The sequence below is a fragment of the Bos mutus genome, chromosome 6 (genome assembly GCF_027580195.1).
Source record: "Bos mutus isolate GX-2022 chromosome 6, NWIPB_WYAK_1.1, whole genome shotgun sequence".
Lineage (NCBI taxonomy): Eukaryota > Metazoa > Chordata > Mammalia > Artiodactyla > Bovidae > Bos > Bos mutus.
Window position 1 is genome coordinate 100633391 of NC_091622.1, and position 934520 is coordinate 101567910.

The following is a 934520-nucleotide window of genomic DNA, read 5'->3' on the forward strand; positions in this document are numbered from 1 at the left end:
GGCAACCCACTCTAGTTTTCTTGCCTGGAGAATCCCGGGGATGGGGGAGCCTGGTGGGCTGCCGTCTACAGGGTCGCACAAAATCAGACACGACTGAAGTGACTTAACAGCAGCAGCAGAAGAAGAAATAAAAAAGAGTCAATATATAATGAATAATGCAATAAATGTGGAGAAGGCAATGGCACCCCACTCCAGTACTGTTGCCTGGAAAATCCCATGGATGGAGGAGCCTGGTAGGCTGCAGTCCATGAGGTCGAAAAGAGTCGGACACGACTGAGCGGCTTCACTTTTGCTTTTCACTTTCATGTACTGGAGAAGGAAATGGCAACCCACTCCAGTGTTCTTGCCTGGAGAATCCCAGGGACAGGGGAGCCTGGTGGGCTAACGTCCACGGGGTCACACAGAGTCGGACACTGGACTGAAGTGACTTAGCAGCAGCAGCAATAAATGAGATAAAAAACACCCTGGAAGGAACAAATAGTAGAATAAGGGAGGCAGAAGATAGGATTAGTGAGGTAGAAGATAGAATGGTAGAAATAAATCAATCAGAGAGGAAAAAAGAAAAACGAATTAAAAGAAATGAGGACAATCTCAGAGACCTCTGGGACAAGGTTAAATGCCCCAACATTTGAATCATAGGAATCCCAGAAGAAGAAGACAAAAAGAAAGACCATGAGAAAATATTTGAGGAGATAATAGTTGAAAACTTCCCTAAAATGGGGACGGAAATTATCGCTCAAGTCCAAGAAACACAGAGAGTCCCAAACAGGATAAACCCAAGGCAAAACACCCCAAGACACATATTAATCAAATTAACAAAGATCAAACACAAAGAGCAAACATTAAAAGCAGCAAGGGAAAAACAACAAATAACACACAAGGGGATTCCCATAAGGACAATAGCTGATCTTTCAATAGAAACTCTTCAGGCCAGGAGGGAATGGCAGGACATACTTAAAGTGATAAAAGAAAATAACCTACAGCCCAGATTACTGTACCCAGCAAGGATCTCATTCAAATATGAAGGAGAAATCAAAAGCTTTACAGACAAGCAAAAGCTGAGAGAATTCAGCATCACCAACCCAGCTCTCCAACAAATGCTAAAGGATCTTCTCTAGGCAGGAAACACAAAAAGGGCGTGTAAACTCGAACCCAAAACAATAAAGCAAATGGCAACGGGATCATACTTATCAATAATTACCTTAAGTGTAAATGGGTTGAATGCCCCAACCAAAAGACAAAGACTGGCTGAGTAGATACAAAAACAAGACCCCTATATATGTTGTCTACAAGAGACCCACCTCAAAACAAGGGACACATGCAGACTGAAAGTGAAGGGCTGGAAAAAGGTATTCCACCCAAATAGAAACCAAAAGAAAGTAGGAGTAGCAACACTCATATCAGACAAAATAGACTTTAAAACAAAGGCTGTGAAAAGAGACAAAGAAGGACACTACATAAAGATCAAAGGAGCAATCCAAGAAGAAGATAAAACAACTATAAATATATATGCACCCAGCATAGGAGCACTACAATATGTAAGACAAATGCTAACAAGTATGAAAGGGGAAATTAACAATAACACAATAATAGTGGGAGACTTTAATACACCACTCACACCTATGGATAGATCAACTAAACAGAAAATTAACAAGGAAACATAGATTTTAAATGATACAATAGACCAGTTAGACCTAATTGATATGTATAGGACATTTCACCCCAAAACAATGAATTTCACCTTTTTCTCAAGCACACACAGAAACTTCTCCAGGTTAGATCACATCCTGGGCCATAAATCTAGCCTTGGTAAATGCAGAAAAAATTGAAATCATTCCAAGCATCTTTTCTGAACACAATGCAGTAAGATTAGATCTCAATTACAGGAGAAAAACTATTAAAAATTCCAACATATGGAGGCTGAACAACACGCTGCTGAATAACCAACAAATCACAGAAGAAATCAAAAATATGCATAGAAACGAATGAAAATGAAAACACAACAACCCAAAACCTGTGAGACACTGTAAAAGCAGTGCTAAGGGGAAGGTTCATAGCAATACAGGCATACCTCAAGAAACAAGAAAAAAGTCAAATAAATAACCTAACTCTACACCTAAAGCAACTAGAAAAGGAAGAAATTAAGAACCCCAGGATTAGTAGACAGAAAGAAATCTTAAAAATTAGGGCAGAAATAAATGCAAAAGAAACAAAAGAGACCATAGCAAAAATCAACAAAGCCAAAAGCTCATTCTTTGAGAGGACAAATAAAATTGACAAACCATTAGCCAGACTCATCAAGAAACAAAGGGAGAAAAATCAAATCAATAAAATTAGAAATGAAAATGGAGAGATCACAACAGACAACACACAAATACAAAGGATCATAAGAGACTACTATCAGCAATTATATGCCAATAAAATGGACAACTTGGAAGAAATGGACAAATTCTTAGAAAAGTACAACTTTCCAAAATGGAACCAAGAAGAAAAAGAAAATCTTAACAGACCCATCACAAGCACAGAAATTGAAACTGTAATCAGAAATCTTCCAGCAAACAAAAGCCCAGGTCCAGACGGCTTCACAGCTGAATGCTACCAAAAATTTAGAGAAGAGCTAACACCTATCCTACTCAAACTCTTCCAGAAAATTGCAGAGGAAGGTAAACTTCCAAACTTATTCTATGAGGCCACCATCACCCTAATACCAAAATCTGACAAAGATGCCACAAAAAAGAAAACTACAGGCCAATATCACTGATGAAAACAGATGCAAAAATCCTTAACAAAATTCTAGCAATCAGAATCCAACAACACATTAAAAAGATCATACATCATGACCAAGTGGGCTTTATCCAGGGATGCAAGGATTCTTCAATATCTGCAAATCAATCAATGTAATACACCACATTAACAAATTGAAAAATAAAAGCCATATGATTATCTCAATAGATGCAGAAAAAGCCTTTGACAAAATTCAACATCCATTTATGATAAAAACTCTCCAGAATGCAGGAATAGAAGGAACATACCTCAACATAATAAAAGCTATATATGACAAACCCACAGCAGACATTATCCTCAATGGTGAAAAATTGAAAGCATTTCCCCTAAAGTCAGGAACAAGACAAGGGTGCCCACTTTCACCACTACTATTCAACATAGTTTTGGAAGTTTTGGCCACAGCAATCAAAGCAGAAAAAGAAATAAAAGGAATCCAAATTGGAAAAGAAGAAGTAAAACTCTCACTGTTTTCAGATGACATGATCCTCTACAGAGAAAACCCTAAAGACTCCACCAGAAAATTATTAGAGCTAATCAATGAATATAGTAAAGTTGCAGGATATAAAATCAACACACAGAAATCCCTTGCATTCCTATACACTAATGCCGGGGTCCTGCCCTGGCTGATCCAGGGTATTCGAAGCGGGGACGGCATCGGCCACCTATTTATTTAAATATTTTATCAAAGATATAAAGAGTAATAGGATGAGGATAGCTCAGTAGGAAAATTCAGTGGAGAAAAGAGGCTGAGTAGCTTGGTTTACGCGGGAGACCAATAAAACTTCAAGACAAGAAGTTTGCACCACTTACGTAGGCCGCAGGCGTCCTTCCGTTCTCCGGAAGGAGAGGAGACACTGAGGCCTCCGGTCGGATCTTAGAAGCCTAGGCATAATTAGTAAGCATGGCGGGTTCCGCGCTCCAGATGGAGACTCAACCAGAGTGAGAGAGAGAGTGACATGGGGAGACCAGTATTTCGAGAAACTGATCCCAATTCTTTATTTTCCATGGTCTACTTTTATACACTGAGATGTTATGCAAAAGTCACGCGGGGTCAGCAGTCCTGACTTTTATCAAAGTCAGGTGCTTCATACAAATGTATACGAGGTCTTAGGGGTGTTACATCATCTTCTGGCCAGGGGGCCTGCTGACAATTTATGACCCTCTCCTTGTGACAGCGGTCAGTCAACCAGGACACTTATTTCTCCAGGGGTGATTATTCTTAAAACAGACACTACCCAAATAAAGTTACATTCCTATAGGGTGAGGATGTAGTGGGCTTTAGTTAAGGAAAGAATTTACTTAGCCTAAGGTCTAACGTGATTAATATCAAAGGTTAATACTTATTTCTTCTATATATTCATTAATGTGTGTAAGGGCAGGGGATGTGGAGACTTAGCAACAAACATTGGCTCAACAAATGAAAAACCCTTCACCAATACAATTTCTAATCAGCGCATTATACTTATACTAATAGTTTTCTAACTTTTCTAAGGAACCTGTTTTTAGAAGGTTTAAAGCATCTCATGCCTCTCACGGTTGGGAGGCTGTGAGCAATCACATGTGGCCGGACAAGCCTGTCAGGCAGGCCAGAGAACCTTCAGAGGAGTTTGTAGGTTAAAACACTCTTATCACGCCCAGGAATTATTATTAACTGGAGCTCTAAGTTAACTCATTCTCCGAAAGAGGTGGTGGGGGACAGCCCCCCCGTAAAGTCAGAGGTGTAGGTGAGCACAAAATAGTAAAGTAGGCAGGCTCTGGTTATGGGGGTAGATGCTCAAGGATTTCCAGGGGGACTCCTGAGGCTCGATCCCGCCTTTGCGTATGTCAAGCCTCCTTCCTCATGACCCTTGTCACGGGCGGAGTACCTCACTCTGGCCCCCAACACACTAATAATGAGAAAGGCTGAGCACCAAAGAATTGATGCTTTTGAACTGTGGTGTCGGAGAAGACTCTTGAGAGTCCCTTGGACTGCAAGGAGACCCAACCAGTCCATTCTGAAGGAGATCAGCCCTGGAATTTCTTTGGAAGGAATGATGCTAAAGCTGAAACTCCAGTACTTTGGCCACCTCATGCGAAGAATTGACTCATTGGAAAAGACTCTGATGCTGGGAGGGATTGGGGGCAGGAGGAGAAGGGGACGACAGAGGATGAGATGGCTGGATGGCATCACTGACTCGATGGACGTGAGTTTCAGTGAACTCCGGGAGTTGGTGATGGATAGGGAGGCCTGGCGTGCTGCAATGCATGGGGTTGCAAAGAGTCGGACACGACTGAGTGACTGAACTGAACTGAACTGAACTGAATAATGAAAAAACAGAAAGAGAAATTAAGGAAACAATTCCATTCACCATTGCAATGAAAAGAATAAAATACTTAGGAATATATCTACATAAAGGAACTAAAGACCTATATATAGAAAACTATAAAACACTGGTGAAAGAAATCAAAGAGGACACTAATAGATGGAGAAATATACCATGTTCATGGATTGGAAGAATCAATATAGTGAAAATGAGTATACTACCCAAAGCAATCTATAGATTCAGTTCAATCCCTATCAAGCTACCAATGGTATTTTTCACAGAGTAGAACAAATACTTTCACAATTTGTATGGAAATACAAAAAACCTCGAATAGCCAAAGCTATCTTGAGAAAGAAGAATGGAACTGGAGGAATCAACCTGCCTGACTTAAGGCTCTACTACAAAGCCACAGTCATCAAGACAGTATGGTACTGGCATAAAGACAGAAATATAGATCAATGGAACAAAATAGAAAGCCCAGAGATGAATCCATGCACATATGGACACCTTATCTTTGACAAAGGAGGCAAGAATATACAATGGAGAAAAGACAATCTCTTTAACAAGTGATGCTGGTAAAACTGGTCAACCACTTGTAAAAGAATGAAACTAGAACACTTTCTAACACCATACACAAAAATAAACTCAAAATGGATTAAAGATCTAAACATAAGGCCAGAAACTGTAAAACTCCTAAAGGAGAACATAGGCAAAACACTCTCCGACATAAATCACAACAGGATCCTCTATGACCCACCTCCCAGAATATTGGAAATAAAAGCAAAAATAAACAAATGGGACCTAATTAAACTTAAAAGCTTCTTCACAACAAAGGAAACTATAAGCAAGGTGAAAAGACAGCCTTCAGAATGGGAGAAAATAATAGCAAATGAAGCAACTGACAAAGAATTAATCTCAAAAATATACAAGCAACTCCTGCAGCTCAACTCCAGAAAAATAAATGACCCAATCAAAAAATGGGCCAAAGAACTAAACAGATATTTCTCCAAAGAAGAACACAGATGGCTAACAAACACATGAGAAGATGCTCAACATCACTCATTATCAGAGAAATGCAAAATCAAAACCACAATGAGGTACCATTTCATGCCAGTCAGAATGGCTGCTATCCAAAAGTCTACAAGCAATAAATGCTGGAGAGGATGTGGAGAAAAGGGAACCCTCTTACACTGTTGGTGGGAATGCAAACTAGTACAGCCACTATGGAGAACAGTGTGGAGATTCCTTAAAAAACTGGAAATAGAACTGCCATATGACCCAGCAATCCCACTGCTAGGCATACACACCGAGGAAACCAGAAGGGAAAGAGATACGTGTACCCCAATGTTCATTGCAGCACTGTTTGTAATAGCCAGGACATGGAAGCAACCTAGATGTCCATCAGCAGATGAATGGATAAGAAAGCTGTGGTACATATACACAATGGAGTATTACTCAGCCATTAAAAAGAATAAATTTGAATCAGTTCTAATGAGGTGGATGAAACTGGAGCCTATTATACAGAGTGAAGTAAGCCAGAAAGAAAAACACCAATACGGTATACTAATGCATATATATGGAATTTAGAAAGATGGAAACAATAACCCTGTAAGCGAGACAGCAAAAGAGACACAGATGTACAGAACAATCTTATGGACTCTGTGGGAGAGGGCGAGAGTGGGATGATTTGGGAGAATGGCATTGAAACATGTATAATATCATATGTGAAACAAAATGCCAGTCCAGGTTCGATGCATGATACAGGATGCTCGGGGCTGGTGCACTGGGATGACCCAGAGGGATGGTACAGGGAGGGAGGTGGGAGGAGGGTTCAGGATGGGGAACATGTGTACACCCGTGGTGGATTCATGTTGATGTATGGCAACACCAATACAATACTGTAAAGTAATTAGCCTCCAATTAAAATAAATAAATTTATATTAAAAAAAAAAAAACAAAAAACAAAGATCATGGCATCTGGTCCCATCAGTTTAGATCAGTTCAGTTCAGTCGCTCAGTCATGTCCGACTCTTTGCGACCCCAGGAACCGCAGCACGCCAGGCCTCCCTGTCCATCACCAACTCCTGGAGTCCACCCAAACCCATGTCCATTGAGTCAGTGATGTCATCCAACCATCTTATCCTCTGTCATGCCCTTCTAATCCTGCCCTCAATCTTTCCCAGCATCAGGGTCTTTTCCAATGAGTCAGCTCTTCGTATCAGGTTGGCCATAGTATTGGAGTTCAGCTTCAACATCAGTCCTTCCGATGAACACCCAGGACCGATCTCCTTTAGGATGGATTGGTTGGATCTCCTTGCAGTCCAAGGGACTCTCAAGAGTCTTCTCCAACATCACAGTTCAAAAGCATCTGGTCCCATCACTTCATGGCAAATAGATGGGAAAACAATGAAAACAGTGACAGACTTCTTTTTCTTGGGCTCCAAAATCACTGTGTACAGTGATTGTAGCCATGAAATTAAAAGATGCTTGCGCCTTGTAAGAAAAGCTATGACAAACCCAGACAGCATATTAAAAAACAGAGAGGTTACTTTGCCAACAAAGGTGTATATAGTCAAAGCTATGGTTTTTCCAGTGGTCATGCATGGATATGAGAGTTGGACCATAATAAAGAAGGCTGAGTGTTGAAAAATTGATGCCTTCAAACTATATAGTGCCAGAAAAAAACTCTTGAGTGTCTGTGGACTGCAAGGAGATCAAGCCAGTCAACCCTAAAGGAAATCAACTCTGAATATTCATTGGAAGGACTGATGTTGAAGCTGAAGCTCCAATAATTTGGCCACCTGATGCAAAGAGTTGACTCATTGGAAAAGACCCTGATGCTGGGAAATATTGAAGGCAGAAGGAGAAGGGAAAGACACAGGATGAGATGGTTGGATGGCATCACCAACTCAATGGACATGTTCAGTTCAATTCAGTTCAGTTGCTCAGTCATGTCTGACTCTTTGCAGCCCCACGGACTGCAGCATGCCAAGATTCCCTGTCCATCACCAACTCCTGAAGCTTGCTCAAACTCATGTCCATCGAGTCAGTGATGCCATCCATCATGACATGAGTTTGAGCAAACGCTGGGACATGGTGAAAGACATGGAAGCCTGGAGTGCTGCTGTTCATGGGATCACAAAAAGTTGGACATGACTAAGTGACTGAACAACAACAGAATAGTCAAATTCATAGAGTCAGGAAGTACATTGGTAGATGCCAGGGACCAGAAGGCAGAGTTGGAGTGGGGAGGGTGAGGGAGATGAGGAGTTAATGTTTAATGGAGACAGAGTTTCAGTGCAGGAAGGTGAAAAATTCGGGAGATATATGATGGTAAGAGTTGCACAACAATGTGAATGTACTTGGTGCCACTGAACTGTACAGTTAAATATGGTTAAAATTTAAAAGGAGAGAGACAGAGAAAAGCATATCTGCTCTATCTGCTCTTGACTTTTGCCCTGTGATCAGAAAATGTTCTTAGCTTTGCCTCTGTATAAATGCCTTGTAGGGTGGTATCTTCTCAACCTCTGACCTTAGAGTACAAGTTTCTGCTGAACTGGTCCAATGTGCCCGCCCTGCCCTCTGTGATTTGTTCACATCTGAGTCAGCCCTCACTCTGGATTGCTCAGACCAAGCTCTGGAATCTGTGCTACTTTAACACAGGCTCCTGATTCTCTTTTTGATGCTTTCTGATTCCACACCTAGCCCTATTCTACTCTCCTCCTCATGCTTTCTGATCTGTGTGCCTGTTGCTGTTTATAATTGTAGAGCTGATATTCTGGATGCTGATACTGGACAAACTGTAGCACGCAAACATTCTACAATGATCTTTAAGCTCTCATTTAAGATTTACCTTGAATAAATTTCTAGACATACACAACATTAAAATTTACACATCTATGTCACAAAAAGATTAAAAATAGTGCATATTTCTTGTATGGTTGGTCATCTCTTCCATGTGCTCACTTTGGTAATGACCAATAAGATACAAAGGCAGACAAGATAAATAAAATAATGTCAGAGAGTAACACTGCTCAAAGAGCATGAAATCTATGATGGCCTTGCAGTAAAAGAGTTTATAATAGTCAGGTTAGCTTGTTCCTATACTTTCACTGCTCACAAAAATAACATAATCCCTAGAGCTATGTAATAGTAAATATTAATAAAACATTTAAGGCTCTACTAATTACCTTATGTTATAAACAGTAAATTTGTAACATTACTGACTATTCTGGGCTTACATTTTCACCATGCTTATTTTAATTGACCTTCAGCACTAATACATGTAAGCATTACTCTGTTTCCCAAGTTATTCTCTCACTGGGGAGCTGACAACCAGGTTGTTTAACTTAGGGTCTATATAGGTAGATTAAATTCCCACACAGCCTTGTCCCAATTCCCAAATTAATCTTGAATTGGATAAGAAATAACAAATAAGTTCAGCACTGGCTTTGCTTTCCTAATCACACTCCACTGAAACTGGATTGGATTAGCCACACCTTTCCTATATGGATGGCAGGTATATTTCTATTCCCAACCTCTCTCTCTAGTCCATTCTCAGCTGAGGCCCACGTTTCAAGCCTCTCTTCCTGCATTCTCTCCTATCACTTTGACTCAGTCACCAGGCAGAAGGTTTGGCTTGCCTGCCAATCCTCCTCTATACTGCCAAGTATCTATGGCTTGCCAACTGGAGGGCAGAATTCTCAGATACCAGCTGCCTGACTGGTTCAACCTGTCCCTCTGTCCAGATTCCCAGAGTGATGTTTTGACCATTTAGGACTGTATCTGGGCTTCTCAGAGACAGAGCCTTCCAACAGTGGACCTGATCACTGCTGGCCATGAGCCTGGCCCCCAGGAGCAGTATCCCAGGAGACAATAGTTCTAGTGTTAGGTTAGAAGCCTTCCTTTTTATCATGAATTCAGAAATGAATGTCCTTCTCTAACATGGTAAGTTCCTAATTGAGATCTTCATGATGATTACTTTGAATATTTATTTGGCTACTCTGGGATCTTTGTTGTGGCATGTGAACTCTTAGTTGCGGCATGTGGGACCTAGCTCCCTGACCAGTGATCAAACATGGGCCCCCTGCATTGTGAACATGGAGTCTTAGCCACCGGACCACCAGGGAACTCCCATGATGATGCCTTTGAGTTTGGATGTCTTTGGTTTGGTAGCCAAGCATTTCTCCCTCCCTTCTTCCTCCCCTCCATCTTCCTCCCCCCCATCTCCAACACAGAAGAATTACAGAAGCCCTTAGTAAGTTTCCTATATACTCATGAGCTTTCATAGGGTGCTCAGAAGTTTCTGAAAAAGTTAAAACTATGTATATATATAAAAAAAGGTCACATATCATACTCTTCTTAAGTTACTTTTTTATATGCCCTGAGACAGAGTTAATTGACTCCTCCTTAGCTTGCAGTTCACAAAAATCCTCCTAAAGTGTATCCATATGCCTATTCTCAGGGGTTGCAAGGTGAGAGTCACCCTGTATCCTAGCAGGGTCTCTAAACTCAGGAATCGGACAAGAAACAAGGCAGCTGATCCCTACTGTCTCGGTATTTCCCTCCAACAGAGCACAGAGAAAATGTCGAGCTGATTCCCTAAAATTGCCCTGACTATACGCTAATTTCTTAAAGATATCAATAGTTATAAAGAATATTTGTAAACAATGTAATTTATCTTTGGATGCATGCTTGCATTCTCAGTTGTGTCTGACTCTTTGTGACCCCATGGACTGTAGCCCATCAGGCTCCTCTGTCCATGGAATTTTCAAGGCAATAATCCTGGAGTAAGTTGCCATTTCCTACTCCAGGGAAATCTTCTCACCCAGGGACTGAACCAGCATCTCCTGCAATGGCAGGTGAATTCTTTATCACTGAGTCACCTGGGAAGCCCCATAATTTGTCTTTATGTTGGCTTAAATTAATGGCACTGGATTTTCTTATACTTGGAGGGTCTACATCAGCAAAATAAATAAATAAAAGCCAACTATTTAAAATCTTACAGGAACTAGATGGATTTTAGTGATTTTTTAAAATGTAGATTATTTCTATAGTTTCTTGAGCAGCTCCTCTTTTTCACCAAATATATCTATTTTCCTGAATATCAAAAGGTAGCAAAGGCTTGAGCAGGCTTCCCTGATGGTTCAGTCAGTAAAGAATCTGCCTGTAATGCAGGAGACCTGGGTTTGACCCCTGAGTCAGGAAGATCCCCTGCAGAAGGAAATGGCAACTCACTCCGGTATTCTTGCCTGGAGAATCCCATGGACAGAGGAGTATGCCAGGCTACAGTCTATGGGGCTGCAGAGTCAGACACGACTGACTGACTAACACACACACACACACACACACACACACACATAGCAAAGGCATGCAAGTAAAAATCATAATAGTAATAGTAATGATTATGAGAATAAGAATTTGTGTGATATTTACTGGCTACCAAGCACTGTACAAAGTACTTTATCTACATTAACTCTAAATTCCTGAAGAACACTACAATATGTATGACTGTTCTCTATTCCTAGTTAAGAAAACAGAGTTGAGACAAGAAACTTGAATTAGGCCAGCTTGTAAGTGACAGAACAGGAATTTAAACCTAATGCATCTTTCCACATCTGTGATGATGCAAACAACTCAATAAATGGCATTTATGTCTGATATCGAACTCTTCTTAATGAATACTGAAACAGTGAGAATACCTCCAAGCATTTCATGAAAAAGTATTGACGGTAAATGTGGCCTTTGTGTTTGAAGAACATATTTCTGTTGCTCTGAACATTACTTGAATAAGAACTTGCTAATAATCTGAACAGATCTAACTTCAAATTTGATGTTCTGTTACACAAAGAGATGAATATTCACCTTGACATTCAACTTTGTACACTTTCAACTTCATCGTTACATGAATAATCTTCTCTCTTAGCATTATGACACCATTCATATGCTCTTCTCTTTTCAGTTTGGTAGTTTGGCACTTTTGGAAACGTGATAAGATAGCTTGTAGTATGATTAACTGATTAATACACATAGCATTTCTCTACCCTTATTTTTCCTAAAGACATCATATTCTTTTGCTCTTTCTCCTTTATTAAATCCTCTACTTGCCCCCCTTTTCCTTCAAAGACACTCACTTTGGCAATATTGAAATGACTGAGAAAAAGATTCTAGCCTTTTAAGTACCCTAAATTTGATCTTTCTATACTTGAGAGGAATTTTTCATAAGAAGTTAAAATTAATTTAAAAACCCATTGAAACTATTCATTAATATGCTGTTATAGATTCTAAGCAACTGTCTCTTTTATAGGCAACATAATTACAAGTGAATTACAAATACAGACTTTATGACTCCAATTAAACTCTAGGCCACAATCCATTAAAAACACATTATACACATTACATTACATATAAGGAAAAATATATATGCAACATGATTCCAGCTATCAAAATAACTGAGCAGTAATTTCAAATAATTTATGTTTATCTAAAATTTCATCAGCATCAGTGTCTCTTTTGCTGTCTCGTACACAGGGTTACTGATGTATGGAACAGTCTTATGGATTCTGTGGGAGAGGGAGAGGGTGGGAAGATTTGGGAGAATGGCATTGAAACATGTAAAATATCATGTATGAAACGAGATGCCAGTCCAGGTTCGATGCACGATACTGGATGCTTGGGGCTGGTGCACTGGGATGACCCAGAGGGATGGTATGGGGAGGGAGAAGGGAGGTGGGTTCAGGATGGGGAGCACATGTATACCTGTGATGGATTCATTTTGATATTTGGCAAAACTAATACAATTATGTAAAGTTTAAAAATAAAATTTAAAAAATAAATAAATAAAATAAAATTTCATCAGCATAACCTCAAAAATCATCAGAGAAAAAAACTCATGCTTAATTTTCACATATGTCTACATCATACTTTCTCTTACTTATTTCATTATTTCATTCTACCCCAGGAATATATTTGAAGTATTTCCCAAGAATGAGAGATTGGAAGAGATTCTAGTTTTTAGTTGTAAGAACACTAGTTTTTTTTTTTTCAGTTTTAAGAGCATTAGAATTAAACTAAGAATATTTAATTTTGGGGATTTTACTTAGAAAAGGCAGAGGAACCAGAGATAAAATTGCCAACATCCGTTGGGTCATAGAAAAAGCAAGAGAATTCCATAAAAACATCTACTTCTGTTTCATTGACTACACTAAAGCCTTTGACTATGTGGGTTACAACAAACTGTGGAAAATTCTTTAAGAGATGGGAATACCAGACCCCCTACCCGCCTCCTGCAAAACCTGTATGCAGGTCAAGAAGCAACAGTTAGAACTAGACATGGAAACATGGACTGGTTCAAAACTGGGAAAGGACTACATCAAGGCTGTATATTAACCCTCTGCTTATTTAACTTCTATGCAGAGTACATCATGAGAAATGCCAGGCTGGATGAAGCATAAGCTGGAATCAAGATTGCTGGGAGAAATAACAATAACCTCAGATATGCAGATGACACCACCCTATTGGCAGAAAACAAACAGGAACTAAAAAGCCTCTTAATGAAGGTAAAAGAGGAGGGTGAAAAAGCTGGCTTAAAACTCAACAATCAAAAAATGATGATCATGGTATCTGGTCCCATCATTTCATGGCAAATAGATGGGGAAACCATGGAAACAGTAAGAGACTTTATTTTCTTGGGTTCCAAAATCACTGTAGATGGTAACTGCAACCATGAAATTAAAAGACACTTGATCCTTGGAAGAAAAGCTATGACCAACCTAGACAGCATATTAAAAAGCATAGACATTACTTTGCCAACAAAGGTCTGTCTAGTCAAAGCTATGGTTTCTCCAATAGTCATGTATGGATGTGAGAATTGGACCATAAAGAAAGCTGAGCACTAAAGAATTGATGCTTTTGAAATGTGGAGTTGGAAAAGACTCTTGAGAGTCCCTTGGACTGCAAGGAGAACAAAATAGTCAATCCTAAAGAAAATCAGTCCTGAATATGCATTGGAAGGACTGATTTGAAGCTGAAGCTCCAATACTTTGGCCACCTGATGCAAAGAACTGACTCTTTAGAAAAGACCCTGATGCTGGGAAAGGTTGAAATCAGGAGGAGAAGGGGATGACAGAGGACAAGATGGTTGGATGGCATCACTGATTTGATGGACATGACTTTGAGCAAACTGCGGGAGTAGGTTATGGACAGGGAAGCCTGGTGTGCTGCAGTCCATGGGGTCACAAAGAGTCAGAGATGACTATTCAACTGAAAGGAACTGAACTGAACTAAACTGAGTTGAAAGTCTAGAAAAAAATCAACTGCAAATTCACATAAGAATAAATTGGAAATAAATAGGTAGTATTAAGTGTTCATTTGCTACATTCTGTGTACACTTCTTTAAAACTCTTTAGGCAACTGCAATGATTCTTGCATTATGAGTTCAGGAGAAAAGATTTGCTTCCAAGTGTTGAGTCTATAGTATTGGTTTTACTCATCAAACTGTATGGCTATATATCCTTTGTGCTGTGCTGTGCTTAGTCATTCAGTCGTGTCCGACTCTGCAACCCCATAGACTGTAGCCTGCCAGACTCCTCTGTTCATAGGGATTCTCTAGGCAAGAATATTGGAGTGCGTTACCTTGCCCTCCTCCAGGGGATCTTCCCAACCCAGGAATCAAACTGGGGTCTTCTGAACTGCAGGCAGATTCTTTACCAGCTGAACTACCAGGGAAGCTCATGCATCCTTTAGAAAACATATAAAATAGAAATACAGGCAGGAGGAGAAGGGGACAACAAAGGATGAGATGATTGGATGGCATCACCGACTCGATGGATATGAGTTTGAGCAAGCTCCAGGAGAAGGTGAAGGACAGGGAAACCTGGTGTGCTGCAGTCCATAGGGTTGCAAAGAGTCAGACACATCCGATTGACTGAACAACAACAAAATTTTGTAAAAATCAAGTCAAGTGACTAAAATTAATTTTAAGCAAATTAAAATTTCATCATCATTGTAAAGCTGCAATCCAAGAAAATGTTAGAATGTTATACCTCAGTTTCCACACAGGAAAGTCATTTATCACTGAATTATTTTCTCAGAAATTTTGTAACACTTAAGAACTGGGTTACTATGAAAAGTTGCTTTTTTAATATTATGTCTATAAAGTTTGATTCTACCTGATTTTTATTCTCATCCTTCAGCTCTCAATTGTCCAGTGAAGAAGGGAGGAGAATTAATGCCAGCTTGAACCTAGCATCTCTGACACAGTGAAGCAGAACAAAAAAGCCAAAAAAAGCAAGCTTTGGATGGGCCAGAATATCCTGGTATATAGTGAAGGTCACAAGAAAACAAATAGAAAGAATATTTCAAATAGAAAATTAATGACCAATTCAAGCAAAGTAATTTGAAGGTACTATGAATCATTCAGCACAGGTTTTCAAATAATGTGAAATTTTGATGGGAGAAGGTAACACTGTTGATAGTAAAGTTTAAAAGAGGGACATTCCTATTGGGAGGCTTATTGAACACACATGGGCAAAACAGTAGCCCTGTTTCCTGAGCAGCCCTGGATCTACTCAGAGAAAAGGAGATAGCAAAAAATTAAAGAGTTTTGCTTCTGAGAAGATTCTTTTACTATGTCTTGATGGAAAATACGGAGATATACCTTCCTATGGCAGTCAACTTAGAACCAACCTGAGACAGTGGCCTTATTGAAATACCCAATTTTTCTCATCTAATTTATGCAAAGCTTCACGAAATCACCAATGGCCTAGTAAAAGCTTTATAATCTAAATGTTCTGCTTTTGCACAATGAAGGAAACTATAGGCAAGGTGAAAAGACAGCCTTCAGAATGGGAGAAAACAACAGCAAATGAAACAACTGACAAAGAATTAATCTCCAAAATATACAAGGGAGCTTGTACAGCTCAATACCAGAAAATTGAACAACCCAATCAAAAAGTGGGCAAAAGACTTAAACAGACATTTCTCCAAAGGAGATATGCAGATGGATAATAAACACATGAAAAAGATGCCCAACATCACTCATTATTCAGTCAGTTCAGTTCAGTCTCTCAGTCATATCTGACTCTTTACGACCCCATGAATCGCAGCACGCCAGGCCTCCCTGTCCATCACCAACTCCCAGAGTTCACTCAGACTCACGTCCATCGAGTCAGTTATGCCATCCAGCCATCTCATCCTCTGTCGTCCCCTTCTCCTCCTGCCCCCAATCCCTCCCAGCATCAGGGTCTTTTCCAATGAGTCAACTCTTTGCATGAGGTGGCCAAAGTATTGGAGTTTCAGCTTTAGGATCAGTCCTTCCAAAGAACACCCAGGACTGATCTCCTTTAGAATGGACTGGTTGGATCTCCTTGCAGTCCAAGGGACTCTCAAGAGTCTTCTCCAATACCACAGCTCAAAAGCATCGATTCTTCGATGCTCAGCTAGGGAAATACAAATCAAAACCACAGTGAGGTATCATCTCATGCCGGTCAGAAAGGCCATCATCGAAAAGGCTACAAACAGTGAATGCTGGAGAGGGTGTGGAGAAAAAGGAACCCTCTTACACTGTTGGTGGGAATGCAATCTGGTACATCCACTTGAGAGAACAGTGTGGAGATTCCTTAAAAAACTGGAAATAGAACTGCCATACGATCCAGCAATCCCACTGTTGGGCATACACCCTGAGGAAACCCAGAATTGAAAGAGACACATGTACCCCATTGTTCATTGCAACACTTTTTACAATAGCTAGGACATGGAAGCAACCTAGATGTCCATCAGCAGATGAATGGATAAGGAAGTTGTGGTACATATACACAATGGAGTATTACTCAGCTATAAAAAGGAATCTATTTGAATCAGTTCTAATGAGGTGGATGAAACTGGAGTCTATTATGTAGAGTGAAGTAAGTCAGAAAGAGAAAGACAAATACTATATATTAACACATATATATGGAATTTAGAAAGACAGTAATGATGATCCTACATACAAGGCAGCAAAGGAGACACAGATGTTAAGAATAGACTTATCGACTCAGTGGGAGAAGGGAAGGGTGGGATAATTTGACAGAACAGCATTGAAACATGTACATTACCATATGTAAAACAGATGACAAGTACAAGCTTGATGTATGAAGCAGGGCGCCCAAAGCCAGTGCTCTGGGACAACCGAGAGGGATAGGGTGGGGAGAGATGTGGGACGGGGGTTCAAGATGGGGGGACACATGTATACCTGGATTCACATGGATGTATGGCAAAAACCATCATGGTATTGTAAAGTAATTATCCTTCAATTAAAATAAATAAGTTAACTAAAAAGAATAAATGTTCTTAGTACCACAGTTTATTAAAACCAGGAACCTGATTGGAACAGAGGCAAAGAGATTTCTCCTCTATTACATTTTTTGTTACTTAGTTTGCATCAAGAGAGACTGATCATTAAATACAAGGAGATACTGGTGGTGTTAATAATTTAACAAAAACTAGTGGAAGTGTGTCATGAATAGCCAAGGTATTGGACTGAATCACCATCTCACATAGGAAATCCTGAAAAAGAAATGCAACTCAAAACATAGGTTGAAGAAAATAACTTGTAGAAGGGAAGGTAGCAGCTTTGTGACTTAGGAATTTTATGAGGGCCCTTTGAGAATTCTTTGGGATTCTAACTCTCTTCCAGTGCACACCATGGCGCACCCAGTTACTACCATTTGTTTGTGGAAAGAAAATAAAATAAACCTAAACCTTACCGCCCACTTCAGCAGGGTCATACCAGACATTGATGTACGGATGTTGTAAGGCGTCATCCACTGATATCCTTTTTGCTGGGTCAATCACTAGCATCTTTGACAGCAAGTCTCTGGCTTGGCTGGCTGAAGGAAATGAATGAAGAAAAAAATTTGTTAAATTTTGATTTTGGCAAGGAAATTTTTTGGAGGGAAAAATAGTTTTTAAAAAGTCAATTAGCACCTTCCTTCCAAACATCAGCTAACTTCACCAAGTGTTTAGGGAAATGCAAAATGAAACAATGAAATATTTTTTATCCATCAAATCAGATCAGATCAGTCGCTCAGTTGTGTCTGACTCTTTGCGACCCCATGAATCGCAGCACGCCAGGCTTCCCTATTCATCACCAACTCCCGGAGTTCACTGAAACTCACGTCCATTGAGTCAGTGATGCCATCCAGCCATCTCATCCTCTGTCGTCCCCTTCTCCTCCTGCCCCCAATCCCTCCCAGCATCAGAGTCTTTTCCAATGAGTCAACTCTTCGCCTGAGGTGGCCAAAGTACTGGAGTTTCAGCTTTAGCATCATTCCTTCCAAAGAAATCCCAGGGCTGATCTCCTTCAGAATGGAATGGTTGGATCTCCTTGCAGTCCAAGGGACTCTCACAAATAAAACATGGCATAATATTCAATAATCTCATTCATGTTGGTTGCAGTGTAAATTGATAAAGATTTTTTTAGAGGGCACATTTGGGAGTATCTTTTAAAATTTTAAATGTGAATAACTTATGACCCAACAGTTCCACTTTTCAGTATACAGTCTAGAGAAACAATTGCACATATTCACAAAAAGCATCCAGAAAGGATGCTCACTGCAGCGTTGGTCAAGGATTAAACATTTTAAACAATCTAAATGTCACTGTTGTTCAGTCACTAAGTCATGGTGAACTCTGCAACACCGTGACTGCAGCACACCAGGCTTCCCTTTCCTCTCCCATCTCCTGGAGTTTGCTCAAATTCATGTCCATTGAGTTGGGGATGCTATCTAACTATCTCATCCTCTGCCACCCCCTTCTCCTTTTGCCTTCTATCTTTCCCAGCATCAGGGTCTTTTCCAATGAGTCAGCTCTTCTCACCAGGTGGCCAAAGTATTGGAGCTTCAGCATCAGTCCTTCCAATGAATGTTTGGGGCTGCTTTCCTTTAGGATCAACTGGTTTGATCTCCTTGCAGTCCAAAGGACTCTCAAGAGTCATCTACCTGTACCAATTAAGTTTGGCAGTTTTAAGCCTGGCAGGCTACAGTCCATGGGGTTGCAAAGTGTCAGACATGACTGAGCAACTTTCACTTTCAGATGTATTCACATGGACATGGTATTAAGTGAAAAAATAACTGCAGAATGACCCATAGATCCTGATGCCACTGTATAAATCTGCCTCTTCGCAATAAAACAACAAGCATTTCTCTGATAAAATTTGTACATGCATTGCTTGTATAATTAAAAATAAAGTTAAAAGAATTGTTTTTTAAAAGGAAACAAAGTGAGTGTACACCACTCATTTTAAAACTTCAGAGCTGCAGAAAAGGACAAAGCAGTATCTGGAGGGAGGCAAGGAAGTTAGAGGTGACTTTCTGAGAATGGGAGAGATAATGAGGACTTTAATGGGAGCAGAAGCTTCAAGAATTGAGAGAAGGGGGGCAAATCTGAGAGAAAAAATCCACAAGATTTAGTAACCAAATTGATGCAGGGAATCGTTTATTTATTCAGTATTCAATTTATTCAATATACATCGTCTACTGTGTGCCAGGTACAGTTTCAGATGCTAGGGATACAAAAAATTTGCATAGTGATAATCAGTAAATGTATTTATTTAATAACATTGCTGAGTGAAGTGTATTAGTTGCTCAGTCATGTCTGACTGTGTGTGTGTAACCCCATGGACTGTAGCCATCAGGTTTCTCTGACCATGGGATTTTCCAGGCAAGAATACTGGAGTGGGTAGCCACTCCCTTCTCCAGAGGCTCTTGCCAACCTAGGGATCGAACCATGCTCTCCTGCATCGCAGGTGGATTCTTTAGCATCTGAGCCACCAGGGAAGTCCCTAATTTTTCTAAAGGATGCTCTAAACATATCTGAAAATACAAAAAATGTTTCAGAAAATAAGGATCCAAACTGATTTGGAAATTTTTATGGTGAAAATATTCAATTTATTCCAAACATGGTAAAACTTCAAATTAAAGAAAGGAAAATCTAAACTGGTTTGCTAAATTAGGGAAAAGGCAGTGTGTTTGAATTCATGAATATGTACCAATTTTTAATTAGCAATTGTTTATTATTAATGAAATATGGTTAATTATAAAATTTTGAAATTACATAAAACAAAATCCAGAAAAGCTAACCTTCCCCACCATCTGGAAGCAATCATTCTTATTATTAATGTATTCCCTTCTAGTTTTATGTAGTTTCATAATTTTGATTATACTAGAGTTAAAATGTGGCAATCTAATTTTCACCTCTACAGCATTTGTATTTCTTGTGTTATTACATTTTAATAAAATATTCACATTTACTTATACTAATTATATATTTTTAAAAAATCACTAGTTAAGTTACTGGAAGATTTTTTATTTCTATTAGTCATTTTTCTGGGGATCTCAATTCCAAACACTTAATTTCTGCTACTCCCAAACTGACACTTTGAAGTTCACAAGAGTGACGAAAGTACAGAAATATACAATGATTTTCAGTATTAGTTTCTCTGATTGTTAACCTAACAGGTCTGTGTCTATTTCACTGGTTCAAGACCTCTTTGATTTGTAACTGATTTTATACCCAGACTCACACACTCCACGGGTTCTCATGTCACCCACATTTCTGTTCTTGGAAGAGTAGGGGTTGGGGTGGTCTCCTCATCTATGGGCAAATGAACTACTGGAACACCAAATCATCTCACTGAGAAACAATGATCACTACTGCTTGTAGGGAACAAAATGAGGAAGAGGAAAAGATTTTAATTCTTCATCGTTCACTCTTTTGTTTGCAAGTAAATGTCTTACACTCTTTAATAACAGTAGAATAAATCCTTCCCTTTGATTATTTGTGTAATTCTTTATAATCTGCTGATTTTGTGTTACAATTGTAATTCAATAATTATACAATTCAGAGAGTGGTACAGGTAGCTGAAGGGAGAAACCCAACTGTGCAACGGAAGTGTCACAGACATAGAAACAACACTGTACTTAATTTAAAAACCACCAGATGGAAGTCTGGAGAAGACAATATGACCCTGGAAAGTTGTAACACTATATTTCGGTTTCTCCATCTCATTTAATTCTATATTAGCTATAAATTAAGTCTGTACATTTAATCTCTAACTAATTAATTGTCCACTAAACATTTGCAGTAAAATTTCACAAGTGTATGTCCTTTTGAGGTGGGGGGGATTCCCTAATAGCTCAGCTGGAAAAGAATCCACCTGCAATGCAGGAGACCCTAGTTCGATTCTTGGGTCGGGAAGATCTGCTGGAGAAGGGATAGGCTACCCACTCCAGTATTCTTGGGCTTCCCTTGTGGCTCAGCTGGTAAAGAATCTGCCTGCAGTGTGGGAGACCTGGGTTTGATACTGGGTTGGTAAGATCCCCTGGAGAAGGGAAAGGCTACCCACTCCAGTATTCTGGCCTGAAGAATTCCATGGGGGTCCATGGGGTCCCAGGGGAAGCTGAAGTTCCAATACTTGACCACCTGATGTGAAGAGCCAACTCATTGGAAAAGACCCTGATACTCTGAAAGATTGAAGGCAAAAGAAGAAGATAAGATGAGGTTAAGATGAGCAGAGGATAAGATGGTTAGATAGCATCACTGACTCAATGGATATGAATTTGAGCAAATTCCAGAAGACAGAGGAGGACAGAGGAGCCTGGTGTGCTACAGTCCATGGGGTCACAAAGAGTCAGAGACAACATAGCAACTGAACAACAACATAGATCCCCTGGAAATAATAATTTTATTATTAATAAATATTTATTATTTTTTTTATATCTAACAGTTACTGCACATTTAGTGTGAGACAGGCAGTGTTCTAAGTGCTTGACAAATTATTCAATTAATCCTCCCAATGATCCTATAAGATAGACACTTCTTGCTTTAGTTTGTTAAAGAAGGTACAGAAAGATTAGATAACTTTCCCAGGTTCACATAGATTTTAAGGGATAGGATTTCTTCCCCCAGCAAAGGAAAAAAATAAGATTTGCTTCATATCCCCAATTTCTGAAATGTCATAAGTTAGAATAAGAATTAAAATATTACTTATACTTTATAGGTTGCCAAATTTATTCTATGTCTTCAATCCTATAAAGAAGCTGTTATGATCCCTGTTTTGTGGGTAAGAAATTAAGATTCATTACTAAAGTTCATAATGGCAGACATAGTAGTAGAAAAAATTACTTATTAATGAAAGTCTTTGTTAGAAACAAAATATGAAAGTAAAAATCTCATTTGTCACTCTAAAATAAAAAATGGTGGTTAAGCATTAAGTAAAATACAAATAAAACTCAAACATCTATAGTTTCAAGATTTTAAAATGAAAATCTTGTGTTGAAAATATTTTCCAGAATATAAAAATAACTGGGACAATTGCTTCAATGTATATATAACGTTGTTCTTTTAGCGTTAACGTTGCAAAGTAATTTTAGATTCTAAATAAGCCCCGTGAATAGTTAACCCATACCATTGTCACACACTTTATTACTAGTCTTTTCCCTAGATACCCAGAAAATTTTAAAATCCTTGATTACTCTCCCTTTGTAAGGAGGATCTTTTAAAAATACCTCTTCTTAAATTGAGGTTGTTGTTCAGTTGCTAAGTCGTGTCCGACTCTGCGACCTCATGGATTGCAGCATGCCAGGCTTTCCTATCCTTCACTATCTCCCTAAGTTTGCTCAAACTCATGTCCATTGAGTCAGTGATGCCATCCAACCATCTCATCCCCTGTGGCCTCCTTCTCCTCCTGCACTCAATTTTCCCAGCACCAGGAGAGGTGTCTCCATGGTCTGCATCACCCACGCAGTGGTTCTGAAGTTATCCCTGAAGGGCTTACCTTTGAGTTTATTGTGCTCAGAGTCCGCTGGGAAGAGGGAATCTGGAAAGAGCTTGGGGAAGGTGAGTCCTGCATACTTGGGCCGATTCTCCACATAGTTTCTTACGGTGGGTTGCAATTTCTTCATGAATTCTGGACATGGTGTTCCTAGTTGCTCAATAACCTTATTCCACTGGTCAATATCTGAGAATTGAATAGTTAAGGGCAAAAACAAGTGCAGGACACCAGCTCTTGCCTTTCACTAGTTGGGAGACTAACTGCTTCTCAGAGCTCTGAACAGTCAATAACACAGAAGAAGTTTTAAAAAAACAACAAAGGACAAACATAAAAAATCAGACTGTCAGGCAGTGAATGCCCTTGGAATTTTAAATTCACTTTGAGAACACATATACTTTTGAGGAATTAGCATTACTTAACAAAATATGATATCATGAAAGAGTCCTTGGGTTGTGTCAATGGAAAGGTATTTAAATAACACAAGAATTTCTTTTATTGAGTTAAACTTCTATATAGCCATGTAATTTGGAAGAGAAAAATTATAATGACACATAATAATATTATCATGAAATTATTCTAATCATTTACTTTCTAAAAATGACAGATGAATAAATATTTTATAAAATTCATCTATACTTTTCTTAAATTCTTTATAAGATTCTTTTTTCCTCTTGTTCTCTAGAAAATGCAAAATTTCCTTGTCTGTTAATTTTTTTGACTCATGCACATTACAAATAGAATCTGTATGATAATAACTCATTAACTCTTCATCAAAGACTTAAAAGATTCTGTTTATCAAAGCAGTCGCAACTTCATACCCATTTTCTTACTTCTGATAATAGTGCCTTATATCCTGAATATTGTAATATTCAATGAAGTATGAAGGTAAACACAGGATGTTCAGTTCAAGGCAGATTTCATCCAAGCGCCTGTGTTTCACAAGCATGTTAAACATGGGGGATTTTATAAGAAAAACATGACCTCTCTATGAAAACTAATACTTACAAAACTGGGGGTCTTTGACAGGCACACCCACTGATTGAGATTTTCTTTTTCATCTTTCATAGATATTTGATATGTCAGAGCTTGGGAATGACAAACACCACTTCTGAAAACTCTGAAGAGTCAACTGGAAGAAGTTGATTTCAAATAGATTTTCTTGCCATGTGTCAATGAAAGACAGAGGCCTTAGAAATTGTCAAATCCAATACCACAGGCTGTGTTCTCTCCAATGTTGCTAATTCTATAACTCTATCTTTACTGTAAAGTTAATTCATTTCTGTTAACGCAATTTGTGACAGTTCAGGGAATGTTACCATAATTATTTAATTAAGATTTCTAAAATCATTACCCCTAGTTTTTCTATAGCATTGGACTAAAAATGATGGACAGTTCTGACAAAATTAACTAATTTAACAAAAATAAATATATAATGCAATGTAGATAGGTGACAGAACAAAGGTAAAACCAAGCTAATTTGCAAATGTGCTTCTATTTCTCATATAATCTAGCTGAATAAAAATTAAATTATATATCCTCTCAGTTATTAGGATGAAAAAATGTATGACTGTGTAATATCAAGAAATGAAGTAAGAGTGGGAAAAACTGAAGAATATTCCTTTACAAAATAATAGACATAACTAAACAAGAACATCTCTCAATAAAAATTCATCTCAGTTGCCATGTATATGAGAATATATAGTAGTAAATGAGAATCATTAGGAATACAGTAAAAAAATGTCAAAGATTAGAGTTAAAAGTCACTCTTAGACAAAAACTTATGTTAATACTATCGATAATAGGTAAGCTAGATTTACTTAGATATATTTTAAATAGAAAACATTAATACAGTTAAATAAACCTCAATGCTTACACTGTAAATTATGAAAAGAGATCTACTTTTTAATACAATTCAGTTATCATGTCCTAACAAGACATAATTTAATCAGTGATCAAACTTCTTGAGAATTCTAAAGATTTGATCAGGGCAAAGAAGTTATCAGATTTTCTGTAAAGGAATCTTCTAACAAAGTTAGCAAAATACTCCCAACACACTAGTGTAGTTATATTTAGCTACAGTATGGTAGCTCAGATGGTAAATAATTTGCCTATCATGCAGGAGACCCAGGTTTGATCTCTGGGTAGGAAGATCCCCTGGGGAAGGGAATGGCTACCCACTCTGGTATTCTTGCCTGGAGAATTCCACGAACAGAGGAGCCTGACAGGTTACAGTCCATGGGGTCGCAAAGAGTCAGACATTACTGAGTAACTCACACTTGACACAGTTATTTAATTCAAAAATGAATTGCTTTTAAAGCAACATTTCCAAAACAATTGCATGGTTTTTTACAGTAAACTTTCAGAAAAAGTGAAAGTCACTCAACCATGTCCGACTTTTTGCACCCCATGGACGCTATAGTCCATGGAATTCTCCAGGCCAGAACACTGGAGTGGGTAGCCGTTCCCTTCTCCAGAGGATTTTCCCAACCCAGGGATTGAACCCATGTCTCCCACATTGCAGGCAGATTCTTTACCAGCTGAGCCACCAGGGAAGTTTAAGGGAGTCAAACGTCCTGGAATTAATTAAACAAGAACTATTAAAATGTTTCTTATTAAAAGTTATAATTAAAGTCTCTAGAAGCACTCAGCATGTCTTCCTACCTTAGATTGCTCTTTAGATGAAACACTGTTATGGTCCTTGATATAATAGTTTACCAAAAAAACCCACTAATCTTTATTATTGGCAATGAAATACTTGATTGTTATAACTGTAAATATGTGGTATAGTCATCTTTAAAAGTGTGTGCCTTTATTTTAACCAATCCATTTCAAGCTCTTTCTTCCCAAAAACATGACTAGTGCATTTAAGCACTAAGTACATGTTTCACAGGCGTTCACAGGATTGCATCATTAACTATGTACTTAGTTAACCATGTGAGTTTTCTCTATAATCATAATTAAACAAATACAATCCAATACTAGAAATAATAGCTCCTGGCTCTAAACCCAGGACTTGTTCCAAGGATTCCAGAAGAAAAAGACCAAGTCTGGAACTGACGTAGTAAACATTACTTTAATTTTGCCATAAAATTGATCGTTTGTTTGTCCCAGGCAATCCCTCTTAAAGAATGCCTCTGAAATTGCTTTCTTAATCTATTAGGCCAACTTATTCACATAAAACAACTAATTTTATTAATATTTAAATAGAAAATAAGGTGATACATTTTAAAAGAACTTTTTAATCATCAGATTTCCACAATGATTATACTGTTTAAAATACATAAAATATTAACTAGGTTTTTATGATTATGTGTTAATTTAAAATAGTAAATTTTTTTAAAAGAATGACCAAAATTATTTTTGTAAAACAATTTCTCTGCTTTAGAACACTAATAAGTCATCATTTTTCTACTATATGAGTAAGGATATGAATACCTACAGATCCCAGCATGTGCAGTCATCAAAAAAGCAAACTATATATATTTTTGATCTACTAGTTCAGAAATCATCATACAACATAATTATCAAATGTATTTAATAAAAATTTTAAACTGTCATCTAGTAGGAATTATTTGACAATATTCTCATCTAGTTCTAAATTCACTACATAAAGATAGTCATAAAAAGTTTGGTTTTTTAAATAGAGTATGATAAGATAATGTTCAACTATTTACTACTAATGTCTTCAATAAGTAGTATTGTAATAGATGAAAGAAACAAAGTATGGATTGTAAAAGTGATTATTTGAAATCCTAAGATTGGAAATCATTCCAGCTAATTTTTGTCAGTTAGCCAAGAACTTACATTTAATGTCCTCCTTTTACATTAACTTCCTTGGTTGAGAAACTTTCTAAAATATATAACAAATTGCCTTGAGCCCAATGTATGAATTATGTCTTACTATTTTCTGAAAATTTGGGGTCATAATTTATACCATGTACATTTAAGCTTTCAGAGGCTACCAAGTGGGAGCAAGCGGCTTCCTTGGTGGCTCATATGGTAAAGCATCTGCCTGCAAATGCGGGAGATCTGGGTTTGATCCCTGGGTTGGGAAGATCCCTGGAGAAGGAAACAGCAACCCACTCCAGTACCCTTGCCTGGAAAATCCCATGGACAGAGGAGGCTGGTAGGCTACAGTCCATGGGGTTGCAAAAAGTCAGATGTGACTTAGTGACTCCACTTTTTCTTTCAAGTGGGATCATAAAGAGTTGTTTAGTGGCTTCATTCTTCTATGCCCTTTGAATTATTTTATCTCCATTTTGTTTTTCCATTGATTACTTTTTCTTATGATGAATATGGTTTCCAGAGTTGACACCTTTGTGAATTCAGATTTGCTTTTTATTCTGCTCTTAGCCTTATATTCAGTATTCTGTGCAAAAATGTTGACATCTCTTCACAACCTAAAGAATATCAGTGTTTGTCCCCAAATTCTTACCTATGCTTTTAAAGATAATATTGTTTAAGAGTACTGTCTTTAGAAAAGTTCCAGGAGTGACTACTTTATCTTGCAAGACAAGCAGCTGCCTGGTCGGCACTGTGTTGTGTATTATTGGGAGGCTTCATGTTAGCCCTGCAACGAATGTGCAATAGGAGGTGGAGGTATGCATGCCACGTGTTAGGCATCATGATAAAAAACTGCAGTTCCCAAACTGAATATTCATAACTTGGGGAACTTATAAAAATATAGATCACTCCACTCTCCCCATTGATCTACAAGATTCTGAATGCATATGCTTGAGATGATATCATTAAGAAACATCACAGTAATTGCAATCCAGGTGGCCCCTGGTATATTTGAGAAATACTGACAATATCTTGTGAAAAAAATAAGTCCAGATCTAAGAATAAAGTACTAACCTGTTTCAGTTTTATGACACGGATTAGTTTAGGGTCAATTTCACCAAAATATTATTCCACATCTTTTGCTATGGAAAACTTAGGGGTTGTTCACATGGAAACATGACAAGGAAAGAAAAATCCTAATATTTGTTCCCTTTCCCCATGTCACTTTCCCAAAAATACCATGAGAAATTATGACAAGTGTCACACATAAGTTCCATGCAGAGAAAAAGGGGTTCTACTCATGAATACCTATAGGATTGAAATTACATGTTGCTATCATAAAAATACAGGTTGATATCATGTTACTACTCATGGGAAGTACTACTCATGGGAAGCATAAAAGCTATTCAATATAAGTTCAAACTATTTTACTATTTTTAAGTAACTACTCCATAATTCTGTATGATAAAATTTGTTCTCAAAGAACTCTCACTTCTGAGGACATTGTAAAATTCAGGCTAGAAATATATCTATATTCATATGACAAAGGTCTGGATTCAGATTTTCATGGTTTTGTCTTGAGTTTTTTGTTACTTTAAAAACATTTTTATTTTTTTTCATTTGAAAAGTGTTATTTTCATCTTGATAGTCCCCCTGAAATTCTAGAAATATGAATGTGACAATGAAAAATTATAACTAACATCTGTTTTCATTATAAATGAGCACAGGAAGGGGAAATATTATAAGCTAATAACACTTTGAAAAAGTCAAAGCTGACAGTTTGATTAAAAGGCTATTTGTTCACTGGCAGCTGATTGCTCATGGAATACTGTGGAACATGAAATATCCAGAGGCTAATATTTGAAGCATGATATATATGCACCTCAGCATAATCTATTTCATCTAATAAATCTATTTATCATTGTAATCTATATTTATTTACAAAGCAAAAAATATTGAAGAGACATTTCACATATAAGCAAATTCAATATATGTTAATATGTATCACAATGTAGAATTTTAATTAAACTATTGAGGGTTAATCTTTAGGGCCACTCATTTGTACAGGTCCCTTGCAAAATTCTATGCCTAGTTTTGCATTTGTAATATTAATTTTTTCTTTACATAACAACTTCCTCCAACTGCATTATATTCCGGCCTCATAAAGACTAGATCTGACTCTACCTACATTTTGAAACTGGAAGATGTCTTGGACATCATTTAAATTGACATCTGTATTTTGTAGCTGAAAAATGTTGAGGTGTTTTAAAATTGGTAAGTAAAATGACTTTAAGCAAAGTAGCGGATACAAACAGCTCCCAACACTAAAAGAAATACAAAATTCTATTTAACAGTTTTGGTAACTCTCTACTCTGTTCTGTGAAAACCTCTCTTAAAGATTACACTCATTTCTGGGTATAACACTATGCAAGAAAAGATTTAGAAGGGACAATGAAGTTTATATGAGGTAAAGAAAACATGCTATATGAGGCATACTTGACAAAACTTTTTATGTTTCAATTCAAAAAGAAAGGAGAAAATCCTTGCCTCCTCCATCCTCGCACTCGCACTTTGATCCCTCTTTTCCTTTAGTTGTTAACACTTTCTAATATACCATGCCTTTTATTTTAAATTTCATGATGACAAGGATTTTTATCAATTTTCTTTACATGTATATTCCTAGGTATAAGCACATAGCAAGTGCTCAAAATATTTGTTGAATAAATAAATGTCTATTTTATGTTCAATTAGAGTTTTTCAAGGAGATAACTTGAAGAATAAGGAGAGAAAGTATTCGAAGAAACAAAAATTGAGAAATTCCAGGAATTGGAGAAAGGTTGAAATTTAGGTAACAAAGGGAATCCTGAGAGGTAAATAAAAAGAAATCCAGACCTAGTCACATGGGAGAGAAACAGCAACTAACCAAAGATCAAGAAAAAAATTCCTAAATGAAAGGAGGGAAAACAGACAGAGTATGTCCAAAGATGACTATCACACTGATGGCTAATTATTCAACAGTAATATTAAAAAGAAAAAGCCAGTGGAAAGACACTTCTAAAATGCAGGAAGAAATAACTGTCAATCTAAAATTCTATATCCAACAAAACTATCTTTCCAGTAGGGAACACAAATCAGAATACAGCTTTATTGTAAAAGACTTCTAAAGAACTTCTAAAGGATATACTTCAGAAGGAAAGAAAATAATCCCAAAGGGTCAAATTGCAAGAAATACTGATAAGCCAAGAAAATTATAATCATAAGGGTAAATCTAAACAAACTCTATCTTTACATAACCAAATGATAATGTCAATTTATGAGGTTCAAAGAAAAAAACTAAAATACTGAGCATAGATAGCATATTTAAATTGGTACAGTAATGATCTAAATTATTAGTATGTGGTAAGATCCTTGTGTGTTCAGGAGAGAGATAAAAATTATCTGAATTAAAACAGAAATTCTCCACAAACTGAACTATAGATTCAATACAATTCCAAAATCAATGCAAATAGGGATCATTTTATAGAAGTTAGCAAGCCAATTTTAAAATATTTGAGGAAAAGCAATGGCTCATTAATAGCTAAGGTACTTCTGAAGAAGACAAAGAAAGAAGATATTTATCTTATCTGATATGTGTATAGTATACACTTGCATTCATTAAGAAAGGGTAGTTGTGGTATAGAGATAGACAAAAAAAAAAAAAAACACCTCATTATGAAACCGAATACAAAGCCAAGAATTTAACACCCTTTCCCCCTAAATGTGAAAACTTATGACAAAGACAGCATTATAGAACAATGAAGAAAGAATTAGCCATTCTTCCTCAGTCAGTAACTGGAAATGAAATTCCTCTTTCACATCATACACAAAAATCATTTCCAAGTGAACTAGAAGCTTAAATATAAAAGATTAAAATATTCACACCAAAACTAAAAGAGAATATAAAGGCATCAAAGGATTCTTAAGAAAGACATATAAATAAATGAACTATAAAAAAAGCGAATTCCAAAATCAATATAAAATAAAATGGCAAAATATTCTAAATAAGGGAAAGGATATTTTCAACACGTAAAATGGACAAAGGTTAGGTACCACAATAAATAAAGAACTCCTACAAATTAGTTTTTAAAAATACAATTTAAAAATTTGTTCTAAAAAACAAAAGATATATTACCAGGAGGAAATACTAATGGCCAGTAAATAGGAAAAAATGCTTGTAAAGAAAATATAAATAAAAGCTCCAATGAATAGGATTTTACATCCAAGAGATTACTAACAAATTTAAAGACAAATCTGGTAATATCAAGAGTTGGTTTGGATGTGGAGTAGACAGTTACTTTTATACATATACTGTTACTCTGAAAATCAATCTGATGTTATCAACACATAGTCAAGCTTAAAATGTGCACACCTATGAGTTCTGGTGTGACTTCCCAGATGGTTCAGTGGTAAAGAATCCACCTGCCAAATAGGAGATTGAGGTTCAATTCCTGGGTGGAAAAGATCGCCTGGAGAAGGAAATGGCAACCTACTCTTATTGTTGCCTGGGAAATCCTACAGAGTAGCATGGTGCATGACTCAGCAACTACACAACAACAATGATCCTAGGCATTTATCATAAAGAATCTTGTCCATGTGCTCCTAGAAACATGTATTCATTGTTTATAAAAGAAAAAGCAAAAACTCAATGTATTCCAAAGTCTATTTGTAGAAGAACAGATTTATTGTATTAATAGAACATTCATATACTGGAATGCTATACCGCAATGAAAATGAATGAACTATTTCCTATGTACCAACGTGAATAAATCTTAAAAATATAATGCTAACTTCAAAAAAAGCTTGCTTTCCAAAAAAAAGCAAGTCACAAAGTAATAATAGCACAATATGTAAAATGGATAAAACTAAATGGAAGGAAAGTTATGACCAACTTAGGTAGCATATTAAAAAGCAGAGACATTACTTTGCCAACAAAGGTCTGTCTAGTCAAGGCTATGGTTTTTCCAGTGGTCATGTATGGATGTGAGAGTTGGACTGTGAAGAAAGCTGAGTGCCGAAGAATTGATGCTTTTGAACTATGGTGTTGGAGAAGACTCTTGAGAGTTCCTTGGACTGCAAGGAGATCCAACCAGTCCATCCTAAAGGAGATCAGCCCTGGGTGTTCATTGGAAGGACTGATGCTGGAGCTGAAACTCCAATACTTTGGCCACCTCATGGGAAGAGTTGACTCACTGGAAAAGACCCTGATGCAGGGAGGGATTGGAGGCAGGAGGAGAAGGGGACGACAGAGGATGAGATGGCTGGATGGCATCACCGACTCGATGGACACGAGTTTGGGTAAAATTCGGGAGTTGGTGATGGACAAGGAGGCCTGGCGTGCTGCGATTCATGGGGTCGCAAAGAATTGGACACAACTGAGCGACTGAACTGAACTAAAATGATATGTTGTTTAGGGATAAATATGTATGTGCTAAAAATATAAGGAAAGTCCAAGAGATTGTAAAAACATGCCTTTAGGAATGCGATGACCTCTGGGGAAGAGAGAGGATATAACCGAGCAGGAACACACACAAAAAGTTCATAGGTATTGATAATGTTCTACTTTTTTAACCTGAGTGGTAATATATGCATGTTCATTTTATTGATCTTTTCAAAAGCTATAAATTTAATATTCTTCTAATTCACTTGCATAATTTATTTTGTAATTTTAAAGTAAAAGTGTCTGCCAGGGTGAAATTCATTAGGAGACCTCCCAATAGAAAAGTATCTCAGTAGTTGAATTCTGACTTTTCTGTAGAAAGTTAAACACATTTGATTTGAATAAAAATTTAATTAAAATATATCAAAATACAGCTACTAATAAAGGGTTTCCCTGGTGGCTCAGACTAAAAAATCCACCTCCAATGCAGGAAACCTGGGTTCAATCCCTGGGCTGAGAAGATCCCCTGGAGAAGGATATGGCAACCCACTGCTGTATTCTTCCCTGGAGAATCCCATGGACAGCGGAGCCTGGTGGACTACAGTTCTTGGGGTCACAAAAAATCAGGCATGACTATGTGACTAAGCACACAACACAAAAATACAGCTACTAATAAAGTGGCATAAAAATGCATTAAATTTTAAGAACTGTTTTTGGTTATCTAAATTTCTCAAGGCTAAAAATAATGTGAATTCGTTTAGGTATAAAAAATAAAAGGTATAAGACCGTATTTTTAAGTTTTGTTGTTATTTTATGTATTAAGAACACATGTATAGCTCATATTGCACTGACTTTTATCAATCATTTATTTTGAGAATGTCTTCATATAAATGATATATTAAAAATAATATGACTGCCTACAGAATATTGTATAGATGTATACTACACACACTATATATCTAGTAGATTAAATATAATTTTATTGCCACTTTCAGATGTCATGTTTAATAACAGGGCATTTCAAAAAATAAGTACTCTGTTTTGTATTTTAAAAGTTTAACATTATAATAATGAGTCTTCATAATATGTTTGCCTGAAAAATTCTGATTTGAAATTACCAACATGTTTGAAATTATGAAAAGACTGCATCTGACATTCAGAGGAGACACTTTAGTTAATAATTACCATTTACCCTTCCCAAAATTTACAAATATATCCCTATACAAGAGCTCCATAAATAACCAAAAATAAAAATACCAAGCTCAAGTATTGAAAGAACAATCTGAGACTTCTTAACATTAGCAGCAACCCAAAGGTTTACTTATAAGGGATTTTGGTATCAAGTTAAGAAATGATAACCAAGCAACTTAAAAAAAATGGATTCTAAGAAATGTTAATCTGTTTTAATAACTCAGTTGTGGAAATCTGATTTGATTTTCTTTAATAAAAATTATAAGAAAAGTAATGAAAAATAATCATTTTAATTTATAGGTGGCAAATAATTCATTTCAATCATCAATTATTCAAGCAAAATGAACTTCTAAAATATCAAAGAGTACAAAGTTAATAGATTGAGTCTGTTTTTTATCAAATGTCTAAAAATTAGGCAAAACTTAACTGTTTCATATTCATGTTCAAAGTCCAAATTCAAGTTTATAATCCACAAGATTTCAGAGAAATCTTGTTTTTTTTTCCAATCTGAAAGAATTCATTTTTTATCATGCTAACATACTTTTAAAGAGTATTAACATAAACATGAATGTTGTAAATTTATAGATACTATTTAGTAAAACGTATATGCAGAAGACAATACTGCAAAACAGGCATAAATTTTTTAGAAATAAATGTGTGTCATATAAAACTAAAAAAATATTTTTAGTAAGAATAGAGTTAAAAGTAGTGCAGTTTTATTTTTAACTAAATAAAACATTTCATGTTAAGCTTCTTATCCACAAAAACTGAGTGTCTAATTCAGTCAGTTTGTAAATTTGTCCAATACAGAGAATATATGCATGCACTTAATATTTGTTACATATTAATCTTCAAAGTAAATGGCTAACTGCACAGTTAGGCTACAATATTATTAATTAGATTTATTTTATACATTAAAACCCCATTATTATAGGCTCAATTTTGTTTTCAAACAGTGATCATTTAAGTAATGCTCATCTTATCTTTAGTATGATAATGACGTAATAGTTTGTAAGTGACTGTGAGTAGGATACTTAACTGACTAAATAAAATAAGTTATTATAAACCCATACACTAAATCACACTCTCCATATCTTTTTAATACTGCAAAGCCCATAGAACCTTTACTTGCTAATTATTAGCTGCTTAAGGGATCACTTTTACTTAACCAAGTGATACACATTTGTTTTATTTGGATATTTTATATAATCATTATTAATTAATGAGGTTTTAATCATTGTACTTGTTAATAATGTGGAGAGAATAAAAGCAGTAATGGAGCTATTATTCCTAGACATTAAGGAAATGAGAAAAATTATTTTAGAAGATCATTTTTAAAAGGAAATTCATATGAATGTTCTCTGAATATGTGTTAATAATAAACTGATTGCATTTATGAATGAACATAAATTTAACTGATAAAAGATTTCCATGCCAAATGAGTATTTGTTATGGTACAAAAGCATAAATCTTTAGTCTTAAACTAAAAGATTTTGTCATTTATTATCTAGCTATGGATATAACAACTGACACAACTGAGTGACTAACACTCTCACAACAAAAAACAGTAAAACATAATAGAGTATATCATTGTTACTAGTTTCATAAGACTGAATTAAGGCAGATCTTTTGATAGCAATTGAACGTTTCATATGTGTTACAATATTATCTACATACAAGCTTGCTAGGAGACAAGGTTACTCTCCCATGATGCCAGCTGGTAAATACGTGACATTGGAGTTTCACAGAACCCCTCTAAGGGCAGTGAGGATATACCACCAACAGTATTATACTGGAGACCTAATGGAATCGATTGAACATATTACCCATAGAGACCACTGGCTTCTAAGAAGGATACGATCAGTGCCAGGAAACAGCACTGCACCTTTTATCATTTCGCCCATGATGCACCCTACTGACCACATGTCAACTGAAAACAAAAATGAAATGAAGATAAACAAGAAGACAGGAATAGAACAGCAAATAAACAAAAACGCTTCACTACCCAGGCCTTGGAGCAATGGTCTGACCTTTTGCTGACTGGGTTAACAGTGCTTTAAAACACTTAACAGTGCTTTAAAACAGGGGGGTGGGAAGAACACAAGAATGTCAGGGCCCTTTCTGCTATGCAACTGAACTAACCATGCCATTCAATGCCACCTAATGTATGATAATATTACTTTGCAATTATAATGCAATGATTCATTTAGGTTCTGATTTAAAAGGTCTGATTTGCATTCATCTCCTAGAATCCTACTGATTTGTATTGTAAATTATTCTAGATTGTGTTAATGTGGGAAACATGCAAATTGGTTTCTCTTTCATTCTTTTGTATACCACACTTGGAGAAAGAAATAAAGACTGAGCCGCCTGCAACCTCATAAGAAAGGGTTTCTTTTATAAAACACACTTACTCTTATTTATAAATATGAATAAATTTCCGGAAGTGAAATGCCGTTCAAGAATGAGTGTTTGGGAATAGGCTGGTTCAGTTTCATTGACTCTCACCAAAGAAGTACGTTTTTAAACAGAAGCTTTGTCTTATTCTCGTAAGAACAATTGCTTTCTAACTGTCCTTGGTTACTCACGTGTTCCTACTGAAAACTCAGAAAGAAAGATAGGTCATTCTTATGAGGAAAATTAACCTAGAAGAATAAGGGAAGTTGAGGGGGAACAAATAGGGACAGACATTAAGATAGCACACTAGAATTTTGCTCCACTTATTCTTCCGGTTCTACATTGTAATTTGGCAGTGACCTTACAGAATTCCTCGAGATTCTTTCCCAGGTGAAGGTCTCACTCAGGTTAAATGCAAAGTTTGACCAAATACCTAAACAGAGTTATCACTGCAAAGAAACGGTTATAGCTATGAAGGTGACAAGCATACCCAGAAAAGCAAATTTGTCTTGCTTCCATTTTAGGAAAGCAAGTGACATGCAAAAAGATCAGGAAAAGATAGAGCAAACAGTTGTGCATCCCTTTATTATTAATACATTTGGAATTCAAGATAATATCTGTCTCACGAGAGGTTGGTATTGTGAGCACTTTGATTAAAGGGCAAAAAAATTCTCTAAAACAAAATTTGCTTTTGAATTGCAAATATTCTTATCATCAAAGTGACCAGTCTAAGTTGTTATTTACCATGTATCTATTTTTTAGAGATATTGTGGGAGAGAGAGATTTTTTTTAAAAAAGAGAGCTAAAGGCTCAATAAGCAAGGCTTTCTCTTGCCTGCATCAATTTAAACATTTGGGAAAAGGTTATTTCTGCCCCAAACCTATCCGCTAGTTAAAAAACATCTATTTCTATATTTATTTAATGAAAAAATATCTCTTTTATGTTATCTCTGGCAGATATTCATTTTTTTTTCTGCTCCAGAACCAATCCCATTGCTTTCTAACTGTACATGTATGTGTTAGTCACTTGGTCATGTACAACTTTTCGTGAGCCCCATGGACTGTAGCCTGCCAGGCTCCTCTGTCCATGGAATTCTCCAGGCAAGAATACCAGAGTGGGTTGCCATTTCCTCCTCCAGCGGATCTTCCTGACCCAGGAATCAAATTCAGATCTTCTGTGTTGTGCCTGTCTGAGCCACCAGGGAAGCCCAGCCTTCTAAATGTGTATCAACTTGGCCAAGTTACTGACTCTCTCTTTTCATCCTCTAAAACATGGATGGCATTTATCATGTAAAAATTTTTTGACTTAAAAGGATTATGCCTGGTAAAGATCCTTCCACATTGCCTGGCATATAATAAGTTATCAATAAATGTTTGTTATGTATTATGTATTATATATATATATTAGAATTAAATATACATAGAGAAGGCATATTCATTTAATATTTATATACTATTATACTATATCTTATATTAATGTCTATAATTAAGAAATTTTTCCAATGAGGGAAGCTTACCACTCAGTGGGCAATCCTTTTCACTGTTGAAACCACTTTGAAAGGCACTCCACGTATTAAATCACAGTTGACTCCATGGAATTTCTCTCCATTATCTAAATCGGAATTATCTTGTTCTCTAATACAAATAATAATCTTAAAATAGAATCTGTGACCCCTGACCACTCTTGCAAAACTGACAAATTTTCCTCTTTCAGACTAGAATCCCTTGCGTTTTCTTCTCCCTCACCTAATGCTGTTAAACAGCAACAACAGTAACAACAGATGCCCTAAAGAGGTCTTAGTCCCGGGGTTACTTCAGTCTCACTTGGCTCTAGATAGTTCTTGGTTTAATAACTGCTGTGTCTCCCAGTTCTCACTTATGTGGCTCTGTGGGATACAGATATTCTAAAGTAAAAGCAGAACATTTTTGGAAATATATCTTCATGATAGAAGCTACAATTGTAGACTTAATAGATCACAAAGCCTTTGTGTGAAAATAATGTAGAGAGATACAAACTCAAGATCTGAACTACTGATGAAAATACTGAATTCCATTTGCTTTATTTAATGTACCATTTGCTTTATTTAATGTACCTTTGCTGAGTTATAATACCCTGGAAACCTCTCCAAATTCCAGTTTCCATTTAACTTTCCTCGCAATTCACTATTCCTATAGACTCTCCATGCTTATGCCACAGAAATGCTAAGCCTTATGCCTGGCCTGGAAGCTAAATTGGTAAAGAATCTGCCTGCAATGCAGGAGACCACCTGCAAGGCAGCAGACCCAGGTTTAGGGATCAATCCCTGGGTCAGAAAGATCCCCTGGAGGAGGAAACGGCAAACGACTCTAGTATTCTTGTCTGGGAAAACCCCTGGACAGAGGAGCCTGGTGGGTTAGAGTACATGGGGTCGCAAGAATTGGATGTGACTTAATGACTAAACCACCACCACCATTATAAATTACAAAAAGGGGAGTAGATGCATATGAGTTTATATAGATTTTTATTATTCAAGGCAGGATGAAATGTCAAGAGAACGTCATTGCAACAGCCACAGCGAGGGATTTTATTAATTAGTTATCACAACTAAAACAAGAAAGAGGTAATAAAAGAATTTGGTTCTAGATCTTTTTAAATCCTTTGGGGATGCGGGGTGATAGCTTTCCCTCAACTAATTCATCTATATGCTTATCAAGATGAGACTGGATTATTTTATGAAAATTTCAAGATATTCCAATGAATACTGACTGTGCATAGACCTTAGAAGAAATTGTCAAATTCAATCACAGTTGGAAACTGGATTTTGTTGCTCTCTGAGACAGTCTGATACGGTATGTGAGTCTCCATAAGACTTTTGTACACTAATGCCACCCAGGCAGAATTCTAGTTCCTTCCATGATTCTGATCATAACATTCCTCTCATCATCAGTATTTCCAGAGAAAGCAGATTCATTTGCAATTGTGGCACACAGAAACTGATTTACTTTCCTTAAAAGGAATGCTTAGTAAGTTTTGATGTTACTAAAATATGGTTATCAGTTTTCTAAGGGAGAAAATCTCAAGTGTATCATTTGTCAGGCATTAGATTATGCTAAATTATAATTTTTCTACTCTAGTCAAGAGATAGAAATAAAATAATAAAGGTCGTGACAGTTTAAATTGTTGTTGTTGTTGTTGTTTAGTTATGTCTGATTCTTTTGCAACCCCATGGGCTGTAGCCCGTCAGGCTCCTCTGTCCATGGGATTTCCCAGGCAAGAATACTGGAGTGGGTTTCTATTTCCTTCTTTCTTAAGGGGATCTTCCTGACCCAGGGATCAAACCTGCATCTCCTGCATTTGCAGGCAATTCTTTACCACTGATCTACCAGGGAAGCCTCTAGTGAAGAAAATGGCAACCCACTCCAGTATTTTTGCTTGGGAAATCCCATAGACAGAGGAGCCTGGTGGGCTACAGTCCATGGGGTTGCAAAGAGTAAGACATGACTTAACAACAAGGTTGTGTCAGTTTAAATCTAAACATAGAAAGCACTTTATTGCTACTTCCACACCCCAGTGGCTTGATCTGTGATTTATGATGGAATATTTTTTGGACTATGAGAGCTTCTATCCAGCAACCTAACACATGTTTCCTGTCTAGGAGATTATGCGGTTCTGGTAACGCAATTATGAGACCACACTGCTTTTCTCTTTAACCTAATTATATCTTCATTTAGCATAGGATTCAGACAATGGGTTTTGATAAATCTTTCAACAAGCACTTCAAAGTACAATAGAATAAGATTTAATATGGTTTTCTAAAATCAGAACACCATTTCTTTAAAATGTTTGCTTTAAGAGTTCAAAATTTAATTAGATATTTTACAAAAACACATTGTTTTAAACTTTAGTGCAAAGATAGAATTATGAAAAGCTACTGATATGCATAAATAAACTGTGAATGTGCCTATTTTGCATCTGTGGATCTAACTAAGAAAAATAAAAAACATTCATGGAACACAATGCTAAATATTCTAGTTCCAGGAAACAGAGGATTTTTCTCCTTGGATCTAGCTATTCAACTTGTTTTTCTTTCTTTGTAACTTCTATGGCATCATATTAATTTTTAATGTTTATTTTATAGATGTTATACCATTGATTTTCTTTTTTAATGAAACAGAATAAAATCCATTGAAACTTACTATAAAGAAGAAAATCTTTAGCTTTATGTTAAATTATAAATAAAACTGTAATAATTTTCAAAATACTCTGCCATAAAAAGTCTTGTCATTTTTTATTGCACCAAAATATTTTAAATTGTCATCTTTAAAATCTCTATAATTCTGCAGTGTGTATAAATAAGGAATCTGAAGAAATCCTAATGTTGAAAAAATAATTTTTTTCTTTAAACTTTTCATGTTTTGATGAACACATAGTAAATGCTTGGCTCTGAATGTTTCACATTATCACCAAATTAAATACAAGTTCCCTGAAGATTGGGGTAATTATCCTCATTTCATTTTACACATCAACTTGCAGAAGTGCTTCAGTAAGTGACGAACTACTCATTTTCTTTCCTTTTACTGTCTAATTCACAGATAATTTTGGTTTCTCATCACTTGAGAATTTTTTTTAAGGCGGTCTTTTGGTTATTTCTATTTTTTAAAATAGTTTATCTAATTCAATTTGAAGGTTATATTTGGGCTAAGGTACCCCCAAACTAATTCCATGCCATAAAAAATGGAGTTCTTTATAATTTAAAGTTATTTACAGGTATCTGTATGTTTGTAAGGGGCTTCCCAGGTGGCACTAGTGGTAAACAATGCACCTACCAATGCAGGAAATATAAGGACACAGGTTCAATCCCTGGGTCAGGATGATCCCCTCAAGGAGGCATGGCAACGCCTTGCCTGGAGAATTATTATATATATATATATAATATCATCACAGCAATTCTGTAAGGCTGGCAAAGGAGGTATTATATAAAATACATTGAAACTCCTAGGAGATAATTTATGACTAAAATGAAGAGGACCAGAGCCAGTTCTTGGAACCCTTATGCTCTGGAGTCTCATCTGACTGCTGAAGGGAGAGAGTCCCATAATAGGTTATCACTATTCGTGGATTTCGTCCTAAGAGCCAATCAGGCTAAGGGCGGTTGGAATGGAATAGCACAGTAATGACTAAGGAATCTGTTGTTTGTAGTTTTACTCTGTCAATTAGTTCAGTTTATTTTTAAAGATCTTCCAGTACTCCGTCTACAGAACTGTAGAGGAATAAGGAAAAGCAATATGCTTTTAAACCTTTCTATATCTATTTCTCTCCTCTTTCACTTTCATCAAGAGGCTTTTTAGTTCCTCTTCACTTTCTGCCATAAGGGTGGTATCATCTGCATATATGAGGTTATTGATATTTCTCCCAGCTTGTGCCTCTTCCAGCCCAGCGTTTCTCATGATGTACTCTGTGTATAAGTTAAATAAGCAGGGTGACAAAGGAGCCTTGGCGTGCTCCTTTTCCTATTTGGAACCAGCCTGTTATTCCATGTCCAGTTCTAACTGTTGCTTCCTGACCTGCATACAGGTTTCTCAAGAGGCAGGTCAGGTGGTCTGGTATTCCCATCTCTTTAGAATTGTCCACAGTTTATTGCGATCCACACAGTCAAAGGCTTTGGCATAGTCAATAAAGCAGAAATAGATGTTTTTCTGAAACTCTCTTGCTTTTTTGATGATCCAGCGGATGTTGGCAATTTGATCTCTGGTTCCTCTGCCTTTTCTAAAACCAGCTTGAACATATGGAAGTTCACGTTGTGACCAAACTAGATAGCATATTCAAAAGCAAAGACATTACTTTGCCAACAAAGGTCCATCTAGTCAAGGCTATGGTTTTTCCAGTGGTCATGTATGGATGTGAGAGTTGGACTGTGAAGAAAGCTGAGCACCAAAGATTTGATGCTTTTGAACTGTGGTGTTGGGGAAAACTCTTGAGAGTCCCTTGGGCTGCAAGGAGATCCAACCAGTCCATTCTAAAGGAGATAAGTCCTGGGTGTTCTTTGGAAGGACTGATGCTAAAGCTGAAACTCCAATACTTTGGCCACCTCATGCAAAGAGTTGACTCATTGGAAAGGACTCTGATGCTGGGAGGGATTGGGGCAGGAGGAGAAGGGGACGACAGAGGATGAGATGGCTGGATGGCATCACCAACTCGATGGACATGAGTTTGAGTGAACTCCAGGAGTTGGTGATGGACAGGGAGGCCTGGTGTGCTGCGATTCATGGGGTTGCAGAGAGTTGGACATGACTGAGTGACTGAACTGAACTGAACTGATATCTATTTCTGGGGGACAGGGGCTCCTGGGAGAAATGGCAGTCATGGTGGAGCTATGTGCGTGGTCACCCAAATGCTTCTCTCCAAGGCATCAAGATCCATCACCTCAATTTATTTTTTCCTGTTCCACCACCAAAGCTGGTTCGCTGTGTCCTCCCTTACTTTCTGCCCCCCTCAATATACCCTTCTGACCTTTTATCCCAGTTATGCCTTATCCTGCCCTCTAGTACAGTGGTCCCCAACCTTACTGGCACCAGGGACTGGTTTCATGGGAGACGATTTTTCCATGGACCAGGGATGGGGAGGAGGATGGTTTCAGGATGATTCAAGCACATTACACTTATTATGTACTTTATTTCTATTATTATTACACTAACTCCACCCGAACTCATCAGGCTTTAGATCTTGGAGGTTTGAGACCCCCACTCTGGTATACTCTGGCCTCCTCTAAATTTCCTGTGAGAAGAATTTTCCTCTTAATTCTGATCTTCCATCTGTTCAGATAATCTCAGAATCTTCAGCTTACTCAGATTTTCTTAGAGTAATAAAGGGAAGTATATTAACAAATTCACAGTGAAAAATATTCTCTTAAGCAAATACAAAGAAAAAGAAGTTAAGTCTTATTTTTTCAAATGTTTGTGATTATTGGCCATTTGTTTATGGATGTGAAGAATGACTATTTTTAAACCCTGACTATAAAGTATGTATTGTTTGAGATAATGTTTTATTACTATAATATTAGGTAGAAGACTCAGGCTATAACAAAATGTATTAGTTGCAAAAGATTATTAGGAAATAAGCAAAGTTATTTCAAAGAGGGAAGGATTAAAAGTATCTATCTGTACTAGATGGATATAATAATCCACAGCCTCCAATTTTTGTTCACCTTACTTTGATTATCCCTAATTTTCATTTCTTCAAGCTTAAAAAGATGTGATATTTAGTTAATCTGAGGATGTTTTCTTTATTTCTTCAAATATATAATATTTTGGTAAATCATTCCCTGTTCCATAATAACCTGTTTTCTTGGAAAGATTATATATATATATATATATATTCTTTTCTTTCTAACTGAAATTTCTCATGTCCTCAGAGGGAAAGGCAAGAAACAGTGTTTTAGCAGCTCAACTGTCAGCTTTAATCAGAAATAATATGCCTGAGGTCCAGAAGTTTCAAATGAATATGGTGTGCCTATTTATATCATTCCCCAGATCCAGAGAACTCTAGCAGAACTCAAAATAAAGGAATATCACCTGATCTTGTTTAAAAAGGTGCAACCATTTGAAGTAGAATAGAAATAAAAAGGTAGAAAGAGTATATCTATTTAAAATGGATAACCAACAAGGTCCTTCTGTATAACAGAGGGAACTCTGCTCAATGTTATGTGGCAGCCTGGATGGGAGGGGAGTTTGGTGAAGATTGGCCACATGTATATGTATGGCTGAGTCCCATTTTTTCAGAACAGTCCCACCTGAAGCTATCACAACATTGTTAATCAGCTATACTCCAACACAAAATAAAAAGTTTAATTTAAAAAAAAGATTCAGGTTTAAAGAAAGAACTGATATTACAGTATATACAAACTATACTGATATTATATGAGACTTTGGTAATCAAGAAAATACCATGCCCTGGTTGGGTTGTGGAAGGAGTCAGTGACTAGCTAGTTCTTTAAAAAAAAAAAAAAAAAACAGACAAACTTCCAAGAAAGTATCATAAAACTGCTGCACTATAAGCTATTATTAAAAGAAACAAGATCTTAATGAAATGTAGTCTTTGATGCCTCTTATATGATCATTGGACTATGTAAAGAAAATAGAAAATAAGTGACTTGGCATATTTATTGTTCTCTAACTTGAAATTCATCATAGACTGAAGAATTATTAGTAATACTATTATTATGTCAACCTATATGCAGGTTTTAATCATAAAACCATAATGAAAATTGAGTGTTTAATAGTGCATGTTTATATAATTAAGAAACTATTTACACAATAAAAACAAATACTTTCTAAATGTTTCTTTGGATATTACAAAAGCTAGCAAACTAATGAATGGAAAAGTAAGTATGTACGTATGTATTTTGCCAACATTTTAATTTAATCATCAAGAAACTACCTTGTGATATCATCTGGGTCATGTCAATAGTCAAGAAACCCACACAATGTTCCTCAAAGTGAAAAGACAATTTTAACACAGTAAAATAGCTAAAACTTCAGTTGTCAATGGTAATTTCCTAAGAGCTCCCAATTTTTCAAGGTGTTTTACTATTTTCACTTAGAATACAGATTTTTTTAAAAGGAAGATTAAAAAGTTCTGTTCAGAGAGAAGAATATCTTTGCTTATGATGACAGAGTGCTATAACATCATTTTTCAGCCTCAGAGAAATTCAACGGAAATCACTCTGAATAATTCTAAGTGAATTATTCATTTAGATTGTTTTTTTGTTTTTGTTTTGTCTGTGAAGAATCTTGGAAGTACCCAAGGAATAAATTAGCATATACTAAACTTTGATATTACTTCCAGTAAATGCTGAAATCATTTCATTATGCTAAAATATTGATATGAGTCTTCTCCCCATAAATAAGCTCCATCAGCCCCCAAACTTGTGTCTGATCATCATGGTCTAGTGAAGTTACTTTAGTGTTCTGATCCCTTTATTACTGGTAGTAAGCTCTAATTACAAAATGATAATAATTTCATATAAAGATTAATGAAACAATTTCATCCAAAAACACAGAGTATATATAATCCATTGTTCAATAAGGATTTCTATGGTTTAGTTTAATTTTTAAATATGGTCACGACTAAGACATTAAGTTATAATTTTAATTATAGGAAAATGAACTAATTTCAACATATTTCATGTGGAAATTATTTACCCATGTTTAAGTAAAATTTAACTTAAGCAAGACATACTATCTTTACGTAGCTTCCCCACTGACTTTTACATCTACACTCGGGCTCCTTATCATATTTCATATCACCAGCTCATTTAATAATTCCAAATCAGAGATATCTGTCCAAAAAGTTCCTGATGAAATCTAGCTAAAGATTCAGTGGTATAAGGCAAATCAACACAGCTTTTTTTTAATTGACTACCTCCCCCACATTGTACATTCCATTTCTTTAATTCTAAATTTCATTGGAAAAGCAACTATCTATGTCTAAGTCACATCTCCAAGTCAAATAAGGAAAGCCAATTTTGAACCTACCTGACCTCCAGCAAGTTGACTAAAATTATGATTTTTAAATGTGGAAGTTCATGTTTTAAGGAAGATGTGCCTTAAGACTGGATATAGTGTCGAGAGTAATTCAAATCAATAAAGGTGTGGACAGAAGCTTAAGATGTTGGCAAGAAGAGAAATGAGCATGCTGAAATTTGTAGAAGCATAAAATGGATTTAGAAAAAAGATGGGTAATACTTGCAAATAGTGATTTCTTTTGCTAATTCGAAATATATTTTAATCACTTGAGATATGTTGGCCTCTCTTATTTATGAAAAACAGCACTGCTATTCTGAGTTATAGATAAAATAATTTAAGGAAAAAAAACATCAAAAATGTAATTAAACTATTGAGATAGGTAATCTTCAGTACTGGTCAGATTATAGAAATAATCACTTTTTTTTTTTTTTTAATTGCAGTTACACCACTTACCCAACTTTTTGCTTCTATCTTTACTCTCCTGGTAAAATCATTATGTGTTTAAAGGGAGAGAGAACAAAACAGGTAAAGCTGCAGCAAAAGGTACAAGGATACAGTCCCTTCCTGGAAACAGGATTTTGTGGCGAACCATTTCTCCCATAATGCATCCCACAGACCATATATCCACTAGAACAGGAGAGAGGGAGGTGAAGAAAAGGGAGGAAAGTAAAGTTAACTAAGATAATTGATCTCTGAAGGAGGAGGAAAAAGAACAGTTTGATTAGAAGGTACAAATTTTTGTCTCCCACCAAAAGTTGGCCAAAAAGGTGAATTAAAACCAGCACTGGAATGTGACATAAACAATGTCTAGTAGAACTCAAGTTTTAAAAATTACTTTGTGATGCCTTAGATTTTCCTTCAGTGCCTTAGGGTGGTAACATGGACAAGCACCAGTTTAACCAAACTTATCTCCATGTCAGGTGACACAGCTCAAAGCCACCAAAGGGTTTTCAACGTCATTCTCTGGAGGGAGAGAAATTAATCTCAATCAACTCTTAGGGGTGGCTATTTCCATTTTCTATTCTACCCAATTACATGGAATAAGCCAACTAGAGATCATCTTTTTTTGGTCCAAATCCAAGAAACTAGGAAACGGCTGAAACTATGGTTTGAAGGCAGAAGTATTAGTGACTTCTTTTACTAATTCAAAATATATTTTAATCACTTGAGAAATGTTGGCCTCTCTTATTTATGAAAAACAACACTGCTATTTTGAATTATAGATAATAAAATAATTTAAGAAGAATAAAAAAACACTGAAAATTTAATTAAGTCCTGATATTCAGGACTTAGTTTTTCCTTCAGAAGTTATTCTTATAAATATCAGTTTGAGTTCCTTTTTGATATATCTCAAGAAAAAAGATGTATAATTAATTTGCACAGGTATAAAGGAGTCATGAAGGAAACAGAGTATTAATGGTGTTAAAAAGTTGTTAAGCACGTATGTCGGTTTCTCAGTTGCCATGCTTGTTAACGAAACATACTTCACCTTCTTCTACTAATCTTTACCCTCTTCCAACTCGCTTTTTAGTAAGGATGAAGGGAATTGGGCAAAAACATTAGGCTAAAACGCTCCTTGAGGAAGGAAGGCAGGGTTCGGTGCACAGGAGAGCTGGCATGCCTGATGTGGGAGCAAGCAGGTTTTGTGCGTGATAACCCTCATCCCACACGTGGGTGAGGGCAGCACAAGGGTGGTAGGTATGCTTTCTCCACGGGTCCAGAGAAGCCAAAAATCTGAGGCAGAAACTTGCAATCCTGTCTAGTAAGGGAAGGACAAGGGATGCAGTCACATGCCATCTGTGTTCAGCAAAGATCTGAAAATCATTAATAGCAAATTCAGACTCCCCTACAGATTTTTGTAGATTCTTGAATTTTTTTAATTGGTTCCCACTTTGATTTTTTTTTAAATATGAAGAATGTATACAACCATCTGCTTTTCCAAATAAGTTAGACGTAGTATTGCCTTGGAACAGGATTAGATTTTTTTCCTCCTCCAAGTCAAAAGGAAACAGAACTCTGCCACTGTTCACCACAGTTAAGCCTGACCTTCCTGAGAACTTTTTCGCTTCCTCTGAACAAATGCACAAAAGAACTGGCTCTCCTCTAATCTGGAAGGAGCACAAGAAATTTTTCAAAATTTTGGTGGCCAGGAAATTTTCATAAAAGTACTCTGTAGCACCTACACATAAAAATACAATGATAATTATTTCTATAGAACTTACACCTTTCCAATAACTTAATAAAGTCTCAAAACAAGTATGAAAGGTATATTAAGTATACATATACAATTCTACTTTAAAACAGTTTTAATTCCTGAATATATTGGATTTTTTTTAATACACCTCATTACTTGTTAGGGCTAATCCTTCAAAATTATATACTGCAGTGCTTTCTAATAAGAATTTTTATAAATCCTCATTTTAATAAAATCAAATTGTAATGTATTTTGAAGATTCTTTCTACCTTTTCTTTGCAAGTGTTTATGAATACTACATTTTCTTTATGAAAGCAGCAGTGTAAAATTTAATATTATTCTCTCTGTATGGTTTCAGAATTTATAAAAGCTTACCAGGTAATTACTACCTTAACTATTACTTACAGAACAGTACGTATCCAACTTGAACAATTTGGATTATTCTAAAATGACTATGCATTAAGCATGTGTGAAGATTCTTGCTCCAAGGATTTGTGGTATCTTTTTGTTTGTCTTTTCCTAGGACTAGAGACACCAGTTTAAGACATGACATAAAGCCAAATGGTAAAATGCAATAGATGGATTTCTTCCTGTTTATATTCACTGTGAGTTGAGCTGCCTTCTAAATATCAGTGTTTCTGAATATCTACAGCACGTGTGCTCATCAGTATCCATACGACTGTTTAATCAGACTCTATTTATAATTCTTTTGAGTTATAACATTTCAATGTTCTTCTAGTTATGCATGCTTCTCAGAAGCATCCTTCATGTTGATTCTTCTTAGTAGTAATTTTTGAAAACCTCTGACTATGAAGGCTGGTAGCCCTATTTTTAAAAATTCATATACATGAGAGGGAACACTGCTCTTGACATACTTAGTTTCTTTACAGTTTCTGTGGCTGCTACTCAAGAGGCATCCTTACCGTTCTCCTTGTAGCCCATTCCCAGAATGACCTCGGGGGCCCGGTAATAACGTGTTACCACATAGGGAGTCATCATGAAGCTTGTGCCTGCTGTTCTGGCCAGCCCAAAGTCTAGGATTTTCAATGTACAATCAGACTTGACTACAATGTTACTTGGTTTTAAGTCCTGACAATAAGAACAAGAGAAGAAATTAAAAACGAACATCAAATGGCACATGTGACGTCCATCTACTCAATCAACACGGCAGTCTTGCAATAGCACTGATGGGCCTTCCCACTGGCTGTAGAGCCCTAGGTAAAGCCAAAGAGTACTGCCCCAAGGAAGCTTAAAATTAGGTTTGGGATTTTTTGTTTTAATATCCTCAGAAAGTTTTTTAAACCCAGAAGATAACTGCATCATTTTTACAATTTTTGGCTCATGTTGGGAAGAGGTTTTTAGGGGAAAAAAAAAATCATTGATTGTCATCTGTTAGGTTTCTCTTTACAGCAACATAAGCCTTTGAGTTTATATTTCATTTCTAGGCCTGACAGAAGAGCAGATCAGGGCGGCTGTCTTTATGGAACCAGAAACAAACAGTGGGAATGAGTTGTCTTGTTTCAGCTGCACCTATGACCTCTGCCAATCAGAGTTTCTGAGAAGGCTCATAAGCTGACTTTCAGTGAGCTGAAACAAAACATTAAACAAAATGAGCTAGCGTGCTGAAGTCTCCTCCGACACGTTAGTGAGCTATATGCTTATTCTACAGTAAAATAAATGAGGAAGTACATTATATTTACCCAAGCTCCCCTACCTGAAGAACGTAATCTACAGCTGCCCTTTGTCTTCTCCACAAGCAACTTTATAATTCTGGACTGTGTTCTTACCCTGTGAATAATCCCAGCAGAGTGAAGGTGCTTGATGCCACACAACATTTGGTAGAGCAGGTAAGACATTCGCTCGTGGTCTAACTCCATCTGAATCACCTGACACAAGTTAGCATCCATCAGCTCCATGACTAAGTAACTGCAGGGTAAATCCGCAGTGTTAGTTTCAAATCACAAGGCCCACGGAGTCCTTCAAACAAGTCAGAATCCTCTCCTAAGTCTCTAACTCTTCCACATTTCCCAGCTCCACCTCTGACTGAACTAAGAATATGAAAAACTTGCAAGTACTGCATGCGTGACAGCCGTGGTAACCCTACCACAAAGGTGCTAACAGATGTAGCATTTACGGGTGTGTGGTTTCTGTTTGTGTAGTTTCTCCCTTTGTTTTGTTCTCAACTTTACCCTGAATTCCCTGAACTCTTTCCTGAGTATTAATATTACAAATAAGAAAAAAAATTCAGAATAGAATTTTCCATTAAATGCAGTGTATCTGTGTTAAAAAAGACAACATGCTATGATTCACTTAGAGTCACTATATTCCTGGTAATTTTTTTGCACAAAATCCAAGACACCACAAAAATAGATTAAGGATGATTTTTTTTATCATGTCCACTATTAATATTTCTCAAAGTGAACTGACTCATTCTAGAAAGCTCACAAAATACATTAAAAATAAATAAAGAATAAATAGCAAGCCTTCCTGGATTCTGATTGAACCAAGAACACAGGACAAAAAAACGCAAAGAACCAGAAAATAGCGGAACTGTCTTTCCAGGAAGAAACACCATAAAATGAGACTTTCGGGATCCCTTTCATTTGCTGCCAGTTCTTAAGGGATTTCACTCATTTGACTCCTGTCAACGTCACTTGTGTTATTTGGATGTTATACTCCCGCTTCCTTCATGAGTTGTGTTACTTACACATCTTGGAACTCCTCCAGTGTTTTCTGGGGTGTGAAGACATTTAATAAACTAATAATCTGAGAAGAGACAGTGGGATGGGAGGAGAGAAAGAAAAAGGGAGAAAAATAATTATTTGAAAAGCATATTTAAACAAGTACTTATTCCGCTCAAAGTCACATATTAGTACTATGATGGAAATAGAAAAGTTGGAAGATTTTTCTAGAACTGTCTCATAGAAAACTGTACTCAAAGGATATATGATCCGTCTTCGGTTAAAATGCAATTAAAAAGCTCAAATTCTTAAGCAGAAGAGTCAGAGAAGATACATAATTGTGGTATTGCTCTAGAGTGTGGTGGTTCTCCTTGGTAAATACAAGGTGGTAATATAATTAAACAAAAAAGGAGAAAAAACCACATAAGGAAAGTTAAGCATCAGTGAAATACCCAGCACGACTGGCAAGGCTATGTGAGGGGTTGTGCATGCTAAATTGCTTCAGTCGTGTCCAACTCCCCGTGACCCCATGGCCTGTAGCCTGCCAGGCTCCTCTGTCCATGGGATTCTTCAGGCACGAATACTGGAGTGGGTTGCCATCCTACTCCAGGGGATCTTCCCAACCCAGGGATTGAAGCAGCATCTCTTATGGGTTCTTCACCACTAGTGCTACCTGGGAAGCCCATGTCTTCCTCCAAATGAAAAGTTTGCTTTCTATGTCAAGGAAATGTTCTAAGTCAAGATTTTTTTGTGTGTTGTTACTTTAGTTTCTTTTGCTCCTACTTCATTCACACTCCAATACTATTTAAACTAAAACTCCAATGGTATGTGTGGGGAAAGGTATGTCTTACATGATATCAATGATGAATTTAAAGGCAAATGTATTTTTAAAGTTATTAAAATTCTGCTTTTTGAATTTTTTCTCCTGCTTTAGTTATTTAATATATTAGATAGTAAACAGAATAAGTAAACTTTAAAAGGAAAAAACCTTTGTCTTACGCAACTCAATTGCATACATAAGTTGCTCAAAAGTTTTCTTTCAGCTAAATATCCTGTATTAATGTGTCAGTGGGAAATAAAACCATAGAAAGCAATACTCTACTCATAAAATGGATGCAACCATTTCACAAAAACAAGTGGAAGATTTATACATCTTTAAAACATGAATTAATGAATTTCAATAAAGTTCAATAAGTGGTACACAAACAAGAAGGAATAAACAAAATGATTTTCAACATCTGAGGAATGCAGTCAATTTAGGGAATGATTTAGGTCTTCAGTAGTTTTCATTTGTTGATAAATTACTGAAAAAAATCACAATACTATCAATATATATATATATATATATATATATGTAGAGCCTGGTGGTCCACAGTCCATGGGGTCGCAGAGTTGGACATGACTGAAGCGAGTTAGCACACATGCACAGGTACATATACATGGCAATGGTTGTATCAAAAACAAGACTATCTATTCTGAAGCAGCCTTGCAGTATGGAATATGCATATAGAAACAATATAGTTTCACAATATTTTCAAACTTGTGATTAAAGTGCTTTGTTATTCTGTATACTTAGTTATGGTTTGTGTGGAAAAATGTCTCCAGATCTGTTTGGAACATATATTGTGAGCCTGTTTTTATATTACTTCATCAATCTTAGAAAGTAATTTATTTTGCGCGTGTGCCAAGTTGCTTCAGTCATGTCAGATTCTTTGTGACCCTACAAATTATAGCTCACCAGGCTCCTCTGTCCATGGGATTCTCCAGGCAATAATTCTGGAGTGGGTTGCCATGCCCTTCTCCAGGGGATTTTCCTGATCGAACAATTTATTTTAATATTTGTTCAAATGAAAACATCAGCAACTATGTATAGGACACACACACACACAATTCATACAAACAACTCTTAAAGATGAAAAAGTGCTAATCGATATTATCTGGTGAATAGATAATCTAGATAATCTAAATTTATCTAGAAAATAGCATTACCATTTTAAATAGATTGAGGTTTATTACTTTAAAGGTAAATTCCCAACTATATACTATTGTATTCCTTTTTACCATGCCCTTGTAACACCTTCATTATGTTTGATTTTCCTTTGAGAATTTCTCCTCTGTTCTTCGTTTTATCCCTTGTAAATCTTAACTCTTATTAATAACCAATTAAAAATCTTATCTTTAGAAACAGATCATCACAGGTATTTCCATTTTAGTTCAACCATGTTCAGGCAGCAATCTGATTTGGTTCCTTTTTATTCTAGCATCTTAAGCTGCACAAATATGAATCAATGACCCCACTATCATACCAGCAATCACTTCCTAGAAGGGTGTTCATTTTCTAAACAGATTGTCTTCTTTATTATTAAAATTTTAATTGGCATAATTTCAATTTTTTACATTACTTCCCACAGCATTAACAGAGTTCTGCATTCTGACTGAATTTAGTTAGTATTATAAGCACTAATGCAGAATTTACATTTAGCTGTAAGTGAACTTCCTCTCTATTAACAAGTTCTAGAAATTTATTTCCACAGACTTATATACATACATGTATACAAATCTATGTACATACACAGATTAATGGGGTAGCATATCAGATGCCATTTAAAATCATTATTTCAATTTGGAAATCCTTTTCAGGTATCATAAACACGAACCCCCATAGTCCAGTTAAGATTGGGGAATATGAGTCCCTCATATTGACAAAGTAAGCAGGACTTTCTCCACAATGTCTTTATTGCATTATAGGGGGTTGGAGGAAGGGTTGAAAGTGAAAGTGAAGTTGCTCAGTCGTGTCCCACTCTTTGCGACCCTGTGGACTGTAGCCTACCAGGCTCCGCCGTCCATGGGATAATCCAGGCAAGAATACTGGAGTGGGTTGCCATTTCCTTCTCCAGGGGATCTTCCCAATCCAGGGATTGAACCCAGGTCTCCCGCATTGCAGGCAGACGCTTTAACCTCTGAGCTACCAGGGAAGAAGGGTTAGGGAAATATAAATATACGAAAACAAAAACTACCAAAACTCGCCATGTACTTGCTTCACCATTTGTGTCCATCCATCTCCCACTGCCTGTGGTATTTCTCATCCTCTTTGCTATCATAAAAATAGATTGCATTGATCACGTGGTTAATCTTGCTCCTGCCTTTACTTATCATACTCAAAGAACAAATTACATTAGTAGAATGATTTTTCTTAGGAATCATCTTTTCTGTCATTTCTATATTCCTTCCTAGAAGTATCATGTTCCTTGCCTGGCCAAACTAGAGATGGGCTTACACTTCATAAAATTTCTCTTTCTTAGAGGCCTTTCCTGCTCAACCTATTTATAAAAGAGTTACCCTATCCACTCTGTACTGACCAGTAGTTTTTTTTTTTTTTTTGACCAGTATTTTTTATCTTCCTTCTTTGCTTTGTTTTACTTGATAGACATTCTATACATAGATATGCCTATTTTGCAGACTGCCTTTCTCTCCTCAGTCGAACATGAGCATCACTTGGGCAGTGACTGGTCTCTCTTATCTTCACTGCTGTATTCTTAGCATCTAGAGCACAATCTGTACCTGGCACTGTTATTCAGTTAACAAGTATTTGTCAAATGACTGAATTAAAAACTCATTAGAGTAGAGTAATAGAGGAAAAAAGGAACACTATCATTGGGCCTAAATCCATATATTTTTATTTCAAATATCTTTCAGCTATATACACTCATATATTTGCTTCTACTTAGCACCTTATGACAAATTCACCTATTTATAAAGTGTACTCATAATTTCATATATTCTGTGATTTGATTCATACTCAAGAAAAATTTTGTAAGCAGTTAATATTACAGTTTTATAGTAATAATCTATTTATTACATGTTTATATGTAACAAAATATACACTATATTTATTACGATTTATTTATTAATATTATCTTTATTAAAAAGAAGAATTATCTCCCATTTATCCTTACTAAGAAGAACGGGAGCACAGAAAGAATTCTAGAGGCCTTTACTGGTGGTTGAAGATTATACTCTGAAGTGAAGAAAGCTCTGTTGTAATGGTGCTCCCTACTGATTTTAAATGCAAAATGCTTTTATTTTTTGTGGCTGCCCTGCAAGACGTGGGATCTTAGTTCTCCACTGCAGTCTTAAGCACAGAGTCTTAACCACTTGACCTCCAAAGAAGTCCCTGAGCAATGTTCTTGAACAAACCTGTTCTGAATGCTCTGCAGATATGTCTCTGCACCTTGCCCCATCCTACCAAAAGCAAGATGCCAAAGCACAGTATATACACTGAACGGTTGGAGACCACTGCCAGACTATAGCTAAAAGTAAAAGGAGACAAAAATCTTCACCTGTTAATAATTACATTTAAATTATTATAAAGAAATATAGCATATTGTTCTTTAAGATATTTTTGGTTTTTGGTTTTTTTGGAGGGTTTTTTTTTTTCTGGAAATGTGTTAAGTTTTCTGGTTAATCTAGAGTAAGAAAACCAAATATGGTTAATTTTTTAAATTAATTATTTTAATTGGAGGCTAATTACTTTACAATACTGTGGGTTTTGCCATACACTGACATGAATCAGCCACTGGTGTACATGTGTCCCCTATTCCGAAGCCCCTCCCACCACCCTCCCCATCCCATCCCTCTGTGTTTTCCCCGCGCACTGGCTTTGAGTGCCCTGTTTCACGCATCCAACGGTTAATTTCTTAACAGGGAAATATCTATCCAATTCAGTCCCTCCATGCCATATGGTTTTCAGATGATTTTTAAGCAGAAAGCTACCATGAGGACAATGAAAGCAAATGTAGCATATGGGCAGGATAAACAATCTTAAGAGGCAAAAATTGCCAAGTAAAGAAAGCTTTTCCCACTCAAGTTGGCATACTGATCTTCTTTTCCCAATCTCACCACCTCCCACCACCAGCAGTTTAAAATACCAACTCACGTTTTTATGATTCACACACTTCATGAGGACCAGCTCCCGGTAGGCTCTCTTGGCATGCGTTTGGTTCTGAAAGGGTCTGCTGAGCTTCTTAATGGCCACATTTCTGTCAAGAACAGCATCATACGCAGCGCTGCAGAGACCCAAGAGCAATCCGGAATTAAGAACAAAGGAGCCCTTACAGTTCCTACCTACTGAGCTAAGGGTATGGATAAGGAAAATATCAGTTTGGAACCCTACTCAAATACCTGCTTCTCAAGGCACATGTCAATCAACTGTAAATAAAGACATAAGAGTGACTAGTATAGAAACCTTCTACTTGCTAGGAAAATAAAAAGGGCTTCTTGCCAAGAAAACAGCATGTAATTGCATCAATGAGTGGAGGATAAAAGAAGAAAGAAAAGTCCTCAACTTTCTCACTAGCCACGTGACTGTGGCAAGTCATTTAATCTCCAGTGGCTTGAATTTCTCATCTATTAATATGTGATATTTAGCTATAAAACTTTATTGTTCTTTGATTATTTTAAGTAGACATTCATTCTTTCCCCATTCACAGGAACCAGTTTTTAAGGCATGATGCTAATTGCCTTGAATGCACAGGTGGGCTGATGTTCCAAGTGCACTCATTAATGATAACAGAGCTTGAAATACAGAATGTAATCAGAGAGAATTTCAGAAGCATAAATAACTTCATTTAAATACAAAGACAGAAATGAATGCTACTAACATTGAAGCTTTCAAACCATTTGAGAATAATTTACCATGCTTTATGTTTCTGCCATACTCAAAGTATATGGGTCTAGGGGTCAATGAGGAAGTGAGTCTCTTCTTGCTATTACATCTAATTAGACCACTTACAAAGTTTTTCCATCCCGGCAAATTTGGATTGTACTAGATTTTCTCTTATTTGCCAGAAGGAAGGCAGTAACCAGTATCCTACTGATCTATTGTATTGGAAGTGACATTAACCATATAGAGCTCCAGTCTCTACACTAAAAGATAAAGAAAATAATTCCTGTGTTGCAGGATGACAGACTTACAAGATAATTTTGGACACAGCCTTAGAGTTCATCTGATCCATGCCTGCATTTATACTTATTCCTCTCCAAAATATCTTCATCAAATTTTGACCAGTCTCTGCTTGAGCAGCTTCAAAAACCTGGGCTCCTTGACAAAAAGGCAGCCCATTCTGTCGTTGGACAACTTCAAGGGTTAGAAATGTCATCATTCTAATGAACAGAATTGTCTCCATGATTTCTATTAACTACGTTCAGCCTTGCCTTCCAAGGCAACTCAAAATAAAGTCCTCCCTTTTTATCATGCTGTGCTGTGTTGTGCTTAGTGGCTCAGCTGTTCCCAACTCTTTGAGACCCTATGGACTATAGCTCACCAGGCTCCTCTGTCCATGGCATTCTCCAGGCAAGAATACTGGAGTGGGTTGCTGTGCCCTCCTCCAGGACTTTTCATCATGACAGACCTATAATGACTGAAATCTACTAAAGACCCTACTCAATCTCTGGCCTAATCTATAAGCACTCAGTAAGCACTCAATAACTCTTAGCTTTCCTTCCTGCCCCCACCCCCTCCCACCTGCCAAGTATTTTCTTTCTTGAGCTAAATATCACCAATGTCCTACTCCATTTGTCAGAGTGTGATTTCAAGTCCTACTGCCATCTGGTCAGTTTCCGCCGAATATATTCCAGTCTGTCGATCTCTGAAAGTGATGTTGTTCCTCTAAGCATGTCATATCAGTGAAGAGTAGAGAAAGGCTAACTCCTTCATACATTCATTCTGTTGACAGTTAATACAGCTGAGTCTGTCCTAGCTCCTTTGATAAATGCCTCACACACTATTGATTCACAGTGAACCTATGCTAATTAGAAACACTTTTTTTTTTTAATCTTATGCTGCTATTTGACTCTGTCTTTAGCACTGGTACTTCTATTCTTGTGTTTGTTCTTGTTAACCTACCAATGGCAGCACAAGGAAAGGAAAGAGTCAAATGGGTCTTCATCTTATATGTAGTGTATAAGGGTAACAATGAGTCTGGAAATAGAGGAAGTGAAATTGCTTCCTGCAGATAAGAAATTGTATCAGCAGGAAACTGATCAGAACAGTCACCTTAAAGAGAAAGACTAAATTTAAAGTCAAAATAACTAAGGTCAAGTAATTAAAATATCTAAAGAAAGAATAGCAATTAGTTATGTCAGCCTAGGAAGGAGTTCAGTTCAGTTCAGTTCAGTCCCTCAGCCGTGTCCGACTCTTTGCAACCCCATGAATCGTAGCATGTCAGGCCTCCCTGTCCATCACCAACACCTGGAGTTTATTCAAACTCATGTCCATTGAGTCAGTGATGCCATCCAGCCATCTCATCCTCTGTTGTCCCCTTCTCCTTCTGCCTGCAATCCCTCCCAGGATCAGGGTCTTTTCCAATGAGTCAACTCTTTGCATGAGGTGGCCAAAGTACTGGCGTTTCAGCTTCAACATCAGTCCTACCAATGAACACCCAGGACTGGTCCCCTTTAGGATGGACTGGTTGGACCTCCTTGCAGTCCAAGGGACTCTCAAGAGTCTTCTCCAACACCACAGTTCAAAAGCATCAATTCTTCAGTGCTCAGCTTTCTTCACAGTCCAACTCTCACATCCATACATGACCACAGGAAAAACCATAGCCTTGACTAGACGGACCTCTGTTGGCAAAGTAATGTCTCTGCTTTTGAATATGCTGTCTAGGTTGGTCATAATTTTCCTTCCAAGGAGTAAGCGTCTTTTAATTTTATGGCTGCAATCACCATCTGCAGTGATTTTGGAGCCCAGAAAAATAAAGTCTGACACTGTTTCCACTGTTTCCCCATCTATTTATCATGCAGTGATGTGCCCAGATGCCATGATCATAGTTTTCTGAATGTTGAGCTTTAAGCCAACTTTTTCACTCTCCTCTTTCACTTTCATCAAGTGGCTTTTTAGTTCCTCTTCACTTTCTGCCATAAGGGTGGTGTCATCTGCATATCTGATGTTGTTGATATTTCTCCTGGAAATCTTGATTCCAGCTTGTGCTTCTTCCAGCCCAGTGTTTCTCATGATGTACTCTGCATAGAAGTTAAATAAGCAGGGTAACAATATACAGCCTTGATGTACTCCTGTTCCTATTTGGAACCAGTCTGTTGTTCCATGTCCAGTTCTAACTGTTGCTTCCTGACCTGCATACAGGTTTCTCAAGAGGCAGGTCAGGTGGTCTTGTATTCCCATCTCTTTAGAATTTTCCACAGTTTATTGTGATCCACACAGTCAAAGGCTTTGGCATAACCAATAAAGCAGAAATAGATGTTTTTCTGGAACTCTCTTGCTTTTTCCATGATCCAGTGGATGTTGGCAATTTATCTCTGGTTCCTCTGCCTTTTTGAAAACCAGCTTGAACATCTGGAAGTTCATAGTTCATGTATTGCTGAAGCCTGGCTTGGAGAATTCTGAGCATTACTTTACTAGCATGTGAGATGAGTGCAATTGTGCAGTAATTTGAGCATTCTTTGGCATTGCCTTTCTTTGGGATTGAAATGAAAACTGACTTTTTCCAGTCCTGTGGCCACTGCTGAGTTTTCTAAATTTGCTGGCATAATGAGTGCAGCACTTTCGCAGCATCATCTTTCAGGATTTGAAATAGCTCAACTGGAATTCCATCACCTCCACTAGTTTTGTTTGTAGTGATGCTTTCTAAGGCCCACTTGATTTCACATTCCAGGATGTCTGGCTCTAGATGAGTGATCACAGCATTGTGATTGTCTGTGTCCTGAAGATCTTTTTTGTACAGTTCTTCTGTGTATTCTTGCCACCTCTTCTTAATATCTTCTGCTTCTGTTAGGTCCATACCATTTCTGTCCTTTATTGATCCCATCTTTGCATGAAATGTTCCCCTGGTATCTTTAATTTTCTTGAAGAGATCTCTAGTCTTTCCCATTCTGTTGTTTTCCTCTGTTTCTCTGCATTGATCGCTGAGGAAGGCTTTCTTGTCTCTCTTTGCTATTCTTTGGAACTCTGCATTCAGATGCTTATTTCTTTCCTTTTCTCCTTTGCTTTTTACTTCTCTTCTTTTCACAGCTATTTGTAAGGCCTCCTCAGACAGCCATTTTGCTTTTTTGCATTTCTTTTTCTTGGGGATGGTCTTGATCCCTGTCTCCTGTACAATGTCATGAACCTCCATCCATAGTTCACCAGGCACTCTTGTCTATCAGATCTCATCCCTTAAATCTATTTCTCATGTCCACTGTATCATCATAAGGGATTTGATTTAGGCCATACCTGAATGGTCTAGTGGTTTTCCCTACTTTCTTCAATTTAAGTCTGAATTTGGCAATAAAGAGTTCATGATCTGAGCCACAGTCAGCTCCTGGTCTCGTTTTTGATTACTGTATAGAGCTTCTCCATCGCTTCTTCAGCGTTACTGGTTGGGACATAGGCTTGGATTACTGTGATATTGAATGATTTGCCTTGGAAATGAACAGAGATCATTCTGTTGTTTTTGAGATTGCAGCCAAGTACTGCATTTCGGACTCTTCTGTTGACTCTGATGGCTATTCCATTTCTTCTAAGGGATTCCTGCCCACAGTAGTAGATATAATGGTCATCTGAGTTAAACTCACCCATTCCAGTCCATTTCAGTTCGCTGATTGCTAAAATGTCGACATTCACTCTTGTCATCTCCTGTTTGACCACTTCCAATTTGCCTTGATTCATGGACCTAACATTCCAGGGAAGGAGTAAGAGAGGCAAATTCTGGTACTGCCTGGCAAAATAAATGCCTTCTGAGGTAGGGCTCTGGTGGCTCAGATGGTACAGATTCTGCCTGTGGTGCAGAATCCTCCTCCAGTGCAGGAGACTGGGGTTTGACCTCTGGATTGGGAAGATCCCCTGGAGAAGGAAAGGGCAAGCCACTCCAGTATTCTTGCCTGGAGAATCCCAAGGACAGAAGACCCTAGCGGGCTATAGTCCATGGGGTCGCAAACAGTCAGACATGACTGAGTGACTAACACTGACTGACTGATGTTGGTCCAGGCATCCAGTCAGCCAGGTGGACATCCCCACTGTGGAAGTCATAGACCTAGGCCAGTTAGCAATCTAGTCTGTGTCTCCTTAGGCTGATTCTATCTTCTGCAGTTAAAATTCTGCTCATCGGGCTCTCCTTCAGACTCCTGCATGCAAGAAATCCACCCATATTTGATTAGCTTGACTACTTTGAATTTCTTGTAATTTAAAAAATTGGCATCTGGTTTTAAGTGTGAGCCTTTAGTGAAGCTCATCAATGTGCGTTTGAGTCCCTGAGATACTGAACAGATCCTGCAACACCATAGGCCCATGTGGGATAACTGAGAAAATGTCACCTTCTGGGGATCCGGGCAGGTTCTGGCCAGTTTCTCCTAGAAGTGTTGTAAAGTTCTCTCTCCCTCTGGTACCTCTTTTTGAAACAATTCTAGGTCTGAATCAGCACTGCCGCTTAATAGATGTGAAGTATGAGCAAGCTACTTACAGTTTCTGAAATCAATGTCCTCATACTTAAAAATGGAGGTAATAACAATCTGACAAGATTATAAGGAGTAAATGAGATGGTGATGTATCTACAGTACCTCGCCTAATGTGTGCACTCGATAAACAATTACTATTATTATTTTTCAAGTCAATGTCTTCGTTACTTGGAGGAACAAAATCTGCCTCCATGTTGAATCTGTTTCTTGTACTTTAACCTTTGCTTCCCATTGCTTTTATTTACTAAAAAGATAATACCTATACATAATGGCCTGCCTCAGGGAACCCTGCCCCTCTGCCTGAAGGTTAAACCAAAGTGTCTAGGAATAGCTGACCCATTTCTGACCTGTGAATGGCCACAGGACAAAGAAATGAACACATCCCCTCCCAAGGCAGGCTATTCCAGGAGATATTTAAAAGACTTTAGGCCTTTTACTTTACTTCCTAACCTCCTCCACCTTTCCATTCTATTTAAGAAACTGGCATCCAGACCCCTGACAAGACAGTTATTTATTTTGAGACACTAATCTGCCATCTTCTCGGTCTGCTGGCTTTCTGAACAAAATCGCTATTCCTTGCCTCAACACCTCATCTCCCAATTTTATTAGCCTGTCATGCAGTGAGCAAAGTGAGCTTAATAATATCCTTGCTAGAGTCATTGTGTGATGTAGGGTAGGATAAAATATATAGAGATATATCACTCTTTTTTATATTTATGTGTTATAATTGGATAGGTATAATATCTACTAATTAGCAATTTTTAATCTTTCTATTAATTACAAATCAGTTATACTACCATCTTGACCACATATCACAATTTTGTCCCACGATATAAAAGTCTGGGACAAAAGCTTTGTTAAAATCCAGATACATCATAGCCATACAGTTCCATTACCTACCACTTTAATAAGCTATTTGCTGTGATTTATTTTTAATGAAACCCCTATTCTCAATGATCACTACATCCTTTCTCAATGGCTCACAGGTTTTCTTTTCTAACTAATGCTAGGGCCAATGTCAAGTTCAGCAGATATCTCTTATGCATTTTTTCTTCCTTCTAGAGAAATAAGAATGTTTGCCTATCTACGGTTGTATGGAACATGGTAGTTTGGCTCACTGAACTTCCACTTAACCCCATGAATCATGCCTTCCTATACTGAAGAGAAAATGAAGACCATGGCATCTGGTCCCATCACTTCATGGGAAATAGATGGGGGAACAGTGGAAACAGTGTCAGACTTTATTTTGGGGGGCTCCAAAATCACTACAGATGGTGACTGCAGCCATGAAATTAAAAGATGCTTACTCCTTGGAAGAAAAGTTATGACCAACCTAGATAGCATATTCAAAAGCAGAGACATTACTTTGCCAACAGAGGTCCATCTAGTCAAGGCTATGGTTTTTCCTGTGGTCATGTATGGATGTGAGAGTTGGACTGTGAAGAAAGCTGAGCACTGAAGAATTGATGCTTTTGAACTGTGGTGTTGGAGAAGACTCTTGAGAGTCCCTTGGACTGCAAGGAGATCCAACCAGTCCATTCTAAAGGAGATCAGCCCTGGGATTTCTTTGGAAGGAATGATGCTAAAGCCGAAACTCCAATACTTTGGCCACCTCATGCAAAGAGTTGACTCATTGGAAAAGACTTTGATGCTGGGAGGGATTGGGGGCAGGAGGAGAAGGGGACAAAAGAGGATGAGATGGCTGGATGGCATCACCGACTCGATGGACGTGAGTCTGAGTGAACTCCGGGAGTTGTTGATGGACAGGGAGGCCTGGTGTGCTGCGATTCATGGGGTCGCAAAGAGTCAGACACAACTGAGCGACTGAACTGAACTGAACTGATACTGAGGAGACTTGAAAGACACACATACTATTCCCAGAAGCTTTTGCAGCTGGTATTCTGGATTCCAATATGGTCCTGCCATGCAGATGCAATCATGGGAGATTTGTAAGGCAAAAGCAAGGGTGGTAATCTTCTATCACCTCTCAGTTGGCAGGCCTGGTCTTAAGAAGACCTGAAATTTTCTTCTGAAGCAGTGAAAATTCATGCCATGTACCAGATTCCTGGGTGAGGGGAGCATCTGAAGCAGAGGCATTACTGGTCTCCAGGGCCAAGCCACCAGGCCAGTGGTTTCCAGTCACCAGCCTGATGAAGTAGCAATGATGGTAATAAAGAGCACACAGTTCCAGCTCTGTGATTTTCAAATCTTGGTTACATCATGTACTCTGGAAGTTCAGGTTTTCTAGGATAATCTCAGGGGTTGGAGCTCCCCTGGTGATTCAGCTCTCTTGTGTCTGGGAGCCATTCCAAGAAGCCCAGACTAGAGTCCACTTCTCCAGGCTTTCCAATGCACCCAATTTACCGAATTAAATCTTTGCTTATTTACAGTATTTCTGTCTCCCGCTATGAACCCTGGCTGACACTACTATCTTTCCCATTTTCTGTAATTTCTCAGTGATTACTGGCAGCAGTTTAGCAAATACATCTGCAAGTTGGCATCACTGATGCTGCATAGTCACAAATTAATGTCTGAAAGTTTTCCATTACTCTTAAGTCCTTCTTTTTTTGAATCTTGGTCTATAAAATATTACTTTATTTCTTTCAGTAGTTTTTCTTTTTTCTACATGTAGGTGAAAAAGAGAAGAATCTTTATAAAGGTTTTCCAACAACTTCTAGCAACTTTACTGAAAATTTTCGAGAAATTTCTTGACATACAGTACTAACTCACCTCCACTTCTACCAGGTTTATTCATAAAAGAAAGATATAGCCTTCTGTTGTTATGCTCCTGTTATTTAATCCAGTTTTATGATGCAATAAAGTTATGTTTACCTCCTTGAATATATTATACAAACATACACAGACACACAGACACACACACACACACACACACACACATCCTTGTAGGCAAGTCTGTTCTCAACATAAAATCAGTTTTCCTTCTAGCAACTGTAGACAACCTTTTGAAAAATTTCCTTCTTCCTAAGTCATCATTATTTATTTGATAATTTCTCTTGTTCCCCTTCTCTATCACATTTAAAATGTTCTTGATCAATATTAACATGTTAGTGCACAGAAAATTAAAAAAGAATAAACCAAAAATCCCTAGGCAGGATGAAAAGAGCTTTATGTCTTAATAAAATAAAAATTAAAAAAAACCTTATCATTGGAGCACCTTAAGATTCTCAAGCCACAGCTGGGAAGCCAAATTCTGTCCCAGAATGCACACTGCACCCTCCACTGCGCCCTTCACTGCTCTGTCCCCATGTTACTATTATGTTCTCACTTTGGCTTTTACCAAAGGCCTGGTTTAATTGAAAATTATCAAAAAGTCTCTACCCAGTACCTTCAAATATCTCTTTTATGCCCAAACTTTAGAGTTCCTAGCCATGCTATCAAGACACTGATTCCACCACAGAAAAATGCATAGGCCAGCCTACAAAATCACCTCTGCATTAGGACTTTTGTTCTTTCTGCCAGAAATGCTCTTCCCACATCCCCACTGGGCTGACTCCATCATATGATTCAGGTTTCAGTCTAAACATCATCTCCTCAGGAAAGGCTTTCCCTAACCCTCTTATCAAAAGTTAGCAGTTGATATTTTTTGATTGATTAATTTGTCATTGAAGTGCTTGGCTATAACACTTTTATTATATTTTGTTAGAGACACTTTTTTCTGCTCATGGTCATTTTGGTTTATTTGCATTCATATCTTAATGCAGACAGATACACAGACATATATATAAAATGAAATTTTTAAAAGTTTTAAACTCATAGAAGTATTTTTTAAAACATTTTATTGGCATATAGTTGCTTTACAATGCTGTGCTAGTTTCTACTGTACAGTAAAGTGAATTAGCTATAAATATATTCCCTCTTTTTTGTTTTCCTTCCCATTTAGGTCACCACAGAGCACTGAGAAGATTTCCCTGCTATACAGTAGGTTCTCATTAGTTATCTATTTTGTACACAGTATCAACAGTATATGTATGTCAGTCCCAATCTCCCAATTCATCCCATTTCCCTCCTTTTTCCCTTGGTATTCATACGTTTGTTCTCTACCTCTGTTTTATAAATAAGATTGTCTGTATCACCACTTTAGATGGCAAGTAATAGAATTATGACTAACAGTGACTTAATTATTAAAGGTATTCATTATATCATGTAACAGAAAGTCTAAAAATAGGCATGTCCAGGTTTCAGGAATACATTATAACTTTCATGGGCCATAGACACTTTTGATTTCTGATTTTCTGAAGATTGTTTCTAAACATGTTGAAAACAAAAGCCAATAACAGAAATCCATTAGTTCTTCAAAGGGAAGTGTAGGTGTTGCCATGAACCACTAAGATGCCCCTTCAGGAACAAAGGACTTTGTTTGTATCCAACTGCTGGGAATGCTGCTGGCACACAGCCCCGCAGCTTAGTCCTCTCTGGTTATAACCTCAGCTGAAAAGAGCTGCCTAATCAAAGTTACAGTCTCTTCTTGGGCAGCCTTCAATCAGCAAGTAACAAATCCAGGATTTGAAAGCCTAGTCATCTTGCTCCAACTCAGGAGAGCGAAGAAGGCTCATTCCCTCTTCAGAATTCCCAGAAGGGTTAGCAGAGGCTTCCAATGAGTTTCCATTGCAGCTGAACTTCTGCCTCTGCTTCTTTCCCATCCTTTCCACTGCTTTAAATCCCGAAAACACTCACTAATAAATCTCCTGCATGTGATCACCATCTCGAAGTGTATTTTCTGGGGAACATAACATTTGACAAGCAGTAACTCACAGTCAAATAGAGCAATAAGCTGTGGCATTTGCCAGGATCTTTTTCTAAGCAAAAGGAAGTTTCCCAATTGTAGGTGAAGGTGGCTGGGCTCAGAGCTCAACATTAAGAAAGCCACTTCATATGCAACAAACTAACCTAGATGACCAAGTCTTATTATCTAGATGGGTCATTTGCAGAGATGTGGATGGACCTAGAGAGTGTCATACAGAGTGAAGTCAGAAAGAGAAAAACATATTAATGCATACATGAACCCAGAAAATGGTATAGATAATCTTATCTGCCAAGCAGAAATAGAGACACAGACATAGAGAACAAATATATGGATACCAAGGGGTGAACAAGGGGTGGGAGGAACTGGGAGACTGGGATTGACACCCACATAATTTTGATACTATGTATAAAACTTCCCTGACAGCTCAGTTGGTAAAGAACCCGCCTGCAGTGCAGGAGACCCCAGTTTGATTCCTGGGTTGGGAAGATCCACTGCAGAAGGGATGGGCTACCCACTCCAGTATTCTGGCCTGGAGAATTCCATGGACTGTACAGTCCATGGGGTCGCAAAGAGTTGGACAAGACTGAGTGACTTTCACTTTCACTTTTTTTTAATTCATAAAATAGATAATGAGAACTCATTGTATAGCACAGGGAACTCTCCTTAATGCACTGTGATAACCTGTATGGGATGGAAGCTCAAAAAGGAAGAAATACATGTATATGTATGGCTGATTCATTTTGCTGTACAGCAGAGGATGAGATGGTTAGGTAGTATCACTGACTCAATGGACGTGAATTTGAGGAAACTCCAGGAAACAGTGAAGGACAGGGAAGCTTGGAGTGCTGCAGTCCATGGGGTTGCAAGGAGTCCGACACAACTGAGCAACTGAACAACAATGGCTGATTCATTTTGCTGTACAGCAGAAACTGAGACAACATTGTAAGGCAGTTCAGCTCAGTTCAGTCTCTCAGTTGTGTCCAACTCTTTGCGGCCCCATGGACTGCAGCACACCAGGCTTCCCTGTCCGTCACCAGCTCCTGGAGCTTACTCAAACTCATGTCCATTGAGTAGGTGATGCCATTCAACCATCTCATCCTCTATCATCCCCTTCTCCTCTTGCCCTCAATCTTTCTCAGCCTCAGGGTCTTTTCCAATGAGTCAGCTCTTTGCATCACGTGGTCAAAGTATTGGAGTTTCAGCTTCAGCTTCAGTCCTTCCAATGAATATTCAGGACTGATTTCCTTTAGGATTGACAGGTTGGATCTCCTCGCAGGCAAGTATGTGCCAATAAAAACTAATGTAAAAAATACACTTTGCACTTGATGGACAACAGAGTTGAAGCATGAACAGCAAGGGACTCAGAAGCTGAACCCTTCAAGATAGGACCAAAAGCAGCAGCTCTTCCAAACACTAGGAACTGAACTAGAACTTTACAGCCCTCCAGCAAATGAGTGTTGTGGGAGATCACATAAAGACTTACCACGTGGATGAAGAATGGGGGACTAGCTAAACAAACTCATCACCACCAAAAACAGATGAAAGTGAAGGGGATGACTGTCTTAAGCTCAAGACAACAATATTCTCGGAAATCGGGATGATGGCATTGGAGAAGAATGGAAGGCTCCCAATTAGAAGCTGCTTCATCTCAGTGGGATGGAATGATAGGTGCTGCTTCTCTTCTTTTCTTTCGTCTTTGTGACAAGCTGTCTCATGCCCACTCTGCTGCCCATAGAGTACCACCATGTATGATCCGGTCCATGATTTAGCCTGCAACATTCACAGAGCTACCATGCCACTCTTTGATAAACTCAGTAGGAAAGAGTTTAGTTTAAAACTACAGTTTAGCTTGATAAGAAATATCTGGGGGTAAAGAGGCTGATCAGCCTGCTATAAAGCCTATAACGAGGTTATAGAGATTAGTCAGAATAACTGTGCTACACTGATTTTGCCACGTGTGTGGCATCAATTTATAATTATTTATCTTTTAGTGATTAGTAAAAGCTTTTTTAACTTTGCAATAAAACCCTTTTGACAAAAATAAATAAAATTGAGGCTGCATATTTAATTAAAATTGAAGAAGGCTGAGCACCAAAGAATTGATGCTTTTGAATTGTGGTGTTGGAGAAGACTCTTGAGAGTCCCTTGGACTGCAAGGAGGTCCAACCAGTCCATTCTGAAGGAGATCAGCCCTGGGATTTCTTTGGAAGGAATGATGCTAAAGCTGAAACTCCAGTACTTTGGCCACCTCATGCGAAGAGTTGACTCATTGGAAAAGACTCTGATGCTGGGAGGGATTGAGGGCAGGAGGAGAAAGGGACGACAGAGGATGAGATGGCTGGATGGCATCACTGACTCAGTGAACTCCGGGAGTTGGTGATGGACAGGGAGGCTTGGCGTGCTGCGATTCATGGGGTTGCAAAGAGTCAGACACGACTGAGCGACTGATCTGATCTGATCTGATGCTGAATTTTCATTTCTCATGTTTTCTTGGGCATAACTAAATGAAAACTAGAAAATAATTTTCCTAAAGAAACATCAGTATTTATTTCAAAAATTACTAATTATTTTAAGGCCATGCCCAAAGACAATGATTTCACACATGCACCTAAAATGCATTTGAACTATGACTTTTCATTTAGGTCAAATGACAATTTTAAATAAATCTTGCTTATTTTCTATATCAAGGTGTATTTTTGGATATGTACAAAAAGTTAAGCAAAAGTTTATCAATGAAAAAAATTCTTAAGGCATTTCAATTATGTCTGCTTTACATCATTTTATCTGCTTTATGCCAAATACTTCAAATATAAAATCAGAACTTTTCAATAATAGTTGGATTTTATATAATATATTAGAAACTATACTATAGTTTAGCTTGATTTTCTATAGGACAGTGGTTGTGATGTAAAAACAATTCACATTTGAGTTCAAGCAAATTGAAATATTCTATGAATCAAAATAAAATTTGCATATGTGCCAAGATTTGAAAATAGAATGTATACATGGTTAAAATAACTTTATTACAAAATTTTGGAGAAAAAGCTGATGTTGAATCAAAAAATACAGATGCTTCTGGAAGGCAATCAGCATTTTCTTAGCACCCCTTATGATTCTGGTTGAAGAACAACTTTTAGTAAATAATTCTTAAATTTCAGATTGTTTTTCATAATCACTTAGAAATCTTTAACAATAGTATTCAGTAAATGGAGCATCCCTATACTTCATCTCTTGAAATTTTAGGAAACAGCTATTAATATAAACAAATAATACTTGCAAATAGAAGCACCCTGAAATGTGGTGAAAGGAACTGATGCAAGAAAGAAATGGAACAAATCAAATAATAAAATCATGTTTGAAAAAAGTTTCCTTCAGAAAAATACCAGTGAAATTGTATAAGAGACAGAGAGGACAATGAATTTTCAGTTGATAAAAGTACATGAGAATAAATGAAGAATAATCATTCTTCGCATGTTATATTTTTAATGTTTAGGTTATCAATATAAACACATCTTAAATTTTTATTTGTGTTATTTTAAGTAATTTAGAACAAACAGCTCTAATTTTAAAGTTGTTAATTAGTCACTAAGTTGTGTCCAACTCTTTGTGACCTCATAGACTGCAGCGTGCCAGGCTTCCCTGTCCTTCAACATCTCCCAGAGTTTGCTCAAATTCATGTCCGTTGAGTCGGTGATGCCATCCAACCATCTCATCCTCTGCCACCCCATTCTTCTTTTGCCTTCACTCTTTCTCAGCATCAGGGTCTATTTCAATGAGTCAGTTCTTTGCATCAGGTGGCCGAAGTACTGGAGCTTCAGTTTCAGCATCAGTCCTTCCAGTGAAAATTCAGGACTGATTTCCTTTAGGACTGACTGGTTTGATCTCCTTGCAGTCCAAGGGACTCTAAAGAGTCTTCTCCAGCAACCACAACTCTTTGACACCCATCAACATATTGTAGTGTGCCCTTTCACTGCCCAAAATTTCCCAACTTCGAGCTAAATGATATGCTCCCCTGCTACTGATGGCCACTGTGCTTCTTGTTGAAGGGGCTTTTGCAGGTTGCTTCCACAAGATGGGAGAGACAGAAGCAAGGAACTGCTCTTTCAGGATTATTGCTACATTCTTATCTTTGGCTGTTTCCTGGCAATAAAATTCAAAGTCTGATTTCTATTTAATAGTTTTAAGTGCAAATAGGTTAGGTGAGTGTCAGAACCTGGATGATGGCAGAGTTAGCTAAGGACTGAGCATTCACCGAGCACATCATTTTTACTTGGGCAAGTAACTCTACTCTGAAATGGCACCTCTCAAATTGGCCTTCTAATAAAAATGTGCTATGTCTCAAATTAATGCAACTAAAGACAGGAGGATGTTCCTGTGGCTCAGAGGTTGGTACTATTTCTTGACACCTGCCAGCTTAATGAGATCCATTAAGTGACCCACAGGAATCGCAAATGGTTCCTGCACACAGGACATATAATTATGTCAGGAATAAGCTTCACTGCCCAGCCCACGGGCCTACTCTCTCTTCTCCTGCGCCTGGCCCAGCACAGCGTTTCTGGCTTTACGATTGCCCTCCAGAGTCTGAAAACTGTTGCAGCATTGTCAACTATGGATGACCCCCAGCATCTCTTGACTCTGAAAATGTGTATTAGCTATTGTTTACGGCCCCTGGACTTCTTTCCTTTGTATTGTCCTGTTCCTCTTTGTCTATTATTTATCTTTTTTAATTCACTTCCATGACTCTGATATTTGGCTGATCTTTATGAAACTGACTTTTATATCTGCAACAGTTTATTTCTATGATCATTATGATTTAATGATCATTACCATATACCATAATGATCATACATTACCTTCTACTACAGTTCTTGCTATCCTCAGAGTCATTGTGCTTCTTCAAAATCCTGTGGGATTTAGCTCTGTATACCCTTCAGGTTTGTTGCATGGAATTATATTTGCTGTTGCTAATTTTTTATGTCTAGAGCTTTAAAGATGTTAGGAAGATAGCACTGTATAAGTTAAGAACAAAAGTTCAAATAACCCAAGCAGCATATTTTAATTTAATGCTGGGTTACTCAAGATGCCAAGATATTATCTCTAGCTAAGATGTCTGTCTCAAAGCTCCTGATTCACATAGACAACTACCTACTGTACACCCCTAATTAAATGTCTAAGAATTATCTGAAAATTAATATGCCCATAAACTGAAGAAACCCCTGATTTTTCTCTTCATCTGTTTCTCTTTTAAACACCACTTATTCAAAATAGAAGTCATCTTGATTTTTCTCCTCTCATCTCCTCCCCATACCCAATTCATGAAGGTCTATTTAATTCCAATATAAGTTTTCAAATTCATCCACTTAACTCTAACTCCATTTCCACTATAATGTGCTACATGTAGTCCAGAGAATCCCCTTAAATGCTCTCCTTAGATTAACTCTTGCTTCTCAACAACCTGCAACTCCCCACCCTCATAGTCTCATTTTATCTAAATGGGGCTGTCCCTGCCACACTACTTTGTTTCTGAGAATCCTGCTTGTTTTTAGTACTTATCAAGAAAATGACTTGAAGTAACACAGCATTAATATCATAACTGATAGAACCTCATAAATTGTTACAAAAATTGTTAGCTTGACTTAAAAAAAATCTGCCACACTGCTTGCTTTTAAGTCCACTGAAGGCAGGAGCCATTTGTATCTTGATCACCTTTTTACTCCAGCTTTACTGGGATATAATTGACAGATAACATTGTATTAGTCCAAAGTGTACAGCAAAATGACTTGATACATGTTTATTTTGCAAAATCATCACCACAATAAGTTTAGCTGACATTCACCTCATCAGTTCAGTTCAGTTGCTCAGTAGTGTCCAACTCACTGCGACCCCATGAACTGCAGCACACCAGGCCTCTCTGTCCATCACCAACTCCCAGAGTTCACCCAAACCCATGTCCATCAATTCGATGAGGCCATCCAACCTTTTCATCCTCTGTAGTCCCCTTCTCTTCCTGCCCTCAATCTTTCCCAGGATCAGGGTCTTTTCAAATGAGTCAGCTCTTCGCATCAGGTGGCCAAAGTATTGGAGTTTCAGCTTCAATATCAGTCCTTCCAATTAACACCCAGGACTAATTCCCTTTAGGATGGACTGGTTGGATCTCCTTGCAGTCCAAAGGACTCTCAAGAGTCTTCTATAACACCACAGTTCAAAAGCATCAATTATTCAGCACTCAGCTTTCTTTATAGCCCAACTCTCACATCCATGCATGACCACTGGAAAAACCATAGCCTTGACTAGATGGACCTTTGTTGACAAAGCAATGTCTCTGTTTTTCAGTATGCTGTCTAAGTTGGTCATAACTGTCTTTCCAAGGAGTAAGCGTCTTTTTAATTTCACCGCTGCAATCACCATCTGCAGTGATTTTGGAGCCCAGAAAAATAAAGTCTGACATTGTTGCCACCATCTCCCCATCTATTTCCTGTGAAGTGATGGGACCGGATGCCATGATCTTAGTTTTTTTAATGTTGAGCTTTAAGCCAACTTTTTCACTCTCCTCTTTCACTTTCATCAAGAGGCTTTTCAGTTCTTCTTCACCTTCTGCCATAAGGGTGGTGTCATCTGCATATCTGAGGTTATTGATATTTCTCCTGGCAATCTTGATTCCAGCTTGTGCTTCCTCCAACCCAGCGTTTCTCATGATGTACTCTGCATATAAGTTAAATAAGCAGAGTAACAATATACAGCCTTGACATACTCCTGTTCCTATTTGGAACCAGTCTGTTGTTCCATGTCCAGTTCTAACTGTTGCTTCCTGACCTGCATACAGGTTTCTCAAGAAGCAGGTCAGGTGGTCTGGTATTCCCATCTCTTTCAGAATTTCCCACAGTTTATTGTGATCCACACAGTCAAAGGCTTTGGCATAGTCAATAAAGCAGAAATAGATGTTTTTCTGGAACTCTCTTGCTTTTTCCATGATCCAGTGGATGTTAGCAATTTGATCTCTGGTTCCTCTGCCTTTTTGAAAACCAGCTTGAACATCAGGAAGTTCACAGTTCACATATTGCTGAAGCCTGGCTTGGAGAATTTTAAGCGTTACTTTACTAGTGTGTGAGATATGTGCAATTGTGCAGTAGTTTGAGCATTCTTTGGCATTGCCTTTCTTTGGGATTGGAATGAAAACTGACCTTTTCCAGTCCTGTGGCCACTGCTGAGTTTTCCAAATTTGCTGACATATTGAGTGCAGCACTTTCACAGCATCATCTTTTAGGATTTGAAATAACTCAACTGGAATTCCATCACCTCCACTAGCTTTGTTCATAGTGCTGCTTCCTAAGGCCCACTTGAGTTCACATTCTAGGATGTCTGGCTCTAGGTGAGTGATCACACCATTGAGATTATCTGGGTCGTGAAGATCTTTTTTGTACAGTTCTTCTGTGTATTCTCGCCACCTCTTATTAATATCTTCTGCTTCTGTTAGGTCCATACCATTTCTGTCCTTTATTGAGCCCATCTTTGTATGAAATGTTCCCTTGGTGTCTCTAATTTTCTTGAAGAGATCTCTAGTCTTGCTGTGTGGGGCCATCCAAGATGGAAGGGTCATGGTGGAGAGGTCTGACAGAATGTGGTCCACTGGAGAAGGGAATGGCAAACCACTTCAGTATTCTTGCCTTTAGAACCCCATGAACAGTATGAAAAGGCAAAAAGATAGGACACTGAAAGATGAAGTCCCCAGGTCGGTAGGTGCCCAATATGCTATTGGAGACCAGTGGAGAAATAAATCCAGAAAGAATGAAGGGATGGAGCCAAAGTAAAACAACACCCAGTTGTGGATGGGACTGGTGGTAGAAGCAAGGTTTGATGCTGTAAAGAGAAATATTGCATAGGAATCTGGAATGTTAGGTCCATGAATCAAGGTAAATTAGAAGTGGTCAAACAAGAGATGACAAGAGTGAACATCAACATTCTAGGAATCAGCAAACTAAGATGGACTGGAATGGGTGAATTTAACTCAGATGACCATTATATCTACTACTGTGGGCAGGAATCCCTTAGAAGAAATGGAGTAGCCATCATGGTCAACAAAAGAGTCTGAAATGCAGTACTTGAATGCAATCTTAAAAACGACAGAATGATCTCTGTTCATTTCCAAGGCAAACCATTCAATATCATGGTAATCCAAGTCTATGCCTGACCAGTAATGCTGAAAAGCTGAAGTTGAACAGTTCTGTGAAGACCTACAAGACCTTCTGGAAATAACACCCAAAAAAGATCTCCTTTTCATTATAGGGAACTGGAATGCAAAAGTAGGAAGTCAAGAAACATCTGGAATAACAGGCAAATTTGGCCTTGGAGTGCAGAATGAAGCAGGGCAAAGGCTAATAGAGTTCTGCCAAGATAATGCACTGGTCATAGCAAACACCCTCTTTCAACAACACAAGAGAAGACTCTACACATGGACATCACTAGATGGTCAACACTGAAATCAGACTGATTATGTTCTTTGCAGCCAAAGATGGAGAAGCTCTATACAGTCAGCAAAAACAAGACCAGGAGCTGACCGTGGCTCAGATCATGAACTCCTTATTGCCAAATTCAGACTGAAATTGAAGAAAGTGGAGAAAACCACTAGACCATTCAGGTATGACCTAAATCAAATCCCTTATGACGATACAGTGGAAGTGAGATATAGATTTAAGGGCCTAGATCTGACAGAAAGAGTGCCTGATGAACTATGGACGGAGGTTCGGTAGATTGTACAGGAGACAGAAATTAAGACCATCCCCAAGAAAAAAAAAAGCAAAATGGATGTCTGAGGAGGCCTTACAAATAGCTGTGGAAAGAAGGGAAGTGAAAAGCAAAGGAGAAAAGGAAAGATATACCCACTGAATGCAGAGTTCCAAAGAATAGCAAGGAGAGATAGAAAGCCTTCCTCAGTGATCAATACAAAGAAATAGAGGAAAACAATAGAATGGGAAAGACTAGAGATCTCTCTTCATCTCATCACCTGACAGTTACAAATTTTTCTTATGGTGAGACTTACTCTCAGCAACTTGCAAAATATAATACAGTATTGTTAACTATAGAGACCATGCTATGTGTTACATCTCCATGACTTATTTTATAACTAGAAGTTTATACCTTTTGACCACCTTCAACAATCCCTCTTCCCACCCTTATTCCCATCTCTGGCAACCATCAATCTGTTTCTGTATCTATGAGTTCAGTTTTTTTTAGATTTCACATATAAGTGTGATCATACAGTATTCGTTTTTCTCTGACTTTGTTAACAAGTTCCATCTACGTTGTTAACAAGGTCCATCTACGTTGTTAACAAAGTCCATCTATGTTGACACAAATGGCAGAATTCCCTTCTTTTTATGGATGGATAATAGTCCATTGTGTGTGTGTGTGTATAGATACCACATTTTCTTTATCAATTCATCCATCAACGGGCAATTAGGTGCTGTGTGCTTAGTCACTCAGTCGTGTCCATGTCAGTCAGTCTTTGCGACCCCATGGACTATAGCCCACCAGTCTCCTCTGTCCATGGGATTCTCCAGGCAAGAATACTGGAGAGGGTTGTCATGCCCTCCTCCAGGGGAATCATCCCAACTTAGGGATCGAACCCAGCTCTCCCGCATTGCAGGTGTATTCTTTATCAACTGAGCCAAATGGGCACTTAGGTATTTGGTAAATAATGCTGCAATGAGACTTGCTCACCTTTGTTTGCACTGAGAGCATAGCAGTGTCTGGCATGTATTTTTAAACAAGTAACCTAATTGCTGATTGAAATACTCCTAATAGTAGAGCAAAATGAATTACTGATCTCAGATTTATAAAAACAAGAGTCAACTAACATAAATATTCTTGAAGTCATATGTTTCATCTTTAAAATTCATATAAAATTTGTATTTTAATCCCATATATATCCATATTTAATATAAAATTTCACTTCTTCATTAATACTTCAGTCTTTACCTTAAATCTGAGCTCCAGGCAGGCCTGCCATATTTATCATGGGGCTCTGAGCATTCCTGCCAAGCTGCATCAGTATCCCTCCCCAAGCAGCCCCTTACCCTGAACCACAAAGACTCCAGTTTGAAAAATGGGAGAGTAACATCTAGGCTGTTTTCTTTCCTCCAAAATTTGATTAACATTTCTAGACAACAATAAGGTGACTGAAGTTTCTTCCACCAGCAAACCTTTTCCTAATATCAAATAATTTACCAGATGCACTTTAGGAAAGATCAACTAGGTTCATCCTCACATTGACAGACACTGATGGGAAGCCTAGGTAAACCTGAAATGGGAAGCCTTGATATAAGTGTTAACTCTAGGTCAAAAAAAAAAAAAACTATGCATAGGCAATTTGATTTTAGGGGGATGTTATTTAAGTAATCATAGAAACTCAAATGGCGTTTCTTACAGTAAGTTTTATTATCTATAAAGCACAGGTTGTCATTAACTTAGGCAGGAAAAACCCCAGGTTGCTAAGTATTATGCATGTAATAATCTTATAAGATAGGCATTCTTATTACCACCATCATTAATGTGACAAAACTGAAACTTAATGATAGCAACCAGTATTTATCAGCTTTAAGCAGTTTTCCTCCCAGTTTATTTTCTTCTAAAGTTCTTAAAACTTTCTATTTACTAGCGCATTTGATCCTCACCAAAATTTTATGAAATAAGTATTATTATGATCTTATCATGGTTATTTTTGCTATTCCTACAACTTTAAAATCATTTCAAAATAAAAATTTGACATCATTATTATGAATATATAGAAATACAGCACACATCTGAAAAATAAAAATGTAACTGATGTTATATGACTGCAACATTGTGAGATCTCTTAATTTTCCTCCAGTTCTTATTATTAGAATTTTCTATGTTTCCTTTACTATCTCTATTGTTAGTCAAAACTATAAATATTCGCAAGCCATTACACTAAGATGTCAGCCTTTCTGATTCTTACTTCATAATTAGTTCATTCTTCATTCATGTATACATTCAATCAACAGATAGTTAATATTTATTTAGATAATTGAAAGAACTTCAAAAAATCACTTCATGATAATAACTAAAATTTACATTTCTCATCTGGACAGATGTTAGCAAACTTGCTGTATGTTTACAGAAAATTGGCAAACTAGTGGAGCTAAGGAAACTGAGACTCAGAATGGTTAAATAACTTGCTCATGAAATAATTAGCATATGAGTGATCTGGGGATAAACTGCTCTCCCATTAAAGCTTTACTGCTTATATTTATAAAAGAAATGAGCTTCCAGGAAATACCAAAAGCATATTTTTAAATAACGGATTTTTGATGTGATCAATTCCTTTGAGAAACATGGTAAAATCAGATAAACGGCTGGCAAATTCTGCTGGGGTTAGTTGTTTCTGCTTGCTTTAAACAAACAAGAATATTGCTCAGCATAGGTTTGGTCTACAAAGTATTCTTCTCACAAAACCTATCTTCCTAAAAATGTTAAACAGTGATAGAGAATTGGCACTTTAAGACTCTACATCAGAATTTCTTTGCAGAACTACCCAAAAAGGACCACACCTATCAAGTACAAGTATTGATTTTACTTCTAAATGATTGCCTGCCTCTTGCCATCTCCGCCTTCTTCCTGTTGGTTGGTATCATTAGCAACCTGCTTACTGACCCCAAATGGGTTTCCTGATGAGCTGGTGTTAACAGCACTCCCACTGCATCCTGCTTTTATGGTTTTATGTGTGCTCAATTTAGGAACCCAAGGCACCCAACACTCATAACCACCAAAATGGAAAAGAGATTTATTTATGTATTCTTTTTGTGATGCAGGCTAAGTTCAGAATGTACAAGAGTCACTTTAACAATAACAAAAATTCCCTTCTTGCAAAGGTTCTTTCTGTGTCACTGGTAAAGATTAAAGCATTGTGTATGTATATATGCCTGTGTGTATGCCTGTGTACACAAGCACAAACACACGCATATGCATTTGTATCAATCGTCTATTCTGGGACACCTTAATATAGATGAAACTATGTGAACACAAATTCTACGTCCTCTAGGATTATTAAAAACAATATCTCTCTTTGTCCTTTGGCTACACATGATAAGGAAATGGAATTCCATTGTAACATTTCTTTTTAATTTGAACTAATACTCGGTTTTTAAAATTAAGTTAATTAAATTAAGTTAATTTAAAATTGTTGCATCTCTTTATTCACTCAACAAAAATTTACTGATCTGTCAAGTGTCTGTTTTTCTTTATTAGGTATTTTTATTTGGATAAAATAAAAAACTTCATAGAAGAAGGTTAAATTCTGCCAGGTAGAAAATTAAGCAAAATCTTGCAATTATTTATTGTGATATATACAAAAAAAAAAAAATACAAGTTCAGTTTCTTATATTCAAAGCACTGTGACATATTAGGGATGACCTAATACAGGAATAAAATACAAACTGAAAATATTAGCTAAAAAATGAGAGAAGAAAACACAATACACAGATGGAAAAGTCTAGTTTTAAGGAGGATGGCAAATAGGACAATTGCTAAAGATGATAAAATGATGTGGGATCTAGTTTACACAGGACTAGTTTATACAAGTGTAGGGATTAGTTTATACAGGAAAAATGCTGTACAGCATCGCCCAGAAAAGTAGCCTGAATAGGTTTACATGACAGTACATATGTAGGGATAGTGGTGGTGAAGAACTTGCCAATGTTCATTTCTACTGGCTTTTAATTTTGAAGTGAAACAGGAAGCAAGATCATCTGCTAAAAGAAAGCATGGGCAAAGCGGTGTTTGAGTTTTGAGGGCAGAAAAAGGAATAAAATTGTCACCGATAGTGGTAGAAATGTAACAGACTAGAGTTTCTGAGTGCTGAGTGCTAAGTCGCTTCAGTCATGTCCAACTCGGTGTGACCCTACAGACTGCAGCCCGTCAGTCTCCTCTGTCCATGGGATTCTCCAGGCAGGAATACTGGAATGGGTTGCCATGCCCTCTTCCAGGGGATCTTCCCAACTCAAGGATGGAACTCACATCTCCTGAGTCTCCTGCATTGGCTGGCAGGTTCTTTACCACTAGTGCCACCTGAGAAGCCCCGATAAGTAAAACTCAGAGAGCTCGAGTCCCTGCATGGGTGTGTGTTAGGCACTCAGTCGTGTCCAACTCATTGCAACCCCATGGACTGTAGCTCACAGGCTCCTCTGGCTATGGAATTCTCCAGGCAAGAATACTGGAGTGGGTTGCCATTCCCTTCTCCAGGGGATCTTCCCAACCCAGGGATCGAACCCGGGTCTCCCGCATTAGAGGCAGGTTCTTTACTGTCTGAGTCACCAGGGAACCCAAATGTGGAAAGTTTAGATACTTTTCGTTTTGTTTTTTGGCTGCATAACATGCAGATCTTCCCCAACCAGGGACTGAACCCATGCCCCCTGCATTGGGAACACAGAGCCTCAACCAATGGGCCACTGGGGAAGTCTGGGCAGTAATAAAGAGATTCTGGATGGGCAGAATAAAGCCCCACTTCATCTTCTGGTCTTGAATTTAGGAGCAAACAGTCAACATGACTAAATGTTTTTCTCCAGCCATGTTTGGTGGGGAGGAGTTAGATTAAACCAGCATTTGAGTTTTGCCAGGAAGGAAGAGAGAAGGAGATAGTTGAGAGTTTATGTATGGGATAGATTATAATATCAGCCACAATATCTAAGCTATGGAAGGAGGAAAATGAGCGCATGAAGGTTATCAGGAACAGAGAAATGAGGACAGATAATAGATTGTAGATCCTTGTAAAATTGGGAATAGGGTGCTGTGTCAAATGTATCAGGCTTCCCTGGCGGCTCAGCAGTAAAGAATCCACCTGCCAATGCAGACGGTGGGCTACCGTCCATGGCGTCGCAAAGAGTAGGACACAACTGAGCAACTAACACTTCACTTTCACTTTCCCCCAAATTCATATGTTGAGGCCCTAATGCCTACTGTGATGCTGATTGGAGGTGGGGCCATTGGGGGGTAATTGTGTCCTGAAAGCAGAGCCCTCATACACTGGATTAATGCTTTTATAAAAGAGGCCTCAGAGAGATTCCCTCTGCCATCTGTCATGTAAGGTTGTCGCTAAAAGACACCAACTATGAACCAGAAGACAAACCTCCACCAGACACAAAATCCTCTGGCATCTTAATTTTGAAATTTCCATGAGTTTGCATGCATGCTCAGTCACATATGCTCTTTCCAACCTGATGGACAGTAGACCCCCCAGGATCCTCTGTTGATCAGATTTTTCAGTCAACAGTGCTGGAGTGGGTTGCCTTTTCCTTCTCCAGGGGATCTCCCCTACCCTGTCTTGCAGGCAGATTCCTCACCACTGAGCCATCGGGCAAGTTGAACTCCCCAAAACTGCGAGAAATAAATTTCTGTGTGTGTAAGCCACACAGTTTATAGCATTTTGTTACACCAGCTGGAAAAAACTGAAACATGTGTCTACAGTTTTGTATTTGAGAAAATCTGAATACGTAATTCTTACTGTGGGTGTTAAACATATGAATCTAACATTCTGGATGGAATTTTAGGTTCAGACTTTGGATGTAGAGTCAAGACATCTTCACTGAGACTCAATTCAATATTCAGCCATTACCAGCAATGCGGTGCATGAAGTGAGGAGATACCCTGCTCCAAAGCTAAACATAGCACTACCTTGACCACCTTCTAGAAGCAGATTCTCTACTTAAAAACACTGATAGCTTACAATTTATGTCTCTAAGGTAACAAAAAGTCTACACAAACTTAGAATGGGAAGAAAACTAACCCACTTAATCCAAGAGTCCACCAAAAGAAGAAATTTTATGTAGAATACAATATTCTTAAGAGATAGTCATCCAAATAGCATGGTGTGTGAATGTGTGCTCAGTCATGTCCGTGTCCAACTCTTTGAAACCTTATGGACTATAGACGGCCAGGCTCCCCTCCATGGAATTTTCCAGGCAAGAATACTGGAGTGGGTTGCCATTTTCTCTTCCAAATAGCATGGTATTGGCGCAAAAGTAGAATTATAGATCAAAAACAGAATAGGGAGCCCAGAAATAAAACCATGCTCTTACAGTCAATTAGTCTACAATAGAAGAGACAAGAATATACAATGGAGAAAAGAGAATCTCTTCAATAACTGGTGCTGGGAAAGGTGCACAGCTCTCGGTACAAGTGAAAAGTGAGATTAGGACATTTCCTCACACCACATACAAAAATACGCTCAAAACGGATTAAGGACCAACTGCAAGCTGAAAACCAGAAAAAATTAACCATTAAACCTAGAAGAGAACATAATAGAACATTCTGACATAAACTGTAGAAATTAAAAAAAAAAATCTATCTCCTAAGGCAAAGGAAATAAAGGCAAAAATAAACAAATCCAGAACAAAAAGACAACCTACTGAATGGGATAAAATACTTGTAAATAATATGATCTATAAGATGTTAATATCCAAAATATACAAATATCTCATACAATGCAATATGAAAGAAAAAAATCAACCCAACTAAATATGAGAGCAGAAGAACTGAATAGACATTTTTCCAAAGAAGATATACAGGTGACCAACAGGCACAAGAAAAAAATGCTCAAAATCATTAATCATCAGAGAATGCAAGTCAAAGTCAAAATGAATATCACCTCACACCTGTCAGAATGGCTATTATAAAAAAGGAAATAACAAGTGTTGGTGAGGATAGGGAGAAAAAAGAACCGTAGTACATCATTGGTGGTGTGGAGCCCTATACCAAGGACACAGGTGCAGGGCCCTGCACCAATGTCATCTATGGAACTGACCGAGCACCATAGCAACCATTGCTATGAGCACCCCTGATCTAAACTGGCCAGATCCATAAGCCCATGTTAGGTAAAAACACCCACCCTAACCAATCACCTAATGCCACTCTTCCAGCAGGAATTTTCTTAGTCTCAAGATTATAAAAATTGGCTACTGACCCATGAAAGGGTCAGCTCTCCCTTCAGCCAGCCCACTGTTCTAACAGTCAGCTCTCTCTTGAGCCTGTCCACTGTTCTAACAGCGTCTCTCATTCTAATAAACTCTCCTCTGCTCTCATTATGCCTCATGTCTGGAAATTATTTTCCAACCCACACACAGACCAAGAGAGGTGGAATTGTAAATTGGTTCACTCACTATGAAAAACAGAATGGAGGTTTTTCAAAAAAGCTAAAAACAGAACTACCATATGATCCAACAACTCCATTGCTGGGTATATATCTGAAAAAAAAATGAAAACACTAACGTGAAAAGAAATATGCATTCTAACATTCATAACAGCATTATTTACAATAGTCAGGATATGGAAGCAACCCAAATGCCCATCAACAAACGAATGCATAAATAAGATGGGATATATGTATATATTCATATATATAAATAAATATTCAATATTAATATTATATATATATGAATATTACTTCAGCCATAAAAAATAAAAATTCTACCATTTGCAATAATGTGAATGGACCTACAGAGTATTATGCTTAGTGAAATGTCAGATAAAGATAAATATTGTATGATATTACTTATATATGGAATCTAAAAAATACAATAAAGTAGTGAATATAACAAAAAAGAAGCAGACTCACAGATAGGGAGAACAAACCAGTGATTACCAGTAGGGAGAGGGGACAGAGGCAGAGTGAGATAGGGATATGGGATTAAGAGACACAAACTTCTATGTATAAAATAAATAAGTTATAAGGATATGATACATAGCACAGAAAAAATAGCCATTATTTTATAATAACTTTAAATGAAGTATAATCTATAAAATACTGAATCACTATATTGCACACTTGAAACTAACATATTGTAAATCAATTATACTTCGATAAAAAGAGAGAGATTCATCCTCCCAGCTTTTGCTTAAAAACTATCAGTAACCAATTGCTTACATCTTCACAAAGAAGACAGCCCATTGATGAATGGTTCTGACTCTGATAAAGTTCTTTCTTAAAACCAAATTCATTTCCTATTAATCCCTATTGACACAGATATCTTCAAATATTTGAAGATATTTTCCATCTCCCTGAAAAGTCAACCTCTCGCCAAATTAAGTGTCTCTAGCTCTAGATTCAACAACCATACCCTTCCTATGTGTGAGAGAGAAAGAAAGTGAAAGTCATTCAGTCATGTCCGACCCTTTGTGATCACATAGACTATACAGTCCGTGGAAATCTCCAGGAAAGAATACTGGAGTGGGCAGCCTTTCCCTTCTCCAGAGGATCTTCCCAACCCAAGGATCGCACCCTTGTCTCCTGCATTGCAGGTGGATTCTTTACTGTCTGAGCCACCAGGGATGCCCCTTCAGTTCAGTTCAGTCGCTCAGTCGTGTTCGACTCTTTGCGACCCCATGCATCGCAGCACGCCAGGCCTCCCTGTCCATCACCAACTCCCAGAGTTCACCCAGACTCACATCCATCGAGTCGGTGTTACCATCCAGCCATCTCATCCTCTGTCGTCCCCTTCTCCTCTTGCCCACAATCCCTCCCAGCATCAGAGTCTTTTCCAATGAGTCAACTCTTCGCATGAGGTGGCCAAAGTTTCAGCTTTAGCATTAGTCCTTCCAAAGAACACCCAGGGCGATCAGCATCCTTTAGAATGGACTGGTTGGATCTCCTTGCAGTCCAAGGGACTCTCAAGAGTCTTCTCCAACACCACAGTTCAAAAGCACAATGCTTCAGCGCTCAGCTTTCTTCACAGTCCAAATCTCTTAATAGCAATTAGTAATCAAATGTCGCAAAACAACATCAGTCTCTACCCCATCCCCTCTATCCCACTGCCATCACACACACACCTACACATACAAACACACACACTTTTTTGGTCTATTACTTGTATTTGATCTGCAAGCTGATGATAACATCCAGGTGTTTCAGATTTTCCAAAGAATAAGAAGCCATGAAAATGAAAGAAATTTTACCCTTGGCAATAAGAACTATATATTCTACTCATCATTTAAAGGATAGGAAATTTATGTACACATTCAGATTCCTACTGGCTGCAATGTACACACACATGTGGGCATGAGTGTGTGCAGACAGATACACACTCACGTATACATACATAGACACAGACTATTGGCGGCAGAGGCTTGAGAATTGGCAATTACTTCCCATGCTCCCAAGCCAAGGTTCCTAACAGATGCACAACAAATACTTTGCTAAGTGCTAAAAGCACTGCACTTGTCAGCAGCAGTTTTCAAAAGGAAAGAAAAAGCATATTGTACATTTCCATAAATAGCAAATGGGCTACATAGCAAGACTTAATTTTTAGCTAGCAAGACTTCTAATCACTGAATCCATTTTGTTTATAAAGAGGAAACCAAGGCCTAAGGAAGACAACCGACTTACCCAAAGATACATGGTTTATTTGCAACATCAGTTCTACAAGACTCTGTCTTATGTTCTAAAGATTCAGCTGTACTAAAACGTACAAGTCAAGCTCAGAATGGTTAATGACCAAGACTGAGTTAAGGAACTATGAAACCATTTATAAAAAAGATACCGTTTACAAAAAAATGATGCTAGTACCCAACTCCTTGCAACCCCAGGGACTGTAGACCACCAGGCTTCTCTGTCCATGAAATTTTCCAGGCAAGAATACTGCAGTGGGTTACCTCCTACTCCAGGGGATGACCGAGGGATTGAACCTGTGTCTCTTGTGTCTCCTGCATTGACAGGCGGATTCTTTACCACTAGTGCCACCTAGGAAGCCTTGCTAGTATCTTACAAGAAGTTAAGTCCACAGTGAACATGAGATACTTGACCACTGAACAAGATGCTAAGAGGTACAGCACACACCACAGGTGTTGTGACACAAGATAATCGATCCCTAAATGTGAGGAAACTGTCATAAGGTCCATCTCTTCATTGGGAGTAAGGGGCAGGGAGAATCCTGTGTTCAATATAAACAAAACAAAGGTCTATAGAATTTACTGATATAGATTAGACTTTTTAAAATCTACTTTGAACAATCTAATAGGGCAATGCTAAAGAAAAGCATCTTTTACTATAATATTAATGTAATAAAAACAGATAAGCACAATTCACATTTAGTAAGACAAAAAGAAGTATCAAGATCGGGCCAGAATAGAACACATGTACACCCATGGCGGATGCATGTTGATGTATGGCAAAACCAATACAATATTGTAAAGTAAAAAAAATAATAATAAAAAAATAAAGTAACATAAAAAAAAAGAAAATAATCTTCAATCCAGATCAAAGAGTTATTTTATGTATCTGTGGTGTGGGTATGCACATGTTTGTGAGTTTGTGTGTGCATGTGTGTATGTGTGTGTGTGTGTCAGTTTGGGCCTAGGAAGGGAAGGAACCAGAATTTGTTGAGCATCTGTGTCACATACTGCATGTTGCATTTTACTTATATTATACATTTTAATCTTTACATACCCTCACATAATCCTGTGATGTAGGTATTACTATCTCATTTTGCAAAAAAGGAAAGAAGCTCTGGAGCTTCAGGTCATATTGCTAAGAAGTGGCAGCAGCTAGGCTGAAATCTATGTATGCTGAATATTAAAATCTATAACCATTCAATTGATGTTATATTAATTACATACTAAGGTACTTATCTTTTTTTATTTTTTTCACAGTGTGGACTTGGTCATTCTCATTTAGTTATATACACCCATCAGACCACCCCATAACAAACTAACAATTCTGTTGCATCTCATATCTTCACTGAGAAGAATGCCTAGTAGTTAGAGGAAGGTCAAAACCAGGGACTCAGTATTCTTTGGAAAACTCTGTCAGACAAGGCTTATTTCTCTTTAAACATGCTCTTTGTAAGTAGTGACTGCTGGTGGTTCAGACTGTAAAGAGTCCGGCTGTAATACAGGAGTCACAGGTTTATCTCTAGGTCAGGAAGATCCCCTGGAGAAGGAAATCGCAACCCACTCCAGTATTCTTGCCTGGAGAAATCCATGGACAGAGAAGTCTGGCAGGCTACAGTCCATGGGGCTGGACACGACTGAGTGACTAACACTTTCACTTTCCTCCACATTAACCTGTAAAATGCATATTTAAGTAAAATAGCTGTAGAATTCCTGATTGCAGCAAAGTTTAATAGTGTAAAACCTACTTCCAGCACTAGAAAATGAATGACTCAGTAGCCATTAGATGTAAATTTGTGTAAAATCCTCCACACGCGGGAATGTAGGTATGTTTGACACACTTCTAAGCCTTCCAAGAATCTCATCCACTTATGAGGATTAACTGAATAATCCTCTGAGGGCAAATGAGATGACTTTGAATTAGTTTTCCATGCTGCATAATAATTACCCCAAACTTAATGGTTTAAAATAACCAAAATTTATCATCTCAGGGGTTTCATGGGTCAGGATTCCAGGCATGCATAGCCTAGCTGGATCCTTTGCTCAGGATCTCACAAAGCTGAAATCAAGGTGTCGGACAGCTGAAGGAACTTTCTAGATCTCAAGGTTCTCTTCTGAGCTCACATAGTTTTTGGAAGAAATCACTCTTCTGTGGCTGTAAGACAGAGGTCCTTAGTTTCTTGCTAGCTGTCAGCCAGAGGCTCCTATCAGCTTCTAGATGCCACCTCCAAGTCAGAGGCTTATTACCCACTTACTACATAATGGCTCACTCCTTCGAAGCCAGCAGGAAAACATCTCAGTCTCCTAAGAGTGTCTTACAATCTAATCAAGGAAGCGATGATCCTATCTATCACCATTGTCATACTTAAGTGACTGGACGTAAGACACAGGTTCCATCTGCTCCCAAGAGGAGAAGGTTATACAAGGGTTTGACTCATTGGGGGTTACATCAGTGTGTATCCACCACGGACTTGCTATGACTGAATGTTTGGTATCACCCAAGTCCATGCATTGAAACCCTACCCCCTAATTGTGATCATGTTAAGAAGTGAGATTTTGGGGAGGTAAGGACAATTCAATGAAACCATGAGGGATGACCTCATAAATGGGATTAGCGCCCTTCCAAGAGTCCGGAGGGACCTTGCTTCCTCTTTCATCAGGTGATAACACTGAGAAGAGAGCCATCTGTGAACTAGGAAACAGGGTCTCATAAGACACTGAACCCTCACCAATGCAGACAACCTGACTTTGGACTTCCAGCCTCCAGAACGGTGGGAAATAAATGCCTGGTGTTTGTAAGCCAGCCAGTTTACGGTATTTTGTAATAGCAGCCTGAGATGACCAAGACAGACCTCAAATCAGAAAGAAAGCTGTAGCAGTGAATTTAGTCATCCACATCTTCTTGCTCATCAACAAGTTTTCACTCCATTCTTAATCAGTTGCAGTTTCTGACACAGAACAAGGACAAAGGGAAGCTAGCCAGCTGGGATTTAATTGTCCCATGGGAAAAAACAAAACTCAATTATGAAAGGGTTGCAAGCAAGCTATCAAGAAAATAACACAAACTTCATCCTTCTGATGACCCAAATAATATAGCTAGATTATCTTTTGTTTTAGGACTCCTAATTAGGTCAATATTTTGAAGCATCAATAGGCAGACCCAAATATAAATATAAACTGCCCGGATTTGGCAGATCAGTTGCTTCCAAAGACTCTCTTACCAATCCTGCCCTTTTGAAGCCAAAGGGTAGGTCAAGTCTGAAATATACTGCTGGAAGTGTTGTTTCTCCATCTGTTTCAGTTATCAAAAATGTTAAAGATTCCAACCAAAAAAATAAATTAATATAATAAATGACATATTTGCTATTGTTAGTTACTTCATTGAATATCATTGTTTTCTCAAATTCAGCTGTAGGATTTTTCTTTTCCTGGGAGAGAAAAAAGAAAAATATGGCTAGTTTCTTTAGTTTTTAGAGGAAGTTCATTTTCTTTCTCATAATTTTTTGCCATAGTTAAGGACGGAATTTCAGGAATTAACTATCTACTATGCACCCAAAGATTGTGCTGGGCCCTTTTTATGCTCCTCTACTGACACTGAAAGCAAGGATCAGAGATTGTAAGTAATCTACATGCAGTCACTCAGCTAATATATATGGGGATGATGTTGTGCCAGTTCAGGCAGATTTTAAACCCAGATTCCTTTGGTGTTTACTTTTTATCTAAAAACTGTCATTCAAACAGAAGGGAACTTCAGGTGGGTGATCAAAGGAACTCAACTTATGAGGCTAAATAAATATGTGAACTTGGAAGGAATAATTTTTTCAACCACAGACCTTGAAAATTAAAAAGCAAATAGAGACTTCCCAAGAAAAATGTGTTTTTATTTCAAAGCAAGTGAAAATCAGAACCATCCTTTTACATTCCAAAGGACTGTTAAATAGAGACCTTTCCTTTCTCTTCCTGGATAAGATTCTTCATATTTCAGACATTAGATCTCTCACTCTCTTTCTCCTGCCCTCCCCACTTCCCACACTCTGTCTTAGAAGGAGGAGGTTGCAGCTGTGTTGCATTTCCTATACAAACTCTAAGATTCATAATTTCTTCTTGTTTTCAAAAACCCATCTGCTTATACAGGATAATATTTGACTTTTATAGCTTAACCCTGAAAGGGGACATTGGTAACCGATTCAGTTGTTGCTATAAGTAACAATATTCTGCATCAGATCTAGAAATTTCTTGTTTGCTTTCAGGACAAAATAAATTAATATAGATATTAAAAACTTGGAATGAGCTGTAAAAGAAGCAGAGATCTATGAACATCATTAGACAAGTCATCTGCTATGGACATGGTAGCAGAGTCTGTTTCCATTCCCTGCCTATTATCATCCTATTTACCAAAAGAAAAGCTATTAATCATAAAGCATTTCAACTAATAAGCTTCATCCTCCTCAAAGAGCAAAGAAACAGTTGTTCGGTCGCTAAGTTGTGTCCTACTCTTTGCGACTCCATGGACTGCAGGACGCTAGGCTTCCCTACCCTTCACTATCTCCCCTGGAGTTTGCTCAGATTCATGTCCATTGAGTCAGTGGCAATTTTATAAGCACTGCTCTGTGACTAACGCTATTCTCTTTTGTCCCACTTTTTCTTTCAATTGCCTTTTCATATGTAGCTGCATGGTCAAAAGACTTCTTTGTCCATTCAGATCTCTACCTCTATTTGAGAGTAAAGCAACGTTAGTGAAGAAATGTTACACAATACATCGAAGACGCTTCTCTATAAACGAAAGAAAAAAGCGTTTTTCTCAATTTTGCTCTTTCATGAAGAATTATTATCTGTTTAAAGCTAATCCCGTAAGCATCGTCTTGTTTCCTCAGAAACTGTTCTCTAACAGATACGTTTGCACTTACGGGTATCTTCGGGCTCTCTGCCTCTCTCTGTTCTCTGGGCGTCTCTCAGCCTCCTCTTTGTGCCCCCACATCTCTCCATCTTCACTCTTCCTTGTGTGCATCTGTCGCTGGTTTCTCTCTCACTATTTCTGTTTCTACATCTGTCTCTATCTTCTCTTACTTCCCAAGACTTGTCTCTCTGCTACCCACCTTTCTCGCCACACACTCAATCTCCAGCATCCAGCATTTCCCATCAGATGGGGTACACAGATTTTCCTGTTTTTAAAAATATACTCTTCCCTTGATCTGTGTAAAGCAAGCATTGAACACTCAAGATTGCTCCTTTGCAAGCAAATTTTAGGGGAAAGGAATCCACATAAGAATTGAGAAGGTACAGCTGAAAAACTCAAAGATAAACCTTTAATAAGAGAGTGCCAAAATGAAGTCGCGAGTGCTAAACCAAAGAGGAAGAGACCCACGAGAACTTGCCGTCTTTGTCATTTGGTTACTGGGAACTTAGTAAAAGCAGTTCCCACAGAGCAGTGTGCACAGCAGTGGATTCCAGTGAGCTGGGGGGTGAACAGGAGATGAAGAAGAGAAAACAGCAATAAATACTTTTTAAGTGTCTACTCTAAGCCAGGACTGTGCTAGGCCTTAGAAATACAATTGGGATCAAGTTTGACAGTCTTTGCCTGTAAGAGCTTCTATAGTCAAGTGGGAAATGAAACACTACAAAGAAACAACATAAATACGGCATGATGATGATTTGATAAAAGAAGCATGGAGTGGTGTGGAAGCATATCAGAGAGGCACTGACATTGGATTCAGGTGGGTGGTAGACATTTAGGGTGGGAGGCAGGGGGCACGGTGAGAAATGTTCCTTTTTTTGTCTTTAGATGAAATAATCTGCAGATACAATTTATGGAGCTATGGCAGCCATCTTGTGACCATGAGGGACAACTCTGAGACTGAAAACCTACATGCTGTGGATGGTAAAGGGAAAAGGCAGAAAGCACCTAGGCTGGGTGCTTGATGACATTTGTTGGGCCTCTGAATTAATCAATCTGGGAAATGATATACCCAGCAATAATATACCTTATTGTTTAAGCTATATTTATATTTTTTAGAAATAATAATAAAAATAAATAAAATAGGGCAAAGACTCCAAATCCTAGTCCCCCTCCTCTTCTTGGGCACATGGCTAGATGATATTTTCAGCCTCCTAAACAGCCTTGTAACTGAGCTCTGGTCACTGGACTGTAAACAGAGGAAAGCACACCCCTTCTGGGCCTGTGCAATAAGAGTAACTCCATGCTTTATCCCCCGCTATTGTCTGGAGATCTTAGATGCCACAAGATGAATATGACAGAGCCTTCATCAGCCTGGCTCCTCTGATCACCAAATAGATGACTCACCCTTTTAACTACAGTTAATAATTCAGTTCAGTTCAGTCGCTCAGTGGTGTCCAACTCTTTGCAACCCCATGAATCGCAGCACGCCAGGCCTCCCTGTCCATCACCAACTCCCAGAGTTCACTCAAACTCATGTCTATCGAGTCGGTGATGCCATCCAGCCATCTCATCCTCTGCCGTCCCCTTCTCCTCCTGCCCCCAATCCCTCCCAGCATCAGAGTCTTTTCCAATGAGTCAACTCTTCGCATGAGGTAGCTAAAGTATTGGAGTTTCAGCTTTAGCATCATCTTTCCAAAGAACACCCAGGACTGATCTCCTTTAGAATGGACTGGTTGGATCTCCTTGCAGTCCAAGGGACAAGTTGCTAAGAGAGTAGATCTCATAAATTCTCATCACAAGAAAAAAATTTTTGTAACAATGAATGGTGACAGATATTAACTAGACTTATTGTGATGATCATTGCTAAATATACACAAATATAGAATCACTACGCTATATACTTGAAACTAATGGCAATTATACCTCAATAAAAATGTATATTTGAAGTAGATGATTAAATATACATTATATCAATTAAAAAAGAAACAAGGTGTAGTCAGAACAATAGTGGAAAACATTAGGGACTGAACTGTGAAAGGAAATGAAAAGCCAAGGTTGGACGAACATTTAAAGCTTACAAATATTTGAAAAGTAGAGAAAAATTACTCATAAAAGAGATAGATAATTCTTCGTTAGGGAAGCAGGAAGGGACCAGGAAACAGTTGGCTTCAAGCCAGTTTAACATCACAACCACTCACCCACCAGCCCATAATATTCATGACACTTGTCCTAGAGTCATTCCATTGTTCCCAAATTTCTCCCATTTTGACCCACCTTCATACCGGTTTTTGGCCTTTGATTCCATTCCCCCTTTAGAATCTCCCTCTCCATAGGATTTAGAATTAGTACCTGCCTTTTTGCTCATTTTGCTCTGGCTCCTGATTTCAATCTGCCTTCGGGAAATTTGGATTGATTTTTCTTTTACTATCTTTCTGCTGCTGCTGCTGCTAAGTTGCGTAGGACTCTGTGCGACCCCATAGATGGCAGCCCACCAGGCTCCCCTGTCCCTGGGATTCTCCAGGCAAGAACACTGGAGTGGGTTGCCATTTCCTTCTCCAATGCGTGAAAGTGAAAAGTGAAAGTGAAGTTGCTCAGTCGTGTCCGACTCTTCGAGACCCCATGGACTGCAGCCTACCAGGCTCCTCTGTCCGTGGGATTTTCCAGGCAAGAGTACTGGAGTGGGTTGCCATTGCCTTCTCCATCTTTCTGAGCATTACGCTATCAAATACAGTTCTCCATCCAGCCAGTCCCTTAGCAACTGGCCATGACCCAGACCAGCCAACACTAATGAAAACCAACATGTATTGGCTACTTACTAAAGTCAAACACTATGTTAACTAATTTAATTTGTTTTAACAACAACCCTACACATGCATATTTCTACTATCCCCATCTTCAGATGAAGTAACTGAGGTCACACATGGGTAAGACTGAGCCTAGATCCCAATCAGGCAGTCTGACTCCAGAATCTGCTTTCTTAACCACCATGCAGCACTTCACATGCTGCTCAGTTCATCCGATTCCAAAGGGCAGATTTTGAAAATTCCCAGCTTGACAATCAAAGTAAGACAACATTCAAGAAGAATTAAATGAATACTTACTATTTCCAAACATTAAAAAGTAGTAAAGAAACGAGGGCTGAAAAAGGTGGTGGCTTATTAACCATTTAGGGGTCAATGGTAGCCTTCTCTATAGCATCCTACTCCATCCAAGGGGGTGATGGTACTAGAAATGGGGCTGTCTGTGGCATGAGAATTTAAACAGTATGTGAGGCCCTAAATGTAGACTATTTTATCCAGAAGTTTGATGATAAAGAAAAGAGAGTCAAGAGGCAGAAATCAGGCACATTCTAAATAACGTTTTTTACACGAGAATTAAGTGGGAGGTCTTCAAGGGTCTGGGCAGAAGAAGCTACTGGAGAAGAGAGAGTTGAAGCGAGACAGGGAACTACTGGCAGACCCCAGAGGCAAGGAATGAAATTAAGAACACTGGTGGGCGCCCACCTCCAGAGTTCCTCACGGAGGAACTAATTGGGAGAGAAGACTGCAGACAGAGTTAGGAGGTGGAAGGGGAAATTGAGAGCTCACAGGCCTGACTGAGGCCATCTGTTCTCTCCAGGAAGAAGGAGGCAAGCCTTCCACCAAGAATAGCGTGGGTGAAGTGGAACCAGGAGCTTGCAATAATGGTCATAAAAGGATTGTAAGGGCCACCATGGGAAATGGGATAGGGGGCTGATGAGACACGTAAGTAAAAGGATTGCTAAGCAGCATCAAGGGCCCAGCTGAGGATGAAGCTCATAAACTTATAATGGAGGAAATCAGCGTGATTATGTGTTTTCTCCAGCTGGGCTCAGGCTTTGGCAGGAGGAAACAGCTTGTGGGGCTGCCCAGGATGAGGGTTTGGAAAACAGAGAGCTGCAGGAGACAGAGAGGGAAGAAAACAGACAGCCTCTTATACAGTCTTTGAAATTATTTTCATGGCTCCAGACTTAATAGGAAAAATGTTAATCTAGCAGGAGGATGACAGAGAACAGGGAAACCTTGAAAGACTGACATCTGTAAGGACATACAGGGAGAGAAAGAAGGTACGAGAAGGAACGGCATCAGTGTGTGACAACAATTTGACTTTTAATTTCTCTCTGCTTCCTATTCCTCTCCATTTTCTTATATTTCCCCACCAGGGAATTATTTAACCTCCGAAATTTACTAGATTTCCACTGCATAGTAGTTACTCTTCAACTTCTGTTTTTGCTAGGTAAATTGAGCCTCTCTCATTTGTTGCTGTTCGGTCACTGAGTCATGTCCAACGCTTTGCAACCCCATGCACTGCAGCACCCCAGGCTTCCTTGTCCTTCACTATCTCCCACAGTTTGTTCAACCTCATGTCCACTGAGTCAATGATGCCATCCAACCATCTGATCCTCTGTCGCCTCCTTCTCCTCTTGCCCTCAATCTTTCCCTCTTTTCCCTCTTGCCCTCAGTCTTTCAAAGTTTCTCTCATGGATCCAAAGTTCATTCATTCAATAGCAGCTCAGGTGTGGTGTGTGAATTAGGAGCAGGCAACTCCTTGGGGTACAGGGGACCTCCCCCACAGGGCACACTGCTGGGAGGCTGAAGGGCAGCCTGGGTTTCAGCCCCTACACTTCCCTTATCTATATGCGTTTGTGCAGGGCATCCTTCCCCGGCTATATTTTCCAGTCCCAAGTGAGCCCAGTGAAAAAATGTTTAAAATATATTCAGCATTGTAGCTCTCTGGATTGGGAGTACAATCTTGATTTTATGCACAGATGTATGAAAATCTTCTGTGGAAACATTTTGAATGATGAACATAGACAAAGAAGAGCACAGCTAAGAGGTCTCTAAAGTCCGTGTCTTTAAACGAAAGAAGCCCCATGTCATATGAAGTGGCTAAATTCCCTCTCTGATGGTGACTGACGACCCCATCGTATCGAGAAGCTTAAAATTCAATGGTTCAGTGCTGGATTCAAACACTGGATTCAAACACTCAGTGCTGGATGTTGGACACGCAAAGTGCAAGTCGCTTGACAAGGTCAAGTATTTCAAATACATTTAACGAGCCCAGGAATAGAGAGTGGAACGAGGGAATGACAGGGCTGTCTCTCAAACTTCTAAAAGATATCTTCCTTTGTCCTCAGCTTCCACATTCAAATCCGTGATTAGCAAGACAGCTCAAACTCTATAAACAGAACAGGATGCTGGAATGGGCCAGAAGCATGACTCTGCAGAAGACAGGGGGCCAAGTACCTTCCCTCGGAGCTTTATAAAAAGCTCCTTGGAGCCTTAGTATTTTTAGATAGCAAATTTATTACACCTACCTGCTCTCCATTTTTTTTAAGTCATATTAATCTACAGATAGAATGGAAAGATCTCTAAGACCAGTAGCTCAGCATAATCAATGAAATCGGAGGAATAGCAATTGCCATCTGTTATTTGTTGTTGTTCAGTCTCTAAATTGTGTCTGACTCCTTGCAACCCATGGACTGCAGCCCACCAGGCTCCTCTGGCCATGAGCTGTTTCAGGCAAGAAGATGGGAGTGGATTGTCTTTCCTTCCCCGGCTGATTCTCCTGACCCAGGGATCAAACCTGTGTCTCCTGGTAGCAGGCAAATTCTTCACCATTGGGCCACCTGGGAAGCCCATCTATATTAAGCATAATTTAATCTAACCAAAGACATTGTCTCCTTTCTGTGAAGAATGATGTTTTTTTCCGAACATGCAGGATAGTACAAGATTAATCTTTTAGGGATTCCCTGGTGGCTCAGACAGTAAAGAGTCTGCGTGCAATGCAGGAGACCGGGGTTTGATCCCTGGGTTGGGAAGATCCACTGGAGAAGGAAATGGCAACCCATTCCAGTATTCTTACCTGGAAAATCCTTGCTGGAGGAGCCTGGCAGGCAATAGTCCATGGGGTCACAAAAAGTCTGACATGACTGAGCCCCTTCACGTTTTCACTTACATTTAGGTTATAGTTTATATATGTATATAACCATGAATGCCCTCTAATCCAAACAATCAGAATGTATCTAGCAAAAAAGTACATGAAGCATAAACTAATTTTAGCTTTGCAATGAAAATACCTATTGATAACCTAGAAGACACATCCTAAAAGAAATAAGAATTAGTGTCACTTAAACTCTTAATATTTGGAATTGAAGTAGAAACTGGAAAAAAAAATAGTTCATTTGTTTATTATTAATAGTTCTCCTGATAGGACATTAACATTTATATCAATAACTGATTTACAGAGAAGACTCAGTCATGCATAAGTGAATAAATATCTATGGAATTTAAATGACTACTTATCCCTTCTGCCAACAAAAATATTTCTCAGCTATAAACTCTCACTGTCCATTTTAACAACAGGGATATAAATTAATTGCAAGTTTATTAAAGAAAGACAGGATTCAGAATAAATGTCCATAATACATTGCAAAATTAAACATAGTTTTAAGATTATATACAAGCTATGCCATCATTTATTGCACTGGCAATTATATAAGTATGGACATATGTACTTTATGGTTAACACACAGAAATATGGAACTTGTATAATGTTTTCCCTAAAAGCATGCTGCTACGAAACTCCTCTACCCATGGTTTCTTAAAGTCTACCTTTTCTCAGTGAAGGGAAAAAAGGTAATGTCTTAATCACTAGTCAAGTAATAGAGCAAGTAAATATTTGGGGCTTATGCTAGGCAACAAGGCCAAGAAAAACAGTGAAATATAGAAGGAGAATACAGTGTCTAATTCTGTCCTATTACACCATCACAACCTCAACTGTCTTACCAATACAAAAGGCAATATCTGAAGCTCAATGCTCCTTATACCAAGAAGGTTGTGTTTAAAAAAAAAAAAAAACCACTACACACAGGAGACTATATTCAGTATCCTGTAATAAACTATAATGGAAATTTTTAATTAAAAAATAAAAAAGAAGTTTGCAATTAAGGGTCTAAGTTGTAAAAATAATGGAAAATAACAGGGACACAAAAGTGTGCTGATATTCCAGATGTGGATCAGAAGGCAATCATGTCCCCTAGTCAGAGGCTAAATGGAAATGTGTGAGTAACGCTGCATTGTTTAGTATAATGGCTCATTAGGAACTCTAAGAAGAAAAATGCACTACAGGATCAAAAGTGATGTTTCCAGAAGCAAAATAAAACCATCATCTGGGACCCACTGATCAGGCCTCTTTTGTGTTATTCAGGAAGCCTGATCACCCTCTGGATGGTCTCACTTCATACCATCAACCTAATTACCATAAAACATTTCTATCCAAATTCTGTGCTTCAAGATGGTTGGCAGACTCTGTGTCACCGTGTTGCAACTTTAAAAACTAATATTTAAAATTTGTGTAAATATTGTAAATATCCTTGGTTAACTGAAACTCGGAATGAAAAGGTTCAGAGGCTTTTCTTGACTCCATCATGGAGCATTACATAAGTCATTTTTTGCATCCCATATTCTCAACTACAATATGCAAACAATATGCACAGTCTAAGCAACTGTCGCAATCAGCCATCTTGGGTTACATGTGTTGACCTTCTGCAATTTTCCATTGATCGAAGAGTAACATTGTCTACCTTCCTTGAAATCTACTAAAATTCATGACAACATCAGATTTATAAAGCAATCTCATATATCTAATTTGTTTTATGCTATTTGAGTCCTCTGAGATACCAATGTCTCCATTCACAGTTGAGTACAGATGAGTTCTGAAAGACTGAATGATAAATACTATCACTGATAAAGCACAATGGGAAATTCAATTATTCTGAAGTGTAAGTGTATTGATAATTATAATGACTGAGCATGATAATATGAGGTATCTTAAAATATGTGTAGGGCTTCCTGGGTGGCTCAGCAGTAAACAGTCCACCTGCAATGCAGGAGATGCAGGAAATGAGGGTTTGATCCCTGGGTCGGGAAGATCCCCTGGAGGAGAAAATAGCAACCCACTCCAATATCCTTGCCTGGAAAATTCCATGGACAAAGAAGCCTAGTTGGCTACAGTCCCTGGGGTTGCAAAGAGTTGGAGTCAGACATGGCTGAGCACACACACACACAAACAACAAAAAAAAATCTTTAATTGAATCAATAGTATTTAAATGTGCAAATATTTTACAGAATTCAGATAATTTACTTAACTTCCATCCCAATCTCAATCAGCAATAAACATATATTGAATATCTTTCCATCATACAACCAAACACTGCCAAGGTTGCAACTCCTTTGTTTTGGTGTATATCTACAGATATTTCTTAACCTTTGCCAGTCATTTTGTAAATGTGTGCCATTATTTCAAGGGTGATCAAATCAGAGTCTAGATAAAAGAGCTCCAATTCATCATCAAGATGAGAAAAGCTGCTAAAAGCATCAGTGAGTCAATAACATCTTTTTTTTAATAAAAATGAACATTAAAAGGGGGAGACTTTCCATAACTCAGTTTTTAAAGCACATAGAAGCTACTATAATTTGAAGAAAATTCCAAGGATTTTGATGCTCTAATAATGTGATTTGATGATTATCAGTAATTATTTTGAGCATTTGAACCAATTCAGAAATTCTTGGGGGCTGGTTCGTGGTTGTCTTGGTTTTTGATGAGAGCTCTGGCCTACCCACAGTAATCCTACTTGCGAGGAGTTTCCCAGGTAGCCCCTGTGAATGCAGGAGGCACAGATTCAATCCCTGGGTTGGGAAGACTTCCTGGAGGAGGAAATGACAACCCACTCCAGTATTCTTGCATGGAGAATTCCATGGACAGAGGAGCCTGGTGGGCTACAGTCCATCCAGTCACAAAGAGTTAGACATGCTGAGCACTGAGGGTACAACTCATTATTATTATTATTATAAGTACTATGTGGAAATGATGCTTTTGAACTGTGGTGTTGGAGAAGACTCTTGAGAGTCCCTTGGACTGCAAGGAGATCCAACCAGTCCAGTCTGAAGGAGATCAGCCCTGAGATTTCTTTGGAAGGAATGATGCTAAAGCTGAAACTCCAGTTCTTTGGCCACCTCACGCGAAGAGTTGACTCATTGGAAAAGACTCTGATGCTGGGAGGGATTGGGGGCAAGAGGAGAAGGGGATGACAGAGGATGAGATGGCTGGATGGCATCACTGACTCGATGGACGTGAGTCTGAGGGAACTCCGGGAGTTTGGTGATGGACAGGGAGGCCTGGCGTGCTGCGATTCATGGGGTCGCAAAGAGTCGGACACGACTGAGCAACTGATCTGATCTGATCTGATGTGGAAATGGGAAGGCAAAGATTCAAACTGTGTTCCACAGTTCCACAGTTCCATTTAAAAAAGCCATGAAGAAAACCAACAAATTATGTTCCACAATTAAAAAAACAAATCATGAAGAAAACTCCTTTTCTTTTTATCCCTACTAAAGCACAGGGGAGATCTTCAATCAACTTAGGTTGTATGCCTTATTATATCATCACCCTTAAGGAGATTCTACTTTGAGGCATATGATAACCATCTTCCCTAAAAATTAGATGGATACTAAGTCTCATCTATCTTTTCCATCACTTTTTTTTCTTTTTGAATTAATTTTTATTGGAGTATACTTACTTCACAATGCTGTGTTAATTTCTACAGTATAGCAAAATGAATCAGCCAACACATACACAGAACTTCTACTTTTTGGATTTCCTTCCCACTCAGATCTCCATGTTGCATTAAGTAGAGCTTCCTGTGCTATAGTATGGTCTGATCACTTTAAATCCTATTTGAGGGTAAACAAGGTTCCAACACATATGTATCTGTATACGGCTACCAAAATAATACAACTACAGTTTCAGATGCTGAGCCAAGAATGGGCCCACGAGATAAAATGCTGTAACCAACTTAGTTTTCCGCATCACAGTGTTTCTTACAGAATGTTTTCTATCCCTGTCCTCCTTCCATGTAGATCACACCCATATTAAACAGATTTTTAAAAGCCACAAGTACAGGAACTCTAAACACTTTTTCAGTCTCCATTCAGTTCAGTCACTCAGTCGTGTCCGAGTATTTGCCATCCCGTGGACAGCAGCATGCCAGGCTTCCCTGTACTTCACCATCTCCTGGATCCGTAACCGGACCAGGATGATAGGACATTGCTAGGCAGGCTCACTGTACTCACCAGTATCCACTTATCAAAGGAAGGTAACGAAATAAGAATACATGAACACACGATGTTCTGCTGAACATGTTTGACAACTTAAATCTTAGATTGTTTATCTGCATCGGAGCTTATTGCTATAGACCACTGATTGAAGGACAATCACCAGAAATGATTTTCTACATTTTTGTAAATTATGTAAATTACATTAACATATATGTATGCAATATGTTATAAATTATGTATTTGTTATATATTCATTTCGTATATACACATATGGATATGTATCTAATTTAGAATTGATTAACCCACTGCATTATTACCAGGGCATCTTAGGACTACAATTACTTCTATTTCTATGTTCTCCTGTTCTAATTGGACTTTCAGGAAAGTTTAGTTAATACACAGTGTATAATAAATATTTAATTTTCTAAGTATACATTTTTATAATAAGCCACTGTAAGTCTATAGTTTTTCAGCATTCAGCGTACATCTTTGACACAAATATCCTGTAAAAGATCATCTTACAAAATTGCATTGGGACTGCTTACAAGTTGATCACAGGTAGATAATAAAGACGGGCTTCCCAGGTGGCACTAGCAGTAAAGAACCCGCCTGCCAATGCAGGAGGTGTGGGTTCAGTCCGAGTTGGGAAGATCCCCTGGAGAAGGGAATGGCAACCCACTCCAGTAGTCTTGCCTGAAGAATTCCATGGACAGAGGAGCCTAGTGGGTTACAGTCCATGGGGTCACAGAGAGTCAGATACAACTGAAGTGACTTAGCACACATGCACAGATGATAAAGAAAACAACCTCAAGAAGGAAAGAAAATGTCATTTAAAATACTTCGTGTCACTTAAAACTGTGCAATCCATTCTTTTCAATTAAGGGGCAGATCAAACTTGGCAAGTCTTCTCTGCTGAACTTGACTGACCTGAATTTTGCCACCATTTCACTGTCACTTTAAATCATCTTTGCAGAAAGAACTGAGAAAATAGACATGTTTTCTGGGTTTGACAAGCAACAGCAGAACTGAAGTAAGAGAAGATAATGGACTCCCTGCTGTTGATTTCTTCCTACATTCAGTTTTTGTTCTGGAGCTGGTAGTAGACACAATGCTAATGAGATCCTCTTCTGATGATTGAAAAGATGTTCTGAAATGATTTGTTCATCTGGCTCCTGACTATTGTTGTTAAAAATACATTTTATACATCACTTTATGATTCCCCACCTAGGAAGCCACAGAGGACTTCTTTGTTCCCATGCAGAAGGAAAGTCATCAGTTTCTTTTTGTTTCAATGTGTAATATATTTTCCTCAGTGGTAGAAAGAAATTTTTAATTTATTCTAAAGATTTTATATTAGATTTTATTTAATGATTCTAAATAATTACATATTTGGTCTATTATCTATGGTGAATGAAAAATAGCATGGTAATGGTGAATTCCTTTTGAAAATACTTTAGTATTGCCTACTTATTTTCCTGATAGTAAGTAAGCAATGAAGCCATTCAAAGAGAGGAAACAGCATATAAAAAACCAATAAAAAGTTTAAGGTAACAGGAACAGGAGAAAGGATAATCCATTTTAAACAAGTTAGGAGAATTGAGATTCTGTGACATAAGTACTAATATATCAACAGTTCACTTGAAAAGCAAAATCCTTCTTATACATATACACAGAATTTTATAGTGATGTATGCCAAAATAAAAAAAATTGATGATGAATTTCCCATTTGGAGGAGAAGGAATTGGTTCCTCCATGTCTTATTCCTGTTCTAAATAAAATAAAATAAATCATCTGCTTCACATTGTCTACCCTCCACCTCCTTCTGGGGACCCCAGACACTCCCAGTTTCCAACTTCTCCCAGTTACTCTACTCAGGATCATGCATGTGTGTGCTAAGTCTCTTCAGTCATTTCCGACTCTTTGCAACCCTACATGGGACATTCAAAATATGCAAATCTGAGATTTCATGAACAGAGGAAAGGTGTGGATTTTGCAATCATGTTGGGAATAAATGTGTTTTTGGCGTAGAGAAGTGGATGAACTCACCATTGACAAAAGGTAACAGGAAAAAAAATTAAATATAAGAAAGGTAGATAGGACAAATCTACAAAAGTAGATCTTCCAGAAAAACAGCACATCACAAACCCAAATTATAGTAAGTAAACAGAGATAGCTCAAAGTTAGGTTGAGGAAGAGGGACAAGGAAGAGACAACTGTATACACAGACAGAAGGGAATGTGCTGGAATTGTGTCTGTGCATGCGGTAGAATGGCACTGGAAGAGGATGGAGAGGAATACATTATCCCATTTCTGCCCCTTCATGTTTGTCTTTGCTACTTTTATTTTCCTCTAATCTCAGGAAATTCCAAGGCTAATATTTTGGAATTCAGATGTCCTTTTATTGACAAGTTTGCTGATAAAGCTATCATTAATTTTACTGATTTTACTGGAGTAAAAATTGTACTCAAGGACTTATTTACTGAAATTTGTTTCAATTACTATACTTAAGATCTTGTATGATTTCATTTCTGTACAAGAAGAAACAGAGGCCCAATGTACCCTATAAAAGGCTTCCCGGGTGGTTCAGGTGATAAAGGATCTGCCTGCAATGTAGGAGACCCAGGTTCAATCCCTGAGTAGGGAAGATCTTCTGGAGAAGGGTATGGGTACCCACTCCAGTAGTCTTGCCTGGAGAATTCCATGGACAGAGGAGCCTAGAGGGCTACGTTGCTTTAATCGTGTCCAACTCTCTGCAATCCTATTAACTCACCAGGATGCTCTGTCCATGGGATTGTCCAGGCAAGAATATTGCAGTGGGTTGCCACGCCCCCCTCCAGAGGATCTTCCTGACCCAGGGATCGAACCCACATCCCCTGTGGTTCCTGCATTCAAGCAGATTCTTTACTGCTGAACCACAGGGAAGCCCAAATTAAGCCTTACTAATAATTAATAAACTGTGGAAAATTCTGAAAGAGATGGGAATACCAGAGCACCTGACCTGCCTTTTGAGAAACCTATATGCAGGTCAGGAAGCAACAGTTAGAACTGGACATGGAACAACAGAATGGTTCCAAATAGGAAAAGGAGTTCGTCAAGGCTGTATATTGTTACTCTGCTTATTTAACTTATATGCAGAGTACATCATGAGAAACGCTAGGCTGGAAGAAGCACAAGCTGGAATCAAGATTGCCGGGAGGAATATCAATAACCTCAGATATGCAGATGACACCACCCTTATGGCAGAAAGTGAAGAGGAACTAAAAAGCCTCTTGATGAAAGTGAAAGAGGAGAGTGAAAAAGTTGGCTCAAAGCTCAACATTCAGAAAATGAAGATCATGGCATCCGGTCCCATCACTTCATGGCAAATAGATGGGGAAACAGTGGAACCAGTGGCTGACTTTATTTTTTGGGGCTCCAAAATCACTGCAGATGGTGACCGCAGCCATGAAATTAAAAGACACTTACTCCTTGGAAGGAAAGTTATGACCAACATAGACAGCATATTCAAAAGCAGAGACATTACTTTGTCAACAAAGGTCCATCTAGTCAAAGCTATGGTTTTTCCAGTACTCATGTATGGATGTGAGAGCTGAACTATAAAAAAAGCTGAGCACTGAAGAACTGATGCTTTTGAACTGTGGTGTTGGAGAAGACTCTTGAGAGTCCTTTGGACTGCAAGGAGATCCAACCAGTCCATCCTAAAGGAGATCAGTCCTGGGTGTTCACTGGAAGGACTGATGTTGAAGCTGAGGCTGCAATATTTTGGCCACCTGATGCAAAGAGCTGACTCATTTGAAAAGACCCCAATGTTGGGAAAGATTGAAGGCAGGAGGAAAAGGGGACGACAGAGGATGAGAATGGTTAGATGGCATCACTGACTCAACGGACATGAGTTTGGGTAAACTCTGGGAATTGGTGATGGACAGGGAGGCCTGGAGTGCTGCAGTTCATGGGGTCGCAAAGAGTCGGACACGACTAAGCGACTGATAATTAATATTGGTCTCTCCCAAGCACATTTTATCTTCCTTACTTTGGTCATATATAATCTAGGGTAAAAGATGCAATTTGGAAGGAAAAAAGGAATTTCACAGTTTGGGGACAGTTGACAAAGGCGCTCTGAACTCCTTTGAAAATAATATAGTTTGGTGTGTCTGCTTTTTAAGAGATTTATAGCAATCATCTTAATAGTAGAATATTATAATGTATGTATTAGTGTTAATGCCACAACAAATTACCACAAACTTAGCTGCTCAAACATAAATTTATTATCTTACAGTTCTTCAGGTCAGAGGTCCTATATGAGTCCCTCAGGGATAAAGTCAAGACGTCAGCAGGCTGAGTTCCTTTCTGGAGGTACTGTAGAACAACCTGTTTCCTTGCTCATTTGTGTATTGCTGGCAAATTTCAGGTCCTCATGGTTGTATGACTGTGATCTCCATTGTCTTGCTAATTGGCAACTGAGGGCTATTCCCAGCTTCTAGAAGCTGCCCTACTCTTTGTTTCCTGACACGTTGCCTCTGTCTTCAAAACCAGCAACAACAAGGCAAGCCCCTCTCATGTTTTGAATCCCTATTCCCTTCTCTCTCCTTGCATCTCTCTTATCCATTCTTCTGTCTTCCATTTCCATTTTTAAGAATTCATGTGATTACATTGGTCCCACCTTGATATTCTAGGATAATCAATCCCCCCATTTTAACACCCCCTTCATCTTAAAGTTATATGGCAAAAGTTCCTTTGCCAAATAAGATAACATACCAAGAATTCTGGGGATTATTTGAAGGACCATTATTCTGTCTACCACACTTTGAAATTGTTTTGTGTAACACAGAAGTTCACCTGCAACTTTGTGTGTGTGTGTATGCTCAGTCACTCAGTTGTGTCCAACTCTTTGTAACCTCATGGACAATAGCCTGCCAGGCTCCTCTGCCCATGGGACTTTCCAGGCAAGAATACTGAGCTGTTTGCTTTTACAGGGAGTCTTCCTGATTCAGGGATCGAACCCATATCTCTTATATCTCCTTCATTGGCAGGTGATTCTTTACCACTGTGCCACCTGTGACATTTTGTGTCACTAAGATATTGACCTGCAACCTTGCACCAAAATAAATAAACATTAAAAATAAAAATTTACCTAGCTTTTAAAATATCTACACAATGAAGTTTTGGCCCATTATTTTAAAATGTTAAAATATTCCATCTTCAAATTGCAAAAACAGCTACTGATTGACATTGGCAAAGACTGAAATTCCCTGGGTGAATTTCAATAAAAACCTTGGTATATTTGATAAACAGAGAAGGCAATGGCACCCCACTCCAGTACTCTTGCCTGGAAAATCCCGTGGACGGAGGAGCCTGGTAGGATGCAGTTCGTGATGTTGCTGAGAGTCGAGCACGACAGAGCAACTTCACTTTCACTTTTCACTTTCATGCACTGGAGAAGGAAATGGCAACCCACTCCAGTGTTCTTGCCTAGAGAATCCCAGGGATGGCGGAGCCTGGTGGGCTGCCGTCTATGGGGTCGCACAGAGTCAGACATGACTGAAGTGACTTAGCATAGCATAGCATATTTGATAAATGAGGTTTAAGTGCTAGTAAATGATTTAGTTGTATACCAGCCAGGCACTTCTGCCATTTGCATCGACTAAGCATTGAGAGTGAGCTTAAAATGAGTTGTCAACATGAAATGAACGATTAAAACTTATATCCACATGAAAACTGCACACAAATGTTTAAAGCAGATTTATAATTGCCAAAACAAAGCAACCAAGATGTCTTAAGAGTAGGTGAATGAATAAATAAACTATGGTACACCCAGACAATGCAATATTATTCACTGCTAAAAATAAATGAGCTTTCAATCCATAAAAAGACATGGCAGAAACTTAAGTGTATATTACTAAGTGAAAGAAGACAATCTGAATAGCCAATCCAATATTCTGTTGGATTCCAACTACACATTCTGAAAAAGGCAAACTATGAAAACAGTAAAAAGATCAACGTTGCCAGTGGTTGAGGATATAGAGAGAAACAAACAGGTGGAGTATATTGGATTGGCAGGGCAGTGGAAATACTCTATATGATACCATAAAAATGGATACATATCATTTTACATTTATCCAAAGCCATAGCATGTATGACACCAAGAGTGAACCCTGCTGCAAACTATGGGCTTTGGTGATTATGATGTTTGAGTGTAGGTTCATCAGTTGTAATAAATGTACCACTCTTGTGAAGGATGTTGATACGGGGGATACTATGCATGTGTATGAGCTAGGGATTTATGGGAAATATCTGAATCATCCTCTTGATTTTGCTGTGAATCTAAAACTACTCTTAAAAGATAGTCTTAAAAATAAATTTTTTAAAAAGTGAAGTGAACCAGATTTTAGGATCATCTTATGAAATATGAAAAACATATATATATCAAATGAGAGGAGAAAAAGGATTTTTAAAACAAAATCGAGAGCTTCCCTGGTAGCTCTATGGTAAAGAATCCTCCTGTCGATTCAGAAGACACAGTTTCAATCCCTGATTAAGGAAGATCCCGCATGCTGTGGAGCAGCTAAGCCTGTGTGCCACAACTATTGAGCCTATGCTCTAGAGCACGTGCTCCACAACAAGACGAGCCACACAGTGAGAAGCCCGCACACCACTACAACAGAGCAGCCCCTACTCGCTGCAACGAGGGGGGAGCCTCTGTAGCAACAAAGACCCAGCACAGCCAAAAATAAATAACAAAATAAGTAAAATTATTAAAAAAAACACATTTAAAATAATGTTTATTTCATCTTTATCTCATTCATCTCTTAAAAGGGATATTTGTATTTTTAAACAGATATCTCTACTATAGCTTTAATTTATACAACAAATAAATATATTGTTATAAGTAAATATCCCTTATAAATAAATATCAATATACATGTATACTTATAATGCATGTCCTAAATTTTTACTTATAGTTGTGAGCCACAAAATTGAAAATTACACTAAGAAGTTCACACTAAATATATCTGGTTGCTAAATTACAAGTTAAAACTACAAAATAAATGCTTACCAATCTGGTATCATCACTTTTGCAAGAGTTTTATAACCAGTAAGTTAGATCCTGATTTGTCAGCATTTCAATTTGCCACTCAAAATGTCACAAAAAGAATGGTTACCAAGGAGCCCAAATCTTTCCATTTTGGAAATACTCAACAAACATTTTTTAATACCTCTTTTCTAATAGGCAACTGAATTTTAACCATTAAACTTTAAAAGTCACTGAAACATTTGAGATCTCATTTATACTTCTTCAGAGTATAGAATTCTACTTCTACAGAGTAGAGAATTTTATTTTCTGGTTATCTGAACACATATTTCCTCATTTCTTGCTGTGAAAACATCCAAATAAGATTTTTGAAATGCTTTAGGAAAACCTCTGGTTTTCTTGGTTCCTCTATGGTTGTTGTGTAAAGGATTTTTTTTTTTTTTTTTGACTAGGAAAAAGCTAGTCACAAGCAAAGATGTACATATTGTTAACCAAAGGGTCGATAAATTTCTAATAATGTTCATAAATTTATTTTTCTTTGGTAGAATGGATATTTCCCATCTCACGTCATACTGTTTATTTGTATACGTGTGTTTGTGGCTAGTCAACATATACAGCTGTTTCCCTCTAAAAATAGAAGTTAAATCCATCCTACTTACCAGACTATTCCCTGAGCCCCAGAGCCAATAGGCTTTAGATTCTGGTAGCGTTTGAGAACCGTGAACGTTGAGTCTCCCACTTCCACGCTATAGAACTGGTTGTCAACTTTGCTTTTGCTCATGTTGTAATGTTTGGCAATATATGACACATCCACTTGTTTATCGAATCCCTGTGGAAAAGAACAACAAAAACATGAGACAAGTGGACAGCCAGAATGGCAATGAGCCACAGAGAAGCCTGTTCTTTCAATGATTACTAATACTGTGTCATCTGTAACAAAATTCTATAAACCTGCATTTCACACAGGAAAAAATATCTATTAGGCCACACATGATAATCTGGAGTAAAAGAGCTTAGAAATGTGCAAAGAAAAATTTGTTTTCGATGTTAAAACTATTTATGATAAAATATTCTTAGATCTGCCTCATCTTTTCTGAAATGTTTCACTGAAACCATATATTTATGCAGCAAACACCTACCAAACATATACCGGCCCCAGAGACCATGTTAGATATTAATACGTCAAGGATGATCCCTGATCATCTGTTGTAACAGCCATATGAAGAAGAATAAAAGAATGCATTCAGGTCTTCCCTAGTGGTCCAGTGGCTAAGACTCTGTGCTCTCAGTGCAGGGGGCCCAGGTTCAATCCCTGGTCCGGGAACTGCTCTCAGATGCCGCAACAAAGAGTTGGCATGCCACAAGTAAAGATCTCACATGTCACAACTCAGACCTGGCACAGCCAAATAAATAAACTAAATTTTTAGAAAAAGAGCAATGAGGGCTAATTTGCCTTAAAAAAAAAAAGGTTGTATCTACATCCTTTTCTCAGAAACAAATGAGATACAAAATAATGCATAGTTTTAATTTGGAAAGTTTGAATTAAATAGTGTTGACTTCTTTTGCTCTCAGTAATACCAAAAGTGCTACTATCCTGCACTGAAAGATTTTAGTCACTAACACTGTTCTAAAATACCACATGACAGCTTTTTTATTTATTTCAAGCTTAGATTTTAAGTATCTCAATTGCTATATCTTTCATTTATCACTAAGAGAAATTCTATTCATTATATTTAGCAATTGAAGAAATTGCTATTTTGAATCATGATTTATGAATATATATAATGTAAATATCCATTATCCATGATCATTGTTTATGCATAAATGATCTTACATTGCTTTCTATGACATTAAGTAGTTTGGATTCTGTAGTGAGAAGGGACGTTACAGAATATTATCCAGCCTCTTCCTTGAGGCACACATTGGTGGATGCCTACCCAAAAAGTCATTCATTTCCTTCTTGCTTACGTTGTTCAAGTTTTGAGCACACACATGCTCCATGGGTTCCTTCCAAGTTCCAGCACTTGACAACTGAACAGTCTAAACCAGTGGTTCTCTTTAGAGGTGGTGCCAACCCTTAGCAGGCATTTGGGAGACCTGTGGGCATGTTTTGGTGTCCACAATAACAGGAGATGTGGCTTATCAGCCAGTGCTAGTGGTCTACGAGTGGGACATTCTCCACTCATAGTGAATGGGACATTCCCGCACAGTGAATAATTTTCTATGTACCTTACAATTTTTGAGCATGCCAAAGTTTTAACTAGTAAAAAATAAAACAAAACTGGCTTTAATATTGAGCTCAGAATCTAAATTAAAGGTCTTTGTATGGTTTTAACATACACTGACCTCAGAAAATCTAATTCTCACATAATATGAAAGAAAAATTAAACCTTCTCAGGCTCTGAAATTCTAGCTGATAATAAAACCATTTCCTAGACATTTAAAAAATATTTTTAAATTGGAGAATAATTGCTTTACAATATTGTGTTGACTTCCGCCATACATCAACATGAATCAACCATAAGTATACATATGTCCCTTCCCACCCCATCCCACTCCTCTAAATTGTCACAGAGCACTGGCTGGAGCTCCTTGTTCCTGTACAAAACTTCCCACTAGTTATCTATTTTCCATATGGTAGTGTATATATGTCAATGCTACTCTCTCAATTTGTCCCGCCCTCTCCTTCCCCGCTGGGTCTAAAATCTGTTCTCTATGTCTGTGTCCCTATTCCTGCCTTTTAAATAGTTTCATCAGTATCATTTTTCTAGACTCCATATATATGACTTAATACACCAAATTTGTTTTTCTCTTTCTGACTTTCTTCACTCTGTTTAACAGGCTCTAGGTCCATCCATCTCACTAGAACTGACTCAAATGCATTTCTTTTTGTGGCTGAGTAATATTCCACTGCATATATCCTTAGACATTTTGGCATTTCATTTTTAATTAAAAAATTGAAATGGAGTACAAACTAATTTGCCCTAGTATGCTCTTGGAAGACGGGCAAGCAGCATCAACGATGCAAATGAGGAGAATACAATGGGGACTGTGCGGACATGGTGGCAAAATCTACGAATCTAGTGCAAGAATCTTAAGACCTCAGACAGACTTGAGACCAAAATACTCGTGACAGAAGCAGTCTATGATTGGGATGCATATGCTAGAAACAATCCAATACCAATGCACTCAGACCTCAAAGAACAGAGTGGACTATATTAGGAATCTAGGTTGTTTGGACAGAGACTGAAAATCCAAGTCATTTACAAATACAGTGATGAGAGGTTTGAAATTCAGGAGGCAGTCTGTGAAGCACAGAACAGAAAATTAAACAAGACTATTAAGAATCAGAGCATTGTAAGCCCATTCACGGGAGACTAAACAGTTTATAATTTAGACAACGGGTGTGGACAATAACAGAAACAAGGACATTATAACAATCCTTTATTTCAACCACAGTATCAGGAACTGTTCTCCACATCTATAATCCATTTCTACTCTAGATTTTTTTTTTTTTACATATTGGTAAAGTAACCCTAATAAAGTCATTTTTCCTCTCAACTAGGAAAGGTTAAATAAATCGTAGTTAAACTAACAAATGAATTTCATCTGTCAAGGTTGTACATGCGTGCTATGTCACTTGAGTCATGTCCGACTCTTTTTGACTCTATGCACCATAGCCCTCCAGGCTTCTCTATCCATGGGATTCTCCAGGCAAGAATACTGAAGAGGATTTCCATGCCCTCCTCCAGGGGATCTTCCCGACCTAGGGATCAAACCTGCCTCTCTTATGTCTCCTGCACTGGAACATGGATTCTTTATCACTGAGCCACAGGGGAAGCGCCCCCCGTCAAGATTAATTTGGGAAGAAATGCCTGACTTGCCATTTGGCATGTTCTGACTCTTCTTTACATTTTTTACTATTCTATTTCTGACCACCCACAAAGTTCTTAGCATACACGAGTCTCGTCAAACCTATTTCCTTCTTCCCCCATGTATTCTCTTCACCTCTGGAATGTCACTTATTCCAACTGCACTCCATGTGTGTAGTGATCCTCTGTAATGATCCTTTTGTTCCAGACCTCTGACACTGGAGACAGAACAAAAAGATAAGTCCCATCTAGATGAAGACAGTCAAAGAAGCAGGGAGTTAAAATATGGATGGTGTAGCTTAGAGCAGAATAAAGAAAAGATGCTGGGAGCAAACAGAGTAGCAACTAATTGCCTGCCTACATTCATTACCGTTAATTCATTCAACTGCTAGGTACAAAACCACCACAGATGCCAAGCCATGGTTTAAAACTGGTTATGTTGAAAAGAAGACTTGATTTGTGTTTCCTCTGGCAAACCTTATTCCCAGTCCTCCCTGCCTCTAGCTGGTTCTCAGATGTGAATCTGCGTCTGGACCACCTGGGAAGCTTGATCAAATACAAATGACATAACCCCTCAGAGATGTGAATTCAGGCCATCAGGATATGTCCTGAGGGTCGGGAGATTAGCAGGCAGTCCAGGTGGCTCTGATTTGAGGATGTGACTTTGAGAAAGGCAATATGGAGCATCCATATTGGCATCACCTGCACACATGTTTAGAACTATGACTGCCTCACTCCCACCCCAATCCTATTGAATCAGGAACTTTGAGGTCCAACATCTTACTTTAATAAGCCTTCTAAGTTCTGATGGATATTCAGAATCACACCCTGGAGTGAAGGACTGCCTGAAGCCTGTGAAACAGATCATGCAGCTCTGCCTGAGATATTGGCAAAGTGAAACACTTATTACACAGCAGAAATAATATTTCTGCATCAACATCAGGGAACACACTCTGTGTCTTTACATATTGCCAAATTCCATTGTCCATGGCAAACACAAACTGGCAACCAGAATGCCTAGTTAGGACAAGGATTTATCCTGTATCTCAGATTCAAGTATTTGAAAGAGACCCACTGCTCCAGACTCAAGGACTAACAAAATCTTGGTACTCAGACAGGTCACCAGCTGGCCAAGTACTATGTAATGGAGTATAGCATTTCATCCCAGCAATGGACCCACCTGAGAAGTACCCTGTAATTTTTCCCAGTGAGTACCTGGAGCAGGACTTTTCACATAAAGGGGAAGCTATAAATGGACTTGGTGGTAGTTTGGTAAAATGTTTAAAACAATCACAGAGCTTGGACTAAGAGCAAAATTTTAGCTACAAAAGTATTCCTTGTCAAAAAGAAAAAAATAAAAGTAACTCAAACGAAATACCTAATGCCCTGACACATTTTTTAAAATAAAAATTACTCCGTGATCTTTTTTATCCATTTCAGAGAATATAATTTCTTACAATAATATTGAAAATCATCATTGTGAAGTTTGTGAATTCACACATACACACACACACACACACACTTTCCTTCCTTAATGTCCATGCAGTCTCTCTTGTCATGATTATAAAGGTCGAATACAAACTCTTCTCTAAATACGTGCCTATGAAAATATGCTATTAAGCACACTATAGAAAATATGATCAGTGATGAAGAGCTTTTTCACCAGTTGTATATTTTAATATATTCTTGGTTCATATCCCAGAACTAATGATTTGAACCCAAGAAGGGAAGAACCAAAAACTCATATTAGAAAGGCACGAGTGAATGTTCAGTCATATTTGACTCTTTGTGACCCCATGGACTGTAGCCCACTGGGCTCCTTGGTCCATGGGATTTCTCAGGCAAGAATACTGGAGTGTATTGCCATTTCCTACTCCAGGGGATCTTCCTGAGCCAGGGATAGAACCCACATCCCCTGAGTCTCCTGCATTGGCAGGCAGATTCTTTAGCACTGCACCACCTAGAAAGCCCATTGGAAAGGTATGACTTTAGTTTAAGGCCAATAGATTAAGGCAGAGATTCTGATGTTTTAATATAGATCAGAACTTCCTGAGGAGCTTATAAAACAGATTGCTGAGCTCCACCAAAAAGTTTCTGATTCAATGGAACTAAGACAAGACCAAGAGTTTGTTTTTCTAACAAGCTTCACAAACTTCAAGAACCACTATTTTGAAGAACAGTAGATGTAAGAGATCTCACCATTCAACAAGGGCTAGTTGGAGAGGCCAAAACTCAGAGAAATGCAGGTTAAACCAAGTAAACAAAGGATGCGGAAGTTAAAAATAAGGCCAAGATGACTTTCCTTGGTACCAGCACCCCTATAACAGGCCCGGATGTCACATTCCCTAGGATATGTTCTCCTACCTCACAGGTGCAATATAGCGCCCAGTCAACTTTACCTCACTTATCTCATGGAAATAAACATTCCATGACCTATTTATATTAAATTTATATAAAACATGGGAGGAATGTATGAAATTCACAAGTATTCACACATGCTCATCAAAATGAAAAGTGTCTTTCCAGAGAAGAAGCTAAGATGTTGATGAAATTAATTATACATAAGAAATATTACATTAAAAATGATAAATATCACAGTGGTAACATTTGGAGGTCAATACAGCTCAAAATAACTACAGGTTTAGAATAGTCTATTCTATTATTGGGTTAGGGTGAATGGATGTGAGAGTTGGACTGTCAATAAAGCTGAGCGCCAAAGAATTGATGCTTTTGAATTGTGGTGTTGGAGAAGACTCTTGAGAGTCCCTTGGACTGCAAGGAGATCCAACCAGTCCATTCTGAAGGAGATCAGCCCTGGGATTTCTTTGGAAGGAATGATCCTGAAGCTGAAACTCCAGTACTTTGGCCACCTCATGCGAAGAGTTGACTCATTGGAAAAGACTCTGATGCTGGAAGGGATTGGGGGAAAGAGAAGAAGGGGACGACAGAGGGTGAGATGGCTGGATGGTATCACTGACTCGATGGACATGAGTCTGAGTGAACTCCAGGAGTTGGTGATGGACAGGGAGGTCTGGCGTGCTGCGATTCATGGGGTCACAAAGAGTTGGACACGACTGAGCGACTGATCTGATCTGATTCTATTATTGACTCAAATTATTTTTTAAAGTATTTAACTCATTCTTTCACCAAATACTAATCTTATATTTAAATGACTTGACAATTTACTTGATACAGACATAATAGAATTTTCTTTGAAAAAATTCAAAACAAATTCATTTCCTCCCTGTCCCCCATCTGCCAAAAAAAATGTTTAAGCTAAATTAAAAGAAGACATTTTGTTACTAGCAGTTTGGTAGGCAGAAAGGAAATCTGAATAGAACCTGTTCTGTGAAAAGACTGCATATTACAGAGAACTATAAAAAAGGGGGGGCCTTGTTTCATGATTGCCCATCATCAGTTCAGTGGCTAGCACATTGCTTCGGAGTTTGCAAAGAAAAATGTCCCACGTTACTGATCCTATCTTGCAAATGTCCAAAGCTTTGGTTGCATTTTTCTCAAATTTAATAACCTGTATGCCATCCCCTCCCCATTTTCATTTGCGCATGGCTGGCCAATGTTACTGCCAGTCAGTTCCTGAGCAGGAAGCATTAAGGTTTAAGAATTTTTAGATGTTAAGTTTCTTTAGTTTCTCTTGAATGATATAACTGAAAAGATCATCAGGCCTGGATTAGTTCTGCACTTAATATCTATAAAACCAAGCAACTTTATTGTTTCATTCATTTATTATTTATATTCTGTGTGGTTTCAAAAAGGATTTGTGCAGTTCACAATAAAAGATATAGAAACAATAAAAGCATTAAATCCATTTTTAAGAGCAAATGTCAAATAAAGCAGGCTGAGAGATGACAGTTTTACCAGAAGATTTAAGTTACGAATACCTACTGTCTGGAACACAAAAGTCAGTGTCATGCTTACAGCAAGCCAAAGAAAAGCATGACAACAACAGAACCACAGTGAGCGGCAAGTTTTGATTTGCTAATTTCATGAAGTATATCATACAATAGTCCATAGGAAAAGCAAAAGTTCTCCAGCACTCAACCCTAAGGGAAAAAATATTCAACAGTTCTTTATATAACCCTGGAATCAACAAATAGGCAGTAGATACAGCATTTTTTCATCAAAGACATAGAACTCTGCTCCATACAAGTCATATGATATCTGTCCTCAATAAGGCAGGGGGAGAAAGATGAACCAGCATTAATCACTTACCAAGTAAAGGTGAACTTCATATTCTGTTAGATACTATATTCAACACTAACAACAGGTGGGGGAAGTGGCATATAGAGTTGTTAATTGGCTCAAAGTCTTGATACTTTTAATTATTAATAGTTGTACCAATTAGTATGAATTGAAATTTGTCCAAATCCAAAACATGCGGTTTTCTTTTACTAAACTATTCATTTGTTCAGCTAAAATAACTTACAATGGTGATGTCATTTTCTTATGAAAAACTGAGCTGTATGAACAGAGCTTAAGAGAGATGAATGAGTAACACATCCTACTCTTTCATTGATCAATTGCCTCAGTCTGGAGTTTGAAGTTCACTGAACAGTTCAGGATTGAAGTAGACAGTCTTGTGTTGGTGACGGAAATCTGGATTTTCAGAGTTGCCCAGAAAATGTATTTGTTAAATGCTTTAAGTGAAAGTGAAAGTCGCTCAGTCGTGTCCGACTCTTTGCGACCCCATGGACTATACTGTCCATGGACTTCTCCAGGCCAGAATACTGGCATGGGTAGCCTTTCCCTTCTCCAGGGGATCTTCCCAACCCAGAGATCAAACCCAGATCTCCTGCATTGCATGCGGACTCTTTACCTGCTAAGCCACAAGGGAAGCCCAAGAATACTGGACTGGATGTTAGATGCTTTGTGCCAGGCACTATTGAAGATGCTCTGGATGTGATGTCAATCTAGCTCAACAGGATAGCCAAGATGAGTCCACTACAAAACACATCTCCAGAAAATGAACTGGTCAATCTGTTGGATAGTACTTTACCACTGATATTTGGATACTGAAAACTATCTGCCAAAAGTGATGATTCTGCTTTTGACACAAGTGATAATGAGCTCTTTAGTCTTGTAGTTATGACCAATATATTGAATTGCTCATGATGGCCCTCCATGATTGAAATATAAAGTCAGCAGGAACAATGCCTGCTACTTTGTTTGTTATGCCAGAAAGGAACGTGTTGAATCCATTTAAAATCTGAATCACATAATCTACATATGAGTTTTAAAGGGGAGATTTGAGACAATATTTAATGACATTAAAGATGATTAAGGTTTCTGAAAAAGTAATTGTGGTTTTGGACAGTGAATTTTAAATCATTAAAACTAGGCTCAAAAACATCTTTATTAGTCAAATAGGAACCATTATAATCAACATATTTCTGCCAACAAGAAATATGTTTGTTTATTCCTGTAGCATAAAAATCCTTGCTTTGGGATTCAGTGAACTCTTAGAAAGCATTTTCTGCATCCTGCTGGTTATGGAAGCATTTTCCCTGCAAAAAGTTCTCAAGATGCTTGAAGAAGTGGTAGTCAGTTGGCAAGAGGTCAGGTGAATATGGTGGAAAAGGCAAAACTTCAAAGCCCAATTCATTCGACTTTTGAAGTGTTGGTTGTGTGACGTGTGGTCGGGTGTCATTGTGGAGAGCAATCAGGCCCTTTCTGTTGACCACTGCCAGCTGCAGGCGTTGCAGTTTTGGGTGCATCTCATCGATTTGCTGAGCGTACTTCTCAGATGTAGTGGCTTCACCAAGATTCAGAAAGCTGTAGTGGATCGGATGGGCAGCAGACCACCAAACAGTGACCATGACCTTTTTGGGGGGGTGCAAGTTTGGCTTTGGGAAGTGCTTTCAAGCTTCTTCTTGGTCCAACCACTGAACTGGCCATTGCCAGTTGTCGTATAAAATCCACTTTTAGGGGCATGTCACAATCTGATCAAGAAATGGTTCATTGCTTTTGTGTAGGATAAGAAAAGATAACACTTTAAAAGAACAAATTTTTTGACTTTCAGTCAGCAAAGATTGAAGACAGGAGGAGAAGGGGATGACAGATAATGAGAGGGTTGGATGACTCACTGGATATGAGTTTGAGCACTCTCCAGGAGGTGGTGAAGGACAGGGAAGCCTGGAGTGCTGCAGTCCATGGGGTCACAAAAAAATCAGACATAACTCAGCGACTGAGCAACAACACGAGGCACCCATGTATTGAGGTTTTTCACCTTTTCAATTTGCTTTAAATGCTGAGCAACCATAGAACGGTCAACAGTGAGTTCTTCGGCAACTTCTTGTGTAGTTGTAAGGGGATCAGGTTCAATGATCCTCTCAGTTGGTTGCTGTCACCTTCCGCTGGCCAGCCAATGCACTCCTCATCTTCAAGGCTTTCATCTCTTTTGCAAAAGTTCTTAAAATACCACTGCACTGTACTTTCATTAGCAGTTCCTGGGCCAAATGCCTTATGGATGCTGTGAGTTGCCTTTGCTGCTGTATGACCCATTTTGAATCCGAATAAGAAAATCACTTGAATTTGCTTTTGGCCTAACATCATTCCCCTAGTTAAAAATAAATATAAAATAAACAGCAAGTAATAAGTCATTAGCAAAAAAAAAAAAGTGAAAAATGCACATTAAAATGATGTACAGAATAACATTTATTTAAGAATGTATTCCAGTATCTAACAGCAAAGTTCAACAATGTAAAAACAGAATTATTTTTACATCAACCTAAATCGATTTTGTTCTGTCCTGAGCATATTTTCCCCATTCAACTTCTTGAAGTGTTTCCACTTTAAGAGGAAAACTGCAGTATGGAATCTTTTATTTATGCTGGTTGGCCCAGAGACCCTTACTCTGTGGAATCAATGGCTTGTTACAAATCAGTAATGCAGTAAAAACTCTTAAGACGTTTGTTTAATCACTATTTTCACTTATGTGAAAAAGTATATAACAGTAAGCAATAACAGGACAGGCATGCCTTCTGCCTGCCTGTTCTTTGTATATAACATAAGATAACTAATACTGCTTGAATACCTACTAAGTACCATGCTTATATTAGGACCAGATGCTGTGTTAGTGAAGTCGCTCAGTCGTGCCCGACTCTTTGCGACCCCATGGATAGTAGCCTGCACCAAGCTCCTCCGTCCATGAGATTTTCAAGGCAAGAGTACTGGAGTGGGTTGCCATTTCCTTCTCCAGGGAATCTTCCCAACCCAGGGATCGAACCCAGGTCTCTCACATTGTAGACAGACGCTTTACCGTCTGAGCCAAAAACACACAAAAGACTTAAGTATTTTCATTTTGCACTTGAGAAATCCTAGACTGGGTACTTCAGCAAAGGGTAACAGTACAACTTTTATCTATGAATCATTACTGTGAGGCCTTGGGCAAGCTTTTAACAATCTTAGCCTTAGTCCTTTTATATGGAATGCCGGCAACATATGCATATCTTGGAAATAATGTAAATTTCATTCCAGTTCACCATAATTAAAAAAAAAAAAAAGAGAGTCACATGGATTTTCTGGCTTCCCAGTGCATATAAAAGTTGTGTTTACACTATACTGTAGTCTCTTAAGTGTGCAATAGTATTGTGTCTAAACTCCAATGAGCATGAAGTGAATCATAGTCTTTTAGCTGGTGGAAGCTCTTGTCATGTCCTTGGTGACTGCTGACTGATCAGGGTGGTGGCTGCTGAAGGTTGAGGGGCTGTGGAAATTTCTCAAAGTAAGACAACAATAAAGTTTGCCACATCAACTGACTTCCTTTCACAGATGATTTATTCGTAGCATACAGAGCAGTTTCACAACATTTAACCCACAGTAAAACTTCTTTCAAAATTGGAGTCAATCCTCTCAAACACTGCCGCTGCCTTATCAACTACGTTTACACTTCAGTTCAGTTGCTCAGTCGTGTCCGCCTCTTTGCCACCCCATTGCCGTAGCACACCAGGCTTCTCTGTCCATCACCAACTCCCGAAGTTTGCTCAAATTCATGTCAAGTCGGTGATGCCATCCAACCGTCTCATCCTCTGTCGTCCCCTTCTCCTCCTGCCTTCAATCTTTCCCAGCATCAGGGTCTTTTCAAATGAGTCAGTTCTTCGCATTAGGTGGCCAAAGTGCTGGATTTTCACCTTCAGGATCAGTCCTTTCAATGAATATTCACGAATGATTTCCTTTTGGATTGACTGGTTGGATCTCCTTGCAGTCCAAGGGACAACAGCACAGTTCAAGAGCATCAATTCTTTGGCACTCATCATTTGTCCAACTCTCACAACCATACATGACTACTCAAAAAACCATAGCTTTGACTAGATGAACCTTTGTCAGCAAAGTAATGTTTCTGCTTTTTAATACGCTGTCTAGGTTGGTCATAGCTTTTCTTCCAAGGAGCAAGGGTCTTTCAATTTCATGGCTGCAGTCACCATGTGCAGTGATTTTGGAGCCCCCCAAAAATAAAGCCTGTCACTGTTTCCACTGTTTCCCCATCTATTTCCCATGAAGTGATGGAACCAGATGCCATGATCTTAGTTTTCTGAATGTTGAGTTTTAAGCCAGATTGTTCACTCTCCTCTTTCACTTTCATCAAGAGGCTCTTTAGTTCTCTGCTTTCTGCCATGAGGGTAGTGTCATCTGCATATCTGAGGTTATTAATATTTTTCCAAGAAATTTTGATTATAGCTTGTGCTTCATCCAGCCTGCCATTTCGCATGATATATTCTGCATATAATTTACATAAGCAGAGTGACAATATAGAACCTCAGCATACTCCTTTCCCTGTTTGGAACCAGTCTGTTATTCCATGCCCAGTTCTAACTGTTAATCCGTGACCTACATACAGATTTCTCAGGAGGCAGGTCAGGTGGTCTGGTATTCCCATCACTTGAAGAATTTTCCACACTTTGCTGTGATCCACACAGTCAAAGACTTTGGCATAGCCAATAAAGCAGAAATAGAAGTTTTTCTGAAACTCTCTTGTTTTTTCCATGATCCAGTGGATGTTGGCAATTTGATCTCTGGTTCCTCTGCCTTTTGTAAATCCAGCTTGAACATCTGAAAGTTCATGGTTCACGTACTATTGAAGTCTGTGTTGGTGAATCTTTAAGCATTACTTTGCTAGTGTGTGAGATGAGTGCAATTGTGTGGTAGTTTGAGCATTCTTTGCCTTTGCCTTTCTTTGAGATTAGAATGAAAACTGACCTTTTCCAGTCCTGAGGCTACTGCTGAGTTTTCCAAATTTGCTGACATATTGAGTGCAGCACTTTCACAGCATCATCTTTCAGGATTTGATATAGCTCAACTGGAATTCCAACACCTCCACTAGCTTTGTTAATAGTGATGCTTCCTAAGGCCTACTTGATTTTGCATTCCAGGATGTCTGACTCTAGACCAGGGATCACACCATTGTGGTTATCTGGGTCATGAATATCTTTTTTGTATAGTTCTTCTGTGTATTCTTGCCACCTCTTCTTAATATCTTCTGCTTCTGTTAGGTCCATGCCATTTCTGTCCTTTATTGCACCCATCTTTGCATGAAATGTTCCCTTGGTATCACTGTTTTTCTTGAAAAGATATCTAGTCTTTCCCATCCTATTGTTTTCCTCTATTTCTTTGCATTGATTGCTGAGGAAGTCTTTCTTATCTCTCCTTGCTATTCTTTGGAACTCTGCATTCAAATGGGTATATCTTTCTTTTTCTCCTTTGCCTTTCATTTCTTTTCTTTTCTCAGCTATTTGTAAGGCCTCCTCAGGCAACCATTTTGCCTTTTTGCATTTTTTTTTCCCTTGGGGATGGTCTTTATCCTTGCCTCCTGTACAATGTCATGAACCTCATTCCATAGTTCTTCAGGCATTCTATCTATCAGATCTAGTCTATTGAATCTATTTTTCACTTCTACTATATAATTGTAAGTGACTTGATTTAGGTCATACCTGAATTGCCTAGTGGTTTTCCCTACTTTCTTCAATTTAAGTCTGATTTTGGCAATAAGGAATTCATGATCTGAGCCACAGTCAGCTCCCAGTCTTGTTTTTGCTAACTGTATAGAGCTTCTCCATCTTTGGCTGCAAATAATATAATCAATCTGATTTCATTATTGACCATCCGGTGATGTCCATGTACAGAGTCTTGTTTTCTGTTGCTGGAAAAGGGTGTTTGTTATGACCAGTGCATTCTCTTGACAAAACTCTATTAGCCTTTGTCTTGCTTCATTTTGTACTCCAAAGCCAAATTTGCCTGTTACTCCAGGTGTTTCTTGACTTCCCACCATTACATTCCATTCCCCTATAATGAAAAGGACATCTTTTGGGGGTTTAGGTCTAGAAGGTTTTATAGGTATTCATAGAAGCATTCAACTTCACCTTCTTCAGCATTATTGGTTGGGGCACACACTTGGATTACCGTGACATTGAATGTAAACTATTTTTTACATTATATTCTAAATCCTTTGTTGCCATTTCAACATTCTTCAAAGAAAATCACCAGGAGTAGCTGGCTTCTCAAGAAACTACTTTTTTTGTTCATCCCTAAGAAGCAATTCCTCATCTGTTAAAGTTTTATCATGAGATGGTAGCAATTCAGTCACATCTTCAGGCTTCACTTCTAATTCTAGTTCTCCTGATTTTCCACTGCAGGAATCTTCAGTTCTTCCCTCCACTGAAGCCTCAAACTGTTCAAAGTTCTCCAGGAGGGTTAGAATCAACTTCCTCTAAACTCCTGTTTAATTGATATTCTGACCTTGCCCCATGAATCACAAATATTCTCAATGACAACTAGAATAGTGAATCCTTTCCAGAAGATTTTAAATCTACTTTTCCCAGATCCACCAGAAAAATCACTGTTTATGGCAGCTCTGTCCTTTCATGTCTTAAATAATAAGACTTGAAAGTGGAAATCATTCCTTGGTTCATGACCTCCATAATGGATGCTGTGCTAGAAGGCATGAAAATAACATTAATTTCACTGTACATATCCATCAGAGCTCTTGGGCGACAAGATGCCTTGTCAATGAGCAATAATATGTCAAAAGGAATCTTTTTTTGAACAGTAGGTCTCAACAGTGGGCTTAAATTATTTAGTAAACCATATCATGAATAGATGTGCTGCCATGTAGGCTTTGCTTTTTCATATACAGAGCACAAGCAGAATAGATTTAGCATCATTCTTAAGGGCCCTAGGATTTCCAGAATGGTAAACAAGCATTGGTTTGAACTTAAAGTCACTGGGTATATTAACCCCTAATAAGACAGTTAGGCTGTCCTTTGAAGCTTTGAAGTCAGGCATTAACTTCTCCTCTATAGCTATGAAAATTGGCTTAAAACACAACGTTCAGAAAACTAAGATCATGGCATCTGGTCCCATCACTTCATGGCAAATAGATGGGGAAATAGTGAAACAGTGGCAGACTTTATTTTGGGGGGGCTCCAAAATCACTGCAGATGGTGACTGCAGCCATGAAATTAAAAGACCCTTGCTCCTTGGAAGAAAAGCTATGACCAACCTAGACAGCATATTAAAAAACAGAGACATTACTTTGCCAACAAAGGTCCGTCTAGTCAAAGCTATGATTTTTTTGAGTAGTCATGTATGGATGTAAGAGTTGGACTATAAAGAAAGCTGAGTGCCGAAGAACTGATGCTTTTGAACTGTAGTGTTGGAGAAGACTCTTGAAAGTCTCTTGGACTACAAAGAGATCAAGCCAGTCAATCCAAAAGGAAATCAGTCCTGAATATTCATTGGAAGGACTGATGCTGAAGCTGAAACTCCAATACTTTGGCCACCCTGATGTGAAGAACTGACTCCTTGGAAAAGACCCTGATGCTGGGAAAGATTGAAGGCAGGAGGAGAAGGGGATGACAGAGGATGAGATGGTTGGATGGCATCACGGACTCGATAGACATGAGTTTGAGCAAGCTTTGGGACTTGGTGATGGACAGGAAAGCCTGGCCTGCTGCAGTCCATGGGGTTGCAAAGGGTCAGACATGACTGAGTGACTGAACTGAATTGACTGACTCTTTGGCAGTTTCCTCATTTCTCTCAGCCTTGTAGAACTGAAGGAACTTGAGATCTTGCTCTGGATTAGGTTTTGGCTTCAGGGAATGTTGTGGCTGGCTAAATCTTCTATCCAGACCAGTAAAACTTCTTCTATACCAGAAATAAGGATGTTTCATTTTCTTATCATTCATGTGTTCACTGGAGTAGTGATTTTAATTTCCTTCAAGAACTTTTCCTTTGCATTCATAACTTGGCTAACTTTTTGGCAAAAGAAGCCTAACTTTCAGGATCTGGAATAGCTCAACTAGTCACTGCTGGGAGCCAGGTGAGGAACTCCGCCCATGGCAAAGGTCATGAGGAAGGAGGCTCAGCATACGCAAAGCGGGATCGAGCCTCAGGAGTCCCCCTGGAAATTCTCGAGCATATACCCCCAAAACAGAGTCTGCCTCCTTTCTGCTTGTGCTTTCACCTAAACCTCTTAATAATTCCTGGGTGTGACAGTGTTTAACCTACAAACCCTTTGGAAATCCTCGAGGCCTCAGTGTCTCCTCTCCTTGGGAGGATGGAAGGACGCCTGCAGCCTACGTAAGTGGTGCAAACTTCTTGTCTTGAAGTTTTATTGGTCTCCCACGTAAACCAAGCTACTCAGCCTCTTTTCTCCACTGAATTTCCTCACTGAGCTATCCTCATTCTACTACTCTTTATATCTTTGATAAATATTTAAATAAATAGGTCGCCTATGCCGTCTCTCCTTTGAATACCCTGGATCAGCCTGGGCTGGACCCCGGCATTACCAGATAAATATATACCTTTAGAGAAGATAAACAAAAGAAGAGTTGAATAACATACTCCTGCTTAGTACTGGTTTTAGAACTCAGAATGAAAGTGGACATTACTCTTCTTAACCTACTGAAAAATTTCACCTTTGCTAAAATTTTAGCCTTTGAACCCCAACCTCAATAACAGCTTTGCAGAAGAGCAAAATTATCACTTCATATATTTTTTGAAATCTTATACCAGAAGGTAATGAAATTAAAATAGTGTATTTAAGGAATTGGGTTTACCTGGTACTCAGATGGTAAAGAATCTACCTGCAATGCAAGAGCCCCACGTTCAATCCCTGGGTTGGGAGGATTCCCCGGAGAACAGAATATCTACCCACTAATTAGTTGATATCTTAGGAACACTTATATAGATTAAAGTGGAATCCACAAATTGGTGCTTTTCTGACACAGCATTAAAGTAATGCTCACCAGGCTTCAGCAGTATGTGAACTGTGAACTTCCAGATGTTCTGCTGGTTTTAGAAAAGGCAGAGGAACCAGAGATCAAATTGCCAACATCCGCTGGATCATGGAAAAAGCAAGAGAGTTCCAGAAAAACATCTATTTCTGCTTTATTGACTATGCCAGAGCCTTTGACTGTGTGGATCACAATAAACTGTGGACAATTCTGAAAGAGATGGGAATACCAGAGCACCTGACCTGCCTCTTGAGAAACCTGTATGCAGGTCAGGAAGCAACAGTTAGAACTGGACATGGAACAACAGACTGGTTCCAAAGAGGAAAAGGAGTACTTGTCACCCTGCTTATTTAACTTATATGCAGAGTACATCATGAGAAACGCTGGGCTGGAGGAAGCACAAGCTGGAATCAAGATTGCCGGGAGAAATATCAATAACCTCAGATATGCAGGCGACACCACCTTTATGGCAGAAAGTGAATAAGAACTAAAGGGCCTCTTGATGAAAGTGAAAGTGGAGAGTGAAAAAGTTGGCTTAAAGCTCAACATTCAGAAAACTAAGATCATGGCATCTGGGCACATCACTGCATGGCAAATAGATGGGGAAACAATGGCTGACTTCATTTTTAGGGCTCCAAAATCACTACAGATGGTGACTGCAGCCATGAAATTGAAAGACACTTACTCCTTGGAAGGAAAGTTATGACCAACATAGACTGCATATTCAAAAGCAGAGACATTACTTTGTCAACAAAGGTCCATCTAGTCAAGGCTATGGTTTTCCCAGTGGTCATGTATGGATGTGAGAGTTGGACTATAAAGAAAGCTGAATGCCGAAGAATTGATGCTTTTGAACTGTGGTGTTGGAGAAGACTCTTGAGAGTCCCTTGGACTGCAAGGAGATCCAACCAGTCCATTCTAAAGGAGATCAGTCCTGGGTGTTCATTGGAAGGACTGATGTTGAAGCTGAAACTCCAATATTTTGGCCACCTGATGCAAAAAGCTGACTCATTTGAAAAGACCCTGATGTTGAGAAAAATTGGGGGCAGGAGGAGAAGGAGACGACAGAGGATGAGATGGTTGGATGGCATCACTGACTCAATGGACGTGAGTTTGGGTAAACTCTGGGAGTTGGTGATGGACAGGGAGGCCTGGCGTGCTGCGGTTCATGGGGTCGCAAAGAGTCGGACACGACTGAGTGACTGGACTGAACTGAACTGAACTGACAGAGCATTATTAACCAAACACTGAAAACCACAGATAATTCTGGGATCTTTTACAGCACAATTATTTTGACAGATATAAGCAATAACTTGCTTTAATCTGATTACTACCTCAACCATAATTGCTCTCATAATATTGAGCTACCTTTACATTCAGGTTAAGATCATTCAACAAGAAGTCAAGCCTGAACTTTCACATGCTTCAAGCAAACCAAACACATACTCACGTAAACCAATAGAGAAGTTCATCACTACAGAACCAAGTCTTAGGTGGGATCTATACATTTTTGTCAGAGAAGGCAATGGCACCCCACTCCAGTGCTCTTGCCTGGAAAATCCATGGACAGAGGAGCCTGGTAGGCTGCAGTTCATGGGGTCGCTAAGAGTCGGACATGACTGAGCGACTTCACTTTCACTTTTCTCTTTCATGCATTGGAGAAGGAAATGGCAACCCACTCCAGTGTTCTTGCCTGGAGAATCCCAGGGACAGGGGAGCCTGGTGGGCTGCCGTCTATGGGGTCGCACAGAGTCGGACACGACTGAAGCGACGTAGCATAGCATAGCATACATTTTTGTTAGATAATATTTAGTAGCATAACAGAATCTACTTACTAACTGGAATAATTAATAAATCTCTAAAAAAAAAGGCTGCCCGAGGTATAAGACCTAAATGTAACACAAAAGTCACTCTTGAAATCTGTTTAAAAGTTAAGTTTTCGTTTATTTAGAACAGCCACCATTTGTGGCTAGGAAAATTATTATTACTATATATACACACATAGTGCATTTGTTATCCAGACATTAGAGTAGCAAAATAAAATTTAATTACCTAGTCATCTAGTAATATTTTATATCTATTAAGAAAAGCATTGCTTTAACTAGAAAATTCAGCATGCTCAGTCTTGGCCATTATATCTAACAAGGGGCTATACCAAAAAACACTAACTTCTGAAGACACTGAAAACAATTTTGACATTAAGAACTCTACAAAGAGACTGCTATTTGTGTCATTACCCATATACATCAATACTGTCCTTTGGAATTTATATAAAAGTCTTCTTTGTTTTCCTACTGGTGACCAATAGAATCTTAGGCTTCTTTGCATTTAATTATAGTATTTTGGTTCTGAGTCCTAGTCGCTACTCAGTTCAGTTAAAATTCTGTTATAATCAATAGAAGATGTCAAAATTCCATGATGAGACTGGATAAAGACATTCTAGTAAAATGGCTCAGGTTTCCAACCCCAGAATAAAACATAATTGAATTCAGTCTGGGTAGTTAATGACATTGTAAAGATTAAATGAGATAAAGTCTTAATGAAGTCCTCACAGATAGTAAGCATCTGTTAAGTATTGAGGTGTTTCCTTTTCTGACTTGTTATCTTTAGCCCATAGTTATCATTGAGGTTTTAACTCAAAGTCAAAGAAGTTTTCTTTGTGTTTTAAGCCAAGCTACTCTCTACTGCGCTTTAGACTAGATGGTGTGTCCTTTGAGGAGTCACCATATCCACCCTGTACCCCTAATTTCTACAAGTTACAGATCCATATTAGAGGTACTCAGTAAAGAAGTGTGTTAGTCACTTAGTTGTGTCTGACCCTTTACAACCCCATGGACTGTAGCCTTCCAGGTTCCTCTGTCTGTGGAATTCTGTAGGCAAGAAATACTAGAGTGGGTAGCTATTCCCTTCTCCAGAGGATCTTCCTGACCCAGTGATCAAACATGGGTCTCCTGCATTGCAGGCAGATTCTTTATCATCTGAGTTTCTGTGTCACAGCAGAAAAGCAGATCCCTGAGCTCAGTCTCTTTGTTTCTAGTGTTACATAAACCCATAACTGTTGACTCACTAACATGAACCTCCTGTCTCTTAAGCCTTTCTGAAAATCAAGAAATCATTTTACATGATTTGTAACCAACTCAAGCATCAATAACAAGATAGGGCAATAAGTTGATAAATTCTTAGATAAATGTTAGATTAACACTTGTGATTAACAAATTAACCAAAATACAAATTAAATATATTCCAGTCCCATCACTTCATGTCAAATAGATGGGGAAACAGTGGAAACAGTGGCTGACTTTATTTTTCTGGGCTCCAAAATCACTGCAGATGGTGATTGCAGCCATGAAATTAAAAGATGCTTACTCCTTGGAAGGAAAGTTATGAACAACATAGACAGTATATTCAAAAGCAGAGACATTACTTTGTCAACAAAGGTCCGTCTAGTCAAGGCTATGGTTTTTCCTGTAGTCATGTATGGATGTGAGATTGGACTATAAAAAAAGCTGAGCACAGAAGAATTGATGCTTTTGAACTGTGGTGTTGGAGAAGACTCTTGAGAGTCTCTTGGACTGCAAGGAGATCCAACCAGTCCATCCTAAAGGAGATCAGTCCTGGATGTTCATTGGTAAGACTGATGTTGAAGCTGAAACCAATACTGTAGCCATCTGATGTGAAGAGCTGACTCATTGGAAAAGACCCTGATGCTGGGAAAGATTGAGGGCAGGAGGAGAAGGGGATGACAGAGGATGAGATGGTTGGATGGCATCGCCAACTCAATGGACATGGGTTTGGGTGGACTCCAGGAGTTGGTGATGGACAGGGAGGTCTGGCATGCTGGAGTTCACGGGGTCGCAAAGAGTCGGACACGACTGAGTGACTGAACTGAACTGAACTGATATGCACTTTTCAAGATGTTAAGATGTTGAGAAATTGACTTGATTTTCAAAGGTGAGCAAATTTCTACTAGTGCTTTTCTGAGTTTTTATTTACCCTCTTTTATTCAAAAAGCACTTATTGAGCATTTCCTGAATTAAGGTAGAATTCTGGGCTTGGAAGACAAGGATGAGGATGCCCTGGCCCTACCCTAGAGGCCATCACCATTGAGCTGGGAAAGCGTAAACCTGTACAACCAATGGTAACACAAACTGGGATGTGGTAAATGCTGTAGACACCAGTGGATGTGCATGTGGTTTCCAACATACATTATCTCTCTGTGCATATATTTCTTGGTTAAAACCATGACTCATCTATTCAGTACATCAGAGTTCCAAAAACAGCAATTTTCACAGATTTTTTCTTAATTCATAGAGTGAAATTTAACAGTTCTTCACTTTTCTATTCAATTGAGAAAAGAGGGCTAAGAATCTAGCTTACCTACATCTCTGGAGAATCAAGAGTTCTGGCACTTTCAATTCCCTGTTGGTCTATATTTTGTAAATGATTTATACAAGGGCAAACTTAAGATTTTTTTTATTATCTATGACAAATTCCTCCCCATAATAGAGCAAGAAACCTCCTGCCTGCAAAAGCGGCTTGATGTTTTTAAAGAAAAAAAAAATGAAATGAATAGGAGTAGCTAAAAAATTCAATGAATCTCATGTTCTTCAAATAATTCAACAAAGAAATAAGGTTATTAGTACAGTTAACTGACATATTTACTGTTGATAAATAACTACCTGGGCAATTTTATTTTCTATATTTTCTGTGATTTCTTTCTTATAACAGTGAAAAACCTGGAAATATGATATAACTTTTTAAAGCCAGAGATTAAGATTCAAGAGACCTAGATTCTGGATATTCTTGCTGTTTAGTCACTAAGCTGCATCCGACTTTTTGTGACCCCCATGAACTGTAGCCTGCCAGGCTCCTCTATCTATGAGATTTCCCAGGCAAGAATACTGGAGTGCATTGTCATTTCCTTCTCCAGGGACTCTTCCCCACTTAGGGATGGAGTCCATGTCTCCTGCATTGGTAGGCAGATTCTTCTACCACCGAGCCACCAGGAAAGCCCTCCATTTTGGATATACTCAATCCCTAATTGTTGACAAGTTACTTAAAGGTCTTCACATACCACCTGTGAGACAAGAAGTTGGAAACAACCTAACCCTACTATACATGGTGTTAAATGCCACTGCATACCAGGGATCCATGAGATGTCTCATAAAATGAGAAGCTTCCAAAGCACATAGTTTGAAAGACAACTCAAGCAAATAAACAGATAAAACTCAAATAAATAAATTCTGTATTCATTTAGAGAAAATAAATACACCATTTTCTTTAAATTGCTAGAATAGTAAATGAGGCACACAGCTACAGGAAAGAAAAAATAAACATCATCAAATTAAAATTCTCCATGGAAAGTAAATTAAGCACTCTGAGTCACAACTAGAAATATTCTGCTTGCTATGATATTTTTAGGGTTTGTTAAGTTATAGAATACACATGTATATTTTCTAGGTATTAAAAGTTTACAGTAAGCAAAAAAAAAAAAATCAGAGCCATTAAAAAAGTTCATGCTTCATTTCTTCTCTTTATTCCTTTGCTTTAAACTCTTTAAGAACTCTTCCTAGAAATAGACACTCTGAATCTGTACCCAAATTTGGGGAGATGATTTAAAAATAACTTCAACCTACATAGAAACTTTTTGGATTAAAAATAATAGCTGAAGTTTTAAGATGTTTTTTTATAATTTCTTAAATTCAGATTAATCTCAAAATACATAAAAAATAAACATTTTTTGTTTGTTTTTGGTTTGGTTCTTAAGGGCTAATGCCCATGGTAAATGACTAGGATCATGGACACTAAGGAAATGGCTTACAATCCTAAAGCTTGCAAATGGTCCAGAGATTCTAACCAGAAATTCAGGCCTGCTCGTTTTCCACCAGGGCACTATCACAGCTGCAATTGACTGCATTAACCAAACATGTATCATTCATTCATTCATTATGCAAATATTTGGTGAGAGCCCACCCTCTGCCAGATATTATTGTTAGTACTACAACACAGCTGTGTGCAGAGGAGACAAAATCCCAACTATGTGCTGCTAATTATTCAACAGCTGGCTGGGGTTGGGGGAGGGAAGAGGACTTATCTGCACGATTTGTTTATTTACATAATGTACATATTCCTATCATGACAGATCTACCAACCCAATATCACTGAACTTAGAGCAGGGAAAGGTGTGCACGCTCAACGCTTGTGAGCCTTGTCAGCCTGTGGGAGCTCACAGCACATCACTGAAAAACTTCCATGCCCAAGTGAAAAATGTATTCCAGCAGAGAGAAACAACATGCCAGTCGCATATATCAAAAGCTGTCATGGAGGGGACAAAATAGAAAGACAAAGAGGTTGGGTAGGAAGTGTGAGATAGGCAGTGTGGAGTCGGAAGGGGCAATTTTAGATAGATAAGCAGGAAAGACTCCTACAAATGAATATTTGAGCCAAGTTCTAAAGGTAGTGAACGAGTGAGACAAGTGCAAGAGTATTCTAAGGAAGCGTGTCTAGGTGGCAATACCCAAGGCAAAGGCTCAGGCATTTAAGAATTTTTACCATTAGTGAGGTGGGAAGACATCTCACTGACCGAACGGTTTTTCTGTTTCATTTGTTTTCTTTTTAATCAAGGAGTGACGTGATCTCCCTTATATTTTTCAAACATATCTCTTGATGAAGTTTTGAGAGTAAACCCCTTAAGCTCCCGCAATAACCCAGGCTTGGATCAGAATCAGCTCAGTTCAGTTCGGTAGCTCAGTAGTGTCTGACTCTTTGCGACCCCATGAACCGCAGCACGCCAGGCTTCCCTGTCCGTCACCAACTCCCGGAGTTTATCCAAACTCATGTCCATTGAGTTGGTGATGCCATCCAATCATCTCATCCTCTGTTGTCCCCTTCTCCCTCCACCTTCAATCTTTCCCAGCATCAGAGTCTTTTCAAATGAGTCAGCTCTTTGCAACACGTGACCAAAGTATTGGAGTTTCAGCTTCAACATCACTCCTTCCAATGAACACCCAGGACTGATCTCCTTTAGAATGGACTGGTTGGATCTCCTTGCAGTCCAAGGGACTCTCAAGAGTCTTCTCCAACACCACAGTTCAAAAGCATTAATTCTTCGGCACTCAGCTTTCTTTATAGTCCAACTCTCACACCCATACAAGACTACTGGAAAAACCATAGCCTTGACTAGATGGACCTTTGTTGGCAAAGTAATGTCTCTGCTTTTTAATATGCTGTCTATGTTGGTCATAACTTTCCTTCCAAGGAGTAAGCGTCTTTTAATTTCATGGCTGCAGTTATCATCTGCAGTGATTTTGGAGCCCCCAAAAATAAAGTCAGCCACTGTTTCCACTGTTTATCCATCTATTTGCCATGAAGTGATGGGACCAGATGTCATGATCTTAGTTTTCTGAATGTTGAGCTTTAAACCAACTTTTTCACTCTCCTCTTTCACTTTCATCAAGAGGCTTCTAGTTCTTCACTTTCTGCCATAGGGTGGTGTCATCTGTATATCTGAGGTTATTGATATTCCTCCGGGCAATCTTGATTCCAGCTTGTGCTTCTTCCAGCCCAGCGTTTCTCATGATGTACTCTGCATATAAGTTAAATAAGCAAGGTGACAATATACAGCCTTGATGTACTCCTTTTCCTATTTGGAACCAGTCTGTTGTTCCATGTCCAGTTCTAACTGTTGCTTCCTGACCTGCATATAGGTTTCTCAAGAGGCAGGTCAGATGGTCTGCTATTCCCATCTCTTTCAGAATTGTCCACAGTTTATTGTGATCCACACAGTCAAAGGCTTTGGCATAGTCAATAAAGCAGAAATAGATGTTTTTCTGGAACTCTCTTTTTCGATGATCCAGCGGATGTTGGCAATTTGATCTCTGGTTCTTCTGCCTTTTCTAAAACCAGCTTGAACATCTGGAAGTTCACGGTTCACATATTGCTGAAGCCTGGCTTGGAGAATTTTAAGCATTACTTTACTAGCGTGTGAGATGAGTGCAATTGTGCAGTAGTTTAAGCATTCTTTGGCATTGCCTTTCTTTGGGATTGGAATGAAAACTGACCTTTTCCAGTCCTGTGGCCACTGCTGAGTTTTCCAAATTTGTTGGCATATTGAGTGTAGTACTTTCACAGCATCATCTTTCAGGATTTGAAATAGCTCAATTGGAATTCCATCACCTCCACTAGCTTTGTTTGTAGTGAAGCTTCCTAACGCCCACTTGACTTCGCATTCCAGGATGTCTGGCTCTAGGTGAGTGATCACACCATCGTGATTATCTTTTGTTCGTGAAGATCTTTTTTGTACAGTTCTTCTGTGTATTCTTGCCACTTCTTCTTAATATCTTCTGCTTCTGTTAGGTCCATACCATTCCTGTCCTTTATTGAGCCCATCTTTGCATGAAATGTTCCCTTGGTATCTCTAATTTTCTTGAAGAGATCTCTAGTCTTACCATCAGAATGGATCAGAGTGGTAATGGAGAAATTGGTAAGATTCTAGATATACTTTTAAAGGGGAGCCAATAGAATTTACTGACAGATTGGATGCAAAGTGTTGTCCAAAAGCTTATTCTGAAGATTTTGTTCTAAGAAACTGGAAAGAGGGGTTAGCATTTACTGAATTAGAGCAGAGCAATTTTGACAGAAAGATCAAGTATTTGGTTTGGTATATGTGTCATTTGCTACACCTATTAGACATTTGAGCTGAGATGTAGAACAAGCAATTGGGTATAGGAGCCAAGTTTCAGGGAAAGCTTTTGCTAGAGGTATAACTGGGGAGTATTCACGGTATCGATAATATTTAAAACACTAGAGTTCAAATGAGAGCCCCACAAGAGAGAGCATGAATTTAGTGAAGATTTAGTTAACTACTTAACAAAAACATATTCTCAGTGCTCTGCAAGTATGAACTCACTTGTTTCTTATAAACCTATTACCTTTTCCCTTTTTACTAATTAACCGAAGCACAGTAAGGTTAACTAACTTGCCCAAGCTCACAAGTAAATGGCTAAGTGGCAGATTTAGAATTTCTAACCCAGGCTGTTCAGATTCAGAGCTTTTGTTTTGTTTTGTTTTAATTTTAATTAAAAGAGGATAATTATTTATAATATTGTGGTGGTTTTTGCCATACATTGACATGAATCAGTCATGGGTGCACATGTTTCCCCCCATCCTGAACCCTTCTTCCACCTCCCTCCCTACCTCATCCCCCTGGGTTGTCCCAGAGCACCAGCTCTGAGTGCTCTGCTTCACGCATGGAACTTGCACTGGTCATCTATTTTACATATAGTAATATACATGTTTCAATGCTATTCTCTCAAATCATCCCACCCTCATCTTCTCCCACATGTTCCAAAAGTCTGTTCTTTACATCTGTGCCTCTTTTGCTGCCTTGCATATACGATCATCATTACTGTCTCTCTAAATTCCATGTATGTATATATCTATATATATATATATATATATATATATATATATATATATGTTAATACACTGTATTGGTTTTTCTCTTTCTGACCTACTTCACTCCAGATCCAGAGTTCTTATTAGAGAAATCATCTGAAAGCCTGGAAGTTTGTGGCACTACAACAATTTAGAGGCCAGGAAGATAAAATAGATCAGTAAATCCTATTCATAGAACATAATACATTTTATTTTTCCATAGAAATTCTAACTACGCTCAGCGTACAGAGTAGATTTACCAGTGTTTTGTTTTCTTTGTACTTTTCTATATTTTCTATAATAAGCATGTTACTTCTAGAATTAGAAAATATTGTATTAAAATAATATTATTTTGAGTTATTTTTTAAACCTCATTTCAAGGGACATATGTCATTCTGTGTATATAACCCATCTCGATGAGAAAATACAGCAAAAATCATTACAGAAAAAATGGAAGTGCTCTCTGCTTGGAGTACGATTAGAGCTACTATAAAATTTACCAGCCACATAACAATCCCTAGTGTAAAACTGAGCTCTGTTAATGATACAATGACCACAGTCTTAAGTCAGAATGACCTAAACATACATAGAGGAGGTACGAGCACCTCAAGTAGACTTTTTCTTAAGAATATCATTTGTATGAATACAAGAGTGCAGACCTTCTATTGTCCATGTACACTACCTCGTCACTAGTAGGTTAGCGATACCTTTATTTGTCACATTGCTGCTAGTCTTATTTGTTCCCAACTCCTGGCTAGAACAGGGCATTGAAAAACGAACTAAGGGCTGTGTGTGCATGCTCAGTTGTGTCTGACTCTTTGCGGCCTCATGCATTGTAGCCCACGAGGCTCCTCTTTCCATGGAATTTTCCAGGCAAGAATACTGGAGTGGGTTGCCATTCCCTTCTCCAGGGGATCTTCCCAACTCAGGAACCAAAACCCTGTCTCCTGCGTTGTCTGCATTGGCAGGGGGATTCTTTACCACTAGTGCCACCACGGAAGCCAAACCAAGCACTACCTACACACTGTTACATCTGAGTCCTGGAGACTCTGCACTTGGGGCTCATCAGTCCTGGGATCAAAAATAATATCTATTTCAGCTATTTTGATTATTTAAGCCACATTTTAAGGATTTGAAAAAGACATATTAATGCTGTTAAATATAGTAAGAAATCACTTTATACTGTGATTAAGTACAATATTTGCAATATTAAAAAGAATTCTCTTCATTCCTATTCTAAGATAAATGAACTGGGGGAAAAAAATCTAGGCATCCAATTCTACTCCCTAGGCTACTTTTAATTCTACATAAACACTAACTTTAGTGTGAAACGTGCAAGATGAAATGGCAAAATGGAAATACAAGGGAATATACTGTACCTTGTTTTACCTGTAAGGAACACACACCTGACAAAAGGCAATTTTCACATCCAAGGTTGGTTCACTGCAGTAGTACAATAAATGGAGGCTCATAAATACCTACAGAAAAAAAGGGGGCATGAATTGCTAACTCACCTAATCATTCATTATTTAATAGTTATAAAATTTAGTATAATTTGAATTATACACAAGGTGTCATGCACAACATATATTTGGCATAATCCTTTTCAGACCAGTGCCAGGTACTTTTCACAAATTGCAAATATTAAATGAAATAAGGTAAAAAAGGTCTTATCATCTATCCTGATGGATGTCATCACAATCATGAAGAATAGATATAAGAAACTGAATATACCTCATATGTTAAAGTTAATTACATCCTATCACAGAGCACTTTCAGTTCTGGGCTTTCCTGATGGCTCAGATGGTAAAGAATCTGCCTGCAATGCAGGAGACCCAGGTTAGAACCTTGGGTCAGGAAGATTCCCCTGGAGAAATGAATGGCCAACCCGCTCCAGCATTCTTAGCTGGAGAATCCCATGGACAGAGGAGCCTGGTAGGCTATAGTCCATGGGGTCAAAGTTAAGTACATCTTATCACAGAGCACTTTCAGTTCTAGGCATCTAATTCTTAAAAATATCAAATATATGTTCAAGAAGATATATATAAGAATATTTATTGTAGAATTAAGGGCTTCCCCGGTGGTTCAGCAGTAGAGAATTCGCCTGCAATGCAGAAGAGGCAGGAGACTCTGGTTCAGTTTCTGGGTCCAGAAGATCCCCTGGAGAAAGAAAAGACAACCCATTCCAGTTTTTTTACCTAGATAAGCCCATGGACAGGAGAACCTAGTGGGCGATAGTCTATACGGTCGCAAAGAGTCAGACGGGACTGAAGCAACTGAGCACACACTCAAAAAAAACTTAATTTATAATAAAATTACAGACAGGACTTGGAGTAATTGAATCAGAGCTTAGGGTATCAGCATAGATAAACATTTCAAACATGATGCTGAATGGGGAAAAAGTATCTTTCAAAAAAGTATCAATATCATTATTAGTGTAAAATTTTGAAGTACATAAAATAATATAAATTGCTTTGTTATCTAACCATATAACCATAGAGTAAAAAAGATACTATATTAACATGTGTTTAATCGTGGTGGTAAGAAAAGATTTCAAGTATATTATTTTCTGTATGTTTCTTAAAACTCCTAAAGTTTTAAGGAGAGGATAATAATCTAGAGGTGGAAGTGCCAAATCAGGTATTGGTTATTTGGAAATGATGAGGCAGCATCAGAAAAATCCAACTGAAATCTTATTCAGTTCAATTGAACACACTTGATTGAATATTTATTATGCAAAAGATACAATTCTGTGATTAAACAATTTTAAAGCCACTATTGACAAAGACTTCTGTTTCAGGCAATATGAATGGCAAGATATCCTGAAAACCACTTTCAGTGCAAAATTGTTAAAAAGGTTAGATGAAAGAGACAAAATATTTTTAAAATGCATAGCTGAGCTGCTCAAAAAGAAAAAAGGGTAAGAAGAATTCTGCGAGACTGAAAACAAAGTGAAAGGATCCATGCGGAGAAGTAAATGAGCTGAACCCGTCACTTGTGCGCAGACCATCTGCTGATGTCTGAAGATCAGAACCTTAGCTTTTAAAGGGCAGCAGGCAAGAAGCCGAAGCTTGGAGCTGATCTGTGACGGGTAGGCACACTGGAAACACCTGCATAACATTTACTACAAAAAGTTCCAAACAAAACTCTGGAACAAGCAAAATAATTCCAGAAGTTCAGAATTGCAAATATATACACACATATATATTTTTTACATTGGAATGTGTGTAGATTTTTTAAATACAAAAAAAGAATGGCAGGAGTAGAATATATAAGACATTTCTGAAGAACAAGGTGGATATTTGAGGGGGTTGGGAGAGAATTGTTCCACCAGACAAGATTTAATATAAAGCTGTAGTATGTAAAGCTACATGGTATTGATGCCGAGAGAGTTGCTCATTCATGTCCGAGTCTTTGTGGCTCCATGGACTGTAGCCCACCAGGCTCCTCTGTCCATGGGGTTCTCCAGGCAAGAATACCGGAGTGGGTAGCCATTCTCTTCTCCGGGGGATTTACCCGACCCAGAGATCGAACTGGGGCCTCCTGCACTGCAGGCAGATTCTTTAACATTTGGGCCACCAGGGAAAGAAAGTGAAAGTGGAAGTGAAAGTCTCAGTTTTGTCCGACTCTTTGGCATCCCATGGGCTATACAATCCATGGAATTCTCCAGGCCAGATTACTGGAGTGGGTAGTTGTTCCCTTCTCCAGAGGATCTTCCCAAACCAGGAATGGAACAGGGGTCACCTACATTGTGGGCGGATTCTTTGTCAGCTGAGCCAACCAGGGAAGCCCAAGAATAGTGGAGTGGGTAAGCCTAACCCTTCTCCAGAGGATCTTCCTAACCCAGGAATCGAACCCAGGTCTCCTGCATTGCAGGCGGATTCTTTACCAGCTGAGCTATCAGAGAAGCCTGATTAATAGATCAGAGAGCCCAGAAGCAGATGCTTACATACATAGAATCAAACAGATAATGTTATGTTAATGTAGATGTTTAAACCTGATTATATTAAAGATACCTGGGAAAAGATGAAACTTTGCATTAAAGCATGCAGAGACAATTAGTCATGAATACTGGGGCAAGGGGAAAAGGACATACACCCTTTGCTAAGAGACAGTTGCTTCTCGTATTTGTGCAAGTCTTACAGGCAGAGGCGCTGGCTGCCTTTATTCCAGACTATGTTCTCAAGGATAGTTATAAGAAAAAACAGACTTGGAAGGGAAAGATGCCACTCTCTGGAGTATAAGGCAGGTTTTATTACTATCTATTATCCAGTATAATATAGACAAGGTGCCCCTCTAGGTTAAAGGTAAGGCATGCTAACCGCCCACTACAAGAGACCCTCTTCTGTAACACAACTCACTGTTTGTGTGGTAGTCATCTGACCTTCCTTGAGTCACCCTATGGGAACTGGGTTTGAGAAACTGGCATGAATTCTGACACTGTAGCTCCTGCTATTAATGTGAGTAGTAAAGAACTTTTCACCTGACTCGGGAACTGCGTTTCTTCTGCCCCAGCATCCTCTGGCAGGCTACTTTGTTAGCTTGCAGGCAGAGTAACATCTTAGACTGTTAAAAGTTCTTCACAATCTCTACCTCACATTGTATACAAAACACAATTCCAGATGGATAAAATTGTTCAAGAAAGCCCAAACTTTAAATAATATGGAAGGAAATGTAGTTGAATGTCTGAAAAATACATCATAAATAATATGCAAGTTGGTGGGAGTTGGGAGGGAAGTTCAAGAGGGAGGGCATATGTGTATACCTGTGGCTGATTCATGTTGATGTATGGCAGAAACCATCACACTACTGTAAAGTAATTACCCTCCAATTGAAATAAAATAAAAAAAAAACCAAACATGTAAGTTGCTACCTTATAAAGGAAACTGTTGACAAAACAGACTACTTAAAATGAATCATTTCTGTTTATGAAAAAATGTGACAGGGTAAAAAAAAGTAGGCCATAAATTCAGAAAAGATATTTGACAGACACATAACCAGAGGAAGATTCATCCAGAATCTATAAAGAGCCCCTAAAATATGAGAATAAAAAGGCAGAGAATCCACAAGAAGAATGGACAATAAAACATGGACTACATTTCATAGAAAAAGAAATATAAAAGCTTTCATAAATATATGTGTAATTTTAAGCCACACTGAGATACTATTTTATACCTATCAAATTGATAAAAACTGAAAAGTATGATAATGTTCAGTTTTTACAAAGCAGTTGCTCAGATGGGGATGTTTATACACCGCTGATAGTTATACACAACTGGCAGTTAGAATAACCAAATCCAGGGGCAAAATAGCACTAGGAAATAAACTTCTGCATACCCTGCTGCTGCTGCTGCTAAGTCGCTTCAGTCGTGTCCGACTCTGTGCGACCCCATAGACGGCAGCCCACCAGGCTCCCCCGTCCCTGGGATTCTCCAGGAAGAACACTGGAGCGGGCTGCCATTTACCACCCAGCAATTCTATTTCTATACATACTTCCAGAGACACTCTTGTGTTTTGCTACCAGGATACACATAAAAGGCAGTTCATGAGAATACTTTTGTAATGGTAAAATAAATAATAAAAACTAATACTAGGAAAAAACAAATAATCATAGAAAGACCAATGAATAAACTATGGTACATTCATTGAGTACAAAGCAATGAAATGGTTGTTCAAAGAAACAAACATCCAGGTGACACAATATCATAAACATTTTAAACAAATGAAAAGAAATCCTACAGTATGTAGTTTCTTTTTTCTTTGATTGGGCTTCTTTTGTTCAGCAAAATGCTTTTAAATGTACCTATGTTGGCATAAATATCAATAATAGTTCTATTTATTGCTGAGTAAAATGTATCAGTTAATTTATCTATTCTGCTTTTAGACATTAGAGGTGTTTCTAATTTTTGGATATCAATAATGTTGCATGAACATTTATGTACATGTATTTTTGCACAAATATGTTTTCATTTCTTTGGGGAAAATATCTAAAGAGGGAATTGTTGGGTCATTGGATAAGGATATATTTAACTTATTAAAAACTGTTAGACACATTGGCTACCCACTGTAGCAATGCATAAAAATTCAGTTGCTTCACATCCTTGCCAACAATTGGAGTTATCAGTTTTCTAAATTTTAGTCAGTATTTAGTAATATTTTATTATAGTTTTATTTTTTTACTTCCCTGATGACTAATAGTGTTACCAACTTTTCCATGTGTTTATTGGCCATTTATTTATCTTATTTGGTGAAGTGCCTTTTCAAGTACTTTGTCCATTTGGTGAGACTGTAAATAGGGGAAGGGGGTTGTCTTTTTATAGAAATTTTAGAAATTCTCTATTTCGGGTGAAAGTTTACTATTACTTACATGTATTATGAATATTTTCTTTCAGTCTGTAGCTTACATATTCAGGTTACTAATGTTGTTTTCAGTGAATAATAATTTTATGAAATTTATTTTACAATTTTTTTCCTTTAATTATTAGCGTTTTCTTGGTTTTGTTAGGGCTCTTTGCCCACCCCAAGTTCATTAGGATTTTCCTGCACATTTTCTTCATGAAGCTTGACATTGTTATTTTTATTTTTAGGTCTGTGATACCTCTCCAATAAATTTCAATTCATGCTATGATGTATATGTTGAGATTCACTTTTATTTCCTTAATGATACCCAGCGGCTCAAACATTCTTGGTGAAAAGACTTTCCTTTCCATATTGAGTTGCCTGCTGTCTTCATTCAATTGACTGCACCAGTGTAAGTCTATTTCAGCACTCCATTCTATTCCATTTATCTGTTGTCTATCTTTAACCCAATACCATCCTGTCTTGACTACTGTAGATTTATAACAGTCTTAAAATTAGGTAAATACTTCAAAATTTTGTTTTTATTTGGGAGACTAGTCGAGGTCTCTGCATTTCCACATTAATTTTAAAATCAGCCTAGTGTTTCAAAATATTAATAAGTTAAAAAAGAAAAACTTCTAAAATGTTGTTTTGGATTGCATTGGGAAGAACAGATATCTTAAAGTTGAGTGTTCTATCCACCACAATCATAGTATATTTGTCCATTTACTTGAGTACTCTCTAATTTATCTTGGTAATGTTTTGCAGTTTATAGTATATAAATACACCTTATATGTTTTTTAAGTTTACTCTTAAACATTTATATTTTTGATGCAATTATAAATGACATTTTCATTTTCACTTCCTAAACACTCATTTCTAAAAATGAAGTCAACTTTTGTAAGCGACCTTATATTTAGGGGCTTGCTAAATTCACTTATGTGTGCGTTGGTCACTCAGTCATGTCCAACTCTTCGGTACCCCACAGACTAGCCCTCCAGGCTCCTCTGTCCATGGATTCTCCAGGCAAGAATACTGGAGTGGGTTGCCATTTCCCTTCTCCAGGGGATCATCTTGATCAACAGATTGAACTCAGGTCCTCTGCATTGCAGGTGAATTCTTTCCTGTCTGAGTCACCTAAATCTAGTAAATATTTTGCTGATAGTTTAGGAGTTTCTTTACACACAAAAATGTCTTCAGTGAAGACAGTTCTTGCTTTTTCCTTTCCAGTATGCCTTTTATTTTTTTCAGCTAATTGTCCTGCCTTTGAAACAACATTGAATAGAAGTGATGACTTGCTGATAATCTCTGCCTTTTAACAGATCCACATATCCATTTTCATTTAAATTATGAACGTTAAGTCCATCATCATACAATTAGTTTTGAATGTGTGTGTGCTAAGTCGTTTCAGTCTGTTTCAACTCTGAGAGTCTATAGACTGTAGCCTGTCAGTCTCCTCTGTCCATGAAATTCTCCAGGCATGAATACTGGACTGGGTAGTAAGGCCCTCCTCCAGGGGAATCTTCCCCGGGATCAAAACCACATCTTTTATGTCTCCCGCATTGGCAGGCGGGTTCTTTACCACTAGCGCCACCTGGGAAGTCATTAGTTTTGTATTTATTCTTTAATCCCAATTTTCTGGAAGAGCCTTTCTGTAAGAATTGAGTATTGTTTTGTTTCCCATTTTATTTTACATAATAAGTTATTATTTATACTTCTTTTTCTTTTATTAATGAGTGTTTCTCTAGAGTTTGCAATCTTCATTTTTAATTTTTAGTAAATTAGATTCAAATAATATTATTCTACTCCAAACATGTAGTTTTAAAAACTTACAATAGTATGCTTCAATTTTCACCTCTAATCCTTTAAGATATTGTTATCATATGTTTTATTTATACATATTTTATAAACCCTACAACACATTGCTATTATTTTTCCTTTGCTTAAGTCATTCTATTTTAAAGAAATTAAGAATTTACAAAGAAAAGTATTTTATATTTAATCATATATTCTGTGTGTAGTCCTTTCACACCTCTAAGTTTATTTTTAAGCACTTTTATTCTTATATTTTCATGTTATTATAAATGACATTTTTATTTCATTTCCATTTTCCAAATGCTCATTTTCAGCATTTAAAAGATGGTTTTCCAAGACTTTCCTGGTGGTCCAGTGGTTAAGACTTCGCTTTCCAATGGAGGGGGTGTGGGTTCGATCCTTGGTCAGGGAGATAAGATCCCACATGCCTTGAGGCCAAAAACCCAAAACACAAAACAGAAGTAATACTGTAACAAATTCAGTAAAGACTTTAAAAATGTTCTACTTCAGAAAAAAAAAGGGGGTTGTTCCCTTGCTGTTTCACTACCTCGTGTGTGCGTGCGTGCTCAGTCACTCGGTCATGTCCACTCTGTGACGTTATGGACTGTAGCCTGACAGGCTCCTCTGTCCATGGGATTTTCCAGACACGAATACTGGAGCGAGTGGCCATTTCCTCCTCCAGGGGACCTTCCCGTAGAGTGCATTAAATGGGGAAATGTTCTCCCGGCCACTCTCAGTCTTTTCCTTCTTCTCACAGCACTTTGTTCATACTTTAATTATGAGTATCTTGTAATACTGTAACTGTTCATATGTTTGCTCCATACTATATTATGACCTTTGGGGGAAATGATTCTGTTCTATTCACGCTCACAACACCAGGACAGAGCACTACTCGTAGTGTATAGTTAACGTCAAATAAATGTTTATTGAATAAAAAAAGAATCAAAGGAAAAAAGCTTCTTTCCTTCTCTACCACAAATCTAAGTATTTTCACTATCTTCTCATATTGAGACCTGTGAATTTTCAACAAATTTGATCCAAACAAATTAGTAATGAGGAGTCTGCAGTAGTGAAAGTACGAAAGAGCCTAGCAAAGACAACCTCAGAAATCTTAGCAAGCAGGAATGTTTTTGTTCTGTACTGCTGACCTGGACATGTGGGAAATAACATCCAGCCCACCCACCTGAAATGAACAATGTATTTTCATTTTTAATGAATGAATAATCTTTCTATGAAAAGCAAGTATCTTGACCTTTCCTGATTTGCATTATAAAGATTCCAAATGTATTAGTTGCACCTATGGCCAAGTCACTAAATCAAGGCAGAAGCTTCTGGTTCTACAAAGGGACATTAAGAGAAAAAGGACACTCAGTATGATAATTCTAGTGAATTACAGAAAGCTAGTCTGGTAATTATATTTCCTGATAGCATGGTAGAGAACATCTGGCACCATTACATAGCAACAGCATAAATGGCCAGGGCATTATCCTGACATTAGTCTACAATGGAATTAGTGAGAGCATCTTGGTATCTATGAATAGCTTGAAAAGGGAGGGGATGATAACTGGGGGAGTTTAGTGCTTTCAATTACTGGTTGTTCTTTTGGGAAAACCCCCATATGTTCATTTCTTGCCATGTACTCTACTGAGTTCCTCCTCATTACATGCCTATAGGAGTTAATGGCTACTCTGAGCAGAACAGTAGGCCAAATTGTATGAATGAGATACACTTGAGAATTCATTAGGCTAAACTGGTGCACAGCAGTTGCTATAAAAGAATGCAACTATGATGTGTTTTAATAGCTTAGATCAATACTTAAATTCTTTTGTATGTGAGATGCCAGCTAAACCACAGGAAGCTTGAGAATCTTTGCAGATGAAAAAATCAAATTGTTCTGGGCAGCTCCAGGCTCCCATGGTTTGTCACTGAAATGCAATATATAGAGGGGAAGACCAAATGACCTACTGATTCCAAAAATAGCCTAAGGTCCAGCAGTTGCCAAGGTGAGTTGGTACACAACAAACTCGTTGTAAATAATTTTTGTATTTCATACATCTCACATTTATTATAAATGACTAACAGCCTGCAAGCATATATACAATATTTAAATACAAAGTCACTGTTAATTACAAAACACTGCTTCTTCTATGCCCAAAACAATTCTCCCAACTATATGCAGAAAAAAAGTAATTATATCTTAAAACTAGTAATTATCTTTCCAAGTGCTGATATAGAAAATGAAATTAAATTTAATTTTCTATTAACAACTGTTTATATGTTCACTTTAAAATATTATTAAGTCTTTACATCCATGGACTATCATTTAGAGCAGGACTCAGCAAGCTGTAGTCCATGGACCAAATTCAACTCACTGCTGCTGCTGCTGCTAAGTCGCTTCAGTCGTGTCCAACTCTGTGCGACCCCAGAGACAGCAACCCACCAGGCTCCCCCGTCCCTGGGATTCAACTCACTACCTGCTTGTAAATAAAGTTTTATTGGAACACAGCCCATTGATTCATTTACATATTGTCTAAGGCTGCTTTTACACTATTGTGGCAGAGCTGAGTAATTGTAGGAGGGAATATATGGCCTGCAAAGTCTAAAATATTTACCATCTCACCATTTACAAAAATGATTGCCTCTGATGAGAGCACTCTTCCCACAAACATCTAGGAGAACATGATTAACTTCAGGAAATATGCTATCTCCTTTCAAGGAATCAGTGCTTGTCTACCTCTAAAAGCTGCTGCTGCTGCTGCTGCTGCTGCTGCTGCTGCTGCTGCTGCTAAGTCACTTCAGTCGTGTCCGACTGTGTGACCCCATAGGCGGCAGCCCACCAGGCTCCCCTGTCCCTGGGATTCTCCAGGCAAGAACACTGGAGTAGGTTGCCATTTCCTTCTCCAATGCATGGAAGTGAAAAGTGAAAGTGAAGTCGCTCAGTCATGTCCGACTCTTAGCGACCCCATGGACTGCAGCCTACCAGGCTCCTCCATCCATGGGATTTTCCAGGCAAGAGTACTGGAGTGGGGTGTCATTGCCTTCTCCGCCTCTAAAAGCTAAGTATCTCTTAAAATACTATTTATATAACCAGATGATTCCTTCCACAGAAGTCCTCTGATAAGCTTATTTAGCAGAAGTAAAGCAATAGAGACCAAAATGTAAGCGATGGGTTGTTGTATTTTGTTGTTGTTTAGTCGCTAAGTTGTGTCTGACTGTTTTGCAACCAGAGATGGGGAAAAGAGGCAAATGAAGAAGAAATGGAGTGGAGTATTAAGAGATAGAACATATCAAATAAAAGATGTATAAATGGTGGAATTCAACAACTCAAGAACTATAACATGCACAAACCTTGTTGAGCTTTCTGAATTTTGGACAAACAGCATTGCTTCCAGTCCTGGGAACCTGGTAAAGTTAGCTAACGGAAACTCATGTCATAAAGCTCTACATGTGCTGGGTAAAATATAACAAAAAATTAACAGACAGCTGAATTTATAGTAAAAAAAGAAAACTGCCAGTGATGTTGAAGTTAATAAGCTTACAAAATCTGAGTGTGCACATCTCTTCCCACCTCCATGCTCAATGACACTTCTTCAGTTTTTTAAAATTGGCTATGCTGGGGATATGCTACAAACCTGAGCACTTTTTCTCAGAGAGCTTATAATTAAACATCTACTAACACACCACTGGAAGTTACCAGGTACCGAAAATGATAGAGAAAAAAAAAAACTGAAAGATGAATCATATATTTTCTATAAATACCATGAGGAAAGCAAACATCACAAGTGAGAATCGTCAGATACTATAAAAGAAATATTACAACACCACAAGAATTTCAGACATGACAGAAAAAAACAGAAAGACCATATGTAGGAATGAGAAAAATAATTAAAGAGTCAAAATAAATGTCATAAGAAATAAGCTAGTGATGTGATAAAAGGAAAAATGGATAGATTTGAAAATGAACTAAATAGAAATTGTGAAAAACGTAGCTTTAAAATTAAAAGCCTTATAGATTAAACAGGTTAAACTGAAACAGTTGAGCTAATGAACTGGTAGGACACTCACAGAAATTTGTGATAGAATAATAAAGAGATGAAAAATATGAAAGATTGAGAGACATATGCAATACAAGGTCAAAAATAAATATAATGGGAGTTCCAGAAAGAACAAAGCAAATAAACAGAAAATGCAAAGGGGCAATATCTGAAGTAATAATGAAGTAATAACATGAATTTAATTCTTAAAAACTGAAAAACATAATGAAGTACTTAGCAGGATAGATAAGGATATATCCATGCCTAGAAATATCATGACCAACTGTAGAAGAGCCAACACAGTGATAAAATCTTAAAAACAATTAGAGATAAGAGTCAGAATCCCCAGAAAATAATGATGGGACTGAAGGAAGACTGATGGGCATAAAATAAAGTGGGTAGGAAAAATGATGTTTTAGAAATAAACCAATTAAAACACACTATAGAACTAACATAATAAGAACAATAAAACGTACAAACAAAAGAGATCAGTTTATCACCAACATATAATAGAAAGAAAAGTGCTCTAATGTTGATAAGAAAAATTCTAATTTTGATGAGGAGACATAGTATGATTGGCAACCAGCTGAAAGAGAACTAAATAACACTGGAGATATTCTTCCTCCTTCACCAAAGAGAGATACAGACACCAAGCAAAGTGGTCAGTACAACAGAAAATCCCAATACAAAAGATGGCTGCCAAAGTAATTTTTTAAAGGGCTTCGATCTTCATAGTGAAGAAATAAAAAATAAGATAGCATTTATTCACCAAGGGCTTCCCTGGTGGCTCAGATTGCAAATAATCTGCCTACAAAGCAGGAGACCCAGGTTCAATTTCTGGGTTGGGAAAATCCCCTGGTAAAAAGCAATGTTTATCCACTCCAGTATTCTTGCCTGGAGAATCTAGTGGATAGAGGAGCTGAAGTCCATGGGGTCTCAAAAAGTCAGACACAAACTGAGTGACTAACACTTTCACTTTTCACTCTTTACTCACCAAATTGAGGAATTTTTTTTGATGAAACAATATTAAATGCAGAGAAACAGACGTACCCTGCTCTCCTCCCCCCAAACATTCATTTTTCTCAATACTTCACTCATGTTTACCCAATATAAAATATGCACTAAATAAATACTTGTTGAGTGAATCAATAGGTGTTGCAAATAAATATCCATGCACTAAGGGGGCAGTTGACAACAGGTATTCAATTGCTTAAAAATGCATTTAAGACAAGTAATTCTGTACCTAAGAATTTGTGCTAAAGATATAATCAAATATCTTACAAACATCTAAGAATGTTCACCACAGCACTATATATAGTAAAATAATTGCAAAATAAAGTGTTCAGTAAAATGGATTAATAATTACTGTAAAACCATATATCATAATTCCATTTAAGCATTTATAAATTATAAGATGGATGAATGTTCACAATATATTATAAAGTGGAAAAACATAACAGAAATATATTACAATATGTCCTCAGTCTTTTGGGCATCCCTGGTGGACCAGTGGTAAATAATACTCCTGCCAATGCTGGAGACAAAGGTTCAGTTCCTGGGTGGGCAAGATCCCCTGTAGGAGGAAAAGGCAACCCACTCCAGTAATCCTGCCTCGGAAATCCCATGAACAGAGGAAGCTGGTGGGCTACAGTCCATGGGGTCGCAGAAAGTCAGACACTATTTGGTGACTAAACAGAAACAAGTTCAATCTTTTAAAAACTAAATGGATATGGATAGATATGAATATAATTTTACAGAGCTAGAAATGTGCTTTGTGCTTTTATGTATTTTCCAGTTTCTACAATGAAGACTACCTCTTTTTAATAAGGAAAAATGTTATTACAGGATATGGTAAAATAACAGATGCAAAGCTTTTAAGTGAAATAAAACACAGCAAACATCTAAGCAACTTCTTTTCACAGATTAGAAACTTGAGGCCTAATGGTAAAGTTAGTAAATCTTCCAAATTCATATACGTCATCAGTGAGGCAATAAGGACTCTAATCCGAATGTCCCAAACGCTATGCAGTAAACACAGGTTAAGATTCCTCAAAATGTTGGCTGGCAAACATTTTAAATATACCAGTGATGGCCTCTGAGGCTTCTGAGATGGCTCAATGGTAAACAACACACCTACCAATGCAGGAGATGTGGGTTTGATCCCTGGGTGGGGAAGAGCCCCTGGAGAAGGAAATGGCAACTCCCTCCAGTATTCTTGCCTGGAGAATTCCGTGGATGGAGGAGCCTGGCGGGCTAAAGCCCATAGGGTCGCAAAAGAGTTGGACCCGGCTAAACAACAACAAAAATAGCCTCTGACCAACTGATTTTTTTTCCTCTTCTAAATGCTCCTAAAATTCATGTATATGGGGTTTGCATCCAGACACAAGTGTTTTACTTATTTTTCTAGAATATCCCGTATACAATTACATTAACACAGAGAAACAAGATTTTTATCATCCTTATAATTTATAAATCTAATAAAATGTTTCTTGAATTGCTTCTAGTGGGTTTAACAGACACCTCCATTTCAGATCTCATTATCACAAAACTTATTTTGTCTAGGCGTGAGATCGAAACTACTATATTTTTGCCTGGTTATATCTTTTTTGTCATGACATTTTCCATCTAAATATCAAGAAGTATAAAGTTCGGCTCCTCTGTTACTGCAAGAAACCCTGTGTATCTCCCACCACCACAGACATGATCATATTCACAGAAAACTCAGCATCTGACATCTGCATGCTCCATTCACCCACAGTCATTTGTAGGTTTGTGTGTGTGTACACATGTGAATTACATGTGGTCTTTTTTCCTAAATAGGTACCCGAGGTAAAGGGAAAAGAAAGTTGTGTCTGACTCTTTGAAATTCCATGGACTGCAGCCTGCCATGCTCCTCTGTCCATGGAATCCTCCAGGCAAGAACACTGGAGTGGGCAGCCATTCCCTTCTCCCACGCATCTTCCTGACCCAGGGATTGAATCCTGCATTGCAGGCAGATTCCTTACCTTCTGAGCCACCAGGGAAGCCCCAGATAAGGGAAAAGATGATTTTTTTTCCTTAGTGATTCCACATTAACAATATTTGTAAAGCATGGAGCAGAATGTTTTTTATAGAGTAAGAGTTAACTATGTATCTTTATACATACATTTGATTAGATAAGTAAATAACATTTCACATCACAGAGGATAAGACATACAGATTACAAGCCCCAAAGAGTAAAAATAGACAAAATGTTTGTAGTTTTATTTTGATTTTTAGTCCGAATTACTTATGATATGTATAACCATTTTTATACTAACTTCACTTTAAAAGGAAAATTTGAATTCTTAGCACATGAAGTGAATGAACAATATATGTATATATCCAGTATCCACTCTGTCAGGTGCTACAGAGAGGACTCCAAGTATGAAAGTGAACAATTCAAAGATAAAAGGTAAAAATTAGTGCCTTTAATGAATTCCCATTAAATTAAAATACTGTACATATATATATATAGGTTTTTTTTTATCCTCAGAGTTCAAAATTTTCTATATTAGAGTACTTTTTAAAAATTTTTCTAAGGATGGAGTTTTCTAAGGATGTTTATTTTAACACAGATGGGCATAATAATATGCTTTAAGCCAGAAAAAGCAATAAACCTTTGGGCAATCCATTTAAAAGGCAAAATAAAATCCAATTCCACTGAACAAGTAGCATTGCCTTAATTATGCATCCCCAGAATAACTAGGCCAACAGGGGCTATTAATTAGGTGAAATGTCAACTTGAATCTTTGAGAGGTGTTGAACTTACAACGAACAAATCCATCCCTTAAGTGATGTGGAAAAAAATCTAACAATGTAATGAGAAGAATAAATTCAGAGGTCACTTTATCTTCCAGTCACTTAGCAACTGAATTGGAGTGAAGAGGGCAAGAGGGAAATGATTTGTAAAAATAATTAACCATAAACTCTGAAGCAGAGATTAGTACAGAGGAAGCAGTTTTTTCCCAGGGCTTCAAGCCAACTCTCCTAGTAGAAACATATTTATTTATCGTCACACAAAGCCCCAGAGATAAGGCTTACCACCATTTCTTTTTTCCATACATCCCTCTGTCCCTGCCAACTTCTTCTTTCTACTGCTCTACTTCACACACACACACACACACACACACGCAAAACTAAAGCCATGTTCTTTGTCTTCTTCACACCCTCTTTCCACCTCGGGTTTGCAGGACAGATTCCTCTTACTAGCCTCTTGCTGCAGGCACAATTAGCACACATCCTATTTTGCACAGCCAAATCTTTTTAAATTCTAAAGTAAAGCACAGCGCAGATAGACTTAGCATCAAACAGAGTGAAGTCAGAAAGAGAAAAATAAATATCATATACTAAGTTGCTCCAGGAGTGTCTGACTCTGAGACCCTATGGACCTTAGCCCACTAGACTCCTTTGTCCATGAGATTTCCTAAGCAAGAATACTGGGGTGGGTTGCCATTTCCTTCTCCAGGGGATCTTCCCAACCCAGGGATCAAATCCACTTCTCTTATGTCTCCTGCATTGCCCACCTGGGAAGCACATACGTGGAATCTAGAAAAATGATGCAGACACAGACGTAGAGAACAAATATATGGATACCAAGGTGGTGAGAGGAATTGGGAGATTCGGACTGACAGATACACACTTTTGATACTATGCACAAAATAAATAACTAATGAGAAGTACTGTGTAGCACAGGGAACTCTACTTAATGCACTGTGGTGACCTAAATGGGAAAGAAATCCAAAAAAGATGGAATATATGTATACCTATAGCTGATTTAATTTGCAGTACAGTAAAAACACAATATTTTATTTTTTTTATTTTTAAATTTTATTTTATTTTTAAACTTTACACTATTGTATTGGTTTTGCCAAATATCGAAATGAATCCGCCACAGGTATACATGTGTTCCCCATCCTGAACCCTCCTCCCTCCTCCCTCCCCATACCATCCCTCTGGGTCGTCCCAGTGCACCAGCCCCAAGCATCCAGTATCTTGCATCGAACCTGGACTGGTGACTCATTCCATATATGATATTATACGTATTTCAATGCCATTCTCCCAAATCATCCCACCCTATCCCTCTCCCACAGAGTCCAAAAGACTGTTCTATACATCAGTGTCTCTTTTGCTGTATTTTAAAGCAACTATACTGCAACTATACTTTGACTTCCCTGGTGGCTCAGACGGTAAAGTGTCTGTTTACAATGTGGGAGACCTGGGTTCGATCCCTGGGTCGGGAAGATCCACTGGAGAAGGAAATGGCAATCCACTCCAGTACTATTGCCTGGAAAATCCCATGGACAGAGGAGCCTGGTAGGCTACAGTCCATGGGGTCACAAAGAGTCAGACACGACTGAGCGACTTCACTTACTTATACTTTGGCTACCTCATGTGAAGAACTGACTCATTGGAAAAGACCCTGATGCCGGGCAAGACTGAAGGCAGGAGAAGGGGACGAAAGAGGATGAGATGGTTAGATGGCATCACCAACTCGATGGACATGAATTTGAGCAAGCTTCAGGAGTTGGGAATGGACAGGGAAGCCTGGTATGCTGCAGTCCTTGGGATCGCAGAGAGTCGGACATGACTGAGTGACTGAACTGACTGATAGTCCAATGAAAATTAATTTAAAATATAAGCACAAATTTAAGGAACCAAAATTGTAAACAGCTATTCATTTCATTTAGTAACATATTTCTTTATATTAGAGTAAAGAAAGAAAAGGAGGATACTTGGGATATGACCAACACAAACTCATATCACAACCCATTTATTCCAGCAGAATAAATCATAAATTCATATGAGGTCAAATGTTCCCTCAATTTATTCTTTTAAATTAATTTTTTTAAAGTGGATATTTTAAAAGTATGTTTATTATAAGAATAATGTGTGTGCTTAGTCATTCAGTTGTGCCTGACTCTTGCAACCCCGTGACTGTAGCCCGTCAGGCTCCTTGGTCCATGGGATTTTTCAGGCAAGACTCCTAGAGTAGATTGCTATTTCCTCCTCCAGGTATAAGAATAATATGTCTGTAATTTTAGGAAATGTGGTAATATACAGTAATATTGTCTTGTGGTTATTACAAAGATTGTAGCAGGTTTAACCAAGTAATACTTAACCTTTTAGAAAAAACTATTTTCTTTAATAATAATTAAATTAGGAGACAATTTGAAGATTTTTCTCTTTAGATAATTATTTCATGGAAAAAATATTTTATATTCTTTAAGTAGAATATTTATTTTCTTGCATTTAAATTGTTTTAATTATCTGCTAGTGTAACCCATCGGAGAAGGCAATGGCACCCCACTCCAGTATCCCATGGACGGAGGAGCCTGGTAGGCTGCGGTCCATGGGGTCGCTAAGAGTCGGACAGACTGAGCGACTTCACTTTCACTTTTCACTTTCATGCATTGGAGAAGGAAATGGCAACCCACTCCAATGTTCTTGCCTGGAGAATACCAGGGACAGGGGAGCCTGGTGGGCTGCCATTGATGGGGTCACACAGAGTCGGACACGACTGAAGTGACTTAGCAGCAGCAGCAGCAGTGTAAGCCATAGATTATGAAATGAAGTTAGGAGAAGGCAAAAAACATCTACTGAAAATCATCTACAGGCAGAATTCTCTGCTAAGTGCTTTTTATGATAATTAAGTGTTTAATATTTTTTCAGAAATACATATATGAACAGTGTATCTCCTAATCTAACAGCATAAACCTGCACGTACTTCTGCAAAGCTTATGTTTAGAAATCTTATCTCTATCCAACCTAAATAAATTGTGATATACTAAGTTGCACAGAAAAAAACCATTTTAAAATGTACACTACATAAATGCCAACAAACTACTTGTTTTAAAAATGTGTAGTCATCACTTCATGGCAAATAGATGAGGAAGCAGTGGAAACAGTGGCTGACTTTATTTTTCTGGGCTCCAAAATCACTGCAGATGGTGACTGCAGCCATGAAATTAAAAGATGCTTACTCCTTGAAAGTTATGACCAACCTAGACACCATATTCAAAAGCAGAGACATTAGTTGGTCAACAAAGGTCCATCTAATCAAGGCTATGGTTTTCCCAGTGGTCATGTATGGATGTGAGAGTTGGACTATAAAGAAAGCTGAGCACAGAAGAATTGATGCTTTTGAACTGTGATGTTAGAGAAGACTCTTGAGAGTCCCTTGGACTGCAAGGAGATCCAACCAGTCCATCCTAAAGGAAATCAGTCCTGGGTGTTCATTGGAAGGACTTATATTGAAGCTGAAACTCCAATACTTTGGCCACCTGATGTGAAGAGCTGACTCATTTGAAAAGACCCTGATGCTGGGAAAGACTGAAGGCAGAAGGAGAAGGGGACAACAGAGGATGAGATGGTTGGATGGCATCACCAACTCAATGGACATGGGTTTGGGTGAACTGTGGGAGTTGGCAATGAACAGAGAGGCCTGGCGTGCTGTGGTTCATGGGGTTGCAAAGAGTCGGACACGACTGAGCAACTGAACTGAACTGAACTGAATCAAACAAAAAGGTATTTTAATATGACTCATGACAAAATAGAATGTTATGTCATACACATTTAGTTTGCTTTAATTTCATCTATGATATTTCATGATTAGTTGAAATGTCACAAGAACAAAAAATAAAGTTCAAAACAACACCATTAGAAAGCTGGCCTGTATTTAGCCAACACTTGCAAGAGCTTTGTGTGTGCTTAGTCATGTCCAGCTGTCTGCGGCCCCATGGACAGGGGCAATAGTTGGCCCGACTCCTCTGTCCATGGCATTTTCCAGAAAAGAAAACTTGAGTGGGTTGCCATTTCCTACTGTAGGGGATCTTCCAGACCCTGGGATAGAACCTGCATCTCTTGAGTCTCCTGTTTTGGCAGGCGGATTCTTTACCACCAACACCACCTGGGAAGCCCCACCTATAAGAGCTACTCAAGTCAAGTGTTTCATCCACAGTTAAATAAAAAGAACAAAAATGAAAATTCAAGTTTCACAAGATACTAACAGTTTGAACCTATATGTTTTTTAATTGAACAATGGGTAATGTGGAAAAATATAAGATCATTATAGGAGTAATATGATTTCAAAAAAAGATATGAATCATGAATTATATCCACTCTCTTTCTGAAAGTAATAACATTTTGATAAATGGATGGTGGAGTCAGGAAAGAAAAGGCAGTGGTGCCATGAATCCTCCTTAAGTTCTGTTTAGTCTAAACATATGAAAAGTGACAGAGAAATATTTTATTTTCTTCTTTTATATACATTGATCATATAATTAACTGGTTAGTATTTAGAAGCAAATGTATGTATACGTATTAAACTCCATTTGAGTTTAAAGTTAGAAAAGCAAGTTCAAAATTTTACAATTACTTCTGAATAAAAAACAGTAGTTAATGTTTCTTCTAGTGACATTTTCCCCACTCCAGTACTCTTGCCTGGAAAATCCCATGGATGGAGGAGCCTGGTGGGCTGCAGTCCATGACGTCGCTGAGAGTAGGACATGACTGAGTGATTTTACTTTGACTTTTCACTTCCATGCATTGGAGAAGGAAATGGCAACCCACTCCAGTGTTCCTGCCTGGAGAATCCCAGGGACGGGGAAGCCTGGTGGGCTGCTGTCTATGGGGTCGCACAGAGTCGGACACGACTGAAGTGACTTAGCAGCAGTGACATTTTCAGCCAATATATTATATTTGTTATGGCATTTCTATCTAGGATTATAATGTTTGGATCAAGGCAAATATGTCTCTTTTTGTTTATTTTACCTAATTTATTTCTGTCTTAATCTCCAGGCTCTCTATAACCTTTGAATATGGTCATAGATTCAGTTGTATCTTAATTATCTGACAACATAAGGTACTTGTGAAGGAACAATATGATATGCCTAAGGATTAGCATTTTGTACCACTTTCCTCTCGATTGAACATGTTTAAGAAAGTTCTCCCTTTCCTTGACTTAAAAGCAGACCTTGGCTAGCTCTGCTAGGATAGAGACCACTGAGGAAAAGGGGACAGGGAGATGCCAACTGCCTGCAAGAGTCAGGGTTCTCACTCCAAGGAAAAGTCTAGAACATTCTTGACAATCTATTGCTATATGGATAATGAGATACTATTATTGCACAAAGAATTTGCATTTATTTCAGATAGATTTAAAGACTTTGTAGACAATCATTTTATCTAAACTATTTCATAAACCAAAGTTAAAAAGACAGGGTAAAAAAAACCTGGTAGAGAAATTTAGCCAAAATGATTTATTAAAATGACTTCTTAGTGCATAATATATCACTCCAAAGTCAACTGCATGAGTCTGTCCTTGTAAGTAACTCAATGGGAGACATTTCAAAGCTTGCCTTAATCACGCCCATTCGAAAAAACAGTAAAAACCTGACATGCGTGTTGTTCTCTTCACTTATGCATATCTACCGGGTTGGCCAAAAAGTTTTTCTGTGTTACAGAAAAACCCGATGGAACTTCTTTGCCAATGCAATACAAACTTTGGGGTTTCCCTAGTGGTTCAGTGGAAAAGAATCTCCCTATAATGTAGGAGATGTAGGTTCAACCCCTGGGTCTGGGAGATCCCTGGAGCAGAAAATGGGTCCAACTTTTTCCTACTAAAGTGGAAAGGGGAAAAATATTTCTTTTGCCTGCCTCCTGTAAGACGGAATGTGGTCAGTGATCTACAGACAGTCATCTTAAGTAATTCAGAGCTATGTATCAGATGGAGATTATTGCTGGGCAGTATGGGAAACGAGAGAGGACAGTGGTAGCAGGTGTTCAGAAGCACCAGAGTCCAGAAACATCCCTTTCTTTGGCTTTTCGCCTCTGCTGATCACCCTTGGTTCTTGACTGGTCCTCCAGTCATCCAGAAGATATGCCCTTTTACCGAATTCTTCTGCTTAAACTAGCAAGAGCAAAAAAGATATCTTTGCAGGGTAGAAACTGTACAGAAAAAAAAAAAAAAAAAAACTACATGGTACCCAGGAAAGTTACAATTAGGTCCAATACAAGGACTTTCTCAGTCAGTGGTTAAATATTATCACTAGCTCCTTAATGGGGAGGAAGTGGAGATAACTGCCGGAATCTATTTAGTTCTTTATATTCAATTATATGTTGATCTCATTAGGAAAATTGGTTTGACATTCTCAACAAATTTTATCATCATTCTCATAACATCCTGAGTTGAAGACTTCTAGTGTGGTTTTTTTTTTTTCACATATAGATATCTGGACTGGATAATTAAATCCAATAATATGTTATCCAGATGAATAGAACTAGAAAAGTACAAGAGAAGATCTTCTTTACTTGTCTTGAGATAATTTTAATTCAAATTAAAGTAGATAGTCCTGGTACTAAGAACTGTTACCCTAAGCTACAAATACATGGAAATATTCAGCTGCGAAGTACAAACAGAATAAAATTGCCATAAAAATGTATTTTATCAAAGACACAACAGTTAAAGACAACAACATTAGCCTGAATTGACAAAACAAATCTAAGATATTCACATCCTCTTTATCTTAAGCCACATTTAATCTCTTTTCAATTATGCTTTTTATTTGTTAAAATCTGTATGTCAATGAATTAGTTGCATAAATGAAATATAAAAACATTCCCAAGTAAGTCTCAACCTCTATTAATATAAATATTATATAAATTTTGAAATCCTTTAAAAATCAAATGGATTAAGTATTCCCAAATGTGGAAAAAAAACACAATTTTTCTTACATAAACCAATTGTATAAATATATTTTACATCATTAAATAATCATAATTTCCATCAATAAATGGTTTAATTGATATTATATAATTTATCCAGGCAATTATTTAAAAACAAGCAGCACGTACACATGAGTATTTGTAGCTGTGTATAATGGCATATGTGTTACTAAACTACCTATCCTGGTCCTTAGGTCCATAGCTCCTACTGTCTAAGTAGCCATATTCTGCACCTTTTTGGGCCAACCCTGCCATCACAGCTGACTGGACTGGGCTGACCTAGGATAGAGAGCTACATCAAACCTCTTGTGTTCTGGCTCAAAATTGTGATTTGGGTCAACTATCAGATCAGATGAAACCAGAAAATTAAGAGACTGTATAAATTAAATGAAAGAATAAGTTGTACTTTAAAATGAGGCTATGGAAGTATAAGAAGAAAGCACATGCTACTATGACAATACACATGAGTTAAAATTAAAATGTAGTAGGAGGTAGGACAAAATATAAAAGACAAAAAGGGAGACAAAAGAGTTAGGGATGGAGACCTGTCCTGCAGAGGGAGTTGTGAAGAAGTCTCTACACAGTGGGAAGCCCTCTCACAGGCGGGTCTGTGGGGAGTTTTCAAATCTTAGAAGGTAACATAAAACAAACAAACCAAAAAAAAAAAAAAAAACCCCACACCTAATTGCAGAAAGAATACACACTTAATTGTAGAAAGAGAACTTTCCCTTGATAGGCTCTAACCCTCTCACAGAACAAAGGATTGAGCAAATACCAAAGAAGAGCTGCATACCGGCCCCTCCCCACCTGGAGGCAGAGAGGCAGGCTTCCTTCATCCAGGGCCAGAAGGCAACAGGCTGCTGCAATCTCAGCCACAGAGATGGCACCTTCCACCACACTGTGAGCAGGCTCCCAGCTGCTAACCAGGTCTTCCTGAGGTCCTGGATGGTTGACATCTGCCAGGAGGGTCACAGTCTGAGATCAGCTTTCTAGAAGAGACATACAGTGCACCTGAGATGGTGCTCTCATGACGCACCCAGGAAATTGCGCGGCCTGGACCAGGGAGGTGATTAAGACACACGGTCTACCTGGGACAGTGTGCTCTTCAAGAACCTAGTCACCTGAGCTGCTCAGATCTGGGAAGGGCACAAAACACACACCCAACCCACAGAGACTAGGCCAGAACTGTGTCTGAGTGTCTCGTGTGAAGATAAGGGTCAGCAGTTGCCTTTCACAGGGTAGGGGCTCTGGGTGCAGCAGACCTGAGTAGGGCACAAGCCCTCTTGGAGGAGGTCGCCATTAACCCCACCATAGAACCACCAGAACTTACACAGGACTGGGGGAAACAGACTCTTGGAGGGCACAAACAGAACCTTGTGTGCACCAGGACCCAGGAGAAAGGAGCAGTTAACCCACAAGAAACTGACCTAGACATGACCATGAGTATCCAGAAGTCTCCGGCAGAGGCATGGGTTGGTGGTGACCTCCTTCAGGGTCAGTCACTGAGTGCAGTAATGTGTGCATGGGACATTTTGAAGGAGGTCCCCATTATCTTCATTACCTCCATCATAGTTTGGCCTCAGGTCAAACTACAGGGAAGGAACACAGGCCTGCCCATCAACAGAAAATTGGATTAAAGATTTACTAAACATGGCCCCTCCCATCGGAATAAGACCCAGTTTCCCCCTAAGTCAGTCTCTCCCATCAGGAAGCTTCCATAAACCTCTTATCCTTATCCATCAGAGGGCAGACAAACTGAAAACCACAATCACAGTAAACTAACCAAATTGATCACAAGGACCACAGCCTTGTCTAGCTCAATGAAACTATTAGCCATGCCATGTAGGGACACCCAAGACAGATGCTTCATGGCAGAGAGTTCTGACAAAACGTGGCCCACTGGAGAAGGGAATGGAAAGCCACTTCAGTATTTTTACCTTGGGAATCCCATGAACAATATGAAAAGGCAAAAAGATAGGACACTGCAAGATGAACTCCCCAGGTCAGTAGGTGCCCAATATGCTACTGGAGATCAGTGGAGAAATAACTCCAGAAAGAATGAAGAGACGGAGCCATAGCAAAAACAGCACCAAGTTGTAGATGTGACTGGTGATAAAAACAAAGTCTGATACTGTAAAAAACAATACTGCATAGGAACCTGGAATGTTAGGTCCATCAATCAAGGCAAATTGGAAGTGGTCAAATAGGAGATGGCAAGAATGAACACTGACATTATAGGAATCAGTGAACTGAAATGGACTGGAATGGGTGAATTTAACTCAGATGACCATTATATCTACTACTGTGGGCAGGAATCCCTTAGAAGAAATGGAGTAGCCATCATGGTCAACAAGAGGCCAAAATGTAGTACTTGGATGCAATCTCAAAAACGACAGAATGTGTCGGGAGCCGCGTTAGGTATTACTGACAAAATAGAGGCACAGCCCCAGACCCCTCTCCTCATTCCGCAGGCACGGATCCCGGATCCCGGATCCCGGGATGAAGAAGTTAGGCCTTGTAATTCTGACTTGTCTTTTCCTCTCCTTGGCTGAGTTGACTGAAAAGGAACATTAAGGTGCTTATTGTTCTTGAGAGGAGCATGAGAAGGCACAAAGCCTTCTGTAGCTGTGCTCAGAAAATAATTCATAAAGTTAATCATTGACATTTGTTCAAGGACTTTTACAAAAGAGTGTTGCAGGATGAGCACATAGGCCATAGCTTGAGGCCATGGGAGGGATTGCTATTTGAAGCCTATTTGTGAGGACAATGTTTATGGCAAAGGAGTTTACTGAACTTAGGGCTTAGAAATAATTAAAACAGAAGTTAAAGATTTAAGGAATGTTGTAAAGTTAGCGTATTTTACTATAGCTTATAGAAGTTAGGAATTTTTAGAGATACTATAGCTAGAAGCCTTTTTAAGAGATAGTGAGCTCAGGATGTTGGGAAACATCAAACAGGATTTAGGAAGATAAGTAGTAAACTGAGGAATGTAGCATGAGTTACAATGTAATCACAAGTTAACTATAGGACACATTAAAGGAGGTAAATAATAGATGATAAGGCTGATTCCGAGAGAATCACTGAAGCAGGAACTGTGTTTGAAGAGCAACAATGATTTAATGGAGATAATAAATCTGGGAGAGGGGGAACTGAAAATGTCAAACCTCTGGCCTAATGTTTTTGTAAAAGTATAAGAGAATCTTAAACTTGAAATAAACAGGCAGTCCCAGAAAACTGAGAGGTTGCCTCATTTCTCTCGCCGACACCATTCATCTTTTCAGGTTGAACTGGCTGCTGGAGTTGGACTCCAGCAAGAATGATCTTTGTTCATTTCCAAGGCAAACCATTCAATATCACTGTAATCCAAGTCTATGCCCCAAGCAGTAACGCTGAAGAAGCTACAGTTGAATGGTTCTATGAGGACCTACAAGACCTTTTAAAATTAACACCCAAAAAAGATGTCCTTTTCATTATAGGGGACTGGAATGCAAAAGTAGGAAGTCAAGAAACACCTGGAGTAACAGGTAAATTTGGCCTTGGAGTACAGAATGAAGCAGGGCAAAGGCTAATAGAGTTCTGCCAAGAGAACTCACTGATCATAGCAAACACCCTCTTCTAACAACACAAGAGAAGACCTGTAGAGACACATGGACATCACTAGATGGCCAACACTGAAAAGAACTGATTATATTCTTTGCAGCCAAAGATGGAGAAGCTCTATACAGTCAGCAAAAACAGGATCAGGAGCTGACTGTGGCTCAGATCATGAACTCCTTATTGCCAAATTCACACTTAAATTGAAGAAAGTAGGGAAAACCACTAGACCATTGGGGTATGACCTTTATCAAATCCCTTACAATTATACAGTGGAAGTGACAATTAGATTTAAGGGATTAGATCTGATAGACAGAGTGCCTGAAGAATTATGGACGGAGGTTTGTGACATTGTACAGGGGACAGGGATCAAGACCATCCCCAAGAAAAAGAAATGCAAACAGGCAAAATGGTTGTCTGAGGAGGCCTTACAAATAGATGGAAAGAAGAGAAGCCAAAGGCAAGGGAGAAAAGGAAAGATATATGCATTTGAATGCAGAGTTCCAAAGAAGAGCACGGAGATATAATAAAGGCTTTCTCAGCAATCAATGCAAAGAAATAGAGGAAAACAATAAAATGGGAAAGACCAGAGATCTCTTCAAGAAAATTAGAGATACCAAGGGAACATTTCATGCAGAGATGGGTACAATAAAGGACAAAAATGGTATGGACCTAACAGAAGCAGAAGATATTAAGAAAAGGTGGCAAAATACACAGAAGAACTATACAAAAAAGATCTTCACGACCCAGATAATCATGATGGTGTGATCACTCACCTAGAGCCAGACATCCTGGAATATGAAGTCAAGTGGGCCTTAGGAAGCATCACTACAAACAAAGCTAGTGGAGGTGATGGAATTTCAATTGAGCTATTTCAAATCCTAAAAGATGATGCTGTGAAAGTGCTGCACTCAATATGTCAGCAAATTTGGAAAACTCAGCAGTGGCCACAGGACTGGAAAAGGTCAGTTTTCATTCCTGTCCCAAAGAAAGGCAATTCCAAAGAATACTCAAACTACTGCACAATTGCATTCTTCTCACATGGTAGCAAAGTAATGCTCAAAATTCTCCAAGTCAGGCTTCAACAGTAAAACACTATGTGAACCGTGAACTTTCAGATGTTCAAGCTGGATTTACCAAAGGCAGAGGAACCAGAGATCAAACTGCCAACATCTGTTGGATCATCAAAAAAGCAAGAGTTCCAGAATAACATCTACTTTGGCTTTATTGACTACGCCAAAGCCTTTGACTGTGTGGATCACAATAAACTGTGGAAAATTCTTCAAGAGATGGGAATACCAGACCAGCTGACCTGTCTCCTGAGAAATCTGTATGCAGGTTAAGAAGCAACAGTTAGAACCGGACATGGAACAACAGAATGGTTCCAAATAGGGAAGGAGTAAGTCAAGGCTGTATATTGTCACCCTGCTTATTTAACTTATATGCAGAGTACATCATGAGAAATGCCAGGCTGGATGAAGCACAAGCTGGTATCAAGATTGCCAGGAGAAATATCAATAATCTCATATACACAGATGACACCACCCTTATGGCAGAAAATGAAGAAGAACTAAAGAGCCTCTTGAGGAAAGCGAAAGAGAAGAGTGAAAAAGTTGGCTTCTGGTCCCATCACTTCATGGCAAATAGGTGGGGAAACAGTGGAAACAGTGTCAGACTTTATTTTTGGGGGGGCTCCTAAATCACTGCAGATGGTGACTGCAGCCATGAAATTAAAAGACGCTTGCTCCTTGGAAGAAAAGTTATGACCCCTAGACAGCATATTAAAAAGCAGAGACATTACTTTACCAACACAGGTTCGTCTAATCAAAGCTACAGTTTTTCCAGTGGTCATGTATGGATGTGAGAGTTTGACTATAAAGAAAGCTGAGCACCGAAGAATTGATGCTTTTGAATTGTGGTTTTGGAGAAGACTATTGAGAGTCCCTTGGACTGCAAGGAGATCCAACCAGTCCATCCTAAAGGAAATCAGTCCTGAATATTCATTGGAAGGACTGATGCTGAAGCTGAATATCCAATACCTTGTCCTCTTGATGCAAAGAACCAACTCAATGGAAAAGACTGAAGTTGTGAAAGACTGAAGTTGGGAGGAGAAGGGGACAACAGAAGATGAGATGTTTGAATGGCATCACCAACTCAATGGACATGAGTTTGAGTAGGCTTCGGGAGTTGGTGATGGACAGGGAAGCCTGGCATGCTGCAATTCATGGGATTGCAAAGAGTCAGACATGACTGAGTGACTGAACTGAACTGAACTGAGTGCTTATCCTATGTGCCCAAAACTATGCTAAATATGTTACATGCATCATCTCATGTAATCTTAATGATAACCCTATGTAATAGATATTCTTTTTAGTCACAATTTACAAGTAGCAAACTGAGTCACAGAGAGGGTAAGTAATTTGCCCAAAATCAAATATTTGTGTAAAACCAGAATTTGTATAGAACATGAGTATCTGAATCCATATTTCTTATACTTATCCACTGTACAATCCTGCCAGTTATATGAGAAAATGGCAACTAAAAAACTATAAGAAAAGATCATATCCTTTACTGAAAAGGAAAGACAATCTAAAGCAAGAATCTTGTATATCTAGTTCCCCAAAAGACTGACTGCAATATACATCCTATCCTTGGGCTCATATAAGATTTCTATATCCTCAAAGTCAAATGTGCCGAGTAAACATATTTGATACATACACTTCTATATGCTCAACAAATTGTTCTACCTATGATTCCTTCTACCCTGTCTTAATATATATAAATTTAAACAATCACCAAAAAAAGTACTTTCCATATATATATTTTTTTAATTACCATTGTACTCTTGGTTTGAGGAACACCATGATGTTGAACTTGAAATTGAGTTTATAATTTACCAAAATCACAATTAAGCATTTTTAATTATCAAAGAGGGACAGAGTGCTTATCAAGGAACTCAATTATAAATATTCATTCAGTAGCTATTATTGCACGGTTCTAGGCACTGAAGATGTAACAATGAATCAATCAAACAATAAAACAATTCCTGCCTTCATTGAATTTGCATTCTATTTGTACAAGACAATTGAAAAAAATAAATGTGGCGTAGTACAAGATCCATACCAATAGACAGCTTCTAGAAGAATGATGCCAAACCACAACTTCAAACTGCATGGCCAGAGCTGACCAAGTTCATCCACATAATTGAAAAAGAGAACACTTATGAGAACTCTCCCTAAATGCGCCCACTGTTGGAATTCTACGTTTGACGTTTTTAAGAACTATTTACATAGTGTGGGCATAGATAAGTCATAAATTATAATGACTGTCCAAAATGAGAAACTTATTTGCACATGCCCATTCTGGTTGGCTGACTTCCCAGATGAATTCTGTACAAGAATATAATAAAATTCAGATGGAATTCATGATTTTGAACTGGACTTACAGAATAGTAATTAAAGTCTGCAGTGCTAATAACAGACTTAGTAAATCAGTATTATTAAATTTCTCTATCAGATAATATAAAATTTGAGGGTTAAAAAAGAGCAAGAAAGGTTATCTCAGCATGGTTTTGAACAAAAGTAAAAGTAGCATTTACATAAAAATGAGACACCCAACATTTCCTTATAAAGACACATACCTCTAATACCAAAACAGGCCACTCAGAAATATACATGCAGCTCTTTCCCAAGCACGTAACAGAGTCTGATTCCATTTTTGATGCTTGATTGCTGACACTTATCCAGTTTTCCCCTTTCCCCTCCCCTCCTGCCCCACATGTAGGAAAACTGAGAAGAAAGCTCAGATGCCCCCTCTCTTGATGATGTCAGGAAATTCAAAATACTCAAGTCCTGGTCCATAGGGTTACAAAGAGCTGGACACAACTGAACCAACTTAGTATGCATACAAAACTTTGCATAGCTTTTTGAAGCAAGTATGGTATCATCAGTCTTAACATCTGAAGCAAATATCGGGCGGGAGATCCATCTCTCCTCTTCACGGTGACCAGAACAACTGACCCAGCAGGCATGTCCAAATGATAATCAACCAGCGCTGGTAGGGTCAAGAAGGGTGAGGGAGGTCTTTGTACTCTTGCTTAGGCTTGCTAACTAGCTCTGCTGCCTGTGGACTAGCTCTTTGCTGCATTTGCTGAGTCCCTGCTCAAGCTTCTGTTGCGGATTCAACTGACCTGCACCAGAAGTTTCACTCTCTGGCATTTAGGACAGGAGTATGGAATTGGGGCCCACCTTAAAGGGACCGTGGATTACGCCTCTTGAGCTGGACCTATCTGTGAGTCATGTGTCTTGATCCCAGCCCACAGTGTCACTGATGCTAGACTCAGGGTGTGTGTTTCATTGAGGAACTGGCCCTTTCTGTAGAGCAGCAGTCCTCAGTCTTTTTGGCACCAGGGGCCAGTATCATGGAAGACATTTGTTTTTTTTTTTTTTTTTACAAACGGGACAAGGGGTGTGGTTTGGGAAGGACTGAAGCACATTTAGGGTTCGTGCTCTTGTGATAATCTAATGATGCTGTTGATCTGAAAGGAGGTGGCACACAGGTGGTGAAGCGAGTGAAGAGGAACCGCTGTCAATACAGACGAAGCTTCACTCACTCACCTGCTGCTCACCCTCTGTGGCGCAGTTCCTAACAAGTACACGAGGTACTGACCCGGGGTTTGGGGACCCCTGCTGTAGAGTGCTCAGGAGAAAGACCAACATCCTGTACAATGGTGGGCCCACTGGCTGATCTCCTGTGTGGAGGAAAGGCGGTAACTATGCGGCATGCTAAGGTCCCACTCTAAAAACCGATGGCTGAAAATGGGACACTGTGAACTGCCCTTGCTGATGCTGCTGCCTATACCTCTGTCAACAATAAAGGTCTTTACCTCAGGATTACCAAGAAAAACAGCCACGCCCCCATCCCCCACCCCATGATACACCCAAGGGTTAAGCCACACACAACATCAACCTGGATTTCTTAAATTCCACAAAGTAACCATTGACATGGAGGAGGACCCTAATCTTTCAGATACTGATTTGAGGCTTCTGAAAGAAGAAACATAAATATGAACAGTGTAGAGAGGACCATCTTTCCATTGAGGTGTACTGAACAAAACAACCATAAATAGAAAACTAATACAGGACATTGAAACAAACAAACAAAAAATGAAACAGAGGTCCACACCTTGACTAACTGGAAAACCAAATTTTACTAAAAAAAAAAATTTATACAAAAAGATAAAAGGAAACTAATTAGCTTTCATGCCTTTACAATATTGGTTCTGAATCAATTTTAACAAATACTGAAATGCACCAGCTGCCAAATTCTCATGTTGTTCGATCACTAAGTTATATCTGACTCTTAACAACCTCATGGACGGCAGCACGCCCGGATTCCCTGTCCTTCACTATCCCCCAGAGTTTGCTCAAACTCATGTTCATTGAGTCAGTGATACCATTCAACATCTCGTCCTCTATCACGCGTTCTCCTCCTGACCTCAATTTTTCCCAGCATTAGGGTCTTTTCCAATGAGTCGGCTCTTTGCATCAGGTGGCAAAAGTATTGGAGTTTCAGTTTCAGCATCATTTCAGTTTAGTTCAGTTCAGTCGCTCAGTCGTGTCCGACTCTTTGCGACCCCATAAACCGCAGCACGCCAGGCCTCCCTGTCCGTCACCAACTCCCGGAGTTCACCCAAACCCGTGTCCATCAAGTCAGTGATGCCATCCAACCATCTCATCCTCTGTTGTCCCCTTCTCCTGTCTTCAATCTTTCCCAGCATAAGGCTCTTTTCAAAAGAGTCAGCTCTTTTCATCAGGTGGTCAAAGTCTTAGAGCTTCAACTTCAGCATCAATCCTAACAATGAATATTCAGGGTTGATTTCCTTTAGGATTGACTGGTTTTATATCCTTGCAGTCCAAGGGACTCTCAAGAGTCTTCTCAAACACCACGGTTCAAAAGCATCAATTCTTCGGTGCTCAGCTTTCTTTATAGTCCAACTCTCACATCCATACTTGACCACTGGAAAAACCAGAGCCTTGACTAGATGAACCTTTGTTGGCAAAGTAATGTCTCTGCTTTTGAATATGCTCTCTAGGTTGGTCATAACTTTCCTTCCAAGGAGTAAGCGTCTTTTAATTTCATGGCTACAATCACCATCTGCAGTGATTTTGGAGCCCAGAAAAATAAAGTCTGACACTGTTTCCACTGTTTCCCGATCTATTTCCCATGAAGTGATGGGACTGGATTCCATGATCTTCATTTTCTGAATGTTGAGCTTTAAGCCAATTTTTTCACTCTTCTCTTTCACTTTCCTCAAGAGGCTCTTTAGTTCTTCTTCATTTTCTGCCATAAGGGTGGTGTCATCTGCATATCTGAGGTTATTGATATTTCTCCCAGCAATCTTGATTCCAGCTTTTGCTTCCTCCAGCCCAGCGTTTCTCATGATGTACTCTGCATATAAGTTAAATAAGCAGGGTTATAATATACAGCCTTGATGTACTCCTTTTCCTATTTGGAACCAGTCTGTTGTTCCATGTCCAGTTCTAACCGTTGCTTCCTGACCTGCATATAGGTTTCTCGAAAGCAGGTCAGGTGATCTGGTATTCCCATCTCTTTCAGAATTTTCCACAGTTTATTGTGATCCATTATAATATACATCAAATTCAATTCAGAATTTTGAATATAACCTGTCCTGAAATTTGGAATATATTTTTGTAAGAATATTATTGTATATTACTCAAAGGGTGATAGAAAAAATATTACTTATTGAACAAATAAAATATATCAGAATTTCATGGTTAATAAAGCAGAAATAGAATTTTTTCTGGAACTCTCTTTCTCGATGATTCAGTGGATATTGGCAACTTGATCTCTGGTTCCTCTGCCTTTTCTAAAACCAGCTTGAACATCAGGAAGTTCACAGTTCATGTATTGCTGAAACCTGGCTTGGAGAACTTTGAGCATTACTTTACTGGCATGTGAGATGAGTGCAATTGTGCGGTAGTTTGAGCATTCTTCGGCATTGCCTTTCTTTGGGATTGGAATGAAAACTGACCTTTTCCAGTCCTGTGGCCACTGCTGAGTTTTCCAAATTTGCTGACATATTGAGCGCATCACTTTCACAGCATCGTCTTTCAGGATTTGAAATAGCTCAACTGGAATTCCGTCACTCCACTAGCTTTATTTGTAGTGAAGCTTCCTAAGGCCCACTTGACTTCACATTCCAGGATGTCTGGCTCTAGGTGAGTGATCACACCATCGTAATTATCTGGGTCATGATCATCTTTTTTGTATAGTTCTTCTGTGTATTCTTGCCACTTCTTCTTAATATCTTCTGCTTCTGTTAGGTCCCTACCATTTCTGTCCTTTAATGAGCCCATCTCTGCATGAAATGTTCTCTTGGTATCTCAAATTTTTTTGAAGAGATCTCTAGTCTTTCCCATTCTATTGTTTTCCTCTATTTCTTTGCATTGATCGCTGAGGAAGGCTTTCTTATCTCTCCTTCCTATTCTTTGGAACTCTGCATTCAAATGGGTATATCTTTCCTTTTCTCCTTTGCTTTCCACTACCCCTCTTTTCACAGCTATTTGTAAGGCTTCCTCAGACAGCCATTTTGATATTTTATATTTCTTTTTCTTGGGGATGGTCTTGATTCCTGTCTCCTATACAATGTCACAAACTTCCATCCATAGTTCATCAGGTACTCTGTCTATCAGATCTAGTCCCTTAAATCTATTTTTCACTTCCACTATATAGTCAGAAGGGATTTGATTTAGGTCATACCTGAATGGTCTAGTGGTTTTCTCCACTTTCTTCAATTTCAGTCTGAATTTGGCAATATGATCTGAGCCACAGTCAGCTCCTGGTCTTGTTTTTGCTGACTGTATAGAGCTTCTCCATTTTTGGCTGCAAAGAATATAATCAATCTGCTTTCGGTGTTGACCATCTGGTGATGTCCATGTGTAGAGTCTTCTCCTGTGTTGTTGGAAGAGGGTATTTGCTATGACCAGTGTGTTCTCTTGGCAGAACTCGATTAACCTTTGCCCTGCTTCATTCTGCACTCCAAGGCCAAATTTGCCTGTTACTCCAGGTGTTTCTTGACTTTCTACTCTTGCATTCCAGTCCCCTATAATGAAAAGGACATCTTTTCTGGGTGTTAGTTCTAGAAGGTCTTGTAGGTCTTCAAAGAACTGTTCAACTTCAGCTTCTTCAGCGTTACTGGTTGGGGCATAGACTTGAATTACCGTAATATTGAATGGTTTGCCTTGGAAACGAACAGAGATCATTCTGTCATTTTTGAGATTGTAGCCAAGTACTGCATTTTGGACTCTTTTGTTGACCATGATGGCTACTCCATTTCTTCTAAGGGATTCCTGCCCACAGTAGTAGATATAATGGTCATCTGAGTTAAATTCACTCATTCCAGTCCATCTTAGTTCACTGATTCCTAGAATGTCGATGTTCACTCTTGTCATCTCCTGTTTGACTACTTGCAATTTGCCTTGATTCAGGGACCTAACATTCCAGGTTCCTATGCAATATTGCTCTTTACAGCATCTAACATTGCTTCTATCACCAGTCCCATTCACAATTGGGTGTTGTTTTTGCTCTGGCTCCATCCCCTTCATTCTTTTTGGAGTTATTTTTCCACTGATCTCCAGTAGCATATTGGGTACCTACTGACCTGGGGAGTTCATCTTTCAGTGTCCTTTCTTTTTGTCTTTTCATTCCATTCATGGGGTTCTCCAGGCAAGAATACTGAAGTGGTTTGCCATTCCCTTCTCCAGTGGACCACATTCTGTCAGACTTCTCCACCATGACCCATCCATCTTGGGTGATCCCATATGGCATGGCTCATAGTTTCATTGAGTTAGATAAGGCTGTGGTCCATGTGATCAGATTGGCTAGTTGTCTGTGATTGGTATCCTCTCTCAATGCCTACCATCTTACTTGAGTTTTACTTACCTTGGACGTGGGATCTCTCTTCACAGCTGCTCCAGGAAAGCACAGCCTTGCAATGAATACTCAGGGTTGAGTTCCTTTAGGATTGGCTGGTTTGAATTCTTTGTTGTCAAAAGACTCTCATGACCTCCATAAATTTGGGGACTCAAATTAAGTTAAACTAGGACATCCTACTAAACTTATACAAAGTATTTTTTATACTCACAGGAAAGTTACAAGATACAAAATAGAGATAAAATCCATTCTCATCTTAACCACCAGAACTATTCTTTGCCTAAATTTCACATAGCCATGAAGATCCCATGGAGGAAGCCACGGCAACTGATTCTAGTATTCGTGCCTGGAGAATCCCATGGACAGAGGAGCCTGGTGGGCTACAGTCTTTAGGGTCACAAAGAGTCAGACACAACTGAAGCAACTTAGCACAAATGCACACACGGTGTCCATTGCTCTAAAATATCTTCCAGGGGTCATGCATACTCTGACCCAAACTAAATTAAGTCTTTGGTACTTGCAACTGGCTTCTTAAAAAGGAACTCCATGGACCTTCCGCTTTGAGGACCATTATAAGAACTATTTCGGAAAAGGGTGATAATGACCACTATTCCTTCATCAACAGATGAATCATCATCAAAAACCAAATTTGGGTTTTTCTTAAATCTGAATGAATGAATGGCATCTCAGGGTGGATTCAGAGAAAGCAATGGCACCCCACTCCAGTACTCTTGCCTGGAAAATCCCATGGACAGAGAAGTCTGGTAGGCTGCAGTCCATGGGGTTGTGAAGAGTCAGGCATGACTGAGCGACTTCACTTTCACTTTTCACTTTCATGCATTAGAGAAGGAAATGGCAACCCACTCCAGTGTTCTTGCCTGGAGAATCCCAGGGACGGGGGAGTCTGGTGGGCTGCCGTCTATGGGGTCTCACAGAGTCAAACACGATTGAAGTGACTTAGCAGCAGGGTGGATTACTAATATTCACTATTACTATTACCTAATACCACGGTCTTACCCATGTAAGGTCTCCACACCCAATACTATTAAAATTATTGATTGGACAGATCCAATCAGCTATTGGTGTGTATTCTGATGTTATAGATTTGGTTAATTTGCTCTCTTCAGTGCCTGTTTCAACAGCCTCTCAGTCACAGTTTACGGCTTGCCCTCACCTTTGAAGGGACAGAACACACAGCCTGGCCACCCACGGCTGAATACTTCAACTGCCCCGCCATGACACTCAGTGTTTGTGGCAAAGTCTAAACTTCATCCAGCTTTCTGCAGGGGCAAGTATTCTATCACACTGATGACATCTTGCTCCAAAGAGATTCAGTTGAAACACGTAGTCAAGACATACAAACATTCACAAACGAGCTCACAAAAAAAAACGGGATGGGCATTGCCCCACACAAAGTAGAATTTCCCACCATCTCAGTTAAATTCCTGAAAATTATTTGGTAAGCCAAGTGTCACTATATCTCTATCAAGAAATAGTTGTTAACCCTCAGCACTCAGTGTTAAACAAGCCCAGCATCTTTTATGCATTTCTGGGTTCAGGACACACCATATGCCTCACTTGCAAATTTTACTTAAGCCCATTTAGGGGCTCTCCTAAAGAATCCGCCTGCAGTGCAGGAGTCCTGGGTTCAATTCCTGGGTTGGGAAGATCCCCTGGAGAAGGGAATGGCAACCCACTCCAGTATTCTTGCCTGGAGAATTCCATAGACAGAGGAGCCTGGCAGCCACAGGGTTGCAAAAAGTCAGACATGACTGAGCCACTAACACTTTTACTTTAAAACCCATTTATGCTATTATTTACAAATAAGCCCATCTAGAATGGGACCTCCCAACAAAAGGCTCTAAAATCTATGCAAATTGCAATACAGAAGGTCTTCCCACTAGCGCCTCCTGCTTTCTTGAGATTTCTTCAGTGCAAGGACTTCAGTAATTTTTTCTTTCATTTCCTGGAATCTCTGGACCACCTGTGATGGACAGAAATTGCCCATGGACTGTGGCACAAGAAACTATCCTCCTCAGTTACATTCCATCAGAATGGAATCTGCTGCATGCATTCAGTACTCTTCTGAAAAGAGGAGCTCTCACAGGGTCTGAGTCCAAGATCCTCCACACTCAGCTGCCTTGAGTCACGGGAGCGCAACCTGCAAGAATCGCACCACCACTGAGGCCTCTTTGCTACAGAATTGTGTCAAACCCGGGCCCCTTATCAAACCTTACCTGCAGGAGCAAGTGGCCCACCCTATTCCACCTTCACCCCTCACCCCCTTTCCACACTGCTGGGCAAGCTGATAAGAAAGCACCAGATGCTCCCTGATTTGGCACCAGCAGGACATTTGGATCACACAACCTCTGTACCATGCATAAAGAAACTCTCACCCCCAACCATAAAGGAACCCCAAGCCAGTCTCTTTCCCTTTCTTTCTCATGCCATTTTTGAACCTGCTTAGGAACATACCCTGCTGTCCCCCAACAATTCCATTATATGAGCAATAAGCCTTTTCGTACCCTCTCAGTACATGTGTGGCATTATTACTCAACATAAGAACCAAATTTGGGGTGGGTGTTCAGCCTCCCTCTGCAGGCTGAGCACAACACCCCTCTACATTAATGGGTTAAACATGCCACAGTTTTTACTTTAAAACTTTTTTGAACTATGGCTTACTTAACATTTTGTAATACCCAAAATTCCATTTGTAAGAGTTAGATCTCTATCTCAATTCTGATGAGCTTCCCTGGTGGCTCAGATGGTAAAGTATCTGCCTACAATGCAGGAAACCTGGGTTTCATCCCTGGGTTGGGAAGATCTCCTGAAGAAGGGAATGGCAACTCATTCCACCATCCTTGCCTAGAAAATTCCATGGACAGAGGAGCCTGATGGGCTACAGTCCATGGAATCGCAAAGAGTGAACACAACTGAGAGACAAACAGTTTCACTTTTCACTTTTCAATTCTGATGATCTGAGTACATATAGAAACAAAGCTTTCCCTGAGCTTTCATGTAACAAACATTTATGGGACTTCCCTGGGGGTCCAGTGGTTAAGAATCCACCTTGAGATGCAGGGAATGCTAGTTTAGTCCCTGTTCAGGGGACCTAGGATCCCACATGCAGTGGGGAAACTAAGCCCATGCACCTGGCTGCAAAGGAAGATCCCACACAAGAAGATCCCATGTGCGACAACTAAGATCTGAGGCAGCCAAATAAACAAATATTTAAAAATTTATGGAATACATACTACAAAACATTTATTGAATATATACTACATAGATCAAAGCCATTTCAGGAAATGCCAATTTTCAATTGTGACAAGTTCCAGGGAGAAAAGTCTACAATCCTGGGTGGACCTATCTGTTATACTGGGATCAATCCTAGACAGGAAGTTCAAGGAACTGATATCTGTGCTGAAGGCTGAAGAATGAGTAGAAGTGAACCAGTGGATAGTGATGAGAATTCCAGGCAGGACCAACACAGGACAGGGGGAGCTTAGGGAAATCTGAGGGACTGAAACTCGGAGCAATCAATGCCATCAAATGGTTTCAGGGTAAGCAAAACATGAGCAGACTTGTGTTTTTAAATGCTCACTCTGAGTCAGTCTGAAGAATGACGTGAAGAAGGTTGAGTAGTAGAAGATCAAGTGTCAATAACCAAATATCAGTACATAGTCACTGCAGAGGATTGTATAGACCTCAGTTTGTGTTTTCTTCTAAGTTTAGGTTAAGTTCAGAGAACTTCATCTTCTGAAGTGGACGTTTAAAGAAAAATTACTCACAATTAATGCCTTCACCATTTACAGAAGTAATATCTTAAAAATGCCTCTCTATAGCAATGAAAATTAAGCCTCATTTATTTTGCAGTAATCTAAAACTTATAGACAGCAGATGCTTAGTTGGCCTAAAGAAACCTTGAAGCTGACTGTTCCCAATTAGTGTGGAAATTCAACTGCTAAAGTACATTAATACCCTAGAGGGAAAAACAGTTTCAATACCCACACAAGAATCTAAATAGTTTAATACATCTGATTTCTGTGCAGAAAACAGTCAGTAGCAGGCCGTGTGTGCGTACTAAGTCACTTCGGTCATGTCTGACTCTTTGCGATCCTATGAACCAAAGCCTGCCCGGCTCCTCTGTCCATGAGATACTCCAGGCAAGAATCCTGGAGTGGGTTGCCATGTCCTCTTCCAGGGGATCTTCCTGACCCAGGGATCAAACCCATGTCTTTTATGTCTCCTGAATTGGCAAGTGGGTTCTTTACCACTAGTGCTAACTGGGAACCAATAGCAGGCCTGAGATTGCTAATTCTAAAAAGGCTTGCTTGAAAGTTGGGCCATTGGCTGAAGTATGGGAACTTGTATTTGAGGCACATTTCCACCATGACTAGAACTGACCATGCCAAAATTGTGTGTACACACAGTGTGGTTTTGGCCGAACACGTGCTCTCCTGAGACTCTCAATATTGGTACGTACCAGGCAAACAGGAAATGTGACTAGACTCCTTGGGCAGTGGGTCTCCACTGAGCTTCCCCAGTAGCCATGCTGTCACAATTTTTTGCTGGAGGGATTAGGCAGGTCCTCTGAGACTCTGCTGGGAGAAGCAAGACTCTAGGAAGCTGGAATGTGATTCCCCTCAGACCTCAGCCCACCTGTCTGTTTCTTTTGCTGACTATGCCTTGCATCCTTTCACTGTAATAAATCTTGGCTATGAGAATGGCTATACTCAGTCCTGTGAGTCCCTGAATCCATCTCCAAAGCTGACAACAGTCTCGGTGACCCTGACACAGTTTCCATATTTTATCAGTAAAATAATAGGCTTGAACAAATATATCATTTATTCCTATTCTGGGTTCTTATACTTGCCTGGAGAATTCTTGTTGTTGCCTGGAGAATTCTTGTTGTTGCCTGGAGAATTATTAATAAAATATTAACATATTATTTGCCTAGTCATATTTAAAAGTAATAGGCATTTCTAGAAGATACTGTATTCCTGGTGCCCACTGATCTAAGCATTATAGTTAAGTTTCTCTCCTATATATTCTCCACAAATTTTTCCATGGATACATACTCTGTTGGTCTTCCCAGGTGACTCAGTGGGTAAAAAATCTGCCTGCAATGCAGGAGACACGAATTCAATTCCTAGATCTGGAAGCTTCCCTGGAGGAAGGCATGACAACCCACTCCACTGTTCTTGTCTGGAGAATCCCATGGAGTGAGGAGCCTGGCGGGCTATAGTCCATAGGTGGCAAAGAGTCGGACAGGACTGAAGCAACTGAGCCCATATATACAGTCTGTTAGACATATATACACATGGGGGTTTACCCGGTGGCTGGGCAGTAAAAAGTTGCCTGCAGTGCAGAAGACACCGTTGATGCAGGTTCAATCCCTGGATCAGGAAGATTCCCTGGAATATGAAATGGCAATCCACTCCAGTATTATTGCCTGGAAAACTCCACGGACAGAGGAACCTGGCAGGTTACAGTCCATGGGATCACAAAAGGTCAGCTACTATTGAGCAACTGAGCATGCAAACACAGATATATGTGGATACAAATACAGATCTAGATAAGACAGATGTACATATATATACACACACACACACACATATATATGTATATTTCAAAAGAGAAAGAAGAGAGACTTCTAACAACAGACTTCTCTGAGAGTAGATCAATAAAAACCTTTTAATTATGACAGTGTAATGCAAGTGGTCCTTATACTGCACTAAATAAACATGGAATTTCATTTTTTTAAGGTTAAAAATATTTTTCACTTCCTGGGGCTTTCTGGCTTTCAGCTTGTCTCACACACTTGCTTCTAACTGAGGTGAGCTTGGCAAACAGGCATGGTTTTATGAAAAAATAACCTAAGTTTATAGGGGTCCACATGATAATTAACAGGCAAGTTTCTATCACTTGGGTATCTAAATATCCAAGACTTACTCCACATGTAAAACCAGACTTTACCAGACTTTCAGAGAGCAGTTTTAAGATCATGGTACATTTTAGAGTCCTTAGATGCTGTCAGATACAATGGGGACAAATGCAATTATATTTTTAAAATTAATTTTTTATTGAGGTATAGTTGATTTACAATGTGGTGTTCATTTCAGGTGTAATTAAATCTTAAAATAGAAGGAAAAAAGCATATTATTAGTGATAGGTTAAAAGATTATTGTTTTAGAGCCCATCATTATATTAATAGTACATTATGTCGGAGAAGGCAATGGCACCCCACTCCAGTACTTTTGCCTGGAAAATCCCATGGATGGAGGAGCCTGGTAGGCTGCAGTCCATGGGGTCGCTAAGAGTCGGACATGACTGAGCAACTTCCTTTTCACTTTTCACTTTCATGCATTGGAGAAGGAAATGGCAACCCACTCCAGTGTTCTTGCCTGGAGAATCCCAGGGACGGGGGAGCCTAGTGGGCTGCTGTCTATGGGGTCGCACAGAGTCAGACACGACTGAAGTGACTTAGCAGCAGCAGCAGCGGCATGCCAGAATGTAAAGATATTTTGAAACCTCTTTATTGGACACACGGGTTAATAAAGAGCATGAAACCTTATTTTTTCTTTTAAGATTTTAATTCAGTCCTGTAATTGAATATTATTTCAGTCAGTTTCAGAATGAGTGATCCTTGATGGAAGAATCCAGGAGGAAGCCACCACTTTGATTTCTCCTCAAGAGTTTCAAAAATAGTTCGAGAAAATAAGAGATGATAGATGTGCTGGATATTTAATTTTCTATTTCATGTTAGGACAATATATTTGAGAATTCTGTGTTTTATATTACAAGCATAACTGAAGACCATTTCCATAGTGAGTAGTAATTCCTTAAGAGTCTGATATGGCTGTCCTTTAACTTTTACCAATATCGTGTCAATTGAGCATAAATCCTCCATGTGAGAAATGTACACTCACAAGGCTTTGTAAATTCAATTTATCTGGATAAACTCAGTAGCATGTTTTCAATATATTTGATGCATTATTTTACCTGATTTTTGAAAAAAAAAAAACATTTTATGTCCAATAATAACACATCGTGAATGTCACAATTTATCTTATCATTCATGATAATATAAAACCCACGATGAACCAAAATTGAGAAAGGGCTTTTCTCACACTGTTCCTCCCATATTTGTTCTGGTGGTAGCAAAATGTAAATACCTTTTTTGCCGAACACCAAAAACTATTTGAAAAAAGACATGTAGATGGTATTATTCTCAGGTTTTTAAGATTATTTTCCCATCTGTCAGCAAAATTGATTATAAGATAGGGGTTTGTCCTAAAAGACACCTAGACCAGCCTTGGAGACTATGTATGGCCAAACCAAAATTCATCTAAGACTCTCAACAAATTTTATTCTTACATGAATAGGTAGAAAAGAAACAGAAAGTAATATTGATATGGCTCTTTCTACCTTTGCTTCTCTGATCCTCAGACTGGACACTGTCCACCTCTGTAGACATACTTCCTTCCCATCCTCACCCCACATTTTGCTTGAACAACCTTAAACTGTTTATGATATCACATAATACAGTGTTCTGTCTGCCTTCTCGTTTCCTTATGCAATTTCTTCTGCCTGAAATCCTTCTCTCACACACTTCTGTTTTATTTTTATACTTTGTTTCACTGAAGATATAAATTCATCTTAGAAGCATCATCAGACCACTCCTACCAGATCTAGACTAGGAAAACTATGCTCCCAAGGTACCTGGAAAATCCCATGGACAGAGGAGGAGCCTGGCAGGCTACACTCCGTGGGGCTACAAAAGAATCAGACAAAACTTAGTGACTAAACCACAACAATACGATACCACAGGTATATTTCTACCACTCTCTTTACCTTAGAATTACAGTGTCTGCTACTCACTGCACAATGGGGATCTGGAAAAAGAGGATACCTCTTATTCATGTTTGTATACCTAGCACCTTGCACAGTACCAGACACAACGGTAGACACACAATACGTATTTGCTGAATAAATGAATACTGACTCCCAGTAAGGTGTGCTTTCAGTCAACCTATCTTTATGTCTTAATTTGAATCCCTCATGAATAACAATGACTACAAATTACAGGTTGAGTCCATGCTTCAGTGATACTCATTTTATTAAGAAACAAGACTATGCATGGTTCTAAACATGTAGCAATTAAAATTCTACAGCACCTCTAAATTTGCCTTTTGAGAGAAAGCAAAAATCAAAAACTTAAATAAATTCTCCATATACTGACATTTTCAACCTCCCTCTTGAGTTTGCAAGGCAGCTAAAGATTGTCCACCAATACCCCAGTGAGCTTCTGTTAGGTTTAGACATAAAAATCCCAATTAAATCCTAATGGGAAGAACAAAGGATCCATTCACATTCCAGGGGCCATGTGAAGTCTAATTTGTTCATATCTACTGCCTACACTCCCAGATATATTAATTGTGGATCATTAAAATATCTTCAACGAGCTAAAATTTGGTTATAATAAAATAATAAACTAGTCACTGTGAAAAGACCATATGGCAGCAATATGCATGCAGAGCCATCAAGATTAATCTACCTAATACCCACACCTAAAAGGGAAAGCCCTAGCATATTAGTCAATGTTTATCAAGGATTAATCATATAGAAATGATTAATCCTTACAAAACTCTTTTCTCCAGCACTTGTCTTTGTAGGTAAACACTCTCCAAACACTATCCATCAGGAGAAACTGATATATTGTTGTGAAGGAAATTATTCATATTTTGATATTCATCAAAAATTCAGTGACTTCAGCCATGAAATTAAAAGACGCTTGCTCCTTGGAAGAAAAGCTATGACAAACCTAGACAGCATATTAAAAAACAGAGACATCACTTTACCAACAAAGGTCCATCTAGTCAAAGCTATGGTTTTTCCTATAGTCGTGTAGGGATGTGAGAGTTGGACCATAAAGAAGGCCAAGCACTGAAGAATTGATGCTTTTCAAACTATGGTGCTGGAGAAGACTCTTGAGAGACCCTTGAACAACAAGGAGATCAAACCAGTCAATCCTAAAGGAAATCAACCCAGAATATTCATTGGAAGGATTGATGCTGAAATTGAAGCGCCAGGACTTTGGCCACCTGATGCGAAGAGCTGACTTGTTGGAAAAGACCCTGAAGCTGGGAGAGACTGAGGGCAGGAGGAGAAGGGGGAGACAGAGGATGAGATGGTTGGATGGCATCATCAGCTCAAAGGACTTGAGTTTGAGTAAACTCCGGGAGACAGTGAAGGACAAGGAAGCCTGGTGTGTTGCAATCCATGGGGTCACAAAGAGTCAGACATGACTGAGCAACTGAACAACAAAAATGCAAGGACGGGACTTCCCTGGTGGTCCAGTGACTAAGACTTCGCCTTCCAATGCCGGGGGTGCAGGTTCAATCCCTGGTCAGGAATCTAAGATCCCACAAGACTTAGGGCCAAAAAAACCCCATAAAACACAAGTTATATTGAAACAAATTCAATAAAGGCTTTTAAAATGGTCCACACCAAAAAAAAATAATTTTTAAAAATGCAGAGAAATAACTGGCTTTTCATTGCTGACCAGATTAAAAACATGAAATATATACAAACTTTATTACTTTTTGCAAGATGATGCAAATGCATCTTTTTTGGATTTTATTTTATGAAAAACCACATGCATAATATAATTTTCTGGCAAAAATTAAAATGACACGCTCAGAGAATAATTCTGAATTATCAGAACTGAAAATAATCAATCACAGTTTGGGAAAAAGTGTTTCTCAGCTTTTATATCTAAATGATTATTTAAAAAACCAAAATAATACAGTTCGGTTGATTCCAAAATATATTTCCCATTCAGGACTGTATTTCTTTTTGAAGGTTATTAATTTCTTTCTTAAATGGGAGATTAAGCATGTGAAATGTCACTGCATGAATTACCATATGATTTTAAATTTTACCACTTAAAGAAAATAAAATGTAACATATAAAGAGAGCTTCCCTTACTCATTTCTAAGAAAACATTCAAAAAGACTATGAAGTACCTTCGCCTATCATGACAGCCTACTGTTTGCTGCTAATTTTTAAAATAAACTATCTCTACTAATTTTATCTCAGGATTATTTTTGTGAATATTCTACTTTCTATGCAAGTGAGGAATCAAGAGGATTATTGGAATTATTGATTCATATAACTTATAAGCTTAATATTTAAATACATCGAAGTTAATACATTACCTCTGTACTAAGGAAATTGTACTCGTACAAGCTCACCTTACTAACTCCCTACTATAGAACTAATTTATAAATTATTTCTTTAAAACCACCCTTGATTTATTCACCTTTATTTTTGTACAATTTGAATTTCAGCAAAATGTTACTGCCGCAATGATTTTAATCCTAAAATATTGCATAACATCTAGTCAACATTTTTATCATCTCTAGTTTTATTGGAAATTATAAAGTCTTGGCACTTTTAAATACTTGTTCAGGCTACTTTTTGTTTTATTAATTACCTTTTTATCTGCTCAGATACGAAAGGCAATTTAACAGTCCTGGAAAAAGTGGTCATTGAAGCATGTATATTACCATATATAAAATAGACGACCAGTGCAAGTTTGATGCATGAAGCAGAGCACTCAAAGCTGGTGCTCTGGGACAACCCAGGGAGATGGGGTGGGGAGGGAGGTGGTGGGGGGGGGTTCAGGATGAGGGGACACATGTGCACCCATGACTGATTCATGGCAATGTATGGCAAAAACCACCACAATATTGTAAAGTAATTAGCCTCCAATTAAAATAAATTAATTTTAAAAATCTAAAGCTGAGATAACTAGAAAAGACACATTGAAGGAATATTATAATTTTAGTTCCAGCTGAATATTTTGTCAGAAAAGATGAATTGATAAGCACTAGAATCTTCACCCAAGACTAATGATGACAAGAAAGTCAAAATGCAAGGAGGGGACTTTTAATAGCCTAATGTATTACCCTGGTTATTAAAATGATTTCTGTAGTACATCCTGTAATTGCGCTGTAGATATTTAAGATACATATTTATTATCATCCCTAGAGAGCTTTTACCAGTTGTGTAGAAGTTGAACGTCCAAATAAAATACCTGCAATATTTGAGACACACTTATACTAAAAAGCTTATTTATTGGTCATTATTTGAAATTCTAATTTAATTGGGCATTTGTAGTTTTATTAGCTAAATCTTGCAACTTCTGTTGAAGTAATTAGAGGGATGTGCTCAGTCACTCAGTCATGTCTGACTCTTTGCAATTCCATGGACTGTAGCCTGCCAGGCTCTTCTGTCCACGGGATTTTTTAGGCAAAAATACTGGAATGTTGCCATTCCCTCCTGCAGGGAATCTTCCCAATTCAAGGATCAGACCAGTGTCTCCTGCGTGCCCTGCATTGGCAGGTGGATTCTTTACCCCAGAGCCACCTGGAACCCCAAGTAGAGGGATACTAATCATTTCCCCTCATGTTTCAACTGAAGAAACTTTTGACTCTAAACATTATAAAAATACATGTTCTTAGACAAGATAGCTACATAAGGTGTGGGGCTCCCTTCAAATTGTAAACACAGGCCCCCTTTCAAAAATTATTATTTCAAGATGGCAGCAGTAGAGACTTAAGCCAAGTATCCATGAAGCCAGTCCCATTCTTAGAAGTTTAGCATCCCAGACATTAGGGTACATCTGAATCAAGTACTCTTAAATTACAGAGAAACAAATGGGGCCATTTTTAACTGGAACTGGTCTATACCAGCGGTCACCAAACTTCACCTATAAAGGGTCACAAAGTATTAATAAATATTTTAGGCCAGGCAGTTTCTGTCACAACTATTAACTCTGCTGTACATAAATAAAAGTGCATAGGCTGTGTTCCAATAAAGCTTTTTTTTTTTTTTTTCCCACAAAGGAGCTGTGGACCAAATTGACCCATGGTCTATTGTTTGCTGACCCCTAGACTATACTACAAACATGAGCAAAATTATCAGTTAGATCTGTTCAGTCTATACAAATATAACACCTAAGGTAGACATTTGGATTATACTCATTTCCACAAGACATTAAAACAATTTTGCAAAAATAGATAACAGAGTTTATTAAGTATGTATCTTCACACTTAATGCAACCATGTAATTTACTCAAACCACTGCCTCAGTCTTCTAGATACTCTAAAAATGTGTACCAGGGAATGCATAATGAGAAATGTAATAAAAGTTCCTTTTATCTTCCTCTTCTATTTAATTTTTATTTACTTTCATATGCCTTTTTATTGGCTAAAAAAAAAAGTCAAAGGAAAAAACATGAAGAAAAGCATAGACAAGTGGCTCTCTTGGTCTGTCCCTTCTGGAGTGGTGGCTACATGACAGGCCATGCAAGGCTGAAAACTGTTCATGTATACAAGCCTCAAAGACCTTCTTGGGGTTCCAGTGTCTTCTTTTCACATAATGCAAGCCCCTTAATAGTAAATAGGTGAAAGAGTTACTATTCCCATTTTGAAGTTAAGGAAACTAAGACCCAAAGAGGTTAAATATCTTCCAAGAATCATGTCAGAAATAGAAAGGTCAGGCTTATGTTCCAATCTTCTGAGCTCTTGGTATCGGGAAAGTGCAGAAAGTAGTCATGAACCTTGTTTTTGAGCAGCCAGTAGTCAAATATAGACAAAAAACCAAGCACAAGGACCCAAGGAGCAAAACCATACATTTAACTAATTTTGGTAACTCAGGAATACATATATTATAATACAGAATCTAAGTACTCAGTGAAGTCAGAATAACTGATGGTTACATAAGGCCTAGTTCTAGGAATAATTGGAAGTTAAAGCTACCCACTCCAGTACTCTTGGGCTTCCCTTGTGGCTCAGCTGGTAAAGAATGTGCCTGCAATGCAGGAGACCTGGCTTTGATCCCTGGGTTTGGAAGACACCCTGGAGAAGAGAAAGGCTACCCACTCCAATATTCTGGCCTGGAGAATTCCATGGACTCTGTTGTCCGTGGGGTTGCAGAGTCAGACACGACTGAACGACTTATGCTTTCATTTTTCACTTTCATAGTATGGGGAAGAACTAGTTTTAAAACATTCTAGGGAAAAATAAATTTTCTGAGTGACTGCCACAAAGATTTGGCTGAATAGGTATGTCTCAGCTATTTTGCTTCTTCCAGGCATGAATCTCCCTCCCCAGAGAGCATCCTTTGAAAGTTGACACACCAATGACAAGCAAGTGCTTGGCAGTCTTTAGAATCATATTATATACAATCTTTGAAATTTTCCTTTCACTCAACATTATACTCCCCAAATTCATCCATGTTGGTGCATGCCACTCAATGTATCATTTTTACTATTGTAAAAGATTTCATTGAGTAAATAAACCACAATTTATCCTTCTATTCTATCAATGGGAATAAAAGAGCATGATGTTTTTCAACGCTCGATTTCTTCTAACTAACATTTTGGTGGTGGGTTTTCAAGGTTATCCTTACCCTGAGTCTGAAAAAAAGTGGAAAGGTACCATCTTGTACAGCAGGCTGGGAAGAACTATTTCCCATCCATTTGGTTTAGCCCCTCTCTACCCTAGGCACCCTCTAGAGCAACAACAGGTTTTTCTGACCATTTCACTTTGATCAGGTTTTCTTACCTACCCATCTTTGCGGCCGTCATTACAAGAACCATAAGGAAATGCTCAGAACCCCAGGATACGGGATCATGTTCCCCAAGGTGTGTGCTTTCCAAGTTACACATTCTAGGTGACACTGATTTTAGATGAAAGAAGGGGAAAAAAGATAACAGGCCAGAGCTTTCCCTTTAAAACCAAGAATCATATGTAAAATGACTGTCCTCTCAATCATAATATGTATCAGAGTGAAGCTGCCCGGCATGAAGAAAAAAAAAAAAAAATGAAACTATGGAGTCAGTGTATCTGCACTAACATGCAGGGCTCACAGTGAACTAACTATGCGACCTTGATCTTTCAGGGCTTCCATTAACTATGCGACCTTGATCTTTCAGGGCTTCCATTAACTTCTACATAAAATGGGAAAAATAGTATCCCTGTTTCAGGGTTGACATATGGAGTCATAAAAATAAGAAATTAATGTAAAAATTCCGATATATATTATTTGTTCAATAAGTAGTATTTTTTTATCATCCTTTGAGTAATAGACAATACTATTCTTACAAAAATACATTCCAAATTTCAGGGTAGGTTATATTCAAAATTCTGAATTGAATTTGATGTATATTATAATGCTACTTACAAAATAAGAACCATTTCCTTTTTATGTCTTTATTAGATATTTGGTTTTCACTTTCATTTTCTTTAAAATAGTATCTTGAATACTTTCATTTAAACCATGAATACCTAGCCCAAATCTTCAACACGAAACACTTTATTAAAATAAATGAGTGATCATCTGACAAATGTATTAACAAGAGAATTTGCTTTCATTTCTAAACAATTGAACAAATCAACTTTTCTTTAAAATCATCATTGTCGTTTTCCTTATTAACATGGATTTTTACTCACCAACCCCAGAGTTAATCCTCTAGCTCTCAAAGTTTATAATACTCTAGAAACACTGTCTTGTACATTAAGGGGGAAGTTATAATATTAGACTGAAATCAGCAATCTCTAAGACCCTTTCAGGAAGTCCATCTCTTTGTAAGAAAAATTTCAGCCATCTTATTTACTTAATAAAGTAGGCAGATGCCTTCATGCATTTACTGAAAGCATGCAACAACAGATTAGGAGGAAAAAGAGGAATCAAGAAAAACAAAAATCATAACCAGTAACTGCTCCTGTACTCTGGTGCTACATTCATTTTCCAGGTAAAGAATCTGGATTATATCACATTACTCCTATAATTTAAATTAATAACATACAAGCTTTAATTATAAAATCCAATTTTCCTGCATTATCAAATTCACCCAGATATCACAGAAGCCAATTCTTAGACTCACATACAGAAATGAACTGAGATTACTGGGCACTTCCTTGCTTTCTAGATGAAGAAATTGAGGCCTTAGAAGGAAAGATTTTTATCTGAGTCTCAAACATTTCTGTTGATCACCCTTACCTGATCAAAAGGGAAATTTCAATATTCCTAATTCCTATCAAAAATATGTTTTGTTTGCACAGGCTCCCTGGTGTTAGAGGTCAGGACAGGGGTGGGATGCAAGGAGGTCTCCTGGGTGCCCACAATGTTTCATTTCTTGATCTGGCTAAAGATGTGGATGTGTTCACCTCGTGAAAACCCATCATACTGCACACTTGGGCTCTGTACACTTCTCAATATACTTGTTATATTTCATTAAAATGTAGTAAGATGCATTTCTACTCTCTGTTAGTGGTAATTGACATATATCACATAGTAGTGAAAAGTCACTCATCTTTTATTGAATATCCACTATTTGCCAAGTCCAGTGATTTGTACTGAAAATATAAAGATAAATGAGGTTAAACAAAAACAAAAAACACTTCCCTCAAGCATCTTTCACAGTCTGGAGAAAGACAAGTAAACAGTTGCAAAGCTGTGAGCAAAGTGCTGATAGCTGAGTAGACGAGGAGCTGCGGGACTCCAGCACCTGAGTCAGCAGGGCTGGAGGTGAACAGTGTGCTGAGGACAAGTTTCAGAAAGAGAAGATGCCCCTCCCACCCCAGGTGAGCACTGGAGTTCATTCTCTGCAGACTGAAACTCCAAAATATCAATAGGAGGACAACTGAGAGAGGAGGCTGGGCCCTGCCCAGCAAAGAGACCACATATTCCTCATTCTCAAAGTCAGGGAGACCTTCCTGACTAGAAAGTTCCTTGAAGGTCAAAAGGGGAGTGATGCCAAAGCCACCCATAGGCCTCTTCACTGGAATCCATCTTGGCTGAGCAGTGCGTGCCTGCTCATGGGAGGATCCTGAGATAAGCCCAATGCAGACTCAGAACCAGCCAATCAAAATGATTGGCCAAAGGAATCCCAGAAGCAATGCCCCACAGAGGTGATTCAAACTGCCATGAAGATGTAACTCTCTCTGAGAGCACGTGCATGTCTAGTCACACGTAGTGTACTCTTTTCCCTCCTAATAAACACTTTGTTTCACTACAAAAAACAAGAGAGAGAAGATTTGTGTCCCCTATTAATTTCTCACTGCTGCTGCAACAAATTATTACAAGCATAATACCTTAAAGACTGCTGGCAGAAATATCAATAACCTCCGATATGTGGATGACACCGCCCTAATGGCAGAAAACAAAGAGGATCTAAACAGCCTCTTGATGAATGTGAAAGAGAAGAGTGAAAAATCTGGCTTAAACTCAACATTCGAAAAACAGACCATGGCATCCGGTCCCATCATGTCATGGCAAATAAGTAGGGAAAAAAATGTAAATAGTGACAGATGTTATTTTCTTGGGCTCCAAAATCACTCTGAGCAGTGACTGCAGCCATGAAATTAAAAGACACGTGCTCCTTGGAAGAAAAGCTATGACAAATCTAGACAACATATTAAAAAGCAGAGACATTACTTTGTCTTTATGGTCAAAGCTATGGTTTTTCCAGTAGTCATGTGTGGATGTGAGAGTTGGACCACAAAGAAGGCTGAGTGTTGAAGAATTGATGCTTTTGAGTTGTGGTGCTAGAGAAGGCACTTGAAAGTCCCTTGAACAGCAAGGAGATAAAACCAGTCAATTCTAAAGGAAATCAACCCTGAGTATTCGCTGGAAGGACTGATGCTGAAGCTCCAATACTTTGGCCATCTGATGCAAAAAGGCAACTTATTAGAAGCTTCAATACTTTGGCCACCTGATTCGAAGAACTGACTCATTTGAAAATTCCCTGATGCTGGGAAAGATTGGGGGAAGGAGGAGAAGGGGACAACAGAGGATGAGACGGTTGGATGGCTTCATCAACTCAGTGGACAAGAGTCTGAGCAAACTCCAGGAGACAGTGAAAGACAGGGAAGGCTGGTGTGCTGCACTCCACAAGGTTGAAAAGAGTCGAACACGACTGAGCAACTGAACAGCAGTTTCTGGAGGTCAAGTCCACAGTCAGTCCCCCCCGGGCTAAAGTCAAGGTGTTGGCTGGGATGTCTCCTCTCGGAGGCTCTGAGGGAGCATCAGCTGCCTCGACCAGCTGCCAGGGCCTCCTACACTCCTTGGATCTGACCACCTTCCTGCATCTTCAAAGTCAATAGCAATGTAGGACTTTCAAATCTCTCTCCTTCTGACCTCTGCTTCAGTTATCGGATCTCTTTCTCGTGACTCTGACCCTCCTGCTCAATTCATAGGGACTCTTGTGGTTACACTGAGTCCACCCGAGTAATACAGGGTAACAGTCTCATGGCAAGATTCTTAATTCAATCACACCTGCAAAGTGTTTTACCATGTAAGGTATCATTGTCATGGGTTCTGGGAATTTGGATATAGATATTTGGAGTGGGGGGACATTATTCAGTCTATCACATGTCCTGAAAGATGAGTAGATATGAGCCAACTGGAAAAGAGAGAAAAGAATATGCCTGGAAAAGGGAGTCAAATTTTGAGTCCTTTGATACAGCCAGATAGAAACGTAGGTCAGATTATAATGTGATTAATACTGCCAAGGTCAGCCAGTTCAGTTCAGTTGCCCAGTCGTGTCTGACTCTTAGTGACCCCATGGACCACAGTACGCCAGGCCTCCCTGTCCATTACCAACTCCCGGAGTTTACTCAAACTCATGTCCATTGAGTCGATGATGCCATCCAACCATCTCATCCTCTGTCATCCCCTTCTCTTCCTGCCTTCAATCTTTCCCAGCATCAGGGAATTTTCAAATGAGTCAGTTCTTCGAATCAGGTGGCCAAAGTATTGGAGTTTCAGTTTCAGCATCAGTCCTTCCAATGAATATTCAGGACTGATTTCCTTTAGGAAGGACTGGTTGGATCTCCTTGCAGTCCAAGGGACCCTCAAGAGTCTTCTCTATCACCACAGTTCAAAAGCATCAATTCTTCAGCACTCAGCTTTCTTTATAGTCCAACTCTCACATCCATATATGAGTACTGGAGAAACCATAGCCTTGACTAGATGGACCTTTGTTAGCAAAGTAATGTTTCTGCTTTTGAATATGCTATCTAGGTTTGTCATAACTTTTCTTCCAAAGAGCAAGTGTCTTTTAATTTCATGGCTGTAGTCACCCTCTGCAATAATTTTGGAGCCCCAAAAAATAAAGTCTGTCACTGTTTCCACTGTTTCACCATCTATTTGCCATGAAGTGATGGGACCAGATGCCATGGTCTTAGTCTTCTTAATGTTGAGTTTTAAGCCAACTTTTTCACTCTCCTCTTTCACTTTCATCAAGAGGCTCTTTAGTTCTTCTTTGCTTTCTGCCATAAGGGTCTTAACCTTCTCCATCAGAGGGCAGACAGACTGAAAACCACAAGCACAGAAAACTAACCAATCTGATCACAAGGACCACAGCCTTGTCTAACTCAATGAAACTATGAGCCATGCCATGTAGGGCCACCTAACACGAACAGGTCATGGTGGAGAGTTCTGACAAAAGGGGCTCCACTGGAGAAGGGAATGGCAAACCACTTCAGTATTCTTGCCTCGAGAACTCCATGAACAGTATGAAAAGGCAGAAAGATAGGACACTGAAAGATGAACTCCCCAGGTTGGTAGGTGCCCAATATGCTACTGGAGATCAGTGGAGAAATAACTCCAGAAACAATGAAGAGACGGAGCCAAAGCAAAAACAACACCCAGCTGTGTATATGACTGTTGATAGAAGCAAAGTCTGGTGCTACAAAGAGCAATATTGCATAGGAACCTGGAATGTTAGGTCCATGAATCAAGGCAAACTGGAAGTGGTCAAACAGGAGATGACAAGAGTGAACGTCGACATTTTATGAATCGGTGAACTAAAATGGACTGGAATGGGTGAATTTAACTCAGATGACCATTATATCTACTACTGTGGGCAAGAATCCCTTGGAAGAAATGGAGTAGCCATGATAGTCAACTACCAAGGTAGAAGTTCATATCACAAAAAGAAACACAGAAGAATTTAAACCAGAAGAGTGATGTGATCTGATGTGTATTTTTTAAATATTTTAACAGCTCTGCATAACCTTAGGCTTCCCAGGTGGCTCTGTGGTAAAGAATCTGCCTACTGGTGCAGGAGACACATGTTTGATCTCTGGGTTGGAAGAACCTCTGGGGGATGGCATGGCAATCCACTGCAGTATTCTTGCCTGGAGAGTCCCATGGACAGAGAAGCCTGGACTGCAGGGAGTTGGACACGACTGAAGCAACTTAGCATGCACATTTGGTCTATTCAATACACAGTAACCAGAAAAACCATGATCTCTTCCCTGGTCAAAACCCCAAATGACTCCAAATGCATTCAGAGTAAAATCCCAAATCCTCTCAACAGTCTATCAGGGTAGACAATCTGGCACCCTCAGGGTCTCTAAGCTTGTTCTCTACTCTTCTTTACCTCATCTGTTCCGCTCCAGACACTCATGGTAGCTCCCCAAATACCTTAGGTACACTCCAACCTCAGGACTTTGCACACATTCTTTGCTCCACCTGAAACTCTCTTCTTCCAGATACCCATGTATCTCCTGCCTTGGGCTGCTTCCTGTCTTGGTTCAAACATCACATTCCCACTGACATCTTCCCTGATCACCTAGTTAATGAAGTGATTACCCTGCCAACCCCAGTACTCTGAACCCGTTTCTTGCTTTGCTCAGTCCATGGCACTGTTCTTTGTAAACTTACAATTTATTTCTTTGCTTGTTTACTGTCTGTCCTCCCCTGTAAGCCTAACCTCCTCCTGAAGCCACTAGAATGTAGTAAGTTTCACAATGGCAGGTGTGACTTTCCATTCACTGCTGTACATGGAATACCATCTGGCAGGTAGTAGCAACTCAATAAATACTCGTTTCCTGATTAATGCTGGAGTGCAAGGAAGAAGACCAAATGGAAGCACGTATTTAAGAGTCACATAAGTGGGGACTTCCCTGGTGGTCCAGTGATTGAGAATCCACTTTCCAATGCAGGGGATGCAGGTTCGATCCTTGGTCCGGGAACTAATATCCACGTGCCATGCCGTGGGACAACTAAGCCCACACTCTGCAACTACTGAGCCAGCGCGCTACAACAAAAGATCCCATGTGACACAACTAAGACCCAACACAGCCAAATAAATATATATATATTTTAAAGTCACATACGTAGAGACCTATACTAGCACATCCACAGTGCTACACAGATACACACTTTTCCAGGTGTTCTTTATAATTCTTATGTTACAACTAAAGAAGCATAAAACTTAGGGGAGAAAATCTGTACGAAAAAGGGAAGTATTACATACTTTTTAAAAACATTTATAAAAATGATGCCAACCATTTTGTGCATCTTAGTAATCTGTGACACTACAACACATCCACATAGAATCATTTTTAATGAATGACAACATGAAATCAGAGAAGACACTGCCACAAGGGTTATGCAAAAGGTAAAGCTCCTTATATTTGAGACACCTGCAATTTCCAAAATGATTTTAAATACATTATTGCTCATTGATACTTACTGGATCTTATGCTTCTCTTTAATATGCATCAAACAAAAGGTCATTTCTAGTGGTTCAATTCACAATAGTCCTTAATAACATCTTTCAGCATTAATAAGTGAAGTGCCAGCTTAGAAGCAACTCTAATAAACACAGTGTCCTGTAAGAACCATAATGTGGCTTATGACACTTGCTGCAAACATCCTGGAGGGACTACCAAGTACCATACAGAGTGCATATGTGCATTTTGTGGTTCCCAGAAGACATGGTGGAGAGCAATAAAATGTCAGCAACCAGTTTAAAAGGTAACTTTCAGAGGGATGATCAAAGGGCTGAGCCTAAGTGTCCCTGGCTTTTCTATTTTGAATGGCATCATCTGGTCTCTTTGAGCCTAAGAAATTTTCTTGTCAAACTTAACAAGTTTGGGAAGCTCTAGAAGACTCCCTAATCCTTGAACACTGACACAATCTTTTCTTAGGATAGCCAATTGCTTGCATAACCTCTCTTTCAATCCTGTGTGTATGACATAATACTAACTATAAGAGCTCTTTAACATTTTATTTATTTATTTGGCTGCATCAGGTCTTAGTTGAAGCACATGAAATCTTTGTTGCATCATCTGGGATCTTTTGTTGCAGCGCAGGGACTCTTTAGTTGTACAGTGTAGGCTCGGTAGCTGTGGTTCACAAGCTTAATTGCTCTGTGACTTGTGGGATCTTTGTTGCCTGACCAGGGATCGAATTTGAGTCCCCTGCATTGCAAGGCAGATTCTTAACCACTGGACCACCACGGAAGTCCCTGTAAGAGTTCTTTATACATCTTTTATTCGAGTTGCTTTGAAGACGCTGATTTTCTCAGGATAACTGTGTACATGTCTCTAAACTACAAATTACAGAACACACACCAGCACAACAGCTAACTTGTTAAGGAAAACAAAAACTTACGTAATGACCACTGTTGCTTGCCTACATAGAATCTATTCATTGCTTTTACCTTTTTAATACAACACCAATTTTGGTTAAATAATCAAAAAGTGAGAGCTGACACTTCAATAGTGCCTTCTCTGTTTCTTAATAATTTACATCTAATAACACACTAAACCTCAGGGTAACTTTATGAAGTAAGTACTGTTATCACTCCTACTAAAAATGAAGAATCTGAGTTAGAGTTAGCTTGTGCTAATTCACAGAGCAGGTAAACAGAAGAGGTGGAAATCTGAATGCAGGCAGTGGGGCTGTCTATGCTCTTAACCTTCACACCTTCCCACGCTCAGCCTGCTTGGTTGGGGGAAGTTAATTTCCTACAATTTCAAGAGAATCTCCTGACTAGTAAGTCAATCACAGTCATTCCAACTATCTTGCATGCATTCAAGTCACTTTAGTCGTGTCCGACTCTTTGCGACCCCATGGACTGTAGCCCACCAGGCTCCTCTGTCCATGGGATTCTCCAGGCAAGGATACTGGAGTGGACTGCCATCACCTCCTCCAGGGGCTCTTCCTGACCCAGGGATGGGACCTGTGTCTCTTACGTCTCCTGCACTGGCAGGTGGGTTCTTTACCACTAGTGCCACCTGGGTTCATTAAATGGCTTTCCTTGTCAGTCATAATAGTCAGGGCTAATGCACAACTTAAGCGGAACTTAAGGACTTCCCTGGTGGCTCAGATGGTAAAGTGTCTGCCTGCAATGCAGGAGACCCGGGTTCAATCCCTGAGTTGGGAAGATCCCCTGGAGAAGGCAATGGCAATCCACTCCAGTACTCTTGCCTAGAAAATCCCATGGGCAGAGGAGCCTGGTAGGCTGCAGTCCATGGGGTCACAAAGAGTCGGACACATCTGAGTGACTTTATTTTCTTTCACTTTAAGTGGAACCAATCAGCCTAAAGGGAGGAATATTTGCTCTGTGATAAGAAGGGAGGTCTACTCCAGAAAAGAATGTGCGTTACTGCCCATGCTGCTGGCAGCCACCTGCCAGTCATGACGGAAGCCAGTCTGAGGTCAAAGCCCAGAGGAAGGAAGGAGGAGGAGCCAAAAGAATCCTGAAGTCATGAAGCTGGAGTCCTGATTTCATTCCACTCTCAGCCTGCTCTGCCTCGGTACTTTCTTTTGTTTGGGCAACAAGTTCCCTTACTGTCTGAGCCAACTTGAATCAAGATGTCTCTTTCTTACACCTGAAGGTATCTGATAAATATTGGCATGATTAAGCATCTTATACACAAATTCTAGGGGCTTCCTTGATGGCTCAGCAGATAAAGAATCTGCCTACAATGCAGAAGACACAGGGTTTCGATCCCTGAGTCAGGAAGATTCCCTGGGGGAGGAAATGGCAACCCATTCCAGTATTCTTACCTAAGAAATCCCATGGACAGCGGAGCCTGGTTGGCTGCAGTCCATGGGGTCGCAGAGTCAGACACAACTGAGTGACTATGTATGCATGCACACAAGTTCTAAATTGCTAAAAATCATTATTTAATCTGAACTGATTTTCCCTCCACCCTGATCCTGAGACCTGTGGTAATGCAACATTTATGTTACCGCCACTGAACTTACTGCTGAGTCATTCCCTTTCTAGGACACTCATCGACTTGACAAAGATTTATTGCACACTTACTCTGTCTCAGGCATTGTGAGGTCCTGGTTTAGGGAGATAAATGAGTCACAGCTCCTACCCTCACAGAATTAATGTCTAGGAAGGGAGAAAGACATATAAATCAACAAATTACCATAATATGTGATGGTGTTAGAATATATAAACTCTGCGAGTGTGCACATGCTGTGCAGGTACCCTGAGAGCATACAGAACAGAAACTAAGATGTTTTGAAGTCTTTATTAATGTTTTGCAGAAGACTTAACATTTTATCCTTGACTAGGAGTTTTACAGCAGAGAAAAGGACTTCTAGGGGAAGCATCTGATCAGAAGCATATGACTACAGAAAAGCTGGGAAGGTTTGAGAATGGCGGAAAGTTCAAGAGATGTTGTGCTTCAAAAAAGGGACAAGTTCTAGGGCTCCAGCCCTGGCTTAGTCTCAAGTCTTTCTGGTTTTTTATTCTCATACTTTAAGTAGCTTTCTACTTTCCTTCACTTAAGCTACATTACCCTCAGTTGAATTAATACAGCCAAACAAAGGGTTAAGCTCCAGTACTTTGGCCACCTGATATGAAGAGCTGACTCACTGGAAAAGACCCTAATGCTGAGAAAGATTGAGGGCAAGAACAGAATTGGGAGACAGAGGATGAGGTGTTTGGATGGTATCATTGACTCAATGGACATGAGTTTGAGCAATGTCCAGAAAATAGTGAAGGACAGGGAAGGCTGGCATGCTGCAGTCCACGGGGTCGCAAATAGTCAGACACGACCGAGTGACTGAACAACAACAAAAAAGTCAAAGCTGTGTTTCTCTGGCTTTTCTAGTTCTCCATCCAAGACCAGACGCAAAAAGCTCAAGAGATGTAGTTAATTACCAGTACAGCATTTGTGAGAACTAATAGTGATTTGTAAAACTCTGGTGTTACTTTCTTGACAATCATAATTTGTTAGTGTTTCATGTTGCTTTACTACTTTTCCTAAACTTTTCTTCCACAATTAGTTTTGATGTATTCTTTGAAATTTTCTGGCTATTTCAATTACAATGTTAATTTGCTAACTTCTTCCTGTAAAGCTGACTCACAACCTTAACTTAGATACACACTGTATTCTAAATGAGTCAAGAGAATCAAACAAGAGAAATCAATAAAGTTTCTTTTAACCTCAATTTGTCACTTAGCATATAAATACTATATTTTTACTGGGTACCTAATAAATGCATAATAAGCACTGCAGATTTTTATTCAAATGTAGCTTTAGAACTAAGTCCACAGGAAATGGTTAAATAATAAAATCTCAAGTGGCTGTAGCCAGAAAATATTTCTGATGGTACCACAGAGGAAATTTCATAGAGTGCATGACCCCACCAAGCAATTCTTCTTTCCTACCTAGGTTGAGATCTCCGTCCAATGTAATTTGGGGTCAACTGGGAAGATTCACTCTCTCTCATAGTGACAGGCAACAGTGAAGCAGACTAGTGACCACCCCCCCTCCCCCGCCTGCCAAGCAGCAATGCCATTATTTTTAGATGAAAGAGCAGCTGAATTGTCAATCTTATTAAATATTTCAAAGAACAAATCATAAATTTCAGTATCGCAATGGTAAGGAGACAGAAATGCTGTCAATAAAGATTCTGTTGAAAATCTAAATTTTGAATTAATTCTGAAAGACTTAGAATGTTCTGAAATTGTTTTAAAAAGTAGAATTTAGCACAGGCAATTATGACACTAATTTGAGTCAGCAAACAAAAATAACAAAAGAGAAGAAATCTGACTAGGTCCAAGAAAAATCTCTTTGCCATTTCAACCTCCAGCTTCTTATCAGATCCCTAGTGAGGATAAACTGATAGCTAAAACCAGAACTTTGTTATATTTATACATTATATATATATATATATATATATACATATACATATACCGTATGCTTTCAGGTACATATAATGAAACAGTGGCTGAAATTAAATAGAAATTTATTTTTGTCACTTAAAAAGCCATCTGGAAGTAGGTGGTTGCTGGCATTGATCTAGAGGCTCAGTTATGTAACACCCTGTTTCTGTGATTCCCCTGTGCTGGGTGGAATGGAACCATCCCAAGATGGTTGCTGGAACTCTAGGCTCATCCTCGTTAGTTGCTAAAACAAGTAGGGGAGGACCAGACTTGCCAAGTCAGTCCCTGTTAACTTAGAAAGGGACAATTTTCTGAGACACAGTCTTAGCAGACTTCCACTTGGGCAGAACTATGTCCCAGGGGTGGCCCCTTTTAGCAAAAGAGGCAGGAGAGAGAATTTTTTAGAAACCTTTTTCAGCCTCTATAGTGAAAGATGAAAGCAAGAGAGAAAAAGGATTGGAAAGGACTGCAGGTCAATCTGAACCAGGTCAGCCTGTAAACACAGGAACTCATTGATCAGTATGGTGGGATACAGCTTTTTGGCCATATAGTGGGTTTGACCAATGCCAACAAATCATTGGCACTGAATCCCACATTAAAGAGTCTTTTCAAATATTTTTAAGAGAGATTTCTTGACCAAGTGGACACCCTAAAGACAAATTGAGCCAAGAGGTTTATACCTGAGGGAATCATCTGAGAAAACATCATGATTATACAACGAAGCCTTAACAAACTCACTCCTGACTGTATAGCCTACACATCATTGAACCCTAATGGGAATGTTAAATAAGGATATTAAGTGACTGTACTAAAAAAAGCTTCATGTCTAAAAAGGAGGAAATCACATGAAGTGAGGTCGGAACACATACACAAAAGTAGGGCAGCTAAAAATAGTACCTTTGACTATTTCTTATCGTTTGTCTTTATCCAAAAGCAGGAAGATTGGCTAACTGACCTTTTAAGGTCTTTCCATGGTAAAACTGTGGGCTTCCTCCACAGCTCAGCAGGTAAAGCATCTGCCTGCAATGTAGGAGCCATAGGAGACTTGGGTTCAATCCCTGGATTGGGAACATCCCCTGGAGGAGGAAATAGCAACACACTCCAGTATTCTTTCCTGGAGAATCCCATGGACAGAAGAGCCTGGCGGGTTAAAGTCCATGGAGTAGCAAAGAGTCAGACATGACTGAGCACACAGAAGCACACAGTAAACTATCCAACTACACTCACAGGAATGATGATCTTTACAAACTTTCTGCAAGGAATTTGTCAAACCCATGGAGCTGTGGTCATTAGTTAAATATATTTGTTTGTCTGTCCTACAGAGCTTTGAAATAAACCTTTCTGTCCAATAATCACAGAGGCTTCCCTGATGACTCAGACAGTATAGAATCTGCCTGTAATGCAGGAGACCAGGGTTCAATCCCTGTGTCGGGAAGATCCCCTGGAGAAGGGAATAGCAACCCACTCCAGTATGCTTGCCTGGAAAATCCCAAGGACAGAGGAGCCTGGAGGCTACAATCCATGGGGCCACAGAGTCGGACATGACTGAAGGACTACACTCACTCACTCAATCACAGAGGCAAGCGACTGATTTCCTAGCAATCCTTGTACTGTACTTGTGGTCATCTTAAGTACGCTCATCAGAGGTTTTAAAAGATCTCAGACAGACGAGCTCTATTCTATGTTCTATTTTAAACGTTAGCAGAAGGAGATTATACAGTCTCAAGATAACTGTATCATAAAAATAGCTGTTATTCCTGGTGAACCATGTTTCTGCTGTTAAAACTGACTGAAAGCCTAGAGACTTTCAGGGTGAAAAAAAATTAGAAAGAGGCAATATTTACCCAATTTTGAAGTAAAGAATCAAGTTTCTTAAATTTTAATTAAATTAAGTCTAAATTTTATAGGGGAGTCATTTGACATCCCCTGTCTTTAAATTTCCTTATTATGGAATAGAGAAAGTAGCAAAGAATAGTCAATTACACAATTTCTGGAAATGCAGTCACTGCCGTAAACAAGTCATGGACAAGCTTCCTGGGGCCTTAACGATGTACTAGTGTCCAGGAAACATGTTTTCAAAGAGCCAAGCTGATTAATTTCACCAGCGGTCATGAGCCACAACACAGCCAGGGGACATGACAGATTGACTGTTGGAGGAAACTATTATTTTTCCTCTGTGACCAATGCTGTAACTGTTGAAATCATAGCTGGGAAGAGTAAGCTCAATCATGCAGTTAAAATGTTGTTTTCAACCAACTGACCAATAATTTTCTCACTGAAATAAAACTTCAGGGATCAACCCCTAGAAGTGAAGGAGTTACCCATCACAACAAATAATTGCTCCCACATTCAAAGTCTAAAAAAGATTCTGGTTCTTCAAATCACTGAGCAAAGACAGCAATCTACAATTCTCAACGTTAAGTAAACATCTTTTTTTAAAAAACTTTACAATAAACATAAAATTAAAAAAATAAAATATTTTCCCCAAAGTATCAAAATGCTTAAGATAATGCTTATTTTTCAAAAGAAGATAAACTAACATACAAATCCAGCTCCTCTGCAAGGACACAATATATGAGTGATATCACTGAGTCGACCAATCTGCTTAATTAATATGATTAATATGTCAATCAGAATAATGTATTTTTGAAATCCTATTTTCTGAAGATAAACAATGATAAAGAGACTTTCATTACAGAAAAAAAAAAAAACACACACAAAAAAACGACTAAGATGGAAGCCTGAACAGGATAGAGGATGGAAGTGGGTGAGGAGATAGGAAATAGAAAAGGTGTTCTGGTTTGGTTTCACCTGGGACTATCACTATTTTCCAGTTTAAAAAATTAGAAAAATTAGTGCACCTGCTTTTTTAACATATAGTTTTTCAAAATGCATTTCTTGGTGTCAGTGAATGAAGAACATGAACAGAATTTGATATCGAGGTTTTCAGTCTATAACATGTCTCACTGTTCCTGACTTCTTCCTCAACGCGTGTAACATTTTTAGTTTTAGTCTGTATGTACTTTGGTTTTTATTTGAGTCTGATTGCTTTACAATGTTGTGTTGGTTTCTGCCGAACAACAACTTGAATCAGCCATATGTATACATACATCCCCTCCCGCGTGAGCCTCCCTCCCAGTTTCCCCATCCCACCCCTCCAGGTCGTCACGGGGCGTCAAGCTGAGCTCCCTGTGCTATGCAGCAGCTTCCCACTAGCTGTCTATTTCATACATGGTAGCGTGCATATGCCAATGCTGCTCTCAATTCGTCCTGCCCTCTTCTTCCCCCCCTGTGTCTATATGTCCTTTCTCTACCTCTTCGTCTCTATTCCTGCCCTGCATAATAGCCTCACCTAGATAGGATGCTGCAGCAGAGGGAGATGGTCTCAAATGGAAGAACGCCCTTCCTTTCTCAAAGCATAAATGCTGCCCTGATAAGACATTCTCCACTGCATCTGCTCTTATATGCAGCAGGGAAAGGACTTTGGAGACCTGCATTTAGATCTAATTAAAACCACAATCTGGTCTTGAATGATGGCTTTTACAGCTGAATACTGAAATATTTTAGAAACCACGATTCTCTCTGCTTGCAAAATTTCAGAGAAGTTGATCCAAACTGAATTTTCTTTTTCTGGGGGAAGAGATGTGGGGGTTGTAGCCTGCCAGATTCCTCTGTCCATGGGATTCTCCAGGCAAGAATGCTGGAGTGGGTTGCCATGCCCTCTTCCAGGGGATCTTCCTGACCCAGGGATCAAACCCACGTCTTTTATGTCTCCTGCATTGGCAACTGGGTTCTTTACCACTAGTGCCCCTGGGAACACCAGAGTATACTTAGCACATGATATGCACTGGGCTTCCCTGTCAGCTTAGCTGGTAAAGAATTCACCTGCAATGCAGGTGACCCCAGTTCAATTCCTGGGTCAGGAAGATCTGCTGGAGAAGGTATAGGCTACCCAGTCCAGTATTCTTGGGCTTCCCTAGTAAAGAATCTGCCTGCAAGGTGCGAGACCTGGGTTTGATCCCTGGGTTGGAAAGATCCCCTGGAGAAGGGAAAGGCTACCCACTCCAGTATTCTGGCCTGGAGAATTCCATATACTGAATAACCCATGGAGTCGCAAAGAGTCTGACATGACTGAGTGACTTTTACAATATATAATCACTCAAGAGAAAATTTGCCAGAAAATACAAAGAAAGAGAATGGAGAAGACAAATGGAAAGGAGGGAGGCCAGGTATCAGGTAAGTAGCTGAGTTACACATTTATAGGTACTGGACAAAAGTTTCTGCATCTGGGAACCTCATGTACAGCAAGCAAATAAGGGCCAAGAAACTGTCCCCATTCTTTCTCACAAATAATTTTTACTGTGCTTTATTTAACATTATCAATGGCTTTCATCTCTACAATCAACCAATGTCCCACATAGAGACAGACTGATCTGGTGCCTTCGAAAAGCCATGACTGTGTCCACAGCTTGAATATCCTCTCCAGAGGAGAGTGGAAATATACATTTAACTAAAATTTGCCTGTTTATTTTAATTGCCAATAGTCAGAAACTTAGGGAATTAGTTACAATAAGGAAATTATAGCTGTAAAATCATGTTATAAAAGTTTCCACTCCTGTATTGAAATTGGCCAAAATTATATTATGTTTCTGTTTTGCTTATTCTGAGAACTGAATATTTGCATAAAATTAGATAATTTTCCTTTTTTTACTTTCATAGGAACATGATATATATTGCAAAATGAACAAATATTTCAATTTATTTAATAAGTACCTATATTTCTTCTGAGCAAATTACCACATTCTTTTAAAATATATATCATTGGATATCTGCAGCTTTATGTACTATATTCCACTGATAATGATTGCATTAGGTCTTTATATCAGGTAACTGGCCATGCACTATATTACTCTGCCTTTAATGTGAATATCATGTCTCACCGTACTATTTTAAAGAATTACAGAAAAGATAGGATGCAAGCATGAATATATTCTCAACTATACATGACTAATAAATTGGTATTTTTATTAACCTTAATAATAATTTATTTTCTTATGATTTCATCTCACCCAAAAAGGAAGAAGAAGCAAAGCCCAGCTAATAAATGGATCATTTTAGGTTGGTTTGGATTATGATCAACTGAGGCTTAATTTGCTATTAAAAAGGACAGATACTGAATCTACATATCATACCCACTGAGAGTGAATTTCCCAGGCAGTCTTTCTGAGTCCCACAGAATGTCTTAAATCTCATGAACTCATCCTACAGGGCTCATGTGATCCATATATCACCTCCCTCTTTTTTACTGATTGCAATTTTCCACTGAGTCAGCAATAACTTCACACAGGTTCACAGACTCCCTCTTAATCCCTGCGATTGTGCTGGGTGAATTCCATCCTCACATTGCTAACCATCCAGTAGTCCTGCCTCCCAGTTCTTTGTCGTTCTCGGTTCCATTTACTCTCACCTCCACTTTGCTTTAGGCATCTTCATCTGAAGCATTTATATCAGTCAAAACTGCCCCATTTTCTGATGTCAAATCCACTGAAGCACATCCTCTCATATCTCCAGTTCCTTCACACCACTCCATCTTTGCTGCCCTTTAATCTCTCCAATTGGTTCTAATTCATCAGTCTACTCCTATTTATTTTCCCTCTTCTCTCTGAGGAACCTAAGCATCGTTTTAAATTCAATCTCACCAAACCCCTTAACTCCCATTTTCCCAATCAATTCATCACACGTACCAAGCAAAACCTCAAGCCTGGATCAATTCGGCTGTCTATTTATTCCTCCTCTATGCCTAGACTGATAAGGCGTACTACAGAAAAGACAGAATGCACAATCAGGAAGAAAAATGGTATGAAAAATTCATGGATGCCAGCTTCAACTGTACCTTCAAAATTGTTTTGCAGTCCTTGTCATCGTATTCTTTGTCCCACAGTGGCTGTGTGAAATCATCCCACGCTTCTACCCTACTTTATCATTTTTAACAAATAGCATCGATTCCCTACTTCAAAGAAAAAACTAAAGTTGTCATTTGCCTCCCCTCAACACTAAATTATTTATAAACAACTCAATATTTCCTTGGGGCTGCAAAGTTAGGCACAACTTAGTGATTGTCAGACACAACTGAGCGACTTCACTTTCACTTTTCACTTTCACGCATTGGAGAAGGAAATGGCAACCCACTCCAGTGTTCTTGCCTGGAGAATCCCAGGGACGGGGGAGCCTGGTGAGCTGCTGTCTGTGGGGTCGCGCAGAGTCGGACACGACTGAAGCGACTTAGCAGCAGCAGCAGCAGCAGTGATTGAACAACATTTCCTTATTCATTTTTGTCCCAGCAGAAGAGATCTTTCTCCATGTACTGGGTGGGAAATATGTTAGTTTCAGGTTTTCCACACCATCTCACAGAGGATGAGGTGATTGGATGGCATTAGTGACTCAATGGACATGAGTTTGAGCAAACTCTGGAAGATAGGAAAGGACAGGGAAGCACACAACTTAGCGACCAAATAAAAACATGGTATGTTACAGAAAAACTCAAACAAACATTTTGGCCAACCTATTAGAGTCCATTCTCTTTCCCTCATTTCCCATGTCCTTAGATATCTCTTCCTATAAATTCATATCATCTTGCCCAACTGGATTTTTAATCTCTTCTATGCTCTTCTACGGAGAAGGCAATGGCACCTCACTCCAGTACTCTTGCCTGGAAAATCCCACGGATGGAGGAGCTTGGAAGGCTGCAGTCCATGGGGTCGCTAAGGGTCAGACACGACTGAGCGACTTCACTTTCACTTTTCACTTTCATGCTTTGGAGAAGGAAATGGCAACCCACTCCAGTGTTCTTGCCTGGAGAATCCCAGGGACGGGGGAGCCTGATAGGCTGCCGTCTATGGGGTCACACAGAGTCGGACACAACTGAAGTGACTTAGCCTAGCCTATGCTCTTCTAAAGCTGAGCGCCAAAGAATTGATGCTTTTCAAATGTGGTGTTGGAGAAGATTCTTGAGAGTCCCTTGGACTGCAAGGAGATCCAACCAGTCCAATCTGAAAGAGATCAGCCCTGGGATTTCTTTGGAAGGAATGATGCCAAAGCTGAAACTCCAGTACTTTGGCCACCTCATGTGAAGAGTTGACCCATTGGAAAAGACTCTGATGCTGGGAGGGATTGGGGGCAGGAGGAGAAGGGGACAACAGAGGATGAGATGGCTGGATGGCATCACTGACTCGATGGACATGAGTCTGAGTGAACTCCGGGAGTTGGTGATGAACAGGGAGACCTGGCGTGCTGTGATTCATGGGGTAGCAAAGAGTCGGACACGACTGAGCGACTGAACTGAACTGAACTGATGCTGGTTTCACCCTCTCTTTGTCTATAATTATGTTCAAGTCTTTCCTCTAATAATACAACAGGATTTTTCTTAAACAAAATGTTTACTAACGTGCATGTCTGAATACCATATTGTTTTTCCTTTTCCCTTCATAATTATACCACTAGAAAGAGAGGATCACGTGCTTTCCCTCTTCACCTTACATTTATTCTACCAAGGCAATCTACCTTCTACCTTCTCCCCATGCTTCCATACTTCCTTTTGTCCAAGTAACATTGCCTCCAAAACTCAAATGGAAACTTTTCAACTACTATCTTACTTAACCTTCTGAAACATATGGACTGCTGTATCCTTTTTGAAATTACATCTCGCTCCCTTAACTTCCTTCAAGTCTTTCCTCAGATGCCACTTTCTTATCTACCTACATAGGTTACCTGATTTTAAAATGCCAACACTGACCCCTGCACTCGGCCCCCCTTACATTTTGCTTTATTGTGTTTTATTGCATTTTCATCTTTCAACAAAATAGAGAATTTACTTACTTATTATATTTTTGTCTATCTCTCCCTAGCAACAAAGAAGTTTATCTGCTGTGTTCCCTGATTTATCTCAACATCTCACACAAAGTAATGACTCAAAAAATATTTGTCAAAAGAATGGGCCTTTTGGTTTCCAGGACAAAAGTCTCTCTCAGTTTTTCTCATGAATTTTGGATTTGTCTTTCTCTGTCTCCTTTGCAACCTCTCTATACACTCTTTAACTTTTAGTCTTCCATCCATAGGCCCTTTTTTCATATTCCTCTGAGAGATCTCAGCCACTATTAGGATTTGAGCTACTTCCTTTATGTTAAATATGAATACCTATATTTCGAGTCCATATCTTTCTCCTGAATTCAGACCCATGTATCTCGCTTCTTTCTATATATCTACACTTAAAGTTCCCACAGGCAACTCAAACTCAACGTGTTCAAACTCCAACATACTACGACCCTTCACTAGCTATGTATTTACATGTCTTCTGTAAAAGTATCATTTCTAAGTTAAGTACAATATTTTACCTAAAATCTTATGGTGGAGGTGAATGATACTCTGGATGTGAAATTGAACCTATGTTTTATTTAACCAGGAAGTGCTCAAACCACATCTAGAGATTTAGAATTCTAATTGTATGAAAGGGAAATATTTATGGGTAGATCAAGGAAACCTTTGGTCTCAACCCTCAGTGATATTTTATCTATAATTCTGATAATCAGGGAAGTAATGACTTAGTATACTGAATTTTCTGTTACAAGTACATATAGAGAAAAAAAAATTTTTAATTTACCCTCCAAGCCATTTGCGTCTACAAATGAAAGCCATAAACTAGCAACCATTATAGTAAATAAATAAATAAATTTATTTTTTAAATTAAATCTAATTTTTAAAAAATCTAATTTATTTTAAAAAATAAATCTAATAAATTTAACCAAGATGATTGCATTTCAGAAGCAAAACATATAAGTAAAACTATGTAGCATGATCTCCAAACACCAGAAAAGTATGACATGGGCAAAGCATACCCTATTCTAAATAAATTTTAAATAAATAACATACACACAATGTGGACTGGGGGAAAGAATACTAAAGTTAAAAACTGATGCCTTGGGTTCAAATTTTACTTCTACTTAATTGTTTGGCTTCAAGCAAGTCAGTGATAGTGAATACATACTGAGTACTTACTATATGCTGTTTACTTTTCTAATAGTTTCGCATTTTTCAATTTTCATGACAACCCTACACAACAGGCGCCAGCATGTTTCTCAATTTCCAGATGAAGAAACCGAGGAATGTAGAAGTAATGTATTCAAGATCACAGTTTGTAGCTGGCATTCGTGTTTCAAATCCAGGTTGTTTAGTTCCAGGGCCCAAATTGTGTTTTGAGGGTTTGCCATTTATAAAATAGAGGTTTCCTAATCAAAAATCAAGGTTTATTTAACGTAGTATGTAAAAATGTCTTTTTGCAGATTTTAAAATACTATCAAATGTAAGATATAAAATTACTAGTCTATAGAGACACAGATGTAGAGAACAAATGTACAGACACCAAGGGGACGGGGGGGCGTGGGATGAATTGGAAGACTGAGATTGATACATATATACTATTGATACTATGGATAAAATAGATAACTATTGAGAAACTACCCTATAGCACAGGGAACTCTACTCAACGCTCTGCGATGACCTAAACAGGAAGGAAACCTAAAAAAGAGGGGATATATGTAAACATACAGCTGATAAAGCTAGACAGCATATTAAAAAGCAGAGACATAGCTTTGCCAACAAAGGTCTGTATGGTCAAAGCTATGGTTTTTCCAGTAGTCAAGAACAGATGTGAGAGTTGGACCATAAACCAGGATGAGAGTCAAAGAATGATGCTTTTGAATTGTGGTGCTGGAGAAGACTCTTGAGAGTCCTTGGATTGCAAGGAGATAAAATCAGTCAGTTCTAAAGAAAATCAACCCTGAATATTCATTGGAAGGACTGTTGCTGAAGCTCCAATACTTTGGTCACATCATGCAAAGACTGGACTCATTGGAAAAGATGCTGATGCTGGGAAAGACTAAAGACAGGAAGAGAAGGAAGTGACAGAGGATAAGATGGTTGGATAGCATCACCAACTCAATGGACATGAGTTTGAGCGAACTCCAGGAGATGGTAAAGAACAGGGAAGCCTGGCGTGCTGCATTTCATGGGGTCACAAAGAGTCAGACACAACTTAGCAACTGAACAACAGATAGATGATTCACTTTGCTGTACAGCATAAATTAACATTGCAAAGCAACTATACTCCAATAAAAATTAGCAAAAATAAATAAACAAAAATAAAATGATTAGTCTAGTAAATCATAAACTCCAAGAAGTGGTTTCTTTCTTTAGTTGGGATTTGTACTGCATCACTGCCTAAATGGATTTGAGAAGCTATTTCCTTCATGTAGTGGATTCTCTGATTTGAATTTCATTGTTGAGTCTTAAGAGTTACTCTGCAGGGACCTTAAAGATAACATTAAAAGTCTACTAAAATTCAGAGGAGAGCTCTCAGACATCCTGACAAATATTCTTATAGTAGTGCACTAAAGAAAAACACACAGCTCAAATCTTATTTGCATTCTTCACCAACTTAATGGATAAATTTTCATCTGCCATCCTTAAAAGGAAACAGATATGACTGGCTCTCTATAAAAAAAATACAAATCTATGAAAATCGAGTTTTAATGCCATTTAACAAAGGCACTTGGCCCATAAGAAAAATTTGGTCCAAAGTTTTAATCCACTATAGCATGCATTGCCGTTATATTCTTTCATTTATTCACTCATCCATTCAACAAACTTTACTGAGTATTTACCATGCAGGCCACCGCATTAGATGTTACATGTGCAATGATCAGACAGATAAGACTATTGTCCTCACAGGGTTATTGTCCAGTAGGGCAAATTTTTTCACAAAAGTATTATAATGCAACATGATGAGAAGTATAGTACGGTTTAGGAGGACAGGAGAGGCCATGAGACATCTGACACATATATGAAAGGCCATGCTAATACATTTATTGGAAGGCAATATGACAGTATATTTTAAATTGGGGTATAGTTGCCTTCCAGTGTTAAACAATGAAGTGAATCAGCTATATGTATACATAAATCCCTCCCTTCTTGGCCTTCTCCCCATCTTACCCATTTAGGTCACCACTGAGCACTGAGCTGAGCTTCCTGTGCTTTGTAGCAGGTTCCCACTAGCTATCTATTTTACACAATTAGTGTATATATGTTCATGACATATATACACTCTCCCAAGCTTCCAATTCATCTCCCTGTCCTCTCCAGCCCACATGTTTGGGCTCTTCATCTGCATCTCTCTTTCTTCCTTGCTAATAGGTTCATCTGTACAATTTTTCTAGATTCCACATATATGCATTCAGATCAGATCAGATCAGTCACTCAGTCGTGTCCGACTCTTTGCGACCCCATGAATCGCAGCACGCCAGGCCTCCCTGTCCATCACCAACTCCCGGAGTTCACTCAGACTCACGTCCATCGAGTCAGTGATGCCATTCAGCCATCTCATCCTCTGTCTTCCCCTTCTCCTCCTTCCCTCAATCCCTCCCAGCATCAGAGTCTTTTCCAATGAGTCAACTCTTCGCATGAGGTGGCCAAAGTACTGGAGTTTCAGCTTTAGCATCATTCCTTCCAAAGAAATCCCATTGTTTTTCTCTTTCTGACTTACTTCACATTAACACATTTTTTAGGGCACAGGAAAAAACGCATCATCTTTTTCATATCTTTTCACTTTGCAAACCTGGAGAAGGAAATGGCAACCCACTCCAGTATACTTCCCTGGAGAATTCCATGGACAGAGGAGTCTGGTGAGCTACAATCTATGGGGTCACAGAGTTGGACACGACCAAGCAACTAACACACACACTTTGCAAACTAAGCATTACGATATCAACTAATTCAAGGGGCTGCCTGAATACAGAATTAGCTGTTGCTCAATGCTCTTCGTATAATAAGTCAAAACAACAATTCATTATGTTCCATCATGAACCATCTCTTTGGAAGATCCTGTTGGCTCACTGGCTATTTAAAATCATCTGCTTGTACAAAATGGAATGTGGGCTTTCTTTTTTGTAACAGGAGCTGAATTGGTCTTCTGATGTTTGAAACCTTAGCCCAGTTAAGAACCTTGTCTCCTGCCCTTTTTCATGTCTTTCTCTGTTTCTATACAGGAAATCCAGCAAATACTAATTAGAAGCATAATATGTAGGGGCAAAGGGTTAACAAAATCTTTTTTTTCTTTCTCTCTTAGAATTTGACATTCAATTCACTTTTTAGATCTGTTACCTTGGCAACCTGATAGAGGAGATATATCAACTAAGTTACCAGGTAGCATTGCTTACAGTAAAAATAATCTATGCTTGGTCAGTTGCATCTGGGTTGGGAACAACTATAAATGAATGATAAACACCTAACAGGTTTCGACTCTTGTAACTGGCATGTCTTCTGCAAAGGCTGTAGGAGCCTTGCCTCAGGAGTTGTTACTAGAGATATTGGCTCCTGTGGAACAGGGGTCTTTAAAGCCAAGGGAACTTTTATGCCTGCTCCTTCTGAGAATCATTCTTTCAAACCCGAGCTGTCACCTGGAAAACCAAAGGGTACAGCTCAAACTGTTGCACAGACTTCAGGGATTTCTGCAAGGGCTGGTCTCACAGAAGAGCAATATCTGATGTTGCCCTGCTGCCCAGCTGGGGTTCCTGTTCCATGTCCTTCAAGGTGAATCTGATGCCATGGATGACTTATGGTCATCTTGTGAATCTGATTCTTTAGTGGAACTTTAAAAAAAAAAAAAAAAAAAGCCCCAGCCTTGCCTTCAGAGCTTAAAGTAGAGTAATGGCAAATAACAGAACAACACATAAATAATGAATAAACACACCAGGAAGATGCTTCTAACTGCCCTTTTTAACATACTTCATTAACTGGACTCATACTGTGTGTTAAAATAAATGAATAAATTAATAAAATAAATAGAATAAATTAATGAATCTCACCAATTCAATGACTGAAAGAAATTAGAGCCTCAGCTCTCAAGCCCCATTTGATCCTAACTCAGTTTTCCTAACTGAGGAAACTAACTGAATGATCCTAACTCAGTTGTCATAGCTCGACACTCTCCTTTATCTTCAATCCACTTATTGATCCTCTGCCTGACCTCTTGCACTGGGGAACTTCTATCTGCTCTTCTGTAGTTCCTCTCCAGTTTTCTCCATCTGCCCTGTGTCCAGGAGGATGGCCAGCAAGCACTTCATCCACTGCCTTGCCCAGCTGCTTCCTGTTGAACCACTAAGGAGCACCACAGAGATTAGAGGGAGGGTAAAGTTGGCTTCCCTGGTGGCTCAGTACAGGTTCGATTTGATGTATGTTCGATCCCTGGGTCAGGAAGTTCCCCTGGAGAAGGAAATGGCAACCCACTCCAGAAGTCTTGCCTGGGAAATCCCGTGAATAGAGGAGCCTGGTGGGCTAAAATCCATGGAGTCGCAAAAGAGTTAGACACAACTTTTCGACATTCGCAAAACAGAAGGTTGGGATATTTTTTTCACCAACTCCTTCCTTGTGGAGCACATCATAAGGAGGCCATTGTCACAGTCATCATGGAGTGGCTGTAAAAGTCACAGCCACTGTGAAGCTAGTACTGTAAAGGTCACATCTCCAGGTTTCAGGAACCACCAGCCCCTAACCCCTTTAGTAGAGAGTGAGAGTTAGACTATAAAGAAAGCTGAGCACCGAAAAATTGATGCTTTTGAACTGCGGTGTTGGAGAAGACTCTTGACAGTCCCTTGGACTACAAGGAGATCCAACCAGTCCATTCTAAAGGAGATCAGTCCTGGGTGTTCATTGGAAGGACTGATGCTGAAGCTGAAACTCCAATACTTTGGCCTCCTGATGTGAAGAGCTGACTCATTTGAAAAGACCCTGATGCTGGGAAAGATTGAGGGCAGGAGGAGAAGGGGACAACAGAGGATGAGATGGTTGGATGGCATCATCAACTCAATGGACATGGGTTTGGGTGGACTCCGGGAGTTGGTGATGGACAGGGAGGCCTGATGTGCTGCAGTCCATGGGTTCGCAAAGAGTCAGACACGACTGAGAGACTGAACTGTACTGAACCCCTTTAGGCTCAGGCATGGTCATAGCTTCCTGTCTACTTTCCTCAGGAGATCATACCATCTCATTATTTTTCTACACTATGTCCATATGTTTAAATTAGTCCCTGTTTAAATATCCACACCAAATGTGAGTACACTGTCTTGCAGGACTCTGACTGAATCATCATTGCTTCCGCTATTTTTCAGATTTCTTATAATAATTTTCCTGCTCCTAATGTATCCACCTGCTTCAGCCACGGGTCATGACCTACCTTGAGTGCTTCCATATTTCCAAACTTGGTCTAATCTAGCTGCAATCAATGCTAACCCTTGATGTGTACTTACCAAACCCCTCAAGACCTCATTGTAATTTTCTGGGCCCAAACTAACCGCCCATGCCCTTATAGCCACTACCCCTTATATATTGGTATGACAAGTAGTCAGGGATTAATTTTTGCTTTGGAGACATAGCTAGATATAGCTGAAAGAGCAAAGGATTTAGGTCCAGATAGATGAAGGCTTGAATATTAATTGTGGCACTTCGCTGGTGCCTGAGCAAGTCAACAAAACTATCTGAGCTCCCATTTCTTCTGGAAATCAGAGAGAATGAGACCTATTTTGCAAGATTTGAATAAACACTGAAGATGACGTACATTGATATTAGAAGGTAACATGCACTGAAAAAAGGGGGTAGATTATGTTATTATTACAACATATTTAAAACCCAAGACCTATTATAAAGCTCATTCCAACAAAGGGGTCATTTTCAAAGCTGAATATATTCAGCTCTATTTGTTGTTGTTCCATTGTTAAGTCTTGTCTGACTCATTGCAACCCCATGGGCTACAGCACGCCTGGCTTCCCTGTCCTCCACTATCCCCCAGAGTTTGCTCAAATTCATGTCCATTGAGTCAGTGATGCTGTCTAACCGTCTCATCCTCTGCCGCCCCCTTCTTCTTTTGCTTTCAATCTTTTCCAGCGTCAAGGTCTTTTCCAATGAGTAAACTCTTTGTATCATGTGGGCAAAGCATTGATGCTTCAGCATCAGTCCTCCCAGTGAATATTCAGGGTTGTTTCCTTTAGGATTGACTGATTTGATCTCCTTGCAGTCCAAGGGACTCTCAAGAGTCTTCTCTAGTGCCATAATTTGAAAGCATCAATTCTTCATAGAGAGATTTCGAAATTCTGCTTTTAGGTGCAAAAATCCTTCACTGCCTATTTCTCTTATATAAACTCACAATATCAAATGATTATGATTACTGATTATAATTGTTGCTTAGAGATAAGGTAAATATTCTATTGCCTCTAGTTGCTCCAGACATAAACAGAAGAAAAGTTATGTATCCAAGACTTCTATTTCTGGCTTATAATAAAAAATTTTGAAATTTGAAGTTAACAAGAAATGCCATATTAATTTCATTTTCCCCTATCAGTGTAACATATTATGACAGGCTTCATAGTGTATGATTTTCCTTTAACATTAAAGCTTTTTTTTGTAAAGTTGCCAAGATGTTTGGCATAGTTGCCAGTCCAAATTAAGAATATGGTCTTTCAAAGTGCAAACATTCAAAGAGTAAAAAATTTTCCAAGCCAAATGAGTTTCACACCACACAAGAACATGAGAAAACAAGATATTTCTCTTCAACTTCTTGGTCTGCATTAGAAAAAGCTTTTAAAAGTCCCACTACTATATCAGCCTTAAAGTCAGAAGAGCTGGTAGGTTGCAAATTGTAATTTTAAGGCTGCCAAAAGGATTTTTAAAACTCCTCTGCCCTTCATTCTAATCCCCTTCAATGATTTCTGAAATTCCTCTGACAATAAAGAAGTCTATCCTCTCATAACTAGAGATAAATTTAAAATTCAAAAAGTCATTAAATTGAAATGTCTAGCTATATTTGCTTCTGTTTTTTCCTGATTCTGATAAAGATTTACAGCAAGGAAGGAACTGAATGGTTGAGAGGAGGGGGCTGGGAGCATTGAAAACAAACATCACCTAATTCACATTTGTGCCTCAGGAAGGCCCTGCACCCAGCTCTTCAAGAGTTGAACAGAATTCCTTACTGTGCTTCTTTCTTCTTAAGTAAGTCCCCCTTTTCTTAGTTTTTGATGGTCATGGAATTAAGGGTCATGGAGATTCTGAGCCCATTCAGAAGCATTCCTTCACCCAGTAACCTAAAAAATATTCTGTTGTGAAGTAAGGGAATTCAAAGCCCCTTCTATGCCCAACTGACTCATTGGAAAAGACCCTGATGCTGGGAAAGATTGAAGGCAGGAAGAGAAGGAGACAACAGAGGATGAGATGGTTGGATGGCATCACCGACTCAATGGACATGGGTTTGAGCAAGCTCTGGGAATTGATGGACAGGAAAGTCTGGCATGCTACAGTCCATCGGGTCACAGAGTCAGACACGACTGAGCAACTGAGCTGAACCGACTATGCCCAAAGATGGCCTGCCAGGCTGAGGAATTCATGGGATATTCCCTTGAGTATCCACTGATAGAATCTAAAAAATGGATTGGCTTTGGTGACAGGGAAAACAACATGAATGGGTTATCATTTCATTTTGTTTTCCTTTGTTTCTGATACATGGGCACTGAAGGAGGATATATGAAAAAAGATTAGGAGAATGCTTGAATTCTCTTTCCACCCCTTACACAAATGGAGAGATGCGTTAGAGACAGATACTGCAGAATCTATTTTCAAGAGATCTTTTGTTCTTGTTTTAATGATGTCCATAAGCAGTGCTGTTTTACTGTCAATGTGACAGTGTGCCACCCAGAGTTGAGGCAAGGTTCATTACCCCTTCTGCATGAATGCCAAGCTTGCTCTGACCTTGAGGACTGATGGTTTCCTGGGCAGCAAGGGATAACATCTTTAACTCAGCATTTTCACATCTGAAAACAGGACTGCTTCATAAATAAAGAGAAGGATAAAGGGAAGGTGGAAATTAAAAAAAGAAATGTTATAAAAAGTGTTGGCAGATTGGTTCAAGAGAACATCTGAGGAACTTTGTGGCGCTTCCTTTAACATTGGCTGGGCATACAAAACACCCAGAGAAAAGAGAAGAGATGTCTAGTAACTGGAAGATGGGGTCCTCTTTCAGCAGGTACCAAGCTGAGAGCTGCCATGGTATGTGAAATAATACACACTGAAATAAGATGCTGAGCTCTGCAGTCAGCCCCCAGATTTAAATGCTGGCCTAGCACTTACAGCTGTATGGCCTTGGGCATGTTATTTAATAAACAGTGCTTTGGTTTCCTCTTGAGTAAAACGGACATCATAACAGTCCCTACTTCACATTACTGCTGATTCCAAGGGTTTATACATGCAGATGGTTAGAATAGTAACAACGATAATGACAAACATTTGAGTGTTTGAATTTCATCCCATTTGTACCCATAGGTTGATGACGTCAGAAACATCTGGAAACAGATTAAGTAGCATTCTCTAAGCCTAATAAACATCTTCCTACTTTCTCTACCATCCTAAATTAGAGTAGCAAATGGCATATATCATATAAATATCTGGAGAAGGCAATGGCACCCCCACTCCAGTACTCTTGCCTGGAAAATCCCATGGACGGAGGAGCCTGGTGGGCTGCAGTCCATGGGGTCGCTAAGAGTAGGACATGACTGAGCGACTTCACTTTCACTTTTCTCTTTCATGCATTGGAGAAGGAAATGGCAACCCACTCCAGTATTCTTGCCTGGAGAATCCCAGGGACGGCGGAGCCTGGTGGGCTGCCGTCTATGGGGTCGCACAGAGTCGGACACGACTGAAGCGACTTAGCATAGCATAGCATAGCATAACATATAAATATCTATTCAAATTATGTAAAAATAATAAAAGAAGCTTTTATATTTGCTTCCTGATGGACTAGTATGTGTTAATAAAATCTTCATGAATCATAAATGAATCAGGATTTTGAGAGAAATTCACTTAATCCTCTAGAGTTTTAATTGATTACTGTCTGCCTCTATACAATCAGACCTGCTGCTGCTGCTAAGTCACATCAATCAGACCTAGATAACACAAAATACTAAAAACACAAAGGAAAAAGTAGCATGTCCCCTCACCAAAGTATAAATTTTTTTTATTTCAATCCTTATCAGATCCATCATCAGTGACATGGGTGTGTATTACATACCGCATTTTCTTTATATCAAAGTTCAGATTTCTATGTAAGCAACCAAGTTGTTTGGACCATTTTAGTCTCCAACCCCAGGCTGCTCTGCTGAGCATTAGATGAAACAAATTAGCAGGTGTGTAATTCAAGTGTAAATGGGTGCAATCAGCCAGAAATGGATTCACAACTACAAGAAAAATGCTGTTCTGAATGAAAAAGCCCACAGAAGTTACTATTTGAGTATAGATTTTTTTCCCTCAAATGTTGTAATTTGCCTCTGCAAAGATAAAATTGCCCTCTGACTTTTGATAGGTAGACAAAAGAAAAATTCTAACAGAGCACCTGAATCAAAAGCCACATAAATGTATTTATTCCATCATATCGTTTTTCTTCTGGCCAGTGTCTCAAGATGTCCTGAGATCTTAATTCTCTGAGTACTCCTGTCAGCTACTTCTTTCCCTCAAGGAAGAGGTCAGCCTCTTGAGGTCTTCAAATACCACTTGCTTTGAGGCTTGCGGGACAAATCGCATCATGTCCCTGTCTCCTTCAGTAACCACTGGAATTCCCAGCATTCTTTCTTTCAAGCAGGTTGATCCCCATACTGCTCTGGACATGCCCTAACCTGTCCTTACACGCCTACGCCCGTCCACCTTGCCCTCTGCAATTTAATCTTTCATCTCCCTCCTGTGACCTCAGACAATTTTCCACCTTCCTGCTATGACTGACCTCGGGGTTGCCCTTACAGGGCTCTCAGGTGGTAGATTTAGTTTGTTTCACACCCCATGTTTCTCAAAGATTTCAAGTAAAGTTAGTTTGCTCCTTCCTTCCTAGCACTTTTTCTAAGTATTTTCCCTCTTTGTCTTTCAAAATCTTAAATCATTTGAAGTCTGTTTCATTACAGTTTACCTTTCATTCCTTTTTGATATTAGAAATCCAACTCTCAGTCATTCTCTTCTATTTACTAATTATCTTAACGTTTAACTCATTGTCTCACACTTGTCCACTGTTTTTTATCACCATTCTCAGTGACTTCAACATCCACCAACGAATCTTCTGGTTTCTCAGTTCCTTGACTCCCTTAGTTCCAATGACTTTTTCTCCACCAATCGCACATAGCTCTACTCTCAAGGACTGAGCATGTGTGTGCTCAGTTGTGCCCAGCTCTGCGACCCCATGGACCCTGTAGCCTGTCAGGCTTCTCTGTCCATGGAATTTTCCAGGCAAGAATACTAGAGTTGGGTTGCCATTTCCTACTCCAGGGATCTCCCTGACCCAGGAATTGAACCCACATTTCCTACATTGGCAGGCAGATTCTTTTAGCACTGAGCCACGGATTACCCATCATCAATAATTATAGAACCTCCAAATCTCAATTTCAAAATACTGTTTTTGCATCCAAACCACTCATCTAGCAATCCTTACCAGTACTTTCCCATTCTCACTCAGGATCTCCAACCCATTACCCCTCTGGCGTTTCATTTCCAACCCCTCCACCATAGTCTTGGCTCCCCCTTTATTTAGCATCTCATCCATGGTCCAGCACCATAGTACCTCTCTGATAGGATCTGCTGACAGATTGGATTTGGAATGGAGAAGGAAGAGAGGAGAACCAACAATGGCTCCAAGGTTAGGGAAGGATAGAGTTGCTGTTTACTGAAATTGGGAAGACTCTTCCTTTATCACATCTGCCTGGAGAAACCTTGGCCTCTGTTAAACACAACTATCCAATCATTCTTGCCAGAACCTGAGCAAATGAACACTTTTGGAGAAAATCCTGACCATCTTGATTAGTCGCACTTCAAACTGGAATCCACATTTCTTGGCATTGCCAGAAATAATTCACGATTCTTCTCTTAAAAACTCAATTTCCATTCTCCCAGATGATTTTCATTCCTCCTTCTTATTCTTCTGGAATCTTCAAAAAAACCCAAAAAACCTCTTCTGCTCCACTCTGACCTGATAATCTTATATCATAATTCAAGAAAACAAATGTAATCAAAGACCTACCCCATCTTTCCATCAAAAATTCTTGCTCATTCTCTCTGCCTTTCCTCCTGCTCTACTGCCAGAATTGCTGCTCAGATCTTTGCCAACCCTTCCTCTTGTGTTCCAACACTTGCTCTATTATGCTCTCATTTTCTCAAAGGCCTTTCCAGTGGCGATTTCTCATGCTCTGCTGAATCCTTTCACTGGCATACAAATGTGTGTTAATATTACCCAACTTAAAAATAGAACAAAACAAAAGCTTCTGTTGAACTCATGTCCCCTTCTAGCTACCATCCCATTTCTCTATGTACTTTCACAACAAAAAATCCTTGAAAGTCTCCATTTCTTGTCTTCAAATTCCTTTTCCCCTTTCCTCTTGAACCAATACCAGTTGGGCTTTTGCCCTTACCGCCCACTGAAACAGATCTTGTCAAATTTTAATGATTCCATGTTGCCACATCTAATGCCAAAATTTCAGACCCCAAACCTGCCTGATCCACCAGCATCATTTGACACAGTTCACCATTTTCTCCTTCTTGAAAGAATTTCTTCACTTGGCTTCTTTGTTCTCTGCCTAACTGGTATCTCCTCAGTTTCCTCACCTTCTGACTTGCAGACATTGAAGTGCCCAGACCCCAGTCCTCAGATCTTTTCTCTCCTCCCTAAGGTACCTCATTCTGTTTCTTCTATAAATATCATCTACTGCTGACCACTCCCACATTTGGATCTATAGTCAAAGTCAGGATTTCTCCACTGAAGTCTAGAGGACATGTGTGTATGCATGTGTGTTTGCATACACACACTCCACATCGCCTTTTAGGTGTTTAAAGATGTCTCAAAAAAAGTCCAGAAAACTGATACTTGCTTTTCTTCTAAAAACTCACCTACCCTGAGGTCTTCCCCATTTCTGTAAATAGCAATTCCATTTTTCCAAAACCTTGCAGCCATTGATTCTTCTCTTACTTACCCAAATCCAGTCTGTCAACAAATACTATCTGCTCTGCTTTTCCACAATGGAGGAGCCTGGTAGGCTGCAGTCCATGGGGTCGCTAAGAGTCGGACACGACTGAGCGACTTTACTTTCACTTTTCACTTTCCTGCATGGGAGAAGGAAATGGCAACCCACTCCAGTGTTCTTGCCTGGAGAATCCCAGGGACGGGGCAGCCTGGTAGGCTGCCGTCTATGGGGTCGCACAGAGTCTACACGACTGCGGTGACTTGGAAGCAGTAGCAGCATCATCCTCCCTACTACCATCCTAATCCTGTTTCAGGCCTAAATGATCAAAATAGCCTCTTAACTAGTCTCTGCCTCAGTCCTTGCCTCCCCAGGCACTGCGTACAACATGACAACCAAAGTGGTGCTTTTAAAGAATCTGCATTCCTCTGCTCAAAATCCACCATTAGCTTCTCACTCAGAGTCAAAAGCAAAGTCCTTACAATGGTCCATGGTCCCCGACATCCTGGGGTGCCCGGCCTCTCCTGGTAGCACCAACTACTATCCTCCCATCCCCTCTTCATTCTACATTGCCTTCAATGCCATTTCTCTAAGAAGTCAAAACATACCTGTTTCATGGCCTCTGTGTTTTCTGTTCTCTCTGCCTGAAACTCTTTTACCCTAGATATCCCCCTCGCATTCTTAAAACGTCTGGTCAAATATCACCTTATTAAAATGACCTTCCACGATCACACTAAAAAATTGCAAGGCTACCTCCACCTTCAGCGCTCTCATCCTCGTTCTGTTTTTATATTTATCCATATTTATCAATATCTTGGACTTCCCTGTAGCTCAAATGGTAACGAATCTGCCTGCAATGCAGGAGACCAGAGTTTGATCCCTGGGTTGGGAAGATCCTCTGGAGAAGCAACTGGCAATCCACTCCAGCATTCTTGCCTGGAGAATTCCATGGACAGAGAAGCCTGGCGGGCTACAGTTCGTGGGGCCGCAAAGAGTCGGACACGACAGAGTGACTAACACAGACACACACAACAATATCTTACAATGTAATCTTTATGGAGGACAGAATTTCCTTTCCTTCTGGCTCTTTTCCCAGCATCTGGAATGGTGAATGGAATCTGTAACATGCTCAGAAAATATTTCTTGAAATTAACTCATTGAAACAGCAACATAGCCAAAATAGAACCAGTCACACACACACACACACACACGCTACTCCCTCCACCAAATTCGCCGTCTCCCTAAATAGCTCCATTATTCCCCCAGCTGCTCAAGTGAAAAACCTATGTTGTCATCTTTAGTCCCGCCTTGCCCTCAGACCCCACATACAGTTCTTCAGGAAGTCATGCCCACATTAGGCCACCATAAAAATCAATTCCACCTTGGGCCACTTTCTCATCATATTTACTGCCATAATTCTATCCCAAGCCTTTAGAAACTTCCACCTGGACCAGTACAACAGCTTTCTGCCCCAGTCTTGATGTCCACCCAACAACCAAGCGATAGTTCTGAAGCATAAATTCAGAGTACATCCCTCCCCCACCTCTCTGGTTTCTCATTACAGCTGGAAGAAGATCTAACATCCTCCCTGCAGCCCACAGGCACTGCATTAATGCCTGGGCTGCCTCTCGGATCCCATTTCCTCCATCCTCCACTATCAGGTAGACTTTCTTTCCCTTTCTTAGACATGCAAAGATCTTCTCCACCTGTGTTTATTTGCTTTTGATGTTCCTTCTCCTTGAATAACTCCTTCTCTAGGTCTTCATTATGGCTGTTTTCCCCTTACATTTCAGGTCTTAACTGAAATATTTCATCCTCCCATGGGCTTTCCCTGCCAGCTCTAGACAGAGTTAATGGCCAATCCCTCCCTTTTTCTATACATTACCCATATATGTAATGTTTTGTAGAACCTATCAGTATGTGAATGAATGAATTACATGTCATTGTCTCCCCTATTGTCTTATTCCCACCAGGAGGTAAACTCTTTGAGGGACCTGACTACTTCTATGTCATTCTCCATTATATTTGCAGCGTCTACAATAGTGAGTGGCATGTGGTATTATACATACAGTCATGATTTAATTACTGACTTCATAATGTCTACCAGAATTTGTTGTTTTTTAGTCTCTCAATCATGTCCAACTCTTTGGCAACCCCATGGACTATAGCCCACCAGATTCCTCTGTCTGGGATTTCCCAGGCTAGAATACTGGAGTGAGTTGCCATTTTCTTCTCCAAGGGATCTTCCTGACCCAGGGATCAAACCTGCATCTCCTGCATTGCAGGTGGGTTCTTGATCACTGAGCCACCCACACTTCTTTACCCAATAGCTAAAATGTACTTTTCTCTGTTCAAAATATGGAGGCTATACAAAGGTGAAAGTAATAAAATACCCATATTATGAGAGAAAAAGATAGATAAATAAATAAATTTCAGCAATGCAATGTGACATTTTCTGCATTTCTCCCCAAACTTCCTAAATATAAACTACATAAATCATTTTAACCCAGCGTGAGCTATTAGGCTGTGTAGTGAGTTCACTGCTCTGTCATTATGACGTATGCCTGCACTGCTTAATGTTTTTGGTTCCTGTCATTTTGACAAATTCAACTTTCTCTTTGCTAGCCTCAATGCTTCAAATCTCTTCTTCCAGTTAATGCAAATTTGGTCTTTTAAAATCTTCCCTTTTTATCACCATGACTACCTCACTGCACTCAAGTTCTTCCTCTTGCTTCCTAGGTCTTAATAATTCAATTCAGAAAGTGCTTGAGTACTTACCAACACACTGAGTCTGTACATCCTATCTCAGCACTCAAGGCCCGTATCTCAATTCCTACTTTCTTGCCTCTATGCAGCCCATTTAGTAATTCATATTCTTTTTTCTCCATGTCTCTACTCCTATTCAGAGAGCAGTTCTACTTCAAGTACTACACGCCTTGCCAACACCTGCTCACCCAAACCCAGGCTCAGTCTGATTAATAACAAAACCCTAGATAACAAAATAAAGATTGTAAGAAAGCAATTAAAGTTCATTCTAAATAGTTGCTATGATATGAGCAAAATTCAATATCTGGTGTCCTTAAGGTCATATAATAGCAAGAATCCTGTAAAGTAGTAGTAAAACTATTTAATAAGGAAACTCAAATTAAAAGATATTTATATATCAATGTAGCCTAAATTTTAAAGTAAAATATGTTACTCTGAAACTGTTTTATGAATAATTGCATATTATAATGCAAAGATCATGAAGAATATTATGAACATATTATTACATCAATTTATAAGAGAAGGCTTACAACTTTAAATAAGAAAAATGTAGTGCTTAGAAAATACCTTAAAACTTGTTCAAGAAAATCAAAATATTTTAAAAGCATTATATGGACTAATTTATATAGCACCCATTTGGGTACAGAAATGGAAAGCAAACACAATATAGAACAATTCCAACTAGAAATTTAGGATCTTACTGTTCAAAAGATGCCCAGGATTCTAACTCATAAAATGAAACGATGAATTTGGATTCTCAACATTTAGTATATTTCTTAAGAGATAATTTTTTTATTTACTTTTTGCCTAAAACAAGAAAGGATGAAGCAAAGTGAGATATGAGCAAAAATAAGAAAGCACTATTTGCAGTTGCAATTTAAATTTAGGTAACTAGAATGTTGTGTGCAGAAGAATATGGAAATGCTAACTAAAAATTTCTAGAATCCAGATAGTTGTAAAATACATGAAATTAAGAGGGAAAAGCTAGGTCCTGCTAAGTCTCAAAGGCTTGTACTCCTTGACTCATACTGATAAAACAGAAGATTAATCAAAAGACTTTTACGTACCTTTGACTTCAAGACCAGCTATTATTCATACTTATTCCTTTGACCCATTTTCCTGTACAACTTAGGAAACATTATGATAATTAAGAATTAAAATCTTATTGAGATAAAAATGACAGTGAGATTGAAATTGACATATATACACTGCTGCTGCTAAGTCATGTCAGTCGTGTCCGACTCTGTGCAACCCCATAGACGGCAGCCCACCAGGCTCCCGTCCCTGGGATTCTCCAGCCAAGAACACTGAGTGGGTTACCACTTCCTTCTCCAATGCATGAAGGTGAAAAGTGAAAGTGAAGTCACTCAGTTGTGTCCGACTCTTAGCGACCCTATGGACTGCAACCTACCAGGCTCCTCCACCCGTGGGATTTTCCATACACTACCATATGTAAAATAGACAGCTAGTGAGAACCTGTTGCATAGCAGAAAGAACTCAGCTCAGTGCTCTGTGATGACCTAGTGGGGTGGGATGGGGTGGGGTGAGAGGGAGGTCTAAGCAAGGGATAAATGTACATAGACATGACTAAACAACAACATAGCTGATTCACTTGATTGTCCAGCAAAGACTAATACAATATTGTGAAACAACTATACTTCAATTTTAAAAAAATACCATAAGTACATCATTTAATGATTTTGGATACATATTTACATCCTGCAACCACTACTCCAATAAAAATACAGAATGTCTCTAATACCCCATTAAGTTCCATCATGTCATTTCTAGACCACCCCGCATCTTATCAGCAACCACTGTCTTGAATTCTATCACCATAGATGAGTGTTGTCTGTTCCTGTGTTTCAGAATATGAAAACATGTAGTGTATAATGTTTTGTGCCTGGTAGATACTTCTCAGAATTATGTTTTTAAGATTTATGCCTGTTGTGATATGCATCGATAGTCGATTCTTTTTTATTCAGGGGTATTATTCCTTTGAATGAATAAATCACCATTTGTTTATGCATTTAAGCTGTTGTTGAAATTCCTGGGTTGTTTCCAGGTTGGAGCAATTATGAATAAATCCCCTTTGAACACTCTAGTACAGGTCTTTTTGTGGAAAAATGTTTCATGTCTCTTTGTTAAAAAACATCTAGGAGAGGAATTACTGGTTAATAGATAGATAAATTGATGCTTTTGAACTGTGGTGTTGGAGAAGACTCTTGAGAGTCCCTTGGACTGCAAGGAGATGCAACCAGTCCATTCTAAAGGAGATGAGCCCTGGGTGTTCTTTGGAAGGAATGATGCTAAAGCTGAAACTCCAGTACTTTGGCCACCTCATGCGAAGAGTTGACTCATTGGAAAAGACTCTGATGCTGGGAGGGATTGGGGGCAGGAGGAAAAGGGACGACAGAGGATGAGATGGCTGGATGGCATCACTGACTCGATGGACCTGAGTCTGAGTGAACTCTGGGAGTTGGTGATGGACAGGGAGGCCTGGCGTGCTGCAATTCATGGGGTCGCAAAGAGTTGGACACGACTGAGCGACTGAACTGAACTGAACTGAGATAGGTATATCTATGTTAACTTTTTAAGAAATTAACAAACTGCTTTTCAAAGATGTCCCATTTTGTTGTCCACATAACCCATTTGGTGTAGTCAGCTTTTCAGTGATAGATATTTGAGCAGACATAATATGATGTTTCATTGTGGTTTAATTTGCGTTTACCTGATGACCAACAATGTTAACACCTTTTCAAGTGCTTCTTGGCCCTTCCTATATCTTCTTTTTTGTCTATTCCAATTTTTGCCCAATTTCTTCAACTGACCCTGTTGTCATTTTATTATTGATTCATAGTAATTTTAAAAAATATACTCTGGGAACAAGCCCTTTGTCAGATTTTGTATTGCAAGCAAGTATTTCCTTCCAGTATGTAGCTTACTTACCCCTTCCTTTTCCTAGCAGTTGTCTATGGGCAAGCAGAATTTATCCTCTTTTTTTTTAACCCTTTTTTTAAATCATTAATGCTTTCTGGTACCTATCTAAGAAGCTGTATCTATCCACAAGGTGTAAAGTGTATTTTTTAAATTTTTTGCAGAAGTTTTATGGCTTTAGCTTATTGCTCAAATCTATAATCATCTCAAATTAATGTCTGTATGATGTGAAATAGTTTGAGATTTATTTTTTCCATACATTTATATTCATTATTAAATTTTAAGTTAAAATTTTGGGTGAGAAACATAAAAACACAATATACCTGACATCAGCCCTTACTTTTTTTTCCCTTTTACATTTTGCCAGCTTTCTTTTTAATGTTGTTGTTGCTTTTAATATAGCTTCTGTCTGCACGAGAATAGTCCAAACAGAAGCAGACTAAGACGGTTCTCGGGTCTGGAGAGGGCAAACTGCTTTTGCCATTTGCTTCTGGGCAAATTCTACCTTTTCTGAGGATATTTTCTGGATGGCTCAAGCTCAGGAGGTTTCTTAGAAGGTCTCACATATCCTTAGTCAACATGCATATTGAGTGGATTACAGCAGCTGCTGTTCTTATGAAATGCACTGACATTGACAAATGATTTGAACTTCTACCCAGAAATCTACCAAAACCTGCAGTCACGCAGTTGCTACCTGGCCATGGGACTAAGGACTAAGTGAACTGCCAGATCTCTTTTTAATAAAGATAACACAGTGCTATTCGGATGGGCTTTTTAAAATTCTACAAAATAAAATAACCAAGTAAAACCTAACACTTCAACATATCTAATTATGAGATCTCATTATTTTATTAAAATTTTTATTTAATTGGAGGAGTAATTACTTTAAAATATTGTGTTGGTTTCTGCCATACATCACCCTGATTCTTTGCGACCCCGTGGACTATGGAATTCTCCAGGCCAGAGTACTGGAGTGGGTAGCCGTTCCCCTCTCCAGGGGATCTTCCCAACCCAAGAATCGAACCTAGGTCTCCCGCATTGTAGGTGGATTCTTTACCAGCTGAGCCAGAAGGGAAGCCCCAAAATACTGGAGTGGGTAGCCTATCCCTTCTCCAGAAATTTAACTGGGGTCTCCTGCATTGCAGGCGGATTCTTTACCAACTGAGCTATCAGGGAAGTCCACCATGAATCAGCCACAGGTATACAAAATATGCCATTTCTATTTACAATAAGGTACACCAGCATTCTGACCTTAGGAAAACCACAGCTCTACTGTAATAAAAAGAAAATAAAAGCTGTATGAGCACAAAATTAGTTTGCCTAAGGCCAAACAAAAATAAGACAGTTGCTTCTGAGGTGTTAACAAAGCCAAGACATAAGCTGCACCTATTAACAGAGTTCCAAAATCTCTCAAAATAACAGTTCACATTTCTTCCTTTTCCAAAATCCTGTTAATAAAGTCAACCAAGGGAGAAGAGTTAACATGTTTCACTTGTACTTTTCTAACACAGACATTAACTAGTTTGTGGTCACTAAGTCCAGAAACCACTTTAGCAGAAACTAACACAATTTTGTAGTGGTGTCTATGATCTTCAGAGAATCTGATTTATTGCCAAAAGTCACCAAGTCTGACTCTCTGAGCAATCAGATATTAATACTGTATACAAATTTTTGCCTTCACCATATTTGATTTTGATACAGCACTCTTCTAAAGTATTTCAAAATAAGAACTGAATTTATAACTTCTGTGATCTTTATATAAAATTCAAATACCTGGATGGTGTTGTTTAGTTACTAAGTAGTGTCTGACTCCTTTGCAGCCCCATGGACTGTAGCCTGCTAGGCTCCTCTGTCCATGGGATTTCCCAGGTAAGAAGCAGGTTGCCATTTCCTTCGCCAGGGGATCTTCCTGACCCAGGGATCAAACCTGTGTCTTCTGCATCTCCTGCATTGGCAGGCAGATTCTTTATTGCTAAACTACCAGGGAAGCCCTCAAATACCTGGTACAAAGTGTCATATTCAAAGAAAGAAAGAAAGAGAAAGCAGCAACCAAAAGTAATTAAAAGTAACTTAAATTCCCAGTTGGACCCCTTGAAATCTATTAAAAGGGATTCAATTTACAACCCATTTTCTTAAAATCTTCTCTTTCTTTTTCATTCCTGTTGATTGCCCATTTCTCCCACTCCTGAACTCTCCCTACACTCACTTTCTACTCTTTCCTAAACCTCCTTCCCTTTCTGTTTCTTGATGGGAACTTCCCTTTCCTTTCTCTGCTTCCTTGTTACCCCCTGCTACTCTCTTTTTTCTCAAGGCAATATCTTCATGCAAATACTCATCCCTAATTCTATTGTTCAGCCTCTAAAGATTATGCCAATGTGCACAGTAAATTGGTTAGGCAGGGGAATAGAGAAAAAGATGTCTCCTCACACACTGATCCCTTCTGTCCCTGTCACATACACATCTCCTCTTTTTGAGAAGTCTCAAGGTATGTTAAGGTACTCAGCATTCCAGTGCTCCTCCAGCTAGTAGTCGTCTGTCAATCAAACTTGACAGAAAGACTGAAGTTAAGCAATTTCCTCAATTAAATTGACGATAATAAGGAATTTGGCTTAGGGCTCTGTCTCCCAAATTAAAACATGTTCCCAGGGTACACCAAGCCTCTCTAAGGCTTTACATGTACAGACACATCTTATTCGTCTTCAAAACTGACTTTACTGGCATTATAAGCTTTCTCCACTTTTCCAAAACAAAGGATCTTGATTAAAAAAAAGAAAAACGAATGGTAATCATTTGGTACAGTTACTAGGTGAACATGGACCAGGTTTTTCACAAAATAAACATAAAACTCTGATCTAATGGATGCTTAAAGAGATCACTTTCAATTACACTGCCTATAGATAAGCAAAAATATAAAAGCCCTTATCTCCATATCTATTGGGTTCGTCAAAAAGTTAGTTTGGGTTTTCCCATACAGTGTTATGGAAAAACGAACATTTTGGCCAACCCAATACATAAAGAATAAGAGTCTAGCTAATTTTGTGTAAAACATAGGGCTGCTAGGTTTATAACCCTTGCTAGAATATTTTAAAAGTCACAACTTAAAATAATCTACATAACTTTTCAGATAAGATAAAAGTGAAATCTGTGACAAAAAATGATAGAGGCTACTTCTAATGAGCAACTCCATATACTTAATTCTACATGGTTCATACTGGGACCATCACACCTAAAATCACATTTTATCAGAGTGGAAGGCCCAAAAGACAGTAAATACCCAAGAAAGTTTCACGAACTTATGAAAGATCCCCATCATGCTATATCTGTCCAGACCTAAAATATTCTGAAGTCAAATATGATTTTATTACCTCTAGAAAAGATGTACAAGAAGTATAGAATAAAAATATGTGCTCTGGTTTCCAAAGTATAAAGATATGTGAATTTTGAGTTTTAACTAAAAAGCCATCCCCTTCAGGAAACTTCTCCTGATAAGGTTAAACATTTCCATCTCACTTAATTTCAACTTTCCTAACTCTTCATTCATATTTGATTTGGCATTCAAATGTCACTAGTACTCAAGGCCTGTTTGACTTCTTCAATGTCAAGCCAGCCTATCAGCGATATCTGCATAGGTTTGTTCAATGAGTATTGTTAACACTGAAAATATACTTTGATATTTTGGTTTCATGAAATATTTTTTTAAGTCTTGTGAACCTTTCTGATAGAAATTTGGGGCCTATATGAAAACTCTTTGTAAGAGTTTTTCCCTTGTTTTGTTCAGTTATTTAATTGACTCATATTTTTCCATAATCAATGATCTTCTAGTTTCTCAAGATTACCAGGCAATGTTTCCATATTTTCCTAGTACCTGTCTCTTTTATTCCATCTCCCACTTACCATTATTTCAAACTAATTTCATTCTTTTCAAACTTCATGCCCTTTCCCATCAATTCTTCATTCTTAGAAAATAATGTAATCTCATTCACAAAGAATATAGAATTTGTCTCTGCAACAGTATATGTTGCTACAACCAAGGATTAGCAGTAAAACTCAGTATTTCAATAATACAAATGCTTATTCTGACATAATATGCAAAGGTAAATAGGCAAGCAATCTAGGTTCTGCTCAGGATAACAGCCAGGACCCCAAATGTTGACTCATGACCTTACATCATGAAGATGTCCAAGACTGACTTCCATTTCAACCAGGTGGAGGTGAGGAAAAAGAGACAAGCCCCTTTATCTTCCCCAGAAGGTGCACACATCGTTCCAGTCACATCCCATGAGCCCAAATATGATCACAGAACAAATTAGCTGTAAGGGAGGCTATGTGCCTTGCTAAAATTAAGGAGGATTCTATTACTAATAAGAATACAAGGGAAATTAATACCAGAGGCAATTTAGCATCCATCAAATCAATAGATAGGAATTTTTCAAATTAGCTCTACAAATCATAACTCTAACCCTAACCAAAAGCCACAAAAAAATGTACCTGGATCCACACTCACTCCTTCTGATGCCCTTTGGTTAGCAGAGGCTCTAACCAGCCTCCTTTCATCTTGAATCCATCCTATTTCATTGTCCAGGAGCTTCCTCTATCATTTACTCTCTTCTGCAACTTCAAAATACCCTGTGTCTGCTCACTTCTCCCCATCAGGATTACATGTTTAGATCTCTCCTGTTTTCATTCTTCAATTTCCTTGAGCTATTTTCTTCTATAATGCCCTTTATAAATTTAAATTCTTGAAATATTCCTGTAAAGTAGAGAGATATGCTGTTCTGTGAACTACCTTCATCAGAATCACCTTGGGAACATTCTAAAAATTCAGATACCTAGGTCTTATCTTGGAGAGAGTCAATTCAGAAAACCTAGCACAGTGTAGAATCTATATTCATAAAGCCCCAGATGATCTTAGGAGTCAGACACAACTGAATGACTTCACTTTCATTTTTCACTTTCATGCATTGGAGAAGGACATGGCAACCCACTCCAGTGTTCTTGCCTGGAGAATCCCAGGGACGGGGGAGCCTGGTGGGCTGCCATCTACTGGGTCGCACAGAGTCGGACATGACTGAAGCAACTTAGCAGCAGCAGCAGCAGCAGCAGATGATCTTAAACTTACCCAGTTTGGAACTCCCTAGAATGTACTTCCTCACCTCCTGTTTATACACCCAGTTCTGTTTGCATCCTTAGTAGTCCACTTGGGAGATCATGGAAATTACATCTCTACCTATTCGGATGGGCTAGAAAACTACAAGTCAATCTTGACTCCTCTTTCTCCTTTTGCCCACAAACCAACACACTACTCATTACTTACCAATATCTCCTCTATTGCTAAACATAACCTTTATTGATCAAAGATAACATTTACTGACAGAAGCACTTCATGTGTCCTGACTCTATTATTCCTCTTAATAACCCAAAGTATCTGGTACTATCACTATCACAATTTTTAAATGAGACACTGAAAGTCAGAGTGGCTAGGATGACTAGCATCCTAGCATCACAGTGAACTAGCATCACAGTGCTAGTTCAGGGCAATGGCCAGGATTTGGACTGGAAATTCGGTTCTTAATCTATGGCCTTAACCCTCAGCCATTCCTCTAAACCGCTTCCTTATCCCTTAAAAATTTCTCTAAACTGCTCAGATCTCACCAACATAGTCTGGACCACATAATCTGCCAGGTTTAATAGAGTGGCCTCTAACTAGTCTCTAAACCTCAACTCTGTCTTCTCCAGCCGCAGAGATTCTCATATCAAATCACTAGAGAACCTGCTCATATCAGTCCATTAAAGCAAACTGTTTATCCCTTTTTATCTTCACATTTAGTGACATCACGCATGCTAAATCACTTCAGTCATTTCTGACTCTCTGCAACCCTACGGACTGTAGACCGCCAGGCTCCTCTTTCCATGGGATTCTCCAGGCAAGAATACTGGAGTGGGTTGCCATGCCTTCCTCCAGGGGATCTTCCTGACCCAGGGATCAAACCTGTGTCTCACGTGTCCTGCGTTGGCAGGTGGGTTCTTTACCACTAGTGCCACTCGAGAAGCCCAGTGACATCATATGGGTAGCTTTCAAATCAGCATGGTAGAAATATGTACACCACAGAAATGGACAAGCACCACACCTCAGGGGTGTTCATTCCTCTTAAGAGCCACTTTTCAAGCATTTGTTAGCACACCACTGTCTCCAATCTCTGTTCATATACCAAAGACTTTATAATCCATAGTGCTACTCATGATCATGTGATCAACTTCATAAACGTTATAAATCTGGGCTAGTTGGTTCTTTTCTGTGCTCTTCAAAGGCTTCAAACTTGATCACCCTAGCACTGATCACCCTGTATTGCAATGGTCTGTTTACCTTACTGCCCCGTTAGAGTGTTTGAGAATAGAAAGTGTTTGTTTCATCGTGTCCCTAGCAACCTAAAACACTGCCCGACACAAAATCAGTGCTTAAAACCTATTCGTGGTATAAGGGAAGGAAATAACAAATAAAAGGTCTTTGCCCAAATATTTGCCAATCTTCACACCACTCCTCTTAGCAACAGCTTACCCTTTCCTCCTCAGTTTATGAACCAAATGTTCCAGGACATTATGGGTTACTGAGAGGCTATCTATCTCCAGGTCACACTTTTTAAAAGTCAGCAATAAACTTGACTGGGCTCTAAAATATTAGAAATAGCAACCATCATCAAAGTCACTGAAAACACTCTTTTGCATTTTATTTGCTCATTTTATATGAAGTTCAGCTTGTAATAGAATTGCAGCCTCAGCTTCCACCTTACAAAAGTCTTCTGGGAAAGAAAAGAGTTCTTGACAGCTAGCTTCTGGAGCTGGAGAAATGCCACAAAAAAATCTGAATATGCTGCTGTTCCCTAAAATAAAACCCTCTCTCATTCATGTAATTAGTGTTGCTTTGGAAGCATTATTTCTGTGGATAAGTACAGCATAATTAATGCAATGTACAAACTCCATCTCCAACTAGAATTTTAACATGCTGTGCTGTGTGCTGTGCTTAGTCATTCAACCGTGTCTGACTCTTTGCAACCCCATGGACTGCAGCCCACCAGGCTCCTCTGTCCATGGAATTCTCCAGGCCAGAACATTGGAGTGGGTTGTCATGCCCTTCTCCAGGGGATCTTCCCAACCCAGGGATCGAACCCAGGTCTCCCGCATTGCAGGTGGATTCTTTACTGTCTGAGCCACCAGGGAAGCCCCAGAATTTTAACATAATCTATCCTTAAGTTCTCAGAGAAGGCAATGGCACCCCACTCCAGTACTCTTGCCTGGAAAATCCCATGGATGGAGGAGCCTGGTAGGCTGCAGTCCATGGGGTCGCTAAGAGTCAGACACGACTGAGTGACTTCCCTTTCACTTTTCACTTTCATGCATTGGAGAAGGAAATGGCAACCCACTCCAGTGTTCTTGCCTGGAGAATCCAAGGGACGGGGGAGCCTTGTGGGCTGCCATTTATGGGGTTGCACAGAGTCAGACACAACTAAAGCGACTTAGCAGCAGCATCCTTAAGTTCTATCCCCAAAGAAATGTAACAGAAGTTAAATATTTTTAATTTATATAAAAAGATACCCAAAAAAACAACTGTGCTTTGTTCAGAATAGCTTATCTCATCATTTTAGGGTCTCTTTTTTTTTTTTCAAGTGGTAATATTTTGTCTTCCCAGATGGCTCAGATGGTAGAGAATCTGCCTGCCACTGCAGGAGATGTAGGTTCAATCCCTGGGTCAGGAAGATCCCCTGAAGAAGGAAATAGCAACCCTTGCTATTTGTAATACTTGTAATAGTATTCTTGCCAGGAGAATTCCATGGACAGAGGAGCCTGGCAGGCTACAGTCCATGGGGTCACAGAGTCAGGCTGACTCGACTCAGTGACAGAGCGCGCACAATACTTTGACTAATTTCATTTTACTTCATATTCAGATATCATTCTATTTCCCAATCCTCATCTTAATTTAGATGCCTTTTACTGATATAGTCTATCCAAATCTTAAATTATTTTTAAAAAACAAAAATGTATTGGTCATTTACTGTGTGTTCAGTCCTGTTTTAGGCACTGAAAATCAGAAATAAAAGGATCATAGAAGATTCCTCCCCTTAAGTAGCTTATATGATAGTAAGGGAGAAAAACAGTAAACAAAGTACTTACCGAGAGTAGTAAAAGTTTTAACAAAAGTAGAGACAGGGCGATGAAACAGCAAATGTGTCAGGTCAAGGGGTAGACAGGACAAGGTGGGCTATTTTAGACAGTCCGAAGGGACAACATATAGATTCAGATGGGAAAAAGAGACAAGGGTATATTTGAGGGAAAAGCATTCCAGGTAGAAAGAATACAACAGCAAACTCAAATACCCTGAGAAAGATACGAGTATAGTGTGCTTGACTGGTGGGGAAAAAGTCACTAATAATAGGACATGGGTGTGGTCTTCAAATCACATGGTCTTCCAGTATATTTCATTTTCTTTATGAAAGTACATCACCAATTCAATGGACATGAAATTGGGTAAACTCTGGGAGATAGTTAGGGACAGGAAGGCCTGGCACGCTGCATCCATGGAGTCGCAAACAGTCAGATGTGGCTGGGCAAACAGCAATGAAAGTATATACTCATACTGTTAGTCATGAGCTTATCAAACTACCAGTGTGAACTCCCTGCGTACAGAGCTGGGCAGAGATGTGCAGTGCCACCGTATTAGAGAGTATTTCAAAGACAAATAACCTCAAGAACACCAATAACAGAATAACAGCAAAAAGTAATTTTAGAAACCAGGAAATGATGTCTTGAATTTTTAATCTTTGTTTTGAATAGTACTTTTTGTGCCTTTATACAATTTAATTTTTAATAATGACTGTGTTTAATAACTGGATGATGAAACTCCTCAGAATTTAACACCTGGTTCTTAGAACCAGCTGAAGCCGGTTACAAGGCAGCTTCAGCACACCACTCCTGCATGCTCTGAGTCAGGCTCTTTAATCTGCCCAGAAACCTAAAATGATCTACAAGGACATTTAATTTTGGGTCTAGCTCCCCGTTGCCAAATGGCTTTTCCCACTTCCCCATCACTCACTGAAAAGAAAAAGGAAAAGGAAATAATGGTGTATGGGTATATCATCTGTGGCAAATCCTGGGAAGTAAACTGTTATTTTTTAATTTTTAAGATTTCTCAAATATTAATATTAAGGTTGAAAGCCAGTTTTCTGGGGATCCTAAGTCTTGGTAGTAACAAACTAATAAAATTGTTTAAAAGAAATCATATGACAAACTTAAATTTAATACTAAGATTACTAACACACTTTTAAAAGTACTTAAGCATTGAAATAAAAGCTAGTGATTATGCTATTAGATGACACAGCAGAATGTAACTTTTAAAAATGCTACTTTTGTGGGGGGGACACACAGTTTTCAAGGGCAGAAGCCCCTATAAGCCCCTTTGCCTGGCAAAGTAATAAAGCTATTCTTTTCTACCTAAAAACAAAAAATGCTAACGTTTTTTGCAAAAGCAATGTATACCAGAATGAAATGCTGAATAACCAACATTCCTGTGTTCTGAGTTGATAAATATAACAGCATTGCTAGAATGATAGCATACTAAATAGTGGCTTATAACGAGTATATAATTTTATTTTTTCTACATTTAGCCACACCTTCACTCTCACTCATCTAAATATAATTGGCAGGAAATGGTTTACCAAACATCAAAATTTTTCTGTATCTGTTGGAAAACTGGAGCAGATGTCACCATTTATTTTTAAGAGGAAACAAACACACACAAACAACACATAATAATACTCCTAAGATTGCAAAAAATTAAGGAACGCTTAAAGATTGGTTCTCTAACATGAGAAAAACTTACATATGTATAAATTTATTATAGATATTAAACACAAAAGTATAAAATTATGATGGTTTTTAAATGGGTACTTTTAAAATTATAACCAAAACAAACAAATTATAAACAGATGACTACAAAATTATTTTCTTTCAGAATAATTTATATCACTCTTTTGGCACATGTTTTACTCATATCAAAAGACAGATGCACAATTTTACGTATGGAGGATTGTTTTAATGAGCTATACACAGTATCATAAAACCTAGGCTAATAGCCAAATTGGCCTGAAGGCCTTACTGATAAATGTAGCTTTCAAAAACAGCAAAAGAAATGGCTTGGATACTCATCAAATGGACAGATTTGACTATAATTCACTAACTCCCTAGTGTGGTACTACATTTCCTTTCAGAATAAAGATTACCTTTGGCTATGGCATCCACTCCAAAGCATGAACAGAGCAGACTGCTCATCTTTCACTTAGCTTATTACACATCAGATAGAGCATTTAGTTACATGTGGCTTAAGGAACAGGTTATGTTTTATACCAGAGGATCTTAGACACTGAAAGGCAAGAATGCATTATTGATCCAGGAATCCATATGGTTAGAGGTGCCGCAGTATAACAAAACCTAATAAGAAAAACAAATAAAATTTACTAAAATTGAAAATGTTAATCCAACCTAAGTTTCAAACAAAAAAGTTAATTTAGCAGTTTATTAAAAGGAAAAGAAACTTATGATTAAAAAGTTAAATATAGTCACCTTGTTGTTACTGTTCAGCCTCTAAGTCATGTCTCTTTGCAACCCCACAGACTGCAGCACGCCAGGCTTCCCTGTCCTTCACTATCTCCCAGAGTTTGCTCAAATTCATGTCACCTTAATTAAAAAATTGAACAATATTGAACATCACTAGTAGTAATGAACACACTGATATTACAAACTCCCTGAATGAATGCACTAAAAAGGGCATTCTTTCTCTAAATGCATAACTTCAATTTACTTATAAGAATGATCACACAAGATCCAAATCAATACTCCAATACTTTGTAGTATTTTGAAAGTACTTAAAGTACCAAAGTCATAAGAGACCTAAAAAAAAAAAAAAAAAAGACAGAGGCACTGGGGCAGATTGAAAGTGGTTAAAGAGATACGGTAAGTAAATGCCACGTAGGGTCCTAGGATTGGCTTTTGCAGCAGAGAAGCAACGTTAGTAGAAAGGCTACAAAAATAGAATTAAAGTCTGTGGTTCTTTTTTTAAGCATTTTTTTTTTAATTGAAATATAGTTAGTTTATAATACTGTGTTAGTTTCAGGTGTACAGCAAAATGATTTAGCTATACAGATTCTTTTCCATTATAGGTTATTATAAAATATAGAGTATAGATCCCTGTCCTATATTAATATATTAATAATTAATACATAATAAGCTATATTAATTAATATAGCTCCCTGTCCTATATATTAATAATTGTCATTTATCTATATTTCATATAGTAGTGTATCTATATTAAGCCCAAACTCCTAAATTATCCCCCGCCTGTCCCAAAGTCTGTAGTTTGTTAATAATGATGTGTCAATGCTAATTTCTTTGCTTGTCTCATTGCGCCATGGTTATCTGATGTGTTAACCTTACAGAGGCTAAGACTATACATGGGAACTGTTTGTACTATCTTTTCAAATCTTCTGTAAAATATAACATTATATAAACATTACAAGTTTAAAAAGTTACATGGAATTACAATATACAAAATAAAGAAAAAATAGAAAGCATATATTTTATCATCAAACAAAAGAGACATTTGTTGATTGCTGATCTGTCATTTTCTCTGTCTTTCTTTCTTTTTAATACTAAGTCTCTGAACACTTGTCTTTGCAAGACAGGAACGTGGAAAAAGGCATATATTCAGATTCTATCTCTATCATTTACTCTGTGATTTGGGGCAAGTAAATGAACTTCCTGTGCCCACTTCCTTTGTTGTACAGATGGGAAGAATAATATCTGCCAAATCAAGTTGTTGTGAGAATAAATGAAATAATGTGCAAAGCACAGAACAGTGTGTGCAAAAGTAAGCACCATTCGACAGAAACATCAAAACAGTCTGGAAGCAGTGATGTCTCCCACTCTGGAAAGTGAAGGGGTTCAGAATGAGCCTGCATAAAATGTACCAGCTTGGCAAGTAGATTATTTTAAGCTAAAAGCGATCCAGACCCTGTGGTTCAAGAAAGACTTCTGTTCCTCCCTAACTATCTAGAGAATTTAAATTGGGGGTGGGGGTCTTTCCCAGAATGGAAATTATGGCCAGAGATTAATTTTATCTGAGTGACCCATCTACATGGCAGTTCAGTTCAGTTGCTCAGTCGTGTCTGACTCTTTGCGACCCCATGGACTGCAGCACGCCAGGCTTCCCTGTCCATCACCAACTCCCGGAGTTTATTCAAACTCATGCCATTGATCAGTGATGCCATTCAACCATCTCATCCTCTGTCATCCCCTTCTCCTGCCTTCAATCTTTCCCAGCATCAGGAAGCAAACATCTAATTACCAAACATCTCCTCTTTTTCTTGTTATGCTGTAAATTACCCTCCTTCCAGTTGAAGCCTCAATCCTTTTCTCATTTCTTAGCTCAGGATGGCATATCTACTTCTTTTTACCCTGTCTTTGAACCCCTCATATATTTGGAGATTTCTGTACCTACAAAATTAAATTTGTTTTTCTCCTGTTAATCTGTCTTATGTCAATTTGATTATTAGACCAGCCAAGAGAACCCGTAAAGAATAAAGGAAAATTTCTTCAAAATGAAATAACTTTCCCTCCCTTTTCTCCTTGCTCTAATGCAGCCGATATTACTAGAATTTGACTCATCTAACCGAGTATCGCTGACCGGAATTTTCACTTCAGAAAGAATAACATGTCAAAGGGCAGAAAATCCCCAGTCCTGGCATCTAAACAAACCCTCCCTAGATGGACTCTCAACTGACTACCTTTCGGCTTCCTGGTCATCCTCCCACCCTGTTTCTCCAAAGCACCTGCTGCTCTGTGAGCCATCCCGAGCCCTTCCCTCTGCTGCTCAACTTGGCAAGTGTTGTTTTCTAATACTTGCAGCCAACCACAAACATGTTGTGTGCATGCCCTGGTACTGTGGGTGTGTTCAGAGACTGTTATCCAATTCCTAAACTGTGGGAGGAGAAGTGCCCTTACATATCAAATGTTCTTAAATCATACTTTGAAAAGAAATGAAGTTTGTTGAGTTGGTGTTTGAGATAATAAATGGAAGAGGAAATCCCATTGGAATGTAGGAAAGGCGCACTGCTTCCTTGAAGAAAGGTGCAGTGCTTCAGTCATTTCCAACTCTCTGCAACCCCATGGAAGGCAGCCCACCAGGGTCCTCTGTCCATGGAATTTTTCCAGGCAAGAATACTGGAGCAGCTTGCCATTTCCTACTTCAGGGGATCTTTCTGACCCAGGGGTTGAACCTGCATGGTCTCTTGCATTAACAGGTGTATTCTTTACCACTAGCGCCACTAGGAAGCCCTAAGCAGAGGAACCAGAGATCAAATTGTCAATATTCATTGAATCATAGAGAAAGTAAGGGAATTCCAGAAAAACATCTACTTCCTGCTTCATTCACTACACTAAAGCCTTTAATTCTGTGGATCACAACAAACTGTAGAAAATTCTTAAAGAGATGGGAATATCAGACCACCTTAACTGTATCCTGAGAAACCTGTATGCAGGTCAAGAAGCAACAGTTAGAACCAGGACATGGAACAATGGACTGGTTCCAAATTGGGAAAAGAGTACGACAAGGCTGTACATTGTCACCCTGCTTACTTAACTTATATGCAGAGTACATCTTGGAAAATGCCAGGCTGGATGAACCACATGCTGGAATCAAGATTGCCAGGAGAAATATCAACAACCTCAAATATGCAGACGATACCACTCTAATGACAGAAAGCAAAGAGGAACTAAAGAACCTCTTGATAAGGGTGAAAGAGGAGAGTGAAAAAGCTGGCTTAAAACTAAACATTCAAAAAACTAAGATCATGACATCTGGTTCCATAACTTCATGGCAAATAGAAAGGGGAAAAAGTGGAAGCAGTGACAGATTTTATTTTGGGGGCTCCAAAATCACTGTGGACAGTGACTACTCAGGAAATTAAAGGATGCTTGCTTCTTGGGAGGAAAATTATGACAAACCTAGACAGCATATTAAAAAGCAGAGACATCACTTTGCCAACAAAGATCAATAAAGTCAAAACTATGGTTTTACCAGTATTCATGTACAGACGTGAGAGTTGGACCATAAAGAAGGCTAAGCACCAAAGAACTGGTGCTTTTGAAGTGTGGTGCTTTTGACAGTCCCTTGGACTGAAAGGAGGTCAAATCAGTCAATCCTAAAGGAAATCAGTCCTGAATATTCATTGGAAGGACTGACGCTGAAGCGGAAACTCCAATACTTTGACCACCTGATGCGAAAAGCCAACTCAGTGGAAAAGACCCTGAAGCTGGGAAAGACTGAAGGCAAAGAAGAAGAGGGTAGCAGAGGATGAGATGATTAGATAGCGTCACTGACTCAGTGGACATGAGTTTGAGCAAACTCTAGGAGATAGTGAAGGACAGGGCAGCCTGGCATGCTGCAGTCCATGGGGTAGCAAAGAGTCAGACACAACTTAGCAACTGAAGAACAACAACAAATAAGGATACAATTATTGATTGAACCAATAGAGGAAATGACCCCTAGGCTTGAGTTTGTTCTCTAGACAACTCACTATATGTTAAACAGTAAAATTTCAATCTGGATCTTTAGTGGATGCTTCACAAGAAAACTTTGTACTAGAGAGTCGCCATGGCTATCATTGTGTTTTGCATGTGGGAAAAGTTATTTGAGAAGATGGAATAATTACTGATGGGCCTAGATTACCATGTAAATGCAGGGTTACTTAAGTGATTGATAAGAACTCAAAAGAAATGTATTTGTCTTACAAAAAAACTGTTAATTAAAATTTTAGAATATCCAATTAGTGGCTCAGCTGGTAAAGAATCTGCCTGCAATGCAGGAGACCTGAATTCAGTCCCTGGTTCCTGAAGATCCCCTGGAGAAAGGAAGGGCTTCTCACTCCATATTCTTCCCTGGAGAATTCCATGGACAAAAGAGCCTGGCGGGCTACAGTTCATTGGGTCACAAAGAGTCAGACAGGACTAAAAGACAAACAATTTCACGCCCTTTTAGGCTCAGATTGGGTAATACTTCACGAGAAAGTCAAAATAACACTCAATTAGTTAATCATTTGAAAGTACAAATGAAAGTCTCCACAATGGTTTGTGGATGAATGTATAACAAGAATGTTACATATTGCTAATTAAGAATCAGGAAGTCTAATCAAGAATCATACCATTAATATGATATATTTAAAGATATTCCCTTAAGGTGAATATTTTTTTTTTTAATTCATTCTATTGTAATTCTAACAACTGCATGGTTTGGAATTTTACTGTAGGCTTGCTTCATATTTATACAACTGCAAAAAGTAGAAACAGTCTTGGAGATAATTTTAAAACTGTACTGCAACTATAAAATAGTAACAAAATGGGAAATTGCAATGGTAAATACAGATCTAAAAAAACACTTTATTTTAAATTTTCCCTAGTGCCAAAAAGGAAGAGTACTTCTCCCTCTCCCTTTAGCATCTTCCTTAGAAAACTTGAAATTGAAACTGCTTTCTCTGTCTTCTAGAGATGTATATGAATCTTTTAAAAAGCTTGAAAAGCCTTATGTCAGTTCTGCATCTCAGGAATGTATTTCTTAGCGGGCTCAGAAGCATTTCTTTGAAATGTGAACTTCCAGGAGGATGGATGGCACTTGGCTCCCTGCCTCTGAGGGAATTTAAGCCTAGGTGTTCACTTTCATGATGGTTCTGTTACCAAGTCCAAGTTCGTTTTACTCACTGCGTGACAGGCCAATGAATCGGAGACCAGGTGTTGAGGCAAGAAATAGGACTTTATTTGGAAAGCCAGCTGACTGAGAAGATGGAAGACTGAAGTCTCACAAAAAAACCATCTTCTCAGAGTCTGGACGCCGGGTTCTTTTATAGAACAGAGATTGCGGGGAGAGAGAGGAGGTGAGGAAACAAAGCAAAAAGGACAGTAATCTTGCAAATATCTCCTAGAATGCCAAAACTCTGGTAGGGGATATGTTAATTTCATCCTTCCTGCCTTCGGAAGGTGGGCAGGATTCTGAAGAAAGGCACTTAAGTTTAACAGTCACACAGAGGGACAAGATTCTCTGAGGCAGGCCATTATGTATGATTATAATAACAAAAGCCACAGAAAGCTTGTCAAAGAAATAATTCCAACAGGGAGTCACAATTAACTTTTCCCTGCAACACTACTTCCTGCTTGTCATAAAGATACAAGAAGTTTTGGGTTTTATTTTTGACAAAGACAATTAACATGTATGCAGTAGATTGTATCTGCCTAGCTGTATAACAGGGTGAGGTTTGTTTCTCCATTTGCAGTCTCCTTAGCAGATTGCCTGTGATGTGCATCTCAGCCTGATTTAATGTTTATTCAATAATAAAACTTTTTCCTTCTTTTCTACATAGAGAAGATTCATTGGGATGTCAGGAGATTTCATTTCTAATTATATTTCCCCAAACCAGATTAGTCATAATAGGGTACAGTGGGAATAATTCCTATAGAAACTAGTTGACCTCTCTCTGAATAAACTCAAGCCCAGTTCTTAAAAGCCATGTAAGATATGCCATCAGATACAGAAACATTAAATAGAACACCAACTGATCAATATAAGCTACTAGCAGTTCTGGGGGAAAAAAAATAAAATAAGACTTTTGAATAATGTGGTTTTTTATGTTAATATAAAAGCAGAGTGCACTAGAGAAATGTAATCCAACATATAAGGGAATAATGTCTTTATGACATGATAATGAACAATGGACCACAAACACTTTAAGGGAATTATAATAGGGTACTACCTCTGGGCTTCCCAGGTAGCACTAGTGGTTAAGAATCCGCCTGCAATGCAGGAGACATAGATGATGTGGGTTCAAACCCTGGTCAGGAAGATCCCTGGAGGAGGGCATGGCAACCCACTCCAGTATTCTTGCCTGGAGAATCCCAAGGACAGTCCATAAGGTCACAAAGAGTAAGACTCAACTGAAGCGACTTAGCATGCACTCACAAAATAAACCTCCAGGCTGGAGATGGCTGGAGCCATGCCAATTTTGACACAGTTTTTTTTACAATGTTTTGTAAATGTGCTGAGAAAACTTTCAGTGTTAAAGGTGATGATGCTGCCAAGGCTGGAGAGCTTTGATACACGGTTTTGTACACTGGATAAAGTGGGCATTCACGGTGCTTCATAAAGCTCAAAGGCCTCTGATGGCTAGTTGTTCACACTGCAGGTGATCACTGAAAGACATTCTCTCCTCTGTTTTTCTACTTTTCTGTAAAATAAGTATGAAACAAAGAAAGTTGGGCTTCCAATTGGGTTTTCCAAATAGTGGCACAGACAGTAAATAAACTGCCTGCAATGCAGGAGACTCGGGTTCAATCCCTGGGTCAGGAAGATCCTTTGGAAGAGGAAATGGCAACCCACTCCAGTATTCTTGCCTGGAGAATCCCATGGAGAGAGGAGCCTGGCAGGCTACAGTCCATGGGATGGCAGAGTCGGACACAACTGAGTGACTAACATTTTCACTGTTCACTTTCACTTTCAGAGAAAATTTCCTAGACTCTGCTCTGTATAACACCAATCTCCCACAAGACATCATTTAGACTTCATGATAAAAAAAAAAGGAGGAGGAAGGGGGAAGAGGTTCTGTGATCAAATAACTCAGAAAATCCCCCTCTGGAAGTTTTAGGATCTAGGTAAGCATATGAAAGGCTACGAGGATATATGCAGTACATGCATGCTAAGTCGCTTCAGTTGTGTCTGACTCTTTGCAGCCCTATGGACTGTAGCCCGCCAGGCTCCTCTGTCCATGGGATTTTCCAGGCAAGAATACTGGAGTGCCTTTCCATGCCCTCCTCCAGGGGATCTTCCCCACCCAGGGATCAAACGCTTGTCTCTTTTGTCTCCTGCATTGGCAGTGCCACCTGGGAAGCGCCAGACATGCAGTAAACAAACCCAATTAATGAGAACTTTCAAATTATTTGACTGTGGATTCTCCTCCCTTTCATTTTTACCCATTCAGTAATAATGATGATGATAATAGCTCTCACTTATTGGAGACTTACTCTGTGTCACAGTTTTGTGTACATTAAGATTCATCTAATCCTCATAAAAACCATATAAGGAACATGCTATCATTATCATCTCCATTTCACAAATGAAGAAACTGAAGCTTAGAAGGGCTGAGTAACTGGCCCAAGATTACCCAGCCTGTGGTAGAGGAAGAACTTGAATCTAGAGAGCCTGGCCCCAGTGACTTTGCTCAGCTGCCTCTCCTTCCTTAGCAGAGAGTTGTGCCTGCTCAGAGCATTTATTACCAGGGAAAGTTACTGCTTCCATTTCAACTGTTCTGAGAAATGGAATATTCCCTGCCATATCAGTAAACAAAGGATGTCACAGTCACCAGCAATTGTCATCACCCAAAATGGTGAGCTGGTGAGCCCTGAGGGAACTCAGAAAGGAAAGACTACCCACCATCTAGTAGCCATCAGACTACAGCCACTCCCCATGGTGAGCCCTGAGGAAGCTCAGGATGTGAAAACACAGGATCCTGGCCCCAGACAGCTGAGATGCATATTAAAGGAATGATTTCAGGAGCCCAGATTCTTGCATCTTCTCATACATAGAAAAGTGCTAAATGCTTTAACTTGGGATAACTGGTTTTCTTTAATTTACAATAAGCTTTTTTTTAATATAAATTTATTTATTTTAATTGGAGGCTAATTACTTTACAATATTGTATTGGTTTTGCCATACATCAACATGAATCCACCACAGGTATACATGTGTTCCCCATCCTGAAACCCCCTCCCTCCTCCCTCCCCGTACCATCCCTCTGGGTCATCCCAGTGCACCAGCCCCAAGCATCCAGTATCATGCATCAAACCTGGACTGGCGATTCGTTTCATATATGATATTATATATGTTTCAATGCCATTCTTCCAAATCATCCCACCCTCACCCTCTCCCACAGAATCCAAAAGACTGTTCTATACATCTGTGTCTCTTTTGCTATCTCACATACAGGGTTATCGTTACCATCTTTCTAAATTCCATATATATGCGTTAGTATACTGTATTGGTGTTTTTCTTTCTGGCTTATTTCACTCTGTATAATAGGCTCCAGTTTCATCCACTTCATTAGAACTGATTCAAATGTATTCTTTTTAATGGCTGAGTAATACTCCATTGTGTATATGTACCACAGCTTTCTTATCCATTCATCTGCTGATGGACATCTAGGTTGCTTCCATGTCTTGGCTATTATGCAATGAGGTACCATTTCACGCCAGTCAGAATGGCTGCTATCCAAAAGTCTAGAAAGAATAAATGCTGGAGAGGGTGTGGAGAAAAGGGAACCCTCTTACACTGTTGGTGGAAATGCAAACTATTACAGCCACGATGGAGAACAGTGTGGAGATTCCTTAAAAAACTGGAAATAAAACTGCCTTATGATCCAGCAATCCCACTGCTGGGCATACACACCGAGGAAACCAGAATTGAAAGAGACACGTGTACCCCAATGTTCATCGCAGCACTGTTTATAATAGCCAGGACATGGAAGCAACGTACAATAAGCTTTTGATGTTCAGATTGCCTACGCTTTGTTGCAAAACTTTTCTATAACCCTGGCTGCCCCATCTCACCTCCTCAGAGTAGTTATCTCAGAGTTGCTGCCTCTCAGACTTAAGTCCTAAAAATTCCCACGAATAAAACATAACTCTCAATTTTCAGGTTGTGAATATTTTTTAAGTCTACAGGTCTCATTCACGCCTCTGAATGACTTCTACTCCATGGCTGGTTATCCCTGGTTTCCATGCCCATCAGCTGTGCAGCTGTGACTTCATTGTCCCTTCCCTCTGCATTTTGCCCATGGTTCTCAAGTTAGCCTTCCATGGCACACTGTGCCTCTGTTCACTCATCTAGAGAACAGGAATGACACCACCTGCCTCACAGGTTATTGTGAGGCATAAACAAAGACCTGAAGTGAACAGTCTTTTGAGCAGCAGCCTGTGCAGCAAGAGCATGGTGAATACTAACGATGATGATCACCACCATTATTTATATTATTGTCATTGTTTTCCTCATTGATTCAGACATGGAGTTAGCTTCCATGTGAGTATAGAGAACATCACATGGCTAACAGAAGGATAATGGCATTCAACTACTTAGGGTATGAAGTGACTAAGAAACCAAGGGTCTTCACACCTTCTTTCAGAAGAGCAAGCTTTTTTCTCTCTTGCAATGGAGACTATCCAGTCTAGTCTCTATGGCCTTGCAATAAGTAGAAAGTCCCTTAGAATCTAGAAAAAATAAACTGCCAATCCCTGTTTTCTTTCCTATTGTGATTTTTTTGTGTTTTCATCTGTTTTTATAGACATTTAAGTTAGAAGATGGAAATGAATGTATTAAAGAAAGCCAGTGAGATGTTATTTTTAACCAAATCATGGAATTTTGATTTTAAAAGATAGTCTTCAACAAAGTTTGCATCCTCTAAAAACCCTGAGATTTCTTTCCAGTTTGTTACTTAAAACTCAAGGAAATTGTCTTATTTGAAGAGAGTGGTTATATAAGTTCAGTGTCATTCCCATTCATGAGTTTTAGAGAAGCCTAATATTTGTAGTTACATGGACTTTGAAAGAACCGTGAAAGAACTTTGAAAGCTTAAATCACATCACTGTTAGCCTGCATCCCTTGATCCATACAGCAGTAGATGGTAACTAGACTGCTTTCCACGCTTTCCATCTGAAGCTGACTTTTAGCGCCTGGGCAGCACTGGCCTTCCAACCTAAAGCAGTGTCTCTCAACAGGGCTTTGGTGACACGGTCTTGCCACTCATTCTCATAGAGATTCTATTATTGTTCTTTCCATTGTTCTACTGCCCAGAGAAGTAGTATTACTGAAAAGTAATAATAACAATTGCAACAACTAACACTTACAATGTTTACTCTGTATCAGGCAGTGTTTTAAGCACTTCATATGTATGTGTGTGTGTATGTGTCTGTGTGTGTGTGTGTGTGTGTGTGTGTGTGTGTGTGTGTGCTGTGAGCTCAGTTGCTCAGTCCTGTCTAACTCTTTGTGGGCCCATGGACTGTAGCCCACCAGGCTCCTCTATTCATGGAATTTTCCAGGCAAGAATACTGGAGTGGGTTGCCATTTCCTCCTCCAGGGGATCTTCCTGACACAGGGATCAAATCCTTGTCTCCTGCATCGGCAGAGAGATTCATTACTGCTGACCCACCTGGGAAGATATATATATATATATATATACACCTTTAGATATGTAGGAGAAGGAAATGGCAACCCACTCCAGTACTCTTGCCTGGAAAATTCCATGGATGGAGGAGCCCGGTGGGCTACAGTCCATGGGGTCTCAAAGAGTTGGACACGACTGAGCGACTTCACTTCACTTTTTAGATATGTATGTGTATTGGAGAAAGAAATGGCAACCCACTCCAGTATTTCTTGCCTGGAAAATCCATGGACAGAGAAGTCTGTCAGGCCACAGTCCACGGAGTCGCAAAGAGTCAGATGCAACTTAGTGACTCAACAAGAACAACAAATATGTGTGTGTGTGTGGGTGTGTGTGTGTGTGTGTAAACTCATTTAACTTCATCCTTCATAGTAATTATATAGTTAGAATTATTATTATCTTCATTTTACAGATAAGGAAACTGAGGCAGAGAGAAGTGAAGAAATTCACCCAAAGTCACACAGCTGATAAGTGGCAGAGCTAGTAAATGGCATGGCAGAGATTCAAATCCAGGTGGCCTGGCTTCAGAGCTCTTGCTCTTAATCTCAGGCTGTGCTGAATGAGGGTGATGTGGAATTCCTTGTGTCCATGAGAGATGGGGTGGGCAGGAAGGTTGTCACTTCTAGAGCCTGCTCCCTCTTTGAGCTACCCACCTAAGAGTAGCCTTAGGCACGGTAACTCAGTTTGCTGGTTGATGATACTTTTCAGTGTCAGAAAAGACTGATGGGAGAGAAATCTTAAAGGCTGAACCAACAGGATTTGCAAACTGATGGATGGAGAGCGAGTTAGAGCCTGTTTGGTAGAATGTACTGTTAACAGAAATAGAGAATCAGATCTGCCTTCAGGGACCTTCAGTTGCATTCGTGAAAGACCAGAGTATAAATGCACTATTTCAATTCAATGAGGAAAGTAGTATGATTTGCTCCAGGTGTTCAGAAAGACAAAGGAGGAGCACTTACCCAGCTGGGTGAGGAAAAAGGATCATCAAGGAAAGCTTAAAATAGTTGAACCCATTTTCTAGGATTACAGACCCATAAATCCAGTATTTCCTCCTACAATCCATCAATAAAAATGTTTTTTTAATGTTGTCTATATTTATCACAGTTAAACAGAAACACTGCAGACTGTACTACAGTGATTCTCGTTTTCAGTTTTCTAAGCATCTATTAATCATGAACTATTTCTGTCAAAACGTCTTATCCATGAACTTTTTTGGGTTTTGCTTTTTATTGTTTTGTGGGTTTGGGGTTTGGGGGTTTCTTTTTACCAAAAATGGGCCATATGAACTCTACATGCTGTCTAAATATACTCTCACCCTTTTCTATATTTTAATCTTAAGAATATGCATCACCAAATAGGAAACACAGATGCTATCCTTTCAGAAAAGAGTCGTGAGTAACAGTTTATTCTACATCTCTCAGCATCAGGTGTTCTAAAAAAATCTCAAGAGAGTCAAGTTATTTTTATTGTCCCTAAATATTTGAGGCATAATGTGATTTTCATTGTTTAAATGCTTACTTTAAAATTATCCCCATTAATCCATAAATTGCACACCACTGTATAAATCTACCTAATATCTTTTTAAAAGAAAGCCTAATCACTACCAGATGTTGATGCTGAAGCTGAAGCTCCAATACTCTGGCCACCTGATGAGAAGAGCCCACTCATTGGAAAAGACCTTGATTCTGGGAAAGATTGATGGCAGGAAGAGAACAGGGCAACAGAGGACGAGATTGTTGGATGGCATCACCAACTCAGTGGATGTGAGTTCGAGCTAACTCTGGGAGATAGTGAAGGACAGGGAAGCCTGGCATGCTGCAGTCCCTGGGGTTGCAAAAACATGACTAAGCGACCACAGCAATCACTACCAGAAATAATTCAAGTTAAGAATGGTCTTCAATAATATTGATGGTATCTAGAACCAAGCTATAGCTTGGAATTTATCTAAAAATCAGATCTGTGTCTGCCTTGTTCATATTCTTGTGATAAAAAGTTTGAGTGACTGAGTTGGGTCACTGGGGCTCCTATAAATATGAAAAAGAAAATAAAAAACGATAGAATGAAGAGGCTGGATATATGCTGGTTTCTGAGGTTACCACTGGAGATGTGAGCACCAAGATCAAGGGCATTGAGTAAGGATGGAAGAATGGCACAGTGAGGAAAGACCGGGACTATGATCCAGATATCCCAACTATAGCTTTCAGCTTAGTTTTGTCACCCCCCAAGTTCTGGCCTTCAGCTTCATCATGTATAAAATAAGGCATTGGATTAGATGATCGCCACGTTGAATTCTACAAAATCTGAGATTCTTAACTCTGCATTTGCTGCCTTAATGTTGTCAAACCCTGCCTTTTTGTCATGTGGAAAACTGCATATATTTAAAAATTATAATCTAAAATTTCATATAGTTTCAGAACATCATTTAACCATTTTCTAAACCAGAAATGGGCTGCATTTTACCCAGTGTGAGACTGTTGATCATAACAATGCTACTAGCCTAATGTTTGGAGGAAACACCAGAGATTCTCTGAATTGCTTCTTTAGGAAACAAAGATACCAAGTAATCATTAATTCATCAATACACTTTTAGCACCCCTATGTGCCCAGTTCTTTTCTGAACATTGGCAAACCAGAGATGAATGTTAATGTCATTTCCTTCCAAGGGTTTACAATCCAATAAATGAAAAAAATTACTTCCAATTAAGATACAGTTTTTTAAATGCTATGATAGGGCTGTAAATAGGGAGGCTATGGAAGCTAAAATTCAAAATAAATTAAAAATTCAAATAAATATGTACTATAATGCCATATGTTTCCCTTGTGGCTCAGCTGGTAAAGAATCCTCCTGCAGTGCAGAAGACCTGGATTCGATCCCTGGGTTGGGAAGATCCCTGGAGAAGAGAAAGGCTACCCACTCTATTCTTGGGCTCTCCCTGTGGCTCAGCTGGTGAAGAATCTGCCTGCAATGCAGGAGACCTGGATTCGATCCCTGGGTTGGGAAGATCCCCTGGAGAAGGGTAAGGCTACCTACTCCAGTATTCTGGCCTGGAGAATTTCATGGACTATACAGTTGATGGGGTCTCAAAGAGTTGGACACAACTGAGCGACTTTCACTTCCACTTTCATATTGCCATATAATGATGAAGGTTATTTGTTGTTGAATCACTAAGTCATGTTCGACTCTTTGCGACCCCACGAACTGTAGCATGCCAGGCTTTCCTGTCCTTCACTATCTCCCTGAGCTTGTTCAGACTCATGTCCATTGAGTCAGTGATGCCATCCAACCATCTCATCCTCTGTTGCTCCCCTCTTCTCTTGTCTTCAATCTTTCCCACCATCAGGGTTGTTTCCAATGAGTCAGCTCTTCACATCAGATGGTCAAAATATTGGAGCTTCAGCTTCAGCATCAGTCCTTCCAAACGTTATAAAGAACAGTAAAATAAGATGTGGGAATATAGACTGGTGGAGGAGTCCGTGTTTAGACAGAGTGTTCCATGTTTAATTACTGTCCGGGATAGTCTCTGTGTTGACATTTAGGCAGACATGAATAAAGTGAAAGGGCACTGAGCATATTCAAGTGAATGTTCCAGGCAAAGGGAGCATCCACAGAAAAGTAGAAAGTGACAAGGAAGGGTATAGAGATGAAAGGCTGCTGAGGACTAAATTATGTGGAGCCAGTTGGCTATGATAAGGAGGCTGGATTTGCTTCTGGGAGGATAGAAAGCCACTGAAGGTTTTTGAGTCGAAGATTGACACGGTCACATTTTTAGTTTTTAAGGATGATTCTAGATGCTGTATAGAGAATCTACTATGAAGAGGCAGAGGCGGAGAACAAGAGTTGAAGCAGAGAGAAAAATATTAGAAGATAATTTTTATATTCACGTTACTACACACATACATGGGTGCTCATGTCATTAGATCATGGGTTTATTAATACATAATGTCATAAATTATATTTCCATATTTATATTATAATGATTATGTAAATCACATATATACCACAATATATTATTTTATAATGATACAAATAAAACATCCTTACATACCAAGAGTATCAGTAAATCAAACATATTTTATATATTTTCATACAGAGTTAGATCCAACAGGACCTGCCAGTAGATTTTCTATGAGAGGTGAGAGAAGAAAAGGCTTGTGGAAGACTCTTAAGTTCTGGCTTGAGCAACAATATGAGCAATGATGCCATTTACTGAGATGGCAAAAAAAAAAAAAAAAAAAGGTGAAGGTTTGGGAAGCAGGGCTGAGAATCAAAAGTTTTATTTTGGACATACTAAGTTTGGGATGAATGTGGATGAGATGTCAAGTAAGCAGCGAGATATCAAGGTTTGGATAAAGTGGTCAGAAAAGTCAAGGTTGGAAACACAAATTTAGAGGTATCATGTGTAGTAAGCCACAGGAGTAGATGCGCTGATACAAGAAGTGGAAAAAGAAGAAAAGAATTACGATGATTGAGCTACAAAGTACCCAAACATTTGCAAGTCATGAGAAGGAGAAACCAGCAAAGGAGATATTGATTAAGAGAAGAGGAGAGTGGCATCGTGGTAGCAGAGCGGTCTACTGCATGGAGTGCTGCTAAGAAGAAGTCATAAGAACTAAAGAACTGCTCCTTGGATTTAACAAGCTGTTCTTCTTGGAACACTGTTCCAGATGGCCACATTGCTGTCAATCTCTTCAGGTCTTTACCCAAAAGTTACCTTCTTGATGATGTTGGCAATGGCCACACTATCAGTAATGTCAACCCACTCTCCCACTTACTTGTGTCCCCTTACTCAGCTTTATTTCTTTTCCTTAGCACTTTTTCACTGTGTAAAAGACTAGACGTTTTACTTATTGTCCATTTCCTTCCTTAGAATTTTAAAGAACAAGCAATAGACACAAAATAGAGTCACTTATGCCAAGCCCCAGGCCACCAAACTGAGACTTTACTTAATTACAGTTTCAGCTCTCCCAGAAATAAAATCTCAAACCCACTCCATCAGGAACAGGCTGATTAGCACTAGGTAGGTAATCTGCCTGATAGACTCCTGCCATCCCCTAAAGGCAAGTAACCTTGCAATAACCCACCCACTTTTCACCTAGGATAACTTCCTTGTTCCCATTCCCTTCTGCTGATAAAAGTCTTTCACCTTGTACAGCTCCTGGGAGCTCCCTGGCTTCCAAAGTGGCTCAGCAGAAAGAATCTACCTACCGATGCAGGAGACATGGGTTTGATCCCTGGGTAGTGAAGATCCCCTAAAGGAGGAGATGGCAACCCACTCCAATATTCTTGCCTGGAAAATCCCACAGACAGAGGAGCCTGGTGGGCTATAGTCCATAGGATCACAAAAGAATCGGACACAACTTAGGGACTAAGCATTTTTTGGAGCTCCTTTCTATCTACTAGATTAGCTGTTGCCCAAATAAAATAAAAATAAAATCAATTTTTTGTTTAAATAAGTGCTTAAAATTTTTAACATGGGTAGTTTGTCTTTCAACAAGAATAAATTCATTAGGAAAGACAGGAATTTCTGTCTTTTTTATTCATTGCTGTTTCCTTAGACATAGAATAGTGCCTGGTATTCAACTGACACTAAGCACTTAGTAAATATTGATTGAATGAATGAACAAATCCATCAATTACTACATCAGATCTAGGAGCTCTACAAATTTGGCCTTCTTTCCTTTCTTTTCAAATCAAAGCTTACCTTTGGGCACGGACCTATCTTCCTTTAGTGAAAAGCAAATACATAAAGGAAGAGATACTTGCATATTTCTTGAAAATGTTGAAAGACTAGCTTGTTAAAAGTTTACCAGATACTATGTAAACCATTGTATAGACTTGATAATGAAAGGATGTATAAGGCAGGGTGGCTACTCTCAAGGGACATTCAGTATGATGGTGAATGAAGACTTGTAAACAGAAAAGCTATGAACAATATTGCCGTAAGTACAAACACAGGTAAAACCAATGAAAAAGTGAAAGTGAAAGTCACTCAGTCGTGGCTGACTCTGTGATACCCCATAGACTATACAGTTCATGGAATTCTCCAGGCCAGAATACTGGAGTGGGTAGCCTTTCCCTTCTCCAGGGGATCATCCCAACCCAGTGATCAAACCCAGGTCTCTCACATTGCACGCAGATTCTTTACCAGCTGAGCCACAGGGAAGCCCATGAATACTGGAGTGGGTAGCCTAGCCCTTCTCCAGAGGATCTTCCTGACCCTTCGCTTTTATTAAGCTTCTGTTGGTTTTACCTGTTTTTGTACTGTGTCTCCAGACAGCTGGAGAATTGGGTCAGACTCAACCTGTGCATCATGGGGAGCACAATGTCAGAAAAAGTATGAGACTTAAGTCATCTGTTCACTGAATATTCATTGACATCTCAGCACCATATTAGACACCAGGGATACAATAAGCAAAAGAAACACAGCCACTTCCCTTAAAGAATTTGATCTAGCAGGGGTTATGATCTATCTGTGTGAAGGCACTGCTTCAAAGAAGCATCTGTTAAAATGCTTTAAAGGTCCTCAGTCAACCAATTCTAAGTAGCTGAATTACACATCTCACCAGCCTACACTGAAAAAGCAGATGCGATGGTCTGATGAATGGTTCTTAGTGAAAATATCCAAGCACACCTCATCGCTGGCCCAGTAGTTACAGAAGAGGTACAAGGTTTTATTTGAGCAAAGGGGGACAACGGAGCTATATACATTTTTTTTTTTTTAAGAAATGCATTTAGCTTTGGCATTTCAAACTGAGACGTGGCGCTGGAAGGCTAGATGCTGGGATGAAAAACTTGTAAATTACAACATTTCAGTATTTTTTTTTTAGGTTTTCAGATAATTTATTTCTAAGTACTGGCCACTTTCTGTATGATATTCCATTGCACTTGCCAATTTCCAAACTGAAAAGATTCCAAGGAACCCAATGCCCTGGCTTACAGCAGGAGAAGAGAAAACAAATTAATTTTCAAGGGTTAATGCTACAAATTCTTATAAAACAGTTGGAAGTCAAATGCAAATAAGTATTTATATGGTTGTGTAATTTTTATTAATAATTTTATACTTATAGTATAAACTTTTTATAAGTATAAATGTCTATACATTAGTCGGGGAAAAAACTTCAGGCAATCATGCTTCCCTCAGGGAAGACCACCATTATATCAGACCATTTCTCAAATCTTTCTAAGCTGCCATGGCCTTTCATTAACAGAGCCCATGGAGAGAGAAACTTACTTCTCAGATTTAACAAGGTTTCTGAGTCTGAAGAGTGTTTATAAGGAAGCTGACCAATTAATCAGGAACCATGCAAGGTTTTCAATATTTTCTAATGATTAAAGTTAGAATTCTCTCTTTTTAAAAATGGCATCTAGTAATCTATTTCTAATAAAAAATTTAGAAGAATACACAGAAATGTGTGCAACTGTTGTCCAAGAAAAGAGTAATATGACATTGACTTTCATGACTATTAAGAAAATATAATCCTTCCCTCCACACCTCCAGCACAAATTCTTAAAATATCAAAGCATAATCCTCATTTAATTCTGTCAATAACATATTGGAGGAAAAAGCATTTAGGTAAATAAATGGAGAGATTCCTGGGGTCAAGTGTGTTTGCAGTGCAGCAGTAATAACAGACGTGTTGAACAGTGCTGACAAGCCAAGGGGTGGAGACAAAGGAGATAATTTAAGGGTGGGAGGGGTAATGAAACCACTTCAGAGAAGGCTACGGCATCGCTGATCTCATAACTATTTTTTACACAACTCACTAGTATTGTTTTCCTGTCCAGGCTGTAAGCTATACTCCTCCTCTCATGCTATTGCTGCTGCTGCTGCTGCTAAGTCGCTTCAGTCGTGTCCAACTCTGTGCAACCCCATAGACAGCAGCCCACCAGGCTCCCCCGTCCCTGGGATTCTCCAGGCAAGAATACTTGAGTGGGTTGCCATTTCTTTCCAAAGCATGAAAGTGAAAAGTGCAAGTCAAGTCACTCAGTCGTGTCCAACTCCTAGCAACCCCATGGACTGCCGCCTACCAGGCTCCTCCGTCCATGGGATTTCCAGGCAAGAGTACTGGAGTGGGTTGCCATAGCTTTCTCCGCCTCCTCTCATGAGAAAAGTACAGATGCATAAAACTAAGTTGGCAGGATATGTTTTGTAAAAAAAGCCACTTCGGAGGTTCCCATCTATTTCTTTCTCTCCACACCTACAAAGGCAACTATGTCTATGATTTCCATATATGACATTCCTTCTGGCCATGGGGAATGTGCTCAACCACATAGAGAAAAAACTGGGCGTGCAGTCAACACCCACAGAAGTGCTTCTCAACAAATGATGGATGAGGAGTCCAGAGAAATACACCCAGCTTTCTTCCTCCCAGGTTTTGATAGCTCTGAGGCATGGTGTATCTATTCCACTTCTGCAGGCCCAAGTCCATCGCCAAATCTGGTGAGTGAGTTGGTAACACCCATTTAGTGTCTTCTTCCCCTCCCCCACTCTTCCAGGCGTGTTTCTTGGGATCACCTCCCAAACGAACCACTCTGCATGTAAATCACCATCTCTGGGTTTATTCTGAGATAACCCAATCTGAAATACATGGCAGAATTTATGCTTCCACTGTACACAGGTTTTCTTTCTTTATTTTAATTGAAGGATAATTGCTTTACAATATTATGTGGGTTTCAGCCATATCAACATGAATCAGTCATAGGTATACATGTGTCCAGAGAAGGCAATGGCACCCCACTCCAGTACTCTTGCCTGGAAAATACCATGGACGGAGGGGCCTGGTGGGCTGCAGTCCATGGGGTCACTAAGAGTCAGACATGACTGAGCGACTTCACTTTCACTTTTCACTTTCATGCAATGGAGAAGGAAATGGCAACCCACTCCAGTGTTCTTGCCTGGAGAATCCCAGGGACGGGGGAGCCTGGTGGGCTGCTGTCTGTGGGGTCGCACAGAGTTGGACACGACTGAAGCGACTTAGCAGCAGCAGCATACATGTGTCCCCTCCCTCTTGAACCTCCCTCCCACCTCCCACCCCATCCCACTCCTCTAGGTTGTTACAGAGCACCGGACTTGAGCTCCCTGCAAATTCCCACTGGCTATCTAATTTTACATATGGTAACATATATGTTTCAATGCTACTCTCTCACACAGGTTTTTAAGTGTGGGTCAGAGTTCACATTATAAGTATATAAACAGGTTAGACTCTGAGAAGCTTTTAATTAGCCCATGTGTTGGGCAATCAGAAGTTATACTGGGACTTCATATAACTTTCTCCCCGTGAGGGATTAAGAGCCAAGAGGATTGCTCTCCTCCTTTAAAAAAATTAAATTTATGTGTGAAAATAAGTTGTTGGGTTTTTTTCCACATTGGACAATAGCCAGAGCAAGACTGTGACCCATAAGAGAAGAAAAACAAATGAAGTGATCTTTACACTTTCTCCAAGTTATTGCCTAGAGGCAGCTCTAGAGGCACAGGGAAGGAGAAGCCTAAGAAAGTTCCCTAGGGCTTCCCAGGTGGCACAAGTGGTAAGGAATCCACCTGCCTTCCCAGGAGATGCAGGAGACATGGGTTTGATCCCCAGGTCGGGAAGATCCCCTGGAGGAGGAAATGGCAATTCACTCCAGTATTCTTGCCTGGAGGATTCTATGGACAGAGAAGCCTGGTGGTCTATAGTCCAAGAGGTCACAAAGAGTCAGACGCGACTGAGCAACTGAGCACTCAGGCACAGGAAGCTCAGGGTCTCACTGTCTCCTGCAGCAGAGGAGTTCAAGAGGGCTGAGGCAGCCAGAATTCTTGAAGCAGGGTAGCAGAAAGGGGGGAGCTGCAGAGAAAGAGCTTCTGAGATCTGAAGAGAAGGCCTTTTGAGATTTTGCAGGATGCTGATCAACATTCCACACAACCATGGAAAAAATCCTCCTGAGGAAACTCTCAGAGATCAAATCAGATTAAGAGGAGTTTGCCTCTTCATGCACCAGAGAGGAAAAAATTGATAATCCATGGAACTTGGATAGAGTCCTCAGAAAGCTGTCACCTGAGTAATCAGTTAAATTAGCCCTAGATTAAAAGCTGCTGTGGTGGTGGTGGTTTAGTCTCTAAGTTGTGTCTGACTCTTCTGACCCCATGGACTGTAGCCCATCAGGTTCCTCTGTCCACGGGATTTCCTAGGCAAGAACACTGAAGTGGGGTGTCATTTTTCTCCTCAAGGGGATCTTTCCAACCCAGGGATTGAACCTGGGTCTCCTGCACTGCAGGCAGATTTTTTACCAACTGACCCACCAGAGAAGCCCCCAAAGCTGCTGTGGACCTGCCAAAATAAAGCATAAAAGCAAGATTTGAAAAGGTCAATGTGATCTGAAGTAGCTTAACTGTGCACTAAAACCAAGCCCAACACTTCTATCCCCTTGGCTTTCATGTCTACATCATCAAAGAATAAAACAGCACAAAGTTCAAAGAATTCTACATCCAGTAAAACTTACCAGGTATGTAAAGCAGCAGTGGAAAATATCAGTTAACAGAAACAGACCCAAGAATGGCAGAAAAGGTGAAATGAACAGACAAGGACCTTAAAGCAGAACTTGATAAATGGGCTCAAAAGTGAGGAGAAGGTACATACATAATGGGGAGAGAAATGGGAGACATTAAAAGATCCAAATGGAACTTCTGATTATGAATGTCTGAATGTCTGAAAGGAGAAATTGCAAAGAATGACAAAGACTTCACTGAGCCAGTAGGATTTCACCCACTACATCCCCCTCTGGCCCCAGGCCTCAGGGACTTTGCACTGGCTGATGCCTCTGCCAGGAGTCCAGATTGTGTCTGACTTGCTCCCTCATTCCCTCAGGTCTGTGCTCTGATGTCCCCATCTCTGGGAGGGCCTCTGTGCCTATCCCATTTAAAGCCCTATTCTCCAACTTACTTCTCAACCTCCTTCCCTGCTCTATTTTTCTCCATAGAATGCTGTGCTTAGTCACTCAGTTGTGTGACTCTTTGTGACTCCGTGGACCATAACCCACCAGGTTATCTCTGTCCATAAAATTCTCCAGGCAAGAATACTAGAGTGGGTTGCCATTTCCTCCTCCAGGGAATGTTCCTGACCCAGGGATTGAGCCCACGTCTTCTGCGTCTCCTGCACTGCAGACTGATTCTTTACCCACTGAGCCATTGGGGAACCTCTCCATAGAATATCTCACCATATACCTTGCTTCCGCTTGTGGTAAAGAACCCACCCGCCAATGAAGAAGACTGAAGAGACTTGGTTTCCATCCCTGGGTCGGGAAGATTCCCTGGAGAAGAGAATGGCAACCCACTCCAGTATTCTTGCCTGGAGCATCCCACAAACAGAGGAGCCTGGCCAGCCCAGTCCACAGGGTCAAAAAGAGTTGGACATGATGGAAGCAACTTAACATGCACTTTAATGTATGTGGTCTTTCTTCTGGCGGGGTTTAGTCAATTTTCCTCACTAAACTATAACCTTCATGAGGGCAGAGACTTTTTTCCCCTGTGTTCGCTGTCTCCCTAACATGTACTTCAGTTCCTGGCACATCATACGGGGTCAAAGAATATAGGTCAAGTGAATATTTTAGAAAAATAACTCTGGCTCCAATGTACACTGACAGTCTATCACAACACAAAAGAAATAGAAAACAAAGTTTTATAAAAATGTGACACAACATCTTTTGGTATTATACCTTCTGACATCACTATATATCTTCATATTCGTAACTGTATGTTCTCAGCATTTCCCTGCTCCTTTTCTCTCTTGTTATAAACCAAAGATTATTTTTTTCCCCTCCCCTGATCAACACAGAAACCAAAACACTCAAAAGTTCTAACAGAAATGCAAAACAGAAAAATTTGTTAGCAACACAAACTTTTTTTAATTTCCTGCTCTTAAAGATTAGGTGCCACATTAGGAGCCCTAATATAGATGAGTTAAGGCCATATTGGAGAGGAGAGGAGAGGAAAGTTCAGCAGTGACTAACTGAAAAAGAAGGCAGGGCTAAGGTCTCAGGAGTGGGAAGGGAGAACAGGACCACCTGAGGAGCATTAAGAAACATTGAGTGGTCCTACACTGGACACTGAGCCCTTAATGGAGAGATGGACACTTTTTGTGAGTCAGGATGTGAAGAAAAGCTTCACCCTTCAGATAAAGTAGAGCCAGGCAGAGCCAGGTAAGAATTTCCCTATTAGATGAGATTTTTCTTTAAATGAGAAAAAATTATTAATAAAGAGCAGCACTGACTGACGAACCTAGGACTGGAATGCGAACATGATTTTCTTTGCCTATAAACTATTTAATGACACAAGGAATCGCATGCCAAAGACTTGGATAAGAGAAGCGACCTAATCCACTCTAAGAAGAAAAGCACAGTCAAATTCTCATTAAAGTTAGAATTTTTAATAGTTTCTACCACGAGTTCTTCTTTAATAATGAGAATTTCTTACATCTTAGTCATTTGATGACCCTGCATATGCAATTCTAATTATTTCTTAAGACATTCTTTGTAAATTTTATTCCTAGGACCTCTGCCTTTAGAAAAAATGACTTCTTGTATCCTTAGTATTGAAAGAAATCAATCTCAACCTGCCAAAGTCTTGGTTATCAACCTTCAGTGAGCATGGGAATCCATTAGAGGGCTTGTTAAAGACTGAATGTGGGCCCCACTCTCGGAGGTTCTGACTCATAAGCCTGAGATGAGGCCTGAGCATCTGCAGTTTTAACAAACTCCTAGATGATGCTGATGCTGCTGGTCCAGGTACTACAGTTTAAGAGCCACTGACTGAACATTTTAATTAAAGAGTTATAGGCATTTCTGGCTTCCATTATCTGCTTTGTCTCTCATACAACTTACAACGCAAGTTGCTGGCACATGGTGGGCTCTCAGTAGATCTTTGTTGAATGAATGAGATTGGCTTGTTTCTAAAGTCATACGAAAATCATCAAGTATCATTATATCCATATGAATTTTTTACCAGTTATAAAGGCAAACTTCTATTTTATGAACATAGCTTGTAAATGAAATTGACATTATAGAATAAGACTTAGCTTTCTGTGTTATTTAATAAGTTAAGGCTTTTATTCTACACCATAAAAAACACAGGTGTTAAAATACTTTCTTTAATTATCTTGACCTAATGGGAAAGTTGAACTGATAGATAAATCAGTAACTCAAGTCAATGAAAGGCTAAATGATATCATGGTTTCTGGTATCAACTCAAGTTTCACAGTTCAAAAACCAAAAAAGGAAAGTGGGGTGCAAATACTTAAGACTTCACATCACATACAGCAACATAAGAAACACTGAAAACAAAAAAACCTGGGCTGGATCATCATCAAACATTTGTTGTAAGCTAATGTTTTTGAGCAGATGCCACAATAGGTGGTCAATAATAAGAAGATGCAGTGAAGAATATGTCATATTAAACAGTATTTTTAACTTTTTAGTATTATACTTTGTGAGACACTATTACATTTTGGGGTTATCAAAATAAGAGATTGTCATTTAAAAATGATTTATTTCTAAAAGAGGAAAAAGAAACCAGTAACTATAATGATGACTCAAATAATACTACTCAAAGAATCACATAAACAAGCAAAACACAGAAATTAAAAAAAAAAAAAAAAACAACTTCCTATCCTAACACTTAATACCAGGGATCTATTTTCAGCAAAATCACACCATCTGTCTTGTTCATTCAATATTGCTCATTCAAACCTTAATATTTTTTAATCTGGTTCATATTTAATTTGTAAATCTGCTGGCTTTATAGTTATATAAAAACTGTAAACACATAGACGTTGTATAGAGTTTTATATGTGTACACATTTGAATAGCTTCCGTCATAGCTCAGTCGGTAAAGAATTCGCCTGCAATGCAGGAGTCTGCCTGCACTGCAGGAGACGTGGATTGGATCCCTGGTTAGGAAGATCCCCGGAGAAAGAAATGGCAACCAGCTGCAGTATTCCTGCTTGGGAAATCCCAGATAGAGGAGACTGGTGGGCTACAGTCCATGGGGTTGCAAGAGTCGGACACGACTTAGCAACTAAACTACCACCACACATATGAATAATTTTATTAAAAAATGTTTACTGATGAGAACTTTGATCCTGTAATTGTTTCCATAGGCATTATCCAATGTTATCACTGTCTTCAGCACCTTTCTTATATCCAATCTTGCCTCAAGTCTCTTCCTTTCATTTCAGCCAGAGTGACAGCCGTAAAATATAAATCTTATAATGACCCTTCCCTCTGATACACTTTTCAATGGCTCCCTCTTTTCGTCTGGAAAAACTCTAAGTTCCCTAAGATGACACAGAATGTCTTCATGTCCTGGCCCCTCTTATCTCTCCAGACTCCAGGCTGACATCCCCCTGCCTCTACCCACAGTCACCTGAACCACTGCTGATTCTCTGTGTGTTCTTACTTGAATCAAATGTTTGTTCTCATTGTTCTCATTTGTCTTATTTGCCTGAGCTGTTCCATCTGCCCAAAATGCTATTCCCATAATTTCATTGGACTTACTTAATTCCACGTTTTTGTAAGATTCAGCTTAGATATCAATTCCTCTCTAAGTTTTTTGCTGACCTCTTCCAGAGCACTCTAGACTACCCATAGTAATATTCATCATAGTCACACTCAATTATCATGTTCTATTTTCTTGTTTGCATTCTGCCAGAGTTTGCAGACTTTTCCAGAGCTGTATCAATATTAATATTATTGAATTCCTCCCAAAATTTTGGTGTACAGAATGGACTAAGCAAACTTTCTAAAATACAAGAATGAAACTCAATGATAGAATAAATAGGTCTGAATCTTAATGAACCCTGCCACCGTCCCATTAACTGCCACTGAGACCCTCCTCCAGCCAGCAGGAAGACTGGAGTGCTGAGCTGTAGTAAATATCTGAAGCCCTTCCCTGATCATGCCTTCGCTCCTTGCAGACACTAAATACTTACCCACATGCTTGAACTAGGAACTACTCCACTATCTCCTATTCTGGAAGCTTCACAAAGGTAGAAACTATGTCCCTCTGCATCCCAGTGCCAGGCACATTGTAAATACTTAGTAAACACTGGTTGCTTATTGTAACCTAATCATGGTTACTGACAAGCCTTATTTCTGGTCATGGTTGTTGGTTAGTCGCTAAGTCGCGTCTGACTCTTTTGCAACCCCATGGACTGTAGCCCACCAGGCTCCTCTGTCCACGGGATTTCCCAGGCAAGAATACTGGAGTGGGTTGCCATTTCCATCTCTAGGGGATCTTCCCAACCCCGGGATCAAACCCACATCTCCTGCATTAGCAGGCAAATTCCTTACTACTAAGCCACCAGGGAAACCCATGTCTGGTCATTAGTATATGATCAAAGTTAATTCAGACAGCCAACTGGATATTTCCTGAATGCTCAGGGACTGACTCAAACATACTTTCACTCCCCATCACTTTCCTTTTTGTTTTTGTTTTCTTCTTCCTTTGTACTCAACTTTAAAAAGCAAGGCAGATGATGGGCGGAATGGTTTTGCTTTAGTTCTCTATTTTTCTTTATGGAAAGATGAGGTAGGACACATGAGAAATGGATTTGGATGATGAGGACAGGAAAAGTAGAAAGATATTTTCTGTGTTTTTCCCCCTTTGAAGCCAATATTAATAGTCAGTGCTAACATAACCTCTAAATTTCGACTTACAAGAAAGAAACCCAAAGGGCCTACTGTTGTTTGAGTACTTGTGAGCTATGACCTCCTTGTTATGTATCTATAACTTGAATCAATTTATTAGTACAATAAACAGTAATTAGCCTAAAATAAGAAAATTAGTTTTTCAGAATAAAAGATGTAATAATAAAACCTGATTTATTGTGCAACTTTAAATATGTGAATCTTTATGAAAGAGAACTGTTTAAGTATTTTAAATAAAAACTAAAAGTAGGAGAGTTTACAGAGTTGATTTTGGCAACACATAGATATGATAATATAATATTAATATTAATTTATCTAAGTACTTTATAAATTTATTTTCCAGATCTCCTTTCTTTTAAACCATCAAGACTAGGTGGTTAAAGACAAAAACTAGAAATTACTATGTTTTACTATTTACAAAGAAAGCATCTGGAAAAGGGATTTAATTATAGTATTTGAGAGCAGAAACACTACCCTTAATCACTGTTCATGGATTTGCTAAACTAGAATATTATATGGTAAACAGTGTTCAGATCTTTCAAAAGAGATATTATTCATTTCTTATTATAAGAAGGTTGTGAGAATTAAATAGTTAACACACATGAAGAATTTTAAAATGAAAAGCTTCCTTCCCTTTAAATGTCACTGAAATCACTAAACAATGACAATCAATATCCCCTTCTTAAACCTTGGAAAGATTTACCCAGTATTGGGCAATTATCTAACTTTTCCACATTAGAACCAAAATTTGAACCCCATGCATGTGTGCTAAGTTGCTTCAGTCATGTCTCACTCTTTGCAACCCTGTGGACTGTAGCCCGCCAGGCTTCTCCGTCCATGGGATTCTCCAGGCAAGAATTCTGGAGTGGGTTGCCCTGCCCTCCTAGAGGGGATCTTCCCAACCCAGGAATTGAACTCATGTCTCCTGCATTGTCAGGTGGGTTCTTTACCACTAGCGCCACCTGAGAAGTCCTTTAGCACCATATCCATGAATTAAAGTGTTCAGTTCTTTTTAAAACAGAAGCAACAGTTAGAACCGAACATGGAACAACAGACTGGTTCCAAATTGGAAAAGGAGTAGGTCAAGGTTGTATATTGTCACCCTGCTTATTTAACTTATATGCACAGTACATCATGCAAAAAACCAGGCTGGATGAAGCACAAGCTGGAATCAAGACGGCCAGGAGAAATATCAATAACCTCAGATATGCAGATGACACCACCCTCACGGCAGAAAAAGAGAAACTAAAGAGCTTCTTGATGAAAGTGAAAGAGGAGAGTGAAAAAGTTGGCTTAAAATTCAACATTCAAAAAACGAAGATCATGGCATCTGGTCCCATAACTTCATGGGAAATAGATAGGGAAATAATGGAAACAGTGACAGATTTTATTTTCTTGACTCCAAAATCACTGCAGATGGTGACTGCAGCCATGAAATTAAAAGATGCTTGCTCCTTGGAAGAAAAGCTATGACCAACCTAGATAGCATATTGAAAAGCAGAGACATTCTTTGCCAACAAAGGTCTGTCTAGTCAAAGCTATGGTTTTTCCAGTGGTCATGTATGGATGTGAGAGTTGGACCATAAAGAAAACTGAGCAGTGAAGAATTGATGCTTTTGAACTGTGGTGTTGGAGAAGACTCTTAAGAGTCCCTTGGACTGCAAGGAGATACAACCAGTCCATCCTAAAGGAAATTAGTCCTGAATATTCATTGGAAGGACTGATGCTGAAGTTGAAGCTCCAATACTCTGGCCACCTGATGTGAAGAGCTGACTTTTTAGCAAAGACCCTGATGCTGGGCAAGACTGAAGGCGGGAGGAGAAGGGGACGACAGAGGATGAGATGGTGGTTGCCATCACCAACTCAATGGACATGAGTGTGAGCAAGCTCTGGGAGATGGTGAAGGACAGGGAAGCCTAGCATGCTGCAGTCCATGGAGTTGCAAAGAGTCGGACATGACCGAGCAACTTAACAACAATAATACCATTCAGTTCAATTTAGAGTTTTCAAAGACAAAAAGTGCCCAACCTAAAAATGATGTTATTAAGATTACTGAGCCACATTTACTTTCCAGAATTTGATGTAATACACAAATACCCAATTTTAAATTTTTCTGCAATGAGAAAAGATTTAGAACAATATAAAATATTTAATATTTATAGCAGCTTCAAAACTCTATGTGGTATATTTGTAGAGCTTGTTTTTTATGTTTGTCTTAAAAGCAATGGGATATTCAGGATTGATTATTCCTGACACTCAATTTGCGTATTTGCCTTTTTGGAATTTGGAGCTACTGGAAAGATAACCACGTATCTGAGTTTAGACTCCGGTAGCAAACAAGAGTCTCTGTAAGAGTTTCTGTTTCCATGGTAACCTCTTGAGGTAAAAAAAAAAAAATTTTAAGTACAAGAAAATAAGCCAAAAAGATTAGAATTAGTACAGAACTTTAAGAATATCTGACAGTATGTTGCTATTCTTTTTTTCTGAAAGAAAAGATGGTTTAAAAAAAAAGCCCAGCAAATGTGATTATCACCCACATCTATAAAAATTATTCAAGATTTAAATCCGATAACTGATTCAGCCTAATGTTTTATTAAGTCCTTAGTCCTATTTGTCCTCCCCTAAAAGAATCTGTTTACAAGTGAGACTCCACAAACAATGCTAACAGTTACTTGTAGCAATATTTATTTTTTAATAGGCCCTGAAGAAAGTACATCACATATTTTTATTCAATAGTGGGGAGCAGGTAGATTTAGTAAAGAATCAAGGATATTAAAGAATTGAGGCTGTTACAATGTTTGTAATAAATTATTGCAATAAAGTTGCTGTTCTAAAGAAAAAGAAAATAAGCCAGACTTAAGGGAAAAGCTTCTCAGGTGGCACAGTGGTAAAGAATATGTCTGCCAATGCAGGAGACATGGGTTCAATCCCTGGGTTGGGAAGATCCCCTGGAGAAGGAAATGGCAACACACTCCAATATTTTTCCCTGGAAAATTCCATGGATAGAAGAGCCTGGTGGGCTAGAGTCCATGAGGTCACAAAGAGTCTGACACAGCTAAGCACGGATGCTCATGAAGGGGATAAAACACGGGGGAGGAGGATGGAGATGAAGAAGGCATAATTCTGAAGGGTTCTGAACACGTTCCATGAAAGAACTTGAAGCATCAGAGCAGGATTTCTCAGCCTTGGCAATACTGACATTTCGTGCCCAAAAGGTCTTGGTTTGGAGAGCTGTCCTGTGCACTGTAGGATGTCTAGCAGTGTCCTTAGCCTCCACTTACTGAATGCTGGTAGCACTCCTTATCCAACCTCATCCTCTGCCAGATGGGACAACCAAAAAACAACTCCAGATATCGCCCAATGTCCCCAGGGCAGCGGGGCTGGAGGGGAGGTGCGGGGGACTAGGGGAAAGGACGCAGAGACAAAATCATCTCCAGTGGAAAACCAGGGACAGAATTTGGCACAAAAACACCCTTGGAAGTGCCTGTATAAAACAAGTCCTGGGAGCTGTGTGATAAGAAGAGGTGGCCAAAGAGTCAGAAATGACAAATGATGCCACCAAAAGCTGTGACTAATTGGCTCCACTAACTGGAGGGGTGGGGCGGCAGCAGGGAGAGTGCTGATGGTACGAGCTGCCTTTGAGTGGTGTCTGTTGGGAATAGACACTTGGGCCACAGCCCTAAGTACCTGCCTATGGAAGCACCACAGCTGATACCCCAAAGTGAGGATCATGGCAGTCGGCTATAGGCTCATAGGCTCTTCAATGAAAGGAAGAGTCTAATAGCGTCTTCTAGGAAACTTGACTGGCTTAAATACCAGAAATTTCTTGCAGGGGGTTCACTGAGTTTCATCTAACTCATTAAATATTTATTGAGCACTCTGCTGTGTTGTGGGCTTCCCAAGTGGCTAGGCAGTAAAAAAAAAAAAAAAATCTGCCTGCCAAGGTAGGAAACTCAGGAGATGCAGGTTCAATCCCTGCATCAGAACAATCCCCTGGAGTAGGAAATGGTAACCAATGTCAATATTCTTGCCTGGAGAATTCCATAGACAGAGGAGCCTGGCGTGCTACAGTCCTCGGGGTCACAAAAGAATCAGACACAACTGAGTGACTAGCATGCACGAATGCACGCCCAGTGTCAGGCCCTGCTTACTGTCGGGAATGCGGTGAAGACAGTCTACCCTCAAGGAACTTAGGCTCTAGACAGAAACATCATTACAACAAATCTGGTCTTCAGATTCCCAAGATAGGGTTAGGGTAGCCAAAAAGGATTCCAGTTCTCTACACTGATAACCACCACATAACTAAAATTTCAAAATCATAGTACGCTTCATTTTTAAAGAGCAAAAACTGCTTAGCTTGTTTCTCTATTCAAATGCTCTATTTTTTCCCCCTCTCATTTTAAATTTCTCAACCATTTCACTGGCATTTCAGGCAGCTGCTTTTTCTCCATTTCAGAGCAATCAATATATGAACATGTTAAACAGCAAAAAAAAAAAAAAAAAAGCACTTCAGTTGCAAATGTATTTTTCCACTGGCAACCTTGGGCACAGTCATTTGGATTCACATGACGATGCTGACCAGCCTGGGTCTGCGAACCTTCCTGAAAACATCTTTGACACAGTGATGACTGATGTACTGTCATTTCTCATTTAGGCCCAGCTGCCTAATAATAGCAAGGTACCATTATTAATAAATTACTTGCATAGCTGGCTTGGAAACATACAATATAATTACACACAGTATTTAATTCACGACAGGCAAAAAGCTCACTAATGTTCCACATATCCTCGAAGGCCCATCTTCAGGGGAATTGAACCACATAGCCTTTATAGACAAGTCATTAGTATTCAGAATAAGAAACAATTGCTTGGAACAGGAAACACAGAAGCCAGATATTTGGCAGCATCACACAGAGTTCACGACGGAAGTCAACCGTCAAAGAGACTGGGCTGACAGTAACTGGCCTCCGTTGTTATGGAAACAGCAGTGAGCTGTGTTAGTAAATAGTTTGGATTCTCTTACCTGCCAGGACATAAATTCAGAATTTACTGCTGGATTTTAAGCCTACTATTTGTAAGTGACCTACTTATGAAGTAAATAAGAGAAATTACTCTTTGCTTCAGAAGAAATATCCAAACATTCATAAAAATATCTTGAGGTATCCAAACACAATTAAATCCAATTATGCAAAATATCTGACAAAAAAAGTCTATCTCTTCATTCTAACAGTTGCTTATTTGGCCAAAAACTGGTTCCTAAAAATGCAAAACTGGGAATCCTGAAGACTTTTCTAAATTCAGGATAAAGAATCAAGTCACTTTTTAATTTTATTCAACCCATAGCTCCATATTTCAAATTGTAAAAATAAAGTCATATTTATTTTAAGTTTCTTTCATTCTCACTTATAAGAAATGAGCTTAGACTGCCTCTTGCCCACTTTTCACTCAAATATCCCCTTCTGGAAATTCCTCTCTCTTGATAATTATGATAATTATTATCCCTAGTTTACAGATATAAAAAATATGACAGAAAAAAAATGTCTGGACTGCAGCAATCCAGGAAAAAAGCCATAATGCAAGCCTCTAAGTCTCAGCTTTCTTAATCCATATTTCTTCTAGGTCATTCTGGCTTCATTAAGCATCTTTCAACTCTTTTCAATTTTATGCTGAATTATATTTTCCCATAAAATCTACAAATAAAAGAGTTATCTGGGACTTTGCCTTGAGAAGCCTATTCCTCCTCATCTACAAATGCTAAAACATGCCCATCACCCTCTTCTGTGATTTCTACTTTCATTCATCATGGTAAATAAACATTTACCAAGCAAATGTCTATATGTTGTATGTTATATGCTTGGCAAAAAAGTAGATGATACAAAGATGAATAAAGCATGTTTTTTGCTTTTGAAGAGCTAGTCTAGTGGAGAAAACAGAAATATATATGGATATACTCCAATTTGGTAAGAGCTGTGGTAGAAGTAGATTAAAATAGATTTAAGTAGATTAAAAGTGCAATGGGAGCATTATGAGGCAAAAATGTTAATTTTGCTAACAGAAATAGAAAAGGACCTACTACGAAGGTATTTTCATCATATTGTAAAGAACTGTTGTGTTGTTTAGTCTCTCAGTCACTTATAACTCTTTGCAATACCATGGACTGTAGCTCACCAGGCTCCTCTGTCCATGGGATTTCCTAGGCAAGAATACTGGAGTGATGAAAAGATGCTCAACATAGCCCATTATTAGAGAAATGCAAATCAAAACTACAATGAGAAATCACCTCACACTGGTCAGAATGGCCATCATCAAAGTCTTCAAACAATAAATGCTGGAGACGGTGCGGAGAAAAGGGAACTCTCTTGCACTGTTGGTGGGAATGTAAATTGATACAGCCACTATGGAAGACGGTATGGAGATTCCTTAAAAAAACAAGGAATAAAACCACCATATGACCCAGCAGTCCCACTCCTAGGCATATACCCTGAGGAAACCAAATTGAAAAAGACACATGTATCCCATTGTTCATTGCGGCACTATTTACAATAGCCAGAACATGGAGGCAACCTAGATGCCCATCAACAGACGAATGGATAAAGAAGTCATGGTACATATACACAATGGAATATTACTCAGCCATAAAAGGAACGCATTTGAGTCAGTTCTAATGAGGTGGATGAACCTAGAATCTATTATACAGAGTAAATCAAGACAGAAAGAGAAAGATGAATATCGTATTCTAACATATATATATGGAATCTAGAAAAATGGTACTGAACAATTTATTTACAATAAACAATTTATTTACAAATGGAGAAACAGACATAGAGAACAGACTTACGGACATGGGGAGAGGGGAAGAGAGGGTGAGATGTATGGAAAGAGTAACATGGAAACTTACATCACCATTTGTAAAAATAGATAGCCAACAGGAATTTGCTGTATGGCTCAGGAAACTCAAACAGGGGCTCTGTATCAACCTAGAGGGGTGGGATAGGGAGGAAGATGGGAGGGAAGTTCAAAAGGGAGAGGATATATATATACCTATGGCTGATTCATGTTGAGGTTTGACAGAAAACAACAAAATTCTGTAAAGCCATTATCCTTTAATTAAAAAATACATTAATTAAAAAAAAAAAAAGAATACTGGCATGGGTTAACATTTTCTTCTCCAGAGGATCCTCCCAACCCAGAGATGGATTCAGAGTCTCCTGTGCTGGCAGGTGGATTCTTTACCACTGAGCCACCATAGAAGCCCATCTTAAAGAATAATTAGGATTTTATACATAGAAGTTGAAGGGGCAGATAATAAAATATACTTTTTCAAAAGTTAAAAACATTACTCCCAGCCATATATAAAATTCATATGTGCAAACTCAGTCACTCAGTTGTTTCTGACTCTTTGCAACCCCATGGACTACAGCCCACCAGGTTTCTCTGCCCTTGGAACTTTCCAGGCAAGAATACTGGAGTGGGTAGCCATTCCCTTCTCCAAGGGATCCTCTCGACCCACGAATCAAACCCACGTCTCCTGCACTGCAGGCAGATTCTTTACTGTCTGAGCCATGAGGGTAAGACCCATACTGGAACTGGGATCTTGGAGTCAAATTATAAAGGATCTCACAAGCCTTGCTAAAGAGTTTAGACTTTGCTCTCAAACGGTGGAAAGCCATTGAAGGATTTGACACAAAGTGTTAAATTAAAAGACGTTTTCTGTTTGCTCACTCCTGATTCTAAATTTATTCAAATCTGCAATTTCTGCATACACAGCTTGTTTTGGAGTGTTTCTTAATCCAATATTTAATTTTTTCCTGTTTTCTAAATTTTAAAAACGTCTCCCAAAAAAGTCTATCCATATTTCCTTCTATTTCTATCCATATTTCCTTCCATAAATGCTACCTTAGGAAAAAGCCATGTAGACTCTGGAACTTGAGAAATTATCACTGAATTATTTTAAGATTACTCCCTCGAGAAATCTTATGCTTCCATTATATAAGAATATAAAGATCATTTTCAGTAACTAAATGATAGTCACATACTAAAATTAAAATAATTAAGAATTAAAGAAAAGGTAACCCTGAAATATGATGGTAAAGCAAGAGGACAAATACATGATTTTATTGTTATTTATTTAGGGTTTCAATACAAATTAAAATAAAATAAAAACTGACACCATCATTTTCTTTTTAAGGCAAGAAAGAGTCTCTATTAATACCCATTATTTTTAAAAATCAAGGAAGTGAAATCAATTTTCATGCCTAATATCATCACAATTTAAAATACAGTTGACCCTTGATCAACGTGCATTAGGGTCACCCACCCTCAGCACAGTGGAAATTCCACATGTAACTGTACACTTGGCTCTCCATATCCATGGTTTTGCATTTGTGGATTCAACCACAGATTCTATAGTAGTGAATTTATTGAAGAAAAGCCAAATAAAAGTGGACCCATGCAGTTCAAATCCTTGTGGTTCAAAGGTCAATATAATAGTTATCATAAACAAAAACAGTCTGCTTGATAATATTGGGACTTTATTTTATATACATGAATGTAATTATCAAACTTTTTCTCCAGACCCTCTTAAAAATAATTGAGAACTCCAAAGAACTTCTGTTTATGATCATTAGGTCTATCAGATTTACCAGTTTAGAAAGAAAAACTAATAAATGTTTTATATGTCTATTAGTTCAAATAACCATAATAAAGCCATTAAATATTAATACAAATAATGCATTTTCACAAGATAACTGTATTTTCCTCCAAGATGCATGAAAAGAATGGCAGTATTTTTGCTGCTCTGTGATGACTTAGAAAGGTTGGATGAGAAAGTGGAAGGGAGGCTCACAAGGGAGGGGATATATGTATGTTGCATGAGTATGTGCTTAGTCATGTCTGACTCTTTGTGACCCCATGGACTGTTGCTTGCCAAGCTCTGCTGTCTGTGAAATTTTCCAACCAAGAATACTGGAATGGGTTGTCATTTCCTCCTCCAGGGGATCTTCCTGACTCAGGGATTGAACTGGTGTCTCCTACATTGGCAAGTGGATTCTTTACCACTGAGCCGTCTTCAAGTCTATCATTCAAGCATGGGTCTAATAACCTTCTGAGTCTGTGCAGTCATTCCACTCATAAACCATGTGCCATAAGGATGGCCAGAAAAGAAAACGAAGCATAACTAGTGTCATCTACTAGGGCAAAAAAAAAATCTTCAGCTGACCTACAATGGTATAAATCAAGCTAAATTTTAAGAAAAGTTTCAACAGTTCCATTAATTAGAAAATAAATATGTCCTTACATCATCTACCTTGTGATAGAAAGAGTCCATGGGTTCACACTGCACACAGTTTCAGACTGTCTTTTCAATAGGTTAAATGTAGATCTTTGAGTCTTACCAACATGTAACTGAGAGCTACCTAGGGTGATAGTACCCCAGTTCCATTCAAATGGCCTAATATTTTTTATAAGGAACCCTTACACATATGAACGAGTGTGGGACTAGGCAGTTGGAAGTGTGTTGGGAAATGTAGCATTGATTATAATACAAAGAATTTTAAGAGAAGTACAGAGGGCTAGGGGCTTCCCTTGTGGCTCAGCTGGTAAAGAATTCACCTGCAGTGGGAGACCTGGGTTCAATCCTTGGGTTGGGAAGATCCCCTGGAGAAAGGAAAGGCTACCCATGTCAGTATTGTGGTCTGGAGAATTCCGTGGACTGTATAGTCCATGGGGTTGCAAAGAGTCAGACACAACTGAGCAACTTTCACTTCACCTTCACTTTCACTTTCACAGAGGGCTATGGAGATTCATAGAGAGAAGGGAGGACTTTAGGTTGTGAAAATGAGAGAGAGTTAGAGGTGATGGACACAGACAAACACAGGCAGATATAACTTCAAAAAGTAGATATGGAAAGAGAGGTTATCCTGGGGGCGGGGGGAATGGTTTAAAAAAAAAAAAACAAAGACAGGAAACATGATTCATGTTCATGAAATGGTGAAGAGCCTAGTTTGGTTGGAGGACAGACTTGTTGGACAAATAGAAGTCAAACAGGAACAATAGAATGATGCTGCCTTATTGTAAAGATCCTTGAATTCCTGGTCCAAAAGTTTATGGTTCATTTTGGAGGCAAGAGGAAATAATTTTTTTTTTAATTTAAGTAGTAATCAGAGAGTCATATATCAGGTGGATTGGAGAGGAGAGGTAAAATATCAGTAACTGTCTTTTAGGGCTTCCTCAGTGGCTCAGCAATAAAGAATCCACTTGCAATATAGGAGACTTGCAGGAGATGTGGGTTCGATCCCTGGGTTGGGAAGATCCTCTGGAAAGGAAGTGGCAACCCACTCCAGTATTCTTGCCTGGGAAATCCCATGGACAGAGGAGCCTGGAGGGCTACAGTCTGTGGGGTCACAAAGAGCTGGCCACGACTGAGCAACTAAACAACAACAACAAACTTTCTGCTATTTCAGTTGAGGCCAGAAGCAAAGAATGAATGAGTCGTAAACTGGAGTTACAGAGACACAAGTCACTTTCCAGGTAAGAGTCTATATGACGTACCAACAGGTGAATATAATGCTTAAGAGAGAAAGACCTCTCAAAAATGACTCTGATTCTGCCCCTAAACCATTAGGGAAATAGTGGTACTATTAATATTAATAGGAAAGTATAAAGAGGAAATGAATTGATTCAGAAGAAAGTTCTTCAGCATTGTGAATTTCAGACTAGAGGTCAACTAGGCATTAGAATAGGATCTAAGTCTCATCTATTGAGATCTTGAGATATCTCTTTAACATCTTAAACCTCAAAGGGAAGAAAAAGGTAAGAATGAGGTTCTTATGGGAAAGAAAACAGATTGATTTTATCATTACATTTTATTCCAAAAAGATGAAATATCTGACATTTAGTATCCTGTATTTCTGCATACAGCTTCAAATGAGTAGTCTTCTTTCTTTGCTGAATTGCTGTCTTAACTTGAAAATTACAGAGAGAAAAGGAAAAAAAGGAGGGGAAAGAAAATAGACTTGTAAGAGTTCATGGTTGTATGCAATATAATACTTCTGTGCCTCTATTCTTGCATGAATTTCTGGAGGTCATCCCCCTTTTTGTAAGTGAGGATACATCTCATGGCATGATTTAGTTAAATTATTAATAGCCTGTTTAGGTGATCTATCCAAAAATAATTCTCACAAGCTACTTACCTGGCGAGTGTCAAGCCTTTAGCTTGCTTTAGAATAGACAGGGGAATAATGCACCTGCTGTCCTGACCAAGGAGAAAGGAGACTTTTCAAAGCTATCTGGGATTGGAAAGAAAACATACCACTGAAGAAGAAACACCATCTACCTTCTCTGCTAATTTTGCTAAAATAACTGCCATTCAATTAAACAATATTTAAATTGTACTCAGTGGACTTCATTTCATAACACTGGAAACACTCAATAGGATGATGATTGAGTTAGCATATGTAAAGTCCTTAGAATACTGCCTGCCACACAGTCAGGTGTTATTTAAGCACTGGTATAGTCATTAGCTGCTGCAGCAGCCATATAATGCTGAGCAGTAGCTGAAAACCTTGGATATTAACATTTCTTCCATTTACAAAATTGAAAAAAAATTACTATACTCCTCATGTTAAAGTGAAAAGGAATCATTTCAAATTCAAAACCTTACAGGTGAGTATTCTCTGTTGGCACTGGAATCTGGCTTCTAATTTAGTTTTTTGCAGTTTATTTTGTAACTTGCTTCCTAATTTAGAAACTCTGTAACTAAAATGAAAAATAATTGAGGCTCAAGTGCAGTCCCACACTCTCCACTGATGCTAGTCAATGGCCACATCTCCACCATTGCCACAGGCAAATTATGGTCAGATGAACTCTGGCTTGCAGGTATCTTGCTGCCTCCAAGCACACACACATCACGTCGGTGTCATAGGTGAAGGGGGCTTTTGCTCAGAGGTCAAGGACCAAGGTCACAGTGCCTTCACACACCTGCCATCTGCATTCAACAGTCTGTGGGAGAGCTTTGTAAAGGAGATTCTTCCAGCCACAGTGATGTAAATTTAAACTAAACCACTGGCACCTTCCCTTTCCTGGCCATGAGCTGGAAATCATTTGTAATGGTTAAAACAGGACCCAGAGACAGTTGGTCTGTATTCAAATCCCAGTAAATTCCAAATGTGAGACCTTGGGCAAGTTCCCAACCTCCCTCCCTGCCAGTGACTATGTGATAGAGATAGAATCTTCTTCATGGAACTGTTAAAGAGCCCATGAGTTAAGACATGTGGAGAGATCCGCACCGTGCCTGGCACACACTAAGTGCCTACTAGATGGAACTTAAGCTGGCAAGGCTGTGTGCCAGGCCACGTGCCGGCCTTGGGATTCGCTGCTGCACCACTCACCTCTGAACTGTTGGAGTCTGCTGGTAACACCCTGGGCACATCCATTAATACCCTCTGTTTTGGCTTCCATTCAAAAGTACAGAGAATATATCTCCTAAGTATGGGGCTCCATTTATTATTGTTGTTTAGTTGCTAAGCTGGGTCCGACTCTTTGCAATCCCATGGACTGCAGCCCACCAGGCTCCACTGTCCTTGGGAAAGAAAACTGGAGTGGGTCACCATTTCCTTCTCCAGGGGATCTCCCCTATCCTGGGATCAGATCGTGTCTCCTGCATTGCAGGCGGACTCTAACACAGAGCCATCAGGGAAGCCCCTCCATTTATATACCAAGTAATATATGACTGCTGAAGTGAAAGTGTTAGTTGCTCAGTCGTGTCCGATTCCTTGCGACCCCATGGACTCTCCAGACAAGAATACTGAAGTGGGTTGTTGTTTCCTCCTCTAGGGGATCTTCCTGATCCAGGGATCGAACCTGTGACTCTTGTCTCCTGCATTGGCAAGTGGATTCTTTACCACTAGCACCACTAGGGAGCCCAATATATGACTAAGTGACTTGATAAAGTGTGAAGGCTTCTGATAGCCATGGGCTCCTCTATTACTAACTTCCTTACAAGCAACATAAATATGATGCCAATATGTCAAGGGAGTTGATCCTAAAATTGCTGGCAACCCAAAAATCCACTGAAATGTTTTCAGCTTCCTAAGCTTGAGTCCTGTTTTTAAAACATTGTTCACTTCCTCAAGGCACTATTTATGATGGCTTGCTCTCTGTTGGTTTTTGTTTCCCTAATTTCTCACTGTGTGATTTAGTGCTTTTCTTCACAAAGAAGATTCTTCATTCCTTTCCTGCTGTGGAATGCTTTTTATGAAAGCAGCTTTAATTATTTACTCCATACCTCCTACTGTGGCACAAGTCACATTACTTTTAAGATGGGCTGTTACATAGGTTTCTTGTGAAAGTTCAAGTCAGAAAGAGGCTCAGAGACAAACAGTATCAGGAAGTCAATTTCCAAGCACTATATGATATACTTGTGACTCAGCTGGTAAAGAATCCGCCTGCTATGCGGGAGACCTGGGTTTGATCCCTGGGTTGTGAAGATCCGCTGGAGAAGGGAGAGGCTACCCACTCCAGTATTCTGGCCTGGAGAATTCCATGGACTGTATAGTCCATGGGGTCACAAAGAGTCGGACACGACTGAGTGACCTTCACCTATCACTTTCATATGATACACAGTTTTAAGTTACACATACACACACACAATAACATGCACTTCACATATCTGTCCTCACAAGCAAACAGTTCTGCTAACATGATAGCAAATACAACATGTTTTTACTGCTTGAATAGTATAAATGTGTTAAGAACAACAAAAATGGCTCAGCATTAAGAAGCTTAAAATAATATTAAGCAGAAAAAAAAGTTATAAGATGGAAATCTTAGTCTCACTATTATCTTACATATTGGTTTTTATAACTTCCCTGTAGCTTAAACCGTAAAGAATCTGCCTGCAAGTCAGGAGACCAGAATTCAATCCCTGGGTTGGTAAGTTCCTCTGGAGAAGGGAATGGCAATTCACTCCAGTATTCTTCCCTGGAGAATTCCATGGACAGAGGAGCCTGGTGAGCTACAGTCCATGGGGTCGCAAAGAGTTGGACATGACTGAGCGACTAACACACACACATTGGTTTTTATAGGTAATCCCAGGTGAATCACTATCTTTTCTATGCTCATGGCTGCAAGCATTTTTTAAATGGCACTGACCTTACATTATAGGACCTTCAGGATAATTCTTGCATGGAGTTTGAGGATCTCCATCTCCAACACTGCCGCTAAGAATTTTTTTATCTTGTAGAGAGCCCATGAGACTTTAAAATATTGTGACTAAATTCTTTTGCTAAATGATGCCAATTTCTCCTCTTCCCTTTTGCAGAGAGATCCAATAGTCCAGAGTTTCTTCCATACATATAACAATAAACACACTGAGGCTCCTTACTTCCTAGTAGGCTGCACACAACATTTGCTATTGTAAATTACACTGAATGAATATCCTTATATAGTTTTTGATTATACACACACATTCTAGAAGTGAATTACTAAATCTCACAATGTAAACTTTACACTGTTAACTTGCTAATACCACATTGTCATTATCAAATTACCTTCCAAGAATGTTATACCAGAATATTTTTTGCCTGTTAGTTTTATTTATGTTTATGTATAAAATTGCTTTCTAAAGTAAATAGAGAAATTGTCTAACTTTGGTAAAGTCATACATTCCTGATAGATAATATCAAATATCCAAAACGAAGTGGATAGAAATCACTCAGCCTCAAATGCAGAGTTACATTAAAGCTTCTTCACCTAGATTTATTTTTAAAAATTAAAATAAAAAATTAATAATTTCTGATATATATAAAAAATAAAATAAAGTATCAGTTTCTTCCCCACAGCAATAAAAGTCGCACACTTAAGCCTTCTGTGTGAGTATCTACTCTTTGTTTTTAATGTTTGTATTTGTTGTTGCCTTAATGCCTTCTGAGAAGTTGATCACATGATCATGAGTAGCCCTGTGGATTATAAAGTCTTTAACAGGTATGTGAACATAGATTAGAGAAAGTGGTGCGCTAACAAATGCTTGAAAACTGGCTCTTCAGGGGAACAAGATCCCCTGATATGTGGTATTTGCTCATTTCTGTGGTGTATGTGCGTGCATACATGATAAGTTGCTTCAGATAAGACAACAGATAAGTTGTCTGATTCTTAGTAACCCCATGGACTATAGCCCACCAGGCTCCTCTGTCCATGGGATTCTCCAGGCAAGAATACTAGAGTGGCTTCTTGCCATTTCCTCTTCCAGGGGATCTTTCTGACCCAGGGGTCAAACCTGTGTCTCTTACGTCTACCTGCACTGGCCGGAGGCTTCTTTACCAGTAGCGCCACCTGGGAAGCCCACAGTCTATTACATTTCAAACTTGAATGAGAACCTGCAGTGATTTAATTTGATTCACATTTTCAGGGTTGATACTTATTTCTGGTCCAAGTTCCCAAACGGTCTAATAGCAAATCAAGTAGAATATCTATATTTGTTGCCAGAAAGAATAGCACCATTGCCATAGCGTTTTGGGTAATAAAGAATCTATATGGGTTGGTTTACTAAGCATTCTAATAGTAAACGTGTTCTGTAATTCTAAGACAGGTATGTTCTGTCTCATTTGCAATTTATCCTTTTCAAATGAAACTCCGTAAAGAGTTATTCGATAAATGTTAAATTCTATTGGAAGTCAAATGTTCATAATTCCATAAAATCATCTGCCTTGATCCATAATAGCTAAAATATAGCCTCAAACTACTGCACCCGTTTAAACAGTGCTACAGCATGTTTTGAGTCATGAAAAACTATTTAAGGAACAGCTTCTGACAATTTTTGTTTACAGATCAGAAAAATCATGGAAAAAGTTGCATCTGTTTGTCCTTGAAATTTCTGTATCAGCTTCTCACATCTCAGGAGAATACGTCCCCTATACATGAAATATTTCAGAACATAATCTAGTCAGCCACCACACATTCTGCAGAGCTTCTATTCATGGAACTCACAGAACAAGGCTGCTCCAAAATGATGTGAGCTTATGAATTCTAACCCAAATTAATTGGCAAGGAGGAGGCAAACCAACCTGAATAATGCCTATGCAGAAGTCTAAGAGCCTTCTACTCGAGTCTGACCTCCTTACAGAGCTTAAAAGGAAAGAAAAGTCAGTAACTGGGAATCACTCCTATGGCAGAATTCAAGTCCACACGTGCTCATGTGACTGACTACCTTGTTCTGAGATGTCAGCAGCTCCAGCCACGGGTTATTGCTTGTCACAGAAAGTTTATATCAAATAAGAATTACCCCCAGTACAACCACAGCACCTCATTAGAGACTTTGCCTTGGACCCAGAGCAGTCCCATTCTCTTTCCTAGGGAATTTAAAAGTCAGTAATTATGGCTTGAATGCTCCCCAAGCTCATTCAAAATCTGAAATATTCAGGTCAGGAAAGAGGCAAATTTTAATTTTTGGATTTCAGAGGAAAAAATGAGTTCATTTTGAAAAATAGCATTTATTTATAGCAGGAGGTGGACTTGATGGCTCAAGGCGTAAAGAATCTACCTGAAACGCAGGAGACACAGGAGGATGCTGTGTCAATCCCTGGGTTGGGAAGATCTCCTGGAGAGGGAGATGGCAATCCACTCCAGAATTCTTGCCTGAAAAATCCCAAGAACAAAGGAGCCTGGTGGGCTACAGTTCAAAGGGTTACAAAGAGCTGGACATGACTGAGCAACTAAGTACCTATAGTAGGAGATAACAGCAGAAATCCACCATACATGTCGCAAAGGAAATGCTGGTAATGAGAGGCAAACTTCCTCCCTTCTCTCTTCTTTATGATCCCTCAGGAGCAAATCTGTGTAATCTCTTAGTCTCGCAATGTGGTCTCATGTTTCATTTTTATTATAAATTCAGGGCAGGCCAGACATGGCACAAATCAAAATAAGCTAGAAATAATGTTTGCCAACACTGTTCGGACATTAAACTAGTGTTTTATGTATGCAATCACATTTAAACCTCACCAAATCATCCTGAGTGCCTTGGAAAACTAACTTGTCCAAGATTATACAATAAGTAAGTGTCAGAATCAAAGTTTAAACCAGATCTATCAGATTTTACAGTCACAATTTCTCCTATAACAGACTAAACATAACTGAAAATTCTAGGGAGAATAATAGGAAAGAATTTTAATAACATATAAAGTTCCCTGTCAGAGTCTCTGTGGCATCGGTGCCTGGTCAGAAGGTGCTATACAATAAAATTATCAAAAAATATTTTACTGTTACATTCAGTAGGGTATTATTTGTTATGTATAGGATATGTAAGTTGATTTAGGGATGATCAAGAGAGTCAAACCACCAAAGACAATATACATTGAAAAACCTGCATGAAAATAATGCTTATCTTAATCTAAAGAGAAATAATCTCCCTTCTAAGAAATCCAAGTGAGGTTACAGGGGTATTTCTTTGCCATCACTGGATTGCAGGATTGAACTATTACATAGTCTGTTATAGACCAATTCTAAGTGGTAAAATTGGAAATATTCTACAGGTTCTCTTCGTTTGAGGTGGAAAGTTCCCAGCAAAGATTTAGAAGAAGCAGTACCAACATGTGGGCCTAAAAGAAGGGCCACGTTACACACTGAACGTGAAAAGTGAAAGTGTTAGTACCTCAGTTGTGTGTCCCACTCTTTGCAACCCCATGGTCTATTTGGCTATTAAATGCACAAAATGAACAGAAGATAATTCCTCAGAGGAAGGAGAGATAAACTCAAATAAATGACACTCAGTATTTTCCCAGCTTGAATCATACCTCTGCCTAAATGTCATCTTCTTTACTGAATATCTCTTTTTAGTAACTATCTGAAAGGCATGCGCGCATGCTCAGTCGTGTCCAACTCTTTGCCACTCCAGGGACTGTAGCCCATCAGGCTGCTCTGTCCATGGGATTTTCCAGGCAAGAATACTGGAATGGGTTGCCATTTCCTTCTCCAGGGGATCTTCCAGACCCAGGGATCAAACCTGGATCTCCTGCATTGGCAGGCGGATTCTTTACTGTCTGAGCCATCTGGGAGGCTCCTGAGGACCAAATAACTAATATTTTCGATCACTTATTGTATGCCAAATACTAGAACCACACATTCATCATCTCTGTCCTCACAACAACACTGTCTCTTATGTACTATTAATATTATCTCCATTTCGTACAGGAAGTGGAGGTTTGATGTGGTCAAACCATACCCAAATCACAAAACTTGTAAAAGGCAGAATTAAGATTTGAACACAGCCTTCCCTAGTGGCTCAGTGGTGAAGAATTTGCCTTCCAATGCAGGAGACACAGGTTTGATCCTGGTTCAGGAAGAACCCACGTGGCTCAGAGCAGCTAAGCCTATGTGCCACGGCTGTTGAGCCTGTGCTTTGGAGCCCTGAGTGGATATGTCACAACAACTGAAGGTCGAACACTATAGAATCTGTGCTCCGCAACAGGGGAAGCCACTGCAGTGAGAAGCCTGCACACCAGCAGCTAGAGGGTAGCTGCTACTCACCACAACTAGAAAAGAGTCCACACAGCCAAAAATAAATGCATACATGAATAAACCTTTTTTTAAAAAACTGGAATGCTTTAAAAAAAAGATTTGAACACAAGTAGTTTGTTTTCAGATTCCTTACACCATATCATCTTCATAATATTTGGTTCCCTGGTGGCCCTAGTGGTAAGGAATCTGCCTGCCAATGCAGGAGACGCAAGAGACACAGGTTCGATCCCTGGGTCAGGAAGATCCTCTGGAGGAGGAAATGGCAACCCACTCCAGTATTCTTGCCTGGAAAATCCCATGGACAGAGGAGCCTGACGGGCTACAGTCCCTGGAGTGGCAAAGAGTCGGACATGACTGAGCATGCGCGCATGCCTTTCAGATAGTTACTAAAACAAGATATTCAGTAAAGAAGATGACATTTAGGGAGAGGTATGATTCAAGCTGGGAAAATACTGAGTTTATCTCTCCTTCCTCTGAGGAATTATCTTCTGTTCATTTTGTGCATTTAATAGCCAAATAAACTGTTATAGACAGAATATATTCCATCTTTATAAATGAAATAAATTCACATTGCCCATAAAATCTACTGCAAAAATTCCATCATAAAGAGCATCACTAATGAGCCTGTATTCCCCTCATTTTTCAGTCACTTCCCTTTTGAGGAATTCTCATCTATGAATTTCTTCTACCTACTCATATATCTGAGCACCTCCTAAAACATATATCTTTATTCACACACACACACACATTCACAAAATTGGCTCTTCATAGCAAAAACTGGGAGAGGGAGAGGGTGGGGAGATTTGGGAGAATGGCATTGAAACATGTATAATATCATGTATGAAACAAGTCGCCAGTCCAGGTTCGATGCACGATACTGGATGCTTGGGGCTGGTGCACTGGGACGACCCAGAGGGAGGGTATGGGGAGGGAGGAGGGAGGAGGGTTCAGGATGGGGAACACAGGTATACCTGTGGCGGATTCATTTCGATATTTGGCAAAACTAATACAATATTGTAAAGTTTAAAAATAAAATTTTAAACTTAAAAAAAAAAAGCACTAAAAAAAATATTATTAATGAATGGAAAGTTAAAACTGGAAAGAGAATATGAATACAAATGTGAAGAAAGAATTCAAATGATAAATCAATAAAGAACATAAGTGGTAAATAAAAAAAAAATTTTTTTTTTAAATTTTTTAGTTTATAGCCTACATAAACTCTCATACTTTAGCCACTGCACTCTGTGCATAGTCTTCTAAACTTCATATTGTTTTGGACAACATTTGCACAAAGGAAATGAGGAGTTTGATTTAGTTTCTAATTCCTAACTCTCCTTTTGTTGTCATTTTAGTACAACCTTCTGTACCTGTAAGCTTCCAACTAACAGTTGCAATTTGAAATGGAAAATACTCCTAAATACACCCTAAACCAATAATTAAATAAGCGAGGTCCAACAGAGCACAGAGGAAAAGCAGGTGGTGAAGTAACTGAGGAATATTAATAGTAATAACAGCTAACACTTATTGACCGGAGCCTAGTTACTTTTAAATGAAATAACTCACTTAATTCACAAAATCATCATATAAGGAAAGTTACTAATTGTTGTTGTTCAGTTGCTAAGTTGTTTCTAACTCTGCGACCCCATGGACTCAGCATGCCAAGCTCCCCTGTTCCTCACTATCTCCTGGAGTTTGCTCAAACTCATGTCTAATTGAGTCAGTGATACTATGTAAACATCTCATTCTCTGCTGCCCCCTTCTCCTCCTGCCTTCAGTCTTTCTCAGCATCAGGGTCTTTTCCAATGAGTCAGCTCTTTGCCTCAGGTGGCCAAAGTATTGGAATTTCAGTTTCAGCATCAGTCCTTCCAATGAATATTCAGGACTGATTTCCTTTAGGATTGACTGGTTGGATCTCCTTGCAGTCCAAGGGACTCTCAAGAGTCTTCTCCAGCACCACAATTCAAAAGCATCAATTCTTCGGCTCTCAGCCTTCTTTATGGTCCAACTCTCACATCCGTACATGATTACTGGAAAAACCATAGCTTTTACTATACAGACCTTTGTCGGCAAAGCAATGTCTCACCAATATTGTCTCCATTTAAAGGAAAAAGAAATTTAAGCACAGTAACATCTTAAAGTTATTCAAGTAGTAATTGGTGTAGCCAATATTTCGACAGCTCGCCTCTAAGGTTACTTTGCTTAACCATATACTATGCTGTTTTCCATATTTCATTTATTGAATTAGCATTATCAACAAATAGTACTGCTAAACAATCTTAGACTTGAGTGTGGTGTTAGAAATGTCTTAAATTTTATAAGACACAGCCTTCATTACTTATGACTGTTTATTATTAAAAATTGCACATGCTTATATCTAGGAACTCAAATAGATTTCAAAAAGATGCAATTGTATCCTAGTGTTTAAATAAAATTTAAGGGGCAGTCCAAGATGGTGACATAGGAAGATTCTGAACTCATCTCCTCTCATGGACACACTAAATCTCCAGCTACATATGGAACAATTTCCTCTGAAAAAGACCTGAAAAGTAAAATTAATAGCTTCTTCACAGTTGGTTAAAGGGCCACGTTGAGAGGAGTAGGAGAGGCAAAGACATGGTCTCTCACAAAAAAGAACCCTACCCCCAGCACAGCAACTCAGGATCAGAAGGGGTCTCACAATCCAGAGCCCCTCCCTGAAGAGAAAGGGGTTTGGGCCCCATATCAAGAATCCTAGCCACTGGGATCTGCATCAGGGAAACAAGCCCTCAAAACATCTGGCTTTGAAAACCAATGAGGTTCTTGTCCGGGTGACCTAAAGGGATGGAGAGAACTGAGGTACTGCTCCTAAAGGGCTTGCACGTAGACTCACTCACCCCAGGGGCCAATGAAAATGTAGCGGTTTGAATAGCACCTGGACTCTATGTGAAAGAGATTTATTTGCTAATCTTCGTGTCTGCCAGAGGGCAGGGGGGCCTGCTGAGACCCTCTCTGGGGAAAAAGGCATCACAAGGGATCACTTTTGCATTCTCCCTCTACCCTGATATTGCCAGCAGGCATGCAGCCCTGCACCTTCCCATGGCCTGGCAAGAACCAGTGGACACTCGGTAGCCCTGCGCTCTCCCAGCAACGCACACATCCGGAAGGTGCACCCCGGCCCTGCGCTCTCCTGCTGCCGTGCCAAAGCTGGGAGGAGCACACAAAGGAGAGGCTCCTTGATCGTTTGGCTCTGGTGACTGGGGGACTTCTGTGCCTGGGTCCTCCAGGACTTTAAATAACTGGAGAGACAGTTCTTAGCAGGCTACCACTCCCAGGGCCCTGCACAAACTACAGACTGAAATACACCCTCAGTCTTTCTGTGAAAAAAAGCCCACCTACTTGTCTTGGAGCTTCAGCCTGAGGGGCAGACTTCGGGCATGCCACACATCTACAGGGCACAGAAATGCCCTTTGGGAATGTAGGCCAGGTGACGGCATCTTTGCACTCCTCCTCTACCTCACTAGAACTCACCAGAAGGAGAGTTCTCAGAAGTTCACCAGAATGTCTCAGAAAGGAGTGGAGACACTCATCTGAAACCCCAAGTTCTGCAACTGTTCCCCAGGGGTCACCCGCCAGATCACTCGGTCTGGAGCAAACAGGGTTTATAACTGTAATCCCACGAAAGTGTGAAAGTGTTAGTCCCTCAGTCAAGTCCGACTCTTTGTGAACCCATGGACTGTAAACTGTAGCCTGCCAGGCTCCTCTGTCCATGGAATTCCTAGGCAAGAATACTGGAGTGGGTTGCCATTCCTGTCTCAAGTGGATCTTCTCTACCCAGGGATCAAACCCAGGTCTCCTGCATTGTAGGCAGATTTTTACCATCTCAGCCTCCAGGCAAGTCCCCCAAATGGGACTACATGTGTTTGCACACTTTAAAAGCCAGGCTTCCAAACAGCCTGAAACTAGATGCAAACTGCAATCCCTCCCTTTGGAATACTGACGGGTCTTGGCACACCCTCAACAACTGAGACCTCTCAGGAATAAGTTAGGCTGCTTAGACAACCACAAAGGATCAAGAGACACCCAAGAGCTAGTCCAAGGTTGAAAGATAAGGTTCATCTCCTATACAGAGCCACTCTGTTAAGACTAAGAGAGGAAGCTCACTCACCCAACACAGAGAGTCAAGCAAAATAAGGAAACAGGGGAATATATTCCAAGTAAAAAACAAAATAAAACCTCGGGGGGGGAAATCTTAATGAAACAGAGATAAGCAATTTACCCGATAAACAGTTCAAAGCAATAGTCATAAGCAGAAGTCACAGAGCTGAGGAATACGCTAATTGAACTGAGAAATGCACTAGAAGAGTTCAACAGCAGACGCTACTAGATGAATCTGAAGGATTAGTGATCTAGAAGACAGAGCAGTGAAATTTATACAGAGAGAGCAGAAAAAAGAAGAAAAGAATTTTTAAAAATGAAGATCGCTTAAGGGACATGTGGAACAACATCAAGCAGATGACATTTGCACTATAGGAGTTCCAGAAGGTGAAAAGAGAGAAGGGGGCAGAAAACATATTTGAAGAAATAACGGCTGTGGATTCCACAGTGTAATGGTTAGCACTCTGGACTCTGAAGAAATAACAGCTGAAAACTTTTCTAACCTGAGGCACAAAACAGACAACCAATTCCAGGAAATCTAGAAAGATCTAAATAAGATGAATCCTAAAAGATCCACACCAAGACACATTAAAATGTCAACAGTTAAAAATAAAGAGAGAATCTTTAAAGCATCAAGAGAAAAACAGCTTGTTACATACAAGGGAACCCCCATAAGACTACCAGCAGATTTTTCAGCATAAACTTTGCAGGCCAAAAGAGAGTAGAACAATATTTTCAAAGTGCTGAACAGAAAAAATACTAACCAAAAAATATTCTAGCTAGCAAGGTTATCATTTAAAACTGAAAGAAAAGTAAAGCATTTTCCAGACAAGTAAAAGCTGAAAGAATTCATTGCCACTACACCGGCCTTACAAGAAATGATAAAGGAACTTCTTTGAATTAAAAAAAAGAACATTAATTAGTTGACAACATATGAAAGTATAAATCTCACTGGTAGAGGCCAATATATATAGTAAAGGTAGTGAATTAATCACTTAGGAAGATAGTACAAAGGTTAAAAGACAAAAAATACTAAAAATAATTGTAACTAAAATAATCAGTTAAGTTATAACACAAAATAAAAAGGAGGTAAAAGGTGATTTCAAAAACATAAAAGATGCGGGAAGAATAAACTGGTGCTGCCACTAGAAAAACAGTTTGGGGGCTGTTCCTCAAAAAATTAAAATGAGAACCACCATAGGATCCAGAAATTCCATTTCTGGATATTAATCTGAAGAAAATGGAAAAACTAATTTGAAAAGATATACACAGCCCTATGTTCACTGCAGCAAAATTTACAATAACTAAGATATGAAATCAACCTAAGTGTCCGTTGATGGATGAATAGATAAAGAAGACGAGATACATACATATGCAATGGAATACTACTAGCCATATAAAAGGAGGAAATATTGCCATGTGCAATTACGTGGCTAGACCTTGAGATATTATCATAAGTGAAAGACAAATACCATATGATCTCACCTCTGTATGAAATGTAAAAAAAAAAAAAAAAAAAACCAAGCAAAACAAAACTCACAGAAGACATAAGGGCAGTCACCACAGGAAAAGGGTTGGGTTGGGGCAGCGAAACGGGTGAAGGAGATCAAGAGATAAATCCTCCAGTTATGAAATAAATAAAGGGATGTACCATATAGCCTACAATAATATTATAGTATATATTTTAAAGTTGCAAAATACATATATAAGAACATTGTAATTTTTATTATAGTTGCAATGTAAAGAAGTGCTAAGTAAAAAGTAATTTAATGTAAAATGCTGCACGTTAACTCACTTCACCTTGTTTCCTTAAACAATTGTTTGATTAAGATTCCTAATACATATCTAACCAGTATCAAATGGGTAAATCATGACTAAGAAAAGAATACATAAAGAATCTATAAATCAAAAAGTCTATATAGAATTTATTCATTTGTCAGCCAGAATTAACTGAGCACTTAGCATGTTCATATAGCATGCCCAAAGGACTGTACGAAGAAAACAGCCCTGTCTCTGAGGATGTCTCCCTCAAAAGAGTTATGAGGAACAAGAAAAGGGAGCATTATTTTTGCTGAGTGTAAAAATGCCCAGAAAGGCCTTCACAGAGTCAGGGACACTGCAAAATAAATGTGACTTACCCAGGCAGAGACTGAAATTAGCTGCACGGAAGACTCCAGTCAGAAGGAAATGCATGAAAGGACATGGCAACAAGAAAAAAAGACGGAGGACTTCCCTATCTGTCCAGTGGTTAAGACTCCTTGCTTACAATGCAGGGGGCATGCATTCGATCCCTGGTCAGGGAACTAAGATCCCACACATGCTGCGTGGCACTGCCAAAAAAAGAAAGAAGGATATGGCTTGTTAGGGGAACAACCAGAGTCTTAGATTCACAAGGGCCAGGAAATCAGGAAATGTGGCAGGCAAGAATATAACGAGACTTGGTTACTATGGTAAGAAATTTGGACTTTATGGGAGAATCACTGGATACATGTCAGCAGGGATGAGACATGTCTAGTCTTTTTTCAAAAATTCACTCTGACAGAGCTGAGGCAGAGTCTGGGAGGGAGGTAATTGCAGTGGTTTGGGGCTGAGCTGAGGCAGCCGTGGTTAAGAGGAGATTTAATGGAGAGATGGCTTCTCATAGCTTCTCCCTTCCCCCTGCAACTCCTCCTAAACACTGAAAAGGGAAGCCCACTATATAGTAGCCTGAATTCCTTTTAGAGTAGTACATCTCTGGAGTTAAACACGGTTGGCTTACACTAGATTTTTAGCTGAAAAATCTACCAAGTACAAGTCTACAGCTCTCTTCGCCACTGGAAAAGAAATTAAGCAATAACAAATAATAGAACTAAAAGACAACCACATTCAGTAGGGAGATAAAATCACTAATGAAATATGGAGTAAACTATTTATGCTAACAATTATATAAGTGCGCCTGGGAGCACAGGAAATATACACAGTTACTTGATTTTAAATCTCACCGTGTAAGTATTTAACCACCTTGTTCCTTATTATATTACTTTCAGCATTCTTAAATCTATTTTAAGAACCTTTTTATAACTGTGCAGAGGGAGTAGATGTACAAGGAGGCATCTTTCTATTTCACATGGTATCTAATCCATCTGGTTGAAAGTCAAATACTTTATTAAATTTTACAAATCTTGGAAACCTTGGGTATTCCAAGAGACGTTTACCAAATACACAGTACCATGATTTCTGTTTTTGACTTTCACATAGATTATCCCACCTCAGGGTTTAAAAAATGATCTCATGCTCAAGTTTAAAAAATATAAATTTTTTCCCTTAGCCAGTGCCAACATGCAACTTGAACCACTAAAATCCTAAGGAATTCTAATTTATAGTGTTTGACACTTTTCCCTGAGTTACTTATAGCCTTACTTTCTTTTGCAAATGCTTAAATATTTACAAGTTTCACTCTTGCATTGAATACTGTCCTTTGAAGGACAACATGATTGCAATGTCTTACATAATGCTTCATTAAGTAGCATAACACTGTACATTTTTAAATGCTACTTTTTCTAAACTCTCAATATTTATTAGTGTTATAAACTCTATTTGCAATCAAACACACTCCACAAATATAAACATAGCTAAACATATCATAACCAGCTAGATAAATGAATATAAGTTTTTAATTCACTGATCTCCTAGTTCTACCCCTTTTCAGATTACTACTACAGAGATCTTTAAGAATGCAATTAATCTTGATACTAAACTGCATTGTTATACTATAATTTTATTTAAGCAGGAAACCAGCACTGTGTAATAAAGAGGAAGATGTCTTTCAATATCCACGGCCTGTTACCATGAGCAAGGACAGGCTCAGCAAAAAGAGATCCTTGTCTGGGGCTTATGACAGCGTGACTCCTCTTCTCCAGGCCTGCTCTCATCACTTCGTTCTTCACTGCACCTCCTGTCAGACCCCTTTGCAAAGATCCCAAGTCATCAATTTGTCTTTCTTCCCCTAGTTTTGCTGAATAACCTCCCTCTCTGGTCTCTACAGGTCACCTCATTTCTACCTGCCTAAAATGAATGAATGAAGAAAGGAAGGAAGGAAGGGAGAGAGGAAACAGAGAGGGAGGGAGGGAGGAAGAATGAACCTTTTTGGAAAAACTCCTATTTTAAGAAAGTCTACTGTTTTCAAATGCAGCTGTGTCCAAAGTGATAAATCTCATAAGCAGTTAAGAGAGTAAAACAAATCTTACTTGGATAAGGACTGACAGAGGCAACTATTTTCTAGACTTTCCATTTAGTAGAATTTTACACCCTTAATTCAGGGAAGTTCAGTTATGAGGGGTCACGAGAGACAGCACAGAAGAACAAGTGTGTACCCTGCTGTGCGTATGTGTGCATAGGTGTCCTTCTTCCTGAAAATGAGTGTCTACATATGTAAGATTCCACATAAATGTGTATTGTCTTGTGTTACTCAGAATAATCAGTATCTTTCTATGGGAACTGATACAATAATAATATGGCACTTATTTCAGTTTCTTTGTATTCAAGCAGAAGTTCATGAGAACCTCAGGCACCTGCTGGCTAAACTCCTCACCCTAATGGGATTCACAAACTATGCACAAGTGAATCAAAACAGATTTAAGCAGGAGGCTCTCAAATAAACTACATCTTTGTCACTGTGTTTCTCTATCCGCTCTTCCACACCTGAAGGAAACTCTAGCAGCGACTCAGAAGCTACAGGGATCAACACTAAGCGGGCTGCTTCCATTTCTATGTTAACTCGACATGGTCATAACGATGGGTAGAAGTCTGAATCTTTTTATCAAAATATTAAGCTAATTAAATATATTAAACACGCCTGTTGGTGTTCTTTCTGGTACCAAGAGATCACGTGTAGAAACTGTATACTGTTCGTTTTCATCCTAGAGTTATAGCACAATGTCTAGCTACTCCATAAGTATTTGTTGAATAAAACAAAAAAAGTTTGAAAAAAACTACCAAAGAGAAAACAGAAATACTGGCAAGTGGTTTACCAATATTGTGAATGGCTTGCAAATAAATCTACAAACTCAGAGAGCTCGGGTCACTATGAAAGTGAAAGAAAGAAAGTATAAGTCCTTCAGTCATGTCCAACTCTTTGCAGCCCCTGGGTCTGTAGCCCACCAGGCTTCTCTGTCCATGGATTCTCCAAGCAAGAATACCAGAGTTGGTTGCCATTTTCTTCTCCAGGGGATCCTCCCAACCCAGGGATCAAACCCATGTCTCCCACATCACAGGTGGATTCTTTACTATCTGAACCACCAGGGAAGCCCTGGTCAGCATATATAAAATGTATGTATATGTGTATATCTATATCTATATCTATATAGATATAGATATTATACAATAGTTCAGCTGGCAAAGAATCCACCTGGAATGTGGGAGACCTGGGTTCGATCCCTGGGTTGGGAAGATCCACTGGAGAAAGGAATGGCCACCCACTCCAGTATTCTGGCCTGGAGAATTCCATGGGCTTTATAGTCCATGGGGTTGCAAAGAGCTGGACATGACTGAGCAACTTTCACTTTCACATATATATATATATAAACACCTGAGCTAAAAACTCATCTTTACAAGGAAGCTAGAAAATGAAGTGTGAAGACAATAGGAACAATGCCTTCCTCTCTCAAGGCTGACTTAATCTACCAGGAAAGTTCTTAAAATCAAAGACAATCTATAGCTTTCCCCAAGTTCATCAAAGCAGGAGCCAGAAACACAGGCTTTTCCAAAGGTGTAGATAATTCCATTCAAAGCGGAGAGCAACAGAAGCAGAGAAGGAATGTCGTTCCCCTCGCTTAACAGCACACAGGCAAGACACAGAACACGGAGCAGACTCCACACTTGTCTCTGAATACAGGAAATTTCTCAAACATGATGTGTGGCCAAGTTCCAGTTTGACTGTGATTACAGAGTCCCCTCCGGACCCTTCTATCAGCCTGTAAACTCAAGAACAGAGTCTCATCAGAATAAACCAAACAAGGGAAAAAAGAGCCACTTCTGTTTATGATTCTCGGGAAAGGACTCTGAAAGCACAGGTGTTCCTTCCCTCTCATGACCTCACTGAACTGAAAAGAAAAATGTTCTCCACTGGCTTCATCGCCCTGTTTTTCCTTCGACAAAGACTGTACTGAGAATTCCCTCAAGCAAACAGTCACTGAAGGCTTTTCAACAGGGAAAGGCTCACGCATTTTTTTCTTAAGAGCAACAAATCAATCATGAAATGGACCTCATGAAAGACACGTCATAGTTATGAGGAAATGCGCAGTGTGACAAATGATTCAGCAAGTATAATTATCTACAAAGCCTGTTTGGAAGGAAAAAAATACTACATAGTACTAGAGAAAAAAAGGACTCTTTAACTGGTTTTGCCTATGCTTTTCCTGGGTTTATAACTGAAATTCACTTAATCGTTAACTATGTCTTTCTGTCATTAATCTTACTTTCTTTTTCCCTTGGGACCCATTTTAGCATCTGAAATGATTAACTGACAACCTTACATTTTTTCCTAAAAACGTACACCCCTGTAGCAAGACTATTTATGGCACACTATTTTTTCCTTTAAATAATGCACAAATGTACGATGGATGTTCAAAACAACACAAACTAACATAACAAAATTAACGTGTTAAGATAATAAAACCAAACTTACACGCATTTTACATTTAAATAAATTTTTAAAGCCTTAAATAAGCTTTATTTTAAATAAAACTTTACATGAAATACAACTGTATACTGAAATGCTTCTGCTAGTACTTAGTTGGGTCTGACCCTTCGCAATCCCTTGGATAGTAGCCCTTCATACTCCTCTGTCCACTGGGTTACCTCAGCAAGAATACTGGAGTGGGTTGCCATTTCCTCCTGCAGGGGATCTTCCAGACCAAGGGATCAAGCCCATGTCTCTTGTGTCTCGTGCCTTGGCAGGCATATTCTTTACCTCTGTGCCACCAGGGAAGGCTCCCACTTAAATGCATCATTTCATAAATCATTCTCCCCCATTGCGAAGTTTTTTTTTTTTAATTATTCTAAAGTTTCACAGACTTATCAAATTCATGTTGTGGATTTTAGATAGGGGGAAAAACTTGTGGAACAAATACATCCTTGAGATTCAGTTGAAAAAAAAAATTCTGTAATTCAGCTCTCTATTGTGGAAAAGAGCTTCTGTGGTACTGGCAGTGGTAAAGAACACACCTGCAATGCAGGAGACATGAGAGACTCATGTTCGATCCCTGGGTTGGAAAAATCCCCTGGAGAAGGGCATGGCAACTCACTCCAGTATTCTTGCCTGGAGAATCCCATGGACAGAGGAGCCTGGCAGGCTACAGTCCATAGGGTCGCAAAGAGTTGGACATGACTGAAGTGACTTAGCATGCATGCATAATGGAATAAGGAAAGAATGCCACCCATGAAATTCCATAGAACATTAAAGAACACGTTCCGTCCTACCTTTATTGTGAAGGCACTGGTGTGGTTTGACACAACATTGTACCACTCTGGCATTTGTGACATTTCTCTGTGCCCTATTCTCCCATAGATAAATAGGCCACTTCATCCTGTAACTTTCCCCAAAATCTTTCACAAGAGCTCCTTAATAGTCTGGAGGTCATAGCAGAGATGATGGTCCAACTGACCTTCAAAGACAAAAGCCTAGGGTCAAAACCAAACCTGATTTGAAGCTGGTAAGGAAAAGCAATTTTTAGGGAAACTTCCTCAAGGCAATTCTTGCCATCTGTAATAAATGGAAAGAAGTAAGCAAGTGGAGTGAAATGCACTAAAATATAATTGTCATTTGTCCTAGGTGAGAGCACTCTATTTATATCTGGTTACAATTTTATCCTGTATTTGTTCCCAAGGTTCTCAAGAGAGAAGGCCATAGGTTTTGCATCCAAATTTAATGCTGCCGACTGATGGATAATGGCAATCAACTAATTACGGTGTGGCTGTGGAGATTTTTAAAAAGCAGCAGAACTCTAATTTATAATCAAGGATTGCCTGATGATTATTTTAGGTCATACCTGCCTCCTTCTGGAAAAAGCATGCACATTCAGTCACATCCAACTCTTTGTAACCCCATGGACTGCAGCCTGCCAGGCCCCTCCGTCCATGGGATTTTCTAGGTAAGAATACTGGAATGGGTTGCCAGGGGATCTTCCTGACCCAGGGATCGATCCCGAGTCTCCTGCATCTCCTGCATTGGCAGGCAGATTCTTTACCACTGAGCCATGTGAGAAGCCTTCTAGAAAAAGCAATGCTTCTCAAATGTATTCCCCTCATAAAGTACGCCTCGCTGCTCTACTCCAAAAGCAAACTGTTTCTGTGACTTCTTTTCCTATTCCAAGTCTGCCATCTAGAATTTCCCAACACCTCTCTCCTCACCTCCCCTGTCAAACTGCTGGACAACACCCTCCACACTTGCTGTCTTTGCCCCCTCATTTCCCACTAGATCCTCAGCCTATGATCTGTCTTCTCAGGCCATCGCAACAGTAAACAAGTTCTTGTTAGTGACAAATGTCATTAAATGTAATGGACAATTTTCAGCCCTGATCTTCCTTGGCCTCTAGGCAGTGACATGGCTCTAGATTCCCTCTCTGCCCAGAGTTTCTGTGCAACACAACTCCACGGCTTTCAGAAGAATATAAAGACACAGAGAAAGAGCCCACATCACTGAAGTCAGATCACCCATGCTTAAATCAGCTCTGACAGATACCAGCTCTGTGACAATCTGTAAGGCACACAACCTCATTTAGACTCCACACATATTTTTCATCCATAAAATGAGGGATAGCAGTAGCACCAAACTGTCAAGATGACGAAATTGATTTAATATATGAAAAAGCACATAAAATAATGCCTGGCCCACAGTAACTAGGGGGCTTCCCTGATGGCTCAGACAGTAAAGAAACTGCCTGAAATTCGGAAGACCTGGGTTCAATCCCTAGGTCAGGAAGATCCCCTGGAAAAGGGAATGGCTACCCACTCCAGTACTCTGGCGTGGGAACCCCACAGGCAGAGGAGCTTGGCAGGCTTCAGTTCATGGGGTCGCAAAGGGTAGGACATGACTGAGCGACTCACACTCACACACATATACACACACACACAGGAACTGCCATATACATTTTAGATTTTATCATTTTTTATTAGAGTTTTCTTCCTACTTCTCTGGTTCCTCTTTGTTTGTGTTTACCAAGGTTTGTTCCTAGATTCTCTCCTTCCCCCAACCAGCTACAGGGTCCTGCTCCTTGCTGATAAAGCCTGAAAGTCATCTCCAGCCCACACCTAGTTCTTAAACTTTAAACGTCCATATGCAGCTGCCTACCGGATATCTCAAATTCAACACATCCACAAATGAATTCATATTTCTTCCAGGCCTGTTCCTCCTCCAGTGTTCCCGTTCTCTAAAACAGCAACCACCACCTACACAGTCATTCAAGCCAGAAACCAGGGATCGTGTCTGACTCTGTCATTCCCTCATCTTCCAAATGCAGACAAGTCCTGCAGATTCTATCTTCCTCCTAAATATCCCTGAACACAACCATCATCTTGTCTTCTAACTCTGCAGCACCTGGTCCAGGGTGCTGCTATGTTTCTCTGGACCATTGCAACAGCCTTCTTGTCTCTTCACCATTGAACTTACCCTTCTCTAAACATTTTCCATATGGCAAAGGTGGCTTTCTTCTAACCCTCAAATCTGATCATGCCTCCAACCCTTCACTTCCAGCTCTTCTACATCATAATGAATATGGCACGTAAGGCTCTTCATGATAGAACCTGGACCCTGCATGTTTCTTAAGTCTCATTTGTATTCTTGTCTCTCTTCAAGGGAGAAGGCAATGGCAACCCACTCCAGTACTCTTGCCTGGAAAATCCCATGGATGGAGGAGCCTGGTGGGCTGCAGTCCATGGGGTTGCGAAGAGTCGGACATGACTGAGCAACTTCACTTTCACTTTTCACTTTCATGCATTGGAGAAGGAAATGGCAACCCACTCCAGTGTTCTTGCCTGGAGAATCCCAGGGACGGGGGAGCCTGGTGGGCTGCCGTCTATCGGGTCGCACAGATTCGGACACGACTGGAGCGACTTAGCAGCAGCAGCAGTAGCTCTCTTCAAATCTTTGTCACTGCTAGACTCTCACAGATGCTGTTGCCTCAGTCTAAAACCTTCTCCCACTTCACCAACCTCCTTCCTTTATCTGGATAATTCCTACCCAGCCAACTTTACTCAAGGAGATGTTCTCTGACACCTAAACTATATTCGGTACTCTTGTAATATGCTCACAAAAAATGCAATATTTATTTAAGTATTTAAAGTTAATATTAAAATAAATTATATAATTTATATATTTTAAAAATGTGATACATGCTATGAAGGGAACTGTTTGTGTCCCTCTCAAACTCTGATCTTACAAGGATAAGACCTTCTCTGAGCTCAATACCTAGAATAACAGGTATTCAAATGTGTATGTATATATGTGTATATATATAGATATATATATGTGTATCTTAGTCATTCAGTCGTGTCTGACTCTATGTGACCCCATGGACTGTAACCCACCAGGCTTCTCTGTTCATGGAATTCTCCAGGCAAGAATACTGGAGTGGGTTGCCATTCCCTTCTCCAGGGGATCTTCCCAACCCAGGGATCGAACCTGGGTCTCCTGCATTGGCAGGCAGATTCTTTACCATTTGAGCCACCAGGGAAGCCTGTATATACACAGAGAGATAGTCACTAACAGAAAGAAGTGGGAAGAGGAGAAAAGATAGTCCTATTTTCTACGTGCACTCACCTGTACAGGTAGAAAATCAGATTCTCTGCAGCACTTACTGTCGCTGCCCATCTCCACACATCAGCCCTGCACCTCCAATGTCATCTCAGTAACTCTGACCCAGTGAAAGGTAACTCAGTACCTGGGATAAAGTTTGATACATGCTTTGATATGATCGTGCATGCTCAGTTGCTTAGTTGTGTCCAACTCTTTGCGAGTCCACCAGGCTCCTCTGTCCATGGAATTTTCCAGGCAAGAATACTGGAGTGGGTTGCCATTTCCTACTCCAGGGCATCTTCCTGACCCAGGGATCGAACATGTGTCTCTTGTGTCTCCTGCATTGACAGTCAGATTATTTACCACTAGCGCCACCTGGAAAGCCCCTAAACAGTTATTAATAGTTGGCTGTATGTGATAGACTATCTTAAGTGTAGAAGTCTATTCAAATTAAAAGATCACAAAACTGTTAGAAGCTAAAGCTAAAAACTGTTTGCAGCAAATATGTTGAAGACAATGGTATATAAACACTATGTGAAAAATGATTTTTCAAATTTAAAACCTGCCATAATGATCCTGCCCTAGAGTATAAGGCAAAAAAGAACCAGATAGTATTCCTACAGATAGAAGTGACAGGCTAAAAAATAAGTTGGGATTTTTTTTAATCATTTTGCTTTTTATCTTCTTGCTCTCTTTTCCTCTCACTCTTTTATTCCTTTTCTTCTCTGTCTCTGTCTCTCTCTGCAATAGATAATACCTTACACAAGTCATAAAATGTCAGAGATGCCCCCTGAGTTGGAAATTTGTCAAAAGAAATCAAACACATATCAAAAAATTTCTAACATAAAAAGACAAGCATAATTCCTGTTGAAACCAGTGTAAGAGCAGATAATAAATGTACGAACAAAAAATGCCATACAATAACCTTTAGAAAACAACTAGAACATGAAATTACTTTTATAACTTAATGTCAGATAATTTCCAAATCAGGGCAGAATCAATTTCATGGAAGAGAGATAATTTTTAAAGTTTAAATTGCTATCTTTTAGTGATCTGTGTATTTTAGGAGAGCTAAACCGTTGTGACTGACTCTAGAACTTGGTCTTAATTGTTTGCGATCCAGTCTTAAGCAGAACTGAACGTTTTAACTGAAGCTTGACAACTCTACTTTCTCCTATCAGTGATTCTTGAGAACTTGTCTGAAGGGTCTATCAAAAAATTAGAGGCACCCACAAACCCTTGGATAGATGGTATTATCCAGGAAGATAACATGTAGAGAACTTACCCAGGAAATGCTTCCACTTTGATCAAGGATACAGTTTTGGAAGGGACAAATATAGAATCACACACAGAGAGGAAATATGCTCGTGCAGACATACCAAAAGAGGTCTGTGTTCAATATCACTCCAGGGAGCCTTCACTGGTCACCCTGTCTAAAACTGTAACCCTCCACCACACTATCCAATCCATTTCCCTGCTTTAATATTATCCTTGACCATTTCCAACGTGTGATATACAACATATTTTACTTATTCTTCTGGTTTACTCTCTGTCTCCTTCCCCCAGAACATAAGGTCATAAAGTCAGAGATGATTTTTTAGTCCACTGCATTCATCACTGTATCCTCACGTCTAGAAGAGGACCCGGCATGCAGTAGTGCTCAGTAAATATTTGTTGAGTGAATAAAAGTAATCAACCCTATCCTATGGGAACTTATGGTAAATCATAGGGCAATTTATGGTGCAGCCAGATTACCTTTACCTCCACATGGCAAGTTTAATGTAGCAAGAAGTTTCAGTTAAGTTCAGTCACTCAGTCGTGTCCAACTCTTTGTGACCCCATGGACTGCAGCACGCCAGGCCTCCCTGTCCATCACCAACTCCCAGAGATTGCTCAAACTCATGTCCATCGAGTTGGTGATACCATCCAACCATCTCATCCTCTGTCATCCCCTTCTCCTCCTGCCTTCAATCTTTCCCAGCATCAGGGTCCCTTGAAATGAGTCAGTTCTTCCCATCAGGTGGCCAAAGTATTGGAGTTTCAGCTTTAGCATCAGTCCTTCCAATGAATATTCAGGATTGATTTCCTTTAGGATGGACTGGTTGGATCTCCTTGCAGTCCAAGGGACCCTCAAGAGTCTTCTCCAACACCACAGTTCAAAAGCATCAATTCTTCGGTGCTCAGCTTTCTTTATAGTCCAACTCTCGCATCCATACATGACCACTGAAAAACCATGGCTTTGACTAGATGCACCTTTGTTGGCAAAGTCATGTCTCTGCTTTTTAATATGCTGTCTAGGTTGGTCATAGCTTTTCTTCCAAGGAGCAAGTGTCTTTTAATTTCATGGCTGCAGTCACCATTAGCAGTGATTTTGGAGCCCCCCAACATAAACTCTCTCACTGTTTCCATTGTTTCCCCATATATTTGCCATGAAGTGATGGGAACAGATGTCATGATCCTAGTTTTTGGAATGTTGAGTTTTAAGCCACCTTTTTCACTCTCCTCTTTGACTTTCATCAAGAGGCTCTTTAGTTCTTCTTCGCTTTCTGCCATGAGGCTGGTGTCATCTGCATACCTGAGGTTGTTGATATTTCTCCCGGCAATCTTGATTCCAGCTTGTGCTTCATCCAGCCCAGCATTTTGCCTGATGTACTCTGCATAGAAGTTAAATAAGTAGGGTGACAATATATAAGCTTGATGCACTCTTTTCCCTATTGGGAACCAGTCTGTTGTTCCATGCCCAGTTCTAACTGTTGCTTCTTGTCTTCACCTGCATACAGATTGCTCAGGAGGCAGGTCAGGTGCTCTGGTATTCCTATCTCTTTAAGAATTTTCCAGTTTGTTGTGATCCACACAGTCAAAGGCTTTGGCGTAGTCAATAAAGCAAAAGCAGATGTTTTTCTGGAACTCTCTTGCTTTTTCTATGATCCAATGGATGTTGGCAATTTGATCTCTGGTTTCTCTGCCTTTTCTAAATCCAGCTTGAACATCTGGAAGTTCATAGATTAAATTTGGAAGCAGTTTTCTGCACTTGCAATAGAGGTTGGTAATTACTTTGATCACCCAAGAAAGGCAAATCATGCCTGAATCTCTTCAGATGGATACTTCAGGCACTGCTCAAAGTCTGTGTCTACACTTGCATGAGTGGTTGCCTAGAACAAGGCGGGTTATAAGCCCCTTTGTGTTTGAGAGTCAGAAAAAAGAAACTGCCTCACACCACAGAGAGAATGGGGAAATGGAAAGTGGTAAAAATTCTGAGTCCATAAGATGGTGGACATCTGCATCAGACATGATTGTGTAATCCAGCAAGTTTGCAACCCAAGAAGAGGGACTATTGCAACTAGTCATTATATCAGCATGTCAATCAGGAGCTGGCGCAGAAGACAGAGAGAATGGACATGTGAGGGCAGAGCAGGTGGAGAAGGGAAGGGTGGGTCACATTGGGAGAGTAGCATTAACATACACACACTACCACGTGTAAAGCAGATGGCCATTGGGAAGCTGCTGTATACAACACAGGGAGCTCAGCTTAGTGCCCTGTGATGACCTGGAGCGGTGGGACGGAGGGGGAGGTGGGAGGAGGCTCAAGAGGGAGGGGGTATGTGTATACATACAACTGATTCACTTTGTGGTACAGCAGAAACACACAACATTGTAAATCAATTATCCTAAAATTACAAAAAAAAAAGAGAGAGAGAGAGCTGATGCAGAGCACCCACTTTATCTGCAATTGTCAGTCCACGTATAATGAAAGAAAACGTTGCTCTCTACTTCCCTCGATCACCAGATGAATCAGTCTGTGGGACCAAGCGCTGATGCTGGGAATGCACTGAGGCTAAAATATCCAGAATCCTCTACCTGGCATGCAAGCTCCCATTCATCTGCCCAAATACTCAAATACTAACAGACCAGTTAGTTTTATGCTTATCGTATATGCTTTCTCAAGATTTACCTATTTGCCTTTTTCTATGGGTCGGAAGATACCCTGGAGAAGGAAATGGCAGCCCACTCCAGTATTCTTGCTGGGAAAATCCCATGGACAAGAGGAGCCTGGTGGGCTGCAGTCCATGGGGTCGCAAAAGAGTCACACATAACTTAGTGACTAAACAACAGCAACAAAAGTCCAACTGTTCAAATTCTGGTTTCCTTGAACTGTGGTGTTGGAGAAGACTCCTGAGAGTCCCTTGGACTGCAAGGAGATCCAACCAGTCCTTCCTAAAGGAAATCAGTCCTGAATATTCATTGGAAGGACTGATGCTGAAGCTGAAACTCCAATACTTTGGCCATCTGATGAGAAGAACTGATTCATTTGAAAAGACACTGATGCTGGGAAAGATTTAAAGCAGGAGAGGGGGATGGCAGAGGATGAAATGGTTGAATAGCATCACCAACTCAATGGACATGAGTTTGAATAATCTCTGGGAGTTGGTGATGGACAGGGAGGCCTGGTGTGTTGCAGTCCATGGGGTCACAAAGGGTCAGACATGACTGAGTGACTGAACTGAACTGAATCTTATTTTCCTTAACATATAATTTAAAATCTGCTCTTCTCCCTGCCTTCCTTGACAAATTAATTCCATTCCTCTCTTCTTGTTAGAATTCCTATGGAAATTATTTTTTAATCTTATATTTGCAAAGGATTTAAGAATCTGCAAAATGTGTCTGTATACATTATTTCACTTAGATAAATAAACAGCTGAGTACTATTTTATACACTCACTTTTTTCTTGCACTTTACCACCCTAAACCCTTTTCACAGCTTACTTTTCCCAAACCGAGTAGGGTCACCCAGAGCATGCATGCTAATAAGGATGAAAATAAAATTATTTTATTGTATTGAAAGTACCTCAGGGCATTTGCCATGATAACAACTGAGTTTCTTTAGTTATTTCAATAATGAAACTGCTTGGCAATGATCCAAAGCAAGCCAATCTTTTTCAAAGTTTTAGTGTTATAATAGCAATAACAAAATGCAATTCTCCGCTGTAGCAAGACATCATACTAAAAATGTTTTACATTCAGTTCTCTCAAAAACTATGGAATATGTAAAACATAACCATTTTATAGATGAGGAAAGTCAGTCTTAAGATTGTTAACTAATTGCCTAGTGTCAGATTAGAAATTTGGACCAGATCTGTAGGACTTGAAAGCCAAAGCCCTTTGGCTCACACTCTGCAGTCAGGTATTATTCTTTATTCAGAGTTTAAGGGCAGTCTACAGCACGGGGCACAGTCACTTTAACCATTGCCGGGAACAGACAGAAGACAAAGGACAATAAATAACATTGATTTTCCTTATCAATAAGTAAATAGGAAATGTATGTGATTGCCTGGGGCTTCAGACAGTCGTGCAGTGACTAAGGCAGAAGCAGAAAAAGGGGAGAAGTTGGAGCTAAATAAGATGAGAAGTCTTGAGTAAACCTGCCCTCTCACCTCACCCAGGACAGGAAGAGTTTATCTGGGGCAAGGAGGTCTGGAGGCTTTCCTTCTAGACTCAACCACAGAGACTTCAGGTCCCCCTTTTATGAACTGCATCACCTTCTCATCTTCTGTGTGTGTGTGTGTGTGTGCGCGTGCTCAGTCACTCGGTCACGTAAAACTCTTTTGCAACCCCATGGACTGTAGCCCACCAGGCTCCTCTGTCCATGGGATTTCCCAGGCAAGAATACTGGAGTGGGTTGCCATTTCCTCCTCCATGGGATCTTCCCAACCCAAAGATCGAGCCCACAATTCTTGAGTCTTCTGCATTGGCAGGCAGATTCTTTACCACTGTGCCGCCTGGGAAGCCCCTCGTCTTCATAGTGCTAATTATTAATCGTCATTTTAATCAGGTTTATCTGGCCATATGAATAGATGTAGGGTTTGAAAAAGGGGAGGACACAGGGAGAGCCTCAATCATTAGCCTAACAGTGTAATTTCACTCTCCAGACACTGTAGTTGACTTGTTTCTTTATTGTTGTAAGTAAAGAGGCAATAAAGTGGAATGCATAGTGTTCAGATTGTGCTTCACCATCAACAACTACGGGATCTTGAACATGTTGCTTGACCTCTCTTTGCTGCAATTTATTCATCTGTAAAAGGAGCACAGTAATAGTGCCCGCCTCACTTTAAGGTATTGCGAAGAATAAATGAGATAATACATGCGGTGTACTTGAGATGTTGCCTGGCTCAGAGTAAGTGCTCTATGAGCATTTACTATTACAATTACTATATAATGCATGTGTCATAAGAATTACAAAAATGATGCCTAATATTCAATGAAAGATGCAATGTGATTTCTGTCTATTCCTCCCATGAATCTTGTGAAGTAGATACTACCACTGTCCCAATTAAAAATGAAACAGAGGCTCAGAGAGGTTATAGAGGAGTCCAAAATTAAACAAAATTAACTTTATTTTTTGGGCTCCAAAATCACTACTAATGGTGACTGCACCCATAAAATTAAAAGACGCTTGCTCCTTGGAAAAACAGTTATGACCAACCTAGACAGCATATTAAAAAGCAGAAACGTTATTTTGCCAACAAAGGTCCATCTAGTCAAAGCTATGGTTTTTCCAGTATTCATGTATGGATGTGAGAGTTGGACTATGAAAAAAGCTGAGCACTGAAGAATTGATTCTGTTGAACTGTGGTGTTGGAGAAGACTCTTGAGAGTCCCTTGGACTGCAAGGAGATCCAGCCAGTCCATCCTAATGGAAATCAATCCTGAATAGTCATTGGAAGGACTGATGCTGAAGCTGAAACTCCAATACTTTGGCCACCTGACGCAAAGAACTGACTCATTTGAAAAGACCCCGATGCTGGGAAAGATTGAAGGCGGGAGAAGGGGATGACAGAGGATGAGATGGTTGAATGGATTCATTGACTCAATGGATATGAGTTTGAGTAAACTCTGGAAGTTGGTGATGGACAGGGAGGCCTGGCATGCTGCAGTCCATGGGGTCACAAAGAGTTGGACACGACTGAGCGACTGAACTGAACTGAACTGCAAACTAGCCAAGCAGTAAGTGACAGGGTTGGGACTCAAGTCCAGCAAGTCTGATTCCAGAATCAGGTTCTAAACCACCATGTTATTTCAGATGGGTAATAATATTTGCTAATAGCTACTGAAGTTTTGCTCTGTGCCAGGCTTTGTTCTAATAACTTTAAATCTCTTACAGAATACCTTATATCTCTTGTGAAAATTAAGTAAAATTCTCAAAACTACCTTATGGGACAGATGCATTTATTGTGCCTATATTATAAATGAGAAAACCAAGAAGCCAGGCATTAGGTTACATGGCCAAGATCACACAACTGGCAGATGGCTAAAGTAAGTGCACCTCCTACTGAAAGGTGGGGGAAGCTGAGGTGATAAATCTAAATTTCAGTCCATGGGGCCACAAATATTCAGACACAATTTAGTGACTGAACAGCAACAATATCAGATCGAGCATCACAATTTTCAAAAAGAAAACTCCTTCCTAGTATATCCATCTGAACAATTTCTGAGCCAGAACGATTAAGACAGATACTCAATGTTGGAATCATAAAAGAAGGAACTTATTAAATGCTAATTTATTCTGATTTGCCTTACTACTCAATCATCTTCCCACCTCTAATAGCAGCTATTTTCAGTAGTCATTTTCATTCTATCCTCTACAATTTGAATAGATTCACTATTGGCAAATAAGGATCAACTTCTCATAGGAAGCAAGACCATTACCTTCATGCATTTCCTGTCCCATAGAAGTTAAGAGGCAATCTAGAGAGAGATAGTGGATGAATACTCAAGCTACACAACTAGGACAAGAGGAGAACTGATAAGCATCGGTTGTAATGGATAACAACTGATTGGGTGCTGAGCAGGACCACAGTCGTCCTATAACTCTTGAACTATTTAAGCAAATTATAAAAATAAACCCCGGTTTGCTGAGCAGAGCAAAGGTTTCATTGTAGCCCACACAGCTCACTAAGCCTCAACAGTATGAACAAAGAGTCTGGTGTATGTTTCAAATGGATCTCAATGGATGTGAGCTCATATGGGAAGGTGCCTTTAGAAGTCCTGAGAGACATGATGCACAGCAAGGACAGAAACACATTGTTACAGATCTTGGGAACAGACTGAATAAGACACAAAAGTTCAGAAGGAGGATGGTTAACAAATTTTTTTATAGAAAGATTCTGTAGGAAGACAACACTGTGCCATGAGAAATAATACCAGTCAGGTGATTGGAACAAGTCGTCAGATCTCTTTATTCACTGCACAATTAAACACACCTGATGTGCTAGGCAAAAAGAAAGCCCAGTATGAATGAATATATATATATATAAAATAATTAAAATTTTTTAAAGATTTGGGGCATTCTTCAGAATGTTATTCTCAGTAAAGAAAAGGTTGATGATCAATTGTGTGGTCACAAATTAACTCAGTAAACAAATAATGAATTAACAAAACATAAAACAAGAACCTGATTAAGAAAGAAGACATGTTGATGATAATACATTTGACCAAAACAAAACCCAGCAGTTACTGAGCACGTCATGTATTTCACATACAGCTTCCCTGGTGGCTCAGATGGTAAAGCATCTGCCCGCAATGCGGGAGACCCGGGTTCGATCCCTAGCTTGGGAAGATCTCCTGGAGAAGGAGATGGCAACCCACTCCAGTATTCTTGCCTGGAGAATCCCACGGACAGAGGAGCCTGGTAGGCTACAGTCCATGGGGTCACAAAGAGTCGGACACAACTGAGTGACTTCACTTCATTTCACTTCATCCTTATAATAACCATATGAGATCAGTAGCATTATTATTAATAGTACCATTTTACAGATAAGAAAACGGAAGCTTAAGAGATCATGTGATTTAACCAGGATCATTCACATGAGATAATAGAATTTGGGTTTAAAACCAGATAGGCTAACTTTGGAGTTTATATGCTTGAGCACCATGCTATACAGCTAAGTGTTAAATTAATGGAAGTAGCCACAATTAACAAGAGCACAGATGCAAGTACCAGACACATCAAATGCTGTACACCTCTACCCGCATAGAGAAAATTCAGGATAATGAGGCTCCTGATAGCAATAAGAAACCTGACCAGAATAGAGTGATGGAAATAATGAGATACAATGAAATTCAAATGCTCTTAAAAGGATGTCTTCCCTAACCAGGAAAATAGTTTACAATAAGCAAGATTCATAATCAACAAAATAGAATGGACTTCAATGCCTGGCTTTGTCGTCTCAATTTGGAATTGACAGAGAATCAGTTTGCTGTGTAGGCATTTCATGGTAATGACTTTACTATTATTAACAATGACAATAGTTCCAGGCAATATTTCATATTTGCATAGCAAGCCTTCAACAGAGAAGCAAAAGCACCTGGCAAACATTCTCATTTTTATTATTGATGGCTTAGATTAGTGGAGCACTTTTCTATGAAGGAGTTCACTAATGCTTCCATGCACTCTTGTGACACAGATAGACAAGCAATCCATTTCTGTGTTTTTACATACAGAAAAGCCAAAGCCCAAGGACCTTTTTATAACTGCTTAGTAATACTGTGGCTGTGTCTACAATGACATCACAAGGAACCTGAAATTCCCCTTTCTTACTGATGGAAGCCCTTCTTACTCCAAATTATCTGAACGTGGGTACCTTCTCTATCTACTGGATCCTTCCCTACCCATTCTTACCACCTCTTCTTCAATTCTCATTCCTTCCTTCCCTGTAGCAGCTCAGCTCCATCCTCTCTCCTCCTCACACCACTCTCAGTCTTACTGCAAGATTCATTTTCTTCACTCTGTTCAGAAAACAGCGGTAGCTCTTCTTGGTCTATGGAAAACGGACCCAAATTCCTTCAGAGATCATTCATGACCTCCCTTAACCTAACCCCAAGCTTTTTCCCAGCCGTGTCTGACTTCAATCTCCTCTGTGCCTATATCACATAAGCCTAAACTTAAGAACCCCAAGCCCACTCTTCTCTTTACTCATTCTATTGCCTCTTCTAGAAGTAACCTTTCTAACTCCAACGCTGTCTGCTAAAATTACCTTCCCAGTTCCACTCTGATGCCATCTCCTCATGAATCCCTCTGACAACACCTTAGTTAAAAACAGCTGCTTCCTCCAACTCCACAATACCCATTTAACCTTTATTTTTTGCTCTCGCTGAATTCTATCTGGGGCTGCTGTGACTTATAAAGGTATATATCTATCTTAGAATGTTCTATCACTGAGATTCACAGAGTCAACAAGGTGTCGGGCCCTGTGAAAGCTAATAGGTGAAACAAGAGACATAGATCTCTGCCTTCACAGAGGTTACAATCTTACAGGATTTCTCATCTCGAATTTCTCCTTTGAAAGACCAAACACACTATAGTCTCTGTTTCTCCACGAATGATGCCATTCTAGGTCATAAAAGAGATGTTAATTCATTGCATACAACAGATGCTCTTTAGAAGTGGTTCTCCAGACTTCCATGGTGGTTCAGTGTTTAAGAATCTGCCTGCCAATGCAAGGGACACGGGTTCAATCCCCAGTCTGGGAAGACTGCATATGCTGTGTGGGCAATTGAGCCAGTGCATGGTAACTTCTGAGCGCACACTCTAGAGCCCTCGAGCCGCAACTACTGGGCCCACGTGCTACAACTACTGAAGCCCACACACCCTAGAGCTTGGGCTCTGCAACAAGAGAAGCCACCGCAATAAGAAGCCCCCACTCACAGCAACTAGAGAAAGCCTGCATGCAGCAACGAAGACCCAGCACAGCCGAATATGAGTAAATAAATTCTTTTTTTAAAAAGTAGCTCTCCAAGTATCATACATGTGCTCAGTCACGCCCAACTCTTTGTGGCCCCATGGATGCAGCCCACCAGGCTCCTCTGCACATGGGATTTTCCGGGCAAGAACACTGAAGTGGGTTCCCATTTCCTACTCCAGGAAAGTATCATATATAGATGTCCTGAAGGTCCTCAAGACTTTTTCAGAGGGGCCCCTGAGCTCAAAACTAACTCCAAATAATATTAAGACACAGTTTGCCATTTCACTCTCATTTTTCTCTCAGATTTGTAATACAATCCTCCAGAGACTGCATGGTGTGTGATATAACAGCAGACTGAAGCCATAGGTAGATAAGAGAATTCAGCTGTCTTCCATTAAGCCAGTCATTAAACAGATATACAAAAATGCAATACCAAGCTTGTCGCTAACTTATTTTTGGTTTGTGAAAGGCAGTTTTCATTCAAAGATACATTACTTTTATTTAACACATCTTAACAGTTTACTGTTACTTTTTAATCACCGAAGTATTTCAAACTGATATCTGAATTTCTGATACTGTAAATACCAATGGTGAGGGCAGGCTTCCCAGCTGGTGCAGCGGTAAAGAGTCCACCTGCCAACTCAGGAGCCACAGGAGATGTGGGTTCAATCTCTGGGTCGGGAAGATCCCTTGGGGAAAGAAATGGCAACCCACTCCAGTATTCTTGCCTGAGAAATCCCATGGACAGAGGAGCCTGGCTGGCTAGTCCATGGGGTCGCAAAGAGTCAGACACGACTGAGTGACTGGGCACGCAGGCAAATACCAATGGATATAACGCACATGAACAAAACGTCTTCAGGTTTTTCAACAACTATGGAGTGTATAAAGGAATCCTGAGGCCACAAAGTCTGAGAATGGCTACCTTAGAGAGCAGGGACTCATGTGTTTCTGGGAAGCCCCAGTCAAGAAGGTCTGAGTAATTAGTTGAGTGATTTGTAATTGCACTGTTCCCCAAACTTGTCCTCCATTAAAACAACTATCCACCCTACGTGTAAGATAAATTTATTATTGACGCTGCAGCACCTAGCACAGAAGCAGCCAATAAATACTTGAGAGAGAAAGGAAAGAAGGAAGGCAGGAGGGAAGAGAGGACGGGATGGAGAGAGGAAGGGAAACAGGAAGGAAAAAAGGAAGGAGGGAGGGAAAAGAAGGAGACGTGTCTTCTTCATTCTTCAAAAATTCTACCACAGTAATCTGTCCACTGAAATTATTAACCTTCAAGTAAACGTGTCACATTGATATGATTTCAAGGTGATTAAGATGCCAGTAGTCTTATCCGATGTGTTGGTACATCCCAAATACAGCTTAGAAACCATGATTTTAAAGACAAAGTTTTAAAGAATCTTCTCATAAATAAATGAACAAACATTTACACACACTAATCCTTCAATATAAGAGGATAATTTTAAGATAAAGAAAGATACAAATTAGGAAAACAGATGCAGTCAATGTGGTTGTGTATGCATAAGTTATCTTCCTTATGGATAATAAAATCTCAATAATTAGAGGTGACTTGCTATAGTTAAAATACTTTATCCCTAGATTTAGAGTGAGAATGGGTAGAATTAAGCCAAAGATAATAAAAGGGGGCAGGTCAAAGCAAAACTGGGCATAGGCGAGTCTATCTTCAAGATCCTCTAAATCTCTATCTGGCCTATTCTTCCCCTTCAGCTGCCCATGACGCTGCTTGTCATCCCTATAAAGTCCCTTCACCGACCAAGGCCACCCTCACCAAGGTACTCCACTTGGCCTGGCCTTCAGGGCATTAATCTATGCTTTAATTCAATCTGTACAATTTAATCCATATAATTTTTATAGTCAAAAAGAAACATCATCTATCACAACTCCCTCATACACAATTGAAACTCAACTAGATTAAGACTTGACCCAACAGGTATTAATTCATGACAAAGCTGCAGTGAGACTCTAACATCAAGTTCTCTTCCTTTTCCAGAAATAATATAATGAAAAATTTTAAATAATCTGCTAAACCCCTTAAAAGCACTTTCTTTCAGACCACTCTTAATTCCCTCTCCATGTAACAACTTTTCCTACATATTCCATTTCCTTAGTCTCCTATGTTAATGCAGTAAGACATTTAACCAACCATGGATGTTATCTATATTCAAAATCCATGAAGTTAGTTTATCAGGTTAGTTCTCCAATCACTTTACCTCATAATATTGGGGGGCCTCACAGCATAGCTTGTGGGATCTTAGTTCTCCAACCAGTTCTCCAGACCCCAGCAGTGAAAACACCAAGTCCTAACCGCTGGACCACCAGGGAATTCTCATAAGATTTCTATTGTAATAGGAACAGTCTTCAACCAAAGGAGTAAGTGGGAATCTCACACATTATATCAGGGTCAGAAACATGAGAACTGAGAGCCAGAGGACATTCTGGCTCCTTAAATCAAGACACAAAGTCAGAGAGAAATATACATACATGGTGCACGCATGCTCAGTAGCTTCGGTCGTATATGACTCCTTGCAACCGTGTAGATTGCAGCCTTCCAGGCTCCTCTGTCCATGGGGTTCACCAGGCAAAAACACTGGAGTGGGTTGCCATGCCCTCCTCTAGGGGACCTTCCCAATCCAGGGATCAACACAGCATCTTGCATTGCAGCCAGATTCTTTACCACTGAGCCACCTGGGAAGAGAAGCTCTCTCTCTCTATATATATATACATATATATATATATGGATATGGAAAGATATATAAATAGAAAAAAAGAAAGAAAAAGAAACAGAGGAAGGAGAAAGAAAATAACAAGGAGAAAAAACATAGCCCAAGGGACTTTGTAGAAAAATAACTAGACTACCAAAAAATGCATCAAAAATTGTACCTCTGGATACAATTTGGAAATTGTACAATCTGGAAAGCAGCCTAACAGCCTTCTTTGTTTTATCAGCCAGCCAACATATATTCATGCAGTACTAACAAGTATCAGGCACTGTGCTAGGCATAGACAAGTCAAAGATAATTAGATCTGGCTCAAATTACTCACAGGCTAAGGTGGAGAGATAGACATTAAACAGTTAATAAAACACTATAGTAATGCAGTGAGAAGCTCCAATACTTTGGCCACCTGATGGGAAGAGCCAACTCATTGGAAAAGACCCTGATGCTGGGGAAGACTGAAGGCAGGAGGATGAGATGGTTAGATGGCATCACCAACTCAATGGACATGAGTTTGAGCAAACTCTGGGAGACAGTGAAGGACAGGGAAGCCTGGCATGATGCTGTTCGTGGGGTCACAAACAGGTGCATGTGACTGAGCAACTGAACAATAAAATGCGGTGAGATAGACATGCATAGGCTGAGGTGAGAACACCTCAGCCTTATGGAAGGATTCAGGAAGGGTTTCTGGAAGGAGATAACATCTGATGAAGTCTAATGTAAGTCTAAGCAGCGCCTCTTGAACACAAAATCACCTGAGAATCTTGTGGGAAAAATTCTGAATCAGTAGATGTAGGAGAGGCTTGAGATGCTGCAATTCTAATCAAGCCCCAGACAGCGTTTGAGCTGTTGGTCCTCGGATCATTCTTTGAATTGCAAAGGTCTTAAAAAATGGCCAATGACTAAGTAAAGGGTGGAGAGGGTGAATACAGGCGGAAGAGACAATATGAAGTAAATTACAGAAGAAACACTTGAGTGTGTGATGAAACTGAAGCACATTGGGGTCCCCAGGTAATTGGAGAGATATTCATTGCTAAATTGGAGGTAGATGGGAGTATGGTATATTTTAAGTAGAGGGGAATTTATTACATAGGCAATGGAGCATATCTAAGTAAGCTGGGCGGTTACACAGTAAAAACTGCACATCGAATCTGGAGGTTTCATTGGTAGAATCATGAGCAAGAAGATAATATGCTAGCCTACTTTAAATAAAACTGCTCACAGTGATGACGAGGGCCTAATTTGTGCTGTTAGCAATAGATTTATTTCAAAGGGAACTGATGTGAGACATGTTTAGAAGATAAAGTAGGTCAATTTATTTTAATTTATTAAATTTTTAAAAAATTTAAAAAGTTGCTATTTCTTTGCATTCTCTGTCATCCAAGTGTCTCTTCTTAATCTGACAGTAACATGTGATCTCGACCAAGACACTTCTTTTCACACTAGGTTTCACATTTTAAAACAGTAAAGAGTTGACCCAAGTAAACACTGTGGTCTCTTTAAACCCTAAACTTTATAATCCTATGAATTAAATTCATCTCTCATTGAATAGTGCAACCATAAAATATATTCTTAAAGCCTACCACAAGACCTAGAATATATTTAAATATACATTGTATTACTAACTTTGAAGCTACCTAGCCAGCAGGTCTGAAAATTTGAGACTTTAAAATCCTCCCTCTTCTTCACCCATGACATTCATTACTGGGTCCAATTAATTTGCACTGTGTCCTACTGATGATTCTTTTGTTTATGCCCTTATTATTTTTTAGCTGAGCTCCCGCAATAGTAGCTGATAAGTCCCCTGGCTCTAATCTAAACCCCTTTCAAACATGATTCAAGAAACTGCTTGGTAGCACAGTGGTAAAGAATCCGCCTGCCATGCAGAAGACATGGGTTCAATCCCTGATCCAGGAAAACCCCACATGCATGGAGGAGCTAAGCCCATGTACCACAACTGCCGAGCCCTCACCCTCCAGCCCACAAGCCTTAACTACTGGGCCCACCACTGAAGCCCGAGCACTTAGAGCCTGTTCTGCACAACAAGAAAAGACAACTCCAGTGAGAAGCCCACGTAAGAGTAGCCCCCACTCACCACAACGGGAGAAAATGAAGCAACTTGCGGCAATGAAGATCCAGAACAACCAAAAATAAATAAATTAAAAAAAAAGAAACTGAAGAACTCTGGAGTCAGAAAGACCTGGGCTTAAATGCTAAATCCTCTGCTTCTTAGTTATGTGATTGCTAGCAAGTTATTTAACCTCTCTAAACCTGAGTTTCCTTATCTATAAATCATAGGGATGACATGAGGATTAAATGTTTGTAAAGTGCTTAGCACAGTGCTTATTACACAGCAAGAACTCCATAAGTGCTAGTTGTCATTCTGAAAGACTAGTCGCATAAAGACTTTAGCAGGCACTTCACAACAGAAGATCAAATGGCCAATAAAAATTTAAAAAATTCTTCTTCCTTAGTAGTCAGCAAATGCAAACTACTACTTCCATGAGTACAATTATGCATCCACCTGATCAGCAAATTTTGAGAACTTAAAAATAAAGAGTTGGTGAGGATATAGAGCTTCTTATATACTGCTGATAGGAACATAAATTCATGCAATTGATTGAGGAAAATATTTGGCATTATTTAGAAAAACTTGGAGAAGGCAATGGCAACCCACTCCAGTACTCTTGCCTGGAAAATCCCATGGACAGAGGAGCCTGGTAGGCTGCAGTCCATGGGGTCGCTAAGAGTCAGACACGACTGAGCGACTTCACTTTCACTTTTCACTTTCATGCATTGGAGAAGGAAATGGCAACCCACTCCAGTGTTCTTGCCTGGAGAATCCCAGGGACAGCAGAGCCTGGTGGGCTGCCATCTATGGGGTCGCACAGAGTTGGACACGACTGAAGCGACTTAGCAGCAGCAGCGGCAGCAGAAAAACTTAATGTGCACATACCCCAAAACTCAAGAGTTCCTTTCCTTGATATGTATCCTACAGAAGTTCTTACGCATGTACTCTAGAATCTATGAGCAACAATATGTGCATAAAAAGTAGCATATGTATACTTAATGTTATCATATATAAATATATGTATTTATTAAAATTTACTTAGTACATTTATATAGAAATAACTCAGGTTAATAATTAGGGTTGATTTCCTTTTGGATTGACAGAAGGAAATCAACCCTGAACGTTCACTGAAGGACTGATACTGAAGCTGAATCTCCAATATTTTGGCCACCTGATGCAAAGAGCTGACTCATTGGGAAAGACCCTGTTGCTGGGAAAGTTTGAAGGCAAAAGGAGAAGAAAATGACAGAGGATGAGATGGTTAGATAGCATCATGGACACAATGGACATGAATCTGAGCAAACTCCAGGAGATAGTGAAGGACAGGGAAGCATGGCATGCTGCAGTTCATAGGGTTGCAAATAGTTGGACATGACTTAATGACTGAACAACAACAACATACATACACAGACACACATACGTAATGTAGAAACGATCCAAATGTCTATCAGTGGTGAAGTGGATAAGTAAATTTTGAGGTATTCATAGAGTAAAATACCACATAAGTTACTTGAATAAACCACATACATTAACATGAGCCTTGCAGTGTTTCACAGGCTTCCCTGATAGCTCAGTTGGTAAAGAATCCACCTGTAATGCAGGAGACCCCAGTTCAATTCCTGGGTTGGGAAGATCTGCTGGAGAAGGGATAGGCTACCCACTCCAGTATTCTTGGGCTTCCCTGGTGGCTCAGCTAGTAAAGAATCCACCTGCAATGTGGGAGACCTAGGTTTGATCCCTGGGTTGGGGAGATCCCCTGGAGAAGTGAAAGGCTACCCACTCCAGTATTCTGGCCTGGAGAATTCCATGGTCCATTGGGTCACAAGAGTAGGACACAGGTATACATGTGTTCCCCATCCTGAACCCTCCTCCCTCCTCCCTCCCCATACCATCCCTCTGGGTCGTCCCAGTGCACTAGCCCCAAGCATCCAGTATCGTGTATCAAACCTGGACTGGCAACTCGTTTCTTACATGATATTTTACATGTTTATACCTGTGGCGGATTCATTTTGATATTTGGCAAAACTAATACAATTATGTAAAGTTTAAAAATAAAATAAAATTAAAAAAAAAAAAAAACAAGAGTAGGACACGACTGAGCAACTTTCACTTTCACTAGAGGGTTTCACAAAATCAAGTGATTAAGAATACATATATACTACCATGGCTTCCCTGGTGGCTCAGACAGTAAAGAATCTGCCTGCAATGCAGGAGACCCAGGTTCAATCCCTGGGTCAGGAAGATACCCTTGAGAAGGGAATGGCAACCCATTCCAGCATTCTTGCCCAAAGAATTCCATGGAAAGAGGAACCTGATGGGCTATAGTCCATGGGGTCGCAAAGGGTCAGACATGACTGAGCAACTGTCACTTTCTTTCACCACGATTACAAGATTGAAAACCTACAAAGAAAGGCAAGGGAAGAAGTGACAAGAGGCAGAGTAGTGGTTACCTCTAGTGGGGAAGGGAAAGCATGTGGTCTTAGAGGAGCACAGAGGGCTTACTGGGAGTCTACTTGGTGGTCATACAAGGTTTGCTCTGTAATTATTCTTTAACTGAATTTGTTTTATGTACTTTTCTGCTGCTGCTAAGTCGCTTCAGTTGTGTACGACTCTGTGCGACCCCATAGACAGCAGCCCACCAGGCTCCCCTGTCCCTTGGATTCTCCAGGCAAGAACACTGGAGTGGCTTGCCATTTCCTTCTCCAATGCATGACAGTGAAAAGTGAAAGTGAAGTCGCTCAGTCGTGTCCGACCCTCAGCAACCCCATGGACTGCAGCCTTCCAGGCTCCTCCGTCCATGGGATCTAGAGTACATGGTATTTTCTAAAAAATAAGTTTCATAGCATCATTCTACTTAAAATCTTTCAGAGGTTCTTTATTGTGGAATAAAATACAAACTCCTTAGCTTTGTCTTAAAAACTCTCCCATGTTATATCCCCTGTACCTTTCTTCAGCTTTATCTTTCCCACCCCCATTTATGCCCCAGCGCAGTAAATGACATCTCGCTCCCCCATCAATCATGCTCCCTCAAGTCTCTAGGCCCTTGAAAAACGTTCTCACTGTTCCCCTTCTTCTAGCTAACCTCTTATTGTCCTTAACATTCAGCTAAAATCTCGCTCCCTCTGGGAAGCCTTCCCTTCCAGGCCCCCATCCCATCTGTCTTAGACTCTCCTCGGCGGCACTTCCTTCAGCACTAGATGGCTACCCATTTAACAGCAGTGGATAAGTACCCCACTCTTTAGAAATCGCTCCCTGTTTTAATGACATACTTTATCGTAAGTGTCACATACTTTAAACACGGCTCCTTTAAAGCAGGTGCTGTCTTCTTCATCTGTCCCAAGTGCAAAGGATGATATCTACACCACAGATTCTCAGTAAATGTTTGCTTAATGAATACATGTTTAAGAGGGGGCAATATATATTTTTGACATCACTGGGAGTGACCCATAACTCAAAAGATTAAGTTCAGCCATAAAAAAAAATCACCCTTGTTTGAAATCAAAATGGTTGATTACTGGCAATTACGTATTTTCTCAGTCATAACAATCATTTAACACATATTGATTAAGTACAGCATAGTGATGACTATTATATCTGCTTCCTCAATGTAATCATAATCAGACTGTAATAAGAATCATGATGTGAAATAAGTACAAGGTTAATTTCATCAGTCCTCCACAGTTATGGGTTATGCACTGATTCATAGCACAGCCTATATACCCAGAGTTATATAAGCCAATAAACAAATGAAAGAGAGATATCGATCACTCGTTCAAAACAGCTTCTTTTGGAGTCTTACAAGCATCACTGTCATAATCTATTTCTCAGAGATGTTGTTTGACAGATTATACCTGGTTCATCTCCACTGGAGTCTATTGATTATTGACATTGGCAACTATGAAGCATCAAGTATTAAAAAATATATTTTGCCTATGTGAGCTGATATTTTTATAAAATAATAAGATTTTAAAATGATTCCAAATAACAAAGCAGCTGGATCTATTTTTAATACTGTCTTTATTAAGCAAAGAATTTGTAGGCTAAAATGTCCACAAATCGAGTTTTATAAAACTATGATGTGGTTTCTCTTCCCTTATGTCTAAAGATCTAAATGTTATGTTAATATATATCACATATATCTTATATACACATATATATGTACACGCATGCTGTGTGTGGGCTAAGTCACTTCAGTCGTGTCTGACTCTTTGCAACCCTATATGGACTGTAGCCCACCAGGCTCCTCTGTCCATGGGATTCTCCAGGCAAGAATACTGGAGTGGGTTGCTATGGCCTCCTCCAGGGGATCATCCCGACCCAGAGATCGAACCAGCGTCTCCTGTGTCTTCAGCATCTCTCGTGTCTCCTGCATTAGCAGGTGGGTTCTTTACCACTAACACCACCTGGGAAGCCCCATATACGAGCATATATGTTCCTGAAAGGAATTAAGTGTTAGAATTTAGATCAGAACCAGTATTCTCCTAGAGAAGATGAAGCAGTAAAATGTAGAATTATGTTGCAGATAATAAATGCCACTGAAAAATACTGTTATGTAAATACCCAACTGTTACGCAGCCCCAGGAAATTGCTCACTGCGATCATCTCACTTAGACTAGTACCATCCAGGGCGGAAGCATTATGGTGCTGGATGACGCACTTATGCCCCTAAAGGCCTCAAGCTCCTTCACGTGGTATTAATAGCACCACACCATCAGTTAAACACTGATTTTCACCTCTTTAGTTGACATGATTTGGGAGCAGTATTTCTTCAGATCCACACACTAAATCATATGCAATATTTAAACTGGTTATGTAGATCACATGTTTCCTGCTAAGGAATGTGTTTAAGTTTGCAACTCACCACTGCTTGTATAGTTTCTCATCTACAGGAAATGGGTCTAATTCAACAGCTTCTTGCCTGAGTCGCCATAACAGAGATCTGAGATGGTGTTGCCGTTGGTGTTTCTCACGCTAGCCTAAAATCAAAGCAAAAACACAATCAAGTTTGATTTTACCATTTCAGTGGGGATTTCACCTGCATTTAGAAAAGTCAAAAGACTAACAAAGACGTTGGGGGATGGGTAGTGAGCACACAAGGGAAAGGAGTAAAATCTCAAGGTAGTTCGCTCTGTTCAAATTCATCAAACACTAGAACTTTGGTGTGGCCATCACCAGAGTAGCTGGATATTTTAACATCTGAACATAAGCCCAATTAGTAATTGTTACCTTGGATGACATGGATTTGAGTTTGTGATAGGAGGCACCCTATTCGGCTTCAACCATGAGCTCCCTGTTACATGTTTGCACAGTCTGCTCCTCATACAAGAACAATGGGTTCACATGGAAAAATGAATTACAGAGTCATCGATAAAGGAGAAGTTGAAAAAGTTTTGAACTATGAGAAATAAAATGAAACTAAACTGAATTTGAGCAACCATACTCGAACAAAAATTATTTAATAAAGAAGGCAAAAAATAAATTAAAATGTTAAAAACTGAAGTTGGTGTAAAGCTAGAAAGAGACCTGTATGTATATTTTTCCATTATCTGATCCAGTTACAAAAGTAGGTTTGTAACTTCAGTCTGTTACTGTTACTTTTTGACATTATAATGGAAAAAAAATCTCCAGGACTGTGCCAGTTTTCTATGTTCTAGGGCTTCCCTGGTGGCTCAGTGGTAAGGAACCCACCTGCCAATGTAGGAGATGCAGGTTAAGTCCCTGGATCGGGAAGAACCCCTGGAGGAAGAAATGGCAATGCATTCCAGCATTCCAGTATTCTTGCCTAGAAAATCCCATGGACTGGAGGCTGGCAGACTCCAGTCCATGGGGTTGCAAAAAGTCAGACATGACTGAGCACACACACAGCTGTTCCAAGCAAGAGTTCCCTTCCAGGCCAAGTACTTACAACTGTGGTTGGACTTCTCCCCCACCACATCTTCCTGCCCTCCCCATCCCAACGTGGCCTACCACCATTTCAGAAGGGGTGAATTTCTTTCTACTGTGAATCCCTATTGCATTTGTTGAATAGGGACATTTGATCATATACCACGTTTGTTATTTAACCTCATCTCCCTAAATGACTATAAGCTCCCTAATGGCAAAAGCTGTGCTGTATGTGTGTGTGTTAGTTGCTCAGTCATGTCTGACTCTTTGAGAGTCCATGAACTCCCCTGTCCATGGGATCTCCCAAGGGAAAATATTGGAGTGGGTAACCATTCCCTTCTCCAAGGGATCTGCCTGACCCAGGGATCAAACCCAGGTCTCCTGCATGGCAGGCAGATGCTTTACCATCTGAGCCACCAGGGAAGCCCAGAAGCTGTGTTACAGTTTCCCAAACTCTATCACCCACAGTACTTAGATAACTCTGTGCATGGGATACCTTCATTCATGGAATATTGATTGTGCCCCTACTATGCACCAGGCAGACACAGTCAGTGCCTGACAGAGATTATAATTGAGTAGTGAATACATGAAGCCCAGGAAGAGGCAATTACTGTGCTGCAGGATAAGTGCTATGACAGAGGAAGCACAGACGCTGAATGAACATTGCCCAATAACAGACACACCAGCCTGACTTCTCTATCTGGGCTTTCAGATCCTATTTCCAATGTATGAGAAGAGGATGATTACTTTAAGAAACTCGTTTTCACGAAGTACATGGAGCACCCAGGCAGGTTAACATCCAAAACCCAGGAGGCGGTTTTACATCCATGAAGACAAGTCAGTACTGGGTTATGTGTGTGTTTTCCTGCTTACACACACACACACACACACACACACACGTAGCAGAAGTCTTGTTTGTTATTCTGCAGGCCACTCTGCAAATGCCTAATTGCCCTGGAGGAGAATTTCATTTTATACCTGTGTGCCATGCGAGGTTTTAGAGCAGCTATGGGTTAGGAATGCTTCTAAGGAAACTTTAGTTCTTTCTTTCTCCACTGAAAATTTAATTTCCATTCCAGGAGCATTAGTTCTACAAGCCTATGAGTTTCACATCTCACAGTCACCAGGGACAAGACCAGTAAGAAAGGCTTGTTATAAATCTAAAATGTCAATTCAACTAGAAAATCCTTTATCAAAAATAATTAGAAACTCGCAGTCCACTTTTTAAACTAAAAAAATGTTTCTCTCAATTTAAGAATTTTCAAAGATCACCTGAAGTCTCCATTTAGAGTTTCTACCAAGATTCACAATTAAGAAATGGAGTTCTTTTTCATTCAATAGTGGGGGGAAACAGAACCTGAAACATACAGGCTTTCCACTTTTTCCTCTTTGCCTTGATTCTCTTATAAGGATAAAATGTACTCAAACTAAGATATCTTTAGTCAAAACCCTTACAAGTCTGCTATGAAAATATGTACAGATAGGTACATTTCTGAAAATCCAGGCTCCAGATCCAAATTAAATTTTCAATCAATTTGCAGCATGATCTTGTATCTGAATCAGCAGCAGTGTCTCATTTCAGACTTATGCAATGCAATAAATATCTCTCATATGCTAAAGAAGCAAATGGATTCTGTTCTTTATCAATAAGCATCTCCTCCTTTAGTCTATGTGCCCAACTTTTCCCACAAGTCCTTAGTCCTCGGAAGAAGCTGTAAGAGATGCAAGTATGGTAGGAAGGAAGCCCTCAGCCTATAGCAAATAAGGCACGATACTGCTTTTGTGTCATCCTTGGACACTTTGTGCCTCTTTTTTGCATAAGTGTTGCAATGTCCAACCAAAAACATAAAGGAGACTACAAGACAAAACAGGGGCAATGGAGAAAGAATTTAAAATGTCAATTTATCACTTCTTATTCTAAGTGAAGCAAGTCTCTCTTGCTTTGAGTTCATTATTCTCACTAGCAACTAAACAATCATTTTATTTGAGCACACCAATCCCATGTAAAGTCTTATGGCTACAAATAGGACCTGCAGCCAGAACTAGATCAGGAAGGGAGAGCATCTGCCCTCGTGCTTAACAAGAGAAACCCAATTTGCCTTCTTTCCCTTATCATCTGTATTCAAAGACTGTTACACTAAGATTCACTTACATAAAGTCACACACACACACAAAAACAAACAAACAAAAAGCCCTCCCTTTAAATATGGGAGGCTTTATCACATTTCTTAAAAATCAGGCAGATTCCTTTTGCTTATGATATTCCTATAGGATATACTAACAAGGGAAATCCTATGAATTTTCCTGTAATTTTAAAATATACACATATTTTAGGGCATCCACCATCCATTCTCAGTTCATTTCAGCCGTGAAAAATATTGACCACACACTATGAAACCATTAAACACTAATAGCTGCAGACATACCAGACAATGACAGCAAAAACACACTTGGCCCCTCTGGGATCTGTTCGTGAACATCGCCTTCTAGCCTGGCAAACACGCTCCTCCCCACAGCAGATGCTGCTCTGGGGCAGACAAGCAGGAAGCTGGAGGCAGCACCTGGTCTTTCCCACTGGTCGTATCATTTCTTACTGTCTCATCATCAAGAGTCTTTTCACCCACACTGTGAAGATTTTATAACACCAGGAGACTGTCGGATTAAAGACACCTTGCAACAACGAGAGGGAGTGATGCGCAAATGAGGAAGCAAGAAGACTCTTTTAATATCTAAGGTCATACCACCTTTGTCATTGATTTTCCAGTTCCGTTGTCAGGGCGAGAAAACCCAGTGTGTTTTGTGTGATCAAATAAGCTAACTTAGTACTTTGTGTCAATTCTAAGAATGAGATCAAGGTAGTGGAAGGAATACATACCCAGAGATGGCAAAACTACTACATCCAAAGTGTCTGACCCCTATAATCCGATGGCTCCAAAGTGGAGTCGGAAGCTGGCAACCTCATCCATAAGCGTGAGCATCCCTGTCTAGATGTACAACAGAAACACTCACCTAAGGCAGAAAATTTACAGAAGCCTCTCTCAGAGTCATGGGCCTTCCTGCAACCATTTTAACACATGCATCAGCGTTCTGAGACCTTCCGGGGTCTGACAACTGGCAGACGAGGGGCAGAGGAAGAAATCAGACCTCGGACTGCCAAATGCCTGGTGCACTTAGACCCAATTTCCTTCCGTCTAAACTGTGGCCTGTCCCATAGGACTTAGCCTGCCTCTGTCGGGTCTGTTCATAAAAGTTACTGTCAACACATCAAGAAAGGGAGGGCGGCTGTGCAGACACTGTGGAGCTCTGCAGCAAAGACAGCCCATGTAAACAACCTTGTGACTGCCTCAGCGCCAGCTGCCACGGGATAAGCTGTTCTTCTGCTGTGGTTAAATTGCAGTACCCTAGGAATGTATGCATTTAAGGGGGTAAAAGCAGAGACTTGGTCTCTAGATTTAAATGGGGGGGGGGGGGAGGGAGAAATAGGCCCATAATTTTCTTGAAATGGCTCTAGTCTTGATTTACTTGAAGATCTTCCAATAAATCACATTTATTTTGCTGCAGGCACAAAGACATCAATTCCGCTAAATATATTGCCCTGGTCCTCTCTGATGATAGACCTTTTTCTCCCAAATGGGCTCTGACATTTCTAGGGGACACGGTATCCCAGTACAGAGCACCTGGGAACCATGCCATAAAGAAAAAAATGCTGCCTGCTGTGGACTAGCTCACTTTCTTAAAGGGACCCTTTACCTGTACGACTGCAGTGCCAATGTTTCCTCTTACCTTTAACCTGACCACCCCCCACCCCTACTTCCCATTCTATGTTCCTCTCTCCAGCTCAGATTTAGCCTTGGGTCTCTCTGCAAGAGTAATGCTGTTAGTTTTGCAACTACAATATAAAAAAAAAAAAATACCGTTCCCTAACTAAAATATGTAAATATGTCCCCAAATATCTCTCTAAGCACAACATCTCATGAAGTAAACATAAATGCATAACTTAAAGATGTGATTTTAATGTTTTACGGAGCCCACAGCATTTCTTAAATATGGGACTAAGGCAAGCACTTCTAACAAGCACAGCTGTTTCGCTCTCTCTCTAATTTTCTCTTCCTTTTTGCAGATCTGCAATGGTCTAAAAAACCCCTGGTCACAATAAAAATGCTCCCTCCCACCCTCTGCCAACCCTCACTCCAAACAGAAAGGTTTCAACACGCCCAAGTCCTGGGAGAGATGCTCTGCACAGAAGGAAAAGCTGGTGGCTTCTTGCCTCAGAGGTAGTTCACTTCATTAATCTCCTATCCACCCCATCTCTGCCCCCCTCTCCCACGCTCACTCTCCCGCCCCACCAGGAGCAATCAATAGACATAACACCACCCTCCAAAAAACCGGTTAGAACCCAGAATGAGCAAAGAGCCACCTACCATTCCGTGCTTGAGAACTACGATCCTGATCCAGCAGTGTTTGCCCCAGAAATCCTCCCTACTTGTCTCTCATTAACCACATTCCGAACTGTAATAAGGAATAGATTGTTTGGAGGTGGGGAAATTGTTTAAAATTAATGATGGACAGGTGATTGCCAAGAAAACCCAAGCGTAAAGTCATTCAAGCCCCTAGGAATTGAGGGGTGAGGAGAAAAATGGAATACCGTAAAAACGAAAAAGGAAAGAAAAATGCTAAGTACAGAACAAGCACCAACCACCCCCATAAAAATAAAAAGAGAAGGGGAGGTTTAAAAAAAAGAAGAAGACGAAGAGTGGCTTGCTGAATCACCCTCTTTCACTGCCTGGAAACCATTGTGCAGCGCGATGCTGCCTGTACCATTGTGGAACCGACCAGAGGAGACGGACAGAGGGCTTGGGGAATGGGGTTGCTATGGCAACCAAAAGGAGCACACGTGACGTCAAACCCCAGAGAGGTCTAGGGAGGGGGGAGAGGGGGGAAAGGAGAAGAGGAAAAAGTCTCTGTGCGTCTGCAGCTACCGTGTTTTCCGATTAAATGAGGACCTGGCGAAATGGAAAGGAGCAGGGTTCGTCGGCGGCCGCTATCAGCACCTAGGACATCAGGCAGCCAGTCTGCGCAACGGAAACAGCTCTCTCCACGCAGCCCTGGCCCAGCACTCGGCAGCGCTCAGAAAACAAATGCTTGCAGACCCAAACACCATTGGAAATGTACTCAATCTATGCTTTTCAACTCGCCCAGCTTTTTGCAAACAGCACAAAGGCATGTCGTGCCTCTAAGTGTCAAAGCAAACAAGGATGGTAATAACCTCGGAGGCCAAGTGAGCGTCTGGGTGCCACCTGGACCCCAGAGGTCATTTGAAATGTCATAATCCCTCTTGTCTGTTTCCTTATCTTTCAGAGAAATCCTACATAAATACCAACTAAACCAAAGTCAGCCAACTAATTCTGAGATTGCAGCTTGAATTTAGAAAGAAAATACTGCTAATTTGAGTTACCAAATCTAGATTCTTTTTTTTTAATTGGGTAATTCTTTAGAAAATGGATACAAATTGCATTATTACTATTTGGAGCAGATATCTCAATTTTATTTAAGTAATTTGCCCTATCTGCGACTGTCAGAGTATATTTTTGTCTCCATATATTAATAGTTTGTTAAATGTTAAATATAGGTGCTTAAATATAGATGTCATAGATTATTAAATCTAGAGTATTAATCTATAAATATATGGTTTCTAGAGTGAGAGTTCAGAATAATGGAATATTCCCACAATTTTTTTTAATTATCATTTTTTTTTACCTGTTTAAAAATATTTTTTACTTAAGTAAATTTTTCAATACACATTTGGCCTAACCAGGCTCAACCCTTGGGCATCTCAGGTTACATAATTGAATCAAATTCCTTTTTTGCTTAAGTAACTTTGAGGTGAGTTTCTGTGTATTGCAACGAAGTAAGACTGAGTTTTATACCACTTGACACTGTTTTAGAACTAGCATACATACATGAATAAGGAGCTTCTTCCATATGTTAACAGAAAAGATACAACTTGCAACAGATACAAACCAAGCAATGACTGATCCACTGAAACACATCATAAAACCATATGGGACCATATCAGGTTTCCTTATTTTAGGAGGGAATCCAGGGGGAAAAAAAGTCTTGTGTGTTTTATTTTTCATCTATTGGACAAGTTTTTGGATATTGCTTTTTTCTAATTTCAAGTTCAACAAGAAGCAGTTGATTATTAATTTTTAGTCTTGGCAATGAACCTACCTTACAAGACAACTTTGTCTCAAGAAAAATATGTATTAACTAGCCAAACGACTTTATAGCAAAATATAATTGGCATTGAAACTTTTAATTTACTTTATTCTAAGTTTTGATATCAAAGTTTTGATATTAACTCTTAATAACTGGATATCAATGAGGAAAAAATGAACTTCAACTCCTACCACACACTGCAAACACAAAAACTTAATTCAAGGTAAATTTACACTGAAACATGAAAGCCAAACTATATAAAGATATTAGAATAAAATGTATCTTTCAGAAGAAAAAATAGCTTTCTGTTCTCAGAGCAGGCAAAGATTTCTTAGGACACAGAAATTACTCACCAGAATAGGAGAAAAAAAAAAAAAAGACTTGATCAAAATCAAAAGCTTCCAAAATAACCATTAAGAAAATGAATAGACAGCCTCAGGCTAGAAGAAAATATTCTTGATAAACATGTCTGAAAATACTCTTGATATTCACAATTTCTAGATTTTTTAAAAAATATCCCACAACTCAATGATAAAAACAATTTTGTTTAATGGGCAAAAGTCTTAAGCAGGCATTTGACAAAGAAAGATATATATGTATGGTCAATAAGTACACTATAAAGTATTCAACAGAACTGGTCATCAGAGAAATGCAAATTAAAATTGCATAAAGGCCATTTCACACTCACTCAAAAAAAAATTGGCTAAAATTGGAAAGACTAACAACACTAAGTCCTGAGTAGGGTATGGAGAAATCAGAACTCTCCTACATTACTTGTGGGAATAGTAAATGGTAAAACTACTTTGGGAAATGGTTTGGTGGTTTTTAAAGATAAGCATATACCTACAGTATGACTCAACAATTCTATTCATAGTCACCTAAGAGAATAGAAATATTTGTCTATCAAAAAAAGTTATACATAAATGTTTATGCCAGCTTTATTTATAATTGGTAAAAACTGGAAACAACTCAAAGTATATCAACGGAAGAATGGGTAAGCAAACTATGGTATATTCATATAATAACATACTGTTTCAGCAATGAAAAAAGAATGATAACTATAAATAGGTTAAAACCAATATTTCTTCTAGTAGGTGTTAATTCTTGATTTCACAAATGACAGTGGTAGATTGCACTGGGGTATATTTTACTAGGGCTTTAATATTCAACCTATTCATTTGAGTAATATTTAGATGATTAAAATGTTCTTTTAAGTCTATTCTATACAGCATAGAAAAAATAATTTCCTAAAATTAGATCATCTGATACAAGCTAATTTTTAACACTTAAATATATTTCATTCCTTATTGGATAAAGCCAAAACTCTTCATTTAAAGTCCTCAGTAAGATAATATCACATTTTGAGAAAGAACTATGGAAATATGCCACAATATAAATGAATCTCAAAAACACGCTATGTTAAAAAAAATGAGACAAAAGACTGTTTAGAATATAAATCCATTTACATAAAGCTCTAGGACAGACAGAAATATTCTATGGTATTAGAAATCAGAACTATGATTGAGGGAGCCACACAGCTGAGGGAAATTTATGTAGTGATGAAAATATTCGACATCTTGATAGAGGTGTTAGTTATTATGTAGATGTAAGCATTTGTCAAAATTCTTCAAATTCTAACTCTTAAGATCAGTGCATTCACTCAGTGTAAATTAAGTTGCTGTTTTCAAAAAATTAAAGTCAATTCCCAAGAAGAAAACTGCTAAATGAACAATAAGTTAGAGCTCCTAAACCTACAAATCTGGTCCTATACCTGAGTCCTGACTTTACAAACCCAAGCAGACCAATAGAGGAAAATAACAGAATGGAAAATACAAGAGATCCCTCAAGAAAATTAGAGATACCAAGGGAACATTTCATGCAAAGATGGGCTCGATAAAGGACAGAAATAGTATAGACCTAACAGTAGCAGAAGATATTAAGAAGAGGTGGCAAGAATACACCCATCTATACAAAAATGATCTTAATGACCCAGATAACCACGATGGTGTGATCACTCACCTAGAGCCAGACATCTTAGAGTGCAAAGTCAGGTGGGCCTTAGGAAGCATCACTACGAACAAAGCTAGTGGAGGTGATGGAATTCCAGTTGAGCTATTTTAAATCCTAAAAGATGATGCTGTCAAAGTGCTGCACTCAATGTGCCAGCAAATTCGGGAAACTCAGCAGTGGCCACAGGACTGGAAAAGGTCAGTTTTCATTCCAATCCCAAAGAAAGGCAGTGCCAAAGAATATTCAAACTACCAAACAATTGTGCTCATTTCACATGGTAGCAAAGTAATGCTCAAGATTCTCAGTAATCTTGAGATTACATCTGAGCATTCAAAGTAATGCTCAGGATGTAAACCAGAAACGTCCAGATGTTCAAGCTGGATTTAGAAAAGGCAGAGGAACCAGAGATCAAATTGCCAACATCCATTGGATCATAGAAAAAGCAAGAGAATTGCAGAATAACTTCTGCTTCATTGACTACCCTAGCCTTTGACTGTGTGGATCACGACCAACTGTGGAACATTCTTAAAGAGATGGGAATACCAGAACACCTTACCTGCCTCCTGCTAAACCTGTATGCGGGTCAAGAAGCAACGGTTAGAACCAAACATAGAACAATGGACTGGTTCCAACTTGGGAAAGGAGTATGTCATGGCTGTATACTGTCACCCTGTTTATTTAACTTCTATGCAGAGTATATCATGTGAAATGCTGGGCTGGAAGAAGCACAAGCTGGAATCAAGATTGCCGGGAGAAATACCAGTAAACTCAGATATGCAAATGACACCACCCTTATGGCAGAAAGTGAAGAACTAAAGAGCCTCTTGATGAAGGTGAAAGGGGAGAGTGAAAAAAACTGGCTTAAAACTGAACATTCAGAAAACTAAGATCATGGCATCTGGTCCCATCACTTCATGGCAAGTAGATGGGGAAACAAAGGAAACAGCGACAAACTTTATTTTCTTGAGCTCCAAAATTGCTGCAGATGGTGACGGAAGCCATGAAATTAAAGGATGCTTGAAGTGAAGTGAAGTTGCTCAGTCATGTCCAACTCTTTGCAACCCCATGGACTATAGCCCCACAGGACAATCGGTCTATGGGATTTTCCAGACATGAATATTGGAGTGGGTTGCTATATCTCCTTGGGAAAAAAAGCTATGTCAAACCTAGAGAGCATATTAAAAAATAGAGACGTTACTTTCCAACAAAGGTCCATATAATCAAAGCTATGGTTTTTTTCAGTAGTCATTATGGATGTGACAGCTAGACAATAAAAAGGGCTGAGTGCCAAAGAACTGATGCCTTCGAACTGTGGTGTTGAAGAAGATTCTTGAGAGTCCCTTGGACTGCAAGGAGATCCAACCGGTCAATTCTAAAAGAAATCAATCTTTTTTTTAAATTTAAATTTATTTTAATTGGAGGCTAATTACTTTACAATATTGTAAAGTTCTGCCACACATCAACATGAATCCATCACAGGTTCCCCATCCTGAACCCCTCTCCCACCTCCCTCCCTGTACCATCCCTCCAGGTCATCCCAGTGCACCAGCCCCAAGACTCCTGTATTGAACCTGGACTGGCGATTCGTTTCTTATATGATATTATACATGTTTCCATGCCATTACCCCAAATCATCCCACCCTCTCAAATCAATCTTGAATATTCATTCGAAGGACTGATGCTAAAGCTGAAGCTCCAATACTTTGGCCACTTGATGAGAAGAGTCGACTCAATGGAAAAGATCCGAGGCTGGGAAAGATTGAGGGCAGGAGGAGAAGGGGACAGCAGAGGACGAGATGGTCGGATGGCATCACTGATTCAACAGACATGAATTTGAGGAAGCTCCAGAAGATGATGAAGACAGGGCAGCCTGATATGCTGCAGTCAGTGGGGTTGCAAAGAATCAGACACGACTGAGCGACTGGACAGCACAACAAAGCAGACCAAGAAATAGAAACAGCTAGACTCAGGTCACCAGGATCTTAAGAGATAGAGCCGTCCCTCTGAAGTGATGAAGACAATTGAGGGAGATTTGCCTGACAAACAAGAAATGAGATGTTTAAAAAGAGATTTTTAAGAGATGCCTGGCAAGAACTAAATTGCCAGGTTCCTCTGTAGGGATTATTATTCAGCCGCAGGACTAAAACTGAAGGAAATGAAGGTGATCAATACCTGGTTTTCCAAACAATAAATGGCAAAGACCTCAAGGATAGGAGAACATAAAGGAATCAAGTCAGTGAGATTGGACTTCCAAGTAGTAATTTAATTTCTAAATCTAAGTCTCAAGTACATTCATGGGGGCTAACAGTAAAACCAGTTACTGTACTAAGGTCTTCTGGGCTTCCCTTGTGGATTAGCTGTTAAAAAATCCGCCTGCAATACGGGAGATGTGGGTTCAATCCCTGGGTTGGGAAGATCCCCTGGAGAAAGGAACGGCTACCCCCTCTAGTATTCTGGCCTGGAGAATTCCATGGACCATGTAGTCCATGGGGTCGCAAAGATTCAGACACGAGTGAGCGACTTTCAAGGAAGGAAGGTCTCTTATCAAAACTGGTCCCAGAGCAGAGAGATCAACTGGTTCTCATTTGCCAGGGACTTCCCAGGTTTTAGCAAATCTACATGCCAGGAAATCCCTCAGGCTTAGGCAAACAGGGAAGGCTGACTGCCCTATTCCAGAATTTAGCATGGACTTGAACCCTCAAATGAGAATTAAAGGTCCCACCTGCAAAGAAATGATACAAGTGAACTTACTTACAAAACAGAAATAGATTCATAGACTTCAGATCAGATCAGATCAGATCAGTCGCTCAGTCGTGTCCGACTCTTTGCGACCCCATGAATCGCAGCACGCCAGGCCTCCCTGTCCATCACCAACTCCCGGAGTTCACTCAGACTCACGTCCATCGAGTCAGTGATGCCATCCAGCCATCTCATCCTCTGTCATCCCCTTCTCCTCCTACCCCCAATCCCTCCCAGCATCAGAGTCTTTTCCAATGAGTCAACACTTCGCATGAGGTGGCCAAAGTACTGGAGTTTCAGCTTTAGCAACATTCCTTCCAAAGAAATCCCAGGGCTGATCTCCTTCAGAATGGACTGGTTGGATCTCCTTGCAGTCCAAGGGACTCTCAAGAGGCTTCTCCAACACCACAGTTCAAAAGCATCAATTCTTCGGCGCTCAGCCTTCTTCACAGTCCAACTCTCACATCCATACATGACCACAGGAAAAACCATAGCCTTGACTAGATGGACCTTTGTTGGCAAAGTAATGTCCTGCTTTTGAATATGCTATCTAGGTTGTTCATAACTTTCCTTCCAAGGAGTAAGCGTCTTATAATTTCATGGCTGTAGTCACCATCTGTAGTGATTTTGGAGCCCAGAAAAATAAAGTTTGACACTGTTTCCACTGTTTCCCCGTCTATTTCCCATGAAGTGGTGGGACCGGATGCTGTGATCTTCATTTTCTGAATGTTGAGCTTTAAGCCAACTTTTTCACTCTCCACTTTCACTTTCATCAAGAGGCTTTTGAGTTCCTCTTCACTTTCTGCCATAAGGGTGGTGTCATCTGCATATCTGAGGTTATTGATATTTCTCCCGGCAATCTTGATTCCAGTTTGTGTTTCTTCCAGTCCAGCGTTTCTCATGATGTACTCTGCATAGAAGTTAAATAAGCAGGGTGACAATATACAGCCTTAACGTACTCCTTTTCCTATTTGGAACCAGTCTGTTGTTCCATGTCCAGTTCTAACTGTCGCTTCCTGACTTGCATACAAATTTCTCAAGAGGCAGATCAGGTGGTCTAGTATTCCCATCTCTTTCAGAATTTTCCACAGTTTATTGTGATCCACACAGTCAAAGGCTTTGGCATAGTCAATAAAGCAGAAATAGATGTTTCTCTGGAACTCTCTTGCTTTTTCCATGATCCAGTGGATGTTGGCAATTTGACCTCTGGTTCCTCTGCCTTTTCTAAAACCAGCTTGAACATCAGGAAGTTCACGGTTCACATATTGCTGAAGCCTGGTGGTTGCTGGGGGGAAGGGTGTGGGGAAGGGATTGTTAGGAGTTTGGGAGAGACATGTCCACACTGCTATATTTTAAATGGATAACCAACAAGGACCTACTGTACAGCACATGGAACTCTGCTCAATGTTATGTGGCAGCCTGGATGGGAGGGGAGTTTGGGGGAGAATGGATACATATCTGTTTATGGATGAGTCCCTTTGCTGTTCACCTATCACAACATTGTTAACCAGCTATTAACCAGTTAACATTAACCCCAAAACAAAATAAAAAGTTTAAATAAAATATAATAAAAACACTGAGAAAAACTGAGGTTAAAAACAACTATTTAAATTTCTTAAAATTAAATCAAAATTTATATATCAAAATAACTTTTTGAAAGTAACTTTTAATTAATATGTTTTATCATTCTACTTGGATGGGAAACACATGGCCAACAGCTTACCATGGCCATAATAATCTTCAGTGGAACGTAACACATTATTGACCAGAGATATACTAATGCCACGGGTGTTAATTTCTGCAAAAATTCCCCGGTCAATACTGTGTTAAAGTATTAATGGTCCCTCATATGATCCAGTTTCATTTCTGGGTATTTTTCTGAAAGAAACAAAAATATTAAATTGAAAAGACACATGCACCCCCATATTCACTGCAGCATTATTTACAACAGCTAAGATATGGAAGCAACTTACGTGTCCATCGATAGACAAATGTATAAAGAAGATATGGTGTATATATGCACACACATATATTTACTGGTGGCTCAAATGGTATGAGTCTGACTGTAATGCAGGAGACCTGGGTTTGATCCCTAGGTTGGGAAGATCCCCAGGGTTTCCCTGGTGGCTTAGATGGTAAAAAGATCTGCCTGCAAAGCGGGAGACCTGGGTTTGATTCCTGAGTTGGAACGATCCCCTGGAGAAGGAAATGGCAACACACTCCAGTATTCTTGCCTAGAGAATTCCATTCACAGAGGAGCCTGGCAGGCTACAGTCTGTGGGGTCTCAAAGAGTCAGACACAATTGAACAACTAACACACACATATATATAGTGTACCTATATATAATCACATACAACAAAATATTCAGCCATAAAAAGAATGAAATATTTCCATTTTTGACAACATGGATGGACCTTGAAGGAATCAGTTCAGTTCAGTTCAGTCGCTCAGTCGTGTCCGACTCTTTGCGACCCCATGAATTGCAGCACGCCAGGCCTTCCTGTCCATCACCATCTCCGGAAGTTCACTCAAACGCACGTCCATCTAGTCGGTGATGCCATCCAGCCATCTCATCCTCTGCCATCCCCTTCTCCTCCTGCCCCCAATCCCTCCCAGCATCAGAGTCTTTTCCAGTGAGTCAACTCTTCACATGAGGTGGCCAAAGTACCAGAGTTTCAGCTTCAGCATCATTCCTTCCAAAGAACACCCAGGGCTGATCTCCTTCAGAATGGACTTGTTGGATCTCCTTGCAGTCCAAGGGACTCTCAAAAGTCTTCTCCAACACCACAGTTAAAAGCATCAATTATTTGACCCTCAGCCTTCTTTATGGTCCAACTCTCACATCCATACATGACCACTGGGAAAACCATACCCTTGACTAGACAGACCTTTGTCAGTAATGTAATGTCTCTACTTTTTTAATATGCTGTCTAGGTAGGTCACAGCTTTTCTTCCAAGGAGTAAGCATATTTTGATTTCATGGCTGCAGTCACCATCTGCAGTGATTTTGGAGCCCAAGAAGTAAAGTCTGCCACTGTTTCCAGTTTCCCCATCTATCTGCCATGAAGTGATGGGACCGGATGCCATTATCTTCATTTTCTGAATGTTGAGTTTTAAGCCAGGTTTTTCACTCTCCTCTTTCACCTTCATCAAGAGGCTCCTCAGTTCCTGTTCACTTTCTGCTATAAGGGTGGTGTCATCTGCATATCTAAAGTTACTGATATTTCTCCCTGCAATCTTGATTCCAGCTTGTGCTTCATCCAGCCCAGAATTTTGCATGATATACTCTGTGTAGAAGTTAAATAAGCAGGGTGACAATATACAGCCTTGACATACTCCTTTCCCAATTTGGAACCAGTCCATTCGTCCATGTTTGGTTCTAACTTGCTTCTTGACCTGCATACAGGTTTCTCTGGAGGCAGGTAAAGGGTTCTGGTACTCCCATCTCTTTAAGAATTTTCCAGTTTGTCATGATTCACACGGTCAAAGGCTTTAGGGTAGTCAATGAAGAAGAAGTAGATGCTTTCCTGCAATTTTCTTGCTTTTTCTATGATCCAATGGATACTGGCAATTTGATCTCTGGTTCCTCTGCCTTTTCTAAAACCAGCTTGAACATTCGGAAGTTCTTGGTTCACATGCTGTTGAAGCCTTGCTTGGAGAATCTTGAGCATTACTTTGCTAGCATGTGAAATGAGTACAGTTGAGTGGTAGTTTGAACCTTCTTTGGCATTGCCTTTCTTTGGGATTGGAATGAAAGCTGACCTTTTCCAGTCCTGTGGCCACTGCTGAGTTTTCCAAATTTGCTGGCATATTGAGTGCAGCACTTTCACAGCATCATCTTTCAGGATTTGAAATAGCTCAGCTGGAATTCCATCCCCTCCACCAGCTTTGTTCCTAGTGATGCTTCCTAAGGCCCACCTGACTTCACGTTCCAAGATGTTTGGCTCTAGGTGAGTGATCACACCATTGTGATTATCAGGGTCATGAAGATCTCTTTTTGTACAGTTCTGTGTATTCTTGCCACCCCTTCTTAATATCTAAAAAAATTAAACACTAATTTATTTTAAAAGAGTAAATTTTGCGACTTTTCAATGTCAAGAAAGAGAAAGAATCTACCTGTGCATGCCTTTTTCTTCTTAATGAACAGACTTTATTATTTTAAAGTAGTTTTAGGTTTATAAGAATATTGTGCAGAGAAATACAGAGAATCCCATATACCCTGCTTCCCTCTCCATGCAGTTTCCCCCATTATTAACATCTTGTATCAGTGCAGTAAATTTGTTACAGCTGATGAACCAATGTTAATACATTATCATTCACAGAACCCATAGTTTATATTTGAGTTCACTCTTTGTCTTATGGGCTTCCCAGATGGCTCAGCAAGTAAAGAATATGTGTGCAATGCGGGAGACACAAGTTCGATCCCTGGGTTAGGAAGATTCCCTGGAGGAGGAAATGGACAGAGGAGTCTGGCTGTCTACAGTTCAAAGAGTCGCAAAGAGTTGGACACAACTGAGCAATTCTACATATTGCACTCAGTTTCAATTTTCTTCCTGCTAGGACTCAATTTTACATTTAGTAAACAACTGTTTTCATATCAAAAGGAAGTAGATATTGGTCTGCTGAAAGTTTTTCCTAGTGGACAGGGCATTATTATAAGACTTTAGTGGCAGGAAATGTACCTTGAACCAATTTTTATTAAGCTTATAAAAGCACTGATTTTTTTTTTCAGTGGGAACACCCATAACTAGCCAAATTATGTCCCTTTGTGGTTAAACACACTTTGATTATAAATGCAGAATACCTGCTGCTTGGAAAATAGTAGTTATATGCCGCTTTTCAGTAGCCTGATAGACTTTTTCGAACATCTGGATTTAGTTTACAATAATTATGGGTGCTGGGATTCTATTTTAAAAAAATAGCAAACTAGCTTAAACTTCTTCAGGTAGTTTTAAGCAACAGCTTTAAAAATCTAATTAGAGCGTTTGTCTTTTGAATAATAATACTAACAGAAAATTGCGCTTCCCTAGATCCCAACAGAAGCTGGTGTGTGAGATAAAGAAAGAGCTATTCTTCCCAGACAGCCTCAGGTTTATCCATACTTCCATCCACGCACATCTGTGGGAATTTCAATTTTCCTTATCCCTGCTTTACTGAAGTGCCCCCAAAGCACAACAAAAGCATGGAGACAGCATGGATTATATTCGAGTCTGGCCTAGAAAATGAACTTCTTACAACTCTGTCGCAATTCACCTCTTTATTAAAAGGACTATTCTTTTATTTCAGCTTCATTGAGGTATAACTGACAAATAAAATTGTAAGATATTTAAGGTGTACCATGTACAGATTTGATATATGTGTACATTGTGAAAAGATTCTCCCCACTGAGTTAATTATCATGTCCATCACCTAATGCAACATATTTTTGTTTTATTCTTAATGAGAACGTTTAAGATCTACTCTCTTAGCAAATTTCAACTCTACAATATAGCGTTCTCTGCTGCAGTCAGCATGTTATACATGAGATCCTCAGAATTTATTTACCTTATTTTTGAAAGTGCATACTCTTTTACCCAGCTCTGCCTATTTCCCCCGGCCTCCAGTCCCTGGAAATCACTTTCCTATTCTGTTTCTGTAAGTTCAGTTTTCTTCAGGCTCCACATATAAGTACTATCACGCAGTATTTGTCTTTCTCTGTCCGGCTTATCTCACTGAGCATAATGCCCTCAAGGTCCATCCTTGTTGTCATAAATGGCAAGCTTTCTACCAAGGCCGTTCTCACCACTGACTCCGACTTGCCACCACAGCATTCAAAAAGCAAACAGTCATTGACACAGGCCAAGACACAAATGCAAGTCCAAATTTTTATAATCAAATTTAAGATAAAATGTTAGCATATCCTTTGGATAAATACAGATCTTCTATCACCACTAAATGAAATTTCCTAATATTAGAGAGCCTATTTTTAAACACTGATGTAAGAAGACTTTTTTAATCACGAAATTAGTGAGTGAATTCTGGGTCTGTGAGATAGAGCAACAGGCTACATAAAAGTAATGCATGGTAAGAATATCCTAGCAATCAAAAGAATAGTAACCAGAGTTAATAATATAATACAGGATTTGATCTCTTTGGTCTTATATTTTTAAACCAACAGTCACCAGCACTAACTTATATGTACAGCTTACACTTGCTATATTTTCAAATTATTAACAAAAAAAAAAAAAAGCCTGTGTATCCTGAAGATACTATTTAACCTTTATTGAAATGCTATATTCAAGAGAGAGAGGGGGAAATAAGAATCGAATTTTGAAAATTATCTAAATTCACAAAGAGCAATGATGACAACATAAATTAAATGAACATCTTGTGTATCTATGCTGAATGTCTTGTGGATCTATGCTGAAGACATTTTTTTTAATTACAAAATAAAGTGTAAATACTTTTTAAAGTTCATTTGAAATACTGGATAGTGAAAAGAGTATTGGATTCACCAACAGATTTTGCTTTATTGTTCAAATAGCCATCCTGTTTCCTATCTGTGTGAGTTGCCCCAGACCACACAGCCTCTCTACTTCTTAATTTAAGGATTGAGATAATGGATATAATAACATTGGCCTCACAGAATTTTTGTGATAATCAAATTAAATAATGTATATTACAGTGCCTGGCACAACCCTTGGTACATGACAGTCAAGAAATAGTCAACTGAATCTATTCACAATAAGAAATATGTAACCCACAGTTAAATTTAAATTTCCTGGTATGCAACAAGGACCTACTGTATAGCACAGGGAAGTCCGCTCAACATTATGTGGCAGCCTGGATGGGAGGGGAGTCTGGGGGAGAATGGATACATGTATGTGTATGGCTGAGTCACTGCTGTGCGCCTGAAACCATCACAACATTGTTACCAGTTATGTGTGTGCACGCTCAGTCATGTCCAACTTTTTGCAACCCCATGGACTGTAACCCGCCAGGCTCCTCTATCCATGGAATTTTCCAGGCAAGAATACTGGAGTGGGCTGCCATTTTCTATGGCTGGGTCACTTTGCTGGGCACGTGAAACCATCACAGTATTTTTAATTGGCTATATTCCAATATAAAATAAAAAGTTAAAAAAAAATCCTGGTATGACTTTGTAAGTTATGAACACTGTCCAGTGCCCCAGGAGCATTCATCTTCTATTGCTTGATAATATTCTTAAAGTAGATACACATGAGGAGGTGTAGTTGATCATGTGCTACTTGGCGGTGTTGAACCAGCACTGTGGAACTAATAATAAACTTGAAGGAATTTGAGCCTACCTGCCAGTCCACACTTGAGAAGCTATTCAGGACATCAGCAATTCTCCCTGGAAATTTCCCAGAGAAAATTCAGCTACTTGGTCAGCAGATATTCAGAGATATACTCTTTCACAAGAAAAAGAGAACCAGATCAAGAAAACTAAGCAAAAAAGAAAATAGCACAGCTGTTGGAACCGATTGTCATTTCTATAATTTAATTAAAGTCCATTCAATTAGCAAATCACTGAGTAGCATACAAATACAAAACCCTGTGTTGGAGATTTGGAAAAGAAGTGCAAGACGTGGTACCCGTTAAAAAAAAACTCATGATCTTATTGCAGAATCAAGACTGACCCACTAGATTAAAAAAAAAAAAAAAACCTCTTAAGTCCTTAAATATAGGATAAAACAGTAGAGTCTCTTGTTAGAAGAGGGAAAACCTTAACATGGGGATCTATGCTGAAAGCATGGACCTCAAATTCTGTGTGTATTCAGAAGGAGCATGGTCCAATAAAAACAGAGATCTAAGTTCTAATTCCACTATGATGAACTATCTAGAAGGTGCGGGGCAGGCAGATGCTCTCCAGATTTCAGTTTCCTCTTTTATAAAATATGATAATTATAGTTCTTCAGCAAAATGAAAGAAAGAGCCTTAAGATGATTCTCGAGCAATGAAAAGAATTTGGACAGTTGGGGATTTAAGGACAATGAGCTTAAAAGTGAGGGAAAACATATCATATTTAGACGAGAGTAAAGATATAATACTTCCCTGGTTGAAGAGAGTAGGAAAGTGGTGAGAGAAATGGAAAATCTTCAACCAGATGGTCTTACGAGGCAAAAGATGCAAACCAAACATTTGTATTACAAATGAAAATGTAAGGCAGAGACAACAAAATCCATGGCTGAAGTCAGTTCTGGCTTTTTGAGTCATTAAAAAACATTATTTGACAATAATAATTCATAGTTGTTATCATTTTTATCACTAATATCTTCATAAACATCTTTACAGTTATTTTTGCTACTATCTTTTAAGAGCATACTCTGTCTCAAGAGCTAGGCTAAATTCACAGACATCAGTTCCAATCACACAGCATTTCTTGATCAGTGTCTCACTAACAGGTGCTTCCCAGGTGGTGTTAGTGATAAAGGATCTTCCTGCCAACACAGGGGATGCAAGAGACACAGGTTCTATTCCTGGATCAGGAAGATCCCCTGGAGAAGGGAATGGCAACCGCCTCCAGTATTCTTGCCTGGAGAATACCACGGACAGAGGAGTTCATGGCATCGCAAAAGGTCGGACATGACTGAGCAACTGAGCACACATCTCCTAACATTTATCAAAAAGCCACTGTGTGCTTGAGTCCATGCTCCATGACCATAGTCCTCACTACTACCCCATCAGTAGGTAGGATTACTGCCCCTACTTTATAGACAAGAAAACTAAGACTTGAAGTCATTAGTCCAGGATCACACAGCTAATAACTAGATGCATCAGGATTTAAATACATGTCTATCTGACTGAAGTTCCTACATTGAGAGAGTAAGAGGGGAAATACTAATGAGCTTAAATTATAAAAGTAGTATCCTTCAAAGAGTAAGTCTTTGCACACATTCAGAATAGGGGCACTAACCAAGTCCTGCTGTTACTGTTGGCTTATACGGTTTGTTGTTGTTCAGTTGCTAAGTCGTGTCCAACCCTTTGCAATCTCATGGACTGCAGCAAGTCAGGCTTACTTGTCCTTCACCACCTCCCAGAGTTTGCTCAACTCATATCCATTGAGTCAGCGATACCACCCAACCAACTCATCTTCTTTTGTCCCCTTCTCCTCCTGCCCTCAGTCTTTCCCAGCATCAGGGTCTTTTCCAATGAGTTGTCTCTTCACATCAGGTGGCCAAAGTATTGGAGCTTCCTCTTCAGCATCAGGCCTTCCAATGAACATCCAGGGTTTATTTCTTTTAAGACTGACTAGTTTGATCTTCTTGCTGTCCAAGGGACTCTCGAGAGTCTTCTCCAGCACCACAGTTTGAAAGCATCAATTCTTCATCCTCGCATGGTACACATGGAAAATTGTCAGGGCAGTAAAACCTTGTGAGCAGAAGCAGAGAAACCCCTAAACAGGAAGGCAGAAGAGGCCTTTCAAAGATGTCGTGTAACTGGGAAAAACAACTTTTAAAAAATATGATATGGCTGTGAACTGCTCAGCAGTAGCTAATAGAACACCTGGAGTTCCTCTGTAAGGAAGGTGACCGGCATTTTATCCAGCAAAAGTTTTAGGCAAATCCACACGTTATCAGAAGTGACACCAGTGCCACACTGGTCAGAGCACAGTTACCCCAGTGATTCACAAAGTGTGGTGAGCATGTGCAGGGGAAAACAGAAGTATGTTTTCCTTCATACACGCCTGCGCACAACACACACCACGTAGTCAGCAATGTAGTTTGCGGGAAATCTGTAGGGATATAGAGAAGAAACGAGCTTAGAGTAATGAAGAGACTGCTGACTAAAGATATATAGAACACCAATCGGAATACTTGAAACGCAGAAATGGGCCAGGTTACTCACTGTCACAAACCACCAAGAGACTGCAACGGCTTCTAGTGATGCATTTGGGACAGACAAACCAGAAATGAAGTTCAAGTTACAAGGCCAATAAAAATTCAGTGGGAACTAGATTCAATTTGCAAGAAATTTAGCAGTCCAGTAGAAAACACTCTCTCAATCCAGTGTGTTAAGTATTCCCTTACCTCCTGTGTGAACCTCAGACGATTTTCTGTGATGAATTCTGTGAACATGTTGTCATTCTAATGCAATAGATATAAGTACAAATTAATTCCCTCAATCCCACAACAGTTTAACACAAAATAGAATCTGCAGTATGCCAAGCATTATACTATGGGCTTTCACACTTATTCCTCTATTCTGGGCCTTATCCCATTCCTCTATTTATCATTATTATTGCTGCTGTTATTGTTATTATTAATTGCACTGCGTCTTCATTGCTGCACAGGCTTGCTCTAGTTACAGCAGACAGGGGTTACTCTTCCCAGCTGCAGTGCGCCTCTCACTGTGGTGGCTCCTCCTGCTGCACAGCATGGGTTCTGGAGTGCACAGGCTTTAGTGGCTGTCACTGCGGTGGCTCCTCCTGCTGCAGAGCATGGGTTCTGGAGCGCACAGGCTCTAGTGGCTGCAGCGTGCAGGCTCAGTGGTCACGGCTCCTGAGCTTTGATGCCCTCAAGCGTGTGCAATCTTCCTGGACCAGAGATCGAACCCATGTCCTCTGCTTTGACAAGTGGATTCTTAAGCCCTGGACCACCAAGCAAATCCTGCCTTATTCTATCCTACTGATGAAACATAATTCACACTCACTTGGTAGGAAGGATTGAGATTTGCCTACTCAAACTCCAGTAAGCATTCAAAATAAAGGCAAACATTCCAGAAGCAAAGAAGTTATTCCCTTCTTTTCCTCCTTAGATAGTCTCAGGATTTCATCTTTCAGTCTAGTCACATAGGGTTATACAAAATGTTTTTAACTTTTTTACTGCCAACTCAAAATCTGGTCAAAATATATTCCATAATATCAAAAAACACACATACAACACCCCTAAATAAGTCATTATTTTAGCTAAGTGAATAGCATAAGAGAAACCTGACTTTTACAGCTGGAAATGCAGGCATCAAAAAATGGAGGCCTAAAGCTAAGTAAACAAGGTAAAACCCAACAAAAAACTTCCTAAAAATGAGTAATCCAATTCACCATATTCAGACTTCATGAGAAAGGAACTATGACCATCCAAAATTCTTGCCTAAAGTACATGTCTAAGTCCGCTGTTAAGATGACCTCCTCAACTAGACTGAATGCTTATCGAGACCGTGTCCCAGACATCCCATCATCCCCAGTAGCTAATACGTGCTTGGTAGAAAAGAAAAAGGGGGGTGGGGGGAGAAATCGTATTTACTTGCTGTTGCTGTTGCTAAGTCACTTCAGTCGTGTCCGACTCTATGTGACCCCATAGATGGCAGCCCACCAGGCTCCCCTGTCCCTGGGATTCTCCAGGCAAGAACACTGGAGTGGGTTGCCATTTCCTTCTTCAATGCATGAAAGTGAAAGGTGAAAGTGAAGTCACTCAGTCATGTCTGACTCTTAGCGACCCCATGGACTGCAGCCTACCAGGCTCCTCCGTCCATGGGATTTTCCAGGCAAGAGTACTGGAGTGGGGTGCCATCGCCTTCTCCAATATTTACTTGAGGACTTAAATAATTAAACATACCCTTTTTAAGACAGTTGCTTAAAATTCCTAGCATCCGATATGCTAAGAACCAACCATGCACTTTCCCAAGACTAATGCAGAATCTTTCAAACAAATATATTGGAGAACATACTCTGCCATGTCTTTTGAAAACAGAGAAAATAATTTAAATTCAATACAAGTGGACCACTAGAGTGAAGATGACTTCTGGAGACAAACTTCCCGTGGAAATTCTTCTCTTAGGTTCTTTCTAACCCTTGGTGGGGGTTTCTGCTCCAGAGGAGCCCATCAAAGGTGATGAGAAATGTGATGGCTTTATAAGCAAGAACCCATTTCCAAGGCTGAGTGTCCATATCATAAATAACTAAAGCCCATGGACTCTTCAGAATTCTATGGCAGCCAGTCATTCCCTGTAAAGTAGCTACCTTAATGAGATTGGGGAGGTCTTTGATGAAGCTTATCCACTTCCTAAGAACTGTCTTCCCATTGGGTTGGCACTAGCACTCTGAAGGTGAAGACTATCCAGATTCTCCTTGACTTAAGGCCACTCTTACACAGATCTCTGAAGACAGATGTTCACAATTGCAACAACTCCCAGCAGAGCTCTATTACTCCATAACCCAGAAGATTCAGATTTCCAGAAGAAGAGAAGGTGATTCTCCCACATCCTGGAGAGAAGCTGACCTAACAATAAGAATAGTGATCAACTACAGCTACCTACAGAGCCTCCCAAAGAGCCTCTGCTGTCAGGAGTTGGCAATTGAGCAGCAGGCCTTGGAGAGAGAGGGGCCAGAACCAAGGGCTGCTGCTAAGTTGCTTCAGTCGTGTCCAACTCTATGCGACCCCATAGACAGCAGCCCACCAGGCTCTGCCATCCTTGGGATTCTCCAGGCAAGAACACCGGAGTGGGTTGCCATTTCCTACTCCAATGCATGAAAGTGAAAAGTGAAAGGGAAGTCACTCAGTCCTGTCCGACTCTTAGCGACCCATGGACCGCAGCCCACCAGACTCCTCCATCCATGGGATTTTCCAAGCAAGAGTATTGGAGTGGGGTGCCATTGCCTTCTCCGAACCAAGGGCTAGATGACCTAAACTCTTACTGGGAGGAGGAGAGAACATGTGGAGTGCACATATCATGAGGGCAGGAATGTTTTCTATTTATGTCGATATCCTTCATAGGTAGAAGAGTTCCTGGGAAACACTTCATGGACATTTTTAAAGTGAATGAAAAACAATGAATCAGTGAATCAATGAAACAATCAAGCATGAACAGTACAAGGAGCAGATGTTTTACAGTACAAGGAGCAGATGTTTTAAAGTTTCTATCATGGATTGAATTGTGCTCCCCTCAAAAAAGATGCATTGAAATCTTAACCCCCCCAGTACCTTAGAATATGATCTTATATTTGGAAATACAGTCCAGATAATTTGCAGATACAATTAGTTAAGTCGTGATCAGGGACTTCCTGGTGGTCCTGTAGCTAAGATGCCACACTCCCAGAGCAGAATCTGCCTGCAATGCAGGAGACCTGAGTTCAATCCCTGGGTCAGGGAGGTCCCCTGGAGAAGGAAATGGCTACTCACTCCAATATTCTTGCTTGGAGAATTCCATGGACAGAAGAGCCTAGAGGGCTATAGTCCATGGAGTCACAAAGAATCAGACATGACTGAGCAACTAACACTTTAATCCATTAAAGACAAGATGTCCTTATAAAAAGGTGGAATCCATACACAGACAGACATGCATTGAATGAAGATGATGTGAAATGGCCCCAGGAAAAGAGGGCTATCTGCAAGCCAAGGAGGGAGGCCTGGAACAGATTGCTTCCTCACAGCCTCAGAAAGAACCAGTCCTGCCCACACCTTGACCTTGGACTTGAAGCCTCCGGAACTGTGAGACAGTACATTTCCATAGTTTAAGCCACCCACCTGGTGGTATTTTTGCTTCAGCAGCCCTAGCAAACTAAACAATCCTGCAGCTTCTCCCTGCTCCTGTCCTGTCTGTTCTCCTCAGAGCAACCACCGTGATCAATTATACCATGTCTCTTCGCCACACAAAATACACAATAGCTTCCATCACGCTGAGAACACAATGCAAATTCCTTATCGTGGTCCACCAGGCTCTGACTCCTGGCTCCCTCACTGACCTCATAATCTACCCTTCTCTCCTTCACTCCCTTCTCCCTCCAGCCTCTTTACTGTTTCTCGAAATAGTCAAGAATGCTTCCGTCTCATAACTTTCCCACTTGCTGTTCATCCTCTCTAAGACTCTATTCCTTAATATGTGTATTATCTGCACCTCAGTTCATTCAGATCTCATGGGAAGGGCTTCAAGAGAGGACTTTTTGATAAACCTGTCTAAAATAGCAACCCACAGCACCTTTATCCTTTATTCTGTGGCTGTACAGCAGTTACTGCTTCCTGATATATTCAGTGTTTACATGTCCATTTTCTGTCTTCTCCTTTAAAATGTGTGAGGATGGAGACAATGTTTTATTTACATCTGAGGATACATTCGTATCCTCAGCACCCAGAACAGTGCCTGACACATAGGAGGTACACTGAATAATTATGTGGTGAAAGACTGAACGTAATAATTTACACACACAAGGATGCTCTGACATCCTTGAAAAGTCTATAAAAAAGAAGATATCACTCAGTCACTAAACATCTACTTGGCACTTCTTTTGCAGCTGGGACTGGAATAGACACAGGAGAGATACATATACATCCATCATGGACTGAGCCCTTGAGAAGCTTGGCGAGAAATATAAGCATGTTCCATGAGTTACAAAGGAGAAAACAATCAGTCCTACCTGGCAGGTAGGAAAGGCTTCTTGGAGTAAGTAACAGGTGAATGCAGGCTTAAAAGAACTTTCAATATAAAAGAGGCCCCATAATCATGCCCAAGATAGCATGGGACAGACTGGCGGATTTGGATGACAGAAAGTACTGAAATATTGTTGGAGCACAAGAGCTCATGGGCACAAGAGCCCAGTGCTGACGAGGTTAGAGTTGAGGTTCAGTGGAAAAGCAGGGGACAGATAGTTTATTTCCCATTTTAAGAAATTGGGAGTTTATCCTAGGGCCCAAAGAACTTTCCTAAGACCCAGCCCAGAGGACACATTACTAGTTTAAAGTCTGAAAGGGATCACAACTCTACTACCAGCATTTGTTCTTGTTGTTGCTTAGTCGCTAAGTCGTGTCTGACTGTTTGCAACCCCAATGACTATGGCCCACCAGGCTCCTCTGTCCATGGGATTCTCCAAGCAAGAAACCTAAACCTCTAACAACACGCATCACAACTCTAACTACCAGCATTTGTTGTTGTTCAGTCACTAAGTCGTGTCCAACTCTTTGAGACCTCATGGACTGCAGCACACAAGGCTTCCCTGTCCATCACCAACTCCCAGAGCTTGCTCAAACTCATCTCCATCAAGTCAGTGATGCCATCCAACCATCTCATCCTCTGTCATCCCTTTCTCCTTCTGCCTTCAATCTTTCCGAACATCAGGGTCTTTTCCATTGAGTCAGTTCTTTACAAGCCAAGGTATTGGAGCTTCAGCTTCAGCAACAGTACTTTCAATGAATATTCAGGGTTGATTTCTTTTAGGATTGACTGGTTTGATCTCCTTGCAGTCCAATGGACTCTCAAGAGTCTTCTTCAGCACCACAGTTCAAAAGCATCAATTCTCCAGTGCTCAGCCTTCTTTAGGTCCAACTCTCACATCCACACATGACTACTGGACCAGCATTTACCATTTTGCAAAAATTACTTTGGAATAACAGCTAAAAAGGAACAAAAATGCATGCAGGCAATTTGATTTGTTAGAGATGGGAACTTTGGGGTTGTTGGTTTCTTTTTATTTTCTATTAAAGTGTGGTTTGGTCAAGGTCTATTACCTGTTGGCTTAGTCTCCAGTTTTATAATTGCTACTTCTCTATGTAGGTCTGATTTCCCTGGCATCAACACATCTCTTGAGACAGCGTGTCACAATTATTTGTTGATTTTACTTGGAGTAATTTAGCCCTCAACTGTGCGTTAGTCCCAGTTTTAACAAAGAGAACAGGCCAGTCGTACATAAGGACTGCTGCTGACAAATTGGTTTTTCTAACCATTTGAGTCCTGAGCGTCAGACCTTCTGGTTGTCAGTTTTCCAATCACAAACCCTTAGTGCATTTATCTAGTCTAACTTGTTTTCGATTTTCTTAATGAAATCCTTTTTTCTTTTCCTAAGCAAAATCTCCCACAGAGTCCAGTGTATAAAATCTGTACGGCCATGTTTAATTCATTACAAATACATTATGCAGATTTAAGTTTGTACCATTTGTTTATAGTAAAAATGATTGGTGAATGCAACACGGCTTTTTTGATGAATCGGATATTTTCAATCCTGACTGATGGAAGACAGCCATGGACCTGTTATTACCATCAGGAAATCTGGTACTGTATATATATATATATATTTTTTTTTTTGAAAATACATTTCTTTTCTGAAACTGACTCATAGATTCTGAAAGCAATCAAAGCAGAGCTAGAAATTTTATCCTATGTCTCATTTATAGAATGCAATAGTGTATTTAAGTTGTATGTTGGATGTTGTAAACTCATCACTCTATAGACTCCAGTTTAGTTCAGTTTAGTTCATAGTATGTTTTTTAATTAATTGCCATTGTTTACAAATTGAAAGATTTTACTTAAAAATCTGTGTTTCTTGCTGGAGAGGAGAGGGTGTGGAGAAAAGGGAACTCTCTTACACTGCTGGTGGGAATGCACGCTAGTGCAGCCGTTATGGAGGACAGTGTGGAGATTCCTTAGAAAACTGGAAATACAAGTGCCATATGACCCAACAATCCCACTGCTGGGCATACACACCGAGGAAACCAGAATTGAAAGAGACACGTGTACCCCATTGTTCATCGCAGCACTGTTTACAAGAGCCAGGACATGGAAGCAACTTAGATGTCCATTTGCAGACTAATAGATAAGGAAGTTGTGGTACATATACAAAATGGAATATTACTCAGTTATAAAAAAGGATTCATTTGAGTCAGTTCTAATGAGTTGGATGAAACTGGAACCTATTATACAGTGAAGTAAGTCAGAAAGAGAAACACCAATAGAGTATATTAATGAATGTATATGGAATTTAGAAAGACGGTAATGATGATCCTATATGCAAGGCAGCAAAAGAGACACAGATATAAAGAACAGACTTTTGGACTCTGTGGGAGAAGGCGAGGGTGAGATGACTTGAGAGAACAGCATTGAAACATGTATATTACCATATGTAAAACAGATGACCAGTGCAAGTTTGATGCATGAGGCATCGAACTCAAAGCCGTTGCTCTGGGACAACCCAGAGGGATGGGGTGGGGAGGAAGGTGGGAGGGAGGATCAGGACAGGGGGAAACATGTGCACCTGTGGCTGATTCATGTTGATATATGGCAAAAAACCACCACAATATTGTAAAGAAATTATCCTCCAATTAAAATAATTGATTAAAAAATAAAAAACAAAAATAAGAATTAGAGAACATTAGGGCAGATCGGAGAAGGTGATGGCACCCCACTCCGGTACTCTTGCCTGGAAAATCCCATGGACAGAGGAGCCTGGAAGGCTGCAGTCCATGGGATCTCGAAGAGTTAGACACGACTGAGCGACTTCACTTTCACTTTTCACCTTCATGCATTGGAGAAGGAAATGGCAACCCACTCCAGTGTTCTTGCCTGGAGAATCCCAGGGACAGGGGAGCCTGGTGGGCTGCCGTCTATGGGGTCGCACAGAGTTGGACACAACTGAAGCAACTTAGCAGCAGTAGCAGCAGCAGCAGGGTAGGTCACCTAAAGGATGGTAAAAATCTGTTGCATTTCTTAGATGGCACAAAATCTTAAGTGTGCCATTTCAGAGCTCACTTCCAATTATATCTTATGTTTATTTGTGTATTTTCTTGTGCTCTTATATTGACATTATTTCAGAACGACTTGTCCATTTAGTTTGTATTCATGGCATTGGAGAGCTATTTTTTTCCCTGAAATTGTTGCTGTATAAGAAAATTTTATCTATTGTTCTGTAAAACCTTTACAAAATTCTGGTAGATTTAAGTAAGCATGCTATTTATTAATTTATGAAATAAATATTTTTTGTAGACATAAAAATATCTGGATTTCTGATTTCTCTTGAAATCTCTGAGAATCTGCAAAAATCGTATTCCTGCCTATAACTACTTCTTTAGATGGTTTACTGTTTCCAGATAACCATACACACACACACACAATCTTCCACTCCATACCCTTATGGGTCCTACAGCAATTATATTTGTGCTCCCTGAACTATACATCCAAAGATGTTGGGAGAAGCTGTATTCCCTTCTCTCTGTCTCTACTCTATCACTCTACCCCAATCCAGGACACCATCAGGCTCCCTGTGGGCCACTGCAGTAACCTCCTACACGTTCTTATTCCGGGCCTACCCTCCCTCTGCAAGCCTATTTGTGTTGTATTTGCCCTGGCTCCATTCCTTATCCTTCCCTGCCTCATGTAGTCTGCATTTTCCAGACACTCATATTAGCTGTCTTCTGACTGGGATCAGCCAAGGGGGCGGCACTACAGGAGGTCAGATGAGGGTTACAAGGAAAAGCCAATGCCTGTGTGTCCCTCCTCTCCGCCTTGTGCAGCAACTCTAACAGGAGCATCTCCCTCCCACGACTCTATCTCCTGAAGTCTTTACACAGGTCATTTCTCCTATTAGGAATAGCCTTGGGCTCCCAACAAGGAGATGGCACATTTGAAAAGAATAATTCAAGGTGAATTTATTTGCAAAGGGATTATTTACAAAGATATAGATACAAAGGAACTTGGAGAAGGAAATGGAAACCCACTCCAGTACTCTTGCCTGGAGAATCCCATGGACAGAGGAGCCTGGCAGGCTACTGTCCATGGGGTCACAAAGAGTTGGACACGACTGAGCGACTAAATGACAGAGGAATCACAGGGGTTAGTGCTTAGCACTCCTAGACTCAGTAACAAGGAGAGAGTCAGGCAGAGGTTTGCCTTCATAAGGAGCAGGTACCTTCAGGCGAGAGATACAGCCAACTGAAGACAACTCCGCAGGAAGGAGCGAGGGGAACAAAATCCCTCAGAATAAAATGACTCTCCTCCTTCCTCTGGGTTTCTCTACCATGGAACTACGGCGTCATTTTGGGCCAGTAGTTCTATGTGGACAAGCAGGGCCGCCTTGTGCATTGCTGGGTGTTTAGCAGCGTTCCGTGAGATATCACAACAACTGAAGTTGTCTCTAGACACTGTCTAATGTCCCCTGGGGATCAAAATCACTCCCCGGGGAGGGAACCACGGAAGTTCAACTACCTGTTGTAGTCCATTCAGGTCAGCCGCTCAGAGCAAAGAGAGAGGTAGAGAAAGGGGGAGGATGGTTCTGGAAGGGCAAACAAAAGACAGTTGGCCCAACTCTTGGCTCTACATTAACCTGACCTGGTATTGAGCCCCACTTTTACCTGGTGCCCACTGAGAAAGCCCTTTCCTAGCCAGCCCCCCACTTGTTAAATAAAACTCTCACTCATTATTCTAACTAACTCTTCCCTGTTCTTTCCCCTCAGACCTTATCACAGCTGGCAATAATGTATTTTATGTGTCTGTTTATTTTTAATATATGTCTCACCTGTGGACCAAAGCCCTTCTGAGGATATGGGCCATGACAGGCCATTCACCTGTCACCTAGCACAGCGGTGGCATAAAGTTGGAGCTCAATAAACATATGATGAATAATTGAATTACGATGAGTGTGCTAACTTGACAGCGTATGTTAATGTGCTGGAGGGTTTTGTTAGGTTAAATTTGTTTTGGATCACATTTGGGTGTTCTCGTAGTTAAACAAATAAAATATATTTCAAATACAGTCAAGAAATAAAATCTGACTCAAATATTCAAACAACTCTTACCTCAAGTTCATGAAAAACATAAAAATCCCTTACCTAGTAGAGCTTCCTTATTTTATACATGAAACTAAGTTAAACTAATGAGACAGACAAAACCAGGCAAATCAATAATAAGAGTATTCACAAAAAGAATGCAAAATTTCTGAATAAATGTAATTTGGTCTATAAAAATATTTTAAATGGAGAAAAACTTAAAAGGTAGAAATAAAAAGTAGTTATTGGGCGCAGTAACCTAGTTAATAAAAATGAAAACAATGTTTAAAATGAATAAACTCACTTGTATACTCACATTCATAGAAGCATTGGTCACAGTAGTCAGAAGATGGAAGGAAGCCACAGGTCTATCAACAAATTAATGGATCAACAAAATGTGGCATAGCTTCCCTGGTGGCTCAGCTGGTAAAGAATCTGCCTGCAATGCAAGAGACCTGGGTTTGATCCCTACGTTGGGAAGAGCCCCTGGAGAAGGGAACAGCTACCCACTCCAGTATTCTGGCCTGGAGAATTCCATGGACTGTATAGTTTATGGGGTCAAAGCAAAGAGTCAGACATGAGTGAGCAGCTTTCACTTTCATATACATATGATGAATATTTTTCAGCCTTACAAAGGAAGAAAATTCCGACACATGTTACATTATGGATGAATCTTGAGGACATTATGCTAAGTGAAACAAGGCAGTCACAAAAGGGCAAATTCTATATGGTTCTATTTATATGAGGCATCTAGATTAATCACATTCATAGAGACATAAAGTACAATGGTGGTTGCCAGGGCCTGGAGGAAGCGGGTGATGGGGAGTTGTTTAATGAGCATAGAGTTTCAGTTTTGCAAAATGAAAAAGTTCTGGAGATTGCACAGCAATGTAAATATACTTAACACTATTGAATTTTAAATGGTTAAAATGGTACATTTTATGTTAGGTATATTTTACTACAAAAATAAAAGTTTAAAAAGGCAAAAAGTAAGTAAATACATAAATAAGTAAGATCACTCAAAATACAAAAATAAAAATAAGTGGTATCTATACCAGTACAAGGAAAGCTATGGCAAACCTAGACAGTGTTAAAAAGCAGAGACATTACTTTGCCAACAAAGGTCCATATAGTAAGGGCTCTGGTATTCCCAGTGGTCACATATGGTTGTGAGAGCTTGACTGTAAAGAAGGCAGAGCGCCAAAGAACTGATGCCTTCATGGTGCTGGAGAAGATTCCTGAAAGTCCCTCCTTGGTCAGCAAGGAGATCAAACGAATCAATCTTAAGGGAAATGAATGCTGAATACTCATTGGAAGGACAGATGCTGAATCTGAAGCTCCAGTATTTTGGTCACCTGATATGAAGAGCCAACTCATTGGAAAAGTCCCTGATGCTGGGAAAGATTGAGGGCAGAAGGATAAGACGGCATCAGAGGATGAGATGGCTGGATGGCATCACCGGTGCAATGGACATGAACTCAGGCAAACTCTGAGAGATGGTGAGAGACAGGAAGGCCTGGTGTACTGCAGTCTATGCGGTCGCAAAGAGTTGGACATGACAGGGCAACTGAACAACAGCAGCAACTTAGCAATACAAAGTCCTCGGGTTATCACTACCAAAAGACAGGCATACGTTCCATCGGAGACTGTGACCCATTTAATTTCTGCCTGGTGATTCTGCTGCTGGCTGATGTCAGAGAAACACACTTTTAGGTCAGTGTGGGAAGCAGCAGAGAGTAGCATTAAGGGCATGAATCCAGAGACAGATTGTCTAGGCTCAAATCCCTGCGGCTTCTACTTCTTACTTGCTGTGTGACCTTGAACAGGCTGTTTAACTTCTCTGTGCTTTAGCTTTCTCATCAGTACAATAAGAATAATGATACTAATAGCTTATAGTGAACAGTGTCAGATTCGTGATATCCGAAGAAGATTTAGCTTCGGGACCAACGACCAGGCTTGATCACTCAAGAGCTTCTGTGTAGCAGAGTTTTATTAAAGTGAAAAAAGGGCAGAGAACGCTTCTGGCATCGACATCAGAAGGGGGATGGAGAATGTCCCCCTCGCTAGTGTGAGCAAGGGAGTTATATATTTTTTAATTAGTTATTACAATAAATCAAAAGAATGTCTCAAGGTTGTAAAGGTCTTACTAGACCCACTCCCATAATTTACATTTTAAGATAACAGGATTAGCCAGAAGGTTTTCAGGAAGGAGAAACTGTCCTCAAGCAGGATACATTGTTGTTATATAATCCTTAAGTACAGAGTTTAAACTGAGTTGTTCGTTGTGTAAACATCAGTTCCCGGCTTAAAGAAAAAAAACGTTTTATGTGACTAAGACTAAGGAATGTAGAGAAAAAAAAAATGTTTGTCCTTTCCTCCTCCTTGAGAATTCCAAACCCATATCTCCTCTTCGAGAGCCCCAGACCTCTTTTTCCTTCTCAAGGACCCCGGACTTCTTATCAACCTGCCTAGGAATTGACTCTCTCGATACTACATACTTCATAAAATCATTGAAAAAATTTTTGTGGTTGTATTCTCAGACATACATTAGGCTTCCTTTCCATGAAGTCTTATTTTACTTTTCTTCCCTTTGGGTACAAGACTAAAAGAGTCCATCCTTCTTCCAACAAACTGCTCCCTTAAGAGGCATTGTGTATTTACTCTAGGCCAAGGGGCCAGCTGAGCTATTTCAAATCCTGAAAGACGATGCTGTGAAAGTGCTGCACTCAATATGCCAGCAAATTTGGAAAACTCAGCAGTGGCCACAGGACTGGAAAAGGTCAGCTTTCATTCCAATCCCTAAGAAAGGCAATGCCAAAGAATGCTCAAACTACCGCACAATTGCACTCATCTCACACGCTAGTAAAGTAATGCTCAAAATTCTCCAAGCCAGGCTTCAGCAGTACGTGAACTGTGAACTTTCAGATGTTCAAGCTGGTTTTAGAAAAGGCAGAGGAACCAGAGATCAAATTGCCAACATCCACTGGATCATGGAAAAAGCAAGAGAGTTCCAGAAAAACATCTACTTCTGCTTTATTGACTATGCCAAAGCCTTTGACTGTGTGGATCACAATAAACTGTGGAAAATTCTGAAAGAGATGGGAATACCAGACCACCTGATCTGCCTCTTGAGAAATCAGTATGCAGGTCAGGAAGCAACAGTTAGAACTGGACATGGAACAACAGACTGGTTCCAAATAGGAAAAGGAGTATGTCAAGGCTGTATATTGTCACCCTGCTTATTTAACTTCTATGCAGAGTACATCATGAGAAACGCTGGGCTGGAAGAAGCACAAGCTGGAATCAAGATTGACAGGAGAAATATCAATAACCTCAGATATGCAGATGACACCACCCTTATGGCAGAAAGTGAAGAAGAACTAAAGAGCCTCTTGACGAAAGTGAAAGAGGAGAATGAAAAAGTTGGCTTAAAGCTCAACATTTGGAAAACTAAGATTATGGCATCCAGTCCCATAACTTCATGGCAAATAAATGGGGAAACAGTGGAAACAGCGTCAGAGTTTATTTTTCTGGGCTCCAAAGTCACTGCAGATGGTGACTGCAGCCATGAAATTAAAAGACGCTTACTCCTTGGAAGGAAAGTTATGACCAACCTAGATAGCATATTCAAAAGCAAAGACACTACTTTGCCAACAAAGGTCCGTCTAGTCAAGGCTATGGTTTTTCCAGTGGTCATGTATGGATGTGAGAGTTGGACTATGAAGAAAGCTGAGAACCGAAGAATTGATGCTTTTGAACTGTGGTGTTGGGGAAGACTCTTGAGAGTCCCTTGGGCTTTAAGGAGATCCAACCGGTCCATCCTAAAGGAGATCAGTCCTGGGTGTTCATTGGAAGGACTGATGTTGAAGCTGAAACTCCAATATTTTGGCCACCTGATGTGAAGAGCTGACTCATTGGAAAAGACTCTGATGCTGGGAAACATTGAGGGCAGGAGGAGAAGGGGACAATGGAGGATGACATAGTTGGATGGCATCACGGACTCAATAGACATGGGTTTGGGTGGACTCCAGGAGTTGGTGATGGACAGGGAGGCCTGGCGTGCTGTGGTTCATGGGGCACAAAGAGTTGGACATGACTGAGTGACTGAACTGAACTGAAGTGTCTAGCAAGTGGCAAATCCTTTAACCTTTCAAAGGTCTGTCTGTGCATTGTGGCAACAATGGCTGTCAGGATCTCCCTGCTGTTCAAGTGAGAAAGCTTTGTCCAGGCAAAGCTAGAACCTCACCACCTGTTCTCTTATTAACTCTTTGAGCCCTCGTTTTCCACCTGACATATGATAAGCAGGTAGATAAATAATTTATGAACTCAACTCCCTTCCTGGTTTTAATCTTACATTTTCCACAGAACATCTTAGTGTTGGAAAGGCAACATTTATTAATTTCAGAAGAATATGACCTAGATATGACCCAGTAAAATAAAATAAAAATTACACTTTTATGTCAATTCAAGATGAACCATTAATCACAAATAAACAAGCTAAAACACCTATTAGTTCAGTTCAGTTCAGTTCAGTCGCTCAGTTGTGTCCGACTCTTTGCGACCCCATGAATCGCAGCATGCCAGGCCTCCCTGTCCATCACCAACTCCTGGAGTTCACTCAAACTCATGTCCATCGAGTCGGTGATGCCATCCAGCCATCTCATCCTCTGTTGTCCCCTTCTCCTCCTGCCCCCAATCCCTCCCAGCATCAGCCTTTTCTAATGAGTCAACTCTTCGCATGAGGTGGCCAAAGTACTGGAGTTTTAGCTTTAGCATCATTCCTTCCAAAGAAATCCCAGGGCTGATCTCCTTTAGAATGGACTGGTTGGATCTCCTTGCAGTCCAAGGGACTCTCAAGAGTCTTCTCCAACACGACAGTTCAAAAGAGTCAATTCTTCGGCACTCAGCTTTCTTCACAGTCCAACTCTCACATCCATACATAACCACTGGAAAAACCATAGCCTTGACTAGACAGACCTTTGTTGGCAAAGTAATGTCTTTGCTTTTGAATATGCTATCTAGGTTGGTCATAACTTTCCTTCCAAGGAGTAAGCATCTTTTAATTTTATGGCTGCACTCACCATCTATACATGACTTCAAAACCATGAAATTTTGCTAGCTTTCAAAAAAGAATAAAATAATAAGTATTCCCTTCTTCAACTGTACGTTATCCTTTAAACATAGATTTAATATAGGAAGAAGATAGAGAAAATTTACATTAAAAAAAATTTAAGTATCATTACAAAAAGTTGGGGGAAGTACCAAGAATACAAATGATTTTTAAAAAGAAAACTTAGACAATCATAAATAGACATGACATGTGAACTCCGGGAGTTGGTGATGGACAGGGAGGCCTGGCGTGCTGCGATTCATGGGGTCGCAAAGAATTGGACACGACTGAGCAACTGATCTGATCTGATCTGATTGTACCTTACATAGAGTCGAAAGGCAAAAGAGGGACTACCTATGACTAAAGTGCATAATAATTGTAAAGAACTAAATGGCCTGGTTTATCTTCTTTGATTAATTTTTCATCTTCACATCTCTTTGCTCTCATTTCTAAACAACCTAAAACACATCATTTCTTTCATCATTATATCCCAAAGCTTCATGGACTATTTAGTACTCACTAGTTTCTACAGTACACTTAAACATTACAAGCATTGAAGAACATGAAAGCTCTCCTTACACATCACCATTACTGTCTTTTATCTGGGCCATCTCTAAAATATAGAATGTTGGCTTTGATTTTGTCATCAGCCTGTTTATCCATTTAGCAATTTTTATCGAGTGACTCCTATACCAGGAGCTGGGAAATAGCAAGAAGTTCCGGCTACATAAAAGCTATATTCCAACTGCAGGAACAGAACATGCAAAGAACTTTGCATATTCAAGGCAGAAAGAATAACCACTGGAAGAACCATAAGGTAGGACAGAACATATTCAAAAAACAGCAAAAGCCTGGAAGGAAAGCGCGAACAGTACGAAACGAGGCCAGAGGGGTAACCGGGAGGTACGGTAGGGACTTCGAATTGTATTCTGTGTAATGGGAAGCACCGAGAACTTGAAAGCCAGGATGTGACAGACCCTGGCTCACACCTGCAGATCATTCTGGGAGCAGGAAATATGTGGAGACCACAGAGTAAATGGGCTTTCCTTGTGAATCAGCTAGTAAAGAATCCACCTCCAGTGTGGGAGACCTGGGTTCAATCCCTGGGTTGGGAAGACCCCCTTGAGAAAGGAAAGGCTACCCACTCCAGTATTCTGGCCTGGAGAATTCCATGGACTGTATATTCCATGGGGTCACAAAGAGTCGGATACGACTGAGTGACTTTCACTTTCACTTTACAGTGTAAATGGAAGAAGCAAGAGACAAAGAAACAAATGCGCTTTCGAAGTAAGGCAAATTTCCAAAGGATGAGGATCTGTTCACCAAAGAACTTAATAAATTGAGACATGCAGCCAGCTGGGTGTGTGATCTTCATCTCGGGGTACATGTATCGGTGGATGGAAGGCAGCCAGTAGACGGGGGGCAGGCTGCCACCTCTCCCCGGACCGTACAGACATACAGAATGGACACATGGACACAGGTTGGGTGGACACAGGAGAGGATGAAATGAATTAGGATATTAGAATTGGCATATATACACTACAATGTATAAAATAGATTGCTAGTGGGAAGCTGCTGTACAGCACAGGGAGCTCAGCTCAGTGCGCTGTGATGACTTATAGGGTAGGATGGGGGTGGAAGGAAGGTTTAAGAGGCAGGGGATATATGTATGCATATAGCTGATTCACTTCATTGTACAGCAGAAACTAACATAACTTTGTAAAGCAGTTATCTTCTAATTAAAAAAAGAAATTAGGATGTTATTGTTGCAGAAACCAGTATTTGAGAAACCAAGCACCATACTCAGAGAGTTAGAGAACTCAGGTTTATTATGCCAGCAGGCCCAGAGGAGTTAACACTCCAAGCTCTGAGCCCCGAACAAAGGGATTACAGAGTTTTTATAGACAGACTGTAGTGGGCAACACTAGCTGTTAATAGGCTGGTTTAAACTAAGGGGTTTCGTGCGCACAGAAACAGTAGTCAAGATGGGGAGGGGGATGCCTGACCTTTACATGGACAGGCATGATTAAGCAGGCTTGCAGGGGCTGGGCAATTGCAAAGAGCAGGACGCAGATGAGTGAGATAAGCTCCAGCTCCTAGTATTGCAGGTCCCCACTTTCTGAGACTACATGACCTACGTGATCTAGACTTTGCAAGGGGCAAGCTGAGTTACAGAGGCAGAAGGAGAAGGAGGTCGTGTAAAATTTTAACTTTTCCTCTTCATTATTAGTTGAGTCAAGAGATGATGGTGAGTTGGATAAAGAGAGTAAGGGCAGATAAGAAGAGAAGTGGCTGGATTCAGAACACATTCTGAATGTGGAGACAACAGACTTGTCGATTGTAGGATGGAAAGCATGGGATAATAATTAATACTTGTTTTTTATTTATGAATGTTTCATAAAATTCCAACAACGCATCTTGCAAAGTTCAAGTCAATCAAGAAATTGTCATGCACACATGTACTAAAAGAAAACACTAAAGTTTTAACAATATCCACCTAAACAGAAGGAAAAACAGATTTCCAAATAATTACATCTAAACTGTTTTCTTATACATGAAATGCTTTTGGGCATAGCACCGGCATAGTAGAATTTATTGGAATTTTAAAGTACATAAAAACAAAATTGTTCATATTTTGATCTTCATACACTTTACTACTTTTCTTTCTCAATTTTAGATTAAAAAAATGTTTCAGTGTAACATAAACATTTCTGTAATTAATGAATGGAAGTATCACCAAATATTCTGCTGATTAGCCGCTGCAGAAACAACTGACAAATTCCTATTTGAAATGACAACCCACTCCAGTATTCTTGCCTGGGAAATCCCATGGATGGAGGGACCTAGTGGGCTCCACTGGGTCTCAAAGAATCACACACAACTTAGCAACTAAACAACAACATTCAGCCATTTAATCTACCAATCACCGCTGATCATTTTTACCATTCTAACAACTATTGTTAATCTACCATTTTAAAATCATTCTGTTATCAGAAATGACACAAGCTTTCCAAAGAATTTCCTCACAGCAGGTGAAATTTTTTAAAAAAATTTAAAAAGCCCTATGACTGACTTCAGCAGTGTCACTTCCTTCAACTTACAGCTTTGATAACATTTCCTATGTGCCTTGTCTTTCTTTACAGTATAAACCATTTAATCATTAATCCTTTACAAATTAATCATATATCTTCAATACAAACTGATAGAGATTTGTTATTTCTGAAAATCTACTTGGTTTACATCAAGGGCTGCCCACAAATTTTAAACTAAAGAAAACAAATCTATGATTTAAACTTGTAAAAATCTACACACGATGAATACAATGAGCTCCCAAAATTAAGGGGCAGTTAAGAGATTGCAAATACGAAACTGGTAAGTCTGGAACACACAGCACTCCTGGGTATAATCTCCAGGATGTCAGAAAAGTGGTTATGCATGTGTGCTATGTTGCTTCAGTCGTGTCCAACTCTTCGTGACCCTATGGACTGTAGCCCATCAGGCTATTCTATCCATGGAATTCTCCAGGCAAGAATATTGGAGTGGGTTGCCGTATCCTCTTCCAGGGGATCTTCCCGACCCAGGAATTGAACCCATGTCTCTTACATCTGCTGTGTTGGCAGGCGGGTTCTTTACCACTAGCGCCACCTGGAAAAGTGCCTATAATTTAGTAAAATAAGACAATCAGTTGCATTGTGTCTAATGTAAGGAAAGACTATGAATAGCAACAGGATATTTAGATTAAAGAACACAAAGGAAAACCTTAGGGTCGGAGTATTTACCCAGTCTTAACCAGATAAACAGAGACAAAAGGACTGGTAAAGGAAAAAAATATTCCATCCTACTTTATCGTTTGTAATTGCATGCTTAATATCTGCCTTCCCCCACTGGATTATAAACTCCATGAGGGGAGGGACCACATCTGTACACCAGTGTATCCACAGTGCATTGGTCAGAAGGGAATTCCATTACCCCATTCCTGGATGACATAGAGATATAGTTCCCCAAACACAATTATGGCATCTCTCTGTCCCTTTACAGATCCCTCACGTAAGAGAGGACTTTCCCAGGTGGCTCAGCAGTAAAGAATCTGCCTGCAATTCAGGAGACATGGGTTTGATGCCTGGGTTGGGAAGATCCCCTAGAGAAGGAAATGACTAACCACTCCAGTACATGGATAGAGGAACCTGGCAGGCTACGGTCCATGGGGTCACAAGAGTCAGACATGACTTAGCAACTGAGTGTGCACTTGTGTAAGAGAAACGAAAGCTCGGAAGAACAATTGGGCGTTCTCAGTTGTACTGTTTTCTCTCTTGGGAACTGCCTGCCAAGGGAGCGTTTTTCACTTCCCCTCTAGGACCTAAGTCCCTGAGCAGGAAAGCTCTGTCCTGCTCTAGGACTGGAGGGACCATGCGAATAGGTATTTCTAATTCTGAGATTCAGTTTATCAGCCTGCTTGATTCTTTCACAAATCTATGCCTTCATTCCTGCTCTATGAGCAACAGAGGTGATATTTTTATTTCTATCACCTGTGCTGGGTTTTCCTTAAATTATTCAGAATTCAGGCAGGGAGAGAAAAGTTCTTATTTATTTGGCTCTCTTGAATTCCTACACGTCGCACAATATCTGACTTACTGTAGTTACTTAGCAAATATTTGTTGATTGACTGTAGAGATTAGTACAAACGGTTGATTCTGCAACTGAAGTCCTCTGCCAATGAGAAGAATTAGTGTACTACAGGTTGAAACTTGAAGGCTTAAGGCCTAGCAGCTGAAGCCCATTTTTCAGATAAAATAACAGAATGGTCTGGAGTCCTGAGACCTAGGTCAGGCTGGGATATCCTGTTGGTGTCTAGGAAGATATCTACTGACATATCTCCTAGGATATCCTGCTGCTGCTGCTGCTGCTGCTAAGTCACTTCAGTCATGTCCGACTTTGTGCGACCCCATAGACGGCAGCCCACCAAGCTCCCCTGTCCCTGGGATTCTCCAGGCAAGAACACTGAAGTGGGTTGCCATTTCCTTCTCCAATGCATGAAAGTGAAAAGTGAAAGTGAAGTGGCTCAGTCATGTCCGACTCTTAGCGACCCCATGGACCGCACCCCACCAGGCTCCTCCGTCCATGGGATTTTCCAGGCCAGAGTACTGGAGTGGTGTGCCATTGCCTTCTCTGCCTAGGATATACTAGGGGATCCTTTTAGGCTAGCAGACTGTGCTGAATACGGAACATCATTCAACTTAGGACTTCAGTAGAGAAGAGAAGTGGGCTGTCTATTCAATTAAAAGGAGGTACAGAAATTTAAAAATCTAGATACGAAGCCAAAAGGATAAAAACCAGGGACACACACATACATGCAATCCATTCTAAATGGATTAGAATAAAGGCTTGTGGAGAGGAGAAGTTCTGGAGAAATACTCCGATCAGACTTGCAGACAGCTGCAGTGTGTTTTATCATAAATTCTGCCACTGGAGCTGGGGTAGAGAGGAAGCAGAAGGGAGTAGGTTAAGTTGGACTTGTTTGGCTGGCTTTGAGGGGACAGCAGTCATGTTCTGAGACAGGGAAGGTATCCCTCAAGCTTAAACGGACTAAATTGCATTTTACTTGAACAAGAAAAAAGATCATATCCGGCCTGTTTCAACTTAATTTTGCCAATGATTTTCTGCTCCTGGGTATTATTACCAAAATGTACTCATTAAAAGGCCTTGTATTAAACTTGAAACAATAAATTAGGGTTTCCTTTCACAATGAACTACGACGTAGGCTCAAGCCTTTACCAAATCACACAATACTTAATTTTATCCATACAACCAGAATCTTGACATTAAAAAAGCATTTCCTGATATTTGTTCTCAAGGTTCAGGTTTGGAACAGAGTGAGTCCCTGAGCACCTATCTCCAGGTATCTGGCAGTCACTGTGGTCACTGCCCCAGTGCTCCATTCAATCTCTTCAACAGAGAAAAGGAAGGGAAGGGAAAACCTTGGTCACCTTGTTTGGAAGCTATTATTCTTACTATCCTCATATGGTCGAAGAAAAGGAAAAGGAAAAAACATGCACATAGTTCATATGGACATGAAAAGAGTAAACTGAACCTTCTTCTCCAATTAGTATTTTCTGAGTTATTTTTTAGGGCTCTCATAATATCAGACTCCCCAAGCGGCACAAGTGGTAAAGAATCTGTCTGCCATGCAGGAGACGCAAGAGATGTGGGTTTGATTCCTGGGTTGGGATGATTCCCTAGAGAAGGAAGTGGCAACCCACTCCAGTATTTCTCACCTGGAAAATTCCACAGACAGAGGAACCTGGTGGGCTGCAGTCCACAGGGTCACAAAGAGCTGACACAACCGAGCACATAGCCAAATGCCTCCTAAAATCAGTTATTTCTTTTAACTGAATCTAGTTGGTTCTTATTTACACAAAATACAACATACTACTTGAATATAAATAATGTTTAAGGCAGTTACTTAACATAATGAGAAAGTTCTTTTATTTAAAAATTATTTAAAGTATACACACATAAATATGCGAGAAAAGTTTAAGATCAAAAAATAATAAAATTACTAAACGAATGGTAGATTATCAATGTAAATTTGTGAACTGTATAACTTCTGTAAGCATGTTAGAAAATTCACAATATTAAAAGAGCCATAATGTATAATGTAACTTGTAATTTACCTCATACAGTTCAGAAAAAAAAAAGTGTGTTTGCAGAATATATACACAATTTATATAAAACATGCCGCCACTCCCATAGGGCATTGTACACTACTTATTTTTGTCAGTTAATGTGTATACACATTATAGCTATGACCAAGGATATAAAAATGTATATGAGTATTTATATCTGCCTCTTTTGTGATCCCATGGACTGTAGCCTGCCAGGTTCCTCTGTCTATGGAATTCTCCAGGCAAGAACACTGGAGTCGGGTGCTGTGCCCTCCTCCAGAGGATCTTCCTGACCCAGGGATTGAACCCGAATCTGTTGCATCCCCTGCATTGGCAGGTGGGTTCTTTACCACTAGAACTACCTGGGAAGCCCCTTATATAGTATTAACTTTTCCATGCAACTCTAAAATTATAACTAACAAATATTAACACTAAATACTACAAATCAAAAAATAAACACAAGAAGAATCAAGCAGATTATCACAGAGCCAATTCAGTTATTTGCCAAATGATACATGCTGCTGCTGCTGCTGCGTCGCTTCAGTCGTGTCTGACTCTGTGCAACCCCATAGACGGCAGCCCACCAGGCTTCCCGTCTCTGGGATTCTCCAGGCAAGAACACTGGAGTGGGTTGAAGTGAACTTTATTCATTGGTCTTTATGGGAAATTGGATTAAAAGAGCCAGAAACATAGTGTCTGTGACTTGTTGCCCCTGGAAATCCTGACCACCAACTTAATGTCACAAAAATTTGCCAGGCTTTCTCTGTGATTCCAGTGTCACTGTATAACAAGTCAATCCAACAATAGTAACAGAATTCATGTAACAAAACAACAGTCGTACTGTTTTTAGTTTTGTAATGGCTCCATGGGTAAAGAATCTGCCTGCAGGAGACATAGGAGACACAGGCTGGATCCCTGGATGGGGAAGATCCCCTGGAGAAGAAAATGGCAAACTCCAATATTCAATATTCTCCAATATTCTTGCCTGGGAAATCCCATGGACAGAGGAGTCTGTCAGGCTACAGTCCCTGGGGTTCCAAAGAGTCAGACACGACTTAGCGAATAAACAACAACAACTTTAATATAAGCATAAATATAAATACATATAAAGATAAATAATAATAAATCATATGAATTATACCCCTGACATTTCTGTTTTTAAAAGGAAACCTAGATGAGTGAAATTTATTCAATACCAGAGTTCATCATTTAATTTTAGCCTCAAGAACACTGCCTGGCACAAAATAGACATATAATAAAATTTTGTTAAATGATTTAATGAATGAATAAAATGATACAATGTATGTAATATTCTTGGTAAAATAATTAAAATATAGAACTCAATATGCTAGTCCTTAACAAGAAACATCTGCTAAGTCGCTTCAGCCGTGTCCGACTCTGTACGACCCCAGAGACAGCAGCCCACCAGGCTCCCCCGTCCCTGGGATTCTCCAGGCAAGAACACTGGAGTAGGTTGCCATTTCCTTCTCCAATGCATGAAAGCGAAAAGTGAAAGTGAAGTCACTCAGTCGTGTCCGACTCCTAACGACTCCATGGACTGCAGCCTACCAGGCTCCTCCGTCCATGGGATTTTCCAGGCAAGAGTACTGGAGTGGGGTGCCACTGCCTTCTCCGAAGAAACATCTACTTGTTTATTAATAATACTACACTGTGGTTGTATGCACTATATTAAATAGATATTTGTTCCCTTATGAATGTAGTCTGAATATGAGCTCTTCTTCAAACAATGAGAATAGTTTCAAAATTGACAGAGGCATATGTATGTCTGTATGTATATATATCACATGCACAAACACACACACACAAGCACAACTCCCCCAAGCTTTAAAAGTGTTAAGCTTATACTTTTAAAATATTGATGTTGGAAAGTCCAAGCAAAGCCTTGAATTGTAAGGGAATAGTGATACCCCTTCACTTCCTTTTAAGTTTTAATTTATGCTAGGTATTTATAAAAGCAAGAAATAGTAATACTAACTAATATTTATAAAGCACTTAAAGTGATTCATATATTTAATGCAATCCTGTAAGGTAGATGCTGTAAGTCTCTTGATTTTACAAATGAAAAAATCCGGGCAAATTACTCAGGATCACACAGCCAGAATGCAGCAGAATCAGCCTAGAGCCCAAGATCATAACTGCTATGCTATCTGCGTCTAAGTGGCAAATGAGGTTCAGGAGATATGATGGTAAGAGACAAAGGATGATAGTGCTATGCAAAATCTGCAACGAAACCTCAAAGCTAAATGTATTGCTCATGGAGAGCTATTCTGCCTATGCACAGAACAGACCACTGACACTGCAGACTTTCTAGAAGCCCAGAGTTTAGAGATGGGCAGATCTAGAGAAGTGGGTTGACATTAAGTGCGGAAGCAAGGCTACTTGAGTCACACTATTGCTCAGAGTTTGACCATCCAAAGCAAGTTCATTGGAGTGAGTCTGGCTGACTTTCAGAAGTTAGAAGCTCTTACTCTGCTTGGTTGGCCCACAGAACTATATTCACTCAGGTCAGTTGTCATTGATTCTGTCACCAGTTCTGGCACTTACTTATTACCATGGCTAAAAAATAACTAGTCTTTTACTAGTAGTGTGGAAACTAGCATTCTTAAACCTCCCTTTCAGTCCTCCCTGAGCCAAAGCTGCACAAAAAAACCAACAAGAATTGTCCAGATCTTCTTCACAGTTATTGATGCACCTTAAAGACAACTTCCCTTGGTAGAGATGTGGTTTCAGTTTGAGAGGAAATCAGCATGATTTCTTTTTGTTTTTTTCTTGGCATCATCTAAGAAGACAGTGGCTGCATAGAAAGCATTTAAGGCACTAAGAGAGATGTTTCAAAAGTGAAACAAACAAAAATTGAAAGTACAATATTATAAGAAGAAACTAGAAGCCATTCTGAAAATATAAGCCTAGATTTCCTAGATTTACAAGGCTTAACCAAGTAAACAAGTTCTTCCTGTGGAAAGTTGCCAGGGGAAACAACCTGTAAGTTTTAGCATTGGAACTTTCAGCCCCACCCCCAAGCTTTTCCACCTCCCGCAAGGGAAGAGAGGCTGGTGGTTTGTTGCTGTTCAGTTGTTAAGTCATGTCCAACTCTGCAACCCCTGGGACTTCAGCACGCCAGGCTCCCCTGTCCTCCTGGAGTTTGCTCAAATTCATGTCTATTGAGTCAGTGATGATATCCAACCATCTCATCTTCTGTCGCCCTCTTCTCCTCCTGCCTTCAATCCTTCCCAGCTTCAGGGTCTTTTTCCAATGAGTCAGCTCTTTGCATCAGGTGGCCAAAGTATTGGAGCTTCAGCATCAGTCCTTCCAATGAATATTCAAGAAGCTTCCTACCCTGGACCTAAACTAGAGGCAGCCTCCTACCCAAGTCACCCAGAGTAAGGGAGTGGGGACCTAAAGGCTATACTTCTCTTCAAAGACATTTTTTTAAACAAATTCTCTCCCCCCTCTCCACTTTCTGATTCTTTTTATTTTTTTATTAAATTTTTAATTTTGTATTGTAGTATAGCCGATCAACAATGTTGTGATAGCTTCAGGTGGACAGCAAAGGGACTCAGCCATACATAAACATGTATCTATTCTCCCCCAAACTCCCCTCTCATCCAGGCTGCCACATAACATTGAGCAGAGTTCCCTGTGCTATACAGTAGGTCCTTGTTGGTTATCCATGTTAAATATAGCAGTGTGGACATGTCCATTACTTTGCCAACAAAGGTCCGTCTAGTCAAGGCTATGGTTTTTCCTGTGGTCATGTATAGATGTGAGAGTTGGACTGTGAAGAAAGCTGAGTGCCAAAGAATTGATGCTTTTGAACTGTGGTGTTGGAGAAGACTCTTGAGAGTCCCCCTTGGACTGCAAGGAGACCCAACCAGTCCATTCTGAAGGAGATCAGTCCTGAGATTTCTTTGGAAGGAATGATGGTAAAGCTGAAACTCCAGTACTTTGGCCACCTCATGCGAAGAGTTGATTCATTGGAAAAGACTCTGATGCTGGGAGGGATTGGGGGCACGAGGAGAATGGGACGACAGAGGATGAGATGGCTGGATGGCATCACCAACTTGATGGACGTGAGTCTGAGCGAACTTCGGGAGTTGGTGATGGACAGGGAGGCCTGGCGTGCTGCGATTCATGGGGTCGCAAAGAGTTGGACACAACTGAGCTACTGAACTGAACTGAACATGTCCATTCCCGGAGAAGGTAACGGCAACCCACTCCAGTGTTCTTGCCTGGAAAATCCCATGGACAGAGGAGCCTGGAGGGCGATAGTCCATGGTGTCTCAAAGATTTGAACACAACTTAATGACTGAACAACAACAATCACCACCTTGTTTTCTTTGGAATCCTAACTCTATAATTGCAGTAAAAAAAATCTGCTTTTATTAAAGTTTTTCTCTGAGAATAACCAGAAGCTTACAAACCCAGAGTCAGCTGAAGGAAGTGTAGTCTTGGGAGTTTCTGCGTGTGCACTTCAGCTTCACAGCACGCTGGGAAGAAGTGGTGTCAGCCACTCTAGAGACACGAAACTCCAGGTGCAAGAGGAGAGCCCATGGATTCCTCAGGAAACAAAAGTGAGGCCCGCTGAGATGTTCACTCACTGCAGATACAGGGTGTGGCTTTTAAACTTCTGAGAACAAGAAGCTCTCCAAGAAAGATCACTAGTCCAAAGACCCCTGCTCATGGGTGGCTTTCACTCCACATAGGAGATAATCCTTCATGAAAGTGTTCTCTGAGAATAACCAGGAGCTTAGGGCTTCACTTGTGGCTCAGCTGGTAAAGAATCCACCTGCAGTGTGGGAGACCTGGGTTCGATCCCTAGGTTGGGAAGATCTCCTGGAGAAGGGAAAGGCTACCCACCCCAGTATTCTGGCCTAGAGAATTGCATAGACTGTATAGTCCATGGAGTCACAAAGAGTCGGACATGACTGAGCGACCTTCACTAGGGCTTTCCAGGTGGTGCTAGTGGTAAAGAACCCGCCTACCAATGCAAGACAAGTAAGAGATGCAGGTTAGATCCCTGGGTCAGGAAGATTCCCTGGAGGAGGGCATGGCAACACTCCACTATTCTTGCCTGGAGATTTCCATGGATAGAGGAGCCTCGTGGGCTACAGTCCATAGGATCGCAAAGAGTCAGGCAGAACTGAATGAATTAGCATGCAACACATGTCCATCCCCAACTCTCTAACTCTCTCCACCGCGCCCCCCTCCACTTTTCCCCCCTCACCCTTTCAGCAACCATAAATTCATTCTCTAACTCTGTGAATCTCCTACTTTGCAAATAAGTTCATTTGTATCTAATTAAATTTTTCATTTAAAATTTTTGCAATGACAAAGCCATCAAAAAGTATTACAAATCTTTATTTTCTTTGAAAATTCTGCATCTTTTTGGCCTATCACTTTAACAGGCAGATCTGTTGCAATGGTTTTCAATCCTATCCAACCCAATACACACTTTTAATACCAAAGTTTTTTATCGCCCTCCTTTACTACCATGGAGTAAAATTTGTAAATAACACAACATATACAATTTTAAAGAATCAATATAATGCATCAACTGTTAAACAGAAAATAAATAATATTTTACATATACACATACTAAAATCATATACATTTCAGTATTTAAATGTTCAGGTGTGTCTCTACCAGAAAAGAAAACGAAGAAGCCAGATGTTTGCCCTCACTTCAGTGAATAAACTCGTATTTAAGAAAAGGCAATATTCAATTGAATATTGTCAACCTTTCTTCTCTGTATTTGTCATTTTAAAGGAGGGGTTAAATAAATATATTCAGAGTTGGACAGATGAGAGAAAAAGGCTCTTTCAACACGGATTCAAGAGCTGTAAATGCAAAATGATCCACTTTAACAATTCGAATTCCATAAGTGCCACTGCCTTCAGGGACACATTGTGAGTTCCCTGCCAACTCCTAGGAACTCTGAAAACATAAAAAGATTGTTTAAAATCTTTCCTCCACTTACACAGTAATTGCATTCCTAGAAAATTCAGGGCATATGAAAATCATGACAAAGTATAAAGGTTTGTCCCATGCGATATATTCGAAAGTCTCACAGAAAATGGGACAGTTTCTCATTGCGTGGGGCTGTCCCACACACTGCAAAACATCCAGCCCCCTTCTTCCCTATGAGTTAAAGGTCAGTTGGACCCCTAATTACTGGAATACCCAACAAAGACCAAGAAATTCAAAACCTCCAAAACTTCTCCTGGGTAAGTGTGACATATCTTTTCCCATCAAGAATCACTCATCTATTGTCTCAAGATGCCTAGAACAAAACTTAGATGTTACATCTCTTACATCCTGATGGGAGTGAGGGACGTATAAAATCTTTTGCGAAGAGTACAGAAAAATAAAAGGTCTTGACCCAGAGCATAATTTTGTGTTATTCAGTGTGACTAAATGCAACTACCAGAGAAGTGAAAGTGAAAGTTGCTCAGTCACGTCCAACTCTTTGGGACCACATGGACTATACTATATCCAGGGAATTCTCAAGACCAGAACACTGGAGTGGTTAGGCGTTCCCTTCTCCAGGGGATCTTCCCAACCCAAGGATCGAACCCAGGTCTCCCGCATTGTAGGCAGATTCTTTACCAGCTGAGCCACCAGGGAAGCCCCAAAATACTGGAGTGGGTAGCCTATACCTTCTCCAGCAGATCTTCCCTATCTAGGGATTGAACTGGGGATTGAAGGCATATCTGTACCAGCTGAGCTACCAGGGAAGCCCCTACTTACCAGAAGTTTACAGCTAAATCAAGATGCCAATAGTTTCCTCTTACTTAGTATATACGTGATTTCCTACCTGAACTTTGTTTTAACACTTTACAAAGGTTAGCAGTGATGATTAGGCTGATGAGAAAAAAGTAACCTTTTTTATAAAAGGTTTCTATAAATTTTATAATTCTTATAATTTTACAAAATTATTTTTAAAAATTTAAGTTTTTATAAATTTTATAATTAAAAATATATAAATATTTAATAAATTTTATTTAAAATTATGAAATATTGCTTTAATAATATTTCTTTACAACCTAATGTGGCCCAAAATGCTAAATATCTGAATTCATAATACCTGTACTATTCATTTTCAGATATTAGAATGTATCCTGGCCAGATTTCCAAATATTAGCTTTCAGCACCTATTAATAGATGAAACGCCCAGACAGGTGCTTAAAACTGAAAGTGAAAGTCACTCAGTCACATCAACTCTTTGTGACCCCATGGACTCTACAGTCCATGGAATTCTCCAGACCAGAACACTGGAGTGGGTAGCTGTTCCCTTCTCTAGGGAATCTTCCCAACCATGTCTCCAGCATTGCAGGTGGATTCTTTACCAGCTGAGCCACAAGGGAAGCCCTTAAAGCTGAAAGCATCTTTATATAAACAGTGATACCCATTGTTAGGGGCTTCCCAGGTGGCTCAGTGGTAAAGAATCCGCCTGCCAGTGTCGGAGACGGGGTTCCATCCATGGGTCAGGAAGATCCCCTGGAGAAGGAAATGGCAACCCACTCCAGTATTCTCGCCTGGGAAATCCCAGGGGGAGAGGAGACTGATGGGCAATAGTTCATGGGGACACAAAGAGTTGGACTGGACCAAGAAACCAAACAGTAGCAGCAGCACCCGTTGTTAGAGAAAAAAATACACTCATTTGTGTAACTGTTTTGTGCAATTGGTTCTTATTCAGAAAAGCAAAGTAAATACAATTTTAAGCATTTATGAATGATTTGACTGACATTCCACAAATAGAAATATATATTTCAGCATATCCTTAGCAGCACATTATAAGGCAAACAGGCACATGTCTCTTACAAGCGTCCTTTCTCCATCAATCAGCTACTGTGAGCTATTTTTCAAGAAGCTACATCATGGGTGAACAGAGAAAACCCCATCTCTGCCCTTACATAAATTTCCTCCAGTATGAAGGCAAGGGTTAAAACAGTATTTCAAAAGAAAAAAAAAAAGTGTTTCCTACAGAATTATCCATGGACCTAGTTCTGTATTTTCACCTTTAACTCAGTATGCTGCTGCTGCTAAGTCACTTCAGTCGTGTTCGACTCTGTGAGACCCCATAGACGGCAGCCCACCAGAATAACCCTAGGGAAATCATTTACTCTCTGGCTTCCATCTGAAACAAGTGATTCTAAGACTTAACTTTGTTATTCAAGAGTAGCATGGAAACATATACATTATCATCTGTAAAAAAAAAAAAAAAAGCTATTTGGAATTTGCTGCTTGAAACAGGGAGCTCAACCCTGTGCTCTGTGACAACCTGCAGGGGTGGGGCGGGGTGGGAAATGGGAGGGAGGCTTAAGAGGGAGGGGACATATGTATACCTGTGGCTGATTCATGTTGATGTGTGGCAGAAACTAGCACAATATTGTAAATTAATTATCCTCCAATTAAAAAAAAATTTTTTTAAGAGTTAACTGTAAAGAAAAACAAACTAGTTAGCAACTCAGCATTGTTCAATATACATGAATAGTAACTGTTATATCTGTGTTAAGGCCCTTATAGCTTCTCCCAAGTAGTCCAATATTTAGTGCCTTCCGAAACACTTAGGGCCAGAAAATCAAGCTACCAATCTTTGTCCATGTAGAAATTAACCTAGGTATTTTCCTGGGCTTACCTCTTTTAGAAACTGGCTCTCAAAGTAATGTGCCACACAGTTGCTATTTCAGAGGTTTCATTATTTTAACTATCTGCATTACCAGTGCATTATTTTTGAAAATAATAGAATATTTTTTAGGAAAGACCCCTTTTTTCCACATTTGGCCTCATCTCAGACATGAAAGCCTATATACAAAATCAGATATGAATTTGAGGAAAATGAAACTAGTCATGCATAATTTACATCCGAGCCTATTTGTATATTTAATGGCATCTCCCTTAAGCGTGGTTTTAGTCCATGAAATTATATTAGAATTTCTCACACTTGGATGTCATCAAAATGCAAGGCTCTATAAATATTATCATAGATCATCACTTTAATTATTGTAATAAAAAAAACTCTGCTTGAATAATTATCCTTTCAGATAAGACCAAATGGAAACAATTTAGATTTTTATTTTCTGGTCATATTAACCAGAGTTTAATCTTTAGCAATACCATGCATATGTCTACACGCAAGTTTTTCAAGTATATTATGATTGAAGAATAATATAATTATCCACTGTAAGTATTCACAACTATTTTTGCAATGCCACATCAAGCCAAGTATGAAGTGCAAAATGAGTAGAGGCCCAATTCCATAGCTTAGAGTCCAGCTAGCTCTCTTTCAGTTCAGTTCAGTTCAGTCAGTCAGTCGTGTCCGACTCTTTGCGACCCCATGAACTGCAGCACGCCAGGCCTCCCTGTTCATCACCAACTCCTGGAGTTTACCCAAACTCATATCCATTGAGTCGGTGATGCCATCCAACCATCTCATCCTCTGTCATCCCCTTCTCCTCCTGCCCTCAATCTTTTCCCAGCATCAGGGTCTTTTCAAATGAGTCAGCCCTTCACATCAGGTGGCCAAAGTATTGCAGTTTCAGCTTCAACATCAGTCCTTCCAATGAACACCCAGGACTGATCTCCTTTAGGATGGACTGGTTGGATCTCCTTGCAGTCCAAGGGACTTTCAAGAGTCTTCTCCAACACCACAGTTCAAAAGCATCAATTCTTCGGCGCTCAGCTTTCTTTATAGTTCAACTCTCACATCCATACATGACCACTGGAAAAACACAGCCTTGACTAGACAGATCTTTGTTGACAAAGTAATGTTTCTGCTTTTTAATATGCTGTCTAGGTTGGTCATAACTTTCGTTCCAAGGAGTAAGCTAGCTCTCTAGTCAGTTAATCCCCTCTCTGGTGATTCAGAGATTTGATATATGAGTATGGCACTAGGGAAAATAGAGAGAGATATAAAAAGAACTTTTAGGAAGTTATGCTCTAAGATAAGCTACATGTAAGATTCCTAGAAAACATAACCTAAGTTTCTGTAGTCCATTGTTCAAGGCTTTGGGAGTTAGACTTATGTCTTTGACCAAGAGCTCTTGCAGAGGCTGACTTCAAGACAGAGCACACTTGCCAGGTGTAATAAGGATTACCCACATGCAATCCTCAGGGCTCCCCAGGTGGCACCAGTGGTAAAGAACCTACCTGCCAATGCAGGAGACGTAAGAGATGCCAATTCGATTCCTGGGTCAGGAAAATCCCCTGGAGGAGGAAACGGCAACCTACTCCGGTATTCTTGCCTGGAGAATCCCATGGACAGAAGAGCCTGGTGGGCTATAGTCCATAAGGTCTCACAGAGTCAGACATGACTGGAGCAACTTAGCACACACCCATATGTATTTAAATTCTTTAAGTAGAAGTCAAATTCAAATGTGTTGATAAAAATAGCCATATTTTGACATTTTATCAAGAGAAAAAATAACCTTTTTTCCCTTCCAGAACAGCTCTGATTAGAAAGTTAAGATCATTTAATAAGATAATTCCAAATGTGCACCCAATAAGCCTACGGTTATTTACTTCAACAAATTCAACTCAAATTTTTGGCCATCTAGGTTCATTTCTTATAGGTTCCTCTTTCATATCAAGCTTACTTCTTTTTTTTTCTTTTTGCCACACCATGGATCTTAGTTCCCTGACTAGGGATAGAACCTTGGCCCTCAGCAGTGGAAGCATGGAGTCCTAACCATTGGGCAACCAGGGAATTCTTTTCTTAAAAGAATAATTTACTAAACTTTGTTAATAATAAAAAGAAAAGGTAGGACTTCCCTGGAGGTCCGGTGGTTGAGACTCCATGCTTCCATTGCAAGGGGCATGGGTTCAATCCCTGGCTGGGGAACTAAGATCCCATATGTCATGGGGTGTGGCCAAAAATAAATAAATAAAGCATTCCTTTAAAAAAAAATGTTGCTATTATGTAAATTGACAGCCATATAATTTTCATAATTGAAAAAATATTCATGATTATCTACAACTCAATAATGTTTATGACCAAAAATAATGTTTCAAACAGAATTACTACCAGGCAAACATTAACAAACTGAATATTATTATTTTAATATTTTATATTAAATATATATTGAACATTTTAAATACTGCCATTATAGCTTTTGTTTCATTAAGTTACTTTTTTCCACAGTCATCAGGGATTATTTTTAGCTTTTTAAGAAAGACCCAATCTATATTGTGATGCTAATACAAGCATTCTTTACTTAATCTCTGTGAGACACTATCTTTAAATCTATGGGTCTGTTCATACTCAAAGACTTTAAGCAGAATGGCAGGAAATGGAAACAAAACTGAAAGCTCTCCATGACACCAGGGATAACAATAGAAACATGACTCTAAGTTCCATAGCAACTCTCTGTATGACCTTAAATATCTTTCTTGCTCTCTTTATGTCTCACTGACTTGCACAGGTGAAGGTCCTCTTCAAGGGTATTACAGATCCACTCTGTTGCAACTTAAGAGCATAACATTTAAAACATGTTAGTGAAAATGAGAACATCAGATAACTAATAAGAAATAGAAATTGATAATATTTGAAATTGTTTCTATTTGAGCAAATAATAATATGCTATTTTTTCATGCTTGCTTTATCAATATTTCAAAATTATTTTGTTATTTATTTGTTTAGAGAGGATATCTCCCAGAAGAATATATCAAAATTGGAAGACATGTAAGTTTGAAAATAAAATAACTACTTACCCTTTGTTTTGACTACTTTTTATTTCTAAAATGCTTGCAAATAATATTTTTAAACATTTTTAATTACGAACAGTATATGATCCAGTTGGATGGCATCACTGACTTGCTGGACATGAGTTTGAGTAAGCTCCAGGAGTTGATGATGGACAGGGAAGCCTGGTGTGCATCAGTCCTTTGGGTCACAAAGAGAAACAACTGAGCGACTGAACTGAACTGAACTGATATGATTTTTGCAGACTGGGAAACCAGACTTAGTAGGTTTAACAAGAATCAAAAGCTAAAATAAACTTTACTTGGAAACTTGAAAGGAGTTCAAGGAGGCACAATTACCTATGGAAAGGGATAATGGGGGAAAACACTATATTTCTTTAACATCCAAACACATTTTCTTTTTGTTCCCCAGATTTCTCAACTTTGTTATTACTATTATTAGATTTACTCAGCACCTTATCTCCTGCTTTACAATGGTTACTGCCATACAGTAACCGTGAATCAGCCATAAGTATACATATGCCCCCTCCCTCCTGAACCTCCCTCCTACCTCCCATCCCATCCCACCCCTCTAAGTTGTCACAGAGTACTGGGTTAAACTTCCTACTTAACACATTTTCCACCTTAAGTAGAATCTCATGTACTTTTAAAATTGAAGTGACATTTAGATCTACTATGGCAGAGCTTCCCAACTTTTACCAAATCTTGGCTCACATAGAAAACAGCATTTACACAATGCTCTGGGATTACGGATGAGGTTGCTGCAAGCTGAGATGACAGCCAAAGGCTTTGGGTCACCCCCAGACACAAGCCAGCTGCTCTAGTGGCTGAGTGGATCAATATCTCCATACATCTGTGTCCACTGTTGCATCATGTGTAGGGAAAGTTTAGTCCCCAAAATGAAAGGTCGTATAAATCTTCTGTCTCTTCTGGAAAACAGTGCAAAGTGCACCATTCACAAAATTGGTTAGTAAAAATCCACTACCTTATTGCAGCATTAAATATTACATACAAGCTATTTTTGAGGGCCAAAGTATACTATAAGCTCAAGACTTGCATACAAAAACAAGGGCAATTATCTTCATTTCATAATTATACAAAAAAAGAAGCACTCAATTTTTCAGATCAGTTGCTGAGTCGTGTCCGACTTTTTCTGACCCCATGGACTGCAGCATCCCAGGCTTCCCTGTCCATCACCAGCTTCCAAAGCTTGCTCAAACTCATGCCCATTGAGTTGGTGATGCCATCCAACCATCTCATCCTCTGTAGTTCCCTTCTCTTCCTGCCTTCAATCTCTCCCAGCATTAGGGTCTTTTCCTATGAATCAGTTCTTCACATATGGTGGCCAAAGTATTGGAGTTTCAGCTTTAGCATCAGTTCTTACAATGAATATTCAGGACTGATTTCCTTTAGGATGGACTGGTTGGAACTCCTTGTACTCCAAGGGGTGCTCAAGAGTTCAAAAGCATCAGTTCTTCAGTGCTCACCTTTCTTTATAGTCCTACTCTCACATCCATACATGACTACTGGAAAAACCACAGCTTTGACTAGACAGACCTTTGTTGGCAAAGTAATCTCTCTGCTTTTTGATATGCTGTCCAAGTTGGTCATAGCTTTTCTTCAAAAAAAAAAAAAAATCTTTTAATTTCATGGCTGCAGTCACCATCTGCAGTGATTTTGGAGCCCGAGAAAAGAAAGTCTGTCACTGTTTCCATTGTCTCCCCATCTATTTGCCATGAAGTGATGGGACTGGATGTCATGATCTTCATTTTCTGAATGTTGAGTTTTAAACCAACTTTTTCACTCTCCTCTCTCACTTTCATCAAGAGGCTCTTTAGTTCCTCTTCACTTTCTGCTATAAGGTTGGTTTCACCTGCATATCTGAGGTTATTGATATTTCTCCTGGAAATCTTGATTCCAGCTTGTGCTTCATCCAGCCCAGCATTTCGCATGGTATACTCTGCGTATAAGTTAAATAAGCAGAGTGACAATACACAGCCCTGAGGTACTCTTTTCCCAATTTGGAACCAGTCTGTTGTTCCATGTCCAGTTCTAACTGTTGCTTCTTGACCTGCAAACAGATTTCTCAGGAGGCAGGTAAGGTGGTCTGGTATTCCCATCTCTTTCAGAATTTTCCACAGTTTGTTGTATTCTACACAGTCAAAGGCTTTGGTGCAATCAATAAAGCAGAAGTAGATGTTTTTCTGGTATTCTCTTGCTTTTCTATGATCCAATGGATGTTAACAATTTGATCTCTGGTTCCTCTGCCTTTTCTAAAACCAGTTTAAACACCTGGAAGTTAACAGTTCATGTACTGTTGAAGCCTAGCTTGGAGAATTTTGATCATTACTTTCTAGTGTGTGAGATGAGTACAATTGTGTGGTAGTTTGAACATTCTTTGGCATTGCCTTTCTTTAGGATTGGAATGAAAACTGACCTTTTCCAGTCCTGTGGCCACTGCTGAGTTTTCCAAATTTGCTGGCATATTGAGTGCAGCACTTTCCCAGCATCATCTTTTAGGATTTGAAATAGCTCAACTGGAATTCCATCACCTCCACTAGCTTTGTTCATAGTGATGCTTTCTAAGGCCCATTTGACTTTGCATTCCAGGATGTCTGGCTCTAGGTGAATGATCACATCATTATGGTTATCTGGGTCATGATGACCTTTTTTTTTTTAATTCTTCTGTGTATTCTTGCCACCTTTTCTTAGTATCTTCTGCTTCTGTTAGGTCCATACCATTTTTGTCCTTTTTTGTGCCCATCTTTGCATGAAATATTCCCTTGGTATCTCTAATTTTCTTGAAGAGATCTCCAGTCTTTCCCATTCTATTATTTTCCTCTATTTCTTTGCATTGATCACTGAGGAAGGCTTTCTTATCTCTCCTTGCTATTCTTTGGAACTCTGCATTCAAATGCATATAACTTTCCTTTTCTCCTTTGCCTTTTAAATCCATATTTTTGATTCATATCCAATGTATTTTAAAAATTCACCTATCTGATATTTGGACCTGGCTTCCTAGGTGGCCCTAGTGGTAAAGAATCTGCCTGCCAATGCAAAACACTCAAATTTGATCCCTGGGTCTGGAAGGTCCCCCAGAGTAGGAAATGGCACCCCACTCCAATATTCTTGCCTGGAAAATTCCATGGACAGTGGAGGCTGGCAGGCCACCATGGGATGACAAAAAGTCAGATCCAACTGAGTGACTGAGCACACACAATATTTGGATAATTAACCAAAATTAATCTCTAGCTATAAAGTAGATATTTTCTTTTCGTCACTTCTATTTTTTAGCTAGCCATTTCAACTAGTGTAATTATTAGCTAACATGTCAACATTTTCTAAAACCATACTCTCATGTAGCAACCAAGGATTAAGTGTTAATATAAAAAATGTCAAGAGAAAGAACAAAAGAATACAAGATGTGACCAAATCATTACGAAGAAGATGGTCAGACTATAAACCACAAAAAAACGGTAGTTGTAGAGGCTGGAGAAGATATAGCTGGAGAGAGATGAAGGTGCCAGAGAGTGGAGTTAATGTTTCACTGCATGCATCATATTCTTTCTATCTGTACATTGCAAGCATTTTTAGGGCAAACCTAAGTAAGCAATCCTTACAACATGGAAGGTCTGGAGCTCCTTGACCCAAAACAGTAGCCATGAAGTGTGGTTAGGCCTAATCATGATGAACTACATAAGTGTAAAATACACATTCTACTTTAAAGACCTAGTACCAAAAGATATCAAGTAGCTCATTAGTATTATATTGACCACAAACTGAACTTAAAATATTTTGGTTTAGTCTCTAAGTTGTGTCTAATCTTACAATCACACTGACTGTAGCCCCCCCGGTTCCTCTGTCCATGGGATTTCCCAGGCAAGATACTGGAGTGGGTTGCCATTTCTTTCTCCAGGGGATTTTCCTGACCCAGGGATTGAAACCAGGTGTCCTGAACTACAGGCAGCCTCCTGCGTTGCAGGCAGATTCTTTACTAACTGAGCCACCAGGGAAGCACCATATTTTAGATATACTGAGTTAAATAAAATATACTATTAAAATTGATTTCGCCTCATTATTTTTTAAAATGGCTTCAAGCTTCAAGAAAATTTAAAAGTATCTATGTGGCTCACATTATCCTTGCACTGACGGTGCTGGTGTACAGCACAAACTGTGCACAAGAGAAGAGAAAGATGGAATGAACACAGAGAGAGAAGAAGAAGATGCTCTGGAATAGGTCAGGAAATAGACATTTCTAATAAGCACACCAAAAAAGTTTCTATTAATTCCTCAGTGAGGAGAAATTATAAATTAGGTCGCCCACTGTGTTGGGCCTAACTAACTTAACTGTGCAGGGTTCTCAGCCTGTAACATGAATTTAGTCATTTTAAATGAAGTCTTTCATTATCACTTTTATACATTCCTCCTTTAAGTATTTTGATAGATATTTAGATGACAGATAGATAGATATTTCTTCTTCATGGAATAAGTGACAACTGCAAAAAAGATCCACAAGAAAACTCCGCCACCTTACAACTGTATACTTTATGTAGATTTGCCAAGGTCTAGAAAGCCAACTACTCCAACTATGTTTTCAGGGAAAGCAAACAAATTATCACTCAAGACAGATGGTGAACTCTCCTATTTTTAAAGATCTCCAAACATTTTTGAAGAAGAGGGTAATAGTCTTTGACATCTTCACCCCTTCTCAAGACGTCAGGAACTTCCAGGGGAGTTTCTCTATCTGCTCTGGGCTCCCCGGTATGAGATAACTTCCTTACCTTGTGGATCAGCTACAGCTACTATCACCCTCCCTGGGTAAATACTCTCATTTCTTTTTTATTTAGAGTCCTATCTTATCAATTGCCATTCATTTGAAAGTTAGTCCCGGCATTCAGTTCCACTGTGTTTAAATTTACTCTGATAGCTAAAGATAAGGGAAGAAAAGATGGAAATAGACTGTGACAAATGAATTTCACAGATAGTTACATAAGCTCTGAACATGCTATGCCAAAATCAATAAATTTTCAGGCTTTTACGGTTTCAATTAAACACCATGTGGAGAAAATGATTCTTTTTCAAGAAGCAAGCACAAAATCTATCTATTTTCCACCCTTTTTCCGTGTGCCCAGATATTATCATCCCTAATAATAATCCTCATTTCAGTCCTAGAGAGAGAGATGGTAGGTAGATAGATACAAGTTAGATAGATAAATAAACCAACAAAAACTGTGCTCTTTAGGTAATTAAAAAAAAAAAACTGAAGTTCAATTTGGAAGAAAAATGCCAAAAGCATATTATTTCTGAAGACTTTTTTTTAGAAGCCCAAAGATCTTGTGGCCTATTATGACTATTTATTATACGCCAGATACTGTCCTCACCACACGGAGAGAGCAAACTCATTTAAGTTCATAACAACTCTGTGCGGCTTACCAGGTGGCACTAGGAGCAAAGAACCTGCCAGTGAAGGGAGACGTAAGAGATGCGGGTTTGATCCCTGTGTCGGGAAGATCCCCTGGAAGAGGGCATGGCAACCCGCCCCAGTACTCCTGCCTGGAGAATCCCATGGACAGAGGAGCCTGGTGGGCTGCAATCCATAGGGTCTCACAGAGTCGGACACGACTGAAGAGACCAAGCAGCAGCAATAGCTATGTGGTAGGTAGTATAATATTATTATCAACAAGCCCCTTTAAGATGGGAGTCTAAAACTCAGAAAATTAATTTACTTGCCAGCTGGCCAGACTGTTCGTTAGCAAACAGCAGAGCTGAGACTGAACTCAGATAATGTCTGTAGAATATATGTTCCCAGTCCCTGCACAGTTCTGTGTCTCTGAAGGATGAATTCAAATCTAAGTCAAGATTTTTACTTAGCACATAGCTTTTCTTCCCAATATTAGTGCCCCTTGTTATTAATAAGTAACATACAATCTCCATTTCTATATTATGAATAGCCTGAGGGCAAGAATCACTTGCAGTTGCAACCCTCCCTCAAAGTGGTTTTATCAATTCAGTCATTCAACAAATCCAATACTGAGCACCTAATAGGCACTAGATGCCCAAACAGATGCTGAGGCTATACGATGGGCAAGACAGTCTCTGTACACATCTTCACAGTTGGAGGTGGTTCCTTAGCTGGAATACATTTTGACAAATGCTGTCCTAGTAGTATGACAGCAGTCCAATGAGAAGGAAACAATTCATTCGACTTAGCAATATTATAAAAGGATGAAAACTTGATAACTTAGAGATATTCATTTAAAGTTGTCCATAATACACATGGACAACTTTAAGTTGTCCATAATACATATGAGCTTCCCTGGTGGCTCAGACAGTAAAGAATCTGCCTGAAATGCAGGAGACCCAGGTTTGATCCCTGGGTCGGAAAGATCCGCTGGAGGAGGACAGGCAACCCACTCCAGTATTCTTGCCTGGAGAATTCCATGGACAGAGGAGATTGGCGGGCTACAGTCCAGTCCAGGGGGTCGAAAAAAGTTGAACATGACTGAGCAACTAACATCTTCAGTTTCACTTTCATGGTACATATAAAATCGTATGGTAGTGGTGGCTTCAGAGAAGGCAATGGCACCCCACTCCAGCACTCTTGCCTGGAAAATCCCATGGACGGAGGAGCCTGGTGGGCCGCAGTCCATGGGGTCGCTAAGAGTCGGACAAGACTCAGCGACTTCACTTTCACTTTCATGCACTGGAGCAGGAAATGGCAACCCACTCTAGTGTTCTTGCCTGGAGAATCCCAGGGACAGGGGAGCCTGGTGGGCTGCCGTCTATGGGGTCGCACAGAGTCGGACGTGACTGAAGCAACTTAGCAGCAGCAGCGGCGGTGGTGGCTTAGTTGCTAAGTTGTGTCCAAATCTGGCAACCCCATGGAAGAGTTTCTACCAAAAAAGTCATTTAGATGAGATGTAAATAAGTATGGGAAACTGTAACATTGAAAAACACGATGCAGCTAAAGAATTCTTTTGTGGTATATATTGCTAATACATAAATATATAAATACACTCTCATGCAGACTTACAAATATACTTCTCACATCTTACAATCACATCATGTACAAAGTTTCTGCTAAACTATTATTGTTTTGCCACTCTGTTAGAAATTTTAATGATATGCCTTAGGGTTAGATAAGTTTCTGACAAAAGCTCACCTCCTCTCTGACATTATTTACATTATTATTTTTTCCTCTTATTTAGTGTTGTTTATTTTGCCTTTCTGCTAATGCTTTTCTTTTCCACATCCATGTTTAGTGCAGTTTCTTATGACCAAAAAAAAAAAAAAAGTCATATTAAAAGAGAGCAGACATCTTTCAAGCCCTGAGAACATTATTGTGGTAATGCACAGGAAAAATAAGCAAGTATATCCTCCCTCCCTCTCTCTTTCCTTCCCTCCTTCCTTCCGTCTCTCTCTCTTACTCTCTCTCCCTTCCCTTTCTCTTTCTTTCTCTTCTTTCCTTCCTTCCTTTCTTTCCTCTTTCTCTTTCCTTTCCTTTCTTTTAAGTTGTAGAGAGATTTAGCTACTAGGAATAGTCAGTTACCACAAAGATGCGACAACACAACAGAAAATATCTTTTTATTCCAAAGCCCATATGAATGTATTCAAATCAGGATAGTGTTAACAGTTGACTTAATTTCTATAATAAATTTGCTTGAATCAATTCACTTTTTCACCAAAAAAGTTATAATGAGCTTTCTAATTGTATAAGCTGTCACTCAACATGTAACAGATGGTACCCTCTGAAAGAAGAGTTTAATGGTGGTATTTGCTTCCTTGCTCCCCTGCATTTTCTTTGGAAGCTACTTCCTTCTAATTCAATGACATTTTGGTGGCAAAGTTCAGAGGCTTTACCATAAATGTACTCATAAACTAATTCCTCCATAAGTTATAATTGACCATTATTACTTTTATTTGGGGGGGGGAGGGGGCAGCTTCCCTGATATCTCAGTTGGTAAAGAATTGCCGTCTAATACAGAAGGCCCCGGTTCAATTGGTGGGTCAGGAAGATCCCCTGGAGAAGGGATAGGCTACCCACTCCAGTATTCTTGGGCTTTCTTGGTGACTCAGCTGGTAAAGAATCCACTCGAAATGTGGAAGACCTGAGTTCAATCCCTGGGTTGGGAAGATCCACTGGAGAAGGGAACAGCTGCCCACTCCAGTATTCTGGTCTGGAGGATTCCATGGATTACAGTCCATGGAGTAACAAAGAGCTGGACACAACTGAGCAGCTTTCACTTCATTTTTTAAAGAGTTTTGTCGATTCAGTAAATATAAGCTCTGATTATGTGCTTACATATACATGAATAGTGAATATAGATTGAAAAATCAAATGTAAGTCACTAAGTCAACTTCTTCATAGTTAAATAAATTATAATTTACAGAACTATAAATTAAGGGAATTAGTATATCTGGCTTCATGCTTTATTAATGGAATTTCATTTCAGATTTGTCTCTATTTCTTTAATAGAGGTTTATAAATATATTTAAAGTGATGTACTGCAGGAAAGACACTAAAGTTCAAGTCAAAAATGAATATGAAATATTGAAGTGAACAAAGAAATTATCATTAGCCTCCCATATATTAGAGGAGAAATGCAACTCCTGTTTTGTCCATCCTTTATGTCTGTGAATATATGATAGGTAAGGAAGTGTGCATTCCTGTCCTGTAACAACAGCTTTTACTGATTGGAACTTTGGCTCTAGATTGTTGGCTTCCACTGAAAGGCAAGGTAAGAAATAGCATTAAAAATTGCAATAGCTGGAGGGATGCTGTTGAGATTGTTAACCACTGCTGCTGCTGCTGCTGCTAAGTTGCTTCAGTCGTGTCTGACTCTGTGCCACCCCATAGACGGCAGCCCACCAGGCTCCCCTGTCCCTGGGATTCTCCAGGCAAGAACACTGGAGTGGGTTGCCATTTCCTTCTCCAATGCATGAAAGTGAAAAGTGAAAGTGAAGTTGCTCAGTCGTGTCTGACTCAGCAATCTCATGGACTGCAGCCTACTAGGTTCCTCCGTCCATGGGACTCTTCAGGTAAGAGTACTGGAGTGGGATGCCATTGCCTTCTCCAAGCATCCTATATAAAGTGCCTCCTAATAAACATGGCAAACATGATTTATTCTCAAGGAATCCCTTTAATTTTTACATTTTAGTTAGGGTCCAATAAAAAGAGAATTTGTGAATATAATAGACAGCTTGGTTATCATCCTACTAACCATTCTACCCTTCATCCCTGATGTTATACCCATGTGGTTCTAGAAAATTTGGTTTACCCTCAGCCCAAGGATGGGAGTACAAAACCTAGCATAAGGTAATTATTGCACTCCACACTCTGAGCACTATTATTGGCTCATTCACGGACATGAAATCTAGACTAATATAATCAGAGAGGGTATCAGACCTTATGTGGCAAATTCTGGCATAAAGATAATCTCTACTTCTCAGAAGTGTGTGATGTGCAGGTACAATAAGTGGAATTGTTGTTGCCACTTTACTATCATGAAAAGAAGTAACCTAAAGAAGCAGATACACAGAGGAGGGCAGAACCAGAGTACCTGCATTACAACTGTCTTGATCAAACTTTGTTTGAAGTCCATTATTACTGCTGGGTTGCCCAACTTTTAAGGTTCATATTATTTTGGTCAATCTGTGCTGATTTTTTCCTTTGATGCAAGTAATACTTTCTGATCTTAACAGAACTCATAATATATCCCAGCTTCTGCATCGTTTCTCTTTTAACAATTAAATCATAGGTATGCTAACTAATGTCTTAGCCCTTCCTATGAACTCTAGAAAACTTGATATTAAACAGAAGAAATCTCATTGCCTTAACCCCAAACTCTTAAGACCCAGGACCAGTCACTTTTGCCTATCCAACTCTGAACTAGTGCCCAAATCTGAAACCTTCTACCCTTTCTAACAACTGAATCTCTTATGCCTTGTTTTCTTAATCTTTCTAACTATAGTCAACAGGAAACAGTTGATAAGTAAACATTTTATTTTGGGCAAAATATGCCTACTGTAATCTGACAAGAAAGGATTTTATACCATTCCAGAGTCAGTTATTTCTAACCATATAAAATATACTTGAGATCAGAAGTTAGAGATCAGAGTTAGTCCAAATGGCTCAAAATCATTTACTAGTCACTAATTCAATTTCTCTCATCTTCTCACAAAAACACTAAGAAGACAGAAAAGAGTAATAAAAATTTAAAACAACCTTGAAAACTAAAACTGAAAGACAGCCTAATGTCAGAATCTTAAATTAAGTAGTTAGAGTGTAAAATGAAGCTAGACAGAGGAAAATATCCCTAAATTGCATCTCACAGCAATATAGCATGGTGGTCAAGAACATGTGATCCAAATCACACAAAGGTGGGTTGAATTTCATCATTATCTAGCTAGGTGAACCGGGTAAATTAAAATTTATTAATTTTATTTTCTATAAAATAGGGATAATATTAGTACTACTACTGGGGACTGAACCTTGACACTCATCCCCCTAAAAAAATCATACATTGAAGCCATAACCCCAATGTGACTATACTTTGAGGTAGTATCTTTAAATAAGTAATTATGGTTAAAAGAAGTCATAAGGGTGGGGTCCTCATCCAACTGAACTGCTGTCCTTATAAGAAGACAAGATTCCTGAGGAACAACACAAGAGGATATTGCACTTATTACCATATATGTACCTAATACAGTGTCAGACTTTATTTTTGAGGGGCTCCAAACTCACTGCAGATGGTGATTGCAGCCATGAAATTAAAAGACACTTGCTCATTGGAAGGAAAGTTATGACCAACCTTGATAGCATATTCAAAAGCAGAGACATTATTTTGCCAACAAAGGTACGTCTAGTTAAGTCTATGGTTTTTCCAGTAGTCATGTATGGATGTGAGAGTCGGACTGTGAAGAAAGCTGAGCACGGAAGAATTGATGCTTTTGAACTATGGTGTTGGAGAAGACTCTTGAGAGTTCCTTGGACTGCAGGGAGATCCAACCAGTCCATTCTAAAGGAGATCAGCCCTGGGTGTTCTTTGGAGGGAATGATGCTAAAGCTGAAACTCCAATACTTTGGCCACCTTATGTGAAGAGTTGACTCATTGGAAAAGACTCTGATGCTGGGAGGGACTGGGGGCAGGAGGAGAAGGGGACGACAGAGGATGAGACGGCTGGATGGCATCACCGACTTGATGGACATGAGTTTGAGTGAACTCTGGGAGTTGGTGATGGACAGTGAGGCCTGGCGTGCTGCAATTCATGGGGTCACAAAGAGTCAGACACAACTGAGCGACTGAACTGAACTGAACTGAACCTAATATAAGAGCACAGAAATATATAAAACAAATTTTAAAGGCATAAAAGGAGAAATTAACAATACTAAAATAACAGTAGGGAACTTTAACACCCTACATATATCAATGGACAATCATCCAGACAGAAAATCAATAAGGAAACACTGACCTTAAATGATAAAATAGACCAGTTGGATGTACTAGATATCAAAGGAACACTCTACACAAAAACAGCAGAATAAACATTCTTTTCAAGTGCACATGGAGCAATCTCCAGGATAGATCACATACTGGGACAAAAAACAAATCTCAACAAATTTAAGAGGACAGAAATTATAGCAAGCATTTTTTTCTCCCCACAACAATAGTATGCAGCTAGAAATCAACACAGGAAGAAAATGGTAAAGCTGAAACACATGGAAACTAAATAACATGCTACTAAATAATTAACTTCATGCAGCCATGTTAAAAGACACTTGCTCCTTGGAAGAAAGGCTATCACAAACCTAGACAGCATATTAAAAAGCAGAGACATCACTTTGCTGACAAAGGTCCATATAGTCAAAGCTATGGTTTTTCCATCAGTCATGCACGGATGTGAGAATTGAACCATAAAGAAGGCTAAGCACCAAAGAATTGATGCTTTCTAACTGTGGTATTGGAGAAGACTTTTGAGAGTCCATTGGACAGTAAGGAGATCAAACCAGTCAATCCTCAAAGAAATCAACCCTGAATATGCATTGGAAGGACTGATGCTAAAGCTGAAGCTCCAATACTCTGGCCTCCTGATGCAAAGAGCCAACTCACTGGAAAAGACAAAGATACTGGAAAAAACTGAGGGCAAGAGGAGAAGGGCGTTACAGAGAATGAGACAGTTGGATGGCATCACCAATTCAAAGGATCTGAGTTTGAGCAAACTGGGAGATAATGAAGGACAGCAGAGCCTGGCATGCTGCAACCCAGGCAGTCACAAAGAGTCAGACATGACTGAACAACAACAACAAAGATAGAACCAGAAAAATAATAGATATGATCCAGCAATTCCACCATAGGGTGTATATCCATAGGAAATGAAAGCACTAATTCAAAAAATACATGCAATGTTCATAGCAACATTATTTACAATAGTCAAGATATGGAAGCAACATAAATATCCATCAACCGAAGAACAGACAAAGAAGTTATTGTATATATATATATATATATATATATATATATACACACATACATACACACACATATAATGCATATATATATTATATATGTATACACACACACACACACACACACACACCATGGAATATTACTTAGCCATAAAAAAGAATGAAATTCTGCCATTTGCAAGAACATGGATGGACCTAGAGGTTACTATGCTTAGTGAAATAAATCAGAGAAAGACAAATGCTTTGTTATCATTTACCTGTGAAATTTGGAAAATAAAACAAATGTATATTTTTAGAAAAACAGAATTAGACTCAGATACAGAGAGCAAACTAATGGCTACCAGTGGGGAGAGAGAAGGGAGAGAGGCAAGATAGGATTATAAAATTAAGAGATACAAACTATTAAGACTTCCCTGGTGGTCCAGGGGTTAACATTGGGAGCATGGGCTCAATCCCTGGTTGGGGAACTAAGATCCCACATGCCACAGGCATGGACAAAAAAGGAGAGAGATACAAATTACTAAGTATACAATAAGTAGCATGGGTATACTGTATAATACAGTATCCATTATTTCGTAATAACTCTAAATTAAGTGTAGTATATAAAAATACTAAAGCACTATATTGTACAGTTGAAACTAATATAACATTGTCAACCAGCTATGTGCTAAGGCACTTCAGTCGTGTCCAACTTTTGCAACCCTATGGACTATAGTCTGCCAGGCTCCTCTGTCCATGAGATTCTCCAGGCAAGAATATGGAGTGGATTGTCATGCCCTCCTCCATGGGATCTTCCTGACCCCTGGATCGAAGCTGCATCTCTTATGTCTCCTGCATTGACAGGTGGATTCTTTACCACTAGTACCACCTGGGAAGCCCAAACCAGCTATAACTTTAATTTTAAAAAGTGAAGAAGAAGAGACCCCAAGGATGTACATTCAGAGAAAAGGTCATGTGAGCACACAGTGAGAAGTCAGCCATCTCTGAATCAAGGAGCGAGGTCTCAGGAGAAACCATCCCTACTGATACCTTGATCTTGGTTCTAGAATGGTGAGAAATAAATTTCTGATGTTTAAGTTATTTGATCTGTGGCATTTTATTAAGCCAGCCCTAGAAAACAAATACAGCTACCCTCATGGACTGTTATGAGAATTAAATCAGTTAATGGGGGATTAATCTTCCCTGGCTAACTTACCAAACGAATTTTGGGACAGATATAGAGGGATGTAGAAAGTGTTCTTCTACCCTTTTCCACATGGTCTTGTTTATTAACTAATTATAATCATTTAATTAATTTATTGGGGCTTCCCTGGTGGTTCACAGGGTAAAGAATCCACCTGCAATGCAGGAGACCTGGGTTTGATCCCTGGGTTGGGAAGATCCCCAGAGGAGGGCATGGCAACCCACTCCAATATTCAATTACCTGGAGAATCCCATAAACAGAGGAGCCTGGCGAGCTACAGTCCATGGGGTCGCAAAGTGTCAAACTCGACTGAGTGACCAAGCACAGCACAATTCATTCATTCATTGTTTATGAACTAATAAAAATAACAGGAAGAAACATTCATGAGCATTTCCATGTCCTAGACTCTATATTCATTAACTGATTTGGTTCACAGCAAGAAGCTATCTTCTTCATACACACTTTCCTTTTTCAGGTGACACTGGGATCCAAACTGCATTCCTCATTTCCTAACACTTGCAACAAATATGAGGGTCCAGCAGTAGCTAAACCGTGGTCCAGAGGGGGTCCCCTATATTAGCCCACCATCAGTCATATTCTCCCAAGAGACAAATTTCTGACAGCTAATAAATATCCAGTTCTCAAACCATGGGAAGAATAGAAGGTCGAAACCAAGGGTGGAATCAGTTTTCTCCCCAATTCCCCACTGTATTAAGCGTCTCTCTCTTAAGAAACTTCTAGTGGAATCGCTCTTATAGGTAGGTTATATGTAGGATAAACTGTCCACCTCCACATTGCCCACACATTCCCCTCTTCTTCATTTCACTAACTCAGGGAAAACATGCCTCATCTATTTAGGTCCACATGCACACACAGATAGAAGTACATAAACACATCAAAATATTAACAGTGACTTCCTAACATTTACTGGGTTATTAAAGCTTCTTTATAAAAATTTTCTTCTTTGTTTGGACTTTTATTTCTGTTAATTTTATATGATAGATGTGTGCTTTTTGCATAATTTTTGAAGTTATTTTAAAAGCCGAAGTGAAGTTAGTCATTCAGTCACGTCCAACTCTTTGTGACTCCATGGACTGTAGCTCACCAGGCTCCTCTGTCCATGGAACTCTCCAGGACAGAGAATACTGGAATGGGTTGCCATTTCCTTCTCCTGGGGATTTTCTTGATCCAGGGATCGAACCCATGTCTCCAGCATTACAGGCAGATTCTTTACCAACTGAGCCACCAGGGAAGCCATCCTAAAGCTTTTATAAAAGATTCATATTCCCCTGAAAAAATAAAACCTTTCAATATTGATTATTTGAATAACTAAAGAATTGTAATGGAGGGGTTTTTTAATATTGTTATTTATTTGCATTTAATTATTCAAAAAAACCTGTTGTGCTTCTCCATGACATTTTGTGTACGTGGATTCAATTTTTAAAACTTAGATTCTTAAGTTCTTAAATAAACCATTTCCCAAATCTATCTCTTCTTCAATCTTTCTGCTTATAACTCAAAATAACCCTTGAACAACTTGTTTAAAGCTATAGCCCCAGCCTACTATAGTTATTTCAGCAGGGGTTACTTAATCACAGAAACTGAATTTTGATGGAGTTGAACAAGGATGACTTAAGGTATTATGTTTAATATCCCCTTACAGATGATTTCTGAGATTATTTTAATTAATCTGGAGATCCTCCTCTAGAGCCTGCTTATCTCTTGAGAGATCCTACTGTATTCCCAGTGTGTTCAAGGCCATTCTTGCTGCACTTCCCAGAGGATCTCTAGTCTCTGATCTTTTGCAAATCCTCTTCTCTCTTTTCAAGACTTTCCTTGTTTGGGGTCTTATCCCACAAGTTCTTGCTTTTCTGAAGAAATAGTAAAAAATCATTCATACTGTAGTTGTGAATTATCTCAATGGCAGATAAGTAATAAATGCATTGTATATATGGATAACACGTTTTATTGATCTTTGTGCTCACATAATATATTGCACATGTATATACGGTACACAGTATGTCTTTGTGACCCCATGGACTATAGCTCACCAGGCCCCTCAGTCATGGAATTATCTAGGCAAGAATATTGGAGTGGGTTGCCATTTCCTTTTCCAGGGCATCTTCCCAACCCAGAGATCAAATCTGGGTCTCCCACCTTGCAGGCACATTCTTTACCATCTGAGCTACTAGGGAAACCTTAATATGTTTTATTGCTCTTTTTACTCACATAATGCATTGCATATGTATACATGGTACACAGTAAGCATACAAGAGGTAGAGTGCAGAATTTTAGAGAAAAATACATAAGATATCTTTCCCAAAATTTGACCTAAAATGTAGAAATTTTTCTTCATTCCATAGTTACTTCCTGTTTCAAATGACCTTAAAGCAACCTTTTTCTATGAACATACTGCAGCTTCCCTCATGAACCATTAAGCCCCAAACAACATAGAGCAGAGCCCGGCTCTACTGCAAATGAACAAACTATTAATCATTTCAAACTACTAGCTCCCTCTAGTACAGTAATCTACACACAGTACACACTCAATAAATGTTATTGGAGATTATGATTAATAGTATGAACATTTAAGGCACACAGTAGTCAGTAAACACTCATTAAATAACTCAATTTAACAGCAAGTTGAGAGTGTTTGGCTAAGAAAAAATGATTCTTTTTCTTTTAATCTGGAGTTATTTTCTCAGTGTGTGGTGTTTGCCATTTCTAAATCACCAACTCAAATGTGTTTTCACTTCAAACCCTACATTTAAAAAACTCATATACTTTTATCCAAAGTCATAGAAAGTGTTTTACTTTCACACATCAGTTAGAGATTATAATTAAAGTAACAGATTATTATAGACTTATTGCTAAATCATTTGCTATGAAATGCACCAAGGCAGTAACTTGAAAGTCATCAAGAAGACTTAATAAATTATAAACTATTGATAAAAATTAGCAACTGCAGACTAGTCAAAACATCCTAGTATAAAATACTCCTTTTATCTTTAACAATCTTTTCTAAAGGCTAGATCAATCAATCCTATTTATCAAAAAATAGCAATGGTAGAATATTTGCAAGGATTTACATCTAAGAAGTTTTCACAAATTTAAAAATACATCTCTTTTACTGGCTTTGGAAGGGTAGCCTTGACTATTAACATAAATCTTTTTCTAAATGAAAAATTATTTCTTTATCATAATTTCTTTGTGCTTTTATCAGTTTTACTGGTTTCGTTTTCCTTCTCCCTTTGACAGTGGTAAAATAATTGAAACATCAATTCCACAAATTAAAAACAATATGAAAAATACTGCTATTCATATACATTTAACAACTGATCTCTACAGCATATACATTTATGAACACAAAAATTAGATATATAACAATTTACCATACAACATGATCTTACCTAATTACTCTATAGGACTCAAATCAAATAGACTGTACCATCAAATTGGAGATCACATTTTAAATCAATTCATTTCCATAAAATTTGTGTGGTCATAAGCAGTAAAACCAAATTGCTTAATAATCACTTAGCATTTTGTAATACACCTGACTTGAATTCCAAGTTCATAGATTTTGATGAGAGAGTCTTCAATGAAAATGAAATAATGTTTCATACAAGAATACTCATTGAGATTTGAGAAAAACCGCTAAAACTTCAAATCACTTGTGTTTCATCTTCTAGTTTATTTCCTCTTATACCCCTTCTTAGGAATCTGACTTAGTGGCATCAGATAACATCCAGGATAACAAGTTTTCACTGATTTTTTATAGAAAGTCTTGGAAGTAAAGATGTGAGGACCCAAGGAAGAAGTTCTAACTGTATCTTGGTCATAACGGTGGCTCCTGCATCTCCTAACATGATGCTGTCAATGGAATTGCACTCACTCACTCATTCCATCACAATTCTGAATGCCAGGAAATACGTGCCAAGTTCTGCACCACCACGGGGGTAAACTAAGAATAACCCAGTTCCTTCTCCTAAGGAGGCTATAGGCCACCAAGGGAAATGGGTCATAAAGGTGGTTACAATGAACATACCATGAATGTCTGGTAAGGAACCGCCATTCACTTGAAAGGGAATGTGATGAGGTTATCTAGTGTGTCACATGTGCATGTATGGGTGTGCATCTGATTAATTTAAGTGTGCAATAACAGTTCTTATCTTCTGGGTCATTTCACCAAGTTCTATTTCCCTTTTTGGCTTCTTGACGCACCTATAGTAGTATCGGGCAACTGATTCACATTGTTCTGGATTAGGCAGTACCGTGACTCTAATTACATTTATTTTCTTATGTTTAAGAGCAATAAATTGTTCTCTTTAGAACATGTTAAATTCCCAGTTTTAAAGAAAAACATGTAACAACATAAGCCTTTCTGACTTTTTATCTTGACCTATTCTAACCATTATTATATTTTGAATAATTCTAGATATACTAAGTTTTATTTTAATTTTTAGCTGTGTGTCCTCAGTGTTCTTTGGAAGGAATGATGCGAAAGCTGAAACTCCAGTACTTTTGGCTTCTTCTTGGCCTCATGCAAAGAGTTAACTCATTGGAAAAGACTCTAATGCTGGGAGGGATTGGGGGCAGGAGGAAGAGGGGACGACAGAGGATGAGATGGCTGGATGGCCTCACCGACTTGATGGACGTGAGTCTGAGTGAACTCTGGGAGATGGTGATGGGCAGGGAGGCCTGGCGTGCTGCGATTCATGGTGTTGCAAAGAGTTGGACACGACTGAGCGACTGAAATGACTGACTGACTGACTGACTGATGACTAAAATTCTAAGGAAATCACAAAAATTTAATTTTAGCTGTATGACTAAAATTAAGCAAATTTACAAAGCAAAATAGCACTAAGCAAAAAATAATAAATAGCTGCTATTTAATTTTCCTAAAAATATTACTACTCCTAGGTAGTAACTGAATAAACATTTGCACTTGTTTCATATTTTGAGAAACAGATTCTTCTAATTACTTTGGTATTTACTTGATACTACATTGATATCTCAGGTTCAATTTCTGGGTCAGGAATATCCCCAGAGGAGGAAATGGCAACTTAGCCCAGTATTCTTTCCTGGAAAATTCCATGGACAGAGGAGCCTGGCAAGCTACAGTCCATGGTGTCTCAAAGACTCAGACACAACTGAACCACTGAGCACACACACCTACACACATATATCTAGTTATTCTCACCATGATCAAATCAGACATATTTGCATAATAGTCAAGCAATCAAGTGAACTGTATTTTGATTCTCTCTCTGTGACTCAAGAAATACACTTATCTTTCTTCTTTCACATGTAAAAAGTGGAGTGGGGACATTTCTTTTTTAATCTCTAAGTCACCTTTCATCTTTTCTGCATTTTTTGTCATTTTTAAAAATTATTTGTACACTATGCACTGGGCTGTTAACCAAGAGTACAAAGGTGAATAAATAATACATGGTCTCTGCCCTAAGTTGCTCAGAGTCTATTAGGGGAGAGAGAACTGTAAACATAATTGTAGTCCTATCTGAAAAAGACAATAATAGTTAATATTTAATGAATCTTAAGTATGTGCCAGGTTCCGTGCTAAGTATTCTGCATGTATTATTTAATTTTTTTCTCCACAATAAAATAATCATTAAGGAAACACCATCACCTGCATTAAACAAATGAAGACACTGAAACCTGGAGAGTTTGCGGGACTTGACCAAAGTCACACAGCTCAGTGTGAGCAGGGGATGGAGCCGAGATGTGAATTCTGGTGGCCTGACTTCAGGGCCCATGGTCTTAACCATTATGTACACAGCATCCAAGAGGAGAAAGAATAGTATGGAATGCTGGGACGATGTAGGTAAAAGCAACAGGGGGTCAGAGAGTCATTCATTCTTGCTTGGAACACTTTATTTTACTCATCTTCCTAGGATAATTTTTAACAGTGCCCCTCAAAATATCTAAAGAGGATAATAATTATATGGTCATCCTATTCATAGAGGAGGTTGAATTTGGGCCTACAATTTAAAAAGCAAATGGGAAGGAAACCCAAAGAAGATTACATATAGCTGACTCACTTTGCTGTAGAGCAAAAACCAACACAACATTGTAAAGCAATAAAACACCAATTTAAAAAAATAGGAAATGAGAGGTTGCCAGCTGGAGAATGGGTGGTTCAGGAAGTAGAAGTCCGCTCTAGGCAAAAGAAATACAAAACACCAGCTCAGGAGTCCAGCTCAGGAAAGAAGGACCTGGGCGCTGAGAAAGAAAACCTGCAGATAGATCTCAGCCAGCCACTAAAATTAGCAGTTGGTGTTAGTTACTCAGTCGTGTCCGACTCTTTACAAGCCCATGGACTGTAGCCCGTCAGGCTCCTCTGTCCGTGGGATTCTCCTGGCAAGAATACTGGAGTGGGTAGCCATTCCCATCTCCAGGGGATCTTCCCGGCCCAGGCCTCACACATTGCAGGCAGATTCTTTACTGTATGAGTCACCAGAGAAGGTCAGTTTTCATTCCAATCCCAAAGAAAGGCAATGCCAAAGAGCGCTCAAACGACCGCAAAATTGCACTCATCTCACCTGGTAGCAAAGTAATGCTCAAAATTCTCCAAGCCAGGCTTCGACAGTAGGTGAACTGTGAACTCCCAGATGTTCAAGCTGGGTTTAGAAAAGGCAGAGGAACCAGAGATCAAATTGCCAACATCTGCTGGATCATTGAAAAAGCAAGAGAGTTCCAGAAAAACATCTACTTTTGCTTTATTGACTATGCCAAAGCGTTTGACTGTGTGGATCACAAAAAACTATGGAAAATTCTGAAAGAGATGGGAATACCAGACCACCTGACCTGCCTCCCGAGACATCTGTATGTAGGTCAAGAAGCAATAGTTAGAACTGGACATGGAACAACAGACTGGTTCCAAATAGCAAAAGGAGTAAGTCAAGGCTGTATATTGTCACCCTGCTTATTTAACTTATATGCAGAGTACATCATGAGAAATGCTGGGCTGGATGAAATACAAGTTGGAATCAAGATTGACGGGAGAAATATCAATAACCTCAGATATGCAGATGATGCCATCCTTATGGTAGAAAGAGAAGAAGAACTAAAGAGCCTCTTGAAAGTGAAAGAGGAGAGTGAAAAACTTGGCTTAAAACTCCACATTCAGAAAGCTAAGATCATGGCATCTGGCCCCATTACTTCATGGCAAATAGATGGGGAAACAATGGAAACAGTGAGAGTATTTTGGGGGGCCCCCAAATCACTGCAGATGATGACTGCAGCCATGAAATTAAAAGATACTTGCTCCTTGGAAGAAAAGCTATGACCAACCTAGACAGCATATTAAAAAGCAGAGACATTACCAACAAAAGTTCATCAAAGCTATGCTATTTCTAGTAGTCATGTATGGATGTGAGAGTTGGACCATAAAGAAACCTGAGCACTGAAGAATTGATGCTTTTGAACTGTGGTGTTGGAGAAGACTCTTGAGAATCCCCTGGACTACAAGGAGATCCAACCAGTCCATCCTAAAGGAAGTCAGTCCTGAATATTCATTGTAAGGACTGATGCTGAAGCTGAAACTCCAATACTTTGGCCACCTGATGAGAAGAACTGACTCATTGGAAAAGACCCTGATGCTGGAAAAGATTGAAGGCCAGAGGAGAAGGGGACAACAGAGGGTGAGATGGTTAGATGCCACCACCAATGCAATGGACATGAGTTTGAGTAGGCTCTGGGAGTTGGTGATGGACAGGGAAGCCTGGTGTGGTGTAGTCCATGGGGTTGCAAAGAGTCAGACACAACTGAGCAACTGAACTGAACTGAACTCAACCAGTTGCAAATATTCCCTACACTGTAGTGATTAGGAGCTTTCGAAAGCAAAGCGATACCAGGCCTGTCCTCTGACAAAATCCTCTCAATGGTCTTCCATTTCTCCTAGAATAAAGCCTGAATTCCCTACTATGACCTACAAGGGCCCATGGGATCAGCTTTGCCCCTGTCTCCAGCCCCATGCTCACTTCAGCCTCACTCTCTCCTCTATGGCCGACTTCGAGTTTCACGTATTTTCCCAGTTCCTCAGAGAGGGACTTCTCTGCTTAAAGTCCTCCCCACCCCAGGTCTACTGAATTATCTATTCCAGCACCCCACTTAGGTCCCTTATAGCTTCATCCCCTCAGTTAACTATTTTGGGTATTTATGTTGTGTATTTATTGGTCATCTGGCTCTAACATTAGAATGTGAGCCTCAAGGGCAAGAACCTTAACTGTAATGTTCACAGGTATATTGCTCTTACCAGCAGAGTAACCTGCAAAATACAGGTGTTTTATGAATTATACCTGAATGAGTGAAGTGTTAGGTATAAAAGCAAAAGCAACATGGAGTTGCTAAGAGGACTCTCGAAGATGGAGCTTGGAGGCCACGAGAACTCTGACTTATGCACATCTCAGTGTGGACAGAATCTGACCTTTGATCACTAACTGTCTTAACAAATGCATCCAGAACATCTGCCAGAAACTCAAGATACTTAGCCGTTCAGTTGTGTCTGACTCTTTTGCAACCTCATGGACTGCAGCCCACCAGGTTCCTCTGTCCATGGGATTTCCCAGGCAAGAATAATGCAGTGGGTTGACATTTCCTTCTCCAGGGGGATCTTTCCGATCCAGGGATTGAACTTATGCCTCCTGCATTGGGAAGCAGATTCTTTATCACCGAGCCACCTGGGAAGCCCTGCAAGATCCTTACCAGACCCTAAAATAACGCATGTTAGTCTATCTACTTATCAGACCCTATCCTAACACAATTCGTGATTCCTTAAGAATAAATTTTTCTTATTCGCATCAGTCAATCACAGTTCTCGTCGGGCAACTTTTCACAGCTTTGTAGCTTTTTCTTTTTATAAACCTCTGACCCCTTTTCTTCCCTGAACTGTCTTTCAAAGTTCTCTGAATCTGTGCCTCTCAAACTGCAATTCTTAAGACAATCAATCTTTACTTATTTGCAGCCTCCTAACATTTTTTGGTAGACAAGGTAGTATACTGAATGCAGTACACTCTAAGAAGACTTGCATTTTTAAAGAAGTAAACTAAACGCAGAAGGCAATGTTCAACATGTGGAAATAATCTTCTAATGTTAAACTGGAAGCATCGGTGTGAAAGAGATTCAAATACTTCAATCTTTACCTGAAGATATATTCAATTCTGCTGATCACTTAACGGCCACGGCCATTAATAAGGACAATCACAACAGCGAAAACTATCACTGTCACCATCTGGTGAATTATAATATCATATGCCAAGTACTTTATATAGATTATTAGTCAATTTTTTATTTGATTTAGGGTAATGATATCTTTCTTGTCCTCCACTCAATTATACTTACCAAAGATGTGAATAATGACATTTTTTAAATGACTATCTATCTGGTTCCTGGTGTGCCTATAAAAATACTATAGAAAGACAGAATAGCTTGTTTCTCTTTTGAAAAGTGAATATTACACGTTTTTAAGCAGCACATATATTAATTTCATTGGCACCCTTGGCAAATAGATTTCTTTAGTGTATGTACTTTAAGTGTACACTTCCCTAATAGCTCAGTTGGTAAAGAATCCACCTGCAACACAGGAGACCCCAGTTCAATTCCTGGGTCGGGAAGATCCTCTGGAGAAGGGATAGGCTACCCACTCTGGTATTCTTGGGCTTCCCTTGCGGCTCAGCTGGTAAAGAATCTCCCTGCAATGCAGGAGACCTGGGTTCGATCCCTGGGTTGGGAAGATCCCCTGGAGAAGGGAAAGGCTACCCATTCCAGTGTTCTGGCCTGGAGAATTCCATGGACTGTATAGTCCCATGGGATATCAGAGTTGGACACAAGTGACCAGCTTTCACTTTCACTGACTCACACAGGTAGGATTTTTTTAACACTCATTTAAGTAAATTTCAAAAGAGATGGGCAGGCATATGAATGAAAGGGTGGGAAGTTTTAAGGGTGTATGATACAGCGGAGGTTATATGAAACTCAACTGGGAATGTTATCAAAATGAGAACAGCCTGTGTAGACTATGAAAATTGGAAAATCTTAGCAAACAGGAATTATACTAGGAAAAGAAACACATTAAGGCAAGCATAAGAGACTTTTTTGTAATGAATTTTAATTCTTTCCTGAGCCTTTGTTGTTATTTGCTAATGTAGTTTCCGAAGGTAGAAAAATAAAATTTATTTTTTCACTAGCTTTATTCTTTTCCACAGGCAGATATCAACTCTTCGCAGACCCTCACTTCAGAAATACATATAGCTAAAATGAATACTGTCTATATTTCCCCTTGCAGTACTTACAAACACATTTGTATCACAACGAAATCAAAATAGCTTAGGGTAAAATGTATTTTACCTACAGAAGCAATGTAAAGAGAAAAGCATTCTGGGATAGGAATGTTCTAAGAATTTTCCTCATTATTATCATACGAACTGTTTTATTAAAAAAAAACTCAGGTGGGACAAAATAATTTAAATAGCCAGCCTTCAATTGCTTTTTCATTCTGGAAATACTGGAACATCAACAAACAACAGTGAATAATGACTGCGCATCTGTTGCTTCTATGACACTCTCTTTAAACTCTGAGGACACAGAGAATTTTAGGCAGAAGACTTGCTGTCAGATGAGCAAAATATCCTGGTAGGTACACAAAACATACACGTGCTTGTAGTCAATAGCAAATCAATCATAGGATTTAGATGATGAAGGAATTAAGGCATAAAAGGAAAGAATGAAGGCAGGCCAACCTTAGTTTTACTAGCAGGATGATCTTGGATAGATTGCTTACTGTCTATTAATATAATATTAGTAAGTAATAACGGGCTTCCCTGGTGGCTCAGACGGCATAGAATCTGCCTGCAATGTGGGACACCTGGTTTTGATCCCTGGGTTGGGAAGATCCTCTGGAGAAGGAAATGGCATCTCCAGTATTCCATGGACAGAGGAGGCTGGCAGGCTACAGTCAATGGGTCGCAAAGAGTCGGACATGACTGAGCGACTATCACTCAGTAAGTAAAATAATAAACAGGATTAAATAAGAATTAAACCAGTTAATGTATTTAAAATACTTAGCATATTATAAAAATCAACAAATGTCAGCAAGGCCAGTGGACGTCCTTGCTCACGGTTATGGCAGTCAGGTGGTAGCTTACTGAAGGTGTAGATAGTTTTTATGGCCTAGAAAATCTGGAGACCTCATACCTGTCACAATGACATGATGACAGCATCCCACACCTGTCACACTAGGTCCCCAGGGTATATATGAGGTGTCCCCAGGTTGTGCTGAAATATGTCAGTATCACACACATCACAGAGGGCTCCCTCCAGGTCTATGTGTCTATGTGTCTCCAGGCTGTGCTGGAGTGACACCATCAGGCACCCTCAAGTGTGTGGCTGTGTGCTGTAAAAACACAGTCACACTGTGTGTTTCCAGATGAGTCAAATACAAAGTTTTCAAAAAGAAGCTTCATTCTCCCTGTTGAAAACTGGGAAAAAATCTATTTTTCTCAGAGTATATGCCTTACAAGGCTTCTAAGTGCTTTCTCATCTCTTTAAATGTATCCGGCTAAAGGGACTTCCATGGTGGTGCACTGGATAAGAATCTGCCTGCCAATGAAGAGGACACAGGTTTGATTCCTGGTCCAGGAATATCCCGCATGCCATGGAGCAACTAAGCCTGTGAGCCACAGCTACTGAGCTTGTGCAGAACAACTACTGAAGCCCACACAGCCAGAGCCGGGGCTACACAACGAGAGAAGCCACCGCAATGAGAAGCCTGCGTTCCGCAATGAATAGCACCCACTCCGTGCAACTAGAGACAGTCCGGGCAAATCAGTGAAGACCCAGCACCCCAGCACAGCCAAGAATAAATTTTAAAAATTTTTAAGAAAAAAAAAGTATCCCACTAAATAGGTCTTTTGTCAACCAGTCTTTTTTTTTTTTTTCAATTTTATGATGTAGGAATGTCTCAAGATCCTGAGAGCCATCTTTTTCAAACATACATGTCAAGGAAATAGCTCCTTCCTCTTCCAGTTCCTGCAGGACTGTAGGAGCCAGACCTCCGTAGGGAGCTTGTTCCAACTTGGAAACTCTCGCTTGCCAATGCAGGAGATGTAAGAGACATGGTTTCCATCCCTGGGTTGGGAAGATCCCCTGGAGAAAGAAATCACAAACCCACTCCAGTATTCTTGCCTGGAGAATCCCATGGACAGAGGAGCGTGGCGAGCTACAGTCCATGGGGTTGTAAAGACATGACTGAGCGCCTAACAATTATATATATATATTAATCTGAAAGTAGTATACAAGATGTATTGAAAAGGTGAATACTTGAGAGATCCACAAACCAATGGGGAGACTTGTAATATTCATATAAAGGAAGTGCATTTTAGACAACTTGCCCTATACAAAACTGAAGATGCCTTATGAAAACATTTATGGTGATATTCTGACAGCTGGTGGAATTCCACCAAACTTCACTTCCCACCCTCCACTTCAGACCCTCTCTTCAGGTCGTACATCTCTTGTTTTCATTGTTTTGCTTCAGCTTAGATGCTCATACTATGTCTAGCATCTTTGTGAAGGAGCCCTTGACATGCTGGCTGTCTGGTCTCACTCAGAGACTCCCTGCAGGAAGCTGCCTATTGAATCATCCTTGGCCACCTGCCCTAGCCCATCTTATCCTTCTCTTTAAAAAAAGAAAAAGAGAGAGAGAGAAACCCAGAGTCCAGAGCTCTGGACTCCTGCTAATCTGAAAAGATGAATCAGAAGAGAGAAACTGTGACTCATTTGATTTGGAGACAAGAGAGAGAGAAAAGCTAATGCTGACTTCAGTGACTCAACCATAGCTGGCCATAAGAAATATGCCTGCTGGCAGACGAAGGTGAAGAAATAAATCTCAGGGGAAAGCATCAAAGCCAGAAGATTGAGGAGCATCTCAGTGAGCCTTGTAAGGAAAGACTTGTGAGGAAATAGCAGAGTGTCAAGGACTAAGCCCACATTCAGTGTCAGGAGGAAGAGACATCACCAGCAAGAGGACAAAGGCAAGCAGGCATTTACATAGTGAAAGCCAAGAAAAGAATGAATCAAAACTTAGGAGCTCTGAAAACAGCAAAGAGGGCAACAAGAGTAAGAACAGATAGATTTCACTGGTGGTCCAGAAGCTAGGACTCCGTGCTCCAAATGCAGGGGGCTTGGGCTTGATCCCTGGTCAGTTCAGTTCAGTTCAGTTCAGTCACTCAGTCACGTCTGACTCTTTGCAACTCCATGGACCACAGCACGCCAGGCCTCCCTGTCCATCACCAACTCCTGGAGTTTACCCAAACTCATGTCCATTGAGTCAGTGATGCCATCCATCCATCTCATCCTCTGTTGTCCCCTTCTCCTCACACCTTCAATCTTTTCTAGCATCATGGTCTTTTCCAATGAGTTGGTTCTTCACATCAGGTAGCCAAAGTACTGGAGTTTCAGATTCAACATCAGTCCTTCCAATGAACACTCAGGACCTCAGGACTGATTTCCTATAGGATGGACTGGTTGGATCTCCTTGCAGTCCAAGGGACTCTCAAGAATCTTCTCCAACACCACGGTTCAAAAGAATCAATTCTTCAGCACTCAGCTTTCTTTATAGTCCAACTCTCACAGCCATACATGACCACTGGAAAAACCATAGCCTTGACTAGACAGACCTTTGTTGGCAAAGTAATGTGTCTGCTTTTGAATATGCTGTCTAGGTTGGTCATAACTTTCCTTCCAAGGAGTAGGTGTCTTTTAATGTCATGGCTGCAGTCACCATCTGCAGTGATTTTGGAGCCCAGAAAAATAAAGTCAGCCACTGTTTCCACTGTTTCCCCATCTATTTGCCATGAAGTGATGGGACCACATGCCATGATCTTAGTTTTCTGAATGTTGAGCTTTAAGCCAACTTTTTCACTCTCCTCTTTCACTTTCATCAAGAGGCTTTTTAGTTCCTTTTCACTTTCTGCCATAAGGGTGGTGTCATCTGCATATCCAAGGTTATTGATATTTCTCCTGGCAATCTTGATTCCAGCTTGTGCTTCATCCAGCCCACCTCTCTTCACAATGTACTCTGCTTATGAGTTAAATAATCAGGGTAACAATATACAGCCTTGATGTACTCCTTTTCCTATTTGGAACCAGTCTGTTGTTCCATGTCCAGTTCTAACTGTTGCTTCCTGACCTGCATACAGATTTCTCAGGAGGCAGGTCAGGTAGTCTGGTATTCCCACCTCTTTCAGAATTTTCCACAGAGGGAACTAAGATTCTGCATGCTGCAATTAAGACCCAGCTCAGCCAAATAATTTTTTTTTTAAGAGATTAAGGGCTGATAAAATCCCTCTTTTTCCTAATAGAGTTTAACTTCCCAGTTGGTTTAATGGTAGATAATACAGTGGTAGTCCTAAAACAAAATATTAGTTCAAACATGACTTCTAACATAGAAATGTGTTTCTGGAAGTTGCATGTATTAGTTTAGTTCATTTTTTAAAAGTTTATATATATAAAAATGTTTATATACATATATATATTATATATACAAAATAACTTCAAATATTTTCCTACTTTCCAAATGAAAAGAAATTTTCATTTTAGTATTTTCACTAAACTACTAAAAATATATCTGTTTTGTCTGTTGGAGATTTCAATTTTTCTAAGACCTTCTTCAAATGACCCAGTTTTATGACTCAAGCACTGGGCCTAATGTATGGCTTTCCTTCTCTTCTTGAACTCATTTCTTCCACAGCAATGTCCCACAGAGAATTGTATTTTAAATCTACGTCACAGGTTAAAAATTTTTTTCTAGACTCAGTCTAAACTAAGCCATGCTAAAAATTCCTATGTTTCAAATATTTCTTTCCAAAAGACTTTGTATTTCTTTTCTTGTCAGCATTCCTTTGTTGTTTGTTGTTTGGTTTCGGTTGGTGAGGGGTGTTGGGAGCGTTTTATTTTGTTTGTTTTTGCCTTTCTGTGCAGCATGCAGCATCTTGGTTCCCCCACCAGGGACTGAACTCGGGCCCTGCAGTGAAAGCACCAAGGACTAACCACTGATTTTCTAACTAACCAAGAATTCCTATAATCTCGTCTTTAAATGTAAATTTCTATTGCAATCAACATTCAGAAAACTAAGATCTTAGCATCGAGTCGCATCACTTCATGGCAAATAGATGGGGAAACAATGGAAACAGTGAGAGACTATTTTGGGGGGCTTCAAAATCACTGCAGATGGTGACTGCAGCCATGAAATTAACAGATGCTTGCTCCTTCAAGAAAAGCTATGACCAACCTAGACAGCATATTAAAAAGCAGAGACATTACTTTACCAACAAAAGTCTGTCTAGTCAAAGCTGTGGTTTTTCCAGTAGTCATGTATGGATATGGGAGTTGGGTTATAAAGAAAGCTGAGTGCTGAAAAATTGATGCTTTTGAACTGTGGTGTTGGAGAAGACTCTTGACAGTCCCTTGGACTGCAAGGAGATCCAACCAGTCCATCCTAAAGGAAATCAGTCCTGAGTGTTCATTGGAAGGACTGATGTTTAAGCTGAAACTCCAATACTTTGGCCACCTGATGTGAAGAACCAACTCATTGGAAAAGACCCTGATGCTGGGAAAGATTGAAGGTGGGAGGAAAAGGGACAACAGAGGATAAGATGGTGGGATGGCATCACCAACGTGATGGACATGAGTTTGGGTAAACTCTAAGAGTTGGTGATGCACAGGGAAGCCTGGCATGCTGCAGTCCACAGGGTTGCAAAGAGTCGGACATGACTGAGAGACTGAACTGAACTGAACTGATTACGATCAAAGCACTTTTATTCAGAATAACTGGTGGGCCACTATGAACTGGATTTTTAAGTCTTTTTCAGAATACAAGCGCAGGCAGAGTATGAACTTTGTTCAACACCCAAATTCCCACTTTCTCTGTAGAGTGCGGTTAAAACCTCAGACAGATATGAAGTCAGAACAACACATCAAATTCTACACTTGGTAAATAACAAGAATAACTACCATTTGTTAGGACCACTATGTGCCAGGAAATGGGCAAGGGCTTTACACACACTACTTTATTTAATCCTCCTACTTCTTCACAGAGTGGGTAACATCATCTTTACAGAAAAAGTAGCTAAAACTCAAAGAGGTTAACATGAACTCAATTATACCACTAGTTATTAATGGAATCTATATTCAGCCTAGCTTTCCCTGACTTCAGAGTGTAGGTTTTCAACTGTACACATGCCCTCCCCTTCAAATCACCCTATAACTTTAAAAATAGTTATAAATACCCAATGTAAATGTCTGAACTTTGTTATAGTTTTAAAGCACCAAATTACATTGGTGGATGATACTAATATGGCAATGACTATTAACCTGAATTCACCTAAGTAGACATTTTAAATAAAGTGTTAAAAACTGTATAGTGTATAAGATCCTCAAAGATGCTATTTAAATGTTTGAGCTAATATTTCAAATTGCTTATTTAAAATTAAAAAAAAAATTTGTTCTACTATCCAGTTAAGCAGATATTTTCATTATATTTGCTATCTTATCCTCTCTAGAAAATGAGATTACAGAATCTCTTACACTTAAAGACCACCTATGCCCTACTGTGATTTCATGAAGTTCTGCTCAATGTTGGCATTCTGTTAATATTTAATAATAAAGGGATTTAAACCATAGAAACAAGCAGAGAGACCTAACTAGCATTCAAACTAGAATAACCCATAAAGGATTCAACAGAAAATTAGTGCCTGAGAATACTTCAAGAAAAAAGGTGGAAGATGGATGGACCAAGATGCAGATATGAAGATAATCAGAAATCAACTTTATGATTTCAAAATATTCTTAGCCATAAGGAGGTTTTTCTACGTGTCATCAATTGTAGCACTCATTTCTTTCACCTTGTAACATTTCTGAAATTATATATGTTTTAAACTTGATTTTATATCATAATCCTCAATACTTTTTTCTTTTCTAGTGGTCTATAAAATAAATGATGCATTTACAATAGACAGTATGGTAGCCAGTATTCAGTGGCTCCCAGTGACCCCTACATCCTGGCATTGACAGCCTTGACTCCTCCAACACCATACCAGGGTGGTCTGTGTATCCAACAGAATATAGTAGAAGTGATAGTATGCCATTCCCAAGATGAGTTTATAAAGGAAGCTGCTGCTTTTGTCTTAGTATCTCTGTCTCACATCACTCACTTTCCACTTTGAGGAAGTCAGCTGCTATGTTGTGAACAACGCTGTGGAGAGTTCACATGGCAAGGAATTAAGGCCTTTTGTTAACAGTCAGCCAGGAACTGAAGCCTGTCATCAGCAACCTTCTGAGTAAGCTCCCTTGGAAGCAGGGCTCCCTCTTCCAGCCCTGGTGAAGGTGACAGGTCACTGCTGCGTGGGTGGCACTGTGACTACCACCTCACAATAGACCCTGAACTAGAATCACTTTATGTTGCCCCAGGTTTCCTGACCCTTACACACCGTGTGTGTTAATAACTGTCTTCTAATTTGGGGAATAATTTATTATGCAGCCATAGGTAACTAACATAGATGGTCTCTTAGATTCAATAAAATAGAATAAAGAAGGTTCATGGGAAGGATTTATTTCAAGAGACCCTCTAGGGTAGGGGTCCCCAAACTCCAGGATCAAATGCCTGATGATCTGAGGTAGAGCTGATGGAATAACAATGGAAATAAAGCATGCAATTAATGCATCTGAATCATCCCCAAGCCACTCCTTGCCCCTTAGTCCATGGAAAAAATGTCCTCCATGAAACCATCACCAAAGAGGACTGAGAAGGATGGAGGTGCTTGTGCTTCATTTCAAGTCTATGAAAGTGGTTTTAATATTACCAGTCAGAGGGCATGTCTCTATTGTAGTTGGGCACACAGTTAACCAGAGGGTGATTCCCACTTGAATAAACAGTAAGTATGAAGCCAGGCTTGGCTGCTGTGGCAGGGAAGAGGGACAAGTGACTTCCTTGGCTTGATGTCAAGCCCTCAAGTTCGTCAGGCCAAAGGGTAGGTTGATATACTTCAATGGGTACATGAATTCCGGAAGTGGGCCACCTGAAAAAAAAAAAAGTGGCCTGCAGCCAATTAAACTTGGTAAGAGGACCACCTGCAAGAGTGATAGGCCTCAATAGAGTGAGTTTACATAAAGCAGAACAGCGGAAACCAAGGCTGAGAGGGGAAACCACAGCAGGAAAAATAGAATATCACTGTCTGTTTCAGAAAAGATGCAGGGAAGCCTCCAAAGTCCCAGAAAGATCTAGCATCAGACACCTGCCAAACTCAGCAGAAAGCCCTGCTGTGGCAATGTAAATTAAGAGTTTTCTATCCCCCTTTGAAGTGGTAGTTAGGGAGTTTGGGATGGACATGGATATGCTGCTACATTTTAAATGGATAACTAACAAGGGCCTGCTGTATAGCATAGGGAACTCTGCTCAATGTTAGGTGGCAGCCTGGATGGGAGGGGAGTTTGAGGGAGAATGGATATATTTGTATTTATGGCTGAGTCCCTTTGCTGTTCACCTGAAACTATCACAACATTGCTAATTAGCTATACTCCAAAATAAAAAGCTTAAAAAAATAATTTTTCCCCTCTTCCACTCCATCCTTACCTCTTTCTGCTCATACTGAAGACCTTGTAAAAGTAGCAAGGAGGGCAAGAGAGAGATACTGCCCCGTGGTTAGCCCAAGCTGGGGGAGGGGGAAAGATTTTAATAACTGACCTAAGATGTTGCGTCCAACTTAAAGTAAATCAAAGTTGTTGTTGTTGTTGTTGTTTTTTACTAAGTGACCAGAAAATCTAGCCCTGTCAAGTTTTCATCCAGGGACTAGGGAACTACATCCCCTGTGAAAAAAGATTGTAGAGAGATAGTAGGAGACAAAAATAAAATTGCATTTGGATTGCATTCCACAGGTTGTGCTGGTCAAACACACCAGGTCCACGAGTTTGGGAAATGGTGCATACTGTCTGTGTGTTAGTCGCTCAGGGATCAAACCTCAGTCTCCTGCATGGCAAGCAGATTCTTTACCATCTGAACCACCAAGAAAGTCCACAGTTTCCCTTTGTGCTGTGCTTAGTCGCTCAGTCATGTCTGACCCTTTGTGATCCACTGGACTGTGCCCCGCCAGGCTCCTCTGTCCATAGGATTTTCCAAGCAAGATTATTGGAGTGGGTTGCCATTTCCCCCTCCAGGGGATCTTGCCAACCCAGGGATCAAACCCTAGTCTCCTGTGTCTCCTGCATTGCAGGCAGATTCTTTACCTGCTGAGTCATAGGGGAATTTTAGGGACACATAAAATATCTGAAAAACACAGCAGGAAAGTTGCATGCTTAGCTTTCCTTAATCCTATACATTCCAAACTTGTTTGAGCATATCTCCCTTTCTGTTCACTTACAGTCTATTTTCTGGAATCAGTTCTTGTGCAAGTCACTTTGCCCAGTTAAGCCTGGATTTCTCCATCTTTGAAATAGAGGCAATAGCCAAACTGAGTTCAGCTCAATCGCTCAGTCTTGTCTGACTCTTTGTGAACCCATGGACTGCAGCATGCCAGGCCTCCCTGTCCATCACCAACTCCAGGAGCCTACTCAAACTCATGCCCATTGCATCAGTAAAGCCATCCAACCATCTCATCTTCTGTCGTCCCCTTCTCCTTCCTTCAATTTGTCCCAGCATCAGGGTCTTTTCTAATAAGCCAGTTCTTCGCATCAGGTGGCCAAAGTATTGGAGTTCCAGCTTCAACATCAGTCCTTCCAATGAACACTCAGGACTGATCTCCTTTAGGATGAACTGGTTGGGTCTCCGCGCAGTCCAAGGGACCCTCAAGAGTCTTCTCCAACACCACAGTTCTAAGGCATCAATTCTCCAGTGCTCAGCTTTCTTTATAGTCCAACTCTCACATCCATACATGACTGCTGGAAAAAGCATAGCTTTGACTAGATGGACTTTTGTTGGTAAAGTAATGTCTCTGCTTTCTAATATGCTGTCTAGGTTGCTCATAGCTTTCCTTACAAAAAGCAAGCATCTTTTAATTTCATGGCTGCAGTCACCATCTGCAGGGATTTTGGAGCCCAAAAAATAAAGTCAGCCAGTTTCCTCTGTTTCTCCATCTATTTGCCATGAAGTGATGGGACCAGATGCCATGATCTTAGTTTTCTGAATGTTGAATTTTAAGCCAAGTTTTTCACTCTCCTCTTACACTTTCATCAAGAGGCTCTTTATTTCTTCCCCACTTTCTGCCTTAAGGGTGGTATCATCTGCATATCTGAAGTTGTTGATATTTCTCCTGGCAATCTTGATTCCAGCTTGTGCTTCATCCAGCCAGGCATTTTGCATGATGCACTCTGCATATAAGTTAAATAAGCAGGGTGACAATAGCCGTACCTACCTCATATATTATTTGAGAGCATGAAATAGTTCAATGTATATAAAGTACTTAGCATATAATAAGTATTCTTCAAATCCTAGGGAAGGGAAAACACAGAAAGTTGGTACCTGGTTTTTTCATTTTTTCAACTTGATCACTCTTGTCAAGTAAAATATTAATGTTGTATTAAATGCTCAAATGTGGTTTCCAGGGACTTCCCTGGTCTAGAGGCTAAGTTTCTGCATTCCTAATGCACGGAGCACCCAGGTTCAATCCCTGGCCAGGGAAGTAGATCCTGCATGCCACAACTAAAGGTCCCGCAAGCTGCAATTAAGACCCAGGGCAGCCAAATAAATAAATAAAAATAAATACTTAAAATAATAAGAAAATTTTAAATGTGGTTTCCAGGTCATAAATACTATCCATATCATTCTCATAACTGCAACTCAGAGCTATTTTGGTAGCTCTGGGTCTTGTATCATCCTAATCTTCTCTTCTTTCTCAGTTGTCCTCTTTGTAGCTACACTCATTCCCATGAATCAAAATTATTTCTTCTTTGTTTCATCAGAGAGTAGGAGATCATTGAACTGCTGAAAACAAAGGCTTTGTCTTATTTATTTCTGAATTCACAGCATCTACCTAAACCCTACAACATATAAGATACCCAAAGAATAATTAAAAGAAAAGGAGAGAGGAAAAGACAGAAGAGAAAGAGGGTTAAATAAAATATTTTGCTTAGCCTCCAATTAAAATAAATAAATAAATTTTAAAAATATATTTTTTTCTTTAATGTGTGAAAAATAGACTGTGCAAGGTTCTCAATGTACTGACAGCTTAAACAAATTGACCTAATTCACGTAAGTATAGCTCTCATTTCATATTTCTTCTTGAATATGTTGGAAATGTTATGCTCTAATTCTGTTATTTTAGTGATTGCCCTAAAATACAAAATGGATATTTATCTTAATATCAGATGATATAATACTCTTCCCCTCCTCTCAATTATTATAAGGACTATAACTACTTTACCCTGGATAAGGAAATGACTACTCACGCAAGAATGCACACCAGGGAAATCCCATGGACAGAGGAGCCTGATGGGCTACAGTTTATGGGGTTGCAAAAGAGTCAGACACACCTTAACGACTAAACAATGACCACTTTAACTCAAGCTATGCCTGCTCATGTTGAAAGCTATCGTTTCCCGGTATTTTAACTTAGCTTTATCTTTCTTACCCCACAAATTAGATATAGTTATTGATGTTTAATATGTTTAATGGTTATTTAAATTTCATGGTTACCACGTTCCTTGCTCACCTTTACCTCTCAGGTCTTCCTTCTGAGATTTTGCTTCCTCTTGAAGTAAATCTTTAAGAATTTCCTCGAATGAGCATCTATTATACAATTGTTCTTGAGAGAGTTTCACATGGCATAGAATTCTAGATTAACATTAATTTTGTTTTGTTGTTTTGTTTTTTGGCCACACTGCACGGTATGAGGAATCTTAGTTCCCGAACCAGGGATGGAACCCGTGCTTCGTGATGTGGAAGCATGGAGTCTTAACCACTGGACTGTCAGGAAAGTCCCACAGATTAACAGCGATTTTATCTCAGTTGTTCAAAGTTTTATTACAATGTCTTCTGGCTCCTATTGTTACTATATAGAAATTAACTGTAAATAATTACCTTGGCAGCTTTTAAGATCTTCACTTGTCTTTGAGGTTCTGCAATTGCACTAGGATAGATTTCAGTGTGGATTTACTTTTATAGATTCTTCTGGGTTCATTGGGCCTCCAGGATTTGAGTATCATACCTTCATCATTTTGTATAATCCTCTCTACTATTTCTTCAGAATATTGTCTCTTCCTCCTTTTCTCTAGCCCCCTCTGGCACTCCAATTAGATAGAGATAATGCCTTCTTACTCTGTCTTACGTATCATGCACCTCTCTTTCATATTTCCAACTTTACACCTCAATTCCCCAAGACATTTTACATTCATTCTTCCTTCCCTTATCATGTCAATCTGCTGTGTAAATGGTCCTTTGGGTTTTCATATATATATATATATATATATATATATATATATATATATATATATATATATAAACTTCCAGAAAGCCTTGTTGTTCTTTTTAAAATCTGATTGTTTATTTTTGGTAGACTATTGTCTTCTGTGGTATTTATGATAGTATCCTGCATCTTCTTTAAAAATATTAAATATTTTTACTTACATTTGGCATCTGATAAGTTCAAATACCCAGTTTTTGCTTGTCTGATTCTGTAGGTTTTTTTTACTGGCTTTGCTCATGGTTCTGGACTTCCCAGTTGGCACTAGTAGTAAAAAAAAAAAAAAAAAAATCCACCTGCTAATGCAAGAGACTTAAGAGATGTGGGTTTTGACCCCTGGGTCAGGAAGATCCCCTGAAGGAGGGCACAGCAACCCACTTCACTATTCTTGCATGGAGAATCCCATGGACAGAGGAGCCTGGTGGGCTATGGTCCATAGGGTCACAAAGAGTCAGACACGACTGAAGCGACTTAGCATGCACTTGCATGATTCTACATATATTTAATATTTATTCTCTGTTATATACATAGGAATTCTATCTGAAGGACTGCACTGAAGCTTGAGTTTGTAATGAGTTCCTCCAGATAGATTTGCCTTTGATTTTGCTTAGGGCATAAGAACGGAGAAGGTAATGGCATCCCACTCCAGTACTCTTGCCCGGAAAATCCCATGGACGGAGGAGCCTGGTAGGTTGCAGTCCATGGGGTCGCTGAGGATGGGACATGACTGAGCGACTTCACTTTCACTTTTCACTTTCATGCATTGGAGAAGGAAATGGCAACCCACTCCAGTGTTCTTGCCTGGAGAATCCCAGGGACGGGGGAGCCTGGTGGGCTGCCATCTATGGGGTTGCACAGAGTCAGACATGACTGAAGTGACTTAGCAATGCATAAGAAAACACAAAACCCAAGAGCACTTAAGTTTTCAAAGGTTTTTCAATCCATAATAGTACGGATTTGGACCCCCCGACCCTTGACCCCACAATAAAGGAATAAACTATGCTAGGGTGGGCCTCATAAAGACTTCTCAGAAGACATGTTTTCTCCTGTTTTTCCAAGAGCCATGGCAGAGATAGGCAAGAATCCGTGTATCACCCTCCAGCAGACAGGGGTTTTTCTGGTCTACCCACCGAGGATGTGGAGGAGTTAGCTTTATGGCCCAATCTTTCACTTTGTGCAAGTCCCAAGACTGGTCTCCATGGTCCTCTCACAGCTCATGAAAGTGACACTGACTGTCCTTTGCCTTCTGATTCATGCCTTCTTGTCCTTTCTCTGGTAATTTCCCTTATTTTCCTAGTGGCTCATCTAAACATTAATTTTAAAAAATATCATACTGGACTTGTAGATGTCCTTTACAAGAAGAGTTACTCCAGATATCTGGTACACCATATTACCAGAAATAGAAGTTCCTGAATCTATAAATAGGGATATTTCTGGCACTTTTGCATAGTATCAGGCAGTGTTGAAGGAACTGTTCTCACTGAACTAAAATACCATCAACCCTCCTTTTCTATTTTTGAATGGGGATGGCCTTTGTTCTGAACACAGTGGAACACTGCATTGAGAAAACAATAGATAGATCGATAGAGAAACTTTTCTCATTTTTCCACTAATAGTTAAGACTTGTCTCTCCACCATGAAAAAAAAGAGGGAAAGTACTGTCTATTTAAGAAATAGAAATGACATATCTATCAGAGGCCTTCCACAATGTAAGGCTGAAGAATTACTTTCTAACAATATTTTATCATTTACTTTTGAACACATATTCTCCTCACAAAAAAATTTATTCATGAAGAAGGTGTATTAATAGCAACCAGAATGCAGCCCAATACTACTAAAGTGAAAGTGAAGGAAAGTGAAAGTTGTCAGTCATGTTGGACTGTATAGTCCATGGAATTCTCCAGGCCAGAATACTGGAGTGGGTGGCCTTTCCTTTCTCCAGGGGATCTTCCCAACCCAGGGATGGAAACCAGCTCTCCCACATTGCAGGCAGATTCTTTATCAACTGGGCCACAAGGGAAGCCCAAGAATACTGGAGTGGGTAGCTTATCCCTTCTCCAGGGGATCTTCCCAACCCAGGAATTGAACCAGGGTCTCCTGTATTGCAGGCGGATTCTTTACCAACTGAGCTATAGGAACGCCAATACTACTCTGTATGTTCCAAATGATAAGGAAATGGCTGTGCATCATTGTTATCTCCAAATAGACTGTGGCTTCTTTCACATTTGTCAAGATGCAAATTCAACATCTCATTGCACTGATTCTGTACATTAAACAGCATTTACCAAGCTTTGTGTGGTTTGGGTTTTTTGTGTTTGTTTCAGCTTTGGAGAACTCCTGAGGAGGAAAACACCATGTATGAATAATAATATCATCATTCAACAGGAATGAAAAACTGCTCTCCTCTGTTTTGTATATTACCAGTATTTTTTCTTCTTTTGGAAAATTATCTGGGCCTGCCACTTGCTTCCTCAGTACAATTGAACACATAATTACTATGTAAATGTGGATTTCCACATGCTTCCAAAGAAACACAGACCATTTGGTACTGGAGATTTTTAAAACATTAATCACTTGGAATATGGTACATTTGACGTAATCTATAAAATGAAAATACTTCTTATCTGCCTTGCATGGTCTAGTAGTAAGATTAATTACTTAATTGTGGATAAGTAATTTGAACATGAAAAGCCTTACACAAATGAAAGTAGGTACTAATATTAAAACAGAAATTACTGAGCTACTCTGTAAAAAAGCACAGAGATATAGTTTCTGCTCATTATTTTTCCGTCTTTATTTTTATTATCATGTATATTATTAGATCATTATCTAATAATTTCTAGATTTAAAAATGTAAGACAACAAATAGATATTTTTCTTTAAGACCTGACACTCACATAGGGGTTTTCCCTCTTTCACGAAAGTAGCATTGAGTATGTTGTTGTTCTTTAGTTGCTAAGTCGTGTCCAACTCTTGTGATTCCATGGACTGTAGCCCGCCAAGCTCCTCTGTCCATGGGATCTCCCAGGGAAGAATGTTGGAGTGGGTTGCCATTTCCTGACCTGCATTGGCTTGATCCTTACCTCCTGACACCTCCTGCATTGGTGGAGGGATTCTTTACCACTGAGCCACCAAGGAAGTCCACTGAGTGTGTTGCTGTGCTGTGCTTAGTCGCTCAGCTGTGTCCAACTCTTTTCAACCCCATGGACTATAGCCTGCCAGACACCTCTGTCCGTGGGGATTCTCCAGGCAAGAATACTAGAGTGGGTTGCCATGCCCTTCTCCTTGCTGCTGCTGCTGCTGCTGCTAAGTCGCTTCAGTTGTGTCCGACTCTGTGTGACCCCATAGATGGCAGCCCATCAGGCTCCGCCTTCCCTGGGATTCTCCAGGCAAGAACACTGGAGTGGGTTGCCATTTCCTTCTCCAATGCATGAAAGTGAAAAGTGAAAGGGAAGTCGCTCAGTCGTGTCCGACTCTTAGCGACCCCATGGACTGCAGCCTACCAGGCTCCTCTGTCCATTGGAGTTTCCAGGCAAGAGTACTGGAGTGGGGTGCCAGTGCCTTCTCCGGCCCTTCTCCTTATTACCACTCAAATCTGTGATTCCTAACCCAGTGATGACCTGTTTCATAAATATTGTTGTATGGCTTGGACCACTGCATGTTTTTTTTGACTGGGTGAGTATTGAGAAGAAACAGCAAGCCTCTTTTTAAAATTACTTGCAGAAAATAAAATTTAAAAGTCAGATATATAGAGAGATTGCTCTAACTTTAAAATCCATTCCCTAAACCAATGGAGAAAAAACATATTTCATTTTAATTAAAGAATTACAGATGCCCCACTTGTACTCATGTAGATTCCTGGTCATATAAAAAAAAATCCAAGAAATAATTATTGATTGAAAATCCAACATTTTGTAAGAAGAGAGGGAAGAACAGAACAAACATAAAACTATCTGTTATTAAATTTTCAATGACTACTTTTTCCATAGCATACAGTATAAATCTATCAGCATAATACAAAAATCTTTACCATTTTTTCTAATGCCTATTTCTCAAACCTCATTGTTTCTTTCAATAGTTTTTAACCAATTATTACCGAGCATCCACTCTGTGCCGGGTTCTTTGTTAAGTGCTAGGAATGCAAACAGAGGGTGAGGGGGAGAGAGAGAGAATTCCTGACAGCATAGAGATTAGACTCTAGCAGGAGATGCAAAAAGTTAACTAAACAAATGGTTAATTATGTACCCTGTGTAGTTAGGTCAGGGACTACAAAGGTTATCACAGGATGCAACATGAGCATAAGACAGAGACCTAATCTAAGGGGTAGAAAAGCTGCCCCTACAGAGGTGTCATTTAAGCTAAGATCTGAAGAACCAGAAATTATCTGGGCAGAGTTCAGTTCAGTTCAGTCACTCAGTCGTATCTGACTCTTTGCAACCCCACGAACCGCAGCACGCCAGGCCTCCCATCCAGGCAGAGTTAGAGAAACAGGAAGAGGGACAAGTGACTATGTGTGAAGGCTCTGAGGGGAACCGGGCCTGACAAGGAGAGGAAAAAGGGGGAAGTGGCTGGAGTTGGGGCTACAGGAGCAGGTGGGGCCCAGATTAGAGAAGATTTGTGACCAACTTAGTGCCTCATCTTAAGAGCAACTGGAAACCACTGACATACTTGAAGCAGTCGGCGTGAAATATTTACAAGTGTGCTTCTTAAAAAACCATTCTCTCTGTTGTATGAAGGGGAAAACCTGACAGGGACAGGAATGAAAGCTAGGCTGTCACTGTTAGAAGGTTACTGCAGTGGCTTAGGACAGAAAAGATGACAGGAAATAAAGGAAGGAGGGGCAACAGCTGAAGTATGAGGAAAGGAGGGAGGAAAAAGGAAACTCTTAACTTCAAATGTCATATAACAATAAATAAAAATATTTTCTACAATATTAGGCAAAGAATCAATTCCCAGCACATATACAGAACTTCTAGAAATCAACAAAAGACTAGCAACTCAATGTTTAAACTAAGCAAACAATGAGCACTTTATAGAAAAGAAAATATAAATATTATAAAAGTCATATAAAAATGTTTATAATTAGAGAATTAAAAGTTAAAATAATAACATTTTGAGATATTTTTCATCTGTAATATAAGTAACATTGAAGGCCCCAGTGAAAGTCAGTTTGGGAGTTTAAGAAGTGCTGCATGACAAAATTATTAAGTAGACTTTTTACTCAAAATGTTATCTACTATTGGTGAAAATTCACATTCTACTCTCACATAAAATACATTTAAAAACCCTTCAGTAAAGAAATTACATTTAATTTGGCTTAACCCAGCACTGCAGGCTGAGTCTTCAGAGAGCAAGCTCTCAGTGGAGATCTGCATGTCTAGGCAGCTTACTGGGGACTGGTTTCCTTCCAAGAGGGCCAGAGATGATAACAGAAATGATGCTACAGAACTCATTCTTTCTTTCAGGGAGATGACAGGATCCCAGAAGAGCAAGAGTCTGAGAGCAGCACTTAACCCTCAGATGCAAGAAAGGCGTAATTACCATGATGAGCAGTGAGGACTGAATGGCCTCACTCAAAAGGATCAATGAAAATGGAAATAAAACACAGGGCTCCTAGGGGGAAACAAATGGACAGCCAAATAAGGATAATCCTTAATTTATATGACCAAAGGGGTCATAAATGGGTGAGCAGAAGGCTGAAGTCAGACCTCCAATAGGAAAGTCATGATCCTTTCCCTAATTTCCAGACCTGAGCCAATTCTCAGACCCAGAGCTTCCTACCATAAGTAGAGGCTGGGATTACATTAGAAAAGATTGTAAAAGAGCATGGAAAATGTATGCAGTAATTCCCTGTTCTTCCCCCTAGGGAACCATAGCAATTCATTCAGTTCATGATATACTGGAAGAAGAAAAATCCAGATCTTTTGAAGGCTGTTGTACATGGGGTCTGAGCTGATGCTGATATTTGGTGTCATTATGGAAATGAGACAATAAATGGATTTCTGGCCAAGTATGTCTCATGGTTATCATTCATGTGAGACAGACAATGTCAATTCAATGTCTTGACGTAAGGCTATAAACCTCCTGCTCCCTGTTATAATGAAAGCACCTGGACCATCTGGACATTCTATAGAGCATCACATTAATTCACTATATTGATGATATCATATAAATCAGGCCTGATTATCCAGAAGTAGCTAGTATTCTGAGTGCCATAGTGAAACTAATGTGCTCTAGAGGGTAGGAGATAAACCTTGCAAAGATTCAAGGGCCTATCTCATCAGCAAAATATTTAAGGGTCCACTGGTCTGGGTCATACCCAAGTATCTTCTTCAAATTAAAGAACAAGTTATTCACCTTGCACATTTTACTTACTTATTCACCTTGCACACTTTGCCAACAAAGATCTGTATAGTCAAAGCTATGATTTTCAGTAGTCATATATGGATGTGAGCGTTGGACCATAAAGAAGGCTGAGTGCCAAAGAATTGATGCTTTCGAACTGTGTCCTGGAGAAGACTCTTGACAGTCCTTCGGACAGGAAGGAGATCAAACCAGTCAATCCTAAAGGAAATGTACCCTGAATATTCACTAGAAGGACTGATGCTGAAGCTGAAGCTCCAGGACTTTGGCCATCTGGCGCAAAGAACTGATTCACTGGAAAAGACTCTGATGCTAGGAGAGGTTGAGGGCAAGAGGAGAAGGGGGCAACAGAGGATGAGATGGTTGGATGGCTTCACTGACTCAGTAGACATGAGTTTGAGCAAACTCTGGGAGATAGTGAAGGACAGGGAAGCTTAGTGTGCTGCAGTTCATAGGGTCACAAAAAGTCAGACATGACTTAGCAACTGCACAACTTCTACTGGGCTCAAAGAAAGAATCTACCTTACTGTTTTCTTAGAGAGAGATTTAAAAATTGCTCATCTATGGATCCTGTCTGTCAATATAGACGAGATCAGGCACGTTCAGGGTGGTATGGCCATAGACATGTCAATATAGACCTATCCCCAACTACTAGCTCTGATATTGGCATGCCATTTAGCCAACATGTATTTCTATGTAAAAGTGAAAGTCACTCAGTCATGTCCAACTCTTTGCAAACCCAGGGACTATACAGTCCATGGAATTCTCCAGGCCAGAATACTGGAGTGGGTAGCCTTTCCCTTCTCCAGGGGATCTTCCCAGCCCAGGGATCAAACCCAAGTCTCCCACATTGCAGGCAGATTCTTTACCAGCTAAGCCACCAGCAACCATTCTATATAAGGACCCTAACTAATCAAAGGCAAAGTTTCCTCATGATTTACAAATTTTCAACAAACTCAATTTTTTCTTAAATAGTTTTTGTCTAAATATATAAAAATTCCATAGACAGAAGATCCTGGTGGGCTATAGTCCCTGGGGTCACAAAAACTCAGATACAACTGAGTAATTGAGCCTCACACATTGGTCTGGAAATGGATAAACACACAATCAGAAAAATAATAAGCCAAATAACTTTCTAAAATATTGTCCACCTAATACTAAGAAATAAATCTCAGTACTTTAAAACGATTACCTTTGAAATTGTGCTTCAAAAAAATTTTTTTAATTTTATTTTATTTTTAAACTTTACATAATTGTATTAGTTTTGCCAAATATCAAAATGAATCCGCCACAGGTATACATGTGTTCCCCATCCTGAACCCTCCTCCCTCCTCCCTCCCCATACCATCCCTCTGGGTCGTCCCAGTGCACTAGCCCCAAGCATCCAGTATCATGTATCGAACCTGGACTGGCAACTCGGTTCTTAAATGATATTTTACATGTTTCAATGTCATTCTCCCAAATCTTCCCACCCTCTCCCTCTCCCACAGAGTCCATAAAACTGTTCTATACATCAGTGTCTCTTTTGCTGTCTCGTACACCGGGTTATTGTTACCATCTTCATAAATTCCATATATATGCGTTAGTATACTGTATTGATGTTTTTCCTTCTGGCTTACTTCACTCTGTATAATAGGCTCCAGTTTCATCCACCTCATTAGAACTGATTCAAATGTATTCTTTTTAATGGCTGAGTAATACTCCATTGTGTATATGTACCACAGCTTTCTTATCCATTCATCTGCTGATGGACATCTAGGTTGCTTCCATGTCCTGGCTATTATAAACAGTGCTGCGATGAACATTGGGGTACACGTGTCTCTTTCCCTTCTGGTTTCCTCAGTGTGTATGACCAGCAGTGGGATTGCTGGATCGTAAGGCAGTTCTATTTCCAGTTTTTTAAAGAATCTCCACACTGTTCTCCATAGTGGCTGTACTAGTTTGCATTCCCACCAACAGTGTAAGAGGGTTCCCTTTTCTCCACACCCTCTCCAGCATTTATTATTTGTAGCCTTTTGGATCGCAGCCATTCTGACTGGCGTGAAATGGTACCTCATGGTGGTTTTGATTTGCATTTCTCTGATAATGAGTGATGTTGAGCATCTTTTCATGTGTTTGTTAGCCATCTGTATGTCTTCTTTGGAGAAATGTCTATTTAGTTCTTTGGCCCATTTTTTGATTGGGTCGTTTATTTTTCTGGAGTTGAGCTGTAGGAGTTGCTTGTATATTTTTGAGATTAGTTGTTTGTCAGTTGCTTCATTTGCTATTATTTTCTCCCATTCTGAAGGCTGTCTTTTCACCTTGCTAATAGTTTCCTTTGATGTGCAGAAGCTTTTAAGGTTAATTATGTCCCATTTGTTTATTTTTGCTTTTATTTCCAATCTTCTGGGAGGTGGGTCATAGAGGATCCTGCTGTGATGTATGTCAGAGAGTGTTTTGCCTATGTTCTCCTCTAGGAGTTTTATAGTTTCTGGTCTTACGTTTAGATCTTTAATCCATTTTGAGTTTATTTTTGTGTATGGTGTTAGAAAGTGGTCTAGTTTCATTCTTTTACAAGTGGTTGACCAGATTTCCCAGGACCACTTGTTAAAGAGATTGTCTTTAATCCATTGTATATTCTTGCCTCCTTTGTCAAAGATAAGGTGTCCATATGTGCGTGGATTTATCTCTGGGCTTTCTATTTTATTCCATTGATCTATATTTCTGTCTTTGTGCCAGTACCATACTGTCTTGATAACTGTGGCTTTGTAGTAGAGCCTGAAGTCAGGTAGGTTGATTCCTCCAGTTCCATTCTTCTTTCTCAAGATCGCTTTGGCTATTCGAGGTTTTTTGTTTTTCCATACAAATTGTGAAATTATTTGTTCTAGCTCTGTGAAGAATACTATTGGTCGCTTGATAGGGATTGCATTGAATCTATAAATTGCTTGGGTAGTATACTCATTTTCACTATATTGATTCTTCCAATCCATGAACATGGTATATTTCTCCATCTATTAGTGTCCTCTTTGATTTCTTTCACCAGTGTTTTATAGTTTTCTATATATAGGTCTTTAGTTTCTTTAGGTAGGTATATTCCTAAGTATTTTATTCTTTCCGTTGCAATGGTGAATGGAATTGTTTCCTTAATTTCTCTCTCTGTTTTCTCATTATTAGTGTATAGGAATGCATCCTTCACTCAAGAGGCAAGGGCTTCCCAGGTGGCTCAGTAGTAAAAAATCTGCCTGCCAATGCAAAAGATGCTGGAGACATGGGTTCAATCCCTGGGTTGGGAAGATCCCCCTAGAGAAGGAAATGGCAACCCACTGCATAATTCTTGCCAGGAAAATCCCATGGACAGAGGAGCCTGGTGGACTGGGCTACAGTCCATGGGGTCACAAAGAGTCGGACACGATTCCGTGACTGAGTACACAAGAAGCAAGTATTTATGTCCATTTACTGAACACTTATTACAAGTCTATCATTTATCTAACCCATGTCATAAACTATTCCAAATCAGGGTAGCTTAAAATAACACCCCGACATTTTTTATGACTCTGTGGGTCAGCAGTTTGTGCTGTATTCAGCTGGGTGGTTCTTCACTGGTCTCACATGGAGTCTCTCTATGGCTACAGGAACAGATAGGTTTGACTATCTGTTATCTGAGCTGCTTTAACAAAATCCCATAGGCTGAATGACTTGAACAACATACACTTCTTATAGTTCTAGAGGCTGAAAGTCCAAGATCTGGACTTACCTGCAGATATGATATCCCATGGTATCTTGCTTCCTGATTCATGGATGGGCTGTCTTCTCACTGTGTCCTCACACAGCAGAAGAGGCAAGGGATCTCTCTGGAGCCAGGGCACCAATCCCATTCATAAGGGTCCCAGCCTCATGACCTAATCACCTACTAAATGCCCCACCTCCAAATATCATTATATTGGGTATTAGGATTTAACACATGAATCTGGGGGGAGGCATAAAATTCAGTCTATAGCAACTGGGTTGGGTGGGCTAGCATGGCCCCTCTCCTATGTCTGGTGACTGGTATGGGCTATTGGAGCTCTCTCTACCTGGTCTCTCATTTTCAAGGAGCCTTCTTCACATGAAAGTCAAGGAGTTTCAAGAAGATATAAAAAACACAGTCTCCTGTTACCTAAGCACAGAAGCACTACAACATCATTTCAACTACATTTTATTAGTCAAAGTCCAAAATTCAGCCCAAACTCCAGTGGGAGTTGGTGAGGCAGATGGATGGGGAAAATGGACTTCTTCTCTTAGAATAAATAGAAAATCATGCTACAAAGGGGCAAGAAGCCAGGGATGGAAAAATCTGTTTGGCTATCTTTACAAACAATCATTCACCTTAGGGTCTATGGACCTATTTTACACATATTCATCAGGTCATTTATCCTTATAATAATGGCATAGGAAAAAGATTTTCAATCCCACTTCACAAATTCTGGGTCAGGGTTGCATTCTCATTTTTGTCTCTGGATTATTTTATTAGAATCTTCTCGAGACTACCCATAGGTTACAATAAAATTTACCATTGTTTTACGTTAATCACTTTAGAAGCAGAAAGTAGACTAATAAATACAGCTTTGTGAACAGAGAAAGATGTAGCACTAATTACACATCATCTCATTTCCCCATCTGTAGTGCAGGGCGAAAATGTTTTCAAAGCCTGAGCTTTCTATTATAGGGATGTATGGTTGACGGAATTGAGAATTGATAACTACTAGACCATGAGTGAGTGGGGCTGGACCCAGTACCAAGGCTCCACTTCAAGGGAGCGCTAAAAGAATAAGATTCTTCTTGCTGAGTTGCTTCAGTCATGTCCGACTCTGTGCGACCCCATAGACGGTAGCCCACCAGGCTCCCCCATCCCTGGGATTCTCCAGGCAAGAACACTGGAGTGGGTTGCCATTTCCTTCTCCAATGCATGAAAGTGAGAAGTGAAAGTGAAGTCGCTCAGTCATGTCCGACTCTTAGCGACCCCATGGACTGCAGCCCACCAGGCTCCTCTGTCCATGAGATTTTCCAGGCAAGAGTACTGGAGTGGGGTGCCATTGCCTTCTCTGAAGATTCTTCTTGGTGTCATATAAATTAGTGATTTTCAAATTAAAGTTCGTGAGCAATAAAATCAATTTATGGAACTACCACCAGTATTTCTTAAGTGAAATGAACAAATTACAGTAGAATAGAAGAAGTAGAAGATGGCACAGCACCCACAGGATATGACTAGAGATCAAATAATTAATTACATAGCCAGTCCCACTAGCTCCTGTCAAGCAGAGGAGACTAGATCTTCACTAGTCCCTTTTGTTCCATCTGTTAAATTAGCTACAGAGATTCGATGCTTATTGGATTACACTCTTCTGAAATCCAATTTTTTTGGAGTGGGGTCCTGATGATATATTGCCTTATTTGGTTAAGAGTATTTTTAGGTTCTAATCTTACTAAGCTGAGCCAAATTCAACTAATACTAGAAACAAAGCCTTCTTAAAGCCAATACCACATATCTAAGAGTTGTGCTTTTTAAATCACATCAGAATCAATAACTAATCTCAAACTTAGTGATAAGATTTATCCCAAATTCTTAGGCTTCTTTGGTAGCTCAGATAGTAAAGAATCTGCCTACAAGGCAGGAGACCCAGGTTCAATCCCTGGGTTGGGAAGATCCCCTGGAAAAGGGAATGGCAACCCACTCCAATATTCTTGCCTGGAAAGTTCCATGGACTGAGGAGCCTGGGAAGCTACAGTCCATGGAGTCACAAAGAGTTGGATGTGACTGAGTGACTAACACATACCAAATTCTTACCTTAAGGGAAATAATCAAAATATTTATTTAAAATTCCTATACAGAAGTTGAAACCAACTTCCCTTTTTCTTTACCTTTCAAGCTGAAATTATCTCATAGAACACTTTAAAAAATGTCCTATTCACGTAAGGAACTACAGAGTTCATCAGTCTTCTCTACCATCTAAAGAAATACAGATACACACTAACATCCCTCTTCCCTGGAGTTTGCACTTCTGGCAATACAAGTCACTTTGAGCAAAATTAGACCTTGGCTATAAGTGTAAAAGCCTCTGAGCAACTCCTAGAGAGGGAAAATAAAAGTCACATAGTCTAGGTGGCAAAATCCTTTCAGTTTATTAAAAGAATTTTTACCCATTTTACACTGTTATTGATTTTCCAATCATAGCACACTTAAGGCAGAAAATTACTAAAAGATGTTTCACTTAGATATAAGGATAGTGATAGCAATAAAAATGATAGCTAACAACTCACTAAGTTGAGAAATAGGAAAACTGTCAAAACTCTGATAAGAGGGCACCAAAATACAGCAGTTTATGCTGCTGCTGCTGCTAAGTCGCTTCAGTCGTGTCCGACTCTGTGCAACCCCAGACGGCAGCCCACCAGGCTCCCCTGTCCCTGGGATTCTCCAGGCAAGAGTACCGGAGTGGGTTACCATTGCCTTCTTAGCAGTTTATAGTTGTTCAGTATAAGTACCGATGTAGCCTTACATATACAACCTACATACATACCATCATGAGTGATTCTCACAAACATAATAATAATTGAAAGAAGCACTAGTGGTAAAGAACTCGCCTGCCAATGCAGGAAACATAAGAGACACGGGTTCGATCCCTGGGTCTGGAAGGTCCTCTGGAGGAGGGCATGGCCACCCACTCCAGTATTCTTGGCTGAAGAATCCCATGGACAGAGGAGCCTGGCTGGCTGCATTCCATGGGGTCGTATAGAGTTGGACACGAGTGAAGTGACTTAGCACCCACACACAAACCAAAATAAAAGTATAAGCTGAATGATTCTAGTTATTTAAAATTCAAAAATATGCAAAACAGGTCTATGGTGTTAGGAATTCAGGCCACTGATTGCCTTTGCGATAGGATCAATCAGTGGAAGAGAGCATTTGTTGGGGAATGAGAAGGGTTGCTTCTGAATTACTAGTAAGGTTCTTATTCTTCATCTGTGTAATATTTTCACTTTGTGAAAACTCATAGAGTGGTACACTTACATTTTGTACATTTCTCTTTATGTACACTATATTCAATTATTTACAAAAAAAGATTAGGTAAAATTAAAATGTGATTATGCATTTTATTTCTGTTGTGATCATATTATAGAGCATAAAATTGGAGGTTGTGTCAGTTCAGGTCCTACAATAAGCAGTTGCCAAGACAGGATTAAATATGCAAGGGTTTTATTCAGGGTAACACTTGTGTGGAAGACAATGAGAAGAGAGCCAGTGGGGCTGGGAGGGCCATAGCCACCATGCAAGTCTGAAGTGAGTGAAGAAGGAAAGGAGGTTGGGTGGAATAAAGGGCGTCCTCCACAAAGTGAAAGCCTACTAAAATGAAGAAGATTTGGAGATGGAACAGGTGTTTGAGATGAAGGGAAAAAGCTGGGGAGGAAAACTGAGCCCGGACCCTGAAAAGAATAGGCCTGCCGTCAGTTGGCGCCCCTGGAAAAGAACAAGAAAAAGGGAAGATCTTTTAAACCTCTATTGACCACCAGTTACGTATTAGTTGCCAATATGCCAGCTTGACATCAGTGTTTAGTCATTGACAAATGCAGCAAAGTTATTATTTTTTGTTCTTGATGGAGATTAAGAAGCACACAGGGTTGTTGTGTACTTAGAAACTAACAGCAGACCCTTTGTTTCATCACATTCCCTGTGTTGGTGGTTTGATTGTTTACAGCGTCTGAAAGGTTTGATGCAATGCGTATTCTTGTGGACACTATACAGAGGTTCCAGACACTTATACAATAAAGGTATTCTGACACTTCCATTTTTTATTAAAATATATTTTTTTAGTTTCTAAATTTGTATCCACTTTTTGAATTTATATACAGCAAAACTGACTTACTTTAGGGACAGTTCTATGAGCTCTGACAAATGCATAATCATATCACCACAACCACTGTTAAGAAATTTATCAGTTCTATTTTCACCCTGAAAAGAAAAAATTCACCATTCTCACCCCATCCCCAGGCCCCTAAAACCACATCCCCCAGCCCCCCAAATTGCCCCTATAATTTTTTCCTTTTCTAGACTATAAGTGAAATCACACGTTATGAAGCCTGTTGAGTCTTAATGCATTTGAAACTAATCCATATTCTTGCATGCATCAGTATTTTTTTATCTTTTTTAATATTTATTTCTGAGCAGTATTTTACTGTATTGATATACAACACTTTTTAAAATCCATCCATCAATTGAGAATGTTTAGTTTGTTTCCCATTTGAGATACTTATGGATAAAGCCACTGTATTTGCAAATATGTTTTGGGATAGACAGAGTGTTGTGCCTCATGTCAGAGGGAACGTGCACACATTGGAAATCTATTTACCATCACATTCAAGTAACAGTGAGGGATAGGAGGGAGAACTCTAAGACACTTTTTATCTACATATGCAATCAAGATCATAGAAAAACATTAGAGACTATCTGAAGCATTATGTCATCTTCGAAGGTTTGGCAACAAATTTCCAGGTTGTTACCTGGTCAGGATGTCTTGGGAATGTCTCACCAGATGTTGTCTACTTCAATCCCAGGGAATATATATTTTCAGATTACCAGATAATGTTTGGGTGCAGTCAGGATTTGACACTGTCTTTAGGTGTGTCACATGGATCCAAGAGTCAACTCCTTGAAGTTTCTCAGCACAAGGGTTAGTTAGCAGTACTTGATTGGTCCTTTCCAGTGAGGCTGAAGAGGGTTCTTCTGCAGTTGTCTTTTCCAGCAGATGAAATCTCCGGGATGCAAAGTATAATGCTTAAGGTCTTTGTTTCCCAAAAACACATAGTGAAAAGACTGCTCTACCAAAACACGGTTATTTTTAATAGAAGCAGTTCAGTTCAGTTCAGTCACTCAGTCGTGTCCGACTCTTTGTGACCCCATGAACCGCAGCACACCAGGCCTCCCCGTCCATCACCAACTCCCAGAGTCCACCCAAACCCATGTCCATTGAGTCAGTGATGCCATCCAACCATCTCATCCCCTGTCGTCCCCTTCTCCTCCCGCCCTCAATCTTTCCCACCATCAGGGTCTTTTCAAATAAGTCAGCTCTTCTCATCAGGTGGCCAAAGTATTGAAGTTTCAGCTTCAACATCAAGGCCCTCCAATATTGGACTATCTCGCCTTTAGTCAGTTGTGAATCAAAAGAGTCAAGTGCAATGGGCATCCAGTGACTATCTCAAAGGATGAGAGCTTATGAGTTCCAAAAAGAGTAGATCTGGGATGTAGAGGGACTGATGACAATGTTTTTGGCAACTTTATTCGCAGGGCCTCTATCAATTTTGCTAATTGAGTCTTAATTATGCCATTACTTAACAATGCCATTAGTGCATGTGAGTAAACCAGAGGTTTGAGGACGGAAGGCACAGTGACAGTGTTGTAAAATGAGCCAAACAGTACAGACTTGTTGAAGCACTGGACCAGTTGGGTTCCTTGTTTAACACGAAGTTTGAGAGGAGTTCTCCAGGTAGAGGTAATATTTCCCAAAAGGATTTTAGCCATAAAAGAAGCAGTAGCAGCCTGTCTGCAAAGGAAGGCTTCAGTCCAGTGTGAAAACATACACATATGTCAAATATATTCATATCCATTAGATGGAGGGATGCATTTGCCAGACATAACCATTTAGCTAGAAATGCACATGAGGAACGGCTGTGGTTTTTAAACATAAAATCAGCCAGAGTTCTCTGGGGGTTGGAGTGCCCTCAAAATACCTAGATAACTAGGATCCCATTTCCTAGAGGTTTTTCCTCTAGAGTAAAGAACAATTTTCAAAAGCTCAAACAACTTACAGCACAACAGCTCAATGTAAACAGCTTCCAAGCCCTTCCTAGCCAATCTTAAGGAGGCAGCTTGGTCTAGAGGATCCAGTTTGAAGGGTTTTTTTAGCCAGTCTCCAGAAGACAGAAGTCTTCCAAAAGAATAGGCTAATGGCTAAAAAAAACTGACATCACTTCAGAGAAATAACTCCTGTTCCTGAAGGAATGAATGAATTCTTTGAACTATAAATTCTGTATCTAACAACTGGGCTTCCCTGGTGGCTCAGACAGTAAAGAATTCGCCTGCAATGTGGGAGACCTGGGTTCAGTCCCTGAGTTGGAAAGATCCCCTGGAGGAGGGCATGGCAACCCACACCAGTGTTCTTATCTGGAGAAGCCCCATGGACAGAGGAGCCTAGTGAGCTACAGTCCATGGGGTCACAAAGAGACACGACTGAGCAACTAAGCACAAGAAGGAAATAATTGAGAACATACATAAAGATAAATACATATATATCGGTGTACATATATACATACCAACACACACGTGTACATTCAATACAATGTCATCTGTGGCATAAGAATGCTGAACATAATCTAATTTCAGCAATATGGAATTGTTGAAATAAATATAATATATCTCTATAATGTATCATACAGTCATTTAAAATGATGTTTCAGGTACAAATCTACAGATATAAAAAAAGTATTCATGATAAATTACTATGAGAAAAAGGCAGATCACTAAAGATATTACTGTATGTTCCTATTTGTTTTAGTATATGTGTGCCTATAAGTGTGCATTTGAAAATACTTACACAAGAGTGAGCATTGGTTATCTTTGGATAACTGTAATAACTGATGTTTTCATCTGTGTATTTCTGATTTTCTGTAATGAGTATTGCTTTAGTAATGGGGAAAGGGTAGGGAAGGAAAGCAAAGCATTACAGAGAAATATCATATTTAATTATTAATAGTGATGGATGAATCATCAAGAAAAAGTTTAAATGTGTTTGATATACTTATTAAGGAAGGCAGATTCAATATTAAATATTAAAATATTCTATTGAGTTGAATATGTTTCATTTGTATAGAAAAAACCTCATTCTTATGAAGAAGGAGATGAGGTATATTTCTGTGTGCATATTTGTGTGCATATGCCATGAAAGTGAACCCACTCCAGTGTTCTTGCCTGGAGAATCCCAGGGACGGAGAAGCCTGGTAGGCTGCTGTCTATGGGGTCGCACAGAGTTGGACACGACTGAGGTGACCTAGCAGCAGCAGCAGCAGCAGCCATGAAAGTGTGTGTGTCTGTCTGTATATTCTACAAAGTAAGCCTGGGACTCCCTAGCCTCTTTCACTTAGTCATAGAGAACATTTGACCTGGAGGGCAACGTTCTGATTCATCCCACAGCCTGAACCGGAACTGCTGAAATGTTTTTTATTCTTACTTCGCTACAAGAATTGAGTTCACAGAGTAACTCACACTTTAACAGTTTCCTCAATTTGAGTCAAAGAGACTTACTTTCGCATTACATAGTCACAGAAACTATAGGAACCGTTTAGCCACAAAGTATGTGTCCCAAAGACATGATATTTCACAATAGAAATTCCAGGCTTTCATAGCCCATATAGTTGTGTAGACTTCTTTTCACTTAAAGTTAGAAAGATGATTCCCAGAGGACTTTATCTCCTTCATTTTTTAAAAATAACCTCAGCCTACTGACACCCAGAACACAAACGTTTTTCCAAACAGAAAGTACTTTCCAAGTCATTCAAAAATACTGTACTTCTTAAAGCAGTCTCAATGAAGGTCAATAGCAATCTGATACGCCATGAAGCTGTAGTGATTTAGAAAACATCAACCAAAACGTCAATCAGATCAGAAACACCACCCACACTAGAGGACCAGGAGGAAGACACACAAGCAGCACATTCTCGGATGATTCTGGTTCCCTCTATTACGCCCATTGATGGCTCTCCTGTTCTTTTCTGGTATTTTGTTAATGAATAGAAGAGTAGTAAATTCCACTAGGAGCTTGAAAATATCTTTTATTTCATTCCAGGGACACAAAAGGAGGTATCTTTGTGTGTTATTAAAGTATGGAGACAAAAAAAAAAAAAAAAGTATGGAGACAAAAATCAAGTGAGCTCAGAAAAGCTTTTCTCTTTCCCCAGGAAATGATGATGGAAACCAAATCAGTCCCTGACTCCTGAAGAACAAGTAAAACTAATGCTTTCTTTTTTCCTTTTACCCTTGGTTACCAAAAGCAGGAGCATCAGTGGCATTTTTAAAATAAAACCACTGCTCCAGTAAGGATGCTAACAGATGTATATGTTCTAATTTGAGTCAAATATGGTAGAACTTGTAACAATAATAATCCAATCATATTTTTTAATTCATACAAATTCTTAAAATATTTCAATCTTGTTTCATAGTAACTTTTCTTTACATTTTTATTATAAAATTTTTTGATGTATTAGCAATCAGATCAGATCAGATCAGTCGCTCAGTCGTGTCCGACTCTTTGCAACCCCATGAATCGCAGCATGCCAGGCCTCCCTGTCCATCACCAACTCCCGGAGTTCACTCAGATTCACGTCCATCGAGTCAGTGATGCCATCCAGCCATCTCCTCCTCTGTCGTCCCCTTCTCCTCCTGCCCCCAATCCCTCCCAGCATCAGGGTCTTTTCCAATGAATCAACTCTTCGCATGAGGTGGCCAAGGTACTGGAGTTTCAGCTTTAGCACCATTCCTTCCAAAGAAATCCCAGGGCTGATCTCCTTCAGAATGGACTGGTTGGATCTCCTTGCAGTCCAAGGGACTCTCAAGAGTCTTCTTCAACACCACAGTTCAAAAGCATCAATTCTTTGGCGCTCAGCCTTCTTCACAGTCCAACTCTCACATCCATACATGACCACAGGAAAAACCATAGCCTTGACTAGACGAACCTTTGTTGGCAAAGTAATGTCTCTGCTTTTGAATATGCTATCTAGGTTGGTCATAACTTTCCTTCCAAGGAGTAAGCGTCTTTTAATTTCATGGCTGCAATCACCATCTGTAGTGATTTTGGAGCCCAGAAAAATAAAGTATGGCACTGTTTCCACTGTTTCCCCATCTATTTCCCATGAAGTGGTGGGACCGGATGCCATGATCTTCATTTTCTGAATGTTGAGCTTTAAGCCAAATTTTTCACACTCCACTTTCACTTTCATCAAGAGGCTTTTGAGTTCCTCTTCACTTTCTGCCATAAGGGTGGTGTCATCTGCATATCCAAGGTTATTGATATTTCTCCCAGCAATCTTGATTCCAGCTTGTGTTTCTTCCAGTCCAGCGTTTCTCATGATGTACTCTGCATAGAAGTTAAATAAACAGGGTGACAATATACAGCCTTGACAAACTCCTTTTCCTATTTGGAACCAGTCTGTTGTTCCAAGTCCAGTTCTAACTGTTGCTTCCTGACCTGCATACAAATTTCTCAAGAGGAAGATCAGGTGGTCTGGTATTCCCATCTCTTTCAGAATTTTCCACAGTTTATTGTGATCCACACAGTCAAAGGCTTTGGCAGAGGCCTTACAAATAGCTGTGAAAAGAAGAGAAGCGAAAAGCAAAGGAGAAAAGGAAAGATATAAACATCTGAATGCAGAGTTCCAAAGAATAGCAAGAAGAGATAAGAAAGCCTTCTTCAGAGATCAATGCAAAGAAATAGAGGAAAACAACAGAATGGAAAAGACTAGGGATCTCTTCAAGAAAATCAGAGATACCAAAGGAATATTTCATGCAAAGATGAGCTCGATAAAGGACAGAAATGGTATGGACCTAACAGAAGCAGAAGATATTAAGAAGAGATGGCAAGAATACACAGAAGAACTGTACAAAAAAGATCTTCACGACCCAGATAATCACGATGGTGTGATCACTGACCTAGAGCCCGACATCCTGGAATGTGAAGTCAAGTGGGCCTTAGAAAGCATCACTACACACAAAGCTAATGGAGGTAATGGCATTCCAGTTGAGCTATTCCAAATCCTGAAAGATGATGCTGTGAAAGTGCTGCACTCAATATGCCAGCAAATTTGATAAACTCAGCAGTGGCCACAGGACTGGAAAAGGTCAGTTTTCATTCCAATCCCAAAGAAAGGCAATGCCAAAGAATGCTCAAACTACCGCACAATTGCACTCATCTCACACGCTAGTAAAGTAATGCTCAAAATTCTCCAAGCCAGGCTTCAGCAATATGTGAACCGGGAACTTCCTGATGTTCAAGCTGGTTTTAGAAAAGGCAGAGGAACCAGAGATCAAATTGCCAACATCTGCTGGATCATGGAAAAAGCAAGAGAGTTCCAGAAAAACATCTATTTCTGCTTTATTGACTATGCCAAAGCCTTTGACTGTGTGGATCACAATAAACTGTATTAGCAATACATGCATGCAATCAATTCAACCCTCACAACTGCCTCTATGCCAAAGAAAGAAAACTAAAGTACTTGGAGGTTAATTAACTTTCCTAAGGTCACACATAATTAACAGGTGTTCAGACTTTGTTGCATTTGCTTTACATCTTTTGTTATTTTTAGAAATAAAATATCACACACATAGATGAAGTCCCTGTTTCAGTCCTCAGTGATTCTGTTTCTTCTTACATCCTAGATGAAATCACTATCCTAAAGATATGTATCATTTGTTACATTATTGTACCTTTATTACATATATATTTATTCATAATATGTAGAATTGTTTTCTGTGTATCATTCTGCATTTGCTTTTTTTTTTAACTGTATGTTTTTGTGCTATAGCCGCTTTAAATCATATAAATCCACTGCATTCACTTAGCTGCAATATAGTACTCCATTATACGAATATATCACAATCTAACTATTTATTTCTCCTAATGATAGATATTTAAGATGTTTCAAATTTTTCAATACTAAAAACAATGGCACTGAGCAGATTTCTCATTCTCAGTAAGTCCTTCCAAGGAGCTTGGAAGTGGGCAGTCCATCCTAACAAGTAAGAAGTTAAAAATCAACAACTCTCCAGAGAGCCATCAAAGAAGTAAGGTCACAGGGCAAACTGCTGCCCTCAAAAAGTGGAGAAATGCATACAGAGAGTTACAATTTACCAGAATAGAAATCCATGAGCAGAAACCTCCATGCTGGAGTAGGAAAATCTGAACTGTAATTGAAGAATGGCTGGAGGCTCAGTGTGGACAAGCCAAGAGTTAAAATTTCCAGGGAGCCTCATCTTCCAGTTCTCCACATTATTGTGAGTTTTACCATCAGGACTTCTATCAAGTTCTCACAGTGAAGACTGAAGGGGGAAAAAAAAAAAAAAATTGCTCCTTGTTGTGGGGGAGGAGATAAGTAACCATTTTTAACTCACTAGAGCATTCTGTTCTTAACAATCTTGCCCTCAAAAAACTGTTTTACAAGACTCTAGTCATGTATGGATGTGAGAGTTGGACTGTGAAGAAGGCTGAGAGCCGAAGAATTGATGCTTTTGAACTGTGGTGTTGGAGAAGACTCTTGAGAGTCCCTTGGACTGCAAGGAGATCCAACCAGTCCATTCTGAAGGAGAGCAGCCCTGGGTGCTCTTTGGAAGGAATGATGCTAAAGCTGAAACTCCAGTACTTTGGCCACCTCGTGTGATGAGTTGACTCATTGGAAAAGACTCTGATGCTGGGAGGGATTGGGGGCAGGAGGAGAAGGGGACGACAGAGGATGAGATGGCTGGATGGCATCACTGACTTGATGGACGTGAGTCTGGGTGAACTCCGGGAGTTGGTGATGGACAGGGAGGCCTGGCGTGCTGTGATTCATGGGGTCACAAGAAGTCGGACACGACTGAGTGACTGATCTGATCTGATCTGATAGTACTGGAGTTTTATCAGAGCCTAATCTACTTGGAGGAAAGGAACTCCAGCCATTCAACCCCAATTCCAGCCCCCTCTAGCCATTCTGTCCCACTACGCCAGGGGAAAAAAACTGAGTGGCACTTGTGAAGTTCACAGAGCAGGGGTGCAGACTCATTAAATGACTGAGACCAAATCATAGGACTATAGAACACTCCCCCTCTCCTGGCACTCTATCACCACACCGCTAAAGGCTATTTACAGGAGTTCCTTTTACCCCATACATCATATCTGGTTTTAATAAAAAATGACAAGGTATACTAAAAGGCAAAAAACACAGTTTAAAGAGAATGAACTAGTAACAGAACCAGACTCAGATATGGCAGGACAGTTGGAAGCATCAGACCATTAATTTGAAACAACTACGAATAATATGCTAAGAAGCCTAATGGGAAAAGCAGACAAGATGCAAGAACAGATAGGCAATGTAAGCAGAGATGGAAGTTCAAAGACAGTACTGAAAACAAGTGCTAGAAATAAAAAATACTGTAACAAAAATAAAGAATGTCTTCAATAGGCTCATAAGTAGACTAGATACAGCTAAGGAAAGAATCTCTGAGCTTGAGGATATGTCAGTAGAAACTAAAAAGGGAAAATAAAAAAATCAAAAAAGACAGAAGAGAATATCCAAGTACTATGGAAAAACTACAAAAGATGTAACATAACTACACCATGGTTATGTGTAGTGTAGTCTCCTTCATGGTAGAACAAAGAGAGGAAGAAGAGCCAGATCTGAAGCAACATGACTGAGAATTTTTCCAGTTTAATGGCTGACACCAAAGCACAGATCCAAGAAGTCAGAAAACACCAAGCAAGGTAAATGCCAAAAAAAAAAAAAGAGCATGTGATTTTTTAAAAAAAAAAAAAGAATAACTGGGTTGTGGACAGTTGCTTATAAGTCATATCAGAGGGAGAAAAATTGAAACTGCCCTAACAGTTCATCTCTCTAGTAGCAAATTCACAATATATTGAACATTGCTTGTTATTTTTTTTAGCTTACTGTTCTATGCCTAAATGAGACTTTTTACATATTTAACTCAGCAATTATTGCTTACGCTATACTAGTTCTGAAGGCCAGAATATTAAGAATAAAGACTCTTTGAAGTAAAAAAAAAAAAGAAACTCATGCAGTTTCTCTTACAACACCTAATGAAGACAGATTAGGCAAAGCAACTTTAAAACTTTACTTCTAGCTCTTCAAGTCCCAGAAAAATTGAATGTTAGATTTATAATTACTGTGCATTTTGTTTGAGAGAGAAAGAAAAAACTCATATGCCTAGAACATTTTCATAAATCATGTCTATGATTAAAAAAATATGGTTCAAACAGAAAAAAAAGAAAACCCACTAGGCATATTGTATTCAAATTAAAGAAAATCAAAATACAGAAAAAAATCTTAAAATGTTGAATACATGTCAATTAAAAAAAAATAGTAAAGAAAAACAAAAATATCCTTAAAGAAGCCAGAAGAAAAAGCACCTCACCTATAGAGGGCTTCACAAGAGGCACAGTGGTAAATAATTTGCCTGCCAATGCAGGAGACACAAAAGATGTGGGTTCCATCCGGGGGTGGGGGAAAATCCCCTGGAATAGGAAGTGGCAACCCACTCTAGCATTCTTGACTGGAAAATTTCATGGACAGAGGAGCCTGGAGGGCTATAGTCCAAGGGGTCGCAAAGATTCAGACATAACTGAGTGCACACACATAGAGGAACAAAGATAGGAATTATACCTGATTTCTCTTCAGAAATCATGCAGTCAAGAAGAAAATAAAGTGAAATATTTCAAGCACTCAAAGAAACAAAAACACCAAAATGGAATTCTGTATCCTCTGAAATTATCCTTCAAAAGTAAAGAGGAAAAAAGACTTTCTCAGACAAACAAAAATTAAGACAGGACATATGCTTTGCAAAATACTTTTTAGAAAGTTCTTCAGAGAAAAGGAAAATAATACAAGGTCAGAAACTCAGATCTACATAAAGAGAGGAAGGTTAGAGGGGATGAATAAGTGAAGGTATATAGAAACTTTTATTTTTTTATTCTTAAGTGATCTAACAGATAACCGTTTGTTCAAAATAATAATAGCAACAATATATTTGGTGATTATTGCTTATGTATAGGTAAAATGAATGCCAGCAGTGATACAAGGGATGAAGAGGGAGAAATTAGGAATACTTGGTGTATTAGTGAGCGTTCTCCAGAAACAGAATGAGTAGAGAGTGTGTGTGTGTGTATGTATCTACTAGTTTATTGCTCAGTCATGTCTGACTCTTTGTGACCCGGTGGACTGTAGCACACCAGGCTCCTCTGTCCATGGAATTCTCCAGGCAAGAATACTGGAGTGGATAGCCATTCCCATTTCCAGGGGATCTTCCTCACCCAGGGATCAAACCTGGGTCTCCTGCATGGCAAGCAGATTCTTTGCCATCTGAGTTACCAGGGAACCCCGTCTGTGTATATACATATATAATGAGGAATTGACTTATACAATTATGGAGGCTGAGAAATCCCAAGACCTTTTATCTGTAAGCTGGAGACTCAGAAGAAACAATGGTGCAATTCAGTCTGAGTCCTTCAGTTCAGTTCAGTTCAGTTCAGTCGCTCAGTTGTGTCCGACTCCTTGCGGCCCCATGAATCACAGCACGCCAGGCCTCCCTGTCCATCACCAACTCCCGGAGTTCACCCAGACTCACGTCCATCGAGTCGGTGATGCCATCCAGCCATCTCATCCTCTGTCGTCCCCTTCTCCTCTTGCCCCCAATCCCTCCCAGCATCAGAGTCTTTTCCAATGAGTCAACTCTTCGCGTGAGGTGGCCAAAGTACTGGAGTTTCAGCTTTAGCATCATTCCTTCCAAAGAACACCCAGGACTGATCTCCTTTAGAATGAATTGGTTGGATCTCCCTGCAGTCCAAGGGACTCTCAAGAGTCTTGAGGTCTGAGAATTAGGGAAGGTGTTTGTGTAAATCCCAGTCAAAGGCAGAAAAAAAAATACAATGAGTTGTCCTAGTCCAAATGGTGAGGTAGGAAAAAGAAGGGGCCAATTCCCCCTTCCTCTGCCTTTTGTTCAGTTCAAGCCCTCAAGGGATTGGATGATGCCCACTCATATTGAGGAGGGAAATAACTTCTTTGAGCCACAAATTCAAATGTTAATCTCATCCAGAAACACCTTCACAGACACACTAAGAAAAGATGTTTAGTCTGGCTCTCTCTTGGCCAATCAAGCTGACACAAAAGTAATCATCAGGCTTGGTTACAATAAAGTACTTGAAGTACTCACGAAGCACCACAATGTCGTTTGAAAATGTACTTGGACCGGTTATCAACGCGTATTGCAAATTCTAGAGCAACCACTGTTGTTATTTAGTCGTTAAGTCCTGTCCAACTCTTTTGGGACCCCATGGACTACAGCCCACCAGGCACCTCTGTCTGTGGGATTCTCAGATAAGAATACTGGAGTGGGTTGCCATTTCCTTCTCCAGGGGAGTTTCCTGACCCAGGGATCAAGCCCACATCTCCTGCAATGGCTCATTACCACCGAGCCACCTGGGAAACCCAGGGCAACCACTTAAGAGAGTAAAAACATGGTGAAAGTGAAGTCACTCAGTCGTGCCCAACTCTTTGTGGCCCCATGGACTGTAGCCTACCAGGCTTCTCTGTCCATGGGATTTTCCAGGCAAGAACACTGGAGTGGGTTGCCATTTCCTTCTCCAGGAGATCGTCCTGACCCAGAGTTTGAACCTGGGTCTCCCACATTGTAGGCAGATGCTTTACTGTCTGAGCCACCAGGGAAGTAGCAATGCCAATTTCATAGATGTCATGGGCATTAATTGGAAAGTGCTTTAGAAATTCTAAGATAAAATATTCAAGAAGTGTATTATCTAACATATCCAATAAAATTTTATTTAAAAGAAAATGTTACTGTGAACATCCTTGCATGGTTCTCCCTGAGCAGATGTGGATGAAACTGCTAAGCCACAAGGTCTTCAGGAGCACTTCCACTCTGTGAGGCCCCCAGAGTGCTTGAACCAATTTACACTCCACCAGTGGTTCTTGCTATTGCTCTCCACCCTTGTTGATACTCCATAGTGTTAAACTTCTAAATTTGGGGTATGAGATGACACACATCATTTTAACCTGCCTTCTACAATTATTGGGCTTCCCTGGTGGCTCAGAAGGTAAAGTGTCTGCCTACAAGGCGGAAGACCTGGGTTTAATCCCCAGGTCAGGAAGATCCTCTGGAGAAGGAAATGGCAAACCACTCCAGTACTCTTGCCTGGAAAATACCATGGACAGAGGAGCCCAGTAGGCTACAGTCAACGGGATCGCAAAGAGTCATACACGACTGAACAACATCACTTCTACAATTATTAATGTGATTCATCATCTTTTCATGTGTTTGTTAGCCTGAACTTCCTCTTCTATGAATTAGCTGCTCATTTCTTTGCTCATTTTTTTATTAGTTTGTTTGTCTTTTTCTTATTGAGTCCTGCATATGTCCTAGCTAAGAATCCTTTGTTGGTTCTATGTGTTATAATAAATATCTCTTCTCAGTTTTTGGAACTCATCTTTTCACTTATTTATGGTACACATTAAATTTTTATAACATAAACTATCCTTATAAGTGGAAGTAAGATACTTGCAGAAACAGGGTATATGAACGAGGCCTCTTCCCTGTGTTTATCGCTTTTATTATTGTTATTTATTTTTCTTTAGTAAATAGCATATGTGCCTAGCACAAAATTCAAAATACACAAAATGATAAATATAAACAATAAATCTTCTTCCTTTCTCTGTTCCCCCCAAGATACATAGTTTCTCTCCCCTGAGGCAAATACTAGAGCTAATTTTTTTGTATCTGTGAAGACAGACCATGTACTTATGAACATTTATCACTATAGTCTTTTTTCCACAAAATGATAATATGCTACACCATGCTATTCCTTGCAGTTTTCCTATAAAATATATGTCTTAGAAATGCTTGTTTCTAGACAGTCTAGGATAATAGTAGAGAACATAGAGTGGCTTCCTTCTTTTTAAAACCATCCTAGAATTCCACATATATGGGAGAAACTATAGCTTAGTTAAGAATATGTCAGCTTGAGAGCCTCAATTTGAGTTCCAGCTCCTCTATTAGGAGGACTTCCCTGGTGGCTCAGATGATAAAGCGTCTGCCTACAATGCGGGAGACCCAGATTCAATCCCTGGCTCAGGAAGATCTCCTGGAGAAAGAAATAGCAACCCACTCCAGTACTCTTGCCTGGAAAATCCCATGGACAGAGGAGCCTGGTAGGCTACAGTCCATGGGGTCACAAAGAGTCGGACACGACTGAGTGACTTCACTTTTCCTCTATTAGAAGCAAATTAGTTGTTCTGTGTCTCAGTTTCCCGTTTTTGCAAAAAGAGGATAATGATTCCTACCTCATCTATTTCTTAGGAGAGTTAAATAAGATTGTATAAGTGCACATTATGGTACTTTGTAGTTGTTTAGTCGCTAAATTGTGTCCAGCTCTTTGTGACCTCATGGATTGTAGCCTGCCAGACTTCTCTGTCCATGGGATTTCCCAGGCAAGAATACTGGAGTGGGTTACCATTTCCCTCTCCAGGGACTCTTTTCAACCCAGGGGTCAAACCCACGTCTCCTGCATTACCAGGCAGATTCTTTACCCAAGCTGAGCCACCCAGGAAGCCCACTATGGTACTTAGCACACACTGAACATTCAGAAAAACTCTTACTATCCTTATAAATCATATTTTATTTAAACGATATCCTATTAAAGGGAATTTAAGTGGCTTCCAAATATTTCTATTATAAACAAACAATACTACCATGAATATCTTTGTGTACATTCCTTTTGCCCACATATGAATATTCTTTAGGATCAATACCTCGAAAATATATAGCAAGATGAAAGGCTATATGAATTTTTCAGTTAGCAAGCTATGGCTAAGTTATCCTCCAAGGAGTTTGTATCAAATTACACTCTCATCACTAATCAGTAGGAGAGTAATTTCCCTATGTCTTGCTAACCATGTATTATCAAATATTTCTTTGGCAACTTAATATAGTGAAAATAAGTGCTATAAAATATGTTGCTGTTCAGTTGCTCAGTTGTGTCCCATCTTTTCTCCATTGATATGAAATACCACTTTTACATTAAAATTCTATATATATATTTGAGTCTATTTCACAACTTTCTATTCTTTCTATTCATAAAGCAGTACTACACTTAAATTATGTGGCTTCCTTGTAGCATATACATATTAATATGAGATGAGCAAGTCCTACCAAAATCATCTTCGTCTTTTCAGTTCAGTCACTTAGTCATGTCTGACTCTTTGAGACCCCATGGACTGCAGCACGCCAGTCTTCCTCTTTTAGTGTATTAGAATTTTCCAGGCTATAGTTTCTTGATCATTTTTCCATATGAGTTTCAGAGTAAACTAGTCTGTTAAACCAAAACAAAAATTCTGGTAGTATCTTAGCTTAGATTTATAGATTAACTTAGGGAGAAATATCAGCCTAATAACATTAAATCCTCCTTTCCTTGAACATGACATGCCTTGTTTTTCCCCAAGTCTTCTTTGCGTTCTCTAGTAATATTTTAATTTTTTCATGTAGATCTTGTAAATGTTTCTTAATTTTATTTCTAGGTATTTCACCTTTTATCACTATTATAAATGAACATTTTTCCATTGCATCTTCTAACTGACTGTTGTTTATCTATTGTCCTTGGGGCCTCATTTTCTTGCTTCCAGATCTAACCCTCTATGAAAGTTTTCTACCCCTGTAATCCATCAAAATCTTCTGAAGCTCTGGGCTGACCAGTAAGTACTAATCAAAAGACAGTACAAATGTCATCATGGTCATGAGGGTAGCACAGACCTCTTATTTATTTTTCTAAAATTAAAATACAAATTCAAAGCTAAAGAATGCTTCACTCAAGACCACCAATGGTTTCAGTGAACTCAGGGGCTTCCATAATATAATATTTTTTAATCGTATTTCAATTAAATACAATGACATGAGATGGAAAATCCAGCAGACCCTCAGTTCAGTACAGTTCAGTTGCTCAGTCGTGTCCGGCTCTTTGTGACCCCATGAATCGCAGCACGCCAGGCCTCCCCGTCCATCACCAACTCCCGGAGTTTACCCAAACTCATGTCCATCGAGTCGACCCTAGCTCAATTTTAATGTGCTATATGACCTACTGATATAGTTTTTGGTATACCAAGAACAGTGGGTTCTCCCAAACATGACCTCCAATGAGTGATATATGCCTTTACATAATCCCCTTCAGGGCAGAAGAAATTATGACCTGCCTCTTAGTCAACAGAATACAGCACAGGTAATAGGATAAGTACTCCCTTGGTTAGGTTACATTATACGGCAAAACGCTAGCACAGTCACTCCTGTGACTCTGCTACATTATGTAAGAATGTCTTTCAGAATGGAGGGAGAGATTCTCCCGCCAGCTTAAAGAAGCATGCTGCCATGTTGTAAGAGGGCCATGTGCCAAGCAGTTTACGAGATCTCTAGGAGCTAAAAGTTGCCCTGGATAATCACCAGCAAGAAATGAGGCCCTCAGTTCTATAACCTCATGGACTTGAATTCTGCCAGTAATTGCAGGAGCTTGAAAAAGGATCTCAAACATCCCTGGTGGTCCAGTGGTTAAGAACCTGCCTGCCAATGCAGGGGACATGGGTTCGGTACCTGGTCAGGGAACATTCCACATGGCCCGGAGCAATTCAGCCCATGTGCCACCACTACTGAAGCCCGTGCAGCTAGAGCCTGTGCTCTGAAACCAAAGAAGCCAACACAATGAGAAGCCTGCACATGACAACTAGAGAAAGCCCATGCACCAATAAAGACCCAGTACAGCCAAAAATAAACATTTAATTTAAATTTTAAATTTAAAAAGAAGACGACCCTGAGTTCCAGAGAGAAATGCAGCCCAGCTGGCACTCTGACTGGGATCTTGTGAAGCTTTGAGAAAAGGATCTGGCTAAGTTGTACCTGGACTACTAATCTATAGAAACTGTGAGACAATAAGTGAATGTTGTTTTAAGCTTCCAGGTTTGTGGTAACTGCTTATAGCAGCAATAGAAAGCTAGTAACACTGTGCCAAATCCTACCCCCTAATGTTGCAGCTACAAACAGCAAATATCTCTTACAGATTGGCAAATCTGTGGTGAAGTTACTTCTGAGTGAAAAAATCAGTATAATATAATTTCATTCTCTTCCTAAATTTAGATTTGTGTAAGGAATTCCAGACTATTCCCAGACACTCCCAAACTCAAAACTTTGATGTTATTCTTTCATACCACATACTTCAAAACCTAAGCTAAATATTACTCACCAGCATTTAGAACTTTTCTAAACTGAAATATGTATGGATGTGAGAGTTAGACTGTAAAGAAATCTGAGCACTGAAGAACTGATGCTTTTGAACTGTGGTGTTGGAGAAGACTCTTGAGAGTCCCTTGGACTGCAAGGAGATCAAACCAGTCAATCCTGAAGAAATCAGTCCTGAATATTCACTAGAAGGACTGATGCTGAAGCTGAAGCTCCAATACTTTGGCCACTTGAAGCAAAGAACTGACTCACTGGCAAAGACTCTGATGCTGGGAAAGATTGAAGTCAGGAGGAGTAGGGGACAACAGAGGATGAGATGGTTGGATGGCATCACTGACTCGATGGACTTGAGTTTGAGCAAGCTCCAGGAGTTGGTGATGGACAGGGAAGCCTGGGATGCTGCAGTCCATGGGGTCACAAAGGGTCGGACACAACTGAGTGACTGAACTGACCTGACTGAAACTGAAATCTTTTATATGTGCAAGAGTCTGCTTGAAAAATCAAAGGATTATATTAATTTATAACTGACAAAGGGGAGAACAGAGTCTTATTTTAGAATAAATTGAAATGCTTCATTTATCTCTGCCTTTGCTTCTTCAGTTAACCCCTGGGGTATAAATTTTAGTGCTTTCTTATGGTCAGAAACAAAACCACAATAGCCTACCCATAGTTATAACTACAATAACATTTCCATGGCAAACCCAGTTTTCTAGAATTTTGCATAATACAGCTATTTGAATGCTTACAATCCAGCATATGGGTTCAAACTTGACATTTAATGTCTCAAGGCTTAAAGCAAACTGTTTCATCTCTTTCAAAAAAAAACATTAAAATGTTGGCTTCCAAAACAATATGTTGGCTGACCAAGGACTTTCAATGCTTACAGTCCTTGAATTCAAAACTACTTTTTTTATTAAAATTTTTTTTCTTTTTCTTCTCCAAGTATTGTAAAAGGCTACAAAATTAGCATCTGACAGTCTACTTGGATGTAAATCCTTCAGTCACTCAAAGAAAAGGATCATGTCCAAAGTCACATTTTGGAAAGACCCTGGAGTAGATGGAGTTTCTCAAGAGGATGGGGATTAACACCACAGATTTCAAGGAGTCCCCACTCAGGGTCAGAGAGAAGCACAGACAACCAGAGAAGAAGGCAAGGCCAGACTCCGTTTATTTGAAAAGTCCTCTTAACAAATAAGCTGTATTCATCATCCAGTTTTAAATTTTTATGTCCTACACTGTTATTTCCAAACTTTCTGGAAAGCTGGTACATAACAGCCTTATGTGGGCTTCCCTGGTAGCTCAGCAGTAAAGAATCTGCCTGGAATGCAGGAGACCCAGGTTCGATTCCTGGGTTGGGAAGATCCCCTGGAGGAGGGCACAGCAACCCACTCCAGTATTCTTGCCTGGAGAATCTCCATGGACAGAGGAGTCTGGTGGGCTACAGTCCATGGGGTCACAGAGTCAGACACAACTGAGCGACTAAGAACAGCACAGCACTACAGCTTTATGTTAGCAGTTCTCTTATGAATTTGTTGTTGTTGTTCAGTTGTTAAGTTATGTCCAACTCTTTATGACCCCACAGAGTGTAGCCCACCAAGCTCCTCTGACCATAGGATTTCCCAGGCAAGAATACTGGAGTGGGTTTCCCTTTCCTTCTCCGGGGGATCTTCCCGACCCAGGGATCAAATCTGTGTCTCCTGCATTGCAGGCAGTTTCTTTATCACTGAGTCACCAGGGAGTGAAAGTGAAAGTTACTCAGTTCTGTCCAACTCTTTGTGACCCCATGGACTACACAGTCCATGGAATTCTGCAAGCCAGAAGACTGGAGTGGGTAGCCTTTCCCTTCTCCAGGGGATCTTCCCAATCCAGGGACTGAACCCAGGTCTCCCACATTACAGGCAGATTCTTTACCAGGTAAGCCACAAGCGAAGCCCAAAGCCCCTATTTATACTCTAAAAACCATTTAATTGGTTATTGATTAAAAGGCTGGGGCAAAGTTGGAGGGGACTAGGGACCACAGACATAAATTCCCAAATACTTTCGGGAATTCCCAAGAACTTTACAAAGCAGGTTCTGACAGTCAAGGGCAGTTGACAGTAAAGACAGCCAGTGCTGGCTCTGGAATGACAGCTCATTTGGAACATGCATGCACCGAAACGGAAACAAAATCTGAAGATACTGGACAATCCACTTACTACACAACCCTCACAACAACTCCAAGAGATAGCTACTTATTTTATTTCCATTTTATAGGCGAGGAGTCTGAAATACAGAAAGATTAAGTGAGATGCCCAAGATCCTACAGCTGGTAAGTGTCAAGCCAGGACCTGACACCAGATCGTCTGCCTCCAGAGTCTGTACATATCATATGATTAAGTTAAGCACCAGAGCAGAACGTACAGAGACCAAAGGCAGAACAAAACCATGGCTAGGAATTAAGCGATAATAGAGAACAGGGAGAACCAGAAACGACTAAGATGCAGCCCAAATACACCAGAGCAAGATGATCCTTGTTTGGGTGAAGATGGTAATGAGATTTTTCTACTAAATGGTTAGAGCCCATAAGGGCATCAGACCCTTGAGTTACACATAACATTCACTTTCACTCTAAGCGTGCAGGGGAGAGAAATTATCGCAGGCAGAAAAGCAGCTATGGGGAGAGGGAAGGAACATAAGACAATTTTCCCTCCCACTTCCCTTTCCCTCTCTAACTCCCCACGTTCTCCTTCTGTACACACTGTCATGCATGTGTGCATGTACACACACACACACACACACACACACACACACTGAAATCTGAAAGCCTCCTGTAGTTTGTTTCTGATATTTATTGAAAATTATTAGAGAAAATTAGCTGAGACATTAAATTCAACACACCATAGCAAGGAACCATGTCAAGAGAATTTCCTATAAGCTAAAGCTCACCTATCAAAATAATTTAGGTAGCGGATAGCTTTTTAATTAATTTTAAAGTTAGTTGCTTCAATACATAATTTGAGACTCCCTGGGAAGGCTTGTGATCCATAAATTATTTCTTTTGTCAATCAAGTTATTAACTCTACCATTAGATTTTCCCTCATTTGAATACTTTCAACTTTTAAAGAGTCTCCTATGAGTTTCAGCAACGAGATAGACTCAGCAGTACAGATACCCCTCGTGTTACCAAAAACCAAAATGCTGGATAAAATATAACCCCCCGGGGACTTCTCTCGTGGTCTAGTGGTTAAGACTCAGTGCCTCCACATGGGGCAACTAAGCTCCTGGACCACAACTACCGAGCCTGTGCTCCAGAGCCCGGGCGCCACAACTGCTGAAGCCCTCATACCCTAGAGCCCATGCTCTGCAACGAGAGAAACCACTGCAATGAGAAGACTGGGCATACAACTGGAAAGTAGCCCTCACAGCACAGACAAAAACAAATAAGTAAAATAATAAGACTCAGTGTTTCCAATGCAGGGGCTGCAGGTTCGATCACTGATCAGGAATCGAATATATATTCAGTTCCTGGAGAGACAGATATATATATCAATTCAGTGCAGTTCAGTCACTCAGTCATGTCTGACTCTTTGCGACCCCATGGACTGCCGCATGCCAGGCTTCCCTGTCCACCACCAACTCCCAGAACTTGCTCAAACTCATGCGAACATCTTTTAGATCATTGAAAAAGCAAGAAAGTTCCAGAAAAATATATATATATAAAAGTGAAAGTGAAAGTCACTCAGTCAGGTCCGACTCTTTGCGACCCCATGGACTATGGTCCATGGAATTCTCCAGGCCAGAATACCGGAGTGGGTAGGTGTTCCCTTCTCTGGGGGATCTTCCCAACCCAGGGATCCAACCCAGGTCTCCCACATTGCAGGCAGATTCTTTACCAGCTGAGCCATAAGGAAAGCCCATATATATATATATAAATATATATATCCCAAAATTAGTTTATAAGGCTGGGTAATAATAATAAATAAGAAAGGTAAATCTTAAGTGCCAGAAATTAAGCAGGAACTCAAAACCAGAGGTCTGACAATAGAAGTGGGTGTCATGGATCTGGAGGGCAGAGCCAGGAGAGAAGGCAAGAAAACCAAGTCCTGGAAGAGGCTGTCTCCAAGATAGGAAACCTAAGGGGTGAAAAATAACTCCACCTCAGTAAATTAAAGCCCCAAGGCTGAAGCATGCTTGGGTATATGTCTAAATTTAAAAATATATATATAAATATATGGAGAGACAGAGAGAGTAATTAGCATAGATGTACACAAATAGACAAACAGAACGTAACTGGAGACACAAGGGACCACATATACGTGGGAACTGGATACATGACACCGATCACATTAAAACCATCGGAGAAAAAAGGCCGGAATGGCTGATGAAAAGGCTGATCAGCATGTTTCACCATCCATAAATATAAATAAAAATATCCATATAAATATCCATAGAAACAAACTAAACTTCCATATCTAACTCCCACTACACCCAATATATTCAGATAGATCAAAAAGATAAATGTAAAAATCAAGCCCTCCAAAGAACATATAGAATATCTTTATGACCTGCAGTAGGGAATTATTTCAACAGGACATGAAACACACAGACCACAAAGAAAAGGACCAGGGTCTCAGTGTGACAGACTGTGTCATTCTGAACACAACTGCGCCCCCCTACACCCGCACCCCATGCTATTTGCTTTGGCCAATGAAATGTGGGTATAAAGTGACAGGTGCCACTGGCAAACAGAAGCTTTAAGAGCCTTCCTGTGGGTCTGTAATCTCTTCTCTATGTTGCAAGACTGACATGTCTAAGATAAGAGCCACATCTTCAACTCTAATCTCTGGAGTGAAAAATCTGTGGAGCAGGGCCTGTCAACCCACGTGAATGTGAGTAAAAGCGGAACTTACACTGCAATAAACCCTGAGATCTGGGAGTTCTATTACCGTCACACAATTTACCTTAAGCTGACTGAAACAGCGACATTCAAACATAAAAACTATGGAAGCAAGACTTGCCTGGTAGCCACAAGAGTGGCTAAGACTGCACCCCCAATGGAGGGGGCCTGGGTTCGATCACTGGAGAACTAGATCCCACATGCCTCAGCTAAAACTCTCACATGATGCAATGAAGATTGAAGATTTTGTGGACAGCAACTAAGACCCAGCACAGTCAAATAAATAAATAAAAATAAATATATATCTTTTTTAAAAAACTATGAAAGCAAACAGATTCAGTACAGATCTTTTCAATGGGTATGACTGACAAAGAGACTGGTATACAGAAAACAGGAAGAACATCTACAAATCAATAAGAAAAGAAAAACAACTCAAGGAAAATGGGCAAAGACTGTGAATAGCCATATTGTAAAAATAAAAACTAAATGGTCCAGAAACATAAAAATAAACCCAACCTCATTACTAATCAGGAACTAAAAATTAACACAAAATGATACCATAGTTCATGCCTAGCAATATGGCAAAAATTTTATTCTGACACTAAAATATATTACACGAATGTGGAGCAGAAGGAATTGTCACAGACTGCTAGAGAAAAAAGGGGGTATAAATCTGTACAACTGCTTTAGAGAAAAATTTGATAGTATCTATTAATAGTAAAATTTCAGAAAACTCCACTGCTAGGTTCACCCCCTAAAGAAACTTTTTAACACATACACAAGTTTAAAGATACCCACAGAAAAGATTTTACTGTTTGTAATAATGGAAAAATTAAAACAATTTAAGTGCCTATCTACAGAAGAATGGATTTTTAAAAATCAAATATTCCAATAGTGTACTGCCATACAGTAATTAAATAGGTAAAATATATGAAATAGAAAGACATATACCAAGATGTGCAGATCTCAAATATTCACCACTGACTGAGAAAAAGTGAGATATAGATAAAGAAATAGAGATACAGGATAAGTTAGAGATTGATAGGTATGGATATATTGTATGAAATCATTTAGTAAACTGAAAACATAACAAACCATACTCTGTGTGGGTGTGTGCATCTGTCTGTCTGTCTGATGTATCATACATAAGCAGCAACATCTAAAGAGGATTCTGGTAAACTCTGGGGAGAAAAATAAGGAGATGAAGTAGGTTGCATGGGTTCACTGTATCTGTAGTATAGATTTCTTTTTTTTTTTTTTAATGTTTTTAGAGCAAATATGGCCCAAAATGTTGACATCTGTGAAGTCCAGCAGTGAATAGTAACAATGTTGAGCTTCATCAGAGTCCTGTGATCCTGGAAAACAGCAATGTTTAAAGAAATCCCCCCCCACTCACTCTTTTGTGTACCGGAAAACGGCTTAGCTCAAACAACCACTGGTTCCCATGTAAACTAGATAAGACTCACAGACAGTGCCCTGGTTTACCTTCAACGTGGACAGATACAGACCCTCCAAATTCCCATTCTCCACCTCAGAAATGATTCACTGAACTGCTTGTCCCCACTGATCCAGCAGAAGAAAGTGTTTGTTAACCTGTGATTAATTTCTCTCCTACCCCAAGGTCTCTTGTCCCTTAGAGGTCCCTGGAGAACAGACTGTCCTTAGGGTAGAAAGGTCTCTAATCTATCCCATCTAGCTACCCTTCCGGCCCACTTCTGCACACCATTCCCTCTCACCTTCCTACTCTTTCTATTAAAGAAGATCCCTTTTTGTATAATGCTTGCAGATCTGATGGTCAAAGTCTTCAAAATGGGTCTCTTTCCCCATTGTGCAATAATCCCCTCAAATAAAGTCTTTCTTGGGCTTCCCTGGTGGTTCAGTGGTAAAGAATCCACCTGCCAGTGTGGGAGACACAGGTTCAATCCCTGATCCAGGAAGATTTCGCATGCTGCCGAGCAACTAAGCCGGTGTGCCGTTAACTATTGAGCCTGTGCTCGTCAGCCCAGGAGCTCCAACTATTGAGTCCATGTGCCAACTACTGGAGCCCACACACTCTAGAGCACATCAACACAATTGGAGAGTAGCCCCTGCTCACCGCAACTAGAGAAAAGACCACGCAGCAACAATGACAGTACAGAGAAAAATAAAACAAATAAATAAAATTAAAAAAATAAAGTCTTTCTAAGTCTGGATTTGTTTTTTATTTGACAACCCAAGTACTTCTACTTTCTCATATATTGACTATTTCGTAATATAAAAGATATTTTAAAGAGGGTCTTATTAAATAGAAAAAAAATAATTGTTTAAAAAGAATAGTTTTCAAAATGTCTTGATGAAAACAGCAACAGAACTCAAGCTGTATCAACCTTCTATCAGAGGTAGGATGAGAATTTCTGATTGACCAGGCCGGTCAGGGGACCCCTATGAGATAAAAGTGAAGGAACTGCGAAAGTTAAATCTGGGAATTAAGACTCAAATGGGCAAAACAACTGCCTTCAGATATGTAATGGGTTAATTACATGAGAAATGGAAGGAAGTTTCTATACGTTGCCATTAGGTAGAATTGTGATCAATAAATGGAAGCTTCAGGAAAATCTCAGCACAATCTACTGAAGAATTGTCTGACAGCATTGTCCAAAGGTGGAATGGGCTCCTTGCAAGTGCCAAGGTCCAGACATTATGTGTATGAACCGCTAGACCAATTGTGTTAGATAGGTTGTTGGACCAGGTAACCCACTGGCTTCTGGATTCCATGGTTCTATCTACTGGATAATGCAGAGAGCATCTGAGTAAACTTTAATAACCAGGCGGTCACTTACTGCCAATGTTTTCCAATTGCCAATAGTTCCCAATTCATTAGACATAAGGAGCTGAAAAAAGTAAACACCACCCACTGGAAGATACACGCATTAAGAACTTTTTTTAAGAGGGGAAAGAATAAAATCAGAATAATCATTAAGCAAAAGAAGTCATTCTTTCATTAGAGTGTTCACATGAGAAAGATACAAAAAGAACTCTAACTCCAAGACACCAGACGTAGCTTATGCTTCTTACTGCATCCATCTTAAAGCATTTATGAGTCAAAAAAAAAATGTAAATTCTCCACCAAGGAAGTATTTGATGGCTGAACACTGGATAGAGCAATGAGAGACTTCTCTGAAAGCCATAACAGGAAACTCTGAATGGATATATCAATCAATCTAACATAACTGAGACAATAACAAGGTTCTGGACAGCCAAAAAAAATGACAGCTGATTGAATTTAAACAACTTCTTTACAGAAAGAAAAAGAAAAAAGCTGCTTTGCAGATCTGTTTGTCAGTGACTTTCATATTCCAGTCTCCATGACCATGAAAGCCACACAAAGGGTATAATTATATTTCACAGAAGCTGTTCTTATTTTAAATCTGCCCCTAATATAAAGCAGCCAACAGAGGAAATTGTATTTAATAAGACATCTGGCTTCTAAATGAAGATACCCATTTTTCTTCTAAAATAATGTTAATTTGGTTTGTAATTGAAACATGTAGTTGATGTCATTTAGAGTTTCCTGTCCCAGAAAATTGTTTACAAATGAAATACATCAGAATACTTTCAAGCTGCAAGATTATGCTTTTATCTAAAGTATGACAAGACTGAATAGATATTTTGACATTAACATCTTCCAAGAGAATTTAATTTCTTTTTATGCATGAGATTATATTTTCTTTAACTAAAATGTAAATAACACAGGATATTTGTTTTGCTATTTGCTTTATTCTATGCTATCTTTTTATTTTAATATTTATCTAGCCATTCATTCATTCTATCCATTCATTTTCTCCAGAATTAAATGTTTTACTTATACCTCCCTCTGTTAAACAAAATTCTTCACCTGCTTCCATTGTACCTCCTTTCTTTTTCCACTGCTTTCCTTTTCTCTTATCTCCTATCTTCCTCCTTCTTTATTCTACCTTTGCAACCAAGAGGATTCATAATTGTTCACTACAAAGGGAAAGAACTGAATGCTAGTGGGGGAATTACTTTGCATACAGAAGACCCTCCTATAGAAAGACACTTCTAAAAAGTGTCATCATAGAAGACAGTCAAATGTGAAGTAAAAAAGTAATAAAAGATGGCCCAAATTACCCAAAAGTCAAACTACTCAAATCTAGAAATTAAGATTAGTGGTTATCACAGTCACCAAAGCAAAGACAGTTCTATTCTTCCTAAAATAGCTATTGACATTTTATTACTAATTAAGAATTAAAATATTTAGTTCTTATAGTACATTGGCAATAAAATTGGATACTATGGAGAATTCATCAAGAAAAAAAATCTTACTTCATAAGTATTCCACTAATCTCTTCTTGCAAAATAAAAAATAAATCCATGAAAAGTGAATAGAGTGGAAGCCTGCACCCAAATCCATCTCTTCTCAAAATAATTGGCCTCTCCTGTCTTCTTTAAATTATACATACAGGTATTCCTGAGTTAATCTTAAAATAGAAATTTACAATTAAAATAAAGTTGATTCTATGAAAAAGATTGTTTCTTTAAAATGTAAAGTATTGTTTCTGTCATTATGCATGTCCTAATATGTATTTTTTGAAGATCAAATGGAGTACATTTGCTAGCATGCTGCAACACCCCTGGCTTAATTAAAATGCCTGAAAGATGCTTTTAGCCTGCAGCAGAAATTGTTATATAATTACTCTAATGCATCTGCTATGTTTTCACTTTTATTTTTTTTAACAAAGATGAACCCAGGTGATTTCTGGGTAACTCTAATATGAATCAAGAAGGATAATTGTAGAAAGTGAAAGTGTAAATAACATATGTCAAATTCAGAGTAATTCTAGAACTTTGCCTTTGAATACAATTACAGTCATTTGCTTTTTAAGAGTTTAGGGGGTCTGTTATAGTTGTGAAGAAATTTTCCTAGCAATATTCATCAGAAATAAACCAATTGTCACAATGAACTTGTATGTATCAAACTGAGTTACAGGACAGGAGGCTGAGTGTACTACAGCAAATTCTAATCTCAGCTATTTTTAATTTTTAAATTGATGGATGTTCCAATGGCTACATGTGTGTGCTTAGTCCTGTCCAACTCTTTGCAACACATGGACTGTAGCCTGCCAGGCTCCTCTGTTCATGGAATTTTCCAGATAAGAATACTGGAGTGGGTTGCCATTTCCTTCTCCATCCAATGGCTAAGACGGTAACGAATCTGCCTGCAATGCAGGAGACCTGGGTTCAATCTCTGAGTCAGAAAGATCCCTTGGAGAAGGGAATGGCAACCCTCTCCAGTATTCTTGCCTGAAAAAATCCCATGGACAGAGCTGCCTGGTGGGCTACAGTACATGGGGTCACAAAGAGTCAGACATGACTGAGTGACTAACACTTTCAGTTTCACCAAATTTAAGAGTTCTCCTTTTTAGAAAACTAGAACTCTGAGAAGAACACAAACTTAAGTCATCAATAGTTCACTTTAGTTCATTTAAATACATTTTTTTCAGTAGAGTAATAGCATGTCTCCTACAACCGTTTCTCACAATATTTTAAAATAGTAAAAGTAATTCTCACAATATTTTAAGATAATAAAAGTAATTCTTAATGATATTTATGGATTTTAAGAAATCGAGTATTTATGCCTCAATAGTTTTATTCAATTATTGATATGTACACATCTGAGAGGAGTGGTTTGGCATTGTATTTATAAAAGATTTTTTTTTAAGTGTAGAATACAGATAAAAGATACAGTTGCAGACTTTAAACACAAGGTGAGATTCAGAAATATGTAAGAGCACGATATAGACAACCATATACAGAGAAAATACTTCTGGCATTTTTCAGGGGAAATTATGTCATTTGTGATTCACTTACATTTGGCAATGAAACTGCTGTTTCTTCAGATGTTCTGTCCAGGGCCTGTGAAAACTGAAGTCTTACCAAAATTTTTACCTAGAAATAATGATCTGATTATATTTTGAGATCATAAATGTTGTGTTTCTCTTTGGAGGGGGTAATCAGCCATATTTAAACAGATACCACATACTGAGGCAGGAGATAGATGGGCCCCAGGCTAAGCAGCCAGAATTTGTCCTTGTGGATGGGTATCCCAAATGAGGAGTAAGAAAAGAGCTGAACCCTGCTCAGATAAGAGATAAATGACCACATATTCCTTATTCTCGAAGTCAAGGAGAACTTCCCTACTACATACATACAGAGAATCCTAAAAGATGACACTGTTAAAGTGCTGCACTCCATATGCCTGCAAATTTGAAAAACTCAGCAGTGGCCACAGGACTGGAAAAGGTCAATTTTCATTCCAGCCCAAAGAAGAGCAATGCCAAAGAATGTTCACCATATCGCAAAATTGCACTCATTTCACGTGCTAGCACAGAAATGCTCAAAATCCTTCAAGCCAGGCTTCAACAGTATCTGAATCGAGAACTTCCAGATGTTCAAGCTTGTTTTAGAAAAGGCAGAGGAACCAGAGATCAAATTGCCAACATCCAGGGATCACAGAAAAAGCAAGAGAATTCCAGAAAAATATCTATTTCTGCTTCATTGACTACACCAAAGCCTTTGACTGTGTGGATCACAACCAACTGGAAAATTGTGAAAGAGATGGAATACCAGACCACTTTACCTGCCTCCTGAGAAATCTGTATGCCCGTCAAGAAGCAACAGTTAGAACCGGACGTGGAACAACACACTGGTTTCAAGTCAGGAAAGGAGTATGTCAAGGTTGTATATTGTCACCCTGCTTATTTAACTTCTATGCAGAGTCCATCATGAAAAATGCTGGGCTGGATGAAGCGTAAGCTGGGATCAAGATTGCCAGGAGTAATATCAACAACCTCAGATATGCAGAAGACACCACCCTTATGGGAGAAAGTGAAGAGGAACTAAAGAGTCTCTTGATGAAGGTGAAAGAGGAGAGTAAAAAAGCTTGCTTAAAACTCAACATTCAAAAAACGACTATCATGGTATCCGGTCCCATCACTTTATGGCAAATAGATGTGGAAACAATTTAAACAGTGACAAACTTTATTTTCTTGGGCTCCAAAATCACTGTGGATGGTGACTGCGGCCATGAAATTAAAAGACACTTGTTCCTTGGAAGAAAAGCTATGACAAATCTAAACAGCATATTAAAAAGCAGAGACATTACTTTGCCAACAAAGGTCCGTCTAGTCAAAGCTATGGTTTTTCCAGTAGTCATGTATGGATGTGAGAGTTTGACTATAAAGAAAGCTGAGCATCCAAGAATTGATGCTTTTGAACTGTGGTGTTGGAGAAGACTCTTGAGAGTCCCTTGGACTGCAAGATCAAACTAGTCAATCCTAAAGGAAATTAATCCTGAATATTCATTGAAAGGACTGATGAGGAAGCTGAAACTCCAATACTTGGACACCTTCTGCAAAGAGCCGACTCATTGGAAAAGACCCTGATGCTGGGCAAGATTGAAGGCAGGAAGAAAAGGGGATGACAGAGGATGAGATGGTTGGATGGCATCACTGACTCAATGGACATGAGTTTGAGCAAACTCCAGAAGATGGTGAAGGACAGGGAAGCCTGGCGTGCTGCAGTCCATGGGGTCACAAAGAGTCCAACACAACTGAGTGACTGAAGAACAACAACAAGCACAGAAAGGCTCCTTGAAGGTCAAAAAGACAGGGGGCGTCACCTCATGGTAATGATGTCAACCTGCTGTTAGGCACCTTCACTAGAAACCATCTTGAATGCACAGAGGAAAGGACCTTGATATTAATATATATCAAATACAGACTCAGAACCAGCCAAAGCAAGATGACTGGCCAAAGGAAACCTGGAAGAAATTCCCCATAAAAATGATTCAAAGTGATTCACCTTAGAGCAGTGGGATTGAGTTTTTCAAAAAGAGGAAATGGAAAAGGGAGGACATCTATGTATATGTAGGCTTCCTGGATGGCTCAGCAAGTAAAGAATCCGCCTGCAATGCAGGAGATGCAGGAGACATGGATTCAGTCCCTGGGTCGGGAAGATCCCCTGGAGACGGGCGTGGCAACTCATTCCAGTACTCTTGCCTGGAAAATCGCATGGACAGAGGACCTTGATGGGCTATGTCCATGGGGTCACAGAGAGTCAGACACAACTAAGGGACTGAGCACACATGCATCTTTGAATGTTTTTGGCGGATCACAGAAATCGTTATTATTTGTTAGAAATGAATGAAGTAGCTATACACAACAACTGTTGATAGATAAACTGAGGCATATTTTAAATTTTAAGCAAATGAGCAAAAATTAATTGAAATGAGGCAGCACCAAACAGAAAATGGTTAAGAGTACTCTTAGACTCTTGGCAGACAGGAGCTAAGGAGAAGACATACAGAAACAGTACAGATATAAAGAAAGGAAGTTATTTGATTTGTTACAGCGTAAAGCCTTAATTGTTTGTGATTGGTCATCCCTACATTTTCAATTTTGTAACCTTGAGGCATCTGCAGGCTAAGATTTTGTTTTGCTTACATAAGCCACCATGGCATTAGAGCCAGCAAAGTGTAATGGTCTCTCATTCAATTAATTTATCACTACATTTGGTCATTTTTCTGATTGATATGGAAAGTTCTACAAATTGTTGGCAGAGGTTCAGTTCAGTTGCTCAGTTGTGTCCAACTCTTTGCGACCCCATGAATTGCAGCACGCCAGGCCTCCCTGTCCATCACCAACTCCCGGAGTTCACTCAGACTCATGTCCATCGAGTCGGTGATGCCATCCAGCCATCTCATCCTCTGTCGTCCCCTTCTCCTCCTGCCCCCAATCCCTCCTAGCATCAGAGTCTTTTCCAATGAGTCAACTCTTCACATGAGGTAGCCAAAGTACTGGAGTTTCAGCGTTAGCGTCATTCCTTCCAAAGAACACCCAGGACTGATCTCATTTAGAATGGACTGGTTGGATCTCCTTGCAGTCCAAGGGACTCTCAAGAGTCTTTTCCAATACCACAGCTCAAAAGCATCAATTCTTTGGCGCTCAGCCTTCTTCACAGTCCAACTCTCACATCCATACATGACCACTGGAAAAACCATAGCCTTGACTAGACGGACCTTTGTTGGCAAAGTCATGTCTCTGCTTTTGAATATGCTATCTAGGTTAGTCATAATTTTCCTTCCAAGGAGTAAGCGTCTTTTAATGTCATGGCTGCAATCACCATCTGCAGTGATTTTGGAGCCCCCAAAAAATAAAGTCTGACACTGTTTCCACTGTTTCCCCACCTATTTCCCATGAAGTGATGGGACCAGATGCCATAATCTTAGTTTTCTGAATGTTGAGCTTTAAGCCAAATTTTTCACTCTCTTCTTGCACTTTCATCAGGAGGCTCTTTAGTTCCTTTTCACTTAATCAGTGTTAAAATAGCTTTCATATATAATAATTGAGATATCCCAAGACTGAATCTATAATGTTGGAATCAATATACTGCTTTTTTTTCCTCCAACCAGGATTATTAAACATAACAAAATTCTATATACAAGGTGACTTAAATCTGCTGTTTCAAAATGTGGTACTTTCCTTAACTAGTATTTCATAAGTCAAGCCACAGAGGGTCAAAAGGCTTACTCTAAAATTAATAGGAAAGTGACCAATGCTTATTACACGAATGGTCTAATTACTAGAACTCTAGTATATTATATTATCTATAAGATAATTAACATAAGGTACCACTGAGGGCCTGTGACAGGCTTCGGAGCACTGATACAAGACATCAGGAGGCCATTTTGTACACTGGCACTGTGATGCCATCGTGTTTCTGGAGCATAATATTCCCATTATCTGATTCTAGACACACCACAGAAATACCAGTGGGGTATGAGGTTAGCTTAGCTGCTTGCTGGGCTAGAACAGATATCACCCCAGCATGCTCATCTGACAGGGTTCTGCGGCAGCCCAGATTGAGTCCTTGTAAATCTGTGCACAGGACTCCAATAGTACATGGATTCTCCATTGTGTCCTCCAAGCACTGCTGCAAGGTAGCCTCCATCCCGCCACGTGTCGCCTCCTTCTGGCCACACTGGTGTCAGGGGCCCCTCAGTCAATCACATGACGCGAGAGGTCAATATACTGCTTTTAAAAACAACACAATTTAATTTAGCTATGATTATATAATAAGCTGGAACCCAAACAAAATACTGAAGTTGGAGTTACTATTAACAGAGACGCAATAGGTGTCTGATGGATGGGAGAGTTGGACTATAAAGAAAGCTGAGTGCTGAAGAATTGATGCTTTTGAATAGTGGTGTTGGAGAAGACTCTTGAGAGTCCCTTGGACTGCAAGGAGATCCAACCAGTCCATCCTAAAGGAGAGCAGTCCTGGGTGTTCATTGGTAGGACTGATTTTGAAGCTGAAACTCCAAAGCCACTTTGGCCACCTCATGTGAAGAGGTGACTCATTTGAAAAGACCCTGATGCTGGGAAAGATTGAGGGCAGGAGGAGAAGGGGACGACAGAGGATGAGATGGTTGGATGGCATTACCGACTCGATGGACATGGGTTTGGGTGAACTCCGGGAGTTGGTGATGGACAGGGAGGCCTGGCGTGCTGCAGTCCATGGGGTCGCAAAGAGTCGGACACGACTGAGCGACTGAACTGAACTGAATAGGTGTCCATGATTTCTATTACCTATCATCTCTGGCAGAATATCCTGTGAATATTTTCTTGCACCCAATGTCATACTGGTCCTTGAAACTATTTTTCTTCCTTTATCATCACTGTTGACCACCTCACCCCACTGCACCGCAGTTTAGCTCACAAAGCTGTGAAGTGTGCTGAAGACAAAATATTGACTAATGTAGTACTTGACACAAAGTGAGCAATTCCACCAAAGCCTGACCAGACATATAAATGAAGGGACAGATAAGTGAGTGAACACATTTTGACAGAGATTCAGGAGCCTCTGTCTGTAAATACTCTCTTCTACTCTGACACAGGATGAAGAAAACAAACATTTGGAAATGCAAGTGATCAAATGTGTAGCCAGGGGCATCAACAAACATCCAGTCACCCTAATCCCTGCCAGAGTTCAATTTGTGGGAGACAAGCTTTGAAGCCAGAGACTTTTTACCATAAAAGTTATAGAAGTGGAGGAATAAAAACTTTTAGCGCTATGATTCCCACCTCTAAATTTCTGTTTCTACAATTCGCAGCTGAAGTTCCTCTTGTGTATCCCCTAATTAGTCTCCTTTAAAATAATTGGTGTTGTTCTCGCCTGTTATTTGAGTGTTGTCCCTAGCTGTGACACAAAATGAACCTTTCTGGAAGTGTCTCCCCAGGAGGGATTTAAGTGCTTAAGGAGGCTTATTTATTCTCAAGGCTGAGCAACCACTTAGTCCATTACAGTGGAAACGGCGATTTCAAGGCAAGTGTGTACTGCTAAAAACAGGTGCATAAGAATGTGGCTGTCTTCCAGTTTTAAGAAGGCAAGAAATTCAAATTAACCCCATGAAGTCTTCTGCTGGAAACCACCACTCAGACAAGCAAAACAATAAGCACTTTCTGCTCAACTCTGGACAGCTCGATTCTCCAGATTCTTGGCACTTTTGGTTATTTTCTTTTACTACTTCAAAGTCAAGGGGAAGCAAATCACAAAGCTTTAGTAATTCTAAATGAAAAGCCACAGGAAAGAAAAACAGCAATGAAAGAGAAGGAAATATTGCAGGTTATTAGAAATCAAACTTTACCCAAATTTTAAAATTCATTTCTCAATACAGTGGGTACAATGTTTCAATCTAGGAGAAAATTCATTTTAAATGATTTAATGCTGGCCTTGCTTATCCACAAAAACTCATTAGCTTAATAAAACAGAGGCTTTGTTTGCCAAGTCGCACACTCCTGCCTGGCTCATTTACAGGGCTAGAGGGCAGCCTGACGCTGTTCTGTCGCTCTTAAATTCTCCCATGTGCCTAACACAGTGATAGGTGACTGTGACTGGGGAGTTGAAATTTTAAAACACCACCCAAAACCTAGTGCTGCTGCATTTCATTTCAAACAATAGTCAGTCCAACAACATAAATCCTGCTTGTAGAATGAAATGCTATATGAAGTCACGTCCCAAACACCACATTCCTCTTTTCCTTTATGCCTCTTCCCCAATGTCTACTGAACAAAAACGCACAACCTGAAAGCTGAGAGTTATGTTTTATTCACTGGACAAAACTGAGGACTTAAGTCTGGAATACAACCTCTGAAATACTGCTCCGAAGAGGTGTGGGAGGAGCTGGGATACACGGGAGTTTTTGCAACAAAGACCAGGTCAGTCAGAACATCAAAAGATTACTATTAATTAAAGAAAACCAGCTATCTCAATTTAAGGAATTTAGTGCTTTTCTATGCATGGAAAGATGCAAGAGTATGGGCTCACTGAAATCATTCCTTTGATATGCACCTCAGCTCTCTTTCGGGTCAGAATATCTTGTGCTTTTTCATCCTGAGTCTCCCCAGGGTGCATGATGGGGGAAGGGCGGACACATCCTTTGTTTACTGCCACGGCAGGCAATATGCGCTCAGTGACGCCCATTCATTTCTAGCTCTGTGCCACAACGTGTGCGTGTGTGTGTGTGTGTGTGTGTGTGTGTGTGTGTGTGTGTGTGTGTGTAGGGGGGAAGGAAGAGAAAGACACAGAGCAAAGTTGCTGCTATCCTAGAAGACCACGCCTTCTCCCAACAATGAGACATTTATTGTGGATTGATTTGCCTCTTCCAATAAGCGTTGTGTGGACAAAAGAAATGGCCTGAATGAGGCATCTTCGAATTACAATGGACTGACTCGATCAACTGTGGAACTAAATCGTGGTGAACTTTTAAATTCCCTACCATTAAACCTGCTCATGCTGCCAGGATGCGTTGAAATTTTGCACATGGGACCCAAGAGAATAAAGACACAGTGCTCTGGCACTCTTGGTTCTGTCTGGGGTGAAATTCTAATGAAAAATGAACTCGAGAAATTAAAATCAAGTTAATTACTGTCACTTAACAGAGACTTGAGTGTATTCAGTTTCTTGCTTACCTGATATTTTTCACTTTTTCTTTTGTGTGTGCGTGTTGCAGTCGGGAGACAGTTTTCCAAACAGCCAATTCTTGGATTTAGATGGTGCAAGAAGAATTCTAGCTGTTACAGCTGGGGTTAAAATGTGCAAACGCCTGCAGCACATCACTCTCTTTGACTAAGCTGTCAAAACATTTAAATTGTGTCCCTGTCTTTCCTCCTTCCCTCCTCCACGATCTCCCCAGCAGGGGCCCCCAGCACTGAATTTTTGTCAAAAGAGAAGACAGAGTCAAATTGGCAAACTGTATCTTTCTAAAAGGACTTCCAACCTTCTTTGTGTTGCTTGTCATGTTTATTTCGGTATGTCATTTTTGCATTAACCCTTGCTGATTCTTTCCAGTTTGATTTCATGGAAATGCCCTTATCTTAGGTCAGCTAACAACAAAAGACATCACATTTGGTTAACAGGTGTGCTTTAAAAATAATAATCGTAATTGGAGACTTTCACCATGTCTGGACAATGAGGAAAATAAGTAGTTTGCAGAAACACCTTTTAATTACTTCAACTGATAATAGGATAAACTGTAGAAGAAATACTTTCCTAAATACGTTGTTTAAATTCTGAAATGTGTATAATGGAACAAAGAGACAAACATCACCCTTACATTATAAATAATTAAATAAATATTATTAATATACACTTATGACTGCAGTCCATGGGGTCGCTAAGAGTCGGACACGACTGAGCGACTTCACTTTCACTTTTCACTTTCATGCATTGGAGAAGGAAATGGCAACCCACTCCAGTGTTCTTGCCTGGAGAATCCCAGGGATGGGGGAGCCTGGTGGGCTGTCATCTATGGGGTCGCACAGAGTCGGACACGACTGAAGCGACTTAGCAGCAGCAGCAGCAGCAGCATGACTGTAACCAATATTAAAAATTATTAAAATGTCAGAAAATATTTATTATTAAATACCTGCCAAGACCCAGGCTCTATACTTCCAAGCACTGCATTTAGTCCTCACACATCAGGCATTCAACCTTGCACCCACACTGTGCTAAGTCTTGTCATACACATGAGAAAGACACAATATTTACCCCTTTGATAGCTCACGGTCTAGTGAGGAAAAATGACTGGTAAAAAAATTGTGAAATGAGATTCTATGGATGCATGTCCACTTACAAAGTCATCTGATAAAGGTCATTCAACTATAATTGAGGGAGTTGAAGATGTTAAACAAATACAGATTTGTAAAAAAAAAAAAAAAGGGCGGGGGGAGGTGATGCAAGTACTGAAAAACTTAAGTTAGCCAGAAGAGAAAATACTGGGGTGGGAGCAAGACAAGGAGGGGCCGTTTTTCAGGTCACGAAAGCAGCCTTTAAAAAGGCAAAGAGACTTCACTGCTGGTCCAGTGGTTAAGACTCTGAGCTCTCAATGCAGGGGGCACAGGTTTGATCCCTGGTCAGGGAACCAAGATCTCACAGCCAAACAAAGGCAGGAAGTTCTATGAAAGCAACGCATGTTTAGAAGAACACCAAATGGTCATCATTAAACCTCAAAATGGAAGACAAGGGAAAGACACCTTAATACATAGCTTAGTGGACTTTGCTAAAGATAGTGGGCTTTATGCAGACCCTACAGAGAGAGAGCAACATAATTTTTAAACAGAATAGCTCAAAAACTGTATTTCTAGTCTAGAAATAATGACATAGATATTCTTTATTAATATTTCTTGCCTTTTACCTTCTACATTAATTCAATGTAACTCTCTATACAATATTGTATGTATTATATCCTCATTTTACAGATAAAACAACTGATGCTCACAATCTTTAAGAAACTTGTCCAAGTTCATCTAGCAGCTACGTTTCACAATGTTCTCAGTTTCCCACTCTCTCGCTCATAATAGCTATAGTTGTGTGGTGAAGAGCAGGTGTTTTGGAGGCTAACTGAGCATGAATTCTTCACCACTTTATTTTCTGTGTGAATTTGTGCAAATTTTTCATCTTCTGGGAAAGATAAATGCGATAGTGCACATAAAGCAGTTAGTACAGTGCCCACCCCACAGTTCAATGCTAACCATTAGTAGTATGCTAGCAGGTCAGCTTGAGCACATTTTACATACAAGAACCAAGTATGGGTATTAGTATCTTCATTTTACAGATTTTAGTTAAATGCTGAAACTTAAAGAAATTAAGTCACTCACAGAAAGACACAGAACTATTAATATATGGGAGAGCTTGTTCTGCTCCGAAGACCACACTCATTCTTTTAATGTAGAATATAGTGAATCAGAGACTGTCCCTGATGCCCTATAAAAGATAAATTAAAAGGAGATAAGATAGGAGGCAAGGAGTAGAATATTTAAACAGGTTTTTGTAGAAATGTAAAAGGGAGATTGCAAGAGTCTGAAATAAGTAGAGTTAAAAAAAAAAAAAAGACACTTAAAAGATATCGACAAGGTTGAATGAACAAGAGTGGATGGCAAATTGGATGTTGGGAAGTCAGGGAGCTAGAGAAACAGCACCAAGCTCCCCAGCATATGGCTATAAACTCTTGGAATGTATCTTTTTTTCTGCTTTCCTCCTCGCCATATAGTATTTTTAAATACTAATAAATATTAATATTCAGGATGTTCTTGTGTAACAGCTTCTATTTGCTGTGTGTTAGGAAAATTCATTCATAGGATATAATGGGCAAGGTTGCTCAAGGAAACCTAGCCAGGTTTGAATTAGCTTTTGAGCAGCAGCAATGATAGCTCAGTTGGTAAAGAATCCGCCTGCAATGCAGGAGACCCCAGTTTGATTCCTGGGTCAGGAAGATCCGCTGGAGAAGGGATAGGCTATCCACTCCAGTATTCTTGGGCTTCCCTTGTGGCTCAGCTGGTAAAGAATTCACCTGCAATGCAGGAGGCCTGGGTTCAATCCCTGAGTTGAGAAGATCCCCTGGGGAAGGGAAAGGCTACCCACTCCAGGATTCTGGTCTGGAGAATTCCATGGACATTATAGTCATGGGGTCACAAAGAGTCAGACACGACTGAGCGACTTTCACTTTCACATTCAAGAGAAAGAGAATTGCCCAGAAACACAGAAACATCAGCAAACTATAGTAGTAAAGGCTACTATTACTGCAGGCAATGAATCTGCAGTGGAACTAATCCACATAGAGGTGTGCCTTATAGCAACGTTATTCTATAAATGGTTGAACTAATACTCTGTTGGAGTATTAGTATTACTATTGGCAAAGAATTTGACAGTATTGGTGCAGATTATTAAAATGATAGTCCTTAGGGTATTCTGTTCCTTTGCTGGAACCATCAGTTCCCTATTAGACCACCTCCCCTTCTCCTTTATTTCTCTTTCTCCAGTGAACTCTTGGCCTTCCAGTAGATGCAGCATAGATATCATTTTACAGGAGATGCCTTTCCTGATTATACCAAATATGTCAGTTCCCTCCTCTTACACTTTCTTATGGTCTTCCCTGGTGGCTCAGATGGTAAAGAATGTGCCTACAAAGCGGGAGACCTGAGTTGGATCCCTGGGTCAGAAAGATCCCCTGGAGAAGGGAAAGGCAACCCCTTCCAGTATTCTTGCCTGGGAAATGCCATGGACAGAAAAGCCTGTTGGGCTACAATCCATGGGGTCACAAAGAATCAGACACAATTGAGCGACTAACACTTTCACTTTGTTATACAATTCTTTGGAGCACAGTTTCACTGTCATCTTACATGTTTAAGAAATTAAAAATGCAATTATTATTTGGATTACTCTTTGATCAATGTCAGACTCCCCCAGTTGACTGTAAACTCTTGGAATTTATCTTTTCTCTGCTTTCCTCCTCACCATTATATCTCCTATGTCTAGCAAAGAGCCTATGCTTAGTAGGTGTTCAAGAAATAGTTTTTTGAATGAGTAAATTACTCAAAAATGAATGATTGGATGAATTTGTGAAAATAATAAATAAGGAAGCATATAAACAGGTGGACAAGGAGGGAACTGAATCAAAAAGGGTCAGCAGCTTCAATGAGTTCAAAAACAGTATCAAGAGTTTCACAAGAGAGCCAAAGGCTGTGGGTATTTTAGACTGAATTGTGTACCCTTCAAAATTCACCTACGAAGCCCTGAAACTCAATATCACTTAGAGGATGGGACTTTTAGGATGTAACCAAGCTTAAATGAGGTCAAAGGATGAGAATCCAATAGAACCAGTGTCCTTATACGAGGAAGATACACCAGGGGGGCTTAAGTACGGAGGAAAGCTCATGCAAGCGCATAGGGAGAAGGTGCCATCTGTAAACTAGGAGAAGAAACCAACCCTATCAGCACCTTTGTCTTGGACTCCCGTCTTCCAGAATTGTGAGAAAATTAATTTCTCTTCTCAAGCCACCCAGTCGATGGTACTCTATTATGGCATTCCTGGGAGGCTAAAAAGGTAAGCTATAGATTTTAAGTTTGAAAGAATGGAGTGAAAGTGGGGGGAAGAAAACTAAAACTTAATAGACACAAAAACAAATTAACACACTGTAGTTTAATAACTATATTGAGTACGTGCATGCTAAGTCACTTCAGTCATGTCTGACTCTTTGTGATCCTATGGACCATAGCCCACCAGGCTCCTCTGTCTGTGGGATTCTCCAGGAAAAATACTGGAGTGGGTTGCCATGCCCTCCTCCAGAGGATCTTCCCAATCCAGGGAATCAAAAGATAAATACCACATAGAAGGGGAGGAAAGAGAATCAATCCAAGTAACTTTTGAGCACAGTATTTTGACATTATCCCCACAATCTAGAGAATAAAATAGCTACAAAAAAATCAAGAGCTCTTTCTGCTGGGTTTGTCATCATGATACTGGTGTAGTTATTCTGACACTATTTTGTGTGTAGTGTAAGATTGAGAAAATAATTTGATGATAATTTTTGGAGCCAAGTTTCAACTTGTTAGGGAAATTAAAATGAAGATAGTCTTGTTCAGGCTTCAGGGGAGCAGGGCTCTGACTGACTTCTGACCTTGCCTGGACCTACCTAGCCTACATGCCTACCTGCAAGCACATCAGTCATTTCCAGCAAGTCAAACAGCACTTTGGATAAGAAAGCAAGTGGATGTTGAAATTTCTTCAGCCCCTGGAGACCTAGCCAATCCCTCACGGTCTAAGGAATCTTATGACTCAAGAGGTGAAACAAACAGCTTTGTAAAAGTTAAAAACTGGAGCTGCATTTTTGCAAGCAAACTGATAACAGTATCAGTTTGTGGCCTGGGATTATAAGCGAGAACCCCCAAAGATGCAATTTGAAATCTCACCCATGGAGTGGATACACTGCCTAGGACCCTTTCTCAACTGGAACTCCAGATTGCTGTCATTTGGTACTTTCCAGCGCTTTTCAAGTCTGGATTAATGAAAGTGAAAGTTGCTCAGTCATGTCCAGCTTTTTGCAACCCCATGAACAATACAGTCCATGGAATTCTTCAGGCCAGAATACTGGAGTGGGTAGCCATTTCCTTCTCCAGGGGATCTTCCCAACCCAGGGATTGAACCCAGGTCTCCTGCATTGCAGGCAGATTCTTTACCAGCTGAGCCACCAAGGAAACCCATAGGTATCAGCCCAATTTGGTGATGTATACTTGGTTACTTCTCTCTATTGCTTCTATTTATTTTCTTTTAATGACTGCATATTAAAATTAAATTAAGTAATCTATTAAAAATTGAAACTGTTTATGTGTAACAAGTAGTTTCTTTTGTTAATTAATCCTCCAAACCTGAAACAAAAGTAAATCTTTCAACAAAACACAACTGTGGGAAAAAGGATAAAATTATGTAATGAGATAGGGAAAAAACACTCTGAAACTATCATAATAAAGACTCAGTGAGAAGAGCTCAATGAGGAGAAGGATATGTGCATAGTCCCAGAGTGTCTCCCCACAGATGACTTAGCAGTGAAAGAAAAAAATAATTACAATAACCATACATGGAGAAAACAGAACATCTTGGTTAGGTGACCAAATTAGCATCACCAGTAAGGGCAAACGGATGATGTAGTACTCTGAAAGGGAAAATACACTGATGTTGTGGATGGGTAGGCGCACATGATCTAAGTCTAATCATCAGGAAACACCAGACAGACCCAAAGTGATGAACATCCTATCCTGTATTCTTTGAAAATATCAATCATTTGTTATTAAAGAACTTTTTTAAGAAGCTAAAGAAATCAATCTGGACACAACAGAGATAGGACAACCAATTGCAATACAGGAACCTGAAATGGATCCTGTATTAGAGAGAAAAAAGACATCACTGGGATAATTGACAAATTGGATTATGAACTATAGATGGGGGAAGAAGTATTGTGTCAATGTTATCCTAAACTTGACAACCATACTATGATAATGTTAAAAAACATATCATTTTTCTCAGGAAACACATAAAGTATTAAGAGGTCAAAGGGAATCATACTGTAATATGTGCTCAAATGATTTTATATATATTTATGGGGGGAGGGTGTAGGGAGAATACAAAAAAAGCAAATGTGGCAAAATATTAAAATTTTTTAAATCTGTATAAAGGGTACATAGGCATCTCTATTATTCTTTTAACCTTTCTATGTTTAAAATTGTTTCAAAATAACAAAGTTTTTGTGTTTTTTTTAATCAAACAAATGTATACTCTGGCAGGGGATGTTGAAACTCGGGGAGGCTTTGCATGAGTGAAGGCAGGTGGTATATGGAAAATCTCCACACTGTCCCTTCAATTTTGCTGTGAGTCGAACTTCTCTAAAAAAAGATATCAATTAGAAAAAATCATATATGTATATGTATGACTAAGTCCCTTTGCTGTTCACCTGAAACCATCACAACATTGTTAATCAACTATATCCCAACACAAAAGAAAAAAGTTTTTAAAGAAAATATCAGATGAATAAACACAAAGACAAGATGTAAAGGAGTTGGGATGTTGTAAAGTCCAAGCCTTGATTTTAAGGTAGATTCCTGAATAGTCTAAGACACAAATCATAACAACCTCAATTTACTAAGACAAAGTTGGGACTTCAAGAGGCCTCAAGATTTCAGGCTAGCTAGAGAAGATAAGACCCAGATGAGAAGAAAATGAGCCAAGCTCTTTCCTTGGCTCTACTTTCTTTCTTAATTTAGTCCCTTGACAGATGAGCTCACTGAAGGGAAGAAAGCAGTTTCCTCACACCATTCCCCACCTCCTCCCATTTCTGAAATGATGCTCTGCTCAGATCATTAATTGTCTCATCAAGGCTCCAGCATGCACATTTCAGTGATACTGGCCTTTTATTTCCAGACACAGCTGATAATAAAGAAACTGTGGTAAGATGTCTGCCCTTACCTTACGTTTCCACAGCAATAAAGGAAAAGATACTTTTTCATCAATGTCAGGTTCAGGTTTAATAAGTACGATTTTGTTTTTCAAGCTTCTTACATACAATTTCATGAGTTGGATAACATCCTATAACCCAGTTTTCCTATCCAGATAAAGAGAGGGTAATACCAGATCTAGATTACTGGACTGAGTAATAGGGAAGTAATATGGAAGTATTACCTAAGAAATTGCTAGTATGTAAGTAATATCTAACAATATTTAAGACTGAGTTTTGTGCAACATTTAAAAATAATTTTGCAATTCATTACTGTTTAGCCATTAAGTCATGCTGACTCATTGTGACCCTATGGACTACAGAGCATCAGGTTCCTCTGTCCATGGGATTCTTCCAGCAAGAATACAGGATTGGGTTGCCATTTCCTTCTCCAGGAGATTTTCTCAACCCAGGGATCAAATCCACATTTCCTGTGTCTCCTGCATTGCAGGCAGATTCTTTACCTGCTGACCCACTGGAAAAATCTTGGTTGTAATTGGGTATGAACTTTAAAGGGCTTCTGGGCACAATAAAGGACAGAAATGGTATGGACCTAACAGAAGCAGAAAATATTAAGAAGAGGCGGCAAGAATACACAGAAGAACTATACAAAAAAGATCTTTACGACCCAGATACTCACAATGGTGTGATCATTCACCTAGAGCCAGATATCCTGGAATGCGAAGTCAAGTGGGACTTAGGAAGCATCACTACGAGCAAAGTTAGTGAAGGTGATGGAATTCCAGTTGAGCTATTTCAAATCCTAAAAGATGATGCAGTGAAAGTGCTGCACTCGATATGCCAGCAAATTTGGAAAACTCAGCAGTGGCCACAGGACTGGAAAAGGTCCATTTTCATTATAATTCCAAAGAAAGGCAATGCCAAAGAATGCTCAAACTACCGCACAATTGCACTCATCTCACACGCTAGTAAAGTAATGCTCAAAATCTCCAAGCCAGGCTTCAACAGTATGTGAACCATGAACTTCTAGATGTTCAGGCTGGATTTGGAAGAACCAGAGATCAAATTGCCAGCATCCATTTTATCATCAAAAAAGCAAGAGAGTTCCAGAAAAACTATTTCTGCTTTATTGACCATGCCAAAGCCTTTGACCGTGTGGATCACAACAAACTGTGAGGATCACAACGAACTGTGAAAAATCCTTAAAGAGATGGGAATACCAGACCACCTGACCTGCCTCTTGAGAAACCTGTATGCAAGTCAGGAAGCAACAGTTAGGACTGGTCATGGAACAACAGACTGGTTCCAAATAGGAAAAGGAGTACATCACAGCTGTATATTGTCACCCTGCTTATTTAACTTATATGCAGAGTACATCATGAGAAACACTGGGCTGGATTAAGCACAAGGTGGAATCAAGATTGCCGGGAGAAATATCAATAACCTTGGATATGCAGATGACACCACCCTTATGGCCAAAAGTGAAGAACTAAAGAGCCTCTTAATGAAAGTGAAAGAGGAGAGTGAAAAAGTTGGCTTAAAACAGCATTCAGAAAACTAAGATCACTTCATGGTAAATAAATGGGGAAACAGTGACAGACTTTATTTTGGGGGCTCCAAAACCACTACAGATGGTGATTGCAGCCATGAAATTAAAAGACACTTGCTCATTGGAAGAAAAGTTATGACCAACCTAGACAGCATATTAAAAAGCAGAGACATTACTTTGCCAACAAAGCTCTGTCTAGTCAAAGCTATGGTTTTTCCAGTAGTCATGTATGGATGTGAGAGTCAGACTATAAAGAAAGCTGAGCATCCAAGAATTGATGCTTTTGAACTGTGGTGTTGAAGAAGACTCTTGAGAGTCTCTTGGACTGCAAGGAGATCCAACCAGTCCATCCTAAAGGAAATCAGTCCTGAATATTCATTGGAAGGACTGATGCTGAAGCTGAAATTCCAACACTTTGGCCACCTGATGTGAAGAACTGACTCATTGGAAAAGGCCCTGATGCTGGGAAAGATTGAAGGTGGGAGGAGAAGGTGACAACAGAGGATGAGATGGCTGGATGGCATCACCGACTCAATGGACATGAGTTTGAGTAAACTCCAGGAGTTAGTAAAGGACAGGGAGGCCTGGCCTGTTACAGTCCATGGGGTTGCAAAGAGTCTGACACAACTGAGCGACTGAACTGAACTGGTGGCTCAGTGTTAGAGAATCTGCCTGTGAATACAGGAAATTCAAGGGATGTGGGTTCAATCCCTGGGTCGGGAAGATCCCCTGGAGTAGGAAATGGTAACTTCCTCCAGTATTTTTGCCTGGAAAATTCCATGGACAGAGCAGCCTCGCAGGCTGTTGTTCAGGGGGTCACAGAGTCAGACACAATTGAGTGACTAAACAACAACCACAATTTTTGCAATATGTATCCTCAAATCAACCAAACTCCTTTCCTCTAATAATTTTCCCTTTTCCCAACCAAACCCCTTTACTCTAACAGTTTTCCCCTTTCCAATAATTTCTGGTATGAACTTTAGCTTCCACATCTGCCAGAATTTTCTTTACTACACAATGGTGCTTGGCCCAAGCTAGGCGCAATCCCAGGAAAAGCTTTGAAGTAGACAAAAATCATCTTTACCCTTCCCTTCTTCACACCCCTCTCTTTCTTTCTTCAAATCTGCAGCCTTCACAGCTGTAGCAGATGGTAAAAACTGCATCAAACCCCTCCCCACCCAGCGGCAATTTGGAGCCTCCCATAAGAAAGACTCGATTTCTCCACTCTTTGAATCATTTGGCCACATGAGCTGCCAAGTGGGACGTAAGCAAACAAGAGGTATAGCAGAGGCTTAAAAGTGCAGGTGCTGGCTCCCTTGCTGCACCTAAAAACCCAAAACTGTCTCTTTACAGGCTTGCTGTAATGTGCTAGAGGATAAGAGGCCAGTGGAGGAGGACACAGAGATACTCTAGCTAACAGCCAGCCAACTACTGGACATGTGAAGGAGGCCATCTGAGACCAACCAATTTCCCAGCTGACTCACTAACTTATCTAGCAGGTGACCAGAGACTCATGAGTAAGCCCAGCTAAGACCAGTAGGAAAACCAAGCTGATCCCATACCCTAACTATAAGCTAACTAATGACTTGTTTCAAGCCGCTAAATCTTGGAGTAGTTGTTCATGGGGCAATAGATTACTAATTTAGTCTCAAATACCTCCAAGAAGGTATTGCTATCACCCAGCCTCCTGGTTACCCAAAAGCTGATCTTTTCTTCCACCATCAAATTTCATTTGTTTCATAGGTTTTAGGACCTCAAAATCCTTGACTAATGTTGACTAAAAAGATGCACAACATGAGAGTTATGAGTTAAGTTTTATTTGAGGGCAAAATGAGGACTGCAGCCCAGGACACAGCACCTCAAAGAGCTCTGAAAGACTGCTCAAAGAGGCAGTGGGAGAAGGTCAATATATAAGATTTTGGTGAAGGGAGAGTGCAATGCAGTCAACCACTTACTTTACAAGAGGTTTTCTGCTAGTCACTTGATATCCTCTGAGCAGCATGATGACATGATGAGTCACATGAGGAGCATCTGATGTCATCATGAAGGGATTTAGTGCTTTTCTAGATATCAGAAGATGCAAAGACTGGGATCATGAAAACAGTTCCTGAAAATATCTAAATTTAATTCCCCGAAGCACAGAATTCCTCTTCATTCTGAACTCACTCAGGGCATGTTGAAGGTCACAGGCAGATGGCAAATGCCCGTGGCAAGTGCCAATTTGTAGCTGACACTAAGCTGAAAAGCCCACTATGGGGAAAAGACCCTGATGCTGAGAAAAGACTCTAATGCTGGGGAAGATTGAGGGCAGGAAGAGAAGGGGGAGACAGGGGATGAGACCGTTGGATGTATCATCAACTCAATGGACATGAGTTTGAGCAAATTCCACGAGATGGTGAAGGATGGGGAAGCCTGGCGTGCTGCAGCCCGTGGGGTTACACAGGGTCGGACACAACTGGGAGACTGAACAGCAGCAACTAAGTCGACAAACTAATAGGAGTTAAATAACCTATAACATGAATTAGCCCTAATTCATGTAATTTGAGGATAAGAAATAAGATAACATACAGAGTACTTACAAAAGGCACAGCATAAGCCTTCACACTTCTTCCGTCAGGTATCTCCCTCTGAAGCAGCAACCTGAGAATTTATAGGTCTACCTCTTTTTTTCTTCCCTTCCAAGGAGTAAAAGTTAACTCTCATTTTATCCACTAGAGATAAAGTCTGTTCAAATGTACCCAAGTTAAGAAATCATTGCTCTCATTCCTTATCTCCCCTCTCTCTAGTCAGATTTGAATGGTTTCCAAATGAGTTGATTCATCTTTCTCCACTAAAATGGACATATCTTGAGTACTTTCCAACTCACTCTCTGAACAATTAAGCCCTTCAAAAGACCATTTTTCTGTTCCTTTATCTGTAATCAATCTCCCCACCTCCAATGTCAAAGGTTAACAAAGCCCTCCCGATAAAAAGTCAAGTATGGTTTACATATTCCTGATTCATCAGAAAGTCACAAAACATTCATTTAGACCACCAGACTTGCCACCTAGCTGTTCTACAATTGTTCATTCTTAACTATATTTATACAGTAAATTTCACATCTGCCTCTTCTTAAAATGTCTTCACTCATTCAGGAAACATTAACTACTATGTCACTGAGAACCTCCTTTCTCCTGGTCTCATGATTCCAAGGGTAAGAACTTCTGCAACAATAATTTCCATAGCTTCTCTCCCACCTGCTCACTCACTCCATCAAAGACAGAAAAAGGAAGTATACTATAGCAGACTTTGGGAGAAAGTGTTACCAAACCACACTTGGGTCTGCTTTGACACAGCAAAGCCAATCTAAACTACAGTGTCTATTGCAAGGAGAACGGGCAGCTCATGTTCAAAGGCCCAAACTCCTCGATGACTTCCAAGGCAGGCTTTTAAAGACGATGTGAGGTAGAGGGTCACAGGGTATATCATCAGCTTGTACTCAATTCTATGACTGGTTGATGGTGGGGTAACAGACCTTAGTTTCCATTTGCGAGAGCATAGTTTACCAACCAGAGATTGAACAGGGTACTGGGCAATGAAAGTGTGGAGTCCTGACCACAGGGCCACCAGGGAATCCCACCGGTAGATTATTAGAAAGTCCACTGCAGTGGTATATCTATGCAATATGCTCTAGTTCAACTTTTATTATTTAAAAAAAAAATATATATATATATATATAAAACATGCTTCTGCTTTGATCTCCAGAGGCACCTGCACAAAGGTACCAGCCCTGGGGACAAGCAAAGACTAAATCCAGCCCAACTCCTGCACACCAAGCCAGCTCCCCACAGCTTTCTTCTCACTTATCCACCCAGAGAGTCAGTCTATCTTCACATCATCTTCCTGCAGTGGAAGTTTTCTTCTACTTCATTTGTCCAAAAGAAGAAAAAAATGCCTTTTTCTAATCTGAACAAAGGCAGTTTATGAGCTAGCTGCAGATGGTTGATTTCCAGCTATCTGACTCCTTTGTCTATTTCTTTATTGGTTCCCAACTTAAGGAAAGCAAGGGTCATTAATTTAGCTCCTAAAATTCCAGTACCACTGCTAGGTAGGTGGTATTGGACCAGGTATTGTGCTAGGCGTTGGAAGGAGTGGAGGGAGAACATGAGTAAGATAGAGTCCCTGACTTCAAAAAGCTCATTGTCTAGGTAAATGCTCTAGGTTCTCAAAACCACTGAGTATTTGTTTTTATAGAGAGAGAAAGTTCAATGGCCCAGAGTAGGCCTGTCCCTTTGAATGTCTGCATTCTTGGCTCCCACTCAGGGTCTTGAGGGACCTCCCAGGCATGAGTTGAGCTGTGTGAACCAGGGACAGGAAGTGTGTACAGTGGTCACAAGGGTGACAGAGCTGTGGTTGATGTGAATGGACACAAGTTCCTCACATATAAGCGCATGAACTTTCCTGGTGGTTCAGTGTTTATGAATCCACCTGCCAGTGCAGGGGATACTGGTTCACCCTGCATGCTGTGGGGCAACAAAGCTGGTACCACAACTAATGAGCTTGTGCTCTAGAGCCCAGGAGCTGCAACTCCTGAAGCTCCTGCCCCTAGACCCCGTGCTCCGCAACGAGAAGCCACTGCAATGAGAAGCCTGTGCACCACAAGGAAAAGCAGCCCCAGCTCAGCAACTAGAGAAAGCCCACATAGCAATGAAGACCCAGCTCAGCCAAAACTAAAATAAATAAAACTTTTTAAAAAATTGCAAAAAAAAAACAAAACAAGAAAATAGAGGTACATGACAAAGTTTACACACTAACAGCAACTCAAGGCAGCGGAGACAGCAGACCAGAGTGAGGAACACACATCCCTCCAGACAGAGGCGCCTGCCTGACGATCACTAAGCACCTGTTCAGGAAAAGATCTTCTGTGTCCCTCAGGAAGCTTCTTTTCTGCTTTCCTGGTGGCTCAGACAGTAAAGAATCTGCCTGAAATGCGGGAGACCCAGGTTTGATCCCTGGGTTGGGAAGATCCCCTGGAGGAGGGAATGGCAACCCACTCCAGTATTCTTGCCTGGAGAATTCCATGGTCAGAGGAGTCTGGCGGGCTGCAGTCTATGGGGTCGCAGAGTCAGACACAACTGAGTGACTTTCATTCATGGAGCTTTTTCACATCCGCTAACTCCACCCCAGTTCTGGAGACTCTAAGAATCTGACTGCCCACCAGGATTACCAGCCCCAGACACTGCTGCTCAGTGCTAGGCTGGGTGAACCAAAGGTCCGTGTCCCAGGAGAACGTCTCCCAGCAGCTCTAGCTCAGGGCCACAAAGGTCTACTCCTGCAATCAGGAGAGGAACCCTATGACCAAAAAGATGAGAAGAGCTGAGACACGGTGGGGGGTGCTAAGGCCCAAAATGGCAGGAAGGCTGTCTTGAAGGTTATCAAATCTGAAAAAGCCAGAAGCAAATTTCAAAGTGATGTCAAATCCTCAAATCCAGGATCAGGCAAAGGGAGCCCAGCTACAATCTGGGAACAATGAATGGGGAGAAAGAAATACAAGAGAGATGAGGATTCTTGAGCAACTCCCTCCAGTGTAAGAAGTTAAGATCAACTGAACAGATGAGAACTTATTTTGACACCCCTCATAGATAACATTCCTTTTTAAACTGCAGTTATCACGTTCCTTCATCTTAGAAGTAACAGAATTCCTGAACCAAGAAACAAAACATATGATTTTACAGTGTGTCTAAACTGCATAAAAATCAAGTCATCTTGAGAAAGTTGACTCCCATAGTAATTTTGGATATACAAAGAGTGAAAGTGTTAATAGTTCAGTCGTGTCTGACTCTTTGCAACCCCATGGACTGTAGCCCACCAGGCTACTTCCTCTGTCCATGGAATTTTCCAGACAAGAATACTGGAGTGAGTTGCCATTTCCTTCTCCGGGGGATCTTCCCAATCCAGGTATCGAACCTGTATCTCTTGTGTCTCCTGCACTGGCAGGCAGATTCTTTATTACTAGTGCCACCTTGGAAGCCCTGTCCAAATATAACACAGGTGAATTTTTTAAAATAACATTAGTTATTAACCAGAAATATGGATTTAGACTTTGGCTGTAATACTGAGCGCTTCTTTTTTTGTATGATTATGAAATAATCAGCCCTCATCAGTCCTTCTCAGCACCTACCATCAGGGTAATTTACATGCCTGGAATCTGCTAGGGGGCTTCCCTCATGGCTCAGAGGGTAAAGTGTCTGCCTGCAATGCGGGAGACCTGGGTTTGATCCCCGGGTTGGGAAGATCCCCTGGAAAGGAAATGGCAACCCCCTCCAGTACTCTTGCCTGGAAAATGCCATGGACAGAGAAGCCTGGTAGGCTACAGTCCATGGGATCACAAAGAATCGTACACCACTGAGCAACTTCACTTCTCAGAATCTGCTAAAGTATTCTGACTACTTTTACCCTCAGAAATAAGCTCACATACTATGACTTTGTGATCAACTTCATATCTGAAAGTCTAAATAAAACTTATCTGTTGTTAAGAAAAAACAGGAAATGCACTGTTTACAATAGCCAGGACATGGAAGCAACCTGGATGTCCACTGACAGATGAACAGATAAAGAAGATGTAGGACATATATACAATGAAACCACAAAAAGGGAACGAATTTGAGTTAGTTCTACTGAGTTGAGTGAACTTAGAACCTATTATACAGAGTGAAGTAAGTCAGAAAGAGAAAAATAAATATTGCATAGGAACGCATATATATGGAATCTAGAAAAATAGCACTGATGAATCTATTTGCAGGGAAGGAATGGAGACACAGACAGAGAACGGACTTGTGGACTCAGCAAGGGAAGGAAAGGATGGGAAGAATCGAGAAAGTAGCACTGACATATATACACTATCACGTGTGAAACAGCCAGCTAATGGGAAGTTGCTATATAATTCAGGGAGCCCACCCTGGCACTCTGTGATGACCTAGAGGGGTGGAATGGAGGACGGAGGGAGGCTCAAGAGAGGAAATATCTATATAATTATGACTGATTCACATTGTTGTATGGCAGGAACCAACACAACGTTGTAAAGCAATTTTCCTCCAATTAAAAAAATAAGGAAAGAAAAACCAAGAGTTGCCTGCTATTAATAAATCACTGTGTGCAAAAAATTAAAATATCTTACTTATTGAGACTACATTACTTTTTCTCTTTGCTGTTAAGAATCCTGGCTGGAAAGAAAGTAGCTAGAGAACCAAATTAGAAGCTGGAAAGGACATTCACACCTAGTCATAGTCCCTAACCACATGCTATGTGTAAGGTAAAAAATAGACCACTTCTCACCTTTAAGAAAAACTAAAAATACTTGTACATGCTTGGAAAATACAGAATAAAATTATAAGGAGTCAGCATAAACAACAACCTACAAAAAACTTTTTAAAGTCTAAGCATTAAAGTGACACACCTTCCTACCAAGAAATAAAAACAGATTATTAACTAATCTCCTACATGCATCTACATGCTTCAGTTTAGGGCCACTCTTGTCAGATAACAAGGTCGAGGGGAAAGAATGCCATATTAAAGCCCTGCTCATTCTCCCACTTCACTCCAACCCTGCCCAGAGGGAAACCATGGTTAGGAAACCCCATCTGCTCATGATTTCCTCTTTAGTACTGACCTGTGATGGTTGCCATGGATTTATGAAGATGGCTTTTTGGGCTATGCTGCTTGACTAGAGATGTTGAAATGGTTGAAAAGGGAATATGTACATGTGATGTGGTCCCTTCTCCCTCTCTTCCTCAACACCCAAGAGGTGAAGGTATGGTCTCAGCCCATCCTTCCTGAGAGAGTCCACCACCCAACACCCCAACACCCTCTGTCTGGCAGGCTCATGCTCTGTTTCTCTTTCTGGGTTCTCCAGTGATGGACATGCACCCTAGACCAGCTCTTCACTGGATTTTGAGACCAACGCTCTCTAGTTCCTTCCCTTCTATCTTGTGCTCACTTTAGCCTCTTGTTGGCATACGTGGAGTTACAATAATAAGATTCTGATCCAGGCTGTGGAGTAGAAGCAAGCAGAACAGATAATTAACCCCTTTTATAGCCCCCAGCTTCCCAGGCTTATGTAGAGTTCCCGGTGGTGTCCTTCCTTGCTCACTGAAATTCTTCACTGGGGATACACACACACATCCATGGCAAGATGGTGTATTTTCTTATAATTTTTTAAAATTCTTTCCCACTAGGTTTATTAGAGGATACTGAATATAGTTTACTGTGCTGTATGTGTACATGCGTGCTAAGTCACTTCAGTCACATCTGACTCTTTGCGACCCCATGGACTGTAGCCGGCCAGGCTCCCTGTTCATGGGAACCTCCAGGCAAGAATACTGGAGTGGGCTGCCCTGGCCTCCTCCAGGGGATCTTCCTGACCCAGGAACTGAACCTGCATCTCTTGTCTCCTGCATTGGCAAGTGGGTTCTTTACCAGTAGCACCACCTGGGAAGCCCTTGCTATTCAGTGGGATCTTATTGTTTATCTAGTTTATGAAAAGTAGTTTATATGTGCTAATCCCAAACTCCTAATTTATCCCTTCCCCACCCCTTCCTCCCCCTCAGTCACCACAAACTTGTTTTCTATGTCTGCAAGTCTGTTTCTGTTTAGGATTCTTATTATTTTCTTCAAATACTTTTTTTTTCAGGATCTGGTAAAGAAAATTGCTAGTGGGAGGCTGGACCCAGGTTTTCTGGGATCTCAAATCTAATATGGTCAAAGTACCATCTTAATCACAACTCAGAAACCAAACATCCAATTTCAATAGGAAATTTTAAGAGCTGGTAAACAATGTTTATATTCTCTTACTCCCTCAACCATGGTAGCTGACAAAGTTCCAGATGGGGGCTATTCCATCAGCATAGAAAAAGGAAGGGAATTCCAGGAAAACATTTATTTCTGCTTCACTGACTATGCTAAAGTCGGAGGGCATCATCAACTTAATGGACATGAGTTTGAGCAAACTCCGGGAGACAGTGAAGGACAGGGAAGCCTGGCAGGCTGCCATCCACAGGGTCTCAAACAGTTGGACGTGACTGAGCGACTGAACAAGGAACAACAAATTTCATCAGCATGGATTCCAGAGGAGGAGACTTGAGCAAACTTCCGCCAATCTGTAGTGAGCACGTAGTGTAAAGTGAAACGCAAATTTTGTTGTCATAGGTCACTAGGGTTTCACAGTTTTTTGTTACCCAGCATTATCTAACACAATGATTGGTGGTGGTAGTGGCGATGGCTGTGTTTCAAGAGGATCTAGACCTAAGCAGTACGTCAATTTGGTGTGTCAAACTCTATAACTGGCAACATAGCCAGGGCCATCCCCTTGAGAATGGCCTAAGAGATGACTCAAACTACCCTAGATGTCTTCAGACCCCCCAGAAGATATCAACACTTTGGAAGCTGCAGTTAAAAAAAAAAAGCTCTCCATACAGATTCTGCTCAAGTCTCTACTGAGGATGTAGGCCCTGTGATAGATGGGTTCACCACTGCTCCCAGTCTAGGGCCAGTACCCTACCCACTGACACATGGTAATCCTGATGCCTAACCTTCTGTCTATACCCATCCTATATATGGGCTTCCTTGGTGTCTCAGTGCTAAAGAATCTGCCTGCCAGTGCAGGAGACCTGGGATCGAACCCTGGGTTGGGAAGATCCCCTGGAGAAGGAAAGGGCAAACCACTCCAGTATTCTTGCCTGGAGAATCCCATGAACAGAGGAGCCTGGTGGAATACAGTCCATGGGGTCGCAAAAGAGTCACTAGTCACACGACCTAGTGACTAAACAACAACAACAACACAACATCTTACATACAAGCTATAAATGGAAAACACCTCTGACCTGATATTCCTCTCCTTTCCAGATACTACAGTGCCTTCAGTGTTCCCACTTTCACTGTTCAAAGAAATTTTTAGCAATTAAACAGGAGTTTTCACAGCCTTGGCAAAATAGTCATCCTACCTGGTTGCGTTTCCAAGGACAACATCACAAGGTGACTCCCTTCATTTTGAACATGAAAAATTGTTAGAAAATTCTTTCTTACAAAAGGTTGAGACTTGCCTCCACATGCTTTTCTTTTATTCTAACTTGCAAAGTTTTGATCACCTATCTTAAAATTCTACTTTTTTCTAAGTTTCCTGGAAAGAGGTTAATCCTGGCAAGAAACGGGGATTTAAGAAAGTAGATTTAAAGGAGTTTGTAGAAAAATATTCTCTCTCTGGGTCCTTGGAGTATGTCCTGGATTATGAGTCATGAAATGGTCCAGAACAATTCCAGTGGTGAGAAAAAAAAAAGCTGCCCCTACAAAGGAATGGAGAAGGAAATGGCAAGCCACTCCAGTATTCTTGCCTGGGAAACCCCATGGACAGCCTGATGGGCTACAGTCCATGGGGTCACAAGAGTGGGACACAACTTAGCGACTAAACTACCACCACCAGACAAAGGGAACTAGACCGAGAGAGGCAGAGGTAGGAAACTAGCCTGAGCTGGTGTGGAAGATATTTCCTGCCTACTGCTCTGTCTCCTCTATGTTTCTACCTTCAGCAAACACTTAGATCATTAAAACTCACTAGTCTGCAAACGCAGTGAAGACAAGGACCTGTTCTCTCTCTTTTATTTTATTTTTTTTTGCTTACCTTTCTATCTGCATTACCTAGTTCTGAGCCTAACATATATCAGGCATTCAGTAGGCTATTTGTTCGGAGAAGGCAATGGCACCCCACTCTAGTACTCTTGCCTGGAAAATCCCATGGACAGAGGAGCCTGGTGGGCTGCAGTCCATGGGGTCGCTGAGAGTCGGACACGACTGAGCAACTTCACTTTCACTTTTCACTTTCATGCATTGGAGAAGGAAATGGCAACCCACTCCAGTGTTCTTGCCTGGAGAATGCCAGGGATAGGGGAGCCTGGTAGGCTGCCATCTATGGGGTCGTACAGAGTCGGACACAACTGAAGCGACTTAGCAGCAGCAGCAGCAGGCTATTTGTTGAAAGAATTATGAAATCGGTAGGTGTGAGATTAGGAAGTGGTCGGGGCTTAACTTGGGGTTTCCAAGGGGAAATAATTTAACTTAAAATGTGCAAAGGATCATGCCTTATTTCAGACTGACCTTAGGGTGCAGTGAGGCTTAGTCCTGTGTGTTTGTGGGCAGGGAGAGGGAACATTACATCAGAAGAACAACAATGCAAGCCTGGCGGGATGGCAGCATCCTGGGTCTACATAAACAGTGTGTTCATGTAGGGAAATCCAGGGAAACACTAGGTAGGCAAGCTGTATTCAGCCTCCTTGGAACAAGAAGGGGAGGGGTTTCCCACATGTGCTGAGGTTAGGGTCAGGTGGGAGGAGAAGGGAAGATGGCTGGGGAGGGATACGTATGTAAGTGTGTTAGTTGCTCAGTCATGTCCAACTCTGGCAACCCCATGGACTGTAGCCCACCAAACTCTCCTGTCCATGGGATTCTCCAGGCAAGAATATTGGAGTGGGTTGCCATTCCCTTCTTCAGGGGATCTTCCTGACCCAGGAATCAAACCTATCAGAATTGCAGGCAGCAGGCAGATTCTTTACCATCTAAGCCACCAAAGAAATCTGAGAGATATATAGGCAAATTTTAAACCCTGAGTGAAGTAAAAGTCATTCAGTCATGTCTGACTCTTTGTGACCCCATAGACAATACAGTCCATGGAGTTCTCCAGGCCAGAATACTGGAGTGCATAGCCTTTCCCTTCTCCAGGGGGTCTTCCCAACCCAGGGATCGAACCGGGTCTCCTGCATTGCAGGCAGATTCTTTACCAACTGACCTATCAGGGAAGGCCCTCTTAAACCCTGAAGCTAAGTGGACTGTGAACACCAAAGTCAGTCAGTGTCGTTCTTTGTCACCCCAACCTGCCACTACTCTAACTTTAAAATGCCTGACATGTTTTAAGTGTAATAACTGTTTATAAAGCCTTTGCTTGCAAATCCTTAATTGATCTTGCCACTCTCTCAAGGAATTGGGTAATATGAGATTACCTCATTGTCTCTTCCCAAAGGATCCCCAGCCTTGACCTTTAGTATAAGGTCCCCTTTGATTTAATCTGGAATTAGGGTCCAGACACATCAACCCAATTTCCTAATAGTTCAAGAACTCAAGGCTCAGTTTGGTCTGAGCCTGACTTCTCAGGGCTGCCCTAAGAAGTTTAGCATGTATCTTCAACACAAAATGAAGTTCAAGGTTAGCTTATGTTGGGTTGAGGAGGGTGAAGGGAATGGTTTTAGTAGTCTGACAGCCTGTATTCATTTACACAGCTGTTACTAAAGGCACTGTATCAATATTACTGTTTTATTATGGAGAATTTCAAACACACTCAAATGTAGATGGAATGATACAGTGAGTTCCCAGGTATGCCTCTCGTGCCAACAAGTATAAGCCCAAGACCAATTCTGCCATATCCCCACCTCCATCCGTTCCATCCTTTCCACTATATTGAAGCAGGTCCCAGATATCATATGATTTCATCTGTAAATATTTCAGTGGAAATCTTTAAAAGACAACAACTTGTCTTTAAACAGACCTCTAATACTATTATCACACCTAAAAATAGGTCAGTTCAGTTGCTCAGTCGTGTCCAACTCTTTGCAACCCCATGAATCGCAGCACGCCAGGCCTCACTGTCCATCATCAACTCCCAGAGTTCACCCAAACTCATGTGCATCGAGTCGGTGATGCCATCCAGCCATCTCATCCTTTGTTGTCCCCTTCTCCTTCTGCCCTCAATCCCTCCCAGCATCAGAGTCTTTTCCAATGAGTCAACTCTTCGCATGAGGTGGCCAAAGTATTGGAGTTTCAGCCTCAGCATCAGTCCTTCCAATGAACACCCAGGACTGTCTCCTTTAGGATGGACTGATTGGATCTCCTTGCAGTCCAAGGGACTCTCAAGAGTCTTCTCCAACACCACAGTTCAAAAGCATCAATTCTTCAGTTCTCAGCTTTCTTCACAGTCAAACTCTGACATCCATACATGACCAATGGAAAAACCATAGCCTTGACTAGACGGACCTTTGTTGGCAAAGTAATATCTCTGCTTTTGAATATGCTGTCTAGGTTGGTCATAACTTTCCTTCCAAGGAGTAAGCGTCTTTTAATTTCATGGCTGCAATCACCATCTGCAGTGATTTTGGAGTCCAAAAAAAATAAAAGTCTGACACTGTTTCCACTGTTTCCCCATCTATTTGCCATGAAGTGATGGGACCAGATGCCATGATCTTAGTTTTCCAAATGTTGAGCTTTAAGCCAACTTTTTCACTCTCCTCTTTCACTTTCATCAAGAGGCTTTTTAGTTCCTCTTCACTTTCTGCCATAAGGGTGGTGTCATCTGCATATCTGAGGTTATTGATATTTCTCCCTGTAATCTTGATTCCAGCTTGTGCTTCATCCAGCCCAGCATTTCTCATGATGTACTCTGCATATAAGTTAAATAAGCAGGGTGACAATATACAGCCTTGATGTACTCCTTTTCCTATTTGGAACTAGTCTGTTGTTCCATGTCCAGTTCTAACTGTTGCTTCCTGACCTGCATACAGGTTTCTCAAGAGGCAGATCAGGTGGTCTGGTATTCCCATCTCTTTCAGAATTTTCCACAGTTTATTGTGATCCACACAGTCAAAGGCTTTGGCATAGTCAACAAAGCAGAAATAGATGTTTTTCTTCCACTATCTTGATTATTCGATGATCCAGCGGAGTTGGCAATTTGATCTCTGGTTCCTCTGCCTTTCCTAAAACCAGCTTGAATATCTGGAAGTTCATGGTTCACATATTGCTGAAGCCTGGCTTGGAGAATTTTGAGCATTACTTTACTAGTGTGAGATGAGTGCAACTGTGAAGTAGTTTGAGCGCTCTTTGGCATTGCCTTTCTTTGGGATTGGAATGAAAACTGAGTTTTTCACTCCTGTGGCCACTGCTGAGTTTCCCAAATTTGCTGGCATATTGAGTGCAGCACTTTCACAGCATCATCTTTCAGGATTTGAAATAGCTTAACTGGAATTCCATCTCCTCCACTGGCTTTGTTCGTAGTGATGCTTCCTAAGGCCCACTTGACTTCACATTCCAGGATGTCTGGCTGTAGGTGAGTGATCATACTATCGTGATTATCTGGGTTGTGAAGATCTTTTTTGTACAGTTCTTCCGTGTATTCTTGCCACCTCTTCTTAATATCTTCTGCTTCTGTTAAGTCCATATCATTTCTGGCTTTATCAAGCCCATCTTTGCATGAAATGTTCCCTTGGTATCCTTAGTTTTCTTGAAGAGGTCTCTAGTCTTTCCCATTCTGTTGTTTTCCTCTATTTCTTTGCATTGATCACTGAGGAAGGCTTTCTTATCTCTCCTTGCTATTCTTCGGAATGCTAATTCCTTAATAATATCAAACATGTCCTGTCAACTATCTAACATGCTCTTCTGTCCTACACTGTCGCTATGTAGTCATTAGGTCATGTCTGACTCTTTGAGACCCCATGGACTGTAGCCCACCAGGCTCCTCTGCCCGTGGGATTTCCCAGGCAAGAATACTGGGATGGGTTGCCTTTTTCTTCTCCAGGGGATCTTCCTGACCCAGGGATCAAAGTCACATCTCCCGTGTCTCCTGCATTGCAGAGGTATTCTTTACCGCTGAGCCACCAGTAAACCCTCTGTCCTATGAATTGCCTGTAAGTTGGTAGTTGGATCTAGAAGTTTGATCAGAATCAAGTTTAGTAAAGTTTTTTTGCAATATATTAATTTCTATCAAAAAAAAATGTCCACCAGAGTAATCTCAAGTTTTAGCCAAATAATTAGCCAAAATCTTTGCAGAATTTATACTAGAAGATATTGCATAAAGCACCAAGAACCTATAATTTATAAATAGACATAGTACTCTGCATCTCATGGAAAAGAGTATAACATATACACACGACCACCACCAAAAATAAACACAAGAAAAGTTCAAGTAACAACAACAACACTTAGCATCTAAGAAATGCTCAAACCTGGATTAATGACACACTTTCTAGCTGTTTAAATTGAAGACTTAGATGTTCAGAACTATTTTTGATTCAAAGAATGGAGCTTTCATCCCCCAGGTTTTGGTTCAGTTTACCTCAGCTACCGGTAGAGGGAGACCAAGATACATCTAAAAAACCACTTAGAAACCAGGCCTCAAACCTGAAAGATTTTCAAGTTTCTGTCACATATCAAAATTCAATATTAAGGATTATTTATTTTGCATTTTGGGTTTCCCTGATAGCTCAGTTGGTAAAGAATTTGCCTGCAATGAGGGAGATATGGGTTTGATCCCCGGGTTAGGAAGATCCCCTGGAGAAGGGAATGACCACCCACTCCAGTATTCTGGCCTGGAGAATTCCATGGACTGTATAGTTCATGGGATCGCAAAGAGTCAGATGTGACTGAGCAACTTTCACTTTTTCACATTTTGAATTTTACGAGGAAACATTGTACTAAGTCATTTTATATCTGATATCTGCCTGTATTGTAAAGAACAAAAAATAGCCTTTATGAGTTCTGTACAAAGTGTTTGACACAAAACACACCTTTAAAGGCTTCCTTCACCCCAGTACTTTTCAAGACAAGAAGAGGTATAAGAACCTAAGTAGAATGTATTTTGTGAGTTTTTCTTAAAGAAATTCTAAGGACTTTTAAAGAATGCAATACTCCCAAATCCCTTTCAAATTATAATTTTAAAACATTAAGCTGTAAAAGAAGCATAAGGAAATTCAACAAATTTATATTTTTCCAACGATGACTAATATATTTTGGAGAGACTGAGGGAGATGCTTGAGGGCTAAGGCAAAAGGAGAAGGGGGCAGCAGAGGATGAGACAGTTAGATAGCATCATCGACTCAATGGACATGAATCTGAGCAGACTCCTGGAGATAGAATAAAGGACAGAGGAACCTGGCGTGCTGCAGCCCATGGGGTCTCAAAGAGTCTGACTCAACTGAGCGACTGAACAACAACAGGAAGCTCGTGCTTCATCAACTTTGGGATAAGCCAGCTGTGTTTCCTATCCTGCAAATAACTAGCTAAAAATGTCAGAACTCACTTACCTCTCCTTTTACCACAAAACATGCACTCTCCTTATTATGCTTTATTAACATAGCTCTTTAAGCTTTATAACTCCTTTTCATGTACTATTTCATTTATCCTCAAAACTTAATAATCAAAAACTATTATTCCCACTTCAAGACAAACAAACACTCCAAGCAGTGAAATATGTTTTGGGAAGTTCCACAGCTGTAGTCTACATAAACAGGACTCAAAACCAGAACTTCAAACTTCTAAAACTCACATACTTTGTGACTCCACTGAAAAAAACCACTGCTAACACATTTCAGTTCCCCCATGCACTGGCTTATTTCCTATGTCAATGCCTGTAAGACTCTTAAAAGCATCAAAGTGACTCTGATGGTTTCCACCTCAGTGAATTTGGCAAGGGACTACAGAAGCCTGTACTGAATGGCCAGTCTTGGTGCCAACGGAAGGCACAGTCCAGGCTCCTTGGCTCTTTCAGTAGGACTCAGAGCACAGACTGCACTGCAACTGTTTAGGCCCCAGGGCAGACCCAATGGACTGCATCTCTGAGAGGCCTTCAGATGGTGTAAAGGCTGGAGTTTTTCATGGCCATCATAAATGTGCCTTTACTCACCAATCATTAACACCTCCATGGGGTCACAAAGAGTCTGACATGACTGAGCAACTGAGAACACACACAAGTGTATTCATGTTAGCTACCGTTGGAGGGGCCTGCTGATCTCCAGGCATCACTTTTCCTCAGCCTTCATTGCCCTTTTTCTCTACAAATAAACTCCACTTTCTTCAGCCCCTACCTGTGCATCTACACAGATGAAGTTGTGGAGCACCCAAGTGGCACTCAGAGTAAAATTATAAAGCTCTGCATATTTGTGAAACACTTAAATACGTACTATTTCAGAATTACATCTAAACTACCTTCTCATCTTAAATCAACGTCCACCTGACCAAACATTTAGTTCAAATATGGAATTGAATACTTACTTTTTAAAGATCACTCTTTTTTGCAACCCCATGGACTGTAGCCCACCAGGTTCCTTCTGTCCATGGGATTTTCCAGGCAAGAATACTGAAGTGGGTTGCCATCTCTTTCTTCAAGGGATCTTGCCCACCCAAGGATGGAACCTATGTATCCTGCATTGGCAGGTGGATTTTTTTTTTTTACCACTGAGCCACCTGGGAAGCCCTTTAAAGGTCACACCCAACTACAAAGAATCACAACTGATTCATACAGCTCAACAGCAAGAAAATAAATAACCCAATTTAAAAATGAACAAATGACCTGACTAAACATTATTCCAAAAAGATATATGAATGGCAAGCAGGTATATGAAAAGGTACTCAACATCACTAATCATCAAGGAAATGAAAATCAAAATCACAATGAGATATCACGTCACATGTCTATCATCTTTCTAAAACTCATAAAAAATTCAGTAAAGTCTCAGCATACAAAAATCAGTGACATACATTTCGTTACACTAGTAATACACTATCAGAAAGATAAATTAAGAAAGCAATCTTATTTACAATTGTATCAAGAATAAAATACTTAGGGTTAAACTTAACCAACAATGTAAAAGATCTGTATGCAGAAATCTGTAAGATGCTGATGAAAGAATTTCTCTAACCAAAGAAGACACAAATGGAAAGATATCCCATGGCTATGGGTTGAAAGAGCTTATATATTTTTAAAATATCCCTTCCTGGTGGCTCAGACAGTAAAAGCGTCTGCCTACAATGCAGGAGACCTGGGTTCAATCCCTGGGTTGGGAAGATCTCCTGGAGAAGGAAATGGCAACCCACTCCAGTACTCTTGCCTGGAGAAACCCACTGATGGAGGAGCTTGGTACAGTCCATGGGGTCGCAAAGAGTTGGACACGACTAAGTGACTTCACTTTCACTTAACCACCCAAACTGATCTATACGTCCAATGCAATCCTATCAAAATTCAAATGTCTGTATAGCACAAGGAACTCTACTCAATACTCTGTAATGTTACATAAGGGAAAAGAATCTTATAAAGAGTAGATACAATATGTGTATACGTATAACAAATTCACTTTGTTATACATCTGAAACTAACACAACATTGTAAAACAACTATATTCCAATAAAACCTTTTTAACTCCAACGTCTTCTTTTTTTTTCCCCCTCAGAAAAAGAAAAAATAATCCTAAAATTTGTATGGAAGTGCAAAAGACCCCAAACAGACAAAGCAATCTTGAGGCAGAAGAACAAAGCTGGAAGCATCATACTTACTGGAAACATCATACATACAACATACTTCCAAACTATATTACAAAGCTATAGTAATCATAATGGTACAGTATTGGCATAAAAATGGACACATAGGTCAATGGAACAGAATAGAGAGCCCAGAAATAAACCCCTGCATATTTGGTCAATTAAATCATGACAAAGAAGATAAGAATATACAAACGACAAGGGATAATCTCTTCAATAAACGGTGTTGGGAAAAGGACCAGCTTCATGCAAAAGAAAAAAACTGCACCACTGTCTTCTACCATACACCAGAATAGACTCAAAATGAATTAAATATTTAAATTTAAGGCTTGAAACTGTAAAATTCCTAAAAGAAAACACATGTTGGGGGTAAGTTCCTCAACATGGGTCTTGGCAATGATTTTTATTTGACACCAAAAGCAAATGTTACAAAAGCAAAAATGAGCAAGTGGGACAATGTCAAACTAAAAAGCTTCTGCACAGCAAAGAAAACCACCAAGAAAATGAAAAGACAACCTGTGGATGACAGGAACTATTTTTAAATCATATATCTGATAAGGGGTTAATATTCTAAATACATAAATATCTCACTCAGCTCCATGACAGGAAAAAAAAAAAAAAAAATGGGCAGAGGGACTGAGTAGACATTTTCCAAAGATACACAAGTGGCCAAATGATACGTAGAAAGATCCTCCAACTCACGGATCATCAGGGAAATGCAAATGAAGACCATGATGAGATATCATCTCACACCTGTCAGAATGGCTATATCAAAAAGACCACAAAGAAGAAGTGTTGCTGAGGATTCAGAGAAAAGAGAATCCTTGTGCACCTGTTGCAGGAATGCAAATTGGTGTGACCACTATGGTAAACAACGCGGATTTCCTCAAAAAAATTAGAAACAGAACTACCATTTGATGAGCAATTCCACTTCTGAGTGTATATACAAAGGAAATGAGAATAGAATATTGAAGAGATTATCTGTACTCACATGTTCATTGTAGCATTATTTACGACGGCACTGGGATATGGAAACAACTTAGGTGTCCATCAGTGAATTAATGAATAAATCAGATGTGAGACACACACACACACACACGGACTTCCCAGGTGGCACTAGTGGTAAAGAACTTGGTTGCCAGTGCAGGAGACATAAGAGACTAATCTCTGGGTCAGGAAGATCCCCTGGAGGAGAATATGGCAACCCACTCCAGTATTCTTGCCTGCAGAATCCCTTGGACGGAGAAGCCTGGTGGGCTACAGTCCATGGGGTCACAAAGAGTCAGACATGACAGAATCGATTTAGCATGCATGCACAACACACACACACACATACACACACACTGGAATACTATTTGACCTTAAAAAAAAAATCAAAAGAGATCCTGTCACTTGCAACATCATGGATGGTCTTGGAGGGCATTACGCTAAATAAAATAAGTCAAAGAATGACAAAGTGAAATAAGCCAAATAGCATGGTATCACTTACATGTGGAATCTTTTTAAGTCAAATTCATAGAAACAAGGAGAAGGCAATGGGAACCCACTCCAGTACTCTTGCTTGGAAAATTCCATGGACAGAGGAGCCTGGTAGGCTACAGTCCATGGGGTCGCTGAGGGTCGGACATGACTGAGCGACTTCACTTTCACTTTTCACTTTCATGCATTGGAGAAGGAAATGGCAACCCACTCCAGTATTCTTGCCTGGAGAATGCCAGGGATGGGGGAGCCTGGTGGGCTGCCGTCTGTGGTGTTGCACAGAGTCGGACACAACTGAAGTGACTTAGCAGTAGCAGTAGCATAGAAACAGAGAGTAGAATACTAGCTACCAGGAGCTAGGGAAATTGTAGAAAGTGGGGAGAAGTTGGTAAAAGAGTACAAACTTTCAGCTATAAGATGAGTAAGGTCTAAGCTCAGCCTGGCCATTCTAGTCAATAATACTGTGTCGCATAATCAAAATTTGCTTGGAAAGTAGCTCTGAAAGCATTCCCGGAGAGGCAGCAAGGAAGGAAGGAAGGAAAGAGCAAGAAAGAGAAAGGGAGACAAAGAGGAAGGAAAGGAGGGAGAAAGGGATGGAGAAAAAATTACTACTGGACGGTCACACCCTTTGGAGGCTTCCCTAGTGGCTCAGTGGTAAAGAATTTGCCTGCAATGCAGGAGACACAGGAGACATGGGTTTGATCCCTGGGTCGGGAAGATCCCTGGAGAAGGAAACAGCAACTCATTCCAGTATTCTTGCCTGAAAAATCCCACGGATAAAGGAGCCTAGTGGGCTACAGTCCAACAGGTCACAAAGAATCCTTCATGACAGCAACTGAGCACGTCCACACCCTTTTGCAATTAGAATTTGAAGTGAAACATTCCTTTCCAGCAAGTTAGCTGCCACCTGTGCTTTCAAACTCCTCCCAACCAGTGTCTGGAGAGTGTGGAGTAGCTGGACCTCAGGATAACACACAGAAAGACAGACACACTCATAGAAGACACAGTGCAGAAAGCAACACAAAAGGAAAAGTGGCTCTATCTCAGGTGGTTGTAATCAAACATTAAAGGGGAGATTTACTCTACTCTGGCTCGGCCTAACGTGGATCAGAGGCAGCTGAGTTGTAAGCACACCGGGAACCCAGACTTGAGTTCATGACCAAAGGGAGGGCGGGGAGGAATTCAGCAAGAACATTTCCAAACGATTCTGCTGATGCACTGGTTGTTTCGGTTACTTTCTTGCCAGGGCCGTACATACACACCCATAGGCGGTGTCTCCAGATCACGAAATGCAGTGAAAACGGGTAGGTTGTTGAGACGATATGAACTAGACAAAAGGCTACCCAGATAATTCACTTGTCCAGAGAGGATTGTTTTGTTTTTGCTTAAATAATTGATTTTGGTTTCTTGCTATAAACCACTTGTCACCTATCTAACATACGTGCTTAGTTGCTCAGTCGTGTCCTACTCTTTGCAACCCCATCGACTGTAGACCACCAGGCTCCTCTGTCCGTGGGGATTCTCCAGGCAAGAACACTGGAGTGGGCTGCCATGCCCTTCGCCAGGGATCTTCCCAAGCCAGGGGTCGAACCCAGGTCTTCCACATTGCAGGCGGATTCTTTACTATCTGAGCCACCAGGGTTTCCCTTAATAATAGAACTTTGACTTTATTCCAAGCAGTGGTGTATCCAGCTAAATGACTGCATTTGCTGACCTCTCCTGCAGCTTGGGATGGTTGAAGAACAATAAGTGGGCCTTTAGAGAAAAATCCTTAAGGCAGACAGCTAAAGTGTGCCTTTTGTCCTTCCTGATTCCTTCCTAGAACATATATGTGATGTCTCAAACCCTAGCAACTATCTTAGACCTTAAGACAACCTTGGTGATGGGAACCACACGCTATGGACGGTGGAGAAATAGCAGAAAGAGCCTGGTCCTTACTCCCACTTTAGATGCCCCATTTAAAGCCTGGGGGTATCTCTCTTCAGCCTTCCTTTATAAAAGAAAAAAAAAGACAAAAGCCCATCCTGTTAAATTCCTATCTGTGTTATCAGCAATTGAATGAAATTTACAACTAATATGCCAGCTCTACAAATCACCCAAGTTACCTGGAAACTGCCCCAATACCCATTTATATCATTTTGGGATACAGAAACAAAGCTTTCAAACTAACCGTGATAGTTATGGGTGATTTGATTCTCAAGCCAAAAATTAGGTCACACAATAAGAATACTTTGAATCTACTTATGGGAGAAGCAGATCATCAACTCATTTGAAAGCTGGGCTGCGCTAGTACACCCAGATGCTATGATTCTACTTGAGTTATTAAGTTCAAGCACGCTGCAGTAATCCTGACCTGATTTTCCACTTCATCAGAAAAAGATAAGTCTAGGTACCAGGTGATACACACCATTCTAACCAGGAGCTTTAGTTGAATACGTAATCTCCGAAAGTAATTTCACAAAGGGTTCTGGGCCTCCAGAAACTCACATTCTCCTCCCCCATAAACTTTGGTAACTGTGTGGTAATTACACCCATGCTTCTCTCTGTATCCACCAAGAAGCTTTACTGGCGCCTTATCCTATAGAACTCAGTTCTATATACTTAGTATTTGCCTCACCTAAGCCCTCTATATCTGTTTCCACATAGAAGGATAATAATACTTACCTTTCCTCCAAGGTGTGTTGTGATGTTTAATTAATGTTTACAAAGTATATAGTAAGCTGTAGATGAAAGATGCTAAAGAAGCATAAAGTAGTATCATTAGTCTGACTCATCACTTAGCCTTATTAGGTATGCAAAATGAAAGTCATGTTGCTACAGCTAAAATAGTTATGAATACACATTAGGTCAAATATAAATCCCAGAGAGATTTAAATCTGTATGCCAGGTCCACAAAGCCAACACCTGAAGCTCCTTATTATTAGAGCAATGTGCTTTTTTGTTTCCCTTTCTAACAAGTACTTACTTGAAACCCCTTAGCTTTCAAGAATAGAAACTGATTAGAAGGTTAAGGTTACAGTGAAAACATGATATATTTGGGAAACATCTGAAGTTCTTCATACTTTAATATGAAGATAAAAATTCAATCTGTAGTGATGCGAAACTCCATAAAACTTGGAAAAACTTTTGATTCTTCCGCAATTGAAACTAGCAAGAAAATTCCGGGACTTTCCTGGTGGTCTAATGGTTAAGATCCCATGCTCCAATGCAGGGGGCCTGGGTTCAAATCCCAGGTCAGGGGACTAGATCCCACATGACATGACTAAAAGACCCCAGCATGCCTCAACTAAGACCCAGGGCAGCCAAATAAATACATAAATAAATATATGTTTTATATATATATTTTTTTTTAAAAAGAATACTCTGAATTTCATAGGAAATTTAAAAGATAAACTGATAACCTTGAAAGTTTAGTACAATGTTTCTTGAGTTCAAATGTGCACTATGTTGAGATGTATACATATTATTTTATATACAGTCTTCAACAATTTTCAACTAAATATACAACTATATTTAGATAATAAGTATATATTAAGATTTTACATATTTCTGAACCAAGGAATCGTTAACAATATGCTCTATTTTGGCATATAAAACTAAAATATCACTTTGTTGTGCAACATGGAGCTCTTTTTCAAGCTCTGTATCCTAATGTTCCCCTTGCTGTGTAGCAGAAAGAGAATTAGGAAATAGAAAGAGCCCTGCTCATTATGCAAATAGCTGGGTTAAGTCCATACTATTCATCCATGGCTTACCCTGGATGTAGAGTTTCAAAGAGAACTAATAGTCTTAAGAGTGAAAATGCAACACACACACAAACCCACACAACGAACATGCACAATAGAGTAAATGCACAGAGGAGGAATCCCACGTGGTTCTGAAAGATGTTGCAATGGGATTCATCATTACATGGTCTCAGAGAATGAGATGATGACTGTCCTCCTCTTCCAACTTCCACAAAATTTGGTCAGTTTGGAAACTTATGATCTAGTTAGGTTTACATGGAAGATAAAAAGACACATTCATTTCATCCCCCAAAAGCACAAAGTCAACATTCTTCTGAGTTAAGGAAAAGCTTTCTGGAGACAATTAACTTCTTATAAAATTTTTTCTAAAGAGAGAGAGGGAGTAGGTAATTGCATTACAGGACAAGAGCAACTCTTAAAGGTCAGAGGATTTGATGACATCTTAACCAGTCCAGATTTAGTTACTGAAGTGTTAGAAATAATCTAAAATTATTTTCTTCTACTTCTTCGATGATTACTTTTCTCATCTCCATTTCTTCTTTTCTTCTTTAAGTGTGTTGTGATCCATATGTTTACAAGCTGGATGTTCCCAAAATAGACACCACCCCCTTCTATTTCCACATATTTTTATATACACTATGTGAATTAAAATGCAAAGAATCCCTATCTTGTATATGATGGAAAACCCACCTCATCCCTAATACTTTCATGAACAATAAAGGAACTTCCTTTACTCTGAGTCACTTCCTCGGATTTCTTGCTCCTGCTGAATTCTTAAGTGGCATCTTTGTCTTTCCTTAGGTTTAATCCACGCTGACTCAGTATAGAATATATTCCAAAACACTAATTTCCCCAAAACACTAATCCCTTAAGATCTAATCACATTATAGCCGTGATCATATATCTTTACTGAAGTTTCAAGAACAACATGAGGTAAGAGGGTGTGCTGTATCACAGCACAACACAGCAAAAGATTTAAACATGAATTCAGTATTCCTGCTATTCAAAGACACATTCTCTCCACTTTAATGGGCTTGGAATTTTGATATATCTTACAGTCAATCTGTACAATTAAAGTGCTGTCATATTTTCTCTTGAAAAGATCTTATTAAATTGACAGTATATCACATTACCATAGTATCCTAAAATCAAAGGGATTTTATTTTTTTTAAAAGCCACCTGTGGTCTTCAAAGTCCAAAGCCACACCCACAGTTAGGAACTTCTCACTGATCTCCTCATCCCTGTTCACTCCAACACCCACTCCATCCCCTCCCATCGTTTCCCGTTTCCCAATTTTCCCCAGTTCTTGGAGTTCTTCCCATTCTTCCTCTATATTGATCCTGTAGGCCTCACAAACCTTGTCTCTATGTCTTCCCTAGACTACTATTATGGTGACCGACTAAAGAAAACATTTTCTTTTTTGAGAAATTTTTTAATGGCTTTTGTTTTTCCTCCTTACTTTCTCTTTTTTTTTCAATTTTTTAAAACATGTTTTAAATTGAGACATAGTTGACAATGTAACATTGTATAAGTTTAAGGTATATGACGTGTTGATTTGATAAATTTATATATTGCAAAATGATAACCATCATAGCATTAGCTAACACCTCTACCACATAATTATTTATCATTTCTTTCTTGTTGTGAGAACATTTAAGATATCAACAGTTTGGGGACTTCCCTGGTGGTCCAGTGGCTAAGACTCTGCACTTCCAATGCAGGGGGCCCAGGTTCGATCCCTGGTCAGGGAACTAGATCCTACAGGCCACAACTAAGAGTTCGCATGCTGCAACTAAAGATCCTGCATGTCGAAACTAAAAGATCCTTCATGTTACAAAGAAGACTGACGATCTGCCTGCCTCACTAAGACCTGGTATGGCCAAATATATAAATCTTAAAATCATTTTTTTAAAAAGATCTCAATAGCTTTTAAATGTACATCTTCTCCTACCACCCCATCAATTTTTCAAATTAACTTTCTTTCTACATAGATTTCTTTCAGCATCTGTAATTAACAGTCTTCTCTTTTTACATTCTTTCCCTTGGGATTCTTATCCAGTTGGAGAGCATATGACTTCCACCTTTCAATCTTCAACTTTTATCTCTCTTTTATCTTCTGGACTGACATTTCCATTCTGAAGGATACGTTCACCAAAACTTAGCACACAGACAGACTTCAAAATTAACACACAATCCAAGGAAAATAAGGCATATTCTGCGAGGCTCCCATTCCATGTGAATCAACAATATGGACTACAGAGTAAAGTAACAAAGGTTTACACTAGGAAGAAGAGTAGGATTCAATTGCCAAGGCCTCCAAGGATGTGAAAAGACCTTCTGCAAGTCAGAAGATCGTGGTTTACCAGATGCCTCTGAAGTCTCAAAGCAGGCACTGCTGATACGGGACTGCAAAACAATTCGAAGTTGAGTACTGAGGGACTTCCCTGGTGATCCAGTGGCTAAGACCCAGCACTTCCAAATAAATAAATGTGTGCTCAGTCGTGTCCAGCTCTTTGCAGCCCTACGGAATGTAGCCCACCAGGCTCCTCTGTCCATTGAATCTTTCAGGCAAGAATACTGGAGTGGGTTGCCATGCCCTTCTCCAGGGGATCTTCCCGACCCAGGGATGGAACCCAGGTCTCCTGCATCTCCTGCAATGGCAGGAGGATTCTCTACTACTAGTGCCACCTGGAAAGCCCAAGTAAATAACTCTAAGTAAATGCATAAACGGGAACACTGAAATGAACCTAGATGTGTAGAACTTCAAAGCAAAGTCATGATACATGAAATTAAAGGCATCATCTTCCGTTCCTGACAGTCCAAGCTCTGTTAATGGAACTCTGAGTTTTCTAGTCACACAATTTCAAAAACTTTGCCTTTGACTCTTCTGTCTTGATCTTACCTTGTACTCCTTCAATTGTCCAGTTCTTTCACTCCAGACTAAAATGTCCTTTCTCTTTGCTATCCCATAATCTTTCAATAAAATGGGCACCTAAAATGTCTCTCTATCCTCAGGTTTTTTTTTTTTTTTTTTTTCACTTAATCTAATCCTTCCCATTTACCAATGAACAGATCTTCATAAACTACAGTGCTGATGATATCACTTCCCTATAAAATCTTCAAAGGCTCTTTATTACCTGTTAAGTTGAGTACACACTCCACAGTAAACTCCCCATTGCCAAATCCAGGGGTCAATTCTCAGTCTTTATTTTATTAAACCAATCAAGAGCATTTGACAATTAATCTCTAACTTGAATTTCTGCAGTTAGTCTCATTTCAATCCTTATTTGATAACTGATTTCATAAGCAGCTATGGTGATATTTTTAAAACATAAATTAGATTATGTCACTATTCTCATTAAAGTCCTCCAATGGCTTCTTTCTATCTCACTTGGGGTAAAATTCAAAGCACATGCAATGGCCTGCAAGACCCTGTATGATGTGGGTCTACCTCTCCAACCTTATCCTCTACCACAAGCCTTGGTGGTAGAGGCTTTTTAACCCCACTTTGTAACCCCACTCTAGCTACGCCTGTCATCTTGGTGGTACTAAAGGACAAAACCTTTCGTACCCTCACCTTTGAGGTTCTGCAGTGGCAGTTCCCTTGACCTGAGTGCTGCATGGCTCTCTCTGACCCATTCAAATGTCTGTTCAATATCACCACAATGAAGGGCTCTTCTCTCTCCACTCTGTGTAACTAACATTCCCCCCAGCCTACCCAGCCACTCCCTATTCTCCATAACACTTGGCATCATCTGAAATATTTTGTGTAACATTCTATATCTTCTGTTTCTTCCCACTAGAATATAAACGCCCTGAAAGGAAGGTCTTTGTTTCTTTTACAGCTTTCTTGTCAGAGACTAAAAGAGCTCCTTATACTTAAGTGACTGAGCATGCATGCACGCATGCATGAGAATATAGAACAAATATATACCAGGAAAAGATTGATGATTCAGATTGATAAATAAAAACTTGAAAGTCATGGTTAGTCATATCCAACTCTCTGAGACACCTTAGACTGTAGCCTGCCAGGCTCCTCTGTCCATAGGATTCTCCAGGCAAGAATACTGGAGTGGGTTGCCATCCCATTCTCCAGAGGATCTTCCTGACCCAGGGATCAAACCCAGGTCTTCTGCATGGCAGGTGGATTCTTTACTGTCTGAGCCAGCAGGGAAGCCAAAATAAATACTTATGCATTATAAATAATACCACTGGCATTGTTTTTTTTTTTTTTAAGGAATACAATGAAATATTACTCAACTATAAAAAAGAATGAAATCTTTCCATTTGCAACAATATGGATGGAGCTTGAGGGTACTATGCTAAGTGAAATAAGTCAGAGAAAGACCAAAACTATGTGTATAACTTTTATGTGTGATCTAAAAAACAAGCAAATGAACAAGCAAAACAGAACAGAAACAGACTCATACACAGAGCAAACTGGTGGTTGTCACAGGGAAAGAGGGCATGGAGGAACAGACAAATAGGTGAAGGAGATTAAGAGATACACTTCCAGTCATAAAATAAATAAGTCAAAGGGATGTAATATACAGCATAGAGAATATAGCCAATAATATTGTTATAACTTTGTATGATGACAGATGGTAACCAGACTCACCCACCAGGCTCTCCCGTCCCCGGGATTCTCCAGGCAAGAACACTGGAGTGGGTTGCCATTTCCTTCTCCAATGCAGGAAAGTGAAAAGTGAAAGTGAAGTCGCTCAGTCGAATCCGACTCATAGCGACCCCATGGACTGCAGCCTACCAGGCTCCTCCGTCCATGGGATTTTCCAGGCAAGAGTACTGGAGTGGGGTGCCATTGCCTTCTCCGAACTAGATTCATAGTGGTGACCAGTTCATAATGTAAGTAAGTGTCAAGCCACTATGTTGTACACCTGAAACTAACACAATATTACGTGTCAACTATTTGTTGTTGTTCAGCCGCTAAGTTGTGCCCGACTCTTTATGACCCCATGAACTGTAGCATGCCGGTCTTCCCTGTCCTTCACTAGCTCCCTGAGTTTGCTCAAAATCATGTCCATTGAGTCAGTGATGCCATCTATACTTTCATAAAAAATAAAGTAAAATGAAATAGAGGAGCAATAATACAGAAAAAATTCCACATATACAGCAAACAATAATCCTTAATATACCAAGAATTCCTATATATTCAACATACACAAAACAGTCCAGTAAAAATGGGTAATGGATAGACGCACAGAAAGAATAAAATGCTGAGTCCCGAGACAAAGGGAACGCAGACTCCGCCACCCTCGCTGCCGCCGCCGCCTAGTACGCCTCGCTCGCCGGGCCGGGCCGCCAAAGGGACACGAACATGGCTGGGATCACCCTCAGCAGACTTGCCCAGGAGAGGAAAGCTTGGAGAAAAGACCACCCGTTTGGTTTCGTGGCTGTCCCAACAAAGAACCCTGACGGCACGATGAACCTCATGAATTGGGAGTGCGCCATTCCTGGGAAGAAGGGGACCCCGTGGGAAGGAGGCTTGTTTAAACTACGGATGCTGTTCAAAGATGATTACCCATCCTCACCACCAAAATGCAAGTTTGAACCGCCGCTGTTCCACCCAAACGTGTACCCCTCAGGCACAGTGTGCCTGTCCATCCTGGAGGAGGACAAGGACTGGCGGCCAGCCATCACCATCAAGTAGATCTTATTAGGAATACAGGAACTTCTAAACGAACCAAATATCCAAGACCCAGCTCAAGCAGAGGCCTAGACGATCTACTGCCAAAACAGAGTGGAATAGGAGAAAAGGGTTCGAGCACAAGCCAATAAGTTTGCTCCCTCATAAGCAGCGACCTGTGGCATCGTAAAAGGAAGGGATTGGTTTGGCAAGAACTTATTTACAACATTTTTGCAAATCTAACGTTGCTCTACAATTACTGGTCACCTGGGAAGGGTGGGCGGGTGCCATTTTCCATTTCCGCCACTGGTACAGTCTCGACTTGCTGAATTGCCCAGTTTTTCATACAGGGTCTCTTCCTTCAGTCTTTTGTATTTTTGATTGTTATGTAAAACTTGCTTTTATTTTAATATTGATGTCAGTATTTCAACTGCTGTAAAATTATAAACTTTTATACTTGGATGAGTCCCGAGGAGCGCGTTCCCAGAGCTGCACTTAGCCTCCCACTGGCCGCATTACGCGGGAAAGCAGAGCTGCCCGCCCCCAGAGCCCCAGAGCCCCAGAGCCCCAGCCAGCCAGCGTCGCGTTTCCGCATCACTTCCTTTGTGTTTATATGGCGTTTGTCTGTGTTGCTGTTTAGAGTAAATAAACTGTTTATATAAAAAAAAAAAAAGAAAGAAAGAATAAAATGCTATTCCCAGAAGAAAAGACAAAACGGTCAATAAGCATTAAGTAATAAGCAGAAAATAAAAGTGAAAACAATAATAAAATATCAGTGCTTAGCTATCGGAATGACCAAAAAGATAAAGAGTTTGACTATATCAAGTGTCGGCAGGTGTACGGACAGAGAAATGTGGGAAAACAGCCCTTTCATTACAACTGCCACTTCAGAGGGCAATGATTAGTGTCTATCAAACCAAAAACAGACATACCGCGTGGCCCAATAATCCCGCTTCTCAGTATCTCCTCTAGAGAAACACCCATAAGTGTAAGAATCTTTGTAAGCATTGCTTATAATTCTACAGACAAGCCTAAAAAGGAGACAGGCTAAATATTGTGAAATGTTACGTGTTGCATCTTGGGGTAGTAGGCAACTGCATACAGAGGGACAGTATTTTACTATGTTTTGTAAAAAAAAAAAACACTCATACACACATTGGTCCTTACTCAAATTCACAAGAAGTACCAAACATGCATTTACATATCTATCACAGCTTAAACAGCATCCACAAACCTACAACTGTAGCTGCAGGAGGGAGGAAGAATGTATTATGTCTGGGGTGCCAGAGGAAAACTGACCCATTTCTGTCAAACTTTAATTTGGGAAGAGAAGCATTAGCCATGTACTCTTGGTGCAGTTTACACTACATGTAAAACAGCCGATGTGTTTTTTGATGGTATGCAAATAAAAGAATCATTCCTTAAGCAAGTGCCAAGACTGAAGACATAGTTTGGCACTTCCCATGGAGTCCGACCAGTACCGATTACCTGTAAGCTCAAGTACACGCTTGTTAAAATGGATGAATGAATGGGGATGAAACAGGAAGTTGGAGCCACATCATGAAGAACCTTAATTTCTGGGTTCCTGAGCTTGCAATTTGTTTGACATAACTGATAAATGAGACAATACATTTAGCACAGTTGCTATTGATACATTTTAGCATTTATGATCAACATCACATCTCAGGGCTTCCCTGGTGGCTCAGCTGGTAAAGAATACGACTGTAATGTGAGAGACCTGGGTTCCATCCCTGGGTTGGGAAGATCCCCTGGAGAAGGGAACAGCTACCCACTCCAGTATTCTGGCCTGAAGAATTCAATGGGCTGTATAGTTCATGGAGTCGCAAAGAGTCAGACACGACTGAGCAACTTTCACTTCACTTCTCATTTCAATTTTATCTTATTTCATGACCAGAAGATGGAGCTCCAAACATTTAAACCTTTTTTTTTTTCCTCTTCATAGAGGTTGTGGTTTTTGTTTCTTGAGTTCTGGTTCCCATTTAAACCCTTCTATTTGCATTTAGTTCTCAGATGATCAAAATCCAATTGCTGACAGAGAGCAGATAGGAGGAGTAACTATAGGGGAAGTTCACCCTTTAGTCAGATTTTTCTACCTCTGGGGACTTCCTTGTTCCATGCACTAGGTTCCTACATTTTTATCCAACTCTTCCCATCTGGAACTCCTCAAAATAGAAAAGCGCACTCTAAACAGGTGCCAACATCTCATGCTGTCCTCTTGGGAGGGAAAATTCCAACCCTGCTACACCCAGCCTTTATCACTGTGTATATCCAGGAACTGGTGCGCTGTGGGAAGATGACCTGGCAGGGCTGGAATCAACTCTTGGGACAGTTCTCCAGCTTCTATGATTTTCCAGAATAAATCCACAGAAGTCTTCCTCAAGACCTCTGAAGACTCACGGAAAATAATGTATTTTCTAAATTTCCATAATAGCCACTCTATTACCATTATGTTGATATTACTAATACAGCCTATTAGTTGACCATTCATTTATTGACTCTCTTTTTTCAATAAATATTTATTGATCACCACTGCAAATTGCAGAAAGGTTATGGTGGGACACACGTGCACACGCACACACACCTCCTACTCTAAGTCCTCAGTAAATTTATTCAAGAATACACAACCTAGGAAAGCCAGGAGAGACTCAAGCAGGAACAGCATCATCTACTAGGACTCTTCCTTGGCCTTTGTTCCTTACCCTGAGGACAAAGTTGTCAGTGATTCTGTTAAGGTGCAGCAAGAAAAATTTCTTGCTTCACTAACGGCCCTATTATACTCAGGCTGACGTTTTGAAAACAATCACCAATATACACCATCGCTTAATGGAATGTTAAATACATTTGGCTCCTCTGTTTCTTGATCAAATTCAGCATTAAGAGACACGTGTCTTCAATAGTCCAGTAAAAATCCTTCTACCCACTGCTGCTTGGAATTCTTCTTAAAAGGCTCTTTTGTCTGAACCTACCAAACTTCTCCCTAGTTCTAAATCAGTATTTCTGGTCATTTCCAACTGTAAATTCAAAAAGGTTTCGACCGAACTTATTTTCTATCTTGATGCTTTTCGTCTCCCTACCCAAACCTGGTCACCTCTCAGCTTTCTGGAGATCATCAACTCATATAAACCCTTGCAGAAATGACTTGGATTTCACTTCTCCTTCATCTCCCACATGCAATCAAAAAGTCCTGCCCATTCTACTTCCACAGTGTGCCCCAAATCCAATCCTTGCATATCCACTGTCGGCAGGCAACCTCCTCACCCATAATAATCTCAGTAGTCTCCTGAAAGTCTTAGTCGCTCAGTCATGTCTGACTCTGTGACCCCATGGACTGTAGCCTGCCAGGCTCCTCTGTCCATTGAATTATCCAGGCAAGAATACTCAAGTAGGTTGCCTTTCCCTTCTCCAGGGGATCTTCCCCACCCAGGGTTTGAACTTGGGTCTCCTACATTGCAGGCAGATTCTTTACCATCCGAGGTATCAGGGAAGCCCATTCTCTTTCTACTGAATCTTTGCATGTGTGCGTGCTAAGCTGCTTCAATCCTGTCTGACTCTTTAAGACCTCATGGACTGTAGCCCGCCAGGCTCCCCTGTCCATGGGATTCTCCAGGCAAGAATCCTGGAGGGGTTGCCATGCCCTCCTCCATGGGATCTTCCCAGCTCAGGGAATGAACTCAAGTCTCTTAGGTCTCCTGCATTAGAAGGCAGGTTCTTTACCACTAGTGCCACCTGGGAAGCCCTCTCAATCTATATGGACTGTATTAACACCCTACCAGGATGTCAGGTAAAATGCAGGACATCCTGTGTTTTTATTTGCTAGATCTGGTAGCCATGCACCATACTCCCTTTCTAAACACAATTCTGCTTGTGTAATGCTCCGATTTAAACTCTCTCCCTTCTATTACCAAGTTTTTTTAAATTTAGTTTTCGTTGATGTTTTAGTTTCCTATCCATTACTGAATTAAAGCTAAACTCTTCACTCCATCACTCTACAAATATTTCATCCATCACTCGCAGTGCACAAAATGTTCTGATTGTGTTGTCAAGTATACAAAATAAATAATTTACAGTCTCTGTAAGGAGCTTGCATGCTAAAGAATGATTATTGACTTTAAGAAACAAGCAAATATAGAGTGATAAACCCCAATTTAGTTTGAGAGATGAGAGTTGAGGAGATTCCCAGCTTTATAATCTTGTTAACTAAATTTGAATTTGGCCTTGGGCCAATGAAAGCTTTTTTAACCCCACCCACACACTAATCCTAAAAAAAAGTCACTTAAACAAGTCAACTTCTTGACATTCATCCTTAGCCTGTGACAAAGCCAGCTAACAAAGCTTTTCCCCAGCATATAAAGCAAAAGAAAGCAAGATGTCTTCATTCAATTCCATAGCTGGGAAAATCAAGTATATAGTTTTCATAACTTATACAGAATCCTGAATGATTAGAGGAGGCAGAAGGTACATTCAGCATTATTTCGGAAGCTATATAGACTTCCCTGGTGGCTCAGACAGTAAAGCATCTGCCTACAATGTGGGAGACCCAGCTTCGATCCCTGGGTTGGGAAGATCCTCTGGAGAAGGCAATGGCAACCCACTCCAGTACTCTTGCCTGGAAAATCCCATGGACGGAGGAGCATGGTAGACTACAGTCCATGGAGTCACAAAGAGTCGGACAGGACTCAGTGACTAAACAAACTTTCTGAAGCTATATAGGACTTCAAATCTTTGAAGAGGGACTTCCCTAGTGGCCCAGTGGCTAAGACTCTGCCTTCCCAATTCGGGGAGCCTGGTTTCGACCCCAGGTCAGGGAACTAGATCCTACATGCCGCAACTAAGAGTTTGCAAGCCGCAAGTAAAAGTCCTGCATGCTGCCACAGAAACTGAAGATTCTGCTTGCCACAACTGAGACCTAGTGCAGCCAAATAAATATATAAAAATAAAACCTTTAATGAATAAAGTGATTTTATTTGAATAAGCAACACATAGTGAGTGACATAGGAATAAGCAAATCAATAAGACATAATTAATATGGGAATAGCTGTTTCAAAGATCCAAAATTTAAAGGCAAACCCCTGAGTATATTCTGAATATCTGCTTCCAGGGAATTTCAAACACTGAGACTAACTGGGTCACAAAGAAATCATGAGAACAAGATGGTGCTGTCTGACAGCAGCTTCCAAAACTAACCCTAGAATGTAGAAATGTATCTAGCCCACATATCTCTTATTTATGTTCATCAGTGCTATAGAAGAATTATATGCTGCTGCTGCTGCTAAGTCGTTTCAGTCGTGTCCGACTCTGTGCAACGCCATAGACGGCAGCCCACCAGGCTCCCCCGTCCCAGGATTCTCCAGGCAAGAACACTGGAGTGGGTTGCCATTTCCTTCTCCAATGTATGAAAGTGAAAAGTGAAAGTGAAGTCGCCCAGTCGTGCCCAACCCTCAGCGACCCCGTGAACTGCAGCCTTCCAGGCTCCTCCATCCATGGGATTTTCCAGGCAAGAGTACTGGAGTGGGGTGCCAATTATATGACTATAATATAATTTTATTTAAAAAATACTGTTTTTGGAAACTTTGTGGGAGAAGGCAAGGGTGGGATGATTTGAGAGAAAAGCATTGAAACATGTATAATATCATATGTGAACTAGATTGCCAGTCCAGGTTCGATGCATGAGACAAGGTGTTCAGGGCTGGTGGACTGGGATGACCCTGAGGGATGGGATGGGGAGGGAGGGGGGAGGGGGGTTCAGGAGGTGGAACACATGTACACCCATGTGTTCGTGTGAATGTATGGCAAAAACCACCACAATATTGTAAAGTAATTAGCCTCCAATTAAAATTCTTTTAAAAAAAGAAAAAATACTATTTTTGAAAACTTTAATATAAAGCAGTTCTGTGGTATTTTAAGAAACAAATATAAGAACTGCATGGTTGAGGGAGAGGAAAGGGGAGAAAGCATATCTTCTATTCTTAGCTTTTTATAGTTTTTAAATTCTGTCACACAAGCATATATATATATAAGTATTCAAAAATTTTTTAAACAAAAACATTGTTATAGAATATCAGCTCATTATGGACATATAGTGGGGCTTCCCCGGTGGCTTTCCCAGGAGGTAAAGAATCTGCCTGCAGTGCAGGAGACCCAGGTTCGATTTCTGAGTCGGGAGGATCCGCTGGAGAAGGAAATGGTAACCCACTCCAGTGTTCTGGCCTGGAGAATCCCATGGACAGAGGAGCCTGGTAGGCTTCACTCCATGGGTTCACAAAGAGTTGGACACAACTGGGCGACTAACACTTTCACTCTCACATAGATATATAATGGTTTTAGTTTTCCAATAAGTTTCCCAAAGCCACACCATTTTCCTGCTGCATAGCAGCTCCTCAAACATATCATGTGCTTTGCAAACAAATATGGTTATTACAACTATCTCGTTCAACTATTTCAGACTCTGTGCTGTTCACTCAAACACTTCAATTGTATTTTCCATCAAAACTCAACTTGTCGCATGGCCCATAAGAGGTTAGACTTTTAGTTTTGGACTAAAAGGAGAGGGAATTGGCAAGATGACGGGGTTGGGGCGGGGACTGGGGGGAAGGTCATGAGGTAAGATTCTGGCTCTGTGCCCCCTGCACCCCTCCCTACTTCTCAGTGGGAGCGCCTTTGGAATTGGATCAGGGAGCAAGCAATGAGCATCTCCTCTTGTGACTGAGAAAACGGTCATCCTCTGCTCGGTGGATTATTACTTCTCCCTAGACTATCATCTATGGGCTCAGGGAGGACCAGTGGTGGCTCCAGGCCTCCCCTCTGGAGGGAGGTTTGGTTACATCCTTTAGCAAATGCTGCTCTGGAGGCTTCCCCCACATGTGAGTCCCTCTTTGCCCCAACACTGCATCAGTCTTAGGACAACTGCAGCTCCCAAGGCTCATATATTAATTATTTCTCAGAGCCCACTTCCAGGTCTACAGGCATGTGAGGGCTCCCTCATCTGCACTTTCAAGAAGGAGGAACCCTCACCAGCTGGATTTTGTTCCCCTCATGCCATTTCCACTCAGGTCTCTTTCCCCACATCCCCATCACTCACAAGGTGCATCAGCAAGTCTGCTGCTTGAGAAGGTCATGCTGTCAGGGAACAACATTGTTTACTTTCCAAGTGATTTGCTTGAGCTCCCCTCCTTCACACACTTGACTTGAGAGAAGGAATGACTTTGTACATCCACTCCCTAAAAGGCTATCTTCCTCTCCCCCAAAGTTCCCTGGGAGTCATGGGCGGTTGGGTCCTTTCTCTAACTCTGGGCCTCTCATAGACTTGAGTCCTCCGGGAGGGTGGCTGACGTCAATTGCTAGTAATTTTATAAATTTAGGAAATGAACCACATTGCACTTTGGGCTTCAGTTTGGGTCTTAACAGTAGTTAGTTCCATGGCAAAAAGAAAATTCCTAGTAGGCATCCTATAATATTTGTCAATGGCATCTATCATCCATGTATGGTAAAGATACCACCACAATTTTAGTTCTAAATGAGTAGGAGGTCTTAGTAATAATGGTTCTCAAATCTAGATCACATCAAACAACCTAGAAGGCTTTTTTTTTTTTTTTAATACATCTATCTATCTTAGAACCACTTGATCAGAATGTCTAGGGCTAGGATCAGGGAATTTGCAATTGAATCAAATATAAGCAGCCTGAAGTTTAGAACTTGTAATTAAGAACTCAAAAAAAAAAAAAAAGGAGAGGGGAGAAGAGAAAAGAAAGAGATTTTGACAAAAGGTCAAGAAATTAATTGGGTTAAATATAAGCCCCATGGACAGAAACCATATCTATCTGATTCATTTTTGTAGCTCCCACACTTAGAACAGTGCCTAGCATATACCAGAATTCCAGTAAACATTTATTGCATGAATGAATGGGTGAGTGGAACACTTCCTTTTCATGGGAAAAGCAACTACCAGTCTCACAATCATGTACCACAACACACAGTGGGAAAACAAGAGTCTAACCAAAAGTAAATGTATTTTTTTCTGTAGTCATCGTAATGTAAACAAAGAAGGGTTTTTTTGAACTTGGATGTAGCTAAATTGGGTGAGCTGAGAAACGCTACTTAGGCTGTCTGGCCACTGGGGTGAGAGTTCTCAGGGCTGCCTGACACCATGACAAGATCTCAGCCTTGCCAAACCCAGAACTGATCAGGAGGCACGAAATCCAAACAAAGGGAGTTAGAAGAGCTCCGTGATTGTTGAGCTAACATCGCTTGGTGCACCCTTTCCCACCATAACAAAACCAATATGTAATGTAACCTGCCAAACATGACTAAGCCATTTAAATTAGAGAGCACTGGAGATTTACTGAAAAAAATTCTCTCTCACTGGCTACCTTTTCTCTAGACTCCATTCTGTTTACCAAACTCAGTAGCTAACCAGTCTTTGTCTAAGCAAGTTATAAAGCAATTGATTCTATTTGCACCTTTACATTAGAGTCATGTGTAAGATCCCCTACTCTGAATATGTTCAGACCCCCTTGATTAACAGTGTGCATTGTTCCATCAGATGAGTTAATAAGAGGGGGAAAAAAATTAACTGATGCCTTGATTGTTTTGAGGTGGTACTTGTTGCTGTTATGGGATATTTTTCTATAGTTGCAGATATTACTATTATTGCTGTAGACTCAAAAAGGAAACCTAACAATCTCTTTTCCCCACCCCACTGCAGGAAGCACTGGTTTCTAAAGTTGAACCCCTTGGGAATGACATGTATACTCTACTGATACTATGTATAAAATAGGGCTTCCCTGGTGGCCCAGCAGTAAAGAATACACTTGCAATGCAGGAGGCACAGTTGGATCCCTGGGTTGGGAAGATCCCCTGGAGGAGGGCATGGCAATCCATTCCAATGTACTTGCCTGAAGAATCCCATGGACAGAGGAGCCTGGCAGGCAACAGTCCATTCAGTTCAGTTTAGTTGCTCAGTCGTGTCTGACTCTTTGCAACCCCATGAACCACAGCACACCAGGCCTCCCCGTCCATCACCAACTCCCGGAGTTCACCCAAACCCATGTCCATCGAGTCAGTGATGCGATCTAACCATCTCATCCTCTGTCGTCCCCTTCTCCTCCTGCCTTCAATTTTTCCCAGCATCAGGGTCTTTTCAAGTGAGTCAGCTCTTCACATCAGGTGGCCAAAGTATTGGAGTTTCAGCTTCAACATCAGTCCTTCCAATGAACAGCCAGGACTGATCTCCTTTAGGACGGATTGGTTGGATCTCCTTGCAGTCCAAGTGGCTCTCAAGAGTCTTCTCCAACACCACAGTTCAAAAGCATCAATTCTTCAGCACTCAGCTTTCTTTATAGTCCAACTCTCACATCCATACATGACTACTGGAAAAACCATAGCTTTGACTAGATGGACCTTTGTTGGCAAAGTAATGTCTCTGCTTTTGAATATGCTATCTAGGTTGGTCATAGCTTTCCTTCCAAGGAGTAAGCGTCTTTTAATTTCATGGCTGCAATCACCATCTGCAGTGATTTTGGAGCCCAAAAAAATAACGTCTGACACTGTTTCCACTGTTTCCCCATCTATTTGCCATGAAGTGATCAGACCAGATGTCATGATCTTAGTTTTCTGAATGTTGAGCTTTAAGCCAACTTTTTTACTCTCCTCTTTCACTCTCATTAAGAGGCTCTTTAGTTCTTCACTTTCTGCCATAAAGGTGGTGTCATCTGCATATCTGAGGTTATTGATATTTCTCCTGGCAATCTTGATTCCAGCTTGTGCTTCTTCCAGTCCAGCATTTCTCATGATGTGCTCTGTATATAAATTAAATCAGCAGGGTGACAATATACAGCCTTGACATACTCCTTTTCCTATTTGGAACCAGTCTGTTGTTCCATGTCCAGTTCTAACTGTTGCTTCCTGACCTGCATACAAGTTTCTCAAGAGGCAGGTCAGGTGGTCTCGTATTCCCATCTCTTTCAGAATTTTCCAGTTTACTGTGATCCACACAGTCAAAGGCTTTGGCATAGTCAATAAAGCAGAAATAGATGTTTTTCTGGAACTCTCTTGCTTTTTCCATGATCCAGCGGATGTTGGCAATTTGATCTCTGGTTCCTCTGCCTTTTCTAAAAGCAGCTTAAAGATCTGGAAGTTCACAGTTCACGTATTGCTGAAGCCTGGCTTGGAGAATTTTGAGCATTACTTTACTAGCGTGTGAGATGAGTGCAATTGTGCGGTAGTTTGAGCATTCTTTGGCATTGCCTTTCTTTGGGGTTGGAATGAAAACTGACCTTTTCCAGTTCTGTGGCCACTGCTGAGTTTTCCAAATTTTCTGGCATATTGAGAGCAGCACTTCCACAGCATCATCTTTTATGACTTAAAATAGCTCAACTGGAATTCCATCACCTCCACTAGCTTTGTTCATAGTTCTGCTTCGTAAGGCCCACCTGACTTCACATTCCAGGATGTCTGGCTCTAGGTGAGTGATCACACCGTCATGATTATCTGGGTCGTGAAGATCATTTTTGTACAGTTCTTCTGTGTATTCTTGCCACCTCTTCTTAATATCTTCTGCTTCTGTTACGTCCATACCATTTCTGTCCTTTATCGACCAGTAATGCTGAAGATGCTGAAATTGAATGGTTCTATGAAGACTTAAAAGACCTTTTAGAACTAACGCCCAAAAAAGATGTCCTTTTCATTATAGGGGACTGGATGCAAAAGTAGGAAGTCAAGAAATACCTGGAGGTACAGGGAAATTTGACCTTGGAGTACAGAATGAAGCAGGGCAAAGGCCTGCTTTGCCAAGAGAACACACTGGTCATAGCAAACACCCTCTTCCAACAACACAAGAGAAGACTCTACACATGGACATCACCAGATGGTCAACACCGAAATCAGATTGATTATATTCTTTGCAGCCAAAGATGGAGAAGCTGTCTCTATACAGTCAACAAAAACAAGACCAGGAGCTGACTATGGCTCAGATCATGAACTCCTCATTGCCAAATTCACACTTAAATTGAAAAAAGTGGGAAAAACCACTAGACCATTCAGTCAGTTCAGTCAGTTCAGTCACTCAGTTGTGTCCGACTCTTTGAGACCCCATGAATTGCAGCAGGCCAGGCCTCCCTGTCCATCACCAACTCCCGGAGTTTACTCAAACTCATGCCCATCGAGTTGGTGATGCCATCCAGCCATCTCATGACCTAAATCAAATCCCTTATGATTATAAAGTGGAAGTGAGAAATAGATTTAAGGGACTAGATCTGATAGATAGAGTGCCTGATGAACTCTGGATGGAGGTTCATGACACTGTACAGGAGACAGGGATCAAGACCATCCCCATGGAAAAGAAATGCAAAAAACCAAAATGGCTGTCTGAGGAGGCCTTACAAATAGCTGTGAAAACAAGAGAAGCAAAAAGCAAGGGAGAAAAGGAAAGATATAAGCATCCGAATGCAGAGTTCCAAAGAATAGCAAGGAGAGATAAGAAAGCCTTCCTCAATGATCAATGCAAAGAAATAGAAAAACAATAGAATGGGAAAGACTAGAGATCTCGTCAAGAAAATTAGAGATACCAAGGGAACATTTTATACAAAGATGGGCTCGATAAAGGACAGAAATGGTATGCACCTAACAGAAGCAGAAGATATTAAGAAGAGGTGGCAAGAATACACAGAAGAACTGTACAAAAAAGAAATGGTCCCTTGGTATCTCTAATTTTCTTGAAGAGATCTCTAGTCTTTCCCATTCTATTGCTTTTCTCTATTTCTTTGCATTGATCGCTGAGGAAGGCTTTCTTATCTCTCCTTGCTATTCTTTGGAACTCTGCATTTGCTGCAAAGAGCAGAAACTGAGCACACATGCCCATAAAACAGATAACTAATGAGAACCTACTGAACAGCACAGGGAACTCCACTCAGTGCTTTGTGGTGACCTGAATGGGACGGAAATCCATAAAAGGTGGGATATATGTATATGTATAACTGATACACTTTGATGTCCAGTAGAAAGTAACACAGCATTGTAAAACAATTATACTCCAATGAAAATTTTTCTAAAAGTTGAGCTCCCTGCCTCCCTCATGAGGAAGGAAGTAAACAGCTTACGTGTTTGAGGTAGACTGGAGGAGATTCAGCTTAATTCCCCAGTGGAGGTGGTGTGGAGGAGAGAAGGTAGAAGATGCCACTGGGGGAGAGGGAGCATTTCCAGCAGGGAATGGAGACAGTATTGGGGGTCATCACAGCTGCCAAGCCACAGTCTCTTCTGGCCCAAAGAGCCCAGGGTTGGGGGAGGCTGGAACTACATGGAGTGAGAAGGAGGCTGGACAACAGGCCAAGGAACCTCAGCAAAAGATCCCGGCAACCAGCGAGAGAGAGTGAGAGGAGGCACTCGTCTTCAAAAAGGATCCCAGGGGCTTCGACGACAAGCTTCTGGATAGTTACTGAATACAAGCCCTTAGGAAAGGGGAGGAACCCTCCACAGTGATTGACACTTGGCATCTCACTGGGTCAGGAAGATCCCCTGCAGGACAGCATCATAACTCACTCCAGTATTCTTGCCTGGAGAATCCCATGGACAGAGGAATCTGGTGGGCTACTGTCCATGGGGTCGCAAAGAGTCAGACAGGACTGAAGTGACTTAGCATGCTTGCATGCATCTCACTGCCAGCACCACCCCCGCTCCCCGTGAGAGGGTGCTTGGAGCCAAGTTTCATTAGATTTGGAAAATTAAGTGCTGTGATTTTTCTTGTGCCAAAGCATTGCAGGGAAACGTGTAAGCCCTAAAGTTTGTCCAAATTCTTTAGATCCAGATTTACAGGCAATCTCTCATGATTTACTTGTACAGGTGGCTAATCTACAGCTTGTGGGTGAATTTTATAAGCGTAACTCTCAGCAATCTTATTTCTATATAACTAGGAAACACTTCACTGTGCTTCCATGTGCCAACAAAAATCTCCTCAAGTATAATGTGTGTGGTTTTTTTTTTTTTGGTACTGTTCACAGACGGACGGGAGGTAACACATTTATAAAGAACCCACAAGGTCATTAACTAATCAGACAAGTCCCAATAGAAAATGAGAAGAGCTAGGTTAATTTTGCTGCTAAGTCACTTCAGTCGTGTCCGATTCTGTGCGACCCCATAGACAGCAGCCCACCAGGCTCCCCCCATGGACTGCAGCCTACCAGGCTCCTCCATCCATGGGATTTTCCAGGCAAGAGTACTGCAGTGGGGTGCCATTGCCTTCTCCAAGGTTAATTTTACTTTCTGACTAATGGAGTTTTCCATAGAAGCAACAGCTTCTGTGATTTCCGAGAAAAGGAAACAATATTTGTTAAGCAACTTGTTCGGGATTCCACAGGAGAAAATATGCACTGGGAGTAACTGATGATTCACCTCTCAGCTTTTGTTTTTTTTTAACTTTCTTTCTTCCTAACCTTTGTTTTGGGCTGCCACTGAAAGGCGTCTGGCATGTGAAGACTGGGGTATCTGGTAATGGATTTCTCTTCAATCCTTTCCTTCTTGTCCAGGCCTGGAAGAGAAATGCCTTCAGTTACCTCCTCACTGCACTGCTATAGCTCCTCCTCAACCTGCCCAGTTTCTCTATATACTCTCATTAGATTAATCTTCCTAACCCATTTTATCCAATTCTCCCATCAAAACCCCCTAATCTAATACCATTCCATTCAAAGAATGCTGAATGAGGAATTAGGAAGTTAAAAACATTGTGCTTCATACTCTGAGATAAGACCTTGAAGAAGACAGCTCTGCCTTTAGGCAGTTTACATTCTCAAAGGAGATGCAGACATCTTCCAACCCACTACAGGGCAAAGTATGCTAACTTACTATAAGGCGGTACTTAGTCGCTCAGTGTTTCGAAGTACGAATAAATTAAAAAAGAAAAACCTTGTAAAATTTTGTTTGAGGTTGCATTAGAACTATAGATCATATTGGGAAGAATGGATATCTTAATGTTGAATCTTTTATCCACAATCATAGTATATTTGTCCATTTACTTTAGTGTGAAAGTGTTACTCGTTTAATCGTGTCTGACTCTTTGCAACCCCATGAACTGTAGCCCGCCAGGCTCCTCTGTCCATAGGGATTCTCCAGGCAAGAATACTGGAATGGGTTGCCATGCCCTATTCCAGGGGATCGCCCAACCCAGAGATCAAACCCAGGTATTCTGCTTTGCAGGCAGATTCTTTACTGTCTGAACCACTAGGGAAGCCCTATTATAAGGCTAAAGTATTTTAATTAAGGTTAAGGTTAAGGCTATAGCAGTCAAGGTGAAGAAAGAATGAAGCTGGTTCCTTTTCTGATGATTCCCATGGCTTACAAAAGAATCTGAATCACGTATCCAGTGCATTTCATAAATGGGCCCCATCAACTTACTCCTGTCCCATGCATTCTTCACACACTCGGTTGAATCGGTCTGTTCAGCTCCAAAAGCATCTTGCTGTGTCCACTCCCCTCTCTGTCCCGATGCCACGTTTTCTGAGGAGATCATCAGCTCAGGCCTTGCTGCCTGTCCAGATTCTACCCACTTTATATACCACCTTTTCTATGAAGACTGTTCTGCATCAACCACCCAGAGTGGCCTTCCCCTCCTCAGCACCTGAGTCACTCACTGGAGTCTTTCCCTGTGTCCACAGTCACCTCCACATGCACTCCATCTCCAGGACGCACAGGATTCTGGGTCCTTCCCATCTAGTATCTCTGCCGCAGTCTAGCATCCTAGCCTTACACCACTGGCCTTGGCCTGGTGATCCAGTGCTTCATGGTCCACATCCCCAGTGCTATTGGTCTTTAATCTCCAGCTCTGTCTCTCAGAATTTAGAGACCATCCCGCCCCTACTATGGAGACCACACCCTCTTCCCCTCCAACATCTGTTTCATTTGTCTTCCTATTTACCTCAGGCTATGAAACTGCCTCAGGAAAAAAAGCAAAAACTCAGCAGAATTTGGCTGGGATGACTTTAGGAATGAAAGTATAGCGTGAGGACATGGATGAGACTTGAAAGACATATGCTAAGTGAAATAAGACATTCAGTTCAGTTCAGTCACTCAGTCGTGTCTGACTGACTCTTTTCGACCCCATGAACTGCAGCACTCCGGGCCTCCCTGTCCATCACCAACTCCCAGAGTTTACCCAAACTCTGGGTAAACTCAGTGTCCATCCAACCAGCTCATCCTCTGTCGTCCCCTTTCCCAGCATCAGGGTCTTTTCAAATGAGTCATCTCTTTGCATCAGGTGGCCAAAGAACTGGAGTTTCAGCTTCAACATCAGTCCTACCAATGAACAGCCAGGACTGATCTCCATTAGGATGGACTGGTTGGATCTCCTTGCAGTCCAAGGGACTCTCAAGAGTCTTCTCCAACACCACAGTTCAAAAGCATCAATTCTTTGGCACTCAGCTTCCTTTATAGTCCAACTCTCACATCCATACATGACCACTGGAAAAAACATAGCCTTGACTAGACGGATCTTTGTTAACAAAGTAATGTCTCTGCTTTTTAATATGCTGTTTAGGTTGGTCATAACTTTCCTTCCAATGAGTAAGCGTCTTTTAACTTGCTAAGTGAAATAAGCTGTTAGGTAGGTAGAATAGGGAAAAGAAGTCCAAAATGGCGGTGACTAGAAGACAAGGAAGGTCAAAGAAGGTCTGAGGACCAGAGTGAAGACTTCAGGCAGAACAAACAGCATTCCTGGCTAAGCCCAATTTGCAGAGGGCAGGCCCAGGTGGAGGAAAAAACATGTAAAAGGAGGAGCCAAAGCACTTTCTCTGGGAGTCTCTCTCCCACGTGCATGCATGCGCTCTCTCTCTCTCTTTCTCTCTCTTTCTCCCTCCCCACGCACTCCTCCACTCTCTTCTCTTCGAGTCTTGGATTCTCCTGCTATCTTATAAATAAAATAGAGCTGTAACACTGATTTGCCTAAGAGCTGTAGCACGGTTTGTCCAAGACCCAAGAGCTGTGACGTGCTGAGGGCTTTAAGGTCCGTTGCTCCAAATCTTTGTTGTGACGAGACAAAGAACTGAGGAACATACACTCGCATGACAAAGCCATACAACTAAAGCACAGATACTATATTATTCGGCTTAGATGAGGTACCGAAAGTAGTCAGATACCTAGAGACAGAAGGTGAAGTGAGGTGAGGTGAAGTGAAGTGAAGTGAAGTGAAGTGAAGTTGCTCAATCGTGTCCAACTCTTTGCGACCCCATCGACTATAGCCTACCAGGCTCCTCAGTCCATGGAATTTTCCAGGCAAGAGTACTGGAGTGGGTTGCCAATTCCCTCTCCAGGGGATGAGACAGAAGGTAGAATAGTGGTTACCAAGGGCTGGAGGGAGAGAGGAACGGGAGGTAATTGTTTGATGGGAACAGGTTTCCAGAATGGAATGAAGAATAAGTTCTAGAGATGGTGGCACAATAATGTGAATATACTTAGTGCCACTTAACTGTACACTTAAAAATGATCAAAATGGAAGGTGTTCCCTGGTGGTCCAGTGGCTAAGACTCTGTGCTTCCAATGTAGGGGGCCCAGGTTTGATCCCGGTCAGGGAACTAGATCCCACATGTCACAACTAAGAGTTCAAGTGCTGCAACCACAGAACCTGCGTGTCCCAACCAAGACCCAGTAAAGCCAAATATACAAATATTTTTTAAAGGTGACTAAAATGGTAACTTTTATGCTACATATATCTTACCATGATAAAATAAATAAATTAAATTTTAAAATGAATTATTCACAACATGAAGAGAAAAAGTAAGACACTAAGAGTTTGGTGGAAAATCAAAATAGAGAACTCTATCCGCACTCATTCTTTTGAGATTCCTAACTAGCTGGCTAAGTATCTCCCCTACTAAGATTTCATAAGACTGAATATCTGCTCTGGATATACCTTTGTTCTTTCTAGTACTTGGCTTTAGTTTCTTCTGAGCCACTTTGTGGCCTGACTCTGAATAATACACTTTAAAATAAAGTGTGTGAGCAATTCAGAGCCAAGGGTTTCTAAACAAATAAGTTCACCAAGGTATGACTTCCTGCTTATGGTCTTACTGTTTGATTTTCCCACCCTCTTCGGCCTTCATGTCCTGTCGACTCAGCCTCATTTGCTCCCTGACTAGTGAGTATACTTCTCCCATGAGAAAGAGAGGAACCCATCTTTTTCACTATCTCAGTTTCCCTCCCGCTCTCACGGACACACCACAACCATCTGCTTAGAATCATGGCTTCTAAAGATACAGCCTTCTACTGCCTCTACAGGGATCCTATTGCCATAACCACTGAATTTATTTACCATACAGCTCCCAAGACACTTCATTAATACTTGTCTTTTCCACCACGTAGTGTTTCCTTGTAATATTTACCTCTCTGGAAGGCAGAGTACTTTCTCATATGTCTTTATACTTTGTAGTGACTTTATGCACGCCACATTTAATATATATATATATATAACTAGAATGTGAGACACTTTAAGGAATCATATCATAATTATTAATCCAGAAAAAAAATTTTTTAATTAATCACAGAATTTCTTTTAAGCATGAATCTATGTATTACTTTTAAATGTTGCTCCTGTTTTCCTTAATTCCCACAAAGTTCATGCAGGCTATTCTCAGAGTTCACTGAATTCCATTGCAACGTCCCCCAGGTATGAATCATAGAGATTTTAATATATGTCAGTCTGATAAATCCTACTCCCTCTAATGAAAATTTCCAAGATGATATAATATGAGTACTGTTCTTCAATCCTATAATTCACTTAAATGCCTTTTCATAAAAATCCTCAGTAGGGTGGTTTCCGGTAAAATTCCTAGACTTTGGATCATGCCTTTGATCACTACTGTGAAAATTGCCTGAGCTCTGTCTAGGCTATAACCCATTAGAAAATTTCACCCAAATAGCATTCTCCAGCAAACGAATGAGAACTTCTTAGAGAAATGCTGATTCTAGGGCTAGAGTAGAACAAATATATGAGGAGCCCAGAGCATCTTATGGTGCCAGAAAGTTCAAAACACAAAAAGATAGAGGAATATCAAAGATATTCATAAGCTAATCTGAAAACTCCCAATGGACAAAACTGGAAAAATTTAAGCAACAAAATAAAAAACATGGCAAGGAATTACAATCAAAGTACAAAATAAATGCATGTGAGTCCACACTAATATAAATGAATGAACGAATAAACAAATAAGAGAGAGCAAATAAAACTTTCTTAGAAATGACTTCCAAACATAGATAGACAGACAGATAGATAGATACTCCCCCTTCCAGGAAGTGAAAATTAATCCCCCATACACTCTCTTCTGTTGGGTGTGAGTTAGACATAGGGACTTGCTTCCAAAGAACAGGGGTTCAGAAATGGAAAAGTAGTAAACTTCCAATGGGGAAACTTGGCAAACAAAAACTGACATGGTTAACATGACCAGGAATAGTCATGTTGATAGCATGTACCCCTAATAGGATGTGAAGAGAAGGGTGCTTCACCCCTGTGACTTTCTTCCCAAAACTTGTAATCTCACTCTACTCATGAGAAAAACATTAGACAAACCAGAGTTAGTGAACATTCTACAAAATACCTGGCCAGTACACCACAAAACTGTGCAGGTCATGAAAATCAAGAGACAACTGAGAAACTGTCACAAACTAGAGGAGATTAATGAGATATGATGACTGACTGTGGTCCCAGAGCAGATCCCGGAACAGAAAAAAGATGTACTGGAAGAAGGAGAAAAATCCAAATAAAGTATGAAGGTCAATGGGCAGAAATGTGCCAATGCTAGGATTTTAGTTCTGACAAATGTGCGATGGTAATGTAAGGACATCATTCAGGGAAACTGATGAGGAATATGTAGAAACTCTGTACTATCTTTGCAACTTTCCATGAGTTAAAATTTTTCCAAAATAAAAAGTTAATTTTGAAAAATCCATTAATACTTTTTCTAGTCATCTTTAGAAGCAAATAGAGAAATATTCCCCTGTTCATGGAAGAGGCTCCTTTTCTATCCTGAGACTTAAAAAAATCTATACTATAGACTTATGTCCCTCTGTGTAAATAGCTTAACATGGCCTAATGCTTTTTCTCAACCTTGTCATGACTGGACTGGGGGTCTTCCATTTTGAGTTTTGTTGGTGAAAAGAAACAGAGTTCAAAGGGCGCACCCTTGATTCTTCTGAATCTTGAGCTCACGTTCAAGAAGTGAGCACCCAAGGGTCTTCTGCCAAAATAGTGACTTCCAGGATAAATTTATAAAATGCTAAAATTTACTAGAAAATAATTCAAGTTAATTACTGCTGAAACAGATTTGGCAATTTATTCAAAACCAAGAACCCAAGAATCATATGAAGACACAACCCAAATTAACTATACTCTCTTCTATCAACAACTATACACTTAATTAAGGGGAATTCCCTGGTGGTCCAGTGGTTATGACTCCATGCTCTCACTGCCAAGGGCCCAGGTTCAATCCCTTGCTTAAATATACTTAATTAATATGAGAATATATTTAAATGTATGTACTCTTTATGCTATGAGATAGCTATGTCTTCATAAACTCCTTAATCTACTTTAGTAGTTAACCAAATCTGAATGGGAATAATAAAAACAAGCTGAGTTAAAACCATCTGACCCTCCAAATTTCCAGGGTTGAAAATTTTAAACGTTTGCTTGTCTATTGTAACAAAGTACTGAAGTATACTTCAAAGCGTGGTATCAACTGTGATGCAAACAATCCCACAAAATTTCTATCAAGTCTATGGCCATTGTACTCTTAAGGATTAAGTAGATCCAAGAGAATTATGGGATGTATCCCAGAGAAAATTCACAGCGAAACTGAAAGTGAAAGTGTTAGTCACTCAATCATGTCCAACTCTTTGCAACCCCATGGACTGTAGCCACCCAGGCTCTTCTGTCCATGGAATTCTCCAGGTAAGAAAACTGGAGTAGGTAGCCATTCCCTTCTCCAAGGGATCTTCGCAACCCAGGGATCGAACCCAGGTCTCCTACACTGCGGACAGATTCTGTACTGTCTAAGCCACGAGGGAAGCCCAGAGGAAATTCCCAAAGGAAAATCCTAGAGGAAGTTCATAGTAAATCTACAGTAATATCATAAGGAAAAAATGTAATGAGGACATTTTATTTCTCTATGTCCCCAGATATTGACAACTGTGAGGTTCTAGTCAACTGAAAAATTGATGTAGGAAAACTAGAAAAAGACAGTCTGATTCAAGGCAAAATTGAAGCAATAACAGCATCAATCTACTAAAGAATTTAGTGATAGAAGAGTATAATCTACACTAAAAACACTCAGCAGGCAGTCTTCTACAATAATACCTATAATAGTAAATAGGCTTACATAAATCCATGCTTTCTTTGGACAGTTTTTGGTTTTCAGTGTTTAATTTTACTTGACATAATTCAAAGAAGTGGAGCCAAGGGTAAGAAAGGGCTTTTTTGTTTGTTTTTCTAGATGGAAACAGATGTGTATTAGAGAACAATCCATCATGAGTAACTCATGTACTGCAGTCACAGAGCCCAGACAATATTACATCTATTCATCCTGAGGTTTCAGATTTTAGGGAATAGCCTTCTCTATTTAATTTTAAAATTCTCCTGAGTTCTACTTTACATACCATCTTCTTAAAGGAAAAATTCAACCTTGCTAAAATGCAACTTCAGTTTTCTTCTTTTAGTTGTAGACAAAACCTCATTTGCTTTGTTGCTCCCAGGGTTGCCTTTCTACCACTTTCTTCAAAAATAAAGATGATAACTTATTTCAACATTGTATATTATGCTAATCAAAAGTATTTATATGGGGATATAAAAAACTATTTAGTAAATATTTGTTCAGGTTTTTCCTAAGATGGTATGGAAGAATTCGAATGAACATTTTGACCAACACGATTTAAAACAAAGAAAGAAAAGAAACCATAGAAATCTAGAGAGCTCTTCCTTTCCACTTTCTCTTCTCTTTTTTTTTTCCCAAAACAATTAAGTCCTAAAGTCATTAGGTGGAGACAAGCAGGAGAGGGAAAGTCATGGTGACCCTGGGTGAGGGTATATGAGCATCTATTTGCATAGAAGGAAGACCCAGCAAGGATGCTGGAGACGAAGCAGGAAGAGGAAGATGTCCATGCGTGAGGGTGCCTGGCTCAGGGTACGGGAGACTGGGTAGAGTGAAAAGGGGTCAGCTTGGTGGTGTCCAGCTATAGCTGCAGGACCCCTGCAGTCACTGAGAGGACTGTCCCCCTTCCTGGGTAGAAATTCAAGATGGAGACTTGAGGTCCAAATAGGTTTCCAGATCTGAGAAAAGCAGGTACTTTTGTTCTACTTCCTCCATGAGATAAGGAAGGAGTCGCTTTCAGAAGAGCCGCTAACAACCTAAGGTGGCTGCAGAGGGGTATGGAAGGCAGCAGGTCAGGGTTAGAAATGGAGAGAGTGGCCAGCCTGCATAACCTCCGTGATTCTGCACAAGGGAAATGGAAGGGAGCTGGGACTAATGAGACAGCTAGTTTGCAGGCAGGTGGGGAGTGGGGAATGACCACCTCAGAGGATAAGGAGGCCCCACACTAAAGCTTGGGGCAGGTGGTTTGCAGCAGCAGCAGGAAAGATACTAAAACTCCCAGCAGCAATTGCTCTGTACTGCACTGCCCATGCCCAGAATATAAAGAACATGCTGCATCCTCAGCACATCAGCGGGGCCAGGAACTCACAGACAACATTTACAGAAGGCAGGATGCAGCCCGAAAGGACTGGAGGGTAACACAAGGACCGGATACCCATCCCCTACCCAGAAGGACAGTACCATGAGTTTCCTGTATTCCCAGAGGCCGTTGCCTGGGCAGAGGAGGGTAGGAGGAAGGAGAAATCCTGAATGGGAGTTTGAACTTTGAATGCCATAATGACCTGAAAGAGAAATACTCTGAACTAGTAACAGATTGACCTCAGTTGCAAAGAAATTTAAAGTCATTCATGTATTCATCCAAGATGTGACTGTAAATTTCAAAACTAAGACCTCTATCTCCAATGTTATTTCTGCCTATCCAGTATTTATTCTCTCTTCTGATAAAAGCAGCTGAGCTTCCCTTGGTACTTTTTTCCCAAGGCCTGGATGTTTGTTTGATTTTGTAGCCTGCCAAGAAAGTACTTTCCTTCCTTTAAATTTGAAAGTAGGTCAGTTTGTTATTTGCAACTAAAGGATACCAGCTGATACAAAGTATATAACCTCAGGTTTGTACACAAACCTGTCTTGTGCACAAGAGCTTGCACACACACACCTACACACACATGGACACAAGGAAAAGATGAGAAAGAAATCAGTGAAATGTTAATAGTGATCATCTCTGTGTAATAGGATTATAAAATATCACTAGTTTCTTCTCCCTTTGTTTCTAAATTTTTTACACTCCATAATGAGTACACATTGTATTTTTATTCAGAATATGAAAAGATAGAGAAGTACTTGGTAGCTCAGAGGGTAAAGAATCTGCCTGCAATGCAGGAGACCAGAGTTCATTTCCTGGGTTGAAAAGATCCCCTGGAGAAGGAAATGGCTACTCACTCAGTATCCTTGCCTGGTGAATCCCACGGATGGAGGAGCCTTGGGGGGTACAGTCCATGGGGTCACAAAGAGTCAGACACGACTGAGCTACTAACACTTTCACCTTCAGAGAAGTATTATTCATAATGTTCTGCAAAATAACATTAGGAAGTCCAATTTATTAAAAAGACATGCCACTGATCTTTGTCTCTTGGCATCCTGGGCCAGTCAGCATCTGCGAGCCTAAGACCTGCAGGGCAGCACCAGAGAGCTACAGACCTGAGTTTTAGCTCTGGCTCTGTCCCTAACAGGCTGCGGACTTTCGATTAGTCTCTCAACCTCCCTGAGCCCCAAGCATCTTCATCTGTGAAATGAAGGATTGAACTGCCTATAAAACCATAGAGGTCACTGACCTATCAACCAGACCCAGGCTCAGGTTCCAACTCCCAACATTCTCAGATAAATGTGAGACAGGACAAGATGTCCCTGCTGGGCCAGCCACGTTTTATCTTTCAGAATACTCACAAGAGAACTCTACAGATGTTGCTTGTTTTGCTTCTGAGCCCGAGACCTAACAGTGTCACTTGGATATTTTCCATCTGGTTTTCATGCTATCTGTTAGACGAAAGACTGACAGCCCCGCGTTGCCTGCCACCGGCATGAGAGCGCAGTGAGCACCTGGCCCTGACAGCAGCCCCAGATGAGCCTACGCACCCAGATGCCGCCACCTTTCTCCCTACCATTAACACACTGCCCCGTCATGGGTCCATTACCAGAGGCACAGACAGCGGGAAAGGGCTTATGGAGGGATCCAGGGAGGGGCAGGCTTGCTTCTGCTGTTTCAATCCCGGGAAATCACAATGTGAAGGAAGCCCAAAGGAATGTGGCGCTGTATCTCACACCATATCCTCAGTTGGCAGGGAGGGGGTGTGTGGCGGGCGAGTTTGACCAGGCAGGGGACCTGGATGAAGCCCAGATGAAGAACATGCACAAAGAGGAGAGCAGGCATCAAGGACCTCTTGCACAGCTTAAATTCTGCTTCGGGGAACTCTGCTCAATGTTGTGTGGCAGCCTGGATGGGAGGGGAGTCTGGGGGAGAAAGGGTGCATGTGTATATGAATGGCTGAGTCCCTTCGCTGTTCACCTGAAACTATCACAATGCTGTTAATCGGCTATACCCCAACACAAAATAAAGAGTTTTTTTTTTTTTTAAAGGAAAAGAGTACAGTAGGCATGAAGCTATAAGGATGTCAGAGATCAAACTAGTAACTTTTATATCTGTTGTAAACAAACCATAACTTCACAAAACTAATTGCTTAGCTTTTTTTTTTCTTCTTCCATTCTCATATCTATGTTTGGCAACTTCCTCTGGGAATCTGCTTCCTCTTTTTACACACATCTAAAACTCCTCTTTGGCTTCCTGGGGACAAACTCCCCATGTGGCAGAGTGATGCATGGTCGGAGGCTCTCCACCACGTCCCAGGAGACACCAAACTCTGAGGTCTCCAAGAAAAATAGAAGCCCTGAAGCCCTTTAATTCTCTACAGTAAACACCAACTGCCCAGTTTTCTGTACATCTTCATTTTCTAATCTGAGGGAAGAAAATAGAATGGAAATGGACTGGGTAACCTCTTCTAAGAAAAACTGGAATTTGTTAAATGCTTAAAAAGAGAAGAAGTAAAACTTGAATGCAGAAAAGATACAATAAAGCACGCTTGCAACCTTGGCAGTAACCTTACGAAGAGCGAGGAGCGAGGAGCGTAAAGGGAATTAGACCGCGTGGGAGTCAGGATCAGTCCAAAGAAGACAAGCCCGGGAATGTTTCAAGATGGGATCTAAAGAGATGGAGTGCGTCACTGAGTGAAGAAGGGAAAGAACAGGAAACACCAGAAGACACAGTCTTTCCAGCGAAAGAAACCCTGGAACCAGGAATGAGGAAGTTTAAAGGGTAGAAATGCTATTTAAACTAAAAGTGAAGAAAAGGAAAGAGAGAGGGAAAAAATAGTCATTTGTCTCTTTGCCAGAATGGAATGAGGAATGTGGGAGGGACTGAAGAATTCCAATAAGGAGGTTATCTCCCCCAAAGAATGCCTGAGAAAGGTTTTTTTCCACAAGAGATTAAGTCATTATTCTTAAATAACCCAAGAGGTCATACATGGTCTTTCTGGGGCTTACTAATATAATCGCTGAGCAAAAAAAAAAAAAAAGAAAATCTAGTATGAAGTAGGGGAGCAGGAAAGGATAAAGATCCCTCAAATTAAAAATACGAGGGCACTGTTCATTACATTGCAATGTTAGGAGCAAACTCAAAGGAGAATGTGTATGAAGGCTTTAATATCTTCAAAAGATCCCCTCTTCAACTCCTCAAAAAAGGAGGGCACGTCATTGGTTTATGGTTTTAAAAAAATGGGGGTTGGGGGGAGTAGAAAAAGTCCTGACTCTGCAGACAAGGCTGACATTACAGACTGCATCATAGTTAACTGCCTACCAACTATTCTTATTAAAAATGCTGCAGGACAGAAAGCCACAAACATCTTCTAAGTCTTCCTTTATCTCTCTCTCTCGTAAGTTGCTTCAAGTCACAAATATAGCTTTAATTCAGTGAATGAAAGTGTCACCTACTCACATTTTCTACTTTCAAACCCATAACCAAAATCAGTGAACAGCACAAGCTAATTTAATAAACAAAGAAAGTATAAAATAAAATTGTAGCCACTTTGAGAGAACTCTAGTTTCTTGATTATATTTTTAAAAAATCATTTCTATTCTGTTGTCAATGGAAATTTCTGGTAGTGGGTCTATCTGATAAGCTTCAAAAACAATAGTTGTATTGAGCTGTTGGAAAGGAAGTTGTTATGACCAGATTGCTTCCTGTGGTGAACAAAGGGCTTTTGCTGACATGGCAACTTCATGGTTACACAGACAAGCCTGCAAATTTCGTCCTTCAGAAGTGAAAGTTGTTGATGTTGCTTAATTTCACTATTTCAAGAGGTAACAGAAATCTTTAGACATATTTCCTTAGCTACAAATGTTACAAAGCCCATGTGGGTATCATCTTAAGGCTAAGAATAAAGGGCAAAGCCCACACCTGGTCAAGGATGCAGGGTTTGGAAATGAATGCAAGGATTTATTCACCTGAAGATGTTTTAAGAAGTTGAATGGATGTTTCAGGTTAGAAGGCTGAGTCTTGGGAATGAATGCATGAAAAAAAAAAATAGGATACTTTCTCTTTCACATCCTTCCTTTCTCTTTTGTCATTGGTGTTGAGGGCATCATTGGTAGACAGAATGAAACGGGTCACTGTTGTGAGGATCAGGAAGTCCTAAAGCAGGTGTGCTTTCCCCTGGGTATTTTCTCTATGACAGGCCCCTTTCCCAGACCCCCTCTCCCATGGTTAAACCCATGATGAAAAAACCCCAGAGGAATTACTGTGGATCAACTGAGGCTACTTTCCAATGGTACAGCCTAGATCTGTACTGGTACTGGAAGAGAAAGCAAGTGTGTCTTGATAGGTATGTCTCTAAGTGAAAAATACAGATGCTTGTTGCATTTTTCATGATGAGGCATCGGGAGAAGACCTGACGGAAGTCCAGGAAGGAGCACAGAAAAGAGGTGTTAATGAGAAGAGAGAATTCAGTTTAGTACTTCAGACATTGGTTTTGCTTCAACTCCAACTGGGGACATTTTGCCTTAATACCTAAATAGAATAAACCCCAGCTTCAGGTTTTAAAAAAAGAAATTAGTCATATATTAGACATACATTGGAGAGTAATTATATCAGTCTTCCTTTGAAAATAGAAGCAAATCACTGCAACAGAACTGGTTATGTAATTTGCAAGGTCCAGCGCAAAATGAAAATGCAGGGCTCAAAACAAAGAATTCCAAGAGGGCAACAGCAGAGCATTAAACCAGGCAAGGGGCCCTTCTGAGCACAGGTCCTGTGTGACGGCTCTAGACATACATCCAAGAAGCCAGTGCTGCCCAACAATTAAGATCAGATTTGGATGGATTCAATAAAGCACTGAGGGTGGGGGAAATCCCACTGTAAAAGTTCAAGAGGGAGAGCTTGACTACTGAAAGCAGACCCAGTTACCCTGTGCCTTTATCTGAGCTTCAATAGGTCAGGACCATGCCCTCGATTCTACTTCCAGTCCTGGTATTTTACCATTCCAACAGATCACAGCCTGCTCACTATGAACAATGAGAGCTTGGAAGGACATCATACACAGCTCTCAAACCCGGAAAAGGCTGAAAATGTGTTCTACACAGTTTCAGCTCTCTTTAAATACTTTTACTACACTGTGAGTCCCAAGTAAATCTATGCTTTCATTGTTATGAATTAGTAGTTTCAGTTCTGGAGTAAAGTGAAAATACTACTGATAAGTCACTCTTTATTTCAAGTATTTCTAAAACACCAGTATAAATGCTATCATTTTATTTTAAAGGTTAAAAATTAGCAAAATTAAATATTTAATACCTTTAAATATAAAATTTTATCGATTTATTAGATATCAAACAAAAATGAAAATTTATAAAAATATAAATGTTAAACATTCATTATCCATGTGATAAAAATTTTCCATAGATAAATTATTCAAAACATTTAAAAATATATTAAACACTATATTTGAATTAAGATAATTGAATTAAGGGTGGTCCAGTGGCTAAGACTCTGCACTTCCAAAGCAGGGGGCATGGGTTTGACCCCTGGTCAGGAAACTAGATCCCACATGCCACAATTAAGAATCTGCATGCTGCAACAAAGATCAAAGATCCAACATGCCACATTAAGACCCAGTGCAGCCAAATAAATATTTTTTAAAAAGATAAATGAATTAACCATGAAAAGTCAGAAATAAAGTGTACACTTTTCTCTCTTTTTTTAAATTTATCTTTTTATCGAAGGATACTTGCTTTACAGAATTTTGTTGTTTTCTGTCAAACCTCAACATTAATCAGCCATAGGTATATATATATCCTCTCCCTTTTGAACCTCCCTATCTCCCGCCCCATCTCACCCCTCTGGGTTGATACACAGCCCCTGTTTGAGTTTCCCGAGCCATACAGCAAATTCCTGTTGGCCATCTATTCCATATGGCAATGTAAGTTTCTATGTTACTCTTTCTATATATCTCACCCTCTCCTCCCTATTCTCTATGTCTGTTTCTCCACTGCTGTCTGGTAAATAAATTCTTCAGTACCATTTTTCAAGATTCCTTATGTATATGTTAGAATATGATATTTATCTTTCTCTTTCTGACTCATTTCATTCTGTATAATAGGTTCTAGGTTCATCCACCTCATCAGAACTGACTCAAATGTGTTCCTTTTAATGACTGAGTAATATTCCATTGTATATATATAACATAACTTTTTTATCCATTCATCTCTCAATGGATATCTACGTTGTTTCCATGTTCTAGCTACTGTAAATAGTGCTGCAATGAACAATGTGATATTTGTGTCTTTTCCAGTCTTGGTTTCCTCAGGATATATGCCTAGGATTTCTGGGTCATATGATGGTTTTATTCCTAGTTTTTTAAGGGATCTCCATACCATCTTCCATAGTGGCTGTATCAATTTACAATCCCACCGATAGTGCAAGAGCATTCCCTTTTCTCCACACCCTCTCCAGCATTTATTGTTTGTAGACTTTTTGATGATGACCATTCTCACCAGTGTGAGGGGATATCTCATTGTAGCTTTGATTTGCATTCCTCTAATAATGAGTGATGTTGAGTATCTTTTCATATGTTTATTAGCCATCTATATGTCTTCTTTGGAGAAATGTCTGTTTAAGTCTTTTTTCCCACTTTTTGATTGGTTTGTTGTTTTTATGGCATTGAGTTGTATGAGCCGCTTGGATATTTTGGAAATTAATTATTTGTCCATTGTTTCATTTGCTATTATTTTCTCCCATTCTGAGGGTTGTCTTTTCTCCTTACTTATAGTTTCCTTTGCTGTGCAAAAGCTTTTAAGTTTAATCAGGTTCCGCTTGTTTACTTGTGTTTTTATTTCCATTACCCTAGGAGGTGAGTCATAGAGGATCTTGCTTTAATTTATGTCATCGAATGTACTGCCTGTGTTTTCCTCTAAGAGTTTTATAGTTTCTGGTCTTACATTTAGGTCTTTAATCCATTTTGAGTTTATCTTTGTGTGTGGTGTTAGTTCAGTTCAGTTCAGTAACTTAGTCGTGTCCGAATCTTTGTTACCCCATGAACCACAGCACGCCAGGCCTCCCTGTCCATCACTAACTCCCGGAGTCCACCCAAACCCACGTCCATTAAGTCGGTGATGCCATCCAACCATCTCATCCTCTGTCATCCCCTTCTCCTCCTGCCCTCAATCTTTCCCAGCATCAGGGTCTTTTCAAATGAGTCAGCTCTTCACATCAGGTGGCCAAAGTATTGGAGTTTCAGCTTCAACATCAGTCCTTCCAATGAACATCCAGGACTGATCTCCTTTAGGATGGATTGGTTGCATCTCCTTGCAGTCCAAGGGACTCTCAAGAATCTTCTCCAATACCACAGTTCAAAAGCATCAATTCTTCAGCACTCAGCTAGCTTTATAGTCCAATTCTCACATCCATACATGACTACTGGAAAAACAATAGCCTTGACTAGACGGACCTTTGTTAACAAAGTAAAGTCTCTGCTTTTTAATATGCTGTCTAGGTTGGTCATAACTTTCCTTCTAAGGAGTAAGCATCTTTTAATTTCATGGCTGCAATCACCATCTGCAGTGATTTGGGAGCCCAGAAAAATAAAGTCAGCCACTGTTTCCACTGTTTCTCCATCTATTTGCCATGAAGTGATGGGACCAGCTGCCATGATCTTAGTTTTCTGAATGTTGAGCTTTAAGCCAACTTTTTCACTCTCCTCTTTCACTTTCATCAAGAGGCCCTTTAGTTCTTCTTCATTTTCTTCCATAAGGGTGGTGTCATCTGCATATCTGAGGTTATTGATATTTCTCCCAGCAATCTTGATTCCAGCCTGTGCTTCCTCCAGCCCAGCATTTCTCATGTATGGTGTTAGGAAGTGTTCTAATTTCATTTTTTTACAGGTAGGTGTCCAGCTTTCCCAGCACCATTTATTGAAGAGGCTGTCTTTTTTCCGTTGTATATTCTTGCCTCCTTTGTCAAAAACAAGGTGCCCATAGGTGCATGGGTTTAATCTCTGGGCTCTCTATCTTGTTCCTTTGGTCTATATCTCTGTTCTTGTGCCAGTACCATACTGTCTTGATGACTGTAGCTTTGTAGTATACTCTAAAGTCAGGAAGGTTGATTCCTTCAGCTCCATTCTTCTTTCTCAAGACTGCGCTGGCTATTTGGGGTCTTTTGTGTTTCCATATGAATTGTTAAAAATGCCATTGGTAATTTACAGGGATCGCATCAAACTTGTAGGTTGCGTTTGGTAGTATAGTCATTTTCACAATATTGATCCTTCCTACCCAGGAACATGGAATATCTCTCCATCTATTTATGTCATCTTTGATTTCTTTCATTAGTGTTTTATAATTTTCTGTGTACAGTTCTTTTGTCTCCTTAACTAAGTTTATTCCTAGATATTTAATTCTTTTTGTTGGAGTGGTGAATGGAAGTGATTCCTTAAATCCTCTTTCTGATTTTTCATTGTTAGTCTATAGAAATGCAAGTGATTTCTGGGTATTGATTTCGTATCCTGCAACTTTGCTAAATTCACTGATCAGCTCTGGTAATTTTCTGATACTATTTTAGGGTTTTCTATGTCCAGTATCATGTCATCTGCAAACACTAAGAGCTTTACTTCTTTTCCAGTCTGGATCCCTTTTAAGAAATAAAGAATACACTTTTAATAAAAATGCTTTATAAGAACAAAGTGCATGTGTGCTAAGTCGCTTCAGTCATGTCTGACTCTTTGTGACCCTAAGGACCACAGCCCACCAGGCTCCTCTGTCCATGGAATTTTCCTGGCAAGAATACTGGAGTGGGTTGCCATGCCCTCCTCCAGGGGATCTTCCCAACCCAAGGACTGAACTCACATCTTTTATGTCTCCTGCATTTGCAGGCAGGTTCTTTACCACTAGCACCACCTGGGAAGCCATAAGAAGGAAGGCATCAGTTACTTGTCATGATTCATCCTTGAACAAAATTTTCTAGTTTTTTTTCCAGCTGCTGCAAAAGTGTTCTGACTATATATTAGTTGGAAGAAATGGAAAGGAATAATTACATGTGTCATCTCCAAATAATTTTCTCTGGCCCTTCATTTTCAATTAACTCTGTTTATTATTTGATAACTTCGAGATGAACTTTGGAAGCAATTTTTTGTTTCAGAGACTACAATGTTTTGATTGATAATGATTGCCTTGTTTTACTGATATTTTAAAGGAAAGTATTTCAAGTTCATATTCATTTTATTTAATTTTATTATGTATAAATGAAGATTCCCAAATAGAGCTGTATCAGTTTCAAAATCAGTATTTTTACATTCCATTTGTACAGAAAATCTTTGCACTGGGGGTAAAATTTAATTTTTAAATAGAAGTTTTCCACTTCCACATTATGGTTACTCACTGAGACTCTCATAAACGCAAACCTGTCTGGAGTAGTTATCTTTCTGTATAAACTGAGTTTTGGGGTCATTGTTCTTGATCTCAAATCATAAGTGATTCAATAATATTTTTGAGTTAAATTTTTTGTAAAACAATAATTTTTTCAAAACAATAGAACAGTGTTATCACACAAGCAAAAAATCAATATGTAGGGGGTCACAGTTCATGTCACAAAGAGTTGGACATGACTGAGCAACTGTACAACAACAAGGGCATTACAAATATCACTACACGAAAGAGTAGCAGTTACAAAACACCAGTTTGCCATCATTGTTATGGTTCATTTGCTGTGGTGACCCAATCTCTCATGTATATACAAAAGTTAGTTTTATTTTGAGAATTCCAAGGTTATCCTTGAGAAAAGTAGAAACACGCTGTAGTATCAGAAACCCGAGGTTAGAATTAAATTTAAATCATAATTAAATTTCTGATCAATGAACAATCCAGAAATATTTCCAAGTTAAGACCAGGCAACAGTATGACAAAGAGCATAACACCATCGACATAGCATCTCCATCATCAACTCATGCTTCACACTCTGATAGCAGCCAGCTTGGGTTATGAAGTAACCTTGGCAATGGAGGTTCACCCTCAATAGAACAAGAAAAAAGGACCCTGGATCCCTGATACAGGGGACGGCCAAACCAGCCTTGAATTGACTACTTCAAGACATTTACAAGACAGAAAATACTTAGGTCATTGTTATCTGAGATTTTCTGCCACACACAGTCAAGCTAAAAAGACAGAATTCTGTGTACCAAGCATGCTGCTTCAAACACAGAACCTGAACTATGTGGTACTGGTTCAGTGAAAGTAGTTGGCATACTTCCTAGGGGCTGGAAGGTAGCAGCCCTTCTTATAGCTTTTGCTGTTGTTCAGTTGCTAAGCCATGCCTGACTCTTTTGTGACCCCATGGACTGTGGCCCACCAGACTCCTCTGTCCTTGGGATTTCCCAGGCAAGAATACCGGAGTGGTTTGCCATTTCCTTTTCCCAACCCAGGGATCTTCCTGACCCAGGGATCAAGCCACACACATCTCCTGCATCGGTAGGCAGATTCTTTACCACTGAGCCATCAAGGAAGCCTCTTTGGTCTTAGAAAATATTTAATAAAACTGTTACTTACAATAACTCAGAATGTAGACCACTTGCTAATTAAGAATGTGGTACTTGGAAAATGGTCAGAAAATATAAGAATACTTATTGGCTATGTCAAATTCTTACAAGCTTCAGTTACAGCTAGCCAGACTTCAAGCAAAGCTGGAAAGGGCTTCAGTTCTGCTGAGAGAGAGCTACTCTGCTGATAGCCTGCAAACAAAAGGAACTGAAATCTGATCAATTAGGGCTTCCCTAATTGGGAAGATCTTCCTCACTTGGGAAGATCCCCTGGAGTAGAAAATGGCAACCCACTCCAGTATTCTTGCTTGGAGAAGTCCATGGACAGAGGAGCCTAGTAGGCTACAGTCCATGGGGTCACAAAGAGTCGGACACGACTGAGTGACTAATGTGACGTGTGAAGATTTAAAAAGCCAAGGCTTCTCTCCCCCAAATGAAATAGTTTTAAGCAGTGCCTTACAAACCACAGGAGACCTGGGTTCAATCCCTGGGTTGGGAAGATCCCCTAGAGAAGGGAAAGGCAACCCACTCTAGTATTCTTGCCTGGAGAATTCCATAGACAGAGGAGCCATGGGATCTGTAGCCACAGGCTATAGTCCATAGGATCATAGAGTCAGACACGACTGGGCAACTAACACTTTCACTGCCTAGAAACCACAGTCTTAACGGTACATATACCCTATCTTACGAAAGTTGCTAAGGAGATGGATTTAAGACTTTTGCCTTCTCCAACCTGTCCGTTGCTTTAGTTGACTCCCTAGTTACCATTAGCTGAGTGACGGGAAATGAACAGAACTCAAAGGCTACCAAGAGATACCAGAGTTTTCATGCAAAAAAAAATTATGTCTACACAAGTATTTTGCCTGTCATTACTTACATATGGAACTGACCAAGATTACAGAGCACTCTATTGCCAAGGAATTCCCACAAGACCAGCTTGCAAAAGGCTGAGACTGTTCAACTCCAATAACCCACTGGGCATCTAAATCTGAACCAACAGAAAGTAATGGATACAGTAGCCTCTCCAACGGCTACCTCACTGGAAGATAATGAAATCTTACCATGGAAGATAATGAACAATGAAGAATCTCTCAGAGGGCAGTGGCAGGGCTACAGAGGATGATGGGCAAGGGAGTTCCTCCAGGGAAGCAGAACCAGGAATTCCAAAGCGGGTGGGGTGAGAAAGGGCTAATTCAGAACTTACCCTCCTCCCAGAGAAGACAGTCTTTCCTATATCTGTATATTGGAATTTGAAGGATACCGGATCTTCCCTTTACCAAATGGGTGTTTCTATTTTAACTATCTTGCTCCTATACCACCATGGTATAAAGTAAGAGAAGCAAATACCTTATCCTTCAGTTTGTAGCTCATTGAACCAAGAGGACCCACATTTAGAACTGGTAGAAAAGACCGTACTTTATTCAGATTCTAGACTTCAGGCCTTTGATCTGACTGAGACTTTGAAATTGTCTCTCTTGGGAAGATAGCAGCGAATGTATTATTTACACAGGAAGAAGGGTGTACAGAGCAGACACTGGCAAAGACTGATGGTTGTTCTCCAACAGATTCTGTAGCAAGAGAACTCTTGATTTGTATCTAGTCATTCAGCCACCTGAAATAAAAGCTACATTTTCCAGACTTCCCTGTAGTTAAGTACAGGGTCTTTAAGCCACGTGACTACATTCTTATCAAAAGGATGCAGATAAAAGTGGCACACACATTTCTAAGATGCAACCTTAAAGGGAAAAGACATACTCTTCTCTTTCCTTGTCTTCCTCCCCAGTAGTGGAATATAGACCTAGTGAATGGAACTGCATCAGCTCTTCTGGACAAATGATCTTGTGAATGGAGGTCATGCAGAAGCCTGGGTCTCCAACACTGTCAAGCGTTACATTATGGCTGGATCTCCAACCTCTAGACCTGCAATGTTCCACACACTACTCTTCAGCCATATGTGGCCATCGAGCATTTGAAATAAAGCAAATTCCAACTGAGCTGAAAGTGTCAAAAGCATATCAGACTTCTATTTAAAAAAAAGTAAAATATCTCAATAATTTTATATTAGTTACAAGTCTAGCTATAACATTTTGTATACATTGAGTGACTAAAATATATCACTAAAATTAATTACAACTGTTTCTTTTTACCTTTTTAATATGGCTGCTAGAGAATTTTCAATTACATATGTGATTTGCACTGTACTTCTATTGAACAGCCTTGTACTAAACTTCTATGGGGGGAAAAAAATCTTCTTTCTTAAGCCCTTGTTATTTTGGATTTTCTGTCACTCACAATTGAAATTCATCGTAACAAATTATTTACAAATACCTTTTTAAAAATTCTGTCTCACATCTCAGACCTCTCATCTGAATTCCAGATACATATTTTCAAACATCTACTTAACATTTCACCTTGGCTATCTCAAAGGCATTTCAAACCTACAGGTCTCATATTGAATTCGTGATCCTTTCCTACATACACCCACATTCAAAACAGTTTCTCTTCCACTGTATTCTCAGTGAAATCACTACCATCCATCCAGTTATACAAGCCAGGGGACTATGTATAGTATTCTTTGACATTCACCTTTCCCTCACTCAGAATGCTCAATTTATCATGAAGTTCTAGAAAGTGAATCTGAACTATCTCTCCACTACTCCACTTAACTCCACCACATAACCACTCTCTAGTCTTAACCATCCCCCTTTCTGGAATATTCCCAGGTGGCACAGTGGTAAAGAATCTATCTGTCAACACAGGAGATGCAAGAGATGCAGGATCAATCCCTGGGTTAGGAAGATTCCCCTGGAGAAGGAAATGCCAACTGGCTCCAGTATTCTGGCCTGGAAAGTTCAATGGAAAAAGGAGCCTGGTGGGCTACAGCCTATGGGGTTGCAAAGAGTCAGACAAAACTGAGCATACACAATACACCTTCCTTTCTACTCTGATCTACTATGATATTCTCATCCAGCCTCTTCATTCCAGTACTTTTTTCATGCTGGCAACAGAATGTTCTTTTCTGAAACTTAATCTGGTCATATAAGCCTCAGGTTTAAAAACTTTGGATGGCTTCTTATTGCTCTTAAGGTAAAAGCCAGTCTCCATTTAAAGGGCCATAATACTCTACATTGTCTAGCCCACTCATCCCTTACTCTCTGTACTCCTACCACATGAAATGCAGCATGCTCTGTCATGTCAGAGGGCCTTTGCTTATGCTGTTCTCCCCATCTGTGTTTTAGGGCCTTCCCTTCATCCTCTCTTTGCCCAGTTGACTCCTATTCATACTCTGGAAACTAGGAAAGCTTTTTCTGACCTCCTGTATATTATATATGAACATTATATATTCTCACAGAATTATATTTCTCTCTCTTAGACGACAGTCTTACCTTATAACTATATATTCACTTTAATTTATGTCTGTCTGTGAAAATTGCAACAGTGTCTGTTTTGGTTTTCTATTGTATTCTCAGTGCTTAGCACAATTCTTGGCTAAAAATAACAATCCCAAAGAAGGGCAATGCCAAAGAATGTTCAAACTACTGCACAATTGCACTCATCTCTCATTATAGCAAAGTGAAAGTGAAGTCACTCATCACTCAGTTGTGTCCGACTCTGTGCAACCCCGTGGACTGTGGCCTACCAGGATCCTCTGTCCATGGGATTTTCCAGGCAAGGGAACTAGAGTGGGTTGCCATTTCCTTCTCCGGGGGATCCTTCTGATCCCAGGATTGAACCTGGGTCTCCTGCATCTGGTACAGATGCTTTACCACCTGAGCCACCAGGGAAGCCCAATCTAGCAAGGTAACGTTCAAAATCCTCCAAGCTAGGCTTCAACAGTACATGAAGTGAGAACTTGCAGATGTACAAGCTGGATTTAGAAAAGGCAGAGGAACCAGAGATCAAATTGTCAACATCAGTTGGATCAAAGAAAAAGCAAGAGAATTCCAGAAAAACATCTTCTTCAGCTTTATCGACTACACTAAAGCCTTTTACTGTGTGGATCACAACAAACTGTGGAAAATTCTGAAAGAGATGGGAATACCAGATCACCTGCCCTGCCTCCTGAGAAATCTGTATGCAGGTCAAGAAGCAACAGTTAGAACTGGACATGGAACAACAGACTAGTTCAAAATTAGGAAAGGAATATTAAGGCTGTATATTGTTACCCTGCTTACTTAACTTATACTTTGCAGAGTACATCATGCAAAATGCTGGGCTGAATGAAGCACAAGCTGGAATCAAGATTTCAGGGAGAAATAACAATAACCTCAGATACACAGATGACACCAGAAAGTAAAGAGGCTCTAGAGAGCCTCTTGATGAAAGTGAGAGTGAGAAAGCCAGCTTAAAACTCAACATTCAGAAAACTAAGATCATGGCAGCTGGTCCCATCACTTCATGGCAAATAGATGGGGAAACAATGGAAACAGTGACAGATTTTATCTTCTTGGACTGCAAAGTCACTGTGGATGGTGACTGCAGCCATTGAATTAAAAGACACTTGCTCCTTGGAAGAAAAGCTATGACAAACTTAGCATATTAAAAAACAGAGACATCACTTTGCTGACAAAAGTGCATATAGTCAAAGCTATGGTTTTTCTAGTAGTCATGTACGGATGTGAGAGTTGGGTCATCAAGAAGGCTAAGTGCTGAAGAATTGATGCTTTCGAAATATGGTGTTGGAGAAGACTCTTGAGATTCCCTTGGAGGGCAAGAAGATCAAACCAGTCAATTCTAAAGGAAATCAACCCTAAATATTCATTGGAAGGATTAATACTGAAGCTGAAGCTCCAATACTTTGGCCAACTGATGGGAAGAGCTGACTCATTGGAAAAGACCTGATGCTGGGAAAGATTGAAGGCAGGAGGAGAAGAAGATGACAGAGGATGAAACAGTTGCATGACATCACTGACTCAATGGACATGAGTTTGAGCAAACTCTGGGAGACAGTGAAGAACAGAGGAGCCTGGCAGGCTACAGTGCATGGGGTCGCAAAGAGTCGGACATGACCGAGCAAATGAACAACAAAAAGGACTCAGTAAAGATTAGTGAAAAGAGTTAATGAATTTGTATCTTTTTTTTATTTGTAAATATTCTATTTTAAATACTTAAGATACAAAAAGAATCAGAAGCAATATAACACGGCATTTTAAGTTCATTTAAGCTTATTTAAATAATTTCCTCAAAAACTATATTCTACCAAAGAAGAGCACATTACAAAAAGGAAGGCATAAGACATATTATACTCTAAGTCAGGCATCTCAGAACTTCTCAGGGAAGAAAATAAATAAATCTCAGAAGTAATCTATAAGTTACTATGTATTATTATCAGTACCTTTCAAGGATTGCATTTAAGTCACCACAGTGGCCTGGTATATAGATTTACCATCTACTTCAAGGACAAAAGCTTTTCCATATAGATATATACTAAGAGACATCTTTCTCACAAACATTCTGAGCTTGGGCCCAAAGTGAACTAGCTCATTCAGGACTCAAAAGCACGAACATACATAGCCACTATCCATACCACTGAGTCTGGATGTCACAGTAAAGTCCAGTGGCATTAAAATATGACAGAGGACAATTGGGGGGGATGGGGGAACAGGCATGGATGCATTAGATCTACAAGGCCCTTATAGCATTCAATATGCATCAGAATTCAGAATAAAAAAGATGCAGTAGCATCATTATACAGTAGATATTCAGCTAAGAAGAAATAAAAAGAAAAGCAAAACCTCAAATGTCAGGGGTTTCATTGAGTTAAAGTTTAATTCTTGCCCACATGAAATCCTTTGAGGCTTGCTTTACTTTGTGGCCCACTTTCTAGACTCCGCTTTGGTATTACGACACCTCCTTATCAGCACATGCTCCCACAATACTGGTGATAAATGTCTCCTCCTGAGAGTGACACACATCACTTCCACACACAATTACATAAGCCAAAGCTAACCACATGGCTACACCTCATCTCAAGGAGGTAGGTAAGTGCAATGCTCTTGCTTTCCTAAAAACAGAGGAGAAGAATAACTAAATGAATAGCAATAATGCTATCCATAGTGCAATACAGTCATCCACATTTGGGACAGTTTGTAGTTTGACCTCAATCTTTTAATATTTACAGTGAAAATTCTGTGTGTGTGTCCATCAAGTAAAACTAATACATTGACATTATCTTATAGAAACTTATGACTTCTACTATTAATGACCACATCACATATTATTACATTTAGTAATAATTATTTTATTTTGTTTTGATTTTGCCTATGAATTTTCTAAGACAAAACCAAAAAAAATAATTTTGTTGTGATTTTATTTTTTATTTTTTGTAATACTCTTATTTTATTATTGGAAAATCCATAGAGTGTCACAATAACACAAATCAGCCACAAGAATAATATTAACAAGTACACTTATCTACAGGCTTCCCTGGTGGCCTAGCTAGTAAAGAATCTGCCTGCAATGTTCAATCCCCAGTTTAGGAAGATCCACTGGAGAAGGGAACAGCTACCCACTCCAGTATTATGGCCTGTAGAATCCCATGGACTGTACAGTCCATGAGGCTGCAGAGTCGGACACGACTGAGTGACTTTCACTTTCACTTGAGCATCTCCTGTGTGGCAGACTTTTATACCTATTATTTACACTCATTTTTAAAGTTTATTTAGTAATGTAATTAATGAATTTTTAAATTGAAGTGTAGTTGATTTACAACATTATATTAGTTTCAGGTGTATAACATAGTGCTTCAATATTTTTATAATTATACTCCTTTAAATACTGGCAGTATTCTCCATGTTGTCCAATATATCCCTGTAGATTATTCATTTTATAGGTAGCAGTTTGAACCTCTGAGTCCCCTGCCTCTACTTCCCCCTTCTTCCCCATCCCACTGGTAACCACTAGTCTGTTTTCTACGTGTATGAGTCTGTTTCTGTTTTGTTATATTTATTCATTTGTTTTAATGTTTAGATTCCAGATTTAGATATGTGATAAGGTACAGTATTTGTCTTTCTGTGTCTAACTTATTTCACTAAGCATAAAATTGTTGTGGTTTTAGAAATTGTCTTTACTCAAAGCATAACTGTAATTAAGCTTAATCACAAACAGTGAATGAGATTTTGTCAAAAAGATCATTCCTGGACTTCCCTAACAGTCCAGAGGTTAAGAATCTACGTGTCAATGCAGGGGACACAGGTTTGATCCCTGGTCCGGGAAGATTCCACATGCCATGGGACAACGAAGCCCATGTGCCACAACTGCTGAGCCCTGGCACTCTAGAGCCACGCTCCCCAACAAGAGAAGCCCATGTGCCACAACTGCTGAGCCCTGGCACTCTAGAGCCATGCTCCCCGACAAGAGAAGCCACACCAATGAGAAGTCCACGCACCACAACTAGAGAGGAGCCCCAGCTCTCGGCAACTGGAGGAAGTCCACTGGAGCAACAAAGACTCAGCGCAGCCAAAAATAAATTAAATAAACAAATAAAAATGTTAAAAGCCAATCATTCCTGACATTGAATTTTTATTAGAGATGGTGAAGTATCTACTTCAAAAGCACATTCAAAAAATACTTCTTTTGCAACCCTTTGCTGCCGTAACACTTTGGGGCCTGACTTTTTATTTTCATAAGTTTAAAGATATATTTTTTATTTCTGTTGAATTTTGTCACTAAAGATACCTATTACTAAAAAATACTTCTGGTGGATCAAATCATATCTTAAAAGCAAATAAAGAGGAGACAATAAGAAACACAAAAAGGAAGGGTTTAGGGACTTCCCTGGTGGTCCAGTGGTTAAGACTCTGCACTTACAACCCAGGGGCACAGGGTGGATCCCTGGTCAGCTTGCCATGCAGTGTGGCCAAGGGAAAAAAAAAAAAGTTGCAGGGAAGGTTTAAGAGAGACAGGAAGAAAAGAATACTTAGAAACTGCTTGTTGGGAAACTGTCCTCCATGGATCTCTCACATTTCTGCCTGTCGTGCAAGCAAAGGAACTGACTCCCCTGACCCACACGCCACCGGATAATCTTTTCAAGGATGTTTGTAAGAGAACAACCTTGGAAGAATGAAGGAGTATGTCTCTTTGGAGCAGAGGGCAGGTTTATTCGTTGTGCAGCACAATTGAGATAATGTTGGGCAAAGGTTGCAGTTCCCTTATAATTGACTCGGGGCTCCTAAGCTCGGGGTCCCTCCGCTGTGATGGAACCCCCTGCTTGTGTAGTGTTTGCCTGGACCACTGCACAGCAGCTCCCCAAGGCTTGTGGGGGCACAAATGACCTGAACACAAAGCGTGTGCTGCCTGATGTGCTGTACGTAATAGTCCTCCTTCTCTGACCTAGGAATCTCCTGTCTTTTGCCAGCATCTACACGTTTAGATATATGATTTCATCCACATTCTAGAAGCCATTTTAAATGCTTATGGTTCCCAAGTCTGTATCTCCGGTTCTATCCTGTCTTCAAGTCCCAGACCAGTTGAAATGCCTGTCAACTTGGCTATTTCAACAGGCAATTGAAAAAAAAAAAAAAAAAAAAACTGGAATAAGTATATCTTTTCACTCCTTCCTTGGGCTTCCCAGGTGGCTCAGCAGTAAAGAATCCACCTGCCAATGAAGGGGACTTGGGCTCGATCCCTAGATTCCCTGCAGAGGGAAATGGCAACCCACCCCAGTATTCTTACCTGGAAAACCCCATGGACAGAGGAGCCTGGCGGACCAAGGTCCATGGGGTCACAAAGAGTCGGACATGATTGAGCAACTAAATGAAAACATTCCCTCCTTTCTTTTCATGGTTAATGGAATCAAGATCCTCAAATCTCTCAAGCGAAAAACTGATTCTGGAGTCCCTCCTCTTCTTAGCCATCTACACCCCAATCCTATCTTTTATTTTTCCAGAAATACACTCAAAGTATGACCATTAGCCCCCATTTCTACTGCGAGTAATTAATTCAGGCTTTTCTGATTTCTATCCCAAATTAATGGCACGGTGCTCTATCTGGTCTCTCAGCCTCACCTCAATCTCACCTCCACTCCATTTTCCTGCCACAATTATCTTCTTCCCAAATGTGATTACATCCTTCCTTTTAACGGTTTCTCTTGATTTCCCACTAGCTGCTCCATGAAGGCCCAGATTCTTTTGTCTGGGTATGATGCCCTTCATGGTGTAACCAATATGCTGTTCCAATTTCATTTCCCACTCCCTACCACAGCCCCAAGGTCCAAGCCACAATGAACTTCTCACATATCTTTTCATAACGCGGTGCCTTTGCACATTTTGTTCTCTTTGCCTGAAATGCCCTTTCTCCCTCTACTTCATACAGCAAATTTCCATTCTATCCTCAAGAATACCAAGAGCTCATCTCCCACACAGATGTAGAGAATGGACTTTTGGACACAGCGGGGGAAGGAGCGGGCAGGATGAACTGAGAAAGTGGCCCTGACATATATACATCATCATGTGTAAAACAGAGAGCTGGTGGGAAGCTGCTGTGTAACACAGGAGCCCGACTGGCATTCAGTGATGACTGAAAGGGATGGGATGGGAGGTTGGGAAGGAACAGATACCTAGTTATGACTGAATCGTGTTGTTATGCAGCAGATACCGACACAACATTGTAAAGCAGTGATTCTCCAATTAAAACATAAATTTTAAAAAGATAAATAAGAAGTGGAAAACACTTTTTTGTAAAAAGGACTCACCTCCTCTCTCAAGCCAGCCCTGATGTTCTCAGCGTCTACCACAGCACTTATTTCTGTGTATTCAATTTATTTCCTCATGCATTTACCTCTTCCACTAGACTGAATTCTTTAAGAGTAAGGATCATAGGTTTTCATTTTTGAGTCCTAAACGCCTATGCACAAGGTCTTGAATGTGGCTCAAAAAAAATGCTCATTAGCTTAATAACAACTTCTTATGTTAAATCAGGGTTCAATGAATGCCTTAGCCTGGAGTCAATTCTTGAGCAACTAAATGCTGTTATTTTACATATTTTCCATATTCTGTATTACATAAATTTTACTCTTGGAACACTTTATTCTTTAGGTTACTTCATGCTTATGCTCAGTCATGTCCGACTCTGTGATCCCATGGAGTGCAGTTCGCCAGGCTCCTCTGTCCATGGGATTTTTCAGTCAAGAATACTGGAGTGGGTTGCCATTTCCTACTCCAGGGGATCTTCCCAACACAGGGATCAAACCCACATCTCTCACGTCCCCTGCATTGGCAGGCTGATTCTTTACCACCTAAACAAACATAGTAACTATCACATAGGGGAAAAAACAAATTTAAATTTTATTCATTATTCAAAGTTTAAGAAGTTTGGGAAGGGAAAATACAGATGCTATTAGCTAAATTAAGGATCAGGAGTATCTATGAATTATCTTTGCATCCCTTGGGGTCATGAAAAATCAAGAATGTGACCATTTGGCTAAATACAAATGTATTACTGATCACATCATTCCTTATAATATCTGGAATTTCACTAATAAAATAAAAGAATTTAATTTGAAGATCCCAAGAGATTATTCTGTATACAAAATTATATTCTGTTCCGAGTGTGGATTTCATTGGTTTGGGCCTTAGCATTTTACAGTCTACTGCAATATATAGCTTGTCATTTTATCAAACTGAACAAATACCTCCTGCGCTATCTCAGAAACACGTCAAGGTCCTTGAGGACAGAGAACTTTTACTTATCCCTTCTCCTCTCCGGGTGAATCATTCTGAATGCACCTTTGCTGAACTGTATTAAACGGAATGCTTCAGTCTTTCTTTACAAAATTCTAGATGATATTCTAATAAGGCATACTCATCAACTATGTGATATAATAAAACACATGTGCATTAGAAAGAATGAAAAGATCTGCTTTTACTCTTGTGTACTATTTAGCAGAAATAAATAGAGAAATGTTTTTAGGCACTCTTCGGGCAGAGGGACCTGCAGAGTAATTGCTGACTCAGTCACTGGAGGTGAAAACAGTTTACTTCTGTCAACTAAAAGAGAGAGTACGTAACAGACCCAGGGAAAGAAGAAATATTTTTGCTTCACAGACTACAGAACTGTGAACACAGAAAGAGCTAGATGCTGGGCAAAGCAAAAATAGGGTGTTTATTTATTATGGAGCCTTTTAAAGTTTTGGGTATATAAAACAACTAAACCAAAAGATAACTTTGACAATATTTCCTAACGCCTGAAAATCCTTAAAAAATTTTAACTTTAACAATGTGAAAAATGAAAAAACATTTTAATAACACTGGCAAAGTCATCAAGTTATAAGATGTCCCTCCAATGTCATTTCGGTTGGTATTCAGCCGTAACCTCCATGAGTTTTATTTTTTTCTGAATGGGCTGGGCAGTGAAACCCACAAGATTTGCCCTCTGGGAGAGAGCCACTTAAAACACAGAGCTCTGCGCACTCATCACACACAAGAAAGCAGTGAATCATTCATCTTCCAGCCAAAATTAAGCTGGGTAATTGCATGGCTATCAACCTTGGCAGTTAATGTTTACATTCAGAATTTGGGGTAAAGGATAAATGAGTTTTTAACAACAATGACAGAAATTATATGAAGTGAATTATTAATGACATTCTAACTGGAAAGAAACTAAATCTTCTTTTTTTTTTTTTCTTTTTGATGGCAATAGTAAATGTTTTAAAGGTATATTACTTGTTTTTCAGCCTGTCTTTTTCTTGACCACAACCAGCACAGGATATAATAATTCTAAAATAACAACCTCCTAAGTTATGTTATTGTAGAGTAGTTTTACAGCCCAACCCAAAGCAAAATAAACATCAGTAAGAAATTCTTCCCATGAATCAACCCAAGGAAAGATTGACACTAAAGGCTCATACTAATTTTTAAATGCCTAAGAAAGGTAGAACTCTGAGGTATGACAGTTTCATTGCTAATTTATGTCATCCAAGGTTTCATCAGTTGAGCAATTATTCAATTAGGAAATAATATCTTGAGAGTCTTATTGGCTCTAGTTGTAATCATTTACAAACAACTGATAAACTTAAGGATATTTCAAAGGATCAAACTGTTCATTTACTTAGTGCTACTGGTTGAAATTAAATGAAACCTAAATGCAATTTCGGTTTCATTTAAAATAGGTGACAAGTATTTTTTTCTTAATACAGAACATAGAGGTGACTGATTCATCATAGTCTTTGTTTTCACATTAGCCATTTAGCATCCAAGAAACTTAATATATCATGGGAGGTGGTGCAATAGGAGCCATATTTCTGAAAATGCTCTTAAATTCAAACATTTAGAGAAAATATGTTTTCCTTGATTAAATGTCCTGACTCAGGCAGAATTTAATAACAACTTTTTTCTAAGCTGAATCATTGTTGTCTTGATGCTGCTACGTGGTGGCAACACATTAAATGTTTCATTCTTCCATGTACCCCAACCCCACCACCACCAAAGAAGTTCCTCTGGACTTGGTCATTCTTTGGAAACAAACAACTGATTAACTTATTGATGAATATACAGGGCTTCCCTGGTGGCTAAGTGGTAGAGTCTACCTGCAGTGTAGGAGAGGTGGGTTCTATCCCTGGGTCAGGAAGATCCCCTGGAGATGGAAATGGCAACCCACTCCAGTATTCTTGCCTGGGAAATGCCATGGACAGAGGAGCCTGGGGGGCTACTGTCCATGGGGTTGCAGAGTCAGATACGACTTAGCAACTAAGTAGCAATAAACAACAAAGAACATACAGAGGTGAAACAAAAAATGCAAAAAACATATTTTTAAAATTCTAACTGGTTATAATTACTATTTTCAAACTAGTCTCCTCTATTCTTTGATTAGCCTAGGTTGAGAAATTAAATATAGACCACTTAAATAAATCACACTTACAAATCAATTCATATATTTAAGTCACATAGGTTCGGGAAAGTATACTCTTATTTCAGAATTCTTATTTGAAAATTTAGATGCTTCATAATTTTTTCAACATTAAATGAGCTTTTATATTTCATCAACTGCAGGGCCAATAATAAGGCTTTGTATTTAGCATGCTGTCTTTCATCTTTGGCCTTTGAAACACTTTACAGGCCTTAATTGATTCCCACCACACCCCTCTGAGACAGGCTGGTATTATTATCCCCTTTTTATAGTTGAGGAAATGAAGACAAAAAGAAATTAGTATGAGATTTGCCCACTGACATAGGAAAAACCAGGGACTCACTCAGGGTGATTACAAAACTCCTCAACAGATAACCAAGCTGTTGGCTCTTCATTTTTCCTTCCTATCAGCATCAGTGGTTTAACCTTCTTCACAGAAAAAGTTTCTCATTTACCAGAGTTAAGCTGAACCACTTTCTCATTATGAAAATTTTACATTGCCTCTTAGAAGATTTATTTTACTGCTTTCTTTTTGTTATAAAGTATATTTTTGATATTTTGCAACTAAATGTATAACTTGATACCCTGAGAAAATTATAGAGTATGCCTTACTTTCAATGAGATATAAAACTTTCAGGAAATATCTAGCATACAGTTTAGATCATTTATAGGGATATTTTAGAGTCCACAGAGGCCATTCACCAGAAATCTTTATATAACATTAGGATACGACCTCATGAAGTGACTCATCTTGGCTTGTTCGGGCTTGTGCGTTTTGTGAACTGAAGGTCTGCCATAAACCCAGTTATGACTAGTTTCTCTGTCTATTGCATTACGTCTCGCATTGACTGTGAAAGTAAAATGTGCATATCCATATTTCTATCAGAGCCCAATGGCACATGTCTGCTACTGAAGCGAAATGAAAAAAGAAAATGAACACTTTTTTTCCTTCCTTTTTCTGTTGAGACATTCCAAAAAGTTTATCTTCAGGCTTAACCAAATCCAGCAGCTTTGCTTTTCTAGCTCTTCCATGACCAGCATGTCTTATTAAGAGAGATAATGCCTCTCTTTCAAAACAAAATGTCTTGTCTGGATGGAAATGCTTATTGGGAGATATCTCTATTATTAGATTTATTTCAAGTTAGGTTTTCTTGTGCTGCCTACCAGCCCACTAAATCATACCAGATCCTCATGCTTCCAACAAATGGTCTCTCTTCAGATTGAACTCTTCTTTTCCCTACTCAGCTTTGAATCATTTATATAAAATATAATGCAGTGTTTACCATTGAGGAAAAAGTAAATAGAGGAATGGCAAAAACACACCATTTTAACTTTGAAACTTTTGAAACTACACTATTCAAATATGTTATGCTCCTTACCTTTCATACCCACTCACTTTCCTTATATAATACCACCAGTCTTTATGTTTAGGACATTATTAATCATATAATAAAGCTTCCCTGGTGGCTCGAAGGTGAAGAATCTGCCTGCAATGTGGGAGACCCAGGTTCCACCCCTGGGTTGGAAGATCCCCTAGAGAAGGAATGGCAACCCACTCCAGTATTCTTGTCTGGAGAATTCTATGGACAGAGGAGCTTGGCAGGTTATAGTCTGTGGGGAAGCAAATAGCTGGACATGATTGAGCAACTAACACACATACACAATCATATGTTACCAGCAGTAAACATTTTGTTTCAAAATTCTGCGATATTACACAGGGAACTCTGCTTAATATTCTGTAATAACCTGAATGAGAAAAGAATTTGAAATAAATACATGTATAACTGAATCACCCTACTATGCATGTGAAACACAACATTGTTAAGCAACTGTACTCCAGTATAAAATAAAAATATTTTTAAAAGAGTAAAAAATTCTGCTTTACTAAATTATAATAAAGATCACCATGTTGTGTATAAAATATGTATATATACACATATGTACATCATATATTTTTGTTGTTGTTTAGTTGCTAAGTTGTGTCCAACTCTTTTGTGACCCCATGGACTATAGCCTGCCAGGCTCCTCTGTCCATGGGTTTTCCCAGGCAAGAATACTGGAGTGGGTTGCCATTTCTTTAACCAGGGGATCTTCTCGACCCAGGAATTAAACCTGCATCTCCTGCACTGCAGGCGGATTCTTTACCCTGAGCCATCTGGGAAACCCATGTAAATATATATACATACATTTCAAGAAGAATAGCAAGACTTTTCAATATGAATGAATAATTTACTCTAAGTCTCAGGTTTGATAGAACCCTGTAGTTAGCAAACCTCAATTGCTAGATATTTTAAATATCTTCCAAAGTCCACCAGTGTGTACCTATTCAGTTTAGATATGTTATAAAATAATCCTTCCCTCTTAAAATAGAAATATGTTCTATTTCCCTTAAATGAAATATTTCAATTGAAGGACACATCTTCTTTCAATATTTACTGCAACTTATAATGGAATTCTTATTGTAAAGTTTGGATAGAATCAGTTATACCCACTTGCCAAATACTCCTAAATATTTACTTTACGGAGTACCTGATAAATCTGCCTGTTCTATTTGGCAGTTTAAATGAGGTCAATTTCACCATTTGGAGCTAAGCACCATACAGCACCCTTATCTTGCTAACAGCTAATCTGAAGTAGTTAAGTAGTAATTTATTGACTTTCCTCTTTTTAACTGATGCAGCAAGCATTACAAAACAGAAGAGAAAAAAAAACCAATAACATGCAATAATCCTCACTGATTTCATGGTAGAAAGCTTGGTAAACTATTTTCAATTCAAAATAAACTTAAAACCATTTTCATACTGTTAGTGGATTCCTTCCTGTGCAGGACTAAAACATCACGGAGTATACGTAATGAACTGTGCAAGGAATGAAGGGTGCTTCCCAGGTGGCTCAATGGTAAAGGATCTGCCTGCCGATGCAGGAGACACAGGTTTGATTCCTGGGTTGGGAAGATCCCCTGGAGAAGGAAATGGCAATCCATTCCAGTATTGTTGCCTGGGAAATCCCGTGGACCGAGGAACATGGTGGGCTACAGACCATGGGGTCACAAGAGTCGGACTCAACTTAGCAACTAAACAACAACGAGAAGGAATGAAACCTTTTTGCTCTTACAGAGTTCACATCAGAAATAGAGCAAAGCACATTACATTCTTCTCTCATTGTAGTAAAATCCCTATTCAATCTCCTAGGTGACTCTCTGTTGCTGTATATCATGACTTTTAAGGATATAATGTGAATAATATGATACTTATTATTAGTAGTGGTAGTCTTTCTAATAATCATTCTATCATGCCTTAATAAACCAGACTCACATGTGCTCCAGGCAAATGAGTTCAGTTTCAAAAGCGCTTTCATTATTTTTACTGAGAGCAATTCACCAAAACCTCCGCCCTCTTTTCCAGAATCGACTCTTCATTGTTATTTCTCTTTTGATTTACAGTGAATGAAAAGCTGCTCTAACATTATGGAGTTCTGTTCTTTACAGAAAACTAGCTCTGCTGAGGGATAAAGTACATATATATTAATTAGTAGCATATGAAGATATAATTATTTGAAAGCAGACAATATGAAATTCGATGAAGTAGATAATAAAGGAGGATATTTATTCACCATAAAACATTTCTCTGGATCAAGCCATGTACTGGGCACTGGGGAGACAAGATACAGACACAATCCTTGCTCTCAGGAACTGACAATCTGGTTAGATTAAATAGAAATTGCTTCCCCACCACCCCAATTCTAATGTTTATCATTCTAATTTGGGCATTTATCACTTCCTGCTTAGATTACCACAATGGTCTCGAAAAAGAGGCTAAATTGATTTAGCCTTTGGTAAATCCCCCTATTTGATCCTTCCTGGATTGCCTATTCATTCTACCTCTCCCTTTTAAATAATAATAATAATATTAATGTAGGATTGTGTAATCCTGCTCAAAAAGCTTAAGAATTGATGCCTTTGGAATAAAGTTCTAATTTTTTAACACTTCTAAAATCTGATGCCAATCTACTCACCAGTCCTAACTGCTGTATTATCCCCATACTATAAGTTAAACTATACAGCAAATCATTCCCTATATATGACACATTCTTTCCCATATTTCCATATTCCTACCTTGGATAACAGTGTTCCTTTGTTTAGAATTCCCTCTGTTGAAATCCTACCCATCTAAGGTTAAGTTCATGTTCCACTTCTACCATAAAGCCTACCCAGAATTCCTCTAGCCAGAACTACTCACGCAGGCACCCCCAAGCCACTCGTACTTCTGTGTGCCTGCATGTGTGTGTGTGTGTGTGTGTGTGTGTGTGTGATCTAAATGCTTTGACTTCTTTGTATCACTCTTACGGCACCAAATACTACCTTGTATTGTTATGTTTCTTTCTTTCTTCCTCACAAACATATTAAACACCCCCACATAACTCTTGGCATGTGTCATATACATTGAGCGATTAGTTAATAACTGTGAGGAGTTGAACAAATACAGTGAGAGGAACAAGTGCACCAGACATGAGAGTAAATATGTTGGTGGGGACAAATGTCATGGGAAGCTCTGTAAAAAAATAAAAGAAGTGGAGCTTAATATTGAAGAAAGGAATTTTATTCACAATTGTGTCAATGTATTGTTTCCTTACAAGAACGTTTCAGCTTCTCACATAAGCATTTCATTCATTTGTAAGATATGCTGCTGCTGCTGCTAAGTCGCTTCAGTCGTGTCGGACTCTGTGTAACCCCACAGACAGCAGCCCACTAGGCTCCTCTGTCCCTGAGGGAGGTACAAAAAAGTATGGAAGTCACTAGGTGAAATTATTGTGAAAATGTCAGGAAAGAGGAAATTTAGAATACCTGAAAGAAAATGTGTCCATGGTAGCAGCATTATTTGCAGTCCAGGCAATTAAGTGACCAGATTGTATATGCTAAAATAGCTGTTCACTTTTGTTTTCTGTATTAAGGTGTCAGGACTTCCCTGGTGGCTCAGATAGTAAAGAATCTGCCTACAGTGTGGAGACCCGTGTCTGACCCCTGGGTTGGGAAGATCCCCTGGAGGAGGGCATGGCAACCCACTCCAGTATTCTTGCCTAGAGAATCCCCACGGACAGAGAAACCTGGTGGGCTACAGTCCATGGGGTGACAAAGAGTCGGATACAAACTGAGCAGCTAACACTTTCATTTCACATGGTAAGTAGGTCCATTTGAGACTGGAGTGACTTTTCTGATTATTTGATACATGTAACCTACTTCCTTCTGGCTCATTTAGCGGCTTTGTTTTGTTTTGTTTTTTAATATTTATTGATTTATTTGGCTGCATTGGGTTTTAGTTGCAACACATGGGATCTTCAGTGTGTTATGCGGGATGGGATCCTTCGGTGGGGTGCACAGACTCTCCAGTTGTGGTGGAGGGCTCAGCAGTTTCAGCATACAGGATTAGTTGCTCCAAATCACGTGGGATCCTAGTTCCCAACTAGGGATTGAACCTGTGGCCTCTGGAGTGCAAGGCCCATTCTTAACCACTGGACCACCAGGGTAAATCCCTGGTTCACATAGTTTTAAGGTGAACAGTCTCCTGACCATTGAAAGGTATTAGATGCATAGTGGTTTTTTATATTTTTAAGTTTTTTTTTTTTAATTAGAGGAAGAGAAAGGCAAATATCATATATTAATGTATATATATGCAATCTAGAAAGATGCATAGTGTTTTGAAAAAGAAACAAACACAAGAACAGAAGAGGAAAGGGACTGCAACTGTCAGAAGTAGCACAGGAATTCAGTTCAGTTCAGTTCAGTTGCTCAGTCATGTCCGACTCTGCGACCCCATGAATTGCAGCACGCCAGGCCTCCCTGTCCATCACCAACTCCCAGAGTTTACCTAAACTCACGTCCATCAAGTCGGTGATGCCATCCAGCCATCTCATCCTCTGTCGTCCCCTTCTCCTCCTGCCCCCAATCTCTCCCAGCACCAGAGTCTTTTTCAACTCATCGCATGAGCCGGCCAAAGTACTGGAGTTTCAGCTTTAGCATCATTCCTTCCAAAGAACACCCAGGACTGATCTCCTTTAGAATAGACTGGTTGGATCTCCTTGCAGTCCAAGGGACTCTCAAGAGTCTTCTCCAACACCACAGTTCAAAAGCATCAATTCTTCGGCACTCAGCTTTCTTCACAGTCCAACTCTCACATCCATACATGACCACTGGAAAAACCATAGCACAGGAGTTGCCTGTCCTCAAAGCAGCTGGTTTCAGAGGCCCTTGCTTGCTTCTCCATGGCATCTTTTTCCCTTCCCTTAAGATACAGCACTTGACTCAAAGGGAATGCCAGCTGACCACAGAAAGAAGGTAAGAAATCATTGTATAAAGTGTTTATTTTTCTATGGATGCAAATAAGAAGTGCTGAGATGCCACCCAATGAATCCTGTTCTCTCCACTCTGCAGGATCCCACATGGGCCTGGAGTTTGTGTGTGTGTGTGTGGGGTGACCCTTTCCCCTCTTCCACCACCACTTTAAGAGGAGATGAAACAGGGTGCACTTTCTTCAGGGTGGATTTAGGCCTCAAAGTTCTGAAAAGGGTGAATTTCCGGGAGGGCAAGAAAGTCTTGGGGAGGAATTCTTCAAGCGTACAAGGTCAAACTACTCTGGAGAATAACACAATGGAGTATTTGCCTAGGCTTGCGGAACAATCTGAATTTATTCAAGCTGGCGAGAGTGGGGGAGGTTCAAGGGCCTCCCACACTGGAAAGTGTGCTTAATGATCTGGCATCCTGAGAACTTCTCCACACTAGCGGGAGGAAGTTGAACTCTACAAGTGTGCTTCTGGAGAATTCTTACATTTCCCACTCCTGTTGAGAACTCAACTGGCCACACATGTGGCAGCCAGATGGCTCCCCAGTTAACTCAGAATATGAGGCGGTGGGGACAGAGGGAAGATGGGTCAGCCTCCGACTGGACACCCACAACACCTTCATCAAATCAAGCTCATCTGTACACAGCTTTGTCTTCTAATAGCTCAGAGCAACATTTTTATTGAGCAAATCCAGAGTATATTTTCAAAGTACACATATAACTTATTTCTCACTTTGCTCGGGAAAACAAATCCACGTTAAAATAAACTGAAAGCTTTAATTCCCAGGATTTCTACTAATATTACTTTGCAATGACATTTAAAAAGCAAACAGGATGCAAAAATCTGAAATGCAGAAGATGTCATATATCTCTTAACACTATGATGAACTATTAAGATGCTCTCAGTCACACAAATTTTCTCTAAAGCTGCACTTCGGCTCATCCACAGTATCATAATTGATCCCAAAATGGGACACAGAGTTGAAGCACTTGAAAGATCTTCAAGTTCCTCTTGAATCATTGCAGATAAAATTGTGTTTTTTTCGAAAACCAACTCTGTTGGATAAAAGGCACAATGAAAAGGCAAAGACATAAATGTTGCATTTTTATGTAGCACATGCTACAGCAAAAATAATCCAGTGTTCAGTGCTCCAGTCCAGGAAGAGATAAGATTCAGCTTGCTTACAATGCTTGTTGCCTATGCATCCCCATTTTCTTGTTTAAACTTCTTTGACAGCTCACCATTTCCTCCGATAAACTTTCTAACTCTTTTATTTGGCCTTTCTCCTCACATTCCTAACACTTCAAATGTATTCCAGTTACTTCCTTACATAAACCTCTGCTCAAGATAAACTGATCTATTTATTGTCTCCTGAACACATCATTCACATTCTTTCTACCTTTGTGGTTTTGCTCAAGCCCTTCTCCATGAGTTTTATCCCTTCTCCATTACTTTTTTTTTCTCTTCAATTTTTTTAGAATTTTGTCCAAGCTGTTACAGGAAGGGAGACCCTTTCCAGGGCCCGGAAGTGGACCCTTGTCTAACACTTAGAATTGAATTGTCCGAGGAGACACATGTGCTGAAAAAGCAAGAGATTTTACTGGGAAGGGGTGCCCAGGCAGAGAGCAGTAGGGTAAGGGAACCCAGGAGGACCGCTCTGCCACATGGCTCGCAGTCTCAGGTGTTATGTTAGTGGGATCAGTTTCTGGGTTGTCTTTAGCCAATCATTTTGACTCAGAGTCCCTTCTGGTGGTGCACACATCACTCAGCCAAGATGGATGCCAGCAAGAAGGATTCTGAGAGGTGGTCAGACACGTGGTGTCTCCTTTTGACCTTTCCGGAACTCTTCTGGTGGTGGCTTATTAGTTCCCTGTTTCTTACCAGGACCTCCTATCATAAAACAACTCATGAAATCGTTAGGGTGCCTGGCCAGGGTGGGCAGCTTCAGTCAGTGTGCTTCCCCTAACAAAACTACACAGCATGTGGGATCTTTGATCCCAACCAGGGATCAAACCTGTGCATGCCCCCCACCCCTATCTTGGAAGCATGGATTCTAAACCACTGGACTGCAGGGAAGTCCCCCCATTATCTTTCTGGAAGATCCAGTTTAAGCACTACCTCTTCCAGGAAGCCTTTCCCCACCCTCTCGCTACCAACCGATCCACACACATTCAAACCCCTGCGGAACATCCTCTTGCCTATATTCCTCTGACAAGTACTTTTGGCCTCCCTTTTGGTCTTTACCTCATGCCTCCACCCATCGCTATACTGCCTATATTTATTCCCTCTTTCCAAGATCAAGGATCAGGTCTACTATTTTTACCCCCAGAAACTAGAACTAAAAAGTACTCAGTAATACTGTTGGACTAAATGTCCATCAACAGAGGAATGGATAAAGGAGATGGAGTACATATATACAATGGAATATTACTCAGCCATAAAAGGGATGAGACTGGGTCATTTGTAGAGGCTTGGATAGATCAACAGAGTCAAACAGAGTGAAGTCAGTCAGGAAGAGAAAAACAAATATTGTATATTAATGCACATATATGGAATCCAAATAGAAAGAGATATAGATGGACTTATTTGCAAAATAGAAATAGAGACACAGATGGAGAGAACAAATATACAGACACCAAGAAAGAAGGCAGGGTGGGAGGAATTGGGAGATTGGGATTGATTTATATACACTATTGATACTATGTATAAAATACATAACTAATGAGACCAACAAAGGTCCGTCTGGTCAAGGCTATGGTTTTTCCAGCAGTCATGTATGGATGTGAGAGTTGGACTATAAAGAAAGCTGCGTGCCAAAGAATTGATGCTTTTGAACTGTGATCTTGGAGAAGACTGAATGCAACTAGTCCGTCCTAAAGGAGATCAGTCCTAAGTGTTCATTGGAAGGACTGATTTTGAAGCTGAAACTCCAATACTTTGGCCACCTGATGCAAAGAGCTGACTCATTTGAAAAGACCCTGATGCTGGGAAAGATTGAAGGCGGGAGGAGAAGGGGATGACAGAGGATGAGACGGTTGGATGGTATCACTGACTCAATGGACACGAGTTTGGGTAAACTCTGGGAGTTGGTGATGGACAGGGAGGCCTGGCATGCTGCAGTTCATAGGATCACAAGGAGTCAGACACGACTGAGCGACTGAACTGAATTGAACTGAATGAGAACTTACTGTATAGCTCAGGGAACTCAACTCAGTGCTCTGTGATGACCTAAATGGGAAGGAAATCCCCAAAAGAGGGGATATATGAATATATATAGCTGATTCACTTTGCTGTACAGTAGAAAGTAACAAAACATTGTAAAGCAACTATACTCCAATAAAAATAAATTAAATCTTTTAAAGGAAAAAGAATAATCCCATTGCAGATAATAATGTTCCACATCCTCATTTTCCATTTCTATTGATAGACATTTAGGTTGTTTCCATGTCCTGGCTATTGTGAACAGTGCTGTGATGAACATTGGGGTACATGAATCTTTTCAAATTTGGGGTTTGTTCCTGGATATATGCCCAGGAGTGGGATTATTGGATCACATCTTACAGTTTTCTGGGGGAACCCCCATACTGTTCTCCATTGTGGCTGTATCAGTTTGCATTCCCACCAACAGTGTAGGAGGGTTCCCTATAATAATGTTGATGTGATGATAATGGACTTATGGAAAACAAAGATTAGGGTGGAATCTCTTGGGAAATTACTGACCACAAAAACATGAAAACACCCTATTCCTTTACTAAATTCACCAGATATAAAAGTAACTTCTACCATGTTTTGACTAATAATCACATGTTTGCTCATTTCTTCATGGTAATTACATTCATTTTGGTAGATCTCTTTTAAGACTGCATTTCAAAATTATACACTATACATAAAAATATTATTCAAAAGTATGATGTCTCCCACTTGAAAACTCAGCACAGAACATTACTTCTAGGAATTTTAAGTTATAGTCAGAGTTTTAGTGCTCCCCTTCCCCTCCCCTCGGCTAGATGCTACAGTAATTTCCCTGTATATCTATACCAGCCCAGGACGGGGGAGCCTGGTGGGCTGCCGTCTATGCAGGCGCACAGAGTTGGACACGACTGAAGCGACTTATCAGCAGCAGCAGGGTTTACTTACACCTCTGAATTTTCTGATGATTGATAACACTTAAAATAGACAAGAGACATATACACCTGAGAATGTACTGTAATCCTTTGAAAACCTTCTATAGCTGAGACTAGAATTTGTTAATTTTAGTCTTGGCTATACTTCCGTGTCACTTTTCCATCAGTGAAATAGGAATAATAAAACCAATCCTTTTCTTATTGCATATTAGATAATAGATAGGAGACAATAGACCTGAAAATCCTGACATGAAAGCTAACACATAAAGTCAAAGTATTATCCATTAAGATAAAAAGCAAATTTCTTCACTGCTTGAAAAGGAAATTTTATGTCACTAAGCACTTATAATGTATCAGGTAGCTCACTGCTTTGGAATTTAAAGATAAATATGACCAAGGTTCTGGATCTCAAAACAGAATAGAGACAAAGACTTACACAAATAGAGCAGAGGTCAGGAAACTTCACTGCCTGTTTTCGCAAGCTTAAAAGCTAAGAATGACTTTTACAGAAAAACACTTGCCATCAATTTGATAAATGAGAACACTAACTTTGAACAACAATTAAGAGAAATGTTATCCCTTCGAAAAGAATTCTATCGTTCTGATAAGTTTATCTGTATCACAAAAACTGTACTCAATTGTTATTTTTTTCAGTAAAAGTCATTAAAACTTGCTTTCTCTCTTATATATAAGTACCTACATCATATCTTTGAGTTTGTCTCTTGGTCTGAATGCTAAAAATATTTACCAACCATAAACTTTATAGAAGCAGTGTGCTGACTTCTGAAATAATGAAACCTATAATGTGGTAGATACAGTGATAGACACTGCAACTTGAGAATTTAAGTTATTGAGAAAACAACTAAATTAGCTTTTGTTTTCAGTCACCAAGTCATGTCCGACTCTTTGCGACCCCCATTGACTGCAGCATGCCAGGCTTCTCTGTCCTTCACTATCTCCTGGAGTTTGCTCACATTCATGTCCATTGAGTCAGTGATGCCATCCAACCATCTCATCCTCTGTTGCCCTCTTCTACTTCCCTCAATCTTTCCCAGAATCAGGGTCTTTCCCAATGAGTTGGCTCTTCTCATCAGGTGGCCAAACTATTGGAGCTTCAGCTTCAGCATCAGTCCTTTCATTGAATATTCAGGGTTGATTTCCTTGAGGATTGACAGGTGTGATCTCCTTGCAGTCCAAGGGACTCTCAAGAGTCTTCTCCAACACCACAGTGTGAAAGTTCAGCACTCAGCTTTCTTTACAGCCCACCTCTCACATCCATACATGACTACTAGCAAAATCATAGCTTCGACTAAATGGACCTTTGTGGGCAAAGTGATGTCTCTGATTTTTAATATGCTGCTTTGGTTGGTCAACCCATGGTTTCAGGGTAGACTTCTGGGAATAGAAGCAATAGGACTGAATCTGAAAAAGTAAGTAAAAGTAAATAAGAGCGGTGAGCAGAAGGGTCATCAAGGTGTATGGGTGGGTTAGGTCAGGTCCTCAGGTAAGCAGATGCCCAGACGGGATTTCATGGGATTAGTTTAGGTGTTCATGATGCTTAACTCTATGCCCTGCCATGGACTAGATTTCAATTATAACCGGCTGCCTGATGGTGCATAGAACCAGCTGTGAAAGAGCTCTGTGAGTGGGAGCAGGGGTCTGTACTGAGAAGACACCAGTCTCTATCCCTCCTCTGGATATGGTACATGTTATACATTCTCTTATCTCTTTAGTGTGTTCACTGTTCATTTTTAAAAGTTGCACTGTTTTATACAAAAAGTAAAATAAATTTTTTAGTGACAAATGTCTGTAGAGAATAAAATGAACTGATAAACATCACTCTTTACAGTGACCTCCAAATTTTACTTATTTTCAGTAACAGATTGTGAATAAAATACATATATATAATTATCCAGGGCTCCCCTAGTGGCTCAGTGGTAAAGAATCCACCTGACAATGCGGGAGATGTGGGTTGATAAATAGGTTGGCAAGATCTTCTGGAGAAGAAAACAGCAACCCACTCCAGTTTCTTGCCTGGGAAATCCCATGAACAGAGGAGGCTGGTGGGCTACAGTCCATGGGGTCTCATAGTCAGACACAACTGAGCAATTGAACAATAACACTTCATGCAAAGATGGGCTCAGAAAAGGACAGAAATGGTAGGGACCTAACAGAAGCAGAAGATATTAAGAAGAGGTGGCAAGAATACACAGAAGAACTGTATAAAAAAGATCTTCATGACCCGGATAACCACGACGGTGTGATCACTCACCTAGAGCCAGACATCCGGGAATGTGAAGTAAAATGGGCCTTAGGAAGCATCTCTACAAACAAAGCTAGTGGAGGTGATGGAATTCCAGTTGAGCTATTTCAAATCCTAAAAGATGATGCTGTGAAAGTGCTGCACTCAATATGCCAGCAAATTTGGAAAACTCAGCAGTGGCCACAGAACTTGAAAAGGTCAGTTTTCATTCCAACCCCAAAGAAAGGCAATGCCAAAGAACGATAAAACTACCACACAATTGCACTCATCTCACATGCCAGTAAAGTAATGCTCAAAATTCTCCAAGCCAGGCTTCAGCAATACATGAACTGTGAACTTCCAGATGTTCAAGCTGGTTTTAGGAAACGCAGAGGAACCAGAGATCAAATTGCCAACATCCGCTGGATCATGGAAAAAGTAAGAGAATTCCAGAAAAACATCTATTTCTGCTTTATTGACTATGCCAAACTCTTTGACTGTGTGGATCACAATAAACTGTGGAAAATTCTGAAAGAGATGGAATACCAGACCACCTGACCTGCCTCTTGAGAAACCTGTATGCAGGTCAGGAAGCAACAGTTAGAACTGGACATGGAACAACAGACTGGTTCCAAATAGGAAAAGGAGTATGTCAAGGCTGTATATTGTCACCCTGCTTATTTAACTTATATGCAGAGTACATCATGAGAAACGCTGGGCTGGAGGAAGCACAGGCTGGCATCAAGATTGCTGGGAGAAATACCAATAACCTCGGATATGCAGATGACACCACCCTTATGGCAGAAAGTGAAGAACTCAAGAGCCTCTTGATGAAGGTGAAAGAGGAGAGTGAAAAAGTTAGTTTAAAGCTCAACATTCAGAAAACGAAGATCATGGCATCCGGTCCCATCACTTCATCACAGATAGATGTGGAAATAGTGGAAACAGTGTCAGACTTTATTATATTTTTGGGCCCCAAAATCACTGCAGATGGTGACAGCAGCCATGAAATTAAAAGACACTTACTTGTTGGAAGGAAAGTTATGACCAACCTAGACAGCATATTGAAAAGCAGAGACATTACTTTGTCAACAAAGGTCCGTCTAGTCAAGGCTATGGTTTTACCAGTGGTCATGTATGGATGTGAGAGTTGGACTGTGAAGAAAGCTGAGTGCCAAAGAATTGATGCTTTTGAACTGTGGTATTGGAGAAGACTCATGAGAGTCCCTTGGACTGCAAGGAGATTCAACCAGTCCATCCTGAAGGAAATCAGTCCTGAATATTCATTGGAAGGACTGATGTTGAAGCTGAAACTCCAATACTTTGGCCATCTGATGTGAAGAACTGACTCACTTGAAAAGACCCTGATGCTGGGAAAGATTGAGGGCAGGAGGAGAAGGGGATGACAGAGGATGAGATAGTTGGATGGCATCACCGACTTAATGGACGTGGGTTTGGGTGAACTCCGGGGGTTGGTGATGGACAGGGAGGCGTGGCGTGCAGCATTTCATGGGGTCGCAAGGAGTTGGACATGACTGAGCAACTTCACTTTCACTTTTCACTTTCATGCATTGGAGAAAGAAATGGCAACCCACTCCAGTGTTCTTGCCTGGAGAATCTCAGGGACAGGGGACCCTGGTGGGCTGCCGTCTATGGAGTTGCACAGAGTCGGACATGGCTGAAGCAACTTAGCAGCAGCAGCAGCAGACAGAATATGGAAAAGCAGAGACACTACTTTGTCAACAAAATTCCGTCTAGTCAAGGCTATAGTTTTTCCAGTGATCATGTATGGATGTGAGAGTTGGACTATAAAGAAAGCTGAGCACCAAAGAATTGATGCTTTTGAACTGTGGTGTTGGAGAAGACTCTTGAGAGTCCCTTGGACTGCAAGGAGATCCAACCAGTCCATCCTAAAGGAGATCAGCCCTGGGTGTTCATTGGAAGGACTGATGTTGAAGCTGAAACTAATTCTTTGGCCACTTGATGAGAAGAGATGACTCATTTGAAAAGACCCTGATGCTGGGAAAGATTGAGGGCAGGAGGAGAAGGGGACGACAGAGGATAAGATGGTTGGATGGCATTACCGGCTCAATGGACATCGGTTTGCATAGACTACAGCAGCTGGTGATGGACAGGGAGGCCTGGTGTGCTGTGGTTCGTGGAGTTGCAAAGAGTCAGACACGACTGAGTGACTTAACTGAACTGAATGTGTGGCCTGTTTTTTCATTTTTGCAAGAATATTTTTTGAAGAACACAAGGTTTTAATTTGATGAGATTTATCAATTTGTTTGCTTATGGTTCATGCTTTCTATGTCCTAAGAAATCTTTTTAACAAAAGGTCAGAAGAATTTTCTTCTAGATATTTTATAGGTTTCACATTTTGTTCTATGATGCATTTCAACTTAAGTTTTTTATATCAGTCAGTTCAGTTCAATGGCTCAGTCGTGTCCAACTCTTTGTGACCCTATGGACTGCAGGACACCAGGCTTCCCTGTCTATCACCAACTCCTGGAGTTTACTCAAACTCATGTCCCCTGAGTCAGTGATGTCATCCAACCATCTCATCCTCTCTCGTCCCCTTTTTTATATAGTGGAAGTAAATTTCAGGTTCAATTTTTTGCATATGATGTTTAATTGTACCAGCACCATTTATGGAAAATCTTTTGCATCTATCATCCTGTCATCTTTGTTGAAAACCATTTGACCACAGATATGTGGGTACCTTTTTGTGCCTGCAATGTAGGAGACAGGTTTGTCCCTGGGTCGTGAGATCCCCTGGAGTAGGACATGGCAACCTACTTCAGTGTTCTTGTCTGAGAAATCCCATGGACAGAAGAGCCAGGCAGGCTACAGTCCATGGGGTCCCAAGAGTTGGTCACAACTTAGTGACTAAACCACCACCACCATAGACTACTTACTATGTGCTAGGCAATAAATGCTTCACAAATGCCATTCATTTAATCCTCATATTGACTTTATGAGTTGGTATGACTGTTAATTACAATTTGCTGATGAGGGAACCGAGTGATAGAAAACTTAGTTAACTTTCCCAAGATTGGTGGTTCTCAACTAGGGGTGACTTTGTCCCTTTCAGGAGACATTTTCTAATGCCTGAAGATAGTTTTAGTTATTATAGGTGAAGGAGAGAATGCTGCTGAAATCTAATGAGTAGAGACCAACAACTCTGCTACATAACCTACAACGCAAGGATAGCTCCTCACAACAAAGTTGACAGAAGCCATGAAATTAAAAGAGGCTTGCTCCTTGGAAGACAATTATGACAAATCTAAGCAGCATGTTAAAAATCAGAGACATCACTTTGCCAACAAAGTGATGGTTAAAGCTATGGTTTTTCCAGTAGTCATGTACAGATGTGAAAGTTGGACCATAAGGAAGGGAGAGTGCTGAAGAATTGATGCTTTCAAACTGTGGTGCTAGAGATGACTCCTGAGAGTCCCTTGGAGAGCAAGACCAAACCAGTCAATCTTCAAGGAAACCAACCCTCAATATTCATTGGAAGGGATGATATGAAGCTAAAGCTTCAATACTTTGGCCACCTGATGCAAAGAGCTGACTCACTGGAAAAGACCCTGATGCTGGGAAAGATTCAGGGCAGGAGGAGAAGAGGGTGATAGAGAATGAGACGGTTGGATAGCATCACCAACTCAATGGACATGAGTTTGAACAAATTCTGGGAGATAGTGAAGGACAGAGAAGCGTAGTGTGCTGCAGTCCATGGGATCACAAAGAGTTGGATAGGACTGTGTGACTGAACAACAAAAACAAAATCAGAAGAAAGAGCTGGAAAAGTTGAAAGTAGTTGCTTCTATGGAGGTATAACATCGGGTGGGAAAAAAGGTCAGTAGAATATTTTTGTGTATGTTTTTTGTTGTTGGTTCTGTTTTTTGTTGTTCTTTAAGAAGACCTGAGCAGCCGTGAAGAGATACCCCACGCCCAAGGTAAGAGAAACCCAAGTAAGACGGTAGGTGTTGCAAGAGGGCATCAGAGGGCAAACACACTGAAACCATACTCACAGAAAACTAATTAATCTAATCACACTAGGACCACAGCCTTGTCTAACTCAATGAAACTAAGCCATGCCCGTGGGGCCACCCAAGATGGGCGGGTCATGGTGGAGAGATCTGACAGAATGTGGTCCACTGGAGAAGGGAATGGCAAACCACTTCACTATTCTTGCCTTGAGAACCCCATGAACAGTATGAAAAGGCAAAATGATAGGATACTGAAAGAGAAACTCCCCAGGTCAGTAGGTGCCCAATATGCTACTGGAGATCAGTGGAGAAATAACTCTAGAAAGAATGAAGGGATGGAGCCAAAGCAAAAAGAATACCCAGCTGTGGATGTGACTGGTGATAGAAGCAGGGTCCGATGCTGTAAAGAGCAATATTGCATAGGAACCTGGAATGTCAGGTCCATGAATCAAGGCAAATTGGAAGTGGTCGAACAAGGGATGGCAGGAGTGAATGTCAACATTCTAGGAATCAGCAAACTGAAATGGACTGGAATGGGTGAATTTAACTCAGATGACCATTATATCTACTACTGCGGGCAGGAATCCCTCAGAAGAAATGGAGTGGCCATCATGGTCAACAAGAGTCCGAAATGCAGTACTTGGATGCAATCTCAAAAACGACAGAATGATCTCTGTTCGTTTCCAAGGCAAATCATTCAATACCAGAGTAATCCAAGTCTATGCCCCAGCCAGTAATGCTGAAGAAGCTGAAGTTGAAGGGTTCTATGAAGACCTACAAGACCTTTTAGAACTAACACCTAAAAAAGATGTCCTTTTCATTATAGGTGACTGGAATGCAAAAGTAGGAAGTCAAGAAACACCTGGAGTAACAGGCAAATTTGGCCTTGGAATACGGAATGAAGCAGGGCAAAGTATAATAGAGTTTTGCCAAGAAAATGCACTGGTCATAACAAACACCCTCTTCCAACAACACAAGAGAAGACTCTATACATGGACATCACCAGATGGTCAACACCGCAATCAGATTGATTATATTCTTTGCAGCCAAAGATGGAGAAGCTCTATACAGTCAGCAAAAACAAGACCAGGAGCTGACTGTGGCTCAGACCATGAACTCCTTATTGCCAAATTCAGACTTAAATAGAAGAAAGTAAGGAAAACCACTAGATCATTCAGGTATGACCTAAATCAAATCACTTATGATTATACAGAAGTGAGAAATAGATTTAAGGGCCTAGATCTGATAGATAGAGTGCCTGATGAACTATGGAATGAGGTTCATGACATTGTACAGGGGACAGGGATCAAGACCATCCCCATGGAAAAGAAATACAAAAAAGCAAAATGGCTGTCTGGGGAGGCCTTACAAATAGCTGTGAAAAGAAGAGAAGCGAAAAGCAAAGGAGAAAAGGAAAGACATAAACATCTGAATGCAGAGTTCCAAAGAATAGCAAGAAGAGATAAGAAAGCCTTCTTCAGCGATCAGTGCAAAGAAATAGAGGAAAACAACAGAATGGGAAAGACTAGAAATCTCTTCAAGAAAATCAGAGATACCAAAGGAACATTTCATGCAAAAATGGGCTCGATAAAGGACAGAAATGGTATGGACCTAACAGAAGCAGAAAATATTAAGAAAAGATGGCAAGAATACACAGATGAACTGTACAAAAAAGATCTTCACGACCCAGATAATCACGATGGTGTGATCACTGACCTAGAGCCAGACATCCTGGAATGTGAAGTCAAGCGGGCCTTAGAAAGCATCACTATGAACAAAGCTGGTGGAGGTGATGGCATTCCAGTTGAGCTATTCCAAATCCTGAAAGATGATGCTGTGAAAGTGCTGCACTGAATATGCCAGCAAATTTGGAAAACTCAGCAGTGGCCACAGGACTGGAAAAGGTCAGTTTTCATTCACATCCCAAAGAAAGGCAATGCCAAAGAGTGCTCAAACTACCGCACAATTGCACTCATCTCACACACTAGTAAAGTAATGCTCAAAATTCTCCAAGCCAGGCTTCAGCAATACGTGAACCGTGAACTTCCTGATGTTCAAGCTGGTTTTAGAAAAGGCAGAGGAACCAGAGATCAAATTGCCAACATCCGCTGGATCATGGAAAAAGCAAGAGAGTTCCAGAAAAACATCTATTTCTGCTTTATTGACCATGCCAAAGCCTTTGACTGTGTGGATCACAATAAACTGTGGAAAATTCTGAAAGAGATGGGAATACCACACCACCTGATCTGCCTCTTGAGAAATTTGTATGCAGGTCAGGAAGCAACAGTTAGAACTGGACATGGAACAACAGACTGGTTCCAAATAGGAAAAGGAATATGTCAAGGCTGTATATTATCACCCTGTTTATTTAACTTATATGCAGAGTACATCATGAGAAACACTGGACTGGAAGAAACACAAGCTGGAATCAAGATTGCCGGGAGAAATATCAATCACCTCAGATATGCAGATGACACCACCCTTATGGCAGAAAGTGAAGAGGAACTCAAAAGCCTCTTGATGAAGGTGAAAGTGGAGAGTGAAAAAGTTGGCTTAAAGCTCAACATTCAGAAAACGAAGATCATGGCATCCAGTCCCATCACTTCATGGGAAATAGATGGGGAAACAGTGGAAACAGTGTCAGATTTTATTTTTCTGGGCTCCAACATCACTGCAGACGGTGACTGCAGCCATGAAATTAAAAGACGCTTACTCCTTGGAAGGAAAGTTATGACCAACCTAGATAGCATATTCAAAAGCAGAGACGTTACTTTGCCAACAAAGGTTCGTCTAGTCAAGGCTCTGGTTTTTCCTGTGGTCATGTGTGGATGTGAGAGTTGGACTGTGAAGAAGGCTGAGCACCAAAGAATTGATGCTTTTGAAGTGTGGTGTTGGAGAAGACTCTTGAGAGTCCCTTGGACTGCAAGGAAATCCAACCAGTCCATTCTGAAGGAGATCAGCCCTGGGATTTCTTTGGAAGGAATGTTGCTAAAGCTGAAACTCCAGTACTTTGGCCAGCTCATGCGAAGAGTTGACTCATTGGAAAAGATTCTGATGCTGGGAGGGATTGGGGGCAGGAGGAGAAGGGGACGACAGAGGATGAGATGGCTGGATGGCATCACTGACTCGATGGACGTGAGTCTGAGTGAACTCCGGGAGTTGATGATGGACAGGGAGGCCTGGCGTGCTGCGATTCATGGGGTTGTAAAGAGTCTGACATGACTGAGCAACTGATCTGATCTGAAGAAAACCTGAAGAATTACTTGAATTATATTTATTTAAAAGTTCAAATGATTAATAATATTCAAATCATAGACAAATTTTAGCTTGACCATTGTTTCTCATATTTTTGAAGTGTTTAGTAATGTGCAGAAGTAATATGGAGAAGGAAATGGCAACCCACTCCAGTGTTCTTTCCTGCAGAATCTCAGGGGTAGGAGAGCCTGGTGGGCTGCCATCTATGGAGTCACACAGAGTTGGACACGACTGAAGCGACTTAGTAGTAATATGCAGTTTATAAGAGTTTTCTCTCAGTGAATTTTAGCTGAATGAATGAAAAGAAGTAAAAATATTTATGAAGGACAGAATATACAAAAAGAGAACTTCCATTCTGATTGACATCTTGCATATCAAGCTCCAACTTGCAACATAATGAAGCATTTCAGACAGAAAAACGTGAAGATCCAGATTCCTAATGGGAAAGCTATTTCAAACCTAATTATAAGCAATCAAGAAAAAATAGCTTTACTAGATAATGATAGATTATCAGCTCTATCATTACATATATAAAAGCATCCAGAAGAGAGGAAGAACAAAGTTATTTTTTTTAATTGAAAAGTAGGTGAACTAAGGATGACTGTTACTCTCTTTAGTTTCCCCTCAGTTGTATCACATGCTTTATGGTATCTTAGTTCCCTGACCAAGGATTGAACCCAGGTCCCAGCAGAGAAAGTGCTGAAAGATGACTGTTTTTCTTAATAACTATTTTTAAACTCATAAATATGTGCAATCTTGTAAAATCTGTACAGAACATACAAATCTAACTTGGAAACTCACCAACGCCCAGTAGCTTGTACTGGTAACAATATATTTTTAATTTAAGAGGATATACTGCAGAGAAAAAGAAGATGCCAAGTTCATGTCACTACCAGACCAATAGACTGGATCAACAGATTATCTCACTCTATTCACATATGGATGTGAGAGTTGGACTGTGAAGAAGGCTGAGCACCGAAGAATTGATGCTTTTGAACTGTGGTGTTGGAGAAGACTCTTGAGACTCCCTTGGGCTGTAAGGAGATCCAACCAGTCCATTCTGAAGGAGATCAGCCCTGGGAGTTCTTTGGAAGGAATGATGCTAAAGCTGAAACTCCAGTACTTTGGCCACCTCATGTGAAGAGTTGACTCATTGGAAAAGACTCTGATGCTGGGAGGGATTGTGGGCAGGAGGAGAAGGGGATGACAGAGGATGAGATGGCTGGATGGCATCACTGACTCAATGGACGTGAGTCTGAGTCAATTCCGGGAGTTGGTGATGGACAGGGAGGCCTGGTGAGCTGCGATTCATGGGGTCGCAAAGAGTCTGACATGACTGAGCGACTGAACTGAACTGAACTGAACTGATTCTCAGAGAAAACAAAAGCAAGACTCTTCCCCATCTCTATTTTATCCCCACATCTCTATTTTCGTTCTTTGGCTATCTCTGTTTGAGGGTCTCTATCTATTCTTCCCCCACCCTCCGACCATATAATTTCCCATTTTCAAAAAATAAAAGGACATCAAAATGTGTGCAGTAAGAAGTCTTGATCCTGCTGCTGTCCACATTCAGGCCATTCCTCCCTGTCCCCTAGAGGTAACTATTTTCAACAGCATGGGTCTTCTTAGCATTTCTTTATGTAAATACAAGCAAACCTAGGTATGTACATATATGCATATATTTCTCATATGCCTTTTTCTATTTCTTGCTTTTTTTCACATAGCAATACTCTAAATAAAATTTAATATGTTAAAGTCTGGCCATCTTAGAAACACTCATCCTGTACAAATGAGAAAATGTCAGTCTAAAAAGATTACATCTCTATTAAAGGGATGTAATTATATTTAACAATTATTTAACAACTACTAAATAATTATTTAACAATCTTAAAATGTTTCACAGTTCTACACTAAAAGAAAAATATTTGTAAAATCAAATATATACTATCTATGTTTTAGCATGTCTTTAAAAGTTTTAAGAAGTTACTAGTTAAGCCAACTAAATAAAAATTTGTACTTTAACAAATAGTGTGCTTGGAAACAGAGTCATCATGAGACCTAACAATATTCCTTGTATAAAAATAAGTCAGTGGTTTTAAATTGGCTATACTTTGTCGCATTTTCTGTACTGCTAAACAGTAATTACTTAAAATTTCAATAATGTGCTGCTTTATCACAGATTTTAATTTCTCATATTAAAAAATCACTCTGAAATGCTGAAAGCTTATGTAAACACACTGAATTCAAATATTATTCAACAACATTTTAATGGGAAGCTAAGGGTCTTAGAACTGTGTAAATACTTAAACAGTTCCATTTTTCTACCAATATTTCCTATCTCACAACTCCATGCAACCTGGACTGCTCGGCTGGAAACATATTTCTTTGAGTGGAGGTCAGAATGGAGACTTGGCAGAGGAGAGAAAGAAAAATGCAGGATATAACAACCATCCACCAAGTTAATTCAGGGCTTCCCAGGTGGTGCTACTCGTAAACAACCTGACTGCCAATGCAGGAGACATAAGAGACACAGGTTCGATCCCCAGGTTAGGAAGATTCCCTGGAGGAGGAAAATGGCAACCCACTCCAGGATTCTTGCCTGGAGAATTCCATGGAGAGAGGAGCCTGGCGCGCTACAGTGCATAGGGTCACAAAAAGTCGGACAGGACTGAAGCAACTTAGCAAGCAAATTAACTCAGGAATATGCCTCTTCACATCGCTTCAGTCAGGCAGATTTGGCCTGGAGCTGTGAAATAAGGAGTGTGTGAGGTACTCTGTGGCCTTTCCAAGATTCTTTCCAAGAGCAAAGCCTATTTCATATTCACCGGAAAAATCACTATTCTGTGGTGGTGGTATTTCAATGAATGGTTTTCCATTCCAGTGCAAATTAATACTATTTTTGGAGTATGTATTAAATTCATGGGCCCCTTTTGAGTGAGAAAAAAAATTATTGTGAAAATAGAGAGGTGACCTAGCAGATAGTCAGAAGTTATTACATCACATCTGTTTGAATTTCTTAAGGCATATGGACATATGCTTGTTTCAAATAAAAGAATACAGAAAGGAGATCAGCTCCATGCCTTAAAACAGAGAAAGAAAAAATGTCAACATATATAAAACAATTAAAGGAAATTAAACATGTACTGAATCACTACTATAAGCAAAGAAAGCATTTGCCCCTTACAACTTCCCAGAGGTTAAAAAAAAAAGTCCTATCAAAAATATGACAAAACTGTCAGATATAGATTTTACCAGCTCTCTATTTAAGAAAATTACATCCATTAAAGATTGTGTATATTCACAAGCAGGACATTAAAAACAAAGAAAAACAGTAAGAACTTTATCAAAACTCGATCAATGATATCTCAGTTGCATCAAATCCTCCCAGTGGGTGTTCCATCTGAACAAATATGTATGTTCACTCTTGTTCAGTTTTGCATAGCCAACTTATCTTTCTTTGAGTTGTTTGTTAGTATGTGTCCTTTATTGTTGAAGACTGAGATGTATGAATTTGAAATTCTTTATATAATGTATAAATCTGAAGCTTTGAAGAGACAATTTTTTAAAACATTATTAATAGGAATAAAAGCATAACCTAACAATTGAACTGAATGATCTTGTATGTTACTAGTTGGCATTGATAAGCTTCTAGAAATTATGAAAATATAATGAATCATTCTTCAAACATTGAAGTGGCATGTGAACCAAATGATTTTCACAACTGATGCCAAAATAGGAACTAATTTTCTGTTAAGATATCATTAATCAGGTGTATCCAGTATAACAGGAATTCTCAGGAATGTCATAGTAAATCTAAAATTGTTTTCCTTTCTTTTCAAAAGTATAAGAAATATTTATCATCTGTGAAGGTAACAGCAAACATGAAATCCATTTATGAAAAAATAAGCCAAAAGTAATCTTCAGCTCTTTCAAAGTCAAAAGCAGTCCTTATTGGGAAGAAGAGACTTAAATGTGAAAGGCAAAATGACTAATTTTAATACATATTTGAGCAATGGCACCCCACTCTAGTACTCTTGCCTGGAAAATCCCATGGACAGAGGAACCTGGTGGGCTGCAGTCCATGGGGTTACAACTGAGCAACTTCACTTTCACTTTTCACTTTCCTGCATTGGAGAAGGAAATGGCAACCCACTCCAGTGTTCTTGCCTGGAGAATCCCAGGAACGGGGGAGCCTGGTGGGCTGCCGTCTATGGGGTCGCACAGAGTCGGACACGACTGAAGCGACTTAGCAGCAGCAGCAGCAGCATATCCTTAGAAGTACATTATAAAGTTATATTATTTTCAAGGACTACATGCTGTTATATTTGTTGGAAGGACTGATGCTGAAGTTGAAACTCCAATACTTTCACCACCTGATGCGAAGAACTGACTCATTGCAAAAGACCCTGATGCTGGGAAAGATTGAAGACAAGAGGAGAGGGGGACGACAGAGGATGAGATGGTTGGATGGCATCACCGATTCAATGGACACGAGTTTGAGAAAGCTCTGGGAGTTGGTGATGGACAGGGAAGCCTGGCATGCTGCAGTCCATAGGGTCACAAAGAGTTGGACATGACTCAGTGACTGAACTGAACACGCTGTTATTACTAATATAAATGTATGATTTTCAGAGAATGCTTACAGTAGTAGTATGGAACAGGCAACAGTAGTAACAGAGTAGTTACTGCAATCATAACTAAGTTAAGCAATAGTAGTAAAAGACAATAGTAGTAAGCGACAGGTTTTTGCATATATAATGCAAATATTATATCAAGACTTTGGTTTTACCAAAACTATACAAGTGTTAACTTCATTCATGATCATATCAAAATAACTACTTTGGCTCTTTGCTTTCCCCCCTCTAAAACAGGCCTCTTGTGTCTCAAAGCTATTACATTTTACTTAGTTTAATCTATATCTAGAGCAAGACTGAAATAATCATGTATGTTATCATAAAAAAAAACCTATTTATACAACACTGTGGAGGAAGAGAAAGGCAGTTACCTGCACTGATGACCATCAAACAGAAATTGGGAATTAAACCAATGGACCCTGAAAGACTAGTAATTTGATAGGAAATTTTCTATAGTAACAGACCAATTAAGGATACTTTAAACTCTTTTAAAACCAAAAACTAATCTCTTTTATAAGACTTTTACATTTTAGTTCATAATTTACATGCACATTTTTATTTTACTACTGTAGTTATAGTTGAACATGTTATTAATACAATTGTTGAGATGATACAAAAATTCATACTTTATGAAACTACTGCATTATTAAAATACAGATAATTCATTTACAATCTGTTTTACATTGAAATAGCTCATAAAGTTCTTGCTTGTTTACTGAAAGAGTCGGGGGAAAAACTCATTGTTACTACAGCTGTGTGCTTGTTCACCCTTCTTTCACCACCCACTGGCTGTTTGCTGAAAGGGAGGGCTGGTGATCTTTCAAAGCATCTCTTTGAATGAGTTTTTGCACAAAAGTGCTTTTACTTTCCATTGAAGGGAAAGAGTAGTATGTGTGTGAGTGTATGTAGGGTGATGACAGTGACGGGAAAGGCATGGCATGGTGACTACCTCTCTTTACCTCCATCCACATGAAATAATTTCGTCAGAGACCTTGTGATGTAATGAACATAAGCAGTGCTGCTTCAAGAACCAGGCGACAAAGTATGGCACAGAGCTGGCCTTGCCCCTGCAACTGAGCTCAGTCCCACTCTCGCTCTTGGTGAGCAGCTTTGAGAGCACTCAGAGATAATCCCCTGACCCCAGCGTGGATTCCCTAATGGAGGATATTAGCAGCAGTGGAAGTGGCAAGCTCCCTAATGCAAGTGATACTCAGCACCAGACTTTCAGGAGAAGGTGTGAGGACAAGAACAAAGACAAACATTACAACATTACAGAGCACACAGGAACTGTCTCTTGGAGACTTCTGGAAATACGGGAACGAGGTGAGACATTTTTAGGAGTCTAGGGGCCTAGTGGAAGCAGAAGGGGCTAAATTTATATTATTAATATACCTGGAATTCAGTTCATACCCCAGGCTGGTGAGAGGTTTTAAAGAGTGATTTTTGGCTAACGGGTTGTTAGCTAACAGATACTCTTCATGTAATTCAAATTGCCAATGGTGGGACTGAGAAGACTTTCCCATTAAGAGAACTGGACAAGAGAAAGGAAGATCATTCAAAGTACAATGAAGTAAGAGAATGCTTATGGCAACCTGAGTAACTGGAGTATATTCTCTGATCAAAGGCAACAGGGGTCGTTCTTCCAGGGACAACAGAGGATGAGATGGTTGGATGGCATCACCGACTCAGTGGACATGGGTTTGGGTGGGCTCCGGGAGCTGGTGTTGGACAGGGAGGCCGGGAGTGCTGTAGCTCATGGGGTCGCAAAGAGTCAGACACAACAAAGCGACTGAACTGAACTGAACTGTTTTGAGAGAGTAGAAAAGTCTCTTTTCCCCCCACCCGCCAACACTACACCTGGAATATTAATCTCTCTGCTATTTGCCCTTTCCTCTTTTCCCCTCTCCCTCCCTCAATAGGGTGACAAGAATAAATGTATCAACCAACAATCAACAAAGATTAATATTTTCTGAATACTTCTGGTGTATAAGATACTGTGCTAAGCACTATACCAGGATTTTTCAAAATAAAATAGAAGCACTATTAAATGACCTTCACTTAGTCAAACCGCGAGATTAACTATCATTCTCCATTCCCTCTATAAGACACACAGACTGATACCTACAGCCTTTGAATGTTTACTAATGAGCCAAATCATGGGATGTGAACATTTATCCTTCCTCCAGCTGAGTTAAAACAACCAAAAGCCATTCATTCATTGCCTTCACAGAATCTGAGTGCCTACCATATGACAGGCACTGTTGTAGGAGCTAGGGACATAGCAATGAATAAAACAGACAAAAATCCTACTTTAATGAAGCTTACATAAAAATCAATTGTTTTAGTTTTCCAAACTCTTAATGTAAGTTATTCCTGCTAATGTAACTAGGTAATTTAATTTTTATATACTTAAGTGTAAAAGACATTTTCCTACTGAAAATAAAGTTGAAATTTTAAAACGGTTAAAATGGTTCATTTTATGTTATGTATATATTTTACCATAATTTTAAAAAAATGAAGTTGAATGCTACAGAAAGACAAATTGTTGCCACAAATTACCAGAAGCAAAAAAACTGTAATATACTATACAAATATAGAAGTACTCTAAAGTCATATTACTGTGCTAGTGTCCTTTAGGTTCCATATTTCCTTTAACATAAAACAAAACAGAAAATTGTAGCTTTTGCATTTGGAAAGAGTTTATGTAAAAAAGACAACTTGGAACTCATGGTCAGAATCAAAGATTGGCCCAGCATCAAAAGATTTGCTAATGAATGTGTAATGACAGGTTTTTTTCATAAAAGTAAAGTGCTTAAAATTATATATGTATAATTTTTTTTTACACTTTCCTACTTTAACTTTGTAGATGAACTAAAGGACTGCTCAGCTTCAACTCTCTAAGATAAACTTCCTCTCTTCGCGTGGTTGTCAAGTGTAGCCGGGTTCAGTGTTTCTCCCACTAAATGATATTCTAAGTCAGGAGAGGGCCCTAAACTGGTAACCAGTTTCCATAAATTAGATCATTTTCCTCTTAGGTTTTCTTTTAAACATTACAGAAGAGAATGCAAAAATCAAGGCAATCAACTTTTGAGGAATTTCTTACAAAGTGATGCTTTGTTTCATTAAACATTCTGATTCCACCTTACAAAGCCTTTAATGATCAACTTCCCTGCACAGCAGCTCACTCTCATCAGACTTTAGTTTATGTTCCTTAAGACAGAGCATAAACTAGAAAGCTTAACTTCTGATTTGGTTTCCATTTCTGGGAACACTTAAAAAAAAAAAAAGATTAACAGTCATGAACCCTAAGGCAAGTCCTTTAGGTCAGATTTAGATGACAGCATATTCATATTAAATTACCTTGTGTGTGTTCAGACATGGCCAAGTTTCAAAAAGCAGAAGGGCTATGCTTATTTGCCATACTCCCTTCAACCAAAGTGGAGAGGTGGTTCCAAAACCTGCCAGGACAAGTAATAGAAATGAGTCAGAGAGGACCGGCCCCGGTAAAAACTGTGAATTAGGCAGTTTGACTTCAACGCCACACCCCTTGAGTACTATATACTTCTCTGCCCCTCCCTTGGTATCAGCAGCCCTGAGGGTCACCCTCACACCGCATACCTCTTCTACTCACACGGAAACTAGCTTCCCCTCATTCCTCTTTCCCCTTCACTAATTAAAATTTACCTCCCCAGTATCTCTCACCCTCAGGGTTTAAAGTGACAGCTACCTAATCTGATAAAGCAATCACATGAATGCCCGAAGAGAGAAAGTTGGAAGGGAAAGCAAATTTAACTTCACACTTCTAAAGTTGACACCTTGCAGTTTAACTCATTAGTGACTAAAAGTGAGAATTACCAGCTGAGGCATTCAGGGGAGAGAAATATTCTGAGTCAGGTGGAGCACCTGGCAAATCAAGTAGGAGGAAGTGAATGCTTTTAGCCTAACATGGTTCCAGCCTTCATCTGAGTGGCTAATAAGTCGTGGTCAAGTTTGGGGGCCAAGGTTTCCCTGGTAGCTCAGTTGGTAAAGAATCTGCTGGTAAAGAGACCCTGGTTCGATTCCTGGGTCGGGAAGATCCCCTGGAGAAGGGATAGGCTACCCACTCCAGTATTCCTTGGCTTCCCTGGTGGCTCAGATGGCAAAGAATCCACCTGCAATGTGGGAGATCTGGGTTCAGTCCCTCAGTTGGGAAGATCCCCTGAAGGAGGGCATGGCAACCCACTCCAATATTCTTGCCTGGAGAATCCCCATGGACAGAGAGGCCTGGCGTGCTACGGTCCACGGGGTTGCAAACAGCTGGACACAACTGAGCAACTAACTACACAGTAGTAGTGTGTAGTTAGTAGTCTAGTAGTGCAGTAGACTCTTTGTGACCCCATGGACTGAAGTTCGCCGGGCCTCCCTGTCCATTGTCAACTCCCAGAGCTTGCTCAAACTCATGTCCATCAAGTCGGTGATGTCATATAACCATCTCATCCTCTGTTATCCCCTTCTCCTCCTGCCTTCAATCTTTCCCAGCATCAGGGTCTTTTCCAATGAGTCAGTTCTTCGCATCAGGTGGCCAAAGTATTGGAGCTTCAGCTTCAGCATCAGTCCTTCCAACGAACACCCAGAATTTATCTTCTTTAGAATGGACTGGTTGGATCTCCTTGCAGTCCAAGAGACTCTCAAGAGTCTTCTCCAACGCCACAGTTCAAAAGCATCGATTCTTTGGCACTCAGCTTTCTTTCTGGTCCAACTCTCACATCCACACACGACTACTGGAAAAACCATAGCTTTGACTAGACAAACCTCTGTCAGCAAAGTGATGCCTCTGTTTTTAAATATGCTGTCTAGGTTGGTCATAGTTTTTCTTCCAAGGAGCAAGCATCTTTTAATTTTATGGCTGCAGTCACCACCTGCACTGATTTTGGAGCCCAAGAAAATAAAATCTCTCACTGTTTTCATTGTTTCCCCCATCTATTTGCCATGAAGTGATGGGACTGGATGCCATGATCTTCGTTTTTTGAATGTTGAGTTTTAAGCCAGGTTTTTCACTCTCCTCTTTCACTTTCATCAAGAGGCTCTCTAGATCCTCTTTGCTTTCTGCCACAAGGGTGGTATCATCTGCATATCTGAGGTTGTTGATATTTCTCCTGGCAATCTTGATTCCAACTACAACTAAACAGTACGGGGGAAATGAGAAAAGAGCCAAGAATCTGGCTGGCAAAAAAAAAAAAAAAAACAGAAGCACCACAATTAAATTTTTCTGACAATCTTTCATAGGACTACCTGACCCTGGCACCTAATAAATACTTTCGAAAGTTTCTCTTCAGAATGAAAGAGATTATTTATAATTTCTGTCTCATTAAGTTTAACACTAATTGCAAATATCTGTACAGTTTTGGTTGTTGCTGTTATTTGATTTTTTAAAACAGTGCTGTAAAGTTTACAAATAGCTTTTATACACGTATTTCATTTACTTCAATTGAACACTGAAAGAACATTACAGGCTAGTACTCAATGGACATGGGTTTGAGCAAATTCCGGGAGATAGTGAAGGACAGGGAAGCCTGGCATGCTGCAGTCCATGGGGTTATAAATAGTCAGACATGACCTAGCAACTGAACACCATGTGGAACATATCAGCTATTCCTATTTCCTTCACTTTCTAGAGGAGGAAAATCATGCTCAAAGGAGTTTGATAACTTGCCAAGATTTGTACTTGAGTCTTCCGAGTGCAAATGTTGTGCTGTTCCATTGTACTGAGTTACCAGGCAGCCTCCCAATGCTTAGAGTTACCTTTGCCACTGCTGTCATGTAACTCCTCATCCTAGGGGAATTCTCACATTTTAAAGAGAGTTCAGCTACCACCAAAAGAAAACAACCTGCTTATTCAATGGAGCCGAGGGTAATTGTAGTCCTATCTGGTTTCCATCACTGCATTTTCTCGCTAGGTAATTCTTGGTTCACTTGGAAGTGTTACTACTGCCTCACAAAGTCTTCCTTAAACACTGTTGTAGAGTTTGTGCTCCAATTACCTGCTCGTGTTTTGGAGGATTACTTATCTCTCTTCTGCTTCTCACTTGAGCAAAGTTCCCATCACAGTCCTTACTTTGTAAGCAAGAAAGGATAATATGTTCCTGGGCTTATAGTGGGAAAAAACACTAACATAGTTGGTACAAGTCAAAATACAAATATTTCATATTGAGATGAACACAAGAAGTCAGCTGGGAAAACACTGCTATTTACAGATTTTGATTAGCTTAGGATTCATTTCAACCTTTAAAAGGTGATATTTTAAAATCATTGGCATTTAAAGCACACAATCACAACATTTTGGAGAGATATATATCCTTTTCTGAATTTGTTGAAGTGTTTATTAGACACTTTCCCTAGAAAAATACACAAAACACACATTCTTGGAATACAGTCTCAAGGAGACTGTTATGGGGTGATCCCTGGGTCCCACAGAAAACATTTCTTAGGATGGTCCTCAAGTAATGGACATTCCGAGGCTCACGGATCATGTTGTCCTTGCTCAGTTGTTGTGTCCAGCCCTTCGCGACCCCATGGACTGCAGCATGCCAGGCACCCCTGACCTTCACTGTTTCCCTGAGTTTGCTCAGATTCATGTCCACTGAGTTGGTGATGCTACCTAAGAATCTCATCCTCTGTTGCCCCTTCTCCTTCTGCCCTCAATCCTTCTCAGCTGCAAGGCCTTTTCCAGTGAGTCAGTTCTTCGCATCAGGTGGCCAAAGTTTTAGAGCTTCCACTTTAGCGTCAGTCCTTCCAATGACTATTCAGGGCTGGACCATATGGGAGCCCAGTTAATCTGTGTTATGGCCAGCTATCTAATTTCTTTATTGTTAGTAGTGATAAACTATATTGACCTTTTTGTTTATAAGTTTTAATAGAAACTAGCAAAAGAGAAATGGCAACCCACTCCAGTATTCTTGCCTGGAGAATCCCAGGGACGGGGGAGCCTGGTGGGCTGCTGTCTATGGGGTCGCACAGAGTCGGACACGACTGAAGTGACTTAGCAGGAGCAGCAGCAGCAAAAGAGAAAGAGATTTTCTTTCATCTTTTAGAGAAAAATCAGGTATGCTAGCCTCTGAATTAGCACTGTCCTATAGGACTTCTCCCAGAGAAGGCAATGGCACACCACTCCAGTACTCTTGCCTGGAAAATGCCATGGACGGAGGAGCCTGGTAGGCTCCAGTCCATGGGGTCGCTAAGAGTTGGGCACGACTAAGCAGCCTCACTTTCACTTTTCACTTTCATGCATTGAAGAAGGAAATGGCAACCCACTCCAGTATTCTTGCCTGGAGAATCCCAGGGACAGAGGAGCCTAGTGGGCTCCATCTATGGGGTCACACAGAGTCGGACACGACTGAAGCGACTTAGCAGCAGCAGCAGCAGCATAGGACTTCTCCGGGAATTGGTGATGGACAGGGAAGCCTGGCATGCTGCAGTCCATGGGGTCGCAGAGAGTCGGACATGACTGAGCAACTCAACTGAATAAGACTTCTTGCCATGATTGAAATGTTCTATGTCTCTACTGCTCTGTATCTGTGCTACGCTTGAAACACTCCTAGTTTGACTGAGGAACTGAATTTTTAATTTAATTAAAATTTACAAAAAAATTTTTTTCATGATGAAAACTTTTAAGATCTACTCTCTTAGCAACTTTCAAATATACAATAGAGTGTTATTAACTATAGTGCCTTTGCCATACATTATATGCCCATGAATTTATACATCCCCATGACTTATTTTATAGTGGGCAATTTGCCTTTTTTAACCCCTTTGGCCTTCTATACAAAAGTAAACAATCTTGTGAAGATTTTAAATTAAAACATTTCAGAAATGCAACGTTTTCTGGATTTCTAATTCTTGTAGAAACCATTGGTAACACTCTAAGTATCACCATATATCAAAACATAGATATATGTACTTTTGAACAGAAATAAGATCATTCTGTACGGCCACTTGATTTTGTCACCAGGTAATATACCTGAGTAACCATAGTTAACTTAATCATTCCACCATTATGGACATTTATTTTGTTTTTAAATTTTCTGACTATCAACAATACTGCAAAGAATATTCTTTTCTTTTTTTTTCTTTTTGCCACACTGCATGTGGGATCCTCACTCCCTCTCTGACCAAGGATCAAACACATGATTCCTGCATTGGAAGCCTGAAATCTGAACCACTGAGCCACCAGGAAGGTCCCAGAAAGAGATCATATCTCTGGTCATGGGTATACATATTTTTATAGGAAAAATTTCCAAAAAATAAGTAAAAGGATATAAACATCATAAATTATGAAAGACACTGCAACTGCACTCCCAAATGAAATAACCCTATTTATAATCCTACCAACAATTATGAGACAATATCTATTTCACGTGTTTTCACCAACACCAGATATTACATCTGTAAAAATATTTTTCCAATTCAATAGTTACAAATGTATCATTTTTAGTTTTACTTCTCTATACAGTTGTTTTATTTTTAAATATTTATTGCTTTTTAAAATTTCTTTTGTAAATTTCCTATTTGTTGCATTTTTATTACTCTATAGAAGCTTTACATGGCTATGTAGTAAAATTTACAAATTCTTTTAAGGTTTGGGGGGACAAATGGGTAGTTACTGCTACCACCAAAATAAATTCCATATGGATCAAAGAATAAACTGTGAAGGCTATAAAAGCTCTAGAAGAAAATATGGGATAATATTTTTGGTAACAGAAAATAGACTGGCTTGTAGACATATAAAAAGTGCTCATAAGAGAATTGAAAGTACAGATGTAATGTGATAGCATTTTGTATTTATTAGATTGGCAAAGTTCAAAAAAGTTTAATGATGAGGATGTAAAGAAACAGAATGCACTCTCAAAATTTTCATCTGTATTAGAATGACTGTAACTTGTACCACTTCTTGGCTTTGTCCATCAAAACATAAAATGTTACTCTAACATTTTATAACTCAATAAAAGATGAGTATCTTTTATTGCTTCTGAAAGTTTTTCTATTAGTCCTTAGAGTTTGCATATAATTTGCAAACAAATGACAATCCTAACATTTTCAGTGTTTAATTTCTTGTTTCTATTCCACACCAGTGGATAAAGAATCCACCTGCATTGTAGGAGACACAGAAGACTCGGGTTAGATCCCTAGGCCAGGAAGATCACCTGGAGGGAGAAAATGGCAACCCACTCCAATATTCTTACTTGAAAAACCCCATGGACTAAAGAGCTTGGTGGACTATAGTCCAAAGGGTCGGAAAGAGTCGTTCACAACTGAGTGACTAAGTACATTCCATATCTAATTTCATTGGCTATCATTTCCTTACCTGGACTGATGGTGGGCATTCTTGGCCTTGCTCCTGACTCCAGCAGGAATTAGCATAGTGGTTCATTATTCAGCAAGTTTCTGACTTTGATGTAAAATATACATTCTTCAAAACTGTTTATTAAGGAACGATGCTGGATTTTACAAAATCCTTTTCAGTATCAATTAAGGCACACAGTTTCTCTCCTTTGACTTAATATAGTCAACTGTATAAGTTTTCTATTACAGAATCATTCTTATATACTTGGCATAATTCTTAACTTCGGCATACATTCGTAATACAGTTCTAGTTCTACTGTTAATATTGTACTTTAATTTTACACTATATCCAAAAAGGAGATTAAACTATAGATTTCTCTTTTGTGTACTCTATCAGGTTCTGGTATCACAGTCATTTATTTTAAAACCAGCCTTTCAGCTCCTATAAGACACAAGGATCACTGGGAAAAAGCCTGGAGGGCAACCACCTGAAAAGGCCTTAATGCACACACAAACACACACACAAACTCACAACACTTTAGTTTTTCTAACTACTTTTGTGAAAATTTCCAAACCATCCTCTTTATACCTTCTTTCTGACATGAATGCATAAGTTATCCCAAGTATTATGGATATTGCTTTTCTTTCTAATAAATGCAGGAACTTTTCTTTCAGTGGCAAAACAGAGGCAGATGTTCCATGAAAGCTTTTATTCTCACAAAATGACCTCTCCCACTCTACCTTCCCAACCCATACTTAAACCAGAACATTTAAAACCTCCTATTTCAGAAAATGAGGGAAGGGCTAGGGAATTGCTCCAATCCTTCATTTCTGTCTCTAGGTCAGCTGGCCTGATCTTCTCATTGTTATTTACTTCACCACTCTATTCCTGCTGTTGCATTTTGGTTTTACATTTTTCTTTCAAATAAATGTCTTTCCTCATCTTTGCTTCCTTCATCCCACTCCCTACCCTTCCAAGTCCAATTTAAATTCCTTTCCTCCTTAATCTGACTAATCCAGCCCATTCGACATACCACAGACTTGCTCTCATTGACTACTGCACTGCACTCAGTGTTTGGCTGCACATTCTGGCTATAATCTCAAATTGTTTCAAGAATGCTAGTTTTCTTTCTTAGGCCTTGCGTTTATCTCCTTGAGGGCAGGGTCCTTATCTTAAAATTCTGCTGTGCATTTTCTATTGTGTTTAGTGCTGTAAGTAATCACACTCAGCCCATATTTGCAAGGCATATTCGACTGAATACATCCATCACAGCTATTCATTTAGTAAATGAGATAATGAAAACGCAAGTGCTCACCAAAGGTAAATCATTATTATTAATTCCCTCATTCATCATACATGTACAGCAGCCTCAGGGGCTAAGGAGCCTAAAGATTGCAGCTCTTATTTTGCTTCATATCTCTCCATTTTGGAACCAGCCAAGAAGGTGAGATTCATCTAGGGCTTAACACGGCTGGGGGGAGGGGGGTGGTCCAAGAATAACTTAACCTGCAGGTCCCCTTGTACCAGGTTTACCTTATACTTCTGAGAGTAAACCCAAACTTTTGAAAGTCAAATGATGAGATATCCTTTGCTCTTGAATTCAGTAAGACTTCCTGGTTAAACTGTGGACACGAAAATTTTTTAGCTGCTAGGACATACTTTTACTAAGCTGTAATATGTAGTTCTATAGAAAAATGGGTGTCTTTATTTTATTCCATTATGTCAAACTAAAAACTTCATTTTTTTTAAACTTTAGGATTATCTGAACTTCAGAAGGAAAATAACAGGATTTTACGTACTTTATTATTATTATTTTTTTTTCAAAAAGATGAGAATGTGAGTTTTCCTGAGGGCATCTGGGGTTGACTAAGTGTTCCACCGCATCTCTGAAGATCACTTTACAACTGTGGGAAAACTCACCGAGCTGTTTTCGTCGACCCCGCCATTTCCAAGTTGCAATATTGCTGCAGGGAACTGGCACAGCCCCGCTCTTTCTCGCATTCTTCTCCTCACCCTTTCAAAGCCCAAATCCGCCCGGTGAGAATATGGAAACAAGGCTGGAGACAAGGGAGTGCAAAGAGAGGGGGAGGGGTTTATTTAGATTCGCAGAGGAAGAGCAGGGCATTTTTCCATTCTCCCTCGCATTCCCCAGGGCCATAAAGTTCTGTTTCCGAAGTTGGAAGTGTGGGGGCGGTCGGCGGCATTTTCAACTTGGTCTGAAATTACGAGTCCACCCCGGAGGGGCTAGGAACTTTTCCCGCGGGGCCATCAACCTGAGCTTCTGGCAAGCCAGAATTTCTCGAAAAGCCAGGCCCAAGGCACCGGTTGTCATAGGAACCTGGGCGCCGGTCTCCCCGGCGACCTCGTCTCTAGGGAGGGGGCGGGGCTGAGGGGCCGTCGGGCCAATGAGGTCGAGGGGATGGCTTGGTCGGAGATCCGCGGGGCTTCGGAAGTCCGAAGAGGGTTGATTGACAGGGACTGGGGCGGAGCCAGGCGAGCGCCAGAGGTGGAGCCGGAGAGGAGCCGGAGAGGAGCCGGGAGCTCCCGCAGCCGCGGCGCGGCAAGGGTGACACACTGGGATTACCGCCCCGAGAGACCGTCGTGGCGGGCGGGCAGCGCTCCCCGGCTTCCCGGTCTGCCTCAGGCATATCTCGGCAGCGCTCGGAGCCGGCGGCCTGAGTTGAGCGGCCTCGCTCCGGAGGGTTTGGGGAAGCCCTTGGAGGCGCGCGGGGCAGCCGAGGGTGCGCGAGCGCTCCAGGGTCTGGCGGTCGGCCGGGGTCGCCGCCGGAGCGGTGTTTCGGAGGCGTGGAGGAGGAGGAGATGCTGCTTCTCTTCTCCCCCTCCCCAGGCTCCTTCTCCAGCTTCTTCGGCCAGCGCCCGCAGCCGCTTGGGGGAGAGGAGGTGGTGGCTTTCGGCGCCCGCGGCGGCTGCCCGCGGCCCGCCTCGACGCCGCGTCCCCGCTGCCCTTGCCCCACGCGTCAGTAGCCGGACCGGGTCTCGGGACGAGCGGGTAAGGACGTGCGCTGTCCTGGGCGCTGGGCTGGAGGGGCGCAAAGTGCCAAACAAAGTGCGCCGCGCTCTCTATTCCTCCCTCTCTCTGTGTTTTTTTTTTTTTTTTTTTTGCTCCAGCTTCTCAAAATCAACCTCTCTATGGCCCTGGTGGAAGGAACTTTTCTTTGGTGGTGTGTTAGGGTGGGGGTGGGGGTGGGGTGGCGGGGGAGGGTAGGAAGGATGAGATGCTGTTTGATTGTGAATTAGGTAGATCCGCCTCCTCGGCGGAGGAAAGTCGGATCCTTGGGAATTAAACCCCAGAGGGGATGAGTACAAAGATTGTGGGGCAATCGAGAGTGACATTACCCGCATCGTGCTACTCCAGCTCTGTGCGTGCTGAGGGAAGGGCTCCCGGAGTCTGTTTCTCATTTCTGTAAATGATTGTGGACATGGTGTGGTTAGAGGCCGCCCAGAAGAATGTGTATATGTGAGGGTTCGAAGAAGAGGGGGTGGGGTGGTGGGGAACAGAGAGCAGAGGGACGGACACTGCCTGATGCAAGCCCTTTTATTGCTCTTCTCCGCGTTCTGGAGTTAACCACCCTCTCCCCGCACCCCCGCCCCCCGCGCCCCCCGCGCCCCCGCCTTTGCTCATTGCAAGATGCTGTAGTACCGAAAGCTGGGAAGCTCAAGTTCGGTAGAGGCAAGAAAGTTTTTACGAAGTTTAATTTCCCTGTATTATAAGTATATTGGAGAAGGACGAACTGGGAGAAATATTACCACTAAAATAGATTTACAGCAATACAGTTTTCGTTGGCCTTACACAGAGATGATAGACTCCTCCACGCACTTGGGCAGCTCATCTGTTCCACAGCCTGTGTCATTTTCGTTTAATTGCATCTTTGAAACAACAAACGCGGTGACTTCATAGGGAGCTTCCTGGAGCTGAGTTTACCTCTCAGAAAATGGGGCAATCGGGTTTGTTTTCAAGGCGGGGACCTAAACAAAATGTAGGACACCTGATCTGTGGGTTGACGGGCGCAGGTAACTAATTTAAATGATATTAAAATTTAGATCTACAGAGGTTACTAAAGGATTGGAGGATGGGGAGGGGGGGAGGAAAGAAGTTATTATATTTTGAAACAAGCTTTGGTATTTTCCCAAATTCTTAATGACTGGGTTGGCAGGATCAACGTGAAAACTTGCTTCATGCTCATTGCTCGCTTGTGTTGTGCTATGATACAGATTATTTTTTGTATTATCATCAGCATCAGTAAGTTCTTGTATGTATTGATTCAGTAAATTCGTACAGAGGCTAGTGGACTGCTTTACGATCCAGTTTTAGATTAGTTTACGTTTTTCATAATAACTTTGTGTTCTGACTTTGATGTTCTAGCGGCTTTGTGGGAGTATGTGTGGGGGAGATGGCAGAATGGAAGCAGAAATTAAATAGAAAAAACATCTAGGTTAGTTATTAAGAAAAGGAACTAATTTGTAGTGTGTTTCACTTTTACAAGAACTTATTTTTAGCTCTTATGTAGTTTGTCTTGGATTAACATTTGTTCCACCAAAACTTTTACTTGCATGAGAAGCCCACTTATTTTTAGGAGAGTGATTACCAGCATTTTAAAAGATTTATAGATAGCTTGTCATGTCACAAGTAACACGTATACACAAACCGTAAAAACCAGTGTCAATTGCAAGGACGGACTTAGATACTATGATGGGATCAAAAGTTTTAAAACCTACATTATTTTTTCTGGAGGCATGCCTCAAATGAAAAGTGAATGTGAAAATTAGCTAATCAGTTGTTTTCAGTAAATGATAGACATCAGTCTTGAATGGAATTTATGTTTTGTTTTTTTTAATTAAGAAGAACAGGTCAAATCCTTGCTTTATTCTACTTTAGTAGGTCAGGGATGGGATGAGGAACATTGTAACTTCTTCTGTATCAGTTGAGTATGTATTTTTTTAGCTCATCTTATTGCCCAGGCCAGACTTCCTAGAGAAAGGGATTACTGGGGATAAGCCCCTGCTGCTGCTTCCTTTTTATTTTTTTTGAACAAGAGTTTGTAATTTTTAAATAGACTACAAAACACTTTTGTGGTGCAACTGAATTGTAATTAATACCAATTGAAATCGAAAGGAAACAGTTAGACCTCAAGCCTGTGCATCTAGGAGTTAACTCCTGTCAACATTTTCTTATTTTGGAATATGCTTTGGGAGAAGTCTGTGCCATGAATTAGAAGAGTGAGTTGAAGGTTTTCTCCTGTCAGGCCTCTGATGTAACCAAGTGTTACTCATTTGAGTTGATGTCTCTTTGCAAGGCTGGGGCCTGAAAAAGGAGAAAGGATATCTGGTCTCAGAACTGAAGAGTTAGTGCTGATGGGGAAGGGTGAGGGTCTCTTGGGCTCTTTCCCATTTTTTCCACTGACAGCTTTTCTTAATTTGAAACTTAAGAACAACCCAGGAACTGCATTTAAAAAGCTTTTAAAGAGCAAATTATGATAGAACATTAAATGGTCTAAGTTAAATTAAAAGTTACATAGTCAGTGTAAATTTGTTGTTGCCCAGGAAATCCCATGACAGACTCGTAGGTATGTCACATCAAAACCGTGGTCTGTAATTGACAGACTGAGAGGCCGAACTTAAAGGTTGCAGGGAGAAGGATGGGGGAAGGGATGGTTAGGAAGTTTGGGATGGACATGTACACATGCTATATTTAAAATGGATAACCAACATGGTTCTACTGTGTAACACATGTAACACAGGGAATTCTGCTCAATGTTATGTGGCAGCCTGGATAGGTGGGGAGTTTGGGGGAGAATGGATACATGTATTTGTGTGGCTGAGTCCCTTTGCTTTCTACCTGAAACTGTCACAACATTGTTAATGGGCTATACTCCAATATAAAATAAAAAGTTAAAAAACTGGTCTGTAAACTGCTCTATGAGGAAGAGTTCCAGTCATCCTGTGAGTCTAGGGGGCAAAATGAAAACCCCTGTCTTATTCCTGTTTAGTGGCAGAAGGCCCTGTGACTGCGCGGCCTGTACGAAGGCTGGATGACAGTAGCTAACAGCTTGTGAGGCAGTAGGAGACCAGTTATTTAACTTATTAAGGTAGAAGGATAGCAACTCCTGTATGGTCTAGTGCAGAGGCTGGTGGGGAGTTGAAGCACCGATGCACATGTTTTTTTCCCCAGGGTTTGCTTAGGAAATACAGGAGCTGGTCTAAGCACCTGTTTAAGGAGGTTTGCCTTAGCCTGTGCTCCACCACTGAATCCTGCTTTTTATTTTTCTTTCTTTGATTCCAGTATGAGAATTTATTGAAACAGACTTCCTCAGAGAGAATTCTGCTGTAGTGTAAAGAATGTGTACTTTACTGTTTGAGAAACATGTGTCCAAATTCTCGGGAACATCTTTTATTTTCCACATCTGTAATTTAATAATACCTACTTCTCATAGTATTTTGAGAATGAAATTAATAATATATATAAAAGTGGCAAGTGCAAATTGACAGTAGTTTATTTCCTCCTTTTTTAATCTCTTTTACATATTTGAAAACATTCAGTAATAGCAAAACTTACGTTGGTACACCGAAATTATTCCTGAATGTTTAGAACATGTAACTCACCATAGTCCTCAGAGTGAACTTGAATCTGGGTTGCCAAAAGGCCATCTTGCCTACCAGCAAATAAATGTCTTTGGTTGTATACTGCATCTGTGCTTAATAGACAGTTTCTTAGTTTCTTTCTAGTTTAGTGATACTCTGGCTGCATGATAGAATCACCTGGGTGGCTTTTAAAAATCTTAATGCCCAGGACTCAATTCAGACCAATTAAACTAGAATCTTTGGGGTTAGGACCCAGACATACATATTTTTGGAAGCTCCCTAAGAAATTACAATGTGGAGCCAACTTGTGAACCAATATTCTAGTCCTCTCTAGAAGGTTAGCATAGAAAATTCGATTCTCAAAAATGTAGCACCAATATTGTTACATTATGTACTTTCCTCTACATAAATCACAAGAATTTAAAGAAAATAAACTTACGTCTCTGTGTATATACACATCTACAGGCTTTTTACTATTTGAATCAGAATGTAAGGTGTAAATGTTTCCCTCCAGTTCCTTAAAGCTGCACATGTTGTTAACTTTAAATTAATTAGGTATCATTTAAAGTTCAGTTCCTTATTTCACTGAAGAATTTTTTTAAACCATTTTATTGAGATATAGTTGATTTACAACGTTGTGTTTAGTTTCTGCCGTACAGCAGAGTGACTCAGTTGTATATATATTTTTCATTTTTTTCCCATTATGGTTTATCACGAATATAAATTATCATTCCTTCTTGTTTATCCATCCTATAATAGTTTGCATCTGCTAATCCTAAACTCCCTCCCCTCACTAACCAAATTTTAAGGATTCAGCAGCTACTTTTGGCTCAGTAGCCGCTGTATCGAACAGCTCGGCTATGGAACATTTCTGTCACCATAGAAAGTTCTGTATTAACCTAGAGATTTTAAAATTTATATTCCAGTTTCTTCTTTGAAATGAGATATATGTGACATATATATAGTCTTTTCTGTCAGATTTATAATTGAAAGTGTATATAGTATTATTTTTGATAGTTTTTTTAAGGAGAAATACCACATTTTTGATGCTTATATTTCCTCTTTCTTCAGTTTCTTGTACCTAGCTGTGAGGTGTTCTTTCCAAGTTAACCGAGAAGAGGAACTTGAGTGTCCTTATATTTGTCATTTATATTAGTATGCTCCGAATCTAAATAGATTCAGGAAACAGAGAAATTCATCAGTTCAGCCTAAGTGCTGGAATTTGATTCAAGGTTTTTCTTTCTGGAGGAGGTTCTTTTTTTTCTTTTGCAAATGAAGTCTCTTCGTTGTCATATGATATGATTGAATTTTCCAACAGAGAATCATCTTTAGTTTTAACATGAACATGCACCAGAGACTTTTTCTTCCCACAAGAAAGCATCCCCTTTAACAAAAACGAGGTTCCTAAGCAGTTTGAGATGTTTGAAAGCTAACACTACGTCATCAGTTTTAGTGGTATTTGTCACTTGTTAAACACTGAGGCTCAACTTAGAGGAAACTGTACTCATAGTTCATCTCAGCTGCACACCGCCCTCCCCCCCACCGTAAAAAAAAGTCAGTTTTCCTTATTGTCTTAGGGTTTTAGACACTTTTTCTAGAAAAATGTAATTTCTAAAATAAGCATTTAAACTATTAAGGGATTACTTATTTTAGGTCATTGTGTAGTCAAATACCTCTCTGCAATATATAGTGTTGAAGTGAAGAAATAATCAGTATTTTGACCCAGGAGTTTCCCTTATCATAAGATTTTGAATGATAAATTTATTCCCCCGGCCAGAGTCTTTCATATTCTTGGCTTTGAGGTATAATTTCATAGGATTATTTGAATGCACTATTGATTAAAGTCATTCTTCACACAGTCTATTTTGATTTTACTCTTATGGCTAGTTTCTAGAAGTGAAGGAATGAACTTCAGACAATGATTCAGATGTAACATATATCAATTTTCTAGGTACTGTATGAAAATTTACAAAAGCTAAAATGTATCCTTGTAGCTGTACTTCATGAAAGCTGAAATAGATGTTTCATTTAAAAAAAAAAAAAAACTGATCAGCTATACTTGAGTTAAAAAAATAAAAACATTTTAGATTAAAAACTGATAAAAATTTAAAATATATAATAAATATAATTTAGGAGTATTTGATTATCAAATGTAAACTATCTAAAACTGTTCTGTGGTTATATACCATTCAATTGAGTTCAATCAGAACTTTGAAATCCTGGCAGTGCTTTGAGGTATATAAAAATAAATAATAAGTAGGATATGTGTTATTACTTAATACATGGCAGTATTGCTATTTCAGTTATAATTCAGGTCAACACATACTTCAGTGTTCATTGTTATGCAATTCTTACACTTACAAAGAAATCTAGACTGTATTGTTTTCCATTATTAAAATTTAATGGAAATTTTCAGTTTTTAAATAAAAGAAAACATATTAATGTGATCACATATACTTGTGTAACTAAAGACAAAACAGAGCTATATTTTTTTTTAAAAAGAATTCGCCTAAATCTTTCTGTTTGTGCTTAAAGACTTTGTCTAAATTCAAAGGTATTTTAAGGCTGTATTGAGGTCCTGGGGTTTAACTTAAAAACAGATGATATTGTTCCATCTAAAGGGATTTTAAAGAATCACTGTTGATGGACCAAGCCAGTTGAGTGTTTTTCAAATAGCAACAGTGATGAATCTGGAGTGATAACCTTATTGTGGTGACCTGCTCCCTTTTTAGTTGTTCTGTATTCAGTAAGTATACATTGAGTACAGTAAGTGTACATTACATTAAGTTCAGTAAGTGCCTCTGCCAGGCACTCTGCTAGCCACTGGTGATACACAGAGGTCACATTTCCAAGTTAGCTGATAAATGGAATAGTCTGTGCCCACATATATTTGATCATCTGAGATCATGCCAAGTAAACCAGCCGATTGACAGGGTATATTGACACAGAAGAGTTGTGAAGATAAAAATGAAATGATACGTGAAAACCTTACAAACATCTGGGTACTGACTTGAATAGACATAAATTGTTTTTAGATGCAGTTGTGCTTGATGTTGACCATTCCTCTTTGGTTTAGAGAGAGTATCGCACAGAATTTCGACCATGAACTCTGGAGCCACGCTGCCTGGGTTTTAATTTCTGACTCTGATATACAGGCTCTATGGCCTTGTGCAAATTTTCGCTTTTTTCCATCTACAAAATAAGGATTATAGCTAAGCCTCTTTTATAGGTTTGTGGTAAGGATTAAATGATTAATTCATTAGAACATGTAGAGCAACAAAGCAGTACCTAATACATGTTGTTGTTCAGTCACTAAGTCATGTCCGACTCTGCAGCCTCATGGACTGCAGCACAGCAGGCTCCATGGGGTTCTCACCTAATGCATACGGGTATTTAATAAATATTAGATTATTATTTTTGATACATTTACATTTTACTTATAACAGTTTTTTTTTTTAAACATTGGGTAAAGGTAATATATGAACTTAAATGTGTTTTTTTTTGTTTCAACCTTCTTTAGGCTGCTTGTTCCTTGGGTTACATGTTTCTGTTTCTTCCACACATTATTTGGACTTGATATATGTTACCTGTGCCTAACTTTCACACACTTCGTGGAACTTGTGAAAATAAATGTCATTCTCTTCAGACTACTTTTTTTTTTTTTTTTGCCATGGCTTACAGCTTGTGAGATCTTAGTTTCTTGACCAGGGATTGAACTTGGGCCATGCAAGTCAAAGCACAGAGTCCTAATCACTGGACCACCATGGAAGTCTGTAAACTACTCACTTTCAGAATCCTACATCTCCTGTTTTGGAGTTACTTTTTAGATCATGTGACATGTGGCGTATGTCTTCTTTGAGAATAGATTTGATTCAATTAAATAACACATTCATATTCTAGTAAGGTGAATGATTAAGGAGGATATACTAATTTCAAGTAAATTGGGAAATGATTATAAAGTAAAAGGAGCAATTTTTTAAATGAGACTGTAAACATGATTAGAAAGGAGAGTCCTAGAAATGTCTCTGATAATGTGTGTGTTAGTCACTTAGTCGTGTCCGACTCTTTGTGACCCCATGGACTGTAGCCCGCCAGGCTCTTCTGTCTGTGAGATTCTCTGGGCAAGAATACTGGAGTGGATTGCCGTTTCCTTCTCCAGGGGATCTTCCTGACCCAGGGATCGAACCTGGGTCTCCTGCATTGCAGGCAGATTCTTTACCATCTGAGCTATAGGAAAGTCCAGAAAGGAGGGTCCCAGAAATGTCTCTGATAATACTGTGTTTGAAGCCGAAGGTATCTATTCTCCCAAAGTGTCTATTTTGAAAGTTAACACTCTCAGATATGTGAATTGTCCACAGTCACACAAACAGAGATATTGTTGCAGTCATGGAGTCACAAAGAGTTGGACACAACTTAGTGACTGAACAACATGTTGTTATGCCCTTAGAAGTAAGCATTTTGTAACATAACATAAAATTCTTGAGTAAGTATTACTGGACATTCATCCTGTTATTGTGTGCACTTTTAGACCCTTTGATATTCTAATATACCTTATGAATCTCCAAGATAATAACATGTACAGTTGTCCCTTACTATTCTCCAGGGGATTGATACCAGGACCCATAAGGATATAAAAGCTGTGGCTAGTCAAGTCCCTTATGTAAAATGGCATAGCATTTGCATATTACCTATGCAAATCCCCCCACATACTCTAAATCATCTCTAAATTACTTATCATATCTAATACAATGTAAGTACTGTGTAAATCATTGTAAATACTATATAAATCCTGTGTGAATAGTTGCCAGCATGCAGCAGATTCAAATTTTGCTTTTTGGAACTTTCTGAAATGTTTTTCCCCCCAAATATTTTCCATCTGAGGTTGGTTGAATCTGTGGTTGTGGAACCTGTGGTTACAGATGGTCAACTGTTTATCATTTTCATTTCTTTGACAATTTAACTGCAGAGTTCATAATGCATCTCCCGTAACAGGGGCACTGATTTGGGAAATATTCTGTGTGCTTGCCCTATCCAAGACCACTGCAATGAACTGTTTTGCTTCTTCCAATTAGAAATTGCATTGGGTTGCTAGTACAGAGACGTGGCATAACAGTGACCTAAAGAAGGTTGGGATTTTTTTTTTCTGTAACATAAAATCTTGGCATAGTACTCCAGAGCTGCTGGATGACTGTTTCAAGAAATGGCAATGAACCCAGACATCTTTTTTTTCTTCTCTACCTCCTTATAATATGGCTTTCATCCTCACGACGCCCTCTTGGTGACAGAATGGCTGCTGGCATTCTGTTAAAAATGTTGTCCTTCTAGTTAGACAAAATATGGAAGAAATGGAGGAAATGGCAAAAATAACAAAAGGTGAGTGTGCCTGCCAGCTGAGTCAGATCTTTTCAAAAAATTTTCTTGAATTCCTTACCCAATGCTGTACATCATAAGATGCTGGGAATTGTTTTTTGCTGGGCACTTGGCTGTCCCCAACCTGACAACTGAAGAGAGTAGATATTGGGGATTCAATGATTGTTTTCTTCAGATTTCCTAACACCTGATCTCCATTTGTTTCCAGCTTAATGGAATTTGGTTGTAGTATGTATGGATAAATTATAGGTCCTATGCTAGGTTTTGGGGTGAATACTGGTTTTACTAACTTATCGCTTGATAGCCAACACATCTATTATGCTAATTAAAGTGCCTTGGCCTAGAAAATAATTAAAAATTGGATTTACTGTCTGTGGAGGCTAGTTCACAGAGATTGTTTAGTATTTTATACTTTGTGGTTTGATACTTAATTCCTTGTAATAAATATGAATCATTCACACAATTTTTATTATTTAACCTACCATTGAAATATTAAACTAAGTTACTGCTAACTTTTAACAGGACAAAATTAATATATTTATGTTCATTCTTAAATGTTTAGCTTTTGTGAAAACTAAATCTAGGCTGTGTCATAATTTGCTGTTCACATTCAAACAAATTTGGAAGCATAGTATAGTAGAAAGAGCACAGATTTTAAATTTAGGTGGTCCTTGGTATGTATTTTAGATCTTTTAGTAATTAGAGTCATTTTGGATAAGTGATTTATCCAATCTGTTTGATCTATAAAATGGAAATAATATCTACCTCAGGAAGTTCCATGAGCTTTATTCCTGAGCTCATACAATTTATGTATGAGCTTTACATACATAAATTGGTTGGGCACAGCCCAATTGATTCAGTTAATAAGAATTCTTTACCTTTCACCACCCTTTTCATCTGTATATATTGGACAAAATAGCAAACTACTAAGAAATATGATTCATTATACTGAGAAAAAGCATGGCTTATCTCTTTATCCACGCAGATTTTAGCCTCAGAAGTATATTTTGATTAGGTCACTGACTATGCTTTGGTTATCAGATGTATTCCAAGCAAGATCTTTTTAGACGTAGTAACTACACATAGGTCACTTTAAAGCTAAAATGATTGACATCTTAAGGGAAATAAAATGGGCAAACCTGCCATGTCACCTTGAATATGAGAAAACTATGGAAAATGGTAGAAAAAATACCCGCAGAATTATTTGACGATAGTTAAAATAGCAATTTAAAATGTCTTTCAAGTAATATAAATTTTTGTTGTAATGGTCTTTTGTTTCTTAACTAATTATATAGCTGTAAAGCATTTGACTGACTACTCTGTGTGTGGAATTATTTTTGGTATATTGAGGAATGGGCTTCCCTGGTGGCTTAGTGGTAAAGAATCTCCTTGTCAGTGCAGGAGACACAGGTTTGATCCCTGGATTGGGAAGAACCCCTGGAGAAGAAAGTGGTAACCCACTCCAGTATTCTTGCCTGGGAAATACCATGGACAGAGGAGCCTAGTGGGCTACAGTCTCAAGAGAGTCAGCCATGACTTAGCAACTTAAACAACAGCAGCATTGAGAAATACTAAAAAAGGAAAGGAAAATGGTTCCTACCAAAAAAATTAAAATCTAGGTTTAAAAAAAAGAGCAAATAATAAAGATAGGAAACCATTATATTACAAAACAATCAATACAGTACAAGTTTTAAGAAAGTGTGGCTCAATCAAAGGGTTCACTTGGGTAGAGATTGATCTGTCTTGGAGACATTTTTATTATCTGGGAGCCAGCATGCTGTATCATTTGTTGTTGTTGTTAAGTTGCTAAGTCATGTCCGACTCTTGTGACCGCATGGACTGTAGCCCACCAGGCTCCTCTGTCCATGGGATTCTCCAGGCAAGAATATTGGAGTGAATTGCCATTTCCTCTTCCAAGGGATCTTCCTGACCTACTCACTAGATAATTTTAATAGTGAAAATATTTGTAACTTTTAGTTTAAGGTTAGAAGTAATGATCTTATTAAGGTGTGATCATTAAGAATAGTTTATGACCCGCTCTCCATTCCATTCTTAGTGCATTTAAAAATTGTCCTTTGGTTTGGTTGACAGCTGTGTTTACAGAGCCCCAAACTCTTGGTGACTGCTAACAAAGTTTCTTTTCTTCTCCTTTGAATTGACTCTTTCAGTAGGCTTGCATGCCTTGTTTGTGGTGCTGTAGAAGGGAGATAAGAGAACTCCAAAATTTCTAAATTTTAGTTTATCATACAGTTTTAAAATTCATTTGCAATATAAATTGATTGACATTTGCTTTATTTGGAGAAGTGGAATTTATATCCTGGAGTTCTTTGAAACATAAAATCTCTATTCACCCTTTCCCTTAACTGTTTTCATGGCTTTTTTCCCACTTAAGAATCCCATAGCATCGTCATGCAAACAGTTAGATGATCATGCAGTTTTTCACTCAGTGAAAAGTTTTGTTGCTCCACAGGTTTTCATTACGGTAGCAGGTAAAGTGTGTTTTATTATTTTTAAGTATCTTATTTTTCAGAGTAGGCAAAACGTGTGTATTGAACAAGATTGAAAAGTACAAACATTAAAAAGTCAGTCATCTTTCTAGTCCTGTCTCCAGGTCCCCTCTTGAGGTGCTTTGCTGCAACCTTCATTTTCAGTAATGTCGTCAGAGCCAGGAGGAAACATTGTGAATGATATACCAATAAGTTTTCCTCAACGGGAAGCTTTACGTGTACCCTCTTAGTATGCTGAAAAGTTCTGTGCTTTTGAAAATAATTTATAGAAAGTCTTCCTTTTTTATATATTTAACAGTTCACCTTTATTTTTTTTTATTTTCTCCCTGCCCCCAATTACCTCATTAGTCAATCATGTCTCACATTTTTGACCAGTTTATCTCCATTCTTTTGTTACCGGTTAGAAATCTGTTAGTAGTAAAAGCAAAGTTGAATGTTTTACCATTAATGTACTGTTTTGTTTGTTAAGTTGGACATTTTCTTGATAAATATTTGGTTGATAAATATTTGGTACAGCTGAAGTTGGATCGTTTTGCAGTTGAAGGGCAACTTAAATGTATTTCAGTTCTTTTATGGAGCATTGAGTTATAAAGAAACCCTAGTATATAGAAATGTTTGGTATATAGAAATTCACTTATTCTTCTGGTTTTCTTGGTTAATGCATGAAAACTGAAGACTATATATGGTCTGTATATGGACTCTTACTTTATACCCAAAGTTCAAATTTATTACCTGCTTAGAGTGCATTGGCAGAAAAAGTAAGAGCATACTTTTTGATAACATTGTTATAGCTCTTTGTAATTATGCTGTCTTTTATGTGTACCTTTTGAAACATAGGCAAAAGATAGGGTAGATTGTAGTTTCTAAATGCAAGCTGCATCTGAATTATCTTATGAATTGGTTAAAATAAACATTTTGGGATGCTTCCTAGACCCCCAGGAATTTATAGTTTTAAAACATACTCCACATACAGCTTTCCTAAAATTGGTGGAAAATAAATATGCTTTTTATTGTATCTTTTTAGGAATCCTATCTTCCACCTTTAAAAAAAAAAACATTTTCTCCATGCTTTTATACATTTGTTTTATAAGTTAAAAAATATAAGTTAATTTGTTGGGATAATGTTATACATACCCTTCAGTAGGTATCACTAGCCTCCATACCTGTAGGGACAAGAAGGGTCAGAGATAGTTGAGGGGGAGAGGAAGACAATAATGAATGATAGATATTGTGATGAACGAAAGGGCTCAGACTGTAGCTAACGTGGACATCTGCTCCCCACCCGGAGTTCTGCCCCATCTCCTTTTCTCCCAAGATTTTTATATGACATTTCTCTAATTTGTGAAATTTTCCAATGTACAAATACTGGCACAATTTCACACTTTGGAAAATATGGTCTGGGCCATTGCTCTCCAGGCAAAACCCAAGTCTGCAGGCCAAATAAAGCCCATGGGCCACGGTATGCCACCCGTGCCCTAGATTCTTTTAACTACCTTACATTTGTATGAACTTGCCATATTGTGTTTTGACATTTATTAAGGGATAATAATGATGATAATGCTTCCAGTTGTCTGCCTTGATTAATATTTCACTTTAACATATTAGTTATATAAACATTGGATTTTTGCTTAGGAAGAAAGGAAAGAATAAGACTGTTTTCTAAAATGTGTCAAGGACAGTGTCTGTGTAAATGTATCAGAGACTTGGTTCCATGATGTTTCTTAGAAAAATTTAGTTCTCAATCCCTTTCTTTCTCAAAGTCTGTCCTTTTTCCTTCGCCTGCCTGCACATCCAGTATCTTCATGCTCTTCCCATGAATGTGCTTTTCATTTGCAAGAATTATGAAAGAAATCCTTCGTATAGAAACTCTGCAGAATGAAAATCATTCTGTGACTGACTTAAGCTGCACAAACTTCTAGACATTCTTCACTATAGCATTAAAATTCCATAGCCTTAGTACTATTTCTTTCAAATGTGCTTTTTAAACAGAAGAATGACTGCCTTTAAGGCCAGCAGTGAAAAGACTCACACAGAGGCAATCTGGGGGGGCAAGCTCGTAACCATGAAAGATTTGACCCCAAGCCATCAGGAGGGATGGTTGAACTGAGATGCCGTTTACAGTGGCTCAGTACAGAGAAACAAGCATAATAAAGCGGCAAAACTTCCGCTTCTAGCCAAGATGCAGTAACAGGGACACGATTCTGTCCAGACCAGCTAAAAAACGAAGAAAATTCTGGAAACAACTATTTTTAAGTCACTGGACATCAGGCAGTGAGAGACAGTGATATCCACGAGAGAGAGAACTAAGGTGAACCTTCGGATTGCTCAGGTTATAACTTGAGAGAGTTTCTAGGCTGTGGTGCAGGGGTGGGAAGCCAGGTGCAAAATGGTATACACCCTGAATTCAGCACTTACTGCTGAAAGCCTGAGGAGACTAAGGCAACCAGAGTTAACAGGACAGAGTAGTAAGCTGAGAACAGAGCAGAGAGAACCCCAGAAGGGTTCCTACAGAGGGCCCTGCAGAGGGTCCTCTTTGAGTGTTCGGCCGAGTACTCTAAACACACGCGTGTGAGGAAACTGAAGGACTGTAGAGGAACCACACAGAAGGAAGAAAAGGAACAGTACTTGAGGATGCTGGCAGGGCTGGGAATCGTGCCTGTTCCCACAAACCAGACTGGAAGACCTCAGGGTTCATAGGGTATTAGATAGGGTACACAGAAGAACTCGCCCCACCAAATGAGCCCTAGACCTGCATTGCTCTGGGCCAAACTAACACATCTTAAAAGTTAGACCTGAAAGGATCAAATTTACAAGTTTTCAAGTAATTTAACTTCATCCCTAAGCAAAACTCAAGAATATGTATAAATACATTCAGTATCCAACAAGATGAAATTCACAGTATTTGGCATTCAATCAGAAATTTCCAGGCTTGTAAAGAAGCAGGAAAATATGACCTGTAATGACAAAGTAAATAGAGGTTAGAACACAGAGGTTAGAACAGCAGAAAAGTACATTAAAATAGTTTTTATAACTATTCCATATGTGCAAAAGTTAGCAGGAACACACTGAACTTCTCAACATGAAAACTAGAATGTCCGAGATGAAAAATACAGGGATGGGATTAATGGCAGGTTAAACATTACAGAAGAAAAGATTAGTGAACTTGAAGACATACCAGTATAAAAATCATTCCAAGTGAAACACAAAAAGGAAAATAGTTTTTTAAATTAACACAGCATCGATTGTGAGATAACTTGAGGTGGCCTAATATACATGAAATTTGAGTCCCTAAAGGAGAGAAGGCCATGATGAAAAAGGCACTTGAATAAATTATGGCTGAAACTTCCAAATTCGCTGAAAGCTGTACACAGCAGGTTCAGAGTCTTATGAAGCCTGAGCATGAGGAACACGAAGAAAATTGCACCAAGGCACATCATATTCAAACTGTTCAAAACATGAGAAAGAGGCAGTCTTAACAGCAACCAGAGAAACAGAGAGAAATAAGGAGAAGTGTGACAATACATTTCTTGTTACAGACCAATGCAGACAGGAAGACAGTGTAGCAATGTCTTTAAAGTATCGAAAGAAACTGTCAACCTAGAATTTTCTACTCAATGAAAATCTTTCAAAATTGAGGTTAAATAAAGACTTTTTTCAGAGATAAAATAGCTGAAAGAATTGATCACCAGGAGATCAAAGAATGAAGTTCCCCAGGCAGAGAGGCCAAGTGATACCAAATGGATAGAAAATAAAATGCTAAATACACTGGTAAATATATACGGTATTTTTCCTGTTATTTAAAAGTGTTTTAAAGGTAATCTATAAAAGGCTGAGAAAAATAGATTCATAGGCCCATTCTATATAAGAATCCCAAAATGCAAAAATGAAATAATAATGGCTAACATATTTTGGCCACTTACTGTGGGCAAGAAGTTTTATATCATTTTTCATTTAATCCATCTGATAGTCCTTTAATTAAGTGCCATTGTTGTTACCTTGAGGAAAGTAGCTTGTTAGGAGGCTGAAATAACGTGTCCAGGATCACACAACTGTTAAGTGAATGAGCAGGAATTTAAATTCATTCTGACTCTAAAGCCTAGATACTTCACCATTTTCCTACACTGCCTTCCCAGGGAAGGAGCAAAGAGTATAGAACATGTGATCACAGGTCAAAGAGGATGAGGAAGGAGTCAAGGGGGAAGGAATAGAGAGGCGGCAGACAGTTTGGAAGACTGCATCAATTCCTTATGTATGTATCACCGATTATTTCCAGTTAGATGGTCAAGGGTACTCAAGGTGGCACTCTTCTTAAATTTTATTTATGTTCATTTGGCTGCATCAGGTCTTGGTTGCAGCAGGCAGGCTCGTCATTGTGACCCACAGGCTTCTCTCTAGCGGTGGCAGGCAGGCTCGGCAGTTGAGGTGTGCCGGACTAGTTGCTCCACAGCATGGAGGATCTTAGTTCCCTGAGCAGGGATTGAACCTGGGTCCCCTGCACTGACAGGTGAATTCTTAACCACTGGACCGCCAGGGAAGCCCTAAGGTGGCACTTTTAACTCTAATATTTTTTAATGTAAAATGTACACAGATGTGGGAGCCAGGGAGTTCAGATGTCTTGTTTTTAGCTTCACATAGTTTAGAATGTGCCCTCTGGAGTTACGGAAGGGAGGTGATGAACCTCTCTGTTCAGGCAGCCAGCTCTTGCATCACTTCAAGTAGCTCTCACCAGTTGGCTGGGCTACAGGCTCAAGTTATTTAAATAAATTTTCTCTTTCATTTTTAAATAACAGTTGTAATATTTTAACACTTTACTTGCAAGGTCAGCTAGCCAGAAGAAAAACTAATTTGACTTGTGCTAGTAATACCAGTGATTAGGGCACAGGAGAATGGTTTAAAAATACCTATGGATAAAGAGTGGTACTTTTTAATGTGCTTTTATTATGTGTAGTAAACTTTTTTTAAAGAGATAATTTATTTTAAACAAAATAATAATAGTATGGAGGTTGTAGTATGAGATTTCCCTGGTGGCTCAGATAGTAAGGAGTCTGCCTGCTATGTGAGAGACCTGGGTTCGATCCCTGGAGAAGGGAATGGCTATCCACTCCAGTATTCTTGCCTGGAGAATTCCATGAACAGAGGAGCCTAGCCAGCTGCAGTCCATGGGGTCTCAAAGAGTTGGACATGACTAGCAACTAACATTTTCACTTTTTTCACCGTGGAAGTTAAATACATGTAAAAGTAAAACGCATGGCTTTGGCCCACAGGTTGAGAGTGGGACAATGAAAGACAGTTGACCCTTGAATAACACAAGTTTGAACTGCATGGGTCTACTTACATGCAGATTTTTTCCAGCAGTGTTGTAGTGCTGTGTGATCTGTGGTTGGTTGAGTCCATGGATATGGGGGAACCACATATATGAGGGGTTGACTGTAAATTATACACTGATTTTCAACTGCATAGAAGATCAGTGCCCCTAACCCCTGTGTTCTTTGAGGGTCTGTATACGTTGTGGCTTCTTATGAAATGGTATAATACCTTCTGAAGATAGATTGGGATAAGTCAAAGATGTGTACTATATATGTGTATAGCAGAGATGAAAATAACAAAAAGTTATAGCTACAAGCTAACAAAAGATAAAATGGAATCATGAAAACTGTTGTTAATCCAAAGGCAAGAAAAGAAAAAAAAAACGTGAGCAGGAAAACAGGCGGGACAAATGTTTTTAAAATAGCAAAACAATAAATCCAACTATATTAATAATCACATTGAATGTAAATAGTTAAAACACCCCAGTTAAAAGGCAGAGCTTGTCACATTGCTACAATCTGGTCTTGATTTTTAAATCCATTCTTAATTGATTAAAGGATGGGAATTCCGTGAGGGGTCAGTGTTTAGGACTTGGCACATTCACTGCTGTGGCCTGGGTTCAGTCCCTAGTCAGGGAACTAAGATCCTGTAAGTTGTGCAGTGTAGCGAAAAAAAAAAAAAAGGGAAAGGATGGAAAAGATATACCATGTTACTACTGATTAAAAGAAAATTGGCTATATTAGTATCAGACAGAGTGCATCTCAGGACAAAGAATGTTACCAGGTTGAAAAAATACCATTTCATAATGACAACAGGATCCATTCATTAAGAAAATATAACAGTTCTAAACATTTATGCAGCTAATAACAGAGCTTCCAAATACTCAAAGCAAAAACAGAACAAGTGAAAATTGACAAACCCACAACTGTAGCTACAGATCAATATGTCTCTTTCAGGAGCTGACAAAATAAGCACAAATGTACCTTGGAGATACTGTGGACCCAGTTTCAGAGCACCACAATAAAGTGAGCCACACAATTTCTTTGGTTTTCCAGAACTTAAAAAAGTTATGTTTACACTAACTGTAGTCTACTAAAAGAAATAGTATTATGTCTTAAAAACAATGTACTTAATTAAAAAATAATGAACTTGCTTGATACAGGATTGCCAAAAACTTTCAATTTGTAAAAATTCAAAATCTGAAGTGTAATAAATAAAGCAAGGTTCAATAAAGTGAGGTGTGCCTGTAGAAAATCAGTAAGATACAGAAGACTTTAACAACATAATCAACTGACTTAACATTTATAGAGCACACCGCCCAAAAACAGGAGAACCAACACATTCTTTTCTAGTGCACATAGAATAATCACCAAGATAGTTCATATTCTGGGTCACAAAACAAGTTTTAATGCATTTAAATGTATTCAAGTCATAAAAATGTCTGGGAAATTCTCAAGAAGTTGAAAACTAACACACTTCTAGATAATCCATGGCTCAAAGAGGAAATGAGAAAGTATATTATTGGGGATAAAAATGATGACACGGTATATAAAAATGCATGGCATGTAAGCTCTTAAAGCAAAACTTGGGGGAAATTTTATAGCATTAAATACCAACCACAGAAAAGAAAATATGTCTCAGACCAGGTTTCTCATAGAAAAAGAAGCAAAGTAGTAAATAGTAGTAAACTAAGTAGAAGAAAGGAAAGTATGAAGGTCAGAGGAAAAATCCAACAAACAGAAAGGAAAAACAGGATGATTGGAAATCAGAGAAACTTAAAGTTGGTTCTTTGAAAAAACCAAGTAAATGTATAAACTTCTAGCCAGACTGATCAGGAAAAAGAGAAGACACTAACTGCTGATGTAAGGAATGAGAGAGGTAGCATTGCAACAGATTCTGCACTTAATGAAAGAATAATAAATGAATATTATCAATGATTTTATGCCAGAAAATTCAGCAACTTGAAAGGGACAATGAAATCTACTGAAATATAGGCCCTCTCAAACCTTACTGTTGGATTCCCCCAGAAGTTCTTTCAGGCAAAAAAAAATGACAATGATGCATTTATTTTGTGCTTTCCTGGAGAAATTAAAATTTAAAACCTCCCAAGAGTAATGTCTTCAGATAACTCTATTTTACTTTTACCTAAGCAGTTCTTTAGAACGCTTGGAATAGTACTTACATAGATTCTTTCCCTTACAAATGATGATTTATTTAAAAATGCTAAATATAAGGTGGGGGTTTCCCAGGTGGCTCAGTGGGTAAAGAATCCACCTTCAGTGCAGGAGATGCTGGTTCAATCCCTGGCTTGGGAAGATCCCCTGGAGGAGGAAATGGCAACCCTCTCCAGTATTCTTGCCTGGAGAATCCCGTGGACAGAGGAACCTGGCTGGCAACAGTCCACGGGGTCACAAAGAGTCATGACTGAAGTGACTGAGCATGCACGCAAACATAAGGTAGAAGGTTCAAAGGTTTGTTCAGTGGCTCAGTCGTGCATTTTATAAGGTTCGTGGAGTTGTTTTTTCAGCCTGCTGTTCGTCTGAATGTTATCTCGAATCCTTAAGGCTTATACTCCAGTATTTGCCATAAATATAGCTGCCACAATTCCAGATATTGCCTGTAGATACCTCACTGGCTAATGTGTTGGGCATTCCCACGATCAACCCAAGTTCCATGCTGTATTCGGACAGCTCACAGGACTCAACAGAATAGATTGGTCACAACAAAAGGGTGCAAAGCAAAATCCACAGAGGGGAAAAGGGCAATGAGACAAAGCCTGGAAGAAACCAGGGGCAAACGTCTAAGAGTCCTCTCCCAAGGGAATCACACAGGATCCGTTAGTTTAAAGAGTTGCTTATTGTTGTAATATTGCAAATTTCTTTTCACGCAAGAGTCTTTGTCTACACTATTATATAGTTGATTTTCCAATTGATATTCTTTTTCAAAAAGAGTCACCTTATTTACCATAAGAACGTTCATCTTTTCTCAGTGAAGTTGTTATTTTTTGGTTTGACATTTATGAATTTCCTTCATGATTGACAGAATACTTCTGCCATGGTCAATTAAATAGTCGATTCAAGTGAAAAATCAGTTGGAATTATCGGATAATGTAATCACTTCGGGATTTTACAGTGGAACAAAAGTCATCATAATTCATTTCCTAATATGACGGTTGTAGTATGTTGTTAGGTGCTCAGCCGTGTCCAACTCTTTGCGACCCCGTGGACTGTAGGCCTCCAGGCTCCTCTGTTTATGGGATTTTCCAGGCAAGAATCCTGGAGTGGGTTGCTATTCCCTTCTCTGGGGTATCTTCCCTACCCAGGGATTGAACTCAAGTCTCCTGCATTGCAGGCAGATTCTTTACTGTCTGAGCCACCATTCCTGACCATGTGCTATGTTGGCCATGGATTAAAACAGAACAGTCCTTTAATGAATGAAATTCCAATAAGGGATTGTTGATTTTGGAAATGCCTCTGACAATACACTGCTAAAATGTAGGTGTAGGTTTAAGAAAGTTGAAATGTTCTTCATAAACAGACTTTAAAATTATTCATTTTTGAATGAAGAAAGAAATCTGTTAGGAATATAATTGCCCTGTTTACTTAAGATTTAATTACTTGTGGAAGTAAGAGATTGTCATCCAGTTTATTATTCACGAACAAATTCAAATATCCTACTGAACTGCATGTTAATGCTAACATATATTTTAGTTGTTATTCAGTCAGCAAGTTGTGTCCAACTCTTTGCAATCCCATGGACTGCAGCCCACCAGGCTTCCCTATCCTTCACTATCTCCCAGAGTTTGCTCAAACTCATGTTCATTGAATCAGTGATGCCATCCAACCCTCTCATCCTCTGTTGCCTGCTTTTCCTTCTGCCCTCAATCTTTCCCAGCGTCAGTGTCTTTTCCAGTGAGTTGGCTTTTTGCATCAGGTGGCCAAAGTATTGGAACTTCAGCTTCAGCATCAGTCCTTCCAATGAATATTCAGGGTTGATTTCCTTTTGGGTTGATTGGTTTGATCTCCTTGCTGTCCAAAGGACTGGTCCACATCAAAAAATTTTATTAATAGTAGTTAATGACATGATTAATAATAAAAGTAAACTTACCTAAATAGAAATTCTAAAAGCAGAATGGCCAATATTTACTTTAAAAATAAAGTAAATAAAAACTCAGTTCCTCTTGTGCACTGGCCACATTTCAAGGGCTCAGTGGTCACATGTGGCAGTTGACTTTTTCATACTGGGAAGCATAAATGTTAAGATATAGCCATCATCACAGAAAGTTCTGCTGGACAGCACTGTTCTAAACAATATAGAGGAACCAATAGAAGTCTTGAAAGTTATCAGATATAGTCAAGATATATTTTGAAAGAAGGGCCAATAGGATTTTGTAACTGATTGGATATGGGATATGAGGGAAAGATTGAAGTCAGGTGACTCCAAAGTTTGTGGCCTGAGTAATTGGCTCAGTTCCATTTCAAAATGGAGAATGCTGGAGGAGAGGTTTAGTAGATGAAGTTTAGTTTTTTATTTGATAAATAACATGGCTATATAAGAGTCAGACATGACTGAACAACTGAACTGAACTGATGCCTATTAGAGAGAGTATGTGAAAGTGAAGCCGCTCAGTCGTGTCCAACTCTTTGCAACCCCATGGACTGTAGCCCACCAAGCTCCTCTGTCCATGGGATTTTCCAGGCAATACTACTGGAGTGGATTGCCATTTCCTTCTCCAGGGGATCTTCCCGACCCAGGGATCAAACCCAGGTCTCCTGCATTGTAGACGGGCGCTTTACCGTCTGAGACACCAGGGAAGTCCTGAGAGAGTATAAGACGAGGATCATTGAATTTGGCAACATGGACATTAATGCCCTTAAAATTTTTTTCAAAATACTTTTTTATTCTTTGCCCTGTGATAATTAAGTCTGTGTACTTTTCCTAAAATGAGAATGCAATTTGTGTGTAAATTACATCCAGTTTAAGAAGGTTGAACATATTTGTCAACTTAATATCTTAAGTCTCTGCTTAAATGATAGTAAAGAAATTAAAATGTTAAAGGGCTTCCTAGGCAGTGCTAGTGGTGAAGAACCGGCCTACTAATGCAGGAGATGTAAGAAACGTGGGTTCCATCCCTGGATCGGGAAGGTCCCCTGGAGGAGGGCACAGCAACCTACTCCAGTGTTCTTGCCTGGAGAATCCCATGGACAGAGGAGCCTGGCGGGCTACAGTCCATATGGCCAGCTATAGTCCGTAGCGTCCCAAAGAGTTGGACATGACTGAAGCGACTAAGCACGTGTGCACAATAAAGAGGAGAACGGATGAGGGGGCATCTGTTTCTAGAAAAAGTTAAAATTTTTAAAAATGATCCTTGGAGCAAAGGCACCTGAGGAAGCAAAGTAGAAGAAACCAGGCTCAGAAAATGAGCAATATAGAAAAGTGAAAGTGAAAGTTGCTCAGTCGTGTCCAACTCTTTGCGACCCCATGGACTGTACAGTCCATGGAATTCTCCAGGCCAGAATACTGCAGTGGGTAGCCTTTCCCTTCTCCAGGGATCTTCCCAACCCCTGGATCGAACCCATGTCTTCTACATTGTGGGCAGATTCTTCATCAGCTGAGCCACAAGGGAAGCCCAAGAATACTAGAATGGGTGGCCTATCCCTTCTCCAGGGATCTTCCTACCCAGGAATTGAACCAGGGTCTCCTGCATTGCAGGCAGATTCTTTACCAACTGAGCTGTATAGATAGAAATATAGAAAAGGGTAGACTCATTTTGTCCCAGTGAACCCTGGAAAGACCTAGGCTCAGAAACATTAGGTGTGAAGGGAAGCAGGAGTACAATGTGTGATAGAAACAAAGATAGGAACTGAAAGATTTAATATATATTATTAGTGCTTCAGGTTACGTAATTCTGTTATTATTTGAATCAATGAAGATTCAAAGAGTACATAGTATGTCATTTTTTTCTGCCAATAGTTTCCAAAGCATTAAATGAAAATTCAAGATGCCCCATTGCCTTTACCATGCACTCCTCCTATGCTGAACCCCTGTTTTTCTTTAATTTTGAGGAAATCCCAGATACATGTCTTACATATTTAGGAAGGAGTGGCGGGAATTCCAGAGTGACATTAAATATGGAGGAGCTGCTTTCAGGTTCTTCCTCTCCCATTTCTTTACCTTTGCCTTGGACACAAGGGATAATTAGGAAGAATTACCTCTTACCTGCACGATAAGGCCAGTTCAGTTCCAGTGAAATTCACCATCTCTTTCTTTTGTGAGCCTCACCTCAGTTCTTTCTGTGATTCCCAGAAGGGAAACTGCTCTGCCTGGATTTGGACCCACTAAAGAGGATAGAGTTATGCAGTGATTTAGGGGAAAGCATCTTGTAAAAATTCTGTTATATAGGGAAATATAACATGTATATAAATAGCTATTTTGTGATGTAATTGTAATATTGAATTTAATTGAGGTATAGTTTATGTCAGAGAAGGCAATGGCACCCCACTCCAGTACTCTTGCCTGGAAAATCCCATGGACGGAGGAGCCTGGTAGGCTGCAGTCCATGGGGTCGCTGGGAGTCAGACACGACTGAGCGACTTCCCTTTCACTTTTCACTTTCATGCATTGGAGAAGGAAATGGCAACCCACTCCAGTACTCTTACCTGGAAAATCCCATGGGCAGAGGAGCCTGGTAGGCTGCAGTCCATGGGGTCACTAGAGTCAGGCACAACTGAGCGACTTCACTTTCACTTTTCACTTTCATGCACTGGAGAAGGAAATGGCAACCCACTCCAGTGTTCTTGCCTGGAGAATCCCAGGGACGGGGGAGCTTGGTGGGCTGCCGTCTATGGGGTCACACAGAGTCGGACACGACTGAAGCGACTTAGCAGCAGCAGCAGCATAGTTTGTTTCATAATGTCAGCAATGTTGACTGTTTAGACAGGAGGTTCTGAACTTTAGTTATGAGTCATGAAATCTGGAGAAAGAGGTTCTAGAAAGTTTTTGCTCTGTTCTCCTACACAGATAACCCATAAGTGTTAATGAGCCCATTAACTGAACCATCTAAGTCGTCAATTTTTCCTTAAGAACAGAATTTGTTTAAGCTTGTGTTTCCTGTGCTGTATTCATTTGAGTACTACCATCATAATCTTTGTCATATCCTAATGCTCTTTACTTAATATTTTTAAATATCTCATTTTTATGTTTGAATTTGTTTAAAAAATGAAATCTTAAATCTGTATTATTTTCTTAAATGGAAAACCAGTAAAATGTCCTGCCAATAGAGACTAAGTGGAAAAGTCAATATCATTTTGAAACCTGAAAACATAATAATGTCATTAAGTACAAGCTATAATAGAGTGGCCTGCCTGTGCAGCAGTGCTCCATGCTTAGGACATGTCTGTATTTGTTGAAAGGGGAGATTAGCAAATAAAACAAACTAACTACTACTAAACTGGAACTTTCTCCATGACCTAAGCAGGAACATTGAAAGAGAATTTAAAACAGAGCCTTGATGAGGGTGAAAGAGGAAAGTGAAAAAGCTGGCTTGAAACTCAGCATTTAATAAAGCTAAGATCATGGCAGCTGGTTCCATCATTTCATAGCAAATAAAAGAGAAGGTGGAAGCAGTGACAGATTTTCTTTTCTTGGGCTCCAAAATCACTGCGGACAGTGACTACAGCCATAAAAGACACTTGCTCCTCGGAAGAAAAGCTATGACAAATGTAGACAGCATATTAAAAAGCGGACACATCACTTTGCTGACAAAGGTCTGTGTAGTCAAAGCTATGATTCTCCCAGTAGTCACATACGGATATGAGAGTCGGACCATAAAAAAGGCTGAGTGCTGAAGAATTGATGCTTTTGAATTATGTTGGAGAAGACTCTTGAGAGTCCTTGGACTGCAAGGAAATCAAACCAGTCCATCCTAAAGGAAATCAATCCTGAATACTCATTGGAAGGACTGATGCTGAAGCTGAAGTTGGTGGCGGTGGTGGTGGTTTAGTCACTAAGTCGTGTCCGACTCTTGTGACCCCATGGGGTGTAGTCTGCCAGGCGCCTCTGTCCATGGGGATTCTCCAGGCAGGAATACTGGAGTGGGTTGCCATTTCCTTCTCCAGGGGATCCTTCCGACCCAGGAATCGAACCCAGGTCTCCTGCACTGCCAGCAGACTCTCTTACCGACTGAGCTATGAGGGAAGCCCTTGTAGGGAAAGTGGTGGTAGGTGAAGCTGAAGCTAGATACTGGGAAAGACCCAGCATCTGATGCTAGGAAAGATTGAAGGCCAAAGGAGAAAGAGGGTGGCAGAGGATGAGATGGTTAGATAGCATTGCAGACTCAATTGATGTGAATTTGAGCAAACTCCAGAAAACAGTGGAGGACAGAAGAGCCTGGTGTGCTACAGTCCGTGAAATCCCAGGGATCTGAACATGACTTAGCAGGTGATTCTAGTAGTAAGAATCTGCCTGCCAGTGCAGGAGACAGAAGGGATGCGGATTCAGTCCCTAGGTCAGGAACATCCCCTGGAGGACAGCATAGCTACCCACTGCAGTGTTCTTGCCTGGAGAATCCCATGGAGAGAGGAGCCTGGTGGGCTGCGGTCCATAGGGTCACAAAGAGTCAGACATGACTGAAGCGACTTAGCGTGTGTAGCGACTGAACAGCAGGAACAACTTACTTGCTGTGAAATTCAGTTTTCTAAAATTTAGCTGCAGACATCTTCTCACCACTAGCATTACTCTTAGAAAAGCTCTGCTTCATCCAAATGTAATAATCTGAGATGTTAGAAAAGATGTTTAGGGATATATTGATAGAAATGTGATATCGTGACAGAAATTGAATCTTGGGTTTCTTCCTATTGCTGTCTTTCCACTCTTCCTAAGAAATGAAAGCCCTTAGAATATGGAAGGGTTCCAGAATTGTCTCTTTTCCTTATCTGAATTTTAAGGGAGTTTCAGCATGTTTACTTACCAAAAACAGCAAACATTGCCTTTTTCCTCTTTTAAATTTTTCCTTTGTAGTAGATATTTGAAAGATCAAAGAACTTGAATTTTCTTTCTGCATCTGTAGGGTAAGCCCATCTCAGGCTAGTGGCTAGTATACTTGTAAATGCAGCATACACTCTCCTTTATGAAATTTCCATCCTTGAACTGCCAGAAAGACTGAAAACTCCAGCTCATTTTTTGGTATTTCTTTCAATGGAATCTCTCTCTAATCTGTTTTGATACTAATGAGTAATGTTTATTAAGCAATTATTATGTGCCAGGCACATGTTCAAAGACTGTTATATATATGTTAACTCGGCAACCCCCATTTTCAGATGAAATCATAGCACTTGAGTTCACATCCCAACTGCACAATTTACTGGCCGTGTGATCTTCGGCAGTTTATGTAATTCCGGTCCTCATATGTACTATGGAATAGCCATGGTATCCACCTCACAGAATTGTTGCAACAGCAGTAATTTCCTGTGCTACCCAGCAGAATTGTTAAAGGGTGAAGTGTCTCTTGCTTAATATAGTCAGTCTGTCCATTTTCTCATTTCAGAAGCCAAATCTTTACTGGTTTGATTTTTGTTTTGCTTTTTAGTTTTTGTGATATTTTGGTTTTTTGGGTGGGGTTTTTTTTTTTTTTTTTGCATTAGAGAAAAAAACTTGTAAAGTTTGTACAACAGGACAAACAGGATTAAAGACTATTCTCTTTCCTGTTTTTGTAGATATTGAAAAAAGTTTCCTTATTGGCCATTTTGACAGTTTCCTTATTCTGTAGAGTTATATGTAGAAAGAACCAAAATTTAGTGATTGTTATGAGTATACGAAAAACTGTACAAAAAAGATCTTCATGACCAAGATAATCACGATGGTATGAGAGCCAGACATCCTGGAATGTGAAGTCAAATGGGCCTTAGAAAGCATCACTAGGAACAAAGCTAGTGGAGGTGATGGAATTCCAGTTGAGCTATTTCAAATCCTGAAAGATGATGCTGTGAAAGTGCTGCACTCAATATGCCAGCAAATTTGGAAAACTCAGCAGTGGTCACAGGACTGGAAAAGGTCAGTTTTCATTCCAATCCCAAAGAAAGGCAATGCCAAAGAATGCTCAAACTACCACACAGTTTCTCTCATCTCACACACGAAGAGTCAGACACGACTGAGTGACTTCCGTTCCACTTTTCACTTTCACGCATTGGAGAAGGAAATGGCAACCCACTCCAGTGTTCTTGCCTGGAGAATCCCAGGGACGGGGGAGCCAGATGGGCTGCCGTCTATGGGGTCATACAGAGTCAGACACGACTGAAGTGACTTAGCAGTAGCAGCAGCAGCAGCAGCAGCACACGCTAGTAAAGTGATGCTCAAAATTCTCCAAGCCAGGCTTCAGCAATACATGAACCGTAAACTTCCAGATGTTCAAGCTGGTTTTAGAAAAGGCAGAGGAACCAGAGATCAAATTGTCAACATCCGCTGGATCATGGAAAAAGCAAGAGAGTTCCAGAAAAACATCTATTTCTGCTTTATTGACTACGCCAAAGCCTTTGACTGTGTGGATCACAATAAACTGTGGAAAATTCTGAAAGAGATGGGAATACCAGACCACCTGACCTGCCTCTTGAGAAACGTACATGCAGGTCAGGAAGCAACAGTTAGAACTGGACATGGAACAACAGACTGGTTCCAAATAGGAAAAGGAGTACGTCAAGGCTGTATACTGTCACTCTGCTTATTTAACTTATATGCAGAATACGTCATGAGAAACACTGGGCTGGAAGAAGCACAAGCTGGAATCAAGATTGCTGGGAGAAAGATCAATAACCTCAGATATGCAGATGACGCCACCCTTATGGCAGAAAGTGAAGAGGAACTAAAAAGCCTCTTGATGAAAGTGAAAGAGAGTGAACAGTTTGGCTTAAAGCTCAACATTCAGAAAATGAAGATCATGGCATCTGGTCCCATCACTTCATGGGAAATAGATGGGGAAACAGTGGAAACAGTGTCAGACTTTATTTTTTTGGGCTCCAAAATCACTGCAGATGGTGACTGCAGCCATGAAATACTCCTTGGAAGGAAGGTTATGACCAACCTAGATAGCATATTCAAAAGCAGAGACATTACTTTGCCAGGAAAGGTCTGTCTAGTCAAGGCTGTGGTTTTTCTAGTGGTCGTGTATGGATGTGAGAGTTGAACTGTGAAGAAAGCTGAGCACTGAAGAATTGATGCTTTTGAAGTGTGGTGTTGGAGAAGACTCTTGAGAGTCCCTTGGACTGCAAGGAGATCCACCCTAAAGGAGATCAGCCCTAGGATTTCTTTGGAAGGACTGATGCTAAAGCTGAAACTCCAGTACTTTGGCCACCTCATGTGAAGAGTTGACTTATTGGAAAAGACTCTGATGCTGGAAGGGATTGGGGGCAGGAGGAGAAGGGAACCACGGAGGATGAGATGGGTGGATGGCATCACCGACTTGATGGATGTAAGTCTGAGTGAAGTCCGGGAGTTGGTGATGGACAGGGAGGCCTGGCGTGCTGCAGTTCATGGGGTTGCAAAGAGTCGGACACGACTGAGCAACTGAACTGATGAGTATACAATACTCATAATTCTTATAAGTATAACCAAAATTCTTAATAATATGTAGTATTTTAGATTTGAGTTGGTATATGTATTTTTTTTTTTAAACTGTCAGTAATTTAGTGTGTGTTCTTAGATAAACCATTTCATAAAATGTACTCTTTTACCTCTCTGGTATGCATTAGCCATCCTTGTGGAGTTACGTTCCTCCATAACTTTTATAGCTATATGCTTTTCTGTTTACTTATTGTCTCTCTCTTCTGATATTAATATTCTAACTCCATGGGACTTGATGTTTTTGTCTGCTGTTCACGCTTTTCTTCAGTGTCTCAAAGAATGTCAGGCTTATAGAGGGAACTCAATAAATATTTGTTGATTTAATGAATAAAAATAGAGCAGCTACCAATGAATAGCACATAATCAGATCAGATCAGTCGCTCAGTCACAGCACGCCAGGCCTCCCTGTCCATCACCAACTCCCGGAGTTCACTGAGACTCACGTCCATCGAGTCAGTGATGCCATCCAGCCATCTCATGGTCTGTCATCCCCTTCTCCTCCTGCCCCCAATCCCTCCCAGCATCAGAGTCTTTTCCAATGAGTCAACTCTTCGCATCAGGTGGCCAAAGTACTGGAGTTTCAGCTTTAGCATCATTTCTTCCAAAGAAATCCCAGGGCTGATCTCCTTCAGAATGGACTGGTTGGATCTCCTTGTAGTCCAAGGGACTCTCAAGAGTCTTCGCCGTAACACCACAGTTCAAAAGCATCAATTCTTCGGCGCTCAGCCTTCTTCACAGTCCAACTCTCACATCCATACATGACCACAGGAAAAACCATAGCCTTGACTAGACGGACCTTTGTTGGCAAAGTTATGTCTCTGCTTTTGAATACGCTATCTAGGTTGATCATAACTTTCCTTCCAAGGAGTAAGCATCTTTTAATTTCATGGCCGCAGTCACCATCTGCAGTGATTTTGGAGCCCAGAATATTAGCACATAACAGTTTTAACAAATATTTAAATAAATAAATGAATGAGTGGTTAAATAATCTAGTTGGTGGATCATCTCATTCTCTCCTAATGTATTTGACTCTCTTCTAGCTTTTTTTTGTTTGTTTGTTTTTTTATATTGAGGTTTGTTGATATACAATATTTTACAAGGTTCAGGTATACAACCATAGTGGGTCACAGTTTCCAAAAGTTGTATTCCAAACTAGTGGCTCTAGTCCCTGTGTTGTACGTTATATCCTTGTAGCATATTTATTTTATACATAGTAGTTTGCACCTCTTAATCTCCTACCCTTGTCATGCCCCCTCCCCGTTCCCTTGCCCCACTGGTAGCCATGAGTTTATTCTCTGTATCTGTATATCTGTTTCTTTTTTGTGGTATTCACTAGTTTATTGAGAAGCTGACTTCTGACTCCAGGGATAACCATGAAAGAGACACCTAGGGACCCTTATTCACATTATGATGTGATGTGTGATCCTGTACTCAAGAGACCCCAACTCCAGCAGTCCCTTTGTTTTGGTTTGCTAGTTTTCTACACTGAAGAGAGTCCCACTTAAAATAGCCCTTTGTCATTAGTTAAAGAGCCTCTAATTGCTAGAAATCAAGGATTAACTTGACAAGGAAGTACTCAACTGGCTGATCTTTGATTCATTCGGAAAGCCTGACACTGATTGCTCCTCTTTTAAAATTGATTAATTTCAGGATGATCATAGGAGTTATTGGAACTGTGAGTTAAAGCTTTATCTGAAGATGTTTAGTGCAATGATTCTTTAATATTATTACATATGAGAATTAGCAGGAGAGTTACAGATTCCTGAAACACCCTGAAAGAAAGTCACTTTTTGCAGTAAGTAAGCAAATGCACATGTGTACCCAGCATTTTGAAACAAGTCACAGGGAGTGCATCACTCAGCCCAGGAGGCCCTTAGGCAAGAAGTCTTCCTCATAACTTTCCTCTGTCTGCTCACATGCTGCTTTCCGTTTGACTTCAGTGGACCTGATGAAACATCTAAAGGATAATCAGTTCCTTTGTGACCTTGCCTACTACTCACGCACCTCCTCTTGTATCTTCAGCCTCTTGACTGGTTCTTTCCCTCAACATATACACAGGGTCCGTTGTAATTTAAAGTCAGAGCAAACATCCATCCTTACCTTCAAATTTATCGTCCTAACTTTACTCCTGTCACCAACCAAGTTTCTAGAAATTTGACTACATTTAAAATTCAGCATCAATTGCTTCCTATCTTACTGGACTAAAACTTCTTAGAATAAAATTACCAATGACATCCAGAGAGCCAAATACATATGTTCTCACATTGCATGACTTTCCTATGTGGTTTGAGAAGGACAGTGATGAAGGGCAGTTATTAATGCTGCATACTAGTTCCTGAGGCGTATGTTTCTCATCTAACTCTTGCCAATTTCCCTTAAGATAGGAATCATTTATAACTTTCTTTAAGAGAAAAGTTGATCTTATTTGCAAAGCAGAATGAGAGACAGAGACCTAGAGAATCAGTGTATGGATTCCAAGGGGGAAAGGGAGGGAAGGAATTGGGAGATTGGGATTGACATATATATACTATTGATACTATATATAAAGTAGATAACTAATGAGAACTTACTGTATAGCACAGGAAACTCTACTGAATGCTCTGTGGTGACCTAAATGGGAAGAAAATCCCCAAAAGAGGAGATATATGTATACACATAGCTAATTTACTTTGCTGTAAAAGCAGAGACATTACTTTGCCAACAAAGGTCCATCTAGTCAAGGCTATGGTTTTTCCAGTGGTCATGTATGGATGTGAGAGTTGGACTGTGAAGAAAGCTGAGCGCCAAAGAATTGATGCTTTAGAACTGTGGTGTTGGAGAAGACCCTTGAGAGTCCCTTGGACTGCAAGGAGAGCCAACCAGTCCATCCTAAAGGAAATCAGTCCTGGGTGTTCATTGGAAGGACTGATGCTGAAGCTGAAACTCCAATACTTTGGCCACCTCATGTGAAGAGTTGATTCATTGGAAAAGAGCCTGATGCTGGGAGGGATTGGGGGCAGGAGGAGAATGGGACAACAGAGGATGAAATGGCTGGATGGCATCACCAACTTGATGGACATGAGTTTGGGTGAACTCTGGGAGTTGGTGATGGACAGGGAGGCCTGGCGTGATGCGATTCATGGGGTCGCAAAGAGTCGGACACGACTGAGCGACTGAGCTGAACTGACAGTAGAAACTAACACAACATTGCAAAGCAACTATAGTTCAACAAAAATTAACTTAAAAAAAAAGAAAACTGAACCTAAAAATAATTAATTTGCGAAAAGTTACAGAGCCAATGATCTGAATCCAGACAACATGGCACAAAACTTCAGATTCTTTATCTTCGTTCTGCCAATCTCCTGTTTGAAACTTCTCTTTCATCCTCCCTAACATAATCATCTTATGATTTTCTTCCTATTTCTCTGGCTGTTTCTTTTACAGGTACGTTTGCAAGCTCTTTTCCCTCCTATAATTTTTAAATGCTAGTGCCTTCCAGGTCTCTGTACTTGCCTCTTTTTCTTCTTAAGAAGTCCCTCTGCCTGGGTGACTTTATCCAAACTCATGATTTTGTCTATCATTTACATACTAACCATTTCCCAATCTATAGTTCAAGACCTCTGTTGGTTCCATTCTCTAATTAAAATGATCCTTCAAGAATTCAGATTTTGTCACTTTACACCTCACCCTGATATTTGCTGTTGCCTCTTCATAGGTTGCAGCATAAAATTCAAGCTGCTTAGCCAAACCACAAAACGGCTTCAGTGATCTGGCTCCTACTCACTGCTGTTGCCTCATGTCTCCCCTCCCCATTACAGAATTTCAACACCATCTCTGTTTCTTATCTGTTTTCAGGTTTACAGGGTGTTCCTTTGCCTGGAAGACCTTAACTCTAACTCTTGTATCTTCTTCATCTGCCTTCCTCCACTTTATGAGACTTGAAAGATTAATTTCAGAGAGATTGAGAATGAATAAGCAGCAGTTCTTAGGAGACGAAGGTGAAAGAGAGAAAAAAAAAAGTCAAAGAACAGAGACTTGGAGCCTGCTAGCAATGGCACCCCACTCCAGTACTCTTGCCTGGAAAATCCCATGGACGGAGGAGCCTGGTGGGCTGCGGTCCATGGGTCACAAAGAGTCGGACACGACTGGCGACTTCACTTTCAGTTTTCACTTTCATACATTGGAGAAGGAAATGGCAACCCACTCCAGTGTTCTTGCCTGGAGAATCCCAGGGACGGGGGAGCCTTGTGGGCTACCGTCTATGGGGTCGCACAGAGTCAGACACGACTGAAGCGACTTAGCAGCAGCAGCAGCAACTAGAGGAATAGCGCTAATCTTAATCTTCTTGGAATAATAAGATTGGCTGATTTGGAGGAAAATATTATTTTATTTTAGGGTTTTTGGGCCACTCCATTTGCAGGATCTCAGTTCCCTGACCAGGGATTGAACCTCGTCCATGGCAGTGAAAGAATAACTACTAGGTCACCAGGGGACTCCCTAAATGTAATGAATTTGATACAAGAGCACCCAGGCCAAAAAAAAAGTGCAAAGTGCAATACATAGTTAAATTTAAAAATCTAGAACTTGAAACAGGGCTTTCTCAAGGCTGGAGATAGATTTAGGAATCTGCCCTGAGGTGATTAGGTGAAGTCTTGGCAGCAAATGCATTTCTTCAATAAAAACTGGATGTAGAGAACACTTCTAGCTTTATGAGAATAGATGGAGATTATATGAGTTAAAATTAATTTTGATGTTGAGTGGCATTGATTAGTGTTAAAAGAGATGGTGTGATGTAATCTGAAATTAAACTCAAAATTTTGACAAGTGACTTGTAGAGGGGAGTACATTATTCTAGGTTATTCTAACCTATAATACATTAGTATTCAATTTGAATAATTTACCCAAAATGATTTTACCATTATTTGTCTCTAAGCATGAACTCCTTTATTTTCTCTTTTGAAAAAGGCTACCATTGCATTTACATACTAGAGATTCTTTTCTATGACAGTTGCACAAGAGCACTGTATAGTTAATTAAAATAAAAATTAAATATGGAAACTACACCTTGAGAAACACATCTTTATGGAGTTAGTTGGATTGCCACAAATTAAAGGAATACCCTAAACCACATGGGATTGGGTTGATAAGTTTTTTTAAGTCATGTCATTATTTCAGTTATAAGCAATAGTCTCATTTAGTTGTCACAGTGATATTAGATAAAATAAAAATGGCATAATAAACAGCAGTACTCAATATGAATATCTCTTATGTCACTGCTTAGTATTTTCAATTTGGTTTTCAGGTTTATTGAATTTATTGTTTTAGGTAATTAGATGTTTTATACCACATTTCAATTTTTTAGATGTTTCAAAATGGAAATTGGTAATGTCAAAATCACTTTTAGGATGGAGCAATTTGAATAGAATTTTGGCTGTCTCCAAACATCAAGTTGAAATTACTTTTGTAATTATTGGAGCGTGCGTAGGTTTATTGTGCTTCATCTGTGACTTGTGCGGTCATTTGGGCTTACTCTTGTTTCATTTATTTTTATCTAGAGTCAAAGTTGATTTGTCCACATTAATACAGAATGACATCTACTGCTTTATTTCATACTGCAGTATAAATTTAACCCCCAATTTTTAGATTCAGTAGATTTGGATAGATTCGTAAGAAAGGTCAGGAAGAGAAGACAAACATCACTTTCTCCTTCAGTATTCAACTTTTAGTATTGAGGTTGTTTGGGTTTTTCCATAAGATCATAGGGGAAAACCCAAAAGAACTTCTTGGCCAACCCATTATCTGCCACTTAGGTAGAGTTTGTTGCCTTCTGCCTCCTAACACCTCTAATAGCTGACTTCTTGCTGCTCATTTAGATTGTAACTGTAGAAGTATTGCCTGATCTTGAGAATGCTAACTAGTGGAAAATCAGGAAAATATTATAGCAAGAGCCTCTTTAATAAACTGGCACTATTTGTCTTGGTTATATTAGTCATTCACTTCTGAGTCGAGTGAGCTTTGGTCCACTTTTCTGGATCACCTAACATTATATCCCAAACAGTGTATGATAAAGGCACCTCAGTGCACATTGCTTTGCCAATTAAAGCATGAAGTAACAGGTTTGTATAAACCTTGATGTCTAGAAAGACAAGCTTAATTTACTCAGCATGTTCCCTCTCTTATGAGATCCACTTTAATGGTCTGAAAGCATTATCCTGAAAACTTTAGAAGTATAATAACAGGACTTACTTTTTTATATTTTCTTCAAAATCTGTACCCTGGTTGTATTTATTTTCTATTGTTTCTATTGTATAACAAATTACCATAGAGTTAGTAGCTTCAAACAACACATTTATTTATTATAATCTGACTTTATTTATCTTTGGCTATGCTTGGGTCTTCATGGCTATGAGGACTTTTCTCTAGCTTCAGTGGGCAGGAGCTCCTGTCTTGTGGAACATGAGCTCTAGGGCGCACAGGCTTCAGTATTTACAGCATGTGGGCTCAGTAGTTTGCAGTTCTCGGGCTCAGTAGTTGTGGCACAGGGGCCTAGTTGCTCTGAGTCATGTGGGATCTTCCAAGATCAAGGATCGAACCCATGTCTTCTGCATGGGCAAGCAGATTCTTTACCACTGAGCCACCAGGGAAGCCCCAAACGACACATTTTATTATCTTAAGTTCCTGTGGGTCCGGAACTCAGGTGCAGGTTAACTGGGTGCTCTGCTCAGGGTCACACCAGGCTGGAATATCAACTGAGGCTTGGAGGTCGTCTTCTGAGCTCTCTGGTTATTTGGTAGGACTCAATTCCCTGCAGCTGTAAGGGGTAAATTTATCATTTTCTTGCTGGCTGTCAGCTGAGGTCTGCTTTTGGCTCAACGGTCTAACCATCGACTCTTTGCCATGTGGTTCCCTCCATAGGCAGTTGACGGCATGATTGTTGGCTTCATCAGGGTGAGCAAGGGAAAGCTCCCTGTCTTTGAATTCCTTTCCAGTTTGCTCCAACAGTCTACTATATCAGGGGTCCCAAACCTCTAGAATTTAATGCCTGGTGATCTGAGGTGGACCTGATGTTATAATAATAGAAATAAAGTGCACAGTAAATGTAATATGCTCGAATCATCCTAGAACCATCCCCCAACCCCGTCCATGGAAAAACTGTCTCCCAGGAAACTGGTTCCTGATGCCAAAAAGGTTGGGGACCACTGTTCTGTATCACAGCCGAGTCAAGTGGGCTCCTGTCCCTTGATATTTACCGGTCCCATCCATATGCAAGGGATGATTATATACACTAAGATATATGCCAGGGTATACCAAGGGGACAGAAATTTAGGGAGCTGTATCAGAGTTCTACTTACCATAGTTTTGCCTCTGAACCCATATGCTCACTCAGAAGCAAAATACACCCCCTCCCCTGGTTCCCAGAGTCCTCATCCTATTAAAACATCAGCTCCAAGTCCAAAGGCTCATCTGAATCATCTACATTAGGTATAGATGAGGCTCTTGTGTGTCTCTTATCCCGTGAACCTGTAAAACTATAAAACTAAAGAGACTGTTGCAAACATTCCCAGCATAAAATGGTGGGACACACCAGGGATAACTATCGCAGACATTCTGGTCCAGAAGGGAGAACGGCAGGATGGAAAGTCAAAAAAGAGTCTCTGTCCATCACTGTCCCACTGTCCATAACAGTTCTGAGATTCAGGTGGGCAGATTGGCTTTTTTTTTTTTTTTTGGTTGGGCTTCAAAGCCTGGGAATAACCCTTCAAGGCAGTCAGCTCTGCCCTCTGAGTCTCAATTCTGCCTTCTGAATCAGTCTTCCTTTTTCTAGGATGGTAGTGTATATTTGCAGCTGAGTGGTTTCTTTCAACCAGCCTTTGTCCTGGCAGTAGAACTGAGGTTGCAATCCAACAGCCTCCTTTCATTTTATATTCTTTCTTTTAGTCCAACCCGGCAGTGTTTATGCTGAAACCATTTTCTCAGGAACTTTGGGTTTTATGTGGATTCCACAGGGATTCACTACATTAGACAGAAGTTACACCTGTGAATTTTTATTTTTTTTCTTTTCAAAATAATCCTTTTTCTGTCTTTGCCTCCTCCTGCGATGGCTAAGGGAAAACTCTAAAGCTTACCAGAGACCCTTAAAATCTTGACAGGGCCCTCTCTGTGACTGAATCCTCTGACCTTTTGACCTTTCTGAAATTTTAGCAGAAGATCATTTTTTGTCTATTGTATTTTTGGCAACCATTTCTGGTTTTTGGCATCTTTTGCTATCTGGAAAGGCTGGGTACTTTCAGAATTATGTAGTCCTGATGCTTCCTCTTTAACAGGACTTTCCTCTATTTCTCTCTCTCTCTTTTTGCATTTTACTATAAAGAGCAAGAGTAAACCAGACAGCATATTTAACACTTCTCTTGGAAATCTCCTTTGTATCATATGTGCAGTTTTGCCACTTGGAAGTTCTGCTTTCCATATTAACTGTAGGATACAATGTCATAAGATTTCTGCCACTATGTAATACGGATTCCCCTTCTTCCAGTTTGCAATAATGTGTTCCTCGTTTCTTTCTGAGCCCTCACCAACAATATTCAGGTTGAAGTCCAGTTATCTATTAAAAATCTGTTTGAGGCAAATTAGGCTTTCTCAAAATTCTTCCAGCTTCTGCTCACTACAGTTCCAAAGCTTCTCCTCCATTTTTAGTCACTGTTGTAGTGGAATCCCAGGGTCCCCTGGTAACTCAGATGGTAAAGAATCAGGAGACCTGGGTAGGGAAGATCCCCTGGAGAAGGGAATGGCTACCCACTCCAGTATTCTTGCCTGGAGAACCCCATAGACAGAAGAGCCTGGTGGGCTACAGTCCATAGGGTTGCAGAGTTGGACACAACTAAGCGACCAACACTCTCATTCATAATGGAATCCCACTTTCAGTTGCTACAAATTTAGCTCACACTTATTACCTTGCACTTCTTGTTTGTCAGGATTCTGGGTACACGTGATCCTGTTCCCTTTTTCAGGATTTTACCAGACTGAAATCAGAGTGTCAGCTTGGGAATACAGTAACATCTGAGACTCTCAGTCCCATGACACATTCACTGGTTGGTGGTAGAATTCAGTTTCTTGTGGTCATAGAACCATTGTCTTGCTGGTTGTTGGCTGGAGTATCCCTCAGCTCCTGGTCTTGTACCTCCCCATAGGCAATTCACAACAGGAAAGGGAATGTTGAGGACAATCTCTGAATTCTGCCTACAACATTCATTTGTTTATTACAATATGAAAAGCAAATAGGAATTTTTTTTCATGGACTTTTGTGCCTCATCGTATTTGTTTCCTTTATTGGCTGTTATCCTGAGGCATTTGAAGTCTACATTTCTTTTTTCTAAAAATTATCTATCTATTTGTATTGGCTGTGCTGGGTCTTTGCATTGCTCAGGCTTTTCACTAGTTGCAGAGAGCAGGCTTCTTATTGCTGTGGCTTCTCTTGTTGCAGAGCACAGGCCCTAGGTGCTCGGGCTTCAGTAGCAGCTCCTGGGCTCAGTAGTTGTGATGCATGAGCTTAGTTGCTCTTGGCATGTGGGATCTTCCCCCATCAGGGATGGAACCCTTGTCTCCTGCATTGGCAGGCAGATTCTTTACCACCGAGCTACCAGGGAAGCCCCGAAGTCTACGTTTCTTGAAGACGACCAACCAGGTATTCTAAAGCAGTGATCATAACGAAAGTCAGTGGGTGGAGAGGAGAGGTGATGTAGAAAAACCGAACTTCAGAACTAAAGTTCTACCATTACCTTGTTTTCTGTTGGTACATCCCAGTTGGTGAGGAAAAATATAACACATGTGAGACTAGAGGTTTTCCCCTCAATTTACTTTTCTCCTAAATTTAAATGATCCAGAGAGATAAAAGAGTTCCAGAATGCTTCTTTTGGTTTTTTGAAGCTGCCCTTTGAAAAACAGGGAATAGGCATATATGATTTCTATTTAGACAAGTAGTTGACTTGAGCCAGAGGCCCAGAAAGGCAATTTAGACTTATGTTTTAGTTTCTCTTCTCTCACTGGAAAAGTATAATGGAAAAGTTGACAAATATTAAGCTTTCCTCTAACATCAATAAAAATGTTTAGACACATGCTATTCTCTACCTTGAGGCAACATCCAATTAAAACTTCACTGACTTTTATCTCTTTTTCTCCTTAAAATCTCAATTCTTTCTTAGTCTTTTTCTGATTACAGTGGGCAGTAACATTTTCTCTACTACTTGATCTGTACATACGCTCTAATGGAAGAGAAATATTCTGTTTGTTTTTTTTAAATTAGGGAGATGAGCTTTAAGTCTTTAAGAGATCTAGTTGTGCTTTTGTTGTTCCTACTTTGTATACATCTGGCTTGGTGTTGACCGTTTCTTTTTGGATTGACAGATAAAAGGTAGAAATAATTTCACATTATTTCACATGGCCTATAATTTTCGTAATTATACTTTCAGGTCTAAATGCTTTAGGAAATTAGAAGTTGAGAGAAAAACAAGAGCTTGCTATCTTGAATAAAGGTTTTTACAAAATTATTGTGTTATCAAGCCACATATTCTAGCTTGAATAATATAAGCTACACAGCGTCTTAGATACACTTTGGCTGTTTCAGAAAGGAAAATCTTAGATTTAGCCTAGCCGTAGATTTTGATTTGTCTAATAGATTTTATTTTAATGGGAGAAAAATTAACTTTAAGATTCCTTCCCCAGGGGGTCTTCCCAACCCAGGGATTGAACCTGGATCTTCTGCATTGCATGCGGATTCTTTACCATCTGAGCCACCTAACTTTTAGAATAGCGGTCCCCAAACGTTTTGGCACCAGGGACCTGTTTTATGGAAGACAGTTGTGAGGGAGATGGTGGTAAGGCAAGTGATGGGAAGTGGCAGATGAAGCCTCACTCTCTGGCCTGCCACTCACCTCCTGCTGTGTGACCCGACTCCTAATTTGCCCCTGGACCTGTTTTAGAAAAAAAATTTTTTTTTTCTTTTTAAAGCATGCGTTGCTTGTTGTCGGGGCTTGGTTTCTTCTGGGGGAAAAAAAATGCAGTTAGCTTCCCAGGACAAAGAAAAGGAATGCTGTCCTGGCTTTGGTCAGGTTTAGTTTGCTTTCTCTTTTTAACAGCTTTATTGAGGCATAACTGACATATAATAGACTATACGTATTGTGTGCAGTTTGCTGAGTTTTTGACTTACGTGTGCACCTGCCTGTGAACCATCATCGGGGTAGGGAATGTATCCATTATCCCCAAATGTTTTCTCACGCTTGCTTGTAATCACTGCCACCTGCCTCTTCATGGCACAATGCCATCCTTAGGCAACTGAGCTATTTGTCATAACTATAGTTGTCACTTTCTATAATTTTGTACAAATGTAGTTATAAAGCATATACTCTCTTTTTTTTCCTTGATCTAGCTTCCTTTACTCAGTATAATTATTTTGAGATTCATGTTGTTGCATGTATCAATACTAGTCCATTCCTTTTATGCTGACTAATATTCCATTGTGAGAATATACTAAGATCAGTCTATCCATTCACTTGTTGACAGTTGCTTGTTTCCAGTTTTGGGCTGTTACAAATAAAGCTGTTAAGTCTTTTTATTTCTTTAAGAAATTGAATGTTTTATTTAAGACGAATTTGAGGATTATAACCTGGGAAGAGCATCTCAGAAAGTTTTGAGAACCGTTCCCTTTGTGTAGATATAAGCTTTCATTTCTTTGGGGTAAATACTTAGGAGTGGAATGGCTAGATCCTATAGTAAGTAGGCTTATATTAAACTTTTTATGAAACTGTTAGTTTCCCCAAAGGTACCATTTTACTTTCGGACTAGTTGTGTGTGAGTTCCGGTTTCTCCACATCCTTGGCTACACTGAGTATGGTCAGTTGTTTTCATTTTAGTCATTCTGATAGCTGTGTGGCAGTATCTCATTGTTTTAATTTCATTTTCCTAATGACTATTGAAGTTGAGCATCTTTTTATGCTCATTTGCCATCCATGTACTTTCTTTCTTCGATGAAACACCTGTTCAAATCTTTTGCGAATTTGATGTAAAAAATTTGAATTGTTTGTTTTCCTATTGTATTTTGATAGTTTATATATTCTGGGTTATGAATCTTTTATCAATTATGTGATCTGTAAATGTTTCCTTTAATTTGTGACTTTTCTTTTTATTCTTTGAACAATTATTTTCAAAGAGCAGAAGTTTTAATTTTGATGAAGTCTTAACATTTTTCTTAACATTTTTTTTTAACTCTTGCCTGAGATCAACATGTACACGCTGCTATTTTTATTTTTTATTTATGTATCTTTGGCTGAGCTGGGTCTTCGTTGCTACACAATGGCTTTCTCTAGCTGTGGAGAGCAAGAGCTACTCTCTAGTTCGTGGCGCACGGGCTTCTCATTGGAGTTGTCTTTTCTTGTGCAGCACAGGCTCTAGGTGCATGGGCTTCAGGAGTTGCGGTATGTGGATTAGGGATTGAACCCCCGTCTCCTACATTGGCAGGCAGACTCTTATCCACTGTGCTACCAGGGAAGTTGAAACTCGTAACCATTTTTTAAGGGTAATTTTGATGTTGTATCTAAGAAAAATTTGTCTGATCCAGAATCACAATGATTTTTCTGCTAACTTTAAAAAAATACATACTGTATATAGCAAAGCTTATTGAAAATTATTTTTAAATGAATATTCTTATTAAATTACAAATTCTGAAACCTAGTTGTTAATTTTCTAAGGTCAGTTATTTTACTTGTAGAAAAGATTTGTAGTCACTTTTAGGGGACCTTTTGATTGAGTATATGATCCTATTTTCAAACTTAATTAAAATGCCTCAATTGTTTTAAACTGCATTCATACAGTTAAAAATTGTCTTCTAGAGACTTCCCTGGTGGTCCACCTTCCACTGCAGAGGGCATGGATTCAATCCCTGGAACATTTATTTAAAATTTTTTGACTTCTAAAAGTATTTCAGTTGTCTGACTGACCCCCACCCCCGCCACAAAATCCTGAGTACTTAAAGAAGTCTGTAATGAATGGAAACTTGTAAATATGCTAAGATTTAAGTTCTTTTATTTTCCAGTGGTATTTGTGATATTTTATATAAGCCTGAAATCATTTTCTCAGTTACATTATTTAAATGGGAATCACAAGCAAATCTGTTATTCGGACCTATTTTTCTTAAACATTATAAACAGCTAAAATACCAAATATGTACAGATACTAATATATGGGCTTTCTGCTCTTAAAATTTTATGAAATTCATTGTAACTTTTCCTGAATTAAAGATGTTTGTAACTTTGGGGATTGCTTTCTCAACTCACTGTGATTTCTTAATGACCTTAGCTAGTCCTTAGACAACGATGAGTGTCTCTATGCTCCAAACTAGTGGCACATCTTTGTTTTATAGTTGGCTTTGTTCTTGAAACAGGTTCTCTTACGGTCCTGTTTCTTTTTTCTTCCTCCAGACTTTAAACTTTTAATTTTGTATTGGAGTATAGCCAATTAACAATGTTGTGGTAGTTTCAGGTGAACAGCAAAGGGACTCAGCCATACATACACATGTATCCGTTTTACCCCAAACCCTCCTCCCATCCAGGCTGCCACATAATGTTGAGGAAAGTTCCATGTGCTATAGAATAGGTCTTTGTTGGTTATCCTTTTTAAATATAGCAGTGTGTACATGACTTCCCAGACTCCCTATCCCTTCCCCCCAGCAACCATAACTTCATTTTCTAAGTTTGTGAGTCTCTCTGTTTTTAAGTAAGTTCATTTGTATCATTTCTTTTTAGATTCTGCATATAAAGGATGTCATATGGTATTTCTCCTTCTCTGTCTGACTTACTTCACTCAGTATGACTCTCTCTAGGTCCATCCATGTTGCTGCAAATGGCATTATTCCCTTCTTTTTAATGGTTGAGTAATATTCCTATATATATATACACACACACACACACCCCCCCCACATCTTCTTTATCCATTCCTCTGTTGATGGACATTTAGGTTGCTTCCATGTCTTGGCTATTGTAAACAGTGCTGCAATGATCATTGGAGGTGCAAGTATCCTTCCAGGTCATGTTCTTCTCTGGATGTATGCCCAGGAGTGGAATTGCAGGGTCATATGGTAGCTCTATTTTTAGCTTTTTAAAGAACCTCTATACTGTTCCCCATAGTGGCTGTACTAATTTACATTCTCATCAACAGTGTGGGAGGGCTTCTCTCCACACCGCTCCAGCATTTGTTACTTGTCAATTTCCCTCATGGCTCAGCTGGTAAAGAATCCACCTGCAATTTGAGAGACCTGGGTTCAGTCCCTGGGTTGGCAAGATCCCCTGAAGAAAGGAATGGCTACCCACTCCAGTATTCTGGCCTGGACAATTCCATGGAATATATAGCCCATGGGGTCACAAAGAGCTGGACACAACTGAGCGGCTTTCACTTTCATTTCATCCTGATTGTTGTGAGGTGATATCTCGTTGTAGTTTTGATTTGCATTTCTCTAAAAACTCGTGATGTGGGACAGCTTTTTATGTGCTATTGGCCGTCTGTATATCCTCTTTGGAGAAATGTTTATTCAGATCTTCTGCCCATTTTTTGAGTCATTGTTTGTTTTGGTATTACTGTACAGTTTGTGGGTCACCTGCCTGATGTGTATGGGGTTTGATTTTATCATGATTGCACCCCTCCTACCGTTTCTCTGCAGCTGCTTCTTTGTCTTTGGACATGGGGAATCTTTTTTTGGTGGGTTCCTGTGTCCTCCTTTTGATGGTTGTTCGACAGCTAGTTGCAATTTTGGTGCTCTTGCAGGAGATGAGCACACATCCTTCTCCTCTGCCATCTGAGTGGGTTGTTTGTTTGATGCTATTAAGTGTCATAAACTGTAAATTTTGAAAACGAATGCCTTAATCGGTCACATCATTTGCAAATGTTTTTTCCCAATCTGTGGGTTGTCTTTTCATTTTGCTTATTGTTTCTTTTACTGTGCAAAACCTTTTGAGTTTAAATAGGTCCCATTTGTTCATGTTTGCTTTTATTTCCATTATTCTGGGAGATGGATTCAAAAAGATGTTACTGTGATTTATGTCATAGAGTGTTATACCTATGTTTTCCTCTAGGAGTTTTATAGTGTCTGGCCTCACACTTAGGTCTTTAATCCATTTTGAGCTTATTTTTGTGTATGGAGTTAAGAAATGGTCTAATTTCATTTTCTTTTACTTATGGCTGTCTACTTTGCCCAGCACAGTTTGTTGAAGAGACTGTCTTTCCAACATTGAGTAGTCTTGCCTCCTTTGTCATAGATTAATTGACTGTAGGTGCTTGGGCTTATTTCTGGATTTTCTATCCTGTTTCATTGATCTATATGTTTGTTTTGTTTTTGTGCTAGTACCATACTGTTTTGATGACTGTGGCTTTGTAGTACAGTTTGGAGTTAGGGAGCCTGATTCCTCCAGCTCTGTTATTCTTTCTGGAGATTGCTTTGGCTATTCAGTGTCTTTTGTGTCTCCGTATAAGTGTTGAGATTTTTTTGTTCTAGTTCTGTTAAAAAATGTCATTGGTAATCTGATAGGGACTGCATTGAATCTGTAGATTGCCTTGGGTAGTATAGTCATTTTGACCATATTAATTCATCCAATCCATGAACATGGTATATCTTTCCATCTGTTTATGTCTTCTTCAATTTTCTTCATCAGCATCTTATAGTTTTTGGGGTACAGGTCTTTTGTCTTCTTTGGTAAGTTTATTCTTAGGTATTTTACTCTTTTTAATGTAGTGGTAAACAGGATTGCTTCTTGAATTTCTCTTTCTGATCTTTCATTGTTAGTGTATAGAAATGCAACAGATTTCTGTGTATTAACTTTACAAAATTCATTGATGAGTTCTAGTAGTTTTCTGGTAGCACCTTTAGGATCTTCTATGTATAGTATCATGTCCTCTGCAGTGGCAATTTAACTTCTTTTCCAATTTGGGTTCTCTTTACTTCTTTTTCTTCTCTGATTCCTTGTAGCTAGGACTTCCAAAGCTATGTTGAATAAAACTGGTAAGAGTGGACATTCTAGTCTTGTTCCTGATCTTAGAGGGAATGCTCTCAGCTTTTCACCATTGGTGTGACCTAGTTGCAGGTTTCTCATATATGGCCTTTATTATGTTGAGGTATGTACCCTCTATGCCCACTTTCTGTAGAGTTTTTATCATAAATGGGTGTCAAATTTTGTCAAAAGCTTTTTCTGCATCTATTGAGATGATCATATGGTTTTTATTCTTCAATTTGTTGATGTGGTGTATCATACCGATTGATTTGCAGATGTTGAAAAATCCTTGCATCCCTGGGATGAATCCTACTTGATCGTGTTATATGAGCTTTTTATTGTATCACTGGATACAAATTGCTGATATTTTGTTGAGGATATTTGCAAATATGTTCATCAGTGATATTGGCCTGTAATTTTCTTCTTTTGTGGTATCTTTCTCTGGTTTTGATATCAGGATGATGGTGGCCTCATAAAATGAGTTTGGAAGTTTTCCTTCCTCTGCAACTTCCTGAAAGTTTCAGAGTAAGTGTTAAGTCTTCTCTAAATGTTTCATAAAATTCACCTGTGAAGCCGTCAGGTCCTGGACTTTGTTTGTTGGAAGGTTTTTAATCATGCTTTCAATTTCAGTGCTTGTGATTGGTCTGTTCATATGTTTTATTTCTTCCTGATTCAGTATGGAGACTGTCCCTTTCTAAGAATTTGTCCGTGTCTTCCAGGTTGGCTGTTTTACTGGCACACGGTTGTTCCTAGTAGTCTCTTATGAGCCTTGGTGTTTCTGTGTAGTCAGTTGTAACTTCTTCTTTTTCATTTCTAATTTACTGATTTGGGTCCTCTCCCTTTTTTTCTTGAAGGTTTGTCGATTTTATCTTTTCAAAGAACCAGCTTTTAGTTTCATTGGTCTTTGTGCATGTTTTCTTTGTCTCTTTCATTTATTTCTGTCCTCATCTTTATGATTTCCTTTCTTCTACTAACTGCCTAAGTTTTGTTTGTTCTTCTTTCTCTAGTTGTTTTAGGTGTGAGGTTAAGTTGTTTACTTGAGATTTTTCTTGTTTCTTGGGATAAGATTGTATTGCTACAAACTTCCCTCTTAGAACTGCTTTTGCTGCATACTTTTGGACTGTTGAGCTTTTGTTTTCATTTGTCTCTAGGTAATGTACTCTTACAGTTCTGTTTCTTTAGAATCTATTTAAATGGTCCAAGTTCATTAGTCAATCCCCAGACAAATTGTCATACCACTTGAGTGGATTCAAGTCAATCTGTTTACTGTTTAGTTCTTTTTGAAATCACTTTTATGTGTTTCCTATTTGCTGAGTACCACAAATCCTTCAGGATTAAAATGACATCATTAGAATCTTTTTGTGATTTTATCTAACTCTGTGGGCACATTATTAAGGTCATGACAATAATACCTATATTAACCAAAATCATAAAGCTCAACATTCAGAAAACTAAGATCATGGCATCTGGTTCCATCACTTCATGGGAAATAGATGGGGAAACAGTGGAAACAGTGTCAGAGTTTATTTTTTTGGGCTCCAGAATCACTGCAGATGGTGATTGCAGCCATGAAATTAAAAGACACTTGCTCCTTGGAAGGAAAGTTATGACCAACCTAGATAGCATATTGAAAAGCAGGGATATTACTTTGCCAACAAAGGTCCGTCTAGTCAAGGCTATGGTTTTTCCAGTGGTCACATATGGATGTGAGAGTTGGACTGTGAAGAAAGCTGAGCACCAAAGAATTGATGCTTTTGAACTGTGATGTTGGAGAAGACTCTTGAGAGTCCCTTGGACTGCAAGGAGATCCAACCAGTGTCCATCCTAAAGGAGATCAGTCCTGGGTGTTCATTGGAAGGACTGATGCTGAAGCTGAAACTCCAATACTTTGGCCACCTCATGTGAAGAGTTGATTCATTGGAAAAGAGCCTGATGCTGGGAGGGATTGGGGGCAGGAGGAGAAGGGGACGACAGAGGATGAGATGGCTGGATGGTGTCACCAACTCGATGGACGTGAGTCTGAGTGAACTCCGGGAGTTGGTGATGGGCAGGGAGGCCTGGCATGCAGCAATTCATGGGGTCGCAAAGAGTCGGACGACTGAGCGACTGAACTAACCAAAAACATAATGATGATAATAAAACATAATAATAAATAAAACATAATAAATGATTATTTGATAGTCTTTCCAACAATGTGGTTCTCATGTAACCTACCACTTTTAAGGAAATAAAAGTGAATTTTATGCTTATGTGTATTGTAAAGTGAGACCTTTTTGATAGTAAAATAATGCCAGTCATTTATCTGCACCCCAGGTTATCTCATAATGTGTCCAAAGGAAACAGTTAAAGTAATAAACTCTTTAGAATGTTCATAACTTTTTCCCTCTTAAGATTTATTTATTTTTTCTCTACTTCCTTTTTGTTGCATCCCTCTTCTACTTCTGCATCTCTTTCATTCCCTTTCTTCATTCCCTTTCAGACTTACTGATCTGGAGAGCTATAGTAAAGGTGAATAAAAATAACAGAGAGGGAAATGATGATGATAGTAGTTGCCAAACTTGGTGATGGTAGACAATTTATAATCTATAGTTATGTGTTATTTGCTTGAATTTTAAAAAACCACTTTAACATGTTATCTTGAGACTGGGTGATTAGAGGGTTGAGGCCGTTTTTTTTAAAAACAGTAAACCTCTTTTCTAGCAAAGTTAATACATTTAAAGTGTCTAATCTTTTGTGTTAGCTAGATGATATTATGTCTAAAGACATATATTCCTTCTATGTTTTGGTGGACTAATAAATTCCAACCAGAGATATATACAGATCTTACACTAAATAGGCAAATTTTAAAATTTTAAAGAGGATTAACAACATATAAATCAGACCTGACTGAATCAAGCAATAAAGGTGTAATTTTTGTAGACAGAAAAAATTCTGTTGTCTGGTAGTTACTTTTGATTTTTCTTATTCTTATTTATGGGAAGGTTTTATTTTAAAAACCAATTTCTTTATACCTAAAATAGTTAAATTCATACAGTCAGAAAGTACATTGGTAGATGCCAGGATTTGGCAGAGGGAGTTAAAAGGCAGAATGAGGAGTTACTGTTTAATGGGGACAGAGTTTCAGTTTAGGAAGGTGAAAAACTCAGAGATGGGTCTTGTGAGAGTTGCACAACAATGTGAATGTACCTGGTGCCCCTGAACTGTACAGTTAATTATGGTTTAAATAGTATGTTTTATATTAGAAGACTTTTTACCACAATAAAAAATATTTTTTAAAAACCTATCTCAAAGCTTCCCAGGTGGCTCCGGTAAAGAATCCACCTGCCAGTGCAGGGGACACAGGTTCCATCCCTGGGTGGGGAAGATCCCCTGAGGAAGAAAATGGCAACCTACTCCAGTATTCTTGCCTGGGAAATCCCGTGGACAGAGGAACGTGGCAGGCTACAGTCCATAGGGACACAAAGAGTTGGAACTAAACAACAAAAACCAGTATCTTAATATTTAATATGGTGTGTGTGAGAATATAGCATTTGCTTTACAATAGGTAATCATAAGCATCTTATTTTACCCCTCACTTTTCTTTCTTTCTGCCTTCCCTCCATCTTTCCCTCCCTCCTTCCTGTCTTTCTCTTTTACCTTCGCGAGGGGAAGTTATTCTTTTGCCTTTATATGAAACTCAAGTTCATGCTTCTCTATTCATCCTTTGAGAATAATAACTGCAGTCACATATGTTGAAAATATAATGTTATTTCTTTAACTAAAAGTCTGAAAGAAAGAAAGAAAGTGTTAGTCACTCAGTCATGTCTGACTCTTTGTGACCCCATGGTCTGTAGCCTGCCAGGCTCCTCTGTCCATGGAATTCTCCAGGCAAGAATACTGGAGTGGGTTGCCATTCCCTTCTCCAATAATTAGGCCTTCCCTGGTGGTTCAGACGGTAAAGCGTCTGGCTGCAATGTGGGAGACCCGTGTTCGATCCCTGGGTCGGGAAGATCCCCTGGAGAAGGGAATGGCAACCCACCCCAGTACTCTTGCTTGGAGAATCCCATGGACAGAGGAGCCTGGTGGGCTACGGAGTCGGACATGACTGAGTGACTAACGCTTTCTTTCTTTCAGACTTCAGACTTTACTTTCACTTTCTCTGATAATTAAAAGTCTTGTCTATATATTAATTAACATTTCAGTCTTTATTCAAAGATGAACCAGTTCCTTCCCCTGGCTGGGATTAGCAGTAAGTGGGAAGCAGTGTGATTGGCTTCCCTTCTTGTTGCTCATCTCCTCATCCATTTGCCAGTTGCTGTATCTGATTCCATCGGGATTTAAACTAGGGGTAGAGAGGCAAACAATTTTTTACTAGCCTTTTGTTATAAAATGGCTTCACACTCTCTGATTCATTGTGTGCTTAAGGCTGACCTTTTTTCTTGTGTTTTCATGGGGTTCCTCCACTGGAGCTATCCTTCATGTGACACTTCAAAAAGATTTTCCTTCTAGCCAATACCCAAATCTTCTTCCTCTTCCTCTACTCCCTCTCCCCTCATACTTCCTTTTCTAATGCTTCCTCGTTTCTTCCTCCTCCTCATCAGTAGTCTGGGAACCTCAGGCGGTACGCCAGGTAGAATTTTTTTTAACAGCTTTGTAAGTAATTACTTAATTAAATTTGCTTTTGGCTGCACCAGGTCTTCATTTCTTTGAGTCGGTTTTCTCTGTTTGTGTCCAGCGGGGGCTACTCTCCAGTTACTTCTCATAGCAGTGACTTCTCTTGTGGAGCACAGACTCCAGGTGCGTGGACGTCAGTAGTTGCGGCACATGGGCTCCGTAGTTGCAGTTTGCAGGCTCACGGGCTCAGTTGCTTCACAGCATGTGGAATCTTCCTGGACCAGGGATCAAACCCCTGTCCCCTGCAATGGCAGGCAGATTCTCTACCACTGAGCCACCGGGGAAAGTCCATTTTTTTTAAACAGCTTTATTGAGATATAAATGACATACCATAGAATTCACCTTTTTAAAATATACCTTCAGAGTTCTGCAACCATTGCCACAATCTAAATTTGGGGACATTTTCATCATCTGGGTAAGATTTCATTAACTCCGAGCTATGTGTTCCTGCTCCTCGCCCCTCTTCCCCTCCCCCACCCAGCTAATATCAGAGTCAATAGAGCTGGCCTCCTCCGCCAGCTCTCTTGTGTGCCCTCTCCTCCCTCTGACTGCTGTCTTAGCCTAAGCCTTCAGATTCCTGAAGTATCAAGCTCAAGTCTATGGTGTCCTCCCTACCTCCAGGGAACACATACCAAACACCCGTTCCCACCGCCTCCCACTGGAAGAAGCATGAGAATCAGTACAGCTGTCTTCAAAGAAATTCTCTTTATGCAATTTTCTCCCTACTGTTTATACCCTGTGTGTAGGCTTTAGAGCTATCTAACTGGTTCTCATTCATATCGCTTTGGAACTTTGCTACAGATTAGTCTTTCTCACAAGTCTCGTTGGATTCTGATGGCTAATAGTATCTTCTGTTGAAATTTCCAATTTAGTATAGTGTTTTATGTAGAAGATTATTCAGATACCTTTTAGAAAAGAATGAAGCTTCTATTTTTTTTTTTGATTCAAAAACTGTGCCATTACTGTGCTATCATATAATAAAATACATGAGAAACTTCGAGAGTTGGAGGAGAGGGGATCTGGATAAATGATCCCTTTCTTGTTCAAGCTGGATAAAACTCTGTGACTTTTTCAAAGCAGTATCTTACATTTTCCCTCTAACCACCACATTGCTCATTTAAGTAGGCACCCCTCAAGGCAGACTCTAAGAATTAAATGCTATAGTAAACATGTGAAAAGGACAGTAATAGCACAAAGCTGGCCTCATGTATAGAACTGTAGTTGATGTTTTTCCATCTGGGTTAAAGTATCATAAATGTAAATTAAAAGAAAATATTAGGTTTTCTTGCTAGCTGAGTAAGCAAAGTCAACTTTTATCAGAAAAAAATGTTTATTTTTAAAACATCTCTTAAAGTTTAATGAAGGATATAATTACAGAAAATAAGTATTTAACATTTTCTACTCCTTCTAGTTTCTTTTCCAAACCCACTGCTTCTGCCTATCAATAGATACACATTATTCTTAATTTAGTTTGGTTAGTGTAGAAATCTCAGTGATCATTACAAAGAGCAATTTTCTTTTCAAGGAAGGTTAATTTAGGAAAACTTATAAAGGACAATTTTGACTAGCTGCATTTCCCTCTTCCAAAGTGAAAAAAAGGATCATTGAGCCCTATGGAAAATCTCGTTTCATCAATATATTGCCTACACATTGAATGCTTTAAAAAAAATTGACCTTACAAAAATGTCACAACAGAGGCACCTTTCTGATTTTCTGTTAATTCAACTTGTATAGTGTTTTAGATTACAAAGCGTGATTATGAGCATAGCTTCTTTCCTTACCACAGCCACCTCAAAATGGCATTGTTGTTCCTGCGCCACATATGGAAGACTGAAGTTTAGATGTAAAATGGCTTTGCCAGGGGCAAATGGTAAGTTGGCAGCAAAAGCTGAGTCTAGAAATATTTAAGTTTACTTAGTGCAAAATTATAGTATATTTTGAGAAATATAGAAATCAGTGAATGGAAAAAAAATGTGTCCATCTTATTTCTAACTTTTTCCACCATGGTCATTGGATCTCCTCTCTATTCTTTCTACCTTGGATGAATAGAATGAAACCTGGAACTCGAATCTGGTTGCTTTGATGTAATCGTCTGTAGTTTTGGTGTCTCTGGTACTTTGAGTCTCTCTTCTGCCATGAAGTAGTCACCACTGTCACCAAATCAGGCTTGATCTGCTTGCCACATGCTGCTGCTGCTAAGTCACTTCAGTCGTGTCCGACTCTGTGCAACCCCATAGATGGCAGCCCACCAGGCTCCCTCGTCCCTGGGATTCTCCAGGCAAGAACACTGGAGTGGGTTGCCATTTCCTTCTCCAATGCATGAAAATGAAAAGTGAAAGTGAAGTCGCTTAGTCGTGTCCGACTCTCCGAGACCCCATGGACTGCAGCCTTCCAGGCTCCTCCGTCCATGGGACAGGCCAGTAAATCAGGAGAGGAGAAATAGCGACTTTATTCAGGAATCCAAGTGTCTGAAAAGATGGCAGACTGGTGTCCTCCAGTACCATCTTATCAGGGTCTGGTTGCCAGTTTCTTTTATAAGAGGGGGAGGAGGTGAGAAAGTAAAATCAGAAAGACGTAATTCTTGCAAAATATCTCCTGGGTTGGCCAGCATCAGAGAGGAGATGTGTTCATTTCTTCTCTGCAGCCTTTCACAGGTGGGCAGGGTCAGAGTGTCTTCCTGTGAATTGAACGAAGGCAGTTGTTTAACATTCAGTCAGAGGGGCAGGGCTCCTCGAGGCAGGCCATTGTGTATGCTTTTAGCTATGGACAGCGTCCTTCTAGTGGTTATAGTAACAAACATAAAAAAAGCAAAGGGTAAAGAAACAGATCCAACATGGAGTCAGGTTTTGTTCTTCCCTGTTACACCACTATGGCCGTTCTCCAGGTCTGTCTCTGAAGTTGACCGTATTGGGCTAGGGCATATGTTGTTGTGAGAGTTCTTTTCCTCTAAGTCCTTTCTGTCTACTACTTGAAGCTGTAGGACTATGTAGTGTATATATTGAAGGCCATATTGAGAACTTAGGTGGACAGGGACTTCATAGACTCATTGCCGATGGAGAACTTTCACTACTGCAAATGCAGTGAATTGGCTGATGTGTAGACCATCTGTTACCTTTGTTTCGTAGGTAATATGCACGTGTCACTAGCTGAGGCCCTGGAAGTTCGGGGTGGACCACTGCAGGAGGAAGAAATATGGGCTGTATTAAATCAGAGTGCCGAAAGCCTCCAAGAACTATTCAGAAAAGGTAAGTGTGTGTGTGGGCGGCGGGGGGGGGGGGGGTGTGTCAGAAAAGCAGCTACTGTGGCAGACTGTAGAAAGCAGTGCTTTCTTTTATCTCTCTTAGGACTGAAAAAGCTCAGATCTTCGCCGCTTTCACTGGAACATCTTATGTATGCTAAGCACTGAAAATATCATAGTGTTTAAAACTGAAAATCTTGCCTATCTCTCTAGAACTTACAGTCCAGTGTGGAAAATACCTGTTAATAAAATACTTATATAAACAACTGTAAAAAAAATGCAATCATGACAAGGACTACCAGGGAGGGAAATCGGTTGACTATGAGAGCCCATAGTAGGAGGTTTTGACCTGGTGAATAGGAAGAAAAAGAAGACTTCCCTGTATAAATCACCCCTGAGCTTAGACCTGGAAAAAGAAAAGATAACCATGTAAGAGGGAGGAAAAAACATTCCTGGCAGAAAGAATTATATGTGCATCCCCAGAATAATGAAAATTCATTAACTAGTGTGGTGCTGCCCGATGAGGTGGTTACCTGGTGCAAATGGTTGTGTGACATTTTGAAACTAGAAAATTTACAGTGAGTCACCCTTTATTTGTTCAAAACCATTTGATATTGTGCTGAAAAGCTCCACACAAAGATGGTGTTTGCCATTCACACCTTATGTCCGACTCTAATTTAGAATAGTAGATAAAGAAACCAAACTTCATCTAAAGAAAGAATTCAACTTTAAAATTGATTTTAATTAATCTGAAGTCAAATGGTTCTATGAAGACCTACAAGACCTTCTAGAATTAACACCAAAAAATAGATGTTCTTTTCATTATGTGGAACTGGAATGCAGAAGTAGGAAGTCAAGAGATACCTGGAGTAACAGTCAACTTTAGCCTTGGAATATAAAATGAAGTGGGGCAAAGGCTAACAGAATTTTTCCAGGAGAATGCACTGGTCATAGCAAACACCCTCTTCCAACAACACAAGTGATGACTCTACACATGGACATCACCAGATGGTCAATACCAAAATCAGATTGATTATATTCTTTGCAGCTTAAGAGGGAAAAACTCTATACAGTCAGCAGAAACAAGCTTGGGAGCTGACTGTGGCTTAGATTATGAACTCCTTATTGCAAAATTTAGACTTAAATTGAAGGAAACAGGGAAAACCACTAAGCCATTCAGGTATGACCTAAATGAAATCCCTTACATTATACAGTGGAAGTGACAAATAAATTCAAGGGATTAGATCTGATAGAGTGCCTGAAGAACTATGGACGGAGGTTCATAACACTGTACAGGAGATGGTGATCAAAACCATCCCCAAGAAAAGGAAATGCAGAAAAGCAAAATGGTTGTCTGAGCAAGCCTTACAAATAGCTGAGAAAAAAAGAGAAGCAAGAGCTAAAGGAAAAAAGTAAAGATTTACCCATCTGAGTGCAGAGTTCCAAAGGATAGCAAGGAGAGATAAGAAAGCCTTCCTAAGTGACCAGTGCAAAGAAATAGAGGAAAGCAATAGAATGGGAAAGACTACAGATCTCTTCTAGAAAATTAAGGGAACATTTCATGCAAAGGTGGGCTCGATAAAGGACAGAAATGGTATGGACCTAACAGAAGCAGAAGATATTAAGAAGAGCTGGCAAGAAATCACAGAACTATATGAAAAAGATCTCAATGAGCCAGATAACCAGTATGGTGTGATCACTCACCTGGAACCAGACATCCTGGGATGCAAAGTCAAGTGGGCCTTAGGAAGCGTCACTGTGAGCAAAGCTAGTGGAGGTGATGGGATTCCAAATCCTAAAAGATAATGCTGTGAAAGTGCTGCACTCAATATGCCAGCAAATTTGGGAAATGCAGCAGTGGCCACAGGACTGGAAAAAGCTTTCATTCCAATCCCAAAGAAAGGCAATGCCAAAGAATGTTCAGACTACTGCATAATTGCACTCGTCTCACAGGCTAGCAAAGTAATGCTCAAAATTCTCCAAGCTAGGCTTCAGCAGTGCATGAACCGAGAACTTCTAGATGTTCAAGCCAGACTTAGAAAAGGCAAAGGAACCAGAGATCAAGTTGCCAAAATCCATTGGATCATGGAAAAAGCAAGTGCATTCCAAAAAACATCTATTTCTGCTTCAGTGACTGTGCCATACCCTTTTTTTGTGGACCACAACAAACTGTGGAAAATTCTTAAAGAGATGGAAATACCAGACCACCTGACCTGCCTCCTGAGAAATCTGTATGCAGGTCATGAAGCAACAGTTAGAACTGGACATGGAACAACACACTGGTTGCAAATTGAGAAAGAAGTATGTCAAGGCTGTATGTTGTCACCTTGCTTATTTAACTTACATGCAGAGTACATCATGTGAAATGCCAGGCTGGATGAAGCACAAGCTGGAATCAGGATTGCCAGGAGAAATATCAATAATCTAATAATCTGAGATATCCAGATAACACCACCCTTATGGCAGAAAGTGAAGAGGAACTAAAGAGCCTATTCATGAAAGTGAATGGGGAGAGTGAAAAAGCTGGCTTAAAACTCAACATTCAAAAAGCAAAGATCATGGTATCTGGTCCCATCACTTCATGGTAAATAGATGGGGAAACAATGAAAACAACGACAGACTTTTTTTTCTTGGGCTCTAAAATCACTGCAGATGATGACTGCAGCCATGAAATTAAAAGACACTTGCTCCTTGAAAGAAAAGCTATGACCAACCTAGACAGCATATTAAAAAGCAGAGACATTACTTTGCCAACAAAGGTATATATAGTCAAAGCTATGGTTTTTCCAGTAGTCATGTATGGATGTTAACGTTGGGCCATAAAGAAGGTTGAGCACCGAAGAATTGCTGCTTTTGAAATGTGGTGTTGGGGAAGACTCTTGAGAGTCCCTTGGACTGCAAGGAGATCCAACCAGTCAATGGTAAAGGAAATCAGTGCTGAATATTCATTGGAGGGACTGATACTGAAGCTGAAGCTCCAGTACTTTGGCCACCTGATGCGAAGAGCTGACTCACTGGAAAAGACCCTGATGCTGGGAAAAATTCAGGGCAGGATAAGAGGGTGATAGAGAATGAGATGGTTGGATGGCATACTAACTCGACGGACATGAGTAGGAGCAAGCTCCAGGGGATAGTGTAGGACAGGGAAGCTTGGCATCCTGCGGTCCATGGGGTAGCAAAGAGACACAACTGAGGGACTGAACAACAACAACAATTAAGCACAATAATTGTAACAGAAATAGGGGAGCATTTGAGGATAGTCAAAGTTCTCAAAGTGGATCCCTGGATGGGTAACACCCGTGTCACCTGAAGCCTTGTTAGATATGCAGATACTTAGGCTCACCCTAGACCCACTGAGAAGGAAATGGCAACCCACTCCAGTATTCTTGCCTGGAAAACTCCATGGACTGAGGAGACTGGTAGGCTACAGTCCATGGGGTCACAGGGTTGGAAACGGCTGAGCTACTTCACTTTCACTTTTAGACCCACTGAACAGGAAATCCTCTGTGTGGAGCCCAGCCTTTTGTGTTTCCGCAGATCTTTAGGGATGTTCTGATGCATGTTAAAGTTTGAGAGCCATTATACAGTGGAATTGCTGAAGACCAGGAGCCATGGGAATGTTTCGAAAGGTCTAGAGGTTAGGTGGCTTCTGACTGAGTAAGGAAAGTCAGGAGCACAGGGAAAGAGTGAGGGTAGATGCTGATACTTTGTTTTGCTGCTGTCGTTTTCCAATCCGGAGGCAGGAACTTAAAACAAGGTTAGGACCCATCCCATTTTTCTAGCCCCTGGAGTAGGAAATGGCAACTCACTCCAGTATTCTTGCCTGGAAAATTCAATGGGTAGACAGAGGAGCTTGGCAGGTTACAGTCCATGGGGTTTCAAAGAGTCAGACACAGCTGAGCGACTAAGCACAGAAGCACGATTCTTTTATAACCTAGATATTTGATAATCTTTGATTAGAGTTAGGATTCATTTAAAGGAAATTTATTCCTTTTATCTAACATGACTTACTTAGAACCTAGTTATTTTCAGTGGACCTTGTTTGCTTCATTGTAATTTTTCAGAGAATTTTCAGGAAAGTATTGGCCCTCTGGAGTACAGAGCAGATAGCCGTGCTGCAGAGGTGTTGTTGAAGGAAGGATATGTTAGTGGCATTACTCAGCTAATTACCAACAGTCCATTAATGTTGAAAAATCATCTCCTACTTGTGAGGTATTGTTTGGAAGATTCCAATAAATAGAAGGTGTGGCTTGCCCTTAAGGCATACGCACCAAATAGCCAGGTGCATGTGGAAAGTTTACTACTTCAAAACAGTGTGCCAGATGTGTGATAGAGACAGGAAGTACTAGGGATGTTCAGAGGAGGGAGAAATAATGCCTTTTTTCATTATGCTAATGGGGAGATCACTGCCCTGCCCATGACTCATAGAATATAAAGCGTCTCACACACTGTGAGTTACCTAAGGGTTTTTCTTTCAAATTTTGCAACATTAATAGAGATTGAAAACTTCCCCAGTGGCTCAGACAGTAAAGAATCTGCCTGCGCTGCAAGAGCTCTGGGTTCGATCCCTGGTCGGGAAGATCCCCTGGAGGAGGGAATGGCTACCCGCTCCAGTATCCTTGCCTGGAGAACTCCATGGACAGAGGAGCCTGGTGGGCTACTGTCCTTAGGTTGCAGAGAGTCAGACACAACTCAGTGACTAACACTTGCACTTTCAATAGAGATCAAACATCTGAATATTAAGTCCTTGTCATTGAGATGCAGTTATTGCATAACATATTGGCCCATTACAATAAAGAGATTTATTGGATGTGTTCATAAAATTAATTGTGAGGCAGCTATATCTTAAACACTGCCCAGTGGGATCTGGTTATCATAAAGCCTTCCGTTGAACTCACAGAATAACATCAGTGATACAGAGAAATTGAATTTGTGTTCTTTGGCAGTCTGGAGATTACCAACTCTTATGATTGCTAGTTGGAGTTTTCTATTTATTTGGAGGAAACTCATGCTTATTTGATTTAGTTTAACTGAAATCTAAAGGTTTCCTAAATGGCTCTGTAGTTAAGAATCCACTTGCAATATAGGAGACGTGGGTTCAATCCCTGGATTGGAAAGATCTCCTGGAGTTGGAAATGGTAACCCACTCCAGCATTCTTGCCTGGAAAATCCCATGAACAGAGGAGCCTGACAGGCTACAGTCCATGAGGTCTCAAAGAGTTGGATACGGCTGAGCGACTGAACACAGCACATCTGAAATCTCTGGTTTTTCATTCCTTTTATTTGATAGCACACTCTTTTTTTTTTTTTCTTTTTTCTTTTTAGTAGTGTCTTTTTGCCACAAGTTCTTCTCCTAACTGTTTTAACAAACTGAAATAAAAATAACTATTTTCTTTGCTTATTTTGTGGATGAATGGTGTTTGTCTTGGTAGACACATTTATGAATAATACTGGGAACGTTATGGGGAACAAAGCAGGTAAAATACAATGGACTCCAAGAAATTTGTTTTTTTATAATGTGTTTTCCCCTCTAGATTTTCTTTGTCCTTTTGTGTCTGGTATATAATCTCTCAGTTCTTATGGATTTTTTTTTTCCTTTATTTTCTTGAACTTGTATGTTGCTACTGTGTCTTTTTCAGTGCAAATTGACATTCCTATTAGTATAAATAAAGGCTGAAAATAAGCATTTCTACTGGGGGATTACTGAACAGAAAGTCAAGAAAATTATTTCTTCATGTTTTTAAGACTCCTAGTAATTTGAGTCCTTTTTAAAAACAAAATTGTTATGGTAAATATTTATAGAATAATGATATCTAAGCATGACCTTGTTGAGAGATATCATATTCAGATGTGATTCCAAGCATCTTGATGATGGTGATGATGACAAGTGGTTCTCTTGTAAGAAGTTCCTTAGTGTCACTGTCTTGTGAATATTAAAACAAGATCAGTGTGATTACTTTTTAGAGTTTTTTGAGATTTTTGTCACAGCCTTGCCACATGGTCTATTTTTGTAATATCCTGTAGGATATTTGTGGGAATTTGAAAAGAATGTGTTTTTTCTATTTATAAGGTATAACTTAAGCTTGTTAGATGTTTGTGCTTTAAAATTTTTTCCTATATCCTTATTGCATGGCATTCTTGCTCTGTCAAATTCTTAGGGAAAGTTTAAACTTTTCACTATAAGGATGTTTTTGTCTGTTTTCTTACTTCATGTGTTAGTGCTATTTTATGATACATATAATGGCTAATGACTAATTTAAATGGGTTGGATCTTTTTTCACTGTAAAATAAGCTTCCCCCCTCCCGTTTTTACTACTCATCACCTAAAATCCTGTTCCTCTGCTCTTAATATTGTCACCTGTGTTTCCTTGCCATTTACCTAGTATGTTTTTTAATCCTTCCTTAACTTTCAAATAATTTGTATTGTAACTTAGATATCATTTGTAAATAATAAGATAGCTGAATTTTACCTTTTTGCCTCACTAATTTCTTTAATTAGGAAATTAAATGTGGCCATTGAAATAAAAGTTCTGGAGGAATTTCATAATCAGAGGTCCACTTGTATCATGACTTCTAATTATATATATATATTTCTCAGTTCATCTTATTAACTGATTGGGAAAGCTTATATCTGAAAATGTATACATATTTAAGATTTTAGCTTTTACATCAGGATGAACTCATGCAGGGGCTCATGATAATTAAGTTCTGGATAATTTTTTTTTAAAATGCTGTTCTCACATGAATTCTGGATAATCTTTAGAAATGAAATTATTCCTGTGTTGAAAGTTTTAGCTTGCAGTTACAAATTCTGATAAAGGTGACTTTATCCTTTTTTCTTTTATGCATCATCCATTCAATGTCATATCTAAGAAACGTTTGTCCAACTCAGAGTCACGGTTACTGTCTCCTATGGGCTTCCCTGGTGGCTCAGTGGTAAATAACTCATCTGCCAATGCAGGAGGCTCGGGTTTGATCCCTGGGTCGGGAAGATTCCTTGAGGAAGGAAATTGCAACCCTCTCCAGGTATAGCCTGGGGAATCCCATGGACAGAAGAGCCTGGAGGGCTGCAGTCCATGGGGTCACAATAGAGTCAGACACAACTTAGCAATTAAACAACAACATGCTTTCTTCTAGAACTTTTATACTTCTAAGAATCAAAATTTTTTTCTGCATCTATTGAAACATATGGCTTTGATTCTTTAGTGTGTAATAAATAAAAGCAAAAATAAGCAAAAGGGACCTAATCAAATACTCATAAGCTTTTGCAAAACAAGGAAAGTAATAAATAAAAGTAAAAGACAACCTTTGGACTGAGAGAAAATATTTGCAAATGATGTGACTGACAAGAGCTTAATTTCCAAAATATACAAACAGCTTATACAACCTAATTAAAAAATGGCCAACCTAAATAGACATTTCTCCAAAAAAGACATTCAGTTCATTTGCCTCCTGAACATACCATAGGATATCACTTATATATGGAACCTAAAATATGACACAGACTTGTCTATGAAACAGAAACAGATCCATAGACATAGAGAACAGACTTGTCGTTGCCAAAGAGGAGGAGGGTGGTGGAGGGGTTAAATGGGGAGTTTGGGACTAGCAGATGCAAACTGTTGTATATAGAATGGATACACAACAAGGTCTTACTGTGTAGCACAGGGAACTATATTCAATATCTTGTAATAAACCATAATGGAAAAGAATGTATACATATATATATATAATAATGAATCACTTTGTTATACCCCCAAAACTAACATACCATTGTAAATCAACTATATTTCAGTAAAAAATAGATAAAATAAAAATACTCTAAATTTGAAATTTAATCCCTCAGTTATGTTAGCCACATTTAAGTTCTTAAAAGCCATTTGTAGCTGTGCCTGCATGCTCAGTTGCTCACTCATGTCTGACTCTTTGCAACCCTATGGACTGTAGCCCACCAGGTTTCTCTGTCTATGGGATTTTTCCAGCAAGAATAATGAAATTATTTCCTCCTCTAGGGGATATTCCCGACCCAGAGTTCAAATCCACCTCTCCTGCATAGTGGGTGGATTCTTTACCAATGAGCCAGCAGGACTTCCATTGAGCCCCCTGGGAGACCCAGGTTTGATCCCTGTGTTAGGAAGATCCCCTGGAGAAGGCAGTGGCTACCCACCCTGGTATTCTTGTGTGGGAAATTCCATGGACAGAAGAACCTGATGGGCTACAGTCCATGGGGTTGCAAAAGCGTTGCAGATGACGTAGTGACTGAACAACAGCAGCAGTGATATGTGGCTGTCAGGTCACTTCAGTTGCTCGGTCGTGTACTACTCTCTGCGACCCTGTGGCTAGTGGCTACCAAAATATGCGGTTAGAATTTAATGTCCTTCTAAACTGAGGTTCAGGAAAAGGGACTTCCCTAGTGGTCCAGTGGTTGAGAGTCTGGTCGGGGAACTCATGTGGCGTGAGTCCACATGCCACGACTACTGAGCCCTTGTGCCATAGCCAAGACCCAACGCAGCCAAATAAATAAATAAAATTTTAAAACAGAAAAATGTCTCTTTTTTGTCCACATTTTCAGACAAAAACTCAAGTGTATTTACCATCAACAAACCCTCACTGAGCAAATTGCTAAAAGGTGTATTTCAGGATGTAAGAAATTTAATTCAGAAGGAAAAAGAAAGCTTCAAGAAGGAATGAAAGCAAATTAGTCAACTTGATAATAAATCTAAGTAAACATTGGCTATATGAAACATCCATAATGATGTCAAATTTAACACTATAAATAAAATAGTAAGACTTAGACTTGGATAGATGGTAAGAATAAAACAAGTTACAGGTTTGATTCTATTTATGAGAATGATTGGTTTCTTGACCTTAAAGTTTGTAATGGTAATCACAAAACAAAAATAGAGAAAATGTGGAACTTCCAACCTGGTGGAATCAAAGGAGAGTAAGTAACTCAATGCATGAAAAGGGAGACAAAGTACTGAGGTTCAAATTGGCTTACTGGTTGGTTTGTTTCTTTAAGCCTTTATAAGAAATATGGAAAGTTTTGTGGATTAAAAGCTTTTGAGTAAATCTTTATATAGTCTCTGCAGCTTTTAAAAGACCAAAGCCTAACTTGTCTGTCTATATTACATTCCTAATTATTTACAATCATAATTTTCTTGATTAACAGGGTTTACTAGTTGTCTTTGACATGCTATGTCTTGTCCTGCCTTCATAAAGCCAGAGTGAACAGGTTCTTCAAGTTAAATGTGTTTGAACCAGATACAATTACCCCATATGTTCCCTGGAAACAAACTATAAAACCTGAAATTAATTTAGTACCTAGCACTCTTAAAATGAATAATGTGGGTTAACAAGTGTATAAGTCCCTCATAGTAAAGCATCCCTCCTCCACAACTATTGTCAATACACTATGTTTTGATTTGAAATTCTTTTGGCTCTAGATGTGAAAAACAGGCCATTTTATAAACTTAATCATATATTTAGAGATGAAATCAGCCACAGGTCATGCTCTCTAGCCCCTTCTTTGCTGACAAATATATATTTACTATATATTTTTTTAAATTTAATACAACAATTTTTTAAGTCAGGTATAGTTGGCAGCATTATTCTTAATTGTACTGTCTAATGAATTTTATAAATGTACATAGTTGTATAACCACAGCCTCGATTGTTTCTAGCACCCCAGAAGGTTTCTATCCTGCTTCCTCTTAATCAATTCTTGGTTACGAATAGTAATCATGATTATGACATAAATAAGTTTTTAAAAATCTAATTTTAAGCATCCTATAAATAGAATCGTGCAGTGTGGACTCTCTTGTGTCTGACTTCTTTCACTCAACATTTTGACAAGAGATTTTTCCACATTATGTACTAAGCTTTTTAAGGAAAACATTTTACAATTCTCACATTTCTTTTGTCAAATATAGAAATTAGGGGGCTTTATGCTTGTATCATTTAGTGACAAGTAAAGATTTTTCTGTGTTGGGGTGATGTGTACCAGTCATGATTAACATTTTTATAAGAAATTCTAATATTTATTTTCAAAAAATAGATGTTTACCAATTAAATAAGCCTCCTCCCTCCTTTTCCCTTCGAGAAGGAAAATTTCTTTCAAATAGGAGGGTGATCATCTAAAGAGCCACAGAGAATAGCATAGTGATCATAAAATATTTTTTATAAGTAGCTACAGATCATGCTTATATGGAATCATGTCACCATAAAGCCAGTTCGTCTCTGGAACACTATATATTTCCTTCCGCTGCAGACTGAAAATATACAGTAATCTTCATTGACCTTTTCATCTAGTTCAAAAAAAAAAAATGACAGTCACCCTTGGAACTATTGGTTTTTCAGTCTTTGTATAAATTCCAGGTCCTTGAAACCTAAAGAGAAGTTGCTGAGTTCATCTTTTTTAAATTTTGTGTTCTTTTTCTCTCCTGGCTTTATGCAAATAGCAAGGGTGGAGGATCTTTAACCTGAAACTTTGTATTGGCTGGAAACCCCAAACATCTGCTGGGTAAAGGGCCTTTACTATATAACTTACATCTATTTGCTGATTTCTTCAGTTATAGTTTATTTTGTCTGGCAAAACACAGTGCAGCAGTTGTGTGATCGACAAAGGCTGTCGTGAAGTTTTTAGGTGGCTGCACAAACACCAGTGCTTTAAGCAGCTTAGCACTTAGTTCCAAGATTGCATAGACAAAATTGTTAAACTCACAATAAAAGTCAAGTTTTTAAATAGATTTTCCCATTCAGGATTAACATTTTTACAACTGTTGAATGGAATATTCAAATAAGATATGACTTGTGCGTTTTAAGAAAGAAACCACCTTCAAGCAAATGTGTCTCTTGGAAGTCTACAGCCTAAAATAACATAGACATAAGAAACAGTTTTGCTCTCAAAGTTTAAACTCTCCTTGGGGAAATAAAAATTGGTATTAATCCCAGGATCTTTTCCATGTACTGGTTGTGTGCTTAATACCACATTGACATTTCAGACAGGGTAGAAGAGATCAAAGTGGCTCACCCCAAGGCTTGAACAGATACAACATAGATATTCACTGGCTGTAAGCAAGTATCAGAAAAGAAGCAAAGTGCATCGGAAGTTCATTTGTAGTTTGCTTTCCTTTGGGAACAAGATAGAAAAAAGTCAAAGATAATTTTATTAGCTGCATAAGGCAATTTATTTCTAAGTTCTCAGTCAATGACATCCTCAGTTCCGTGCCATTTATTCAGCTTCCTCCGTATAAATAGAGAAGAGCTATTTAAGTCTCACTTCTAGTCTAAAATTATTTCTGATAGTCATTCTGCCTTTCTAAATCAAAGTGACTTTATTATAATTTGATAAAAATAGTTACTTGTAAAACTTTCTGGCTTACCATATCTCTTATTAAATGCCTCATTTGTGGCTTTATAAGTTAAAAAGAAATTTGAGCATTAAGGATATAAAGTCATACATATTCTATCTCATGATATCCTTAGTAATAGTTAATTGACATAGAAATGGAGCCATGTGCAAGGTCAAGTTGCAACTTACTTGAGCTATGATACCATTTTATTGACTCTAATAAGGGCATTGGTTCTTATTTGTCTGTTGGGTAGATTGATGTGCCCATCTGAATCCCCAGGAAGCTTTTGGAAAGTACTGTGTAGAATCCTGTGCCCAGTCTCCAGAATTCACACAAAAATCCTGTGTATTAGGAGAGAGAAGGCCTCTGTGCTTTCTCGGTTACCCCAAAGCCATCAAAATCAGAGACTTTGTGAATATTTGTCAAAAAAGCTGACACTTCCTTTCCTCACACTTGAAAATGTAACTGCAAGTAGTAAAGATTGGAGAATAAAAAGAAGATGCAGAGTTAGAGTTCTTGATGTTCAAAAGTTGAAAGAAAACTTTTCTTTATAATTGTCAAAATAATATTTATTTTTGTGATCTGCAAAATGTAAATTGTTAAGTTGTTGTCCGAGAGCAGGGCAGAAGGATGTTTTTAAGACTAGTGGTCTAGAGTTAGCATTGTAAACAAATTCATATTAAGTATTGCAGTTTGCTTATCATAATGTTATGCTTGATTTTTTTGGAAATTCATATTTCCTGTTCTTAGGCCTCTTATATTCTAGAAGAAGTGTGTGAAACAGAGTTGCAAAAGCATTATGTTCAGTATTTTGGCATATAATTTTGAGGTGTGCAGTTTTTATTAGTGAGGATAAAAAAGATTGGTGAGAAAGGTGAATGCTGAAGAAAAATGAGAGGGAAAAGTTAGTATGTTAAAGAAACAATGTGGGCAATTTCTTCAGAATATGATAAGAATGCAGTAGAAAAATGTTTCTGCAGCTGTTTCCTTAATGCTGATCAGGTGGCCAAGGAGATTTGCTGAAAAGGAGGACAAATCCTTTGATACTTGCTGCCTTCTATTCATATTGTTCATTTAAGCCCTATTGCTTTTAATAATCATAACCAATTTAGTTTTACTAATATAGATTATATGTATATCTTATATATATGTGTGTATGTGTTGTTGTTCATTCACTAAGTTGTGTCCAACTCTTTGTGACCCCATGGACTGCAGCACACCAGGCTCCTCAGTCTTCCACTATCTCCAGGAATTTGTTCAAATCCATGTCCATAGAGTCAGTAATGCCATCCAACCATCTCATCTTCTGCCCCTCCTTCTCCTTTTGCCCTCAGTCTTTCCCAGCATCAAGGTATTTTCCAATGAGTCAACTCCACATCAGGTGGCCAAAGTAATCACAAAAGTGATTTTATATATACATATATATAAATCTTTTTTTTTTTTAATTGGAATATAGTTAATTTAGTGTTATGTTGGTTTTTGGTGTACAGCAGAGTATTTTGGTTACACATATACATATATTCATTATCTTTTTAAGATTCTTTCCTCATATAGGTATCTCAGAATATTGAATAGAGCTCAGTATTCTGGCCTGGAGAATTCCATGGACTGTGTAGTCCATGAGGTCCCAAAGAGTCAGATACAACTGAGCAACTTTCACTTTCACTTTTCCTGTGCTATAGAGTAGATTCTTGTACTATCTGTCTTTTATATAGTAGAATGTTTGTGTGTTCATCCCTGGCTTCTGATTTATCCCTCCCCTACCCGTGTGTCCCCTTTGGTGACCATAAGTTTATTTTTGATATCTCTGTTTCTGTTTCTTCTTTAAACAAATTAGATTCCACATATGAATGATATCATATGAGATATTGTCCTTCTCTATCTGACTTACTTCACTTAGTGTGGCAATCTCTGGGTTCATTCTTACTGCTGCAAATGGCATTATTTCATTCTTTTTTATGGCCAAGTAATATTCCACTGTATATATGTACTACATCTTCTTTATCCATTTCTCTGTTGATGGACATTTAAATTGCTTCCATGCCCTGGCTATTGTAAATAGTGCTGCAGTGAGCATCAGGGTATATACATCCTTTCAAATTACAGTTTTCTCGGATATATGCGCAGAAATGAAGTTGCTGGGTCATATGGTGAAACTCCAATACTTTGGCCACCAGATGCAAAGAGCTGATTCATTGAAAAGACCCTGATGGTGGGAAAGATTGAAGGTAGAAGGAGAAGGGGACGACAGAGGATGAAATGGTTGAATGGCATCACTGACTCAATGGACATGAGTTTGAGTAAACTCCGGGAGTTGGTGATGGACAGGGAGGCCTGGAGTGCTGCAGTCCATGGGGGTCGCAAAGAGTCAGACATGACTGAGCAACCGAACTGAACTGATAGTAACTGTATTTTTAGTTTTTAAAGGAATTTCCATGTTGTTCTCCACAGTGGCTCTGCCAATTTCCATTCCCTCCAACATTGCAGGAGGGATCCCTTTTCTCTACATCCTCTCCAGCATTTATTGTTTGTAGGTTTTTTTACAATGACCATTCTGACTGGTGTGAGGTGATAATCTCATTGCAGTTTCGATTTTCATTTCTGTAATAACTAGTGATGTTAAGCATCTTTTCATGTATTTTGTTGGCCATCTGAATGTTGTCTTTGGAGAAATGTCTATTTTAGGCCTTCCACGCATTTTTTGATTGGTTGCTTGTTTTTTTTTTTTGACCTAGAACTGCATGGGCTGTTTGTATATTTTGTAAATTAATCACTTGTCTGTTGCTTCGTTTGCAAATATTTTCTCCCATTCTGAGGGTTGCCTGTCTTTTTGTTTTGTTTATGGTTTCATTTGATGTGCAGAATCTTTTAAGTTTAATTAGATCCCATGTGCTTATTTTTGGTTTTTTTCCCATCACTTTAGGAAGTGGCTCAAAAAAGATATTGCTGCAATTTATGTCGAAGAGTGTTCTGCCTGTTTTCCTCTTACAGTTTCACAGTATCCAGCCTTACATTGAGGTCTTTGATCCATTTTAAGTTTATTTTTGTGTGGGTGGTGTTAGAGAGTGTTCTGATTTCGTTCTTTTTCATGTAATTACCCACTTATTGAATAGACTGTTTTTTCTCTATTGTGTACTTTTGCCTCCTTTGTTATAGGTTAATTGACCATAGATGCATGAGTTTATTTCTGGGCTTTCTATTCTGTTTCATTGATCTGCACTTTTATGTGCCAGTACCATAATGTTTGGATTGCTGTAGCTTTGTCGTGTAGTCTTAAGTCAGGGAGTCTGATTCCTCCAGCTCTGTTTTTGTTTCTCAGGGTTGCTTTGGCTCTTTGGGATCTTATATGTTTCCATATAAATTTTAGAATTTTTTGTTCTCATTATGTGAATTTTTTGTTCTCATTGTGTCATTGGTCATTTGATAGGGATTACACTGAATCTGTAGATTGCCTTGGATACTATAACCATTTTGACAATATTGATTCTTCCAATCCAAGAACAAGGTATATTCTTCCATCTGTGTTGTCTCCAATTTCTTTCATCAGCACCTTATAGTTTTTAGAGTAGAAGTCTTTTGTCTCTTTAGGGAGGGTTTATTCCTAGGTATTTTATTCTTTTTGATGCAGTGGTAAATGGGATTATGTCTTTAATTTCTTTTTCTTATTTTCTGATGTTAGTATATAAGAATATGAGAGATTTGTGTGTATTTTGTATCCTGAAATGTTGTTGAATTCATTGATGAGCTCTGATAGTTTCCTGGAACTATGTTTAGGTTTTTCTATGTATAATATCATGTCATCTGCAAACAATAACAGTTTTACTTCTTTTCCAATTTGGATTCCTTTTATTTCTTTTTCTTGTTTGATTGCTGTGGCTAGGACGTCCAAAACCATATTGAATAAAAGTGATGACAATGGACATCCTTGCCGTGTTCCTAATCTTAAAGGAAGATTTCTCAACAGCTTTTCACTGTTGAGAATGATGTTAGCTGTGGGTTTGTCATATGTGGCCTTTATTATGTTGAGGTTCGTGCATGCAAAGTCACTTCTGTTGTGTCCAACTCTTTGTGATTCTATGGACCATAGCCTGCCAGGCTCCTCTGTTCATGGGATTCTCCAGGCAAGAATACTGGAGTGGGTTGCCATTTCCTTCTCCAATTATGTTGAGATATGTTTCCTCTTCCCTGGTGGCTCAGATGGTAAAGCGTCTGTCTACAATGCGGGAGACCCGGGTTTGATACCTGGGTCAGGAAGATCCCCTGGAGAAGGAAATGGCAGCCCATTCCAGTACTATTGCCTGGAAAATCCCATGGACAGAGGAGCCTGGTAGGCTACAGTCCATGGGGTCGCAAAGAATCGGACAAGACTGAACGACTCCACTCCACTTAAGTTTCCTCTATTCCCACTTTCTGGAGAGATTTTATCTTAAATGGGTATTGAATTTTGTTAAAAACTTTCTGTATCTGTTGAGATGATCATATGGTTTTTTATTCTTCAGTTTGTTAATGTATTACACTGATTGATTCACAGATATTAAAGAATCTTTGCATACCTGCAGTTAATTGTATTTAATCATGGTGTACAATTTTTTTAACATGTTGTTGGATTCGGTTTGCCAGTATTTTGTTGAATATTTTTGCATCTGTGTTCATCAGTGATACTGGCCTGTAGTTTTCTTTTTTGGTGGTATCTTTTTCTGATTTAGGTAACAGGATGATGGTGGGCTTATAGAATGAGCTTGGGAGTCTTCCTCTGCAGTTTTTTGGAAGAGTTTCAGAAGTATAGATGTTAACTCTTCTTGAAATGTTTAATAGAATTTGCCTGTGATGTCCTCTTGTCCTGGACTTTTGCTTTTTGGAAGTTTCTAATTACTGTTTCAATTTCAGTACTTGTTACTGGTCTGTTCATTTTCTATTTCTTGCTGGTTCAGTCTTAGAAAGTTGTGTCTCTCTACGAATTTGTTCATTTCTTTTTGGTCCACTTTATTGGACTAGTTGTTTATGATCCTTTGTATTTCTGTGGTATCAGTTGCAACTTCTTTTTCATACCTAATTTTATTTATTTGAATCCTCTCCCCTGTCCTTTTTTTTTTTTTTTTGGTTCCAGTGAATCTTAAATGATTTAATCACAAAGCTTTACTACTAGTGAAAGTGAAGTTGCTAAGTCGTGTCCGACTCTTTGCGTCCCCATGGACTGTAGCCTACCAGGCTTCTCCATCTATAGGATTTTCCAGGCAAGAATACTGGAGTGGGTTACCATTTCCTTCTCCAGGAGATCTTCCCAACTCAGGGATTGAACCTGGGTCTCCCACATCGTAGGCAGACGCTTCTGTCTAAGCCACCAGGAAAGTCCTAAAATATAGGGGATTTATTCTAAACTGTGTATTTTTCTGTTTGTGCATTGTTACACCAGATCATTGACTTAACACTGTGTGTCTTTTTTTAATGCACATGTGAGCTGAGTTTATGAGTGAATTCTGTGTGATAGAATGACTACATCAGATCCTTCAGAGTTTGAAACAGTGGACTCTGCATAGATTTTTGCCAAGTACTGTAATAGAACATGTGTGTGTGTGCTCAGTTGCTCAGTCATGTCTGACTCTGTGACCCCATGGACTGTCGCCTGCCAAGTTCCTCTGTCCATGGAATTTTTCAGGCAAGAATACTGGGACGGGTTGCCATTGGATCTTCCAGAGCCAAGGATCATACCTGCATCTCTTGTGTCCCCTGCATTGGCAGAGGACTTCTTTACTGCTGAGCAACCGGGAAAGCTCATAATATGTGCTTAAATAGACCAAAGGATTTTTCAGGTCAAAATGGTTTCATTGTTGTTCTGAGTTTTTAGATGATTTCCTGATACTTTGAGTTCTTTTGCCTTATCATGTTTGTTACCCAGTTACGATCATTTCTCTAATTTTATACTGTAATTGGAGGGCCAAAAAATGAAATGAAGTGGACAATCTAAAGGAAATGAGAAGATCCCTCAGTGCAGGGAAAATATGTAGATATGTCTTAGATTAAAGGCACATCAGAAAGAAGTGCTAAGATGTTTCTTTGCATATCAGATTTCTGCTTATTTCTAAGTTTGCCTCTAACTGCATAATATTTTGAGTAAGCAGCTTTTTCTGTGGAATGTTGGTGAAAGCCTTTAAATAGAATCGTTTGAGCACTGAAATCGGTTCACGTCAGGTTTACTCTTTCATAACAACAGCATTCTTGAGGACAGTCATCACACAACTAAAACATTAGGGAACACTAAATTACAAGCTTCTGGAATCCTGTTTTTAAATCTTCTTTTGTTAGCATTCTTTGAGGGATTTTGAATACATTTGCCTTAAATTCTTTCTCTTAGTTAGACAAGGAGGGTGAATTAGACAGATTTCAGCCAGGACTCTAAGTTTCCTCACACGAAGGTTTGCATAACCCTTTAAATTATTAAAAAATATATTTTGTGGTCTGTTTTCTAAAGAACGTGGTGCTTAAATGTTGTGTGTGTGTTTTGGGAATTTGACAACAGTGTAGTTTGTTGTCACAGCTGCTTCAACTTTATTACCAGACATTTAAAAGCTGCACTTGAGAGCAGTGATAATATTTGTGTCATTTCTTTGTATGTGTGTTTTTTAACAAGTAAAACTATGACCCACCTTGGTAATTGTGTTTCTCACTGTTCTCTACCATTCCTCTGCTCCAGGTTCTTGCTGTTCCTTGTACAAATTTAATAATTTCCTGACCACATGCTTTTGCCTTGGCTGCCTCTTTTTGGAATCTCCCCCTTAGCCAAGGTCAAATCATACTCATTTTAAAGGCACATACAAAAAAAAATTAATTCTCTCTTCATTGTTACTTAAGTAATTTCCTCTAAATCCTCTTTTATATTCTTTTCTCCCTTCTAGATACCTTATACTTACAATCTTATTTTTATTTTTTTAATACATTTTATGTTTCCAATAACACTATGGACTCTGTCAGCAATGGACGTGAATTCGAGCAAACTCCGGAAGATGGTGGAGGACAGAGGAGCCTGGCGTGCTGCAGTCTATGGGATCGCAGTGTCGGACACAACTTAGTGACTAAACAACAACGACTATGAGCAAATGACTTGACGTTTTGCGAATATTATGTTTAGATATAAAAAGTGAAAGTGAAGTTGCTCAGTCATGTCCGACTCTTTGCGATCCCGTGGACTGTAGCCTACCAGGCTCCTCCATCCATGGGATTCTCCAAGCAAGAATCTGGAGATTCCACTGGATTCCACTGGAGAACCCACTGGAGTGGGTTGGCATTTCTTTCTCCAGGGGATCTTCGCAACCCAGGGATCGAACGCAAGTCTCCTACACTGCAGGCAAACGCTTTACCTTCTGAGCCATTTAGATATATAAACTACTTAAAATAATGGTATACTTTAGATGTTCAGTAAAAACTAACAAAAATTTATTGTTTAAAGCAAAAATTGAAAGATACATTTCTTGTCAGTGTAGTTTTTTTGACCTTCATTGTGCTGATAAGTGAATAAACAAACCTGTTAATTTCAAAGCTATAAGCAATTGTAGATAACTTTTACCTGCAGCAGTTTCTGTTGTGTGCCACCCTGTAAAGAAGAGGGTAGAATCAGTCTGTTGCCTGGGGCAGGGAGGAAGAGTGTGGTGGAGGTTTAGTCTCTAAGTCATGTCAAACTCTTTCAGTCCTATGGACTGTGACCCGCTAGTCTTGTCTCTACATGAAATTTCCCAGGCAAGAACTGGAGTGGGTTGCCACGCCCTCCTCCAGGCAGTCCTCCTGACCCAGGGATCACACCCACGTCTCTTGCAGTGCAGGCAGTCTCCTACATTGTAGGTAGATTCTTTTACCACTGAACCACCAGAGGTCTGAATGGATACCAATGCCAAGAATGGCGGGACAGGACAGAGCATTTAGACTTTAGGATGGCACTCCTCCTTCTGTATTAGCTGTGATCCCTGATAATTTATAAATTCAAATGGCAATAAGTATACCAGAAATCATAATTCTGTCCCCAGATAAGGCTAACAGGAACTGGCATGAGAGTTGGAATTTGTTCAACTCCCTTTCTTAGGTTCGGGATTGGATGCTGGGCCCCTTGATAGAAAGACTATTAAATAAAAAATTAAAATGGTGAAGTGGAGCTTGACACTGATGCACAAAAGAATTGTAAGAGAGAGATTGTGATGCCATACTTGGTGTGGATACCCCAGAAGAGAACAGCAAGCTGGAAGGAAAGACTGAGAAGGAGCAGCTGGTCTTAATGTTGGAGCAGCCCAACCACAATCCTTGTTCTTGATTTCTTTTCGATCTTAAAACTAACTTTTTGTTCCTCTCATCCAGTTACAGGGTTTTCAATACCATCTCTTAGGGCAATGACTCCCAAAATATATCTCCAGTTCAGATCTTTCTCCTAGACTTGAGATCCAACTGCGTACTTGACACCTCCATTTGAATATGTAACAGATATCTTCAACTTAATAGGTCCCAAAGTAAAGTTGAATCTCCCAGCCCTGCCTCAGCAACCTATGCTACTCCTGTAGTCTCTTTACTCTCAGTTGATGACACACCATCCTTCCTGTTACTGATACCAAAACCTTGGAGTCATTCTGATTCTCCTTTTTCTCACTCCACATCCAGTCTGTCAAGAAATTCTTGCTGTAAGTGTCTCTGAAATACACTCACGTTCTAACAGGTTCTCACTACCACTGTGGTTCCAGGCCATCGTCATCTTACACCAGGTATCAGTGCATTGCCTTCGGGATTGTTGTAGTGTTTGCCCCATTTGGGCTTTCCTGGTGGCTTCCCTGGTAAAGAATCAGCTTGCAATGTGGGAGACCCAGGTTCGATCCCTGGATCAGGAAGATCCCCCGGAGAAGGGAATGGCCGTTAGTTGCTAATTTGAAAAGAATTGATCATAGACTGTTTTATTATGTCTGTGACACACATGAAGTCTCAATATTATGAATAGCAACGTTTGGTAAAGAAAATATTGTTCTACCTGGTTTGAGTTCTCTGGCTGAATTTTGTGGTATTTGTGCATGAGATAGATACCCAAGAAGAAGCTTTAACAAGAAAATGTGTAAAGTGGCTGAGAAGCAACAGTATACCTAGGCTTAACAGCTATGATGATTCATTGAAACTTATTTTGCCATGAGAATTGAGAGTCTTGTTCTTAGCAACCTGATGTGTGATTGAGTTGGAATATGAAGACCAGTGATCTGTAACTGGGCTTCAGGGCAACACAAGGTACACTGAGTGAATAAAGATGCATTCAAACACTTTTCTCTTCCTTGACACAATTATTAAAGACATGTTTCAAATTCATAAGAATGCAGGAGAGTGTGTAGTTGCCTTTTTAACCTTCAAAGGAGAAATAAAGTTTACTTTTTTTTTTTTTTAAAGTTTGCTTTTTTATCAACGTAAGTCAAATTCTGATGATTAGAATCTTGACCACAGGTAGAGGTTTAAAAGTCAAAAAAGATCAATGATTCTCTTCTAATAGAAGTTGGTTTTAGGAAAGTATACTTACTGTATATTTGATAACCTATTCCACAGACTTCTGTCAGTTTCTTATGACTTGAGTTAGATAGAATATAACCCATTCAGATCAAACAATAGTGTCACTGTTTGTCAGAGGCCTTTTGTGACTTTCCTGTAGAGGTATCTTGAGTCTGTAACTCAGTTTCATTTAGCAGTTACCTTAAAACCTAGATTAATTTCCTTTTGAAATGTGAGGTCAAAATAAAATTCCCTCTAATAAGTGTGTTTTATTGAGCCTAATGTATATAGTTTTACTTTTAGAGGAGGTCTGCTAAAATTAAAATCTAAGGATTTTTAAAAAACTACTCTTAAACTGAATTCTTAGGTGCAAATATAAACAAACATCTAAACAAAACAAAATTAACAACCTCATTGATTCCATTTGGTAGCATGGAAGCTGTCTGAAATTCTACTGAAATGATGAACAAATGGAAACTAGACAAGTATACATATTGATGCAAAAAAGAGATTTTCATTTTAGCTGGAAACTTTACTACTTCTAAATCTGATGAATTATCAAGGGAATTATTTTCTGTCCATTTCAGGGCTCAATACTATAAATCAGGGACTCAACCTGGGATCCATAAATGGGCTCTAAGGAGATCCATGAACACCTTTTGCTTATGGGGTTTTATATTTATGGACAGTTCCCTTGAAAGGGTTTCTTGATTATAGTTTTCACCAAATCCTCAAAGGAATCCATGATCCCTTCCCCTACCACCAACATGTAAGGACTATTGATTCTTATTCATATCTCTGTATCACTGTGATGGAGTATTTGAACCAGGTTCAGTCTTATGACTAGCAATGAACGTTCTCTAGTTTCTTAGATCTGCCATCTAGTCTAAGTTTGAAAGACTAAGCCAGATCCAGATCCATGGTTGTTGATAATGCTAACAGTAGTAGATGAATGATCCTTGTCTCTTTTTATAGCATGTTGCTTTAGTGTATGTAACTGCACGTATCTATGACTATGCTTGGATATTCATTTAAGTGATCTATAATTGCCTAATTTTAAACACCTTTTTTTTTTCCTTTTCATTCTGGGCGGTTACAAAGCAGTAAGCATAGCTGACCCTGCTGCTCTTGGCTTCATCATTTCTCCATGGTCTCTGCTGCTGCTGCCATCCGGCAGTGTGTCATTTACAGATGAAAATATTTCCAATCAGGATCTTCGTGCATTCACTGCACCAGAGGTTCTTCAGAGTCAGTCACTCACTTCTCTCTCCGATGTTGAAAAGGTAACATTAAGTCTTTTTTTTTTTTTTTTTTGGGCTTGATTTTGTTTTGGTGGGCGTCGGAAAAATAGACACTGAACTACCCTACATCAACCCTCTGAAAAACACTCATTGAATTTTAAATAATCATGAAATTACTTATAGTATATGGAATCTAAAAAATACAACAAACTAGTGAATAAAACAAAAAAGAAACAGACTCACAGATACAGAGAACAAGCTAGTGGTTACCAGTGTGGAGAGGGAAGTGGGGAGGGATAAGAAAAGGGGAGAGGAGGGAGAAGTACAAACTATTAGGTACAAAATGAGTTGTAAGGGTATACCGTACAGCATGGGGAATATAGCCAGATATTTATAGTAACTATAGGTGGAGCATACCTTGAAAATCTGTGAATCACTGTGTTGTACACCTATAACTTATAGCATATGGTGTAGTATTATAGTATAAGTGAAAGCCGCTCAGTCATGGCTCTTTGTGACCCCATGGACTATACAATCCATGGAATTCTCTAGACCAGGATACTGGAATGGGTAGCCTTCTTCTCCAGGGGATCTTCCCAACCAAGGAATCAAACCCAGGTCTCCTGTGCTGCAGGTGGATTCTTTACCAGCTGAGCCACCAGGGAAGCCCAAGAATACTGGAGTGGGCAATCTCTCCCTTCTCCAGGGGATCTTCCTGACCCAGGAATTGAACCGGGGTCTCCTGCATTGCAGGCGAATTCTTTACCAGTTGAGCTACCAGGAAAACCCCCTGCTATTACAGTATGCTTCAACTAAAAAACAAAATGACCATGTATTCCAAGAAGTTCATATTTATTTTAAGAATTTGAAGTAATTTTATTAAAATGTATAGGTCTAAGAAAAAAAACATGAAAAAAATGTGAGCCTTTATTAATTCAAGCTTTAAAATACTTATTAAAAGCCTGCTATGTATAAAACACTGTACTTGTGAGGAAGATACAAAAATAACTAGAAGGTGGATCCTGATCAATGTATATAGACCAATAAGGTAAATACAAATAAATGATGTATAGAGGGATAGAGTTTAGAAGAGGAGCAATTTTCTGTTTAGAATGGTACGGCAGAGAAGGTAGCATTTGTGTTGGCATATAGTGACTAGAATTTAGAAGTCCATCCTAAAGAAAATCAGTCCTGAATATTCATTGGAAGGACTGATGCTGAAGCTGAAACTCCAATACTTTGGCCACCTGATGTGAAGAACTGACTCATTTGAAAAGAGCCTGATGCTGGGAAAGATTGAAGGTGGGAGGAGAAGGGGACGACAGAGGATGAGATGGCTGGATGGCATCACCGACTCAACGGACACAAGTTTGAGTAAACTCCGGGAGTTGGTGATGGACAGGGAGGCCTGGAGTGCTGCAGTCCATGGAGTCGCAAAGAGTTGGACACGACTGAGCGACTGAACTGAGAATTTAGAAAATTGAAAATAGGTAGGAATGGGGATTCCACTCAGGGTTGCTGTGCTGTGCTGTGCTGAGAGTAGGAGATTGTGCCCTCTGATGGGGAGTGTTTGGTCAGATTGGTTAGGCTGGAGCATCCCCTCCGTGGAAGGCTGTGGTTAAAGGGAGACGACAGGTCAGAACGAAGAAGACAGTGAATACTAGAAACTTAAAACTTTCTTCTGGGATATATCTTTAGGAGAGTGATGTGATGTGATTTGTTACCTCCAAGTTTGATGAAAGTGGATAAACGAGATGAAAAACTATGTAGAAATCTAACTGGGGCATTTTAATAATCTGAGGGACAGAACTAAAAATTGTATAAGGCCTTGGGCATGTAAAGGTGGGGATGATGGGGTTATAGTAGAAGCAAAGCTGAAAGAGTTTCACAGTTGATTTGATGAAGCAATGAAGAAGGAAAAGTTTATGATAGGAATATCCAGTCTGAGGATAGCAGTGCCATTGATATTTGAAGATCTAATTTCATTGTCAAGGCTCTGAAAAGAAATTTTGGAATAAATATGTGTATTTTGTGTAGCAAGCTGTGATAATTTTTATTTATTTTCGGCTTATCACGTGGCTTGTGAGATCTTAGTTCCCTGACTAGGGATTGAACCAAGGCCCTTGGCAAGGAAGGCACAGCGTCCAAACCACTGGAGCACCAGGGAATGCCCAAGCTGTGATAACATAGATAGGGAACTTTGGAGAATTCAGAATTGGCTATGGATATCATTTCTCATACATCAGTGCATGTAAGTGCAAAAACTAACTTAATAATTTCCTAGTAGTAACATTGTTAAATCAGAGTATGTGCATTTAAAATTTTGACATGTAGTTGACCCTTGAACAACTCTGAACTGCATGGACCCCCTCATGTGAATATTCTTCTCAATAGTAAATACTCCAGTACTACACGATCCTCAGTTGGTTGAATCTGCAGATGCAGAACCACTGATACAGAAAACCAAGCCTGCCTGTTACACAGATTTTCTAATGTGAGGAAGACATCTTGATTTGAGCCATTGGTTATATATCTGAAATAAGACTGACGAGAATTGGTAGAGAATCCAGTTTTATCTACCTTTTATATTCCGAGAGCTGCTTAAGAATTTGGGAAGGTACATGCAAAGCAACCAGTGAATAGAAACCATAGCTATGAAGTGGAGGTAATGCTGAAGGCATTAACCCTAAGAAATTTCCCATTATGTGCAAGGAGGTGTTTGCAAAGGACTTTGTTTAATACCCAGTATGTACAGTGTTGGTAGTTTTATATCATGAAGGCATTTATACTGGTAGTGTTTTATTAAACTGGATACCATATGTATAGCTGCTGGTAAGTCGCTTCAGTCATGTCCGACTCTGTGCGACCCCACAGACGGAAGCCCACCAGGCTCCCCCGTCCCTGGGATTCTCCAGGCAAGAACACTGGAGTGGGTTGCCATTTCCTTCTCCAGTGCATGAAAGTGAAAAGTGAAAGTGAAGTCGCTCAGTCATGTCCGACTCTTAGCAACCCCATGGACTACAGCCTACCAGGTTCCCCCATCCATGGGATTTTCCAGGCAAGAGTACTGGAGTGGGGTGCCATTGCCTTCTCCATATGTATAGCTATGTATATTTAAATAGTGTGCATTCATTCTGTATACTCTGTGATTCCTTTAATAATAAGATTTTTAAAGATAGAGATTAATTGGAATATTAGAGATAGGCATGATGTGTGTGTAAATTATTTAACCCTTGAGATTTCTGAATCTTAACTGAGCTTCAGGATATCTACAAACCAATGAAATGATGTACTAAGTGTTGTGTGTCTGAGCACTTTAGGGGCAGGGGTGTCTTCAAACTGGGTTATCAGTCTCTCAGGTGGGTCTGGTGACCCAAGGAAAACTGTAAGAATCACTGCAGTAGAGTCACAAGTGTCTTCGTTTTAAAAACTGCTGCTGAATTATAAGTAAGTTTTCTCTAGTTAAGAAAAAATTTTGCACAAGTGTTTATGAATTCTTTCTGCAAGGTATTTAAAATCCACAATTGAAAAACTGCTGGATAGGTGCACAAGTGCTTTTCTGACTTGCCAAGGGCCTTCCCAGTTTGTCCTGCGATGCCAGAATACCCAGACAGTAAACCTCCCATGTACTTAGGTACAACTGTTAGATCCTGAGTTTGGGAAAGTGATTGAAGCCTCCCTATTATTAGGCTAGGTGTTCAGAATCAAGTGTTGGGGATGTGATGGGCATTGTTCCATTCCTACAAAGTTGCCAACTGTACTCTGACATCTTGAGAAAGAAGACGGTAAAAGCATTTCATAGTTTCCTGAGTTAAGGATATGCCATTTTTAACTTGTTCTCAACAAATGTTTGCTATTGATAGTATATGAAATTTTTTTAAAAATATATGATACTTAAAGCCTAGCTTATGAATAATATTGAATACTTAGTAAGATCTTGACCTGTGAAAATGTTTCCTTCATTCAATGAAACTTGTTTTGTAAACTACATATACAGTTATATGAAAAAAAGTTTACCTTACCACGACACTTTGCATTTATTTGCCCTAAAATTTTACTTTTCCAGATAGCATGCCCATTTATTTAAATAACTAGACAAGATTATATAGGTCACACGAAGCTTTTTGATTCTCTGGTTTTCCCTTCAGTGAGTAATTGTTTACTTCCTGCTTGCTTGGCACATGATTAATTTGGCAATTCTTTTGAAATCATTTTGTTAGGACTAGAACCTGAATCAAATTCTTGTTTTGTTTTCTCTTCAAGATTATTGGACATGCACCAGGGATTTGAACTATATCCCTGGTGAACTAAAGGGATCTTAGGTTAAGTGTTTATTTTCACTAACTTACAGTGTAAGTAGCAGTAATTGTGTTTCTTGCTACTGCTAAGTTGCTTCAGTCATGTCCGACTCTGTGCAATCCCATAGATGGCAGCCCACCAGGCTCCCCTGTCCCTGGGATTCTCCAGGCAAGAACACTGGAGTGGGTTGCCATTTCCTTCTCCAATGCATGAAAGTGAAAAGGGAAAGTGAAGTCACTCAGTCATGTCTGATTCTTAGCGACCCCATGGACTGCAGCCCACCAGGCTCCTCCGTCCATGGGATTTTCCAGGCAAGAGTACTGGAGTGGGGTGCCATTGCCTTCTCTGAATTGTGCTTCCTACCAGACAGTAAAGAATCTGCCTGCAATGCAGGACACGCAGGAGATCTGGGTTGGATCCTGGGGTTGGGAAAATCCCCTGGAGAAGGGAATAGCTACCCACTTCAGTATTTTTGCCTGGAGAATTCCACGGACAAAGGAGCCTGGCGGGCTACAGTCCATTGGGTTGCAAAGAGTCAGACACAACTGAGCTACTAACACTTTCATCATATCTATACTTCTTAAAATCAAGAGTCGTCTTTAGAAGGATAATATGAGGAAACAGCAGAAACCTCAAATGAACTTGTTTTAAAGACCAAATGCCTTTAGCCACACTACACTACATTTATTCTACATTAATTCTTACTAATCCACCCTCTCTCCCTTCCATTTGTTCCCATTTATCCATAAATTTGAAAGTATAGTTATTACACACAGGCATTTGAAGAAACTCCAGGGCGGTCTAGTTCTAGAGTCCAACATTTAATGACAGAATTAAATTAAAAATTTAAATGCTAGGGTTATAGAGATATCATCTTGCACCCATTAGACTGACCACTATCAAGAGAACAAAAAATAGCATGTGTTTTTGAGAATAGAGAAGCTGGGACTTTCATTTACGTTTCTGGGACTGTAAATTGTATAGTCGTTATGAAAAACAGCATGGCGGCTCCTCGAAAAAGTTGAACATAGAACTGTTATGTGATACAGCATCTCACGTCTGGGTGTATGTCCAAAAGAACTCGAAGCAAGGTGTAACTGGCAGGTAGGGCGTAGAACAGTAGTTCTCACACTGTATCCTGCATCAGAATTACCAGAGGGACTCAATAAAACACAGACTGCAGGGCTTACCTCCAGGACCTCTGATTCAGTAGGTCTGGGGCAGGGTCTGAGAACTTGCTTTTCTCCCAAATTCCCAGGGGATGCAGATGCTGCTGGTTGGGGAATAACTCTTTGAGAATCACTGGTATAGAGCTGAAAGCTAAGCGCGATGATACTTGTTAAGTGCTTAGAACAGTCCCCAGCATAGAGTAAGCACCCACTGAGTATTAACAGTTACTATTATATTAAGTGCAGTCCTAGGTCCTGGGATAAAATTATGGATAGGACAAAGTCGTTTCATTCAGAGTTCATATTCCAGCCCATTATAACTATAAAGACAAAACAGATTTCTCTTTCCCATGGAATATATGGGCTCTTTCAACTCTGTGTGTGTGTGTGTGTGTGTGTTTTATTGTCACATTTTCACATCTTTATCTCTGATTCCTGCCTTTCCACAAGTCCACTTAATTGCCTAAATTTCTCAAGTCATCTTCCCAAGTCCAGCCATTCTATCCTCTCCTCTTCAGCCCTATTGCCAGGGCTATGGTAGGGTCCCCATTTCCTTTCTCTTGACCTTTTATCATAGTCTTCCAACTTAATTCTGCCTCTTGACTATTTGCCCAACTGCTGTCAGATTAACCCCTCTGATCATCTCTCTTTTTTTTTTTCCTTCAAAAACCTTCTGCTTTTTTTACCCAATTAAATACAGATTCCTTTGCAAAACCTAGGAAACCTCTCCAGAGTTTGATTCCAACCATATTTCAACTCCTGTCTTTCATATGCACAAGTTGTAATCAGTGATTATTAAAGAGATTCTATGCTTTGTGGCTTCCCTCTTTTGTATAACAGTGCCCTTCCCCATTTCTGCAAACTCACATCCTAAGTACCAACCATTCTTTGAATGACCATCTCTTGAGGACTTAGATATTCTATATTAGGCCATAGGTTTACAGAGATATTGAATAAGAAATAGTCTTTGCCCTCAAAGGGAAAATAGTAATGTAAGTATCAGTAATGGAGAGACAGACAAAAAGCAATTAATAATAATAATAATGAAAATACAAGGATAGTAGGTCTGTACAAAATATTAAGAGAACACAGAAAGGGGACACATAACCTATGTTCAAGGCTCAGCTTAAACTGCCCCTGCTTTAAATTTCTTCCCTAATCAGAAGTAAGCTTGTCTTTTTTGGATTTTGCTAAGAGTCGGACACGACTAAGCGACTTCACTTTCACTTTTCACTTTCACACATTGGAGAAGGAAATGGCAGCCCACTCCAGTGTTCTTGCCTGGAGAATCCCAGGGACGGCGGAGCCTGGTGGGCTGCTGTCTATGGGGTCACACAGAGTCGGACACGACTGAAGCGACAGCAGCAGCAGCAGTACAAATTTACCACTTCTTTGTTTGATTCATACATATATATTCTCTCTATATATATGTATATATATATCTCATATTTGGATATTTATTAAACAGGAGTCTCCAGAGAAACTAGATCAGTAGGGTGTGTGTGTGTGTGTGTGTGAAGAGAGACTTATTAGCTCATGTGATCATGGATACTGACAAGTCCCAAGATCTGTAAGATGAGCTGGCAAGCTGGAGACCAGGAGAGCAACACTGTAGTTCTGGTCTGAGAACCAGGAGAACCAAGGGTGTAGTTCCACTCTGAAGGCCAGAAGGCTCGGGGCCCAGGAAGAGCTGATATTTTGGATCAAGTCCAAAGGCAATAAAAAGCTGATGTCCTAGTTTGAAGGCAGTCAGGCAGAAAGAATTCTTTCTTACCTGGGGGTGGGTAAACCATTTTGTCCTACACAGGCCTTCCAGTGATTGGATGAGGACAACCCATACTGGGGAGAGCAGTCTGCCTTGCCCACTTTACCAATTTAAATGGCACTTTCATCCAAAACGCTCTCCCAGAAATACCCAGAATAGGGTTTGATCAAATATCTAGGCATCCAGTCAAATCGACACATAAAACTAACGATTATAGTGTATGTATATGTAGATGATCAGCAAATGTATTAAGTTTATAATCTATTTTTTAAATGTTATTAATCTTATATAGTCTTATATGTTATTAAAGTAATTCAATTCACATACTGACAAGTAAATATAATAAAGGATCTTAAACTACTACCAGTATCTCGAAGAACCACAAATCAGAATTAATATATTAAGAGACATATATTTGAGTATGCAGTTCATCATTTTTGCTAAAGGTATGAAAATGTTTTTCACATGTGAGGCTCTTTGAAAAGGTGTTTCCATATGAGGTTCCTTGAATTCTAAACAGAAATGTGATACAAATAGTCTGCAATATGTTGCCTTGAACTTCATGCACATTTAATTCAGTTCACCAGGCATGTATTGAATATCTACTATGTACAAGTTGTGTCAGTTGCTAAGAGGGATATTAAGATGTATAAAAAATGAGGCTCCCTCAAGGAAGACAAACAAGCAAACATCCTAACTATGTTGCAGGTAGTATTAGTTAACTGTTTCATTAGAGATACAAATGAAATGAAAACTGTATCATATAAGAGAGAATGCTTTGTACAGTTGGGAAAAGATCTATATAGCATTCATAATAGATAACAGCATCTTTGGGCTATCAATAATGGGCAGAACTTTTATTGACAGATGAGGAAAGAAATTCTTGGTAGGAGGAACAGTTCAAAAAAAGCTGGGAAAGAGAAAGATTGGTTTGCCAGCAGAGAATTATCTTTTAGTTTTGAAGTGTTTAGGTGTGATAGAGAAAGGAATGAGAAGAGAAGGAAGACTGAAAAATCTGTTTGGAAAATGGAGATGGAGGCAAGTCAGAGTGAGCCTGGTGTATCATAAAGAATTTGGGATTTTGAACATTGGGAGCCATGAAAATATTTAAAAAGAGGAACAAACTTTTTCTAATCTGTAATTTAAATGCTGTGAGATTCTAAGGATATCCAGTTTTATATGGAGTTATCTCACGTATATCTAAAGAGGTTTGAGACAGTTTGTATAATTAAAAATAGAGATGGAAAAATGACAGCAAAATGGAAAAAAAAGAAAAGACACTGAAGATGACATTGCAGTAAGATGGCTGCAAACAAAATGTTTGTGGTAAGATTATTCAATACTGGGAGAGCTGGCTGAACGTTTAGCTTTGAATCTCTTAACGAGAGCTGGAAAATGATTACTTAGAAGGATTAACTGTCCACTCTTTATGTCGATAATCTTGCTTCCTGTTTCACCAGGGGGAAAAAAGTAGAGGTAATCAGGAGACTTCTCCCAAGATCCCATGACCAGATTACCCACATAAATTTTCATATTCTTTGCTTCCCTGCTTCGTAAGAACTGGCTGTGCTCCTCTGTGAAGCCAACTCCTTCATCTGTGTGTTAGCCTCCACTTCCTCCTGCTTACTCATCAGTGTTCTCCCAGCTGTCTCCTCTCTCCTGCAATTCCAGTTTTCCCTGTTCTATCCATACTATCAGCATAAACCTATGTTGTCATTTTTCCAATCTTTAAGAAGCAAACAGACAATGAAAAAGGAACCTTTTCTGACCCAGCTTTTTTTTTCCATGTGCTACTACCCCATCCATTCTTGGTAAGAAAAGTGCTAATCAAACTGTAATGAGATTTTTTTTCTCTTTTCAGTTCAGCAAACAGCTTCATAACACATTCTATGGATAAGGCTTGTGGAAAAAAAGTCTCATATGTTGCTGTAGAAATGCAAAAGGATAAAATGTTGTGGGGGGAAATCAGACAAAAATGTATCAAAACTACAGATGATTTGCTCTTTTATTCATAATGTAAGAGAGTCAATTTAAGAGGAATACTTGCATGTACAAAAAGACATTTCCAAAACTGTTTACTAAAACTTTATTTATGATAGCAAAAGTTTAGGAAATTTCTAATTGCCAATTAGTGACAGATCAGTTAAGTAAACAATACAGTAACCACAAAATATAGTTCTATGCAGCAGTGAAGAGTTAAGAGATTCGAAGCTAAGGAGATTCAGTGCCATCTCTAAACAGTCATAACCTGTCTTGTTATATTAAAACTGCAAGGTGTTGAGTAATTTTTTTAAATTTCTGACCTTTTGTAAAAGAAATGGAAAGTCAGAGTTTTTATTCATATTCTCTTGAGTTTGCATAAAGAAACCTTAAATAAGAAATGGGGGAGAATGGATACATGTAAGGTATGGCTGAGTCCCTTAGCCGTTCACCTGAAACCATCACGGCATGTTAATTGGTTAACCTCAATACAAAATAAAAAGTTTAGAGTTAAGAAAAAAAAAAAGGACTGATAAAAATGATTACTCATAGCAGACAGACTGAGGAGTTGGAAAGTAAAATCTGTTCTGATCATTTACAGTCTTATTTTCTGTTTTAAGCTCTCACATACATTTTTAATTTAAATTTATTTATTTTTAATTGGAGGATAATTGCTTTGCAATACTGTGTTGGTTTCTGCCATACATTAGCATGAATCAGCCATAGGTCCCCTCTCTCTTAAACCTCCCTGCCACCTCCCACCCCATCCCACCCCTAGAGGTTGTCATAGAGCACCAGATTTGAGCTCCCTGCGTCATACAGAAATTCCCACTAACTCTCTGTTTTACATAAGCTCTCACATTCTTTTATGCAAAATATGAAATGATGGTTTTGTCAAATCATGTGTTACATTTTCTTTGGAGCAAAAAGTGATGAATATATAGTACTTGCTAGATTAACTTTTTACCATAAAATGATTTTTTTTTTTAAAATTCTATTCCTAGATCCATATTTATTCTCTCGGAATGACACTGTACTGGGGAGCTGATCATGAAGTGCCTCAGAGCCAAGTAAGTCAAGCCATCACATGTGTACAATATTATACTTTTTAAGAAGCTCTTCTGTGCATTTAGGTCTTCTGCAGTGTACTGTCAGGCACACCAGCGTTTCTATACTGGTTGTTCACGTTAATAATGTCTTCTCTCAGAATGAAGTAATAAAGTACTAAAGAAATTATTTTTCTGAGAATGTTCTTAGAAATATAGAAGTCATCAGAGGATGGTATGGCAACCCACTTCAGTTTCCTTGCCTGGAGAATCCCCATGGACAGTGGAGCCTGGCGGGTTTTCCAGGCAAGAGTACTGGAGTGGGGTGCCAATGCCTTCTCCGTGTATACATGTATATGCATATATATAAACTGCTTACCAAAACCCTTGGTTAATCAAAACATTCCATTTCTTAAGCATACCAAAAAACCCCAGGTTTTTTTTTTTATAATAACTCCTATTCTTAGGAGATATATGTTAACCGTCCTTCGCTAATACAGTTTTTATGTTATGAAAAGGTAAAATGCACTCAAACATTTATGCTACTACATAAGGAATTCACTTCCTCCAAGTATTTGAAGTGTATTTATTTGGTATGGTTCCTGTGACTCTGAAAATGGTTTGTCTCCCATTCGTTCAATTTACCCTAGCTGATCAACGTGACCTTTTCTTTCTTTGTCCTCAGCCTATCAAGCTTGGAGATCATCTCAACAGCATCCTACTTGGAATGTGCGAGGACGTGGTTTATGCTCGGGTCTCTGTCCGGACTGTCCTGGATGCTTGCAGTGCCCACATCAGGAATAGCAATTGTGCGCCTTCATTTTCCTACGTGAAGCAGTTGGTAAAACTGGTTCTGGGAAGTCTTTCTGGGGTAAGCCACAGTTCCAACTGGTGCATATAGTCATACTTTAAACTTTAGTAGCATTTCACAGGATTTTCTTTAAATATGGATAGCATTGCTCCATGGAGACTAGGAACAGGAGGCTGAATTTCTTTCAAACATTAGTTGTTTATTTGCAACAGTACTTAAAATAGAAGCCCACTGCAATAATTTAGTCTTACAAATTTTATGAGAATTTGTCTTTTTTAATTTTTGAAAATTAAAAAAATTTTTTAATTGGAGGATGATTGCTTTACAGTGTTGTATTGGTTTCTGTAGTACAACAGCGCAAATCAGTCATAACTATATATATACACACATATATATAGTTATAGGGAGGGAATATGTATGTATATGTACATATACATATTCCTTCCCTCTTGAGCCTCCCTCCCACACACCCCACTAACCTATCCCACCCCTCTAGTTCATCACAGAGCGCTAGGCTGGATTCCCCGTGTTATGTAACTATAATACTAGCTATCTGTTTTATACAAAGTAGTGTATATAATGCCAGTGCTATTTCTCAATTGATCCCACCCTGTCTTTCCCCTGTGGTATCCATAAGTCCTTTCTCTACGTCTGTGCCTTTATTCCTGTCCCGCAAATAGTTTCATCAGCACCATTTTTCTAGCTTCTGTATATGTATGTTAATATACAGTATTTGTTTTTCTCTTTCTGTCTTTCTCCACTCTGTATAACAAGCTATAGGTTCATCCACCCTAGTTCAACTGATTCACGTTTGTTCCTTTTTATGGCTGAGTAATATCCCATTGTATAATATACTGTAACTTCTTTAACCATTCATCTGTTTATGGACATCTAATTTGCTTCCAGGTTCTGGCTATTGTGAATAGGGCTGCAGTGAACACTAGGGTACATGTGTCTTTTTGAAGAGTCTTTTTTTTAGAACTTTATTCTAGAAAGTAGTATAGAATCACAGCATGTTAAAGCTAAAAATGTCTTCTTGCCTCTTTTCTTTCATTTTTTCCTATGGAGCTTTCAGTAAGTGAGTTTATCTACTGTGAAAGCCATATGGACATGCAGCATGGGTTTTAGAGTCATTTACATGCATTTTCAATTGCTTTAGACCTCTTTCTTGTCTACTTAGTCTGGACCTCTTAAGTATTTCTACACCCTCCCCGCCTTATTTGCACATTGGCTTCTGGTGTGTGAGGGGGATACATGCTTGCATCCCTACCAGATTAGTCCAAAACTGGGACGACCTTTATTTTCTCGCTTGTCTTAGATATGAAGAATCCGAAGACTAACAGTCTGTATATGTAATAATCCCTCCATTGTATTTCTCAAGCTGTATTCTATCCTATTTGCCATAGATTGGCCATCCTTTGTTGTTGTTTTTTAAGGAAATTCTTTTCTCTCTCTTTTTAAAATAATTTTTGTTTATTTATATATTTATTTTTGGCTGTGATGGCTCTTTGTTGCCGTTCAGGCTTTTCTCTAGTTGTGGCAAGCAGCGGCCACTCTCTAATTGTGGTGCACAGGTTTCTCATCGAGATGGCTTCCCGTGTTGCTGAGCATGGGCTCTGGGACATGTGGGTTTCAGTGGTTGCAGTTGCCGGGCTCTCGAGTGCAGGCTCAGCAATTGTGGCTCAGGGGTTTAGTTGTTCCACGGCATGTGGATCAGGGATCAAACCCACGTCCCCTGCATTGTCAGGTGGATTCTCGACCACTGAGCCATCAGGGAAGCCTTCTTTTGATTTTTGGTATTTGATCTAGATTTGACCTTCGTCTGCTCTTGCCCCTTACATTATGGTACCTTGAGTTCCTCTCTTTTATGCGACTTTGGATAGACTTGTCACTGTCACACAGTGTTCTTGCTGGCTTCCTCTTAATTTCTCATCCCTAGGGATTTAGTTCTGCTAACCTTAACCAAGATGTTGTATGGCTGGCAAGGATATATCCAAATTCCACATGCTTTGCCAGTTGATAGGTTCATAAAGTCTTCAGGGCAAATGGTTTATAAAGTAGACTCCAAGGAGCCTTTGCAATTCTGTAGTGAGAGGAATTGGGGTAGTAGAGGCTAAGTGAAGAGGGTTCTTGGCCATGTATTTCCCCTTCTTAACTAGGGCTGATTTATTTGTATTTCTATGTGTAACTTTTTTTTTTCCAAAACAAAGATAAAGATACTAAAAACTTAGGAAAGCCCTCTATCCCAGAGGTCCCCAGCCTTTTTGGCACCAGATTTTGTGGAAGACAGGTTTTTCCACAGACTCAGGCAGTGGGGAGAGTGATGGTTTGGGGATGATTCAAGTGCACTACACTTATTGTGCACTTTATTTCTATTATTATTGCATCAGCTCCACCTCAGATCATCAGGCATTCAGATCAGATCAGATCAGTCGCTCAGTCGTGTCCGACTCTTTGCGACCCCGTGAATCGCAGCACGCCAGGCCTCCCTGTCCGTCACCAACTCCCGGAGTTCACCCAGGCTCATGTCCATCGAGTCAGTGATGCCATCCAGCCATCTCATCCTCTGTCATCCCCTTCTCCTCCTGCCCCCAATCCCTCCCAGCATCAGAGTCTTTTCAAATGAGTCAGCTCTTCGCATGAGGTGGTCAAAGTACTGGAGTTTCAGCTTTAGCATCATTCCTTCCAAAGAAATCCCAGGGCTGATCTCCTTCAGAATGGACTGGTTGGATCTCCTTGCAGTCCAAGGGACTCTCCAACACCACACTTCAAAAGCATCAATTCTTCGGTGCTTAGCCTTCTTCACAGTCCAACTCTCACATCCGTACATGACCACAGGAAAAACCATAGCCTTGACTAGACGAACCTTTGTTGGCAAAGTAATGTCTTTGCTTTTGAATATGCTATCTAGGTTGGTCATAACTTTCCTTCCAAGGAGTAAGCGTCTTTTAACTTCATGGCTGCAGTCACCATCTGCAGTGATTTTGGAGCCCAAAAAAATAAAGTCTGACACTGTTTCCACTGTTTCCCCATCTATTTCCCATGAAGTGATGGGACCGGATGCCATGATCTTCATTTTCTGAATGTTGAGCTTTAAGCCAACTTTTTCACTCTCCACTTTCACTTTCATCAAGAGGCTTTTTAGTTCTTCTTCACTTTCTGCCATAAGGGTGGTGTCATCTGCATATCTAAGGTTATTGATATTTCTCCCGGCAGTCTTGATTCCAGCTTGATTCCAGAGGTTGGGGACTACCACTCCATTCAGACCAAGCTATCCTACATATTTTGAAATACATTTTTGTTTAAAAAAATTTCTCTGTGTTCAGGTAGAGTTGAGGGAAAACTCTTTAAGGAATATAAAATGTATATTCACTGTAGAACTTCTCAGAGCCTTTAATATACTAGATTGTATCACTAACCCTCAAGAGGGAAAGATACATAGGTGAAATATTTCCCAAACTTATTTGAGCCTTCTTTCACAGATCTTCTCATAATACTGATGTTCTTGTGAAAACTCCCTCTGAGGAATGATCTGCACTAACTCCTTCACTTTATAATTTACCTATTTCTATTTTTGCTTTGTTTTTTTTAAAAAACATTTTGAAGATTTTTGGGTTTTTTTTGGCTGTTCTGGGTCTTTGTTGCTGTGCGGGCTTTCTTCTAGTTGGGGCAAGTAAGGGGCCACTCTTCGTTGCGCTGTGAGGGCTTCTCATTGGGGTGCCTTCCTTTGTTGCGGAGCTCGGGCTCTAGGCACGAAGGCTCAGTGGTTGTGGCGCATGGGCTTAGTCGCCCTGGAGCATGTGGGATCTGCCCAGACCAGGAATGGAACCCATGTCTCCTGTATTGATAGGTGGATTCCCATCCATTGGACCCCCAGGGGCATCCTATATATATTTCTTAAAGAAATTGAGACTCACAAAGCTTATGTGACTTCCGTTTCCTATTAATCAGTCAGGAATTTAACATCTATCAGAGTTTGAGGGGAAAGGATACAAGTAATGACTGAGTTGAAAAAGAGAGCGTTAAACTAGATCCCAGAGACTGGATAGAAAGAAAGGGTAATCCAGGCAGAGGGAAGTAAACTTGGATCAGTCCCCTGAGATGGGAAAGAGCAGAATGTTCAAGGAACAGCGATAAGTCTGACACAGGATGTGCTGTGGGACTTTTTAGTGGGAGAGAAGCATAGAAAGGTCAGTTGGAGTCAGCAGGGAGAGAGCTCGCCTTTCCAGAGGCAGATTTCAAAGTAGAAATAATAACACTTCCCCCATCCATTGCTCTTGAGAGTCTCCTGGATATGCAGACAAGTAACTCTCGTAGCTACCATTTTTAAATGTTGAGTTTGTTTTGTGCTGAATGACTTATGTGTTTTTTTCACCTTTATTCACCAAAATAGCCCCAGGTTATTAGAGAGAATGAAACCAAGGCTCAAATAGATGAAATAACTTGCCGTGGCCACATGCATGGTAAATGACAGACACAATCAGAATCTGGATCTCTCTGACCCTGAAGCCCATGCTGTTAGCCAGCACGCCCCTCTGAGACTATCATTCTCCCCAGTAGCTGATAGAAAGACTTAGTCTTTCATCCAGTGTGAAATTCACTACAAGTGTCCATAATCCTAACTCACTTAAAATTAATTAGCCTGGAGTAAAAGTCAGTGGGCCAGCTTACTTGTCAGCATTCCTCCACTGATTTAATCTTATAACGTGTTTGAATGCAGTTTTACTTACCTGTAAGATAGGAGTAATAGTGCATACCATCCACCCATATTAGTGAGTAGTTGTAAAGACAGTTATTTCAATATTGATGAGCTGCTTCAAGGTCCTTAGAAATTTGCTATTTCTCCCTTTATTGTAATGTGAAATTAATAATAATATATACCACTTGAGGTTTTTTTGATAGTTAAATGACATTAAGTATGTAAAGCCCCAAAGGTGGTACCTGCCTTATAGTAATTGCTCAGTAAATGTCAACTGTTATTAATAGTAGTGTTCATGCAGGAATACCCAAAGATGATACAGGATATTTTCTCTTCTGTTACTGATAATATAGTACAATGTGAACTAATATATAATTGAAACAATACCATCGTTTCAGAAATATTTCCATTTAAGTCTTCTTATAGGTAGGAAGCATAATGCCTTCAATATACTACCTTAAATGGATTTTTAATTCATATTTAAACAAGTTCCACTCATGGAGAAATAATAAAATGTATTAAATGTGTATAAACAGATAAGTCTGCATGCTCCTGGTGCCAGAGTTAAGTAATTTTTCTTTACCATTCTCTCTTCTTACATTTATTTCTTGAAGTTTCTATTCTAATTGATCATCTGAATAAACTCAGTAGTAGTCTTAACATTTCACCCCTTGTAATATGGAATTTGATCTAATTTGACATGCTTTATTTTAAACAGGTACCCTCGGTTGAAGTTATTAAAGTTTAAGACTACTTAAACTTTAGTTCTAAAAGAGTCTCAAAAGAGCATTGATTTAAATTTAATTGTTATCCCTCAATATATCCATTTAGTTTAAAGCGTATTTCAAATGTAACTTCTGGCAGGCAAAATCTAGAAAATTATTTTCAAAAATAATGTAAATCAGCACTCTCAATTCATAGTTACAAGCAGGAGAAAGCTTTATTGTACCAGAATTAATGTGGTTTTAAAATTTTAATCACACTTGAGAGATGAAAGTAGTTTGGGGAAAAAAGAATACTTGGAGTTTATTGCTTTGAAATGGAACTCATTTTAACTAACTTTGTTCCCTAGTTAGCAGATTAGGCTTTGATAGATGTTTCTTGGCTTGTATTTCCTGAAGATGAATTGGCCAGGATTAAGCTACATAAATCTTATCCAAGGAATATATATTAACAATAGCATATGTGCAGTGTTTTTACTCAAATACTACAGCTTCCAAAAACTATCTAGTTGGTGTCATTCTGTAGACACTTACCTTGAACAGAAGGGAGATTCTTTAGTCAAACTTGACTTTTGATTACCTGTGTACAGACGGATCAGCTTTCCCGTAGCAGCGAGCAAAAGCCTGATCGAAGCCAGGCTATCCGAGACCGATTGAGAGGAAAAGGATTACCAACAGGTAAGAGTGTGTTAACAGAAAATTTTTAGACTTTAAATTTGTTACTATTTCCTTTACAAAATCTTAGTTAACCTAGCTTGAAAATCTGGTACTTATGATCATAATCATAAGTGTGCAAAGTGGAGGCATTGAACAGGTAGGAACACTGGATGTATTAATATATAAATCCTTGATCATTTTGCAGAAAATGTTAATACAGTCAGGACACCCACAGTATATCATTTCTTTCCCAATATTGTTATTATAGCAATAATATATTTACTTTATCATGATATTTTTTTATTAAAAATACATTTTAAAGGATGATAAAACACACAAATTTATGAACATAAATGTTACTAAAGCAGAAGTTTCAGAAAACAACATTATTCTTGTTGCATACTATTATTTTCTATTTTTCTTTTTTTAAATGCTAATCTCAACCCACTAAATTGATTTCAGGACCAATGAGTTGACTTGCAGTTACCAAATACTTAGGTTATACAATGCTTAGTAAGTAAAAACTGATGAAGAGTGGTTTTGCTATTTGCCAACAGCATTAGATAATTGTAGGGTCTACATAGCTATTAAATTTATTTTTTTAAGGAAATGAATACAAAATCAGATTCAAAACACATGAAGTAAAAGTGGAAAAAATAAATTTTTTTATATGAAAGTTTATTTTGCAGTGTTAAGTTTCAAGCGTGGTTTATTTATAAAGTGAAATTTTGTTTTTGCTGATTGTCTTTGTTCTCTTTACTTCTCATCAAGCAATATTAATAACCATGGTCATTTAAACATTAACAAAAATGTTTTGTGAGTGAAATATTTTGTCTTAAGTCTAGGAGCTGCGGTAAAGTAACTATAAATATTGCTTAAATATATTCTAATATAACATACTAATTGATGTATTAAAAATTAAGATGTTTAACTATTTAATTAGATCATCAGAACTCAGCTATCTTAATTAAAACCTATGAGAAACTCTCATTGTGAAAACCAAAAACAGACATTTGATTATCTGGACTAGCGTTTTGCAGAATTCAGAACTCTCATGTCTGAGAAGGACAGATGTGCCCTAAACAAGTGTACTGGTTACTTTAAGTCAAGAAAAGCAATAAAATTGTTTCTAATGGGAGTTGGTAATGGACAGGGAGGCCTGGCGTGCTGCAGTCCATGGGGTCGCAAAGAGTCGGACACGACTGAGCGACTGGACTGAACGGAGTGATTCTGTCATAGTGCTGTCAGCTACGTGTCTGTTTTGGTGCTTTCATTTTACTTATTGTGAATAGGGATTTTTTTTCTGAAAAGGCACCAAGCTGTCATATCATCAATATAAGTAATTTACTTCGAGTTGCATAAAGTTCTGTTTCTAATACATAATTAGATTATGCATGGGTCAGGAAAGAAGGCAGACTTTAAATTTAAAAAATATCTTTAACCCTTTTTTCTGTTTTCTTACTATACTTACATCCTTAAATATATATATATATAATATATATATATACAATATAAATATTTATATAAATAAAAATAAATATTCCTCAAATATATGTGTGTGTGTATAGATATATAGACACACCTTCCTCTCATAAGTAAAGTTTTTTTTTTTGTTTTTTTTGTCTTAAAGGACATGAGGATTTGAAATACAATGTGAACCTTGATGCTAAAAATAGCAGCACTTTGTTAGTCCATCAGATTTTCAATCAGTCCCCTGTTTTGGAAATAAATGAGTCCTTTTTGAACGGACATGATGGATACTTTGATAAATGAACATTAAATTTAAAAGAAATGATTTATTTATTTATTACCTTTCTATTTCTTACTCCTTCCTTCTCTTACCTCCCTTTCTCCCCTGCTCCTTGCTTTCTTATTTCTCTTTTATGTACTTTCTCTTTTTGTAGTTCCCTATCATCTCCTGCTTCAAAGTGGCCATGTTATAAAATTGAAGTTTGTATGCTTGGTTGTTACTTGTTGATTTAGTGATTTTAATGCTATATTGTTGATGATTAATTTTTAAAGATAGTTGTTGTTTTTTTTAACTAAAAGAAGCTTAGTTTCTTTAAGAATAAAAAATGTTCCTATAAATATGAAACCCCTCATTCTATCTATATGCATTATAAATTTATTGAGTCTAAAGAAAAAGATCACTCTGTTATATTTAGTTTATCAAATTTTGAAAACTAACAAATGTTAACATAATTTAGTTTATATTACTTTCAGTGACTGAGTTTTATTTTTTCAGACATGAAGTATTACATAATATTTTAGAAGTAGCAATAGAGATTGAACTGAATCTATACCAACTCTACAATATACTTTTCTTTTCTGGTTATCTATTTTTTTAATTTTTATTTCATATTGGAGTATAGTTGATTTGTAATACGTTAGTTTCAGATGTACAGCAAAGTAATTCAAAGGTTTACATATACATGTATCCATTCTTTTTCAAATTCTTTGCCCATTTAGGTTATTCCCATTAGGTTAGATTAGAGAGTGTTGAGTAGAGTTCCATGTGCTGTACAGTAGGTCTTTGCTGGCTATTTGTTTTATTTATAACATATTTGGTTAGCCAAAATGTTCATTCAGGTTTTTCCACATTACAGAAAAACCTGAACAAACTTTTTGGCCAACCCAATACTTTAAATAGCCAGTTATTTACTTATCTTAGATAACTCAGTCGTGTCTGACTCTTTGTGACTCCATGGACTCTATAGTCCATGGATTTCTCCAGGCCAGAATACTGGAGTGGGTAGTCTTTCCCTTCTCCAGGGGATCTTCCCAACCCAGGGATTGAACCCAGGTCTCCTGCATTGCAGGCAGATTCTTTACCAGCTGAGCCACACTGTTTATGAAAGCCATATACAAAATTAAGTTTTCTAGACGTGTATATACTAGAGATAAGGAAAATCTACCAAATTAAGCACGTTACTTTTTGTAGATGTTAAATAAATATTTGTTGATTTTGAGTTGATTTTCTCATGAGTATGAGAAAGATATAATAACGTCTATAATATAATTTTAATGGTTCCAAAAATAAATATATGAGACTCTTGATTATTTTTTTAGATAACTTATTTTAAACATTAAGTTGCATTCAAAATAAAAAGTAAACTATAGTTCACTATTTTGGCTATAACAACAAGTATATCAGAAGTTTTAAACCAAATTATTAATGCCTTTTATTTATGATTTTGTTTTTATAATATTAAAACTTAGTATAATTGTCTAATAGTGCTTTAGAATTATTATGACTAATAGACTGTTGGATGCAGATAATCTAGAATTGACTGTAATAACTTAAGAAAATTTACAGAGAAGTCTTTAAATAGCCTATCCATTGATTTTAATTCTCTTAATAATCCTGTCTGCTTATTGGAGAATAAAATGTCCCCAATATCAAAACTCAGGAGAATCTTTGTAAGGAATTACAGTTTGTCACACAGAATAAACCTGAATGAGTTCCTCTAACTTAGGGTAGAATTCGAGGTCCTTGTATTTAAAGAAACAGTAGCCCCTCTTTGGACTGTGTGTGTGCATGCTCAGTCGGGTCCGACTCTTGGCGACCCGATGGGCTGTAGCCTGCCAGGCTCCTCTGTCTGTGGAATTTTCCAGGCAAGAATACTAGAGGGAGTTTCCATCTCCTACTCCAGGGGATCTTCCCAACCCAGGGATCGAACCCTCTGGACTCTCCTGCATTGGCAGGTGGATTCTTTTACCACTGAGCCAGCTGCGATAGCCTTTGTTGGATCAACTATAATGGGAGAGGATTCCTCAGTTCATCTTAGCCATTGCTTACCACAATCGTAATAATGCTCAAAGGCTCTTTTAATTTATCCTTAAAAATTTATAAAACCACATCTCAAGGACAGAATTAATATAGTATACTAATTTATAGGCATTATCAGACAGAAGAAGTTAGGAGCTAATAGTGGCATAAACTTAAATAATATAAATCTTTTTAAAAATTAACTCATAAAGAAGAAATACTCTTGTATGACAGTGGTATTACTTAGGAGCAGTACCAGTTCTTACCTGTCTGTGGTCCCTTGGGCAAAGCAACGTTGTCGTATTACATTAGTAGTAAGGCATTCACTTTGACGTAGATGAACCTAAAACCTTTATGTAGTGATAACTTGTAGTTTATTTGGTTCCTGACCACTGTTCTCAATAAATAAAATGTCAAGATTTGACATTTTCCAGTGAGATATAGAATTAGATTAAAAGAAGTGGACAATTTTAGAGATAATGCCTCATACCTAAGTGATTTGATTGTTCAATTAAAACATAGCAATAACATTTTTCATCTATGAGTAAATGAGCTTAAAAAGTCTCCCCTTATATCTTACCTCTGAGATCTGTTACAGAAGCTAAGGCCTGAGCTAGCAGGCTGTGGGCCCCTACTTTGTTATTTAATACTGCCAGCACACTAAATGTAACAGCTGCACTAAGCAGAAAGAAATCAAGCATTTCCTGCCAAGTGAGTTTAAGGTAGAAACCTACACCTTGATCAGATCAGCATGATGGTGCTCCAGAACTCAGGCATGTTCATAATATCATGTTTCTTTTTTTTTTTTCATACCTGATCACATTTGTGAGGACAGATGGGGAATCAGGGAGCCTCTTTTAATACTGAAATGTCATTTTGAAGTTAGCTTCTAAGAGGTGCCGTGAATTTGAGTCTGTGTGTGAGGGGAAAGATGAATGATGCTATCCCATTAAGGATAATGTTAATCATAAATAACAAAAACAGTTAAAACAGTGTACTTTACAAGGAAGGTTTTTTAAATTTAATAAGTAAAATATGTTATATTATGAATACTCTTTATGATCTTAAAATCTTTTATTAATACCTCTTCAAAGTTTATTGTTTGCTCTTTACTTTTTAGCAAACTACATGCTCTCTGAAAGGAAAATGCTTGTGGTTTCATTTTAAATTTGAATACTTATAATTGTGTGTAATCTAATGTTGTCTATAAATTCTCTGAACTCAAAACATCCTTAAGAAATAGAAAAATCTACCTACAATGACTACTTGTGCTGAATAACTTGATTTTTTATTATAGAATCTAAAACTTTTCTAGGAGATCTTTTGATTTCTGTTTTTATGATTTTTCTTTCAAAAGGAACTTAAATTCTCCCTCAGTAGATAATTATATGCTGAGAAAAATAAAGCAGAAGCAAAAAAAAAAAAAGGCAAAATTTAGAATTTTATGCTGCTACTTGTTCAGAAGAGCTTATGATGGTTCAAATGGGTTAGTTTATTTATCCTATCATCTCTAAGAAGAAGGCATAGCAAATTATATCCACATTTTCGTAGATGAAGGAAGTGAGAAACAGAAATTAAGTGGCTTGCCCAAACTCATGGATTGAATGATAAAGCCAGAATTAAAACCCCATCTTTTGACAGTAATCTTTCTGGTAGATTGTGCTACTTAAGTTGGCTTAAAAGGGTTTCATAAGTTATATATTCATTCTGTTCTACAAATGTTCTTTTGAAATTTCTTTTATCGGGAACTGGAAGTACAAAAACAAGTAAGACGTGGTCCCTTATGTTATTATTCCAGTTAGGGGTGGAGGTGAGAAAATGAGTAGGAATGATGGCAGATATAGAATATAATGGATAATTTTAATATAGCGAGAAAAATGTCTTCATAGAGGTCCAGCATGCTCTGTGAGTTTAGGTGAAGGAACTTCTAACTCTACCAGAATGGGAAAATACCACAGAAAGCTCCTCTTGAAATCTTTTAAGAGTAGCTACAGTGGATATTCCTTTCAGAAATACCGTTAGTTAAGTTTCCTGTGATCAAAATGAGTAGTAAGGATAACTATTGAAAGTGAAAGTCGCTCAGTTGTGTTGGACTCTTTGCAACCCAATGGACTATATAGTCCACGGAATTCTCCAGGGCAGAATACTGGGGTCAGTAGCCTTTCCCTTCTCCAGGGGATCATCCCAATCCAGGGATCAAATCCAGGCCTCCCGCATTGCAAACAGATTCTTTACCAGCTGAGCCACAAGGGAAGCCCAAGGATAGCTATTAGGTATACTTAACTAATTATTTCAGTGCTGTTAATTGCTTGTTTGATAAAGTAATTATAATAGCCTGGGCACATGTTTAGAAGCTCTGGAAAGCAGCTGAAGAAACTGCATTTTATATAGTGTCAGATTGGGAAGTGGCACTGGTATTAACAGTGGATGGTTTTCACTGGTGTGGTAGACTTAGGCATCTAATACACGGGCCAAGAATGCCATGATTCTCCTCATTCATATGGCCAGATTCTATACTTAAGCTCTAATTTTGAATTCTCAGATTAGTGAAATTTTTTCCCTAAATACTTTAGCATCACAACAGCCATGATACTGTTCTTCTGTGCATGATCCATATGTATTTTATCTACCTGTGAAGTGTTAATGAGGCAATTACATATCTCATGTGGTTGAAGATAGCAAGCATCACTGACATAACAAAATGCATCAAGACTCCTGCCGGTTAGGAGTATGTGATTTAAGAATAGTATGTTTGTAACCAGCTGAAACCCACTTCTCTGTGTCCTTACCTAAAGATGTATCTCCTTTTTCTTCCAAAAAGCAAACAGAAGCAGTCCTAGGCTAGATGGTTCACTGGAGAAACCACTTAGCTCAAAACATCTCTTTCCTACCACTTCCTTTCTCTTCCTTCAAAAGGTCATCCACACTGTTTCTCCCTTTAATAATTTTGTAGCTCATAGCTCTTACAATTTTACTTTAGATCATCTGTAACAAGTATATACGGATCACTTTGGACCTTATTTCACACCTCCACAACCTTTTGCCTGTTTTCCTGAAGAGCGGCAATGCCTTCTCCCTCCCCTACCCACCATCTTACTTTCTCACTCTACTTTCTGTATCATCATGCCTTTCTTTGTCCTCTTGGCTACTAGAAGAGACCTCAACTGTGGTTCAAAATCATCCTTTATAAGTAATAGTCATGAGATCTTAGGTTAGTTATAATATGACTTTCAAGCATATAGAGCAAAATAAGTCATATTTTATAGAAACAAAGTAGGAAGTTAGTGTGAACTTTTTAAAAAAAATCAAAGATTGATATTTGTGTAAACTTTTAAGTGAGTTATTTTCATTGTAGTTTTGTACTACCCTACAGAATTTAAAATGATAACTTTCTGAATTTTTTAATAGACATGAACTGAAATATTTTTATATCTACTAATTTTCATAAGGGTTTCCCTTGTGGCTCAGCTGATAAAAAATCTACCTTCGATGTGGAAGACCTGGGTTCCATCCCTGGGTTGGGAAGATCCCCTGCAGAAGAAAAACGCTACCCACTCCAGTATTCTGCCCTGGAGAATTCTATGGACTGTATAATCCATGGGGTCTCAAAGAGTTGGATACAGCTGAGCAACTTTCACTTTCATTTTCAATTTTCATGAAGACAGTAAAAGTTAGCATTTATAAAGTAGTAGTAATCTAAGAGCCACCTTATTAGTTTTTAGTTTTAAACTTCATATGGCTAATGAGAAGACATGGTTCTTTTAGAATACCATGGCCCATTTACATATTGGTAATAAATACTAATTTCCTAAAAGGGGATGATAATTTACTTGTTACAAATAGTCTCATGATATGTCAGTAGTGGTCAGGGTATCTTCACTGAAGAAGTCATAAGTAAAACTATAGAATGGGAAAGAACTAACCACAAAAAAGGTCTAAAAGAGACCACTCAGGGAAGATAAAATGGTGTATACAAAGGCCCTAACATATAAGAGACCTTAACAGAAAAACCGTGGCCTGGATGGAATAAAGAAAATGGAGGTGAATCCCTAAAAAGGATTCAAGTTGCACACCCAGAAGGAGTCTAAATTGTATTTGGAGTGCAATAATTATGGCTTTGAGACTTATTAAGAATAGTGACATCATGGAATGTGCTTTTAAAAGATGGTTCTAGCTGTTGAGTGGAGTATAGTGGATGCAAAAAGAAGCAGGGTGACCATTGCAGTTATCTAGTCAAGTGGTAGTGTTAATTGGGAATAAGGGGATTTCAGTAGAATTGGAAATAATCACATGGAGTAACCTATCTCTGAGAATTTAGGTAGCCAGCACTTTCTGATGAATTTAATATGGGAAATGAGGAAGATGAAGAGTTTCAGGAGGGTGCCCATATTTCTGTTTTGAGCAATCAGCTGAATAATGGTGCCACTGATCCAAGTTGGAAAGAGTTGGGTAAAGGACATCTCCGGGTATGGGAAGCGTAAGGTTAGTTTTAAGCATGTTCGCTTTGAGGTGCTTCTGAGATACACAAGTAGAAGTTCCAGTTTCTGTTTCAGATTGGAGCTCCCAAAAGAAGTCAGTGCCATGAATATAAATTTGGGAGTTGTCAATATGTAGAAATATTTAATATTTCACTCTGTTATAGAGTGAAAACATAAGATTCTAAAAGCAACACCTGAGGAAAACCAACAATTGGATATCCAGTAGAGGAGGGGAAAAAAAAGACTTAAAAGGAGCTGTCTAAGTAGGAAACCAGTCTTGTAAAGAGAGGAAAGTGATTCCTTAAGGGATTATTCTCACTGTAAGTGGTCACTGAGAAGTAAAATATGAATACAGAAGTGTCTACTGAATTTGGTGCTATGGATGCCATTAGTGATACCATGATGGGAGCTACCAAGTTGCAGAGGAGCTGGAAGTTGACTAAAGTGGGTAGAATAATGAATGGGAAGGGAGAAATTGGAGACAGCAGTAACTAGAGGGGAATGTGGTCAGAGGGGAGAGGTTTTGTTTAGTTTGTTTTGTGATAGAGATATAAGGGAACGTTTGTATACTAATGAGAAGGACTCAAGAGAAATGGGAGACAAGGAGGATGGAAGCAGAGTGGGCAGAAGTTAACCAAAGAAGCAAAATCATTGATAAAAGTAAGAGGAGGGGGTGAAGAGAACACACACTGGGAATTGGCCTTCAACTGGTAGGAAATTTCACCCCTTGAGACAGTAGGGAAAAGATTGCCGAGACAAATAGATATATAGAATTAGGCATGGAACAATGAAAAAGCTGTCTTCTGACAACTTGTTTTTTCTTGGTGGAATATGAGACAAGAGCATCAGATAGAGAGGTAAGGTGGGAAAGAACGAGGAAACGTGAATCCATCATTGTGAAAAGTGAGTGATGTTGAGTGTCCATCATGGTTGACCATGAATTTATGTTGCTGCCAGAATACTTGTTTGATTGTCTCCAAGGTTTGACTCAGCTTGGTAGCCAAGATAGTAAAAGGAAGCAGATTGTTGAGCTCATATATGCTTCTATGATTCTTAAATCCTTTCGATTCTTATTTTTTATCGATTGTATCCTATCAACTTTTAAGAATATCTTTGTTCTCTATTTTTTAATACAATTTTAAATAACTGAGTTTCAATATGTGATTTAAGAATGTAATTCACCACTGAAGTACTGTAACATAGACATATGTTTATCAGTTTTAAATTATTTTATATCAGGATCCAAAGTGTGTGGCAATCTATACATCCAGATGTAGGATGGTCTATTTCCCTGTATTCTGAGCCCCAGATACATGTATCCTTACTTGCACTTGAGTGGATTCATGTTCAGGGGAAGATGAATTCCAAGAAAAGCAAAACATTTGAATCTAATTTTCAAGCCATTATGTGTTGCCATTCTGAAATTAATTGACTGTGATGTTTAAGGTAAAATGTGTGGTGAGGGAAGAAAGCTAATAGTTGTTACCCCAAACAGGCAGTCAACTTATTCAAATATGTTAATAAATCATTTATTGTTACTGGGAAGGTTTTAGTTATCATTTTACATTGTATCCACAGCAAATAGCTTATCAAAGAGGGATTACAGATGGTCATTCTGGACATCTTCAGTGTTTATGGGTTATTGATGTCAGTAACTATAAAGTATTTTTCTGCATTTCTCATTTAAATAGTGGAGCCATATATATGTGTGATTTTTTGTTGTTGAATCTGTGAATTCAAAAAATTTCTGGCTGGGCATTTTTGCTCCTCTTCAATGCACTTATAGACTGCTGCCTTGAAAAAACATTAGAATGGCTTACTGGTTTTAACTACATCAAGGACCAAAGCGTAAATAAGAATGGGTAATTTATTCCAGTTAACAAATATCGATACATAATGTTTGAGAGGAAAAACTATTTCAGGATATGATGGTCTGCTATAGAAAAATTAAGTTACTTATGTAATTTAAACACAATCAAATTGTCTGGATTTTAAGCATAATCAAATTTTCTGGAAACATATATGACCTTAATAAAACTTTGATATTCAATAATTCTAAATACTACAGCAGGAATTTTTTTTTTTCCTTTGAGCACATTTATTTGAATGACCAGAAAATGGCAAGGCTTTATATTGAAATAATACATATTTGAATTGTATCTGTAGCCATTAAAAAAGTGTACTATGTATTCTATTATTAACTCCAAATCATTTTATGAATAATTAATATCTACCAAACTGGATAGTATCAGAAACTCTTATCTATTTTTTTAAAACCAAATAAGTCACCTTTGAATATAAAACAATGTTACTTTAAAAACCAAGTTCTATATGTTACTGATACCATTTGGTAAGAAACACTGGACCCTGAAATATAACATCCAACTAACAAACATACCATTTTTTTTCCAGTTCCCTTACCATCATCACCATCCCATTTCATCTCTGATTCTCCATTTGGAGAACTGGAAAATGCCACCACTCTCATTGTCAATAGTAAGGTTACATTCCAGTTATTTTCTAAAAAGTCTGTGCATACATGATAGATTCTTATCATTCCAGGAAGAAGCTCTACTTCTGATGTTCTAGACACATACAAGTCTCCATTCTGTCATCAGGCCTTTCTTAACAAAGGGCTTAGTAAATCCATGGGATTTCTATCTATCAAAGATACACGAGATGAGGAAGATTATTTCAAGGACCTTTCATCAGATAATAACTCTGGACAAGAAGATTCGGAAAATTCCTGCTCCCCTTACCCGTTCAAATCTAGTGGCCCAGAAAAAAAAGCTGTCCCTGGCCTCGACGTGCTTCCCAAGAAGAAGATCTGGGCTTCGTCCATGGACTTGCTTTGTACAGGTGACAGAGACTTCTCTTCTGGGGAGACTGACAGATACCAACGCCGTCTCCCTGACGCGGTTACAGTGCGGACTTCAACCACTCCTAGAAAAAAGGAGGCAAGATACTCAGATGGAAGCCTAGCCTTGGATATCTTCGGGCCTCAGAAAATGGATCCAGCATTTCACACACGAGACTTGCCCACCTCCTCGGCAATATCAAGTGCTTTGGACCGAATCCGAGAAAGACAAAAGAAACTTCAGGTTCTGAGAGAAGCCATGAATGTAGAAGGTTAGTAATTTTGTGTGTGTTTGAGAGAGAATTGAATCAAATTGTTTACAATTGTGTTTTGAAATAAAAAAGGGTTACGAAACCATTCCATAAGTCTTATTTCCACTGCCAAACCTTTGTACCCAAGTCAGACTCTTTCTTCTTTGTCAGCTTCTGTTCTTTCCCACAAAAACCATAACTAAAGTACACTGTTTCCAAAAGTCATCTCTGCTAAGCATACCCGGTCCAGCCACCTTATACTCTCTCCGTGTTTTAGGTAGGCAGGGGCCATGTTTTCAACTGCTTTTTAATCCTCCACAGCATTGTCTTTCATGCAGCATCTTGTGGGAGGCTTCCGTAAAGGGCTAGTTCATGGAAATGAGATACAGTTAATCAAAATCAGTTATCCAAGGGAGGCAGCATAGCCTGGTGATAGTGCAGTAGTCTGGAATGACGCTTAGATCCATGTTTATATTTATTTTTGTTTAGATCTCTGTTTTTTGAAATCATTTAGGTTTATCAGTTTAGACTCAGGCAGCCTAGGCTTGAATTATTTACTCCCTTCAGTAGTTATGTGATCCTTACTTTGGCAATGGGGCTTAATCATGCCAGGTCTTAGGTTAGCCTGTGTGTGTGTGTGTGTGCTTAATCACTCAGTTGTGTCCAACTCTTTGCAGCCACATGGACTATTAGCCCACCAGGCTCCTCTGTCCATAGCATTCTCCAGACAAGAATACTAGAGTGGGTTGTCATTGCCTTCTCCAGGGGATCTTCCCAACCTGGGGACTGAACCCAGGTCTCCTACATTGTAGGCATTCTTTACTATCTGAGCCACCAGGGAAGCTCATGTATAAAATGGGCTCAATAAAAATAAATTAATTCAGTAATGAATGTAAAATGATTACATTAATAAATTAATAATTATTAATTAAATTATTATGAAACTACTATGGGGGCATAAAATGACTATAAATTACCAATTCTTATTATTTATAGGGGAATGCTCTTTCAAAAATACCTGATTGATACACAAAGCATAGTATATTGAATAGAATAAAATTGTGTTCTAGTCATATGATAGAGTCTATTTTTAGTACAGATAGATGGAACAGAAAGCAAAATAAATGTTTTCAATCTCATCCTCTACATTTTTGACAATTAAAGTTTTATATATGCCCCTTGATCACTAGACCCCTGGGACATAACTGATTAAAGGGCTTCTAGTTCAGTGAGAGTAGTAACGTAATGAAGGGTCATATTTATTCAGTATTTTTAAAGTCAATGTCCTAGTTGAATGTTTTTAATTCATAGGTTGCCCTTAAAATACTCCGCTAACGGTTTGTTCTGTTAAGTTTCAAGCATAGTTCTAGAACTGAAAATACATTCCACATTGTGCTTTAATTCTCATAAATGAAGCCTTGCATTTTTTTCAACATAGGAATTGCATATTAGTGAGGAAATTGGAATTATGGAGGAAATTATTGAACACTTAATACTATAGATTTATATATAATTGCACTTTTATAAGCATTAGCCAGCATTATGAGATAGTTGAGTATAACCTGGATCTAAAAACTTTCAAAGTCATGGACTTGCCTGGTCATCCAGTGGCTAAGACTCTTGAGATCCCAATGCAGGGGCCCAGAGTTCGATACCTGGTCAGGGAACTAGATCCTGCATGCATCAACTAAGACTCGGTGAAGTTAAATAAATATTTAAAAGCTTTCAAAGACAGAAAATAAAAAATTAGAAATTTATTTTATGCATGATTTCACTGTTTAAGTCTTAGAGTTGTAACAGCAAAAAAACTTTGTAGCTTAAAGTCTCTCTTTTCAGAATTTGTATTTTATGACCATTTAGTGTTACACCACAGCTAACACATGAATATAATTTAGCTTCACATTCTTATGAGCATTCCCTCATGGAGACATTTATATAAATAAATTCTGCCCCATTGTTGTTGAGGGGGAACAGTCCTTCAGTGATTCAAATAGATAGGACCATGGTCGTCTCAGAATATAAGGAGTGAATATACACCCCAATTTAGATGGCTTTCTAACATTTAAGAGGTTCAGTGGTATCTTTTCTTAACATGTAAATATTAAAATTGTTGTTATTGTTCAGTAGCTAAGTCATGTCCCATTCTTTGTGACCCCATGGACTACAGCACACCAGGCTCCCCTTTACTTCACTATCTTGTGGAGTTTGCTCAAATTCATGTCCATTGAGTTTGTGATGCAAGCTAACCATTTGCCACCCGCTTCTGCAAGTAGTAATTTGGATATGTGAAGTCTGAGAGAAGTGTTTTTACATTTGAACCTTGGTTGAGAGTTAAATAGTAAAAAAAAATCAAAACTATGGTGAAAATATTTTTTAAAATTATATTACAGTAAATAGTCGGTTTAGCATGTTTTGCTTGAATATATAATTTATAGGAATTTCCTATAAGTAAGACTCTGTCATGGTTTGCATGTGCATGCATGAATGTGTAAGTGTAAAGAAACTCAAATAGATCAACTTGTTTTCAGATATGCATATATACATATATATCTGTAAAGATAATATATTGAGTTGGCCATAAGGTTACAACCCAAATGAAATTTTTGGCCAACCCAATATAATCTGTATAGACCCTTATTTGTTCAAAATACTAACTTGTTACCTCCCAAAAAAAATTTCTGAATTGAAAAATTTTAGGTTTATTATAAGAGATACAAGAAAAGGAAAAGATTTCCTTTTAAAAGTAAGATAAAATATGCTTTCAATTATTTAATGTAGGACAATTTTTATCCTGAAATCTATCTTTGCATTAAAAGAGTTTTCAGAAGCATTTGCTCCCACAAAATATCTACCAATTTTTTTCCCTAGAGTATATTTCATAACCAAATTAAACAAAATAGAACACCTTGAAAAATGTTGGTTTATTATGGAAATACTTGTACCACCTTAAATAAGCTCCATTATTATATAGTAGTAATAAATTATGATTGTTTTTGACTAAGAGCATTGTTTGAAAGGAATGTTTGAGGTTTGGAATTCAAAAGCAATAACTCTTACTAGTTATTTAGTTGAGTAACTTGCTGGTTTTATGCTGTGCTGTCTTTTTGTAAAGGTAAAATAATTTATGTTGGCTGTGCAAAGTACAGATTGTTAATATGAAGAGTTTAGCTAGTATACTAAGAAGAAAAAAGAATGGAAAATAACAAACCACTTATTTAATTCTTATGAAAAATAGGCTTCATAGATCCCTTTTATGTGTGACAAATCAAGCAGAACAGTGGATATTATTCATGTACCCATTTTCTTGTACACTTTTCTTTTGAAACATTCCTATTTTAAAGCATTTAAAAGTTATAATACTCTAGTTTTTGTGATCTTTACAATTGAAAGTTGTCACTGAGGATCAGTAATTTTAGAATTAGAAGAGGTTTTAGAGCGCATGTGCTTGAGCATGTGAAGATTTAATAGCATACCCAGAATCACATAACTGGTTAATGATAAAGTTTCCATCATTATGGGAGATTGTAAGTTTCCATCATTATGGGAGATTATAAATTTCCATCACAGATTTGGCATTCCAGTCTAAGGATTTCCCACTACATGTTACCTCCTAATTTTTAAAAAAGATGTATTACAGTGTCCAGTGGGATAATATACAATCAGAAGAAAAGAAATTGCTGAATTTCAGTTCATTCTTTGGGGCACATGAACATTCAGGAACTGATGGAAAAGACTGTTGTCTCCTTCAGCCTCAAATGGATAGCTGTTTCCTTTAACCCAGGCCCCATCCTCTTGAAAGGAACCTGTACCTAAATCATTTCCACAGCGTCTCCTCAGCCGACAAAACCAACCAGCCGACTGGCACAAGGGAGACCAGACTTTAAAATCATGGAGTAGTGCTGGAAGGAACTTGGGTACCATTTTAAACATCTCATTTTCAGGCATCAGACCTCTTAGGTCTCTTCTTAATAACATTATATAATTTTTAATATAATAAAAGTATTTTATTATGAAATAAAGGCTCGTTTGGGTCTTCCTTCAATAAACCATCCTGGGTGAAGGGTTGAGATGGAGCTCCATTTAACCATGTAGCAGACAGAGGGATTTTATTTTCCTTTTTGGGATAGTGTTTTGATGGGGCTCTATTATTACAGGATCTATAAAATGGTTTATCCAGTACCTGATGACATAAGAGAGTAAGCTATCAAAAAGCAATGGTTATTATTAAGTGCTCTGATTCCTTTGGGAACAAAATAAAGTTAAGAACAAGAAAGATTCCAAGAAAGAAATTGTAGTTGAAATTTTAAAATTATAAATAAAAGATTATTACTAAGATTATTAATCATTTCCTACATTCATAAAGCCTTTTCATACTGTTCATGGGGTTCTCAAGGCAAGAATATTGAAGTGTTTGCCATTCTCTTCTCCAGTGGACCATGTTTAGTCAGAACTCTCCACCATGACCCGTCTGCCTTGGGTGGCCCTGCAGGAGATAGTGAAGGACAGGGAAGCCTGGCATACTGCATTACATGGGGTCGCAAAGAGTTGGACGCAACTTAGCAACTGAACAACACTCATAAAGCAGTAGGAGAGGCAGGAAAGAACATAACAGCTTTCTCGCATAGAAACTAGTTTTAAAATTTGATGTCATTCCCTTTTTTTTTTTTTTTTTTGCTTTATTCTTTTCATTTCACTCTTTCTGCCTTAGCATAGGACTGTCCTATTCTACTCTTTTCCTTCTTCATTTCCAGGCTTTTCTTTTCCACCTCTCTCTGCTCCGTCTCAAGAGCTGAGAAATCGTCTGCTTTCTAATGAGAGTTTCTGTCTCTGTGTTGTTTGTGGGGTAATTACCACAGACTCCCTGTCCATCACTCTGTGGGTTGGCAGCACATTCCTGATTATGAGAGACTGACTTGGAACCGGTACTGTGAGTATAGTATGAACAGACTCCACACCCTGGGTGGGGACCGTGAATAGCATTTGCTTAGAACAGTCAAAACTCCCCTGCATTCTGTGTAATACTAGAAGGGTGAGTGTAAACAACAGATACAATTAAATTCTATAAAAGTGACTATGGTTAAATAGGACTTATTTAAGGAGTTTAAAGTCAACCCATTGTACGTCATGTCTAAATTAAGTGTTGTCTCCTTTCTTTCAATGCTGTGTCTTCTGGTCTAGCCTAGTTTTGCTCTTCTATGACTGCTCTATGAATGCAGCTTAAACTCTCTTGTGCAACTAGAGTGTGTAAACACTCAAGTATGTGAGCCTGTTCTCATTATTGAGGCATCGTAATACTTCCTTTCCATTCATGTTCATTCCATTGAACTTGAAAGTGCATGTATTTTTATAGTTACATTTCAGAAAAGCAAGAGGGTGGATTCATAAATGTTACAGTTCATCATATTGGATGCTACTAGTGACACTTTATAGGCTTCCCTGGTGGCTCAGGTGGTACAGAATCCACCTGCAATGCAGGAGACCTGGGTTTGATCCCTGGCTTGGGAAGATGTCCTAGAGGAAGGCATGGCAATCCACTCCAGTATTCTTGGCCTGGAGAATCCCCATGGACAGAGGAGCCTGGAGGGCTGCAGTCCGTGGGGTCACAGAGTCAGACACAACTGAGTGACTAAGTACAGTGACATTTTATGGAGAGAGAGGAATGATTGCAATTTCAATTTTTAAAATTTTTGTCTTTCTTTTCTAAGATCCTGAACTAGTAAAGATGAGCTACTCTGTTTATTTCCTTCACTATATTTCCCTCTGGATAGCACCCCTCCCCTCCAAAAAAATAAAGATTGTTATTTGGATTACTCCCCGAACTTAAATAATTTAAATAATCAGTTTCCATAGAAGTAAATATGAATAAACAGGGATTTTATATGGTGTTAGTCAAATATCCCATGTATTTAAGTATTAATGACTGAATAATTACACTGAGATAAAAATACGTTTAGTATCTCTGAAGAACACACTAGTATAAATGGATTCAGCGACTTGGCCAGAAAGAATCAAGCGCCCACTGTGTTTCCACAGCTGATGAAATTTTTATTTATTTATTTATGGCTTCACCCCACGGCATGTGGGATATTAGTTCCCCAACCAAGGATCAGATTTGCCATTCCTTCACTGGAAGCACAGTCTTAAACACTGGACTGCAGGGAGTCCCGAGATTTGTGTTTTAGACCAGCATTGCCCAGTAGAACTTCTTCAGTGGAGGAGAAGTACTACATCTACAAATTCCAGCTAAGCAGACTGGACTTCAAGTTACAAGTCACAGGTGACTGTTGGGCATGTGCTTTCTAATGCAACTGCGGAACTGAATATTTTATTTAAATTATATAGCAACACAGGGCAGCTTCAAACCATTCTCATATAGAACTAGTCCAATAAAAAATACCAGTGTTCAATGGAGGGAAAATTGGCTTGAGAAGCATTTGAGAAGAGATACACAGTAAGTTATTCTTTAGCTTAAAAACAACAGAGAATAGACATTTGCTTTTTTGATTTATCCAAGTGGAAAAATGAAACTGCATCTTTAAACACTAAGGAAAGTTAAAAATGAAACCAAAACAAATGTTCCAGTGTCTATATCCATAGTAATATAATACTGATTTTGGAGTCCACAGAAATCCATGGCTACTTTATCAGAAATTAGAGACCTAATTTAACTCATATATGGTTAACATAGACCCAGTTTGGCTTTGATATAGAAACCTTCTGAAAAGCATGGACTGATATGTATTAAGGGAGATTTAAAATAGAGCTTACTGGTAATGAGTATCTACACAAGCTTTAAGACCCAACAGTTTGGGGGTTTTTTTGGCCACACCATGTGTCATGCGAGGTCTTAGTTCCCCAGCCAGGGATCTGTGGGCTCAGAATCTTAACCACTGGACCACTAGGAAAGTCCCAAATGCAGGGTTTTTATTTTTGTTTTTGTTTTTTCTTTGTTGTTGTTATTTTTGGTCACATAGCATGTGGTAAATCTTAGTACCCTGACCAAGAATTAAACCTGCACTCCTTGCATTGGAAGCATGAAGTCTTAACCACTACACCACCAAGAAAGTCCCCCAACAGTTATAACCCCCAAAATATTTCATTTCATCCCAGTCTCTCAGTTCCTTCTATTGTCCATGGACTGTAGAACTAGCTTTCTAAATTGATCTCTTAGCTATAATTTGTCCTCCATTTTGCAGATTTGAATACATTTCTTCTCTGCCTGCAGCCACTTAATAACTTTTCATCTGTTAAGCAGGATAAAATTCAAGCTCCTTAGATTATGGCATTTAAGGCTTTCCATTATTTCCATTATCAGTTCTCTCCAGTCTTACCCTTTTGCATTTCCCATCTCACAAGTCGCTCCAGCAATATATGTGTTCTCTCTCCCTCCTTCCCCCGCTTCCTCCCCTAATACGTGCCATTTTATATTATCATGATTTTATTCATGCAGCTTTCTGCCTTAAGACTTTAAACTTTCTCTCATCTTCACACTTCAGGATGATGGCCTGTATTTTTCACTGAAATTATTTGTTTTGAGGATCTTGTTTCTCCTCTTGTAGACACTGGAATTTTGCCCGGGTCTAATTCATGGCTATATCCTTAGTGTCTACCACTCTGCCAGACATATAATAGATACTCAGTTAATCTAAGCTGAATATTGCAACATGGCTCTTAACACTAAATATTTAGTGTATTCAGTGGTGATTTTTCGGATACAGAATACAATAATATTCTCTGAATTATACTATATAGTGAGGAGAAATCTCACCTTCGTCTCCTGTTTTGTCCAGCTCTAAGAGAAAATCACATACTTGTCAATCACAGCCTGACCAATCAACAGCAAATGCAATCACTTTTCTTTAGAGCTCTGTACTGTTTGAAAGCTTTAGGGGGGACAGTTGAAGTCATGACAACAAAGGATGCTAGAGGATGCTGGAAGAGTGGTATAGCTGGCCTAGATTTGTGGCTACGATGTTATACACAGCCCTTGTAGAGGAACTGTTCACTCTTGTAGCAATCCTACTCTGCACAGATGTTCCATCTATAAAGTCATTTATATTTCACAGAATATTCATCTCTTACGTTCCTTGTTTGTACATATATATATATTCATACTTACATGAGCTCCGTTCCTCCTTATTAAAAATTTTATTGATCGTGTCTGGCTCTCAAAGAATTTTAGGATATGTTATCTTCTTGTATCATGCAGTGTGATGTAATATAGAATACACTGGACTCTATTGATCATAAAGAAGGTACAATCTCTAATCTCCAGAAGTTAACCCTCTAAAAAGAAGCATAGAGAAAAACACTTGGTACGTGAATACACAGTGTTCTCACTTTTGTTTGTCTGCTTATTCGAATATTGAAATATTTTATTTATTAGGAACCATAGCTATAAAAATGCAGGGGTTTAATTTTCTTTTTTCCCCCAACAATTCTAGCAACAAAACCAGCCATCTTAGTGCATTTCTGTTTGAAACTTTTTTCTGTAATTTGGGTCATGTATTAAAGGAAATAAAGAAATGCTAGGTTAAAAGTGTTTATTTAATTCCTGATGTTGCAATTACCTGAGTCTCAGTTTCTTCATGTTACTTGTCTGAGCTTGAATATGTGTCACTTGTAAATGGTGCTTTTCGATTACACTTTGTGCTGGCTTAGGTTCATTTTAACATGAAGATTGTAGATTTTCGTGTTTCATCTAAAACAGCTTTACGTAACTGCTGTATATCATGCAAGTCTTCATAACCCTGTGCCACAACTTTGTATGTTTTAAGTGTTAAGTGTGTTAAGTGTTGGTGGAAATTGTGGCTCTTAATTGTCAAGGATTTATGATAGAATACTAACCTATGGAAAAACTGCCTTTTATGTTGCTATGTACAAGTGGAGTCAGTGCTCTATTAGAGTTGGCATTTAGATAATCCAGATTAAAGGATAGTAAAATATTTGTCAGATTTTTATGCATTGTCATCTGGCATAAAGATGGTATACTCTTAATTATGGTAAATTAATACTAGAAATTAAAAGATATTGTCAGAGAATGTATATTTACAGAATCTCTATAACTAGACTTTACCAAGATTTTTTATTATTAAAATATAATTGCTTTACAATATTGAGTTAGTTTCTGCTGGACAATGAAGTAAATCAGCCCTATGTATACATATGTCCCCTCCTCTTGGATGTTCCTCCACCTGCATCCCACCTCTCTAGCTAATCACAGAGCACCCAGTTGACCGTCCTGTGCTTTATAGCAGGCTCCCACTAGCTATCTATTTTACACATAGTATCATATATATATGTCAGTCCTAACCTCCCAATTCATCCCACCCTCCCTTTCCTACCCCCACATCCATGTCTGTTCTCCTCATTAATTCTTTAAGCCATTCTTCTGCTGTCCCTATTTTTCTCATCCTCTCACCACTATTCAACAGATTGCTTTCAGGAGACACTGTATTCCTCTGTCTTTATGTATCTACATTACACACACACATACACGCACACACTGAATTTGGTGCTGCTTTTTTTGGTGACTTGTATCCAGGCTAATTTTATTCTCCCATTGTTTTCTTTTGCACTCATTATTATTTCTACATTAAGATTCTTAATTCCAACCTCAAATTCCATGTCTAAAAACTGTCCTTGTAGGAAGTCAGAGATGGAAATCATGTAGTGAAATGAGGAATAATCATGATCCTAAAGGAATTCTAGTATATGGATTTCTGCAGTGTAGATTTCATTTAAATATTTACTAGCTGAGAAGTTTGCAGACCAAAAATTAGATACTGAATCTAATTTTACCCTACAAGTCAAATAAATTCAGTTCTCCAATTATAATGGTGACAGCTTAAAATTTTGCTTACAGTTTTAGCACTGCCGTGAAAGTAACTACATGTATATTTTATAAAATGGGTATTTGAATATTCTTAACAGGTTCATTGCACATGACTTAAGAACTTTGGCATTCAGAAAACTTTGTAATGGTCTATAAATACTTAGGGGCATCTCGTTTTTTTAAAAAAAAAAGTCTAAAACTTTCTAATTAAAATAACAGTTATTAGATTTTGTTGATGCTGGGAGATGAGTACATATGAGGACTTACTGTGTACTCTTGTCTTCATGTCTGTTGAGTTTTCATAATAAAAAGTTGTGTTTTTTGGTTTTTTTTTAATCACTTGGTAATACTACATTCCTAGGATCTGGACCAAACCTAAATGCTAATATTATACATTTAAGTGTAGACAGAAAACATATCTGTGTTGTTTGGTTCCTCTGAAAAGAAGTTATTAATAATGTTAGGATCTTGTGGAAAATTAGAGATTACCCTTCTTTTGTTGACTAGATCAGAGGAATAAAGCCTGTATCTATCTAGTTAGTATCTTTTAGTGTTAGTCGCTCAGTCGTGTCCGACTCTTTGCTACCCCATCTACTATAGCCTGCCAGGTTCCTCTGTCCATGGAATTCTCCAGGCAAGATTACTGGAGTGGGTAGCTATTCCCTGCTCCAGAGGATCTTCTGACCTGGGACTGAAGCCATACTCTGCCGCACTGCGGGCAGAGTCTTTACCGTCTGAGCCACCAGGGAGGCCCAGAGTCAGTGTCTGCTTGGTGCCTTTTGTGTAGATCATCAGAAAGTCAAGAAGTGTTTCTTTCCAGGTGATCTGGAAAATATGCCACTCCATATGCACCAATGCAGATGATCTTGGTACAGGAAATGTAATTTGTTAATAATTCATGAAACTGTTACATTTACTATTCAGAAATGGAAGCTTGTAAGGCTAACCTTTCTCATAAGCACAACTGAGTAGTAAATTTTGACTGAAAACTGAAATCTGATTATAGCCTTCTTATAAGCATGACTGAGTAATAAATGTTGCCTGGGAACTGTAATATCGTTAGATCTGCCATGCCATTGCATGAAAGGAACATGGCTAACAACATTCTTTTTTAAAGGTACATTCCAGAATACAAGAAGCTCACAAAAAATCCCTACCACTTAATTAACATAGATATACCACTCCTGTTTGTTTTTTTTTTAATCTGAGTTTAATGTTCTTTTGTAATTTATTTTTTAATTGGAGGAAATTTGCTTTACAATGTTGTTGATTTCTGCCATACAACAATGCAAATCAGTCATAATTATATATGTATGCCCTCTCTCTTGAGCCTCTTTCCTTTCCCACCACCCGACCCCTCTAGGTCATCACACCCCTCCTGATTTAGAAGAGGGATAAAAAGGTCTTCCTACCCTCAATTTTCCTGCCATGCTAGTCATCCAGTTCATGTTTCTGGAGTGCTTGTGCCCAGTTACTCTAAAATGGTAAACCATTGTAAGCCAATGTCCTTCCTCCCCCAGGTGTGGTACTGAGAACATTTAAAGACCAACAGTTCATCTAGGGAAGATGCTTTATTGTTATATTTTTAAGAGGGTTTGTCAAAGTTACATTAATTTGTCTTACAGAGGAATCCAAGGGTTGAAAAAAGTTTACTAATGTTGTCAATAAAGGAAACAAGGAGGAAAAAGGAAATAAAATATAGGCAAGCTGAAAACAAGGAATGTGGAGCTGTGAAATAATGTAAGAACAATTATAAAGCACCACCAAAGAACAGAAATTGAAATTAAAATTTACTCTCTTACAGCCACTTTGCAGAAATAGTTATGAAACAGTAAATTCATGAAATTGTTGTTGCATGGCATAGATTCACGTGACTGAGGTTCTCTACTCTGTCTACTGAATAGGTTTATTGCAACTTTCAGCTTTTCTTTGTGAGGTAAAACTATATTGCCTCCATCCTTGTGGGTCTTCTCTTTGGCCTTGTTGGTTTTACCGTCCTATAGGTTACAATGCCAGGTTTGGCATTTGGTCAAGTTACCTTGGGAAAATCCCTCAAAACTTTTCCATGGAAGTTCTGTACAACAAAAGAAAAAGTTCTTTGTTGCTCCTTGAAAATAACATTCTTCTTACATAATCATTTAACTATGTTCATTAAATTCAAGTAGTATTAGATAAAGCTATTATTTGACATCTTATATAATCCTTTCAAATCATGTTCCTCTTATACCAGAGGAATTTGTTTTATTTTGTTTTTTATTTTACCATGTCACTTCCTGTGGTAGCATGGAATCCTTTTTTTTTTAAGTGCTGGTCAATATTTGTCTTTTCAATTCCAGAGCTCTTTTAATTATAGTTTTATTTGACACTTACATTCACTGTATACAAAGCTGGACAAAGTAGGAGTCACGTATATTATACCTGCTTCACCAGGTAAACATTGTTATAAGAACAATACACAATATCCTGTCCGTCAAATCCATGGCCATTTATCCTCCTACTCCTCCCGGCATGACGTCTACCCTTTGCCTCAGCATGACCTCCCATTTTTCCAGCCCATCATTTCCATTCTGATTCTACAAGCCTAGTCTCTGTGGTGCCATTTAATTATTTCATTCATTCATCTCTTTTTATTTTTATTTTTAATAAGCTCTCTTAAAATACCTTCTAGCACAAGGGAATAATTCATTTTGTGAAATACCTGCCCTCAAGTTAACAAGTAAAAAAGAAGCCCTCACATACGTTGATCATCTGTTACCTTGGATCCCACACCACTCCTTGGGTATTTCCCATGGTCTGCTTTCTCTAGTGCCTAGAAAAAGCCACACAACCATTCTGATTGGCTTCAGTAAAATTCATGCTTTCTAGCCTCATCTAAACTCTCATTGCTACATAATAGCTTTCACGCGTATTTGCTGATTCTTATCACAGCAGAATTTCTTTAGTCTTCTTGGGAAGTGGTTTACTTTCCTTGCCAGGAATGAGGCATATTTCTAGTACAGGTTTCTTAGGATTGCCTCTGTTTTTTCACTCCTTTCTTTGTTTCCTTTCTCTTAAGAAGGAAAGGTTCTTCCTTCCTCCTACATTAGCCATCTTATGTATGTTGGGTCTTCTCCCATCTCCTGTTTTTCCTTCACATTTTTCCATCTGTATTCCCCTCCGTCATTTGCAATCTCCTCCAATCTACAGTCGTCTTATCCACTGCTTAAAAACATTCTCAAACATTTCTCTCTGCCAAAAAGACCCTAATAACTCATTTAGTCTCATTTAGTTTGTTTTTGTTTAAATCTTTCTCCTTTCTCAAATCTTCGAACTTCTTTAAAGAACAGTGTTACTCATTTTCTCAGTTTCCTGTCTTCCAGCCTGATTTGGCCCCTCACCTGTCTGTGCAATGGAAATAGTCCTCTTTAAAGATCATCAGTGACCTTTGTGTATCACTTATATTCCTCTGTTCATTCATTTATTCATATCCACTCAGAAAATATTTATTTTGTGTTTGCTATGCATCAGATGCTTGCTTGATAATAAAGGTACATCTGAAAAAGATACAGTCCTTTTTGCCTAAGTTTGTGATTTAGGTAGAGGAAAACAAACAGGTGGGGAAAGAACTATAAGGCAGTGAAGAGTTACAGTTATATAAGCATAAGGCAATATGAAAGTATCAGAAATGGTGTATAACTCAGTCTTTAGGTGGTCATGAAAGCTTTTGTGAACAGGAAAGGTTTTTTTCCTTTAAGTCTTCTCTTAAAGGACAAAGAAAAAGGATTCAAAAGAAAAGAGGAGGAAGAGCATTCTAGCAGGAAGAGTATCTGAGGAAGGAATTTAAAAGTTTATATGCTTTTGGTTATTTGTAAATTCAGTAGCAAGAGTGGAAAATCTGGAGAACTGGGTGGTGATGATGCCCTGAAACAAGGGTTCTACCTAGATTGAGTTTTTCAAGTTCTCTGTCAATATTTGTGTGCCCGTGTGTTTTAGGGCTGCGGGAGGAGAGAGGTCTATGCTTTTCATGATTCTAACAAGTTAGAACCTATATATTCACAGCATGTAGAGCTACTGCTGTAAATGTAGTCGTGGATCAACTTATGAAAGGCTTTGAATACTAAGGAGACATTGAACTATATCTTTAAAACTCTAGTTTGAAGAAGTTTAAGAAATACAGCAATGTGCTCAGATTTTCGTTCGTGGAAAGTTCACTCTCTGTAATGTGCGTTATAATATGAGACAAGCAAGACTGCAGAAAGGGGAATCTAGGACAGTTAAAAGTAGTCCAGGCATGAGACTTATCATGGAATTATCATCTATGCTAGTGATCACAGAAGTGTGAAGATGAGGGGCTGAGGCAGAGACATTGAGAAGGTAGCATTTAGATTTCAGTAGAGTGCTTCCCTCCTCGTACAGAGCATACACCGCACAACCCTGCACGGACCCCCAGCCACTCCCAGTGCTTACTGATCTCATTCTGGTGGAACTAAATGTCCCATCTTGAGTATTTTGTATTTCTACATTAAAAAAAAACAAAAAACAAAAAACTTGTATTGGTGTATAGCCAATTAACAATGGTGATTAACAGTATTGTGATAGTTTCAGGCAGACAGCAAAGGGACTCAGCCATACATTTATATGTATCCATTCTCCCCCAGTCTGTCTTCCCATCCAGGCTACCACATACCATTGAGCAGAATTCCTTGTGCTACACAGTACATCCTTGTTGGTTACCCATTTTAAATATAGCAGTGTTGTACTTCTGCATTTTAAATTATTTGAGCTTGGGGCTGGGTGTCTGGATTTTTCTATCCCTAATAGCACCTGAAACAGAATGATGTTTATATAGCATCTGCTCTGTTCTGAGAGCTTTGCATATGAGTTCGGTTAATGCTACAATAACCTTAGGAGATGTGCATTTCCCTTATACCCTCTTTTCAATTGAAGAAGAGTCACAGGAAAGTTAAATACCGTCCCCATATCATGCACTTGGTGAGTAGTAGACCTGAGATTCAAACCCAGGCAATATGGTTTCAGAGTCCAGGACCCTAACCAGGATGCCAAACCACCTCAAAATTGTAGTCACATTTTTAAATGACTATCCAGTGATTAGTAAATTTAAAGCAATAGATGTTCTGGTCTCACAAGAATAAATGTAGTGCTTTATATGATTGTGGAACAGCTAATGAGATTGCTTTCTAATGTTTTTGTTTTAATCCTTTCAGAACCAGTTCAAAGATACAAAACTTACCACAGTGATCTCTTTAGTACATCCAGTGAAAGTCCATCTATTATTTCCTCTGAATCGGATTTCAGGCAAGGTAAGAAGCATCTGAACAAGCAAAACATTCATAAGAAACCATGATTGTGCTGTTTGGCACCCTACTCCAGTACTCTTGCCTGGGAAATCCCAGGGATGGCGGAGCCTGGTAGGCTGCAGTCCGTGGGGTCTCAAAGAGTCGGACACGACTGAGCGACTTCACTTTCACTTTACACTTTCACGCACTGGAGAAGGAAATGGCAACCCACTCTAGTACTCTTGCCTGTAGAATTCCAGGGATGGGATCCTGGTGGGCTGCCTTCTATGGGGTCACACAGAGTCGGACACGACTGAAGCAACTTAGTAGCAGTATACCAGATACCTAGAATAGTCAAATTAATACTGTCAGAAAGTTCTTTCGTAGATGCCAGGGCGGGGAATGGGGAGTAAGTGCTTGATGGGGACAGAGTTTCAGTTTAGGAAGGTGAAAAATTTGGGCGATGTATGATGGTGAGTGTTGCAAAACAATGTGAATGTACTTAGTGCCACTCAGCTGTACAGTTAAATATGGTTAAGAATAGTACGTTTTATATTACGTCTTTTACCACAATTGAAAAAAAAACATTTAAAAAAGAAGCTGTGATTTTTGTTCTTTCAGTAGTGTTGAGATATAAGGTGTAAAAAGAATAATTCTATATAAAAATTTTTAATTACAAAAAGCTTCCAATTACTCATTTTAACACTGTTATAGGTACGTAAGGGCTTCCCTCATAGCTCAGTTAGTAAAGAGTTGGCCTGCAGTGCAGGAGATCTGGGTTCAATTCCTGGATCAGGAAGATCCCCCGGAGAAGGAAATGGCAACCCACTCCAGTATTCTTGCCCGGAGAATCCCTTGGACAGAAGAGCCTGGCAGGCTATAGTCCATGGGGTCGCAGGAGCCAGACATGATTTAGTAACTAAAACCACCATAGGAACTTAATAGCAGTTTCATCAAACAGCAGTATAGTCATTTTCAAATGCTAAGTCGCTTCGGTCGTGTCCGACTCTGTGTGACCCCATGGCCTGCAGCCTACCAGGCTTCTCCATCCATGGGATTCTCCAGGCAAGAATATGAGAGAACATAATTCATTGTTTTCAAAAATAAAATGACTGCCACTGAAGAGTTTAATGACATTATATCATTAATTTGATTATGTGAATATGATTTGTAAAAATTATCTTATGTGTCTTCTGAGCACTTATGTTTTAAATAAGATTATTTCATATTTTTATGATTTGTGCTATTCCTTTTCATTCACAATTAGTGAGAAAAAGTGAAACTTCAAAGAGATTTGAATCCAACAGTGGTCTCCCAGGCGTAGATGAAACACCAAGTCAAGGCCAGTCACAGAGACCAAGGTATGTAATATGAAAAAATGGTAATATATTTCCAGTTGCATGTGGTTTTTTTCTTCATTAGAATCAAGGAGAATATTTTTTTAATTATTCTCTTCCCTCTGTTTTCTCCATTCTCTTTTTCTTCTCTCCTCTTTAAGTTCTTGCAAATTCAATTATATAAAAGATGTTACAATTGTTTGAGTTATTGGAATCTTTTAAAATTAGAATTGGCCCTGATTATTTTAGTTTGTGCTTGATTTTTTTTAATTGCCAATATGAATATAAAATAACTAACAGTATGGATGTTCTAAAGGTATAGCATTAAACATCTATGAGAAGATATAAACTTTGATTTCTAAAAGAATAATGCTTTTTTCAAAAGGTTACATGGGCTCAACAAGTAGGCTTTCAGTACTATTTAATGAATAATTAGTAGATTACTACTAAGTAACCTATCATGTGAAATCTGTTATATAAAAAGTTAAGTTTTCACTACATCTTCCTGAATTAAAAGAAGCTATCTTGTACTTAAACTTTTTTTTAAGCCCAGTTTGGACTGTTTAGAGTTCATTTTCATACTGAGACACTCAGCATACTTATAAGATTAACCCTAGCAGTTATTCTTGTGGTATTATAACTGTGGGTTGATTTACTTTGAAGTGAAATGTGTCAACTCAGTACTGAATATATTAATGTGTGTCTTCTTCATGTGTGCACAGATCCCTTACATGAACAGAAGCATATTGTTAAAGTTAAGCATTAATTTGAAATTCATAGTGTAATATTAGAGAATCAGAAGTTGCTTCAGAATTTACTACCAAACGATAGTAATACTTTTAAATTTGATATCTCAGTTCATTTGATTTAGGTACCATTATATACAAAAGTATCATTTGGAAATTAACAAAAACCTGCCCCTTAGCTGATTAATTCTGGCAGGCAAATGTTTCATACCCATAAACTGTTAATAGTCTAGGTAACCCTACCCATGTGATTAAAGCAGACAGTTTATCCAGGGTTAACACTCCAAGTAATTACATACATTGCACTAAAATTATTCTGTAATATTTCAGTTTTTATGAAATTTATGTCTTTTTCTCGTGTTCCTTTTTAAAATGTCCGTGATACTTTCTATGAGGAAAGTTCTAATCAGTGTTCATTTGCCTAAAGTGATATAATCTTCACATAATAGCACTGTATATTACTATAACCCCATTGTGGGAATAGTAATTGCAATGAGCCTATTTTGGTAATTTTGACCAAAGAGATTAGAGACAAAGATAGATCTATGCTTGATAGTAGATAGTTTTATTAAAGAAGCAAAACTGTTTGGAGATGACCAGCAATAAGAAGCAAATGTTGAATTGCACTAAGGTCTGTGTTGAATTGAGGAAGTCACCCCTCTCTATATCTGTAATTTAGAGAAAGCTTACAGTTAATATGATGCCTTTTTAGCTTAATCAAAAGAAGGAATAGAGAGCGATGGAAGAATTGTTGGAATTATATGTTAAAATTGATTGATTTTATAGTCAGTTTGCTAGTTATTTAGAAAACATATTCCTCCAAACAAAGTTAAATCATTTTGTGAGACTTACTTCAGTTTTCTTGAGACGGTAACTTAAAAGCATAGGGATTATAAGAGAATCTTAGTTTTGACTGTTTCCAGGTTTTTTTTAGGAAACAATAACATTAAAGTGTTAGCTCATCAGATCATAATTTAGTGATAAGCTGCTTTTATTTCACACTTTAAGATGTTAAAAAACACAACTTGATGTTCATAGCATCTGCATTAGATATAGGTGAAACAGAAATATTTCTTTCAAGGAGAAGTTGACTGTTATTGTTGTTTAGTTGCTAACTTGTGTCCAACTCTTTGAGACCCCACGGACTTAAGCACACCAGGCTTCCTTGTCCTTCACTGTCTCCCAGAGTTCACTTGAACTCATGTCCATACAGTCGGTGATGCCATCCAGCCATCTCATCCTCAGCTGCCCCCTTCTCCTCCTGTCCTCAGTCTTTCTTAGCATCGGGGTCTTTTCCACTGAGTTGGCTCTTCACATCAACATGCAGCTTCCAGTGAATATTCAGGGTTGATTTCCTTTAGGATCGAATGATTTGATCTCCTTGAAGTCCAAGGGACTCTCAAGGGTCCACGGTTCAAAAGCATCAATTTTTTGGCACTTGGCCTTCTTTATGATCCAACTGTCACATGACTACTGGAAAAACATAGCTTTGACTTTGTTGGCAAAGTGATGTCTCTGCTTTTTAATATGCTGTCTAGGTTTGTCATAGCTTTTCTTCTAAGGAGCAAGCGTCTTTTAATTCCATGGCTGCAGTCACCATCCACAGTGATTTTGGAGCCCAAGAAAATAAAATCTGTCACTGTTCCACTTTTCCCCTGTTTGCCATGAAGTAATGGGATAGGATGCCATGATCTTAGTTTTTGAATGTTGAATTTTAAGGCAACTTTTTCACTCTCCTCTTTCACCCTCATCAAGAGGCTCTTTAGTTCCTCTTTGCTTTCTGCCATTGGAGTGATATCATCTGCATATCTGAGGTTGTTGATATTGCTCCCAACCATCTTGATGATGTTTCCATCTGTCCAAGGAAAAACACATTAACTGAGGTATTGTCTAAATTTCTTATTCAAGTGCAGAGTTTTCTGTATGTGTACAAAGTCTTCTGAAAATATCTTTAACATGTCAGTACATAATCAGGAGGTTCTGTTTGTTCTTTAGGTCACGTATTTGTGAGATCTATAAATAGTTCTCTATTTAGATATGTTACATAATTCTTTATAAAAATTTCCATTCCTTTATCTAGAATGAAATGGAAAAAGAGATCCACACAGTGCTATTGATTTATATCATAGTGGGTGGGAGGAGATTAACAGGAAGTTATGAGTCAGATCCATCAAACTAAGTAATTTTGGATTTTGAACTATCAAAAGTGTCTTTCAGTGACCAAAAAAAGACATTCAAAGCTATTTTCCGAAGAGCATCTCTAAATTTTTTTTCTGTGTTAACTTTTGAAGTACAGTTTTACATAGTACAATTCCTACTGCTTCTATGCGTATCTTTAATGATGTAACCTTTTTTTGTCTTGAAAGAACTTGTTTATCCGTTCCTAAATCATCTAGGTTTTGTGAGTTTCTTGTTTGTTTGCATGTGTTTTGTCTATATTTTGTTTGTTTTTGTTTTGCCTCTCAAACGTTGCAATCAGATACTGTGATGGGACACAAAATGATGATCAGTGACTTTTGTTATCTGTTTGTTGCTCTGGTAGAAAAGAATTTGAACAAGAAGGCTAATATATTTGATGAAAATGACAGGTGTGGGTTAAAATGTATAGATTCAAAGTTTTATCGTTTTCCTTGACCCCCGTTAAGTGAGAGCGAGCCATAAAATCATGTTCAATCACTGGCTCAATAGTGTCTTCCCTGGTGACTCAGAGGTTAAAGCGTCTGCTTCCAATGCGCGAGACCCGGCTTTGATCCCTGGATCGGGAAGATCCCCTGGAGAAGGAAATGGCAACCCACTCCAGTATTCTTGTCTGGAGAATCCCATGGATGGAGGAGCCTGGTAGGCTGCGGTCCACAGGGTCGCAAAGAGTCGGACACAATTGAGCGACTTCACTCACTTGCTCACTCACCTTGTAGAGGGTACTTCTATGTACGGGAAATGAGATCATGAACAAGACCAAAAAATTCCCTCTAGAGATGTGATAGGGCTGAGAGATATTCGGTAAACCACTAAAAAAAAAGTAAGTAATGCACCATCAAAATGTGATGGTACTTGGAAGAAAAATAAACCACGCTAAAGAGATAGAGACTGCAAGGGTATGATGTCCAAGTTCGAGTTCACTTAGGTAGGCTGGTCAGAGGAGGCATCTCCTAAGGGTTAGGGTTAGGATTAAGATTAACTATTTTGAGTATAATGGGAATCCATTGGATGGTTGAGACATAGAGAGCTATGATCATATTTACATTTTAATGGGATTACTCTGATCTGTTCTGTGAAAAACAGATTACAGAAGTAAAAGACTGGTTTGGAGGTGATTACAGTGCTCCATTTGAGATGCATACAGCACAGACTAGTTTGTTAGTAATAGAGAAGAGTTGGAAATAGATTTCTTCAATGTTATGCCCTTAAGGATTTGCTGCTCATTCAGATGTTGGATTTGTAAGGAATGAAGAATGACTCCAGATTGTGTCCTAAGCAACTAGTGAATGATTGAGAGAAGGTTGCACATAAGTAACAAGTATCAAGAGTTTGGTTTTAGACATCTTAGGCTAAAGATGCATATACACATCCAAGTCGAACACTCACCTGAGCAGGTAAGTAGAATCAGAATTCAAGGGAGAGCCTGGAGTTATGGAAATATAAGGTAATTGAGGCCATGTGACTACATGAGATCAGATAAGTGTGACCTGTATATGGAGACTAGAAAAATCTGGAGGTCTGAGCACTATTGTGGTCGAAAGTTGTTGTTGTTCAGTCGCTAAGTTGTGTCTGATTCTTTGTGACCCCATGGACTGTAGCACACCAGGCTTCTTTGTTCTTTACCATCTCCCAGAGTTTGCTCAAACTCATGTCCATTGAGTCAGTGATGCCATCCAACCATCTCATCCTCTGTTGCCCCCTTCTCCTCGTGCTCTCAGTCTTGCCCAGCATCAGGGTCTTTTCCATTGAGTCAGCTGTTCAGATCAGGTGGCCAATGTTTTGAAGCTTCAGCTTCAACACCCGTCCTTACAATGAATACTCAGGGTTGATTTCTTTTAGGATTGACTGGTTTGATCTTCTTGGTAAGGAACTCTAAAGATTCTTCTCCAGCAATGCAATTTGAAAGCATCAATTCTTCGGCGCTCCGTCTAACATTAAGAAATTAGAAATGAAGGAAGATCCAGAAAAAAAGACTAAGGAGGAGCCAGTGAATATTTATTTTTGGCTGTGCTGAGTCTTCGTGGCTGTGCATGCTTCTCTCTAGTTGCAGCAGTGGTTGGAGGGGAGGCGGCTGCTCTCTAGTGGTGGTACACAGGCTTCTCATTGCAGTGGCTTCTCTTGTTGCACAGCACAGGCTCTTGGGTGCTTGGGTTTCAGTAGTTGTGGCTCATGAGATTAGGGGCCCCATAGTATGTGAGATCTTCCTGCATCAGGAATCGAACCCATGTCTCCTGCACTGGCAGGAGGATTCTTAACCACTGAGCCAGCAGGGAAGCCCCAGAAGTCAGATGTTTAATGACTGAATAACTATGCTATAAGGTGCTTGGAGGTCAAGTAAGATGCAAACTAAGAATTATCCTTTGTCTTTGATTACACTGAAGGCAGTCTTTTCTGTGACTGGTTTTGGGAACTGTTAAGGACTCAAACTATGGGTCTGAGTCCAAGAAGAAGTGGAAGATGAAGTGGAGATAAAATTTAAAAGACAGTTTTGAAGAAACTTACTCTAAAAGACAGCAGAAAAATGAAATAGAATCTAAAAGGGGATATGGAACCAAAGAAAAGTTTTTTTGTTCTAAGTAGAAAATGGTACAGCATGTTTGTATGACATGAATAACCTAGTGGACAAGGTGGATGATGCGTGTGAGAGGGTAACTGCAGGAGCGAAGTCTCTGGATAGGGAAGAGGGTTGGAACCCCATGTACAATAGAGGCTTGAGGCCTATGTAAGTGTGCAGGAGATCTATCCATTGTACCAGAAAAGATCAGAACATCGATCTGGAAAGTCTGGTGGTAGAAGGATAAGGAAGTTGTTTCCTGTTTGCTTCTTATTTCACCAAAAAAATTGAAGAGAAATCATCAGTTGAGAGAGAATGAGGGAGGAAGTTTTGAAAGAACTTTGATAAAAAAAGAAAAGGAAAAAAATATGAAATAGTTCTCTAAGAAAATGAATCACCATGAAGCACTGAGAACCCAGTGAGATCAGTCAGCATGGTTCTGCAGTTTCGTGAGAGTTCAGGTCGTATGCCAAGAAATGATTTTCATGATGGGCTGTACAACTCAAGCAATGTGAGGGCTAGAGGGGGTTAATAGAATTGATGTATAACTGGTATAGAAAATTTAACATCTTATGGAAAAACTCTAACTTTTTGGCCTATCCAGTACTAACTGGTTTTATGACATAAGTGGAATGACATCTATCAGATGAATCACTGAAGACTGTGTTGTACCCCGAACCATAATACTTGTAATACCAATACATGATAAAGCAGTGTGGTCTAGAAGATAAACATTTCTAATTTCAGATCATAAAGTAATCCATTAGTTAACATGACATTAAAAGTGTAAACACTCTAAGTCAAGATTTCTAAAGCATTAATATATCACATTTATGGGAAGTAAAAAATTTTTTAAAGTGTAAGTTTTAACAGAGAGGAAGTGGTCCAATCGGTGAACTAAAATTCCTGATAGAGTCAATGAATGGTTTGATGGAGGGTGTTAGAAGAAGTGAGCTAGAAAAAAACAAGGAGATTAGATGGAGAGGGTTTTGGAAGATAGAAATAGGACATTCTAGAGGCTGCACAGTTATTGTTATAGCCAACATGACTTGCCATGGGAGTAGAATTCTGGCTGAGATGGAGGAAGCCAGGGTGTTGTAAGACTCCCCAATCTCTGTTAACACCACCATGAGTGATGATAGCAGTGGTGTTAGAGAAGACCACTGCGTCAGGCACTTAAGTCTGTAATGCATAAAGAAGAGTTGGCCAACAGAATGAAATCTAGAGCAAAGCAGATCAGTGAATGGTTTGATTTCATAGCTCATATTTCAAGGAAAGGGAAGAGACCTGGGTTTGATGCCTGAGTTGGGAAGATCCACTGGAGAAGGAAATGGCAGCCCACTCCAGTATTCTTGCCTGGGAAATCCCATAGACAGAAGAGCCTGGCAGGCTACAGTCAGAGTCAGATGCGACTGAGCACCTAACACTTTCAATTCAAGGAAGCTGGAGGCTCTTGGAGGAGGAGTCAGTAATGATCTGAAAGCTGAAATAAAAGTCCAAGGAAATCTCTGTCTCATGTCCAAGCCCACTGGTGCAGGATTATGAGGATAAAACAGCCCCAATCTGAGAGAACCACAGCGGGAACAGTTTCAGATGTTGAGCTATTTCAGAGAAGAGGTAGAGGATATATATCTACCCACTGAAAATGAGACATCACAGTATATTAAAACATTAAAAATAGGACTGAGGAGTTACTTCAAAGGTTCTTTTGAAATGAAAAAATAAAATTTGTCTAAGTTCTTGATACCTTGCTTAACATGATATTTTTTTCTTGATTAGACTTAATATGTTTTTTTCTCAATCCACTTTTCGCTTTTCTATATGGCAGACAATATGAAACACCTCTTGAAGGCAACTTAATTAATCAAGAGATCATGCTAAAACGGCAAGAAGAAGAAATGATGCAGCTGCAAGCCAGAATGGCCCTTAGACAGTCTCGATTGAGCCTGTATCCAGGGGACACCATCAAAGCTTCCATGCTTGATATCACCAGGGATCCCTTAAGAGAAATAGCTCTAGAAACAGCCATGACCCAAAGGAAACTAAGAGTAAGTTGATTCTCAGTAAGTTGTAACTGCATCTAAACTTGGTCTCATAGGGAAATGTTATGCAAAGTACTTTAAAAAATTGTATAATTCTGAATCTCATATTTAAGTTTCCTTTGATGTTAAATATCTTGTTGGTTGACATTAAAATATTTAGCTCTTTTCATGGTTTCATTTTTACAATAACATGAGATGGATTTACAATATCTTAACTGTATATTTTTAAAAGTATACTTGTGATCCTTAAGTCAACTGGCTTTATTCAGTATTGTGGTGGATTACCTTTTAATATTTATTATCCCACAAACCAAGAAGATCAGAGATAGAGAGTTCAAGGTTGGTTCAGAGGCTCAAGAATTCTATCAAGTACATTCCATCTTTCTGCTCTGCCATTCTCAGAATTTTGGCAGTAATTCTCTTTATAGTTAAAAGATGGCTGCATTAGCTCCAAGTATCATATCCTTGTATTAAAAGGTAAGAAAGAACAAATCTTGTTATCTGTGGGGGAGTTTTCTTTTATGTGTTTAGTTGGTTTATTTTCCTTTCATCATATATCCTCTGTGTTTTTAAAAACATAAGCTCAAAATGAACATAGTCTTTTCTCATATAAAATATCATGAACATTTTACAACTTTTATAATATTATTGTTAAGGGCTGTGAGGTACTCTATTATGTGAACTTACCATGTACCATAATTTATTTAATCATTTTCCAGATATTGGACATTTAAAATCCTTCTAATTTGTAGTTGCTATGAACATCCTGATAGCTAAACATTTGCAGATAGCTTCCTCCAAGTAGAATAGCCAAGTCAAAGGCAAACATCTTTTTAGACATTTTTATACCTTGTCAAATTGCACTTTAAAAATTTCAGTTTATGTTTCCTCTGATCATGCCTGTTTCACCATTTTCTTACTGACTCTCATTGTGTCATTCTTTTTTTTATCATCACCAATTTGATAGATGAGGCAATATCTCATTGTACTGTTGCTTTACGAATAATTCTTCAAAAGCAAAGTAAATAATAGTAAAAGTGATAAAATCTAAAGTGATTTTTTTTTTCTTTCTAGTCCTATGCTAAGAAAATATCTTATTCCGTTTTGGGTTTTGTTGCTTATTTCAAACAGTCTTCTTAAAAGCAAATTTATATACCCTGAAATTGACAGAATTCAAAATTTTCCTCCTAATTTTCTAAGAAGAAAAGTGTTGCATGGTGAAAATTACACTGAACTACAAATTAAGAGACTTGGATTCAATTTCTAATAATTTCATTTCTAATATGTCTTTATGCATATTTTTAAACCATTTTGTGTCTCACTGTGCCAATTTTTAAAATGTGGAATTAAGTTGTAATTTATAAGACAGATTCCGGTTTTAAAGTTATTAGATTTCAATAAAATATAACTCAATTTATTTTAAGCCAAAAGGAAGAAATTCCATAAGACTTCATCAATTTATCATTATAAATAATACATTTATCAAAATTAAGCAGTAGTCAGGATAGCATGGGTTTCCAATAATTAAAAGCACACATAAAGCAAAAGGGGCACACATATATACACATCTTTTCCTAAATCATAGTTTCAGAGAACTAATACAGAATTTTGTTAACATTAAAGAGTCATAAATGATATTCTGTACCTTTATAATATACCACTGTTACGTGTCATCTCACTAAAAACTTGTGTTTCCTTTTAGGCAATGCTGTCTGGCTATTTAAAAAAAAAAAAAAAGCATACTTTTTTCAACAGGCTACATCAGTGACTAAAGAATTTGAAGTGCTGATCATTGAAGAACCACATAGTATTTTTTCTTAAAAAAAAATAAGAAAAAGAAAAAAATGAACAGGAAGGGAAAATTCCCCAGCGGTCCAGTGATTGGGATTCCACACTTCAACTGCAGAGTGTGGCCAAATAAATAAAGGAGGAAGGATACATTTTTGAGTCTGAATAAAGAGTTCTAGTGCTCAGAGGACCGATTTCACAATTGAATTAATATTCTTTTCTAAAACATAACTTTTTATTTTTTCTAGATTATTTTTGGTGTTCATACTCAGTTTCTTTAGTTGATTTGTATCAGATTCTGTCTTTAACATGGCAAACCATTGTCATTTCTTCTACTCTGTTTCTGTTCCCATTTAAAATGTGTCCTGCTGGTTCACTGAAAATTAACAAATGCTTAATGTTAAACTTTTACCTAAGTGGTATGGGTCACATGTTTGACACTCCATTGATTGGATAGAATTCCCACATCAAGTAACCAAATGAACTGTACAGAGAAGATGCAAAGAAGAAACCAACAAAAATAAATCTCCATATATTTATGGAGTGCACAAGAGTGCACACACACACAAACACACAGACCACCTGCCTTAGGCCTCAAGATTAGCCCTGTGTTCATTCTACTTTTCTTCCCCTTTGGATGTCATGTTTCAGTCTATTCTGAATCCTACTCCCCCATTGAAGTCTAACTGTTTTAAGTTATCTTTTCAAACAATTCTTCTCTCTAGGCAGAAACCCCTGGATGTACAAGACAGAAAGGGAAAGAGTAGATTGAAAAGCAGTAAATGCAGAGTGTGGACTCTACTTCTCCTAGCTCCCGAGATATTATTTTCGTAGTAGAGGCAGCAGTGCAGAGCAGAGACCGTGACCCCTATAATAACCCTGCATGCATGCTAAGTCACTCAGTCATGTCCAATTCTTTTGCGACCTGTGGACTGTAGCCCACCAGTATCCTCTGTCCATGGGGTTTCCCAGGCAAGAATACTGGAGTGGGTTGCCAGTTCCTTCTCCAGGGATAATATCCCTAATTGCCACTAATTAGAGTACAGGGTTGTGAGAACTTGGTTACAGGTGAATGTGTCTTTTGTAGTCACAAAGCAGATGTGGGCCACTAGAAGACTTGTTTTAGGACAAATTGAATATCACTCTCTGAAATAATAAGATTCTATTCAATTACTTTTCACATTAGCAATAGAAACCAAATCCTTATATGAACTTGATAACCCTATATTCAATAAATGAGACTGGTGGTTTTTTTGAGAGAGAGAGTTTGGGTCTACCTGGAGTCCAAAACATGAAAACCTTTATTTATGTAAAACAGTATAAAGCCAGGCTTTATATTTTACATCTCTGGTAGGATTTGAAGCTGATAAAATTAATAGTTACAGTGTAAGGCACATTTCAGCCTTATTCTTTTTTTTTTTTTTTTTTTTTGAAACTGACATATTTTTACCTTATAAACATGGCAGAGTATTCAGCATTGAAACAGAACAACAATGAAACTGGTTTTTAATTGCACTTCCAGTTTATACATTAAGTATTATATCTTTGAGCCTACCAAATTTCTGATTGTCTATTTTTGAAAAATGATTACAATTCTGCTGTACTTCTTTATCAAAAGTTATACATTTGTTTCAGATCTCTAGTTCTAATATGATGACCTTACATGTAGTTTGCTATTATTATTTGATTATTTATTATATTTTTATTTATTTTACTTATATTTTTAATTTATTATTATTTATTTATTATTATTATTACATTCTTTTCCTTTCAAGGGAAGAGCTAGAATAAGTGATAATAACTATTGATTCCTCTTCTACGATTCACAGAATTTCTTTGGTCCAGAGTTTGTGAAAATGACAATTGAACCATTTATATCTTTGGATTTGCCACGGTCTATCCTTGTAAGTAATAAAACCACTTTGTCACTCTGAGAAAATAACTTTGGTAATGATTTTTTAAGCAGTTAAAATTCTTATCATGGTTCCATTGGTAACTGCCATTCATTTTTTTCAATTGTAGACCAAGAAAGGGAAGAGTGAAGATAACCGAAGAAAAGTTAACATAATGCTTCTGAGTGGACAGAGACTGGAACTGACTTGTGATACCAAAACAATATGTAAAGATGTGTTTGATATGGTGGTGGCCCATATTGGCTTAGTGGAACATCATTTGTTTGCCTTAGCTACTCTCAAAGGTACCAAGACATTTTAAACTCAGGGTAGAGTGTGGAAACCTGGCATCAGTGACCTCCTATACCCGTTCTACCTAACCTTCTTCTGGGGAATATTGGTGGTGGTTTAGTCACTAAGTCATGTCCAACTGTCTGTGAGCCCATGGACCAGTAGCTCACCAGACTCCTCTGTCCATGGGATTTCCTAGGCAAGAATACTGAAGTGAGTTGCCATTTCCTTCTCCAGAGGATCTTCCTGACCCAGGGATTGAACTCAGGTCTCATGCATTGCACTCAGATTCTTTACCAACTGAGCCACCAGGGAAGCCCTTGGGAAAATTTAACTAAGTGGATATGTCAGCTTTGAGAAGTAGGAGTTAGGAGCTGTCTTTCTTTTCCTAACTCAGTGCATTGTCTTAATAGCTGTGTCTTTTTAGCATCTTCTGTACTCAGCCCTGAAGATTTGTCTCTGGCATTGTCTATATCAGTTCAGTTCGGTCGCTCAGTCATGTCCGACTCTTTGCGACCCCATGAATCACAGCACGCCAGGCCTCCCTGTCCATCACCAACTCCCGGAGTTCACTCAGACTCACGTCCATCGAGTCAGTGATGCCATCCAGCCATCTCATCCTCTGTCGTCCCCTTCTCCTCCTGTCCCCAATCCCTCCCAGCATCAGAGTCTTTTCCAGTGAGTCAACTCTTCGCATGAGGTGGCCAAAGTACTGGAGTTTCAGCTTTAGCATCATTCCTTCCAAAGAAATCCCAGGGCTGATCTTCAGAATGGACTGGTTGGATCTCCTTATAATATATTTTAATTGTTATATTTGGGGGATCATTATTTACCCATATATGTACTTTAGAAATCAGTATCCTCTAATATGAGTTTGAATATATAGCGAGACCCTATTTCTGAATCTCCATGTGAACTCCTTCAGCTTCAGTTCAGTTGCTCAGTCACGTCCAACTCTTTGCGACTCCATGAACCACGGCATCCAGACCTCACTGTCCATCACCAACTCCCAGAGTCTTCCCAAACTCATGTCCATCGAGTCGGTGATGCCATCCAACCATCTTATCCTCTGTCGTCCCCTTCTCCTCCTGCCCTCAATCTTTCCCAGCATCAGGGTCCTTTCAAATAAGTCAGCTCTTCACATCAGGTGGCCAAAGTATTGGAGTTTCAGCTTCAACATCAGTCCTTCCAATGAACACCCAGGACTGATTTCCTTTAAGGTAGACTCTTTGGATCTCCTTGCAGTCCAAGGGACTCTCAAGAGTCTTCTCCAACACCACAGTTCAAAAGCATCAATTCTTCGGCAGTCAGCTTTCTTTATAGTCCAACTCCCACATCCATTCATGACTACTGGAAAAACCATAGCCTTGACTAGACGGACCTTTGTTGGCAAAGTAATGTCTCTGCTTTTTAATATGCTATCGAGGTTGGTCATAACTTTGCTTCCAAGGAGTAGGTCTTTTAATTTCATGACCGCTGTCACCATCTGCAGTGATTTTGGAGCCCAAAAAATAAAGTCAGCCACTGTCTCCACTGTTTCCCCATCTATTTGCCATAAAGTGATGAGACTCGATGCCATGATCTTAGTTTTCTGAATGTTGAGCTTTAAGCCACCTTTTTCACTCTCTTCTTTCACTTTCATCAAGAGGCTCTTTAGTTCTTCACTTTCTGCCATAAGGGTGGTTTCATCTGCATATCTGAGGTTATTGATATTTCTCCCAGCAATCTTGATTCCAGCCTGTGCTTCCTCCAGCCCAGTTTCTCATGATGTACTCTGCATATAAATTAAATAAGCAGGGGAACAATATAAAGCCTCGAGGTACTCCTTTTCCTATTTGGAACCAGTCTGCTGTTTCATGTCCAGTTCTAACTGTTGCTTCCTGACCTGCATGCAGGTTTGTCAAGAGGCAGGTCAGGTGGTCTGGTATTCCCATCTCTTTCATAATTTTCCACAGTTTATTGTGATCCACACAGTCAAAGGCTTTAGCATAGTCAATAAAGCAGAAATAGATGTTTTTCTGGAACTCTCTTGCTATTTCCATGATCCAGCGGATGTTGGCAATTTGATCTCTGGTTCCTCTGCCTTTTCTAAAACCAGCTTGAACATCTGGAAGTTCACGGTTCACGGATTGCTGAAGCCTGGCTTGGAGTATTTTAAGCATTACTTAACTAGTGTGTGAGATGAGTGCGATTGTGCAGTATTTTGAGCATTCTTTGGCATTGCCTTTCTTTGGGATTGGAATGAAAACTGACCTTTTCCAGTCCTGTGGCCACTGCTGAGTTTTCCAAATTTGCTGGCATATTGAGTGCAGCACTTTCATAACATCATCTTTTAGGATTTGAAATAGCTCAACTGGAATTCCATCACCTCCACTAGCTTTGTTTGTAGTGATGCTTCCTAAGGCCCACTTGACTTCACATTCCAGGATGTCTGCCTCTAGGTGAGTGATTACACCATCGTGATTATCTGGGTCATGAAGATCTTTTTTGTATAGTTCTTCTGTGTATTCTTTCCACTCTTCTTAACATCTTCTGCTTCTGTTAGGTCCCTACCATTTCTGTCCTTTATTGAGCCCATTTTTGCATGAAGTGTTATTGTTCAATTGCTCAGTTGTGTCTGACTATGAGACCCCATGGACTGTAGCCCACCAGCCTCCTCTGTTCATGGGATTTCCCAGGCAAGAAACTGAAGTGGAGGAAGGCTTTCTTATCTCTCCTTGCTATTCTTTGGAACTCTGCATTCAGATGGGAATATCTTTCCTTTTCTCCTTTGCTTTTCACTTCTGTTCTTTTTACAGCTATTTGTAAGGCCTTCTCAGACAGCCATTTTGCTTTTTTGCATTTCTTTTTCTTAGGGATGGTCTTGATTCCTGTCCCCTGTACAATGTCACGAACCTCCATCCATAGTTCATCAGGCACTCTGTTTATCAGATCTAATCCCTTAAATCTATTTCTCACTTCCACTGTATCATATAAGGCATTTGATTTAGGGCATACATGAATGGTCTAGTGGTTTTCTCCACTTTCTTCAATTTAAGTCTGAATTTGGCAATAAGGAGTTCATGATCCGAGCCACAGTCAGCTCCCGGTCTTGTTTTTGCTGACTGTATAGAGCTTCTCCATCTTTGGCTGCAAAGAATATAATCAATCTGATTGCGGTGTCGACCATCTGGTGATGTCCATGTGTAGAGTCTTCTCTTGTGTTGTTGGAAAAGGGTGTTTGCTATGACCAGTGCATTCTCTTGGCAGAACTCTATTAGCCTTTGCCCTGCTTCATTCCGTATTCCAAGGCCAAATTTGCCTATTTCTCCAGGTGTTTCTTGACTTCCTACTTTTGCATTCCAGTCCCCTATAATGAAAAGGACATCTTTTTTGGGTGTTAGCTCTAGAAGGTCTTGTAAGTCTTCATAGAACTGTTCAACTTCAGCTTCTTCAGCATTACTGGTCGAGGCATAGACTTGGATTACCATAGTATTGAATGGTTTGCCTTAAAAACAAACAGATCATTCTGTCGTTTTTGAGATTGCAGCCAAGTACTGCGTTTCGGACTCTTTTGTTGACCATGATGGCTACTCCCTTTCTTCTAAGGGATTCCTGCCCACAGTAGTAGATATAATGGTCATCTGAGTTAAATTCACCCATTCCAGTCCATCTTAGTTCACTGATTCCTAGAATGTTGATGTTTACTCTTGCCGTCTCCTGTTTGACCACTTCCAATTTGCCTTGATTCATGGACCTAACATTCCAGGTTCCTATGCAATATTGCTCTTTACAGCATCGAACCCTGCTTCCATCACCAGTCCCATTCATAAGAGGGTATGTTTTTGCTTTGGCTCCATACACATAATGCCTTTTATTTTTTTAACACAAATTTAAGTATTTGTTAGAAATAGAAATTTTATTCACAAAGACAGTATTAAAATTTTTTGTTATTATTACAGAATTTCAGACATGGAGAAACATTTTCAAGAATAGTCAAAAAAACTCCCCAGTACTCTTTATTTAGATTCCACCAGTGTTAATATATTATTACATTTGCTTTCTCACTGTTCTCACTCTTGCTCCCTGTGGAGACAGTGTCTTTCTTAAATGTTATCAGTTGATGACTGAAGCTAAGTCTTTTCACATTTTTTAAACATTACGTCTGCTAACCTTTGACATTCACAACCACTGTGGTCTCAGAACACAGATTTGGTAGAAGCTGATGCTGTTTATCAGTTAGAATTGCCATAGCATTAAGAAACCCTTTGGAATTGGGTTTTACTGAATATTTCTTTAATAAGTTACTATATTTGTAAATTGCTTTTCAATACTTCAGATTCCTGTTTACCTCAAAATAAAAAGCTTGACAACAAGGTACAATAAATTACAATTGCAGGATCAAATCACCCTGAACCCCTTCAAGATCAGGATAACACTGTCTTCTTCATACAAGAATTATCTTTCAACTTAGTTTATTGAATTCTTATTTCTTAAAAGCAAATAATTGATTTTGTAAAATAGTCCAATAAATATTCAGTTGGTGTGTACTGATTTCTCTCACTTTACTGATTATAGTGTTAGACTAATCATGTAATCAGTGCCCACTCACTCAGTTGAGTCCAACTTTCTGCAGCTCCGTGGACTATTAACCGCCAGGCTCCTCTGTCCCTGGAGTTTTCCGGGCAAGAATAGTGGAGTGGGTTGCCATTTCCTACTCCAGGGAATCTTCCCCACCCAGGGTTCGAATCCACATCTCTTGCATCTCCTGCATTGGCAGGCAGATTCTTTACTACTAGGGCCACCTGGAAAGCGCATAAACATGTAATACTATCTATATAAAAATATTCAATTAGTCAAATTTTTATTTAAATTGTACCTAATTTCTTAAACATTCTGGATAAGTCAGATTTTACTGACTAATCTTTTATTTGGAGAGAGTCAAACTAAATGATATGATAGCTAAAGATAAAATGATGGTTATTGTTCCTCCTCTGTTTCAATGGTAGTTCAAGTATAACAGATCCTAGCTAACATTTATTGAATGCTTACCACTTGACACATGCTTTAAACTACCAAGTGTTTTATATCCGTTATGTCTTTTGATCTCTACAAAAACCCTAAAAAGCAGAAATTAGCACTATTCTGATTTTATAGACAAGAACACTGATGGCTGGATAGGTTACATAATTTACTCAGTATCTCACAGGTAGTAAATGATGTGGCCAGGAGTTAAATCCAAGTCTCTCTGTCTTCAGAGGCCTCGTTTATGAAAGACTGAGCCATATTGCCAGCCATCCGTATGCAGTGTATCAGAATTCCCTGCCACACTTCTTAACAATCCTGTTAATAGTGTGAAGCTGTTTTGTGCAAGTCTGACCACAAAATGAAGAAATTAAAAGATGACATGAAAGTATTTTTATTTTATCTGAGTATTTCTCATTCTGTTCTAGATAATGAGTATTTCTTTGTTGATTCTGATCTAAAATTAACCAAAGTGGCCCCAGAGGGATGGAAAGAAGAACCAAAGAAAAAGAGCAAAGCCTCCATTAACTTTACTTTGTTTTTCCGAATTAAATTTTTCATGGATGATGTTAGTCTGATACAGTGAGTACACAAGAGTTTCTCTGTTTCTCTTTTGGCCCCTGGTCTTTTGAATCTTGAGTTTACTGATACTGAATTATTTGCTTCTGACCAATGATAAAGTCTTCTTTATCATAAAAGAAACATTTCTTTCCACATTGTTTATTCATTTCTCATGCTTAATCATAAGCCATGTTGGCAACTAAACTTATATGCCAATTTTAAAAAGTCACCCAGGCTTCAAGATCAATAGCCTGGATGTTTTGTGTGTGTGTTTATTTTCCCAGACACACTCTGACCTGTCATCAGTATTATCTTCAGCTGCGAAAAGACATCTTGGAGGAGAGGATACATTGTGATGATGAGACTTCTTTATTGCTAGCTTCCTTGGCTCTCCAAGCTGAGTATGGGGATTATCAACCGGAGGTATGATTTATTTTTTTCTGCGGGACAAGTATTTTGCATTATTGTTCTTATCCTCAGCATGGTTAAAGACTGAACCTGGTTGAGTGTTTACTGTTTAGATCCGGAGGTTTTTGAGGACAGTTCAGTGCCTCAGAATGACAAAGTTCCCCGTGTATATTGGTTATTTAAAATCACGTAGTGTGGGATTTTTTCTTTCTTTCTTTCCTTCCTTCTTTCTTTTTAAAATTATCCCTTTTCAGAGTTTTGGGATATCTAGCACTTACCTTCCTAGCTCCCTATTTCTAACTCACAGATACTAGACATAAGGGTTTCCAGCCAAATCTGAATCAAAGGGGTCTTCCACCTCGCCCATGGATCCTTGTGGCTGAGAACCTAGCCGAGCTCTCTCTATGGGAACACATGTTCAAGGTCAAGTGCACCTGAATATACACGGACCTGAGAGGAAGCAGGAAACTGGAAGAGACTGTGCCACTCAAGTAGCACCCTTCACAACAGTAGCCCTTAACTTCAGTGACATTTGGTTTACATTTGGTCTGAGATTATCAGTCTTTCCTCAAGCTTACCAATCAGTTCAATCTTTCTGTTCTGCCTCACTGAATAAAAGAAAAAGACTTAACTGTACTTTTTCTAAAACTCACTCCTCAGAGAGAAGAGTGAATAGGAATACCTGATCTGTTGGTTGAGGCAAGAACTTTAAGACTGGAGGAAGAGAGCAAACAGACTTTCTTACCAAACCACTCTCCTTTCTAGGTTCATGGTGTGTCATATTTTAGACTGGAACATTACTTGCCTCCAAGAGTGATGGAGAAACTTGATTTGTCCTATATTAAAGAAGAACTACCCAAATTGCACAATACCTACATGGGAGCTTCTGAAAAAGAGACAGAGTTAGAATTTTTAAAGGTAAGCCCACCAGATTACAAATGATAAACTGTATTTTTCCAAAGTAAACAAGAAATGTTGGAGGCCATATATCTAAAAACTCAGGTGCCAGTAACTGAGGCTGTGTGCTTCATCTCCTCTTATTTATTCCTGGCTATAAACCATAGTATTTTAATTCTCATTTTGTAAAAGAGGGAACTGAGGGTCAGAGAAGAGACATAGTGTTCCCAACGTCAGTGGCTGGAATGTGGATCACAACTGTGATTTAAACTCATGTCTATCTGAGTAGGGATTATATTCTTTTATCCTTTTTTATACTCTCAAAATCAAGATATATATTTTAATATATAGTGAAACTATGTGTAACTTTGTTATGTATTTTCCAAATCTCCTGTAAATGTGTTATCATACTTTCATAATTTAAAAAAAAAAAAAATTAATATATGTTGTGTAAAAAATAAACAATTTTGTGACTGAATAAGAGGGGCAAGTTCAAACTAATTCTAGAGTTGTTTTGCTTTTTTGAAAAAAAAAAAAAAAAGCTTAAGATTCAATTAAGTCTTCTAAAAAATAATCTTTCCATTAATGCCAACTAATTCATGCAGGGGACTGAGGGTTAGAAAAAGTGATTTATATCTTTAATTCTGCCACCAGCTACCTCTAAGACCTCAGATGCATGTGTGTGTGTTTGCTCAGTCACTTCAGTCGTGTCCAACTCTTTGCAACCCTATGGACTGTAGCCTGCCAGGTTTCTCTGCCCATGGGATTCTCCAGGCAAGAATACTGGAGTGGGCTGCCAAGCCCTCCTCCAGGGGATCTTCCTGACCCAGGGATGGAGCCATCATCTCCTGTATTGCAGGTAGATTCTTTTACCACTGAGCCACAGGGGGAATCAGATGTATAATAGTGCATTTATGATTAGAAAAGATAGTGCTTCCAATATGAATAACAAATATATGATAACATTCTATTGAGAAGAGAAACTTCAGAACGTTCTTGTCTTACTGCTCCCTAGGATGTAACAGTGTTCCTTAACCTTGCTGCTCCGTAATAAGGGAGCCAGGTTTCCCAGCCCTACAAATACCTATGAAAGGGTTTCATTCACAGACTCACACCACATTTAATCTAGGATTCATGGTTTGTTTTGTTTAAGGTGAGTCTACTTTTAAAGACATTACATTATGTGCTTATTTTTTTCCCTCAGTTATTACATTTTTTACACTTGCAGGAAATAAATATCAAGTTATATCTTTGTCAACAAAGGTAGAAGACATTAGCACAGTGGAATGATTTTGCATGGGGATTTTCAGACAGTCTTTCATTTGAATTCTTGTTTCAGCCAGCTGGGTGAATGTGGACAATGTACTTAAAATCTCTCTGAGTTTCAGTTGTCCCTGTCTAAGTAATGTGCTCAGTGCATAGTAGGTTGCCCTTCTCCTTCTAATAATGTATCCTCTTCCTCCTTTTCTCTTTAGCTTGAGCATGCTTCTTCTAACATAAGAATTTTTTAAATCTCATTAATATACCCTTCCAAGGTTACCCTTCTGTTACATATCATATTGCCTTTAAAAAATTTTTCTTTATGTAAATCTGCTTTATTGAGGTATAATTTGCATATAATAAAACTGACCACTTTTAAATGTTCGATTCAGTGAGTTTTGATGATACATGTACAATTGGGCATTTCCTAGCTGAGCGGTAAAGAACCCACCTGCCAATGCAGGAGACGCAGGTTCAATCCCTGGGTCAGGAAGATCCCCTGGAGAAGGAAATGGAAACCCACCCCAGTAATCTTGCCTGGAGAAGGAAATGGTAACCCACTCCATTATTCTTGCCTGGAGAATCCCATGGACAGGGGAGTCTGGCGGGCTACATACAGTCCATGAGGCTGCAGAAAAGTTGGACATGACTTAGCGACTAAACTACAACAACATACAGTTGAGCAGCCACTCCACAATCGTGATAAAGAGCATGGGGCTAGCACACTGTGGCCTGCCTGTTTTGTATGTAAAGCTTTATTGGAACTTGGCCAAACTTATTTGTTTCCATATGGTCTGTATCTGCTCTCACACTGCAACAGCAGAGTTAAGTATCTACAACAGACATCATATGACCCACAAAGCCTGAAATATCTGGCCCATTAAATAACAAGTTTGCCAGCCCCCAACATAACACATTTCCAACACCAGAAAGCTCCCTCCTGTTGCTTTCTAGTCAGTCCCTTCCCCCACTCCTAAACTCTGGCAACTACTGATTTGTGTTCTATCAGTATCATTTTCTCTTTTCTAGGATTTCATTGAAAGAATCATATATCACCTAGTCTTCTGTGTGCCTCTTTTTACTTAAAGTAATACTTTTGAGGTTCATCTATGGTGTGGTGTGTATGGTGCTCAGTCCCTTGGTCGTGTCTGACTCTTTTATGACCCCATGGACTGTAGCCCGCCAGGCTCCTCTGTCCATGGGATTCTCCAGGCACGAATACTGGAGTGGGTTGCCATGGCCTCCTCTAGGGGTTCTTCCTGACCCCGGGATCAAACCCAAGTCCCCTGCGTCTCCTGCACTGGCAGGCGGAGCCTTTACCACTAGCACCACCACCCCTGGTGTGTATGTAGTTTGCTTATTTGTGACTGAGTCGTTTTCTGTTGTACAGATTAGCAGCAAGTTTTGTTTACCGTTTCTTTAGTTAATGGATATAAAGCTGATGTCAATACGCATAGACTGATTTTTGCATGAACATATGGTTTTGTGCTTTTTCCCCTCTCAAGTGAATACTTAACATTAGGTTTGCTGGGATCTACGGTAAGTGTGTGTTTAACTTCTACAAAATTACCAAATTGTTCTCAAGTGGTTGTACACTTTTGCACTACTGCCAGTAACGTATGGAATTTCCAATTGCTCTGTACCCTGAATAGCACTTGGTATGTTTTTTTTTCTTTTTAGCTATTAAAGTAGGTTAAGTAGAGGTATATGACTGTGGTTTTACTTTGAATTTCCCTAATTACTGTTATTTTCAGCATCATTTTATGTATTTATTTGTTGTTCATATATATTCTTTGTTGAAGTGTCTAATAAAATCTGTTGCCCTTTTTTTTTATCTGGATATGTGTTTTTTTGTTGAGAAGTACATGTTCTTTGTATGTTATAGATGCAGTTCCTTTATCAGATGTATATTCTACATAAATATATTCCTGGTCTGCGACTTACCTTTGTTTTCTTATCAATGACTTTTGAAGAGCAAAAGCTTCTAATGTTAATGAAGTTTCAGTTTACCAATTTTTTCTTCTATGGTTCCTACTTTTTATGCCCCATCTAAGAAATCTTTCTCTAATTCACAGCCATAAAGATTTTCTAAATTTTATGGTTTTTAGCTATAAATTATAACTAAAATATAAATTTTATCATATATTTAAGTCTCCTCCTTTTGGGGGTAATTGTCACGTATTGGTAAAGTAAGGGTCAAGATTCATTTTCTCGGCATGTGAATTTCCAATTCCAGCAACATTTGTTTAGAAGGCTGTCCTTTCCATATTAAACAACATTCTCTCCGCCACCTGTTGCCAAGGTGCATTGCTGTGTTGTGGTATTGTTCCAACAGGTCTGCCAAAGACTGACAGAATACGGAGTTCATTTTCACCGGGTGCACCCCGAGAAAAAGTCACAAACGGGAATACTGCTTGGAGTCTGTTCTAAAGGTGTCCTCGTGTTCGAGGTTCACAATGGAGTTCGCACACTGGTCCTTCGCTTTCCGTGGCGGGAAACCAAGAAGATTTCTTTTTCTGTATGTCCATTTTAACCTCTTTTGATTCTACGTTTAAATAGGTGTTGCTGATTTCCAATGTAACATATTAATTGACTTTCCTTAAATGAACTTTAGACCTTAGCATTCAGTAGGGCTTATCTTTATGCCTTAATACTATTTAACTCCTCTTTCTTGGTTGTAGGAAGTATTATTGAGGTTTTGTTTTTGGTTTCCTCAGGAGGTGATTTTTAAAAGAATTCTTAGCTAGTTATATGCTCAGTTAACTTTAGTTAAATTACAACCAAGTTGACTTCTCTGTTAAATCAGAACTTCTCACATGGAGAAAACCCACTAATGTATTTAAGATTGATGATTACCTCAATCGCAGTGAACTTGGTCTAGCTCAGTAATAGGCCCCTCACAACAACTATATTTGAATCTCAGTGGTCCAGAGGTTTACTGGCTTTTAAAATTAGCCTCAGGATTTTCTACAGTTTTCAGTTTTAGGGTATAGTCTCTGGAGATAAAGTTAGGAAAGTGGTTTTTAGAAAATCATGTTTATGAAAGATACTGAGGCATATTTGATTTTGGGTGTAGATTGAAAATCTGAACTTGATGTGCCATTAGTAAACCCCAGAGGCAAACCAAAAATCTGTTCAGGTATTTGTTTCCCTAAGAGTGTTCAGGGACTACTGACATCTTTAGTATATATTTGGGCTCAAATATGGTCTCAGGCTCAGAGGAGCCTTGTATGCTGCAGTCCACGGGGTCACAAAGAGTCAGACGCCACTTAGTGACAACAACAATGGTCTCAGCAGAACAATGTTTATAAGGAGGCAATAGGAAGGTCCCAGCTGACTCTGGATAATCTCCAAAGTAGAGAACTTTGAAATCAGTTCTAGATTTAAGTCTGGTTGGTTGGTTGGTTTCCTGTGAAACCCAGAGTTACCACTAAAATAACCAGATAATAATGTATGCTCTCAGGAAAGCCCAGACCGTCCTTATGTTCCCAAGATTGTCAAGACCAGGAAATTACCTCGGTTTAATTTACCTTCCCCAATGGAAATGCTGGCAGAGCAAGTGCCTAGAAGAAACCATAGATTAATTAAAAATAAATCTAATTTGGACCAGTTTTGAAAAGGCAACAAATCAAATAATCATCTAGCATTCAGCACTCTGTCATTTGCCAGCTGTCACATCAGCCCTGCAATAAAAATAGAACAAGCTCTGATGAGCTCATTTTTAAAGATCTCTAGTAATAAAGAATAAACCACATTTCCCAGCAAACTATTACCATCTTCAACAGCACTTGTTTATCATAAAGTTCTCGCTAATACAGAGCTCTCTTTTTAAACTCTCCTTTTTTTCTTCCACTGGCCTCCGGAGAGATGGAAAAGTCACCCTTTTCCCTTCTCATCTCTTACCACTGAATTCTCCTAGACACATTTCTTGTCCATCTATCAGTTAACATTTAGAACCAATATTCTTATGATTTGTTTCAAACCCGTACAGCAATGGAGTTCAACATCCTTGGGAATTACTTGGTAGTGGTAAAGGCCAATGTTGGATAGGAAGAAAATTCCCCAACTATTTGAAGTGTTACTACATAGACTACTGGTAGTCAGGATGCTAGTTTGGTGCTACTGTATCTTGAACTCCTCTCTAAGACTTGCTGACCTCCTTTTTTTTTTTTTTAAGAGTGAACAGGGTCCCCCAGATCTCATTGGTAACAACATCTAGCAAGAATTTAATAGTCTTATTTTGTTTTTAAGACCAGGAATCATGGAGATGGCACTTGCCATCTCTTCATAACAGAGTTTGAATAATACTCTGTTACATCTTTTGTGAGCCTGTGAAATTTGACTTGTCTGAGCATGTTTCTGCATTTGACATAAAGACAAAGGACATGAAATAGAATAATTTATAGAGTAGAAGAAGCCGGGAGCTACAGCAGATCTAACGGGGCTTGAGCCATTCTCTAGAGACATTAGTCTTAGATCCCTGACATGATGAAAGCTCATCTTTACGGCATCTTTTAAGGCATATGGATCGCTGCAAGCTAGAATATAGGTCACAGTATTAAGATGTCCTCTTATATGAGAGACATTCATTTTTTTAAGAAACAGGGAGGTACAGGTGATTTGTGGTTCTCTTCCTTTCCCTGAATTTAGCAAGACATTCTTGCTAAATGTCTCTAAATATTGATGTGTTTCATCTCTGAGCCCAGCAGTTACATTATCCGATGCTTTTATATGCCAACATTTTCCATAATTTCCCACATCTTCCAGCCCAGCCTTTATGCCACCAAGATTTTTCTTGACTAAATCACAGTTCTTATTGTTGGATATTATACCAGTTTTTGATGAACTTCATTTTCTTTATCCAAAGGATTAGGATATATATTTCTTGTCATTTTTTTTTCACACAGTTCTGGTGTTTGTAAACATTGCAGTAAACTCAAAATATCAGTAATCTTTAAAGGAAACTGTTTCCCTTGCTCATGGCTCCATGCATGTGTGCTAAGTCACTCAGTCATGTCCAACTATTTGCGACCCCATGAAGTAGCCTGCCAGGCTCCTCTGTCTGTGAAGCTTTCCAGGCAAGAATACTGGAGTGGGTTTCCACTTCCTCCTTCAGGGGATCTTTCCAACCCAAGGATCGACCCACATATCTTCCGTCCCCTGTAGTAGCAGGCAGATCCTTTACCATTGCACCACCTGGGAACCCCTTTGTTGATGGCTGGTATACAGTTTATATAGTCTGACTTAAGCTACAGTTTCTAAAAGTGGCAAACAATATTAATTTCATTTCTTTTCTGAATTTCTAACAATACAGGATTATATTTTTCTATATTTATATTAGATAGAAGTCAATGAATATGCGTGCCTAATGATGTGAAATAAAAATAATGTCTCAACTTATTCATTATTGTTTCTAGAATTGTTTTTAGATAGGGAAATATCCTAATTTTTAATACCACTGATTAATATTGCAGAAAAAGAAAATCACGTTGCAGAATACTTCAGATGGAATAAAACATGCCTTCCAGACAGACAACAGTAAGATATGCCAGTACCTGCTGCACCTCTGCTCTTCCCAGCATAAGTTCCAGCTGCAAATGAGAGCAAGACAGAGCAACCAAGATGCCCAGGATATTGGTAAGGAGGTGCAAACTGTGTCAGATGACTCCAGGGTAAATGCATGATTTTTGCCACAAACTTTAAAAGGACTTCCATATTTAGGATGAAAATGACAAGGTACGTAGATGTCAAATGACTGAGTCAAACTCATAAAGGTATCATAAACGAAGCCGAGGCATCAATTTCATGGATATTTTGAAAATAAACAGCCCTGATGAGTCAGGGAGTACCTGTTGAACTATTTTGTGCTTATCGTTAGGCTAGCCAGTGTATCAATAAATACTGTAAAAGTTTCAGTCATATTCTCTACCCATAGTAAGCTTACACACTGTTTGGGAAGATAAGGACAATATACATGAAACAGTAATACACACGAGAGGGTCAGAGTTTTAAGAACAGGTTATATTGCACAGCCTCTGTGATCTACATTACAGGAGGAAAGGGAGATCAAAGGAGAGAGTATGAGAGTAGTCACACTTGAATTGAAATTTGAAGGACAAAAATAGTTAAGTAGACTGAAGATAAATGGAAGGACTCTCCAGATGAGGGAAAAACATGGGAAACAAGGCAGGGAGCAAGGGGAGTTACATACCATAACAGTTTTAGGGATGATCCATTTCCTTTGAACTTGGTCACATCCCTGTTCTGAGACTGAAGTGAATAACTTACAGTGCCCAACGTGAGCGCTCAGGAGAGTGATTTAACTTTTGCAGAGGAACCAACAGAAGAAACTAGTTTAGCTCTGAAAATAATCAGAGCTGAAATATTTAAAGCTTACTCTACAAGGCCACGTGTAGAGATTAAGGTTGTAGAAAGTCTAGTTCTGCACAGTCAGTTCTTAGGGACTTTAGCGAAGCATTCTGAAGAATTTGATTAAAAAATTAAATATGGTAGCACTGATGACTTTGTGCAGTAGAGCCCTATGAATTCTTTATCCAAACTTTCTCCTGTCCTAAAATCTTACAGAAAGATATATTCCCTGTAGGGTCAGACTTGGGTGATGGCAACCTATGAATAGATGTTTCTCACTTTTTCAGAATCAAGATGGTAGGGACTGTATACTTATTAAAAATGAAGATTCCAGAAACCTACCTGAAACTTAGTGAATCACAATCTTTGGGCATTTTGTCCCTGGAATCTGCATTTTAACAGGCTTTCCTCTGTAATGATTTTTATGCATGCTAAAATATGATAACTACTACTACTATGATCCTATTGTTCCTTTTCTTTCCCTACTTTGCTCTGCTAAAAAGTGTGTATGCGCTTATGTATTTTCAAAAGATCATAAAATATCAAACTTATCAGAGCTATCCGTATTCCTACTTGGACTAATATTCTCAATACAAATCAAAATTGCAACAATTGAGGGTTACGTTATAATAGATGGTGGTACAGTGTGCTGTAGTGAAGAGTCAAAACCATGAAGCCAGCCTTCCTCCCTCAACATTTCAATGGTAGAGTGTAGTAGTTAAGAGTATGGACTGTGGAACAACACTGCCAGTGTTCCAACCAGTGTTCAGAGCTTGCAAGCTCTGAAACCATGGTCAGGCCACTCAAACTCGCTGCCTTAGTTCCCCATCTGTAAAATGGTTATCATAGTAGTAATACCGGCATCATAAGGTTATTGTGAAGACGAAATGAATTCATGCATGTAAAAGTGCCTGGCACAGAATAACTTTTGAATAAATATTATGATTATTTCATCACCATCTTCAACATTGTTTTACAACAGCTACCACTAGTAAAGGGGCTTCCCTGGTGGCTCAGATGGTAAAGAATCTGCCTGCAATGCTGGAGACCTAGGTTCAATCCCTGGGTTGGGAAGATCCCCTGGAGAAGGGAACAGCTACCCACTCCAGTACTCTGGCCTGGAGAATTCCATGGACAGAAGGGTCTGTCAGGCTACAGTCCATGGGGTTGCAGAGAGTTGGACACGGCTGAGTGACTTTCTCTTTCACCACTAGTAATAATAGTGGTGGTGGTGGTGGTGGTGGTGGTGGTAGCAGCAGCAGCAACATAGTAGTAGTAGTAGAATGACCTTGGGAAAGTAATTGACTTTTCAAAGTCTTGTTTTCTTCAACTGTGCAGTGAGTATGTTCAACGAATCTGTTTTGCCCCTTGGAACACAACTGTGTATCCCTAGCTCAAATGTTAAAGGACTTTAAGGTGGTATTAGCCACATCTATTCCCTTATTTTGGTAAGCTTTCAAAGGAATTAATTTCTTCTTGGAATCGGCTTAGAAGTAACCATCTGCCTACTTAACTGTCTGTACCAGTGAAAATAATAAGTGAAAATAACTGGTGTAATCTATAGGAGGTTGATGGGGGGGCTCACAAGTGTATGTTGCTTTTTTAGCATCATATAATATGGGTTCTTTCTAGAACCTCACAAGCCATTAAGCCCAAAATTTTACTGCTGAGGAAACAGGTTCAGAGAAAACAGTGTCTCCCTTCACCTCATAGTTAGAGGTCAAAGAAGACTGGACCCTGATCTTTTAATTCCTAATCCAGTGTTCTTTCTTTTGATAACTTTACAAAAAACTAATTTGCATGAAATGAAGTTAAGATTAATAATCATTTACTGAGCACTTACTGCTTACAAGATACTCTGCTAGGTGCTATGGGTTAGCAAAAGTAAATGAATCCAGAGAGCATACAGTTAAGTTGATGATATAAAGAGATACAAAACAAGTACAAAAGACAATAGAAACATGTAGATTGCAGACTGTGGCCTTTGAGTTCAAATTTGAAACATTAGTAATAGGATGTAGGTTCATTCTAATGTCCTTCCCATCCTGGCGGTCCTTGTTGGAGTCCATTCCAGGTGAAAAGTAGTTGGACAGTAGATAAGTGATTGGTTTATTATCTGTTCCATGAATATGTGCCGGATTTTAAGTTCTGCCCAGGAGTGAGCTATGAATGGATTTGAATAGCATTATCCTTGGTATGTTTACAAAACAGACATAACCTAAGCTGAACTGTCTAATCCTATTCCTGCTAAAATTTGTCTGCATTTCCTTCAGGGTAAGGAAATGTATTGGGTAGAGAGGCATTTTCCAGCAGCTGAATCTGTATCAGACTCAGTTTTGAATTTTTGAATAAACTCTGTTTTCAAAGAAAACAGAATTAATGTAATCTGTTCTAAGAAAAAAATCTATTTTAAGCTTAAGATTATTCTGGGAATTTTAAAACCACTCTTTTTTTTATTATCATGTTTTAACTTGCTGTCCACTTCTACTTTAGAGAAAAAAATGATGAGTTTTCCCGGTGACAGTGAGACATGTTTATTTAAACTTCATTCTGATGCATGAACATGAAAGAATTTTAGTGTTTTTCCTGTCTGTTTATGTCTGAGATGAAATACTGATTATTAATTTTCCTGGGAATTAGAAGATAAATGAAACAAAATCTAAAGATCCAAATCAACAGCATTTGACATTTTCTTTTAAAAACAAGTTTTGGGGACTGTTTACTTAGTGGTCAAGCTGTAATTCCCTGTAGAGTGCAAAACAGGGTTGGTACTTTCCATGGGGGGACCAATGCGTATGCCTTGTGATGTGGATTACTAATGCATGAACAACCAAATCATTTGAAATTCTGTGCTCCTGATCCTTTATATACATGAAAGGATTTTGACGCCAGAATTCTGTGATTCATTGCTTTCATTTATAGCCTCAAATGTTCAACTACTAACATGACATTGGCTCTCACAAAATAGAATGGTCAGTTACTTGTTAGGAAGTATCCCTAAATTTAGCCCCAAAAAGAAGACTTGGATAAGTATTTAAGACTGAAACGAATTTAAGCGTAAACTCAGCTCATTGATGTGTTAACTAACAGAAACATCCTGTGAGGAAAAAAGTCAATAAGAGGGGAAGGTGGTATTGACATTGAAATAAAATGACAGAAAATTTGCCATAAAAGGTTTTTGTTTTGTTTTGGGTGGTTTTTGTCTCAGGTTTTTTTTTTTTGTTTTGGGGTTTTTTTTTTTTTGGGGGGTGGGTAATAGTTCTATTGAGATCTAATTCACATACTGTACAATTTACCCACTTAAAGTGCACAATTTAGTGATTTTTCATATATCCTCATTGCTAACCGAGTTGTGCAAACATCACCACAATCTGCCATAAGTTTTTAAAATTATAAGAATGTTCTCTCTGGGCGAAACTCTCCTCTGCACAACTTTTTTCAGGCATGAACTCACCATATCGGCCTGTCCAGGTTTGATCTCTCCCTCTCCCCATCCTTGGTTCCCTGGTGTTTTAGCAGAGGTACTCCTAGGGTTAAATGTCATTCTCTGTCAAATGTCATTTTCCTTTGTAAATGAGCACTATAATTGGGAACTCAGGGTCAACAAGCCTGAATGAAGCCCAAACATTAGTAAATCCAAGATCACTAGCTGAAGTTAGAAAGGCTGACCGGGCCCCTCCCTGGCTGTGAGAAAGCTACAAGGATGGAGAGATGGTCTGGAAACCAGGATCTTCCCACCTACTTTTTAAAACCCTCGATTGCCACTCTCTGAAAGCTGCCTACTTCTGCAGGCAATCAAAATGAGTGAAAACTGCATGCTGTCTTTTCTATTTCTTAAAATAGCTCTTCTCCTAAAGATTCTATGGTGTTTCCATCACGTAAAGCAATCCTGTTTCCTTGTAGAGAGAGCTTCGTTTAGGAGCCTGAACCTCCAAGCAGAGTCCGTTAGAGGATTTAATATGGGACGAGCAGTCAGCACTGGTAGTCTGGCCAGCAGCACCCTGAACAAACTTGCCGTTCGACCTCTGTCGGTTCAAGCTGAGATTCTGAAGAGGCTCTCCTGCTCAGAGCTGTCGCTTTGCCAGCCATTGCAAAACAGTGCAAAAGAGAAGAATGGCAAAACTGCATGGGAGGAAAAGCCTAGAGGGATGAGTAAATCATACCACGATCTCAGTCAGGCCTCTCTCTACCCTCACCGGAAAAATGTCAATGTTAACATGGAGCCCCCACCACAAACCATTGCGGAGTTGGTAGGAAAAACGCTTCACCAGATGGCAAGATCTGATACAGAATCTCTGGCAGGAGTCACAAAACTCAATAAGTAAGGACATAATTAAGGCAAACTACCTACTTGTAAATTCTACATTTCATACTTTTGTTTTTGATGATTTATTTTCACCTTTTTTTTTTTTTTTTACATTGACACTTCCCCCCTTCCTACCTTTGCTTTTCCCTCTTTAGTTCAAAGTCTGTTGCGAGTTTAAATAGAAGTCCTGAAAGGAGGAAACATGAATCAGACTCCTCATCCTTTGAAGACCTTGGTCAAGCATATGTTCTAGGTCAGCATAAACCGGCTTACCTTCTTTCTCCTATGCCCCTTGCTCATAGTGAAGGAAATGAGACAATGTTAATTACCAGGAAGTTAGAATTTGGGGTCCTGTTTCCTAATGGTCTCAACTTTTTGTGAATATAAAAGTTCAGACTACTTTAAAAATACCAAAACAAAAATAAAAAGCACCAAGTCAAATTTAAAAAATTGATTTAACAGGTGATTGCCTCACAGCATAGGCTGTTTGCTTTCTCTTGGTCGCAGTTCAAAGTCATGACAGTCTTACCGAGAGAACCCAGACAGTCTGGTGCCATGGCTCTGGGTAGCCTTTGGGTTTTCCTTGCAGCCTGTGAGAGTAGACTCCACTAATGCTACATGTTTTGAAGAGCAGTTTATTTAAGGTACTTTCTGAATGGAGACAATGGACAAAAGTTTATTTAGGGTACTTTCTGAATGGAATTGTCTCTAAAAAGGAGATAAGTTTTAGGAACTGTGCTATGGTTGTTAGGTAGAAATTCCTAGTTGATTTAAGTTTTCTCAGATTCTCCCAGCTAGCTATGAACTCTTTTAGACAAAAGTCATTTGTGTTGCTGATACATACATATACTGTTGTTTTGTGCATCTTAAAAGGGAAAAAATGTGGGAATCCATCTTTAGAAGACTGGATATTTAAGCATAAAGGTCTGAATGATTACTCAAAATAGGAAATAACTAGGGAGACAAGAGATCAACAAGGATGCCCTCTGCAGTTGTTTTATTAAATAATACTAATTAACTCCCCCTTAGAACTAAATTTGATTGTTTAGCCCTAAGCACACAGAGTTAAAAAAGTATTTTCTCACCCTGTAATTGGATTGAGAATAAGTGGAATAAATGAAGTCAAAAAGAACTGTACACTATAGTTGTTAAATATTTATAGAAAGTCACATTACTTCAATATAGATTTATACAACTTTCAGAGATTATACTATCATCAATTTAAATTGAATTGCTTAAAAAGAAACTTAAAATAGCTGAAAGACAAGACTCCATCTTATAGGTTACCCTATGCATTGAAAATAGCCTAAAAAGCCACCAATTCAATCTTTAAGAAAGTAATTTTCAAAGTGTATTCATGTATAATGAGATCTCTTATAGACTCTTAAGTTATTTTCATTAGGAAGGCTTTGTTCATCATAAAAATTCATCACGTATCAGGTGCTGAGTAGTAAATATTCCATAGGAAAGCACAAGTAAAATTCAACCATGAAAGAAAATTTCTGTATTTGTTTTTGATTGATTATTCATTCTTTTTGAATATTGAACTTCCTTATAACATTTGAACAGACACCTTTAAAAATCATTTTAGTTTCATCATTTCATATATGACATATCAAAATGTCATTGTCAGAAACAATACATTTGTGTTTCAATTAAGTTCATTGTGGGAAGACATTATTCTGAGTGTAAATAACAGAAATTGTTGTTGCCTTGATGTTTTATTGATTTTTATTATTTTATCAGAAGAAATTTCTTCTATATATAATATCTGACAATTTTTAAACTGTCTAATAATCTAATTTATACTACAGGAATGACTTTGCATAGTTCTGGAAATTCTTCATCCCAAGTACCCTTAAAAGAAAATGGTAGGTTTACAAAATGTTTTTCCCCTCATTTCCATCGTATTTTTTCTCTTGTACCTTGTAAGAACATCGTGGACCTACTAATAAATAGTTTTCAATTCCATGCCAAGGATTTTAAGCCTTGCCTTACATTGGAGTCAAAGGAGAGTTGTGGTTTTCAGCATTTTGATGATGTGAAGGGACCTATAATGTAGACTACTGTGAAGTCACAAATTCGAGATAAGGACACTAATTGGGGAGCTAAGATAGCTTAGATGGGAGATAATTTTGATTGAAAAGAGCTTTAACTCAGGTAGTTATTTGAAAGGGATACTTCTGCTGAATCTTGAAATAAAAGGAGTATTTATTCAGGCAAAGTGGTATAGATAAGTATTTCAGACCAAGGACGCAGTATGATCAAAGACATGGAGACATGGGAGAAGATAACCAGATTCAAGGAAATGTACGAATCTCAGACTGGGGGTATACTGGGGTCAAGGTGAAGATCAAGAACTAAATGTGGACTATCGTTGAATCTTACCATAAATCTTTTGGGAAGAATCTGAAGACTTTAAATGTTGAGGTAAAGAGTTTAGAAAGAATCTGAGAAGAAACAGAATTGTAGGAAAAACAACTTTGTACAATGATTTGAAAGTCAGTGGGTTCAGAATGTTTAGAATTTAGCTTACTTTCATGTACATTATTTCATTTTTCTAACAACTTTCATGGGTCTAAAGAATATTATTATCACTATGTATACACTATTTTTTCTCCAAAAATGTTTACGTTTTACCCTTAAATTCTTAAAGTTGAAATAATCAGAAGCCTGATGAGAAGGAAGCAAATATGCTAATCAAAAGTGTTAATATTGTTAAACCTGATGAAACTTTAAGTTTTGTCCTCATTTTCCTGAGAGCCAAGGCAAAAATAAAGGCATGAATATTGGTTGAACCGTATGAAACTTGTTTTTGTAGGTCAAAACTGTCAGACCCCAGTAAGTTATTTTGTATAATTCTCATTCTCTAATAGAAATACAAATACACATGCAAGAGAAGAACATTTTTCTTGGGAAGCAAAATTGTGTCCCAAAGTATATCTTTTTACTTTTATAATATCTTAAATACTCAGAACAAATAAAGATTTTTTTTCATTTCATAGTTTTTCATGTATCAATCCTCAAAAAATCTGAGGGTATACGAGTAAAGAAAAAGTTAGTCAACTTACACTTGGGCATAAGTTACTAAGACCTTGTTGTATAGCTTTTTGATAACCAAGTGTTTTTCATGGACTGAAGTTAGAATACCTCTGTACCTAAGAGAACTCAGTTATTAACATGTCCGTAATGGTTGTACTTATTGTCTGACGGTTCCTTAGTGCTTACTATGTGCCAAACACTTTTCTAAGTGTGTTATGTTTAGCTCTCAGTCCCTACAACAGTCCTGTGAGGTGGATCTAATGTTATTTCCTTTTCACATGAGAGACACCAAAGAACAAAAAGGTTGAGGTGCACAGTATGTCATGGAGCTGGCAAAAGCTGGTGCCATGATTTGAATGCAGGATGTCTGTTTCCAGAGCCCACACTCTAAACCACCCTTTAGGCTGTCTCCTAGAATAATAATGCCTAATTATTTGTAGGTATTATTTTTCCCAGCTAAACTTTTGAAAGAAGCTGAATAATAATCTTTTCAAGAATGAGAACCTGAAATGTGTTTTTTACCTAGATTCTAATGGGAAAGAATATGAACTTACATTCTGAATTCGAAATAAACAGCCTGTGCAGAGTAGGATCTATGTTTAAAGTTCTGGACACCTGTATTTTCCCACCTGCCCCCTACAGCAGGGCCAATCCACCTTCCCATGGAGGCGTTCCCCTGTTGGCTTACAGACAAGTTTATATTTTCTTTAAGATTCTCCTTGAATCAGTCCAAGTAGCCCTGAATTAATTAATGTCGAGAATTGAGTTTTGACATAATAGAGCATGGCAAACATGTTTTTCCAGATAAGGTAACTGAAGATTAAAAAGTTAAGTTATTTGCCCATTGGTCAAATATAGGACTTTTTAATTCTAATTTCAGTGTTTTTCTTTGCTCATCAAGACTACTAGGAGAAAATTAGAAATGAGCATTAGGTAATACTGAATTATTTACCACTTAATATAAGGACCAATGAATAAAATTTAATCTTAGCCTTTTACAACTTTCAGAGACCCATAAAGAGTGTGGAACTTAGAGGATAAAAGAAAAAGGCAAGAGTTTTCTATCTCATGAAACAAGTATGGAAAGGATTCTAGTCCTTTGATTAACTGTAATTTCTCCCCCCTTTTCAAAAGAAGGTTGCTTAACCTTTCAAAAAAAGATACATCGTATAATAGCCCTTTTTTTCTTTTTTAAAAATTATGGTTGATTTATAATAGTTTCTCGAGTACAACATAGTGAAGAGTATTTTATACTTCATTAAAAGTTATTATGAAGCAATATCTATTATTATTACAAAGCAATAATTCCATGTACTGTACAATATATCTTGTTGCTTATCTGCTTTATACATGATAGTTTGTATCTCCTAATCCCATACCCCTGTCGACCCTCCCTGATTCAGTCTCCCCACTGGTGACCACTGGTTTGTTTCCTATACCTGTGCATCTGTTTTGCTAAATATATATCCATTTGTTTTATATTTTAGATTCCACATGTAACCGATATCATACAGTATATGTATTTTCTGTCAGACTTATCTCCCTAAGCACAGTATTCTTATTCTCTAGGTTCATCCACATTGCCGCAAATGACAGAATTTCATTCCTTTTTATGACAGTGATATTCCATTGTGTGTGTGTGTGTGTGTATCACATCTTTATCCATTCATTCTATTGATGGACACTTGGGTTGCTTCTGTATCTTGGATATTTGTAAATTGTGCGGCTATGAACTTTGGGGTACATGTGTATTTTTGAATTAGTGATTTTGTTTTTCCTGGATATATACCCAGGAGTGGAATTGCTGGGTCACGTGGTAGTTCTGTTTTTAGGTTTTTGAGAAACATCCATACTGTTTTCCATAGTGGCTGCACCATTTTACATTCCCACCAACAGTGTACAAGGATTCTCTTTCCTCCATACCCAACAGCATTTGTTTTTTGCATGTAGCCATTCTGACAGGTGTGAGGTAATAGCTCATTGTGGTTTTAATCTGCATTTCTGATGATTATTGATTTCAAGTATCTTTTTCTGGGCCTGTCCACCATTTGTATGTCTTCTTTGGAAAAATATCTTTTCAGGCCTTCGGGTCATTTTTTTTTCTGATTGTGTTTTTTATATTGAGTTGTATGAGTTATATATTTTGGGTATTATCCCTTAATGGTCATATTTGCAAAATACTTTCTCTTATTCAATAGATTGTCTTTTCATTTTGTCAGTGGTTTCCTGTGCTTTGCAGAAGTTTTTAAATTTATTTGTTCATTTTTGCTTTTATGTCGTTTGCCTGAGGAGACATATCCAAAAATATTACTACAATTTATGTCAAAGTGTGGTTCTGCCTATGTTCTCATCTAGGAGTTTTATGGTTTGGGGTCTTTGATCCATTTGGGGTTAATTTTTATACATGGTATAAGGAAATTTTCTAATCTCATTATTTGACATGTACTATTCCAGTTTCCTTAAGCAACACTATTGAAGAGACTGTCTTTACTCAATCATATATTTTACTTCCTTTGCTATACAATAATTGACCATATTCTTGTTCAGTCACTCAGTCATGTCCAACTCCTTGCGACCCCAGGGACTGCAGCATGCCAGGGTGCCCTGTCCTTCACCATCTCCTAGAACTTGCTCAAACTCATCTTCATTGAGTCAGTGATGCCATCCAACCATCTCATCCTCTGTTGTCCTTTTTCCCTCCTGCCTTCAATCTTCCCAGCATCAGGGTCTTTTCTAATGAGTTGGCTCTTCTCATCAGGTGACCAAAGTATTGCAGCTGCAGCTTCAGCATCAGTCCTTCCAATGAATATTCAGGACTGATTTCCTTTAGGATTGATTGGTTGGATCTCCTTGCAGTCCAAGGGACTCTCAAGAGTCTTCTCCAACACCACAGTTCAAAAGCATCAATTGTTCAGTACTCAGCCCTCTTTATGGTCCAACTTTCACATCCATACATGAGTAATGGAAAAACCACAGCTTTGACTAGACAGATCTTTGTCGGCAAAGTAATGTCTCTGCTTTTTAATATGCTGTCTAGATTTGTCATAGCTTTTCTTCAAAGGACCAAGCGTCTTTTAGTTTCATGGCTGCAGTCACCATTTTGGAACCCAAGAAAATAAACTCTCACTGTTTCTGTTGTTTCCCCATCTATTTGCCATGAAGTGATGGGAGCAGATGCCATGATTTTCGTTTTCTGAATGTTGAGTTTTAAGCCAGCTTTTTACTCTCCTCTTTCACCTTCATCAAGAGGTTCTTTAGTTCTCTTCACTTTCTGCCATAACGGTAGTGTCATCTGCATATCTGAGGTTATTATTATTTCTCCCAGCCATCTTGATTCCAGTTTGTGCTTCATCCAACCCAGCATTTCGCATGATGTATTAGGCATATAAGTTAAATAAGCAGGGTGACAGTATACAGCCTTGACATACTCATTTCCCGATTTGGAACCAGTTCATTGTTTCATGTCCAGTTCTAACTGCTGCTTTTTTACCTGCATACAGGCTTCTTAGGAGGCATATAAGGTGGTCTGATACTCCCATCTGTTTAAGAATTTTCCACAGTTTGTTGTGATCCACACAGTCAAAGGCTTTAGCATAGTCAATGCAGCAGAAGTAGATGTTTTTCTGGAATTCTCTAACTTTTTCTATGATCCAACAGGGTATTGGCAAATTGATCTCTTGTTCCTCTGCCTTTTCTAAATCCAGCTTGTACATCTGGAAGTTCTCAGTTCACAAACTGTTGAAGCCTAGCTTGGAGAGTTTTGAGCATTACTTTGCTAGTGTATAGCAAGGGTTTCCCTGATAGTTCAGTTGGTAAAGAATCCACCTGAAATGCAGGAGACCCTGGTTCATTTCCTGGGTCAGGAAGATCCGCTGGAGGAGGGATAGGCTACCCACTCCAGTATTCTTGGGCTTCCCTTGTGGCTCAGTTGATAAAGAATCCACCTGCAACATGGGAAACCTAGGTTCAATCCCTGGGTTGGGAAGATCCCCTGGAGAAGGGAAAGGCATCCCACTCCAGTATTCTAACCTGGAGAATTCCATGGACTCTATATAGTCCATGGGGTTGCAAAGAGTTGGACACTACTGAGCGACTTTCACTTGCTAGTGTGTGAAATGAGTGCAATCGTGTGGTAGTTTGAGCATTCTTTGGCATTGCCTTTCATTGGGATTGGAATGAAAACTAACCTTTTCCAGTCCTGTTGCCACTGCTGAGTTTCCAAATTTGCTGGCATATTAAGTGCAGCACTTCAACAGCGTCATCTTTTAGGATTTGAAATAGCTTAACTGGAATTCCATCACCTCCACTAGCTTTGTTTTTAGTGATGCTTTATAAGGCCCACTGGAGAAGGCAGTGGCAACCCACTCCAGTGTCCTTGCCTGGAGAATCCCAGGGACCAGGGAGCCTGGTGGGCTGCCGTCTATGGGGTTGCACAGAGTTGGACACAACTGAAGTGACTTAGCAGCAGCAGCAGCAGCCTAAGGCCCACTTAACTTCACATTCCAAGATGTCTGGCTCTAGGTGAGTGATCACACCATTGTGGCTATCTAAGTCATTAAGATCTTTTTTGTATGGTTCTTCTGTGTATTTTTGCCACCTCTCCTTTATATCTTCTGCTTCTGTTAGGTCCTTTATTGTGCCCATCTTTGCATGAAATGTTCCCTTGGTATCTCTGATTTTCTTGAAGAGATCTCTAGTCTTTCCCATTCTGTTGTTTTCCTCTATTTATTTCCATTGATCATTTGGGAAGGCTTTCTTATCTCTCCTCGCTGTTCTTTGGAACTCTGTATTCAGATGGGTGTTATCTTTCCCTTTCTCCTTTGCCTTTATCGTCTCTTCTTTTCTCAGCTATTTGTAAGGCCTCCTCAGACAACCCTTTTGCCTTTTTGCATTTCTTTTTCTTGGGGATGGTTTTGATCACCACCTCCTGTACAACGTTATAAGCCTCCTTGCATAGTTCTTCAGGCACTCCTTGAATCTATTTGTCATTTCCATTGTATAATTATAAGGGATTTGATTTAGGTCATACCTGAATGGCCTAGTGGTTTTCTCTTTCTTCAATTTAAGTCTGAATTTTGTAATAAGGAGTTCATGATCTGAGCCACAGTCAGCTCCTGGTCTTGTTTTTTCTGACTGTATAGAGCTTCTTCGTCTTTGGCTGCAAAGAATATAATCAATCAGATTTTGGTATTGACCATCTGGTGATGTCCATGTGTAGAGTCGTCTCTTGTGTTGTTGAAAAAGTGTGTTTGGTATGACCAGTGTGTTCTCTTGGCAAAACTCTGTTAGCCTTTCCCCTAAGTAACCATAGGTGCATAAATTTATTTCTAGGTTCTCTGTCCCATTGAGCTATGTGTCTGCTTTTGTGCCAGTACCATGGTGTTTTTATTACTGTAGCTTTGTAGTATAATCTGAAATCTGAGATGATGAGAGCTTTATTTTTTTTTTCCCAAAATTGCTTTGGTAATTCAGGGTCTTTTGCCATTCCATATAAATTTTAGGATTATTTCTTCTAGTTCTGTGAAATATGTCATACATATTTTTACATTAAATCTGTAAAGTGCTTTGAGCAGTATGGCCACTGTAGTTTTCAGAGTGAAGATCTTTTACATCCTTGGTTAAGTTTGTTCCCAGGTATTTTATTGATGTGATTTTAGGGAGAATTTTGTTGTTGCTTGCATGCTTTCTTTTTAACTTTCTCTTTCTGATATTTCCTTATGAGTATATAGAAAAGCAACATTTTGCTGCTGCACTAGGTCTTCATGGCTGTGTGCAGGCTTTCTCTGGTTGCGGCAGTCAGGAGATACTCCTGCATTCAGTGCCCAGTCTTCTCGTTGCAGTGGCTTTTCTTGGTGCAGAACACAGGTTCTGGGGCACCCGAGCTTCACTAGTTGTGACTCACAGGCCTAGTGGTTGCGGCTCACAGGCTCTAGCGCGTGGGCACTCTCTGTTTGTGGTGCCCTGCCTTAGTCACTCCACAGCATGTGGAATCTTCTCAGCCCAGGGACAAACCCGTGTCTCTTGCATTGGCAGGCAGATTCTTATTCACTGTGCCACCAGGGAAGTCTGCAACAGATTGCTCTATGTTAATCTCATATCCTGCAACTTTACTGACTTCAGTACTAAGTTGAATAGAAGTGGAAAGATTTGGGCATCCTTGTCTTATTCCTGAATTTAGAGGAAAGGTTTTCAGCTTTTCACTGTTCGGTATGGTGGTAGCTGTGACCAGCGTGTTGGTCACACACTTTATTATGTTGAGATATGCTCCTTCTATACCCACTTTCCGGAGAGTTTTTATCATGAATAGATGTTGAACTTTGTCAAATGCTTTTCTTTGTCTATTGAGATGATCATGTGCTTTTTATCCTTCCTTTTGTTGATATGGTATATCACAGACTGTTTTGTGAAACAAACAATCCCTGTGTCCCTGGAGTAAATCATGATGTATGACCCTTTTTATATAGTTTTGCATTTGGCTTGCTAATATTTTGTTGAGGATTCTTGCATCTATATTTATCAAAGATATTGGCTTGTAATTTTCTTTATTTTGTAGTGTCTTTGTCTGGTTCATACCATAATAATGGATGGTGGCCTCCTAGAATGAATTTGGGAGTATTTTATCATCTTCGGTTTGAGGGAATACTTTGAAAAGCATAGGTGTAATCTTCTTTAAACGTTTGATAGAATTTTCCTGTGAACTGTCCAGTACTGGACTTTTTTACTGGGGATTTTTTAATGACAAATTCAATTTTCCTGCTAGTGGTAGGTCTGCTCAAAGTATCCATTTCTTCTTGACTCAATCTTGGCAGGCTGTATGTTTCTAGAAATTGGTCCATTTATTCTAGGTTGTCTAGCTTGTTGGCATGTAACTGTAATATTCCCTTATGATTTTTTGTATCTCTCTGCTGGGCTTCCCACGTGGCATGTGGTAAAGAATCCACCTGCCAAAGCAGGAGACACATTAAGGGATGCGGGTTCAGTCCCTGGATCAGGAAGATCCCCTGAAGGAGGGCATGGCAACCCACTCCAGTATTCTTGCCTGGAGAATCCCATGGACAGAGGAGCCTGGCAGGCTACAGTCCATAGGACTGTAGATTCAGACACTACCAAAGAGACACAACTGAAGCAACGGAGCTGAAGCGACGGAGCACGCACAGTGTTCATTGTTATTTCTCCTCTTTTAACTTCCTCTCTGATCGTTATTATTTTCTCCCTTAGGCTGGCTTTGGGTTTTGTTATTTTTCTGTTTCCTTTAGGTAGTAGGTTAGGGGAATTTTTTTTTTTTAATCTGGTAGATTACATTGTTTATTTGAGATTAAAAGATTACTTTTTAGTCAGATATCAAGGACCAGTATAATTTAAATGCTAGGGTTTTGTTTTTTTTTTTCCACCTAAAGTTTAATTAGGATACATACATAGTTGAAGATTATGAAAAATAAAAGTCCAAAGTGCTCACAGAAGATTTAGCAGATATGAGAATTAACCAGAAACAAAATATAGTCAGATAAATTGAGAACTGAAAGGAATTTAAAAGTTTATCTAAAAAAAATATTAAAAGTTTATCTAAACCAAGCCTTTCAGTCTATGAATGGGTTAAATATGTCCCTGAAATGTTATATGGCTCCATTTCACTTAGCTGATTTGTGCTGTCACAGAAACAAAACACCAAAGTTTCCATCATGATTTTCTGCTTCTGCCACCAGAGCAGTTAGTGTATTAGGTGATATAACAATGAAAAATACCTCTCTCTATTCTTATACCAATGTAGTGTTGCTGGTCCGTCACCTCCGGGTTTGAAATGGGTCTTTTTTCCCTAGAGTGAGTGATGAATTTATCAGGTGCCTCCTCTACCTTTTGTCTGTTTCCTCTTAGAACCAGTTTTGTGGAGCTGCTTGATAATTGACAAGGGTCTGTATCTGTAACCCAAAAAAATAATTTTCCTTAGAAAAAGAATTATTGATTCACTTAAATCAATTATATGGCCTTGGCCTTACCTGAAAAGTGCTTTTACTAGGAAATTCCGATAATTTACTCATATATGTATCTATCATTAGTATCCACAATTATTCTACTTGGGATCCTCATGAGCCTTATGAAAGATGAGAAAGGCAACACTGAAACAGTCTCTAATGCAGACAGTGTGCATTTAATTTCTGAATTATTATACATGTATCAGTTCTTAAGATATTTCACAGGTAAAATTGGGAATAACACCAGCATGTATTACTTAAAGAAATAGTAATTTCTATTTGAGCCTCTTTTTCACATTAAAATATTTGCGGAATTTGCTGTGGCCATAGGAAAAGAAAATAATTTTAAAGATGTAAAAAATACATGCTTTGAATATTAATGCTTGTTTCCATACAGTAATTAAAATAACTCAGAAATGTCTTGGTACTTAAAATGTCTGGTTCCTCACTTTCAGTGATTCATAAATTCTATTTAATCCTCATTGAATTCTGTATCTTTAAATTTAGTTGGGTTCTTATGTACTATATACCTCCAGATACTTGTCTTTTTTCTAAGCCAACAGAAGTATTTTGAACTTCTATGTGAATAGAATACAAGATAAATATAAATTCAGTATGTGCACAGTACTGTCTACTCACATGTAGCTCTACACCGACATTCTTCCTCTGTCCCCACATTAATAAGTCAGGATGACAGGTGTGGGTCCCTGTTATAAGGAGTAGGTTAACAAAGCTTCACTTTCCAAAATAGTATTCAACTCCACCTGACTCATCTTGTATTTTAGCCAAGCTGATCTGTGCCATCTTCCCAGAAGCTTTTCCACCTTTTATCCATCTCAGCTTTTGTTAATGCCTTACATGATTGTCCAGGGTGGCTCAGACGGTGAAGCGTCTGCCTACATGCAAGAGACCCAGTTTCAATCTCTGGGTCGGGAAGATCCCCTGGAGAAGGAAATGGCAACCCACTCCAGTGTTCTTGCCTGGAAAATCCCATGGACGGAGAAGCCTGGTAGGTTACAGTCCATGGGGTCGCAAAGAGTCAGACACGACTGAGCGACTTCACTTTCTTTTCTTTCTACATGTTGTACATGTATACCATCTACATAATCCACTTATTAAACTGTACCTCATGTCCTTGAGGAGCTTCCCAGATGGCACAGGGGTAAAGGAACTGCCTGCCAATGCAGAAGATGCAAGAGATGTGGGTTTGATCCCCAGGCCGGGAAGATCCCCTGGAGAAGGAAATGGCAACCCACGCCAGTATTTTTCCTAGAAAATTCCATGGACAGAGGAGCCTGGCGGGCTACAGTCCATGGGGTCATGAAGAGTCGGACACGACTGTGTGCGTGCATGTGTGCACACACATGTCCCTGAGGTCTGTTTTTTTTCTGGCAGGGAGAAAGCTCTCTGCTCTTACAGGTCCGACTCATACTTTTGTGATACAAATATTTCTTTGAGTGGTTAACATTCTCTTCATCAGTCAGACAACTCTTCGTTCTTCTAGCCTGACCTGACTGAGCTCTGATCTGAGCCAACTTCATTACACTAGCAGTTTTCATATGGATTGTCACTTTTTCATATTATCTCTTTTTATTTTCGCCAGTTGCCTAATGAGTGACTTTCCTAGGAATATTATTCAGCAAATGTTGGGTTAGCCAAAAAGTTCACTCAGGTTTTTCTGTTAAGATGTTATGGAAAACCCCAAACAAACTTTTTGGCCAACACAGTATTTGAAAGGTGAAAGTATAACTGAATAAATGAATATTCAAATCTCATTGATGAATCCTTGAATCTATATTCAAGAGCCTAATCTGTTGCTTCTAGTTAGAGAAATAAATACCAAAAAAATTGCATAATTAGTGTGTGTATGTACATATATCCCAATATTGTTTACCTAGGAAATGTTTTATATACATACACACACATATTTTTAAAAATAAGTAGCATAAATAACCAATCTTGTAAGTACATATTGTTGGAAATGAAAATAGAGAAATGGCATTTTTATTCTTTGAATCAATACCTTTGACTTGTAGCAGATACTCCTTAAAAACATTCAGAATATTGATCACTTTTATAATCAAAGGCAGAAACACTCTGCGTAAAGGAAATGGACTCTGTCTTCACAATGGTGATAAAAGTTTACATTTAATACCTAACATGACTTCATCCCTTATTTGTTTCATTTTATCAGTTTCATTCTGTTGTATTTTTTTTTTATTTAACTCTAGCTGAAAATTAGAGTTAATCATCTATTTTAGGATGAAAGTAGAGTCTGACACGACTGAAGCGACTTAGCAGCAGCAGCATATCAGCCACTTAGATAATATTAATTTAGACAATAATTCATGAACTTTACTTGTATAAACTAAATATATAAGGCTCTTCATATGATTGTCCAGTGATCTTTTTCCTTTTTTTTTTTGATATCTCATTAGTTAGAAATATTGAACTACTACAACTTCTGTTGATTATAGCTGAGTTTATAACTAAGTTTTGGTCAAAAAGAAACAACACAATAGAGACACATACTATAGGGAGCTATTAAGCTTGCACTGGTACTTGGTGCTTAAGCGACAAGGTTAATTCACTTCAGAGAGCATCTGATGGTGGTGGTGGTTTTCTGAAATTAAAGAAGTTTATTGCTAGAATATGAACTATCACATTTGCATCGTTTAAGCATTAGTACATGTTGTGTAACATGTTATTATTAATAACGTAATAATGCATTTTGAAATCCATGGGTAGTCATATGTTGGTGGATAACCTCTAATTTTCAAAAAGTTTCAATATGCCTAAAAACTATTTAGAGATAAATTTGCAGATTTAAACAGATATCTTTCTGAGTGTGTTGAACTCATTTGCTGCCACTGCCACCTCCTCACACACGGACAAGTGTCAACTATTAAATTACAGTTGATGTTAAGAAATGTACTAATTTACTCGAGCTGCCATAACTCGGTCCCACAGATTGGGAGGCTTAAACAACATAGGTTTGTTCTCACAGTTCTGGAGGTTAGAAGTCTGAGATCAAAGTGTCAGCAGCATTGATTTCTTGAGACCACTCCTTGGCTTTGTAGATGAAGGTCTTCTGTCTTCATGTGATTTTCCCTCCATGCACACATGTCTATATCTACATTCCCTCTATATAAAGAGAAGTCGCTCAGTTGTGTCCAACTCTTTGCGACCCTATGGACTGTAGCCCACCAGGTTCCTCCGTCCATGGAGTTTTCCAGGCAAGAGTACTGGAAGTGGGTTGCCATTTCCTTCTCCAGGGGATCTTCCCAACCCAGGGATCGAACCCAGGTCTCCCTCATTGCAGGCAGGCGCTTTACCGTCTGAGCCACCAGGGAAGCCCCCCTCTTTATAAGGAAGAAGTCATATTGGATTATGCCACCCTAAACACCTCATTTTAACTTAATTATCTTTTTAAAAACCTGTCTCTAAATATGATTGTGAATTCTGCGGTACTAGGAGTTATTGGTTCAGCACATGTATTTGTGGAAAGGGTGGAGGAACACATTTTAACTCATGACAAGAAGTGTGTGTGTATATTTCTGTGTTTTCACATGCTCTGATTGCTAACTAAATGAAGTAATTTTAATAATATGACAAATAAGTGGCATATTTATTGGTTTAATTTAGGAGATACTTTTCAGTGACCCACTTGCTAAAAAAAAAAAAAGAAGTGGAAATAAGAAAAAGTAAATTTTAGTTTGGATGCCAACATTCACTCAGTGTATTTAGCATTTATCAAGTGCCTAAGGTGTTTTGCTGGAGAAGGCACTGGCACCCCACTCCAGTACTCTTGCCTGGAAAATCCCGTGGATGGAGGAGCCTGGTAGGCTGCAGTCCACGGGGTCACGAAGAGTTGGACACGACTGAGTGACTTCACTTTCACTTTTCACTTTCGTGCACTGGAGAAAGAAACGGCAACCCACTCCAGTATTCTTGCCTGGAGAATCCCAGGGACAGTGGAGCCTGGTGGGCTGCCGTCTCTGGGGTCGCACAGAGTCGGACACGACTGAAGCGACTTAGCAGCAGCAGCAGCAAGGTAAACACTTGGTAATCACTGCTGGGCAGTGATGCCCGCTATAATCTTGAGCAAGTCATGAACTATTATTCCTCATCTGCTAAAAAGTGACTAAAAATCTCTTTGCCTACCTCCTGAGATTGTTCCATAAATAAAATAAGAAATAAATTGAAGCCCTTTGAGAATATAAATGTGCCAGCCAAGTCGTTAGTCAGATTTAAAAGAATTAATCCTGTCTCTTCATAAACCTTAGAATTCACCATGAATGTTTTACTCATACAAGTAGAAATATCAGCCACTTATTAGTAGAAGATTTACATATTGAACATTGTCAAATTCAGGAGGTCAGCTATGATGTGACAGAAAGACATAGAGTGTAACAACCGAAGTTTACAGTTCGTTTCTTAAATGTACTAACTGAGTGAAAGTGAAAATGAAGTCGCTTAGTCGTGTCTGACTCTTTGTGACCCCATGGACTAGCCTACCAGGCTCCTCGGTCCATGGAATTTTCTAGGCAAGAGTACTGGAGTGGGTTGCCATTTCCTTCTCCAGGGGATCTTCCCAACCCAGGGATCGAACCCAGGTCTCCCACATTGCCGGCAGACGCTTTACCATCTGAGCCACCAGGGAAGACTGAGTAAACTTGCTCAAATCATTAAATTTCTTGAGATCTATTTATGCGTTTGTAACTGAAATGTACTGATTTCACGGGGAACCATTTATAAGGAATAAAGGAATAACATAATTATTTGGTAAACTATAACTCATTATCAGCAGATAGATAATAGCATATTATTTAAAATATGATTTTAAAGTGACTGAGCAATCTAATAGTGAGCTTTATTGTTTAAATTGGAACAAGCAGACAGTCTCAATGCCTAACCATGTTATGTTAATTGTATCTTACAATTTCCCCGTAGATGTGCTACACAAAAGATGGAGCATAGCATCTTCACCAGAAAGGGAGATCACTCTGGTTAACCTGAAAAAAGATGCACAATATGGCTTAGGTAAGTCACTGAGATTCTTCAAGGTCTGTGAGAATTCAAAGAGAAAAGGTCGATTGCATAACATGGGCATTGAGGAACCAGCCCACTTGTCCCCACCTGAGTCCCCTTCTCCCACTTGCCCAGTCAGGAAATGCCAAAGGTGAAATGCATACAAGCAATGTTTCCACCAAATTTAAGTCCCGTCTCACATGTGTTACCTATTAAGTCATATTCAGTATAAGTCTGTACACTTCTGTGTGTCAAACAGACTCATCATTAGTCCTTGAAAGCACCAGTGTCATGAGATATTTTCATTTTTACTTTTTTTTTATTGAAACAGTTGATTTATAATGCCATGTTTCAGGTGTACAGTATAGGGATTCACAATTTTTAAAGGTTATATTCCATTTATAGTTATTATAAAATATTGGCTATGTTCCTGTACTATGTAATATATTCTTGTAGCTTATTTATTTTATGCATAGTAGTTTATATCTTTTAGTCTCCTAATCTGTATCTTGCCCCTCCCCATGAAGATTTTATTTTAATGTGCTGATTCACAGGATTTCAAATTATTGGTGGAGAAAAGATGGGAAGACTGGATCTAGGTGTATTTATTAGTTCAGTTACTCCTGGAGGACCAGCTGACTTGGATGGATGCTTAAAGCCAGGTATTTATTTTTAGGGAATTTAGGGAATTTCCTAAGTATTTACTGGGCTTCCCTAGTGGCTCAGATGGTAAAGCTGCCTGCAATATGGGAGATCCAGGTTCGATCCTTGGGTTGGGAATATCCCCTGGAGATGGGAATGGCTACCCACTCCAGTATTCTTCCCTGGAGAATTCCATGAACAGTGGAGCCTGGCAGGCTACAGTCCATGGGGTCGCAAAGACTGGCCAACTAACACTTTCACTTTAAAGTACTTACTGACAGTGAATTTGCACAGATGGCAAAAGTAGAAGTTGGGGAAAACAAAAATGTTGAGAGGGAGGTAACATTTCTAAGATTTAGCCTGAATTTCTCTTAGCTGTAGAAGACACTGGGTTGTCTGTTTTTACAGGAGACCGTTTGATATCTGTGAATAGTGTCAGTCTGGAGGGGGTCAGCCACCATGCCGCAGTTGAAATTTTGCAAAATGCACCTGAAGATGTGACCCTGGTTATCTCTCAGCCAAAAGAAAAGCTATCCAAAGGTAACACTGTGGACGTCTCTGAGCTGTGGATTCTGTTCCAGTTCCCACAAAAATTTCAGTACCTTGACACATAAATTAGATTTAAACTTTTATTTCCTTTCTGGAAATCTAATATGTGTAGTTCTGATTGCTTTAATTTTATGCATCAGTACAAGTCTTTCATTCATCACTTCCAAGATTTCCTGTCTCATTCCTCTTTACGTGCATAAAAATTATTTGTTGTGCAAAATCAGTATCACTTGAGTAAATTCCAAGTACTTGGTGTGTTCTATCACATCTTAGGCCAAATTAGAAATAAAATTCTTAATCATTGCCCAATTAATATAATTATATAACAGTTATCTATGAAGTCCTGTCTTGAACCTGTTTATAAAAGGGAAAGGATGCCAACATGCCAGAAATATAAAAGACATATATATATAAAAGACTTATATGTAAAAGACCATATTTTTGTACCATTTTTCTAGATTCCACATACATGTAGTATCTATAATTCTTTTACACATGTCACCTGTGATTTTCGTCTTAGGAAAGCTTTCCTAAGTGGCTTTTAAAAAGAACTATATATGTAAGGAGGATGGAATTACCTTCTTTGATAATTACTTGGAGTCTAAAACATGCAGTTTGTTAAGACAATATAAAACAAGTATATAAATAACCATTCAACAAAGATCTTTGGAGATTCAAGTTATCTCTGGATAGGGAATTAAGAAAGTCTTCACAGAGGACTTACTTGAAACAGGTCTTGGGGAATGGAAATGAGGAGTTCAGGTGAGGCGGGTACACATTCCCATAGAAGTTGCCCAAAGAATGACCAAAAGAAAAGGCAAAGGAAACAGAAAGCATCTTCAGTGTTTGTTGGGACCTTGTCATGGTTCCAAGCCCCGGTCAGGTGTTGTGCACATGTTATCCTGCGTAAAATCCTCGCAGCAGCTACCAGGGAACATTGTGCATGGGTATGAGCCCAGGTGTGTGTCACTAACCTGTCATCCTCACGGGCTGATTTTGACTTTGCAGTGCCTTCTACTCCTGTGCACATGGCCAACGGCACGAAAAACTACATGAAAAAGCCTTCCCACCTGCAAGACGGCACTGTAAATTCTTCTGAGGACCACTGCTGGCCACGGGGCACCCCGAGGCACATCTCAGAGAGCTCGTTTGGGCTGTCTGGGGGCCTGCGGGAGGGCAGCCTGAGCTCTCAAGATTCCAGGACTGAGAGTGCCAGCTTGTCACAGAGCCAGGTCAACGGGTTCTTTGCCAGCCATGCAGCTGACCGAAGCTGGCAGGACTCACAGCGTGGCAGCCCTTCCCCATCTGTGATATCCAAAGCCACCGAGAAAAAGTGGACTTCTACTGATAGTAACCGAAGCAAAGCTAAAAATACAGGCATTTCTGATGCACCAGATTACTCTGACCGTGGAGATTCAGACATGGATGAAGCCACTTATTCCAGCAGTCAGGATCATCACATACCAAAAAAGGCACCATTTAATTTGAATTTTGGTTTTTATTTTTTTTCCCCCCACTTAACAAAACAAACAACAGCAAATGTATTATAGAGCAGAATAATCTACTATGAACAGAGTACATTATTCTGGAAAGGAGAAATCGTTTATGTATAATGCTACTAACTGCTACTGCATTTGATGCTAACTTTCAGAGAAACTAGCAGCTTTGAATACTAATTCCAAAATGGCTATTATTCTGGGAACTTGCTACGTGATTACACAAAGGAATGAATAACCAGATTATGATTGTTTTCTATAAATTGTTTCTCTCTTGCATACTTAATATTTATATTAATAAGAGAACTTAATAGCTGAAAAAATTGTTCCTAAGTAATTCATATAATGGACAGGTGACTTTACTATTAACAGCCTAAATTACTCTAAAGTTCTGAATGTATGATAATAAGAACAATAACATAGAAAATTGACCATTTCCTAGAAATATTAGACATGATATAATTTAGACCCATTTTCACAAGTGGATTCAGAAAAGAACCTTAAGCCCTTTGTTCATTGAAAAACATTCCTCGTTAATGTCTCCAGCATTCCTCTTGAGAGAGTTCTGTCCTTATAGATTAGGCTTAGCTGTTGTGCCTATGTTTATATTGGATTTAAACATTAGCAAAATAAACTTAAGGCCTACTCATCTTAAAGGCCCAAGTTAAAAGCTACTACATGATATATATGGATTTTTTTTTTAAAGGAAATAGAAATGCTTCCTAAGTTTGAGTGTATAAAAAGCACTGGATAAGGATTATGTAAAAGCCAAGGTTTGAATTGGATTCTGGGCTTCCCTCAGTCATATCTTTTTACCTGAAGCAAGCCCTCTAGGCTCTAGATCTCAATTTCCTCAGTTTTAAACTCTGAAGGCCTTGGATTAGATGATCCTTAAGATCTTTTCCAGCCTTCATCATTTTTGAGTCTACTCTATCCTTTAGTATCTTGCTTTTTCTTAATTTTTCAAAAAGAGAAAGATCTTCCATTAATAATTCTGTTTGATTCTAACAAGAAATGCTTTTGTTTGTTTTTCTTTGTTAAGGAATCTTCCTCCTCCATGAATACATCCAACAAAATGAATTTTAAAACTTTTCCTTCATCACCTCCTAAACCTGGAGATATCTTTGAGGTTGAACTGGCTAAAAATGATAACAGCTTGGGGATAAGTGTCACGGTACTGTTCGACAAGGTTTTCAAATGTTTTCTCTTCTCCATTTCCAGCAGCCTATCATATGCCAATTTATTACTTGAATTATTTTGCTTCAAAAAGGAAACTTGTCAAATATTTGCAAAACTTTAAATTGAATTACATCTTAAGACTTTTTTTTAAAAAACTTATGTTTTCTAGTCACTTTTTCCTGTGGTTTAAAAGAAAGTAGACAAATGCTGTTTTCCCCCAGAGATTTCATACTTGTTTAATCTGAATACAAGACTTGAAAAATATAAAATTGAGAAGTATGTCTTATATATATTTGGCAGCTTCTACATCAGCATGGAATAATTTTAACCTACATCATAAATAATTAAAGTCTAATATATATTTATATGCCCTTCACTTCATAATACATCTTGGCATGTAAATATGATTAGTAGCTTAATATTAGAAGTTCCCAAAAATATGTGTAATACTTCTAAAGAAGTTAAAATATGAGCATAGGCTATTTGATGCAACTGCTTTAGAATTCTATTAATGTACTATACCCTAAAGTGTAATATTATCATTTATATTTGAAGGATGTTGTTTGTTAGGAAACGCTATTTAGAAATAAGGTAGAAATGACACTCTTAACATATAGAGATCCAAAAGAAAACCTGATTTTCTATCAGTCCTCAATACTGTAACCCTTTTTATCTTGTCCGTAACTTCTTTAGAATTTTATTATCTTCCTACTGTGAAGGGAAATAAAAGCTGAATATCCACAAGAGATGGAGCATCTACTCAGTAGATCTCATCTACTCTGTAGCACAACTTCTATGCCAAAACCTTTTAAAGTGAAAAGAAAATTTTCCATTGACTCATGAGATTTATTTTCAGATTAGCAAATATGATCTGAAGTATATTACTCCATATGCTGTTTATTTCTGACAGTTATATTCTCACCCTAATATTTCATGGCTGGATTTTGCTTGCCATTTGTGCCTAATGCATGGTATAGATTTCTGAAAGGAAGAGCACCCCCTCATCCAGGCAAAGATCTGGCATGTCGTTATTTTCTGAAAAAAGAATGTTTCTAAAACGTAGCTGCTTTTGCATTTGGAAAACTTACTAGAAATATTCTTGGGTATTGAAGTAATTGCATGTGCTAATGTGATGCTGCTGCTTTGGCTGATGAATGGAATGCTTTCTAGGTCTCAGACCTGAAAGATGGAGTGCAACATTTTTCATGTGACAAAACGTTATTTGTCTTTTTCCACTTAGGGAGGTGTGAATACCAGTGTCAGACATGGTGGCATTTATGTGAAAGCTGTTATTCCCAAGGGAGCAGCAGAGTCTGATGGCAGAATTCACAAAGGTAGAGTATTTGTGGGTATGGGAATTACATAAGGATTATCATGTCAACAAATAAAGAAGAAATTGGAAAGTTGATGAAGACCTTCAAATTATTCATAATATAAAATAAGAACATATTATTTTAAGATTACAACATGAATCTTATTTCCAGCTTATCCTCTGTGCTGTGCTTAGTCACTCAGTCGTTTCTGACTCTTGGCAACCCCATGGACTATAACCCACCAGGCTTCTCTGTCCATGGGGATTCTTCAGGCCAGAATACTGAAGTGGGTTGCCTTGGCCTCCCTAAGGGATCTCCCTAACCCCGGGATCAAACCCAGGTCTCAGGCACTGCAGGCAGATTCTTTACCATCTGAGCTACCAGGAAAGTCCATCCTCTATATAGTATCAGAAAATATCTTGTTTTAGTTCATGCTTTGTACTTTTTAAGAAGCAAATTTCCAGAGAATTGGAAAGGGGTAGTGCCCTTGTAAAAACAATGACATTTGCATTTCTAATAAGAACTAACTAGGTTAGTTACCTCCCATCTCTCTGCGTTTGTAGCTCTGTGTGTCATTTTTTTCATAATTAAAATTGATTTTATAGTATATATAATATCCAGTTTGAAAATATACCTAAGATTAGCTGTAGAATAGAGAAAGGAATTAAGTACATGTTAAAGAAACTCTGTGACAGACTTTTGTCCAGAATTTGTCTGAGTCTCTCCTCGAGCAAATTACTATAAAACAAGACCTTAAGGTATTAAAGAACATGTAGAATCCTTATTTTATGACTTGCTTCTTTCATCATTACTGCCTAATTTATAGGTGATCGTGTCCTCGCTGTCAATGGAGTTAGTCTAGAAGGGGCTACCCACAAGCAAGCTGTGGAAACACTGAGAAATACAGGACAGGTAAGAGATCATTATACCAGCCTTTTCTAGATATCTCAGAACATAATAATGTGTGAATAATACCAGTTTCACTGAGATCTCCAAATTTATTAGTCAGGAAACAAAGCCTGATTAATGTAAATAAACATGCTCATATTTTTTTCCTTCCAAATTGGGAAGCAAGGATTATGACGAGGATTTTTATTGTGGAAGCAGGCTTTATATATCACATTTAGCCCTGATATCACCAGAGATCTGCCAGGAGGAAGGGGAGAGATTGCCTTAACATTTTTTTTCCGTAAACATCTACAAATACCTAATGGTTTTCACTTCCAGGTATCCTTCAACCCAAAGGATAATTCACATTGTTCTAATACATTTATAAGTCAGGGAGTTTACAAATTACTTATAATGGTATTTATATTATTAAGATAATAATGATTTTTTTTCCATCTTTAATTGGAGGATAATTGCTTTACAGTATTATGTTGGCTTCTGCCATACAAGATCATGAATCAGTCACAAGTATGCATGTGTCCCCTCCCTGCTGAACCTCCCTTCCACCTCCCACCCCATCCCACCCCTCTAGGTTGTCACAAAGCTCTGGGTTAAGCTCCCTGTGCCCATACAGCAGCTTCCCAATGGCTATCTGATTTTATTTTAGTATCTGAATTTTCTAAAATGTGTTTATATTATTTTTATAATAGAATTTTTTTCTTTCTAATCATTTATCTTCTTTATACAGAAAATATTTAAAAAAACTTGATTTTGACATTTTTAGTCCCTTGCTTTTGTCTGTTTTTTCCTCCCTCTACTTGTGTTTTGGTAGACCAGAGAGTTACTTTAAATGATTTTATACCACCAACTGTACAAAGTCCTGAAAATTTATTTGCTTTCTTATGTAACCTTATTCTTAGTTAATAAGGCACTCTTCTATTTATACAGGTGGTTCATCTGTTGTTAGAAAAAGGACAGTCTCCAGCATCCAAAGAACATGTCCTCCAGTGTACAGTCTCTGATCCAGACACCCAAGGTCAAGCCCCAGAAAAAATGATGACGAAAATGATTCATGTCAAAGACTACAGCTTTGTTACCGAAGGTCAGACCTTGGGAGGCTGTCATCTCACCTTAAACTTATTCCTGGATTATTCAAAATTTGATTTTTACATGTCAGATCATAATTCATCCTGAGTCTCTTGATTCTTGTCAAGTATAAATAAGAACCTGATGCAGCACTGTACTGAATTTGGGGAGGGAGGGGGGAACCACGCGTAGTTGTAGTTCTTGAAGTCTGAAAGGCTTTGACTAATGAAATCAGGCACAAAACAAATTATGGTCATTTAATGGTGCCTAAAATAGTTGTAAAATTCAAACTAAAATTTGTAAGAGAAAAAAATAAATATAAATAACTGCTGAGAATGACTTCAAACCCATATGAAACCTTGACTCTTACGTTTTCTATATATGTTTGATTTTACGAACTTGTGAAGCTAACTCTGATAGAAATTCACTAACAGTTCCCAGATACTTGTTTTCCTTACAAACGTTTCCAGCTAACTGGTAGTAAAATTGGACATGCCACTAACTCGCAATGAAAAAAGGAAATCAAGACTAATGTAGTGAGTTTTTCATAAGGTTAAATGTAGTCATAATACAGAAGTACTCTTCATTCTGAGTTTATCTGTCTTCCTTTTGATGGGTATAAATGTCCTTTATAAATGGTGGTGGTGGTACATAAGCATTGTTTTGTCTTTATTTTAGATTTTTCTTTGCTTATACAACTTTCATCAATTCTGAATTAGTCCCCAAAATAAGGAGAAAATATTAGCCCAACCTATATCATCTTTCCTGATTATGAAAATAAGATTAGCATGTCCACTTAATCCTACTGTCTTTTGTCCTTCCATTATTTCTTCTGTTACTATGTCTTTAAATATATTTCTTCATGCTTTCCTGATTATTATTCTTTTAATTTCTTCTGTTGATGAGAATTTTATCATCATGCGTTACAGTTTTACTGAATTAAATTATATCTCACCTAAATATTAAGTCACCTATCCACTTCCCCATAACCCTTCTCTGTTATTTGTTTTGTTCTTCTTACCATACCTGTCCCATTTATGTCTGAATTTCTTTCACTGTCTCCTTTCTTGGATTTTTCCCTCTTTTTCTCTGTCATTCTGCAGTTTATAAAACATGGAATTAAGACATAGTTTCCTTTTTAGAATCTTTTTTTCAGAACCCACTTTTCTGATCAGGCAGCCTATTAGTTCATGCAGCTCAGTTCAATAAGTTAAATTTTCTTAATAACAGATTGTAAAGTGGGATTTGAGTATAGAATAAGAGTGCAATAAGTGCATATAAAGCTGTGAGTATGGTGGAAATGGGCTTTTTAATAATGTATTAAAAACTGTATATGTTTATACATGCATAGAGAGAGCCTGTTAAGAATATTCACATTTTTTGATACCTTTTTTTCCAGAGAATACATTTGAGGTGAAATTGCTGAAAAATAGCTCAGGCCTAGGATTCAGTTTTTCTCGAGAGGATAATGTTATACCCGAGCAAATGAACACCAGCATAGTAAGGGTTAAAAAGCTCTTTCCTGGACAGCCGGCTGCAGAAAGTGGACAAATTGATGTGGGAGATGTTATCTTAAAAGTGAATGGAGCCTCTTTGAAAGGATTGTCTCAACAGGTGAGCCCCCAGCCTGTGGAGTGCAGCATTTTTAATGAGGCAGATCGGTCTTTCGGAATGAAATGGTTTAACCGTGTCTTCATTTCTCATTCATGGTTCCCCCAGGAGGTCATATCCGCTCTCAGGGGAACGTCTCCAGAAGTATCCTTGCTCCTCTGTAGACCTCCACCTGGGGTGCTACCAGAAATTGACCCTGCTCTTTCGGTGAGACTGAGGAAAAGTACTTTACACTATTATAGAATGTCAACGAGTGATTAACTCAGTTGTAGTGGTTTCATCGTTGATTGATCTTCTGGGTTTCATCCTAGTTAATTCTTTAGCTGGGAGTATTATCTTACATGGGTCACATAACCTGCGAGTGTATTCGATGTTTATAATATAAAGTAATTCACTTTCTCTTCTCTCCCTTCTGATTCTAGGATTTGGGGAATTTATTTGCCAAACATAAGTAGTAAAAGATGTAAAATATTGGTTACAATAACCTTTTGTCCATTTATTCATTGAATCAAATTTTAAAATATAATCTTCCTTCTGAGCTAGTTTAGATGAAAATGAGAATTATTTAAGATTTTTTTTTGGCCTTAATTTTTAATACTGGGAATCAGAGTAGGCAATTCATTTGTCCATTTCACTCTCTTGTATGAAGGAATAGCTAAAAGACCCAAAATCTATTTTGATGGTTATTTATAAATTGCATACTAGTAGTTAGGAACCCACACATAAGTGAATAATAATCTAATTGAAAGCCTTTGTCCTATCTACTTAAAATAGTGTTCCATTACCAATGAACGTGATCACTGGGTATCCAAGACAGGAGTGTCTGGCCCCAGAAACTTTAACCCTTATACTGGGGAGAAGGAGGGAGTATTATAAAGACACTAACAGGGAACTAACGTTTCTGAAAGGTCATTGTCATTAGCATTTTAAGAGACGACATTGGTTTTGGTCATCAGATAGGAAGAACTGAGAAATTCTCTCAGTTCTTGAGTATATATGTTGATACAATCTTTCTGGAAAGCAATCTGGAAATATTTAACAAGGCCTTTAAAAACATCTTATGTTCTAAATACAGAAAATTATATTTCTATTACAGAAAATTGCAAGGAAATAATGAGAAACTCAGATGAAAACCTACATACAAAGAAGTTCTAGATTTCTATTAATAGTGGAAAGCTAGAAAGAACTCTGTATCCAATAAAAAGCTGTAGCCAGTTGTAAGATTATTATACAGTTTATGCAGTGTTTGCAAAGCATGTTTAAGGATCTCAGAAAATACTTATGGTAGAAACCTAAATTTTGAAAGCAAGATGCAAAGTACAATATATACTATGACTCTAATTCTGAATGAAAGTACAAGTTGTACAATATAAACAGTTGTTACTTTTACATACCATTTTTTTTTCTCTAATGAGCATAAATTACTTTTATCAAAAAATTGAATATTTTAACAGGAAGTACTGATGTTTAATTTGTTCATTTTCACCTAAATGAAAATATAAGTTAATATACGTTGTCACCCTGACCTTTTTAAATGTGTTCGTTACAGACCCCCTTGCACTCTCCAGCACAAGTACCTCTGAACAACAGCAAAGACCCTCCTCAGACAGCGTGTGCGGAGCAAGGCACCAGCTCAGATGAAAATGAGATGTCCGACAAAAACAGAAGACCATGCACGTCCCCATCCCGGAGAGATAGTTACAGTGACAGCAGTGGGAGTGGAGAAGATGACTTAGCGAAAGCTCCAGCAAAAATACCAAACATGAGCTGGAGCTCAGCTTTGCAACAGACTCTAAGCAACATGATGTCACAGGCACAAAGTCATCACGACACACTCAGGAGTCAAGAAGATCCCATTTGTACCATGTTTTACTATCCTCAGAAAGTACCTAATAAGCCAGAACATGAGGGCAGGTATTGTCAATATTGGGCTTCCCTAGTAGCTCAGCTGCAATGCAGGAGACACTGGTTCAATTCCTGGGTCGGGAAGATCCTGTGGAAAAGGGTTAGGCTACCCACTCCAGTATTCTTGGGCTTCCCTGGTGGTTCCATCAGTAAAGAATCCGCCTGCAATGCGGGAGACCTGGGTTTGATCCCTGGGTTGGGAAGATCCCCTAGAGAAGGACATGGCAACCCACTCCAGTATTCTTGCCTGGAGAATCCCCATGGACAGAGGAGCCTGGCGGGCTACAGTCATGGGGTCGCAGAGAGTCGGACACAGCTGAGCAACTTTCACTTTCTTTCACTTTGTGTATATTCAGGTCCAACTGTATTTGTTCAAGTTTTTTATTGTTTGTTTTTTTTTTCTATGATGTCATCCAAAATAACTACAAGAATAAGGCTCTTTATTTCTTTTTTCTTATTATGTTGAAACACACATTAGGCTTCTGATAACATTAGCTTCAGCCTTAGCTCCAAAATTAACAACTGGGAATCAAAAATATATTTATTTAACTTTTCTCACTGATTTGTGCAGCTTAAAGAGATCGACAGAGAATAAAAATCAGTAATATTAGCACATAACAGATGTGAAATAAATTCATAGTCCAGAATCAAACTAAAAATGATCTCACTAAAAAGCAGGTGTAAATGTTTTTTAAGCATTCTCTATCTGTGGTACAAACTTACTATATTGGCATTGCAATGTGTTTGAAAATAGTCTTGCTTTGTCTCTGTAGTAACCCTCTTCCCCCTCGACCACTGGATGTAACTCCTGGGCAGAGCTGTCAATCTCAATCAGAATCTGTTCCCATAAATGCAATGGATAAATATCATACACATCACACTTCTGAACCAACTAGACAAGAAAGCTTAACATCTTTGAAAAATGACTTGGAAAACCACCTTGAAGACTTTGAACTGGTGAGTTATTTCCTTTGTATAAAGAACATTCTATATTTTCTCAAGTAAAATGTAGTTCCTCAAGTAAAATACACAGCTTCCCTTTAGGGAAATTGCTGTCCTTTAGATCAGCCTCATATCTATGCTCAGTAAACAGACAACACATCTGCCGTGTTTCTCTGCTAAGAATTCAGGGAAAAGACAAAAAGACTTGGGTACACATCCTGACTCTCCCAGTGACTTGCTATAATTTGGCAGATGCTATGGATGAATTACTTAATTCTTCTGAGTTTTAGCAATTTTAGCTGTAAAATGGGACTAGTAACCTCATGGTATTGTGGTAAGTATTAAATGAAATAACATATATAGAGCACCTAGCCCAGTACCTATTATTTCCCAAACTCGACGAGTTACCTGTTTACTCTTTAATCAAGTTTGAACGTAATTTCATTCTCTTCCACACTGTTTTATGGGTGCCTAAATGGAATCCTTTATACTAATAACCCTAGAACTTCTAAACTTACAAATTCACTTTGGAAGTCACATTTCTAATAGAAATAACATCCCTTGGACATAAACAGTGATAGCACAATCATCTGAAGAAAAAGAAAGAGAATCTGAGTTTTGTCATTTCTGTCATTCTGTCTGACCACTTGGAGTTTTTAATTTCAAATGTAAAAGGTGAAAAAATTTGTTTGAAAAAAAATTTACGAAGTCTAAATTTTTTGGTAGTTCCAATTTTTGATAAATATAGTATTTTTTGAATTTGAAAAAAAGAATAATATCCTTAACACTGATTCAAAGTCACCCTTTTAATACATTTTTTTGCTACCTAAGTAATAAATACTTACTATAGAAAAGTTAGAAAAGATTAAAACCATCACTAGTCAGAACCCATAAACACTTTAATCTTTCCAAGCACTTTGTTTCCCTATAATTGTGTGTGTGTGTGTGTATAGCATCTACATCTTCAATTTCATTCTCAGCAGTAGAGTGAAAATAATCTTTGGATGATTTCCTTAGAAATCTGTCATCACGCCTAGAAGCCCTAAGCAACCCTTGTGCCACAGTTAAAATCTTAAAATAAAAATTTTTCATACAACTAAATATATCAAGTTGTGATATTTAATCACCCAGACTTCATGTTTTTACCCAAGAAAAGCTTTCTTCTGTTGCTCTTGGCATGGGTGTTTTGTTTGTTTATTCTGAAAATATAAGAATTGAAGCTTGAGTAAGTTCTGGGTCAGCTATCTCCAGACAAGCACATAATGTTGAATTTAAACCCAACTTTTATTTTGCATTGGCAGGCAAGAGGTTGGAGCGGTACCTTCTGTCTAGAACTAGACATACATACCTGCCTTCTTTACTTGGGCAAGTTAAGCAGCCTTTTAAGGTTTAGTTTTCTCCTGTGTTAATCAATGGAAAGAATAGTTGTCTTTCTCTTTGTACTGCAAAATAGAATCACTGTTTCTTTCTTTAGGAGGTGGAACTCCTGATTACCCTAAATAAGTCGGAAAAAGGAAGCCTGGGCTTCACAGTAACCAAAGGCAATCAGAGCATTGGTTGTTATGTTCACGACGTCATTCAGGATCCAGCCAAAAGTGATGGGAGGCTGAGACCTGGGGACCGGCTCATCAAGGTAAGACATTTGAGCAGACTGTGTTTGTGCCAATGTGGCTAGACAGGTGGTGCTAGTGGTAAAGAACCCACCTGCCAATGCAGGAGACGCACATTCACGATCCCTGGGTGGGGACGACCCCCTGGAGTAGGGCATGGCAACCCACTCCAGTATTCTTGCCTGGAGAATCCCATGGACACAAGAGCCTGGCGGGCTACAGTCCATAGGGTCGCAAAGAGTCGGACACGACTGAAGTGACTGAGCATTGCAGCAGGGCCAGAGATCAAGCCAGTGCTGCAGAAGGAAAACCAAGAAGGTTGAGTTGATATAATGCTCTATTTCTCCATTTGGTTTATGTTTTCCTTCTCCACCTCTTATAAATAAAGGCCTTTATATAGTCATAGTTTGGAAAGACTTTAAACAAGCAATCTTGAGTCTCAGAAAGTTTCTTAAATTGCTCTAAGAATAAATTTTCTATATTAGCAAAGTAATAACATCTGTATTAGCAATAGTAATAGCATTATTATTTCATTTATAATTACTTGGTCTTTGTGCTCATGATTTCCACAGTAAAGAAGATTATTAGTAAACTAGAGACTAGACTCTCTTTTTTTTTTGCTGCACTGGGGTCTTTGTTGCAGCACATGGGGGGCTTTGCTCAGTGCAGCATGCAGTCTTCTCGTGTTGTGGCACGTGGGCTTCTTCTAATTGCAGTGTGCAAGTTCTGTAGTAGCACTGCATGGATTTCATTGCCCCGTGGCATGTGGGATCTTAGTTCCCCCACCAGGGATCAAACCCATGTCTCCTACATTCTTAACCACTGGACCACCAGGGAAGTGTCCCTAGAGACCACTCTTCATTGTGAATCTCCTACTAGCCAAAATAGATTATATGGAAAGTTAGGGAAATTACTATATTTTGTCAGCAACTTCTGTGTTCCAAAAACTGTAATCCCACTTTGGCCCTTTCTCATCTCTGTAGGTTAATGACACAGATGTTACAAACATGACTCACACAGATGCAGTGAACCTACTCCGAGCTGCGCCCAGGACAGTCAGATTAGTTCTTGGCCGAGTTCTGGAATTACCCAGGATGCCGGTGCTGCCTCATTTGCTACCTGATATCACATTTACGTGCAACAGAGAGGAGTTGGGTAATGGCAAATTCAAGCTTTGGGCAGTGTGACTTTTCTTGGATAGATTAAAAGTACATACTGTTAAGCCTAAGGAAACAAATATTTTTCTATTTCCTGAAGGTTTTTCCTTATCTGGAGGTCGTGACAGCCTGCATCAAGTGGTGTATGTTAGTGATATCAGTCCGAGGTCAATCGCAGCCACAGAGGGTAATCTCCAGCTCCTAGACGTCATCCACTATGTGAACGGAGTCAGCACACAAGGAATGACTCTGGAGGAAGCTAAGAGAACATTAGACATGTCACTTCCTTCAGTGGTGCTGAAAGCTACAAGGTACTCCACCATTATTCATGGATTTTTGTGTGTGTGCACATGCATTTCAGGCCGTTAGATTCTCTTAAAGATATTCCTGAATTAGTAATTCACAGACTAAATGGATGGGGAATTAGTAAAGATTACATGTTTCCTTCATGATGGTCAAATGGCTGTGTCAGTTTCGTGACTCATGTGCATCCCACACTGTCCAGACCAATCTTCAGACAGTTCTCACTGATCATAGTAGTAAAGCAAGGACTGTATGCTGATTGCCTTAGACATAAATTCAGATGAGTCCTGATGAGGCAAAGGAATGAGAATATATTGGTTGGCCCTGGCAAGTCCTACCTGATTCCCAGAGCTGGAACACAGTCTGTCCTCCCAGAACCTCATATCTACAACCAATGAGGCATAGACTCGCATCCACTATACCTTCTGACCATTTCCCATTATAAGAAATGCAAATAGCAACTTTTCTTTCACTTAATAATGGAAATAAATTTTTTTAATGTATGTGTTAGTTTCCTGCTACCAAATGACTACAAATTTAGTGGCTTAAACCAATAAAAATTAATTATCTTAACAGTTCTGGAAGCCAGAAATATAAAACGGTCTCATTGGGTTAAAAATCGAAGTGTTAGCAGAGCTGCATCCCTTCCAAAGGAGAAAATCATCTCCTTGCCTTTTCCTCCTTTTAGACACTGGCCATCTTTCTTGGCTCATGGCCCTCAGTCATCCTTAAAGCCAGTGATCACAGCACCCTTGGTCATCCTGTCTGTCTGACTCTGACATTCCTACCTTCCTGTTTAACTTATAAGGACCCTTGTGATATCATGAGATAATCCAGGATAATCTCTTAGTCTCAAGATCTTTAATTTACTCTCTCCTGCCAAATTCTTTTTGCCATGTAAGATAACATATTCAAAAGTTCTGGGGATTATAATGCAGACATCTTTCGAGCCATTACTCTGCCTTCCACAAGGACATGAACCCAGGCTTTTTAGATTACAGTCTTATATTACATAAAAGAAAAATTCACATTTGTGTCTGTGACGCAGGATGGACTTTACATAGTATGTATTCCACCATATAGGAACAGTTAATAAATCATTTGATCATAAGCCTATTTCTCCTTCTGAACCTTTAAGTTCGATTGTATACTTTTCCCCTTGAACATAATTCCTGACCAGTTTCCCTCAATATTTCTAAAAATTTGATTGCCTACAGTTATTTTCATAAATGTAGCTGAATGTTAATTAGTGGAGGAGAGAAGTGTTCAGACAACCTGGGAAAATGTTTTTCTGATTCTACTAACCATAGATCTAGAATTTTTTGCCTCCAGATTACTAGAGCATCTCTTGAAAAAGAAAGTGGAAGTGTTGGTCAGTCTGTCGTGTCCAACTCTTTGTGACCCCATGGACTGACTGTAGCCTGCCAGGCTCCTCTGTCCACAGAATTCTCCAGGCAAGAATGCTGGAATGGGTTGCCATTTCCTGCTCCAAGGGATCTTCCCAACCCAGGGATCAAACCCAGGTCTCCCGCATTGCAGATAGATTCTTTACCATCTGAGCCGCCAGAACATCCCTTTCCTCAGGTCTAAAATCAGTTTTTTTCATCTACTTTCGTCTTTGCTGAAGTCACTAAAGATACAGCTCAGCTCAGTTCAGTTCAGTTCAGTCGCTCAGTCGTGTCTGACTCTTTGCAACCCCATGAATTGCAGCATGCCAGGCCTCTCTGTCCATCACCAACTCCCGGAGTTCACTGAGACTCACGTCCATCGAGTCAGCGATGCCATCCAGCCATCTCATCCTCTGTCGTCCCCTTCTCCTCCTGCCCCCAATCCCTCCCAGCATCAGAGTCTTTTCCAATGAGTCAGCTCTTCACATGAGGTGGCCAAAATACTGGAGTAGTCCCCTTACCTTCCCCTTCATCTTGCTTCCAGCTACAAACTAGCCAGTTGTGATTTTATTATTTAAAGAAGTGATTCTTAATCTTTTTTCAGTCACAAATATCTCCTTCCAGCATATATAGATGAAGACTGATAAAATCTTGTCTACAGCATCAGAAAGTACATAGACCCCTCAAAGTGAAAGAGAAGTGAAGTTGCTCAGTCGTGTCTGACTCTTTGCGACCCTGTGGACTGTAGCCTACCAGGCTTCCCCATCCATGGGATTCTCCAGGCAAGAATACTGGAGTGGGTTACCATTTCCTTCTCCAGGGGATCTTCCCAACCCAGGGATCGAACCCAGGTCTCCCACATTAGAGGCAGACTTTTTAACCTCTGAGCCACCAGGGAAGCGGACCCATGAAGCCCATCCAAAATAAAACTCGAGGGAAAATGGTTAATAGATAGTTTGAAGGATACTTAAGCAAATATCTTAAATAATTTACAATTTTGTTTTCTTTCTTTTTCTATTTTAAACAACACAGAGATGGTCATCCAGTGGTTCCCAGTTCCAAGGGGTCTGCTCTTTCAGCTTCAAAGTCAGCCAAAGCCAATGGTAAGGATACAGTGATTTTTTTTTTTTTTTTTTATGATACAAGTACTTATGGAGAGGTAACTATCTTTTCCCAAAAGCAAGTTTGGGTACTGTCAATATAGTGTTCTATTGCCCTTACAGACTATTTTGTAGAATCTAAGTGAAAAAGTGACATTTAAATAAAAGCTTGTCTAAAATTCAGTGCATGATAGGAAAGAGTGGAGCAGCATGGACCCTAGGATTTAAAGCCAGACAGACCTGAGTTCATTAGGTCCCGTGTAACCTTAGGAAGTTACTTGATCTATATCTAAGCCTCTGTTTTCTACCATAGAGATGAAAAGATTATTATAAAAGTATCTACCTTATAAGGTTATAATGAGGCATAAATACAATAATATGTCAACTTATTACAATGATTGTCACATAATAATTTATTCAGGCAGTTACTGAATTTCTTTTCTGTGACAGACAGAGTTCTGGGCATTGTGAGTATAGCAATGAGTAAACAAAGCATCTGTCTTATAATCTAGCATAGTAATAGAAATTATAGTATTAATAGTGGTGGCAGCAGTTAAGATTAATTTAATGCTTTTTCTGGACTAAGCATTCTTCCAGGTGCTCAGATACTCACAACAACCCTGTGAGACTGTTATATCCTCCTTTTATAGAAGCAAAAGCCAAGGCCCTGAAAAGTATGATAGCTTGCCCAAGCTCAAAGGATAAATAAATAGTCAAAGCAGAATTTAAACCTAAGATGTCTGACTCCATGCTCTCATTTACATAATCAGACTTGGTAAATGTAGCTTTTATTGGCAGTATTCATACCATATAAGAATGTTAGGCACAGGGGAATGTGGTCAAACTTAGAGTGTTTGAAATGTAAATCCAGTACTTCTTTATAGAGCTAAACTTTTAGGGTATTTGGCCACCACCATGCTCAGAAGCTCAGTCGTGTCCAACTCTTTGCAACCCCATGGACTGTAGCCCACCAGGCTCCTCTGTCCATGGGATTGTCCAGACAAGAATACTGGAGTAGGTTGCCATTTCGTTCTCCAGGGGATCTTCCCCACCCAGGGATCGAATCTGGGTCTCTTGCTTTGCAGGCAGATTTGTTATCCTCTGAGCCACCCAGGAAGCGCAGTAGTATCTAAGTACCAAAACAGCTCAGAGAAATCTGACAGCTGCAGCTACGGTTTGATTATCTTCTGAAAGCTAAAACACATCTGTTTCTCTCCTCCTCTGTTATCTTGAATGCCTTAGGGGCCCTTCCTGCTGCTCTCTGATAATTCTGGTTCACAGTAGAGTCAGACTAGGTCACACAACAGTCAGGAGAGCATTTGTCTAGTGACCTCCGAGACAACTCAGAAGTTTGTAACTTTCAAGCCTGAGGAAAGTAGCTGTGCCCTGCCCTCCTTGTAGAAACTGCCTAGTAATCTGTCTTTATGGGATTCTCTGACCTAATTTCTTTATGAATTCTGAAAAATCATATAATATCATTCATAGGAATTCTCTTGCAATGCTGAATATGTAAAATGGTACAACCATTTTGGAAAGCAGTTTGCCAATGTCTTAAAAATTTTAACATACCTACTGTGTGATCTAGTCATTCCACTTCTTTGTTTACTCAGGAGAAATGAAACCATATATCCAGAGACAAAAACTTGTCCAGAAATTTTTTTAGCAGCTTTCTTTGTAACTACCAAAATCAGAAACCACTCAAATGACCAAGAACTGTTGAATGAATAACCGTTTGTATAAACAGCCTATGGAAAAACCCTAATGAACTTTTTGGCCAACCCAATAATATATTCAAACAGTAGAATATTACTCAGCAATAAAAATGAATAGACTGTTGATACATGCAACAGCATAATTAAAATAAACTCAAAATAAGTATGCTGAGTGAAAGAAACCAAATATAATAATAATACAAAATAATACAAAAAGGAATTCATATTATATTATTCAGTTTATACAAAATTCTACAAAAATGCAAGTTAATCTGTAGTGCCAAAGCAGATCAGTGGTTGCCTGAGGACAGAGGGCGAGAGAACAGGGACAGGGGAGAGGTTGCAAATTATAAACTGTTTGTTTCATACCATTGCAATATGATTCCTTTGAACGAGTGGTTCAATTTTTGGTACCCTGTTTAATTATTTTTCCTGGCAATTTAATAAAGTATCTCCTAGAAATAATCTTAATTTTTTCAAATACATACATTTTTAACTGTAGAGAAAACAATCTCATTTTTAATATTTGTATTGAATTTTTGTGCTGAGGGCTAAGAGTTAAAATCAGCATTTGGTTTAGAAACATAGTCTCCAGTTATATCCATACTTATTTTCCTGTGTTAAATCGATAGTCTTTGTGAAATGAGATAAAGGATCTGCTATCTTTCCGGTGACTGTAGTTCAGCACCTATGATTTCTCTCCCATTTAGTTGGGAAAATCTATATTCATTTTCAAATAGTAGAAACACTTAGACCAAACTGAGCTTTTATACCAACTTTTTTTTCTTTTTTTAAAGAAAACTAGTTGACTTTGTCCGTGGAATAAACCCTCCTCTAAGATTTGATTCCATCTAGTTGATTTAAAATCACATGGTGTTATGACCTCTCGGTATATTAATAAAAATAAGAACATGCTTAGAAATTGTCGGTCTTCTTTCACTATTATCCCTAATGTGGTTCTGAGTGGCTCATCTTTTTCTTTCTGTTCTTCCTTCAGGTCCTCACATTGTGGAGCCTTGTGGCAAACCTTCGCTCACACCTAATAACTCGTTCTCCAAGGTAAGTGAAAGACCACCTTCTTTAGATACCTTCTTTAGTATTGATTTTAGATACATGTACTTAGTAAGCAGATTTTATTTTCTTGGGCTCCAAAATCACTGCAGGTGGTAACTGCAGCCATGAAATTAAAAGACACTCGCTCCTTGGAAAGAAAGCTATACAAACCTAGACAGTGTGTTAAAAAGCAGAGACATCACTTAGCTGACAAAGGTCCCTGGTGTCAAAGTTGTGCTTATTCCAATAATTGTGTATGGATGTGAGAAAGTGAAAGTCACTCAGTCGTGTCAAACTCTTTGCAACCCCATGGACTATACAGTCCTTGGAATTCTCCAGGCCAGAATACTGGAGTAGATAGCCTTTCCCTTCTCCAGGGGATCTTTCCAACCCAGGGATCGAACCCAGGTCTCCCACATTACAAGCAGATTTCTTTACCACCTGAGCTACAAGAGAAGCCCATGGATGTGACAGTTGGATCATATAGAAGGCTGAACACCAAAGAATTGATGATTTCAAATTGTGGTGTTAGAGAAGACTCTTGAGAGTCTCTTGGACTGCAAGGAGATCAAACCAGTCAATCCTAAAGAAAACCCTGAATATTCATTGGAAGTGAAAGGTTGTTGCTAAATCATGCAAAGATGCCAGGATTCTTGGCCTCTGAAGGAGAATTTAATCCGGGGCCCAAGACGAGACTTGATCACTCAGAGCTTTTGTGTAATAAAGTTTTATTAAAGTATAAAGGAGATAGAGAAAGCTTCTGACATAGACATCAGAAAGGGGTAGAAAGAGTACCTGCTTGCTAGTGTTAGCAATGGAGTTATATACTCTCCAATGAATCAAAAGAATGTCTGGAGGTTGTAAAGATCTCACCAGACCAACTCCCATAATTTACATTTTAAGATAACAGGATTAGCCAGAAGGTTTAATCCAGAGACTATCCTCAGGCAGGATACATTATTGTTATATAGACCTACTCCCATAATTTACATTTTAAGATAACAGGATTAGCCAGAAGGTTTAATCCAGAGACTGTCCTCAGGCAGGATACATAATCCTAAGGAATGTAGAGGGTAAAAAAAAAGTTTGTCCTTTCTTCCTCCTTGAGAATTCCAGACCCCGCTCTCCTTGGGGACCCCTAGACTTCTTATCAACCTGCCTAGGAAATGACTCTCTCATTCCCCTCTTTTCTTTTAGGAGAATTATGTTGCCAAGGGAAAAGGCGTCATTTTCATTCCATAACTACTTCCTGCTGTTTAGGGATGTGGTCCCTATATTGTTGAGACAACATATTCTCCTAACGCTCATATTGAGGGTCTCTGATCCAGGGGCCCCAAGTAATAGTTGGAGGAGGCTGGTGGCACCGTAGGAGCTTGGACAACCATTTGTAACTTAAAAACTAGAAACAAATCCAATTACACAGTTACAAATGCAGGAAACAAACAGCAAAAATAGAACAATCAGAATTATTGTAATTAAGATAGTTTAAAAGTCACGTTATGTCCATAGTTACATCAGTCCTTCTTAGGATTGTTAGATGTCATCAGTTGAAGAAGAAGCATCACATATGATTGTTGTCGAAGGTATTCGCAGACTTGGAGAAAGTCTTTTCCTTGAAGTGGAGATGTCCACCATGGGAAGCCTTCCACTGACGAAGAAGGCCGTGCTCCACAGACCCAGCAGTTAGATTGATTGTGAAATGCTGAGTAGGAGTGAGCCCAGGACAGGAAGGCATTGTCTTGAGGATCAAAGGGCAGACTCTGGATTTTTAGAGTCAGCAGAAGTAGGCTCACATAGATGATCAGGACCATCTTTGGGCTCATCTAGACAGTCCCATTATGGAAGCGGATCGGGAAGAAAGTGGGCCAGGGGCTTCAGTAAGTACGGCGTAAGTTGCCCCAGTATCTAAAAGGAAATTGACAGATTGGCCCCTCACAGTTATTGATAGTATGAGTTCCTCAGGTGTAATTAGGGCGGGAGCTTGTGTGGGGACCTTCAAGTCCTGAGTCCAACCCGTGAAACCTACGCCTCTGGGGGCAGTCTCTCTTCCAGTGTGGTCCTTTGCAGACCGAACATGGAGCTGGGGGTGGCTTAGGTGCCTGAGGGCAATTCCGCTTCAGATGCCCCTCCTTTCCACAGTAATAGCAAGCCCATCCCTTTTCACCTGGGTCCCTCTGGGCATTTTTCTCAGGCTGTTTAAGAACAGCCATTTCAAGGGCTTCTGCCTTTTCCTTTGTCTTTTTCTGCCTTTCTTTTCCTCATATTCCCTACCATAATAGACTGTCTGAGCCAGTTGTAACAGATTATCTAAAGATTGATTTGGTCCATACGCCCATTTCAGTAGCTTATATCTGGAGCTGACTGAGTGAGAAATCTATCTTTTAAGATCACTTTTCCCTCTTCACTTTCGGGATCAGTCTCAGTGAATCTTCAAAGGGCTTCTCTCAGTCTATCTAGGAATTTACTAGGAGCTTCCTTCTCCTCCTGTTCTATGTTTGCCAATTTGCCATAGTTTAAAGGCTTAGAACGCGCCTGCCTGAGTCCTTCAAGAATACACCTAACAAAATGACTCTGATCCCATCCTCCTTTAGCTGTGTTGTAGTCCCAGTCTGGTTCTGTAGTTGGGACCACCTGATTCCCAGTGGGGAGGGTGGTTATCTCGTCCTCCCTCTTCCGTACTGATTCATTATCAAATCATTCATCTCCATAAGTGACCGCTTTTCCCAGAACTCGAGTTTTTGAGTAGGGAGTCAGCATTTGTCCCAAGATATACATCACATCCTTCCAAGTAAGGTCATAAAGCAGAGTAACACCTTTAAAAGCTCTAATATATTTTTCTGGGTCCTCTAAATAGTCTCCTATATCCTCCTTGATTCTTTGTATTTCATGATAAGAAAAAGGCTTATTAACTCTCATAGACTGATTATTTCTCCCAGTGGGTGCTTCATGAAGAGGCAACAGCTTGTGTGGCTGTTCCTCAGTCTCTCTGGCTGCTCTGCGCATATGATCCCAGGGATAGATTGGAGAAACCTGCTTTTCTTTATCTCTTTGTCTCCTGTCTTCCATCTCATCTAGCAAAGTAGGAGGACTGGAGGGAGCTGGAGGAGTCACCCTTAGGGTGACTAAGGTGTGACAAATCTGTACCCTTAGGACGTAAGTCTGGCATATTTCGCAGACAGAAAAAGGGCAACACATAGCTACTTCTACCCATTTCCCTTGTTTTCTACAGAACCGGTCTAATTGTAAAACAGTTTTATACTTAAGAGACCCTCCAACCGGCCATCCTTCGCCATCCTCCATTGGATACCGTGGCCACGCAGTATCATGTAGGAAGACCAGGTGTGTCTTCTTTAAGCCCTGGGAATCAAATCTATCCCAGTTTTTCAGGATACAGTTCAAAGGAGTGAGGCTGGAATTGTTAGCTCCCATCTATAAGAGAGGAAAAAAGGGACCAGGGCCATCTTTCTACCGGAGACATCCCTCCCTGCTCTAAATGGGGGTGTAGACAGACTTTACACCAAAGCTTTCCTTCCCTAGTTGGACTTAGTCTGTCCCTTACTGACACAGGCGACCTACTCGTCCCTCCCAGTTCTACAAAGAGACGTGGTGGAGATGCACCGGGGGTAGACCTGAAGGCATCCCTAACTGCCGTCCAGCTCCTCACCATTAAAACCTTGCTTGCCTCTGAGGCCACCCGGGGTGCAATCAGAGTAACCTTCCGAAATGCCTCCCAGGCTAAACCGCTGGGAGAAACGTTCGTCACCTGAGTGCCTATGCATGACCCTGAGTATATTCTGACCACAATAAGACTGATAAAAACGTAAAACTGAAATGTTTCTTCCAAGCATCACCACACCAGTATAAGAGCCTCCTCTGGCCCACTAAGAGCCAGTGTTACCAAAGGAAAAAAACCCATTGTAGTTTCAATCTGAGTAACCTAGTTCCTTGTAGCCAGAGCTCCATCTAACTTCCAAACTTTCGATTTCTAGTGAGGCTAGGTGCTTCCTGGCTACCAATCCAAATTTGGGACCTAAGTCATAGTACACACTACCAGCATAAATCACAAGTCTCTCTTTTTTTTTTTTTTTCACAAGTCTCTTGGAAGTCTGTGATCCAACAGATTAGATTCGTACTTCTAATTTCCAAGGAGTTATGAAATGGTCAAAGAGACCGAAAAGTTTGACCGAGAAAGGAGAGTTCAGTCCACATGTTTTGCCCATTTCTGGTCGGTCACCGAAGGAGATGTTGGGTGCCTCTTGGCATTGGCAGGTCGGTATAAACCCCTGACAGGTTTCTGCCATAAGCCGTATGAGGTCACCATGGAACCGCAGAGCAGGGCTCCTCACTTGCTTCACGCAGGGTGTTTCATTCGTTCACGCAAAACACCGTAGAGTTAGTAAAGTACAGCAGAAAACATGTTCGCTAGGAGAACAAAAACTAGAGCTCCAAGCATCCTTACCTTGTCCTGAAGGATCCCAGACAAGCCCCCAAGATGAAAGGTTGTTGCTGAATCACACAAAGACGCTGGGATTCTTGTCCTCCAGAGAAGAATTCAATCCGAGTCCAGAGACGAGGCTTGATCGCTCAGAGCTTTTGGTAATAAAGTTTATAAAGGAGACAGAGAAAGCTTCTGACATAGACATCAGAAGGGGGTGGAAAGAGTACCGCTTGCTAGTGTTAGCGATGGAGTTATATACTCTCCAGTGAATTAAAAGAATGTCTGGAGGTTGTAAAGACCTCACCAGACCTACTCCCATAATTTAGCCTTGGAGTGCAGAATGAAGCAGGGCAAAGACTAATAGAGTTTTGCCAAGAGAATGCACTGGTCATAGCAAACACCCTCTTCCAACAACACAAGAGAAGACTCTACACATGGACATCATCAGATGGTCAACACCGAAATCAGATTGATTATATTCTTTGCAACCAAAGATGGAGAAGCTCTATACAGTCAGCAAAAACAAGACTGGGAGCTGACTGTGGCTCAGATCATAAACTCCTTATTACCAAATTCAGACTTCAATTGAAGAAAGTGGAGAAAACCACTAGACCATTCAGGTATTACCTAAATCAAATCCCTTATGATTATACAGGAGAAGGCAATGGCACCCCACTCCAGTACTCTTACCTGGAAAATCCGATGGACAAAGGAGCCTGGTAGGCTGCAGTCCATGGGGTTGCACAGAGTCAGACATGACTGAAGCGACTTTACTTTCACTTTTCACTTTTCATGCATTGGAGAAGGAAATGGCAACCCATTCCAGTGTTCTTACCTGGAGAATCCCAGGAACGGGGGAGCCTGGTGGGCTGCCGTCTATGAGGTTGCACAGAGTCGGACATGACTGAAGCGATTTAGCAGCAGTAGCAGCAGCATGATTATACATTGGAAGTGAGAAATAGATTTAAGGGACTAGATCTGATAGATAGAATGCCTGATGAACTATGGACAGAGGTTCGTGACATTGTACAGAAGACAGGGATCAAGACCATCCCCATGGAAAAGAAATACAAAAAAGCAAAATGGCTGGCTGGGGTGGCCTTACAAACAGCTGTGAAAAAAAGAGAAGCGAAAAGCAAAGGAGAAAAGGAAAGATATAAGCATCTAAATGCAGAGTTCCAAAGAATAGCAAGGAGAGATAAGAAAGCCTTCCTCAGCTATCAGTGCAAAGAAATAGAGGAAAACAACAGAATGGGAAAGACTAGACATCTCTTCAAGAAAATTAGAGATATCAAGGGAACAGTTCATGCAAAGATGGGCTCGAAAAGGACAGAAATGGTATGGACCTAACAGAAGCAATAGATATTAAGAAGAGGTGGCAAGAATACACAGAAAAACTGTACAAAAAAGATCTTCATGACCAAGATAATCACAATGATGTGATCACTCACCTAGAGCCAGACATCCTGGAATGTGAAGTCAAGTGGGCCTTAGAAAGCATCACTACGAACAAAGCTAGTGGAGGTGATGGAATTCCAGTTGAGCTATTTCAAATCCTGAAAGATGATGTTGTGAAAGTGCTGCACTCAATATGCCAGCACATTTGGAAAACTCAGCAGTGGCCACAGGACTGGAAAAGGTCAGTTTTCATTCCAATCCCAAAGAAAGGCAATGCCAAAGAATGCTCAAACTACCACACAATTGCACTCATCTCACACACTAGTAAAGTAAGGCTCAAAACTCTCCAAGCCAGGCTTCAGCAATCCGTGAACCATGAACTTCCAGATGTTAAAGCTGGTTTTAGAAAAGGCAGAGGAACCAGAGATCAAATTGCCAACATCCGCTGGATCATCAAAAAGCAAGAGAGTTCCAGAAAAACATCTATTTCTGCTTTATTGACTATGCCAAAGCCTTTGACTGTGTGGATCACAATAAACTGTGGAAAATTCTGAAAGAGGTGGGAACACCAGACCACCTGACCTGCCTCTTGAGAAACTTGTATGCAGGTCAGGAAGCAACAGTTAGAACTGGACATGGAACAACAGACTGGTTCCAAATAGGAAAAGGAGTACATCAAGGCTGTATATTGTCACCCTGCTTATTTAACTTCTATGCAGAGTATATCATGAGAAATGCTGGGCTGGAAGAAGCACAAGCTGGAATCAAGATTGCCAGGAGAAATATCAATAACCTCAGATATGCAGATGACACCACCCTTATGGCAGAAAGTGAAGAGGAACTAAAAAGCCTCTTGATGAAAGTGAAAAAGGAGAGTGAAAAAGTTGGCTTAAAGCTCAACATTCAGAAAACTAAGATCATGGCAAATAGATGGGGAAACAGTGGCTGACTTTATTTTTCTGGGCTCCAGAATCACTGCAGATGGTGACTGCAGCCATGAAATTAAAAGATGCTTACTCCTTGGAAGGAAAGTTATGACCAACCTAGATAGCATATTCAAAAGCAGAGACATTGCTTTGCCAACAAAGGTCCGTCTAGTCAAGGCTGTGGCTTTTCCAGTGGTCATGTATGGATGTGAGAGTCAGACTGTGAAGAAAGCTGAGCACTGAAGAATTGATGCTTTTGAACTGTGGTGTTGCAGAAGACTCTTGAGAGTCCCTTGGACTGCAAGGAGATGCAACCAGTCCATCCTAAAGGAGATCAGTCCTGGGTGTTCATTGGAAGGACTGATGATGAACCTGAAACTCCAGTACTTTGGCCATCTCATGCAAAGAGTTGACTCATTGGAAAAGACCCCGATGCTGGGAGGGATTGAGGGCAGGAGGCGAAGGGGACGACAGAGGATGAGATGGCTGGATGGCATCACCGACTCGATGCACATGAGTTTGGGTGAACTCTGGGAGTTTCTGATGGACAGGGAGGCCTGGTGTGCTGCGTTCATGGGGTAGAAAAGAATAGGACAGACTGAGGGACTGAACTGAAGATAATGGGATTAGCCAGAAGGTTTAATCCAGAGACTGTCCTCAGGCAGGATACATTATTATTGGAGAAGGCAATGGCACCCCACTCCAGCACTCTTGCCTGGAAAATCCCATGGACGGAGGAGCCTGGTAGGCTGCAGTCCATGGGGCCGCTAAGAGTCAGACACGACTGAGCAACTTCACTTTCACTTTTCACTTTCATGCATTGGAGAAGGAAATGGCAAGTCACTCCAGTATTCTTGCCTGGAGAATCCCAGGGATGGGAGAGCCTTGTGGGCTGCCGCCTCTGGGGTCGCACAGAGTCGGGCACAACTGAAGCGACTTCGCAGCATATAGACCTACTCCCATAATTTACATTTTATGAGAACAGGATTGGTCAGAAGGTTTAATCTAGAGACTGTCTCAGGCAGGATACATAATCCTAAGGAATGTAGAGGGGAAAAAAATAGTTTGTCCTTTCTTCCTCCTTGAGAATTCCAAACCCCTCTCTCCTTGGGGACCCCTAGACTTCTTATCAACCCGCCTAGGAAATGACTCTCTCAGAAGGACTGATGCTGAAGCTTCAGTGCTTTGGCCACCTGATGTGAAGAACCAACTCATTGGAAAGGACCCTGATGCTGGGAAAGATTGAGGGCAGGAGGAAAAGGGGGCAGCAGAAGATGAGACGGTTAGATAGCATTACCAACTCAATGGACATGAACTTGAGCAAACTCCAGAAGATAGTGAAGGACGGGGAAGCCTGGCATGCTGCAGTCCATGGGGTCACAAAGGGTCAGACATGACTTAGCGACTGAACAACAACAATAGGACTTAGTAAGTAACTCACACAGTGGAAAGCCCAACACAAGTAACCCTTCATCACTGGGCACACATTCAGCTCTTGGTGGTGGTGTGACTAAGTCGTGTCCAACTCTTGGGAGCACATGGACTGTAGCCTGCCAGGTTCCCCTGTCCATGGGATTCTCCAGGCAAAAACACTGGAGTGGCTTGCCATTTCCTTCTCCAGGGGATATTCCCAACCCAGGAATCAAACCCGGGCCTTCTGCATTGCAGGCAGATTCGTTACTTAGTGAGCTACGAGGGAAGCCCACATTCAGCTCTTAAATAGGCTAATTACTTACATAGATAGCTTTAGTGCTGTGATTTTTTGATTAACGTGCACAGTTCTTTTGGTTGTCTCTTAGATATCCAGAAGAGAAGATGTAGTTAAGAGTGGGTTAACGTTGACCAGCAGTGACTCTCAAATGACAAGTCTCTAATACTGAGGCAAAACTAGTGGCAAAAGAAACAGGCTTACTTGAAAATGCTTCACTACATAATAAAATGAAAGAACCTGAATCATTTAAGATTAGGATAGAGAAATCTGGAGGTGATGTAACATAACTGTTTTAATATGTAAATAAATTCCACTTTCCAGCTCTTTGTTTAAGGCTACATGTGTGCCCATTTGTCTGGTTAACATTTCTTTTGACTTTCTGGCATGTAATGTATGGGACTTCCTAGGTGGCGTGGTGGTAAAGAATCTGCCTGCTCATGCAGGAGATGCAAGAGATGTGGTTTCAGTCCCTGGGTAGGGAAGATCCCTTGGAGTAAGAAATGGCAACCCGCTCCACTGTTCTTATCTGGGAACTTCCATGGACAGAAGAACCTGGCAGGCTATAGTCCATGGGGTCGCAAAGAGTCAAGACACGACTGAGCAGGCACGCACACATGTAATGTACACAGCTCACACTGCATCTTTATTTTGTGGAATTGTTTTATCTCAGACACATCTCCTACAGTCTCTTCCACCTCAGTACTTGAATGTTTTTCCTCTTAAAATCCAGACCTGAGGCATTTCCCTCCTAGTAATCTGAAAATCTTATCAGCTCAACAAGATTTCTGGGAGTGAGCTGGGTTTAGTGCAGGAAGAGATAATGAATTTACTGACCAGAAGCCCCATCTTTTCATCTGTGTTGTCTCAAACTTGTGACATGGTTTAGCATGTCAAAATGATTAGGACACAAAACTAAAACTTTCTTAGTGTCTGTATGTTGGTAGATTAAGACATGGCTACACATTATGTTCTGTTTATTCAGAAGGTCTCCAATTTCACATAGCTGAAGCAACTGAATTTCCATGTATTTCTAGTATTAGTCGTGCCGTGTAGTGCTTATTTTCTTTGTAATTATCACCATGTTGTCGAAAGGGAGAAAGGGTAGAGTTTCTGTTTAGATTAACATAAAACTCTAGAAATTAGAACTTTTGTTATTTGTGATTGCAAACATTTTTGTTGGAATTAAAATCTTCCAGGAGGGCTTCCAAACAATATTCTGTCCTGGAATACTAATGTCTGTACTATGAATTTCTCATGTAGAACAGAGTTTTATAACCCAATGAGATTTTTGGCTTTATGTAACCACTGTTTGAGGCTTCTCATATGGCTCAGTGGTAAAGAATCTGCCTGCCAAGCAGGAGATGAGGTTTCAATCCCTGGATCGGAAAGATCCCCTGGAGGAAGACATAGCAACCCACTCCAGTGTTCTTGCCTGGAGAATCCAGCTGACAAAGGAACCTGCCAAGCTACTGTCCATGGGGTCGCAAAGAGTCGGACACAACTGGGAGACTAAAGAACAGCAGCAACCACTACTTATAACTTTATCCTTGCATCTACTATCCTTTTCATTTTAATTTAAAAAGTAAAATCTTTAGAGCAAACCACCTTTTATTTGTATAAATTATTTTCATTTATTCAAATCAACTTAATTTTGCATTTTTTTCCCTAATCATCTTTCTTTTTATAGGTTGCATGCCATGAAGTGCTTCACAATTAACCATTAAATTTTAAAAGTTACATTCCATTTAATAATTACTTTATAGTTACAAATCCATTGCTCTTTTCTTGGAGCCAAGATGAGATTTAGATTAGATTTGAAAATCTTTACAGCCAACAGTTGATCAGGTCACTAAATCGAAGACTATCCATGAAACAACTTCATAGATACTTAAAAGATTGACTTTTATCTTTGACAAAGGAGACAAGAATATACAATAGATTAAAGACAATCTCTTTAACAAGTGGTGCTGGGAAAACTGGTCAACCACTTGTAAAAGAATAAAACTAGAACACTTTCTAACATCATACACAAAAATAAACTCAAAATGGATTAAGGATCTAAACGTAAGACCAGAAACTATAAAACTCCTAGAGGAGAACATAGGCAAAACACTCTCCGACATACATCACAGCAGGATCCTCTATGACCCACCTCCCAGAATATTGGAAATAAAAGCAAAAATAAACAAATGGGACCTAGTTAAACGTAAAAGCTTCTGCACAACAAAGGAAACTATAAGCAAGGTGAAAAGACAGCCTTCAGAATGGGAGAAAATAATAGCAAATGAAGCAACTGACAAACAACTAATCTCAAAAATATACAAGCAACTCCTACAGCTCAATTCCAGAAGAATAAATGACCCAATCAAAAAATGGGCCAAAGAACTAAATAGACATTTCTCCAAAGAAGACATACAGATGGCTAACAAACACAAGAAAAGATGCTCAACATCACTCATTATCAGAGAAATGCAAATCAAAACCACTATGAGGTACCATTTCATGCCAGTCAGAATGGCTGCGATCCAAAAGTCTACAAGCAATAATTGCTGGAGAGGGTGTGGAGAAAAGGGAACCCTCTTACACGGTTGGTGGGAATGCAAACTAGTACAGCCACTATGGAGAACAGTGTGGAGATTCCTTAAAAAACTGGAAATAGAACTGCCATATGATCCAGCAATCCCACTGCTGGGCATACACACTGAGGAAACCAGAATTGAAAGAGACACGTGTACCCCAATGTTCATTGCAGCACTGTCTATAATAGCCAGGACATGGAAGCAACCTAGATGTCCATCATCAGACGAATGGATAAGAAAGCTGTGGTACATATACACAATAGAGTATTACTCAACCATTAAAAAGAATACATTTGAATCAGTTCTAATGAGGTGGATGAAACTGGAGCCTATTATACAGAGTGAAGTAAGCCAGAAAGAAAAACACCAATACAGTATACTAACGCATATATATGGAATTTAGAAAGATGGTAACAATAACACTGTATACAAGACAGCAGAAGAGACACTGAGGTATAGAACAGTCTTTTGGACTCTGTGGGAGAGGGAGAGGGTGGGATGATTTGGGAGAATGGCATTGAAACATGTATAATATCGTAAATGAAACGAGTCGCCAGTTCAGGTTTGATGCACAATACTAGATGCTTGGGGCTGGTGCACTGGGACGACCCAGAGGGATGGTATGGGGAGGGAGGAGAGAGGAGGATTCCGGATGGGGAACACGTGTATACCTGTGGCGGGTTCATTTCGATATTTTGCAAAACCAATGCAATATTATAAAGTTTAAAAATTAAAAAAATAAAAATAAATAAGTAAATAAAATAAAAATTAAAAAAAAAAAAGATTGACTTTTTTCCCATTTCCCTCAACTTCTAAGTTTAGTAGTACTATTTAACTTTTCTGAAAAAATTCTATGGAAGATAAGTCCCATAAAGTAAGTTTAGGAGATGTACAGGAGATGTAGTTTAGGAGATGTAGTCAAGTAAGTTTAGGAAATAGTACACGATGCATTTATCTTTTGACAACTCACAGTTTATATTAGTATTATGAGAATTCTTGAAATAAAAATCTTGGTTTAATGTTGTTTAATCTAGTGTTTCTAGACATATTTGATGATGGAAAGGCCCATCCCCTTTGCACCGGTATCATTGCACTGGTATTTCCTGGAAGCGCTGATGCAATGTGGGGAGATAGAAGAAGGATTTTCTACTGAAAAAGACGGGGAGAAGGACATGGAGGGCCAATGTGCATTCTCTACCTAATCCCAGAAGTTAGTAAAATAGTGAACTAATGATTTACTTTGTTTTTTTTTTATTTTAGGTTAATGGAGAAGAAATCATTGAAATTTTGTACCCTGAAGGAAAATGTTCTACTTATCAGATGAAGGAATCAGCAAACCTGATTCTGTACAAAGGTAGTTTTCCAAATCAGCCATCTAATTACTCTAAGTGCCCTAATAATTTTTAAAGAAATTTCTTTAAAATAAGTTTTAAAGAAATATTGGTAGCCTTTCTTATTTGCCTTACATGCTCCTGTATTTTACAAGGAAAGATTGTTGTTCAAAGAAATAAAAGAATAGCATAAAATTAATACTATTAGCTATACTATTGTACAAATTTCCAGTATTCATTCTCACCTCTTAAGATTAAAACAATTTTTAATTGCTTGAAGAGAGAGCAGTTTTATTTGATAATGTTTCTTGTATTCTTTGAAGCAGCAACTCACAAGCTACCTAATAACAGAAATTTTTTCTTAAAGATGTTTGGACTGCCCTATTATTATATATTATATATCCATAGTCTTTGTAACATCTTTAGTTGACCTTCTTTAGTTTCTTTTATAAATTAATAATTTAGGACTAGTTTAGGGAAATAAAACATTAAATTATTAATATTTCATGAAAAGCTGTATCACACACATTGATTTTGGTTTATTCATTTGCATTTGTGTGGCCTTTTGTCTTAAGAGTCAGAACAGTTCTAGAAGTAAAAAATGCTTTCCCTGTCGTTGATGCTTTTTCGGAGTAAATGCTTAAGATTTGAAGTACCTGGCATGTTATATGTGCCACATGGTCTCTTTCTCCTATCAGTATTTTTTAAAGTAAAACCCCATGTCGATTACTGTTTTTCAAGAATCTGATGGACAAGAAGATGAGAACTACGATGATCCTCAAGAAGCTGAAGTTATCCAGTCTTTGCTGGATGTTGTGGATGAGGAAGCTCAGAATCTTTTAAACCAAAATAATGCAGCAGGAGATGCCTGTGTTCCAGGTAGATGAACCAGAATGAGTAAGTTAGTACCCTAAAGGATACTGGAAGGCCTCTACAGAGCATTTTAATTCCTCTTGGCCCATTTCTCTTGCCCAGGTGCATTGAAAGCCAATGAGAAGTTATCTGAAGAGAGAGCACAAGATACATACTGTGATGGTTCACCTTTACCTGAAGATTTTACAGAGGTGAGGATAATACCTAGGTAGACACTGTGATGCTGTATCTTGTTAGAATTCTCTGATAAGGTCTTACCTCTCCCAGCCTACCAGTTTCCCTTCTAAATATTACAGATAATATCCTGATGGCTGGTTAGTAACCTCAGTTACTCAGAGTTAGAACTGATATCTTTTACTCATTTTGCAGAAAGAACTTACCTTTAAATCATTTAACCTCTTTTGGTGAAGGTTTCCATTCAGGAAAAAAGTGCCCGAAAATCTTGAATCTTTTTTTTTTTTGGTATCTTTATTATTGTTGCACCAAATAAAAGTTGGTAATTCCAAGATCCCATTCCAGTTAATACCTAACCTAGGTAGGAAATTTGATTTTTATCCTTGAATGCTTGTTTTCTTCTGTCTTTCTTGAATTCTTGGTCTTAATTATCATGAAAACATATATTTTCAGTTATTCCATGGCTTTTGCTGTGATCGGCCTGCAATTTCAATTGAGACATGTTTTAATAGATTTGGGCAGCTGGCTCATTCATAATACATTAGATTAGTTGGATCCAAGCTAATAAAAATAAGCTGTCCAAGAATTAGTATTCAACATATATAAATTTGTTAAAATTTTTAAGAAAATAAAACTCAAAAGTTGGAATCATCTTAGATTCATTTTCTTGTTGCATTTGAGAGTCATCCTATGCCAAATAGTTACATTTAGAATGAATAAACAACAGGGTCCTAATGTGTAGCACAGGGAATTATTTTCAATATCCTGTAACCATACTGGAAAAAAATACTAAAAAAAAGAATGTTTCCAACAAAAAGTCATCCCATTCCAGACAAAGTATTACTATTCAAATTTCCTTAAGCCAAAAGAAGAAAAAGACAGAGAAAGAAATAATTTTCAAAATGTAATGATAAACTTATTTAAGACTAAGGCTTCATATTTTCTGGGATATTGAGCTGACTAAGAAAAGAGCATGAAATAGTGGATAAATAATATGTTGTTGTTCAGTCTCTCAGTCGTGTCTGACTCTTTGCAACCCCATGGACTGCAGCATGCCAGGCTCTCCTGTCCTTCACCATCTCCCAGAGCTTGCTCAAATTCATGTCCATTGAGTGGATGATGCCATCCAACCATCTCGTCCTATATTACCCCCTTCTCTTCCTGCCCTCAATCTTTCCCAGCATTAAGGACTTTTCCAATGAGTCAGCTTTTCGCATCGGGTGGCCAGAGTATTGGAGCTTCAGCATCAGTCCTTCCAGTGAATATTCAGGGTTGATTTCCTTTAGGATTAGCTGGTTTGATCTCCTTGCAGTCCAAGGGACTGTCAATAGTCTTCTCCAGCACCACAGTTTGAAAGCATCAATTCTTTAGTGCTCAGCCTTCTTTATGGTCCAACTCTCACATCCATACATGACTACAGGAAAAACCACAGCTTTGACCATAGGGACCTTTGTCGGCAAAGTGATGTCTCTGCTTTTTAATACACTGTCTAGCTTTGTGATAGCTTTTCTTCCAGGGTGCAAGCGTCTTTTAATTTCCTGGCTGCAGTCACCATCTGCAGTGATTGTGGAGCCCAGAAAAATAAAGTCTTTCACAGTTGCAGTTGTTTCTCCATCTGTTTGCCATGAAGTGATGGAACTGGGTGCCATGATCTTCGTTTTTTGAATGTTAAGTTTTAAGCCAGCTTTTTCATTCTCCTCTTTCACCTTCATCAAGAGGCTCTTTAGTTCCTCTTCTCTTTCTGCCATAAGGGTGGTATTGTCTGCATATCTGAGGTTATTTCTCCCGGCAATCTTGATTCCAGCTTGTGCTTCACCCATCCTGGCGTTTCACATAATATACTCTGCATATAAGTTGAATAAGCAGGGTGACAATATACTGCCTTGATGTACTCCTTTCCCAGTTTGGAATCAGTTCATTGTTCCATGTCCAGTTCTAACTTGCTTCTTGACCTGCATACCGATTTCTCAGAAGCCAGGTCAGGTGGTCTGGTTATTCCCATCTCTTGAAGAATTTTCCACAGTTTGTTGTGATCCACACAGTCAAAGGCTTTGGCATAGTCAAAATAATACATAAGCCTGCTCAAACTAGGCATCACTGTATCTATATGAGTCTGATCTTGCTCATTGTTTGAGGATAATTTCCCCTCACAGGTCTTTTTAAACTTCCTAATGAGCATCTTCAAAATTGTCAAAACCAAGCTGCTTTGGATTCTTACTATGTAGCACCCACACACAGTCTTATATACACTTGATTATTTTCATTAAAAACTTACAAATAATTAATGTGTGTAAATAAAAGGAAGTGTTTATCTGTTTGGTATGTATTTCCTAACCTTAAAAAAATGACTACACAAATATTGGATCGCTCACAATATATCATGCTGTAGTGTTTTTACGTAAGATGCTGTTCTTTTGTACTATTAATAATTATAGCAATAAGCTCTTTGTAAAAGGCTTTCTGAATATTTTAAATCATACTGACTTTAATCATATTTTATTAATAATACTATTTAAAATATGCCTTGCAACATATGTTCTGAAATCTCTTAACTAAGGCCATAATGACACATCTCTCTAGACAGCATATTAAAAAACAGAGACATTACTTTACTGACAAAGCTCCATATAGTCAAAGTTATGGTTTTTCCAGTAGTTGTGTATGGATGTGAGAGTTGGACCATAAAGAAGGCTGAAGACTGAAGATGTTTTCAAATTGTGGCACTAGAGAAGATTCTTAAGAGTCCCTTCGACTGCAGGGAGATCAAACCAGTCAATTCCAAAAGAAATCAACCCTGAATATTCATTGGAAGGACTGATGCTAAAACTGAAGCTCCAATACTTTGGCCACCTGTTGCAAAGAGATGACTCATTGGAAAAGACCCTGATGCTGGGAAACATTGAGGGCAGGAGGAGAAGGGGGAAACAGATGATGAGATGGTTGGATGGCATTACTGAATCAATGGCCTTGAGTTTGAGCAAACTCTGGGAAATGAAGTGAAGGACAGGGGAGCCTGGCATATTGTGGTCTATGGGGTCACAAAGAGTCGAACACCAGTTAGTGACTGAACAAAAACAACCCTTGACTACAATAGTCTCTCCCTGTCTCCCATCCACAGTTCCACTTTAAGAGATCTCAGTTACCCACAGGCAACCTCAGTTAGAAAATGTTAAATGGAAAATTCAAGAAATAAACAATTCATAAATTTTAAACTGCATGCCATTTTAAGTAGTGAGATGAAATTTTGCGTGCTCCATCCCACCCATAACACAAATCATCACTTTGCCCATAAGTCAGGTAGTAGCCATCTTGGTTATTGGAACAACCATTGCAGCATTGAAGTGTGTAATGTAACTTATTTATGTTTCTATAACTTATTGCACTTAATAATGGCCCTGAAGTGCCAGAGTAGTGATGTTGGCAGTTTGAATTCACCAAAGAGAAGCCATAAGTGCTTCCTTTAAGTGGAAAGATGAATGTTCTCTACTTCATAAAGGAAGAAAAAAATCATATGCCGAGGTTAGATCTGTAGTACGAACAAATCCGTGAAATTGTGAAGAAGGAAAAAGAAATTTGTGCTACAAGTTCTGTTGTTGCACTTCAGACTGCAAATGTTATGGCCACCGTGCATGAAAGTGCTTAGTTAAGATGGAAAAGGCATTCAGTTTGTGAGTGGAAGACATGAACAGAAGACAGTGTTGAGTACTGTCCGCGGTTTCCGTCATTCACTGGGGGCTTTGAAACAAATCCCACTCAGATAAGGGAGGGGATTACTGTGACTCTTAGTAAAGTACTTCAGGCCAGTGTCTGTGTCCTATTTATGAATGAAGGAATGAATGCCAGTCATAGGCATTATTGTAAATTATCATCTAATGTTTCAAAACTGAACTTGTTGGGTTATTTGGGGGATAACAGGTTTAGAAGGGACGTCAGGGCTTCTGTCCATTTTTGCTTGTGCAGTCTAGTGGTCAGTTTGGGAGATGTACACGTGCACGTGGCTCAGGAGTAAAGAATCTGCCTGCCAATGCAGGAGACACAGGAGATGCAGATTCAATCCCTGGGTCAGGAAGATTCACTGGAGGAGGAAATGCCAACCTACTCTAGTATTCTTGCCAAGATAATTCCATGGACAGAGGAGCCTGGAGGGCTACAGTCCATGGGGTCACTCAGTCGGACACGACTGAGCAGGCACGCACACACACACAAACCATATATAGATGAACTTTGCAAAATTAGTGAGAAATCGGTTAATACAAGTATCAATATAGTGTATGTCAAACTGGGCTTTATCTAGTTATTTTAATGTTGATAATAACACTTTACTCTTATAAAAGGCTTTATACTTTGCAAAATGATTACACACATGGTAGATTCCTAGATCAGGATTATGGTGGGGAATAAGAAATCCAAATGACTTTACTTGGAAATCAAGTTTTAGACCAGACTAAAATTTTCAACTCTTAAAAACAGATAAGATCTAAGAAGCTTTGTTTTTTTTTTAGTTGTCAGTGGATTAAAAACAACCTACTTTTTTTTTTCCTCCATAAAAGTTCTGTGTTTCCCTCAGATCAATTGAAAATGATATCAGAGTAACTTAATTATAGATACTTTTTAACTCTACAATATCTATAACAGGGCAAATAAACATGTAATTACAAGTTGTGATAAAGTCTATGAAGTTTAGAAAAGAAAATACTTGAAAAGAGAATAACCAAGGAGAACTGTGTTTAGCCTGGGTGGTAGGAAACGTCCTCAGAAAATAAAGACACTTACACTAGTAAGGAAAAAGTGAAAAAAGATAAGTGATTTTGAAGAGTTCAAGAAAGGCCCATGAGTTTAAAGTCTAGTTAGGGAAGGCGAGAGTAAAACCAGATGGAATGTAGAGGCAGACAGAAGCCAGATAATGCAGAGTCTTGAAGTGAAAGCAATTTCCGGTTAAGATAATTTGTTCTGATGAAGATTGAGACATAAGATTAACCATGTAAAAATTCCACTTGGCATCTTTTTCTGAGTGTAGCAAAATGCTTCTTCAAGACTTGGGTCTCTGGGACTCAGCTAAACTATGAACTAATTAATTTGTGTTTCCTAGAGAGACACCCTTTACTTTAAAAGGGCAAATGTGGTATTACTTATGTGTGCAATCTGAAGTATGATACAAGTGAACTTACTTACAAAATAAAAACAGACTCACAGATAAAGAAAACGAACTTATGGTTACCAAAGGAGAAAGGGGTTGGGAGTTGGGATTACTGAGTTTAAGATGGACAGATACTGACTTTTATATATAGAATATATAACAACAAAGACCTACTATATAGCACAAGGAACTATATTCAGTATCATGGAATAAACTATAATGGAAAAGTGGTTTTATATGTGTTTATAGATATATACACATTTATATGTATATAACTGAATCACTTTGTTGTACGCCAAAAACTAAAACAACATTGTAAATCAACTGTACTTCAATTTAAAAAATATTTTTTAATAAATGGGCAAAATAATTTAACACGTTGGAAATTTTAGATTTTAAACTGTTGTTCAGTTGCTAAGTCGTGTCTGACTCTGCAACTGCATGGACTGCAGCATGCCAGGTTCCTCTGTCCTCCACTGTCTTCCCAGAGTTTGCTCAAACTCCATGTCCATTTAGTTAGTGATGCTGTCCAACAATCTCATCCTCTGTCATCCCCTTCTCCTCCTGCCTTCAATCTTTGCCAGCATCAGGGTATTTTCCGGTGAGTCAGCTCTTCACATCAGGTAGCCAAAGTATTGGAGCTTCAACTTCAGCATCAGTCTTTCTAATGAATATTCAGGGTTGATTTCCTTTAAGATTGACTGGTTTGATCTCCTTGCAGTCCAAAGGACTCTCAAGAATCTTCTCCAGCACCACAGTTTGAAAGCATCAGTTCTTCGGCACTTAGCTTTCTTTATGGTCCAACTCTTACATCCGTATATGACTGCTGGAAAAAACATAGCTTTGACTATATAGACCTTTGCCGGCGAAGTGATGTTTCTGCTTTTAATACGCTGCCTAGGTTTGTCATAGCTTTCCTCCCATGGAACAAGCATCTTTTAATTTCATGGCTCAGTCACCATCTACAGTGATTTTGGAGCCCAAGAAAATAAAGCCTATCACTGTTTCCACTCTTTCCCATTCTCTTTGCCATGAAGTGATCTCTTAGTTTTTTGAATGTTGAGTTTCAAGTCAGCTTTCACTCCTCTTTCACCCTCATCAATAGGCTCTCTGGTTCCTCTTTTTACTTTCTTGCCATTAGAGTGGTTCAGTTCAGTTCAGATCAGTCGCTTAGTCGTGTCCAACTCTTTGCGACCCCATGAATCACAGCATGCCAGGCCTCCCTGTCCATCAGCAACTCCCAGAGTTTACTCAAACTCATGTCCATCGAGTCGGTGATGCCATCCAGCCATCTCATCCTCTGTCGTCCCCTTCTCCTCGTGGCCCCAATCCCTCCCAGCATCAGGGTCTTTTCCAATGAGTCAACTCTTCACATGAGGTGGCCAAAGTACTGGAGTTTCAGGTATCACCTGCATATCTGAAGTTGTTGATATTTCTCCAGGCAGTCTTGATTCTAATTGTAATCCATCCATCCTGGCATTTCTCATAATGTGCTCTGCGTATAAGTTAAATAAGCAGGGTGGCAGTATACAGCCTTGACATACTGCTTTCCCAATTTGGAACCAGTCCGTTGTTCCATGTCTGGTTCTAACTGTTGCTTCTTGACCCACATACAGGTTTCTCAGGAGACAGATAAAGTGATCTGGTATTCCCATCTCTTCAAGAATATTCCACAGTTTGTTTTGATCCACACAGTTAAAGGCTTTCATGTAGTCAATGAAGCAGAAGTAGGTTTTTTTCTGGAATTCTCTTGCTTTCGCTGTGATCCAAAATGTTGGCAATTTGATCTCTGGCTCTTTGCCTTTTCTAAATCCAGCTTGTACATCTGGAAGAGCTCAGTTCACATACTGCTGAAGCCTCACTTGAAGGATTTTAAGCCTAACCTTATTAGCATGTGAAATAAGTACAGTAGTACAGTAGTTCGAATGTTCTTTGGCTTTGCCCTTCTTTGGGATTAGAATGAAAACTGATCTTTTCCAGTCCTGTGGCCACTGCTGAGTTTTCCAGATTTGCTGAGTATTGAGTACAGCACTTAAACAGCATCATCTTTTAGAATTTTAAATAGCTCAGCTGAAATTCCATCACCTCCACTAGCTTTATTCATAGTAATGCTTCCTAAAGCCCACTTGACTTCACACTCCAGGATGTCTGGCTGTAGGTGAGTGACCACACCATCGTGGTTATCTGGGTCATTAAGATCTTTTTTGTATAGTTCTTCTGTGTATTCTTAACATCTCTTCTTAATCTCTTCTGCTTCTGTTAGGTCCTTACTGTTTCTGTTCTTTATTTTGCCCATCCTTGCATGAAATGTTCCCTTGATGTCTCCAGTTTTCTTGAGAGATCTCTAGTCTTTCCCATTTGATTGTTTTCCTCTATTTCTTTGTACTTTCATTTAAGAACACCTACTTATCTCTCCTTGCTATCCTCTCAAACTCTACATTCAGTTGGTTATATCTTTCCTTTTCTCTCTTGCCTTTCACTTCTCTTCTTTCCTAAGCTATTTGTAAAGCCTCCTTAGACAACCGCTTTGCCTTCTTGCATTTCTCTCTCTTTAGGATAGTTTTGGTCACTATTTAAAAACATGTCACAAGTGCACAGGTAAACAGTCATTACTTTAGGTTTTCCTTTTTCTTTTTCCTTATCTCTGTACATTCATACCCCGTATGTAAGAAATGAAAAAAACAAAATGAATGTGAAGATGGGTAAATGGAGCCAGCAATAATTATCATGTTGTTTTTGTAACATGAGGATGAACGATAACAGTAAACATTGGCAATAATTAATAGGAAAAAACTGAACATTATATAAGATAGTTTTTTTTTATAGTAGGCTATTTTGATATTGATTTCTCTTTATCATAGTCTACCAAAATGAATGGCTGTGAAGAACATTGTGAAGAAAAAGGTAAAAGTGAAAGGTAAGAAAATAATTTTCAAGTATCTATAACAATTTCATTCTTTTTTTAGAAGCACTCTGAAGATTTCCATTTAGATGTTGATTTTTAAGTTAATTTATCTTCTCCTATAAAATGAAACTTGGGTAAATTATGAAACTACAGTTGAAAATTTTAAATGTTTTAAAAATGTTGTTATAAGGTGGTTCCAGTGACATGTGACAATGTGTTTATTATAACATTGCTCAAAAAAAAAGCAATATATTCTCTTCATCATCAGAAAGAATTCAAGAAGGGTCTACAAGAAGATACAGTGATAATAGTATCTTCTCCTGGTATATTTATAGGCAACTTATTTTTCTACACCTCATAAATTTCATTCTTTAATAAAACTATAGCAGGTAAGAAAATAAAATAAGTAAAATAAAACCAAAGCAGGTAAGAAACATTTTAACCCCCCACAAATGTTTTTCCTGTTGAAAACAGTTTCTAATGTAAGATTTTTTATTTTGTAACACTAAATGATGTATCAGGAAAAATTATATATATTGTTGGCCATCAAAGTGATTGTATGTGAATTTTGCTTCATATTAAATGATAACCAAGCAGTCGAAGGGAGTTATATACAAATTGACAGTGAATTTTTCACTAAGTAAAGTTAATGCATGCTAAGTCACTTCAGTGGTGTCCGACTCTTTGTGACCCTATTAATGTAGAAGTGCATGGTTTTATACTTAAAGGATTAGCAGATATCTGGGCCAACTACCAATATCTGTAAGACATAGGCTTTTCCCTGTTTGGCAGGCGAGGGAGAAGAAGAGTAAATTAGTATATAACTTCTTCAAGTGGCAACTGAAAACATTATTAACACATAGATTTTTTTAACATGTTCCCAGTTCTTGGAAGCACTTTTGAAATTTTAACATCTCTGAAATCATGAAGGGTTATAAAATTATAGTCATTGATATTATTTCTTTCTTAATGTAAACTAAGTAAGAGTGTGTCCTATAATGATAGATGTCATGTGTTCAAAGAACTGTAGTACTGATACATTCCCTTCAACCTAGCAATTTTATTTCTAAGAATTGGTCCCCACTCTTGCCTGGAAAATCCCATGGATGGAGGAGTCTGGTAGGCTGCAGTCCATTGGGTCGATAGAGTCGGACACAACTGAGCGACTTCACTTTCACTTTTCATTTTCATGCATTGGAGAAGGAAATGGCAACCCACTCCAGTGTTCTTGCCTGGAGAATCCCAGGGACGGGGGAACCTGGTGGGCTGCCGTCTATGGGGTCGCACAGGGTCGGACACGACTGATGCGACTTAGTAGCAGCAGCAGCATACAATGAAATACTAAGCAGCTGTTCAAAAGAATGAGAAAGAAGGGACAATCCTGGTGGGAGGAGCTGCAAAACATATCCTTCCAGACAACATGAACTTACTGGAAGACAAGAGAGACCTCATGGATGCAGAGCTTGCAAATTATATGTTAATTGCGATATACAATTAGTTGGAGCAGAGGAAAGTGTCCACTATAAAAGCAGCATAGTTGCTATCCTGTTATGATGTTTCAGGAGCATTAGTACATGTCCTCCTTAATGGTGTATACAGTGCCATCAGACAAATGTACTCTGCTTTGTTCCCCTGAGCATCAGAAAGTGAAAAAGTGTACTCTGGCCTTTGTCATCTCATCTTATCACTAAACACTGTTGTCTTCTACGTAGCTTCTCTTTTCTAGCCACCTATTTTACCAAGGAGATGGCTTCTGCTGTGTACCCCTAGAATAATGAGAACTTGTGCTGAATTTTATTACATTAAGTGAATACCCAAATACAGGACTGTAGCCCTAGTTGGCTATAGTCCATGGGGTCACAAAGAGTCAGACGTGACTGAGCACGTGCGTGCATACACACACACACACACACACACAGTATCTTTATACTGAGGACTTCCCTGGTGGCTTAGTGGTAAAGAATCCACCTTCCAAGAAGGAGATGGAAGTTTGATCTTTCAGTTGGGAAGATCCCCTGGAGAAGGAAATGGCAACCCACTCCAGTATTCTTGCCTGGGAAATCCCATGGGCAGAGGAGCCTGGCAGGCTACAGTCCATGGGGGTTGCAAAAGAGTTGGGCAGGACTTAGTGACTAAACAACAGCAAATATAGGAGTGTCCTCTTAGCCTCCTTTTGTAGCAAAAGACGGTCCATCAGTTGGGACTTCTGTAATTAAAGAATCATTTTATTTACATAATTGTAATCCCTGGTCCACAACGAAGGGTGGATACAAACCATGACCTCTCCATCCCCAAGAGGACTCCTTTAACCAAAGACTTGGGGTTTATTTAAGCACCTGATGTAAACTATATTAAGCAGTCGGGCTCTCAGTCTTAGTTACCATCTTTTGAGAAACCTCTGTGCCATGAGAGTGAAGTGAAGGAAGCAGCAAATGGGCAGGCTGAAGCACAAAAGAAGAAAGATGAGGCAGAGGTCCAAGTAAACGTGTACACCCACGGAAGCCACAGAAGCAGAGACAAGGGAAGCCAGGGGCCAGGGATGTGGTACAAACCGCTGGACTGCCTGCCTACTATCTAGAACTTGTCTCGATGGATCTGGAACACCTGTGGCCATTCTGATTGCCTTGACCACCTTGGAAAGACCCACCTTGCTCATATCAAAATGGTCCCTTTTGGTCCTTTACCCTGGACCTCTGATCTTATGGACTAATTCTCTTCTCAGTTGTGGCTGAATGTAATGTGTGTACAATGAATCATCTCTTTTGCCATCTTAGCTGAAGAAAAAAAAAATCTGTACCTCAGTTTAATTATATCTACCTATAAATTTTAGGAAGTATGGATTTGAGGATTTTTTAATCATATAATCTATTTTTAAATAGATTATTATTAACATTACTAAATTCAATAATAATTGTGGAAATGTGCGGTTCAAGGACATAGTATTTACATTTATTTTGGTGACAGAACTGAAGAAAATACAAATGTGTTTTGTTGTCATAGCTTAATTCAAAAGTCAGAAGAAAAGAAGACTGAGGATGATGAAATAACATGGGAGAGTGATGAATTGCCAATAGAAACAACAGACCACGAAGATTCCAATAAAGGCAAGAAATTTATTAGCAACTTTTAATCAAAAACAATATATAAAATAAATAAGTGAGAATTACAGTTTTCAGAACATATAGATGTTATTTCACTGTAGGTCTACATTATTAGGTTCTGTACATAAAATTAAATCACATACGCAGACATCAACGTTCATTTATATGACCAGATTTTTTACACAGTTGTTAGAATAAAATTGTCAGTGGCTTGGAATAAAACATGTGAATAGATGTATAGACACACAAACACAAAATAAAAATTTTGCCATCTTGGAATAAGTCAAGGAGCACGTTTTATTTATAGCAAAGTAGGAAGAACAGGTCAAAGACAGGAAAATGTTTAAGAGCAAAAATCAATTGGTCTGTCCTATTACTGCCTCTTTGTTTTAATCTGAGCTAACAGAGCAATAAAGTTCCATCTAGTGTTAAACTTCTCTTTTCTCATGTAAGGAAATGCTATACTAATATAATGAAACAGCATGGTTTTGTAATTTGAAGTCATTGTTGAAAGAAACTAAACAAGTTGAATTAATACTTTTTTGATTTAGGTAGATTGTTGGTATCAAAGGAAATGCTCGAATCCTATAGCCCAGGTTCATCCCTCCAGCCTCTGAGCTCCTGTTGCATTCACACTCAGTCCTGTAAAAGTTTGCAGCTATTTGGTATGATTGAAGTATCCCCCTGCAGTGCCTGGAATTTACTGTCGCTTGCATAGTAGCTGCATCATCAAAATCCTCCTATCAACTGATTGATGTAATTAAAGCTACACTTGTGCAGACTATAGCAAGAAGTCTCTCCTACATTTTTTCCCGGATAACAGTTGTCTTCTGTTATCAGCAGTTTCCATAGCCAGTGCAGATACTAAATTAGACACATACCACTTCCTTAGACACTGATATCACTTATTTGATAAACTTCTAAAGACCCTAAGGATTTCATTTGCATGGAGAAAACTATAAAATGCCAGAGATAGTGGCACCAAGTACCACGGGTGGGTAGAGAGAGGAGAAATCAGTGTTTCCAGGGCAGTGTTCCCTGATAAGGAATTTCTGGAGCATCCCTTCTTCATTTTTCCTCCATGTGCTTGGAAGCCAATTTAAATGCAAAGTAAAAACAGGACTAAATACGTTTTTATCAAGTGAACAGTGCCATTTGAGTCCAGAGAAACAGAAACAATTTAAACTCCTTTAGAAACTTTTAAGTAATTGAGAGTCAAGAGCCCTTAAGAACACTGAACATTCAGCAAGGAGTTCCCTTAAAAGTTGGGTACAAGGATCTTGCTATGGCTAGGATTTCCCTTTGTTGACTGTAGATACCTGCCTACCTGTTAATTCTATTGCCTTATTAATTTCAATACTCTCAACTTTTGTAAAAACCAGATGAGGTGAGGATAAGCTCAAATTAGTTCTCTTATTGGCTAAATCAGTTCTGGGGGAATTTTTTTTCAATTAACTGGTGTCTTCTTTTTAGAGCATCCCTTTCTGACAAATGAGGAACTCACCACACTCCCCATCATCAAAGTGCTTCCCTCCGGGAAATACACTGGTGCCAAGCTGAAGTCAGTCATTCGGATGTTGCGGGGTTTACTCGATCAAGGAATCCCATCTAAGGAGCTGGAGGTAAGGAGCTTCTGACAGTGGTTCTTTCTCAGATGAAGTTTTATGCAAGGTTAAGAGAAATTTTGAAAAATTTGAAAATGTCTACTTCTTTACAACCTCCAACTATAAAAGCACCATCTTGTCATTTCTAGCATGCTCAGTCACTCAGTCGTGTCTGACTCTTTGCAACCCCATGAACTGTAACCCTGCCAGGCTCCTCTGTCCATGGGATTTTCCAGGCAAGAATACTGGAGTGGGCTGCCATTCATTTCTAGCAGTAAATTAATTTTTCTGATTAGAGTCCTAATAGACTAATTTCAAGGAATCTCTTTAGACATTTTGGAGCTTGATAAATCTCCTTGAAGAATATCCTCTTATGTTAAGATGAAGAGTTTTTTTAAAAAGCCAAGTATCAATTCTAATCATCCACTAAACTTCATAGTTAATACATTATAGATGTGATGCATCATTTGCAACAGTTTATTGATTTAGTATTGGGATTTTAGGCTGATTTGTATTAACAGGACATAACTATTTCTAAACAAAGTTCGCCCTAATCAATAGTTTTGCTGCCTGTACATTTAAAGCATTTGCAATCATTACAATGAATTACTGCTTATCTCAACAAATTTAATTTTATTTCTATTTTTGCTTAACAGAATCTTCAAGAATTAAAACCTTTGGATCAATGTCTAATTGGACAGACGAAGGAAAACAGAAGGAAGAACCGATATAAAAATATACTGCCCTGTAAGTTCCAATTTGGTTTCAAATCAAATGTATGTTTACTATAATTTAAACCAGTTTAAAACTTACATGCTAGTTTATCACTCACGTAAGTGTGCACACACACAGAGACATACATCCAGAGATTTACATCAGTAACAAATAAATTTATATATATAGTGTGAACTCTTTTAAAAGTTTCTGTGTATTCTGAAAATTGATTAGGGGAATCTTAAATGTATCTTCAGACATTTGTGAATATTTAAGGTCTTTCTAAAAATATTAAATGGCTTCTGGATAAGCAATTTCTTAGTTCATGTGTCATAGTCAGATCTATATATTCTGCATTTTAAGCACAGAGAAATGTCTGTGGTCATAACAGCTGTGGATGTGCACGTGGCCACTGTGGGACTGCCAAGTTGCATTGTCCTTTGAATTGTTTCAGATGCCACATGGAAAGACTGGTGATCCTTTTTACCCGTCCCATTTCACAAATCAACATGTGACTTTTTTAAAATATATATGAATATATGTATATGACTAAAATACTAACATCTAGCAACTTCTTATAATAATCATGAGTCATGTTTACATATATTGGCATATTGAATTATATCACATGACACATTGACCTTATCTTTGCCAGGAAGTCATAACTTCAAAGATAAATAACAGAACCAATAATGACAAACATGCAATAAAAATAACACAATTGAATTTTTTCAATCAGGGTTGAAGATACAAAATTCATTTAGAAAAACCTCCTTTAAGAGTTGAATTTCGTATAAATCAAATGTATTTCAAGAAAAATTTTTTTTAAAAAGAATTGAATCTTAGACAAGATTTTTTCAATGGAATAAATAAAATAAAAATGGAATAAAGAGCCTGGTTTGCCATAAAGTACATGATGATTATTTCAGGCAAATAAAAAAATGGCCAGACTAGTATCTCAAAGCAGAATGGGATAAATCATAAATCAAGAATTACTGAGTGTATTTGCTTCTGTGGAACAAGAAACAGAAGTCAAGTGATAGAAGGGCAACTGACAGAGGATTTTGAAATCTATTACTAAATGTTATAATTTGGCAATCACAGAAATAACCAGTTAAATTTGTGAATATTTAAAATAGAAATTACTGGCAATGTATAAGTACATGCAAATTAATTCTCTTGGATAAGATGACTTATATAGTGCTTACTTCGGCAGCACATATACTAAAACTGGAACGATACAGAGATTAGCATGGCCCCTGCACAAGGATGACATGCAAATTCGTGAAGCGTTCCATGGTTTTTTAATGGAACATTACTCTGCCATAAAAAGGAACACATTTGAGTCAGTTCTAATGAGGTGGATGAACCTAGAACCTATTATACAGAGTGAAGTGAGTCAGAAAGAGAAAGATAAATACCGTATTCTAACACATCTATACAGAATCTAGAAAAATGGTACTGAAGCATTTATTTACAGGGCAGCGATGGAGAAACAGACATAGAGAACAGACTTATGGACAAGGGGAAAGGGGAGGAGAGGGTGAGATGCATGGAAAGAGGGACATGGAAGCTTACATCACCATATGTAAAATAGATGGCCAACAGGAATTTGCTGTATGGCTCAGAAAACTCAAACAGGGGCTATGTATCAACCTAGAGGGGTGGGATGGGAAGGGAGATGGGAGGGAAGTTCAGGGTGGGGGGGATATATGTATACCTATGGCTGATTCAGGTTGAGATTTGACAGAAAACAGCAAAATTCTGTAAAGCAATTATCCTTCAATAAAAAATAAATTTAAAAAAGAAAGATGGCTTATATATACTTTTCACTGGGAAGCCTGCTTTGAAAATTTATATTTTGACTATATGAAATTACAATGCCTGGAGAATGAAGCAACCTACCTTTTTATTTATTGCATTAGTTTATTATTTTGGCTGCTTACTTAAAGGAATATAGTTAGATAAGCATTAATTGTGCCAATCATATTTGTAATAAGTACTTTTGTAGTTTCCCAACTTGGGGGGAAACTCACTGAGTTACATCTTAAATATACTTGCAACATGAGGGAAATATACAAAATGATTTCATTGTACTACACCTTGAAAAGATGCCTATATTAAAATACGTTTGTGATTTCATCTGTGGTTATGAGGAAGGTCTCAATCTTTGACTCATCTAGTCTATGAGGCTCTTTAAAAATGCATGATACAGATGACTGTGTATTGTGATGGAAATTCACAGATGACGCTACCAGAGTGCCTCTTGGAGATGAAGGTGGATATATCAACGCCAGCTTCATCAAGATACCAGTGGGGAGAGAAGAGTTTGTGTACATCGCCTGCCAAGGACCTCTCCCCACAACTGTTGGAGATTTCTGGCAGATGATTTGGGAACAAAACTCCTCAGTGATAGCCATGATGACCCAAGAAGTAGAAGGGGAAAAAATCAAATGCCAGCGCTATTGGCCTAATGTCCTAGGCAAATCAACCATGGTCAGCAACAGACTTCGACTGGCTCTCGTGAGAGTGCAGCAGCTGAAGGGCTTTGTAGTAAGGGCAATGACCCTGGAAGATATTCAGGTGCGTGCATTCAGTCTTTCCATGATTACATCAGTGTCTTTCTCTGAATAAAAGCTAATGATTTGAGTCCCATTTCAGTGGAACTAATTCCACCTATTATTTTTAATCTAATAGAAACTTTACTGTGACCTTCGTCATGAATTCTGCCAGTTTCCTCTAGTATATTGTTTAGTGACTAAATCATGTCCAACTGTTGTGCAACCCCCTGGACTGTAGCCCACCAGACTCCTCTGTCCATGGGATTTCCCAGGCAGGAATACTGCAGAAGGTTGCCATTTCCTTCTCCAGGGATCTTCCTAACCCAGGGATCAAACTCGCATGTCCACATTGGCAGGTGGATTCTTTACCACTAAACCACCAGGGAAGCCCTTCCTCCAGTATATACTGTATTCAAATCAAAATGGAAATGCAGGACTTTTACAGAATTAACCATCATCCTTTGCTTGGTGTGATAGCACAGAACAGCTCAAAAACTATGTGCTAGAAACTCTTTTTTTTTTTAAAGGTCAAACCTCTAAGTAGGCTCAATAAAACTTTTTAAAAAAATCTCCACATAGAAAATAATCCCCTACAAAGACAACATATTTTAATATAAGGACAATTGTAGCATAAATGTTTGTTAATCAGGTGATTCCGATTGCTCCACCTAAGCACTAAACAAATTATCTTAAATTAGATAAGTGGTTATACCTGAGGTTAAGCTTCTACTGTTTCCCCACCTCCACACACCCTCACATTTTTTCCTTCGTCCACCCAGTAATGCTAACTTGGTTTGAATAATGTGTTAGGTTCCGACTGGAGTTTTAACTTTGTTAAAGAATTATTTTATTTTCATAGAAAAAAAGCTTATTGACTCCGTGTTGTTGGTGGCATGTAAACAGAGCCTGAGAATTTCCTTCATGATTTCTAATTTGTGATTTTACAAAGATTATATTTCTGTATTCATTTACACCAGCCTACGCATTACTTGGGGGCTTCCCTGGTGCCTCAGATGGTAAAGAACCTGCCTGCAATGTGGGAAACCCAGGTTCGATCCCTGGGTCGGGAAGATCCCTTGGAGAAGGGAATTGCTCGCGATCCACTCCAGTTCAGTTCAGTCTCTCAGTCGTGTCCGACTCTTTGCAACTTCATGGAGTGCAGCACGCCAGGCTTCTACTCCAGTATGCTAGCACAATTGTTCGGTATTTTTTAAACGACTTATTAAACAACACGTTTATAGAGCTTAGACTTTGTTATAGAATCTAGGGATTCAGAAGTTAACCATACAACCAAAGGAAATTGCTGACCTCATGGAAAGTAATTTCTAATGAGAAGATACTGATGTTGATGCCATGAGAAAGTCAACATCACAGGGACGTTGTGGGGAGGGAAGCGTTTCAGTCAGAAAGAGCAAGTGCCAAGATCCTGAGACTAGACTGTGCCGAGTGTTTTTAAAGAACCAGAGCGGGCCCTGTGCTGCAGCAAAGTGGCCAGGAGGAAGAGGTTAGGTGTGAGAGGAAGCCGGACCACATCTGTAGGGCTTTTAAGCCCCTGCAATGACTGTGGCCTTTACCTGAGTGAATTTGAAAATGGGTCATTTAAAAAAAAAAAAGGTTGTTATTCATAACAAAACATAATTTGCTTTTAGGGTTTCCAAAAAGTAGTTTTTACCAATATTTGAAGCGTGGATCTAGTAACCTTTTTTATTTTTCATTGGAGGATAATTGCTTTACAATGTTGTGTGGGTTTCTGCCATTACAGCAATCTGGTAACCTCCTTTATAAAGGTCCTCCATGTGTTGTCTGATGGAGTCTCTGTCTCTTCCATTTTTATTTGGATCTAATCCAATGGACCAGGCAAAATTTTTAAAGGACAAAATAATAAGAATTAATTATATGTAAATGACATAGTATACCTTTATCTACTTATTCTGTTGTACAATTTCAGACCGGAGAGGTACGACATGTTTCTCATCTGAATTTCACTGCTTGGCCAGACCATGATACACCTTCCCAGCCAGACGACTTGTTGACATTTATCTCCTACATGAGACATGTTCACAGATCGGGGCCAATCATCACACACTGCAGTGCGGGCATTGGACGTTCAGGGACCCTAATATGCATAGATGTGGTTCTCGGATTAATCAGTCAAGATCTTGAAGTGAGTACAGGATGTGTTGCGATCTCAGAATTTTTTATTTATTAGTTTGTATGAATGACAGTTTTCTTACTACATAGAATTGCAATTTAGTAAACTTTCAAAACTGCATAGGGCATAATCAAGAAGAAAATAATATTCCAAACTTATATTTGTTTTACTGGAGTTTTTTAACCATCCATTTAAAGCCCCTTATGTGGCATTGCATTTTTACTCTGTATAGTCTTTAGATTTGTGTAAGATCTTCATTGTTGTTATCACACTTTTAGAGACAGAAATATTGAAGTGCCAAAGAAAGTGTATCTTTGAAATGAAAGTTTATATTATTTTGTTATTGTTATTGTTACCTATAGGTGGGAAACACATACTTTATTATGCAAATCGATACTGAATTGTCTAAACAATTACTCCTGATTTTTCAAATTACTACTAAATAAGCAAAGTTAATAAGAGTATGCTGCTGCTGCTGCTAAGTCGCTTCAGTCGTGTCCGACTCTGTGTGACCCGATAGACGGCAGCCCACCAGGCTCCCCCGTTCCTGGGATTCTCTAGGCAAGAACACTGGAGTGGGATGCCATTTCCTTCTCCAATGCATGAAAGTGAAAAGTGAAAGTGAAGTCGAATAAGAGTATAATCTTACTTAAAACCTAAATTAGTATAAATCATACTTAAAATGTTATCTTACTATACATAATATGTAACTAATCATTATCTCTTAAAGAATTTGCCAAGAACCATACTATCTTGCTCTTCACACTCTCATGATAATTTAAGTAGGACAAAACAGTCTATTTCTCCACTGGGGATATAAGAAGATCAGGAATTTTATTCTGAGCAGCAAAATATAGGAAAAATAGTTAATGGAGACACTAGAAATTAGTTGTTCCAAAGGAAAGAGAATTCCTATTGGGGACTTTTTAATAGAATAAACATCCTAATTCTTAGAAAGATAATAAATAAAATTATCAAATGATGGCAAAGTCAGTTCACCAACTCATTTTGTCTGGAAGACTTTCTCAAGACTGATAGAAGGGAAGGGAGATCGGGGTGAAGAAATCTATATAAGCCACTCCTTGGTGAATCTTTGGGGTTCAAAGTCAGTTATCATTTTTATATAACATACAGACTCTGTTTCCTTTGGCAGTTCGACATCTCCGATTTAGTGCGCTGCATGAGACTACAGAGACACGGAATGGTTCAGACAGAGGTGAGTGTCGGCTCCTACCTTCTGATGAAGATTTTTGTAAAAGTATTTCTAGGGCTGTCTTTTTTTCAATATTGCCTTTTAGTTTAAAAAATAAGAAAATGCAATACCAACAATGAATAGATTACAGAGAATAGGATGGCACATTGGGGGCAAAAATTTGAGGTGGGACAAAATAGCATGTAATTAGTGGCATTTCAATTCCAACCTAAAAAAGAGAAGGTGATATTCTTGCTACAGAATTTTCCTGAGAGGGAATGGTTTCGGCAGCATTGACTTGAAGGCATAAAGGGAGTCTGGAGTTCTTAGCTTGGGAAAGAGTTCGTTTATCCTCTGCTTTGGTCATTTTCATTTCTCTTACCTAAAGTCAAAAGGTAGGTTATGTCACCCACTGACCTGCAGACATGGGTCCTTCCCAGAGACTACATGACTTAGAGTGTCTGTTTACTCTGCATAGCTCAACTGTCCTTTTTGTTTATAGTGGGAGGGGAATACATTGCACAGTTCTGTATCCCGCATCTTACATTCAACCCTATAACACGATTTTCCCATATTTTCAAAGTTGCTCAAACATCACTTCCAATAGTGGTGAAGCTATATATATCAGTATATATTCACACTATACATCTGGTCTTCTCTTCCTCTCTCTCTTTTTCCTCCTCTCTTTTTTTTTTTGTTTGATGTGGAAGCTGTGTCCATATATCTGTTAACTTATATTTCTCTAGCTCCCCAAAAATACAAAAGTTTACTATTTTTAAAATTAAAACTTGCCACCTTTCCTTTCATATACCTTTTAAATTCAAATTAAGTCTCCTAAATATTAAGACTTATTCAGTCTTTTTTTTTTTTTTAGGTAAAGAAAACATATAAAAAAATAGTTCTTTAGACCCAGAAGTTCACTTGTTCAGCAGATATTTATTAAGTGCCTACTGTATGCCAGGCACTCTTCTAGGCGCTTGGGGCATGTCAGTAAATAACTTGAATAACAAAGATCTTCTGCCAGAATAAAAGATCTTCTGGTGGATGGTGATGAGCAAGGCAGATAATAGATCCATTTACTGTACTCGGTTATGCTATAAGTTATAAGATATTTGAAAGTGGTAAGTGCTTTAGAAGGAAAAAGAGTTGGGTAGAAGATGAGTCATGGCAGGTTGGGTGATACTTTACATAGAGTGGTACCACTGAGGATGTAACCCCTTGAGCAGAGATGTGAAGGACATGAAGCAGGTGGTCATACGGATGTCTGGGAGAAAGAACCTTTCAGGCAGACAGAACCGCCTTCGAAGAGGTCCATGATAGGAGTTTGTCTTCTGTGTTCAAGAGTAGTCACAACCAGTGGCTGAGGCAGAGGGAGCAGGAGGGGAGGTGTGAGGGGAGGTGACGGGGCCAGAGCTTGGGGCTTCCCCCTGAGTGAGATGGAGCCATCACGGGATTGTCAGTATGGAATGACATAAGTTAATGCCCATCTTAAAGGACCACTCCAGCTGCTGTGCTAGAACAAGACGTGGTTTGGGGAGTAGGGTGCAGGGTTAGAAACCAGAGGACCGTAAGTATCACCAAAGCACAAAAAATAGAGGTGGCCCACCCATCGGAGATAACTTCAGTTAGCACTCACCCACCACCCCAAGGCTGCTTCCTTCCACACTTTGTCAGTCAGGTTTCTCTTTCTTGTCATTTTCATGACACTGCACAATTCTGTATCCTGCTTTTACTTTCAACCTTATAACACAGCTTTTCCATATTTTCAAAATTACTCAAACATCGCTTCCAACATTGGTGAAGCTATATATCATATATTCACACTATACAGCTGAAGTCTGCTCTCCCTGTCTCCTTTTTTTGTTGTTGTTCTAGGATCAATATATTTTCTGCTATCAAGTCATCCTTTATGTCCTGACACGTCTTCAAGCTGAAGAAGAGCAAAAAGAGCAGCCCCAGCCTCTGAAATGACATGAGAAGAACAGCCTTCTGGATATCTGTCCATTTCTTTGCTCTCTACTTAAAGGTCACAGGACAGCAAGTCCATAAAACCTCATTATACTTATTCTCCTCTACCTTAGAGGGGCGTTCTTAATAACAGTAAATAATGGTGACCTGCTGTATTTTTACAGCTGCTGCAACCTGTGATAAGTATCAGAGATTTTTTTAACACTAACTGAATAATGCAGATCTTAGGGATGAATAAGGCAGCATTTGATTATAGACATATCGAGTCTATTTTTCATGTACCAATCTTGTTTATAGCAAAATTATTTTCCAGTATTTTTTTAAAAACTAGAGCTATTTTATAGGGGATACTTGAAGCCAGTATTTAAGCTTTAAATGACAGTAATATTGGCATAGAAAAAAAAAGGTAGCAAACATTCCCTATATCAATTTCTAATGTTTACTATCTAGAACTTCCTGTAATATATTTATATACTTTTCCATGAAAATAGAGATACCAAATATGTTTGTAACTGCATCATGCTATACATCCGCTCACTTTGTAAATAAAAATACACCTTAAAACGTGAACAAGCCAAGAGTGTGTGCAGACAAGTGTAACATTTTCAGTGTGCTGTTTTTTAACAACATCTAGGACCCTGTGAAGGCAGGAACTTCTGGACTGCAACTTCCCATCTCCCCATTTGGTCCCAGTCATGCCAACCAGAGACTGGGAGTATTGTTGGAACCCCTGGAGGTCTGCAGACTCTGACATGAGGGTCAGGTACTGACTGACAGTGGCTAAGAAATTCAGTCTCCCTTCCTGCCTCCTCCCCACAAGCCTAACTGATGCCTGAATCCGAATTTTCAAGTCCTAGTTGTTGCAAAACTCAGAATATCTCGCTGACAAGGGTTAATGAAAGAAAACAGTATCACGCTTCCTGGGAGGTTGATATTGATTCTGCCTGAAGGAAACAGCTTCCCAGGCGGCGCTAGTGGAAAAGAACCTGCCTGCCAGTGCAGGAGACGTGAGAGACTCAGGTTTGACCCCTGAGTTGGCAGGATCCCCCTGGAGGGAAAGCATAGCAACCCACTCCAGTATTCTTGCCTGAAGAATCTCATGGACAGAGAAGCCTGGCAGGCTACAGTCCATAGGGTCACCAAGAGTCAGACAGGACTGAAGCAACTTAGCATGCCCCGCAAAGGAAAGAGATCAGCTTTGAAGAACCCACTTCCAATTCTCAGTACCAAACGTGTTTCACTAACTCCTAGTTCTGACAGCATTCCTCCACTCTGCCATGATTGATGCCATCCCAAGACCCCAGAAACTGCTTGATTCCTCCTCATAGGATTGACCAATTCTGAGCTAATTAACTGGAATGTCTGATCTTACCCAAGATCTCCTGGGAACTACTCCTGAAGAGCTGCTGCTGCTAAGTCGCTTCAGTCGTGTCCGACTCTGTGTGACCCCATAGACAGCAGCCCACCAGGCTCCCCCGTCCCTGGGATTCTCCAGGCAAGAACACTGGAGTGGGTTGCCATTTCCTTCTCCAATGCATGAAAGTGAAAAGTGAAAGTGAAGTCGCTCAGTCATGTCTGACTCTTAGCGACCCCATGGACCGCAGCTTACCAGGCTCCTCTGTCCATGGGATTTTCCAGGCAAGAGTACTGGAGTGGGGTGCCATTGCCTTCTCCAGAAGACAACATCAGGAAATGCACAAAAGTCCACAGGGATGTGGCTGACTCCTCACCAGGCAGCAGGTTTGAGTCCTACATCAGAAGTGACAAGACTACCCTGGTGACTCAGACGGTAAAGAATCTGCCTGCAGTGCAGGATCAGGAAGATCCCCTGGAGAAGGGAATGCAACCCACTCCAGTATTCTTCCCTGGAGAATCCCATGGACAGTGGAGCCTGGTGAGCTGCAGTCCATGGGGTCGCAAAGAGTCCTGAAAGTGAACACTTTCAGTTCACTTCACTTTTCAGAAGTAGCTCTGAATCTCTTAAGAGAAGCATACTTTATCACCATCACTCCCACTTCCATCAGAACAGTTTCTACAGATTGGGTTGTAGGAACAATTTGGAGTGGGGCCGGGGGAGGGGGGGTGGTTCTGTTGCTTTAAAAGCTATTTGGAAACTCCTGAGTGGGCTGGAATGGTGAGACCTTGTTTTCCTGTCATAAGCACAGGAAATGAGGCCAGCGGGGCTCCGGGAGCCAGTACAGCTGGAGGTGATTAGCTCCCATCCGAAGTCCACAGAGATGGGCGGGGAAAAGCTGGAGAAGATGCTTTTTCTGGAAAGAACGTAGCTAGGAAATGCAAACTGGGGGGAAGAAAATGTGAGTTTCGCTTTAGGGACCCTGAATGGAAATTTCATTATAGCAAACATGTTACTGCCCACCCCCCCACCTCCACCCCCCCCCGGAACGTGGCTCCGCTACCAGAGTGCGGGAAGCCCTTGGCTAGGGCCGCACTGGTAGGAAGCATGCTGAGGCCACAGAGCTAGGGTGGCACAAGGAGGCACTCAGCAAACGCGTGAATAAATACACCTCGGCTCCTAACGCACGTCAGACAGCTAAGTACTAGAACACGCACAGCCAAACAGAGTGGCTCAAACACAACAGAAGTTTCTCTAAGAGTTCTGGGTAGGGGAAGAGCTCGGCAGGCTGCCTCTCCTCCCTCCAGTTGGTAGGAGCCCGGGCTGATGGAGTTTCTATAATCAACACAGTTTCCAAGGTCATCGTGAGAATCATCTCCATACCCCCAGCCAGAAAAGGGGGAAAGACTATGGGGGATCTTTCAAGCTGGGCAGCCTGGAAGCAAAGCACATAACTGCCACTCATTCTATCAGCAAGAACTGGTCAGTGTCCCTGAGCACAGAGAAGCTGGGAAGTGAGTTGGCTAAGCAGCTGATCCCAGTGACAAGACAACACTACACAAAAGAAGGAGAAGCACAAGAAGTGATGGAATCTATCTATAAAACTGGACTGAAGTTGCATATTCTAAAAGATATATCTTAGTATGGTCCTGAGCATGTAAGACTGGATACATCACTTTTGTCCCCAGGTTTGGTATATGTATTAGTAGAAATATTTCTGTATCAAGATAAAAAGGAGAGAAATGGTTATTGAGAAAAGGTCAGGTGTTCACATCTGTGGTTCCAGATTGCCTGTTAGATCTCTTGGTTTTAAAATGTCTAGTTATCTAAATGCAATGTGATACATCCAAGAAATTAACAACTCACAAAAGCTGCCCTTCAGTCAGATATCTTGATAGTGAAAGAATGTGTTTCCATTTTACATAATTCAAGGTACTTTGTTATGGTTGAGGTAAATGTAACAAATTATGCATTGACCTGCATAATATTTTAAAGTCAGTTTAAACTTTAATGTATCAATTTGGAGTTGCACTTGACTGCAAACAACCAAAAACTAAATCAACAGGCTTACACAATTTAGAGGTTTCTTTCTTTAAGAAAACAAGTTCAGAAGTAGACAGTTGCCGGGCTTGATTCTACAGTGTGATAATGGTGGATGTAGTCCCACTTGTGTATTTTTGGTTTTGTTTCCCTTGCCTGAGGAGACATATCCAAAACATTATTGCTAAGACCAGTGTCAAAAAACATACCACCTATGTTTTCTTCTAGAAGCTTTATGATTTCGGGTCTTATTTGTTGTTGTTGTTCAGTCTCTAAGTTGTATCTGACCCTTTGTGACCCCATGAAGTGCAGCATGCCTATCCAACTTCTCTATCCTTCACTATCTCCTAGAGTTTGCTCAGGTTCGCGTCCATTGAGTTGGTGATGCTATCTACCCATCTCATCCTCTGCCTGCCTTTCCCCTTTTGCCTTCAGTCTTCCCCAGCATCAGGGTCTCTTCCAGAGAGTCAGCTGTTCACATCAGGTGGCCAAAGTATTGAAGCTTCAGCTTCAGCATCAGTCCTTCCAATGAATATTCAGGGTTGACCTACTTGAGGATTGTCTGGTTTGATTTCCTTGCAGTCCAAGGGACTCTTGAAGAGTCATCTCCAGCACCACAATTTGAAAGCATCAGTTCTCTGGCATTCACCCTTCTTTATGGTCCAACTCTCACATCCATACATGACTACTAGAAAAACCATAGCTTTGACTAAACAGACCTTTGTCAGCAAAGTAATGTCTCTGCTTTTTAATATGCTGTCTAGGTTTGTCGTAGCTTTTCTTCCAAAGAGCAAGCGTCTTAATTTCATGGCTGCAGTCACTGTCTGTAGTAATTTTGGAGCCCAAGAAAATAAGATCTGTTACTGTTTCCACTTTTTCCCCTTCTCTTTGCCATGAAGTGATGGGACCAGCTACCATGATCTTAGTTTTTAGAATGCTGAGTTTTAAGCCAACTTTTTCACTCTTCTCTTTCACCCTCAAGAGGTTCTTAGTTCCTCTTCACTTTCTGCCACTATACTGGGTGCATATATATTTACAATTGTATCTTTATGTTGGATTGATATCTTATGTAACCATTATGTAATGCCTTCTCTTGTTACAATCTTTGTTTTAAAGTCTATCCTGTTGGATATAAGTACTGGTGCCCCAGCTTTCTTTTGTTTTCCACCCCTCACTTTCAGTCTATGTATGTCTTTAGATCTGAAGTGAGTCTCTGGTAGGCAGCATATATGTGTGTCTTTTTTTTTTTTATCCTTTTAGTCACTTCGTGGTAATTAGTAATAGGTATATACATATTGGCATTTTGTTCATTGTTTTCTGCTTGTTTTGAAGCTCTATTTTGTTTGTTTGTTTGTTTTTACTGCACTGTGCAAATGTGGAATCCTAGTTCCCCAGTCACTGAACCATGTCCCCCTGCAGTGAAAGTGTGGAGTCTTAATCACTGGCGTATTCCCGCCAGGGAAGTCCTGTTCCTTCATCTTTTGCTCTCCTCCCTTATGATTTGATGATTATCTGTAGTGTTGTGTTTGGACTCCTTTCTCTTTTGTGTGTGTGTATTTAAGTTGATTTCTTAAGTTCAACTGCATTGGTAACAACCCTGCATTTTTGTTCCCTCTCCCCACATTTCATGTGTTTGACATATTTTACGTCTTTTTGTTTTGTGTATCCTTAAACCAATCATTTTAGATATAGATGATTTTACTACTTTTGTCTTTTACCTTTCCTGCTAGCTTTATAAGTGTTTGATCTACTACCTTTATGTATACTTGTCTTTACCAATGAGACGACTTCTTTCACAATTTTCATACTTCTACTGTTGGCCTTTTCTTTTCCACTTAGAGACATCTCTTTAACGTTTCTTATACAGTTGATTTAGTTGTGCTGAACTCTCTTAGCTTTTGCTTCTCTGTAAAATTCTTTCTTTCTCCTTCAAACCCGAATGATAGCCTTGTTGGATAGGGTACTCTTGGTGTACATTTTTTTCTGTCACTTTGAATATATCATGCTACTCCCATCTGGCCTGCAATCTACTAAAAAGTCAGCTGATAATCTTATAGGAATGTCCTTGTACATAACTAGGTGCTTTTCCCTTGCTTCTTTTAAATTCTCACTTTATCTTTAATTTTTGCCATTTTAATTACAATGTGTCTTAATGTGGTTCTCTTTAGTAGGTTTATCTTGTTTGGGACTCTGTGATTCCTGGACCTGAATGTCTGTTTCTTTTCCCAGATTAGGGAAATATTCAGCTATTATGTCTTCAAGTATGTTCTCTGCCCCTTCCTCTCTCTCCTCCTTCTGTGACCCCTATACTGTAAATGTTAGTATGCTTGATGTTGTTCTGGAGGTCTCTTAAACTGATTTTTGTTTTTTCAGCTTGAGTGATTTCCTCTGCTGTCTTCTAGCACTGATCCATTCCTCCATATCGTCTAATCTACTGTTGATTCCTTCTAGTGTATATGTTTATTTCTTTTATTGTAGTCTTCAGCTCTGTTTGGTTCTTTATATTTTCTAGCTCTCTGTTAGACTTATCACCGTGTTCATCCATTTTTCTTTTTTTTTTTTTAATATTTATTTATTTGGCTATGCCGGGTCCTAGTTTCAGTATGTGGGGTCTTTGCTATTCATTGAGGCATGTGAAATCTTTAGTTACAGCATTTGGGATCCAGTTCTCTGACCAGGGATTGAACCCAGGCCCCCTGCATTGAGAGCACAGGAGTACGGCGTCTTAGCCACTGAACCACCAGGGAAGTCCCCATCCATTTTTCTCTTGAATTTGTTTTGCATCTTTATGATCATTACCTTAAACTCTGTTGGGTAAATTGCTTATCTCCACTTAGTTTTTCTGAGATTTTGGTCTTGTTCCTCATCTGGAACATATTGTTCTGTCTTTTCATTGACTTAATTCTCTCATTTGCATTATGTAGGTAGGTTATGTTTCCCAATCTTAAAAAACTGCCTTATGTAGAAGACACTTTATGGGCCTCAGCAGTACACTCCCTCTGGTCACCAGAGCTATATGTTCTAGGCATTCACCTTATGTTGGCTGCATGGGCCCCTTTTATTTTTTTCAATGGCAGGGCTGACTGCAGTGGGCACATTGTTGGGCAAGGCTAGTCCTGGCCCTGCTCCTGCCAGGCCCTGCCTAGTGCAGTGGCTTCAGGCCCACTGGTCGGCACTATTGAGTCCCAGTGTAGTTGACTGCACAGCCAAAGGAGGTCAGCCAGTGCCAACCCACTGGTAGACTGGTCAGGGTCTCAGGGCAGCCCACTGCAGACCCCAGGTGGTCCCAGGGGTGATTCCAACCCACTGGTGGGCAGGATAACATCCTTTTTAAGAAGGGAGACTGAACCTTGCTCAAGATTGTCCAAATAACAACTGGGATTCAATTCAAGGACTGCCTGACGACAACCCGTTCTAGCTCTTTAAGTGTGTTACAACAAATAGCTCTGGTAAAGCCCAGGTTCTTCCCACTACACTCTGCTGTCTCAGCTGCCCACCTGGGTCTTTTCCAGACACAGAGCTGACTCATTCTGCTTAACATTCCTCTGCACTCCCCACTTCTGAACTTCATAGGGGCCCTGCTTTTATGAACACATGATTATTTAGATCAGTTAGAATACAGTTTATTCAGTTAGAGCTTTTGTTTAGTTACATTTTTTTTTTAAGATAATGCCTGACCTCTTGGACAACCTTTTTTTTTTTTTCATATTTATTTTATTTATTTGGCTGTGTCGATCTTAGTTGCAGCACGCAGCATCTTTCGGTTGCCACGTGCAAGCTCTTAGCTGCAACATGTGGAATCTAGTTCCCCGACCAGAGCTCAAACCCCCAGCCTCCTGCACTGGGAGCACAGTCTTACCGCTGGACCACCAGGGAAGTCTCGACTTGACTGTTCCTCTTTCCTCTCAGTGACGTGTTTACAACCATCTCTGGAGATGGCAATCTTCCAGTGTGACTACTTTCAAACCCTTACGTTGATTTCTGTTGTTTCTGTCTTAAAGGATGGCTTTTGGTGTACTCGTCTCCAGACCTGTCCTGATGGTGGTAAACACTGATCATGCAGTTAATACTTTGAGAATGGAACATGGGAATTTACCATTTTCTGTTAGGTGCCTGTGTAGACAAATGATTTAATCCCTTTCTTGAGGATCCTTTCAAACGCATGGGAATGCTCATTTTGGAACTGGGGATCGCTGAACAGCCAATTCTACTATGTTAACTGCAGCAGTTGAGAATTAACAATCATGTCACACATGTGTGAACTTCCTTTCCATATACATATACTTGTGATCCCTAATCTGTCTCTTTCTGTACTACCATGAAGATGGCCTTAATTGGGAAAATACCGTAATAACCATTGCCATTATATATATAAAACCTGTAAGTTCTTGGGTATAGTTACAAAATAAAATTGTAAAGCACTAATCTCAGACAATATGCTTTTACACATTTCACAATTTACAAATAATTTAAAAATGGAACCAAGTAGAGCCCAATAAAACACAGTAATAGAAAGTTATAAAGTGGCATTTCATATCAGTAGAGAAAAGAGGACTCATTCAGTATATGATGTTAGGACAATTAAATAGATTTTTAACATAGCATAGAAAAATTCAAAATAAATATGTACATATTTAGTTGATCAAAGTAATAGAAAATATAGGAAATATTTTTAATAATGTTAGAGGAGAAGGATGGGTTTTATCTACTGCCAGACAGTATACTCAGCAGCTAGTAAATATGTTGACCCCAAAAAGAACTCCCTGAAAAGGGGCCACATACATTCATGAAAAAGGGGTCTTTTACAATTCATGATCCACACAAAGATATAAATATTCTAACATTTGATATATCTATCTTAAGGTCAAAATACAATTTTGAAAGACTAATAAAGCTGAACATGTGAAACTTCCATACAGCAAAAGACATTATACAAAACTAAGAGACAAAAGAGTGGTAAAATATTGACAAAACAGAGCAGAGTCACTGTCCACCATGTGTTCAAATTTATCAGTCAAAAAGGAAAAAATACAATAGAAAAGCGGGCAAAGGACTTGAACACGCACTCATGAAAAATGCTTCACTCGATTTTTACAATTCAATTTTAAATGAGATATTTTCACAAAGCAGAACGATCGTTCTTAAGATGAATATGGCTGTGGGAAACCAGACACTCTCAGGCACTGCTGGTACCACGTTGCCAGAGAGCTCTCTGCCCAGCATTTTAATGTGCAATCAGCCTGGCAATTCAAGTCTAGAAAATGATCCTACAGAAATACTGGCATGGAGGCACAGGTGTTTGTGATAGCACTGTAATACCAAGAAGTTGAAAGCTATCTAAATGTCCTTGAAGAAGAAATGGTGAAATAAATTACAATCCTTCCATACACTGGAATACTTCTATGAAGCCACTGTTCTAAAGAATGAGATAGGTCAACACAGACCGACATGTAAAGATGCTCTGTAATATATTGTTGGTTTTGTTGTTCAGTCGCTAAGTCGTGTCCAACTCTGCAATCCCATGGACTGCAGCACCCCAGCTCCCCTGTCCTTCATCTCCTGGAGTTTGCTCAAACTCATGTCCACTGAGTCAGTGATTAATCATTTAGTGATTTATGCAACAGTATACATGGAATGCCCTTTTTAAATTATATAACTCATAAATCTATATATTAGAAGAATAAACATGCCTGTCTCTAGGGAGTAAAAATATTACCCTCAAGGGTTCATTAGATTCCCTCTAGGGAATGTAATGTAATTGCTCGTATTACATCTATAAATCTAAGATTTTCAAGCCCTTAAAAAACAATCATCATTTGAGAAAAGACCCCATTTTTATAAGAGCTGTATGTTTTCTCCCCACTACCCCAAAGCACTTGCCCAAAGTCAAGAAGTCAAGTGGGTCCAGACTCTGTCCTTGCCCTGCAGTGTGAGGTGACATTTCTACCCAGAGGCTTAACTTGTGAGATTAAAATTCACAGCTTGACGACTTCATGTAACGATGGGGATCGCTCTTCACTGTACGGGAGACAAGAACACACATAGCAACTAGTAAACATGTTGTGTAAACCCCCAAAGGAAGAACCAGAAATAGGCAGAACATATTCTCCAAGGGGATCCTATGACAACTCACAAGCCACACAAAAATATAAATATGTTACCATCACACACATTCCCACAAGCCCCGCCAACAAGATTCGCTCGTCAGCTCTGCGCTGTCTCTACTGGCCACTCAGGGAGGCAAGGTGTAGTCAAACCAACAAGCCCCTACTTGGCACGTGCGATGTCACCAGATGGCGTGGGAGCACCGTGGGGATCCACGGGTCCCGACGGCCCAGGACTTAGAGTGGCTTCTTCATTCACCTCCAAGAAAGCAGTGGTCTCTTTAGGAGAAGTGGATTTCTTCCTACGGCGGGCTTCTTGACAACTGGGCTTCTCGTTTCCGTGTTTGTTCTTCAATCTCCTCTTGTACATCTTATATGCTAAATGTTAAAACACACCAGTACTTAAAAATCACTTTGGCAAAGACTATAATTTGGTAACATTGTACACGGGTCAAAACTTAGGGGGTTTGTTTGCTTTGGATCACGTATGTATAAACACACGGGGAAAAAAGAGGAAGAAGAGAAAACTAGAACAAAATAATTCAGTGTATCAGGATGGCTATTTCTGTCTGGAATGAACCTTCTGTGATTGAGACACTCATCAGATTGCTGACAACTCATCCATACATCCATCTATCCATCCGTTCATCCAGTCATTCATTCATTCAGTTAATCGGCAACTCCTGTGGATTGCTTACTATGGATCAGGTGCTCCCCTGGTGCTTTTGTGACTGGGAATGGACCAAGCATATTCCTTCAGAAACAGTCTCACCATGAGAAGGTCTTAAAATTTGGATCTAAGACCAGGGTTTTACTCTTCTAGAATATATCTTGTGGGAAAATTAAACCCTGGTGTTCCTTATACTGATTGTTCTGTCAGTAATCAGTATATAATCAGTTTTATGAGTAATCATTGAGGCTTAGTCGAATCTGTTCTGTGACAATAAATTCACAATGGCTAAGATTAATCTATCAGTCTATATATTTTAAATTTAACCTCTGTGACCCTGAATAATGATAGGGATGGGTAAGCACATATGTGCTGTGCTGTGCTTAGTTGCTCAGTCATGTCCGACTCTGTGACCTCTGCACTGTAGCCTGCCAGACTCCTCTGTCCGTGGGATTCTCCAGGCAAGAATATTGGAGTGGGTTGCCATGCCTTCCTCCAGAGGATCCTCTCAACCCAGGGATGAAACCCAGGTTTCCCACGTTGCAGGCAGATTCTTTACTGTCTGAGCCATCAGGGAAGCCCAAGGACATATATATGTATGTTTTTTAAAATGTATGTGTATGCATTATGGAGAAGGCAATGGCACCCCCACTCCAGTACTCTTGCCTGGAAAATCCCATGGACGGAGGAGCCTGGTAGGCTGCAGTCCATGGGGTCGCTAAGAGTTGGACACGACTGAGCGACTTCACTTTCACTTTTCACTTTGACGCACCGGAGGAAGAAATGGCAACCCAGTGGCCTGCCGTCTATGGGGTCGCAGAGAGTTGGACACGACTGAAGCGACTTAGCAGCAGCAGCAGCAGTATGCATTATATTTCACAGCCATTCAGCACAATTCTTAGTCACAGAAGTACTGTGAAATAACATTTGGAATATTTCTTAATAAAACAACGTCATTTTTGAGATTAAATAATTGCTCATGGACAGTTCTGAGAGTGCACTGTTTCTTTGCAAAGCATACTGGTTTGTAAGCTCACTTTCACGGTTTTTTTTTTTTATATTTTTCTGTGAAACTTCCACTTGTGGCACAGGATCTTGTTTATACATTTATGTTCCCTAGAAATGTCATGCTAAAAATGTATCACAAGGGCAGTCCATGTAGATTCATGTTGAAAAAGGAGTTTGTGAACTGGGTGAACAATTTTCAGTCACGCCTACACACTGGGGTCTTTACGTACCAGCAACCATGAAAAACCCATTCAGCATCTGGAAAAGTCCATAGGCCAATATGAAGCCAAATATCTGGACCAGTTGCTCTGCAGTGAAGGATAACTGCAGCATGGTGAAGCACATCTGAACATTCTGAGTTCCAGTTTCTAAGGAAATTGTCCTGCACCTACCAAGACAAAAATTTTATGCACCAGCAATAAGGATTATACAAAAATCTTCTCTTACGTATAGTAATAAGTGCAAGCCAGGAGCTGAGACTACCAAAAGTGCTTACTACAAATGCTTCAATAATTATTTGATGAGTACCTACTCGGTAGGCGGTCTCTTAAGAAGCACCTCTTGAATGGGGCTCTACCAACCTCCCCTAGGAATCTGGGTGAAAAGACAAGATACACGGAAACAACACACGACCAAGCATGATGACAGGTCAGGGAGATGGTGCAGAAATTCAGAAAAGTGGCGTAAATGCCACTTTTAGAGAAGGCTTCACAGAGGAAGGGTGGGATTAAAGGATGGACAGGGAAAGAGGCATTTAATGTGGGAAATGGTTGTTTGGGGACAGGCATTGAGTGTGGCCTGGTCAGTAAGCACTGCTCATGCTCTAAGCCAGCCTGTGGGAAGTGAAGGACGAGGAGGTGAGAATGGAAAATTGAGTCAGAGACAAAACAGTGTAAACTAAAGAATCTGCCTGCCAATGCAGGACACTCAGCTTCCATCCCTGGGTTGGGAAGATCCCCTGGAGAAGGAAATAGCAACCCACTCCAGTATTCTTGCCTACAAAATCCCATGGGCAGAGGAGCTTGGCAAGCCACAGCCTATGGGGTCGCAGAGAGTCGGACACGACTGAGCAACTAAACAGCAACCTAAATGACACTTGAAAATAAACAGGGCTTCTCCAGTGTCTCAGTGAGGAATCTGCCTGCCAGTGCAGGAGATGTGGGTTTGATCCCTGGGTCAGAAAGATCCCACATGGTGCGGGACAACTAAGCCTGTGAGTCACGACTACTGAGCCAGTGCTCTAGAGCCCAGGAGTCACAACTGCTGAAGCCCACTCGCCCTAGAGTCTGTGCTCCACAACCAGGGAGCCACCGCACTGAGAAGCCTGTGCACCGCAACCAGAGAGCAGCCCTCATGGCGACGAAGACCCAGCATGGCCAAATAAATAAATAAAATTATTTTTTAAAAAGGAAACATAAAAATCCTATGTGAAAACCAAATGTCTGCAATGAAGTCTTTGGTGAAAGGGTTTAGTAATAAGTTTTGTATACTTTTCTCTGTTTGATTTGTTTTCAAAGGAAGAGAGGAAGGGAGGAAGGAAGGAAGAGCAGGAAGGAGAAAAAAGGAAAACCTAGGCAGGACCTTGGAGGCTGGGTTAGGCAGCTTCATCTTTTCCAGTTTCCAAAGGGCATCTTGAGGTTTTCACAGATGGCAGAAGAGAGGACAGAGGCATGTGATAAGGCAGCTCCTCTACCCACACTGGCTTCCCAGGTGGCTGTCGTGGTAAAGAACCTGCCTGCCAATTCAGGAGACTTAGAGACAAGGGTTCAATCCCTGGGTCTGGAAGATCCCCTGGAGAAGGGCATGGCAACCCACTCCAGTATTCTTGTCTGGAGAATCCCATGGACAGAGGATCCTGGTGGGCTGTGGTCCACGGGGTTGCAAAGAATCGAACATGATGGAAGTGACTTAGCACGCTACACAAACTGGACTGAGATGTGAAGGTGACAAGGTGTGTAATGTGGGAGTAAACCTATTATCACTAGTACAGGGCAAATTCAGTGGCCCTGATTTTATTTCTAATTATCCTGTTTCTTGTTATGCTTTCTGCAGATTACTCTCAGTTCTTTCAGAGACCTTGTCCATAACTTGACATGATTAAGCTATACAGCTGTACCTCATACCTGGACCATTCACAAAGCAAATGCAGTATCTCAGTCCTGATATTTCTCAAGCCATCAAGTGTGGAAAAAAACAAGACTGTTGACTACACTCTGCCATAGGAATCCTTCTCTCCAGACTCAGTTATATTTCAAATCCTCAACAGTCTGTGTTCCTAAGGACAGTCAGCCCATGGATTCAACCAACCTCAGATCAAAAATATTTTGGAAAAGAAAAATTGCGCAAGGTTTCTAAAAGCAAAACTTGAACTTGCCTCGCAGGCAACTATTTATGTAGCATTTACATTGTGTTAGGTATTATAAGTCATCTAGAGACAAGTATATGGAAGACGTGCGTGCATGCTCAGTCACTAAGTTGTGTCCAAGTCTTTTGCAGTCTCATGGACTGCAACCCACCAGGCTCCTCTGTCCATGGGACTTCCCAGGCAAAAATACTGGAGGGGGTTGCCATGCCCTCCTCCAGGGGATAGTCCCGACCCAGGAATTGAATCTGTGTTTCCTGTACTGCAGGCGGCCCTTACCATTGAGCCACCTGGGAAGACCTATGGAAGATACATAGGTTAAATGCAAATACTATGTTATTTTATATAAGGAAGTTGAGCACCCTTGGAGTTGGAGTCTGGTATCTTCAGGGGATCCTGGAACCAGCCCCCTGCAGATATGGCTGTACTGACCTTGTAAAAAAAAAAAAAAAAAAAAAAACCCAGGTCCAAATCTTAACTCCACCACATTCTGGTTCTATGAACTTGGTCAGATTACTTCTCCAAAGGGTTTGCTCATCTGTAGAATGGGTAACCAAGAGTATCTACCTCTTAGACTTGCAGCAAGAAGTAAATGAGATACACTTGGCAGAAGTGAAGTCGCTCAGTCGTGTCCGACTCTTGCGATTCTGTGGACTGTACCCCACCAGGCTCCTCCGTCCATGGGATTCTCCAGGCAAGAATTCTGGAGTGGGTTGCCATTTCCTTCTCCAGGGGATCTTCCTGACCCAGGGATCGAACCCAGGTCTCCCGCATTGCAGGCAGACGTTTTAACCTCTGAGCCACTTGGCAGAGCCTCACCAACTATTTGGTACCATCCTGAATGTTTCCGAAGTAGACAAAAACATAAAGCTGATTAAAAGTCTCCCACTTCATGTTTTTAAATACATATATGTGTCTATTCTGTTTCTTGGATAAAATTTTACCAAGGATCAAAAGAAGAAACCCTAGAATTTAAATGGGGAGATCTACATATCACAGTGGATTTCTTCTTAAATTGACAGTGTTTGTGATGTGCTAAGTTGCTTCAGTCATGTCTGATTCTTTGTAACCCCATGGACAGTAGCCTGCCAGGCTCCTCTGTCCATGGAATTCTCCAGGCAAGCATACTGGAGTGGGTTGCCATTACCTACTCCAGGGGATCTTCCCGACCCAGGGATCAAACCCATGTCACTCTCCTCTCCTGCATTGGCAGGCAGATTCTTTACCACTAGCATCACCTGGAAATCCCCAACAATGTTTAGGTTGTAAACAAAGTACCAGTTAACATGAAAAAAAAAAAAAAATCCCCAAACATCACTTTGGGAATTTAATGGCACAGTTTATTTTTCAATAATACTTTTCTGATTTGAAAAGTAGTATATATTCATTATGCATCAAAAAATTTAGATAATATATCAAGGAAATATTAAGAAACTAAAATTACTCTTCATCCCACTACTCAAAATTAAACATTTATCATAGTGGTGGTTTAGTCACTCAATTGTGTCTGACTCTTTGAGAGCCCATGAACTATACCCTGCCTTCCAGGCTCAGCTGACCATGGAATTTTCCAGGCAAGAATACTGGAATGGGTTGCCATTTCCTTCCCCAGGGGATGTTCCTAACCCAGGGACCAAAACCCATTTCTCCTGCATTGCAGGCGGTCTCCTGAATTGTAGGCAAGTTCTTTACTGACTAAGCCACGAAGGAAGCCAAAATATTTTTGTTTATGTGACTGCACAGAGTTTTAGTAGTGACATGCAAACTTTTAGCTGCAACTTGTAGGATCTAGTTCCCTGACCAGGGATTGAACCCAGGCCCAATGCACTGGGAGTGAGGAGTATTAGCTGCTGGACAACCCGGGAAGTCCAATTAGCCTATGGTATATTTCGTCCAATATTTTCCTAAGCATAAAATTTTTCTATTTTCTTCTACAAATGGGAATCAAAATGCATACTGTTTCCTGCTCCTTTTAAACTTATTTCAAGTATTTTCCAAAAGCATTAAAATGGATGAATTATAGTACTCACATAGACACAGTCATGAATTAAATATCTCTTTTGTCAGATATTTAAACTGTCTCTATTTTTTATATTCACACATAACACTGAAATTAATATCCTTGTACATCAGTATTTGTTTGTTTATCTGATTTGCTAGCTTCAGGACAGATTTCTAGAAATAAAGTCACTGAATTAATAGCTATAAATATTTATAAGGCTGTTGATATGACTAAATAGCCTTCCAGAGAGTTTGTGCCAAATTATGTTCCCACCAACACTGTATGATAATGCTTATCTCATTGACAGGCAAAACAGTATGGAGTGTTATCATTTGTAATATTTTATAATGTTTATTTCATGTAAGGATGGGCATGATAAAGGCCAGAAATGGTAAGGACCTAAAAGAAGCAAAAGAGATTGAGAAGAGGGGGCAAGAATACACAGAAGAACTACACAAAAAAATCTTAATTACCCAGATAACCACAATGGTATGGTCACTCACCTAGAACCAGACATCCTGGAATGTCAAATCAAGTGGACCTTAGGAAGCACTACTACTATCAGAGCTTATGGAGGTGATGGAATTCCAGTTGAAGCTATTTAAAATCCTAAAAGATGATGCTGTTAAAGTGCTGCACTTTATGTGAGCAAATTTGGAAAACTCAGCAGTGGCCACTGGGTCAGTTTTCATTCCAATCCCAAAGAAAGACAATGCCAAAGAATGTTCAAACCATACAACTGCACTCATTTCACATGCTGGCAAGGTTATGTTCAAAATCCTTCAAGCTCAGCTTCAGTAGTATATGAATCAAGAACTTCCAGGTGTACAAGCTGGATTCAGAAAAGGCAGAGGAGCCAAAGATCAACTTGCCAACATTCACTGGATCACAGAAAAAGCAAGAGCATTCCAGAAAAAAACGTCTACTTCTGTTTCACTGACTATACTAACATTTTTGACTGTGTGGATCACAACCAACTGAAAAATTCTTTAAGAGATGGGAATACCAGACCACCTTACCTGCCTCCTGAGAAACCTGTATGTAGGTCAAGAAGCAACAGTTAGGACCAGATATGGAACAATGAAATGGTTCAAAGTTGGGAAAGGAGTACGACAAGCCTGTATATTGTCACCCTGCTTATGTAACTTATATGTAGAGTACATCATGTGAAATGCCTACTGGATGAATCACAAGCTGGAATCATGATTGCCAGGAGAAATTTCAACAACTTCAGATATGCAAATGATACCACTCTAATGGCAAAAAGTAAAGAGGAACTAAGATCTCTTGATGAGGGTGAAAGAGGAGAGTGAAAAAGCCGGCTTAAAACTCAACATTCAAAACACTAAGAGCATGGCATCTGGTCCCATCACTTCGTGGCAAATAGAAGGGGGAAAAGTGGAAAAAGTGACAGATTTTCTTTTCTTTGGCTCCAAAATCACTGTGGACAGTAATTGCAGGCATGAAATTAGAAGATGTTTGCTCCTTGGAAGGAAAGTGATGACAAACTTAGCATATTAAAAATCAAGAGACGTGACTTTGCCAACAAAGGTCCATCTAGTCAAGGCTATGGTTTTTCCAGTAGTCGTGTATGGATGTGACATTTGGACCATAAAGAAGATTGAGCACCGAAGAGCTGATGCTTTCAAATTGTGGTGCTAGAGAAGACCCTTGAGAGTCCCTTGGACAGCAAGGCAATCAAACCAGTCAATCCTAAAGGAAACAACCCTGAATAATCATTGGAAGGACATCCCACTTGTGGATGGGACTGGTGATAGAAGCAAGATTCGATGCTGTAAAGAGAAATATTGCACAGGGACCTGGAAGGTCAGGTTCATGAATCAAAGCAAATTGGAAGTAGTCAAACAGGAGATGACAAGAGTGAACATCGACATTCTAGGAATCAGCGAACTCAGATGGGCTGGAATGGGTGAATTTAACTCAGATGACCATTGTATCTACTACTGTGGGCAGGAATCCCTTAGAAGAAATGGAGTGGCCATCACAGTCAACAAGAGAGTCTGAAATGCAGTACTTGGATGCAATCTCAAAAACAACAGAATGATCTCTGTTCGTTTCCAAGGCAAACCATTCAGTATCACGGTAATCCAAGTCTATGCCCCGAGCAGTATCACTGAAGAAGCTGAAGTTGAACAGTTCTTTGAAGACCTACAAGACCTTCTAGAATTAACACCCAGAAAAGATGTCCTTTTCATTATAGGGGACTGGAATGTAAAAGTAGGAAGTCAAGAAACACCTGGAGTAACAGGCAAATTTGGCCTTGGAGTACGGAATGAAGCAGGGCAAAGGCTAATAGAGTTCTGCCAAGAGAACGCACTGGTCATAACAAACACCCTCTTCCAACACACAAGAGAAGACTCTACACATGGACATCACCAGATGGTCAACACCAAAATCAGATTGATTATATTCTTTGTAGCCAAAGATAGAGAAGCTCTATACACTCAGCAAAAACAAGACCAGGAGCTGACTGTGGCTCAGATCGTGAACTCCTTATTGCCAAATTCAGACTGAAACTGAAGAAAGTAGGGAAAACCACTAGACCATTCAGGTATGACCTAAATCAAATGCCTTATGACTATACAGTGGAAGTGAGAAATAGATTTAAGGGACTAGATCTGATAGATAGAGTGCCTGATGAACTATAGACTGAGATTCGTGACATTGTACAGGAGACAGGGATCAAGACCATCCCCATGGAAAAGAAATGCAAAAAAGCAAAATGGTTGTCTGGGGAGGCCTTACAAATAGCCGTGAAAAGAAGAGAAGCGAAAAGCAAAGGAGAAAAGGAAAGATATAAGCATCTGAATGCAGAGTTCCAAAGAATAGCAAGAAGAAATAAGAAAGCCTTCCTCAGCAATCAATGCAAAGAAATAGAGGAAAATAATAGAATGGGAAAGACTAGAGATCTCTTCAAGAAAATTAGAGATACCAAAGGAACATTTCTTGCAAAGATGGGCTCAATAAAGGACAGAAATGGTATGGACCTAACAGAAGCAGAAGATATTAAGAAGAGGTGGCAAGAATACACAGAAAAACTGTACAAAAAAGATCTTCATGACCCAGATAATCTCCATGGTGTGATCACTCAACTAGAGCCAGACATCCTGAAATGTGAAGTCAAATGGACCTTAGGAAGCATCACTATGAACAAAGCTAGTGGAGGTGATGGAATTCCAATTGAGCTATTTCAAATCCTGAAAGATGATGCTGTGAAAGTGCTGCACTCAATATGCCAGCGAATTTGGAAAACTCAGCAGTGGCCACAGGACTGGAAAAGGTCAGTTTTCATTCCAATCCCAAAGAAAGGCAATGCCAAAGAATGCTCAAACTACTGCACAATTGCACTCATCTCACATGCTAGTAAAGTAATGCTCAAAATTCTCCAAGCCAGGCTTCAGCAATACATGAACCGTGAACTTCCAGATGTTCAAGCTGGTTTTAGGAAAGGCAGAGGAACCAGACATCAAATTGCCAACATCTGCTGGATCATCGAAAAAGCAAGAGAGCTCCAGAAAAACCTCTACTTCTGCTTTATTGACTATGCTAAAGCCTTTGACTGTGTGGATCACAATAAACTGTGGAAAATTCTGAAACAGATGGGAATACCAGATCACTTGATCTGCCTCTTGAGAAACCTGTATGCAGGTCAGGAAGCAACAGTTAGAACTGGACATGGAACATCAGACTGGTTCCAAATAGGAAAAGGAGTTCGTCAAGGCTGTATATTGTCACCCTGCTTATTTAACTTCTATGCAGAGTACATCATGAGAAACACTGGGCTGGAGGAAGCACAGGCTGGAATCAAGATTGCCGGGATAAATATCAATAACCTCAGATATGCAGCTGATACCATCCTTATGGCAGAAAGTAAAGAAGAACTAAAGAGCCTCTTGATGAAAGTGAAAGAGGAGAGTGAAAAAGTTGGCTGAAAGCTCAACATTCAGAAAACGAAGACCATGGCATCCGGTCCCATCAATTCATGGGAAATAGATGGGGAAACAGTGGAAACAGTGTCAGACTTTATTTTGGGGGGCTCCAAAATCACTGCAGATGGTGATTGCAGCCATGAAATTAAAAGACACTTACTCCTTGGAAGGAATGTTATGACCAACCTAGACAGCATATTGAAAAGCAGAGATATTACTTTGTCAATAAAGGTCTGTCTAGTCAAGGCTATGGTTTTTCCACTAGTCATGTATGGATGTGAGAACTGGACTATAAAGAAAGCTGAGAGCCAAAGTACTGATGCTTTTGAAATGTGGTGCTGGAGAAGACTCTTGAGAGTCCCTTGGACTGCAAGGAGATGCAACCAGTCCATCCTAAAGGAAATCAGTCCTGAATATTCATTAGAAGGACTGATGTTAAAGCTGAAACTCCAATACTTTGGCCACCTGACACCTGATGCGAAGAGCTGACTCATTTGAAAAGACCCTGATGCTGAGAAAGATTGAGGGCAGGAGGAGGAGATGACAGAGGATGAGATGGTTAAATGGCATCACTGATTCATGGCACATGAGTTTGAGCAAACTCTGGGAGATAGTGGAGGACAGGGAAGCCTGACCTGGTGCAGTCTATGGGGTTGCAAAGAGTCAGACACGACTTAGTGACTAAACAAGAACAACAGTATTTAGGTATTATATACCCCACATTGTAATGATAATATTTAAGATAAATTCCTATTGTATTTCTTGAATTTGTCCTATCTCCTCTTGCCCTTTATAATTAGCATTTTTTAAAAATTTGGCACAAATAGATAAATGCTTAATCTTTGAATCCTTGCTCATCCTCTAGAATGATCTCTATATTTAGTGAAACCATCTCACCCATCCTCTTAAACTATCAGACTAAGAAGAGAAGTGTGTCCAGATTGCAACAAGTGGTTTGAAACCAAGGCCAAATTGATGGGAAGTTATAATTTGTGAAATTAGGATTGGCATATTGACACCATTAATGAATGATCCCTGGGTTGGGAAGATCCCCTGGAGAAGGGTAAGGCTACCCACTCCAGTATTCTGGCCTGGCGAATTCCATGGACTGTATAGTCCATGGGGTCCCAAAGAGTCGGACACAATTGAATGACTTTCACTTTCACTTTTTCATTTATGTGAAGAATTACTATGATCTTTCCACTCTCTTTTGGAGAAGGAAATGGCAACCCACTCCAGTATTCATGCCTTGAAAATCCCATGGACGGAGGAGCCTGTAGGCTACAGTCCATGGGGTCGCAAAAAGTTGGACACGACTGAGCGACTTCACTTCACTTCCACTCTCTTTACGATGAGTTGTCCTGTTCCACCCACTTTATAAGGCAAAACTCTTTGTGCTTCCAGACACAGACAGGCAACAAAGTCTGCCAACAGCAATGTGTCTAATTTGTCCTCTTTATAAAAGTTTATGGATAATTTAACTGTACCTCTGCCAAGATTGGTGGGTAAGAAGTGCCAGGAGAAAGCCTGTGGCATGGCCAATCAAAGGAAAGATGAAACTGATCATCAGAAGAATGATGTCTGAATTCCAAAATTCTTTCATCAGCACCATACCAGCCCCTGTGACGACCAAAAAGAGGAGTCCACCAGCAATGGCCCCGATCTAAGAGAAATCAATAAAAGAGGTATGCGTGAACATCATGGTCTTTTTGCAAAGCCCATCACTGCTCTAAAAGCCTTGAAACCTAGAAGAGAGGAACAAAAGAGAGAACTTAGAGAACCACCAAATCCTATGTCATTTTACAGAGGTCCAACGTGATCAAGTGCCTTAGCTGAGGAGCTAGAATTCGATGAAGCTCAACACAAACCTAAGTCTTCTTATTTTATGACCGGTACCTTTTTCCTTTCAAGTGGAGGATTTTGCCAGAAGAATTGGGTAGTGAAATTTTTCATGGATAGGACACATTTGTGAAATAAGGGGAAAATCTGTTAATAAGCATCAAACACCTCCACACAGGGCTTCCTGGAGGCACTAGCAGTAAAGAATCTGCCTGCGATGCAGGAGACATGAGAGACGTTCGATCCCTGGGTTGGGAAGATCCCCTGGAGGAGGAAATGGCAACCCACTCCAGTATTCTTGCCTGAAGAATTCCATGGACAGACGAGCCTGGCAGGCTACAGTCCATAGGGTCACAAAGAGTATAACACAACTGAGCTCCTCTGCACACAACCTCTCGGACCCCACCCTGGAATCTGTTGTCTGAGATCTGCCCTGCCGACCATCCACCACTGTTTTCCCACCACCCCTTCAACTGCCAGAGATTTCTTACACCATTGATTCCTGTGCTTCTCTCCGCCAAATGAAATTTACCAATGCTTCATTAAACCGCCTGAGCTAATGTTAATGTAATATGAGAGGTACTGACAGATATCTCTATCCTCTCCCAAATGAATATTCTCATACTTTTGTTGATCAACAGTTAAAAATTAAACAAAATTTTTTTCCAAGAAAGGAAGCAAGACCCAGAATATTGGCGGAAAATCAGGATCTTGGCAAGTTCCCACACACATCATGCACACAGCAAACTCTTCACCAAGTGACAGCATCAACCTTGATTTCAAATGATTCGGGGTGTGGAGAACCAAAGCAAAATAAAAACAACCCAGCGTACCTCAGGTGTGTCCTGGGGTCAAAATCAGGGTAACACTGGGCCTCCGCCTAACCGAAGATGCTGCAACACGCTAAGGCCTCTGAACTTTCTACTAAGAGAGGGATCTCAGAGCTTAAAATTTACCAAAAGCAACTCATCCAGAAAATGAATCAGATGTACGTTGATGTCTGGCAGAAACCAACACAATTCTATAAAGTAATTATCCTTCAATTAAAAAATAAATAAATTTAAAATTAAAAAAAAGAAAATGAATCAGATCTAAAATTAAAAGAGGACTAGGAACAGAGAATGAAGACATCCCAAAATGATGATTAAAGTATCCTAATTTTAATGAAGATACTCTAAAATATAGTTATATACATTGTTAAATATTTTCTGCCACAACTCCTACGGAATAGCCAAAGGGTTTTGAATTTGCTCTTTACAAACATATAGGAAATATTTCTCCAATGACACTGATGAACTAGTAGAGGATTTGGAAATGCCAAAATCATTATTTTTTTTGTTAGGTACTCTTTTAAGGAAGTAATTCAAAATAAAGTACTTGAAAAGTAAGAGGTTCCTGGGACTTCTCTGGTGGTCTATTGGCTAAGAATCTGCCTTCCAATGCAGGGGACACAGGTTTGACCCCCTTGTCAGGGAACTAAGATCCTGCATTCCACAGGGCAACTGGTGAGCCTGTGTGCCACAACTGGAGAGCAACCCATGTGCCACAACCAAGAATAAACAAACAGGAAGAGGTTCCCGTGATCAGACTCGTTCCTGTTGTTTCGTAAACAAAATTATAACCACCCACTGCCACCCTGGAAATTTTCTCCTACTGAAATAACAGTAAAGTCACCATGTCCAATCCACACACACACCATTTCATCCTTCCCCCAGTTCCCTGGGAATTGATTTGTCTGCCTCCCAACCTCTCTTCTCTCATTCACCACCCACCTGGAGGAAGGGTGGGAGTGGTTCAGTCTCACACCAAAGTGGAGAAGCAGCATCCATGCAGGCGAATGGAGTGGCATGTTCTGCCAGGTACAGCCAAACACCAAGCTTAAGCTGAACCAAGGTATAATCCTCAAACTAAAAGGAGCTGAGATTTCATTTGCCGAAATTCCAATTAGCTCTGAATGTTTCTTTCTTTATAAATACAAAAAATAACTAAAACATTTTTTAAATCTTCATGAAAGCAGCATATATTAAAAGGGTAAAAGCATATATCTTCTAAAACAATACATACTTGGAATCCTAGGGGAGGGACACCATTGTTGAGAATGCCTTCTTTCAAGCCAGATAATTTTTAAAAGCCATTTAACGAGGACATTTGTTTGTTTCTCCAATAAACTAAAAACAACCCTAAGGAACTATATTTAATGTCCTTGAATAATCCGTAATGAAAAAGAATATAAAAATGAATATATATATATGTAAAACCAAGTCATTCTGCTATACACCAGAAATTAACACAACATTGTACATCAACTATACTTCAATTAAAACAAAAAAAGACAACCCTGGAAAGTCAAGAGGAGGCAAGAGGTCCCAGTTCCCATCATTCCTCAACACGTTCTGGATGATTTCATTCTGACAGTGATTTGGGTGGTCAGAAGTCCTTGCTTGTGTGTACAGACTCCATCTTTAGAGGCTCCCCCAGGAATGCTTCTGAAAGACAGCGCCGCTCCCTGCTCTCCCAGGAAACCAGCCACATCCTAAACACTGGGCCCCACTTCACGCAGCCTTGAGCAGCCTTCACTGGAGGGCACCATGTGAAGCCTTGTGAGTGAATGGGCGCTCTCTGTCCACACACAGGCCTAAGCTTTTCTGCCCCTGGAGCATGAGTTCCATGCTTTGCAGGATGTCATAAGCCTCAACGTAGGGGCCCACGGAAGTGAAAAGGCAAGCCTTAGACTGGAGGAAATAGAGCGACTGGATACAAAAATGCAGGGCATGTAAAGAAAATTGCTGGGTGTGGGCTGTATTCTACTGGTCTGTTTGTTCTGGTCATTGCCTACATCCGTTTGTCAAGTCTCAGTGTCTGAAATGTCCCATGGAATTCCTTACCTTAAGAATAATTTTGGATTGTTTTGGCCACCTATAATTCACATAGATACCAAAGGCCACAGGAATGATCAGGCACACAAGGGTGATTCCTGAAAAGAAGAAACATCTGTCAGACTGTAGGTATCCTTTCTCTACCCTTATCTCCCAGGCCTCAACAATTTATGTCTGTTTCACTTAGATAAAAACTTTAATTAAAGCAACATTTTATTTCTGCATCCACCTCCAAAAAATATTTTAATCTTTGAAAGACAGTCTTTGAAGGGTATATGATAGCACTGAATGCCATCATATATTTCTCTCAGAATCCTTCAACAAGCACATGGGATTTTAGAGACAACTGAAAATGTAAAGATTAGAAAACAGATGGACCCTTTTGTGTCTTCAAGATTCTTTGGTTGCTATGTATGGGGTCACCACTCTACAACTACAGCTATTATTTCTCTATTTGAAGCCAATGAGTGATTTGCTTTGCAAAGAATCCTTATCGCAAAACAAACACACCATCTGTTTTAGAAACCAAAGCAAGTTCTCATACTTTCACTTGTAACCAGGTAACCCATAGGCAGGTAGAGAAACACATCAATACATCGTTTAGTGAACACAAGTAAATGAAGACATTGAAGGCAGGCTCAATACAGCAGAGGTCTACTTGCCCAACAGGAGCCATACCCTGACATTTTCCAGTGCCACATTCCAAATCTGCTCACTTGAAATACTAGCCAAAGCCATATAAGTTGCTTATAATATTTGGGGCTTAAATTGTATACAAGTGCCTATTATTATATATTATCAAAACAGAATATATTAAACCTCTTAGTAACATGAAGAAGTTGCATATAAAATTATGATTTCTAAGTTAAGATTTCACTCAAATTTTACAAATTCAATGGGCTTCAGCTGTTACCCGGATGTGGCTCTGTTCATAGTTTTGAACTATGGGCCATGGGTTGTACGCCCTCCAAGAGATAACTTGAAACTTCAGATTGACACTTTGGAGTTCAAGAACCAGTTTCTAACAATTCTTCAAAGACTCTGATCAAACCAGGATAGACATATCATCTCACCAAGTTTTTCCTCTAAGCTGAGTAAGTTCACAGAGCTCTCTAAAAAAAGGACAGAGTTTAAGGAGCTGATGAAGGAGATGTGGGTGTGGTTGTGATGTGTGGATATGCTTTAACAGTTCATAAGAATCGTTTGTGTTGATCAGTAAAGAAGTCGAGGCTCACAGGCCACGTGACAGATGAAACTGGGGAACCAAGGTCTCGTAAGAGGCACTGAGATGCAGTCAACCTGCGGGTCACAGGGGTCAAACTACTTTCCAGTGGATTATATAAGGAGAGTTTGTTTGTTTTTAATAAGTGAGTTTTCTGACTTTATTTTCAAAACTGAACACTTGTAGGCCTTAAGAACTGGGACTTTGCAGTCAGATTCCAGAGTCAGAAATCAAGTTCTGCACTTAGCAGTACACAACCTTGGTCAAGTGAGTTCACCTATTTCTGAAAATACAAGAAATGGAACTGGTAATAGAATCTATACTGTTGGGTTATGTGGAAAATTAAATTAGACATATGTAGAATCCCCTGTATAAAGCAGACACATACCAAACAACAGCTGCTATTATTACCATCACTATTACTATTTCACGTCACAAGCCCAATACAGACCTATGTTCTGATATGGAATCGTGAGATTCTGCTCGAGGTTCCAGGACAAGGTGTAGAGATACAGGCAGAGTGGCATCATTCCCAGGGCAGCCATCATGGAACAGGTTGTCATACTGATGCTGAAAGTAAAATTAAAGTCATGCTTACAAGGGAGGTTTTGAAATAAAGGATTTAATCCTTAACCAGAACAACTTCTGGGGCACAACTTCTTACACTTGATGTAAGGTAATTGACTTGAAACTCCCTCCTGTCTTATTATTCAACAAATGATGGCAGATTTGTGGTCTAGAAAAACATTTCCGGCAGTTCTTATCACCTACCAATTAGTTCATTTTTTATGAACATTTTCTTGTCCTAAATGTTCTGATAGTCACTGTAAGGATTCATTTTTTTCCTTATACAGTTCTTTATTGATACATAACCCATAGGCAATAAGATTTCATTTTAAAGTATCCGTAGTGGGGAATTCTCTGGTGGTCCACCGGCTAAGACTGAGCTCCCAATGCACGGGCCCCACGTTTGATCCCTGGACAAGGAACCAGTTCCCACGTGTCACAACTATAGATCCCACATACCGCAACTAAGAGCCAATATAGCCAATTAAAATAAAAAAGTATTTTTAGTAAATGTGACTATGCTATTCTATTTCCAGAATATTTTCATCACCTCCAAAAGAAGCTCTACCCTATTAGCAGTCCCTCCCCATTCCTTTCTTCCTCCATCCCTGACAACCAGGAATCTACTTTCTAATCTATGGTTTAAGATGTCCAAATTTTCCCACTTTTATATCAATTCAGAGAGGGAGCCAAGAAGTCTTATCTGGGTCCTAAAGTCTTATAATGTTTCAAAAAACAGGGACGGAGCCAAAAGATGCCAGGCTATATTTGAGATTACTTATTCCTTCTGACCAATGGTCTTCTCACCGGCTTACTGTTTCTGTCTATAGGATTTTGTCCCTATCTGGGTGATAAAATCAACAAGAAAATGAATCAGTAAAATTAGAGGTGTGTGGCAGAAAGTGAAGAGGAACTAAAAAGCCTCTTGAAAGTGAAAGAGGAGAGTGAAAAAGTTGGCTTAAAGCTCAACATTCAGAAAACGAAGATCATGGCATCCGGTCCCATCACTTCATGGCAAATAAATGGGGAAACAGTGGAAACAGTGTCAGACTTTATTTTGGGGGGCTCCAAAATCACTGCAGATGGTGACTGCAGCCATGAAATTAAAAGACGCTTACTCCTTGGAAGGAAAGTTATGACCAACCTAGATAGCATATTCAAAAGCAGAGACATTACCATACCAACAAAGGTCCGTCTAGTCAAGGCTATGGTTTTTCCAGTAGTCATGTATGGATGTGAGAGTTGGACTGTGAAGAAGGCTGAGTGCCGAAGAATTGATGCTTTTGAACTGTGGTGTTGGAGAGTCCCTTGGACTGCAAGGAGATCCAACCAGTCCATTCTAAAGGAGATCAGTCCTGGGTGTTCTTTGGAAGGACTGATGCTAAAGCTGAAACTCCAATACTTTGGCCGCCTCATGCAAAGAGTTGACTCATTGGAAAAGACTCTGATGCTGGGAGGGATTGGGGGCAGGAGGAGAAGGGAAGACAGAAGATGAGATGGCTGGGTGGCATCACTGACTCGATGGATGTGAGTTTGAGTGAACTCCAGGAGTTGGTGATGGACAGGGAGGCCTGGCGTGCTGCAATTCATGGGGTCACAAAGAGTGGGACACGACTCAGCTACTGAACTGAACTGAACTGAACTGTGCTAAGTCACGTCCGACTCTTTGAGACCCTATGGACTGTAGCCTGCCAGGCTGATTGTGGGATTCTCCAGGCAAGAATACTAGAGTGGGTTGCCATGCCCTCCTCCAGGGGATCTTCCCAACTCAGGGATAGAACCCATGTCTCTTACATCTCCTGCACTGGCAGGCAGATTCCTTACCACCAGCATCACCTGGGAAGCTCAAGGTCAGGGGAAATAAGACAAATAGCAGGGCCTCCCAGGTGGCACCTATGGTAAAAGAAACTGCCTGCCAATGCAGGAGTCGTCAGAGACATGGGTTTGACTCCTGGGTAGGGAAGATCCCCTGCAGGAGGGCATGGCAACCCACTCCAGTATTCTTGCCTTGGAGAATCCCACAGACAGAGGAACCTGATGGGCTACATTCCGTAAGGTTGCAAAGAGTTGGCCACGACTGAAGCGCCTTGGGATGGATGCAAGGTAAATGGAAATGAGATATCCTTCAGGTCAACAAAATACTTTATCTTTAAAATTGCTAGGAAAATCATACAATCTGTTTACGAATGTACAAACTGTCTATAGACATGAATACTGGCTGCTCTACTGATTAATTGAGGCACAGGAAACATCATACAACACAAACCAGGGATAAAGCAAGAGTTTGTTCACTTTAACACTAGCCCTCGAAAGTCAGAGAATGTTTTAATATTCACTATTTAGGTTCTCAGAGCAACCTGCCTCGCATGTAGTACATGCCTAACCTGTGGTACAGATGGCTGAGAGACTGAGGCTTACTTTACTTCCCACCCCACCAAGGAGAAGGAGAGGAGACCCTTTGCATGGCTAAGGTCAGCTGCAGAGAAAGCAAGGGTCCTCAGCACTTGATCAGGCCAGCAGGTCAACCATCACTCCTCCCCATACTATGAATCACCAATGTTTCCATTTAATTAAGTACCCTGCCTATAAAATAATCTGCCTGTGATGACTTTGACATTTTCTATCAAAATAACAGTTGTGAGAGCCAGATGGTAAAGAAGGCATAGTGCCGAAGAATCGATGCTTTTGAACCATGGTGCTGGAGAAGACTCTTGAGAGAGAGAGAGAGCAAAGAGATCAAACCAGTCCATCTTAAAAGAAATCAACCCTGAATACTCATCAGAAGGATGCTGAAGCTCCAATACTTTGGTCACCTGCTGCAAACTCCATTGGAAAAGACCCTGATGCTGAGAAAGACTGAAGGCAGAAGGAGAAGAGGGAACCAGAGGATGAGATAGCTGGATGGCATCACCGATGCAATGGACATGAACTTGAGCAAACTCCAGAAGATGGTGAGGGACAGGCAGGCCTGGAGTGCTGCAGTCCATGGGGTCACAAAGAGTTGGACACCACTGGGTGGCTGAACAACAATCAGAAGAATGCTTATACTTCCAGAAAAGCAGCAATCATTATACTTCAGTGATATTAAAAATACTCCTTCTGGGAACTTTCCTGATGGTTCAGTGGTTATGACTCCATGCTTCTAATGCAGGGGGCCCGGGTTCAAGCTCTGGTCAGGGAACTAAGATCCCACATGCCATGAGGCATGGCGAAAACAATACTCCTTCTATACTCTCAATCATTGCCAGTAAAAATGCAAAATGGTGCAAAACCTGGAAGGAGTTTGGCAACATCTAGCAAAACTTTGGCCACCTGCAAAGAGCTGACTCATTGGAAAAGACCCTGATGCTGGGAAAGATTGAGGGCAAGAGGAGAAGGGGACAGAAGATGAGATGGTTGGATGGCATCACTGACTCAACGGACATGAGTTTAAACAAACTCTGGGAAATAGTGAAGCACAGAGAAGCCTGGCGTGCTGTAGTTCTGGGGTTGCAAAGAGTTGGATACAACCTAGCAACTGAATAACAACAGCAAGCAAAATTACACATGTGTTTACCCTTTGATTCAACAATCCCCCACGTGGGAATCTAACCCAAAGATGCACCGTCAAATATTTGGCTCACTGATGACCCTTTAAGAAAACTAGAGTTAGGTAATTCACAAGTATTTGTATATATCATCCTTCTCCTCTCTGTTTATATTTAAACATTCCTGTTTCATGGTTGCTTGTTCATTGAATAAAGGTTTATTCTTTTTTCTTTTTAGAGCAATCACACAATACAACTTACTCTGTAGCTTGGTTGCTTTTGTGTTCTTTTCCACTTAATATCACAGTCATTTTCAGGACAATAGATATAAGAAACTCATTTTTTTTTTCAAAAGAACTTCAACATAAATATGCCAAAATTTCCTCAATTACTCCATTAATGATGAAAAATTGCTTTGAGTTTTCTTCTGTTATAAACAATGTTATAATAAGCATTCTTACACATATTTCACTTGAATAATTCTTTTCCTTCTGTAGAATAGATTCTCCAAAGTTGAATCGCTATGTCAAAAGCCTGTTTTTCATTTTAATAGATACTACCAGATTACTTTCAAAAAATTTTATTATATTTCACTATCTTCCCTACACTGGAGGTGATCCCTTTTACTTCCCAAGAGAACACTGAATAATGTGTCTCACTCTTCTTTTGTTATACATCTGATTCTGTACGAGGTTGTGCTTTCCAATGTTTACTAGCCTCTTGGAAACGCCCTCACAACAGCCTTGCTTGTCTGATTTTTCTTTTCTCAACTTGCAGGAGCTATTTTAAAAGTAGGGTTGCTGGTGTTCAGTCACTAAGCCATGTTCGACTCTTTGTGACCCCATGGACTGCAGTACATCAGGCTTCCTGGTCCTACTCTATTTCCCTGAGTTTGCCCAGATTCATGTCCATTGAGTCAGCGATGCTGTCTAACCATCTCATCCTCTGCTGCCCTCTTCTCCTTTTGCCTTCAATCTTTCCCAGCATAACTCTTTCAATGAGTCGGCTCTTTGCATCAGGTGGCCAAAGTACTGGAGCTTCAGCTTCAGCATCAGTCTTTCCAATGAATATTCAGAGTTGATTTCATATCATCAAATGTAATACAAACATTTTTCCAAGCGTATATTTTAACTATGCTTATGACTTTTGCCACAATAAATAATGAACACAGAGGTAGTCAAATCTGTCCATTTTCCCCCCCGGCTTCTGAGTTCCCTGTTTTATTAGAGATCCCCCCTCCTCCTGAGGTTTTTCAAATATTGCCCCCACTTTTTACTTTTTCATAGGTTTATATTTTACATTTATGTTTTCAGCTCATCTAAAATTTATATTTTATATTGTATAAGGTATGAAACTGATCTATTGTCTTCTTTTATTTACTTGGCTGTGCTGGGTCTTAGTCACAGCCCTCGGGATCTTTGCCCTAGGGCCCGTTTGCCACAACAAGCCAGCACAGTGAGAAGCCTGTGCTCTGCAATTAGAGTAGCCCCACTTGCCGCAACTAGAGAAAAACCTCTGCAGCAATGAAGACCCAGCACAGCCTAAATAAACTAATAAAATAAAATACAAAAACAATGAATGTTTGAGTTGGGCAAAGTATTCTTCCTAACTGAAGAGCAAATTAAGGAAGAAAAGCAGTTTGCCAGAGCTTTCAAATCTCTGTATCCATGAAGAGGGTGTCTGGGACACTTCCTAATTCCTAGTCTATGACAGTGCTTCATTTCTGGCTCCTCATACCATCACATGCTGAAAGGAAGTCGATACTACATCGCTTTGATCTTGAACTTCTGGAGAACTAGCATAGCATTTTCCACCTGTATGGCTTTGGATCAAATCCCAGAAAGGTAGGGTTTCCCAGGTGGTGCGGTGGGTAAACAATCTGTCTGTAAGGCAGGAGACACAGGTTCCATCCCTGGGTCAGGAAGATCCCCTGGAGAAGGGAATGGCAACCCACTCCAGCACTTTTGCCTGGAGAATCCCATGGACTGAGGAGCCTGGTGGGCTACAGTCCATGGGGTCGCAGAGTCAGACATGACTGAAGAGCCTGAGCATGACGCACGCACCAAAAATGTAGGATTAATGACTGTGGGAAGCAAACTGTGAGATTCTATCAGACTCATTCTGTACCCTTGATCACACAGGTGACGATTTCCACCCTTTACACAACTCATGCCCATCACACGCACAGTAATGGTCAAGGATGGATGGCCATCCGTGACCCTGGTGCTCTGCCAACAATTACAAATACCAACAAAGCTTGGAAAAGCACACAGCAAGTGTGCATGAATGCGATGGACAGTCACACCTTTTGCTTTACTGCCATGAAATTCCAGTGCAGCATAAACAGAGGATGTGGCCAACTGGGTCTCTCAGCTACTCACCGAGGAAAACTGTTGGCAAAATCTGACTGCAGTATAACAAGAATCCGCTTGCACTAAGCAGAATAGCATCACCATCCACAAACCATTATAGAGAATAATGAGACAGACTCGACAGGTCTGGACAAACAGGTAAACCCTGAACCTCCTTTAAAACATGGAAATTACATATCTGTGCATTATACTAAAGTGTAGTGTCCATGGGTATACTATTTTGCAATGGGTTTAAATTATTCAATGGTTTTTAGCTTGAAACCAATAAACTCTGGAACGCTGACACTCAAAACTGTGAAAAAATACATTTGCTCTCCCACTGGAAAAAAAAAAAAAAAAACACATAAAATTATCTAGCTAGCCAGATGGACATGGAATATACTATAAGATCAGATCAATAGACTTGGCCCTAGAGATAGGTTCCAGGCCAGGTTTTTCATCCCCAAATATAAACATTACTCCTGTCTGCTGCTCCTCAAGAAGAGTAATCAGCATTTATTGAGTACCACATGCCAAGTATCAGACTTCATTACATACATTTCCCTCTTTTCATCTATAAAACAATTCTATGTGTGGGTATTATTTTCATTAGGAAAAAAAATACTAAAGTATGTAGAGTTATAGACAGAAACTTACACTAAGTCACATGGATTCAGTCTCAGTTCTGTCTCTCTCCTCTTCAGTTCTCCACCAGGCCCTGTTAAGCAGACCTGAAGAATCTGAAGTCCTATTTTCAGGGTCTCTGCTGAAGGATCAAGAACTTCTTTAAAGTCAAAATTGGCCGCTGACTCTCTCAGGCTCTACCACCATGAGTGCCCAGAATTCTTTCTTTGCTGCTAAGGACAAAAACACGTCCTCAGGGAAGGACAGATTTCCTACATCAAAAGTTATCAAACTAGAGTTCCCAGGTAGCCTAGTGGCTAGGATCCCAGGCTCTTGATGCCAGGAGCCAGATTCAGTCCCCGGTTGGGGAACAGATCCTGTAATATCCTGAATGTACTTAACGCCACTGCCTGTACACTTAAAACGGTAACTGCTATGTTATCTGTGTTTACCACAATGGAAAAAAGGACCTCATATGACACGAATTTACCTACGAAACAGAAGCCAAGTCACAGACATGGAGAACAGACCTGTGGCTGCCAAGGGGGAGGCAGCAGGGAAGGGCCGGATTGGGAGTTAGGGATTAGCTGATGCAAACTATTATATATAGAATGGGTCACCAAGGTTCTACTGTATAGAAAGGGAACTATATTCAATATCCTGCAATAAACTACAATGAAAAGAAAAGAAAAAGGGACCTCAGAGAGTCTAACCCATTACTTTCACAAATGAGGAAACAATCCAGAAAGGCAAATTGCTCAAAGACACAGGACCTAAAACACAGACCTCTGACACAGTGCTCTTTTGCCTAACCTATATAATAATAATAACTTTATATTTATACATATATATGTGTGTGTGTGTGTGTGTATTGCCTCATTCAATCCAGGCAACAACCAGTGAGGTAGCTTATGTTTTTCCCTATTTTAGAAGTGGGCTTCCCTGATAAAATTAAAGCATACAAAATTTACATGACCTGCCAAGATGACCAAGTTAGTAAGTGACTAGGACTTCAAGCTCCCAACGTGGGGGGCCCAGATTCAATCCCGGGTTGGAGAACTGGAAGAAAAGTTATGACCAACATAGACAGCATATTAAAAAGCAGAGACATTACTTTGCCAACAAAGGTCCATCTAGTCAAGGCTATGGGTTTTCCAGTGGTCATGTATGGATATGAGAGTTGGACTATAAAGAAAGCTGAGCGCCGAAGAATTGATGCTTTTGAACTGTGGTGTTGGAGAAGACTCTTGAGAGTCCCTTGGACCGCAAGGAGATCCAACCAGTCCATCCTAATGGAGATCAGTCCTGGGTGTTCATTGGAAGGACTGATGTTGAAGCTGAAACTCCAATTCTTTGGCCACCTGATGCAAAGAGCTGACTCATTTGAAAAGACCCTGATGCTGGGAAAGATTGAGGGCAGGAGGAGAAGGGGATGACAGAGGATGAGCTGGTTGGATGGCATCACCGACTCAATGGACATTGAGTTTACCCAGAGTTTGGGTAAACTCTGGGAGCTGGTGATGGACAGGGAGGCCTGGAGTGCTGCAGTTCATGGGGTCACAGAGTCAGACACGACTGAGCTACTGAACTGAACTGGAGAACTGGATCCCAAATGCTGCAACTAAAGATCCCACGTGCTGCAAAAGGACCAGGCACAGCTAAATAAATAAATTAAAAAAAATTTTTTTATGTGTGGGATATGTTTAAAGAACAATTAGCAGTCCATTCTTACTACAGACCAGCTATGCTTAAGGGGTTAATGGGAAATAAACCTACAGAAGTCCATTAGACTTGAATTAGGTTCTATTCAATTTAGCAGGTGTTGAAAAGCCTTTATATGTATATATTCCTTTTCTCCTCACAATACCACAAAGGAACTACTATGATTTCTAGTTATAAAAAAGAGGTCCCAAGTCAGGATATAAAGACAAGCAGTCAAATCTCAGAGCCTATCTTAACCACTTACTACAAAACCATGATGGAGGCATGAGTACATTCTTAACATATCTTAACCACTTACTACAAAACCATGATGGAAGGCAGAGAGTACATTGTGAAGGTGCTGCAACTGGCCAAGAAAGGAACTGTGGGGCCTGAATAGAGGTGATGACAGTGGAGAGATGGGAAGCCAAGCTCTGCGTGACGCCAAGAGGCTGGGCTACAGTACGAGCCACAGGACTGAACGGAGGAAGAGAAGCATGGACGGAGTCACAGGGGACTGCCAAGATGATGACCCCAGGTGACTGGGAAGAGGACTGCGGTCAGCATCAGACACTCAAGAATACAGAAACTCAGTTGTGTCTGACTCTGCAACCTCCCGGACTTCAGCCACCAGGCTCCTCTGTCCACGGACTTCTCCAGACAAGAAGACTGGAAGGTGTGGCCATGCTCTTCTCCAAAGGATCTTCCCAACCGAGGGATCAAACCTGGGTCTCCTTCATTGCAGATGGATTCTTTACCATCTGAGCTACCAGATGCTAGACTAAATGCTCTTAGATTTCATCCAGTATGAAAAACAGAATTCCTATCAATGATTGTCTACTGAGTTTTGTTAAAAGTTATTTTTGTTGGTAGTCAAGTAAGAAAAGCAATGAACTTGGATACTGTTTCAGTCAATAATACTGAGCTTCTAATTTATAATTTTTACATAAAATTAAGATTTCTTACTCTTGTATCTATAAGCTTTTGAAAATCTAGTATTTAGTCCCCATTTAAAATTTTCATTTCTTTGAATTTAAATTTTTTTTACTTGATTTTTGTTTTGTTTTTTTGTTTGTGAGGCTTGAAATCAAAATTTTATAAGAAAAAGGGGAAAGTAGCTAATATTTACTGTGTACCTACTATGTCCCTGGCACCCTCCATATATATTTCCTGCTTAAAATACAGTCTCATGGGGAATAGGTAATTTTAACCCCATTTTACAAATGAGGCTTATAGGTTAATTTGACCGAAGTTAAAAGCTAATTAAGCAAAGTAAAATGAGCATTACATTTTACAGACTTCCTATTATTGGTGCTTTTATTATAATGTTGGCTAATAAGAGATGAAGATAAATGTTCTCTTTCCCAGAGGTATTTAAGAACACTGTTTAAAGATGTATGCTCCTACCTAAATGTCCATCAACAGAGGAATGGATAAAGAAGATGTGGTACATATATACTATGGAATACTGCTGCTAAGCTGCTAAGTCGCTTCAGTCGTGTCCGACTCTGTGCGACCCCAGAGACGGCAGCCCACCAGGCTCCCCCGTCCCTGGGATTCTCCAGGCAAGAACACTGGAGTGGGTTGCCATTTCCTTCTCCAGTGCATGAAAGTGAAAAGTGAAAGTGAAGTCGCTCAGTCGTGTCTGACTCTTAGCGACCCCCTGGACCGCAGCTTACCAGGCTCCTCCATCCATGGGATTTTCCAGGCAAGAGTACTACTCAGCCACAAAAAGGAACAAAATTGTGCCATTTGCAGAGAGATGGATGGACCTAGAGACAGTCACACAGAGTGAAGTAAGTTGGAAAGAGAAAAAACAAATACTGTATTAACACATATATGTGGAGTTTAGCAAAATAGGACAGGTGAAAGTGAAGTCGCTCAGTCGTGTCCGACGCTTTGCGACCCCACGGACTGCAGCCACCAGGCTCCTCCATCCATGCGATTTTCCAGGCAAGAGTACTGGAGTGGGGCGCCACTGCCTTCTCTGAGTATAGGTGAACATGTTTGCAAAGCAGACAAAGAGACACAGATGTAGCAAACAAAGGTACAGACACCAAGCAGGAAAGAAGGGGGTTTAGGACGGATTGGGAGATTGGGATTAATATACACTACGATGTATAAAATAGATAACTAAAGAGAATGAACTGTAGAGCACAGGGAACACTACTCAATGCTCTAAATGACCTAAAGTGCTCTAAGTGGCCTAAATGGGAAGGAAATTCGAAAAAGTGGTGATTTAGGTAAACATATAGCTGACTCACTTTGCTGTACAGCAGAAACTAACACAACATTGTAAAGGAACTATACTTCAATAAAAAAATATTTTTAAAGATTTATGCTCATACTCAGAAGATCTAGTTGTGCTAATAAATAGCATTGAAGAAAGTGCCCAAATTGCAGACTGATGAGAAACAGCTGTGACTTTAAATCTGAATTTTGCCATATTCAATGTGTAGCATTTGGCAATCTACTTAACCAATCTGAGACACAATTTTCTCAGCCATAAAATTCAGAATTATAAACGGTCATTTACAAGGTTGTTTTGAGGGCCAAAAAAGAAGAGAAAGAGCATGCGTGAAAGCATCAGTCCTGTGCCTGTTCAGGGTACTTAATAAGTATGTGTCCTTTTTCTTGCCCAAAACTTGCAGTCCCTGGAAGTTATCACTGTTATATAAACTTTGTGTAAAGAATATTTATCATTTTCCAATTATTATGTTAATGTCAGCTTTATTGAATTTCAATTAGCAGTGCACATTGAGGGGGGAGGGTTTAAATGAGCGAGGCAAGTGATTCACTTTAAATCTTTGATAAGTGGGTAACTAAAAACATAACCATATGAAAATTAATTATTGGTCTGCTTGGCATGAACCCATTAAAATTTATAGGTGAAATAAGTTCCATATGCTAAACATTGAGCACATGCAGGAAACTAGAAACCCATAGCTGCAGCTGACTCACTAACGTCAACTCCCAGCAAAGTCACCACCTGATTCATTCATTCATTGTATACTAAATTTCAACTAAATGGCATACATACCGAACAAAGATTTAAATTTATAAGTAGGTCTTCCCCGGGGCAAAAGGTGAAACAGCTTGTTCATAAGTAAGCAAAGATTCTAGAACGACCACTGCTTTGTAGCCCTTTCATTTTTATAATTGTGATTCCATCCTTTCCTCAAATGCCCTTTTTTTCCCCTCATCGGAACAAGTACTCCAAAATATATGTGATTAATTCATTTTCATTAAAATGTAAATGAATGATAAAGCCTGATGTCTCCCCACGGGTTTTCAGCTACACTGTAACTGGGATCAGGGTCATTGACCAAAATGAAAGGAATGAGATTCTAGTAGTGAATGCTAAGCATCTGCAAAGCCACAAAAAAGCTTTAGTCATAAAAGTCTTTGTGTTACTCCGCAAGTCAACTCAACAGGCCTCTTAAAGCAGGATACCCCTGAAGCACCCTTATCCAATCCCCCAAAATACTGATCTCATAAACTAGGTGCTCATTAGGGTCACGAGGCCCTCATTCTGCTTGTGCGGACACCACCATCATCCCCACTACAATAGCAACCAACTATCCTTAGCTTCCTGGGAGTCTGAGCCTATTGTGAAATTAGGACTGTTGTTAAAGCCATCAGTGTGGGTGAGAATGAGTTCACGCCTAGGAAGGGCCACTGGGTGAGGCGGAGACATGACTTCACTACTGTGTATGAGCCCAGCCCCTTTACTCTGAAAAGAATAACTCAGAAAAGTTGCCAGTAAAACAGAGGACAGTCACAGCAAAGTTAATTTTAAGTTCAAAAAGGAAAGTCCTGGGGACTTCCCTGGTGGTTTAAGGGCTTAGACTCCCCACTTCCACTGCAGGGGGTATGGGTTCCATCTCAGGTCCGGGAACTAAGATCCCACATGCTGTGTGGTGTGGCCAAAAATCAAGGGGGTAAAAAAGATGAAAGTCCTTCTGGGACTGAACAAGTCTCTGTAAAATGTTTCCCACTGGAAACTCTATCTAGATTGGCAGAGTGTTTAACACAACCGCGCAAGCCTCCAACACCCACCCCAAGCAGGGGAAGACAGCTGAGCTTCCCTCATGTAACTTACCTGAGATCCATATCTCCATCCACCCAGAAGGTGAAAATGTTTGAGACAGTTCCCCCTGGGCAACACCCCATGATGAGGACAGCTATAGCTTGGAGTGGCTTCAGGGAGAAGCTGATGATCAGGAGATAGGCGATGAGAGGCATGAGCCCAAACTGGCAGAGCATTCCCACAGCGATGCCCCAGGGTCTCCTGATGTGTCCCCAGAGCTTCTGGACCTCCACAGAGCATCCCAAGGAGAACATCAGCAGGCCGATCATCAGGGCCGACACCACTGTGAATACGAGGTCCAGGTTCCCGAACGCCTTCAGCCCCTCCGGCAGCTCCTCCTCCGAACTGTTGGCCAGGCAGGCCAAGCCGCTGGAACAATTTGCTCTCATCTCCTTATCTCCGTAAGGCAGCATCACAAATGAACCTCCTGCTGTAATGCCTGGGCAGGTCTATCCTGCTGTATTTTTAATAATGTCACCAAGTCACACGTGGAGGATCATTCCAGGAGCCAAGGGCCAGCCAGGTGATTCATCCTAATTTGGTCAATTTATTCACAAGTGGTATTATAAAAGTAATTATCATGGCCAAGAAACATAATAAACTGTGGAAAGGAAGGCTTTCCACATTTACGGATACTTACCGGTGAACATTCACGTGAAATGAGACAAGCAAACTGACTGTCAAGTGGAGCAACCGGTGTGCTGTCAGCAATCACGCTGGGTTCCAGGAAAGCAGGCTGGTTGGCAAGACATAATTCCTCCAGATTCAGTGGGGATTTCCAAGAGCCAGGATGCAATGTTTTGCAGAGAGAAAGGCTAACTCTGGGGGAAAAGAAAAAAAACAAAGGCAGCTAAGCCAAAGCCACACTTCGTAGCATGAGCAAAATACTTCAGCCTAGAGAATTCTATGAGGAGCATAGAGGAGCCTGGCGGGCTACAGTCCATGGAGTCACAAAGAGGTGGACACAACAGAGTGACTAACACTTTCACTTGCTGTTGAAGAAATTAAAACAAAAGAAGGCCAGTTTAAGAAATGTCAGGAGGGAATAAGGATCATTTCAAGAGAGCTTTGGAATTAGTCACTTTTTCTTCTTTCTGTTTCTACTAGAATGCGTGTCTAAAACCAATGGTTAAACGCCGCTGAGAGTAATACGGTGTTAAGCACCCGGTGGGTCTCGTGAAACATGTGGAAACTCATTTCTGATCTGAACCCAAAATAATTCAAGGGAAATGTCACTCTCCTTCGGAGAATAGAGTCGGCTTTGAGAAGCCCCACCCCTGGGTCTTGAGGTGAGGTCTGGGAATTCAGCAATGAAATGTGATAAAGAGCTTGTCTGGGGAAGGCTTGAGACAAGAGTCTGAGGTCAGCCTGTGACCGCAACGGCCTGGGGCCTCTCTGTGTGTCTTAACCACACAATCACATGTTTTGTTGGCAAAACCAGGCGAGAAAAGAACGGTCCCATGAAACTAAGGCTCCAAAACAGCAGACACCACACCCTTTCTCACTGAAAGCAGGAAGTATATTTGTGGCACAGAGGCTGAGGACAGGGAACACTTTATAAATGGTCCCACGTGTCTTCAGAGTGACACTAGCTCTGCATTGTTTATTTCTAGATTAGCAAATTACTTTCCATGACAAAATGTTCTGGGCATGCTTGCTGTATACAAAAACAAGCTGAATACAAATGTGAAATGAAATCTATTTGCAAGAAGTATAAACTCACTCAGGCAACCTACACCCCAAAAGCAGCTCTGAAGGGAGAACCTTGCTGGAGGCCATTCACAGGTCTTGTTTTATGCCCAAGAACAAGCTAACATCTACAGCAAGCTTGGTGAGCTTGTCAGGAGACAACCCAGAACCATCTGCATCGTGTTTATTCAGAGTCAAGCAAAGAAATGGGCTTCCCTTGTGGCTCAGCTGGTAAAGAATCTGCCTGCAATGAGGGAGACCTGGGTTTGATCCCTGGGTTGGGAAGATCCCCTGGAAAAGGGAAAGGCTGCCCACTCCATTATTCTGGCCTGGAGAATTCCATGGACTGTATAGTCCATGGGGTAGCAAAGAGTTGGACACGACTGAGTGACTTTCACTCACAAGCAGAGAAATGGATATTTAGGAGTGGGTTAGGTCTCTGGAAAGCTGGTGTTCTCAGCTGAAAGATGTTAAGGTGTGGTAAAGCTGAAGCGGAATGGAGGAAGGAAAGAATTAACATTTTTTTGAGGACCGACTAAGTGACAGGGGGTTTCCCAGGTGGCTCAATGGAAAGAATCCACCTGCCAAGCAGGAAATGCAAGTTCAATCCCTGGGTCAGGAAGATCCCCTGGAAGAGGAAATGGAAACCCACTCCAGTATTCTTGCCTGGGAAACCCCAAGGACAGAGGAGCCTGGTGGGCTGCAGTCCATGGGGTCACCAAAGAGTCAGACACAACTGAGCGACTCAACAATAAAGTGACAGAAACATGCTAGGTTATTTGCACTTATGTGGCTGTGTCTGGTGAAGCAAAACATTTTTAAACTTTATTTAGTAAGAAAGTGAAAGTGAAAGTGAAGCCACTCAGTCGTGTCCGACTCTTTGAGACCCCATGGACTGTAGCCTACCAGGCTCCTCCATCCATGGATTCTCCAGGCAAGAGTACTGGAGTGGGTTGCCATTTCCTTCTCCAGGAGATCTTCCCAACACAGGGATCGAACCCGGGTCTCCCGCATTGCAGGCAGATGCTTTACCATCTGAGTAAGAAAGTATCAGATTATTTCTGTTTGGATAATGTTAAAAAGTCCCTTGGTAGACCTTTCTTACTGAAAGAATCACTTGAACAACTCTTCTTAGTTATACAAATTTAAGTTTAGTAAGCCATACCCAATAGTGATTGGTTTTGCTACTCAGCTCTAATAGCTGGAAAATGAAATGAAATGTGAGTTGCTCAGTTGTATCTGACTCTTTGCCACCCCTTGGGCTGTAGCCTGCCAGGCTCCTCTGCCCATGGAATTCTCCGGGCAAGAATACTGGAGTGTGTTGCCATTCCCTTCTTGACCCAGGGATTGAATGAACCCGAGCCTCCTGAATTGTAGGCAGAATCTTTACCGTCTCAGCCACAGGGAAGCCCTGAGGAGGGGGCTAAATTTGCAAAGTAAACTTAAGTAGTCTCCAAAGGCGAAGGTGACCTTGGCCACTTGCCTTTTAAAATATAGTGTTATCAGAATTTCTCAAATGTAATTCAGTTGGATGATTCCAACGGAGGTCCATTGACAGGAATAGTTATTAAAGTCTAATTACACACCAAGAAAGGGGTGTCTGGACTGGTGACAAGTTCCTCTGGACCCAGTTGTCTTGGGAGAGATGTCACAAGGTGATAAAGGACACGGTGAGTGAGTACATGAATGCAGCTGGAAAAGAAGTAGCCTTGAGAGGCCAAGCTTGGGCACCACCATGATGTGTGCAAGGTGGCAGTGACAGAGGACCCACTGGCCTTGGTAGAACCAACTTATTCAAAACATCCTGAGGCAGGAAGTAGATGGGCCAAGATGAAAATAGCAGGACAATCAGGGAGGAGGCTGAGCCCTGCCCAGACAGAAGATAAGAGACCACATATTTCTCCTTCTCAAAGTCAGGAGACCTCCCTGTCTACACATGCGCAGAAAGACTCCTTGGAGGTCAAAAGGGGACTGATGTTAAGTGATGCTAATTATGCATAGGCCTCTTTGGTGGAATCCATCTTGGCCAAGAGATATGTGAAGATCCTGAGATATACCAAATATGAACTCTGACCCAGGCAAATCAAAGTGACTGGCCAAAGAAAAAGTCAGAAGAAATGCCCCATAAAAGTGATTCAAACTACCACAAGGGCTCAACTCTCTCTCTGAGTCCACCCAAGTCTATCTACAGGTACTATACTCTTTTTCCTCCTAAATAAACACTTTTCTGGTTTCACTACTTCTGTCTTTGTGGGAATTCTTTTCTGCAAAGCCAAGGAGAAAAGGAAAGATATACCCATTTGAATGCAGAGTTCCAAAGAACAGCAAGGAGAGATAAGAAAGCCTTCCTAAGTGATCAATGCAAAGCATTAGAGAAAAACAATAGAATGGGAAAGACTAAAGATCTCTTCAAGAAAATTAGAGATACCAAGGCAACATTTCATGCAAAGATGGGCTCAATAGAAGACAGAAATGGTATGGACCTAACATAAGCAGAAGATATTAAGAGGTGGCAAGAATACACAGAAGAACTGTACAAAAAAGATCTTCATGACCCAGATAACCACGATGGTGTGATCACTCACCTAGAGCCAGACATCCTGGAATGTGAAGTCAAGTGGGCCTTAGGAAGCATCACTACAAACAAAGCTAGTGGAGGTGATGGAATTCCAGTTGAGCTATTTCAAATCCTGAAAGATGGCACTGTGAAAGTGCTGAACTCAATATGCTAGCAAATTTGGAAAACTCAGCAGTGGCCACAGGACTGGAAAAGGTCAGTTTTCATTCCAATCCCAAATAAAGGCAATGCCAAAGAATGTTCAAACTACTGTACAATTGTACTCATCTCACATGCTAGCAAATTAATGCTCAAAATTCTCCAAGCCAGACTTCAACAGTATGTGATCCATGAACTTCCAGATGTTCAAGCTGGATTTATAAAAGGCAGAGGAACTAGAGATCAAATTGCCAACATCTGCTGGATCACCAAAAAAGCAAGTGAGTCCCAGAAAAACATCTACTTCTGCTTTATTGACTATGCCAAAGCCTTTGACAGTGTGGATCACAACAAACTGGAAAACTGTTAAAGAGATGGGAATACCAGACCACCTGACCTGCCTCATGAGAACTCTGTATGCAGGTCAAGAAGCAACAGTTAGAACTGGACATGGAACAACACACTGGTTCCAAATCTGGAAAGGAGTACGTCAAGGCTGTATACTGTCACCCTACTTATTTAACTTATATGCAGAGTACATCATGAGAAATGCCAGGCTAGATGAAGCACAAGCTGGAATCAAGATTGCCAGAAGGAATATCAATAACCTCAGATAAGCAGATGACATCACCCTTATGGCTGAAAGTGAAGAAGAACTAAAGAGCCTCTTGATGAAAGTGAAAGAGGAGAGTGAAAAAGTTGGTTTAAAACTCAACATTCAGAAAACTAAGATCATGGCATGTGGTCCCATCACTTCATGGCAAATAGATGGGGAAACAATGAAAACAGGGACAGACTTTATTTTCTTTGGCTCCAAAATAACTGCAGATGGTGACTGCAGCCATGAAATCAAAAGACGTTGCTCCTTGGAAGAAACGTTACGACCAACCTAGACAGCATATTAAAAAGCAGAGACATTACTTTGCCAACAAAGATCCATCTAGTCAAAGCTATGGTTTTTCCAGTAATCACGTGTGGATGTAAAAGTTGGACTATAAAAAAGCTGAGTGCTGAAGAACTGATGCTTTTGAACTGTGGTGTTGGAGAAGACTCTTGAGAGTCCCTTGGACCACAAGGAGACCCAACCAGTTCATCCTAAAGGAAGTCAATCCTGAATATTCATTGGAAGGACTGATGCTGAAGCTGAAACTCCAATTCTTTGGCCACCTGATGTGAAGAACTGACTCATTGGAAACTACCCTGATGCTGGGCAAGACTGAAAGCGGGAGGAGAAAGGGACAGAGGATGAGATGTTAGGATGGCATCACCGACTTGATGGACATGAGTCTGAGAAAGCTCCGGGAGTTAGTGAGGGACAGGGAAGCCTGGCATGCTGCAGTCCATGGGTTTGCAAAGAGTCAGACATGACCGAGCAATTGAACTGAACTGAAAGCAAGGAGTCAGGGCCTTGTCTCTGACCACTGATCTAGTGGCCAGGACCTGGTGCTCTCACTGCTGCGACCCAGCCTCAGTCTCTGGCAGAGAAACCCATCCCGGCTTCAGGCTGCTGCAGGACAAGACCACCTGAGATCACATTTGGTACCAAAATCTGGGAATTTAGAAAGTCAAAGTAAATCACAGGCGTTGCTGAGCTGCGGCTTGAGGCCCCTAACTTTTGCTCTTGCTTTCTGATTCTCACTCTTCACTTTGCTTTCAAGACCCAAGGGCATAATCTCTGCCCGTTCACAGCATTACGGGTACCCCCCAACATGGGGGTGGCAGGCTAATTTCCCCAGGCCATGCTGATTCAAACAATGCTTGGGTGATAGCTGATGCTGTCCTCTGAGACATGGTGGAAACCATGTGATTTCCACCATGAAACCATCACAAATTATTTGTGATTTCCAACAGTGCGGGAGCCTGAGGGGTCTCTCTCACTGTCCTATATGGAACCCTCCACTACAGTTTTCTTTTCCACTTTACTCCCACAACAAAGTCTCTTTCTCACTCCTTATTGCTGTGCTCTTCTAGGGAAGGATTTCCTAGATATCATTCCTTAACTGCATCCCTGCCACAGTCACAATTGGTGCTGTCTATGTCAGACAAAATCGATAGATGATTCTTAATTGTATCTCAGCTGCCAGGAAGACAGAGAAAATGATTTGGGGTTCTTCTGTTGTCTAGTCCCTCACCTCACTCAATGCCCAGAAATCTACTTTGAGAATTTCTCTGCCTTTCAGCCCTCAAGCTTGAACCCCGTGCCATCTTCCATTGTGCCCAACTCCGATTTCCTCAAGGGTTCTTCTTTGCATCTATCAGGTCTCTTCACTCCAGGCCTTGGCAGTCTATATATCCTATTATGGACAGCCTACCAGACTGGCTGCTACCCAGAATCCCAAATCATAAACATCATAGATGCTCAGTCAGTCACGAGGAATACACCCCAGCACAGGAAGACTTATCACAGGACATAAACTCTATAGATAATGGATCCTTCCTAAGGAAAGTCCAGGCAACCAGTCTGAACTGGTTCAAAAGCCCTTCTCTGGCTGTGCTGGAGGAGCTTCGCACAAAGTCACAAGGAAGGCCAGACACGTCTGGTCGGCAATCAGTGGGTGAATAGAGGATGCCTAGACCCCCATCAAGTTCAAAGGGAATTTCAGGGACACCCAGAACTCCTTCAGGTTAAAGCCTCCTGTTAACTGTTCCTGGGACACTGGATTCCATTCTCAGAGTGCTGTCTCATTCTTTGCTGGAGGTTTCTCAACATGGGAGAATCCCCCTCCAAGCCAGAAGAGACACCTCTGCAGTATATCCTTAAGAATTGGAAATATTTTAATGGATGGGCCAAAAAAGGAAAAACTTAAAATTCTACTGTAACAGGGCTTGGCCTTGTTTAAGTTGGGAAATGTAGAAAAATGGCCTGAAACTTGGTCTCTCGATTACAATACCATTCTGCAACTGGATCTTTGCCACAGGATGGGAAAATGGGGTGAGGTCAGGTTCTCTATAAAGGCTTTCATGATCCTTTACCCAAACCCTGCCCTATACAACTCTTGTAATTCAAAGCCTGGGAACCAGCAGAAGACTCTCTTGACATTTTAGATGATCCTCTTCTCAGCTCTCTTTATCTTTCAGGGGGAAAACTGAGCTCCTCCTACTTCTGACAGTATCTCTGCATCTCTGGAGCCACCTACTTCTCCTGGTCCCTCTGACTGACCCAAACTCCACCTTCCCAATGTCCCACCATACATTGTTACCCCAAGAAAGAGAGACTAGGCCCTCTGGGGTAACTCGCAGTGGAGCTTCCTATCGCCCAGGATAAGGGGAAGTGTGCCCCTCTTAGGGAAGTGGCGAATGGCAAAGGGCCAATCAGATTACATGTGCCTTTCTCTTTAACTGACTTAGTCCAATGCACACAGAAACTGAAGACCCTAGTAAGTTTCTTGAAGGGTTTCATGTCCTAAGGCTGGTCTATGATCTAACTTGGGAGGATGTTCGGGGAGTCCTATCTACCTGATTATACCCATGAGGGAAAATGGAGAATCTGGAAGCAGCCCAGGGGTAGGCTGACCAGCTTGCCAAAGACCAACCCGAACATTATGCTATGGGTGGAGAAGCAGTCTCAAATCAGGAACCCTCTTGGAATTTTTTTTTCCAGAAACTTTATTTTCCATCAGCCAAATTCATTTTAAGAGTTCGTATAAGAATAGCTTAAGATCACTCAGTGGTTATTCCTACCCGTGCAGTGGCCTCAGCAGTGGGAGATGCAATCCAGTCTTCAGTGGCAGGCTGAGGAAGTCAAGGTTGGTGCCACCTAAGGGGCTTCCTGCTGCAAGGAATTTGAGGGACACCCTGGTCCTCTATTCACAGGACATCAAGGGTTCTGGACACGGTGAATGTTTCCCTTTTAAGTTACAACGGGAATCCAGAACAAGGCTGTATAGATCCCTGTCTGAGTAACCCCGAAAAGCCTCTCTTGGAATTATAATTCCCAGGAGGGAATAGAAACCAGGAAGTACATGATCCAGTGTGTATTAGAAAGGATGAGAAAGCATATTAAAAAGTCAGTTAACTATGAAAAGGTTAAAGAAGTGACCTAAGAAAAAAAGAGAAAATCCAGCCCTCTTTCATGGGTGGCTTACAGAGCCATTTAAGGAAATATACTAACACAGACCCCCTCCTCTGCTGAAGGTCAGTCCTTGCTGAGCCAGGCCACCCCTAATATTAGGCAGAAGCTCCAAAAGTTACAGTTTGGCCCACAAACGCCCATCCCCCAGCTCTTAGATGTGACCTTTGGGTTTCTAATAATCAAGATCAAGCTCAGAGAAGGATAGAACCCAACATAAAGAAAGACAGGCCAGGGTTCATGCAAAATTAATAGTTGTTGCTGGCAGTCATGCCTTGTGACCTCAGAACAACCCAAGGGGGCTAGGAAAGTCTGATTATCCATTTGGAGATAAGACCAACAAGAGAGAATGCTAAAATACAAGCCAACAGGCCGCTGAGATTGCCAGAAAGAACTCCCGGGGCCATGGCCAACATGCAAACAAACAGATCACTGGAAGAGGGAGTGCCCCCAGTCCTGCAGGGAAGCAGGGTGCTCCCGATCCCGAGATGGCCATGCCATAGGACTGAGGTGGCCTGGGGATTCTGGTAGCTACCCCCAATAAGACATCTATATCCATTGAGGAGCCTGGGATAGTCCTTGATGTGACAGATATGAAAATCAATTTCCTAACTGATATGGAAGCCACTTACTCTGTCTTAATTTCTCACACTGGACCTCTTTTCTCCAAAAACTGTACTGTGACCGGTGTCGACAGAAAGCCAAGCGCTTATGACTTTACTGGGCCTCTCACTTGCCAATCTGAGCAGCGGTTGATTTTACATGACTTTTCAGTTGTGCCTCAGTGTCCTACCCCACTCCTGGGAAAGGACCTTCTGAGCTCCCTCGGGGTCACTCTCTGGTTAAAACGTCCTAAGCAGCCCCTTATCTTGACTTTAAGACACACCTCTTGACTCTAAGACACACCAGCCAGAAGAGCAAGATTCTACTTCCAGCCATATACTATAGGCAGTAGACGCTTTAGTATGGGACAAAGGAACCCCTGGAAGGGCCGTAAACACCCAACCTGTAAGAATTAGCCTCAGGCCAGAAACTGCCTATCCTAACAACAGACAATATCCTATAAAGCTGGAAATGAAGAAAGGTTTACAACCCCTCATAGATAAATTCCTAAGGCACGGCCTCTTGGTGCTCTGCTGTCTCTGTACAACACTCCTACTCTACCAGTTGTTAAGCCAAATGGGGAATACAAGATGGTACAAGACCTGAGAGCAGTAAACGAAGTGGTGGGCCCTATACATCCCTAATGGCCAATCCTCCAGTTCAGTTCAGTCACTCAGTCGTGTCCAACTCTTTGCGACCCCATGAATCACAGCACGGAGGCCTCCCTGTCCATCGCCAACTCCCGGAGTTCACCCAAACTCATGTTCATCGAGTCAGTGATGCCATCCAGCCATCTCATCCTCTGTCATCCCCTTCTCCTCCTGCCCCCAATCCCTCCCAGCATCAGGCTCTTTTCAAATGAGTCAGCTCTTTGCATCAGGTGGCCAAAATATTGGAGTTTCAGCTTCAGCATCAGTCCTTCCAATGAACACCCAGGACTGATCTCCTTTAGGATGTACTGGTTGGATCTCCTTGCAGTCCAAGGGACTCTCAAGAATCTTCTCCAATACCACAGTTCAAAAGCATCAATTCTTCAGCACTCAGCTTTCTTCACAGTCCAACTTTCATATCCATACATGACCACTGGAAAAACCACAGCCTTAACTAGACAGACCTTTGTTGGTAAAGTAATGTCTCTGCTTTTGAATATGTTATCTAGGTTGGTCATAACTTTCCTTCCAAGGAGTAAGCGTCTTTTAATTTCCTGGCTGCAATCACCATCTGCAGTGATTTTGGAGCCCGCCAAAATAAAGTCTGACACTATTTCCACTGTTTCCCCATCTATTCCCCATGAAGTGATGGGACCAGATGCCATGATCTTAGTTTTCTGAATGTTGAGCTTTAAGCAAACTTTTTCACTCTTCTCTTTCACTTTCATCATATTAACGCAAATCCCTAAGGACGCTAAATGGTTTATTGTACTCAACCTTAAGGATGCCTTCTTTTGCATCCCAGTTCTTTCCTCATCATACTATCTGTTTGCCTTCAAGTGGACTAACCCCAACTCAGGTCAAATACCACAATATACCTGGACAGTATTGCTTCAGGGGTTTCAGGACAGCCCACACTTGTTCACCCAGGCCTTAGAAAAGGAACTAGAAACAGATGGCTGGCGGCACATAGATCAGAAATCGCTCATACCTCTCTCTGACCAATGGAAAATTAGTAAAGGGCTACATGATTCTCTCCATCTGGGGGAGATGCAAGGTCTATGATTGTTTTCTGATGTTTTACAGGGAAAGGGCTCCTGGTGACAACGTAAGAGTTACTCGAGCCTGTGCCCTTTGTGCCACCCATAATCTAGGAAGTACCTTCAAGCCTCCCCTTCTTGCTAGCCCAGTCCAGTGATGAGGGACTCATCCAGGAGAGGACAGGCAATTAGATTTCACTCAGATGCCCTCTTTTCAGGGCTTTACATACTTAACTAGTCTTTATGGATGCCTTTACTGGATGGATAGAGGCTGTCTCCATTAGAGCAGAGAAGGCAACTGAAGTTGCTAAGTTGCTCCTAAAGGAAATTATTCCTAGAGTCGGGTTGCCTCATCACCTTCAGAATGACAATGAGCCTTCATTTGTAACAAAGGTCACGCAAGAGCTTTCACAGGCTTTAGGAATTAAATACCACCTCCATTTATCCTGGAGACCTCAGTCCTCAGGAAAAGTGGAATAGGTTAATCATACACTAAAGAAAACTTTGGGCAAACTCTGTCAAGATATGTCAGAGTTGTGGTATCACCTGCTGCCAACAGCCCACTTAAGGATCAGGGCAGCTCCTAGAACCACCACCAAGTTAAGCCCTTTCGAAATGACCGACAGAAGGCCATTCCTTACTCTGGACATGCTAACTGATCAAGAAACCCAGGCTCATCTTAAATATTAACACATTATAAATCTGGACCAGGTCCAGAAGGCCACACAAGAATATGGCAACCGAGTACAGCCTGCTGCAGATGACCGTCTGAGTTACCCTGTTGTAAAACCTGGAGACTGGGTACTCTTACAGACCAGGAAAAATGAGTCCCCCAGAGACTAGCTACTCCCAAAATGGAAAGGTCCTTACCAAGCCCTGTTGTGTGCGCCTATGACAGTCAAACTCCAGGGGTTTCCAGCCGGGCTCATCTGTCCAGGATTAAACCTGTTCTCCACTGATATATTACAGGACCCTGAAGACCCACATTCCAACTATCTCTGTGATATAGTTGATATAGATATCCACCCCTTTCTCCAGGATCCAGAGGACCCAGAACCTGAAAATTCCAGTGCATGATCTGAAACTACTATTTAAAAAGGACAAAAGAAAAAATGAAAAAAAAACCCTTAAGACCCTAGGCTAAGTGTCCATAGCTACTATCTTCCTTTTGCCTCCCAGTACTTCAATCCAGTTACAGAATATTTGACACGGTCTGGTAGATTTAGATAATTATTCTCTTTTTTGCTCTGACCCTTCACTGGTGGCTCAGATGGTAAAAGCATCTGCCTACAATGCGGGAGACCTGGGTTTGATCCCTGGGTTGGGAAGATCCCCTGGAGAAGGAAATGGCAGCCCACTCCAGTACTCTTGCCTGGAAAAGCCCATGGACAGAGGAGCCTGGCAGGCTGCAGTCCATGGAGTCGCAAAGAGTCAGACACGACTGAGCGACTTCACTTTCACTTTCACTTTGCCCTGACCCTTCCTCTTAGAATTCACTGAGCTTCTCTGTCCATGCTGGGTGATTTAAATACGTCCCTGACTGGTGCTAGTATGAAGCTAATGATTGCCTTGCTTTTCTATGCCTTGTTGTTCACTAAGTCATGTCCAGCTCTTTGCAACGTCATGGACTGCAGCGAGCCAGGCTTCCCTCTTCTTCACTGTCCCCCAGAGTTTGCTCAAACTCATGTCCATTAAGTAAGTAATGCCATCCAACCATCTCATCCTCTGTTGCCCGCTTCTCCTCCTGCCCTCAATCTTTCCTAGCATGAAGAGTCTTTTCAAATGAGTCAGCTCTTCGCATCAGGTGGCCAAAGTATTGGCGTTTCAGCTTCAGCATCAGTCCTTCCAGTGAAAATTCAGGGTTGAGTTCCTTTAGAATTGACTGGTTGATCTCCTTGCAGCTCAAGAAACTCTCAAGACTCTTCTCCAGCACCACAGTTCGAAAGCATCAATTCTTCAGCACTCAGCCTTCTTAACGGTCCAACTCTCACATCTATCTGTACAAGACTACTGGAAAAACCATAGCTTTGACTATATGGACCTTTGTCAACAAAGTTATGTCTCTGCTTTTTAATACACTAATTTATGTTACATTTTGCCTAGTGCTCTACTGTCTTCCATACTTGTTGCAAATCTGAAACTAAGACCTTTCAGTCCAAGAAGAAGGCCTGGGACCAAAAGGATCAGACCTTCCATTTTAGAAACAGAGAATTACTAGAGAAATAGAAAAATACTAAAATTTTAAGCCTGAGATTATCAAAAATATGTTGACCTTGTACAACCAGATTTCTACCCTTGTTTGAGTCTCTGATTATAATAATCTTTTACTAGTCTTTAGCTTCTGCCTCTCTAATCTAACTATTTACTTTGTTTTCTCTTGGGCGTCACAGGACAATGGTGATACAGGGACTCCAGACACTCCCCAGAGCAGATTTTGTCAAAATAACAATGGAATTCACACTGGGGCCCTTTAATGAGAAGGGAAAGAGCTCCACGACCCCCAACTAGGTAGGGTCTAAAGCCCCTTGCCAGCCTGAAGAAGGTACAGAAAACAGACCTTATGTCTTCCCAATAAAGATTTCTCAGGGTCTACCTCTCTCAGAGATTTGAGGCAGGAGGTAGATGGGCCCCCTCAGGGTAGACAATCCAAAATGAAAATAGGATGATTAGGGAGAAGGCTGTGCCCTACCCGATGGGAGACCACGTATTTCTCATTCTCTAAGTCAGGAGACCTCCCCGACTGCATATTTGCAGAACTGCTCCTTGGAGGTCAAAAGAGGAGTGATGCTAAATGATGCTAACTACCCATAGGCCTCTTCGGTGAAATTCATCTTGGCTGAGAGATGTGCACGCAAACATGGAAGAATCCTGAGATATACAACACTGTAAATCAGCTGTACTTTAATAAAATCTATTTTCTAAATAATCCTACAGAGAGTGCCCTGGTGGCCTAGTAGTTAGGATTCCAGGCTCTCACTTCTGTGGCCTGGGTTCAGTCCCTGGTCAGGGAACTAAGATCCCACAAGCTACATGGTACGACCAAAAAAAATACCTTAAAAATAAAAATACTATCACCTCGTGTTGTGTGTATGAGTACATAGGGCCAGGGATACACCAGTTGTCAGGCAGGCAGGGAGGAGGCCATGGCTGCAGTTTGAGGAGGTTCCAAGGCCCTCTGTGCCTGTGTCTGGCAGAGCCGGTGTGAGATGAAGAGACAATCCTAGCACCCAGATAATCAAGAGTTTGGGCCAGACCTTTGGGCAGACACTGAGATAGGAGGAGACACTGTCAGACACTGACAGTGAGGAGCCAGACAAAAAGCACAGACTAAGGTGATGAATTAATAAGGAACTTAGTGATTTGGGGGCTTCCCTCGTGGCTCAGATGGTAAAGAATGCACCTGCAATGCAGGAGACTTGGATTTAATCCCTGGGTTGGGAAGATCCCCTGGAGAAGAGAACAGCTACCCAGTCCATTATTCTTGCCTGGAGAATCACATGGACATTGGAGCCTGGCGGGCTACAGCCATGGGATCACAAAGAGTAGGACATGACTGAGCAACTTTCACTTTAGTGATCTGGCCCATGATCCTCCAGCACAATGTTCTGCAGGTCAAGCTGGGGATGATATTTCATTGGCAAGCCACAATTATGGGACCTAATGACAGTCCATATCAAGGTGGTATGAATTTGTGACAATTCATTTTCCTAACACTACCTCTTCAAACCACCTAAGGCTACATTTACCCTAAGAATTTATCATCGAGATCTTCCCTGGTGATCCACCTTGCAAAACAGGGGATGCACGTTTGATTCCTGGTCAGAGAAGTAAGATCCCACATGTCATAGAGCAACAGAGTCCATGTACTCTGGAGCCCGCAAGCCCCAACGAGAGAGCCCACATGCCACAACCACTGAACGCTGGGCGCTCTGGAGTCTGCGTGCCACAACTAGAGAGCCCGAACACCGCAACAAAGGATACACATGACATAGCAAGGAACCCGAGAGCTGCGACTATTAATAAAACTGAGGTAGCCAAAAGAATACATATTTTTTCAAAAAAAGACTTCATCATCCAAACATCAACAGGAATGGCAGCACTTGTCTCAAAATCCTAAGATTACAGTGGTCACCTGCCTTAACTATTCTTCAGTTCTTTTACTCACTTGTTCACTGCTCTGAGATCGAAACCCAGATGATCCCTGAGTACTAATACCCTGAGTACTAATACCCTGAGTACTAATCCCCAACGCCAAAGAATGCTCAAACTACTGCACATTTCTACTCATGTCACACGCTAGCAAAGTAATGCTCAAAATTCTCCAAGCCAGGTTTCAACAGTACATGAACCATGAACTTCCAGATGTTCAAGCTGGATTTGGAAAAGGCAGAGGAAACAGAGATCAAATTGCCAACATCCATTTTATCATCAAAAAAGCAAGAGAGTTCCAGAAAAACATCTACTTCTGCTTTATTGATTATGCAAAAGCCTTTGACTGTGTGGATCACAAAAAACTATGGAAAATTCTGAAAGAGATGGGAATACCAGACCACCTGACCTGCCTCCTGAGAAATCTATATGAAGGTCAAGAAGCAACAGGTAGAACTGGACATGGAACAACACACTGGTTCCAAATTGGGAAAGGAGTACGTCAAGGTTGTATATTGTCACCCTGTTTATTTAACTTCTATGCAGAGTACATCATGAGAATGTTGTATTCTCATGCTGGGCTGGAGGAAGCACAAGCTGGAATCAAGATTGCCAGGAAAAATATCAATAACCTCAGATAAGCAGATGACATCACTCTTACAGCAGAAAGTGAAGAAGAACTAAAGAGCCTCTTGATGAAAGTGAAAGAGGAGAGTGAAAAAGTTGGTTTAAAACTCAACATTCAGAAAACTAAGATCATGGCATGTGGTCCCATCACTTCATGGCAAATAGATTGGGAAACAATGGAAACAGTGACAGACTTTATTTTTGGGGGCTCCAAAATCACTGCAGATGGTGACTACAGCCATGAAATTAAAAGATTCTTGCTCCTTGGAAGAAAAACTATGACCAACCTAGACAGCATATTAAAAAGCAGAGACATTACTTTGCCAACAAAGGTTCATCTAGTCAAAGCTATGGTTTTTCCAGTAGTCAGGTATGGATGTGAGAGTTGGACTATAAAAAAAGCTGAGCACCAAAGAACTGATGCTTTTGATCTGTGGTGTTGGAGAAGACTCTTGAGAGTCCCTTGGACTGCAAGGAGATCCAACCAATCAATCCTAAAGGAATCAGTCCTGGGTGTTCATTGGAAGGACTGATGCTGAAGCTGAAACTCCAATATTTTGGCCACCTGATGCGAAGAACTGATTCATTTGAGAAGACCCTGATGCTGGGAAAGACTGAAGACAGGAGGAGAAGTGGACGACAGAGGACGAGACAGTTGGATGGCATCACCGACTCAGTGGACATGAGTTTGGGTGAACTCCGGGAGTTGGTGATGGACAGGGAGGTCTGGCGTGCTGCAGTCCATGGGGTCCCAAAGAGTCGGACACGACTGAGCGACTGAACTGAATTGAACTGAATCCCTGAGTACTATAGATCCCTGCATGGATCTATAACACAGAGATAAGCACAACAGAGTATCTCAGGAATAGACTCAGAAGTATGCCATGTGATACTGCCTTAAGGTCAGAATAACTCACATGATAGACGGAATAAATCTGTTACATTTTTTAAAAAATTTTCTTATCAGGCTGCTGCCCTCTCAGGCCTTGTCTTTTTATTTTTTGTTTATCTCCCTCCATTCATTCACATACTCATCTGAGAAGACTTATAAGTTCTTCCAGCTTTAGACAATAACTGCTCTTAGAAACTGGGAAGGAGTTAAAAGAGAACACTTGCCCAAGAGTCGGAGTTTTTTAAAAATGGAAGATGCATACTATATGGCCAAAGTCTTCACTCTAATGTGGTTATGAGGCTAAAACCATTCTTCACAGTTCCAACATGCTGAAGAATCATCTGAGGGAGAGAGAAATGGAGGCTTGGTTGTCACTTCAAATGAAGCAGTATTACTCCAGCAGCGTCCATGCCACTCTTGTTTAAGCCTTCCACTGTAAGAGATTTGAGATTACATGATATACTTTATGCTCATCACAGATGTGGCTGCAGAACTGGTATTGAGCTGGTAGCATCAGCAGAACAGAAAATCAGATGTATTTTATATATGTCAATAAAGGAATGACCTGTTTTTATCCTACAGACAGTGCAAATTGGAAGTCAAATACCCTTTGTATTCCAAAATAGAGCCTCAAACATCTTGTAATTTTCATTTAAATTGTAGGACGCTTGAAGCTGTTAATCTATTTTTCCAATAACATACTGTTTAATATAGCCCAGAATAAATGATGCAAGTTGTCAATGGATGAGTGATCAACTAATAGCTTTGCTAGTAATTGATTTATTTTTCTTCAATAAAGTTGCAGAAACCAGTGGGAAAACATACTAGCACCTCACAGAAAAAAAGAACCCAATACTTGAACAGAAAGTTCAGAAAAGAGTTAACAAGCATAGTAATCACTAATAATTTTTTACGTACATTACATTAACATGTAGGGACTTCCCTGGTGGTCCAGTGATTAAGATTTCATGCTGGAAGTGCAGGGTGCACGGGTTTGATCCTTGGTCAGGGAACTAAGATCCTACATGACATGTAGTTCGGCTGAAAAAAATTTTTTTAATCGAAAAAAAGATAACTTTGTGTTTCCTAAAAAAACAAAACTATTTTAAAATGAATGTCACTTGTTAGTAAATAAGAGTTGAGTGAAAAAGACATTCTCATATGCTGCAGACAGGAGTGAAAACTCATACAATCTTTCAGGAAAATGTCTGGCAATAAGGTACTGACAGCTTCATCACTGTCAGTCTAAGGAGCTGTCATAAATGAAACAGAGACCAAGAAAACAATAGCAAAGATCAATGAACCTTAATGCTGTTTCTTTGAGAAGACTGACAAAACTGATAAACTTTTAGTCAGATTCATCAAGGAAACAAAGGGAGAGGACTCAAATCAATAAAAATAGAAATGAAACAGGAGAAGTGACAACACTGCAAAAATACAAAGGATCATAAGCAACTACTACAAACAACTATATGCCAATAAAATGGACTACTTGGAAGAAGTGGACAAATTCTTAGAAAGGTACAAGCTTCCAAGACTGACCTAGGAAGAAACAGGAACTAGGAATAGACCAATCACAAATAATGAAATCAAAACTGTGATTAAAACTCTTCCAACAAACAAAACAAAAGCAGGTGTTGTAATAAATAAGCTGAAATACTGGCAAAAATTTATTATTATTATAAACGTTCCTGTTTATAATAGCACTATTATTTATAAATACATTCTTATTTATAATAGCATTCTTATTTATAAAAGCTGAAAACTGAGAACAACTTAAATGCCCAAAGTGAGTCTAATTTAAGTAAGTTTACAGTACAATGAGATAGGATGGAGTTCTTAAAATATAAACATTCTAACAGTGAGAAACGTTTATGTTAGGAGGTTAAGCAAAACAAATCTAGATCAACTGCCATAGATAGAATGCTCCCAGCCACGTTAAACAGCACCAAAAGAGACCAAATGGAAAGGCTCTAACATCTTCACAGTGATTCCTTCTATATGGAAGATCTTTCTTCTTTATTTTTCTACTATCTAACATCTTTGAAATAACTATGAATTACTATTTGCATAATCAAGAGAAAGGGAACTAAACGGAGTAAAAGAAGAGTAAGTTGTGGTTCTTTCTTTTTTAAGAAGACATTCTTTGTTTTATAAACAGAGCAGGTAGGTGAATTACAGAGAATTTAGAATGGCACACGTAGATGTTTACATGGAGATTATTTTAATCAACAATTAATCTAATCAGTCCCTGTGTAAAAAATTCCAGAAAATCTATTATATGAGAGGGAAGGAGTAATATGATTTTCTTTTTTTTTTTTAATTTACTTTTTATCAACATAAAGTTCACCACATTGTGTTAAGTACTGCTGCACAACAGTGTCTCAATTATACATATGTATACATTCTTCTGCATATTCTTTTCCATTGTGTTTATCACAGGCTACTGAATATAGTCTCCTGTGCTCTACAGTAGGACTTTGCTGTTTATCCATTCTATATATACCAGTCTGCATCTGCAAATCCCAAACTCCCAATCCAACCCTCTCCCAACCTCCCCCCTTTTAAAAAACTTTGTATTGGAGTAGAGTCGCTTTACTCTGCTGTGTTTGTTTCTGCTGTATAATAAAGTGAATCAACTATGCTGCTGCTGCTGCTGCTAAGTCGCTGCAGTCGTGTCCGACTCTGTGTGACCCCACAGACGGCAGCCCATATACGTATACACATATCCCCTCTTTTTTTGGGTTTCCTTCCCATTTAGATCACCACAGATCATTGAGTAGAGTTCCCAGTGGTATACAGTAGATTCTCATTAGTTTTCTATTTTACTGGGTTGGGCAGATACCCTGGAGAAGGGAACGGCTCCCCACTTCAATATTCTGGCCTGGAGAATCCCATGGACCATTCCAGGGGATCTCGAAGAGCAGGACCCGACTGAGCAACTTTCACTTACACATAGAAGTGTGTGCGTGTCAGCCCCAGTCTCTCAGTCCATCCCGCCTCCCCTGCCCCACTTGGTGACCCTAAATTTGTTCCCTATATCTGAAGCTGTGGTTATTTCAAACAGCTTTCTAAAAGTTGATGACTCCATGAGGAGCCAGATTGTTGAGATGACTCAACCATTGTCTTTGTTCACAGGTTTTTATAAGAAAACCTAACAAATAGCAAAGTTTCCAGGAAGAGATACCTGCAGAAAATGGAATGCAAGGGTGTGGGAAGGACTGATGGGCAGAGTCAGGACCTAGAGAAGGATGGTAATGGGGTTAGCCCAAAACAGCACCCACTCCACCCTCAGGATAAAATAACCCAAAGGGAAAATGAAGCATCTCAAAACCAACTGGAAATACCTGTTTACCCTGCACTGGTGCCCTGCTATTTATAATAGTACTGACAGTCCTTTTCCCAGGATCTTTTCTGGCCTCAGCTCATCAAATCAGATGTAGTTAAGATTATAACCATACATTCGTGTAGCCAGTCTAAACCCTAGAATTATGAGAAGAAAATCCACAAACTGTAACAAATGCGATTAATGGAGTTTGTCAGCCATGAAAGCAAATGACTGATTCTGATTTTCTATGATAATATCAGTAAAAATAGCTACCATTTAGCTCTTCCTATAAGTGTCAGGCCTTATGATAGGTCCTTTATATATGAAGATGAACAGAATCTGACACCCCCAAATATACCACTTTGGCATAAAGATTATTTTGAGCAGAAATCAATTAAGAAGAAGCAGATACAAGAAGAGTTCCTTACCCTCCTCCTATTTGCCTAAAAGTAGGACATAAAGTTATAAAAGTGTTTCCTGTCCCCTCTCTACCAGGAAGATAGGAGCTAATCGCTGGAGACAACTCTAGACCCTTTTAAGCCTAGAGGAACCTACCCAACAAACCTTAGCTAGCTACCATTGGTTTCCCCATATGTTTGCCTTCCCACCTCTAGAAGCTAAAACTCCTTTTCCTTTGTCATGTCTCTAACACTGTATTGTTCCTTTAAGGTGGTATGTAAGGCAAAGTTCTAACCACCTCTTTGAGTCACTAATTTGTGAGTACTCCCATGCGTATGTGTGACACATATGTTAATAAACTTGTTTTTCTCTCGTTAGTCTTTCCTTAGTCTAATTTACAAGGTCCCAGCTGGAGAACTCAAGATGGGGAGAGAAAAAAGATAATTTTTTCCTCCCCTATACACCTCATTTAGTCTTTTCAACAATCCTGTCATGTAGGTACCTTTTTTTAGTCTCATTTACCCATGAATATAGAGAGATTTATAGAAGTTAAACAACCTACCATGGGCTAAGCTAATAAATGACAAGGCAAGATGATGGTCATTGACTCCAGGGTCCAGACTACATACGAAAAATAAAACAATAAAAGTTCATGAACTTCCCTTGTACAAAACATTATTCTTGCTATTGAAACAACATATCACATCCTGGGGACTTACCTGGTGGTCCAGTGATTAAGAATCCACCTTCCAATGCAGGGGACGTGGACTTAATCCCTGGTCGGGAAACAGGACCCCACATGCTGTGGGGCAACTAAGCCCAAGCACCAGAAGCTACTTCCAAGCAAGCCCAGTCTGGAGTCCGTTGCCACAACCAGAGAGAAGCCTGCGTGTTGCAACAAAAGATCACATGCCGCAACTAGACCCAGTGCAGCCAAAAAATAAAAGAAAAAAATTTAAAGAAAATAAAATCACATCCTGGTTGCTGTTATTCACCTTCCTAAACCCTTAATTCAGGTGCTGAAATACAGGGGCACAGTAAACATCTGCTAACTGATACAAATGTTCATGAAAAGGTAATGATATCAACGATACAAATGTTACTAGAAAGGTAATGTCCTAATTTACATGTCTGAATAACTCCTTTGTTTTGAAGAAATTACATGATTCAAACATTCATGATCTTAAATATAAAGAATATTTCCTAGCACTCACAGTAGGTTGTAAGTTACTTTATAGAGGTCTTCCTAAAAAAATACATAAGCAAAACTCAGCAATCAACTACCAAAAATGGGTGGAAGCAGGAAAGTCGGGACATTTGACAGTCATGATGAAAGTGGCCATTTACCTTTTCTTTCGACACTTTTACCAGAGGTTAAGCCCTAAAGCCATGGCTATTTTTTCTCTACCTTTAACTGCTCAACCAGGAGCTCACGTACCGAGTCCAGTAGCCAAATTTAATAAAAATATAGAGTGCCACTGAGTTCAAGTATTTTGTAGGAAAACCCAGGATCAATCTCAAGCATCTGGTATAAATTTCTAGGTTTTTTGATCAGACCATTTTTAGCTACCATGTCTGGGACATTTAAGTGCTCATTAAATATTAGCTTTTGTGTTGTAATTATTATTAGTTATTATTATTACTAACATCTGTTACATCTAACTGAGAAAAATAACTATGTCAGTACCAAAAATAAAGTTCTTTGCTCCTGCTTACAGTTTTTGGATTTTCTTTGCAAAGACTTTTGTTAATAAAATTTAGTAATTTCTTTCAAATGCTAAAAAAAGTGAATTAGCTCAGTCGTGTCCGACTCTTTGCGACCCCATGGACTATAGCCTACCAGGCTCTTCTGTCCATGGGATTTTCCAGGCAATAGTCCTGGAGTGGATTGCCATTTCCTTCTCCAGGGGGTCTTCCCAACCCAGGGATCAAACCCGGGTCTACCGCATTGTAGACAGACGCTTTACTGTCTGAGCCACCAACAGTCATGTAATTCCATGATGAAAGGAGACCACTATTATGAAACTACCTACCTTTTCTCTTGAATGAAATGAAGTCAGCTATGTATGACTTTTAATTTTAATGTAATGTATGTAAAGTAATTTTGACATTGTTAAACTGCAGTGCATTCAATTGGGTATATCTTTCCCTTTCTCCTTTGCCTTTTACTTTTCTTTTCTCAGCTATCTGTAAAGCCTCCATCAGATGACCAACATTGCCTTCCTGCATTTCTTTTTCTTTGGGATGATTTTAGTCACTGCCTCCTGTACAATGCTATGACTCCATCCATAGTTCTTCAGGCACCCTCTAGATGGTTAGACAGCATCTCTGACTCAATGGACATCAATGTGAACAAACACCAGGAGACAGCAGAGGACAGAGGAGCCTGTCGGGCTGCTGTGGGATCACAAAGGGTTGGACATGATATAGCAACGGAACAACAACTGCAGTGCTCGAGATCTGACAGTCACTCTCGTGGGAACACCCAAAGTTTGACGCAACAGAGCTCCTGGGGAAGGAGGCGGTTCAGGTAATGAAGCTCAGGACGTGTTTGGTTATTTGTTGGGTTCAGGTTATTCTTTTCGTAGCTGTTCCACATACGTGGTGAGAGCAAGAGACTAAATTCCAACGGAAATACCCATTTGGTGAGCAATCCCTAAAATGATGAGAGGGAGTTTGTTTCTGGCACTTGGAAGAAGTTGTTTTGACAGAGTTGATTTGATGTAGGACAAATGGCACCTACAATTGCAGTGTATGAAGGCGGCTACACCTACATTCCAATACTGGGAAAGTCTCAAAGTGAAAAACAAGTCTGGAGAGTGAAGGTAGATGACTTGAAGAGGAGAGAGAGAGATCGAAACTGAAAGGAGTACATGAATGGAGGAAGTGAGCCTATTAGTAGAAAATCCAAAACTGATACACTGGCAACTTTCTCCTTCTCTAAGACAGTGCTAAGTCATGTCTGACTCTTGGCAACCCCGTAGACTGTAGCCTGCCAGGCTCCTCTGTCCATGGGATTCTCCAGGCAAGAATACTGGACTGGGTTGCCATTTCCTTCTCCAGGGCATCTTCCCAACCCAGGAATCGAACCCAGGTCTCCAGCATTTCAGGCAGATTCTTTACCGACTAAGCTACATGGGAAGAATATGCCCATGATTAAAAATAAAATAAACCATGGTCCCTAGGTTCTTTTCATAGATTATATCTGTTCTGAGAGACAATGAAAACATCACGAAGCCTTCCTGTCAGTGCCTCTGTTGTCTTGCTTCCTGCCCCTTTAACTCCCAAGTGAAGCAAAAGAAAAATCATAATTCAGTTTCACCTTGGGCTCCATAATGGTGGATTGGTGGCTCAGTGAAGTCTGAATAGATTCAGCAACTTCCCTGCTATCTGTCCCCAAACACCAAGGAAGGAATGGCAGTGCTATGATCCAAGACTGTCTATCTGTGGGATGAAAGATGGTCTTATATGTATCCATTCTGTTCTCTCTCCATCATGATATAACAATTATGTTAGAGTTAATGGCATATTACTTAGCTATTGGTCACAAGATCCATGCTAAAGAGAACGACTGTGTGTCACTCTGAAATCCTGGACTTGGAACTGGTTATGATTTTGAGGAATAAGTGAGTGGGTTTATATATAAAAAGAAGGGTGTAAATGAATGGGAGTGGTCAAAAAGGTAACTGGAGACATCTATTCACTGCTGCCCAGCTGCCATTCTCCTCCTGCCATGGTAAAATAGCATGGCATTTCTTTTGCAGAAATACCCCACCTCGTAATTCTCAGTCACACAATTTGACCCTAACTTCTGTTCTTGTATTCAGAATAGCTTAAACCAATCAGCCAAATCAGGGTTTTAGCCTTGAACCATTTGGAGCTCTATATTATATGTGGGGGCTGGGGGAGGGGTGCTGTCCTGTATATTGTAGAATATTTAGCAGCATCACTGAACTCTACCCACTGGAGGCCTTTGTAATACCCTTCAGTTAAAGTAACCAAAAATGTTTCTAGGCATTGCCAAACATTCCCTGAGGGGGAGAGGGAGGAGGAAAAAAAATCACCCCTCATAAGAAACCATTGAGCCAAATTCACCCTTCATCTTACTAATCAGAGTTCTTGATTTCAAAAAAAATTAATAACAGGTATACCTTATTTATAAATTATTGAGACTTTACTGGGGTCTCAGACAGTAAAATAATCTGCCTGCAGTGTGGGAGACCCAAGTTAGATCCCTGGGTTGTGGAGATCCCCAGAAGAAGGGAATGGCTACCCACTCCAGTATTCTTGCCTGGAAAATTCCATGGACAGAGGAGGCTTGCAGGCTATAGTCCCTGGGGTTGCAAAGAGTCAGACATGACTGAGCGACTAACACTTTGACTTTAACCATACTTAGCACTTATTATACATGAGGAATTGCTCAAATAATACTCAATAGCTCATGAGATAGTGTACTAGGTGGGGTAAAGACAGTATTTATACAACAAAAAGAACTCAAAATGCAATGGCTTAGAAAACAAAGACATTTCTCTCATATTCAATACTCTTGATGTGAGTAGCAAACATTGGTGAACTCAAAGACCCAGGTCCCCTCCATTTTGTTGTCTATTTGGTCTACATTACGTCTACATGGCCAAAGCTGGATGACAACCACGTCAGGGTTCCACCCACCAAGAAAGGGAAAGGGTAATGGAGGAGGTATACACAATGCCTTTCAAGGTTCAGATGTGAAAAGGGAACATATTCCATTGGCAAGAACTTAGCTACATCCCCACACTTAGTGTAAGTCAACTAGCAAATACGGCCTAGCTGTACAGTCATGTGCTCAGCTATCACACAACTGTGGATTTGAATGTTTGTGTCCCCCAAAATTCATGTTGAAGGGGGATTCCCTACTATGGTATTATTTGGAGGTGGGGCCTTTGGGTGGTATTTAGGTCATGATGGTGGAGCGCTCATGAATAGGAGTAGTTCCCTTAAGAGATACAAGAGAACTGATCTCTTTGTCTATCATGTGAGACAGAACAAAAGGCGACCATCTGTAAACCAGAACATGGGCACTCACCAAGAATGTGACAATGCTGGCACCCTGATCTTGGACTTCCAGCCTCCAGAACTGTGAGAAACAAACGCTTGTTGTTTAAGCCACCCAGTCTTTGGCATCCTCTTGCAGCAGCTTGAACTGATTTTCAAAAAATACCATAGCTTTGAAAAAAGGGGGAAATAATTTTTGTAGAAAACTAGCAGTCTCTGAATACTACCAGTTTACAAATTAGGACAGTAAAGTACAGAGCTAAAGTAACTTGCCCAATGCCATATGGCTGGCAAGTCAATTCCAAAGCTCATGATCTTAAACACTAGGTCACTATTTTTCAAATCTCTGAATGATAACCTAAAATAATAAAAGCATTTTACTTAGCAACTTAGGACATATATGTGCATGTTTATATGTGTATATGTCTCATGACACAATCCTTTCCCTTATCACAGTCAATGAACACCAATATTTCTATTCTATAGTATTTCATTTTTAAAATGTTGCTAAGACCCACTATATTGATTTCATAAGCCTTGATGTATTGAGATTAACAGTTAGAAAACAGTGCACCACACTCAATTCTGGTAGGAGAGCTGGAATTTGTTGAAAGACTACTGGAGAGCTCACAGTATGAACTATATGAATAAGAAGGCTGAAGAATAAAATTTAGAAAACAGGTCAGTCCAGCAACTTCAAGAAACCCAGAATCACAGCTAAAATAATATCTTGGGAAGGGTCTGTGAAGATGAACCTGATGCCATCAATATTACTTCCACCTCTGCCTCTGGACACTGGATGCCATGACACTGTCACTGAAATCAATGCCACACCAGCTTGGCTTCTCTGCCTCTCTTGCTCCAGATTAAATGTCCCAGGAGAAAGCATTCAGTTGGTATATTTTGGCTACATGCCTATGCCCAGGCTCTTGGGATCAGGCAGAGCAAGAATCTGGCTTTTTAGCTCACAAAACCATAGACATGAGGTTATGGTTCTAGGCAGCCCCAAAAATGAACAAACAAACAAAAAGGCAAATGTCCAATATACTCATAAACCACTAGAAGTATATATTGGTATAGCCATTTGGAGAGCAATTTGGTGTTATTTTGCAGAACAAAAATGTGCATCCTATGATGTAGAAATTCCATTTCTAGGCATAGAGTCTGGATTGAAATTCCCACACAACTGCATAAAGAGATTTGTTTAAGTATGTTTACAGAAGCATTATCTGTAATAATGAAAACTGGAAACAAGTTAAAGGTTTATCACTTAACAAATGGACAAGACTGGGTCTTGTTCATCTTTAAATCCTAGTACCAAGCACTGCTGACAAATTATCAGAACCAAATAAATACGTGTTGAAATGAACAGCAATTGAATGAATTACCAATCAGAAATTATCCAGGGAGTGATACACAGGTTTGTTGTTCAGTCTTTTGGTTGTGTCCAACTCTTTGTGATCCCATGGACTGCAGTACTCCAGGCTTCCCTGTCCTTCACCATCTCTGGGAGCTTGCTAAAACTTATGTCCATTGAGTCAGTGATGCCATCCAACCATCTTATCCTCTGTCATCCCCTTCTTCTCCTGCCTTCAATCTTTCCCAGCATCAGGGTCTTTTCTAATGAGTCAACTGTTTGCATCAAGCGGCCAAAGTATTGGAGCTCCAGCTTTAGCATCAGGCCTTCCAATGAATATTCAGGACTGATTTCCTTTAGGATTGACTGGTTTGATCTCCTTGCAGTCCAAGGGACTCTCAAGAGAGTAGTTCAAAAGCAAAAGGATACACAGGACTGGACCAAAATATTCAAAGAACCTTTAGAAGAAAGGTCATGTGGGGGCTTCCCTGGTGGCTCAGACGGTAAAGAATCCACCTGCCAATGCAGGAGACCCAGGTTCGATCCCAGGAAGATCCCCTGGAGAAGAGAATGGCTACCCACTCCAATACTCTTGCCTGGAGAATTCCATGGACAGAGAAGCATGGCAGGCTACAGTCCATGGGGTCGCAACACAACTGAGTGACTAAAACTTTCACTTTTCACTTTCAGGGTCATATGAGATCTAAAACACTGTGGTTCTTACCAGTTCTCCTGTAAGTGGCTCTCCTAAAAGTCCCAAATGATTTAGTAATGGCCTCAATATATTCTTCATATAGAAGACCATCTGGGAACTCTCCAAATATACACAACAAAAGTCAAGGGATCTTACCTGCTAAACTTCACCTTGACACTAACCATCTTTTTACCTATTCTGTCTCAAGAAGACCTTATCTGTCTTGTATGTTATCACATATAAAGGTATTGAGAAGGAACACCCCTATCCTGGGTGTTACCTTCCATGTGAAGGGAATTGCAACAGCATTACACTCCTGGCCTCTTTCTGCCCCCACATTCACTCCACCTCAAGGGAAGTGGAGCTAACTGATAAGTCTGGAAGGATAAAGTGGATACATGTGATCCAACTCTTCCCTTCTTTCTTCCCCTTGGAAGCTAACATCCTAGAAAACATGTATTCTTAACTCAGCACACTTACTGGAAATCACCCTGCTATCCAGAAGGCCTGCTGTGGTCCAGAGCTACCATAATAAGATGAGGCAGGGATCAAATCTGTCTCATTCCATCCTGTCTCATTCGCTCCTGTCTCGTTCCAAATTCCTACTTACCCCAAACCAGCCATATTCTCTGATCTCAGATTTCTCAATAGGTCAAACAGGCATCCAGGCCAAACTGGACCAAGCAGGTGGCTTAACAGCATAGGTTTCTGGAAGATGTTGGACTTTGAATTCCATTCCTTTAAAAGCTGTGTCACTTTGGGGAAGTTACAAATCCTTCATCTAGCCCCATGATTCCTTCAGAACTGAAACAGGGACTTGAAAACATGCCAGGTTAAACATACACCTACTATACAATCCAGGCATTCCTCTCCTTGAAGTTTCCACCCAAGAGAAATTAAAACATATGCCCACACAATGCTCAAAGCAGCTTCATGTGTAAGCATGCAAAACTGGAAACAACCCACACATTTATCAATGAATTCACGGATAAACACAGGGGTATATTCATACAGCAGAACACCACTCAGCAATAAAAAGGACTATATACACAACAACATGGATGAATCTCAAAATAATTATGCTGAGCAAAAGAAGCCAGACAAAAAATATTACATATTGTATTTTGCATGTATAGGAAATTTTCAAAAACACAAATCAATCTATAGTACTGGAAAGCAGTTAGATCAGTGGTTTCCTGGGACTGGAGATGGGAAGTGAGCAGTGAGAAAGAATGGATTATAAGGCACACGAGAAAACTCTAGAGGAGGTGGATATGTTCACTGTCTTAATTGTGATGACGATCCTACAAGTGTCAAAACTCAAATTGTATTTTAAATATATAGTTTCTGGTACAGCCATTGACACACCAATAAAAATGACAAGTACAAATGTCAAAGTATATACAGAGAAGAAACAACTGGTATCAAATCCCCTGATCACTCTTCAAAAGTGGCAACTTTTCAATCAAATATACTACTTCAATAAAAAATTTTTTTTGATCAACAAACTTCTGTCCAGGCTCAATAAGAAGAAAAAAGTGAGGACCCAAATAACTAAAATAAGAAATAGGAGAGGAGAAATAGGGAGTTCCCTGGCAGTCCAGTGGTTAAGACTCTACACTTCCACTGCAGGGGGGGTGGGTTCGATCCCTGGTCAGGGAACTAAGATCCTGCATGCCGCGAGTCTTGACCAAAGAGTAAGAAAAAGAAAATTTAGAAACTGAAAATATGCCCAATACCAACTAAATTATTTGATGTTTGACAGAAACCAACAAAATACTGTAAAGCAATTAGCCTTCAACTAAAAATAAATTTTTAAAAGAAAAAAAATCTTAAAAAAATTAAAAAGGAAATGAAAAGATGGAACTACCCATGAAATAGTTTAATTTCCCAGAACTGAGGGACATGAATTTCCAGCTTGGAAAGACCTGTGGAGGGCCAAGCACAGTGAGTTCTGGTAAGAGTATTGATAGCTAATGCTGTCAGTGTTAGTGCTTCCTCTTATGCCAGGCACTGGTCTAAGTGCCTTACATATTAACTCATTTACTTGTCACAAGTGTCACTAAAGGACAGAGAAGTTAAATAATTTGCCTGACTCCACATTTTCAATTCAGGAGATGTAGGTTCAATCCCTGGTCAGGGAACTAAGAGGGCGCTAAGACCCCACATGGCCCTGGGGTGTAGTCAACAAGAAAAAAAATTGTCTGAGATGACACAGCTAATAAGTGATGGAGCTGGCATGCAAACCCATTTGACCCATGCTCTACACTCAGTGCTCTAAATATCTATGCGACATTGGATATAAATAGTCTTCCACCATGATTCCTGTCAGAATACTGGGATCTAGGAGGACACGCCATAGTTGCCGGAGAGAGAGAAAAAAAGCGGGTTCTAAGGAAAGGATCTGGAGTAAAACCGGCTTTAGGAATGCTCACTAACATATCAAATACTAAACAGAAATAACAAGGCCTTCAAAATGTAAGAGACCTGGGTTTGATCCCTAGGTAGGGAAGATCCCCTGGAGGAGGAAATGGCAATCCACTCCAGTATTCTTGCCTGGGAAATTCCATGGACAGAGGAGCCAGACAGGCTACAGTCTATGGCATCCCGAAGAGTGACATAAATCAGCACACTTAAAATATTACAGGAACATATTTGCAACCTAGACTTCCATACCCAGCCAATCTATCAATGAATTCTAAGTAAAATAAAGATTTTGGACAATAAGACCTTAAATTTTTTACCCACATGTACCCCTTCTCAGGTGACTACTGGAGGACATATTCCATGATAATAAAAGATTAAAGCAAGAAAGAAGATGATGAGGGACATAGGAAACAAAAGCACCTACACTAAAGAGTATGAAATGGATCCCCCTGATGGTAATGTAGAAACCATAGGAGAGCTAGTTCTTAGTGTACAAATTAACAGCTCAGGTTACATACAGCAAGTCTTTCTCAGAGGACTTCTCAGGAGGATGAAATGATAGACTATATAGGGATGTTATAAGAACATTAACAACTGGCAAAGAGCTTGGGATTGACTGAGTGATAAATACATTGAAAAGCAATTCCCAGGTGGCTTAGTGGTAAAGAACCTGCCTGCCAATGCAGGAGATGCAGGTTTAATCCCTGAGTCGGGAAGATCCACTGGAGAAGGAAATGGCTACCTAGTCCAGTATTCTTGCCTGGGAATCCCATGGACAGAGGAGCCTGGTGGGCCCAGTCCATGCGGTCGCTAAAGAGCTGGACATGACTCTCTAAATTGGAAGTGGTCCAACAGGAGATGGCAAGAGTGAACATCAACATTTTAGGAATTGACTGCAATGGGTGAATTTTATTCAGATGATCATTATATCCACTACTATGGGCAAGAATCCCTTAGAAGAAATGGAGTAGCCATCATAGTCAACAAAAGAGTCCAAAATGCAGTACTTGGGTGCAATCTCAAAAATGACAGAATGATTCCTGTTCATTTCCAAGGCAAACAAATCAATATCACAGTAATCCAAGTCTATGCCCCAACCACTAATGCTGAAGAAGCTGAAGTTGAACTTTTAGATCTTCTATGAAGATCTAAAAATCCTTCTAGAACTAACACCCCAAAAAGATGTCTTTTTCATTATAGGGTACTGGAATGCAAAAGTAGGAAGTCAAGAGATACCTGGAGTAACAGGCAAGTTTGACCTTGGAGTACAAAATGAAGCAGGTCAAAGGCTAACAGAGTTTTGCCAAGAGAACTCACTGGTCATAGCAAACACCCTCTACCAACAACACAAGAGAAAACTCTACACATGAACATCATCAGATGGTCAACACTAAAATTAGACTAATTATATTCTTTGCAGCCCAAGATGGAGAAGATCTATACAGTCAGCAAAAATAAGACCGGGAGCTAACTGTGGCTCAGATCATGAACTCCGTATTGCCAAAGTCAGACTCAAACCAAAGAAAGTAATGAAAACCACTAGACCATTCAGGTATGACCTAAATCAAATCCCTTACAATTATACAGTGGAAGTGACAAATATATTCAAGGGATTAGATTTGATAGACAGAATGCCTGAAGAACTATGGACAGAGGTTCATGACATTGTACAGGAGGCGGTGATCAAGACCATCCCCAAGAAAAAGAAATGGAAAAAGGCAAAATGGTTGTCTGAGGAGGCCTTACAAATAGCTGAGAAATGAAGAGAAGTGAAAGGCAAAGGAGAAAAGGAAAGATATAAGCATCTGAATACAGAGTTCCAAAGAATAGCAAGGAGAGAGATAAGAAAGCCTTCCTAAGTGATCAATGCAAAGAAATGGAAAAAAAAAAAAAAAAAACAATAGACTGGGAAAGACTAGAGATCTCTTCAAGAAAATTAGAGATACCAGGAAAACATTTCATGCAAAGATGGTCACAATAAAGGACAGAAATGGTACAGATCTAACGGAAGCAGAAGATACTACGAAGAGGTGGCAAGAATACCCAGAACTATACAAAAAAGATCTCAATGACCCAGATAACAACGATAGTGTGATCACTCACCTAGAGCCAGACATCCTGGAATGTGAAATCAAGTGGGCCTTAGGAAGCATCACTACAAACAAAGCTAGTGGAGGTGATGGAATTCCAGTTGAGCTATTTCAAATCCTAAAAGATGATGCTGTGAAAGTGATGCACTCAACATGCCAGCAAATTTGGAAAACTCAGCAATGGCCACAGGACTGGAAAAGGTCAGTTTTCATTCAAATCCCAAAGAAAGGCAATGCCAAAGGATGTTCAAACTACTGCACAATTGCACTCATCTCACACGCTAGCAAAGTAATGCTCAAAATTCTCCAAGCAAGTCTTCAACAGTACATGAATCAAGAACTTCCAATGGTCAAGCTGGATTTAGGAAAGGCAGAGGATCCAGAGATCAAATTGCCAACATCTGTTGGATCATAGAAACAGTAAGAGAATTATAGAAAAACATCTACTCCTGCTTTATTGACTATGCCAAAGCCTTGACTGTGTGGATCATAACAAACTGTGAAAAATTCTTAAAGAGATGGCAATACCAGACCATGTGACCTGCCTCCTGAGAAATCTGTATGCAGGTCAAGAAGCAACAGTTAGAACTAGACATGGAACAACACACTGGTTCCAAATTGGGAAAGGAGTACGTCAAGGCTGCATATTGTCACCCTACTTATTTAACTTATATGCAGAGTACATCATGAGAAATGCCGGGCTGGATGAAGCACAAGCTGGAATCAAGATTGCCAGCAGAAATATCAATAACCTCAGATATGCAGATGACACCACCCTTATGGCAGAAAGTGAAGACGAACTAAAGAGCCTCTTGATGAAAGTGAAAGAGGAGAGTGAAAAAGCTGGCTTAAAAGCCAACATTTAAAAAACTAAGATCATGGCATCAGGTCTGATCATTTCATGGCAAATAGATGGGGAAACAGTGGAAATAGTGACAGACTTTCTTCTCTTGGGCTCCAAAATCACTGCAGATGGTGACTGCAGCCATGAAATTAAAAGACGCTTGCTCCTTGGAAGAAAAACTATGACCAACCTAGACAGCATATTAAAAAGCAGAGACATTACTTTGCCAACAAAGGTCCATCTAGTCAAAGCTATGGTTTTTCCAGTAGTCATGTATGGATATGAAACATGGACCATAAAGAAAGCAGAGCACCGAAGAATTGATGCTTTTGAACTGTGATGTTGGAGAAGACTCTTGAGAGTCCCTTGGACTGCAAGGAGATCAAATCATCAAAGAGCATTTAAGAAAGCAATCCAACTCTTGAAAGGAGGTAGGAAAAATATAAAAAGACAAAAAAAGACACAAAAGGGAGGGCGGAGCTCCGTCCCGGGAAGGAGTCTTAAAAAGAAGTTTCCAAACACCAGGAAACCTTCTCACTGCGAATCTGTGCCGAGCTTTGGAAGCACAGAGGGCAACATAACAGGAAGAAAAAATAAATAAACAATTAAAACTCGAAGATTGCGAGTCCTCGGTAACTCCCCCAGTGGAGAAGCAGCGCAGGCGCCTGCAGGCGCCATTAACAAGCGGGGCTGGCTGGGCAGGGGGGGCAGCGCGCGGGCTGCATCGCAAGTAAGAATCTGGCCTGAATACCTGAGCACTATCTGGCGAAATAATTTGGGCTAACAAACCAGACTGTGGGATATCTACTACGCGAAAAGCCAGCCCCAACCTAAGACCGCCAGGCCCCGTGCGGAACAAAGAATTGAACAGAGATAGCGGCTGCAGACCTTCCCCCTCGGTGATAGGCAGCCAGAGCGGAAGGGCAATCGCAGCCCCAGAGACATTATCTATAAAACTGTAAGCAGGCTTCTTTGCTAACTAAAACTTCTTGGGGGTCTGGGCGGTTAACATCTGCCTAAGAAGGTGCGCGGTTTTTGCGCCCAGATAACCAGTGGCGGGGGGCGATAAGTCGCAGCATTGGCGCTCGCCAAACACCTCATCACTTGAGCTGCTCGGACCTGGGAAGGCACAATACTCAGGCCCAACTGAGTCTGCGCCTCTGAGGACTATCCAGTGCCTGAACCTGGCGGCTTGGACCTGGGAGGTACATACAGCCCAGGGCCAGCCTTGGATTGTTCGGCGGAACAACCTAGAGCCCGAGCAGTGTGGGCAGGAGGCTACCGCGCGCGTGGTGGCGGGGGCAGACCCAGTGTGGCTGAGGCACTGCGGCGCTGCGCCAGTGTTATTTTTTTTGCAGCATCCCTCCTCCCCCCCCCACAGCGCGACTGAACAAAGAAGAAATACAGTTCCACCCATCAGAACACTGACACAAGCTTCCTAACCAGGAAACCTTGACAAGCCACCTGTACAAACCCACACACAGTGAGGAATAGCCACAATAAAAAGAACTCCACAAACTGCCAGAATACAGAAAGGACACCCCATACTCAGCAATTTAAACAAGATGAAGAGACAGAGGAATAGCCAGCAGATAAAGGAACAGGATAAATGCCCACCAAACCAAACAAAAGAGGAAGAGATAGGGAATCTACCTGATAAAATTTCGAATAATGATAGTGAAATTGATCCAAAATCTAGAAATTAAAATGGAATCACAGATAAATAGCTTGGAGACAAGGATTGAGAAGATGCAAGAAAGGTTTAACAAGGACCTAGAAGAAATAAAAAGAGTCAATATACAATGAATAATGCAATAAATGAAATTAAAAACACTCTGGAGGCAACAAATAGTAGAATAGAATAACAGAGGCAGAAGATAGGATTAGTGAATTAGAAGATAGAATGGTAGAAATAAATGAATCAGAGAGAATAAAGAAAAAGCGAATTAAAAGAAATGAGGACAATCTCAGAGACCTCCAGGACAATATTAAGCGCTACAACATTGAATCATAGGGGTTCCAGAAGAAGAAGACAAAAGAAAGACCATGAGAAAATACTTGAGGAGATAATAGTTGAAAACTTCCTAAACTGGGAAGGAAATAATCACCCAAGTCCAAGAAACCCAGAGAATCCCAAACAGGATAAACCCAAAGCGAAACACCCCAAGACACATATTACTCAAATTAACAAGATCAAACACAAAGAACAAATATTAAAAGCAGCAAGGGAAAAACAACAAATAACACACAAGGAATTCCCATAAGGATAACAGCTGATCTTTCAATAGAAACTCTTCAAGCCAGGAGGAATGGCAAGACATACTTAAAATGATGAAAGAAAATAACCTACAGCCAAGATTATTGTACCCAGCAAGGATTTCATTCAAGTATGAAGGAGAAATCAAAAGCTTCTCAGATAAGCAAAAGCTGAGAGAATTCTGCACCACCAAACCAGCTCTACAACAAATACTAAAGGATATTCTCTAGACAGGAAACACAAAAATGGTGTATAAATTGAACCCCAAACAATAAAGTAAATGGCAGCAGGATCATACTTATCAGTAATTACCTTAAGCGTAAATGGGTTGAATACCCCAACCAAAGACAAAGACTGGCTGAATGGATACAAAAACAAGACCCCTACATATGTTGTCTACAGGAGACCCACCTCAAAACAGGGGACACATACAGACTGAAAGTGAAGGGCTGAAAAAGATTTTCCATGCAAATAGGGACAAAAAAAGCAGGAGTAGCAATACTCATATCAGATAAAATAGACTTTAAAACAAAGGCTGTGAAAAAAGAGACAAAGAAGGTCACTACATAATGATCAAAGGATCAATCCAAGAAGAAGATATAACAATTATAAATATATATGCACCCAACAGGGGCAGCACGCAGTATGTAAGACAAATGCTAACAAGTATGAAAGGAGAAATTAACAATAACACAATAATAGTGGGAGACTTTAATACCCCACTCACACCTATGGATAGATCAACTAAACAGAAAATTAATAAGGAAACACAAACTTTAAGCGATACAATAGACCAGTTAGACCTAATTGATATCTATAGGACATTTCATCCCAAAACAATGAATTTCACCTTTTTCTCAGCGCACATGGAACCTTCTCAGGATAGATCACATCCTGGGCCATAAAGCTAGCCTTAGTAAATTCAAAAAAATAGAAATCATTCAAGCATCTTTTCTGACCACAATGCAGTAGATTAGATCTCAATTACAGGAGAAAAACTATTAAAAATTCCAACATATGGAGGCTGAACAACACGCTGCTGAATAACCAACAAATCACAGAAGAAATCAAAAAAGAAATCAAAATTTGCATAGAAAGCGAATGAAAATGAAAACACAACAACCCAAAACCTGTGGGACACAGTAAAAGCAGTCCTAAGGGAAAGTTCATAGCAATACAGGCACACCTCAAGAAACAAGAAAAAAGTCAAATAAATAACCTAACTCTACACCTCAAACAACTAGAAAAGGAAGAAATGAAGAACCCCAGGGTTAGTAGAAGGAAAGAAATCTTAAAAATTAGAGCAGAAATAAATGCAAAAGAAACAAAAGAGACCATAGCAAAAATCAACAAAGCCAAAAGCTGGTTCTTTGAAAGGATAAATAAAATTGACAAACCATTAGCCAGACTCATCAAGAAACAAAGGGAGAAAAATCAAATCAATAAAATTAGAAATGACAGTGGAGAGATCACAACAGACAACATAGAAATACAAAGGATCATAAGAGACTATTATCAACAATTATATGCCAATAAAATGGACAACGAGGAAGAAATGGACAAATTCTTAGAAAAGTACAACTTTCCAAAACTCGACCAGGAAGAAATAGAAAACCTTAACAGACCCATCACAAGCATGGAAATTGAAACTGTAATCAAAATCTTCCAGCAAACAAAAGCCCAGGTCAGGCGGCTTCACAGCTGAATTCTACCAAAAATTTAGAGAAGAGCTAACACCTATCCTGCTCAAACTCTTCCAGAAAATTGCAGAGGAAGGTAAACTTCCAAACTCATTCTATGAGGCCACCATCACCCTAATACCAAAACCTGACAAAGATGCCAAAAAAAAAACTATAGGCCAATATCACTGATGAACATAGATGCAAAAATCCTAAACAAAATTCTAGCAATCAGAATCCAACAACACATTAAAAGATCATACACCATGACCAAGTGGGCTTTATCCCAGGGATGCAAGGATTCTTCAATATCCATAAATCAATCAATGTAATACACCACATTAACAAATTGAAAAACAAAAACCATATGATTATCTCAATAGATGCAGAAAGCCTTTGACAAAATTCAACACCCATTTATGATAAAAACTCTCCAGAAAGCAGGAATAGAAGGAACATACCTCAACATAATAAAAGCTATATATGACAAACCCACAGCAAACATTATCCTCAATGGTGAAAAATTGAAAGCATTTCCTCTAAAGTCAGGAACAAAACAAGGGTGCCCACTTTCACCATTACTATTCAACATAGTTTTGGAAGTTTTGGCTACAGCAATCAGAGCAGAAAAGAAATAAAAGGAATCAAATTGGAAAGAAGAAGTAAAACTCTCACTATTTGCAGATGACATGATCCTCTACATAGAAAACCTAAAGACTCCACCAGAAAATTACTAGAACTAATCAATGATTATAGTAAAGTTGCAGGATATAAAATCAACACACAGAAATCCCTTGCATTCCTATACACTAATAATGAGAAAACAGAAAGAAATTAAGGAAACAATTCCATTCACCATTGCAATGAAAAAGAATAAAATACTTAGGAATATATCTACCTAAAAAACTAAAGACCTATATATAGAAAACTATAAAACACTGGTGAAAGAAATCAAAGAGGACACTAATAGATGGAGAAATATACCATGTTCATGGATTGGAAGAATCAATATAGTGAAAATGAGTATACTACCCAAAGCAATTTATAGATTCAATGCAATCCCTATCAAGCTACCAACAGTATTCTTCACAGAGCTAGAACAAATAATTTCACAATTTGTATGGAAATACAAAAAACCTCGAATAGCCAAAGCGATCTTGAGAAAGAAAAATGGAACTGGAGGAATCAACCTACCTGACTTCAGGCTCTACTACAAAGCCACAGTTATCAAGACAGTATGGTACTGGCACAAAGACAGAAATATAGATCAATGGAACAAAATAGAAAGCCCAGAGATAAATCCACGCACATATGGACACCTTATCTTTGACAAAGGAGGCAAGAATATACAGTGGATTAAAGACAATCTCTTTAACAAGTGGTGCTGGGAAATCTGGTCAACCACTTGTAAAAAGAATGAAACTAGAACACTTTCTAACACCATATACAAAAATAAACTCAAAATGGATTAAAGATCTCAACATAAGACCAGAAACTATAAAACTCCCTAGGAGAACATAGGCAAAACACTCTCTGACATACATCACAGCAGGATCCTCTATGACCCACCTCCCAGAATATTGGAAATAAAAGCAAAAATAAACAAATGGGACCTAATTAAACTTAAAAGCTTCTGCACATCAAAGGAAACTATTAGCAAGGTGAAAAAGACAGCCTTCAGAATGGGAGAAAATAATAGCAAATGAAGCAACCGACAAACAACTAATCTCAAAAATATACAAGCAACTCCTACAGCTCAACTCCAGAAAAATAAATGACCCAATCAAAAAATGGGCCAAAGATCTAAATAGACATTTCTCAAAGAAGACATACAGATGGCTAACAAACACTTGAAAAGATGTTCAACATCACTCTTTATCAGAGAAATGCAAATCAAAACCACTATGAGGTACCATTTCACACCAGTCAGAATGGCTGCGATCCAAAGTCTACAAATAATAAATGCTGGAGAGGGTGTGGAGAAAAGGAACCCTCTTACACTGTTGGTGGGAATGCAAATTAGTACAGCCAGAATATTTATCACACAGAAAAATCCACATTCGTGCATACTAAACAAGAAGACAGAGCTACACAGAAGGGAGCATGGGTGTGAATGAGCCAATTTAAACACATGTCTAATAATCAAAATAACACACAAAACTTAAAATTTATTAAAGTAGTTCCTACAGAACTTACATTCTGCTGAAGGGAGCAGACCATCCTTAATGGTTTTACATTTTCTGAGGTGTACACAGCTACCAAATGCAATTTCTTCCAAGAAAGGCAACTTGATGTTCGATAGTTTCGTGTACCACGTCTTTGTGAGTAGTGCAAGTTCCCAGGGTTCCTGTCTGGGGCAAAAATTAACTCATTCAATAAACACTTATTGACATTGATGACGGGATATAGATAAGACATTTGCGTTCTCAGTTCCATTTCCCACTAGAGATTTTGGTTTGCAGAGGAGTATTCAGGATTTTCCAGAGTTGCAAATCTAGCCAGGAGAAGGGAGCCTTAAATCAACATGTTATAATCTTTCAATGTAGAAATATTAATATATTGAAAAATAACCATAAATTATAATGATAGGAACTTTCGCTCAAAAAATAGCCTCCATGGAGTCAATCCAATCTTTCCATGTCTTTAAAGAGGATGTAGTTAAAAACTGTAAGCTCCAAGTCTTTCTTGGTTAATCAAAAATACGATCACATTAGGGAAGAAACAAAGGGAATATAATGATTATGGTGCTTGGCACACAGTAAAGCTTTGAGTGTGTGATCTGACTTTTTTTTAATTTTTTAGAAATATTTATTTATTTGGCTGTGCTGGATCTTAGTTGCAGCATGCAAACTCTTAGTTTTGGCATGTGGGATCTAGTTTTTGGACCAGAAATCAAACCCATACCCCCTGCAACGGGAGCATGGAGTCTTAGCCACTGGACCACCAGGGAAGTCCATGATCTGATTTAAATCTTTACAACACCATGGAGGTAAGACAAGGGAACAAAGACTCAGAAGTTAACTGAGAACCAGAGCTGAGATGTAACCCAAGTGTATTTAGAAGTATCAACAGAATCCTTAGAAAACAGGAGAAAGGAATGAAATCCCAAACTACAGTATTTAAAAATAATCACAATGAAATTTTAATGGATTGTTTTATGTATCCTACTTTGGAAGTTTTAAGTATCAGCTATGTTTCTCAGTTATAGTCAATGTGAACTCATATGTATGAGGAAAGGGGAAAGACCTGCTTTGGTATAGGTAGGCGAAATGAGCTTACTACATACATGCCATCTGTCTTCCTCCTCTAGCTTCCTTGTTATTTTATCGTCTAACCTTAAGGAGTGACTTGAAGTCTACAATTATTATAAATGCACTTGAACAAATACACAAAGATGTATTTACAAGAATCCTCAGTGAAACATTGCTTATCCAAAAAACCTCACAAAACAGTCTTAATGTCTACAAAGAAGAGCCTGACTAAACTGTAGTACACATATGTAATGAAAGAATGAGGTTTACCCTTACCTATGGATTTGGAAAGATGAGCAATCAAACAGTTAATGTTTTCTAGCACCTACTACATGCTGTTGCTGCTGCTAAGTCACTTCAGTCACGTCCGACTCTGTGCGACCCCATAGACAGCAGCCCACCAGGCTCCCCGTCCCTGGGATTCTCCAGGCAAGAACACTGGAGTGGGTTGCCATTTCCTTCTCCCATGCATGAAAGTGAAAAGTGAAAGTGAAGTTGCTCAGTCCTATCCGACTCCTAGCGACCCCATGGACTGCCGCCTACCAGGCCCCTCCGTCCATGGGATTTTCCAGGCAAGAGTACTGGAGTGGGTTGCCATTGCCTTCTCCCCTACTACATGCTAGATACTCTTTTAATCAGTTTACAGGTGCTATTATGCTTATTTTATAGGTTGGGAAGCAGGAGCAGAGAAAAATTTACTCAACGTCACAAGGCTTGGGTTTGAAATTTTAATGCATGTACAAATATATCTATGTATACATATATAGGAGTGTATATATACATATATGTATGCACACATGCATAATACAGGTTTATATAAATGATGTGAATACAGTTCAGACACTGATGGCATTATGGACTAAAAGAACAAAAGTGTTCTAAAACCTAAGACGTAAATGTCTAAAATCTACAATTTACTCAAGATCACAAGGCTTGAGTTTGAAATTTCAACTCGGAAAATCAGATTCTATAATCTATGCTTTTAACCACTAAGCTACACAAGATAAAGTAGGGGAGGGAGCAAAGTTCAATATAATCCCCCATGTGCAAAAACGTGTGTGTGTACACATATGTGTATGTATGTGCATCAGATACAAGAGACAGAAATTGTAGGAAAACATAAAACATTTTACCTGAGTGGGACTGGGCAGGTAGTATAGGGATGAGATATAACATTTTTATTTTACTTTAAAAGCATTTGAAAATAAAAATGTTAAATGGTTTTGATCTTCTAAAATTGCTTAACCAAAAAAAGCCCAAAGTGAAAAACTGCCTGAGCAAATGAAAGAATCTGCCTGTAATACAGGAGGACCCCAGTTCGATTCCTAGGTCAGGAAGATCCTCTGGAGAAGGGATAGGCTACCCACTCCAATATTCTTGGGCCTCCCTGGTGGCTCAGATGGTAAAGAATTGGTGTATAATGCAGGAGACCTGGGTTCAATCCCCGGGTTGGGAAGATACCCTGGAGGAGGGCATGGCAACCCACTCCAGTATTCTTGCCTGGAGAATCCCCAAGGACAGAGTTGCTGGGGAGGCTACAATCCATGGGGTCACAGAGTCAGACATGACTAAGTGACAAAGAATACCAGTCTGTTCCTCTTAATTTAGCTGCTGTTATAAACAGGATGATATCAAATACTGTCCTGTGAGATTGACAGAGAAGACACTGGTTTTGCAGATATTATTCATGATATAAAATGCTATATAGCCAAAACCACAGAATCAGTGCTTTAAATCATTCTCAGGAATGATTTAAATCATATACAGGAATCATTTACAGGAATATCTTGTTATAAAAATTATGCTTGCAACAATGACTATAGTGGTTATTTGCCTATAGTTCAAGGTCTACAGTCATACTGAACTAACAGAACTAAGCAGAGTACAATAATGAGTCTTCCCATAACTCTGGTTTTATAACCCCATGGGATGTATCCATTTCCTTCTTAGAATATTGTCCAAAAGTAAAGTTCAATTCACTCACAATGATAAATATATCTAGATTGCGGCTGCTGCTGCTGCTGCTAAGTCACTTCAGTCGTGTCTGACTCTGTGCGACCCCATAGACGGCAGCCCAACAGGCTCCCCTGTCCCTGAGATTCTCCAGGCAAGAACGCTGGAGTGGGTTGCCATTTCCTTCTCCAATGCATGAAAGTGAAAAGTGAAAGTGAAGTCGCTCAGTCGTGCCTGACTCTTAGCGACCCGGTGGACTGCAGCCCACCAGGCTCCTCCATCCATGGGATTTTCCAAGGCAAGAGTACTGGAGTGGGGTGCCATTGCCTTCTCCGATAGATTGCGGCAGAGAGGTTAAAAAACAAGTTCAAAAATTTAAAACAAGGTAGCACAACAGTCAGAGAAGGTAATGGCACCCCACTCCAGTACTCTTGCCTGGAAAATCCCATGGATGGAGGAGCCTGGTGGGCTGCAGTCCACGGGGTCTCGAAAAGTTGGACACGACTGAGTGACCTCACTTTCACTTTTCACTTTCATGCATTGGAGAAGGAAATGGCAACCCACTCCAGCGTTCTTGCCTGGAGAATCCCAGGGACAGGGGAGCCTGTTGGGCTGCCGTCTGTGGGGTCACACAGAGTCGGACACGACTGAAGCGACTCAGCAGCAGCAGCAGCAGCACAACAGTATTACAGAGTGAAACTCTCATGTAGTAGCAACCCATGTTCACTATGGGTTTACTATTATTTCAGACAACATACAAGTACCTTACCTACATTACTTCATTTGTATTCCATACCATGTGGGTCCGTACTGATCTGTTCATTTCACAGATGTGGAAGCCAAGGCACAGAGAAGCTAAGTAATTTACTCAAGGCAGCATGGGCAGCCAGGGGCAGAGCCAGGCTTTGAGCCCTGGTTTTCTTGGTAGGGCTTTTGTTTTTTTTTTTTTTTTTTTTTTTTGAGCAGAGTTCCTTTTGCTAACAATGGGTCCTTGTTAGTTATCCATTTTAAATACAGCAGTGTATACACGAAGTATTTCCTAAAGTTCTTAACTATCCCTTAGTTAAGATAGTTAAGATAGTTCTTAACTATCCCTCCTCAACTCCCCCACCCCAGCAACCATAAGTTCATTTTCTAAGTCTGTGAGTCTCTGTTTTGTAAGTAAGTTTATTTCTTTTTAGATTCCATGTATAAGGACAGTCATACACATTTCTCCTTCTCTGTCTGACTTACTTCACTCAGCATGACACTCTCTAGGGCCATCCATATTGTTGCAAACGGCATTATTTCATTCTTTTTAATGGCTGAGTATATATGGACCACATCTTCTTTATCCATTCCTCTTTCAATGGATATTTAGATTGTTTCCATGTCTTGGCTATTGTAAACAGTGCTGCAGTGAACACTGGGGTGCACGTATCCTTTCAGATCATGTTTTTCTCAGGATATATGCCCAGGAGTCAGACTGCAGGATCATATGGTAGTCCTATTTTTAGTTTTTTTATGGAACCTCCATACTGTTCTCCACAGTGACTGTACCAATTTACATTTCCAGAGCCCTAGTCTTCTTGATTGGAAAGCCCATATTGTCCATTTACTACCCTCCAAATACACAGGATGCAAAACTGACTCTGTACCAGTTAATCAAGTGTTCTGTTAAGATGTATCAGACACCAAGGCATTTTAAGTTAGATTTACACTATCTAAAGAGGTATTTTAAGGTTGTTGTCAGTAGTAGAAAATGTTGCTTTGGAGTAAGAAAACTCATACTTCAGTCCTTGTCACTCCCTTGTACTACATGACTGAGGGACTTTGATCATATTACCAAATTTTAGTCTTCTCATTTGAAATTTGTTTTGTTGTAAAAAACCAAGTAAGAATAGTTAACAATCCTTATAAAAGCATTTTCCTTTTTTAAAAAAAAATCAGTATCCAGGCACCAGAAAATGCCTCATACAGTCCAGTATCTCACGGGGAACATAAGGATGTCCAGTACTTTTATTTTAACAAGGACGCTTCCCCCCACCCCAACCCTGAGTCAGTGCTTACCTGATAAAAACTACTTACACTTTATAACAATTGCACCGCAAAAGCTTTTCTACTCCATTCTTTCTTTGCAAGCCATAAGCCATGGTGAATTATTACAGTCCAATTTCCTAACACAGGTGCCTGATGTAATGACTCAGATATTCTTGTTCATTTTACCTGAAATGATTGCAACACACCTAATTAAGATAAAATATTTCACTTGACTATTTTAATATCCAAATAATAAAAAGATCCAGAAAAAAAAAAAAATGTCTGAATCTAAGAACCTCCCTCACCGATGTTCATGAACTGAACCTCTATTCTCTTCTATTTTCCACGAACTCATTTTATCACTTCTTGCCACGTTAGGAGAAAATGCCAGCTAAACAGCATCAGCATTCTGGCCTCCTATTCTGTCCTTGCCTAAAGCCTTCCAAATGGGCTCAAAAAACCTCAACACCAAAATGTGTCTCAAACGTGACAGTGTTAAGCCACAAAGCACGGGCTGGCACCGGGACTTTCCGTCCTCCATCCGCGAGCCCTTTTAAAGAATGCAGACCTTCCTCCCAGGTTTTCCCTTTTGCAAAAATCTGCGCTTAAAATGTGACCCACTTCATGTACCACTCCCATGCCTCCTCCCGCTCAGGCTTCGGGATGGGTGTCCTCCCGCTGGATGCGCAGATCCCGGGAGGACCCGGGTCCTTCCGAGCCCGGGGTGGGGAGGAGAGATGAAGAGGGGAAGGAAGTGGGGATGAAGAGGAGGGAAGAAGAGGAGAGACGGTAAGAGGGAAGGAGGATTGCGGGGAGAGGGCAGGGCCGGCCCTCCTTGCGCCTTGCCCACCCACGCCTAGCTCCGCCCCTCCTCCCACCCACGCCTAGCTCCGCCCCTCCTCCCACTCACGCCACACACGGGGCGGGAGCGGCCACTCCGCCCAAGCCTCGCGAGACTGGTGCCCGCGAGAGGACGCCGGCGCCCGATTACCTTCGCTGGGGTGTGGGAGGATCTCGGGGCCCCCATGGGTCGAGGGCCGAGCGCGCGCCCATCTAGTCGCCCATGGCCGCGCGCACAGGCCTTCTTCCTGCTCGCGCCTGGAGGTGCGGGCGGCCCTGCGTCAGGCCAGAGCCTCCATAAAGGGCTTTGTGGTGAGGGCCGCGCCCACGAGAGGTCCCGTTGGGGTCCGGGGCTCGGTGTCCCACAGCCGACGGCCGGCTGACGCTTGACGGAACCAAGCCCACAGCTTGTAAGCTAGGCCTTTACCTGAAGACGACGCTTCTGACAGCGAAGGGGTTGAGTGCAGGGACCTGGGGGACTTGGTTTGGGGGCAGCACTTAGAGAAACGCGCTGGGTTCTGACGTGTGGACGTGCGTGAGTCTCCTGCATGCCCTGAGGGCGCAGAACTGCGTTAGTTCCCGCATGCCTCATGCGTCAGGGCCGCTTCGAACAGTGATGCTCCAGACATCTGATGAGCGTTATGGGCAAAGTAGGCTTGCGAAAACGTGGTCTGATGGACACGTTTCTGAAGTCCTTACAGGGTGGTGACTCAGGACGAATCTATATTACTATGTCAGATGGTCACCGCTTAACGTCAAACGGAAATAGTTTACCTCTATTTTGCGCGCAGGTTTTGGAGTCAGAACTGGGTTAGATTCCTAGTTCCGCCACTTTTAAGTTGATCACTTTTAAAGTTAATCTTGCTTACGTAAGTTTTCTAAGCCGCAATTTCTTTCACCTGTAAAACAAGTATAATATTCTATATCTTACAGGGTTGTTGTGATGCTCAAAGGTCGAGTCTAAATTCTCTGCCACAGGGTAAATGCCCAATTACCTAATTTTGAGCCTATTAACAACTTTATGGGATGGGCGAGGGATAGCATTCCAGTTGTAAAGAAGTGGATTGAACTAAGATTGAAGGACTGCCTAGGGTCCGGTAGCTAAGTGAGTTTCAGGGCCAACTTTTGAAGCTAAGGGCTTCCCCTGTGGCTCAGCTGGTAAAGAGTCCGCCTGCAATGGGGGAGACCTGGGTTCGATCTCTGGGTTGGGAAGATTCCCCTGGAGAAGGGAAAGGCTACCCACTCCAGTATTCTGGCCTGGAGAATCCCATGGACTGTATAGCCCATGGGGTCGCAGAGTCGGACATGACTGAGCGACTTTCACTTTGAAGCCAAACCCAGTACCCTTTTCACTTTGACAAGCTACTTCTGATACTGTGTTAAGTCCTGTCCGACTCTCTGGGACCCTGTGGACTGTAGACCGTGGGGCTCCTCTGTCCATGGGATTCTCCAGGCAGTAATACTGAAGTAGATTGCCATGCCATGCTCCAGGAGATCTTCCCGACCCAGGAATGGAACCAGCATCTCTTAAATCTTCATTGGCAGGCGGGTTCTTTATCACTAGGACCACCTGGGAAGCCCACTTCTGGTACTAGCTCCTGCCTTAATTAGAACAGGCCGGTAGGGTTGACACACTGGTAGGACCACGTTGTTAACTAAGGTCACACCCAGATGGAGCAGGGATAGACTACCTTAGAGTTGAAGTGGCCATGGTTTCCTGGCCTGTATTCTTTTTATAGATGAACAGATCAAGATGCAGGAAGAGGATGTGGTCATATTGAGAGAGATCAGACTGTGATTTCTCCATATGGGAACCCCCATTTTTTTTAATTTAAATTTATTTTAATTGGAGGCTAATTATTGTATTGGTTTTGCCATACATCAACATGAATCCCATTTCTTTTTTATATGTATATATTGCTGACAATTGTTATTTTCTGTGTGACTCACTTTGAACAAATGCGGTGGAAGTTAGAGCATGGCTTCTGAAACCAGGTCATAAAAGCTGTTGTGGCTTCCTTCTTGTGGTCTCTCTTGGATCACTAACCCTGGAAGAGGTCGGCTGCATGTTGGAAGAATGCCCAAGCCAACTTACTGAGAAATTCATATGCGGTGGGATGAAGGCCTCTAGCCAACAACTGGTGAGGAGCTGAGGCCTCTTGACACCAACCATGTGACTGAACCATCTTGGGAGCAGGTCCTCCAAGGCTCAGGCAGGCCTTCAGATGACTGTAGCCTCAGATCATGTCTTCACTGAAATTTCATGGGAGAGCCTAAGCCAGAACCACTTCACTAAGTCACTTCAAGATTCCTGGCCCTCAGAAAAAAATGAGATAATAAATCATCATTTTAAGCCACCAATCTTACAGATACCTGTTACAGAGCAATAGATAACTAATGTACCATTAAGTGTCTTGATGTAGAAGGAATATTTTGCAAAGAGGAAAATAGCCATATTTTTACAATTGAGGTTAATGATTTAATTTAAATGAACAGTAAAACACATTATGCTTTACTGACATTTACTGGGCAGCTGGTATTGTTAAATCTCTTTAGGACCCCCAGTGGTGGTCCAGTTGCTAAGTCTTATTGGACTCATGGGACCTCATGGATTGTAGCCCACCAGGCTCCTCTGTCCATGGAATTTTCCAGGCAAGAATACTGGAGTGGGTTGCCGTTTGCTTCTCCAGGGGATCTTTCCGACCCAGGGATCAAAGCTGGGTCTCCTGCATTGTAGGCAGATTATTTAAGGGAAGCCCTAGGACCACTATAGATCTTTAAAAACTGTCAACACAGAAAATACACTTGAAACTTGAACAACATGGGTTTGAACTGTGCATATCCACTTATATGTGGATTTTTTTTCAGTAATAAGTACTACATGATCCAAGGATGAATAAATCTGTGAATACAGAGGAAACACAGGTATGGAGGGCCAACTGTAAGTTATAGTCAGATATTTGACTGTGTGGGGATCAGTGCCCCTGACCCCTGCATTGTTCAAGGGTCAACAGTATATAGTAACCACCACTCCCTATGTGTATTTATAAACAAAAATAACACTAGATCCTATAGAATGTGAAATGATATTCAATAAGATCTGGTTCTATGCCCACCCCATAATCACTATTTCAGTGTTTTCTTTTGCAATATCAAGTTATTTCTAAATATTTCTCTCTCCCTCTCCATCTTTCTCTTCCCCTCTCTTTCCTTCTTCCCTCTCTCCTCCCTTCCTTCCTCTTCTCTCTCTAACTCTATATAACCGCTCCCCCTATTTTTCTGATGCCCTACACACATCTTCCTATTTGATAAGCCTTCACTAATTTCAACTCCTCCAGAAAGTTGTCTTTCATTTAAATTGGTTAAGGGAGCATTGCCGCCATCTAGTGATAAAATACAAGGAGGGCTGCAATGGAGACATAATCCTAACAGGGACTTCCATGGTGGTGCAGTGGTTAAGACTCTGCATTTCCAGTGCAGAGGGCACAGGGTTCATTCTGGTTGGGGAACTAAGATCTCACTTGGCATGGCTGGAAAAAAAAAAAAAACACAAAAACATTATTGATATGATAACATTGACTATGCTTTGGTTACTGTTCTAGGTACTTCGTATGTGCGTGCGTTCATGCAAAGTCGCTTCAATCAGGTCTGACTCTTTGCAACGCTATGGACTGTAGCCCACCAGGCTCCTCTGTCCATGGGATTCTCCAGGCAAGAATACTGGCGTGGATTGCCATGCCCTCCTCTAGGGGATCATTCCAACCCAGGGATCAAACCGAAGTCTCTAAGTCTCCTGCATTGGCAGACAGGTTCTTTACCACTAGCGCCACCTGGGAAGCACCAGGTACTTCATATGCATTGTTTCATTTAATTATCACAAAAGATGCTGTCGTTTAGTGATGTGATTTTCCAGTTATTGAGAAGAAAAAACAGGTACCTCAAGCAGGTCACAGGGTTTGACCCAAGACTATCTGATTCTGGTTTTCTGCTCTCTACCACACTATACATTCTCCCAAGATTGTAATTAGAGCAAGGCTTCCCTGGTGGCTCAGACAGTAAAGAATCTGCCTGCAATGCAGGAGACCTGGGTTCAATTGCTAGTCTGGAAGACCCCCTGGAGAAGGGAATGGCTACCCACTCCAGTATTCTTGCCTGGGAAATCCCATAGACAGAGGAGCCTCATGGGGGACTACAGCCCATGGGGTTGCAAAGAATCAGACACAACTGAGTGACTAACGCTTTAGCGTGTATACTTGTAAATATTTTTGCAACTGCCCTTTTCAAAGACAGTTAATTTTTCATCATATATAGAGTGTATTTATATATATATATATCCCTGCTACTTTGAAGGAGCAATGTTTTGTTTCTTTTAACTTAATATGTAAATCACAGATGCAGCCTATACTCTTTTCATGCTACCCCCAAAACTTCTCTAGGAATGCTACCAACTCAAAGTGAATGATAAAGTAATTCATCTGAAAAACTTTAAAATCACCAAAGAACTTAATGCACTGAAAGCCCTATATGTACTTCTGTACTTGCTCTTCAGTTGCTCAGTTGTGTTGGACTCCTTTGCAACACCACCAAGCTCCTCTGTCCATGAGATTTTCTGGGCAAGATTACTGGAGTGGGTTGGCATTTTCTCCTCCAGGGCATCTTCCTGACCCAGGGATCGAACCCATTATCTCCTGCATTGCAGGTGGATTCTTTACTGCTGAGCCACCAGGGGAGCCTTCTATACTGCTGCTGCTGCTGCTAAGTCGCTTCAGTCGTGTCCGACTCTGTGCAACCCCATAGACGGCAGCCCACCAGGCTCCGCCATCCCTGGGATTCTCCAGGCAAGAACACTGGAGTGGGTTGCCATTTCCTTCTCCAATGCATGGAAGTGAAAAGTGAAAGTGAAGTCGCTCAGTCGTGTCCGACTCCCAGCAACCCCATGGACTGCAGCCTACCAGGCTCCTCCGTCCATGGGATTTACCAGGCAAGAGTACTGGAGTGGGGTTCTATACTAGCACCTTCCTAATTCTCTTACTTCTCTATCCAGTCTTTCCCATGTTTCCCTCTTTCTTCCTCCCCTGAAGTTTGTGTGTGCCCATAATTGAGATGCTTTTCTTCTGTTTGTTGTACCCCAGCACTCTCAGTGGCTGTACTCTCACTAATGCAATTATCACTTCTCTTTGGATAGGCCCCACATCTGATTCTCTAGCCAGCCTTGCCTTCTTTCTGAATTCATATCCTGCATTTCCATTGGTTTGTGGGATCTTCCTACCTGAATCGGAGAAGGCAATGGCACCCTACTCCAGTACTCTTGCTTGGAAAATCCCTTGGACGGAGGAGCCTGGTAGGCCTGAATATCCTGTCCGGTTGAACATTTCAGCATATCCAAAATGTAATCTATCGCCCACTCACTAAACTATCTCTTTTGCTTCTACTTCCAGGAATGGTGATGCCCTATGAGTATCCCATGAGTCACACTTAAAGTATTGAGCCAATTTAAAGCATACTTTTGGGAAGCTACTCCACACCAGCCAACATTCTTGGCCATCTTCCATAACATTGGATCCTCATAAGTTAGGAGGGGAGAAGTATAGCGGGGAAAGAGTTTATAGGGTTACAAAATGACTTGCTTACAGTTATACAACTAGTAAGTTGCAGAGCCAGATTTAACCTAGGTCAGTTTCACTCCTGACCTCCTTTGAGTTCTCCAGGTCACCTGCCTTGACTGTGTCCCTTTGTCCATGAGATTTTCATTGCATGCTTACAACATTAACTACCCACTCATTTTATTTGAGGTCAACGGATTATGTTTCTGTACCTTAAACACATAATTTTCCAACCAAAACAAAGAACAAGAGCCTCAACTAGGGTCCAGGCTTCTCTGCTCTGCTTAGAGGCAGAAGCTACAATTTTCTAGGTACCCAGTTCTCCTGTTCTTTAGGAGGCAAAACAGATCAGAATGCATTATCCTGATCCAAGACTATGACACATGATTCACAGACTAGGATTCTCCCCAGGACAAAATCTGGAGCTGCAGGGATCCCTGACTGGCTTTAGGAGGGCACCACAAACTGCACCAGCCGTGTAGCTGTGGACACCAAGAGAGCTCAGTGGCACTTGAATTCCTCCACTGTACAAGTGTACAGCATTTGTTGTAAGAGCAGGAAGAAAGTATTTACTCAGCATAACATGTGAGGTCTTTGGGCTGTTACAGGATCACCCTGTTAAGGTCTAATTAGAAGATTTATCTGCTTCAGACCAATTGACATTTCAACTTCATGCTAATTTATAATGTCACTTTAAAAAAAGTAGGGGACTTCCCTGGTGGCATAGTGGATAGGAATCCACCTGCTAATGCAAGGGACACGAGTTCGATCCCTGGTCCAGAAAGATTCCACATGCCGCGGAGCAACTAAGCCCACGTGCTGCAACTCCTGAAGCCACCCGAGCTCTGAGACTCACATGCTGCAACTCCTGAGCCTGTGTGCCTCAGCTCCTGACGTCTGCGCGTCTAGAGTGTGTGCTCTGAAACAGGCCACTGCGGTGAGAACCCCATGAATCACAAAGCAGAGTAACCCTGCTCACCACAGCTAGAGAAAGCCTGCACGAGCAACAGAGACCCAGCGGGACTAAAATAAATAAATACAATTATTTTTTAAAAAGAACTTTGTCTTTAAAAAAAAAAAAAAGTAGGAAAGTAGAAGCAATCAGAAAATAATAGATGAGATCTCTATTCATTAAACATTTATTAAAATGATTCATATTTGGTTGATTTTTCAAACATAAATCTGATCCATTGAGCTTTCCTGAGAAGGTAGAAACCCTCTGAAGAGGAGGTGGACTCTGATAAAAAGGATCTAACTAGGAATCCAGAACACCTGGATTATAGACTTCATAAATATGAATGATTCTAAGCCTGTGTGTCATTTATAAAACCAAAAATTCAGAAATATTTTTATGACTGATTCAAATTCATGGAATCAGTCATAAAAATATTTCTGAATTTTTGGTTATATAAATAACACACAGGCTTAGAATCATTCATATTTTTGAAGTCTATAATCCAGGTGTTCTGGATTCCTAGTTAGACCCTTCTAAATCCTTAATCGGAGAAGGAAATGGCACCCCACTCCAGTACTCTTGCCTGGAAAATCGCATGGACGGAGGAGCTTGGTAGGCTGCAGTCCATGGGGTCACTAAGAGTCAGACACAACTGAGTGACTTCACTTTCACTCTTCACTTTCATGCATTGGAAAAGGAAATGGCACCCCACTCCAGTGTTCTTGCCTGGAGAATCCCAGGGACGGGGGAGCCTGGTGAGCTGCTGTCTATGGGGTCGCACAGAGTCAGACACGACTGAAGCAACTTAGCAGCAGCAGCAGCAAATCCTTAATAACTTAGTAAAGATCAATAATTAACCTATTTTATATTTTGGTATATTTTTGTAAAGAATAAAAGGACATCAATTTTGCTTGTCCTAAAACTTTTAAAGATTTATATCCAAGGTTTATTGTATCCATAAACTTTTTTATTCATTTCAGTGATTCATATTTCATTGTAAGCTCTAATTCAATTAAATTTAAGCCAATTTAACACACATCTATTGAGCACTTTCTGTATGCATAGTTCTGTGGTCGGCCCCTTCAGTCTAAACTATGTCCTCCCTTTGCTCCCTCCTCTAAATGTGTAAGAAAAGCTCTCTTTTCCCTTGAGGATTTAAATTGATTATAGAAAGTATACATTCTCAGCTTGGAGAAATATGGAAAAAGAAATTATTGCCTCTCTCTGTCAGGTGTGAAAGTTGTCTTGAAACAGGATTCCTTTTTTAGGCCAGAATCTAAAATTAGAATGCATATAAGCCCCCAAAGGCAATAAATATCAAATTACTTAAATTCTAGATTAAAAAAAAAAAGATTATTTCAAAGCATAGAATGTCTTACACTTGCTCAAGCACTGATTTCCTAATGTTAAATTTGTTTGTGAATTTGGTCTTTGATTTTTTGTTTTCCGTTTGAACCACTAAGACAAATTCTTTGTGTGTGTGTGTGTGTAATAAAGTTTTATTAAAGTATAAAGGAGATAGAGAAAGCTTCTGACATAGACATCAGAAGAGGGTAGAAAGAGTACCCCCTTGCTAGTGTTAGCAATGGAGGTTTTTTTTTTTATAATCTTATAATCTATAATCTTTTTTTTTTTTTTTACTTTACGATATTGTATTGGTTTTGCAATACATCAGCATGAATCTGCCATGGATGTACATGTGTCCCCAATCCTGAACCCCCTCCCACCTCCCTCCCCATACCATCCCTCTGGGTCATCCCAGTGCACCAGCCCCAAGCATCCTGTATCCTGCATCAAACCTGGACTGGCGATTCGTTTCTTATATGATATTATACAACCACCAGACTGTTCTCTATGTCAGAAGTCACCAGTTCTTAACTGTTTCTCAGCTCCCATTTCTACTTTCAAGGCACCATCAGGAAATCAAAGGACACCCCCTGCAGCTCATTAGTAGGCATTGCAACCTAACATGCTTTTAATTTTTAAGGTTTATTTCATATATTCTGTATATGGCAATGGCACCCCACTCCAGTACTTTTGCCTAGAAAATGCCATGGACGGAGGAGCCCGGTAGGCTGCAGTCCATGGGGTTGCTAAGAGTCGGACACGACTGAGTGACTTCACTTTCACTTTTCACTTTCAAGCATTGGAGAAGGAAATGGCAACCCACTCCAGTGTTCTTGCCTGGAGAATCCCAGGGACGGGAAGCCCGGTGGGCTGCCATCTATGGGGTCGCACAGAGTCAGACACGACTGAAGTGACGCAGCAGTATATTTGAGAAAGGAAATAACAGAGGTAAAATAATGCTAGAACAAACTCAAATTTTATGCCAAAGTTAAGCAAATTCTCTCAAACATATATAAGTAACTTTATAGTTTCCTCAAATATCTAAAATAAGTATTCTATTCTAAATCTCAGGAATTGGAAATGTTCAGAATAATATTTCTTATTCCAGGGAGTGCTTTATATTTTGCAAGTTGTGAGTCTTTTAAAGAAGACTTGAAATTCCATAGCAGAGTGACAATACCTTTATAGTAACTTTTATAAGAGCCAATGTTGGCCTTAAAACTCTAGCCAAAATTCTAAATGGCGGCAGAATTCTAAAATGATCCCTGGAATGGGCTGAATTATATTCCTCCCAAATTTATATGTTGAAGTTCTAACACCTAGTACCTTAGAATGACTGAATTTAGAGAGAGGGCCTTTAAAAAGATAATTACAGTAAAATGTGATCTGGGTCAGCCCTAATCCAATGTGACCAGTATCCTTATAAGAAGACCATATTAGGACATAGACATGCACAGAGGGAAGACCATGTGTGGACACAGGGAGGAGAGACAGCCACCTTTAAGCAAAGGAGAAAAAGCTCAGTAGGAAACCAACCCTGCCGATAGCTTGATCTCAGAATTCTAGCTTCTCGAAATGGCAAGAAAGTAAATTTCTGTTCCTTAAGCCTCATAAGCTGTGATGCTTATTATGGCAGACCTAGCAAACCCATATGGAGAAGGAAATGGCACCCCACTCCAGTACTCTTGCCTGGAAAATCCCATGGACGGAGGAGCCTGGTAGGCTGCAGTCCATGGGGTCGTGAAGAGTCGGACACGACTAAGCAACTTCACTTTCACTTTTCACTTTCATGCATTGGAGAAGGAAATGGCAACCCACTCCAGTGTTCTTGCCTGGAGAATCCCAGGGACGGGGGAGCCTGGTGGGCTGCCGGCTATGGGGTTGCACAGAGTCGGACACGACTGAAGTGACTTAGCAGCAAACCCATACAGCTCCCAAAGTTCTCACCTACCTATGTACACACCCTGTATAAGCTGCTATGGAAGTCAGCTGTTGTGTTGTGGCTAGAGCATGAGACTAGCTTCTCAGAGCCAAGAGCAACCACTGCTGACAGCCAGCAAGATAACAGGGACCCCAATCTTAAAACCGAAAGGAACTGAAGTCTGCCAGCAGCTTGCAAGAGGCTCTGAATAGACAGTGTGCTCTGATAGAGTCTAGTCTATCAGATGAGAATGCAGCCCAGCTGGCACCTTCGTTTCAGTCTTTTGAGGTCTAAGCAGAGAACTAGCTGTGCCAGGCCCAAACTTACGATGTGTGAGATGATAATTGAGTGGTCTTATAGACTGTTAAAGTTTGTGGTACTGATTTACAGCACAGAAAACTAACACAACATGAACACCCAAGAGTTGGGTGGTCACTGTGTGTGATGCAAAGTCACTTACTTTATAACACCTCAAAGAAAATGCAGTGCCCAAGCGGGTCTCTCTTTTTCCCATCACGTCTTAATAAGTCCCTGAAAAGTGAAAGTGGAAGTCACTCAGTTGTGTCTGACTCTTTGTGACCCTGTGAACTATACAGTCCATGGAATTCTCCAGGCCAGAATACTGGAGTGGGTAGCCTTTCCCTTCTCCAGGGGATCGTCCCAACCCAGGGATCGAGCCCAGGTCTCCCGAATTGCAGGGAGATTCTTTACCAGCTGAACCACAAGGGAAGCCCTAAGTCCCTAGTATTTTTTAATTAGAATTCTAAGTTGAAATGTCCCATTCCCTTTTCAAATACTACACTGTTCATTCAGAATTAGTAGTGGACAGTTTTCTTTTTTCTTTATGCCCATCCAAGATCTGCTCTGCTTCCTTTATTGAAGAGTGCCTGTGTGAGTTTTGAGGGCAAATAGGACTTACCTTGCACAACAAGACCAAACTCCGCTTGCTCTGGCCCCATTGGTCAGGACACCACCTCTCCCCCTGGTCTTGGCTCCCTCCTGGGTTTTGGAATCTAAAGCAGGTAATATATATAGATGTGGAACTTAATTTCCCTCCCTTTGAGTGTGAGCTAGACTTACTGACTCTCTTCTAACAAATAGAATAGAGAAGAAGTGACTGTGTATGACTCAGAGGCTCCATCATAAAGGGCACAGTGGCTACCTACATGTTCTTCCTTTCAGATCACTTGCTTTGGGGGAAGTCAGCCACCCTGTTGAGCAGTCCTGTGGAGAGGCCATGGAGTGAAAAACAGGCCTCAAGTCAACAGCAATGTGGGTGAGCCGTCTTAGAAGTGGATCCTCTGGCCCCAGTTAAGCTTTCCAATGACTGCACCCCTTGCCAGCATCTTGACTGCAACCTCACAAAAGATCCTGGGCCAGAAACACCCAACTAAGCTGCTCTCAAATTCATGACCCACAGAAGCTATCCAATCACATGTCTATTTTAAGGCACTAAATTTGGAGTAACTTGTTACTCCAGTAGATAATTAACATAATAGGCTGGATTAAATCTCTTACATGAAAAAGAAACACAGAAGGAAAGATCCAGGAATCAGTAGGAGTTAAGAGGAGAAAGAAGTAGAAAGAGGGTGTAGTGAGAATTTCAAAGGTGTTCATTCTTTTGGAAAGACAGCATGAGATTAAAGCAACTGATATAGAAAGTGGAACTCTGGGGACAAAAAGATGTTAAAAGGTATATTTAGGAAGCTTTTTGCCTGGCTATGTGGTATAAATCTCTCCCCTATATTCCAGGAAAACTTTAAGTAAAGATCTATATATTTTTAATAATAATCCTAACACTGCCCAGTGATTTAATGTGTCCCCAGGCTCATGAACCACTTATTTAAGTCTACCCTAGTCATTTTCTCCTGCATCCTCAACTCCCCAACTTTTCTTATAACTCAGGTGGCCACAGTCAAAGCTCTGGCCAATGAGACAAAGGAGTAAGTGTGTCGGGAGTTTCTGGGAAATACTTTGATTCCTGCTGCGGAAAGAAACACAATTCGCTAGCACTGCCCCTGACTTCCTGTCTTAAGTATCGTGAAAGATTGTGTGAAGCCCACATCTTGTGCCAAGGAGAAGACAAGCCTAAAGATGGAAAGGTATCCAGCGGAGGGTGGCTGAGCATCAGAACAGAAAGCGACAGGAATCCTGGAGCCAATCACTGAGCAGCTACATCCAACCTGGATTGCCTCCTGCTCACCTTCTCCTTAGGAGAGAGTAGTAACATTCTTTATTATTTAAGCCAGACGTCGTGTCTGACTCTTTGCAACCCCATGGACTGTGTCCATGGAATTCTCCAGGCCAGAATACTGGAGTGGTTAGACTTACCCTTCTCCAGGGGATCTTCCCAACCCAGGGATTGAACCCAGGTCTCCTGCATTTCAGGCAGATTCTTTACCAACTAAGCTATCAGGGAAGCCCCCAAGCCAGACAAGCTATGATTAGTATGGTTTTCTGTTATGTGTGGTAAAACCATTCCTGATACTGAGATGAATATTTGCTTATAGGTGGTACCACCCTCAAGCGGGTCAACATCACATGTGTTTGCATGAGACCAAATGAGTTCAAAATTGCCTCCCTTGGCACTGAGGAGTCCTCCAGTTAGGAAGGTGCCTCAGCACCTCAGTGTTCTATCCACAAGATGGATATACTTATACTTTCATCACACAACTGTCAGGGTCAGTAGTTGAGAACACATATTACTTAAAAGACTGTGTAGCCCATATTATATCAGTTCAGTTCAGTCCCTCAGTCGTGTCTGACTCTTTGTGACCCCACGAACCACAGCACACCAGACCTCCCTGTCCATCACCAATTCCTGGAGTCCACCCAAACCCATGTCCATTGAGTCAGTGATGCCATCCAACCATCTCATCCTCTGTCGTGCCCTTTGCCTCCTGCCCTCAATCTTTCCCAGAATCAGGGTCTTTTCAAATGAGTCAGCTCTTCACATCAGGTGGCCAAAGTATTGGAGTTTCAGCTTCAAACATCAGTCCTTCCAATGAATACCCAGGACTGACCTCCTTTAGGATGGACTCGTTGGATCTCCTTGCAGTCCAAGGGACTCTCAAGAGTCTTCTCCAACACAACAGTTCAAAAGCATCAGTTCTTTGGCACTCAGCTTTCTTTATAGTGCAACTCTCACATCCATACATGACCACTGGAAAAACCATAGCCTTGACTAGATGGACTTTTCTTGGCAAAGTAATGTCTCTGCTTTTGAATATGCTGTCTAGGTTGGTCATAACTTTCCTTCCAAGGAGTAAGCGTCTTTTAATTTCATGGCTGCAATCACCATCTGCAGTGATTTTGGAGCCCATAAAAATAAAGTCAGCCACTGTTTCCACTGTTTCCCCATTTATTTGCCATGAAGTGATCGGACCAGATGCCATGATCTTCGTTTTCTGAATGTTGAGCTTTAAGCCAACTTTTTCACTCTCCTCTTTCACTTTCATCAAGAGGCTCTTTAGTTCTTCTTCACTTTCTGCCATAAGGGTGGTGTCATCTGTATATCTGAGGTTGTTGATATTTCTCCCGGCAATCTTGATTCCAGCTTGTGCTTTCTGTGCTTCCAGCATTTCTCATGATGTACTCTGCATAGAAGTTAAATAAGCAGGGTGACAATATACAGCCTTGATGTACTCCTTTTCCTATTTGGAACCAGTCTGTTGTTGCATATCCAGTTCTAACTGTTGCTTCCTGATCTGCATACAGATTTCTCAAGAGGCAGGTCAGGTGGTCTGGTATTCCCATCTCTTTCAGAATTTTCTACAGTTTATTGTGATCCACACAGTCAAAGGCTTTGGCATAGTCAATAAAGCAGAAATAGATGTTTTTCTGGAACTCTCTTGCTTTTTTGATGATCCAGTGGATGTTGGCAATTTGATCTCTGGTTCTTCTGCCTTTTCTAAAACCAGCTTGAACATCTGGAAGTTCACGGTTCATGTATTGCTGAAGCCTGGCTTGGAGAATTTTAAGCATCACTTTACTAGTGTGTGAGATGAGTGCAATTGTGCAGTAGCTTGAACATTCTTTGGCATTGTCTTTTCTGATCACACGGATCACAGCCTTGTCTAACTCAATGAAACTAAACCATGTCGTGTGGGGCCATCCAAGATGGTGAGGTCATGGTGGAGAGGTCTGACAGAATGTGATCCACTGGAGAAGGGAATGGCAAACCACTTCAGTAGTCTTTCCTTGAGAACCCCATGAATAGCATGATAGGACACTGAAAGATGAACTCCCCAGGTCAGTAGGTGCCCAATATGATACTGGAGATCAGTGGAGAAATAACTCCAGAAAGAATGAAGGGATGCAGCCAAAGCAAAAACAACACCCAGTTGTGGATGGGACTGGTGATAGAAGCAAGGTCCGATGCTGTAAAGAGCAATATTGCATAGGAACCTGGAATGTTAGGTCCATAAATCAAGGCAAATTGGAAGTGGTCAAGCAGGAGATGGCAAGAGTGAACATCGACATTCTAGGAATCAGAGAACTAAGATGGACTGGAATGGGTGAATTTAACTCAGATGACCATATTATATAATAGGTATAAATTCTCATTATGTTGAGAGTTTAAAAAGCAAAAACGTAGTATTCAAAATCTTGAAAACCAAGAGAATTCTCACAAAATTTGAAGCTTATCAACTATCAATTTAGGGTCTACAGATAATCTGCTGCTATAATTAGTAGATCTTGCAGAGATGTAGACTGAATTTGGTTCTTAACTCTTCATTCAGTGAAGGAAATTTCCAACAAATACAAAAGCAAAGAGAATCATATACTGAATCTCCATCTACCCATTATTTACCCAATGTAAGCAGCTATCAGGGCTTCCAGGTGGCTCAGTCAGTAAAGAATCTAACTACCAATGCAGGAGACACAGGTTTGATCCCTGGGTGGGGAAAATCCCTGGAGAAGGAAATGGCAACCCACTCCATTATTCTTGGCTAGAGAATTCCATGGACAGAGGAGCCTGGTGGGCTATATAGTTCATAGGGTCACAAACAGTCAGACACAACTGAGTGACTAACACGCATACAAACAGCTATCAATATATCTCTGGTCTGGTTTAACCTGTCACTCTCCCCAGAAATGTTGTTGTTGTTGTTTAATTGCTAAGTTGTGCCTGACTCTTGTGATCTCATGGACTGTAGCCCTGTGTATATATTTCTAGAACTAACTCTGTGTGTGTGTGTGTGCGTGTGTGTGTGTGTGTGTATGTGAGTCACTCAGTCACGTCTGACTCTTTGTGACCCCATGGACTGTAGCCTGCCAGGCTTCTCTGTCCATAGAATTCTTCAGGCGAGAATACTGGAGTAGGTAGCCATTCCCTTCTCCATTCCCTTCTGCCATTCCCATCTTCCCAACCCAGGGACCGAACCTGGGTCTCCTTCATTGCAGGTAGATTCTTTACCATCTGAGCCACCCAATTTTTTTCACCTGCAAAAAGGCACAGATTAGCAGTCAGGATCCAATCTCTTGGGTCACTGTGAGAAATAAATAGCAAAACAATGGTGAATAATAGCTGTAATGACTAAACCAGCCAAGCACTTGCCTAAGCACTTTTCCTGCAGTATCTTTCATCCTCAGCATTTGGCACATTCCCAGTGCTCAGCAAATGTTCCTTTCCAGGCCTAGAAGCAGGCTTTACAGCGATAAAGATGACGGAGTGGCGGCCCTGCTTAGGACAGGTTGGTGAGAAAAAGTAGTACCTTATGAGGCAGAGTCTTCCACAAAGCTGGGAGGGAGACGGGAGTGGCTCAAGAAAACCTTCTCAAATCTGCAGCTGAGTCCTGGAGCCTGGAGAGTGAAGAGTGATGTGAAGAGATGGGAACCAGGTTGAGAGGAAATGAGGAGTCAGGAAGAGAGGAAAGTACCCTGAGGCCTCTCAGCCTCTGGAGTGCGCTCCCGATTCACACGGCACCTCCCAGCAGTTAGCAGTCTGCACACTTGGGTTCCGAGCTGGTCCAGACTCAGGCTAGGAGATGAGGTCAAGAGTCAAACCTACAGCCATCTCAGAATGATTGTTGTGTTCCACACAACCACAGCATGCCCTTTGAAAATTATTATTTTATTTATTTTTGGTTGCTCTGGGTCTTCGTTGCTGTCCGAGGGCTTTCTCTAGCTGCCATGAGCAGAGGTTACTCGCTAGTTGCAGTACGCAGGCTTCTCATTACATTGGCTTCCCTTGTTGTGGAGCTTGGACTCGAGGGCTTGTGGGCTTCGGATTCTAGAGCATCGGCTCAATAGTTGTGGCCTGTGGGCTTAGTTGCCCTCTAGCATGTGGGATCTTCCTAGAGCAGGGATGGAACCTGTGTCTCCTGCATTGGCAGGCGGATTCTTACACACTGCACCACAGGGAAGTCCCATCATGCCCTTTGCAAGTGATCTGAATGAGAGTTATTTTTTACAAGACTGGCTTGTGACACAGCTTTGGGAATGGGCGATACCAGGGAGGGTGGGAGGCTGACCTGAACTTGGCCCCAGAAAGACCACCACCCCCATTATCCAGGAAGGCAGTTCCCAGCACCCACTAAGCTTCTGAGGTTCCCATTGCTGTTTGATGGGCCTGCAGAGAATATCTGGTCTGCAAATCAGGGCTGGCTGGGATGGACCCATCAGCTGACTTCTCCAGCAGTCCTGACCATCCCAGAAGTCCTGACCACCCCACCTGACCTTAAAGGCCCAACCATTTCCCAGGCAAGGCTCTAGTCAGCAATAAGCTGGGAACAGAGTTAAGAAGGATGAATCCAAAATCAATGTTTATTAGAGAGGAAGGGCTTCCCATGTTTCTGTTTCTGTCTTCAGAGGGCTTTGTGTCTAAACTGGGCTTTAAACTTGGTCTCACAATACTTCTCAAAGGGGGAATCTGTGAACCCAAAACAATCAAGTGAAGAATTAATTTAACAGGCATAGTCTCAGACCTTGTTACCAAAATTCTAATTCAGATGCTCCAGGGGTAAGGAATCAAGAATTAGCTTTTCAAAAATAAGTCTCCAGGCGATTCTCCTTTAGGTGCTTTTGGACATTTCTCCAAAACTTGCCTGAAGACCATTGTGTCAAATAAGCACCTGGTGTCTTGGGAAAAACACAAATTTCATGGATATCCTGAATGGTCAATCTGCAGGGGCAGAGTTAGAGGGGGAAAGTGAGAAAGGAAACCCAGCCATCTGCATTTTAAAGAAGCTTCCCAGTTGAAGGTGTACTGGCAGACTTTAAGAACCACCTGCCCAGGGAATAACAAAATGTTCTCTTAGAGGTGCCACTGGCTGGAAAACCTATTTCTGCTGAATCTTCTTAAGCTACTTTGGGTGTATTTTCATAAAACCACAGCCCCAAGGCTCAAATAATGAATGAGAAAAAGACAAGGTACTAAGAATAAGAATTGAGTAAACCAACAATGAAAGTGTTAGTTGCTCAATCACGTCCAACTCTTTGTAACACCGTAAAGTGTAGCCTGCCAGGCTCCTCTGTCCATGGAATTCTCCAGGCAAGAATACTGGAGTGGGTAGCCATTTCTTTCTCCAGAGGATCTTCCCAACCCAGGGATCCAACCCAGCCTTCTGCACTGCAGGCAGATTCTTTACCATCTGAGCCACCAAGGAAGCCCCCAAACCAAGAATGGTTCCACTTCAAAGATTTTTTTGTCCAGTTTCTCCAGCAGGAACACCACACTGTATTTTCCCTCTTATTCATCATACTTGGCCTGCAGAAGTTTTCTTATATCAAGATGCTCAATAAATACCCATTGACTTGAATGTATTCCCCTTTGGAGAGCAATACTTTCAACAAGGATTGCTGCTAAATCGCTTCAGTCGTGTCCGACTCTGTGCGACCCCATAGACGGCAGCCCACCAGGCTTCCCCGTCCCTGAGATTCTCCAGGCAAGAACACTGAAGTGGGTTGCCATTTCCTTCTCCAATGCATGAAAGTGAAAAGTGAAAGTGAAGTCACTCAGTTGTGTCCAACTCTGTGACCCCATGGACTGCAGCTCCTACTAGGCTCCTCCGTCCATGAGATTTTCTAGGCAAGAGTACTGGAGTGGCTTGCCATTGCCTTCTCCACAACAAGGGTTGGGTTGGCCAAAAAATTCATTTGAGTTTTTCATACCAGTGTATGGAAAAACCCGAACAAGCTTTTTGGCTAATATAATACTATATTATTTAGTGCTGGTGTTTGGATGAATTCACATGTGTACATGGGCAAGGGGCAGAAGAGGTGGTGCTGAACAAAAGTGGGTTTGATAAAGAAAGGGAGATAAAACTCAACGGGTTGCTAAGTAGACTTAAGTTGTAGTTAGGGAGAACATAAATACAAGTTCTAATTTTGGCTTACTTCCTCTCTTGCCCTGGGATCTTAAGCAAGCTACTTTCATTTCGCTATTTCAACCGTGACTTTTTTTCCTTTTTTTAAAGGAATATTCCTGTGGAATTATTTTAAGAAATAAGAAAGAAGACATTGGAAAGCACCTTTTCCTCTTAGCCAAAATTATGCAGAAGAGAATTGGAACAGTTCAATGTCAGAAATAGTTTCTTCCTTCTTTTTCTTTCCTTTTTTAAATTTTGTATTCTTCTAAAAAAAATTTTAGGCCACACCATGCAGCATACACAATCTTAGCTCCCCAACAAGGGATCAAATCTGCATTGGCAGGGCAGAGTCTTAACCACTGAACCACTAGAGAAGTCTTTGTTTTCTTTTCTTTCCATAAACTAAAAATAATTCATTTAGTAAATATCTACTGAGGATTTATTATAGAAGGTATGATGACTTCTACAGGCTTCCCAGGTGGTGCTAGTGCTAAAGAACCCACCTGCCAATGGAGGAGACAGAAGAGACGTGGGTTCAATCCCTGGTTCGGGAAGATCCCCTAGAGGAGGGCATGGCAACCCACTCTAGTTTTCTTGCCTGGAGAATCCCATGGACAGAGGAGCCTGGTGGGCTACAGTCCATGGAATCACAGAGAGTCGGATATGAGATAAGGGATCCATGCAAAAAAATAGAGGAAAACAATAGAATGGGAAAGACTAGAGATCTCTTCAAGAAAATTAGAGATACCAAGGGAACATTTCATGCAAAGATGCACTCAATAAAGGACAGAAATGGTATGGACCTAACAGAAGCAGAACATATTAAGAAGACATGGCAAGTATACACAGAAGAACTGTACAATATGACCCAGATAACCATGATAGTGTGATCACTCACCTAGAGCCAGACATCCTGGAGTTTGAGGCCAACTGGGCCTTAGGAAGCATCCCTATGAGCAAAGCTAGTGGAGGTGATGGAATTCCAGTTGAGCTATTTCAAATCCTAAAAGATGATGCTGTGAAAGTGCTGCACTCAATATGCCAGCAAATTTGGAAAACTCAGCAGAGGCCACAGGACTGGAAAAGGTCAGTTTTCATTCCAATCCCAAAGAAAAGCAATGACAAAGAATGTCCAAACTACCACACAATTGCATTCATCTCCACATGCTAGCAAAGTAATGCTCAAAATTCTCCAAGCAAGACTTCAACAGTATGGGAACCAAGAACTTCCAGGTGTTCAAGCTGGATTTAGAAAAGGCAGAGAAACCAGAGATCAAATTGCAAACATCCATTGGATAATAGAAAAAGCAAGAGAATTCCAGAAAAACATCTACTTCTGCTTCATTGAATATGCTAAAGCCTTTGACTACGTGGATCACAACAAACTGTGGAAAATTCCTCCTGAGAAATCTGTATGCAGGTCAAGAAGCAACAGTTAGAAGCAGACATGGAACAACAGACTGGTTCCAAACTGGGAAAGGAGTACATCAAGACTGTATATTGTCACCCTGCTTGTTTAACTCATATGCAGTGTGAAGTGAAGTGAAGTCGCTCAGTCGTATCTGACTCTTTGCAACCCCATGAACTGTAGCCTACCAGGCTCCTCTGTCCATGGGATTCTCCGGGCAGGAATACTGGAGTGGGTTGCCATTTCCTTCTCCAGGAGATCTTCCCAACCCAGGGATAGAACCCAGGTCTCCCACATTGCAGGCAGACACTTTACCATCTGAGCCACCAGGGAAGCTCATATGCAGTGTACATCATGTGAAATGCCAGGCTGGATGAAGCACAAGCTGGAATCAAGATTGCCAGGAGAAATAACAATAACCTCAGATATGCAGATGACACCACCCTTATGGCAGAAAGCAAAAAGGAACTAAAGAGCCTCTTGATGAAAGTGAAAGAGGAGAGTGAAAAAGCTGGTTTAAAACTCAACATTCAAAAAATGAAGATTGTGGCATCTGGTCCCATCATTTCATGGCAAGTAGATGGGGAAACAATGACAGACTTTATTTTCTTGGGTTCCAAAATCACTGAGGACAGTGACTGCAGCCATGAAATTAAAAGATGCTTGCTCCATGGAATAAAAGCTATGGCCAACCTAGACAGCATATTAAAATACAGAGACATTACTTTGTCAACAAAGGTCCATCTAGTCAGAGCTATGGCTTATCCAGTAGTCATGTATGGATGTGAGAGTTGGACCATAAAGAAGGCTGAGCATCAAAGAATTGATGCTTTTGAACTGTGGTGTTGGAGAAGACTCTTGAGAGTCTCTTGGACTGCAAGGAGATCAAACCAGTCCATCCTAAAGAAAATCAGTGCTGAATATTCATTGGAAGGACTGATGCTGAAGCTGAAGCTCCAGTACTTTGGCCACCTGATTGGAAGAGTCGAGTCATTAGAAAGACCCAGATGCTGGGAAAGATTGAAGGTGAGAGGAGAAGGGGACGACAGAGGATGAGATGGTTGGATGGCATCACCAACTCAATGGACATGAGTTTGAGCAAGCTCTGGGAGTTAGTGATGGACTGGGAAGCCTGGTGCACTGCAGTCCATGGGGTCACAAAGAGTCAGACATGACTGAGCAACTGAACTGCTGAGTTTTTAAATGGTGTTTAATAGCAGCAGCTATTAAGAATCACTTTAAAATTTAATCTTTTATCAGATTTAGACTTATGAGGTGTCAGAATGCTCATCTGTTCAAATATTTACTAATGTTTACTGTATGCCACATGAAAGAACAGTGAAACATCCTTCTAGTCTCTGCATGAATCAAACACACACCCTCTCTACCAGTTCTTGCTTACAACAGCTCAGATCCTCTTTCCAACCCCACCAGATTCCCCATAATGTACATGCATGCCTGCGTGCTCAGTAGCGTCCAACTCTTTGTGACCCCATGGACTATAGCCTGACAGGCTCCTACGTCCATGGGCTTTCCCAGGCAAGAATACTATAGTGGGTTGCCATTTTCTCCTCCAGGGGATCTTTCCAACCTGGGGATCAAACCCCCATCTCCTGCATCTCCTGCATTGGCAGGCAGATTCTTCACCTACTGAGCCACCTGGGAAGCCCCACAAGGTACACCAATAAATAAAACCTGATGATAAGACAGAAGGAGGCCCTGAGTCACATGATAAAGTCACAAGCTCTGAAATTTTATAGCCTTAGTCCAGAAGGACTGGTCATAATCTCTTTAGTTGTAATTTGGTTAAAAATAGAACTTCCAAGGAACTAGATTAAATTGAAGGAGCATGGTGATACTGGCTTATCTCATGAGACCCCAGGGTAGGAATGCAGCCAGCCCTTGGGCGGGGCCTGAAATCAAGCGGTGGAAAGCCAGGAGCACTGCACTGTATCTCATTTCTGCTTCTCTCTGCATTTGCACTCTTTCCTGCAAGCTGATTTTTCTAGTCTTCAAAGCACAAGATAGAATACAGCTGCCTCTCTTGAAGTTTGAAGTTAAAGTTGGAAGCAAATAGAGGCTGTCTTTCTTTCAGTTCTAATACCAAATACAGAGAGAATCTGATGGGTTTAACTTAGGTTCAGTGTCCTTTACTTGGACCGATTAGCCTTGGTGGTGATGGAAGTAGGTGAGCAGAGCTTCAGCACAAACCTGCAGCCAGGGCCCAATCTCAGTGAACAGCGGAGCACCCAGTACCAACATCCTCACTTTAATGATAGGAGATACAAGGTTAATCTGATGCCAGTCAAAGGCACAGAGATAAATGACTTCCTAGGAAGACTTCAAAAATCAAACCAACTCTTCAACATTCTATAGACAGTGACAGAAACAACAGAAGCCAGTTCAAAGTCAGAGCCTAAAAATACAAGCATCAAAGGAACTGTAGTAAAGTCAGGATCAATGTAGCAAAGTATGTCCAGGAGTGCAGTAGACGTGGATGACCTTCCAACTTCTTCATTGCTAATACAGCTCCAGTTCTGTCCAGGCATCTACCCTCCTCCACTTGGTCATGTGCTTGTGTGGATACTGCTGCTATTTAGTCACTAAGTCATGTCCGACTCTTTTGCAACCCCAGGGATGGTAGCCCACCAGGCTCCTCTGTCCATGGGATTTCCCAGGCAAGAATACTGGAGTGAGTTGGCATTTCCTTCTCCAGGGGATCTTCTGACCCAGGGATGGAACCCTTGTCTCCTTGGCAGGCTGATTCTTTACCACTGAGCCACCTGGGAAGCCCCTGCATGGATGCTGGCTACTCCCTAATCCTGAGAATGAAAGTGAAGTGAAGTCGCTCAGTCATGTCCAACTCTTTGTGACCCCATGGACTGTAAACCTACCAGGCTCCTCTGTCCATGGGATTTTCCAGGCAAGAGTACTGGAGTGGGTTGCCATTTCCTTCATCAGGGGATCTTCCCAACCCAGGGATCGAACCCCGAATCTCCCACATTGCAGGCAGACGCATTGCATCTGAGCCACCCGGGAAGCCACCAGTCCAGGTAATACCATTCCCTTTATTACTGATAGATTTGGGCTTGAGTAGGTGATGCAGTCTCACCAATGAAACATGAAGTAAAATGGACTAGGAGTTTCTGGAAAAGGTCTCTTCACTCCTAGAAAAGATAGATTATGAAGAGATTATTTTATCTCCATTACACCCTTCGGTGTCTGGATGTTTGATACACTGAGAATTGCTGCAGCCATTTCATAACCCTGAGAGTAAATAATGCAAGGAAAATAGCAAAAAGGGAAAAGCTAGAAATTGGAAAGATGAACAATAATGCCACCTATCACTGAATTAACTGTCCTGGGAGCCATCCTACTTTGGACTTCTTATATGAGATATATTTTCTTATTTTTTTAAGCCACCTGGAGTTGATTTTCATTCTCTTGCTGCTGAAGGCATCCTAACTGAAGCAGAGGATATGGTGAGAATTAAGGCTTCAAAGGCAAGTTAATTGATCCTACATTCAGAATCAAGAGTCAGAATGGAATCAGACTTCTCAGCAACAACCCTGAAAGCCAGATGATGAGATTGTGAAGGAAAATATTTTTCAGTACAAAATTTTCTGCTCAGCCAAATTATCATTCAAGTATGAAAGCAGAATGAGAATATTTTAGTACACACAAGGTCTCAAAAAATATATGTACACTGAATTCTCTCTAGGAAACTAGAAAGAATGTGCTTTTCCAAAATGAGGGAGTAAACCAGAAAAGAAGAAAATATGGGATCCAGTAGATAAAACCTCCATCTTGAGAAGTGAAGAGAGAACCCATAATAACTGTGGGCAAATTTTGAAGGCACCTCCAAAGTAGGAAAAGTGTTAGTCACTTGGTCGTATCCAACTCTTTGCAACCTTATGGACTATAGCCCTCCAGGCTCCTCTGTCCATGGGATTCTCCAGGCAAGAATACTGGAGTGGGTAGCCATTTCCTTCTCCAGGGGATTTTCCCAACCCAGGGATCGAACCCAGGTTCTTTACCGTCTGAGCCACTAGGGAAGCCCAAGGGCACCTCTACAAGATGCACAGCAGAAGGAGATGAAATTATTTTTTTTAATGATGTCTCTGAATATGGTGCAAGGAGTTTTATAAAACTGACAGAAAATTAAGGAAATGGGGGGATTAAGCAGAAAAGGGAAAGTTGTTATAATATACCACGTGTCTCAGATTGGATTAGTATTTGCATGAACACTTATTTGTGCAAAGTTATGGTATACTGGCAAGATGGGTGCACAGGAAAGACGTGTGAGTATGTGTGTATGTATGAAAGAGCAACATCTTCAGGACTGGAAAGTTTAAATTTTAAAATTGAGTAGTAACATAAGCATTGTATTTAGAGATATGAGGAATATGTGAAAATAACCAAGAGTGAAAGTTGTAATCTCTGAGAAGAGGGGAAATGGCAGGGGACTAATGTTTACAGAGCAATCTTTTAGACTGTTTTTCTTTTCTTTTTTTTTAGACTCTTGTTTTTCTATGGGCATTTTAAACTGTGATTTAAAATATTTTAACAGGTAAAAAGAAACTGTTATTGCAAAAAAGAAAAGGAAGGCCTAGGTAAAAAGTTTAGGTAGAAATGTGAAAACACATCCCAAGGGATTGGGAATATATTGCCTCTATTCGTTTTTGCTGATTGTATGACAGGAGGTCCTTGAATGATATCTAAGATGTACAAAATTTTATCCTGGAAGAAATAGGATTCGGGGAGTTTTGTGGGCATGACATAATCATGCCCATGGAAATCACTACATGGCAGAATGGAGAATGGTTTGGAGAACATCAAAACTAGGGGCAAAGGGGCTTTCCTGCCAATCCAGTGGTTAAGAATCTGGGCTTCCACTGTAAGCAGTGTAGGTTCGATTCCTGGTTGGGGAATAAAAATTCCACATGCCACAGAATACAGCCAAAAAAAAAAAAAAAAAATGGAGCAGGAAGACCAGTTAGAAACTTTTTCACAAGTTAACCAAGTCAGAACTGAGGACTGGAACCAAAGAGGGGAGGTGAAGAGAAACAGAACAGCTGTGAGAAATGGGGAAGGAAGTCTTAGTGACTCATAGGATGTACGTGCTGTTGAGAGAGGGAGGAAATTTCGAAGACTGATTTGAGCAGGAATGAGATCCCAGTGGCAGCCTCCTTTCATAGGAATTTCCTCAGCTTATTAGTTTTGTGAAACAAAATCAAAGTGGCATAATTCCTCTAGTGCCACCCCGTCCAACCCCACTCTTGGCACTATCCAACACCCAAGTCAAATCTCTTAGCACAGATTTTATTAATAGGCTTAATTAACACAAAAATGTTACATATTAATTTTAAGGCTGGTCTATGGGAGACTGGAAAGCCCCTGGAACTCCACCAAATTCCTGGTCTCTGAGCCGAGATGAAGATTTTGGAAAGTTTTCACAGAGTTTTTATTTTTGTTTATTCCTTTGATTGTTGCTGCTGCCACATGCCTCACTGATGTTCCCAGGAAGAATACTAAATGCTCAGAATACCGAGTGCTCATAACATGCCAAGTATTTGACTTAATTGTCCCTTTCTACCTTGTGTATGTGTCAGTCACTCAGTCGTGTCCAACTCTGCAACACCCAGACAGTAGCCCACCAGGCTCTTCTGTACATGGGATTTTCCAGGCAAGAATACTGGAGTGGGTTGCCATTTCCTTCTCCAGAGGATCTTCCCAACCCAGGGGTCAAACCAGTATCTCCTGTGTCTCCTGCATTGCAGGCAGACTCTTTACTGCTGAGCCACCAGGGAAACCCTTGTACTGCCCTGTTTACAAATGAGCTGAGGCTCAGAAATGTTAAGGGAACTGATTCTGATACATTGCTTAGTTAGCAAATCTTGGTCACTCTTGGTGTGGACCCACAGCTTGGTTCCCCAAACCACTACCCACCCCTGTGCTCTCACTCTTAGTGGCTCCTCACTCTGCCCTCCAGGAATGGACGGGTCTCCCAACAGTCAATGCCTCCCTTCATCTATGACCCGCATGCTTTGGCTGCTGTCAAAACTGTATTTAGAAATCACTGTCTGGTACCAGTTTTGCTCGATGCTATTGAGATGTCCCTACTCCCAGTTTCTTTCAGAGGACAGAGCTAATCAATACAAGCATGTATACATGCATTTATGTATATATGGACCTGTATTTATGAACACATACTCATAAATGCGTGTATTACTGGGTACATCACATCTGCGTGTCTATATCTCTCTACATTAAAAACCAGGGGGCGGTCCTAAGATGGCAGAGGAAGAGGACAGGGAGACCACTTTCTCCCCAACAAATTCATCAAAAGAACATTTGAATGCTGAGTAAATTCCGCAAAACAACTTCTGAATGCTGGCAGAGGACATCAGGTACCCAGAAAAGCAGCCCATTGTCTTCAAAAGGAGGTAGGAAAAAATATAAAAGATAAAAAGAGAGACAAAAGAGATAGGGACAGAGCTCCATCCCGGGAAGGGAGTCTTAGAAGAGAGGTTTCCAAACACCAGGAGACACTCTCACTGGCAAGTCTGTGGCGAGCCTTGGAACCTCAGAGGGCAACATAACCGGGAGGAAAAATAAATAAATAATTAAAACCCACAATTACATGCCCAACAGTAACTCCCAGCGGAGAAGCAGCACAGAAGCCCGCATCCGCCACTAGCAAGCAGGGGCTGGGCAGGGAGGTGCGAGCTGCATTGCTTAGAGTAAGGACCAGGCCTGAATGCCCCGAGGGCAATCTGAGGGAACTAACTTGGGCTAGCAAACCAGACTGTGAGGTAGCTATCCCGCGAAAAGCCCTAACCTAAGACACCGCCAGGCCCGCTCACAGAACAAAGGGCTGAGCAGAGCTAGCCGGCTGCGGACTGGCCCATCCCCTGCCAAAGACAGGCAGGCGAGGGAAGCCATAGCCAGAAGAGGGTAATCATGGCCCCAGAGAGGCATCATCTACCAAACTGCAAGCAGGCTTCGTTGCTAACCAAGACTTCTTGGGATTCTGGACAGTCCACATCCGCCAGGAGGGTTACAGCCAGAGATCAGCTCCCCACAAGAGACACACGGTGGTGTGCTGGTTGTACACCCAGAAAACCGAGCGACAGGAACGGAGAGATGATAAGTCCCAGCCTTCAACTGGGGGTGACTGTGCTCGCCAAGCACCTGGTCACCTGAGCTGCTTGGACTTGGGAAGGGCACAAAATGCAAGCCCAACCGAGTCTGCACCTCTAAGGACTATCCGAGTACCTGAACCTGAGCAGCTTAGACCTGGGAAGTGCATACAACCCAGGGCCGGCCTCAGACAGTTCCCGGCAGAGCAACCTAGAGCCTAAGCAGTGTAGACAGGGAAAGCACACACACTGAGCAGGGGTAAACCCAGTATGGCTGAGACACTGCGAGCACACGCCAGTGTTATTTGTTTGTAGTGTTCCTCCCTCCCCACAGCACGACTGAACAAGTGAGCCTAAAAAAGTGACCACCACCACCCCCTTGTGTCAGGGTGGAAATTAGACACTGAAGAGACCAACAAACAGAAGCTAAAACAAACAGAGGGAACCACCTTGGAAGGTGCAATGGATTAAAACCCTGAAGTTAGCACTGACTACATAGGAAGGGGCCTATAGATCTCAAGAAGTATAAGCCAGATCAAGGAACTATCTGAAAATGAACTGACCCCACACTGTCCACAACAACACCAGAGAAAGTCCTAGACATAGTTTTGCTATTATTATTTGTTAAATTAAAAAAAAATTTTTTTTAATTTTTAAGTCCTCTAATACTCCTTTAATTTTCATTTTTATAACCTACTATTACTGCAAAAAAAAAAAAAAAACCCTATTTTTAAAGAAAACTTCATATATATATATATATTATAATTTTTTGACTTTGTTTTTTTCTTTAATATTGTATTTTTGAGAATCCAACCTCTACTCTGGATTTTTAATCTTTGCTTTTTGGTTTTTGTAATCAATTTTGTACCTTTAAGAACCCAATCTTCAGTACCCATTTTTACTTGGGAGCGAGATTACTGGCTTGACTGCTCTCTCCCCTTTAGACTCTCCTTTTTCTCCACCAGGTCGCCTCTCCTTCCCCCTTCTCTTCTCTACTCAACTCTGTGAATCTCTTTGTATGCTCCAGGCTGTGGAGAATACTTAGGGAACTGATTACTGGCTGGATCTGTCTTGCTCCTTTTGATTCCCCCTTTATCCTCCTGGCCACCTCTGTCTCCTTCCTTCCTCTTCTCTTCTCTGTGTAACTCCGTGAACATCTCTGAGGGATCCAGACTGTGGAGAGTCAATAGGGAAGTGATTACTGGCTAGCTTGCTCTCTCCTCTTTTGATTCCCCCTCTTCTCCTCTTGGTCACCTCTATCTCCCTCCTCCCTCTTCTCTTCTCCATGTAACTCTGTGAACCTCTCTGGGTGTCCCTCACTGTGGAGAAACTTTTCATCTTTAACCTATATGTTTTATCATTGGTGCTGTATAAATGGAGAAGTCTTGAGGCTACTGTAAGAATAAGACTGAAAACCAGAGGCAGGAGGCTTAGGTTCAAATCCTGAGAACACCTATCCCTGACTCCAGGGAACATTAATCGATAGGAGCTCATCAAAGCCTCCATACCTACACTGAAACCAAGCACCACCCAAAGGGCCAACAAGTTCCAGAGCAAGACACACCACGCAAATTCTCCAGCAACACAGGAACATAGCCCTGAGCTTCAATATACAGGCTGCCCAAAGTCACACCAAACCCATTGACATCTCATAACTCATTACTGGACACTTCATTGCACTCCAGAGAGAAGAAATCCAGCTCCGCCCACCAGAACACCAACACAAGCTTCCCTAACCAGGAAACCTTGACAAGCCACCAATCCAACCCCACCCACAGAGAGGAAACTCCACAATAAAGAGAACTCCACAGACTGCCAGAATACATAAAGGCCACCCCAAACACAGCAATATAAACAAGATGAAAAGGCAGAGAAATACCCAGCAGGTAAAGGAACAGGATAAACGCCCACCAAACCAAACAAAAGAGGAAGAGATAGGGAATCTACCTGATGAATAATTCCAAATAATGATAGTGAAAATGATCCAAAATCTTGAAAACAAAATGGAGTTACAGATAAATAGCCTGGAGACAAGGATTGAGAAGATGCAAGAAAGGTTTAACAAGGACCTAGAAGAAATAAAAAAGAGTCTATGTATAATGAATAATGCAATCAGTTCAGTTCAGTAGCTCAGTCGTGTCCGACTCTTTGTGACCCCATGAATTGCAGCACACCAGGCCTCCCTGTCCATCACCAACTCCCGGAGTTCACTCAAACTAAATGATATCAAAAAGACTCTGGAGGGAACCAACAGTAGAATAACGGAGGCAGAAGATAGGATAAGTGAGGTATAAGATTGAATGGTTGAAATAAATGAAACAGAGGAAAAAAGAAAAACGAATTAAAAGAAATGAGGACAATCTCAGAGACCTCTGGGACAATGTTAAATGCCCCAACATTCGAATTATAGGAGTCCCAGAAGAAGAAGACAAAAGGAAAGACCATGAGAAAATACTTGAGATAATAGTTGAAAACTTCTCTAAAATGGGGATGGAAATAATCACCCAAGTCCAAGAAACCCAGAGAGTCCAAAACAGGATAAACCCAAGGTGAAACACCCCAAGACACATATTAATCAAATTAACAAAGATCACACACAAAGAACAAATATTAAAAGCAGCAAGGGAAAAACAACAAATAACACACAAGGGGATTCTCATAAGGACAACAGCTGATCTTTCAATAGAAACTCTTCAGGCCAGGAGAGAATGGCAGGACATACTTAATGTGATGAAAGAAAATAACCTACAGCCCAGATTACTCTACCCAGCAAGGATTTCATTCAAATATGAAGGAGAAATCAAAAGCTTTACAGACAAGCAAGAGCTGAGAGAATTCAGCACCGCCAAACCAGCTCTCCAACAAATGCTAAGGGATCTTCTCTAGACAGGATACACAGAAAGGGTGTATAAACTCGAACCCCAAACAATAAAGTAAATGGCAACAGGATCATACTTATCAATAATTACCTTAAATGTAAATGAGTTGAATGCCCCAACCAAAAGACAAAGACTGGCTGAATGGATATAAAAACAAGACCCCTCTATATGTTGTCTGCAAGAGACCCACCTTGAAACAAGGGACACATACAGACTGAAAGTGAAGGGCTGGAAAAAGATATTCCATGCAAATAGAGACCAAAAGAAAGCAGGAGTAGCAATACTCATATCAGATAAAATAGACTTTAAAACAAAGGCTGTGAAAAGAGACAAAGAAGGACACTACATAATGATCAAAGGATCAATCCAAGAAGAAGATATAACAATTATAAATATATATGTACCCAACATAAGAGCACCACAATATGTAAGACAAATGCTAACAAGTATGAAAGGGGAAATTAACAATAACACAGTAATAGTGGGAGACTTTAATACCCCACTCGTACCTATGGATAGATCAACTAAACAGAAAATTAACAAAGAAACACAAACTTTAAATGATACAATAGACCAGTTAGACCTAACTGATATCTATAGGACATTTCACCCCAAAACAATGAATTTCACCTTTTTCTCAAGTGCACATGGAACCTTCTCCAGGATAGGTCACATCCTGGGCCATAAATCTAGCCTTGGTAAATTCAAAAAAACTGAAATCATTCCAAGCATCTTTTCTGACCACAATGCAGTAAGATTAGATCTCAATTACAGGAGAAAAACTATTAAAATTTTCAACATACGGAGGCTGAACAACATGCTGCTGAATAACCAACAAATCACAGAAGAAATCAAAAAAGAAATCAAAATATGCATAGAAATGAATGAAAATGAAAACACAACAACCCAAAACCTGTGGGACACTGTAAAAGCAGTGCTAAGGGGAAGGTTCATAGCAATACAGGTATACCTCAAGAAACAAGAAAAAAGTCAAATAAATAACCTAACTCTACACCTAAAGCAACTAGAAAAGGAAGAAATGAAGACCCCCAGGGTTAGTAGAAGGAAAGAAATCTTAAAAATTAGGGCAGAAATAAATGCAAAAGAAACAAAAGAGACCATAGCAAAAATCAACAAAACCAAAAGCTGGTTCTTTGAGAAGATAAATAAAATTGACCAACCATTAGCCAGACTCATCAAGAAACAAAAGGAGAAAAATCAAATCAATAAAATTAGAAATGGAAATGGAGAGATTACAACAGACAACACAGAAATACAAAGGATCATGAGAGACTACTATCAGCAATTATATGCCAATAAAATGGACAACTTGGAAGAAATGGACAAATTCTTAGAAAAGTACAACTTTCCAAAACTGAACCAGGAAGAAATAGAAAATCTTAACAGACCCATCACAAGCATGGAAATTGAAACTGTGATCAGAAATCTTCCAGCAAACAAAAGCCCAGGACCAGATGGCTTCACAGCTGAATTCTACCAAAAATTTAGAGAAGAACTAACACCTATCCTACTCAAACTCTTCCAGAAAATTGCAGAGGAAGGTAAACTTCCAAACTCATTCTATGAGGCCACCATCACCGTAATACCAAAACCTGACAAAGATGCCACAAAAAAAGAAAACTACAGACCAATATCACTGATGAACATAGATGCAAAAATCCTTAACAAAATTCTAGCAAACAGAATCCAACAACACATTAAAAAGATCATACATCATGACCAAGTGGGCTTTATCCCAGGGATGCAAGGATTCTTCAATATCCACAAATAAATCAATGTAATACACCACATTAACAAATTGAAAAATAAAAGCTATATGATTATCTCAATAGATGCAGAGAAAGCCTTTGACAAAATTCAACATCCATTTATGATAAAAACCCTACAGGAGGCAAGAATAGAAGGAACATACCTCAACATAATAAAAGCTATATATGACAAAGCCACAGCAAACATTATCCTCAAAGGTGAAAAATTGAAAGCATTCCCCCTAAAGTCAGGAACAAGACAAGAGTGCCCTCTCACCACTACTATTCGACATAGTTTTGGAAGTTTTGGCCACAGCAATCAGAGCAGAAAAGAAATAAAAGGAATCCAAATTGGAAAAGAAGAAGTAAAACCCTCACTGTTTGCAGATGACATGATCCTCTACATAGAAAACCCTGAAGACTCCACCAGAAAATTACTAGAGCTGATCAATGAATATAGTAAAGTTTCAGGATGTAAAATCAATGCACAGAAATCCCTTGCATTCCTATACACTAATAATGAGAAAATAGAGAAATTAAGGAAACAATTCCATTCACCATTGCAATGAAAAGAATAAAATATTTAGGAATATATCTACCTAAAGAAACAAAAGACTATATATAGAAAACTATAAAACACTGGTGAAAGAAATCAAAGAGGACACTAATAGATGGAGAAATATACCGTGTTCATGGATAGGAAGAATCAATATAGTGAAAATGAGTATACTACCCAAAGCAATCTACAGATTCAGTGCAATCCCTATCAAGCTACCAAGGGTATTCTTCACAGAGCTAGAACAAATAATTTCACAATTGGTATGGAAATACAAAAAACCTCGAATAGCCAATGCAATCTTGAGAAAGAAGAATGGAACTGGAGGAATCAACCAGCCTGACTTCAGGCTCTACTACAAAGCCACAGTTATCAAGACAGTATGGTACTGGCACAAAGACAGAAATATAGATCGATGGAACAAAATAGAAAGCCCAGAGACAAATCCACACACCTATGGACACCTTATCTTTCACAAAGGAGGCAAGAATATACAATGGAGAAAAGAAAATCTCTTTAACAAGTGGTGCTGGGAAAACTGGTCAACCACTTATAAGAAAATGAAACTAGAACACTTTCTAACACCATACACAAAAATAAACTCAAAATGGATTAAAGATCTAAACGTAAGACCAGAAACTATAAAACTCCTAGAGGAGAACATAGGCAAAACACTTTCTGACATACATCACAGCAGGATCCTCTATGACCCACCTCCCAGAATATTGGAAATAAAAGCAAAAATAAACAAATGGGACCTAATTAAAATTAAAAGCTTCTGCACAACAAAGAAAGCTATAAGCAAGGTGAAAAGACAGCCTTCAGAATGGAAGAAAATAATAGCAAATGAAGCAACTGACAAAGAATTAATCTCAAAACTATACAAGCAACACCTCCAGCTCAATTCCAGAAAAATAAATGACCCAATCAAAAAATGGGCCAAAGAACTAAACAGACATTTCTCCAAAGAAGACATACAGATGGCTAACAAACACATGAAAAGATGCTCAACATCACTCATTATCAGAGAAATGCAAATCAAAATCACAATGAGGTACCATTTCACACCAGTCAGAATGGCTGCGATCTGAAAGTCTACAAGCAATAAATGCTGGAGAGGGTGTGGAGAAAAGGGAACCTTCTTACACTTGTTGGGAATGCAAACTAGTACAGCCACTATGGAGAACAGTGTAGAGATTCCTTAAAAAACTGGAAATAGAACTGCCATATGATCCAGCAATCCCACTGCTGGGCATACACACTGAGGAAACCAGAATTGAAAGAGACACGTGTACCCCAATGTTCATCGCAGCACTGTCTATAATAGCCAGGACATGGAAGCAACCTAGATGTCCATCAGCAGACGAATGGATAAGAATGCTGTGGCACATATACACAATGGAGTATTATTTAGCCATTAAAAAGAATACATTTGAATCAGTTCTAATGAGGTGGATGAAACTGGAGCCTATTATACAGAGTGAAAGTGAAAGTGAAGTCACTCAGTCGTGTCCAACTCTTTGCAACCCCATGGACTGTAGCCTACCAGGCTCCTCTGTCCCTGGGATTCTCCAGGCAAGAGTACTGGAGTGGGTTGCCATTTCCTTCTCCAGGGGGTCTTCCTGACCCAGGAATCAAACCTGGGTCTCCCTCATTCCAGGCAGACACTTTAACTTCTGAGCCACCAGGGAAGCCCCTACAGAGTGAAGTAAGCCAGAAAGAAAAACACCAATACAGTATACTAACGCATATATATGGAATTTAGAAAGATGGTAACGATAACCCTGTATGCGAGACAGCAAAAGAGACACAGATGTATAGAACAGTCGTTTGGACTCTCTGGGAGAGGGTGAGGGTGAGGGTGGGACGATTTGGGAGAATGGCATTGAAACATGTATATTATCATATGTGAAACGAATCAGCAGTCCAGGTTCAATACATGATACAGGGTGCTCGGGGCTGGTGCACTGGGATGACCCAGAGGGATGGGCTGGGGAGGGAGGTAGGAGGGGGGTTCAGGATGGGGAACACATGTACACCTGTGGCGGATTCATGTCAATGTATGGCAAAACCAATACAATATTGTAAAGTAATTAGCCTCCAATTAAAATAAATAAATGTATATATTTTTTTAAAAACATGCGTTTTTACCAATACTTTGAATTCTAATCCGTCACCATAAGGTTCAGCCTAGTTTAATATAATTTAATCCTTTCTCCAATAGTGAGAAACCTGGCCCTCATTATCCCTAATATTTGATCATTCCTTCTCAATACAATCATCTCTGCTGTCTTCTTCCCTGTGCAGAAACCCTTCTCAATGCACTTAGATCCCAGTACTCTAGGCCAGGCCACCCCACCCACTGTGTGAAAGCCCTCTCACTCCATCTGGGCTCTCACCTGCACAGAGCCGCCTGCTGTGTGAGCTCACAGCTCATTCAGGTTCTGACTCCCCATACCTGCTCCCATGCATGGATCCCTTTCTACCATCTTGGTCTCAAACACCCAGAGCTCGGCCACTCTCATACATGGATGTCCTCCGGGCCCCTTGTGAGTTCTGATCCTCCATATCACATCACCCTCAAGTGCTGTCCTCCTCACCTTATTCAGGCTCTGAAAAATGGATAAATTGGATTTTGCAAAAATTTTAAAATTTTTGTTCCAAAGGACACTACCAGGAAAGTAAAAAGACAACCCACAGAGTGGGAAAAAATATTTGCCAATCATATATATCTGAAAAGACTTTCTTCCAGTGGAGATAAATGGCCAATAAGTACATGAAAAGACACTCAACATCATTAACCATTAGGGAAACACAAATCAAAACCATGAAATACTACCTAACATTTAGTAAGATGGCTGTAATTTTTTAAAAGACAGATGATAAGAAGGTCTGGCTAGGATGTGAAGAAATCAAAACCTTCATACACCCTGACTGTGTGTTAAGTGGTACGGCCCACTTTGGAAACATGGAGTTTCCATTTGACCCAGAAATTCCACCCTTAGGTATGTACCCAAGAAAAATGAAAACATATTTCCACTCAAAAACAATAACCCAAAGGTGGAAACAACCCACTTGTTCATAAACTAATGAATGAGTTTTTTTTTTTTTTTTTTTGCCACACAGCACGTATGATCTTAGTTCTCTGACCAGGAATTGAACCTGGGCTCTCAGCAGTGAAAGCAGGGAGTTCTAACCACTGGATTGCCATAAATGAAAGACCTAATTACAAAAATTACCTATTATGTTATTGCATTTATATTAAATATCCAGAATAGGAAAATCTATAGGGAAACAAAAAGTAGACTAACAATTGCTAAGGCTGGTTGCTTTGGTTATCATTGTATCAAGAAATGATAGCAAAAGGGTATGTGGATGATTCTAAAATTGATTGTGAATTACAAAACACTACTGTGCATTGTAAACGAATTGTGAATCGTGAACTATATCTCAATACAGTTGTTTTGGTTTTCTCTTAAAGCCCTCTGACTGTGTGATAAGTAGATGAGAAAGAGGCTTTTCCAATTTCCAAGTTACTCTTCCTACCACAACTCAATGTCTTATATACCAAGCCATCCTTGAATTCAAGTCAAGGTCCTCCCCAAGGGCTAACCACCAGGTCTCCGGTTCCTGTAATAGTTTCAGGATGTAAATATGTTTCATAATGTAAATATGTTTTCTTGTCAGAACAAATAGTAAAGACACAGGAAAAGGAAGAGTTATTATAATAAGTACCTATTGTTTTTCTCTGTCAAGCACCTCCTCTTCTCCTATTACAGGAACCCCATGTTTCCTTGGGAAACTACCCCAACTCACTTTTCATCCTCATAGTGGGTGCACCTGTTCAGTTCAGTTCAGTCGCTCAGTTGTGTCCAACTCTTTGTGACCCCAGGGACTGCAGCATGCCAGGCTTCCCTGTCCATCACCAACTCCCAGAGCTTGCTCAAACTCATGTCCATTGAATCAGTGATGCCATCCAACCATCTCATCCTCTGTCATCCCCTTCTCCTCCTACCTTCAATCTCTCCCAGAATCAGGGTCTTTTCCAATGAGTCAGTTCTTCACATCAGGTAGCCAAAGTATTGGAGTTTCAGCTTCAGCATCAATCCTTCCAATGAATATTCAGCACTGATTTCCTTTACCATTGATTTGTTGGATCTCCTTGCAATCCAAGGGACTCTCAAGAATCTTCTCCAACACCATAGTTTAAAAGCATCAATTCTTCAGCACTCAGCTTTCTTTATAGTCCAACTTTCACATCCATACATGACTACTGGGAAAACCATAGCTTTGACTAGACGGACCTTTGTTGGTAATGTCTCTGCTCTTTAATATGCCGTCTAGGTTGGTCATAGCTTTTCTTCCAAGGAGCAAGCATCTTTTAATTTCATGGCTGCAGTCACCATCTGCAGTTATTTTGGAGCCAAAGAAAATATTTAAGTCTGTCCCTGTTTTCATTTTTTCCCCAACTATTTGCCATGAAGTGATGGGACCAGATGACATGATCTTTGTTTTTTGAATGTTGAGTTTTAAGCTAGCTATTTCACTCTCCACTTTCACTTTCATCAAGAGGGTCTTTAGTTCCTCTTCACTTTCAGCCATAAGGGTGGTGTCATCTGCATATCTGATGTTATTGATATTTCTCCTGGAAATTTTGAGTCCAGCTTGTGCTTCATCCAGTCCGGCATTTTGCATGATGTACTCTGCATATAAGTTAAATAAGCAGGGTGACAATATACAACCTGATGTACTCCTTTCCCAGTTTGGAACCAGTCTGTTGTTCTATGTCCGGTTTTAACTGTTGCTTCTTGACTTGAGGTTTCTCAGGAGGCCGGTAAGGTGGGTGCACCTGACCCTGCTCCAAATTCTAAGAATGATCATTGACACCGACTTCAGCTAATCAAAGCAAGTGGCCACTTTTGTGCCTACAGATTAGAGTGATTGGCTCAAAGATGAGAAAAGGAAGCAAGTTAACCCAGCCAGCATATATATCCTAGAACTTTCGTGAGAGTTTACAACAAAAGAAGCTCTTCTTGAAACTGTGACACTATAAGCATGAAGGCTTCCATGGTGGCTCAGACAGTAAAGGATCTGCCTGCAATACGGCAGACCTGGGTTTGATACCAGGTTTCAGAAGATCCCCTAGAGAAGGAAATGGCTACCCACTCCACTGTTATTGCCTGGAGAATTCCATGGACAGAGGAGCCTGGCAGGCTACAGTCGATGGGATCACAAAGAGTTGGATACGACTGAGTGACTAACACACACACATAAGCATGAAACCACTGGGGATACCAGACAAGGCACAACTGATCCATGATGAACCAAGCCAGGAGATGGAGAAAGACAGCTCTCTGCAACATGTTTTTGAGCACCTGAGTTCAGCCATGCTGGAAGTTAGATCTATTCATGGACTTCACATCTTTATTTGTTCTTCAGTTGCTAAGTCGACAAGAGCTAATAAGTCCCCCTCCTCTTTTTTTTTTTTTTTTTTTTTGTTTGTTTCATTGGTCCAATCCTGTTTGAGTTGACCTATCTATAATGTGTGAAGGAAAGAATACTCTCAGGTACAGACATAAACCAAAGACCAACTGTAACAGGAAGGAGGCTGTGCAAGTGTAAAAACAGTATACCGCAGTAGGGTTGAGCTCTATATTTAGTAAGTGTACATTGCAAGTTTTATCTTTTTTGACCATGTGCTCTGTGGAGATAAGAAAACTAAGGCTCATGGTCCCACTTAGTAAGTGAAAGAGTCATGACTTAAACTCAGGTCTTCTGACTCCAAATTTTATCCCCTTTATAAGACTGTGCCACAAAACTATCATAAGTGACTGCATAGTAAAAAGCAATGTATGTGCATTTTACACACACTTTATCTAGTTCCTGTGAACTATGGGGCTTCCCTTGTGGCTCAGCTGGTAAAGAATCCACCTGCAATGCGGGAGACATGGGTTTGATCCCTGGGTTGGGAAGATCCCCTGGAGAAGGGAAAGGTTACCCACTCCAGTATTCTGACCTGGAGGATTCCATGGACTGTATGGATTCCATGGGGGATTTCCATGGGGTCACAAAGAGTCAGACGTGACTGAGTGATTTTCATTCTCACTTTCTTTCTGAACTTTGAGATAGCAGTACATGAGCAAGTGAACTGCCTAAATATCTCCCATATGACCTTTTCATCCTTACTGTTACTGGTTATGTTTAGCTTTCACCCTTTAACACCCACATTCAAAAAAAATTTTTTTTCCTAGATTTTCTCTAATAATACAGAGTTTTGTCTTTGACATTTATGTTCTTCAGTCATCTATAAATTTGTACATAATATTGGGAAGGGATCCAGTTTTATTGTCTCCATACGGCAATCCAGCTTCCCACTTATCTATTTTGGTGCCAACAACATCCAGTATTTTTTCCTATATTTTTGTAATATGCTCTAATATCTGATGAAGCAAGACATACTTTTTATTCTACTGTTCCAAGCTTAACTTAGTTATTTACAGACTTTTACTCCTCTCTATGACTTTGTCAAGCTTCTTAAATTTTTCACCATAATTTTGATTGGGCTTATATCAAATGTATAGATTATTTGAGAAAATTACTATCTTTGTAGTACTAAGTTATCTCACCCCAAAACATGGGATGTCCTCTCATTTGTTCAGATCATGCCTTATGCTCTCCAGTGTAGTTTTATGTTTCTCTTCATACATGTATTACTACTTTAAATAGTGCCTTTAATTCCATTTTCCGGTTCATTATTGTCAATGGGGAGAAAAGCACTTAATTTGTGAACACTGTGCTGGTATCAAAGCTATTATTCAACTTTCTTATTATTTCTAATAAGTTTACGATTTGACTCCATTGATAGTTTTCTACAGATGATCATATTATCTGGAAAAATCGCAGTATAATCTTTTCTCTTATATCCCTTCAGATGTCAGAAATTTCCTAATAGCATTGGCCAAGACCAGTGATTCTGTACTAATTAACACCAGTAATATTGGACATTCTTTTCCTGATCTCAAAGGCATACATTTAGGATTTCTCCATTTGCTTTCATGTGCACTGCTGAGAATATAATACCCATTAATTATACTTTAAAACTTGGATAGAAATTGTTTGCATAATCATCTAGGCCTTGAGGGGTTTTTGTTTTGTTTAATCCTTATTAGTCTGTTCAAGTTCTTTCTCCTTGCAATATTTTTGTTGTTTTGTGTTTCTTCTTTAGGTTTTGTTCATTTAATTTTGGTTTTCAGTTTTATTTACACACAAATATTCACAATTCTGTTTTGCACAGTTTTAATTTCTGTTGAGACTGCGGTTAATTTCCCTTCTTCATATTGTTATTTTATTTGTATTTTCTCTCCTCTTTTCATCAATCTTGCCATGGATTTGCCTTTCTTATTTATTATTTCATTACTATTTCCTATCTTTTAAAAATATTGCTGTTTTTATTTCTTCCTTTTATATTAGGGCTCCAAAATCACTGCAGATGGTGACTGCAGCCTTGATACTAAAAGACCCTTGCTCCTTGGAAGAAAAGCTATGACCAACCCAGATAGCATATTAAAAAGCAGAGACATTACTTTGCCAACAAAGGTCTATCTAGTCAAACCTATAGTTTTTCCAATAGTATGGATGTGAGAGTTTTTCCACATGTATGGATGTGAGAGTTCGACCATAAAGAAGGTTGAGGGCTGAAGAACTGATGGTTTTGAACTGTGGTGTTGAGAAGACTCTTGAGAGTCCCTTGGACAGAAAGGAGATCAAGCCAGTCAATCCTAAAGGAAATCGGTCCTGAATATTCATTGGAAGGACTGATGCTGAAGCTGAAGCTCCAATACTTTGGCTACCTGATGTGAAGAACTGACTCATTGGAAAAGACCCTGATGCTGGGAAAGATTGAAGGCAGGAGGAGAAGGGCACAACAGAGGATGAGATGGTTGGATGGCATCACTGACTCAATGGGCATGAGTTTGAGCAAGCTCTGGGAGTTGATGATGGACAGGGAAGCCTGGCGTGCTGCAGTCCATGGGGTTGAAAGAGTCAGACACGACTGATCGACTGAACTGAACTGATGTTTGTCTTTTGCTTCTTTCTTGTTTCTTTGGATATTTCTTTTATTCCAATACCATAGTTAAATTCTTAACTGTTTGTTTTCAAACTACCTTGTTTCTTAATAAATATATGTATTTGTAGGTATTGTTTTCATTGCTATTTATTTCTAAGCTATCAATTTACTTTGTACTTTCCTGTTTTCTTTTCTTTCTTTCTTGCACTTTCCTTTTCTTTTTATTATTTACTTATTTTTGGCTGCACTGGGTCTTCATTGCTTTTTGAGGTCTTTCTATAGTTCCAGTGAGCAGAGGGCCACACTTCATTGCGGTTCGTGAGCTTCTCATTGCGATGGCTTCCCTAGTGGAGCACAGGCTCTAGGCATGGGCTAGAGTTATAAAGCATGGGCTCAGTAGCTGTGGCACTGGGCTTAGTTGCTCTGAGGCATGTGGGATCCTGGACCAGGGTTGGCACCTGTGTCCCCTGCATTGGCAGGCAGATTCTTTTGCACTGCGCCACCAGGGAAGTCCTGCACTTTCCTTTTCAACTTAAAGGTTATTCAGTAATACATACCTTAATTATTGAATAGGTGGAATTGTATCTATCCTTTTGTAATTAAATTTTAGCTTCATTGCAGTGGGTAAGGGCCAGACATGACCCTAATGGATGGCGGCAAAGGGAGATCTTCCCAGTAGGCTTATCTGCTGTCCTGGATTGAACAGGGTTCTCCCCCAAATGCATGTCCCTCCAGGACCTGGGCATGTGACTTTATTTGGAAATGGCATCTTTGCAAATGTAATCAAGTTAAGAAGGTCATATTGGGTTAAGGTAGGTCCTACCCCAATGACCGGTGTCCTTATAGGAGGGAAACTTGGATACAATACACAGGGAAAATGCTGTGTGATGACAGAGGCAGAGATTGGAATGATACATCTACGAGTCAAGGAATACCAAGGATTGCCAGCAGCAAGGGAGAGGTGAGAAATAATCCTGCCCTGGTGGCTCAGTGGTGAAGAACGCGCTGGCCAGTCCAGGATATGAGGTTGAGGTTCCTTTCCTAGGTCGGGAAGATCCCTGGAAGGGGGAAGTGGCAACCCATCCAGTATTCTTGCCTGGGAAACCCATGGACAGAGGAGCATTTTGGGCAACAGTCCATGGGGTCACAAAAGAGTCAGACATAACTGAGTGGCTAAACAACAACAGAGCTTTCAGAGAGAGAAGAGCCCTGCTGACACTTTGATTTCAGACTCCTCGCCTCCAGAACTATGAGACAACTTCTATTGTTCTAAGGTACCTAATTTATAGTGATCTGTTTTGGCAGTCCTAGGAAACTAATATATCTGCTTTATCTGATGGGAGAAGACAGGCATATGTACACTAATTCATGTGTTGTTGCTAACAGTTTGGCTGGATGGTTAGGGAAGCCAGCAGATTGAAAAGTGGGTGACAGAGATGTACAGAGAAGAAGAACGTTGACGAGCTTCTTGGAAAGGACACAGACTGTAAAGATATTTGTGTCTACGTATATGAATGCTCCCCAGAAGGGATTCTCTGCAGAGGAGGCACTTAATAATCCAGGGGACAAACAGCATGCTCTGTGGATGTCAACCTCTTTCAGGCACCCAGTGCTTATTCATGGGCCAGTGAACAAAACGGTCCTGTCAGGGTTGGAGGGTAGCCGTGGACATCACAACGCAGACTTCTCCTTACCAAGGCTGATCTATCTGGCTAATGCTATCACCGAGTGCCTTATCTGCCAACAGCAGAGACCAGCACCAGCCCCACATGCCCCCCACCCCCACCCCACCGCCCATAAGGCACCATTGCTCAGGGTGATCAGCAGCCACCTGGTAGCAAGCTGATTACATTGGAACTTTTCCATTGTTGAGAGGGCAGAGAAGTCTTCCTCACTAGAATACACACATAGTCTGAGTATAGCTGGCTTCTCTACTTGTAACCATTCTGCCAGGACTTCTTATCAGTAGATTCACAGAATGCCTTATGCAACATCAGCACTGCTTCTGATCAAGAAATTCATCTCACAGCAATAGAAATGCAGCAGTGAACTTACCAACCTAGATAGCATATTAAAAAGCAGAGACATTACTTTGCCAACAAAGGTCCATCTAGCCAAGGCTATGGTTTTTCCAGTAGTCATGTATGTATGTGAGAGTTGGACTACAAAGAAAGCTGAGTGCCGAAGAATTGATGCTTTTGAATTGTGGTGTTGGAGAAGACTCTTGAGAGTCCCTTGGACTGCAAGAAGATCCAACCAGTCCATCCTAAAGGAAATCAGTGCTGAATATTCATTGGAAGGACTGATGCTGAAACTGAAACTCCAACACTTTGGCCACCTAATGCAAAGAACTGACTCATTTGTAAAGATCCTGATGCTGGGAAAGATTGAAGGCAAGAGGAGAAGGGGGCAACAGAGGATGAGTTGGTTGGATGGCATCACTGACTCAATGGACAGGAGTTTGTGTAAACTCCAGGAGCTGGTGATGGACAGGGAAGCCTGGCATGCTGCAGTCCATGGCGTCACAAAGAGTCAGACACGACTGAGAAACTGAACTGAACTGAGTGAACTTACACCTGTAAATTAACAGATCTTGCCATAAATTCCATCATCTAGAAGAGGCTGCTCTAGCTTCACAGTGAAATTGCTTACTGGAAACTCAGTTATGGTGTCAGTTGTGAGACAACACCTTTAAAGACAGGATTGTGTCTTGCAAGATGCTGTAGTGGTATTGTCTCCACGTCCCAGAACACATGGATTCAGGAATCAGATTGGGTAAGTGGGAGTGGCTTCTCTCACTATTGTATTCAGTAACCCACTCACAAATTTTTGCTTCTCGTCCTGGCAACTCTGAGATTTGTTGCTTTAAATGTCTTAGTTCTGGCAGGGGTAGGAGGTGGGAGGGAGGCTCAAGAGGAAGGGTTTGTATGCATACTCACGGCTGATTCAGGAGAATCAAACTAGTCAATCCCAAAGGAAATCAACCCTGAATATTCATTGCAAGGACTGGTGCTGAAGCTGAAACTCCAATATTTTAGCCACCTGATGCAAAGAGCCGGCTCATTGGAAAGGACCCTGATGCTGGGAAAGATTGAGGGCAAGAGGAGAAGGGCACAACAGAGGATGAGGTGGTTGGATGGCATCACCAGCTCGATGGATATAAGTTTGAACAAACTCCAGGAGATGGTGAAGGACCGAGAAGTCTGATATGCTGCAGTCCATGGGGGTCTCAAAAAGTCAGATGTGACTTAGTGACCGAACAATAACAGTGGCTGATTCATGTTGTTGTACAGCGAAAACAAATGCAACATTGCAAAGCAATTATCCTCCTATTTTAAAAAATTAAGTTACTAAAATGTTTTAAAAAGTTAAAAAAAAAAAAAAGGATCTTTGTTCTCAAAAGAGAAATGCTTCCACACAGCAGCACATGCACTAAATTGGAAAGTGAGGCTGCCACCTGGCCTCCATCTTGGATTTATTATGTCTCAGAGTGACAGGCAGTAAAAAAAGGTCTCTGCTGCTGCACTGATTGATCCTGACTCCCAAGAGGAAACAGATTGCTGCTAACCACTGAGTATGAACAGGACTATATCTGGAACCCAGGGAATTTCCTGGCATATTGCTTAACATTTCCTTGCTCAATAGTAAGTATGAATCAAGGAAATAAAACCAAAAAGAGGCAGGAGTATAAAAAACTAATATGCTTCAAGATGAATTCAGTCTGCTAGGAAACCGACCAACTAAGCTTGTTATTGTTGCTCAGTCACTCAGTCATGTTTGGCTCTTTGTGACCCCATGGACTGCAGCACACCAGGCTTCCCTACCCGTCACCATCTCCCGGAGTTTGCTCAAACTCATACCCATTGAGTCAGTGATGCCATCCAATCATCTCATACTCTGTTGCCCCCTTCTCCTCTTGCCCTCAATCTTTCCCAGCATCAGGGTCTTGTCCAATGAGTCAGTTCTTTGCATCAGGTAGTCAAAGTATTGGAGCTTAAGCTTCATCATTAGTCGTCCAATGAGTATTCAGGGTTGACTTCCTTTAGGACTGACTGGTTGGATCTCCTTGCTGTCCAAGGGACTCTCAAGAGTCTTCTCCAACACCACAGTTCAAAAGCATCAATTCTTTGATGCTCAGCCTTCTTTATGGTCCAACTTTCACATCCATACATGACTACCAGAAAAACTATAGCTTTGACTGTACACACCTTTGTCGGCAATGTGATGTCTCTCCTTTTTATTTATTTATTTTTTTCTCGTTTAAAAATATGGAACGCTTCACGAATTTGCGTGTCATCCTTGCGCAGGGGCCATGCTAATCTTCTCTGTATCGTTCCAATTTTAGTATATGTGCTGCTGAAGCGAGCACTGTCTCTCCTTTTTAATATGCTGTCTAGGTTGGTCATAACTTTTCTTCCAAGGAGCAAACATCTTTTAATTTCATGGCTGCAGTCACTGTCCTCAGTGATTTTGGAGCCCAAGAAAATAAAGTCTCTGACGGTTTCCATTGTTTCCCCATCTATTTACCATAAAGTGATGGAACCAGATGCCATGATCTTAGTTTTTGAATATTGAGTTTTAAGCCAGCTTTTTCACTCTCCCCTTTCACCTTCATTAAGAGGCTCGTTAGTTCTTCATTGCTTTCTACCATTAGGGGTTGCTGATATTTTTCCTGGCAATCTTGATTCCAGCTTGTGAGTCATTCAGGCTGGTATTTTGTATGATGTACTCTGCAGATAAGTTAAATAAGCAGGGTGATGATATACAGCCTTGACATACTCCTTTCCCAGTTTTGAACCAGTCTATTGTTCCACGTCCGGTTCTAACTGTTACTTCTTGTCCTGCATACAGGTTTCTTGGGAGACAGATAAGGTGGCCTGGTATTCGCATCTCAGCTGAGAGCAAAGGAAATATGGACTAGGTAATGAAAGAAGGGGGTTGTAAATACCAACTATGGCTCATGACCAGTTAAAAAATCAAGGATAAGAGGGACTTTGGGTGTTTCCTCTTTGCTTGTTATGTGTATGTGTTTATTTGTTAATGTTAAATATTTTCTTCTTTTTCCTATTCTTTTCCATACAAGTTTCTGGAGGTTAACTTTACAATTGCTTTTAGTCTTTAGGTAATAGTGGGTTGGCAAAAAAAAAGGCCCATTTGGGTTTTTCATTAGGATGTTATGGAAAAACTCTTAAGGAATTTTTGGCCAACACAATAGAATATTTATTAGGATTGTGACTGATTTTGAGCTAGTGTTAAAATACAATTTTTAATTTTTAAAATTGTGATAAAATATGCATAACACAGAATTCATCATTTTAACCATTTTAAAAGGTACAGTTCAGTGGCATCAAACACATTCACATTTTTTGTGCAACCCTCACCACCATCGATCTTGAGAACTTTTTTCATCTTCTCCAACTGACACTTGGTACCCATTAAATAATAACTCTCTATGCCCTCCTTCCCTCAGCCGTGGCAACCACTATGCTACTTTCTATCTCTATGAACTTGACTGCTCTAGGATTGGCTTAAGATACGATTTTTTTGAAAGTTAAGATTATAACTCTCATACAAATATAAAAAGATTATATGTCAGAGGTTTTACTTACCTCATTAATTAATGAGGAAACCAGTAAGATGTTACAGTTAGATCACAGAAGAACTCAACAAAGCACACAGATAGGCAACTAAGAATGCTGGAATGAATTTAGAAAAAGATAGAAAATGGTGCAACCACAGGAAGGCAATCAACTGTATTTCACTGGACACAATTCATTTCCATTCCTAAAATTGTTTACATTATTCCTCATTTTCTACAACTTCCATAATATGTGAAACAGTCCAAAAACAATGGAAGGAAAAGAATGCTGTTGCTGTTTAGTTGCCAAGTCGTGTCCAAGGCTTTTGCAGCCCCGTGGACTGTATGTGGCCTGCCAGGCTCCTCTGTCCATGGGATTTCCCAGGCAGGAATACTGGAATGGGTTGCCATTCCCTTCTCCAGGGGATCTGCCCAACCCAGGGATTGAACCCATGTCTTCTGCATTGGCAGGCAGATTCTTTAGCACTGACCCGCCCGGGAAGCCCCCGTAAGGAAAAGATAACCAGGAAGAATATTCAATAACTACACACATAAACATTAATGAATATGGACAATATAGCACTGAGTGGGGGGAAAAATGGCGGTGGACTGTCCCAGGTATTCACGTCTTGTTTGCCAACTCCAGTGCCTCCTGGAGATGGACGTTCTGTGAACATTGTGATTTGCCAGCTGGTTCAGTGTTAGGCCTTATCAACAGAGGGCGCTGGAGAGACACCGCAAGGCCCAGCAGAGGAGGTGGCTGCCCTTTCTGGATCTTCCGGTTTCTGTCACGTCTCCTATGGAGACCCAGTGGCACTCACTCTCCAGCAAATCCCACCACTACCCCAGTGGACAGCTTCCAGCTGACCACCCCGATCTGCGGGCCACACCCCAGCTCGGAGCTGCGGCTCTCCAGTGAAATTCTGCCAGCTGGTGAACTGCAACCTCGCCCTCTCCAAGGAGGCCTAAGTCACGGCTGGGGCCAGGGCCTGTTCAGAGTTGGTTCCTCCCTCGAGTATTCTTCCTCAACCTCAGAGCTAGTAGTATTACTTGCATTTTCTATTCCACAGTTGTCTTTTCCCTCTCTCAATAGTCTTATAAACTTTGTTAAAAGTCGAACCACCTTCCCTTAGTTGCTAACTGTTACATTAAATGCTCCCTGATAAATCATTAGTGTGGTTTCTGTGTCCTGACCGATACAACCATAACCATAGTTATTTTCTCCCTATTTATTTATTAAATGCATCACATCTATATAATTACCCTAACAAAAGAAGTACATATTAGTATGGTCTCCTGTCCCTTTCATTTTTCTACCAGAGCATCTATCGTATTAATAATATCCAGGATTTTAGTTTGCATTGTAGTGGATATATTTTTTTCTCTTTTGTTTGGTCCTAGTTGCTTTCTCTTTTTTAAGGTTACAAGAGACTTTACTAAAGTATATAATAGTGTTTAAGAAAATTCTTTATTTATTTTTGGTTGCGCTGTGTCTTCATTAGGAGCCTGGTAGGCTGCAGTCCAGGGGGTCGTGAAGAGTCGGACACGACTGAGCAACTTCACTTTCACTTTTCACTTTCGTGCATTGGAGAAGGAAATGGCGACCCACTCGTGTTCTTGCCTGGAGAATCCCAGGGACGGGGGAGCCTGGTGGGCTGCCGTCTATGGGGTCACACGGAGTCGGACACGACTGAAGCGGCTTCGCAGCAGCAGCAGCAGCAGCAGCAGCAGTGTCTTCGTTGATATTCGCAGCCTTTCCCTAGCTGCAGTGAGTGGGGAGTACTCCTCCCTGCTGTGCACTGGCTTCTCATCGTGGTGGCTTCTCTAGCTGTGGAGCACAGAGGTGTGGGCTTCAGTTGTGGTCCATGGGCTTAGCTGCTCCACAGCTAACTTCCTGGACGAGGGATCAAACCCATGTGCCCTGCACTGGCAGGTGGATTCTTATCCATTGTACCACCAGGGGAGTTCTATAGTATTCTTAATTCTCTTACTTCTGATATCTCTTTTTAATTCATTAATTTATACTGCACTATTTGGCTTGTGGGATCTTCGTTCCTCAACCCAGCATTGAACCCAGATTCTTGGCAGTGAGAACTCAGAGTCCTTACCATTGGGCCACCAGGGAATTCCACTGACATCTCTTAAACACACCAGTTTTCTTTTTTTCCTTCTCATTTCTGTACTTCCTCAAATATATTTTCAATGTGGGTCTTTGTGTGGCATATTTTTTGAGAACTTGTTTGCCTGAGGCTAATATCACTTTTCCTATGCTTTCATTTTTGAATGACACTTTGGCTGAATACAAGACTCTAGCCTCACAATTTTTTCAGTACTTGGTATATATTACTCCTTTGTCTTCCTGCAGCCAGTGTGCTGTTGAGAGGTCTAATGTCAATATGACTCTTGTTCCTTTGTAGATCACATGTCCTCTTTTTCTAGAGAGTTTCAGGGTTTTCTCATAATGTATAGGTCTGGTTTTTCCTTATCTCTTCTCTTTGGCATTTTATGAGCTGAAAGCGTTCATCTTTTCATTGGTTATAAGAAATTTAACTTTTTTTCCCTTCAAATATATCCCCTCTTCCTTGTTCTTTTTAATTTTGTCATTTGAAACTCTTACATAGATGCTGGCACATCGTACTTCTTTTCTTCACATCTCTTTTCTATGTTTTTTTATTTATCACTTCCTGGTAGCTTTTCTATTTGTGAGTTTCTAGAAGAAGCCTGCAAACTGCAGTCCATGGGCCAAATCCAGCTTACCATGTGTTTTTTGTAAATAAAGTTTTATTGGAACAGCCAGACTCAGTCATTTATGTACTGTCTTTTGTGCTACAATGGCAGAATTAAGTAGTTGCAGTGGAGGCCATGTGACCAACAAAGCTTAAAATATTTACCATCTGGCTCCTTATGGAAAACATTTGGCAACCCATAATCTAAAGGGCAGGGATAATTTTGTTCCTTCTGTCCTGAAGACCTAAATGTTCCTTGCCCAGTTTTGGTAAATAAATGAATAGATGAATAGCCTTTGAAAGGCAGATTATTATTTCAAAAGATGAAACAGAAGGATTATTTTCAAAAGGTAGAAACTGAGCATTCTAGCTAAAAAGAACAGAAACAGAGTAAGCAAAGAGAAAGAAGTGAAAATCAAGGGTAGATTTTCAGTAGAGCAAAATATTTAACACAAGCGAAGCCAAAAAGACTGCCTTAAGAATTATTCCAGGTAGTCTTGGGTCTAGAATGGGGAATTGGTCTCTTTGCAATTGCCAGACATGTCATGTGACCAGAAATATGCTTACAGAGGACGCATGTGGCGGCACTGTGGATAGCAGATTAGAGAGAGAGAGGTGGGAAACTGCTCAGAGGCTGCTGGAGTAGTGCAATGAAAAGAAGCTGCCTCAGTCCAGGGGTGGTAAGTTTGGAGAGACGAGGCAGCTTGTCAGAAAGCCATCCATTTCAGAATCGCAGACTTGGTCGACACAGGGTCCCACGATATTCTAACTGAATTATTGGGCAAGTTGTTCAGTCTGAGTTCCTTCATCTGTAAAACATGGTGATTCAGTCTGGATGAAACTAGGAAATGAACCCTCCTGCCAGTAGAGAGAATTTAATAGGGGAACTAGTTAAAAGGTACAGACTGGAGAGCTAGCTGTTAGACCCAACCAGGGAAGGTGAGACTACCGAGGGATTAAGCAACTGCAGGAAACAACAAACAGCCACACCCAAGGCTGGGACTGAGGGGGAAGCATTATTGGAGCCCAGGAGGCACAGTCACTCATCTGGGTCTGTGGGAGATGGTGGTAGGGAGGAGGGGCTGCCTCTGGGTCAGAGAGAGGAGCAATACCCTGGAGTCTCCTCTCTTCCTGCCTCCAGGCTCCTCCCAGCGCTATCCATTGGCTCGACCCAACCTAAAGTCCATCTCCCAGCAAGAAGTCTGCAAAAGGTGGTTTGCAAGAATCAACACCCTGTGATTCACAGCGCAGTAGAGGAGGAACAGGGGCTGGATGAGGGAAAAGAGCAACTCACCAGCACACAGAGGGTTCCTGTGAACACCTCGGTTGAGATTACATCCTGAACTACCACACAGTATACAATCAGTGAATGGTAAGTGTTCCTTTTTTTATTACCATATCTTACTTTTCTATCATCAACTTTTACTCTTTTTCCTTTCATTTCAGATGTGTTGAAGTATTTCTAGTTTCTACAACTTACCAGGAAGTCTGTCACTCTGGAACTTGTACATGTTTGGCTGCACGGTGCCCTCCCCAGTCACACACATTCTCCAACTCCCTCTTTCGCTTTATGATCATCCTAGGTTCTACCTCTGGCAGGATGTCTTCCCTGAGTCCACTGGTTTTTGTTAGATGCCCCTGTCTAGGCTCTGAGAGCATCCTTCTGCATGCCTGTCCCATAGCATTGAGCAGTCTCTGTGACAATGATCTACTTATCCTTTTATTGCTCTGTATTAGTTTTCTGTTGCTGCAGAACAAATTATCACAACCTAGAAGTCTAAGACAATACCCATTTATTACCTTACAGCTTCTGTAAATCAGAAAGCCAGTGTACTTGACCTGGGTCACTGCTCACAATCTTATTGGCTGAAGTCAAGGTGTTGTCTGGGTGTATCCTCATTTGGGCTTCCCAGGTAGCGCTAGTGGTAAAGAGCTTGTCTTCCAGTGCAGGAGACATAAGAGACATGGGTTCGATCCCTGACTCAGGAAGATACCCTGGAGGAGGGCATGACAACCCTCTTCAGTATTCCTGCCTGGAGAATCTCATGGACAGAGAAGCCTGGCAGTCTATGGTCCATAGGATTGCAGAGATGGACACAACTGAAGTGACTTTGCATGCATGCACGCATCCTCATTTGGAGGCTTAACTAGGGAAAGATCCCTTGCCAAGTTCCTTGGCAGAATTCATTTCCTTGCAGTTGTATGACAGAGTCCTATTTTTTTTTTTTTTTTTGCCAATTGGAGGCCAAAAACCACTCTCAGTTCCCAGAAACCTCTCTCAGGTCCTTGTTTTATGGCCTTCTCCACAACAGAGAGGGCTTCCCCGGTAGCTCCATTGGTAAAGAATCTGCCTTCAGTGCAGGAAATCTGGTTTCAATCCCTGGGTTGGGAAGATCCCAGGGATTGAGAAGGAAATGGCAACCCACTCCAGTATTCTTGCCTGGAAAATCCCATGGACAGAGGTCAGGCTTGTTCCTTTGAAGCTGAAGAAAAGCATCTGCTATAGTTTGGAACCTCTCTGACTTCCTCCTTTGGCCCTTATATCTTCTTTTTTCAAAGAGCTTGCCTGGTTAGATAAGAGTTACCCACACTCAAAGAGAAGAAATTAAACAGCAGATACACAACAGGAGAGGGAATCTTTAGAGCCATCGTAGAATTCCACCATCGGAGACTTCCTTCGTGGTCCAGTGGCTAAGACTTGGTGCTCCCAATGCAGAGGCCCAAGTTTGATCCTTGGTCAGGGAACTAAATCTCACATGCCTCACCAAAAGACCCTGTGTGCACCAAATAAAACAAATATTTTTTAAAAAGAATTCTGCCTTCTACACTCTTCTTTGAGATGTGAACTCTCCAAGGACAAGGATAGTCTCTCATTTGTCTTTGTATTCTTGTGATTGAACAGAATTAGTACCTAACACTTAGTGGTGGTGGTTTATTCACTGAATTGTGTCCAAATCTTGAGAACCCCATGGACTGTAGCCCACCAGGCTCCTCTGTCCCTGGGATTTTCCAGGCAAGAATATTGGAGTGGGTTGCCACTTCTTTCTCCAGGGTATCTTCCCAACCCAGGGATTGAATCCTGGTCTCCTGCATTGCAGGCAGACTCTTCTATTTGTTTTTTATAATTTTATTTCTTTATATTTGGCCGAGCTGGGTCTTCGTTGTTTGTGGGCTTTCTGCAGTTGTGGGGGCTACTCCCCAGTTGTGGTGTGAGGGCTCCTCATGGTGATGGCTTCCCTTGTGGCTAGTGGACTCTGGAGCACACGGGCTTCAGTTGCGGAGCATGGGCTTAGTTGCTCTGCAGTATGTGGGATCTTCCTGGACCAGGAATCGAACTCGGGTCCCCTGCATTGACAGGTGGATGCTTAACCACTGGACCACTGAGGAAGCCCTGCAGGCAGACTCTTAAATGACACTTAGTAGTCATTCAGTAAAAGAATGGGGAAATGAAACAGAAACAGGAAGGGAACTTGTAGGGAAGGGAAATACTTAGAAGGAAAGTTAAATATGACTTGGTGGGTAAAGGACTTTTTTTGGTAACTAATAAACTTCAATTTTATTAATGTAGTAAACTCAGTTTTCTACAATTTGAAGGAAAGTTATGACCAACCTAGATAGCATATTCAAAAGCAGAGACATTACTTTGCCAACAAAGGTTCGTCTAGTCAAGGCTATGGTTTTTCCTGTGGTCATGGATGGATGTGAGAGTTGGACTGTGAAGAAGGCTGAGCGCCGAAGAATTGATGCTTTTGAACTGTGGTGTTGGAGAAGACTCTTGAGAGTCCCTTGGACTGCAAGGAGATCCAACCAGTCCATTCTGAAGGAGATCAGCCCTGGGGTTTCTTTGGAAGGAATGATGCTAAAGCTGAAACTCCAGTACTTTGGTCACCTCATGCGAAGAGTTGACTTATTGAAAAGACTCTGATGCTGGGAGGGATTGGGGGCAGGAGGAGAAGGGGACGACAGAGGATGAGATGGCTGGATGGCATCACTGACTTGATGGACGTGAGCCTGGGTAAACTCCGGGAGCTGGTGATGGACAGGGAGGCCTGGTGTGCTGCGATTCATGGGGTCGCAAAGAGTTGGACACGACTGAGTGACTGATCTAATCTGATCTGATTTTTATTTATTTTTAAATTGAAGTATAGTTTATTTCTGGTGTTGCATTAGTTTCAAGTATACAGCAAAGTGACTCAGTTATATATGTATATGTTCTTTTGCAATTTCTTTTCCATTATAGGTTATTACAAGACATTGAATATGGTTCCCTGTGCTATTCCTTGTTGTTTATCCATTTTGTGTATAGTAATGTATATCTGTTTATCCCAAATTCCTAATTTATTCCTCCCTCCCCCCACTTTGCCTTTTGGTAGCCATAAGTTTGTTTTGCATGTCTGTGAGTTTATTTCTGTTTTGTAAATAAGTTCATTTGTATCAGTTTTTCAGATTCTACATGTAAGTGATATCATGCGATGTCATATGATATTTGTCTTTCTCTGTCTGACTCTTTTAGTATAATCGTCTCTGCTGCTGCTGCTGCTAAGTCGCTTCAGACGTGTCAGACTCTGTGCAACCCCACAGATGGCAGCCCACCAGGCTCCCCCATCCCTGGGATTCTCCAGGCAAGAATACTGGAGTGGGTTGCCATTTCCTTCTCCAGTGCATGAAAATGAAAAGTGAAAGTGAAGTCGCTAGGTCCATCCATATTGCTTCAAATGGCATTATGTCATTCTTTTTGATGACTGAGTAGTATTCCATGGTATCTGCATGTGGTGCATCCTCTTTATCCATTCCTCTGTCGATGGACATTTAGGTTGTGTCCACATCTTGGCTATTGTAAATAGTGCTGCTACAGGGCACATGGGGTACATGTACGTTTTTTAATTAGAGTTTTCCTCTTTTCCAGATATGCGCCCAGGAGTGGGATTGCTGGATCATATGGTAACTCTATTTTTAGTTTTTTAAGGAACCTCCATACTGTTCTCCATGTTGGCTGCACCAATTTGCATTGCCACCAACAGTGTAGGAGGGTTTCCTTGAAAATGGACATTTGAACCTGAATCCTGGGTTGGCAACCAAATAGGAGGAATTAAGTTGGGTGGGTTGTGGAAGAATGAATGGACAGAGTGAAAAACTATGAGCTTCATACCAAGTATGCTGATTATGTTTTGTCTATGGGACAACCCTGTGGAAATTTCCTGCAAATATACGAGAGTGACAGTTTGGAACTCAGATGAGAGAGATGGATTGTGGTGAACTGTGTAGTTAAAGTTGTACCATAGTCTTCAGGACCCTTTTACCCCCAATCTTGCTCCACTGGGAGCTCACCACCCAGTGGTGCCTCAGCATAACTTGGTTCTTGTATTCTGGTTCTGTTTGTTATTTCTTTCCCTTTTTCGTTTTCCAAATATTTGATTTTCCCATCATCTCTCAGCTTACTTATCCTATTCCTATTTAACCCTCCAGATGTAACTGTCAGAATGAAAACCCATTGCCAACTCCCTCAGGCTTGCTGATATAGATTTAACTGCAATAGGCATTGGTTGGGATGTTTATATTAAAGGAAATCAACCCTGAATATTCATTGGAAGGACTGATCCTGAAGCTGAAACTCCAATACTCTGGCCATCTGATGCAAAGAGCCAATTCATTGGAAAAGACCCTGATGCTGGGAAAGATTGAGGGCAAGAGGAGAAGAGGGAAACAGAGGATGAGATGGTTGAATGGTATCACTGACTCAATGGACATGAGTTTGAGCAAATTCCAGGAGATGGTGAAGGATAGGGAAACTTTTGCCTGGAGAATCCCAGGAACGGGGGAATCTGGTGGGCTGCCATCTATGGGGTCACACAGAGTCGGACACGACTGAAGTGACTTAGCAGTAGCAGGGAAACTTTGCGTCCGTGGGGAAACTACAGTCCATGGGGTCACAAAGAGTTGGACACGACTTAATGACTGAACAACAACAACGACAAAGAATATAACCCTGAGAACCCAGAAAAGCTGGATTCAAATACTGTCTCTGCCATTTGAACTGCATAATCATGATAGAGATGAATAATCTCTCTGAATTTATTCCTTCTTCAAACAGGAACTAGAGCTATACACATATTTTCAAGGGAATTTAAAACAAATTATTTATGAAATGTTTAGTAAACTGTTCTTCCTCTTCTTCTAAGTTGCTTCAGTTGTGTCCGACTCTGTGCAACCTCATAGACGGCAGCCCACCAGGCTCCGCCGTCCCTGGGATTCTCCAGGCCAGAACACTGGAGTGGATTGCCATTTCGTTCACCAATGCAGGAAGTGAAAAGTGAAAGTGAAGTCGCTCAGTCGTGTCCAACTCTAGCGATCCCATGGACTGTAGCCTGCCAGGCTCCTCCGTCCATGGGATTTTCCAGGCAAAAGTACTGGAGTGTCGTGCCATTGCCTTCTCCGTAGTAAACTGTAGGTATTCACAAATACCTACATTTTTTATTTAGAGAGAAATATGGATTTGGACTTATAATTTGCTCTAGATTCACTCAGTTCAGTTCAGTTTAGTCGCTCAGTCGTGTCTGACTCTTTGCGACCCCATGAATCGCAGCACACCAGGCCTCCCTGTCCATCACCAACTCCCGGAGTTCACTTAAACTCACGTCCATCAAGTCAGTGATGCCATCCAGCCATCTCATCCTCTGTCATCCCCTTCTCCTCCTGCCCCCAATCCCTCCCAGCATCAGGGTCTTTTCCAATGAATCAACTCTTCGCATGAGGTGGCCAAAGTACTGGAGTTGCAGCTTCAGCATCATTCCTTCCAAAGAAATCCCAGGGCTGATCTCCTTTAGAATGGACTGGTTGGATCTCCTTGCAGTCCAAGGGACTCTCAAGAGTCTTCTCCAACACCACAGTTCAAAAGCATCAATTCTTCGGCGCTCAGCCTTCTTCACAGTCCAACTCTCACATCCATACATGACCACTGGAAAAGCCACAGCCTTGGCTAGACGGACCTTTGTTGACAAAGTAATGTCTCTGCTTTTGAATATGCTATCTAGGTTGGTCATAACTTTCCTTCCAAGGAGTAAGCATCTTTTAATTTCATGGCTGCAGTCACCATCTGCAGTGATTTTGGAGCCCCAAAAAATAAAGTCTGACACTGTTTCCCCATCTATTTGCCATGAAGTGATGGGACCAGATGCCATGATCTTCGTTTTCTGAATGTTGAGCTTTAGGCCAACTTTTTCACTCTCCACTTTCACTTTCATCAAGAGGCATTTGAGTTCCTCTTCACTTTCTGCCATAAGGGTGGTGTCATCTGCATATCTGAGGTTATTGATATTTCTCCCAGCAATCTTGATTCCAGCTTGTGTTTCTTCCAGTCCAGCGTTTCTCATGATGTACTCTGCATATAAGTTAAATAAGCAGGGTGACAATATACAACTTTGACATACTCCTTTTCCTATTTGGAACCAGTCTGTTGTTCCATGTCCAGTTCTAACTGTTGCTTCCTGACCTGCATACAGATTTCTCAAGAGGCAGGTCAGGTGGTCTGGTATTCCCATCTCTTTCAGAATTTTCCACAGTTTATTGTGATCCACACAGTCAAAGGCTTTGGCATAGTCAATAAAGCAGAAATAGATGTTTTTCTGGAACTCTCTTGCTTTTTCCATGATCCAGCGGATGTTGGCAATTTGATCTCTGTTCCTCTGCCTTTTCTAAAACCAGCTTGAACATCAGGAAATTCACAGTTCACATATTGCTGAAGCCTGGCTTGGAGAATTTTGAGCATTTCTTTACTAGTGTGTGAGATGAGTGCAATTGTGCGGTAGTTTGAGCATTCTTTGGCATTCTTTGGGATTGGAATGAAAACTGACCTTTTCCAGTCCTGTGACCACTGCTGAGTTTTCCAAATGTGCTGGCATATTGAGTGCAGCACTTTCACAGCATCATCTTTCAGGCCCACTTGACTTCACATTCCAGGATGTCTGGCTCTAGGTCAGAGATCACACCATCGTCATTATCTGGGTCGTGAAGCTCTTTTTTGTACAGTTCTTCTGTGTATTCTTGCCATCTCTTCTTGATATCTTCTGCTTCTGTGAGGTCCATACCATTTCTGTCCTTTATCGAGCCCATCTTTGCATGAAATGTTCCCTTGGTATCTCTAATTTTCTTGAAGAGATCTCTAGTCTTTCCCATTCTGTTGTTTTCCTCACTAGCATTTTCCAAATTACAATTTTAGATACTAAATCAATTAACAGTACTATTATATAACTCAAAAATATTCATAATCCCTTTGGGATTGGGAAATAGTGTATAGTAGCAATAAATAAAATCTTATACATAATATAAAACTCATTGTACTTGTTAGAAAAAATGAGGTCAGAAAAAAATAAAAGGTCAGGTCACTAAGAACTATGTTTTATGCAAAGTGATCATGATAAAATGCAGTTACTTTAATTACAATGGTTGTGCACTTCTTGCAGCAAAAGATAGCAGGTTTACATTTGCATATCTTCCTCCCAAGTAGATATGTAAAAGCTGGGAATTTCTGTGTCTGCGTACAATCTATGCCCAGCTCTCAGTACACTTTCTCCCATGGCCTCAGCGATTAGGATGACAGCCTTACTGTCTCCTATTCATCTTTATTTTCATCTGGCAGCCACAGTAGTCTTTCTATAATGCAACTTGATCAAATCAACTTCCACTTAGGATGAAAGGAATGTTCCCTAGGTTGGCACGTAGGGCCCTTCACCACCAGTTTGCCTATGATTTTTCCTATGTTCTCATCACTGTCCTTCATAATCTTTGCTGGAGAACCTACTTCTCCTCTTTCTTTTGTGTTCTTTTTTTTTTTTTGGAAACTGGCTCTATCTCCCCTGCCCTTTGCCTGGCTCAGGCCAGTCCTCCTTCCTCCCTTTCACTGTTCCCCGCTCCCCGTCTACACCACCTTCCCCCATCTGGGTTGAAGTTTTCAACCCAATGTATACTTATAACCAAGCATATGCTCGGTTAGGATTTATCTGCCAGTTTGGTTAGGACTTTCTTACACGTTGAAGTAATTCATTCCCTTTGAAATATACATGCAGTAATTTTGGAGTAACGTCATTTAAACTGCTGGTTTACAAGACTCAGGTCTTGCTGACTACAGAGTTTAGGAATATTCCAGGCTGCCCAAGCAAACAGCTGTCAGTGTTGTGATGCAGGCACATTTCCCTTCAGTCTCAATCTCAACATGTATTCCCACCCTGCCTTGTGCAGTTCAGGAACTCTGAGAATATAGCCTATGAGCTTCTCTGAGTCCCTGGAGATTCATTTGTTTGTTTGCAAAATTTAAGTAGAATCATGGCTGAAAATTTTCAGGTAAAACCCCAGGAGTCCTTACACAAAGAGGCAGTTGAAAAAGTTCCATAGTTGTATTACAAAAAAAAAGGGGGGGGGGGGGAGGCAAAAATTTTTTTTCAGTTCTGTTATAAAAAAGATCACTTATGTCAGAGACATGCTTCACCTAAGCAGAAACATGATCAGAAATAAAATGACTAAGTTGTAAAGATGAAGAAAGTGCTAGAATTTCAGCCAGTGAACTAAAAATGTAACTGAAGAATTCCCATAATGAAGATAGAGGAGAGTGTAGCTAACAAAGTGTAATGTCTGCATCTCCTTTGCATAATCGCTTTTCAATTATGTCATACATTTTTTTGAAAATTTAGATATAACTTCCCTGGTGGCTCAGATGATAAAGAATCTGCTTGCAAGGCAGGAGACCTGGGTTCGATCTCTGGGTTGGGAAGATCCCCTGGAGGAGGGCATGGCAACCCACTCCAGTATTCTTGCCTGGAGAATCCCATGGACAGAGGAGCCTGATGGGCTACAATCCATGGGGTTGCACAGAGTCGGACACTACTGAAGCGACTTGGCATGCACTCAATCACTATTTAAAACAACCTGCTTATTAACTGATTATATACATTGTGACCTGGAGAAAAGGCAGAAAAGCAACTTAAAAACTCACAAGAATGACTGCTTTTCCTTTATGGTGACTGCAGCCATGAAATAAAAAGACAACTACTCCTTGAAAGAAAAGTAATGACCAACCTAGACAGCATATTAAAAAGCAGACACATTACTTTGCCAACAAAGGTCCATCTAGTTAAGGCTTTGGTTTTTCCAGTAGTCATGTATGGATGTGAGAGTTGGACTGTGAAGAAAGCTGAGCACCAAAGAATTGATGCTTTTGAACTGTGGTGTTGGAGAAGACTCTTGAGAGTCCCTTGGACTGCAAGGAAGTCCAACCAGTCAATGGTAAAGGAAATCAGCCCTGAATGTTCATTGGAAGTACTGATGTTGAAGCTGAAACTCCAGTACTTTGGCCATCTGATGTGAAGAGCTGACTCATTGGGAAACACCCTGATGCTGGGAAAGATTGAAGGTAGGTTGAGAAGGGGACGACAGAGGATGAGATGGTTGGATGGCATCACTGACTCAATGGACATGAGTTTGAGTAAACTCCAGGAGTTGGTGATGGACAAGGAGGCCTGGTGTGCTGCAGTCCATGGGGTTGCAAATAGTTGGACATGACTGAGCGACTGAACTGAACTACCTGTCCAGAAATTAATAATAGAAGCATGCATTGGAATTGTCTATTTACCTACCTGTTTCTGCAAGGCACCAGAAGCTCATGAAAACAGGTGCTCTGTGTCATTGACATGGCCCATTCCCTAGCACGCTGCCTTAAAAATATTCCTATCAATGTCATGAGCTATCCTCTGAACTAAAGGTACATCATCTTCAACAACAACAACAAAATCTGCAACATTGCATCCCTCACCTCCAAAAGCAGTAAAGCCAAATTATCAAACTTTCACTGTCAATATTATTTACTAAATTGACTACAGATTGAAGGCATTAGGAAACTTCATTGGATTAGGAATACAAGGGAAAAAGTTTTAGATTGATTAAAAAAAAACCCTTCAGATTATAAAGTATGACTAGGTTTATTAAAAAGAATGAAATAATCTATTTGCAACAACATTAATTCAGTTCAGTTCAGTCGCTCAGTCGTGTTTGCAATGTGGATGGACCTAAAGATTGTCACACTGCGTCAAGTGAGTCAAAAGGAGGAGAAATATTACATGACGTCCCTTACCTACAGAATCTAAAAAATTATACAAATGAACTTATTTACAAAACAGAAACAGACTCACAGACTTAGAGAATGAATTTATGGTTGCCAGCAGGGGAAGGATGTGGGGAAGGGATAGTTATGGAATTTGGGATGGATAAGGTACTCATGGGGTCACAAAGAGTCGGACATGACTGAGCGACTGATCTGATCTGAAGGTACTCACTGAGCTTCCCAGATGGTGGTACTGGTAAAGAATCTGTCTGCTAATGCAGGAGATGCAAGAGATGTGGGTTCAATCCCTGGCTCAAGAGGATCCCCTGAAGGAGAACATGGCAACCCACTGCAGTATTCTTGCCTGGAGAATCCCCATGGACAGAGGAGCTTGGCAGGCTACAGTCCACAGGGTCGCAGAGAGTCGGACATGACTGAAGCAACTTAGCAGGCACTCATGCAAGTACTTGCTGCTATATTGATAATGGGTAACCAACAAGGACTTACTTTATTGCACAGGGAATTCCGCTCATTGTTATGTATCAGGCTGGATGGGAGGGGAGTTTGGGGGAGAATGGATCCATTTATATGTATGGCTGAGTCACTTTGCTGTCCATCTGAAACTATTGCAGCGTTTTTCATCAGCTACACTCCAATATAAAATAAAGTGTTTAAAAAATAAAAAAATGGGAGGTGGGAGAGGGGTTCAGGATGGGGAACACATGTACACCCATGGCAGATTCATGTCAATGTTTGGCAAAACCAATACAATATTGTAAAGTAGTTAGCCTCCAATTAAAATAAATAAATTTATATTAAAATATGACATATATTTTTATTTATATATAAGCTTATACATATTTTACAATGAAATATATTAATTCCATAAGAAAAAGGTTAAAATATTCGTTATGATTAGAATAGATATCAATCTTTGTTAGAAACATTTAAGAAGCATGCAAACTGGCATCTGTCTGGGGTGATGGCTGTCCCACCTGCCTAGGGAAGACCTCCAAAGCTTTCACCCAGAGGCACAGCAGATCTCATCAGGGGCACCTTAATTATTGTAGCTGTTAAGGTAAATCATTATAATTGTGAGAGCATAGGGAGTAGGGAAAAGAGTTATATTTTGCAAAACAATCCATGGGATCAAGCAGCCAAGAGTTTAATTTGGAAATGCGAATATCTATCACTTAGGTTTTCGAACAGTGTTTATGTGGAAAATGAAGGAATCAGGAGGGGCAGAGCAACAACAACAAACGAAAAAACAGGGCAAGAAAGAGGAGTTATTTCATACATTATATTAATTTACATTCTATTGCATATGAAAAAGGTGATTTTCTTGATCCAAATGATTTCACCCATTGAAACCATTAAGAGGGGACTTCCCTGGTGGTCCGGTGGTTAAGACTTCAGGTTCCAATGTAGAAGGCAGGGTTCAATACTTGGCAGGGAGTTAAGATCCCACGTGTCTGATGGCCAAAAGGACAAACCATAAAACACAAGTAATACTGTAACAAATCCAATAAAGACTTTAAAAACGGTCCACATTAAAAAAAAATCTGAAAAGATTTTAAACCATTAAGACATGGGGAAAATCCTGTCTGGGCCGTTTGATGATATCTTCTTGCATCCTTTTCAGGGAGGGAGGTGAGATACCACTGAGAGTTCAGGAGGACGCTTTCTTTCCTATGTTCAACAAGGGATTGGGTAGCAACTAGGCAGAAGCCTTCTTTTGGATCTGTTTGCCAAAGCCCCAATACCCATTAGAATTTTCTGGGGTTGGGCTGCTGAAGAGCAAGAGCTGGGGAGGCTGGATTTGGGAGGCCTGGTTTCTCGTGCCACTTTTTAGCTTGCGGACACTGGGCACACTATTTCTACCCCTTCGGTTTCATTATTTGGGAGATGGCAGCAATACTGTGTGTGTGTGTGTTTCATGCGGCTGTTATGACGATGAGCTGGGCTTGAGTGCGAAAAGCCCTTTACAAACCATTTAACCCTCTCCAGATGTTAGTTATTATCATCTTTCTAAAGAATAGGAGACTGCAGAAAAGACTCCTTGACACTTTTAGTCAAAACTTGACCCTAAGCTCATTCTCGCTGCAAA

The 934520-nt window shown here is 39.7% G+C and overlaps 4 protein-coding genes, 3 non-coding genes and 2 pseudogenes across 20 annotated transcripts; 4 read left to right on the top strand and 5 right to left on the bottom strand.

The window, feature by feature from the left end:
* Nucleotides 1–17616: 17616 nt before the first annotated feature.
* On the bottom strand, nt 17617–569079 carry MAPK10 (mitogen-activated protein kinase 10). Its single transcript, XM_070371900.1, has 13 exons — nt 568690–569079; nt 560811–560908; nt 310339–310453; nt 133692–133763; nt 106391–106560; nt 54998–55127; nt 50088–50146; nt 49168–49306; nt 48304–48469; nt 35145–35216; nt 22900–23082; nt 17831–17953; nt 17617–17630 (listed from the first exon to the last, which is right to left on the bottom strand). Exons 4-13 carry the CDS (start codon nt 133755–133757, stop codon nt 17617–17619), a joined length of 1122 nt encoding a protein of 373 aa, XP_070228001.1. The 5' UTR covers nt 133758–133763; nt 310339–310453; nt 560811–560908; nt 568690–569079.
* On the bottom strand, nt 446424–446699 carry LOC138988178 (ragulator complex protein LAMTOR5 pseudogene; annotated as a pseudogene).
* TRNAG-UCC (transfer RNA glycine (anticodon UCC)) lies at nt 483805–483877 on the top strand. Its single transcript has one exon. It is a non-coding gene; the product is annotated as a tRNA-Gly (tRNA).
* On the top strand, nt 487462–488414 carry LOC106701441 (SUMO-conjugating enzyme UBC9 pseudogene; annotated as a pseudogene).
* A 216-nt stretch (nt 569080–569295) lies between the features above and the next one.
* Nucleotides 569296–790724, top strand: PTPN13 (protein tyrosine phosphatase non-receptor type 13). Of its 11 annotated transcripts, none has more exons than XM_070372644.1 (49): nt 569296–569779; nt 620613–620696; nt 621952–622071; nt 644018–644199; nt 654375–654440; nt 655102–655287; nt 661239–661326; nt 672115–672681; nt 687700–687795; nt 689039–689132; nt 696436–696655; nt 700267–700341; nt 700460–700634; nt 706053–706206; nt 706470–706608; nt 707359–707511; nt 711086–711268; nt 714225–714387; nt 719023–719440; nt 719581–719678; nt 721240–721296; nt 735391–735480; nt 736023–736130; nt 736519–736650; nt 737668–738131; nt 739198–739344; nt 740575–740668; nt 741474–741559; nt 742484–742637; nt 744021–744235; nt 744341–744439; nt 745782–746146; nt 746911–747094; nt 748554–748712; nt 749673–749844; nt 749947–750157; nt 752570–752640; nt 755347–755408; nt 767715–767808; nt 768527–768664; nt 768761–768849; nt 776831–776886; nt 779875–779978; nt 781449–781597; nt 782236–782326; nt 784539–784876; nt 786803–787018; nt 788160–788222; nt 790074–790724. In XM_070372644.1, exons 2-49 carry the CDS (start codon nt 620675–620677, stop codon nt 790167–790169), a joined length of 7503 nt encoding a protein of 2500 aa, XP_070228745.1. In that variant the 5' UTR covers nt 569296–569779; nt 620613–620674; the 3' UTR covers nt 790170–790724. The 11 variants fall into 11 exon arrangements, with proteins under 11 accessions (XP_070228745.1, XP_070228751.1, XP_070228749.1 ...); XM_070372645.1 differs by having other exon boundaries at nt 569297–569779; nt 644021–644199; XM_070372646.1 differs by having other exon boundaries at nt 569297–569779; nt 739198–739329; nt 790074–790723.
* LOC138988356 (U6 spliceosomal RNA) lies at nt 783494–783597 on the top strand. Its single transcript, XR_011464658.1, has one exon. It is a non-coding gene; the product is annotated as a U6 spliceosomal RNA (small nuclear RNA).
* Nucleotides 790725–790891: 167 nt separating the features above from the next.
* SLC10A6 (solute carrier family 10 member 6) lies at nt 790892–853813 on the bottom strand. Of its 3 annotated transcripts, none has more exons than XM_070372656.1 (10): nt 853681–853813; nt 849335–849500; nt 829094–829274; nt 828466–828986; nt 816045–816163; nt 814381–814469; nt 811144–811319; nt 801573–801730; nt 799924–800042; nt 790892–799578 (listed from the first exon to the last, which is right to left on the bottom strand). In XM_070372656.1, the coding sequence occupies exons 4-10, from the start codon at nt 828864–828866 to the stop codon at nt 799576–799578; spliced, it is 1065 nt and encodes a 354-aa protein (XP_070228757.1). In that variant the 5' UTR covers nt 828867–828986; nt 829094–829274; nt 849335–849500; nt 853681–853813; the 3' UTR covers nt 790892–799575. The 3 variants fall into 3 exon arrangements, with proteins under 3 accessions (XP_070228757.1, XP_070228756.1, XP_005907818.2); XM_070372655.1 differs by having other exon boundaries at nt 799832–800042; XM_005907756.2 differs by lacking the exons at nt 849335–849500; nt 853681–853813 and having other exon boundaries at nt 799832–800042; nt 829094–829650.
* Nucleotides 853814–867107: 13294 nt separating this feature from the next.
* C6H4orf36 (chromosome 6 C4orf36 homolog) lies at nt 867108–873018 on the bottom strand. 2 transcript variants are annotated; one of them, XM_070371872.1, is made up of 3 exons: nt 872526–872826; nt 872269–872406; nt 867108–867348 (listed from the first exon to the last, which is right to left on the bottom strand). In XM_070371872.1, exons 2-3 carry the CDS (start codon nt 872331–872333, stop codon nt 867159–867161), a joined length of 255 nt encoding a protein of 84 aa, XP_070227973.1. In that variant the 5' UTR covers nt 872334–872406; nt 872526–872826; the 3' UTR covers nt 867108–867158. The 2 variants fall into 2 exon arrangements, with proteins under 2 accessions (XP_070227973.1, XP_070227972.1); XM_070371871.1 differs by lacking the exon at nt 872526–872826 and adding an exon at nt 872842–873018 and having other exon boundaries at nt 867111–867348.
* A 44264-nt stretch (nt 873019–917282) lies between these two features.
* Nucleotides 917283–917389, bottom strand: LOC138988348 (U6 spliceosomal RNA). Its single transcript, XR_011464650.1, has one exon. It is a non-coding gene; the product is annotated as a U6 spliceosomal RNA (small nuclear RNA).
* Nucleotides 917390–934520: the final 17131 nt, after the last annotated feature.

Bases quoted from the DNA above. Each gene is read 5' to 3' on its own strand.
- PTPN13 (XM_070372644.1), top strand. From the start codon at position 620,675: ATGGCTTTGCCAGGGGCAAATG. The intron at 622,072-644,017 runs GTAAGTGTGTGT...GCGGTTACAAAG, and splicing joins CCAAGAACTATTCAGAAAAG to CAGTAAGCATAGCTGACCCT. The intron at 788,223-790,073 runs GTGAGTGTCGGC...TTGTTGTTCTAG, and splicing joins ACGGAATGGTTCAGACAGAG to GATCAATATATTTTCTGCTA.
- MAPK10 (XM_070371900.1), bottom strand. From the start codon at position 133,757: ATGAGCCTCCATTTATTGTACTACTGCAGTGAACCAACCTTGGATGTG. The intron at 50,147-54,997 runs GTGAGTTGGTAT...GTCTCTTCTCAG, and splicing joins AGTGTGTGAATCATAAAAAC to ATTATTAGTTTATTAAATGT. The intron at 23,083-35,144 runs GTATCCTTCTTA...TTCAATTCTCAG, and splicing joins GCTGTTTCCTGGCACTGATC to ATATTGACCAGTGGAATAAG.
- C6H4orf36 (XM_070371872.1), bottom strand. From the start codon at position 872,333: ATGGCTTATGGCTTGCAAAGAAAGAATGGAGTAGAAAAGCTTTTGCGG. The intron at 867,349-872,268 runs GTAAGTAGTTTT...TTTTTGCCCCAG, and splicing joins CGGTGCAATTGTTATAAAGT to ACAGGAACCCTGGGAACTTG.
- SLC10A6 (XM_070372655.1), bottom strand. From the start codon at position 828,866: ATGCTGCCTTACGGAGATAAGGAGATGAGAGCAAATTGTTCCAGCGGC. The intron at 816,164-828,465 runs GTAAGTTACATG...TTTTACTTTCAG, and splicing joins GATGGAGATATGGATCTCAG to CATCAGTATGACAACCTGTT. The intron at 811,320-814,380 runs GTAAGGAATTCC...GATTTCTCTTAG, and splicing joins AATCCAAAATTATTCTTAAG to ATCGGGGCCATTGCTGGTGG.